At 43.9% G+C, this 1,153,433-nt stretch overlaps 1 protein-coding gene and 2 long non-coding RNA genes across 5 annotated transcripts; 1 reads left to right on the top strand and 2 right to left on the bottom strand.

Moving 5' to 3' along the window:
• The first annotated feature begins 67,994 nt into the window (after positions 1-67,994).
• Positions 67,995-911,842, top strand: BNC2 (basonuclin zinc finger protein 2). Of its 3 annotated transcripts, XM_063914188.1 has the most exons (8): positions 67,995-68,474; positions 309,154-309,360; positions 559,418-559,621; positions 747,595-747,697; positions 783,548-783,783; positions 869,874-871,843; positions 896,468-896,535; positions 908,061-908,147. In XM_063914188.1, the coding sequence occupies exons 1-7, from the start codon at positions 68,472-68,474 to the stop codon at positions 896,529-896,531; spliced, it is 2,787 nt and encodes a 928-aa protein (XP_063770258.1). In that variant the 5' UTR covers positions 67,995-68,471; the 3' UTR covers positions 896,532-896,535; positions 908,061-908,147. The 3 variants fall into 3 exon arrangements, with proteins under 3 accessions (XP_063770258.1, XP_063770256.1, XP_063770257.1); XM_063914186.1 differs by lacking the exon at positions 896,468-896,535 and having other exon boundaries at positions 67,997-68,474; positions 908,061-911,842; XM_063914187.1 differs by lacking the exons at positions 67,995-68,474; positions 309,154-309,360; positions 559,418-559,621; positions 896,468-896,535 and adding an exon at positions 604,617-604,951 and having other exon boundaries at positions 908,061-911,842.
• Positions 87,039-173,201, bottom strand: LOC134921327 (uncharacterized). Its single transcript, XR_010177478.1, has 3 exons — positions 173,021-173,201; positions 105,501-105,708; positions 87,039-87,811 (listed from the first exon to the last, which is right to left on the bottom strand). It is a non-coding gene; the product is annotated as an uncharacterized LOC134921327 (long non-coding RNA).
• A 170,907-nt stretch (positions 911,843-1,082,749) lies between the features above and the next one.
• Positions 1,082,750-1,135,797, bottom strand: LOC134921432 (uncharacterized). The gene is made up of 3 exons (XR_010177482.1): positions 1,135,710-1,135,797; positions 1,083,461-1,083,610; positions 1,082,750-1,083,361 (listed from the first exon to the last, which is right to left on the bottom strand). It is a non-coding gene; the product is annotated as an uncharacterized LOC134921432 (long non-coding RNA).
• Between the last annotated feature and the right edge of the window lie 17,636 nt (positions 1,135,798-1,153,433).

Raw genomic sequence — 1,153,433 nt, forward strand, 5'->3', positions numbered from 1 at the left:
AACCAGCACGGGGCTCTTAGTCCGGTCCTGGTTCCAAAAATACGGGGAACAAAAGATGTAGGGGTTCCCTGTATTTTTAAAACCAGCACCGTTCTCCACTAGCCAGGGACATAATGCCACAGCCGGGGGACACATTTATGTAGGTCCCTGCGGCCGTGGCATTACCCCCCCAACTAGTCACCCCTGGCCGGGGTTCCCTGGAGGAATGGGGACCCCTTAAATCAAAGGGTCCACCCCCTCCAGGCACCCAAGGGCCAGGGGTGAAGCCCGAGGCTGTCCCCAGCACCCCTGGGCGGTGGGTGCCAGGCTGATAGCCATAAGTGTGTAAAAAAGAATATTGTTTTTTGTTGTGGAACTACAAGGCCCAGCAAGCCTCCCCCGCTTACTGGTACTTGGAGAACCTCAAGTACCAGCATGCAGGGAAATAACTGGTCCGCTGGCACCTGTAGTTCTACAACAGAAAAAATACCCAAATAAAAACACAACACACACACCGTGAAAGTAAAATTTTATTATAACACACGTACACACTCACACATACTTACCTACATCCCACGCCGGTCACGTCCACTTGTCCAGTAGAATCCAATAGGTGGTTCCTGTAAAAATGAGAGAGAGATTACTTACCTACATCCCACGCCGATCACGTCCACTTGTCCAGTAGAATCCAATACCTGTAAAACAAGTAATTGAGTCATAAAATCTTCAATCCACAGGAGGGGAAAAAAAAGAGAGAGAGAGACAGAGAGAGACCGAGACCGAGAGAGAGAGAGAGAGAGAGAGAGACCATGGGCGGGATTTACTAAAGGGAAAATGCGGTAAAACACCAGTTTTACCGCATTTTCATATGTACTAACCCCCGACCGCCGCGTTTTTGCCCCATAGGGTATCGCCATCTTTTTATGGCGATACCCTATAGAAGCCTATGGGATTCTAACCGCCGGCGCCCCGCACCGCTCACGACGACCGCCCTCCCCCCCCCGGCATACCAGTGTGCTGCTGCTGGTGCGGCCCCCCTCCTCCTTCTCCCCCGCAGCACAGCCTTGTCTCCTTCCGACTGCAGGGGGGAGGAGGAGGAGCCCGGGGACTTCCTGCGCACGTCACCTCCCGGGGCTGGGAGGTGACGAAGACCCCCACAGACAACATCGCGGGGGGCCTCCTATACCGCATTGCGATACTAATCATATGCGATTAGTATCGCTGCGGTAGTTGGCGAGGGGCGGCGATGTCTTATAGTACATCCCGCCCCGAGAGAGAGGCCGAGACCGAGAGGGAGAGAGAAAGAGACCAAGAGAGAGACCGACCTGCTGCTGCTGCGTGGACGGAGTCGGCGGAGGACAGGGTAGAGCCGTGGGGCCTGTCAGCGGGAGGGGGGGGGGGGTGCCGGAGGAGGACAGGGGAGAGCCACGGTGCCTGTCAGCGGGAGGAGAGGGAGGCCGCCGGAGGAGGACAGGGGAGATCCACGTTGCCTGTCAGTGGGAGGAGGGGTGGGGTGGTGGCCGGAGGAGGACAGGGGAGAGCAGCGGTGCCTGTGGTGGGGGGGGGGGGGGCGCCGGAGGACAGGGGAGAGCCACGGTGCCTGTCAGCGGGAGGAGGGGGGTGGGGGCCGGAGGAGGACAGGGGAGAGCAGCGGTGCCTGTCAGCGAGAGGAGGGGGGTGGGGGCCGGAGGAGGACAGGGGAGAGCTGCGGTGCCTGTCGGGGGGAGGAGGGGGGGTGAGGGCCGGAGGAGGACAGGGGAGAGCAGCGGTGCCTGTCAGCGGGAGGAGGGGGGGTGGGGGCCGGAGGAGGACAGGGGAGAGCAGCGGTGCCTGTCAGGGGGAGGAGGGGGGGCGGGGGCCGGAGAAGGACAGGGGAGAGCAGCGGTGCCTGTCGGGGGGAGGAGGGGGGGCGGGGGCCGGAGGAGGACAGGGGAGAGCTGCGGTGCCTGTCGGGGGGAGGAGGGGGGGGTGGGGGCCGGAGGAGGACAAGGGAGAGCTGCGGTGCCTGTCGGGGGGAGGAGGGGGGGTGGGGGCCGGAGGAGAACAGGGGAGAGCTGCGGTGCCTGTCAGCGGGAGGAGGGGGGGTGGGGGCCGGAGGAGGACAGGGGAGAGCCGCAGTGCCCTGTCAGCGGGAGTGGAGGACGGAGCCGCCGCCGGAGAACGACAGGGGCGAGGTTCCTGTCAGCGGGAGGAGAGGGGGGGGCGCCGGAGGAGGACAGGGGAGAGCCGCAGTGCCCTGTCAGCGGGAGGGGAGGACGGAGCCGCCGCCGGAGAACGACAGAGGCGAGGTTCCTGTCAGCGGGAGGAGAGGGGGGGGGGGGCGCGCCGGAGGAGGACAGGGGAGAGCCGCAGTGCCCTGTCAGCGGGAGTGGAGGACGGAGCTGCTATCAGTGCCTCCCAAAGTAATTTCACTAACTACAAGAACTTGCATTACATAAAGAAGATACTTATGACACAAAATATGTGTCATAAGTGTCTTCTTTGTATTATTTTACTAATTAATCACAGGGGAGGCACTGCCTCCCCTGCCTCCCCTGACTGCACGTCCCTGGTACAAGGTGGTGTGTTAACACATTACTTAAGTAATAAATGCAGATCCCAGCACTCACTATAATAAATAATTAAATAATGGAGATTTGGTTCATGAATTTAGGGATGAGCGTGTTCGGTTTCCTGAGAACCAAACCCTACCGAACATTACGTCCCGAGCCCAGATACGAGCCCGGCTTGGGACTTCCCGCCAGACTCGGAAACCAGAACGAGGCAAAGCGTCATCATCCCGCTGTTGGATTCTCGCAGGTTTTGGATTCCATATAAGGAGCCGCGCGTCGCTGCCATTTTCACTCCAGTCCTGTAGAGTGTAGTGAGAGGACGTGTCTCCTCAGTGTCTGTGTGGGAAAGTGGTGTGGTGCGTGGGGTGGCGACCTGCTCTTATGTGTCAGTCCAGTGCTGTCTTGTGCTGCATCAGTCCAGTGGTAGTGTCTTTGGTTGCATCAGTCCAGTCACAGTGGTGGTGTCCTATGCTGCCATAAGTCCAGTGCTGCTGTATAAATCCAGTCCAGTGCAGTGGTGCTGTGTTGTGCTGCATAAGTCCAGTAGTGGTGTCCTGTGCTGCTATAAGTCCAGTGCTGCTGCTGTATAAGTCCAGTGCAGTGGTGCTGTGTTGTGCTGCATCAGTCCAGTGGTGGTGTCCTGTGCTGCCATAAGTCCAGTGGTGGTGTCCTGTGCTGCTGCTGTATAAGTTCAGGGATACTGCGGTATAAGTCCAGTGGTACTGCCATATAAACCCAGTCCAGTGGTACTGCCGTATAAGTCCAGTCCAGTGGTACTGCCATATAAGTCCAGTGGTACTGCCGTATAAGTCCAGGGGTACTGCCGTACAAGTCCAGTCCAGTGGTGCAGCCGTATAAGTCCAGTCCAGTGGTGCAGCCGTATAAGTCCAGTGTTACTGCCGTATAGATCCAGTGGTACTTCTGTTTAAGTCCAGTGGTACTGCTGTATAAGTCCAGGAGTACTGCCGTTTAAGTCCACCAATATTGCACGTGCATTACATATGGGCAAATTCCAGCATGTCCCATGTTTTGCACATACAATTAATTTGGTGGTGCAGAATTTTTTGAAAAATGACAGGGGCATGCAGGAGTTGCTGTCTGTGGCCCGAAAAATGCAGGACACTTTCGACATTCAGCCACTGCGTGCCACTCCTAGATGGGCCAGGTGTTTGTGCCGCACACTTGTGTCGCTTAGCAAAGTCATCCAGCTACCTCATTGCATTTCTTTTTCTTCTTTGCATGATGAGCTGTTTGGGGCCTAGTGTTTAAACGTGCCACCCTGTCTGCCACTGCAGTGCCACTCCTAGATGGGCAAGGTGTTTGTGCCCCACACTTGTGTCGCTTAGTTTAGTCACCCAGCGACCTCATTGCACCTTTTTTTCTTCTTTGCATGATGTGCTGTTTGGGGTCTGGTTTTTAAATTTGCCATCCTGTCTGACACTGCAGTGCCACTCCTAGATGGGCCAGGTGTTTGTGCCGCACACTTGTGTCACTTAGCAAAGTTATCCAGCTACCTCATTGCACCGCTTTTTCTTCTTTGCATGATGAGCTGTTTGGGGCCTACTTTTTTTTTTAAATTCAATAATTATTTATTGGAATTTTAAAATTTTACATTAATAACTTACACAACAACAAAAATCAACAAAAATCTGAACTAAAGATCAACACACAGACAGCTGCACGTATATATAGAAAATAAAAAATTAAAGTAAAAAAAAAGGCACATAATACAACAGATGGATGAGGATCCAGATAAAGCTATATAACTGCAGAACACTGGTGACCTGTCCTAATATACCACTTCCATTGTAAGCACATGCACAGCAGATGTAGCATAATATATCGTAAGATAACAGAACACGGCCGGCCGCGGGCTAACCACCTCTAAAATATCCCAAATAGGAGAAAAAAATACAGATCTGAGCCCTATTTATCCTTGAAATATCTAGAGCCCATCCACTTTCCCCAAACTGTATGCAATTTTTTTTCCGCTTTCCTAGACAGAAACACAAATTTTTCATGTGCAATAGTTTCATTGACCAAAGAGATCCATGCCTTAGGTATCGGGGCTTCCCCAGCCAACCACAGCCGAGCTATGCAAACCCTAGCCAGAGCACATAGATTAATGACATAACGCCTGCTGGGCGGATCTAAAGCCTCCTCGTCTATAACCAACAATGCACACGTTACAGGCGTAAGTATGGGAGAGGGGATACCCGGATACCCGTATCAATTATAACCCGTATAACTTCTTTCCAGAACAGCATCATCCTAGGGCACTACCAAAGCAGATGCCAAAAGTGAGCTCCCAGGCTTCCACACTTAGGGCACCTAGAACTATGAGATCCCCCGATATGCGCCAGTCTCACTGGGGTCATGTACACCCTATGCAGTATATACAATTGTACTTGCTGGTATCTAACGGAGGAAGTAGAGATCCAATGGGACCCCAAAGCATTCCTCCATATATCGTCCGACAATGGACCTACATCTGACTCCCATTTACCCCGAAGGGAAGCTAGAGGGTCAGTATGGTGCATCTGGAGTATACGACTATATATCCTAGAAACCAGATGCCCTGATTCCAGAGTCTGCAACATTAATTTGACCGGGGAACGAGGATTGGAGGGCCATCAGGAAATTGGGCAGCCAAAGCATGTCGCAGTTGAAGGAACCGGAAAAAAAACCCTGGGGGGACATTAAACTCTAGTTGAAGTTGCTGAGATGATTTAAGTGCCCCATCACTATATAAATGGACCAAAGAGTACACTCCCCATTTTCCCCAGACCTCCCGGACTTGAAGTTGACATAGTTCCGGCAGCCCATAGGCGTTATCTAGTGGGGTATCAGGATCGATACCGTGACCATGCATCACCGAGTGCACCAACTTCCAAATCAAAATGGATTGTTTTATAAGCGGCAGCGTGGACATTTTGACGCTGCCGCAAAGAAGTAGCTGCAGTGGGGAACCACCAGGGTAACCATGGTTCAACATCAGTGAATGCAAAGCCAAGGCATCGAGATCGTTAACCCAAATATGGGTCAATTGCGCCGCATAATAATAAAAATGGAAGTTGGGAAGAGCCAAACCCCCCCAGTTCCCGTGTCCTGGTCAGGGCATCCAGTCTCAAACGTGCCCGCTTACTAGCCCATATCAGAGAGGAAAGCAACCCACCTATTTGTTTGAAGGTCTTCTGAGGAATATAAACAGGAGACTGCCGTAAAATATATAGAAGTTTTGACTGGAAAACCATTTTTACCATATTAACTCTCCCTGTGACCGTCAAAGGCAGCTTCCCCCAGGCCTTCACCTTACCGCGAAGGTACATTATTTGTGGTGTAATATTAAGGGAGGAAAAGTTCTGAGGATCATTAGACACCCAAATGCCCAGATATTTGAAGGAGTCCACCCACCATAATGGGAGAGCAAGCAATGGGGAAGTAGGAATCCCACCCCGGGGTGGGATAATAAAGGATTTCTCCCAATTAATCAGAAGCCCAGAGTATCGCCCGAACTCGTTAATAATTTTCAAAATCCTAGGCATAGACTCAGCATAGCGATCCACAAACAACAGAACGTCATCAGCATATAAGGCCACCCTATCCTCCCGAGTACCCACTTTAAAGCCAGAGATCCCCACATCCGCCCTCAGGAGGCATGCAAGGGGTTCTATAGCCATAGCAAACAAGGTAGGGGACAATGGGCATCCCTGTCGCGTACCTCTAGATAAAGGAAAGGAGTGAGATACAAAACCATTTACCACCACTCTGGCTGAAGGAGAGGAGTACATTAATCGAACATATTTAATAAAATTTGGGCCTATACCAAATCTACGCATGATTTCCCACAGGTAATCCCACTCAAAAGCCTTAGCAGCATCCAATGAGACAACTATAGAGGAGTAGGAGTCTGCGCGGGGAATCTGCAAGTGAGTAAACAGACGTCTAAGATTAATGGAAGTCGATTTATTGGGCATAAATCCAGTCTGATCCGGGTGTATTATATGGGAGATAACTGTATTCAATCTACCCGCCAGTACCTTGGCCAAAATTTTAACGTCAGTGGGCAAAAGGGATATAGGGCGATAGGACTCAACTTTCTTAAGATCCTTGTCAGGTTTAGGAAGGACCACAATTATTGCCTCCGCCATAGATGGAGGAAGAGACTCCTGTGAAAAGATTTGGCTACATAACTCAAATAAGTGAGGGACGAAGAAATCCAAATGTTGCTTATATACCTCAGAAGGTATGCCATCCGAACCCGAGGCTTTACCACTAGGGGAGGCCTTAACAGCAGCCATAATTTCTTCAGGTGAGATGGGCGCCTCCAACAGGTTGTAAGCTTCACAGGACAAGGTGGGGAAACTAATGGTGTCTAAATATTCGTCCAATTGCGATGAAGTACAGTCCAGTTTGGAACCATACAAACATCTATAATAAGGCACAAATTCTGACGCAATCTGTGGAGTCTGTGTCAGAGAAACACCATCCGAGGTTACAATCTCAATCATTAGCTGTTCTATCACCCCGTGCGAGGGAAGCCAGATACGACCCAGGCCTATCACCAGTAGCATAAAAGGCATGGGAAGAGAAGAGGAGTCTATGCTGAGTCTTTTCCATTAAGTAATCCTTCCATGCCCTCTGAGCCGATAGCCAGGCCAATTTAGAACTGTCCAAAAAATCCCGCAAATACTGTAGTTCCGCAGCGACACTCTTGGCCTCCAGCTCAGCCTCCCGACGCCTATAAAAGGACTTTAAAGTAGACACCCGTTTAATCAGACTGCCCCTCAGAAACGCCTTGAATGTGTCCCATAGGTTAGAAATAGCTTTTTCGGCATCATTCATTTCAAAGAACTCCTGCCAAGCGGCCACCAGTTCAGAGCCATCCCCCATATGTACGAGCCAAAACGGCAAAAATTTCCATACGGCCTGGCCCGTAGAACAGTGGAAATCCAAGGTGAAGGTCAAGGGGGAGTGATCCGATAAACCCCTAGTCTCATATCTAATACAACCAACCCGGGGAACCATGTCGCACGAGAGGAGGGCCAGGTCAATCCTAGAGAACAAAGAATGAGAATGAGAGAACAGGAGTACTGTTTAAGAAACGGGTGCCTCAATCTCCAGGGATCGACCAGGCCCAACCCCGACACCACATCAGCAAAGGTGGATTTCCCAGGATACACAGTGGGTGGAGATACCGAGAACCTGTCCAGCGCCACATACAACACATTATTGAAATCCCCCAGGCAAATAACAGATATCCCGGGAAACGAGGCCATAAACCCAGCAGCCTTCTTAAGGACATCAGGAGAGTAAGGGGGAGGCACATATACAGCTAGAAGGAGTACAGGAGCATAAAATAATCTACATTTCAAAAATACATATCTCCCCCAGGGATCCGTTTGTAAAGATTCCAACACAAAGGGGATGGTCCTCCTAATAAGAACCAAAACTCCACGAGAGGCAGAAGTGTGCATGGAATGGTACGCCCATCCCACCCAGGGTCTCTTCAATGAAAGAGTCTTACCACCCACTAAATGAGTTTCCATAAAACAGACAATATCAGCGGCATAATTCCTAATCTGTCGAAGTACCAGGAACCTCTTAATTTTATCATTGAGCCCTCTCACATTCCACGACATTACTTTAAGCCCAGCCATAAGACATTGCAGAACGTAATAAGGACCTTACCCCGCAGCCAGACAATTCCGCCATGCAAGTGTGCAATTATCGGACACCAGTGCCTAAAAAATACAGCAGCAATCCACATACAGTTAAAACAAAAACTGCCATACATGAAACAATCACAGCCCAGAACATCCCTCTTCCCCCCACCCTGTATACCACCCCCAACATGTAGCATACTTGGATTCCAAAACAAAATGCAAAGTCCTAGAAAATAAAACAATCAAAAATTTGTTGCACCAATAACTAGTGCACTGCAGACACACCCTAATCGGGGCAAAGAATATAATGGCTCTTGGGAAAAAAGAGGTAGCTTCCAGCCACCAACCACAACACCCTTGAAAAATGAAGGGTGAACCATAAAGATCCACCCCCCTAGGCCTGTACAATACCCAAAATATAACACATATGGATATTGTAGAACCATAAATCTCAAACCATATATAACCCCCCCAAAATATAAAACAGATGTCAGAGCAGTTGAACAATTAGACAAAGAACATATCTAAACAGTTGAGGCAGAGCAGCCGAGGATGAGAAAGAAACCAGAATCAATTAAACACTCCCACATCCTGCCACCCCGCAGTAAATAGCATATATTCACATCTGACACAGCAAAAAAAGTTTTGCATCCAGAGCTACACGGAAAAAATCAAGGATAAACAAGAGCATGCCTTGCCGGGAATCGTCTGTCCAGCCATATCACGGCCTCACGAGGAGTCGCAAAAAATTGTTTCACCATCAGCCACCACCCGCAGTCTCGATGGAAAGAGCATGGCATATGGCAGGTCAAGTTCATGGAGCCTCCTTTTAACAGGCAAGAATTGAGCCCTATCCTTTTGTACATCCACCGCGAAATCTGGGAAGACCGATATTGGAGACTCGTTCCATTTTAAAGGGCCTTTTGTGCGAGCGAGTTTCAGAGCAGTGTTCCGGTCACGGAAATGGAGGAATTTGGCGATGAAGGTACGGGGAGGAGCCCCCGGAGGTAATGGGCGCATCGGAACTCTATGAGCCCGTTCGACGGTGAAGAAAGGCGAAAACTCCTCAGACCCAAAGGCATCCCGGAGCCATTTTTCGAGAAACTCTTCAGGAGATGAGCCCTCCTCCTTCTCTGACAAGGCGATGAAGCGGACATTATTGCGCCGTAAGCGACCCTCCAAATCCGTCAGCTTTTTGCGCACGTCAGTCATCTGAGATTCCAAAGCATCAGTATGTCGTCCTAGCGGGGCGACAGAATCCTCAACATTGGAGATACGAGTCTCAGCTCCCCCCACCCTCTCCCTTACTCGCTGGAGATCATGATGAATAATGGAGAGATCAGACTGCACCTGCCCAATTTTATCAGCCAAACGAGCCTCACTGGTGGTCACCGCATCCAGCACTCTCTGTAATGCAGTATCAGGTGGTTCAGAGGAGGCAGAACTATACGCAGGAGATGGAGGTGATGCCTCAGATCGTGCAGTCTCTCCCCTCTGTTGCTGAGGGTCGGAGTTACGGACAAACTTCTCCATCGCGCCCGCCGCGCTGTGCTGGCGGCCCCTCACCATTTTGGACAGCACGTTGCCACAACACGCGACCAGCAGGATAAATCAAAGCAAACACAGGCAAAGGAGGGGGGTGCCTGCCCAGTGCACTTATGAAGAGGCCCACAGGTATAGGAAAATATAGATAGGTATAGAGTAGGACCAGGGTTCCCGGCTGTGTTTCGGCTTAACAGCCTATAGAAGCGTGATGCATATGGGCTGGGGCAGGGAGCGAACCAGTATCCCACCAAACCAGGTCCTGCAAGGCACGGAGAGTTGGTCCCGCAGCAGCGCCGTCCGGGCTAGACAAGGGAGCCCACACCCCGCAGCACCACAGACAAGGGCGGATATCTATAAAAAACCCAGCAGAGCAAGAGAAGGAGGGAGAGGAAGCACCCAGCACAGCTATCCTCCAGGACACCCAGCACAAGCTCCCGCAGTAACAGTTCAGAGCCCTGGGTACCTGAGGTCACTTGTGTAGTATAGGCAGGGATGGCGTCAGGGGGTTAAGGAGGTGATCTGCGGGCTGGCAGCGGCAGGCAACACAGGAGAAGCAGGGTGGCTGTATGATGATCGCGCCCGGCGCCCACACGGCCAGACGGAGCGGCAGGCACAGTCTCCGCACACCAGCCCGTACAAGCCACGGCCGGCTGCAGCGGGCGGCGGGGAGAAGCCGAACTTCCGGTTCAAGTGAGAGCGCGAGCAGGGCACCCGCACAAAATGGCTCCGGATCTCACAGGGGACAGTAGCCACCAGTCCAATCCTTCTCCAGGGGGGGCACCAGGCAATCAGTCAGCCACGGTCCAAACAGCAGACCTAGGGGGGAGATACAGGATGTTTGCAGGATATCTTGGCTGGAGAGCTGCACAATGTAAGTGCTACTCCATGCCCGTCCAGGCCACGCCCCCTGGGGCCTACTTTTTAAAAGTGCCATCCTGTCTGCCACTGCAGTGCCACTCCTAGATGGGCCAGGTGTTTGTGCCACACACTTGTGTTGCTTAGCAAAGTTATCCAGCTACGTCGGTGCAACCTTTTGGCCTAAAAACAATATTGTGAGGTGTGAGGAATAGACTGGAAATGAGTGGAATGAATGGTATTGAGGTTAATAATACCGTAGGATCAAAATTACACACAAATTCTGTGATTTTAGTTGTTTTTTTTTTTTTTTTTTAAATCATCAAGATCCAAAACTAAAACCAAAACCTTGAAAGGGTGGTTTTGGCAAAACCAATCCAGATCCAAAACATGAGCGAGGCTCAAGATCCAAAACCAAAACACGATTAGTGCCGCTGCACATCTCTAGAATTTATCAATGCATTTAAGCTTGCAGCCCTCATCAAGGGACCCCATTTTCTGCAAGTCCTACTCTATCACTCAAAACTATAACAGTAGCTGTCATCACATTGGAATTATACAGTATTCTAACTGGTTTGAAGCTCATCTGTTAACTAACTTATGGCTTTTAAAAGGTGAGCAAGTAACCAAGCATAGCTGCTGCAAAACTACTAGGAAAACAGCTGGCACAGGTTAGAGTAAACTAGCTTACACAGGGGTGCATGAGAAGATGTGATCACAAAAACATTAATTAAAATCAATTAACCAATAAAGGTATTAATCTGTACTGTACTCACCATTCCCAGGTGTAGGATACAAATCTGCACTCACCATTTCCAAGTTTGGAGTGAAAGTGGTAAATGACCGCATTACTTAAATAAAAAAACACAGCACTCACCACAATAAACTCACTCACCATAATAAATAAGTAAATAAATAGGTTTTGGTTCATGAATTGATCAATACATTTAAACTTGCAGCACTTTTCAAGTGACCCCATTTTTCTGTCCATGCTGACAAATTAAGGATGCTGCTGTGAAAGTGCCACAGGATGAGAGGGATATTTGTGTAGCTGACTCCAGCACTAATTAATATATTGATTATGAGGATATTGTTTGTGACAGCCCATGATAAGAAGAAGGCCATTGTCATGCCTGGGCATAAAACCAAAAAATCCACCTATTATGTGTGGAATTATTTTTACCCAAATCCTGACAACACTTGCCTAGCCATCTGCAGTGTTTGTAAAGCCACAGCAAGTACAGGTAGAGAGAGACCTTAACCATCTAGGAACCTCCTCCCTGTTGTGTCAGGTGTAGCAAGTTCATGGAAAGTTTTTGGGAAAATCAGAAACTTATGCTAAAGCAACAAACAGTCCAGAGTTAGCTCTCTTCTTTAAGCTAGATTCCAGCACCTGCAATCTCCGCCACCAACACTTTCATCATCAATATCCTCACTAATGATTGGAGGTAGTCCTGCATCCAGGATAAGGCTATGTGACACCTCCCATATTTAGGATTTCTATGAAGAAATTTTCAGTGCTAGGCCTACTGCTGTTGCTGGGGTGGATCTTCATCCCAGAAGGGGACCAAGAAGACTACTAGTAGTTTCAAACAACAACTGATTGTTAAACAATCCTTTGCAAGAGGAAGCAAAGTGGATCAGTGACGCTATGACAGCTATGCTGTATTACAGCTGCTTCCAATATCCATCATTAATTCAGTGGGTTTTAGACAGGTTGTTGAGGTCCTATGTCCCCGCTACCAAATTCCATCTTGGTTCCATTTTACTAGACAAGCAAATCCTCAACTGTACAAGGACGTTAAAAAAAAACAACTAATTATTGGCCTACCCACTGTTCACTTAACCACAGATATCTGGTAAGCAAAACTGGGCAAGCTAAAAATGACATGACTGTTACAGCCCACTGAGTAGGTGAATCACCTTTAGCAGCAGGAACAGCTGCAGCAACTAACAAACAATGCCAGCTCATTCAGAGGAAGACTCTTCTCTGTATCACCAGCTTCACTAAAAGGAATATTGCTGACAATGACAACCTATTATGAAAACTAAGGGATGTCATAGCAAAATTGCTTACCCCTCTTGGACTCTCCTCAGGATTCATGATTTCTGATAACGCCACAAATATTGTGAAACTTGGTGGTACAGAGTTTTTTAAAGAAATGACAGGGGCATGCAGGAGATTCTATCTGTGGCCCCCAAAAAATTCAGGACATATTCAGCAATGCATACAGAAGACTGCAGTGCCTATATGAGCAAATCAATTTGCACTGCTACCAACTGAAGCAAGAAGTGGTAACAAGGTGGAATTCCACCCTTTACATGCTACAGTGGATGAAGGAACAAAGCCAGTGCCGTAACTAGGCATTTTAGCACTGTGTGCAAGAAACGGCATTGGCGCCCCCCCATGCAAGATATGGGCAGTGTGCGCCGTAGGCACGCAAAAAACATATAGGGGCATGGCTTCATGGGAAAGGGGCGTGGTCACAAAATAATACCAATTCATACTACGGTGCACAGTAGTCTCCATTATTCAAATTACGCTGCACAGTAGCGCCACTACACCAGGTAGAGCCCCTTTTACACATTACAGCAGACAGTCCCCCTTTTTACACATTACGGCAGACAGCGTCCCCCTTTTACACATTACCGCAGACAGCGTCCCCCTTTTACATATTACGGTAGACAGCGTCCCCCTTTTTTACACATTACGGCAGCCAGTCCCCCTTTTTACACATTACGGCATACTGCGTCCCCCTTTTTACACATTACGGCAGCCAGACCCCCTTTTTACACATTGCGGCAGACAGAATAGATAGAGAAATATATATATATATATATATATATATATATAGAGAGAGAGAGAGAGAGAGAGAGATACTTACCATCTCTCCCCGCTGGCAGTCAGGCTCCTCGTGCTGGCAGATCCCTCGGTGCAGGCAGGGGAGGAGGAGAAGGGAGGGGGACTGGAGCCGCAGCAGCGCTATGTAATTGGTAGAGGTGCCGCTGGGATGAAGGACCCGCATCCCAGCATTTACAGCAGCGCCAGGCAGCCAATACGGAAAGAAAGGGGACTGCTGCAGCAGCGCCTCTACCAATTACATAGCGCTGCTGTGGCTCCAGTCCCCCTCCCTCCTCCTCCTTCTCCGCTGCCTCCGGCGCTGCTGCTCTCCTCCCCTACCTCCAGACCAGCTTCTCCAGCGCGGCTCAAACAGCAGAGGCAGCTTGTAATGAGTCAATTTGACTCATTACAAGCCGCTGGCCGTTGCCCCCTCAGGGCAACTGCGCTGTGTGCCAGGCACACCTGGCACACACGTAGTTACGGCGCTGGTTGGAAGATACATTTGTAAATAACCTTTAAGATAGTGTACATCCAAATGGATGTATTTTTTCACTTTGTAAAACATCATTTACATAGTTTACTAACCAGAAGGAAAATGGGGCACAGTAATACAACTAGATCTTTCTTTAATTTTCACTGTACTGTTCACTGCACAAGCTCTTTCAGAGGAATAGATGTCCTCCTGCCTATCAGCTCCTCGCTGTGCACTGCAGTGCAGTGGTAGGGCAGGGCACAGGCAGGGTTGGACTGGCCCACAGGGTTACAGGGGAAACCACTGGTGGACCCTACTGCCTGGGGGCCCACCCACTCCTCTAGGGATCAGGTTCCAGGCTGTGCTGTTACTAATCTAGTACATTATCTTGCATGCACTACAATATTTACTGTATAAATTTATCTAGGGGACCAACACTTGCAAAATGGTTAGGCAAACCAATGTGGCGGCTGGACACACCCCCTCTAGAGACTGGCCACACCCCTAAACATGGGCCCCTACCACTGCATTCCCCCGGTGGGCCCTACATGCCCCAGTCTGACACTGGGCGCAGGGCAGTGTGGGAGACTCTGTGTAAGCTGGGAGAGACGTCTGATGTCTTCACGTCTCTCCCGAATTGCAGGGGAGGGCTGAGCCGGCATTCAGGGCAGTGCTTAGGCAGAGCCTGACAGGCAATTTTCTCAGTGCTGCCGCCAGCTCCCGAGTCCTCTTGGTAGTGTCCTGCTCCTCCATGTACGCACAGCCACCCCATCTTCCTGCAGGGTGTAGTATGGTATGCCAGCGGCCGGGCTCCCGGCGACCAGCATACCAGCGCCGGGAGCCCGACCGCCGGCATACCGACAGCGTGGCGAGCGCAAATGAGCCCCTTGCGGGCTCGCTGCACTCACCACGCTGCGGGCACGGTGGTGCACGCGCTATTTGTTCTCCCTCCAGGGGGGTCGTGGACCCCCACGAGGGAGAATATCTGTTGGTATACTGTGCGCCTGGATTCCTGACATTCGGCAACCTGAAGACCACCCTTCCTGCAGACTGACCCACCGCCGGCTACAGCAGCAGCTTCACAGTCCCCTGCAGCCAGACCCTTATGTGAACAATCAGCAGCAGCGGCGGCGGTGGGTGAGAGGACACAAGGGGCGCTGCCAGCGGGACACAGGCGGCACTGCCAGCGGGACACAGGCGGCGCCGCGAGCGGGAGTAGGAACACAGGCAGCGCTGGCCGCCAGCGGTACACAAGCGGCGCTGCCAGTGGGAGTAGGGACACAGGCAGCGCCGCACGCTGTAGTGTATACAGGTGGCGCCGCACGTGGGACACAGGCTGCGCCGCCAGCAGCAGTGAGTGTGTGTGGCTGTGTGCTGTGCAGCATGGAGTCTGGAGAATGGAGATAGCGCCCGTGCGGGTGTGTTTCAAGATGGTGCGCCTGCAGTGCATTTACTCTGTGGGCAAGGCACCATTGGCACACACCTAGTTACGGCCCTGAACAAAGCTATCCAAAGCTACACAACAAGCCATGACACTGGGAGAGGATGGGGAATGTACCTTAGTGCTGGACAGTGGAGAATAATTTCCATTTTGTGTATGGTGCTGAAACAATTTGAGCTAGTCACCTGTGAAGTGAGTTCAGGTGATTCCCCCAATTAGACTTTTGGAAATGCAGCTTGAGAAATTGAAGGAGGAGATGCTAAGTATGTCACACTTGTAGATAAAATCCTTTATTCGCTTCGCCAGGATCCAAGCACTTCAGGCAAAAAAGTGCCAGTCCCTGAAGCTGAAGTGCTTGGTTTGTTAAACTGTGCATGTCCTTTTTAATATCCAACATAAGGGTGGGTAAGAGGACACAGGGACAATTCCATCTTGCACCACTTTTTTTTGCCACTCCTGTGTGGCAATGTTTCATAGATGTGCTAAGTACTGCTGTATGTTTGTGCTGCTGTCTTGTCGCATATTAACCAGCCAGCTGTCAGGAACTGGTGCAGAATCCAGAATTTGAGATCAGATACCAAGTGGTTGACATTACCCAGAGCAGAGGCGTGGAGTCTAACACGCCGGGAGGTTTTCACCAGGGAACCCCGCAAGGAGATATGGGCTTCGTGGCTCCCGACGTGCAGGTTGCGGCCCCCTGTCTGGGTCACTTGATACCTGAACTGGACTAGAGTTATGGTAGAGGTGTTGTATGATAGTCCAGATGTATATAATAATTAATAATATTTTTATTTATATAGCGCTCTTTCTCCAACAGGACTCAAGGCGCTTATATGACAAACCGCAGGGGTACGCAGGAACAAACAGGAACTGAGAAGGTGCAGGGTGCACACGGACGGACTGGAGTGCAGACACTTGGAGACAGGGTAACGGTAGTCAGCAGACTGAGTTCGTCAGCCAGATGGTGAAGCTGGAATTCAATACAGGAACAAGGCAAAACCCACTGGACAGATGAACTGAGACCAGAGAGGAACCAGAGAGCAGAACACCGTATGGAGTAGCTATAACTGGCAAGGCCTCTTGGGATTGAGAGGCTTAAAAGAACAGGATGGACCAATCAGCTGTGAGCACCAGACAGGCCCCAGTAATTGATCATGCAGCTGCAGTGCAGACTGAGCAGGCTGACAAGCTGAATAGTAGGTTTCAGGTAACCAGCTGTAATTACAGAATCCAAACACCTGTGGAGTCAGTTGCTGAATGCAGGAGCTGAGGCACTGGGAGACAACTATGCAGGAGCTAGCTGTGACCTGCAGTTCCACAAACTTAGGCAAAGGTAAATCATAAGAATAATTAGCAAAACATGAGTAATATGCTCAGGATTATAACACCAGCTCGCTCAGACTTTGGCATAAACTGTATGAAAATAATGTTGTTAGCTGTGAGGTGCTTAAAATTTACTGAAAATTACTGAAAATGAGGTTAATAATACTCTAGGAACAAAAAAGTCCAAAACTATGTGATTATAGCAGTTTTTATAAATGTTTTGGAAAAAATACGGATCCAAAACCAAAACATCAAAGCTGGGGGCCGGACTGATAATTAGTGTTTCAATATATTTGGGTAGGTTTTCTTGGGATATAGGCCCTCATTCCGAGTTGATCGGTCGCAAGGCGAATTTAGCAGAGTTACACACGCTTAGTCTACGCCTACTGGGAGTGTATCTTAGCATCTTAAAAGTGCGAACGAAGTTTACGCAATATTGCGAACAAAAAAAACTTAGCAGTTTTAGAGTAGCTCCAGACTTACTCTGCCTGTGCGATCAGTTCAGTGCTTGTCGTTCCTGGTTTGACGTCACAAACACTCCCAGCGTTCGCCCAGACACTCCCCCGTTTCTCCGGCCACTCCTGCGTTTTTTCCGGAAACGGTAGCGTTTTCAGCCACACGCCCATAAAACGCCGTGTTTCCGCCCAGTAACACCCATTTCCTGTCAATCACACTACGTTCGCCGGTGCGAACAAAAAGCCGTGAGTAAAAATCCTTTCTTCATAGCAGAATTACTTAGCGCAGTCGCAGTGCGAACATTGCGCATGCGCTCTAAGCTGATTTTCACTGCGATGCGAAAAAAAAGAACGAGCGAACGACTCGGAATGAGGGCCATAATGCACATATCAGAACACTTATCTTAAATAACTTCACACCACTAGTATGTTTCTCATGGGTGCAGTGGGGCCCGCACTGCACATCCTGCACCCATGTTTTTCAATACTTACCTTCTGGCATATCTCCCAACATGACCCTCTCCAGGAGGGACAGAATGCTCTGCTCCTGGACTTTTCTCTTAGTGTATGATTGCCAGCACCTGTTTTGAACAGGTAAATGGATAAGAAAGGTGTTTCAGCACAGGTGAGGGCAATCATACATTAAGAGGGAAGTCCTGGGGGCGTGGCCTGGCTGGCAACAGGGGAAGCTGCACTTTACATGGGCTTGAGCCTGCAAGTTTGCAGAAAGCCCTATACACCCCTCTCTGAGCCTCTACCTCCCCTGCTTTTGTCCCCCATCCTCTCACCTGGTGTTCCTGCTTCTGTTGGAGTGTGCTGCGGAGTCGGGAGGCAGCCCTAGCTGTCTCTGCGGATTGTGGCCCTCCCCCTCGTGTGAAGCCGGGGCCTCAATTTTAGAGAAGCTTCGGGGCGGAGGACGGAGCTGCGCGTGGGTGCCTGGATTCATTCTCCCCGCCGGACCGCTCGCCGGAGCTCACTGACCCGCACTTCCGCACGGCAGGGTATCCTGTCTGACGGCTGGAATCGGAGGAAGCCGCACCATCAACCTCCCTGGCAGTGAGTAGCCCACAGCGGCGGCCATTTTCTTCCCTGCACAGCAGTGCAGACAGACTGTCCGGCAACAGGGGACTCAGTGTGTATCCCAGGAGGTTCTCACCTGTGTCCTCCTCTCTCCCCCCGTAATTGCAGTGTGCCTGCCTGCCTGCTGTAAGCTCTCCCCTTGAGCTATACCTCGTTAAAATACATCCTCCCTCACCAATAGCTTTTTTTTTTTTCTTAATCCTCACTGTATTGTACAAGTTGCTTCATAGCCCCCCCTGCTCCTACTGTTGGTCTCCTGCTCCCACTGGGGCCCCGCTACTCGCAGCTGCGGACTGTCCTGGCGCCACCATAAGCGGGACCAGTGGAAGAGGGGCCATCTCTGCTGGGCCTCATTCACAGCCTATCCCCACTCTGCTTTAGCCTGGCCTGGAGTGGAGGCCCCTCCCTGTCAACCGCAGGTAGCCTCCATTACCTGGGATCCCCTGTTTGGGTCTCCGCGGGCCTCCGAGACGGGATAGGCGCCTGATCCACCTTGCACGCCCCTGGCTGCCCTCCCCACCTACTGTAGCATCCGCTCCTCGGGAGTCTACGCCCGCTTGGCTGTCCTGGGCTCGGTGGCTGGTTGCGGGGATAGCTGCGGACCGTGTTGCTGGCGTATGGACTGAACCTGCTTCATGCGCTCCCCTATGGGGTGACCCACACGCTGTTACTAAACCTCTCTAACCACCCGGTGAGCCACATGGGGCTCATGTCTCCCTAGTCATAGCGACCACGTAGTGACAGGGGGCCCTGCCGTATATATCGCATTATTCTACTATATTGATACGGAGCTCTGTGTTTACAATGTCTCAAAAGAATCGCAAGAACTCTCAGACACCTAAACCTAGTATCCTGCGTGCATGGGAGAAAGCCGTCTCTTCTACCCGGAGCTCGCCGTCAATTGAACAATCCTTTGATTCTGCTGACGTCGCCACCTCCAGTGTCCCACTAACCACTCAGGATATTGTGGCTATTGTTATGAAAACGATCCAGTCTGAAATAAGGTCGGTTTTAACTGAGTTCAGGTCTGAGCTAGCCGACCTGGGCTCCCGCACGGACACACTGGAACGCAAGGTGGATGACGTTTGCCATTTTCAGACGGTGGTTGAACAGGAACTTTTGGACATTCGGGCTGATATGGAAGCGTACAGAGACCACCTAGAAGATATTGACAATCGCAATCGCCGGCACAATATACGAGTTCGCAACAGCCCTGAAAGTGTGTCCTCTAATTCTCTCCCCGAATACCTAGAGAACCTTTTTCTACAACTAGTTCCGGATGTCCCCGAGGCCCTTCTCCAGCTGGACCGTGCCCATAGGGCCCTTCGACCTAGACCACCCCCGACAAAACCACCACGTGATGTAATTATACGTTTCCATTACTATGCTACCAAAGAACGAATCATGCTGGCGGCCAGGGGATCACCGTTGGTCTCTTATGCTGGCTCCCAGTTGCAGCTTTTCCAGGATCTTGCCCCCTCCACCCTCAAAAAGCGCAGAGATCTCGTCCATATAACCAAGGTGCTTCGAGCCCATTCCATTAAATACAAGTGGGGCTTCCCTTTTAAACTGCAGATTACACAGAATGGGAAGGCGTTTGCAGTCAAGACCCCGACGCAAGGAGCTGATTTGCTTAAGACTCTTGGCATTTTTGAGGATCTCCCTGAGTCGATCCGGGATCAGTTGTCGTCCTCTATCCCAGGCCCGAGGGCCCCAGCCCCGGAATGGTCTTCCACTTGAACATTCTCAGACACCACATGACACAACTTTTGTTAAATGTGATTTCTATGGTTTCTGATCTCTCTCTCATTTCAGTTTGCTATGTATTCACATTTGTTTTTCATACTCTCCATGTGGCCTGATGGTTGTGACGCCATGGGCGGTGCTATCCATTCGGCAACATGCGAGAGTCACCTAGCTTTTTATTTCTAAAGCTCGTTTTCATGTTTGTCTCTGATTAGTTTGGTGTTTATTTGTTCTTATTCATATTATCCCGGTAAGATTTATGTCTGTTTAATATCTGATATAATGTTCTCTCCCGCCCCCTCATTATGTTTCTGGCGCTCGCACTGTCCCTATTTGTCTCGATAATGCAACTCTGTTAGCTTCCTCTATCCCCCTGTCACTTGGTCGCTTTCACTATACCCTTTTTTTTTTTCCCCTATGTTTCTCCTCACCTTCCTTGTTGTTTTGTCACAAGCCCACGCCCCCCACTGAAGGATGCGCCTGGACGGCGCCTATCCTTTATTTGTTAAACCCGGCCCTTCTTCAGGAAAGGGTTTCTCCCTTCTGTATTCTTATACGGACTCTTTTCCCTTTTCTCTCTTTCCCTTCTCCTCCTCTCCTTCTCTCCATCACCGTAGTCGGTTCGGTCCCTTCCCGCCCTCCACTCTGCGTCGCCCACACCTCTTCCCACCATGACTTTGAACGTTATTTCGGTTAATGCTAACGGCCTTAACTCTCCCACCAAACGAGCCATGGCCATCCAATTATTTAATAGATGAAAGTCTGATATTGTTTTGATCCAGGAGACCCATTTTAAATCCCTGCACCCCTCCATGTCTTGCTAACAGTTTCCACACGTCTATTATTCAAATATGCCTGCCAAACGTAGGGGCACCTCCATTATGATTCGTCGGGGCCTCCCTATAACTGTTCACGATACTATCTATGATCCCCAGGGCCACTACATTATCCTTTCATGTTCCTATAACCAGGTTCCTCTGGTTTTGGCTTCCATATATGCCCCTAATGTGCAGCAGGGTTCTCTTTTTACAGCCTTCTTTGACAGCATTTCCCGTCTCCCGACAGGCATGACTATAATTGGTGGAGACTGTAATGTTACTACGGACCCCGTCCAGGACAGGTCTCGTCCCGGTGCTACGGCTTCTACTCCCACCAAACTGGCTAAGCGTCTACAAGCACATTTATCACTTTATAATCTGTATGACGGTTGGAGAACTTTGTATCCCTCAGCAAAGGGCTTTACTCACTACTCCCCACCTCATGACCTCTATACCCGTATTGACTATATGTTTGTCGACCGGGACACGACCCGTAAACTCCTCAGTGCTCAGACGCTCCCCATCTCCTGGTCAGATCACTCAGCTCTTCTGCTTGAGATTTCATCTTCCTCACCCCCCCCCCTACCCGATTCTGGCGCCTAAATGAATCTCTCCTACTCAAGAAATGCACTGTTGCTGATATTACCACCACACTGAATAATTATTATGCAGACAATGCGACCCCAGACATCCCTCCCTCCTTGTTATGGGAGGCGCATAAGGCCACCATTCGAGGCTACCTTATAAGCCTCTCGGCTGCTCAAAGGAAAATTGAAGCACAACGGATCCGAGACTTAGAATCGGAACTTGCTGCCCTGACCCTTTTACATCAACGCCGCCCCAGAAAGAAAACGTATTCCAAACTCCTAGCAATTAAGGGCCAGTTGTCTCAAATTCTCACCAAAAAGGCAGTCAAAGCACTCTTGTGTACGAGAAGTCTGACAAGGCCGATACTTTGCTAGCACAGAAACTTCGAGCAAAACGTACTCAAAACCGCATTGTCTCTCTACGCTGTGCTGACGGTTCCACCACGTTTGATCCGACACGAATGGCTTCCCAATTTCGGGACTATTACACATCTCTGTACAACCTTCCATCCACTTCGGACGCTGACTCTCATCATGTCACTGAACTTCGAGACTATCTATCCTCTTGTAAACTTCCTAAGCTCTCCGAATCGGACGTGTCGACGCTTAATGCCCCCATCTCTACAGAAGAAATTTCGGCAGCCATTCAACAGCTACGTCGCACTGCAGCCCCTGGCCCTGATGGCTTTACTGCCCTGTATTATAAAAAATTTACAACCCCTTTACTCCCCATGCTTCAATCTCTGTTTAACTCAGTCCTGGACGGGGGCTCATTCGATGCGGCCACCACTAGGGCCAATCTTATCCTCATTCCAAAACCTGATAGGGATCCTTTGGAGATGAAGAATTATCGACCTATCTCGCTCCTAAATGTCGACCTGAAGCTTTTTGCTAAAATCTTGGCAAACAGACTCGCCCCATTTTTGCCTTCTCTCATCCACCCCGACCAGGTCGGCTTTATTCCCTGTAGACAGGCTGCAGATAACACCAGGCGTCTCATTGACCTTATCCATTTGGCACAAGATAAGTTTTTCTCGACACTGGTGGTGGCCTTTGACGCAGAGAAGGCTTTTGACAGGGTGGCCTGGCCATTCTTACAACAGACGCTTCTCAATATGGGCTTACATGGGGCCTTTTATAAAGGTGTCACATCGCTATATCAGAATCCCTCAGCCTCCATCTTAATCAATGGCCTGTCCTCCGACCCCCTTCCCATACATAATGGCACCCGACAAGGCTGTCCCCTTTCCCCCCTACTTTTCGCCCTCATTATGGAACCGTTAGCAGCTAGAATTAGACTGAACCGTAATATATCTGGTATCATGTCGGGAACCCAGAATCACAAAATTGCACTGTATGCCGACGACGTTATCCTTACCTTGACCGACCCTCATGCCTCCCTTCCACATTTGATGGAGGAGATAGCTACATACAGTCGGTTCTCAAATTATAATATTAATTCGGACAAAACCGAAATCTTGGCCTTACATGTCGTGGATCCGGATCTTCGGCTCCTACAGGCCTCCTTCCCATGTACTTGGCAAGCTGATAAACTCAAATACCTGGGCATCTATTTAACTAAGTCCTATTCAGGTCTCTATGCTGCTAATTTTCCCAGGTTACTATCCTCTATTAAACATGAAATGTCCAATTGGAACAAATATATCCTGTCCTGGTTTGGACGAATGACGGCTGTTAAGATGACTTTACTACCCCGTCTGCTATACCTGTGGCAAACTCTCCCCATCCACTTCCCCACTTCAGTTCTTAAAAATCTTCAGGCTGATCTTACCAGATTTATCTGGGCAGGGCGGAAGCCCAGAGTGAGGATGCGAATCCTTCAGAAGCACCGCCTGGAGGGGGGTTTGGGAGTTCCTGACCTCCTTAAGTATTATAGAGCTGCTCACCTAACCACGTGTGTCCTTTGGCACGATAATCCTGGACATAGAGTCTGGACACATTTGGAGGCTGCCACACTCCAAAGGTATTCCCCCTATAGCTTGCTATGGTGTCGGCCGAATCATCGTCCCCCCGCTTCCTCTCTGTTGCCGACGGTGCGATTTACCCTTTCCATCTGGGACCTTTGATCTCGGTTCTATCAGCTACGTTCCTTCCATCCTCTTCTCACCCCTCTGTGGAACAACCCTGGCTTCCCGCAGGGTGAGAACCATCTCGCATTTGATTCATGGACCAGCCATAATATACTCTTCCTTCTGGACATTGCTCCACTTTACACGTTCCCCACATTTGCTGACCTGCAATCCCGTTTCTCCCTCCCGCGCTCAACCTTGTACCAATTCTTACAGATACGTCACTTTTTTACCTCTACCCCTAGACCACCATCCATGGGAGGTAAATCGAGCTTTGAATCTCTGTGTTACACCTGTCGATCAACCAAAGGCTTGCTCTCAGCTATATATCAAATTTTGTTAGCTCACAATCTGCCCCTGAAGGAGCCGCATGAGACGGCTTGGGAACGGGAGGTGGGTGAAACTCTGACGCCAGAAGATTGGTCTGATATCAGGCAGGAAATTTCCACGAGCTCCATATCGGTTCGAATTAAAGAAAATTCCTACAAATTATACTACCGGTGGTACCTGGTGCCTTCGCGTCTTCATTCAATCTATCCCTCCTGCTCGGATGGATGTTGGCGTCAATGTGGTCAACGCGGAACCCTGCTGCACATTTGGTGGAATTGCCCGCGGATCAAGGGATATTGGACTAGGGTCCATAAACTTATTTTTAACATCCTTGGCCTAGTGGTCCCGATATCACCTTTCTATTCCCTGCTCTCTCGTCCAATTCCTCACACTCCTCGCCAACAATAGAAGCTAACTAAGCATATTTTAAATACGGGCAAATGTCAAATTGCGGCTAACTGGAAATCTATATCACCCCCTACAGTCCCTGCTACCATAAACGCTATATGGCAAACCTATAGACTAGAACGTATTACTGCGGTACTCCGTGACACCCCAGACAACTTTATTGCCACGTGGTCTCCCTGGACGACATATTTTGGTGCTGAACCTCCGTTAGCTACTATATAATATAATATAATATAATTTAACATAATATCTTATCCCATTTGTATTACCCTGACGCACTGCTCCAGCGGTTGGGACTGACCGTTTATCCCTCCCCCCCCTCTATTTCTTTCCCCCTCTTTCGCTCTTTTTCCTATTGCTACGTTTACTTATCGCTCCTCTCTTGTAGTTTGTATTGTTTCACTGAGAGATATTCCTCTGCCCTTAGCTACGGCTCATACTTTATGCGCATTGCCACCTCTTTGTGGTTCTTCATGCATAGGCATACCTATTTGTTTGGCCTACCGCACTCCCGCTTTCATCTCCATGCAGATATACTGTTACTGTTATTTAGCTATTGAGTGCGATATGTGCCATTGTTTGATGCCTGTAATCCCTGCTTTACGAATATCTTGTTAAAAGTTAAAAATCAATAAAAACTTTTTCTCAAAAAAAAAAAAGAGGGAAGTCCATGAGCAGAGCATTCTGTCCCTCCTAGGGAGGGTCATGTTGGGAGGTATGCCTTCTGGAGTCCCATGTCAGCAGCAGCAGTGCTGCAGAAACCACCGAAAAAATGGCACAGTGCCCATTTTTCGGGTGTTTCATGCATGCACAGCAGGTAAATCACTGAGAAAATGGCTGCAGCGCATGCTCACTAGACTCTGGGACTCTAGGGTTCTCTAGTGACCCTAGTGTACAGAGTCTACAGTGCTGCTGGCTAGACAGTAGGGGGTCCATACAGAATCTACACACAGGCCTCCTTTTCTCTTATTTTGCCTCTGCTCCACCCAGTCCTCAAAAGTCTGAGGCGACTCCTGTCCCTGGCTCATGTCAACATCTGCTGTGTGACTGTCGCTCAAGCAGTGATGTCATTTGCTAGCCATGACGTGTGTAGACTAGAGATGTGTGCCAGCTACCATCATGGGTTTTGGTTTAGGATTTGGATCGTACCTCCTTTGTATTTTTGAGCTGTATTTGGTTTGGACAAAAATGCCCTTGTGGTTTTTGGTTTTGGATCTGGATTTTTTTACAAAAATAAAAAAACAACTAAAATCACAGAACTTGGACCCGTTTTTGTTCCTATGGTATTAATAACCTCATAACATTAATTTCCAGTCAATTTTTACCACCTCACTGCTCACAATATTGTTTTCAGCCAGTTTAGGCCAAAAGGTTGTACCGAGGTAGCTGGATGACTAAGCTAAGCAACAGCAGTGGGTGGCAAACATGTGGCACTTAAACTTCCAACATGACACATCTAGGAAACAGAATGGCACTGCAGTGGCAGACAGGTTGGCAGTTTATTAAACAATAAAAATGTTTTTAGTCTACACAAGAAGATAGTCAGCAATGCTCCAAACAGCACATAATGAAAAAGAGAGGTGCAAGATGGAATTGTCTTCCCACCCACCGTTATGTTGTATATATTAAACAGGACATGCACTTTACCAAATCAATCACTTTAGCAACAGGGACTGCCACTTGTGGCTGAAATGATTGGTTTGTTTTGGTCCCCACAAAACAGGCTGCCAATGGTCTCTACATACACAAACTCGCTCTACGTAGGCAAGATGTTGCTATCTTCATCATCATCTGATTCCTCACCCCTATCAGTGTGTACATCCTCTTCTTCACACACTATGTATTTTTTGGATGTTATTGCTGGTAAAGATTTACCTCATGGAATTTGTAATTCATTTTGATGAACATAATCTTTTCCACATTTTGGGGAAGTAACCCCCTACGCCGATCACTGACAAGGTTCGCAACTGTGCTTAAAACTCTTTCTGAATACAGACTGGAGGGTGGGCAACTTAAGAAAAGCAAAGTCAGTTTGTGCAGGTGCCTCCAAATTGCCTTTCTTTTCTGCCAGTAGTTAAACGGACTGTCTTACATGCCTATTTTGATGCTATCACTAAAATATTCATCACTCATTCTTTGAATGGTGAACTTATGATATGAAGTCACAGTAGACATGTCACTAATTGTAGGCAGTTCTTTCAGTCTAGACCAGATGTCAAAAAAATTTACTGACTGATCTGCATCACCACCAGTAGGTCTCTTAGAAAAATTTAGATTTTTCCTGGCAACAGAAGCTGCTGGAGAAACTGAATGAGGAGGTGTTGCCATGTCACATTCTGCTAGCTCACCAACAGCTCTTTGCATCTCTTCAGATTTGTGTCCATTGGAAAGAAACACACCATGTATGACTTAAACCTAGGATCAAGTATTGGCGCCAAAATATAGTAAACTGATTTCAAAAGATTGATGGCCCTTGGATCCTGGTGAAGTGAATGAAGGGCTTGATATACAAGTCCAACATGCTTAGCATAATCACTTCAATCCATCCCCTCCTTCAGTTTCCCCAGCTGCTTTTCTAAGAGTCTAATAAGAAGAATGACCTGACCCACAATGGCAGTGTCTGAACTAACTTCACATGTGGCACTTCAAAGGGTTTGAGAATCTTGCACAACATGGAAAGTATTCTCCATTGTGCTTGAGTAAGGTACATTCCCCCTCCTTTCCCAGTCATTGGTCATTGTGGAGCCTTGGATAGCCTTTTGCTGCTCCTCCATCTGCTTAAACATATAAAGGGTGGAATTCCACCTAGTTACTACCTCTTGCTTCATGTGATGGCAGGGCAAATGCAACAGTACTTGCAGGTGCTGCTTTCATTGACATGCACTTGTTTTGCTATTGAACTGGAATCTAGGTGGAATTTGGTAGCAGAGATACAGGACCTAAATTAACTGTCTAAAATCCACTGCATTAATGGCAGATACTTAATGCACATCTAATACCAGCATAGCTGGTATGTCATCAGTAATCTGTGGAACTGAGTGACTGCTGTCATACTTGTTCCCTCATGCAAAGGATTGTTTAACAGTCAATTGTCTTGTTAAACTACTACAAGCAGTCTTCCTGGTCCCCTTCTGGGAATAAAATCCACTCACAGCAGCAGTAGCACAAGGCATAGCACTCAAGGATCCTTCTGAGGAAGCCCGGATAGGAGAGTAGTCAGTCATGTTTATGAAATTGGATGCAGGACTACTTCAGATCATGATTGAGGATAATGACAATGAAAGTGTTGGTGGTCAAGATTGAATGCACTTGGATCTAACAGAGAGAACGGAGCTACTGTAGGTAATGCTGGACTGCTTGTTGTTACTTTTTTAGCCAAAGTTTCTGATTTCTCAACATTATTTTATGACATGCACTGCAAGTGATGTAACAGGGAGGCGGTTCTTAGATGTTTAAGGTCCCTACCGCTTCTTACTATGGGTTTACAAAGGGTAAAGATGTCTTGAAAGTTGTCCGGATTTGGGTAGAAATAATTCCACACGTAAGAGGTGGATTTTTTTGTCTTTTGCCCAGGCATGACAGTGGGGTTTGTCATATTACATGCAACAACTGTTTCCACTGGTACCTGATTTACACAAACAACATTCCCATCAATACTCTCATCATCAACATCCTTATAACAGCCAGCGACGCATATATACTCATCCTGGTGCACTTCCACAGAAGCATCCTCAATATCTATGTCAGCATGTTGACTTGTGCTGCTCATCCCCACATTTGCAGAGGGCACACAAATGGTGGATGGAGCCTTCTCTTCGAGTAAAGTATTGTAAACGTCAGGCTCGCACATAGCACGACACTCTTAGACTCTCCTCATGGATTTGTGATGTTACTGAGCATACAGTTGGTTCCTGAGCCTTAACAAGTTTACTTTTTTTTACACTTCTGCGGGGAGAAGGGCTTACATCAGCATAAGAGGCAGAACCACTAGTCAGAAATAAAGACTTTCCTTGACAGTTCGTGTAGCAAATGGAATTTCGCTATTCATATGTTTCTCTGTAGCTAACTTTACCTCTGAAAAATTATATTGTTTCTTTGATTTTACGTGCCCTGACTTTAGCCCTCTATGCCCTTAGTAAATGATGGTTAAAGACTTGTACCATCATGACTGATGGCAGCAGCTGCAGCACTAGTATGTGCTTCCTGCTCTCCTCTCAATTGTTTCTCCTCCATATCTATCAACAAACACAAAGTGGGGTACAGCACACAACACAATTTGTACAAAAAATGTACCACCTACAGTGTCACAATACATATGTATGAGTCAGAAATAATGATATAACACTGCAGTTCACTTCCACCTACAATGTCACACAATATGTGTGTGGGTCAGAAATAATAACATAAAACTGCAGTTCACTTCCACCTACAGTGTCACACAGTAGATGTATGAGAAAGAATATTATACTGTGGTCTGAATGTCAGTTTCACAGTACTTATTTAAAAAAATATATAGTACACTAGGGTGCAGCTTTTATTATTTTAATTTTACACTGGGGCAGAGTTCCTGGTTCGATGGAAACAGCAGCACCTATGACGAACAGACACATAAGCCTCTTGATATATATATATATATATATATATATATATATACATACTGTAGTTTTGGGCCACCAACTGTGAATTTCCATTATTTCAAATAACCATTTAAATATCAACATTAATATATACTGTAGATGCAAGGTGCATCTTATTACCATATACGATAATAGTGCGCTGAACGTCGCAGCACTATGTCCCTTAAGAGATAGCACGTACTCACACACATGGTATTACTGAGGTCCAACGCTCAGAGATATATATATTTGATATTAAAAGTTATGCATACAAAATAACATATGTACAGTATATCATTCAGTATAACATAAATATATGCCTAAGTAGGTGGTACAGAGTTATAGCTACATAAGAACCAGTTATAGCCAGTATACATCACCCTATACTCAGTGGACAGTCATCTCAATGTCTTCCTCACAGCAACTGCAACAGCAACTAACTATGCCTTAGAAAACTGCATATATCAAACAGTGGTAGTTAACAGGTTGTTGGTTTCGGTCTCTTTCCATTGGCCCAGGAGAGGGAGGGTTCTCATTCATTGTGTGTTATTGGTCAGTTCATATGTAAGCAATGTCCAGTTTGAAGATGCAGGTACAGGGATTAACCACTGGTTTCTCAGGAAGTCCTTTGTTCTCCTAGAATGTGACTTTATATTTATACATTTGGTCATAACTAATCGTGGCAATGTGCTACAATTTACCCATAGCTATCAAATTAATCCACACATTCTCCTGACCAGTTTGACACTAAGCATGATATAATTAACTTGTTCCATCCCAATAATACATATATATCTGGTTTTATACTCGATTATATAAATACCATATAATACAAGTCTGGTGCTGGACATGTTTTGTCTATGTGTGATTTATGTGTTGTATGAAATATGTGTCTGTGTGCGTCTTTATGGCATTTCTCAGTTATTGCGCCGTGCGACTCTATGCATGATGTACATTAAAGAAGCATGGTGCATCCAGATACGTCAATTGCATCCTTACACTACCACCGAGAAGCACTAATCTGTGTGTCGTTTGTATTGTCTTCTTTTTCCAATTTCGACTATACATATATATATATATATATATATATTATATTTTTTGCTTTTATTTTTTTTTACAGTGGGGCAGAGCACCCCTAGATTGACAGAGCACCCCTGGATGGACACAGCATTCCCTTGTTGGACACAGCAGCCCCTTCATGGACAACACAGCATCCCGTTATCTACAACAAAGCACACCTGGGGATAGACCACCTACATTTGGGGTACCACCCACAGTGTCACAATATGTGTATGATTATCATTATACACTGCAGTCTGACTGGCAGTGTCACAGAAAAATAATAGTACAGTAGTAGTGTCCTACATTACAAATTGTAGACATACATAGTAATGCCCCCATAATAATAGACATATATAGTAGTGTCTCACATTACAAAAGAAATATATAGTAATGCCCCCATAATAGAAATATATAGTAGTGTCCACATTACAATAGAAATATATAATAATGCTCCATAATAATAGACATATATAGAAGTGTCCAACATTACAATAGAAATATATAGTAATGCCCCAATAATAATAGACATATATTAGTGTCCTCATTATATTAAAAATTGGATTTTAATACCTACCGGTAAATCCTTTTCTCTTAGTCCGTAGAGGATGCTGGGGACACCAAAAGAACCATGGGGTATAGACAGGATCCGCAGGAGACATGGGCACTTTAAGACATTAAAAAAGGGGTGTGCACTGGCTCCTCCCGCTATGCCCCTCCTCCAGACTCCAGTTATAGGAAATGTGCCCAGGGAGATGGACAAATTTCAAGGAAAGGATTTATTGTTAATCTAAGGTGATATTCATACCAGCACACACCGCAAACACGCCGCACAACGTGGCATTCAACAGAACCCAAGCCAATGGCATGAACCAATGTCAGCAACAGGCTGACTATAAACATAATACAACATGCATGTAACCAGAATTAATAACTGCAGATACAGTACGCACTGGGACGGGTGCCCAGCATCCTCTACGGACTAAGAGAAAAGGATTTACTGGTAGGTATTAAAATCCTATTTTCTCATACGTCCTAGAGGATGCTGGGGATACCAAAAAAACCATGGGGTTATACAAAAGCTCTAGAATGGGCGGGAGAGTGCGGATGACTCTGCAGCACCGATCGACCAAACTTGAGGTCGTCATCGGCCAGGTTATCAAACTTGTAAAACTTTGCAAAAGTGTTCGAACCCGACCAAGTAGCAGCTCGGCAAAGTTGCAATGCCAAGACCCCTCGGGCAGCCACCCAAGAAGAGCCCACCTTTCTAGTAGAATGGGCCTTCACCAAATCCGGTAATGGCAATCCGGCCATGGAATGAGCATGCTGAATCGTGTTACAGATCCAGCGTGCAATGGTCTGTTTGGAAGCAGGACACCCAATCTTGTTGGGAGCATACAGGACAAACAGAGCTTTGGTTTTCCTAACCCGAGCCGTTCTGGCGACATAGATTTTCAGAGCTCTGACCACATCCAAAGATTTTGACTCAACGAAAGAGGCAGTAGCCACTGGCTCCAGAATAGGAAAGATTAAACCATCTTCGTCAGAAATTGTTGTCAAGTCCTCAACTCTGCTCTATCTTCATGAAAGATTAAATAAGGGCTCTTGTGAGACAAGGCCGCTAACTCAGACACCTGCCTTGCAGACGCCAAAGCCAACAGGATGACCACTTTCCAAGTGAGAAACTTCAACTCCACCGTCTGTAAAGGCTCAAAGCAATGCGATTGAAGGGACTGCAACACCACGTTAAGATCCCATGGTGCCACAGGGGGCACAAATGGAGGTTGGATGTGCAATACACCCTTTACGAAAGTTTGAACTTCTGGAAGGGAGGCCAATTGTTTTTGAAAGAAAACCAATAAGGCTGAAATTTGAACCTTAATTGAGTACAACTTTAGGCCCGCCTCTACACCAGCTTGTAGAAAATGGAGAAAATGTCCTAGCTGAAACGCTTCTGCAGGAGCCTTCTTGGATTCACACCAAGACACATACTTCCTCCAAATGCGGTGGTAATGTTTAGACGTTACTCCCTTCCTGGCCTGAAGAAGTGTGGGAATGACTTCACTGGGAATACCCTTCCGTGCTAGGATCTGGCGTTCAACCGCCATGCCGTCAAACGTAGCCGTGGTAAGTCTTGGTATACGCACGGCCCCTGCTGTAACAGGTCCCTGCGTAGAGGAAGAGGCCAGGGATCTCCTATGAGTAATTCCTGAAGATCTGGATGCCAAGCCCTCATTGGCCAGTCTGGGACAAAGAGGATTGCTTGAACCTTTGTTCTTCTTATGATCTTTAGAACTTTTGGAATGAGAGGAAGTGGAAGGAACACATACACCGACGGAAACACCCATGGTGTCACCAGTGCATCCGCTGCTATTGCTTGAGGTTCCCAGGACCTGGAACAATATCTCTGAAGCTTTTTGTTGAGGCGCGACGCCATCATGTCTATGTGAGGAATTCCCCAACGACTTGTCACTTCTGTGAAGACCTCTTGATGGAGGCTCCATTCTCCTTTATGGAGATTGTTTCTGCTGAGGAAGTCTGCTTCCTTGTTGTCCACTCATGGAATGAAGATCGCTGACAGCGCTCTTGTATGCTTCTCTGCCCAGCGGAGAACCTTTGTGACTTCTGCCATTGCCGCTCTGCTTTTTCTTCCGCCCTGGCAGTTTATGTACGCTACTGCTGTCACATTGTCCGATTGGATCAGCACGGGCAGATTTCGAAGAAGATGATCCGCCTGCACAAGGCCGTTGTAAATGGCCCTTAACTCCAGAACGTTTATGTGGAGACAAGTTTCCTGGCTTGACCATCTTCCTTGGAAGTCTACCCCTTGCGTGACTGCACCCCATCCTTGGAGACTTGCATCCGTGGTTATTAGGATCCAGTCCTGGATCCCGAACCTGCGCACCTCCAGGAGGTGAGAGCTGTGCAGCCACCACAGGAGTGATATTCTGGTCTTTGAAGACAGGACTATCTTCCGGTGCATGTGCAGGTGGGATCCGGACCACTTGTCCAACAGGTCCCACTGAAATACTCTCGCATGGAATCTGCCAAACTGAATGGCCTTTGCGGTCGCCACCATCTTCCCCAGCAACCGAGTGTACTGATGGATTGACACTCTTGGTGGTTTCAGAATTTGTTTGACCAGGCTCTGAAGTTCCTGAGCCTTTTCCACCGGAAGAAAAATTCTCTGTAGAGTTCTGTGTACAGTATCATCCCTAAAGATGACAACCTCTTTGCCGGAATCAACTGTGATTTTGGCAAGTTTAGGAGCCAACCGTGTTGTTAAAGAACTGTCAGGGACAGGGCAACGTTTTTCACCAACTGGTCCCTGGATCTTGCCTTTATCAGGAGATCGTCCAAGTACAGGATAATTGTGACTCCTTGCTTGTGAAGGAGAACCATCATTTCCGCCATTACTTTGGTTAAAATTCTCGGACCCGTGGACAGACCAAACGGCAAAGTCTGAAATTGGTAATGACAATACTGAATTGCAAACCTCAGGTAAGCCTGATGTGGAGAATAAATGGGAACATGTAAGTAGGCATCTTTTATGTCCACCAACATCATAAAATCCCCTTCCTCCAGACTGGAGATCACTGCTCGAAGAGACTCCATTTTGAATTTGAATTTTTTCAGGTAGAAATTGAGGGATTTCAGGTTCAGGATTGGTCTGACCGAGCCATCCGGCTTCGGAACCACAAATAGACTTGAATAAAAGCCTTCTCACTGTTGTGACTGGGGAGCCCTTAAGATAACCTGATTTTGACACAACTTTTGTATGGCGTTGCAATTTACCTCCCTGTCCGGAAGAGAAACTGGCAAGGCCGATTTGAAAAATCGGTGAGGGGGGACGTCTTGAAACTCCAGTTTGTACCCTTGGGATATTATTTGTAAAACCCATGGGTCCAGGTCCGAATGAACCCAGAACTGACTGAAGAGTTTGAGACGTGCCCCCACCGGTGCGGACTCCCACAGAGGAGCCCCAGCATCATGTGCTGGATTTGGCAGAAGTCGGGGAGGACGTCTGCTCCTGGGAACCCGCCACGGCTGGTGATCTTTTACCCTTTCCCCTTCCTCTAGCAGCAAGGAAGGAAGAACCTCGCCCTTTCTTGTATTTATTGGGCCGAAAGGACTGCATTTGATAGTGGTGTATCTTCTTTTGTTGTGAAGGTACAAAAGGCAAAAATGATGACTTACCTGCAGTAGCCGTAGACACCAAATCAGCGAGGTCATCACCAAACAAGACCACCTTTGTACGGTAGGGATTCCATATTTTTCTTAGAGTCGGTATCAGCATTCCACTGATGAATCCATAATATTCGCCTAGTTGAGACTGCCATGGCATTGGCATTTGATCCCAAAAAGCTAATATCCCTTGCAGCTTCCTTTAGGTAAACTGCCACGTCCTTGATGTAACCGAGCGTCAAGAGGATGTTATCCCTATCTAGGGTATCTATGTCAGATGACAAGTTATCTGCCCACTTTTCAATAGCACTACTCACCCACGCAGAGGCAATGACCGGTCTGAGTAGCGTACCTGTGGTCGCATAAATGGATTTTAACGTAGCTTCCTGCCTATGATCTGCAGGGTCTTAAAGGGCTGCCGTGTCACGTGACGGAAGAGCCACCTTTTTTGACAACCGCAATAGGTCCTTGTCCACAATATGGGGGGGGGGGGTGAATCCCACTTTTCCCTATCCCCAGTGGGAAACAGATAAACTACCGGAATCCTTTTGTGAATCTGAAATTTTCTGTCAGGACTTTCCCAGACTTTATCAAATAAAGTATTCAGTTCATGAGAGGGAGGAAACGTTATTTCAGGTTTCTTTTCCTTATACATACAGATCCTTTTATCCGGAACAGCAGGGTCCTCAATGATATGCAATACCTCTTTAATAGCCACAATCATGTACTGAATGCTCTTTGCCAATTTAGGATCTAATCTGGAGTCACTATAGTCGACACTGGAATCAGTGTCCGCGTTAGTATCAGTGTCTGCCAACTGGGTAAACGTACGTTTCTGTGACCCCGAGGGAACCTGAACTTGTAATAACATATCTTCCACAGTTTCTTCCATGCTTGGGTCTGAGACTCAGACGTGTGCAATATTTTACTAATACGAGCTACATTAGCATTTAAAGCATTCAATACATTCACCCAATCAGAAGTCGGCGGTGCCAACATGGTCACCCCCACCACCTTTTGCATCTCTAATACAGTCTCCTCCTGTGAAGAGCACTCAGCCTCAGACATGCCGACACACGTGTAATACACACCCACAGACACATTGGGCTTATTGGGGACAGACCCACAGAGAAGCCTGTCAGAGAGACACAGAGGGAATTTGCCAGCTCACACCCCAGCGCCAAATCAATGGGTCAGAAGCGTCAACTAAAATGCCCCAGACCTGTAGTGCTTTTTATATTATATAATATTGCACCAAATAACCTTCCCCCCCCCCACCATTTTGCACCCTGATACTTGTTCAGCAGTGTGAGGAAGGGACCAGCGTCTCTGCAGCCAGCAGAGATGAAATGGCGCCGAGTGAGCTGTGGGGACGAGGCTCCGCCCCCTTAATGGCGCGCTTCCGTCCCGCTCTTTATAAAGCGGATTATACTGGCGGTGGTTAGGACCGTGTCTTATACTATTGTCCCCTCTAGCCAGACTTTTGCTGAGGTACTTTAAGCTGCCCAGGATGCCCCCCCCCCCCCCGTGCCCTGCACCCAGAAGTGCTGTGTGTGTGAGCGGGAGCTTGGCGCGCAGGGAGCTTGGCGCGCAGCGTCCGTCTGCTGCACGGTACCTCAGGGAAATGCCATCACTGAAGTCTTATTTCTTCTTCTACTCACCTGACTCCTCAATTTTGGCTCTGTAAGGGGGGTGATGGCCGGCTGTGGGAGCAAGCATCTGAGCGTACCCAGCGATCAAACCCTCAGGAGATAATGGTGTCCTGTAGCCAGAAGCAGAGCCCTTGAACTCACTAGAAGTGGGTCATACTTCTCTCCCCTCAGTCCCACGAAGCAGGGATGTTGTTGCCGGCAAACTCCCTGAACATAAAAAACCTAACAAAAAAGTATTTTCAGAGAAACTCAGTAGAGCTCCCCTGTAGTGCGTCCAGTCTCACTGGGTACAATTCTAAAACTGGAGTCTGGAGGAGGGGCATAGAGGGAGGATCCAGTGCACACCCCTTTTGAAAGTCTTAAAGTGCCCATGTCTCCTGTGGATCCCGTCTATACCCCATGGTTCTTTTGGTGTCCCCAGCATCCTCTAGGACGTATGAGAAAATTAATTACCCCACATAGTAAACCTAGAGACAGGCCCAGCAGCCCAGCCTGTGAAGAACAAAAGCTGTTCAGCAGTGCCATAACTAGACATTTTGGCGCTGTGTGCAAGAAACGGCATCGGCGCCCCCCCCCCCCCCCTTTATGTAAAACAGGGGTAGTGTGCGCCGCAGGCGCACGTGAAAAATATAGAGGTGTGGCTTCATGGAGAAGGGGTGTGGCCACAAAATAATACCAATTCATATTACGGTGTATAGTAGTCTCCATTATTCAAATTACGCCACACTGTTGCGCCACTACACCAGGTAGAGCCCCTTTTACACATTACGGCAGACAGCATCCCCTTTTTTACACATTATGGCAGCCAGTCCCCCTTTTTACACATTATGGCAGATACCGTCCCCCTTTTTACACATAATGGGCGGGACTTAATAAGCTTGTCCACAGTGCTAAATGGCCTATTACCGCTCCGGGAACTCTTCTCCATGCTTACCTCCCTCTCCAGGCGCTGCCTTTCTCTTACGATGTTTTCTCTGCGAATCACCGCCGTTATGAACAGTAGCCCCGCCACTCCTCCATTGCAGCCACTCCGGGCTCGGCGCATACGGAGCCAGAGGAGGACCAATTAGCGGACAATGGGGGCAGGTAATGTGTCAGAAAGGACACGTGATACGGAAACATCAGAAGAGAAAGACAGCGCCAGGCGGCAGGGGAGGGGTAAGCGTGGAGCAGTACCCATAGAGGTAAGAGAGCATTTAGCACAGCAGACAAGCTTAGTGCATCCCGCCCTGTGTGAGATAGCCACCGCTCGTGTGCCGGGGACAGGGCTGCCACCAGAAATTGTGGGGCCCGAGACTGACAAAATAGGCAGGCTCCCCCTCTTTCCCCTCTGTCTGCAGCATGGTCTGCTTTACTCTACCTTTGCATATAGATAGTGGGTAAACGGACCGGCACTCCACTCAAATATATAAGGTGCTCCGGTGCCATCCTAAGAGCGTAGATGCAAAAAGTTGGAAAAGAAGGTGGCACTCAGAGACGGCATGATAGCAAAAATGTGTATTAAATTTTCATAATAGCCATAATAATAGGCTATTATGAGAATTTAATACACATATTTGTTATCATGCCATCTCTGAGTGCCGCCTTTTTTCCCCAAGTGTTTGTGTATATATATATATATATATATATATATATATGTATATATATAAAAGGAAGAGGAAGACTGTGCGGACCGGCACTCCCCCTCCACACTTCACTGCTTAGGTGCCATCTCAGAAGTAGGTAGGTAGATAAGACATAAAGCAAGCGGCACTCTAAGTCTGTTTGAAAGTCAAATACATTTCACACAAATAGTGATCCGACGTTTCGGGGTCCAAGCGCCCCTTTGTCAAGGTGAACAACAATACACAAAATAAAATTCATACCTTTTAAAGAAGAAAACCCGCCAAGTGCATCCAAACACGCCCGCCGGGCCGCTCGTGGTCCGTTCCCTGTTACGGCTCTCCTAGTTGACATCATACTCAATGCGCCCTGTGTGTGCGTCGTTGCCATGGTTGCCAGATGTTAAAGACGGCCGGGCTTCGGCGCTGATAGAAAAAATGAAAAAGTGCAAAACAGTGTAACTTACAGAGCCATCCACCGCTAGAATACACAAACTGTTTAAGAACCATTTGATTCAACTAGGTGATACTTGAAGGTGCATATTACACACACGGTCCCCTAAATAGTCTTGAAAACAATTAAAATTAAGAATAGGGAATTAAAGAGATCACCCATGTGACTCGCTGGACTACTGTCCTCAATAGAACAGGCTGATGCAAACTGTTGGTAATGAACTATATATAATTCCATATTTTATCTGTGCAAAGACTTCAAAAAATATATATAAGGAGACTGCTGGAAATATGCAGACTCCCCCTGTCAGATCAGCCTAAAGGTCACCAAGTATCACCTCTGTCGAAACCAGGCTAGAAAAAACCCTAAGGGAATGTCCCAGACATGCATAAAGTAGTCCTCCACTGATTAATTAGTGCAGTTACAGAGGTTATTACCCCCACATAATTATTGGTTCTATGCAACTACTATTTATTTGAAGATGTTCCAGTTCAATCTCTCATTCAGACCGTGGGGATTGGTTGTGTTCAGCTCAAAAATCCATTTAGTTTCTAAACGTAAAAGTTTGCCATCCCTGTCTCCCCCTCTGATGTGCTTGGGTACATGGTCAATAATCATATGTTTCAAATCATTCATGGTATGATTGGCCGCCACAAAATGTCTTGCCACTGGTTGCTCCGACTCTTTACCTGCCAGTGCTTGTTTGATGGCCGAGCGGTGAAGGGCCATCCTCTCCCTTAATGTTCTTACTGATTTGCCCACATAGTGGAGTCCACATGGGCATTTTATGAGGTAGACTATATGAGTGGTTGTGCAGGTAAGTACATAGTTGATCTTATACGTTTTGTCTCGATGTGGGTTCTCAAATTTGGAGCCAATTATCATGTTCTCACATGTAGTACATTTGATGCATTTGTAGCATCCAGGCTGTCTGGTCAGGAAGGTAGAGAGGGTCTGTTCCTGTTGTTTCATCTCCTGGAAACCCGTAATATCGGAATGGACCACCACATCCTTGAAGTTTTTGCCCCTTGAAAAGCACATCATTGGTCGAGTCCCCCTAAATGTCGGTAACGATTGATCAGAAGCGATGATGGGCCATAAGGCTCTAGTCGCTCTCTGCACTACCGGGCTCGTGGTATTGAATCTAGAGATAAAAGGAATGGCAGGACTCTTTGAGCGATTACTAGGTTGAAGAAGAGATTCTCTGGACAACTGCATCACCTCCTGCTTGTGCTTGGCAAGGAGTTGGCGGTCGTATCCCCGTTCTCTGAATTTCGAAATCATCTTGTCGAGCTCCGTTTCCAACTTATCCCGATCACTGATCAGGCGAGATACCCTGATCATCTGGGAGCGTGGCAGACCATCTTTGAGGGCCTTAGGGTGGTGGCTGTTGGCTCTCAGCAGGGTATTCCTGTCTGTCGGTTTCGTGTATACCCCTGTCTGCAATGTACCCTCCATGATGGAAATCTGCACATCCAAATAATGAATGGAGCTTGTACTGGTCTGATAAGTATATTTGACACCCTTCGGTCTGGAGTTGGAAGTATGCATGAGCTGTTCAAACCTTTCTACACCCCCTGTCCATAGGAGGAATAGGTCATCTATGTACCGGGAAAAAAATAAAATATATTGGAAGACTGATTCTTCTTGAAAAAACACTTTCTCTTCCTCTTCGAACATGTAGATATTTGCGAACGATGGGGAGACATTGCTCCCCATCGCACACCCCGTCTTTTGGCGATAAAATCTGCCATTAAATAAAAATAATTTTTTTTCTAGGGTCATGCGGAGGAGGTCCATGAACAGTGGGATGTCCAGCCTGTCCATGTTTTCTTTTCTCAGAAAAGCTTCCATGGCTGTTAAACCTTCCTCATGTGGTATGTTAGTATAAAGACTAACTACGTCTACTACACACATGAGGGTTCCACCCGGCACCTGCCGTATCTCCCTCAGCCGAGTGAGAAAACTGGTGGTGTCTTTTATAAAGTGCTTGTGCTTCAAAATTAGAAGTTGCAATATGCTGTCTAGGTAGACTGACACTGGTTGGAAAATTGATTCTCTGGCAGCAATAATAGGTCTACCTGGTGGGGACATTTGCCGCATTTGTAACTACCTTGACATTTCAATGTCGACACAGGCTTTGTCGTTTTCAGAAGACTTGGTGCTAAAATTTCTTTCAAGTTATTGCTTTTCCTATATACAATCTGTGGCTGAGAGGGAAGAATATCTTTAAGAATGGGATCCATCATAAGGATGTTCCAATGTTTACTCAGTGATTGTTTGATGGCTGTTTCATGACAACTGTTAAGTTGTGACAAAAGGGATGGATGGCCGTTGAAGCACCTGATTGTTTTTAATTTGGGCATTCTGTATTGCATCTTTCTTGGTTTTTTCCAGGGCTTTTGAGATAATTTCTTCTGGATACTCCCTTTCTGCAAATCTCTTGGCATACAGCTGTAGTTGGTGGTTATATTAAGCGTCTATGAACATTTGCGTTCCAACATTTACAGATGAAATCCATCCATCAAAGATGGCCGTGCGTTCCAACAACAGGATGTGACGTCGGCGGAAATGAAATGTCCGTTTTCTGTTATACTTATTAAGCCGGAAGTGACGTCGCGCTATAACGCTTCATGTTAAAAAACAGATTACTGAACACTGAGTATCAATGAACTTATTTTGTATCTCTACTAAAAGTTGCGCCGTCTCTCCCGTGTATTATGAACTGAACTGAGCATTACTGACAACGGAAATGACGCGATGCGTTCCACAGCGAGAACCGGAAGTGACGCATTTGCGTTCCACACTCGTTTAAACTCCGTTTTAAAACATCTGTTTTATCTATTACAAATATATATATGCTCCAACCACGTTATCCTCGCTACCTTCAGACTATATAAGAGATTTATATTTGAATCACCTAACTCCACTAAAAACCGGAAGAACACACAGGAAGTGAGATCACTTCCTTACATGTGACCCCATATTTTAGGATAAAAACCCCAGGACTCCCACAGCATGTCATCCCCTTGAAGAAGTCCTCATTTTAGGACGAAACGCGTTGGGACAGGGACTGGATGCCCACCCCTTTCTGACTTCCTATCCGTGGACAGATAAGCCATGTTTTTACCTTATATCTTGTACGTTTGATACTTGCATTCATGGATGAAATCTAATCCAATACCCATATTTGTGGACAGATAAGCCTGCTATATTTTTTAACATTGTACGATTAATACCTGCATTTTTACAATTGAACCAGCTGCTATATATGTCCTTTGATTTTGTGTACTGTTTTATTTATATATGTAACCTGCATGTTTGGGCAGGAGTGTGTCTATTAAACTATTGTTTTTAACTAAACATAGTTTCTCCTTTAAAATTGGAACCTGCATAGTTCCTATAAATTGTTTTTTATATATACAGAAAAACACCTGTGGAAATTTAAAAACAGTACACACTATGTTTATTTTATCTCTCCTTTACATGTGCTGTCTATAAGAGTCATCTACCAGAAATACCCGCAGCTAAGTTTACTATACTATATCTGTTTTATTATCACAATTTTTTCACGAGGAGTGAGTCACCAACACTACTAGGCGCTTTTTATACTTCATTTTTTAATATTTATCTCTATATTGTTTAAAAGCTGCCACTTACGTATATGTAAGGAGTGTTAGGTGTGACCATATAGTCATTTTATCCCTTTGTATTTAGGGGGTCTTACTGAATTTACCTAGGCGCTATTCTCTACTTTTTCACATGTATATATATATATACACACACACATATATATATATATATATATATATATATATACTTGCAAAGCAGTCAGCACTCCTCAGCTCTGTCCACAACTTGCTCCGTGCCAGGACAAGAAATTCACATAGATCCAGAAAAAAGAACGGCACTGGAGACAGCAATATGCAGAAGAAACTTGTATTCATATATATATAATATGTCCACACTCACAGCACTCAGGGACTTGAATAGAGAAATAACGATGTGTGTTAATCATGGCCAAAACACAGAGAAAGAAGGCTATCAAATTTACTCGCCATAAATCTTTGAAAGCGTGTGTGCAGATCCTTCACAGGTCTCCGCCCGTCGGCTGCATCCCGATGACGTCCAAGACGCACAACAGGACTCACCATGATAACGCCGGCTTGTGCTCCCCAAGCGCAGCCACATCACCATGGCAACCCGCAGTCTGCATTTCACGGACACCGGAAACAGCAGAGCGCACCAACGGATGAAAGTACTCTTTCACATTTGTATTGCTTACCTATCTTTTTTGTGCATAGTTTGTCATGTTCCCTCTGTTGGTGCGCTCTGCTGTTTCCAGTGCCCTTAGGTGCGGGAAGGGTGTGAGTGTGTGCGTTGGGGAAGGGGGGGGGGGGTTGGCGGTCCGCGGGCCCCCTCACTGGCCGGCCCCAGGACTCGAGTCCCCGCAGATTCCCACTGATGGCGGCCCTGGCCGGGGAGAACATGGTCGGCGGTGCCGCGGGAGAGGGGGCGGGCCGCGGGAGATGGGGCAGGCCGTGGGAGCGCAGTAGACAGGAACGGCCCGAGCAGTGGGAGCGCAGGGGGAATATGCGCTCTAACTAGGTGTGCGCTGTGGGCAATGCCCCTTCTGCACACACCTAGTTACGGCGCTACTGTTCAGTGCCAATGCATCACTAGAGCCGTGTGAAGGAAAACAGCTGGACACTGCGGGAAAAGGCACTCAGCCCAGTCCCCTCTCTTCATGCCAGCCGTGGCCTCCAGGAGAGGAAGCGTGATATGATCTCATGATGTCACCGTTGTGCTCCCTGTAGCCCTGACAAAGTGTCGAAGTCGAAAAATATTGCAGTACACACGTCACGTACAAACTACACACAGATGGCCTCCGTGCGCGTACTTGTTCTGCCATGCATGCGCATATTTGCAATTTGCGTATGGTCGCTCCCATGGTCCTGCGTATTAGTGCGTGGTATGAGTAATTACGGTAGTGTTTGTAATCACATGGAAAAGCCATAAAAACATATTACACATTAAATCCAAATAGTGCACAATGTACACATAGTCTCCCTGCACCACACCAGCGAGTTACACTTGTTTAAATGGTATAAGAACAAAGGGATTCACCTTTACAGGATAGGAGGGGACAGAACTAGGTTATAAGGTGGTGTTTGGTTCCAGCTGTAGGGTATTTTAAGAGCAATATTCCGGTGTTAGTTTGCAGAAGATCGCATGCTCCTGAGAATAGTTATGCACAGGAACAGAATATAAATATTAACTGTATTTACTGTACACTTGATTTGCGGCGGGAACCCAGAGGAGAACATCTGCAACTGCACCTGGAACACACATCGCCCACCTATTCCAACTGACCTATGACCTCTCCTGTACTGTAAATGACCATCCCTGTGTCCAATGGACAAAGAGATTACAGTTTCCATTGTGTTAGGTTTTGGAAAATGTATAAATAGCCAGCTGCAGGCCAGGTCACTCTCACAGACTCTGAAGGTCATCTACCTTGATGACTGAGGACCGGACCGGGAAGCGCAGGCGAAACCAAATGTATGTACCATTGACTGTAGCCTTTTTCTCTAATTGTATTGTAATATTGTTGTAACCCCCTGTTAGTAAAGATAACCGTTGTGGGTTGGACCTCAACATAGTTTTTGAATTACAATTGGTGTTGTGTCCCATTTCCTTGCTAAGGTTTAAAGTGTATTTACAGCCACTCGGGCTGCTGCATTGTGCTAACAGCGTGTAGGCCTGTGTACGCAAACTGTGTAGTCACTACGCCCTTTCGGCGTACGTACGCAGAGTGCGTACACAGTACGAATATGTGTACGTAAGGTGTGTAACCAATATAAGGGTAAAAGGTTAAATACAGCGGCCGCAGAGGCTCGATTTTAAAGTGTATTAAGTGTGTTTAAAGTATTGCTTTTAGTCCTGTAAGTAAATCAACATTTACAAAAGTGGGAGGCGCCGCCATGCTGCCGAACACCTAGCACTTTTATATTCCACAGCGCATTTTTATATTTAGCCATTCACATTAGTCCCTGCCTCAATGAAGCTTACCGTCTATATTCCCTACCACATGTACTGTACATGCACACACATTCACACTAGGGGTTATTTTGTTTGTGAGCCAATTAACCTACCAGTATATTTTTGGATTGTGGGAGGAAACCGGAGTACCCGGAGGAAACCTTCACAAGTACAGGGAGAATATACAAACTCCACACGATTAGGGCCATGGTAGGAATCAAACCCATGCCCTTAGTGCTGTGAGGCAGTAATGCTAACAATTATACTGTCTGTGCTGTCCATAATAAATGATCCTATCAGACTTCTGATCCACTGATGTTGACAGCAATCAGCAAACTAAAACAAAATAATGTTTTCACAAGAATTCAATGTTTCCTCTTTTATTAAACCCACTGTCATTGTTTTTCTCTATGCACCTGGGTCTTATTACCCAGATTCTTTACGTGTGCAAGTCTATACATATGTGTAACCTAGTCAGGAAGATTTGTTTTTACATTTAAAATTAAGTAAGAAATTATATCATAACTAAAATTTAAAAAAAATTATATTTAAAGTCGAAATGTTGACGTCACTTGGATGTGGTCCAGAACTCCAGTTATGAAGGTGCTTTGAGTAGTGTTGCATATGTCAAGGTGTCATTCTAATGTACAAAACCTTTGAACGGGTACTTTGACAGTTCTGTGAACATACTGTATAAACAAATGAACGTAGTGAAATGACTATAAAATCTACAACCCAGTCATTCGCATGGTCCCATAGGGCAGTACACATTACAAATACAGGAGAAATACAAATATACACAGTTAAAAACACCAATAATAATGATAATTTAGATCCTAATAATCCTTTGGATTAGTTTGTTAGATATGATCTGAGATGACATGAAAGGGATATTGCTATTGAACCATTTAACCACACACACCGATAAACAAACAATGGGGGTCATTCCGACCCATTCGCATGCAGCGGTTCATTGCTGTAGTGCGAACGGGTCGGAACTGCGCATGTGTAGCGGGCGCAATGCACACGCGCGTCGTTGCCGGCAGCGGCTAGAACAAATAAGAAAGTGATTGCTAGCGCGATCACAAGAAGTTTGACAGATAGGAGGCGTTCCGGGGCGTCTACTCACCGTTTTCCGGGCGTGGAGATCCAAACGCAGGCATGTCCAGGCGTGGAGGGCGGATGTCTGACGTCAATCCCGGGACCTTCGTCGCTGGTTCCGTCGCACAGAGTAAGTAAGTCTGACCCTGGTCTTGTTTTGTAAGAAACTTTTTTTAGCATAGCAGGGCTGTACAAGCGATCGCAGCCCTGTTATGCTAAAATACACTCTCCCATAGGCGGCGTCAAGTTGATCGCACGAGCAGCAAAAAGTTGCTACGTGCAATCAACTCGGAATGAGGGCAATATACAAATAGTTCTAGGGAATGTTTGAAAAATGCAAAAAGTTCTGAGGCAATAAGAAGTCAAATATGTAAACCAAGGAATAATAATGTCCGGGTAAATTTGGAATTTAATGGCAGATTTAACTTCATCTAAAAACAAATTGATTTGAGATAAACAAATGAATTAAAAGAAAACATAATTATTATGCTAATACGACACTGCATATACAAATGAAACTTACAGCTGTGAGTGACAGCAAAATATAAGCGCTGTGTAATATATGTGCGCTATATAAATAACTGCAAATAAATAATAAATGACATCTAATTAGAAGCATTAGCATTAAATCTCACAAAGGAGTTGATTGGATTTTGGATGAGAACTACATTATTATTTGGTTTACATATTTAAAAAAACTACTGTATATATTTTATTCTTTTATATTTTTCAATGCGTGATAACAACAGGTATCCCTAGTTGCAAACATACTAAAGAATTAAATAACACAATAAAGCATTGGTAGAATCTTAGGATATTTGTTTTATATGGTGACACACTTAAATTGAGATTTGCACAATTAGAAATTCACTACAGCACATTAAAAGTGAATTAGAGGGCAATTTCCGTCAAAGGATTTACTTAGCTGTGCAAATTGGTAAATAGCAGCATAAAACTCTACTAGGCTTCTGAAATCCATGGAGTGTTCAAGGATGAGTCCATAGTTGGCCTTCCATACAGATGTGTTCTCACTTACTGGCCATATGGCGCAAGATTTCCAGTGCACCGGGTATGCTAAGAGAGAAGAAGTGTACCGTACCTTTCTTTCAATTTTGCATTGTAGTCTCATCGCAGTCACAGTGAAAAACTGCTGGAGACGCTAAGCTGCAACGTTAACTGCACAGGAAAGTTTTCCACACGTACTAACTTGCAGATAAAGCACAACAGATCTTGGCATGAGGAAAAGCTACGATCACTCGCATTGGGGCCCTTTTTACACAGATTCAGATTCATTTGCACATAGACATACACAGTGTTGGACTGGGGCATGTAGGGCCCACCGGGGAAATGCAGTGGTAGGGCCCATTTTAGGGGTGTGTCCAGTCTGCAGAGGGGGTGTGGCCTGCCACCTCATTGGTTAGACTAACCATTAAAGAGTGCAACATTTTTGGGCCCCTTCATAAATATATACGGTAAATTCAGCTGCTGCATGCATGATTATGTACCAGATTAATAACAGCAATGCACTGTAGAAAATACACCATAGTCCAGTGTAAGGTAACATACAGTATGTATAATGTATAATTCAAGTGCACAGTCTGGAACCTGATCCTTAGAGCTAGAGGTGGACCCCCAGCAGGGACGTGCGTCCATAGACTTTTTACTCCAAAGTTTTGGCTATAAAAATTACAGGTTGAGTATCCCATATCCAAATATTCTGAAATACGGAATATTCCGAAATACAGACTTTTTTGAGTGAGAGTGAGATAGTGAAACCTTTGTTTTTTGATGGCTCAATGTACACAAACTTTGTTTAATACTCAAAGGTATTAAAAATATTGTATTAAATGACCTTCAGGCTGTGTGTATAAGGTGTATATGAAACATAAATGAATTATGTGAATGTACACACACTTTGTTTAATGTACAAAGTTATAAAAAATATTGGTTTAAATGACCTTCAGGCTGTGTGTATAAGGTGTATATGAAACATAAATGCATTCTGTGCTTAGATTTAGGTCCCATCACCATGATATCTCATTATGGTATGCAATTATTCCAAAATATGGAAAAATTCTATATCCAAAATACCTCTGGTCCCAAGCATTTTGGATAACCTGTATTAGAATAATGCAAAGAAGATATTTCAAAGATATTCTGTGTATTTTTCATATACTTTATGCAGTCAAAACTCTGGCACAAACGTTAGTATGATAGGAAAGGCTCTGCCTCACCTGCCTCACCCCACCGCACGTCACTGGCCCCCAGGCAGTGGGGCCCACCTGTAGCTTCCCCTGTACCCCTGTGGGCCAGTCCAAGCCTGGACATACAAATGTCACACATCAAATTGATCAGTGCAAGCTAGCAATGTAGTTTTGTCACTCACTGTTGTTTTATTTATAAGGATAAGACATACATTTTGAGAAAGAAAGACGCACATTTTAGCTGAGTCACACAGGACCTGGTGCACTGAGCGGCTATTTAGTACAACTTAAGCAACATTAAAAAAAAGAACACATCTGTACATAGCCTAAAACCACAAAACACACAGCACCACCCAGGTCCTTGACAGCAGAACTGCAGGTGTGCACAGCTCCTCCTCAAGCTATAATTTGCAATTATTATTATTATTAGTTTGTTATTTTGTATGTATGGATTATTATGGTTGGGGTGGATATACATTTCTGTCAGCATAATTCATTTCTAATTGCTAGTACAAAACATCTAACTTGTACAGAATGGACTCATTGGAGGTACACTATGGCAATGGTACTGCAACAATTAGCAGTGGAAGGAGAGGGCACTAGAATAAGCTTGTAATGATAAGCCTTTTTTAATATTTTTATTAGATTTTTCAGGACAATACAAAATGGGAGTGGCCACACCCCTGAAGGGGTGTGGCCACGCACCAGAAGGGATGTGGCCACTGAAAATTCCCTACAGTGCCAGATACATGCCCCACCATGCCAGATACATGCCCCACAGTGCCAGATACAAGCCCCACAGTGCCAGTTACATTGCCCACAGTGCCAGTTACATGCCCCTCAGTGCCAGATACATGCCCCACAGTGAAAGTTACATTGCCCACAGTGTCAGTTACATGCCCCACTGTGCCAGATACATGCCCCACTGTGCCAGATACATGCCCCACTGTGCCCCCCCCCCCCGGTCACTCACCGCTTCCTTGTTGTGGCTCTGATATGTGAGGGCAGGAGAGCGCAGCGCAGCGCCTCTCCTGACCCTCACCGCTCCAGGTCTCCGGCGGCGGCTATGTGGCGCCAGTTCGCTACCCGATCAGAGCTCGTGGACCGGCAGCCAATCAGCAGCGCTGCTGGTGCTCAGGTGCTGGCAGCGGCGGTGAGGGGAGTGAGAGACGCTGCGCTCTCCTCACCTCACATTGCGGTGTGACGGGGGCGAGTGGGGCATGATGCCCTGGCCGTCGGCGGCGCCCCCCTCTGCTGGGCCTGCCAAGGCACCCAGGGCACGTGCCCCACTCACCCTACCCTAGTTACGCCTCTGTCTGCAAAGCAGGGAGGCACTGTGCCATAGAGGTGCTCTCCCTGCTCTGCTACGCTGCTGAGCTGATGTGCACTGTTTGTTACCGCCAGCTACCGCAGGCTGCTCTTCACACCGGCAGCAGCGCCGGCAGAGTGAAGACTCCAAAAGCCTAATTGCATGTGTAAGGGCCTCCTCCCTACCCTCTCCTCCCCACTTCACTGTCAATCTGGATGACAGACAGGCAGCAGCGCTCCCCCCTTGTACTAAGCTCTAGCAGAAGCTAACCTACCGATACTCTGCTGAGCTTGCTTCTCGATTATGCAAAAACAGGAAGTCACATGAGGCACATTGCATGAGCCAGCAGGCATGAGAAAATGAGTAGCCGAGCTAATGTAGCAGCCCTGGAGCACTATCGTCCAGCCACACCACACGAGACCCAGAAGGAGCTCTCAGGCAAGTTCTCCTGCAGATAAACGGCAGGAGAGGGCAGTGGCAAGTGTCTGTGGCTAAAAGTGTGTGCTGGGGGTGTTTCAGTGTCAAATGAACAGTGTGTGCTGGGGGGCAGTGGCAAATGAACAGTGTGTGCTGGGGGGGAGTGGCAAATGAACAGTTTGTGCTGGGGGGGCAGTGGCAAATGAACAATGTGTGCTGGGGGGGGGGGGGGGGTGGACAGTGCAATTTAACAATGTGTGCTGCATGCTGGGTTTTATGCTTTAAAAGCCCTGCAGTGCGAAGGGGGGGGGGGGAAAGGAATACTCACCAGCTCTGGAGCTCTGCTGTCATCTGTTCCCAGCTGCTGCATCCTCCAACCGCTCGGCCATCATGAAGAAAGAAGCCGGCCAGAGAAGGTAAGTGTAGTGTAGTGTGTGTGGGGAGGGGGGTGCAGGGTAGCAGTGGTAGTGCGTGCCAGGGAGGGGGGTGTAGGATAGCAGCAGTAGTGCGTGTCGGGGAGAGGGGTGCAGGATGAGATACATACCAGTCCCGTGCCCGGCCGGTCCCTGGAAGATCTCTCTGCTATGCTGGAGAAGAAGAACCAGAGGAGAGGCAGCACTGAGAAAAGTGAGTAAAGACTAATTAAGCTATTTGGAAATTTCCAATTGCTTAATTAGTCATCAGAGGGGGTATGGGTGCCACAGCAATTCAGAGCAATTCCTGACCATTTTTCCTAAAGATAGGGATTTTTTTTAAAACTGGTCATGCTCTGGGGCTGCGAGAAAAAATAACCCATGCGCTCAAAAATGAAATAACCCAGACCCGACTGAACAGCAAAAATCTTGCACCTGTGGGAAAAACCCTGCAAGTGCAACATTTTTTGCTATTCTCGCACCTAATTGAATTTGTCCCTAAGATTGTAAACAGTGATTTATTTAAACAGGAGCTGAAGATGGCCTCTACCAACTGTGTGGGGTTATTCAGAGGCGCAGTACAAGACTATTGTGAGCACCGCCATGACAGCGTTATAGTTGGAGACTGTAGTATGTGCATTCATTTGCACTGCTAAATAAATCTACATGAAAAGATGTACGGATATGGTGATAGAGGGTGTTTTTCTGGTTTTGTCTCGTAGGCAGTTATGGTGCAGGCTGGTTTCTGCTTTGCAAAAATATAATTTTGTTTTTTAGACTCCAGATATTTTAAGGAAAGATATATTTGAAGACATTCCTGATTGTATGGGATGTCCCAAAGCTGTTAGACATGAAACATACACAGTTTGGACAGGATAGAACTTTCCCAATAGGTGCTGTGTATATTGGGGGTCATTCCGAGTTGATCGCATGCAGCAACTTTTTGCTGCTCGTGCGATCGCATGTGCATCCCTGCTATGCTAAAAAAGTTTCAAGCAAAACAAGACTAGCCCTGCAGCTACTTACCCAGTGCGGCGGATCCAGCGATGAAGGTCCCGGCTGTGATGTCAGACATCCGCCCTCCAAACGCCTGGACACGACTGCGTTCGCCTTACCACGCCCGGGAAACGGTGAGTAGACGCCCCGATCCTCTTTCCTGCTGTTAATCTTCTTGCAATCGCTTTCATCGGTACTGGAGTCGTGCGCAATGCGGGCGCCACGCAGCTGCAGTTCCGATCTGTTCGCACCGCAGCGAAGAACCGCTGCGTGCGAACGGGTCGGAATGACCCCCATTATACAAACCATAAATAGTGTTCTAGATGAGCAAACACATATTTACTTTCACAAGCAGGACCCTTTTCCTTCATGTGCTTTTCCTTCTGCCATTTATACCATCATCTTCTCCCCACTGTCTATACTTGGGTACTATGACTGCGGATGCCTCAATGTTTGTAAATCTTGCCATTTCCTGCAATGTTTTGTACGTAAGTCACTTTGTTCTTGTTCTGTTCATACTGCTTGACTGTTTATTAACTTTGTAAGACAGTGAGGACCCCTTATAAAGGATAATAATAATGATAAAGGATATTGAAATATTTGTCTCAGTGGACCATTGTTTGAGGAGTTATATGGTCCGGTAGCTGATGCAATCTTTAGATAGCGCTAACTATTGTAGCCTGTGGTCTACATTTCACAAAATTTACCTGAAGGATTCGTATGGTATCTTGCTTCTCTCCCCCAGCTCCAAATTTAACTGTTTGCAGTGAGTGGGGAAGGAGAAGCTCTGATGTGTTGTCCTAGGCCAGTACATATGGAGGGCATTAAGTTGCTCTAGTTACAACTTGGTATCAGTCATTGGGATGCACTCTATGTTGTGTAAAGGTCACTAGCAGTGAAGCATTATACGTAGGGGCTGCAGCCCCAGTAAAATCTGCTACCCGCAAGGACTGACTAGCAGTGGCAGTGACTTCCCATAGGATACACTCCCTGCTAATCACAGCCAGGCAGGTAGTCCCAGAGGGAAGTGTTTTTTTCTCACTGGGACTGCCAGTCAGACCTTTTGTTATGGTACTGCCTGTCCCTGTCACCTCCCTCCTGTCACCCACTGACTTTCACACTCTGCCTATCGCCCTCTCTTTTCACCCTCTGCTTGTCACTCTCTCCCCCTCTCCCCCTGATGTTATCCTCTCCCCGTCACCTCTTTCTCCTGTCACCCTCTACCTGTTACCTACATCTCCCATCACCCACTGACTCTCGTCCTTTCCCCGTCACCTCTCTCTCCTGTCATCCATTGACTCTTACCCTCTCCTCATCACCCTTTCTTCACCCTCTGCTTGTCACCCTCCACCTCTCACTGTCACCCTTTCTATAATGTCCCTTTCTGCCCATCTCCCACTGCCTCTTCCCTGCCGATACCCTCTCCACATCACCTCTCTCTCCTGTCACCTTCTCCTTGTCACCCACTGACTCTCACCCTTTTCCCATCACCCTCTCTCTCTCTTTACATTTAAAACTACAAAACATTGTAAAAAGACATGTCAAGAGGACATACAGATGTGTCTCTTCTCAGCTTAAAGGCTAATCGCGGCAAATGCAACTCATTTGACACAATAAGCGTGCCCGTGGGTGTGCATATGCTCCCACGAACGGGATGCGGTTAGTTGTGAGCAGGGGCGGATCCAGAAAAAAATTACAGGGGGGGCACTATAAGCAGCAGCACCAGGCCTCTGTCCTCACCACTTGAGACCCCCCAGGCCCCCACCTCAGCAGCAGGCTCCTAAATTCCTGGGCCTTCTACCCTCACCCTGGTCACCCAGCAAAACACAGCTCACCAGACACTGACTAACCTGACCACCAGTGAAGAAAGCAGGGCCTGGCGTCTTCTTGCTTGCTGGCCTGGGCGTCCGGTCCGCAGCACCAGCGTGTCTTCTTTCTCTGGTGGCTGGCAGGCTGGGAGTACGCGCGATGTCCCGGACCCTCAGCGGCGGTGTAACTCGGTGGGCTGGTGGGTGCGCTGTCCCTCATTGGCGGCGCCGGCGGCTGCTGTCCCTGACCCTAGTTGCTCTGCTGTGTGCGGTTGGGTAACGGGAGGGCTGCTGGCGCTGCTGGTCACACTGGTGCTGTGCGTTGCCGATGCACAGCGCTGTGTGACTGGCTGGGTGTTGTCCTTGTCCCTCAGCGGCGGCGGCCTGAAGCTAGGAAGTTCCTCCTCCTGATCGGCTCCTCTGCACAGAAACATGACATGCACTGACTGCATGTCACGTTTCTCCAGGGAGCCAATCAGGAGGAGGAACACACTGGAGTGGAGCAGAGCATGAACGATCATCCTCCAGGACCAGCAGCAGCAGCCTCATGTCGGGAGGGTGCGCCGTGCACACTAAAAAAAATACAAAAATCAACAAAAAATGGCAGGGGGGGCACGTGCCTCGGTGCCCCCCCCCCCCCCCCCCCTAAATCCGCCACTGGTTGTGAGCACATTGTGGCTGCTCACAGGTAGGATGAGAGTATTTGTAGAAGGGCACAAAATTTATAGTATGCAGGATGGCGCCAAAGACTCAAGCACCGGCCCTGCATCACACCATGCCATTCAATAAAGGATTATTTGCATCTGAAGATTCATCAAGTATTTTTTTATGCAAGTACCATTCAGTTGACTTGAACAGTTTAAAAATTTGTGTTTGTGTTTCCATCGAAAGTGTATTAATATAAGGGCTCCACTTTTTATAAAATTTAGGGGCTCCTTTTCTATGTCTGGCAGGGTGGAATAACGCTCAAAGTATAACACATTAAGAAGCATTTGGTGTACAGCAGCTAGAGTCAGTGTCGGTGAATGCTTAGAGATCCATCTCTTAAATATAATCTTCTTGGCCACTGTCACAAATACCGTAAAAAATGGGTATAAATATTTGCAGGTGTTATCTAATTTCCACACGGTAAAATCAGCATAGAGAAAAGCCCTTGGATTTAAAGTTACCCTAAAAGGGAAATTATAATTAATATATTGTACCAATTTATTTAAGAACCTTTTAGTAGATAAGTATTTTATATTTGGGCATGATCCTCAGAAAAGAATTAGAAATACTTTCCATCTCTAATCAATTTGAAATAAAGTAAAATTACAAATATAACAACTGCATCCACAAAATATGAGATTATGGGGGACATGTACTAAGCAGTGATAAAAGTGGAGTAGTGAGCCAGTGGAGAAGTTGCCCATGGCAACCAATCAGCATTGACGTATCATTTATAATTTGCACACTATAAAAGTATACAGAGCAGCTGATTGGTTGCCATTAGTGATGTGCACCGGAAATTTTTCGGGTTTTGTGTTTTGGTTTTGGATTCGGTTCCGCGGAGGTATTTTGGATTCGGATGCGTTTTGGCAAAACCTCCCTGAATTTGTTTTTTCGGATTCGGGTGTGTTTTGGATTCGGGTGTTTTTTTTTACAAAAACCCCTCAAAAACAGCTTAAATCATAGAATTGGGGGTCATTTTGATCCCATAGTATTATTAACCTCAAAAACCATAATTTCCACTAATTTCCAGTCTATTATGAACGCATCACACCTCACAATATTATTTTTAGTCCTAAAATTTGCACCGAGGTCGCTGGATGACTAAGCTAAGTGACCCAAGTGGCCGAGACAAACACCTGGCCCATCTAGGAGTGGCACTACAGTGTCAGACAGGATTGACGATTTAAAAAATAGTCCCCAAACAGCACATGATGCAAAGAAAAAAAGAGGTGCACCAAGGTCGCTGGATGGCTAAGCTAAGTGACCCAAGTGGCCGACACAAACACCTGGCCCATCTAGGAGTGGCACTGCAGTGTCAGACAGGATGGCCGATTTAAAAAATAGTCCCCAAACAGCACATGATGCAAAGAAAAAAAGAGGTGCACCAAGGTCACTGGATGGCTAAGCTAAGCGACCCAAGTGGCCGACACAAACACCTGGCCCATCTAGGAGTGGCACTGCAGTGTCAGACAGGATGGCTGATTTAAAAAATAGTCACCAAACAGCACATGATGCAAAGAAAAAAAGAGGTGCATCAAGGTCGCAGGATGGCAAAACTAAGCGACCCAAGTGGCCGACACAAACACCTGGCCCATCTAGGAGTGGCACTGCAGTGTCAGACAGGATGGCTGATTTAAAAAATAGTCACCAAACAGCACATGATGCAAAGAAAAAAAGAGGTGCATCAAGGTCGCAGGATGGCAAAACTAAGCGACCCAAGTGGCCGACACAAACACCTGGCCCATCTAGGAGTGGCACTGCAGTGTCAGACAGGATGGCAGATTTAAAAAATAGTCCCCAAACAGCACATGATGCAAAGAAAAAAAGAGGTGCACCAAGGTCGCTGGATGGCTAAGCTAAGCGACCCAAGTGGCCGACACAAACACCTGGCCCATCTAGGAGTGGCACTGCAGTGTCAGGCAGGATGGCAGATTAAAAAAATTGTCCCCAAACAGCACATGATGCAAAGAAAAAAAGAGGCGCACCAAGGTCGCTGTGTGACTAAGCTAAGCGACCCAAGTGGCCGACACAAACACCTGGCCCATCTAGGAGTGGCACTGCAGTGTCAGACAGGATGGCCGATTTAAAAAAAATAGTCCCCAAACAGCACATAATGCAAAGAAAAAAAGAGGTGCACCAAGGTCGCTGGATGGCTAAGCTAAGCGACCCAAGTGGCCGACACAAACACCTGGCCCATCTAGGAGTGGCACTGCAGTGTCAGACAGGATGGCCGATTTAAAAAATAGTCCCCAAACAGCACATGATGCAAAGAAAAAAAGAGGTGCACCAAGGTCGCTGGATAGCTAAGCTAAGCAACCCAAGTGGCCGACACAAACACCTGGCCCATCTAGGAGTGGCACTGCAGTGTCAGACAGGATGGCCGATTTAAAAAATAGTCCCCAAACAGCACACGATGCAAAGAAAAAAAGAGGTGCACCAATTTCACTGGATGGCTAAGCTAAGCGACCCAAGTGGCCGACACAAACACCTGGCCCATCTAGGAGTGGCACTGTAGTGTCTGACAGGATGGCTGATTTAAAAAATAGTCCCCAAACAGCACATGATGCAAAGAAAAAAAGAGGTGCACCAAGGTCGCTGGATGGCTAAGCTAAGCGACCCAAGTGGCCGACACAAACACCTGGCCCATCTAGGAGTGGCACTGCAGTGTCAGACAGGATGGGCAATTTAAAAAATAGTCCCCAAACAGCACATGCAGCACACATATGGATAGTATACTTGACGACACAGAGGTAGAGCAATGGACTACTGTACCGTACTCCTATATATATACTGGTGGTCAGCAAAATTCTGCCCTGTCCTCCTACTATATACTGCGCACAACTAAAACGCAGCACAGGTATGGATGCATAGTATACTTGATGACATAGAGGTAGAGCAGTGGATTACTGTACCATACTGCTATATATATACTGGTGGTCAGCAAAATTCTGCACTGTCCTCCTACTATATACTGTGCACAAATAAAATGCAGCACAGGTATGGATGCATAGTATACTTGACGACACAGAGGTAGAGCAGTGGACTACTGTACTGTACTGCTATGTATATACTGGTGGTCAGCAAAATTCTGCACTGTTCTTCTACTATATACCGCGCATAACTAAAATGCAGCACAGGTATGGATGCATAGTATACTTGACGACACAGAGGTAGAGCAGTGTACTACTGTACCATACTGCTATTTATATACTGGTGGTCAGCAAAATTCTGCACTGTCCTCCTACTATATACTGCGCACAACTAAAATGCAGCACAGGTATGGATGCATAGTATACTTGACGACACAGAGGTAGAGCAGTGGACTACTGTACCGTACTCCTATATATATATACTGGTGGTCAGCAAAATTCTACAGTCTTCCTACTATATACTGCGCACAACTAAAATGCAGCACAGGTATGGATGCATAGTATACTTGACGACACAGAGGTAGAGCAGTGGACTACTGTACCATACTGCTAAATATATATACTGGTGGTCAGCAAAATTCTGCACTGTCCTCCTACTATATACTGCGCACAACTAAAATGCAGCACAGGTATGGATGCATAGTATACTTGATGACACAGAGGTAGAGCAGTGGACTACTGTACCGTACTGCTATATATATACTGGGGGTCAGCAAAATTCTGCACTGTCCTCCTACTATATACTGCGCACAACTAAAATGCAGCACAGGTATGGATGCATAGTATACTTGACGACACAGAGGTAGAGCAGTGGACTACTGTACCATACTGCTATATATATACTGGTGGTCAGCAAAATTCTGCACTGTCCTCCTACTATATACTGCGCACAAATAAAATGCAGCACAGGTATGGATGCATAGTATACTTGACGACACAGAGGTAGAGCAGTGGACTACTGTACTGTACTGCTATGTATATACTGGTGGTCAGCAAAATTCTGCACTGTTCTTCTACTATATACCGCGCATAACTAAAATGCAGCACAGGTATGGATGCATAGTATACTTGACGACACAGAGGTAGAGCAGTGTACTACTGTACCATACTGCTATTTATATACTGGTGGTCAGCAAAATTCTGCACTGTCCTCCTACTATATACTGCGCACAACTAAAATGCAGCACAGGTATGGATGCATAGTATACTTGACGACACAGAGGTAGAGCAGTGGACTACTGTACCGTACTCCTATATATATATACTGGTGGTCAGCAAAATTCTACACTGTCTTCCTACTATATACTGCGCACAACTAAAATGCAGCACAGGTATGGATGCATAGTATACTTGACGACACAGAGGTAGAGCAGTGGACTACTGTACCATACTGCTAAATATATATACTGGTGGTCAGCAAAATTCTGCACTGTCCTCCTACTATATACTGCGCACAACTAAAATGCAGCACAGGTATGGATGCATAGTATACTTGATGACACAGAGGTAGAGCAGTGGACTACTGTACCGTACTGCTATATATATACTGGGGGTCAGCAAAATTCTGCACTGTCCTCCTACTATATACTGCGCACAACTAAAATGCAGCACAGGTATGGATGCATAGTATACTTGACGACACAGAGGTAGAGCAGTGGACTACTGTACTGTACTGCTATGTATATACTGGTGGTCAGCAAAATTCTGCACTGTTCTCCTACTATATACCGCGCATAACTAAAATGCAGCACAGGTATGGATGCATAGTATACTTGACGACACAGAGGTAGAGCAGTGTACTACTGTACCGTACTGCTATTTATATACTGGTGGTCAGCAAAATTCTGCACTGTCCTCCTACTATATACCGCGCACAACTAAAATGCAGCACAGGTATGGATGCATAGTATACTTGACGACACAGAGGTAGAGCAGTGGACTACTGTACCGTACTCCTATATATATACTGGTGGTCAGCAAAATCTACACTGTCCTCCTACTATATACTGCGCACAACTAAAATGCAGCACAGGTATGGATGCATAGTATACTTGACGACACAGAGGTAGAGCAGTGGACTACTGTACCATACTGCTAAATATATATACTGGTGGTCAGCAAAATTCTGCACTGTCCTCCTACTATATACTGCGCACAACTAAAATGCAGCACAAGTATGGATGCATAGTATACTTGACGACACAGAGGTAGAGCAGTGTACTACTGTACCGTACTGCTATATATATACTGGTGGTCAGCAAAATTCTGCACTGTCCTCCTACTATATACTGCGCACAATTAAAATGCAGCACAGGTATGGATGCATAGTATACTTGATGACACAGAAGTAGAGCAGTGGACTACTGTACCATACTGCTATATATATACTGGTGGTCAGCAAAATTCTGCACTGTCCTCCTACTATATACTGCGCACAACTAAAATGCAGCACAGGTATGGATGCATAGTATACTTGACGACACAGAGGTAGAGCAGTGGACTACTGTACTGTACTGCTATATATATACTGGTGGTCAGCAAAATTCTGCACTGTCCTCCTACTATATACTGCGCACAACTAAAATGCAGCACAGGTATGGATGCATAGTATACTTGACGACACAGAGGTAGAGCAGTGGACTACTGTACCGTACTGCTATATATATACTGGTGGTCAGCAAAATTCTGCACTGTTCTCCTACTATATACTGCGCACAACTAAAATGCAGCACAGGTATGGATGCATAGTATACTTGACGACACAGAGGTAGAGCAGTGGACTACTGTACCGTACTGCTATATATATACTGGTGGTCAGCAAAATTCTGCACTGTCCTCCTACTATGCAGCACAGATATGGAGCGTTTTCAGGCAGACAACGTAGATATTTGCAGCACACTGAGCACAGATATTTGCAGCACACTGAGCACAGATATTTGCAGCACACTGAGCACAGATATTTAAAGCACACTGAACACAGAAACTGAGAGACGCAGCCACGTCCTCTCGCTATTATCTCCAATGCAAGAGTGAAAATGGCGGTGATGCGCGGCTCCTTATATAGAATACGAATCTCGCGAGAATCCGACAGTGGGATGATGACGTTCGGGCGTGCTCGGGAACCGTGTAAAATGGGTGAAGTTCGGGGGGGGGGGTTCGGATCCCGAGGAACCGAACCCGCTCATCTCTAGTTGCGATGGCCACTTTTCCACTGGCTCACTTCTCCACTTTTATCACTGTTTAGTACATGTCCCCCTAAAAGTGCACTTTAATTTCCATAAGTAAAGACAGAATCAGACAGCGTGGGCCCCACTGATTTGTAGTTCTCACTGCACTACTTGGTAAATTCCATGACATTTTGCAAAGAGATTAGAGGCGCATGTGTTGGCTTTAATTGGTGGAGCTCATCATATGCTCCTCTGACCCATGGAGATTATCAGAAGTGCAGCCTCATGGGAGTGACTCATTGTGATGCTGTCTGCTCTGCCAGGTGACTGAGGCTGTGGCGTCTTGTGAGTATGGTGTATAGGAACCAAACTCTTCTTCCTGCTACTTGTTGCTAGGTCAGGTAAGTATTATGTGGGGGGACTGGGGCAATAATTAATGTGTGCTTTATTTTTATTTTTCTGTGGGGGTTAATGTGTTTGTTTCTTTCCAGCAAGGCCAATGAGTTTTTCTTTGTTTTGTTCCGTGTGGGCCACTGTATGTGTTTTCTTTCTGGGGGTGGGGAGTAGAGGGGGTGGATGGGATGGGTGTTGGTGGTGTGCTGTGGCAATTTTAAAGGTTTGTTTGGTGTGCTGCAAATTGAAAAGTTTGAAAATCACTGGTGTATCCAAATACAGTTGTCTGTTCATTTGTTACACTGATGCCACTAACAAGTGTGTCCATAACCCCCAGTCTCCACCTGTCAGAGACATTATTCCCCATTGAAAGATGCCTATATATAAATATGATGTTGTAAAATGTCTTTTTGTAAACTAAATACTGGCTGCTACAATTTAGATTTCAGTTTCAACACACCCCACCCAAATCTAGCTCTCTCTGCACGTTATATCTGCCCCCCTGCAGTGCACATGGTTTTGCCCAACTGCTAACAAATTTGCTGCTGTGATCAGGTCTGAATTAGGCCCATTACACTGGTAATTTGGGACATGTGCAAGTACACAATTTTGGAGCATACCTGTGTGTAACCAGTAAGCAGCTTTAAGACTTTAATTAGTCCATCACCTGTGGCAGGCAGCTTTTATTGTGTATACAGACGGAGATTCTATTTACTGATCACATTATTTTTAAACAGCGATTTATAGAACACCTTGTTTTAGATATTGATATTTGTGAGAACTCTAGTTTTATATGTTGTGTGAATTGTTTTTTTTCATTTCCAACATATTTTTATTGAAGCTCAGTACAGTACAATGAGGAGAAACATTCAAATAAGCTAGTACAGAACTAGAAAGAAAAAATGAATAACACAGCATACCTTGATAAGACCAGGATTACCTGTCTTTAACATAGAGCCATAAAATATTTCAAAACCTTTATAAAACACTATAATAATAACAAACATGGACATATTTATGTGACTAATGTTAGCTGGGTTATGATGAATGCAACAAAATTGGACATGGTGAGAAAAAATACTTCAATTAATTCCACCTATAGATTGACAAGATTGTAAACACTCCAAAATAGCATAGTAAAAGAAAAGAAAGTACAAAACAAACTACACAAAAATATCAAAGAAAACACAAGCCCAATCAACGCCTACCCGGAGTGCACGAGTCATCAATGCATCCATGGAGCAGATCAGTAGCAAGAATAAGACAGGGAGACAAGGTAAATGATAGTGAAATTAAATGTGCATAGAGAATAAAAAGGAATAGAAATAGGAGTTAGAAAGAAAAAAATAAAGGGAAATAGGATTCTGAACATACAATAATTGCCAGGAATCGTGATGTGTGTTGAAGGCAGTGTTGAACTGCCAGTTTGGTTGATAGAGGTAATATCTGAATGTATTTACTCCAGCATTGGAATAAGACAGGGGTTAATGATTCTTTATTTTAATTGGCTTGAAGCTAGTCCATGGTGAACAGGAAAAGCATTGTAGAAATTGCTATGGTTACATAATAGGCGCATAAATCTATTGTAGCAAAATAGCACTCCTGCCCACTGCACCCAAGAGAAAGAGCAACTACTTGTCCACTTTGGAGACATCAGGCTGGTCTGCTAAATATCCAAAAAGCGCCCAGGATGCAGTCCAGCGCTATAATGTGTCAACTCCTTCCAGAACTGTTGGATGTGGTTGCAATCCCAGAAGCAGTGCATGATGTCTGCCTCCACAACCAGACATTGGGGCATATTAATTATGAAAAATTGTGAAATGAGAATTTTTAGTTTTCATTTCTCATGCTGTACTTCACTTTTTTTTGGTATTCATCATTTTTCTTTTATAATTTTATCACTTCTGAAAAACTGCTTCTTTTGTGGATACAGCTTTTTCTGAAAGCAATATATTTCCCCTGTGCTGTACAGTGTTCAGACTCTTGTTTCTTTTACTGCGTATGCTCAGTCCCCAGAGGAGTGTGCAGTCGGAGGAGTGAGCCAGAGCCGACACTGAAAGGAGGCAGGAGTCCCTGCTGACAGGAAGAGCTTCTACATGAAGCCAGTGAATCGTCCAAGCTGCCTTCCCTGTTGCCGGCGTCATGAAGGAGGATTCGTGGGAGCCTGACCTGCCGCCGCTGTTGAAAGGCTTGGGGACACGTGTGAGACTGGAGCTGCCACTGAAAGGGGACACACCGCCACCATTGCATGAAATACCGGGGACACATGAGAGCCTGGAGCCGCTAAAAGGGGCACGCCACCATAGCCACTGTTTTTTAGGTGCTGGAATACCAATTCCAACGTGCATGTGTGGCTCAGAACCCTCTACGCACAGCACATAATAGAGAGATCTGTAGTGCAGTTAGTTTGTATCAGAGAGATACTAAGCTCAAGAAAAAAATATATGTAAAACAAATACACAGGCTTCAGGCAATGTGCTGCACATCAGTAAGTAAGTCTGAAATTGCTTACCACAGAACTTAAGAATAGAGTAGCTGCACATAGTAAAATCCACAATGTTTGTACCTGATAGTATGTCAGCATCTTTGGTCAGAATGTGCAGGGGCCTGCTGCAATAAACATGTCAAGTCTACTGATTGCTATTAATTATAACTAGTCTGCAGCCATAAATTAACGAGACTGCCATTCATAAGACCTCACAATGCAGATAAGTTGAAAGTGGCTCTGCATTACAAGGAAATCCTTAGAAGATGTACAGTCCTGGTACAATGAGCTCCTTGGCACTTCTCTCTGACAGATTTATGCAGCTGCAGGTAAACAGTATTCTGCCATCCAGGCTCGCTGTTCACAATAATTTTTGGAGGTACTGGCATACCAACACATGCGCAGCTCAAGCCCATCCGCACAGAGCACATAATAAGATCTGTCGCGTAGCCATTTACACCAGTGACGTGCGGAGAGGTCAGTGGCTGGGGAGGCACTGGCAGCTAACCCCCCCCCCATAGTGGGGAAAAATATTTTAGTCCCCCACACATCACTAAAGCCTGCACCAGACAGAACCAGCCAGGGGGGATAATGCCATAGCAGGGGAGACACTCAGTGTGGGGCCCCCCTGCCATAACACTAAACAGTCCCCCAAGCCAGTCAGCCCAGGGGCTGGAATCCCTCGGAAAGCGGGGCACCCCACCAATAAAAATGGGGTTCCCCCTCCCAAGCAACAACCAGCACCCCTGGTGCGGGGTTCATTTTATGTTGCTGTTGTTCTTTACAGGTGGCCTACAGGTATATTCTATTACCATTTCATTCATTTTTATTTATAATTTACTCTATTACTATTCTACTATTTTCTATTTTTTATTTTTATTTTTATATATTTATTTTTAATTTATTTTTATTTTTATTTATTTATTTTTATATTCATTTAATATATTTTCATTTATCATTATTTTTCTCACCACATATATTACTCAAACTTCCTCCTTTCTTATTCTTCCTTTTTCTATTTCCCATCTACAAGGACAACTTAGAAGTAGTTTTTTAGCATATGGTTGCCGCCGGAAATGAACTTCCGGTTCCGGCCACCGCCGGAAACGTCACTTCTGGTTCCGGCTACTTCCGTTTTTTCGATTCAAGTTTTATCAATAAAAGAAGCTAAACAGACAATCACACTTCATCCCAGAGAAAGAATCCAACAGGATTCATAACGCGTTGGATACAATGTTGGAGCAGACACAATAGAAGGAGAAAGCACCGCCACCGCCAGTGTCTGACGTCACCGGAAGGAAAAGACCCGAACTTCCGACCAGAGCACATAGCGCACACAGTGGGACCTGTTTTAGGGTAAGCCAGGGACAGCATTTGAAGCGGGACTATTTGTTTCTCCAACCAGCTCCACAAAAAAACACCCAGAAGGGACTGTAAACATTGGGTCACTCGACCATTGTCTTTTTATGTCATACATGTGTTTCGCATGTTTTTATTTATTTATTTTTTTAACCATTTCTAGTGTCCATCCTTAACCCTTTCTCTCATTTCTTTTTACTGCACCCACTGCACTCTCCAGCTTCTTTCTTCACTTCTACTATATTTCCTCCCTTTTTTCCTTCATATTGCACACATGAACATAGCGCTCAGTTACTCTTTTTTCACCTTTTTTTTTCTTTCCCAGCAAGTCTGCCCCAGCATGTTGGCACTTGGAGAACAACAAGTGCCAGCATGCTGGACATAAAGGGACCACTGGCACCTGTAAAGAAAATATTAAAATAAAACACCACACGTCTTTAAAAAAAAAGTTTATTTAGTCAGGGTCTTCACCTGGGGGCAGCGGCCTTTAAGCTCTTTTGCATGGCTGCTGCCTTCCCAGGGCTTCCAGCGTCTTCACCTAGGGGGCCGCCGCATTCCCAGGGCTTCCGGCATCTTCCTCCGGTGTCTTCACCAGGGAAGCGGCGGCCTTTAAGCTATTTTTCATGGCTGCCGCCTTCCCAGTGCTTCCGGCGTCTTCACCTGGTGGTCGGCGGCTGTTAAGCTCTTTTGCATAGCTGCCGCCCATCCAGGACGTCCACAGCATCTTCTTTCTTCAGGAGCTCTTCACTGCTCCTACTCCGCCGTTGGACCGACGCCGCTGCCTCACGCTGACTTATATAATAAGCTTGCGGCGGCCATCTTAAAACTTATTTTTGAAACTGGTACCGCTCCGCTGCAAAACTCTGCACAATGGCATGCAGGGATCACGGATCCCTGCCTACCGCTAATACTATCACCTCCGCCGCGTCCCGCCGCCACCGCCGCCCGCACCTCCGCTGCATCCCGCTGCCGACGCCCGCACCCCTGCCACGCCCACACAGTGATGACAGCGGATACAGTGACGGATCCGCTGGCCAATCACTGTGGCCTCACTGACAGGGGTGTTCCCTCATGGGTTGAAAGCACGTCCCTGTATGAAAGCAGCACTTCTAATGGTGCCGCTTTCCAATTTATTTTCAATGGGCTTTTACTGCCCATGGCTTGCCCGCGCCGGCCCCCGCCCCCAGATCCGACCCCTTTCCCATTGACAACGGGAGGCCCCACGATCCGTGCCTCCCAACCCCATTTACACAGTGATAATGATTAGATTAATATAAAGGAGATACTTATGACACAGACAGAATATGTGTCATAAGTATCTTCTTTGTATTATTTTAATAATTAATGACAGGGGAGGCACTGCCTCCCCTGACTGCACGTCCCTGATTCACACTCAAGCATGCACTAATGACAAATGCCAGTTTAGGTATAGCCCTTTCAACTTCATTAAAATCTTCACAGTAAAAATGATGAACTTCACTGCTACTGTTTTTGTTCAGAATATTACTTGATGTTACTCAGATATCCACGTACAAAATCCCCTTTCAATTTAATTCTCAAAGTTATCCGGGCAATACCTGGTACTACAGCTAGTTATATACAAAAAAGAAAGTATTTAGGTAAGATATGAAATTTTGCAATTCTATTTTGTTTCCAGTCCAAATAAATGTATGTGTATATAACTCATTGTCGTTTCTATAATGGGTGCATTGTGTGCGGTGCACACGGGCCCCTGGGTCCAGGGGGGCACACACTGCACCCAAACATTATACTTACCCCTCCGGAGTCCCATGACGGTGTCACTGCTGTGCAGGCACAAATCACTCAGAATATGGCCGCCGCAGCCATTTCTGAGTGATTTGCGCATGCACACTGAAGGTGTCCCCGGGAGCAAGGCGTGGCCGCCATGCCATTATGCCAGAGTCTACTGCTGCCGGAGAGGAGGGGGCCCACGATGGAGGTTGCACGCGGGTCCCCTCCTCTCTTAAAACGCCCCTGATATAACTTGTGGTTATCAGACCAAAAAATGATCCCAGTACCCCACTAATACATTTTTAAAGACATGCTGCTACTTATTGCAAGTGAAAAATCCTGATACTTAAAGTCTACTCTGATATTTAAACTCTAAGTATGATCCAAAATATCCAAAATATCTAATACATAAAAAAATTCTAAGTATAGCCCATTGTCTCCCTCCAGCTAGTTTAGAACAAGAAGACTATAATCTAATAATTTATATAATACCAGCATTTGAAAACAGAATAATGGAATGCCAAACGAGGTTATTGGGAGATGTAGTTATGTGACCGGTGGCAAGGAGACCGGCGGTCACAATACCAACCCATACATCCCGCCCACTTGAAAACCCAACAGTCAGCATGTCGACTAGCAGGGACAATTGCCCCTCGTGGGTGTCCAAGACACCCATAGAGTGGCAATAGAATCTATGGTGAGCGCACCCCCAAACCCCCCCCCCAGCCAGGATTCTGCGGCCAGGACGCCGGTATCACAACCCCAACCCAACCTTGGAGGTGTAGTCTATAGTTAAATATTATGAATAGGGCACAGGATCAGGTTCCAGACTGTGCCCTTGAATTGTACATTATGCATACACTGCACAGGAATATGGTGTATTTTCCACAGTGCGTTGCTGTTATAAATCTGGTATATTATCATTCATGCACTAGCAGTATTTATTATCTATATTAATCAAGGGGTCCAGACCATTTCCGTGTCGACCCTGACGATCTTTTGACCAGGGGTTAAAGTGAGCCGGATTCGGGGCGGAACTGCGTTCCGTCAGTTCCACTTGGAGACGGAATGCACTTCCGCCTCCTGCAGCTCACCTAACCCGATGTGTGCCCGGCGCCGCAGGGTGATGCTGGGCGCCCGCTGAGATTATATTACCAGCAGGCGCCCGGCTCTCTCTCCACAGCGGAAGCCGGCGGCAGGAGCTCACTATTGAGCTCCGGTTTCCGACTTCCGGCTCCCAGCTGGCAGTGTGCGCTATGGGAGAGACGCCATGACGTCGATTCCATAGTGCTGAGGAGCGGGTGCCAGAAGGACTGCAGCGGCCGTACGCTGCAGATGGCTTGTGAGCCACACCCAACTAGGCCTTTTATAGCCTTAACTGAAAGCTGCCATGATAGCACTAGGCAAAATATTTAGATTCATAACAGAAATGAAATATGCCCACGCTTCGATTTACCCATATTATACATAGTACCAGCTGCGTGGCAATATTAATTCCATATATGTATATAAAACAGAAAGACATTTGCCATCAGCACTAACAATAATATACTGCAAATCTGTGTGTAAGTAGCAAACAAAATAGAGGGGGTTTTGTAATATTTTGATCAAAAGATTCAAGCTTGCAGCCCATGTCAAAGGAGCCCAATTTTCTGCAAGTCCCTACACTAGCAGCAAGTATGCTCGCACACAATTACATTGCAATTAAATGTACTGACTGGAATCAGAATGATATCGCGGCTGTCGGGTTCCCTGCGGTGAGCACTTACATTGCAGTTAAATGTACTGACCGGAATCGGTATGATATTCCGGCTGCCGGAATACCGGCGGCAAGCGTGACGTGTCCCCTCGATGGCTCGCTGTGATCGCCGTGCTTCAGGCCCGGTGGTGACCTTTGATCACCACACTAATCTATTCCCGCACGGGCGGTGGTGTGGAACACCACCCAAGTGGGGGATCCAGGCGGTGGTCGGGATTCTGAGCACCGGCATTTCACCGGGTGTCGGGAACTGGCATCGGTATCCTGACCGCCGGAATCCCGACTGCTGGCAATGTGATTGCCTCCCCACTGCCTTTCCAAATACAGAAGGGGACATCAAGTCAGCCCAGCCAACCCTGTATAAATGTTTCCCTCTGTATCTGGGAAAGCAGTACATTTAACTGAAATATAATGGTGTGATGAGCATATACTGTATGCTTGTTCCAGGTTTATTCAAAGAATAAAAATCTCTGAAATTAAAGTTACAATTGCAGTGCTGAATGGCAAAGCAAAAGTAGAACTCAAAAATTGTATAATTTTTCAAAAAGATCTGATTGGTGCAAAATCTCACCAAAATTTTGCTGAACTCTTCAAGGCAACCTTAAACTCTCTGCTCTGATACATATGCTGGGATAGTGGTATGGGGACTAGCTGCTGTGATAAGTCAGCTCAGTGCGGCTGCTGTCTGCACACGTTATGTTCTCCCATTAGATCATTATTTCATTAAATATAATTGCTTTTATCTCATTGTGGTGTCGGTTCAGGGTGTGTTTGTTAATGTTTACATGTACGTTGCAAATACATGTGATTAGGGTGTATATGTTATACGAGATTGTGATGCGGGCTGCTTAGTATTTTTCTTGTGTCTCCAGGGCAGGGTTAGTTGGATTGGCTCAGTGTCACACACAGATGTGACTCTTTACCCTGCAAACTTACACCGTGACGGCTGAGGAGGAGGAAAGGAAAAGTATAAAAAAGAAAAAAAAATAGAAAGGCACATTCTTCCAAATCCACATTCATGCACAGAGACAGGAGCTGAGAAGCCACGAACAGCATAACTAGTCTAGGGCAAAACTTTATCTGAGGTAGCCAAGTCTTGAACGCTGAGCATTTCTTTCTTTGTACTGTCAGTAATCCACAGTTTATTTCCCTCCCACTGCCTTGTTCTTGGAGCAGTGTCTGAACTAGCTGTGCTGATAAGGAAGACACCCATAGCAGAAAGGGCAGTCTAAGCAAAGACTTTTCACTACTGTCCCTATGTGTCACCTCCCCCCCCCCCCCCCCCCCCAATTCATAACTAAGCAATCTTGACCAATCTTAATATTTGGAAGGGTAGAAAAGCATACTGAGGAACTCCACTGCTGAATCGTAAAATAAGATAATGCGTGTCTTTTACACAGCATAAACTGTTCCAGCAAAAGGAAGGGACAGAAATGTGACTAGAGCTGATCTGCTTCAGATCCTTTTTAAGTCACACTAGGTAGAGTAAATATACAAGCAGAGGGGATTACTGTGCTTCCCTCCCATCCTTTACTTCATACTCCCCTCTCTCTCCCTCTTTCTCTCTCTCTCCCTCTGCCCTGATGCAGTTGGATGTCTTCAACTTTTCCTCAACTTTTTTTTTTTTGGCAGAAGTAAATCCTGCCTCCTTCACCGATATATTTGGCTTTAAAATAGCTGCTGAATGAACAAAATAATGAACAAAATACCTGAAGATAAGTGACAAGTCTGCCCAGGAAGAAAAAGAGGATCTGAGAGTTTACTGACAGGAGAAAAGTTGGGATAGACACTGACAAACTCTTCCTGCCCCAGTTACTGAGAAGAAACCAAACACAGGAGTTTTGTGAAAGTCAGAAGAAGCATGCAGTCATGGTAAGCAACTGCCTCACGTTAACATGGGGAATGCATTATTGATTTGCCTCACTGTCTGCACTATATACACATGTATTGTGCGTACAATTCCTGCATGGGCATTTTCTGGGAATATTCATATAGTTAATGAATGCACTTTTTTCTATATATCACTAATGGTATCTGCATTGGATACAGGATGCAATCACATGGGTAAATTCAAATATATCATTGGTATGCATTTATTTATTGTGAGCGTTGTAGTGTTTATATCATATATACAGTAGTACGTAAGAGGTGGCTGATAATAATGATGCTGCCTGCGGCACTATACAAATACAGTATGTACAGGCAGCTTTGAAACTCATGAAAGAATTGCTCGTAACTTTTTTTGCTACTTCAGGAAAGACTGTAGGATGTGAAATACACACATATCACAATCTATACTTTTTATACCAGAAAACGATGTACTTACATGAATGTGATACATATAAACGTTAAAATTGTTTCCGCTTACATCTGAGAAATAATTGTAAACATATGGCTCAATATTTTCCATACATTTGCTGGTCAATTGCAACGATATGCTCCAGCCTCACTTTCCTGCTCCTAAAGTTTCATACACAAGCCGGCAAGTGGCAGCACATTTTAGGAAGTGAAGTTAACCGTCTCTGGCAGGGCTGGCTTATTTAGGTGTTTATGTATCAATTGCATTTGAGGAAATCACCACCCTACTGCCCCAGTGATTATCACAGACAACGTTAAGGCAGATTTTGGTGCCCTGTTTACCAGATCATCCCCCTTTCCTTGCTTCTGCATGTAGAATGCAGCAAGGAGCTGAGATGGAGGATGGGTGCTCCTCTCACCTCTTCTAAGTGGCAAAGGCCAGATATAAAGGCTCAGATTTTTTTTGTGTGTGTGCCTCTCTGCACTCCTTAATGTGACATGCCTTGTTCCATTGATCAAAGGCTCCGGTGGAGGGTGGGAGATAGGCCTGTCAAAAATGGTAGCAACAGAACATAGAAAGAGAGAAAGATCTGTGACACAGCCCAAACACAGTGGTGGCAGCGATGCTGACAGAAATTAAAGTGGTTCTGAAAGCAGCATGAGATTTATGACCACTTGCATTTAACCCCACAATTAAGCTGTTGTAAAACTTGATGGACAATAGGCATCATAGAATAATCTGCTCCAGTGGGACAAAATGACAGGAAAATGTATGGTAGAAAGTTTCAAATAATTCCTACCGAAAAGAAAAAGGGAGTCTTAGCAATATTTACTTTAAATCTGTAGTACTGTATGTAGAAAGACGTTGTACTTTTCTAAACTGTACTGTACTTTTATAGACTCGGAAAGGCATAAATGTATTTAAGAGAATGCCACTGAGTAGGTCACATGTACAAATTTTCACCTTTTTTTTTTTCTTATGCATGATTAATGTTGAAAAATGTTATATGTGTATTTTTACTTCAAGGATGTTTAGCTTTTGTTTGTTTTATACTACGCTACTTAGGTTATGTTTGTACTGTAATGAGCTATTTTGTGTTTTAGTATACTAAAAAATGAAATAAAGAAATTTAGATTTCAATTCTAAGCTTCTGAACATGGATACTTAATCTATATACCGTAACCATATGAAACAGGAGGAAGTCCAGTGCACTCTTTTAGTACAGCTCCAAAGTGAGACCTACAGCATTCCTAAATAACTGCCTGTAAATGCTACAGGTTTTACACATATCTGTGTCACAAAGAACATAAACTCTGTCACACGTTCTGTTAGAAGCTTTGTAGCTACAGCGCTTGGTAGTGTTTTTCAAAGTTTACATAGCTCAAAAAGTCAATGCCAGGGCCCATTCTTTATTTAGTTAAGGAATGTTATATCAGAGGTGGATGTTTAATTTAACTAGAAAACATTAGTTATGTTAGCAGTTATGTCCACTGCAAGGAAAAAGCTGAAGAATAATGAAACAGTGTTATAGACAGAAAACGTGTGTGTGTGTGCGCGTGTGTGCGTGTATGTTGGGCATGTATGGATGCAAATACATTTTAGATGAAAATTAGGATTAAATGTGAAATTGTAAATACAGTTTTTGATTTTGCTAGCTTTATTGTAAATACCATGAAAATTAGCAAATACCATGAAAAGAAGCAACACTTTAAAAAAAAAAAAACCTGCTGCACTTTAAAAAAAAAAATTTGTAAACGCTTTTAAAATTATTTTTCCGACCTATGTAGCTCATATATCAAAATATAACAATTCCTGTAAAAAAATAAATACATTTTAATATACATTGAGACTTATCTGCCCAGGAAGGAAAAGTATTCTTCATATTGAACTGGTTCATCATAGCTTACATATATTTTATTTATTATTATTACCAGTTTTTTATATAGCGCACACATATTCCGCAGCGCTGTACAGAGAATATTTGGCGTTTCACATCAGTCTCTGCCCCAGTGGAGCTTACAATCTATATTCCCTAGCACCTTTTTACGCACACACATTCACACTAGGGTTAATTTTGTCAGAAGCCAATTAACCTACAATTATATTTTTGTATTGGGGAAACCGAAGCACCCGGAGGAAACCCATGCAAGTACAGGGAGAATATACAAACTCCACACAGTTAGGGCCATGGTGGGAATGGAACCCATGTCCTCAGTGCTGTGGGGCAGTAATGCTAACCATTACACCATCCGTACTGAATATGTATTCTAGCGCTGTTGCCTTATTTACAATTGGCCTCTGCAAATTTGGGATTAAAATGCAATAATGTAAAAAAAAAACTATAACTGTAGAAATGAAACAGAAAATATTTGAGTTTGATTTAATTTACATAGTTTTAATAACTTTTAGATACCGCAGATATTTTATTAAAAAAAAAATGAAAAAAAAAATTCTGCTGTTGTCAAGGTTTTAAAATATAGTGCTGCATTTTAACTATTATAGCCTGTTTTAGTGTGTTAGATCACTGTGTCTGTGCTTTACATAACATTGTGTCCTAATCCTGTGTGCTGTCAGAGATATTTCTTGGTTGTGCAATTGCTGTAGTGAAGAACGCCAATTTGCATTCCAGGAGTGTCATTTGATTACTTTTATCTGCTCTGCTCCAAGTCCATCCCGGACCTCTCATTTCATCTTGCTATGTCACAAGCCAATACTGTGTCCTCTTTTTAAGAAAAAAAAAAACCTGGTTAAGACAAGAAAGAAAAAGTACTTTCATGTTTCTGCCTTGGTCCCTCTGTAACTTGTCAGCAGCAGGGTACAATGCTCTAGAGCCTGGAACACTTGAACAGAGGAGAGTTATGCAGTTCAATAAGGCTATGGATAGGTACAATGTAGCATCCCCAGACAGACTAGTTAATGAAGAACAGGTCTGCAGAGTTCTCCGCTCCGTGACCTGGTGATGTCCCTATAGTTTTCTTATTTGATCTTTCCTAGTGAATGATCTTTTTTTTTTTTTCACCTTGATTTTTTATTATTTTTATTAACCTTCCAAGTTAGTCCTCAAGAGACAGAGTGACCAGAGAAAGCTGGTATGCATTATGAAGGAAAGAATGTTGACATAAAGTATGAAATGTATACATATGCTTATGTTACCTGGATATTGAAGTATTAGCAATCTAGCAAGTGGTCTGGAAGAACACTATAGTAAGGGTTAAGCACACATTATATATGTCAGTGAAGGTGAGGTTTGCACACACTTGTACAGTCACTGTTTTGTCAACAATGAAGCTTTTGTGGGGGTGAGGTGACGTGCTAAGTACCAGCTGCATGCTGTATCTTGTACTGTACGATGGTAACTTATCTTAAAGTTACTCAGTAAGGATTAAGCAATAAATACATAGAATTTTCAAAGATGCTAAAAATCTATTTATTCTCTATCACAGTCAATTTTGTTTCCAAATAATGTAGAAGACATTAATGTTAATAAAAAAAATACTTTACATGAGATGGACCTAACCGTACCCAGCCATCCAGTCCTTACACAGAATGAATGAAGTATGTTCTGTGTTTTTTAAGCATTGAGTATATACATGTACATATATAAAAACTATTAACTAGATAGAGTTCAGAGTTTCAGAAACCACTATTTTTTTTTGTTTCATAGATTGCTGTTTAATAGAGCGTATGTTTTATAGATCGTTGGTAATAATACCAGGTGGTGAAGGCTAAGTACATTTAAATGAGAGATATTTACGTTTTGACACTTTTTGGTCTTGTTTTACAGCTCATAATTCAGTCATGACTAAAGAAAAAGTTGTTTTTTTTGTTCTATATTATTAAGTGGCTTTTATTTTTGGTGCATTTCATAATGCAATGGTAACAGGCATATCAGAAATACTTCCCAATTAGCTCATTTCTATGGGTAAGAAGCCAGCACTACACATTGTTATGTCAATTATTTATGTTTGGACAATAAAGTATGTACCACTAGACAAAACAAAAATAACAGTTCCACTACTGTATGTTCTCACAAATCATTTTGTGTGTACGTTTATGCCAATTAGGTATATTAGGGTTAATTTGTTTCTTTACATTTGGCATGCGTTTAACATAGGTTAGAAATAGCCTACCATCACAAGTATTGTACTCATTTTATTTATGGTCAGTCAGTCAGTCAGTCAGTCAGTCAGTCATCTTGCTTGTCTTTCATTTAGAATATTTATCATACAGTAATACAATATTTTAATGTTATTTAAATATAGATACTAAATTTATTCTTCTGGTAATGGCTGTATTAATATATTGCTGAAATCAGGACTGCCCCATAGAAAACATGACAATTTAATATTACTCTGCAACTGCGGTGCTCAGATAAACTGCAAATTGGCTTTGTTCTTAAACTCTTTAGAACATTCATTGTTTTGTTTTATTAGTTTATTATATTGTCCTTTTTGTTCAATCTAATCTGTTTAGCAAAAGGGTTAATCTGTGCATGATGGCAATTTATTTGCTATTCATAATGAGAACAGATTGCTTCTGCAGTCAAGGCCAGGCTGCAACTAGAGAATGTTTTTGTGATACAAATTCTGAATGAATTGTACAAATTCTTTCAACCAGATGCAGAGGCAGCAAATAATTCCACTGTCGTATTTCCAAGAGCCCAATATGAGGCTTTTTGTTTATCACTCTCAGGTCCTCAAGAGTTTTAAGAACTGGAAGGAAGAGTACAGCTTCTGAATGATAAATTGCATTCAGGATTGTTTTGTTTTTTTCTAAATGAAATGAAACCTTGAGGATTATATTCACTGCACAGTGCTACTGATTTATATTGTCAAATGTTTCTATCCCAGTAAATGGGAGGAGATAACTATTACTTAAATGCCAACCTAGTTTAATCAAATGATATTAATTACATTACAAGCCTTAATAAATGGCTTACTATTATGTCATAATTGATTAATGTTTTTACACCTGCAAGCTTAGAAGGGGCAGACAATGGTGAAAGTGAGACAAAATGCGCGAAGGAATGTCTGGCCTTGGTGATTACAGCTGCTCCAGCATAACATTTCCCAAACATTGTTGATAATATATTAATTCCTCATGTGGAGATAAAAAATGTTCAATGGAACGTGTTCCAGTCCTAGTTTTCATGAATGTTTTCTAGACTCAGTTTTCATAGAATGACAACTGTATATTTTATAATCAAAGATGCAACTTGCATTATTCCAATAGGATATCATTAAAAGTAACGTGTTCAAATGTTGTGGATAAATCTACAAATACTATCATTAATGAAGCGCAGTAACCCAATGTAGCCTACTGATGGTGTAGGTTAGTCGATAAAAGTAGTCAGCATTCTGAAGAATAAGAGCGCTGTAACCAACTGATAGATTTAAAATGATTGTATGTTAGAGAATGACCTAAACTGCCGAATGTATACTTGATAATCTTTTATATAAAGTAATATTTGAATGACAACCTACTGTACAGTAGTTACCAAAACAAATGCAGTACTGCTGTAATAATATAGTAATAAATATACACTCTGGGTTGTCCTAATAAACACTGTGAATAAATAGTCAAATTTATTAAAAGAATAAGGGCGCTATTTAGTAAACCTAAAAACGTCTTTTCTCTAGCATTTTAGCTGGAGAACAGGCATTGTTTCTCTTTTTCCTACCTACAGTATAAAATGGGAAACTGCAAACTGCAGTTTGCATAGCACTTTGCCTACTAATGCAGCTCCCATAAGTCACAATGGGGGCTGATCAATAACACTATTTACAGAGAAGAGCAAATCTCTTTTGCAAAACGATCTCCCAAAAATAAGGCCATATCATGATGGTGTTATAGGTAGGAGAGAGCAGTGTGTGCTCAGCGTGTGTTGACTCTTCCCTCTCGTATCGGCATCTGACGTTATGAGAGGTGAGTCACATGGTAGCGTCTAGTTTCCCTTCGTGGAGAGGAATTTCTCATAAGCCCCTCAGTTCATGTTACAAACTATTTGGAATAGTAACCTGTGGCAAGCGAAGCGGAGCGAGACACCGAGCCCGAAGCGTGGCGAGCGAAGCGAGCCCGTGAGGGTCCAATGGTGCATAGAAAAAACAAAATAACCTCAAACGAACGGAGAACGGAGAAAACATTTAGGTGCTGTAAGGGCGGAAGTAATCTACTGCCCTCTCGTGTTGTCACTTCCTGGTCCTGATCACGAAGGGAACATAGATACAACAGAGTCACACATCGCCACTGCACATGCATGGAATCACACATGCATATTAATGTTAATGATCCCTTTAGCTATTGTGAAAGACATCTTGCCTTGCTTGCAAGTGTTCGCTGGGACAAACCGTTACCACTTGGTCTGTCCCGGAACCGTAAAATATATAAATAGCGCAGCAATTGAAAAACATTATGATGTGAAAAGTAGAGATTTCTTAAAAGCATACGTCGCTATTGTCTATAAATTTAGTCCTAAGTGTGACACACAGCCTAATATACAGATGTGTTTACACTCATTCATGCTGGCACAGCTAATATTCATGGCTAGTTTGCCACAATAACAGTGCTTGCTCCCACAGCTGTGTCGTATGTGGGCGTGAATAATCACACACGCAATGCACACATGTAACACCACTGGGGGTTGGCAGGGTATGTCTAGGTGGTTGAGAGAGGTATCACAGATGTTTGGTGGCTATGTGACTGACCTTTCCCCTTTAAGTGTTGTTCCCCACACCTTGTCTCATAGTTCCATGCTCAGAAAGGTAGGAGAGATTGATATAAATCAGAAGTGAGTTGGCAATTCCAACAGGAAGTCTTTTTATTAATCTGCAATGAACTCTGGATTTAGGAAAATTACCTGGGCGATGAATTATAAAAAGAAGACTTTCATACAAGAAAATTAGGATTATGCAAATTTCTTTACAGTTACTCTACAAAAAGTCATTCAATTTGCAAAAGAAAAATTATTAAAATCACAAGGAAAAATTATTAGAATCAAGATGAGAAGCAATTTAAATCACAAATCGTAACGTAAAATCATTGGAATTAGTAAAATCAAGACGCTGTGCATTACATTGTACAAGGGGGGTCATTCCGAGTTGTTCGCTCGCAAGCTGCTTTTAGCAGCTTTGCACACGCTAAGCCGCCGCCTACTGGGAGTGAATCTTAGCTTATCAAAATTGCGAACGAAAGATTAGCAGAATTGCGAATAGACACTTCTTAGCAGTTTCTGAGTAGCTCCAGACTTACTCGGCATCTGCGATCAGTTCAGTGCTTGTCGTTCCTGGTTTGACGTCACAAACACACCCAGCGTTCGCCCAGACACTCCTCCGTTTCTCCAGCCACTCCCGCGTTTTTCCCAGAAACTGTAGCGTTTTTTCACACACTCCCATAAAACGGCCAGTTTCCGCCCAGAAACACCCACTTCCTGTCAATCACACTCCGATCAGCAGAACGAAGAAAAAACCTCGTAATGCCGTGAGTAAAATACCTAACTGCATAGCAAATTTACTTGGCGCTGTCGCACTGCGGACATTGCGCATGCGCATTAGCGACTAATTGCTCCGTTGCGAGAAAAAATAACGAGCGAACAACTCGGAATGACCCCCAATGTTATCACAAAAAGAATAAAGGCAATACATTTCAGTAATATTAGCTCCTGCCTTCTAACTTTCCCTAGCCAAGGCAACACTTATCTTCACAGGCAATTATTGTTGGAGCTCTTGTTACAACTTGCTGTGCCACAGTATGTCAATGAGATGGAAATGGGCACACAGTTACTGAGGGGTGATCCTGGGGTCAAAATGTCAATTATGCACAGTTAATTATCTCAAAGAAGATGTAACTAGCGTAGGAATGGCAAATGTCTTTTATCAATGACACTTATTTCAAGGGGCTTTGGGTATGGAACAAACTCAGTTGAATCAACACTTGTATAATTAGCTCAGTCCTTCAGCAGTAATTATCTATCTGCGTTGCACAAACTCAGTCTTTTAGCACAGATATGTCTCTTTTCCTTACATCAAAACTACAAACATTTCCCTTGAACTTGAAATAAACTCAGTCCTGGGTTTAGCTCTTCTATCATAAGGACTAGCTGGTACAAAATGATGCTGCTTACTGCACCCTTCTCAGTTACTACCTAGCTTATAACACAGGTTGTGGAGGCTGAACAGTACACTGATCTGCGGCTGGCTGTCAGTGCCAAACAGTACTCACTCAGACCCATGAAACGATATTTCGAGCTGGCTGTTCCTGCTATATTGGCTCCTCACTCTCCATTTAAATATGGCCGTGACATCCGTGACTATCACCAGGCCTGGTGGTGTCTAGTTCCCTGCCTGTGGAGTCCCAACACCTGCTCTCCTACAACATTCCCCGGTGACACTCCACTGATCTCTCCAGCAGTGCTGCTGTCACAACCCAGCATCCTTCTGCTCTCTCTCTCTCTAACATACAGCTCCTCCTCAGCCAGCACACACCATGATCTCCAGATTTCTTCTTCCCAGCATTCCAATCTTCTCCCAGCAGCCTTCTTCCAATCAGCTCCCCAGTCCATATGACCGAACCCAGGACCCCAGGACAGCTGGGCAAGCGCTATGGGTGTTGTGGACACCCACGAGTGGGAATAGTCCCTGTGTGCTGGGATTCTGTCTCTCAGCATTGTCAGCTGTCGGGATTCCTGCATCGGTGTCCTTACCACCGTTATCCTGACTGCCGGGATCCTGACAGCCAGCAGATTGATTGCATCCCATACTATGAATCCATGTTGCAGGGAACCTTAAGATTACATTATTTTGCCTATTATATCTTACACCAAGTAAGCTCAATACCTAGAGTGGACATTTTATCTCACAAATGAATTTTAAAAGTATTAATAGTGTCACCCTATGAGTACAAAGTATATTTCCCATGGATAGAATTTGTCCTTGTTATTTTGTACTGTATTACATTAAACTGATGTATATATCAGTTGTGAATCCAGTGTAATATCATTACACAAACCTCATTTGTATCAGTCACAGCTTACATTATTTGCTTGTTTTCACCTCCACACAGTGGCTGAACTGTCAGAGACAATGAAGTCAGTTGCGCCGGGCTCCAGCTCACAGACTATGATGAAGTTACGCCACTGCCAATACATTATTTTAGAAATCCTCTTTATACTTTATATCACTGAGTGCCCTACGTTTAGGGCAACATGTCCGCATAACAGTTAAGACATTTAATCATGGATATTCTTTAACCACTTAACTGACTTTTTTCCTCAAAAAACCACTTCAAAATTATCGGGTTTTGTTATGAGTGAATTAGGTGAAGAACATGATGATTTTAGTTAAAAAATAAAATAAAAAATATATTAATTTTTTTTACATTTTTTCCTTCAAATATTGAAACATCGATCGGGGGAAATTGCGACCATCGAAACATTGCGACCATCACGGCTTTCATTTTGAAAGCCGGGATAGCTCCAGGTATACAGGGGGGGAGGTCGGGGCGGGGCTTGGGGGGATTAATTTACACTCCCCAGCGGCTGCTATTATCTGCAGCCACTGGAGGGGGGGATCCTGCCATGCTGACCGATCAGCAGTGAATGGTAGCACGGCAATCAGTAGGGGGAGAGTGCAGGGAGGCATATGGACCTTCCGGTCCTCTGACAGCAGCAGCGAAGGGAAGTTACCCTACCCTGCCGCTGCTAACACAGTTTATCTGACTGGTCGCATTCTGTGCGACCAGGCCAGATAAAACACTTGCAGGCATGGTCGTATCTGATGCGACCATGCCAGGCAAGTGGTTAAACCTGGCCTGGTAGGCAGAATTGTGGACTGAATATGGGAATGGCTGGTTGCCCATTGGTGATAAGAAAACGCCATGTTTAATATGATTTTGTTTGACATACAGTATGGTGGTAACGTACACATGCACACAGAAGGGTGATGAGGGGGAAGTGACTACTCTGAAGAATCATACACCGACCCCACTGTGCTCATTGTCATACTGACTGTAAATAGAGACAGCAGCATATAAACACTTTATATTTCAGGATCTGAAAGGTGTGTTTTTCATTGTAAATTTCTTTATAGTTTGTGTGCTTTATTGTATACATTTTACCAATACATATTTAGAAATATTGCCCACAGCATCTTTTGTGCATTACTTTATTATAGAAGCAACAATTTATTCAATTTTCATCATGTCACACAACAAATACAGTATGCTCATGGTTCATCACATATGTACTATAATTGTCTTAAGAACGTCAACGCTATACACTGTACGGAGCAAAAATGCAATAAATAGTGACCAGAGAAAAAGAGATGCAAATGAAATTAGTTAGATTTGGAAGAATAATATCCAGTTCCCTTTTAATGTACTGGTCAGTGTTGGGGGGAAAAAAATCAGATCATTGAGCAGTTAACACCCGTCTTCACATTTCCTTAGCCTGTCTCTTTAATATGTGAATAATGGATGGCTGACAAAATGAAAATAAAAACTGAAATAATGATAATTAGTTACTTATCTCATGCAGTTGTTAATGTCTTCTGGTAAAATCTCAACCTGTCCTTTCGTGAAAGAAAGCCTGCTGTTGTCTTGCAGCTGCTCTGACAAAAACAGTAATGGTAAAATCACAGGGCAGAATTTGGAAAATTCTGTGCAAATTCTACTGTACGCACATACTGTAGGTTCACTGACAACAGTAGCAATTTGCAACCAAAAATAGACAATACTCAAATATTGATTTTATTTATGACAACTTGCTCGATTTCTCTATTATCCCCTGAATAGGGATGTCCTTTATATAATCTATATATTAGGTACAATTCTGGGCATGTACAGTATACTGTACTAATAATACCAAAAGCTATAAAGGATTTTGGAATCATGTGACCTCTCTTTTATGATCACATGATTATTCACAACAGTTTTCTGAAGAAGAATATTAGGCCCGCAGGAAGGATGTAGTTCTATCCACGTCATGAGCAAGTCAAGTGACTTAAGCATCTATTGGAGGGCATTAGATTCTTACTGCTCCGTCCCTTTTTCCTTTCTGTATCTTCTGCTTATGTGCATTCTTTGCAAAATGTTCAAATGTCATGGGAATTAAACTTTCATGCATTAAATAAAGAAAATGTGAAACAATTTAATTGAGAACTTGTTCACATACAGTATATCAGCTGTTAATGCATTTATCAATCGCTAACGCTTGTAGGTTGCTTGTTCCTAAAATTGCTTTCTAACAATTTCTCATGCGATAACAAGCTCAAGCAGCACAGTAGAATGCATTATTAAAAATGCAAAGTATGGAAAGCACATTTAAAAACACATGCTCACATGTGTTTACTAGTGCTTTTTGTGCATGAATAAATCACCTCTATGATTCGGCCCTGATCAGTTCCCTAGTTAAATGAGTGGAATACAGATATGTGTTAAAATATGACCCAAACAAAAAAATATCTATTAGAATTACATTTACTATAAAATATGAAATAACCAAGCTCTAAATCCAGGTTTTCACTAAAATGCATTTAAATAAATAACTCCATCTATCATCACTGCCAATCGTCACTGCCCACTATTATTTTTGTTTGTAGTGGATTTACCATTAGGCAAAGCATGTTCTAAGTTGCTCATTATTCCTGAAATTCAGTGGCAAATGCTCGTACATTGGTTTTAACTTGTATAGGGTTCTACAAAATGATTTAAATATACTGGTCAAATCCACACATTGGGCCTAATTCAGATCTGAGCACAGCAGCAAATTTGTTAGCAGTTTGGCAAAACCATGTGCACTGCAGGTGGGGCAGATATAACATGTGCAGAGAGAGTTAGATTTGGGTGTGGTGTGTTCAAACTGAAATCTAAATTGCAGTGTAAAAATAAAGCAGCCAGTATTTACCCTGCACAGAAACAATATAACCCACCCAAATCTAACTCTCTCTGCACATGGTTTTGCCCAACTGCTAACACATTTGCTGCTGCGATCAGATCTGAATTACCCCAATTGTTGTGAGGTCACTACAAATAGACCATATATATTTATAGAAGTTTTCTTCATTAGTTAAAATGAGTAAACACTGTTCATTGTTATTTTGGCAGTTTTTAGGAATTACAAAAATGATCAAATAGATTGTACTATTTTTTAGATGAAAGATTAATTTCCATTACTGTGAAAATGTGTTTTTTGTTTAATTTCATTTTATTTTATTTTACTTTATTAAAACAGCATAATATCAATTTGTACAATATATTCATTATTCACATATATGTCAATTTACCATTATTTAAAAGAAAACATATTCAGAGAAGAAGGAAGAGTCCCATTCCAGTCTGAGCTAGGAATGGCCATCGGCCATCGACGATTCATAATCATAGATGGTTTATGGCTGATATTGAATGCTTTTCCCATAGATGTGGGAGAACCAGATGGTTTCTCTCCATCAATGGAACAGCATAACCAATTTTTTTTCTTACAAGCTCGGCTTTGCCCCCGACACCTGTGAAGCCATGTCATCAGCTTCTGATTGGCTGACAGGCCAGTCAGTCAAACAACAGGGATGACCATCAGTAGGTGAAACAATCAATGGTCATCCATTGCATATTTGGCAACCATCGATGTCCACTTGCCATATCACCATCAGTAGTAATCAAACTGATGGCTATCCCTACTCTGAGCAGCTTCCATGAGGTATCTGGGGTTTTATAACAGGGAGCTTAAAGCCCTTCACTACAGACTGCTAGCGATACAGTGTGCTCAGCAACAAGTGGAGAGACTGGCACATGCAGAATGAAGGAGATAACGGTGTTTTTTTTCTTATTTACAGAAATAGAAAGCAAATAGGTTTAAAAATGTATTCATATAGCCCCATTATGTCACAAGGGTCACAAGCAGTGGTGGAATGGGAACTTGACCTTGGAAAAAATTCTAAAAGTGGCCTCACATAGGTGGGGCCAAACAAACTGTAGGCGGATCTATATAGACACCTAGGCAGGGTTCTCAAATCCTTAGACCTAGCCTCAATACAATACAGAGATTGTCCATGTGACCGCAATGCAATAAAGAAAGCATCCATATGACCGCAATGCAGGAAAGACAGTATGCCAGTGACTTTCATAGAATACAAACATAATTTTAGTGACTGCCATAGATTACAGACTGCATACTGGTGTCCATGATATAGTACACACAGCATCCAGTAATATAGGACAGACATCAACCCACGGACTACCATAAAGTACAGACAGCATCCAAGTCATCCAAGTGAGCACAGCCCGATACAGAGACCTCCCAATGCATACTGATTGTGGTTTTATTTTATATATACTGTATATATATGTGTGTGTGTGGGGGGGGGGGTCAGCACTGAGGCAGTATGTGGAGTGGGAGCATCCTTGGGGCAAAATTTGGAGTGGGCAGCTGAGTTGAAGCAGTAGTTTGAGGGGGCAGTTTTGTGGCAGTTTTTGGTGGATGGAACAATGTCAGGGCAGTTTTTGTTGGTGAGTAGTGTCAAGGCAGTTTTAAGAAGGGTGAGCAGTGTCAGGGCAGTTTCAGGTGCAGAGCCGGCCATAGGCATAGGCAAACTAGGCAATTGCCTAGGGCATTTGATATGCCTAGGGGCATCAGCAGCTTCTGCTGATTAAAATGATATACGGCATGCCTATATACTGTGTGTAGCATTTCATATACAGATACAGCCACAGTCTCATAGACATGCTGCATATCATATTAATCAGCAGAAGCTGCTTGTGCATCCTAGCCACATAGTAATGCAAATAAGATGCACTTTCATAAACAAAAGTCACCCGACGTTAGCATTGAGGCAAGATTTATGAGGACACATCTGTATCCAAGCAGGGGCAGAGGTCACAGTGTTAGTGGCACTGTGAGAGCTGTGTGCATGTGAGTGGGTTGGTTGTGCAGTAGTGTTTGGAATTTGTGTAAGGAGCATTATGTGTGTCATGTAAAAATGCATTAATAATGTGCAACATATGTGTAAGGGGCACTGTGTGTGTCATTATGTGTATAAGGGCATTAATAATGTGTGAAATATGTGTAACAGGGTACTACTGTATGTGTGTTATTATGTGTATAGGGGCACTAATAATGTGCAGCAAATGTGTATGGGGCACTATGTTTGTCATTATGTGTATAAGGGCATTAATAATGTGCGGCACATGTGTAAGGGACATTATGTGTAAAAGGGCATTAATATTGTCATAATGTGGGCATTGTTTATAAGGACATTAATAAGGTGTCTTATATGTGTAAGGGGCATTACTGTGTGGAATGTGTATAAATGCATTACTAATGTGTGGCATTATGTGTATAAGGTGCTCTACTGTGTGGTATTATGTGTATAAATGCATTACAAATGTGTGGCATTATGTGTATAAGGTGCTCTACTGTGTGGTGTAACATATAGTCTGGGCACTACTGTGTCGTCTAATGTGAATAAAGAGCGATAGGGTGTGGTGTAATGTGAATAAAGAGCATTTCAGTGTGATGTAATGTGAATAAGGGGCTGTACTGTGAGGAGTAATGTTTATAAGGAAAAGTGGTACTACTGTGTGATGTAATATGAATTATGGACACTATCGCATGATCAATTGTGAATAAAGTTGCACAACTATGTGGCGTAATTGGAATTGGGGTTATTGTGTGGCCATGCCCCTTGCCAGCAAAAACACACCCCTTTTTGGGCTGTGCGCCAAATGTACGAACTGTTCCTATTTAAACTATAGGGGGTACAAACACCACAATAAGGACTGCTATGGGTGAGGGTTGATGGTGCTGGGAAAGAGGTGCAGGGTCAGAGGCGGAACCAGCTGTGGTGCTAGGGGGCACCAGCCAAAATCTTGCCTAGGGCATCATATTGGTTAGGGCCGGCTCTGTTCAGGGGTGTTCACTATTGGGGCAGTTTTTGGAGTTGTCAAGGTGACAAAGACCCCAGTAGGGGAGGAAACGCGTTGGTGGAGGAGGCATTCCAGCTCTAATATTTTAAAGGAGAGCCTGTATGGAACCAGCAGTTAGGACGATTGTGAGTGGTGTTTCCGGGACTTCCACCATACCTTATATGCTGTATTTGAACTGTCTAAACCACAGTTCCACCAAATTTGGTAAATCTCCATTGCATCTGTTTGACTGAGAATCCTACATTGTCTAATATTATGCCTTTTGCACAGACCACTGGATTTTAATTGTTTTTATGTTGTTTGTAATTAAAAACTGTAATACACTATATTCTCTTTCCTACCTCTTTGTTACATATACAATATGACAAGGATGATTGAGGAGAATTAAGTGAACCATTGAACAAACAGAAGCGCTGGTTAAGTGGTTTTCTCTATTTTTTGTTGATGCTTGCACTTTTGGTGAGGGGTTAAGGACACCTCTAGGAGTTCACCGTTGACAGCTTCTTGCGCACGGCATAATTCTTTAACTTTCTTTGATAGTATTAATAGGGGTTAGCTGGGTGAGTGTTTGGAGTGGTAGTTTTTGGAGGGGTGAACAGTATCAGTTTTTGGAGTGGGAGCAGTACTTAGGCAGTGTTGGGAGGGGGGAGTAGTGCTAATGTAGTAATGGAAGGAGGAGCAATTTTGGATCAAACAAAGTACAATACAACGAAGTGAAAAGCAAGTGGAGACAAAGGGAGATAGAACGAGAGAGGGGTAGGAAGATCAAGAGACTACATGAAACATTGCAGTCAGGACATTAATAAATGCAGCAGGGAGAGGTGAAGACAGGAGAGGTTTTCACAAGGTCAACTTCCAGTCCAGTGGAGGAGAATTCTGAGAAGAGATCAGGGACTGTAGCATGTGTACTGTAAGAGCTGCTCCCCCTTTGGTAACAGAGGAGTTTGAGGCACCCTGATCAATTCTGTGCCATTTGTTTCTACTGGCGGGTAGAAACAAATGACATAGGACTCTCTCCAAGGATTCTCTATTTAATGCTTTTGGGAAAAAAAATAAACTCCACACACTTCATTTACGCAGCACCCCTGACCATTGGTAGCCATTACCTGGAGCCCAATTCAAGGCAGAAACTTCTGGGCTTTCTCCAGGAAGCAAAGGGCCTATACAGCACTCCACATTCCATTGCAGAAGGAGCAGTTCTCCAAGGTATGATGGGGTGGGAGGAGAAACAGGGACACGCTGCTTATTTAGTGAGGTGACTGGGTCAGGGTCATGGGGAGGGTACAGCCACCCGGAAGTGCATCAGTAAGCAGGAACTAGCCCTGATGAGCCCCAGAGACAACCTATTGTGGCCAAGAAGAAAACTATTAATATACTGTATATATAAATACAAAATATTCAGCCAGCAGTCCCCTGAGCAATCAGCACACCAGGAAAGTTACCACTAAATTCTACAGTCAATCCTAATCTGATCTCATGCCTACCAAGAAAAGTATCGTAGAGTTAAATCCACCCCTATTTACAGCCTTATGCTCTAAGAATTATGAACTGCTTTCTTTTATTTATTTATTTTTAAAAATGTTTTCACAATATTTCCACAATATTTATAGTTCCACAATATTTGGAACAATATGCCTTCTCCTCCGCAAAGACAAACTACAGTACTTTATTCGTAAACATTTTGGTTAATCTGAGAGTAACTTTTAATTAGCAAATTGAGGGAACTTAATATCTTATGTTAGTAAATATGACATTTTGTCATTTAACCTGACAGTTATTTACATAACTAAAATTGGCTTTTTCTTTTACGACTGGTGGAGTCATACTGTACTTGTGTGCCTATAGCTTCCTCGAATCAGGATCATACTGTATGTGCTTACTTTCTGAAGACACTTCAGGAGATGGTAAAACTGCCAATACATGACAAATTGTTTTCAGCCACCAAGTTAACATTAGTTAAGTTTCAAATATCTGCATATTTGTGAAATTGAGAAGGGTACTGTTCATAAGAAAACTATGTGTATTTTAATTTTCATTTATTTTAAGTATATTTTGGTTCTGCAGAAAATGTTTACCCCAAAATGTTTTCTGACATATTATAGATGCCAGAAAAGTGAATAGTGAACATTTCCTCAATCCAAAAAGCTGATGTCTTTAAAGGATAACTAAACTGACTTAGCAAATCTGCACAATATCTGGAACATTCCTGAAAGGAGGCTTTCAACAATGCTGTACTGCCACATGCACAAAAATAAAAAGGCTCATTACGTTTTTAATAAAAATAAACCCGCCTGTAGGGAAGTCACAAAATTGAACTAAATAACTTACCGGATTTCTTCCTTTCCCCACTGTACAATAGCAGTTATTATGTACCTAGCTAGTAACAGGCTCCACTTGTAGATATTGGAACCTATGTTAAATTCAGCTGTAATTGAATTTAGTACGTTCAAAGCAAGACTCTTGTCTGTGGGCACTTGTAAATATCAATCTTCAAATCTGGTTGCATTAAAAAGTGAGGGAGTTTTATTTTGTTTCTCTTTGTTGCTTAGAGATTTACAAACTGAATTACACATAACTAATTCCATAAACATATATAATATATGTATTTTTAATGCTAACTGGAAACCAATTGCTTTTCAGAGTTTTGATTTGTTTGTAACAGTGGTATGCTGTACTGTATATGGTAACGTGCATAAATGCCAAAAAATGGTCAATTGCTGAATTGTGAACATTTTAAAATTTGTTGACATTCCACTAACCATTAATAGATATTTTTAAATTGTTCTCCATATTAGGACAAGCTCAGTATAATACTAATAATAATAATAATATTTGTATTCATAAGAGCACTTTTTTCAAAATGACTTAAGGCGCTTTACAGAGATCATGAACATAGTACATAGTACAGACTTTCGAGAGTGGTGCCGGTGGCTACAGTAGAGGCATGGCCTCATTGTGAAGGTGTGACCACACTCCTGTACCCAAAAAATAAATTACATAAAAACCTCTCAACCAGGGGAAGATCCTGGGGGGAATCAGTAAAATCGGCTACTGAAAGGTAAAAAGTGGGAGAGGGGCAGCGGACCCGGGCCCCGGCAACAAGCAGTGCCTGCCACCCCCCCCCCCCCCTGCCCCCCCTCCCCAATCTCTGCAGTCCTGAGCACAGAGGGGTTTTTTTTTACAATTTTTATTTGATTTATAAGCAGAAGCAAAAAAAGGGTACAGAAAGAAGAGAGGTGGGGAACATTCGGGGTACAGGTTTGGTACATATAATAAATAATCACTCTTCAAGAACGTATTCCACGCTGTGAACAAAAATATCTCAGGGCCACAGGAGAGCAGAAAGCCAAAAATTTTACTCGGAATAAAGATTAACACTCTCAAAACCGCAACCCCAGATCAATACACAATATAGCATGTTACACTGAAATGGTATCACAACCAAAACCAGAAAAAGAAATAAATAAAGCGAGAGAAACAGAAGGAGAAGAGAGGGGGGAGGGTGGGGAGGGGGGATCAGATGCATGGCCTTAACAAACATGAGACTTACAGTATACTGTTGTGTCGAGTACAGAGGTTTTGATTTGCAGTAGATACAGAAAACCATGAACATAATACTGAGTGAAGGCAGCCGTTCTGAAAGCACATAGGATACACTGGTCATGATAACACATAATGAGGAAGCCGCAGAAGTCTTTTGAGATAAAGGATCCTTAAAATGTTATCAGATTTATGCATTGTTCATTGCATCCACCAGTGTAGCAGATGAGGCAGTCATTTTGAATACACTACATAGGTTAAAAAGTGAGAAAAGCATTACTACATTGTTCTGATGGTACGGTAGACCCTGAATTTTGGGTGGTCCAGGAGACCACTGTCTCAGATTTCACTTCTCTTCCTTATGAATTGGTAGGAACGAGACCTTGATAACTTGATTTGTGTCGTCAGAACTTGTCTTCCACTTTGCCTTCACTTAACAAGTCATTGTGGGGGATAGGGCCTGGTGATGTGACATCAAATCATTAAGGTCTTACAAAAGAGAAATCCATTAGCTAGCACTGGTTCATAGTATTTGTATATTGACAATTACATTCTTCTTTTGTCTCTCGGGCTATGTGACATCACTGTGTTCAAAATTCCTATTATAAATTTATTTTACTTTAAATATGACCGCAGTCATTATTATTAGTGATGTGCACCGGAAATTTTTCGGGTTTTGTGCTTTGGTTTTGGATTTGGTTCCGCGGCCGTGTTTTGGATTCGGACGCGTTTTGGCAAAACCTCCCTGAAATTTTTTTTGTCGGATTCGGGTGTGTTTTGGATTCGGGTGTTTTTTTTACAAAAAACCCTCAAAAACAGCTTAAATCATAGAATTTGGGGGTCATTTTGATCCCATAGTATTATTAACCTCAATAACCATAATTTCCCCTCATTTCCAGTCTATTCTGAACACCTCACACCTCACAATATTATTTTTAGTCCTAAAACTTGCACTGAGGTCGCTGGATGGCTAAGCTAAGCGACCCAAGTGGCCGACACAAACACCTGGCCCATCTAGGAGTGGCACTGCAGTGTCAGACAGGATGGCACTTAAAAAAATAGTCCACAAAAAGCACATGATGCAAAGAAAAAAAGAGGTGCACCAAGGTCGCTGGATAGCTAAGCTAAGCGACCCAAGTGGCCGACACAAACACCTGGCCCATCTAGGAGTGGCACTGCAGTGTCAGACAGGATGGCACTTAAAAAAAATAGTCCCCAAAAAGCACATGATGCAAAGAAAAAAAGAGTTGCACCAAGGTCGCTGGATGGCTAAGCTAAGCGACCCAAGTGGCCGACACAAACACATGGCCCATCTAGGAATGGCACTGCAGTGTCAGACAGGATGGCACTTAAAAAAATATTCCCCAAACAGCACATGATGCAAAGAAAAAAAGAGGTGCACCAAGGTCGCTGGATGGCTAAGCTAAGCGACCCAAGTGGCCAACACAAACACCTGGCCCATCTAGGAGTGGCACTGCAGTGTCAGACAGGATGGCACTTAAAAAAATAGTCCCCAAACAGTACATGATGCAGAGATAAAAATATATATATATATATATATATATATATATATATACTGGTGGTCAGCAAAATTCTGCACTGTCCTCCTACTATAATACTGCGCACAACTACAATGCAGCACAGATATGGATAGTATACTTGACGACACAGAGGTAGAGCAATGGACTACTGTACCGTACTGCTATATACTGTATATACTGGTGGTCAGCAAAATTCTGCACTGTCCTCCTACTATAATACTGCGCACAACTACAATGCAGCACAGATATGGATAGTATACTTGACGACACAGAGGTAGAGCAATGAACTACTGTACCGTACTGCTATATATATATACTGGTGGTCAGCAAAATTCTGCACTGTCCTCCTACTATATACTGCGCAAAACTAAAATGCAGCACAGGTGTAGAAGGATAGTATACTTGACGACACAGAGGTAGAGCAATGGACTACTGTACCGTACTGCTATATATATACTGGTGGTCAGCAAAATTCTGCACTGTCCTTCTACTATAATACTACGCACAACTACAGTGCAGCACAGATATGGATAGTATACTTGACGACACAGAGGTAGAGCAATGGACTACTGTACCGTACTGCTATATATATACTGGTGGTCAGCAAAATTCTGCACTGTCCTCTTACTATAATACTGCGCACAACTACAATGCAGCACAGATATGGATAGTATACTTGATGACACAGAGGTAGAGCAATGGACTACTGTACCGTACTGCTATATATATACTGGTGGTCAGCAAAATTCTGCACTGTCCTCCTACTATAATACTGCGCACAACTACAATGCAGCACAGATATGGATAGTATACTTGACGACACAGAGGTAGAGCAATGGACTACTGTACCGTACTGCTATATATATACTGGTGGTCAGCAAAATTCTGCACTGTCCTCCTACTATGTACTGAGCACAACTAAAATGCAGCACAGGTGTAGATGGATAGTATACTTGATGACACAGAGGTAGAGCAATGGACTACTGTACCGTACTGCTATATATATACTGGTGGTCAGCAAAATTCTGCACTGTCCTTCTACTATAATACTACGCACAGCTACAATGCAGCACAGATATGGATAGTATACTTGACGACACAGAGGTAGAGCAATGGACTACTGTACCGTACTGCTATATATATACTGGTGGTCAGCAAAATTCTGCACTGTCCTCCTACTATAATACTGTGCACAACTACAATGCAGCATAGATATGGATAGTATACTTGACGACACAGAGGTAGAGCAATGGACTACTGTACCGTACTGCTATATATATACTGGTGGTCAGCAAAATTCTGCACTGTCCTCCTACTATAATACTGCGCACAACTACAATGCAGCACAGATATGGATAGTATACTTGACGACACAGAGGTAGAGCAATGGACTACTGTACCGTACTGCTATATATATACTGGTGGTCAGCAAAATTCTGCACTGTCCTCCTACTATATACTGAGCACAACTAAAATGCAGCACAGGTGTAGATGGATAGTATACTTGACGACACAGAGGTAGAGCAATGGACTGCTGTACCGTACTGCTATATATATACTGGTGGTCAGCAAAATTCTGCACTGTCCTTCTACTATAATACTACGCACAGCTGCAATGCAGCACAGATATGGATAGTATACTTGACGACACAGAGGTAGAGCAATGGACTACTGTACCGTACTGCTATATATATACTGGTGGTCAGCAAAATTCTGCAGTATCCTCCTACTATAATACTGCGCACAACTACAATGCAGCACAGATATGGATAGTATACTTGACGACACAGAGGTAGAGCTATGGACTACTGTACCGTACTGCTATATATATACTGGTGGTCAGCAAAATTCTGCACTGTCCTCCTACTATAATACTGCACACAACTACAATGCAGCACAGATATGGATAGTATACTTGATGACACAGAGGTAGAGCAATAGACTACTGTACCGTACTGCTATATATATACTGGTGGTCAGCAAAATTCTGCATTGTCCTCCTACTATATACTGTGCACAACTAAAATGCAGCACAGGTATCGATGGATAGTATACTTGATGACACAGAGGAAGAGCAATGGACTACTGTACCATACTGCTATATATATACTGGTGGTCAGCAAAATTCTGCACTGTCCTCCTACTATATACTACAATGCAACACAGATATGGAGCGTTTTTCAGGCAGAGAACGTAGATATTTTCAGCACACTGAGCACAGATATTTGCAGCACACTGAGCACAGATATTTGCAGCACACTGAACACAGAAACTGAGAGAACGCAGCCACGTCCTCTCGCTATCATCTCCAATGCACGAGTGAAAATGGCGGCAACGCGCGGCTCCTTATATAGAATTCGAATCTCGCGAGAATCCGACAGCGGAATGATGACGTTCGGGCGCGCTCGGGTTAACCGAGCAAGGCGGGAAGATCCGAGGCTGCCTTAGAACCATGTAAAATAGGTGAAGTTCGGGGGGGTTCGTATCTTGACGAACCAAACCCGCTCATCTCTAATTATTATACTGTCTTGAACCTCAAACAACCACAACCAAAGGTGGTAAAATATAGAGGACTGGCATAGGTAGCATAGAGAAACATATTAGTGGGTTCTATCAGGACCAAAACTAGGATTTTTGTCGCCCAGGGCAAGACAATAATTTGGCATGTTGTCCCCTCTTTCCGTGTAAATAGTAAAACAAGCTATAACTTGGTGGGGTTTTTTTGTTAGCATGTCAAAAGAAAAAGGTATGTACACACTACACAATAACATAGAGCTCTCAATACTACTTGCGTATCTATAATGTGTGCAGTGTGTGCGGTGCACACTGGCCTCCGGTGTCCAGGTGGGCCCACACCACGCTCTCTGCACCCAATTTTTCAATACATACCCTCTGGAGTCCCGCTTTGGCAGCAGCAGTGTTGCAGAAACCACCAGGAAAATGGCATGGTGCCCATTTTTCCAGCATTTTGCACATGCGCAGTAGGAAAATTGCTGCACCATTTTCCCGCAAGCGCACTATTCTCTGGGATAGTGCTAGGATCTCCTAGTAACCCTTTTCCCAGAGTCTACTGCTCTGACGGCTAGAGAGTAGGGGGCCCGGATGGCGACTATACACAGGCCTCCTTCTGTCTTCATGCGCCCCTGTTCTATACATACTGTGTATAAAGTGGGGGAGGACTCTACATGTACTTAATAAAGTGGTAGGGTGAACTATACATGTACTGTTTATAGGGGTAGGGAGGATTATGCACCTATTGCATAGGGATAGAGGGCACTATGCATGTACTGCATATAGGAGTAGGGGTACCATACCTATACTACATATATGGGTACACTTATACACTACATGTAGCAGATCTATATGACCTGTGTGTGTGTCATATCCCTACATGACGGCACTCCTCAGTTACCCGTGTCCTGTGCTACGGCTCCTGATCACTGTTGTCCAGCGGTACGCTCCTGTTTGAAGCTGTCACCACCCTGCTGTCCCGATCAGCTGTCACCACTGTTCTCCAGCTCAAAACCCCTTGCCGTGTCTCACTCCCGTCAGCAGCCAGGATTAGCAGCTGCTAATAATAAGAATTTACTTACCGATAATTCTATTTCTCATAGTCCGTAGTGGATGCTGGGACTCCGTCAGGACCATGGGGAATAGCGGGCTCCGCAGGAGACAGGGCACATCTAAAAAAGCTTTTAGGTCACATGGTGCGTACTGGCTCCTCCCCCTATGACCCTCCTCCAAGCCTCAGTTAGGTACTGTGCCCGGACGAGCGTACACAATAAGGAAGGATCTTGAATCCCGGGTAAGACTCATACCAGCCACACCAATCACACCGTACAACTTGTGATCTGAACCCAGTTAACAGTATGATAACACAAACGAAGTAGCCTCTGAACAGATGGCTCACAACAACAGTAATAACCCGATTTTTGTAACAATAACTATGTACAAGCATTGCAGACAATCCGCACTTGGGATGGGCGCCCAGCATCCACTACGGACTATGAGAAATAGAATTATCGGTAAGTAAATTCTTATTTTCTCTAACGTCCTAGTGGATGCTGGGACTCCGTCAGGACCATGGGGATTATACCAAAGCTCCCAAACGGGCGGGAGAGTGCGGATGACTCTGCAGCACCGAATGAGAGAACTCCAGGTCCTCTTTAGCCAGAGTATCAAATTTGTAAAATTTTACAAACGTGTTCACCCCTGACCACGTAGCTGCTCGGCAAAGTTGTAATGCCGAGACTCCTCGGGCAGCCGCCCAGGATGAGCCCACTTTCCTTGTGGAATGGGCCTTTACAGATTTAGGCTGTGGCAGGCCTGCCACAGAATGTGCAAGTTGGATTGTACTACATATCCAACGTGCAATCGTCTGTTTAGACGCAGGAGCACCCAACTTGTTGGGTGCATACAATGTAAACAACGAGTCAGATTTTCTGACTCCAGCTGTCCTTGAAATATATATTTTTAATGCTCTGACAACGTCCAGTAACTTGGAGTCCTCCAAGTCGCTAGTAGCCGCAGGCACCACAATAGGCTGGTTCAAGTGAAATGCCGAAACCACCTTAGGGAGAAATTGAGGACGTGTCCTCAATTCTGCCCTGTCCGAATGGAATATCAGATATGGGCTTTTGTATGACAAAGCTGCCAACTCCGAAACTCTCCTGGCTGAAGCCAGGGCCAACAGCATGGTTACCTTCCATGTAAGGTATTTTAAATCTACCGATTTTAAAGGCTCAAACCAATGAGATTTGAGAAAATTTAGAACCACGTTCAAATCCCACGGTGCCACTGGAGGCACTATTGGGGGTTGTATATGTAGTACACCTTTGACAAAAGTTTGTACTTCAGGCACTGACGCCAATTCCTTCTGGAAGAAAATTGATAAGGCCGAAATTTGAACTTTAATGGACCCCAATTTGAGGCCCATAGACAATCCTGCTTGCAGGAAATGTAAGAATCGACCCAATTGAAATTCTTCCGTTGGAGCCTTCTTGGCCTCACACCACGCAACATATTTTCTCCAAATGCGGTGATAATGTTGTGCGGTCACTTCTTTCCTGGCTTTAATTAAAGTAGGAATAACTTCCTCAGGAATGCCCTTCTCTTTTAGAATCCGGCGTTCAACCGCCATGCCGTCAAACGCAGCCGCGGTAAGTCTTGGAACATACAAGGTCCCTGCTGAAGCAGATCCCTTCTTAGAGGTAGAGGCCACGGATCCTCCGTGAGCATCTCTTGAAGTTCCGGATACCAAGTTCTTCTTGGCCAGTCCGGAGCTACCAGTATTGTTCTTACTCCTCTTTTCCGTATAATTCTCAGTACCTTTGGTATGAGAGGCAGAGGAGGGAACACATACACTGACTGGTACACCCACGGTGTTACCAGAGCGTCCACAGCTATTGCCTGAGGGTCTCTTGACCTGGCGCAATACCTGTCCAATTTTTTGTTGAGGCGAGACGCCATCATGTCCACCTTTGGTTTTTCCCAACGGTTCACAATCATGTGGAAAACTTCTGGATGAAGTCCCCACTCTCCCGGGTGAAGGTCGTGTCTGCTGAGGAAATCTGCTTCCCAGTTGTCCACTCCCGGGATGAACACTGCTGACAGTGCTACGACATGATTCTCCGCCCAGCGCAGAATCCTTGCAGCTTCTGCCATTGCACTCCTGCTTCTCGTGCCGCCTTGTCGGTTTACGTGGGCGACTGCCGTGATGTTGTCGGACTGGATCAACACCGGCTGACCCTGAAGCAGCGATTTTGCCAGGCTTAGAGCATTGTAGATCGCTCTTAGCTCCAGTATATTTATGTGAAGAGACGTCTCCAGGTTTGACCACACGCCCTGGAAGTTTCTTCCCTTTGTGACTGCTCCCCAACCTCGTAGGCTGGCATCCGTAGTCACCAGGACCCAGTCCTGTATGCCGAATCTGCGGCCCACTAACAGACGGGCAGTCTGCAACCACCACAGGAGAGACAACCTTGTTCTCGGTGACAGTGTTATCCGCTGATGCATGTGCAGATGCGATCCGGACCATTTGTCCAGCAGATCCCACTGAAATGTTCGTGCATGGAATCTGCCGAATGGAATCGCTTCGTACGAAGCCACCATCTTTCCCAGGACTCTTGTGCATTGATGTACTGACACAGTTCCTGGTTTTAGGAGGTTCTTGACAAGTTCGGATAACTCCCTTGCTTTCTCTTCCGGGAGAAATACCTTTTTTCTGAACCGTGTCCAGAATCATGCCCAGGAACAGCAGATGTGTTGTCGGGGTCAATTGAGATTTTGGAAGATTTAGAATCCACCCGTGTTGCTGAAGCACTACTTGTGTTAGCGCTACACCGACTTCCAGCTGTTCTCTGGACTTTGCCCTTATCAGGAGATCGTCCAAGTAAGGGATAATTAATACGCCTTTTCTTCGTAGAAGAACCATCATTTCGGTCATTACCTTGGTAAAGACCCGAGGGGCCGTGGACAACCCAAACGGCAGCGTTTGAAACTAATAATGACAGTCTTGTATCACGAACCTGAGATACCCTTGGTGTGAGGGGTAAATCGGGACATGTAGATAAGCATCTTTTATGTCCAAGGACACCATGAAGTCTCCTTCTTCCAGATTCGCTATCACTGCTCTGAGTGACTCCATCTTGAACTTGAATTTCTTTATGTACAGGTTCAAGGATTTCAGATTTAGAATAGGCCTTACCGAACCGTCCGGTTTCGGTACCACAAATAGTGTGGAATAATACCCCTTTCCCTGTTGTAGGAGGGGTACCTTGACTATCACCTGCTGAGAATACAGCTTGTGAATGGCTTCCAAAACCGACGTCCTTTCTGAGGGAGACGTTGGTAAAGCAGACTTTAGGAACCGGCGAGGGGGAGACCTTTCGAACTCCAGCATGTAACCCTGAGATACTATCTGCAGGACCCACGGGTCCACTTGTGAGTGAACCCATTGATTGCTGAAAATCTTGAGTCGACCCCCCACCGTTCCTGAGTCCGCTTGTAAAGCCCCAGCGTCATGCTGATGGCTTTGTAGAAGCCGGGGCGGGCTTCTGTTCCTGGGCAGGGGCTGCTTGCTGCCCTTTCTTACCCTTTCCTCTGCCTCGCGGCAGATAAGACTGTCCTTTTGGTCGCTTTTTATAGGAGCGAAAGGACTGCGGCTGAAAAGACGGTGTCTTTTTCTGTTGGGAGGGGGTCTGAGGTAAAAAAGTGGATTTGCCGGCAGTTGCCGTGGCCACCAGGTCCGAAAGACCGACCCCAAACAATTCCTCTCCTTTATATGGCAATACTTCCATATGCCTCTTGGAATCCGCATCACCTGACCACTGTCGCGTCCATAAACTTCTTCTGGCAGATATGGACATCGCGCTTACTCTTGATGCTAGAGTACAAACATCCCTCTGAGCATCTCGCATATAAAGGAAAGCATCCTTTAATTGCTCTAGAGTCAATAAAATACTGTCCCTATCCAGGGTATCAATATTTTCAGTCAGAGAATCCAACCACACTACCCCAGCACTGCACATCCAGGCTGAGGCTATTGCCGGTCGCAGTATAACACCAGTATGTGTGTATATACTCTTCAGTGTAGTTTCCAGCCTCCTATCTGCTGGATCCTTGAGGGCGGCCGTATCAGGAGACGGCAACGCCACTTGCTTTGATAAACGTGTGAGCGCCTTATCCACCCTAGGGGGTGTTTCCCAGCGCGCCCTAACCTCTGGTGGGAAAGGGTATAATGCCAATAACTTCTTGGAAATTAGCAGTTTTCTATCGGGGTTAACCCACGCTTCATCACACACGTCATTCAATTCCTCTGATTCTGGAAAAAATACAGGTAGTTTTTTCACCCCCCACATAATACCCCTTTTTGAGGTACCAGCAGTATCAGAGATCTGCAAAGCCTCCTTCATTGCCGTGATCATATAACGTGAGGCCCTATTGGAAAATACGTTTGTTTCTTCACCGTCGACACTAGATTCATCTGTGTCGGTACCCGTGTCGACTGACTGAGGTAAAGGACGTTTTACAGCCCCTGACGGTGTCTGAGACGCCTGAACCGGTACTAACTGGTTTGCCGGGCGTCTTATTTCGTCAACTGACTTTTGTAATGTGCTGACATTATCACGTAATTCCATAACTAAAGCCATCCATTCCGGTGTCGACTCCCTAGGGGGTGACATTACCATCATCGGCAATTGCTCTGCCTCCACACCAACATCGTCCTCATACATGTCGACACACACGTACCGACACACAGCAGCCACACAGGGAATGCTCTAATCGAAGACAGGACCCCCTAGCCCTTTGGGGAGACAGAGGGAGAGTTTGCCAGCACACACCAAAAGCGCTATAAATGTATATAAACAAACCTAGAAGGTGTTGTTTACTATATATGCGCTCTTAATATATAAATATCGCCAATTTATGCCCCCCTTCTCTTTGTTACCCTGTTTCTGTAGTGCAGTGCAGGGGAGAGACCTGGGAGCCTTCCTCACCAGCGGAGCTGAGCAGGAAAATGGCGCTGAGTGCTGAGGAGAATAAGCTCCGCCCCTTTTTCGGCGGGCTTTTCCCCGGTTTTTAAGAAACTGGCCTGGGTTAAAATACATACATATAGCCTTAATGGCTATATGTGATGTATTTATTTTGCCACTAAAGGTAATTATATTGCTGCCCAGGGCGCCCCCAGCAGCGCCCTGCACCCTCCGTGACTGAGTCAGTGAGCCGTGTGACAACAATGGCGCACAGCTGCCGTGCTGTGCGCTACCTTCAAGAAGACTGAGGAGTCTTCTGCCGCCTGCTTTCCGGACCTCCGTTCTGCCGTCTCTTCAGCGTCTGTAAGGGGGATCGGCGGCGCGGCTCCGGGACGAACCCCAGGTTGACCTGTGTTCTGACTCCCTCTGGAGCTAAGTGTCCAGTAGCCTAAGACTCCAATCCATCCTGCACGCAGGTGAGTTGGAAATCTCTCCCCTAAGTCCCTCGATGCAGTGATCCTGTTGCCAGCAGGAATCACTGAGATTGAAACCTAAAAAAAAAAACTTTTCTAAACAGCTCTTTAGGAGAGCCACCTAGATTGCACCCTCTCGGACGGGCACAAAAACCTAACTGAGGCTTGGAGGAGGGTCATAGGGGGAGGAGCCAGTACGCACCATGTGACCTAAAAGCTTTTTTAGATGTGCCCTGTCTCCTGCGGAGCCCGCTATTCCCCATGGTCCTGACGGAGTCCCAGCATCCACTAGGACGTTAGAGAAAAGAAGGCTCTAACTTAGCCCCCTTCATGGCTGCCAGAAAAATGAAGTCTTTGGGACCTGGCAGCAGGTAGTCCCTTAGAGCTGATAGGAGGGAGGAGAGACAGAGGGATGGGGTGTTAAGGGTGACTGTCTTAGTGCTCTCTCAAATCTGGCACCTTAGCTCTTCCCTAGTGACAGCCCTGGTTCTATCAGTTTTATGAGGTACCCGTAACCCACACAAATTAGACTTTAATAAAAAATAAAATAAAAAAACTGAAATTTACATATTCCATCTGACAGGGCAAGTAATATCTTTCCAAGATGGGATTTCTTTGAAAGTGCAAGACAATGAACTAAAATCAAATGCAGTATGTATACTCTTTTCCTAGCTACAGTACCAAGAAATCCACCTTTCCAAAACAGCAAAACTCTATACACATAGTAAAATCTGCACTTAAAAATTCTGGTGCATATTTGTGCTAGGATTCAGTTTTTGCCTTCTTGAATTAAAACTAGGAAACCTACAACATCAATTAAGAGGACCCCAGTTTTATTTGACCTATGATGGGGGGGGGGGGGGGGGTTGAATATTCTGCTTCTACCTGTCATTTTATACAAATGCTACCTCAAATCTACAGTAATTGGTTTACTATGGGCAACTTATCCACTTGTCTACTTTTCCACTCTTTTCACTGCTTTACACATCTCCCCTCAAATTACAGCATCTCATACACTAATTTTCTAGCCATTATTCTTTAAAAAATAAACTGCCATGCATAATTTCTAGACAACAGTAACTAAGAAGATAATTAGCTCAAATTAACAATGAATCCCAAAGCTGATTACATACGTGACCTTTCCCCAGGTCTGAGAATCCCTACTATAAAGCAACAAACAAAATCACTGAGATAAAAGAAATAATTTACAGCCAGTATTTGATACAAATATTTACCCAAAAATGTATAACCTATAATTGATCATAACATGATTTACAAATTATTGTTATTACATTTTAAGTTGCAATCTGGCAGAAAAATAATCATATATTCAAGTATTCCCCAAACAGTTTGTGATACAGAAAGTTCACCAGACATGCGTTTATTCAGTTTGAAAATATAGTAAAGGTTATCTTTTACAGTACAAACCGCTTCCTTAACATCAAGCCAAGCCAAGGCTGCTGTTAGTATATTGTTGCAATAATATTTTATACAAAAATAGTTATGATATCTTATTATGGTGGTCATTCCGAGTTGTTTGCTCATGCCGATTTTCGCTATGCTGCGATTTGTTGCTAAATGCGCATGTGCATGGTACGCAGAGCACATGCGCTAAGTTATTTAACACAAAACTTAGTAGATTTGCTGGTGTTCGTGCAACGCTTTTCAGTCGCACTGCTGATCGGTGAATGATTGACAGGAAAGGGGCGTTTCTGGGTGGTAACTGAGTGTTTTCCGGGAGTGTGCTAAAAAACGCAGGCGTGTCAGGGAAAAACGTGGGAGTGTCTGGAGAAACGGGGGAGTGGCTGGACGAACGCAGGGTGTGTTTGTGACGTCAAACCAGGAACTAAACGGACTGAGGTGATCGCAATCTAGGAGTAGGTCTGGAGCTACTCAGAAACTGCAAAGAATTATTTAGTAGCAGTTCTGCTAATCTTTCGTTCGCTATTCTGCTAAGCTAAGATACACTCCTAGAGGGTGGCGGCCTAGCGTATGCAATGCTGCTAAAAGCAGCTAGCGAGCGAACAACTCGGAATGAGGGCCTATGTGTTTTGTTTACAAATTAAGAGCACCAAAACTGCTATAAATTCATAAATTCACCAAACTCTAAATTCTCTAAAAAATATATATATATTTATTTTAACTATAGGTAAGTTGCTCAGCAAAATCTTTGCTTTTCCAATTGATATGAATATTGAAATTTCAATGGATGCAGTACCCACAAATAAATGGTAAATGAACAGGCAAATCACAAAAATTGTCTGCCTTTGATTGGCTGAGCACATATTGACTTCCACCCCCTATGAAAACAAAGGGGCCAGTAGCACAAGGATGCAATACTATTATGGCACTTTACATCATGCCCTGACCAACAGGGCATGCTGGTGTTTTTAGTTCCACATGTCCCAGTCAGTGCTAGCATGTATTAGATTGAATAAATATATTTGCAAATTATCCTATTATCATTTAGAAGATTTTCATTTGCACATTGTTTTCTCTTTTTATATCTAATTGTCATATATATATATATATATATATATATATATTAGTGATGAGCGGGTTCGGATCCTCGGGATCCGACCCGCCCGAACTTCACCTTTTTTTTACACGGGTCCGAGCGACTCGGATCCTCCCGCCTTGCTCGGTTAACCCGAGCGCACCCGAACGTCATCATCCCGCTGTCGGATTCTCGCGAGATTCGGATTCTATATAAGGAGCCGCGCGTCGCCGCCATTTTCACACGTGCATTGAGATTGATAGGGAGAGGACGTGGCTGGCGTCCTCTCCGTTATATTAGAAAAGAACAGAGTAAACTGAGTGACTTAGTTATGTGGGGAGGATTGGGGACGGGGAGCAGCTGTTAGGGAGTACAGTGCAGGGTTTACCACCAGTGAGTTAGTTTAATCCTTTGTTTCTCTGCCTTAAAAAAAAACGCTCCACCATATCTGTGCTCACTCAGTGTGCTGCACTGCTGCATGATATATCTGTGCTGAGTGCACTGCTCACACTGCCTAATTGTGGGGACTGGGGAGCAGTTATAGCAGGAGTACAGTGCACAGTTTTGCTGACAGTGACCACCAGTCCAGTATACGTTTGTCTGCCTGAAAAACACTCCTGTGGTGGCTTTTTTTTTACTTCATACTTTTTTAGCAGTCTGCTGACAGTGTCCACCAGGTCCGTTATATACAGTATATTATATATATAAGCAGTACGGTAGGCCACGGCTGTACCTACCTCTGTGTCGTCAGTGCACTCGTCGTCCATAAGTAATATAATACTATACTTACTATCCATCCATCTACATTGTATTGTGTATACCTACCTGTGGTGTTTTTTTTCTTCTTCATACTAGTTTAGCAGTCTGCTGACAGTGTCCACCAGGTCCGTTATATACAGTATATTATATATATAAGCAGTACGGTAGGCCACGGCTGTACCTACCTCTGTGTCGTCACTGCACTCGTCGTCCATAAGTAATATAATACTATACTTACTATCCATCCATCTACATTGTATTGTATACCTACCTGTGGTGTTTTTTTTTTCCTTCATACTAGTTTAGCAGTCTGCTGACAGTGTCCACCAGGTCCGTTATATACAGTATATTATATATATAAGCAGTACGGTAGGCCACGGCTGTACCTACCTCTGTGTCGTCAGTGCACTCGTCATCCATAAGTAATATAATACTATATTTACTATCCATCCATCTACATTGTATTGTATACCTACCTGTGGTGGGTTTTTTTTTTCTTCATACTAGTTTAGCAGTCTGCTGACAGTGTCCACCAGGTCCGTTATATACAGTATATTATATATATAAGCAGTACGGTAGGCCACGGCTGTACCTACCTCTGTGTCGTCACTGCACTCGTCGTCCATAAGTAATATAATACTATACTTACTATCCATCCATCTACATTGTATTGTATACCTACCTGTGGTGGTTTTTTTTCCGTTCATACTAGTTTAGCAGTCTGCTGACAGTGTCCACCAGGTCCGTTATATACAGTATATTATATATATAAGCAGTACGGTAGGCCACGGCTGTACCTACCTCTGTGTCGTCAGTGCACTCGTCCTCCATAAGTAATATAATACTATATTTACTATCCATCCATCTACATTGTATTGTATACCTACCTGTGGTGGTTTTTTTTTTCTTCATACTAGTTTAGCAGTCTGCTGACAGTGTCCACCAGGTCCGTTATATACAGTATATTATATATATAAGCAGTACGGTAGGCCACGGCTGTACCTACCTCTGTGTCGTCAGTGCACTCGTCCTCCATAAGTAATATAATACTATACTTACTATCCATCCATCCATCTACATTGTATTGTATACCTACCTGTGGTGGTTTTTTTTTTCTTCATACTAGTTTAGCAGTCTGCTGACAGTGTCCACCAGGTCCGTTATATACAGTATATTATATATATAAGCAGTACGGTAGGCCACGGCTGTACCTACCTCTGTGTCGTCAGTGCACTCGTCGTCCATAAGTAATATAATACTATACTTACTATCCATCCATCTACATTGTATTGTATACCTACCTGTGGTGGTTTTTTTTTTCTTCATACTAGTTTAGCAGTCTGCTGACAGTGTCCACCAGGTCCATTATATACAGTATATTATATATATAAGCAGTACGGTAGGCCACGGCTGTACCTACCTCTGTGTCGTCAGTGCACTCGTCCTCCATAAGTAATATAATACTATACTTACTATCCATCCATCTACATTGTATACCTGTGGTGGCTTTTAGTTGTGTGCATTAAAATATGGAGAACAAAAATGTGGAGGTTAAAAAAATAGGGAAAGATCAAGATCCACTTCCACCTCGTGCTGAAGCTGCTGCCACTAGTCATGGCCGAGACGATGAAATGCCATCAACGTCGTCTGCCAAGGCCGATGCCCAATGTCATAGTATAGAGCATGTAAAATCCAAAACACAAAAGATCAGTAAAAAAAATTACCCAAAAATCAAAATTAAAAGCATCTGAGGAGAAGCGTAAACTTGCCAATATGCCATTTACGACACGGAGTGGCAAGGAACGGCTGAGGCCCTGGCCTATGTTCATGGCTAGTGGTTCAGCTTCACATGAGGATGGAAGCACTCATCCTCTCGCTAGAAAAAAAGAAAAGACTTGCGGCAAAAGCACAGCAAAGAACTGTGCGTTCTTCGAAATCACAAATCCCAAAGGAGAGTCCAATTGTGTCGGTTGCGATGCCTGACCTTCCCAACACTGGACGGAAAGAGCTTGCGCCTCTTTTTTTCTTTGCGTCATGTGCTGTTTGGGGAGTATTTTTTGGAAGGGCCATCCTGCGTGACACTGCAGTGCCACTCCTAGATGGGCCAGGTGTTTGTGTCGGCCACTAGGGTCGCTTAGCTTAGTCACACAACGACTTTGGTGCAGCTCTTTTTTTCTTTGCATCATGTGCTGTTTGGGGACTATTTTTTTAAGTGCCATCCTGCCTGACACTGCAGTGCCACTCCTAGATGGGCCAGGTGTTTGTGTCGGCCACTAGGGTCACTTAGCTTAGTCGTCACACAGCTACCTCATTGCGCCTCTTTTTTTCTTTGCGTCATGTGCAGTTTGGGGAGTATTTTTTGGAAGGGCCATCCTGCCTGACACTGCAGTGCCACTCCTAGATGGGCCAGGTGTTTGTGTCGGCCACTAGGGTCGCTTAGCTTAGTCGTCACACAGCTACCTCATTGCGCCTCTTTTTTTCTTTGCGTCATGTGCTGTTTGGGGAGTATTTTTTGGAAGGGCCATCCTGCGTGACACTGCAGTGCCACTCCTAGATGGGCCAGGTGTTTGTGTCGGCCACTTGGGTCGCTTAGCTTAGTCACACAACGACTTTGGTGCAGCTCTTTTTTTCTTTGCATCATGTGCTGTTTGGGGACTATTTTTTTAAGTGCCATCCTGCCTGACACTGCAGTGCCACTCCTAGATGGGCCAGGTGTTTGTGTCGGCCACTAGGGTCACTTAGCTTAGTCGTCACACAGCTACCTCATTGCACCTCTTTTTTTCTTTGCGTCATGTGCTGTTTGGGGAGTATTTTTTGGAAGGGCCATCCTGCCTGACACTGCAGTGCCACTCCTAGATGGGCCAGGTGTTTGTGTCGGCCACTAGGGTCGCTTAGCTTAGTCGTCACACAGCTACCTCATTGCGCCTCTTTTTTTCTTTGCGTCATGTGCTGTTTGGGGAGTATTTTTTGGAAGGGCCATCCTGCGTGACACTGCAGTGCCACTCCTAGATGGGCCAGGTGTTTGTGTCGGCCACTTGGGTCGCTTAGCTTAGTCACACAACGACTTTGGTGCAGCTCTTTTTTTCTTTGCATCATGTGCTGTTTGGGGACTATTTTTTTAAGTGCCATCCTGTCTGACACTGCAGTGCCACTCCTAGATGGGCCAGGTGTTTGTGTCGGCAACTTGTGTCGCTTAGCTTAGTCACACAGCGACCTTGGTGCGCCTCTTTTTTTCTTTGCATCATGTGCTGTTTGGGGACTATTTTTTTGAAGTGCCATCCTGCCTGACACTGCAGTGCCACTCCTAGATGGGCCAGGTGTTTGTGTCGGCCACTTGTGTCGCTTAGCTTAGCCATCCAGCGACCTCGGTGCAGATTTTAGGACTAAAAATAATATTGTGAGGTGTGAGGTGTTCAGAATAGACTGAAAATGAGTGGAAATTATGGTTATTGAGGTTAATAATACTATGGGATCAAAATGACCCCCAAATTCTACGATTTAAGCTGTTTTTTAGGGTTTTTTGAAAAAAACACCCGAATCCAAAACACACCCGAATCCGACAAAAAAAATTCGGTGAGGTTTTGCCAAAACGCGTTCGAACCCAAAACACGGCCACGGAACCGAACCCAAAACCAAAACACAAAACCCGAAAAATTTCAGGTGCACATCACTAATATATATACATACATACATACAGTATATTGAATTCAGGTGTTTCAATCAGACCTGATGCCAAATGTGTATAAAATCAAGCACCTAGCCATGCAGTCTCTATTTGCAAATATTTGTGATATTTGTGATACAAAATGGGTCGTTCTGAAGAGCTCAGTGGCTTCAAGTGTGGTACTGTGATAGAATGCCACCTTTGCAATAAGAAAGTTTGATAAATGTCATCCCTGCTGGATATTCCACAGTCAACTGTAAGTGATATTATTAGAAAGTGGAAGCGTTTATGAACCACAGCAACTCAGCCATGGTGGCATAAATTCTCTCATGGAACTACAAGTCCCAGTAAGCTGTGGTAGCCATTGACCACATGGGCATTCTGGTGTGTGGAACTACTGTATTTGGATGTTCTTGATGCGCATGGTTGCTGGAACATGCTGAAGCTTTTATAACTACAAGCCAGGGCCTACTGAAACTTTTAATTCACAAAACATAGGAAAGCATTTCCAATTTAAATCAATAGAATACAGTAGGTGGTGATGTTTCTTCAGTTTCAAGTGCTAACAATCACGATTTAAAAATAAATCACCAGTGAGTACATTTAAGAGTTTGGCCAATTAATTCATTATTTTGTAATGTCAAATTCGAGCAAGTTTATAAACTGATAACTGCGTTATTTCCACCTTTGCAAACACCTATCTTACTGTATATTTGCTAGATACAACATTTAGTACCTTACCTTCAGGCTGTCCATCTTTGGAGGGCTTGATTTATACAATCCACTATCTATTCTGTCCCAGCACCATGTGTCAGCTGGTCGGCATCAGTGGTTAGAACTAAGCAGCACTAAAACGTATTTGCGCTACTCATCCGGGTTTCAGACATGCTGGAAATGCCTGTGTCTTGACAGAGGAGTGCGTTCACGCAACCCACCAATGATGGAAAGTCTGCAGGAAAAGTGTTCATACACTGAGAATATATCTAGGAAATTGATATGGCATAATCTAGTTGGAATATGTGATAAATAGGGTCTATTTTGCATATTTAATCACAAAAAAAGTCACAAAGATGGGCTTTTCCAGTAATAGCGCTCATTCTTTCCGTTGATCAATATATCTATGCCGTACTATACAGTATGTTTCAGAAACCCATGCTGTTACAGTATGTACCTCAATCTGCGACAAGAAGCTTTTTAATGTGCATTGCATATCAAAAGTACTGCTGTTCTGTAAGTTTAGATACGGGTGAAACAAATAAGAGCCTTAACCTCAGCTGAGCCATTAGGAAGCAAAGCTGTGGACATAAAATCAAAAGCATTTTCTTCCTTAAAAATCATCACACCAAATATATGTTGCATTCATCATTTATACAGCTGTCCCAAAACCATTATTGGCTAGCTTGTCATTTCGCCATTGTGTTTTTTTTATCTACATTGCGCTGCTAACATTACCACCCAAATGTTTCCTTTATTATGATCATAAAGCATCAGTGCCTCTTAACAAGTTGTAGAGGACTTGCAATAAAATGAAAGCACTCACCAGTATAGCTCCTTGTTTGAATTCTTAACCATTTATGTGGTGAAATAAGGTATGTTTATTTGCTTTTAAAAATTTTTTGTAGTGGACGGTTTCTATGGCAGGGCAGAATATCATTTTAGTAAATAAAAATAATACACAGTTACTATACTGTAGAATGATCTGTAAACACAGCTTTGAAGTCAGTTGACTATGAAGCCCATTGTTTTTAGATGTACGTTAATGTTGATTGCCTGATTAAATATATTTACAGCGACGTGTGACTATTTAATTCATTCCTTTAAAAAAAGTATCAGTGAAGATTAAGATGCTGTTCACTGAAGAGACAGACAACTGCATGACTAAATAACTAATTTCTGCGACCAGCTAACAACTCAATTTTATAGGCTGAGTGCCGTTATACAGATTATAGAAATCTGAGGTGACTTTTAATATCCATAATACTTTATAAATAAGGGGATACATTATTCATAACAATACAAGTTTTTTCTAAGGAACATTGGTAATATATATATATATATATATATACTTTATAGGAATTATATACTGAAATCACTTGAGTATTATCTTATATAATAAAAGGTTAATGCTGCTCCTCATCTCTATGGTGGCAATTCAATATTTTAACACACCGGCAGCCACTAGATGGCGCTCTATGTAGCAATTGAAGTGTTGCTCTGTTTAGCAGCGCACAGCGGCCGGAACTGACATTACCGTCATGTTGTTCCAACATTTTGACGAGCTGCTAACTAGTAAATATATAACTACATAGTAAATATTTTGGATAGATGTGTCTGACTTTGCAATTCATTCACATTCATTCAGAACCCAAAATTAAATTTGCTATTTGATTTGCATAAAATACTGCATATTTAACAATTAACCTTGATTAATTCAAGCCAATCACTTTCAAGCAAACAAGAAGGAACCAAATACAATGCAAATAAAACACCTTCACTTGCACATAACCTTACTAAACAGATTGTCTTTCTGGTCATCCAGACTTACAAACAACATTTTTTTACATAGAAGTAAATACTGTGGTAGGTGAGTAACATGGTATTAGAATACACTATACTTGTAGCATGAGAATACTGTCTCTTCTTTGAAAAATAAAAAATAATGTATTATTGAACTAATAAAATATTGAATCTATTTAAATTATTAGAATTTATACAATTAATAAATTATTGTAATATACTTTATCCTTATTGTGACAGAAAAGCATTCATTTTATAAATACCTCTTCTTGAACTGAAAACCATGATAGGGGAGATTTTTTTTATATATATTTTATACTAACTTCAACTAAAATTACCCTTAAAAAAATTTCTTTTTCCCTTTAAATAAATTCTGCAAATTTATCTGAGAAAGCAGTATCTCAAATCTGAAAAGCAAAATCCTCCTAGCCATAATTCAGAGTAATGTGACTATAGACAAAGGGCCTAATTCAGACCTGATCGTAGATGTGCTAAATTTAGCACATCTACGATCAGTCACACAGACATGTCCGCCCCACATGTCAGGCCCGACCCCCCTCACAAGTTCAAAAGCATTGCACAGTGGCGATGCTTTTATGCTTGAAGAGTAGCTCCCTACCTGCGCAGCTCCTGCACTCCACTGGCAGGGAGCTACTCGTCGCTGTGAGGGTCGCAGAGGCTGCATGTGATGTCACGCAGTCACCACGGCCCGCCCTTCACACGGTCCGGGCACATCTGCGTTGCCTAGACTGCACCCCTAAAATGGTGGGCAAACACCGTCGGCCCGCCCCCTTCCCGCCCAGCGAATGCCTCTGCCTGTCAATCAGGCAGAGGCAATCGCAGGGCTGAGACGGCTGTCAGCTGTCTGGAATGCACCGGTGCACTGTGGCACCGGCGCATGCGCAGTTCAGACCTGACCGGCTGCTGTGCGAAAACGCACAGCACTGATCAGGTCTGAATTAGGCCCAAAGGCAGGTAGCTGTGAGGTGGAGCTGCACTAAAGCTCCCAATTGGAAAAATTGTTTTCATTTTCAAATCAATTGGTAGATTTTGACAAATCAAAATTGTTAAATTTAACTTTTATTCTGTATGCTGAAAGCAATTCTCATAACCTGTTCTTCTGCTGTTGCCAGTGCTGTCAATATATTTCACATGCCGTATCAAGCTATAGAATTTGGATACACAATTTATCTCATCTTCTTTGAAAAATATTCTGTACTGTAAAACAACATGCAAGATGCATTGCAAACCCGTAAATATTCAATCAGATAAAAGCTGTCTGGTTGGGTAGATGTATATTATAAGGTTTGATTTGATCCAAATTTCTCCAAGTCACTCATTGTTCTGCTAGTTGGGGTTGGTAGGAGGACATTTAAAATATAATCATGTTGAACGCTACACTATGAAGAATGTGGTCAGACAAAGCATATGGAAAATATGGGAAGAAGAAATCAACAAAAGAACTCTGGATCAGGTGAATATGCTGCCAGTTGGTTTACACTGCACAAGCTGAAATTTGCAAGTTTTCTGTACTATGGAATATATTGCATGCAACAATTGGAAATAGTTTTTAACTGTTGACATCTGTGGTGTATTTTTGTGAACATTTAATTTAACTATAGATATCCAGAAAATTCTAAATTGTATAATGTCACTTCCCATTAGAAAATACAGGATTCATAAACTAAGTATCCATACTAAACAAGGCGATGGTCTGATAACTGCCATGCCTCCAAACACTGCATGAAAGGGTGCAATCTGCACACCACAGCATGGAATCAGCTGGGCAGTGATCATCAAACATGTTTTTCAGCCATTTTCATGCTGTTATTGTTCTTGTCCATATGCTGAACGGTAATCATTCAAAACATACATTTTGTCAGCAGACCTGAACAAGTATCGTTCAGTGTATGTCCAGCATAAGAAAGGTTAGACACCCCTCCACCAGAAAAAAAAAATACCCAGGAGAATGCGGCAGCGATAATGGTCTCTCAAAATGATCGGTAATAATAAGTGATATAATTTAGAGATTTGCACAGAGTCTCATATTTTGGATTTGGTTCTAATTTCATAGTTGTGTGTTGGTTTTGGAAAACCACCCTCAAGTGTTTTGGTTTTCGCATTTAAAATCTGAACCTTGGATTTTGGATTTCTTGAAAATGAATACAAATAGCTAAAATCATGCAATTTTTGCAATCCAAAACCCGAAATTCGGATTAAAAATCTGAATTCTAAACCATAGGAAGACCCGAAACGGGAATTGGTTTGGTTTGGAACCCCTTTCGAATTCCCAAACCTGGACTTGGTTTGATTCATATTCGCAAAATTTGGGTGGGTTCAGATTTGTAAAGACCTGAAACACACATCTCTAATATTATATAGTGTGCAGTCCTGTCACATTAATTAGCCAACTGGTACAGGTTAGATATGGGAGCCCATCACTTTTTAGTCAGTATGCTATCCCTATCCCCAGCCCTTCCTACCAGCAGTTTATCCCTAACCCCTCCCCTACGGCAGTCTACCCCCCCCCCCCACCGCAGTCTAACCTAACCCTTCCCCACCATACTTACAAGTGCCGGTGTTCTGACTGCTGGCATCCTATCCCTCGGATGCCAACTGCATCCCAACTGGTACAATCCATTAATTTGCTACATAATGTCATTACCATAAGTTTTATTTAATGATCAGTACACATAACATTATACAGATACAAATTCTCCTTAGGAGCATGGAGTCAACGAAAAACTGAGATGTAATAAAGGGAAAATTTAGAAATATACATGCATCATTTTACTGTGACAGAAGTAGTTACCAGCTGTATACACTCATTAGTATGTGTAGCACACTTACAAATACTCTGCATCAGAAGATACATGAGTCAGAGGTTTTTTTTAATAAGTAGAAAATTCTACATATTAACAATCATACCATGTTATCAAAGCTTATTTTACATGACTACACTATTTCACATATTCATCCCTAATGAATACTAGATATTATTAGAGAAGACATGTGACAATGCTAAATTCCTTTGTCGTATAAACAACCCTTTATGAAGCTAAGAACACTGTACGCTGTTTACTTAAGAAGTACCGTAATGGTACGCTGTTGGCGTAACGATCGCTCGGCCGTAGGCGAGACGCTCAAGCGTCACGTTCGCTCGCGGCCCAGCGATCACAGGACACGTTATTGGTTATGTCTAGGGTAATGATTCGCTATGGCGTAGCTTACGCTCGAGACCACGAGGAGGTCACCAGCGATGCAGACGCTCACAACACTATACCTTTTATGTTAAAACCTTATACCAATGAAATACACTGAATACCTTAATGTGAGTACAGGGTGTAAGTGCAACCTTGTGTAACCTGACTAACTACAAAGCTGCTTGAGCGTCACCGACGCTCAAGTGAACACTTAACACTATAGAAAATACACAGATACTGGTTTAGGTTCCAAAGCCTATTAACTGTATTATATCTAATATACTTGTAAAAGGGGATAACAGTACAAATGATACACTACAATATAACAAGGACTTCCTAACCACAGAACTAAACAATAAATACAAAAAGACAATACTACACTGACCTAAATGCAATACAGTACAATACTATAATACTATGAGAGATATAAGAGAAAAGAGGAGAGAGAGAGATAGAGAGAGAGAGAGAAATTGGCTCACAGAAAGACAATGATTACGGAGAGAAACTTACGCACAAAGGGTATGATCGCCTGCGCCTCGATATCCAGCTCCCGGCTATCAGCAGATAACCGTTGATGAGAGTGAGTGAAATTGGATATGGTCGGCCTGCCTATTTATGCCCCACACACAATGCAATCTCATAGTCCCTACAATCCCATTGTTCATTGGCCGAAGGAATTCGGCCCTGCATCATAACAAAAGGTCATAAGTTGATTCATATCAGTGGCCCTGGTTATGCAAAACAATGGGTGATGACTAACACATTCCTGTCTTCTGGAGAGCGATTGTTTGGCGAATACAAAACAGAATCCTGTCTGGGTTCTGTTCTATATTCATGATGTCCACTTTCAGTTGAGACAATGACATCTCAGCCCTCATTCTCCTGTATACAAATCCAGCCCCATTTGTAAACACAGGTGTTGGCCCTCCTTATTGAGTCTCAAAAACTCAGTGTAATTAAAGGCTATTGTACTCCGTCTGCGGGAAAGATACTGATTTGGAGTACAATTGATCTTCAATTACTATTCCTGTGTTTACCTTATGCATGTGTAGATATGAGGCTCTCTTAACATGCAAACTATTGTTTGGGGGATCTCTGAGGTCAAAGAGACATTTGAGACCCACTGATGCCTGTCTCCAACTGTTCAGATGCATGACTAAGTAAGAACAAATAATAATAAATAAATGGACATAACTTCTTATGTCCATAACTATTCGCACGAGCGATTAATACGCTCCAAACCAACACCGGAATATTGCTAATTAAATACTCTTCCGATGGGTACCAAACACTGCTGTATGATTCCTGTTAGACCCTTCGTACGATGCAAAGAGGGATTCCTCAGCTCAGGGACATTCTATTTTAACCAAACTTTCAGAATCTATCAAAGGGACCATGATCTATAAACTACATTAATTGTGAACAGTTGTAACGAATGGGTCGCACGCTACGACTACGTAAACTCTACCGTAAATACGCATACCGCGCCTGCGAGTGCACGCTATTGCGGGTATGCGCCTCCACGGGAGAGCGCACGCATGCGCAGCACGGACCAGTGTGCGGTGCAGATATGGCAACGTGCATAGAGACATTTTTCTGACTTCGACAGTCCACTCTTTGGCAGTCAATAATAACTGCCACAAAACGTTTAAGGAGAAAAATGTAAGTCAGGGGTTAATTGATTTCCATGGTGGGGTAAGGAAGAAGAGAGGAGTAGGTGTGAAAAGGGTATGACCTAGTGAGAGAGTAGAAGCATGTGTGTATGAGTCCATGTTTGGAGGGTCATGTATCATCGTGCCGTACGTGTGGTAAATCAAGCTTCGAGGTATTGCGAAGTATACATTTGAATTCCTTCTTATCCCGTATCAAGGGTCTGTGGATGGGCTGTCAAACTCTACCGAGCTCATTTTGGCTTTTAGTTGTAACAAAATGGGGATGCACATTTTAGTTGATGATACATGAATGGGGGAGGTATGTGGTTGCTGATATCTGTGCCTGTATTCCCTATCGTCTATGTGTGTTATTACCTGAGGGTTGTAGAGATGAAGATAAAGAACACTTATGGAGAATGCAATGATATTCTATGTCAGGGAAATGTACATCTGTCGTTGAGGTTGTGTTCGGTATCTGTTGAGAGTCGTCTTCTTTGCGCTGTATTGCTCCTTAGGCATGAGCAAATAGCTTTGTCTGAGCCATCAGATTTACAAAAAAATGTTGGGCTAGCGTGAGTTTAAAAGTACTAGGGAAACTGGGGATCCATGGCAAAGTTCATCAAGTGTCCATATCATAGGTTGTCAAAACTTCATCTTTGGTGCTTGTCTGTTGTCTTGTCTGTATACCGTCTCGTCAACTTCCTCGTCCAAGGGGTCTTTGTATCTTGGAGAAAAGCAGAAAAACAGGTGAAAGAAACGGACCGTATAATCGCATTTTCATCACATTCTGGTTTCTATCATTGGGTCATAAATCAAATCCAGGTTAATTACAGTTTCCTCGCTCCTCAAGCTCATCACTTTTGTACTTTGTTTGCACCTCATTAAAGCCTGCCCGCATCTAAATATCAATCCAATCGATATAACGACACCCAAGATACATAGTAGAAACTTTCCAACATCCATTATGACTCCTTGAGCCCAGTCTCCTAAACCGGAGAACCAATTTCGCGGGTTCAACCATGACACCCAACTAGTCAGCTCATTACCTACAGCAGCAAGGGTGAGATTGTGTTTTCGACGAAATTCCCACTTCAATTGGAGAATATCATCCATCTTTTGGTCTATGACCTCTACCGGATCCTCGGTGCTATTTGTGATGTACGTGCAACACTTTATGCCGTACTGTGTTGCCAATGTAACACAATATCCGCCTGTTACTGCTGTAAGATAATTAAGAACCATCCTATGCTGAACTAGTTCTGTTTTATAAGCTTGAAGTTCTCTTCCAGTGTATCTAAACGTGTCATCATACATTTCAGTGATATTATCTAACAAATTGGCGAGTGCGGAAATGTATCTATAATTCATCACTCCCCGAGCGGTACGAGTGAAATCTAACGCTACCAGAACCTGAATCCCGGTGGATTCATGGATAAGATCAGAGGCCGGATGCTCTAACCTTTCTGACAGTTGTCTTTTAACTCGGTGCTCGTAATGAGTGTGAGTATAAGGAGCTTGGGCACCACGGTGTATGTCCTTCATTTTGTCATGTGTAACAGTCATCACTTCAGGCAATACTTTTCCAATATAACACAATCCTTCAGAGTTTGGGGCAAGCCACTTGTACGCCTTTCTCCCACATATGAAATATGCGTCATCGGGGAGAACATAGGGGACGGAGAAGGACATGACCATGTTACAAACCTTCCAGGTGAAATCTCCTGACCCTAATTCTTCCATCTGCTTAATGCACGTATCAGTTTGTATGATATGTGCACAGTATCCTGGTGATACCTCTCCAACTCTAGTAATCCTATTTCCTAAGGTATATCGATACCGGAAAGATTTTCCTCTACTGGCTATGTGGCGTACCAGCTCTGTATCTGTAGGCATTCTATCTGCTCTGTGTGAAAAGGTCATGGTAAGGTTGCTCCATGACACTTCCCAATTTCCCGGCTTACGGGGATTGGAGATATTAAAACATATGAGGGACCTATCCACATGGTATTGGTGGAGCTTCAAACTAGGAGGGCTGGAGATGTTAAACCTCCGGTCCACCGGTCTCCCACCACTTAGCTCAAGTACCTCCCCTAACGTTAAAGGAAATGGTACTAGCCCTGATTTGCTATGCCCTTAAGGTACTTGAGAACATACCCAAAAATCTGTCTCATTTAACACGCTACCCACTAAGGAGTGATAGTCACTCAATGGATGCCGGTCCCTATGGTTATTAAAACTGGATTGGCATTATTGTTACCGAGCCTACTGATACAGTTTTCTTTTTTGAGCTAACAATCCTTCAAAGAAAATGTTTACAGATAACATGGTTGTTAGATCGTGCCCGGTACTCGCCTTTGCTTGGTGATTGGGTTGCTATTGGAAATTTACACCTCCGTCTCAGTCATTAGAGCCTTTCTGGATCCTTTCTCGACCTCACTGGTACTCTCACCGAAACAGACTGCTCTGGTCAACATCATGGTTAACGGGAAAATCCATATCGCAGTCTCTTGGGGCAAGTCCATCTTACAGGAGGAGAAAAGACGAAATTTGTAAAGGGGGTATAAGAAAACAGTTTGAGGGGGGGGGGGAGAACTCGTTACAATAATAAGTTCTCTCGTCTTGTTGTTCTTCTTGTTCTGCTGTCCTCTCAAAGGTGCTGTCTCTCAGTCTTCAAAAACGATCATTCTGGTGATGCAATATTCCTTCCTAACCGACGATCTTTCTGTAAGGAGCAAAAATCTGGCATTACCATTGGTCCAACTGAGGGGTGACATACCATCTTTAAACCATGGAAACATGAGTGAGAAGAGAGAGAAAATAAAAAAAACAAAAGAGATAGAGAACAATTCATGTGCATATATACATTACATAACTCGACAATAACCATCAATAAGAAAAGAGAAACAAAGCATTTTTAAACATTGTAAGAAAACATTGTTAGCATTAGAAAAACATTGTCAGACTTATTAGGCTGTCATATCTATGTGTCTAATGGTCTCCCTGAGCAGTCCCTTCCCACCAGCACCTGCATTACTCCACTGTCTGTATCTGGCCAGAAATACATTGTGGCGGAGGTCATGCTGGGGTTTGGTAGACTTCTGCAAGGACCAAGTGGATATGCAATGTGTGAATTCTTACCACTACTAGTCAGAGATGGGGATAGAGAGAGGGAGAGAAAAACATTTTTCACAAATACATTTACAACTTTTCACCTGGTCATTCCTGTGTCTTTAGTGAATGACCTCCCACTTCATTAACCGTTACTTCAGGCTTGCCTCCATTCCTAATAATCACCTTTCCTGCCTATGTGATCCTTGATTATAATGGTGTGTATTGTAATTTTGCTCATTTCTTGGTCTAGGGGGTCTAACTTTATGTGGGTTATTACAGTTGCTAGCACAATGCCCTTCTCTCCTACACTGATAACAAATCCTGGGCTTCCTCCACGTGTCCATGACCTGAGGTTTTGGTTGATTTGATGCCTCCTCAAACGCTCGGATGCTCATCATCATCAATCGTTTCCCCTGTACTTCCCTGATTCCTTGGATTTTATGATTATGGTGTTGTCTTTCTCTTGATCTACAATCTCTTGCAATGTGTCCCTTTTTATGACAATTGTAACAGATTTCCATATCTGGATTTCTCGCAGGGGTGTGTGGCTTTTGTTGGGGTGGTCTTGTGGTTTGGGCCTGTATATTTGCTGCCATTAACTTATCTCTTAGTGACTCTCTGTACCTGGTGATATTCTGGTCATGATTAATGACGGCCTCTCTTAGTGCGGCCACCGAGATCTCTCTCCAGTTTGGGTTGGTGGTCTGTACCCTTGTTTTTAATTCATCCTTTAAACCATTCATTAATACCTTAACCGCTATTCCTTTATGTTGTGCATTTGTCTTGATGTCTGCGATCCCAGTGTTTCTAGCCATTATTTGCAGTGCTCGATTGAAATAATTAGAAACATTTTCCTTTTCGTTTTGCCTTATGGAGAAAATTTCATTCCACTTGACAGTGGTTGGGAAATATATTCCTAACTGTCGGTTAATTTGCCTAATACATTCCTGATTGTGTTCCTCCATACAGGGTACCTCCGTGTTTAATTTACAATCAGCAATGAATTTTTCAGGGTCAACACTGGAGGGCAAACATGCCCTCAGCACTGTCCGCCACTCTTTGTTGGTGGGTTCTGTGGCGTTTCCTAGTTCTTTAATAAACCTTTGACATTTGGCTAGATTTTTCCTCGGATCAGGAAATTCAGACATAATTGATCTCAATTCGGTCCGGGACAAGAGACAGCGCATTGCACTGTCCTTGACGGGAATGATTCCCTGATCGTCAGTCTTCCCATTGGGGACTGAGATCACCCTGGCCAGATCGAGCTCAGTTACATCATCTTGTGTTGGTCTTACAATATGGGGTACATCTGTTTGTGCGTGATATGAAACATTGTACGTACCTGTGGACACGACCTCACCTGACCCTCCGTTAGGGGGTTCGATTATTGCCTTTACCAATTTTGTCGCGTCCACCTGGATGGCTTTTGTGATGGTTGCTGGAAGAGGTGCTGACATCGTTCTGGGCTCACTTTCTTGTTTGTATTCCTGAGGGAGGTTTGACATGGGGTGCAGCTTGCACAGGTTAATAGTTGTACATTCAACAGTATTACAATAATCATTGTTACATTTATTACACTTATTCTTATAATCTATATTACAGTTGCTAAGAGCGTTTTTATTGTTCACCCTTGTGTCTTTCTCTCCGCAATCAACCCCTCTCCTGATGCCACTGTCTCTCCTCTCAAGATAAGAGTCAGAAAAGTCAATAGACTCTTTTTGTAATTCACTTTCCTGTTGCCATAACTGTAAATATTCATAATGTTTATTTTGTCTCTTCGTTGGTTCAATGAGACTTATCCTCCTCCTTAAATTTTGTAACACTACTGGACTGGAGCTACCTATTCTTGGGAATTTGTCCCTGTCTTGTACAGTCATTCTCTCCCATTCATCACATAAAATTTCTGTGTGACTTCCGTATTTTTCACACATGATGTACCTTGCCGACCCAATTGATCGGTTCTCTGAATCAACCCGAACCGAGGTTGATCGCCCCCTACCTGAACAACTGGCCCCCATAATCTGCAGGCGTTGCTTATTCCTCCTTGAATATCAAGGCTTTCAGCGAACCCTTACAAACAAACCAAGAAGTCCTGGGCAGGCCGGCGGTGGCGGTTTACCAAGTACCCCACTTACTTCTCGCCCACGTTGGCCTGTGCTGCAATCACTGTATCCAGAGCTGCGGTACCCAACCCAGGGCCCCTGTGAACCTTTATTTACTGGGGCGCGTTCCCCAGCAAGTATCGGTTGTTGGATAGTTCCTGAGTGACCAGCGAACTTCCCTTCCAAAAATAAAAAAATTACACAAATCACGTCAGAATGTACAAATAGCGTTTGTGACCACTTTACTCTAATGGTATTAGGTCAGATTACTAACTACTGCACACAATTACGTGTGGTCCAATCGTTCAGTACACAAGCACTACTTGTTATGTACTGAGAGATCAATGGAATCGATGTTTCCGGCCGCGATTCCTTCAGCAAGAGCTTATGGCCTATATGGGTTCTGCACCAACACCCCAGGCGTTGTGCCACTGGACTTTTATAGCGGACCTCTTTGTCTATTTTACCTGTTACCTTATGACCTCCTGGTCTGTTACCTTATGACCTCCTGGTCTGTTACCTTATGACCTCCTGGTCTGTTACCTTATGGTCCGCTATACTCTAATGCTCAAATATTATTTAACCAGGGATGCCTCCCTAGCCACCGTATATGTCACTTACACGTATGTCCCTTGACGAGTACCCGGCTTTCCTTTTGGTTCCACCTTACAGTTATATAAACTTTTGTATACAAAACACACTCACTCAACACATGTACACTTTTGTTTCTATATCTATTTCTGCGCAGAAATTTGTCTTTAGCCCAACAGTGTTACCAATTAGGAGCAGGATCTGTTAAACTAAATTTCAGATTCTCCAAAAATAGACTTGCGTTATTTTCCGCGTCGCGTTATCTACCGCTGTGCGTTACTTATCGCCTTTGCGTTACTTCACTTTATCACAACTTGAGCTACGTGGGCGTAACCGGACGCTACGTTGCGTCTGCCTTTGGATTGCGTACGCTAGTCTTTGTTAGCGACACGTGTACGCAATGCAAAGATCCACCGTAACACAATATATTTTTATCAATGTAAATGATCCCTGATCATCTACCGCAATCCACACTGACTGCCTTGTATCTCAGACAAACCGTGTGTTTGTTCTATACTTTAACTATTACCTCTACTATGAAATAACAGCAAATCTCTTTTTAGCACTTTCTATCAACTATAAAATTGGCAAACAGGAATAGTGATATACGAAAATGAAACAGAAATGCAGATATATGCGTGCGTACGCAAGACAAAAGAAAAATAAACAGTTTTAAAAAGACACAAGCGTTTTGTTCTTACTTCCGGTTACCGGGTTCCTTCAGCACTCTTTATCTAAGCGAAGCAGACGCTTATCCCGCCAGCACTATGAGACAATCTCCCACCCTTTGCTGGGGGATAATGTCTGCTGATCTACCTAGTGCAGATGTGAGAAGTATAGGACGAGTTCCCAATTGACAATGCTAAATTCCTTTGTCGTATAAACAACCCTTTATGAAGCTAAGAACACTGTACGCTGTTTACTTAAGAAGTACCGTAATGGTACGCTGTTGGCGTAACGATCGCTCGGCCGTAGGCGAGACGCTCAAGCGTCACGTTCGCTCGCGGCCCAGCGATCACAGGACACGTTATTGGTTATGTCTAGGGTAATGATTCGCTATGGCGTAGCTTACGCTCGAGACCACGAGGAGGTCACCAGCGATGCAGACGCTCACAACACTATACCTTTTATGTTAAAACCTTATACCAATGAAATACACTGAATACCTTAATGTGAGTACAGGGTGTAAGTGCAACCTTGTGTAACCTGACTAACTACAAAGCTGCTTGAGCGTCACCGACGCTCAAGTGAACACTTAACACTATAGAAAATACACAGATACTGGTTTAGGTTCCAAAGCCTATTAACTGTATTATATCTAATATACTTGTAAAAGGGGATAACAGTACAAATGATACACTACAATATAACAAGGACTTCCTAACCACAGAACTAAACAATAAATACAAAAAGACAATACTACACTGACCTAAATGCAATACAGTACAATACTATAATACTATGAGAGATATAAGAGAAAAGAGGAGAGAGAGAGATAGAGAGAGAGAGAGAAATTGGCTCACAGAAAGACAATGATTACGGAGAGAAACTTACGCACAAAGGGTATGATCGCCTGCGCCTCGATATCCAGCTCCCGGCTATCAGCAGATAACCGTTGATGAGAGTGAGTGAAATTGGATATGGTCGGCCTGCCTATTTATGCCCCACACACAATGCAATCTCATAGTCCCTACAATCCCATTGTTCATTGGCCGAAGGAATTCGGCCCTGCATCATAACAAAAGGTCATAAGTTGATTCATATCAGTGGCCCTGGTTATGCAAAACAATGGGTGATGACTAACACATTCCTGTCTTCTGGAGAGCGATTGTTTGGCGAATACAAAACAGAATCCTGTCTGGGTTCTGTTCTATATTCATGATGTCCACTTTCAGTTGAGACAATGACATCTCAGCCCTCATTCTCCTGTATACAAATCCAGCCCCATTTGTAAACACAGGTGTTGGCCCTCCTTATTGAGTCTCAAAAACTCAGTGTAATTAAAGGCTATTGTACTCCGTCTGCGGGAAAGATACTGATTTGGAGTACAATTGATCTTCAATTACTATTCCTGTGTTTACCTTATGCATGTGTAGATATGAGGCCCTCTTAACATGCAAACTATTGTTTGGGGGATCTCTGAGGTCAAAGAGACATTTGAGACCCACTGATGCCTGTCTCCAACTGTTCAGATGCATGACTAAGTAAGAACAAATAATAATAAATAAATGGACATAACTTCTTATGTCCATAACTATTCGTACGAGCGATTAATACGCTCCAAACCAACACCGGAATATTGCTAATTAAATACTCTTCCGATGGGTACCAAACACTGCTGTATGATTCCTGTTAGACCCTTCGTACGATGCAAAGAGGGATTCCTCAGCTCAGGGACATTCTATTTTAACCAAACTTTCAGAATCTATCAAAGGGACCATGATCTATAAACTACATTAATTGTGAACAGTTGTAACGAATGGGTCGCACGCTACGACTACGTAAACTCTACCGTAAATACGCATACCGCGCCTGCGAGTGCACGCTATTGCGGGTATGCGCCTCCACGGGAGAGCGCACGCATGCGCAGCACGGACCAGTGTGCGGTGCAGATATGGCAACGTGCATAGAGACATTTTTCTGACTTCGACACATGTTAAAAGGCTAATACTATATAGCCTAATTGATGGTGGTATATATACATATATATATATATATATATATGTATATATACCACCACCAGTCGCATGCATAGCTTAGTTTGATATCACTGTATGCATAAAGTTTAGTAATTATGGGGGGAATTCAATTAGCCATGGAAATCTACCGGTGACTATCCAATTGGCCCTTACACCGGCACTTTTCAGGGAATTTTTTTGGGGACCCGCTGAGGTCCCCAATAAAAATCTCGGATGAGTGAACTGTTTTTGTGGACTAAAAATTGCGGTAAAGCTCGCTTTTTACACACAAAAATTTTCTCGTGCATAATTGAATTACCCACTAAAACCTAGCAAAGGACAGCTCTATGGATGCGAGTACTTCCCGGTTTATGACCCGGGAGTCCTTCTGTGCATGTGCGGCCCTTGGCCAGCTCATACAGGAGCTGCAGTGACACTGTAGAAGTTTGCAGTAAGAAGCCCATAGGCTTCTTTTAGGAAAAACCATCTATAGATGGCAGTGATGTGCAGGCAGGTGAGGCAGCGCCTCTCCTGTAATAATACTGCAGAGTTCTACAGTATATTAGATGTAGTATACTGCAGAGTTCTGACTATAAAAATTATAACAGAAATACAAAGGAAATATTATAAATACCTTCTTTACATTACTCTAATCATTTTTATAGTCAAAATTCTGGTCTCTGGTCTATGACAGGTGAGGCACTGACTCACTTGCCAACCTTGTCCGCATGTCATGATTTATCAAATTTCCAGCAGTATATACTGCTGCACCTGTGTATACTGCTCACATGTACCCTCAGGTTCATATATTTCCGTGTAAATCTGTCTCTAGTCCTAGCTAGTGCCTCCCCAGCCATTTACCTCTCTGCACATCACTAAAAGATGGCATTGTCATATGGTTCTCACTATGATGATAATTCACAATATGTTTTTTACTTACTTCCCCATTGTGCTACAATTTGTTTTCTATTCACAAAATGATACTTATGTTAAATATAATTTTGATCCTTAATCCTTAATATTCCTGAAGGCATAACAAATATTGTCAAAGCTAAAGCACAAAAAGAATACAATCATATTTTATTTGCAGCAAACATACCTTAAGGTTTACTAGCTCTTATTGTTTGACATGATACTTGTCTGTTTTAAGTCTCCAGAAACAGCGTATTTATTGATTAAAATGGCAACCACATCAGCAGTTTTGTAAAATGTAGGTTTAATGTCAGTAACATCAGAATATAGTCCGTTCTCTGGACTCTGTATTGGCAGTGAAAGGAGGGTGGCATTAAATATTGAGTATACAAAAGCAAATAAGAAATATGTCACAGTTAAAAAAGGAACAGTTTTCCGTAAACTTCCCCTCAGATTTTTTAGTCTAGCTGAAGTCAGCTTAAAACAAATATATTTTACAGTGTTGATTCTGGAGGCAGAATTGTCAAGTAGTCAACTATTGAATTTTATGTGTGCAGAAGTAAAATGTTTGGAAGGATACAATTCCCAGAAACATCTTTATATGGTCTGTTTTATCTCTTACCTTATATTTCTTTAAAATAAAATAATATTGCAAATTGTTGTCTTTACCATATCTTCAATAATGCACAATACTTAATATAGTGTCAGTAGAAATGGTCTTTTTATTGTACGTACACTTGTTCAGAGAGTGTAAATGCATTCTTGTCATTGTATTTTTTTTCAGTTTCTTTGTTAAAATAGTTATTGGGAAATTAAGAAACATTATTTGTAATTAATTATAGTGACTTATCACTAAATATCTTTTTAATTGTGATTATATGTATTAATTTTCATTACACAAATAAACACTCAACTTTGTATTTATTTATACCTATTTCACACTGCCAAAAATAACCCTGGTTATTGCACATGAACGCGGAGCAACCTGGGTTTTTTTTTGCAGTGTGAAAGGGGCCAGGAGAAATAAACTGGGTCGAGTGACCCGGTATTCAACTTGGGTAGCGACCAGGGTTGAAATCGGCTTTAACCCGGGTCACTGTGCAGTGTAAATGTGTAACCCGGGTCAATGCAACCTGAGACCCGCTCACACTATAGGAAAGCCGACCCTTGGAGATGATCTCATCTCCAAGCGTCAACCCGGGGCAAGTGACCACTGACGCGGCTGATCTGGTAGTTACCCGGGTGTACCTGCGCAGTGTGAAAGGGGCCACAGTCAGGTCGCACCGCGTTGGACCCGTGTACAAGGAGCTAGGTGCAACCCGGATTTGACGGTGTGAAAGAGGTATGAGTCTTGACCCCTCACATGTGGTAGTTTAATTCAGAATTCTTGTTGTAGGACCACTTTTTTGGGGGATGTTGTTTTCATCAATTTTAGCCTTTTATTACAGAACCCATTGCACCCTCATTTTTAATTTCAGACATACATGTTCACTGATGTATTTGCGCTAAACTTGAAGACTGAAAAAATGTTATGCTTCAAGTTAAGTGATCCAAAATAAAGAACAAAATGGTTTACTTACCCTGTATGCATCACTATTCAGTTCTGCTGAGATCCCCAACAGTTAGGGCTGAAACACACACTCCGGTTTTTCCCGGATGGCAAAAAGCCGGACAAACTTTGTCCGGCTTTTTGCCATCCGGGAGAAACCGGCAGTGTCTATCACACAGGACGGCTTTGAGCCGTGTGTGATGCTGTGCGCATGCGCAGCATCAGACACGGCTGCAGAAGAAACCGTTGTGTGTGAAAGCTCCCCTTCACACACATGGTTTACTGGCTCCAAGGACGGCCCGGCGGCCGCCCGGCCGCCGGACCCTCCAGTGGTGAGACCCGGCTGCAACCCGGCAGCCGGGCCGGGGCCGTGCAGTGTGAAGGGACCCTAGCCCTCACACTGTTAACTACAATGCCGGCACGGGAAAAAGCCGTCCGGCTTTTTCCCGGCCGGCAAAAACCGTGTAGTGTGTTTCAGCCGGGTACAATAACATTCTACTCTTTACTCTTACCTGACTCAAACAGGCCTCGTGATAAGAGTACAGACCACAGTGGTATTAGGCAGTTATAGGCATCAGCCACTCCAGTAGATTTTGTAACTGGAACCTACGGTGTAAGTATATATCCGATTTTATTTCAAAATGACATTTTTATATCAAAAGGATATTCAAAATTGTTCTATAGTTCTGTTGTACTTTGCAGGAGAATAAATGTGGAAATACACCTGTACTAAGTTTTTTATTTTATATTTGAGAAAGAATATTTTGTACGTGTTATGGTTTGCTTATATACAGCTGGCAGCCATTTGTGCGCCTCGGAGGTAGGGCCAGATTAACAGTGGGGTGGATGGAGCTCCAGCTCCAGGCCTCCACATAAAAATAGGCCCATCATCATGACAGCATAATGATGACCAGCTACTAGCTGCACAGCTGGCCACACAGTCGACCATAAATCATAAGCATTCAATTGTATTTCTATTTTCCACACAAAAATTATGCATTTTTTTTGTACTTTTACATATTCAGGGAGACACTGGGGCTGATATTGTAGGGGGTTTACACGTCTACATGGCACTGGCCACACCCACACAGTATTGGTCACACCCCCTCTGCTTCTTGTAATAGGCCCTTGAACATTTCAGCACCAAGCCCATGAGGCCCTTAATCCGGCCCTGCTCGGAGGTCCCTTCTCTTCCCTCCATACTGTACTCCATTCCATATCAGACAAGAAAGTATGCTCACTCTGTTTGCACTAGGAATGGGAGATCTTCACTGAAAAGACAATAGGCGGTGCTTTTAGCAGCAACTGTCACAGAAGGTAGAGGAAGCCGTTCTGTAAAACATTTTTATATAAATATGGTAATTTATCACTCCATTAGATAAATCAATACATAAATCATACGGGGAAGCTTCAAAAACGTACCTGTAAGATACTGAACTTCACTCAAAACCACTGTTTACCCTTTTTTAGGTGGATTGATATTTTTTCTATTCACAGGGAATGGATTGACTTTTTATGGCCAGTGCCCATCACTTTAAGTACCCTGTTGTTAGTAAAACGTCCTTTCTTTATATGCACATGGTGCAGTATTTATTACTATAGCATCACTTCGAGGAAACTAAATGAAATGCTGCATAAATATATGTCTGTTAGCCCCACTGCTGAAAACAACTGCATTGGGCTATTGGACAATATTATTTATGTATAGTAGAGGACTTTCTACATTTTCTTAGCCCAGGTTTTTGCTATTTAGATATCAGCCATTATGTGCCTGCATATGTGCTTTGGTTTGCTGTAAATAGCGCTGATGCCACATGCCTACTTTCCCATTATGGTGCTTGAATTACACCATGTTGAAAATGAGGCAAACTAAGTTTCCGGCGCAGAATTATTATTATTATTATTATTATAGCAAGCTAGTAAGTGAGCAGTAGTAGTGTACTGCAATCAATAATCCTGTTACCTTCTCTATTTTCTGTGCACTGTGCATACCTCCCAAATGTGCCAGTTTAGGTATGACCATACCCAGTGGCACATGTACAGTATGCTGTAATGATCTGCTCCTGGACAATGTTGGGGGTACTGTCTGTAAGAGCTATATGTCAGTAACCCCTCATTGAGTTTTCCTAGAACCGACATCTATGGTTCTTCAAATTATTGAGAAGAACATATTTGTTTTCTTTATTTTACAGTTGTGAACACATTTCTTGTAACAGAGATGCCACTATTTTCTGTTTCATAATGTCTAATATTAATGGGAACCTTCAATTACATTAGCAGAAGCAATTCTGGGAATCCCCAGGGTACATTGGCCTTCCTCTCTTATCAGTTCCCTGACTTCAACATGCAAAGCTTCTGAGTTATAACTAATCTCTAAGGAAACCTCAGCATTAAATTAGAAATAGAGATTTTATACACTAGCTGGGCCTCACCTGCTCAATTAACTTCAGCATGTCTGACATATTGATTGTCTTAAACATAACCCTCTGTACATCTAGAGGACGTGGCTGACCCACTGCTCTCTATAGATAGTCATAGTTAGCTTCAGTCTTACTGCTGTAGTACTGTATTATTTATGTAGTTAGTCAACTTGAGCCAATAGATTTCATGATTACAGTAGCATTTCACTCACCAAGTTGGGTGAACTGTGTTCCACAACGGCACATCTCACATATTTATGCAATAGCTGCTTTTATAATTCACCCTCACATTTAAAAGAGGATATACAACAAATAGTGTCATAGCTCAGGTGTAGGCAACCCTTGTCACCAATGCCAAATGGTTGGCACTGGAGAATGTTTTCAGTGGCACCCACAAGGCCAGTCTCTCTTTGCTCCGCTGTGACTCCTCCCCTCCTACTCACAGACCTTTTTGGTTCAATAGACCCTTTCAAACTGAAGAACCCAAACGTGTCCTACATATCCAGTAAAGCCTGTGTTTCTGGAGAGTAATCTCTGCCTTAGCCCTGCTTTAAAGTCAAATAACAATCCAACATTTTGTGGCATGTCTTTATCTCTAGACAACAACTTATTAATCTAACTTGAGAAAAGTTGCTTCAAAACAAGAAGGACAGGGAAGCCACATCAGTTTTAGGGGCATAATTATCACATTTCAAATTTTTAATGCATAGGTTTGCAAAGTGAAAAATGTACATTTTTATGCAAATTTACTACTCTGCTCTTGCCAGGAGACAAGCTCCGATAAGAGTCCGTCCTAGCGAAGAGCTGTAATGCTTTCACACTTATTCCTGGTTCAGGTCCCCGGCAGCCAGTGTGCATGCAAGGCCATCGGCTGGTGCATGCATCACTGGGAGCAAAAGAGAAAATAATGCAAATTAATAGCCCATTGGCTACCATAAGCTAATGCTATCTGGAGATGGCTTTATTCTATTGGAGCCAAAGAGCTTGGTAAATTCAGCAGCTTTGCAGCCCCCATAGAAACCTATGGGGCCTGTGGCTGTTGTCGGAAATGGAAGGACCGTGAGCTGATATCGGGGGGTGTGGGGCTGCAAATCAGCCATGGCAAATGGGTGACATTCGCATGTGTGCATCATCCACACTGTTCTGGGAGAGGCTGGGGTAGGCCATTAGCCCCCAGTGTGATGTCCATTGGAGGTGTGAAATGCAGTCATGCCCCTAAAACATCATGCATTATGAGGCGTGGCCTCACGCATGAGGAGTCCAAGTAATGGATTTTCAAATGTAGGGGAGGTATGATTATTAGACTAGTTAAATTATATCTTATGTTTCTTTTTTACAACCAACTAGCTAACTGATTGCTATGGATATATTTACTATTAAAGTTTCAATTGTCATTTGAGAACATTTGGGGGTCGATTCAGAGTAGCACAAATGTTGATAGCCGATGTGGCCGCATTGTGTGCTCAGAAATATATTTAGATCTCCAAAAAGAAATGTATTTAAAAACATATGTAAAAAAAATATACCTAGGGGGAGTCTAGCACCACTCTGTGGTCATGTCTAACACATCCCTGTCTGATTCTAATACCCCTGTAGACTTTGATCAACAACTAGTAGAATTATTCCCTCACTCCACATCAGTGATCTTAGATACCTCTATATATTCTTCCTCCTCCTCCACCACACTTTCACCCATGCCCTCTCTTAAGGTTGGAAATTACTGTATATGCTGATAGTCATAATGTTAACGTTCACCATGACGAAATTCATCATGTAGACAGTGATGAATTGTCAACATGTTACAGTGTCGAAATAACATCCTTGTGGTATCAGCGGTGAATAACCTGCTCTTGGTGTCTCCAGTAGCATCTTCCAGGTCCCTTCAGTCACGTGACCATGACTTCCGGGTTAGACCTCTGATCCTCCAACATTCCAATACCCCTAACTCTAACCACCTCTCCCGCTCAGTTTAACCCGAATGTCGATATACTGACATTGTTGACACTTCACTGTCTGTATTCTGAGAATGTCAACACGTTGCTCGTTGACATTTAACAATGTCAATGTCGATATCATAACTGTAAATGTTGTGGTGTCAACATTGTGAATGTTGACATTGTTACTCTCGACCTTTTGACTACATACCCTCTTTTATACTGTAAGCAAATCACAACGTAACGTTTGAACCATGCAGCACATAGAGGACCAATCAGTTCCCTCATCAGCCGTACTTGTGTGCACTCAGTTCAGGAGAAACATGCAAGACATGCTTCACTCTGCATCACCCCGTTTATGTTTGCCATGACATTTCATGGCAGTATAGTCATTGACCTAGGTGATCCAGTGCTATTCCCATAAAGGTTTGTAAGGTTGATGATGTTACTGGTTACTAGGTCATATATTTTATGGTGCAGGAGATGCGGAGATGCACTGTGCACTGTGCCTTTTCTTTCAACCGCTAGGACAAACTGTCTAAAATTTTATTATTTTTATTAAACTTGTTATTGAATTCAATGGATGATTTTTTTTCCATTGGCATGACACTAGATCAAATTAATAATGGTGCAATTTTGCAATCATGTCATTTTATTCAACACCATTTATGTTTTCAGCAATGTCTAAGTTATACATGCCGACTTTCTAGCTTTCCCCTCTGGGAAAGGGCAGTCAGGTTGGCACAAAAGGGAGTATGGCATCGGCATAGGTGAGCATTGTGGGTACATGGAGGCATGATCACGGCCCCTTCCGCCACTATACAATGCTCAAATTACCGACATTGTAAGGTGGGGCTATAGTCACACAATTTCGCTTGAATCATGTCACATCCCCACCCTCATCTGCTCAATAAGTGGGTGGATGCTGGGTTATGTTGGAGGTTGCAAGGGAGTGTGGAGCAGTGCGGGTGGGTGGAGGCAAGCTCTCGTAGACTTGCTCACTTTTCTGGGCAGCCAGGAGTGCCCCCAGATTTCCGATACTAGGCAAGTATTTAATTATAATGTTCTTCAGATGTCTTGTTGCATTTTTTTGTGGCTTCATTAAGACCAACTTGGATATTATGTTGCACATACTGCCTATATCATGGTATAAACAATTACATGTGCTTCCTATTTCACGGCAACTTGAGTTGAAGAAATGTCTAAAAATAATGAGTGTTAGTGTTTCAAAAGCTCATGTAGTATGGATCTATGTTGATCTCCTCCATATTGAACTGCTTAGAGCACATCCAACTAGTCTTCATGCATTCCATACCCTGTGATTTATACTCATCTGATCAAAATATGCTTGCATATATTTCTCTTATTTTGCATATGATTTGAAAGCAGTAAAAGATTTGAGAAAACTTGTTAACCTTCCTAGTGTGTTGCAATGGAGCATACAGCTAAGGTGTATTTGATATGGGTCAAAAAAGACCCGAACATCCTAGGAAGGTTAATTATGTTAAAAGGATATGCATTTTCAATCCAGTGTATGAGGGGTGTGGAATAAGTTTCTGGATGTTCAAAAAGTATTATATTGACAAACAAAGTAAACGTCACATTTTTTCAAAGTATTTGCAATTCAAAGTTGCATGTGCTCAAAACACTTGGTGAAGCAGCTGGACCATTCTGAAGCAGGTATGTCTTTTACATGCTAGATGAAGGTCTCCACTACAGTTTCCAGGGACTCAAATGAATCCCACTCATCTTGCTCGTAATTTGTGGGAACACAAAGAAATTGCAGGGGGCTAGGTCTGTATGGCAGATGGCAAAGCTCCTGGATGCATTCATGGGTCAGAAAATCGACCACATTCCTAGACTTGAGGGTAGGTGCATTGTCAGGATGGAGTTCTTGGATGGCATCTGCACTTGCAACAGGCATTGGTTGGCGTACCAGTCCCCAGTGATGATGCGCTGCTGCACGAGTTATACAGTATCTAGATGACCAGTCTTGGCCACAAAAACAGCCACCATATGCTTGGCCATTCTGCGCTCATGTCAGAACTTCTGTGGCAGCATATCTCCAACTGGGGTCCGTTGGGTGGACTGTTGTTTAGTCTTGGGGTCAAAACTGTATATCCAGGATTCATCACCACTGATGATCTCCCAGACAGAGTTTGAGCGACCACCATCAAACCTGGGCAGCATGTTGTGGCACCAAGTCACCAGAGCCTACTTCTGCTCTCAAGTCAGTTGCTGGGGCACCCAGCATGCAGAAACCTTGCTCAGACCATTTGTGGAGTATTAAAGGGATGAACCCAATGAGACGTCTATATCCTTCTCTAACTGGGCCATGGTCACCTTGGCGTCCACCTATGGTGAACTGTGGACCACATGGCAGCAATGCTGTGATGGCAGAAACAGGTCGGTCGCATCGCTCTTTGTCATCCAGGGACCATCTACCGAGCCGAAATTCTGCAAACCACTCAAACACAGTGGCTCGGAATGGTGATTCCTCCCCAAAAGCACTTGCAGTCGGTCAAACTCTCCCGCTGTTGCAGACCACTCTTGTAGTCATAGATCATTGCTCTCCAGTGGCCTATGTTATGCTCCATAATGAGTTTGTGAAGGAAGTGAACATGCAACGTCTTCAGTGTGCACTGTGCAGTGCTGCTTATATACGGTTCTGTGCCTTGACATTTCACAAGAACTTTAGTGGGAGATTACAGATCCCAACCAGACAGTCAGATTGTGTTTACTTTACCTATGCGCTGCACATCCAGAAACTTATTGAACACCCCTCATATCATTACCAAATTTGTATGGCTTGTGCAAAAAAAGTTTGTAATAAGCATTAAATATCTGAGAACGAATTTACAGTAGCACAGGAACACATAGAATTTTTGCGGAGTCATCGTCCAACTACTGTACCATGGAGACACTTGGGAGAAGAATTAGAAGGATGTGCAGGGCCAGAGCTGCAGTGATGGAGCAGCCCTGCCACCTGAACAAGTGATGTGATGTCATAACAACATGCTGAGGGATGGGGCCACCGGGAAGTACAGCACTGCCCAGAATGTCCTCAGGACACTCCAGGCAGCTGTAATAATATGCAAGATGCATACCCTGAGTGTCCAAAGGATGGGATGCTCTACAACAACAATGCTAGCTACAGGGTGCCATTCCAGGCATCCTGCAGCCAAAATGCATGGGCCATGCGGTAGCGAAGGTTCCTGCAATATGTGCTAATGCACCACTTGTTCAACCCTAGTTACAGCCTTGTGGAGCTACCTTAGGCAACTGCCTAGGTGCTGGGACCTTGACGGTGCCAATGAAGCCACCTATAGTAACATTAAAAAGAGGGATGCCTCGGAAGGGAAAATTAATGGAGTTGCATGTAGACTGAATACACTTTACTTGTATTACCAATAAAATTACTTTCTTCTGTAAACAAACAATAAAAAAGAATGAAATAGATTTTTTCTATTTTTTAATTTTCATTGTATTTGCACCTAGAAACCCAATACTACTATAGGTTGCACTTGCCAAGTGGTCCATGGCTGGCCTACAGTGCAGCAAGTTGCTGTTTACTGCTTCCAACCAGTATCACCAGAGCATTGCACAGCTGATCTGGAGACTTTTTTGATTAAATAAGGTGAAAACAATTTTGATGATATACATTATAAAATCTTGATAATCCAGTGTAAATGACATCTACAGTATATGCAGCTAGGATTGCAATAGGAGGGGTAGCTTTATTTATATTGTGTGTTATTTCTTTTAAATTACATGAACAATTAAATGTACAATTTTTGTCTTTTAAAAAAAAAAGATTTTACATTTTTTATTATATTTTCCACTTTTTTGCGCAAAGTGAAACTAAAATCCAGGTCACGCCTGCACATAAATGTAATAATATTTAACCACTTAACTGCCCAATATTTAAAAAAAAAACGCTCAGAAATTGTTTTTTTCGGATTGAATTAGATAAAGAACATCTGTTTAAAACTTAGTCAACACAATTTTCTTGAAACTTTTTTGAAACAAATGTTTTCAAATACCGATTTAAATTTTTTTGATTGTAAATACATTGAACCATCGATGATTGAGACATTGTGACAAAACGGGTTTGCATTTCCTGGTGGCTGCTTTTTTCTGCAGCCACGGAAAGACCGAAGACTGCTTCGCTTACATCTCCCTGACGGGATGGTATCGGAATCCTGGCACTTGGGATGCTTGCAGTCAGAATAACAACATCGGCATCCTGACACTCAGGATCCTGACACCTACTTGGTAAGTATGGTACCCTTAATCCCTAACCTTTCTAATCCTCCATACCCGCAGGCTGTCCTTAACCCTCCCACCCCACCCACAGCCTAATCCTAACTCAGGTGGTGCCTAACCATAACCCCCATCCCCGCAGCATAAATCTAGCCCTCCCTCACAGCCCAACCCTAACCCTCCCTGGTGGTGCGTACCCTTCACTCCCCCGCAAGCTATCCCTGACCCTTCCCAGCAGTCCCAGCAGACATTCATTTGGGATCATTCAGGATTTTGGTTCCCAAATGCCGGGAGCCAGACCGGATCCCCTCCCCAATGACTGTCCCTCTCTGCAGCTGCAGAGTTGGGGGTGCTGCTGGGCTGCACAATCAGCAATGATCCGCTGCACGGCATACACTGGGGGAGGGAATAACAATTCAAAGTGGCCAGGAGGCCCCTTCTGATATTGGCAGCTGTTGTAAGATTATCTTTTGGCAGTCACCTACTGTGCATTTCTGACTGGTCGCATCAGATGCGACTACGTCTTACCAAGTCAAGTGCCTGTGTGAGGTGTTAGGAAGAAGGTATTGGAGAAGCAGGGATGGCAAGGTGAAGCTTGCCTTGCACTGACCAAGAGGTAGTATGCTACAAGAAAATGGCCACTGCTTTCTATGCACACTGATACTGTGACTACATGACTCGCTGAGTGCCAAAGAATGTCTGACGAATTACAGCTGATTTGTGCCCAGGGAGGTGGTGTGCTGATTTACTGGGGATGTGTGGTCAATTACAGGGTGTTTGTGCTTCATTACAGGAGATGAGTGTTACATTACAGGTGATCTGTGCCCAAGGATGTGTTCTACATTACTGGGGATGTGTGACAAATTGCATGTATCTAGATGAATGGAGAGAGAAAGTTAGAGGGAGTCATTTAAGATGCTAGAAAAGGGTAGAGTGTAGCATATTTTTTATGCAGTTGACACCTATCATACAACATCTAACATCAGTGGGTTCATGGGCTAAAGAGCAGAATTATTTCCATTGAGTCTTTTCAGACTTGGCGCCAGGTGCTGACAGGACTCAAGTAGCAATCCTGTGCATTGGGGGTTGAGAAGAGAGGGTTTGTCAGTCATGCAGCTAGGAAGAGCTGTGAGAGGAGGGGTGGACTTCCATCTAGCTACTTATTGCACAGCCGCCAGACTGACACAGTAGATGATTATATAATAGATAGTTAATTGTGCCATATTATAATTTTTGATGAATAACACAAATGAGTTTGTAAACAAATTTAAAAAAAATTAAATTACATTTATGGTATTATTTTCAGGTCTTTTTTACTGAAAGACTTAATTGCAGGTATCATGTTTTTAATGTTTATTATAAAAACATTTCTGAAAGTAGTGACATAACAAAAAATAATAATTTGAAGGTGCATGAAGGTCTTCCTATTTGCATACTTTTGTACACAAGAATATATAGTATTGAAATTTTTGGTACACATAATGGTTGTTTTGCCTATATTGTGCCATCCATTAGTAATATAATAATTTGGGCTATTTTCCTAGTCTCATTTTTGAGTGAAGACATTTCATGCCTGATAGGGTTAAATACAAACATTTAGAATTGCCATTTCTAGAAAAACAGTTATATTTTTATGGCAATGCAGCTGCATGTAATAATACAAAATGTGTGACTTTATTATTACTTAGGGACATGTTAAATCTTTACTTTGGGACACACAATTTAAGCAATATTTTTTTTAAAAAGAGAGAAAAACACTTAATTTCATTACGCAAGCGCCAGTATTCTTCACCTCAGTTGGCTTTGTGTGGAGATTTTTATCTTGGATTGAGTGAATCCAGGATAATTAGCAATTTGGTGATTTAAAGAGCTGCTAATTAAAGTGTACTTATCATAAAGTTTGAAAAATGTAACATTAAAGCAGCTTACACACTGACATTAACAATAATTTTAAGGCTAGTAAAAGCATATAAAAATAAGTATGAGGATGGAACTTATTGGCACCTGTGGTCAGGGGCAATGATGGCTCAGTAATGTCCTTTGTTGATCACTTACATTTTCTTTGAGTTACCAAGTTAATAATGCAACATCTTATGCTTTAGAAAATTAGTTTAAAAAATATTCCCCTTCGTTCTCTATATTTTACTTATAAGTAAAATGCTTTTAGCACTATTTCAATTAGCTCATTTTCTTAGCTGTCTTGTGGACTGCAGATACTATGATACTGAAATCATGTGACTATTGAGAACCAATATGACGAAAGGCTTCCAACAGTTTCATGGGTATCCAGTCAGACGTTTGGCAGTAACGATATTGACAGTCATGATGTCGACACCAGAACATCAACATAGTTCAAACTGTCCACAGGCAGCATGTCAACATCCTCAGCATGTCAAAATATAACAGTTTGATGTTGGTGACTAGTAGTGTTAGGCTATGGGCCAGTGGGTTAGGCTGTGGGAGAGTTTAGGGTTAGGTTGCGGTGGATGGGGTTAGGGATAGGCACTAGGGGAGAGTTATGGATTAGGGATGACGGGGATAATACTCACCAGAACTGCCACTGCTGCTGAGACATCACCACTATCACTGATCCTCACATATCCACCAGCACCCAGGAGAAGATGGTGGAGCCACCAGGACAAGGTGCTACACTGCTAGACCACCAGGGACAGTTTGTTGACAGTTCATCATAAGAAAAAACATTTTGCTATCCCTAATGCACACTGAGTGAAAAATAACACTACATAATAATAAGAATTTACTCACCGGTAATTCTATTTCTCGTAGTCCGTAGTGGATGCTGGGTACTCCGTAAGGACCATGGGGTATAGACGGGCTCCGCAGGAGACTGGGCACTCTTAAAAGAAAGATTAGGTACTATATCTGGTGTGCACTGGCTCCTCCCTCTATGCCCCTCCTCCAGACCTCAGTTAGGGAAACTGTGCCCGGAAGAGCTGACATTACTAGGAAAGGATTTGGAATCCAGGGTAAGACTCATACCAGCCACACCAATCACACCGTACAACTCGTGATAACTATACCCAGTTAACAGTATGAACAAAAACTGAGCCTCTCTCAACAGATGGCTCATACAATAACCCTTTAGTTAAGCAATAACTATATACATGTATTGCAGAGAGTCCGCACTTGGGACGGGCTCCCAACATCCACTACGGACTACGAGAAATAGAATTACCGGTGAGTAAATTCTTATTTTCTCTGACGTCCTAGTGGATGCTGGGTACTCCGTAAGGACCATGGGGATTATACCAAAGCTCCCAAACGGGCGGGAGAGTGCGGATGACTATGCAGCACCGAATGAGCAAACTCAAGGTCCTCCTCAGCCAGGGTATCAAACTTGTAGAATTTTGCAAAAGTGTTTGAACCCGACCAAGTAGCAGCTCGGCAAGTTGTAAAGCCGAGACCCCTCGGGCAGCCGCCCAAGTAGAGCCCACCTTCCTAGTGGAATGGGCTTTTACTAATTTAGGATGCGGCAGTCCAGCCGCAGAATATGCAAGCTGAATCGTGCTACAGATCCAGCGAGCAATAGTCTGCTATGAAGCAGGAGCACCCAGCTTGTTGGGTGCATGCAGGATAAATAGCGAGTCAGTTTTTCTGACTCTAGCCGTCCTGGAAACATAAAGTTTCAGGGCCCGGACTACGTCCAGCAACTTGGAATCCTCCAAGTCCGTAGTAGCCGCAGGCACCACAATAGGTTGGTTCAAATGAAACGATGATACCACCTTAGGGAGAAATTGGGGACGAGTCCTCCATTCTGCCCTTTCCATATGGAAGATCAGATATGGGCTTTTACATGACAAAGCCGCCAATTCTGACACACGCCTAGTCCAAGCTAAGGCCAAAAGCATGACCACTTTCCACGTGAGATATTTTAGCTCCACGGTCTTAAGTGGCTCAAACCAGTGGGATTTTAGGAATCCAACACACGTTAAGATCCCAAGGTGCCACTGGAGGCACAAAAGGGGCTGAATATGCAGCACCCCTGTAACAACGTCCGAACTTCAGGCAGTGAAGCCAGTTCTTTTTGAGAGAAAAAGGGATAGGGCCGAAATCTTGGCCTTTATGGATCCTGATTTTAGGCCCATAGTCACTCCTGACTGTAGGAAGTGCAGGAATCGACCCCCCTGGAATTCCTCTGTAGGGCCTTCCCGGCCACACACCAAGCAACCTATTTTCGCCATATACAGTGAAAAAGTCTTGCTGTCACGTCTTTCCTAGCCTTTATCAGCGTAGGAATAACTGCATCCGGAATGCCCTTTTCCGCTAGGATCCGGCGTTCAACCGCCATGCCGTCCAACGCAGCCGCGGTAAGTCTTTGATCAGACAGGGTCCCTGTTGCAACATGTCCTGACTGAGAGGCAGAGGCCATGGGTCCTCTGAGAGCATTTCTTGCAGTTCCGGGTACCGAGTCCTTCTTGGCCAATCCGGAGCAAAGAATTTTGTTCACACTCCTCCGTTTATTACAATTCTCAGCCCTTGGGTCTGAAAGGAAGAGGAGGGAATATATAGACCGACTGGAACACCCCCGGTGTTACTAGTGCGACCACAGCTATCGCCTGAGAGTCCCTTGACCCAGCGTAAAACCTTTTTTATCTTTTTATTGAGGTGGGACGCCATGTAGTCCACCTGAGGCAGTTTCCATCAATTTGCAACTGCGTGAAGACTTCCTGATGAAGTCACCACTTTCCCGGGTGGAGGTCGTGTCCACTCCCGGAATGAACACTGCTGACAGTGACTTACTTGATTCTCCACCCAGCAAAGAATTCTGGTGGCTTCTACCCTCGCCACCCTGCTCCTTGTGCCGCCCTGGCGGTTTACATGAGCCCCTGTGGTCTGACTGGATCAGAACCGGTTGGTCGTGAAGCAGGAACTTCGCTTGACTTAGGGCGTTGTATATGGCCCTTAGTTCCAGGATATTGATGTGAAGGCAAGTCTGTTAGCTTGACCACAAACCTTGGAATTTTCTTCCCTGTGTAACTGCCCCCCACCCTCGGAGGCTTGCATCCGTGGTCACCAGGACCCAGTCCTGAATGCCGAATCTGCGGCCCTCGAGAAGGTGAGCACTCCGCAGCCACCACAGGAGAGACACCCTGGCCCTGGGGGATAGGGTGATTAACCGATGCATCTGAAGATGTGATCCGGACCACTTGTCCAGTAAGTTCCATTGTCCTTGCATGGAACCAGCCGAAGGGGATGGCCTCGTATGATGCCATCATCCTTCCCAGGACTCGAGTGCAGTGATGCACTGACACCTGTTTTGGTTTTCAATGGATTCCTGACCAGTGTCATGAGCTCCTGAGCTCTCTCTATCGGGAGATAAACCCTCTTCTGGTCTGTGTCTAGGATCATGCTTAGGCGAGGCAGATGAGCTGTAGGAACCAACTGCGACCTCGGAATATATAGAATCCAGTCGTGTTGCCGTTTCACTTCCAGAGAAGGTGATACGCTGTCCAGCAACTGCTCTCTTGATCTCGCTTTTATGAGGAGATCATCCAAGTATGTGATAATAGTGACACCTTGCTTCCGCAGGAGCACCATCATATCCGCCATTACCTTGGTGAAATTGGTAATGACAATCCCGTACCGCAATTCTGAGGTACGCCTGATGAGGTGGATAAATGGGGACACGAAGGTATGCATCCCTTATGTCCCGATTAATTTCAGGCTTGCAATGACCGCTCTTAGCGATTCCATCTTGAACCTGAACCTTTTCAGGTATATGTTCAGGGATTTTAATACAATATGGGTCTAACCGAACCGTCTGGTTTCGGGATTATAACATGGTCGAATAATAACACCCTCTTGTTGAAGGAGGGGACCCTTGACCACCACCTGTTGAAGATACAATTTACGAATTGCAGTTAACACTGGCTCCCTCTCTTGGGGGGAAGCCCGCCGGGTCCTCGGTGAGGGGGCATCTTCTCACAGTCCAGCCTGTATCCCTGCGATACAATTTCTATTGCCCAGGGATCTAACAGGGAGTGAACCCACTTGTGGCTGAACTTACGAAGGCGTGTCCCCACCGGGCCTAGCTCCGCCTGTGGAGCCTCAGCGACATGCGGTGGATTTTTGTAGAGGCCGGGGAGGATTTCTGTTCCTGGGGACTAACTGTGTTGTACAGCTTCTTTCCTCTGCCCCCGGCTCTGACAAGAAAGGACGCACCTCAGACTTTCTTGTTTATTTATTCGAAAAGCTGCATTTAATAATGTCGTGCTTTCCTAGGCTGTGCAGGAATATAAGGCAAAATATCAGAAATACCAGCTATAGCTGTGGAGACCAGGCCCGAGAACCTTTCTCCACACAATCCTCAGCCTTCCATATGCCTCTTAAGTCGGCATCATCTGTCCAATGTATATTCTACAGGACACGTCAAGCAGAAATCGACATAGCTTTTGTCTCTAGGACCCAGTATACTCATGTCCCTTTGGGCATGCTTTATAATTATATATCTATCACTTAAGACAGCATCTTAAAATATTTATATGCATACTAGGGTCTCAATCTCTGCTGATAAGGTACCTGTCCATGCTGCCACAGCGCTATAAACCCATGCCGACACAATCGCCGGTCTGGGTAGTATACTAGAATGTGCACACTATCTGCAGGATCCCTGAGAATAGCTAGTGCAAACAGGACACCCAAGGGGAAGTTTCTCAACACATCCTGGCCCTAGTGGGGAAAGGATACAGCCTGAGAATTCTCTTGTGGGAAGCTGCCGTCTCTTGTCTGGAGATTCCCGCTCTTTTTCCTCATGAGAGGAGGGAAATTTACCTCAGCATTCTTCCCCTTAACATGTGTACTCTCGTTGTCAGGGACAGATGAGTCATCAGTGATATGCAAATCATCTTTTATTCCAATAATCATATATTGAATATCTTTTAGCCCTCTTGGCTGTAACTTTGCATTATCGTAGTCGACAGTGGAGTTAAACTCCGTGTCGATACTTTGTTATTTTGGATAGTGAACATAGAGAGACTCTGAAGGACTCTGTGACATAGGGACAGACCAGGGTAGATTTCCTTTCTGTTCCCTAACATTTTGTGCAATAATTTTACCTCAGCACTTACACATATCCAAACAGGTGTCGGCGTTGTCGACGGAGACACCCTCCCCCACACATATCCGCTCTATCACCTCCTTAGAGGAGCCTTTTACCTCAGACATGTCGACACACGCGTACCGACACACCACACACACAGGGGATGCTCTATTTGAAGACAGTTCCCCCACCAGGCCCTTTGGAGAGACAGAGAGAGAGAGTATGCCAGCACACACCACAGCGCTATATAATACAGGGATGTACACTATACTGAGTGATTTTTCCCCTATAGCAGCTTATATACACAGTTTTGAGCCTAAATTTATGTGCCCCCCCCTCTCTTTTTTACCCTTTGTGTACCAGGATACTGCAGGGGAGAGCCTGGGGAGCTTCCTTCCAGCTCAGCTGTGAAGAGAAAATGGCGCCGGTGTGCTGAGGAAGAAGGCCCGGCCCCCTCAGCGGCGGGCTTCTTTCCTTTTATGTACTTTAATGGCGGGGGTTAATGCACATATACAGTTTATCAGACTGTATTATGTGCTTTTCGCCAAGTAAGGTAATTTAATTGCTGCCCAGGGCGCCCCCCCCCCCCCAGCGCCCTGCACCCATCAGTGACCGGAGTGTGTGGTGTGCTAAGGGAGCAATGGCGCACAGCTGCAGTGCTGTGCGCTACCTTAATGAAGACCGGAATCTTCAGCCGCCGATTTTTCAACTTCTCTTCGTTCTTCTGGCTCTGCAAGGGGGACGGCGGCGCGGCTCCGGGACCGGACGACCGAGGACTGGGCCTGTGTTCGATCCCTCTGGAGCTAATGGTGTCCAGTAGCCTTAGAAGCCCAAGCTAGCTGCAAGCAGGTAGGTTCGCTTCTCTCCCCTCAGTCCCACGTAGCAGTGAGTCTGTTGCCAGCAGATCTCACTGAAAATAAAAAACCTAACAAATACTTTCTTTTCTAGGAAGCTCAGGAGAGCCCCTAGGGTGCATCCAGCTCTGGCCGGGCACAGATACTAACTGAGGTCTGGAGGAGGGGCATAGAGGGAGGAGCCAGTGCACACCAGATATAGTACCTAATCTTTCTTTTAAGAGTGCCCAGTCTCCTGCGGAGCCCGTCGATACCCCATGGTCCTTACGGAGTACCCAGCATCCACTAGGACGTCAGAGAAAATCAGATAAAACAAAGATCTTCGTTGCATATATCTGCAGATATAGGGTTAAGCCCCTAGGCCGAACGGCAAGGCGTCTCTGTCACTGGGGGTCCCTAACACTAGGTATGGGTCCTGGGTGCGGGACCCCATTATGCTGGCACAGGCTGGCCACCCCAGGGCAGCACACAGGTGAAAATTAGTAAGGGTTAATAAGAAACACATAAATGCTATGTAAGTGAGAAGTGTGATTAAAATAATACAAAATATATACAATGTGATAGGGAAAAACATGTGTTAATAAAGTGTTAGGGGGTGCCAACCTGAAGCAGCCCAGCCATACCAGCACAGGGGGTACCGCACCGCAAACCCACCCTATAAATAATTACAAATATGTCTGGGTCTAATAACCCAGTGTAAGGCCACATGATAATGGCTACTACAGCATCTGAGAGCCAGTTTACCTGGAAACACCTCTAGTTTCTGCAATGGCACTCTGGAGTCAGCAATCCCTCCTAATGCTGACCCATCCGTGCCTCTCTAACTACAATGCACATTTATTGGCAAGCTGCTCAATCAGATTGTGATGTCACTCAGGTGCTAAAAGGGAGGGGTAATTCTGGGTAAGAGAAAAACATTTTGCTATACCTAATGCACACTGAGTGGAAAATAATACTACATAATAATAAGATAATACAGAGATCTTGGTTGCATATATCTGCAGATATAGAGTTAAGCCCCCAGGCTGAACGGCAAGGTGTCTCTGTCACTGGGGGTCCCTAACACTAGGTAGGGGTCCGGGGTGCGGGACCCCATCATGCCGGCACAGGCTGGCCACCCCAGGGCAGCACACAGGTGAAAATTAGTAAGGGTTAATAAGAAGCACAAAAGTGCTATATAAGTAATCACACATCTCACTTACTGTACATAGCACTTATGTGCTTCTTATGAACCCCTTTATAAAGTGTATTTATAAATATGCAATACCCAATTCAACTTAAACCATACAATGAATACGTCCAACTATGTCAACATTATGATAGTATAACACACACTTTTAGATAGGCCAGAGAATCAGGACTATTTCAGGTATATTTGTTTAGTGTGCAGTACTGTAAAACATTCAAACAGTGATGAAACAAACAACAAAAATAAGAAACTCTATACTGACAGATTAGAATCAAGTTAGATGCAACAGATGATGTTCAATTTAGATGTATATAATTAATGATAGAAGTTAGAATTCATTATGATCACCACTTTACACTTGCAGACTTAAGTTCCAAGTTTTTTTTTTTTAGGAAAACACAAACTGGATGTTCCTAGAAACTGGTTCATCCATCTTAACCACATAAATTTTGTGTTTCCTGTGTTGGGGCTTCTGGGCAAATGGAACCCCCTCTAGAGGCACACCTTGGTATATCCATGTTTGTTTGTATTGTATAAATCCATTATACATTTCAAATATATGATGGGGGAAACTAGGTTGGACAGCTTTTTTTAATACTTTATGAAAGACCTCCAAAGAGTCTGGATTTAATGTCATGGAATTTTATGCAACAGCCCTAATCTTCCCAGACTATACTCCTTCCATAGAGAACATACTCTAAACAGCCCAAACCACTTACTGACAGCAGAAATGGAGAAACATCTTAATTGTGGCTGTTGATGGGAATGTAGTAAGAGGTGCATATTGACACGGTAATGTATATGTTAGTACTAAGCTGAAGCAGTAATGAATGTTAAAGTGTGTCCAATATGAACATTTAATTTCAAAGTATCAATATCGTAATGGACAACAATGTGAGTTTCAGCAATTCTTTATAAATATATGAAATTTCAAAGATTGGCTAGGATTGAGATAGTAAATTATAAATGCCCTGATCCATACTGGAGGCAGCCATTTTGTGGGCTGAATAATTAATCACGAGAATGCAGCCTATGAATTCGGAATAAACTATAGTGTCTCATAAATATTTAGCCATGAAGTGTCTCAGGGGTCTATTTACCATTGGTGGCTCAATGGGTGTGTCCTGTATCGCTGCCTATCACAGAGCACAGATTACCCCAATTAATCACTTCTAAGCAGTTATTCTCCTTCTTACTGACAGCCTAACATTGTCACTGAGGTATTCCAACATTATTGTATGTGTATGTGTGGGCATTGGGTCATGCTCATTCAAGCATATGGACCAGAGTGGGATCTGATGAACCCACTCCAGAAAAAAAAACTAAATTGTAACCCATAGTCTATCATGACTCACAATATCTAAAGGTGGTGTTAGGTGTTGACGACTCAAGCTCCGAAAAAAGATTGGTTTTCAAAACTTGATAAATTGGAGTAGACTATAGTCCCCAATAATTTTAGTAAATAGCAGTGATAGAATTCTGTTGAAGAATTGTTTAGTACATAGGTCTCCTAGTGGAGATGCAGTCAGGATCCCGGCACTCACCATACCGACGGACAAAATACTGGCTCCGGAATCCCAACAGTCAAAATACCAGCAGATCCCGATGGTATTAGGGTTAGGCACTAGGAGAGGGCTTGGCTACGGGGGCAACAGTTGGGTTTAGGCTGCCAAAGGGGATGGTTAGAGTTAGGCTGTGGGAGGTGTGGGATAGGATTCGCATACTTACTAAAATACTTTGGGATTTTGACTGTCGGGATTCCACTGCCAGTATTGGGACCGTCTTGTTGGTCACCATCGGGAATTCATACCCAAACCCCTAGTGATGTGATGAAATATGCAGTATACATTTTGGCCAAATTAGCAGCAAGTATAAATTAATTTATTCTCCATACACTCTGTTCTTGAGTTTTCAGAGTTGTGTTTGTTCGTTAATAATGGAAGTTGCCTGAGAGTTTCCAATAAAACAAATGTAGTGTTGTTTAATTTAATGAGTACAGCCTGTGACAGCAAACATGCTTATCTTGCCTGTAAATCCCATACATATTTATAGTCTTTGCCATGTTGTCCCTGAACAAGGCAACCTAGCACAACCGTAGGAACAAGCTGCACAGTGAGTAAGTGTGGCAGGGTCTCATTCTCAGTGACATGTTGTGCAATAAACACTGCTTTGTTTGGCCATTGCAGGCTGCTTGTGTTTACCAAAATTACAAGGAGCACAGCGCTCCATTGACCACAAAGCAGATGCTGAGGTGTTATCTCAGCGTTCATTGTAAACAGATACCCTGTACTTGCTGCTAAATCCTCTCCGTGGCCTGTCAATACAGTGAAGTTGCTTTTATAACAAAATAAATATATTGCTCTCATCAGATATTAAAAAGGGAGTTTTATAATTTTGGGGGTTATTCCGAGTTGATCGTAGCTGTGCTAAATTTAGCACAGCTACGATCATCTTACCTGACATGCGGGGGGATGCCCAGCACAGGGCTAGCCCCCCCCCCACCGCAGAAGTGCAAAGGCATTGCACAGCGGCGATGCATTTGCACTTCAGGAGTAGCTCCCGGCCAGCACAGCTTTAGCGTGCTGGCCGGGAGCTACTCATCGCTCCTCGGCCCGCAGCGCCTACGTGTGATGTCATGCAGCCGCTGCGGCCCGCCCCCCTCGTTCGTTCCGGCTATGCCTGCATTGGTCAGGCCGCACCCACGAAATGGCGTCCAAATGCCGCCGTTCCGCCCAGCGATCGCCTCTGCCTGTCAATCAGGCAGAGGCGATCGCATCCCTGCTACGGCCTTCGGCCGTCTGGCATGCGCCGGTGCACTACGGCACCGGTGCAAAAGCAGTAGGGACCCTTTCGCTCTGCTGCGTTAAAACGCAGCGAACGAACGGGTCAGAATGACCCCCTTAGTTGTCCAAACCACCCAAGCCTTTAGATGAGAAATTGTTCAGTACTTGAAAGTTAAACAAATAAGGTGACAACTTTCACAGATCTGGCAGCATGCGGTTGCTAAGGTAAACTATGGATTTAGAACACATTTAGTAATGTAAAGTATGGCAGCGCATTTTACTTTACAGTACAATAGTACTCCTTTACAAGATGAAAGATGCTTCACAAAAATAAGGATACAGATGTTTCAGCCTTAAATCATACAGCTTGTTACAGTACAGTATATGTTATCCCCTATGGCATTGCTGGGCTTTAGGAGACATACCTGTCTGCAGATCTTGGCATGTCCCTATGCTTAGAGTGATGAGAGCAGCAAACAAATGACATGTATGCATAAGCATGTACAAAGGCATGTGCTCTTTGCCTCTGCCTGCTTAATACTAACTATCTCAGCATCAACGTCTTCTTCAAGATTATACTTTTATATTTGCCAATTCATGGCAGAGATTAGCATACAATCAGAAGTGTGTTAAATGGATACTTAACAAAAAATGTGAAATTCTTTCAATTCTCTATTCTATTTTAATCCTATTATTACAACGGCATGAGCTTTCCATCATATTGCAGAACTGAAATGCAGTAAATATAAAAAGGCACAGGTTGACACAGGTTGATCAATTGAACATGACAATTCAATCACATAACCTCTGCAGACACTAAGCTTGTCATTCCATTTTTATGTACTTTTCTTTTTATTGCTTTAAAGTTCTGATTATTTGTACCTGTAGCCAGAGGCGGCCCTAACAAATATGATGCCCTTGGCAAGATTTTGGCTGGTGCCCGCCTAGCACTGCTACTAGTTCTGCCTCTGAGCCTGCACCCCTTTCCCAGCACCATCACCCCTCACCCATAGCAGTCCTCATTTTGGTGCTCCTACCCCTTATATTTTAAATAGGAAAAGTGTGCACATTCGGCGCACAACCAAAAAAGGGGCTTTTTCTTGCTGGGAAGGGGTATAGCCACACAACAATACCACCAATTCAAATTACGCCACACAGTAGTGCAACTTTCTTCACATTATATCATATGATAGTGTCCCTTATTCATGTTACATCACACAGTAGTACCACTTTACCTTATATATATTACTCTTCACAGTAGTGACACTTATTCATATTACATTACACTGCATTGCCCCTTATTCACATTGTACCACACCGTATTGGTCTTAATTCACATAATGCCACACATTAGTAATGACTATACACATAATACTACACAGTAATGTCCCTTACACATATGACACACATGATTAATGTCCTTATAAACATAATGCGCCTTACACATTATGCCAACTTTTATTAATACCCTTATACACATAATGTCCCTTACACATACACTGCATATTATTAATGCACTTATACACATAATGACACACATAAAGCTCCTTACACATACGCCAAACACTACTGCACAATCAGCCAACCCGCACACAGCCCTCACATGGCCGCTAACACTGTGACCTCTGCTTGGATACAGATGTGCCCTCATACATCTTGCCTCAACATGCCATGCAGCAGGAGATGCCTGACGTGAGTCAGCTGGCTGCTCTGCTAACCTCAGGTGCTTTTTTTGCTAAAAATGCATCTTATTTGCATTGCCATGTGGCTAGGATGCACAAGCAGCTTCTGCTAATTAAAATATGTGTTATGCCTAAATTCTGTGTGTGACTGTGGCTGTATCTGCATACAAAGTGCTACATTACAGTGATTACCAGGAATACAGGAATACACTGTAACATAGCATTTTGGCTGCAGATACAGCCGCAGTCACACACAGAATATAGACATGCTGCATAAAATTTAAATCAGCAGAAGCTGCTTGTGCCCCATGGCATTCCAAATGCCCTAGGCATTTTCCTAGTTTACAAATGCCCTAGGCATTTGCTTAGTTTGCCTATGCCTAGGGCTGGCTCTGCCTGTAGCAATAGAAGGAAATGGAAACACTGGGCGACAAACATTATGTTGCACCAGAGCACGCCAGGGTATTCAGAAAATCATTTACTATATGCCCCATTTCAAGCCCATCCCACACCCCAAGGGGTAAATTTACTAAGTAGCACTTTTCAAAAGTGCCGCAACTTTGGCAGTTTTGGTCACTAAATTTAAAGGGACAATAACATTAAATACAAAACATGCCTGGATTTGTATTTCCTTTTATTGCCCTTTTAAGTTCTGCTCCACTTAGATTTAGCCCATGCCTATAAAGAATTACTCTACTTATTATTTTATTTCAGTTTAAGGATAAGGACCCTCCCCTAGTGGCAGAACAGAGATGGTGGATCCCAGAAGTTTCTGAGATACTCAAAGCTGGCAGTACAGGTTGTAGCTGTTGGTAAAATATATATAATAAAACAATACACGTGTCAACTTATAACATAGGAGGAGATGCAAGAAGAGGTTACAAGTGCCAAATGCACTATAACCAGTGCTCTTTGCCACTTATAATGAGCCCCAGTATGTATGAAAGCAGATAACACAGAGAAAAATCACCTTTCTCTACATTATCTGCAAACATCTAATGATTTTGCCTTATCATACTATTATATGGCGACGGAAAATTATTCAAATGTATTAAAACCAATAAGCGCAATACTGTGGCTTAGCTTTTTTTCACATACCGGCAGGATTTTACCTGCTGGTATGTGTACTAACCTGCGGCGGCTGCTGGGGTCCAGGCTGCACACAGGAAATCTTGCGATGGTTGCAAGATCTTGCGCATGTGCAGTGTGGCCAGCAAGGAGGTAAGACACAGCACATCAGCGCTAGACTGATGCGCTGTTTTTCTGGCAGGGATAGCTGGAAGGGGAAGTTTTTGTGTCCCACTCCAATGGCCAAGATGTTATTACATCTCAGCATTATTGCTACCTGATTCACAGGAAGAGCTAAGAGCTATAGTGGCGTGATAACTGCCACTATAGTTCATCCATACCTCCCATCATTTTAGTTGATACAATCATGTCTCTGTGCCTGGAAAGGGGGCAAATCCAGACAGGGAAGGGACGGAGCCTTGCTGAGCCATTACTGTGGGGGCATGCCCAGCAATCTCCAAGATCCAAGATGCTGCAATCCCACAGGCTCTCCCTGCACTGTGAATAATGCAGTGCAAATTGCACAGCATTAATTCGATTCACACACTACTTTGCTATACAATGCTGAGCAGCTATAACATTGATACCACACCAGAGTATTGGAATGATGCACTAATATTATATTATGAACATTTGTGATGGCATATAGGCCTAGACCTTTTAGCCTGGGAGGAGTGTCTACAAGTGACTGTAGTTGAAACAGGAAAGCTCCAAGGCAATGGGGGTAATTCCAAGTTGATCGCAGCAGGAATATTGTTAGCAGTTGGGCAAAACCATGTGCACTGCAGGGGAGGCAGATATAACATGTGCAGAAAGAGTTAGATTTGGGTGGGTTATTTTGTTTCTGTGCAGGGTAAATACTGGCTGCTTTATTTTTACACTGCAAATTAGATTGCAGATTGAACACACCACACCCAAATCTAACCCTCTCTGCACATGTTAAATCTGCCTTCCCTGCAGTGCACATGGGCCCTCATTCCGAGTTGTTCGCTTGGTAATTTTCTTCACATCGCAGCGATTTTCCGCTAATTGCGCATGCGCAATGTTCGCACTGCGACTGCGCCAAGTAAATTTGCTAAGAAGTTTGGTATTTTACTCACGGCATTACGAGGTTTTTCTTCGTTCTGGTGATCGGAGTGTGATTGACAGGAAGTGGGTGTTTCTGGGCAAAAACTGACCGTTTTATGGGAGTGTGTGAAAAAAATGCTGCCGTTTCTGGGAAAAACGCGGGAGTGGCTGGAGAAATGGGGGAGTGTCTGGGCGAACGCTGGGTGTGTTTGTGACGTCAAACCAGGAACGACAAGCACTGAACTGATCGCACTGGAAGAGTAAGTCTCGAGCTACTCAGAAACTGCACAGAGAAATCTTTTCGCAATATTGCAAATCTCTCGTTCGCAATTCTGCTAAGCTTAGATTCGCACTGCGACTGCGCCAAGTAAATTTCCTAAGAAGTTTGGTATTTTACTCACGGCATTACAAGGTTTTTTCTTCGTTCTGGTGATTGGAGTGTGATTGACAGGAAGTGGGTGTTTCTGGGCGGAAACTGACCGTTTTATGGGAGTGTGTGAAAAAACGCTGCCGTTTCTGGGAAAAACGCGGGAGTGGCTGGAGAAACGGGGGAGTGTCTGGGCGAACGCTGGGTGTGTTTGTGACGTCAAACCAGGAACGACAAACACTGAACTGATCGCACTGGAAGAGTAAGTCTCGAGCTACTCAGAAACCTTTTCGCAATATTGTGAATCTTTCGTTCGCAATTCTGCTAAGCTAAGATTCACTCCCAGTAGGCGGCGGCTTAGCGTGTGTACTGCTGCTAAAAGCAGCTTGCGAGCGAACAACTCGGAATGAGGGCCATGGTTTTGCCCAACTGCTAACAAAATTCCTGCTGAGATCAACTTGGAATTACCCCCAATATCTGTACAGGGAACCAGCCCTTATTTGTGCTCATCTGGTGATGCTGAACTGGAGGACATGAGGAAGTGATGTGATAGTCAAACATCTCTGGACTGTACCACAGGACACTTGAAAATCTCCTGGCTGGCTTTGCTATTAACTGTTAATGAAACTTTTGCATAGCCAGGTGTGCCAGGGATGCTGAAAAACTAGACAGAACATTGAAGCAGAAATCAAGACTAGTGTAAAATCAAACAGGTGTCAACCCTCAACTGATAACATTAATAATATTTTGTTTTTATACATGCATAAACATTCCGTTTTTCTCAGTAATGAATCTAATAAATGCCACCAGATCAGCTCCCATCTTTAATGTGTTAGAAAAATGACAGTTTGAAGGAAGCTGATTGGCTGGAGCACCATTTATCATTCGCAACTAGTTTTAAATAGCTAAACCTTGTTGATAAATGGGCCCCATAGTTTGTAAGCTCCACTGGAATGGACTGATGTGAATGACTAAATATTCTCTGTTAAGTGCTGTGTAATAAAGCCCTATATAAATGTTAATAAATAAAGTTGAAATTCCAAAGAAGATTCATATCACATGAGCAACTGACCATTTTTTCCAGTTTGGCAATTATAGAAGCATTACTGTTATTACTACTATACTCAGTAACAGGTCCCTTCAATACAGGGGAAGTCGATGGAGAAGATGAGGTGAGGAAGTGGAGGTGGGGTGGGGACACACATGCTGGACATTAGGTGCTGCGATGCAGCGTGTGCACCAGGTAGTGCGGAGAAAAAGAATCCATGATAAAAGGTGGCTGCACGATGTGCCTTCACATAATCCAATTCTGCTGGCCCCTTTGATTCCAGCTACTAACATCTGTGAATCAGAATCAATTTGTGGCCATGTTGAGCGGCGTTGCAGTAAAAGTCCCAGGCCCCCTTGTATCACCTGTTTCCCCTGATCTCAGCCTTGCGCCAGTGCCTCTTCATGACTGGCGTCCAGAGACGAACACCTCTAATACTGTATTTCCTGTAGTTAGCCAATTAAAGCGATTGTTGCAGAGTATGTAATAAATGTAATTTCACTTTTAATATTAATCTTCAATACTGTTTGTATCAGGCAGAATAATAAAAAGTATACAGAACAAGTTTAAACTGAAAATTGTGCTGTGCCATTGGTTTAATAAAAACAGGCAACAAAAGAAATGCTTTTAGCAACAAACCTTTCATGATACCACTAAAATGTATTGTGTAAGGTAATAGTTTTGTGATGTTTTTGTCACTTAGTATTTAGTTTTATGAAGACTCAGTTTCCAGTTGTGCAATAAGTATGCCCCAGTAAGCGACATTTACAAACACTCTAAAAGTGTCAACATTAATAATATCATGTCTGAAAGCAAAATCCTGATTCTAGACAAATTTAAAACAGGACCATTAAAAGGTCTCAGTTCATAGACATCACCGGCGGAATGTAATGGCGTCTGAGATTGCCGGAGGTGTGGGATCCCAGCCAATCTCAGACGTTTTTTAAAGGACCAATCACTTACAAGATAAAACCATGCCTTGTAAGTGATTGCCCCTTTAAAAAAATGTCCAAGATCGGCTGTCATCCCGCACCTCCGGCAATCTCGGACGCCATTACATCCCACCCATGTGTGAAAAATCATCAGAATGTGCTGAGAGGTTTTAGATTATGTAGCAAATATGTCTGTTTAAATATAAATATGTGTACTTTTTTATTATATACACATAAAAATATATCTTCTCACGTAGAAGACCAGTGATTGTTTATATACAGTACATGTCAGACATTCCTGGTTTTCACATAGGCCATCATTCCTGGTTTTCTTTCAATAGCTCCAAGCTCCAAAATTTCTGCCAGAATAAACAGCAAACTAGGATTGCACCTCATTGGCCACCATACAAACAAAGTAATCTCCCTTCTCATTTTAATTCATTTCAAGAAATTGGGTGGTCATCAGAACTGCAATCAACTATTTTTTTTATACTTTGGCTAATCACTGAGCACCCTGACAACGAACAAGAAATAATAGAGTGCCAGAGACAATATACATAATATAATATGTTTATAGAAGGGCTCAACAACTAAAAACGGCCTGACCAATGGTATGACAGAAGTATCTGATCTGCAGGTGTTGGTGGAACTGCTCCAGTGGCGATTTCAGTGTCCTGGGGCCGGCTATATGCATCTGGTGACCAGGAGACAAGCAGAGGATGCTCCCCGGCTGCTCAGTTTGTATTACAAGGATAATCAGCACAACCCTACTTCAGCATCTACCAGGGCCGGCCCGCTGATACATTCAATACTCTAGCACATAGAGCACCAGCCAGCAGATGCCGTGAACATCTTCCTGCAGTCCCCAGTCCAACCCTCACCTCAGACACCAGCTTTTCCACAACTGCAGGGAGGAATGAATTCCTGACTGCCAGAACTGACTGCTCCTCTGACTGCTTGTCTCTCTGAGGGCGGGATGTACTAAGCATTGAAATGTTATAATTTCGCTGTGATAAAGTACCAATCATCTCATAACTGTCATTTTTCAAACCCAGCCTGTGACATGGCAGTTAGGAGCTGATTAGCTGGTACTTATCACAGTGACATTATCACTTTTCAAGGCTTAGCACATCCCGCCCTGAGTCTGACAGCCTGCCACTGCTGCTGTTCAGAGGAGAGGCACAGCCACACACACTGCCTGTTCTGCTTTTGGGAGTGAAGGAGGCTACACTGATACTGCACCTGAACATAACGGTAAGTAGTGAGAGCTGGGACTGAGGAGGACTAGTGGTGGCTGGAAAGTGGCAAAGCTGAAAGCGCTATCTCTCCTATACTGTCTCCTATGGACCTGTGGGACAGGGTACTACAAGACCCAACATGCCCTGCAGCTGTGACTTGTGATTCCACCATCGCTTGTGCCAGATCAGTCTTCCGTGGAGGGGCAAGGGCAACAAATGTGTGTTTTATTTTTTTAGTAATGGGGCCAATGTGTTCCTTTTTTCCAGTGAAGCTTATGTGTTTTCATTTTTTCCTGCTTTTACATTGTTGTGTCAAGTGTCATTACTGCTAGATCTATACACAATACACCTCCCTCCCAATCATCATGATTTTTGGACACGTGGTGGTTGTGTGTGTGGTGGGAAGAGGTTGGTAAGCCCCCTATCACTCCCTGCTCTGTTTAGTGGGACAAGCAGTGAATAGATGCTGAGCACAAGCGCAAAATAAGTGCAGCACCAACAGATGTTTAATCCTGTCTGCATACTAGGGGGGTGGGGTAGCGGAACAGCGGCGGTGGGGTCGCTTGCTTCTGTTGCCACTTGTGTTGAAAGTTGCCAGCCAGCCTCTGAACTGTTCCTTACTAAACTCAGGAAGGTTCCATAGATCCTTGTACACCAGCTTTTGGAAGGGAGTTGAGAAATAAGATTATAGCTTTAGACCAGGTCATCAACATATAGCGAGAGAGACTAGGGAAACTGTGGGAGTAACACCATAATGGGGTGACTGTGAAGGGATGAAGACAGATTGGACATCTTCTTACAAGGAAACAATATTGCCAGGGAACTATGAAGCAATTGATGTCAGCAGACAACTGAAGGCCTGTGGTGCAAACAGGGAGACCATCTATTGAAGCAGTCTTACTCATGGGGATAAGAGTGGAGAAGTGAGCCAGTGGAAAAGTTACACATGGCAACCAATCAGCTGCTCTGTATAATTTTACAGTATGTAAATTATAAATGTTAATTCAATGCTGATTGGTTGCCATGGGCAAATTCTCCACTGGCTCACTTCTCCACACTTTTCACTGCTTAGTACATCTCCCCCTCAGACTCTTTGACTCAGACTCTGCTGCCTGAGGCAAATGCCATAGGACACATGGTCATTCTGGCTGAGTAATATTGTTTGCGTAAATTGGGTAATCTCTGGCCAGCAGTCGCAGTGGAATGCTGCAGGATAGAAGCTTGGATCCTTGGTTTCTTATCAGACCAGATAAAATTCATCACTAGTTTTTGATGGTAGGAAGGGATCAGTAGGGGACTCTGATAGGGACAGTTTGAAAGAGATATACTGTAGCTAACGTGGGAGCACTTACATTTTGTTCAATACAACGGGAACAATCCATGCTACTGTATATAGGTTTAACCCATTTTAAATGATCCACATGATGTACTAATTACGTATATCTGGGGGACGGATTTAAGGAACACTGATCTACAGTAGACCCATGCTCACTAGAAATGTACAGATGTTTGTTGTCTTAATATACCACTAGTGCAAGACAGGTAAAGGTGAAAAACTATTTCTACAGTTTTTCATGAAGATAATAGTTTCCAGAGGATTGGGGACAGGATCCCTGCGATTACCATGTCAGTGGTCAGAAAACCGACAGCAGCATGCTGATGGCCAGGATCCTGACACCTGGCGGGGAAGTATACTAAAGCTGGGTACACACTGGCAGATATATCTGCAGTTCAATCGATCTGCAGATATATCTGCAGATGGTGGTTGTTCATACACACAGAAAGATGCGGCAATTTATCTTGAAGATATATCTGCTGTTAAATCTATCTGCAGCTATATATGCAGATGGGGATTGTTCATACACACTGAAAGATGCACTAATATATCTGCAGATATATTGGTCATCTGCTGTGTTGCACAGCAGATGCAATATATCTGTGAAAGACGTCTTTCACAGACATATTGCTTGTACACACCTGCAGATCAGCAAAAGATATATTGGACAACCAACTGATTGGCCAATATATCTGCCAGTATGTACCCAGCATAACCCTCTCCCCCTACTTCCCTAAAGGTGGGTACACACTAATAGATATATCTGCAGATCAATTGATCTGCAGATATATCTATATACGGATCGGGCAGTGTGCTGTGCATACACACTGCTCGATCCGTCGGGGGACTGACGTCATGAACTGGGCGGGCGCCCGCCCGCCCGCCCAGTTCACCTGTCAATCACCGCCGGCCGCCGCAGCATGTGTACGGGCGGTCGGACGACCGCCCCTTACACACACAGCGACGCGCCAATATATCGTTAGATATATTGGCCGTCGGCTGTGCTGCGCGGGCGACGCGATACGTCTGTGAACGACGGAGTTCACAGACGTATCGGCCGTACACACTGGCCGACGGTCCCGCGATTTATCGGCCGTTCAGGAGAACGGCCGATATATCGACCAGTGTGTACGGGCCTTAACCCTTACCCTCTCTACATGCAGCCTAACCCTAATACCCCACGCAGCCTAACCCTAACCATACCCACTTAGTGCGTAACCCAAACACTAACCCTAACCTCTGCAGCATATCCCTATCCTACCCTATAGTGCCTAAAGCTAAACTCCCCACTCTGCAGCCTAACCCTAACCATACCCAGCATGCTTACATTACGAATGCTGATATTCAGGATTCCAGCATTGGTATTATAATCGGTGTCGGGATTCCAACGCTGGTCTTCTCACCAGTGTCGGGATTCCGGTATTGCTGGTATCTAGACTGTTGGCATTCTGAGCACCAGGATGCCAACGACATCCATTTCCAGAAACAATCACTGTGATGAAAATAATTTACTTACTGTACAAATACTTACAAGTAGCGTGTGTCTCTTGTGTTGTGAGTGTATTGCTGGTACATGCAGTATTCAGTAGGTATAATGTATGTCAAGTTTATCATCTACAGGAAGGATATTGTTGGGTTGTAGGTTTATTTTATACTGTAGATTCAGTCATAATGGCATATTCAGTTAAATCACACAATGTTCTAGCTAATAATCATTACTAATCATTGCTGCAACCTCACGCGGGTGCAGGCAAAAATGTATTCAGAAACGTAATTGTGGAATTTGCACGCATGCACATAGGAACTTCACAGATCAATGGTTCCCAAACTTTTTTGAATCACAGCACCCTAGAGTATCAGATATTTTTCATGACGGTCCTAAGTCAAAGTTTCTTATTTAAATATTTAAATAAAATATAAAATTAAGTAAATTGTGTTTATATATCATCCTAAGGTTCAGGCAGGGGCAGATCGGCCACAGGGCTTACTAGGAAGATTCCCAGTAGGCCAATGTGTCTGTAGGTACTGTTTTATGTGTTGTCATGTGACCCCAACCTCCACATGATAGGCAGCCCACCGCACTCAATACACTGCATTGTCCCCATTCATTCTGTTACTCCATCTCTGCAGTACAGCAACCATAGGCGTGCGCAGCACATTTTATAAGGGGGTGCACAACTGGAGTGGCGTGCCTTGCACTGCCTACCGGACATGCCAAGCACCATATATTAGCAGTCAGAGAAAAGGAGGGAGAAAAAGAGAAAGGCGAGACAGAGGGTAGAGAGAGAGGGCCAGGGTAGAGAGAGAGGGGGTACAGGTGGCACTGTGTAGCTCATTCTGTCCACGTACCCCTAGTACAAGCATCACTGTGTGTGTGTCCCTTCAGTACATAACGCACTGGGTACCTGAGGCAGCGGCGGTTCACCCTTTCAGCACCGGCAGCAGCGGTTCCCCTCTTCTGGTTTCTGTTGGATTGTGACGTTGGGCAACAGCATCAGAGAGGAGAAGAAAAGGTGAGAGGAGGGACTGGATCACCTCCTCCCGCTAGTACTGCGTTGACAGTGCTGCTGTATATGCCCCTTCAATGCATCACACTGCCGCAGGTCCCTGCTTAAATATATATATATATATATATATATATATCTATATCTATATATATCTATATCTATATATCTATCTATATATATATACAAAGTGGCACAAACCACATGGCCAGTCTGCTTCCTCCCCCTTCCTGGACCATACAGTGCCCCTAGTCACCCCACACACATGTTGTCCCCTCCAGTCACCACTTTGCCCCCCCCCCCCCCCCCCCATATACACACACACACAGTGTGGTCAAAGTGGAAATTTTGAAGTGGGGGTATGGAAAAGTGAAGGTGGAAATTCTCCAGAAAAGGGGGTGTGGCCACTCAAAGGGCGGTGTGTCCTTCAGTGCCGTTTACCACCCCATATAACCCTTATACACATTTTGCATCACAATAGTAGGACCCCTTATACTATAGAGTACTGTTGCACCTTTCACATTATAGCACACGGTATGAGTCAAAATTCACATTATAGCACACGGTATGAGCTGAAATTCACATTATTCCCCATGGTATGAGCCGAAATTCACATTATAGCACACGGTATGAGCCGAAATTCACATTATAGCACACGGTATGAGCCGCAATTAACATTATAGCACATGGTATGAGCTGAAATTCACATTATAGCAGACGGAATGAGCCGCAATTCACATTATAGCAGACGGTATGAGCCGAAATTCACATTATAGCACATGGAATGAGACAAAATTCAGGGAGAGTGACAGCAGGGACATAGTGACAGGGAGAGTGACAGAGGGACAGCAAGAGCATACAGTAGGGACTAGGGAGAGAAAAAGGCAGCAGGGTAAAATTACCTGTTGAGCTGTGGCGGAGGCTGTGGACTGCGGTGCAGTGGATGAGGAGGCCGCGCTGCCGCTCCTGATTGGCTGTCGGTTTGAGAAAGCCCTGTGACCAGTGGATGCGGCGGCGGGGATCTTCATTCAGTGCTGAAAGTGTATACGGCTCACTCAGAGCACTGTATATATATATATATATATATATATATATAGATATAGCTGAGCCAAGTAATCAGTAGTTTACTGAGTGCACTAATAGATTGTAGGTGCACTCAGTAAACTGTGGATTGCTTGGCCCAGCTACTATATATATATACACATATATATATATACATATATATATATACACAAACATATATATATATACATATATATATATATATATATACATACACACACACACATATATATATATATCATAAAGTAACAACCCTTCGTTTATAAAAAAAATTATTTATTATCCCCCCACAGACTCTCACCCAGACTGGAGAGAGATTGAGCGCGGGCAGGACTTGGAGCCGGGAGGACAGCACAGGGCGCCGTGGCCAGGGAGGAAGGGAGGGAGGGGCCAGGGAGGGAGGGGCCGGGCGCACGTCAGATCGCGAGGCAGTCACTCTCTGTGAGTGACGATGCGGCTACTCATGACAGGCGGCAGCGGGACGAGAGGGAGAGGGGATGTAACCGCCGGGCAGCGCTGCACACAGGTGATCCGATCGTTGCTATCTGTGTGCTGCTGCAGTAGCACTGCTACAACAGCAGCACACAGACCGTGATGATCGGATCGCAGGCGTGACGAGCGGGGGGTGCCGGACATTAGGCGGTGCCTGTGCGCACCAGGCACCCCCCGTGCGCACGCCTATGACAGCAACTCTGCCATCCAGTGATGCTGCCATGGCTACATGGCATGTTAAACCTCTTGTGCTGCCCATGTTCCCAATCCGCCTGTGGTCTCAGACACCACTGCAGAAAAAGACGCAAGGAAGGACGCAACTGCGTGCAATCAGGTCCTATGAGGAGGGTTCCCTCCCCCGGGTGGTCTTCAGTATGCCGACTGACGGGATCCCGGCGCACAGTATACCGGCGCCGGGATCCCGACAGCCGGCATACCAACACTTATTCTCCCTCGTGGGGGTCCACGACCCCCCTGGAGGGAGAATAAAATAGTGTGGAGCGCATAGCGCGCCACCGTGCCCGTAGCGTGGCGAGCGCAGCGAGCCCGCAAGGGGCTCATTTGCGCTCGCCACACTGTCGGTAAGCCGGCGGTTGGGCTCCCGGCGCCGGTATGCTGGGCGCCGGGAGCCCGACCGCCGGCATATCGTAGTGAACCCCCCTCCCCCACCCAACAGACACCACCCCCTTATCAGACCGCACCCCCATTAGGGCAGCCTCCATAAATTTCCCTGGCTGGTTTTCCAACCCAATCCGCCCCTGGGTTCAGGTATGTGGTGAGGGACAGGATTCACTTCTGTTTGTCCACATATTTATGATTGGAAGCCACAAGCACTGGTATTGTATATTACATTGGCCATAAATTATTTGAATTGGTTGTGAACCACTGATCCAGCGCACCCCTGCAAGTTTCCCGGGCACCCCAGGGAACCACTATCATAGATAATTGAATCCATAATTTGAGAACCTGTTCCCTTGACCTGGAATTTGAACATTAACATCATCTGCCTTTTTATTATTCCAGTTACTATTCTTTACAGGGACTGCCTGTTAGCATCTAAGTAAAAATTCCTATTGATTGCCATTAATCCAAAAAATGTGCCATATTGCACTTAACATGGGAAGGTTTTGTAAGGGAATGGACTAGCTGATGGTAATAGGGAATAATCTGCAGGTTGTCCCTCAGGCTATGCAAGCCATAGGAGCAGACCAGCTGTAAATCTCAGACCAAATATGAGGACTAGGTCAGTGACATTCAGGATTCCTTGCCCTGGTACTAGATTACAGTATTCTGTCACATATTAATAAGGCAACTGTAATTCAGAGTCTCAGGCAAAGCTGGCTTTGGTAAAGTTGAACAATATTTTGCTACTGCGCATGTGAAAAACCCCTAAAATCTCTTATGGCACATGCGTTACACAGTATATGCACAAAGACGCTGTTGTAATTGAGATGCGTAGTGTCTTGGAAAAGTGGTACATCTGATAGGCATATTATGTGTCATGGTGCCACTAAATACTCAGATGCTCAGTTGTTCCCATTGGAGGCCATACTCAGATGGTAAATCTGCATCTGCAATAGGGCTGGTGCAAGCTTCATTGGTGCTACCGCTAAAGGAAGTACCATGCAGTATTACAGCATTTACAGATGCTCATATTGGGCGTCTCAGTTCTTGCTCATTCATACACCACGGCTGTATTATATTTGTCCCATAACTATATACTGACAGCATTGTACTAATCGCTTACACTGAGCACTGTTGCTCCATTAATAAAGTATATATTTGACGCAAATTTTACTCATAGTTCTATTATTCAATTCCTGCTAGTACCATATATTTAGCGCAACCCCCCTTTCCTTTTTTACGACTGCCAATAGATGCGACCGCGGTAGCATTTTCGGCCACCTCTGAATCAGCCCCTAGATCTGTGGCAGACTATATTGTACAGACCTGGTCATTTGATTGTTGAACTAAATGATCAAATTAATTTAACCGGATAATGCAAAATTAAAAAATCGGAAACAAGCCACGAAAAGGTGTAGCACTAATTACAGTAGCTGCAAATAAAGTGAGATACAATCAGATATCTCCGTACACACAACACTTTGCCTCAGTGAACATTCTGAAACGAGATTACTTCCAAAATGTTAAAAACCACTAATAACTCAAAATAAAAAATAAGAATTTACTTACCGATAATTCTATTTCTCGTAGTCCGTAGTGGATGCTGGGGACTCCGTCAGGACCATGGGGAATAGCGGCTCCGCAGGAGACAGGGCACAAAAATAAAGCTTTAGGATTAGGTGGTGTGTACTGGCTCCTACCCCTATGACCCTCCTCCAAGCCTCAGTTAGGATACTGTGCCCGGACGAGCGTACGCAATAAGGAAGGATATTGAATCCCGGGTAAGACTCATACCAGCCACACCAATCACACCGTATAACTTGTGATCTGAACCCAGTTAACAGTATGACAAACGTAGGAGCCTCTAAACAGACGGCTCACAACAATAACAACCCGAATTTGTTTGTAACAATAACTATGTACAAGTATTGCAGACAATCCGCACTTGGGATGGGCGCCCAGCATCCACTACGGACTACGAGAAATAGAATTATCGGTAAGTAAATTCTTATTTTCTCTAACGTCCTAAGTGGATGCTGGGGACTCCGTCAGGACCATGGGGATTATACCAAAGCTCCCAAACGGGCGGGAGAGTGCGGATGACTCTGCAGCACCGAATGAGAGAACTCAAGGTCCTCCTCAGCCAGGGTATCAAATTTGTAGAATTTTGCAAACGTGTTTGCCCCTGACCAAGTAGCAGCTCGGCAGAGTTGTAATGCCGAGACCCCCCGGGCAGCCGCCCAGGATGAGCCCACTTTCCTTGTGGAATGGGCCTTGACAGATTTAGGTTGAGGCAAGCCTGCCACAGAATGTGCAAGTTGAATTGTGCTACAAATCCAACGAGCAATCGTCTGCTTAGAAGCAGGAGCACCCATCTTGTTGGGTGCATACAATATAAACAGTGAGTCAGACTTTCTGACTCCCGCCGTTCTTGAAATATATATTTTCAATGCCCGGACCACGTCCAACAACTTGGAATCCTCCAAATCGTTAGTAGCCGCAGGCACCACAATAGGCTGGTTCAGGTGAAACGCTGACACCACCTTAGGCAGAAAATGAGGACGCGTCTGCAGTTCTGCCCTGTCCGTATGGAAAATCAGATATGGGCTCTTATATGATAAAGCCGCCAATTCTGATACTCTCCTGGCTGAAGCCAGGGCCAGTAGCATGGTTACTTTCCATGTACGATACTTCAACTCCACCGATTTGAGCGGCTCAAACCAATGGGATTTGAGAAAATCCAAGACTACATTAAGATCCCACGGTGCCACTGGGGGCACAACCGGGGGCTGTATATGTAGTACTCCTTTTACAAAAGTCTGGACTTCAGGAACTGAAGCCAATTCTTTCTGGAAGAAAATCGACAGGGCCGAAATTTGAACCTTAATGGACCCCAATTTGAGGCCCATAGACAATCCTGTTTGCAGGAAATGTAGGAATCGACCCAGTTGAAATTCCTCCGTGGGGGCCTTCCTGGCCTCACACCACGCAACATATTTTCTCCAAATGCGGTGATAATGTTGTGCAGTCACCTCCTTCCTGGCTTTTACCAGTGTAGGAATGACCTCTTCCGGAATGCCTTTTTCCCTTAGAATTCGGCGTTCAACCGCCATGCCGTCAAACGCAGCCGCGGTAAGTCTTGGAATAGACACGGTCCCTGCTGAAGCAGGTCCCGTCTTAGAGGTAGAGGCCACGGATCCTCCGTGAGCATCTCTTGAAGTTCCGGGTACCAAGTTCTTCTTGGCCAATCCGGAGCCACTAGTATCGTTCTTACTCCCTTTTGCCGTATAATTCTCAGTACTTTTGGTATGAGAGGCAGAGGAGGGAACACATACACTGACTGGAACACCCACGGTGTTACCAGAGCGTCCACAGCTATTGCCTGAGGGTCTCTTGACCTGGCGCAATACCTGTCCAGTTTTTTGTTGAGGCGGGACGCCATCATATCCACCATTGGTTTTTCCCAACGGTTCACAATCATGTGGAAGACTTCTGGATGAAGTCCCCACTCTCCCGGGTGTAGATCGTGTCTGCTGAGGAAGTCTGCTTCCCAGTTGTCCACTCCCGGAATGAATACTGCTGACAGTGCTATCACATGATCTTCCGCCCAGCGAAGAATCCTTGCAGCTTCAGCCATTGCTGTCCTGCTTCTTGTGCCGCCCTGTCTGTTTACGTGGGCGACTGCCGTGATGTTGTCCGACTGGATCAACACCGGCAGACCCTGAAGCAGGGGTTTTGCCAGACTTAGAGCATTGTAAATCGCTCTTAGCTCCAGTATATTTATGTGAAGAGACATCTCCAGGCTTGACCATACTCCCTGGAAGTTTCTTCCCTGTGTGACCGCTCCCCAGCCTCTCAGACTGGCATCCGTGGTCACCAGGACCCAGTCCTGTATGCCGAATCTGCGGCCCTCTAACAGATGAGCACTCTGCAACCACCACAGAAGAGACACCCTTGTCCGTGGCGATAAGGTTATCCGCTGATGCATCTGCAGATGCGATCCGGACCATTTGTCCAGCAGATCCCACTGAAAAGTTCGTGCGTGGAATCTGCCGAATGGAATCGCTTCGTAAGAAGCCCCCATCTTTCCCAGGACTCTTGTGCATTGATGCACAGACACTGTCCCTGGTTTTAGGAGGTTCCTGACAAGTTCGGATAACTCCCTGGCTTTCTCCTCCGGAAGAAACACCTTTTTCTGAACCGTGTCCAGAATCATTCCCAGGAACAGCAGACGTGTCGTCGGGGTCAACTGAGATTTTGGAAAATTCAGAATCCACCCGTGTTGTTGCAGCACTAGTTGGGTTAGTGCTACTCCGTCTTCCAGCTGTTCTCTGGACCTTGCCCTTATCAGGAGATCGTCCAAGTAAGGGATAATTAATACGCCTCTTCTTCGTAGAAGGATCATCATTTCGGCCATTACCTTGGTAAAGACCCGAGGTGCCGTGGACAATCCAAACGGCAGCGTCTGAAACTGATAATGACAGTTTTGCACCACGAACCTGAGGTACCCTTGATGTGAAGGGCAAATTGGGACATGCAGGTAAGCATCCTTTATGTCCAGGGACACCATAAAGTCCCCTTCTTCCAGATTCGCTATCACTGCTCTGAGTGACTCCATCTTGAACTTGAATTTTTGTATGTACAGGTTCAAAGATTTCAGATTTAGAATAGGTCTTACCGAGCCGTCCGGCTTCGGTACCACAAATAGCGTGGAGTAATACCCCTTTCCCTGTTGTAGGAGGGGTACCTTGACTATCACCTGCTGAGAAAACAGCTTGTGAATGGCTTCCAATACCGTCGCCCTGTCTGAGGGAGACGTTGGCAAAGCAGACTTTAGGAACCGGCGAGGGGGAGACTTCTCGAATTCCAACCTGTAACCCTGAGATACTACCTGCAGAATCCAGGGGTCCACCTGTGAGCAAGCCCATTGTGCGCTGAAATTCTTGAGTCGACCCCCCACCGCTCCTGAGTCCGCTTGTAAGGCCCCAGCGTCATGCTGAGGGCTTTGCAGAACCCTGGGAGGGCTTCTGTTCCTGGGCAGGGGCTGCTTGCTGCCCTCTCTTACCCCTTCCTCTGCCCCGAGGCAGATATGACTGTCCTTTTGTCCGCTTGTTCTTATAGGACCGAAAGGACTGCGGCTGAAAAGACGGTGTCTTTTTCTGTTGGGAGGGGGTCTGAGGTAAAAAAGTGGATTTTCCGGCAGTTGCCGTGGCCACCAGATCCAATAGACCGACGCCAAATAATTCCTCCCCTTTATACGGCAATACTTCCATATGTCGTTTGGAATCCGCATCACCTGACCACTGTCGCGTCCATAAACTCCTTCTGGCAGATATGGACATCGCATTTACTCTCGATGCCAGAGTGCAAATATCTCTCTGCGCATCTCGCATATAAAGGAAAGCATCCTTTAATTGCTCTATAGTCAATAAAATACTGTCCCTATCCAGGGTATCAATATTTTCAGTCAGGGAATCCAACCAGACGACCCCAGCACTGCACATCCAGGCTGAGGCGATGGCTGGTCGCAGTATAACACCAGTATGTGTGTATATACTTTTTAGGGTAGTTTCCAGTCTCCTATCCGCTGGATCCCTGAGGGCGGCCGTATCAGGAGACGGTAACGCCACTTGTTTTGATAAGCGTGTGAGCGCCTTATCCACCCTAGGGGGTGTTTCCCAGCGCGCCCTAACCTCTGGCGGGAAAGGGTATAATGCTAATAACTTTTTTGAAATTAGCATTTTTCTATCTGGGTTAACCCACGCTTCATCACATACATCATTTAATTCCTCTGATTCAGGAAAAACTACAGGTAGTTTTTTCACCCCCCACATAATACCCCTTTTTGTGGTACTTGCAGTATCAGAGATATGCAAAGCCTCCTTCATTGCCGTGATCATATAACGTGTGGCCCTACTTGAAAAAACGTTTGTTTCATCACCGTCGACACTAGATTCAGTGTCTGTGTCTGGGTCTGTGTCGACCGACTGAGGTAAAGGGCGCTTTACAGCCCCTGACGGTGTCTGAGACGCCTGGGCAGGTACTAACTGGTTTGCCGGCCGTCTCATGTCGTCAACTGATTTTTGTAATGTGCTGACATTATCACGTAATTCCATAAACAAAGCCATCCATTCCGGTGTCGACTCCCTGGGGGGTGACATCACCATTATCGGCAATTGCTCTGCCTCCACGCCAACATCGTCCTCATACATGTCGACACACACGTACCGACACACAGCAGACACACAGGGAATGCTCTTATCGAAGACAGGACCCCACTAGCCCTTTGGGGAGACAGAGGGAGAGTTTGCCAGCACACACCCAAGCGCCATAATATATATGGGAACAACCTTATATAAGTGTTGTTCCTTATAGCAGCTTAAATATATCCAATATATCGCCAAAAAATGCCCCCCCTCTCTGTTTTACCCTGTTTCTGTAGTGCAGTGCAGGGGAGAGTCCTGGGAGCCTTCCTCACAGCGGAGCTGAGCAGGAAAATGGCGCTGTGTGCTGAGGAGAATAAGCCCCGCCCCCTATTTCGGCGGGCTTTTCTCCCGTAGTTTTAGATAACTGGCATGGGTTAAATACATACATATAGCCTCAATGGCTATATGTGATGTATTCTTTTGCCATAAGGTATTAAAATATTGCTGCCCAGGGCGCCCCCAGCAGCGCCCTGCACCCTCCGTGACCGCTTGGTGTGAAGTGTGTGACAACAATGGCGCACAGCTGCAGTGCTGTGCGCTACCTTCATGAAGACTGAAGAGCCTTCTGCCGCCTGTTTCCGGACCTTCAATCTTCAGCATCTGTAAGGGGGGTCGGCGGCGCGGCTCCGGGACGAACCCCAGGGTGAGACCTGTGTTCCGACTCCCTCTGGAGGTAATGGTGTCCAGTAGCCTAAGAATCCAATCCATCCTGCACGCAGGTGAGTTGAAATTCTCTCCCCTAAGTCCCTCGATGCAGTGAGCCTGTTGCCAGCAGGACTCACTGAAAATAAAAAACCTAAAAAACTTTTTCTAAGCAGCTCTTTAGGAGAGCCACCTAGATTGCACCCTGCTCGGACGGGCACAAAAACCTAACTGAGGCTTGGAGGAGGGTCATAGGGGGAGGAGCCAGTACACACCACCTAATCCTAAAGCTTTATTTTTGTGCCCTGTCTCCTGCGGAGCCGCTATTCCCCATGGTCCTGACGGAGTCCCCAGCATCCACTTAGGACGTTAGAGAAATGCAGATATAATTATAAACTATAAAGATACAATATATTTAAGCTGTTGTTCCACTGCAGCTTTGTTATAATAATAAATTCTCTTCTCTACAGCTCCTTCCACCATAATATTCCATATTTATGGCACTGTTTCAAAAGCATCTGACACGGGGTACAAATATTAGGATCCGTCATGTGTCTTACTGAGCCATCGCTAGCCCACGCCCCTGTGTACTGTTTTACAAAAGTGTCCCAAGCACCAATGCACAAGCTTAAAGCAAGTATAAGCATTCCAGTTAGTTCATGCACATTATTATTTAGCTGCATAGTCTTTGACATTTATTAATGTTAAATAGTGGCTTTACATGCACTTTAAGTGTGTGAAGGTAGCATTGAGTGTTACTGGATTTCTTTACTTTTCTTTTTTTGGTTATGTTAAGAAAAAGAATAATTTAACCCTATTCACTTTAAAATAGACGTTTCCTAGAAACACCTTTTCTCCTGCATTAACTTGAGCTCTGCTTTTCATAGCGCTGTCAACGCACCGACTGGAAAAACTGCTGGGTAAGCTTAGACAAACATGAGCAGGGCATAGCCTCCTAATTCACAAGGCCTTTTCCCCTCTGTGGGATATGCAGAAGTCATATTTATAATGTGACAAAGTGTAAGCACCTGTCACCATCTGGGTGTTTATTTACTAATAATACGCAGAACCTTGTAGCTTCTGACCAGTGACTGAGCGTATGCTCTCCCTACAGGGACACCTCAGCTTTTCTGGCTGTTTTTCTTTGTTTGTTTTTTTTAAATGCCACCGGCTGCTGTATGAAGGTTTTTACACTATATCTTTCGTACCTATCAGATTCCTAGTTTACCAAAGTAAATTTCACCTATATTAAACTATAGTCACTATGCATTTTAAAAGTTTTTTACTTAAAAATTTGGAATTGTCAGTATACAGGTTGAGTATCCCTTATCCAAAATGCTTGGGACCAGTGGTATTTTGGATATCAGATTTTTCTGTATTTTGGAATAATTGCATACCATAATGAGATATCATGGTGATGGGACCTAAATCTAAGCACAGAATGCATTTATGTTACATATACACCTTATACACACAGCCTGAAGGTAATTTTAGCCAATATTTTTTATAACTTTGTGCATTAAACAAAGTGTCTACATTCACACAATTCATTTATGTTTCATATACACCTTATATACACAGCCTGAAGGTCATTTAATACAATATTTTTAATAACTTTGTGTATTAAACAAAGTTTGTGTACATTGATCCATCAAAAAACAAAGGTTTCACTATCTCACTCTCACTCAAAAAAGTCCGTATTTCGGAATATTCCGTATTTCGGAATATTTGGATATGGGATACTCAACCTGTATTATTTCCATTCCTACCGCAGGATATTTGAGAGATAACAAAAAAAAATTCACTAGCAGCACAGAATAAAGCCTAAAACAGGGGAAAAGACCTTACTATGTACTATAGTCCTTCATCTAGAGGAGCCTTGGCATTAGAAGATCACTTCATACTGATGTGAAACACTCCAATTTACCCATCACAATTAACCCATTCCTAACCCCTTCCCATGTAAGCTATATGGCAGCAAAGTTACTTGTTCATTTAAAACCATATTATTATTTTTTGTGTTTATTAGTTTAGGAATTTGAATGTTATGCTACAGTATTTGGTATTACATTGAAATTCTACTTACATTACCTTTTATAATCAAATCCCCACAGTGAGGGGACAAGAGAGAGAAACCAGTTATATGACTGGGGTGCACACAACCTAACTGACATGTAAGATATATAGTTTATTAAGGGTTCATTCAAAGCTCCACTGTATTGATACTAGCCAATAAAGTTTTGAAATGACCCCTTAATAAACTAATGCCCTTATTTATCAATGAGTGATAAATATAACTGTGAGTGATAAATTGCACCAGCCAATCAGCTCCTAACTGTAATTTTTCAAACCCAGCCTGTGACACAGAAGTTAAGAACTGATTGGCTGGTGCAATTTATCACTCACAGTGAAATCTATCACTCATTGATAAATAAGGACATATATATCTTAAATGTCAGTAGGGTTGTGTGCACCCCAGTCATAACTGGTTTCTCTCTTGTCCCCTCACTGTGGGGATTTGATTATATATCTTAACCTAAACCAGCTGGTAGCATTATCAGAACCTTCAATCACATATTGATGTGGACTACCTGTTACTCACATGCAGATGTGTTATAAACATTAGATAAGGTACCCCAACTCCTTAATTACAATCGCTTCATTTGCGTCTGGTGCGGGTTACTCTATGCAGATGGTGGGAATATAATCTCTCCATTCTTGGAACTTTGCTTACAGTACCTTTTGTTTACACCACAAACATTTACTGGGGATGGACATTGAATGTTGAAGGGGATACGGTCATTAGGTCGACCACACTTAGGTTGACAGTCATTAGGTCGACCACTATTGGTCGACATGCATTAGGTCGACATGGTCACTAGGTCGACATGAACAAGGTCGACATGAGTTTTTCACATTTTCTTTAATTTTTAGAGCTTTTTCATACTTTATGATCCACATGGACTACGATTGGGAATAGTAACCTGTGCCGAGCGCAGCGGTAGCGGAGCGAAGCACCTTGCCCGAAGTTCACTCACCATGCGAGGGGATGCGGTGCACTAATTGGGGTTCCCCATCACTTAACGAAGAAAACGACACCCGAAAAAGTAAAAAACTTATGTCGACTTTTTTCCATGTCGACCCTGTTCATGTCAACATAGTGACCATGTCGACCTAATGCATGTCGACCAATAGTGGGTGCCCTAATAACTGTCGACCCAAGTGTGGTTGACCTAATGACCCATACCCATGTTTATGCTTGTCTAACAGTGATGGTCAGGGGTTGCTGAGCAATGGTTTTACCATCAATGGTGAGAGGTCAATGCATTTTATTTATTTATTTATTTACAGTTTCTTATATAGCGCAGCAAATTCCATTGCACTTTACAATTGGAAGTCATGTTAACATAAAACAAAATAAATGGAAACGGTGGGGGGGGGAAACAAGACTGGGTGATAACAGACAGTCATAGAGGTAGGAAGGCCCTGCTCACAAGTTTACAATCCTGCATCAATGTTGTTCACCAAAGTCAATGTTTTTCTTATTTCACCTTCCAGTCCCCAGACAGATGATTATACCCTGCTTCTAAAACAACTAAAAAATAAAAGAATCTGATATTTTTGCATGACAATGATGATGATGTTTTAAGACCAACAAACCATCAATGTTTAGTAGCTGATATGTATGTTTTTGTCTTTCTGCAATTAATGGTCATCTGTGGATGGTTTCTGTTAATGTCGTTAAGTTTTTTAGTTGGTGGGAGAGAGTTGGGAGGGTGTTTGGGGACAACAGCACTAAGCAGCCAGCAAAGGAATAGCATGCCGTTATGTCTAAATACAAATAGTTGTCCATCAAGGTGGACCTACATCTTCACATATTGGGGGTGATTCCGAGTTGTTCGCTCGTCATTTTTTTTCCGCTACGGAGCGATTAGTCGCAAACTGCGCATGCGCAATGTACGCAGTGCTCCTGCACCAAGTAAATTAGCACAAAAGTTTGGTAATTTACTCACAGCGTAACAAAGTTTTTTCATCGCTCTGCTGATCGTAGTGTGATTGACAGGAAGTGGGTGTTTCTGGGTGGAAACTGGCCGTTTTATGAGAGTGTACGGAAAAACGCAGGCGTTCGAGTTGCAAAACGCAGGAGTGGCTGGAGAAACGGGGAGTGGCTGGGCGAACGCTGGGTGTGTTTGTGACGTCAAACCAGGAACGAAAAGGACTGAGCTGGTCGCAATGGCTGAGTAAGTCTGGAGCTACTCAGAAACTGTGGGGTAATCGTTACGAGAAAATTAGCGAAGCTTTAGTTAGCAATTCTGCTATGCTAAGATACACTCCCAGTAGGCGGAGGCTTAGCGTGTGCAATGCTGCTAAAAGCAGCTAGCGAGCGAACAACTCGGAATCACCCTTATTGATCTATAAAATGCCAGAATGCTTCACACTCAAACTATAATGTCATTTTTATATTGCTTAGATGGTAAACATTGTCCCATTCACTAAGACATGCTGTTTTTAGTATAATGTGAAATCACGTGGCTAAACATGATCTCTGCTTTTCACCTAAGTGTTTTCATTTGGTACTTACATTTCGTAAGATGCATGGCAGTGACAGGTGAAGTGTACATATTATATCATTTGGTGTTCTGGTGTGTGCCATGTCTTCATGGTCTCCAAGGCTCACACATCTGACGCATGCTGATATTGTCTTCATGGACCATGGACATGCTCTGCATGCTGCTCTGCAATACGAGGCAGGATACTGCCTGTCACACACCACATCACTGCAGTGGCTACTGCTTTAAGGCCGGGGCACGTCCCTAGTGCATCCCAGCAGCCTAGGCAGTCCCAATTCTGCACCGGACCATGGGTAACAACTATCAATTCCCCCTGGAAGTTGAAAACCGCCCCACACATAACAAAAAAGAATAAATAACACAGTCTACAGATTGTCACATCAGACCGTGGCTTATTCCTGGTGTCCTATATGCCCCCCAAGTGTGTATCCCTAACATAAACAGCCCAGACAGTATACCATGAAACCACAATCTAGATGTGTGCTGCATTCAATAGGGATAACATGCATAATATAGCACCTAGCATTGTGTATCAATGACCATTTACACTACAGATTGTAAGCCTGCGAGCAGGGCCTTCCTACCTCTATGTCTGTCTGTTATTACCCAGCTTTGTTTTATCACTGTTGTTTCCAGTTGTAAAGCACAACAAAAATTGCTGCGCTATATAAGAAACTAATAATATAATAAATAAATAAAATCGAAATAAATAATATAGTTATACATAGCACTAAATAAAGTAGGTGCTAGAAAGGGATGCAGTCAAAATGTTGGCGGTTGGGATTCCGGCGTTAAGGAGACCGACGCTGGAAACCCATCAGCCGGCATTTTGCAGACGGCCGGCATCCCGACACCCGCCCCTAATTCCCACTCGGTTGGTGGGTCCATGCCACCAACCGAGTGGGAATAGAACCTGTGGGAACAGAACCCACAAGGGGACTCGTTGCCAGGATTCCGGCAGATGGGATGCCGCTGTCGGTTAGCTGACTGCCGGCATCCCGTCTCCCGGGATATCATACCGGACCCATTAGAAAAACATCAAAAGTGTTTGTGTAAGTTTGTTTCCTTTAGCCTCCACTGCTTCTTCCACTTCCAACACAACCTATATGTAGAGATTAGCAAAACTGTAAATAAATATTCAGAAAAATATTTGCTTTATTCCATACATTTCCCAGGTGAAATTTGACCATAAGTGTTCAGTTCACAACTCTCCCTCTAATTTTTGTGCCACCTGAACACAGACCAGAGCAAACTATTTATAGACTATACCAGAGGTTCCCAAACGCGGTCCTCAAGGAACCAGGTTTTAGGTATATCCATGGCTCAGCACAGATGGTTAAATCAAATTGACTAAGGTGCTAATTAAGTCACCTGTGGCCAAGCATAGATACATTTGAAACCAGGACCGTTGGGGTGCATTGAGGACCGCGTATGGGAACATCTGGTCTATACATTTAGGGTCTGATACAAGGTTGATTGCATAATAACATTTTCCCCTAATGGGCAAAACCATGTGCACTGCAGGGGGGGCAGATATAGTATGTGCAGAGAGAGTTAGATTTGGGTGGGGTGTGTTCAAACTGAAATCTAAATTGCAGTGTAAAAATAAAGCAGCCAGTATTTACCCTGCACAGAAACAATATAACCCACCCAATATAACTCTCTCTGCACCTTTTATATCTATTCCACCTGCAGTGCACATGGGTGGTCATTCCGAGTTGTTCGCTAGCTGCATTCGTTCGGTGTGCAGCGATGAGGCAAAAAAACGGCACTTCTGCGCATGCGTATCCAGCGCAATGCGCACGCGCGACGTACTTTTACAACGAACAATGTAGTTTCACACAGGGTCTAGCGAAGCTTTTCAGTCACACTGCTGGCCGCAAAGTGATTGACGTGAAGTGGGCGTTTCTGGGTGTCAACTGACCGTTTTCAGGGAGTGTTCGAAAAAAAGCAGGCGTTGCTGGGCGAACGCAGAGGCGTATTTGTGACGTCAAAACAGGAACTGAACAGTCTGAAGTCATCGCAAGCGCTGAGTAGGTTTTGAGCTACTCTAAAATTGCACAAAAAAACTTTGTAGCCGCTCTGCGATCCTTTCATTCGCACTTCTGCTAAGCTAAAATACACTCCCAGTGGGAGGCGGCATAGCGTTTGCACGGCTGCTAAAAACTGCTAGCGAGCGAACAACTCGGAATGACCACCATAGTTTTTCCCAATTAGGGGAAAATGTTATTTTGAAATCAACCTTGAATTAGGCCCTTTGGGGGACATCCGACCTGATCGCTCGCTGCAGTTCATTGCAGCACAGCGATCAGATCAGAACGGCGCATGTGCTGGCGCCGCAGTGCGCCGGCGCATGGCTGACAGTCGACGGCTGTCGTTGCCTAACGATAGCCTCTGCCTGATTGGCCGCCGCTTTGTAGGTGTGGTCTGGCCAATGTGCGGGGGGGGGGGGGCAGCGGCTGTGTGACGACCCAGGGCGACCCAGGGCAGCGACGAGTAACTTCCGTCCAGCCGCAGGAGCTGCGCTGGTTGGGAGCTACTCTTCCAGTACATAAGCGTCGCCGCAGTGCGATGCTTTTGTACATGTGCGGGGGGGGGGGGAGGCGGCCTGATATGCGGGGGCGGACTAGCCCAGTACTGGGCACCCCCCAAACACCCCCAACCCCCCCGCATGTCAGTGTAAGTGATCGTAGCTGTGCTAAATTTAGCACAGCTACGATCAGGTCGGAATGACCCCCTTAGTACAGTGCAAAATGACCACATGTGTTAGTAGGACATTGTATTGTGGAACTTTGTACTTCTGAAAAATGATTTCTCTGCAACTTCACTTCTCTCTAGTACCTGCAGTATCCGCAAGTATAAAATGCAAACCTTTCTGTGATGTAGAGAGCACTAATAAGGTGCAAATTAATTGTCTTTTCGGTATTGTGCTTATGCATTTTGCTGCATTAACTGTAAGGGAGCTATTTATGAAGCACTAAAGTGTTGTTTCTGTATGGTTCTGTTGCAGAAAAAGAAGTAATTCAACTGTTCAAAAAAAATTCCATTGCAGTCAAATTTTAATGTTTATCGTATTCACCATAAAAGGCCTGAAGCGGCTGCGCATTACTGTACAGCTAATATGCAAATGCAGCAGGAGGCATCTAGTGTAAATAGAGGCATCCTGTCTGCTCCCGTGATCCACTTGTGTGTCTCCAGAAGACGCACCCTCGGTTCACACTGCATGACCATCAGTCATCTGAGTAACCTTCAGCTTACAGGTCCACAGCTGAGGTCAGTAAATCTACTTTGCCAGACACAGACACTGAACTTGGCTCTCCTACAAAATGGAGGTGACAGGCCTCCATTTGGAGGAACGGACACGGAAGCTGCCACTTCCCGGCCCCAAAACGCCCTCAGCCTGTCAATCAGACTAGGGCTTAGGGTGTGAGAACGCAGGATCCGATCTGCACATGCGCATAAAGGGTCCTGCACATGCTCTGTGCTTCCACAACCAGGTTAGCATACAAATCTGAATTAGGCTCTAAGCCAGCTCTTCATCTATACTATGCTCATTTCAGTGACGTGCGGTGAGGTCAGTGGCTGGAGAGGCACACATGGGATGCGTCTAGTCGGCTGTACATGCATCTCAATCTGGGTATGTCGCTAGGGATTCCATGCTGCCAAACGCATCATAGCCCTGCTCCTCCCCATGCCCCCGCAAGTGTGTGAGCGAGCTCACCAGGTACACACATCGTTTAGTGTGTTCCCGACTTAATACTAGCGCTACCCTAACTGCAGCCTTACACTAACTGCAGCCTTACCCTAATCTAAATGCATCCTAACCCTAACCGCAGCCTAATACTAACCCTACCCTAACTTCAACCTAATCCTAAACCCACCCTAACTGCAGCCTAACCCCAGGGCTGCAACTGGGGGGCACATGACCCATGTGCCAGATTTGACAGGACGCAGGGGTCAGATGCAGTTACAAAGTAATGTGTGTGTCACACCAGACCAAATTGCTGCCTTGCCCCAGGGGTGGCATTCAGTATGCCGGCTGTTGGGATCCCGGCGCGCAGTATACCGGCGCCGGAATCCCGACACTTGGCATACCGACAACTATTCTCCCTCTTGGGGCCCCACGACCCCCCTGGAGGGAAAATAAATAGCATGGTGCGCATAACGCGCCATCGTGCCCGCAGTGTGGCTAGCGCAGCGAGCCCGCAAGGGCACGCCATCGGTCGGGATCTCGATGGGGGATGGGGTGCCACAGATGGGAGGGGTCTGAGTGTCACAGACGGGAGGGATTTAATAGGTGAGAGAGCAGGAGAATGAACATGTGGGGAGAGCCATGGATGGGGGTGTTGTAGCTGTGAGGGAAGATAAAGCAGGAGATCAATAGTTGTGTGTGGGGAGGGGGGTGCTGCAGGGGGGGGGGGGGGGGTGTTAGGAGCTGTGATGTGACAGGGCAGGAGAGAAAACCTGTGTGGGAGATGGGGGGTTCGGGGGTGCCGCGAATGGGGGGAGGAGTTAGGAAATGTGAGTTGTAGCAGGAGAGAGAACCTGAGAGAGAGAGAAGGGGAGCCTGTGTTAGGGCTAGCTCAAAGAAACAGCCACTCACCACAGTCTGTCCATTGGAGGTGCTATAGAAGGTCTCTCACACCTTCCCAGATGCTGCGGATCTGCTGTATGTGCGCTGCTGTAGTTCTGCAGCTCAGCCTGTGTGCCGTGAACTGAGGAGCTCTGACACAGCACAGCAGCCTATTCTCGTAGATTCAGAAGCTCCTCCTAACTGCAGGCCTCTGATAGGTTGCTGGCGGTTGCCAGTGCCTGTCAGATAGATTACTGGTGGCAGTGTGATCCAGCTGGCCAATCACATCTGCCTCATTGACAGGAGGGCGTGCTTTGATGTGGGCTGCAGGCACAGCTCTGTCAATAAGGCAGATGTACAGGTGCCTCTTCTCCACATTTTTTTCAATGGGCTTTTTCTGCCCGTGGCTTGGCCCCACCCCCCGCTTCAGCCAGTTTACTATAGACAGCGGGAGGCACCCGTTCTCGCTGCCGCCCGTTCATATTTGGCTGCAGTTTCACAGCAAAAACTATTAAAATAATATAAGAAGATATCTATGATACAGGATATATGTTATAAATATCTTCTTTGTATTATTTTAATCATGACAGGGGAGGCACTGCCTCCCCTGACTGCACGTCCCTGGCTCATTTTGACATTGTTTAAGAAGCATTAACATGTTCTTAACTTCACTTTTCCATATGTGAGAGGTGCGGTTGGACTGCGGTGCGTGTGGTGGTGCCTGCTGCCGCGCAGGTGTAGACTCGGTACTCACCAGGCGCCGCTCGCTCTCACCTTCAGGTACCGGAACCCTCAACGGACCTGGAAATCTTCACTCGGATCCGGACACGGCGATTCCCTCTCGGAGCTGACCGACGACCGAGCTGAGGAGAGAATGGTTTACATCAAAGGGGGTATCGACCCTTCTTCCGCTGGAACAGGGGATACCCCAGGGGTGGCCGCGACCTTCACCGGTTGGGCGAATGGTCATCACCGGCACAAAGCCTCAGCCACCCAGATTTCACACACTCGCGCTTTCGCACGTAGTGTGATGAAAAGGGATTCTCACGTCCGTGAGCAATCCCGACTCCGGCGCTCTGACACAAACAAGGGACAGACGTACACGGATGCTACTCACCGTCACAAGTCTTGCACTCCGATCTTCTCCACTTACAGGTCCCTGTAAGGAGGCAAAGAGAAACAGCCGTGCAGGGCCTAACTCTGACCTAGTGTCACACCCTATACTAACTACAACAGCAGAGCCCTCAAACTAGCTCTGTGGGTGTGGTGCAACATAACTAGCACAAACCTCATAACAGCAATTTGCCCTGCACGGTAACAACATATATCACACTATCGGAGTTACAACATAAAACAGTGCTGTCCCTTTGTCTACCCGACTCAGAACACCCAGTAGTGGGGACCGCACAGCTCACCCACCTACCGTACTCTCAGGGTGGCCTGAGCCTAACGCCCAGTGCCACCTTTACTCACCTCGGGGAAACGCTGATTCACTGGGCCTAGCGCCCCCTAACTGCCCACAGGCCGGAGGCCTGACTTTGCCCACGGGCCTAGCGCCCGCCTACCTTGCTGCCCGTTGGGTGACCTGGGCCTTGTGCCCAAGGTCACCTTATCGTACCTATTTGGCCAAAATCCACTAGGGCCTAATGCCCTCTAATGCCCCACAGGCCTAGTGCCTTGATTGTGCCTCGGGCCTAATGCCCGCCTAACTGGTGCCACAGGCCGGTGGCCTGACTAACCTTAGGGGCCTAGCGCCCAACATGTGCCCCCAGGCCTAGTGCCTGCCTATCTGGGCCACGGGCCTGGAGGGCCCGACCAAATGCCCCCACGGGCCAGGAGGGCCCGACTATATGCCCACGGGCCGGGAGGGCCCGACTACGTGCCCACAGGCCGGGAGGGCCTGACTGTGCCCACGGGCCTAATGCCCGAACACCCGGTGGTCTAGGGGGAAAGCGGGTACAGGGGCACCTGACAAGGGCCTACCTGACCCGCTGGAAGAGGCACCAGGGGGGAGCTTCGTCAGCTCTTCGCTTCCCACCCCTGGTGACCTCTCCGGCGCTCTTCTTCAATCTTCGGCCGCTGGCCCGTCCTGGCCAGCGGCGCCGCCGTCGTCGCGCCGCGTCCAGCCGCCGCTGGACATCTTCTTTCCGAGGGCTAGATTCTTCAGGCCTCTTCAGCGGCCGCCGGAGCTCTTCTCCTCTCCTCCGCGCGGCGTCTTCTTCCCTCTTCTTCCGGCCGTCTCTTCTGTTCTTCTCCCGCCCGACGACTCTTCTGCCGCTCTTCGGCGCGGCCTTTTCTTCGAACGGCTCCCGCCCAGTGTCTGACGTCAGACGCCGGGGGCGGGGCCTATGACGCGGCGAGCGCCGATTGGCTCGCTGCGTCACTCTCCGATTGGCTGCCGCTCCGGGAGCCGCGATTGGCTCCCGGAGGGCGCCAAGATTTAAATGCCCCCGCAGTCTCTGGTCCGGTGCAGGGAAAAAGGTAATCCCTGCACCGGACACCCGCCGCCACGCACCAAGCGCTGGGGACAGACAAGCTGCCCCAGCGCTGTCCCCAGCTAGGGACGGCAACATGGATGTGCCCACAGGGCACATCCTTACATTTCCCCCCCCTTTTTCCTTTGTAGTCCCTACAAAGTTCCTCACGACTTCCATTGTCCGCGGGTCAGGGAATTCAGAGGTCCCTCCGGCGAAGGTACATTCGGGGGCCCAGCCTGGACCAGCTGTGACCCCACATCCTTCCTCCTCCAGCTCCGGGTTCCTCTTACGTCCTGACCTCCATCGGCGGATCCTCTGGGGGAGTGGCATCTCCTCACGGTCGCTTGACGTTGGCCACCAAGGGGAATCTTCCTCCACGGGGACAACAGTCACCCACTCTTGGCCTCCGATACCGTCTGTGGCTTCGTCCCTGTCGTCCGGGTGTGGTATCGACCACCACCCAACAGCGGAATCCTCCGGGGCATCCGTTTCCTCCCGGGCAACAGCCACCACATGTCGCATTTCCTCGTGGGGCATCTCCAAAGGTCCTATCTCTTCCTCTGGAACGGGTCCTCCCACGGCACCGCAGTCCTGTCCCCGTACGTCGGTCCATTTCGGCACTCCTGGCAGGTATTCTTGCTCCAGGACTATCTCCTCCTCTTTCCGGAGGGCATTCAACTGGGAGCATGACTCCACCCGATCCTGCCAGTCACTCTCGTCGGCGCTTCCGATGCCAGAGTCGTCCTCCATCTGTTCTGGGAGGGATTCGTCGGCGGACAGCTCACCGTAGTCCGAGTCCTCCTCCGATATCTGGACTGGGGTATTACTTTCCTCCTCAGCGTACTTCTTCGCTTCCGCTGGCACCTCTGCTTCCTCAGCGTACTCTTGCGCTTCCGCTGGCATCGTTACTTCCTCAGCGTACTCCTTCGCTTCCGCTGGCATCGTTACTTCCTCAGCGTACTCCTTCGCTTCCGCTGGCATCGTTACTTCCTCAGCGTACTCCTTTGCTTCCGCTGGCATTTCTTGGTACCCAGGACACTCCTGTTCCGCACGTCCTGGTCGTGGACGGTTCCATCGCGGGGAGATTCCGGACGTCTCAGTCACTGGGTCTTCACGCTTTTCTTCGCAGCGTGGCCTCTTCACCTCCCAGTCGTCCACCTCCGCCTCATGCGGGAAAGGATTCTGCCTTACTGGGGTCACTTTCTTGGGACAGAGTAGGTCCTCGGCATCTTCCCAAGGGCACTCACTGGCCGCATGTCCTGGTCGCCGACACTTCCAACAAGGGAGGGCCACTGCCACCTTCTCCAAGACGGGTTCCTGGTCCGCCTCCTTCACTGGGGAATCTTCACCCGTTGGTTCCGGCTCCGAGGAAATGGGCACCTGCGAATTAACTTCAAGCAAGGCCTTCCGCTCCATTTCCCTGGTTTCCTCCTCCCATCTCTGGGCGCGACCATCCGCAATCATCCGGTCTGCATTCCACGGACAATCGGGAAGCGCATGCCCTCTCGCCTTGCAGAGCGCACACACAGGCTCTGCAGCCACCCGGTCCCAAAGCTGCTGACGAGATTCCGTCAGCTGCTTCACCGTGGCCTCGTAGTCCGTCCTGTCTTCCGTCCATGGACATTCCAGGAGCCGATGTCGGGGATCTCCACAGCTTTCACACCGGGAATCAACCTCGTCTTCGCTCAACTCTTCGTCCCAGGGACAACTGTTGTGCTCATGCCCGTAGTTTCCGCAGAGCAAACACCAGGACTCCTTCGCTTGGCCCTTCTGACGTCTTCGGTCCGCTTCCTGGACCACCTTCTTTGGGGGCGTCTCTCGCCATGTACACTCGTCGGCAAAGTGACCTGTTTGCCGACATTTCTTGCAGGGCGTCACAGCGGCCTTCTTGCGCCCCTTCTCCCGGCGCTCTTCTTTTTCACGCTGGACCGACCGCTGCACCATCTTCAGGATGTCTGCCCCAGACACCGTCACCCAGTCGCTCTGGTCCGCACACATCCGGGGGTGAGTCTTCTCCGGAGCCGTCCGCAGGGAGGTCTTCTTGGTGGCGTTCCACATCGTGTCCGTGATCCGGTCTCTTTTATCCTGCCGACTACGCCAAGTGTGAGAGGTGCGGTTGGACTGCGGTGCGTGTGGTGGTGCCTGCTGCCGTGCAGGTGTAGACTCGGTACTCACCAGGCGCCGCTCGCTCTCACCTTCAGGTACCGGAACCCTCAACGGACCTGGAAATCTTCACTCGGATCCGGACACGGCGATTCCCTCTCGGAGCTGACCGACGACCGAGCTGAGGAGAGAATGGTTTACATCAAAGGGGGTATCGACCCTTCTTCCGCTGGAACAGGGGATACCCCAGGGGTGGCCGCGACCTTCACCGGTTGGGCGAATGGTCATCACCGGCACAAAGCCTCAGCCACCCAGATTTCACACACTCGCGCTTTCGCACGTAGTGTGATGAAAAGGGATTCTCACGTCCGTGAGCAATCCCGACTCCGGCGCTCTGGGACAAACAAGGGACAGACGTACACGGATGCTACTCACCGTCACAAGTCTTGCACTCCGATCTTCTCCACTTACAGGTCCCTGTAAGGAGGCAAAGAGAAACAGCCGTGCAGGGCCTAACTCTGACCTAGTGTCACACCCTATACTAACTACAACAGCAGAGCCCTCAAACTAGCTCTGTGGGTGTGGTGCAACATAACTAGCACAAACCTCATAACAGCAATTTGCCCTGCACGGTAACAACATATATCACACTATCGGAGTTACAACATAAAACGGTGCTGTCCCTTTGTCTACCCGACTCAGAACACCCAGTAGTGGGGACCGCACAGCTCACCCACCTACCGTACTCTCAGGGTGGCCTGAGCCTAACGCCCAGTGCCACCTTTACTCACCTCGGGGAAACGCTGATTCACTGGGCCTAGCGCCCCCTAACTGCCCACAGGCCGGAGGCCTGACTTTGCCCACGGGCCTAGCGCCCGCCTACCTTGCTGCCCGTTGGGTGACCTGGGCCTTGTGCCCAAGGTCACCTTATCGTACCTATTTGGCCAAAATCCACTAGGGCCTAATGCCCTCTAATGCCCCACAGGCCTAGTGCCTGGATTGTGCCTCGGGCCTAATGCCCGCCTAACTGGTGCCACAGGCCGGTGGCCTGACTAACCTTAGGGGCCTAGTGCCCAACATGTGCCCCCAGGCCTAGTGCCTGCCTATCTGGGCCACGGGCCTGGAGGGCCCGACCAAATGCCCCCACGGGCCAGGAGGGCCCGACTATATGCCCACAGGCCGGGAGGGCCCGACTACGTGCCCACAGGCCGGGAGGGCCTGACTGTGCCCACGGGCCTAATGCCCGAACACCCGGTGGTCTAGGGGGAAAGCGGGTACAGGGGCACCTGACAAGGGCCTACCTGACCCGCTGGAAGAGGCACCAGGGGGGAGCTTCGTCAGCTCTTCGCTTCCCACCCCTGGTGACCTCTCCGGCGCTCTTCTTCAATCTTCGGCCGCTGGCCCGTCCTGGCCAGCGGCGCCGCCGTCGTCGCGCCGCGTCCAACCGCCGCTGGACATCTTCTTTCCGAGGGCTAGATTCTTCAGGCCTCTTCAGCGGCCGCCGGAGCTCTTCTCCTCTCCTCCGCGCGGCGTCTTCTTCCCTCTTCTTCCGGCCGTCTCTTCTGTTCTTCTCCCGCCCGACGACTCTTCTGCCGCTCTTCGGCGCGGCCTTTTCTTCGAACGGCTCCCGCCCAGCGTCTGACGTCAGACGCCGGGGGCGGGGCCTATGACGCGGCGAGCGCCGATTGGCTCGCTGCGTCACTCTCCGATTGGCTGCCGCTCCGGGAGCCGCGATTGGCTCCCGGAGGGCGCCAAGATTTAAATGCCCCCGCAGTCTCTGGTCCGGTGCAGGGAAAAAGGTAATCCCTGCACCGGACACCCGCCGCCACGCACCAAGCGCTGGGGACAGACAAGCTGCCCCAGCGCTGTCCCCAGCTAGGGACGGCAACATGGATGTGCCCACAGGGCACATCCTTACACATACAATTTTTTAAATGCAATAATGATTTATATTGCAGCTGTTACTCCTCTTTAATATTTTTATTTATACATATATACAACTTAACCTATAAAAAAAAAAACATACAAAAGAAGTTGGCTGTGCTGATTAGATCATATTGTATTTAAATTATCTTTATTTATTAAAGTTAGTATGGTGGCAGACAATATAAAGCATGAAATATTCATGCATACAAAACTCAGTTGTTGGTGTACAACTCTCCCATATTATACACACACGGACAGGCAGTGTCAACTGCCCTCATCGGACATAATCATATAAATCATTGGTTAAGGAGAGCACACCATCTACACAAAATAACTAGCAACTCAACGAAAAATTGTTGTTACCACCAACAAGGTCAGTAAAGCCGCAGCACTGCCATCATAATCAGCTCCAAAATACCCATAAAAATACCATTTAAGAACAGAAAATACCTCTCATCAGTAAGATGCACACCATCAGTCTCAATCCTCCTGCTCCACCAACAGTGTCTAGGATGAACGTCATTGCTCCTATGGTCCTGGGGCTGAGATCCTGTGGCAACTTGGAGGTTCATGTCATATGAATGACTTGCAGTTGGTGAGAAAACAAAGAGACAACCGATGGTCTCTCAACAGGCTGTGAGATACAGAAAGAGGCAGATGGGATATCAGGCAGGAGGAGAGGAAACAGACGTTGATATAGGCAAAGGGATACCCAAAACCTTTAAAACGCCACAAGTTGGGGAAAGGACCTCAGATGTCACATGGGGGAGTTGCAAGGCCCGAAAATGGTACCTGAAATGTACAATCATGGGCTTGCTTTGCTCGCCACTGGGTTACTAAAGGGAGTAGTTGGTGGCGTGGATAGTGAAAGCACTATCCCGCCAGCCTAGCTCCTCCCCCTGACATCAGAGGTACTTTAGCCCACTTGGTTCTAGCAACTACCGTCTCCTATATAGCATGATTGTGGTGTGTAACATTACACAGCCTCTCCATGAATTATCGCAAGCAGCTGCTGCAGATAGCAGCAGTGATATTCCATGGGCTCTTCCCTATTTGCAGTGTTTTTGTTATGTCCGAATGTTGTATAACCAGGATGTATTAAGGTGTTTAGTACAGTCCGTTGTGGCATGGTAGATGGGAGACGGGCTGTAATGTCCACTGATGCAGCAGGTGGAGTAAATATTGTGGCAGTCTGAGTAGCAGAGGGCCCGACGGCCTTTCCTCGCCAACCAGATACCCTAACATGCATGTTCTCACTGGTATTATTAAGTATACCAGGAAGAGATGGTTGCAGCTTTTGGGCCCTGATGCACAGGTTCCCACATCATCCACCCATGTTACCATGCCACAATGGCCACTGATGCTATTCAGTCCAGAACCCCCACCCCCAAAAAAAGGCCACCCAGCATTATGGAAGGGGTGGAGCTGAGTGCAGTGGAAATATAGTCATACCCGGGTACCAGTGCAGAACCTGTGGCAATCTCCAGGTAACCCTCCTCAAATGCAGCTTGCCAGAGCACAGAGGGTTGCATGTTATACAGCCAGCAGCAAGCAATTGACCATCATTATGAAGGCTGAGCCACATGTCCTGGAAGTTTACCTCTGCAAAACATGGCCACTGCCAAAGATGACATTTCCAGGCCGAGCAGCCCTTGTTGACAAGGGGTTCACTATCAAGGAACTGCTGCTGGGGCCAACCATGGACCTCTGCAACCGCCACTGTGTGCTGCCAGAGTAGAGTGCAAATTTACTTTCATTCAGTTGGGCGGTTAAGAGAGCTGAGTGCTATGAAGAGCAGGGAGATAAATAAAATAGGGCAGGCAGCAGAATAAATGAAGGACAGACAGTAATAAAGTAATAAAAAAGAAATTAAAAGGGGACATAAAAGAAAACTGAGAAGGAAAACTAAAAAATTAAATATGCAAGAGTAAAAAGAGAAAGAAAATACATGGAGGACAAATGAAAAAGGAAAAGAAGGAAAGGTAAAGTAATAAAATACAACATTCACTTGTCAAGCCAAAGATCACTTTCCTGTGTCCTGGACTTTTACAGTAAGGCAACATACCTACGGTAAAATGGCTGACAACCACTAATATAAATCAAACAGAAGGCAGCTTAAATGTGATAAGCTGCCTTTAGCACCTCATCACTCAGTTAACATATAAAAGGGGAAAACACTAAACCTCTTAAAGGGGCCACATATTTTGCTTTGTCTTATTCAGCTCTATGGACCAATTCAAATACATTTTTCCTGCTCTGACCAGGAACAGCCAATCACATTCTTTGGGGGAAATACTAGAACGACGAATTTGCCATATGGAATGAGAAAGAATTCCCATTAACAGTATTTTCTTTGTTTGTTTATTTGTTTTGTTTATGTACTCTATTAGTTTCATTTTGCTATTTAAATTCTAAAAAATGTCACACACCTTTTTTTCTCATTGGCCAATGATTTTCTTTTTACTATTATTTTTTTGTAGAAAGTGGTCGCCAGTCACTACTAGGGTAATCAAGGCCACTATTTAGCTCAGCTGTTTCTGCTAGACATGTGTGGGCTGTGCTACTGGTAGTGATCTGCTACAGTAGCACTGGCACAGGACTGGCAGATGCCAGAGGGATGCCAGTGTATTACTCTTGTTTCAAATATGCAGAAACAGTGCACATTTCTCATATTCCTTGCCGTCTGGAAGTACTAACTACAATATAGTGGGAAGCTGGATATACTATATATGTATTTGCTCACCGAAAATAAACTCAGCCAATACAACAGCATAACTAGTTGTATCACTGTATAAAATATGAAACTGAAAATAACAGCATACATGTGACATATAGGGCCAAATGTAATAGAGTAAGAGTTTCAGAAAGTGAGAGATTTAGTAAGGTTTTTTTAGTTTGTTTTTTTAAAGTGGCAATCATTTACACTGCAAAACCAGGTTGATCTTGCTGTGTAAACGATTGCCACTTTAAAAAAAAACTGCAAAACCTTACCAAATCTCTCACTTTTTGAAACTCTCACTCTATTACATTTGGCCCATTATTGTTTATATGATAAGGTGTGCATTTCCACCAGTCAAGATTTGTTTTGTGGATTTCTCAGCAACATTGCACTCTAATATCTCTTCACAAACGTGCAGCAAACATGGAAAGTTATGAGATACTTGGGTTTCATGGGTGCAGCACATGTGAAATAGTTATACAACATTTGCTATTGCTATATCTGCTAATAGACTGTACTGTAAGTTTGAAACACACCTTGTAATGCCAGATGTGTATTACCTATAATATGGGCAGTACCCAATATAACAAGTCAGATTGTTTACAATGTGCATATTTATTTAATAAAAAACCCCACAAACATGTCTATGTATGAACATGTTAAAGCCCTCTACCATACTATATATAACAGGATACACTTATAACACATTATTGATTGAATTGATTGAATGTTGTATACATATTGTATAACGGGGCCTCTACAAAGCAACTTTGACCAGATGCATGAACTCTGTGCAAATGGGATGTAGTTATATTGCCGGCAGTCAAACGTCTCGTTATCTTTACAATCATCCACCCTTCTCATAGGAGCATATATTAATATCTTCCTCCAGTATTAATGACAGTTTAGGATTTTTTGTTGCATAATTTACTTGTTAAGATGACAATCATCCTTAATGGCATGCAATTAAGCCCATTCTGAGGTATAATTAGCTCTAATTAAATGTGAAATTAATGATTATTTTAAAGAAAAGCGTAAGATATTATGCTACTGTTCCATATCCCAGCTTGCCTTTGCGAACACATTACTAGATTTTGAGAGCTAGAGTATAGGGTCTGCAGAGCTGTGCGACATGAGCTGTAATTACTATACATTGTAGTACAGATACTGTACATATAGATAGGTTTGCAGCTTAACCCAAATTAATGTTTACAAAATGCCCTCGCTATGCAGTCAGATAGTCAACATTCACTGCGTCAACAGTCATGGTTAAACTGACATCTGACAGGGAGACGTGTGCAAAATGTCAACATATGACAGGTCGGCAGTGATAATGTTGACTATAGCATTATAGTTATCATTAGGGTTAGGCTTTAAGATAAACTGCTTGTTGACATTATCACCAAGTCATCATTTCATTAGTGTGTTGTCATGCTGAATGTGGTCCCTGTCTATTAATCCAGAGTGACAATACAGATTTTCTATCTCCAGTTATCACAGTGTTAGAAAATCCAATATAGCTAAATAATAATAATAATAATAATAATAATAATAATAATTAAAAAAAACTATTGCATTACTGACAAGGATCTCTAAGGCTTCACTTACTGGCCTGTATCTGGGCATGCTGTATGCCATAGTTGCCAACTATCTGGGGCTCCCCCTTCCAGGACACGATTTGTGTTTGCGACTTTGTGGCCACTCCCCCTGCTATCCAATGCCAAGATTACCAGCACTGTCCAGCAGGGGCATGGCTATGATGATACAAGTCTATGATGATACGATTCAGCTGGATGGAGGATAGCGGAAGACTTGCTCATTCTTTCAGGTGACCTGGAGCACCACATGGTTTTCAGGAACCTCCCGGCTGTTCTGTGGGAGTAGGCGGCGTGCGCTTACAGTATGGGACCTGGCTAGCTACCGGCAATGCACAGTGGAACGTAAAGCAATTACATAAGGCTGGTTACTGGCTGACATTTTAATACTGCATTCTATAATTTAACAAAAAGCAAAGCATTTGAATTCATGGAAAAATGAAAACCATTCAATTCAATATTCATCTGCATTCTCACTTGATTCTGCATATGGTTGCGTTTGTAGGTCGATGTTTATAACATGCAATACACTTAAAGAAGACCATTCATGTCTGTGAGAAGATGTTGCGTTCATACCCAGAAACGGTTAACATAGGTGGTTTAACCAGCATTAATGATATATTTTTCTAATTGACTTCTTTGGCTCATTCATTCCTATAGCCGATCAATTTTAATGGCGTGTGCGTCTTCATTAAAATTAGATGGTAAAAAAATCATCAATAGAGCAGCAAGACATCAGTAGATAAAGTAATCTCTGTTTTGCTATAAATGCAGAACATTTGTGGGACTCCACTCCCATTCAGCCATGCACAAATGGCCATTGTTGGAACCAACTTGTGAATGGTTGCGTGGCTAATGCCAGGCATACATTACCCAATTATCGCCCCGATCCGCAGATTGTCAGTGGAATGAGTCAGTAATCACATAGTAGACCTAATTCATGTCCGCATATGCAGCTGTGTTATATTAGGGTACAGAACTGCTAATTATCTCAAGTGAAGTTTCCGTCCTGGAAAGAAGATAGATGCCCACCAGAGTCATCACACAGTCCTACGCAAATTGTACTCAATCGCTGCACCAACACAATAATGAGGAACATTGACTTCTAGGGTTGACTTATGGCTATCTAGCCTGGCAGCGGCAGTAGCGATGCTGGCGCCATGTTTCTCTATGTACATGATCGCAGCTGAAGGCAGATAAACACCTCAAATATGGTCCTTATTAGTGATGAGCGGGTTCGGTTCCTCGGAAACCGAACCCCCCCGAACTTCACCCATTTTACACTGGTCCGAGGCATACTCGGATTCTCCCGTATGGCTCGGTTAACCCGAGCGCGCCCGAACGTCATCATCCCGCTGTCGGATTCTCGCGAGATTCGGATTTTATATAAGCAGCCGCGCGTCGCCGCCATTTTCACTCGTGCATTGGAAATGTTAGGGAGAGGACGTGGCTGGCGTCCTCTCTGTTTATTGTTGAACTTGATTGATTGTGCTTTATTGCTTAATTGTGGGGAGGACTGGGGAGCAGCTGTATAATATAGGAGGAGTACAGTGCAGAGTTTTGCTGATCAGTGACCACCAGTTTTATCCGTTCTCTGCATGAAAAAAATGCTCCTTATCTGTGCTCAGTGTGCTGCTTATATCTGTGCTCACACTGCTTAATTGTGGGGACTGGGGAGCAGCTGTATATATATCAGGAGTACAGTGCAGAGTTTTGCTGACAGTGACCACCAGTATACGTTGTCTGCCTGAAAAACACTCCATATCTGTGCTCAGTGTGCTGCTTTATTGTGGGGACTGGGGACCACCAGTATAATATTATATAGGAGGAGTAGTACAGTGCAGAGTTTTGCTGACCAGTGACCACCAGTATACGTTGTCTGCCTGAAAAACACTCCATATCTGTGCTGCATTGTAGACAGTATATAGTAGGAGTACAGTGCATAATTTTGCTGACCACCAGTATATAATATATAGGAGTACGGTACAGAAGGCCACTGCTGTACCTACCTCTGTGTCGTCAAGTATACTATCCATCCATACCTGTGGTGCATTTCAGTTTTGCACAGTTTGCTGACCACCAGTATATAATATATAGCATTACGGTACAGTAGGCCACTGCTGTACCTACCTCTGTGTCGTCAAGTATACTATCCATCCATACCTGTGGTGCATTTCATTTTTGCACAGTTTGCTGACCACCAGTATATAATATATAGCAGTACGGTACAGTAGGCCACTGCTGTACCTACCTCTGTGTCGTCAAGTATACTATCCATCCATACCTGTGGTGCATTTCAGTTTTGCACAGTTTGCTGACCACCAGTATATAATATATAGCAGTACGGTAAAGTAGGCCACTGCTGTACCTACCTCTGTGTCGTCAAGTATACTATCCATCCATACCTGTGGTGCATTTCAGTTTTGCACAGTTTGCTGACCACCAGTGTATAATAAATAGCATTACGGTACAGTAGGCCACTGCTGTACCTACCTCTGTGTCGTCAAGTATACTATCCATCCATACCTGTGGTGCATTTCAGTTTTGCACAGTTTGCTGACCACCAGTATATAATATATAGCATTACGGTACAGTAGGCCACTGCTGTACCTACCTCTGTGTCGTCAAGTATACTATCCATCCATACCTGTGGTGCATTTCAGTTTTGCACAGTTTGCTGACCACCAGTATATAATATATAGCAGTACGGTACAGTAGGCCACTGCTGTACCTACCTCTGTGTCGTCAAGTATACTATCCATCCATACCTGTGGTGCATTTCAGTTTTGCACAGTTTGCTGACAACCAGTATATAATATATAGCATTACGGTACAGTAGGCCACTGCTGTACCTACCTCTGTGTCGTCAAGTATACTATCCATCCATACCTGTGGTGCATTTCAGTTGTGCGCAGTATATATAGTAGTAGGCCATTGCTATTGATAGTTACTGGCATATAATTCCACACATTAAAAAATGGAGAACAAAAATGTGGAGGTTAAAATAGGGAAAGATCAAGATCCACTTCCACCTCGTGCTGAAGCTGCTGCCGCTAGTCATGGCCGAGACGATGAAATGCCATCAACGTCGTCTGCCAAGGCCGATGCCCAATGTCATAGTAGAGAGCATGTAAAATCCAAAAAACAAAAGTTCAGTAAAATGACCCAAGAATCAAAATTGAAAGCGTCTGATGAGAAGCGTAAACTTGCCAATATGCCATTTACGACACGGAGTGGCAAGGAACGGCTGAGGCCCTGGCCTATGTTCATGGCTAGTGGTTCAGATTCACATGAGGATGGAAGCACTCATCCTCTCGCTAGAATAATGAAAAGACTTAAGCTGGCAAAAGCACAGCAAAGAACTGTGCGTTCTTCTAAATCACAAATCCCCAAGGAGAGTCCAATTGTGTCGGTTGCGATGCCTGACCTTCCCAACACTGGACGGGAAGAGCTTGTGCCTTCCACCATTTGCACGCCCCCTGCAAGTGCTGGAAGGAGCACCCGCAGTCCAGTTCCTGATAGTCAAATTGAAGATGTCACTGTTGAAGTACACCAGGATGAGGATATGGGTGTTGCTGGCGCTGGGGAGGAAATTGACAAGGAGGATTCTGATAGTGAGGTGGTTTGTTTAAGTCAGGCACCCGGGGAGACACCTGTTGTCCGTGGGACGAATATGGCCATTGACATGCCTGGTCAAAATACAAAAAAAATCAGCTCTTCGGTGTGGAATTATTTAAACACAAATGCAGACAACAGGTGTCAAGCCGTGTGTTGCCTTTGTCAAGCTGTAATAAGTAGGGGTAAGGACGTTAACCACCTAGGAACATCCTCCCTTATACGTCACCTGCAGCGCATTCATCATAAGTCAGTGACAAGTTCAAAAACTTTGGGTGACAGCGGAAGCAGTCCACTGGCCACTAAATCCCTTCCTCTTGTAACCAAACTCCTGCAAACCACCCCACCAACTCCCTCAGTGTCAATTTCCTCCTTACCCAGGAAAGCCAATAGTCCTGCAGGCAATGTCACTGGAAAGTCTGACGAGTCCTCTCCAGCCTGGGATTCCTCCGATGCATCCTTGAGTGTAACGCCTACTGCTGCTGGCGCTGCTGTTGTAGCTGCTGGGAGTCGATCGTCATCCCAGAGGGGAAGTCGGAAGACCACTTGTACTGCTTCCAGTAAGCAATTGACTGTCCACCAGTCCTTTGCGAGGAAGAAGAAATATCATAGCAGTCATCCTGCTGCAAAGCAGATAACTCAGGCCTTGGCAGCCTGGGCGGTGAGAAACGTGGTTCCGGTATCCACTGTTAATTCAGAGGCAACTAGAGACTTGATTGAGGTACTATGTCCCCGGTACCAAATACCATCTAGGTTCCATTTCTCTAGGCAGGCGATACCGAAAATGTACACAGACCTCAGAAAAAGAGTCACCAGTGTCCTAAAAAATGCAGTTGTACCCAATGTCCACTTAACCACGGACATGTGGACAAGTGGAGCAGGGCAGACTCAGGACTATATGACTGTGACAGCCCACTGGGTAGATGTATTGCCTCCCGCAGCAAGAACAGCAGCGGTGGCACCAGTAGCAGCATCTCGCAAACGCCAACTCGTTCCTAGGCAGGCCACGCTTTGTATCACCGCTTTCCAGAAGAGGCACACAGCTGACAACCTCTTACGGAAACTGAGGAAGATCATCGCAGAATGGCTTACCCCAATTGGACTCTCCTGGGGATTTGTGACATCGGACAACGCCAGCAATATTGTGCGTGCATTACATCTGGGCAAATTCCAGCACGTCCCATGTTTTGCACATACATTGAATTTGGTGGTGCAGAATTATTTAAAAAAACGACAGGGGCGTGCAAGAGATGCTGTCGGTGGCCCGAAGAATTGCGGGCCACTTTCGGCATTCAGCCACCGCGTGCCGAAGACTGGAGCACCACCAAACATTCCTGAACCTGCCCTGCCATCATCTGAAGCAAGAGGTGGTAACGAGGTGGAATTCAACCCTCTATATGCTTCAGAGGATGGAGGAGCAGCAAAAGGCCATTCAAGCCTATACATCTGTCCACAATATAGGCAAAGGAGGGGGAATGCACCTGATTCAAGCGCAGTGGAGAATGATTTCAACGTTGTGCAAGGTTCTGCAACCCTTTGAACTTGCCACACATGAAGTCAGTTCAGACACTGCCAGCCTGAGTCAGGTCATTCCCCTCATCAGGCTTTTGCAGAAGGAGGAGCTAAAACAGAGCGATTCCGCTAAGCATGTTGGACTTGTGGATGGAGCCCTTACTTCGCTAAACCAGGATTCACGGGTGGTCAATCTGTTGAAATCAGAGCACTACATTTTGGCCACCGTGCTCGATCCTAGATTTAAAACCTACGTTGTATCTCTCTCTCCAGCAGACACAAGTCTGCAGAGGTTCAAAGACCTGCTGGTGAGAAAATTGTCAAGTCAAGCGGAACGTGACCCGTCAACATCTCCTCCTTCACATTCTCCCGCAACTGGGGGTGCGAGGAAAAGGCTAAGAATTCCGAGCCCACCCGCTGGCGGTGATGCAGGGCAGTCTGGAGCGAGTGCTGACATCTGGTCCGGACTGAAGGACCTGGCAACGATTACTGACATGTCGTCTACTGTCACTGCATATGATTCTGTCACCATTGAAAGAATGGTGGAGGATTATATGAGTGACCGCATCCAAGTAGGCACGTCAGACAGTCCGTACGTATACTGGCAGGAAAAAGAGGCAATTTGGAGGCCCTTGCACAAACTGGCTTTATTCTACATAAGATGCCCTCCCTCCAGTGTGTACTCCGAAAGAGTGTTTAGTGCAGCCGCTCACCTTGTCAGCAATCGGCGTACGAGGTTACTTCCAGAAAATGTGGAGAAGATGATGTTCATCAAAATGAATTATAATCAATTCCTCCGTGGAGACATTCACCAGCAGCAATTGCCTCCAGAAAGTACACAGGGACCTGAGATGGTGGATTCCAGTGGGGACGAATTAATAATCTGTGAGGAGGGGGATGTACACAGTGAAAGGGGTGAGGAATCGGAGGATGATGATGAGGTGGACATCTTGCCTCTGTAGAGCCAGTTTGTGCAAGGAGAGATTGATTGCTTCTTTTTTTGGTGTGGGCCCAAACCAACCAGTCATTTCTGTCACAGTCGTGTGGCAGACCCTGTCGCTGAAATGATGGGTTCGTTAAAGTGTGCATGTCCTGTTTATACAACATAAGGGTGGGTGGGAGGGCCCAAGGACAATTCCATCTTGCACCTCTTTTTTCTTTCATTTTTCTTTGCATCATGTGCTGTTTGGGGACAATTTTTTTGAAGTGCCATCCTGCCTGACACTGCAGTGCCACTCCTAGATGGGCCAGGTGTTTGTGTCGGCCACTTGTGTCGCTTAGCTTAGTCACACAGCGACCTTGGTGCGCCTCTTTTTTTCTTTGCATCATGTGCTGTTTGGGGACTATTTTTTTGAAGTGCCATCCTGCCTGACACTGCAGTGCCACTCCTAGATGGGCCAGGTGTTTGTGTTGGCCACTTGTGTCGCTTAGCTTAGTCACACAGCGACCTTGGTGCGCCTCTTTTTTTCTTTGCATCATGTGCTGTTTGGGGACAATTTTTTTGAAGTGCCATCCTGCCTGATACTGCAGTGCCACTCCTAGATGGGCCAGGTGTTTGTGTCGGCCACTTGGGTCGCTTAGCTTAGCCATCCAGCGACCTTGGTGCGCCTATTTTTTTCTTTGCATCATGTGCTGTTTGGGGACAATTTTTTAGAGATGAGCGCCTGAAATTTTTCGGGTTTTGTGTTTTGGTTTTGGGTTCGGTTCCGCGGCCGTGTTTTGGGTTCGAACGCGTTTTGGCAAAACCTCACCGAATTATTTTTGTCGGATTCGGGTGTGTTTTGGATTCGGGTGTTTTTTTCCAAAAACACTAAAAAACAGCTTAAATCATAGAATTTGGGGGTCATTTTGATCCCAAAGTATTATTAACCTCAAAAACCATAATTTACACTCATTTTCAGTCTATTCTGAATACCTCACACCTCACAATATTATTTTTAGTCCTAAAATTTGCACCGAGGTCGCTGTGTGAGTAAGATAAGCGACCCTAGTGGCCGACACAAACACCGGGCCCATCTAGGAGTGGCACTGCAGTGTCACGCAGGATGTCCCTTCCAAAAAACCCTCCCCAAACAGCACATGACGCAAAGAAAAAAAGAGGCGCAATGAGGTAGCTGTGTGAGTAAGATTAGCGATCCTAGTGGCCGACACAAACACCGGGCCCATCTAGGAGTGGCACTGCAGTGTCACGCAGGATGGCCCTTCCAAAAAACCCTCCCCAAACAGCACATGACGCAAAGAAAAAAAGAGGCGCAATGAGGTAGCTGACTGTGTGAGTAAGATTAGCGACCCTAGTGGCCGACACAAACACCGGGCCCATCTAGGAGTGGCACTGCAGTGTCACGCAGGATGGCCCTTCCAAAAAACCCTCCCCAAACAGCACATGACGCAAAGAAAAAAAGAGGCGCAATGAGGTAGCTGACTGTGTGAGTAAGATTAGCGACCCTAGTGGCCGACACAAACACCGGGCCCATCTAGGAGTGGCACTGCAGTGTCACGCAGGATGTCCCTTCCAAAAAACCCTCCCCAAACAGCACATGACGCAAAGAAAAAAAGAGGCGCAATGAGGTAGCTGTGTGAGTAAGATTAGCGACCCTAGTGGCCGACACAAACACCGGGCCCATCTAGGAGTGGCACTGCAGTGTCACGCAGGATGTCCCTTCCAAAAAACCCTCCCCAAACAGCACATGACGCAAAGAAAAAAAGAGGCGCAATGAGGTAGCTGTGTGAGTAAGATTAGCGACCCTAGTGGCCGACACAAACACCGGGCCCATCTAGGAGTGGCACTGCAGTGTCACGCTGGATGTCCCTTCCAAAAAACCCTCCCCAAACAGCACATGACGCAAAGAAAAAAAGAGGCGCAATGAGGTAGCTGACTGTGTGAGTAAGATTAGCGACCCTAGTGGCCGACACAAACACCGGGCCCATTTAGGAGTGGCACTGCAGTGTCACGCAGGATGTCCCTTCCAAAAAACCCTCCCCAATCAGCACATGATGCAAAGAAAAAGAAAAGAAAAAAGAGGTGCAAGATGGAATTATCCTTGGGCCCTCCCACCCACCCTTATGTTGTATAAACAAAACAGGACATGCACACTTTAACCAACCCATCATTTCAGTGACAGGGTCTGCCACACGACTGTGACTGATATGACGGGTTGGTTTGGACCCCCCCCAAAAAAGAAGCAATTAATCTCTCCTTGCACAAACTGGCTCTACAGAGGCAAGATGTCCACCTCATCTTCACCCTCCGATATATCACCGTGTACATCCCCCTCCTCACAGATTATCAATTCGTCCCCACTGGAATCCACCATCTCAGCTCCCTGTGTACTTTGTGGAGGCAATTGCTGCTGGTCAATGTCTCCGCGGAGGAATTGATTATAATTCATTTTAATGAACATCATCTTCTCCACATTTTCTGGATGTAACCTCGTACGCCGATTGCTGACAAGGTGAGCGGCGGCACTAAACACTCTTTCGGAGTACACACTTGTGGGAGGGCAACTTAGGTAGAATAAAGCCAGTTTGTGCAAGGGCCTCCAAATTGCCTCTTTTTCCTGCCAGTATAAGTACGGACTGTGTGACGTGCCTACTTGGATGCGGTCACTCATATAATCCTCCACCATTCTATCAATGTTGAGAGAATCATATGCAGTGACAGTAGACGACATGTCCGTAATCGTTGTCAGGTCCTTCAGTCCGGACCAGATGTCAGCATCAGCAGTCGCTCCAGACTGCCCTGCATCACCGCCAGCGGGTGGGCTCGGAATTCTGAGCCTTTTCCTCGCACCCCCAGTTGCGGGAGAATGTGAAGGAGGAGATGTTGACAGGTCGCGTTCCGCTTGACTTGACAATTTTGTCACCAGCAGGTCTTTCAACCCCAGCAGACCTGTGTCTGCCGGAAAGAGAGATCCAAGGTAGGCTTTAAATCTAGGATCGAGCACGGTGGCCAAAATGTAGTGCTCTGATTTCAACAGATTGACCACCCGTGAATCCTTGTTAAGCGAATTAAGGGCTGCATCCACAAGTCCCACATGCCTAGCGGAATCGCTCCCTTTTAGCTCCTTCTTCAATGCCTCCAGCTTCTTCTGCAAAAGCCTGATGAGGGGAATGACCTGACTCAGGCTGGCAGTGTCTGAACTGACTTCACGTGTGGCAAGTTCAAAGGGCATCAGAACCTTGCACAACGTTGAAATCATTCTCCACTGCACTTGAGACAGGTGCATTCCATCTCCTATATCGTGCTCAATTGTATAGGCTTGAATGGCCTTTTGCTGCTCCTCCAACCTCTGAAGCATATAGAGGGTTGAATTCCACCTCGTTACCACTTCTTGCTTCAGATGATGGCAGGGCAGGTTCAGTAGTTTTTGGTGGTGCTCCAGTCTTCTGTACGTGGTGCCTGTACGCCGAAAGTGTCCCGCAATTTTTCTGGCCACCGACAGCATCTCTTGCACGCCCCTGTCGTTTTTAAAAAAATTCTGCACCACCAAATTCAAGGTATGTGCAAAACATGGGACGTGCTGGAATTTGCCCATATTTAATGCACACACAATATTGCTGGCATTGTCCGATGCCACAAATCCACAGGAGAGTCCAATTGGGGTAAGCCATTCCGCGATGATCTTCCTCAGTTGCCGTAAGAGGTTTTCAGCTGTGTGCGTATTCTGGAAAGCGGTGATACAAAGCGTAGCCTGCCTAGGAAAGAGTTGGCGTTTGCGAGATGCTGCTACTGGTGCCGCCGCTGCTGTTCTTGCGGCGGGAGTCCATACATCTACCCAGTGGGCTGTCACAGTCATATAGTCCTGACCCTGCCCTGCTCCACTTGTCCACATGTCCGTGGTTAAGTGGACATTGGGTACAACTGCATTTTTTAGGAGACTGGTGAGTCTTTTTCTGACGTCCGTGTACATTCTCGGTATCGCCTGCCTAGAGAAGTGGAACCTAGATGGTATTTGGTAACGGGGGCACACTGCCTCAATAAATTGTCTAGTTCCCTGTGAACTAACGGCGGATACCGGACGCACGTCTAACACCAACATAGTTGTCAAGGACTCAGTTATCCGCTTTGCAGTAGGATGACTGCTGTGATATTTCATCTTCCTCGCAAAGGACTGTTGAACAGTCAATTGCTTACTGGAAGTAGTACAAGTGGGCTTACGACTTCCCCTCTGGGATGACCATCGACTCCCAGCGGCAACAACAGCAGCGCCAGCAGCAGTAGGCGTTACACGCAAGGATGCATCGGAGGAATCCCAGGCAGGAGAGGACTCGTCAGACTTGCCAGTGACATGGCCTGCAGGACTATTGGCATTCCTGGGGAAGGAGGAAATTGACACTGAGGGAGTTGGTGGGGTGGTTTGCGTGAGCTTGGTTACAAGAGGAAGGGATTTACTGGTCAGTGGACTGCTTCCGCTGTCACCCAAAGTTTTTGAACTTGTCACTGACTTATGATGAATGCGCTGCAGGTGACGTATAAGGGAGGATGTTCCGAGGTGGTTAACGTCCTTACCCCTACTTATTACAGCTTGACAAAGGGAACACACGGCTTGACACCTGTTGTCCGCATTTCTGGTGAAATACCTCCACACCGAAGAGCTGATTTTTTTGGTATTTTCACCTGGCATGTCAACGGCCATATTCCTCCCACGGACAACAGGTGTCTCCCCGGGTGCCTGACTTAAACAAACCACCTCATCATCAGAATCCTCCTGGTCAATTTCCTCCCCAGCGCCAGCAACACCCATATCCTCCTCATCCTGGTGTACTTCAACACTGACATCTTCAATCTGACTATCAGGAACTGGACTGCGGGTGCTCCTTCCAGCACTTGCAGGGGGCGTGCAAATGGTGGAAGGCGCATGCTCTTCACGTCCAGTGTTGGGAAGGTCAGGCATCGCAACCGACACAATTGGACTCTCCTTGTGGATTTGGGATTTCAAAGAACGCACAGTTCTTTGCGGTGCTTTTGCCAGCTTGAGTCTTTTCAGTTTTCTAGCGAGAGGCTGAGTGCTTCCATCCTCATGTGAAGCTGAACCACTAGCCATGAACATAGGCCAGGGCCTCAGCCGTTCCTTGCCACTCCGTGTGGTAAATGGCATATTGGCAAGTTTACGCTTCTCCTCCGACAATTTTATTTTAGGTTTTGGAGTCCTTTTTTTACTGATATTTGGTGTTTTGGTTTTGACATGCTCTGTACTATGCCATTGGGCATCGGCCTTGGCAGACGACGTTGCTGGCATTTCATCGTCTCGGCCATGACTAGTGGCAGCAGCTTCAGCACGAGGTGGAAGTGGATCTTGATCTTTCCCTAATTTTGGAACCTCAACATTTTTGTTCTCCATATTTTAATAGGCACAACTAAAAGGCACCTCAGGTAAACAATGCAGATGGATGGATTGGATACTAGTATACAATTATGGACGGGCTGCCGAGTGCCGACACAGAGGTAGCCACAGCCGTGAACTACCGCACTGTACTGTGTCTGCTGCTAATATATAGACTGGTTGATAAAGAGATAGTATACTCGTAACTAGTATGTATGTATAAAGAAAGAAAAAAAAACCACGGTTAGGTCACTGGTATATACAATTATGGACGGGCTGCCGAGTGCCGACACAGAGGTAGCCACAGCCGTGAACTACCGCACTGTACTGTGTCTGCTGCTAATATATAGACTGGTTGATAAAGAGATAGTATACTCGTAACTAGTATGTATGTATAAAGAAAGAAAAAAAAACCACGGTTAGGTGGTATATACAATTATGGACGGGCTGCCGAGTGCCGACACAGAGGTAGCCACAGCCGTGAACTACCGCACTGTACTGTGTCTGCTGCTAATATATAGACTGGTTGATAAAGAGATAGTATACTCGTAACTAGTATGTATGTATAAAGAAAGAAAAAAAAACCACGGTTAGGTCACTGGTATATACAATTATGGACGGGCTGCCGAGTGCCGACACAGAGGTAGCCACAGCCGTGAACTACCGCACTGTACACTGGTTGATAAAGAGATAGTAGTATACTCGTAACAACTAGTATGACGACGGTATAAAGAATGAAAAAAAAACCACGGTTAGGTGGTATATAATACAATTATGGTTGGACGGACTGCCTGCCGAGTGCCGACACAGAGGTAGCCACAGCCGTGAACTACCGCACTGTACACTGGTTGATAAAGAGATAGTAGTATACTCGTAACAACTAGTATGACGACGGTATAAAGAATGAAAAAAAAACCACGGTTAGGTGGTATATAATACAATTATGGTTGGACGGACTGCCTGCCGAGTGCCGACACAGAGGTAGCCACAGCCGTGAACTACCGCACTGTACACTGGTTGATAAAGAGATAGTAGTATACTCGTAACAACTAGTATGACGACGGTATAAAGAACGAAAAAAAAACCACGGTTAGGTGGTATATATTATAATACAATTATGGATGGACGGACTGCCTGCCGAGTTCCGACACAGAGGTAGCCACAGCCGTGAACTACCGCACTGTACACTGGTTGATAAAGAGATAGTAGTATACTCGTAACAACTAGTATGACGACGGTATAAAGAACGAAAAAAAAACCACGGTTAGGTGGTATATATTATAATACAATTATGGATGGACGGACTGCCTGCCGAGTGCCGACACAGAGGTAGCCACAGCCGTGAACTACCGCACTGTACTGTGTCTGCTGCTAATATAGACTGGTTGATAAAGAGATAGTATACAATACTACTAATATACTGGTGGTCAGGCACTGGTCACCACTAGTCACACTGGCAGTGGCACTCCTGCAGCAAAAGTGTGCACTGTTTAATTTTAATATAATATTATTTATCATGTACTCCTGGCTCCTGCTATAACAACCTGCAGTGCTCCCCAGTCTCCCCCACAATTATAAGCTTTATATACAATACATTGATGTGCAGCACACTGGGCTGAGCAGTGCACACAGACTGAGTCACTGTGTGACTGTGTATCGTTTTTTTCAGGCAGAGAACGGATATATTAAATAAAACAAACAACTGCACTGTCTCTGGTGGTCACTGGTCACTGTGGTCGTCAGTCACTAAACTCTGTCTGCACTCTGCACTCTCTTCTAATCTACAGTATCACAGCAATCTCTCTCTCTCTCTCTTCTAAATCTAATCTAAATGGAGAGGACGCCAGCCACGTCCTCTCCCTATCAATCTCAATGCACGTGTGAAAATGGCGGCGACGCGCGGCTCCTTATATAGAATCCGAGTCTCGCGAGAATCCGACAGCGTCATGATGACGTTCGGGCGCGCTCGGGTTAACCGAGCAAGGCGGGAAGATCCGAGTCGCTCGGACCCGTGAAAAAAAAAGTGAAGTTCGTGCGGGTTCGGATTCAAAGAAACCGAACCCGCTCATCTCTACAATTTTTTTGAAGTGCCATCCTGCCTGATACTGCAGTGCTACTCCTAGATGGGCCAGGTGTTTGTGTCGGCCACTTGGGTCGCTTAGCTTAGCCACACAGCGACCTCGGTGCAAATTTTAGGACTAAAAATAATATTGTGAGGTGTGAGGTGTTCAGAATAGACTGAAAATTAGTGGAAATTATGGTTATTGAGGTTAATAATACTATGGGATCAAAATGACCCCCAAATTCTATGTTTTAAGCTGTTTTTGAGGGTTTTTTGTAAAAAAAACCCGAATCCAAAACACACCCGAATCCGACAAAAAATTTTCAGGGAGGTTTTGCCAAAACGCGTCCGAATCCAAAACACGGCCGCGGAACCGAATCCAAAACCAAAACCCGAAAAATGTCCGGTGCACATCACTAGTCCTTATACGCCTGTGTTTTTGCCTCCACTCCCACGTTAACTCCCCCAAATGGTCCCTTCCTGTCAATCACTTTGCATATGAAATGTCATTGTGAGTGCGATTACAAAGGTACCTTGGACTGTGTGCAGTGCGATCACAGCATATGTGCAGTCTGCTGATAATCGCTTCATTGTGAAAACATCGGTATTGTGTACAAACATGAATCAATCCCTGTATGTAGTCACGACCGACCACAAATTATTGGTCTGTCTGACAGATCCGATCATTTCTGAGCTCAAGTCGGCTACAGTGGGCGGTGTGGGCCTAATTCAGATGCGATTGTTCTTGCTGCTGCTGTTGCTATCATTTGCTGTACTCAATTCCGATTATATGGTAATATGGGCAGAAGCTAATCTGAGCATAGGGCCACCCACTGCTGTCGCATCATTTCCATCTGACAGCATATAATTGCTGATACATCGGTACCATCATTACAAATCGGGTCATGTCACAGAGTCTGAGTGCCTCTGTAGACGCACCGGCTGAGCTGCTCACCAGGGACGCAGAGGGCTCTCCAGCAGCAAGTAAGATCACAACTGCTAATTTATGCACACCCAGAAAAGTCCGTCTGAATGGCCATGACACGCCTGCACATACCCGACCACTCCCTATTACCACCCCCAAACGCTGTCTTCCTGTCATTCACTGTGCAGCTAATTCCTCGGAGCGACCGCAATCTCAATTTACTCGCTGCACGTGTGCACTGCGGCTCAGACTCATGCGCAGTAAGAAAACATTGACCCATATGCGCACAATAGCCACAACTGAATCTGAATTAGGCCATGTAGAGTAAGTGCTGCCCCGGGCTGATCAAGTGACATTTCCCTTGTTTCTTAACAAGGGAGGAACGAGGCAATGCCTCCCCTCCAGGGGAGGAATGAAAATACTGTGCGACCATCAGTTTGACATATCCCACCTGTACAGCTATGTTATCTGATAAGTTTCAGTTTGTCAGATCAGATGTCTGTTGGCCTGGGCTAGACCAATGTAATCAATCGAGTTCACCCTCATTCTGCAGCAGTACGTTGGCATTTTATGGATCTCCTGCAGTTTAAACAAGAAGATATTTTATGCTGTGTACCCCACATAGAGAGGCTCCAGCGCTGGTTGACAAGATGACGAGTAGCCCCTGTGCTGAGCGTTTCCTTGTTATGGAAGGACAATGCCTCTCTGGTTCTCTCCCTGTTTTACAAACATCCAGACCAGGCAATATAGCTCAGCTATGGAAACTGGATTCTGGGGGGAAGGCCATTCTTTCAAATGAGTATATATTTATTTAGTAGCTGAACTTCTGTTGATTTCAATAGCTCATTTATTCCATTTAGTTTCTCATACAGATTGTTAAATCCATTCAAATGAATTTGGAAAACTCCATGAGCCTGATTCACAGTTGTACGCTATGCCAATGTTTTTGCATTTGAGTGATTATCGGCAAACTGTGCATGCGTTACTGCCGTAGAGCAATTATGATCGCAGTTTTTGCAGTGAGTATCAGCCGCCAACGCCGATGTCTCAGTTGCATTGACAAACTCGGTAAGTTGATGTTTTCTGGCTCTTCATCGACGCTGCAAATGTGTATGCAGTTGCGAGCAGCTCCAGAGCGGTGGGTGTCTCTTTACAATTCCCAGCGGCTGTAACATTAGCATATTTTTGCACATCCTCTGAGTCACAAATCACATCTGCAGCAGCATTAGTGTACAACTATGAATCACGCCGTATGTGTCTAGATCAGTAGTTCCCAAACTTTTTTTCAATCACGGCGCCCTACAGTATCAGAATTTTTCCCTTGGCTCCCCTAGAAATTTAAATAAAAATATTCAATTGTGTTTATATGTCATCCTTAGGTTCAGTTGTGTGGTGACTGATGAGGGACAAGATTTGCTTCATAAATGATGCTGCTTTAAAACATCAGCCTAACTCATTGGAATCACGCCAATACCTGTATCTCACATGCCTAAGGACGGGAGAAGTGTGAAATAAAAAAATAGATAAAAAGTGCTGTTTGTAAACTCTGTACTCATCTGAAATTCCAAGTTATTTTCTCTACACCTTTGCTGTAGTTCTTTACCTATTACATGTTTTGTACATTTTTTTAAATCTATTTCTAGTATAACCACAAAAGCGATAGTTTAACTGGTCACCCTGCTCCTATGTTACAGTATATTTTTATTGCAACTTGTTTTGATTCTAATTGAATGACTAGCCACAACACAAGCTTTGTCTGCTAAGCTAGCATACCCTCTTGTGAACTTATTATTATTATTATTATTATTATTAGGCCAAATAAGCGCAGCTGTCTGCAAGTGACAAGATAGACATAAGTTTGGTTACATTACATATGTCCTATCAGCAGCAGCAGCAACAACACATTCTCTTCTTCAGCTCTCTCTATCTTTACTACAAGTTCATATTTCATATTGCTCCCAAGAGCTCTCATGACAGCGCCAGATGAAAATTCACAGAAGTCTGTAGAAGTCCCTGAAAGGCCACATGTAGGAGGGACATAGAGGGAACAATCCAGCCCAGTTATCACCTTTAGCTCCCTCTTTAGTCTGCCAGGCTGCACAGGTCCACAGGGTGACTCATGCATGGCCCATGACATTCCTGCCTACTTTCCATCCTCTTATGTTTCTCTTTCTTGCAGGCCCTCATCCACCCTCCCATCTCAGCTCAGCCCCCCTCCCCAAAGTCTTCTCATTTCCACTATCCCAATTCTCTGGAGTCACCCATGAGGCCATCCAGTCATACGTTGTCCATCAGACGTGTTTACTTATTCCGTGACAGCGGACACATCTGGAGCGCATATTCAGGTTATTCTGGTGCCACTAGACACATTCCACAAGATCATTCCAGCAGTTGTTATGGCGATCCTATTCCCTCCAGTGGTTTTCAAGTTGCATGACAAAATATAACTTGGATGTCAGTTGGGATAGGGGTACAAATAGGGATTGGGACTGAAGCAATACTAGCTAACAAGGGATGACTAGTATATTCTAATTACTAGAAAGAGAAACAGGGACTGGTGCTGTATGCATAGCTACAGTACATCGCATGAACGATTGATTAGAACAGTGCACACACATGCTGCTAAGTCACTGGTCTGTATAGACAAATCCTTCCAGAATCCTAAGTGATATCAAATCAGCATTAGGAAATGTACATCACTCTACATATATGTCATACACTGCTAATTATTTCATAATGTGGTGCAAAAAAAAATAATGAAATGAGAAATGCTACATTATATGTGACAAAATTACTAATTAATGCAACCTTCATAAACTTTTACTCAATTGTGCATGTGTGTCTTTTGTATTGGTTACTCACTGTTATACTAGATTTAACTTGAGCAGCTAGAGTTTATCTGGGAGGTTTGGTTCTCTCTGTTGGATAGGGATCCCCAGTGATGATCTCGGAAGGTTTCCCTGAAAGTGTGACTGCATCATTTCAATAGATCATTGTATGATTGTGCAGTAGTAATCAGATGGCTCAGAGCTGTGTGAAGGGTTTGCCAGTTGCATGGAGCCAAGTGGTTTATATATCTATTTTATGTACTATTTTATTTAAAAGCACATACAATCTTACATTGTACATTCATTCTTTAGGCATATTTTCCATCCTGTCGAGTTTACAGATTGTTGTCAGAGAAAGTAATTTGTCCAAGAACATAACTGCTGACCCTGGGATTGAGACCGAGGTCTCTGAGTGTAATCTTTATCCCCTTCGGCAGCCTTAACTTGTCTTTAATCTATTTATACAGACGCACAGGGCAAAGTGACCCGATAACATTAAAAAGCATGCAAGCAATGATGTATAAGTAGTTTAAGTACATACTATTGTGCAATAAATGTATGCACAGTGTAAAACAATTCTGAAGCAGTTTCTGTTTATATTAGTTTTAAATTGTGGAAACACGGTTTCGTTGTAGAGCAGATCATCATCTGTATTTAATTCCATGTTGTGTTTCATTTAATTGTACATCAGGGGTATCATTGAGAGGTCACTGTTCTTATTTGATTTTATTGCATAATATATGCATTTCCATACTGTGAAGGCGCAACCACAAAATGTATGCTTCCATTGGTTTATACATTTTTGTGTATCCTTGATGTGAGTCTCCTCATGGAGTGGGATCTGGCAAGTGCAGACAGACACAGACCAAGTAAAGTAAGGACATGTCTGGGGCGTGTCACCAGGTATGATGGGTCCAGGGTCTGCATCATCGGATGTCCAGATCCTACGGTCAGCCTGCGTAAGCTGAAGCTTGCGCAGGCTGGCCAGTGCCTTAAACCATCACAATTCATGACCGATGGGAACAATGGTCATGATGGTGATTCAAGGCTGCATCCTCAGATATAGATGTGTGGCACATGTGCTCCATAGGGCTGATCCTGAGTCGTTCTCATTGCCGATGTTCACATAGTTGAGTAATTTTTTTATTGCTGCATATGCGTCTAAGGAGGTGATTCAGACCTGATCACTGGGTTACTAAATTTGTTGTCCTGCGTTCAGATAGTCGCCGCCCAAGGGAAGTGTATATTTTCCGTGCAAGTGTGCGATCGCATGTATACTCCGAGCTGCAAAAAATCCCTCAGTCAGTGAACAGCTGCAAATCCATTCGCACCTCACTCACCATCAAATGGTTTTTCCACTGTGTGCAGTCTGTGCACAGCCCTGGACTTACTCCTACAGTGCGATGAGAACAGGCTGATCGGTTCCGGAGCTGACACACACACCTTCCCTGAAAACGCTTGGGAACGCCTGCGTTTTCCCTGACACTCCCAGTATACAGTCAGTTACCACCCACAAACCTCTTCCTGTCAATCAGCATGCGATTGGCCGTGCAATTCAAATTTTTGCACCAGTCTGTCGCTGTTCGGCGATGCCTGTTGTTGTTTGGCGATGCCTGTTGTTTGGTGACGCATGTGTGCATTGTGGTGCATACGCATGCACAGTCTATCGATTACCGCCCGCTGGGCGAAAACACACAGCAGCGATCAGGTCTGAATCGGGCCCTAAGTTGCCAAAAATACTACTTTGCATGCACAGTCTCATAGATGTATTGGATATGTGCTGGCCATTCCTGGGCGATGGCTATTCAGACGCATGAAATGGTCTGCCTTATAGCTGTGTTATGAGAGTGTTGAAGGTATGTCGCTGAAATTGTTGCAAAGAGGCCAAACTCTGATGGAGAATCTGCACCTAGCATGCGGCAGTTTCGATGTTGTAATCGATGGTTGCATCAAAAGATGCACCAAGCTATATTTGAGCATCTGAGGATGCTGACAGTGGAAGTCTCAGTCCTTGCAGATGTAGACGCTTGGATGTATAAAAAGGAAGCGCTTGTAGCGGTATTTGCATAATGTCACAGAAGCAATATCAGCCAATGCTGCACACACGAACACTGCAGCATCCGCCTCAGAATCAGGTCCTATACATTTTGCTCTTCTTAGAGGTGTACTGTACCAGTAACATATTCTTATGCCGAAAGTCCATATTTAACACCAAAGTTAGTATAAGGGTTGACATAATTTAATACTGCAAATTATTTATGGTAAAATCTGTTGGAGTCTATTGGCATATTTATTAGAGAATATTTATGGGACTCCCATTTTTGAGGTGTATGCCTGTAAATATTCAATATCCCTGGAATTTAAAAAGGGGGGAATCACAGCAGATACCTTCTATATCGCTCCATTTCCAACCACAAAACAACCCCTATGGGGGCGGCCAGGCTGTCATATTTACCAACTTACAATCTGGAGTTTAGCCCAGGCTGCTAACACTGGGAGTAATTCTGAGTTGATCGCAGCAGGAATTTTGTTAGCAGTTGGGCAAAACCATGGCCCTCATTCCGAGTTGTTCGCTCGGTAAAAATCTTCGCATCGCAGCGATTTTCCGCTTAATGCGCATGCGCAATGTCCGCACTGCGACTGCGCCAAGTAAATTTGCTATGCACTTAGGAATTTTACTCACGGCTTTTTCATCGTTCTGGTGATCGTACGATGGGCGGAAACAGGCCGTTTTATGGGCGTGTGGGAAAAAACGCTACCGTTTCCGGAAAAAACGCAGGAGTGGCCGGAGAAACGGGGGAGTGTCTGGGCGAACGCTGGGTGTGTTTGTGACGTCAAACCAGGAACGACAAGCACTGAAATGAACGCAGATGCCGAGTAAGTCTGGAGCTACTCAGAAACTGCTACGAGGTGTGTAATCGCAATATTGCGAAAACATCGTTCGCAATTTTAAGATGCTAAGATTCACTCCCAGTAGGCGGCGGCTTAGCATGAGCAAATCTGCTAAAATCCGCTTGCGAGCGAACAACTCGGAATGAGGGCCCATGTTCACTGCAGGGGAGGCAGATATAACATGTGCAGAGAGAGTTAGATTTGGGTGTGGTGTGTGTTCAATCTGCAGTCTAAATTGCAGTGTAAAAATAAAGCAGCCAGTATTTACCCTGCACAGAAACAAAATAACCCACCCAAATCTAACTCTCTCTGTACATGTTATATCTGCCTCCCCTGCAGTGCACATGGTTTTGCCCAACTGCTAACAAAGTTCCTGCTGCGATCAACTCAGAATTACCCCCACCATCTGAAGATGATGGCAAATAGCCTATGGGATATTATATCGCAGATTTTATTGTAGTATTATCTAACAGCCCCCAGTGATGCATGCACCTAGGGTTTGCCTTGACCAATTTGGGGCCCTTGTCAAGATTTTGTCTGGTGCTCTGTTCCCCCACATAGGATCCTTTGCGCACCTTAAAAGGGTGTGTGTCCTAATGGGCGGTATGTGACCTCACATAAGGGGTGTGGCCTCACTGTGCTGTGGTCCCCTTCCCCAACTGTGCTGTTCTCCCATCCCATGTAGTCTCACTCCCCCTTATGTCTCTCCAGCCTCAGCCTACAGTGTCTATCTTCAGCCCACATTGTCTCTCCAAAAACAGCCCACAGCATCTCTCTCTGGCCCAAGCCCGCACAATGTCTCCCTCCAGCTCCTGCCCACACAGTGTATCTCCAGCCTGAGCATACAGTGGTTCCCTCCGGCTTCAGCCAATACAGTGTCTCTCCAGTCACAGCCCACAGTGTCTCTTTGCAGCCACCACACTTACCTACTTCACTGTCTTCTGGCTGCCCACCTGCGGCTCCTCTGCTTTGTCTTAGCTGTACTGCCAGGATGTTACGCATGCTGACATCACAATGGCATGGCACATGATGTCACCGGCCAGCACCCTTGCAATAACGTTACAGCAGCTCCCTGTATGGACCCTGTACCTTCTGGCACTCCTGGAGGCTAGGTGGCAGCCACCATAGGCAAGCGGGTAAATCATATATGCCTAGGGCAGACCCTGCATGCACCTGTCGAAGTGTAAGTTATCACTCTGCTTTCAGCTCTTCACTGGAGCCCATGTTCCGGCAATAGTACAGATGTGGCCTGATACATCTAGCCTCAATACGCCATGCAGCGGGCATTTAGTACATACAGAGAAAAAATATTTAGGGGTGTGTTTTAATCCAGACTGCTATACTGTAGAAGGTGTTCCTTCTTTCCTCCTCTGGGTGAAAGCATCATGTGATTTCAGAGGTGTATCTAGGGATCCTGGCGCCCCTGGCAAAGGAAGGGACTGGTGCCCCCCCCCCCCCATATTTGAAATAGGGAAGGCGCATGTACAAAAAAGGGGCATGATCTTGTGGGAAAGGAACATGACCGCACAATAGTACTCCCAATTCAAATTAAGTTACACAGTAGTAACCCTAATACACATTATGTCACACACTAGTGCCCCTTACACATCATGCCCACACAGTAATCCTTGTCACACTGTGGAGAAATCAGCAGTGCCTGGCGTGGCCAAGGAGGAGCACCACCCGGCGATGCCACCCGGCAGTGAAAAGGTATCTATGTGCACTACCTAGTACCTAGTAGTGGTGATGTAGTGATATATTAAGAATAGCATTCTAGTCATTTATTTTGAGTTTCTTCACTGTGGTGCATTGCGGTGCCGAAAACCGGCGCCAGCTCCTTGCTGCTGTGCAAACCACCAGCCCAGGCACTGCCACTACTAAGTGATTCCACCCCCTGGCCAAGGGTGGCACCACCAGGCAGCGCCCCCTCTTCGGCCAATGCACCTGGTGAGTGCCATTCTGGACAATGGGTAGATAACCTCCTGTCTCCAGCACATAGCCATAGTTCCCACCTCCTCCCAGCATATATCCGTAGTTTCCATCCCCCTCCCAGGACATAGCCATAGTCTCTCCCAGCACACAGCCATAGCCTCCACCCCCCTCCCAGGACATAGCCATACTCTCCCCCAGGTACATAGCCATAGCCCCCATCCCAGCACACAGCCATAGTCCCTGTCCCCTTCCCATCGCATAGAAGTAGCCCCCATCCCCCTCCGAACACATAGCCATAGTCCCCACTCTCTCCCAGTACATAGCCGTAGTCCCCACCCCCTCCCAGCACATAGTCGTAGTCTCCATCCCCCTCACAGGACATAGCCATAGTCACCCCCCAGGCACATAGCCATAGCCCCCATCCCAGCACATAGCTATAGTCCCCATCCCCCTCCCATCACATAGAAGTAATCCCCATCCCCCTCCCATCACATACAGGTAGTCCGCATCCTGCTCCCAGAACATAGCCGTAGTCCTCACTCTCTCCCAGCACATAGCCGTAGTCCCCCTCCCCCTCCCATCACATAGAAGTAGTCCCCATACCCCTCCCAGCACATAGCCATAGTCCCCATCCACCTCCCAGCACATAGCCATAGTCTCCACCCCCCTCCCAGGACATAGCCATAGTCACCCCCCGGCACATAGGCATAGTCCTCATCCCCTTCCCATCACATAGCCGTAGTCTCCATCCCCCTCCCAGGACATAGCCATAGCCTCCATCCCAGCACATAGCTATAGTCCCCATCCCCTTCACATCACATAGAAGTAGTCCCCATCCCCTTCCCATCACATAGAAGTAGTCTCCATCCCCCTCCCATCACACAGAAGTAGTCCCCATCCTCCTCCCAGCACATAGCCGTAGTCTCCATCCACCTCCCGCACATAGCCGTAGTCTCCATCCACCTCCCAGCACATAGCCGTAGTCTCCATCCACCTCCCAGCACATAGCCGTAGTCTCCATCCACCTCCCAGCACATAGCCATAGTCTCCCCCAGGACATAGCCATACCATCATCCCAGCACATAGCCATAGTCCCCTTCCCCCTTCCATCACATTGATGTAGTTTCCATCCCCCTACCAGCACATATCCATAGACCCCATCCCCCTCCCAGCACATATCCATAGTCCCCATCCCCTCCCAGCACATATCAATAGTCCCCATCTCCCTCCCAGCACATTATCTCTCCCCTCCCTGCATATAGTAATCTCTCCTCCCTGCACATAGTCTTCCCCTCCCTGCATATAGTCATCTCCACTCCCAGTACATAGTCTCCCCCTCCCTGCATATGGTCATCTCCGCTCCCAGCACATAGTCTCCCCCCTCCCTGCTAATTGTCATCTCCGCTCCCAGCACATAGTCTCCCCCCCCCCCCTGCATATAGTCATCTCCACTCCCAGCACATAGTCTCCCCCCTTGAAGCACATACTGTATCTGTAATATTTTGCCTGGGCTGGAGGATCGCACAGTAGGCAGGAACACCACACTTCGGTACCGCACCACACTCCGTGAAGAAAGTGAAAGTAAACTGCAGCTCCCAGCAACCCATGCTGCCAGGAGCTCCCAACAGCAAGGGCTGCTGGGAGCTGTAGTTATTTTCACTTCTTCATTGTGGTGCCAAATATCGGCACCTGTTCCTGCCTACTGCGCGACCCTCCAGCCTAGGCGATGCCACTACTAAATGAGTCCACCCATTGGCTGAGGGTGGTACTGCTGGGCGGCGCCCCCTTCTCGGCTGGCACCCCTGGCGAGTGCCATCCTAGCCAATGGGTAGTTATGCTCCTGTGTGATTTGTCCTGTTTATTATACAGAAATAAAGAGTTCCTGTTTGATTATACATCCTGCTGCTCTCCTACATAGCTTATGTGCTGACAAATATATACTGTGATTGCCCTGGTATGCGACACTGCTAAAGCCACTAAAATAATTTATTTGCTTTCTCACCATATACTGTAGCTGTTCATTCTCTCCTTTGTACTTTTTGAGTGGATACAGTTAACCAAGGCAGCATGGAATACCTGTTTCAGGAGGACTCTTAGGTACATTTAAAGGTCACATAATGAGAGCTCAGGTCATTACACAAGTAATCATTTCTCACTGTCCTTTTATAGATCTGCCAGCTATATTTATTTACAGCTACCTATCACATGGACACACACGCACATAAAAATAAAAATAAAAAAAATTCCAGAAGCCATTGCGTACCAGTATGTTTTTTTCAGTGTAGGAGGAAACCGGAGCACACGTAAGAAACTCATTTACAGAATCAGAATTTGTGGTTGGGATATTCAGAGCTATGGGACCCCCATGTCACTTTGTGCCCCTTACAGAGACTCTTTGAAAAAGCTCCCTGCTAGGAGCAAAACATGTCAGAGAACTTCAGAGAACTTCCTGCTGCTGTGTTTTTGGTCCTGAACCTTTACCTGGGATCAGTGGCGGAACAAGCAAGCGGTGGGCCCAGGTGCAACAAAATGCTTTGGGGCCCCCCCCCCCCATCCCATCCAAGTCCACCCCATGGGCAGTGCGCGCCGTAGGCGCGCGCAAAAATACATAGTGGCGTGGCTTCGTGGGGAAGGGGTGTGTCCACAAAATAATACCAATTCATAAAACGGTGCACAGTAGTCTCCATTCTTCAAATTACGCCGCACAGTAGCACCACTACACCAGGTAGAGACCCTTTTACTCCTTACAGCGAACAGATTCCCCTTTTTACACATAACGGCAGACAGTGTGCACTTTTTACACATAACGGCAGACAGCGTGCCCTCGTTACACATAGCGGCAGACAGCATACACTTTTTACACAATGGCAGACAGCGTGCCCTCGTTACACATAGCGGCAGACAGCGTGCCCTCATTACACATAGCGGCAGACAGCGTGCACTTTTTACACATTACGGCAGACAGCGTCCCCATTTTACACATTATGGCAGACAGCGTCCCCATTTTACACATTACGGCAGACACCATACACTTTTACACATAACGGCAGATAGCGTGCCCTTTTTACACATTACGGCAGGCAGATTCTACCTTTTTACACATAGCGGCAGGCAGATTCCCCATTTTTATACATAGCGGCAGGCAGATTCCCCATTTTTATACATAGCGGCAGGCAGATTCCCCATTTTTACACATTGCGGCAGGCAGATTCCCCATTTTTACATTGCGGCAGGCAGATTCCCCATTTTTACACATTGCGGCAGGCAGATTCCCCATTTTTACATTGCGGCAGGCAGATTCCCCATTTTTTACATTGCGGCAGGCAGATTCCCCATTTTTATACATAGCGGCAGGCAGTCCCCCCTTTTTACACATTGCGGCAGGCAGTCCCAACAAATAAAAAAAGAAAGAGACAGAAAGAAAGAAAGAAAGAAAGAAAGAAAGAAAGAAAGAAAGAAAGAAAGAAAGAAAGAAGAATTATACTTACCCTCTCTGTTGGCTCAGGCTCCTCGGTGCAGCTTCCCGGGCAGTAGAGAAGGAGGAGGAGGGAGGTGAAGGAGGGAGCCGCAGCAGCGCTGTGTTACTGGTGGAGGCGCTGCTGCTGCTGCCCCTCTGCTTCCCTATAGGCTGTTCTCAGAGACAGCCTATAGTGAAGCAGAGGAGCAGCAGCAGCAGCGCCTCCACCAGTAACAAAGCGCTGCTGCGGCTCTCTCCTTCACTGAGAGACTGTGACCTGTTTGTATATGAGGGAGGGAGGGACGGACCCTCCTCCCTCCTTCGTGTGCGGGTGGCCAGAATCGTTCCTTATGACGGGCGGGTCACGGGAGCGCTGGTGTGCGGCTGCGGCATGACATACAATGAGTCATTGTGACTCATTCATGTAATGCCGGCCGGCGGCTGTGGGCCCTTGAGTACGGCGGGGCCCCAGTGCAATGCACTGCCTGCCCCGCCAGTAGTTCCGCCCCTGCCTGGGATACATGAGATCTCTGCACTAGTTGCCATTATACTGCAGAGGCTGCTGCTTAACAGGAGGCACTCGATATCACAGATGTCGGGATCCGGGTGCTCTTATTTCCGGCACCGAGATCCCGACCGACGGGATACCGACAACTATTCTCCCTCTTGGTGTGTCCATGACACCACTGGAGGGAGAATAAGTAACGATGCGCGCATAGCACGCCACTGTGCACGCAAGGGGCTCTTTTGTGCTTTCCCCACTGCCAGCATTCCGGCGGTCGGGAACCCGGCGCCAGTATGCTGGGCTCCGGGATCCCGAGCGTCCGGGATATCGTAGTACACCACTGCTTAACACATTACCTGTGATTGCACATTTGCCAGTGACAATAACGCTGACAGCGCCACAGGTGAGCCGGTAGTCGCAGCAGGGCACCTGTCATCTGCTGCAGGCCGGTTGCCCTTCCCCAGAGGAGGCTGTATGCTGAACCGGCGTGACTCTCCATTGCCACTATATATCATCTGGTGGCAGGGCCGTTTCTAGCCAATTTGGCTCCCAGTGCGAGATTTAAAAATGCGCCCCCCCCCCCCCCCATTCACATAAGAAAAAATGCGCCCCCCCCATAGATATAAAGAGGAAAACCGCTCCCGGCAAGGGGGCGTGGCCTCATAAAATGGGCGTGACTTTAAGATGGGCGTGGCCTCATCTGATCTCATCGTGGCCACCACAGGATAAAAAAAAAAAAGGCCTCATTTTACACATTACAGCAGGCACGCGACCCCATTTTACACAGCACGGCAGGCAAGTGTCCCCATTTTACACAGCATGGCAGGCAAGTGTCCCCATTTTACACAGCACGGCAGGCAAGTGTCCCCATTTTACACAGCACGGTAGGTAAGTGTCCCCATTTTACACATTGCGGCAGGAAAGTGTCCCCATTTTACACATTGTGGAAGGCACGTGCCCCCATTTTACACAGTACGGCAGGCAAGTGTCCCCATTTTACACATTGCGGCAGGCCCGTGTCCCCATTTTACACATTGCGGCAGGCACGTGCCCCATTTTACACATTGCGGCAGGCACGTGCCCCCATTTTACACATTACAGCAGGCAAGTGTCCCCATTTTACACATTGCGGCAGGAAAGTGTCCCCATTTTACACATTGCGGCAGGAAAGTGCCCCCATTTTACACAGTTCGGCAGGCAAGTGTCCCCATTTTACACAGTACGGCAGGCAAGTGTCCCCATTTTACACATTGCGGAAGGAAAGTGTCCCCATTTTACACAGTACAACAGGCAAGTGTCCCCATTTTACACATTGCGGCAGGCACGTGTCCCCATTTTACACATTGCGGCAGGCACGTGCCCCCATTTTACACATTACAGCAGGCAAGTGTCCCCATTTTACACATTGCGGCAGTAAAGTGTCCCCATTTTACACATTGCGGCAGGAAAGTGTCCCCATTTTACACATTGCGGCAGGAAAGTGCCCCCATTTTACACAGTAAGGCAGGCAAGAGTCCCCAATTTACACATTCCAGCAGACTGCGTCCCCATTTTACACATTCCGGCAGGCAAGAGTCCCCATTTTACACAGCAGGGCAGGCAAGTGTCCCCATTTTACACAGCACGGTAGGCAAGTGTCCCCATTTTACACATTGCAGCAGGAAAGTGTCCCCATTTTACACATTGTGGAAGGCACGTGCCCCCATTTTACACAGTACGGCAGGCAAGTGTCCCCATTTTACACATTGCAGCAGGCCCGTGTCCCCATTTTACACATTGCGGCAGGCACGTGCCCCATTTTACACATTGCGGCAGGCACGTGCCCCCATTTTACACATTACAGCAGGCAAGTGTCCCCATTTTACACATTGCGGCAGGAAAGTGTCCCCATTTTACACATTGCGGCAGGAAAGTGCCCCCATTTTACACAGTACGACAGGCAAGTGTCCCCATTTTACACATTGCGGAAGGAAAGTGTCCCCATTTTACACAGTACAACAGGCAAGTGTCCCCATTTTACACATTGCGGCAGGCACGTGTCCCCATTTTACACATTGCGGCAGGCACGTGCCCCCATTTTACACATTACGGCAGGCAAGTGTCCCCATTTTACACATTGCGGCAGGAAAGTGTCCCCATTTTACACATTGCGGCAGGAAAGTGTCCCCATTTTACACATTGCAGCAGGAAAGTGACCCCATTTTACACAGTAAGGCAGGCAAGAGTCCCCAATTTACACATTCCAGCAGACTGCATCCCCATTTTACACATTCCGGCAGGCAAGAGTCCCCATTTTACATATTACGGCAGGCAAGTGTCCCCATTTTACACATTCCAAAGACAGGTGTCCAAATTTTACACAGTACGGCAGGTGGTGGGGGGGGAGGGGGGGGAGGGAGAGGGGCTGACTTACATTTGAAGCGGTTCTTCCCGCTCTTCAGCCGCCTCTCCCTCATCTGCGCGGCACCGGCCGGCTTGGCTCCCCCTTCTCCCTCCTCCCGAACGCCCAGCTCGGGAGCGCGGGGTTTCGTGGAACGACGCAAACGTGTCATTCCGCTAAACCCCGCCCCCCGAGCTGGGCACTCGGGAGGAGAGGGGAGGGGGGATTTAGTGCTCAAGAAGTGCCGCGGCGGGCGCCCCGTGCGGTTGCACGGCACGCCCGCCGCAAGAAACGGCACTGCCTGGTGGCTTCCAGGAGTTTGCAGCTACGTGCTGTTGTGCAAGGGAGATCCAGACATACGATCTTGCTGGAGATAGAGCAGGACGGGCCTATCCATATTACCAGTTCTATTTCATCCCAGAGATAGATTGGCTAGAACTATCTTTATGACCATTTAGATTACAAAAATTGAGAAGTCGTGCACAAAAGTACAGAGGATAATATTCGGGATGTAGTTGGAATCCCAGCGGTCGGAATCCCACCGGTCAAAATACCAACGTCGGAATCCTGACCACCAGAATATCGGCAGCGCCGCCACAGCTATACCCACTCCTGGGTGTCCACTATACCCATGGAGTGGGAATAGATCCCACAACATGGTGAGCGTAGCGAGCGTAGCGAGCACGCACGGGGCATCGTACCGCTCACCCCCCTGCCGGCATTCTGACAGTCAGGATTCTGGCATCGGTATTTTGACTGTCGGAATTCCGACCGCCGGGATTCTGTACAAAACCCTTATATTCAGTGCACTGTTTCCATTGTGTTTGGGAGAAGTAAAGGGTATATTGGACATACCATCGGACATTTACCAGACACTCCAAGTTGCACACATATGGTAACTATATATTTACCAAATAGATCGTTCACCTCCTATACAGGTTATTCACCCATTGTTTTATGTATTGCTTTATTGGCACCATTATCATTATTGAGTGTTTTTAGTGTTTTGTGTAAATGTAAATGTATTTGTATATAGACAGCTGTGTCGCTGTTTTTATGTAAACTTTTATATACTGTATATTGAACATTAGATAAATATATGCTATATAATTAAATTATAATAATAAATATTCATTTATAGCATACATATATTTCTATTTTTTCTCCATATCAGACTCTATGATAAGAACTAGCGCAAAACTCCTATCCTATTTGCCCTGTACCAAGCAGCTGGCACCCTAACTGCAGTTCTCCCCATGATTTAATTCTATGATTAATGGCATTATGCTGTGGAAGGCTGGAGTCGGAGAAGTAGTGGGATGTGGGAGGGTTGTTGCCCACTCTCCCAGGAGCTGGAAGAACTTCCCCAAATTATTTGTCTATCAGAATTTCTGGTAAAGTAGGCAAGTATGACATGCCTTCCAACTATCCTGATTTTGATGTGACAGTTCTCATTTGGGGGCTCAGTTCTAATGCCTTGAACAGGACAACTTTATCCAGATTAAGTCAGAAAAATGTACGTATATCCCATTGGGTGTGGTATGGTATGCCGGCGGCCGGGCTCCCGGCGACCAGCATACCGGCGCCAGAAGCCCGACCGCCGGCATACCGACAGCGTGGCAAGCGCAAATGAGCCCCTTGCGGGCTTGCTGCGCTCTCCACGCTGTGGGCACAGTGGCACGCTACGCACGCCACACTATTTGTTCTCCCACCAGGGGGGTCATGGACCCCCACGAGGGAGAAAAACTGTTGGTATGCCGGCTGTTGGGATTCCGGCGCCGGTATACTGTGCGTCAGGATCCCGACAGTCGGCAACCTGAAGACCACCCATCCCATTTACCACTGCACTGCGTAGCATAGTGTTGGTGAATGGGTAATACATGTATCATCCGTGGTGCATGTGGCATTTAAAAAGTGACTTGAAGACATGGGGCAGTCCAGAACTCTCCTGTGCTGCATGAGAAGGCCCCATTTTTATGAACATATTTGTCTCAATTCCCCAATTAGAAAAACTGGGTGCTATGTTTTCATGACTTCAAAACGGCCATGGTTGGTACATAAAGAGCGGCTGCTCCTACTTCATTTAGGAGGGGGGCTGCCACTTACCCAATGCCTGGAAAGGAGAGGATACAGACAGCCCTGGGTCCTGGCACGTGCGCAATGGATCTGGCAGGTTCTGGAACTAATCATGTGCTAAAGCGGCGGAGCGATTACGTGTGCCCAAACCTTGGCCTCTGTGGAATGCATCGGCTGCAGCCCAAAGAAGCCAGTTTGTGCTGCGTGAAAGGCAAGGGAGTGCCTTCCAATGGGAAGTCAGCTCTCTGCTTATCGCTGCCCAGTCTGGCAGTCCCAAAGGGAGGAAACACCTCCCAATGGGACTGTCTGTAGTGTCTATGACTGACAGGACTTCCAATAGGAAGTCACTGCAGTCACAGTGAAGCCAATGCAGTCACAGACACTGAGCGGGATGGTGGATTTTACCTGGGGCGGCAGCAGAGCCGGCCCTAGGCATAGGCAAATTAGGCAAAGGCCTAAGGCACTTGATATGCCTAGGGGCACCGGAGCTTCTGCTGATTAAAATGATATGCAGCATGCCTATGTTCTGTGTGTGACTGCGGCTGTATCTGCATAGGAAATGCTACATTACAGTGTATTCCTAGAAATCGCTGTAACGTAGCATTTCATATGTAGATTCAGCCACAGTCGCACACAGAATATAGGCATGCTGCATATCATTTTAATCAGCAGAAGCTGCTTGTGCATCCTAGCCACATAATAATGCAAATAAGAGGCATTTTCATCAAATAAAGGCGCCCAACGTTAGCAGAGCTGCCAGCTGACTCACATTGGGCATCTCCTGCTGCATGGCGTATTGAGGCAAGATTTATGAGAACACATCTGTATCAAAGCAGAGGCAGAGGTCACAGTGTTAGCGGCCATGTGAGTCCTGTGTGCGGGTGGGTCCCTTGTGCAGTAGTGTTCAGCATATGTGTAAGGGGCATTATGTGTATAAGGGCACTAATAAAGGTTGGGATAATGTGGCTAGTTTTAGCAGCCATGCAAACGCTATGCCACTGCCCACTGGGGAGTGTATTTTCGCTTGTGCAGCTGAGCTCTGCAAAAACAGTTTGTGCAGTTTCTGAGTAGCTCTGAACCTACCCAGTACTTGCGATCACTTCAGCCTATTCATGTCCGGATTTGGCGTCATACACCCGCCCAGCGAACGCCCAGCGAACGCCCAGCCACGCCTGCATTTTTTCAGGCACGCCTGCATTTTTGCAAACCCTTCCTGAAAACGGTCAGTTGACACCCAGAAACGCCACCTTCCTGTTAATCTTCTTGCGGCCGTCAGTGCAACTGAAAACTTCTCTAGAACCTGTGCACAATCACAACGGGCTTTGTACCCGTACGTCGCGCGTGCCCATTGCGGGGCATACGCATGTGCAGAAATGCCATTTTTTAGCCTGATCGCTGCGAACAATGGCAGCTAGTGATCAACACGGAATGACCCCCATTATGTTTATAAGGACATTAACAATGTTTGTCATATGTGTCAGGGGCATTACTGTGTGGTATTATGTGTATAAATGCATTACTAATGTGTGGCATTGTGTGTATAAGGTGCTTTACTGTGTGGCGTTACGTATAGAAAGGGCACTACTGTTTGGTCTAATGTGAATAAAGAGCAATATGATGTGGTAAAATATCAATAAGGAGCAATTCAGTGTGATATAATGTGCATAAGGGTCTCTACTGTGAGGAGTAACGTATATAAAATAAAGTGGTACTATTGTGTGATGTAACATGAATAAGAGACACTATAGCATGATAACATGAGAATTAAGTTGCACTACTGTGTGGCGCAATTTGAATTGGGGGTACTATTGTATGGCCATGCCCCTCCCCAGCAAGAACACGCCCCTTTTTGAGCTGTGTTTGCACTGTTCCTATTTAAAATATAAGCACCAAAATGAGAACTGCTATGTATGAGGGGTGCTGTGAAAATATAGAAATATAGTGAGTAGGAGCATCAAAATGAGCGGGGGGGACCAGCCAAAATTTTGCCGAGGGCATCATATTGATTAGGGTCGGCTCTGGGCGGTAAATAACTCTTTGTGATGGCCACATTTTTATATTTTATATGCATAAACAGTCCTGTACACAAGTGCATTTCTGCACTGTCTACATTTGTTATTATTGTATATGGAAGAGGCCTAGCATACTGTAGTTGCTGGAGTTGGCACTGTGTGTTTCATGCTATAATTAAATGGTATTTACAAAAATAGCTAAAATCGTTCATTCATTTAATTTTATCAATATATAGAAGAGGATGAATATATTTTCTATAGGCATGTTTTCTAATTTAATTCTCTTTTCCTAAGTACGTAGTTACCCAAGTGCTAATATTAAGTTACTGCATACTGTCTTCATTATTTCAGGTAATATTAAATCTGTTTTTGGTACATAGTACCTCAGCATACATTTAGAAAGTTTACAAAAAAAATTGTTTCTTTCCAGCTTATGATATTTCAACTTAGCAATTACCTTGTGGCTTCATTTTGTGCACTAGGTTATGTTAATATTAGAAAAACTGTAAGACATTATTGATTGTCTTGGTTGAATGCTAACAAACTCTCATAGCACACAAACCTCTTTCATGCTGTAGTGGCTCTGTAAGACAAAAGTAAACAAGAAAAACTACCTAGTTACATTGTCCCAAAACTGATCTTGATATTTGCCTGCTCGTCCTATGATAAAATGTCTTAAAATATACTTCATGTTTTGGGAGTATGTACATATTTATTTACAGTTTTCGCTGTCAAACCAAGTATGTACATTATGAAATGCTAGCTCTGCCTGCAACAAATTAACATCCATCCATGTCCTCTTTATCTCAAACAACTTCAACCTTCTGGCAATAGTAGAAACATGGCACACACAATCAGACACTGCCTCCCTGCAGCACTTTCATACAGTGGTCTCCACTTCACACACACACATCCTAGCCTGGAATATTTCTGCCTCTGCATATACCTGCAGAAATATTAACTCTGTTCATTTTCAATAACTTTCCACCTGTCTGCAACAAATGCCCTTACCAATGTCTACATTAACTTGTCCTGAATTGCTGTACCTTAGCCAAACTCTAATAATAGTCCTCGATGAAGTGGATTCAGCTACCCATCACACTCCACATCAAATTAATGTCTGTGGAGTAAATTTTATACTCCGAGTGACTTTCTCACATGTAAGACTGTCTGCCATTCCTATCAATCCTATCAATTCAAAATCTGTCATCTTTGCTCAAGCTTCTAACCCCAAGAAACTTTTTAATGCATTTACATAACTTGTTACTCCACCAACACCCAATCCACCGGGTACTATAAGTGCCCAAAATCTTACCTGCATATTTCAAGGACAGGATTGCTAGGATCCAAAATGAAATGGTATGCTCTGGCACCTTTCTTCATTTGATTTTACAAATGAAGATGAAGTAGCTTCACTCTTCTCATCTTCCTATTACCTTTACTCTTCATCCTATACCCTCACAAATCAGTATAGGGGTCTGTTCAATGCCTGTCGGATCCTCTCCGATGGAGAGGATCCGACAGTTCAGGAGTCAATTTGTGGGTAATTCCAACAGGTTTTTGGCCATTTTGGTCAATGCCAATCCGACATCGTCATCGTCATCGTCGGGAAAAAAATCTGTCGGAATTGCCCGCAAATCTGACAAAACACATGGATCCGCGGCTAATCTGCCAATCCACGTGATTTTTTAAAAAGTCGGAAAAACTGCACTATAATTGAATAGGTCAAATCCAAATTCAACCTAAAAAAGTCAGAAAGTTACTGTTTTACAAATCCGACAGTAATTGAATAGACCTAATAGTCTCTTGTGCGCATCCCAAACATAACTAAAATATGTAATCTCTCTCTCTCTCTCTCTCTCTCTCTCTCTTACACTTGTATCTTTCTATCATTGTTCGAGCATGCAGTGATTACTCAAATTTACCTGCTGTATCCTCCCCAGAATTTTCACCATCTTTTTTGGTTTGCGTTACTGAATATCTTTCTGCCATTTCATCTTGGATGTTATCTCGCCACCTTCAACGTAATCTTTCCAAAACAGAATGAATGAGATTTCCTCCAGCCAATAGCAGTTACCAACCTAATGTTGATGACTCGACAATCAACTCCTTCCCCACAAGCTCACTCCCTAGGTGTCATCCTTGAATCTGACCTGTCCTTTGTTCGCCACATTCAATCTGTTTCCAAATCCTGTTACATGTAACTGTACATTTAAAAATCATATTTAGAATATGCCTGCATATTTGCCCTTTAGAATGTAAGCTCTCACGAGTAGGGCCCTCTTCCCTCATGTGCTTATCCTTTTCTTACGTTAATAATCCTCAACTGCCCAAATCACGCAGGTTTTTGACCACCTTGAAACTTATCTCTATGTTGTTTACTGGTGTAGTTATGCTTACTTACCCTGTACTTGTCCTATATTGTCTTCAACTGTAAGTCACTGTTTTCCTGTTTCGATTATGTGCATATGTACTCTGTAATTGGGCGCTGTGGAACCCTTGTGGCGCCATATAAATAAAGGATAAAGGAAAATAACAATAATAATATTACACAAGATGCTACAAAAACTCAAATTCATTTACTTATTATCTCCTGTATTGATTATTGTAATAGTCTCTGTACTGGCTTTCCCCAAAACAGACTTTCACCACTAAATCCACTTTGAATGCAGTTACAACAAGGCTGATCTTCTTTGCTAAACAAACGTTCATTGTCTGCTGCTCCTCTCTGTCAGTCACTCAATTGGTTACCTGGTTGTATTCTACCCAATTCGGTATAATGTACTTTTACTTATGCTGTTCACCAAACTGCACAAACACACATCTCTTCACTTATTTTAAAATATCTCTTAACTCGACCTCTTCGCTCTGCACAAGATCTGTGTCTCTCATTCATGCGCATTACCTGCTCCCATTTACGATTAATGGTATTTTCTCCGGTGGCACCTACTCTGTGCAATTCCCTCCCATGCACAATAAGAGTTTTCTCTACTCTCTAAACCTTCAGGATTTCGCTGATAACTCACCTCTTCCGGAGCCACACACATAACTTCCATAAGCTATCCCGCCCAAATACATCTCCACTTTAAAGTCCTCACATAGCTATATATATATATATATATATAGATATATATATATAGATATATATATATAGATATATATATATAGATATATATATATAGATAGATAGATATATTTTTTTTTTCTTTCATCACTCACCCGTCCTGCTGACCCTAGACCCTAGGTCATACAGCCCACCAAGAACCTCTGTCATTTGGCTGTGCCAGTTATCATTGTGTATCAATGCCTATTTCCCTATTGATTGTAAAATTGCAAGCAGGGCCCTGCTATTGGTGTAGAATTTGTATGTTCTTTCCATGCTTGTGTGAGTTTCCTCCAGGTGCTCCAGTTTCCTCCCACAATCCTAAAACAATCTGGCAGGTTAATCAGTGTCTGATAAAATTAACCCTTGTGTGTATGGATGTCCCTGTGGCAGGGAATATAGATTGAAAGCTATACTGGGGAAGGGACTGATGTGAATGACTTAATATTCTGTATAGAACACTGTGTAATATGTGCGCTATGGACCTCATTAGCAGTTTTGCTAAGATTGCATGCTGGGGGCCGCCCAGCACAGGGCAAGACCACCCAGCATTCAAATGGCCATCCTGCGATGTGATCGCAATTCAATTGCAATCGCTTCACAGACACACCGCCGCCAGCTTTTGCATTGCAGCGGCCGTGTGTGATGTCATGCGGCTGCCCTGAAAATGGTGCTGATGTGCTCCCGTTTTCCCTGCAACACCATGTCAGCACCCCACGAACTCCTCTGCCTGTCAATCAGGTAGAGGCGTTTGCATTACTGAGCTATGATGGCATCTCCCCAGCCCGCACACGTGCAATAGCAGCAAAGCCTTGATATAGGCAATTACCAATACGACATCACAACATGACCTCACATACCTCACCGGACAGGCCAGGACTGGTTATTTCTGATTTAAGTTCCTTGTTGTCTTTTGCATGGCTGACATAAGGGAAATGTTATTTCACTCTTTATTTAAATCTATTTCATTCACATCAGAAAAATATTTAGTATTTTTATGGCAGGGTTTCCTTATTAATGTTTGGCTATGTGAGGCTTTGTATGAACACAATTTTCAAAGTGATTGCATTTTTTTTTTAATGTTACATTGTATCAGTAATAACCTCAATTAAAGATAAAACACTGTTTTTGGCGCTGAGTTTCCTCAGAAAAGCGATACTTTTAATTAAACGTCATGTTAGACATAAAACTCAGTGCCACATTCTCTCCCTTCCCTGTTAGGATCTGCAGAACAACTATGGAAGGTGTTGTCCAATTATCAATAGAACTTTGTTTAAAAAAATACATGAAAACAACAAAAAAATATTAACATAATATAATAACATTTGTCAAAAGCCACAAGGGCTGCAAGTTACCAGACCAATAAAAAGGTCACCAGAGGCTGGCATCTAGTACCTCGGGGACTCTGCTTGATTGAAGGCAGAAAACACTAGAGTACATTAAACAGCTAAAATTCATTAGTTCATGTTAATGCCACTACAGTAAATAGTTCCAAGAGCCCTGGCATTGGTCTCTTTGATGGGATGGGCTATTATAAGTGAACCAATCACACTAGGCCTTGGTATATTTGGGATTTTTTTTTTTAAATACTGTATACGTAAATAGATGCTAAGGAACATATTTTATTAGGAAAATGTTGCAGAGAAGGGGGTCCTAGGAATTTCCAGTGGCTGACAACCAAATTTAAGTACGGTACATCATTAATACGTCTGACTATAGCCCTGGGTCAAAGCAGCTTACTTGCATTTATTAGTGACATGATATAACTATTAATTACATTGTGGAAGGTGGATTCTTCAGACTCAATCCAAGTGAGAAGAACTAGGTCCCTTTATGGATGAGGATTGGGAAACTTTGCTAGGCACCCCACGACGTGCTACTGTGTCAGCGCTTTTTCAACAGGTCAGCTCTATATTATTTTTCCAGAATAGCTACATTTGGAGGAGTCTTCTACAGTAGCTTATCTATAATGAGTAGACTCAGATCACTTATTCCAGGGGCTCCACACCGCACACCCTGCACTCATTAAATATATTTGCAGTTTGCAGCACCTGAGGCCACTGTAGCCTATGCCTTTTTCCATGAATTATGTAGGCTCTAGCACAGAGCGCATGTACTGCACACAGGCCCCCTCCCCTGGTTCACAGCCTAGAAAGGCCCAAGCATGTACAATTACAAAGATGTACAGTAAGTACATAACAAAATTCAATCTCATACACTTGTATACCACCCTTCACATAAAATAGCTTTATGTTCATATCCTAAACTATAGCTCATTTAAGTCTCAATAGTGTGGGTAATGGGGATTGTCTTAGTTACATGTGACAATTTTGTGATTTTGAAGCTTTGTATAGCGTTGCTCAGAATGCACATGGAAATGTAGTATTGCGGAGTGGAAATGGATATATCGGCTTCAAGCACTCCTAGAAATATTCCCTCTTCAGCACTTTATATAATTTCAGTAATATTGCTAACAAAGGTAATTGTATTTTCTGCACTGCTCCACAGAACTAGGCTCACTACTTCTGTGGACTTCCATTAGTAACGACTAACAATGTCATAGACAAATGTAGTTATGGGCCTGATTCGGAGGTGCTAATGCATATGCGATAGTCAAAGTGGCGAAAATATGCAAATACTAGTTTCGGCATTCCCCTTGTATACTAGGGTGCGTCAAACTGTGCAAGCCTGGAAACGCCCACTTTCATTACCCGTGGACAGTGCTATTCCACCGGACGTAACTGATTGAGTGGCCACAATGGGCCTGAAGCGCGATAGAAATTGGGAATATTTGCTACCGCATTCCCTGCTCAGAAAGACGTGCATACTGTATAGTCTCCCATATGTAGAACTGCATGGGTCTTGCTGTCCAGCCGACCACTCCAGTATCTACATGCGTGGTTTGCTACTTGTAATTATGTCTGTGCAAAATATATATATATGAAAATATGCATATTTATACTTCAGTCAAACTGTGCATTGCCTTCAGATGTGTCAACACCTTCACTGAACTTTGCCTACATCATTACATCCAGTTTCACCTCCTCAGTTGGTGGAGACATGATTATAATGCATACGACTCTGCTTTGCCCAAAATTGTGTATGCTCGGTCTTGGAACATGTGCAGTGCAACAACACACAAGATGTGCTTCTCCGAGAGGAGCATGTACAACTCTGCATCAGACTCAGGAGGAGATGTAGGAAAGATTTAAGATATTTTTCTAGCACAACCTGTAAAATGAGTTATAAGCTGATTGGTTGGTACTTTATCTCTCTCCATTTTAACTCTCTCCAAGCTTCTATACATTTCCCTCAATACGTGCATATTTATGTGTATAATAATGTAGAAAATAAACAATTTAATTTGTAGAACATTTGTAGTAAGCACAACTATATAATAAATGAACTTTTGTAACTGATTACATTCTAATTAGTTTCAAACATACTGTAACGTAATAAAATCTTAGCAGTCATCTTCCTTTAAAATGGTTATATATTTTAATTTAATGCCCTGAACATGATGTAAATTCAAAAACAACTGAGAAAAATATTTCACCTTGACATCAAATTTACAAATTGGGGAACTAATTTACAGTTGGACACCATGCCAAAGCAAGGTACAGAGACACCCTGGGTCAGCACACCAGCCTCTCTGTTGTGAGCAGGGTAATAAGACATTAGCATTAACAGTGTCAAGCCACTTCTTATGCTTTCCTATCTCTACACCAGAGGTTCTTAAACTCTGTCCTCCAGACTCCCAAACGGTCCAGATAATAAATACACTGCTCAAAAAAATAAAGGGAACACTAAAATAACACATCCTAGATCTGAATGAATGAAATATTCTTATTAAATACTTTGTTCTTTACATAGTTGAATGCGCTGACAACAAAATCACACAAAAATTATCAATGGAAATCAAATTTATTAACCCATGGAGGTCTGGATTTGGAGTCACAGTCAAAATTAAAGTGGAAAAACACACTACAGGCTGATCCAACTTTGATGTAATGTCCTTAAAACAAGTCAAAATGAGGCTCAGTAGTGTGTGTGGCCTCCACGTGCCAGTATGACCTTCCTACAATGCCTAGGCATGCTCCTGATGAGGTGGCGGATGGTCTCCTGAGGGATCTCCTCCCAGACCTGGACTAAAGCATCTGCCAACTCCTGGACAGTCTGTGGTGCAACGTGGCGTTGGTGGATGGAGCGAGACATGATGTCCCAGATGTGCTCAATTGGATTAAGGTCTGGGGAATGGGCGGACCAGTCCATAGCATCAATGCCTTCGTCTTGCAGGAACTGCTGACACACTCCAGCCACATGAGGTCTAGCATTGTCTTGCATTAGGAGGAACCCAGGGCCAACCGCACCAGCATATGGTCTCACAGGGGGTCTGAGGATCTCATCTCGGTACCTAATGGCAGTCAGGCTACCTCTGGTGAGCACATGGAGGGCTATGCTGCCCCCCAAAGAAATGCCACCCCACACCATTACTGACCCACTGCCAAACCGGTCATGCTGGAGGATGTTGCAGGCAGCAGGACGTTCTCCTTGGCGTCTCCAGACTCTGTCACGTCTGTCACATGTGCTCAGTGAGAACCTGCTTTCATCTGTGAAGAGCACAGGGTGCCAGTGGCGAATTTGCCAATCTTGGTGTTCTCTGGCAAATGCCAAACGTCCTGCACGGTGTTGGGCTGTAAGCACAACCCCAACCTGTGGATGTCGGGCCCTCATACCACCCTCATGGAGTCTGTTTCTGATCCTTTGAGTAGACACATGCACATTTGTGGCTTGCTGGAGGTCATTTTGCAGGGCTCTGGCAGTGCTCCTCCTGTTCCTCCTTGCACAAAGGGCGGAGGTAGCGGTTCTGCTGCTGGGTTGTTGCCCTCATACGGCCTCCTCCACATCTCCTGATGTACTGGCCTGTCTCCTGGTAGCGCCTCCATGCTCTGGACACTACGCTGACAGACACAGCAAACCTTCTTGCCACAGCTCGCATTGATGTGCCATCCTGGATGAGCTGCACTACCTGAGCCACTTGTGTGGGTTGTAGACTCCGTCTCATGCTACCACTAGAGTGAAAGCACTGCCAGCTTTCAAAAGTGACCAAAACATCAGCCAGAAAGCATAGGAGCTGAGAAGTGGTCTGTGGTCACCACCTGCAGAACAACTCCTTTATCGGGGGTGTCTTGCTAATTGCCTATAATTTCCACCTGTTGTCTATTCCATTTGCACAACAGCATGTGAAATTGATTGTCAATCAGTGTTGCTTCCTAAGTGGACAGTTTGATTTCACAGAAGTGTGATTGACTTGGAGTTACATTGTGTTGTTTAAGTGTTCCCTTTATTTTTTTGAGCAGTGTATATCCATGGCTCAGCACAGATCGTCAAATCAAATTGACTGAGGTGCTAATTAAGTCACCTGTTGCCAAACATGGATATACTTAAAACCTGGACCATTGGGATGCCTTGAAGACCATGTTTGAGAATCTCTGCCCTCCACTATCACGGGGTGTTAAGTTGGGTACACACTGGCTGATATATCAGCTATTTGATCCAATGGCTGATATATTGCGAGCCCGTCGGCGCATGTGTACCCCTAAAATGTCTAAAAACATGGTTCACAGACATATCTTGGCTGTGCAGCACAGCTGATGGCTGACATCAGAGCCGTAATTTTACATTTGGTGCCCTGTGCCAGAAATGGAATTGGTACACCCCCATTATTTAAATTAGGGACAGTGCGCCCTGAAGGTACACATAAAAAATATAGGGGTGTGGTTTCATGTGGAAGAGACATTGCCACAGAATAGTACCAATTCACATTACACTACACAGTAGTACCTCTTATACATGTTACACTAGACATTATGCCAGGTAGAGCCCCTTATACACTAAATGCCAGGTAGAGCCCCTTATACACATTACACCAGGTAGAGCCCTCATACACATTACCACAGGTAGAGCCCCTTACACACATTATGCCAGGTAGAGCCCCTTATACACATTACACCTGGGAGAGCCCCCATACACATTACACCAGGTAGAGCCCCTCCTCATCCCCCCCAAAGATCTGAGAACCCCACCCACTCAGTTATAATTATGTCCCAGAATTTACAGTGAGACCTCAGATCTATAGGGGCAGCCCAATAGAAATACTTATCCTCCTCCTACTTGTGCGGTCTCTTTGGTTTCCTGGCTTTGTTTCTGCACACTTGAACAGCTCCTAGCTCTATCTCTGGATCTGTCCTTTAATCTGAAGCCCTCTTTCCACCTTTTTGGATAGGGCTTACCTGCTGGCTCTCAGATGAAAGTCAAGCTTCAACTCCCTGTGTAGGCTGCTCCCCCTGACCTCAGTGTTGCCTCTTGGGGTTGTCTTCTTCATTGTATGCTCCTGGGGGCAGCTACATGCTCTGCCCCAAGCCACAGCCTCAGTCCAGCAATCTGCTCTCAGTCACCACTGGTACTGCCTCTGGGGGCCGTCTCATGGCTCTGCCACCTCCCATCACCATGGTGCTGGCTCCAGTATTAAACCACAACACCAACATTGAATCCAACACTTGGCTTTAAGGATAGGGGTGGGCTCCAATGACTACCTTCGGTCCCCTCACTGATTGATGAGGGTTCTGTCTCTCCCTTCCCCTTCAGACACTGTGGGATTCAGGAGCCGGGGAGGCAGAACTCATTCAGCACAGCCATGAATAGATAGCACACTGCACATAGAAGGGACCGGCTCTTCATCCACAGGACATTTGTGCTATGTGCGGAGCACCACTTGCCCTACCCTAGTTATGGCCCTGGCCGATATATATTCAGATATATCAGCGCATCTGAGTGTGTGTACCGTACACTTGCTGTCGAAGGCTGACGTTACAGCTAGGCAGATAAATTCAAGTGCCCGTCCAGATGGGTGTCCTGACCGACACATCAAGTGGCCGATTGGTAAGTGTGTATACTTACCTCAATTGGTACGATGGCGGGTCAGATGTGTACTCAGCCTAATTATACTCACCTGCTATGCCTGGTGTATGTTTGGCAAAATTGCTACTACTGTAGTTATGGCTGAACATTGTAACATCAATGTTATTATTTTACACATGTATATTCCTACATATTAACGTGCAAATTCGTCTACATCTAAACACCTCAATGTCTAATGTAATCATCTGCCCATTGCTCCACTGTTGGCTCCCATTTTGGCAAAAAGCAAAATTATCATGAGTTTCTACTGACTTTCATATCTTTGCTACTACTATGCTACATTGTTTGCGTTGTTTAAACTAATGGCAAACTTAACTGATATATATTTACTAGCTAGTATACAACAATATTTAGAACTACTGTACTCCTATACTGTGGTATAATTAAGTAATTAGCACTAATTTATATTAGAACTTTCTTCCAAAAGTTTAAGGTGACATTCCTTTGTAGTTGCTTCGTTTTCCCAAAACAATGAAATAAGGGCATCTAACCCCACATTCGTTTTACATCAGTCTTGGAAAATGAAATGAATGTGCTACTAGGGTGAAGTGCAGTATGAAACAGCTTGCTGCCTGCCAGTTGGATCACACTTTTCTTTTTGTGTATTTATTTTTTGATAGTCAAACCTTTTAGCTCGGTGAATTTGAAATAAAACAAGCTGGAAAGAAGTACAGCAAAATATGCACTTGTTTGCTTAGTCTGAATTAGCGTTCAGAACTTTATAGCTCTCTCCAAGATGTTTTTCAAGCCATGAAGAGACATACTTTACACATTTCGTTTCCTTGCTAGTGCCTTATTTATTATGACAGTACGTAGACAGAGCCATCTTAACACCATCAAGCATGAGACACAGTTGTGCAGATGTCCATGTGTTTTCTTTAAATAAAATGTTTCAAAATGGCAGTGGTAACTCTTCACTCCTATTTTTTTTTTTTAATCTAGTGGGGATTATTTGTGGAAACTTTTGAAAAGTTTACTGATTTTTTTTTCCTTTTTAAAAAAAAACAAAACGTTTAATTAGTGTTCAGTGTAGTTTTAAAGGTTCTGGCAAGATAGTCACTATCCACCAATGGCTCAAAAGCACTTTGTGAAGATGCAATTTACTGGACCATTTTGTAATTGTGACCAGTGACTAGCTTTTAAAAAATGTATTAGCTCTGCGCTGGTGGTGAGCTTGCTCCAGCTGCAGGGGATTACGGCTTTGAGTGGGTCGAGGAAGCTTGGAATGTATTCTCTTTTAGCAGAGGATTTGTGTCCCCTTCCCTATTCCATTAACTATTCATACTGTAACATCTCACAATGAATTGCCAGGTAGTAAATAAGAAATACTTACCTCTGCGCCGTACTCTTTACCAGTACACATGATACAAAGGTAGACCTACCGCAAATGGTGTGTGTGTGTGTGTGTGTGTGTGTGTGTGTGTGTGTGTGTGTTTAAAACATTAATATTAAGCGTCTCAAGACTTGAATGTGGAAGCTACTAAAAATCCTGTATCAATCTGTAACCATAATCTGTCTGTGTTGAGATGTTTACTCCTACATTCCCACCAAGCTGGGTTCTCATTGCACTCCAATGTGTCAATTTACAGATGTGTCCTCATACAGTACATCATTGCTGCACTTGCGCCAAGCAGCCTCTCTCAGTGCGCCAGGTAACGTGAGACTCTGCTAGCATTGGACGTCTTTTTTGCTGAAAATACATCTTAAGTCAGAATGGGAAGCAATTAGGATGCACAAGGAGACTGTGCTGATTAATTTGTTAATCGCCACTTGCACTGTACTGTATATCTGTGTCTGAATCTGTATACGAGGTGCTACAATGTAACAGCCACAGCTTTTATCTAATACAAGTTCTATTGTGCTTGGTATACAGACTCAATCACACTCAATAGGTGTTGGATATCAAATCAATCAGCACAGTCTTCTGATGCGTCCTAGCTACATCACGTTGCGACTAAGACACATTTTTTGCAAAAACAGACGCTTGATACTAGCAGAGTTGCACAGGACTGACAGCTCACTCACTCCAGGCATCTCACGCTGTGTGGCGTATTGAGGCCAGATGTATGAGGACACATCTGTATGAACTGGTAAGGGGTATAGCGGTGACGGCAGGTGTGTGGGCAGGGAGTCACTGCCAGCAGTATCGTGTACATGATGTACTAAGCTGTGATGCTGCCAGTAAGGGGTATAGAGGTAGCAAGGGTAACAGATGTATAGGCCAGGGGAACGGGGGGAATCAATTTTATAGGTGGGAAGGACTACAACTTAATTGCTTGGGAACCCCCACAAATTTGATCCACCTCAGTCCTCAACATATATAATGCAACAACATGGTGCTGTAACGCATGTAAACTAGTCATACAATACCACCATTATTCATATTTCATTTTCACCATAGGAAAGCCCCTATGTCTTCCCCCTATAAAAAGAAAATTCTGTCTCTGTAGATTTGTTATACTAATCAAATAGGTTCAATTGTACAATTATTTCTACTAAGTGGAACACAAAATATCCAGAAAGGCTAAAGGAAGGTTAAAACATACCCTGTATCTTTAATTCTATAGTATAAAACTAGCATTGGCTTTCCATTCCTCAGTCAGGCAGGTTATAATTACAGGTAAACTGTGTACTCTGCATACAGGACTTCAAACAGTATGATGAAGTTTTTCAGCACTTACTTTTTCTGATGGAAGACGTGAATTTGCCTAATGAAGGCACATGCATCATACATCCTAGGAAATGTTACTAAGTCATTTACTCTTGGCCACACTAGTCAAACTTCAATATGCTGACTGTTAGTTCAAGGTGTTTATATATAGATTTTTTTTTTAAACCTCAGAAAGATGGCAAACGCATGCCACAAAGGTTTGCTTTCTCCTGGGCTTTTGAAATTCTGCACCCATGCCAGCAAGCAGTTTAGTGGCAGGAAGTCCTTCTCCGTAGAGCAGTCATGAACTGGTAAACTGGAAGCATCTGTAAAAATGTAGAGGATATCAGCTTTCTGAAAGCTGCGGCCCCAGAGTAATGAGGTGCAAATGATAGCGCTGCACAACTAGCACCCGCCCCTCCTGTGGTGTGAGATATTGCGACCCACTAAAAAAACATTAACATAGAGAGCACTGTTAATATCGTACAGAACGTCGAAACCTTTGAAATTCGTTCCTCAATTTACTACCTATTAAATAGGCAGACAGAGAAATCTCTCCAGCGCCTGTGGCTCACATGGAAAACTGAAGTTAGTCCCACGTAATTGTATTGTCCATGTGAACATGTTCAAACTCATTAGGATAATCAAACATATTGGAGCAGTTACCTGTGCTGTATTTTATCAGGTAAAGCTCTAAAAGGAAAAGTATTGGCAATTATTGTTTCATATGCAGCACCAAATACAGTGGAGTATTTAATTCATTGGATAGAATAGATTCAATAGGGACCAATGCTATGTTGAGCTCAAGATGGCAGTTATTATGTCTGCATAGTGCATAGTGTGTACTGAATTAAGGCGGGTATTCGCCAGTCCACCCTGATCCGTACAATTTGTTTGATCCCGGCCATTACCATCGTGTGCAGTGGCACCAGCCCCATCCTTCGTGTAACGATACGTCTGAAAACAAACATACTGTATTTATGCTTTCTTACATCGCTGCATACTGTAGGCCGTAGTCCCATCGATACACCCTCACTGAGCATTACCTACATTAGAAAGCCATGTTAAAGCCTAGTTACGCCATCAGTTGCAAGTGTGTGTGCAACTTAACTGTGTACGGCTCTGCATTATCCATTGTTGCAAATGCTTGTTCTGTAGCAGTTGCAGAGTGAGAATGTGCTCAACAACTGGACTTATAGGAGACCCTGCATCAGCACTCCTGCATCAGCATGGGGACTGATCATTAGTCCTCCCTGACACACACTCTGCTGGTGGGGGCGGTAAGGGGTAATACCTCATGGTGTACCACTGGGGTGGACTCTACTTGCACTGGGGGTGGGGGATAGGTAGTAATGCCACATTAATGTCATCTGACTCTTGTATTTGAAAATAGTTTAAAAAAAAAAGTCACTGGTCTCAGGAGAGAGGGGTGGTGCAAAACACACAGACTATTAGGTATACAACAGGGTATCTTTTGCACCTTAAGGTAGAGGAGGACTATGTTAATGGGGGGTGTGGTTCGTTTTATCGACAGTGTCTAGGTTGACAATGTTTAGGTCGACCACTATAGGTCGACAGTCACTAGGTCGACATGGATGGAAGGTCGACAGGGATTCTAGGTCGACATGTGCTAGGTCGACAGGTCTAAACGTCGACATGAGGAATTATTTTTTTTGTGTCGTTTTCTTCGTAGAGTGACCGGGATCCCAAATTAGTGCACCGCTTCGCTCGCCATGCTTCGGGCATGGTGCCTTCGCTCCGCTACCGCTTCGCTCGGCACACTTTACCGTTCCAATCGTAGTCCACGTGGATCGTTAAGTATGAAAAAATCCCCCCCCCAAAAAATGTGAAAAACTCATGTCGACCTTTAGACCTGTCGACCTAGCACATGTCGACCTAGAAACCCTGTCGACCTTCCATCCATGTCGACCTAGTGACTGTCGACCTATAGTGGTCGACCTAAACATTGTCGACCTAGACACTGTCGATCTTCAGACCGGATCCCGTTAATGGGATCTATTGCCATTGGCGGTGTCTATTGTCAATTAGGGATGGAAGGTCATTTTACAATGGGGACCTATGGACAAGAGGGGAGGTGTGTGTGTGTGTGTGTGTGTGTGTGTGTGTGTGTGTGTGTGTGTGTGTGTGTGTGTGTGGTGTGTGGGGGGGGGGGCGCAGACAGCCTTTATTCATATTTTTTTCAATAAAATATTTGAAATCATTTAAAAAAATGTTTTTAACTTAATTAATTTTTAACTTAATTAAATAAGGAAAAAATAATCAGAAATAAAGCGAAAACCAGCGCCACTTGTGAAAAACTTACTTAATAATATAAATAAAAACTGTCCAAAAGATGACACTCCCTTGGTACAAAGGGTGTTAGCAGGCCCTTAAATTAACCAGCAGTGGTAAGCTGCTGTAAATTTAACATGGAAAGAAAGGATATGGGCATCAGCGACCACTGGTGTCAGATGTAAAGGAACATATGAGAGTATTCAAAGTTCTCAAAAGATATATACATTTATTCTACATAAGGACACGAATAACTAACTGAATAAGCAAAAATAGATTAAATTTTTTTTATATAATATAAAATTCAAGTAATAGGAAGATTAAAACGGTCTAAAAATGAAAAATAATAAAGAATGTATAAAGTGCATAGAATAAGTTCTTAACTTATATATGGAGGTCAGTCCCGGAACGTCCGGAGATGACGTAGATGCGGTCCACGGGCGTTTCGGGAGTGATTCAGCTTCCAGTCACACAAACGAAGGAGAGTCCTTCTATTTCCGAAAGAAGGGCGGGCACATGCGCAGTTCAACTTTTCCACCACAGGAAGTGGGGCGTAAGTGGTCTTAACAAGTGTCCTCTGTTAGCTTCGATATGTTATGTATTTCTAACACTCGTTTTTCTCATTTATACAACTTACCAGCTTTTCCATACATAATTATATTATCAAATATTTACTTAATTATTAGTATATAGTATCAATATACGATTTTTAGACACTCCCATAGGAGGAAGTGAGGTCATATGTAGCTTCATAATTGATATGGGTATAAATATAAGACATGTCCCAACACACCATCACCCTTGATGAAGTCCTGACGGACGAAATGCATTGGTTGCTCCATGATTGCTCCCTAGACTGACCTCCATATATAAGTTAAGAACTTACTCTATGCACTTTATACATTCTTTTTTCTTTTTTATGTTTAGACCTTTTTAATCTTCTTATTACTTGAATTTTATTTTATATAAAGGTTTTTTATCTATTTTTGCTTATTCAATTAGTAATTCTTGTCCTTATGTAGAATAAATGTATATGGCTTTTGAGAACTTTGAATACTATCATATGTTCCTTTACACTTGATACCAGTGGTCGCTGATGCCCATATCCTTTCATTCCAAGGAAAAAATAATCTTCGAGTAACATATGGTAAAAAAAGTGAAGTGGTTAAAACACAATAAAAATAAATCACATTTGCTTTAGTTCACTTCATTGAAGTTTCAATTAAAAAGCACTTTATTATTTATTTCGGGAACATTTTATTTGACTTGCTGAAAGAAGCAAAAAGACTAATTATATTGTCGGAAATATTTGCAATATTGATGCTGGAATGTAACAAGTACAAATTATGAAAAGCTCAGCACAGGAATGAAAAACTCAGCTGCAAAGGGGTTAATAGATCATATCATATTGCTTCAAATATACACAATAGGTTATAGCAATAACTTTGTTCATAATCCCATTATAATTTTGGATCACATACCAAATTGGGGGAAAACAAAACACAAAAAGGAAAAAAGAAAAAAAACAAGAACAAAAAATAAAAAAATAAAAAAATAACACTGCTTTCTCTCCCTCTCTCATCATCATATGCAGCTCAAACTTATAGTAATCTGTCATTGATGACCAAATGTATACGTATTGCTCCAGCTTCATTCTTTCACTCCGCCCACCACGTTCTGCAGTTCCTATCACACCATCACAGGCTTCTATTCTCCAATCCCTTGGCATTTTAAAAAGAAAACACAGGCACATTCGTGGGAAGCGAGCAGGCCGGAAATGTATTTCCCCCGGTAACCATCTAAGTCCTTTTCCCACCTGCTCACCCCCATACTCAAAGAACAATCAAATAGAAGTGATACCCAAAAGACGGCCCTGTGTTTGGAAGGACAGAACTGTCAACTCTCACTTTGTGATCCCCATACCCAGAGCTCCTGCACTTAACATAAAGAAAACTGAAGGCCCTCTGGTATGCAGAATCAGGTCAGTCCTTTGTAATGCCAGATCTATAAGAAACAAGACTGCAACAATTGCTGACCTTATTGAATCTGCAGATCTAGCCTGTATTACAGAGACCTGGCTAGATGAAAATGCAGCACCTATATTGGAGGCTGCAGTACCAACAAACTACTCTGTCATCCACAACCCAAGACTGGACCGCAGGGGTGGCGGGGTGGCTATCTGCTTCAAAAAAGAACTTAAACTTAGGGTCCACCCTATTGAAACTACTCGCTCATTTGAGTGCATTGCTGCCCGGAGTTCGCCAGGATTAGGTTTCAGAGTACTTCTCATTTACCGGCCACCTGGAGATGGAAAGATATTTCTACAAGAAATTGCAGAAACTGTTGCTGGCCTGGTTCTGGAACATCAAAGATGGCTCATCCTCTGGGATTTCAATGCATGGGTGGATGATGAGCTCTCACGCCTTGGCCAAGACCTCCTGTGCACAATGAATGGTCTGGGCTTCACACAGGTCATTCCCTCTGCCACACATAAAAGTGGTCACACTCTCGACCTTGTCTTTCAGATTGGATTAGAAGTCACTGACCTAAAAATAAACCCAGTCATCTGGTCAGACCACTACTCCCTCTGGTTCTCAGTTGCAACCCCTCAAATAAGATCCGTGGAGTTGACCAGGTATCGTCCAAGGAGGGGTATGACTCCCCAGGCTCTTGCAGCAAATCTGGATCTCTCTGCTATACTGGGTGCCTGTGAAGATCCCTGTTCCCTAGTCCGTTATTATAATAGGGATGTTATGGCTGCAATTGATATTATCGCCCCTGTGCGTTTAAGACCTCGTAAACCACAACGTCAAGCTCCATGGTTCGACAACGGTGTTAGTGAGCTCAAGAAAAGGGGGCGTAGACTGGAAAGACGATGGAGGAAGACTAACCTAGTGGATGACAAAATAAAACTAATAAAGCATAATGAAGAATATCAATCGACAATCACTCGTAAGAAAGCACAGTTCCTGTCAAATGAGATCACAGCAGCAAACAATAGGCCAGCTCAACTTTTCCGCACAGTGGAGATGCTTTGCAAGCTAGAATGCCTGCAGACTGATGAGACCTTCTCCCAGGCAAGATGCAATGAGTTTGCAAACTTCTTTGCAGATAAAATATCCATCATCCGGGCTGGAATCTCCACAGTGCCATCAAAGGAGTGCCAAACTACAAAGCCTGCCAATATAAGCTACCTGCCTTTATGGACCAGCTTTGACCCAGTGGATGTAAAGGACACTGCTGAAATTGCTCGGATTTTGCGTCCCACCACCTGTGATCTGGACCCAGCCTCAACCAAGCTTCTAGTAGGTTGTATGGATATAATTGGTCCTGTCTTTACAAAAATTGTTCAATGCTCTTTGCAGACAGGCATTTTTCCTGGACCCCTAAAAGAAGCAATTGTTAGACCGCTTCTTAAAAAACCTAATTTAGATCACGACTGCATGACCAACTAAAGGCCGGTATCAAACCTTCCTTTCCTGGGAAAGGTTATTGAGAAAGTCGTTGCAAATCAACTGGAAACCCGCCTGACAACCCATGATATTTATGATCCATTTCAATCAGGATTCAGGAGAAGACATAGCACTGAAACAGCCCTGGTGTGTGTGTTAAATGATCTTCTGATGGCAAAAGACAGAGGTGACTGTTCAATATTAATCCTTCTGGATCTCTCTGCAGCATTTGATACCGCGGACCATGGGCTTCTGATTGAGCGACTGATACATTTCTGTGGTCTGGATGGCACAGTCCTAAGCTGGTTCAAATCATTTCTCACAGGCAGGTCACAGAGAGTATCATCTGGATTATACTCATCACCACCAGTGCCATTGCCATGTGGTGTCCCACAAGGTTCTATACTATCCCCCATGCTTTTTGCAGTATACATGCTCCCATTGGGCGAAATAATCAGGCGCCATGGCCTGGTCTACCACTGCTATGCAGATGATACACAACTGTACTTGTCCTTTGCTCTGGGCACTGATAACCCAATAGCAACCCTAAATGGCTGTCTAGCTGAACTACAGGAGTGGATGAGCGCCAGTTGGCTGCGACTGAACCCGGATAAAACAGAGGTCCTTATGATACGACCGCAACATCAAAGGACAAGACTGCAGCATAGCCAACCAACTGGACTTACACTCGGGGATTCAGAATTACAGACCAGTGATCGTGTGTGGAATCTTGGCGTTGTCCTGGATGGTGGCTTGACACTTAAACATCAGATATCAGCCACAATCAAATCCTCATTCTTTCACCTGAGGAACATAGCCAGAATCAAGCACTTAATTCCCTCAGATGATATGCCAAAAGTCATACATGCATTTGTATCACCTCGTTTAGACTACTGTAATGCCCTCTACCTTGGTCTACCAGCAAAAGAATTGCAGCACTTACAGCTGGTACAAAACACAGCTGCCAGGCTATTAACCAACCAGCCCTGTTCTAGCCACATAACACCCATCCTCTACTCCCTTCACTGGCTGCCTGTACGATGGCGAATCATCTTCAAGATTGGCTTACTGAGTTTCAAAGCATTACATGACCAAGGCCCAAGGTACCCGAAACAGCTTCTGACCCCATACTGCCCCACTCGATTACTGCGATCTGTAGATGAAGGACTTTTAGCAGTACCTAGAATCTACCGTAATTCATCTGGGGGTCGAGCTTTTAGTCATGCGGCTCCGACTCTATGGAACTCACTTCCCCGCACAGTGCGAGAGGCCCCAACTATAGAATCCTTCAAAAGTAGACTCAAGGCTTTTCTGTTTACTCAAGCATTTCCATAATGTCCCTTTTAGTATCTTCATGCTTCTGTATTTTATGAAAATGTACTTCATTATTTTCTGTACTATATTATGCTATGTATCTGTTAAGCGCCTTGATTCCTATTGGAGAAAGAGCGCTATATAAATAAAATTATTATTATTATTATTATATAATAATTTAGAAATAAAAAATAAATAAAAAAACATTTTTAAAATAATTGCGAATAAAGAACTGCAGGTTGTGGCTTGAAAGACGAGGTTGTGATTAATGAACTGCGGAACTGTGGATAGTGGTTAAAGATGTGGCTGGAGGCGAAGGACTGTGGTTTGAAAGACGAGACTGTAGATGATGAACTGTGGAACTGTGGATGGTGGTTGAAGACGTGGCTGGAGACAAGGACTGTGGACTGTGGTTTGGAAAACGAAGCTGAAGATAATAATCTGCAGGCTGTGGTCGGTGGTACAAAGGCGTGGCTGGGGAAGGAGATCTGTGGAGTGTGGCTTGAAAGACGAGGCAGAAGACCCGGGGCCGACTGTGCCCAAAGAGTCTTACTGGACCGGGTTTTCCAGGAGCGCTTCCACAGGCAGTAGCAGGCTAGAAACGGCAGGGCTGCAGCAGCAGCAGCAGAGAACCGACCAAGCAGGATCAGGAGGAACCAGAATACAGCAGGAATCCTGGGAGCACAGGCTAAAGCACCTACAACAGGGTTGTAACTTGAAGCACTGACGTCCCTGTCCTAATCCAGCCCCCTTTTATAGGGAGAGCTTCCCCTGAATTGGCTGGAAGAAACAGGAAACAGGAACTATGCTTAAAACTTGGTCTCCAACATGGCGGCGCCCAGTAATGCAGACCTTTTTGCAAAGCCACATTGCTCACTGCCCGTGGTCTCCTATCAATGGCTCAGCAAGAGCGACCAGCTGTAGCGGCGTCCCGCCGCCACGAGCGGACCCCCTCACCGCCTCTACTGCTGCCCACGGATCCGGCGCAGCAGCCCACCTCTGCCGCTGCCCGCACATCGCCAAGGAAGCCAGCCCCGCGGCCCCAGCGTACCGGTAAGACTCCGGACGCTGACAGTAGGCAAGGAAGATACATTGCTGATGGCAGAATTTGGGACACACAACTAACATGACTATGGCACCATTCAGTAAGCAAATTCTACTTACTTTCTAATTATATTTTTGTGCCTGGGCCCACCACTCACATGTGCACCCAAAAGGAGCTATCCTCTGATTCACTCCCATGTGAATCCCTCCATTTTAATGACTAAACATAACCTATACATTTGCCATAAAAAGTATTGTAGTTCCATGTAATAAATCATTATATTGTTTGTAAAATGTATTTATTAATGTCTCTAGATTTCTGCAGACCATTGTCTTGTTACACTCAGGGATTATTTACCCCACGGCCGGTTCAGTTTACCCAGAAGCTCTGGTTGTGCTTTAAATATAACACTGATTAACAATCTGTTTCTTACGTTTTGTCTGAAGAGTGAATATAGGTGAATCTAATAATATTTTCTGTGCAACATCATTTTAGAATGTCTCTCTCTATCGTGAGGATTTTGAGTAACTCGTAATTAAAGTTTACAATATTACATTTATTAACAATACATACATAGTAAACAATTAAGTCACTTATAATGTAGAAGTATAGGATTATCTGATGTATTTTGCTTCACTTTACAGAGCTGTACATATAAGAAATGCAGTCAAACCTCTAAAAACAGTAGTTTTCAGCTCATTTTGCCATTAGAACATCCCGCCCTCAATATTAAGAGCCCGACTCAGAGGTGGACGCAGTGGCGATGTCAGACACAAGTGGCCGAAGATTACAGTCTGTGTATGTGTCCTGTGGTTACCTTTCTGAGACCCAGATCAAAATTGCATGCAGAGATTTATTTTCAGTCTGCGTTCCTGGAAAGTAACAGGCAGATGGCAAGCCAGACGCGGGGCCAAATTGTGTGAGGGGGGGGGGGGGGGGAGGGCCAATGCAGCTTGGGAAAAAGCACATCTCTCCTGAGAGTGCACATTACAACATCCTGAGGTAAAGCTTTGCTCCTCTCAATTTATTAAATACAGTAGATTAATCATTTTCTTTTTTGTAAATAGGGCGGGATGTATTAACATACATCGCCGCCCCTCGCCGGTTACCGCAGCGATGTTGATCGCATATGTACTAACATATGCGATCAACATCGCGATGCGGTGACGGAGGCCCCCCGCGATACCTGTTAGGTGGTCTGCGGGGGGTCTCCGTCACCTCCCCGGGGTCCCCACACTGGCTAGATGCCGGGAAGCAGCAGCAGGCTGCCCCCGGCACCTCCTCCTCCCCCCTGCAGCCGGAAGGACGTCCGGCTGCGTTGCTAGGGGGAGGAGGACACTACCTTCCGGGTCCAGGGCAGCCTGGAGGAAGGTAAGCCAGGGGGAAGGGGGGTCGGCGTCTGCGGCGGGGGTCGACGGTGTCGGCGGGTTGCGGCGGTCGGCGAAAAGAAGCCCATAGGCTTCTATAGGGTTTCGCCATCCAGAGATGGCGAAACCCTGGACGCCGAAAACGCTGCGGTAGGGTCTTAGTAAATATGAAAATGCGGTAAAACCCCCGTTTTCGGGGGTTTTACCGCATTTTTGCTTTAGTACATCCCGCCCATAGTGAGAAACAAAATGGAAGACTTTCTCCAGAAAAAAATCAGAAGAAAAGCCTTAATTTCATTTACAAAATAGACCCCCTATTCTTCTCCATAGCTCTACTTCCCACGCTAATTTGTGAGTTTGTGGGGGTGGGTCCAGGTATTGTTGGTATTGAGACCAGGCCTTTTATAGATGTCTGCCCATTGGCGTATCTATAATGTGTGCAGTGTGTGTGGTGCATATGGGCCTCTGGGTTCAGGGTAGCCCAAACCGCACACACTGCACCCATGTTTAATTACTTACCTTTCCGGAGTCACATGACGGAGCTGCAGCCGCAAAAAAAAAATCACCAGGAAAATGTCCGCAGAGGATGTGCAGTATTGATTAGTCACCAGAACATGGCGGGTGCCATGTTTCTGGAGCCCTTCACATGCACAGTAGGCTCTGGCACAATGCCAGATTCTACTGCGCCGTAGAGAGGAGGGGGCCCACACGGAGTCTGCACGCTGACACCCTCCTCTGTAGTCCGCCACTGTGTCTGCCAGAGACTAAATTACTCAAAAGTGGTTAAAGGTCTACCAAGATTTGTTTTTTCTATAAATATGCATAATTTGTAAATACTGGAAGTAATTGTAGAGAGTTTTAAATGTGGCCTGGATATTAGCAAAGAAAGGAAATACATTGGGGTAAATTTACTAAGATGGGAGTTCTATTTAAGATGGGCAGTTGCCCATAGCAACCAAACAGATTCTACTTCTCATTTATCTAGCACCTTCTAGAAGATAATACCTAGGCAACATCCCATCTTAAATAAAACTCCCATCTTAGTAAATTTACCCCATTGTCGGGCATAATATAATAATGTGATGAAAGCCACTAGCCAGCCATATCTCAAAAGGATGTAGTTATGTGACCGGCTGTCAGGAGACCGCCAGTCACATTACCTCCCCCTACATCCCGCACCATCACAATCCCGACAGTCAGCATGCTGACCAACAGGAACTATTCCCACTCGTGGGTGTCCACGACACCCATAGAGTGGGAATATAACCCGTGGCAGATGAAGGTCATCACCGAGCCCGCAAGGTACTTTTTGCGCTCCCTCGGCATTCCACTGCCGGGAATCCGGTCACAATTATTGTGGGTTAGGCTCACAGGAATCTCAGAGATACCAAATATTTAGTAATACTGGAGAACTTTGTGGCTAGTGCATAGCAAATGCCATATTGCCAATATGTTGGATATTACCAGTTGTCTGGTGGTATGTTTTAGGGCAGCATGGTCATGGAACCCATTTAGGGCAGAATGGCCATGGACGGTATAAGAGAGAAGATAGCAAGATCACCTTAAAACTTTGCACCTCATATTAGTATCCATATTCCAATATGTCTCGCATTGCTCTATAAGATGCAATGACAAGTTTTCTTTTCTTTACCACAACTTCCAAGAACATACAAATGAAACTGATTTTAGACAAGTGTTTCAATCCCACACTCTTGATGCCATGTATTGTATTTGCCACTTGGATATGCCAGAGGGGAGGTCCCAAAAGTCGGTAAGTATGAGATCATATATAGTAATGCATGTTAATAATACTCATATTGAATATAATAAAACATTGCCTATTCCACTAAATGTCATCTATTTAGAGTTAGAAATATTTTGCCTTACTGTCCAGAAGTTGCTAGTTACAATTCTATTGTGTGGAAATCTAATCTATCAATGTCATAACAGATTTCATAGTAGCAACGTAATACTATAAAACACACAAAAGTACAAGCAACTACACTGCTTTTTCAATGTGCAATCATAAAATATAATATTAAATAAGGTTAAATTTAGAATATTAATTTATCGTATGAATTGCGCTGATTTTTTCATCACCATCAGATGAATACCATTTTAACATTGGGGGTAATTCCAAGTTGATCGCAGCAGGAAATTTTTTAGCAATTGGGCAAAACCATGTGCACTGCAGGGGGGGGGGGGGGGGGGGGCAGATATAACATTTGCAGAGAGAGTTAGATTTGGGTGGGCTATTTTGTTTCTGTGCAGGGTAAATACTGGCTGCTTTATTTTTACACTGCAAGTTAGGTTGCAGATTGAACTCACCACACCCAAATCTATCTCTCTCTGCACATGTTATATCTGCCCCCCTGCAGTGCACACGGTTTTGCCCAACTGCTAAAAAATTTCCTGCTGCGATCAACATGGAATTACCCCCTATGTGCACTGCAGGGGGGGCAGATATAACATGTGCAGAGAGAGTTAGATTTGGGTGGGTTATTTTGTTTCTGTGCAGGGTACTGGCTGCTTTATTTTTACACTGCAATTTAGATTTGAGTTTGAACTCACCACACCCAAATCTATCTCTCTCTGCAAATGTTATATCTGCCCCCCCTGCAGTGCACATGGTTTTGCCCAACTGCTAAAAAAATTCCCTGCTGTGATCAACTTTGAATTACCCCCATTATGTTAAAGTATAACCCTTTGTTTGGTGTGATTGCATGACTATGCCAAGTTGGTTTCCCTGACAAGGTGACATTTGATGTGACTGTGTCAGACTCACCCACCAGAGGCTGCTTGAAGGTAATCTTCCAGCAGCCACTGGGATCTGAAGTCACAGTACCAGCTCCTGGACTTCCTTCTCCCTCCCCGTCAACAGTGACCTCACAGATCTCAGGGCAGTTACAGTCAACAGTTAACTACCAGAGTATAGAGAACATACTGTAAACTGCTTCTATTGATAATTCTGCTACAGTATTTCTACCAAAAAACTGTTTAAGGGCAGGCACTCTGTCCATGTACTAGAACATGCTAGACACTAGGACTCAGAGTCTGCAGGTAGGTGTAACCTCCGACCTGATGTGCTACTGCACATGACACCACTGTACTACATGACACTACTACTAAAGAGTAAAAAGTGGTTGCCGTCACACTACTGTGTAGTAGTGTCATAGTAATGCAGACATGTGCAGTACTTAGCTCATAGCCACAATACTGTTGTTAACCCCTACATTATCACTGCATTCTCTGCTTTATCATATTAATGCTGTTGACCAATAAACACAACATCTTGGTTACAAACTCTCATTTTGGCTTCAGTCATTTTCACATTGGCTATGCACCTATTGCGATCGCCATGCCAATATACTATTTTGTAACATACTGTATGTATGTATATATATATATATATGTATATATTAATACATATATATTGTTCACTCAACACCAAAAATTGTTTAATGCTGTCATTCAATGGCTGATTTATCATCATACCATTCCTCCTAGATAAAAAACAAACTAAAAATCTGAATGCGAATATGATGCCTTCATTAAATCTAGCACAAAGAACCAGCAGGATAATCATAACACATTGCCAGAGATGAATTTAAGAGACCAAAAGAAAAAAACATAGATTTGTATTATCCACAGGACACATGCAAAGAAAAATTGTTAAATTAAGAATGACTTGAGTCTTCCTAAAAAATCAATTTATGCTAAGGGGCATATTCCATATGATCTGAGGCCAGCAGCAAAAAGTCTTATTGACAGCAACTGGGATGTTTTGTGGCTTCAAAGGATATGGAATCTGTCCCGTATATATAGAGAAATTGATCTGTGTCTGTTCTGGTGCAGCCACTCATATGGTATTTACAGCCGCGAGCTGCTGCTGTATTTTCATTCAATAATTTTCCTACTGAGCATTTCAGAAGTAAGGCTAATAAATTGTCTGCAAACAAATTTCATATTCATGTAGATACAGAATGTTCTTACTGTTTCTTCTGTCTGTAAGAAATGTCCTTTAGTACCATGTACACTGTAGTGTATATGTTTTAGTAGCCACATTCTCTGATGTGCAGCATTTGTAGAGGCCTGTCTCTATTCTTAAATCTAAAGTTCTATTAAGTCATCTGGATGACTAGAATACAATATTAAATGCAATGCCTCTTTAGCATGATTTGAAACCAAAACATTGTCTATTTTCTTCCTATAAAGCATATTTTTTATTATAACTTTATTTAATGTTTATTAAATACATCCAAAGTATAACAGCTATGGCAGTAATTCAGGCCTGATCGCTAGGGTGCCTTTTTTGCATCCCTGAGATCAGGTAGTCGCCGCCTACAGGGGGAGGGTATGGTGTGTGTGCAGGTGTGCGATCGCATGTGTAGCAGAACTGCACAAACATAAGTTTGTGCAGTTTCTGCTCAGCCCAGGACTTACTCAGTCGCTGCGATGATCGGGGGCGGAGCTGACGTCAGAAACCCTCCCTCCAAACGCCTGGTCCCTCCTGCGTTTTCCCGGACACGCCTTTAAAACGGTCAGTTGGCACCCACAAATGCCCTCTTCCTGTCAATCTCCTTGCAATCGCCGATGCGTTCGAAATTTTCACACCATCTTGTTGCTGACCGGCAATCCACGTTGCTGTGGACCGTCGCGCCTGTGCATTGCGGTGCATACGCATGCGCAGTTCAGATCTGATCGCAGGCTGTGAGAATACGCAGCCTAGCAATCAGGTCTGAAGCGGCCCATATGTTATTATAGAAGCGTGTGCAGTGTTGGGAACTATGAATAAAACAAACCAACGAGTGTGTACCAGTGAATTAAGCTTGGTACACACTCATACCTCCCAACTGTCCCAATTCCAGTTATTCGGACACTGTTCCACTCTCCCACCTGCGGGTCACAGTTGGGAGACCCTGTGATCACCGCTGCTCTGCAAAGCAGCCTGTGATCACTGAATTAGATGCTGTGCGCATGCACACGGCATCTAAACAGGGCGGGGAGTGAGCCGGGGGCTGCCCAGCTGTTTAGGGAGCGCTGGGCACGCCCTTAAATTGATGAAACGTCGTACTGTGGTGAGGCCCCAACCCTTCTGTCGAGGCCCCACACCTTCTTTTGAAGTCCTGCCCTCTTTCCATCCAAGGTCGCGTCTCCGGCGTGGCAGATCCTACATGGAGTAATTCAAAAGTTGGGAGGTATGCACACTTATGCGATCACTTGGCTGATATGTTAAACACTCCCTATCAGCCAAGCACAGTGTACCCAGCTTAACCCCCTGTGAACCCCATATACACTGTTCTAGAAATGGCTCAGTGGGGATTTTAAATATTAAACAGCACATAAGATGCGACCTCCCAGTCCTGACCATTGCAGGATCTTTGTAAGCCATTTATCAGCTAGTGCTCCTTCAATGGACCGGCATACACACTTGTACAAGCATCTGCCCGTTCACCTAGTATTGGGTAATCAGGCCTAGAATTGTATAGGTGTTGTAGTATCTATGAAGATAGTGTATGTGCATTAGCTAGATGAGGTAGTGTACCTTTAAGAATCTGGCTGCACAGATGAACATGTGATCAGGAAGTAGAAGGAAGTAGGAAGTAGAAGGAGAGTAAGGAGAAGGAGAGCAGCATGTGGAGTTGATGTCTATCTGTAACCATGCAAGTATTACTTACCAATAAGAAATAAAATACATAATCTTCATACTGCATGATTCATTGAAGTAAAGATATGTACATCAGGACATAACAACTGGCGACGAGGATAAACTTTTAACTACTTACACTCAGCTACTGTACATTCCTCTTAGTCACCATGGCTGACATGCTAGCATTAATCCCTCAGTTTCTGCATACTGATGCCCCTCATACAGCAGAGTTATGGAGAAAATGGCTTGCCCAGTTTGATCACTGTACTGAAGCTATGGGGGTTACTTCTGATAACAAAAAGAAAAACATGCTTCTTCTCAGTGCTGGCTCCAAGATTTATGACCTGTATGATACTTTGGCAGACACCAGGGATTATAACAAATGCAGGGACTCTCTGACTGCCTATTTTGCCCCAAAATGCAGCCTGTCACATTCAAAATACCTATTCAGGACAGCTATGCAACTGCAAACTGAATCTGTTGATGCATACATTACTAGATTACGGATTCTTGACAAAACTTGTCAGTTCCATGATGTAGAGGATGAAATTAAGCAGCAGCTAATCGCAGTTGGCACGTGTGGAAAGTTGCGCAGACGTGCTCTTAAATCTGAAATGACGCTGACTGAGCTGCAGCAATATGCTAGAAGTCTAGAACTTTCAGAGACCATGCTAAAGACATGAAGAGGGGCATGACCCAGCTGCAAGTGTGCAATAAATTACATACTGACACAAGTACCATTCCGGAGACAGGGAAATCTAGATCATGTTACAGGTGTGGACGCTCCTATCCACATTCAGGAGACTGTCCTGCCACAGGTAAAATTTGCACTGCATGTGGCAAAATGAATCACTTTTCCTCTGTTTGTAAATCTAAGGAAATCAAGTCTACACCTAGACAATCTTCACAGCAGTTTAAATCCAGACGAAAGACAGTGCGTTGTGTGGATCAACATTCTACAGTGGATCTGCCTGCAGAATCATCTGACAGTGATGACAAGTCAAAAGGATTTATCTACATGATTCATCAAGTTGGAAAAAACAAGGTCAGTCCAAAAACTGCCATCACTCTAGAACACACTTCTGTTGACTTTCTCATAGATTCCGGTGCTTCTGTAAATATAATGGATGCTACCAGTTTCAAGAAGCTGCATGGCAGAGTAATTTTGAATCCAACATCTGTGAAAATATTCACCTATGGTAATAAACGACCTCTTCCACTAAAGGGTTCTTTTGACATAATTGCACGCAAAAATGACAAAATGACAAAGCTGTATTTTATGTCACTAAGTATGCAAGAGGTAATCTTTTGGGATTGGATACTGCATCAGAGTTGGGTCTTATACAAATTGTGGCACACACTCATGATTCCTCTCATGTCTTACATGACCCTCCCAATCTTACTCCTGTCCTACATGACCCAAAACGACTACGAAGTGATGTGGATGTTTTATGATCATCTTTTTCATGGCATTGGAAAACTTAAAGACTATCAAGTTCATCTTCACATTGATCACTCAGTTATCCCAATTGCTCAAGAACATCGGTGTATTCCTATCAACATAAGGAGGCAAGTGGAAGAAGAAATTCAGGCCCTTGAAGACTTAGATATAATTGAAAAGGTATCTGGTCCGACACCATGGGTATCCCCTATTGTGGTAGTGCCCAAACCAGGTCAACCAAATGCAGTGAGAATATGTGTTGATATGCGTCGTCCTAATGTTGCCATTAAAAGAGAGCACCATATTATTCCTACTATGGATAAATAAAGGTTATCATCAACTGGAACTTGATGAAGAGTCACGGCAAATAACAACATTCTCAACTCATGTTGGGTTATGACGATACAAACGGCTATCATTTGGAATCGTATCTGCAGCAGAGGTGTTTCAAAATGCTATCCATCAGGTTATACAGTCAGTTCCAAATGCCATCAATTACAGTGATGATATCCTGGTTTTTGGAGCAACATGCCAGGAACATGTTGTAGCTCTGCGTCAAGTGTTTCAGTATCTTCAAGCCAAAAACTTAACACTGAATAAAGATAAATGCGTCTTTCTTCAACAGAAGCTCAAATTTTTGGGGCATATCTTTTCTCAAGATGGAGTTGGTCCTGATCCACAAAAAGTCCAGGCTATCACAAATATGTCCAAACCTGCTAATGCTGGTGAGGTCAAGTCGTTTCTTGGGATGACTAACTATTGCTCTCAATTCATTCCAAATTATGCTACTCTGACTGCCCCACTTAGGGAACCCACAAAGAAAAATGCAAAATTCATATGGACTTCCTCACAATCACAAGCATTTGATGACATAAAATGATGTCTGCAGGATAGTGTCACAATGGCCCTCATTCCGAGTTGTTCGCTCGTTCTTTTTCATCGCATCACAGCGATTTTCAGCAAACTGCGCATGAGCAATGTTCGCACTGCGACTGCGGCAAGTAAATTTGCTAAGAAGTTTGGTATTTTACTCACGGCATTACAAGGTTTTTTCTTCGTTCTGGTCATCGTTGTGTGATTGACAGGAAGTGGGTGTTTCTGGGCGGAAACTGGCCGTTTTATGGGAGTGTGTGAAAAAACGCTGCCGTTTCTGGGAAAAACGTGGGAGTGGCTGGAGAAACGGGGGAGTGTCTGGGCGAACGCTGGGTGTGTTTGTGACGTCAAACCAGGAACGAAACTGACTGAACTGATCGCAGTGGCAGAGTAAGTGTCGAGATACTCAGAAACTGCTTAGAAATTTCTATTCGCAATTTTGAGAATCTTTCGTTCGCAATTTTGCTAAGCTAAGATTCACTCCCAGTAGGCGGCGGCTTAGCGTGTGCAATGCTGCTAAAAGCAGCTTGCGAGCGAACAACTCAGAATGAGGGCCTATGTCATATTACAACACTGACTGGAAAACAGAACTTATTGTGGATGCCAGTCCTGTGGGGCTCGGAGCTATCTTGACTCAGGTGAATACACATGGGGACCATCATATTGTAGCATGTGCAAGTCGCAGTTTGACAGAGGTGGAAAATTTACTCTCAACCAGAAAGGGAAGCTCTTGCAGTAGTCTGGGGTTGGGAATGCTTTCATCTCTATACGACATTGACTTTACCATCCAGACTGATCATCAAGCTCTAGTGACACTTTTTGGAAATCCAAAATCCAAACAACCAGCTAGGATACAGCGATAGGGCTTACATTTGCAGGCATACAATTTCTCCATCATTCATAGAGCTGGTGCTGACAATCCCTCAGATTACATGTCCAGACATTCTCTGTCTTCTGACATATCGCAGTCTACTTCAGTGGAGGAATATGTGAACTTTATTATTAACAATTCAATTCCTGGTTCACTTACTAGTGCCAACATCAAAGAGGCTTCTTCCTCAGATAAAGTTTTGTCAGCAGTAAAACACTGCATTATTTCCAATGATTGGCGACTGGGACAGTTTTTATTTTCAACTGATGAGGAACAAGAATTCCGAACACTTCATAAACAATGTCAAGAATTTACTGTACATGATGATTCAATAATTCTCAGAGGTGACAAAATTGTTATTCCAGCTGTTTTGAGAAAGAGGGTAATTGATATTGCCCATGCCAGTCATTTAGGAATCGTAAAGACCAAACAACTTTTACCTGAAAAGGTATGGTTTCCCTCCATGGAGCAACTTGTTGAATCGGAAATCCGTAACTGTATGACATGCACCCTTCTTTCTACGCAAACTAGCAGTGAACCATTGCGGATGACTAATCTACCTGACAATGTCTGGGAAAATGTTGATGTTGATTTCTATGGACCATTATACAATGGTAAATACGTACTAGTGGCTGTGGATGAATATTCAAGATATCCTGTTCTTAAAATAATATCTTCAATGTCTGCCACATCTGTCTTACCAGCGTTGGATAGAATATTTACTACTTATGGAATTCCAGGAACAATAAAGACTGATAATGGTCCGCCATTTTAAGGTGATGATTTCAGCAAATTCATGAAACATTTTGGAAATCAACATAAAAAAATCACTCCCCTGTGGCCACAGGCTAATGGTCTTGTTGAACGTTTCATGCGTAATCTGGGAAAGCAAATAAAGATTTGTAAAGTAGCCCGAATTCCAATTCAACAATCTCTAAATCAATTTCTCAGACAATATCGCTCAGTGCCTCATTCCACAACAAATGTCCCTCCTCAGACATTAATGTTTCAAAGAAAAGTAATCAGATCCACTCTTCCAGAAATCCATTTGACTCCTTCATCTAGAGATCATCAGGTTAGACAGAAGGACTCTGCCAATAAACAAAAGGCTAAACAATATGCAGACCAGAAAAGGAGAGCTATTGTTTTGGACTTACAAGAAGGAGATCGTGTTCTGGTGAAACAAAAAGTAGTACGTAAGGACATGACTGCTTTTCACCCAAGTCCACTGACTGTAGTGAAAAGGAAAGGAACAATGGTTGTTGCAGGAAATGACCATCACACTGTGACAAGGAATGTTTCCCATTTCAAGAAGATATTCCCATCCTTATCTTCTGATGCACCAAGTCAAGATGATGTCAACATACCACCTATAACATCCTCAGCACCAAGTGATTCTATTGTGTCTGTTCCTTTGAGTGAAGGATCATATACTCGGACGAAAGCAGGCAGAGTCATTAAACCTCCTACAAGGCTTATTGAGCAGATATGACTTTCATCTTAAAGCTCATAATTTGTTGTTCAAAAATCTTTTCCAGTTTAATGTGTATTGTATATTGTGGGTTAATGTTCATGCTCAAATTCAGTCAGCATATTGTTGTATGTTTAATTGGTTGAACGTAAAATCAATTTTCTGTGTTTTAAAGAAATATATTAATTTACATATATGAAAGGAAGGGGGATATGTAGTATCTATAAAGATAGTTTATGTGCATTAGCTAGATGAGGTAGTGTACCTTTAAGAATCTGGCTGCACAGATGAACATGTGATCAGGAAGTAGGAAGTAGAAGGAGAGTAAAGGAGAAGGAGAGCAGCATGTGGAGTTGATGTCTATCTGTAACCATGCAAGTATTACTTACCAATAAGAAATAAAATACATAATCTTCATACTGCATGATTCATTGAAGTAAAGATATGTACATCAGGACACAACAGGTGTGTACCCAGCTTTATGCAGTACAGTAAGAATCACGAGTGACCACTAAATTATTGGCCAGTGGCAAGGGAGGATTAAGGTGGTTGTGCAAATTCGCAACCCGTGGGATTATGCACATGTGTACAGATCGTAGAACACATGTGCAAGCCCAAACAGTGAACAAATCCAGCAACTTTTTCAATCTCTAGGTGTACACAAATTGACAGGAAGCCGGCGTTTGGGGGTGGTAAATGGCCATTTTCTGGGAGTATCAGGTGTGACCAAGCATTTTCAGGGAGGGTGTGTGACGTCAGCTCCAGCCCTGATCAGTATGATTCTATTGCACTGTAGGAGTAGATCCTGGGCTACGCACAGACTGCACAGACTGGAAAAATCATTCGATGGTGAGTGAGTTGTGAACGGATTTGCAGTTGACCGGCGAACGCTGAGATTTTCGCAAGGCATATGCAGACTTGCAATGGGTGGGCTTTTACTGTGTCTGGGCAGCGGCTATCTGATCACAGACCTCTGCAAATTCACAGAGAAGCGAGTAGGTCTGAATAACCCCCTAAGATAGGGAACAACAGTAGGGGTTGAGGGGGGTACAGATAGGAGCCAGGCATGAAGAATGAACAGTCTAAAAAAATGTAGTATCGAGATACAGTAAGTTGAGCAGCAGTTGATTGTGGAAGATGGCCCAAGTAGAACAAACTTTATGAAATGATCCTGCAGTGTTTCTCAGGATACTGGTAATGTTATCCATATGGCATTGGCGTCACAAGTCGGGTTCAGGGAATGCGGACCGCACCCAAGTGTCACCCTCAGAAGGGGTGACACTAAGGTGCCCGCTCTTCTGCAGTGACAGGAGCTAGGTGCTGCAGTGTGATATTCTCCTGCAGCACTCGGCTCCTGTCACACATGAAGAGCCGGTACACACACATAGCCCAGTCTAAGGGGACAGCCAGCGTCTGGACATGCTGGAAATGAGTGATAGAGCGGAGATCCCAGAGAGACCACGCCCCTTTTGTTAGGACACCCGCCTTTTCAAACGGCTGTGTCTCTGGCGCGGGGGGAGTAGTGCTTGGTGCACACCGGGTGTCACCATACCCGGTGAAGCCTCTGCCATATGGTACCTGTGCCAGATGTGGTTACATCCTTCCATTTTGATAATAAAGGGGGGGGGGGGGGGGTCTTCCATGAAGCTGCAATTTGGCAGGTTGCAGCAATAGCGATATCTCTAAGCAGATTGTAGGAATGTTTGGGATGGTCTGTTTAGTGTTTAGTGTTGATGAGAAGTGGGAAATAATAATGGGGATCGCCTCTTCCCAGAATTACTGACGTTTGGGTAGTTCCGCCACATGTGTACAAAGGAACCCACCTCATCACAGTCCATCCAGCAGACGTCCATGGTATTAGGATGAATACTGTATTGTATAATTTGCACTTTTTAAGGGAAAACTTCTGTCTCAATAAATACTCAGAGAAGCGCTACCAATGAACAGTCTGATAAATTTATTTATTAAAAATAATTAATATAGTCTCAATAAAATAATCCGCTTATCCTGGAATGTTCAACATACAATACACACCAAACATTCAATGATTCTAAATAATCACCTTTAAAAAGAACATAACCTCTTAATTCCCAATAAATGCTGCAGCAATTAAAATGTACTAGTACTTATAGGGTTAAGCTCCATGCATGGGCTAATTAATTCACATGGGTTCCTTAGATGCTGTTTAGAAAGTCCATCCACAGTGAAGTATTTATATGGTATTAATCAGCTTGTATATTGCAGTCTTATCCAGATCACATAGACTTTCTATGGGTAGCTTAATTTGTGCAAATTTCCATATATGTGCAGTGATAATTTAGCCAAATCACTGATTGTGCAGTCTCATATAATGAAGCTTACCCACTTTTAAATGATGGAAATTTCCCTTTAGTGTCTTTTCCTGTAGTGGGCGCCGGCTGCCCACACCGCTAAACAGCGGCACAGCAAGGTGTCGGTATCACTGTTGAAGACTGCGCTTCACGGGGACCACTTCAGAGCGCGGCTACCTGAGACCAGAAAGCCGTTCGCGAACGGCTTTCTGGTCTCAGGTAGCCGCGCTCTGAAGTGGTCCCCGTGAAGCGCAGTCTTCAACAGTGATACCGACACCTTGCTGTGCCGCTGTTTAGCGGTGTGGGCAGCCGGCGCCCACTACAGGAAAAGACACTAAAGGGAAATTTCCATCATTTAAAAGTGGGTAAGCTTCATTATATGAGACTGCACAATCAGTGATTTGGCTAAATTATCACTGCACATATATGGAAATTTGCACAAATTAAGCTACCCATAGAAAGTCTATGTGATCTGGATAAGACTGCAATATACAAGCTGATTAATACCATATAAATACTTCACTGTGGATGGACTTTCTAAACAGCATCTAAGGAACCCATGTGAATTAATTAGCCCATGCATGGAGCTTAACACTATAAGTACTAGTACATTTTAATTGCTGCAGCATTTATTGGGAATTAAGAGGTTATGTTCTTTTTAAAGGTGATTATTTAGAATCATTGAATGTTAGGTGTGTATTGTATGTTGAACATTCCAGGATAAGGGATAAGCGGATTATTTTATTGAGACTATATTAATTATTTTTAATAAATAAATTTATCAGACTGTTCATTGGTAGCGCTTCTCTGAGTATTTATTGTTTTGCATTTTTTGGGTTGAGGATCAGCATCTCGCCCTTGAGAGGCTGCAGCCAGTGAACAGCTATAATATTTTAGGTGTCCTTTAGCCATATTTCCTAGCGCCCACACAACTTCTCTCTTTTTCTGTCTCAATAGTCTGCATCTAGAAGCACACCTAAATCTTATTCTGACCTCATCTAACATGGTACAGAAAAAAGGGAGATGAACATACAGGAGAACCACCCACTGCAGTTATTTAAGTCTGCTCAAACTCTGCAGTCTGGTGGGAAATTCCACTGAATAAATTATGGCAATTGGGCTTCATAGTAGTGTTTGCAGAAGGATGAAATGCCCAGTCCATTTGAGTCTGGGGAACATTGGAGGACACAAATATGGATTTGCGGCTTTCCATTGGGCAATGCATATTATATCTCTGATTTCCGTAGAGCACAAAGGACATTAGCATACGACTACTTGTTAAGGTTGTTAAATTTGAAAACCCCATTGCACCACCATGAACAGAAAAACAAGAAAAGTTTTGTCATGTGAAACAAGATGGTGACTACTGCAGCACATGAGTCTTTAGGCCCAGATCACTGAGAAAGTATTGTCACCAAAATACTCAGAAATAGACGTGTAAAAGATACTATACTGACATGTCATTCAATCCTCATCCCAAAAACAGACAACATTAAGTCAACGTATAAGTCCAGTGATACTGCCGTATAAGTCCAGTGATACTGCTGTATAAGTCCAGTGATACTGCCGTATAAGTCCAGTGGTATTACTGCCGTATAAGTCCAGTGATACTACCGTATAAGTCCAGTGGTACTGCCATATAAGTCCAGTGGTATTACTGCCGTATAAGTCCAGTGGTATTACTGTCATATAAGTCCAGTGATACTGCCGTATAAGTCCTGTGGTACTGCCATATAAGTCCGGTGGTACTGCCGTATAAGTCCAGTCCAGTGGTGCAGCCGTATAAGTCCAGTGATACTGCCATATAAGTCCAGTGATACTGCCGTATAAGTCCAGTGGTACTGCCGTATAAGTCCAGTGGTATTACTGCCGTATAAGTCCAGTGATACTACCGTATAAGTCTAGTGGTACTGCCATATAAGTCCGGTGGTGCTGCCGTATACGTCCAGTCCAGTGGTGCAGCTGTATAAGTTCAGGGGTACTGCCGTATAAGTCCAGTGGTGCTGTCCTGTGCTGTATATTATTTATACCAAATAAAGGGGTTATTAATATTTAATCCAAATAATTTTTACAGGGTTTGCCCTGTGTGGTTTAGGGGTACGCTCTTCTGTGCCACATATTGTTATATAACTCTGTCCAAATAAAAGGGTTATTATTATTATTATTATTATCCAATTGTAAAGCGCAACTGAATATGCTGCACTATATAAGAAACGGCTAATAAATAAATATAATAAATAAATTATCCAAATTATTTTTACAGGCTTTAGGGGTACACTCTTCTGTGCCACCAATATGTGCGTGTGTTACATCTGGAAAATTCCAACACATCCCATATTTTGTTACATACAATTAATTTGGTGGTGCAGAATTTTTCGAGAAATTACAGGGGCATACAGGAGATGCTGTCGGTGGCCCGAAAAATTGCAGGCCACTTTTGACATTCAGCCACTGTGTGCTAGATGGGCCAGGTGTTTGTGCCGCACACTTGTGTCTTTTAGCTTAGCCGTCCAGTGACCTTGGTGCACCTCTTTTTTTCTTTGCATCATGTGCTGTTTGGGGCCTAGTTTTTTTAAGTGTCATCCTGTCTGACACTGCACTGCCACTCCTAGATGGGCCAGGTGTTTGTGCTGCACACTTGTGTCGCTTAGCTTAGTCATCCAGCGACCTCATTGCACCTCTTTTTTTTCTTTGCATGATGTGCTGTTTGGGGCCTATTTTTTAAAACTGCCATCCTGTCTGCCACTGCAGTGCCACTCCTAGATGAGCCAGGTGTTTGTGCCACCCAGTTGTGTCGCTTAGCTTAGTCATCCAGCTACCTCGGTGCAACCTTTTGGCCTAAAAACAATATTGTGAGGTGTGAGGTGTTCAGAATAGACTGGAAATGAGTGGAAATTAATGTTATTGAGGTTAATAATACCATAGGATCAAAATTACCCCCAAATTCTGTGATTTTAGCTGTTTTGTAAAAAATCATCCAGAGCCAAAACCAAAACCAAAACCAGAAAGGGTGGTTTTGGCAAAACCAATCCAGATCCAAAACACGAGCGAGGATCCAGATCCAAAACCAAAATACAAAACACGAAAAGTGCCCACCGTACATCTCTAGTAATTACTACTTTACACCAAAGAGCCTTTTATTCCTCACAAACGTTTTTATAAATTATACTTTGCCTATATTACCTCTGGAGGTGCTGCTGTGGGATTTCAAACATTCAGGGGCAACTAATAGCAATTATATCAGTAAAGTAAGGTAGGAGTGATCCTTGTGCCTTGCCAGTTCAGGGTAGGCAACTACTTGCCCCAGAATCCAGCTTAGAAAAGAGCATCACATCACAAAGCATCCTTTGTGAGAGTGGTCAGAGAGAACCAAAAGGCCTTCCCAGGGTAGGTTACCCAAAGCAAAAGAACATTAGACCTATGGGTGAGAGGGAAGGAGCTAACCAGGTAGAGAGTCAGTGCCCTCAAACAAGTGGTAGAAAGAGCCAGCAAGGAAACATGCAGCCTGGAGCTGAGTGGAAGCGGGTTATGTGCTGACGCTGAGGAAGGATTTGCTGAAAACCTGCTGACTTGGAGGAGACCGCAGGATCAGGTTCCGGTACCAGCGTTGGTGCAGGCGTTTTGGTATGTGTTTGGTTATTAAGGCTTAAGAGTTAGGTACAGAGGGATGGTATCAGGATTGCATGCTGTGCAAAGCAGGACTTATATTGATCTGCATGATGCCAAGTGAGAGTTCTGTGTAATACAGTTTATATTGGAGAGACTATCTGGACCTTCTGAGATCACATAGTCTTGTTAAACTTTGCAAAGTCGCTTTGCAAAGTATAAGAGCTCCAACTGAAAGTACACTGATATCATATGGCCATTTGTATATTATTATTGAGTGTGAGTGTGGGTGTAATAAAGTATATTATTACTGCTGTTATGTTTGACCGCTTACAGGAAGTTTTAGTAAGCGATCCACCAGTTATGCTGCTTTCACATCGCAAAACCTGCTTTTGAAATGGTATTTGAAACGGTTCTTAAAACGGGTCTGAGCAGTTAAACCCCTTCCACATCTCATGTTGTAACCAGTAAATTACCATTTCATTACCGTTTTGGTACCTTTCACACTGAACCCGTTTCACCCATAGAAAACAGTGGTTGTCATTATAAATGGACTTTTCTGGCCCACACATTATTAATAATTATTAATTAATTCATTGTTAATAATTTGGATAGTCGTACGATGGAACCCAGCAGCTTGAATAATTCTGTCAGTGCTGGTAGCACCATTGACAGAATTATTCAACCAGTCATTAGCTACAGGAGAAATTCCAGGGGACTGGAAAAGAGCAAACGTAGTCCCACTGCACAAAAGTGGAAGCAAGGAAGAGGCAAACAACTACAGACCAGTGAGTCTTACATCAGTAGTAGGGAAATTGATGGAAACACTCTTAAAAGAAAGAGTTGTAGATTATCTCAAATCCGGCAATTTACAGGATCCCAAACAGCATGGATTCACTGGGGGGAGATCATGTCAAACAAATCTTATTGACTTTTTTGATTGTGTGACTAAAGTGATGGATAAAGGTGGAGCCATGGATATAGCTTATCTAGACTTTAGTAAGGCTTTTGACACAGTTCCACATCGCAGACTGCTAAATAAACTTGAAAGTTTGGGATTGGATATTAGGATTATTGAATGGATAAGATCTTGGTTGAAGGATAGAAAACAGAGAGTTGTGGTAAATGGAGTGCATTCACAGGAGGGAAATGTTACCAGTGGAGTACCCCAGGGATCTGTACTTGGACCAGTGCTTTTTAATATCTTTATTGGTGACATTGCAAATGGCATTAAAGGGAAAGTATGCCTTTTTGCAGATGACACAAAGGTATGCAACAGGGTAGACACACCAGGTGGGGTAAAACAAATGATTGAGGATCTAGGTAGACTAGAGGAATGGTCAAGAGTCTGGCAATTACAGTTTAATGCCAAAAAATGCAAAATCATGCACTTGGGTCTCAAAAATCCTAAAGCTAAATACAGTATTAATGGCACTATACTGGAAACTACTGAGGAGGAAAGGGATCTAGGAGTCACTATTTCAGATGACTTAAAAGCAGGTAAGCAATGTAACAAGGCAATGAGGAAGGCTAGTCAGATGCTTGGCTGCATTGGGAGAGGAATCAGCAGCAGAAAGAAAGAAGTAATAATGCCACTGTATAGGTCATTGGTACGGCCTCATCTAGAATACTGTATTCAGTTCTGGAGGCCATATCTTCTAAAGGATATTAATACATTAGAAACTGTACAAAGGAGGGCTACTAAAATGGTGCATGGCCTACATCACAAAACATACCCAGAAAGACTAAGAAATCTCAATATGTATAGTTTGGAGCAGAGAAGGGAAAGGGGAGACATGATAGAAACTTTCAAATATATGAAGGGTTTTAACAAAGTCCAGGAGGGAAACATTCTCCAAATGAAGAGAAGCAATAGGACACGAGGACATGCACTGAGACTGGAGGGGGGGAGGTTCAGGGGAAATTTGCGGAAAAATTATTTCACAGAAAGGGTAGTGGACAAGTGGAATAGCCTCCCATCAGAGGTGGTAGAGGCTAAGACAGTAGAGCAATTTAAACATGCATGGGATAGACATAAGCAGAGGCGGATTGGCCATAGAGTTTACAGGGAAGATTCCCGGTGGGCCGACGCACCTGTGGGGCCTGTATTGTTTGAGGACATGTGGTCCTTTTTATAGACATAATGAATAAGATGCAAAATAATTTGCATATATGAAAATGACTTTGCCACTTAGCCTGTGATTGCAGATGATCTAGTGTATGCTCTGTCTGCCTGCTTGGCTGACATATAAGATTGAGTGAATAGTGATTGGGATACGGTTGGTGTAATAAGCAAGAAAATATATCTTTCTAAAGAATTATATAGTTTCCTAAATTCTGAAGGAGTATCATATAATGTGCTCATAATATTTAATTTTATTTCCTTTTAACTTCCCCCTTGATGCTGGACATGCCCACTATCTGGAAAGTCTTGGGGGTAGGGTGCTGCTGCCATGGCCCATGGCTAGACCTTACACCTCTGGTGCTGCCCATGTGGGGCCACTGGTACAAATTTTTCCAGGGCCGCTTTTTGTTCCCAATCCGCCCCTGGACATAAGGATATCCTTACAAAGAAATAAGGATCAAATAAGGTTAGTGATAAAAAATAATATAAAAAAAATAAAAAAATAAGGGGCAGACTAGATGGGCCAAGTGGTTCTTATCTGCCGACAAATTCTATGTTTCTATGTTTCTATGTTGAAGCATTTTTGCTATGTTTTTATATATGAGGGTATCCTTGACTGTCCCAGTAATTTGGCAGCAGATTTCCTCATCCCCTCTGATCCTAAAGCAGCTCCCTCACCTCTTCATCACTCCAATTAGACATTTTATAATGGCTTTGCAGTCTAAACGTTTATAAAGCCACTCTCACATGTGTCTCCTGTGTTTTCCAAGCTGTTTCCTGGTTGTGGCTGCTGACATCACACATGGAGACAGCCTATGACCTGCTGGGGCTTGCAAATACCGTTTCAGACCCTTTCACACTGCACAGTGAAATGGGACTGAAACGGGTAGGACCCTTCTTTTTTACCGTTTCAAAATACCGGTATTTTGAAAACGGTAAATTGAAGGGGACCCTTTCACATCGCAGCTTGACCCGTTTAGGAAGCCAGTTAAAACGGCAAAATACCGGGTACAAGCTGCGGTGTGAAAGGGGTATTAGTTAGCCAGAAGCTAAATTACTGTGCAATGGTGAATTGTTTACATTCTACTGTATGTTGCCATGCATGTAAATTGATGTTGATGTTATCGATTGCATAAGATCGAAAATGTCTACACTGACGATCTTTTGTTGGCACATTGTACTATTTAGTTTAGGTCATGGGCTATTGTCTGTCCATTTCCTAATAACTGAATTGTTTAAATGCTATTGCTTATTCTTCATTTGCTCTATTATTTAAGTTAAAGATATATTATTCTGCAGAATCTCATAAAAGCTGCACTGAGCTGGTTTAGTTATAAATGTGCTGAATTGGCTTCTGCAGCACACCTTGGGCAGGATTTAAAAGTTCCGCTCCCCCTCACGGCCGCGATCGCGCCCGCCGGTGGTATTCTAATGTTACTGCAGACGGACGAGACAACTTCATTTCAGCTCGCTACCCTTGACGCGCCTAAACCAGACTGTAATGAGCACGATCAGCGCGATAACGAGGCACATTTGAATATCGCCTTTCTATCTCCCGTCACTTTAGACGGGAGATAGCGGGTGCGATATGATTTAAATCCAGCCCACTGTGTCACAGTGGTAAGTGGTGGGAGAGTGTTTAGTGGTATCCGCAGTGGCGTAACTACTGCCCCCGCAGCCCTCGCGGTGGCTTGGGGGCGAGGGGCTGCGGGGGCGCCACTGATTTACAGCAGACTGACATGCGGACGAGCGTCCGCATGTCAGTCTGCAGTCTCCTTCCCTCCGCCGCTTTTTGGAGGGACACAGAGGGCTCACAGCGCGCCTCCCTGTGTCCCTCCTGCTGCATCATCTCCGGCGGCCGCGGGTCTAATAGGGGAAAGTGCCGTCCGTGAGCTCTAATTGGCTCACGAACTGGCACTTCCCCCTAATAGACCCGCGGCCGCCGGAGATGATGCAGCAGGAGGGACACAGGAGAGGTGAGCTGTGCCCTCCGTGTCCCTCCAAAAAGCGGGGGGGGGGGGGATATCTGGCACTGGGGGGAATATCTGGCACTGGGGCATATATGGTACTGGGGGGAATATCTGGCACTGGGGCATATATGGCACTGGGGGAGAATATCTGGCACTGGGGGCATATATGGTACTGGGGGGGGGAATATCTGGCACTGGGGGGAATATCTGGCACTGGGGGGAATATCTGGCACTGGGGCATATATGGCACTTGGGGGGAATATCTGGCACTGGGGGCATATATGGCACTGGGGGGAATATCTGGCACAGGGGGCATTTATGGCACGGGGGGAATATCTGGCACTGGGGGCATATATGGCACTGGGGGGGAATATCTGGCACTGGGGGCATATGTGGCACTGGGGGCATATTTGGCACTGGGGGGAATATATGGCACTGTGGGCATATGTGGCACTGGGGGGCATATGTGGCACTGGGGGGGAATATATGGCACTGGGAGCATATATGGCACGGGGGGAATATCTGGCACTGGGGGCATATATGGCACTGGGGGGAATATCTGGCACTGGGGGCATATATGGCACTGGGGGGAATATATGGCACTGGGGGCATATCTGGCACTGGGGGCATATGTGGCACTGGGGGGGAATATCTGGCACTGGGGGCATATGTGGCACTGGGGGGGTATATGTGTACCTGGCACATGGGGGGGGCTATATTTGGCACTGGGGCATGTGAGTACCTGGCACCGTGGGGGAATATCTGGCACTGGGGACATATGTGGCACTGGGAGCACAGCCCTAGCAACAAGGACTACCTCCTAGCAATGAGCATGACACCCAGTGCATGAAACACCTGGCAACGAGCATGACAACCAGTGCATGAAACACCTGGCAACGAGCATGACACCCAGTGCATGAAACCCCTGGCAACGAGCATGACACCCTGAGCATGAAAACCCCTGGCACCGTGCATGGAACCAAGAGCATGAAACCCCTGGCAACGAGCATGACACCCAGTGCATGAAACCCCTGACAACGAGCAGGTAATTGAAAAGTAATTAGAAGCCTTACTGTTGGACTTAATGTGTAATGGGCATTACGGTGTGTGGCATAACGTATCACGGACATTGCGGTGTGTGTCATAATGTGTCACAGGCATTACGGTGTATGGTATACTATATCGCGGGCATTGTGATATGTGGTATAATGTCTCAGGGTCATTGCAGTGTGTGGCATAATGTATCACGGAAACAGACAAAATCAGCTGCGCAAAGTATCAGGGAAAGGACAGTACAATTTTAGGAGAACCGATGTATGTATATAAATTGATTTATTAATGAAAAAGCATAAAATAGCAGTAAAAGATGACATAAAATTGTTGGATATAAAAAGGCACACCTTGACTAAGTTTATCCGTTTAAACAGACACCAAATTGTGTCGGTTCTCTATATGGAAGTCCACAAAAGAAAATAAAGTCCAGCTGTTTGTTGGAAAGCAATAGATGGTAATAGCCGTAATGTTATTACTGGAAGTGAATGATCAGTGCAGTAGACATCCCATAATAATAAATTGGGGGAGTGATCCAGTGTTATTTATTGTTCAATTACCTCTCCTTAGGTGGGCTGGTCCAAAGCCGAGCGTCCTCGGCGATGTGTCCTGCAATGCCCACTGTGCGAATGCCGCAGGGGAGAGGGAGCCGTGGATTCACTGTAAAGTGTATGCCGTGTGCTGGTTTATCCGGCTGACGGCCAGCTTCAATGAAGATTCTGGGACCAATTTTTTACCTCCCACTCAAAATGACCATGAGAAAGAATTTAATTCTTTGTTTTATAAATTAGAGGACCTTATGAAAGCAGAGACCCGCCATTGGTGGGATATGGTCACTCTACAGAAATACATTAAGACCAAAAAAAATCCCTAGGGGTCTCAGAATCTTCAAGACGCTGTCCTTTGTTGATGATCCCCAACTAAAGGAAAAATGGGATTCCCTGCTAGACAATTGTTCTTTTTCACTTATGGAATTACTTGTGAATTACCGTAAGGAAAAAACTATGCTATTAGAACAGGAAATCGAGTCCACTAGGAAATTACTTAATTCTTTTTCTAATCATCCACAATTCCAGTTTAATGATCATAAACTAAATCGTAAATTAGAACAATATGAGAAAGAGGTTATTGAGGGGAAAAATAAGAAGTTTAGTAGAGACACTGATGACTATAATCAGAATAGAGTCCGTAGCTTTAATAAGGGCTCTAATCCCCTCAATAGAGGAAGATCCCGTAGTACTTCCAATTGGAGACACACCAGAACCTCCTCTCAATCTAAGAGACCTGATAGGGCTGATTTTAAACATCAGCATAATAAGAATTTACAATCTGCCCATACATATACTAATCATAGTGATCTTTATCCTTCACAGAGTATTCCTCTAACTGAACCCTCTGTACGACCAAAAATACCTACACAGAGGAATATCCACACAGTAGATACATTACAAATTGTTAATACTCCTAATACCACGCATTTTTTGGAGAAGGATCAGAGGTTTCACAAACCGAGACCTCCATATCACACCCAAAATCGCTACGAACAACTCAGGATAGACTCCCCAAAGAGAGCGAGAGAAGAAAACACAGAGGATGCAGAGGAGGGCGCAAATTACAGGGAAAAAAAACGAGATCTGAGAACTTAAAACAAACCCAAGTTTTCAATCTATCTTCTGTAAAAATTGGGAAATCTGAAACCTCACTACTGACCAAAGGTCTCAAATTTGCTCCCTCAAAACCCCCTGCCTTCTTCAAATTATTTGTAGAATTAAATACCTATGTTCGCACCTTGGCGCGCAAAAGGTATTTTGCCACGAAAAAATTGGCCCAACGAAAAATTGAGGGCACACCCATTGTTCTGGATGATTATGATAGAATAGGTTTGGATATGTTGGAATCTCTACTTTCGGAAAGTGATTCATCCAACCAAACTGTACAGGTTTACAACCATGAACGTTCTGGTGATCGTGGGTTGATGTTTAGAAATAAGTCCCAATTTTTTCCTCAACACCATAGGAGCCCTCCCATTGAGATTTTTTATAAAAAGACTTTAGATGATATGAATAAATTGTGCTTGAAAGCCCATAAGAAATTTAGATTCAGGCAGAATTTATCTGTCCAAGAGAGGATGGCCCTTCAGAGATTGACTAATGACCCCTCCCTTGTCATCAAGCCTGCGGACAAGGGAGGGGCCATTGTCATTCAGGACACTGATGATTATTTAGTTGAGGCTTTTAGACAGCTGGACGACACCAGTGTCTATACTAAATTGTCCTCAAACCCCTCACTGGATTTCCATAAGGCCTTGACTCTATTAGTACAAGCAGCAGCTGTCAAAGGCACTATAACGAGGGAAGAATCTAGATATCTGATACCTGCTCACCCTATCACCCCTACATATTATCACCTTCCTAAGATTCATAAATCACTCACTGCACCCCCTGGGAGACCTATTATTTCTGGTGTAGGGTCCCTCACTTCTAATTTATCACATTTTGTTGACTATTTTTTACAGCCGCTTGCCTCATCTCTTCAATCACATATAAAAGATACCACTTTTTTTCTTAATGCTATTTCCAAAATTAATTGGAAAAGTTCATTCTTTTTTATGACCTGTGATGCACAGGCTCTATATTCCAATATCCCACATCAAAGGGGCCTGTCATCTGTAGCCGAGTCCCTCAAGAAGTCCAATTCCATTCAATTTGAGTTACAACAATTTATATTGGACTCTATTTCTTTTATATTATCTCATAATTTTTTTATATTTAATAAAATTTATTATTTACAGATACTCGGTACGGCCATGGGGACGAGGTTCGCGCCGAGTTTCGCCAACCTCTACATGGGGGCCTTTGAGGACTCCCATGTGTGGGGGCGCGACTTTGGCGCGGGCCTCGTCTTCTATGGCCGGTATATAGATGACATGTTTTTCATCTTTGACGGTGATATTTCACTTTCTTCTAATATTGTTTCCATGCTTAACACTAATGAATTTAATTTAACCTTCACGAGCACTTCACATAGATCCTCTATTTCTTTCCTCGATATAACCTTGTCCATAATTGATGGCAAAATCTCCACCAAGACTTTTCGGAAAGAGGTCGATACCCTCAATTATTTACATTATAGTAGTTCGCACCATAAACCGTGGTTGGATAATATTCCTTTTGGTCAGTTTAGGCGTATTAAACGCAATTGTAGTAATCTTTTTGATTACCATCAACAAGCAGATGAACTTTCCCTATCATTTATACATAGAGGTTACCCGATGGCCCTTATTCAAATGGCTAGACAGAAGGCTGATTTATTGGATAGGAATGATCTTCTTGCCTATAAAACAAGACCTCATAAATTTGATGATAACCAACCAGCCTTCATTTCACAATACAATATTGCTTCTTCAAAAATTAGGAACATTATACGAACTAATTATCCTATATTACTGACAGATCAAACACTCAGAACAGAATTGAAAGACACACCATTAGTTACCTTCAAGAAATCTACTAACCTACAACAACATTTAGCTCCCAGTCTTTTCACGGATAAAAGAGATCAGGTTGCCCATGCTACTTCGATAGAAACCTCTCAGTGGCTCACAAGAACCAAAGGGTGCTTCAAATGTGGTGCTAATAAATGCATCACGTGTTCTTTCATCCAGAACAATTGCAAATATTTCAACTCCTTGGACCAGACACAGTTTGAAATTAAGTCCTTCATCAACTGCAACAGTTCATATGTAGTATATATTTTGATTTGTAAATGCAATCTTTATTATGTGGGAAGAACCACTCGTAAGTTAAAGATCAGATTCCTAGAACATCGACGAAATATACAAAAGGGCTTTCTTTTCCATAGTGTGTCTCGGCATTTTTCTGAATTTCATCAGAAGAATCCTGATGACCTCCATCTAATAGGCATTGAAACCACATTACCCACTTTACGAGGGGGAGACAGATATAAGAAACTTTGTCTCAGGGAGAATTATTGGATCCACAAACTCAGAACCCTTGTCCCCGAAGGGCTCAATGAGTCTATTGAATTCGATCCTTAAGTTATCTTATGAGCTATGAGTCTATTGAATTAGATTCTTAAGCCATTTTTCAACAATTGCCCTGCCTCCAAACCCCCCCCCCCCCCCTCCTATTCCTATTATTATTATTAATCTCTCCATGTTTGTGCCAATGTTAATATTCATTCTTGAGAGGTTTATTTTAACTTACTTTATTTTATTTTCACATTTTATGATTCCTTTATAAACACGTCATTATAACATACTCTAAATATTGATAATCCTCTGTCCTAGTCTCCGTGACACAGTGGTATTATCCGTCGTGTTTGTAAACCTAAGTTATTCCGGTTCAACTTCACGTTCGAACCGTGATTAATATTTCGATCATTGTTTACTTTATATTATTATGTTATTATTTTTATTTTTTATTATTTTTCGTTCTCTGTGACCGTGCTAACGCTATTGTTTCACTTTGGGAGGTCTATTATAACCTATGACCCCTTTATAAACATGCTATCATAATATTCTTTAAATGTTTCAAATGTTGATAATCCTCTATTCCAGCCTCTGTGGCATAGTGGTATTATCCTATGCGTTGGTAAATTTAAGTTATCCTGGTTCGATTCTAACTGTGAGCAATGTTTATTATTTTTTATTGTCATTCTTTTATTATATAATTTCTATCCGTATTTGCATAACACATATTTGCATATATTATTATATAGTTCTAATAATATAATTAATATAATTTTAGACCCCTTGGTTAAAATATTATTATTACCAATATTATTTTTACTTTGCGCCCCTTGGCTTCATTCTTTGTTGTTTTATTTTATTTATTTATCATTACTTATCATGTTTTATTATTATTAAGTTTATTAATTTTCTGAGCGTTTTTATATTATATTGAATTAATGTAGACACATTTTTAGTACTCTTAAAGTGTTGGGATTATAATTCAGCACAGCTGTATATTTGTATCAGCTTTGTATCCCTTGAGAGCCGATGTATGTAATTAGCTAGGAGCAATCCAATGAATGTTTACACCTGTACATAATTAACTAATTATCCTGCTTTAAAAGTGGATCCAGATTGAGGCTGGTATATTCCTTTGAGAAAGTCACGGGTCACGTGACGAAACTAGTTAGGCCACGCCTCCTGTCTGCACACCTGCCGAGGTATCCGATTTGAAAGCATTAGCGGGTTTGTTCTCCCCGCAAGCCGTCCTTCATCTCCACAGAGATCCCAGAATAGCCGCGGATCTGAATTCTCGAGCCGCCCGTATCAACATACGGCTCCCCGTCAGCCGGATAAACCAGCACACGGCATACACTTTACAGTGAATCCACGGCTCCCTCTCCCCTGCGGCATTCGCACAGTGGGCATTGCAGGACACATCGCCGAGGACGCTCGGCTTTGGACCAGCCCACCTAAGGAGAGGTAATTGAACAATAAATAACACTGGATCACTCCCCCAATTTATTATTATGGGATGTCTACTGCACTGATCATTCACTTCCAGTAATAACATTACGGCTATTACCATCTATTGCTTTCCAACAAACAGCTGGACTTTATTTTCTTTTGTGGACTTCCATATAGAGAACCGACACAATTTGGTGTCTGTTTAAACGGATAAACTTAGTCAAGGTGTGCCTTTTTATATCCAACAATTTTATGTCATCTTTTACTGCTATTTTATGCTTTTTCATTAATAAATCAATTTATATACATACATCGGTTCTCCTAAAATTGTACTGTCCTTTCCCTGATACTTTGCGCAGCTGATTTTGTCTGTTTCTATATTCTCCAACCAAACACCCACATAGTGTTTTTCAGCCGCGCATGTATCAGGGTAATTTGATTATTAGCCTCCTGCAATTGAGGCGCTGTAGAAGCAGTCTTCTGTTTTTTCTCATAATGTATCACGGACATTGCGGTGTGTGTCATAATGTGTCACAGACATTGTATGTGCTATAATGTATCAGGGGCATTGCAGTGTGTAGCATAATGTATAACGGGCATTGCGATTCCTGTCATAATGTGTCACAGGCATTACGGTGTGTGGCATAATGTGTCGGGGGCATTACAGTGTGTGCATATTGTGTCATGTGCATTATTGTGTGCGGCATAATGTCTAAGGGCCATTGCAGTATGTGGCATAATGTATACTGGGCATCACTATAAGGAGGAAAAATGACAAATAATGTAAGGGGCATGAATCAGGATTATTTTTCTTTCCTGTGGTGGCCAACGTATGGGCGTGCAGGTTGCAAAACTGGGGTATAAGGTAGTCGTTTCCTGCAATGCCACGCCCCCTTTATGCGAAACCACGCCCATTCCAACCAAACCACGCCCCTTTTTGCATATTTATCCCTTTCTTGCTCACAATTATGGAGCATGAAGGGGGGGGGGGGGGGGCGCCGAAGAATTTTTTGGCTTGGGGGAGAAAAATGTATAGTTACGCCACTGGGTATCCGGTCTTTAGGTCGGCAGCACGTAGGTCGACACTCATTAGGTCAACCACTGTTGGACAGTAAGCATTATGTCGACATGGTCACTAGGTCGACATGGCAAAGGTCAACATGAGTTTTATACATCTTTTTAAAAAACTGTTATTTTTTCATATTTTATGATCCACGTGGACTACGATTGGGAACAATAACCTGCCCAAAGCATGGCAAGCGAAGTGAGCCATGCGAGGGGACACGGTGCACTAATTGGGGTTCCCGGTCACTTTATCAAGAAAACGACACCAAAAGATATCTGAAAAACCCATGTCGACCTTTTTCCATGTCGACCTAATGACCGTATCGACCTATTTCATGTGTTGACCTAGTCACTGTCGACCAATAGTGGTCGATCTAATGACTGTCAACCTAGTTACTATCGACCCTATGATCCACACGCGTGTTTAGTGGTGGGATCTTCTGGAAAGTGTCTTTTCCAAAACACTACCCAGAAGATCCAAACCACTACAGAAGTGAGGAAGCACCTGTACTGTTCTATCACAGAAAGAAATGTTTTACCTAGAGTAGATAAGTTATACAGTGTATGAGTGTAATAGATTATACTTGTGATGGAGCATCTGCTCTCCTGATACAATGCACAAGTGGGCTTTACTTATAAAGGGTATCATGTTTTTATTTTGGTACCAAGTATGAGCTGATGTGTTATTAGTACCAATAGACCATACATATTCCAGTTTGGTCCTTATTAACATATCTTAAATTATCAGTCATAAAGTATACTGTATATTTATCCTAAATGCCATCACAAGAAAGTAGGCTATGCAAGGACAGGCTGTGCATGTCCTTTGCTAAAACACTGTCTTACTATGATAGGGATTGTTATTACCTAACTGATAAGGCTTTATTTAATTAGGGAAGACTAATATGTCTCTGTACTGCATAAACTTCAGTCAGCTGCACAGAAACTAGTGATGAGCGGGTTCGGTTCCTCGGAAACCGACCCCCCCGAACTTCACCCTTTTTACACGGGTCCGAGGCATACTCGGATTCTCCCGTATGGCTCGGTTAACCCGAGCGCGCCCGAACGTCATCATCCCACTGTCGGATTCTCGCGAGATTTGGATTCTATATAAGCAGCCGCGCATCGCCGCCATTTTCACTCGTGCTTTGGAAATGTTAGGGAGAGGACGTGGCTGGCGTCCTCTCCGTTTATTCATTGTTGATGCAAATATTTGTGCTTGCTTATATCTTAATTGTGGGGACTGGGGAGCAGCTGTATATTAATATAGGAGGAGTACAGTGCAGAGTTTTGCTGATCAGTGACCACCAGTTTTATCCGTTCTCTGCATGAAAAACGCTCCATATCTGTGCTCAGTGTGCTGCATATATCTGTGCTCACACTGCTTAATTGTGGGGACTGGGGAGCAGCTGTATTATATAGCAGGAGTGCAGTGCAGAGTTTTGCTGACAGTGACCACCAGTATACGTTGTCTGCCTGAAAAACACTCCATATCTGTGCTCAGTGTGCTGCTTTATTGTGGGGACTGGGGACCACCAGTGTAATATTATATAGGAGGAGTACAGTGCAGAGTTTTGCTGACCAGTGACCACCAGTATACGTTGTCTGCCTGAAAAACACTCCATATCTGTAGACAGTATATAGTAGGAGTAAAGTGCATAATTTTGCTGACCACCAGTATATAATATATAGGAGTACGGTACAGAAGGCCACTGCTGTACCTACCTCTGTGTCGTCAAGTATACTATCCATCCATACCTGTGGTGCATTTCAGTTTTGCACAGTTTGCTGACCACCAGTATATAATATATAGCATTACCGTACAGTAGGCCACTGCTGTACCTACCTCTGTGTCGTCAAGTATACTATCCATCCATACCTGTGGTGCATTTCAGTTTTGCACAGTTTGCTGACCACCAGTATATAATATATAGCATTACGGTACAGTAGGCCACTGCTGTACCTACCTCTGTGTAGTCAAGTATACTATCCATCCATACCTGTGGTGCATTTCAGTTTTGCACAGTTTGCTGACCACCAGTATATAATATATAGCATTACGGTACAGTAGGCCACTGCTGTACCTACCTCTGTGTCGTCAAGTATACTATCCATCCATACCTGTGGTGCATTTCAGTTTTGCACAGTTTGCTGACCACCAGTATATAATATATAGCATTACGGTACAGTAGGCCACTGCTGTACCTACCTCTGTGTCGTCAAGTATACTATCCATCCATACCTGTGGTGCATTTCAGTTGTGCGCAGTATATATAGTAGTAGGCCATTGCTATTGATACTGGCATATAATTCCACACATTAAAAAATGGAGAACAAAAATGTGGAGGTTAAAATAGGGAAAGATCAAGATCCACTTCCACATCGTGCTGAAGCTGCTGCCACTAGTCATGGCCGAGACGATGAAATGCCATCAACGTCGTCTGCCAAGGCCGATGCCCAATGTCATAGTAGAGAGCATGTAAAATCCAAAAAACAAAAGTTCAGTAAAATGACCCAAAAATCAAAATTGAAAGCGTCTGATGAGAAGCGTAAACTTGCCAATATGCTATTTACGATACGGAGTGGCAAGGAACGGCTGAGGCCCTGGCCTATGTTCATGGCTAGTGGTTCAGATTCACATGAGGATGGAAGCACTCCTCCTCTCGCTAGAAAAATTAAAAGACTTAAGCTGGCAAAAGCACAGCAAAGAACTGTGCGTTCTTCTAAATCACAAATCCCCAAGGAGAGTCCAATTGTGTCGGTTGCGATGCCTGACCTTCCCAACACTGGACGGGAAGAGCTTGCGCCTTCCACCATTTGCACGCCCCCTGCAAGTGCTGGAAGGAGCACCCACAGTCCAGTTCCTGATAGTCAAATTGAAGATGTCACTGTTGAAGTACACCAGGATGAGGATATGGGTGTTGCTGGTGCTGGGGAGGAAATTGAAAAGAAGATTCTGATGGTAAGATGGTTTGTTTAATTCAGGCACCCGGGGAGACACCTGTTGTCCATGGGACGAATATGGCCATTGACATGCCTGGTCAAAATACTAAAAAAATCAGCTCTTCGGTGTGGAATTATTTAAACACAAATGCGGACAACAGGTGTCAAGCCGTGTGTTGCCTTTGTCAAGTTGTAATAAGTAGGGGTAAGGACGTTAACCACCTAGGAACATCCTCCCTTATACGTCACCCGGACCGCATTCATCAGAAGTCAGTGACAAGTTCAAAAACTTTGGGTGACAGCGGAAGGAGTCCACTGACAACTAAATCCCTTCCTCTTGTAACCAAGCTCCTGCAAACCACACCACCAACTCCCTCAGTGTCAATTTCCTCCTTACACAGGAAAGCCAATAGTCCTGCAGGCCATGTCACTGGCAAGTCTGACGAGTCCTCTCCTGCCTGGGATTCCTCCGATGCATCCTTGAGTGTAACGCCTACTGCTGCTGGCGCTGCTGTTGTTGCTGCTGGGAGTCGATCGTCATCCCAGAGGGGAAGTCGGAAGACCACTTGTACTACTTCCAGTAAGCAATTGACTGTCCAACAGTCCTTTGCGAGGAAGATGAAATATCACAGCAGTCATCCTGCTGCAAAGCCGATAACTCAGGCCTTGGCAGCCTGGGCGGTGAGAAACGTGGTTCCGGTATCCACCGTTAATTCAGAGGCAACTAGAGACTTGATTGAGGTACTGTGTCCCCGGTACCAAATACCATCTAGGTTCCATTTCTCTAGGCCAGCGATACCGAAAATGTACACAGACCTCAGAAAAAGAGTCACCAGTGTCCTAAAAAATTCAGTTGTACCCAATGTCCACTTAACCACGGACATGTGGAGCAGGGCAGACTCAGGACTATATGACTGTGACAGCCCACTGGGTAGATGTATTGCCTCCCGCAGCAAGAACAGCAGCGGCGCCACCAGTAGCAGCATCTCGCAAACGCCAACTCGTTCCTAGGCAGGCTACGCTTTGTATCACCGCTTTCCAGAAGAGGCACGCAGCTGACAACCTCTTACGGAAACTGAGGAACATCATCGCAGAATGGCTTACCCCAATTGGACTCTCCTGGGGATTTGTGACATCGGACAACGCCACCAATATTGTGCGTGCATTACATCTGGGCAAATTCCAGCACGTCCCATGTTTTGCACATACATTGAATTTGGTGGTGCAGAATTATTTAAAAAATGACAGGGGCGTGAAAGAGATGCTGTGGGTGGCCCGAAGAATTGCGGGCCACTTTCGGCATTCAGCCACCGCGTGCCGAAGACTGGAGCACGACCAAACATTCCTGAACCTGCCCTGCCATCATCTGAATCAAGAGGTCGTAACGAGGTGGAATTCAACCCTCTATATGCTTCAGAGGATGGAGGAGCAGCAAAAGGCCATTCAAGCCTATACATCTGCCCATGATATAGGCAAAGGTTGGGTAATGCACCTGACTCAAGCGCAGTGGAGAATGATTTCAACGTTGTGCAAGGTTCTGCAACCCTTTGAACTTGCCACACGTAAAGTCAGTTCAGACACTGCCAGCCTGAGTCAGGTCATTCCCCTCATCAGGCTTTTGCAGAAGAAGCTGGAGACATTGAAGGAGGAGCTAAAACAGAGCGATTCCGCTAGACATGTGGGACTTGTGGATGGAGCCCTTAATTCGCTTAACCAGGATTCACGGGTGGTCAATCTGTTGAAATCAGAGCACTACCTTTTGGCCACCGTGCTCGATCCTAGATTTAAAACCTTCGTTGTATCTCCCGCAACTGGGGGTGCAAGGAAAAGGCTAAGAATTCCGAGCCCACCCGCTGGCGGTGATGCAGGGCAGTCTGGAGCGAGTGCTGACATCTGGTCCGGACTGAAGGACCTGCCAACGATTACTGACATGTCGTCTACTGTCACTGCATATGATTCTCTCACCATTGAAAGAATGGTGGAGGATTATATGAGTGACCGCATCCAAGTAGGCACGTCAGACAGTCCGTACGTATACTGGCAGGAAAAAGAGGCAATTTGGAAGCCCTTCCACAAACTGGCTTTATTCTACCTAAGTTGCCCTCCCTCCAGTGTGTACTCCGAAAGAGTGTTTAGTGCAGCCGCTCACCTTGTCAGCAATCGGCGTACGAGGTTACTTCCAGAAAATGTGGAGAAGATGATGTTCATCAAAATGAATTATAATCAATTTCTCCGTAGAGACATTCACCAGCAGCAATTGCCTCCAGAAAGTACACAGGGACCTGAGATGGTGGATTCCAGTGGGGACGAATTAATAATCTGTGAGGAGGGGGATGTACACAGTGAAAGGGGTGAGGAATCGGAGGATGATGATGAGGTGGACATCTTGCCTCTGTAGAGCCAGTTTGTGCAAGGAGAGATTGATTGCTTCTTTTTTTGGTGGGGGCCCAAACCAACCAGTCATTTCAGTCACAGTCGTGTGGCAGACCCTGTCGCTGAAATGATGGGTTCGTTAAAGTGTGCATGTCCTGTTTATACAACATAAGGGTGGGTGGGAGGGCCCAAGGACAATTCCATCTTGCACCTCTTTTTTCTTTCATTTTTCTTTGCATCATGTGCTGTTTGGGGACAATTTTTTTGAAGTGCCATCCTGCCTGACACTGCACTGCCACTCCTAGATGGGCCAGGTGTTTGTGTCGGCCACTTGTGTCGCTTAGCTTAGTCACACAGCGACCTTGGTGCGCCTCTTTTTTTCTTTGCATCATGTGCTGTTTGGGGACTATTTTTTTGAAGTGCCATCCTGCCTGACACTGCAGTGCCACTCCTAGATGGGCCAGGTGTTTGTGTCGGCCACTTGGGTCACTTAGCTTAGTCACACAGCGACCTTGGTGCGCCTCTTTTTTTCTTTGCATCATGTGCTGTTTGGGGACTATTTTTTTGAAGTGCCATCCTGCCTGACACTGCAGTGCCACTCCTAGATGGGCCAGGTGTTTGTGTCGGCCACTTGTGTCGCTTAGCTTAGTTACACAGCGACCTTGGTGCGCCTCTTTTTTTCTTTGCATCATGTGCTGTTTGGGGACTATTTTTTTGAAGAGCCATCCTGCCTGACACTGCAGTGCCACTCCTAGATGGGCCAGGTGTTTGTGTCGGCCACTTGGGTCGCTTAGCTTAGTCACACAGCGACCTTGGTGCGCCTCTTTTTATCTTTGCATCATGTGCTGTTTGGGGACTATTTTTTTGAAGTGCCATCCTGCCTGACACTGCAGTGCCACTCCTAGATGGGCCAGGTGTTTGTGTCGGCTACTTGTGTCGCTTAGCTTAGCCATCCAGCGACCTCGGTGCAAATTTTAGGACTAAAAATAATATTGTGAGGTGTTCAGAATAGACTGAAAATGAGTGTAAATTATGGTTATTGAGGTTAATAATACTATGGGATCAAAATGACCCCCAAATTCTATGATTTAAGCTGTTTTTGAGGGTTTTTTGTAAAAAAACACCCGAATCCAAAACACACCCGAATCCGACAAAAAATTTTCAGGGAGATTTTGCCAAAACGCAGCCGAATCCAAAACACGGCCGCGGAACCGAATCCAAAACCAAAACACAAAACCCGAAAAATGTCCGGTGCACATCACTAACAGAAACCTAGTGAAATTCAGCTTTCAAATGATATGCTATCTTTACCTAAATTCAAGACAGTAGGATGGGATCATTACCATCACAATAGAAAACAAATTCCCTTCTGATCAACCTAGAAGTTTCAATGAGTTCTCAACGTGAAAGAAGACAGAATATGCTGCTATTGTTTTATCTGTATATAAGACTTTCTAGAAAAAAATGAGTTTCAATATTTTTTCACGCAGTAGAACTGATTGTGATTACAGTATATACCTATCACTCCACTATCACCATATCCCTATGATGCCATGTCCATACCGTCTCAGCTTTTGCATAGGGTACCCAATGTTGCCCCCACACTCCTCCATATTTGACTATGCATGCACCCTGGTACTGGCAGTCATCCATAGTATTTGTTAAAACTGTTGAAGAACTCCCTTCTAAGGAAGTGCTTAATTAACAGAACAAATCACATAACATAGAAAGAAAAAAAAGTGTAAGATATGACAAGCAAATAATGATGTCAGAAGGGTCTATTCATTATCCCTTAATTAAGCAGTGGGACCAATCATTATAAATGTAATGCAATCGATATCTCCTGCTTACCTTTCAGTCCCGATGTGGCCCGCCGTCCCTATACTATTAATAGTATGGGGACCAAAATGAATCAAGCTCCAAAATTATGACTTTATCTGAGCTTCACAGGGGAATCTTCTCCATCTTCAGGTGAAGCTGGTTCCCAGACCCTCCGCCCCAGTTCAGCTACCTCCATTCAATACTGGCTTCTTCATTTGCACGAATGAACCCCAGTTCATACATTAGCACTGCCAAATCAGACCACAGCGAGTTGGATACTAAAGCAGCACTGCTGAAAGACTGTGCTTAATGAATAGTCCCCAGAGAATTTAGAAAAAAGAGGCATACATTAGGGTAGAGGATCCATCTGGTGAGTGCTTACATTCTAGAGCAGGGTTGGGGAACCTTTGGCCCTCCAGCTGTTGTTGAACTACACATCCCAGCATGCCCTGCAACAGTTTTAGCATGGCCACATAGCAAAACTGTAGCAAGGCATGTTGGTATGTGCAGTTCAATAACAGCTGTGCGGCCGAAGGTTCCCATCCCTGTTCTAGAGGGAGGGGCAAGTGGGAGACAATAGAAGCAAAGGGCAATTTGGCTTAGAAGTCCAGATGAGTAGAGGTCTATTCAATTATTGTCGGAATTTCTGACAAGTCGGAAAACCAGCACTTCTGACTTTTTTAGGTCGAATCTGGATTTGACCTATTCAAGTCCAGTGCCGTTTTTACGACTTGTCGGAAAACACGTGGATCAGCGGATTAGCCGCGGATCCACGTATTTTGTCGAATTTGCGGGCCTTTCCAACAGGTATTTGGCCATTTTCAACAATGCCAATTCGACTTAAAAAAAGTCGGATCGGCATTCTTTGAAAACGGGCAAACACCTGTCGGAGATGCCCGCAAATTGAATAGTGAAGTGTCGGATCCTCTCCGTCGGTTTAAAAGTAACTAGTTTTTTAGGTTGACCTAAACACTGCTCCCATTCATTATTAGGGTATTTTTAATCCATATGTTTAGCTAATAATTTAACAAATAATTCATTACTGGAATATAAAACAGGATTATTTCCCAATGCGCTTTTAGGAGGATATGGCGCTGGTATGGTAGGTCCTGTATGACATAGTTGGGAATACTGCAGCTGTCATTGCACCATTATACCACATGTGTGGGAGGAAATTAATATTGTGATACACATGAAGAATTAGAAAGCCAAGCAACTAAGTCATGGCAATAATTACCAAAAGTGTTCATTAAAATCAGCAACTTGTAAAATAATTGTTAACGTTAGTGTATTGCCATTGTTCAGCTTTATAAATGTGTTATGCTTAAGTAAACCAGCACAATGCCTTTAATTAATTACTAGGCCTGAGTCCAATTCTAAATTCAAGCTAGACTAACTCTTTTTCAGGTTAATTAGACCCACAATATTAAGCTCTTAAAGGAGGAATCAACCATCAGTACAAGCTCTGGTTTTCATGAGACAAACCAAGTTTTCAAAAATCTGCCCATAATTAGTCTGTTCCTGGTAATGCACCTGTGTATACTGTATGTACTGTAAATGCCAGTGCATATTTCTGTTGCACTGACTGTATATGTGGACAGTTAAAATGGGATTTAGAGCCCTTTTCACAGGTTTATAAGGATATGTTGAATCTGTTATCTTAAAATAAAAATTTCTTTAGACACAAAACCAGTTTTAAAACATATTCTGGAAAAGTATTGGTATTGTGCTCTATGGACCTTATTCAGAGAAGGGCGCAGATTTTGCTCTCACAGCAAAATCTATGACCATATGCTCATATGCTAGGGCCTGCCTAGCACAGGGCAATGCAGCCCAGCATGTGTGGCGCTGACCTGGCGCATTCACAATATAACTGAAAATGCATCAAATAGATGCGATCGCTTCGTGAAGAGTCACGCATGCGAACTGTGGCCAGTGCGCATGCGCAGACCCTCTGGATGCAGCCGCTGCATGTGAATGCAGTCCATCTCTGAATAAAGCGATATAGCAAAAATGTCGACATTTACAGCGTTGACATTCATAATGTCCACAATTATTATATTGATATTTTTAAATGTCGACATTGACCATGTCTGCATGAGCAGAATGTTGACATGGGAGATGTTGACATGTGAAACGCTGACTTTCTACATGGAACAGCATCAGAGGGTTAGGGTTAGACTATGGGAGGGGAGGCTAGTGATAGGCTAGGGGAGGAAAGTTTAGGGTTAGGCACTAGGGTGAGGGATAGCGCTAAAGGTTTGGCATATTCACCACTGAAAGCGCCGCTGGAATCCGTCAGAAGTCATCATCAGCTGACCACCAGACTGGAAGACATGGCTGGTATGCTAGACCCACCATTCCAGGTAAGTTACCACTACACCGCCAGGGACGTTTTGGTGACATTCTGATCATGTTGACATTTCACCAGTGTCAACAATGATGACTACTGATGTGGTCATTGCCAACATTGCGTGTATGTCGACATGCTACACATTGTCATTATGACCATGTCAACAGGATCAAATATACCACACCCCTGCATACTGCATATATGCACAACACATACACTATACATTATTAAGGAAAGCTACAGATGTGTCCTCATACAGTACATCTAGCCACAATACGCCATGCTGTGTGAGATGCATCTTATACCTCATTCAGACATACCACCCGGGAATTTCTCTTCTCAGACCCGGGTTTTTCACCTCTGAAAAATCCCGGGCTTTTGCTTGAGACCCCTTTTTACACTACACCTAAGAGCTTGGAAATTCCCGGGTCGACCCCCTTCACACATAAGCCTGGGTTGCCCTGGCATTCTACAAGCCAGGGCAGACCAGGCTACTCTCATGTCACATGTCATATATATATATATATATATATATATATATATATATATACATATACACACATACACACATACACACACAAGTTACACTCATAAATTCTAACACACATACACGTCTTACACATACACATGTCACACTCAAACACACACATACAGATGGAGCCACGCTAATTGTGGCTCTGTCTGTGCCGAGGCGCGCCCGCCTATGCATGCCTATCGCATTGCCTGTTATGCGTGTGTGTGTGAGACGCACACGTGCCCCATTCACTACAATGGGAGCATCTCTGTGCACTCCCGTAGTGTGGCTGGGCGTCAGATCGCCTAGCCATGCCAGGAGTGCACGTTTGCAATGGAGCCCCATTAGATGAGCGCGGCTTAATCTGTACATGTCATATACACACACATGCCAAACTAATATACATACACACACGTCACATGGTTTTGCCCATTAGAGGAAGATTTTACTTTTGCGATCAACCTTGAATTAGGCCCTTTATTCCTTTTACCCTAGTGTGGATAGTTCTCAGGTTACAAATAAAAGACAAAAAAAAAACTGCAAAAATGTCTAACACTTTCAACTTAGCAAATGAAGGCTTTTGTTTTACATATGCAAAACATTTTGGTTCTAACCTGCTGTAATTCCATGGTTTCATTCCTCTAATACTGTACAGCATAATAAGCAGTTAGGAATAGTTATCGAGCCAATAATTGGCTGATGGGCCCAGAAAGTGGATAGTGTGTATGCAGGAGCATTAGCTGAAAAACAAATTCAAACGTTCCTGCAACAGTCAGATCCAGAGGTCGGACTCTGATGTGCTATCTCCTTCCTGACCTCCCAACACCATTAAAGCTATGTGGAGGAAGTACACACTGAGCTAGAAATTGTTCAGTGTGTATGAGTGTACACTGATATGAGGACCACTCAGTCAGATTGGAGCATTGATCTGCAGTGGCATCACAAGGCGGGTGCGGGGGGTGCGGCCCGCACCCGGGTGTGACACCAAAATGTGGGCTCCTCCACAGTGACAGGTGCCAAGTGCTGTAGTGTGAAAGTCTGCTACAGCACCCGGCTCCTGTCATAGAAGAGACAGTCTCTGGTGGCTGCCCAGTACAGCCCAGCATCTCTGGAGATGCTGGCCACGCCCCCAGAGTGACGATCCCAGTGAGATTATGCCTCCTTTATTTACGGCCACACCTCTTTTGAAGTGAGCCCCCTGGAGTGACGATCCCCATGAGACCACACACCCTTTATTTATGACTATGCCCCTTTTTAGCAGTGAGCGCTCCGGGGTGTGCTGGGAGTTCAAAGGTGCTCACCGGGTGTCACCACACCTGATGACGCCTCTGTTTGTCAAATCGGCAGGAGTAATCTGCTACTGCAGTGGTTCACAAAACTAGGTTTCCCCTGGACACTTGCAGAAGTGCCACCATTTTGGGGGTACATGATCAAGTCAAATTATTTATGGTCAATGTGATAAGCAAAAGCTGTGCTGGTGGCTGGCAATTGTAAAATATGTGGACAAACCTCAACCCTGTCCAAACCATGACTGAGCCTACAGATGACAGGTAACACAATTTACTAATTTAATAAATGTTTTTCTGAATAAAAAACATTTGGCCTAGGGATGCCATGAAACAAATGCTGATACTCTAGGGTGCGTGATTCAATAATGTCTGGGAACCACTGTGCTACTGTGTACACAGCATAAGGGTTATGCAACAATGAGCACTTTAATCTTATGTGACTGCAGTGTACTGTAGTCATTTACTTACCACTCTGGAGCGAGCAACATTTGCAGTGGAACATCTCTACATATTTTTTTCAGTTTGTGCTGGGTATTTTAAATACAGATGCAATTAAAACCATGCAAAATTAAAAAGAAGCGTCAAAACATTCCAGGTAAGTGTCCTTGCATTTTGGAAAATACAGAGAAGACAGTGCATTGTAAAAATGTAATACATTTAAAATACTGTATACTACACTATAAATTTTTGTTTGTATTTACTAGATTTTTATAAAATGTTACATACAGTAGTAATTTAATTTTCTGTAACTCATTATCGCCTTCTTGTAGGATTATTGCTTTGGTTATTTTGACGAAAGGGGAATGATGGCGTGGTTACTTACTAGAGTTTGTAAGACTGCCAGGGCAAGCATTAAAGGGATAGAGGAGACACTCTTCTTTTATGTGCTCTGCACTGTGGATGTCAAATGTCCATGGTAGTATGTAAAAAATAAGTAGCACAGTATGTTCCTCAGCAAAATCAAATATAATAAAACTATGGCATCATGCTATAACTACTAAATGCCACGTGTCAGTTTGTACACTCATTAATGTTCCTGAGTAGCTACGTGAGCCAATACTGTTTGACTACAGCTCCCAACATCTACTGCTGCCTTTTATTTCTATAGGCCAGCTTTGAAACTCACAGATATTGCTAATTCAAACTTTGCTGCATAGTATTTCATTCTGGGGAACACTATCAAAAATAAAAAAATGGAAGTACTAATTTTGTGAGCTCACTGACTCTTCACATTGTTCACCTCATGGTTCTTTAACCTGGATACTCAGCACCGCACTCCTTGTTTTGGACATTGCGAAAACTTTCATTTCACTGGCAAATGCTTTTATTTGTACTTTCAGTTTTTAGATTGCACAGCTGTACCAATGCAATTTTACCTTTATACACTTAAAGGTCCTGTCTGAATTACCCTTGCTTTTTTGCCCTTACTCTTATGTCTTTCATAGTCAAAATCATTTTATGCACCCATATTAGCTACACTTTTATTTCACTTCAAACTACATTTACTGCCGTTGACCTTACACTGTTACCAACATTGTACTCATCTGCATTTTTGCAAATCTACTGCTATGTGTTTCTCTTACAGTCTCTACTCCAATTTCCAGTTTTTCTTTATTTACCTACTCCACAATATGTTCAGCTTTTCATCAACTCCGCCCATCACTAATACTGTATCTTCCTCCCTGTTACCACCTCTAGCCTTCCCCCCTAGTCTTCTACACCTCCTCCTCTCTCTGTCTGCTGTCCACCCCTCTGTTTCCCTTCCCCTCCTCTCCTTTTACCCCATTTTCATTCTCTGCCCCATCATGGTCCTACTAGCCCACCACTCAACCCTGCTTCCTCCTTCTTCTCCCTGTCACCTCACCTCCATTCTTATCACACTGAACTCACTCCCGGTCCACCTCCTGCAGTCTTTCTTCCTTTCTCAAGCACTCACACCATCACTACTCTCTCATTATCTCTGCCCTCCAAATTAATCTCACGTTAACACTTCAGAAACCCTAATAATCTCATCCATGTGTCTCCCACAAACTATCTCCCTCTCTCCTGTGCCCTCTGGAATGCCAGATCAGTTACAAACTGGTCCCAACCCATGACCTTTTCATTTCCAACTCCCTGAATCTCCTAGTCATTATAGAAAGTAGTATTTCCTCTTCTGACCTACTTCTCCTGCTGCTCTCTTTGCTGGTGGCCTCACATTTGCACACACAACCCCATTCCTGGGGTTAATGTGGTTGAGGTGTTTGGGTCCTGCTATCCTCTGGTTATTCCTACCAACTCATACCACCAGACTGTCCCTTTCATCATCTACATTTGAGGACTATGCGCCTCTTCCAACATGTTCACCTTCAAGTAGTTGTCATTTACCATCCCCCTGGCATTCCCACCAAATTTCTCGATCACTTTGCTTCCTAGCTCACCCACTTCCTCTCTTCAGATGTTGCAACCATTATCTTAGGTGATTTCAACATCCCAATCAGGGCCGAAACTAGGATTTTCGTCTCCCGGGGCAAGGCAGTAATTTGGTGCCCCCCCCCCAGAAAAAACAAACAAACAAACAAACAAACAAACAAAACACAAAACAAAAAAACAAATAAACCCTATCAAACTAAAATAATCAGATTATCAAAAGTTTTGAAAAAAGGGGATACTACTGGACAATATCCCCTATGTGCCTCAAATGCCCTATGCATCACATTCCCCGCCAGCGTGTTCAATTACATGCTCCTCTGTGTGTCCCCATACATAGCACTATATCATAACACTTCATCACTGCACTACATTCCCCTATCCACTGCACTACATCACTATGTATACTACATCCCCTACACGCTGAACTACAGTACATCACTACACTTCATGCCCCTATGCACTGCACTACATACCCTATATGCCACACTACATCACTACGCTACATCCACTTAAATGCTACACCACATAAGTGCACTACATGCCCCTATATACTGCAATACATTACTACACTACATACCCTATATGGTACACTACATCACTGCACTACACCACCCTATAAGCTACACCAAATCCCCCCATCTGGGAGGCAAAGCAGAGGTTGATACTGCTAACTGGGAGCACAGTGCGCTTCTATAGCTTGTACGGTGCACCGCACGCTAGTCACATCACTGCATGGCAAAGAAGAGAGTTTAAGACAGTAGCCAACGTAAGAGCATCGGGAGCCAGCTGCGGGCAGACAGGTGGGTCAGATACATTGCCCTGGGAGCTGTCTGCTGTCTCACTGGAGCAGCACAGCACTGCCAGTAAAAAAAACAGACAAAAAACCCTGCTCCTCTGTAACTGCTTGGCGCCCCCTCAAATCCTGCACCCGGGGCACATGCCCCCTTAGCCCCCCCTAGTTACGGCCCTGTCCCAATAGATATCCCAACAGAATCCTCTGCCTCTAAACTACTTAACCTCACATCATCACTTAGTCTCTTACAGTGGGCCTCCTCACCCAACCATGTGAGTGGGAACTCATTTGATTTGGTCTTCACTCACCTTTCTGATACTTCAGACTTCTCCAGCTCCCAATTCCCTCTCTCTGACCATCACCTGTTCTCTTTTATCTTAGCCCTCTCTGCTTCTCCATCTCTACCTCCTAAGGCTACCATCACTAAGCGTAACATTGAGGTCATTGACACCATTTCCTTATCCTCCCTGCTTGACTCACTTCTCTCTCCTATTCTCTTTCCTGAACAAGCCACTTCCCTGTACAATGTCTCCCTTACTTCTGCTATTAACTCTGTTGCTCCAGCAACCACTATCCATCCTTGCCAATGAAAAACTCAACCCTGGCATTCCAAATTGGCCAGATAGCTGCAAAATGTTCACTTACCACTGACGACAGTAGAGGAAATCACGCTCTAAAGCACACTTCCTCTATTTCAAATTTATGTTCTATTCCTACAGTGCTACCCTTTTCCATCTCTAAACAGTCATACTTCAAGAAACTCATCTCCCAATTTTTGAACCCCTGGCATCTCTTTGCCACTGTGAACTCCTTTCTCTGTCCACCCCTACCTTGAATCCCTTCTTCCCTCTTTTGAAAACTACTTCACATCCAAAATTGACTCTATATGTTAGGACATCACACCCCAAAAGACCCTCAACAATCCACCCCCTCCTTTCCCTGAGCACACCTTCCCCTCTCTATCCATCCCACAAACTCTGACTTCTTTTCCCCCCGTATCTGGTGATGACATAATAGCCTTCATCCAGTACCCCCCCTCCCACACCCCACTAGACTTTATCCCCTCCTGTCTCCTCCTACTACCTCTCTCCTTCTGCCTGCTTTCATCTTGCCCACATCCTCTTCTCATCAGGCAATGTTCCCTTCAAACATGCCCTTGTCTCTCCTATTCTTATGTATATATAGGCACTTGGATGTGTGTATATATATATATATATATATATATATATATATATATAAAATAATAATAATAATAATTTTATTTATATAGCGCTCTTTCTCCAACAGGACTCAAGGCGCTTTACAGACATCAAAAACAATACACATGATACAGAGGATTTGAGTAATACAACAATAGACAAGCAACACAGACATAAAAGAAAAACCTTAAGCCCACAGAAAGCATAACGCAGGATTGGTGCAGGTATTTTGGGTAATGACTTCCAAGGGTTGTGTATTCCACCCTCATAGGTACCAAGTGCAGCAGCCATCTTGGGCGCTCCGCGTAGGATTACCCAGGGTGGAATAGTCTATCCCTAGAAGAGATGACACAAAATGGGGGTGATTTCAGAGTCCTACAGTTCAGAGTAGGGTTCCATCAAAACCACAAGGTCCATGTATTTTTCATCCCATCCACAAGTGTACCATATGGGGCAGCCATGTTGGGCGCACTTTGAAGGTTACACTGTGGGAGGTGAGCCATACAAGGGCCAAGTTCATATATGGGAAAACTGATGCTTATGTAGTCGTATGATGTACCCTGCATGTAGGGCACAATGGAAAGGTGTGCAATCAGTGGAGGTAAACATTACAGGAAAACACATGGTGGGGTGGAAGCGAGCAATGAAGAGGAAAGAAAAAAAAAAAAAAACACAATAGCAGGTAACTAGTGGCAGAAGTAGGAGTGGGATAACATTTTGATCAGATCTTAGTACGGGTGGGAAGGAGAATGTGGGAGGCATACTCAGACGCAATGGTGATGTCCCTGCTGATCCTGGTCCTCTTCCCCCACAGTTCCCTGTTCATCTTGATGGTTAGGCCCAGGGGCAGACTTGATGTTCTCAGCCAGAGAGGTGGTAAGCCTGGTCTTGGTGTTCTCATGTTTGAGGCGAGGAGAGGCCACATAAAGTTCCAGAGTATTTAGGTTGTAATGCAGTCGTTTGTTATCTTATTAGTTTGTTTGCCTTCTGTTTTCCTTCGGTTTAACACAGGTATAACACTGCTATTGATATTAGCTGCCACTTAATAACTAGCCACTTCATATACTAGCCACTGCAGCGTCCTAATAGGCCTGGCGTCCTATGCTGTACTGGTTAAGTAAGTCTCCAAACACAATGTATATATATACATCCAAATGCCTGACACCCATATTTAATTAAGTGTGCATAGTTGCCCGAGTGCCCATGAGGTGATGACCTCCAATATAAGTAGTGTGATGGCATTACTCTGAGACTGTAGTAACTTGAAAAAGTGCTTTATTCTTTCAATGTTTTGGGACTATACCCATCCGCTTCTCCTGACGATGTGTACAGTCATAAAATGATGATAAAAATCAAGTTACCACAGTCTTGGAGTGTCGCCACCATGCTACATGTATGTGTGTGTATGTATATATATATATATATATATATAATCTGGAAACCCCCTTCCCGTAAATCCTGCATTTGCCTAGTTGCGGCCCTGTTATATGATAAGAAATTACAGGCTTACTTTAATTATCATTTCTTGGTTAAAAAAATATATTTTAAAACTTTTTGTTGTATTGTCCTCTTTGTGTGTTTAACTAAAGGTTACTAATAAAAATTCTTACCACTGAGATAAGACCATTGTCACAAAAGGGTCAGCAGGCTGTGTACCGTAAAAGGGATTGCTGAGAGTCAACAGCATAGGCTGCTAAGCTTCATAGGGGGCAATTCAATTGTTTCCCCCAGCCACTGTTACTAGAGGATGCCGAAGGAGATATTCATTTGTTGCTCCAGTGTTGGTGTGCATGCCATGGGGGGGACACATTTCTGCCTGCAGCCTCTTGGGGTGAGCAGAAATGCATGAAAACTCCATGGTTTGGGCACTCTACCATTTGGGCACCCTAACCAGGAGTTTTGATGCTATACGCAGCTAAATCTGGTTTTGTTTAGTGCAACATGCATGATAATTAGACAATTGAATTCCCCCTATTGTGACTACAGTACAGTAAATCGCTGTCCTTTCCCAGAAACTTCTTGGTGGTCCTCTGGCAGGCTGAATTGAGCTGCAGTGAAGAACCTGGGGGTTTTGATTTACAATATGGGGAAACGGGAGATCAGACACTGAAACGGGAGTCTCCAACAGGATACGGGAGGGTAAACATTTATGAGGTTATTGCACACTTGTACAACACAGAGCCCCTGGGTGACGATAATGTGCTGTGGGAACCCTTCCAAACCTGGTGCAATGAGAGTAAACTGGTCCCGTAAATCACTGATAGTGATTGTAGAAACAGAGAAAACAACTATTCATAAACAAATAGTCTGCTTTTCTAGTCACTAATTTTTAATGCTTATATTTTAATAATTATATGGGAGAAGAAATTCAAGAAACAATAATTCAATTACATAGGGATGCATTTATTCACAAGGTTTTATTATTGGCAGAACTTATGTTGATACTCTAGGTATCAGTAATGTGTGATGTAGGTCAGTCCACATGATAAATAGCTTTAACAGGTATTGTTCGTTAACCAGGTAGAACAGTAGGATGTGAGACAATGAAGGGTTAATGCAGCATTATACAGGAACATGCAATGGGAGACAGATACAGACAGGAGCAGGTTATTACAAGCTGTGTGCTGTGTCTGTGGTGCGCACCTGCAGGGTGTAAGCAGTGATGGCAATAGGACTTGTAGTGAGGCCAGCAGTAGTGGCACGGTGGTGTATAGTGGCACTGCTGCTGCTTTATATGGCACTGTTATCTCTGCAGCATGGTCTCTGCAGCACAGTCTCGCTAAAAGGAGACACACAGGGACACGTGCTATCTGTAAAGGGGGGATGCAGTCAATTTACCCACAATCAAAATCCCAACAGTCAAAATACAGACAACCATTGACCGATGGTCAAAATACTGACATTAAAACTGTCGGCACGGTCAAAATATCGACAATTAAAATGTCGACAGGTCAAAAATTCAACATATTTTTTTAATTGAAACCTTCTTGTTCATGCTTTACCATCCCAGTGGACCCGGAGGGGGAATATAATAGTGTGCCGAGCGCAGTAAGGCACCATCCCCAAAGGGACGTGGCACACTTATACGGTGTTCATGTCGACCTATTTTGACATACACACCAATTGTTTTGTAAAACTCATGTCAACTTTTTGACCTGTTGACATTTTAAATGTCGGTATTTTGACTGTGTCAACATTTTAAATGTTGGTATTTTGACCATGTCGGTATTTTGACCTTGTCAGTATTTTGACCATCGGTCAATTGTTGTCGGGATTTTGATTGTAGGTAAATCATACTGATCCCGTCTAGAGGATGGTAGAAAAATAACACACCTGCTGCCTAATATATATGCTCTGTATAATAATAATAATAATAATAATAATAATAATAATAATAATAATAATGATACAATAGATTGCCCACAATTTCATATTATGGGGTTGACCACACCCACTGCATGCCCCAACAGTGTCCTAGATACACCTCAAGAGTGACATTCTAGCCCCCTAAGTGCTGCTTTATGGCAGATTTATGTTACCCCAAATGGCTGTGAGCAAAAATATAGGAGTCCAGTGTGAGTCCAAGCCGCAAGGGAGGCAAGTTCCAATGCCATTGCTGGCATTTACACACCTTCGCAACTGCAACTATTCCCCCTGTGAAAATTCCCCCCAATATGTCTAGCAGTACAGGAGAAACAGTGTTCCACGTGGTAACACACCAGTTGCTGGTGAACAGAGCCGGCCATAGGCATAGGCAAACTAGGCAATTGCCTAGGGCATTTGATATGTCTAGGGGCATCAGCAGCTTCTACTGATTAAAATGATATGCAGCATGCCTATATTCTGTGTGTAGCATTTCATATGCAGATACAGCCACAGTTTCACACAGTATATAGGCATGCTGCATATAATTTTAATCAGCAGAAGCTGCTTGTGCATCCTAGCCACATAGCAATGCAAATAAGGGGTGTGGTATTGAAAGTCGACAGTAACTAGGTCGACAATGTCTAGGTCAACCACTATTGATCGACAGTAACTAGGTCGACAGGGTGTATAGGTCGACAGGGTCTTTAGGTCGACATGTTCTAGGTCGACAGGTCAAAAGGTCAACATGAGTTTTTCATGTTATTTTGGTGTCGTTTTCTTCGTAGAGTGATCGGCAACCCCAATTAGTGCACCGCGTCCCCTCGCATGGTGCCTTCGCTCCGCTACCGCTTCGCTCGGCACAGATTACCGTTCCAATCGTAGTCCACGTGGATCGTTAAGTATGAAAAGGTTCAAAAAAAGAAAAAAATTGTGAAAAACTCATGTCGACCTTTTGACCTGTCGACCTAGAACATGTCAACCTAAAGACCCTGTCGACCTAGACACCCTGTCGACCTAGTTACTGTCGACCAATAGTGGTCGACCTAGACATTGTCGACCTAGTTACTGTCGACTTTCAGTCCGGATCCCACAAATAAGATGCATTTTCATAAAAAAAGTGCCCGACGTTAGCATTGAGGCAAGATTTATGAGGACACATCTGTATCCAAGCAGAGGCAGAAGTCACAGTGTTAGTGGCAGTGTGAATGTTGTGTGCACGTGAATGGGTTGGTTGTGCAGTAGTGTTCGGAATATGTGTAAGGAGCATTATGTGTGTCATGTAAAAATGCATTAATAATGTGCAACATATGTGTAAGGGGCACTATGTGTGTCATTATGTGTAAAAGGGCATTAATAATGTGCGGCATATGTGTAACAGGGTACTACTGTATGTGTGTCATTATGTGTATAGGGGCACTAATAATGTGCAGCAAATGTGTAGGGTGCACTATGTGTGTCATTATGTGTATAAGGGCATTAATAATGTGCAGCATATGTGTAAGGGACATTATGTGTAAAAGGGCATTAATAAAGGTTGTCATAATGTGTAAGGCGCATTATCTTTATAAGGACATTAATAATGTGTCTCATGTGTAAGGGGCATTACTGTGTGGCATTATGTGTATATGGTGCTCTACTATGTGGTGTTGCATATAGAAAGGGCACTACTGTGTCATCTAATGTGAATAAAGAGCAATAGGGTGTGGTGTAATGTGAATAAGGAGCAATTCAGTGTGATGTAATGTGAATAAGGGGCTTTACTGTGAGGAGTAACATTTATAAGGTAAAGTGATACTACTGTGTGATGTAATATGAATTATGGACACTTTCACATGATCAAATGTGAATAAAGTTGCAGTACTGTGTGGTGTAATTGGAATTGGGGGTACTATTGTGTGGCCATGCCCCTTGCCAGCAAAAACACCCCCCTTTTTGGGCTGTGTGCCAAATGTGCGAACTGTTCCTATTTAAAATATAGGGGGTACAAACACCAAAATAAGGACTGCTATGGATGAGGGGTGATGGTGCTGGGAAAGAGGTGGAAGGTCAGAGGCGGAACCAGCGGTGGTGCTAGGGGGCACCAGCCAAAATCTTGCCTAGGGCGTCATATTGGTTAGGGCCGGCTCTGCTGGTGAATGTAATCAAAGTAGTGCACTGAATAGTGCCTGGCTCATCAGCTCTGCTCACCGTCCAACTATAACGCCCCCACACATACACACATTAATTTTATATTCCTAAATTAGTCTGAAGCCACAGGCAATATTGCTTACCTAGCCTGTCGGGATCGTCTCCATCAGGATCTTGGTCTTCTGAACGCCGTCATTCCGACTGCCGAAATATTATATCACTCCCCTTGTAACCATCCAATCTGAATTTTAATACAACTGGCATTGTAAATTATCCATGGCAAAAAAACATTCACCGTCACTGTGTTTTTTTTGCAGTAGATAAATGAGAAAATATGTACGTTTAACAATTTTTCTATTTAAAAATATTTTAGATATGCTTTAAACTTTCAAAAACGTTTTTTAAAAAAATATGTTTTTAAATGAAAACTTTTGCAAGTCAACTGTAATTTTCAAATTTGGCATTTATGACAAAGCTCTTAATGTAAGGAAATGAAAGCCTCTAAAATATCACTCTTACATAATAGAAAATATTGTCATTGTCATACAAAAAGTATTTTTTTTTTCAGTATTCTTTTTGTCATGACCCCCCCCCCCCCCCACATTTTTTTTGTAAAACTAAGCAGGGGGTAGCTACTGCCCCGCGCCAATTAGTAGGGATGGTGCTAATTTTAATTACACCCAATTTATTTTACTGGCTTTTTCATGTGGAAAGCTAGGGCAGTGGATGCTCCTATTCCTGTTTGAGATTGTTTATTAATTCTGAAAAACCTGCTATTCTTACTTATTGTTACTGCTTTTAACTAATGCTATACTGAACTGCTGAAAGGCTTAGTAATGCAGAAAGGCCTGCTATTCTGCAGAGACTGTTACTGCTTTTAACTAATGCTATACTGATCTGCTGAAGGGCTTAGTAATACAGAAAGGCCTGCTGTTCTACAGAGACTGTTTCTGCTTTTCACTAATGCTATACTGAACTGCTGAAAGGCGTAGTTATACAGAAAGGCCTGCTATTCTACAGAGACTGTTACTGCTTTTTACTAATGCTATACTAAACTGCTGAAGGGCTTAGTAATACAGAAAGGCCTGCTATTCTACAGAGACTGTTACTGATTTTCACTAATGTTATATTGAACTGCTGAAGGGCATAGTAATACAGAAAGGCCTGCTATTCTACAGAGACTGTTACTGCTTTTCACTAATGCTATATTGAACTGCTGAAGGGCTTAGTAATACAGAAATATCTGCTATTCTACAGAGACTATTACTGCTTTTCACTAATGCTATATTGAACTGCTGAAGGGCTTAGTAATATTGAAAAGACTGCTATTCTACAGAGACTGTTACTGCTTTCTCACTAATGCTATATTGAACTGCTGAAGGGCTTAGCAATACAGAAAAGACTGATATTCTACAGAGACTGTTACTACTTTTCACTAATGCTATATTGAACTGCTGAAGGGCTTAGTAATACAGAAAAATCTGCTATTCCACAGAAACTATTACTGCTTTTCATTAATGCTATATTGAACTGCTGAAGGGCTTAGTAATACAGAAAAGACTGATATTCTACAGAGACTCTTACTGTTTTTCACTAATGCTATACTAAACTGCTGAAGGGCTTAGTAATACAGAAATGCCTGCTATTCTACAGAGACTGTTACTGCTTTTCACTAATGCTATATTGAACTGCTGAAGTGTTTTCTTAATACAGAAATGTCTGCTATTCTACAGAAATTGTTACTGCTTACCAATAATACGATATTGAACTGCTTAAGTGTTTAATGGTACAGAAATGCATGCTGTCAGGTAGGGGTTAAAGTGGGGGGAAACGAAGTGGAACTGAGTTCCACCACCTGTAATAGTAGGGGGAACTAGTTCCACCACCTCCATAGCCCTGCACAGATTCCAGCAGAAAAGCCTGACCAATCACCTACATCATTTGACGATGCAGGCAGCGCTAGTGTTACTAATGAGCTGTAGCCACCTCCCCCTTCCTCAGGTTCTGGTGGCTCCATGGTCCTCCTCCATCTACAGCCTACCCCTCCTAGTACTCACACATGCTGTGTCTGTCAGACAGCATTCACTCCCTCCTCAGGTCGGACTGGCGTCCTTTCTTGGCATGGTGTATGTGATGTCATGCGGTCACTGCTGCTGAAGTGAAGAAGAGCCATGTAGAGAAGTAGGCTCTGTGCATCTTGATGACAAGATGAGAGGGGGCTGGAGGGGCAAGAGAGGTGGGGAAGCTGCTTGAGGGATACAGGGCACGGAGCTGCTGGAGGGACACAGGCAGTGAGTTGCTGGAGTGACAGAGGCATAGATTTGTATAAGGGGCGCTACTGTTGGCCTTATGTGTATGGGGCACTACTATTGTGGGCATTATGTGTAAGGGGCACTACTACTGTGGGAATTCTGTATATAAGCGGCAATACTACTGTGGGCATTTTGTGTATAGGAGGCACTTCTGTGGGCATTATGTGTATAAATGGCACTACTATGATCATTTTGTGTGAAGGGCACTACAACGGTGGGCATTATGTGTAATGGGCACTACAACTGTTGGAATTGTATATAAGGGGCTGCAAACTATAAATGAGTGCCCTACTTCCCATACTTTATAAAGGGACATTGATCTCACAAAGAAGCAGCATGGTCACACAATAGTACCTCCAATTAAAATTACTGTACACCACACAGCAGCACAATCTTATTCACATTACACTGCATGTAGTGCCCCTGATTCATATTACACTACATAGTAATGCCCCTTATTATGGTTACGTTACTCAGTAGTGCCCTTTATTAACGCTTTGCTACACAATGGTACCCTTTATACAGTGTGTATATTTATTTATATATTTATTTATATATATATAGGAAATCAAGACAGCACTCAAAGCCATTCAAAAAAAACAACAAAGGTGGTGCAAGGCAGTAGTATAAACATGAAAACTCACTTTTCCAGCATCGTTGAAAAAGAAAACAAGCCAGCACTCATGTAAAGATGAATCAAAAGAAACTGGGTTTAATCTTTAGCCAGTCGGCATGGTCAGATACAGCATACACAAACACAGCCCGACAGCTGTTTCAACCGAATCCTGGTTTAAACCCAGTTTCTTTTGATTCATCTTTACGTGTGTGCTTGCTTGTTTTCTTTTTCAACGACACCGGAAAAGTGAGTGTTCATATATATATATATATATATATATATATAAATGAGTTCCACCATTTGACAGAATTATAATAACATAAATGAGTTCCACCATCTCTCCAGGACCACTTTAAACCCTGCTGTCAGGGACCAGTTGACATTTTACTTAGGTGTGTTAATCTACTTATGCCCAACTATTGTTGTAAAAAGATATTGCAAATCTGGATTGTCCTCTGACATAGGGGGTCATTCCGAGTTGTTCGCTCGTTATTTTTTTCTCGCAACGGAGCGATTAGTCGCTAATGCGCATGCGCAATGTCCGCAGTGCGACTGCGCCAAGTAAATTTGCTATGCAGTTAGGAATTTAACTCACGGCATTACGAGGTTTTTTCTTCGTTCTGGTGATCGTAATGTGATTGACTGGAAGTGGGTGTTTCTGGGCGGAAACTGGCCGTTTTATGGGAGTGTGTGAAAAAACGCTACCGTTTCTGGGAAAAACGCGGGAGTGGCTGGAGAAACGGAGGAGTGTCTGGGCGAACGCTGGGTGTGTTTGTGACGTCAAACCAGGAACGACAAGCACTGAACTGATCGCACTGGAAGAGTAAGTCTCGAGCTACTCAGAAACTGCACAGAGAAGTCTTTTCGCAATATTGCGAATCTTTCGTTCGCAATTTTGATAAGCTAAGATTCACTCCCAGTAGGCGGCGGCTTAGCGTGTGCAAAGCTGCTAAAAGCAGCTTGCGAGCGAACAACTCGGAATGAGGGCCATAGATCAATATAGCTCCTAAAATAATAAATAATAAAATAACCCCCCGCCACCCCTCTGCTGCCCCCTGCTCCCATCATCCCTCCCCTCCATCTATCCCACCATGTCCTCCTTCCGTCCCACTTCAGACAAGGAAGTCCACTCCCTCATCTTATCCTCCACCTGCCCCCTGGACCCACTTTCCTCCCGTCTTCTCCGCTCCATCTCCCCCACTGTCAGCTCCCACCTTGCTCACCTCTTTAACATATCGCTCTCTACCGCCATCTTCCCCTCACCATTCAAACATGCTCTGGTCTCACCTATTCTCAAAAAACCCAACCTCGACCCTTCATCACCCACTAACTACCACCCCATCTCTCTTCTCCTTTTTGCCTCCAAACTACTGGTCTACCACCGTCTCACAAGCTACCTCTCTGACAAATCCATCCTCGATCCACTACAATCTGGCTTTCGCCCACTCCACTCCACTGAGACTGCCCTGGTGAAAGTCACCAATGACCTGCTTTCGGCCAAATCCAGGGGCCACTTCTCTCTGCTCATCCTTCTGGATCTCTCTGCTGCCTTTGACACTGTGGATCATCCTCTCCTCCTCCGCACTCTCCTAAACGCTGGCCTCTCTAGCACTGTCTTTGACTGGTTTTCTTCTTACCTCCCTAACCGCTCCTTCTCAGTGTCTGTCTCCGGCACCACCTCACACCCTTCCATCCTTCCTGTTGGTGTCCCTCAGGGTTCTGTACTTGGCCCCCTTCTGTTCTCCCTGTACACCTCTTCCCTGGGTGCGCTCAGTAACTCCTTTGGCATTCAATACGACCTCTATGCTGAAGACACACAACTCTACCTCTCCTCTCCTGATCTGTCCCCCTCTCTCAGGTTTCCAGCTGCCTCTCTGCTATCTCCTCCTGGATGTCTGAGCGCTCTCTGAAGCTCAACATGGACAAAACTGAACTCATCATCTTTCCCCCATCCAGAGCAACACCCCCTACCAATATCTCTATCACTGTTGACAACACCACCATCTACCCCATTCCCCAACTCCGCTGCTTGGGCGTCACTCTTGACTCCTCCCTCTCTTTTGCACCCCACATCCAAGCTCTGGCACAATCCTGTCGGTTCAGCCTACGCAACATTGCTCGCATCAGGCCATTTCTCTCCCAGAGTGCAGCTAAACTTATCATCCACTCACTGGTCATCTCATGCCTCGACTACTGAAATATTCTTACTGGCCTCGCTTGCTCTCATCTTGCTCCCCTCCAATCTGTCCTGAACTCTGCAGCTAGGCTTATCTTCCTCTCCCGCCACTCCACATCTGCCACTCCCCTTCGATGAAATCTACACTGTCTCCCATTCCCCTACAGAATCATCTTCAAACTCCTCACCCTCACATACAAGTCCATCTCTAATTCCACTGCTTCCTACATCTCCAACCTCCTCTCCCTTCATACTCCCTCCCACCCCCTACGGTCGACCAATGACCGTCGCCTCTCCACCACCCTGGTTGCTGCTTCCCATGCTCGAGTTCAAGACTATGTCCGTGCTGCACCCCTTCAGTGGAACGCACTCCCCGCTCCATTAGACTCTACTCAACCTTGCAAAGCTTCAAACAGGCACTAAAACCCACCTATTCATCAAAGCATACCCTCCCGACGCATAACCTAGTACTGAGGCCGCTCCTCCATCTCAGCTTTGCTTACATACTGCCATCAGGCTACCTCCCGCTTGCTTGCACCTCTTGTCATCTGTCTGTTGACACTTCCCACTAGATTGTTAGCTCTTCAGAGCAGGGCCCTCTTTCCTCTTGTTATCTAAGCCCTCTTCTTGACACATTTCACTCACAGCTCTCCCCTACTCAGTGACCATCTTTACCTGCTTTTTCTCCTGCTGGTAAAGGCTCATCTCCATCTATGGCCACCAGCCCCTAGTAGTACAATGATCACTCCCTCACTACTTACATCTTAGCTGTATTATGTCTTGAGAATTGTGGTTCTCTATGTTACCTGCACTCTATTTCTGTTATTTATTTACTGTAATGCTAAGTTTGTCTCCCTGTACTGTCCTTTGTACGGTGCTGCGAAACACTTGTGGCGCCTTATAAATAAAATGTAATAATAATAATAATAATAATTGTGGCAATTGTCAAATTAAGTTTCTACCTGTAAATATTATGTGTGCATGTCCATAAAACTGTTGATTTGTTGAACATACTGTATGTATAATGTATAACTCATCTACACAGTCTGGAACATGATCCCTAGAGGAGGAGGTAGGGCCTACCAGGGGGAGTTTCCCCTGTACCCCCGTGGGCCAGTCTTACCCTGCTTGTTTATAACATTTGATTTTCTTAAGTATAGCCTAATGGGGGAAAAAAGGTGAATTCCTGTAATAAAAGTTGAAGTTTCTTTTGAAACAAACTGGTTATACATTGAGTCTAGGGGGAGGTCAGACTTTTGCTTGCCTCTCTGACATGGTGTGGAGTAAGGAAGAGGTCAGGGAAATTAACATTATGCATTCATCCATGACAACACCTGAATTAAGCACAACCACACCAAGTAATCGCCAGTGAATTGCTAAAGTAGTACCTAAAGCATTGCAAGGACAGTGTATTACAACTACATCACAAATCATCTTAACATAGGGCCTGATTCAGAGATGGACACAGTTCGAACAGTAGCTGTGTCATTGGATGCAGCTGCTGTACAATAATATGCAAAAGCCGAAGGAGGCAACTTTACTAAATAGACGCCCTCTGCATGCTTGTGTGATCTGCTGCTGCATCTGAAGATGTAGCATCGGATCACTTGTGTGCTCATTGGCCATCTGAGTAAGCCTCGGGTTACACAGGATGGCCAGACTATTTACGCTGCTGGGGCCAGAAAATATGTGTCCAAAGTAGTGATGAGCGGGTTCGGTACCTCGGAGACCGAACCCCCCCCGAACTTCACCCATTTTACACGGGTCCGAGGCATACTCGGATTCTCCCGTATGGCTTGGTTAACCCGAGCGCGCCCGAACGTCATCATCCCGCTGTCGGATTCTCACGAGATTCGGATTCTATATAAGCAGCCGTGCGTCGCCGCCTTTTTCACTCGTGCATTGGAAATGTTAGGGAGAGGACGTGGCTGGCGTCCTCTCCGTTTATTAATGTTGATTCAAATATTTGTGCTTATTGCTTAATTGTGGGGACTGGGAACCACCAGTATATTATATAGGAGGAGTACAGTGCAGAGTTTTGCTGACAGTGACCACCAGTATACGTTGTCTGCCTGAAAATCTGTGCTCAGTGTGCTGCATATATCTGTGCTCACACTGCTTAATTGTGGGGACTGGGGAGCAGCTGTATTATATAGGAGGAGTACAGTGCAGAGTTTTGCTGACAGTGACCACCAGAATACGTTTGCCTGAAAAACACTCCATATCTGTGCTCAGTGTGCTGCATATATCTGTGCTCACACTGCTTTATTGTGGGGACTGGGGACCACCAGTATATTATATAGGAGGAGTACAGTGCAGAGTTTTGCTGACAGTGACCACCAGTATACGTTGTCTGCCTGAAAAACACTCCATATCTGTGCTCAGTGTGCTGCATATATCTGTGCTCACACTGCTTAATTGTGGGGACTGGGGAGCAGCTGTATTATATAGGAGGAGTACAGTGCAGAGTTTTGCTGACAGTGACCACCAGAATACGTTTGCCTGAAAAACACTCCATATCTGTGCTCAGTGTGCTGCATATATCTGTGCTCACACTGCTTTATTGTGGGGACTGGGGACCACCAGTATATTATATAGGAGGAGTACAGTGCAGAGTTTTGCTGACAGTGACCACCAGTATACGTTGTCTGCCTGAAAAACACTCCATATCTGAGCTCAGTGTGCTGCATATATCTGTGCTCACACTGCTTTATTGTGGGGACAGGGGACCAGCAGTATTATATAGGAGGAGTACAGTGCAGAGTTTTGCTGACAGTGACCACCAGTATACGTTGTCTGCCTGAAAAACACTCCATATCTGTGCTCAGTGTGCTCCATATATCTGTGCTCACACTGCTTTATTGTGGGGACTGGGGACCAGCAGTATTATATAGGAGGAGTACAGTGCAGAGTTTTGCTGACAGTGACCACCAGTATATTTAGCAGTACGGTATGGAAGGCCACTGCTCTACCTACCTCTGTGTCGTCAAGTATACTATCCATCTAGATTCTATACCTGTGGTGCATTTTAGTTTTGCAGTTTGCTGACAGTGATCACCAGTATATATAGCAGTACGGTACGGAAGGCCACTGCTCTACCTACCTCTGTGTCGTCAAGTATACTATCCATCTAGATTCTATACCTGTGGTGCATTTTAGTTTTGCAGTTTGCTGACAGTGACCACCAGTATATATAGCAGTACGGTACGGAAGGCCACTGCTCTAACTACCTCTGTGTCGTCAAGTATACTATCCATCCATACCTGTGGTGCATTTCAGTCGTGCGCAGTATATATAGTAGTAGGCCATTGCTATTGATACTGGCATATAATTCCACACATTAAAAAATGGAGAACAAAAATGTGGAGGGTAAAATAGGGAAAGATCAAGATCCACTTCCACCTCGTGCTGAAGCTGCTGCCACTAGTCATGGCCGAGACGATGAAATGCCATCAACGTCGTCTGCCAAGGCCGATGCCCAATGTCATAGTAGAGAGCATGTAAAATCCAAAAAACAAAAGTTCAGTAAAATGACCCAAAAATCAAAATTAAAAGCGTCTGAGGAGAAGCGTAAACTTGCCAATATGCCATTTACGACACGGAGTGGCAAGGAACGGCTGAGGCCCTGGCCTATATTCATGGCTAGTGGTTCAGATTCACATGAGGATGGAAGCACTCATCCTCTCGCTAGAAAACTGCAGTGCCACTCCTAAATGGGCCAGGTATTTGTGTCGGCCACTTGTGTCGCTTAGCTTAGTCACACAGCGACCTTGGTGCGCCTCTTTTTTTCTTTGCATCATGTGCTGCTTGGGAACTATTTTTTTGAAGTGCCATCCTGTCTGACACTGCAGTGCCACTCCTAGATGGGCCAGGTGTTTGTGTCGGCCACTTGTGTCGCTTAGCTTAGACACACAGCGACCTTGGTGCGCCTCTTTTTTTCTTTGCATCATGTGCTGTTTGTGGACTATTTTTTTGAAGTGACATCCTGTCTGACACTGCAGTGCCACTCCTAGATGGGCCAGGTGTTTGTGTCGGCCACTTGGGTCGCTTAGCTTAGTCACACAGCGACCTTGGTGCGCCTCTTTTTTTCTTTGCATCATGTGCTGTTTGGGGATAATTTTTTTGAAGTGCCATCCTGCCTGACACTGCAGTGCCACTCCTAGATAGGCCAGGTGTTTGTCTCGGCCACTTGTGTCGCTTAGCTTAGCCATCCAGCGACCTTGGTGCAAATTTTAGGACTAAAAATAATATTGTGAGGTGTGAGGTGTTCAGAATAGACTGAAAATGAGTGGAAATTATGGTTATTGAGGTTAATAATACTATGGGATCAAAATGACCCCCAAATTCTATGATTTAAGCTGTTTTTGAGGGTTTTTTGTAAAAAAAATACCCGAATCCGAAAAAAAAAATTCAGGGAGGTTTTGCCAAAACGCGTCCGAATCCAAAACACGGCTGCGGAACCGAATCCAAAACCAAAACACAAAACCCGAAAAATTTCCGGTGCACATCACTAGTCCAAAGATGCAGACCCTGGCCTCACCACTCCCAGAACACTGCTCAGCAGTCTGTCAATCAGGCTGTAGCTCAGGGAGCACTACGTGTGACCATGCAGGACCCATTCTGCAAATGCGAGAATGGGTTCTGCGGAGGCGTCCCACCATGGGAAATGTACGTAAACCATTGGGTTTCAATATGGGATGTTTAATACAATATGATGTACCTGTATAAGAAAAAGTCACTTTTTTATCCCTTTGCCGCTTAGGGTTTTTCTCGCTCTATGCCAAAATGGGACCATTTTTCCTTTTATAATTTGATCTGGGCTTTAGATTCCTGCCCCCAATCAGTGTATTTTTATTTTGTGTGTGTGGGTGCCGTTTAGTCTTTACTAAAGGAAAAATCATTACAAATAAGGGTCCCCACATGTGTTTTCAGGCCAGGGTCAGATCATTCACACTGTGGTGCATGCAACGCACATAGAGCCCAGTGGGACCCAAGGCCCGACTGTCATCCACCACTTCCAAATTGTTTAAACACCCTTTGAGGGTGCAAGCCACAATTGGTGGAAGGGGTTCAGGCCACCATCAGAGGAGGGGTGCAAGCAGAGCAGCGATCTGGGAAGGTGGTGAAAATCATGCCAAGGGAAGAGAGAGCAGTGATCAGGTCTGGGGGGGTGTGAGCCATCATTGGGTAAAGAGGGCTGGTTAGAGAGGCAAGGAGTCCCTGATGACAGTAGTCCCATGATGAGGGGTCAGAGGAGCATGCATTGAGCTGTGGTTGTTGGAGCTCAGCACATGCTCCTCTGACACCTGGAATCAGCAGTCTCATGGGAATGATTCTGAATGAGCCCATGGTGATGAATGAGTGTGGGAGCTGCACCGGCAGGGGTGCTGAAATGCGGGCTGCCTGCTGCATGCCAGGGTTGGATTAGGGCCATTAGGTGCCCTGGCAGGTGGGTTGCAGGGGATGAATTTCATGTCACAGTCAGCACCATGGAGACAGTAGCTGGCAGCAGAACCAGGGACCACGGGCGTGTGAGATTGACTAATACTTCTGATCAACAGTGATGGGATTCTGGAGAAAGTTGGTGCTAGGGCAGAGGAATGGGGGGGGGGGGGGGGGGGGAATGGCTCACCACTCCTTTAGGTACCCAATTGTGTGTAATTGTGTAGTAGTAGCTTTCACTTGACTCAAGGTTATTAATGTTGTAATTATTGCTGTCATTTTTTTATGATTTATGGTGTAACACGGACTTTGCAACTTAGCTACACCAAGCGTTCCACCAGAGACTTTTTCACAACATACAGTATGTGCTGTATTCACATCACTAATGCAACAAGCATACACTGCATGGATACTAATGATGGCACTTCATGCAGCTTCTGTGTGCGATTTAGGGCCTAATTCAGACCTGATCGCAAGCAGGCGACTTTTGCACTGCTGTGATCAGATAGTCCCCACACTCCCAGAAAACGGTCAGTTGACACCCACAAACGCCTTCTTCCTGCCAATCTCCTTGCGAACGCCCGTGCAAATGGATCCTTTGCACAAACCCATCGCTGACCGGCGATCCGCTTTGTACCCGTGTGACGAGCCTGTGCATTGCGGTGCATACGCATGCGCAGTTTAGACCTGATTGCTCGCTGTACGAAAATGCAGCCTAGCGATCAGGTCTGAATTAGCCCCTTAGTCACAAATCTGCGTAAATAGGCCAAAGGCAGATGTTGAATATGCGTGGTTTGCGCCATGCCATGCTCCATATATCTTTATGATTCATTTGCAACTTTTTACCAATTCCTTTGTGACAAAAGCACAATCCTAATAATCTAGTTCACTGTAAGCAAATTTGTTTGTGGATATTATGTAAAAAGCCAAAAATAATTCAGGAAACATTATTTAAAGTACAGGAATCACATCTACTGTAGATCGCGCCATGCGGTGGAAAACCGATAGGTGTATGAGGACACATTGCTATAGCTGGCAATGATAGGCTTTATGCTATATAATGAATTTGCCCCTCTGTTAACAGAAAACTGAAAAATTAGGTTTCCGTGGTGCAGGGAAAAAAATCCTTTCTAGAAGGAGAAGGGACTTTTGGATATATAATATTTAAAAAGAGCTGTCTTCTCTGGAGAGGCCACACATGGTGCTCGGCCCTTCCCGGAGAGCAGCTGCTCTGCCTGACACTTCCATCTGCAGTACCAGTAACCTGAGGCAGCTGAAGAGACACTGGGCTTGATGCAGAGTGATTATTTGCTACTGCGAATGCGCAAATTATTCTGAAAACCCGCTACGTTGCATGTCCTACTCTGACTGTGTGGACAAAGGCACTGTTGAAGGAACTAGCATCAGAGATGGCGGGCCAAGTGATGGGCGTTTTTGGGCTGTGTCTGAGAGGTGGCCTGTCGGGAGTGCAAAAAATGTCCGCTTGTGGCTGTGTAATGGGAGTGTTGCTGGTATGTCACTGCAATTAGTGATGAGCACCGGAAATTTTTCGGGTTTTGTGTTTTGGTTTTGGGTTCGGTTCCGCGGCCGTGTTTTGGGTTCGAACGCGTTTTGGCAAAACCTCACCGAATTTTTTTTGTCGGATTCGGGTGTGTTTTGGATTCGTTTTTTTTTTTAAAAAAACCCCCTAAAAAACAGCTTAAATCATAGAATTTGGGGGTCATTTTGATCCCAAAGTATTATTAACCTCAATAACCATTATTTCCACTCATTTTCAGTCTATTCTGAACACCTCACACCTCACAATATTATTTTTAGTCCTAAAATTTGCACCGAGGTCGCTGGATGACTAAGCTCAGCGACCCAAGTGGCCGACACAAACACCTGGCCCATCTAGGAGTGGCACTGCAGTGTCACGCAGGATGGCCCTTCCAAAAAACACTCCCCAAACAGCACATGACGCAAAGAAAAAAAGAGGCGCAATGAGGTAGCTGTGTGAGTAAGATAAGCGACCCAAGTGGCCGACACAAACACCTGGCCCATCTAGGAGTGGCACTGCAGTGTCACGCAGGATGGCCCTTCCAAAAAACACTCCCCAAACAGCACATGACGCAAAGAAAAAAAGAGGCGCAATTAGGTAGCTGTGTGAGTAAGATAAGCGACCCAAGTGGCCGACACAAACACCTGGCCCATCTAGGAGTGGCACTGCAGTGTCACGCAGGATGGCCCTTCCAAAAAACACTCCCCAAACAGCACATGACGCAAAGAAGAAAAAAAAGAGGCGCAATGAGGTAGCTGTGTGAGTAAGATAAGCGACCCAAGTGGCCGACACAAACACCTGGCCCATCTAGGAGTGGCACTGCAGTGTCACGCAGGATGGCCCTTCCAAAAAACACTCCCCAAACAGCACATGACGCAAAGAAAAAAAGAGGCGCAATTATGTAGCTGTGTGAGTAAGATAAGCGACCCAAGTGGCCGACACAAACACCTGGCCCATCTAGGAGTGGCACTGCAGTGTCACGCAGGATGGCCCTTCCAAAAAACACTCCCCAAACAGCACATGACGCAAAGAAAAAAAGAGGCGCAATTAGGTAGCTGTGTGAGTAAGATAAGCGACCCAAGTGGCCGACACAAACACCTGGCCCATCTAGGAGTGGCACTGCAGTGTCACGCAGGATGGCCCTTCCAAAAAACACTCCCCAAACAGCACATGACGTAAAGAAGAAAAAAAAGAGGCGCAATGAGGTAGCTGTGTGACTAAGATAAGCAACCCAAGTGGCCGACACAAACACCTGGCCCATCTAGGAGTGGCACTGCAGTGTCACGCAGGATGGCCCTTCCAAAAAACACCCCCCAAACAGCATATGACGCAAAGAAAAATGAAAGAAAAAAGAGGTGCAAGATGGAATTGTCCTTGGGCCCTCCCACCCACCCTTATGTTGTATAAACAGGACATGCACACTTTAACCAACCCATCATTTCAGTGACAGGGTCTGCCACACGACTGTGACTGAAATGACGGGTTGGTTTGGACCCCCACCAAAAAAGAAGCAATTAATCTCTCCTTGCACAAACTGGCTCTACAGAGGCAAGATGTCCACCTCATCATCATCCTCCGATATATCACCGTGTACATCCCCCTCCTCACAGATTATCAATTCGTCCCCACTGGAATCCACCATCTCAGCTCCCTGTGTACTTTGTGGAGGCAATTGCTGCTGGTGAATGTCTCCACGGAGGAATTGATTATAATTCATTTTAATGAACATCATCTTCTCCACATTTTCTGGATGTAACCTCGTACGCCGATTGCTGACAAGGTGAGCAGCGGCACTAAACACTCTTTCGGAGTACACCCTTGTGGGAGGGCAACTTAGGTAGAATAAAGCCAGTTTGTGCAAGGGCCTCCAAATTGCCTCTTTTTCCTGCCAGTATAAGTACGGACTTTCTGACGTGCCTACTTGGATGCGGTCACTCATATAATCCTCCACCATTCTTTCAATGGGGAGAGAATCATATGCAGTGACAGTAGACGACATGTCCGTAATCGTTGTCAGGTCCTTCAGTCCGGACCAGATGTCAGCATCAGCAGTCGCTCCAGACTGCCCTGCATCACCGCCAGCGGGTGGGCTCGGAATTCTGAGCCTTTTCCTCGCACCCCCAGTTGCGGGAGAATGTGAAGGAGGAGATGTTGACAGGTCGCGTTCCGCTTGACTTGACAATTTTGTCACCAGCAGTTCTTTGAACCCCAGCAGACTTGTGTCTGCCGGAAAGAGAGATCCAAGGTAGGTTTTAAATCTAGGATCGAGCACGGTGGCCAAAATGTAGTGCTCTGATTTCAACAGATTGACCACCCGTGAATCCTTGTTAAGCGAATTAAGGGCTCCATCCACAAGTCCCACATGCCTAGCGGAATCGCTCTGTGTTAGCTCCTCCTTCAATGTCTCCAGCTTCTTCTGCAAAAGCCTGATGAGGGGAATGACCTGACTCAGGCTGGCAGTGTCTGAACTGACTTCACGTGTGGCAAGTTCAAAAGGTTGCAGAACCTTGCACAACGTTGAAATCATTCTCCACTGCGCTTGAGACAGGTGCATTCCACCTCCTATAACGTGCTCAGTTGTATAGGCTTGAATGGCCTTTTGCTGCTCCTCCAACCTCTGAAGCATATAGAGGGTTGAATTCCACCTCGTTACCACTTCTTGCTTCAGATGATGGCAGGGCAGGTTCAGGCGTTTTTGGTGGTGCTCCAGTCTTCTGTACGTGGTGCCTGTACGCCGAAAGTGTCCCGCAATTCTTCTGGCCACCGACAGCATCTCTTGCACGCCCCTCTCGTTTTTTAAATAATTCTGCACCACCAAATTCAAGGTATGTGCAAAACATGGGACGTGCTGGAATTTGCCCAGATTTAATGCACACACAATATTGCTGGCGTTGTCCGATGCCACAAATCCACAGGAGAGTCCAATTGGGGTAAGCCATACTGCGATGATCTTCCTCAGTTGCCGTAAGAGGTTTTTAGCTGTGTGCGTATTCTGGAAAGCGGTGATACAAAGCGTAGCCTGCCTAGGAAAGAGTTGGCATTTGCGAGATGCTGCTACTGGTGCCGCCGCTGCTGTTCTTGCGGCGGGAGTCCATACATCTACCCAGTGGGCTGTCACAGTCATATAGTCCTGAGCCTGCCCTGCTCCACTTGTCCACATGTCCGTGGTTAAGTGGACATTGGGTACAACTGCATTTTTTAGGACACTGGTGAGTCTTTTTCTGAGGTCTGTGTACATTTTCGGTATCGCCTGCCTAGAGAAATGGAACCTAGATGGTATTTGGTACCGGGGACACAGTACCTCCAACAAGTCTCTAGTTGGCTCTGCAGTAATGATGGATACCGGAACCACGTTTCTCACCGCCCAGGATGCCAAGGCCTCAGTTATCCGCTTTGCAGCAGGATGACTGCTGTGATATTTCATCTTCCTCGCAAAGGACTGTTGGACAGTCAATTGCTTGGTGGAAGTAGTAAAAGTGGTCTTACGAGTACGACTTCCCCTCTGGGATGACCATCGACTCCCAGCAGCAACAACAGCAGCGCCAGCAGCAGTAGGCGTTACACGCAAGGATGCATCGGAGGAATCCCAGGCAGGAGAGGACTCGTCAGAATTGCCAGTGACATGGCCTGCAGGACTATTGGCATTCCTGGGGAAGGAGGAAATTGACACTGAGGGAGTTGGTGGGGTGGTTTGCGTGAGCTTGGTTACAAGAGGAAGGGATTTACTGGTCAGTGGACTGCTTCCGCTGTCGCCCAAAGTTTTTGAACTTGTCACTGACTTATGATGAATGCGCTGCAGGTGACGTATAAGGGAGGATGTTCCGAGGTGGTTAACGTCCTTACCCCTACTTATTACAGCTTGACAAAGGCAACACACGGCTTGACAAATGTTGTCCGCATTTCTGTTGAAATACTTCCACACCGAAGAGCTGATTTTTTTGGTATTTTGACCAGGCATGTCAATGGCCCTATTCCTCCCACGGACAACAGGTGTCTCCCCGGGTGCCTGACTTAAACAAACCACCTCACCATCAGAATCCTCCTGGTCAATTTCCTCCCCAGCGCCAGCAACACCCATATCCTCCTCATCCTGGTGTACTTCAACACTGACATCTTCAATCTGACTATCAGGAACGTGCAAATGGTGGAAGGCGCATGCTCTTCACGTCCAGTGTTGGGAAGGTCAGGCATCGCAAACGACACAATTGGACTCTCCTTGTGGATTTGTGATTTCGAAGAACGCACAGTTCTTTGCTGTGCTTTTGCCAGCTTGAGTCTTTTCATTTTTCTAGCGAGAGGCTGAGTGCTTCCATCCTCATGTGAAGCTGAACCACTAGCCATGAACATAGGCCAGGGCCTCAGCCGTTCCTTGCCACTCCGTGTGGTAAATGGCATATTGGCAAGTTTACGCTTCTCCGACGACAATTTTATTTTAGATTTTTGAGTCCTTTTTTTACTGATATTTGGTGTTTTGGATTTTACATGCTCTGTACTATGACATTGGGCATCGGCCTTGGCAGACGACGTTGCTGGCATTTCATCGTCTCGGCCATGACTAGTGGCAGCAGCTTCAGCACGAGGTGGAAGTCGATCTTGATCTTTCCCTATTTTTGGAACCTCAACATTTTTGTTCTCCATATTTTAATAGGCACAACTAAAAGGCACCTCAGGTAAACAATGGAGATGGATGGATACTAGTATACTTATGGATGGACGAGCGACTGCCGACACAGAGGTAGCTACAGCCGTGGACTACCGTACTGCGTCTGCTGCTAATATAGACTGGATGATAATGATATAAAAAATATATATATATATCACTACTGCAGCCGGACAGGTATATATTATATAATGACGGACCTGCTGGACACTGTCAGCACTGCAGACTCCTAAAGTAAGCTACTAGTATCAAGAAGATAGAAAGAAAAAAAAAACACCACAGGTAGGTGGTATACAATTATGGATGGACGAGCGACTGCCGACACAGAGGTAGCTACAGCCGTGGACTACCGTACTGCGTCTGCTGCTAATATAGACTGGATGATAATGATATAAAAAATATATATATATCACTACTGCAGCCGGACAGGTATATATTATATAATGACGGACCTGCTGGACACTGTCAGCACTGCAGACTCCTAAAGTAAGCTACTAGTATCAAGAAGATAGAAAAAAAAAAACACAACAGGTAGGTGGTATACAATTATGGATGGACGAGCGACTGCCGATGCAGAGGTAGCTACAGCCGTGGACTACCGTACTGCGTCTGCTGCTAATATAGACTGGATGATAATGATATAAAAAATATATATATATCACTACTGCAGCCGGACAGGTATATATTATATAATGACGGACCTGCTGGACACTGTCAGCAGCACTGCAGACTCCTAAAGTAAGCTACTAGTAGTATCAAGAAGATAGAAAAAAAAACACCACAGGTAGGTGGTATACAATTATGGATGGACGAGCGACTGCCGACACAGAGGTAGCTACAGCCGTGGACTACCGTACTGCGTCTGCTGCTAATATAGACTGGATGATAGTGATATAAAAAATCTATATATATCACTACTGCAGCCGGACAGGTATATATTATATAATGACGGACCTGCTGGACACTGTCAGCAGCACTGCAGACTCCTAAAGTAAGCTACTAGTAGTATCAAGAAGATAGAAAAAAAAAACACCACAGGTAGGTGGTATACAATTATGGATGGACGAGCGACTGCCGACACAGAGGTAGCTACAGCCGTGGACTACCGTACTGCGTCTGCTGCTAATATAGACTGGATGATAATGATATAAAAAATATATATATATCACTACTGCAGCCGGACAGGTATATATTATATAATGACGGACCTGCTGGACACTGTCAGCAGCACTGCAGTCTCCTAAAGTAAGCTACTAGTAGTATCAAGAAGATAGAAAAAAAAACCCACCACAGGTAGGTGGTATACAATTATGGATGGACGAGCGACTGCCGACACAGAGGTAGCTACAGCCGTGGACTACCGTACTGCGTCTGCTGCTAATATAGACTGGATGATAATGATATAAAAAATATATATATATCACTACTGCAGCCGGACAGGTATATATTATATAATGACGGACCTGCTGGACACTGTCAGCAGCACTGCAGACTCCTAAAGTAAGCTACTAGTAGTATCAAGAAGATAGAAAAAAAAAACACCACAGGTAGGTGGTATACAATTATGGATGGACGAGCGACTGCCGACACAGAGGTAGCTACAGCCGTGGACTACCGTACTGCGTCTGCTGCTAATATAGACTGGCTGATAATGATATAAAAAATATATATATATCACTACTGCAGCCGGACAGGTATATATTATATAATGACGGACCTGCTGGACACTGTCAGCAGCACTGCAGACTCCTAAAGTAAGCTACTAGTAGTATCAAGAAGATAGAAAAAAAAAAACACCACAGGTAGGTGGTATACAATTATGGATGGACGAGCGACTGCCGACACAGAGGTAGCTACAGCCGTGGACTACCTTACTACGTCTGCTGCTAATATAGACTGGATGATAATGATATAAAAAATATATATATATCACTACTGCAGCCGGACAGGTATATATTATATAATTAATGACGGACCTGCTGGACACTGTCAGCAGAATGCGTTTATAGAATAAAAACACCACACGACGAGTGTTTAACTTTTTCAGGCAGACAATCACAATATACTGGTGGTCAGACAGTGGTCACTGGTCAGTCACACTGGCAGTGGCACTCTGGCAGCAAAAGCGTGCACTGTTAAATAATATGTACTCCTGCTACTGCTCCCCAGTCTCCCCCACAATTAAGCTGTGTGAGCACTGAGCACTCAGCATAGTCAGATATACATAGATGATGCAGCACACTGAGGCTGAGCACAGATATGGTATACTGTTACTGTGTCACTGTGTATCGTTTTTTTTCAGGCAGAGAACGGATTATATTAAATAATAATATAATAAAACTGCACTGGTGGTCACTGGTCAGTCACTAGTAAACTCTGCACTCTCTGAGTACTCCTAAGCTCCAGTAAATCAAGTGTCTCACTCTCTCTCTTCTAATCTAAATGGAGAGGACGCCAGCCACGTCCTCTCCCTATGAATCTCAATGCACGTGTGAAAATGGCGGCGACGCGCGGCTCCTTATATAGAATCCGAGTCTCGCGAGAATCCGACAGCGGGATGATGACGTTCGGGCGCGCTCGGGTTAGCCGAGCAAGGCGGGAAGATCCGAGTCTGCCTCGGATCCGTGTAAAAAGGCTGAAGTTCGGGGGGGTTCGGATTCCGAGGAACCGAACCCGCTCATCACTAACTGCAATCAGCCTGCATTTTCAGATACTATGCTGCTTCCACGGAGGCCAAGTTCAGGTGTAGACACTGTGCAACTGTTATTGCTTGGCTCCTGCCCACAGGGGTACAGAAAGTGGGAATCTTAGGGCTTGCACATTCTGGCACAGGTATCTGCGTGTGGGAAGACTGAAACTAACATTTGCATATTATCTCAGACGCGACTCCACAGACAAACATAAGTGTGGGTGCAGTAGCATCCACCTCTTTATCAGGTCCACAGGTTGGTTTTGTTTCTGTCAATAGCATCAGATGAAACACAAGGGAGAGGGGTGGATTGCATGTGGAGAGGTCTGATGACATCTGTCATGTGTCATCAGACTTCATGAGACCTCCACACATGACCTTTATGTGTGGAGGTCTTGTGACATGTGTCATGTGTCATCAGATCTCCACATATGACCTTTATGGTCATGTGTGAAGTTCTAATGGTATGCAAAGGTGGTCTAATGGCATATTAGAGTAAATTAATATAGATTGATTTAACGGGGGGTCCCCAAACTGGTATCTGGTGATCACAAGTGTGGAATTCCCTCTTTCAAATATGAGTTGCTCAATGTGTGCAGATGTCACTACATAGTGCCCTCCCACCCATATAGCGAGGGGTAATATTTTCTGATGCCCCCATCTTTGTAAGTAAAATTATGGGTTATATATAGTACCTCCCCCTATTTTCTAGCATATGCAGTATATATCTAAATATTTATAAATGCTGTCAACTCTCCCCATTGGTCATCAAGATCAGTTGGGATAAAGGTTCACCTTGCTATGTGGACAATAAGTGGAACTCGTCATCTGCAGTTTTAATCTATATACAGATGACGAGTCCCATTCATTCTAATACACTGAAGGACTTAAATTGCTTTTGTTCCATTTTGCAGCTTAATTTTATAGAGAACATTTCATTAATGCAACAGCAAAAAAGTGCATTTAATGCAGTCTCTGTGCCTTTCTGCCTCTCTACCTAATGAAATGTACCATAGCATAAACTGTGAATAATGGCCCTCATTCCGAGTTGATCGGTCGCAAGGCGAATTTAGCAGAGTTACACACGCTAAGCCTACGCCTACTGGGAGTGTATCTTAGCTTCTTAAAATTGCGACCGATGTATTCGCAATATTGCGATTACACACTACTTTGCAGTTTCTGAGTAACTTCAACCTTACTCTGCCTGTGCGATCAGTTCAGTGCTTGTCGTTCCTGGTTTGACGTCACAAACACACCCAGCGTTCGCTCAGACACTCCCCCGTTTCTCCAGCCACTCCTGCGTTTTTTCCGGAAACGGTAGCGTTTTCATCCACACGCCCATAAAACGCTGTGTTTCCGCCCAGTAACACCCATTTCCTGTCAATCACATTACGATCGCGGGAGCGATGAAAAAGCCGTGAGTAAAAATACTATCTTCATTGTTAAATTACTTGGCGCAGTCGCAGTGCGAATATTGCGCATGCGTACTAAGCGGATTTTCATTGCGATGCGATGAAAAATACCGAGCGAACGACTCGGAATGAGGGCCAATACGTAGTTGTGTAAATATGCTTTTATTTACCATGCTAATACTATACCATATGTGGAAGTTTTTCTTTTATCCTAAACAAATAGTTCTCATGGTACAATATGGCAAAATGAGTAAAATACATTACATATGAAGATTTAACCTAAAGTAAAACCATGCTGCACTGCAGGTGGGGCAGATGTAACATGTGCAGAGAGAGTTAGATATGGGTGGGTTATATTGTTTCTGTGCAGGGTAAATACTGGCTACTTTATTTTTACACTGCAATTTAGATTTCAGTTTGAACACACCCCACCCAAATCTAACTCTCTCTGCACATGTTATATCTGCCCTACCTGCAGTGCAGCATGGTTTTGCCCAATTGCTTACTTTTTTGGTTTGCTAACAAACCCAAATAAGGCCCATTGTATGAGACATATGGATCTGTTTATTAGAAACAGAAAAGATCATTATCCAGCAAAAACAATCTAGCTGAGCTATACATTACAAGAATCCCATGATGTCTTTAAAACAGTTGTTTTGTAATATAATAGGATATTGCTTCTTTTCCACAGGATTACAATGGGGAGTGTAGCCCAACAATGAACCGCAACATTATAAGTAGTGGCGAACAATCCAGCTCTCACAACAGTCCTGGTTTATCAACTCCAGTTCCTTCCTGGGATTTAAAATGGCCATCTAATAAAATGAGTGAAGACGTTGCCGCTTCATACTGGTCTGGGGCCTGGCAGGCAGAGCAGAAGGGACAAGCTGGAAAATCTGTAAGTATGTCAATGAGTCCTAGAACAGATAAAACGTATATGTGCTTGGGTCAGTTTCATTCATATATCTTAGGTCCTCTTCAGTAACCAGAAAAGCTAGTATTAGGAATAAACAGTAAGTGCAGTAGATGATAACCTACAGTATGCAAACACATAGGGGACTACAGAAATAATTTTCCTAAAATGTTTGTGTTTCCACACTTTCCTTCTACCCTCCAGAACATTTTTACACCACCTCTATAGCTGGTAAAGAGATATTTTTTAAATAGTTCAAATTTCTTTTACTAGAGGATGTAGCTTCATTGAAACAATGAAAGAATTAAGGAAAGCCTGTTATGCACTGTGCATTATGATGCAGTTTTGTGATAGGGAGATCACGCCAGGGTAGAATCCTACCTTCAGACGGCCCATTCTTGCTTGTTGGGAGTCTTGGGACTCATTGTCGCAGGATATGAGTTTCCTATTTATTGAGAAGCAAAGCAGAGACAGGCACAATTTACACTATCCCATTCATCCCTCTCACTTCAAACCACGTCTCCAGTTCTTATTAAAAAATATAGCATTTTTTTTTTACTAACACTTTCGCCATCAAGAAGAGCAGCAATAGTACATGTCATCTGCATCTTTACAGTTATGGAATGCACAGCATTTTATTTAAGGCAGTTGCACAGTAGTTACCACTCCATTCCTTTATAAGTAACCAAATATGTCTTTAGTCTTCATAGGTGGACATTTTTTGTATTTGAATTTATTACACTGCATGTATCAAAAAGAATCACGCAGGAACAAAGGATACTTGAAACACTCCTTAATGCGGTTATTTTGTTTGGAGATTGGGTGTGGTATGTTAGTAAACAGTTCTCATGTCAACATGCATAATGTCGACATAAGAAAGTTAGCATGCAGCATGTCATTGTGCTTAAGCACGATGTCAAGACTGATGACATGTCAACATGATAGAATGTCGACCTAAAGTCCATGGTGGCCCAGCGGTCACTAACCTGGTCTTGTTGGCAGCGGCTTCACCAATGCTGTCTTCCAGGTCTGGGTGGTCATGTGACCAGCAGTTCCGGAGCAGATGTATGACTGAATGGTATTCTGGTTAATTTTTTACCCCTAACCCTTCCTCTAGTGCCTAACCATAGTCTTCCCTTACTGCCTGTCCCTAACTCTCCTGGTAGAGCCTAACCCTAACTGTTGGCATTCTGAGAATGTCGACATTTCGGATGTCATCATTCTGAGGCTCTCGGCATGGGACATGTTTGACCATGTCGACATTCTACTGTCAACATTGTGGTTTCGGCATTATGAATGTCAGCATAGTAACTTTGATCAATGTGACTGAATCCCTGGATAGTAAGAGGTCTTTTTAATAATATATGGTGATAAAGATGATCTTCTGTTACCACTTATTGCAGAGATAGTAATCGATTATAATCGCAATACTGGCTGGCTTAGTTAACAGGACTGGTCCAATTTGCATATGTGACCTGGCTTTGCACATTGCATATGTGAACTAGTAAAGTTAATTAAAAAAAAAGGTGTATTTTAAATTATTTTGCTAAAAAAGTGTAATCATTTTTTTTTTATAATGAAGAGTAGTGGTTCTCTGTGGTCATGAGAAGTCAGTAGCGATAGGAAAACAACCAGCAGTACTTTAACCATCACTGTCCTTGTGAGATACTGTAGGTCCCTTAGCTTTAGGGAAGTCATTGTTGGAGGCAGATTTAGAGTTTATCTCCATTTAATAAATATACCAGAAGTTTTTAAACACAGTCCTCAAAGCACCCTAATGGTCCAGTTGTTAAGTATATCCATGGTTTATCACATATGGTTAAATCAAATTGACTGGTTTACTAAATAAGTCACCTGTGGCCAAGCATGGATATACTTAAAGCCTGGACCATTGGGGTGCCTTGAGGACCGCATTTGAGGCATACTTGCCTACCTGACCCTCTCCATGAGGGAGAAAATGCTTTGTTCCTGGACTTTCCTGGTAATGTATGATTGCCGTCACCTGTGGTGAGCTAGTTAATTGATAAGAAAGGTGTTTCACCACAGGTGTTGGCAACCATACATTCCAGGAACAGAGCATTTTCTTCCTCATGGAGAGGGTCAGGTAGGCAAGTATGATTTGAGGCCTCTAAAATATAATATACATAATTAAACTTCTTCCTTTTAATGCACTTGAATATGATTATTTTCCTGAGTGTTCTCTGCTGCATCATTGAACACAGATATCAGGTAGGACTAAACTTTTACAGTAGCATACCTCCCAACATGACCCTCTCCAGGAGGGACAGAATGCTCTGCTCCTGGACCTCCCTCTTATTTATGATTGCCATCACCTGTGCTGAAACACCTTTCTTATCCATTAACCTGTTCAACACAGGTGTCGGCAGTCATACATTAAGAGGAAAGTCCAGGAGCAGAGCATTTGTGTCCCTCCTGGAGGGGGTCATGTTGGAAGGTATGTAGAACCAGGTGTCTCAAAGGAGTTGACAGGTCATATTGCAAAGGCTTCACTGGGGTTTAGCTTAAAAAAGTGTTCTTTTTCGTTTAGCAATGATCCATGAAAGAGTTATATGAAGTGTTTAATTATCCAGTGATGAATAATGATTTGTCTAGCTAAAAGTTTTGTTTTAGATTATTTAAATCAGTGGTTCTCAAACACGGTCCTCAGGACCCACACAGCTCACGTTTTCCTGGTCACCTACCAGATGCACAGGTGTACTCATTACTCACTTGTACATATTAAAAGATCCACAGGTGCAGCTGATTATTTCAGTTGCAATTCTGTGAGGAGATCTGGAAAACATGAACTGTTTGGGGTCCCGAGGACTGAGTTTGAGAACCTGTGACTTAAATTTTATACCATACAAATGTCCTTTCTTGAAATTATGATGAAAGTTCAATGAATGCTTTACAGTATGTTACTTTTCTCTCTAGTCTCTCTAAAAAGTTAAACGTGTTATGAAAGGGTTATAGGAAGTTATGGAAGTAAGCAGTAACACATATGTCTTTGAAGATTAAAATCTGTGTCTTTGAAATGTATATTTATATTATTGATGACAGTAACGTTCTTCAAAGATGTTTTGATAAATGGGAAACTGCATCCATGACAACTGTCTCGACCAATCACGTGTTCTGTAGATGAATGTTGGGCATGAGGCGCCTGTTAGGGCAAAATTTGAGCATCCTTGAGCCAGTGCAGAACAGCAAGCTGATTTATAATGCATGCATAAAGAACTCCAGCACTGACAAAGTTAAGGGAATGTTTTATACAGCTGCCAGGTCTAACACTGCTTGCTTAAGGAATTCATTGTGTTTGACCAGAAGGTTATGTTTTCCATTAATTGCAACAGTTTCCAAATACTTTGACTTTCTCAATATGTCATACACACTCATGTTCAAAGGGGGCGGAAACCATCAAAATCCTCATTACCTCTTTGATGCAGAGTGACTAGGTAGCCAGCTACAAAATCCTGGATGCTGTAGGAAGTGTAATTTCTTTTTGTGGGACTCATTAAGTAAACCATTACAGTCCTCCAATACATTAGGATATAAATTTAATAAAAGTTACATAGCTTCTGTCTTTCTAGTGCCAATTCTGCTTTCAGTGAAGTCCCAAACAGTATATGAATTCAACACTACCTACGTACAGGGCCAGATTAACAATGGGGCGGATGGAGCTACAGCTCCAGGCCACAAATAAAAATAGGACCATCACCATGATAGCATGATGATGATTAACTGCCCAGCTGGTGACATAGTTGCCATAAATTATAAAAATGTTAATTATATTTCTAATTTTACATATTTTGGGAGACATTGGGGCTTATAGTGTAAGGAATATATATGCCCATATGTCACTAGCCACATCCACACAACATTAGCCACGCCTCCTCAACTTCTCACAATAGGCCCTTGATAATTTTCAGCCCCAGGCCCATGTGGACCTTAATCCAGCCCTGCCTACGTACTCCTCAAAATGTTCATATTGTACTTATTTATCCTACTCCAGAGAAAGTTCCAAGAAAAAGATTCTAATGAAAGCAGGACAACTGCCACTCCATATTGTTGTAGTGCTCAAGTCAGCCCAGGGATCTTATTAATGTGCCGTTTGAGAATAAGTGAAAAGGTGGCTAAATCCCCCCAAATAAATGTTCATAATTTGACTGAATTAGTCTCAAAACTATCTGTTGGTTAGTGACTCGGTGTAAAACTTGTGTCTTCCTGTGTAGCAGTGCTTGAACCATATAGAAGCTTTAATTAACAGCAACTGTACAGCAAAATAACACAGATTCAAAAACAACAAAAACAGCAACATGGAGTCCTTACTCACAGTGCCACCAAGACAAAATGCAGGCTTGTGAGAGACAATGGAGCACGACCAAATTCTGTGAGGCATGATCACACGCCTTCAGGGGGGAAAAAAAACAATGAAAAAGCTAGAAGCCAGCTCCTGTGCAGTCAGTGCAACCCCCCCCCCCCCCCCCTTCTCAGTACCAATGTTTACTCAGCCTTGTCACATATCATTTTAGCTTTGGTGGCTTAAAAACACTAAAGTAAGTAACCCCCCACCCTTCCCTCCACAACCAGTCATACTGCTGCAACAGGATCTTCTCTGCTTCCAGCTCAGTGTTCATTTATATTTGTGTTTGAAGGTTTTAGGAAGGATGGTGGTGGTGGTGGTAGTGTGGGAAGGGGGGTGTTGCGCTGCCACTGGTTGTGACTTTGTTGGGCTTGCTGCTCTTTTTTCGCATGTGGGCTTAGATTTGGAGTGGCCTCACAGAGCATCTGGGCTCTGAGACTCTGGAGTGATTGGCACTGCAGGATGAATGGTACAGGTAGGGCATTGAAGAGGGGATGGTGACCACGGAATCAAAGGTATGTGGAGAGCCAGCTGCTCTCTGTACTAGTACCATAAACTATGGAGGACCACACTGCACACAACGGTTCTATATGCACTCGCATTGTTCCTATACAAGGTTGTTCACCTCAACACTACTCTAACACACATAAACACACATAAAACACTCTACTGACACACACCAGACCCCCTGTCTTCCCCCGATATTCACACAGTGAGAAAGTGAGGGCCCAGTACATATTTAATTGCACCCCATTTACACACAGAAATAGGGAAAGGACCCCAGTGCAGGTATAATCCTCCTCCCAAAGATACTCACACATGGGTCCTGATTCTAAATTGGATGCAGTTGGACTTAGTGGATAGTTACATTTTTTTTCTGTGTACCATCACAGGCATCCCACCATTGGAGATGTGTGCAAACCATCATTAGAGGAATCACAGCAACTTCTTGTATGTGATAGGTTTTGTCCAATAGAAAATCAGCAGGAAGTGGTAGTCGATTTTAGTCTATTTTAGGTAAATTTTTTACCAATATGCAGCCAATTTTTGTTTGCAGTCAATTTTGTAAGGAATGGACAAAAAACTGACCGACTTTAGACCTATCTCTAGCTCTCTAACCTTAAATGTGGTGTCCTTATGTCAGTGCCATACACCCCCCCCCCAAAAAAAAAAAAAAAAAAACAACAACAACCCACCAGGGGGTATATTTACTAAAAGTCAATTTTGATTTTCGATTTTAATCGATTTCAGACTGTTTAAAATTCATGTTGAACTTCCAGAGCTAAAACACACATTTACTTACAGATGATTTTTTTAATACAGGTACACCACCGATTTTCCGGCAACCGATGATCCGGAACCTCTTTTAATCCGGACAATTTTGCTTTGTCCGGATTAAAGGGGGTTAGGGATGTCTTTTAATCCGGAACATTTTCTGTGCATGGGCGTAACATGCAATACTCGCAAGTGTCAGTGGGTACAGCTTCCGCTGACACTTCAGGTGACACAGCAAGCATCGGTGGGGCTGTTATGGCATCCAAGGTCAAAGCAAGTACCGCACATGGGCGGAACACACAGCGCGCACAAGTGTCAGTGAGTACAGCTTCTGAGGGCACTGCAGGTGACACAGCAAGCATCGGCTGTTTAACTTACTGTTAATGTTTGTTCAAAAAGTACCCAATCCCTGTTTTGCTTATAAACAGTTTTGCATACACTACTGTGTTTATTCATTCATTAATATTATACTGTAGCATATATTTTACTATTTATTGCTTTAGAAATGTTCTGAAGGTGCAAAATTAGTAAAAAAAAGTTTCCACCGTTAATCCGGCAAAATTGATAATCCGGCACGGCAGTGGAACCAGGGATGCCGGAAAATCGGTGGTGTACCCTGTATTAGGTTTTAAATGTTAGTAAATGTGTGTTTTAGCCCTGCAATCAATAAAAATCGCTCAAAGTCGAACAGCTTTAAATATACCCCCTGGAACGGAACCTCCTCCTCTCCCATGTCCCAGTACCTCCTCCACTCTCCTGTCCTGGGGCTGGCTAAAATGGCGCCTTTTCCATGCCCTCAAAAATTACCCCTTCCATCAGTACAAAATGCTCTGCACCTGGACTTCCCTCTTAATTTATGATTGCTGTCACCTGTGTTAAACTAAAGTAGTTCATTGATGTGAAAGGTGTTCCAACACAGGTGATGACAATCATAAATTAAGAGAGAAATCCATGAGCAGAGCATTTTGTACTTGATGGAAAGGGTCATGTTGGAGGGTCTGCTTTTCCCAACACATGAGCTCTCTTATCCCCCCTTATGTGATTACATACATCCTCTCCTCTCCTCTTATCTAGTTCTCCTGTTGACTCCCACCTACATCACCAGGGTGCGGGGTTTAAACCTGGCAGCACCAGGTTCTACAGTTCTGAACTGCATGGGGTTAGAAAGTCTTGCATAGTCAGGGCAGTAGTAGCAGCATGCCAGTGGTTTGCTAATGCCATACAGTATATATATATATATATATATATATATATATATATACATACATATACTGAACTGTGTCTATTCCGAGCCACTGCCTTGTACACTACAGGATATACACTTAGTGGACACATAACCATGCCTTGTAAATGATTGTTCTTTTAAAAAAAGTCAGAGTTCAGCTGACATCCCGCACGTCCGGCGAACTCGGACACCATTACATGATCCTGCCCCTGGTGTTGTCAGCAGGAGTCACTGGGAGGGCTGTGCAGGAGCGGGGTGTAGCCCTCAGCATTCAGCCAGTTTAGCCAAGAAAACAAAAGGGTGGATTTAAGAGTGGAGAGCAAATGCTGAGTACTAATGCAGCTCACACCGCAATTGGCCAGTAACAAATGGGACCAGATGCTATTGGTTTCCCCGTGCAGGAAGTAGATGCTATTCTGTGAAGGGAGGGGCATGAGAGACGTAGGACGTCGCGTTGCCACAAGCCACAATCGGCAACAGACTAGTATACAGTATAGGAATAAAGTGAAGCCCATATATACCAATGAGCACCATGGGGGTAATTCCAAGTTGATCGCAGCAGGAAATTTTTTAGCAGTTTGGCAAAACCATGTGCACTGCAGGGGAGGCAGATATAACATGTGCAGAGAGAGATAGATTTTGGTGTGGTGAGTTCAATCTGCAATCTAAATTGCAGTGTAAAAATAAAGCAGCCAGTATTTACCCTGCACAGAAACAATATAACCCACCCAAATCTAACTCTCTCTGCAAATGTTATATCTGCCCCCCTGCAGTGCACATGGTTTTGCCCAACTGCTAAAAAATATCTTGCTGCGATCAACTTGGAATTACCCCCCATGTGAGAAGCCCCAGTCTGTACAAGGGGAGGAAAGCTGGCCACGGTAGCAGAGCGTGCAATAAAATAGACACTGCTTCAGAGTGAGAGAGGGACCCTGTAACAAGAGAGAGACACCTGCAGAGGACAGGAGAGTGCTGCCCTGGTGTCATGGTGGAAGGTCAGTGGGGGGAGGGGGGGCAACTTGTGAGGATAGAAGGAAAGAGACACTAATGTTTATGGAGGTGAGTGAAACCATGTAATGTGATGAAGGAATTGTGCTTGATATGTAGGATCCTTCCGACGCAATGGCCGTATGTACATGCATGGTCTTATCACAGTGCAGTAGCATCAACAATCACTTCAATTTTAAATTGCAGGGTTTTAAAAATATAAATCCCTGTGATCCTCAATTTTTTAATGCCGCAATAAGTGGCAGTAATAAATTATAATTATTACCATGACCAAGTTTAGATAATTAATAATTATGCCACAAATAAATATTTATGCAGTTTGCATGAAAATGGTTCCTGATCAGTATTTAAGTATGGTATCTACGAATCAGCACAGCCAGATTATTGGTGAGGCAGACAGGGCAGTCATCTAGGAGCACACATTGGGGGCCCCCACACTCCGACAAACACTGACCCCGGTAAAGCCCCCCTACACCATTCCTGGCCGGCAGTACAGAAGGATTTTGTCTTTGAGACAGAGACAGCTGTGTCTCCATCTCTACAGTAAGCCCTGTCCACTCGTAGATATAATCCCACAATTTGCAAGTGTATGGGGAAGGGGGGGGCCTTATGTCGTGAAGTGCCCGTCCTTATCAGTGACCTGATGCTGCTGTTGCAGTAGCCTTACAGGTTGTGTTTCTTCTGCTTTATTCCTACCTCTCCCTCTCTCTCTCCTCTTTACTGACACCCTCTCTCTTTCTCTTCCACTTTGTCCCCCTCCCCCTCTGTCTTCCTGACTCTCTACCTTTCTCTCTTGCTCTCCTCTCTCTATCCCCCTGACTGACACCCTCTCTCTCTCTCCCGCTTGGTCTCCTTCCCCCTCTCTCTCTCCCCACTCTGTCTTCCAGACTCTCTCTCTTACTCCTCTCTCTCTCCCTCCCTTCCTGACATCCTCTTTCTCTTTCCCTCTCTCTCTTGTTCCCCACTCTCACTCTGTCTCTCCCTCACCGACTCTCTCCTGCTCACTCCCCCTCCCTCTCTCTCTTTGTCTTCCTGACTCTTTTCTCTCTCTCTCTCGCTCCCCCCTCTCTATCTCTGTCTCTCTCTCTGACACCTTCTTTATCTCTTGCCCTCTCCCCCTCACTCTCTCTCTCTACTTGACACCCTCTCTTTCTCTCATTCCTCCTCTTTCCCTGACATACTCTCTCTCGCGCGGGCTCCGACACCCTCTCTTGCTGACCCTCCTCTCTCTCGTCCCCCCCCCCTCTGTCTCCTTCACTCCCTCTCTCTCTCTTTTTCTCTCCCTTACACCCTCTTTGTCTCTCACTCCCCTCATTCTCTCTTCTACTCTGCTAAGGGGCATAGTTGTAATAGCGGCAAGGAGCAGAGTCAATGTTATTAGTGGGGGTACCCACACCTTTGCTGCCCGGGGCCCCCACTTGCCTTAATACGGCCCTGCTGATCAGGAACCATTTTCTTTTGTGTCTAAAAGGAGTGAGTACCCGCGCTGGCTAAGCAAATTAATAGTAATAATAATAGGGATGGTTTGCTCTATGTATAAAATAACAATTTATTGACAAATCACATATGAAAAAATTTAAAATAAAAAGGAATTCCTGTTATCACAAGGTGGCAATAAAACTTGATAATGTCTTATCTGGATAAGATTTAATGAATTTCACATTCTCCTGTATTCAAGATTTCCATTCCTGAAGGCTAGGGCAACCTCCCCTTGTGCATTCACTGTGTTTAGGTAGATAATTACCAGATCCCCACGTTGTAAGGCATCAGCATAGGAATGAGTCCATTTGTAGCTGTAGGGGTGGATCAGACCAGTTTGTTGAATAGGTCCAGTGATGGGAGAGAAGTCTGAAGTATGCCGAAGAATGAAGAGGCTTTGCGGGCCAGTTAGGAGAGTGAGGTCCAAAGGTATGGAGTAAGCTCAACGCGTTTCACTGGTATAATCCAGCTTCCTCAGGAGCATATGAGGAAGCTGGAAATCTTGAATACAGGAGAATGTGAAATTCATTAAATCTTATCCAGATAAGACATTATCAAGTTTTATTGCCACCTTGTGATAACAGGAATTCCTTTTTATTTTACATTTTTTCATATGTGATTTGTCAATAAATTGTTATTTTATACATAGAGCAAACCATCCCTATTATTATTACTATTAATTTGCTTAGCCAGCGCGGGTACTCACTCCTTTTTTACTACTTGGTTTCTGAGGAATTGACCTTCTTCCTACCTGCTGCTGTTGGTTGCGCACCTGCATATTTATTTATTGTTCTTTTGTGTCTACATGCTTTTATAAATAAAGTTGCTTCCACAAGACTTGCTGACTACATAAACACATTAACAATCAGGTGTACATGTGTATCTAATAATGTGGCCACTGAGTATATATATATATATATATATATTCACACCAATAATGTTTGTGCTTGTTGAACATGTCATTCCAAAATCCTGGGCATTAATATGGAGTTTAATGTGCCAGATTAATAACAGCAATGCACTGTAGAAAATACACCATAGTCCTGTGCAGTATAAGGTAACATATGTAAAATGTATAATTCAACTGTGCCATCTAGAACTTGACCCCTACAGGAGGAGAAGGGACCCCAGACAGTAGGGCCTACTGGGGGCTTCCCCTGTACCCCTGTGATGCCAGTCCAACCCTGCGCTTGGCCACAAGGATATTAATGAGGTCTGGGAGACAAAGACTGGCTAGCAGCCAGTATTTCAGTTGATCCCACAGGTGTTTGATGGGTTTGAGGTGAGGGTCCTCTGCAAACAGGTCAAGTTCTTCCTTGCCAAATTCAGTAAACCAGGACCTTGTTTTGTACATGGGAAAATTGACATGCTGAAAGAGGAAAAGGCCTTCCCCAAACTGTTGCCACAAAGACAGAAGAACAAACATGCTGTAGCATTAAGATTTTTATTCACTGGGTTTAGAGACCTTGAAAAACCGCCACAGACCGTTATCCTTCCTCTACCAAACTTTTATAGTTGGTAGTACACACTCAGGCAGAAAGCCTCAAGCATGATTTGTCACTCCAGATAATGAATATACAGTGTTCGGAGTACAATGGCTGTGTGCAGTACACCACTCCAACTGACATTTGGCTTTACACATTGCGATCTGTGGCTTGTGTGTGGGCGCTCCCCCATGGAAATCCAATCTATGAAGTTCCTGACAAATAGTTCTTGTTGCTTCCAGGTGGGCATTGAAACTTGGTAGTTGCAATGTGTGATGATGAAGAAGGGCAATGCCTAAAAGTGTGATCTTTCTGGCCAGCATACAATGGTGCTGATTCTAATTCGGACGCAGATGATGGTGCATCTTTTGCTGCAGTTGAGTCTGAGTCTTTATGCTAATGCTTCTACAAAGCCTTTCCCTGGTGTACTTCTATGCATCCAAATGTACGCGGATTGGGAAGCCCACTATCAGCCTGAAATACCGCTTGGTGCATCTTTAGATGACATGTCCATGACAAGCATGCGACACTCCCATAAAACACAGTATCTCCTGTTTTATGTATGTAGACGGGCCTTTACTCCCACTGGCTGTGTTTCCTCGGTAGCCACAAATATAAGTTTAGTGTCCCACTCTATACTTAGCTATGAAATCCCTCTGTTTTCCATAATAAATGGGTTGTAGACCGCAGGAAAGAAAATCATGTTATTTTTTTTCTTTTGAAGTGATCCACAGCCTCTCTCTTCCATTGCTGGTCTTGTACTTTGGTTTCTCCATGGCTCTAGACAAACCAACCAACCACTACTTCCAGCACATAGCAATGTGTTTGCTCTGAGCTATAGTGCCCGTGCATATGTCACCTACTAGGCCCGTGATGAACTGATATACCGCGCTTGATCATTTGACTCCACTGAATTGAACCATTAAGTTGGTCTGTCCTTTTGTTAAATACGGGTTAAATAGTGGGGTCTGAATGAAGCTGTCCTTGTAATATGGAATGGATGGTACTGTATTTATAAACGCTGCCAAGCTTGGATGAGTCCATAGATTATTTAGTAATGTAATCTTAAAGGTCTGAGACTGCTATGTATTGATCCTGCATAGCTGTGCACCAAACAGTATATATACCACTTCCAAACCGCATACAAATATCCCATAGGGGCTTACAAAGTCATTTTCTGGAACTGGTAGGAAAAGCAGTCAGCGAGAAAGAGTCGGAACTTGGTCCCTTGTTACAATTAGTGGTTGCTGAGGGGTCTTGCTTGCCAAAGCTATGACCAATATAGTTTATATGTATTGCTGTTATTTTTAATTGCTTTTAACATTTTCCTAAACCTACAGTATGTGCAAAACTACGCCTTTTATAATCAGGTTCCAGAGTTACATTTTATAGAATAGATTTTCATGAACTGTAGTGCAAATGTATGTCTGAATGTAGGCAACTAAGGTATTAAATAGGGGAAGCACTGTAAATAGGGGGGAAAAATGACAATAAATGTTATCTTACAGGTATCCATGTCTGCAGCATTTGCAGATGGCATTCAAGCAGCCAGCAATTTGTTTGACCAGTTGGGAGCAAACCATTGTGGTCTAACAATATGGCTGCTCCACACACTTAAATGTTATAGATTTATTTCTGCAGACTTAAAAAAGTGCAAGAACATGCATATAACTGACTTTGTGAATTATGTACAGTGGCTGATCAACTACTAGACTGGCCAGGCTGTATCCTGTGGCTCAGGCTGTTACGGGTACCAACATCTTCCTCAAACCATTTATCCTGTCCTGGCACAGCAATTGAGCTAATTACAGTAGTTACATGCTTATGCTCCCTGCTGCACCTGGACTTCTAATGACACCACAGCCCCTGCTGTGAAGTATGCAGGGTACTGGGAGTAGTAACTAAGACTGTACAGCTCACATGAGAGCACATAGGGGATGAAGGCAGTTTGATTCTGCTTGTAAATCACTTTCCGTAGCAACCAGTGCCGGATTACCAAATAGGGAAAATAGGCACCGGTCTATGGGACCCGTGACAACAGATCAAAATAATATTGATTTGATCTTGAAAGAAAATTACAATCTAGCTTTCTTAAATTGTTTCCAAAAGATTTTAAAAATAAATCAACTCAAAGAAACGATAAGTCTATAGAGAAAATACTGTATTAAAGTAACATACTCATTAAAAACTAAAAAGTACATAAACCATAAACATCAGATTCACTTTACAGTTTTGAGATTGTAGACTGATTGGTAAAATGAAAAACGTATTAGGATTGCGAGGGGGCCCCCGAGATTTCGTCTGCCTAGGGGCCTCCATTGGGTTTAACCCGACACTGGTAACAACATGTAAGAACTGATTGTTTAGAAAACTGTGTGAGGAGTTGTGTTCATGTTTGTTGTAATTTAACTTATACTTAAACAATTCAGGAACTCTGTTTAATAATTGTAAGGGTTGTGTGGGGAGGGAGAGGAGCATGGGGAGATTCTATAATGTTGGCTGTCACACAAAGCAGGGAGTAGACAATATAATGTGGGGTATTTGACATAGCAGATGGAGGAGCATGAGGAAGGGTGTTGGAAATTATGTATGTGCAGATATTGATATTGAAGAGTTATATAGGCACACACCAGTGTATGACTCAAACTATGAACAGCCTAGTTACTTAACCAGTGGTGGTGCTTTATTGATAGATGGCACGTGCAGCGGTACTCACTGTTACATGTACACTGGTGATGGAGCAGAGCTTGAGCTGAGTGGGGTTTCATACAGCTCACCAGCTGGTAATTGTGTGATAAGGGTGTGGTCCCTGCTGCCATGCAAGTGCAGTCCCACTGCTTACCTCGCGCCGCTCTCTCCCCTTCAGGTCACGGAAACCTCAACGGACCTGGAATCTTCACTTGGACCCGGACAAGGCGATCCCCTTCGAAAAATGGAAGGCGGCCCAACTGAGAAGGAAAGGAAACCAGTGAAGGAGAATCAACTCTCTTTCCACAAGAAAAGAGGATACTCCAGGTGTGGCATAAAGCCTCAGAACCCAACTGTCACTATGCAGCATTCACATGCTGAAGTGTAGCTGGACCTTGCACGGCCGAGCAAGGTCCACTGAACCGGCACTCAGGGGACAGACGGGCACAGGGACAGACAGACACAGAGGATGCTCACCGTTGCCAAACTTGAACTCGGTGCTACACAAGCTGTACACAAACTTTAAACTTTAAACAAACACTTTGCCCTGCACGGAAACAACAATCACAACAGTACAAGATTAATCAACGTCCTGTCCCTTTAAATCCCTATCTCCTAAAGCTGTTGGGGCTACGTGTGTGGAACTGGAACGCTCCTCCAAACAGGGGAAAAATCTTACAGTACTTTGACAGGGGTCTCAGGCCCTGCTGGCCTGCCTAGCTGACGGCATACACCAGTGATCTGGGTCTACTACTTGCAGGCACGGGCTCTCTGCCCCCTACCATGGGCAGTGGGAGTGACCTGGGCCTAATGCCCAGATCACTCTTATTCACCTGGTGGGCTCTATTTGTACTGGACATAGTGCCCCCTAATTAACCACAGGCCAGAGACCTGACTTCGCTCATGTTCCTAGTGCCGGTCTAACCTTGGCATACCTCCAAACTGTCCCGATTTCAGCGGAACAGTCCTGCTATTCGGACTCTGTCCCGCTGTCCCTCGGGTCGCAGTGTTCCGTGGGCTGGGGCAGTTGGGGGAGGCTTTGATCACCCGCTGCTCTGCAAAACACGGCATCTATTCAATGCAGGGACAGGAGCAGGGGGTCCGTGCTCCACCACGCCCCTCCCACATTAAGCCATGCCCCCTTTTCGGGCCGCGCGAATGTCCCGACCTTGAGCATTGGAAAGTTGGGAGGTATGAGTTGGGTGACTCTGGGCCAAATACCCAGAGTCACCTTATATACCTAAGGGGCCGCACTTTAACTAGGGCCTAATGCCCTCTAATGTGGGCACAGGCCAAATGCTTGAATTAACCCCAGAGGCCTGGTGCTCGCCTACGGCGCCACAAGTCACAGGCCTGGCTGTGACCCCGGTCCTAATGCCCGTTCCCTGATGGTCTAGGTAGGGTGGGTGGGGTGACAGGTGCCCTCACGAGGGCCTACCTGTCTCGTGGGAGAGGCACCAGGGGGGAGCTTCGTTAGTTCTTTCCATTTCCACCCCTGGTGGCCTCTCCGGTCCTCAGCTTCCGTCTTCTTCTTCTTTTCATCATCAAGCATCTTCTTTCTTCCTCCCGACGTCTTCTGGCCTCTTCTGCGGCCTCTGCCTCAGCTCTTTGCCACCCTTCTGCGCGGCTACCTTCCTTTTCTCTTTCCCGACAGTGTCTGGCATCACTCGAAGGGGGCGCGGCCGCTTCCTATTGGCTGGCGCTTCCTGGCCCGTGATTGGCTCACAGACGGCGCCAGATTCAAAATCGCACCACCGGCGCTTTCAAATGGCTCCCAAAATGGCAACAAGTTTGAAGCGCCGCTTCCGCGTCGCTGCCTGTTGCCACTGTATGACCGGCGCCGGGAACCAATAGAGGGTCCTGGCTCTGTACACCCACCTCCACTGCTCAACCAGCGCTGAGATAGGACACTTGATCCCATCGCTGTCTGCCACAGTGTCTCGCTGGGAACACAGTTCCCCCTCTATGCCCGCTGCACTCCCGGAGCTGGGAGCGGACATGCTGTCCCAGCGCTGGGGCATATCTCCACAATTGTACAGATATGCTTATCCCCATTGCACATATCACTATTCGTAGGTGCTTCTGGTTTTCTGTTACTAACATGCCCATACTCAGGTGTGACTATTTGCATCCAAAATCCTGTAGTCGCTGCTGCGATGCTCGTGCATGTGTGTATGCATCGTGGCAACAATGAGGAGGGGCACATCTGTATACTGCTAATGGGTAGCAGTGCAGGGATGCTGCAACAGTTTTGGATCCGGTATTTACCAGGTATCTCATAGGAGTTAAGCATTAGACTTCTGTCTTCCACCATGTCATTCTACATAGTGTCTACAGAGTAAAGACAAGATGGCCCATGCATATGCTCTGTATTGATCTTGGTGGCCATCTTGGATGAAGAGTATGAAGCTTCCCTGGAGGATTGGAAGACTGGAGTCTGCAATGTAGCGCACTCTTTTATTTCAACAAAGGGGTCATACAAGTTATGGTGGGGGGAGATGCAAGTATGGTGGGGGGAGATGCAAGTAAACCTAATTATTATTTATTCAATCACCACGTTATACGGGATGTAGTCATGCAACCAGTGGTCGGGATCCTGCCAGTCACTATACCAATGCCGTAATGCCGATCTCTGGCCAGCACGACAGTCAGCATGCCGACTAACAGGGACTATTCCTACTCGTAAGTGTCCACGACATCCATAGAGTGGGAATAGAACCTGTGGCAAGCGCAGTGAGCCACCGAGACCACAAGGGGCTCTGTTGCACTTGCCCCCCTTCCTCCGCAGGCATTCTGGTGGCCGGGATCCCGGGGTATGGTGACCTCCAGGATACCAAGTGCCAGTCTCCCGATACCAACCCCATTATACATGTATATCTGTATACATAAAAACACAACTTGTGTTTGCAGAGTTTTCTCCGTTTAATCTGGTTTTCTCGCTACTGAGAATGATCACATATTCTCTATACAGCACTGTGTAATATGGTAATACAATGGCGCTATATAAATTATTGTTAGATTTTAGGCTCTGCAGTCTTCGTGGTCTATCTTGAGTGACTGACAGGTGCACTTATGGTGCCCTCTACAGTACTGTGAAGCACTGACATGTGTGGGTCTGTGAGTTGGTGAGTTGCGTATACTTGCCTGGCTCCTGACTGTACAATTTTTTTGTATAAAAACCCTATCCTTGCATTTTCATCTTCTCAGGTGCTGTGTCCCTTTTTGTCTTCTTTCCCATCTGCACACCACTGACTCATTGATAAGTCTTGGTGGCAACAAAGTGCTGGTAAGATAAATGAGCATTCTGCAGTTTCTACATGATTTTAGTATCTTACCTTTTTAGGAAGAACCTAATTCAGGAGCTATAATATAAGATATATATCTCCAGCATTAGGCATTGGAATGCTGTAGACAACAGACCCCATCTCAGTGGTCACTACAGTGTGAACAAAGGGCCTAATTTAGACCTTATCGCTGCTGTGTGAAATCGCACGGCGGCCGATTATCGAACGACTGCAGATGCGTACAGATCATAATGCACAGGTGCGAGGCCAAACTGCGAAAGAATCCTGCATCTATTTTGACCGCTAGGTGAACGCATGTTGAATGACAGGAAGCGGACGTTTGTGGGTGGTAACTGGCCATTTCCCGGGAGTGTCAGGAAAAACGCAGGCGTTCCCAAGTGTTTTCAGGGCGGGTGTGTGATATCAGCTCTGGACACGGTCAAGAACGCTTAGGAACGCCTGAAAACAGGCATTTACTACTCACAAACATCCTCTACCTGTCAATACATTGCGAACAGCCATGCGATCAAAATTTTTGTACCATCCTGTCGCTGTTTGGCGATGCGTATGCCCATTGCAGTGCATACACATGTGCAGTAGTTCGATAATCACCCGCTGTGCGAAAACGCACAGCAGTGAGCGGGTTTGAATCGGGCCCATTGCCTGATAGGGATATTCTGATTCCTCTCTGATAGGTTTGATGCTCCTTATGCCTTGGCTTTTGCAAAATTCTACTGCTCTTGCTTGCAGAGTCTGTAGTGGTAGTAGGTTGCTAGCAATAGCTATCACTTTCATGCAAACCTCTTTCCTGAGGCAGGCTGTTATCAGAGCTACTGTTCTAAAAAGTGTTTTAGTTAAATAACTCTGAAAAATAATATGCAGGTATAAGTATTTACTATTCAGGGTCCTACTGCCATATATAATAACTATACTAAAAAGGGTGTAAGAACATACTAGCCCAGTTTAAAGGTATTGGGAATTTACTAACATTCATCCTAATCCAACGCTGGACCAGTTAGGTATTCCCGGCCATGATGGTCCAGGAAGTTTCTATTAAGATGCTACTAAAAAGAGTATTTAACAGACTGCTCTTCTGGAAATCAAAAGCCCTCTCATCTGTTTGAAGAAAGTGTTAAGTTATATTTTAAATTAAAATTAATACTTTGAGGAGCAGAGACTTGTCACCATCAAATGAAATGTTGATAGCGACAGGAACATAGTGGCTTCTCTGTTTTCTTCTCCACTTAGGAAATAGTCCCAACAGCCTAGAAGTAAGCAATTATTGCTAAGTAATTGGATATCAAAAACAATAACCCCATACCATTTATTTCATACTGTAAATAAATAAAAAAATTAAATTGGCCAAGATGTTCACTATTCATGTAATGGTTAGCGTTACTCCCTCACAGTACGGAGGACCCACCGTTACCCTAACTGTATGTAGTTTGTATATTCTCCCCTTGCGATATTTCCCCTGGGTCCTCAGGTTTCCTACCACAATCCAAACATACAGGTTAATTAGCTCCCAAAAGAAAATGAAACCATGGCCCTCATTCCGAGTTATTCGCTCGTCAGTGGTTTCCGCAACGGAGCGATTTGTCGCAAACTGCGCATGCGCAATGTTCGCAGTGCGTCTGCGCCAAGTATATTTGCCAAAAAGTTAGGTATTTTACTCACGGCTTAACGAAGAAATTTCTTCGTTCTGGTGATCAGAATGTGATTGACAGGAAGTGGGTGTTTCTGGGCGGAAACTGGCCGTTTTATGGGTGTGTGCGGAAAAACGCTGCCGTTTCTGGGAAAAACGCGGTAGTGGCTGGAGAAACGGGGGAGTGTCTGGGCGAACGCTGGGTGTGTTTGTGACGTCAACCCAGGAACGAAACTGACTGAACTGATCGCAGTGCCAGAGTAAGTCCCGAGCTACTCAGAAACTGCTAAGAAATTTCTATTCGCAATTATGCAAATCTTTCGTTCGCAATTCTGCAAAGCTAAGATTCACTCCCAGTAGGCGGCGGCTTAGCGTGTGCAAAGCTGCTAAAAGCAGCTAGCGAGCGAACAACTCGGAATGAGGGCCCATGTGTGTAATTGTGTGTATGTACATGTGGTAGGGAATATAGGGGTCTATTTACATAGCCTTGGATGGGGATAAAGTGAACGGAGATAAAGTACCAGCCAATCAGCGCCAAACTGTCATTTTTCAAACCCCGCCTGTAACATGGCAGCTAGCAGCTGATTGGCTGGCACTTTATCTCCGTCCACTTTATCTCCTTCCAAGGCTTAATAAATAGACCCCATAGATTGTAGAAGAGCACTGTGGAATATATGTGCGCTATATAAATAAATGGTAATAAATACATTTGAGGTTCTTTCCATTTAATAAGAATCTGTGGATGAGGTAAATTAGAGAAAATTTCCAAATACCTGGTGATTATATATCCATAGATTATTTAGGTATGTTTCTGGTAACTATAATTGGTTGTCATTTTAATATTTTCTTCTGATTCAGAGCATAGACAACATTGTTTGGTTCTTCAGAGCCTTAGCAGTTATTCTTTGTATGCAAAAAATTGAGGTGCATTTTGAAGTGCTGGCAAATTCAATTTGGCAACTTCATGTAATTTCAGTGCAGTTTAAAATAAATCACAAGATTTTGATCCCCAGTCACACAGATTCTTGTACAGAATAGTGTCATCTGATGATCAGGAGTCTATGTTTAATAGCAGTGACTATACATGCATGTATAGTACATTGTGGATGCATAATCTGATTGAGGCCTGGGTCTGTGCATAATATGAAAAGTCACCTCTTGCCAAAGGCAATTAGAAGACAGCAGAAAACAGTTATTCAGTACCCTCTCTACTCTCTAGTCAATCTGCTCAGCCATTTCCACACTGCTAAAATGCTATTTAATATTACAATGATATTTTTGGGGCAATTAAATTCCATAATCTTATATCACCTTGACTTCACCTCTACTTCACTTTAAAATCACATATTTTCCTGTGCAACCCTAAAAAAATCAAGGTGAAGTTGCAACGAAGCAGAGGATTAGAAGAAAAAAGTGAAATGAAGGTGATATAACATCATTTGAAATGCAACTGTACCATAGAGTGTGAAAAGGATATCTTCAGTGTAGCTATGTCTTCATTTTACAAAGTGTGGTTTTATAATTAACCTATTATATTGAAGTTCAAGATGGAACACTCTCGTAATTGGTGTTGGTTAAAGTAATACATTTGGTTACCCTAACTGGAGCCATGAAGTGATAAATGTCCAGTCCAATGTTAAGTTAATACAATTTTTGATGAGATTAATTTAATTTAATTACATTATCTATCTATCTATCTATCTATCTATCTATCTATCTATCTATCTATCTATCTATCTATCTATCTATCCAGTACTGTGCAAAAGTTTTAGGTAGGTGTTTTTTATCAACAAAATGCAAAGGGAATGAACATAAGATAAATCTAAATCAAATCAATATTTGTTTTGACCATCCTCTGCCTTCAAAACAGCATCAATTCTTCTAGGTACACTTGCACACAGTTTTTCGAATGAAATCGGCAGAGAGGTTGTTCCAAACATCTTGGAGAACTAACCACAGCTCTACTGTGGATGTAGGCTTGCTCAAACCCTTCTGTGTCTTATTGTTATTATTTATTACCAGTTATTTATATAGTGCACACATATCCCGCAGCGCTTTACAGAGAATATTTGGCCATTCACATCAGTCCCTGCCCCAGTGGAGCTTACAATCTATATTCTATGCCACATGTACATGCACACACATTAACGTTAGGGTTAAATTTTGTTGGGATTCCATTAACCTACCAGTATATTTTTGCATTGTGGGAGGAAACCGGAGTACCCGAAGGAAACCCACGCAAGTACGGGGAGAATATACAAACTCCGCACAGTTAGAGTGTCTTCATGTAATCCCAGATAGACTCGATGATGTTGAGATCAGGGCTATGTGCGGGCCATATTATTACTTCCAGGACTCCTTGTTCTTCTGTACGCTGAAGATAGTTCTTAATGACATTGGCTGTATGTTTGGGGTCGTTGTCCTGCTGCAGAATAAATTTGGAGCCAATTAGATGCCTCCCTGATTGTATTGCATGATGGCTAAGTACCTGGCTGTATTTTTCATTATTGAGGACACCATTAATCCTGACCAAATAGCCAACTCCATTTGCTGAAATGTAGCCCCAAATTTGCAAGGAACCTCCACCATGCTTCAATGTTGCCTGCAGACATTAATTATTGTACCGCTCTCCAGCCCTTTGGTGAACAAATTGCCATCTATTACAAGCAAATATAAAAAAAATGTACTCATTAGTCCAGAGCACCTGCTGCCATTTTTTGTGCATAGTCAAGTCACTTGGCTTTGTTTCCACGTCTGATGTATGGCTTTATGGCCGCAATTCTTCCATAAAGACTACTTCTGGCCAGACGTCGACGAACAGTAGATGGGTGTACACTGTACCTGGGTCCCACTGGCTTCTGCCAGTTCTGAACTGATGGCACTGCTGGACATCTTCCGATTTCAAAGGGAAGTAAGCATGATGTGTCTTTCATCTGATGCACTAAGTTTCCTTGGCTGACCACTGCGTTTATGGTCCTCAATGTTGCCCGTTTCTTTGTGCTTTTTCAAAAGAGCTTGAACAGCACATCTTGAAACCGCAGTCTGCTTTGAAATCTTTGCCTGGACGAGACCTTGCTGATGCAGTATAACTACCTTGTGTCTTATTGCTGTGCTCAGGCTTGCCATGATGTATGACCTGTGACATGAAACTGTCTTCCACAACCTCACTTTTGTAGCAGAGTTTGGCTGTTCCTCACCCTGTATTAAGTATCTTACACAGCTGTTTCTGTTCCAGTTAATGACTGTGTTTGAACCTTTATTTGAAAATGATGATCATTTTCACCTGTTTGTATGATTGGTTAATGATACACCTCACTATAATCCTACAAAATCCCTGAATTTGTGCAAGTGTACCTAGAAGAATTGATGCCATCTTGAAGCAGATTTCTCTTCTGTTCATCATTCACTTTGCATATATATATATATATATATATATAGTATGTAAAGACATCCATCCAATATGCATAATCATGAGTGTGTAAATACCAATTTGTACTGTCAATGAAAAAAATCCTATCATGTTAAAAATGTTAAAAAAAATAAAACTAAAAGATAAAGGTAAACAGTAGAAAAGGAATTAATTTGCCTCACTTTAAAGCGGTCTGCGCATTTCGTGGAATTGCTGCTCGTGCTCAGGCCGATATGCCTATTTCTCTATTTCCACCAAGAGCTAATATTACCATGTCTCTCAACTTTTTAGGTGACAAATATGGGACATGAGAATTGGGTACGGTAACTCATCAAGTGTTCAGCACTTCAATGAAAATATATTACCCGATCCCATTCCCCTCCCTTAACGGTAACCTTTGAATACCACCCATATCATGGGAGGTGCGCATGGCAACCTTTCTCCGCTGCTTGTATAATGAGCAGTGAACAGGACACGCTTTCCAGCCTAGTTGGGGTTGAGTGATAGAGCCTTTAAAGTGAGATTGACCTGCCCAAATTCAGGACAGTTAGGAGGTATGCAATACTTTTCTTCCATGTAGTGATTTGATGCATCATGAACCTTTCTTACACTGATTTGATTTGTATCTTTTTTTTTTTTTTTTTAAAGCTGCTTCTTCTGTATAGCATGTAAGCCTTGGTATTTATTTGAAATTTACAAAAAAAGCAATGTCCATTAATTAAAATTAGCTATATTATTACGTTAACTAAAACATAATTAATTGTCTTTTTATGCTATTGGTAAAATAAAACAGCTTTAAAGAACATTTAGCTGGCATTTCTTTCCTCTCAGTATTTAATAAGCATTCATTGCTATACAAAAAACTGTTAGCCTGGGTAAAGTCGCACCTTGAGCACTGATGTAAACTGAGTTTCTTGAACTACATTAAAATTTGCCATACTCCTCCCCTGACGATTGAGAGATTTACATCTGGTAGCGATTCAGTCAGCCGGATGGAAGAGCAGTCCCTTTGGATTGCTGATAAGCGGACACATGACATTTGCAAAGAGCAGTTTGCCCACTGGAGTGCCAGGGCAAACTGCAGCAAAATCCACCCTTCCAATTTCATCAGAAACGGAGGGAATATTGCAAATGACACCACCAAATCAACTGTAAATAGATGATAATTTGATTGACATCTGGAAAGCTGTCACAGATTGAGCAGCCTATAACAGAGCATTTACCCAGTGCAAAGACAGCTTTCTAGTAAATCACTTTTTGTCCAGTGGGGCCCAGCCAGAATATAATTGCTTGTCCTTGCCTTCATTGCAAATTCCCTATTACCGCTACCAGCAGTGTCTCATCATTTAAAGGAGAGTTGTTTTCAAAAAATACACATTTTTGTGTTAACACATTGCGTTCCATCTTGCAAGCAGTCGTTCTTTTTATAGAGAATTATAGATTTAACTTTTGTTTGATTATTACCAGTTATTTATATAGCGCACACATATTCCACTGCGCTTTACAGAGAATATTTGGCCATTCACATCAGTCCCTGCCAGTGACGTGCGGTGGGGTGAGGCAGGTGAGGCAGAGACTTTCCTGTCATACTTACGTTTAAACCAGAGTTTTCACTGACTAAAGTATATGAAAAATACTAATAATTTGTTTGAAATATCTTCTTTACATAATTCTAATAATTTTTATAGCCTAAACTCTGGGGTAAAAAGTCTATCTTTTCCACACATCTCAGATCAAAACTCACCAAATTACCAGGCGTTTATAATGCTGCACCTGTGTATAATGCCAGATGTACTCTTTGGCTCATAGACTGCATGTAAATTTGGCTCTGGGGTCAGCTAGTGCCTCCTGATCCATTTAGCTCACCGCACGTCCCTGGTCCCTGCCCCAGTGGAGCTTACAGTCTATGTTCCCTATCACATGTACATACACACACAATCATGCTAGTGTCAATTTTGTTGGGAGCCATTTAACCTACCAGTATATTTTTGGAGTGTGGGAGGAAACTGGAGTACCCGGAGGAAACCCACGCAAGTACGGGGAGAATATATAAACGCCGCACAGTTAGGGCCATGTTGGTGATTGAACCCATGACCTCAGTGCTGTGAGGCAGTAATGCTAACCATTACACCATCCGTATGACAGTGTTTCCCAACCTCTGTCCTCAAGGCACGCCGACAGTCCTGGTTTTGCTGATATTAATGCCTGAGCACAGATGGTTAAATCAAAATAAATGCGATACTAATTAAGTTGCCTGTGCTCACGTATGAATATCTGTCTATCCTTAAAACCTGGACAGTTTGTGCACCTTGATGACCATGGTTGGGAACCCCTGGATTAGAGGCAGTGGCTAAATTAGAGTTCAAAGATCCATAGTGTAAATATTGGTCATGTACCCCTTACTCTCCACAGGGTATGCAGTTATAGTCCCGACTGTCGGGATCCCGCCAGCCATTGAAATGCCGACAGTCGGAATGCCGACCACCGGCCAGAAACCCCACTTGGGTGGTGGTCCACGCCACCACCCGAAGGAGAATAGAACCTTGTGGAGATCAAAGGTCACCACTGGGCCCAAAGCGTGGCTTGCGCAGCGAGGCCGCAAGGGGACAAGCTGCACTCAATGGGGGTCATTCTGACCCGATCGCACGCTGCAGTTTATCACAGCGGTGCGATCGGGTCAGAACTGCGCATGTGCCGGCACCGCAGTGCATCGGCGCATGCCAGATGGCCGAAGGCCGTCGGGCCACTACGATCGCCTCTGCCTGATTGACAGGCAGAGGCGGTCGCTGGGCAGGGGGGCGGAATGGCGGCATTTGGCCGCCGTTTGGTGGGCGTGGTCCGGCCAATGCAGGCGTGGCAGGACCGAACAGGGGGGCGGGCCAAAGCGGATGCGTGACGTCACACGCAGCAGCTGCAGGGTGGGGAGAGATGAGTAGCTCCCGGCCAGCACGCTAAAGCTGCGCTGGTCAGGAGCTACTCTTGAAGTGCAAAGGCATCGCCGCTGTGCAATGCCTTTGCACTTCTGCGGGGGGGGGGGGGCGGCACTGACATGCGGAGCGGGATAGCCCTGTGCTGGGCGTCCCCCCACATGTCAGTGTGAATGATCGTAGCTGTGCTAAATTTAGCACAGCTACGATCATCTCGGAATGACCCCCAATGTCGGGATTTTGGCTGAATTTCAACCGCCGGAATCCTGTCAGTCGGGGAATCATACTGATACCCTCCACCGCAGTCCTTCTCTCCCCCCATGCAAAAGTATTCATGCCATCTCCATTTACACAATGATTTTTTTTTTTTAAAGTAATTACTGTGTTAGTCATACCACCTGTTCAGAATTAATAGTTTACTCACACTTTCTAAAGTTGGGAGGTGGGACACAGACACAGATGTGCAAAAGTAGGGGGTGTGGCCTTGCGACTAGGGGACGTGGCCTCACGGGAATAGCCACAATTGCTGGCCATGCCTCCGTTTTTGCTGATGTTGGGGTATAACCAGCACTCTGTGAGCTGCTGGCCATGCCCCCAGACCGTCTCTGAATAGATGCTGTGCACAAGCTCAATGGCTAGGTACAAATGTATCCTCATATACGCTATGCAGCAGGAGATGCCTGACGTGAGTCAGTTGGCAGTTCTGCTAACGTTGGGCGTTTTTTTTTGCTGAAAATGCATCTTGTTTTAGGAAAACACTGTAATGTAACATTTTGTATGAAGAAACAGCCACAGTCACACACACAGAATATAGGCATGCCACATATAATTTTAATCAGCAGAAGCTGCTTATGCGTCCTATTCACATAGCAATGTAACTTAGATGCATTTAAAAGGAAAAAGTTGCAAATAAACTCGACCAGGGTTACTGAGTCACGCCATGGCAAGGCTTGACTAAAATGGCTGTTTTTAACGTGACTGCTGCAAGAATGTAGGAGGTAACATCTGTATAGATGAGATAATACTTTAATGACTGAATATATTTTGTAGAAGATACATCTTTAAATATTTGCAGTGTGTCAGGTTCTCCTGAGTTTATAATTTATCGGGTGTGGTATGGTATGCCGGCGGCCGGGCTCCCGGCGACCAGGCTCCCGGCGACCAGCATACTGCTGCCGGAAGCCCGACCACCGGCATACCGACAGCGCGGTGAGTGCAAATGAGCCCCTTGTGGGCTCGCTGCGCTCGCCACGCTGCGGGCATGGTGGAGCACGCTATTTATTCTCCCTCCAGGGGGGTCGTGGACCCCCATGAGGGAGAAAAACTGTCGGTATGCCGGCTGTCAGGATTGCGGCGCCGGTATACTGTGCGCCGGGATCCCGACAGTTGGCAACCTGAAGACCACCCTCATTTATCTGCCAAAGAAATGTTAATTATTAGGTACAGGAAGGATTGGAATAAAGGGCTTCCTTTTGTTAGAATTCTTATTGGACATCCTTTTTAAGTTCCATAAATAGGGAAACATGCAACACTAGGGAGAGGGGATGACACATTTTCACAACGATTCCATACAGTGAATGGCTATCAGCACTGTGATTGGTGGATAGTTCCAGCCATCTACCAGTCAGCATGCTGACAGACATTCACTGTCTGACTGTAGGCTGGGAGGCAGGTAGAAAATGTTGCCTTGATGCTGATTATATGACCACCACTCCAAGTCTTGGATGGAGATAAAGTCGCTGGAGATAAAGTACCAGCCAATCGGCTCCTAACTGCTATGCCACAGGCTGTGTTTGAAAAATGACAGTTAGGAGACGACTGGCTGGTGCTTTATCTCCAGCGACTTTATAGGCTTAGTAAATAGACCCATTAGTGCTTTACAGAAACTATTTCATTCACTGGCATCCATAAGGTCATTTCTTAATGCCTCAATAGTTAGTAGGGGTTATACTAATAATAATTCTAAGAATCACAATTTATAAAACATGTAATGACTGATTACATGCAAAATAAAAAAAGAACCATTGTAAAATAAAATATGTAAAAACATATTTTTGTTATTGATTTTGATAAGTATCATTAGTGTAGACATTTACTTTTGTTTTCTGAATGTATGGGATAACACAATAATGGGCCTGTAGCTAAATCCAAAAAGAGCTTGCAGCACAGAGAAATGGCTAAATTCTGTGATGCTGTTGTGTTTTTTCCCTCCCATTATAATATCTTTCTCTAACAAGCTGTAACGTGTGCTTCTGGCAGTGGGACCAAGCCAATAAGTGAATGCCTCCCAGACAGGTTTATTATCTGTGCATCACATACCGATCTCAGTTGTGCATTATGCTAAAAAGTGTTGCTAGTCAGTTGGGAACTGTATCCATTACTGTTAGGGTTCTATACTTGCAGAGAAGATGAGGATGAAAAATGACATGTCCATCAAGTTCAGCCTGTAGTATAATTTCCCATCTCTGGACCTCAGATATGGAACGGATACCTTCCCCCTCTTAAAAGTTCAGTGTATTTTTCTGAAAACACATATTTATAAACTAATGAAAAAAAATTATAAAAATGATTTTCAACCCATATTTTTTATTAGTTGGTGCCAGAAGGATCCATGAAAGAACCCTAGATTTTTTGTAGTTGAGTTCTACAGCTAGCACTATACCAGGCAGTAAAAATAATAAAAAAAAAACTATTATGTAAACCATTGCTGCTGGGCACTTACAGGGTTGTTACAGGCTGGTGGTCCAGGACCAAATCTAATTATTTTCTGATCAGTGTGATAGGCAAAACCAGAGCTGATTGCCACCAATCATAAAATATGTGGACAAATAGAAGTGCAAATTGAAGTTCTATAGCCCCAGGGCTCTAACCATCAGCTGAGAAGAAAGCAACTGTATTCAAATACCATGTATTAGAAAGCTCCTATATTAAAATACCATGTAATCCATGTAATCTGCTAATCTGGATAGCCAGTTCTCCTTTATAATAAAAGACTGATGCTGCTCCTCACCTCTATGGGGGAATTCAAGGGTTTTGCATGCAGGCAGTCACTAGATGGCACCTGATGAATCAATTCAAGTGTTGCTCCATTTGGTCGCTGACATTACTGTTACTGTACGTTGTTCCGTCATTTTACAGGCTGGTAACTAGTTAATAACATGATATGACAATTGTAATCCTAATCTGCTATGAGGACTAAACGTCTGGGATGGTTTATGAGATGACAGTACAAAATGGGGGGTTACTAACCGGAGTAGTGAATAGGCGATGGTACCAATATATGATTAAAAACAATTTATTGGACAATAAATAAACACACATTAAAAATACAATAAATTAATAAAAACAGTATCAGTCGGTGAAACTATGTAGTGCTAAAAGTAGCAATATTAAATACCACACTGACATGTTTCTAATTGTACCTGAATGTAGTAAAGCACTGAGGAATAAAAAACATTGGTGGCCGACAGCCTGACTTTGCATGTGTGTCAGGCAATGTTCAATGTGTGTCAGGTTTAAGAATCACACTTGTAATATAAGTGAGTCCATATCTGTGACTGGAATCATAAATCTCAGACAATGGTGTATTCACCTGTGCATAAGGGTGACAGCTTGATAGTCCTTGTGCGTATGTTTAATGTTCCACAATTATGTCACCCTCATATGTAGCGTACTCACTTTGTTTATCACGGCAATGCTCTCAGCGGTCATTAGTAAGCAGGACACCCCATGAGATATCATTAGTATAGTTGCAGGGGGTGAATGGTGCCTGGTGCTGCTGATAGTGTCATTGATGGTAGACCTTGTGGCTATAGTGACCGTGCGTCCTTGGGTGTTGGTGCCGGGCCATGCTGACCGTAGACGCAGGGAAGCTTGAAGAGCTCTAACAGAGTATCAGGTGAGACAGAGGCATAGGGAGGTGGAGTCATGATCATATGACTTTCTCAGAGAAAGCCACATGATCATAATGAGATGCGTCAATTGGTGGTGATTCAGAAGTAGACGCAAAGCAGCAGTAGCTGTGACTTTTGTCGCAGACGCTACTACAAAATGATGCTAATGCTGCAACCGATGTACTGTCTATTGGGTCAGCCTCCAGCTGCAGCTTTAATCTGCCATAGGGCGCATGAAGGCGCACATTCACCGCACCATCTGACTTCTGAGCAACTGTATGATTCCCGCCACCTTGAGCCTTCCCTCCGTCATTGCTAAGGAAGGCCTATCAAAACTGCATGGATTTCCTTGCAGTTCTGATCCGTGTCTACTGGTGATGACCATCAGGACACATATGCCGTGTGTCACGGATGATGTGCATAAGTAAAACATTATGCGCTTGCTTCAGGGATAGTCTATTAACTTAGCCTTGGTTGGAGGTAAAGTGGACAGAGATATAGGGGTATATGCAATTGCGGTCGAATTGCTGCAAATGTCGAAAAACGGGGCATTTTCTACACACAAAAAATTTTGACAATGCAATACAGTACTTTTCGACAAAAAAACGGCCGTTTCAGATTCTACTTTTTGAAATTCGACAGTTGTCAAATTTGACATGTCTGCAATAGTAAAAATGCGGATTTTCGACAAAAGTACATTCAATTGAAGAATGTCGATTCGACAACAGTGCTTTTGGACAGTCATTTCGTCAATTTCAGTCCGCCTCATTTTGGTGGTGGAATCTAATAAAAAAATGTAAAAACATGTTTTTTTTTGTGTTTTTTTTTGTTGCTAATAGCATATCTATTTATATTAGAAGGGATTATCTACTTGGTTTGTCTATTAGGAACCACAAGTATTATTTATATATTTTTTAAAATATATATTTTTTTTTTTACTGACTATAATAATATGAACAGATCAGAGCATGTTTTTCAGTGGGAAGGGGTGGGAATGGGTTAAAAATCAAGAAAAAAAATGTGTGGGGTCCCCCCTCCTAAGCATAACCAGCCTCGGGCTCTTTGAGTCGGTCCTGGTTGTAAAAATACGGGGGGGAAATTGACAGGGGATCCCCCGTATTTTTACAACCAGCACCGGGCTCTGCGTCCGGTCCTGGTGCAAAAAATACGGGGGACAAAAAGCGTAGGGGTCCCCCGTATTTTTAACACCAGCACCGGGCTCCACTAGCAGGAGAGATAATGCCACAGCTGGGGGACACTTTTATACCGGTCCCTGCGGCCGTGGCATTAAATGCCCAACTAGTCACCCCTGGCCGGGGTATCCTGGAGGAGTGGGGACCCCTTAAATCAAGGGGTCCCCCCCTCCAGCCACCCAAGGGCCAGGGGTGAAGCCCGAGGCTGTCCCCCCCATCCAAGGGCTGCAGATGGGGGGCTGATAGCCTTGTGTCAAATAAAAGAATATTGTTTTTTGTAGCAGAACTACAAGTCCCAGCAAGCCTCCCCGCAAGCTGGTACTTGGAGAACCACAAGTACCAGCATGCGCGGGGGGGGGGAACGGGCCCGCTGGTACCTGTTGTTCTACTGCAAAAAAAATACCCAAATAAAAACAGTACACGCACACCGTGAAAGTAAAACTTTATTACAAACATGCACACTTACATACACACATACTTACCTATGTTCACACGAGGCTCGGCCCACTTCTCCATGTAGAATCCATGGGGTACCTGAAAATAAAATTATACTCACAAAAATCCTGTGTAGAATCTGTCCTCTTCTTTTTTGTAATCCTCGTACTTGGCAAAAAAACAAACCGCATTACCCGGACCACGCACTGACTGCTGAGACCCCCGTGACTCCTGTCACAGAGGGTCCCTTCAGCCAATCAGGGAGCGCCACGTCGTGGCACTCTCCTGATTGGCTGTGCACGTCTGAACTGTCAGACGGCACATGCTGCTCCATTATCTTCAATGGTGGGAACTTTGCGGTCAGCGGTGAGGTTACTCGCAGTCAGCCGCTGACCGCGAGTAACCTCACCGCTGACCGCAAGGTTCCCACCATTGAAGATAATGGAGCGGCATAGTGCTATGCGCCGTCTGAGTTCAGACGCGCACAGCCAATCAGGAGAGTGCCACGACATGGCACTCCCTGATTGGCTGAAGGGACCCTCTGTGACAGGAGTCACGGGGGTCCCGGCATTCAGGGAAAGGGGTCCCATGTGTAAACATGGGACCCCTTTCAGTGCGTGGTCCAGGTAATATGTTTTTTTTTTTTGCCAAGTACGTGGATTAGAAAGAGAAGAGGACAGATTCTACACAGGATTTTCGTGAGTATAATTGTATTTTCAGGTACCACATGGATTCTACATGGAGAAGTGGGCCGAGCCTCGTGTGAACATAGGTAAGTATGTGTGTATGTAAGTGTGCATGTATGTAATAAAGTTTTACTTTCACGGTGTGCGTGTACTGTTTTTATTTGGGTATTTTTTTTGCAGTAGAACTACAGGTACCAGCGCCCCCCCCCCCCCCCCCCCGGCATGCTGGTACTTGTGGTTCTCCAAGTACCAGCTTGCGGGGGAGGCTTGCTGGGACTTGCAGTTCTGCTACAAAAAACAATATTCTTTTATTTGACACAAGGCTATCAGCCCCCCCATCCGCAGCACTTGGACGGGGGGACAGCCTCAGGCTTCACCCCTGGCCCTTGGGTGGCTGGAGGGGGGGACCCCTTGATTTAAGGGGTCCCCACTCCTCCAGGGTACCTCGGCCAGGGGTGACTAGTTGGGGATTTAATGCCACGGCCGCAGGGACCGGTATAAAAGTGTCCCCCGGCTGTGGCATTATCTCTCCAGCTAGTGGAGCCCGGTGCTGGTGTTAAAAATACGGGGGACCCCTACGCTTTTTGTCCCCCATATTTTTTGCACCAGGAACGGACGCAGAGCCCGGTGCTGGTTGTTAAAATACGGGGGATCCCCTGTCAATTTTTCCCCCCGTATTTTTACAACCAGGACCGGCTCAAAGAGCCCGAGGCTGGTTATGCTTAGGAGGGGGGACCCCACGCAATTTTTTTCTGGGTTTTTTAAACACTTTTGTGCCGTCGAAAAGTCGAATCCAGGACGCACACTATCCGTCAATTGGTCCGTTTTTCGACAGTGGGACTGTTGAATCCGTTTTTTATTGAATATGTCGAATTCGGGTCCCGGCGGCAGGGTGTCTGACTGTCGAATTGTGTCGAATTAAAAAACGGTTGAATTCCAGCCGGAATTCGACCGCAATTGCATATACCTATAGTACCAGCCAATCAGCTCCAAACTGTCATTTTTCAACGGGAGTTTACTGCATTTTCCGTTTAGTACATCCCGCCCGCTATCTCCGTCCACTTTATCTCTTTCCAAGGCTTGGTACATAGATCCCAATGTCACTAATGGTACCAGATATTATTCCCACTTTTTGCCCAGTTTTGGTGGTTGCCATTTTCAGTCAAGCCTAACTTATATGACTCAATCTTCGTTATTTATGGACAGATGATACAAATTGGAGTTTCAAAATAATTCTGAAACAGAGAATGTAAACTAAACCAAAATACAATACAATATAAAGTAAAACTGTAATACAGATTTATAACCAAATTCTAATTTCAGAATAATCTATCTTCCCTTGTAGAAAACCATTGGGGAATGTATTAGGATACACAGTGTAGGTAAATAATAATTCATGGTTTAAACGACACATACTCTACCTGTATAATAGCTGTTTGTGATAGTATAAAGTATCCATTAGTCTGCCATTAGTTGTGACAATTAACAATAGAAGTTGGAGTGCTGTTAGGCTTGAATATGGGGACATGGTGTCAGTCTTTTAAAATATTTCAGTAAAACAACGTTTTGGAATGGCTACAGTATAAAAGATTGTAGCGCCTATAACTACAGTACGTAATGCACCACCTGCATACCTCAATGCACTGGTGCCCAAGTGGTTAATAATAGTGTACTGGTCAGTCACAAAAACAGTTGTGGTCAGGTCACTTTGGGGGCATGCCCAGTACTTACAAAGCATTGGACACCCAGAAATGCCTTTTCCTTCCATACATTATATACAGTATTTGTTTAAGTCATTTATATAGTATTTTACATCCAATAAATGACCATGTTGGCCGCGATAGGGTGGTCATTCCGAGTTGTTCGCTAGATGTTTTTGGTCGCTGCGCAGCGATGAAGCAAAAAAATGGCACTTCTGCGCATGCGTATGCGGTGCAATGCGCACGCGCGACGTACTTTCACAACAGCCGATGCAGTTTCACACAAGGTCTAGAGACGCTTTTCAACCGCACTGCTGGCCGCAGAGTGATTGACAGGAAGTGGGTGTTTCTGGGAGGTAACTGACCGTTTTCCGGGAGTGTGTGTAAAAACACAGGCGTGTCGGATAAAAACGCAGGAGTGGCTGGGGAAACGCAGGCGTGGCTGGCCGAAAGCAGGGCATGTTTGTGACGTCAAAACAGGAACTAAACAGACTGAAGTGATCGCTGGGTAGGAGTAAGTCTCGAGCTGCTCACAGGGCCGGTGCAAGGTTACTTGGCACCCTAGGCAAAACGTCTGACTACTGCCCCCCAACACCATCAATGAAATTATCAATCAAATTACCCACTTCCCCAGTCAGTAAGGTGTAAATGCAGAGTCGGTGTATTGCATGTGCCTCTGAGTCAGGCTCTATGTGCTAGTGCCTGATGCTGGGTAGCTGGTGACTGTGCTACATCATGGCTACAGGTCAGTGGATGTATAAGTTCCCTAGGCTCTGGTACTGAGTTAGTTCCTAATTCTGGGTAGTTGATGATTACAGGCACTATGGCCCTCATTCCGAGTTGTTCGCTTGCAAGCTGCTTTTAGCAGCATTGCACACGCTAAGCCGCCGCCCTCTGGGAGTGTATCTTAGCTTCTCAAAATTGCGAACGAAAGATTCTCAATATTGTGAATAGACCTTTCTTAGCAGTTTCTGAGTAGCTCGACACTTACTCTGCCATTGCGATCAGTTCAGTCAGTGTCGTTCCTGGTTTGACGTCACAAACACACCCAGCGTTCACCCAGACACTCCCCCGTTTCTCCAGCCACTCCCGCGTTTTTCCCAGAAACTGTAGCGTTTTTTCACACACTCCCATAAAACGGCCAGTTTCCGCCCAGAAACACCCACTTCCTGTCAATCACATTACGATCACCAGAACGAAGAAAAACCCTTGTAATGCCGTGAGTAAAATACCTAACTTCATAGCAAATTTACTTGGCGCAGTCGCACTGCGGACATTGCGCATGCGCAGTAAGCGGAAAATCGCAATATAGCGAAAATCGGCAACGAGCGAACAACTCGGAATGACCACCTATGTTCGTTCTTGGCATTGGCTGGATGGTAATTACGGGTACTGTGCTGTGCTAATTTCTGCCTCTGGATATTTGGAGGCTACTGGCACTGTGACCTTTGGTACAGTAGTCGGTGACTACAAACACTTTACTAGTTCCTGGCTCCGGGCAGTGATGCTTTGAAACACTGTACGGTGGTGTCTTATACATCTCACAGCTGTCTGACTGTAATGAGTATGACAAGGATGTATCTCTCAAAGACATCCTTAATTATTTGACAGGTACACTGATACCCCTTTCACACCAGCCTATTTTCCCGGGATGATCCCGGCAACATCCCGGGTGTAGCGCTGGTGTGAAAGTGTCCCGGGACAGAATCCCGGTAACCATGTCCCTGCATTTCAACCCTGCTTTCTTGCAGGGTTGGTCCCGGGATCTTCCCGGGAACCTGGTCAGTCTGAACGGGAGCCGGGTCAATGCGACCCGGCTCCCATTTACTCTCTATTAGCAGGCGGCGTTTGGAGATCATGTGATCTCTTGCGCCGCCCCCGCCGCGTCACAGCTGACGTCAGCAACCCGGCAATATGCCGGGCTGCTGACTGCGGTATGCAAGGGGTCTTACCCGGGAATGCCCCTGTATGATCCAGGGACCGTATTCCCGGGTAAGACCCCGGCATATGTGGTCTGAAAGGGGTATCAGTGGCACCCCCTTCCCAGATCCTGGCACCCTACCCAGCAACCTATTTCTTTCTATTTCATTCTCTCTCTCACACATATATATATATATATATATATATATATATATATATATGTCATCCATACATATATACGTCATCCATCCACTGTCTCTCTAAATACATCCATACACTGCCTCTATCGGGTGGTCTTCAGTATGCTGCCGGCCGGCATGCCGACACATATTCTCCCTCTTGGGGGAATAAATAGCGTGTAGCGCGCCACCGTGCCCGCAGCGTGGCGAGTGCAGTGAGCCCGCAAGGGGCTCATTAGCGCTCACCCAGCTGTTGATATGCCGGCAGTCGGTATGCCGGCGGTTGGGATCCCGGCCGCCGGCCACTCATACTACACCCCCTCTATCATACATACATACATACTACACACACACACTGCCTCTACCAGACATACATACATACACACACTGCATCTATCAGACATACATACATACATACATACATACATACATACACACACTGCATCTATCAGACATACATACATACACACACACACTGCATCTATCAGACATACATACATACATACATACATACACACACTGCATCTATCAGACATACATACATACACACACTGCATCTATCAGACATACATACATACACACACTGCATCTATCAGACATACATACATACATACATGCATACACACACTGCATCTATCAGACATACATACATACACACACTGCATCTATCAGACATACATACATACATACATACACACACTGCATCTATCAGACATACATACATACAGACATACATACATACACACACTGCATCTATCAGACATACATACATACACACACTGCATCTATAATACATACATACATACATACACACACACACTGCCTCTATCATACATACATACATACACTGCCTCTATCATACATACATACACACACACACACACACACACACACACACACACACACACTGCCTCTATCATACATACATACATACATACATACACACACACACACACTGCCTCTATCATACATACATACATACACACACACTGCCTCTATCATACATACATACATACACACACACACACACACACACACACACACACACACACACACACACACACACTGCCTCTATCAGACATACATACACACACACACACACACACACACACACACACACACTGCATCTATCAGACATACATACATACATACATACATATACACACACACACACACACTGCCTCTATCAGACATACATACACACACACACACACACACACACACACACTGCCTCTATCATACATACATACATACATACACACTGCCTCTATCATACATACATACATACACACACACTGCCTCTATCATACATACACACACTGCCTCTATCATACATACACACACACACACACACACACACTGCCTCTATCATACATACATACACACACACACACACACACACACACACACACACACTGCCTCTATCATACATACATACATACACACACTGCCTCTATCATACATACATACATACATACATACACACACACACACACTGCCTCTATCATACATACATACATACACATACACACACACACACTGCCTCTATCAGACATACATAAATACACACACACTGCCTCTGTCATACACACACACACACACACACACACACACTGCCTCTATCATACATACATACATACACACACACACACTGCCTCTGTCATACATACATACATACACACACTGCCTCTATCATACATGCATACATTCATACACACACTGCCTCTATCAGACATACATACATACACACACTCACTGCCTCTATCATACATACATACATACATACACACTGCCTCTATCATACATACATACATACATACATACACACACTGCCTCTATCATACATACATACATACATACATACATACATACACACACTGCCTCTATCAGACATTCATACATACACTGCCTCTATCATACATACATACATACATACATACACACACTGCCTCTTTCATACATACATATATACATCCATACACTGCCGCATTCATGCATACATCCATACACTGCCACATTCATAGTACATACATATATACATCCACACACTGCTTCTATACATAAATACATATATACATACATACACTGCCTCCATACATACACCACACGCAGCCGCTGTGACCCGGGACGTGGTAATACCGCTTTCACATTGCAAATGCCGGATCCCACCCGGTAAGAGAAACGTGTCCTTACCAGGTGGGATCCGGCATTTGGTCTCCTTTGATGGCTTTCCGACCCGGCAATATACCGGGTCGGTTGCCATAGCAGCGGGGGATGGGGGGGCGCAGCAGCAGCAGGGGCGGGGGTGGAGGCGGCGCTGGGAGATGAGCTCATCTCCTGCGCCGCCTCTCCCTATACTGTGAATGGGAACCGTGTCGCATCGACGCGGCTCCCATTCACACTGCACCTGACCCGGTATTCAACCCGGGTATAATCCTTCTTTTATACCGGGTTGAATTACTGGGTCAGTCGACCCGCTAATTCCCGCAGAGTGCTTTCACATAGCACACTGACCCGTGTCGACACTGGGTTATTTGTGCGATGTGAAAGGGGTATAACTGCCTGCCAGCTCAGCTGGCAGGGAACTACTCAGCGTGTGCAAAAGCCTCGCTGCTGTGCAATGCTTTTGCACCCTTGTGGGGGGATAGGGCCAGACATGCGGGGAGGACTAGCTCCCTCCAAATGTCTGAGAATCTGATCGTAGATGTGCTAAATTTAGCACATCTATGATCAGCTCTGAATAACCCCCACAATTAGTACCTCAGTTATTTTGACCCATGTCCTGTTGGTTTGAATACTGTACACCTCCTGACAATCTGACCACACCTTTCACATGAGGCTATTGGGCAGCGTGTGTGTGTGTGTGTGTGTGTGTCAGGCTATGGGGCAGCGTGTGAGTGTCAGGCTATGGGGCAGCGTGTGTGTGTGTGTGTCAGGTTATAGGGAAGCGTGTGTGTGTCAGGCTATGGGGAAGCGTGTGTGTGTCAGGTTATGGGGAAGCGTGTGTGTGTCAGGCTATGGGGCAGCGTGTGTGTGTCAGGTTATAGGGAAGCGTGCGAGTGTCAGGCTATGGGGAAGCGTGTGTGTGTCAGGCTATGGGGAAGCGTGTGAGTGTCAGGCTATGGGGAAGCATGTGTGTGTCAGGCTATGGGGAATCGTGTGTGTGTCAGGCTATGGGGCAGCGTGTGTGTGTCAGGTTATGGGGAAGCGTGTGTGTGTCAGGCTATGGGGAAGAGTGTGTGTGTCAGGTTATGGGGAAGCGTGTGTGTGTCAGGCTATGGGGCAGCGTGTGTGTGTCAGGTTATAGGGAAGCGTGTGAGTGTCAGGCTATGGGGAAGCGTGTGAGTGTCAGGTTATGGGGAAGCGTGTGTGTGTCAGGCTATGGGGAAGCGTGTGTGTGTGTCAGCCTATGGGGCAGCGTGTGTGTGTCAGGTTATAGGGAAGCGTGTGAGTGGCAGGCTATGGGGAAGCGTGTGAGTGGCAGGTTATGGGGAAGCATGTGTGTGTCAGGCTATGGGGAAGCGTGTGAGTGTCAGGCTATGGGGCAGCGTGTGTGTGTCAGGTTATGGGGAAGCGTGTGATTGTCAGGCTGTGGGGAAGCGTGTGTGTGTCAGGCTATGGGGAAGCGTGTGTGTGTCAGGCTATGGGGAAGCGTGTGTGTGTCAGGCTATGGGGAAGCGTGTGTGTGTCAGGCTATGGGGAAGCATGTGTGTGTCAGGCTATGGGGAAGCATGTGAGTGTCAGGCTATGGGGCAGCGTGTGTGTGTCAGGTTATGGGGAAGCGTGTGTGTGTCAGGCTATGGGGAAGCGTGTGAGTGTCAGGCTATGGGGCAGCGTATGAGTGTCAGGCTATGGGGAAGCGTGTGTGTGTCAGGTTATGGGGAAGCGTGTGTGTGTCAGGCTGTGGGGAAGCGTGTGAGTGTCAGGCTATGGGGAAGCGTGTGTGTGTCAGGCTATTGGGAAGCGTGTGTGTGTGTCAGGCTATGATGCAGTGTGTGTGTGTGTCAGGCTATGGGGAAGCGTGTGTGTGTCAGGCTATGGGGAAGCGTGTGTGTGTGTCAGGCTATGATGCAGTGTGTGTGTGTCAGGCTATGGGGAAGCGTGTGTGTGTCAGGCTATGGGGAAGCGTGTGTGTGTGTCAGGCTATGATGCAGTGTGTGTGTGTCAGGCTATGGGGAAGCGTGTGTGTGTGTCAGGCTATGATGCAGTGTGTGAGTGTCAGGCTATTGGGCAGCATGTGTGAGGCAGCTCCAGACGTTGCACTGACCTGTAGGATGCATGCAGAGTTCACCTCACAGACGTTGACAGCTGCCCTGTGTCCATGCATTTTTCTTCCTGGCATTTCTGGTACTCCTGTAGGCAGCTCAGCCCCTGCAGCTGCCCTTTTCTCATAATTTCAGAGCCCAGGGTTCCCAACACTTACAGGTGGGTGAATGTCAGGACTTCAGCCAAAATGGGGGCGGGGCACCAGGAGCCGCGGGTGGGCGGGGCTTCAGCGGCTACTGCAGAGGAGCTTCAGGTACACTATCTGGCCAGTGAACACTGAATGGGCAATGCTTTGCATATGGCCACGCCCCCTCCCTACTGCTCTACGTCCCCTTCTCTTCTAGTACTGTTCTACTGCCGCGGACAGTGTGCCTGAGCATCCCCAGCCTGTCTCTAGTTCTCGATGTGGGAGCTGCGCGGGCCATGGAATTAGCCGGGGCCCCATAGCAGCTGCATCCCCTGCCAGGTTAGCACTGCTCCCGTTACTGCCGACAGCTCTATAAGCGCGTGGTTGGCGCTGCTGCTGGTGAGGGGGCGGGCGGCTGATGCTGGTGAGGGGCGGGCGGCTGATGCTGGTGAGGGGCGGGCGGCTGATGCTGGTGAGGGGGCGGGCGGCTAATGCTGGTGAGGGGCGGGCGGCTGATGCTGGTGAGGGGGCGGGCGGCTAATGCTGGTGAGGGGCGGGCGGCTGATGCCTCTCCTCAATCTCCCCTGCCCTCCGTAACGCGCAAAAGTTTATTTAAAAAAAAATGGTCCTGTGAGTTGTAAGGGGACAGTAGTGGCCGCCCTCCAGCGGCCGGCGCTCTAGGCAGCTGCCTAAAGCTGCCTAATGGTAGCGCCGGCCCTGGCTGCTCAGAAACTGCACAATCTTTTTTTGTAGCAGCGCTGCGATCCTTTCGTTTGCACTTTTGCTAAGCTAAAATACACTCCCAGAGGGCGGCGGCTTAGCGTTTGCACGGCTGCTAAAAGCAGCTAGCGAGCGAACAACTCGGAATGACCACCTATATTGGCAGGGTTACACCTGTCCCTAGTGTAATTGGATGCTATTTTATTTTTAAAATGTTTCAGCAATCACTAACATCAAGGAGTTGTGTATTTGTGGAATGAGTGACACTGGCACAGCTTTAGATTTGTCTGTATTTGAATGTTAATAATACATATGTTAAACCTGGATTCATGTTTTGCACCTGTTTATGATCAGTGTTTTCTAGTGCAGCTTTTATAATCATCTTGCTTTAGCTATAGGCAGAAGGCTATAGGCACAATGCTCTGTACAGAGTCCCAGCAGAAGTGAGTGCAAGGATGTACAGACACTGCTAATTGTAGACAGCATGCCTGCCTTGCAAGTGTCAGATGCCTAGATAGGAGTGACATGCAGCTAAATGGAACAGGGAGAGCGGCGTCCGTAGCCTGTTAGTCCATTAGTTTGCTCCGGCAGCTTGTTTTACTAAGGAGCCCTCTAATGGGTTCTCAGCAATAATTACTATCTCTCTTTCACATGCTATTCAACATGACAGGCACTTGCTGAAGTCGTAGCTAATATATTTGCACTCTAACAGCTCCAGGGTTTAGGGTTTTTTATTTCCTTAAGGATGTATGGCCAAGAAATCATAGCAATATATTTGTTGTCTTCTGTAATGTACTTCATGTGCTTTGTTTACTTTCCAGCGTAACATAATGTGCTAAAAGGACCCATCTAGATGCTGTTTTCATACCTGTATTGTTCCGCTGCCTTAAATGGAATGGACTATATTGAGTTGACATAAATACATTGTACATTAGAACTATTACAATTTATTAGTGATGAGCGGGTTTGGTTCCTCGGAATCCGAACCCCCCCGAACTTCAGCCTTTTACACGGATCCGAGGCAGACTCGGATCTTCCCGCCTTGCTCGGCTAACCCGAGCGCGCCCGAACGTCATCATCCCGCTGTCGGATTCTCGCGAGGCTCAGATTCTATCGCGAGACTCGGATTCTATATAAGGAGCCGCGCGTCGCCGCCATTTTCACACATGCATTGAGATTCATAGGGAGAGGACGTGGCTGGCGTCCTCTCCATTTAGATTAGAAGAGAGAGAGTGAGAGTGAGACACTTGATTTACTGGAGCTTAGGAGTACTCAGAGAGTGCAGAGTTTACTAGTGACTGACCAGTGACCACCAGTGCAGTTTTATTATATTATTATTTAATATAATCTGTTCTCTGCCTGAAAAAAAACGATACACAGTGACACAGTAACAGTATACCATATCTATGCTCAGCCTCAGTGTGCTGCATCATCTATGTATATCTGACTATGCTGAGTGCTCACTGCTCACACAGCTTAATTGTGGGGGAGACTGGGGAGCAGTAGCAGGAGTACATATTATTTAACAGTGCACACTTTTGCTGCCAGAGTGCCACTGCCAGTGTGACTGACCAGTGACCACTGTCTGACCACCAGTATATTGTGATTGTCTGCCTGAAAAAGTTAAACACTCGTCGTGTGGTGTTTTTATTCTATAAACGCATTCTGCTGACAGTGTCCAGCAGGTCCGTCATTAATTATATAATATATACCTGTCCGGCTGCAGTAGTGATATATATATATATTTTTTTTATATCATTATCATCCAGTCTATATTAGCAGCAGACGCAGTACGGTAGTCCACGGCTGTAGCTACCTCTGTGTCGGCAGTCGCTCGTCCATCCATAATTGTATACCACCTACCTGTGGTGTTTTTTTTTTTTTCTATCTTCTTGATACTAGTAGCTTACTTTAGGAGTCTGCAGTGCTGACAGTGTCCAGCAGGTCCGTCATTATAATATATACCTGTCCGGCTGCAGTAGTGATATATATATATTTTTTATATCATTATCATCCAGTCTATATTAGCAGCAGACGCAGTACGGTAGTCCACGGCTGTAGCTACCTCTGTGTCGGCAGTCGCTCGTCCATCCATAAGTATACTAGTATCCATCCATCTCCATTGTTTACCTGAGGTGCCTTTTAGTTGTGCCTATTAAAATATGGAGAACAAAAATGTTGAGGTTCCAAAAATAGGGAAAGATCAAGATCGACTTCCACCTCGTGCTGAAGCTGCTGCCACTAGTCATGGCCGAGACGATGAAATGCCAGCAACGTCGTCTGCCAAGGCCGATGCCCAATGTCATAGTACAGAGCATGTAAAATCCAAAACACCAAATATCAGTAAAAAAAGGACTCAAAAATCTAAAATAAAATTGTCGGAGGAGAAGCGTAAACTTGCCAATATGCCATTTACCACACGGAGTGGCAAGGAACGGCTAAGGCCCTGGCCTATGTTCATGGCTAGTGGTTCAGCTTCACATGAGGATGGAAGCACTCAGCCTCTCGCTAGAAAAATGAAAAGACTCAAGCTGGCAAAAGCACAGCAAAGAACTGTGCGTTCTTCGAAATCACAAATCCACAAGGAGAGTCCAATTGTGTCGTTTGCGATGCCTGACCTTCCCAACACTGGACGTGAAGAGCATGCGCCTTCCACCATTTGCACGCCCCCTGCAAGTGCTGGAAGGAGCACCCGCAGTCCAGTTCCTGATAGTCAGATTGAAGATGTCAGTGTTGAAGTACACCAGGATGAGGAGGATATGGGTGTCGCTGGCGCTGGGGAGGAAATTGACCAGGAGGATTCTGATGGTGAGGTGGTTTGTTTAAGTCAGGCACCCAGGGAGACACCTGTTGTCCGTGGGAGGAATAGGGCCATTGACATGCCTGGTGGAAATACCAAAAAAATCAGCTCTTCGGTGTGGAAGTATTTCAACAGAAATGCGGACAACATTTGTCAAGCCGTGTGTTGCCTTTGTCAAGCTGTAATAAGTAGGGGTAAGGACGTTAACCACCTCGGAACATCCTCCCTCATACGTCACCTGCAGCGCATTCATCATAAGTCAGTGACAAGTTCAAAAACTTTGGGCGACAGCGGAAGCAGTCCACTGACCAGTAAATCCCTTCCTCTTGTAACCAAGCTCACGCAAACCACCCCACCAACTCCCTCAGTGTCAATTTCCTCCTTCCCCAGGAATGCCAATAGTCCTGCAGGCCATGTCACTGGCAATTCTGACGAGTCCTCTCCTGCCTGGGATTCCTCCGATGCATCCTTGCGTGTAACGCCTACTGCTGCTGGCGCTGCTGTTGTTGTTGCTGGGAGTTGATGGTCATCCCAGAGGGGAAGTCGTACTCGTAAGACCACTTTTACTAATTCCACCAAGCAATTGACTGTCCAACAGTCCTTTGCGAGGAAGATGAAATATCACAGCAGTCATCCTGCTGCAAAGCGGATAACTGAGGCCTTGGCATCCTGGGCGGTGAGAAACGTGGTTCCGGTATCCATCATTACTGCAGAGCCAATTAGAGACTTGTTGGAGGTACTGTGTCCCCGGTACCAAATACCATCTAGGTTCCATTTCTCTAGGCAGGCGATACCGAAAATGTACACAGACCTCAGAAAAAGACTCACCAGTGTCCTAAAAAATGCAGTTGTACCCAATGTCCACTTAACCACGGACAAGTGGAGCAGGGCAGGCTCAGGACTATATGACTGTGACAGCCCACTGGGTAGATGTATGGACTCCCGCCGCAAGAACAGCAGCGGCGGCACCAGTAGCAGCATCTCGCAAACGCCAACTCTTTCCTAGGCAGGCTACGCTTTGTATCACCGCTTTCCAGAATACGCACACAGCTAAAAACCTCTTACGGCAACTGAGGAAGATCATCGCAGAATGGCTTACCCCAATTGGACTCTCCTGTGGATTTGTGGCATCGGACAACGCCAGCAATATTGTGTGTGCATTAAATCTGGGCAAATTCCAGCACGTCCCATGTTTTGCACATACCTTGAATTTGGTGGTGCAGAATTATTTAAAAAATGAGAGGGGCGTGCAAGAGATGCTGTCGGTGGCCAGAAGAATTGCGGGACACTTTCGGCGTACAGGCACCACGTACAGAAGACTGGAGCACCACCAAAAACGCCTGAACCTGCCCTGCCATCATCTGAAGCAAGAAGTGGTAACGAGGTGGAATTCAACCCTCTATATGCTTCAGAGGTTGGAGGAGCAGCAAAAGGCCATTCAAGCCTATACAACTGAGCACGATATAGGAGGTGGAATGCACCTGTCTCAAGCGCAGTGGAGAATGATTTCAACGTTGTGCAAGGTTCTGCAACCTTTTGAACTTGCCACACGTGAAGTCAGTTCAGACACTGCCAGCCTGAGTCAGGTCATTCCCCTCATCAGGCTTTTGCAGAAGAAGCTGGAGACATTGAAGGAGGAGCTAACACAGAGCGATTCCGCTAGGCATGTGGGACTTGTGGATGGAGCCCTTAATTCGCTTAACAAGGATTCACGGGTGGTCAATCTGTTGAAATCAGAGCACTACATTTTGGCCACCGTGCTCGATCCTAGATTTAAAACCTACCTTGGATCTCTCTTTCCGGCAGACACAAGTCTGCTGGGGTTCAAAGAACTGCTGGTGACAAAATTGTCAAGTCAAGCGGAACGCGACCTGTCAACATCTCCTCCTTCACATTCTCCCGCAACTGGGGGTGCGAGGAAAAGGCTCAGAATTCCGAGCCCACCCGCTGGCGGTGATGCAGGGCAGTCTGGAGCGACTGCTGATGCTGACATCTGGTCCGGACTGAAGGACCTGACAACGATTACGGACATGTCGTCTACTGTCACTGCATATGATTCTCTCCCCATTGAAAGAATGGTGGAGGATTATATGAGTGACCGCATCCAAGTAGGCACGTCAGACAGTCTGTACTTATACTGGCAGGAAAAAGAGGCAATTTGGAGGCCCTTGCACAAACTGGCTTTATTCTACCTAAGTTGCCCTCCCACAAGTGTGTACTCCGAAAGAGTGTTTAGTGCCGCCGCTCACCTTGTCAGCAATCGGCGTACGAGGTTACATCCAGAAAATGTGGAGAAGATGATGTTCATTAAAATGAATTATAATCAATTCCTCCGTGGAGACATTCACCAGCAGCAATTGCCTCCACAAAGTACACAGGGAGCTGAGATGGTGGATTCCAGTGGGGACGAATTGATAATCTGTGAGGAGGGGGATGTACACGGTGATATATCGGAGGATGATGATGAGGTGGACATCTTGCCTCTGTAGAGCCAGTTTGTGCAAGGAGAGATTAATTGCTTCTTTTTTGGTGGGGGTCCAAACCAACCCGTCATTTCAGTCACAGTCGTGTGGCAGACCCTGTCACTGAAATGATGGGTTGGTTAAAGTGTGCATGTCCTGTTTATACAACATAAGGGTGGGTGGGAGGGCCCAAGGACAATTCCATCTTGCACCTCTTTTTTCTTTCATTTTTCTTTGCGTCATGTGCTGTTTGGGGGGTGTTTTTTGGAAGGGCCATCCTGCGTGACACTGCAGTGCCACTCCTAGATGGGCCAGGTGTTTGTGTCGGCCACTAGGGTCGCTTAGCTTAGTCACACAGCTACCTCATTGCGCCTCTTTTTTTTCTTCTTTGCGTCATGTGCTGTTTGGGGACTAGTTTTTTGAAGGGCCATCCTGCGTGACACTGCAGTGCCACTCCTAGATGGGCCAGGTGTTTGTGTCGGCCACTTGGGTCGCTTATCTTAGTCACACAGCTACCTCATTGCGCCTCTTTTTTTTTCTTCTTTGCGTCATGTGCTGTTTGGGGAGTGTTTTTTGGAAGGGCCATCCTGCGTGACACTGCAGTGCCACTCCTAGATGGGCCAGGTGTTTCTGTCGGCCACTTGGGTCGCTTATCTTACTCACACAGCTACCTAATTGCGCCTCTTTTTTTCTTTGCGTCATGTGCTGTTTGGGGAGTGTTTTTTGGAAAGGCCATCCTGCGTGACACTGCAGTGCCACTCCTAGATGGGCCAGGTGTTTGTGTCGGCCACTTGGGTCGCTGAGCTTAGTCATCCAGCGACCTCGGTGCAAATTTTAGGACTCAAAATAATATTGTGAGGTGTGAGGTGTTCAGAATAGACTGAAAATGAGTGGAAATAATGGTTATTGAGGTTAATAATACTTTGGGATCAAAATGACCCCCAAATTCTATGATTTAAGCTGTTTTTTAGGGTTTTTTGAAAAAAAAAAAACGAATCCAAAACACACCCGAATCCGACAAAAAAAATTCGGTGAGGTTTTGCCAAAACGCGTTCGAACCCAAAACACGGCCGCGGAACCGAACCCAAAACCAAAACACAAAACCCGAAAAATTTCCGGTGCTCATCACTACAATTTATGCCCCATGAAAAATATATTAAACAGTCCTTGCTATGGTCATGTTTAGGTTTTAGTATTAGAAGCTGCTATTATGTTTCGTAGTGATGCTGTACATCCTGGATGCCTAGATAGGGGTGGTCTTCAGTATGCCGCCAGCCGGGATCCCGGCGACCAGCATATCGGTGCCGGGATCCCGACCGCCGACATGCCGACACATATTCTCCCACTTCGGGGTCCACGACCCCCCTGGAGGGAGAATAAATAGCGTGGCGTGCTTAGCGCACCACCGAGCCTGCAGTGTGGTGAGCGCAGCGTGCCCACAGCAAGCCCGAAGCGTGGTGAGCGCAGCCCAGCTGTCGGTATGCCGGCGGTCGGGATCCTGGTGCCGGTATGCTGGCCCCTGGGAGCCCTACCACTGCCCACTCATACTATAGTATGTCATAGGGCTAAACTGAAAGAGTTGTCTTTGTAGCCTTTATTGCCCCCCCCCCCCCCCCCCCTCTATGTAGCACCTTAGTAGGTACATTTATGTTGGAACGACTGTAGAGAAAGGCATGGTGAGATGTAGTCTAATTATTTTCTTCTTTTCCTGGAACTCTTGCTTGTATTTGGTAGTGATTATGGAATTTGTGGCTATACAGTATGTAATATTGCAAACATATTCTTTCTCCATTGTGCCAAGAAATACATTCGGTTTCGGTGTTCCTTCTTCATACCCCAGCTTACAACACAAGACAAAACATTTCAGCAGACATTATTGCAGGGGTGGATGTTATGTGGCTACCCCATCAGTACTTTGATATTTTATTGTGCACAGAAAAAGCCCGCTTTCCTCAATGCAGCTGCTTCTACTCCTAGTTTCATACTGCTATGCATAGACTTGTTCAGCAAGATACCAATGAACAGCGCTATACTGGAATTATCGATGGATGTTGTACATAAGGATTTTTATGAATAACTGTTTATCCCCAATATTAGAAATAAAGGAATAATGGCTGCCTCTTGAATAAAAGATGGCTTATAAAGAGAGGCTTTATTAGACCGGTGTATTGTATTCCATTTTGTGTTGGCTCTTCATGCTGGTGACAATGGATGACGTTAATCACTACCCTAATACATGCTGCAAGTACACACATTTGTGCTTGGCACCTACTTATTAGCCATTTAGCTTTCATCCTTGCTATGAATGCATTGCTCATTATGTGCAGAATGAAACATGAGAAATATGACTAGCTGTAAAATAAAATATAGCCAATTAAGTGTAATACTTCATCATTACAGCTATAAAAACGCTAATATTTTTAATACAGTGATTTGTAATGATTACAATGATGGGGAAAAAACAACACACAGCTTGCAAGCATTTGCAAATTTAAACAATGGAAAAATTACTGTTTAGCACTTTTAACAGGGTTTTTAATTGTTACACTACTAAAGACACAGTGCTGTTATTGCTTTTGTTTTGTTTTTATCCCAAGTCATTAATAGGAACCTGTTCACATATGTTATGTGTACATGATGTGTGCCTAATCCCTTGTAGTCAGTAGTGGCGCTCACAGTGCTTGAATCCCTCTTCGGCTGAGCCCCCACCATTTAGTAGATACTATTCCTTATTGCCACCTCAACTTGATATGCTGTAAGAGCGGAGAAAATTCATAGTGAACAGAACTTCCTGGCTGTGTTGTGTTGTTATTTGTCAGGTCTCAGCTGATTGGACAATCGTGCTTTAATGTCGGAAACCCGGCAACCATTTGTTGACGGGCTTCTGATGTACATCCTTGCATCAAATATTTTTTGAGAATGCAACTCTCTTTTTACAGTAATATCCCAAAGTAGTTTCATGATATAAGTGAAAATATTAATGTTCCTCTACAGGTAAAGAGCTATTTGAGAATAGAAGGGCAATAGGGGACATTACTTTGCTTTTTACTTATTCAAGTACAACTAACCATCACCATACACTGCTTGGAGGGCCTTACAACAGAGCGCACCCTGGAGTGGAAATGCTTAAGGGGCATAGTTATTATTAACATTGTTTTATTAAAAGAATATGAAAAAGAGTGTTTTCACATTCTTTTCACATTATTTTAGTATCACCTGAATGTATTAAAGGTGTTTTGGAGCAGTAGTTGTGAACAACTGCTCCAAACGCTTTCATTCTCATTTTTTTAGTAACCAGCTCACATTTCCCATACTTGTACCTCAAAATAATAATGACAAATAGGTGTATCTGACAGACGGAAGGATGCTAAGAAAGTGATCAGACGTGCAAAGGCAGGAGCTGAGGAGAAAATGGTCCAGTCGGTAGATAAAGGGGGCAAAACTTTTTTTAAGTATATAAGTGAAAGGAGAAAATCAAATGGAGGAATAATAAGACTTAAGACAGAGAGCAAGCATTTGGTGGAGGGAGACAAGGCAATAGCAGATCACCTAAATAATTATTTTTGCTCAGTATTTACTACAGAAGGAGAAGGGATGGGGCCACAGTTAAGTTGCAAGGACATTCATAAAAATAAGGTAGATGAAGGTACATTTACAGAGGAGAAGGTCCTAACAGAACTTTCAAACCTAAAAGTGGATAAATCAATGGGACCAGATGGTATACACCCAAGGATACTCAAAGAGCTTAAAGATGTGCTGGTTACACCTTTAACAGAATTATTTACCCAGTCACTAAATACAGGTGCCATTCCAGAGGACTGGAAAAGAGCAAATGTAGTTCCACTGCACAAAAGTGAAAGCAAGGAAGAAGCAAGTAACTACAGACCAGTAAGCCTTACATCAGTAGTAGGGAAAGTAATGGAAAAACAATTAAAATAAAGAGTTGGAGATCATGCCAAACAAATCTTGACTTTTATGACCCTGTGACAAAAATAATAGCTCAAGGGGAAGCTGTAGATGTAGCATATCTAGACTTTAGTGAGGCATTTGACAGTGTCCCACATCGCAGACTGCTAAATAAACTTGAAAGCGTGGGGGTGGATTATAAAACAGTTAAATGGATAAGAACCTGGTTGCAGGATAGGAAACAGATAGTTGTAGTAAATGGAGGGAAAATGTTACCAGTGGAGTACCCCAGGGATCTGTACTTGGTCCAGTTCTCTTTAATATCTTTGTGTAGTGACATTGCAAGTGGTATTGAAGGGAAAGTATGCCTTTTTGCAGATGATACAAAGATATGCAACAGGGTAGACACACTGGGAGGGGTAAAACAAATGATTGATGACCTAGGTAGGCTTGAGAAATGGTCAAGAACGTGAAAACTACAGTTTAATGCTAAAAAATGCAAAATCATGCACTTGGGTCTCAAAAACCCAAAGGATAAATATAGTATCAAGGGTACTATAATGGAAACTACTGAGGAGGAAAGGGATTTAGGAGTCACTTTTTCAAGTGACTTTAGACGCAGGAAAGCAATGCAACAAAGCAACGAGAAAGGCAAGTCAGATGCTTGGTTGCATAGGAAGAGGAATCAGTTGCAGGAAAAAAGAAGAGATAATGCCACTGTATAGGTCATTGGTATGGCCCCATCTGGAATACTGTGTCCAGTTCTGGAGACCATGGGGAACATTTACTAAGCAGTGATAAGAGTGGAGAAGTGAGCCAGTGGAGAAATGTCCCCATCAACCAATCAGCAGCTCTGTATCATTTTATAGTATGCAAATTATAGATGTTACTTCTGTGCTCATTGGTTGTCATGGGCACTTCTCCACTGGCTCACTTCTCCGCTCTTATCACTGCTTAGTAAATGTACCCCTAAATCTGCAGAAGGATATAAATACATTAGAGAATGTACAAAAAAGGGCAACTAAAATGGTGCATGGCCTACATCACAAAACTTACCCGGAAACGCTAAAAGATCTTAAAATGTATAGTTTGGAGGAGAGAAGGGAAAGGGGAGACATGATAGAAACTTTCAAATATATCAAGGGTCTTAACAAAGTTCAGGAGGGAAACATTCTTCAAAGGAAGAGAAGTATTAGAACTCGAAGACAAGCACTGAGACTGGAGGGGGGATGTTCAGGGGAAATTTAAGGAAAAATTACTTCACAGAAAGGGTAGTGGATAAGTGGAATAGCCTCCCATCAGAGGTGGTAGAGGCTAAGACTGTAGAGCAATTTAAACATGCCTGGGATAGGCATATAAATATCCTTACAAAGAATTAAGGTTCAAAAAGGGTTGAGATTACCTAAAGGATAAAAAAAAAAAGGGGGCAGACTAGATGGGCCAAGTGGTTCTTATCTGCCGTCAAATTCTATGTTTCTATGTTTAAATGCAATCTGGCCAAATTTACTATAAGAAATGTAAAAAAGCATAGTGAGCCCTGTGATAATAACATTATCCTGAGATAGTGTAATCACAGGGCTCACTGCGATATGCTGCCTCCTGCACAGCTTTCTTTGCCCACTCACAAAGAAAACTGTGCAGGGGCCCGGCAGAGTGATCAATCTATGTGTGTCCAATGGACACACAAGCTGATTACAGCATTGAAAAAAAGAAAATAAAAAAAAGTTAAAAAGAAAAAATCATACTTACCAGCACCCAGGAACCAGTGATCGGTGCTCCAGTCAGGGTTGTCTGTCATTGGGACCTCCTGCACTACTGCATGACACCTGGTGTAGAAGTGGCAGCTCACTTTGCAGCATCGAGGGTCACAGCAGGAAGAGGATCCGATGACCGGCAGCCCTCCCGGAGCTCCCATGACCGATCCTTGATCCTTGTAGGTGTGTGGGAGGGGGAGGGTCATGACAGGAGGAAGGGATGGTGCATGTGCAGCACATACTCAGGGTATTTTTCACAAAAAGGCTGCGGTGGGCATTTGCAGGGACTGATCTTTCTCGCAAGCTCTGTCTCTGCATGTGATTATTGATACATCTATGCAATGTATTGGGCCGATTTATCACATCCAGATCCTCGTATGCAAATGGTGATAAATCGGCCCCTAAGTGAGAGCCATTTCTGTGTGCATGACAATATGTGGGCCTGGAAATCTGTTCATGGGCAACACTTCATAAATGATCTTGAAATGGAGTTTAAAATAAATAGCTATTCATTATTCTGTCAAAATACAGATTTGTTGGGGTGTGTTCCACGAATACAGTTTCAGAAAAATGCCTTGATAGAAGTATAGTATGTGTGTTGTGTTTGTGTGCGTATGGCGGTACTATTAAAAGATGTGTTCAAAAATCCTTTTTAAAAGTGTGATTAATGATTCCAATAAAAATAAAAATAAACTTTTTCTTTTTTGGGAGGGGGAATTCCTGTGAAAAATAAGGTACTGGAACAGGAATGTTTAGCATCAGTGAAAAATCTCAGTATGTTTTTCTTAAATATTTGCAAATGTAACACAGCTGCATTCTTCAACTTTTGTTTGCCCAGGTCCCTCATTTCACTGGATGTGGTGGAAAGAAAAGCATCTTATACTAGAAACATATTTAAAGCACATGATTATAATGAACTCAGGGTGGGGAGGGGCGTTAACATTTAAGAATGCATTTTCTTGACTGCCAGGTATTGCCAGATGTTGATATTGGCTGTTCTAGTGTGGGGTCATACAGGGCATTGAGAAGCTCAAGGCTGTGGGGACTGGAATTCCAGGTCGTTGGGAGTAATGTATTTTCCTTTTTATTCCTTTGTTTGTGATAAGCGAGGAAATTATCCTGATTCTATTTAAAACACTGGTCCCTTATGAAATACATATGGTTGTAGAACATACACAATTAGCAGATACGATCTAAAGTCCTCATTGTTCTCAAAATGTTCACACAAAGCATAACACAACACATTAGTACAATATACTGTATAGAGAAACTGTGAAGTTTTTTTAATTACATACAGTAGTTGTATTTGTTTGATATCTGTTTTTCTTAGTAGTGTTGTTATTTTTAGAAAATGTATCATAATTGCTACATTTCTAAATCAGGGATTTGTAGACAATTGGGGTCATTCCGAGTTGTTCGCTCGTTGCCAATTTTCGCAACGGAGCGATTAAGGCAAAAATGCGCATGGTTCGCAGTGCGCATGTGCTAAGTATTTAACTTAGTAGATTTACTCACGTCCGAACGAAGAATTTTCATCGTTGAAGTGATCGGAGTGTGATTGACAGGAAGTGGGTGTTTCTGGGCGGAAACTGGACGTTTTCTGGGAGTGTGCGGAAAAACGCAGGCGTGTCAGGGAAAAATGCGGGAGTGTCTGGAGAAACGGGGGAGTGGCTGGCCGAACGCAGGGCGTGTTTGTGACGTCAAACCAGGAACGAAATGGCCTGAGCTGATCGCAATCTTTGAGTAGGTCTGAAGCTACTCGGAAACGGCTAAGAATTTTTTATTCGCAATTCTGCTAATCTTTCGTTCGCTATTCTGCTAAGCTAAGATACACTCCCAGAGGGCGGCAGCCTAGCGTGTGCAATGCTGCTAAAATCTGCTAGCGAGCGAACAACTCAGAATGACCCCCAATATTACAAAAGAAATCATTCATGAGATAAAGTAAACTTACTGTATTAATAATACATTATGTAATATTCTAATAATAACACTTTTATGCCAAAAGTGATTGTGAGATGGTATTTTGCAGCATACGACATTCTTCTGGCAGTGAATGAGTTAGAAATATCAGTCACAGAAGTAATTGGCTCTAGCATCCTTTGGGATCAAATTCCAAAGAGGAACGCTTGCATTAAGTAAGTACAGAAGGTCTTTGTAACCTGTTGAGTCCCCAATCCAGCAGTGAAATTCATTTTGTACATGAGGTACATGCCAACGGCCAACTTGGGCAGTTTGTACTCTTAACATGAACACCAGCTGCAGTAATATTTGGCAGAGAATAGGAATCAAGTAGGAAAGGATGTGTTCCATAGTGGTACTCGACTAAAAGTGTATTGAAGACAGGCGTCAGGACAGAACAATTGTAACAAGCTGTTTTCTGTTGTCTATGGATTTTTGTTATTAATGTCTATCACCAACCTGTGCAGTGTGCTTGTAGAAAAGACAATAAATTACATGTTATTGTAGTTTCTTGTGACAATGAGTTGAAGTATCTTACTGTGCGCAAACCAAAGAAGCCACTCTAACCAATGTATGAGTTAACAACAGAACTCCAAAATGGACATGGATACACTATATTGGTGCTATGTTATATATATATATATATATATATATATATATATATATAGTTCTAGTCCCCTGTAAATCCTGCTTCTGATGTCTCTGAAGTATTTCGGATTCTTAAAAAAAAAAATATGGGGAGAGAAAAAAACACAAACACACAATCATGTAATATTGTTTGATTCACTTATAATTACTATTAGTTTGAGTAACACCAAATAAAAGTTTGTAGAAGTGTAGTAATTATCCGCCACCCTATTGATCTGATATTAGGGTTGCTCCCCACACATTTCACTCACAGCCTTAAGCTGATATTCAATTTTATATACAGTACAGTACATCTCTCAGTCTTTAGATAAGTACCAACACCAAACGGGATAAGTGGACGGGGTTTCCCCATATACACTCACTCACTGCGATCCACTTGTATCTTTGCGTGTAACATAAGACTCCATGACCACTTCCTTATTTATACAAATGTATATGCCGTTTATTGAAACATTCAACCGGAAGTGGAGAATCACAAATGATTTATTCCACAGTAGAAAATTGTATATCTGTCTGTTTCAGTATGTTTGTTTTGTGCCTGTTCTGTTTGTCTCATTGACCCCATATGTTTCTGATTATATCATTTGTTTCTGAATGTACTGTATCTATCTGTACCTGTGTCTGACTCTTTTTAAATGAACTTGTGTGTCCTGCTGGTCTGTCTCAGTTCTTTTATATGTGTGTTTGTCTCACCTTCCCATACTTTCCTCCTACTACTGATGATACTGTCTAACTACTGTCTGGGTGTGTATTTGCAGCTAGGATAACATCAGATTATTAGGCTGGATACCTGACATCACATGTTAGCTGCAGTCTACTTTTACAAATGTTGTTTTAACCAACTCTTTTGTAGTCACGTAGGGGTTATTCAAAAAGGAACAACAACTGACCACATGCACTTCCTTGCTGTGAATGTGGGTAAATAAAGCTTGCAGCATACAAAATACACTGCTAATTTAGTGCTAAACCATCCCCATTCCTAACTACAAATGCAACACAGGTTGATAGGAGGCCCCTAAAACTATTAACTTCCATCCCATCCTCATTTACATGAATGTACTAGCATTGCAAACACTACTAAAAGCATGGGCCCTCATTCCGAGTTGTTTGCTCGGTAAAAATCTTCGCATCGCAGCGATTTTCCGCTTAATGCGCATGCGCAATGTTCGCACTGCGACTGCGCCAAGTAAATTTGCTATGCACTTAGTAATTTTACTCACGGCTTTTTCATTGTTCTGGCGATCGTAATGTGATTGACAGGAAATGGGTGTTACTGGGCGGAAACAGGCCGTTTTATGGGCGTGTGGGAAAAAACGCTACCGTTTCCGGAAAAAACGCAGGAGTGGCCGGAGAAACGGAGGAGTGTCTGGGCAAACGCTGGGAGTGTTTGTGACGTCAAACCAGGAACGACAAGCAGTGAACTGATCGCAGATGCCGAGTAAGTCTGAAGCTACTCAGAAAATGCTACGAGGTGTGTAATCGCAATATTGCGAATACATCGTTCGCAATTTTAAGATGCTAAGATTCACTCCCAGTAGGCGGCGGCTTAGCATGAGCAAATCTGCTAAAATCCGCTTGCGAGCGAACAACTCGGAATGACCTCCATGATTCTTAATGCCAGAGGGTAAGGTATAGTAACAACTGTCATTACCTGTATTTGGCCAGTTTGCTGTATGTTGTTTAGTATATAATTTAGGGACTATGGGGGTAATTCCAAGTTGATCGCAGCAGGATTTTTTTAGCAGTTGGGCAAAACCATGTGCACTGCAGTAGTGATGAGCACCGGAAATTTTTCGGGTTTTGTGTTTTGGTTTTGGGTTCGGTTCCGCGGCCGTGTTTTGGGTTCGAACGCATTTTGGCAAAACCTCACCGAATTTTCTTTGTCGGATTCGGGTGTGTTTTGGATTCGGGTGTTTTTTTAAAAAAAAACCCTAAAAAACAGCTTAAATCATAGAATTTGGGGGTCATTTTGATCCCAAAGTATTATTAACCTCAATAACCATAATTTCCACTCATTTTCAGTCTATTCTGAACACCTCACACCTCACAATATTATTTTTAGTCCTAAAATTTGCACCGAGGTCGCTGGATGACTAAGCTCAGCGACCCAAGTGGCCGACACAAACACCTGGCCCATCTAGGAGTGGCACTGCAGTGTCACGCAGGATGGCCCTTCCAAAAAACACCCCCCAAACAGCACATGACGCAAAGAAAAAAAGAGGCTCAATGAGGTAGCTGTGTGACTAAGATAAGCGACCCTAGTGGCCGACACAAACACCTGGCCCATCTAGGAGTGGCACTGCAGTGTCACGCAGGATGGCCCTTCCAAAAACTACTCCCCAAACAGCACATGACGCAAAGAAAAATGAAAGAAAAAAGAGGTGCAAGATGGAATTGTCCTTGGGCCCTCCCACCCACCCTTATGTTGTATAAACAGGACATGCACACTTTAACCAACCCATCATTTCAGTGACAGGGTCTGCCACACGACTGTGACTGAAATGACGGGTTGGTTTGGACCCCCACCAAAAAAGAAGCAATTAATCTCTCCTTGCACAAACTGGCTCTACAGAGGCAAGATGTCCACCTCATCATCATCCTCCGATATATCACCGTGTACATCCCCCTCCTCACAGATTATCAATTTGTCCCCACTGGAATCCACCATCTCAGCTCCCTGTGTACTTTGTGGAGGCAATTGCTGCTGGTGAATGTCTCCACGGAGGAATTGATTATAATTCATTTTAATGAACATCATCTTCTCCACATTTTCTGGATGTAACCTCGTACGCCGATTGCTGACAAGGTGAGCGGCGGCACTAAACACTCTTTCGGAGTACACACTTGTGGGAGGGCAACTTAGGTAGAATAAAGCCAGTTTGTGCAAGGGCCTCCAAATTGCCTCTTTTTCCTGCCAGTATAAGTACGGACTGTCTGACGTGCCTACTTGGATGCGGTCACTCATATAATCCTCCACCATTCTTTCAATGGGGAGAGAATCATATGCAGTGACAGTAGACGACATGTCCATAATCGTTGTCAGGTCCTTCAGTCCGGACCAGATGTCAGCATCAGCAGTCGCTCCAGACTGCCCTGCATCACCGCCAGCGGGTGGGCTCGGAATTCTGAGCCTTTTCCTCGCACCCACAGTTGTGGGAGAATGTGAAGGAGGAGATGTTGACAGGTTGCGTTCCGCTTGACTTGACAATTTTGTCACCAGCAGTTCTTTGAACCCCAGCAGACTTGTGTCTGCCGGAAAGAGAGATCCAAGGTAGGTTTTAAATCTAGGATCGAGCACGGTGGCCAAAATGTAGTGCTCTGATTTCAACAGATTGACCACCCGTGAATCCTTGTTAAGCGAATTAAGGGCTCCATCCACAAGTCCCACATGCCTAGCGGAATCGCTCTGTGTTAGCTCCTCCTTCAATGTCTCCAGCTTCTTCTGCAAAAGCCTGATGAGGGGAATGACCTGACTCAGGCTGGCAGTGTCTGAACTGACTTCACGTGTGGCAAGTTCAAAAGGTTGCAGAACCTTGCACAACGTTGAAATCATTCTCCACTGCGCTTGAGACAGGTGCATTCCACCTCCTATATCGTGCTCAGTTGTATAGGCTTGAATGGCCTTTTGCTGCTCCTCCAACCTCTGAAGCATATAGAGGGTTGAATTCCACCTCGTTACCACTTCTTGCTTCAGATGATGGCAGGGCAGGTTCAGGCGTTTTTGGTGGTGCTCCAGTCTTCTGTACGTGGTGCCTGTACGCCGAAAGTGTGCCGCAATTCTTCTGGCCACCGACAGCATCTCTTGCACGCCCCTGTCGTTTTTTAAAAAATTCTGCACCACCAAATTCAAGGTATGTGCAAAACATGGGACGTGCTGGAATTTGCCCAGATTTAATGCACACACAATATTGCTGGCGTTGTCCGATGCCACAAATCCACAGGAGAGTCCAATTGGGGTAAGCCATTCTGCGATGATCTTCCTCAGTTGCCGTAAGAGGTTTTCAGCTGTGTGCGTATTCTGGAAAGCGGTGATACAAAGCGTAGCCTGCCTAGGAAAGAGTTGGCGTTTGCGAGATGCTGCTACTGGTGCCGCCGCTGCTGTTCTTGCGGCGGGAGTCAATACATCTACCCAGTGGGCTGTCACAGTCATATAGTCCTGTGTCTGCCCTGCTCCACTTGTCCACATGTCCGTGGTTAAGTGGACATTGGGTACAACTGCATTTTTTAGGACACTGGTGAGTCTTTTTCTGAGGTCTGTGTACATTTTCGGTATCGCCTGCCTAGAGAAATGGAACCTAGATGGTATTTGGTACCGGGGACACAGTACCTCCAACAAGTCTCTAGTTGGCTCTGCAGTAATGATGGATACCGGAACCACGTTTCTCACCGCCCAGGATGCCAAGGCCTCAGTTATCCGCTTTGCAGCAGGATGACTGCTGTGATATTTCATCTTCCTCGCAAAGGACTGTTGGACAGTCAATTGCTTGGTGGAAGTAGTAAAAGTGGTCTTACGACTTCCCCTCTGGGATGACCATCGACTCCCAGCAGCAACAACAGCAGCGCCAGCAACAGTAGGCTTTACACGCATGGATGCATCGGAGGAATCCCAGGCAGGAGAGGACTCGTCAGAATTGCCAGTGACATGGCCTGCAGGACTATTGGCATTCCTGGGGAAGGAGGAAATTGACACTGAGGGAGTTGGTGGGGTGGTTTGCGTGAGCTTGGTTACAAGAGGAAGGGATTTACTGGTCAGTGGACTGCTTCCGCTGTCGCCCAAAGTTTTTGAACTTGTCACTGACTTATGATGAATGCGCTGCAGGTGACGTATAAGGGAGGATGTTCCGAGGTGGTTAACGTCCTTACCCCTACTTATTACAGCTTGACAAAGGCAACACACGGCTTGACAAATGTTGTCCGCATTTCTGTTGAAATACTTCCACACTGAAGAGCTGATTTTTTTGGTATTTTCACCAGGCATGTCAATGGCCATATTCCTCCCACGGACAACAGGTGTCTCCCCGGGTGCCTGACTTAAACAAACCACCTCACCATCAGAATCCTCCTGGTCAATTTCCTCCCCAGCGCCAGCAACACCCATATCCTCCTCATCCTGGTGTACTTCAACACTGACATCTTCAATCTGACTATCAGGAACTGGACTGCGGGTGCTCCTTCCAGCACTTGCAGGGGGCATGCAAATGGTGGAAGGCGCATGCTCTTCACGTCCAGTGTTGGGAAGGTCAGGCATCGCAACCGACACAATTGGACTCTCCTTGTGGATTTGTGATTTCGAAGAACGCACAGTTCTTTGCTGTGCTTTTGCCAGCTTAAGTCTTTTCATTTTTCTAGCGAGAGGCTGAGTGCTTCCATCCTCATGTGAAGCTGAACCACTAGCCATGAACATAGGCCAGGGCCTCAGCCGTTCCTTGCCACTCCGTGTGGTAAATGGCATATTGGCAAGTTTACGCTTCTCCTCCGACGATTTTATTTTAGATTTTTGAGTCCTTTTTTTACTGATATTTGGTGTTTTGGATTTTACATGCTCTGTACTATGACATTGGGCATCGGCCTTGGCAGACGACGTTGATGGCATTTCATCGTCTCGGCCATGACTAGTGGCAGCAGCTTCAGCACGAGGTGGAAGTGGATCTTGATCTTTCCCTATTTTTGGAACCTCAACATTTTTGTTCTCCATATTTTAATAGGTACAACTAAAAGGCACCTCAGGTAAACAATGGAGATGGATGGATACTAGTATACTTATGGATGACGAGCGACTGCCGACACAGAGGTAGCTACAGCCGTGGACTACCGTACTGCGTCTGCTAGTATAGACTGGATGATAATGATATAAAAAAAATATATATATCACTACTGCAGGACAGGTATATATTGTATAATGACGGACCTGCTGGACACTGTCAGCACTGCAGACTCCTAAACTACTAGTATGAAGAAGATAGAAAAAAAAAAAACCACCACAGGTAGGTATACAATTATGGACGAGCGACTGCCGTCACAGAGGTAGCTACAGCCGTGGACTACCGTACTGCATCTGCTAGTATAGACTGGATGATAATGATATAAAAAATATATATATATATCACTACTGCAGGACAGGTATATATTGTATAATGACGGACCTGCTGGACACTGTCAGCACTGCAGACTCCTAAACTACTAGTATGAAGAAGATAGAAAAAAAAAACCCACCACAGGTAGGTATACAATTATGGACGAGCGACTGCCAGTGCCGACACAGAGGTAGCTACAGCCATGGACTACCGTACTGCGTCTGCTAGTATAGACTGGATGATAATGATATAAAAAATATATATATATATCACTACTGCAGGACAGGTATATATTGTATAATGACGGACCTGCTGGACACTGTCAGCACTGCAGACTCCTAAACTACTAGTATGAAGAAGATAGAAAAAAAAAACCCACCACAGGTAGGTATACAATTATGGACAAGCGACTGCCGACACAGAGGTAGCTACAGCCGTGGACTACCGTACTGCGTCTGCTAGTATAGACTGGATGATAATGATATAAAAAATATATATATATCACTACTGCAGGACAGGTATATATTGTATAATGACGGACCTGCTGGACACTGTCAGCACTGCAGACTCCTAAACTACTAGTATGAAGAAGATAGGAAAAAAAAACCACCACAGGTAGGTATACAATTATGGACGAGCGACTGCCGACACAGAGGTAGCTACAGCCGTGGACTACCGTACTGCGTCTGCTAGTATAGACTGGATGATAATGATATAAAAAATATATATATATCACTACTGCAGGACAGGTATATATTATATAATGACGGACCTGCTGGACACTGTCAGCACTGCAGACTCCTAAACTACTAGTATGAAGAAGATAGAAAAAAACCCACCACAGGTAGGTATACAATTATGGACGAGCGACTGCCAGTGCCGACACAGAGGTAGCTACAGCCGTGGACTACCGTACTGCGTCTGCTAGTATAGACTGGATGATAATGATATAAAAAATATATATATATATCACTACTGCAGGACAGGTATATATTATATAATGACGGACCTGCTGGACACTGTCAGCACTGCAGACTCCTAAACTACTAGTATGAAGAAGATAGAAAAAAAAAACCCACCACAGGTAGGTATACAATTATGGACGAGCGACTGCCGACACAGAGGTAGCTACAGCCGTGGACTACCGTACTGCGTCTGCTAGTATAGACTGGATGATAATGATATAAACAATATATATATATCACTACTGCAGGACAGGTATATATTATATAATGACGGACCTGCTGGACACTGTCAGCACTGTAGACTCCTAAACTACTAGTATGAAGAAGATAGAAATATAATGAATGACGGACCTGCTGGACACTGTCAGCAGAATGCGTTTATAGAATTAAAAAAAAAAAACACCACACGAGTGTTTAACTTTTTCAGGCAGACAATATACTGGTGGTCACTGCTGGTCAGTCACACTGGCACTCTGGCAGCAAAAGTGTGCACTGTTAAATATGTACTCCTGCTATAACTGCTCCCCAGTCTCCCCCACAATTAAGCTGTGTGAGCAGTGAGCACTACTCAGCACAGTCAGATATACATAGATGATATTATCATGCAGCACACTGAGGCTGAGCACAGATATGGTATGTGACTGTGTATCGTTTTTTTTCAGGCAGAGAACGGATTATATTAAATAATAAATAAAACTGGTGGTCACTAGTATAACTATCAGCAAAACTCTGCACTCTCTGAGTACTCCTAATGCTCCAGTAAATCAAGTGTCTCACTCTCTATCTAAACGGAGAGGACGCCAGCCAGGTCCTCTCCCTATCAATCTCAATGCACGTGTGAAAATGACGGCGATGCGCGGCTCCTTATATAGAATCCGAGTCTCGCGATAGAATACGAGCCTCGCGAGAATCCGACAGCGGGATGATGACGTTCGGGCGCGCTCGGGTTAGCCGAGCAAGGCGGGAAGATCCGAGAAACCGAACCCGCTCATCACTACACTGCAGGGGGGCAGATATAACATGTGCAGAGAGAGTTAGATTTGGGTGTGGTGTGTTCAATCTGCAATCTAATTTGCAGTGTAAAAATAAAGCAGCCAGTATTTACCCTGCACAGAAACAAAATAACCCACCCAAATCTAACTCTTTCTGCACATGTTATATCTGCCTCCCCTGCAGTGCACATGGTTTTGCCCAACTGCTAAAAAAAATCCTGCTGCGATCAACTTGGAATTACCCCCTATATCCTGTACTGTGAAACCCACCTAGTGTAAAACCGACTTTTGGTGTTATGCTGAGCTTCATTGATTTTGTACTGCATTTCAGAGTAGCTAGGATATTATAATGACAAGCTCATATTATTATCCAGGTCAGAATTGAAGGACCTGCATCATTAAATGGCTTGGGAGGTAGACCTAGGGGAATCTCTAGACACTGAAGATTAAGAGGACATACTGGTCAACGCAGGGCAAGAATAAAGTGTGTGTGTGTGTGTGACTGTGTGTGTGTGTGTGTGTGTGTGTGGGGGGGGGGGGGTTACTGGTGGTATGTTCCCCAGGCCCCCCTCTCTGAGATGGGCTCGCGCCGCCACCACAGATCGGATCTTCATCAACGACTTAACCTGCAGCTCAGCAGCAGCAGATGCTGACGGACGTCATACTGATGGCACCCAAAGCCACTGATAGCTAAGCTGACTGAGCAATTGTAGGCTGCCTGCGGCTGTCCGATTCCAATAGGATATATATAGAGTAAAGCCCTATACACACTAGCCGAGCGCCGATATTGGAGGGGGCAGGGACCTGGCAGGGTGTCTGCATCAGCATGTGCATAGTCATACACACTTGCCGATGCCAGCGAGGAAGGGAACGATGGGGGAGGGAGGGGGGGGGGGGGTAACGACACCTATGCTGCATCTGTACATGTTCAGACGAGGGAGGGGGACGTTAATGATGCTCGTCTAGTACACACTAGTCTAGTGTGTGTGCAGCAGCAAAATTGTTCTCTAATGGGCAAAACCATGTGCACTGCAGGGGGGGCAGATATAATATTTCCAGAGAGAGTTAGATTTGGGTGGGTTATTTTGTTTCTGTGCAGGGTAAATACTGGCTGCTTTATTTTACACTGCAATTTAGATTTCAGATTGAACACACCCCACCCAAACCTAACTCTCTCTGCACATGTTATATCTGCCCCCCCCTGCAGTGCACATGGTTTTGCCCATTAACTAATAAATTTGCTGCTGCTACCAGATCTGAATTAGGACCTGTGTCATTAATCAAATTGGTCAGGTCAAGCTAGCAATATCGTATTTTTTGCTCACAGTTGTTTTATTTATGTGAATAATATGAACATTTTGAGTGAGGAGGACATTCAGCGAAAGGCAAGTTGCCCAGGACCTGGCGCACCAAGAGTGACTATTTGGCGTTACTTAAGCAACAGTAAAAAAGGACACATCTCTGGCAGATCATAGCCAAAGTATGGCATACATGCACGTCCCTACATAGTACATGGAATATAAGAATAGCATCGGTCACACATAAGTTTCTGGACCAGTTACCGAATCTTGTGCTTTCACTTTGCAGCTACTCATGTCCCCGCTGGCTACTGTTTAGACGGGTGTAGTATGAGTGGCCGGCGGCCGTAATCCCGGGGGCCAGCATACCGGTGCCGGGATCCTGACTACTGGCATACCGACAGCTGGGCGAGCGCTAATGAGCCCCTTTGGGGCTCACTGCGCTCGCGACGCTGCGGGCACGGTGACGCGCTACGCGCACCACACTTTTTATTCTCCCTCCATGGGGTTCGTTGACCCTCAAGAGGGAGAATATGTGTCAGCATGCCGGCGGTCGGGATCCCGGCACCTGTATGCTGGTCGCCGGGATCCCGGCCGGCGTCATACTGAAGACCGCCCATTTAGTCACATATCTGTAAATGTGGCTGGCATTCCACTCCCGGTGGTTCCCACTGTTCTGCATCATGAGCGCCACCATCTTGGACTGTATTCATGATCTGTTCTGTCTAACCGACTCCCATCAATTCCAGTTACATGTCATACCTAGCCTATTAGTGATTATAGCACCCTATTTAAATCAGGAACTGCTGACAGCGCATTGCCATTACAACATTTCTGTCAGAGGATCATTACCTTGACTCCTGGTTCAGTACCTGCTTTAGTATTTGCTTCACAGCATTCTGCTTCAGTGTTTTCCAGTAAACCTGCTCCAGTATTGCTTCACAGCAAACATCACTGCAGTTTGTTCCATTAGTCCTCTAGCACCCAGTTCCAGTGTTTCTTGCAGTGTGCTTCAGTTGTGCTGCTGGCACCATGTCCCAGTGCATTGCAGTCTGCTACAAGATATACTGCTACAGTCACAGTCTATAATCCTTTTAGTCAGCAACTGTTCAACAGGGTTGGATGGGCCACAGGGATACAGGGGCAACCCCTGGTAGGCTCCACTGCCTAGAGGCCCATCTCCTCCTCTAGAAATTAGATTCCAGACTGATACTGCACAGGGCTGTATTCTCTACAGTGCATTGCTGTTTTTAATCTGGTACATTATCATGCATGCACTAGTGGTGTTTAATATATATATATATATATATATATATATATATATTAGTGATGAGCACCGGAAATTTTTCGGGTTTTGGTTAGAGATGAGCGCCTGAAATTTTTCGGGTTTTGTGTTTTGGTTTTGGGTTCGGTTCCGCGGCCGTGTTTTGGGTTCGAACGCGTTTTGGCAAAACCTCACCGAATTTTTTTTGTCGGATTCGGGTGTGTTTTGGATTCGGGTGTTTTTTTCCAAAAACACTAAAAAACAGCTTAAATCATAGAATTTGGGGGTCATTTTGATCCCAAAGTATTATTAACCTCAAAAACCATAATTTACACTCATTTTCAGTCTATTCTGAATACCTCACACCTCACAATATTATTTTTAGTCCTAAAATTTGCACCGAGGTCGCTGTGTGAGTAAGATAAGCGACCCTAGTGGCCGACACAAACACCGGGCCCATCTAGGAGTGGCACTGCAGTGTCACGCAGGATGTCCCTTCCAAAAAACCCTCCCCAAACAGCACATGACGCAAAGAAAAAAAGAGGCGCAATGAGGTAGCTGTGTGAGTAAGATTAGCGACCCTAGTGGCCGACACAAACACCGGGCCCATCTAGGAGTGGCACTGCAGTGTCACGCAGGATGGCCCTTCCAAAAAACCCTCCCCAAACAGCACATGACGCAAAGAAAAAAAGAGGCGCAATGAGGTAGCTGTGTGAGTAAGATTAGCGACCCTAGTGGCCGACACAAACACCGGGCCCATCTAGGAGTGGCACTGCAGTGTCACGCAGGATGGCCCTTCCAAAAAACCCTCCCCAAACAGCACATGACGCAAAGAAAAAAAGAGGCGCAATGAGGTAGCTGACTGTGTGAGTAAGATTAGCGACCCTAGTGGCCGACACAAACACCGGGCCCATCTAGGAGTGGCACTGCAGTGTCACGCAGGATGTCCCTTCCAAAAAACCCTCCCCAAACAGCACATGACGCAAAGAAAAAAAGAGGCGCAATGAGGTAGCTGTGTGAGTAAGATTAGCGACCCTAGTGGCCGACACAAACACCGGGCCCATCTAGGAGTGGCACTGCAGTGTCACGCAGGATGGCCCTTCCAAAAAACCCTCCCCAAACAGCACATGACGCAAAGAAAAAAAGAGGCGCAATGAGGTAGCTGTGTGAGTAAGATTAGCGACCCTAGTGGCCGACACAATCACCGGGCCCATCTAGGAGTGGCACTGCAGTGTCACGCAGGATGTCCCTTCCAAAAAACCCTCCCCAAACAGCACATGACGCAAAGAAAAAAAGAGGCGCAATGAGGTAGCTGACTGTGTGAGTAAGATTAGCGACCCTAGTGGCCGACACAAACACCGGGCCCATCTAGGAGTGGCACTGCAGTGTCACCCAGGATGTCCCTTCCAAAAAACCCTCCCCAAACAGCACATGACGCAAAGAAAAAAAGAGGCGCAATGAGGTAGCTGACTGTGTGAGTAAGATTAGCGACCCTAGTGGCCGACACAAACACCGGGCCCATCTAGGAGTGGCACTGCAGTGTCACGCAGGATGTCCCTTCCAAAAAACCCTCCCCAATCAGCACATGATGCAAAGAAAAAGAAAAGAAAAAAGAGGTGCAAGATGGAATTGTCCTTGGGCCCTCCCACCCACCCTTATGTTGTATAAACAAAACAGGACATGCACACTTTAACCAACCCATCATTTCAGTGACAGGGTCTGCCACACGACTGTGACTGATATGACGGGTTGGTTTGGACCCCCCCCAAAAAAGAAGCAATTAATCTCTCCTTGCACAAACTGGCTCTACAGAGGCAAGATGTCCACCTCATCTTCACCCTCCGATATATCACCGTGTACATCCCCCTCCTCACAGATTATCAATTCGTCCCCACTGGAATCCACCATCTCAGCTCCCTGTGTACTTTGTGGAGGCAATTGCTGCTGGTCAATGTCTCCGCGGAGGAATTGATTATAATTCATTTTAATGAACATCATCTTCTCCACATTTTCTGGATGTAACCTCGTACGCCGATTGCTGACAAGGTGAGCGGCGGCACTAAACACTCTTTCGGAGTACACACTTGTGGGAGGGCAACTTAGGTAGAATAAAGCCAGTTTGTGCAAGGGCCTCCAAATTGCCTCTTTTTCCTGCCAGTATAAGTACGGACTGTGTGACGTGCCTACTTGGATGCGGTCACTCATATAATCCTCCACCATTCTATCAATGTTGAGAGAATCATATGCAGTGACAGTAGACGACATGTCCGTAATCGTTGTCAGGTCCTTCAGTCCGGACCAGATTTCAGCATCAGCAGTCGCTCCAGACTGCCCTACATCACCGCCAGCGGGTGGGCTCGGAATTCTGAGCCTTTTCCTCGCACCCCCAGTTGCGGGAGAATGTGAAGGAGGAGATGTTGACAGGTCGCGTTCCGCTTGACTTGACAATTTTGTCACCAGCAGGTCTTTCAACCCCAGCAGACCTGTGTCTGCCGGAAAGAGAGATCCAAGGTAGGCTTTAAATCTAGGATCGAGCACGGTGGCCAAAATGTAGTGCTCTGATTTCAACAGATTGACCACCCGTGAATCCTTGTTAAGCGAATTAAGGGCTGCATCCACAAGTCCCACATGCCTAGCGGAATCGCTCCCTTTTAGCTCCTTCTTCAATGCCTCCAGCTTCTTCTGCAAAAGCCTGATGAGGGGAATGACCTGACTCAGGCTGGCAGTGTCTGAACTGACTTCACGTGTGGCAAGTTCAAAGGGCATCAGAACCTTGCACAACGTTGAAATCATTCTCCACTGCACTTGAGACAGGTGCATTCCATCTCCTATATCGTGCTCAATTGTATAGGCTTGAATGGCCTTTTGCTGCTCCTCCAACCTCTGAAGCATATAGAGGGTTGAATGCCACCTCGTTACCACTTCTTGCTTCAGATGATGGCAGGGCAGGTTCAGTAGTTTTTGGTGGTGCTCCAGTCTTCTGTACGTGGTGCCTGTACGCCGAAAGTGTCCCGCAATTTTTCTGGCCACCGACAGCATCTCTTGCACGCCCCTGTCGTTTTTTAAAAAATTCTGCACCACCAAATTCAAGGTATGTGCAAAACATGGGACGTGCTGGAATTTGCCCATATTTAATGCACACACAATATTGCTGGCGTTGTCCGATGCCACAAATCCACAGGAGAGTCCAATTGGGGTAAGCCATTCCGCGATGATCTTCCTCAGTTGCCGTAAGAGGTTTTCAGCTGTGTGCGTATTCTGGAAAGCGGTGATACAAAGCGTAGCCTGCCTAGGAAAGAGTTGGCGTTTGCGAGATGCTGCTACTGGTGCCGCCGCTGCTGTTCTTGCGGCGGGAGTCCATACATCTACCCAGTGGGCTGTCACAGTCATATAGTCCTGACCCTGCCCTGCTCCACTTGTCCACATGTCCGTGGTTAAGTGGACATTGGGTACAGCTGCATTTTTTAGGACACTGGTGACTCTTTTTCTGAGGTCTGTGTACATTTTCGGTATCGCCTGCCTAGAGAAATGGAACCTAGATGGTATTTGGTACCGGGGACACAGTACCTCCAACAAGTCTCTAGTTGGCTCTGCAGTAATGATGGATACCGGAACCACGTTTCTCACCACCCAGGATGCCAAGGCCTCAGTTATCCGCTTTGCAGTAGGATGACTGCTGTGATATTTCATCTTCCTCGCAAAGGACTGTTGAACAGTCAATTGCTTACTGGAAGTAGTACAAGTGGGCTTACGACTTCCCCTCTGGGATGACCATCGACTCCCAGCGGCAACAACAGCAGCGCCAGCAGCAGTAGGCGTTACACGCAAGGATGCATCGGAGGAATCCCAGGCAGGAGAGGACTCGTCAGAATTGCCAGTGACATGGCCTGCAGGACTATTGGCATTCCTGGGGAAGGAGGAAATTGACACTGAGGGAGTTGGTGGGGTGGTTTGCGTGAGCTTGGTTACAAGAGGAAGGGATTTACTGGTCAGTGGACTGCTTCCGCTGTCACCCAAAGTTTTTGAACTTGTCACTGACTTATTATGAATGCGCTGCAGGTGACGTATAAGGGAGGATGTTCCGAGGTGGTTAACGTCCTTACCCCTACTTATTACAGCTTGACAAAGGGAACACACGGCTTGACACCTGTTGTCCGCATTTCTGGTGAAATACCTCCACACCGAAGAGCTGATTTTTTTGGTATTTTCACCTGGCATGTCAACGGCCATATTCCTCCCACGGACAACAGGTGTCTCCCCGGGTGCCTGACTTAAACAAACCACCTCACCATCAGAATCCTCCTGGTCAATTTCCTCCCCAGCGCCAGCAACACCCATATCCTCCTCATCCTGGTGTACTTCAACACTGACATCTTCAATCTGACTATCAGGAACTGGACTGCGGGTGCTCCTTCCAGCACTTGCAGGGGGCGTGCAAATGGTGGAAGGCGCATGCTCTTCACGTCCAGTGTTGGGAAGGTCAGGCATCGCAACCGACACAATTGGACTCTCCTTGTGGATTTGGGATTTCAAAGAACGCACAGTTCTTTGCGGTGCTTTTGCCAGCTTGAGTCTTTTCAGTTTTCTAGCGAGAGGCTGAGTGCTTCCATCCTCATGTGAAGCTGAACCACTAGCCATGAACATAGGCCAGGGCCTCAGCCGTTCCTTGCCACTCCGTGTGGTAAATGGCATATTGGCAAGTTTACGCTTCTCCTCCGACAATTTTATTTTAGGTTTTGGAGTCCTTTTTTTACTGATATTTGGTGTTTTGGTTTTGACATGCTCTGTACTATGCCATTGGGCATCGGCCTTGGCAGACGACGTTGCTGGCATTTCATCGTCTCGGCCATGACTAGTGGCAGCAGCTTCAGCACGAGGTGGAAGTGGATCTTGATCTTTCCCTAATTTTGGAACCTCAACATTTTTGTTCTCCATATTTTAATAGGCACAACTAAAAGGCACCTCAGGTAAACAATGGAGATGGATGGATTGGATACTAGTATACAATTATGGACGGGCTGCCGAGTGCCGACACAGAGGTAGCCACAGCCGTGAACTACCGCACTGTACTGTGTCTGCTGCTAATATATAGACTGGTTGATAAAGAGATAGTATACTCGTAACTAGTATGTATGTATAAAGAAAGAAAAAAAAACCACGGTTAGGTGGTATATACAATTATGGACGGGCTGCCGAGTGCCGACACAGAGGTAGCCACAGCCGTGAACTACTGTACTGTGTCTGCTGCTAATATATAGACTGGTTGATAAAGAGATAGTATACTCGTAACTAGTATGTATGTATAAAGAAAGAAAAAAAAAACACGGTTAGGTGGTATATACAATTATGGACGGGCTGCCGAGTGCCGACACAGAGGTAGCCACAGCCGTGAACTACTGTACTGTGTCTGCTGCTAATATATAGACTGGTTGATAAAGAGATAGTATACTCGTAACTAGTATGTATGTATAAAGAAAGAAAAAAAAAACACGGTTAGGTGGTATATACAATTATGGACGGGCTGCCGAGTGCCGACACAGAGGTAGCCACAGCCGTGAACTACCGCACTGTACTGTGTCTGCTGCTAATATATAGACTGGTTGATAAAGAGATAGTATACTCGTAACTAGTATGTATGTATAAAGAAAGAAAAAAAAACCACGGTTAGGTGGTATATACAATTATGGACGGGCTGCCGAGTGCCGACACAGAGGTAGCCACAGCCGTGAACTACCGCACTGTACTGTGTCTGCTGCTAATATATAGACTGGTTGATAAAGAGATAGTATACTCGTAACTAGTATGTATGTATAAAGAAAGAAAAAAAAACCACGGTTAGGTGGTATATACAATTATGGACGGGCTGCCGAGTGCCGACACAGAGGTAGCCACAGCCGTGAACTACCGCACTGTACTGTGTCTGCTGCTAATATATAGACTGGTTGATAAAGAGATAGTATACTCGTAACTAGTATGTATGTATAAAGAAAGAAAAAAAAACCACGGTTAGGTTGTATATACAATTATGGACGGGCTGCCGAGTGCCGACACAGAGGTAGCCACAGCCGTGAACTACCGCACTGTACTGTGTCTGCTGCTAATATATAGACTGGTTGATAAAGAGATAGTATACTCGTAACTAGTATGTATGTATAAAGAAAGAAAAAAAAACCACGGTTAGGTGGTATATACAATTATGGACGGGCTGCCGAGTGCCGACACAGAGGTAGCCACAGCCGTGAACTACCGCACTGTACTGTGTCTGCTGCTAATATATAGACTGGTTGATAAAGAGATAGTATGCTCGTAACTAGTATGTATGTATAAAGAAAGAAAAAAAAACCACGGTTAGGTGGTATATACAATTATGGACGGGCTGCCGAGTGCCGACACAGAGGTAGCCACAGCCGTGAACTACCGCACTGTACTGTGTCTGCTGCTAATATATAGACTGGTTGATAAAGAGATAGTATACTCGTAACTAGTATGTATGTATAAAGAAAGAAAAAAAAACCACGGTTAGGTGGTATATACAATTATGGACGGGCTGCCGAGTGCCGACACAGAGGTAGCCACAGCCGTGAACTACCGCACTGTACTGTGTCTGCTGCTAATATATAGACTGGTTGATAAAGAGATAGTATACTCGTAACTAGTATGTATGTATAAAGAAAGAAAAAAAACCACGGTTAGGTGGTATATACAATTATGGACGGGCTGCCGAGTGCCGACACAGAGGTAGCCACAGCCGTGAACTACCGCACTGTACTGTGTCTGCTGCTAATATATAGACTGGTTGATAAAGAGATAGTATACTCGTAACTAGTATGTATGTATAAAGAAAGAAAAAAAAACCACGGTTAGGTCACTGGTATATACAATTATGGACGGGCTGCTGAGTGCCGACACAGAGGTAGCCACAGCCGTGAACTACCGCACTGTACTGTGTCTGCTGCTAATATAGACTGGTTGATAAAGAGATAGTATACTACTAATATTATATACTGGTGGTCAGGTCACTGGTCACTAGTCACACTGGCAGTGGCACTCCTGCAGCAAAAGTGTGCACTGTTTAATTTTAATATAATATTATGTACTCCTGGCTCCTGCTATAACCTATAACTGGCACTGCAGTAGTGCTCCCCAGTCTCCCCCACAATTATAAGCTGTGTGAGCTGAGCAGTCAGACAGATATATAATATATATAGATGATGCAGCACACTGGCCTGAGCCTGAGCAGTGCACACAGATATGGTATGTGACTGACTGAGTCACTGTGTGTATCGCTTTTTTCAGGCAGAGAACGGATATATTAAATAAACTGCACTGTGTGTCTGGTGGTCACTCACTATATAATATATTATGTACTCCTGGCTCCTGCTATAACCTATAACTGGCACTGCAGTAGTGCTCCCCAGTCTCCCCCACAATTATAAGCTGTGTGAGCTGAGCAGTCAGACAGATATATATAATATTATATATAGATAATAGATGATGCAGCACACTGGCCTGAGCCTGAGCAGTGCACACAGATATGGTATGTGACTGAGTCACTGTGTGCTGTGTATCGCTTTTTTCAGGCAGAGAACGGATTATATTATGTACTCCTGGCTCCTGCTATAACCTATAACTGGCACTGCAGTAGTGCTCCCCAGTCTCCCCCACAATTATAAGCTGTGTGAGCTGAGCAGTCAGACAGATATATATAATATTATATATAGATAATAGATGATGCAGCACACTGGCCTGAGCCTGAGCAGTGCACACAGATATGGTATGTGACTGAGTCACTGTGTGCTGTGTATCGCTTTTTTCAGGCAGAGAACGGATTATAAATAAAAGTGGTGGTCACTGGTCACTATCAGCAAAACTCTGCACTGTACACTACTGAGTACTCCTAATGCTCCCCAAAATTAGTAAATCAAGTGTCTCTCTAATCTATTCTAATTCTAAACGGAGAGGACGCCAGCCACGTCCTCTCCCTATCAATCTCAATGCACGTGTGAAAATGGCGGCGACGCGCGGCTCCTTATATAGAATCCGAGTCTCGCGATAGAATCCGAGCCTCGCGAGAATCCGACAGCGTCATGATGACGTTCGGGCGCGCTCGGGTTAACCGAGCAAGGCGGGAAGATCCGAGTCGCTCGGACCCGTGAAAAAAAACATGAAGTTCTGGCGGGTTCGGATTCAGAGAAACCGAACCCGCTCATCTCTAGTTTTGGTTTTGGATTCGGTTCCGCTGCCGTGTTTTGGATTCGGACGTGTTTTGGCAAAACCTCCCTGATAATTTTTTGTCGGATTCGGGTGTGTTTGGATTCGGGTGTTTTTTTTTACAAAAAACCCTCAAAAACAGCTTAAATCATAGAATTTGGGGGTCATTTTGATCCAATAGTATTATTAACCTCAATAACCATAATTTCCACTAATTTCCAGTCTATTCTGAACACCTCACACCTCACAATATTATTTTTAGTTCTAAAATTTGCACCGAGGTCGCTGGATGGCTAAGCTAAGCGACCCAAGTGGCCGACACAAACACCTGGCCCATCTAGGAGTGGCACTGCAGTGTCAGACAGGATGGCTGATTTAAAAAATAGTCCCCAAACAGCACATGATGCAAAGAAAAAAAAAGGTGCACCAAGGTCGCTGGATGGCTAAGCTAAGCGACCCAAGTGGCCGACACAAACACCTGGCCCATCTAGGAGTGGCACTGCAGTGTCAGACAGGATGGGCGGTTTAAAAAATAGTCCCCAAACAGCACATAATGCAAAGATAAAAAGAGGTGCACCAAGGTCGCTGGATGGCTAAGCTAAGCGACCCAAGTGGCCGACACAAACACCTGGCCCATCTAGGAGTGACACTGCAGTGTCAGACAGGATGGCAGATTTAAAAAATAGTCCCCAAACAGCACATGATGCAAAGAAAAAAAAAGGTGCAATGAGGTAGCTGTGTGACTAAGCTAAGCGACCCAAGTGGCCGACACAAACACCTGGCCCATCTAGGAGTGGCACTGCAGTGTCAGACAGGATGGCAGATTTAAAAATAGTCCCCAAACAGCACATGATGCAAAAAAAAAAAAGAGGTGCACCAAGGTCGCTGGATGGCTAAGCTAAGCGACCCAAGTGGCCGACACAAACACCTGGCCCATCTAGGAGTGGCACTGCAGTGTCAGACAGGATGGCAGATTTAAAAAATACTCCCCAAACAGCACATGATGCAAAGAAAAAAAGAGGTGCACCAAGGTCGCTGGATGGCTAAGCTAAGCGACCCAAGTGGCCGACACAAACACCTGGCCCATCTAGGAGTGGCACTGCAGTTTTCTAGCAAGAGGATGAGTGCTTCCATCCTCATGTGAATCTTAACTACTAGCCATAAACATAGGCGAGGGCCTCAGCCGTTCCTTGCCACTCCGTGTCGTAAATGGCATATTGGCAAGTTTACGCTTCTCCTCAGATGCTTTTAATTTTGATTTTTGGGTCATTTGTCATTTTACTGAACTTTTGTAGTATACTTGACGACACAGAGGTAGAGCAGTGGACTACTGTACCGTACTGCTATATATATACTGGTGGTCACAGCAACATTCTGCACTGTCCCCTCCTACTATATACTGCGCACAACTAAAATGCAGCACAGGTATGGATGGATAGTATACTTGACGACACAGAGGTAGGTAGAGCAGTGGCCTACTGTACCGTACTGCTATATATTATATACTGGTGGTCAGCAAAATTCTGCACTGTCCTCCTACTTTATATACTGCGCACAACTAAAATGCACCACACGTATGGATGGATAGTATACTTGACGACACAGAGGTAGGTAGAGCAGTGGCCTACTGTACCGTACTGCTATATATTATATACTGGTGGTCAGCAAAATTCTGCACTGTCCTCCTACTTTATATACTGCGCACAACTAAAATGCACCACAAGTATGGATGGATAGTATACTTGATGACACAGAAGTAGGTAGAGCAGTGGCCTACTGTACCGTACTGCTATATATTATATACTGGTGGTCAGCAAAATTCTGCACTGTCCTTCTACTATATATACTGCGCACAACTAAAATGCACCACAGGTATGGATGGATAGTATACTTGACGACACAGAGGTAGGTAGAGCAGTGGCCTACTGTACCGTACTGCTATATATTATATACTGGTGGTCAGCAAAATTCTGCACTGTCCTCCTACTTTATATACTGCGCACAACTAAAATGCACCACACGTATGGATGGATAGTATACTTGACGACACAGAGGTAGGTAGAGCAGTGGCCTACTGTACCGTACTGCTATATATTATATACTGGTGGTCAGCAAAATTCTGCACTGTCCTCCTACTTTATATACTGCGCACAACTAAAATGCACCACAAGTATGGATGGATAGTATACTTGATGACACAGAAGTAGGTAGAGCAGTGGCCTACTGTACCGTACTGCTATATATTATATACTGGTGGTCAGCAAAATTCTGCACTGTCCTTCTACTATATATACTGCGCACAACTAAAATGCACCACAGGTATGGATGGATAGTATACTTGACGACACAGAGGTAGGTAGAGCAGTGGCCTACTGTACCGTACTGCTATATATTATATACTGGTGGTCAGCAAAATTCTGCACTGTCCTCCTACTATATATACTGCGCACAACTAAAATGCACCACAGGTATGGATGGATAGCATACTTGACGACACAGTGGTAGGTAGAGCAGTGGACTACTGTACCGTACTGCTGTATATGATATACTGGTGGTCAGCAAAATTCTGCACTGTCCTCCTACTATATATATTGCGCACAACTAAAATGCACCACAGGTATGGATGGATAGTATACTTGATGACACAGAGGTAGGTAGAGCAGTGGCCTACTGTACCGTACTGCTATATATTATATACTGGTGGTCAGCAAAATTCTGCACTGTCCTCCTACTATATATACTGCGCACAACTAAAATGCACCACAGGTATGGATGGAAAGTATACTTGACGACACAGAGGTAGGTAGAGCAGTGAACTACTGTACCGTACTGCTATATAATACTGGTGGTCACTGGTCAGCAAAATTCTGCACTGTCCTCCTACTATATACTACAATGCAGCACAGATATGGAGCGTTTTTCAGGCAGAGAACGTAGATATTTTCAGCACACTGAGCACAGATATTTGCAAGCACACTGAGCACAGATATTTGCAGCACACTGAACACAGAAACTTAGAGAACGCTGCACATCCTCTCCCTATCATCTCCAATGCACGAGTGAAAATGGCGGCGACGCGCGGCTCCTTATATAGAATACGAATTTCGCGAGAATCCGACAGCGGGATGATGACGTTCGGGCGCGCTCGGGTTAACCGAGCAAGGCAGGAGGATCCGAGTCTGCCTCGGAACCGTGTAAAATGGGTGTAGTTCGGGGGGGTTCGGATTCCGAGGAACCGAGCCCGCTCATCACTAATATATATATATATATATATATGATGGGAGGTGCAGCACACGGTTCACACAGACACAGACACAGTCTTATACTGCATAATTGCTGTTTTTGTGAGGGCACCAGTCACAGCTACAGAATTTCAAGGTGTTTTCGGAGTGCCAGACTTGCATATATATATATATATATATATATATATATATATTTATCAAGGGTCCAAGCCCATGCACTCTGTAATGGTTATGCTACCCAATGTGGATGCAGGCCACACCCCTCTAGAGACTGGCCACACCCCAAAAATATGCACCCCATACCACTGCATTTCACAACGGGCACTTCATGCCCCAGTCCGACATTAGTTCTCAATATCTGTCCTATCCTTTCTTCAGCATCAATCTTCTGCTAAAACTACACCTCAGAAAAATGTATAGGACTTTCTCCACTTCCTTTGTTCATCTGATGTGTTTCATCTTAATACAAAACCTTTTCAAAAATAGTAATTTTTGGTAGAGATGAGCGGGTTCGGTTTCTCTGAATCCGAACCCGCCAGAACTTCATGTTTTTTTTCACGGGTCCGAGCGACTCGGATCTTCCCGCCTTGCTCGGTTAAACCGAGCGCGCCCGAACGTCATCATGACGCTGTCGGATTCTCGCGAGGCTCGGATTCTATCGCGAGACTCGGATTCTATATAAGGAGCCGCGCGTCGCCGCCATTTTCACACGTGCATTGAGATTGATAGGGAGAGGACGTGGCTGGCGTCCTCTCCGTTTAGAATTAGAATAGATTAGAGAGACACTTGATTTACTAATTTTGGGGAGCATTAGGAGTACTCAGTAGTGTACAGTGCAGAGTTTTGCTGATAGTGACCAGTGACCACCACTTTTATTTATAATCCGTTCTCTGCCTGAAAAAAGCGATACACAGCACACAGTGACTCAGTCACATACCATATCTGTGTGCACTGCTCAGGCTCAGGCCAGTGTGCTGCATCATCTATTATCTATATATATAATATTATATATATCTGTCTAACTGCTCAGCTCACACAGCTTATAATTGTGGGGGAGACTGGGGAGCACTACTGCAGTGCCAGTTATAGGTTATAGCAGGAGCCAGGAGTACATAATATAATCCGTTCTCTGCCTGAAAAAAGCGATACACAGCACACAGTGACTCAGTCACATACCATATCTGTGTGCACTGCTCAGGCTCAGGCCAGTGTGCTGCATCATCTATTATCTATATATAATATTATATATATCTGTCTGACTGCTCAGCTCACACAGCTTATAATTGTGGGGGAGACTGGGGAGCACTACTGCAGTGCCAGTTATAGGTTATAGCAGGAGCCAGGAGTACATAATATATTATATAGTGAGTGACCACCAGACACACAGTGCAGTTTATTTAATATATCCGTTCTCTGCCTGAAAAAAGCGATACACACAGTGACTCAGTCAGTCACATACCATATCTGTGTGCACTGCTCAGGCTCAGGCCAGTGTGCTGCATCATCTATATATATTATATATCTGTCTGACTGCTCAGCTCACACAGCTTATAATTGTGGGGGAGACTGGGGAGCACTACTGCAGTGCCAGTTATAGGTTATAGCAGGAGCCAGGAGTACATAATATTATATTAAAATTAAACACTGCACACTTTTGCTGCAGGAGTGCCACTGCCAGTGTGACTAGTGACCAGTGACCTGACCACCAGTATATAATATTAGTAGTATACTATCTCTTTATCAACCAGTCTATATTAGCAGCAGACACAGTACAGTGCGGTAGTTCACGGCTGTGGCTACCTCTGTGTCGGCACTCGGCAGCCCGTCCATAATTGTATATACCAGTGACCTAACCGTGTTTTTTTTTTCTTTCTTTATACATACATACTAGTTACGAGTATACTATCTCTTTATCAACCAGTCTATATATTAGCAGCAGACACAGTACAGTGCGGTAGTTCACGGCTGTGGCTACCTCTGTGTCGGCACTCGGCAGCCCGTCCATAATTGTATATACCACCTAACCGTGGTTTTTTTTTCTTTCTTTATACATACATACTAGTTACGAGTATACTATCTCTTTATCAACCAGTCTATATATTAGCAGCAGACACAGTACAGTGCGGTAGTTCACGGCTGTGGCTACCTCTGTGTCGGCACTCGGCAGCCCGTCCATAATTGTATATACCACCTAACCGTGGTTTTTTTTTCTTTCTTTATACATACATACTAGTTACGAGTATACTATCTCTTTATCAACCAGTCTATATATTAGCAGCAGACACAGTACAGTGCGGTAGTTCACGGCTGTGGCTACCTCTGTGTCGGCACTCGGCAGCCCGTCCATAATTGTATATACCACCTAACCGTGGTTTTTTTTTCTTTCTTTATACATACATACTAGTTACGAGTATACTATCTCTTTATCAACCAGTCTATATATTAGCAGCAGACACAGTACAGTGCGGTAGTTCACGGCTGTGGCTACCTCTGTGTCGGCACTCGGCAGCCCGTCCATAATTGTATATACCACCTAACCGTGGTTTTTTTTTCTTTCTTTATACATACATACTAGTTACGAGTATACTATCTCTTTATCAACCAGTCTATATATTAGCAGCAGACACAGTACAGTGCGGTAGTTCACGGCTGTGGCTACCTCTGTGTCGGCACTCGGCAGCCCGTCCATAATTGTATATACCACCTAACCGTGGTTTTTTTTTCTTTCTTTATACATACATACTAGTTACGAGTATACTATCTCTTTATCAACCAGTCTATATATTAGCAGCAGACACAGTACAGTGCGGTAGTTCACGGCTGTGGCTACCTCTGTGTCGGCACTCGGCAGCCCGTCCATAATTGTATATACCACCTAACCGTGGTTTTTTTTTCTTTCTTTATACATACATACTAGTTACGAGTATACTATCTCTTTATCAACCAGTCTATATATTAGCAGCAGACACAGTACAGTGCGGTAGTTCACGGCTGTGGCTACCTCTGTGTCGGCACTCGGCAGCCCGTCCATAATTGTATATACCACCTAACCGTGGGTTTTTTTTCTTTCTTTATACATACATACTAGTTACGAGTATACTATCTCTTTATCAACCAGTCTATATATTAGCAGCAGACACAGTACAGTGCGGTAGTTCACGGCTGTGGCTACCTCTGTGTCGGCACTCGGCAGCCCGTCCATAATTGTATATACCACCTAACCGTGGTTTTTTTTTCTTTCTTTATACATACATACTAGTTACGAGTATACTATCTCTTTATCAACCAGTCTATATATTAGCAGCAGACACAGTACAGTGCGGTAGTTCACGGCTGTGGCTACCTCTGTGTCGGCACTCCGCAGCCCGTCCATAATTGTATACTAGTATCCAATCCATCCATCTCCATTGTTTACCTGAGGTGCCTTTTAGTTGTGCCTATTAAAATATGGAGAACAAAAATGTTGAGGTTCCAAAATTAGGGAAAGATCAAGATCCACTTCCACCTCGTGCTGAAGCTGCTGCCACTAGTCATGGCCGAGACGATGAAATGCCAGCAACGTCGTCTGCCAAGGCCGATGCCCAATGGCATAGTACAGAGCATGTCAAAACCAAAACACCAAATATCAGTAAAAAAAGGACTCCAAAACCTAAAATAAAATTGTCGGAGGAGAAGCGTAAACTTGCCAATATGCCATTTACCACACGGAGTGGCAAGGAACGGCTGAGGCCCTGGCCTATGTTCATGGCTAGTGGTTCAGCTTCACATGAGGATGGAAGCACTCAGCCTCTCGCTAGAAAACTGAAAAGACTCAAGCTGGCAAAAGCACCGCAAAGAACTGTGCGTTCTTTGAAATCCCAAATCCACAAGGAGAGTCCAATTGTGTCGGTTGCGATGCCTGACCTTCCCAACACTGGACGTGAAGAGCATGCGCCTTCCACCATTTGCACGCCCCCTGCAAGTGCTGGAAGGAGCACCCGCAGTCCAGTTCCTGATAGTCAGATTGAAGATGTCAGTGTTGAAGTACACCAGGATGAGGAGGATATGGGTGTTGCTGGCGCTGGGGAGGAAATTGACCAGGAGGATTCTGATGGTGAGGTGGTTTGTTTAAGTCAGGCACCCGGGGAGACACCTGTTGTCCGTGGGAGGAATATGGCCGTTGACATGCCAGGTGAAAATACCAAAAAAATCAGCTCTTCGGTGTGGAGGTATTTCACCAGAAATGCGGACAACAGGTGTCAAGCCGTGTGTTCCCTTTGTCAAGCTGTAATAAGTAGGGGTAAGGACGTTAACCACCTCGGAACATCCTCCCTTATACGTCACCTGCAGCGCATTCATAATAAGTCAGTGACAAGTTCAAAAACTTTGGGTGACAGCGGAAGCAGTCCACTGACCAGTAAATCCCTTCCTCTTGTAACCAAGCTCACGCAAACCACCCCACCAACTCCCTCAGTGTCAATTTCCTCCTTCCCCAGGAATGCCAATAGTCCTGCAGGCCATGTCACTGGCAATTCTGACGAGTCCTCTCCTGCCTGGGATTCCTCCGATGCATCCTTGCGTGTAACGCCTACTGCTGCTGGCGCTGCTGTTGTTGCCGCTGGGAGTCGATGGTCATCCCAGAGGGGAAGTCGTAAGCCCACTTGTACTACTTCCAGTAAGCAATTGACTGTTCAACAGTCCTTTGCGAGGAAGATGAAATATCACAGCAGTCATCCTACTGCAAAGCGGATAACTGAGTCCTTGACAACTATGTTGGTGTTAGACGTGCGTCCGGTATCCGCCGTTAGTTCACAGGGAACTAGACAATTTATTGAGGCAGTGTGCCCCCGTTACCAAATACCATCTAGGTTCCACTTCTGTAGGCAGGCGATACCGAGAATGTACACGGACGTCAGAAAAAGACTCACCAGTGTCCTAAAAAATGCAGTTGTACCCAATGTCCACTTAACCACGGACATGTGGACAAGTGGAGCAGGGCAGGGTCAGGACTATATGACTGTGACAGCCCACTGGGTAGATGTATGGACTCCCGCCGCAAGAACAGCAGCGGCGGCACCAGTAGCAGCATCTCGCAAACGCCAACTCTTTCCTAGGCAGGCTACGCTTTGTATCACCGCTTTCCAGAATACGCACACAGCTGAAAACCTCTTACGGCAACTGAGGAAGATCATCGCGGAATGGCTTACCCCAATTGGACTCTCCTGTGGATTTGTGGCATCGGACAACGCCAGCAATATTGTGTGTGCATTAAATATGGGCAAATTCCAGCACGTCCCATGTTTTGCACATACCTTGAATTTGGTGGTGCAGAATTTTTTTAAAAACGACAGGGGCGTGCAAGAGATGCTGTCGGTGGCCAGAAAAATTGCGGGACACTTTCGGCGTACAGGCACCACGTACAGAAGACTGGAGCACCACCAAAAACTACTGAACCTGCCCTGCCATCATCTGAAGCAAGAAGTGGTAACGAGGTGGAATTCAACCCTCTATATGCTTCAGAGGTTGGAGGAGCAGCAAAAGGCCATTCAAGCCTATACAATTGAGCACGATATAGTAGGTGGAATGCACCTGTCTCAAGTGCAGTGGAGAATGATTTCAACGTTGTGCAAGGTTCTGATGCCCTTTGAACTTGCCACACGTGAAGTCAGTTCAGACACTGCCAGCCTGAGTCAGGTCATTCCCCTCATCAGGCTTTTGCAGAAGAAGCTGGAGGCATTGAAGAAGGAGCTAAAAGGGAGCGATTCCGCTAGGCATGTGGGACTTGTGGATGCAGCCCTTAATTCGCTTAACAAGGATTCACGGGTGGTCAATCTGTTGAAATCAGAGCACTACATTTTGGCCACCGTGCTCGATCCTAGATTTAAAGCCTACCTTGGATCTCTCTTTCCGGCAGACACAGGTCTGCTGGGGTTGAAAGACCTGCTGGTGACAAAATTGTCAAGTCAAGCGGAACGCGACCTGTCAACATCTCCTCCTTCACATTCTCCCGCAACTGGGGGTGCGAGGAAAAGGCTCAGAATTCCGAGCCCACCCGCTGGCGGTGATGCAGGGCAGTCTGGAGCGACTGCTGATGCTGACATCTGGTCCGGACTGAAGGACCTGACAACGATTACGGACATGTCGTCTACTGTCACTGCATATGATTCTCTCAACATTGATAGAATGGTGGAGGATTATATGAGTGACCGCATCCAAGTAGGCACGTCACACAGTCCGTACTTATACTGGCAGGAAAAAGAGGCAATTTGGAGGCCCTTGCACAAACTGGCTTTATTCTACCTAAGTTGCCCTCCCACAAGTGTGTACTCCGAAAGAGTGTTTAGTGCCGCCGCTCACCTTGTCAGCAATCGGCGTACGAGGTTACATCCAGAAAATGTGGAGAAGATGATGTTCATTAAAATGAATTATAATCAATTCCTCCGCGGAGACATTGACCAGCAGCAATTGCCTCCACAAAGTACACAGGGAGCTGAGATGGTGGATTCCAGTGGGGACGAATTGATAATCTGTGAGGAGGGGGATGTACACGGTGATATATCGGAGGGTGAAGATGAGGTGGACATCTTGCCTCTGTAGAGCCAGTTTGTGCAAGGAGAGATTAATTGCTTCTTTTTTGGGGGGGGTCCAAACCAACCCGTCATATCAGTCACAGTCGTGTGGCAGACCCTGTCACTGAAATGATGGGTTGGTTAAAGTGTGCATGTCCTGTTTTGTTTATACAACATAAGGGTGGGTGGGAGGGCCCAAGGACAATTCCATCTTGCACCTCTTTTTTCTTTTCTTTTTCTTTGCATCATGTGCTGATTGGGGAGGGTTTTTTGGAAGGGACATCCTGCGTGACACTGCAGTGCCACTCCTAGATGGGCCCGGTGTTTGTGTCGGCCACTAGGGTCGCTAATCTTACTCACACAGTCAGCTACCTCATTGCGCCTCTTTTTTTCTTTGCGTCATGTGCTGTTTGGGGAGGGTTTTTTGGAAGGGACATCCTGCGTGACACTGCAGTGCCACTCCTAGATGGGCCCGGTGTTTGTGTCGGCCACTAGGGTCGCTAATCTTACTCACACAGTCAGCTACCTCATTGCGCCTCTTTTTTTCTTTGCGTCATGTGCTGTTTGGGGAGGGTTTTTTGGAAGGGACATCCTGCGTGACACTGCAGTGCCACTCCTAGATGGGCCCGGTGTTTGTGTCGGCCACTAGGGTCGCTAATCTTACTCACACAGTCAGCTACCTCATTGCGCCTCTTTTTTTCTTTGCGTCATGTGCTGTTTGGGGAGGGTTTTTTGGAAGGGACATCCTGCGTGACACTGCAGTGCCACTCCTAGATGGGCCCGGTGTTTGTGTCGGCCACTAGGGTCGCTAATCTTACTCACACAGCTACCTCATTGCGCCTCTTTTTTTCTTTGCGTCATGTGCTGTTTGGGGAGGGTTTTTTGGAAGGGCCATCCTGCGTGACACTGCAGTGCCACTCCTAGATGGGCCCGGTGTTTGTGTCGGCCACTAGGGTCGCTTATCTTACTCACACAGTCAGCTACCTCATTGCGCCTCTTTTTTTCTTTGCGTCATGTGCTGTTTGGGGAGGGTTTTTTGGAAGGGACATCCTGCGTGACACTGCAGTGCCACTCCTAGATGGGCCCGGTGTTTGTGTCGGCCACTAGGGTCGCTTATCTTACTCACACAGCGACCTCGGTGCAAATTTTAGGACTAAAAATAATATTGTGAGGTGTGAGGTATTCAGAATAGACTGAAAATGAGTGTAAATTATGGTTTTTGAGGTTAATAATACTTTGGGATCAAAATGACCCCCAAATTCTATGATTTAAGCTGTTTTTTAGTGTTTTTGGAAAAAAACACCCGAATCCAAAACACACCCGAATCCGACAAAAAAAATTCGGTGAGGTTTTGCCAAAACGCGTTCGAACAAAAAACACGGCCGCGGAACCGAACCCAAAACCAAAACACAAAACCCGAAAAATTTCAGGCGCTCATCTCTAATTTTTGGATCTGTGTATAAAAATCAGTGGGTTATCTATAATGGGAGCAGGTATGCAATGCACACAGGCCTCTGGGTCCAGGGGGGCCCACACCACATACCCTGCACCCATTTCTTCAATACTTACCCCTCCGGAGTTCCATGTTGTCGATAGCAGTGTTGCACAAATCACCAGGAAAATGACATGGCGGACATTTTCCCAGCATTTCACGGCCGGCACCATTTCCCTGAAGACCTGTGCATGTGCATTAGACTTGGGCACAGCTCTAGGGTTTACCAGTGACCCTAGTGCTCAAAGTCTGAACATAACACAGTTACTGACTGGGAAGAAGATTTGGTGGTAGAATATATTTAGCTCAATAGAATTATTAAAACCACTGTATGCTTATGAGTCAAATCTCCAGATGAGGAATCAGTATGATATGCCAGTGGAGGGAATCCCAGCAGTTGTAATACTGATGCCGGGATCCTGCTGATGAGAAGACCGACAGGGGTGAGTAAGGGGTGTTCTCCCCACTCTCCACCCCCTAACCCTAACCCACCCTTCCCGTAGCCTAACCCTAACCTCCCCCTTAGTGCCTAACCCTAACCCTTCCTTGGAGGTGCCTAATCCTAACCACCTTCCCCGTTGCCTAGACCTGACCCTCCCCCCGCAGCATAACTCTAACCTCCCCCGGGGGTGCATAACCCTAACCTACCTTTCCCGCAGCCTGAACCTGCATGTTATATGTGCATGTCTGCAGGGGGGGGGGGGGCGCTACTTATTTTTTCAGTCCCGGGCCCTACAATTTCTGGTGGCAGTGCTGGGGGTGCCCTGTATATAGGGGGTACTATATGGAGCAGTATGGGGGTGCAGTGTGTATATAGAGGCAGTATATGGTTGGCGGTGCTGTGTACATATGGGTATGTGTGTCCCGAACAGAGCTCCGCTAGGCACCCTCCATTGGCCGTCAGCGGCACAACTGAGGTGAGGAGCAGCATTAGCCTTTTATATATATATATTGATATGTATATTGAAAAAATCTGCATCTCTCTTTCTACTGTACCTATGAGACCTTACCACTCCACTCTCCCCAGTCCCTATCTGCCCTAACCCTCTCTCTAACTCCCCCAGTCCCTATCTTCCCCTACCCCACTCTCCACCCCCCCAGTCCCTATATTCCCCTACCCCCACTCTCTCTCTCCCCAGCCCCCTCTCCCCGTATGCAGTAAATGTGAAACAGTAAGATCAGTATTATTAATATTAGCAGCAGCATGTTAGGAGGCTGTAACATATCCCTGCAATCTCTCACTTTCACCTGTGACAGCTTGCAGCACACAAAGGAGTCATTTGGTTTGTGTGTCGCCCTCTAGTGGCCGGCAGCGTACATAACAGAGGTAAGGAGCAGCTTTAGCCTTTTGTTATATAGGATTATTTGGTATGGGGCAACGTCATATGATTTTAATACACTTCTGCACTATGAGGCACCCATGTTTTTATATACAGTATATAAATATAAACCTTTTGTGCACTAACAGGTATATATAAACAACCAATTATTATATACCAATAACAAATATATAGCTGTTTGTCTTGGAAGATTTTTTGGCAGTCAAAGCTAAAATGGACAGAGGGCGTGGATAGTGCAGTATATTACTCACCAATTCGCATATTCTTCATTAAAATTTATATATTTGTACATTGCGCAAACTTAAATATATATGTCTTTACTCCAATCTACTGTAGTGGTTGTATTTATATTATGTAGTAAGTTATATACTCTGGGGAAATCTCTATAAAAGCTCACAGTGGGAATTAGGTAGTACTCCATATGCCTTTTATTTCCCAAATAGTTACATGAAACCCAGAAAATGAAAACATCTAGTTTAGGTGCATGTCTACTAGGTCTATAAAATATTTGTGGCAATAGCAATTGTTTTTCATTTATGGAAGTAGTTTGGGTGTGTTTTACTTTTCCTCTCTGTAATCAAATCATATATTATGGGGTATATTCAATTGGGGTTGAAAACTTCCGTCTGTCGACCTATTCAATCCCTGCAGTTTTTATTCGACAAGTCCCCGACTTGTCGAATAGTACGTGAATCGGCGGTATAGCTGCCGATTCATGTACTTTTGAGTGAAACGGGGCCAAATTCCACAGGATTTGTCCCCGTTTCCGACCATCTCAGTCCAACATAAAAAAATGTCGTACTGAGATGTGAGACTCAGAGGAGGGGGGGGAGCCGCATGGAGACGGAGAACTGCCGCGGGCATACAGGGGAGAGCAGCGCTACAGTACAGCACTGAGGCAGGATGTCTCACAGCCACGCCGCTCACGGCAGCGTCCACCCCGCTCCAGCAAGTGAGGTCAGGCTTGCTGGAGCCGGGTGGACACTGCTGTGAGGTCTGGCGGCTGTGAGACATCCTTCTGCAGCGCTGCTCTCCTCCGTCTGCCTGCGGCTGTCCCCGCTGGTCTCCCCCTCTCTGGTCCCTCATCTCAATTCGACTTTTTTAAAGTCGAATTGAGATGAGATTGATATGATATGAGATATGATATGATATGAGATATGATCCGACCCTAATTGAATATACACCTATATGATTCTTATACTAGACAAAGTATCACTTTTGTAACATACCTGTATAACGGATACTAGATGTCAAATGAGCAGATTAACTTTCTTGACCATCTATTAAAATATAGTAAGTGGTCACAGTGAATACTGAAGTGATAACTTTTGTAAATGCACATTTTGTAGAATTTATACTTAATGAATAGAGCTGACAGGATGACGGTCAATTTATTCTGCTGTGTGGTGTGGTTGGGGCAGGGCTGGGAACTCATAAGGCCAAATTCCACCAGCGAAATATGTGGAATGAGGCAGATATTCCACCGGACAGTTTTAAAGGTTGCTCATCTATACTAACACCAGGCATACTGTGAGGAAATAAGGTTAGGTGGCTTGCCTTTCCCATGTTACTTGTCCACACACTGCACTCTCCTGGTCAGGATACACAAATCTTTCTTCACATTGCAAAATCACCTATGACATAAGTAGAAATCTTTTCAATGCTGTACATCTACCAACATTTTCAAATGACAAATCCATACAATTATGCGATGCCTGCCACGCTCTTTTCCTGCAAGTCACAATGACATTGTGCACCAGGAAAAAGGCTATTGCTATGATCATGTATTGAATATACATACATTTATATATATATATATGAAGGGAACACTAAAATAACACATCCTAGATCTGAATGAATGAAATATTCTTATTAAATACTTTGTTCTTTACATAGTTGAATGTGCTGGCAACAAAAATTATCAATGGAAATCAAATTTATTAACCCATGGAGGTCTGGATTTGGAGTCACCCTCAAAATTAAAGTGGAAAAACACACTACAGGCTGATCCAACTTTGATGTAATGTCCTTAAAACAAGTCAAAATGAGGCTCAGTAGTGTGTGTGGCCGCCACGTGCCTGTATGACCTCCCTACAACGCCTGGGCATGCTCCTGATGAGGTGGTGGATGGTCTCCTGAGGGATCTCTTCCCAGACCTGGACTAAAGCATCCGCCAACTCCTGGACAGTCTGTGGTGCAACGTGGCGTTGGTGGAAGAAGCGAGACATGATGTCCCAGATGTGCTCAATTGGATTCAGGTCTGGGGAACGGGCGGGCCAGTCCATAGCATCAATGCCTTCATCTTGCAGGAACTGCTGACACACTCCAGCCACATGAGGTCTAGCATTGTCTTGCATTAGGAGGAACCCAGGGCCAACCGCACCAGCATATGGTATCACAAGGGGTCTGAGGATTTCATCTCGGTACCTAATGGCAGTCAGGCTACCTCTGGTGAGCACATGGAGGGCTGTGCGGCCCCCAAAGAAATGCCACCCTACACCATTACTGACCCACTGCCAAACCGGTCATGCTGGAGGATGTTGCAGGCAGCAGAACATTCTCCTTGGCGTCTCCAGACTCTGTCACGTCTGTCACATGTGCTCAGTGAGAACCTGCTTTCATCTGTGAAGAGCACAGGGCGCCAGTGGCGAATTTGCCAATCTTGGTGTTCTCTGGCAAATGACAAACGTCCAGCACGGTGTTGGGCTGTAAGCACAACCCCCACCTGTGGACTTCGGGCCCTCATACCACCCTCATGGAGTCTGTTTCTGATCGTTTGAGTAGACACATGCACATTTTTGGCTTGCTGGAGGTCATTTTGCAGGGCTGTGGCAGTGCTCCTCCTGTTCCTCCTTGCACAAAGGCGGAGGTAGCGGTCCTGCTGCAGGGGTTGTTGCCCTCCTCCACGTCTCCTGATGTACTGGCCTGTCTCCTGGTAGCACCTACATGCTCTGGACACTACGCTGACAGACACAGCAAACCTTCTTGCCACAGCTCGCATTGATGTGCCATCCTGGATGAGCTGCACTACCTGAGCCACTTGTGTGGGTTGTAGACTCCGTCTCATGCTACCACTAGAGTGAAAGCACCGCCAGCTTTCAAAAGTGACCAAAACATCAGCCAGAAAGCATAGGAGCTGAGAAGTGGTCTGTGGTCACCACCTGCAGAACAACTCCTTTATTGGGGGTGTCTTGCTAATTGCCTATAATTCCCACCTGTTGTCTATTCCATTTGCACAACAGCATGTGAAATTGATTGTCAATCAGTGTTGCTTCCTAAGTGGACAGTTTGATTTCACAGAAGTGTGATTGACTTGGAGTTACATTGTGTTGTTTAAGTGTTCCTTTTATTTTTTTGAACAGTGTATATATATATATATATATATATATATATATATATATATATACACACACACACACACTTATATACACTTGAATATACTGTTTAACACAAATGTATGTTGTCATATATCTACAACATCACAGGGGCTAGTTATTAGATCATACACATACTGGCTAACAGATGTATTGTAAATAAAGTCACTGCTGAACTCTAATTTCTTGAAAAATAAGTTTAGGAAAAGTTTTTTATTTTCTTAGAACCCGGACACAGTCACTGCTCCTTTGGAACTAATGCAAGATTTTATTTTTCCCTCATTGGAAAAGCAGTTTGTAAATTGTAATTCCAGGATATTTGTGGTTATACTATTCATAGTTTTGTTTTCAGGACTACGATTAAAAAGCTTTTAATCATGCCTCTTATTCTAAAACATATTTCACAAGAAAGCGGAGCGCTTTCACTATACCGTGCAACTCCATCTTATCTTGCTGCGAGGGATTAAACACCACTAGCAATAAAATGTAACAATGGGATTTTTCCCTGTTTTCTCCTCTGGATAAATGCTCAAGAAATCTCTGGTAACAGTAAACTGTTATTGTACAAGTCGTGCCGTAGGCACTTTGATTGGTTTGGTTGCTTGACTACTTAGTGGGAAATGATGAGGTTTTGGGGATATGTTTTGTGTTTGGATTAAATGTGTATGTTAATTTATGGTTTGGTTTTTATGGAGAACCCTACACACAGCATTTTATTTACACTATGTTGGAGATTTGAGATGTGGGAAACATCTGAACTCAATTTTCTGAGACCATGGAATGCAAAAAAATGGCATAACAGTGGGCTAATTAAATTGTCCCTTCTCAGTGCTCCGAATCCTGCACAGTCCATGCAACCAGCAGCTTTCAGCAACACAGGTTCTCTGTCTATAATCAGCACTGGTCGCATAATAATTAACCATCAAGTCATATGGTTGCCACCGTTAATCTTTGTGTTAATATGTCACTGTGTTGCAGTGAATTATGTACTGTTACAAATTGATTTTAATTGCATGTATTTAACAATACATTTTTTTTCAAAGTCTTTCTGCCCGTCAAGCAACTACATAAATATTTAGCAATAAAATGCTGAACCGGTAACACCGCCATATTGGATTGTACAGGTATTTTATGAAGGTCACATAAGATGTCTAGTTTAATTCTTGTCATTTATTTACTGTAGTATATAACATTTATTAATGTGATATTACATGCTGCTTAGCTTATGTTTTTCTCTGTATCACATGATCAGCTTATAGTCTCTCTGTCACTGCTGCTTCTAGTGTTATAAATAGGAGTGCTCAGATGACCAAAAGAGGCCTTGTCACAGAGAACATCTGCCTGAAACATCCCATTTTCCTCGTGCAAGCAGCACTCTCAGCATACGTGTTTAGAGAGAAAAGGCTTTTGTAAGAGAATGGCATACTGGCAGAGCTAGCAAAAGTTTAACCTAAATCCCCTCATTGATTTTTGGAAAGTCATAAGACTCCAGATGACACTGCCACATCCAACCTTTTGCTGCTTGTGATCTGGCACAGGGCTGCATTGTCTTTCTCTACTACCAGCCTTATGTGTACAGTGTAAACATTTCATGAGCTGCCCTGCCTGATCCATCTGTATGTCTGACCAGTGTCCCCTGACACTGAAGAAAGCAGCAATCAGAATGGAAATGGTCAATGCAGCATGTCTAATGGTGGGAAGATAGTCAGAGGGCTCACTATGGACACACTATAGACTCTCTAAATAGCCTCTTTGCACCTAGAGTCTTATTGAGACGGGTTCATTAAAAAAAGACACTCAGGCACACAACATCACAGTAATGAAAGTAGCTCTTGTCTCCCCCTTTTTCTCTATATTATTGCTTGACACTTCTCTTATGTTGTCCGTACAAGATTTCCCTTGTGTTAGTGTTTGCAGTTTTATTTTTTGCCAGATAAAAATTGTATTGGTCTTTATAGATTATAAAGTTATTTCATACAATGCCGTATGATTGTGGCTAGGAAGAATGTGAAAATAGCTGCTGGAGATTAATACAATGGATTACCTACACATGTAAATAATAAATAGATCAGTGGCTGTCCACATAATGTGACATAATATAATAAGACAGTGCTTGAACGTGGCACTATTGACATGAAGATGGGGAACCTATCACAATCTATGTAGTCAATTATGGTGACATTCGTGTCATTTCACGGTTCTGCTATGCGTCGCCTTCTTAGCCATAAGAGCCGCTCATACTCCATTTTAAAAAAGGTGTCTGAAAGGACATGTGTCCGCATGAACCAAATTGGAAGCCGACAGCTCATTCATGTAATTATCTTTTTCTTTTAACAAGCATAAAAGGGGGAAACACTGAGTTCTAGTTGATTCTTTATTTTGTTACATTGATCCATTCTGAGCAATTACCTAGTCCTCTTATAAGCATATCAAATATGAATACTTTTTAAGTAAGGTATGCTGGAGTTATAGGGTATAAAACTAAAGGTATATATCATTTTAATACCATTTTTTATTTTTAGAAATGTGTATACCTTATCTCTGGTCAGCCCTATTACCTGCATTGTGATGTTACAGGGTTTTCTCTTGCCAGTGCAGAGTTCCACATCCATGTGTACATACTATTATTTGTGAACATTGGGGGTAATTCCAAGTTGATCGCAGCAGGAAATTTTTTAGCAGTTGGGCAAAACCATGTGCACTGCAGGGAGGGCAGATATAACATTTGCAGAGAGAGTTAGATTTGGGTGGGTTATTTTGTTTCTGTGCAGGGTAAATACTGGCTGCTTTATTTTTACACTGCAATTTAGATTGCAGATTGAACTCACCACACCCAAATCTAACTCTCTCTGCACATGTTATATCTGACTCCCCTGCAGTGCACATAGTTTTGCCCAACTGCTAACAGAATTCCTGCTGCGATCAACTTGGAATGACCCCCATTATACAGTAATCACGTGGGAAGGAGCTGATATCCTGCTCATGGTGCAATCATTATTAGCCAGAGTACTGATATAGTCCATGTGATGCAGTATATGGATACAAGATTCAGCTGATGGTGATCTCAGTGCACAGTCTGTAAAGTAAATCTAGCAATGATATTCATTGCTAGATTTACTTTACATGTTATGGCATGAGTTCACCATAGCACCGCCATGACAAGTATTTTGTGTTTCCTTCACACTTCAATATACAAATTATTGTTAAAAGTGTACCATAGTCACTAGAGATGAGCGGGTTCGGTTTCTCTGAATCCGAACCCGCCAGAACTTCATGTTTTTTTTTCACGGGTCCGAGCGACTCGGATCTTCCCGCCTTGCTCGGTTAACCCGAGCGCGCCCGAACGTCATCATGACGCTGTCGGATTCTCGCGAGGCTCGGATTCTATCGCGAGACTCGGATTCTATATAAGGAGCCGCGCGTCGCCGCCATTTTCACACGTGCATTGAGATTGATAGGGAGAGGACGTGGCTGGCGTCCTCTCCATTTAGATTATAAGAGACTGAGAGAGATTTACTGGAGCTGACTAGGAGGAGTACTGTTACTGTAGAAGTGTAGAGACTGAGTGGAGAGAGTTTACTAGTGAGGACAGTGCAGTTTACTTTATAATCCGTTCTCTGCCTGAAAAAAGCGATACACAGCACACAGTGACTCAGTCACATACCATATCTGTGTGCACTGCTCAGGCTCAGGCCAGTGTGCTGCATCATCTATTATCTATATATAATATTATATATATCTGTCTGACTGCTCAGCTCACACAGCTTATAATTGTGGGGGAGACTGGGGAGCACTACTGCAGTGCCAGTTATAGGTTATAGCAGGAGCCAGGAGTACATAATATATTATATAGTGAGTGACCACCAGACACACAGTGCAGTTTATTTAATATATCCGTTCTCTGCCTGAAAAAAGCGATACACACAGTGACTCAGTCAGTCACATACCATATCTGTGTGCACTGCTCAGGCTCAGGCCAGTGTGCTGCATCATCTATTATCTATATATAATATTATATATATCTGTCTGACTGCTCAGCTCACACAGCTTATAATTGTGGGGGAGACTGGGGAGCACTACTGCAGTGCCAGTTATAGGTTATAGCAGGAGCCAGGAGTACATAATATAATTATATAGTGAGTGACCACCAGACACACAGTGCAGTTTATTTAATATATCCGTTCTCTGCCTGAAAAAAGCGATACACACAGTGACTCAGTCAGTCACATACCATATCTGTGTGCACTGCTCAGGCTCAGGCCAGTGTGCTGCATCATCTATTATCTATATATAATATTATATATATCTGTCTGACTGCTCAGCTCACACAGCTTATAATTGTGGGGGAGACTGGGGAGCACTACTGCAGTGCCAGTTATAGGTTATAGCAGGAGCCAGGAGTACATAATATATTATATAGTGAGTGACCACCAGACACACAGTGCAGTTTATTTAATATATCCGTTCTCTGCCTGAAAAAAGCGATACACACAGTGACTCAGTCAGTCACATACCATATCTGTGTGCACTGCTCAGGCTCAGGCCAGTGTGCTGCATCATCTATATATATTATATATCTGTCTGACTGCTCAGCTCACACAGCTTATAATTGTGGGGGAGACTGGGGAGCACTACTGCAGTGCCAGTTATAGGTTATAGCAGGAGCCAGGAGTACATATTATATTAAAATTAAACAGTGCACACTTTTGCTGCAGGAGTGCCACTGCCAGTGTGACTGACCAGTGACCTGACCACACTGACCACCAGTATAGTTAGTAGTATACTTATATTGTGATTGCCTGAAAAAGTTAAACACTCGTCGTGTGACTTCACTTGTGTGTTTTTTTTTTTTTTATTCTATAAAAATAAAACTCATTCTGCTGACAGACAGTGTCCAGCAGGTCCGTCATTATATAATATATAATATATACCTGTCCGGCTGCAGTAGTGATATATATATATTTTTTATATCATTTATCATCCAGTCGCAGCAGACACAGTACGGTAGTTCACGGCTGTGGCTACCTCTGTGTCTCTGCACTCGGCAGGCAGTCCGTCCATAATTGTAATACCACCTAACCGTGGATTTTTTTCATTCTTCTTTATACATACATAGTTACATAGACATCTTCTCTTTATCAACCAGTCTATATTAGCTGCAGACACAGTACAGTACGGTAGTTCACGGCTGTGGCTACCTCTGTGTCTGCACTCGGCAGGCAGTCCGTCCATAATTGTATACCACCTAACCGTGGATTTTTTTCAGTCTTCTTTATACATACATAGTTACATAGACATCTTCTCTTTATCAACCAGTCTATATTAGCTGCAGACACAGTACAGTACGGTAGTTCACGGCTGTGGCTACCTCTGTGTCTGCAGTCGGCAGGCAGTCCATAATTGTATACTAGTATCCATCTCCATTGTTTACCTGAGGTGCCTTTTAGTTGTGCCTATTAAAATATGGAGAACAAAAATGTTGAGGTTCCAAAATTAGGGAAAGATCAAGATCCACTTCCACCTCGTGCTGAAGCTGCTGCCACTAGTCATGGCCGAGACGATGAAATGCCCGCAACGTCGTCTGCCAAGGCCGATGCCCAATGTCATAGTACAGAGCATGTCAAATCCAAAACACCAAATATCAGAAAAAAAAGGACTCCAAAACCTAAAATAAAATTGTCAGAGGAGAAGCGTAAACTTGCCAATATGCCATTTACCACACGGAGTGGCAAGGAACGGCTGAGGCCCTGGCCTATGTTCATGGCTAGTGGTTCAGCTTCACATGAGGATGGAAGCACTCAGCCTCTCGCTAGAAAAATGAAAAGACTCAAGCTGGCAAAAGCAGCACAGCAAAGAACTGTGCATTCTTCGAAATCCCAAATCCACAAGGAGAGTCCAATTGTGTCGGTTGCGATGCCTGACCTTCCCAACACTGGACGTGAAGAGCATGCGCCTTCCACCATTTGCACGCCCCCTGCAAGTGCTGGAAGGAGCACCCGCAGTCCAGTTCCTGATAGTCAGATTGAAGATGTCAGTGTTGAAGTACACCAGGATGAGGAGGATATGGGTGTTGCTGGCGCTGGGGAGGAAATTGACCAGGAGGATTCTGATGGTGAGGTGGTTTGTTTAAGTCAGGCACCCGGGGAGACACCTGTTGTCCGTGGGAGGAATATGGCCGTTGACATGCCAGGTGAAAATACCAAAAAAATCAGCTCTTCGGTGTGGAGGTATTTCACCAGAAATGCGGACAACAGGTGTCAAGCCGTGTGTTCCCTTTGTCAAGCTGTAATAAGTAGGGGTAAGGACGTTAACCACCTCGGAACATCCTCCCTTATACGTCACCTGCAGCGCATTCATAATAAGTCAGTGACAAGTTCAAAAACTTTGGGTGACAGCGGAAGTAGTCCACTGACCAGTAAATCCCTTCCTCTTGTAACCAAGCTCACGCAAACCACCCCACCAACTCCCTCAGTGTCAATTTCCTCCTTCCCCAGGAATGCCAATAGTCCTGCAGGCCATGTCACTGGCAATTCTGACGAGTCCTCTCCTGCCTGGGATTCCTCCGATGCATCCTTGCGTGTAACGCCTACTGCTGCTGGCGCTGCTGTTGTTGCCGCTGGGAGTCGATGGTCATCCCAGAGGGGAAGTCGTAAGCCCACTTGTACTACTTCCAGTAAGCAATTGACTGTTCAACAGTCCTTTGCGAGGAAGATGAAATATCACAGCAGTCATCCTACTGCAAAGCGGATAACTGAGGCCTTGACAACTATGTTGGTGTTAGACGTGCGTCCGGTATCCGCCGTTAGTTCACAGGGAACTAGACAATTTATTGAGGCAGTGTGCCCCCGTTACCAAATACCATCTAGGTTCCACTTCTCTAGGCAGGCGATACCGAGAATGTACACGGACGTCAGAAAAAGACTCACCAGTGTCCTAAAAAATGCAGTTGTACCCAATGTCCACTTAACCACGGACATGTGGACAAGTGGAGCAGGGCAGGGTCAGGACTATATGACTGTGACAGCCCACTGGGTAGATGTATGGACTCCCGCCGCAAGAACAGCAGCGGCGGCACCAGTAGCAGCATCTCGCAAACGCCAACTCTTTCCTAGGCAGGCTACGCTTTGTATCACCGCTTTCCAGAATACGCACACAGCTGAAAACCTCTTACGGCAACTGAGGAAGATCATCGCGGAATGGCTTACCCCAATTGGACTCTCCTGTGGATTTGTGGCATCGGACAACGCCAGCAATATTGTGTGTGCATTAAATATGGGCAAATTCCAGCACGTCCCATGTTTTGCACATACCTTGAATTTGGTGGTGCAGAATTTTTTAAAAAACGACAGGGGCGTGCAAGAGATGCTGTCGGTGGCCAGAAGAATTGCGGGACACTTTCGGCGTACAGGCACCACGTACAGAAGACTGGAGCACCACCAAAAACTACTGAACCTGCCCTGCCATCATCTGAAGCAAGAAGTGGTAACGAGGTGGAATTCAACCCTCTATATGCTTCAGAGGTTGGAGGAGCAGCAAAAGGCCATTCAAGCCTATACAATTGAGCACGATATAGGAGGTGGAATGCACCTGTCTCAAGTGCAGTGGAGAATGATTTCAACGTTGTGCAAGGTTCTGATGCCCTTTGAACTTGCCACACGTGAAGTCAGTTCAGACACTGCCAGCCTGAGTCAGGTCATTCCCCTCATCAGGCTTTTGCAGAAGAAGCTGGAGGCATTGAAGAAGGAGCTAAAAGGGAGCGATTCCGCTAGGCATGTGGGACTTGTGGATGCAGCCCTTAATTCGCTTAACAAGGATTCACGGGTGGTCAATCTGTTGAAATCAGAGCACTACATTTTGGCCACCGTGCTCGATCCTAGATTTAAAGCCTACCTTGGATCTCTCTTTCCGGCAGACACAAGTCTGCTGGGGTTGAAAGACCTGCTGGTGACAAAATTGTCAAGTCAAGCGGAACGCGACCTGTCAACATCTCCTCCTTCACATTCTCCCGCAACTGGGGGTGCGAGGAAAAGGCTCAGAATTCCGAGCCCACCCGCTGGCGGTGATGCAGGGCAGTCTGGAGCGACTGCTGATGCTGACATCTGGTCCGGACTGAAGGACCTGACAACGATTACGGACATGTCGTCTACTGTCACTGCATATGATTCTCTCAACATTGATAGAATGGTGGAGGATTATATGAGTGACCGCATCCAAGTAGGCACGTCACACAGTCCGTACTTATACTGGCAGGAAAAAGAGGCAATTTGGAGGCCCTTGCACAAACTGGCTTTATTCTACCTAAGTTGCCCTCCCACAAGTGTGTACTCCGAAAGAGTGTTTAGTGCCGCCGCTCACCTTGTCAGCAATCGGCGTACGAGGTTACATCCAGAAAATGTGGAGAAGATGATGTTCATTAAAATGAATTATAATCAATTCCTCCGCGGAGACATTGACCAGCAGCAATTGCCTCCACAAAGTACACAGGGAGCTGAGATGGTGGATTCCAGTGGGGACGAATTGATAATCTGTGAGGAGGGGGATGTACACGGTGATATATCGGAGGGTGAAGATGAGGTGGACATCTTGCCTCTGTAGAGCCAGTTTGTGCAAGGAGAGATTAATTGCTTCTTTTTTGGGGGGGGTCCAAACCAACCCGTCATATCAGTCACAGTCGTGTGGCAGACCCTGTCACTGAAATGATGGGTTGGTTAAAGTGTGCATGTCCTGTTTTGTTTATACAACATAAGGGTGGGTGGGAGGGCCCAAGGACAATTCCATCTTGCACCTCTTTTTTCTTTTCTTTTTCTTTGCATCATGTGCTGATTGGGGAGGGTTTTTTGGAAGGGACATCCTGCGTGACACTGCAGTGCCACTCCTAGATGGGCCCGGTGTTTGTGTCGGCCACTAGGGTCGCTAATCTTACTCACACAGTCAGCTACCTCATTGCGCCTCTTTTTTTCTTTGCGTCATGTGCTGTTTGGGGAGGGTTTTTTGGAAGGGACATCCTGCGTGACACTGCAGTGCCACTCCTAGATGGGCCCGGTGTTTGTGTCGGCCACTAGGGTCGCTAATCTTACTCACACAGCTACCTCATTGCGCCTCTTTTTTTCTTTGCGTCATGTGCTGTTTGGGGAGGGTTTTTTGGAAGGGACATCCTGCGTGACACTGCAGTGCCACTCCTAGATGGGCCCGGTGTTTGTGTCGGCCACTAGGGTCGCTAATCTTACTCACACAGCTACCTCATTGCGCCTCTTTTTTTCTTTGCGTCATGTGCTGTTTGGGGAGGGTTTTTTGGAAGGGCCATCCTGCGTGACACTGCAGTGCCACTCCTAGATGGGCCCGGTGTTTGTGTCGGCCACTAGGGTCGCTAATCTTACTCACACAGCTACCTCATTGCGCCTCTTTTTTTCTTTGCGTCATGTGCTGTTTGGGGAGGGTTTTTTGGAAGGGACATCCTGCGTGACACTGCAGTGCCACTCCTAGATGGGCCCGGTGTTTGTGTCGGCCACTAGGGTCGCTTATCTTACTCACACAGCGACCTCGGTGCAAATTTTAGGACTAAAAATAATATTGTGAGGTGTGAGGTATTCAGAATAGACTGAAAATGAGTGTAAATTATGGTTTTTGAGGTTAATAATACTTTGGGATCAAAATGACCCCCAAATTCTATGATTTAAGCTGTTTTTTAGTGTTTTTTTGAAAAAAACACCCGAATCCAAAACACACCCGAATCCGACAAAAAAAATTCGGTGAGGTTTTGCCAAAACGCGTTCGAACCCAAAACACGGCCGCGGAACCGAACCCAAAACCAAAACACAAAACCCGAAAAATTTCAGGCGCTCATCTCTAGATGTCACGTGGCTGCCGTCATTTGGGCATTTTGAATCACCACACTAACATGCAGCAACTAAAAGGCAGCACTCCATAGTATGTCTTCTGCACAATATGCTCCACGGTAAGCTCAGAAGCTATACTAGAAGCCAGTGCCCATTGTGTAGTGTGCGGTGTTGGCAAAGGGAGATTTGTATTTGTATACAACAAGATGCAAAAGAAAAAGAGTTCTTCACGATTATTCTGAATATAATACAAGGTATTTAAGGGCATATTTATCACAATCCACATCTCCGATGCGGATGAAATTACCCCAATACGCAATGCGATAATTTAATACATCATAGGGATGTATCAATTATTGCATGCAGAGCCAGAGTGTCACGATCCGGGTAACTGGACGCCATTACTTACCATCCAGATGTCTCCTGAGGCTGGCTCAGCATTCCAGGGCTGGATCTCAGCGGTGTTGCTGAGATCCATACTCTACATCTCCCTCCTGTCATCCAGCAGCGCTGTCATAGCAGCCTCATGTTAACTTCAGATTGGCGTCTCCGGCCCGCCGCGGCCTCCGCCGCCGCTCCTATATTTTCAGTTCACAGATTCTTCAGAGCAACGTCTCCTGCCTGCTGCGGCTTCTGATGTCATTCATGTGTTTCCAGTGTGAGGCGTCTCCTGCCCTCTGCGGCATCCGCCGCCATTGCTACTGAGTTCCCACATGGTTTTCCAAACTAACTTTCCCTCCAAGTACTACATGGGCGTAGCCATGCTGTTTTCAGTCACATGTCTTAGTTTACACCAATCCGCTGCTCCACTGGAATCTGCTTAATTGCTTGGGCAATGCCTGCCTCCCTGCAGGTATAAATATCCTGTGCCTGAACCAGGAAATGGTCAGTGCTTTGGTTGTCAAACCTTGTGTTACCAGTCTCTCCTTCCTGTGGTCGTTTCTGCTTCAGGTTTCCAGCTCCTGCTTCCAAACTCCACTAGAGACCCGCACCAGCCTACCACATTGCGGTGCAGCCTGACTCCACAGTGCTCTGTCATTACATCTCACTCCTGGCTATTATTACACCAGCTTCCAGCGCCTAGATTCCAGTGGTGTTCTGCTTCTAAGCATTATTGGTGCTCCGCCATCGATTATCTACAAACCATTGATTATCTACAAACCATCGATCTCCATATTCATCGAACTCTAGCATCATTCAAGCACAGTATTCTACCGTTCATCACCTGATCGGTTCCATCCGGCATACTCAGCAGTCTACCATATTGTACAGTATTGCCAACATCCAGTGAACACCTGCTGGCCAGTTCCTCATCTTTATTTCAATACACTGCATACGGGTTTCTGGTTAAGGACATTCCAACTTCTGGCCAATTAGAACTGTACCTGATATTACCAGTACCCTGAGGCATCCGCTACTCTGCAGATCTCTAAGGAACTATTACTGTTTCTGTTACTCATTTCATTCCTGAAAAGTACTGCTGTTGTTTTATAAGAACTGTGCTAAGTTTAAATACATCTCAGCCCCTACAACTGAGGCTTCCTCCAGTCAGCTCCAGCCCTCAGTTGTGACACAGAGCTTGCACGTAAGCTATGTCCCTACGAATGCCCAACGCAGGGTATATTTCAGAACAAATACCCTGAGTATATGCGAGATACACAGTACACCGCCGCCATCTGGTAACACCCCCCTCCCCCCATCTGCACTTAACCTGGTGATCGGTGTCCTGGTGAGCTCCTTCAGCTCCAGTTTTCAGATCGCCGGCTTCCAGCTCTATAACCCCATCACCTGATGTCTGCTGTAAACTGAGATGCCGGATTACAGCAGAAGACTTGGGTTACAGTGCAGTATGTTGGCAGTCAGATGACCGGAGGCATGAAGTAGGGCACCGGGACATCGAACACCAGGGGCTGTAAGTAAAAAGGGATTTATGGTAGACTTACCATTGTTAAATCTCTTTCTGCGAGGTACATTGGTTCCACAGGGAAACATCGGGGTGTAGAGATGGGTCTTGATCCAGGCACCAACAGGCTAAAGCTTTAGACTGTCCCAGGATGCATTGGGGCTTCCTCTATAACACCGCCTCCAGGCACTGTGAGCTCATTTTCATTAACCAATCCAATGCAGGAGCAGGTAAAAGAGAAGGTAGATGTTAGTCACATAGAACCACATTCTCATGACAGGAGAAGGGACTAGCAGCTAGTGCGATACAAACCCATAGAAGCTAGGTTCGTCAGGGCGGGCGCCCTGTGGAACCAATGTACCTCGCAGAAAGAGATTTAACAATGGTAAGTATACCATAAATCTCCTTTTCTGCAGTGGGGTACATTGGTTTCCACACGGAAACATTGGGGATGTCCTAAAGCAGCTCCTTAAGGAAGGGGACGCGCCTTAGCAGGTATGAGAACCCAGCGCCCAAAGGAAGCATCCTGGGAGGCGGAAGTATCGAAGGCATAGAATCTAATGAACATGTTCACCGAGGACCATGTAGCCATCTTGCACAATAGTTCTGCGGACACGCCTCGGCGGGCCGCCCAAGAAGGTCCAACAGACTGAGTAGAATCTGCTTTAATAGCAGCAGGAGCTGGAAGACCAGCCTGTTCATATGCTTGTGCAATCCCCATTCTAATCCATCTGGCCAATGTTTGCTTGTTCGCAGGCCAGCCATGTTTGTGAAAACTAAAAAGTACAAAAGTACAAAAAGGGTATCTGACCTCCTAATAGAGGCAGTCCTCTCAATGTAAATACGGAGAGCCCCATACCACATCCAAAGACCGCTCTTTGGATGACAAACCAGAAGAGATGAAAGCCAGAACCAAAATCTCTTGGTTAAGGTGAAAAGATGACACCACCTTAGGCAAATAACCAGGGCGAGTTCTAAGAACCGCCCGTTTACGGTGAAATATCAGAACGGGTGGATGACAGGACAGAGTGCCTAGGTCTGAAACCCTTCTAGCAGAGGCAATAGCCAAGAGGAACAGGACCTTGACTGTGAGCCATTTAAGGTCCACTGACTCAAAATGTTCAAATGGAAACTCTTGCAGGGCATTCAGAACAATAGACAAATCCCGTGGAGCCACAGGAGGGACATAGAGAGGCTGAATCCGTAAAACACCCTGAGCGAAAGTATAAATATCAGGAATAGACACAATTTTTCTCTGAAACCAAACTGACAAGGCAGAGATATGAACCTTGAGGGAGGCATTGTTGAACCTTGAGTCCAGGCATTGTTGCAAAAAAGCCAGAAGTCTGGAAGTACTGATTTTGTAAGCATCGTAATTCTTAGCAGCAAACCAGGTGAAGTAAGAATTCCAGACCATATAATAAATCTGCGCAGAAGCCGGTTTGCGGGCCTTCAGCATAGTGTGGATAACCGCCTCAGAGAATCCTTTGGCCCTCAGGAGGGAAGCTTCAAGAGCCATGCCATCAAAGCCAGTCTGGCATATTGTGGTTAGACACAAGGGCCCTGAAAGAGGAAGTCTGGGTGCTGATGACATACTGTAGAAGAGGACGCTCTATCGATAGACGCTGTAGGTCTGAGAACCAATGCCGTCTGGGCCACGCTGGAGCGACTAGAAGTACAGTATTTTTCCTCCTTCTTGTTTGAACTTCCGTAGTACCCTGGGCAGGAGTGACACTGGAGGGAACACGTAGGGCAGCCGAAAGTTCCATGGAATTGCCAGTGCATTGGCGAACGCTGCTTGAGGATCCCTGGTTCTTGATCCGAAGACCGGAACTTTGTGATTGTGTCGAGATGCCATCAGGTCTACATCTGGTAGACCCCACTTGTCCACTAGGAGTTGAAAGACTTCATGATGAAGACTCCACTCTCCAGCGTGCACGTCCTGACGACTGAGGAAATCCGCTTTCCAGTTGAGGACTCCCAGAATGAACACTGCCGATATTGCTGGTAGATGGCGTTCCGCCAAACAAAGGATTTTTGACACTTCCATCATTGCCAAGCGGCTTTGAGTGCTGCCTTGATGGTTTATGTATGCCACCATCATGGCGTTGTCTGACCGTACTTGAACAGGCCTGTTCTGTATCAGAGGCAGGGTGAGAGACAAAGCATTGAACACTGCCCGCAATTCCAGAATGTTTATCGGGGGGAGCGATTCCTCCTTGGTCCACCAACCCTGGAAAGAGTGTTGCTCCAACACCATGCCCCAACCCCTCAGACTAGTGTCCATAGTCAATAGGACCCAGCTGGGGATCCAGCTTAACTGCTGTTCCTGTAGCCACCAGACGAACCTCCGGAGTCAAGGAGATCATGTGAGACTTAATCCGATATGGCAGGCCATCCCAATTGGAAAGGATTAACCTCTGCAGAGGGCGGGAATGAAATTGAGCGTACTCTACCATGTCGAAAGCCAACACCATGATGTCTAGTACTTGCATCGCCGAGTGTATCAACACTCTTGGGAGGAAGTATCTGATCCTGTCCTGAAGTTTCAGGACCTTCTCTGGAGACAGAAACAGCCCCGGGTGCACCATATTCCGAGCAGGGACTAGTGAGGACTTCTTCCAGTTTATGATCACCCGCGGGCTTGTAGAAAGTTTGCCGTCAGTTGTAGATGACTGAGGAGGACATCGTGGGAGTTTGCCAGTATCAGCAAGTTGTCCAGATATGGCAGGATTCTGACTCCCTGGTGACGGAGATGAACCGTCATCACGACCATAACCTTGGTGAAGATCTGAGGGGCCGTGGCCAGTCCAAATGGCAGAGCCTGGAATTGATACTAAAGGTTGCCAATAGCAAACCACAGATATTGCTGATGCGATATGGCAATAGGTATATGCAGGTAAGTATCTTGTATATCCAGGGATACATATAGTCTCCGGGTTCCATGGTCAGTACAATTGAGCGCAGTGTTTCCATACGGAACTTGGACACTCTCACTAACTTGTTCAGTGATTTGAGGTTGAGTATAGGCCGGAGCGACCCATTGGGTTTCGGGACTAGAAACAGGGTTGAGTAGTATACTCTGCCTCTCTGGGATAGAGGTACCGGCACTATCACTCCTGTATCCAGGAGGGAACATGCAACCAGTTGTAGAGCTTGCGCCTTCATCAGATCCGAAGGAATAACCGTTGTGCAGAACTGGCGAGGGGGACGTCTCTTGAAAGAGATTGCATACCCGCGAGAGACAACTTCTTGCACCCATGCATCTAAAGTGGTCTCTAACCAGACCTGGGTGAATCGCAGAAGTAGGCCTCTCACCCTGGGGTTCCGCAGGAAGAGGCCTGCCCCGTCATGCAGCAGGTTTGTCGTGTTTAGAAGCAGGCTGACGGGCAGCCCAGGATTGTTTTGCCTTGGGCTTAGTGGTTTTGGGAGCACGAGATTGTCTCGGGTATGCCTGACCTTTTGCTTTCCTTTGAGGCCGAAAGGAGCGAAAAGTGGTACCTTTTTCCTTCTGTGCAGAAGGATTAGTATTCAGGAGAAATGCAGTCTTAGCAGCCGCTAAGTCAGTCACAATCTTATTGAGATCTTTCCCAAATAGGATGTCTCCCTTAAAAGGGAGTACCTCCAAGGTCTTTTTGGAGGCCAGGTCCACCGTCCACAACCTCAACCACAGGATACGGTGAGCCAGGATGGACGTAGTCGATGCCTTGGCCGCCAACATGCTTGCCTCTGAGGACTCCTCCTGAATGTAATAGGCGGCGGTGGTAATATGAGACAAGTATTGTCTGGCAGTGTCAGAGATATCCTGAGGCAACTTTTCTTCTAATGCCTGAACCCATGCTTCAATTCCTTTTGCAGCCCAGGAGGCTGCTATAGTGGGTCTATGTACAGCACCTGTAAGGGAGTAAACAGACCTCAGGCAACCCTCCACACGCTTATCTGTCAGTTCTTTCAGTGAGGTGGCAGTGGTGACAGGGAGAGTAGATGACACCACGAGACGGGTGACATGTGAATCCACCGGCGGTGAATTTTTGCCATTTGCTGCACAACTCAGAAGGGAGAGGATAATGAGCTACCATCTTTTTAGATAGGGAGAATTTCTTTCCTGGTGAAGACCAGGTTATTTGTCGTATGTCTGCTAAATAGTCAGAATGCGGTAATAATGTTTTAGTTACCTTCTGACGTTTAAACTTATCAGGTTTCTTAGACACAGTAGTGGAATCCACATCCTCATCTATTTGTTGGATTTGCTTAATAGCAACCACTAGGTCAGGGACATCAACCTGAGTTGTAGATTCCTCATCAGAAGCAGCTGTATCAGTGTCTGACGGGTCAGTATACTCCACATCCTCATCAGAAGAATCTTCAGAGAGATTAGTGGATTGTGAGGAGGAAGTGGCCCACTTAGATGACCCCTTGACACTGGAGTGACTTGGGGTAGATTTATGTCTATCCAAAGATTGATTCAATTGCTGCAACTGGGTAGAAAAATTATCCGCCCAAGGCAGATTTACCATAGGGACAATATGTGGCTGCAATGGCACAGGAGGTCCCATACGGGGCGTAAGGCGTGTCACAAGCGTATCGAGCATAGTTGAGAACGCCGCCCAAGGTAGTCCCTGACTGGTTACACTGTCTGGCACAGGTACACTTGTTCTTATATATGTGGCTGCAATGGCACAGGAGGTCCCATACGGGGCGTAAGGCGTGTCACAAGCGTATTGAGCATAGTTGAGAATGCCGCCCAAGGTGGCCCCTGACTGGTTACACTGTCTGGCACAGGTACACTTGTCCTTAACTAATGCTGTCTAATTATTGACATGTAGAATACTTAAGTGTCTGTAGAATCATGGCGCTGATGTACAGGCGGATTTACAGAGGAGACCTTGCCCTGCTGTCCCAGAGACCAGTCGCAGCTAAACATAGAAGACAGCGCCCAGTGTCTCAGTCAGGGAGTGAGGGAGAGTGTGAGGCAGCTCCAGGGCGGGAACACCAGCAGTAGATAGCGGCCGGAGTTGGGGGAGGGGCTACAGGACAAGCTCCTTCTCCCCTATGCTGGTCCTCACCACCTGGTACTATGGAGTCTTAATAAAGTGGATATTTATATATTCGACCTGTACTCCTATGCCCTGGTGGATATAGTGGGGTCCCTGCTCTGTTACAGTGTCCACGCCAACGTTGCATTCTGTCTCCTTAGACTGCGACCGTAACTCAATTTAATGGCGGGTCCCGCCTGGGGGTCCCTCTTACCTTCTCCCTTCAGTAGCAGCCACACGAACCAGGAGAGCGTCTGCGACCATGTGCCTAGAACCGAAGCATCTCTGCTGCAAGTACCCGGGAACAGAGCCAAAGGGAGTATGCGACGCCGCTGGGGAGGTGACAAAGCCGCAGCACAGAATGTCACCCTGACATGTAAGTGCTGCGGCCCTTGAAGCCTTCTAAAAGCTTTTCCAGGGCTGCCCAGTGCAGCCCCCCTGATAAGTGACCTGTTTCTGCAGGCAACAACTTGAAACTGAGCTCACAGTGCCTGGAGGCGTGGTTATAGAGGAGGCCCCAATGCATCCTGGGACAGTCTAAAGCTTTAGCCTGTTGGTGCCTGAATCAACATCCATCTCTACACCCCGATGTTTCCCTGTGGGAACCAATGTACCCCGCTGCAGAAATTAAATAAAAAAAATTATTAGACACACATGGCTGACCGCAGGAGCCGGTTTCCAACTCTCCTCTGCCTGTCAGAGCGGAGAATGGAGCCGGGAACCGGTAGGAACCTGTGTAAAAAGCATTCTCTGTATTTTTTCACTTTTTTTAATTTTTATAAATGCGGCCAGATCACATTTCCCATTACAAGTATGAGAAATGCGATCTGATTGCTAAAAAAATGTGAATTAAAGGTTGTTTTTTTTCACGAACACAGCTCCAAAAGGCCTTTAATACATTTCAGTGACTAAAATAATGTGAAAAGGGTGAGAAACCTATTTACATTATTTTAGTAACAATAATATTAATATATATGCCAGCCAATCACCTCATAGTGGCATTTAGTGAGAGGCTGCTCCAATGTTCACTATCAGGTGATTATGTACTTTTTTTCTCTTCAGAATGAATGGTGAGAGCTAATTTTGTTTTGCGGTTTCTTTTGTTTTTCTGTTTAAGATTTGTTCATAGTCACCTGTGATGCATATTATTGTTGTGATAATCCATGCGAGTACAGGTCTATGTTCAAATAAAAAATAATAATAATAATAATAATAATAATAATAATATATATACATATACATACACACACACACACACACACACACACACACACACACACACACACACACACACACACATAAATAAAATGTATATGTGTTAAATTGTTAAATGTTTTAGGACAGGCAGGGTTTAAAGTATGTGGAAGTATATAACAATAGAAAAAGTATGGAAAAGCAATTTTAAGAACATTGGAAAAAATGGCATATTAAAAATAAAAATATGAGAAACCCATGTGACACAAATCTAATAATCTTGCTACCCCTGCAGGACCAGGCTTTGAGCTGTGATTCCTTGCAGACGATTATCAGATTTTCTTTATGTATAGCACAATTCCCACTTGTGACTTGTATGTGCAGGGTACGAGAGGAAAGATATAGTAAGTAACCTGAAGGGAAATCAGCTCTTGAAACCTTTCATTAAATACTGCATGCTTGGTATCATGACATTTAAAACATTTTCAAAAAATGGTATTGAAGGTGGAAGAAAAAAATAAATGTGTTTTTTTTTCTCTTTCTTGAGAAGGCTTAGGTTGTGTTTCTTGATTTCAGTAATTGTGGTTCTGATTTGCTTTAAAGTAGGCAAACATTTTAGTGCAATTCCCATGTTATAAAATAGATACCTCCTGGCCTGTTCCTCCATGCGGGGCTTTCTTTGAAACTCTATTGGGGAAACACTTTTTTCCTTTAGCTCAGTCCATCTTCAGTTCTCTACAGTGTGCAATGTTTGTCTGATTTACAGTTTCTAAACCAGTACAAGGGACTACTCAAAGCGTGACTGCAATATTACTGGAGCCTGCTGGTATAATCCTTCAGTGTTAAAGCTATAGTGTCCTATTTATTCATTTTTATTTATGGACACCCTGGGGTATATTTACTAAAATTCGTATTTTTCAGAATGAGGTTAAAGTTCAAATACGAATGACATCGAAAGTGTAAATTTGCAACTTTTTGAATTTATTACGACTAATTTGCTAAGCTGTCGTATTCTGCATTTTCGTGTTTTCCGATGTCGATGTCATTCGTATTTTTTGACAGTGTTTTACGGGAGTGAATAGTAAAACACTGCCGACATTAACACAATGATTCTCGGCCGGATCTGTGAGATCCGTGCAGGGCTTCATTGTGCACCTTTCGTAAAAAAATAAATAACATTGTCACAAATCTAAAAAAAATAATGCGTGGGGTCCCCCCCCTCCCTAAGCAAAACCAGCCTCGGGCTCTTTGAGCCGATCCTGGTTGACAAAATATGGGGGGAAAAATTACAGGGGTTCCCACATAGTTCATAAACCAGCACCGGGCTCTGCGCCTGGTCCTGGTTCCAAAAATACGGGGGACAAAAAGCGTAGGGGTCCCCCGTATTTTTTAAACCAGCACTGGGCTCCACTAGCCAGGTACATAATGCCACAGCCGGGGGACACTTTTATACTGGTCCCGGCGGCCCTGGCATTACATACCCAACTAGTCACCCCTGGCCGGGGTACCCGGGAGGAGTGGGAACCCCTTGAATCAAGAGGTCCCCCCCTCCAGCCACCCAAGGGCCAGGGGTGAAGCCCGAGGCTGTCCCCCCCATCCAAGGGTGGCGGATGGGGGGCTGATAGCCTTTTGAAAAAATTTTGAATATTGTTTTTAGTAGCAGTACTACAAGTCCCAGCAAGCCTCCCCCGCAAGCTGGTACTTGGAGAACCACAAGTACCAGCATGCGGTGGAAAACCGGGCCTGCTGGTACCTGTAGTAGTACTACTACTAAAAAAATACCCCCCAAAAAACAGGACACACACACCGTGACAGTATAAGTTTATTACATACATGCACACCTCCAAACATACATACTTACCTATGTTCCCACGAGGCTTGGTCCTCTTCTCCCTGTAGAATCCTTGGGGTACCTGTGAAAAAATTATACTCACATAATCCAGGGTATCTTGTATTCTTTGTATAATCCACGTACTTGGCAAAACAAAAAAATGGAAACCCAACCACGCACTGAAAGGGGTCCCATGTTTACACATGGGACCCCTTTCCCCGACTGCCAGGACCCCCCCCTGACTCCTGTCATAGAGGGTCCCTTCAGCCAATCAGGGAGCGCCACGTCGTGGCACTCTCCTGATTGGCTGTGTGCTCCTGTAGTGTCTGTCAGGCAGCACACGGCAGAGATACAATGTAGCGCCTATGCGCTCCATTGTATCCAATGGTGGGAACTTTGCGGTCAGCGGTGAGGTTACTTTCGGTCAACCGCTGACCGCAAAGTTCCCACCGTTGGATACAATGGAGCGCATAGGCGCTACATTGTATCTCTGCCGTGTGCTGCCTGACAGACACTACAGGAGCACACAGCCAATCAGGAGAGTGCCACGACGTGGCGCTCCCTGATTAGCTGAAGGGACCCTCTTTGACAGGAGTCAGGGGGGGGGGGTCCTGGCAGTCGGGGAAAGGGGTCCCATGTGTAAACATGGGACCCCTTTCAGTGCGTGGTCGGGTTTCCTTTTTTTTGTTTTGCCAAGTACGTGGATTATACAAAGAATACAAGATACCCTGGATTATGTGAGTATAATTTTTTCACAGGTACCCCAAGGATTCTACAGGGAGAAGAGGACCGAGCCTCGTGGGAACATAGGTAAGTATGTATGTTTGGAGGTGTGCATGTATGTAATAAACTTATACTGTCACGGTGTGTGTGTCCTGTTTTTTGGGGGTATTTTTTTAGTAGTAGTACTACAGGTACCAGTGGGCCCGGTTTTCCACCACATGCTGGTACTTGTGGTTCTCCAAGTACCATCTTGCGGGGGAGGCTTGCTGGGACTTGTAGTACTGCTACTAAAAACAATATTCACATTTTTTTCAAAAGGCTATCAGCCCCCCATCCGCCGCCCTTGGATGGGAGGGACAGCCTCGGGCTTCACCTCTGGCCCTTGGGTGGCTGGAGGGGGGACCCCTTGATTTAAGGGGTTCCCACTCCTCCAGGGTACCCCAGCCAGGGGTGACTAGTTGGGTATGTAATGCCAGGGCCTCCGGGACCAGTATAAAAATGTCCCCCCGGCTGTGGCATTATGTACCTGGCTAGTGGAGCCCAGTGCTGGTTTAAAAAATACGGGGGTCCCCTACGCTTTTTGTCCCCCATATTTTTGGAACCAGGACCAGGCGCAGAGCCCGGTGCTGGTTTATGAAATATGGGGGAACCCCTGTCACTTTTTTCCCCATATTTTGTCAACCAGGACCAGCTCAAAGAGCTCGTGGCTGGTTTTTCTTAGGAGGGGGGACCCCACGCATTTAAAAAAAAAAAAAATTAACACTTTCCCACCCCTTCCCACTGATAGACATGCATGGATCTCATGGATCCGTGCATGCCTATCAGAACATGGTAAAAAAAAGCAGGTCTATTTTAAAACTGCTTTTTTTTACTATTTGTATTTATTCACGGCAGTGTTTGGCTATTGCCGGCAGTGTTTGTGAAATACAAATTTTAGTAAATGACCGAGTTCTATCAAATAACAGGTGTATTTGACCGATGGTGTATTCATTCGTATTTTTTTTCTTGGACTTCAAAAAAAATACGAATGCCCTCATCACTGCCGAGATTTGTGCTTAGTAAATTCACGAGATGACACTTTGAAGAAAAAACGCAAAATCGGTCAAAATCGGGACCTTAGTAAATATACCCCCCTGATTAGGTAATTTGGATACACTTTGGCATGTCAAAGAAACACGTAAACCCAGGTCTGTACGGTACCATCGCTACCCCATGGCACCTGCATTTGGCTTGCAGGATGCATTGAATAGCAGCATCTACATCTACCTGGGAATGGGATCGGCAGGATCCCGGGATTTAGGCCTAAAATTGCCCAGGATTCAATCCCGGGATTGGGGCTTCCAGTTTCGGGGATTTCAGGATTAGGAAAACCCTTTTGTTTTCAATGTCGAGCAGCGTTGAGCATTCTTAGGAGGCTCAGATGCTGCCCGGCTCCTTCTGCTCACCTCCCCCTGCCCCCGGCTGTGTGTACTGTGCAGCATGGCGTGAAGTCAGAGGTCACGCTGCTCAGTCAGCCGCTCACCGCCCGCCACTTGGACCTCAGCACCTGCTCCGACCTGCAACTCAGCAGCACGTAGACCAACCCTACTGTACCACCCAGTCAGATGAAGGTAAGTTATTATGTTGCCTAGGCAGGGTGGGGGAGTGCGGGACAGCGGCGGTGGACATTGCAAGGAAACCAATCCTGGGTAGACAGGGAATCCAGGGATTGATCATTTTTCAATCCCGATTCCCAGGATATTAAAAATGGCACGGAATTGGCCACCCTAGCACTAAGAATACTGATAGTCAAAATAATTTTGATATGATAAACATCAAGCTGCTTCATTTTATTTCTTAAAGGAGGTTTCCATCTCTGGATTAGTTTCATATTTTAACGTAAACATGCATTAAAAGATGGTATTAGTTACTTAAATGATTTGACTCATGACTTCTCCTTCCCCTTTTTCCAGGGGCGGAACTCTGGGAGGCAGTGGAGTCGGCTGCCGCCGGGCTCCTGGCCTCAAGGGGGCACATCTCCTCTACTGTCTCCCACTGCCGCTCACCGCGCTGCTGCTGCTGTCTGTGAGGGGAGGAGAGCGCAGCGTGCGCCTCCCCTGCCCCTCACTCTCCGGGGGCGGCGCGCTTCAATTCAGCGCCGGTCCGTGAGCCAATCAGAGCTCATGGACCGGTGCATAATTGAAGAGGGACACAGCCGCCGGAGAGTGAAGGGCAGGAGAGGCGCACGCTGCGCTCTCCTCCCCTCACAGACAGCAGCAGCACGGTGAGCAGCACAAGGGATTGGGGGGGTCATGTATATCTGGCACTGGGGGCATTGCTGGCACTGTGGGGACATGTATACCTGGCACTGGGGTTCATATCTGGCACTGTGGGGACACTGGCATTGGGGGCATAGTTGGCACTGTGGGTTCATATATATCTAGCACTGGGGGGCATATCTGGCACTGTGGGGACACTGGCATTGGGGGCATAGCTGGCACTGTGGGGACATATATATCTGGCATTGGGGGGCATATCTGGCACTGTGGGGACACTGGCATTGGGGGCATAGCTTGCACTGTGGGGACATATATATCTGGCACTGGGGGGCATATCTGGTACTGGGAACACTGGCATTGGGGGCATAGCTGGCACTGTGGGGACATATATATCTGGCACTGTGGGCATATCTGGCACTGGGGGCATAGCTGGCACTTTGGGGACATATATACCTGGCACTAGGGGCATAGCTAGCACTGTGGGGGCATATATATCTGGCACTGGAGGCATATCTGGCACAGGGGCATAGCTGGCACTGGGGGGACACGTATATCTGGCACTGGGGGCAGAGCTGGCACTGTGTGGGGACATGTATATCTGGCACTGGGGCATATCTGGCACTGTGGGGACACTGCATTGGGGGCATAGCTGGCACTTTGGGGACATATATATCTGGCACTAGGGGCACTGTGGGGACATATATATCTGGCACTGGGGGCATATCTGGCACTGGGGGGACATGTATATCTGGCACTGTGAGGCATATATGTATCTGGCACTGTGGGGCATATATGTATCTGGTACTTTGGAGCATATATGTATCTGGCACTGTGGGGACATATGTTTCTGGCACTGTGGAGGCACCCATTTTTTGACATTTTTATATGTATGTGGCACTTTACAGGGGCATTATGGGTGGTCTTCAGGTTGCCAACTGTCGGGATCCCAGCGCACAGTATACAGGCGCCGGAATCCCGACAGCCGGCATACCGACAGTTTTTCTCCCTCGTGGGGGTCCACGACCCCCCTGGAGGGAGAATAAATAGCGTGGCACGCGTAGCGAGCCCGCAAGGGGCTCATTTGCGCTCGCCACGCTGTCGGTATGCCGGCGGTCGGGCTTCCGGCGCCGGTATGCTGGTCACCTGGAGCCCGGCCACCGGCATACCATACCTCACCCGGGCATTATATGTATTTGGCACTGTACAACATGACTAAAAACGGAGTTATGACACAAGGTCATACTCCTACAAACGTCATAACGAAAGGTGTGCGCAAAAAATGGGGTGTGGCTTTGTGAAAACTAGACCATGCCCCCATTTTTGCACACGCGCCTTCGGCGTGCGCATGATACTGGCTCTTGCCCTTGACTACAGATCTTTTCTGGCTCTTTGCATCTGACTGGTTGGCCACCCCTGTCCTAGTATATACAGAGAGCTGGCTGTGGCTACACCTAGGGGGAGCTCAAGAACGCAGCTCCTGCCAGTCCCTTCCAGATGAGCTGGCCAAGTGATGCTCTCTGTTCTTCCGTTGGGCTGATAGCAGCAGGTAGGCACTGGCAGCACTTGCCTCAAGCTGCACTGTGGGGGGGGGGTGTAGTTGGAAAGGGGAGGGGTGCTGGGGGGTCTTTAATGAATGTTGGCAGCACTGTGTTTTATGTGTGCATGTTTAAGCGAGGTGTGTGTGTGTGTAAGTGAAGGAAGCATGTGTTTGTTTTTGTGTGTGTGTGTGTGTGTTTTTAAGTGAAAGAGGCATGTGTACGTGTAAGGGAGACGTGTGTGTGTGTGTGTGTGTGTGTGTGTGTATGTGTATGTGTGAGAGAGGCATGTGTGTGTAAGTGAAAGAGGCATGTTTGTGTGTTTAAGTGAAGGAAGTGTGTGTGAGTTTAAATGAAGGAGGCGTGTGTGATTTTAAGTGAAGGAAGCATGTGTAAGTGAGAGGCGTTTGTGTAAGTGAGAGGCGTGTGTGTGAGAGGTGTGTGTGTAAGTGAGAGGCGTGTGTGTAAGTGAGGATTGTGTGTGTTTAAGCGAAGGAGGCATGTGTGTGTTTAAGCTAAGGAGGCGTGTGTAAGTAAGAGGTGTAAGTGAGAGGTGTGTGTGTTTAAGTGAAAGAGGCGTTTGTGTGTTGTTTATATATATATATATATACTGTATATCGGCACACCACTGCGCCAAAGCATCTACATTGTGACACACTGTTGGGTGAGGGAGTACTGTAGGTGTGCTATAAAGGTATGCTGGTGTCTATTTTATTGTGATGACTGACTTGGAGTGCCATCCAGTTTGTATGTGTATCTATATTACTATTTGGAAAGGCACCTGAGCACGCTACTACTGTTCAACATGAGTGCCCAGAGCCGGCCATAGGCATAGGCAAACTAGGCTATTGCCTAGGGCATTTGATATGCCTAGGGGCATCAGCATCTTCTGCTGATTAAAATGATATGCGGCATGCCTATATTCTGTGTGTAGCATTTCTTATGCAGATACAGCCACTGCCTCACACAGTATATAGGCATGCTGCATATCAGTTTAATCAGCAGAAGCTGCTTGTGCATCCTAGCCACATAGCAATGCAAATAAGATGCATTTTCATAAAAAAAAAATGTGCCCGAAGTTAGCATTGAAGCAAGATTTATGAGGACACATCTGTATCCAAGCAGAGGCAGAGGTCACAGTGTTAGTGGCAGAACGAGTGCTGTGTGCATGTGAGTGGGTTGGTTGTGCAGTAGTGTTCAGAATATGTGTAAGGAGCATTATGTGTGTCATGTAAAAATGCATTAATAATGTGCAGCATATGTGTAAGGGGCACTATGTGTGTCATTATGTGTATAAGGGCATTAATAATGTGCGGCATATGTGTAACAGGGTACTACTGTATGTGTGTCATTATGTGTATAGGGGCACTAATAATGTGCAACAAATGTGTAGGGGGCACTATGTGTGTCCTTATGTGTATAAGGGCATTAATAATGTGTGGCATATGTGTAAGGGACATTATGTGTAAAAGGGCATTAATAAAGGTTGTCATGTGTAAGGCGCATTATGTTTAGAAGGACATTAATAAGGCGTCTCATGTGTAAGGGGCATTACTCTGTGGCATTATGTGTATAAGGTACTCTACTATGTGGCGTTGCGTATAGAAAGGGCACTACTGTGTCGTCTAATGTGAATAAAGAGCAATAGGGTGTGGTGTAATGTGAATAAGGAGCAATTCAGTGTGATGTAATGTGAATAAGGGGCTCTACTGTGAGGAGTAACATTTTTAAGGTAAAGTGATACTACTGTGGGATGTAATATGAATTATGGACACTATCGCATGATCAAATGTGAATAAAGTTGCAGTACTGTGTGGCGTAATTGTAATTGGGGTTACTATTGTGTGACCATGCCCCTTGCCAGCAAAAACACACCCCTTTTTGGGCTGAGCACCAAATGTGCAAACTGTTCCTATTTAAAATATAGGGGGTACAAACATGAAAATAAGGACTGCTATGGGTGAGGGGTGATGGTGCTGGGAAAGAGGTGCAAGGTCAGAGGCGGAACCAGCGGTGGTGCTAGGGGGCACCAGCCAAAATCTTGCCTAGGGCATCATATTGGTTAGGGCCGGCTCTGTGAGTGCCGGATAGCTACATATGAAGGGTGTGTATGTATACAGTATGTAGGGGGGGCACCAACATTTATCATGCCTCCGGGGGACTGGGGCGAACTTACGCCACTGCCTTTTTCTCTGACAATCAATCTACAGTTCATGTTTCCTCTAAAAAATGTTATCAGTACTTGCAAGTGCATGATGTTTATGTCAGACTTCCACTGCTGGAGTGATATATACAGTGATATATACAATATACTCTGAACTTACTCTAGCCACAACAACTTCATGGGATCGACACCAATTGGCCTGGGAGCGAGACTTGGGTGTGGGGCGAGATTCGCCGAGATATGGATGCTGGTATGGCCGCACATTAGAAGAACATTTTATCATGCTTGGTGGAGCTGTCCAAAACTTACTGCTTTCTGGATGGACATTAAGAACCTGATTTTTTCGATTCTTCTAATTGCAATCCCATTAGAACCTATTTTTTTTTATTTTACCTATGGTCATCCCCACAGCCGTACATCACCAAAATAAACTTATCAGACATAGGGGTATATGCAATTCCGGGCGAATTGCGGCAATTTTTCGCCCGTTTTTTAATTCGACACAATTCGACTGTCGAATTCCGGCCGGCGAATGCCGGAATTCGACATATTCAATAAAAACCGGATTCGACAGTCCCGCTGTCGAAAAACGGGCCAATTGACGGATTTTGATTCAATTTTTACAAATGTAAAAAAAACGGTAAAAAACTCGAAAAAAAAATTGCATGGGGTCCCCCCTCCTAAGCATAACAAGCCTCGGGCTCTTTGAGCCGGTCCTGGTAGCCAAAATAAGGGGGGGGAAATGACAGGGGATCCCCCGTATTTTAACAACCAGCAACGGGCTCTGCGCCTGGTCCTGGTGCAAAAAATACGAGGGACAAAAAGGATAGGGGTCCCCCGTATTTTTTGTACCAGCACCGGGCTCCACTAGCTGGACAGATAATGCCACAGCCGGGGGACACTTTTATACCGCTCCCTGCGGCCGTGGCATTAAATATCCAACTAGTCACCCCTGGAGGAGTGGGGACCCCTTCAATCAAGGGGTCCCCCCCAGCCACCCAAGGGCCAGGGGTGAAGCCCGAGGCTGTCCCCCCCAGCTACGGATGGGGGGCTGATAGCCATGTGTAAAAATGAAAGAATATTGTTTTTTGCAGAAGAACTACAAGTCCCAGCAAGCCTCCCCCGCAAGCTGGTACTTGGAGAACCACAAGTACCAGCATGCGGGAAGAAACGGGCCCGCTGGTACCTGTAGTTCTACTGCAAAAAAAATACCCAAATAAAAACAGGACACGCACACCTTGAAAGTACAACTTTATTACATACTTGTCGACACACACACATACTATGTTGACACGACGTTCGGTCCACTTGTCCAAGTAGAATCCACGGGGTGTACCTGAAAATAAAATTATACTCACCTAAATCCAGTGTCCAGTGATATTTGTAATCCACGTACTTGGCAAAATAAAAAAACGCATTTACCCGATCCACACGGACTGAAAGGGGTCCCATGTTTTCTGCTGCAAAAAACAATATTCTTTCATTTCACAAAAGGCTATCAGCCTCCCATCCGCAGCCCATGGATGGGGGGGGACAGCCTCGGGCTTCACCCCTGGCCCTTTGGGTGGCTGGAGGGGGGGACCCCTTGATTGAAGGGTTCCCCACTCCTCCAGGGTACCCCGGCCAGGGGTGACTAGTTGGGTTTTTAATGCCACGGCCGCAAGGACCAATATCAAAGTGTCCCCCGGCTGTGGCCTTATATCCCCAGCTAGTGGAGCCCGGTGCTGGTTCCAAAAATACGGGGGACTCCTACACTTTTTGTCCCCTGTATTTTTGGCACCAGGACCGGACCCAGAGCCCGGTGCTGGTTCTAAAAATACGGGGGATCCCCTGTCATTTCCCCCCCCCCCGTATTTTTACAACCAGGACCGGCTCAAAGAGCCCGAGGCTGGTTATGCTTAGGAGGGGGGACCCCACACATTTTTTTTCTGATTTTTAACCCATTCCATTAAAAAAATATATATATATATTTTACAAAATATATTAAAAATACTTGTGCCTCCTAAATAGACAAACCAAGTACCTAATCCCTTCTAATATAAATAGATATGCTATCACCAATAAAAAAAACACAAAAAAACATGTTTTTAAAATTTTTTATTAGATTCCGCCAGCAAAGTGAGGCGGATTGAAAATGACAAATTTACTGTCTAAAAGCACTGTAGTCCAATTTATAATCTTCAATTGAATATACTTTTGTCGAAATGCCGCATTTGTACCATTGCAGAAATGTCGAATTTGTCAAATGTCGAATTTCAAAAAGTCGAATTTGGAAAGTCCGTTTTTTTGACGAGAAGTACTGAATTGCATTGTCGATTTTTTTTTTTTTGCCGAAAATGTCCAGTTTTTCAACATTTTCGGGAATTCGACCGCAATTGCATATACCTAACATTCTCTCGGTGGCCACCTATCACACTGAAGCCCTGGAATGCCCCCTTGTCATGCAATTATTGGAATGGTCTGACAAGTTCATCGCATGGAGTACATAACCAGCATTCTTACACACTCCTCCAGGTCTTTTGACGGCTTACGGTCATTTGGTCGACAGTCATTAGGTTGACTGCTATTGGTCGACATGCATTAGGTCGACATGGTCACTGGGTCGACATGGTCATTAGGCCGACATGTATTGGTCGACATGGAAAAAAAGGTCGACATGCATTTTTCCCTTTTTTTCCACCTTTTTCATACTTTACCATCCACGTGGACTACAATTGGGAATGATAACCTTGCCCGAAGCATTGCGAGCGAAGCGAGCCATGCGAGGGGGGCGCTAATTGGGGTTCCCCGTCACCTTACAAAGAAAATGACACAAAAAACCTCATGTTGACCTTTTTCCATGTCGACCTAATGACCATGTCGACCTAGTGACCCTGCTGACCTAATGCACCTAGTGGTCGACCTAATGACTGTCGATCTAAGTCTTGTCGACCAAATGACCCATACCCCTTTTGACAAGGTCTGGGGCCCTTGGCTGTCCTTCACGCCAGTTACACCTTCACTTAACTCTATCTTTCTTCCGACCCCCCCCCCTTTTTCTCTCTCTCTGACTGTTCTAGTCATGCCGTCTCTTCTCCTCTATTTTTCCTGCATATTCCCAAAATGGGTCTCACAGTAGTATGTAAATTGCAGTTCTCCTAATCCTGTATTTTAGTTTTCTACTTTAGACCCAATGTGTGTTTGAAAATAGTTTTTCTGTTTTTGACTACTGTACTGACCTTAAATAAAAATACTTTAAATAAACAAATAACTTAAACATGCCCTTTACTAAATACATTGTTTTACATTTCTATTTTATTCCATGCTTTTCTGCCATGTGTTTATATAATCAGATAGACTTCCGTATTTTTGTATAATGCAACACAAAGGTGCTCAGGTTCTCTTTAGGAGGAAACATTTGTCTCTAATGCAAGGAGTACAGTATAACATACCTCTAAACTGTCCCGATTGTCATGGAACAGTCCAGTTTTTTAGATACTGTCCCACCCATGGCTAGTAGTGTCCAGCAGTGTAGGGGGACAGTTGAGAGACCCCCTGTAACTCATTGCACTGCAGCATTGAATAGATGCATCTATTCACGGGAGACAGAGGGGCTGGAAACATGGCCAGCAGCTCACAGAGACAAAAACGGGGAGACGTGGCTCACGATCGTTGCTTTCCCACAAAGCCATGCCTCTTTTGCTGAGGCCCAACACCCTTTTGGGCGCACATGGGAAGCCACGCACAGGAGTCCTGCGATGATGCGCTACAATGTTGGGAGGGGATGCAGTTAGCATCCCATCAGTCAGGATGCCAGCAATCATGTGTCCGACACCAGAATCCCGACACCTTCTGAATCCCTGCGCCGGAACACCGACCGACTACATCCTGTGTAGGGATGTATATTATAATAAGGCCACAAAACAAAATAAGATTAACTGACATTAATGTCAGAAAAACACAGCAGCATGACGCCAATAAATAAAAGGCCTCTTACAGTGGACAACTATTTAAAAGACATTTCATTTACAATATATAAATAAAGGTAAGTTGCATAGTTCAAACAAACAGTGCACAGAAACATTAATCCATTTATTTTTTTTACAGCAATATGACAAAAATAATGTATGTGATTGTTTCAGGAGGGAATATTTGCAGATTCACGGTCTGCCAAAAGTGTGTCTGTTGAAAGTGAAGTAGAGGCATTTTAATGAGCCTTACAAACCTTCCTTCAAAACTATTTTACTGCCATGAAAACCTCCCTAGGAGCTCAAGGGCATGTGTTCCTTTGATTCAGATTTTGTAAGTGAATGCAGGCTGTTAGAGTAGGCCTCCTCATCCTTTATACTTGCTTAGTTTGGAGTTGATGTCAAATCAGCTAACATGACATGGTTGGGTGGTTAATACCCACGCAGGTCATATCCATTTATATTATATCAGAAGCTGCCAGTTTTTAAGGTATCATTTTTGTTGTCCCAGTTTTACTTTTGTTTCATTATTACTGATTTTAATGGAACTTCAATATATTCTTTCTATATGTACCTTCCAATTAGCTGTCACTGTTACTAATTGCCCCTGAATTAAAACAACAAGTATAGCTGGAACCTCGGTGCTGCAGTGTAAATATTTTCTAGATATTGGTTGCTCTATTCTAATAAGCAGCAAAGATCACCTAGTAATAAATAACAGGCACCAATTTCTACTATGAAGTGTCTGCTGACAGTTTAATTGATAGGTTCCAACCCAGATCTGCTCTTAACAAAGTGGAGTGCGTAATCTATGAAATGTTGAGATAGATGAATAAATTTTTAATACTTTCCTTTTACTGTTCTGTTTTTATACCGTATTATATATCAACACGCTATAGTGTTTTCCACATAGAGGTATTACTAATTATCATTGGAGTTCTGCTGATGCAGTGACCGGATAACAAGCTATAAATATGTTAAGCCAACAGGCGTTGCTCATTACAGACGTTCTTTTTGTACAGTTATTATAAGCATTATTGTACTGTGATGCTACTTATGGTGATTGGTGATTTATAGAAGTCTAATATATCTTTATACACTGCAATAGTATACTTTTTGTCAATAGTATGAAGTCATGTCTGCTTTTTAAAAGTGTAACTAAAAGTAAAGTCTGCAGCAGTGAACAACGAGATGAGTTTATGTTTTGTGTTGTATTGGCGTAACGAAAATGTTTAATGACAGAAAACTTACAAGATCTAATTTGTATAGGAGAACATTGCTTGTTTGGAAATGTTAGCATGGTCTTTACTCTCCCCTATGCTTCCAGGTCTTTGTTTCCCTGCTGTATTCCCCACTGAGCAAACACCTTTTATACTTTTGAAAAAGCTTAATTTCCCGCTTTGGTCCCATCGGAGTCCCCTCTAAACCCATGATTAAAGTTAATTTGTTTTTACAACTTTTTAATACTTTCACAGCAAGTTAGGCCTAGGCAGGCTGGAATTTCATGAAAAAAATGAGGGAGTGTAAAATATATTCTCGAGGGATAATATAAATTGGATTTAGGCTGCAGTCTTTGGTTATATTAAAGGAAACTGCTGCTTATGGCAACATGTTACAATTTACTGTAGCACAACTGTGTTATTCATGTGAAGTTCACAATAGTTCATGGTGCAAACCTGTTTTGTTCTGTTAAAAAGAAAATATGCACATATTTTCTGAATAAACTTTACATTTAAATAATAGGTATTAGTTTCATTTAAGTAAAACAAAAACAAAACAAAACGTACTAACTTCCTTAATTGTCCCTGCTTAAGTAATTAAACTTAGTGTCCCACTTTCATTCAATTGTCTTGAGGATTAAACTTTTGTTTATTTTTGGCTTTTTTTTGTTTTGCAGAATTATAACAAAAACTGTTTTCGAGGCAAGGTATTTTGTATAATGTGAACGAGTTTTGCCTGAGAACATATTTAAAAGAAAATATATCACTTTCCCTGATCTTAAATAGAATAGATCTATAGTAATATTTTAGTAACCTTTTCATGACGTACAGTATTTTACATATACATTGCCTATAAATTCAAGACAAAATTACAGGGGGAAAACCTTTTCTTTTACAATGCTTAAGTTTTAGTTTTTTTCTTCATTGTTTTATTTTATTGCTTTATGGTGGGCAGATACTTGTTATAGTATAAGAAACAAACACATTTTATTTCAAGAACATTATGGAAAATGGGCATAAATACTGTAACACATTTAAATAAAATTTAATTAACCCCATTGATATATATTACTGTAAATGTAATAGTATATTTTTCAATGTAGGTATCCTGTGTATGTGTATTTTTTTCTCCATACTTATGCAGCCAGAGATTAATGTAGTTTTTTCTGCTGTTTTTTCTCATCATTTATAATACAGACACAGAACAGCCTATGGGTGGGCCTATTTATGTAAAACAGAAACCAGAGAAAATCCCTACTTTTGGCTAAAATGGGTGATAGGGGCATAGTCTCCCCTCTACCACACATAAAGGGGTGAGCATGCAGTCTGCTGCCATGCTACATACAGTATGAATACTACTCCAGTGTACTCACCCTACTTTATCTGCTGGCTCCTCCCCATCACACTCATCACTAGTAGGACATGCTTCTTCTTCTCTTTGACTGTAGGAGCATTTCGAGGAAGAACAGGTAGTCAATCATCAACAGCTGTGTGAGGCAAAAGGGGGAAAGGAAGGGGGGAATAATTGAAGTTCATGGGTAGAATAAGAGGCTAGTTATGTTAATTTTGTATTATTATAAGAGTGAAGGGGTTAATGTTTATAATGGAAATATTAAGGAAGACATATAAGGGACAATCGCACAGGGCCCCATGATTGTAGGGGTCTTCAAACTCAGGTAGAGAATGTTGCCCAGCCACTTTGATTGTCAATTACACAGCTTACAACCAGACATTAATTGGCTATCACAGCTAGAGATGAGCGGGTTCGGTTCCTCGGAATCCGAACCCGCCCGAACTTCAGGGTTTTTTACACGGGGCCGAGCAGGCTCGGATCCTCCCGCCTTGCTCGGTTAACCCGAGCGCGCCCGAACGTCATCATCACGCTGTCGGATTCTCGCGAGGCTCGGATTCTATATAAGGAGCCGCGCGTCGCCGCCATTTTTCACACGTGCATTGAGATTCATAGGGAGAGGACGTGGCTGGCGTCCTCTCCGTTTATAGAGATTCGAGAAGAGAGTGAGACAGTCTCACTAGAGAGAGACACAGTAGTAATTTTGGGGAGCATTAGGAGGAGTACTACTACTACTAGTACTTGCTGAAGTGAAGTGATAGATAGTGTGACTGTATTGTATTATCTGACTTGTGGGGGAGACACTGACAGTGGGGAGCAGTTAGAGTCTGAGAGCAGGACTCAGGACTCAGGAGTACATACTACATATAACGTACAGTGCACACTTTTGCTGCCAGAGTGCCACACCAGTATAATATATATTGTGATTGTATGCTTAGGAGTACTACTTGCAAGTTGCTGATAGTGTGACCAGTGACCTGACCACCAGTTTAATAATCACCACCAGTTTAATTAATATATATATATATATATATATATATATAATTGTATATAATTAATATATATATATAATATTATAATTGTATACCACCTACCCGTGTTTTTTTCTTTTTTTCTTTCTTCTTTATACATACTACTATAGTAGCTTACTGTAGCAGTCTGCGGTGCTGCTGAGCTGACAGTGTCCAGCAGGTCCGTCATCAGTCATTACATAATAAATATATATACCTGTCCGGCTGCAGTACTAGTGATATTATATATACATATATATATTGATTTCATATCATTATCATCCAGTCTATATTAGCAGCAGACACAGTACGTTAGTCCACGGCTGTAGCTACCTCTGTGTCGGCACTCGGCAGTCCATCCATAATTGTATACCACCTACCCGTGGTTTTTTTTTTTCTTTCTTCTTGATACATACTACTATAGTAGCTTACTGTAGCAGTCTGCGGTGCTGCTGAGCTGACAGTGTCCAGCAGGTCCGTCATCAGTCATCATTACCTAATAAATATATATCTACCTGTCCGGCTGCAGTACTAGTGATATTATATATACATATATATATTGATTTCATATCATTATCATCCAGTCTATATTAGCAGCAGACACAGTACGTTAGTCCACGGCTGTAGCTACCTCTGTGTCGGCACTCGGCAGTCCATCCATAATTGTATACCACCTACCCGTGTTTTTTTTTTTTTCTTTCTTCTTGATACATACTACTATAGTAGCTTACTGTAGCAGTCTGCGGTGCTGCTGAGCTGACAGTGTCCAGCAGGTCCGTCATCAGTCATCATTACCTAATAAATATATATCTACCTGTCCGGCTGCAGTACTAGTGATATTATATATACATATATATATTGATTTCATATCATTATCATCCAGTCTATATTAGCAGCAGACACAGTACGTTAGTCCACGGCTGTAGCTACCTCTGTGTCGGCACTCGGCAGTCCATCCATAATTGTATACCACCTACCCGTGGTTTTTTTTTTTCTTTCTTCTTGATACATACTACTATAGTAGCTTACTGTAGCAGTCTGCGGTGCTGCTGAGCTGACAGTGTCCAGCAGGTCCGTCATCAGTCATCATTACCTAATAAATATATATCTACCTGTCCGGCTGCAGTACTAGTGATATTATATATACATATATATATTGATTTCATATCATTATCATCCAGTCTATATTAGCAGCAGACACAGTACGTTAGTCCACGGCTGTAGCTACCTCTGTGTCGGCACTCGGCAGTCCATCCATAATTGTATACCACCTACCCGTGGTTTTTTTTTTTTTCTTTCTTCTTGATACATACTACTATAGTAGCTTACTGTAGCAGTCTGCGGTGCTGCTGAGCTGACAGTGTCCAGCAGGTCCGTCATCAGTCATCATTACCTAATAAATATATATCTACCTGTCCGGCTGCAGTACTAGTGATATTATATATACATATATATATTGATTTCATATCATTATCATCCAGTCTATATTAGCAGCAGACACAGTACGGTAGTCCACGGCTGTAGCTACCTCTGTGTCGGCACTCGGCAGTCCAGCCATAAGTATACTAGTATCCATCCATCTCCATTGTTTACCTGAGGTGCCTTTTAGTTGTGCCTATTAAAATATGGAGAACAAAAATGTTGAGGTTCCAAAATTAGGGAAAGATCAAGATCCACTTCCACCTCGTGCTGAAGCTGCTGCCACTAGTCATGGCCGAGACGATGAAATGCCAGCAACGTCGTCTGCCAAGGCCGATGCCCAATGTCATAGTACAGAGCATGTCAAATCCAAAACACCAAATATCATTAAAAAAAGGACTCCAAAACCTAAAATAAAATTGTCGGAGGAGAAGCGTAAACTTGCCAATATGCCATTTACCACACGGAGTGGCAAGGAACGGCTGAGGCCCTGGCCTATGTTCATGGCTAGTGGTTCAGCTTCACATGAGGATGGAAGCTCTCAGCCTCTCGCTAGAAAAATGAAAAGACTCAAGCTGGCAAAAGCAGTAGCACCGCAAAGAACTGTGCGTTCTTCGAAATCCCAAATTCACAAGGAGAGTCCGACTCCAATTGTGTCGGTTGCGATGCCTGACCTTCCCAACACTGGACGTGAAGAGCATGCGCCTTCCACCATTTGCACGCCCCCTGCAAGTGCTGGAAGGAGCACCCGCAGTCCAGTTCCTGATAGTCAGATTGAAGATGTCAGTGTTGAAGTACACCAGGATGAGGAGGATATGGGTGTTGCTGGCGCTGGGGAGAAAATTGACCAGGAGGATTCTGATGGTGAGGTGGTTTGTTTAAGTCAGGCACCCGGGGAGACACCTGTTGTCCGTGGGAGGAATATGGCCACTGACATGCCTGGTGAAAATACCAAAAAAATCATCTCTTCGGTGTGGAAGTATTTCAACAGAAATGCGGACAACAGGTGTCAAGCCGTGTGTTGCCTTTGTCAAGCTGTAATAAGTAGGGGTAAGGACGTTAACCACCTCGGAACATCCTCCCTTATACGTCACCTGCAGCGCATTCATAATAAGTCAGTGACAAGTTCAAAAACTTTGGGTGACAGCGGAAGCAGTCCACTGACCAGTAAATACCTTCCTCTTGTAACCAAGCTCACGCAAACCACCCCACCAACTCCCTCAGTGTCAATTTCCTCCTTCCCCAGGAATGCCAATAGTCCTGCAGGCCATGTCACTGGCAATTCTGACGATTCCTCTCCTGCCTGGGATTCCTCCGATGCATCCTTGCGTGTAACGCCTACTGCTGCTGGCGCTGCTGTTGTTGCTGCTGGGAGTCGATGGTCATCCCAGAGGGGAAGTCGTAAGACCACTTTTACTACTTCCACCAAGCAATTGACTGTCCAACAGTCCTTTGCGAGGAAGATGAAATATCACAGCAGTCATCCTACTGCAAAGCGGATAACTGAGGCCTTGGCATCCTGGGTGGTGAGAAACGTGGTTCCGGTATCCATCATTACTGCAGAGCCAACTAGAGACTTGTTGGAGGTACTGTGTCCCCGGCACCAAATACCATCTAGGTTCCATTTCTCTAGGCAGGCGATACCGAAAATGTACACAGACCTCAGAAAAAGAGTCACCAGTGTCCTAAAAAATGCAGCTGTACCCAATGTCCACTTAACCACGGACATGTGGACAAGTGGAGCAGGGCAGGGTCAGGACTATATGACTGTGACAGCCCACTGGGTAGATGTATGGACTCCCGCCGCAAGAACAGCAGCGGCGGCACCAGTAGCAGCATCTCGCAAACGCCAACTCTTTCCTAGGCAGGCTACGCTTTGTATCACCGGTTTCCAGAATACGCACACAGCTGAAAACCTCTTACGGCAACTGAGGAAGATCATCGCGGAATGGCTTACCCCAATTGGACTCTCCTGTGGATTTGTGGCATCGGACAACGCCAGCAATATTGTGTGTGCATTAAATATGGGCAAATTCCAGCACGTCCCATGTTTTGCACATACCTTGAATTTGGTGGTGCAGAATTTTTAAAAAAACGACAGGGGCGTGCAAGAGATGCTGTCGGTGGCCAGAAGAATTGCGGGACACTTTCGGCGTACAGGCACCACGTACAGAAGACTGGAGCACCACCAAAAACAACTGAACCTGCCCTGCCATCATCTGAAGCAAGAAGTGGTAACGAGGTGGAATTCAACCCTCTATATGCTTCAGAGGTTGGAGGAGCAGCAAAAGGCCATTCAAGCCTATACAATTGAGCACGATATAGGAGGTGGAATGCACCTGTCTCAAGCGCAGTGGAGAATGATTTCAACGTTGTGCAAGGTTCTGCTGCCCTTTGAACTTGCCACACGTGAAGTCAGTTCAGACACTGCCAGCCTGAGTCAGGTCATTCCCCTCATCAGGCTTTTGCAGAAGAAGCTGGAGACATTGAAGGAGGAGCTAACACGGAGCGATTCCGCTAGGCATGTGGGACTTGTGGATGGAGCCCTTAATTCGCTTAACAAGGATTCACGGGTGGTCAATCTGTTGAAATCAGAGCACTACATTTTGGCCACCGTGCTCGATCCTAGATTTAAAGCCTACCTTGGATCTCTCTTTCCGGCAGACACAAGTCTGCTGGGGTTGAAAGACCTGCTGGTGAGAAAATTGTCAAGTCAAGCGGAACGCGACCTGTCAACATCTCCTCCTTCACATTCTCCCGCAACTGGGGGTGCGAGGAAAAGGCTCAGAATTCCGAGCCCACCCGCTGGCGGTGATGCAGGGCAGTCTGGAGCGACTGCTGATGCTGACATCTGGTCCGGACTGAAGGACCTGACAACGATTACGGACATGTCGTCTACTGTCACTGCATATGATTCTCTCCCCATTGAAAGAATGGTGGAGGATTATATGAGTGACCGAATCCAAGTAGGCACGTCACACAGTCCGTACTTATACTGGCAGGAAAAAGAGGCAATTTGGAGGCCCTTGCGCAAACTGGCTTTATTCTACCTAAGTTGCCCTCCCACAAGTGTGTACTCCGAAAGAGTGTTTAGTGCCGCCGCTCACCTTGTCAGCAATCGGCGTACGAGGTTACATCCAGAAAATGTGGAGAAGATGATGTTCATTAAAATGAATTATAATCAATTCCTCCGTGGAGACATTGACCAGCAGCAATTGCCTCCACAAAGTACACAGGGAGCTGAGATGGTGGATTCCAGTGGGGACGAATTGATAATCTGTGAGGAGGGGGATGTACACGGTGATATATCGGAGGATGATGATGAGGTGGACATCTTGCCTCTGTAGAGCCAGTTTGTGCAAGGAGAGATTAATTGCTTCTTTTTTGGTGGGGGTCCAAACCATCCCGTCATTTCAGTCACAGTCGTGTGGCAGACCCTGTCACTGAAATGATGGGTTGGTTAAAGTGTGCATGTCCTGTTTATACAACATAAGGGTGGGTGGGAGGGCCCAAGGACAATTCCATCTTGCACCTCTTTTTTCTTTAATTTTTCTTTGCGTCATGTGCTGTTTGTGGAGTGTTTTTTGGAAGGGCCATCCTGCGTGACACTGCAGTGCCACTCCTAGATGGGCCAGGTGTTTGTGTCGGCCACTAGGGTCGCTTATCTTACTCACACAGCTACCTCATTGCGCCTCTTTTTTTCTTTGCGTCATGTGCTGTTTGGGGAGTGTTTTTTGGAAGGGCCATCCTGCGTGACACTGCAGTGCCACTCCTAGATGGGCCCGGTGTTTGTGTCGGCCACTAGGGTCGCTTATCTTACTCACACAGCTACCTCATTGCGCCTCTTTTTTTCTTTGCGTCATGTGCTGTTTGGGGAGTGTTTTTTGGAAGGGCCATCCTGCGTGACACTGCAGTGCCACTCCTAGATGGGCCCGGTGTTTGTGTCGGCCACTAGGGTCGCTTATCTTACTCACACAGCTACCTCATTGCGCCTCTTTTTTTCTTTGCGTCATGTGCTGTTTGTGGATTGTTTTTTGGAAGGGCCATCCTGCGTGACACTGCAGTGCCACTCCTAGATGGGCCCGGTGTTTGTGTCGGCCACTAGGGTCGCTTATCTTACTCACACAGCTACCTCATTGCGCCTCTTTTTTTCTTTGCGTCATGTGCTGTTTGGGGAGTGTTTTTTGGAAGGGCCATCCTGCGTGACACTGCAGTGCCACTCCTAGATGGGCCCGGTGTTTGTGTCGGCCACTAGGGTCGCTTATCTTACTCACACAGCTACCTCATTGCGCCTCTTTTTTTCTTTGCGTCATGTGCTGTTTGTGGAGTGTTTTTTGGAAGGGCCATCCTGCGTGACACTGCAGTGCCACTCCTAGATGGGCCCGGTGTTTGTGTGGGCCACTAGGGTCGCTTATCTTACTCACACAGCTACCTCATTGCGCCTCTTTTTTTCTTTGTGTCATGTGCTGTTTGGGGAGTGTTTTTTGGAAGGGCCATCCTGCGTGACACTGCAGTGCCACTCCTAGATGGGCCCGGTGTTTGTGTCGGCCACTAGGGTCGCTTATCTTACTCACACAGCTACCTCATTGCGCCTCTTTTTTTCTTTGCGTCATGTGCTGTTTGGGGAGTGTTTTTTGGAAGGGCCATCCTGCGTGACACTGCAGTGCCACTCCTAGATGGGCCAGGTGTTTGTGTCGGCCACTAGGGTCGCTTAGCTTAGTCATCCAGCGACCTCGGTGCAAATTTTAGGACTAAAAATAATATTGTGAGGTGTGAGGTATTCAGAATAGACTGAAAATGAGTGGAAATTATGGTTTTTGAGGTTAATAATACTTTGGGATCAAAATGACCCCCAAATTCTATGATTTAAGCTGTTTTTTAGGTTTTTTGGAAAAAAACACCCGAATCCAAAACACACCCGAATCCGACAAAAAAAATTCGGTGAGGTTTTACCAAAACGCGGTCGAACCCAAAACATGGCCGCGGAACCGAACCCAAAACCAAAACACAAAACCCGAAAAATTTCCGTCGCTCATCTCTAATCACAGCATGCTAATCAATGGATGGCTGGAGCTATACACCAATCAGAGTGCAGCATTTTCTACCTGCATCCAAGCCTGCAGCCATTGAATGGCTGTCATTGTGCTGATTGGTGGATGGCTGCTGCTATCCACAGTCAGAGTGCTGACAGCCATCCACTGTTTGGAAGCATGTGGAGAGACGGCGTGGGACCGTATGATTGGTAAATTCTTTTTATTTTCTTAGCTCTCTCCCCAGTTTCGCCATCCTGGGAGCAGTGGTACTAATACTGCCTTTTTAAATAGGTCAAAGCTATCTTCCCCATGCAGTAATAGCCTTTGATTAATAATTAGAAATCCATCTAAGCTATCTTATTAGGATCGCCTTTCGCAGCCACCCCTAGCAGCGCTGCACCCAGGAGAGAGAAAGGCTGAGACTGGCAGCTGCTGAAAAATTAGCTTCCAGCAGCTGCCTGCAAACTCCTCTGACTCAGTCGCATCAGATGCAACCATGTCAGGGAAAAGGCAGGAGTGCGCATCGTTATTAATATTATGCATACACATTGGACGATTATCATAACGATGTGTTGTTAACATCCACATCGTTCAAAAAATCATCTAGTGTGTACCCAGCTTTACACTGTTAACTGAAAAATCCTCAGCAGTGCAAAGGTTCAACAGTACATTCAAACTGCGTACCATTATACAACACAATGGTTTCTGGCTTTAAGTGAATACTTACCAAAGTGTTGTTAATGATATGCGTGTCTCCATTCAGCTACTACACAAATCTACACCAAATAGAGGATCTGATTCAGAGGCGGATGCTGTTGTGGCATTGGATGCTAGTGGACAATAATTTCAGCCTGCGAATGAGTCTGAGCCGTGCTGCACGTGTTCTGATGCTTAGCGCTGGGAATTACAGAATGAATTTAGAGACAGAGAGAGACAATTTTGGAAGGTATTCCAGGGAGGTAAGAGGGGAGTGGCTAACCCGATGTGGACTTGTCTCAGGAGTGTTGGGGTTAGCAACTGGCTGCACTGACCCAAAAAGCCATGTTCAGACAGAGATTCTCCACTACCATAGGGCGGGTGCCATCTCCGATGGAACCTCTTTGCATGCACAGTGGCGGATTTGCGCCATAGCCAGTGGGCATCTCTGAAGGAAGCCCATCACATAGGGCTTTAGTATAAAGATGGAGTCGCACTGTGTAAAAACTAGAGATGAGCGCCTGAAATTTTTCGGGTTTTGTGTTTTGGTTTTGGGTTCGGTTCCGCGGCCGTGTTTTGGGTTCGAACGCGTTTTGGCAAAACCTCACCGAATTTTTTTTGTCGGATTCGGGTGTGTTTTGGATTCGGGTGTTTTTTTCCAAAAACACTAAAAAACAGCTTAAATCATAGAATTTGGGGGTCATTTTGATCCCAAAGTATTATTAACCTCAAAAACCATAATTTACACTCATTTTCAGTCTATTCTGAATACCTCACACCTCACAATATTATTTTTAGTCCTAAAATTTGCACCGAGGTCGCTGTGTGAGTAAGATAAGCGACCCTAGTGGCCGACACAAACACCGGGCCCATCTAGGAGTGGCACTGCAGTGTCACGCAGGATGTCCCTTCCAAAAAACCCTCCCCAAACAGCACATGACGCAAAGAAAAAAAGAGGCGCAATGAGGTAGCTGTGTGAGTAAGATTAGCGACCCTAGTGGCCGACACAAACACCGGGCCCATCTAGGAGTGGCACTGCAGTGTCACGCAGGATGGCCCTTCCAAAAAACCCTCCCCAAACAGCACATGACGCAAAGAAAAAAAGAGGCGCAATGAGGTAGCTGTGTGAGTAAGATTAGCGACCCTAGTGGCCGACACAAACACCGGGCCCATCTAGGAGTGGCACTGCAGTGTCACGCAGGATGTCCCTTCCAAAAAACCCTCCCCAAACAGCACATGACGCAAAGAAAAAAAGAGGCGCAATGAGGTAGCTGTGTGAGTAAGATTAGCGACCCTAGTGGCCGACACAAACACCGGGCCCATCTAGGAGTGGCACTGCAGTGTCACGCAGGATGGCCCTTCCAAAAAACCCTCCCCAAACAGCACATGACGCAAAGAAAAAAAGAGGCGCAATGAGGTAGCTGTGTGAGTAAGATTAGCGACCCTAGTGGCCGACACAAACACCGGGCCCATCTAGGAGTGGCACTGCAGTGTCACGCAGGATGTCCCTTCCAAAAAACCCTCCCCAAACAGCACATGACGCAAAGAAAAAAAGAGGCTTTTTACTGATATTTGGTGTTTTGGATTTGACATGCTCTGTACTATGACATTGGGCATCGGCCTTGGCAGACGACGTTGCTGGCATTTCATCGTCTCGGCCATGACTAGTGGCAGCAGCTTCAGCACGAGGTGGAAGTGGATCTTGATCTTTCCCTAATTTTGGAACCTCAACATTTTTGTTCTCCATATTTTAATAGGCACAACTAAAAGGCACCTCAGGTAAACAATGGAGATGGATGGATTGGATACTAGTATACAATTATGGACGGGCTGCCGAGTGCCGACACAGAGGTAGCCACAGCCGTGAACTACCGCACTGTACTGTGTCTGCTGCTAATATATAGACTGGTTGATAAAGAGATAGTATACTCGTAACTAGTATGTATGTATAAAGAAAGAAAAAAAAACCACGGTTAGGTGGTATATACAATTATGGACGGGCTGCCGAGTGCCGACACAGAGGTAGCCACAGCCGTGAACTACCGCACTGTACACTGGTTGATAAAGAGATAGTAGTATACTCGTAACAACTAGTATGACACTATGACGACGGTATAAAGAATGAAAAAAAAACCACGGTTAGGTGGTATATATTATAATAATAATAATACAATTATGGATGGACGGACTGCCTGCCGACTGCCGACACAGAGGTAGCCACAGCCGTGAACTACCGCACTGTACACTGGTTGATAAAGAGATAGTAGTATACTCGTAACAACTAGTATGACACTATGACGACGGTATAAAGAATGAAAAAAAAACCACAGTTAGGTGGTATATATTATAATAATAATACAATTATGGATGGACGGACTGCCTGCCGACTGCCGACACAGAGGTAGCCACAGCCGTGAACTACCGCACTGTACACTGGTTGATAAAGAGATAGTAGTATACTCGTAACAATTAGGATGACACTATGACGGTATAAAGAATGAAAAAAAAACCACGGTTAGGTGGTAGGTATATAATAATAAATAATACAATTCTGGTCGGACGGACTGCCTGCCGTGTGCCGACACAGAGGTAGCCACAGCCGTGAACTACCGCACTGTACACTGGTTGATAAAGAGATAGTAGTATACTCGTAACAATTAGGATGACACTATGACGGTATAAAGAATGAAAAAAAAACCACGGTTAGGTGGTAGGTATATAATAATAAATAATACAATTCTGGTCGGACGGACTGCCTGCCGTGTGCCGACACAGAGGTAGCCACAGCCGTGAACTACCGCACTGTACACTGGTTGATAAAGAGATAGTAGTATACTCGTAACAATTAGGATGACACTATGACGGTATAAAGAATGAAAAAAAAACCACGGTTAGGTGGTAGGTATATAATAATAAATAATACAATTCTGGTCGGACGGACTGCCTGCCGTGTGCCGACACAGAGGTAGCCACAGCCGTGAACTACCGCACTGTACACTGGTTGATAAAGAGATAGTAGTATACTCGTAACAATTAGGATGACACTATGACGGTATAAAGAATGAAAAAAAAACCACGGTTAGGTGGTAGGTATATAATAATAAATAATACAATTCTGGTCGGACGGACTGCCTGCCGTGTGCCGACACAGAGGTAGCCACAGCCGTGAACTACCGCACTGTACTGTGTCTGCTGCTAATATAGACTGGTTGATATTTAAAGAGATATTAGTAGTATACAACAATACTATACTGGTGGTCAGGCACTGGTCACCACTCCTGCAGCAAAAGTGTGCACTGTTAATTAATATAATTGTACTCCTGGCTCCTGCTAACAACCTGCAGTGCTCCCCAGTCTCCCCCACAATTAATTATAAGCTTTTAATTTATACATTGATGACTGTGCAGCACACTGGGCTGAGCTGAGTGCACACAGACTGAGTCACACTGTGTGACTGACTGTGCTGTGTATCGTTTTTTTTTTCAGGCAGAGAACGGATATAGCAGAGAGAAGTGAACGGATATATTATATTAAATAAAAGTTAACTAGCAACTGCACTGGTCACTGACTGTGGTAAACTAACTCTGTCTGCGACTCTGCACAATCTCTCTCTATCTAATCTATCTATCTCTATTCTAATGGAGAGGACGCCAGACACGTCCTCTCCCTATCAATCTCAATGCACGAGTGAAAATGGCGGCGACGCGCGGCTCCTTATATAGAATCCGAGTCTCGCGATAGAATCCGAGCCTCGCGAGAATCCGACAGCGTCATGATGACGTTCGGGCGCGCTCGGGTTAACCGAGCAAGGCGGGAAGATCCGAGTCGCTCGGACCCGTGGAAAAAAAAGTGAAGTTCGTGCGGGTTCGGATTCAAAGAAACCGAACCCGCTCATCTCTAGTAAAAACTAGATAGTCGTGTCTACAATAGCTTCCACGCCTGAATCAAGCCCAGAGATTCTTCACCACTGTACAGTATTGTATATTGAAATTGAAATGTTCGTACTTCTTGTGACTTTAAAACAACTATTTGGAAGTCAAAAGGGTTTAACCTTTCCCATAATAGTAATAGGGGGAGTAAAGTATTTTTGGTTTAATTTCCATGTTGGCTTGTTAGTTTTTGTCCAATATGTTTTAAAACTGTTTGGTGAACTACTTGCTAACATTCATTCATTGTGTTTAATAATATTCGATCATAGCATGCAGGATATCATCATGTTTCTTATTATATATAGGCAATGTATTTGATACTCATAGACATGCAAATCTGTAATACCTGTTTTATTAACAAAAAGTTGTAATAAACGACTATATTCATTAATAGTAGCTTGTTATCTCTGTACTTTATTTTGAAAAAAGACTTCACAATAGTGATATTTATAAGAACACATTTATAAAGACATTTTTGTTCTTATTAATCTGAATGGGGATTTATTAACAATTCCTTGCTGGCCACATTTGCTGTACATTCAAAAAAACAGAACTGCCTGAGGCTTTATGCTAATATTCTGCATTGATACGGGCACACATTGTATAATCCTAAAGCTCTGTCTTTTTAATAGTTGCTTTTCCCATTTTCGTCTTCACTTAATTAATTTTCCCATGAAGACAATCACTGATTTTCTTTGAATATTTAACATTTTTAAAACTTTCCCATCCATACAGTCCTCAGGGTTGCCAACCTTGGTAAATATTTTCAACAAAAATGTAATAAGTATTATATGACAGTCAGTAATGTGTGCGGACTCATTTTATGTACTTTACTAACAAAATTTATTTGAAAAAAAGAAAAATGTTCGCAAGATTCAAAGCGCAAGTGGGCTGAGAATGGAATTAATAGGTGTAGAAAAAGTACACATTTGTGACAGTCCATGTAAGTGCAACTAAAGGTTCATGATAGCTAATATGTTTATTTCTGTGAGAAGCTGCAGGACTGTATACTTCTTCCCAGTACATCTGTTAGGATGTTTCACAAAACATCAAAGAAACTGCTTTAATTGTTTATTTTTATGCTGAGACCAAAACATTGGAATCTATCTATCTATCTATCTATCTATCTATCTATCTATCTATCTATCTATCTATCTATCTATCTATCTGTAAAACACATGGATAATGGAGAATAGAATTATGAATGATGTACAGCCCACTATCATGTCTAACAGTGTCTTCTCTGTTTTACATTTGTTGAGTGTCGTAATTACAGTCTTTGCTATGTGTTTTGTGTTATTCATCATTTGGCTACATATTTGTGTTAGCAGCCATCAAACATGCAGCACACAGTGGCTGGTTAAGCTACTATGTACAGTAGAAGCTGTACGGATTCACAGAAAGTTTTGAAACACTTCTTTTTTAAGCATTTGCATTGTATGGAAGTAATTACTGGCACTGTGTGTATTACACGCCTCAAAATGGGTCTACGCCAAGAAATGAAGGTTTTATACAAAATTACTTTTGCGTGGGTGGGTTAAAAGCAAGGTTAACTTTCTCTTTTTTATTGGCAACCAGATTTGAGTCATATTTTTAGTGCCGATTGCAAGTTTTATAGCTAAAGCTGAACATTATAAAAAGTGCCTTTTAGTGCATGTGCCTTAATGTTGTCTGTTCTATGACTATTTAAGTCGGGTCCATTTATTTTTATGAAAGAAATATCTTCTGGTGCAGCTTGCAGGAAAAAAAAGAAGAAGAAGAGGAATTCGATTGGAATATACTGTATTAGCAGTGCTGAGGTGTACTTATCACAATCTGCATCCCAGATGCAGATGGGTTGTGATAAATTCCACCAAAATCACATTGCGATAATTGAATACATTGCAGGGATGTATCAATTATTGCACACAGGGACAGAGCTTGTGAGAAAGCTCTGTCCCTGCTAATCCACCTACCGCAATTCTCAGGGTATTTTTTGTGAAAATACACTGAGTGTGTGACCGCACATGCACTGCTTCCACCATCAGCTACCCTCCCTTGCAACTTTACCTGCCAAGAACAGTAATTGGTGATCTGGGAGGGCAGCCGATCATCGATTCCTGTGCTCCGCTGTGGCCCTGCAGTGTTTCACAACATCACTTTACTGCATCGGGGGTCACAGCAGAAGCCCAGCAATCAGATGACTGGCTGCCTTCACCAGATCACCGGTCCCTGCGTACAGGCAAGTATTATTTTATTTTATTTTTTTCTAACTTTTATATTTTTTACACAGTGATCAGCCTGTGTGTCCATCAGGTATACATAGCTGATCACGGTATCCGTTCACATGGTCGACCATGTTATGGTCGACAGTCATTAGGTCGACCACTATTGGTCGACATTGACATGGTCGACATGGACACATGGTCGACACATGAAAATGGTTGACACATGAAAGGTCGACATATGAAAAGGTCGACATGAGTTTTTTAACTTTTTTTTCTTTTGGGGAACTTTTCCATACTTTACGATCCACATGGACTACGATTGGAACGGTAAAGTGTGCCGAGCGAAGCGAAGGCACCATGCCCGAAGCATGGCGAGCGAAGCGAGCCATGCGAGGGGACGCGGTGCACTAATTGGGGTTCCCAGTCACTTTACGCAAAAAACGGCACCAAAAAAACAAAAAAAAACCCCTCATGTCGACCTTTTCATATGTCGACCTTTCATGTGTCGACCATTTTCATGTGTCGACCATGTGTCCATGTCGACCATGTCAATGTCGACCAATAGTGGTCGACCTAATGACTGTCGACCATAACATGGTCGACCATTCATACCGGAACCGCTGATCACAGGGGCCAGATCCGAGCATAGCCTTCACTACCAGCAGGGAACCAGAGGGAAGCCTGGATAATGCTATCTCAAGATAGCGCTATTATCACAGTGATCCCTCCGCAATTTTATTTAAAAATTCCGGCAGATTGCATTTCCTATTACAAGTTTGGAAAATGCGATCTGGTTAGTAAAATAATGCGATATTAAGGGCATGGAGGATAATTTAATTTATTAGGTGCACTGGCCTATTTATAATGGATGAAGTGTGTGCGGTGCACATGGGGCCCCGGGGTCTAGGGGGTCCCACACTGCACATCCGGCACCCATTTTCTTCAATACATACCCTCTGGATTCCCATGTTGTCGGCAGCAGCAGCGCTGCAGAAATCACCAGGAAAATGGTGCTGCGGCCATTTTCACGGCGTTTCGCACATGCACACTACGGAAATCAGTGGGAGAATGGCCGCATGCACACTAGACTCTGGAACAGCGCTATGGTCCCCATGTGCCCAGAGTATACAAAGCTGCCAGCAAGAGAGGAGGGGGCCCACACGCAGTCTACACATGGGCCTCTTCCTCTCTAGATGTGCCCTTATTTAGGCGATACTGAACTAATGTGAAAAGGGTTTGACAACACCCTGGCTGTTTCACATTATTTTAGAGAAAATAATATTGATAAATATGTCTATAAGCAACAAACTTTAAGGCAAGATTGTCTGAGCTACTTAATCAGCCAGGTGCTTTATGCACTAGTATCAGATTGATAAAAAAGCTAATTGGAAATGAGACTACACACTTATACACAGTAGTGCCCAAATAATTCAATACATTGGTGTTCCAGTGCCAAAAAACAAATCAATGTAATTAGCCTTGGAAACGTGAGTTGTGCGTAGACATGGTTGGTGGCAGGGATAGACCATGGATGTAATTCGGCCCCAGCATCCCTTACTGCCGTAGGCATGTATGATGAAAAATGGACATGACCACACGTCACGGAGGCCTAAGCATGCCAGACAGAGTTGATAGAATGGACAGATGGCCAGTCCACGCGTGGTTGGTGGCATCACAAATATTGAGCATGTTCCAGCATCTATAGAGCTGGCATCTACGCCTATAAATCCACAGCTATAGTCAATATATACATTTTGTAGAATATTTTCTTGTGTTGCAAATTCCCTGCTATAAAAGTCGGTACAGCCATTGCCTAATTTACATAATTGGTGCCTGTAGGTAAACAAGCATCTGGTGCTGTGAGTCCTGCCACATGACTTTTTTATTCAGTATTTTTTCCAACTTCACCTTTCATTCACATTCATCGCAATAGCTTTATTCTTGATAGAATAATTTTGGGTTGTATGACTGCCCGAGTCCCTACCACTTTTAAACCTGGATGAGGTGTTTGTTCAGATCATTGGGGGTCATTCCGAGTTGATCGCTAGCTGAAAATGTTCGCTGCCCTGCGATGATGCAAAAAAAGGCACTTCTGCGCATGCGTATGCGGAGCAATGCGCACGCGCAACGTACTTTCACAGTGACCGATGTAGTTTTACACATGGTCTAGCGAAGCTTTTCAGTCGCACTGGTGGCCGCAGAGTGATTGACATGAAGTGGGCGTTTCTGGGTGTCAACTGGCTGTTTTCAGGGAGTGTTCGAAAAAATGCAGGCGTGCCAGGAAAAACGCAGGCATGCCAGGAAAAACGCAGGCGTGGCTGGCAGAATGCAGGGCGTGTTCGTGATGTCAAAACAGGAACTGAACAGTCTGAAGTGATCGCAAGCGCTGAGTAGGTCTGAAGCTACTCTGAAACTGCACAAAATTATTTTGTAGCTGCTCTGCGATCCTTTCGTTCGCACTTCTGCTAAGCTAAAATACACTCCCAATGGGAGGTGGCATAGCGTTTGCATGGCTGCTAAAAACAGCTAGAGAGCGAAAAGCTCGGAATGACCCCCATTGTGTTTGCTGATGTAACCTACACAACTCTGTCATATGGGCTGCATATGGAAATAACTACTCCTAAACTCCTGCCACCACTAGACACAGGACCACTGTGCCTAATGCTAAGTCTGGCACTGTATGCTGCATTGCTGAGCTTTCAGCTAGGACATTCATCACCTGATAAATGATCGTGTATGCATAAATAAGGTAAAACAGAACCAGACTTATATTAATCCTGTTTGTTTTGCAAATCCACTCTCCACACCACATTTTGTTCATGGCATCCTAATAATCTAATTATAATCTTGATCAAGTTGTGCCTTCTGGTAACTCAAGTACAGTTCGATCTTTTAATAACATGGAGCTAATTTTTAATTAGCCGCAAATCTTGCCAAGAAGCATAATTTGCAGCTGAGCCAGTAATGTTATACTGCAAGTGTGAATGCAAACATTATTTCTATGCAGGCAAGATCAGCTTCTTCTGCCCTTATATGTTTATTTATCCTTAAGCATATCTGGGTTTTTGTTTTATTGTGACCCATAAATATTTCTTTTGCAGAGACCTTTATGGTTCCCAGTAGCAGTACTCAGCTTTGTATCTCTTCCAGACGTACCATGTCTGAAAATGAAAACGTCCATTAAATTAGAGTTTCTACCATAATTATTGTATGTGCCCCAAAGGCAGGATAATATTCTATGTAGATGTCATTTTGTAGAATGCCGGACCCCTACACAAGAGTGTGAACTACACACTTCAGCCCCACTCCAGGTAAATCATGTTCCTCGTGTTAGGTCACTCCCAGATAAAATGACATCCTCAACGTTAGTTAAAAGAATAGGTTAGTCCACTCCAGCTGATTTTCCCCATTCCGTCAATTCATTCATCTTTGATGATTCAAGAAAAGAAAACTATTAAATCTGCTCTACGTAGCATGAAAGACCCAGTCGCAGCCTTCGCTGCTCATTGACATACGTAGATTTACAGAGTCTGAAGAGTGATCCAGACAATGTAATCTGTATTTTAAGGATGGGCAATTGCCAATTAAATTGTTCCGTTGTTCGCCAATGGATCATATTTAGATAAGTAAATTAAATGAAATAAGTAATTGTGTACTATGGGCCTCATTTAGAGTTAGACATGTTTCCATTACTAGGTAGTAAATATACACATATAGACCTATCTTCATCTAGCTCGGACCATATCTTAGACTTGCATCCTCTATGTATGGAGTGAAACAGGTCTAGACAAATTGACAGTACACTTAATACAGAAAGTACACATATACAAGTGTATCATGCACCCTGGCGATATAACTAATGAGACTGGTACACATCCCAGGTACACTTCTGTATCATTTGCAGTTACTGGAGGGCTGGTGAGAAAACACATGTGAGTAGGATACAGTGATGACATGAGCAGCGTTATATTGATGCTTCTTACTAGCTTATAGTACTTCAATGGTTAGTGTCATAGCTATGTTACGTTAATCCACAACCACCTATTCAGATTCATTTTTATCATTCCCATTTGAACAACTGTTAGAAAGAAGATCCCAACTGTATTTATAAAGTGACATGATGAGGGGGTGTTAGTATGTAATTATATTTTATATGGAGAATGCAACCTTTACATTTATTACTAACACTGTCAATACACTATTCATTCTTGTGTATTTGATACTTCATTACATTATACTTTGGGGCCCAGGCTGTCGAAATACCAACGACGGAATCCCGACATTGATCAGAATAAAATCACAATGCCGGCGCCGGCATCCCAACCACTGGGATCTGACCCCTATCAGGATTCTAAACAGCGGGAGACCATGGTTGGTATTCTGACCGCCGGCATCCCAATCGCCCGCATTTCAGCTCCAACCCCTTTGTATGAAGGGTAACGTGACTTCCACATTTACCACCATCGCTACATCACTTCGCTGCTGTATTCTTAGTTGGACATCACTAGAAATAAGACTGTGTTTTGTTTTTTTTTGTTTTTTTATGAATTTTCACACATAAGTGTAAAGTCTGTCAGCTGTAGTTTATTCTCCTTAGAGTCTGATTTTGACAGGCAGACTCAGTCATATCTGTGTCATTATGATAATACCAGGCCTGATTTTCCAACAACTGAGATGTCTACTTGCATCGTCTTAGGACAGTGGAATTTTATCACTGTGCATATTTAGACACACCATCGAAACTTTCACCAGCCCTGTGGCAGGTACCAGGGGCGTTTTGACAGAGCAGGAGGCCCCTGTGCAGACTCCGGTTGGGCTCCCTCCTCTGCCTGGCTCTACTACTACTGCATATGCGCGGCAGCCATTTTGGCTGAAATTTTTTTCCACGGCTGTAGCGCCCAACGCCTCCAACGACTCCGGAGAGGTAAGTATTAAAATATGGGTGCAATGTGGAACTCTATGCACCCATTATAGAAACGCCAATGTCAGGGGCAGTTCCTGCATCAGAGTATGGCCACCTGTGAGTCACTGAATGTAGTCGCTTTCAGCAATGCACCTGCATTGGCCTCACCACCACCATTACAGATGTGACCTCTTACAACTAAGCCTCCAGGTCCTTTACAACTCTGCTAGAGCCAGCCGACTGTTTTACGTCTCTTTACCTGAAAATGCATTTTTAGTTGCAATGTGATGTGACTAGGACACAGATATACCAAGTGTCACATCCATGAATCAGCACATCACATTGTGGCTGAGACACATTTTTGTGTAAAAAGACGTGAGAAAGACAGCCGGCGCTAGCAGAGTCTCACGGGACCTGGCGCCCTGAGAGGGGCTGTTTGGCGAGACTGCAGGAATAATGTATGAGAACACATCGGTACCTCCCAGGAACGACCTACAAAAATTCTCAGACTGTGCGTCTGCTGCTGTGCTACATCTCTGCGCACAATTAGAACACATGCGCAGTGTGACACAGGCGCAGACTTTCCCGTTTGCTTGCGACATCACCACTGCATTCACCTTTAAATCATGGCCTTTGTGATTGGGTAAGTATCCCCTGTGTATTTTTACTGCCATTTTAGTTTGTATATTGCGCTCCTAAAGAAGCCATAATTGCCAATATTTTCATATATTTTCCAGGGATGTGTTGCTGCTGAGCAGGTACATACAACTACGTTACTTTTGATGGGTAGTCTGGGATGCAGCATAGCCCCAGTAATAACATAGAACTCAATTTGGCTATAATGTAATTATTTAGTATTTTTAATTGTAGCATTTTACTGTGCAGTTGGTCAGATTTAAGAAAACATGGATGTTTCCAGAGATTAGTTTTCTCCTTTATGGACCTAATTAATATTTGCAGAATATCCCCCAAAACACCCTTCTTTGGAGTCTCTGTCAGTAAGACTTGGCTGGACATACTGTATAACATACTTGTTTATTGCTATTATGTAAAGTAGGCAATGTAATTCTTTACCATTATAGGCAGGGGCGTTTCTACAGAGGACGGGGCCTGTGTGCACCTCCGGGTGAGCCCTCTCCTCTGTACGGCGCTGTAGACTCCAGCATTGTGCCGGAGTCTACTGCGCATGCGCAGGTCTCCAGAAACATAGCGCCCGCCATGATCCGGAGACCAATTTGGCTACCGCGCATGCGCGGCGCCCATTTTGGTGGCGATTTCCACCGCGATCGCAGCTTTCGGCGCTGGACTCTGGAAAGGTAAGTATTAAAATAGGTGCAATGGGAGTGGTGTGGGCCCCCCTGGACCCAGGGGCCCGTGTGCACCGCACCCATTGCACCCATTATAGAAACGCCAATGATTACAGGGCAGATTCAGGTAGCTTAACACGTAAAATTGCTTAACATGTCAAGTTAACAAGGGTCTCAATAGGAGTTTATGTAGATTTTAATTTGCAGCTCCAGACTAGGTTAAAAATAAGGAACAATTCTTATTTAAAGTCATAAATGCCAGAGAACAGTGCAGCATACTTACCTATACCCCTTTCACACCGCACCAATAATCCGGTATCGACCCGGCATATTGCCGGGTTGACACGGGTCAGTGTGCGGTGTGCCATAGCTGAAAACCCATCTCACCTGACACGGCAATTCAACCCGGGAATAAAGCAGTGTTATTCCCGGGTTGAATACCGGGTCAATGGCAGCGTAAACGGGCACCCGGGTCGATGCGACCCGGGACCCATTCTCTACAACAGGGAGAGGTGGCGCGGAGATGATCTCATCTCCCAGCACCGCCTCCGCTGTCGGTTCCGCCCCCCACTGCTATGGAACCCGACCGGCATATTGCCGCGTCGGGAAAGCCAGCAGCAGCGTCCTATGCTGTCTCCCACCCGGGAAGGACCCGTTTCCAATTCCCGAGTGGGATCCGGCATTGGCGGTGTGAAAGGGGTATTACTGTCCTGCAAGTGCCGGAAGAATCATGATTTTTCAGGAAGTCTCCTGCACCCACGGAAGTGGGCAGGATGAGGAGATTTTATGGAGAATTCCAGTGCAGTTATGGAGTGGGCAGGGCTTAATGATGAGAATTTGCATCATTAAGCCCCACCCCTCCTTGTGAACATGTAACGGGCCCGGACCGTGGTACAGTGCCTGCTGCTGTGCAGGTGTCGTCACTCTACCCACCTGTGGCAGCTCCCGTCACATACGATACCCAGAAGCGTCAGGGAACTCCGCCTTCCGGATCGATCATCGACACAAACACCTCCCTGCAGCGGTCGACGGAAAACCTAGAAGGAAGGAACGTACCGGTTGAGACGTGCGTGCCGACCTCCGTCAGAAGAGCAGGGCGTGTCAGGGGTAGCTGCGACCTTCACCGGCTGGGCGGAAGGTCATCACTTGCCAAAAGGCCTCAGCTACCCAATTCTCACACACTCGCACTCTCGCACGTTGTGTGGTGAGAGGGGTCCTCACGTCCATGAGCACAACCCCTGACCGGTATACGGGGACGATGACAAACAGACACAGAGTAATACTCACTCCCGACTCGCTGGTCACCTTGATGGTCGCACCTCTCTGCTTCTGTTGGGGCAAGAAGAGCAGCCTCCCTAACTGCAGGCTACACTAACGGCAAACAACAAATTACAGCCAACTACGCCTACCTGAGCAAACTAACTTCAGCAACTGGGGCTACTGGTTCTATTCCGAACTAGCAGAGACCGGACTAACTAAACACAATCGCTAACCAACAAGTCAGTAGAACAATCCCCCGGCACAACAGGTTAACCCCGAATAACCAATTCCACTTACCGAATGCTGGTCACTAGCTACTTCCTTCCGCTCCTAACTGAGGATGCGAGCGGGGGTCCAGAGCGGACGGCCGTCCACTCCAGATTACTGTGAAATAGAGGCGCGTGGGACGGGAACGTTACTCCACACTCTCTAATCCCCTGTATTATACACCGCGTGGGGCCAGCCGGCTCCTCACGCCCGACCGACCGCGAACCCCTCGGAAGCTGCCACACGGCCCACTCCCAACCGATCCTATGCGGGCCGGTCTGTCCAATACCACCCCGAGTCCTGTAACATGCAGTAGGTGGAAGCCTGGGTGAGGGCACAGGCCTGGAGGGCCTGGAGTGTGGGCACGGGCCTGGAGGGCTTGAAGTGTGGGCACAGGCCTTGAGGGCCTGAATTGTGGGCACAGGCCAGAAGGCCTGAAGTATGGGCGCAGGCCGGAAGGCCTGAAGTATGGGCGCAGGCCGGAGGCCTGGAGTATGGGCGCAGGCCGGAGGCCTGGAGTATGGGTGCAGGCAGGAGGACTGGAGTATGGGCGCAGGCAGGAGGCCTGGAGTGTGGGCGCAGGCAGGAGGCCTGGAGTGTGGGCGCAGGCCGGAGGCCTGGAGTGTGGGCACAGGCCGGAGGCCTGGAGTGTGGGCACAGGCCGGAGGCCTGGAGTGTGGGCACAGGCCGGAGGCCTGGAGTGTGGGCACAGGCAGGAGGCCTGACTAACGTGGTCACAGACCGAGAGGGCCTGGTTTTCCCCGCAGGCCTAGTGCCTGTCCCTGGTGCTCTAGGGTGGACTAAATATAAGTGTAGGTGGCCCAGGGTCGCCTACCTGTCTCGGTGGGAGAGGCTGCAGCACTGCTTTCCACACGCTGCAGCACTCTCCGCCGTACTTCCGCTGCTGGGCGCCTTCCTCCGCCGATGTCTTCTTCTTCGTCGTCGTCGTCGTCCTTGCCGCCGGCTCTGTAGACTCCGCCGTCGTCGCCGCCTCCGCCGCCCGGTCTTCTGTCTTCCTCTTCTTTCTTCCGCGTCCGGCGTCCGACTGAGCTCTCCCGCTCCGCAGCGTCTCTTATATGACGCCGGGAGCAGGCGGAGCTATGACGCGGCGAGCTCTGATTGGCTCACCGCGGCGTCTTCCCATTGGCTGCCAAGGCGCGAGCTCCGAGTTTCTCGCGCTTGGCGCGCCATTCAAAATGCGGCAACGTGATTGGAGGGGCTTGAATCCCTACGGATGCAAATCCCTCCAAGCTGGGACCTAGCCGCCGCACCCGCCGCCGCGCCGAAGCCCGCCACGCCGGAGGGAAACGGGGGACAACCCCCTTCACAAACACACAAATCACAACCTATTGGGGCCAGGGCTTAGTGGCTGATATCCTAGCCATGCTCCCCCCCCCCCCCCCTCCTCCCCCCAAGTTGCAAGCAGTGTCTCCTCTTTGGGCTTCTCCTGGAACGTAGATTTTAAAAGTTGGCAAGTATGCAGTGCAGTACCTCTGGGATGCCCCTCCCAATAAATAATGATGTATTTAGAGGTTTTTACATAGGAAATACATGGCTAAATAGAGAGATGTAATTTGTTCAGGTTATTTTCTTTAAAAAGCAGAAAAATCAGATAAATGATGTGGAACATGTATGTTCGGTATTGCACTGATGGGAAAGGGGATTTTGAACTTGCAGTTGGAAGTGGCAAGTGTTTTTCCCAACTGTTTATAAACTACACACTTTCAAATCACTATAGAGATACTTTAATGTACCCCTGAATACTCTAAACAACTTTATTTGATGAGATACACTTTCTGTCTATCGTTTTTCCATCAAGTTGCAAAAATCAACTATTTGACAGCGTCTAACTGCCTCCAATACCTTGCTTATTCTGCTATCTTATTTTTCACTTTTCTGTAGTTCTGGATGATTTCCCCACTCTTTATGTACCTCACATAGGTTGAATTAGCGTACAATGGAGGTTATTCAGACCTGGATGTGTTCTAAATGGGGGTTGGTCGGAACCATATTTAGGGGGTCATTCCGAGTTGATCGTACGATCATTCACTCTAACATGCGGGGGGACGCCCAGCACAGGGCTTTAGCGTGCTGGTCAGGAGATACTCATCGCTCCCCAGCCCGCAGCGGCTGCATGTGACGTCACGCAGTCGTCGCGGCCCTCCCCCCAATGGTTCGGCCATGCCTGCGTTGGCCAGACTGCGCCCCCTATATGGCGGCTTAATGCCGCTGTCCAGCCCCCTCCCGCCCAGCGACCACCTCTGCCTCAGAGGCGATCACTAGGCAACGACGGATGGCATGCGCAGTTCCGACCCGAACGCTACGCTGCGAGAAACTGCACACGTAGCCGCTCTGAAAAAAAAAGTGGCAGCAGACAGCCTGATAGCGCAGCCAGGGGTCAACCTTATTTACATTGTGCATGCATTGGGAGGTGGCCTCACACATGCCAGGCGGCCTTGCCCTGTTCTGGGCGGCCCCCAGCATGTTAGGAGATGAATGCAGATCTGGCTGCATATGCATCGTCTGCGTCCATCTCTGAATAATGTCAGCATGAGTATTGGGAGTGTGCTCTATAAAAATATCCCAAGAAATGTGCAGAATGTTAACCTGCGAGCACTGGGCATGGAACCTGCTGCTACTTAAATCGGCCCCTATAGCTCAAAAAATCAATAGTTTTGCTTGACCATCCCCTGGGCATTATCAGACCTATATAACAATGTGCTTAGCAATATATGGAAATAGCCTGCACTAATTGTATACAGTAAGTCTGATATTTTTCCTATTTTGCCCTTGAGAATGATGGAAAGGATGTATATGGCAAAATTAATTTTACACATTTGCATTCAGTTTGTTCTTAGCACATGGTAAATATGTAACATTTTCTATACATCTGTGGTCTGCAACTGACCACCGACAAATGCACTTCAGTCCTGTTGTATGTATACCTATAAGATTTCTTTTTTAAAGTTAATGTGAAATTCATTATTGGCTCAGTCTGTCACATTGTAATTCTACTGTCATTGTCCCAAATGTGTCCAACTATCTATCCTGGAACGTTTCATTTTTCTTTTGCAATTTAATAATTAGGTTAATATAATGAACTCATTGTTTCATTAGGGTAAAGCGTTAGACAACCAAATGTTAGTTTTTTTTATTTCCTGACCTGATGCCATTGTCTTTGTACCCTTCTTTATGTCCCAAGTAGCCCAGTATGTACTTTAGTCGTCAGAGCAGTATTTCTCAGGAGGTCCCCCTGGCAGGAGCACACTGCTGCGGCAGCCACTTGGCACTAGGACCCAGTAGAGCCAAATGTATTGTGCTGTACTTAGTAAACCTGGGTACACACTCAAGCGATGTGTATCCAGCTGATATGTTTCCTGAAGGGCTGACATATTGGAATCTGGGTACACATTGAGCGATGTTAAGAAGGACAGAATGGTCATGTTCCGTTCCTAGCATACTACAGGACGCTAGCTATATTGTCAAGTTTGATGTGCAACACATCAAACCTGACAATGTCGCTAGCAACTGCGGGCATCTGCATATTGGGTATTAAGGGGTATATTCAATAAGAGTCGGGTCCATTCCGGCATGCCGTTGTCGGAATGGACCAGACAACCCCTATTCAAAAGAGCGGCCAAATCTGACTGTCGGATTTGGCCGTTCCCTGTTTCCTGATCTGCTGCTGCTGTCAGTGCTATGGGTGCGTTGACAGCAGCAGCAGAGGGAGCTGTCAGCGGCGGTGGGGGTGAGCGGTCAGTGGCGCCGGAGCTGAGGGGGGGAAGTGGTCAGCGGTGAGGAGATGTCTGTGGCACGGGGGGGGGGGGGGGAGCAGCGGAGGAGATGGAGCGGACGGGTGAGGAGAGGAGGAAACGGGGGAGTAGTGGCTGCAGCAGTGGAGGCTCACGTCAGCGTCCACCCGGCTCCAGCAAGCGGGACGTCGCTTGCTGGAGCCGGGTGGATGCTGCCGCTGGGTCCCTGCTCTCCCCACTGCTCCCCCGTCTCCTGCTCTCAGCTCACTTATCTCAATCCGACTTTTTTTAAAGTCGGATTGAGATTGTCGGAAACGGGGCTAAAACCTGTCGGGTTTGGCCCCACTTACGACAATGCATTCCGACAGCATTCCGACAAATGTGGCCGTAATGAATAGGTCGGAACCCCTTCCGACCTAAAACTGTCGGAAGCTGCCGTCTTCCCGACAAGACGGCAGCTTCTACAGTTATTGAATATACCCCATACACTGCCCGATATGCACCGTTGTGAGCGATATGTTAGTCCATCCTCTCCTCAGCATCCCCAAAATGCTGATACTGTATGCTGACAAGAAAGGGAGAGCTGGAGGAGTGTGTGTGTGGGAACCCCTGTCTTAAGTGTCCGGGTCCCCCTCCCTGAACAGTTAACAATGGTGACTTTATTTTTACTATGTCATACCTCCCAGGGTGGGTAATTAAATGAATTACCTGCGCTCATTGCCGTGGGTTTCTAGCTCTGGTATCCATGCTCGTTGCCAAGGGTAATGCTCATTGCCAAGGGGGTGTTTATTTGCTGGCCCTCCAGCACTGAAATCCTCTCCCTCTCATCCCCCGTACTCCACTAGGGGAGGGTGGAGTTTTGTGGAATGACATGGTTGCGTGCGTCGCGACATCACGATGCAACTGCATCATTCTGCAAAACTCTGCCCAACTGTTCAGGGCAGTTGGTGTGAAATATATTCTGATGAGCCACACCTACTGTTATATTTATTTGACTGAACAGAGAAGTTTCAACATCTGGGTAACCATAAAGAGGAATGAAACACATTGTTTTTTTCTTGTCTATTAGCAATACATAACATCATTGTTGCTGCCTTGCTCATTACAAAGTATATGGTTTTTAATATCACATTCACTACTAAAACCCCATCCCAGCAGCACCAAGACACACTCTCTCCAGGGATGCAGAGATGGGGAGGTACTAATTACTCAACAGCACCCAGACACACTCTCTCCGGGGACACAGAGATGGGGAGGTGGGAAGGTACTAATTACCCAGCAGCACCCAGACACACCCTCTCCGGGGACGCAGAGACGGGGAGGTACTAATTACCCAGCAGCACCCAGACACACTCTCAGGGGGCTCAGAGATGGGGAAGTACTAATTACCCAGCAGCACCCAGACACAGAGCCGGCCATAGGCATAGGCAAACTAGGCAATTGCCTAGGGCATTTGACATGCCTAGGGGCATCAGCAGCTTCTGCTGATTAAAATGATATGCGGCATGTCTATATTCTGTGTGTAGCATTTCTTATGCAGATACAGCCACAGTCTCACACAATATATAGGCATGCTGCATATCATTTTAATCAGCAGAATCTGCTTGTGCATCCTAGCCACATAGCAATGCAAATAAGATGCATTTTCATAAAAAGGTGCCCGACGTTAGCATTGAGGCAAGATTTATGAGGACACATCTGTATCCAAGCAGAGGCAGAGGTCACAGTGATAGTGGCAGTGTGAGTGCTGTGTGCATGTGAGTGGGTTGGTTGTGCAGTAGAGTTCGGAATATGTGTAAGGAGCATTATGTGTGTCATGTAAAAATGCATTAATAATGTGCAACATATGTGTAAGGGGCACTATGTGTGTCATTATGTGTATAAGGGCATTAATAATGTGCAGCATATATGTAAGGGACATTATGTGTAAAAGGGCATTAATAAAGGTTATCATAATGTGTAAGGCGCATTATGTTTATAAGGACATTAATAATGTGTAAGGGGCATTACTGTGTGGAATTATGTGTATAAATGCATTACTAATGTGTGGCATTATGTGTATAAGGTGCTCTACTGTGTGGCGTTGCGTATAGAAAGGGCACTACTGTGTCGTCTAATATGAATAAGGAGCAATTCAGTGTGATATAATGTGAATAAGGGGCTCTACTGTGAGGAGTAATGTTTATAAGGTAAAGTAATACTACTGTGGGATGTAATATGAATAATAGACACTATCGCATGATCAAATGTGAATAAAGTTGCAGTACTGTGTGGCGTAATTGGAATTGGGGTTACTATTGTGTGGCCATGCCCCTTGCCAGCAAAAACACATCCCTTTTTAAGCTGTGCGCCAAATGTGCGAACTGTTCCTAATTAAAATATAGGGGGTACAAACACCAAAATAAGGACTGCTATGGGTGAGGGGTGATGGTGCTGGAAAAGAGGTGCAAGGTCAGAGGCGGAACCAGCGGTGGTGCTAGGGGGCACCAGCCAAAATCTTGCCTAGGGCATCATATTGGTTAGGGCCGGCTCTGCCCAGACACACTCTCTCCAGGGACGCAGAGATGTGGAGGTGGGAAGGTACTAATTACCCAGCAGCACCCAGACACACACTCTCTCAGGGACGCAGAGATGGGGAAGTACTAATTACCCAGCAGCACCGAGACACACACTCTCTCAGGGATCCAGAGATGGGGAAGTACTAATTACCCAGCAGCACCCAGACACACTCTCTCCGGGGACGCAGAGATGGGGAGGTGGGAAGGTACTAATTACTCAGCAGCACCCAGACACACACTCTCTCAGGGACGCAGAGATGGGGAAGTACTAATTACCCAGCAGCAGCCAGACACACACTCTCTCAGGGATGCAGAGATGGGGAAGTACTAATTACCCAGCAGCACCCAGACACACTCTCTCCGGGGAGGCAGAGATGGGGAGGTACTAATTACTCAGCAGAACCCAGACACACTCTCTCTGAAGACACAGAGATGGGGAAGTACTAATTACCGAGCAGCAGCCAGACACACACTCTCTCAGGGACGCAGAGATGGGGAAGTACTAATTATCCAGCAGCAGCCAGACACACTCTCTCCGGGCACGCAGAGACGGGGAGGTACTAATTACCCAGCAGCACCCAGACACACACTCTCTCTGAGGACGCAGAGATGGGGAGGTACTAATTACCCAGCAGCAGCCAGACACACACTCTCTCAGGGACGCAGAGATGGGGAAGTACTAATTACCCAGCAGCAGCCAGACACACTCTCTCCGGGGACGCAGAGACGGGGAGGTACTAATTACCCAGCAGCACCTAGACACACTCTCTCAGGGTGCTCAGAGATGGGGAAGTACTAATTACCCAGCAGCACCCAGACACACTCTCTCCGGGGACGCAGAGACGAGGAGGTACTAATTACCCAGCAGCACCCAGACACACTCTCAGGGGGCTCAGAGATGGGGAAGTACTAATTACCCAGCAGCACCCAGACACACTCTCTCCGGGGATGCAGAGATGGTGAGGTGGGAAGATACTAATTACTCAGCAGCACCCAGACACACACTCTCTCAGGGACGCAGAGATGGGGAAGTACTAATTACCCAGCAGCAGCCAGACACACACTCTCTCAGGGATGCAGAGATGGGGAAGTACTAATTACCCAGCAGCACCCAGACACACTCTCTCCGGGGAGGCAGAGATGGGGAGGTACTAATTACTCAGCAGAACCCAGACACACTCTCTCTGAAGACACAGAGATGGGGAAGTACTAATTACCGAGCAGCAGCCAGACACACACTCTCTCAGGGATGCAGAGATGGGGAAGTACTAATTATCCAGCAGCAGCCAGACACACTCTCTCCGGGGAGGCAGAGATGGGGAGGTACTAATTACTCAGCAGAACCCAGACACACTCTCTCTGAAGACACAGAGATGGGGAAGTACTAATTACCGAGCAGCAGCCAGACACACACTCTCTCAGGGATGCAGAGATGGGGAAGTACTAATTATCCAGCAGCAGCCAGACACACTCTCTCCGGGGACGCAGAGACGGGGAGGTACTAATTACCCAGCAGCACCCAGACACACACTCTCTCTGAGGACGCAGAGATGGGGAGGTACTAATTACCCAGCAGCAGCCAGACACACACTCTCTCAGGGACGCAGAGATGTGGAAGTACTAATTACCCAGCAGCAGCCAGACACACTATCTCCGGGGATGCAGAGACGGGGAGGTACTAATTACCCAGCAGCACCCAGACACACTCTCTCAGGGGGTGCAGAGATGGGGAAGTACTAATTACCCAGTAGCACCCAGACATACACTCTCTCCGGGGACACAGAGATGGGGAAGTACTAATTACGCAGCAGCATCCTGACACACACTCTCTTGGGGACGCAGAGATGGGGAGGTACTAATTACCCAGCAGCAGCCAGACACACACTCTCTCAGGGATGCAGAGATGGGGAAGTACTAATTACCCAGCAGCACCCAGACACACTCTCTCCGGGGAGGCAGAGATGGGGAGGTACTAATTACTCAGCAGAACCCAGACACACACTCTCTGAGGACACAGAGATGGGGAAGTACTAATTACCGAGCAGCAGCCAGACACACACTCTCTCAGGGACGCAGAGATGTGGAAGTACTAATTACCCAGCAGCAGCCAGACACACTATTTCCGGGGACGCAGAGACGGGGAGGTACTAATTACCCAGCAGCACCCAGACACACTCTCTCAGGGGGTGCAGAGATGGGGAAGTACTAATTACCCAGTAGCACCCAGACATACACTCTCTCCGGGGACACAGAGATGGGGAAGTACTAATTACGCAGCAGCATCCTGACACACACTCTCTCTGGGGGACGCAGAGATGGGGAGGTACTAATTACCCAGCAGCACTCAGACACACACTCTCTCCGGGGATGCAGAGATGAGGAGATACTAATTACCTGGGCCTGGGCTTATTAGAGGGTCCTCCTCTGGGTCATCTGCTAAGGTGGACATGGTTCCTCTGTGTAGCTGCCTGTGCAACCAGTACAGCTGTGAGGAGGAGGGAACATTAGGGTGGGGGGAGTGTGCACTTAAGAGGAAGTCTCTCCCCATAGGTCCTGGCTGTTGTGGAAGAGATTGTGGGAGGTGTCCTGTCTCCTACAGATCACATTCAGATTTACCCTCCCCCCTCAAAATTCACTTCCACCTTTGAAGGATGTAACAATAAATAATGTTAGGTTGCTTCTGCATATTTGCCCTATTTTTACTGCAGAGTAACTTTGTTTATCAGACAGTGTTCATTTTTTATCACTGCACACCTGTTGGGGGTCACAGTCACTGGAAAACTGCAGCAAAATGTAACTTTTTACAAAATGTCACTTTAAAAATCGTCACCAGCAAAGCCCATTTAGGAGATCTCTCCTAGTAAATGTGTTCTTTATTCGGTCAGATAGACCTTGCCAGAATGCCAACATGTGTCTCATTATTCTAGTTGGAAGTGGACAGCATATTGGCCCACAGTCCTACTTACTACTCTAATGTGCAACAGTCTGGACTTCAGCAATAAAAGTTGCTACAATGAACATAAAAGGATATTTCATTTTACAAACTGGTGACTCTTGTCCAGAGAGAAACAGAATGATGTATTCGGACACTCTGATACAAACAATTCCCTGTTATTATTTATAAGGAATCCCCTCCTGACTTTGGCCTCTCCACTGTATTGAGCCAGAGAAGGTATTTGGAGAGCAGAAAACAGTAGGAAAGGATCAAAGTAGTCAAAGTAAGACCTTCACTCTTTGAGACTCAGGGAAATCTGAATAATATCTGGATCTAGTCTTTCTTTACCTACTGTTTCTCCAAACTGGTCTTGCAGAAGCAAAGTTAATATCTGTAAAAATCAACTTAAGCATAGGTGGTTTTTGTGCCTCTGGTGATTAGCAATGGTTTTTTGAACTTTCTGCCCCATTGAATTTCCCCAGTGTCGTTACAGCTCTAAATTATATGACAAGCTGATATATAAGATAAGAAAAATATCATGACAGAATGCACTGACTCAAACCCAGGAATAGGTCATGGTTAATATCTAGCATACCTTCCAGCAATCCTGATTTTGGTAGAACAGCCAACAGATTTAAGGTCTCTGTTTAACTGCCAAGATCGGGATTGCACTGACCCAATCTTCTCTGTAGTTGGGAGGTATGTTGCATTCACCACTGGTGCATGTGGCAGTAAAGAGGTGATTGCAGTATGGATGTAGGGGAGAAGGGGCAGCCCATCATGCCGTCTGTGGAGTCACCCACTCAGTGATGCTGACATGCCCCTTATAACATAGCCTTCCCCCCTTTACCTAATCACGATCCAAGAATTATGTGAGGTATGAGCAAAGAAGTGTTTTGCACTTGTAATTTGCTGTGCAAGATATACATGAAGCTGATTTACTGTATATACTGTAGCCAATTATCCAGGTTAAGACATGGGGCATGATCCTACTTACCTACTCACCTCGAAAGTGCAGGAGACTCACAATTTCGTGCAGTCCCCTGAACCTCAGGAAGAGTGGATGTATCTCCTGCATCCCAGACACTTCATAGTGAAGTGGGCTCAATGGATAGATAATACCCTGAAGCACGGTTACATAGGGAAGGAGTTGGGCAAAAATGATGTAAAATGCATAATTTTAGCCCCTCCCCTTCTTCACAGACCTGCCATACTCTGCATTTTGCCACAGTGGGGGTGGGTTCTAATGACATGAGAGACCGTCCCCTTATGTGGCCAGCTGCATCTCCTCTCTGGGATTTTCTGTTTTATTCAGGCACATCATTTCCTGTCCTAGTGACACTTGCAATCTAGTACCACTATAATACGCACACAAAAACATTCTGTACATAAGATACTAGTCAACACACCAGGATGTCTGTATACCATAGGAGGAAACCCAGATGAGCATGGAGAAAACATACAAACTTACTGCAGACAGTATCATCTTGTCATTTAAGTACTACCTTGTTATAGAATTAATATATACATGTGTGTGCAGGGACGGACTGGGGCAGAGCCCTGGCATTCATGTGAAAATAAGGCGTGGTTACAGCTCACGGAGGCTTGGCCTCATGACACGCCCAAATATCTTGGTAATGCTGGACGGCCGACCAGAGTACTAGGAGGCTGTGCTACTAGGCCAGCCCCTGTCTTCATATGCTTGGTAGTGGAGTAGAGTTCCAGGAGGCTTTGTTGCTCGGCCAGTCCATCTCTGTGTGGGTAGAACCGGCCCATTCGACCAGCAGCCCGTCTGGCAGAAGTGCCAGATTGGCAGTCCAGCCCTGTGTGTGTGTGAACTATAACCCCAGCAGTCTAGGCAGTCAACTTGTTCAGCATTAGCTATAGCTAAGCTCTGCCTGACAGTGTGTTATACTATACAGGAAAGGTCATAGATGGGTTAAATATTATTATTCTGTTGCAGACAAATTGGGAGACTTTCCTTAAATCTCTTGTGTTTAGATCCCCAGGTAAATCGCCAATCATGTCATCCTTGAAATGGAACGCATCATTCCCTTTCTCTCAAACAGCGTGGGTGATAAACTTGTAACCTTTGATGTTTTGCATGCAATTGCTCTATGTTTTCAAGCCTCCGGATAGCTAATCCATCGAAAAACACAAAGACTGTCGAACTGAAGTCCAACTTGTCATGACAGCTGTCTGTGTCATCTGAAAATTACTAAGGTTTAGAAACCATAGGATTTACTATGAGACTGCAAATTGTTTTTGTTATATCGATAACATTTTATTACAAATTAAATGTTCTAATTCTGTAGAGCATGATATAGTATACATATATTTATATCAAGGAAGATAATTTTCATTATTTACCTTTTACTTCACCTATGTCCAATTTACCATTGACACTGTACATATAATGTACAAAGGATACAGATTCAGTTATCATTCTATTAATTTGAAAATAAATATTTTATCTAATAGGGTAATTGTAGGGACTGGAATAACAGAATAGCTACAAAACTGGCCAACTCCTTATGAGGTATGGTTCATGTGTGGATGGTAGGTTCATTTGTTTCTGCCCACAGTATGATGAAATGACGGGAATCTAGACTATGCCCCAGTTTGCAATGAGCAGGTACTCTGCTCTTTATATGTTAAGCCTGTGGTACACCCTTACATACACACTTGTGTTACACAAGAGATAAATACCAGCATTATCAATAAATGTTATACCACAAGGCCTTTATGTGCCCCAAGAAATATATCTAATACTTTGTTAAATGTTATGACTGTATGCATGTTTTATATTACATATAATCATACATTATGTTGGCGCTTTAACTGCTTATGCAAAAGAGCTATAGCCCAGATGGGAAGGTTCTATAATCTACTTGGTACTGTCTGCCTCAAGCAGTATGAATAACTGATCTAGCCACCAGTGCTAGCTGGGAGTAGCTTCTAGTAGTCAGGCTAAAGTATGCAGGAAGCGGGTAAAAAAGTAGTTGCCAATTAACCCCGGGCAAGCTTTGCTTGTCAGGTGGGCAAGCAAGCCACAGGGAACACAGGTATCCTCATGCTGCCTCATTGCATAATAATACATAATGTATATATGGGATGAAGTTAAAATGCCGCCGGACGGGATCCTGGCGTCAAAATACTGATGCCTGAAATCCCGAAATTTCTGTTAGGGGGATGTCCTGCTGCGGGGTTTGGTGATTTGTTTTAGGCATTAGAAGGAGGTTTAGGGTTAGGGTGCAAGGACAGAAAGTGGATGGTTAGGTACCGGGAAGGGGGGGGGGGGCTAGAGTTAGGCACTTACAAGGGTAGGTTAGGGTTAGGCACCATACAGGTAGGCTTAGGTTTAGGCAGCGGGGAAGGTAATGTTAGGGTTAGGCACCACCATGGATGGTTAGGGTTAGTCACCACTGGGGATGGTTAGGCACCCACAAGGGAGAGTTAGGGTAGGGGGCAGGGGAGGGTTAGATAAGGGGGTAGGGGAGACTTAGGGTACTAACATATATCATACCGAATTCGTATATACTGTATGTTAAATGTCACAACTGAGGGCCTGAGCTGACGGGAGGCAGCCTCAGTTGTAGGGGCTGAGATGTACCGGAACCTGGGAGGTTGTATCAGACCCCTGGACATGTAAGTAACATGAAGAAGAACCGCCCGAAGGCGTGACCATGACAACTTGAATAAAAGTCAATGATGTTTATTTATGACAAACTCCATGCATCACAGTAGCAGTAAAAGAAACATAAAATCAGCAGAGAAATAATACAGTTCCTGGGTACTACAGGGTGGCAGGGGCCACAGAGCTCTGGTAGTATGAGACAGTTCTTATTATCTGCGAGTTGGAAAGTCCTTACCAGGCCTGACTGTAGAAATGAAGAAAGCCCAGGATCGTACCAGCTGGTGTTCCAGGGAAAGCTGGACTGCTGTAAATAAAATAGCTGCTTTGGGTTCTGGTTGGAACCAGACAGATGTTGGCACGGAGTGGATACTGGCTGGAACCAGTTAAATAATAAATGAAGCTTGAGAGCGATGCAATATGAATGAAATGTAGAGTTTGAGAGCGGAGAAATAATAATACCGGTGGAGAGTGGTAAACTGTAGAAAGGACACCGGCCCTTTAAGAGAAGCTGTACTCTGCTGGAAGCTGGGCTGGAAGCAGGTAATGTTGTAGCTGGAAAGAGATGAATCCACAATGGATCGGAGAGTCGGGCTACACCGCAGGTGGAATGCTGGTGCGGGTCTCTATGGTGGAAGTCTTGAGACAGGAGCTGGAACCTGGAAGACAATCACAGGAGAGAGACAAACAGGAACTAGGTTTGACAACCAAAGCACTGACGCCTTCCTTGCTCAGGCACAGTGTATTTATACCTGCAGCAAGGAAGGGATTGGCTAGGCAATTATGCAGATTAACAATACTGACAACAGATTGGAGGAAATGATCAGCTGACAGAATCCAAGATGGCTGCGCCCATGCAGACACTTGGAGGGAAGTTTGGTTTGTAATCCATGTGGTAATGAAAACAGTAATGGCGGCGCCGGCCACCGGAGACAGGAGGCGCCAAGCTGACAGGTGCACATCCAACCACGCGGACACAGCGGAGGCCGCGGCTGACGTAATCGCCACTCAGACACTCTGCATGCAGAAGCTCAGGGACGGCGGCGGAGGCCGCGGGAGACGCCATGCCAGGTGTAATATGGCGTTTACTGTGACCGCGTCTCAGAGTGACAGGAGAGGATACAGGAATGTAAACATCAGGATAACAGATGGGATCCGGTCCTGGAGCGCTGAGCCAGCCTTAGGAGGCATCTGATGGGTAAGAAATGGCGTCCAGATACCCGGATCGTGACATTAAATGATTTATGAGATATTCATTGTCATGGATGTACTAGCTGGAACTGGTGATTCCAAACTGGGTTCTGTTTGGGAAGCGGACTCTCCGGGATGGAAGATAGCTGGTTGAGCAAAGTTCCTTAAGGTCTTGGAGGTACTAACTTGAACTGGAGATTTGGAATTGGGTTCTGGTGGGGAGGTAATCTCTCCAGGATGGAAGCGTGCTGGCTGGATAAAGTTCCTTTGCATGAAGGGTACAATACTCAAGGAAGAAGTACTTGAAGAAGAAGGTCAGGAGGTTGATACTGAAGATCTGTACCGAACTGCTCCTGGGTATGTGTGGAAGCCGGAATACCGTGGTGTGTGGCAGGAATGGATACTCGCGGGCTAAAGCGATAGCAGAGGCGACTTAGGAACCAGCGGGACAGTGACGACAATCAGATTTGCATGGAACAGTCACAGGGTCAGGAGTGCGGACACACGGGTAGATACTTGAGAAACAGAGCTGCACATATACAACAGGAACCAGGTTCTAAGAGCACACTCAAAGAACTGGGAGCACAGAGCACTAGAATGCAGCTTAGCTGCAATAGACGTTGCACTGGCATCAGAATGCCCCAGACTGCTCCCAGAAATACCCTGCTCTTCCCTGGGATTGGCCACAGTGGTCCTGATTGTTTCTGCTGGTCATGTGCCCAGAAGCAAGGTGGAGGCACCCAGAGCCGCCGAACTGCCGCTGCACTGTGAGCTCACCCTGCTGATCTCCTCCTGAGTCCCGGACCTCCAGCCGCCCGCTAGCCGCCCATTCCCGCAGCCCACCTCTGCCTGCAGCAGCACTGGCCATGGACGGGTTAAGTCTCGGCTCCCAGCAGCCGCCCACCTGCCGCCTGTGACATTCATTTCCTTAACACTGTAAAGACAGTACATATTGAAGCAATATGACAATAGAAAAATTACTCACTTTTAATGAATTATTAAATTATTAAATGAAACACTTAACTCACACACAAGGCCATTAACCAAACTACACCAACATACATCTCTTCGCTTATCTCAAAATATCTCTCAACCCAACCTCTTCACTCTTCAAAGATCTATGTCTCTCATACATACTTTGCTCCCATTCATGATTGCAGGACTTTTTTTTGGGTTGCACCCACTCTGTGGAATGCCCTCTCACGCAATAAGACTCTGCGCTAGTTTCCAAACCTGCAAACTCACCTCTTCAGGAAAGCTTGTCTAATTCTGGAACCACCTACATCACCTTTATAAACTTTCAAATCTAATTACATCCCCACTGCACAGTCCACACATATCCACATATATTTTCTCTTTCTTCACTTTTCCATCCTCTTGACCCCAGGCCCACCAAGAACCTTTGCAATATGGTGGGCCATTATGCAATAGATAACACCTATCTTTGTGTATCAATGCCTATTTCCATAGACTGTAAGCTTTTGAGAAGGGCTTTCCTACCACTATGACTGTTTATTACCCCGTTGTGTTTTATCATTGTGTCCAATTGTAAAGTGCAACAGAATGTGTTGTGCTATATAAGAAACTATTAATAAATAAATAAATAAATACATTATTACTTCTGTGATATAATATTGTGGAAAGTTGTGGCAGTGGTGGAAATTGGGTAATTTTAAGTGTATGTTAAGTACAAAATCAGTGATGACAATGCTTTCATGGTCAAAGGAAAAAGTCTTGTCAAAAGCAATAAGAACATTGGGCCTAATTCAGACCCGATAGTAGATGTGCTAAATTTACCACGCCCCTAAAACGGCGGCCAAACGCCGCCGGCTCTCCCCCTCCCGCCAGCGATCGCATTTGCCTGTCAATCAGGCAGAGGCGATCGCAGGGCTGAGACAGCCGATGGCTGTCTGGCATGTGCCGGCGCACTGCGGCACATGCACAGTTCAGACCAGATCAGCTGCTGTGCGAAAATGCACAGCAGCGTTCAGGTCTGAATTAGGCCCATTGTTGTATAATGAAGAGGTTGCTGATTGTGTGGGAATGCTGGTGGTATAATGTTTAGGATTACTGTTGGGTTCTATGGGGATGTAGTTATGTGACCGGCAGCCGGGAAACAGCCGGTCACTATACCGACACCGGAATCCCAAGTGCAGGACAGCCCGACAGTCGGCATGCCACCTAACAGGGACTTTTCCCACTCGTGTGCTCACACACACACCTTCCCCCCGGCATCATGGAGACCAGGATCCCGGGGTCAGCATGGTGACCTCTGGGATCCCAAATGCCGGTCTCCCAATATCTACCCCGGGTCTGTGTGTTAATGTGTTATTCAACATTATACTGCATTTGTCATAGTAACGAGATAATGAGAACAGTAAATTTGGTTAATGTGTGGAGAATTTCACTTTCCAAAAATTGTAGTCCAATCATGATTGATACCCCATCCAGAGGTGAGTTGGACTGGGTGGCATATGTCTCCTATGTAGGTCATATATGAGCTGATTTGTGCTGGCATCTGATCTGAGAAAAAGCAACTTTACACAATAACAACCTCTTGCGTACAATTCCTTACCCCTCTTCCATTTCCACTCCTCTCCTTACTCCTCCCCCCAACTCTCTTGATTGACTCTGTGCAATATACTGAAGAGGCCAACATGAATGTTGAAAGCAGGACCGCCCATATGGGAGAGGGAGCAACAAGGGCAGATTATCGCCCAGTGGGACCCAGAGGACCATGTTTTAGATGCAGTTTTTCTACAACCCCCGGAAATCCCTTGCTATTGGTAGCTTCAATAAGAGACCACTGACCACATCAGTGCAGTACCTACTTGAGGAGCAAGTAGGGCATTGCGCACTGAGGATGGTATGTATGTGAGTGCCAGGGATCAGAGATGTGTGTGAGGGTCAAGGAGCAGAGCTGTGTCTGGGCATATAGAGCTGTATGTCTAGGAATAGAGCTGTTTGAAGAGCAGGTAGGGCATTGCGCACCTGAGGATGGTATGTATGTGAGTGTCAGGGAGCAAACCTTGTGTAAGGGTCAAGGTGCAGAGCTGTGTGTGAGGGTCAGGGAGCAGAGCTGTGTGTGAGGGTTGGGGAGCAGAGCTGTGTGTGAGGGTCAGGGTGCAGAGCTGTGTGTGAGGGTCAGGGAGCAGAGCTGCGTGTAATGGCCATGGAGCAAAGTTGCTGTAGAATCAGGAAAACTCTGTGCAAGCAAAGCAGGGATTAATTTGTCTCTACTGAAAGTGCACCTGTCCATTTGCCCTATCCAGACGCCTGTTGTGTCCTGTTACAAGAGAGGTTTTTCACTTAAATAGATTTAATGGCTTCCAGTCTGTAAGATAAGGATTTATGGCACAATTCACAAATACAATCATGTGTAAGGTCCCTTTGACATCACAAAAGGTATACTAGCTACAATTCTTATATAGTTATACATCAAATAATATGAATTTTTCATACTTGTCTATATGTCTGTATGTATTTATAACACTGTTATTAGGTCCATGGCATATGTCAAACAAAGTCTAGACTCATACAGAAAATCTAGTAATAAAGTATTGTCCCAAATAATCTATATATCATAGACATGTCTAGCATGCATCTGTGTGTAAATGTATGTACTATGACTTTACTATGATAATGCATTATGTTAAAGAATAAATATATCATTTATAGATTTAATCAATAGACGTGTTCTCTTGCACATAAAAGAAGCATCCAAGGTTGGAAAACCAATTAGCCATTCATAATATATCCATGAGTGAGCTCATATGAAGGGGGCTGCTTTAAAAACAAATAAACTATAAAATGGTTATCCATTGGCTGTCATTTTGGGGGCAAATTTGCTACTGGGAAGCTGATCTTATTCTTGCTGTTCTCCTGGTGCAAATGGTAATATATGAGTGTTCTGTTTTCTGTTTTTATTCATTTTTATCTTAAGAAACGTGTTTACATTTATATTACTTGGTCTCATAGTCTTACGAATGTACTTTAGACTTGTTTCTGCTTTCTAGCATATTAATCTACATTAGTTACTGTCATGTCTTTGTGCTTATTACTTTATATAATTAAAATAGTATTAACTGGGGTAATTTTCAGACAAAAACCTCCTCAAAAAGCCACTTCAAAAACCTAATTTCAACTTCCTTCATATCTTTCTCATCATCATCCTTGTGGAACAACTTTTGCACCTGTCCCAGGTAGAATGTTTGCATATGTATTTCGTCTTCGAAGTTTAGACCTAATGGGCATTCTGAGGCAAATCTTACATCCAGGCACCCTTGGGCTCATCTTCCTATAGCATATATAGCTCCAACGACACATCACTATAGTTTTTGAAATAAATTCATTTGATTAACACAAGTCAATATCACAATTCTTATATATTTATATAACTTTTTTTATTACAAGATCTTAAAAGCGTTGAGAATGTGCTTTTCTTTTATAAGTTATGTCTGGACTATCACAATACAACAATGGTCAGCCAGCATGCTTTCGTTCCAAAATCCTTGGAAGCGAGTTTCCATAGTGTGAATATCTTGGTGGAACCATTCCCCTTACTCGTCACTCACTGCACAAAATTTTCTGGAAAAGAAATCCAGATGGGAATGCAGGAAATGCATTTTCAATGACATGCAGCACCCTATTTCTTTATAAGTATCGAGGAAGTTTTCCACTCCATCCTTATATGAATGAGACTTGTTACTCCCCAGAATGTTTTCACATATCCATTTGAAAGCCAGACAAGCTTTCAAGTCCAGCAGACTGTGGGCCTTTTGGAATTCCGTATTCATTAAAACCTCACTCATTTGTGGCCCACCAGAAATTCCCTCATTCAGTTTTGCTGCACTAACCTTAGGAAATCTCTTAGAAAGGTATTGTTATTGTTACATAGTAGAACTTGTCTGGGTGATTCTTGAATTCCTGAGGCATGCTGCTTGATCTCAGCAAATTATTCTAAACAAATAAACACCAACAGCGCACTTCACACGACAGTAGCCAGAGATGAACTGGAACACGCTGTTCTCAGAGATGGGAGGTGGCTATTGAGCTTCCTGAAATAACAAATAAGATATATATTACTATACAAGTCAAGGCAATTCCTTTAAAATGTACCTACTGTTATATATATATATATATATATATATATATATATATTATATATATATATATATATATTATTATTATCTGAACAATGCATGATGAAATTAACCCAATTATCCCAAATGTATGTAATTATAGATATGCCTTCATCATAAATAATATACATGCTAGATAAAATCTGATTACAGTTTTGGAAACAGCATTAAAAATAATATCCGGCCAACACAAATTTCTCTTAAATGATTTTTCCTTGTTGACCAGTGTAATTACTTTGAAGTTCACACTTTTTTCAAAATTGTCTTTTCTCCCACACTAAAGTCCAGAAAAGTGTCTTGCTTGAAATATGGCTGACATACCTTGAAAGCCACACACAAAATTAGGCTTTTGTGAGTGAACCTGAAACTAATAAATGTAAATTTGAAGTTAATGAAACAAAATGTATGACACAATTTTTGTTGCTACATGTAGGAAACCAATGTTACAGTAAACAGAATATGCTAATATTTTCCCACAAAATGCATACAGATGTAGGAAAATATCTTATCCAACAGAAAATAGGGTAAGGTTATATGACAAAATTCAGATTCCTGTGGGAGTAATGTGGCTGTTTGAAAATTACACCAGTCCCCATACATGGGATTCTTTAATTTACAATGACTCTTTAGGAGTGTTAGCTTTTTGGAAAATAATATTTGTACTTGTATTATCAGACAAGTTAATTAGGGAATGTGAGATCTCATTTTCTATGTGGGTTATAGCAGTTGTTCCCAAACTATAGAGCAGATGTACTAAGTCTGGAGAAGTGACAAAGCAGTGATAAGTGGAAGGTGATAACGCACCAGTGAATCATTACAGGTTTAAAAAAAGACAGTCCGGAGCTGATTGGCTGGTGCGTTATCACCTTCCACTTATCACTGCTTAATACATCTGCCCCAGAATTGTCAAGGCACCCAAAAAGTCCAAGTTTTATGGATAACCATGGTTGAGCACAGATGGTCAAATCAAATTAGCTGAGTCACCTGTGGTCAAGCAAGGCTATCATTAAAACTTGGACTTTTAGGGTGTCTTGAGTATTGGGAACCTCTGAGTCATTGCATTTTGATATTTTTGCAGCTACAGTATAATAAATATTTTATCTTTGCGTTAAACGACAATGGAAAGTCTATGTTATCATGCCACAAAAATAAATCAACCCATTTGCTACATGAATTATTTAATGGAAAATATCTTGCAATGTTCTCAAAGCAAAATCAGTTGAATAACAAAGGGCCTGATTTATGTTTGTAAGAAAAGCAAAAAAAAGCAAGTCATTTTGTGTTTGGAACAAACCATGTTGCCATGCAAGGGGCGCAAGTACACTTACTGTATATTCTTTCTGTACAGGGTAAATACTGGCTGCTTTTGCATGTACTGTAGCCCAAAATGCTGCATTTTTACACTGCAATTTAGATTTCAGTTTGAACATAACCCACCCAATTCTAAATCTCTCTGTACATGTTACAGCCAGGCTTGGACTGGTCCACAGGGGTACAGGGGAAACCACCGGTGGGCCCCACTGCCTGGGGGCCCACCTCCTGTTCTAAGGATCAGGTTCCAGACTGTGCACTTGAATTATACATTATACATATGTTACCTTATACTGGACTATGGTGTATTTTCTACAGTGCATTGCTGTTATTAATCTGGTACATTATCATGCATGCAGCAGCTGAATTTACTGTATATATTTATGAAGGGGTCCAAACATTGCTCTCTCTAATGGTTACTCATACCAATGAGGTGCCAGGCCACACCCCCTCTGCAGACTGACCACACCCCTAAACATGGGCCCCTACCACTGCATTCCCCTGGTGGGCCCTACATGCCCCAGTCCAACACTGGTTACAGCCCCACCTGCAGTACAACTTGGCTTTGCCCAGTTGCATGCTTTTTTTTGCTTTACTTACTGTACAAACATAAATCAAGTCCATTGTCATATGTCTTAAATTTATTGATTATGTTACTTCATAGGCTGGTGCTGTAGTGTGGTAAGAATAGAGCAGTATAATAAACTGGTGTGCACAGGCTTGTTTAAAATATGTAATTAGCACAGACTGGCAGAATAATGTGTGATGGAAACAAGTTTGTGCAGAGCCGGCCATAGGCATAGGCAAACTAGGCAATTGCCTTGGGCATTTTCTATGCATAGGGGCATCAGCAGCTTCTGCTGATTAAAATGATATGCGGCATGGCTATATTCTGTGTGTAGCATTTCATATGCAGATACAGCCACAGTCTCACACAGTATATAGGCATGCTGCATATCATTTTAATCAGCAGAAGCTGCTTGTGCATCCTAGCCACATAGGAATGCAAATAAGATGCATTTTCATAATAAAATGTGCCCGACGTTAGCATTGAGGCAAGATTTATGAGGACACATCTGTATTCAAGCAGAGGCAGAGGTCACAGTGTTAATGGCAGTGTGAGTATTGTGTGCATGTAAGTAGGTTGGTTGTGCAGTAGTGTTCGGAATATGTGTAAGGAGCATTATGTGTGTCATGTAAAAAACGAGTTTTATGGTAAGAACTTACCTTTGTTAAAACTCTTTCTGCGGGGTACACTGGGCTCCACAAGCAGAGCCGGTCATAGGCATAGGCAAACTAGACAATTGCCTAGGGCATTTGATATGCCTAGGGGCATCAGCAGCTTCTGCTGATTAAAATGATATGCGGCACGCCTATATTCTGTGTGTAGCATTTCATATGCAGATACAGCCACAGTCTCACACAGTATATAGGCATGCTGCATATAATTTTAATCAGCAGAAGCTGTTTGTGCATCCTAGCCACATAGCAATGCAGATAAGATGCATTTTCATAAAAAAAGGTGCCCGACGTTAGCATTGAGGCAAGATTTATGAGGACACATCTGTATCCAAGCAGAGGCAGAGGTCACAGTGTTAGTGGCAGTGTGAGTGCTGTGTGCATGTGAGTGGGTTGGTTGTGCAGTAGTGTTTGGAATATGTGTAAGGAGCATTATGTGTGTCATGTAAAAATGCATTAATAATGTGCAACATATATGTAAGGGCTACTATGTGTGTCATTATGTGTATAAGGGCATTAATAATGCACGGCAATGTGTAACAGGGTACTACTGTATGTGTGTCATGTGTATAGGGGCACTAAAAATGTGCAGCAAATGTGTAGGGGGCGCTATGTGTGTCATTATGTATATAAGGGCATTAATAATGTGCGGCATGTGTGTAAGGGACATTATGTGTAAAAGGGCATTAATAAAGTTTGTCATAATGTGTAAGGCGCATTATGTTTATAAGGACATTAATAATGTGTCTCATATGTGTAAGGGGCATTACTGTGTGAAATTATGTGTATAAATGCATTACTAATGTGTGGCATTATGTGTATAAGGTGCTCTACTATGTGGCGTTGCATATAGAAAGGGCACTACTGTGTCATCTAATGTGAATAAAGAGCAACAGGGTGTGATATAATGTGAATAAGGAGCAATTCAGTGTGATGTAATGTGAATAAGGGGCTCTACTGTGAGGAGTAACGTTTATAAGGTAAAGTGATACTACTGTGGGATGTAATATGAATTATGAACACTATCGCATGATCAAATGTGAATAAAGTTGCAGTATTGTGTGGCGTAATTGGAATTGGGGTTACTATTGTGTGGCCTTGCCCCTTGCCAGCAAAAACACACCCCTTTTTGGGCTGTGCGCCAAATCTGCAAACTGTTCCTATTTAAAATATAAGGGGTACAAACACCAAAATAAGGACTGTTATGGGTGAGGGGTGGTGGTGCTGGGAAAGGAGTGCAAGGTCAGCGGTGGAACCAGCGGTGGTGCTAGGGGACACCAGCCAAAATCTTGCCTAGGGCATCATATTGGTGGTTCCGGTATGAATGGTCGACCATGTTATGGTCGACAGTCATTAGGTCGACCACTATTGGTCGACATTGACATGGTCGACATGGACACATGGTCGACACATGAAAATGGTCGACACATGAAAGGTCGACATGTGAAAAGGTCGACATGAGTTTATTAACTTTTTTGGTGTCGTTTTTTGCGTAAAGTGACTGGGAACCCCAATTAGTGCACCGCGTCCCCTCGCATGGCTCGCTTCGCTCGCCATGCTTCGGGCATGGTGCCTTCGCTCCGCTGCCGCTTCGCTCGGCACACTTTACCGTTCCAATCGTAGTCCATGTGGATCGTAAAATGTATGGAAAATTTCCTCGAAAGATAAAAAAGTTAAAAAACTCATGTCGACCTTTTCATATGTCGACCTTTCACGTGTCGACCATTTTCATGTGTCGACCATGTGTCCATGTCGACCATGTCAATGTCGACCAATAGTGGTCGACCTAATGACTGTCGACCATAACATGGTCGACCATGTGAACGAATACCCATATTGGTTAGGGCCGGCTCTGAGTTTGTGTACAAATGTGTGTTACAGTCTGGTATAGCATATGGCTGGATTAAGGACTGATTCTGGATTGCACAAAATCCTAAATGTGGACAGATATAGCAATTTTGTTTTTTTGAACACTCATGCATTGTGGGCAGTATATGCATCTTACAGTGTTTATGAGCAATTATGCGTGGTACACAACTCAGGAGGGCCATTACTGTTTGGCAATTGAGCGGTTATTGGGCATTTGTGCTTATGTATACGTTTGCTGTGTGTGTTTTGTGGGCATGTACGCAGAGTTGTGATCCATGAGATACCCTACACCAAGGCTGGAATAGGTGCAAATGCTGACACTAATGGTGACAGTTGCTGCCACAAGCAGAGGACTGGGTGTGGTTCAGTTGTCTCAACACTGTTGGATGTTTGAGACTTCTGATTGATACATTGATGCCAATGTGTGTTAGGAACATGCTAGTACAATAATGTGTAAGGGCATGTGGCTTATGTATGATATGCAACTGACATAAATCACATATATTATATGTCAGCTATAAAGGCCCATAATCATGTGTGTGGCACAAGAATGTAAATCATATGTTAGGAAACATTTTTGGTCATTTGAACTATGAAATATATATTATTAATATTATTATTATTATTATTATTAATAATTCATTAATATTAACTTAAATGCTGGTGATTGTAGAGTCTGATCTGCTGTGCAATTAAGGCAGTTTACATAGCCCCAACCACTCTTAATTCTCTGTTTGCAGCCTGAATATTTTACGTAACAAAATTGCTTGCCCCTAATTTATAGTAACACTGACTCCCAGCATTCATCCTCCCACCAAGCGTACAAGACAATTCTGTAGGCCTGGTACTTTACAGTGCCTTCTGTTCCTTCTTCCTAGTCTATGGAAATTTTACGAAAAAAGAAAAAGATCATAACACAAAACTTTTCAATAGCCAAGTAAAAAGCCTGTGTCCCATTAACATATACTTTCATTATTCCAATCAAACTATTTATGGGCCTATTATTGCTATTTTGCATTAATACTTTATTTAATTATCTAGAATTTTTCCCAGAGTGAATTCTAGTAACTAATGCATATTGCCTATTTACCATACCATGGTTCCAAAGATGATATTTAAATATTATAGCAATTTATTTAAGAGTCATATGTATTTAATTAGGCAGAATAACAATAAATATAATGAATGACTGTATGGAATTTATATATGTTTAAATTTATGTAACTAGAATTCCCTTAGTATGTATAAAAATACCTCCTGTTAGTTAACCACCTACATTTAAATGATTGTATATATTAAAGTTATATTATTTAGCAATTTAATTGTAGAGTTCTTTTCCTCACACAATACTTTAAAATAAAAACTGAAATAAAAAAAAACATTATATAGTGTATGAATAGTAAAATACAATGTATGTAATATATTGACTGTCACTGCAAAGAGTACACACTAAACTATTAGTCCATTATTGTCCCTTTTTCTAACATTTTTATAGTTTTATTATTTTACTCTGCACATAATTGTCATCATTGTTATGGTGTCAATTACATTAAAGCAATTGTTAGATCAGTTATCTGAATTCTTGGATGATAGTATTCCGATTTAAAGATTTCTGGTGACAACATACAAGACCGACATGGAGTAAAGTGACATATGAAAGGCTTAACCATATTTGAATGGTGCTTGCAATAAATGGATGGATGCTCTAGCAGAGATAACCAGACATCCATTGGACTACTGTAGTCACAGAAAAATGCTGCCCTTTTGCCAGTTTTCATTGCTAGCTATTGTTAGCTTAAACATATAAGGCAAATTTACACCACTCCATGTTTGTTTTACAGTTATATTCCTAAACTGATATTGAGATATTTTGACACTATGCATATCAGTGGCTGTGTCTGTGTGAGATTGTATTGGTGCTTACATTGCATGCTGTATTCCAGTAAATACAACATGTATTTGCTTTGTTCCCATAGTTAACATAAACAGGTGCACAAAGCAGTCGTTTGTATCTATTTTAAGGTAGCATTAGAATAATAACACTCATTTCAAATATAGTTATTGTTGCTTGGGGATATGAAAAAAAAATGACAACATTATAAGTTAAGACTTTAAAGCATGGGTCTTCAACCTGCGACCCTCCAGCTGCTGTGGAACTACACATCCCAGCATGCCCTGCCTCAGTTTTAGCATACCTTAATAGCAAAACTGTGGCAGGGCATGCTGGGATGTGTAGTTTCACAGCAGCTGGAGGGCCACAGGATGAAGACCCATGCTTTAAAGTGTGCAATGAATGGGAAATATTACTGGATGATGCATTTAAGAGAAAAACATACAAAAACTAAGAGAAACATACTACATTGTGCAACAGACCATTTTTGCTGGTTTTGGTTCTAATTTGTCATCCGGTTTTTGATTCAGTTTTGGATTTCGGTCATTATTGCTTTTGTTTTTGTTTTTCCCAAAAAAAAATTAAAAAGCTAAAATCACAAAATGTGGGCCTTTTTTGTTCCTAGAGTATTATTAACCTCAATAACATTAATTTCCACTCATTTACAGTCAGTTTTGACCACCGCATAGCTCACAATATTGTTTTCAACCACTTTAGGCGAAAGGCTGCAGTGAGCTGGCTGGTTACTAAGTGACAGAACAGCAGCACAAACAGATGGCAGTTTATAGCACATCTATGAAACTTTGCCACACAGCAGTGGCAAAAATGAAAAGGGGTGCAAGATGTAACTGTCAATGGGCCCTCACACCCTTTTGTTGAATATAAAAAAAAGACATGCACAGGTTAACAAACCAAGCACTTCAGCGACAGAGACTGCCACTTTTGTGACTGAAGTGCTTGTTTTGTTTGGGCCCCACAAACAAGCTACCACTCAATTTAAGGCAGCTATGCTAACAGCTCTGCAGTGCCAAGATGTCATTATAATCCTCACCCTCATCCGTGTGTACATCATAATCACACAATATTAATTAATCCCCACTGGTATCCACCATTACAGAAGTCTCTGTACTTTTATATAATTGCTGATAATGGTCTTCCTCGTGAAATTTCCAGTTCATTTTGATGATCATCTTTTCCACATTTTGAAGAAGTAGCCCCCTATGCCAATTGCTGATAAGGTTCCCAGCTATGCAAAAAAACTCTGAGTATACACTGGTGAGCAGACTAAGTATGGTAACACCAGTTTGTACAAGAGCCTCCAAATTGCCTTCTCTTCTTTCAACTAGTCAAAGAAAGTCTGTGACATGCCTATTTAAATGGTGTCATGAAAATAATCCTCCCCCATTCTTTGGATGGTGACCGTATCAGATGGAGTTATGGTAGAGCTGTCACTAAGTTTAGGCAATTCATTTAAACCCGACCAGATGTCAATATGTTGTGTTGACTCCTCTGCATAACCACTTGGTGTTTTGGGAAAACTGAGGTTTTTTTCCTGGCAGCTGCCAGAGAAACTGAAGAAGGAGATGTTGTTGTGATGTGTACCACTTGAGCTGCCAACTTGCTCATCAGGAGCTCTTTGCATCTCTGAACATCCGGCAGGGCCGGTTCAAGGGCGCAGAGCGCCCCGGGCAGGAAAGGGGCGTGGCCTAATACAGGGGGCGTGGTGAGTCACGCCCCCTGTACATTGAAAGCGCCGCTTGAATGCTGAGCGGTGCGCGATGACGTCATCGCGCACCGCACAGCAAAAGGTCCTCTCCACGAAGAGAAACTAGACGCTATGCGTCTAGTTCCCTTCGTGGAGAGGACCTTTGCTGTGCGGTGCGCGATGACGTCATCGCGCACCGCTCAGCAGTTACTCTCCACGAAGGGAAACTAGACGCATAGCGTCTAGTTCCCTTCACAGAAGGCGCCGAGGACGGGGACGGCAGCGGGCAGCGGAGGCGGACGGGGGACACAGCGGGCAGCAGTGGCGGATCTTGCCACGGTGCGGCGCCCTCCGGATGGCGCCAGCGCCCTCCGGAAGGCGGCGCCCCGGGCAAAAGTCCTGCTTGCCCGTGGCAAGAACCGCCACTGACATCCGGGTCAGTTGGAAGAAAGACACAATGTGCTACTTAAACCTTGGATCAAGCACAATCGACAAAATTATCCGATTTTAAGATATTGGCAACCCTTGGATCCTGGCAAAGTGAATAAAGGACTTGATCTACAAGTCTGACATACTTAGCGGAATCACGTAGTTTCATCTCCTCCTTTAATTTCCTTAGCTGATTTTCCAAAATCCTAATTAGGGTAATCACCTGACTCAAGCTAGCAGTGTCAGAACTCACTTCACAGGTGGCTACGTTGAAGTTTTTGAGCACCTTGCACAAGACAGAATGTATTCTCCACTGCACTGGACTAAAGTACACTTCTCCTCTCCCAATGTTATGGCTTGTTGTATGGCTTTATTTGCTGTTCCTCCATCTGCTGTAGCATATAAAGGGTGGAATTCCACCTGGTTACCATATCTTGCTTCAGTTGGTGGCAGGGCAAATTAAATTGAACTGGTGCGGTAATCTTCTTCATGCCTTAGCCGAAAATGTCCTGAAATTTTTCGGACCACAGACAGCATCTCCTGCATGCCCCTGTAATTTTTAAAGAAACCCTGTACCACCAAGTTGATTGTGTGAGCAAGACATGGGATGTGTTAGAATTCACACAGCTGTAATGGTTTCACAATATTTGTGGCGTTATCATAAATCAAAAATCCTGAGGAGAGTCCAAGTGGGGTAAGCCATGACATCCCTTAGTTTTTTTTTATTCTCTCACCCCTTCTGAGATGCTAGCAGAAATCCGACTAAACTGTCAGTGCTGTTTTCTGCCTTAGCATGTGCATGAATATAATCATGGCCGGCACTCACTGTAAGTTGGATAATGTTAGTTACCGCGACTAAACACCCAACTTAAGGCGCAGTAACTGGCATCTTCTGACTAAGTACAGGACGCGAAGGGGACAGTTGAATAGCTCATTCCCAGCTCTATTTATATCTTGCTGAATTGAATGGCCACCATTAAGTTGGCAATATAATGTTGACATTCAGGATGTCAACATGCTTAGAATGTCGACATTCAGATTTTTGACATAATTGCAACCTATTCAATATGTTGACATCATGAATATCGACAGACATAATATCGACAGTCCTGTTTTAATCTAACCCTGATTGCAGTATACGCTAACCCTAATTGCTGCCTAACACTAACCCTAATTGCAGTATACGCTAACCCTAAATGCTGACTAACGCTTTCCCTAACTGCAGCCTAACGCTAACCCTAATTGCAGCATAGTGCTAACAATAATTGCAGCCTTACGCTAACCCTAATTGCAGCATAGTGCTAACAATAATTGCAGCCTTACGCTAGCCCTAATTGCTGCCTAATGCTAATTGCTGCCTAATGCTTTCCCTAATTGCAACCAAATGCTAACCCTAATTGTGGCCTAACCTTAGCCCTAAGTTTATTTGCAGCCTAACACTAATTGCAACCTAACCCTAATTTCAAGTGTTGACATTCTGACTGCTGACTCTCATAATGTCGATATTTGAAAATGTCAACATTAAATCTGTGTTGACATTGTGGATGTCAAAATTGTAAATGTTGACATTCTGAACAAGTTGACATCCTCAATCTCGACATTCAGACCATGTTAGCATTATGTTGTTGATATTTTGTATTGTATGTCAATATTCTGAATGTTGACAAACTGACCACATCTCTATTATTGTGTGTTCTAATGTGTGTCCTCATTACTGCTCTGATGTACTACATGATGCCAATTTACAGTAGGTTGAAAGCAGTAGAAGATCTTGCTATGGGTACGCAGGATTTTTGCTCAGGGCGCCGCCTTTTGGAGGGCACCGCTGCTATCAAGAAGGCACCACCGCTGTGGCAAGATCCGCTACTGGTGGTGCCCCCCGGTGCTGTGTGGAGCGCGATGATGGCATCGCGCACCGCATGTCATTGTGGGACCGGCACATAGACGCTAGGGGTCTATGCTGTGCTATGGGAGAGACGTCCATAGATCCGAGGAGCAGCGTCGGCGGCCGGAGATAGAGGACAGCAGCAGTCGGGAAACAGGAATGGGGATGGTGAATATTTTTTTTTTTATTTTTTTTTTATTTTTTTTGGTGATCAGCGCTACTGGGGGAACAGTATTGGGGGCACAGTACAGGGGGCACAGACAGGGGGCACAGTACTGGGGGCACAACTGCTGAGGGCACAGCTCCAGGGGGCATAACTGACCACGCCTCTTCTCCAAAGCCACTCCCCTATTTTTTCGCCCTGGGTGCCACAAGGCCTAGATCCGGCCCTGGATGGAAACTTATCTGTCCTGTGATTCCAATCAATCCAACAGATACATTTATGTTCTGTTTACTGAAAAATAAACAGAGTTCAGTACAGTATATTAACATTATGATCAATTACGTGTAGTTAACCATGCCATGAGCTATTTCAATGATTGCGATTCTTGAAGATATTAAATATCTTAGAAACAGTTTCAGTTTAAATCAGTTAATTTAAAGTAATGTACTTTTACAGATCTGCTTCAAAACCTGAATATTACCATCACAGACATTAAGAGCACCTGCATTTCTTTGTCCAAGTTGTCAGGTTTTATTACTTAGAGAAACATTGCCTTTTGTTCGGGTATTTTTTAAGCTGGAAATTTGGCAAAATTCACTGGCATGGCTGACTGCCAAATTACAAATGCTCTCATTGTTAAGAGCTTTACAAACCATTCACTGACCACCATTACAAGTTTGTTTATGGCAAGAAGTGTTGAAATTTGTAATAATGTTTACATACCTTGGAACCTCTGTATCAGTTGTTAGACTTATAAAGTAATTAATTAAGGGATTGTTTGACCTGGTGGTAAGTGAGATTCTATGATGTTTGTGGAGAACAAAGACTTTTTGTTTTTTGTTGCCTCTAAATATAATTGCCTTTTCTGCCAATTAATGTGCAGCATTGAGCCCTTGTATCTGTTTGTGATTCCAGAGCACACCAATGATTTATCACAAGGGACTTCAGAATGTTATTTTAAGCAGAAGGTTCTTATGTCCGTAGCTTTCACAGATGGTATCTATTGTACTTGCATTAGAAAAACATGCAACGCCAAAATTGACATAACCTTTAATTACATTTGTGTTCCCATTTTGCATATTGCAGCAAATGAATGCACATAATAACCTCATTAATGCCAGGTGAATATTTAACCTCTGCTAAATTGCATAATTACAAACAGAAGAAAACTTGTCTCCTATTTGTTGGGAAATTGCACAGACAATGGCTTATAAATCTATGCTTACCGGTTTAGAATTATAATAATAATATAAACAGGTTTATTGTGCACTTAAAGTGACTATTCATTTGCTTTTTATGAGACTTCATTATCAGTTTTTTAAGGTTTTCAAACTGGTGTTTAGTAATTACGGTAGCTGATCACATGATAGATACAAAATGGAAACATATATGAAATGTATGACCTCTCCTACTCCTGCTGGGTTACTTATGCCCATCCATCTTCCACTTGTCACATATGTCCCCACTTTCCACTTGTCACATATGTTCCCCCTTTCCACTTGTCACACATGCCCTACTACTCTCATACCCCTGATACACTCCATTCCTTTGTCACTTATCATGACAATGAGGGGGAAGGCTAAGGGTGAACATGAGAAAGGGAGATCATAGCAGAGTATATGTGACATGGGGGGAGTGTGATGTATGCCCTTTTTCCCTGATCAGATATGCTCCCCCGTCATTCATCCATTGTCATGTGTGCCTCATGCCCTGCCTCCAGGGCCAGCTCTACCATTAGGCAGTTTTAGGCGACTGCGTAGGGTCACCGGCCCTTGGAGGATGCCACTTAATTCATCTAGCGAAAAACTGAAGGATGTCTCTGTATGCGGCCTCCTCCTTTTACACTGTGCTGACCGCTGCTGTGGGTTCAATCAGGTGCAGCTGCCCCTATCAGGCTGTACCACAGAGTGTCTCAGCACTTCCTCCATGCCAACATGTGTAACATCAAGTCATATGAAGCCACATAGGAGGTGAATGGCCGCTTCTCATAGCCCTGATGCACCTCCTCTAGGCCTCTGGATCTCGGCTGTCTACCAGCAAGCAGCACCTGTCTACAAGTCTGCACCCACAGCGTCACTGTAAGGCTGAATTCCATACCCAACTCCAATTAAATATTCCCACAGAACCCATGTACAGTATATATAAAAAAAGTGAAATTGGCCTTGGTGTCCTACAGTATATGATTCCTAACATGCTGGCTAGCATGTATACATAAAGAATAGATGGCACTCAAGGACTTTCAAAGTATATTGTGAGCAAAGGCACAACGTTTTGTGAACTTGTTTATAAAACACATTATCACTTCAAAAGTCTGAGTGTTATTCCTTTTCTCTGTATATGTATAATGATGCAATTCACCCTAGCCCACCTAGTGGTAGTGGCCACCTGCATCTCCCCTCCAAGAGGTGTGTGTGTGTGGGGGGGGGGGGGGGAGTTCCGGTTAGCGGGAGCTAAGCTGAAACTTTGCATAGGGTGCAGTGAGATCTTGCACTGGCCCTGCCTGCCTCCCAACACAATCACTACATACTGTAGGTGCATACCTACTGGGGGTGTGCAGTGTAGGGGGCTCTGCCCTTCTACTGCTGCTACATGTGGCAAGAAACACGTCACTGCCAGATCAATGAGCAGCAGCATGAGTACCACTGCTAAATGTGTGTAACAGGGATGGCGGGTATGTCTAATTGGTTGAGAGGGGTGTCACAGGTGTTGAGTGTCTATTTCACAGACCTTTCCCCTGTAGTGTTTCTCCCTGTACCTTGTTCTGTAGTACATTGCTTAGACAGGTAGGATCGATTGATATGAATCAGGAGTGAGTCAGCAATTCCAACAGGATGTCTTTTTATTGAGCCATTATGAACTCTGGATTGGGGATGATGATTGGTTAATTGGCATAATCACAAGAAGAATTGGGCATCAATGGAAGATAAAGAGAAGACAATTGGCTACAGTTCACATTACAATGGATGATTCAAAAATGCAAAAGACAATCAGTTGAATCACAGATATTGGCAAATTATAATCACAATCCAATCTATAATGTGGTAATGAGAAGAGTAATAAAAGACCCACTTTTCAATAACAATTACTACATTCTAGCATTCCTAGCCAAGATGTAATGATCTTCACAAGCAAATAACATTGGAGCTCTTGTAGAATTCTGTGGTGCCACAGCATTGCAATGGGGGTTTGTCACACAGATATATAAACAATCCTGGGTTGTGATAGTGTCAATGTATCTCAGTTTTATTCAAAAGAAGATATAGCTAGCAAATGGATGGTATTGTCTCCTGACAAATATAACTCAATCAATTGACAATGAGGATCTCTTGGTTAAATAAACTCAGTCTCTTTCTTTTAAATGAACTTACTTTCACTTGCACAAATAACTCAGTCTTTTTCAGATTAAGTAACTCACTTGCACTTGGACATATAACTCAGTCTCTGGTGTCCCAACAGTGTTAAAGCAGGGAGTGGTTGCCTTTACTGACCCCTCAACAGGGACTAATTTGTGGATATGGTGCTATGCTGCTCACGCCCTTACGTTGCACTACGTGTGACGTGACAACTTGGATGCTTGGGCTGGGTGTCTAGTCTGACTGGTTTTGGTTATAAACAGTCTCAATGTACTTGCTCAGAACTCCAGGACAGATGTATTTCAAGATGACAGCAGTGTCCACGCCTTTCACTAGGCCTAGTGGTGTCCAGTCTCTGGCTGGGACATCTTACATTCGCTCAGCCGGCTCTCGGATTCCCATTAGCATTCCAGTGCTTCTACTCTGCAACGCTGCTCTCACCACCCAGCGTGAACCCCACGGTTGGCATCCATTTTTAGCTCCCGCTCTGCTGCTTGCTCAGCATGAGTCCAGCACCTCCAGTCACTTCCATTCACCTCCTCCTTCTTCTTACCACAAAGTTCCTCTGCTCCCAGATTGCCTTGTCAAATCAGCTATCAGTATCCAGACCACGTGTTCGGACCAGGGTCTACACTTAACTCCTGTTGTGCCAGCACTTCCCCTTTCTGCTGCGGCCCTGTAAGTAAACTTTAAAGTGGCACACACGCCATTTTCCGGGGTGCCACATGTGCATGGCTTATTTTAGCGCATTAATAGACCCCACATTTAACAAAGAGCCCACAGATTACATTAATAACTTCCACCAGTCATCACATTGCATATATAGGCTCAACCAACCATCACATTAGATTAATACTTCCCATAACAATACATTAAAAACTCTGTATTAAATTAACACTCCCATTAAATAACAGCATTCACATAATAGCACTCACATACATTTATTAATAGGCCTTGAAACAATGCATTTTTAACCCGATCAACCCCACACAACGTTAATTGACATTTATAAATCACCTCTAGCAGCTAAGAAGGGGATGGATACAAACTATCTGGGCACAGGCCTGTCTAGGAGTCCCGACAGTCCTCAGTTACAGGCTAGGGAATATAGTGCACTAGCCCTTCAGCCCCCACAGACTAGTTTTTAATTTTTATACACAATAATATCATGGTTATTTCAGTTTTCTATTTACAAATACTGGGAAAAGCTATGGGCACCAGATCTACTCCTGTCTTTACTTTAAACATTTTTTACAAATATACATCTGGGATAGGAATGTAGTTAGGATCCCGATGGTCACAATTTCGGCAGCAGATCGGTAATAATCATGATGGATCTTAACAGTGAGTATTAGGGTTAGGCACTAGGGGGAGTGTTAGGTCTAGGCGGTGGGAAGGGACGGTTAGGGTCATACTACGGTTTGACCCTACTGTGAGTCAGGCTGCGGTAGGGGAGGGTTAGGGTTAGGCTGCCAAAGGGTACAGTTAGGGTTAGGCTACGTGAGGGTTAGGGTTGGGATTAAGGCTAGAATACCTACCAAAATGTATTGTCATTACAGCTGTCGGAACTCCGTTGCCAGGATTCTGACCAACGTGAAGTACCTGCACTGGGCCAAAAACTCCTTCTTGGAGGCTTGCAGTTTGGAATTCAGTGCTATATAGAAGGCAATTCACTTAGCAGCTAGGCCATAAAGGGAAGAAAAGGTTCTGATGAAATTCGTGCACAATCAAACATCGCGGGGTGATCCACACTACATATTTAATCTGACCATATGTGTTTAACCCTAACACAAAATAATGCCACGTAGATGCTTGAATTTGTTTCTCTATCTCTGAGAAATGAGAATTTGAATTTGTAGTATTTTAAATAGAAATTTGAACATTTATATTTATTATACCACACTGTAGGCTTACATTGGTTTATTACAGCAACACTGAACAGTCTTTTTAGGTTACATACTTTAAAATGCATAGCAAATGTGATTCAAACAATCACCAAGATGTAGCATATAGTTTAGCACAAAAAACATCTGTATTTTTAAGGCAGTAAGCCCTGGCACGATCCCCCCACTTTAAAGTCTTCAACTATTAAGAAAGTTCTAAAACCTAAAACACTGTTCAATCTCACATATGTAATTCTTTTGGAGCTTCTAAATTATATACTTATTCCCCTTTACTCATTTGTCAAATCATTTAATTTTCCCCAGCCTAATGTTACTCTGTGTGTGTAGGAAAACATTTAGCTTATTCTTCAAGGCTGAACTTTTGCACTGAAAGCACCTTCTCTGTGAGCTTCCTCCCACCCAAGTGAATGGAAAAAACACAAGCGCTGTGCTTGTCATGAACACAGGCAGTAAAGGCAAGGCATTGCGGCTTTAAAAAAACAACTTGCATTGGTGCAGACATGGTGGGTGCTGAGGATCTGCCGTACCTACAGCTGTGGAATTGCAGCTGGCAGAGATTAATGTGGCTGCATGGGAAACCATAAAGTCACCCACACCGCTCCCTGTACAACAGTCCACACCTCCGGCGGTCTGGGAGCTGTTGTTAGTTGGAGTAACAGCAGTAATAAAGTGAGCTGGAAAACTGCTCCTTCTTATTGGAAAGAAATGGTACTTTTGATCTTTCTGGAAGGGGATCATGTGAAGAACATGAAAGTCTGACATTGAAACCTTGTTAGCCTAAGCATTTCGTCCAGAAAAAAAATATGATTGGAATTTATGATTTTCCCCCTCCCTAAACTATAATTTTTCAAGGTTAGTGTGATATAAACCATAATCCTGTGGCGTTCTCTTGTTACGATACCTGTATAACTGGAACTATTCATCGGGGTGCTTGGATTTACTGCTGTGGATTTGTGCCTTAGAAATGTATTTTTTTTTTACCTACAAACCAGCACTAAACGGTACAGAGTGTGGTGTTTCAGCTGTTAATTGTTTGAACTAGAGAGTCTTTGAATTATTTTGCCCAATCTCACAATTCTTTGAGTCATATTAAAGATTTACATTGGGTTTTATTATTTTATAAATTGTGGTAAATATATATATATAATTCTGTGATATAATGCAGCATAATAGCAGCTTTTGCATAAGTGCATGTTTTCTGGAGACGGCTTTCCACGCTATAGTATGTCACCAGAATGGGCATGCTAGAATGAAATGGGTGTGGCTATAATTTTATACCATGCCTGTCTGCTATCAAAACACTTCCCATCCTGTAGAGTTTAAGTACATAAGCACTGCTGCATGTACTACCCTGTTAGTGCTTGTAACTCTCTCTTCATGGGTAGGGCAGTGTACAGTGTTTTATATCTCCCGACTGTCCAAGCAGAGATAGGACTCTCGGAACTGAATCAGAAAAATTGGCAGATTAGCAACCCCAATCCCCCCCCCCCCACAGTATTACATTAACAGTCCCATCAACCCACCTTGAATAAACCCACCATAACCCAATTATTAAATGAAATAGTCCAGTAGTATTAAGTAGTACCATAAAATAAAGACCCCCTTCATAACTGATGAACCAATAAATAGCTCCCATCTACCATTAAATGATGGTCCCAAAATTAAGCGACAAGCTGATGCCCCACCCACATTACGTTAAGAGCCAACTGCCAGCCCACATCCTATGGGCTACTATGAGGTTGGTTCAATAAGTAACAATACCTCTCACATGGTCAGTGTTCTCTATTTCATTCTAATTTCCTACCAGGCCAGAGCAGGGAGACCGCTGCTTACGTCCATTAGACTGCACCTCATATCAGTCACACATCAGATGTAAAGTGGCGGGGCTGGTGGAAACATGGTCAACATTGAGGTGCGTAGTGTGATCAGATTTCTGCGTCTAAAGGGCACATCAGCACCTGAAACTCAGTGACAACTTGTCGAGGTGTACAGTGATAACGTCATGCCAAGGAAACAGATTTAGTTCACTGCCTGTGGTGGACGTACCCGTTGTTACCTTACTTATTAATCCACCATTGTATGTTGCAAATTCTTCCAGAGAGGGATCTTCCCTTCCCATCAGACCCCAAATGTGCATCGGCTGCAGGGACTGAATCAGGAAGCAGTGTAATATCATTAGGCTATCACACCGATAACAGCTCTTTACCAGGACAGAGCCTGTTACCTGGCAAGAGAACAATGGTAAATTTGCATAGAAAATATTAATTTTCACCTTGTGAATTTATGCAGAAATATATTTATCACATCTGCATTAAAAATGCGGAATCTGATATATATACTGTATGCTACTATAAATCTCATCACATGGTGGGGAAGTGGGGTGTGGGGCATGATGACACAGAAAGCATCAGGCCCCGACCATTGTAGCACAATAACGCAAAGTGTATCCCTGTGCAGAAGAAGCTGGGCCTAATGACGCAAATCAAGTCTCAGGGGGACATTTACCAAGCAGTGATAAGAGTAGAGATGAGTGGGTTCGGTTTTACTCGGATTTACCCGAATCTCCTTATTGGCTATCAGACGTCACGTGTTTTGGTTAGCCAATAAGAAAAATAATTCTGGCGTAAAGAAGTGAGTAAATCCGAACCCGCTCATCTCTAGATAAGAGCAGAGAAGTGAGCCAGTGGAGAAGTTGCCCGTAGTAACCAATCAGCACTGAAGTAACATCTATAATTTGCATACTATAAAATCATACAGAGCTGCTGATTGGTTGATGGGGCCACTTCTCCACTGGCTCACTTCTCTCTTATCACTGCTTAGTAAATGTCCACCAATGTCTGCTTCCAAAAAATGAGATACAGGACAATTTTTAAGGTCACAATTAACTTTAAGGACAAATGTTACATGCAACAGTATATATAAAACATAGGAAACAGGGACAATGGGGTGTGGCAGAAGGGTAAATGTTTGGATAATAAAATGTTATACATTAGTCACATTAGATATATAGTAACAATTTGAAAAAAGTATTGCACAAACATAATTATGTGACATCTTATTTATGTATAATGGAAATGTCTATAAAAAGAAATATAAAAACAAGTAGCAATTGCAAGTAATCCCAACCTTTCTCATAAGTTAATGGTGGGGTACATTTTAAGTTTAGGGGAAGATGTACTAAGCAGTGATAAAAGTGGAGAAGTGATCCAGTGGAGACGTTGCCCATGACAACCAATTAGCATTGACTTTACATTTATAATTTGCATACTTTAAAAGTATACAGAGCAGCTGATTGGTTGCCATGGGCAACTTCTCCACTGGCTCACTTCTCCACTTTTATCACTGCTTAGTACATCTACCCCATAGGTTAGTAGTACTTATGTGATATGTATTTTTTGTCGTAACTATGTTAATTTATAGCAAAGCTGCAGGCTTACACAAATTAAATATGTATTTAATCAGATACAGTCCTGACTTTGGGAATGATTCTGAGATGTGCAGTATGAAAGGAGTAAAGTGAGTCAGTGGAAAAGTTGCCTATGGCAACCAATCAGCTGCTATATTTAATTTTATAGACTGCACTTGTTAAATGTTACTTCTAAGTGGTGCAAGTAGAATTTTTTTCTTAGTGGTACTGATAGTAAAAATTGGTGTGGTTATGTGTCATGAGGGGGTGTGGTCACACAAAACTAGGGGAGTGGCTACATGACAAAAGGTGCATGGCCACATTATGCCACACACCGTAATTCCCAGTACACATTATGCCAAACACCGTAATGCCCATTACACATTATGCCACACACTGTAATGCCCATTACACATTATGACACAAACCGTAATGCTTATTACACATTATACCACACACCGTAATGCCTATTACATATTATACCACACACAGATATACCACTGACACCATTTTATGTCCCACACACAAAAATACCCCTTACAAATTATGCCCCACAGTAAGGCTTCTATTTACTTGCTGCCAGGGGTTTCATGGCAATAGATGCAGCTTCTGCATCTTCTCCTGGTGGCGCCAGCGTTCCCAGCACTTCTGGGTAACGCTATACATGCAGTGGTGTAATTATACATTTTGCGCCACCCCCATGGCATTTTAATCCTGTTTACACGCATAATGCCCCCTGTAGTGCCGCTTACACACATAATGCTCCCTGTAGTGCTGCTTACACGCATAATGCCCCCCTGTAGTGCCGCTTACATACATAATACCCCCTGCAGTGCCGCTTACACACATAATGCCTCTAGTAGGACCTACCTGCATGCTCGATGCCAGGGGTTTCTTGCTCGTTGACAGGTGTTACATGTTCATTGTCAGGGGTTTCTTAATCGTTGCCAGTGGTTGCATGCTCATTGCGGACAGAGACCCTGCGCCCTGCTGTGCCGGCAGTGGGCTGGTGGTACTGCATACCATCCCCATATTTCTTAATGGTACTCCGTTCCACCCTTTACCACTCTACTTTCATCACTGCTTCTTAGCTGATTGGTTGCCATGGCCAACTTCTTCTCTGGCACACTTCTCCACTTTTTTCTCTGCTTAATACATCTCCCCCTCACATAAAATGGCTGTAGCTAGTGTGATAATCCATAGAGCTAATGTGAGGGTTAGTACGCTTGCAAGCAGAAGCCTGTGTCATCCAATGATTTTACACCAGCTGCAGCAACCACCATCATTCATATCTACACCTGCACCAGCTCCATGCTAGGTTCAAGAGAACCATCATAATCAGACTTCAACCTTCTGTATGCACGACAAGAATTGCAGAGAGCCTTAGATACTGTACATGCCCAGGACACTCCCATGGCTATTGCACAAGTTAGGAAAGTGCCGTGTGCTTGCATTGTTGCCTCCTGAAACGCTCAGCTTCATGAAAAGTCAGATCCAGCCAAGATCTATATGACTCAGAATAGGACAGAGCTACGCAAAAATTAGTACGTTCGCATTTGCAAATGTACAGTATGCAAAAACTAACTTGTAGCATCGGTGTACAGTCCCTTTATCTCATCTCTTCTGCAGTCTCCTTCCTCACACTTGCTGCTTTGGTTTTAATTACTGGAATTTATTTCTGAAGCAAGTGGGATACTAATTATAATTAGAGATAAGCGGGTTCGGTTTTACTTGGATTTACTCGGATTTACACAAATCCCCTTATTGGCTATCGGACGTCACGTGTTTTGGTTAGCCAATAAGAAAAATCCAGAAAATAAGAAATGGCAATAATTCTGGCGTAAAGAACTGAGTAAATCCAAACCCGCTCATCTCTAATTATAATTATTATTGCATGTCATTGTGGCTCCCTTAAATTATCCTAAATAACCCAAATTGCATACCATTACCAGGCACAAATCTTTTATCTGATCACTTTCTGTGAACGTATTTTGTGACACAAACATGAAACACCACTGACGTAACCCAAGAACTAGCATGAATGCTTATAGTTACAATACAGTCATTTAAACCAAACAAACATGGTTTGCATCCAAAGTCATTTTTTCTGGAAATCAATATTTGTTTAGTGGAGTTTGGTATTATTAAAATTAAAAGGACATAAAGGAGAAGCTATGGAAATTAATTTAAAACATACTTAAACAAAAATACAATCAGGGTCTCACAGGCAACCAGAAACTACCAGACCTATTACATTTACAGTAGAACTTATATTAGGGGTTTATGTTGAATTGCACCAATAAGACTGATTTGATAGGTGGCGATAGATAATCACTCATTGCTACAATCTAGCATTGATGCCTTATATCGCTTTGCCAGGCAAGTCTCAGGGTATCTGCACATGTGTGACCTCGCAAGCTTTTTTTTCAGACATGAGCAATGGAACTGTAAGCCACAGCCAGAACCTTGAGTTATATTTAGTAAAACAAAAAGAGATTAAAACTATTTAAAATATTAAATATATTTAAAAACTATGGCTGAATTAACTAATGTTTTTTTCAATAATATATTTTTTTTTTTCTGGAAATCATACAAGCATTAACAGCATTGCTATAACTAATACTGACTTTTTGATGTAAAGAGTAAAGCCCTTTTGCGAGCGAAACCACCTTTTTATGCTGGTGATAAATAGACCTCCAATTCTTAAAAAAAATAAAATTGCTGGGGTTTCAGGTAGCTTTTTCCAGCCTTGAGCACAGTGACTGTTCAGCAGTGCAGACTTTGATTTACTAATGGTTCATTTTAGAGTTGTGCGAGCTCTGATTTACTTTGTTCTTAACGCCAAAATGAACTCAAGTTCGGATTTATCTGGATTTTTCTTATTGACTATCCAAAACACGTGACATCCGAGAGCCAATAAGATGCCGTTTTGAGAGCCGGGTAAAACCGGGTATAACCGAACCCATGCTTCTCTAATTCATTTAGTTAGCTGTACTACAAAGTAGCAGAGCTGGCACTAAAATTAGGTAGCTTTAGGCAACTGCCTATAGCCTCAGCACTCAGGAGGTACGGATGATGCTATCTACCACAAAACTGAAGGATGTCTCTGAGACTATTACATGAACCTGGCAATAGCAGCTGATCTTATTTGTCAAAGCCGCTGCTATCTGCACACTGTTCCCCTGCTCTGGGCCACAACAGCATATACATGTGAAACAGCCTGCACAGCTCCCGTCACATACTCTCGCTTCCCCTTCCTATCCTTCTAGGCAGACATGATGAAGCTCCACAAGTCACTTGCTGAGAAAATGATGGCTCACAGGAGGGGGGCATCTGTCCTTGTAGCACTTCCCTCAAGAGGCCACCCTCAGTCATTATTTAGGCTGAACTGCTCTGTACTGTAGTCAAAAGCTGAGAGGAAGATAGCAGTGTATGATGAGGGAGCAGGGCTATTCAGCACAGTGTACAGTCCTGACTCCTGCCCAGTATCTCAGCTCGCACCCTCCTGAGGTGTCAAGCAGAAATCCACCCAAAGTCAGAATATTCTGCACTCAAACTCATCATGCCCAGTAGATTACACTGGTTTAACTGTGTAAAAATCCTGATGCATTTGGGCACAACATGCGTAATAAGTAAAGCTTGCAAACAACCAGTGCCGGCCCAAGCTTCATTTTTTGTAAGCAAATATAGATTTTGGTGCCCCTTGATGGGATAAGCTTTTTAAAGGTAGACATGCACTGCAAAAAAGGGTGTGGTCTCACAAGGAAAGGGTGTGGCTACCCAGAAAGATAGTGACAGGGAAATGTTGGGTGACAGGGAAAGGGTGACAGGGACATAGTAGGTGACTGGGGAGGCAGGGGTGACAGGGAGATAGTGGGTGACAGGGAGAAAGTAGGTGATTGGGGAGGCAGGGGTGACAGGGAAATAGTGGGTGACTGGTGAGGCAGGGGTGACGGATATAGTGGGTGACAGGGAGTTAGTGAGTGACTGGGAAGGCAGGGGTGAGATGGAGATCATGGGTAACAGGGAGCTAGTGGGCAACTGGGTAGGCAGGGGTGACAGCTGTGAGGTGGATGCAGGGAGTAACAGTCATGAGGTTCCTAGGGACTGGTAAGGATAGAGGAGTGTGGCACAGCAGTAATCTCATGGTTTCCTGGTGGTATCCAGGAGTGGACTGGCATAGTGGCAACCCCCGAATCGCGGTGATCCTCTGGAAAATGGACAAAACCTGTCTGTGATCTAACCAATTTGTATAAACAACAGGTTTTGTCCATTTTCCAGTGTTTGGGAGTAAATGGTCGATTGTCAGTTGCTCTCATCCATTACCAGGTTTTCATTCTAAACACAGATTATCTGACAGATAATTGTATAGTGTATGCCCAGCTTTACTCATGGCCCTTGGAGTGGCTGCACAGCATACTAATGAGTCTGTGTGACTCATAAATCTGCCGGCTGTGGGCCACTTAGTAGTGGTGGCACCCTCCACAGTGTGGCGCTTTACACAGCTGTGTACCCGGTGTAACGGTTGGGCTGGCCCTGCCTGCAGCACTTGTGCTCATCATCACGAACAGCTGAACATCAACCGTCACTTTAGACGGGAGATCAGGCACAAGAAAGCAATTGAATTCCCCCCAATATGTGTGTATGCGTAACTGTATGGTCTGCATAGCTGCGGATATGTCAGGGTGCCATTATGCACAACAGTAATGCTCCCTCTTCTCAATTTTATTTTGTAAATGTTTTGGCTATAAGCCCTCATATGGTAATTGACAGTGTAATATAATACGACTACAAAATAATTCACCTCAGCCAACCCACCCCCTCAGCAGGTCCTCATGTACCTGCTCCCTCCCAATGCCAGTCCTCTGTTCTCTCATTGCTGTGGCTGTGGCATGTGCACGTCTCACCTAACATGCACAATGCGTGCAGTGGGAGCTGGGGAACGCACCATGCATGTTAAGTTTGACATAAATATGCCACATCTACAATTATATACTCATGCAACATGTGTGACAACTATATTGATATTGGGGTCTATTTTATAAGAATATAAAAATAAAACAGGCTATGCATTATGACATTTACGGATACCCATTACACACACACACACACACACACACACACACACACACACACACTCTGTATACACACAGACACACTCACTGTCTCTCTCTCACACACATTGCAGCTGTGTTGTAGGGAGGTGGCGGGCCAACTTAATGCAATTATAATAGTATTGCTTCATATTGGCTCCACCCCCTCCCAGCATGTTGCCACGAGGGGATAATAATTTGGATCATGCTGTCATCTTCAGTCAGAGAAGACTTCTGGGTGCTCAGAAACCCCTCATACGTATGCCACTCTGTATTGAGTGTGCATGTTGCTGTATGCTGAATGAAACAGTCTTTGCTTAGGAAAAAAACTTTCTCTGGCAAAAGTTGTAGTCTTCTAACACACCGTAACCAATGGAAACGAACTTACATTTGGGTTCTCACCCGCAGACTCTGAAAGGTATCTTTAGGGCTGGACCCAAACACTGGGTAGCATAGACACGTATACGATGGTAGATACACTTGAGAAAAAGCACTTACATGAGCTTTGACTATCTGACGAAGAGGCTCCACCTTGAAACGCGTTACAGTTGCTGCCGCACACAGCAGATCGGACAACAGGAGGAGAAGGAGCTTATACCATCCGGGGTTTGTCGTTTTCACCAGAAGTCTGTGTCTGCAGCCGGACCTCCTATAATGCACCTCACTGCTCCTGAGTACTGTTCCTCATTGTTTTCCGAGACCCTGTGAATACTTTTTAATTATTAAAAACCTTTATGTGGATTACCTAGCCTGATGTGGAAAGACGATCTGTTAAAAGAAACTGCTATATGAACGCGGGATCGAAAGCTCATTTAAGTGCTTTTTCTGAAGTGTATCTACCATCGTATACGCGTCTATGCTACCCAGTGTTTGGGTCCAGCCCTAAAGATACCTTTCAGAGTCTGTGGGTGAGAACCCAAATGTAAGTTCGTTTCCATTGGTTACAGTGTGTTAGAAGACTACAACTTTTGCCAGAGAAAGTTTTTTTCCTAAGGAAAGACTGTTTAATTCAGCATACAGCACCATGCACACTCAATACAATTTTTTCGTTCTAGTTTAGGAAGCTGATTAGGGTGCTTCCTGAGTGTAATGGGCTACAGTACTGTGGTAGCGCAGGAGTAACAATTTGTTTCTGATCCGTATGCCACTCTGTGCCTAGGCTGTCTAGAATCCTGTTGCAGCCTTTTAGTCATATCCCCAGCAGATGCCCCAGAAATAGTTTTGGGGTCCCCTGATCATATGCAGTACGTTCTTTTGGTAAATACCTCTTTCAGGATAACAGAAAAATGGCACATCCTACATTTAAAAAGGCTAAACATGACTCCTCTAATATGCAATAGATACTAAAGTTACGGCACACTTCTACCAGATTATTAGCATTTATTGCGTCTACATACTGTATAATCAAGTTGAACAATCCTCTTTGCCTCTGTGATGATTATTTTAGCTGGGAGGATATTTCCGATGAAGAATAGAGACAAGTATTTTGATGCCTTTTTACATGTGAAATCCTTTTAGGTTAGGGGATTTGGATATCAGCATAATGATCAATAGAATCTTCCTTGTGTTTCCAAGTTTGGTCAGTGAATCAATGTGTTGCCCTCAGCAATGAGATTTTGAAATATTCTCATGCTACAGGGGCCTTGCACTTGAATGAATAGGACTAGGGATTTATGTGTTAAACAAGCGCATACAGTACCTTTGTGTGTCCCTAAAATGACCCTCTCTTAATTGTTCTGCAAGGTCTCTTATTAACGAGTTTGTGTTGTAATAATTCTCACACTACCACAGATGTGTATAAACTACTTAGATGAAAGTTAACACACATGTATATATATATATATATATATATATATATGGGTATTCTGCTTTTTTTCCCTGATTTAAAGATTCTCCACTCCACCAATATGCGCCCACATACATTGCAGATATTTTTCAGTGAGTTGCAGAATTTTTCAACCAAAGCTCTGCAAATCATGAGAATGCCTATTTGAACTCATAAAATACCAGTAACGCTCTGCAATCCAGCTGATCATCACCTTACACTAGCAAACTACAGCCCCGATTGGTCGATGAAATCCAACATGTTGGACAATTTGATTTTATTGATTCCCATCACATCATTATTGTAATCATCTGTGAAGATATGGAGTTCCAGATCACTCAGGCAAGGTGGCAGATGAAAACCAATAGTGGTTTACTGAACTGAATGGGTGATAAACAGCTCAGCACACTTCCATAATACAATTCCACATGACTGTCCCTGCAATGAAACCCTGAGCATCACCTCTTAGCCTAAGGGCAGTGACTCATCTCTCCAGCCCTCATAATAGGCAACCTTTATCACCCTCCTAATCCCCCCATGGGAACGCCCAAGGGTCTAGGGGGGCCCAGCGCCGGACAGCCTGCACCCATGAAATAATCCATGCAGCAGAACCCCTTGTAAGTGATATCACCGATGTCATCATTCCATAATGTATTCGTAAATATGGTCCTGGTTGGCACAGCAGAGAGCAAACACTATGGCACTGTGCAAGAGTCTTTGCTCTCTACTGCTCATGCACCGTCTTTCCGAATATCGATGGAAAGATGGTGGTGACAGGATCACTTACAGGAGTTTCTGCCGCATGTCTGCCGGCAAAGGCATGGGGCGGTGACACTGCATCATGGGGGATGTGTCGCTGCACAGAGTCCCTCTCATCTATTAAAACTCCCCTGGCCACACATTGGGCCTGATTCATTGCATGCAATGCTGATGAGGGACACAGTGGATCAATTTTCAGCTACTACACATGTGTGGCAATGGTCTTCTGAAAGAGCATGCACAGATGATTTCTTTCGCAAAGTGAGTGATAGATAGTCATCATCTAGTGGAGTTAATGGTGAGTGGCTAGAAAAACTCAGGCATGTTGGGACCATTTTCTGGGCATTCCTAAGTTAGTCACTGTAAATTTGTTCGCAGCAGGAAAGGGACAGGCGTTTTAACTGAGATGCTCATTCAGAGACAGCACAGACTTGCTCAGAGGGTCGATGGTGCACTGATGTACGACTGATGTTTCCAATGTTTCTGATTAAGTATGTTAGTGGCGACAGACCTCCCAGCATCTTAAAATGTCTAGAGAAGTCTTCAAATCAGTACAGCAGTTACCTCACTTCTGTTTTGTGTCTGAATCTGTTGCCACGTTTACAATTTCTGTAGAGCAAACTGTTCACAAGGGGAGAACAAAATTGGAAAACAAAACAGTTACAAGTCTGTGACATCTACCCACATGCCATCAGGTCCACAACACTGACATGCCACCAGCTTCCACATGCCTATCAGACTTCCTCACTTGCCTCTTACATGCCATCAGACTTCCACACATGTACATTACATCCTACCCCCAGCATGACACTTAAATGCCGAGCAGACTCCCCATGTGAAATCAGAGCTCCCACAAATCCCCTTACATGCCCATGAAATACACTCACATGCCACCAGACCTCCACCTTACATCTTACATGCCATCAGGCATTGCCACATACCACCAGACCTCCCTACATGCCCAACAGACCTCCCATGATGCACCTTGCATACCAATCAGATCCATCCACATGCCATAAGTCCTATCCACATGCCTTCTGCCACATGCCATCAGACACCCTCCCCATGCCATCAGACACTCCACATGCCATCACTGCCCCACAAGCCATTATGCCCCCCCCCCCCCCCCCCCTACATATCATCTGTCCCACTTGTGGGCAGTGTTTTTTGCATCTTCTACCCAGAAAGTGCATCCGTCAAAATGTGATGCACAAGGCGACTGTGCTGACTAATTTGAAATGTGACTCTTCTATATCTGTGTGCAACTGATTCTGTACATGTAGCATAATGGAACTTGTCATGGTAAAAAGCTATAGCTGCTGTATCGTAGCAATTCGTATATAGATTCAAACTCAGTCGCACACAGATATATCAAATTAAACAGATCAGTCTCCTGTTGCATTCTAGCATAGCCAAAACTAGAAAGCCCTGTGCTAGAAAGAGAATCAGTCCCCCCACCATATTTAAAATAGATCCAGTGCTCGCCGTAGGCACGTGTCAACAATATATGGGCATGGCTTCATGGGGAAGGGGCGTGATAGCAAAATAATACCAATTCACATTACACCACACAGTGGTCTCCATTATTCAAATTACGCTGCACAGTAGCGCCACTTATAAACATTACTCCAGGTAGTGCCCCTGTCACACATTATTCCTGGTAGAGCACCTTTTACACATTACTATGTTGGAATATAGTGCACTCAGTACCTTGCCTACTGTGTATACATTACACTTGATGCACATCCTCTAGTGTTTACCCTCTAGTGCTGGAGCATCAGGGAGGCGGAGACTGATGACACAGTTCCTCCTGCAGTGGAGAGAGAGAGAGAGACAGTTCCTCCTGCAGTGGAGAGAGAGAGACAGTAGTGTGTGTCGCACTGCCTGAGCGGGACAGATAGCAGTGGGCGGTGTGTGTTCCTTTCAATGGGAGTCAGTCTGCATGGATGTGCAGCTTTCCATCCCATACTGTCAGAGTCAATACGTTACCACAGCCGCATGACATATAGCGATAAGTACCGCTCTTTTACTGTACCAGCCTGTTATATATATGAGTGAGTTACTGCTGCTGCAGAACATCTTCCGCATTAACAAGTGTTGTCTTTGTATGTTAATAAACCAGCGTTCTGGTTAACTATCAATTGTGTGGATTTTCATCACTATCAAACACCGTAACACTCTGCCAACATACTATAGATAGAGCCCTTGTCATACATTATTCCAGGTAGAGCCCCCTTTTACATATTACACCAAGTAGAGCCCCTTACACACATTACACCAGGTAGAGACCCATTTTATACATTACTCCAGGTAGAGCCCTTGTCTCACATTACATCAGATAGAGTCCCCTTTTACACATAACACCATGTAGAGCCATTTTTTACACATTACTATGATGTACAGTCCTCTTTAACACATTATGGCAAGTAGAGTCCCTTTTAACACATTACGGCAGGTAGAGTTCTCTTTTACACATTACGCTGGGGAGAGGGAGAGAGTTTTTATACTTACTTTTCACCATCCTCCACCTGCCCAAACACTGCAGACATAGAAGGGGAAGCCCAGCGGCAGAGCTTAATGAGGGACCTGGCTACCTATGAGACAGGCCAGTGGCAGCGCTGCAGCTGCAGGTGGGGGGTGATGGCAGACAGATGCGGGTGCATGCCAGTTCGCAGTGAATGCGGGCGGCGGTGGTAGCGGGAGGTGGGTGATGTGCCGGTTCTCCGCCCAAAGTGCCTATGCGCTGTGTGCCACGCACACTCGGCACACGCCTAGTTACGGCTGTGTTCCAGAGGCTCAGTAAAGGCTGCATTTCATGAATGTACTACTTTGATTACTCTTGATTTTGTTTTGAATGTATCCACTTGTAATTGATATTCTTGATTTGCACATCTATGCATCTAAATCTATGGGCCTCATTCAGACCTGATTATTGCAGCAGCAAATTTGTTAGCTAATGGAAAAAACCATGTGCACTTCAGGGGGGGAGGGGGCGCAGATATAACATGAGCAGAGAGAGTTAGATTTGGGTGGGTTATATTGTTTCGGTGCAGGGTAAATACTGGCTGCTTTATTTTTACACTTTATTTAGATTTGCAATTTAGATTTCAGATTAAACACACCCCACCCAAATCTAACTCTCTCTGCACATGTTATATCAGTCCCACCTTCAGTGCACATGGCTTTGCCCCATTCGCTAACAAATTTGCCACTGTGATCAAGTCTGAATTAGGCCCTATGTTTGAATGTTTATGTCAAATTTTATTCACAAGTATTCCAAGTACTGATCCATGTTGATACAGTCTAAATTTTGTTGTTAAATATTTTATAAAACATAGTAGGAAATATATGTAGTAGTAGTTGCATTAGTAGTAGATAGCAAACATATTGTAATCAGTACACTTTATCATGCTCATTACTCACTTGGTGATTCCGTTACCACAGCATGGTGATTCTTTTACCAAATGTATGTAGATGTATCCAGAGGATGTCCTCATCTTGCAACTAAATTGTGAAAAGCTAGAGTTAATTCTGGAAGCTGAGTTATCAGTTTTGCGTACACACACTACTTGTCTCATGAATGGTTATTCCGTTACTGACTTTGAAAGTAGGCTGATTTATCAAGGATAACTTGCACAAGATAGCACTTAAGCTATTTTGATAGTAACAGAGTAACATAGTTATTGAGATTGAAAAAAGACAAAATGTACATCTAGCTCAACCTTTTTTATAATTCTTACACTAATCTGTATTTTACACTATTTTAACTATACTGACCCAGATGAAGTTAAGTTAATAAGTCTAACTAGCACTATAAATCATGCTTTTTCTAAAATGCACTCACTTTAAATGCTGTATCCTTGTATATTTCTTTCAGTAAGGAATTTATCTAATCCATTTTGAAACATATTGATTTAGTCCACATTGATTTAGTTACCTTCTCAGGCAGTGAATTGCAAATCCTTACTGCCCTTACTGTAAAGAACCCTTTCCTTCGTTGGGTATGAAATTTTCTCTCCTCTAACTTCAGACGGTGTCCATGTGTCCTGTGTAGAGATTTTTCAATAAACAAATCTCCTGATAGATCCTTGTATTGTCCTATATATTTGTGAATATTAGTACAGTACAGTATTTAAAACTTTTTTTTTTTTTGGGGGGGGGGGCTGTTGGGTTATGATAATTTGTACACATTAGTGGTGGCAGTTGTATGATGAATAGATCTTATAACTGTTAATAGGTTACCACTGTTACTGGCAAAATTGCCATTATATATGTCCATTAGATGTCCATACCTGCCTCTTATTTGCCCATCAGATGTCCCCACATGCCCCTCATATGAGCATCAGATGTCCCCACATCAGAGCATCAGATGCCACCAGACCTCCTTGAAAGATCTTTAATCTCTCATGCTTCTCTTATCTTATTGCTGGAACCCATGAACTTTTGAAAGACAGAAACAGGAAGAGAGGAGAGCACACTCTCCCCTGCTGCTCTCCAGCAATGCATTTTCCTAATCCCAATGCTGCCAACCCAACCCCACCTCGTGGACTGGGGAACAAGAATGGTAGTAGCCCTGATTCATAATATGGAAATAAATGCTCATCTGTACTAACCAGTGGTCCTAGATTCTGATAAGGGATTCACACAATATTAAGTTGTCTTTGGGGAGTATCTGAAACACCATGAAAAACACCTTCTGCACTTTCAACCTTGTTTCATTAAAACAGGTGTTGCATGTAATTTTTGACTGGGACTGGTGGAGCGTGAGTCCTTGGGTTGAATTCACAGCTACACTATTATTCATTCATTAAAAATGTTTTGCCTGGTATAAACACAGGTATACATTTAAAAGCAGGAAGATTTTAAAGTTACTTCAATGAGTCTTTCGTTGCACTTCTGAACAGCTTATAAATAATGCAGCAAACTGATGCATATGTGGCAACCTAAGAACTATGTATGAAATATGCTCCAATCTTCTAGGTTTCTATATAAAGTATTTTGCATTGGTTTTATGATGCACTATTCACAACAGGAGACCACAGAGCCCAAAGATCAATTACGTTTTGGCCAATTGTATTGAAGAAGATTTTTAAAAGCTTTGTGGCAAATATCACTTAGGCAGCAGGCCTTTAATGAGAGATATTCTGCCAGAATCATAGAACATATTACTATAAAACTGGTTATTTAAAAGAATTTTCCACTTTTGGACAAGCCCTAATCAATTAAGCCTTGCCTCTTCTTATACCAAATGAAGCTGAGAGCCAGCTCACGTGGCAGTTCTTGACATCAGTACAGTAAAGGTGTGTACCCATGATGCGATGTGTATAGCACCCGACATTGACTATGCAATGTGGCCGGAGCCTGGCACCACAGTCAATGTTGAGCTGCCTGCACAGACTATTTTTTCTTGCGATGTTGATGCCGCGGGGCCGCTCATCGGCATCGCGAGCTGTGTACACATGGTGCGATATGCACTATATTTTCCTGTGTTATAGACTATATAGTCCATATCGCAAGGAAAATTGCACTGTGTGTATTCACCTTAAGTCAGCCAGCCCACAGTTCATAACAGTGCTCTATGCAAACTCTTCCATTGCGTTCTGTTGTATAGCTATGGAAGGACTGTAATGCACTTCCCTGCAACAGAAAAATAACATTATTGTGTAGTTCATGGCTTTGTGATTCAGGTAAGAGTCATATTCATGGTGTGGTAGGGGTAGTGAGGAGTGGTTCTACACTGTTACCTGTTAATCATCAGTGGCAAGACAAATTAATGTGCTGCATTTACCATTACCAAGCAGTCATTTTAAAGGAGATTTCTTATCCTTAACCACCCCTCACTTTAACCTTACTCATACCTGCCAATACAGGGTGATTCAAAAGTCGCAGTACACCCTTTTGTTTCAAAAACTGTGCAGGAAATGGGAAAACTGAATACTCCAGTAAGGTATGGGTGAGGTGTGCTGTCTTTTAGGGTATGTACCGAACATGGGCGCCATCTTAAAATCGGCCACCTTGAATCTAAGTCAGTTTTATCAAACGGAAAAGCGGACGTGTAACATGTCAAACAACATCAGAATTTGCTGAAAAGTTTATTGCTGCAAACAGATTTGAAATAGCAGTTATGGTATAAAAGTTACAACACTTTTTTTTGTTGGAATTACAGGCTGAACTGTTCTCCATAAAGGACAGTCATTTAATGTGTGGGCGTTGTGCTGCGTTGTGGGCTCTTCATGAAGGATGCCAAAACCATTGTTGAGGTTATCTCATCAGTAGCACTTTTTGGACGACCACTCCGTGACTTGTCAGCTACAGTCCCAGTTACTCGGAATTTGGAAATTAGGCACCTGACAGTGTTATGTGAAATTGGAGGTTTTTCTGGGTGCTGGTTGTTAAAATTAGAGATGAGCGCCTGAAATTTTTCGGGTTTTGTGTTTTGGTTTTGGGTTCGGTTCCGCGGCCGTGTTTTGGGTTCGAACGCGTTTTGGCAAAACCTCACCGAATTATTTTTGTCGGATTCGGGTGTGTTTTGGATTCGGGTGTTTTTTTCCAAAAACACTAAAAAACAGCTTAAATCATAGAATTTGGGGGTCATTTTGATCCCAAAGTATTATTAACCTCAAAAACCATAATTTACACTCATTTTCAGTCTATTCTGAATACCTCACACCTCACAATATTATTTTTAGTCCTAAAATTTGCACCGAGGTCGCTGTGTGAGTAAGATAAGCGACCCTAGTGGCCGACACAAACACCGGGCCCATCTAGGAGTGGCACTGCAGTGTCACGCAGGATGTCCCTTCCAAAAAACCCTCCCCAAACAGCACATGACGCAAAGAAAAAAAGAGGCGCAATGAGGTAGCTGTGTGAGTAAGATTAGCGACCCTAGTGGCCGACACAAACACCGGGCCCATCTAGGAGTGGCACTGCAGTGTCACGCAGGATGGCCCTTCCAAAAAACCCTCCCCAAACAGCACATGACGCAAAGAAAAAAAGAGGCGCAATGAGGTAGCTGACTGTGTGAGTAAGATTAGCGACCCTAGTGGCCGACACAAACACCGGGCCCATCTAGGAGTGGCACTGCAGTGTCACGCAGGATGGCCCTTCCAAAAAACCCTCCCCAAACAGCACATGACGCAAAGAAAAAAAGAGGCGCAATGAGGTAGCTGACTGTGTGAGTAAGATTAGCGACCCTAGTGGCCGACACAAACACCGGGCCCATCTAGGAGTGGCACTGCAGTGTCACGCAGGATGTCCCTTCCAAAAAACCCTCCCCAAACAGCACATGACGCAAAGAAAAAAAGAGGCGCAATGAGGTAGCTGTGTGAGTAAGATTAGCGACCCTAGTGGCCGACACAAACACCGGGCCCATCTAGGAGTGGCACTGCAGTGTCACGCAGGATGTCCCTTCCAAAAAACCCTCCCCAAACAGCACATGACGCAAAGAAAAAAAGAGGCGCAATGAGGTAGCTGTGTGAGTAAGATTAGCGACCCTAGTGGCCGACACAAACACCGGGCCCATCTAGGAGTGGCACTGCAGTGTCACGCAGGATGTCCCTTCCAAAAAACCCTCCCCAAACAGCACATGACGCAAAGAAAAAAAGAGGCGCAATGAGGTAGCTGACTGTGTGAGTAAGATTAGCGACCCTAGTGGCCGACACAAACACCGGGCCCATTTAGGAGTGGCACTGCAGTGTCACGCAGGATGTCCCTTCCAAAAAACCCTCCCCAATCAGCACATGATGCAAAGAAAAAGAAAAGAAAAAAGAGGTGCAAGATGGAATTATCCTTGGGCCCTCCCACCCACCCTTATGTTGTATAAACAAAACAGGACATGCACACTTTAACCAACCCATCATTTCAGTGACAGGGTCTGCCACACGACTGTGACTGATATGACGGGTTGGTTTGGACCCCCCCCAAAAAAAGAAGCAATTAATCTCTCCTTGCACAAACTGGCTCTACAGAGGCAAGATGTCCACCTCATCTTCACCCTCCGATATATCACCGTGTACATCCCCCTCCTCACAGATTATCAATTCGTCCCCACTGGAATCCACCATCTCAGCTCCCTGTGTACTTTGTGGAGGCAATTGCTGCTGGTCAATGTCTCCGCGGAGGAATTGATTATAATTCATTTTAATGAACATCATCTTCTCCACATTTTCTGGATGTAACCTCGTACGCCGATTGCTGACAAGGTGAGCGGCGGCACTAAACACTCTTTCGGAGTACACACTTGTGGGAGGGCAACTTAGGTAGAATAAAGCCAGTTTGTGCAAGGGCCTCCAAATTGCCTCTTTTTCCTGCCAGTATAAGTACGGACTGTGTGACGTGCCTACTTGGATGCGGTCACTCATATAATCCTCCACCATTCTATCAATGTTGAGAGAATCATATGCAGTGACAGTAGACGACATGTCCGTAATCGTTGTCAGGTCCTTCAGTCCGGACCAGATGTCAGCATCAGCAGTCGCTCCAGACTGCCCTGCATCACCGCCAGCGGGTGGGCTCGGAATTCTGAGCCTTTTCCTCGCACCCCCAGTTGCGGGAGAATGTGAAGGAGGAGATGTTGACAGGTCGCGTTCCGCTTGACTTGACAATTTTGTCACCAGCAGGTCTTTCAACCCCAGCAGACCTGTGTCTGCCGGAAAGAGAGATCCAAGGTAGGCTTTAAATCTAGGATCGAGCACGGTGGCCAAAATGTAGTGCTCTGATTTCAACAGATTGACCACCCGTGAATCCTTGTTAAGCGAATTAAGGGCTGCATCCACAAGTCCCACATGCCTAGCGGAATCGCTCCGTGTTAGCTCCTTCTTCAATGCCTCCAGCTTCTTCTGCAAAAGCCTGATGAGGGGAATGACCTGACTCAGGCTGGCAGTGTCTGAACTGACTTCACGTGTGGCAAGTTCAAAGGGCATCAGAACCTTGCACAACGTTGAAATCATTCTCCACTGCACTTGAGACAGGTGCATTCCATCTCCTATATCGTGCTCAATTGTATAGGCTTGAATGGCCTTTTGCTGCTCCTCCAACCTCTGAAGCATATAGAGGGTTGAATTCCACCTCGTTACCACTTCTTGCTTCAGATGATGGCAGGGCAGGTTCAGTAGTTTTTGGTGGTGCTCCAGTCTTCTGTACGTGGTGCCTGTACGCCGAAAGTGTCCCGCAATTTTTCTGGCCACCGACAGCATCTCTTGCACGCCACTGTCGTTTTTTAAAAAATTCTGCACCACCAAATTCAAGGTATGTGCAAAACATGGGACGTGCTGGAATTTGCCCATATTTAATGCACACACAATATTGCTGGCGTTGTCCGATGCCACAAATCCACAGGAGAGTCCAATTGGGGTAAGCCATTCCGCGATGATCTTCCTCAGTTGCCGTAAGAGGTTTTCAGCTGTGTGCGTATTCTGGAAAGCGGTGATACAAAGCGTAGCCTGCCTAGGAAAGAGTTGGCGTTTGCGAGATGCTGCTACTGGTGCCGCCGCTGCTGTTCTTGCGGCGGGAGTCCATACATCTACCCAGTGGGCTGTCACAGTCATATAGTCCTGACCCTGCCCTGCTCCACTTGTCCACATGTCCGTGGTTAAGTGGACATTGGGTACAACTGCATTTTTTAGGAGACTGGTGAGTCTTTTTCTGACGTCCGTGTACATTCTCGGTATCGCCTGCCTAGAGAAGTGGAACCTAGATGGTATTTGGTAACGGGGGCACACTGCCTCAATAAATTGTCTAGTTCCCTGTGAACTAACGGCGGATACCGGACGCACGTCTAACACCAACATAGTTGTCAAGGACTCAGTTATCCGCTTTGCAGTAGGATGACTGCTGTGATATTTCATCTTCCTCGCAAAGGACTGTTGAACAGTCAATTGCTTACTGGAAGTAGTACAAGTGGGCTTACGACTTCCCCTCTGGGATGACCATCGACTCCCAGCGGCAACAACAGCAGCGCCAGCAGCAGTAGGCGTTACACGCAAGGATGCATCGGAGGAATCCCAGGCAGGAGAGGACTCGTCAGACTTGCCAGTGACATGGCCTGCAGGACTATTGGCATTCCTGGGGAAGGAGGAAATTGACACTGAGGGAGTTGGTGGGGTGGTTTGCGTGAGCTTGGTTACAAGAGGAAGGGATTTACTGGTCAGTGGACTGCTTCCGCTGTCACCCAAAGTTTTTGAACTTGTCACTGACTTATTATGAATGCGCTGCAGGTGACGTATAAGGGAGGATGTTCCGAGGTGGTTAACGTCCTTACCCCTACTTATTACAGCTTGACAAAGGGAACACACGGCTTGACACCTGTTGTCCGCATTTCTGGTGAAATACCTCCACACCGAAGAGCTGATTTTTTTGGTATTTTCACCTGGCATGTCAACGGCCATATTCCTCCCACGGACAACAGGTGTCTCCCCGGGTGCCTGACTTAAACAAACCACCTCACCATCAGAATCCTCCTGGTCAATTTCCTCCCCAGCGCCAGCAACACCCATATCCTCCTCATCCTGGTGTACTTCAACACTGACATCTTCAATCTGACTATCAGGAACTGGACTGCGGGTGCTCCTTCCAGCACTTGCAGGGGGCGTGCAAATGGTGGAAGGCGCATGCTCTTCACGTCCAGTGTTGGGAAGGTCAGGCATCGCAACCGACACAATTGGACTCTCCTTGTGGATTTGGGATTTCAAAGAACGCACAGTTCTTTGCGGTGCTTTTGCCAGCTTGAGTCTTTTCAGTTTTCTAGCGAGAGGCTGAGTGCTTCCATCCTCATGTGAAGCTGAACCACTAGCCATGAACATAGGCCAGGGCCTCAGCCGTTCCTTGCCACTCCGTGTGGTAAATGGCATATTGGCAAGTTTACGCTTCTCCTCCGACAATTTTATTTTAGGTTTTGGAGTCCTTTTTTTACTGATATTTGGTGTTTTGGTTTTGACATGCTCTGTACTATGCCATTGGGCATCGGCCTTGGCAGACGACGTTGCTGGCATTTCATCGTCTCGGCCATGACTAGTGGCAGCAGCTTCAGCACGAGGTGGAAGTGGATCTTGATCTTTCCCTAATTTTGGAACCTCAACATTTTTGTTCTCCATATTTTAATAGGCACAACTAAAAGGCACCTCAGGTAAACAATGCAGATGGATGGATTGGATACTAGTATACAATTATGGACGGGCTGCCGAGTGCCGACACAGAGGTAGCCACAGCCGTGAACTACCGCACTGTACTGTGTCTGCTGCTAATATATAGACTGGTTGATAAAGAGATAGTATACTCGTAACTAGTATGTATGTATAAAGAAAGAAAAAAAAACCACGGTTAGGTCACTGGTATATACAATTATGGACGGGCTGCCGAGTGCCGACACAGAGGTAGCCACAGCCGTGAACTACCGCACTGTACTGTGTCTGCTGCTAATATATAGACTGGTTGATAAAGAGATAGTATACTCGTAACTAGTACAGTATGTATGTATAAAGAAAGAAAAAAAAACCACGGTTAGGTCACTGGTATATACAATTATGGACGGGCTGCCGAGTGCCGACACAGAGGTAGCCACAGCCGTGAACTACCGCACTGTACTGTGTCTGCTGCTAATATATAGACTGGTTGATAAAGAGATAGTATACTCGTAACTAGTATGTATGTATAAAGAAAGAAAAAAAAACCACGGTTAGGTCACTGGTATATACAATTATGGACGGGCTGCCGAGTGCCGACACAGAGGTAGCCACAGCCGTGAACTACCGCACTGTACTGTGTCTGCTGCTAATATATAGACTGGTTGATAAAGAGATAGTATACTCGTAACTAGTATGTATGTATAAAGAAAGAAAAAAAAACCACGGTTAGGTGGTATATACAATTATGGACGGGCTGCCGAGTGCCGACACAGAGGTAGCCACAGCCGTGAACTACCGCACTGTACTGTGTCTGCTGCTAATATATAGACTGGTTGATAAAGAGATAGTATACTCGTAACTAGTATGTATGTATAAAGAAAGAAAAAAAAACCACGGTTAGGTCACTGGTATATACAATTATGGACGGGCTGCCGAGTGCCGACACAGAGGTAGCCACAGCCGTGAACTACCGCACTGTACACTGGTTGATAAAGAGATAGTAGTATACTCGTAACAACTAGTATGACGACGGTATAAAGAATGAAAAAAAAACCACGGTTAGGTGGTATATAATACAATTATGGTTGGACGGACTGCCTGCCGAGTGCCGACACAGAGGTAGCCACAGCCGTGAACTACCGCACTGTACACTGGTTGATAAAGAGATAGTAGTATACTCGTAACAACTAGTATGACGACGGTATAAAGAATGAAAAAAAAACCACGGTTAGGTGGTATATAATACAATTATGGTTGGACGGACTGCCTGCCGAGTGCCGACACAGAGGTAGCCACAGCCGTGAACTACCGCACTGTACACTGGTTGATAAAGAGATAGTAGTATACTCGTAACAACTAGTATGACGACGGTATAAAGAACGAAAAAAAAACCACGGTTAGGTGGTATATATTATAATACAATTATGGATGGACGGACTGCCTGCCGAGTTCCGACACAGAGGTAGCCACAGCCGTGAACTACCGCACTGTACACTGGTTGATAAAGAGATAGTAGTATACTCGTAACAACTAGTATGACGACGGTATAAAGAACGGAAAAAAAACCACGGTTAGGTGGTATATATTATAATACAATTATGGATGGACGGACTGCCTGCCGAGTTCCGACACAGAGGTAGCCACAGCCGTGAACTACCGCACTGTACACTGGTTGATAAAGAGATAGTAGTATACTCGTAACAACTAGTATGACTATGACGACGGTATAAAGAAAGAAAAAAAAAACCACGGTTAGGTGGTATATAATACAATTATGGATGGACGGACTGCCTGCCGAGTGCCGACACAGAGGTAGCCACAGCCGTGAACTACCGCACTGTACTGTGTCTGCTGCTAATATAGACTGGTTGATAAAGAGATAGTATACAATACTACTAATATACTGGTGGTCAGGCACTGGTCACCACTAGTCACACTGGCAGTGGCACTCCTGCAGCAAAAGTGTGCACTGTTTAATTTTAATATAATATTATTTATCATGTACTCCTGGCTCCTGCTATAACAACCTGCAGTGCTCCCCAGTCTCCCCCACAATTATAAGCTTTATATACAATACATTGATGTGCAGCACACTGGGCTGAGCAGTGCACACAGACTGAGTCACTGTGTGACTGTGTATCGTTTTTTTCAGGCAGAGAACGGATATATTAAATAAAACAAACAACTGCACTGTCTCTGGTGGTCACTGGTCACTGTGGTCGTCAGTCACTAAACTCTGTCTGCACTCTGCACTCTCTTCTAATCTACAGTATCACAGCAATCTCTCTCTCTCTCTCTCTCTTCTAAATCTAATCTAAATGGAGAGGACGCCAGCCACGTCCTCTCCCTATCAATCTCAATGCACGTGTGAAAATGGCGGCGACGCGCGGCTCCTTATATAGAATCCGAGTCTCGCGAGAATCCGACAGCGTCATGATGACGTTCGGGCGCGCTCGGGTTAACCGAGCAAGGCGGGAAGATCCGAGTCGCTCGGACCCGTGAAAAAAAAAGTGAAGTTCGTGCGGGTTCGGATTCAAAGAAACCGAACCCGCTCATCTCTAGTTAAAATTTGCAGCTATGAAATGGAAGCTTCGTTATCTAGACAACAAAATGACCTCAATTCTCTCCTCTTTTGTCAAAGCCATCTTCAGTTATAGTACCTGCAATAAAAAGTGTTGTAACTTTTGAACCATAACTGCTATTTCTGTTTGCAGCAATAAACTTTTCATTGCAAATTCTGATGTTGTTTGACATGTTACACGACCCCTTTCCATTTGAAAAAACTGACTTAGATTCAAGATGGATAATTTCTAGATGGCACCCATGTTCGGTACACACCCTGAAAGATAGCCCACCTCACCCATACAATACTGGAGTATTCAGTTTTCCCATTACCTGCACAGTTTTTGAAACAAAAGGGTGTACTGCGACTTTTGAATCACCCTGTATTTGAGAACAATTCTTCTTTCCATTGGGCAGGCATATTTCTTCAGCACATTAAAACATGATTTAAAAAGAGTGCATTGGACTAGGCATCATACTTGTGCATTGGCAATGATTGCAATGTAGTTCTGTCATACATTCTAGAAATTGTATGTTTGCTACTGAAATTTGCACGCTGCACACAAAGTAAAACAGTGTTGTGCATCACATGACATCAGGGACATTTTCTGTTATAAATCGACTGACAAACCTGACAAATTGTTTAAATAAGGGATTGTCCTTGAAAACTAGAAATCAAGCAGAGTTGACAGCTTTTTCTCGCTAGAGGTGAAATGAGAAGTGGTGAGCTTTCTAGAATATGTAGTCATTGTTAAAGTGTACTGATCACCTATATTCATTGGAGGCAGGCTCTCTGTGGGCTGTTTCAGTATATGAGAAAGCAGCCTAGCAGCCTATCATTTCACTAGGACCTAGAACACTTTTAGGGGTTTTGTAGAGGTACTCACATTTCTGTACTGGGCATGTGTACAACAAAAAGGTATGCAGTCATCCCTCTGCAGATTCAGGGAAAACACTTCCTTCCTGGTCCGAAAAGTGATTTCTTATAATACCCTCTACTAATTATGGCTGCAGACTCCATTTCTTGTAAAATCATTTTTTATATGAAGTTAGTGAATTTTCCCGCTACATTTTGGCATTCTGCAGTTTAAATACTGTTAAGAAACCCCTTCCTAGGCTAATGGTGACCTTTGTATAGTTTGTTAGGCAAATCTTTATAGTAAACACATGGCAGATATATTCTAAGTAGAGATGTGCGGTGGGCACTTTTCGTGTTTTGTGTTTTGGTTTTGGATTTAATTCCCCGCTCGTGTTTTGATTTTGGGTTGGTTTTGCCAAAACCACCCTTTCATGTTTTGGTTTTGGATCTGGATGATTTTTGATAAAAACAGCTAAAATCACAGAATTATGGGGTCATTTTGATCCTACAGTATTATTAACCTCAATAACATTAATCTCCACTCATTTCCAGTAAATTTTGGTCACCTCACACCTCACAATATTGTTCACCAACATAGGCCAAAGCCTGGCTGGCTAATCTAAGCAACAAAGCAGCGGCATAAACACACGGCAGTTATTTCTGTTTAAAAATGTTTTACAAATTAGTACTGTATTAGCAATAACCAATCAAACCAATAGATAACAATCCAACAAGAAATTTCGTCACAATCATGTATACAATATCATTGCTCTGAAGTAGTTACCAAACAGCAAATAAATAAAAACCTAAACCATGTGTAAAATAGCAACAGTGGACATTGATGCCCCCTACAAATTGCACATGCCCCCAGCACATGCCTATTCTCAGTGCCCAGTCTGTACCTCCCTCCTGGGAGCCCTGGGTCACGGATGACTGGCACCCTGTGCCTATGTAAAGCCCCAATCAGCCAGCTCCCCAAATTCTCCCTAATCACAAAAAAACAGCATTCTGTACCTGCGTAGGACAGTGCGGCATACTTTGGGACACACAGTTAAATATTGACCAGGTTACAGTGCTGGTCGGATACAGTGCGGGTCAGACACAGTGCAGGTTACAGTGCAGGTTGGATACAAAGCGGGTCGGGTACAATGCAGGTTACAGTGTGGGTCAGATACAGTGCAGGTGGATACAAGGTAGGTCGGATACAGTGTAGATAGAATTCATTGCGGGCTGTATATAGTGCAGATCGCACACAATGCAAGTCGGATACAGTGCAGGTCGGAGTGCGGTTTGGATATAGTGAGCGTTGGCTACAGCGCAATGTCGGATACAGTGCAAGATACAGTACAGGTCGGATACAGAGCAGGTCAGAGTGTGGGTTGTATACAGTGTGCGGGTTGGATACAGTGTAGGCTACAGTGCAGGTTGGATACAGTGTGTGTTGCATACAGTGAGGGTTGGCTACAGTACAAGGTCAGATACAGTGCGCGTCGGATACAGTGCGAGATAAAGTGCAGGTCAGATACAGTATGGGTCGCATACATTGTGAGTTGTATATATTGTGAGTCAGATACAGCGTGGGCCGGATAAAGTGCAGGTTACAGTGTGGATCAAATACAGTGTGGGTTGGATACAGCACAGGTCAGACTCAGTGTGGGTTGGATACAGCGCAGGTCGAATACAGTGTGGGTTGGATACAGTGCAGGTTAAATACAGCATTGGTTGGATACAGTGCGGGTCGAATATAATGTGGTTCGGGTGCAGTGTAGGTCGGATACAGCACGGGTTTCAGTGCAGGTCAAATACAATGTGGGTCGGATACAGTGTTGTTCAGATACAGCATGGGTTACAGTGCAGGTCGGATACAGCATGGGTTTCAGTTTAGGTCAAATACAGTGCAGGTTAGATACACCAATAGTGCACTTACTGTGACAAAGGTTCCTCAGTGCGGGGTTGTCAGCTGTGTTTTCAGTGTGGTGGTGCCAGCAGTGTCGGCACTGCAGGAATGCCTGCAGTTTTGGCAATTGCGGGAGTGCTGGAGGTGTCCTCAGTGCAGGAGTGCCGGAAGTGTCCTCAGTACAGGGGTGCCGGCAGTGTCGGCAATTCGGGAGTGCCGGAGTTGTCCTCAGTGCAGGAGTGCTGGCAGACTCCTCAGTGCAGGTGTGTCAGCAGTGTTGGCAATGCGGGAGTGCTGGAGGTGTCCTTAGTGCACGAATTCAGGGGTGCCGGCAGTGTGGGAGTGCCAGAAGTGTCCTCGGTGCAGGAGTGCCTGCAATGTCGGCAGTGTGGGAGGTGTCCTCAGTGCAGCAGTGCTGGTAGTGTCCCCAATGCAGGGTGCCGGCAGTGTCAGCAGCGTGTGAGTGCTGGAAGTGTCCTCAGTGCAGGGGTGCCGGCAGTGTTGGCAATGCGGGAGTACCGGAGGTGTCCTCAGTGCAGGAGTGCTGGCAAAGTCCTCAGTGCAGGGGTGCCAGCAGTGTCAGCAATGCGGGAGTGCTGGAGGTATCCTCAGTGCAGGAGTTCAGGGATGCGGCAGTGTCGGCAGTGTGGGAGTGCCGGAAGTGTCCTCAGTGCAGGGGTGCCGGCAGTGTCGGCAATGCAGGAGTGCTGGAAGTGTCCTCAGTGCAAGAGTTCAGGGGTGTCGGCAGTTTCAGTAGTATGGGAGTGCTGGAAGAGTCCTCAGTGCAGGGGTGCCGGCAGTGTCAGCAGTGCGGGAGTATCGGCAGTGTGGGCGGTGGTGTCGGCAGTGCGGGCAGTGGGGTCGGCAGTGCGGGTGGCGGTGGCGGCAGTGGTGTCGGCAGTGCGGGCGGCGGCGCTATTAGCGCTGTGGGGGCATCCATCTTAGGGCCATTGTAGCCTATGGGGAAACGCTGATTGGCTGAGACCCGTGACAGACAGCTCTCTCAGCCAATCAGTGGCCTTCCATAGGATACTATGGAGACCAGCGTCCTAGGCAAAACCTCAGGATCCTACAGTGGAATCCTGAGGTTTTGCCTCGATTGGGGATCCGGGGCAGGCAGGGACATCCGAGCTGTGGCTCGGATGGCCCAGGATCCCCTAGGTTTGGGGGGGTTCGGTTCTCTGAGAACCGAACCCGTTCATCTCTAATTCTAAGGTGCCATTTTCCCAAGTAAATAAATGTAACCTAAGTTTATCAAAGGAAGGATAAAATATTCATAATTTTATTAAAACAAATGTTCCTAAATGATTGTTGGCACTTATATTTTCCTGTATACAAACTGAATACATTTAATATTGGGGTTTTTTTTTATCAACTTTCTCATTTGTCCCATAGGCTTTTTCTCTAATTGGATATTTGTATTTTTACTTAAATTGTTCCTAATTTAGATATATACATCTCATTGAGACAGTGACAGAATTTTACTCACCAAAAGCCTAAACGAATATATTAACTTATGAAGTCAAGCTATGTCACCAACAATGATCAGATAATTATTTTAGAAGCACTGTGACTTATTTAATTGCTGTGGGGATTGAAGAGTGGGTTGCTTACAAGTGCACTAATTGGATGGCAGGATATTAACGAGTACCTCAGCGTATTTCATAATGGAATGTGTGAAGACAGGGACATATTCTCATATAGCACACCTAATATAAAAATCACAACTCTGGGTTCCTTTGATATGATTCCACTCCCCAACCTTTTTCTTCCTATCAATCAGATTGTGATATTATTGTAATTTAATTAAGTGCAAAAGCCTGAGCAACCATCTTACACAAGGATGACAACTTGTGAAGGGATGTTGGCAAGATTTGTTAACAAAATGCGTGAATTAAAGACAATGACAACGTGCAAGAACAAAATAAATAAAAAAAACTAGAATCTTATTTATAATACAAAAATAATATTAAACTCAGAGTTTAATGAAAAAATAATTGTATGTAAAGTCACTACTCATGCTTCCTCACTAGAAACATGTATATTTTCCTTCTCTAAAAAGAGATGCTTTATTATTTATTTATTTATTACCAGTTATTTATATAGCGCACACATATTCTGCAGCCAGTGTTGGACTGGGGTATGAAGGGCTCACCGGGGGAATGCAGTTATAGGGGCCCATATTTAGGGGTGTGACCAGCCTACAAAGGGGGTGTGGCCAGCCTCCACAGAGGCTTGAAATGCACAATAATCTTGTGCAGTATAAGGTAACATATCTACCATGTATAATACAAGTGCACAGTCTGGAACCTGATCCTTAGAGGAGGAGGAGGGCCCTCAGGCAGTGGGGCCCACCAGTGGTTTCCCCTGTACCCCTGTGGGCCAGTCCGACCCTGTCTGCAGTGCTTCGCAGAGAATATTTGCCCATTCACATCAGTCCCTGAACCAGTGGAGCTTACAATCTAGATTCCCTATCACATGTACACACAGACACATTCACTAGGGTTATTTTTTTTTTTTTTTTGGGAGCCAATTAACCTACCAGTATATTTTTGGATTGTGGAAGGAAACCGGAGTACCCAGAGGAAACCCACGCAAGTATGGGGAGTATATACAAACTCCACACGGTTAGGGCAATGGTAGGAATCAAACCCACGACCTCAGTGCTGTGAGGCAGTAATGCTAACCATTACACCATCCATAATGTAGTTTACAAGAATACTTGTGACTTTTAAATCTATTATGTGCAATTTTATAAAGAATTAATAACATGTTTCTAAGCTGTTATAAACCTGATATTTTGTTTATAATGTTATTTAAGTTCTGTTTATCAATATGCTCTGATAACAATGCTTTTCTATTGCCACAATAGAAAATCAGTTCTAAACACAATTTAATGATTAAGGGCTCTATGTACTAAGCCTTGGAGAGAGATAAAATACCAGCCAATCAGTTCCTAACTGTCATGTTACAGGCTGTGTTTGTGGCATTGTGGTATTGAATGCTACTTGTTATTTTAACCCTTATAAATACACCAGGATGCCTATAGGGAGTTCTACAGCACACACAAACGCAGTAGCAACAATGTATATCAAATGAGTTTTTGTTTTTGATAATTACCTGCTTTTAACAGTAAAGGGATATAATCATACTTCCATATTTTTCTGGAATGTCTGTGAAACGCACAAATTTCAGGGCATTTTCCTGGGTCCCACCACCTTCCCTAGTGGGACAATTCATTGATGATGCATCATCATGGTGACTTGAATCGTGTTGTTACACAGCCACACTGAAAGAAATAGGCATGCATAGGTATAATACATTTTTAAAGTTTGTTGCAGCCATCCTATTTTAATAAAGGTTATTATGTGAAAATTCCTCAGCTTATGTATGACACTTTGCATTATGATATTCCTGTTAGTGTATTATGCACTGTTATGTGTTTTGTGTATATACAACATACTACTACACTAGTTTTGCACAAACTGGGAGGCTGCACTGCTCGCCCAGCCCCATTCCCTATGTGGCCAGATGTGCCAGATAGCCAGTCCAGCCCTGGCTCCCCTAAATTACCTTTGTAGTTACACATTTCTTCAACACTTCTGCAACAACACATTCCACATCACTTCTGTAATTATACTGTACATTCCTCTCCATGCCCTATGTAGTAATGCATCCTCCATGGCCTATTCTTCTCAATCACCTCTGAAGTAACACTTTTATTCTCATCACCTCTGTAGTATCCCATTCTCCTCCATCACCTCTGTACTATCACATCCCCAATCACCTCTGTACTATCACATCCCCAATCTCCTCTGTAGTATCACATCCCCAATCACCTCTGCAGTATCACATCCCCAATCACCTCTGCAGTATCACTTTATTCCCATCATCTCTCTAGTATGCCATTCCCCTCCATCACCTCTGTAGTATCCCATTCCCCTCCATCACCTCTGTAGTATCCCATTTCCCTCCATCACCTCTGTAGTATTGCATCCTCAATCACCTCTGTAGTATCACATCCTCAATCACCTCTGTAGTATCACATCCCCAAGCACCTCTGTAGTATTACATCCTCAATCACCTCTGTATTAAGACATTCCTCTCTATAACTTTTGTAGTGACACCCCCCCACTATCACCCCTGCAGTAAACATTATCCTCCATCACAAGTATAGTAACACATTACTGTCCACCCCCTCTAAAAAACATGTTCTTCCATTACTGTAGCTCTGCAGTAACACATTCTCCATCCCATCACCTCTGCAGTAAGATACTCTTTTTACCTCTGTAATGAAGTCTGAGTCTGCTGGAGATGCAGGTTCCCGGCCGAAGTCTGACTTTTTTTTTAAGCGGCAATCATTTACAAAGGTATGGTTTTGCCTTGTACATCATTGCTGCCAGAGACGGATATATACTTCATGGGGCCGTCCCTCACAATCCTCAGTGTGTGCCCCCAGTGTCTCACAGACATATCCCCTCCACAGCAGTGCATTCCCCACTCCATAACATTACTGCACTACATCCCCACTATATGCTACACTACTTTGCTGCACTACACTACACTACAATACATTGCATCACTGCTCTACATAACCACACTACATCACTGAATTACATACTCCTATACCCTGCACAACAGCCCTACACTACATTGCATCAGTGCACTACATCACTACGCTAATTCCCCCCTATGGACTGCATCACTACGCTACATCCACATACATCAGTACACTACATTTCTTATGTGCTAAACTACATCATTACACCCCCCATATGTTGCACTACATCACTACAGTACATCTCCCCCAATACACAGTACTGCATCATTACACTGCACCCCCTATACACTGCACTACATCACTATACAACATCTCCCTATATGCTGCACTACATTACCTTTATACTCTCCAATACCAGCAGCAATTACCCACACACCCTCCCACACCTGCAACAGCTACCCATATACCCTCTCACACCTGCGGTAGATTTCCATACACCCTCCCACAACACAGCAATAGTTACCCATACATCCTCCCACACCAGCCGTAGCTACTAGAGATGAGCGGGTTCGGTTTCTCTGAAACCGAACCCGCACGAACTTCATGTTTTTTTCACGGGTCCGAGCAGACTCGGATCCTCCCGCCTTGCTCGGTTAACCCGAGCGCGCCCGAACGTCATCATGACGCTGTCGGATTCTCGCGAGACTCGGATTCTATATAAGGAGCCGCGCGTCGCCGCCATTTTCACACGTGCATTGAGATTGATAGGGAGAGGACGTGGCTGGCGTCCTCTCCATTAGAAATTAGATTAGAAGAGAGAGAGAGATTGTGCAGAGTCAGACAGAGTTTACCACAGTGACCAGTGCAGTTGTTGTTAGTTAACTTTTATTTATTTTAATATAATATATCCGTTCTCTGCTATATCCGTTCTCTGCCTGAAAAAAAACGATACACAGCAGCAGCCAGTCACACAGTGTGACTCAGTCTGTGTGCACTCAGCTCAGCCCAGTGTGCTGCACATCAATGTATAAAAGGCAAAGCTTATAATAATTGTGGGGGAGACTGGGGAGCACTGCAGGTTGTTATAGCAGGAGCCCCCAGGAGTACATAATATTATATTAATTTAAAATTAAACAGTGCACACTTTTGCTGCAGGAGTGCCACTGCCAGTGTGACTAGTGGTGACCAGTGCCTGACCACCAGTATAGTAGTATATTGTTGTATGTATTGTATACTATCTCTTTATCAACCAGTCTATATTAGCAGCAGACACAGTACAGTGCGGTAGTTCACGGCTGTGGCTACCTCTGTGTCGGCAGTCGGAACTCGGCAGGCAGTCCGTCCATCCATAATTGTATTACAATATATACCACCTAACCGTGGTATTTTTTTTTCTTTCTTTATACCGTCGTCATAGTGTCATACTAGTTGTTACGAGTATACTACTATCTCTTTATCAACCAGTGTACAGTGCGGTAGTTCACGGCTGTGGCTACCTCTGTGTCGGCAGTCGGCAGGCAGTCCGTCCATCCATAATTGTATTATTATTATAATATATACCACCTAACCGTGGTTTTTTTTTCATTCTTTATACCGTCATAGTGTCATACTAGTTGTTACGAGTATACTACTATCTCTTTATCAACCAGTGTACAGTGCGGTAGTTCACGGCTGTGGCTACCTCTGTGTCGGCAGTCGGCAGGCAGTCCGTCCATCCATAATTGTATTATTATTATAATATATACCACCTAACTGTGGTATTTTTTTTTCTTTCTTTATACCGTCGTCATAGTGTCATACTAGTTGTTACGAGTATACTACTATCTCTTTATCAACCAGTGTACAGTGCGGTAGTTCACGGCTGTGGCTACCTCTGTGCCGGCAGTCGGCAGGCAGTCCGTCCATCCATAATTGTATTATTATTATAATATATACCACCTAACCGTGGTATTTTTTTTTCTTTCTTTATACCGTCGTCATAGTGTCATACTAGTTGTTACGAGTATACTACTATCTCTTTATCAACCAGTGTACAGTGCGGTAGTTCACGGCTGTGGCTACCTCTGTGTCGGCAGTCGGCAGGCAGTCCGTCCATCCATAATTGTATTATTATTATAATATATACCACCTAACTGTGGTATTTTTTTTTCTTTCTTTATACCGTCGTCATAGTGTCATACTAGTTGTTACGAGTATACTACTATCTCTTTATCAACCAGTGTACAGTGCGGTAGTTCACGGCTGTGGCTACCTCTGTGTCGGCAGTCGGCAGGCAGTCCGTCCATCCATAATTGTATTATTATTATAATATATACCACCTAACCGTGGTTTTTTTTTCATTCTTTATACCGTCATAGTGTCATACTAGTTGTTACGAGTATACTACTATCTCTTTATCAACCAGTGTACAGTGCGGTAGTTCACGGCTGTGGCTACCTCTGTGTCGGCAGTCGGCAGGCAGTCCGTCCATCCATAATTGTATTATTATTATAATATATACCACCTAACCGTGGTTTTTTTTTCATTCTTTATACCGTCGTCATAGTGTCATACTAGTTGTTACGAGTATACTACTATCTCTTTATCAACCAGTGTACAGTGCGGTAGTTCACGGCTGTGGCTACCTCTGTGTCGGCAGTCGGCAGGCAGTCCGTCCATCCATAATTGTATTATTATTATAATATATACCACCTAACCGTGGTTTTTTTTTCATTCTTTATACCGTCGTCATAGTGTCATACTAGTTGTTACGAGTATACTACTATCTCTTTATCAACCAGTGTACAGTGCGGTAGTTCACGGCTGTGGCTACCTCTGTGTCGGCAGTCGGCAGGCAGTCCGTCCATCCATAATTGTATTATTATTATAATATATACCACCTAACCGTGGTATTTTTTTTTCTTTCTTTATACCGTCGTCATAGTGTCATACTAGTTGTTACGAGTATACTACTATCTCTTTATCAACCAGTGTACAGTGCGGTAGTTCACGGCTGTGGCTACCTCTGTGTCGGCAGTCGGCAGGCAGTCCGTCCATCCATAATTGTATTATTATTATAATATATACCACCTAACTGTGGTATTTTTTTTTCTTTCTTTATACCGTCGTCATAGTGTCATACTAGTTGTTACGAGTATACTACTATCTCTTTATCAACCAGTGTACAGTGCGGTAGTTCACGGCTGTGGCTACCTCTGTGTCGGCAGTCGGCAGGCAGTCCGTCCATCCATAATTGTATTATTATTATAATATATACCACCTAACCGTGGTTTTTTTATACCACCTAACCGTGGCAGTCCGTCCATAATTGTATACTAGTATCCAATCCATCCATCTCCATTGTTTACCTGAGGTGCCTTTTAGTTCTGCCTATAAAATATGGAGAACAAAAAAGTTGAGGTTCCAAAATTAGGGAAAGATCAAGATCCACTTCCACCTCGTGCTGAAGCTGCTGCCACTAGTCATGGCCGAGACGATGAAATGCCAGCAACGTCGTCTGCCAAGGCCGATGCCCAATGTCATAGTACAGAGCATGTCAAATCCAAAACACCAAATATCAGAAAAAAAAGGACTCCAAAACCTAAAATAAAATTGTCGGAGGAGAAGCGTAAACTTGCCAATATGCCATTTACCACACGGAGTGGCAAGGAACGGCTGAGGCCCTGGCCTATGTTCATGGCTAGTGGTTCAGCTTCACATGAGGATGGAAGCACTCAGCCTCTCGCTAGAAAACTGAAAAGACTCAAGCTGGCAAAAGCACCGCAAAGAACTGTGCGTTCTTTGAAATCCCAAATCCACAAGGAGAGTCCAATTGTGTCGTTTGCGATGCCTGACCTTCCCAACACTGGACGTGAAGAGCATGCGCCTTCCACTATTTGCATGCCCCCTGCAAGTGCTGGAAGGAGCACCCGCAGTCCAGTTCCTGATAGTCAGATTGAAGATGTCAGTGTTGAAGTACACCAGGATGAGGAGGATATGGGTGTTGCTGGCGCTGGGGAGGAAATTGACCAGGAGGATTCTGATGGTGAGGTGGTTTGTTTAAGTCAGGCACCCGGGGAGACACCTGTTGTCCGTGGGAGGAATATGGCCGTTGACATGCCAGGTGAAAATACCAAAAAATCAGCTCTTCGGTGTGGAGGTATTTCACCAGAAATGCGGACAACAGGTGTCAAGCCGTGTGTTCCCTTTGTCAAGCTGTAATAAGTAGGGGTAAGGACGTTAACCACCTCGGAACATCCTCCCTTATACGTCACCTGCAGCGCATTCATAATAAGTCAGTGACAAGTTCAAAAACTTTGGGTGACAGCGGAAGCAGTCCACTGACCAGTAAATCCCTTCCTCTTGTAACCAAGCTCACGCAAACCACCCCACCAACTCCCTCAGTGTCAATTTCCTCCTTCCCCAGGAATGCCAATAGTCCTGCAGGCCATGTCACTGGCAAGTCTGACGAGTCCTCTCCTGCCTGGGATTCCTCCGATGCATCCTTGCGTGTAACGCCTACTGCTGCTGGCGCTGCTGTTGTTGCCGCTGGGAGTCGATGGTCATCCCAGAGGGGAAGTCGTAAGCCCACTTGTACTACTTCCAGTAAGCAATTGACTGTTCAACAGTCCTTTGCGAGGAAGATGAAATATCACAGCAGTCATCCTGCTGCAAAGCGGATAACTGAGGCCTTGACAACTATGTTGGTGTTAGACGTGCGTCCGGTATCCGCCGTTAGTTCACAGGGAACTAGACAATTTATTGAGGCAGTGTGCCCCCGTTACCAAATACCATCTAGGTTCCACTTCTCTAGGCAGGCGATACCGAGAATGTACACGGACGTCAGAAAAAGACTCACCAGTGTCCTAAAAAATGCAGTTGTACCCAATGTCCACTTAACCACGGACATGTGGACAAGTGGAGCAGGGCAGGGTCAGGACTATATGACTGTGACAGCCCACTGGGTAGATGTATGGACTCCCGCCGCAAGAACAGCAGCGGCGGCACCAGTAGCAGCATCTCGCAAACGCCAACTCTTTCCTAGGCAGGCTACGCTTTGTATCACCGCTTTCCAGAATACGCACACAGCTGAAAACCTCTTACGGCAACTGAGGAAGATCATCGCGGAATGGCTTACCCCAATTGGACTCTCCTGTGGATTTGTGGCATCGGACAACGCCAGCAATATTGTGTGTGCATTAAATATGGGCAAATTCCAGCACGTCCCATGTTTTGCACATACCTTGAATTTGGTGGTGCAGAATTTTTTAAAAAACGACAGGGGCGTGCAAGAGATGCTGTCGGTGGCCAGAAAAATTGCGGGACACTTTCGGCGTACAGGCACCACGTACAGAAGACTGGAGCACCACCAAAAACTACTGAACCTGCCCTGCCATCATCTGAAGCAAGAAGTGGTAACGAGGTGGAATTCAACCCTCTATATGCTTCAGAGGTTGGAGGAGCAGCAAAAGGCCATTCAAGCCTATACAATTGAGCACGATATAGGAGATGGAATGCACCTGTCTCAAGTGCAGTGGAGAATGATTTCAACGTTGTGCAAGGTTCTGATGCCCTTTGAACTTGCCACACGTGAAGTCAGTTCAGACACTGCCAGCCTGAGTCAGGTCATTCCCCTCATCAGGCTTTTGCAGAAGAAGCTGGAGGCATTGAAGAAGGAGCTAACACGGAGCGATTCCGCTAGGCATGTGGGACTTGTGGATGCAGCCCTTAATTCGCTTAACAAGGATTCACGGGTGGTCAATCTGTTGAAATCAGAGCACTACATTTTGGCCACCGTGCTCGATCCTAGATTTAAAGCCTACCTTGGATCTCTCTTTCCGGCAGACACAGGTCTGCTGGGGTTGAAAGACCTGCTGGTGACAAAATTGTCAAGTCAAGCGGAACGCGACCTGTCAACATCTCCTCCTTCACATTCTCCCGCAACTGGGGGTGCGAGGAAAAGGCTCAGAATTCCGAGCCCACCCGCTGGCGGTGATGCAGGGCAGTCTGGAGCGACTGCTGATGCTGACATCTGGTCCGGACTGAAGGACCTGACAACGATTACGGACATGTCGTCTACTGTCACTGCATATGATTCTCTCAACATTGATAGAATGGTGGAGGATTATATGAGTGACCGCATCCAAGTAGGCACGTCACACAGTCCGTACTTATACTGGCAGGAAAAAGAGGCAATTTGGAGGCCCTTGCACAAACTGGCTTTATTCTACCTAAGTTGCCCTCCCACAAGTGTGTACTCCGAAAGAGTGTTTAGTGCCGCCGCTCACCTTGTCAGCAATCGGCGTACGAGGTTACATCCAGAAAATGTGGAGAAGATGATGTTCATTAAAATGAATTATAATCAATTCCTCCGCGGAGACATTGACCAGCAGCAATTGCCTCCACAAAGTACACAGGGAGCTGAGATGGTGGATTCCAGTGGGGACGAATTGATAATCTGTGAGGAGGGGGATGTACACGGTGATATATCGGAGGGTGAAGATGAGGTGGACATCTTGCCTCTGTAGAGCCAGTTTGTGCAAGGAGAGATTAATTGCTTCTTTTTTGGGGGGGGTCCAAACCAACCCGTCATATCAGTCACAGTCGTGTGGCAGACCCTGTCACTGAAATGATGGGTTGGTTAAAGTGTGCATGTCCTGTTTTGTTTATACAACATAAGGGTGGGTGGGAGGGCCCAAGGATAATTCCATCTTGCACCTCTTTTTTCTTTTCTTTTTCTTTGCATCATGTGCTGATTGGGGAGGGTTTTTTGGAAGGGACATCCTGCGTGACACTGCAGTGCCACTCCTAGATGGGCCCGGTGTTTGTGTCGGCCACTAGGGTCGCTAATCTTACTCACACAGCTACCTCATTGCGCCTCTTTTTTTCTTTGCGTCATGTGCTGTTTGGGGAGGGTTTTTTGGAAGGGACATCCTGCGTGACACTGCAGTGCCACTCCTAGATGTGCCCGGTGTTTGTGTCGGCCACTAGGGTCGCTAATCTTACTCACACAGTCAGCTACCTCATTGCGCCTCTTTTTTTCTTTGCGTCATGTGCTGTTTGGGGAGGGTTTTTTGGAAGGGCCATCCTGCGTGACACTGCAGTGCCACTCCTAGATGGGCCCGGTGTTTGTGTCGGCCACTAGGGTCGCTAATCTTACTCACACAGCTACCTCATTGCGCCTCTTTTTTTCTTTGCGTCATGTGCTGTTTGGGGAGGGTTTTTTGGAAGGGACATCCTGCGTGACACTGCAGTGCCACTCCTAGATGGGCCCGGTGTTTGTGTCGGCCACTAGGGTCGCTTATCTTTCTCACACAGCTACCTCATTGCGCCTCTTTTTTTCTTTGCGTCATGTGCTGTTTGGGGAGGGTTTTTTGGAAGGGACATCCTGCGTGACACTGCAGTGCCACTCCTAGATGGGCCCGGTGTTTGTGTCGGCCACTAGGGTCGCTTATCTTTCTCACACAGTCAGCTACCTCATTGCGCCTCTTTTTTTCTTTGCGTCATGTGCTGTTTGGGGAGGGTTTTTTGGAAGGGACATCCTGCGTGACACTGCAGTGCCACTCCTAGATGGGCCCGGTGTTTGTGTCGGCCACTAGGGTCGCTTATCTTTCTCACACAGTCAGCTACCTCATTGCGCCTCTTTTTTTCTTTGCGTCATGTGCTGTTTGGGGAGGGTTTTTTGGAAGGGACATCCTGCGTGACACTGCAGTGCCACTCCTAGATGGGCCCGGTGTTTGTGTCGGCCACTAGGGTCGCTAATCTTACTCACACAGCTACCTCATTGCGCCTCTTTTTTTCTTTGCGTCATGTGCTGTTTGGGGAGGGTTTTTTGGAAGGGACATCCTGCGTGACACTGCAGTGCCACTCCTAGATGGGCCCGGTGTTTGTGTCGGCCACTAGGGTCGCTTATCTTACTCACACAGCGACCTCGGTGCAAATTTTAGGACTAAAAATAATATTGTGAGGTGTGATGTGTTCAGAATAGGCTGAAAATGAGTGTAAATTATGTTTTTTGAGGTTAATAATACTTTGGGATCAAAATTACCCCCAAATTCTATGATTTAAGCTGTTTTTTAGGGTTTTTTGAAAAAAACACCCGAATCCAAAACACACCCGAATCCGACAAAAAAAATTCGGTGAGGTTTTGCCAAAACGCGGTCGAACCCAAAACACGGCCGCGGAACCGAACCCAAAACCAAAACACAAAACCCGAAAAATTTCCGGCGCTCATCTCTAGTAGCTACCCACATACACTCTCCCACACCAGCAGTAGCTACCCGCATACACCCTCCACACCAGCAACAGTTACCCATACAACCTCCCACACCAGCAGCAGTTATCCATACACCCACTCCCACAACAAAACAATCCCCCTGCAATGGTTTCATTGGATGTAATGTAACACCAGTTACACCACATGCTAACTGCACTCCAGCAGTGTCTCACTGCCAGTGAAGTGTAGCAGCCACAGTTACACAGTGATTACAGTACATTGTATACAATCAGTAATGTTATGCTGTAATACTGACCTCCGCTATATACTATCATACGATCTCCACTCCTCTGCTTCTTAGTGTCCTTAATTGTGGTCACTGCCTGGGGGACACTCAGTGGGCTCCTATCAGGCACACTGTGCTTATTACTGCATCTGCTGCATCAGATCAATAGGGGCATATACACAGCAGCAATGCATCGCCACAGCATACACACTAATGTATAACATGTCATATGTGTTACAGGGAGAGCACTAGCAGCAGAGCATATACACAAGGTGACCATAGACAGCAGCCATTGTATGGGCAGTATAATCCCACCCACTCCTAGTCCCAGGATCCCTCCAGTGAGGAGAAGATCAGAGAACCTCAACTTCCATCTTCTGGGCTCCTCTAGTCTCCTCTCTTTTTCTGCGCGTGTGGTGTGACTAGTTACACACAGTCAGCAGAATACAGTGAAGGGCAGGAGAGGAAACAGAGCGGCACCTGGCTCCCGGCAGCAGTCTGTCCATTATCAGTGTGCTGACAGCCAGGCAGGGCCCAGAAATAACAATATATACATTCATTACACAGCCTGTCCAGGCTTGGACTGGCCCACAGTGGTACAGGGAAAACCACTGGTGGGCCCCACTGCCTGGGGGCCCACCTCCTGCTCTAAGGATTAGGTTCCAGACTGTTACCTTATACTGGACTATGGTGTATTTTTTACAGTGCTTTGCCGTTATTAATCTGGTACATTATCATGCATGCAACAGCTGAATTTACTGTATATATTTATGAAACGGCCCAGACATTGCACTCTCTAATCATTGGTCAAACCAGTGAGATAGCAGGCCCCGCTGCATCCCCCAGGTGGGCCCTACATGCCCCAGTCCAACACTGAGCCTGTCGCGGAGCCCCTTGGGCCCTCTGGCCCTAAGAGGCCGCTTTTGGTCGCTTTGGCCTTTTAAAAATACGTCAGAGTTTGGCAGGGAACCCGTACCTCCAGCCAACTTGGACCTCATTACATCCGGCCTCATGTTTCTTACACTGTAGTATCACATTATCCTCCGTTACCTCTGTAGTAATGCATCCACCTATCACCTCTGTAATAATACATGCCCCTCATTCACCTCTGTAGTAACACACGCTCTCCATTACTTCTATAGCCACATATGCCCTTCCATCACCTTATAGTATGCTTCCACCTATCACTCCTGTAGTAATACATGCCCCTCATTCACCTCTGTAGTAACACACGCTCCTCCATTACCTTTATAGCCACATATGACCTTCCATCACCTCTATAGTATGCATCTACCTATCACCTCTGTAGTAATACATGCCCCTCATTCACCTCTGTAGTAACACACGCTCCTCCATTACCTCTATAGCCACATATGCTCTTCCATCACCTCTATAGTATGCATCCACCTATCACTTCTGTAGTAATACATGCCCCTCTTTCACCTCTGTAGTAACACACGCTCCTCTATTACCTCTATAGCCACATATGCCCTTCCATCACCTCTATAGTATGCATCCACCTATCACCTCTGTAGTAATACATGCCCCTCATTCACCTCTGTAGTAACACACGCTCCTCTATTACCTCTATAGCCACATATGCCCTTCCATCACCTCTATAGTATGCATCCACCTATCACCTCTGTAGTAATACATGCCCCTCATTCACCTCTGTAGTAACACACGCTCCTCTATTACCTCTATAGCCACATATGCTCTTCCATCACCTCTATAGTATGCATCCACCTATCACCTCTGTAGTAATACATGCCCCTCATTCACCTCTGTAGTAACACACGCTCCTCTATTACCTCTATAGTCACATATGCTCTTCCATCACCTCTATAGTATGCATCTACCTATCACCTCTGTAGTAATACATGCCCCTCATTCACCTCTGTAGTAACACACGCTCCTCCATTACCTCTATAGTCACATATGCTCTTCCATCACCTCTATAGTATGCATCCACCTATCACCTCTGTAGTAATACATGCCCCTCATTCACCTCTGTAGTAACACACGCTCCTCCATTACCACTATAGTCACATATGCTCTTCCATCACCTCTATAGTATGCATCCACCTATCACCTCTGTAGTAATACATGCCCCTCATTCACCTCTGTAGTAACACACGCTCCTCCATTACCTCTATAGCCACATATGCCCTTCCATCACCTCTATAGTATGCATCCACCTATCACCTCTGTAGTAATACATGCCCCTCATTCACCTCTGTAGTAACACACGCTCCTCTATTACCTCTATAGCCACATATGCCCTTCCATCACCTCTATAGTATGCACCCACCTATCACTTCTGTAGTAATACATGCCCCTCATTCACCTCTGTAGTAACACACGCTCCTCTATTACCTCTATAGCCACATATGCTCTTCCATCACCTCTATAGTATGCATCCACCTATCACCTCTGTAGTAATACATGCCCCTCATTCACCTCTGTAGTAACACACGCTCCTCCATTACCTCTATAGCCACATATGACCTTCCATCACCTCTATAGTATGCATCTACCTATCACCTCTGTAGTAATACATGCCCCTCATTCACCTCTGTAGTAACACACGCTCCTCTATTACCTCTATAGCCACATATGCCCTTCCATCACCTCTATAGTATGCATCCACCTATCACTTCTGTAGTAATACATGCCCCTCATTCACCTCTGTAGTAACACACGCTCCTCCATTACCTCTATAGCCACATATGCCCTTCCATCACCTCTATAGTATGCATCCACCTATCACTTCTGTAGTAATACATGCCCCTCATTCACCTCTGTAGTAACACACGCTCCTCCATTACCTCTATAGCCACATATGCCCTTCCATCACCTCTATAGTATGCATCCACCTATCACCTCTGTAGTAATACATGCCCCTCATTCACCTCTGTAGTAACACACGCTCCTCCATTACCTCTATAGCCACATATGCCCTTCCATCACCTCTATAGTATGCATCCACCTATCACCTCTGTAGTAATACATGCCCCTCATTCACCTCTGTAGTAACACACGCTCCTCCATTACCTCTATAGCCACATATGCCCTTCCATCACCTCTATAGTATGCACCCACCTATCACTTCTGTAGTAATACATGCCCCTCATTCACCTCTGTAGTAAAACACGCTCCTCCATTACCTCTATAGCCACATATGCCCTTCCATCACCTCTATAGTATGCATCCACCTATCACCTCTGTAGTAATACATGCCCCTCATTCACCTCTGTAGTAACACACGCTCCTCCATTACCTCTATAGCCACATATGCCCTTCCATCACCTCTATAGTATGCACCCACCTATCACCTCTGTAGTAATACATGCCCCTCATTCACCTCTGTAGTAACACACGCTCCTCCATTACCTCTATAGCCACATATGCCCTTCCATCACCTCTATAGTATGCACCCACCTATCACTTCTGTAGTAATACATGCCCCTCATTCACCTCTGTAGTAACACACGCTCCTCCATTACCTTTATAGTCACATATGCTCTTCCATCACCTCTATAGTATGCATCCACCTATCACCTCTGTAGTAATACATGCCCCTCATTCACCTCTGTAGTAACACACGCTCCTCCATTACCTCTATAGCCACATATGCCCTTCCATCACCTCTATAGTATGCACCCACCTATCACTTCTGTAGTAATACATGCCCCTCATTCACCTCTGTAGTAACACACGCTCCTCTATTACCTCTATAGCCACATATGCCCTTCCATCACCTCTATAGTATGCACCCACCTATCACTTCTGTAGTAATACATGCCCCTCATTCACCTCTGTAGTAACACACGCTCCTCCATTACCTCTATAGCCACATATGCTCTTCCATCACCTCTATAGTATGCATCCACCTATCACCTCTGTAGTAATACATGCCCCTCATTCACCTCTGTAGTAACACACGCTCCTCTATTACCTCTATAGCCACATATGCCCTTCCATCACCTCTATAGTATGCACCCACCTATCACTTCTGTAGTAATACATGCCCCTCATTCACCTCTGTAGTAACACACGCTCCTCTATTACCTCTATAGTCACATATGCCCTTCCATCACCTCTATAGTATGCACCCACCTATCACTTCTGTAGTAATACATGCCCCTCATTCACCTCTGTAGTAACACACGCTCCTCTATTACCTCTATAGCCACATATGCTCTTCCATCACCTCTATAGTATGCATCTACCTATCACCTCTGTAGTAATACATGCCCCTCATTCACCTCTGTAGTAACACACGCTCCTCCATTACCTCTATAGCCACATATGACCTTCCATCACCTCTATAGTATGCATCCACCTATCACTTCTGTAGTAATACATGCCCCTCATTCACCTCTGTAGTAACACACGCTCCTCCATTACCTCTATAGCCACATATGCTCTTCCATCACCTCTATAGTATGCACCCACCTATCACTTCTGTAGTAATACATGCCCCTCATTCACCTCTGTAGTAACACACGCTCCTCTATTACCTCTATAGTCACATATGCCCTTCCATCACCTCTATAGTATGCATCCACCTATCACCTCTGTAGTAATACAAGCCCCTCATTCACCTCTGTAGTAACACACGCTCCTCTATTACCTCTATAGTCACATATGCCCTTCCATCACCTCTATAGTATGCACCCACCTATCACTTCTGTAGTAATACATGCCCCTCATTCACCTCTGTAGTAACACACGCTCCTCCATTACTTCTATAGCCACATATGCCCTTCCATCACCTCTATAGTATGCACCCACCTATCACTTCTGTAGTAATACATGCCCCTCATTCACCTCTGTAGTAACACACGCTCCTCCATTACCTCTATATCCACATATGCTCTTCCATCACCTCTATAGTATGCACCCACCTATCACCTCTGTAGTAATACATGCCCCTCATTCACCTCTGTAGTAACACACGCTCCTCTATTACCTCTATAGCCACATATGCCCTTCCATCACCTCTATAGTATGCATCCACCTATCACCTCTGTAGTAATACATGCCCCTCATTCACCTCTGTAGTAACACACGCTCCTCCATTACCTCTATAGCCACATATGCCCTTCCATCACCTCTATAGTATGCACCCACCTATCACTTCTGTAGTAATACATGCCCCTCATTCACCTCTGTAGTAACACACGCTCCTCTATTACCTCTATAGCCACATATGCCCTTCCATCACCTCTATAGTATGCACCCACCTATCACTTCTGTAGTAATACATGCCCCTCATTCACCTCTGTAGTAACACACGCTCCTCCATTACCTCTATAGCCACATATGCTCTTCCATCACCTCTATAGTATGCACCCACCTATCACCTCTGTAGTAATACATGCCCCTCATTCACCTCTGTAGTAACACACGCTCCTCTATTACCTCTATAGCCACATATGCCCTTCCATCACCTCTATAGTATGCATCCACCTATCACCTCTGTAGTAATACATGCCCCTCATTCACCTCTGTAGTAACACACGCTCCTCCATTACCTCTATAGCCACATATGCCCTTCCATCACCTCTATAGTATGCACCCACCTATCACTTCTGTAGTAATACATGCCCCTCATTCACCTCTGTAGTAACACACGCTCCTCTATTACCTCTATAGCCACATATGCCCTTCCATCACCTCTATAGTATGCACCCACCTATCACTTCTGTAGTAATACATGCCCCTCATTCACCTCTGTAGTAACACACGCTCCTCCATTACCTCTATAGCCACATATGCTCTTCCATCACCTCTATAGTATGCATCCACCTATCACCTCTGTAGTAATACATGCCCCTCATTCACCTCTGTAGTAACACACGCTCCTCTATTACCTCTATAGCCACATATGCCCTTCCATCACCTCTATAGTATGCACCCACCTATCACTTCTGTAGTAATACATGCCCCTCATTCACCTCTGTAGTAACACACGCTCCTCTATTACCTCTATAGTCACATATGCCCTTCCATCACCTCTATAGTATGCACCCACCTATCACTTCTGTAGTAATACATGCCCCTCATTCACCTCTGTAGTAACACACGCTCCTCTATTACCTCTATAGCCACATATGCTCTTCCATCACCTCTATAGTATGCATCTACCTATCACCTCTGTAGTAATACATGCCCCTCATTCACCTCTGTAGTAACACACGCTCCTCCATTACCTCTATAGCCACATATGACCTTCCATCACCTCTATAGTATGCATCCACCTATCACTTCTGTAGTAATACATGCCCCTCATTCACCTCTGTAGTAACACACGCTCCTCCATTACCTCTATAGCCACATATGCTCTTCCATCACCTCTATAGTATGCACCCACCTATCACTTCTGTAGTAATACATGCCCCTCATTCACCTCTGTAGTAACACACGCTCCTCTATTACCTCTATAGCCACATATGCTCTTCCATCACCTCTATAGTATGCATCTACCTATCACCTCTGTAGTAATACATGCCCCTCATTCACCTCTGTAGTAACACACGCTCCTCCATTACCTCTATTGCCACATATGACCTTCCATCACCTCTATAGTATGCATCCACCTATCACTTCTGTAGTAATACATGCCCCTCATTCACCTCTGTAGTAACACACGCTCCTCCATTACCTCTATAGCCACATATGCTCTTCCATCACCTCTATAGTATGCACCCACCTATCACTTCTGTAGTAATACATGCCCCTCATTCACCTCTGTAGTAACACACGCTCCTCTATTACCTCTATAGTCACATATGCCCTTCCATCACCTCTATAGTATGCATCCACCTATCACTTCTGTAGTAATACATGCCCCTCATTCACCTCTGTAGTAACACACGCTCCTCCATTACCTCTATAGTCACATATGCTCTTCCATCACCTCTATAGTATGCATCCACCTATCACCTCTGTAGTAATACATGCCCCTCATTCACCTCTGTAGTAACACACGCTCCTCCATTACCTCTATAGTCACATATGCTCTTCCATCACCTCTATAGTATGCATCCACCTATCACTTCTGTAGTAATACATGCCCCTCATTCACCTCTGTAGTAACACACGCTCCTCTATTACCTCTATAGTCACATATGCCCTTCCATCACCTCTATAGTATGCATCCACCTATCACCTCTGTAGTAATACATGCCCCTCATTCACCTCTGTAGTAACACACGCTCCTCCATTACCTCTATAGCCACATATGCCCTTCCATCACCTCTATAGTATGCATCCACCTATCACCTCTGTAGTAATACATGCCCCTCATTCACCTCTGTAGTAACACACGCTCCTCTATTACCTCTATAGCCACATATGCCCTTCCATCACCTCTATAGTATGCACCCACCTATCACTCCTGTAGTAAAACATTCCTCTCTTCACCTCTGTGATAGCACATTTCACTCATCACATTCCAACTACAGAACAGTATAACTTATGTATTATTTATTACCAGTTATATATATATAGCGTCCACTCATATTCCAAAGCACTTTACAGAGAATATTTGCCCATTCACATCAGTTCCTGCACCAGTGGAGCTTACAGTCTATGGGGTCTATTTACTAAGCCTTGGACGGAGATAAAGTCGCTGGAGATAAAGTACCAGCCAATCGTTTCCTGTCATTTTTCAAACACAGCCTGTAACATGACAGTTAAGAGCCGATTGGCTGGTGCTTTATCTCCAGCGACTTTATCTCCATCCAAGGCTTAGTAAATAGACCCCTATGTTACCTATCACATGTACACACACACACATTCACGCTAGGGTTAATTTTTGTTTGGAGCCAATTAACCTACAGTATATTTTTTTGGTTTGTTGGAGGAAACCGGAGTATGCGGAGGAAACCCATGCAAGCACGGGGAGAATATACAAACTCCACACATTTAGGGCGATGGAGGGAATCAAACCTATGACCAGTGCTATGAGGCAGTAATGTTAACCATTACATTGTCCGTGTGGTCCAGTAACTTCCGCAGTAACATATTTAACTGTACTAAGATAGCAGAGGCAGCATAGTTGGTGTAGTGGTTAGCATTTACTGCTTCACAGCACTGAGGTATTGTGTTTAATTCCCACCAATGTCTTATATGTGTAGAGTTTGTATGTTCTTCTCATGTTTGCATGGGTTCATTCCAGGAACTCCGGTTTCCTCCAACCCTCTGAAAACATACATGTAGTTTAACTGGATTCTGACTAAACATTAACCCGTGTGTGTGTGTGTGTGTGTGTGTGTGTGTGTGTGTGTGTGTGTGTGTGTGTGTGTGTGTGTGTGTGTGTGTGTGTCTATAGAGGTAGCAGAGAATTTAGGGTGCAAGCTCCACTGGGGTAACGAATGATGTGAATAATGAAAAATTCTCATTGAAACCCTGTAGGATATGTCTGCACTATATAAATAACTGTTAATAAATAAATTCCCCTCCATATAGCTCTGCATCATCAGTTTGTGCAAAACACACAATTTACACTCTGCACACAGGCGTATGATCGACCTTGTATCAGCACCAGTGTGTTAAAGTGAAACATTAATGTATATGGGAGTCTTTTGAGAGGATTGATTAGATTCTTAACAAACTTGTATGTTATTTGTACGACTAGCATTTATTCTTGGCAAAAAAATAAAATAAAAATCACTTTTCTTAAACACTTCCCATGAATGTTCCTGGTATCATAAAGGAAACTGTATGGAGAGTAGATGACATGGACCCAATATATCATTGTCCCACGTGTTATCATTCCCTTCATTGTTTCATCCTGGGTTCTTTACCCCCTCTAAGAATAGGATGGCTGTTCTTCTTCATATATATACTTTATGATTGCTTTAGTAAACAAAACGCACTGCCCAGTCACTCCTTAAACTGCAAGCGAGCGACTGGTGGTGCTCTAGTGATGAAGCCAGTGATGGATCTCCAGCTAACAGTAATATATTGTTGGTCGTTTGTAACGGTTAAAGGCACCGTGGTGATGTCATTTGCTTTATTTTAATAGCTGTGACGGTTTTTTAATCTTGACAAGACTTCCATCTGTTTCTATAAAAGGAATTCTGATTTCCACAAATGTTAAGAGCTTTAGATGCGCCTCAGTGGCTTGGATACTTTGGGGCCTTAGAGGTATATTGAGTGTTATAACCATATAGTCATTGTATATTAAGTGTTACAGCCATTGTAGCTTGATAATGGCCATTCACTTGACTGATAATGGCTATTACAGTTTAGAGACTATATAGCCAAGGAGATGAATGGGTGGCACAAAAATGAGTTCATTTCAGCTTTTATGCTTTTTTGCAACTTCATTCCAAGGCATAATTTTGCTTTATAATAATTACAAACTAATACAGGTGTCGCCAGATTTACAGTTATCAGTGGCTGAGGAAGTCTCCATACCGCATGCAGTTTCACTGGTCATAAAAGACTGAGGGGCAGATGTATATTAACCTGGAGAAGGCATAAGGAAGTGATAAACCAGTGATATGTGCAAGGTGATAAACACACCAGCCAGTCAGCTCCTAACTGTTAATTTACATATTGGAGCTGATTGGCTGGTGCATTTATCACCTTGTACTTATCACTGCTTTATCACTTCCTTATGCCTTCTCCAGGTTAATACATCTGCCCCTGAATTACTGTAATTAGAGACCAATACTTCAGTACTGACCGACCACTGCAACCTGTACAATCTATTCTCCAGCCACAGTAATATGCTCTTTGGTCATATACTGCAATTAGCAGCATTATAGATAAAATATAATAATTCATTCTTTTGGTACAGATATGTGAACCATGATATGTGAACCATTTAAGAACAATTTAAAGAACCAATTTCTACAAAGTATAGATGTAATATTTACACTATTAATACAGCCTTTCTAAAATGTTGAAAGTTTTTAACATTCTCTTAAAATAGGGGCGAGAGTATATTTTGACAGTATATCTTCTATACTTCTTAAATATATGCTATAAACACAAACTATTACAGCATGAACTAATTATCACTTTCTCTACTACAACTACTGTCACCTTGAGGTCACTAATAATTATTATTTCTATATTTCTGTTGTATATTAAAATCCTAAAAGAGAATGATCCCCCCCCCCACACACGCACAAATATTATTACACAATTAAATGTACAACAATATGGTTATTTAAAAATACCATATTTTTCCCTTTAGCAGAAGCTGTACATAAAAACATGCAGTAAAAGGCATCTCTTACCTTTTCTGTATTTCATTTGTCTGGACAGCAAGGACATCCATACGTGGGGTTACGTGCATGGTAACAGATGTTGCAGGGTAAAAACAGTAGGTAGATCTCTGTGTATGAGCGCCTCGGCAGTGACTGGTACACATTACAGTATGTGATGTGATTCCTTGCAGGATGATGTGGGACTTTTCTGCTTTTCTCACAAAAGGTAACTGTACTAGTTCTTATCTCAATGGGTTTCTAATTCACAGGCATGCTTTCTAGCAGCCTTTATCAACCATCTGTGATATTGGTGCTTTACTGTGCTGAGATGTGACAAGTGCTTGTAAAGCGTTATTGGTGCCCTGTTATTTAGCAGGCACAAGGGGATGACTGCTTTTCATTGCTTTGTAGTGTTTCATTTCTCATTACTATAGTAAAAATTTCCACTAATGATTAGACTTTTTTTTGTTAAGCTGTTTAATGATTGTAAAAATGTTACAATTGTACTACACTACATGTATTTGACACTGGTACACTTGGATATTACAATTTAACAAAGCCTGCAATTTGCGGCTATGCAGGTACAGTGGATGCCCAAATGAATGAGCAGTATTAAGATACTGCAGAAAACACCTAGCGGCATACTGTACTTGCAGGAGACCGACGCCGGGATCCCGACAGCCAGAATACTGGCGGAGAGCGTGGCGTGTCCCTTTGTGGGCTCGCTGTGCTCGCCAAGCTTCGGGGTGTGCCCCTGCCCCAACACCAGTGACTTCTTGTCCGGGATTGGGTCAAAACCGTACCGGCAACCTGCAGTTGGGGATCCAGGCCAGATGACTCGGGTTACCCATTTACCCTGATCCTTATCCCGGGTCCTACTCTGGTTGCTACCCAAGTAGGATTCCAGGGTCACTGAACCTTTTTTGGGCAATCCTTTTCTACTGAGCCGTGTCCCAGGTTATCACAGCAATAACCCAGGTTTTGGTGGCAGTGGAAAATGGATAGTAGTCTATGTTGTACTAAGGCCCTCATTCTGAGTTGATCGCTAGCTGCCGTTGTTCGCAGGCAAACAATCGGCACTTCTGCGCATGCATATGGTGCACAGTGCGCACGCGTGACGTACTTTCACAAAAGCTGATGCAGTTTCACACAAGGTCTAGCGACGCTTTTCAGTCGCACTGTTGATCGTTGAATGATTGACAGGAATGGGGCGTTTCTGGGAGGCAACTGACCGTTTTCTGGGAGTGTGCTGAAAAACGCAGGCGTGTCAGGTAAAAACGCAGGCGTGCCTGGGGAAACGGGGGAGTGGCTGGCCGAACGCAGGGCGTGTTTGTGATGTCAAAACAGGAACTAAACAGACTGAAGTGATCGCAAGGAATGAGTAGGTCTGCAGCTACTCTGAAACTGCTTGGAAAAATGTAGATGCCGTTCTGCGATCCTTTCGTTGGCACTTCTGCTGAGGTAAGATACACTCCCAGAGGGTGGCGGCTTAGCGTTTGCACTGCTGCTAAAGCAGCTAGTGAGCGAACAACTCGGAATGAGGGCCCAAGTACCATTGCAATAATTGTTAAATACAGTATTCTTCCTCATGCAGAGGCAAATGGAAGCCTTCTTGATTATCCCTGGTGTAAAGTTTTTACTGTGTTGAGTGAAATGAAGAAAAAAAAAAACAATTTCTCTAAGTTTCTTTGTTCTAAATGTTTACATATTTTCTGTTTGCTTGATAATTTATAAATAAATGTCCTCCTATCATTACTTTGCACACTTTTAAGAAAATTTTGTTATAGGTGAAGTTTTATTTAGTTCATAACAGTGGCGGAACTTCTGAGTGGTGGGCCCAGGTGCAAAAATATAATTTGGGCCCCCCCTCCTCCACCTTAACCCAAGTTCACAATATGCCACACGGCAGTGGGTGACAGAGTAAAGGCAGAGATTGACATAGAGAGGCATAGGGTGACAGCAGAAGGTAGGGGGAGGCAGAGGGTGACAGCAAAAAGTAGAGGGAGACAGAGGGTGACAGGGGGAGGCAGTGGGTGATAGGGACAGGTCCCTCAGGCTGAGGGGCCCAACCTGCTCTCTGCACTGGGCCATTCTCAAAATTGCTCAAAATGGTAGGCAGGGGGGCCAGGGATAACTCATTGCTGGAATGGGCAGCTGTTGGCCCTTTAGTCCTCATGGGCCCCGGGTGCAAAGCACCTGCTGCACCAATGGTAGTTACGCCTCTGGTTCATAATATTCAGATAATATATTACAATCTTCTCAACTTTGGAGCTCTGGGATTTGAGACAGGGGGCTTGTCCATGGTGCAATTGGGGTGTGGCCATGTCTTGACAGGGATTTGCCTAGTGTTTACCCTTCTCCTTATTGTACTATTGGCAGGTGCACATGGCACCCCTTCAATCATACCTCCCAACTGTCCCAATTTTCGCGGGACAGTCCCGTTTTTTGGGGACTGTCCCGCTGTCCCACCCGCGTGCCACAGTGTCCCATGGTGGGGGGGGGGCAGTTGGGAGGCTCCTGTCACTGCTGCTCTGCAGCGGTGAATAGACGCTGTGCGCATGCGCACAGCGTCTATTCACTGGAGACAGGAGGAGAGGGGGCATGCCAGCAGCTCAGAGAGCGCTGGGCATGCCCCCTCAGTGACGGATTCAGGGGGCTTTTTTTAGAAATCGGGCGCGGCTGCGCCACGCAGATGTCCCTCTTTCCCTGGCTCAAATGTTGGGAGGTATGCCTTTAATGCTGCTCTGCCTAAATTAGGACATTAGTTAAGTGTGTATTAATCATTAAATGGCAAAAGTTTTTTTTCCCAATGTGCCTATCCCATCTAATATCAATAGATGCTGGGGCATAATCTAGCCATAATTTAACCAGTTAATCAATAGTGGTACATACTAACAGCCCACACAGACAAAAGCAAAAAAAAGGCTAAGGTAATTTTCCCCTTTTTTAATCAAAACCCACAGAAATAGTAATGCAATTAATCTTCAAGAACTTTCCACCTCACTGCAACAACTGCTTTTACCTATTTCTGCATTCACTTCTCCTGAGATGGCTGTATCACACCTGAACCAGACTCTAGAGATAGCCCTTGACGAAGTGGCTCCAGCTACCCATCACACTCCACGTAGGCCTAGATGTCAACCGTGGCACTCTAAAGTAACAAGACACCTACAAAAACTGTCACGTAAAGTTGAACGCCAGTGGCGTAAATCTTGTATTCCAAGTGACTTCCTCACACATAAGACTCTCTACCACTCTTATTGTAATGCTCTGGACACTGCCAAATAAACATATTTCCAAACTCTCACCTCTGCTCAAGCCTCTAAGCCCAAATGACTTTTTAATACATTTAAATCACTTCTCAACCCTCCTTCACCCAACCCGCCAGCCACTTTCAAGGCGCAAGGACAAGATTGAGAAGATCCAAGCTGAAATGGTATGCTCTTCCTCAACCAGTGACCTACTCAATTCCTTACCTGAACCCTCTGGCACTTTCTCTTCATTTGATACCACAAATGAAGATGAAGTATTAACACTCTTCTCATCCTGCTACTCCACTACCTCTCCTATTGATCCTATACCCCCACAAATAAGTAAAGCTCTGTCTCCTGTGCTCATTCAAACCTTAACTAACATCTGTAATCTCTCTCTCTCTCTACTGGTATCTTTTCCTCACTGTTCAAGCATGCAGCAATTACTCCCATTCTGAAAAAAACTAAATTCTGACCCTAACTCTCTCTCAAACTACCGTGCCATCTCTCAGCTCCCATGTCTTTCCAAGCTACTTGAGAAACTTGCCTACACTCGCCTCACACACTTTCTTAACTCGTATAACTTATTGGACCCACATCAATCAGGTTTTTGCTCCCAACACTCCACAGAGACAGCACTGACTAAAGTAGTGAATGATCTGGTCACTGCGAAGTCTAAAGGCCATTACTCACTCACTACTTATTCTTCTAGATCTCTCTGCTGCTTTCGACACTGTTGACCACTCTCTTCTCATACAAACACTGCAATACCTAGGTCTTCAGGACACAGCCCTCTCTTGGTTCCTATCCTACCTATCTAATCGCTCTTTCAGTGTCTGTTTCTCTGAATCTACCTCCTCTTCGCTACCTTTTTCAGTTGGATTACCGCAGGGCTCAGTCTTGAGTCCTGCTTTTTTCAATCTATACCTCATCTCTTGGGAAACTAATCAGCTCTTTTGGATTTCAGTATCATCTGTACGCAGATGATACTCAAATCTACCTATCCTCCCCTGATTTGTCTCTATCTGTACTGGACCGTGTCACTGAATGCCTCTCTGCCATTTCATCTCGGATGTCATCTCGCCACCTCAAACTTAATATTTCCAAAACAGAGTTAATTATATTTCCACTGGCCAATAGTAGTTACCAACCTGATATTTCTATCACTGTTGAGAACTCTACAATCAGCCCTACACCACAAGCTCGCTGCCTAGGTGTCATCCTGGACTCAGAACTGTCCTTCACTCCCCACATTCAATCTGTCTCAAAATCATGTTACATCATGCATCTAAAAACATATCCAAAATACGACTATACCTTACACAAGACACTGCAAAAACTCTAATCCACGCTCTCATTATCTCCCACATTGATTATTGCAATAGTCTTCTTACTGGTCTTACTAAGTAGAGACTTTCACCATTACAATCCATTCTGAATGCAGCTGCGAGGCTAATATTCCTCGTTAGACGTTCATCGTCTGCAGACCCACTATGTCAGTCCCTCCATTGGTTACCTGTATTCTACCGTACTCTATATAAAATACTGTGACTTACACACAAGGCTACTACGCCAACATACATCTCTTCACTTATCTCAAAATATCTCCCAACCCGGATCCTTCACTCTTCACAAGATCTACGTCTCTTATCCACACTCATTACTTGCTCCCATGCACGATTACAGGACTTTCTTCAGGCTGCACCCACTCTGGGGAATGCCCTACCACGTACAATAAGACTCTCCTCTAGTCTTCAAACCTTCAAGCGTTCCATGAAGGGACTATTTTCATGTTGCCCTTTTGACCCTGTCGACCTTTTGACCATGTGGACCTTTTGTACTGTCTGCCTTTTTCATGTCGACCTTTTGACCCTGTCGACCTTTTGACCCTGTCGACCTAATGTCTGTCTAACATATGGTGTCTATCTATTGACTGTCTAACTAGACACTGTCTATCTTTTATACCACACCCGTGACTATGTATGTGTATACAGTAAGTGTATGAATGCATGTATGAATGTGTGTGACTGTACTCACTGTATTAATGTGGTATGCAGAGCCGGCCCTAAGCATCGATGGTATAAGCAAATATCTAGGGGCATCCGATAAAGACTAGTGGCATCTGGGCAAGATGAGCATTAAATTAATTAGCAATTTTAGGCAGTAGTTTTATTGAAGCCACTGTAACTGCTGTAGCTTTATTGCACCGGTTGTGGCACAATGGGGGAAGGGGAGCACAGGGGAACACCCTTCTGTGAGACCATGCCCCTTTTTCCTTGTGCAAAAGCTGCCACATCTCGACTAGGGCACCACAGTGGCCAGGGCCGACTCTGTATGTATGTGTATATGTGTGGGCTGCAATGTTCCGCAGGCAGGACAGGAACTCTTTTCTCTGCTAGGTGTGTGAGGCAGGGTCAGCCTAGCAGCTGGGGAAGTGATGTACGTACACCCTGCGTGACATGTGACCATGGGCCTGATTTATTTTATATGCAAACCCTTTGGTTTGAGGACAATTATGATGTTATGAAGTGCAGAATGGCACTTGAGATGTCGCTTGCAGTTCTCTGTTGCCCGCAGCATGTCACATTTGGGGGCAGAGCGAGGGTGGCACCCAGCACCGTTGTTCAAGACGGGGGCATGTCACTACCATTTTGAAGGCGTGATGGGTCCAGGGTCTGCGTCATCGCATGCAGACTTCCTGGACTCTGATGTCCAGATCCTACTGTGCATCCTGATGCATTAGAATTTTTATTAGATAGAATTGGACAGTTGCTTCCATGCGGCTGAGCAATTCCATACAAACATGAATCTGGCCCCATGTCCCCTTTTCATGTGCACGCTAAAGTCTTGAACAGAAGAATCCAATACATCAAGTCTAAAATGTTGCTCTTTAGACCTTTCCAGTCTTAAGTGTCCCGGGCTTAATGCAAATCTGATAGTAATGTAGGCATATTCAAATTAGCTGTTGGAATGGGATCATTTAGAACCAATCTGGAGCCTGTCTCGAAATCTGGTCTACTTCCTACGGTTATAACGTTGATTATGCCACAGAATTTTTCTCGGAAGGACAGCGAGCCTTCTCCTGCTAGAACATGGGATGTTCTCATTGTAATAAATATTCAGGAATATTTATTGCTGTCCAGACAATGGATAACGTCTTGCACTCATCTGAAAAGGTGAATCAAGGTGGGGCGGGGTGATTGAAAAGTTAGAAATGTACCATATATTTATATGTTGTTTATTTAAAGGAGTAGGATCCGCCATAACGCAAAATCAGGAATTGATATTTTAACAGCAGCAGATGATAATAAATGACCCATACATAGACAGCCACTGTTCATAAATGGTATGAATGGAATATACAGTAGCAATGGTATGTGTACACTAATTTGGCTATACAGGAGAAATGGGAGAAGTACACTAACTTGACACATTGGGGGTCATTCCGAGTTGATAGTTCGCTAGCAGTTTTTAGCAGCCGTGCAAACGCTATGCCGCTGCCCTCTGGGAGTGTATTTTAGCTTAGCAGAAGTGCGAACGAAAGGATCGCAGTGCGGCTACAAAAAAAATTGTGCAGTTTCAGAGTAGCTTCAGACCTACTCAGCGCTTACGATCACTTCAGACTGTTCAGTTCCTGTTTTGATGTCACGAACACGCCCTGCGTTCGCCCAGCCACGCCTGCGTTTTACATGGCACGCCTGCATTTTTACGAACACTCCCTGAAAACGGTCAGTTGACACCCAGAAATGCCCACTTAATGTCAATCACTCTGCGGCAAGCAGTGCGACTGAAATGCTTCGCTAGACCTTGTGTGAAACTACATTGACAGTTGTGAACGTACGTTGCGCGTGCGCATTGCGCCGCATACGCATGCGCAGAAGTGCCTTTTTTTGCATCATTGCTGCGCAGCGAACATTTTCAGCTAGTGAACAACTCGGAATGACCCCCTATATCTGTTGTATTTGCTTTATTACTGTATCTAATTTGCAATTTGTACCTTGTCCGTAAGTAACTCCTAAAAGCCTGCAATCAGAGACATTTTAATAGGTGAAGAAGCCATTTGCAGCAGCCCGTATTTTTAAAGTGACAATCATTTTCAAGGCAAAACCAGGTTGGTTTTGCCTTGTAAATGATTGGCGCTTTAAAAATACGGGCATTCTCGCACAAAGTCCCGCACCTCCCGCTTCTCGCACCCTATTACATTTAACCCAGAGTCTTTTCTGGATGTATTGTGTTTACCTGTAGGCAGAGGTGGATTGGCCATAGGGTTCACAGGGAAGATTCCCGGTGGGCCTGTTTTGTATGAGGACATATGGTCCTATTTATAGACATAATGAATAAGATGCTAAATAATTTGCATATATGAAAATGACTTTGCCACTTAGCCTGTGATTGCAGATGATCTAGTGTATGCTCTGTCTGCCTGCTTGGCTGACATATAAGATTGAGTGATTGGGATATGGTTGGTGTAATAAGTAAGAAAATATATCTTTCTAAAGAATGATATAGTTTCCTAAATTCTGAAAATGTATCATATAATGTGCTCATAATATTTAATTTTATTTCTTTTTAACTTCCCCCTTGATGCTGGACATGCCCACTATCTGGAAAGTCTTGGGAAGAGGGTGCTGCTGCCATGGCCCATGGCTAGACATTACACCTCTGGTGCTGCCCATGTGGGGCCACTAGTACAATTTTTTCCAGGGCCGCTTTTTGTTCCCAATGCCCCTGCCTGTAGGCCCGTGTGCCCTGCACACCCTACACCCATTATAGGTATATCAGTGCCTACATCAATAAAGCATATACAGATGTAGCCACACTCATCGTGGCTACATCTCAGCACGATCTCACCTTGTTAGGCGTGACCGCATGCACATCTAAGGCGCCTAATCGCTCCAAGAGTGCCAGCTTGCCGCAGATGTAGCCACGATGAGTGTGGCTACATCTGTACATCATACTGCTCATAGTGCAATAGCAAGGTGCAGAGGCATTCTGACCCTGCACCCCTCACTATATAACAAGCGTCAGGAGAAGAAAGATGGTGCATAGCATCCTGTAGCTTTCCAAGCAGCACTGCGGCTCTCCAGGCTCCTGACAAGGTGGGAAAGGCAATGACTGAGCCACCCCCTTGGTCTTGTGGCACTGGTTATATGCAACATTCCTCATTACAGTCCTGACTGTTTGTGTCCCTATTTTAAAAGCTTTAGCATATGATCCATAGGCTACACCAACATGGAAAGAGTAACATGAAACGAAGAAAGGAATATCTAAGCTATGCGGAAATGGACGATGTAGGCAAAACAAATATGTTTTATACATTACCATACAAAATGTTACAATTATACAAATGAACACATTGGACAACTGTTCCAATTAAATTGCGTAATTTGGTAATTAGTATGCTAAAACAAATTTTTAGGAAATAATTCACTGTACACTGACAATTCTATTTCTAAATTGCTCAGTTTAGTTTAAGTTGGTGTTCACATCGCAACAGTGATCAGCCGTAAAATTGTTAAAAATGTATTTATGAATGTATTTTGTATACATTTTTTGTACAGTTATAAGAGGGTACGGATTGCTAACTTAAACCTTAGCCATAACGCACTGCTCACTGCAACAGATCTGACCTCATCTGTAGAAACATTGTGTGTGTGTGCGCGTGTGTGTGTTTGCTTCAAATCCGACACTATGCACTACAAAAATATTTACTTTTGGGATTCTGCTGGCTGAGAAGGGATTTTAAAAAAAACAAAAAAACTGTTATGTATTATTTTAATATGTGATAGTCAGCAATGTCGTGTCACTCAGTGTATCATGTCATCAAGACACTTGCACGTCCATTACCCGCTACTGTCCCCAGAGCACATACAAATGTCATTTCCTGGCTTCATGCATAAAACATAAAGGAAGATGTAGATAAACATTTGTAAACAGAGAAGATCTTGGCAAGGATACAACAAAATAACAATAAATGGAGAGATGATGTAAAGATGAGTAGCACCTTTTCATGATCAGTTCTGCGGCACATAACTAGTACAATTTCAAGGGGGGGGGGGAATCACTTTTTGCTGCAATTAACACCGCAGCCTTGTTAGCATTCAACATACAGAATTGCAAATTCCTTCGACATAATTCAGATTTATGCTAAAGCAAAATAAGTACTGGCTATTTTCCAACATGGCTGATAATAAATTGATAACAAGCTTTCTATAAAGGGAAGCAGATTTAATAGCTTCTTGAATTCTTAACGCCAGAAGAGTCTGATTTCAAAATCTCATGTTTGTGGAAATCCCGTTGAAGGAGTTGTCTGCTGTGTACAGTGAGTCTAATTCATGTTTATACGCAATGGCTGATGTTCATGCAACTTAGTGATTATCAGCAAACCGTGTTGTGATGCGTCATGGTGCCACTGCAAACTCGTTTGCAATGATAATTTCATGGAGAATTGATTGACAGGAAGTGACCATTTGGAGGTGTTAACGGGGAGCGGTTGGAAAAACTAGAGATGAGCGCCTGAAATTTTTCGGGTTTTGTGTTTTGGTTTTGGGTTCGGTTCCGCGGCCGTGTTTTGGGTTCGACCGCGTTTTGGCAAAACCTCACCGAATTTTTTTTGTCGGATTCGGGTGTGTTTTGGATTCGGGTGGTTTTTTCAAAAAACCCTAAAAAACATCTTAAAACATTGAATTTGGGGGTCATTTTGATCCCATAGTATTATTAACCTCAATAACCATAATTAACACTCATTTTCAGTCTATTCTGAACACCTTACACCTCACAATATTATTTTTAGTCCTAAAATTTGCACCGAGGTCGCTGGATGACTAAGCTCAGCGACCCTAGTGGCCGACACAAACACCGGGCCCATCTAGGAGTGGCACTGCAGTGTCACGCAGGATGTCCCTTCCAAAAAACCCTCCCCAAACAGCACATGACGCAAAGAAAAAAAGAGGCGCAATGAGGTAGCTGTGTGAGTAAGATTAGCGACCCTAGTGGCCGACACAAACACCGGGCCCATCTAGGAGTGGCACTGCAGTGTCACGCAGGATGTCCCTTCCAAAAAACCCTCCCCAAACAGCACATGACGCAAAGAAAAAAAGAGGCGCAATGAGGTAGCTGTGTGAGTAAGATTAGCGACCCTAGTGGCCGACACAAACACCGGGCCCATCTAGGAGTGGCACTGCAGTGTCACGCAGGATGTCCCTTCCAAAAAACCCTCCCCAAACAGCACATGACGCAAAGAAAAAAAGAGGCGCAATGAGGTAGCTGACTGTGTGAGAAAGATAAGCGACCCTAGTGGCCGACACAAACACCGGGCCCATCTAGGAGTGGCACTGCAGTGTCACGCAGGATGTCCCTTCCAAAAAACCCTCCCCAAACAGCACATGACGCAAAGAAAAAAAGAGGCGCAATGAGGTAGCTGTGTGAGTAAGATTAGCGACCCTAGTGGCCGACACAAACACCTGGCCCATCTAGGAGTGGCACTGCAGTGTCACGCAGGATGTCCCTTCCAAAAAACCCTCCCCAAACAGCACATGACGCAAAGAAAAAAAGAGGCGCAATGAGGTAGCTGACTGTGTGAGAAAGATAAGCGACCCTAGTGGCCGACACAAACACCGGGCCCATCTAGGAGTGGCACTGCAGTGTCACGCAGGATGTCCCTTCCAAAAAACCCTCCCCAAACAGCACATGACGCAAAGAAAAAAAGAGGCGCAATGAGGTAGCTGACTGTGTGAGAAAGATAAGCGACCCTAGTGGCCGACACAAACACCGGGCCCATCTAGGAGTGGCACTGCAGTGTCACGCAGGATGTCCCTTCCAAAAAACCCTCCCCAAACAGCACATGACGCAAAGAAAAATAAAAGAAAAAAGAGGTGCAAGATGGAATTGTCCTTGGGCCCTTCCCACCCACCCTTATGTTGTATAAACAAAACAGGACATGCACACTTTAACCAACCCATCATTTCAGTGACAGGGTCTGCCACACGACTGTGACTGAAATGACGGGTTGGTTTGGACCCCCACCAAAAAAGAAGCAATTAATCTCTCCTTGCACAAACTGGCTCTACAGAGGCAAGATGTCCACCTCATCATCATCCTCCGATATATCACCGTGTACATCCCCCTCCTCACAGATTATCAATTCGTCCCCACTGGAATCCACCATGTCAGCTCCCTGTGTACTTTGTGGAGGCAATTGCTGCTGGTCAATGTCTCCGCGGAGGAATTGATTATAATTCATTTTAATGAACATCATCTTCTCCACATTTTCTGGATGTAACCTCGTTCGCCGATTGCTGACAAGGTGAGCGGCGGCACTAAACACTCTTTCGGAGTACACACTTGTGGGAGGGCAACTTAGGTAGAATAAAGCCAGTTTGTGCAAGGGCCTCCAAATTGCCTCTTTTTCCTGCCAGTATAAGTACGGACTGTGTGACGTGCCTACTTGGATGCGGTCACTCATATAATCCTCCACCATTCTATCAATGGTGAGAGAATCATATGCAGTGACAGTAGACGACATGTCCGTAATGGTTGTCAGGTCCTTCAGTCCGGACCAGATGTCAGCATCAGCAGTCGCTCCAGACTGCCCTGCATCACCGCCAGCGGGTGGGCTCGGAATTCGGATTTGGGATTTCGAAGAATGCACAGTTCTTTGCTGTGCTGCTTTTGCCAGCTTGAGTCTTTTCATTTTTCTAGCGAGAGGCTGAGTGCTTCCATCCTCATGTGAAGCTGAACCACTAGCCATGAACATAGGCCAGGGCCTCAGCCGTTCCTTGCCACTCCGTGTGGTAAATGGCATATTGGCAAGTTTACGCTTCTCCTCCGACAATTTTATTTTAGGTTTTGGAGTCCTTTTTTTTCTGATATTTGGTGTTTTGGATTTGACATGCTCTGTACTATGACATTGGGCATCGGCCTTGGCAGACGACGTTGCTGGCATTTCATCGTCTCGGCCATGACTAGTGGCAGCAGCTTCAGCACGAGGTGGAAGTGGATCTTGATCTTTCCCTAATTTTGGAACCTCAACTTTTTTGTTTTCCATATTTTATAGGCAGAACTAAAAGGCACCTCAGGTAAACAATGGAGATGTATGGATTGGATACTAGTATACAATTATGGACGGACTGCCACGGTTAGGTGGTATAAAAAAACCACGGTTAGGTGGTATATAATACAATTATGGATGGACGGACTGCCTGCCGAGTTCCGACACAGAGGTAGCCACAGCCGTGAACTACCGCACTGTACACTGGTTGATAAAGAGATAGTAGTATACTCGTAACAACTAGTATGACACTATGACGACGGTATAAAGAATGAAAAAAAAACCACGGTTAGGTGGTATATATTATAATAATAATACAATTATGGATGGACGGACTGCCTGCCGACTGCCGACACAGAGGTAGCCACAGCCATGAACTACCGCACTGTACACTGGTTGATAAAGAGATAGTAGTATACTCGTAACAACTAGTATGACACTATGACGACGGTATAAAGAATGAAAAAAAAACCACGGTTAGGTGGTATATATTATAATAATAATACAATTATGGATGGACGGACTGCCTGCCGACTGCCGACACAGAGGTAGCCACAGCCGTGAACTACCGCACTGTACACTGGTTGATAAAGAGATAGTAGTATACTCGTAACAACTAGTATGACACTATGACGACGGTATAAAGAATGAAAAAAAAACCACGGTTAGGTGGTATATATTATAATAATAATACAATTATGGATGGACGGACTGCCTGCCGACTGCCGACACAGAGGTAGCCACAGCCGTGAACTACCGCACTGTACACTGGTTGATAAAGAGATAGTAGTATACTCGTAACAACTAGTATGACACTATGACGACGGTATAAAGAAAGAAAAAAAAATACCACAGTTAGGTGGTATATATTATAATAATAATACAATTATGGATGGACGGACTGCCTGCCGACTGCCGACACAGAGGTAGCCACAGCCGTGAACTACCGCACTGTACACTGGTTGATAAAGAGATAGTAGTATACTCGTAACAACTAGTATGACACTATGACGGTATAAAGAATGAAAAAAAAACCACGGTTAGGTGGTATATATTATAATAATAATACAATTATGGATGGACGGACTGCCTGCCGACTGCCGACACAGAGGTAGCCACAGCCGTGAACTACCGCACTGTACACTGGTTGATAAAGAGATAGTAGTATACTCGTAACAAGTATGACACTATGACGACGGTATAAAGAAAGAAAAAAAAATACCACGGTTAGGTGGTATATATTGTAATACAATTATGGATGGACGGACTGCCTGCCGAGTTCCGACTGCCGACACAGAGGTAGCCACAGCCGTGAACTACCGCACTGTACTGTGTCTGCTGCTAATATAGACTGGTTGATAAAGAGATAGTATACAATACATACAACAATATACTACTATACTGGTGGTCAGGCACTGGTCACCACTAGTCACACTGGCAGTGGCACTCCTGCAGCAAAAGTGTGCACTGTTTAATTTTAAATTAATATAATATTATGTACTCCTGGGGGCTCCTGCTATAACAACCTGCAGTGCTCCCCAGTCTCCCCCACAATTATTATAAGCTTTGCCTTTTATACATTGATGTGCAGCACACTGGGCTGAGCTGAGTGCACACAGACTGAGTCACACTGTGTGACTGGCTGCTGCTGTGTATCGTTTTTTTTCAGGCAGAGAACGGATATAGCAGAGAACGGATATATTATATTAAAATAAATAAAAGTTAACTAACAACAACTGCACTGGTCACTGTGGTAAACTCTGTCTGACTCTGCACAATCTCTCTCTCTCTTCTAATCTAATTTCTAATGGAGAGGACGCCAGCCACGTCCTCTCCCTATCAATCTCAATGCACGTGTGAAAATGGCGGCGACGCGCGGCTCCTTATATAGAATCCGAGTCTCGCGAGAATCCGACAGCGTCATGATGACGTTCGGGCGCGCTCGGGTTAACCGAGCAAGGCGGAAGGATCCGAGTCTGCTCGGACCCGTAAAAAAAACATGAAGTTCGTGCGGGTTCGGTTTCAGAGAAACCGAACCCGCTCATCTCTAGGAAAAACGCAGCCATGGCATGACCATTTTTGGAGCATTGTATCTGTCGTCAGCTTCTACCTTGTACGCGCAAAAACATGGAGCCAGAAATGCTACAGCTGTGGCCAGTCTGCATAGCCATAGGCCAACCCTTAACCTCGATGTTCCTCATGTTTGCGAATGTATACACAATTACGAATGAGTTTTTGATGGCTCTGGTGGACGTCGCTTTTCATTTCTGGGCGGCAGATAACATTAGCAGTTCCGTAGCTTAGAGAATCACAATTGCATCTGCTTACAAACATGAATTAGGCCCACTGTCGCCAAAAATATAAAATGCATTAGGTTTCCCCAGGCCTACTACAAATAGTAGTAGCAGAACCTTGAGCAGTATTGTCCTATAGTGACGCTGAGAATTTATTCAAAGAATGTCAGAACACAGCTCAGGTTTTCTTTGGCAAAGTTCAAGATTCAGCTGTGTCGAGTCTAGAATCAACTTATGAACCAAATTGCTCAAAAAAAGTTGTATCGAGAACTCAAAATAACATATATCACAAATATTAAATACGAGAATTACATCGCCCGAACTGAATTGTGTTGAAGTAGTACTTACGGGTACACTTGTGCCTAGAATAGTCAAGAATGAGTTAAAGACAGAAGACTAAGATAGGATGCATTACTTAGTATTAAATATTTATAGAAATTAATTTCTGTATTTTTATATCTGACATAAGAAACCTTTTATCTGTGAAACTGTGTCCTGTAAATTTGTTTTGGGTTCTTTAGGGTATCAGGAACAAAGTAATCACTACAGGTTACTGGGCACATGCCTTGTTTATTTTATATTACGTTCTACTACAGTACTTCATGATTTAATATCCATTTGATACATCTGGCATATTCGCTTACAAAACCAGTATTATAAAAAGCAGAGTAATAAAGAGTAATAAATATGTCAAAAATACAATGAATATTATGTCTGTTTGCTCTCTTGCGGCAGATAACAAAGTGTAGACTGGGGGAATGGTGAACAGAACAGATATCACAGGGAATGTCACATCTATGTAGATGCATGGATTGGGACTCTGGCATTGAATTAAGGTAATAAAATGATAGGGTAATTAGCGTATGTAATAAGCTGATAAAGTAATAAGCACAGGTAGTAAGCTGATAAAGTAATAAGCATAGCTAATAAGCTTATAAACCAGGTCACTTATGATTGCAGTCATTTTGTGACAGTTACTAAAAGACTGAAATAGCGGTGAAATTATAGCTGTTTCTCTGACTATTGTCTCCTATTTTTGACCATTGGATTATTTTTATTGCCTTATCATATATGCAATTTTCATGCTTCATGTATAAGGATCAGCAACTGTACATCAATGGTTAGTAGGCAAACAGTTGTGTCATTAATATGGGATAGTCAGTCAAGGATGTGCAGGTAATGTTCATATTGTAGTCACATGCCAAGCTACTGTAAATGGTCCTAGCAAGTCTGTCTGATTTTATTATTAACATTGCTAGCCCTTTCATATTAGAATAAAACAGGCTCTGCGATCTTTTGCCCCCTATTACCTGAATACATATTTTCCTCACAGGCAGGGTACATGCATACACTTATGAGGCTTTCTCTACTGCCTAGAACTCCCACTAGTGTGAAAGAACAAGAAACCGTATTCATCAGACCAAGGAACCACCGTATTCATCAGACCAAGGAACCACCGTATTCATCAGACCAGAGATAGTTCTCCTAATGTTCCAGCAACCAGTGGCCATTTACCCTCAATCACCTGAATCGGGTTTCCCTCGTTGCCTCACAAATGGGGCACAGAGAAGCATGGTTGTTTCACACAGTATTAGATTTTTTTCACCATGGCCTAGCCCTTCCATCATTGTGAAAGAGTAGGAACCCCCGAACCAGTATTCATCAGACAGAGACAATTCCAACAGACCAATATATATGGTTTTAGCCCACCTTTTCCCTCATGGTATTGGAACACATTTGGGCTACTGTAGTAGTAACTAGCATAACCTGTGACAGGGTATGACAAGCTGGGATCCGGACTATAGATCTACAATGTCTAGACCGACAGTCAATAGGACAACCCCATATAGTCAACATGCATTAGGTCGACATTGACAAAAGGCTGACACGTACAAAAAGTCAACATATGAAAGGTCAACGCTGCAGAATGTCCGACATATACAAAAGGTTGACAAGTTCAAATGGTCGACACGTGGTTTTTGGAGTTTTTTCATGTTTTTAGACTTATTCCATCCTTGACTATACATGTCACAAATCATAACCTTTAGTAACATTGTGTTGAGCGGAGTAAGAAACCACGGCCAAGTGACGCGAGCCCGCGAGGGGATGCATTTCTACAAATGGTGGTCCCAAATGGAAAATTATCCATACTAACCCCAAAAATGCAAAAAAAGTGTTGACCATTTTTGTGTCAACCATTGACATGTCAACCTTTTGAACCTGTCAACCTTTTGTCCATGTCAACCTTTTTCACTGTCGACCTTTCATAGGTCAGCATCCTTTGGCGTCTTCAAAGTATGTTCTGTTTCCAATTACAGGATAGATACATTGGCAGGATTTTATCTGAATGGTGGTCTATACTAATACATCATTGTGTGTGTATGACCACCAGTGTTTTCTTGTGTTTCTTGATACCCTTAGCCAGTGTAATGCTTACTACCATCACTTGCAAACTTACTTAGATCTTATTTATTACTCCAGACCTCTCTGAATTGCACATAACCACAATCTACTAAGACATACACAACCTTCTCCAATTAACTTGTTATTTTGTTAAGCTACCATGTGGCACACAAATAAGATAGCTATGACAACCAATAAGTTCAAGTTACATAGCATTAAAGCTAGACTACCACCTAGGAAAATGGGGCCAACTCCCTGTACCAGGAACTCCTTGACCTGTTGTTACCTGCTACTCTTTTCTCATAGCCCAGCTGGAAATTGTAGTTGGGGTATGTTTTAACTGGAGGACCTGAAGTTACAATTTCTTCATTTGCTTATGATTGGCCCTCCCGCCAATACCCGCCTCCCCTCCACCACCATTTAAAGATAGTGAATGTAGATGTATATGATATGTGTATGGCAGAAGTTGCATCATTGCCATCCACTTGTTATACAAGAAGTGTTTATACAGAAACTGCCTCTGCTACCATTATTCAGCATGACTGCAGATAGTAGACACACTATTGATACTCTTTAGAGTCTTCTGGTGATTTGCGCACAAACCATTTTACAGTGAACCTTACGGATTATCTGGTTATACATTTCAGAACAGACAGAGGAAAAATGATTGCATGGAGCAATCTCTGGGGCTTTAGAATGGGAAAGGGGCACCTTATTGAGATATTTGGTAGGGTAGCTTTATTTCATGGCCTAGCTTAAAGTGGCATGCAGTCAAATGTAGGCCTTTGACCTCATGCCCACTGGCAACATTTTTGTGCTGTGTACTAGCATTTTTAAGACAATGCACTAAAATAGGTGTGAAAACGTGAACACATTTGCATTTGACATGTGGTTTCACTGGCGCTTTCTACTGTAGTACCCAGTCTTAACAAAAGTCCTCCCTCACCTTTGCGTGCATTGCACCAGTTCTATAATATATTCTTTCATGTTTCTCATTTCAGCTTTAACATTTCATCTGTCACTGCATACTTTCTCATGCATCTACTGTACACTGTGCTGGGTGAGCGCAGCGCTTGTTAAGCGAACTCGTCACAACTGAAGACACACTGTCAGGCCATACAATGTATAATGATCCATTCTCATTGATCTTTCTTGTTTGCTTAATTTTTTGAATGAAGAATATAGAAGAATCTTAATGATGATGGACATCTAGATGTTTTGATCTCAAACTACAATTCTGTGCCTTTTATAATAATGATAGCAGGAACGTGGTTCCTTCTCTTCCACATTACACAAAACTGTAACATATTTTAGTTTTGTGAACATTAGGCATGGGGTCAGCCCCTTTCCCACCAATGACCCCTGCATTAGGAAATCACATTTGGATGTATTAAGCCAGCATGCCTAATAACCCTTGCAGAGACCATATTGATTTTCTGGGAGAGAGTTTATGAACTAAATAAACTTGAAGTTGGTGTCTTAATAAACTGCTCCTTTCAGTCTGTCACATTTAGTTACAGTACTGTGCAGTTTAGGCGGCTGTGGAGGTGTGGGGGGAGAGGCTAATTCTGTTACAGATTGTTCTCAGCAGGGTCTCCAAATTAGCCCTTTGTTTTGTAATGCCACCTTGCCTGGGCTTTGAGCACACTTCTCAGTTTTACCCTAATGAGTTGCAACACTGATAATGTGCCTGATGATCTTTCATTGATTTCACTATCACTAGCTTGTCTGGTAATTGATCCGTTGCTGAGCCTCTAGTTAATTATATCGGCTTTGACATGGCCCAGTCCTCTGGGATTCTCAAGCCCTGCAGAATAGCAGTTTTAATAAAATAGTCTATTACTGCAGCAGGTGCTCCCTGCTGCAGTATAAGTATGTGCATATATATATATATATATATATATATATATACACGCACACACACACACTAGCAGTGTATGATATGTTAAAGTAAAGACACGAGTGGCGAGTGAGGAGGTGTAGGAGATAGATGGAGAGAGAGAGAGAGAGACAGGGACAGAGAGAAGGAGGGGGGAGTGATGCAGAGAAGAGGAGAAAGGAGGAAGCCTGCTATTGACAGTGTCCTTAAGCCTCCCTCAAATAACAGCCATTAGTGGGAAGGTCAGGAGCTGAGCAGGCAGCTTGACTGAAGCATTGAGTGCCACTTCAGAAATCAAGAGGCTAGCAAATTTTAGAGGGAGTTTAAATGGCTAATATCTGGCTGTGAAAGCACAGCCACTGTTGGGGAACAATTAACTTACAGTTTTCTACCTTTACCTTCCCTATTATCAAGGCTATATATACATATATATATATATATATACACACACACACACGTTAGGAAGACTCGTCCCGTTAGGAAGACTCGTCATGCTTGAGCCATTTATAGTATTGTGTTGATCAGTTTTAGTTACTGTTATTTATTATTTTCATCATTACCATTCACCCATACTGTATGCTTTGCTGGTTGTTCTAAGACAATCCCTTCTGCTAAGTCTCCTTCTTTTGAGCGTGTGTGTTTATGTGTGTGCGTGTGCCTAATGGTGGTGAACTGGAGGAAAGTTTAACAGAAAAGCTTTCAAGAGATGTGGGATGGAGAGAGCAGGCACATTTGTGTCAACACAGTGTAGGTTTTCTCATCTCTCCTCATTGTGAACTAATGGCACTGAGCAGTCACACAAGCTCTTTGCTGCTGTCTTTGTTTGTTTTACAGACTGTGGATGCTAGCTTTATTGTTATGGTGAAGATAGGGAGAAAGTGGTGTTTTTTGTCCATTTGTCCTACTGCATGTCTGCTTGTTTTATTGCCAGACAAATCTACTTTGACTCTTTTTTTTTTTTAAGAAACTTTTAGAACAGATGCCCCTACTTTTCTGTGGCTGGTGTTTAACACTCTGATGTCTGTGAAATTATCAGGCTAAAGGTATAATAGGGGTCAGAGGTTTAACATGTTCTGTGCTGGTCTGCTCTCAAAATAGACTTTGAAACAATTAATTTTCTTTGCTAGCAAGCCCAGTAATATGCTAAAACAAATTATTGTACCCGTGGCAGATTATTCATTGTTTGATTGCTTTGGGGATATTATTATAAAGTGAAAGAATTTTTTTAAATATTTATTTATTTATTTCGGGGGGGGGGGGCGGGGGTTCTACTTAATATGTGTTCTTTTTAGGTCTGAATACTGAAGTCCTTTTAGTATCTGACGCGGAAGTGTGAAAATAACTTGAATGCTTAGGTCAGTTACTGTACTTTAACCAAAAACAAAATGAAACATATTTGGTGTCAGCTTGTTTATACGTTATTTAGTCTATGTTTAAACCTTTTGTATAGACATCTTGGCTCACAGCAAATCAGTTAAATATCTTCTTTACTTATTATTAGCAGTTTACTAGATGTTATTCTGTATTTAATTAAAAAAAAAACAACGGGGAAAAGAATTAAAAAAAAAGAAAAGAAAAACAGTACAAAGAGACGTGTGGCACTGACAAGTGTCAAATGTGATAGTCTTAACTTGGTGTATTATTGAAGAAAAGCAGGAGATACAATGAGGAAAGCTAGAAGAAAGGGCCAGAGCCCTTTCCCTCCCAACTGCCTGTGATCAGTGAATGTGTGTGCGTGTGTCTATGTGTATATGGGTATCTGTAGGCTGAGAGAGGTTAGTGCAGGATGTCATTTGGTGCCTGAGAGTGGAGCAGTGCAGTTGACTCTGTGCTCTTCTAACCGGTGACATCCTTAAAGCTGTTCCTTAGGTCTCAGGCAATCTTTTCCTCCTTTAGTGCTACATGCACACCTGACAGGCAGCTGTTAGGCTGAGCAAAGAGAAGCCTTGGGGAGTCACAATCCATGCATAAATGATAGGGGTATCTGTGAGGAAGGTGCAAAATAAGCTTTGCATCTCTCACCCCCTCCACACCATCAGCAGCACATCCCTCCTTGCTACTTCACCTCCCACCCACCCCCTTCCTCATCCTCTCCTACCCTTTTTTACTCTCTTTTCCTAAATGAAATGCAGCCTACATGCAGCTCTGTAACTACTCCACACTTGTGCTACTGAATGCCAAGAGGCTCAAAAATCCACCTTCACTTTTCAGTCAGAAGAGACAGAAGTGGATGTGAGAGAAAGAGACATACAGAGAGACAGACTGCGAGACAGGAGGGCGAGAGACCGGGCATTCAGAGACTCTTGCCCTGACAACTCCATGCAGTTCGGAACGAGGACGCCGTCAAGCGAGCCTGGGTACATGGGGGCATGGCAGAACTGTGATGCCAATCTTCTCTTCAGAATGTCCCAACAGGTGAGTGTTTCCTTTTTACTTGCTGACTTAGAAAATGGAATGTACGATGCAGAAACTATAGTGTGTATGTGATTTACTTATGTTGTTTTATTATAATTTAGTCATTTTTTTGTTACTTTTCACGTAAGACTTCATGTGTCTCGTTGGTGTTTCTGTTACTATTTTAGCTGGTATTGATGTTTATTTTTTTATATTATTATACATTTTTTTTATTTTTGGTAGAAAATATTCTTTCTTCTGAATGAAATACTACCTCAAGAACCAGTTACCTGCTCTCTAAATCATTTTAGAGTTGTTTAGAAAAAAGGGAAGTGAAAGACCAAGTGAAATTCCGATGAAATGCAAAACAATTAGCCTGTAGCATCCTTTCTGCGAAAGTAATCAAAAGTGGAATTAAAACCACATCCACTCTTTCCTTCTTCCTCTCCCTGATTTTGCAGTGATAGAAATTTGAGGGGCCCCTCTCCTAGGATCTTAATTGACTTCATGTGGTTGAAAACAGCTTCCCCCAGTACTCAGATGAGCTGAACTGCAGTGTTTAAACTGCTCACGGCACAGAGCGGATGGTTGATAACGAAGTCAGTTAAGCTGTTCTCCTTATTTCTCCTTTTTCATTTTTCCTTCTTCGCTCTTTTATTCTCTTTCCTTTTATGTTTATTTTAGGTTTTTTTGTTTGTCTATTTTTTTAACCCTTTTCTGATTCAATGTCTTTTACATTCTTCAACGCATATACATAATCACTTTTTCTCCCCCTTCTTTTCTCACTAACACTGCAAGGCTGTGTCTTGGCGTCCTCCCCAGAGCTTTTCCTGCACTGGGGGCCGCCTTAAAGGCATCTTGGTATGCTGCTATTGACGGGAAAGCTGAAATGTTATTGCGAGGCCAGTAACAACTGATAATTAATCACACAAGCCAGTGTCTCTGTACCATGCACATGGTGATACGTAGGCAGCCGGCTGCATCATCTCTTCCTCATCTGGGCTTAAAAATACTGTATGAAGCTAACTTTATGATACGGTCAGGAATACCTTAAAGACTTTTAAAAAGTAATTTCTTTATTAACTTGCTCCTACAAATGTGAGGGCATCCAAGGCAGTTACATGACATCATCAGGATTGTTAACTTAATTACTCATTTTGCTGAGCACAAGAAAACTTTTATTTTTAAATTGTCAAGTTACCTAGAGTTTAAAATATTTACTTGACTGTGGCTTTGTAGACATAATAGGTCACATGGCATTTTAACCAGGCAAAATTGTTTCAAAAACTTAGAAAATGCACAAACTCTTTGCCTCGTAAATACTCTAGAGTTGACTAAAGCATGTTTTTTAACAAGGCATATTTTGGTATCTCCTGTAGAGGGACCCTGATTACTGCTGATAATACAGTAAGCTGATATGAATCTCTAACGAACATGAACCTGAACAGAAAGAGCAATTCTTAAATTTGTCCACAAAACTTGAAGGTAATACACACTCACACTGCAAAAGAAAACAATCAACAAAATCACATATAAAGTACGTTATACTTACATCTGCATAAACTCAACAACATATCCACTGACATACAGTAGTGAGACCAGGTATCCCAAAAGTGTCATCCATGTCTAACCTTTTTGTGATTCATTTATTTATTTTTTTTACATATTTTTTTTTATGTTGTTAGCATTATTTACATAAACAAACTAAATTATTTATATAAATATAGGACATTCTCCAAACTACTTTAAATATGGCACAACAGTGCTGCTGCAGATTATATCAGGGTCCCATTCTAATTATAGAGAAAAGATTGTAATTCCGAAGAAGAGTTAATAGAATTGAATCCAAATAATGATCAATTGATAAATCACTATTGAGCCACAAGGACAGCGTGAACGATTGCCTGTTTGGCATTAAAAATTAGACATATAAATTTCAAACCAAGCAATCTCAGCAATACTAGAAAATACCCAATGTAAACAAACATAAATTAAGGATTGTGGTGGAAAGGGAACCCTTCCTAAATGTGTTCCAGTTATGCAAACTAAAAAGATAAGAGAATTGGGACAACTTTTATTATGGGCTTAACAATTTGCTACTCGTGTTTTTTGGCAGTGTGCAAAGATTTTGTGAAGTAATGGTAGACACATGTATAAGAATTTGTAGCTTTATTTTTTTAGAGAAAACACTGGCAAAAGAAAAGTTTTTAGAGTAAAGCCACAATTCTAATATTTTTAAATGAGAAGCCATTTGTCATATGAATATATTTCTATTTACAGGTGGTGGTGAAGTTGTTAAAAACTGGCAGTATCTTTTACTTACATTATCTTAATTATTAGTTTGTGTTCTGAACCTTTTTGAGACTGATGGAACCTTAAATACTTATCTGCATTCCATCAGGTGTATCCTCCAGAATTCAGATGTCAACTCTACCAAATGAATTGGTTACAAAGGAATTTATAACAGATTAGCTTGATTTCTTGTCAGGGAAATAAATACAGTTCCTAATTCAAAGCTTCCATCTGCTTATTTCTAATATGTAATGAAATAATGTCATGAACAAAGCCCCACTCCAGGTGTCTACAGTATGTGTCACAGCATTGTTCTTTAATGAACCCTTATTCCACTGCTTGACTGAAAATTAGTTTTAAACTTTTTTTTTAAAAAGATCAGAAATATGTTGTTCAGGCTCCATATAAATGTCACACAAAATGGTGCAAAGTAGATAATGTTACCACAAAATTGAGCTTTAGCTGTTACAAATTCCCAAAAAAGCACGTCTGTTTAGGTTTTACGTGGCTGACCACTGCTATTCACTATTGCACTTCTTCAGTGATTGTGTGCAACCTATACTGTACAGTAAGTGTGGTTTCTAAATTCAGATGGAACCCATTAAGAGTTAATAACTCATCAAATCGCTGATGTCTCCCTCATTAAGACAATTATAGGTGTTTGTCTTTATATTCATTAACATACACAATTATTATAAATCAGGAGCAAGAGCAGCATTAGCTGGGCCTTTCAGTTCGGTTTGATTTGCAAAAGATCTATAAATTATATTAGTTCATAAATATACTGAATGCAGTCACATGTTTTTTTCAGAACCAGAATAACTGATAACCTGAAAGGGCATACTTGTGAACTGTGTTTGAAGGCAGTTGTCTGGGGTCACTTTGATCGATGACAGGTAGAGAATGACCAGAAACTGTCTGCATGTCCTTCCCTGAATTATGCCTGGTCACCCCAACCTTTTCTGCCTTCATCAGGCAGAAATATGCAGGGGCAAATAGCATAGGAAAGATTAAGAGAATCAGGAACCAGTTCTAGGGGGTGATGGATGAGAAGAAGAAAAACAATATAGACAGGAAAAGTTTTGTAATTCATTTGGTTGTTTTTTTTGTTATCATATTTATATGCACTAATAATATATACTAATCTCACATGTATGGCTCCTTTATACTTCTATCTTAAATACTTCTTTATTAGAGACATATTTAGGACATTTCATAAGCAGACTAAAATGACTAAAACTATTACTTCTTAAGCTGTCATACTCTTACTAATTTATTTAACTTTAATAATAACATGATGATTAATTATTGGTCATGTTTAGTGTCAGTTTATAGATTTGATGAGAAGTAATAGTATATAAATACGCATTAGGTGGTTACGTAGTATATTGATTTAATCTTTTTTTTAAATACAATTACTGTTTACATATTGTGCAGTGCAAATAGCCAAAAAAGATATCATTTGAGAGAAATATAATTTTAGAAATGATAGATAGATAGATAGATCTTTACTAAAGTACAGCATAATAAAAAAATGTATCAGTGTTGAAAAATATGCAAATTAAAAGTATCATGCTGAAATGCATGTACTTAATCTACCTACTGTAACACATCTAAACCAACTCAAATGAGTGCACCGTATTTCTGCATTGTAACCCAAATTGGTCATTCGTATAAGTTTGAATTCATTTAATTAAACTTGATATTTTGCAGTGACCCATTACATGCCATGGCGGAATGCGACCTAGTGTAATATGTTCTGTGGCCTACTTATGGCATATGCAGTGTGCTTATAAATCCTTTAATAGTCAGAGATGTTCTGCAGAAAGTGCAGGTGCATCCAGCTAAGAGTAGGTTGACACTGAGGAAACCTTTCTCTGCATACCATGCATTTAAAAGAAAAATATATACTCTATTATATGAATAGAATTTGATATCAGAAAAAAAATGTTAAGAAAATTAACATCAATAAGATAAAATGTTCATGTAACATCAGGCTAATATTATTATAATTGACATTTTTTTATAAAAAGCATAACATTTCCTCATTTAGCAAATGTGTTAGCTATCACTAAAGACATCAGGAAGACTGATGTTTCTTTGTGGATCTATGTATCAGAAGGAAAACATACACTGTACAGTCTTATAATAAAAGACAGTATGTTTTTGCATCTGGAAGACGGCTGTAACTGCTGTGGCTTATGTTCTCCCTTACACACGTTTTAGTGATTTTTTTCTTTCATAATGTTTTATTTGTTCCCGCTCTCTTAATTTTAATCACAGTCTTCATGCAGCACAGGTCAATTTTTGTTACATTTCAACCTTTACCCAAAAGACAAACGTTGATGAAATCTCCTACTTTTTTGTGCCGACAAACTTGCTATTAAAATGATACAGTATGAACACATACCCCATTTTTTTCTAGTGGCTTTTTAATGTTTTATTTTTTTTCTTTAATTAGGATGTTTACAGAAATCTTCATAACATACCCATTTTAATTCATGAAAAAAATCGGAATTTTACATTTTCTTGACAAAATTGATTTTTTTTTTACATCCTACACGTTTTGTTTGTTTTATGTTTTTGTAGTTGGTTGGATTTCTCACACCACATGGTATCCAGTACTAATGCTGTTGCATCTGTCTTTTTGAGTTCTAGAGCAATTGTAAAATTGTCTAAGACAGCACTTTGATTACATTAAAACAAGAACTAAGAAATAGATACTGTAGCTGACTGATTGCATTAAAATGTCACTGTAGTCACTTAGAACATAAAATTAGTGCAGTTCTAAAATTTATTTTCAACGTTATGTTCATTTGTGAGCATTAGTGGGAACAACAAACAGGTGTTGCAAAATGTCCGTGACTTACCTGTATTGCCTCATAACTGCTCTCTGTAAATAGTTCCATATGCACTATATACTGTAGTTATCTATTGTAAAGCGAAAGGGGAGAAATATAGGTTATTTTTTCCTATGGAAGAATGAATGTCACAATTAACAAAAGTATACGTGGAATCATTTTCTTTAGCCCCTTTAGGAGAGATGTTACAGCATCTACTGTTTATGATAAAGAACAGAAGGTTGATCGTTGTTTAATTAACATCTCCTTGGAGGGGAATAGAGGCACTGTCTGTGTGTGATCACCCTAGTCTCACCATTCTTCAATGGCAAGATAAAGTCTTACAGTGGCAGCTTTCACATATTATATTAGTAGAATGGTTTTTTGTTAAGCCTTGTACATTGCTGTTAAATTACTCAGTTGCCACTAGTGCTGGCGTTTCATCTTGTACTGGCTGACAAAAGAAATGGCATGAGACAGCTAACTGACAGGTCGCTACTATGCTGCTAAAATCCATATGCAAATTCCTCACTATATAATAAATTACATTTTGATTTTGTCTTGAAAAGTTTCATTTTTTTCCCCTCGGTCAAATATTGTTGTCTTACATATTTTAGTGATTTGCACAATTCCCATTAGAAATTCAGTTATGGTTATTCTGACTATGTCCTCTCTGTACTTAAAGACACTATATACATAAAGTGGTGTAACCATAAAAAGAAGTTAAAGACATCTTAAATGTTTTTGCTCATAAGTGTAGTTATTAGTGTACGTGAATTCTATATAAGATTTGCTTGAGACGTCAGTGCACACAGCTAAATGGGGTGTATTAAAGTGGTGCCTACATCCTATATTCTGAGCATTTTGCTCACAGTGACTGGTGCAGCTAGCACAGGTTATCTGCACCAAGTTCTTGTTCTGCGTACACTAGAAGTATTGTTTATATCCAGCCAAAATGTGCTCATGTACAGAAGCTTAATTCTTGCCCTACATAGCTACCAGAAGCATCTGCTCACTGAAATGAAGTGCAAGCATTTCAGGTAGTCCAAATCTCTGCAGTCAATTACATGGATTTTTCTTTATGTTGTGAAGTTGCTGTGTTTTTCTTCTCTTAATCTACTAGTCTTCAACATGTATAACTTTCATATAATGTATTAGTTGCTCCACATGTCACTGCCATGAAGACTGCGCCATGTACCATAGACTTATTACTTCTCAGATATAAAATCACATTTTGCTTTGATTAAAGGATGTTTGTCTTAAAGCCACTTATTGTGTATCCAAAAATGTGTTTGCCATTAGATCAATGTGTTGCAGTATTGTACATATTTACTCCTACCCAGTCCTTCTTCCTCCCGCTGCCATTCTTCTGCATACAATTTCTTCCTATTCCTTTCCATTCCATTTTACTTGCTTTATCTACATTTTCTTTTTCTCTTCCTCTATAATTTGCTTGCTTTCTCCCTTTCCTTCTCTTCCCTTACCTAATCTAATTTATCCACAATGCTATACAGTATTATTATTATTATTATTATTATTATTATTATTATTATAATAACTAATACTACTAATAATAATTACATTTATTTATAGGATAACAGCATACCCTGTATATCAATACATATGTATATCGGCTATATTTTGTGGCAATGTTGGTCAATGCTGTGACATTCTGTGCATTGTTTGTATAGCTTTGTGTGGTGCTGTAACGTCCACCATAAGTTATGGCGGAATAATATATTTGATTAACCACTGGCCACACACAGGTATCAGTAAAATGACATTATGTTGACACCTTAGAAGTGGTCGGTTAATTGAACTTGGAGATTTGTGATCACGGCCAACATACTGTAATGCTATAGAAATCTATATATCTGTATATACATATGTTTACCTGTTTATATTGGCCAGGAATGATCATTCTGTTTGGTAATTGTTGTACTGTAGTTATGTAAGTGTAATGTGCAAGTGACATGATTATTTGTGAAATATCCTGCAATATATATGCCTTTATTTGGAGAGTAGTGATGTCACTTGACTCATGACTTATTGTGAAAGTGTTCCTTGATGGAATGTATAACTGTCAGCAAAGGGTAAACACAGCTGGACACGACCTGGATCGCTATGTTTTTTTCCAGATTGAAGCATTTGTATTATAAGGAATAATTTATTCTCAACTATAAAATGGAAAATCTATTAGAAGTTCCTTTGAACCTTTGAATGAATATATATATATATATATATATATATATATATATAGACAGATAGAGTACCTTGGATACTGTTGAGAAGACAACAGAGATTACAGGTGGAATTTGTATCAATTGATACGTAAACCTTTTTTGGCCAAAGCAATATGGAGCTTTGATATTCTGGTCACTTTGCTGATTGCTAGCTGCTTATATTTCATATGTCACCTGTTTTGAGGATACAATGACATTCTCTTTCTGTAACTCTCCCACTGTGATACACAGTACCTCCGCCACACCGAACAGAATTTTAAAGCAACAAGTATCAGAGCTCAACTTTCTTGACTGAAATTTCAATGTGTTCCGCACCATTTTCTCACAGTGAATATTTAAAATGTATTCATGCAATGTGTCATGTTTTCTGTGGGGTGAATGTCTATGAAATGGTATCAGTACATAGCACTTGTATGTATGGGGATTGGGGAAGAACCAGTCCCGATTTGTTGTAAGGTACGTTATAATTGAGTGGCTGCTCTGCAGTTGTCTACTATACATTTAAACCTACTCCAGTGTAAAAACCCACTGCAGTGCATATACAAACAAAGTCTACACAATGGCATCCTGGAAATAACATTTAATTTCTTAGTTATGTAAATATACATGGGCTGCTTGTTTGAATGTGTTCTATTACTTTCACAATTTGACATTAGGAGAAACATGAGTACAAATAATTATACTGTACCACTTGTTTCACTCTGACTAGTGGACTGCTCGCCATCACAAGAGTTCAGTTTTTAGCAAGAACAAAATATATAAAGCTGTGACTGCTTGTGACAACCAGAAAATCAGTGATTACTAACATATTTGCTTAGTGCTTCATAATTAAAAAATTGAGATACAGAAAAACAGGCAGGAGTACAGCTTCATTATGAAGTTATGCCAAATGCGAATTAGTGCCAGGGTGACCATATGGTAATAGGAGGTTAGGGGGGAACAAACAAAAAACAAAAGAGGAAGAAATGTTAGGAACAAATTAAAATGACACAATATAACTCAATATGGAATTTAATATTAATGTGAACAATTACTATTTATACACTGTTGTGACAACTGAAATTGTCATTTTTTTCCTTTGGTAAATGGTGTTATCCCATCATATATTCGTTGGCACATAAAGACACTGATTTCTCAGTCAACCATAGAGTACTGTATGTTCTGGTGTTGAACGAATACGCCTTTTGGGAATGCAAAGCAGAATAAATATATCTAATAAAAACCTTTGTGGTATAAACGTATGCAAATCAAAGCACCAGACAAAAAGATTTTTTTTTATATATATTTACATTATTTTATATTGTATGTTAACCTCTTGTATCCCATGAGTTTACCTAAGTAGCTTTTTGCCAGGAGAAATGCCTACAATGGGAGTCATTCTGAGTCTGAGACTGCAGCTTAAGGCCACACATATATTAGTAAACATTCTGGTCCTATCTGTCAGTCAGTAAAGTTGATCTATCAATATTAGCATGAGGCAATCAACCTTTTTCTTTGCTTCACATATGTAAGGCATAAACATACTAATCTGCGCTGCTGCTGTTGTGGTTTCTCATTCAGCCCCTTTCTATCAACAGAATAGTTAAGTGCAACATCATACACAACTGCAGATTTTACCAGAACTTGTCATAAAGGCATTATATTACCTCAGCTTCCTTTCAAACTAAACAAACTATCTCCACCACTCAATTAAACCGTTTTGCACGTGCTGTTTGTTTTCTTCTTGGCTTTTTAGGACTTTCTCGTTTTTGACAGGAAGTTTAATCAATTTAGTGTGTCTACAAATTTAGGGTTGTCGTTGTTTATGAAGGAAGTATTTCGCCTAGGTGCAGTACTGCCTCAGAGATCCTTGACTAGTGGGCAAAATACCTGATGATATTTTAACTATTAAGCACTAGAAATCAAACGTTACATCACATATGAAAACAGTTTAAGAATCTCTGAATTACAAGTAATTTTATAGAAAAAAAAACAGATTTAACTGAAAACATGCAAGCTAAACCTGGAGCGTTGCTGAATTGCCTTCCCATTGTTCCCAAAATCCAATAGCCAAATATATTTGCCGACATGTAAAAACAATTTGCAGGGAGATTGGACACTGCTGGACCAGAACATCCGTCTAAGTAACTAATGAGACATGGTATACAAACGTAGAGCACTACAAGTGCCAAGTAAACCAGACCTGTTCGCATCACCATAACAAAGCAATAAAAAAAAAAATTCAGTCGATTTTTTTTTACGATGGACGAACATAAACAATAGGCAAAAGTGTCTCCAGAAAGTAATGATTGAAAGTATATAAGAGCTCTTCTTTATTCAGTTAACTAAAGGATGGATTAATATTAGTGCAAGTACTTTCACTGATAATTAATGCTGCTGTTTAAGGCTTGACAGATCAGTAACATTTCTGAATGTCAATGAGACAATATAATGTTGATGTGAGGGACATGGCTGGTGTTTGGAGATCCATTACAAAACGTGTATAATGGCAAACATATTAGCATGTATTTTTCAGCAGATAAAAAGGGATGTCCGAAAAGGTTTCTGTGTATGTGTTTAGCACAGCATATTTTTTTTTTATCGCCTCTCTCTCTCATCTATCTGCTTATGTGCCAAGGAGAACCCTGTATGACTGATAACAAGCCGGCAGGGGAATCTCTTAGTAGTTTACAGGGTGAACTTTTGTGGACTGTAGCAGAGAGAGGACTGCCAGACCCCAAGCGCCAGCAAAAGCTTTTCTCGATTTGCCAGGTCACTGTGACACCATGGGGCTGATTATAGGAGAACAGCTTGTCCGACATGATATAAGTCTGGCGTCACATTAGCCTGTCCTGTGTCTTGCTTCATCTTATTTAACTTGTGCTCTTTGTTGTTTCCACTATATCGTGTGTAAATAATTAAATGTTTTGTGTTTTATCCTAGTAAATGTACTGCAGAAATAGTGCCTAACAGCCATTATTCTTTGCAATCTTAAGTTATCTGCATTATTTAAAAACACCATTGCTTGAGATCTATAACTACAGTTCCTCAACTGGACACGGATGCAGAGCTTAATGAAAAAATGGATATTACACCTATTACACCTTTCATCCAATAGCTGTACTGTACATTTGATAGTGAATAGGTGACCACTGCTACATGTTTAAAGATAGTCATTTATCAACTAAATGTGAACTATTGCTGACTAGAACAAGCATTCACACAGATGGAGTAGGATTTGTTGCAACGATGAGCATTTCGTAACATTGTATTTTGCCTCTTGTGGAAGGGGGTTCAATTTACTTGAATGTCCTCAGAATGAGAGATTTGTTAAAAGATAGCACAGGCTCTCTTTTGCTCCTTAGCCATGGCGCACTGCTGACCACAACAAACTCTAATTAATCTTTGTAATGAACGCCACTACTATTTGTTAATACTCACCTGTAATGTAACATCATAAAGTCTCTGACAGATGTGGTGTAAGTAAGATAATGATGTGAACCCCAATCAATGTGACTTTCAAGAATCTAAAGTGTAGTATTTTATCCACCAAGTGCTCACATATGCTGTTCTTAGTCTTTGCAAAAGTTACTTTCCTGCTCTTTTTATCTGACTACTTAAAAAAGACATTGACACATATTTTTTTCATCACAAATTGCTCTTCTTAACAGTTATATATTTGAGCTGCTAACATGCTGTTTTCCGGGCTTGTCTGTCACATAAGGGAGCAGCTCACATCCCTGCAACCAGGGAATACATCACACAGCAGACTGCCACAAAGAGGCAGCCTGCACCAGTGAGGAAGTGACTGCCAAGTGCTCTAATGAATGAGAGTTTGCTGGCAATACTGACTCCTTCCCATGCTGATATTTCCCGGTGCTTCCACATCTGACACCTCCGTAGACTCCAGTGCCTTAGCAGATCTTCTCGTGTTAATGAGCTATGAACAGTCTAAAAACATACTGTAATATATCATGTGATTACAGAATTACACTTTTTACATTTTCTTTATGTTTGTGCTTGATTATATTTTATACTGTTGTGTTGCTTAGCAGTAGATCAGTTTGCATTCTTCAGCTCCTTTGCTACTGTGAGGGTTTCGGTACAACAAATGATATCGTACACAGTAGCATTTTGCTAAACTATCATTTCAAGTAACTGTTTATTTTCTTCACCGGCCTTTCCAATACATTTTGAAAATGTACAAATCCTGAAAATGTGCAAAGGACTCGAGTACTGAAACATTACAGTAGATATTTATTCTTTAATGATCTCATGAGCTGCAGTGCATCTGTGCTGCTTTTGCACCTTCATAATATCACAAAGTGCGGGTAGCAATGTGTTGAAAGATTCTCCAGATGCTAAGCATGTTACAGGGACTTCTTCACTGTGCATTCATGACACAACTCGTTTCTTTTGCCCATTAAGACTGATTATATAGTCTCAAAATTGTCTATTACTTTTTAAAACAAGATCATTTACATATTATGTTAGTGTGCTATAGGTTTTTGAAAGTGCATCCAAATAACTTCTCACCAAACTTAATTAAAAAAGATTTTCTGTAATACCTTTTATTCAATGTACTAAATTTGATTGCAGCACCCTAAGAAACTTGTCATTGAATAATCACCATCAGCATTGATGGTAATTTGTTTAGATAAGCAATACACTGATAGTCATGATTAGTTTATAAGGGTTAATTTGACTAGTGTCTACAGTCCATTTTTGTATTCTGTTTTTAAACCCAGCTCATCTAGGGTGTCCTCAAGTTTTGCTGGGGGTGGAGACAGAACATCCTGTAACCAATCAGATCATTAGAACAGTCATAGTTGTGACATTGAGACAAGAGTGCTAATAATGAGTATTTGTCCTGTCCACCTGTGTGTTTGTATTCATGATGACAAGGCTACTTGTGACAATGCAGTGTGCTGAAGGGAAGAGGGGTATGGAGGTGAGCAGAAAGAAACAAGCTCTGAAATAGATAACAAAAGCAGCTCCGTTCCTGATAGTACAGAAGAATCATTTGGGGATTCTGGGAAGGAAGCTACATGTACAGTATGTGACAAATGCATCTCTATATGAATGTAAATGAAATCAAACTTTCTAGGTAAAGGGAGAATTAAGCATGCTGGTAAGCTCAGCTGTATGTATTCACAACACATCAAACCTATCTGTGCTGATTTTGTGAAATAGATCAGAATCTGTAGCTGTTCAGTCTACAGATTCTGAAATTGTATCATGTAACTAAATGAAGTGTATGGTTTGTGGCTGTAAGATAAGCATCCCATGCTTCTACATATGAGCACACACAGACAGAGAATATGTGTGCCTCCAATTAGACATTGTCGCCTTATAATATATATTGTTAATGGCAGTAACTATGAGTCTACTTTTCGAAAATGACAGAGTTGATGCTATGAACTGTTATTATAGTGCTCTAGGTCAGTGTTTCCCAACTGCAGTCCTCAGGACCATAACAGTGCTCAGGGACCCCTAACAGTGCATGTTTTCCAGAAGTGCGGCACTGTGCCGTGTGCTGGCCCCCTCCCCTGAACACATGAAATAGGATGGACTGTACAGGCTGTACAGGCTGCAGGGTGCATGCAACACCAATACTGGGCTGCAAGGTGCTGGTCTAGACATCCTACAAGCCAAAAGACTGTGAGACAGCGTCAGTGCTGCCCCCGGGCCCTGGGCTCTGATGCAAAGGCTCTGCTCACATATCACTAGTAACTACCCTGTTGTGCAGATCTCCTAGTTGATGCTCAGGATTATTTATTACTGGCTGACACATTTAAAAAGATCCACAACTGGTTTTAATAATTTCACGTGTGATACTGAGGAGTTCTGTAAAACATGCTCTGCTAGCAGTTCCTGAGGACTGGAGACTATGATAATTTTACCAGAGCCCTAATTGTGTTATTGTAACAACAGTGATGGCTGTCTTTGTCTGAAGTACAAATTATTCGCTTATTTTATCTTAAACATCATGAATACCTTACTACATTAGTTTCTTTTTTCACATTGAATGGGTATTCAAAACATTGGTTTTTGACGCATGTAATGTGAGTTCCTATCATCCTGTCTTTGCAATCTATTGTGTAATATCACCAATCGTATTAACCACTATCATCAGCATCATCTTATAATTATAAGGCACTACAAAATGTGCATAGTGCAGCACAGGTAGTATAACATCTCAGCAATGACCAATACACAGAAACGTACACGGTTAATAAAGCAGGTGCAGACATAAGACAAATTATCGTGAGTGCTCCCATTCATGATAGCCTACAATCTAGAATCTATGAGCAGTTTATTATCAGCATTCTGCACTTTTAATACTACTTGTGTGTGTGTGTTTGTGTTTGTGTGTGTGTGTATATATATATATATATATATATATATCTTACAAATGAAGGTGGCACTCAGAGGCAGTCGGAGGCCTGCATAATCGATAGGGCATACCATCCTTTGATTCCTACAGCATCTGCGAGAGACATCGAAGGATTGTATGCACATTTAAGGTACCATGGGACGTTATGTGCGGGCACGCTGCTCGAATATCGCGTCTCATGGTAGTATGTGCTGCCCTTAATATTTCTCGCATCACAGTGTGATCGCATGTGTTTTTTAAAACACATGCAATATATCGCACTGCGATGTGCGATGGGCACCTGCCGGGAGCGGCCTGAGGCCATTCCCACTCGGCGGTGATGTGCCCAACACGTGATTACCATGCGATCTATCGCATGATCGCATGGTAATCACTTTGGCAGTTCAGGTGCGATGCCCCGCAATGTTGCGTCGCGGGGCATCGCACAAGTGTATGGGCACCATAACATGTGATCACAAAGGAAAGATCAAGGGCCTGATTGTACACGGTTTCATACCTCCCAACATGACCCTCTCCAGGAGGGACACAATGCTCTGCTTCTGGACTGTGTTGAACAGGTTAATGGATAAGAAAGGTGATTCAGCACAGGTGATGGCAATCATACATTAAGAGGAAAGTCCAGTAGCAGAACATTGTGTCCCTCCTGGAGAGGGTCATGTTGGGAGGCATGCAGTTTCATCTGCATAAGCAACTCAAGCTCTTGAGCGAACTGTGCAAGCACTGAGACCTGCATATACAGCTTATTACAGATATGGGTGATTGTAAGCTTCTCAGTCACATCTCCACTCGCGCCTGAATGGGTGTAACTGGGGGCAGCGGGAAGTCTGCATGGCGGGGAAGTATTTTGTGTCAATTGATGGTTATTTAGGTGAGTGTATGCAGAGATCGTTCCAAGTTCAGATGGATCTCTTATACCAAAGATAGGGCTAGTGTTAATGCACTCTGCTGCTGCTGAAGATGATGGCTGCTTTCACCAGCACAGGAATGGGGGCAATGAGGTCACATAGATGTGTCCCGCTGAATACAGGTGGAGAGGTGCTTAAAGCGTCCGCTGTTGTGGCTGATTTACATGCAAGTACTCAATGTATTAGATCCTAAAAGATTCATTTAACCTTGCTAGTATCAAGATTATCCTTTATGTCTGACTACTGATATTTTCTGTTTAGCTGATAAACGGCTTAAAACGCTCTGCAACTTTCCTGCAGTGGTTGGATATGGAGGTACATATTATATGCAGCACTGCTGACCTCCTGATTCCCATAGAAGAACGTAAATACTGACCTATTTCTAGCTCAGTGTATACAGGGTCACAGGGGGTCAATCTGGGTACACACTACTTAGCTGGACACTGCTGAATGCTCCTGAGTGATCGCAAAGGTGTGTACCCAGCATTACCCTGTTTTATACCAATGAGTGGGTAAATGATACTGGTTTGAGCTCTTACTGTCAGATGAACTCATATGCTGTCCTGAGTTTAGCTTCACTATAGATGTCCAGGGAGTGTAACTTATATGTGCAGTTTTGATATATTGCAGAATTCATTGTGAGTTTTCTTCTTGGGATATGCAGCCAAGCACCCTGTACTGACAAACACTGTGAGCTGTTGATGTAGACTTTGGATTTACAAAGTATACTACCATATATGTTATTTTACTATGCAAACCACACGCTTTACAATTTCACTCTCTGAAACCAAATGTGGAGTAGTTTTGATACCAGGTATGGTTCTGTACATTTCCCTTGATACCAGCTCTGGCTGTCATAGGCGATGAATGCAGTGTATATGGGCCCCTGTGTCCAGTGTGGCCTGCAGTGCACTGCACACCCTGCACCCAGATTATACTTACCCTGTGTGCTGACAAGTGGGTCCCTCCTCCTCCTCTGCTGCGCCATCTTCCCATTGACATTTTCGGGAATATGGCACCACACAGCGACAGCAAAGACTCTGTCACTGTGCCAGAGCGTTTGCTCTTTGTGTACATGCGTCATCTTCCCAAATATCACTGGGAAGATGGTGCCACAGAAGAGGAGGGACCTGTTAGCCGACACACAATGTAAGATCTGAAGAGGGGGCCTGCTGCTCAGAGGAGGGGCACACTGCACATGGGCCATATTGGACAATAATAATATACCGCTGATTGCTATACATAGTAAATATGGCGCCAGGTATGTCTCCTTCTTCCTCCAATCTGCCCCACTAGCTGTTGTCTGCATATGAACATATGCAGCCAGCTCAAGTTCAGTAAGCATCTAGCAAGACAGGCTCCATGATGTAGTGTCGTAAACAGGAGGTCATATACGCAGATAAATATATTCGTAGCTGCAGTTTATTTAGGTAATGTAATTAAACATATACTGGCTTATTTTAAAATAACAATATAGATTGATGAGGTTAGAAAGTAAAATGTTTATTTGCATCATGTATTGTAGCTTAGAAAATGTAAGTCAGATAAGTCCACATAAAGTCCTCTCATATACGGACAAAAATAGCATTAAGATACTTACATAAAAAGTAAAAGATGACTAAATAAATGAAATCATACCGTTTGATGCCAGTGATACTTAAGACTTTAGCTGAAAAGAAAAAGGGGGTCATTCCGACCTGATCGCACGCTGCCATTTTTCGCAGCGCAGCAATCAGGTCACTACTGTGCATGTGTATGCACCGCAATGCCCAGGCATGTCATACGGGTACAAAGCGGATCGTTGCTGGGCGATGGATTTAACGAAGAATCCATTCGCACAGTCGATCGCAAGAAGATTGACAGGAAGAAGGCGTTTATGGGTGTCAACTGACCGTTTTCAGGGAGTGGTTGGAAAAACGCAGGCGTGTCCAAGTGTTTGCAGGGCGGGTGTCTGACGTCAATTCCGGGACCGGACAGGCTGAAGTGATCGCAGCAGCTATGTAAGTCCAGACCTACTCAGAAACTGCACAAACTATTTTTGTACCGCTTGGCTGCACAGACGTTCGCACACTTGCAAAGCTAAAATATACTCCCTAGTGGGCGGCGACTATGCGTTTGCACGGCTGCAAAAAGTAGCTAGCGAGCAATCAACTCGTAATGACCATTAAAGTTTGGACCCATAGCTGTGGAATGTTATACAGCAGGCAGTGGGTTAATTCTATTCTCCCCTGTCCTCCTATGCTACATTACAGCAATTGACATAGTTTAAATGCCTCCTGCAGCTGGTGGCATATGACTGTCATTTGGAAGCCGGGATATGAAGAAACAGTGTACAATGAGTGCATTCATGAAACCATGCCTATTTGTTTTATTGGCTCAGAGCTGCTAGAAAGTCCACTAGACTGTTACCTTATCTAATGTCAGTTTATCTTTTGAAATGGGAACTTATAAAAGCAGTAACATGGTTTAAAGTAATACAGAGGATGTTTTTGATTTTAAAATGTAGCGAGGAAACATGTGAAAATAACACATGCCTATTTAATAAATTGTAATGAAAAAAATCATGCTCTGTGACCCAATGTCATTCACTACATTTGCAAGACTTGCAGAAAATCATATAAGACTTGCAGCACAAATAGATTAATGCGTGACTACCATCGATTACAATAATGTGAATATGCATGGGATTTTTACGGTGCCAGATTAAGGGGGACATTTACTAAGCAGTGATAAGAGCTCTGTATAATTCTATAGTATGCAAATTATACATGTTACTTCAGTGCTGATTGGTTGCCATGGGAAACTTCTCCACTGGCTCACTCACTGCTCTTATCACTGCTTAGTAAATGTCCCTCTAAGGTCCACATGGGCCTGGAGCTGAAATTTAGGAAGGGCCTATTGTGTGACTTGGCAGTAGGTGTGACAAGTGCTGCGTTTGTGGGATTAGTGATGTGGGGGTGTGACCAGTGTGGTGTGGGTATGGTCTAAGTAGGAGGTGTGGCCAATGCTATGTGAGTGACACAGTCACCACTTACTAATAGACATTATTTACTGACACACACGCACAACACAGATAAACTTACTGACAAAGACACCACTTACTGACAGACACTACTTACTGACACACACACGCATAACACAAAACTTCCTGACACAGACACCACTTACTGACAGACTCTACCTCATACTTGCCGACTTCTGGGCTGCTCTCTCCGGGAGAGAGCAGCCGGTCGGCTCATCAGGGCAGGCAGGAAGTGAGGTGACATCCAGAGGGGGGCGGGCCAGAGGCAGAATGGGGTGGGCCAGAGGCGGAACGGGGGCGTGGCTGATTGATCGCATCATGTAAGCCACGCCCCCCGCTGTGTAATGCCGCTATTCTCGGCATTATACAGCAGGGGGCGTGGCTATGATGACGCGATTCAACAAGAATCACGTCATCGCCTGCTCGGACCGCCCACTTTACTCGCTAAGTGGGCGGCCGGGCAGGGGGGGACCACTGAAATCGTGAGACTTGTCTGCCCTTCCGGGAGGCCGGGAGCGTCACCCGATTTTCGGGAGCCTCCCGCCCATTCCGGGAGGGTAGGCAAGTATGCTCTACCTACCGACACACAAACAGAACGCAAAACTTACTGACACAGACACCACACAAAATGTACTGACACAGACACTACTTACTGACAGAAACTACTTACTGACCCCAGTGGTGCAAGTAGAATTGTTTTCTCAGTGGTAATGTGTCCACATGGAGACATGTCATTAGGGGGTGTGGCCATGTGACACTAGGTTGGAGTGGTTATATATTATGTGAATCCATGGCACAGACACCCCCTGTCCCTGTGGACTACAGAGACAAGGACAGCAGTATGTGACACTGGTTATAGAATGAAACAAAAATAATAATAATATTAATATTATTTATATATATATATATATATACATATGTTAATATTTATATATATATATATATATATATATATATATATACATCCCATTATGATGTAAATATTTGTGCCGGTGCCCTCCTTCGGTTTTTCAAGCTGTGCATAGAATACAATGAGGCGGCACTCCTGAGTCTTGCTGGTGCAGTAATATTTACTAAGTAAGATATTGGATGAATAAATCTTACTGCACCAGCAAGACTCGGGAGTGCCGCCTCATTGTACTTGTGGGGAGGGGACCCGACCGTTACTCAACACTGGGCTGGCACCCTGCCGTCACTTTTTCTCTGCCAGTCTGTATGCCCTGCAGGAAGAAGGAACGCGAATGTGAAGCGTGCGCCCATGCTGCCCAGCTCCCGGGAGGGTGATGACATCATCTTAATACTCCCAGCAGCCCTGGTCCTGGAAAAAGAGAAGGTGCCAGTGGCAACTCTGAGCAAAACCTGGGAGCTTGGTGGAGGTGTTTTAGCACCATCCATCATTCCCTCGACTCAAAACAGTTTACCAGTCCCTGCTGCTGAAAAACATCCCCACAGTGTGATGCTGCCACCACCATGTTTCACTGTGGGGATGGTGTTCTTGGTGTGATGGAATGTGTTGGGTTTGCGCCAGACATAGCATTTTCCTTGGTGGCCGAAAAATAAAATTTTAGTCTCATCTGACCAAAGCACCTTCCTCCATACATTTGGGGAGTCATCCACACAGGGGTGTATCTACCTATTGGCCAGGATGGCACTGGCCAGGGGCGCCAGGCAAGGAGGGGGCGCCGCCTGGCTGTGCCACCCGCGGCCAAAGGGTAGAAAAGCAGTACTGTCAGACTGTACCTGGTGAGAGTCTGTTACTGCTGGAGCAGTGCTGTTGTCCAGCAGCACCGCAGTTGTGATCAGACTCAAAATAAACTACAGCTCCCAGCAGCCCTTGTTGCTGGGAGCTCCCGGCAGCAAGGGCTGCTGGGAACTGTAGTTTATTGTGAGTCTGATTACAAGTGCAGTGCTGCCGGACACTAGTCTGATCACTAGTGCAGTGCGGTGCTGACGGACACTGGCGCCGCCCCGGCAGTAACAGACTCTCACCAGGTACACAGCAATTGTTATATAGCACAGTGCTATAGATCTATTTGTTGTTGAAGATAATAAAAGTGTCAGTGTTTGGGAGAAGGGACTGTAGTACCTGGAAAACTACACAATTTTCATGCATGTTAGATGTAAGTAAGTAGTAAGTAAGCGAAAACTTTAACTTGTTGAGTGTAATAAAGAAAATACATATCTTACCTATTTCAAGGCCATGTTCAAGGAAATGTAGATCAGTTAATTGTATAATTGATCATTTTATCTTGGAAGTTATGGCATCCTGATGTTTTTTTCTAACAGGAAGCACTTCTACAATCCAACTAATGCTGTTTGGTTAATGGCTGGGTCCATTTGAGGCTCATCTCACAGCATCTCATTAGCATTTCATTCAGGATGCCGTCAAGATGCCGGCGTTTGGCATACCGGCGGTCGGAAAGCTGACGCCAGCATCCCGAAACTGCTCGGAATGCTTATGCTGGCATCCCAACATAGATAGCGATGCAGAATGCCAAAATCCAGATCAAGTTGGTGTCCAAGTCTCCACTGACAAGCCACGTGGGAGGGTTAGGGTTAGGCTGCGAGGGTTAGGGTTAGGCTGCAGGGAGGGAGATTAGGAAGGGTGGGTTAGGGTTAGGCAGCACTGAAGAGGCTTTTGGTGAAGGGGGGGAGCGGGTTAAAGTCAGGCTGTAAAAAAGGTGGGTTAGGGGGGAGGGATGGTGTAACGTGAATATGAGACGCTACTGTGCGGTGTAATGTGAATGAGGGACACTACTGTGTGGCATAATTTGAATTGGAAGTACTATTGTGTCCACGCACTTCCCCCACAAGACCATGCCCTATTTCCAATACTCACACCTTATTCCAAATGTGTGTAGGGAGGCGGGGGGGGGGGGGGCGCTCGGACCCCTAGATACACCCCTGCGTCCACATGCCTTTTGGCAAACTCAAAACATGCTTTCTTATTTTTTACACTAAGTAATGACTTTTTTCTGGCCAATCTTCCATAAAGCCCCGCTCTATGGAGTGTACGGCTTATTGTGGTTATATGCGAAGATACACCAGTCTCAGCTGTGGAACTCTGCAGATCCTTCAGGGTTACCTTTGGTCTCTGTGCTGCCTCTCTGAATAATGCCCTCCTTGCCCGGTCTGTGAGTTTTGGTGGCCGGCCCTCTCTTGGCAGGTTTGTTGTGGTACCATGTTCTTCCCATTTGAAGATGATGGATTTGACGGTGCTCCGGGGGATCATCAAAGATTGCATATTTTTTTATAACCCAACCCTGACTTGTACTTCTCAACAGCTTTGTCCCTGACTTGTTTGGAGAGAGCTCCTTGGTCTTCATGGTGTGATGCCTCTTGCTTAGTGGTGTTGCAGCCTCTGGGGCCTTTCAGAAAAGGTGTGTTTATACTGACAGATCATGTGACACTTAGATTGCACACAGGTGGACTTCATTTCACTAATTATGTGACTTTTGAAGGTAATTGGTTGCACCAGAACTTTTGAGGGGCTTCATAGCAAAGGGGGTGAATATATATGCACATGCCAATTTTCAAATTTTTATTTATAAAAATAATTTTTTATATAAAGTTTTCTCATTTCTCTTCACCAACTTAGACTATTTTGTGCAGATCCATCACATAAAATTCAGATTAATAAAAGAAAAAATTACAGGTTGTAATGTAACAAAATAGGTAAAAAGCCAAGGGGGGTGAATACTTTTAGCAAAGCACTGTGTGTGTGTGTGTGTGTGTGTGTGTGTGTGTGTGTGTGTGTGTGTGTGTGTGTGCGCGTGTGTGTGTGTGTGTGTGTATATATATATATATATATATATATACAGTGAAGTGTCATTAAAAAAATATATATGTACATAGTTGCGTCTGCTTCACTAGGCATTGCAGGTGCATCAATCCACTTTTCCTATTATCTGCTATTTTACACATTTTGCAAGTATTCTTTGAAACCACACCTCCATTTGCAATCCTCATCACACTCTGGGGGTCATTCAGATCTGATCGCTGCTATGCGTTTTCGCTCAGCGGGCAATCAGATCCGAACTGCACATGTGTATGCACCGCAATGCGCAGGTGTGACGTACGGCTGCAATGGGATCGCCGGTCAGCGACGGGATTGTGCAAAGGATCCATTTGCACGGGTGTACACAAGGAGATTGACAGGAAGAGGGCGTTTGTGGGTGGCAATTGACCATTTTTAGGGAGTGTCCGGAAAAACACAGGCGGGACCAAGCGTTTGAAGGGAGGGTGTCTGGCGTGAAATCCGGTCCCGAACAGGCTGATGTGATCGCAGCGGCTGAGTAAGTCCTTGGCTGCGCAGAGGCTGCACAAAAAAAGTTTGTGCAGCTGTGCTACACATGCGTTCGCACTCTTGCACAGCGAAAATACACACTAGGCAGTGACGATCTGAACGCAGGACAGCAAAATTCTCTCCCTAGTGTTCAGATCTGAATGACCCCCTCAGGTACATCAGGGGGAAGGAGTCATAGGCAAGCTGAGAGAGTTTCAGCTTGACATTGAATAAGCGTCTTATTCTGAATAGGTCAAAAAGATGCATTCCGGGTGTGACTGAATTCAAATAAGGTCCATGATGTTAACTTGTGCACAGATAAAAAGAGTTAATGCATAATAACTGTAGGTTTTTTCCATGTCATTCCAAACCTATCTCCTTGCTCTGTAGTTACTACTTGCTGGGAGGATGATGGGTTGTTGCATGGCTCTGAGTGCAAGAGAAATGTAATTAAAGAATAAACTACACCTATAAAGAACAATTGATCTAGTTGTAACACCACCCAGCATCATGCCATTTACAAATTCTAGTTTCAATATGACAGCCACCTGCTATTGAACACATATTCAAGGCTGGTCCATTTCACATCACTAGGTATTCCCATAGTAAAACAAGCCTTGTAAATGAGACATGATGCATGGGGTGGTCTTCAGTTTGCCGGCTGTTGGGATCCCAGCGCACAGTATACCAGCGCTGGAATCCCAACACCCGGCATACCAACACCTTTTCTCCCTCTTGGGGTCCAAAACCCCCTTGGAGGGAAAATAGATTGCGTGGCGCAGCACAGCGAGGCCGCAAGGGGCTCATTTGCGCTCACCCAGTTGTCGGTATGCCGGCGGTCGGGATTCTGGCGTCGGTATGCTGGCCGCCGGCATACCATACTACACCCAATGTATGCCTCGCAAACCAAGACAGCACTAAGGGCTGCTGAAGTGACAGGCGTACTGTATGCCAGATCCATTTTACTAGTAAATATGAATTTTTAGATGCTTCCAATAGAAAAGCCCCATGTATCCTGGAAATACAGTTGAATCCCTTTAGGTGGGAATGTGTTTGAGTATGCCACAGTGGCCACACCCACTCACATAATCACCTGTGTGAGGGCAGCATGCATTGTAAAAGCCAGTGCTCTTTGCAATAAGTCTATTTACACTACTTGTCTAGGAGGAACAGGTATAAAATAACTGAAACCAGTGCACTGAGAGGGTGAGAAAATTGCTCTTCTCATTACAGTGCAAAATACATCAAGATGTGAAGGTGTTAATAAAGGAACCATTAAAACAATGCATGTGGGCCCTCATTCCGAGTTGTTCGCTCGCTAGCAGATTTTAGCAGCATTGCACACGCTAAGCCGCCGCCTACTGGGAGTGTATCTTAGCATAGCAGAATAGCGAACTAAAGAGTAGCAGAATTGCAAATAGAAAATTCTTAGCAGTTTCTGAGTAGCTCGAGACTTACTCACAAATAGCGATCAGTTCAGTCAGTTTCGTTCCTGGTTTGACGTCACAAACACACCCAGCATTCGCCCAGACACTCCCCCGTTTCTCCAGCCACTCCCACGTTTTTCCCTGAAACGCCAGCGTTTTTCCGCACACTCCCATAAAACGGCCAGTTTCCGCCCAGAAACACCCACTTCCTGTCAATCACACTCCGATCACCAGAACGATGAAAAATCTTCGTTAGGCCGTGAGTAAAATACCAAACTTTTGTGCTAATTTACTTGGCGCAGGCGCACTGTGAACATTGCGCATGCGCAGTTTGCGACAAATCGCTCCGTTGCGAAAAAAACTAACGAGCGAACAACTCGGAATGAGGGCCGTGATCTGGGAGGGCGATGGGAAAGTACTGAGGATTTGTTTTAGTATTTTGGATCAGGCATATTTCTGCACATTCAAGGCTCAGCCTGCCACATGCACTAGCGAGTCATAACGCCTTAATAATAAGCATAAATGCTCTTAATAAAGGATTCTTATATTTCAGTGTTTCAGTATCTTGACTGTAGGCTGCTTTTCCGTCTTTTTTATTTTCTATACATGACTGTTTCCTATTATATTGGGCTCCTGTTGCCAAAAATACTGTTTTATTCCTTCATAAAAAGCACATCATTTTCTATTAATCATTACCCCAAAGTGCTGTGCTGTTTCTCTAGAGACCTGTGATATCTGTGCATTTCTTGTGTAGTATTTCAAAACTATTCTCGGAACCCTAAGTTTGCTGGACATTCTTTAACAAAGACGAATCCATGTTACTGCTCTGACTGAGAAACAAAGTTGTAACTTAGGTCAGAGAATAGTTATGGAAAGGTGGAGAAGGGCAGAAACATATGGAAAGCAGTTGGTCCTCTATATGAAATGTTTAGGGCAGATTTGTGAAACTGGTGAGTAGGCGGATGGGAGCAGGGTGTCATATAAATGTAGGCTGGGCTGCACAAATTTAGGAAGGGTAATGAGTGAAGGACAGAATAATTTTGTGAGGTACAGTATGTGGCCATTATAGGTTTATCTCACATGCTATTTTTACGGTAATCATCTATATTAATCAAAGTGTTTTTTATGGTTTCAGAGTACTTTTTGCATAAGAGGTGACCTGAAATTATTAAGGAGAACATTTCATAGTGAGTCAGTGTACATTTTAGTGGTGAGTTAGAAAATGATAGTAATAGTGTAATGTGTAGCTGAGCAGTCAGTCCTGCGTTAAATAAATTTGTCAAGTGAGGTTTTTCTAGGATGGGAGCAGCCATGACAAGAGTGACATTAGCAGAGAGAACCATTCAGCAGGGGAAGAAAGAGGAGGGCAGTCTTCAAGTGTTTTGGTTGGTGTTATTTACAGCCAATGGCGTTATGGGTGGACTAGCCATCTGAAGGCGTGGCTGAGCCACTCTTCCTGCTGATGCTCTGCTCAGCTGGTTTGCTTAGACTGGGCGTGCAGCAAGTTCACTTCTCTGTGAATTGTGGTGTGCCCCTGTGATACATGGCCACACCCTCATGACACAACTATGGCATGTGCCCCTAAATTATGCCAGGGCCAAATTTTAGCCTCAGTCCATCCCTGGTGTTATGTTAATGTAACATCACTTCTGGCCTTTGGTAAGACACACCTTTTTGAGGCAAAGACAGTGTTTACAAAGCCTTCATATTGTTTTCCCTTCCATCATTTCAGTAGCATTGTCATTATGTGTTTATGTGAATGTCACCTGCATTACACAGAGAAAATATGAGAGCTAAGTAAGAACATCTTTCTATACAGCTTGATGTACCAAATGTAATTTTTAGTTTCAAACATGGGCAGTCAGACAAAAACATAGGCACCGTTTAGCAGCACTTCTCGCTAATACTAATGCTACTGTAATTCCTATGCACTTAGTCCCAATAGAAAGGGTAATGGCTAAAGTGTGCATTACTTTAACAGACACAAAACACACAGCAGTTGTCATAGTAATCCTAGGTGACAACCATAAAATGTTTTTATTTATTACATGTGCTTTTGTATATTTTACATTTCCTACATATTTTTTACTTGTTCAATGAAAAGCTTTTAATTCTGCAGAATATGGGGGTAATTCACACCCGAACGCTGCTGCGCGTTTTCGCACAGCGGGCGATTGCGTCTGAACTGTGCATGCATATGCACCGCAATGCGCAGGTGCGTCGGTCTGCAGCTATGTGGAGCGCCGAGCAGCGACAGGATGGTGCGAGCAAAGTGATCACACGGGCGATTGCAAGGTGACTGACAGATAGAGGCCGTTTGTGGGTGGCAACTGACCGTTTTAGAGGAGTGTCTGGAAAACGCAGAAGGATCCAGGCATTTGGAAGGAAGGTTTCTGAAGTCAGCTCTGGCCCCAATCATCGCAGCGGCTGAGTAAGTCCTGGGCTGTGCAAAGACTGCACAAACTTTTGTTTGTGCAGCTCTGTGCACATGCGATCGCATACCTGCACAGCGATTTCCCCCTCCCCTGTAGGCGGCGACTACCTGATCGCAGGGATGCAAAAAATGCACCATAGCGATCAGGTCTGAATTAGGCCCTATATGTCTAGCCTGCCCGATTATAGTGCAGAGAGATAATAGGAAATTTCCTAATTATATACATAAGTGTATGTTTTATTACATACAAAATTGCCGCTATTCTTCCTAAGTCAATTCCCCCAAATTACGTAGCCATGTGTCAAATTTACTGTGGCAATTCATTTGGCCATACACCTTTTGCCATACTACTTTTAAGGTGTCCTCTTTGGGAGAAGCCCGGAAAGGAGACACTGCTGGCCAGTTCAGGGAGCGGGGCTGGACTGTCTCGTCACAAGGCACTGCCCCAGTCTCATCAACATGCAGCAATTTGCTTATGTTGGAGGGAGGGGCAGTTTGCATGATTTAGCCCCATCCCTTCCATATGGTGCAGCGATTCCCAGTATAATCTCTTGATCCTGCCCGCTTCACTAGGAAGTGGTTGAGATGTAGGAGATGCATCTACTTTTGCCATGGTGAAGGGGACTACCTGAAAAATTAGGCAACTTCCTGGAGATTAGGCAAGTATGTACTTTTCACATATTAAATTGTCCTTGAAAATCATAATTATTATAATACTATACATTTCCTGTATACAAAACAGCAACATGTTTATTCGGCAAGACTTGGTAGGCAGCAGGGAGCCTCTCTACCATCGGATAAGGCTTTCTAGCAAGCTCTCCGACGACACCAGAACATTTGTAAATTCCTACCATAACTTTGTATATCACAATGAAATTTTGTGCAGAATTTGCCCATGCTTAAAATACATAAAAAATGGTATACAGTACCATACATTTTTTTTTTTAATTCCTTCCCATATCCAGTGCCAGATTAAGGTCCACATGGGTCTAGAGCTAAAATTTATGAAGGACCTATTGTATACCTTGGCAGGAGGTGTAACTAGCACTGCGGGGTGTGACAAGTGATGTGGAGGTATGCCCAGTGTGGGTGTGGTCTACATAGAGGGTGTGGCCTGTGTTATGGTTGTTGCTATTTCTAAATCTTTCTGCACATGTTACATCTGCCCCACCTGCAGTGCAACATGGTTTTGCTAACGTTTTTGGTTTGCCAATAACCTCCATTTTTCATTTAAAGCTAAAATTGTTAAAATGGCATTAGTACATTTATATATTTATTACTTTTGCATGTATTCCTCACACGTTATGGAGTCCTCCAGCTATAGTATCTGGGTAGTGTATGCATTTGATTGGATAGCAAAAAGAGAACTAATGATCTGATGGTGAAGTCCCAGTTGTTCTGAATTAAGCAAAAGTATATAAAAGCTTTTAAATGTTGTTTTTCAACACTTACTGAACAGAACTTTCATTTGTGAGGGCACTTTAGTACATTATTTTTTGGGCCCCAAAATGATGGATTCTTCATGCGGTTAATAATAACTCTATCTATCTATCTATCTATCTATCTATCTATCTATCTATCTCTGTGTGCATATTTCATTATATACACATTTATCCTACCAAGAGACCTTAATATGAGTGATTGCATTAGTAAGCCTATAAAATGTGCCGTACAGGGTATAGATTGCCCATAGATTCATGCTCATATAATACTAAGCAAACATATGGCATTTTTCTCCAATACTACAGCAGTGTAGAGCGCTTACATTGTTATCCTGTACCTGAAGTCATTATTTTGCCATAAGGAGTGGTATTTGTTGCCCTAGTCTTTGCTAGACGTTGCCTTCCCCCTCATTAACCCTCTGCCACACAGCTGTCACTAGCAGTGTGATAATATGAAAAATAGAGCTAAGGGAGACGTAGGGACAGAGGGAGCGCCCTGCTAAAATCGTGTCACGTAGCTCTAATTCATCTGCTCTCATTAGAGTGAGCTAGGGACAGCGGTAATGTCCAAGAGCACAGCTCTACACATGACACACGAACGGTTTGGGGAATAGAAAATTGCTTTCTCAGGAAGCTCAGCCAATTAAGGACTTGACCATATTGAATGTCAAGTGTTAATTTAGGTTTTTCTTCATTTTCCCAGCGGTAATGTGGGTCCTGTGATGAGCAAATACATGCCAAGTAAAAGTTGATTGCATGAAGGACCTGAGTAATATATGTCACCGACAAGTCACAAATGTACTCTAGCCTTTTAACCCCTTAGGTGAGCTGAGGAGGAGAAGGGGAAAGGATTAACTGCACCATAATGATGAAGAGAGAAACAGTCATTTAGAGCTGACAGAGGGAAACAAGCAGAGCAGACCCTTTACTGTAGGATTAATGGTAACTCTGGAGTCAGGATACCAAATACAGTATGTTCATTTTGTATTATTATTTTTTGATTAAAGTAGAAATCTAAATACAAGTACATACAATAAAACAAACCTGGATGATGAGCTCCACTGCTTGCTTTAATGTAAAGGCATATCCTGTAAATGAATGCAAGCCACAGCAGTTTAAGATACTCCTTTCTTGGGATTGGGTAAAAACCAGAACGGTCCCAGAGACCTTTATTTGTGTGAATTTTTTTTTCTTATTTCTGGTACAACTCTCACCAGGTTATCAGCTGTTTAAAGTGCATAGGAATCAAATGCTAACTGAAGAATAGATGTCCTTTATTGACTAATGTCTGGCCTGAGTGTTCCGTTATTAGAGTCAATAAGATACAGACATAAAGAAAGAGGAATGCCGCCCAGCTGTCAGTAGTATTATACATGATTATGGGCGCAGAGACGTTTGCATGAGAGCACCTTAGATCTTAGTATTTTACATGCATACACCGGCATGCCAGTGTCTCTGGATCTGTAAATAAAGAATGAGATAAGTGCAGGGGTAGCAGCATATCGGAAGCAGCAGGGTTTCCTGCACTGTTTGTTGGGCTCTGACAGGCAGTGCTGGCTATGCTGTGTCTGTGAGGCTGTGAGCCTAAAGCATTACTACAGCATGTAGCATTCAGTGGTATGACTCCTCATAGTATGGTGTGAGCTAATAGCTCACCAGTATGTAGCATTCAGTGGTGTGACTCCTCATAGTGTGGTGTGAGCTAACAGCTCACCAGTATGTAGCATTCAGTGGTATGACTCGTCATAGTGTGGTGTGAGCTAATAGCTCACCAGTATGTAGTATTCAGTGGTATGACTCCTCATAGTGTGGTGTGAGCTAATAGCTCACCAGTATGTAGCATTCAGTGGTATGACTCGTCATAGTGTGGTGTGAGCTAATAGCTCACCAGCATGTAGCATTCAGTGGTATGACTCCTCATAGTATGGTGTGAGCTAATAGCTCACCAGTATGTAGTATTCAGTGGTGTGACTCCTCATAGTGTGGTGTGAGCTAATAGCTCGCCAGTATGTAGCATTCAGTGGTGTGACTCCTCATAGTGTGGTGTGTGAGCTAATAGCGCACCAGTATGTAGTATTCAGTGGTATGACTCCTCATAGTGTGGTGTTAGCTAATAGCTCACCAGTATGTAGCATTCAGTGGTATGACTCTTCATAGTGTGGTGTGAGCTAATAGCTCACCAGTATGTAGTATTCAGAGGTGTGACTCCTCATAGTGTGGTGTGAGCTAATAGCTCAACAGTATGTAGCATTCAGTGGTGTGACTCCTCATAGTGTGGTGTGAGCTAATAGCTCACCAGTATGTAGCATTCAGTGGTGTGACTCCTCATAGTGTGGTGTGAGCTAATAGCTCACCAGTATGTAGTATTCAGTGGTGTGACTCCTCATAGTGTGGTGTGAGCTAATAGCTCACCAGTATGTAGTATTCAGTGGTATGACTCCTCATAGTGTGGTGTGAGCTAATAGCTCACCTGTACCAGTGGCTCTATATTGTGCTGAGCAGTAAAATAAACCCTGCACCATCTGTATCCAGAAAGTGCCCCTGCCTCACAGTTAGAATGTAATTTCACTCAGGGGAGCCACAATATTTTTGGTTGGGGGGGTGGGCAAGATATCATTTCATTTTGGTGCCTCTAAATTGCTGAATGTCACCCCCTCAGGAGCACATGCACTTACCTATCACGTCACCTTCCTAATGACAGAGATATCTATCGATGTGGCCGCCACCAGCTAACCCCCAAATGCAACTTGTTTACGGGAGCGTACACAACCATACAATCCTATGACATATGGGTGTGTACACTACACAGTGAAGATGTTACAGGGTACATTTTCAGCTGAACCCAGATGAAAATAGGGGAGGTCAGGGGGGTGCAATGAGGGAAGGGGGTGAGAGAATAAAGGGGAGCTCACGAAAGTGAGAGTGAGGAGAGGTGAGTAGGGAGGACAATCCCGGCTCTTTTTTTCAATCCCGGGATTCGGGATTGAAAAATGATCAATCCCGGGATTCCCGGGATCCCGGTATTGCAGTAGGGATCAGTGAAGAAGGGTGTAGGGAGCAGCGCTGGAGGGTAGGTAGCGGTGCGGGAGGGTGTAGGGAGCGGCGGGGAAGGGAGGGAATGTGTAGGTAGCAGTGCAGGAGGGTGTAGGTAGCTGGGCGGGAGGGTGTAGGTAGCGGTGCGGAGGGTGTAGGTAGCTGGGCGGGAGGGTGTAGGTAGCGGTGCGGAGGTTGTAGGTAGCTGGGCGGGAGGGTGTAGGTAGCTGGGCGGGAGGGTGTAGGTAGCTGGGCGGGAGGGTATAGGTAGCGGTGCGGAGGGTGTAGGTAGCTGGGCGGGAGGGTGTAGGTAGCGGTGCGGAGGTTGTAGGTAGCTGGGCGGGAGGGTGTAGGTAGCTGGGCGGGTGGGTGTAGGTAGCGGTGCGGAGGGTGTAGGTAGCTGGGCGGGAGGGTGTAGGTAGCGGTGCGGAGGTTGTAGGCAGCTGGGCGGGAGGGTGTAGGTAGCTGGGCGGGAGGGTGTAGGTAGCTGGGCGGGAGGGTATAGGTAGCGGTGCGGGAGGATGTACAGTAGGTAGCGGGGAGGGTTGGTAGCGGCGCGGGAGGGAGGGTGGGTGTAAGTACCACTTACTATTAGGTGGGCGCCAGCCATGGACACACTGAACGCGGCGGCATTTCAAATGAAGCGCCGGCCGCCAGCCAACCAGAGCTGGCGGACCAGCAGCCAATCAGGGAAGCGGCCGCAGCAGTCGCTCCTAATTGGCTTCCGCGGCAGCTTCCCTGATTGGCTGCCGGTCCGCCAGCTCTGATTGGCTGGCGGCCGGCGCCACATTTGAAGTGCCGCCGCGTTCAGCGTTAGTCTATGGCTGCCGCCTGCCTAAGTGTAAGTAGTATTACTTACACACACTCCCTCCCGCACATGCGCAGTGTAATCCCGTGAATCCCGGGATTGGATTCAAATCCCGGCATTTTTTAGCCCAAATCCCGGGATCGGCCTCCCTAGAAGTGAGGAACATATGAAGTGGGAAGTGAGAAGGGCACAGGGCTGATCCCAGAAGAGAGGCCAGCCCACAGTAACTAGCCACACACTGTAGTGGCTGGAGCAGTGTGCAGGGGGCGGAGGGCCCTGAAGTCAGGTGGAGAAGGGCTATGAGGAGGGAGTAGGTGGAGCAGCCGTAAAGTGTATTATCTCCATTCTGGCATTGCCTGTATTAACTGCATATGGCAGCATCACTGCGCCCCTCGACCCAGTTCTTTGGCACCTCTCAAATATTTTGGGAGGGGGGCAAGCCACCCCCCTGTCCGCCCTGTTCCAGCTCCAATGAATTCAACCTTATATTTAGATAGGCAGTCCTAACATTCTTTAACAATTAATAGTGCACTCAATGATTCAAGAACGCTTCTAAACACAATTCTGCAGCAATTTGTAACCTTGTGAGGCTGTTGATAAGGGGCAGGCAGATGATAGACTTGGCAAAGACTCCTTTTTATCAGTGAGAAACCAATCACCTAGACTGGTTTCAGTACTGATACACTCAAGGGAAATTATAAAAATCATCAAGGTCTGCAGTCCAGTGCAGCAGACTAAGGGTTAACACAAATTCACGACTTGTACTTTCACTGGGACTTTGTTAAGGCACCCAATGTAAATTTCAGTGACAGCAGCTCTTGCTGATTCAACCTTTCCTGTGTCACCTTTGACGGATGGTTCCCAATGCAATCAGGCACACCACCTCAGCAAGTCTTGATTTCAGCAGCTATTGAGTAAAATAGTGAAAAATAAAAGTTGATTATGATTACAATTAAAAAGTATAGCCAGTTTATTCCAATTAGGATAACCATAAGTGTAAACAGCATAGCCTCTTTATTATTCATTCTTTACTTTTACCAGCCAGTTTCCCACCCGCATGTTTTCATCTTATTTATTTATTTGTTGATAAATTTAAGAAGTCAAACAGCTGACACAGATGGATAATCTGAGTGTATAGGGCGAAGAGTTATAAATTAACACATTATTCGCTCCTAATGTGAAATACTTGAAGATGCATTTTCTCAGTCCCCTGACATCCAGCCCAGTGAGGACTGGCATTGTAGGTTTTTTTTCCGAGTGGCATTGATTTGTTAAAGCGCTGAATTAGCATGTCAGGCCAGCTGCCTGTTCCAGGGCTGCGTTACGGAGGCCTATCTTTCTTTCTTCGCTGGTTTTACTTCCTGCTGCCTTGGCCACACACGCAGGTCTGCATCTTGCTTAGCCTAGCTTTTCATCAAGCGACATGGTTTCTCTTCCACCTTTTCCATGCCATACAGGTAATAAGAAGACACTGAAATTATATGGGAATTTTTTATGACATATATTTAGGATCACTTACTGGGCACAGTGCAATGCAAATAACAACCCTATGATGCTAATAATTAAGAAAGTTCTGTCTGGAGATCTCTTCAGATTACAAATTGGCTTATTTTTCATTTTAAATGCAGCTTAATAAAAGAATACATTAAAACATAATATGTACGCACACATTTGTCACAAATTGAGACACTTTATTCAGCGATATTTAGCGATAGGCACTTTGGGAGCATATTCAGTTAGCCACGAGGGTTGCAATCCAATTAGCAGGGATTCACCCAAGCACGAATCTCCAAGGGTGTACTTTACTTCGGAGCTTCAAGAGCTGCAAGGAAAAGTCAGTGAGAAAACATCACAATTGGGGGTTCACATGCATGGAAAACCCATTGATTCTGCAGTTTACATGGAATCAGTGAGTTTCTATGTGGTAATCCCTGATTTTAGACGCAGGGAAAAGGGTATTTAATTGGATTGCCATGCAGTAATTACCTGACAATTAGCCACTAATTGAATATGCTCCTTTATGAGAGAGCTAAAACAAGTTAGCGTAAGTGAGGTACAGTAACATGCCCCTTACAATATTTGTTATACAGTAGCTAAACCATTGAACTGAATGTACACACTGATCAATAAACTTGTCTTTAAAGCCGCAGTTTGAAATTACGATTTATATCTCTCTATAACATTTGTGCTATTAAATGTGAATCACTTGCCAATAATATAAAATATTGTGTCAGTTTTGACATTTACTGTATTTATGAATACATATTTCCACCTTTCTTTCAAATACACAATAACATGTTCATCAAATGTTTTCTTTTATCCGCACTATATTCATACCATCGGCTATAAAAGAGAGCTGTAAACCTTTGCAACTTTTCTGAAATGTAGCTTTCCCTTAATAAACACTTACATACTGCAGATGATGCTGCAGTTTAACAGCCCTCAAGATTCAAGAGTGATTTCAAATTGGTTTGTTTTTATGCACAAATCACAAGTAAAGGTACACATGTAATCTTTTGTAGCTTCAACCTGTGTTATTACGTAGCAGCATACACAGTGGCAAAAAAACCTGCAGGAATTAGGTGTATTTTCATTCTCATGCTCCTATATACTTCCATATATACATCAGTCAGTATTTTATTTATTTATTTTATCTTAAATACTATTATGCTAAGTACAACCTTAACCTCTCCTTCTTGTTTTACTGTCAACTTGAATACTGTAGATCTTCTGTACCAGTGATGGGGAACCTTTGGCACTCCAACTGTTGTTGAGCTACACATCCCAGCATGCCCTGCTACAGTTTTTCTATTTGGCCATGCTAAAACTGTCACAGGGCATGCTGGGATGTGTAGTTCAACAACAGCTGGAGTGCCAAAGGTTCCCCATCACTGTTCTATACCATACCCATTGTACAGTATGTGCAGGACAATCTCACTGGCCAGTTACTTTGAGCAAACACTAGGGAGAAGAATAAGGAATGACTACATATATGTACTGGAGAGTGGTGGTCATTTTCTTGCTTCATAGCTCCTCATGGTAAATAAAGTTTATATAGCAGGAGACGGTTGGCTAGAAGAAATTGGCCACCATTGTCCAGCACACAGATGTCATTACTTATTCTTCTCCTCACTCTTTCCTCCATGGTGAACAGAAAGTAAGGACATCATCACTTTTTTTACTCTCAGGCCATCTTCAGGGAGATTTCTAGATTCAGTGGGGATCACACACTATTTTGGGAGTCACACCCCTGGAGAGTCAGCATGTATGGGCTTCAATGGATTACTACTGTAATGTCCAATTATTTAGAAAGAATGAAAGATAGTAAAAACTAGGGCTGAGAATTAGGTTAAGCCTCTAGTTACCCATACCCACTACAACTTTACCAGCCAGTTAGATAACTTTACTCCGACTTGGCCACAAATTGCAACATCTATGTCCTCAAAAATATTGTTGCTGGTGAACCTGGTCAGGTGATGCTTGCATCATTAGTTTATGTGGTCACTGTCTGATTGTGTCACTGGTACCCTCTATTATTGGATTGTTTCAGACTTGGCAACACATTTGTATGAATGAAAATGTTCAAACCTGACTGTCGTGACAATTGGTTTTGTGTACGTTCATAGTTTGTCAGGAACATGCCTTATTTATCATAAGTGTTACCCTTTTATTAAAGTGGTTATACAGTACACTGACTTGGTTCATGGAGTGACAAAACTTAAAAATGTTTGGACAACACTTTTCTTTTATTTAGGTGGCTCAACTTGTGAGGCGTACCTACACTGGTGTATTTATAATGAGTGCAGTGTGTGCAGTGAACACCACACACCGCACACCTTACACCCATTATGTTAATACTTACCCTCCGGAGTCCCATTGCACAGCAGCAGCACTGCAGAAATCACTAGGAAAATGGTGCGGCACCATTTTCCCAGTGTCTCACGCATGCGCAGCAGGAAAATCATTGGGAAAATGTCAGCTGCACCATTTTCCCGGAGATCTGTGCATGCACTCTAGGCTGCACACAGGCCTCCTAGCTACGCCCCTGTGTACCTATACACTGTAGCATTTCTGTTGTTACCTCCCTTTACCATTCAGTCAGATACTGCCTGAACCCACTTCACACCACAGTCTATTATTAAATCTGCAACAAGAATATTTGTCCTGAATAGCCTTTAGCAATGTGTATGCTACTGCCCAGCCTACAAAATGCCTGAAAGAGAACAAAGCACCAATAACTATAACTGCTGTTCATCAGAGTTTTCAGTGGGAGATAAAGTGACTTTCCTATGGCCATACAGACTTGTTAATATATCAAACAATCTTAAGATCTGATTTTACAATAATATTCTCCAAATATTAAAGTTTTGCGCTTTTATCCAACATTACCTACCCATACTGCTGTTCAAAAACAGTAATGTATGTATGATTTTCTCTTATTAATATTTGTGGATGGAACAAAACTGATAGGGGGAATTCCCCAACGTTTGTAATTATACCTAACCACACAATCTGCTGTGCTCAAACCCTCCCTCTGCCATGCTCACATTACTGTGGAGCCTTCCTAATAGGCCATGCCCATTTTAGTCAAAATTTGGACTATTTATTCATATGGTTCATGTACACTTTTTTTTCATGTGCGGTGTTCCCTATATAAGGTATATACTGTAAGGTGGGTATTTTAAATACATATGAATATATCACCTGTTAAATAAAGATGCTTTCATATTTCTTGTAATTTACACACTTTTTCATGAGGTCACATGTCCTGTAGCAGTGTGCGCCCAGGGCCGGATTAAGCCTTGGGGGTGCCCGGGACACTTAAGAGAGGGGGGCCCTGATGGAAGTTGGGGGATGTATATTAAATTGTGCATACCTCCCAACATGTCCCATTCCAGGAGGGACAAAATGCTCTCTACCTGGACTTCACACTTAATATATGATTGGCATGACAGATATATATATATATATATATATATATACATACATACAGTATATATATATATATATATATATATATATATATATATAGAATGATATATATGATTGTGTTGGACTATTTAATTGATAAGAAAGGTGCAATCATAAATTAAGAAGGAAGTCCAGGTAGAGAGCATTTTGTCCCTCCTGGAATGGGTGATAGTGGGAGGTATAGATTGTGTATATTAAATTTAAAGCAATGGTATATATTGGTTTTAAATAATTACTAATGCCTGGGTACTGTTTATAGCTCCACCTAATTGAATGATAACTATTTTATATACTTTTCTTGTAGTGGAACAAAGACAACTTAACATTAAAATACACATATAAAAATAAAATAATTGATCTTGTCACATGCAAGAATAGCAGCAGCCTATGTACTACTTACACACTGGGACAGAACTCAGGAGGACTCTCTGTGTGTGTCTCTATTGCTAGACCCAAATGGTTTAGTTGCATAACAGTTTACACAGGACTCAGACACCTAGGCGGGGAGGAGGAGAAGCTGGGATCCCTGTGTCACTTACAGCTCTCTCCACCCTCCTATCTCTCCTCTGGTCAGAATGCTCTGTCGGTAGCTCATGAAACATGATATTCCTGTGTCTTTGCCTGCACTGCATATTGTCCTGCTCGCATTGTGGCTGCTGGTTCTGCTGCTGCTTAAGAGGGAAAGCTAGTGATGTCAGGGGGACCCGGGGTACAGTATGCTCTGCATCCTCCCCTTAATCTGGCTATGTGTGCGCCTGCCAGTTGTATTTACATTTTGGCAATTATGTTGTGAATGAACTTGCTCTCACAGAAAGTTTTATTCACCAGTACTCTTTAGCCATGTAAAAGCTAATATTTACAAATGTTTTGGCATTGCACGTAATGTCTAATAGAGCCACAGTAATATAATAAACCTGCTACAGGGCTGCATATTTATATTTGCTTATGGTGTTGGGCAGATCTGATGTGATTGGGGTATTTCTTAAGGAGTGCTTGATATGTGCAATTATCCCCAGGATTATGCATGCATTCGCTAAAATTAGATTTGATTTGAATATTAAAAAGGGAAGAGGTAAGGATTGTACATATTTGAAGATGTCCCTGATGTTATGATGCATAATACATAAATGAGGATTAAAAGAGCATAACAATGAGAGGAAAAAGGAAAAGTCTGAATTAATAAGGGAGGAGGTTCAGGTGTGATAGTACGCAGCCCTTTGACCTGACATTTTAACTTCTGCGATCTATATGTGTTTGAGCCATGAGTTTACACGGATAAAATGAGCAGTCGGTAAATGCCTTAGTAGTACAATGATATCCAGTCTTCTACAGTGGTGCATGTTGTAGTAATGACCATCAGAAAGGTAAAAACAAAACAAATCTGCACAGTTTTCCATTAAATATAGCATGAGTTTCAGACAAGAACCTTTTATGTGTCGTTTTTGTCACTGTAATTATTACATAGATAGCAATGAATCACTAACAATAAATACATTAATAAGATGCATATTCTATCCTTAGTATAGTGTTGTTGATTGCCTCAGGAGTACTTTTTGTAAACTAAGCAAATTTGTTCAAGACATTTTTTTATATACAATAAGTGCTTAAATGATTCAATAAATAAGATATGAACAGCTGTATGCATCGGCATAACTGGGCGGCAGTGCCCCTCCTGCCACACAGAGGGGGGCGGGTCACCAGCACCGTGACATGCAACACTGCCCCTTGGCATCCTGAGGCTACTCCGAGCGGCTGTACAGACTGCAGGTGCCTGTCTGGAGCATCCAAAGATACTCCGCGCTGCACTGCAGCAGTGATGCTGGCTGCAGGGTGCCGCTCCAGGCTACTGCAAGCAGAAGCAAGAGCTGTGGGGCAGTGACGGTGCCGCCGTAGGGCCCTGCAATCTGTGTGACAGTACTGCTCGTACACCCCCGCCCCTTGGCTGGATGCAATCTAAGTGGACCTGTTACATATACAGAACACATATATTTGCTCCTCACTAATGGTGTTGACAATCTATATGCTGTAATGCTATTTAAAGATTTTAACCGCGTCAGCATATGAACTGTAAACATGATCATAAGTCATAATTTTGAAAGTTATAAAGCCAACACGGTTAAATGCTTTATATAACATTACAACCGTGTTGCCATTCTCCCGCTGGCATAATGCTGTCTACATAAAGATTGTTGACAGCATTAGTGTTGACTAAATAACTTCTTCCCCACCTATACACAGTGAAGGTGTCAATGGAGCACTGCCAGCACGTGCCTGGATGGTTCCCCAGTGCACAACATAGTGCATGCCATCCGCTCTCAGAAGATGCCTCCACAAGCTACAAGTGTGCTGAACAAGAACTGTACAAGAGTAAGCCTGAATATGTCACAGTCCAGCCTTCTACCAGTTTACATCTACCCTTTTCAATAAAATAAACATTTCCATTATTCATCTGAAATACTGCTTGACTTATACTCGTTTATGGCTTAGAGAGATGTACTAAGTAGCGAAAACTGGAGAAGTGAGCCAGTGGAGAAGATGCTCATGACAACCAATCAGCTGCTCTGTATAATTTTACAGTATGCAAATTATAAATGTTACTACAATGCTGATTGGTTGCAGTGGGACCCTTCTCCACTGGCTCACTTCTCCACTCTTTTTACCGCTTAGTACATCTCCCCCTAAAAGTCCTTGTGACAGTGAGAGTACATGAGGACTGCATTTAATATGTGTGGTAGTTGCATGTGAGACCCGTTACTGTCAATGTGCAACCATGAAGTGCTGTACAGGTCTCATTACAATTATAGGACAAATATCTAAAAACCACCATCCCAGATCTAATGCAAAATTCCAATAATTTTGAAGAGAGCAAACAGGCATATGCCCTTCATATTGCAGGAAAGTACCCTACAAATACACACCTTGATCACATTTCTGTACTAGACAATAGATCTAAAGCTACAGTATATAACATCAAAAATATAGATTTCTCTAACGTCCTAGTGGATGCTGGGGACTCCGTAAGGACGATGGGGAATAGACGGGCTCCGCAGGAGACTGGGCACTCTAAAGAAAGATTCAGTACTATCTGGTGTGCACTGGCTCCTCCCTCTATGCCCCTCCTCCAGACCCCAGTTAGAATCTGTGCCCGGCCAGAGCTGGGTGCTCCTAGTGGGCTCTCCTGAGCTTGCTAGAAAAGAAAGTATTTTGTCAGGTTTTTTATTTTCAGAGAGCTTCTGCTGGCAGTGGCAACAGACTCTCTGCTACGTGGGACTGAGGGGAGAGAAGCAAACCTACTCACTGCAGCTAAGTTGTGCTTCTTAGGCTACTGGCCACCATTAGCTCCAGAGGGATCGAACTCAGGTACCCAACCTTGATCGTCCGTTCCCGCAGCCGCGCCGCCGTCCCCCTCGCAGAGCCAGAAGTACAGAAGCAGCAGAAGCAAGAAGACATCGAAATCGGCGGCAGAAGACTCCTGTCTTCACTTAAGGTAGCGCACAGCACTGCAGCTGTGCGCCATTGCTCCCGCAGCACACCCACACACTCCGGTCACTGTAGGGTGCAGGGCGCAGGGGGGGCGCCCTGGGCAGCAATTAAGATACCTGATGGCAAAAGTATACATATATACAGTCAGGCACTGTATATATGTGCGAGCCCCCGCCATTTTTACACATGAGAAGCGGGACAGAAGCCCGCCGCTGAGGGGGCGGGGCCTTCTTCCTCAGCACACCAGCGCCATTTTCTCTTCACAGCTCCGCTGGAAGGACGCTCCCCAAGCTCTCCCCTGCAGTATACAGGTGCAATAGAGGGTAAAAAAGAGAGGGGGGCACATAAATTTAGGCGCAGAGATATATATACATATATATATATATATATATATATATATATATATAAAAACAGCAGCTACTGGGTAAACACTAAGGTACAGTGTAATCCCTGGGTTATATAGCGCTGGGGTGTGTGCTGGCATACTCTCTCTCTCTGTCTCCCCAAAAGCCTTTGTGGGGTCCTGTCCTCAGTCAGAGCGTTCCCTGTATGTGTGCGGTGTGTCGGTACGCCTGTGTCGACATGTTTGATGAGGAAGGATACGTGGAGGCAGAACAAGTGCAAATAGATGTGGTGTCGCCCCCGACGGGGCCGACACCTGATTGGATGGATATGTGGAAGGTGTTAAATGATAATGTAAGCTCCTTACATAACAGATTGGATAAAGCTGTAGCCTTGGGACAGTCGGGGTCTCAACCCATGCCTGCTCCCACAGCGCAGAGGCCGTCAGGGTCTCAAAAGCGCCCAATATCCCAGTTAGTTGACACAGACGTCGACACGGAATCTGATTCCAGTGTCGATGACGATGATGCAAAGTAACAGCCTAAAATGACTAAAGCCATGAAGTGGCTTTTCCCCGTCACATGAATTGAATGAATTATGTGAAAAAGCGTGGGATTCCCCTGATAGGAAGGTAGTAATTTCCAAGAGATTGCTGATGGCGTATCCTTTCCCGCCAACGGACAGGTTACGCTGGGAATCCTCCCCCAGGGTAGACAAGGCGTTGACACGCTTATCTAAGAAGGTGGCCCTGCCGTCTCAGGATACGGCCGCCCTAAAGGATCCTGTGGATAGAAAGCAGGAAGCTATCCTGAAGTCTGTTTACACACATTCTGGTACGCTGCTGAGGCCAGCAATTGCTTCGGCCTGGATGTGTAGTGCGGTAGCAGCATGGATGGATACTCTGTCTGAGGAGTAAGATACCCTGGACAGGGACTCTGTTCTAATGACCCTGGCACATATCAAGGACGCGGTCCTATATATGCGGGATGCCCAGAGGGACATTTGCCTGCTGGGCTCTAGAGTAAACGCAATGTCCATTTCTGCCAGAAGGGTCTTAGGGACTCGGCAATGGACAGGGGATACCGACTCTAAAAAACACATGGATGTTTAACCTTATAAGGGTGAGGAATTGTTTGGAGACGGTCTCTCAGACCTAGTTTCCACAGCTACGGCTGGGAAGTCAAATTTCTTGCCTTATGTCCCGCCACAGCCTAAGAAAGCACCGTATTACCAAATGCAGTCCTTTCGTTCGCAAAAGAGCAAGAAAGTCAGAGGTGCATCCTTTCTTGCCAGAGGCAGGGGTAGAGGAAAGAGGCTGCACCACGCAGCTAGTTCCCAGGAACAAAAGTCCTCCCCGGCTTCCACTAAATCCACCGCATGACGCTGGGGCTCCACAGGCGGAGCCAGGAGCCGTGGGGGCGCGTCTCCGACATTTCAGCCACAAGTGGGTTCGCTCACGGGTGGACCCTTGGGCTATACAAGTTGTGTCTCAGGGATACAAACTGGAATTCGAGGTGACGCCCCCTCACCGTTACCTAAAATCGGCCTTGCCAGTTTCCCCCATGGAAAGGGAGGTAGTGCTGGCAGCAATTCACAAGTTATACCTCCAGCAGGTGGTTGTAAAGGTTCCTCTCCTTCAACAGAAAAGGGGTTACTATTCCACTATGTTTGTAGTACCGAAACCGGACGGTTTGGTCAGACCCATCTTGAATTTAAAATCCCTGAACATTTATCTGAAGAAATTCAAGTTCAAAATGGAATCGCTCAGAGCGGTCATTGCAAGCCTGGAAGAGGGGGATTTTATGGTGTCTCTGGACATCAAGGATGCTTACTTGCATGTCCCCATTTATCCACCTCATCAGGAGTACCTCAGATTTGTGGTACAGGACTGTCATTACCAATTCCAGACGTTGCCGTTTGGGCTCTCCACGGCACCGAGAATATTTACCAAGGTAAAGGCGGAAATGATGGTGCTCCTGAGAAAGCAAGGAGTCACAATTATCCCATACTTGGACGATCTCCTCATAAAGGCGAGGTCCAGAGAGCAGTTGCTGATCAGCGTAGCACACTCTCAGGAAGTGTTGCAACAGCACGGCTGGATTCTGAATATCCCAAAATCGCAGCTGATTCCTACGACGCGTCTGCCCTTTCTGGGCATGATTCTGGACACAGACCAGAAGAAGGTGTTTCTCCCGGCGGAGAAGGCTCAGGAGCTCGTGACTCTAGTCAGAGACCTCTTAAAACCGAAACATCACTGCACGCGAGTCCTGGGAAAGATGGTGGCATCATACGAAGCCATTCCCTTCGGCAGGTTCCATGCGAGGATCTTTCAGTGGGATCTGTTGGACAAGTGGTCCGGATCGCATCTTCAGATGCATCAGCTGATCACCCTGTCCCCCAGGGCCAGGGTGTCTCTTCTGTGGTGGCTGCAGAGGTGTTCATTCCGGGAGTGGACAACTGGGAAGCAGACTTTCTCAGCAGGCACGACCTCCACCCGGGAGAGTGGGGACTTCATCAAGAAGTCTTCACGCAGATTGCAAGTCGGTGGGAACTGCCACAGGTGGACATGATGGCGTCCCGCCTCGACAAAAAGCTAAAAAGGTATTGCGCCAGGTCAAGGGACCCTCAGGCGATAGCTGTGGACGTATGGTAACACCGTGGGTGTTCCAGTCAGTCTATGTGTTTCCTCCTCTTCCTCTCATACCCAAGGTACTGAGAATTGTAAGGAAAAGAAGAGTGAAAACAATACTCATTGTTCCGGATTGGCCGAGAAGGACTTGGTACCCGGAACTGCAAGAAATGCTCACAGAGGAACCATGGCCTCTGCCTCTCAGACAGGACCTGTTGCAACAGGGGCCCTATCTGTTCCAAGACTTACCGCGGCTGCGTTTGACGGCATGGCGGTTGAACGCCGAATCCTAGCAGAAAAGGGCATTCCGGATGAAGTTATTCCTACGCTGATAAAGGCTAGGAAGGACGTGACAGCAAAGCATTATCACCGTATATGGCGAAAATATGTTGCTTGGTGTGAGGCCAGAAAGGCCCCTACAGAGGAATTCCAGCTGGGTCGATTCCTGCACTTCCTACAGTCAGGGGTGACTATGGGCCTAAAATTAGGGTCCATAAAGGTCCAGATTTCGGCCCTATTCAAAAAGAACTGGCTTCACTGCCTGAGGTTCAGACGTTTGTTAAGGGAGTGCTGCATATTCTGCCCCCTTTTGTGCCACCAGTGGCACCTTGGGATCTTAACGTGGTGTTGGATTTCCTGAAATCCCACTGGTTTGAGCCACTTAAGACCGTGGAACTAAAGTATCTCACGTGGAAAGTGGTCATGCTGTTGGCTTTAGCTTCAGCTAGGCGTGTGTCAGAATTGGCGGCTTTGTCATGTAAAAGCCCCTATCTGGTTTTCCATATGGACAGGGCAGAATTGCGGACTCGTCCGCAGTTTCTGCCAAAGGTGGTGTCATCTTTTCATTTGAACCAACCTATTGTGGTGCCTGCGGCTACTCGTGACTTGGAGGACTCCAAGTTGCTGGACGTAGTCCGGGCTTTGAAGATTTATGTAACCAGAACGGCTGGAGTCAGGAAGACTGACTCGCTGTTTATCCTGTATGCATCCAACAAGCTGGGTGCTCCTGCTTCAAAGCAAACTATTGCTCGCTGGATCTGTAACACGATTCAGCAGGCTCATTCTGCGGTGGGATTGCCGCAGCCGAAATCAGTGAAAGCCCATTCCACAAGGAAAGTGGGCTCTTCTTGGGCGGCTGCCCGAGGGGTCTCGGCATTACAGCTTTGCCGAGCTGCTACTTGGTCGGGTTCAAACACTTTTGCAAAATTCTACAGGTTTGATACCCTGGCTGAGGAGCACCTTGTGTTTGCCCATTCGGTGCTGCAGAGTCATCCGCACTCTCCCGCCCGTTTCGGAGCTTTGGTATAATCCCCATGGTCCTTACGGAGTCCCCAGCATCCACTAGGAAGTTAGAGAAAATAAGAATTTACTCACCGGTAATTCTATTTCTCGTAGTCCGTAGTGGATGCTGGGCGCCCGTCCCAAGTGCGGACTTTCTGCAATACGTGTATATAGTTATTGCTTAACAAAGGGTTATCGTTATGTAGCATCGGTTGAGTGATGCTCAGTTGTTGTTCATACTGTTAACTGGGTAAGTTTTTCACAAGTTGTACAGTGTGATTGGTGTGGCTGGTATGAGTCTTACCCTGGATTCCAAAATCCTTTCCTTGTAATGTCAGCTCTTCCGGGCACAGTTTCCTTAACTGAGGTCTGGAGGAGGGGCATAGAGGGAGGAGCCAGTGCACACCAGATAGTACTGAATCTTTCTTTAGAGTGCCCAGTCTCCTGCGGAGCCCGTCTATTCCCCATGGTCCTTACAGAGTCCCCAGCATCCACTACAGACTACGAGAAATAGAATTACCGGTGAGTAAATTCTTATTTAAAATACACATAAAAAATCTTTTCCTGGGCAAACAACTTTATAAAGGCAGAGAAGAGATGTTATCGTGTCAGGACTGCTCAGTTATGTGATCTTCATGAAATGTCTGTAAGGAAGGTCTGATTTAGGGTTAAGATTCCTCATCAGCTGAGTACAAAATGACTGATTATTCATTTTACTGTGCCTGCCCTGCGGAGTAAGCATTGAAGTGACACATGCAGTCACAAGCCTGTCACAATGCTAAGGCAGGTCAGAGGTTGACGCAAAGAGTAGAACTGTTTCTGGACAAAGGTTTAACTTTGGAATGATTTGTTTTTCCTGCAGAACTATAGTTTCCATATGCTTCGGCACAGCGTGGCAGGAACACTATTAGGAGACGCCGGGTGATGCATGAAGCAAACATTCCTTTCAGGTTAAACTAGGAATATGGTATTATGTTAAGATTCCAAGTCACATGAATCTTTTATTGCCACCAGAAGAGAAGAGGGAGGTGAGGAGTGTGTATCATTGTGTGTATGTGTATATACACATGCTGGAGGAGGGGTGAGCACACTGAGGGAAGGGAGGGCTTAAGGGCAGTGAGGAGGGAAGGAGGGAGATGACTGAGACACTCAGGAACTATGAGAGAACACCTCCCTTGGAAAAAATGACCATTCAACGTGAGTCTGATCTGCTGTGACAGTCACTTACAAGCATTTTTTCTGTTACGTCTATTTTTTTTGTTCCCTTAAACTTTGGCTGTTTTCTCGCAAGCCCAGACAATTAACAGCTGAAGAAAATATGACAGGACACACGCAAAAGAGGTTGGGAGATAGAGGGAAAGGAATGCACCAGAGTGGAGAAAGCTGAGTTTGCCTCCTTAAAACTGCCAGAGATTTTTTTTTTGTGTGTGTCCTTCTCCCTCCTTTTTAATGTATTTATTTTTTTGCACTGTGTACGAAGGCCAGAAGTGAGATCTGTTAACTGTTCCACACTGACTGAGAGGCCAGAGCAGCTCATGGTACTGTATGTTACCACTAATACTCCCTTCATACCTTCTTGCATATTCCATTAATTTTATGGGAGGGGGAGGGCTATGGCATGAAGGGGAAGGCACAGATTGGTCTCTTTGCAATTTCCTTAACCTACTGTCTACTTCATTGGCATCTGCAAATCTCCTTGCTCTGTGATGGTGAAAAGGGTTAACCACATCATTTCCAGATGTTCCAACAGCTTTGAGGAACTTTCTAAACACAATGTTAAGTATCCTGTACCAGCACCATGCCTGGCAAGGAAGGTGTTAAACTCTCACATTGTCAGCTGCAGATGCTGTTTGCAGAATTAAAACTGAGACAATCTACTATCTAACAATTCCATGTGACATGTGTTAATGCTATCAGTATAGTTATTTGTTTAAATCCTTCCCTGACAGACACAATGCAATTCTTTTCATGACGTGCAGTATATGAAATGATTTAGTACAATTATGGATATTTTTTCTTTCTGTGTTACAGAACTGAGAAATTCTCCAGCATTGTATCAGAGGGTTTTTTTTTTAATTACCTGAAAAATAATATTACTCGTACCACCTTGGAGCAAAAACCTATGTATTTTATATTACTTCCAGAGCAATGAAAGTTTTCACATTATTTACTGTTTACTAATCTTTTATATGAAGTATAAACTTGCATGACAGTTATAATGGCTTACAAACCACCCCTGAATTCCTCTGGATGACTATTATTTTATAACACATTATGTGACAATGGATGGTGATAAGTGTATTGCTGTGGAACACTAGAATTAATTGCATGTGATTAAGGAGATTGTTATTTACCTGCTGTAACTGGCTCTATGTGGTTTCTGGTTGCTCTTCTGGTATCCAATGAATATACTCTAAGCTATATTTCTATGGGGTATCTGAAACACCACTATACAATTCCTTTAAGAGGATGCTCCTTAGTACTCAATCAAAGTTGGTGCTGCATCTTCTTTGTAGTGCTAAATGGAACCAAAGAAAAACTTTTCACAAATAATCTACATAATCTTATTTGCAAATTATACAATTGATATTAATTGTTATGTTGGTGGTTGTGCTAAACACAAAGGGAGTTTTTCAGCACCTATCATGCAGTAGGTTGTACTGTATCTACTCCAATGAAAGGAATACTGAGTCTCTGGATCGGAAGAGGGGGCTATACTGGGAGGAAAAATACATTACTGGGACTGCATTCACTTATGGTTATTTATCTCAAATGTATAAGCATATGTATGGCATATGATGTTCACCTGGCTATAAAATGCTTTTTCAGGGTCAGCCAATTCCCTGAGAAAATCCATAGGTTTCTAACGTAAAATAAAGCTTTGTAAATTGGGTTTATTTTAACTTCTTTTTTTTTTCTTTAAATGCATGTTAGGTAAGAACTATGGTCATATCTTTTTCTTCAAAGAGAACAAAGTCATTTGTTTGTTAATATGAGATGCTGCAGCCCTATTGCATACCTCCACAGAGATAGAAAAGATGTCTCACATAACACAGTAATCACAATCCCTAATCCAGAAACATAATGTAGGCATAGATCAATTCACAGAGTGACCTGATAGTCCCAAATTAGTTGGATATCTCCAGCATTCCTTAGAGAGGCGAATAGGGTAGGAACATTCCGAGATGACGCAAAATGAGGCATCAGGCCACCTCAGAGAATATTAAGTGGGAGATTATTATTAAAGTGTGTTTTGGAGGTTTTATATCCAGTTTGTAAACTGTGTAATTAGATAAAGCAAACTGCATTATTTCAAGTATCAGTTTTGAAACTGCTATTCTGCATTTGGAAAGAATACAAAGCTGTGGTTTTGCAAACCGCATGTCTGACCGTTAGAATAAAATCTGTTTTTTCAGACATGATTCTGACCACACACTGTCCGAGCTATCTGGCCCATCAGAACAGAAAAAAAATATTTATTAGTGTGCGAAAAATTACTTGTTAATCAAAGGGGCAAGAATAATATATTAAGAAGCCAATATTAATATAAAATTGTATTACAATGGTAATATTTCATTTATAATATATGCAATAAAAATTTATGACGGCGTGACACCACAAGTGCCAGTAGCCACAACAGCCAGAATGCACCAAGTTGTTGCTGTCCTCTAGTCTACAGTTTGAGCGTTACTTTGTAAGAAACGTGTCGCTACATTTCCACTAATATATATATAAATTCATGTGACTCACTGCTGTTGTTTTTCCTTCATTATTGTACTGCCATAGTATAAGATCCATTGGTCGCAAAGGACTGTTATACTATTTTAACAAGCAACATTGCAATTGTTTTGTACAGGTTGAGTATCCCATATCCAAATATTTCGAAATACGGGCTTTTTTGAGTGAGACTGAGATAGTGACATTTTGTGTTTTGATGGCTCAATGTACACAAACTTTGTTTAATACACAAAGTTATTAAAAATATTGTATTAAATGATCTTCAGGCTGTGTGTGTAAGGTGTATATGAAACATAAATGAATTGTGATTATGTACACAAACTTTGTTTAATGCACAAAGTATATTATAATATTGGCTAAAATTACCTTCAGACTGTGTGTATAAGGTGTATATGAAACATAAATGTATTCTGTGCTTAGACTTGGGTCCCATCGCCATGATATCTCATTATGGTATGCAATTATTCCAAAATACTGAAAAATCCGATATCCAAAATACTTCTGGTCCCAAGCATTTTGGATAAGGGATACTCAACCTGTATTCATTAATCAGTACCTTAAAAAAATATGCAAATGTGCCTTTTTTTTTTTTAAACTAATAATCAATTTTAAGAATATATTTAATAAAATAAAATACTAAAGAACTGGTATGTGCAACATTATTAAAGCTAACTTGTAACTATCACCGGAGAATTATAGAAATAGTGGATATGTCATAACTATTATTAACATCGATTTTGGGGGCATTTAAAGAGCCGCAACTAGTGGGGTGGGGGCTAGGGGGGCACTCGACCTGGGCACGAAATGAGAGAGGGCGCCGGCGCGAGGCGGTGAGCGGGAACATGCAGTGCAGGATGGCGCAGGGTTGAAGAGGCACCGTCCCACTCCGCTGCGCCAGGACGCTCCGTAGATCTACTTCCCGGAAACACACAGGCGCCACTTCACACACATATAATCATCTGCCAGCGCTGTGTGTGTGTGTGACGGCGCACTTCAGAAACAGAGAGGAGGGGGCCCTGACACATACAGCAGTTCATCACTAGAAGGGTGGAAAGGTAGGGAGAGGCGGACAGCTATATATGTACAATATGTGTGTTCAGTGTACTTTAACCTAGTGTGTGTGAGCAGTGCAGTGTAACCCTGAGTGTGTGTGTGTTGGAGCAGTGCAGTGTGACCCTGTGTGTATGTGTGTTGGAGCAGTGCAGTGTAACCGTGTGTGTGTGTGTGTGTATGTGTGTATGTATGTTGAAGCAGTACAGTGTAACCATTTGTGTATGTGTGTTGGAGCAGTGCAGTGTAACCCTGTGTGTGTGTGCATGTGCTGGAGCAGTTCAGTGTAACCGTGTGTGTGTGTGTTGGAACAGTGCAGTGTCACCCTGTGTGTTGGAGCAGTGCAGTGTAACCCTGTGTGTGTGCATGTGCTGGAGCAGTTCAGTGTTACCCAGTGTGCGTCTGCTGAAGCAGTTCAGTGAAACCGTGTGTGTGTGTGTTGGAGCAGTGCAGTGTAACCCTTTGTGTATGTGTGTTGGAGCAGTGCAATGTTACCGTGTGTGTGTGTGTGCGCGTGTTCTGCTGGGGCAGTTCAGTGTAACCCTGTTTGTGTGTGTTAGAGCAGTGCAGTGTAACCCTGTGTGTATGTGTGTTGGAGCAGTGCAGTGTAACCCTGTGTGTATGTGTGTTGGAGTGGAAGTGTAATCCTGTGTGTGCATGTACTGGAGCAGTTCAGTGTTACCTAGTGTGTGTCTGCTGGAGCATTGCAGTGTAACCCTGTGTGTGGGTGTGTGCTGGAGCATTGCAGTGTAACCCTGTGTGTTTGTCTTGGAGCAGTTCAGTGTAACCCGGTGTGTGTGCTGGAGAAGTGCAGAGCAACCCAGTGTGTGTGTACTGAAGCAGTGCAGCGTAACCCGGTGTTGTGTGTGTATGCTGGAGTACCCGGGGTGGGTACTTAATTTGTATGTACAGTAAAGGAGGGGTGTATTTAATCACAGTGTATTGGGGTATGTGTATATACAGGGGCATGTATATATGTTTATTTGGGTGGTATGTGTATATTCAGGGGCTGTGTATATATGTACCGTACTGTGTATTGATGTACGGGAGGATGTATTTCTGTATATTGGGGGGGGGGGGGGGGGGGGGGGGAGGCAAATGACTGCCTTGCCCCGGGTGACAGATACCCTAGTTTCGGCCCTGATTCAATGAATGTGGTGGGCAGCTTACTGTATTGTATGTGCCACATGTTGATGCTCTAACAAGACTATTCAGGGGCTGTGTATATATGTACCGTACTGTGTATTGATGTACGGGAGGATGTATTTCTGTATATTGGGGGGGGGGGGAAGGGGGAGGCAAATGACTGCCTTGCCCCGGGTGACAGATACCCTAGTTTCGGCCCTGATTCAATGAATGTGGTGGGCAGCTTACTGTACTGTATGTGCCACATGTTGATGCTCTAACAAGACTATTTTCTTTCACTACTATGGAGAAACTAGCAGTGACTCTTCATGGAATTAAGCAGAATACTGTCAGTGAAATGATGACTAATTTATTTATAACTATAAAAAGAAGATGGTTTTGTCGGATGAATATAACAGTCTGATTAGTGCCCTGTTTATGACGGTTTGCTTTTCCCCACAGTTATATTGACAGGGTTTATGGAAGCTGTAAACTGAATGAGCTATCAGCTCAAGCTGCAAATTGGTGATTTATGGCTAGTTCTTGTAGCACACAATCCACAGGCATTCATTAGCATTATCACTGATTTTCAAAGGACAAAACTGTTTTATCTGTTTAACTGGCAGCCTAGGAATGAAATAACTGACCCAACACGGAATAACTGACAGAAGGTTAATTAGCATATATGGTCATATACTGGAAACAGTGCACTGTGGCCTTTAGTACAAGTTGATTCATGTATAAAATGTTTTATTTTTGCGCTTACATTTTTGCATCAACGTCCCTGTGATAGTACTATTTAAGAAAATGTGGCCTGGCAATCCAAACACTAAACCTAAACGTGGCCATACAGTATCTGTTAAACTTAAACGTGACCATACAGTGTCTGCTATACCTAAACGTGGCCATACAGAGTCTGCTATTCCTAAACGTGGCTATAGCTGCTAAACCTAAACGTGGCCAGAGCTACTCAATAATGATAAAAAACCCATTGATGTGACCACTTGATGGCAACATTCAACATTGATTTCTGCCAAAAACACATTTTGATTTTGAGAAATTAAAAATGGTTACAACTGATGGACTTTTTTGTTTCATTTTTGTATTGGTGAGCACCATACTTTTTATATCATGCCTCTTATTTTTGGCGATTAGGCATCGTGAAAAGTGTGTGCACATAAGAAGGGGATATGCCCATGTGTCACTGGTGCATATGCACAAATCACAGGGGTGTGGTCAGCGCTTTCTATGTTCTGGACCTCCCTTAGCCCCATTCTATTCCACTCCCTATACTGACCATTTGAATTCCGTTTACACTATAGTAGGTGCGAGCATGGCCATAACCTGGGGTGTGAGAGCAGTGCCACTGCATAGAGTGCAGAGCCCTGTGTTCAGCACCAACGCTCACCCATGACCCCTGTATCTGGCTAGCGGGGTGCCTGGAATTGCATCCTGCTGCAGAGTCACTACTGACACCCCACACTGCAGCTCTTACAGCCCTCTTGAGCATTCTGAGGATGCAGTGGGCAGTGCTGTAATTCCTGGCACTGGCAGCCCTTACAACCACAGCATGATGCCATGCTCTCAGGGGCATGGCCAGCACAGAGCACATTAAAGCCCTGTTATTGAGCTAGGTGTGAGTGGGAGATGTGGTCAGTATCAGCCTGCCAAAGGCCAGAGTCCCGGCAGCAGTATCCTAATGCTCAAAATCTTGATTATGGTAGGGTTAGGCACTATGGAATGGTTAGGGTATGGCAGCTTATATCCTGCACCCATATCCTATACTCGCATCTCTGGAGTCCTGCATCAACACTGCAGAAATCACTGGGAAAATATTGTAGTGGCCATGTTCCACATAGCCAGATTAAGGGATGGGCACAGGTGATACTGTACCCTGGGTATTGCATAGCGGCCATTTTCCAGGAGATTTGTGCATGCACTATAGAGAAGTGACCTGGAACATGTACCCCTCCTTTCTTAAACCACCCCTTGTTCTACCTGCTAAACTCACCTGCCCATATTAAAATGTAAAGACATAAGAAACTGTTCAACAAAGTTATTGCGGGAGGAACATATTTGATCATTTCTGGCATTAAAAAATGCACTTGATTATAACAGTGAAACAATTTAAGCCGAATTTAGTGAAGTCAGGGGACAATCATAATGATACCATTAACATAAACTCAGATATATTGTTATCTTAAACATACACTCATATGATGCAGTAAAACATGTACTAGATATAATATTAAATCTAATACTTTTTCAGGACTCAAGTACCTGATACTATTGTATCAGCTATTGTAAGGGCACTGCTCAGTATTAAGACAGTTACATCACTTGTTTCTGCTGAACATACACAAAACAAGTTGTGAATAGCATTTTCTCACACTGTTTCGATTCCTCTGAGATTTATATATGTGCTTTGAGCCTTACAGTTTCTTAAGAAGACACATTAGAAGCACTTTTTGCTCATATTTTGCTGTTTTGGAGATATTCTTTCTTTATACTTCTATCTGACTGATGTTACCCAGGTGATAAAGCTTTATTGTTGCTATGGCATGTGTACAAATTCCAAGTGTCCGTGTCAAAGGAGAATAATTCTGTTTCGGAGCAACATATTGTGACTTAAACTGGCTATGAACAATATTTTTCTAGACACCCATAGAAATGTTTAGCTGGGAAATAAGATACTGTAGTCTCTACTAAAGGCTGAAACAAAACTGTGAATGCTCCCAAATGGTTTTATATTTATCACAGGTTCTCATACAAATCCAAGTATTAGTAACAATTTGTGACATAACATTTGGAGTAATTTAATCCATTGCTGAGGTTAATTATATCTGATCTTTAGATTACCTAGATTCTGTAGGATTATTGCTGGTGTTAGGGTCACAGGTATGGGTGTGGAAGTGGTGCCGCCGCACAGTGAGCTGGCCTCTGGGGGGAAGCATCGTCACTGCCCCATGGCCCTTGCCTGTGGCTAGCAGGATGCCTGAAACAGGATTCTCAGGATGCTCCAAGCGGTGCTGCGGAGGCAGAGTGCAGCCCTGTTATGGCGATGTCTATATAGCATCCCGAAATGAAATCTGTTACATGATGGGGCAGTGCCAATACAAAACTTCTACCTTCCTTATTCTTTATGCCCAGTATCACTCTCCTCAGGGGGGTGGGGCAGTGCCAATACAAAGCTTCTACCTTACTTATTCTTTATGCCCAGTATCACTCTCCTCAGGGGGCTGGGGCAGTGCCAATACAAAACTTCTACCTTACTTATTCTTTATGCCCAGTATCACTCTCCTCAGGGGGGTGGGGCAGTGCCAATACAAAGCTTCTACCTTACTTATTCTTTATGCCCAGTATCACTCTCCTCAGGGGGGTGGGGCAGTGCCAATACAAAGCTTCTACCTTACTTATTCTTTATGCCCAGTATCACTCTCCTCAGGGGGGTGGGGCAGTACCAATACAAAGCTTCTACCTTACTTATTCTTTATGCCCAGTATCACTCTCCTCAGGGGGCTGGGGCAGTGCCAATACAAAGCTTCTACCTTACTTATTCTTTATGCCCAGTATCACTCTCCTCAGGGGGGGTGGGGCAGTGCCAATAAAAAGCTTCTACCTTACTTATTCTTTATGCCCAGTATCACTCTCCTCAGGGGGCTGGGGCAGTGCCAATACAAAACTTCTACCTTACTTATTCTTTATGCCCAGTATCACTCTCCTCAGGGGGGTGGGGCAGTGCCAATACAAAACTTCTACCTTACTTATTCTTTATGCCCAGTATCACTCTCCTCAGGGGGGGTGGGGCAGTGCCAATACAAAGCTTCTACCTTACTTATTCTTTATGCCCAGTATCACTCTCCTCAGGGGGCTGGGGCAGTGTCAATACAAAGCTTCTACCTTACTTATTCTTTATGCCCAGTATCACTCTCCTCAGTGGGGTGGGGCAGTGCCAATACAAAGCTTCTACCTTACTTATTCTTTATGCCCAGTATCACTCTCCTCAGGGGGGTGGGGCAGTGCCAATACAAAGCTTCTACCTTACTTATTCTTTATGCCCAGTATCACTCTCCTCAGGGGGGTGGGGCAGTGCCAATACAAAGCTTCTACCTTACTTATTCTTTATGCCCAGTATCACTCTCCTCAAGGGGGTGGGGCAGTGCCAATACAAAGCTTCTACCTTACTTATTCTTTATGCCCAGTATCACTCTCCTCAGGGGGCTGGGGCAGTGCCAATACAAAGCTTCTACCTTACTTATTCTTTATGCCCAGTATCACTCTCCTCAGGGGGGGTGGGGCAGTGCCAATAAAAAGCTTCTACCTTACTTATTCTTTATGCCCAGTATCACTCTCCTCAGGGGGCTGGGGCAGTGCCAATACAAAACTTCTACCTTACTTATTCTTTATGCCCAGTATCACTCTCCTCAGGGGGGTGGGGCAGTGCCAATACAAAACTTCAACCTTACTTATTCTTTATGCCCAGTATCACTCTCCGCAGGGGGGGTGGGGCAGTGCCAATACAAAGCTTCTACCTTACTTATTCTTTATGCCCAGTATCACTCTCCTCAGGGGGCTGGGGCAGTGTCAATACAAAGCTTCTACCTTACTTATTCTTTATGTCCAGTATCACTCTCCTCAGGGGGGTGGGGCAGTGCCAATTCAAAGCTTCTACCTTACTTATTCTTTATGCCCAGTATCACTCTCCTCAGTGGGGTGGGGCAGTGCCAATACAAAGCTTCTACCTTACTTATTCTTTATGCCCAGTATCACTCTCCTCAGGGGGGTGGGGCAGTGCCAATACAAAGCTTCTACCTTACTTATTTTTTATGCCCAGTATCACTCTCCTCAGGGGGGTGGGGCAGTGCCAATACAAAGCTTCTACCTTACTTATTCTTTATGCCCAGTATCACTCTCCTCAGGGGGGTGGGGCAGTGCCAATACAAAGCTTCTACCTTACTTATTCTTTATGCCCAGTATCACTCTCCTCAGGGGGGTGGGGCAGTGCCAATACAAAGCTTCTACCTTACTTATTCTTTATGCCCAGTATCACTCTCCTCAGTGGGGTGGTGTTAGGCGCCGGGGTCCGCTTGTCTGCGCGGCCCGGCGCCTAGCAACTAGAGACGCCGTGCGCGTACAGCCGCCGGCTCCCTAGCAACGCTAGACGCCGGGCGCGCTGAGCCGCACGGACCCTAGCAACGGGGACGCCACTGGCGGACCGCGTTCCCCGTTGCTAGGCTTTAGGAAATTAAGATATTCACCTGCTCTCTGGCCGTGCAGCAAGGCAGCTGCACGGCATTTATTCTAATCAGCCTTTAGCAGCTGATTGGAGGACTCCTTGTTAAATACACTCCCAGGGCTTCTCACAGACGCCGGTAATAGCTTCCTGCATGCTGCCTTTGTTTGCTGAGAGTCTGTTTCCAGTCCTGCTGTATCCGGTCATTCCAGTCCTCAGAAGTCCGGTATGCGGGAGTTGTCATCTCATCCCAAGAGGTCGTTTGGTTCCCTGGAGTCCTGACTGATCACCGTTTTATATCCAGTGGTGTTCGTGAGTTGCGGCTCTGCCGTGTGTTGCGGCTCAGCTGCATTACCTTTTATATTTTGTGTTTGGAGCATTTGCGGAGGGTTCCGCTTCCACAAGTCCTCTCTGGTACTCGGCGGTGCCGGGTAGGAGAATTGGACAAGTGGATATTTTGGTTGTCCTTTTCCCTGGCGGTTTCTCCGCACATTTTATAGTTTTGAGTTTGCTTAGCCCCTGGCCTGGTTGTTTAGTTAGAGGGCCTCTTGTTATCACCCTGTCTCGGGTTTCCCTTTGTCTCTCATTAAGACCGGGGGGCATCGAAGTTGGGCAGACATAATCCGCCCTTCAAACGCGGCTGCCAAGGGCTCAAGAAACCATAGTCTCGCAGGGGATTTCTGACAACACGGGTGAGACAACAGAGTTAGGGCGCCAGGGGCTATTTTCCTGTCCTGCTCCCTTCCCCAGCATTTCGTTCCAGTGCTCCGGTCCTTGCCATAAGATCTCCTCTGACCAGAGTGCTGGATTCATAACATTATTACCGGCCATACCAAAACTTAAAATTAAACAGGGTTTAATTTTTTCTCATTCAGTTTTGTGAGAGTTTATCGGCCTCATGAATCCAACAGGTTTAGGGCCAAATCCTGGTCAGCTCTTAGTCAGCCAGATTCAAGAACTTACTCAGATGGTTCAGGATCTTTCTCTTCCGGTGAAGTCGCAGGAAGATCTTTTGCGAGCTTCCCCAAGGGTAGTCCCTGAACCAAAGATGCATTTGCCTGACCGTTTTTCTGGTGATAGAAAAGAGTTTTTTAATTTTAAAGAATCCTGTAAACTTTATTTTCGTTTAAGACCGACTTCCTCGGGTACTGAATCTCAGCGGGTCGGGATTATTATTTCTTTGCTCCAGGGGGATCCTCAGACCTGGGCATTTGGTTTAAGAGCAGAGGATCCGGCATTGTTGTCAGTTGACGCTTTTTTTGAGTCTTTAGGGCTCTTGTATGATGACCCTGATAGAGAGGCGTCCACTGAAAGTCAGTTGCGCGCTCTCAGACAGGGTAGAAATCCTGCGGAGGTTTATTGTACGGAGTTTCGCCGTTGGTCGAACGACTGTGGCTGGAATGACCCAGCCCTGCGCAGTCAGTTTCGCCTCGGCTTATCAGAGTCTATAAAAGACAGTCTCCTTCAGTACCCCGCTCCCGAGACTCTCGATAAACTCATGGAGCTTTCTATTAAGATTGATCGTCGTCTCAGAGAGCGGAGGGCTGAAAAAGGAGCACCTGTAAGGTCAAGTCCGTGTGTATATTCCATTCCTGAAGACGTAGAGGAGCCCATGCAGATGGGTCTCTCCCGGCTGTCTCCTGAAGAAAGAGCCAGAAGGCAAAATTCTGGTCTTTGTCTGTACTGTGGGGGTAAGGGACATTTTGCTCGTAATTGTCCGAACAAGTCGGGAAACGCTTTGACCAGGTGAATTGTGAGGGGGTTCACCTAGGTCTGCAGCTTATCTCCTCGAATAACTCCCTTTTAGTCCCAGTTAAAATTTCCTTTGGCAGCCTCAGTTCTTCGGTGTCGGCTTTTGTTGACAGTGGAGCTGCAGGAAACTTTATGGATTTAACTTGGGCTAAGGCCTTAGGCATTCCTCAGTTACCTTTGGGTAGGTGTGTCACCATGCATGGCTTAGATGGGAGTCCGCTGTCTAATGGGATTATTTCTCTCCATACACCCCCTGTACTACTTACAGTAGGAGCTCTACATTCCGAGAAAATCGAGTTCTTTCTTACACATTGCCCAGCAGTTCCAGTTGTTCTGGGTCACCCTTGGCTGGCCTTTCATATTCCCACCATTGATTGGCGGTCGGGGGAGATTTCACAATGGGGTACTTTTTGTGATAAGGAATGTATCACGTTTCCAGTCAGAGTAGCAGCTATCATTCCAGAACTCATTCCGGTGGAATACCAGGAGTTTGCTGATGTTTTCTCCAAAGGCAATGCGGACATTCTGCCTCCCCATCGGCCTTATGATTGTGCTATTGAGTTAATTCCTGGTGCCGCATTGCCAAAGGGAAGATTATATGCATTATCCGGGCCAGAAACTGCGGCTATGAATGATTATGTAAAGGAGAGCCTTGAGAAAGGATTTATTAGACCATCAAAATCTCCTTTAAGTGCAGGCTTCTTCTTTGTGGAGAAAAAGGATGGCTCGCTTAGACCTTGCATTGATTTTAGAGCCCTGAATAAGATCTCAGTTAAAAACACCTATCCTTTGCCGTTGATTTCTGTACTCTTTGATCAGTTACGTTCTGCTGTGATTTTTTCTAAAATTGACCTTAGAGGAGCGTACAACCTCATCCGAATTAAATCTGGAGATTAGTGGAAAACGGCCTTCAGTACTCAGTCGGGTCACTACGAATACCTGGTGATGCCGTTCGGCCTGTCCAATGCTCCGGCAGTTTTTCAAGACCTCATTAACGATGTGCTCCGTGACTTCCTAGGGAAATTCGTGGTCGTTTACTTAGACGACATCCTGATTTTTTCTGAATCAATGGAACAACATGTTACTCAGGTGCGTCTGGTTCTTCAAAAGTTACGTGAGAATCATTTATATGCCAAGCTGGAGAAGTGTGAGTTTCATGTCATGGAAGTATCTTTTTTAGGGTACATAATTTCCCCTCAGGGATTTTCCATGGAACCAAAGAAACTCCAGGCCATCCTTAGTTGGGCGCAACCCACCAATTTAAAAGCAATTCAGCGCTTTTTAGGGTTTGCGAATTATTATAGGAGGTTCATTCATTCTTTTTCAGACCTGGTTGCTCCCATTGTAGCTCTGACAAAGAAAGGAGCGGATCCTACCAACTGGTCGCGTGAAGCTGAGTTGTCCTTCCGGGCCTTGAAACAAGCCTTTGTCTCGGCTCCAGTCCTCAGACATCCTAATCCGGAATTGCCCTTTGTGGTGGAGGTTGATGCCTCGGAGGTTGGAGTGGGGGCTATCCTTTCTCAAAAGGATCCGGAGTCTCTGGAGTTACATCCTTGTGCCTTTATGTCCAGGAAATTCTCCTCCGCTGAATCCAACTATGACGTTGGTAATCGGGAGTTACTGGCGGTAAAGTGGGCTTTCGAGGAGTGGATGCATTGGCTGGAGGGAGCAAAACATACTATTTCAGTATTGACTGACCAAAAGAACCTGCAATACATTGAATCGGCTAAGCGGCTTAATGCCCGGCAGGCACGTTGGGCATTATTTTTTACGCGTTTCAAATTTATAATCACTTTCAGGCCTGGTTCCAAGAATACTAAGGCTGATGCCCTGTCACGTAGCTTTCTTCCGGTTCACAATAACAATCCTGTTACCCCCATACTTCCATCTTCGGTCATCTGGGCGGGCCTCACACAAGATTTATTTACCCAGTTAAAACAGCTTCAACACCAAGCTCCTAGAATTACTCCTGCTGGTCGTCTTTACGTCCCTGAGTTTTTGAGAGCTACTGTTTTAACGGAATTCCATGATAACAAAGTTTCAGGGCATCCAGGAGTCACTAAGACATTGGAGTTGGTCTCTCGCTCAGTATGGTGGCCTGGTCTTTCTAAAGACGTCAAGGAATTTGTTTATTCATGTCAGGTTTGTGCACAGCATAAGGTTCCCCGTTCCTTGCCCATCGGGCAACTTATGCCCTTAAATGTTCCTCTCAGGCCGTGGTCTCATATTTCCATGGATTTTGTGGTTGACCTTCCCCTTTCAGCCGCATTCCGAGTCATATGGGTGGTAGTGGACCGTTTTAGTAAAATGGCTCATTTTATTGCTCTTCCCCGATTGCCTTCTGCCCAAGGGTTGGCAGTTTTGTTTCTCCGCCATGTATTCAGGCTTCATGGGTTGCCTACTGATATTGTTTCTGATCGGGGTCCACAATTCATCGCACAATTCTGGAAATGTTTTTGTGCCTCATTGAAGATGAAATTGTCGTTAACATCCGGTTACCACCCACAATCCAACGGGCAAACCGAACGAGTTAACCAATCATTGAAACAATATTTGCGCTTGTATTCAGCCAAACTCCAGAATGATTGGTCCGAGTTTCTTCCGTTGGCTGAATTTGCTTACAATAATTCTTGTCATTCCTCCACTAAAGAGTCTCCATTCTTTTCAGTTTTTGGTTTTCACCCCAGAGCTAATTCTTTTTTTCATCATTCCTCAGTCTCCTCGCTAACCTTAACCTCCCATCTCAGAGCCATTTGGAAAAAGGTGCACCTTGCTCTCAGAAAAGCGGCCTTTCGAGAGAAGAAATTTTCTGACAGGCTCCGACGTCCTTGCACTTTTAAGGTGGGAGATAGGGTGTGGTTGTCGACTCGCAACATCAGGCTTCGACAATCCTCGGCTAGACTGGGACCCAAATTTATTGGGCCATTTCTTATTATTAAAAGAGTCAACCCAGTTGCCTTTCGGTTACGTTTACCAAGATCTCTCAGGATTGGAAATACGTTTCATTGTTCCCTGTTGAAACAATACGTTTCTTCCAGTAGATTTCCTCGGAAGATCTCTCAGGGTAGATCTCCAGTGGATGTACAGGGACAACAGGAGTTCTTGGTAGAGAAGGTTCTCGATTCCAAATTGTCCCGGGGTCGGCTGTATTTTCTAGTTCACTGGAAAGGCTATGGTCCGGAGGAAAGGTCTTGGGTCCTGGATAAGGATCTTCATGCCCCGAGGCTCAAGAGGGCATTTTTTCAGGAATTTCCTCAGAAACCTGGCTTTAGGGGTTCCTTGACCCCTCCTCAAGGGGGGGTACTGTTAGGTGCCGGGGTCCGCTTGTCTGCGCGGCCCGGCGCCTAGCAACTAGAGACGCCGTGCGCGTACAGCCGCCGGCTCCCTAGCAACGCTAGACGCCGGGCGCGCTGAGCCGCACGGACCCTAGCAACGGGGACGCCACTGGCGAACCGCATTCCCCGTTGCTAGGCTTTAGGAAATTAAGATATTCACCTGCTCTCTGGCCGTGCAGCAAGGCAGCTGCACGGCATTTATTCTAATCAGCCTTTAGCAGCTGATTGGAGGACTCCTTGTTAAATACACTCCCAGGGCTTCTCACAGACGCCGGTAATAGCTTCCTGCATGCTGCCTTTGTTTGCTGAGAGTCTGTTTCCAGTCCTGCTGTATCCGGTCATTCCAGTCCTCAGAAGTCCGGTATTCGGGAGTTGTCATCTCACCCCAAGAGGTCGTTTGGTTCCCTGGAGTCCTGACTGATCACCGTTTTATATCCAGTGGTGTTCGTGAGTTGCGGCTCTGCCGTGTGTTGCGGCTCAGCCGCTTTACCTTTTATATTTTGTGTTTGGAGCATTTGCGGAGGGTTCCGCTTCCACAAGTCCTCTCTGGTACTCGGCGGTGCCGGGTAGGAGAATTGGACAAGTGGATATTTTGGTTGTCCTTTTCCCTGGCTGTTTCTCCGCACATTTTATAGTTTTGAGTTTGCTTAGCCCCTGGCCTGGTTGTTTAGTTAGAGGGCCTCTTGTTATCACCCTGTCTCGGGTTTCCCTTTGTCTCTCATTAAGACCGGGGGGCATCGAAGTTGGGCAGACATAATCCGCCCTTCAAACGCGGCTGCCAAGGGCTCAAGAAACCATAGTCTCGCAGGGGATTTCTGACAACACGGGTGAGACAACAGAGTTAGGGCGCCAGGGGCTATTTTCCTGTCCTGCTCCCTTCCCCAGCATTTCGTTCCAGTGCTCCGGTCCTTGCCATAAGATCTCCTCTGACCAGAGTGCTGGAATCATAACAGGTGGGGCAGTGCCAATGCAAAGCTTCTACCTTACTTATTCTTTATGCCCAGTATCACTCTCCTCAGGGGCTGGGGCAGTGCCAATACAAAGCTTCTACCTTACTTATTCTTTATGCCCAGTATCACTCTCCTCAGTGGGGTGGGGCAGTGCCAATACAAAGCTTCTACCTTACTTATTCTTTATGCCCAGTATCACTCTCCTCAGGGGGGTGGGGCAGTGCCAATACAAAGCTTCTACCTTACTTATTCTTTATGCCCAGTATCACTCTCCTCAGGGGGGTGGGGCAGTGCCAATACAAAGCTTCTACCTTACTTATTCTTTATGCCCAGTATCACTCTCCTCAGTGGGGTGGGGCAGTGCCAATACAAAGCTTCTACCTTACTTATTCTTTATGCCCAGTATCACTCTCCTCAGGGGGGTGGGGCAGTGCCAATACAAAGCTTCTACCTTACTTATTCTTTATGCCCAGTATCACTCTCCTCAGGGGGGTGGGGCAGTGCCAATACAAAGCTTCTACCTTACTTATTCTTTATGCCCAGTATCACTCTCCTCAGGGGGTGGGGCAGTGCCAATACAAAGCTTCTACCTTACTTATTCTTTATGCCCAGTATCACTCTCCTCAGTGGGGTGGGGCAGTGCCAATACAAAGCTTCTACCTTACTTATTCTTTATGCCCAGTATCACTCTCCTCAGGGGGGTGGGGCAGTGCCAATACAAAGCTTCTACCTTACTTATTCTTTATGCCCAGTATCACTCTCCTCAGGGGGTGGGGCAGTGCCAATACAAAGCTTCTACCTTACTTATTCTTTATGCCCAGTATCACTCTCCTCAGGGGGCTGGGGCAGTGCCAATACAAAGCTTCTACCTTACTTATTCTTTATGCCCAGTATCACTCTCCTCAGGGGGTGGGGCGGTGCCAATACAAAGCTTCTACCTTACTTATTCTTTATGCCCAGTATCACTCTCCTCAGTGGGGTGGGGCAGTGCCAATACAAAGCTTCTACCTTACTTATTATTTATGCCCAGTATCACTCTCCTCAGTGGGGTGGGGCAGTGCCAATACAAAGCTTCTACCTTACTTATTCCTTATGCCCAGTATCACTCTCCTCAGGTGGGTGGGGCAGTGCCAATACAAAGCTTCTACCTTACTTATTCTTTATGCCCAGTATCACTCTCCTCAGGTGGTGGGGCAGTGCCAATACAAAGCTTCTACCTTACTTATTCTTTATGCCCAGTATCACTCTCCTCAGGGGGCTGGGGCAGTGCCAATACAAAGCTTCTACCTTACTTATTCTTTATGCCCAGTATCACTCTCCTCAGGGGGGTGGGGCAGTGCCAATACAAAGCTTCTACCTTACTTATTCTATATGCCCAGTATCACTCTCCTCAGGGGGGTTAGGCAGTGCCAATACAAAGCTTCTACCTTACTAATTCTTTATGCCCAGTATCACTCTCCTCAGGGGGCTGGGGCAGTGCCAATACATAGCTTCTACCTTACTTATTCTTTATGCCCAGTATCACTCTCCTCAGGGGGGTGGGGCAGTGCCAATACAAAGCTTCCACCTTACTTATTCTTTATGCCCAGTATCACTCTCCTCAGGGGGGGGGGCAGTGCCAATACAAAGCTTCTACCTTACTTATTCTTTATGCCCAGTATCACTCTCCTCAGGGGGCTGGGGCAGTGCCAATACAAAGCTTCTACCTTACTTATTCTTTATGCCCAGTATCACTCTCCTCAGGGGGGTGGGGCAGTGCCAATACAAAGCTTCTACCTTACTTATTCTTTATGCCCAGTATCACTCTCCTCAGGGGGGTGGGGCAGTGCCAATACAAAGCTTCTACCTTACTTATTTTTTATGCCCAGTATCACTCTCCTCAGGGGGTGGGGCCAGCACTGGAACCCTTTTTCACTGCTGTCTGGTGTTTGCAATGGGACAATTGCACTATTCTAGGGACATTAGTAGATTCATGGAATAACTTCACAGCAGATGCAGTGAGGCCTCATTCAGAAGTTACGCATATAAGGCATACTTGCCTACTCTATGGACCTCTCCTCTGGGAGATCCCAAAAGAGAGACTTGATGCTGCAATTCATAGCAGCAAGCTGTGGGGAGCTAGACCTTTATGATGCAGATTTTACCTGGTGGGGTGCAGTCCTGCAGCCCATAGGTAAAATCCGCCACTGGTCAACATGCATTAGATCAAAATGGTCAAAAGGTCGATAGGGTCAAAAGATCTACAGGTAAAAGGTAGACAATGTTTAAGGTTGACAGGTTCAAAATGTTGACATGACAATGGTTGACACACATATGGTCAACACAGTTTTTTTTTGTGGGGTCTTCACATATTTTTAAACTTTTGCTTGATTTACCATCTGCGTGGACTATGATTGGGAATAGTAATTTATGCAGCGGTAGTGGAGCGAGCCACCTTGCCTGAAGAGTGGTTGAGTGAAATGAGCCTGCGGGGGCATATGTTTGCAATAATTGTGGTTACATATGATGAAACATTACACCCACATTTTTTTTTAAATGTGTAGACTATTTTGACGACGACATCATGCATGTCGACCATATGGTGTCGACCTACTGACTGTATCTAATTACTGTAGCTATTCTATATCAGACCCATGGGCCCTGGGTTAGGGCTCTTTTATTTGTGCACCTCGATTGTGCATATTCTCCTACATTTCTACTACAGCAGAGGTAGCCACATGCAGAGTAGTAGATGATTTTGTTGGCCAATGGAAAAATATGTTTATGAGGGCATTCCTTGATAAGAACTGAGTAGGCACATCGAGCAACTGGAGCAATGCAAAAAGGAAATTTCTTTTTGAGGAGGAGGAAAAGTTATTTAATTGCAATAAAATAGTGAAGAGGAACATTTTAAGGGCATCTCATTTCCATTCCACTCTATCCATTCTTTAATTCTGAAGAGAGATGTTCTTTTCTAGGAACACATAATAAAGACATGCTAGTCTCATGATTTAGTTAAGGCAAAATTTTTTGCAATACTGAGCATATTTTAGGAGAAACATGAAACAACTTATTTAATGAATCGGTAGTGAATCAGTAGTGCTAAACAACAGGAGCTGACTGACATTTTCAACTATGACATTCTAACTATATAAAAAAAAGGGGGGGGGGGGGAGCTAGTTTTTCAGTTAGGCTTAGTGACCACCTGAGGATTAGGGCTCCAGGCAAGTTCCTTGTTTGCTTCCTCAAATTTCCTCCGTGCCAGGTTTAGTAAATAGGTTGTTTGCCTTACTCCTTTATGTAACAGGAAGGCCCCATAGGAGTAGAATTCTATTTGTGGATAAAGGCAATGCTACTTATTTTTATGACAAGACATGACACTTATACCCCTTTCACATCGCACAAATAACCCGGTATCGACACGGCATATTGCCGTGTCGACACGGGTCAGTGTGCGATGTGAAAGCACTTTCCGAGAATTAGCGGGAAAAAGAAGGATTATACCCGGGTTGAATACCGGGTCAGGTGCAGTGTGAATGGGAGCCGCGTCGATGCGACACGGTTCCCATTCACAGCATAGGGAGAGGCGGCGCAGGAGATGAGCTCATCTCCCAGCGCCGCCTCCACCCCCGCCCCTGCTGCTGCTGCGCCCCCCGCTGCTATGGCAACCGACCCGGTATATTGCCGGGTCGGAAAGCCAGCAAAGGAGCGCAAATGCCCGATCCCACCCGGTAAGGACACGTTTCTTTTACCGGGTGGGATCCGGCATTTGCGATCTGAAAGCGGTATTACTCACACTTGCCTACTTATGAAAAAGCATTTCAGGGAGATTGTGAAAGTAACACCTTTCAGCGAGGGCGCGTACTGCTACTTCGGAGAGGCGTGTCATAAAGATGACTTACATCCAAATGTAAATAAGCCCCAAAGTTAGTAAGATCTATTTGTTGAAGAAAAGACACTGATATTTTGCAGGATTTGCTCGTGTATTGTGTTTTACAAGAGCTTCCATATACTGTAAGCGGCCATAGGGATCATTGGGGCAGATGTATGATGGGGCGCTATGTGCATTCAGCAAATAGCGCACGCTAACTGCTGCTGGTACCGCATCATCACGATGTATGATGCGGCACTTTAACGAATTTACATTGTGCATGGTCCCGCTTCGTCCTGAGCGCTGTGCCTATACCTTTTTGCTGCCTCCCTGATGTATTAACGGCGGGACTGTCACTCACCGCTCGTTAAGTCCCCTCCATCGCTTCGCCAGGTCAGGGCTGGCGCTACAGCACTGCAGGTACTAAAAAGTGGGTGTTTTTTTTTTTAAGGTAATTTAAAAATAAAAACTTTATTGTTCGTGGACAATAGTCCCGCCCACGCCTCCTCCTCTATGACCTTCCTAACACATCCGGCGCCGGCGAGCGCATGCGCCTCCGGCCGCCAGCGGCACGAGCCGGGCGAAGGGCAAAAGGGCGCATGCGCAGAGAGCCAGCAGCAGCGATACCAGCCCAGCCGATGTGGAAGGTGCGCTATCGCTGAACAGGTAAGATAACGCACTCCCACATCGGCAGGGGCCTGAATAATACATTGTGGCGGCGGGTGCGGGCGTATCACCACGATAATGTGGTGATACGCCCCCAGACACATAACGTCCGTTAGGATGTTTTTCATACATCACCCCCATTGTGCCTTATAACCAATGCAAGGAAATGGCACTGATGATCCCATTTGAATGTATGTAGCGCTGATTTATTTTTCCCCCAAGAATGTAATAGCTGTATAATGGGGGTAAGATGCAATCAGGGAGATTGCTGGACTTTTAAGGGAGTAAGGGAGATTGCTGCTATTTCAGGGAGTCTCCTGCAGAATGAGGGAGGGTAGACAACTATGCACTTACTAGTAGTAGAAATTAATAATTACACACACAGTAGTAGAGCTGTTGATGAACATTCGACCTGAGACAGCTTATCCAGTTACATTTGTGTGCTCAAACATCATGTACATTTTTTTCCTATTAGCAAGTCTGTCTCTCTTGTTATAAGAGAGATCTAATATCCATTGCCGGACATTTGCATTCTGTCTGCTTGCTAAATTAAGAACAGTTCGCTTTTAAAAATACCCAGCCAATACATGAGGCTCGTTAACTGGCCTGCACATATTGAAGCCTGAGGAGCAGGCAGTTTTTAATGGAAAATGATACTTTCTGCTTTACACGCTTTATAAGGCTGTGACTTCCATTCTTTCACAATTTTAACCCCTTTGCTGATAAAGGCTCCTGTTGTCTAGGCTCTTTATATTTTTTTTGCTGTGTGACCACAGTGTCTCACATGGTTTTCTGGAATGTAACAGTGTGTGACATCAAGCCCTTGAGTTTATGTCTGGGTATGCAGGAGTGAGTAGCAGAGGAGAGCATAGGGGGCAGGGCTGTCAAGGTTGAAGGAATGAATTGAATTGTGAAGAGACAAAAAAAATTACTTTTAATGAAAATGTTCCGAATAATGAACTCCACTGATGTCTGTGAGGATAGTGGTGATAAACATGCATTAGCCTGTACTTCACTGTGCAAGTTGCATGACAGCAGTTTAAGCTGTTGTACGTATAGCAGCGCGTGTAAATGAGAGCTGCTATGTGTGTGGGCACACTTATCAGCAGTGTGGGGCTGGGACATAGAAACATAGAATTTGACGGCAGATAAGAACCACTTGGCCCATCTAGTCTGCCCCTTTTTTATTTTATCCTTTAGGCAATCTCAACCCCTTTTTTTAACCTTAATTCTTTGTAAGGATATTTATATTCCTGTCCCAAGCATGTTTAAATTGCCCTACAGTCTTAGCCTCTACCACCTCTGATGGGAGGCTATTCCACTTATCCACTACCCTTTCTGTGAAGTAATTTTTCCTTAAATTTCCCCTGAACCTCCCCCCCTCCAGTCTCAATGTATGCCCTCGAGTTCTAATACTTCTTTTCCTTTGAAGAATGTTTCCCTCCTGAACTTTAAGACCCTTGATATATTTTAAAGTTTCTATTATGTCCCCCCTCTCCCTTCTCTCCTCCAAACTATACATGTTAAGATCTTTTAGCCTTTCCGGGTAAGTTTTGTGATGTAGGCCATGCACCATTTTAGTTGCCCTTCTTTGTACACTCTCTAATGTATTTATATCCTTCTGGAGATAGGGTCTCCAGAACTGGACACAGTATTCCAGATGGGGCCGTACCAATGACCTATACAGTGGCATTATCACTTCTTTTTTCCTGCTACTGATTCCTCTCCCTATGCAACCAAGCATCTGACTTGCCTTTCTCATTGCTTTGTTGCATTGCTTTCCTGCCTTCAAGTCACTTGAAATAGTGACTCCTAAATCTCTTTCCTCCTCAGTAGTTTCCATTATAGTACCCTTGATACTATACTTAGCCTTTGGGTTTTTGAGACCCAAGTGCATGATTTTGCATTTTTTAGCATGCACACAGCGTCTATTCACTGGAGTCAGAGGGAGAGGGGGCATGCCAGCGGCTCACTTTCCCTTCCTCCTGACCCTGGTTCATCATTGGTGTGATGTGATATACAGCCCACCAAGAACCTTTGCAATCGATGCAATAGATAGCACCTATCTCCCTATAGATTGTAAGCTTGCTAGCTGGGCCGTCCTACCTCTATGGGGTATATTCAATAAGAGTCGGGTCCATTCCGACATGCAGTTGTCGGAATGGACCCGAGAACCCCTATTCAAAAGTGCGGCCAAATCTGACTGTCGGATTTGGCCGCTCCCGTTGTCATGGCCTGCTGCTGCTGTCAGCGGCGCCTGGGGGAGGGAGCTGCCTGCGGCGCCGGGAGGGTGTTGACGGCCCGCCGGGAGGAGGTGGGGCCGGCCAGACGGGAGAAGTTGTTGTCGGCATTCCTGGGGGGAGGTAAAGGCGGGCCGCCGGGTGAAGTTGAAGGCGGCCACCCGGAGGAGATGGAGCGGACGGTGGAGGACAGGAGGAGACGGGGGAGCAGCGGCTGCAGCAGCGGAGGCTCACGGCTGCGTCCACCCGGCTCCATCAAGCGGGACGTCGCTTGCTGGAGCCGGGTGGACGCTGCCGCTGGTCCCTGCTCTCCCCGCTGCTCCCCCATCTCTTGGTCTCTGCTCACTTATCTCAATCCGACTTTTTTTAAAGTCGGATTGAGATTGTCGGAAGTGGGGCTAAAACCTGTCGGGTTTGGCCCCGCTTCCGACAATGCACGCTGATCAACATGCATTCCGACAGCATTCTGACAAGTCGGTTTTCCCGACTTGTCGGAATAAATGGGGCTGTAATGAATAGGTCGGAACCCCTTCCGACCTAAAACTGTTGGAAGCTGCCGTCTTTCCGACAAGACGGCAGCTTCCGACAGTTATTGAATATACCCCTATGACTGTTTGTTATTGCCCAGTTTTTTGTTTAATCATTGTGTCCAATTTGCTGCACTATTTAAGAAACTGTTACTAAATAAATAATAAATGTATTTTATTTGTGCAATCAGAAGAATATATAAGGGTGTCACTGTTCTGGTCAGTAGGATCCAAGTATAAGTTACAGTGGATTTCAAACAGCTGCCTGAGAAATAGTACAGAGAAGCGGGTGCGGGCCTGACCTTTGGCTGATGCTTTGCTGCTTACTCATGCTGTCTCTTTACAGAGGACTTTCCTTTTCTACCTAACTTAGCAGACGTTTCCTGTTGTTACATTTTGCCTCAAAGTGACACAAAGGGTTATCAAAGCTTTAGATTTCGGAGTTATCACCTTAGGAAGTGATCACTACATGATTGCTCTTGTACACTTTCTCTTAAAGCATTATGTATACTCGTTCAGGGTGGAATCTCCATATAAACTACATTTATACAACATACCTTACAGATGACAAAGAAACACTTTAAATAAAAAATAAAAAAAAATCAAAGTGTAAAACATTTTTTTTCCCCATTGATTTTCTTCTGATTCTGAGATGGTTGTAGCAGAATTAGAATTATGGTGGCACATGGATCACCACAATGCTTAGTTAATAGGCTGAGGAAGCTGTTTTGGAAAAAGCCATCTTAATTTTTGGCAGTGCAGATTACCGTTGGCGATAGGAGTACGGAGGCCAATCCTGGGATCGGGATTGGCGGGATCCCGGGATTTAGGGCCGGAATTCAGTCCCGGGATTGGAAGCTCCAATCCCAGGGATTGAGGGATCAACGTTGAGCGTCCTCAGATGCTCCGATGCTGCCCGGCTTCCGCCTCCCGGCTCTCCAGCGCAGGGGTCACGCCGTCACACACCGCTGGGAGACGCGGGGAGAAAGCAGATGAATTGTCCCGCCCACCCCCCGTGTATGGTGAGTTATGTGTGCAGGGTGGGCGGAGCGAGGGGGGCGACCACACATGGCAACGCCAATACCGGGGATCCCGAAATCCCAGGATTGACCATTTTTCAATCCCGATACCCGGGATTGAAAAAATGGCCCGGGATTGGCTCCCTAGATAGGAGTAACCTTGTTATGTATAGAGAGAAGCTATAAGTAGCCCTATCACCATTAGTCTAACAATAGGGATAAATTGGAACCCATATAAAATGGTCCAATACATAGTCAGGGCTCCATTCACAATATAGGGCCGCAAAACTTTTAGGGGACTTGGCCAAGCATGTGGAAATATGGCCATGTGCCATTAAAAGACACAACACAGAATACAATAGATACAGCAATATTATACACACAATTGTATTGCTTCATAGGGTGATCCTAAGCAAAAGCCAGATGTGCCACTCTATATTATACACAACTAATTTTTTTATTTTATTTACATAGTGCCAACATTAGCATGTTCTCTGCCCCATAGCACATAATACAGTATGGGGTAAGTTTACTAAGGGGGAGGTTTTTTAGAACAGGTGATATTGCCTATAGCAACCAATCAGCTCCTATTCTCTTCTAGAAGCAGCTAGATAAATATAAAGTAGACTCTGATTGGCTGCTATGAGCCATCACCAGTTCTAAAAAACTCCCACCTTAGTAAATTTACCCCTATATATTCAAAATCTGGTTGGTTTTGCCTTGTAAACGTTTGCTGCTATAAAAAAAAACATACAAGTTCGGTCAGAGTCTCAGAGCTCCGTCTGTCTCGCAAGCCATTACATCCGACCCCATGCTTGTTGCTTGTGATGGAATACAAATGCATTCCACATATATATAAAATGTATCTACACAATGCCACTATGTTGTGCAAAGCAGCACAGACAATATTATATATATATATATATATATATATATATATATATATAATTAGTACAGCAAGGGAGATGTACTCACCAGTCTTCATCCAAAGGGTTCAAAAACATTTTATTCAAGCAATTTTAAATGACAGTCATTCACAGAGTCCAGATATAACTGTATCCCTCCCCAACAGTTAAACATAAAACCAGACATGGACATATATGTCCCACAAACAGAGATTTGTATCAAATGTGCAAACCATTACATGGTCAATGGGGGTAATTCAGAGTTGATCGCAGCAGCAAATTTGTTAGCAGTTGGGCAAAACCATGGGGGTCATTCCGAGTTGATCACTAGCTGAAAATGTTCGCTGCGCTGAGATTAAGTAAAAATCCGGCACTTCTGCGCATGCATATGCGGCACTGCGCACGCGCAACATACTTTCACAACGGTCAAAGTATTTTTACACAAGGTCTAACGAAGCTTTTCAGTCACAATAGTAGCCATCAAGTGATTGACATGAAGAGGGCGTTTCTGGGTGTCAACTGACCGTTTTCAGGGAGTGCTCGAAAAAATGCAGGCGTGCCAGGAAAAATGCAGGCGTGGCTGGCCGAACGCAGGGCACGTTTGTGACGTCAAATCCGGAACTGAATGGTCTGAAGTGATCACAAGCGCTGAGTAGGTCTAGAGCTACTCTAAAACTGCACACATTTTTTTTGTAGCCGCTCTGCGATCCTTTTGTTCGCACTTCTGCTAAGCTAAAATACACTCCCAGTGGGAGGCGGCATAGCGTTTGCACGGCTGCTAAAAACTGCTAGCGAGCGAACAACTCGGAATGACCCCCTATGTGCACTGCAGGTGTGGCAGATATAACATTTGCAGAGAGAGTTAGATTTGGGTGGGTTATTTTTTGTTTCTGTGCAGGGTAAATACTGGCTGCTTTATTTTTACACTGCAGTTTAGATTTCAGTTTGAACACACCCCACCCTAATCTAACTCTCTCTGCACATGTTATATCTCCAGTACAGTCCGTCAGCACACTCAACTACCACAATTCCAGCACTGCACCGAAAGTGGAATGCACGCCACCTTTGGTACACTCCTCCTCAGTGCAGAGGCTTCTTTCTAACTTCCGCATTCGGCCGCATGGGCCTGATCACGTGACATTTACGTCACGACATTAACTCTGCAGTGCTTTTCATTTAACAAGTAACACATCTACTTCACCACCAGCGGTAATCGTTGACAACCAGATACACTCCTGCTCAATACATTAACCCTTGTATGTAGAAATACTTGATACTTGATCAGACCCATACCGTCGATGTGGGCAAAAACTATAAGTACATAACCATAATATAACAAAAAAACAAGACCAAAATTAGTGGGATATGTCACCCTTGGCCATTGACCACAAGTATACCAACAGTAAACCAACAGTTGAACAAACATTGAAAAACATTGGAAAGCAGGTAAATCTACCATTTAATTAACTATTTCCATAAGCATTTTCCTATCTAAACTTTACTCTTTATAAACACCATGCTCCACAAACTGTTTTTACTCATAGCACTTCATGGTATCCTCTATAAAATGACATTGTCCTTCACTATTCCTGTTATTTATCGCTCTTTACACATTGCAGCCTCATTAATCCACTCCCCTCTTATTAACACTCATGAGCTTTTAACCTATCTATGTACACTAACTGTCACATCCTCTACATGTCACCATAAGAAACTATCACACACCTCCCCCAACTATACCTATCTCTCTCTTCTCCTGCTTCTACTAGCTGGTGACATATCCCCAAATCCAGGTCCCATCCACATACCACGCTCACATTCAGCTGATTCACAACGGAATATAAAATCAACAAACCTTATCAACATCACTTGTCTCCCATCTACCTCCAAGTCACTAAAATGTGCTTTATGGAATGCACGCTCTGTTTGCAACAAATTAACAGCTATTCATGACCTTTTCATAGCAAACAAATTCAATATGCTGGCTATAACAGAAACCTGGCTCACACAATCAGACACTGCCTCCCCTGCAGCACTGTCACATGGTGGCCTCCACTTCACACACACCCCCAGGCCTGGTAACATCAAAGGAGGGGGTGTTGAAAAATTACTGTCCAAATCTTACACGCACATCGTTTTACCACCTGTTCCCTCACTCACATTTACATCCTTTGAAGTACACTCTATTAGGATTTTCACCCCTTTCTCTCTGCGTGTTGCAGCTATCTATCGCCCACCTGGGCAACCCAAAAAGTTTCTGGAAGATTTTTCTGCATGGCTCCCTCACTTTCTATCCTCTGACATCTCCACCATCATTATGGGTGATTTCAATCTCTCTATTGACAGTCCACAATCTCCCCATGCCTCTAAACTACTCTCTCTAACCTCCTCTCTTGGCCTCTCCCAATGGACTGACTCCCTACTCATCAGGAGGGCCACTGCCTTGATCTTGTATTCACCAGACTATGCTCTGTTTCTGAACTCACTAACACTCCTTTCCCTCTCTCAGATCACAACCTTATCACATGCATGCTCTCCTCCATTACTTCAAACTCCATGTCCCTAAAGTCTTCAAGGACACCTCTTACCCGCAGAAATATTAACGCTATTAATTTTCAACAACTATCTACCTCTCTGCAACCACTACTTTCACCAATTTCTACATTCACCTCTCCAGAGACTGCTGCGTCACACCTTAACCAAACTCTAGTAACAGCACTTGATGAAGTGGCTCCAGCTACCCATCACACTCCACGTAGACTTAGATGTCAACCGTGGCACTCTAAATACACTAGACACTTACAAAAACTCTCACGAAAAGTTGAACGCCAGTGGCGTAAATCTCGTAGTTCAAGTGACTTTCTCACATATAAGACCACCTACCACTCTTATCGTACTGCTCTGGACACTGCCAAACAAACATATTTTCAATCTATCATCTCTGCTCAAGCCTCTAACCCCAAGCGACTTTTTAATACATTTAAATCACTTCTTGTCCCTCCCTCACCTAACCCACCAGCCACTGTCAGTGCGCAAGATCTTGCTTCCTATTTCAAGGACAAGATTGACAAGATCCGAAATGAAATGGTATGCTCTTCCACAGCAAGTGACCTGCTCAATTCCCTGCCTGAACCCTCTAACACCTTCTCTTCCTTTGATCCTACAAATGAAGATGAAGTATCTGCACTCTTTTCATCTGCCTACTCTAATACCTCTCCCCTTGACTCTATACCCTCACAAATTAGTAAAGCTCTGTCTACTGTGCTCATCCCAACCTTAACGAAAATCTGTAATCTCTCCCTGTCTACTGGTATCTTTCCTTCTCTATACAAGCATGCAGTGATTACTCCCATTCTGAAAAAACAAAACTCTGACCCGAACACTCTCTCTAACTACCGTCCCATCTCTCAGCTCCCATGCCCCTCCAAGCTACTGGAGAGACTTGCCTACACTCGCCTCACACACTTTCTTAACTCACACAGCCTACTGGACCCACTTCAGTCAGGATTTCGTGCCCAACACTCCACAGAGACAGCACTGACTAAGGTAGTGAATGATTTGGTCACTGCTAAATCTAAAGGACATTTCTCTCTACTTATTCTCCTTGATCTCTCTGCTGCTTTTGACACTGTTGACCACTCTCTTCTCATACAAACACTACAATCCCTAGGTATTCAGGACACAGCCCTTTCTTGGTTCTCATCCTACCTATCTAATCGCTCCTTCAGTGTTCGTTTCTCTGATTCCACCTCTCCTTCGCTACCTCTCTCAGTTGGAGTACCGCAAGGCTCAGTCCTAGGTCCTCTGCTTTTCTCTATCTATACCACATCTCTTGGCAAACTAATCAACTCTTTCGGATTTCAGTACCATCTGTATGCGGATGATACTCAAATCTACCTATCCTCCCCTGATTTGTCACCATCTGTATTGGGCCGTGTCACTGAATGCCTTTCTGCCATTTCATCTTGGATGACATCTCGCCACCTCAAACTTAATATTTCCAAAACAGAATTAATTATATTTCCACCGGCCAATAGTAGTTTCCAACCTGATATATCTATCACTGTTGAGAACTCTGCAATCACCCCTACCCCACAAGCTCGCTGCCTAGGTGTCATTCTTGACTCTGAACTGTCCTTTGTTACCCACATTCAATCTGTCTCAAGATCATGTTACATACATCTAAGAAACATATCCAAAATACGCCCTTATCTTACACAAGACACAGCAAAAACTCTAATCCATGCTCTCATTATCTCCCGCATTGATTATTGTAATAGTCTCCTGACCGGTCTTCCCAAACATAAGCTCTCACCACTACAATCCATTTTGAATGCAGCTGCGAGGCTAATCTTCCTTGCCAGACGTTCATCGTCTGCAGATCCGCTCTGTCAGTCCCTCCATTGGTTACCGGTATTCTACCGTATTAAATATAAAATACTTTTACTCACATACAAGGCTATTAACCAAACTGCACCAACATACATCTGTTCACTCATCTCAAAATATCTCCCTACCCGACCTCTCCGCTCTGCACAAGACCTACGTCTCTCATCCACACGCATTACTTGTTCACACTCAAAATTACAGGACTTTATCCGGGCTTCACCCACTCTGTGGAATGCCCTCCCACGCACAGTAAGACTCGCCTCTAGTCTCCAAACCTTTAAATGTTCCCTGAAAACTCACCTCTTCAGACAAGCCTATCAAATTCCAGACCCACCCACATAACCTTCAGTGCTTCCCTATCTAATTACATCCTCTGTAGAGTATTCATAACATCACATATCATGTCTTTCTTTAGTCTCACACCCTCCTGACACTTGGATAACTTTGTCGGGTATCATCATACAACCCATTAAGAACCTAGCAATCTGGTGGACCATTATGCAATAGGTAGCATCAATCCTTGTGTATCTATGCCTATTTCCCTATAGATTGTAAGCTTGCGAGCAGGGCCTTCCTACCTCTGTCTGTCTGTTTTTACCCAGTTTTGTTCTATTACTGTTCCAATTGTAAAGCGCAACGGAATATGCTGCGCTATATAAGAAACTGTTAATAAATAAATAAGTATACAAGCAGCAGAACAATCACATAGTATACAGAGAGAATCAGACTAATTAAAATAAAGGAATCATAACTACATATTAATTCACATTACAGATGTATTACATTAACATGGACATCATATAGAAAAGATATCCGATCGGGAAACACACTCACACTGATATTTGATTTCTCCAACCAAAAGTCACATAATCTCTACTCTCTTTTAAAAAAAATTATGTTCCAATGAATATATAGTGACACAATTCATATTTATTTATAAGAATACAAAGAGTTTATCTATATGTGTGTGTGTGTGTATGTATATATATATATATATATATGCACATACATACATACATACATATATAATATATACTATATAATATATACGCAGCTGATAGCCATTATCCCACTGAGTACTGTTCTAGGTTAGAAGTTCACTACATGCTCTATGCAGGTTTCCACATTCCCTCCTCCCTGCAATAGTTATACTGTCGCTTATGGCAGGAAGAAGAAGGACCTATAATTTTAAGAGACCAGAAGCTACTGGAAAAGGCCACACACGCTAATGGGTACTTTGCCAAAAAAGGCATTTAAAATGGAATGGCGTTAAGAGAATGGAAGGAACCGTTACATTTGTGGCCTATAACTAAGTGTTAAAGACTGTTAAAGACGGTGTCACTCCCAGACCTTGTTTCTGTTAAGTTGGATGGAAAACTCTCCCCTTGCTTTCTCCCCTCCCTGTCTTCTTGGAACAGCACAGGAACGACCTTCCTCTCAAACACAGATGCTGGTCTCCATAGACTAGTAGCATTGTGTTAGGGCAACTTTGTCTTTTTCTTTCTATGCACAGATGGCAGAAAAAGTGTCTTATTAGCTATTGTAGTAATAAAAACATTTTTTTACACAGCTCATAATAATCAGCAGAATAATATATACTTATATTGTCTAGTCTATTATGTTATTTGTTCTTTTTTTTTTTTAAATCATGTTTTCTTTCTGTGTTATATTAAACGTAGAAACGTCTTTTGCAGGAGGTTGAAGTTTACAGGTGATAGGGGAGGATTTTGATTTTAGTTATGTTTTGCCTTTTGCGCTACAGTAGGTCATTTGTTCTCTTTATCCACGTTATATAATCTGTGTTGCCTCTTTTTTATATCAGTGGTTCTCAATAATTTTCAACCTGGGTACCCCTGCCAAACCATCTGAGTTACTTGTACCCCTAACATATGCAAAGCAAAACATTCATAATGAATACAGTTGCTATAGATTAAATGCTTAGACATCACTATGGGAGTCATTCCGAGATGATCGTAGCTGTGCTAAATTTAGCACAGCTACGATCAATCACACTGACATGCGGGGGGACGCCCAGCACAGGGCTATCCCGCCCGCATGTCAGTGCCGGCCATCCCCCACAGAAGTGCAAAGGCATCGCACAGCGGCGATGCCTTTGCACTTCAAGAGTAGCTCCCGACCAGCGCAGCTTTAGCGTGCTTGCCGGGAGCTACTCATCGCTCCCCGTCACGCAGCGGCTGCATGTGACGTCACGCAGCGGCTGCATGTGACGTCACGCAGCGGCTGCATGTGACGTTACGCAGCCGTCGCGGCCCGCCCCCCGTTCGGTCTGGCCACGCCTGCATTGGCCGGACCGCGCCCACAAATCGGTGGCCAAACGCAGACGTTTCGCCCCCGCCCAGCGACCACCTCTGCCTGTCAATCAGGCAGAGGCGATCGTAGTGGCCTGCCGGCGCATGCACAGTTCTGACCCAATCGCACCGCTGTGATAAACTGTAGCGTGCGATCGGGTCAGAATGACCCCCTATATACAGTATAAAAGCAATAAATATAATACAAAGAGTTAGAAAGAAATTACACAAATTCTGAGATTAGGGGTGCTGTGCCTGAGATTATCCGAATTTCATTAAATCTAGACAAGATTCTATCTAGACAATGTCTTTTGTGCAGGAAACACCAGTGATCATGTCACTGTATTTTCCTGCCCTGTTGTACTGTAATGTATGGCGGTAGAGATCCTTAGGATACTGCTTACCCTATGTATCTAATTATGTCTTGGATACCCCCCCCACCCACCCCCTTGCCCCACCATTACAAAAAGGTATTTACAAACCTACCAATGTCAGTGGGTACCACTGTTCTGTGTAATGGCAAGCAGACCTAGATATGAGCCTGGAAAGCTCATAGTGGAAGCACTTTTATATCCTGTTTTGCTGTATCTCTTCTTCAATTTTAACCCCAATAAATCCATGAGATGCATTTACCATGTGGTGTACCACTTGAAGATTCCAGCTATAAGCCTCACAGAGATCCATAATCATCTAGACAAAGTTGACTCTACTGGTAGTACAATAAGCATTGGCTGCAAAGCCATATACAGGTTGAGTATCCCATATCCAAATATTCCGAAATACGGACTTTTTTGAGTGGGAGTGAGATAGTGAAACCTTTGTTTTCTGATGGCTCAATGTACACAAACTTTGTTTAATACACAAAGTGATTAAAAATATTGGCTAAAATTACCTTCAGGCTGTGTGTATAAGGTGTATATGTAACATAAATGCATTCTGTGCTTAGACTTAGGTCCCATCACCATGATATCTCATTATGGTATGCAATTATTCCAAAATACGGAAAAATCCCATATCCAAAATTCCTCTGGTCCCAAGCATTTTGGATAAGGGATACTCAACCTGTATATGCTGTGTACCTGGAAGGAACTGGGAAAATCCCATTGGAGATTTCAGTTTTAGAATGAATACAAAAATGTTCCATAAATTGTATTCATTTTAATAACAGTGCAGAGCACTGAGAAGCTTCAGGAGGCAGCTGAATCCATTTAGTTATCTAAGAAGGTCCTGATATCATATATTACCATTTGACTTCTTTCTTTGGCTTACGGTAATACTTGGTCTACCAGAAGAGGGCAACCCATTTTAATGCAGGTCTCACTGTCATACAAAGCGTTAAACATTGATCTCTGGTTAATACAAAAAATAAGAAACACAACAGCAGCGTAGTGTAGGTAGCACAGCTGCTTAGTAGGTGACACAATCTGTTTGTGTGTGACCGCGGAGTATATGCTGAAGTTTATGAAGATAGGTTAAAGAGAGAGCAGAGAAAGGGGTGTGGATTTGTGGGTGTAGCAGTCATTGTACCGGAGCAGCGCTGGTGTGTGTGACACATGGTTTTTGTCTTTTCATCTTCCTCACAAGCCAGAAAGTTTCCTGCCGCTTCTCTTCCCAGCTCTTGACAAATGATTGCCAGATGTTGAGATCTTTTCAGACCTCTCTCCCTCTCCCTTCAGCGAAACTGCAGCGAGGGGATATTCGATTCTCCCTCGCCCATTTCATCTCCTTTCCACATCTGCCAGGGACACACAGGCAACACTTTCCCTACATGAGAGTTTAAAGTTTATTCTGCTCTCCTTTCCATCTCTCTCTTTCACATTATTTTTTTATTTCATTCCTGGCTGCAGTTCCAAATCAGCAGAATGAGGCCCTTCTGACTCGGTTCAGTGGTTTGCAGAATATGGGCTGTTTATTTTGGTTCTCCACATCTTCTATGCTTCGTGTGGTATAGAGCGCTTCTGGCTTCAGAGAAAGTATATAAATACATTACCAGGCTCCTAACGGGATCCGGTCTGAAGATCGACAGTGTCTAGGTCGACAATGTTTAGTTCGACCACTATAGGTCGACAGTCACTAGGTCGACATGGATGGAAGGTCGACAGGGTTTCTAGGTCGACATGTGCTAGGTCGACAGGTCTAAAGGTCGACATGAGTTTTTCACATTTTTTTTTTTTCATACTTAACGATCCACGTGGACTACGATTGGAACGGTAAAGTGTGCCGAGCGAAGCGGTAGCGGAGCGAAGGCACCATGCCCGAAGTTCGCTCGCCATGCGAGGGGACGCGGTGCACTAATTTGGGATCCCGGTCACTTTACGAAGAAAACGACACAAAATAAAATAAAATCCTCATGTCGACCTTTAGACCTGTCGACCTAGCACATGTCGACCTAGAAACCCTGTCGTCCTTCCATCCATGTCGACCTAGTGACTGTCGACCTATAGTGGTCGACCTAAACATTGTCAACCTAGATACTGTCGATAAAACGAACCACACCCGCTCCTAACATAGTTTAACCTTTTTAGAATTATTATGCTCTAATACTATACAGGCAATTTCATTTGGTAACATTTAACATTTATATGCTAGAATATTATTGCTTAATGTGCACTAGGAACACCTACAATGGGAAGCCCATCTTGCTAAGTCTTGCAGCTCAGCAGCATCTAGAAAACCACTGATATTCTTACCCTAAAGTAAAACCAGCAATAAATAACATTTAAAAGCTTGTTTCAGAGGTGGACGCAATACCCATGGGGGTCATTCCGAGTCGCTCGCTCGGTAATTTTCTTCGCATCGCAGCGTTTTTCTGCTTAGTACGCATGCGCAATGTTCGCACTGCGACTGCGCCAAGTATTTTTGCTATGAAGATTAGTTTTTTTACTCACGGCTTTTTCTTCGCTCCGGCGATCGTAATGTGATTGACAGGAAATGGGTGTTACTGGGCGGAAACACGGCGTTTTATGGGCGTGTGGATAAAAACGCTACCGTTTCCGGAAAAAACGCGGGAGTGGCTGGAGAAACGGGGGAGTGTCTGGGCGAACGCTGGGTGTGTTTGTGACGTCAAACCAGGAACGACAAGCACTGAACTGATCGCAGATGCCGAGTAAGTCTGAAGCTACTCTGAAACTGCTAAGTAGTTTGTAATCGCAATATTGCGAATACATCGTTCGCAATTTTAAGAAGCTAAGATTCACTCCCAGTAGGCCGAGGCTTAGCGTGTGTAACTCTGCTAAAATCGCCTTGCGAGCGAACAACTCGGAATGAGGGCCCATGTTTGCACAGTTGAGTGATTATATGCTACTGCACATGTGCGAACAGTCCAGAAAACCCCATACGTCACGTGTTCCCCTGACTGCTGTTGCACACAGAGTTGCAATAGAGTTGGGGACACATAATCATGGGCGTTTTTGGGCAGTGACTGGGAGGTGGTCTGAAGTGTTCTCAACTAAAGACTGTCCTCGTGGGCATGTTATACTGTATAATAGGAGTGTAACGGGCATGTCACTGAATGTGGCTGCGTTCCCAAAACCCAGATACATAGCAACAGTGGCCATGTTTAGATGAATTTGAGATGAAACCACTAATCAAGTCATAGAGTGTCGCAAGGGACAGGGGCTCAGAAATAGTAGCCCATAGACTACTACAGGATAACGCCATCTAGAGATTGCATTCGGGAGCTTAGTAAATCCAGCAGCTTTGAAGCCCCTATGGGGTTTGCTGCTGGTGTTAGAAATGGCGGTTCCTCCATAGTGCATTTGGGGGATCCTTAATATTTGCAAGTATCCCCTGAAAATTACTGTTTTCATGCAATATACTGCAATTATTACTTCATAAATAGGCCACTATAGAACATGAATTTCTTGTACCACTTGATGCAATCTTGAAAGACAGTTTTATTACAGTAATGTTCTGTGGATGACATAGATGGTAATCAGTATTAAACATTATGTACTCATATTTTTACGTGTATTACCTAGCATTCATTCCTTCATTGAACAACGTTGCAACATGGAATCTCTCCAATTCTATATTCCAGAGATTTGGAGCTTTTAAATCACTGTATATATTTACCACCTGTTCTTCTGTAACCGAGTAGTTGTGTAGACAGCCAGTACTGTACTTTACAAAGGATACAGGTGTACAACCTGTTCTCAGCTATATAGAAGGGAAAATAACTGAGCTCAGACTTAACATTAAAAATAAAATAAAAAGTCCTTGATAACTGAACTTGTCATTACTCCTCCTGTATTGGCACAGGTTAGGTGTCCCACATAAATGACAATATAGCCAAACATTTTCTTCATTGCTTCATTAAAAAGAGTAACAAAACAGTTGTAGATTTTAGATGACTATAAACGCACTTCACCCAGATATCAGAATGTCAGAATCCAGAGTTGAGAATCATTTGAGAGAGGAGATGTGATTAATATCCCGGCTATCGGGATCCTGGCTGCCGAAATACCGATTCCGGAATCCTGACACCCATCTCGACATTGGAAATCCGACAGGGTCAAGATACCGATGCCGGATCTCCAACAGCCGGGCTCCCGACTGCTGTTATTATACCTGCATAGATCTCATTAGTGCCAGGGGGGAGGGTGGGGGTGTTAGGTTTAGGTGACCATGGGGGAGAGGTTAGGTTTAGGCACTTACGGGGGAGTGTTAAGGTTAGGCTGTGGGACAGGGGGAGTTAGGTTTAGGCACCACCGGGCAGAGGTTAGGGTAATCATGTGAGGGGTGGGAGGTTAGGGCTAGGCCGCAGATAGGATTAGACACCACCGGGGCGAGGTTAGGTGTATGCACTAAGGGGTGAGGGTTAGGGTTAGGCTGTGGGACAGGGGGGGGTTAGGTTTAGGCACCATGGTGCAGAGGTAAAGGTTAAGCACTAAGGGGGGAGGTTAGGACTGTGGGAAGGGATGGTTAGGGGGTAGGGGACAGTGTTTAGATTAGTCAAATCCACCCTATTGGGATTACATATGGGATCGCCAGTGTCCCGTCCGGTGGTCATTCATAGAACCCTGAGAGATATTTACATTTCTGGTAACTATCTAATTAATGGCTGATTCTTCCAGCAGGGGGATTTTTTGATACATTGGGGCAGATGTATTAACCCAGAGAAGGCATAAGGAAGTGATAAACCAGTGATAAGTGCAAGGTGATAAACGCACCAGTCAATCAACTCCAATATGTAAATAAACAGTTAGGAGCTGATTGGCTGGTGTGTTTATCACTTTGCACTTATTACTTGTTTATCACTTCCTTATGCCTTCTCCAGGTTAATACATCTGCCCCATTGTGATTTGTAAGGTGCACAGAGCACTGATTGGTCTGTACTCTCCACACAGCAGAAGTTTGCCTAGTCAAAGTGTATCAGAATAATAATCCCCCTGACAGATTAATCTGGGCGCACACTTGTGCGACAGACAAAAGTCCCAATATTCAGGGCGAATTCCCTTTGGCCCATACACATCAGAAGGATGGAACAACGGGTGTGGTATAGAAGATCTACACTGTCTTGATATACAGTCAATAGGTCAATACCATATAATCGACATGTTTTATGTTGACAGGTACAAAAGGTTGAAAGATGAAAAGTTGACAGTGGTTACGGTCGACAGGGTCATAAGGTCGACATGACAATAGTCAACACATGTTTTTTGGGTGGCCAAATCTTGTATATGTTTTGTTCTGTAACCACCATCAGTAAAATCATAGACTTTTGCATGCTCGCTTTACTTGCTTCGAGCAAGGTGGCTTGCGCCGCTACCGCAGCACTCGTCACAGGTTACTATTCCCAATTGCATTCCACATAGATAGTAAATCAAGCAAATGTTGGGAAAAATTGTGAAAAAAAGACAAAAACATGTTTCGACCATTTGTGTGTTGACCATTGTCATATCGACCTTCTGATCCTGTCAACCTTTTGTACCTGTAGACCTTATGCACTGTCGGCCGTTCACCTGTCGATCCTATTGTATGTGTCGACCTAATGAATGTTGACCATATGGTGTCGACCTATTGACTGTCTAACTAAATACTGTCTATCATTCGAATACCTTCATCTGTACCTATGTTATTTTTCTAATTACTGTTTAAAATATAAATGTTCTACTAATGGCCTTCACAGCAGAGTTTGCATGAAGATGAAAATTAGAGCCTCGTTATTAAAATTTAAATATATATATATATATATATATATATATATATACAGTATATATATAGAGAGAGAGAGAGAGAGAGAGAAAGAGAGAATGTAAATACAATGTCTCGCTTCTTATTTATCCTGGTTTTTCACTTCATCCTTTTTAAAAATAAGGTTTGAGCATTAACGCTCCCTTCTTTACATTTACTGTAGCATAAGGTCTATAAATGACCACCAAAAAGGTCAGATGCAAAGGACTGAATTTTAGTTTTCCCTCTTTAAAGTTGCAGTCTTTGTTATGTCCTTGTATATAAATATATCAAGTTAGAGAATGCATTTTCATTATCTAGGCAATTGAAAATTAATGACTATAAATCCTAAGGCTGAAGTCAGCTTTCTTTTTGTCCATACCTATATACAGGGCCTTAACTAGGGTTGTACGATCCATGCTGTCGCTCAAGACGCAGAGCCCTTGGGGGTGACACCGCTGCTGCATATGGCTATCAGGGTTCCTGGTATGGCACGCTGCAGCCAGTATCACTGCCTGGAGATTTGGACAGTACCATACTTCTCGTACTTATATATATATATATTTATATATATTAATATATTAATTACATATAATCACTGAACTAAATATACAATAGATTCTTAACTCATGAGAGGAAATTATTTTCCACTGTCAGAAGTTACAGTTAATATCATATCTTTTTCAAACCCCCATAAAAGAACAAAAGAGACCTTTTTTACTGATCACATTTATAAAACCTTGGTCTGGTTACAATCATCATTTGTGTGAGGAAACCGACACATGTTTGAATCACGTTTTTATTTTACTGTGTCCCTGCTTCAAGTTGTATTTTGCATCTCATTTACAGATAGCTGACAGAGTTATGTCTCTCTGGCTCAATTTCATATACATGTATTCCATGTGCTTGACTGCACAGTATGTTGTGACATTGTTCAAATTTAGGACATCTATGTAAAGAAGGGTATAAATGTTAGAAATACAACCATGCCTCTTACCTGCTCATACACATGCAGCACTGCGTGTTTTTTTCCCATCCCTACATGCAAAGTGACTTATTTTTGGGGAAGCATATTCAATAAGGTGCAGAATTTTGCACCTCACGCTCAATTTTGAATTACCGCAGTTATGCACACTTACGATAACCCGTGGAATGCAAACATTTTTTGCTCCCTAAATCCCACAGGGGAGTAAAATAAAAAATATGTGGCACGGACCAACAAGTTTGCTGAAGGGGCCTGGCTGCAGCCTGGCACGGGTCAGCTGCTAAGACCTTTGCAGCATTGCTGTCTTGTCCCCCTGTACAACTGCTGGAGCCAGAAAAGCTATTCTCCCTTTTTTTTAAGGGGGCGCGATGAGTCCTCCCCAGATTTAGCCATGCCCCTCTTCAGTACCCGGCCCCCGCGCATTTACCTGTGTTTTTAGAGCTAGTGGAAAAGGGGTATGAGTAATGTACCATGTAACCTACATTCTATAAACACTTCGAGCTCCATTGCGGGCTTTCTGGCATGGAATACGCAGACACATTTTGCCTTCTTTGTAATGTCCTCTGTAGTTCTCGTGCCTTCCTGCTTTCTCGCCATGGAAACCAAAGGAGGCAGAGTGGGGGCTACACACACAAGGTGTCATCCGGCCCTGCTCACCTCGGGAATGTCCTTCAGAGGACAACTTGTCACAAGCCGTCAGAAAAGACAGTGGCTTTGTGGTCTCCGAACATCTGGCAGCACTACACAGGAAGCTGAGGGGGTGTCATTAATTGTGATGAAATAATTTAAACCATCAGGAATAAATGAGGCTGTTAAACTAAGTTCAGATTCCATTTGCTGCACACACATGTGTCTAGCAGCCATTAAAAAAAAAAAAAAAAGCTAACGAGTAACTGAAAACATATAGTAAGCTAAACAAGTTGCAGTATTACAGCTTCCAAGTAAGAAATGCAAGGGCGAATTCTGAGACAGTATATTATGTAGTGAAGCCTGCTGATTGTAATAAACTTTTGCTCTAAATGATGTTAAATCCCAACGGCTTCCATGCCAGGTGAAAAGTTCACTGCCCCCCCTTTCTAAAAAAATAGTGCATTATGTTAAATAACGAGCAGTTATTATACCACATACAGTAGGTATAGTTTTCAGAAGTAAGGTTCATTATTTCCTTTACAGCTCAATACAATTCACTTGGATCTGTAGCAGTCAGGACTTTCATGACTACAATAAATTAATAGGTGGTATTGCTTATTGCAACTAAGTTATTTCAAATTTGAAATCAAACATCTGATCGCTGGTTGCTACGGGCAACATCATCTTTTATACCAGATTTCACAAATATCTCACTTTGCAATTGCTATTAGTGTTCCCTGAAAACTGTTATGTGTTTCGGTATTACATCTATACCAATATGAAAGTCCTGTTGACAGTAAATGTAAATAGCTTGTTTACTTGGCAAAAATGACCCAACAATTTTATTTAGACACAACTACTATGTATATATCCTTATATGTCCTCTCACAAATTGAAAAGAATTGACAGTATTAGCTTAGGGCACTGGCACTGCATTTTTTATTTAATGCAGTAATTGCAAAAATATTGGAGAATTCGCCTGGATGCTTGAATATAAATTGAATTGGTGAAGAGGCTGTTAACTAATTATATGGCAAAGTAGTTAAATATATCTATTATATAAGCAGAATCTCAATGTAGCCACCAGCAGTGAAGAAGCCATTGTCCCTAAGGAAGGAACAGCTAAGCCACTGAAAAGAGAGAAAGGCTTTAGGAGGAATCACCGATTGCTGTAATTGTGTCTGTATTTTAACAACCTCTCACAGCTAGGACAACCGGATTATGCTGTAGGCTCAGACTTTGTTATTCAGGAAGGGCATGTGTGTTTGTTTGTGGTGGAGTATAGAAAAATAGTAATATGTTGTTGTTACATATCTATGCAAAATCTACCTTCCAACTGACAGTTCCAGGCCAAACATAGTCTCACCACTAAAAGAGACAGTATTATTAGTATCACTATTATTAGTATCACTATTAAGTATTATTTCAAGGTTTGTTTATATTGACAATTCTGACTTCTGACTTCAGATTAATGTGTAGTGCGTCAATTCGTTGCCTTATGTGGCACAAAAAATACATTTAAGCTGTACGTTCAAAACTACGTCTTTGGAGCCTCTGATTAAATCATACATTTTTTGTTTTATAGGAGAACATTTATTTACAGTTCTACATACTACAGTATGCTGCAGGGGTTCTTAACCGTTTCCATGTGCAGCCTAAATGATGCCTGGGAATCAGTTTTGCTCATTACATTAGCTTTACTTACAAATCTATTTTGTTTTCATTTGCAAATTAAAAATAGTATTGTTCAACGGTTCCGGTATGAATGGTCGACCATGTTAAGGTTAACAGTCATCAGGTCAACCACTATTGGTCGACATTGATATGGTCGACATGGACAAATGGTTGGCACATGAAAATGGTTGACACGTGACAGGTTGACACATGAAAAGGTCGACATGAATTTTTGAACTGTTTTTGGTGTAATTTTTTTCGTAACATGACCAGGAACCCCAATTAGTGTACCACATCCCCTTGCATGGCTCGCTTCACTCGCCATGCTGCGGCAAGGTGCCTCACTGCGCTCGGCACACGTTGCTATTCCCAATTGTAGTCCACGTGGATGGTAAAGTATGAAAAATGTAAAAATCTATTTAAAAAAAAAAAAAAGCCATGTTGACCTTTTCATGTGTTGACCTGTCATGTGTCGACCATGTCGATCATGTCAGTGTCAACCAATAGTGGTCGACCTAATGACTGTTGACCTAATGACTGTCGACCATCCACACGGATACCTTGTTCAACATATAAGTTCTGATTCAGAGTTAGGAGCAAAGCAACTGGGTGTTTCTGCATATACTGTAAGATACAAATTCTGTGCAACTTTATTTTTACACGTCCCAACTTAAATCTGTGCCACCTGCAATGTAACATTATGTTGCCAAGGTGCAAATTTACTAAGGTTTATTTTTCTATACTCCCATGTCTGAATCAGCCCTATAATAAATAAGATATTAGGAACTTTTTTTTTTCAAAATACAAAAATGAAAGCTACTGTATAACTTGAGAAGAGCAATATTTTCAGAGCCGCAGAATACTCGCCACATTACGCAATTGGGTGCTAAATTTCACACTACTTCTCCCATGTTATGGGATCCGGTCTGAAGATCGACAGTGTCTAGGTCGACAATGTTTAGGTCGACCACTATAGGTCGACCTTTAGACCTGTCGACCTAGCACATGTCGACCTAGAAACCCTGTCGACCTTCCATCCATGTCGACCTATAGTGGTCGACCTAAACATTGTCGACCTAGACACTGTCGATTTGATGAACCACACCCCCATGTTATACCCTAACCACAATAGAGTAATAAATGAATACTATCAACACCCAAGGTCCACAAAATGTAAGGATAGACATGGCTGCTAAGATGGGGGCAGGGTTACGGATTATGTGAACTCAGTCTATGTAGCAGACTGGGAGTGAACGGAATGCATGCATGATACGTAGTGTACATGTTCTGAACGATGGGCATAGTTGTACCCATCAATCACCCCAAGCCCACCCTGAGAACACAGCTCTTCTGGCACCCAAGCCTGTCAAGAGTCTTGGTGGCCCTGTGGATAGAGTACAGTATGTCATTCTGCAGAATCGTGCACCCACTGTATGTAAAATGACATGTTTCACCATAAAACACACTCAAATATTGTATGGCCAGATCTTGCACCTATGTAAAATTACATGTTCCACCATAAAACTCAATTAGCTTAAAGTACACTATAACTTTGTTTTTCTCTATTAGTAAGTAACTTATATATATGTTTATATTACACATCACTTTGCAAAGAGAGGATTAAGAGTATGTTCTATGTCTTACTAACTGTGTTGGTTGAACAAACTAAGGGATCTACAGTATGTACTAAGCCATACCTCCCAACTGTCCCGATGCGCACACAGCGTCTATTCACGTAGACAGAGGGACTGAGTGCTGGCCATGCCCCCATAGTGACGAGAAATGGGGGCCGTGGCTCGCGATCGCGGCACTGCCGCAAAGCCATGCCCCTTTCTACAAAGCCATGCCCCTTTTCTTTAGTCACTCCCCCTTTTACCCGGCGCCCGCGGCTTTGCCGCGCAGGAGTCACTCTTACTGCTACTGTAAAATTGGGAGGTATGACCAAGCCTTGAAGAGAGATAAAGTGGATGGAGAAAAAGTACCAACCAATTAGCTCCTAAATGTCATTTTTCAAACCCAGCTTGTAGCATGACAGTTAGGAGCTGATTGGCTGGTACTTTATCTCATTCTACTTTTTTCTCTCTCCATTGCTTAGTACATTGACCCCTGTGATTTGTGGCATATCATTTTCAGTATGTTTCAAGTGCAAAGGAATAAGGTCTTCATAAATATTTGGTAATGATATACAATTATTATGCTTTTTCATATTTATCAGCAGGTTTCCTAAAGTAGACACTCTGAATACAAATTGGCTATGTGGAGTGAGTTTTTCCACCAATGATATTTTAAGTGGAATTGAACCAGAACAATATTAAAAAATAATAAGTCTGCATGTCTTACTTATACTCAGCTGTCAAAATATTTTTTGCCCTGAATCATTTAGAAGTTGCTCACTGTATGTAGTGACTTTGCATCGTCAAAATCGGGCATAGCAAGGATCTCACCGTGTGTACACGTCTTTAGACCAGAAAATAAACTTCAGTGCTTGTGTCAGCAATGTATTTTGTTTTTTGTATTTACATCTTCATGCTACATCATAAACATATATAGTTCATGGGAAAAAATATAATGAAATCATTATCATGGCAACTGTGCCAGACTGTGTGCTTGCTCTGCGATTGCATGTGCCATGGTACTTTTGTGATTCCGCTCGCAGTGATGATTCATTCATAAAGTGATTGACAGGAAGGGACCATTTGGGAGAGGTAATGGGTTGCCCAAAACTCAGGCGTGTCATTGCCGCATTCAGCTGCGATCAGGTACATAAGACAAACATGGCACCAGCATCGCTACTGCCGCGGCCAGTCTGCGTGACCATAGACTCTGGGAGTCGGTGTTCCTTGTTATTGCATTGATGCTACATACGGGTATGCAGTTGCTGAGGATAGCAGATGTGCCGGCAGCAGCAGCACACTGTTTAAGGAGAAGCCATTGGTTACAGAAGGTGGATAGGTCAGTGTGTCTGGCTGGCAGGAAGCGTAATTGGGCGCAAGGGGAGGACCGGGACCTGGAGGCGGGCCTGGCCCTCATAGCATCCGCACCCCATGCACATACTATGCCGACGCCTATGGCTGTAGTGTGACTAGGGAAGAGTGCTAGCTCACCCTGACACAATGTGACCATTCCAGCTGTGATTGGCACTGCACTTTTTAGCTGAAAAAACAAAAACAAAAAACATTAACACTAAAGTACCAATAGGGAGCTACAGGGCATTTGGCATACCCACATAGTCAAGTCTGAGCAGGCCAGCAACTTAAAGTTAATGGAGACTTTAAGTATGATTAAAATGGATAGTGAAATTAAATGTTGAAACCCCCAAATGTTACAATATTCAGGCCCCAAATGAGTAAATCTGGCTCCTTTTGCTATGTAATTTTATTTTTGGCCCAAGCTTGAAGTAAAAGGAATGGTCATTTCACAAGCTCCTCAGATGAGTAAAACATGCCAGCAGTGGGACCTTATTTCCATTGAATAGGCCCACATGTTTATTGTTATAGAAAATTAGATTTACTAGTGCAGTAAAGAAGTCAATTTATATGATGCTCATAAAATATTTGCATTATTAGTATTTTTCCCCCCGATCCTGGCAACAATGAAATCACAGCGCCAGCCCCTCGTGGGAATTCTTTTTTCTTGTGTTGCTTGGACACTGCTTTGCAGTCTCAAAACTTAATTGAAACCTTTGTTCTGGTGAATTTTGGGAGTGGAAATACGTGATATTTTAAGGATTAAGGAACATATGGACATAGTGTGCAGCCCACAAATCTGTACACATCAAAAGAGATATTTTCTCTCCGCCGGTGGAAAGGTTTGCATGAATTTGGTTTATCAGCTGTTTAGGTTTTCAGTAAATTGCTGTGGAATATAGGTACTTCAGCCTTTTTGTCTTGGGGAAAAAAAATATTTTAAAGTTATACTAAATTGCTTTTAATGTTTTGCGTATTAAGTACGTCATAAAATATATGACGTTCACTGTGCATACATAGTTAGACCTTAAAGCACGATTCTTAAAAGTATATTTAGTCAACTGAAACAAATTCTAATCAGAATCTCTATGTGCCGCCAGTATTGTTCTTTCTTGAGGAATATTAAAATAAATAAATTAAATAAATAACCAACCAAAGTTTGCCACAAATGAAACAGGAAGCAGTATGCCAAGTACATAAACAAAACAAAACAAAACAAAACAAAAAACAGTTAAATGCTGCACAAGGGCGTAATTACCATAGGTGCAGGCAGTGCAACTGCTATGGGGCCCAGAGCTGAGAGGGGCCCATCTTCCCTGTCAAAGCTACATGTGTTAAATTTTTCGCCATTGGGTGGTACGTAGGGGTCCTTTCAGACTTTTTCCTTGGGGCCTGCAATATATCTAGGTATGCCCCTTGACCTGCTCATTGTAGTGTGGTATAACATGAACTGGAGGGGATTTTAATGTTATATAATATTAACCGGGGCACTGTAATGAGGCACAATATGAACAGGGAGAACTATACAGTATATCATAATGTGAATTGGAGGTACTGTGTGGCATAATGTGTACTGGCAGCTCAGCTCTGGAATGTGACATAGGGTGAACTTATCGCACTACTGCCATTCATAAAAGAAACCAGGGCACTGCTATGGGGCATAACATTAAATAAGGCTTGACTATGGTTCAGAAAATGAACTAGCATACTATTATAGGGCATAAAGTAAACAACTTCTGCAGAGAAGTGTCTCTCCAGAAGCATTGGGACGGGGGCCATTTCAAAATGTTGCTATGGGGCCCACAAAGTTCTGGCTGCGCCCCTGATGCTGCAATAAAATGAAGTATACTGTATTTTAGTTAATAGTTGGACAATCACTGCAAGCTATGTTTCTGCAACATGAAGTGCAATATATAAAAAGATAATTATAAATTATCAAGGGAGCGCATTAAATTGGATACATTTATTCCAAATCACATTAAAAACACGTCATATACATATATATGAAACAATATATAAAAAAGAGAATAATATGTGCAAATTTGCTTATTAGCCCTTGCCCTTTACTCCAAACAATTAAAAGTTCGAATCATCCATATGAGCTGACACTCTTCTTATATCCGCTGTGTTACTTGTTTGTTACTATGTTGCAACTGTATCATCAAAGTTCCTTTAATGGAAACAACAGCAATTGCTTTAAACCAGAGTAGTTCTAATGTGACAAGTTTTGCGTGATCACATGCTTTTTTGATTCAAACTATCAGGGGTCGAGATGATGAATGTTCACAGTGGTATGCTACGACCCCCGCTAGTAGCAGCCGCACTGTGCAGTGCTGGATACTCACGGCCGCAGTCTGTCCTTATCCAAATGGGGTTCTTTAATTGGTAGAACAGTACTACCTTTGGGAGCTGCAGTTTATTGGTTTATATGAACGAATCAAGCAGTTTTTGATGGTTTTAGATGTTTAGGAAAGCTCTGGGTTGTTGTTATTATTATTATTATGAAGTGTAATAGATGTCACTTTCTCTTTAGGAAGGTGCCCTTTACTAATATAAGATTAAAGAAGCTGCAGGTTAGTATCAGAAAGAATGTCAAAGTGGGACAATTCTCTAAATGGAAAAACATTCTAAATATGTTATTTCCTCTTTGCCTGTGGCTGCAGGGCGGTGCAGTGCTTACCTATGTTGTACAGAAAGGCCCCTTTGTAGGATGGACATTATAGAAATCAGAGAGTGGTCTCAAAAGTATGATGAGATTGTTGTCAAATAAAAGAACAATCCCATATAGTTACACAATTAGCATGAAGCCTATATCATTACGCGCATACATATGGAAAGACCCAGATGGAAGTTTCCTTTATAAAAGTCTGAAACCTTGTTGCCCACTTGATGGTGTTAGTTTATTGGCAAAGTACAACAAAATGATTACTGTATAATTGCTTCAGTGTAGCTGCTTTTGGTGTAGGTATCAGTGTGAAGTATAACTATGAAAGTTGTCACACAGTTGTGGTCTTTTTTGAACACATACAGATAGATTAGTGCAGTGTTTTTCAATCACTGTGCTGTGGCACACTAGTGTGCCCTGAGCAGTCTCCAGATGTGCCGCCATAGAAGCAGAGCCAGGCCCGTCAGTTCTTTGCCGCTACTGAGGCCCTGGAACGATCAATACTGGTGAGTTTAGTGGTTGCAGAACCAGTTCTAATTTTGGGCCCGGGCAGTGTTGGGCTCTTCTGGCTTTCTCAGATGTGTCTCAGGTATTACCTATGGAGAAGCTGCGACATGACATCCTAGGACTGCACCATGCATCACCATTATATTTGAATGTGCCTTGGCAATATTTAAATCTTGTTCAGTGTGCCGCGAGTTGTAAAAGGTTGAAAATCTCTGGACTAGTGGCTCAGTCAAGTTTAATATCTGTTCCTCATCAGTAGCAAAACAAATATATATAAAAAATAAGTGGGGTTCCCCATCACTTTACGAAGAAAACAACACCGAAAACAGTTAAAAAAACTCATGTCGACATTTTTCATGTCGACATATTACATGTCGACCTAATGACCTTGTCAACCTAATGACTGTGTCGACCTAATGCATGTCAACATTCAGTGGTCGACCCAATGTATGTCGACCTAATGCATGTCGACCTAATGAACCACACCCATACTAATATGTACAGAAGTTGCTTTACAAGGCATATTTATTTGTACAAAGTAAAGGTTGAATAATACCCCTTTCAGACTGACAGAGCCGGGTCACACCGGGAATGCGTTCCTGGACGCATCCCGGGACACAACCCGGTAATATCCCCATTCACACTGCACTTAGACCTGGGATCTACCCGGGACAGCCCCGTTTACACTGATCCCAGGAAATCCCTGCAAATACATATGTATGTCATTAGAAATGGACATTTTTCTGGCTTACATAGATGAGGTCACAATAGGCAAGCAAAGGGAGGGGTGGGGCCTGTTTTTTCAGAGTCTTCATTTTATTACCAACTTGCTGTTGTATATGGATAATTCCTCTGGCTTCAAGCAGCTTTGCAATGTTCTTATAAACAATAGCATCTTCACTATGCCTGTTAATCGTCTCTTTATTTCCTCCCCCCTCTTATGCTGAGCAGCTCTCTGATCTCTTGATCTGTCCAGGTCGCCATATTGCCTGTCTCCTCCGCTTCCAGGGCTTCTCCTCCTCCTCTCTTTCCCCGTCTCTGGATGATGACATCATCTTTTCTGAGCCCAAGAAAGCTCCAATGAGAGGCCTTTTAACAGTCCCATGTACTGAATACCAGGTAGTAACCATTCACACTGCACCACATCCAGGTTCGATTCCAGATTCAACCCAGGTCGAGACCTGGGATAAAATGCCGGGACGCTCGACCCGGGATATTCTTTCGGGACCCTTTCACGTTGAGCAAATTCCGGCGTTGATGCTGCGTTCATGTGCAATAACCCGGGAAATATTTGTCAGTGTGACAGGAGTATAAGTGACAATTAGTCAGTGTGTGAAATTGAATGGATATGTCTATATGATGTTCTACCTTGTGTTATAACCAATACAGCGAACTAGTAAATCTGTCATTTTATGTGTGAAAAACTGAATTTTAGTTTCTACTTATTACAGGTTTTTGCAACAGTTTTTCTCACGTTATGCTAGAAATTATTTATTATTTTATTATTTATTAACAGTTTCTTATATAGCGCAGCATATTCCGTTGCGCTTTGCAATTAGAACAACAGTAATAGAACAAAACTGGGTAAAAACAGACAGACATAGAGGTAGGAAGGCCCTGCTCGCAAGCTTACAATCTATAGGGAAATAGGCATAGATACATAAGGATAGATGCTACCTATTGCATAATGGTGCACCAGATTGCTAGGTTCTTAATGGGTTGTATGATGATACCCCACAAAGTTATCCAAGTGTCAGGAGGGTGTGAGACTAAATTATGGCACAGTAAACACCATTTTGTAGAAATGTTTTTCGCTACACTGTTTACTATAAGAATGTGAAGCTCCATCAAGTAGAGTTATTTTTCCCACTATACCACCATGCTGTTACTGCTAGTAGCATGGTGGTGCAGTGGGTGATGATAACTCTTGGTTGTTGAAATAGAGTAGGGAATGGTGAGTGGGGATTGGTGGGGAATGGTAAGGTGCATGTAGTATAGAAGATTTACAATGTGTAGGTCAGCAGTCATTAGGTCGACCCTATAAGGTCGACACTGACAAAAGGTTGACATGCATTAGGTTGACACTGACAAAAGGTCGACACAGGAAAAGCTCAACGGGTAAAGAAAAGGTCGACACTTTAAAAGGTCAACACAGAAAATTGTCAATACAGCTCTTTTTTTTCCACAGTCAGAGCACAGGGAACTCCAATTAGTGTACCACGTCCCCTTGCATGGCTTGCTTCGCTCGCCAGGTTACTATTCCCAATCGGAATCCACGTGGATGGTATGAAAAAGGTGTAAAAAATGCAAAAAAAAACACTTAAAAAGCGGTGTCGACATGTGTCAACCATATGTGTGCACATACGCTGATGCGGCGTTTGTGTACGCAGTTGCTAAGATTTTGCCATGAGTCCGGTGGGTGTCTTTAGTCTTTTTGGGGTGGCTGCTACACTTGCGTTTTTTCTCAAGTCCATAGCCAGACAAATCACAGCTGTGTAAAAATCGGACTCAGACCCTAAATGCTTTCTGAGCCATAGTTACCAATCAAACATTCATTTTCATTGTCTAACTTATAGCAGAAAGATTAAACACAGATTGCTGATTGGTTTATGTAAATTAGGGGGACATTTACTAAGCAGTGATAAGAGCGGAGAAGTGAGCCAGTGGAGAAGTTGCCCGATCAACCAATAAGCAGCTGTGTATCATTTTATAGTATGCAAATTATAGATGTTACCTCAGTGCTGATTGGTTGCCATGGGCACTTCTCCACTGGCGCACTTCTCCGCTCTTATCACTGCTTAGTAACTGTCCCCCTTAGTGATATTTCTCTAACGTCCTAAGTGGATGCTGGGGACTCCGTCAGGACCATGGGGAATAGCGGCTCCGCAGGAGACAGGGCACAAAAATAAAGCTTTAGGATTAGGTGGTGTGCACTGGCTCCTCCCCCTATGACCCTCCTCCAAGCCTCAGTTAGGTTTTTGTGCCCGTCCGAGCAGGGTGCAATCTAGGTGGCTCTCCTAAAGAGCTGCTTAGAAAAAGTTTTTAGGTTTTTTATTTTCAGTGAGTCCTGCTGGCAACAGGCTCACTGCATCGAGGGACTTAGGGGAGAGAATTTCAACTCACTTGCGTGCAGGATGGATTGGATTCTTAGGCTACTGGACACCATTAGCTCCAGAGGGAGTCGGAACACAGGTCTCACCCTGGGGTTCGTCCCGGAGCCGCGCCGCCGACCCCCCTTACAGATGCTGAAGATTGAAGGTCCGGAAACAGGCGGCAGAAGGCTCTTCAGTCTTCATGAAGGTAGCGCACAGCACTGCAGCTGTGCGCCATTGTTGTCACACACTTCACACCAAGCGGTCACGGAGGGTGCAGGGCGCTGCTGGGGGCGCCCTGGGCAGCAATATTTAATACCTTTATGGCAAAAGAATACATCACATATAGCCATTGAGGCTATATGTATGTATTTAACCCATGCCAGATATCTAAAACTCCGGGAGAAAAGCCCGCCGAAATAGGGGGCGGGGCTTATTCTCCTCAGCACACAGCGCCATTTTCCTGCTCAGCTCCGCTGTGAGGAAGGCTCCCAGGACTCTCCCCTGCACTGCACTACAGAAACAGGGTAAAACAGAGAGGGGGGGCATTTTTTGGCGATATTTTGATATATTTAAGCTGCTATAAGGAACAACACTTATATAAGGTTGTTCCCATATATATTATAGCGCTTGGGTGTGTGCTGGCAAACTCTCCCTCTGTCTCCCCAAAGGGCTAGTGGGGTCCTGTCTTCGATAAGAGCATTCCCTGTGTGTCTGCTGTGTGTCGGTACGTGTGTGTCGACATGTATGAGGACGATGTTGGTGTGGAGGCAGAGCAATTGCCGATAATGGTGATGTCACCCCCCAGGGAGTCGACACCGGAATGGATGGCTTTGTTTATGGAATTACGTGATAATGTCAGCACATTACAAAAATCAGTTGACGACATGAGACGGCCGGCAAACCAGTTAGTACCTGCTCAGGCGTCTCAGACACCGTCAGGGGCTGTAAAGCGCCCTTTACCTCAGTCGGTCGACACAGACCCAGACACAGACACTGAATCTAGTGTCGACGGTGATGAAACAAACGTATTTTCAAGTAGGGCCACACGTTATATGATCACGGCAATGAAGGAGGCTTTGCATATCTCTGATACTGCAAGTACCACAAAAAGGGGTATTATGTGGGGGGTGAAAAAACTACCTGTAGTTTTTCCTGAATCAGAGGAATTAAATGATGTATGTGATGAAGCGTGGGTTAACCCAGATAGAAAAGTGCTAATTTCAAAAAAGTTATTAGCATTATACCCTTTCCCGCCAGAGGTTAGGGCGCGCTGGGAAACACCCCCTAGGGTGGATAAGGCGCTCACACGCTTATCAAAACAAGTGGCGTTACCGTCTCCTGATACGGCCGCCCTCAGGGATCCAGCTGATAGGAGACTGGAAACTACCCTAAAAAATATATACACACATACTGGTGTTATACTGCGACCAGCCATCGCCTCAGCCTGGATGTGCAGTGCTGGGGTCGTCTGGTTGGATTCCCTGACTGAAAATATTGATACCCTGGATAGGGACAGTATTTTATTGACTATAGAGCAATTAAAGGATGCTTTCCTTTATATGCGAGATGCTCAGAGAGATATTTGCACTCTGGCATCGAGAGTAAATGCGATGTCCATATCTGCCAGAAGGAGTTTATGGACGCGACAGTGGTCAGGTGATGCGGATTCCAAACGACATATGGAAGTATTGCCGTATAAAGGGGAGGAATTATTTGGCGTCGGTCTATCGGATCTGGTGGCCACGGCAACTGCCGGAAAATCCACCTTTTTACCTCAGACCCCCTCCCAACAGAAAAAGACACCGTCTTTTCAGACGCAGTCCTTTCGGTCCTATAAGAACAAGCGGACAAAAGGACAGTCATATCTGCCTCGGGGCAGAGGAAGGGGTAAGAGAGGGCAGCAAGCAGCCCCTGCCCAGGAACAGAAGCCCTCTCAGGGTTCTGCAAAGCCCTCAGCATGACGCTGGGGCCTTACAAGCGGACTCAGGAGCGGTGGGGGGTCGACTCAAGAATTTCAGCGCACAGTGGGCTTGCTCACAGGTGGACCCCTGGATCCTGCAGGTAGTATCTCAGGGTTACAGGTTGGAATTCGAGAAGTCTCCCCCTCGCAGGTTCCTAAAGTCTGCTTTGCCAACGTCTCCCTCAGACAGGGCGACGGTATTGGAAGCCATTCACAAGCTGTTTTCTCAGCAGGTGATAGTCAAGGTACCCCTCCTACAACAGGGAAAGGGGTATTACTCCACGCTATTTGTGGTACCGAAGCCGGACGGCTCGGTAAGACCTATTCTAAATCTGAAATCTTTGAACCTGTACATACAAAAATTCAAGTTCAAGATGGAGTCACTCAGAGCAGTGATAGCGAATCTGGAAGAATGGGACTTTATGGTGTCCCTGGACATAAAGGATGCTTACCTGCATGTCCCAATTTGCCCTTCACATCAAGGGTACCTCAGGTTCGTGGTGCAAAACTGTCATTATCAGTTTCAGACGCTGCCGTTTGGATTGTCCACGGCACCTCGGGTCTTTACCAAGGTAATGGCCGAAATGATGATTCTTCTGCGAAGAAGAGGCGTATTAATTATCCCTTACTTGGACGATCTCCTGATAAGGGCAAGGTCCAGAGAACAGCTGGAGGACGGAGTAGCACTAACCCGACTAGTGCTGCAACAACACGGGTGGATTCTGAATTTTCCAAAATCTCAGTTGACCCCGACGACACGTCTGCTGTTCCTGGGAATGATTCTGGACACGGTTCAGAAAAAGGTGTTTCTTCCGGAGGAGAAAGCCAGGGAGTTATCCGAACTTGTCAGGAACCTCCTAAAACCAGGGAAAGTGTCTGTGCATCAATGCACAAGAGTCCTGGGAAAGATGGTGGCTTCTTACGAAGCGATTCCATTCGGCAGATTCCACGCACAAACTTTTCAGTGGGATCTGCTGGACAAATGGTCCGGATCACATCTGCAGATGCATCAGCGGATAACCTTATCGCCACCGACAAGGGTGTCTCTTCTGTGGTGGTTGCAGAGTGCTCATCTGTTAGAGGGCCGCAGATTCGGCATACAGGACTGGGTCCTGGTGACCACGGATGCCAGTCTGAGAGGCTGGGGAGCGGTCACACAGGGAAGAAACTTCCAGGGAGTATGGTCAAGCCTGGAGATGTCTCTTCACATAAATATACTGGAGCTAAGAGCGATTTACAATGCTCTAAGTCTGGCAAAACCCCTGCTTCAGGGTCAGCCGGTGTTGATCCAGTCGGACAACATCACGGCAGTCGCCCACGTAAACAGACAGGGCGACACAAGAAGCAGGACAGCAATGGCAGAAGCTGCAAGGATTCTTCGCTGGGCGGAAGATCATGTGATAGCACTGTCAGCAGTATTCATTCCGGGAGTGGACAACTGGGAAGCAGACTTCCTCAGCAGACACGATCTACACCCGGGAGAGTGGGGACTTCATCCAGAAGTCTTCCACATGATTGTGAACCGTTGGGAAAAACCAATGGTGGATATGATGGCGTCCCGCCTCAACAAAAAACTGGACAGGTATTGCGCCAGGTCAAGAGACCCTCAGGCAATAGCTGTGGACGCTCTGGTAACACCGTGGGTGTTCCAGTCAGTGTATGTGTTCCCTCCTCTGCCTCTCATACCAAAAGTACTGAGAATTATACTGCAAAAGGGAGTAAGAACGATACTAGTGGCTCCGGATTGGCCAAGAAGAACTTGGTACCCGGAACTTCAAGAGATGCTCTTGGAGGATCCGTGGCCTCTACCTCTAAGACGGGACCTGCTTCAGCAGGGACCATGTCTATTCCAAGACTTACCGCGGCTGCGTTTGACGGCATGGCGGTTGAACGCCGAATTCTAAGGGAAAAAGGCATTCCGGAAGAGGTCATTCCTACACTGGTAAAAGCCAGGAAGGAGGTGACTGCACAACATTATCACCGCATTTGGAGAAAATATGTTGCGTGGTGTGAGGCCAGGAAGGCCCCCACGGAGGAATTTCAACTGGGTCGATTCCTACATTTCCTGCAAACAGGATTGTCTATGGGCCTCAAATTGGGGTCCATTAAGGTTCAAATTTCGACCCTGTCGATTTTCTTCCAGAAAGAATTGGCTTCAGTTCCTGAAGTCCAGACTTTTGTAAAAGGAGTACTACATATACAGCCCCCGGTTGTGCCCCCAGTGGCACCGTGGGATCTTAATGTAGTCTTGGATTTTCTCAAATCCCATTGGTTTGAGCCGCTCAAATCGGTGGAGTTGAAGTATCTTACATGGAAAGTAACCATGCTACTGGCCCTGGCTTCAGCCAGGAGAGTATCAGAATTGGCGGCTTTATCATATAAGAGCCCATATCTGATTTTCCATACGGACAGGGCAGAACTGCGGACGCGTCCTCATTTTCTGCCTAAGGTGGTGTCAGCGTTTCACCTGAACCAGCCTATTGTGGTGCCTGCGGCTACTAACGATTTGGAGGATTCCAAGTTGTTGGACGTGGTCCGGGCATTGAAAATATATATTTCAAGAACGGCGGGAGTCAGAAAGTCTGACTCACTGTTTATATTGTATGCACCCAACAAGATGGGTGCTCCTGCTTCTAAGCAGACGATTGCTCGTTGGATTTGTAGCACAATTCAACTTGCACATTCTGTGGCAGGCTTGCCACAACCTAAATCTGTCAAGGCCCATTCCACAAGGAAAGTGGGCTCATCCTGGGCGGCTGCCCGGGGGGTCTCGGCATTACAACTCTGCCGAGCTGCTACTTGGTCAGGGGCAAACACATTTGCAAAATTCTACAAATTTGATACCCTGGCTGAGGAGGACCTTGAGTTCTCTCATTCGGTGCTGCAGAGTCATCCGCACTCTCCCGCCCGTTTGGGAGCTTTGGTATAATCCCCATGGTCCTGACGGAGTCCCCAGCATCCACTTAGGACGTTAGAGAAAATAAGAATTTACTTACCGATAATTCTATTTCTCGTAGTCCGTAGTGGATGCTGGGCGCCCATCCCAAGTGCGGATTGTCTGCAATACTTGTACATAGTTATTGTTACAAACAAATTCGGGTTGTTATTGTTGTGAGCCGTCTGTTCAGAGGCTCCTACGTTTGTCATACTGTTAACTGGGTTCAGATCACAAGTTATACGGTGTGATTGGTGTGGCTGGTATGAGTCTTACCCGGGATTCAATATCCTTCCTTATTGTGTACGCTCGTCCGGGCACAGTATCCTAACTGAGGCTTGGAGGAGGGTCATAGGGGGAGGAGCCAGTACACACCACCTAATCCTAAAGCTTTATTTTTGTGCCCTGTCTCCTGCGGAGCCGCTATTCCCCATGGTCCTGACGGAGTCCCCAGCATCCACTACGGACTACGAGAAATAGAATTATCGGTAAGTAAATTCTTATTTTTTCCACCTAAATGTAATGTTAGTTAATTAATGCTTTAGGGATCTATTTACTAAGCCTTGAATGGAGATAAAGTCGCTGGAGATAAAGTACCAGCCAATCGGATCCTAACTGCTATGCCACAGGCGCTGTTTGAAAAATGACAGGAGCTGATTGGCTGGTACTTTATCTCCAGTGACTTTATCTCCATCCAAGGCTTAGTAAATAGACCCCTAATTCTCTAATACCTACAGTATAGTAGAAACAACAACTAAGTTATTAATTATATGTTATATTGGTATAGACTTTTGTTTGTACTTGTGTTTGGACTTCTGGGAAACATCTAATACATGTAAATTTTAAAAAAATATGAAGAATTTATTGCAATATCATATATAATTTACATACTAATATGTTAGTATCTCTCCTTTTAGCTTGGATCTATTGAGGTACAAGATAAAAGGACCAATGATGTGTCTGCAGATTGCTGCGATTCCACGCTGTCCCGGCAACACTTTCATTGATTTGGACCCTTATATTGCACATTGTTCGTCATTGGTGGAACTCTATACAACTAGTCCACATAGCAAATTTATTTGGAGATGCTTTGAGTGCAACGTTCGTCTGTCCCACTATGGGCCCTGCTCTACTGTTCTGACAAGGGCCGCAGCAAAGCCTTATTTGGACTCAGTACTGATGTTAATAATAGAAGATGTTAGTGTATGTAGGCAATACATCCACTTTCTCTGGATCAACACATCTAACACATTCAACTTAACAGCTTTATCTATTTTTCCAAACTTTCTGTATGACTGTCAAATGTACATGCAAAATGATGCATAATCTTGATGTAATTCTGTAGAGCAGAATGCGGGACTCTGCTGATCATGTGTCACATAGGCAAAGAGGAAGAATCAGTGCGTAGGAGGAGGTCCCTAGTATTGCCGGGCCCTACTCACCTCCCAGCGCTGTAGCTACAACACCTCTTACACTATCGTATGGGGATGCGGTTAAGATACCGGCTGTCGGGATCCCAGCAGTCGGAATACCATCACTGGATTCCCGACACCCATCAGACTGCTGATGCCGAAATCCAGATCAGATCCAGGAGACCAATGCTGGAATCCCAACAGCCGGCGCCCTGACTGTAAGTCGGGGGTGAGGTCAGGGTTAGGCTGCAGGGAGGGTTGGGTTAGGCACCACCGGGGGAAGGTTAGGTTTAGGCACAACCAGGGAGAGGTTAGGGTTAGGCACTAAGGGGGGAGGATAGGGTTAGATTGCAGGAATGGAGAGTTAGGGGGTAAGGGATAGACGGGAACATAGTTACCTCGCCCCAGTCGGGATTTCACAGATCGGGATGCCAGCGTCGGTATCGAGACCAGCGCCATCCTGTCCAGCAGTCGTTCATACTGAACCCCTGGCTACATGCCACCCCTTAATGCTGGGCTTATTGTCATTTGGTTCTTTATTTTTTACTCCTTTTTTTTTTCAGATTTAATTACCGTTCATTATGGAATGTAGAGAAAGCAGTTAGTAAAGGAAACAATAGTGTTTAGTGAAGGAATTAATTTTGGTTTTGTCTTATTTGAGCAAAAGATAAAAACTGTATTTTTAAGAAAATTTGCCAGATTCGTGTAGTAAATGGTTGTGGTTCTCTTTTTATTTATTTAATTTTTTTTTCTTTTTATGGCCATTAAAACACAAATGGTTGTTTAAATACATGGATTCAATAAACATTTCTGCAGAATTATGATCAGTTTAAAACCATTGCAGCTAAGCAGATCTACTGTATGTAGGGTACAGCCACAGCCACACACTTCGTAATATGCTTAGCTGCAATGGTTTAAACTGACAATTTCAACTATCTTCATATAGTTAGAATTACCAAGATTCCTACACAGGAGCAAATAGCTCAATGTGTTAGGTGTCTGACAGTGCATGAAGTTGTGAGTTTGAGCCCCAACTATGGCAAGCTGAGCTTATATATGTGTATAAATAAATATACATAAACCCTTGCAATTTCTGTTTTCCTCTGGCGGGATAGCTGTGGCAGACATGTGGCACCAGGTAACCTGGTTGTGGTGCATTAAAATAAAGAAATCCAACAATTTCTTGAACATTGAGATCACACATTTTTCACATTATACAGTATGTTTTTCAATTGGGCATATCTCATGTACAGCTGCTTAGCACATACAGCGGTTCTGAAAAATGTTGTAAGCTTGGTTATCTTCAAACCAAAACCTTCTCCGAATACCAGACCTTGTTATGACACCCATCTGCTGTAGCTTTAGTTCTCTGGCTGGGTGAGGTTCCAATTCAGTTTCTTTCATTCCTTTTAACTAACTGTTTGTTTTAACAGCTACACTATCTGGCAGGGATTATCATCCAGGCTGTTACACTGCCATGTATGCATTGCCTTTTTTTGTAATTGCAGATCTGTTGGCTTCGGTATGTTATGTGTTCAACCTCCGAGGCAAGCTTTGTGTGTGTTTTATTGCAATAAAACAATGTTTAGATTTTATAAATCATAACAATTTCTGGTCCGGAGTTGTTCTCATTCTGTAGATTCATTGTGCAGTTTTTCCGTTAATTTCCTGTAACCCTGTAGGCTGCACATTTTGTATACTGTAAAACATTTTTTTTTTGCTTGCCCCAAAATCTGTTATTTTTCCAAGCTCTGTGTAATAAGAAAGCAGATCATATTTTTTTTTTTATATTTTACATTAGTTAACACAAAGGTACTACTGTTGTATAGTATAGTAATACTCCAATGGTCTACAATGCTACATAAATATAGAAATTATATGTCAACAAACAGTTTAGGGTTCCTTCCAACTTGAAGCTAAGGGCTTTTATTTTCACAGGGTAAATATTGCCATAAGTGTATGAAACTGGCTTTATTTGTATTCAGTGTTTGAGATGCACACACGTTTCTACGCACACACAAATGACAGTAGGATGTTATACGAAAAGGCTTCCACATTGGGTTCTGTTCAGCGAAACCTTCCAATTTATTCGCAGATTATTTTTGGCAACAGTGCCAATCACATCAGTAATAAGCACCATTCCAAATTGGGATTCCTATACTTAAACTACACACCACAATTTTCTTGTATCAATCACTATGCCCACAAGAACAGGCTGCAAGTCCTAGCTCACTCCTAGCTGACACCTCCTGCATTGAAGCGAAGGATTTAACTGCCATGGATAGCGTGGGTGCAGCTGCTATGCCTTTCCTTGTCAATGGCCCTAATTCAGACATGATCGCAGAGCTGCGTTTTCGTACAGCCTGCAATCAGGTCTGAACTGCGCATGCATATGCACCACAATGCGCAGGCGCGTCGGTCCTCAGCGACGGGGAATGGCGAGCAGCAACGGGATGTACGAGAAAAGCAATCCCACGGGCGATAGCAAGGTGACTAACAGGAAGAGGGCGTTGTGGGTGGCCACTGACCGTTTTCAGGGAGTGTCTGGAAAAACACAGGCGTGTCCAAGCGTTGGAAGGGAGTGTTTCTGACGTCAGCTCCGGCCCCGATCATCGCACTGGAAGAATAAGTCCTGGGCTGTGCAGAGACTGCACCAACTCCTTTTTGTGCAACCGCACCCCTGCACAGTGATTTCCCCCTCCCCGTGTAGGCGGCGACTACCTGATCACAGGGATGCAAAAAACGCACCCTAGCGATCAGGTCTAAATTAGGCCGAAAGTCTCATCTGAATATGGGCGTCTTTCCAATGCAAAACATGTTTTAAGACCCAGAAATGTCCAGTTACATCCCATAGCCAAATCCTACTTGTTGATAAAAAGACCGCTGCTGTGTGTGATCATCTCTCATAGACACACATGTTTAATTACTGATGTATGAGCCCTCTCAATATACTACCTGATAAGGTAAGCCCACCACTGCACACGTACGTGCATACCTCCTCAGTGGAGTAAGAACTTCTGTGCTGTGAGTGATGTCATGATGACTTCAGGGTAGTGGACAAGTGGAATAGCCTCCCATCAGAGGTGGTAGAGGCTAAGACTGTAGAGCAATTTAAACATGCTTGGGACAGGCATATGAATATCCTTACAAAGAATTAAGGTTCATAAAGGGTTGAGATTGCCTAAAGGATAAAAAAAAGGGGCAGACTAGATGGGCCAAGTGGTTCTTATCTGCCGTCAAATTCTATGTTTCTATGTTTCTTTTTAGTTTTTCCTCTTGATCGAAGATGTGGTTAGTATGGCTGCAGCATGAAGCATAAGCCAACTAATGCTTTACGTGTACATCATGGCAAAACAATAATCAGTGTTCATATCAACTGTCCATAATAAGTTACACAGTTGTCCAAGACTGTGTGATGTACATCTCTTTGCCGGACACATACAGTGCTAGGCGGCTCACACATGCACATATTGTATTGACCTTTCCAGTATTGCTGAGGTAGTAGAGTATCGGTATAAACTAATCTATAAAACTGAGAAAAGACTGAGTTATAAGTGCTACAACAGTATGCAATGTAGTAAAGAAAAAGAGAGCAGCAACATAGTGCGAGCTGAGAGACACATTAAGGGGGTAAGTTTGACTTGCACTCATAGTATTACAAGGCACATAAGTACCTAACGCATGTCCAGAAAAAAACATAATAAGGTGCGGATTTAAGAGTGAGGGCGCCCATAGGCACAACAGTAATGGCTGCCCAATACCTGCCTAAGTTTAATATTTTTATTGATTTATCATAAGCCTTCATTTGATGATAGTCAGTTTAATTGAATAATAAAAAAAATCCACTAACTATGACATTTTTCTATTTTTAATTATGTGTACGTTAACTAAGTGGGACAGCTTATAGGGGCAGTATGCGCATGTACTACTTGCTTACACTCCATTCAAGATGGCATATTGTACAGTACAGTGGAAATGTTTTGCAGTTACTGGTATTTTTTGGGCTGACAACCAAGACAAGCATCAAGTGCTGCCCCCAAACAAGTGCCACCCCCAAACAAGTGCCTCACGTGCCTAATGGGAAATTCGCAACTGCATACAGTATATTCAAGGCAGGGACTATAGTATCCATTGGGAGATGTCCATTCATGTAATTCTCAAAGGACTTGTCCTAACCCACTCCATGTACAGTGTTTCGGATTCGGGATGTGGTCAAAATAAACACAGTCAGGATTCCAACAGTTAGGAGACCGAATTCCTACACATCCTGGAGGTGAGTACAGGGGTTAGAGTTAGGCACTCAGGGAGTGGTTAGGGTTAGGCTGCGGGAGGGGATGGTTAGGGTTAGGCTACAGGAGGGGATGGTTAGGGTTAGGCTATGGGAGGGGTGGTTAGGGTTAGGCTACTGGAGGGTATGGTTAGGGTTAGGCTACTGGAGGGTATGGTTAGGGTAAGGCTATGGGAGGGGTGGTTAGGGTTAGGCTACAGGAGGGGATGGTTAGGGTTAGGCTGCAGGAGGGGTGGATTAGGATTAGGGGTAGGGAGAAAATATTTACTAGGATGTGTTGAGATTCTGTCCATCTTGATCCCGCTGTCTGTCTCCTGACTGTCAGGATCCCGACTGCCAGGATTTCGTACCCAAGCCCAGACTCATTCCCAACCTTGTGCAGTGGATATTTCTTCCAAGGGATATTATATGCACTGATACAGTATATGTACTGATATTGGCATTTTAGTGGAACAATGACAGTTCATTTTTGTATGGGTGTGGGAAAGTGTATCTTGTTTTACAGGTGGGTAGGTACCAGGGAATTTTCACGTTTTTTGACCTGATATATGGCATTAATAATTATTCCATATTATAAATGAGTGTTACTGATATAGGAGCAGTGTTTTTTAAATTAGGTGATAAATTGTACCTGATAAATAAATGTATGTAGATTTTATACATATTACAGAATGCCGATAATACCAAGTGATGCTGATGCAGCCACATATTTTAATGTTATTTTCTGTTTTCAGTAAGCGGAATTAACATAAACAAATAACAATTGACAACGATGGCTAAATACCCTGAAACAATATACTAGACAACACGTATGTGTGTATAGACCATAAATATGTATGTGCTTAGTCTTGCCCTGCTGTGATAATTATCTCTCCAAGGAGAGCTCTCAACATTCTGCAAACAGAGGCTCCCCTTCCAGTGGGTCACTTCAGATGACGAACACTCGCTCGTTCTTCATTCCACTTGCCTGCACAAAACAAACCTTCTCTTGTTAAGATATCAGGTCACTGTATACTTGTCCTCGTGGGTCTTGCCTTGTGTACGCCGAATTGTATAAACTTAAAGCATCAATATAGAAAATACTGGTTTGGCTCCCCAAAAGCACATCAGGCTGCAGCAAACATAGTTGCTGCTATTCAGGCTCGCGGTCAATTACTTGAACCCTTTGGCTACTCAGGGAATTACTTGTTAACACTCAACAAATATATTAATGTTTAAGGTTTGCTGCAAAGCCTCTTTCCTAACAAGTAAAATATCAGTAAATCTGAAGGATGTATATTATTACCTATTTCGCCCTATTTTTGATTAAGCTATTGAATTCAAATAACTGTGTCATATTATTATTATAACAGGTTTTTTTCTGGTAGGACCTTTACGCATGAGCTGCTAGGCAATGACTTAGAATTGGGGTTGAATGCAGCAGCTCTTCTAAATCATCCATAAGATTTTTTCTTTCTTTCGGTTAACTGAAATTATTGATCAGCAGACTTGTTCCATTCAGGGCCTTCCTGGAGAACACATCACGTTATTTGTTTATTAAGTGTATTCCAGTTATTAGTACACTTGCCTCTATACAGTGACAGTATTTATGCGCTCTGCAGAGCATTTCATATTGAAAACGTAACTGATTTGATACTGTTCCCACAAATATTTTTTTTTACCAGAGCTCTCAGCAGATCTGTACCCCTTAATTGCAAACAAAGCAAAAAGTGAGCACCGATCTGGTGCTCAGTTTTTGCATGAGTTCTGGTATGTAAAATAAATAGTGTAAAAATCTTCATCCCTACCCTGTAGAACTGCACTGATAATCTTCTGTACAATTCAACACCAGGGGGCAATTCATTTGTGTGTGAAGTGCAGAAGCGCAATACAATTACGGTAGCCCAACAGCTCCAATTTTCCTACACACCTCTGTGGCGGTCACCAGTTGTTAGGCAAAACCATAGTAACATAGGCAACTTGCTGGGTGTGGCATAGTACTGAAGGTTAACGGTTAGAATGTTGACAGTACCTAGGTCGACCCCAAAAGGTCAATATGCACAAGGTCAACGTTGAAATGGTTGACACATGAAAAGGTAAATTTGAGTTTTTTTAAATGTTTTTGGTGTCAATTTATGGATTTGAGCACATGGACCCCTAATTAGTGTACAACTTGGCTCGCCATGCTTCTGGCAAGGCGCCTTGCTCCTCTCCTCTTTACTCAACATAGATTACCATTCTCAGTTGTAATCCACGTGGATGGTACGGTATGAAAAAGCCCTAAAAAAAAAAAAAAATGCAAAATACTCATGTCAAACATATGCTGTGTCAACCATTACCAAGACGACCATTTGAACACGTCAAGCTTTTCACCGTGTCGCCCATATGGTATTGACCTTTTCGCTGGATCCCCAACAGTCACCACTAACTGAGTTGTCCTCACTCACAGTTTTCATAAACAATTAATATTTTAACACTGATATTTCCAGATTGAACATATTTAAGGGACCAATAAGCAAAGATTATGGATTTAGTAAAGACCTATTTAGTGTTAGTAATTTCAGCCTTGTTAACATTTGCCCTTATCTGCAACACATTGTTCACTCTAGTCTTTTATCACTATACAGTGATACTGTGGGAGTCTGCAGATCCTGGCCACACACACTACACAGTACCTGCTACTAGCACCTCTTTGCTCTGTTTTTTGTCATTCAACATTTTCAAGTGTCTAATCAGTGCCTAATTAAATTTCCTTTGATTGGGCTACAACAGTGGAGGGGGTGATAGGAGACAGACAAGAATCAAAAGTATTTGAGGCAGACAAAAGCTGTCCTCTGCTTTATTTCACGCCAACTTGGCTAATGGCACACGCTCTGGAAAATAATTTAGTGAAAACAACAGACCTACTGCAAAATGATTTCCAAAGCAAATAAAGCCACATGATATATGCTAAAGGATTTTATGCAAGGGATGTTTCTATAAAAATGATGCTGTCAGACAAAACAAAGACATTCTGCCTAAATCCTTTGCTTCAAAACTGTTGGAATAATTACGCGTGTAACATAATTAAAGGAGGATTGTCACAACTTTACTTTATCCAAGCAAGATGTAGACGAGGAAAGAGCGGGAGAGAGAGCGAGAGAGAGAGAGCACTGTCAGAGCCAGATATATGTGAATAAAACATGGCAACGATAGTCTGGTAATAAATTTATGATGAAGCATTTACAGTCGGAGTATACTGCATGCTACAGACATCACTAATAGATTCTAAATGAGCAAGTTTCTAGGTAGATAAATATATCATTTCTGCTTGAATAGAAGATGTCCCTTTTATCGTTTGGAAAGATATTCCTGTTTAGAGCATGCACATATTACACAACAGATGCCGAGATTCTAAGCCAATAAAAAAGTATTGAATTAATAAAAATAAATGCAAGATGGGTGACTTAGACCATGCTGATATAGGTTATAAGGCTGACAGTGAAAATGCACGTGTTCTGTAATGCATGCTACTTACCTAGAAATATCTACCGAACTGCGCAAGGTATTATACTGTAGGTGTACCAGACTAGCTAGGTCAACCATTCCGCACATTTTACTCAGCACAGAGGGCCTGATTCAGACCTGATTGTAGCCGTGCAAAATTTTGCACGACTACGACCAGTTACTCAGACATTCGGTGGGACGCCCAGCACAGGGCTAGTCCGCTGGGCATGTCTGGCCTTACCCCCCCCCCCCCCGCACAAGTACAAGAGCATCGCACAGCGGCAATGTTTTTGTACTTGACGAGTAGCTCCCTGCCAGCGCAGCTCCTGCAGGCTGGCAGGGAGCTACCCATCGCTGTCCGGGTCGCAGCGGATGCATGTGACAACATGCAGCCGCCGCGGCCTGCCCCCACATGATCCGGGCACACCTGCATTGCCCAGACCGCACCCACAGAACGGCGGGCAAATGCCGCCGGCCCGCACCCTCCCGCCCAGCGACTGCCTCTGCCTGTCAATCAGGCAGAGGCGATCGCAGGGCTGAGATGGCCATCGGCTGTCTGGCATACGCCGGTGCACAGCGGCGCCGGCGCATGCACAGTTCAGACCTGATCGCTGCTGTGCAAAAACGCACAGCAGCGATCAGGTCTGAATTAGGCCCAGAGTTCCTGATTTTCCTGCAAAATGTGCATGCATTATATAAGTAGGATCATGTATATACTATATAGTACTGTATTCCAAGCTTACATAAAGTCTAATATAATTTATAGAAATGAAACATTCCTGGCCAGTATATCATTCCAAGCCATAAGATGTTTGCATGTCTTTCCAAAGCAATAATTACGTACTTCACACACAGAAGTGTACTTGGTTCTTAATATATTTGCTTTAAGATCTGTTCTATTGTTTATTGTTAGTTAAATATTAAGATGCGGCTTCATCAGGGCAGTATTTCTGTATAGTGTCCAGATACATAAGCACAAGATAAAGTGTACTATACTTGTTTTTGTGCATTTATATGTACATACTTCAATGTATGCAAGATTTTATCTATTTGTGTGGCAGCTGGGGTGTGTATTTCTTTTTACGTGATGCAGTATTACTGACATACTGTAGGTATTATGGACTGGATGTTATTTGCCTGGCTAATCACCGCGGGCTTGTAGCAGTAGCCAGTGCTATTAAACTGCAGCCCAGCGATAAGCCTGCAGGCTACAATTTCTGTTTGAACCTCAGGAAGCTGAACAGAAATCCGTGGGGAGTAGGGCTTTGTGCTCTTATCGCAGACATCAGAATCTATTGGTTAACGCACATTAGCTGCAGATTAACCATGTGAGGAAAAGGGCTTGTAATTGAATAGCTCCGGGTATAACAGTCTGAGCACTTTACCTGTGAGTATCAAACCAAAGTGAATCTACTCTGCTACTTGTAAAGGCTTAAGGGCATATTTATTAAAAAATATATGCTGGATATTTCCCTAAAACGTCCATGTATGGAAGGGTGAGCCCCCATTTTTTAACCACAATACCAGACCCCATAGGTTTCCGGCGATCCTTGATTTCTTTTTGCAGCTATAAGTGGCTATAACATTTTTTAATTGTCACGATTAATTCCCGATAATTAAAAAATATGCCCCTTAGTGACACTATGTGCTGAATGATCAATGCCTTTGTGCAATAGTTTGGTTATTATAATTACCAGGATCTAGTCTATAGATGTTCTTCTGATCCTTCCTGTAGAAGCCAAGGCCAAGTATGTACCTCTAGCTATGATAGCTGGGATTTATTGAATGCCATTTTGCTACAAGCAACAGCATATGCTTCTATCTCTACCTGAGCAAAGTATTAGAGACATCACAGGGCTAAGGGAGATGGGGCGGATAGAGGTTTAAAATACAAGAAAGGCAAAGAACAACCAGACAAGCAGCTTCTGGATACAGAACAGACAAGTGCCCCTGCCACCAAGAACCTAGAAACATGTCAAGCGCTGCATGTTTGTTGTTCTACACAGAGGGCACTGCCGCAGTCCACAAGTATTGATTCTTTTTCATTGTATGGAGACAGAAACTGTCAAGCTCCAGCAGGCCGGCCTCGGTGAGGCTCAGACATCTATTCCCTGCACTGCCTACCAGATGAGCCCCCATAGGAGACATCCAAGCAAGACATGCCAATGTCCGTCTCATGTGCAAGTAGCCCTGGTGCTCTCCCCTGGAACGAGAGAACGATATTTAATATTATTCAGTACTTTATCAGAAGGAAAGACTCTTGAGGAATGCAGATTTCACATTGTAATTCAGATAAGACAAGCATGCTGTTTCATGTTCTTCACTTTACTATGAAATATATAGTTTGTTTACTAAGCAGATGATTTTCTGGAGTAAATAAGTAAAATCAACACTGCAAAATATAGATAATTCCAGTGTCAGTCACCTTGCAAATACTTACTTAGGGGTCTATTCAATAGTAGTCGGAATTGCCGTCTAGTCGTAAAAGACGGAAGTTTCCGACTTTTTGTGGTCGAATCAGGGTTCAACCTATTCAAAGGGTTTGTCGTTTTTCTGACTTGTCAGAAAACACGTGGATCGGCGGATAAGCCGCGGATCCACGTGTTTTGTTAGCTTTGCGGCCAAATCTGTCAGGTTTTTGTCCCGTTTTCGACAATGTCAATCCGACTTTAAAAAAAGTTGGAATGGTATTGTCGAAAATGGGCAAATACAGTCGGATTTACCCGCAAATTTAATACTGCACTGTCAGATCCTTTCCGTCGGAGCGTATCCGACATGCATTGAATACCTAATAGTATCTACATTGTAAGCAAGATGTAACCAAATATAAAGTAAAATAAGACAAACTGTTCCTGTACAATTTGCTTATATATAAAAGTACAAGTGTTTTTTTTGTTGTTGTTGTTGAATACATGAATACTTCCTGTGCTATGTGCTAATTTGTTCTTTCCCTGCATTTAGTGTACTATATGTGAAGGAGGCTGGGATTAGTCACTGGGTCAAACTGACACCTTATATTTTGTACTGTTCATACTATGGATTCTATACTCACACAGTGCAAAGTGCCTCTCTTGGATTCAAATATCCTGTTCTCCCGTTCAATACAAATAATCATATACCTAAGGTTGTCACTGAAGGGTAAATTCATCATCCCTTATTTTCTTCAAAAGTAGGTGAAAATTAACATTTTGTAGAAAGTAAGGTTCAGGGCCTTTCATAAATTGTGTAACGCAGCAGATTATTACTGATATATCCTAGTTATTGTGAACTATTTGGAAGTGATTTGTCATCTGCTGATGTAGCTATGTTTATTTACCCTGTACTTGTCCTATACTGTCATCAACTGTAAGTTGCTGTTTTCCTGTTTGATTATTTGTTTATGTACTCTGTAATTGGGCGCTGCGGAACCCTTGTGGCGCCATATAAAAAAAGGATAATAATAATTTGTAAGTGTTTGACAGTCAGGGACCGTGTGTGGGTGGTAACAGAGGTGGTGGTTACTAAAAGGCAGACGCAATAGTTTTGGGTGTGTATCTGCAATCCCGTATGCAGTCAAAATGGTTCCGGCATCTCAGTTCCGTTGGCCAGTCTTCCACACCCATAGGGTTCCTCATAAGGTCAATGATCAACAAATGGTTATGTCTTTATGCACAAGCGGCAGATCTGAGATCCCTCCAGTGGGAAACTCAATACAAATTCCGGTGGCTGTGACATTTGCATGTTTGCTCATAGGCCTGTGTACATTTTCATACATGTCTGTATCTCTGAATCAGGCCATGGGTTCTGTATGTTTTGTCAACATTTATCATTCAACATGTTGATATGTTCATAATGTCGACATTGGTCATGTTGAAATGCCGAACGTCAGCACTGATGGATTGTCAAAATGGTGAGAATATCAACACTGTGTTTTTAATGTCAGTGTATCCCTAAAAATAACCCTACTGGTAACTCCAATCCTAAACCTAATGCATATATTGAGGGCTAGATGCATCATCGCTTGGAAAGTGATAAAATGGAGGGTGAAAAAGTACCAGCCAATCAGGTCCTAACTACCGTATCACAGGCTGTGTTTGAAAAATGGGAGTTAGGAGCTGATTGGCTGGTACTTTTTCACTCTCCATTTTATCAGTTTCCAAGCGATGATGCATCTGGCTCTGACACTTTACAGTCTCAACATTTCATCTGTCGACATTCTGCTCATACCGACATTCCCCAGGTATTAGCATTTCAACATTTTTCTGTCAATATCAACCTCCTAGTGTCGACATTATGAATGTCACCATTGTCGACATGGTGACTTATAGATCTAGTCAGCTGACTGTGAATGGCTCATCTTGAGTGTTTCATGTTTACTGAGACATGATTTACATGTAATTGTCACGTAGCAAAGCATTGAAGCAGCTATTGTGAAAAAGGGGAATTACTGTATACAGCAGTTATTGGTATTATAGTGCAGTTCATCTGGTGAGCAATAATTCATTGTATGGGGATGTTAGACATTGTACTGGATTTGCTGGGTCTACCAGCATCAGCTCTTTGTTTTATTGTGTTGTATCTCTCAATTTGTATGCATATGGCTAATGACTACTTTCCTGCAATCCATTATATATGGACAAACTAGAGATATATAGGGGCACAGCATTAATGTATGATGTTGTGTTGTTCCCTTTATTACCTGTTCATACCAAGCTAGACCTGCTATAAGAATAGAACAAAAACTATTAACAAAGACAAAGCTCCTTACGAGTTTATTATGTGAAGGGTGATTGTGCTTTATTGATCTTTCAAAGAAAAACCTCAAATAAACAAAAATAAAAACCTGTGTCTATACTGGCAAAGCATGTATATAATCTGGATTCAAGAAAGATTTTACAGGGTAAAATTGACCATACGCTTAAAGATGTATTGTCCAATCTGGCTGGTTGGAATTAAAATCTGGTAATGTATGGGAGAAAATGACAATTGACCATTTGCTCTAGAACACTGAAAAGCAGACAAAAATGGCCAATCAGACAAATTGGTTAAATCCATTTAATTTAACCAATTTCTCTGAACAATAGTTTTTGACAATTTTCTGGCAATTTGGGGCAAATGGTTAGTTGTCATTTGCTCCCATACATTACCAGGTTTTCATTCCAATCAGCCAGATTGGACAATAAATCTTTAGGCGTATGGCCAGCTCAAAAGATTGTAGTGCACCCATCATTAAAGGATGTTTCTAAATATCAGTTTTCTCTGTGGCACCGACAAGTGTGTCGTTAGCAGACATTGCCATGGTCAAATGTTTTGCTTCAGAATGGTAAGTACTTATGTACTTCAATTCAATATTATACCCAGTGGTATGTCTATAATGGGTGCAGGGTGTGCGGTGCACACAGGCCCTGGATCCAGGAGGACCCACACTTCACACCCTGCACCCATATAATTATACTTCCCCCTCCAGAGTCCTGCGTCGGCCAGCGCTGGTGACATAAATCACCAGGAAAATGGCGTGGTGGCCATTTTCCTGGTGAGTTGTAGATATGTCCCCAGGAATAAGGCGCAGGTGCCATTTTCCTGGAGACCTACGCATGTGCAGTAGACTCTGACACAAAGACAGAGTCTGCAATGCTGAGGCCGCTGACAGAGAGGTGGGAGCCTGCAGTGAGCCTGTACACGGGCACCCTCCACTCTTAATCCGCCCCTGATTATACCTTTTAATATTATATGTGCCTTTTCCCCTGTGTTTGACTTTGAAAATGAAAACTGCATTTGTGATTGTTTTTATAAAGTATATTAATATACCGTAGGTGCAATGTATCAAGTGATACAGTACATAGGGGATGTTGGGAGCAAAGGAAAAAAAAGCAAATAACTTTGCACCTGAAACAAGCCATGTTGCTATGCAATTGGTGCAAATTAGGGATGGCCATCGCTGAGCTCATCATCGATAGTTACCATTGATGGTAATACTGCAAACTATGAAATGGGGAGCATTGATGGATTCATCCATCAATGGTCATCCCTGCTCTATCACCGTAATCATATACTGATTACTGATATGACAACTTATAATTAACACAGACAAAGATCTTGTAATAGATTTTGGGCTGCACAGCTGCAAGCAGATCTTCCTCGCTCATGTGCAGGATGAATGCATTACTGTACATTCTAGTCTCCTTCACCTGATTAGGATCAGAGTACTCCCATGGGCATGATCAGAACAGCATTTTTCATCTGTCCTTCAGCTGCTGACACAGCGGAACCCCCACGCTGCCGTTTGTCATTTTTTTACACTGTGAAAAGAGTGGCCAAGGAATTCAAGCACATTCTGTAGGTAGGTGACAGCTAAGTGTACATCTTAGTACAGCATGCACTGAACTTGCTGACCCTGTTGATTGACTGCAGGGTATGCCTACTATTGACGTTTCTAATATCACTGTAGAAGAGACCGTACAGCACAAATGGAGATAATATAGGAGACAGTAGACAGTATGCTAGTAAAAAACCTGAGTAGATATTATATCGTTTTTCTTAGTCCATTTAATGAAAAGTATCCGACTATGTACTTGACCTTTTACATTGCACGGATATACAGAACACAGTAACAATGGAGTTAAAAATCAAGGATAAGTTGCCACAAGCTCAGGCCTTTGATGCATACATTATTTATCCCACTACTTCCTAGGGAGATGGCAGCCCATCACAGCCCCCCTAACTATATTGGTTTAGCCTCTGGGCTAAGTTCATAAACAGAATTAGCTTCTTTTCATTATTTCCACTTGTGTGCAATAATCTGAAGTCATGTCCAACACAACTAGAAAGAGAGATTATAATTGGCCTTTGTAGTTCAGTCTCTCTGTAAACTTCAAGGATATTTTTTTTCTTTTTCAACAAGTTTGGGTCACTTGGGCAAGTCAGGGGCGGGCAGCTCTGTCTAAGTGAATGTGGATAATTCCTTGGTTGGAACTGTGTGCATGCATTGTGCACTGCAGCCTCTCACATCCCAAGTCACACTGACTCTTAGCCTTCATTTCCCTCAACACAAATTATAATAGAAATTACAGGCAGGGAAGTATACAAGCAGTAAATTATAGACAGGGAAGTATACAAGTAGTAATATAAATTATAGGCAGGGAAGTATACAAGTAGTAATAGAAATTATAGATAGGGAAGTACACAAGCAGGAATATAAATTATAGGCAGGGAAGTATAAAAGTAGTAATAGAAATTATAGATAGGGAAGTACACAAGCAGGAATATAAATTATAGACAGGGAAGTATACAAGTAGTAATATAATTATAGGCAGGGAAGTACACAAGTAGTAATATAAATTATAGGCAGGGAAGTACACAAGCAGGAATATAAAATATAGGAAGTAAAGTACACAAGCAGTAATATAAATTATAGTCAGGGAAGTGCAGTGCACAAGTAGTAATATAAATTATAGTCAGGGAAGTGCAGTGCACAAGTAGTAATATAAATTATAGGCAGGGAAGTGCAGTGCACAAGTAGTAATATAAATTATAGGCAGGGAAGTACACAAGTATTAATATAAATTATAGGCAGGGAAGTACACAAGTAGTACTATAAATTATAGGTAGGGAAGTACACAAGCAGTAATATAAATTATAGTCAGGGAAGTGCAGTGCACAAGTAGTAATATAAATTATAGATAGGGAAGTACACAAGTAGTAATATAAATTATAGGTAGGGAAGTACACAAGCAGTAATATAAATTTTAGGCAGGGAAGTACACAAGCAGTAATAGAAATTATAGGCAGGGAAGTACACAAGCAGTAATAGAAATTATAGGCAGGGAAGTACACAAGCAGTAATACAAATTATAGGCTAAGGAAGTACACCTGCAGTAATATAAATTATAGGCAGTAAAGTACACAAGCAGTAATATAAATTATAGGCAGGGAAGTACACAAGTAGTAATATAAATTATAGGCAGGGAAGTACACAAGCAGTAATACAAATTATAGGCTAAGGAAGTACACCTGCAGTAATATAAATTATAGGCAGTAAAGTACACAAGTAGTAATATAAATTATAGGCAGGGAAGTACACAAGTAGTAATATAAATTATAGGCAGGGAAGTACACAAGCAGTAATAAAAATTATAGGCTAAGGAAGTACATCTGCAGTAATATAAATTATAGGCAGTAAAGTACACAAGCAGTAATATAAATTATAAGCAGGGAAGTACACAAGCAGTAATAGAAATTATAAGCAGGGAAGTACACAAGCAGTAATAGAAATTATAAGCAGGGAAATACACAAGCAGTAATAGAAATTATAGGCAGGGAAGTACACCTGCAGTAATAGAAATTATAAGCAGGGAAATACACAAGCAGTAATAGAAATTATAGGCAGGGAAGTACACAAGCAGTAATAGAAATTATAAGCAGGGAAGTACACAAGCAGTAATAGAAATTATAAGCAGGGAAGTACACAAGCAGTAATAGAAATTATAAGCAGGGAAATACACAAGCAGTAATAGAAATTATAGGCAAGGAAGTACACAAGCAGTAATAGAATTATAAGCAGGGAAATACACAAGCAGTAATAGAAATTATAGCAGTGGTGGATCTAGACTTAACTTTTAGGGGGGGCGGTTTAAGAATGATGACTCCTCCCCCTAATCATAGCCCCTCCCACTTAGTAATGCCCTTCCCGTTCGCTTCTAAAATTTCCTATTGTTGCCATTACTAATAAAATGTTGCCAGTTAGTGGAGAGAACCCTGCGCACTGGTGATACAGACTGGCGAATCGCCATTCCTTCCATCAGGGGTGGTAGAGGATAAGACAGTAGGGCAATTTAAACATGCATGGGATAGACATAAGGATATTCTTACAAAGAAATAAGGATCAGATAAGGTTAGAGATAAAAAATAATGTAAAAAAAAAGGGGCAGACTAGATGGGCCAAGTGGTTCTTATCTGCCGACAAATTCTGTTTCTACAGCACACAGAATGAGCCGAAATTCACATTATAGCACACTGTATGAGCTGAAATTCACATAGCACACTGAATGAGCCGAAATTCACATTGTAGCACACTGAATGAGCCGAAATTCACATTATAGCACACAGAATGAGCTAAAATTCACATTATAGTACACAGTATGATCCGAAATTCACATTATAGCACACTGAATGAGCCGAAATTCACATCATAGCACACTGAATGAGCCGAAATTCACATCATAGCACACTGAATGAGCCGAAATTCACATCATAGCACACTGAATGAGCCGAAATTCACATTATAGCACACTGAATGAGCCGAAATTCACATATTAGCACACTGAATGAGCCGAAATTTACATTGTAGCACACTGAATGAGCCGAAATTCACATCATAGCACACTGAATGAGCCGAAATTCACATTGTAGCACACTGAGTGAGCCGAAATTCACATTGTAGCACACTGAATGAGCCGAAATTCACATCATAGCACACTGAATGAGCCGAAATTCACATTGTAGCACACTGAATGAGCCGAAATTCACATTATAGCACACTGAATGAGCCGAAATTCACATTGTAGCACACTGAATGAGCCGAAATTCACATTATAGCACACTGAATGAGCCGAAATTCACATTGTAGCACACTGAATGAGCCGAAATTCACATTATAGCACACTGAATGAGCCGAAATTCACATTGTAGCACACTGAATGAGCCGAAATTCACATGATAGCACGCAGAATGAGTCAAAATTCACATGATAGCACGCAGAATGAGGGAAAAATCACATTATAGCACACTGTATGAGGCAAAAATTACATGATAGCACGCAGAATGAGGCAAAATTCACATGATAGCACGCAGAATGAGGGAAAAATCACATTATAGCACACTGTATGAGGCAAAAATTACATGATAGCACGCAGAATGAGGCAAAATTCACATGATAGCAAGCAGAATGAGGGAAAAATCACATCATAGCACACTGTATGAGGCAAAAATTACATGATAGCACGCAGAATGAGGCAAAATTCACATGATAGCACGCAGAATGAGGGAAAAATCACATTATAGCACACTGTATGAGGCAAAAATTACATAGCACACAGAATCTAGGCAAAATTCAGCCAAATAATGCAGGGAGAAGAGGGGGGGGGGGAGAAATGGGAGACACACTCACACACACTCACTCACACACACAGAGCCAGCCCTAACCAATATGATGCCCTAGGCAATATTTTGGCTGGTGCCCCCTAGCACCACCGCTGGTTCCGCCTCTGACCTTGCACCTCTTTCCCAGCACCATCACCCCTCACCCATAACAGTCCTTATTTTGGTGTTTGTACCCCCTATATTTTAAATAGGAGCAGTTCGCACATTTGGTGCACAGCCCAGAAAGGGGTGTGTTTTTGCTGGCAAGGGGCATGGCCACACAATAGTAACCCCAATTCCAATTACGCCACACAGTACTGCAACTTTATTCACATTTTATCATGCGATAGTGTCCATAATTCATATTACATCCCACAGTAGTATCACTTTACCTTATAAACATTACTCCTCACAGTAGAGCCCCTTATTCACATTATATCACAATGAATTGCTCCTTATTCACATTACACCACACCCTATTGCTCTTTATTCACATTAGACGACACAGTAGTGACCTTTCTATACGCAATGCCACATAGTAGAGCACCTTATACACATAATGCCACAGATTAGTAATGCATATATACACAATTCCACACAGTAATGCCCCTTACACATATGAGACACATTAATGTCCTTATAAACATAATGCGCCTTACACATTATGACAACCTTTAGTAATGCCCTTTTACATATAATGTCCCTTACACATATGCCGCACATTATTAATGCCCTTATACACATAATGACACACATAGTGCCCCTTACACATTTGCTGCACATTATTAGTGCCCCTATACACATAATGACACACAGTGCCCCTTACACATATGTTGCACATTATTAATGCATTTTTACATGACACACATAATGCTCCTTACACATATTCCAAACACTACTGCACAACTAACCCACTCACATGCACACAGCACTCACACGGCCGCTAACACTGTGACCTCTGCCTCTGCTTGGATACAGATGTGTCCTCATAAATCTTGCCTCAATGCTAATGTCGGGCACCTTTTTTTATGAAAATGTATCTTATTTGCATTGCTATGTGGCTAGGATGCACAAGCAGCTTCTGCTGATTAAACTGATATGCAGCATACCTATATACTGTGTGAGACTGTGGCTGTATCTGCATATGAAATGCTACACACAGAATATAGGCATGCTGCATATCATTTTAATCAGCAGAAGCTGCTGATGCCCCCAGACATATCAAATGCCCTAGGCAATTGCCTAGTTTGCCTATGCCTATGGCCGGCTCTGCACACACACTCCCACCTCATAGATGGAGGCCGGGTCCCGCCGCGGTATTGGGAACGGGGTGCAGAGCGGTGCAGCACTGCGGAGGACGAAGACAGAGAGAGAGCGTCCTGACGCGCGTACAGGAAGGAGGGTGTGTGGTCAGAACAGAGGTCGCTGTACGCGAGTCAGGACGCTCCTCTCTCTCCTCATCCCCCGCCGCGCTGCACCGCTGTCCACCCCGTTCCCAATACCGCGCCGGGACCCGGCCTCCATCCCGGTGCCGGTATATGTAGGGGGGGCGTTCGCCCTAATCGCCCCCCGCTACATCCGCCACTGAATTATAGGCAGGGAAGTACACAAGCAGTAATAGAAATTATAAGCAGGGAAATACACAAGCAGTAATAGAAATTATAGGCAGGAAAGTACACCTGCAGTAATAGAAATTATAGGCAGGGAAGTACACCTGCAGTAATAGAAATTATAGGCAGGGAAGTACACCTGCAGTAATAGAAATTATAGGCAGGGAAGTACACCTGCAGTAATAGAAATTATAGGCAGGGAAGTACACCTGCAGTAATAGAAATTATAGGCAGGGAAGTACACAAGCAGTAATAGAAATTAAAAGCAAGGAATACAGAAATAATTTTAACTTTTGCTAATCTTATTAGCAAATACACATGTTAATAATTACATGTATTAATGATGCTGCTGTAAATGTAATTAGTATTACTGATTACTGAGCACATTACACACTTGCAAATTGTCCCAAAAATATGCCTACTGTACTTGTACAGATGTGTCCTCATACAACTCGCCTCAATACACCACACAAAGAGAGATGCCCAGTGCGAATGAGCTGGCAGGTCCGGTGCAACTCCGCAGGCATCTATGTTGCAATGTGATGTGACTAGGACGCACCAGAAGACTATGAAGATTAATTTGATATTTGACATTTGTATATCTGTGTGTATACGGAGCACAACGGAAACTGGTTTAGAAAGAGCACTTCATTTGCACATTCAGAGACTCGCACACAGATATACAGGTGTCACATATCAAATTATTCTATACTCCGTACTCTGCTACTAATAGTGACATAGGGTTCCCAGCATATAGCAGCATTGCACAAAGCAAACTACTTTAAGTGCTCGCTTGTTTCCACATATGCTCTGGAAAAATAGGTAAAACCTATGAAAATCAGCACTCTAGATGCATTTTAGTGATCCATTTTGGTCATATCCTCCACATGTGGTTTATTAACCTGTTAAGACCCATTGTCCTATTAATATGACAAAATATGCACACTTGTGCACAACAAAATACTATTCATACATATTTGTATACATATAGACCCAATGTCCTATATATAGGACACTTAATAATTTTGTAACTGGAGATTGATTTGTTAAAATATTGGTATATTCAGTTTAGAATGTTTGTCTGAGTAATTATGGATTCTAATAGGTTAAAGTACAGTCAGTTTTGCTAGTATGGTACATTACCGCATGACAAATAGGTCATTCTATACAATTACAAGTCACATTTTTGTGATGTAAGCGAGACCATAAAAAGGCCATAAGAATACATTCATCCTATTATAAGGGTGTTTTCAGGCTTTACCAGCTAAGAAGTGCATATACAGACAATAAGTGTGAATGAGCCCTTGCTGTATAGCAGTATTTTGCATGGAACTCCCATCTATTTGCTCAAATGTGTATAAAGCCTAATGGTGGGTACACACTGATAGATATATCTGCAGATCAATTGATCTGCAGATATATCTATGGACGGATCGGGCAGTGTGCTGTGCATACACACTGCCCGATCCGTCGGGGACTGACTGTGTACATGCCCTGACTAGGCGGGCATGAACACACACCCGCCCAGTTCAGCTGTCAATCATCGCCAGTTGCCGCAGCTTGTGTACGGATGGTCGGCTGGTTGCCCGTACACACACAGCGATGCGCCAATGTATTGGTAGATATATTGGCCGTCGGCTGTGCTACAGGGCCGACGCAATATGTTTGTGAATGACTGAGTTCACAGACATATCGCCCATACACACTGGCCGACGGACCCACGATATATCGGCCGTTCAATAGAACAGCCGATATATCGGCCAGTGTGTACGGGGCTTAAGACATACAGTAACAAAACAAACAATTTCTCCTTTCACCTAACAGTTCTGGGAAACAGAATCTAAATAATCCTGATTATTTTCTCTTCACTGCTTCCCGAAAGTCACTATGTTTGGTCATTATGGCCCATATAAATTGCAACTGAAAAAGAATGTCAGTAGTTAGAAGTGAGACACATTTAGCTCTGATCGGGAAAATGTATGTACGTCACAAGCTCCTGTATGGAGACACACATTACCAACAATCCTCTCTTACTTCCAAATACAAAATGAGACAGATTTTTTTATGATGGGAAAATTACCTGTAAACCATACACAATATTAAGCTATTGTTTTATACCTTTTTTGGTACCCTGCTTGTTCATTGTATTTTTGTTAGCATTTGACTAAATGTTTTCTATGCTTTTATTTTCTGTTCTTTCACCTGATAATAATTAATTTTTTAATGTGTTGTGATTTGAAAAAATACGTTCCCTAATCATTGAATGTAACTTGTGTAGAGCTGCTAATTTCAACATAAATTGTATTACATTTTGCCAAACAGTTACATATACAAAGTGCCCTTAATAAAATAACCTTATTAAAAGGGTGTCTATGCCAAGGAATAACATGATTAAAAGACACAGCTATGACATGAAAGTGAAAAAATATCTGAAATCTGAACATTGCAGTCTGACCACAAATTAAGTTTATGCCTTCTGTGCCTCAATACCATCTGAGAGATTTAACCCAATCCTTACAAGGAACATTAAATCCAAATGATCTGTAAGTATAGACTCCACAAAGAAAAGCAAAACTGCTTCCAAGAGCCAAAAACAGTCCTGGAGGTTTGAAAGTAGAATTCATGTATTGGCCATGTGACTTAGCATTTATATGGTCAGAGAAATACACGGAGCTCTAGGATCAAGGGTTCATGAATGTCACATTAGGGTACAGAACTGCCTACGTGTCCAGTGCATGCAAAGTCAGTGCATGCAAAGTGACACTATAGTTTTCAAACACCAAACTCAGAAATGTATGAAGGGGTATAAAAGCTACTTAAATCATACGAAAATGTGGAAAACATCATTCTAAATCAGTATATGATTTATATTGTCCACACCTTTCTCCTCAAGCAGCAGAGCAAGTAAACCTAAATTACAATTGTATGGGCCAAATCCTGTGCATGTTTCAGTCAAATAGCATACATGAAATACATTAAACATTTACTTTCTATTTAGTTACATTTGAACAGAAATATATGTCCTATTTCTTTGCTGAACGTTGTATGCTTAATGCTGTGCAACATGGACAGACCTTTATGATCTTGAATCACTGTCAAATGGCGAAGGAATGACAAAGAAGAAATGTAAAGTGTCATAGATTTGAGTGATGTACTTGCAGTCTCCTAGGTAACATAGTGTTAATGGTGGGTTTAACTTTTTTCTTAGCTAGTAGGAATTTTGTACTGTGTTATGAGTGAGGATAATATATTTTAAGGAATTGTACAGTGAGATGTGTAATCTATCTCCATGTTTATATATAAAAGTATTTTCTTTGTATGGGTTTAGTTGACCGTATTGCCAAACCCTGTGTTATACAAATGTTATTTATCTCATGTATAAATGGAAGCAATAGTTGGATACATTTATTTATATACTGTACATTGACTTGATTTTATTCTGCCTTGTAGATTTAATGAATTTACAAAAAAGCCACATATGTTAATTTAAATTTGTAGAATCGTTGATGCCAGTGGGATTTCATGTAACTCCTGGCACTATATTAGAGCAGTTGTCATTTGATGACAGTTGTGTTAAACAGACGGTCTTCTTGATTCTAGACTAATAGGGAATTAAATTCTAAAAATAAAAAACAAGGATAATCGTTATTAGAGTCAAACTTGTTTCACTGCAATAGAAAAGTATGCCTAAGAAAACTGAAAATGTACTAATGATAATTATGCATTAAGTGTAAGGTATTCAAATTAGGTCTGTATGGTTATTTGCACTAAAAGAGTGAGCTGTGTCCCAATTTTATCATGTCCAGTAGTCTGCGTGTTGAAGATTTTGTTATTTTGCTAATGAAGAACTGGTCAGCCACGATAATGCTACCACACAAAACCCAACCAATAAACTGAGCTATCTGGAAATTGCAGTGTGTCGCGACGATCAGCAGATTTCCAATTTTCTGAATGCATTTGTTTCATTTTTATTTGTGTTACTTAGTTTTTTTTAGATTGCCCAGTTTACATGAAATATTACCTGCAACTCCTAATTATGGCCCTCATTCCGAGTCGTTCGCTCGGTATTTTTCATCGCATCGCAGTAAAATTCCGCTTAGTACGCATGCGCAATATTCGCACTGCGACTGCGCCAAGTAATTTTACAATGGAGATAGTTTTTTTACTCACTGCTTTTTCATCGCTACGGCGATCGTAATGTGATTGACAGGAAATGGGTGTTACTGGGCGGAAACAGGCCGTTTTATGGGCGTGTGGGAAAAAACGCTACCGTTTCCGGAAAAAACGCAGGAGTGGCCGGGGAAACGGGGGAGTGTCTGGGCGAACGCTGGGTGTGTTTGTGACGTCAAACCAGGAACGACAAGCACTGAACTGATCGCAGATGCCGAGTAAGTCTGAAGCTACTCTGAAACTGCTAAGTAGTTTGTAATCGCAATATTGCGAATACATCGTTCGCAATTTTAAGAAGCTAAGATTCACTCCCAGTAGGCGGCGGCTTAGCGTGTGTAACTCTGCTAAAATCGCCTTGCGAGCGAACAACTCGGAATGAGGGCCAATATTTCACCTGTAATATAGTTTTCATTATTTATATCCAGGCAAGGAAAACTATTTTAAATATAATTGCATTTAATAAAAAGTTACTTCTGCAATACTATTTTAAAATAATTACTATTTTGGTATTCAAGACAGATTGTTTTAGCAAATTCACATATCTTTTCTTAGCTTTGATAGAACTTCGGTTTTTGTGTTATACTTGTACAGTACCATTTATGTATAATACCTTGTACTTTTTTTTAGGATATAAGAAAAGATAAGGAGAGTGCCTGGCTAGGTGCGAAATCTATATAAGAGGCTTACATTTTTGTGATTGGTTGAAGATGTCCTTTGTTGCTAGGCAGATCAGAGTTTTGAGTGATTTGCAATTGGTTAGGGCCAGCCTATCGGTAAATGCAGGGGAGGTGGTTTAGTGCATGGAGGGTAGAAACTTCCAGATCTGCTTCCCCTTGTCGGTTGGAAGCCCACCCACCCGCCCTATTGGCTCTCTAATTTGTCTCTCTTCAATTTGGCTTACTATTATCTTTCTTTCAGACTTAGTGGGCGGGAAGGCGCTACTGGCCAGCGGTCACTTGTAGCATGAGTGCTGTTGTGGGGCACTTACCCCTTTTGAAGGACGGCGAGTGTGTCCTGCCCTTGTGGGGGGGCGATGGGCGCTTCCTTGTGGAGCGTCCTCACTCTGCTATAGGAGGGGGTGGTGAGACCTTCACAACACAGGTCAAGTTGATATATATAGATGGGGCGTTTCAGTCGCACCCATGACAGTTGGGGCGTTTAGTTGCCGCCATTTTGTAAGATCTGTGACTAGAGCTGGTTGGTGGTAGCGTCTTCCTGGCCACCCACTACGAGTGAGGTCATTCCAATTAATAAATTCAATGACCATTTAATCCAACACAGTTGTGTCCGTGTCTTTATTTTAGTTGATAAGTTAGCTTAAAGTGTATAGTTAATGTCAAGCACAATAAATGAATAGACGGCTTAGTAAAAAATGAATGTTAAAAAAAAAATATTGCAGGTTCTTAAAGTGAGCAGGTCTTTTACCCTTACTTGTGTCTTCAACACACTAAAGGGATTATCAATGGCCCAAATATCTTCTGTCTGCAGTTGGGTTGGCTGCTTTGCTCTATGTGTTTATTCTGATCTCAATTCCTACAATTATCTATGGTTTGATTTCCTTCCTGCTACATAGTAATTCGTGGTTCAGTGCGGGCATTACAAGCAAGCTAATACTCCAGGACTAATCAATGCTCTCCAACTAAGAACCTGTGTAAGGAATGAGAGGCCAGCCTCTGTTTATCTTGGCTAATGGAACGTTATGATAAGTACAAGCAGCGATGAGCAGGTTTAAGCTGAATGATAAATGTTTCTCAGTGACTTTGCAGCGGTTGTCTCACTTGCTGAGATAGTTTGTGGACTGGAAGCCAGCAGAAGAAATAGATAGGGGGATTTATTTGGTTTTAGGTTGTGCGCACACTGTGATAATAGGGTTGATCTGCTATTGACACCATGCTGCTTATCACCTTCTGTGCCAGGGGCCGTGGCCAAAAACATTATCAAAACCTGATTTATATGGATGTATATTTTGTTCTTTGTTAGCAGCACACAATGCATGCTGTGTCTTTGCTGAAGACAACTATTTTATAAAGAAGTTGGGAGCTTCAGAATCAGAGGAATACTGGGAGGATCACCCCTATCCTGCTGAGCTTACCATCTATGCAAACTACATAGCTGAGAATGTCAGGAATGTTTGCTTTATAGTACTGTAGTGTAAAAGGGACTCATCACGCACCACTTCCTGGTTTGTTAGTACAGGTTGAGTATCCCTTATCCAAAATGCTTGGGACCAGAAGTATTTTGGATATCGGATTTTTCCGTATTTTGGAATAATTGCATACCATGATGAGATATCATGGCGATGGGACCTAAGTCTAAGCATAGAATGCATTCATGTTACATATACACCTTATACACACAGCCTGAAGGTCATTGTAGCCAATATTTTTTGTAACTTTGTGCATTAAACAAGGTGTGTCTACATTCACACAATTCATTTATGTTTCATATACACCTTATACACACAGCCTGTAGGTCATTTAATACAATATTTTTAATAACTTTGTGTATTAAACAAAGTTTGTGTACATTGAGTCATCAAAAAACAAAGGTTTCACTATCTCACTCTCACTCCAAAAATTCCGTATTTCGGAATACTACGTATTTCGGAATATTTGGATATGGGATACTCAACCTGTAATACTATTTTATTTATAGCGAAACATATTTTATATGTGCAGTATTTTTGGGACGCATGGTGTTTGTGTATATGTGTATGTGTTTTTCTCTTACAGTGAAGAATACCTCTTTGGTTGCCTATTCTGCTTTATGTCTTTCAAGACCGGTGAGCTGACAGATTTAATTAGACTCTCACAGAGCTGTCAGGATAGGGTTGGCATTTTGACTTGCATGACATGGCACTGCCGGTAGCGGAAAGCAGAAAATGCAACAGGGGCACAAGGAGAACACATGGAATGCAGAGCAATAATAGGTGTAATAGTGGGAGTGAGATGGCAAGCATTGGTAATGAGGATGGGCACAGAAGCCAGAAGGCAGGCCTTCTTCATCACTAGGTTTCATTACTCGTAGCCATTTGTGACCTGTTGTTTTATTATCAGTGCAAATCAATTATGTAGCTAAACACTCACCAAACAGATGTTTTACGACTATGCATTTTGACCTCTTTTTTTTGTTATATACACTAATTAGCATATATTTTTTCATTGTACATACTGTACATTCCAAATACATAACAAAATTCATGTATACCTTTTGTGTTGGTAAATTTAATTAATTTAAATGAATGAAATTGCTGAGTAATTTAAATAGAACCAGTGTATGTAAATAAATTAGCGTATATTATACCTTCAATGTCTATCGACAGTGAAGAATACTGTATAATTAGTAGTCAGATTTTAAAGATTCCTTGTTTACTTTATTTGTCAGTAGGAGACATATTTCTGTTCTGCTTCTTATGAATCCCGGTGCTGTAACATAGCCCTTCCCTGCAAAATAGGATAACCAACATGACGCCGGCCTCATCCGCGCTGCTCTAAGCATTTTCTAAGTAGAGATTTTTGCTTTTGGTTACTTCTTAATATTTCATATATTAAAATTTTAATGAAAATATTTAATTCTATGCATATGAAGACATGACTGATCTTGTGGATACTTAACTTACTATATGGGTGTGGTATGGAAGGTAGATGGAAACTAGGTCAACAGTGTCTAGGTCGACCACTATTGGTTGACAGTAACTAGGTCACAGGGTCTCTAGGTCGACAGGGTCTTTAGGTCGACATGATCTAGGTCGACAGGTCAAAAGGCCGACATGAGTTTTTAATGTTTTTTTGGTGGTGTTTTCTTCGTAGAGTGACCCGGAACCCCAATTAGTGCACCATGTCCCCTCGCATGGCTCGCTTCACTCGCCATGCTTCAGGCAAGGATTACCGTTCCAAACGTAGTCCACGTGGATCGTTAAGTATGAAATGGTTCAAAAAAAGAAAGAAATCGTGAAAAACTACTCATGTCGACATTTTGACCTGTTGACCTATAACATGTCGACCTATAGACTCTGTCGACCTAGTTACTGTCGACCAATAGTGGTTGACCTAGATAGTGTCGACCTAGAGACCGGATCCCTTCTCTCTCTCTCTCTCTCTCTCTCTCTCTCTCTCTCTCTCTCTCTCTCTCTCTCTCTCTCTCGGCAGTATGGATGGTGTAATTGTTAGCATTACTGCCTCACAGCACTGAGGTCATGGGTTCGATTCCCACCATGGCCCTAACTGTGCGGAGTTTGTATATTCTCCCCGTACTTGCGTGGGTTTCCTCCGGGTACTCCGGTTTCCTCCCACAATCCCAAAAATATACTGGCAGGTTAATTGGCTCCCAACAAAATTAACCCTAGATGTTAATGGGCAAATATTCTCTGTAAAGCGCTGCGGAATATGTGTGCGCTATATAAATAACTGGTAATAATAATAATAATAATAAATATATCTATATCTATATATATATATATCTATATCTATATATATATATATATATATATATATATACAGAATGGCAGTCTTGGTTCAGGTTATACTCCTAGATTTAGCATGCACAGGTAAGTGTTCAAATGAAAAGACGAGGCAGCACTCCTACGGATTTGGTAACGGTGATATTTAATTCATGTAAGCTGACGTTTGAAGGCCCATCAGCCTTTTCATCAGGGTGTGGGCCTTGAAACATCGGCTTACATGAATTTAAATATCACCATTACTAAGTCCGTAGGAGTGCTGCCTCATCTTTTCATTTGGACACTTAACCTGTATATATATATATATATATATATATATACACCCGATCAGAAAGGTGCATATATTAAAAGATAAGATGGATCCTAACCACTTGAGAAATATATTTGTGGTTTTTGATTTCTAATGAAGTCTAAGTGATCACATCTGAAGCTGGTACTTACAATACATTCACTATGGATAATTACTATGCCACATCCATTTGATATATACCAAGGTAACTGTCCCAATAGGTCTATTCTTGTACTGCGAATGCATTGTCTATACCTGTAACAACACCATGGAGTCACATTGCGCCAGAAGAAATTATAATGCTGGGTCTACAAAACAAAGTAACAATAAGGGTTTCAGGAACTTGATAAATGATTAATGTTGATGATATCATTCAGATCCCGCATGATCGCATACTCTACCATGCTAAAATATTATAATGGACGAAGGGTGAATTATACTGGACATAGTTAGTAAGCACACATTGTGATTTACAACCCAACCACATACTGTATTATGTGTACAAAACGAACCAGCAGATTACATTCCTTCCAAGCTAATGGAACCTACCTAACAAAATACACCATATTGTTATGTTATTATTAACAGACATTCCTTCAGGATAGGGAGCTTGTTTCTTGTCATGAACATCTAATTTCTATTATGGAAATACTTTATATCTGAGGGAAGGTGGTCACTTTTTATTTACCATATATAAATGATAAACACTGTAACCTCAATTGCCAGTTTGCATGTGATTTTGTTTTAGAAAAAAAGTGCAGTTCTGTGGCAATTGTCATAGTATATTCCAGTCACAGTGGTTTCCAAACTTTTTAAATCACGGCGCCCTGGAGTATCAGAATTTTTTTCATGGCACCCCTAGGCCAGAAGCTTCTCATTGAAAAAAATATTAAATTAAGTAGATCATGTTTATATGTCATCCTTAGGGTCAGTTGTGTGGTGAGGGACAAGATTTGCTTCTGTTTGTCCACATATTTTATGATTGGCAGCCACCAGCTCTAGTTTTGCCTATAATATTGTAAATAAATAGTTTGCACTGGTCCTGGACCTCAAACCTAAGGCACTCCTGCAAGTGTCCCGCGGCACCCCAGGGTGCCACAGGACACAGATTGAGGACCACTGGTATAGGATATATGTAATTAATAAATACATGGACATCATATGAAAATAAAATGATTAGTATTATTCAGAATACCATAAGGAGGGTTTAGTAAAGATGGTCATATCTGGCTTCAGGCCTGACATAGAGCATATATGCATATATATATATATATTTTACTGTACATTTATATAACTGTTTATCTAATCTACCAAATTAAATGTTATTTTTGCAAAGTTACATATCAATTACTATTTCAAAGTGTAAGAGAACATTTTTACTTAACATATATGCAGTTTCTGTATACTATAGAAATGGGTGCACCACTTATGTCACATCACTCAAGTCCTTACTTGCCTAATCTCCCTGAAGTTGCAGGAGTCTCCCAATATTTTGGGTAGCCCCCCGCACCACCAGAGGAGTAGGTGGATTTTTCTGCGTAGTAGGAAGTGGGCAGGATAGGGAGATAATACAGGGTATCTCGGGTCTGTATGGACGAGCAGAGCGATGCGATTCACCTAATGACGTGAAGAGCCAGACCCACCCCCAAAGCTGCCAGCAACATCTCCTCTTCTCCCAGCTTCTCCCGGGCAGGAGAATAATAAAGTAGGCGAGTTTGATTTAGTCTGGATTGTGTAAGGTGCATAATATTAAATAAATGCATAACAAGCAAAAATATGAGGATCACATTTTATCATACATAGGGCTCATATATCAATTAGTGATAAAACTCATTGTAATTGATTAAATCATTGCGTATGATAAATGGTGCTCCAGCCAATCAGCTCCTATCATGTGTTTGAAAAATGACAGTTACGAGCTGATTGGCTGGAACACCATTTATCATCCACAACTAGTTTTATCAGTCGTTGATAAATGGGCGTTGCATAGTTTTAGCACCAGAAAATGAATGCTGTTTCCCTATTATTTTTAGTACTGACGCACATTTGAAAGAAAACCAAAGATTAGAAAATTGTGATGTGGTGCTTAATTGAAACTACAGTGACTTTACTTTGGACCCCCTAAACGTTTCTACTACCCTGTAATTAGGACAGAAAAATAGATCCTCTCATTGGTATTGCCCTAGAGCTCTCCTTCTATATACACAAAGAAAATGTTGCACTACAGTATAATACATTCTTAGGTGTGTGTGTACATGGGCAGACTACATGGGCCAAGTGGTTCTTATCTGCCGTCAAATTCTACGTTTCTGTGCTTACATTGCAGACCCATGAGAACTCAGATCCTGTGTGCACTTCCTTACTACCCATTGATAGTTTTTTTCCCTTCTAGTTTTCTCTTGAATCTTGTAATTTGATTTGTTTATAATTCTTTCATTGAGTTTCTCAGTTGTAAATTCAAGAAAAAGTGAACAGTTCAAGACAAGTTTAACAAACACAGTACACACAGCTGATATGAGATCTCTGCTGAATAAAAATATAAAAGGGGAATAAGTTTCATTTTCTTTTTCAAACTGTTTATACTTCAGGCATTCTAATCCTGTCTAATGAACTTATAAAGAGACTCCAGAGATTTTACTGGATGCTGACATGAATTTACACCATACAGTACATGATGACTTTGCTGATTCTGAGTTACATTTACACCATACGAGCAGCTGACACTTCCAAAGGTGAGGTCAAGCTCTCCATGTTATTAGGCCCTGTCCCTGTATCAACAAAATGTCGCAAATCGCTACTCTCTGGGGAAGGGGTACTAAAATGATGTGATTCACATAATATTACTCCTGCCCCTCCATACGGACTCTCAATTCCCTGTATTATCTCCCCATTCTGCCCACTTCGCTAGTGGGTGGAATGCAGAAGATGAACCCTTTTTTCCATGGTATTGGTGGGGTGTGGGGAACTACCCTTAACTTTGTGAGTCTCCCGCAACTTTTGGGAGAGTAGGCAAGTATGAATGCCAGTTTGCTCACATGAAATACAGCAAAATGTTCTGCATATGCTCAGAAAGCTGGTAGCACTGATACGTGCTGGTGCAGATTTGAGAATAGAATACTTCAGCACACTTCCATCTCCAGAGACGGGATAGGGAAGGGAAGGGGCAAACTGATGTTAGGCGATTACGGTAAAGGCATGTTTGCATAACTGGGAGCTGGATATATGGGATCCAGTCAGGGTACCGGTGTTCGGGATCCCGGCAGTCAAAATACAGATGCCGGAATAACGACACTGCTCGGAATACCGACGCAGGGATCCCAACATGGATAGAAATGCCGGCTTCTGGACCCCAAATGTCTGAACGAGAAACTGCCGGGACTCAACTGTGCTAAGCCTTGTGGGAGGGAGGGTTTAGGTTTAGGCTGCAGGGGAAAGGTTAGGGTTAGGCGTCGACGGAGGGAGGAGGTTTAGGCTGTGGGAGAGAGAGGGTTAGGCACCACCAGGGAGGGTTATGGTCAGGCTGCGGGTAAGGAGGGTTAGGGCTACTATACTGACCAACTTGGTGTCGGTATCCTGAATTTGGGATGCCGCCATCGCTATTCTGACAGCAGGCATCCCATACGCCGGGACCCTGATACCATCCCGGGTATCCAACTATGCATGACATATTATTTGTGGTGCCCAAAAGCAGGTGCATATAACCTCTTCTGATTGGCTGATTATAAATTGTCAATGAAGCTGAGAGGTGCTTTCTTCATTACTCGTGCATATATTGTTTGTTTGCGTGTGTGTTTTAGCAAATGTTTAGGGGTTTTTGTGAGTGACATGGATGGAACCCCCTTTTTTAAAACAAGCTTTCTAGAAAACATTAACAACATGTTAGGGTATGTAAGCTTATGTGATGTATGCCTGATATAAACCAGCCCCATAAGTTTCAGCATGCATATTGGGATTTATTTTTTTGATACATACTGTACTATTTGCAAGCATTTATGATGAACAAATGTTACGCCTTCCTTTGCATTCTGTTTCCACTGTTTCTGCAAATTCTTTTAACTAATACCAAATTCATTTCCAGGTCCTGAAAATGTACATGGTGGAGACTCACCCCTATAATGCTGTTAGGTTTAGTGTCATGCAGTGCAGACCACATATAGCATGTAAAGTGTGTGGGCAGGGGAGGGGGGGGGGGAGGGGGAGGGGAAGAGGTAAGCAAGATTGTACCTTTAATGTGCATGTAATATGTGCCATGGCTGCCTGTCCTCGGGGATCAGCAGCACTTTGTTTTACAGCCGCCACTGCACCCAGGAAGCAGCACTCAGCTTCAGTTCTCCTTACTGTATAAGCCCGTCCTCAGACTCCTGTGTAACTAGCCAATGGGAGTCTGGGGGCGGGCTTATACGAGAAAGAGAACTGAAGCTGAGTGGTGCTACCTGGGCGCAGTGCAGTCCCGGGAACAGGCAGCCATGGCCCATATTACATGCAACAGTAAAGGTACTGTGTGGCTTATATTTTAACAGTCCGCCCCCCATTGCTATATGTGGGCTGCGCTATAGCCCACAGGCAGCAGCTATCACTGGTGTCATGTCATAAATGACTCTCAACAGATGTGGAAAGTCTTTAGTACTTTCATGTTACTGTTGTGTGTGGATGAATTTAGCACATTGGTTGACGTTTGCATGGTGTTCAGGAAAAAGTGCAACAGAAAGGTGCAAAATCGATAACAATATTGAAGAAGTAGTACTCATGTTTTCATGTATTGTCATTCTTAACCTGAACAAAGGAATTTTAAGTTTGCAACAATAACTTTCTTTAACAAAAGTAAGACTGGCATTACTATTCAAGTATGGATGGTCTAGGGATCTTCTTCCAATGACTGATGACATAATAATCACTGCAAAATACTATCAGACTGGATGAGAAATGTAATGTGAATATGGATGATAGTGCAGATTTACTCTCCTCTGTCATGGGGTATTGGGCTGTAGAGTGATGGGTGTGTGGATTGTGCATTTGCATGTATAGCAAGGTAGGAACAGGGCTGCAATAAATGCATTTGAATATGACAGTAAATGTGACTGTATTCTTTATAGGTTCTCAAATGTTTCCCCTATGTAGACAACTTCAGTGTCTGTGATTCATTGTGCAGTATAAAGGCCTAGTTTTGGCCATTAATATATTTAGACAGGGGCAATATGTATTTTAAAGGTACTTGTCTGATCCTACAAATCTGGAGGCTGGATATAGATAGAGAAAGCACACATAAAGTCAGCAGGTGCCTGAAGTGAATTGTCACACTTGAGTGTGCAGGTCTCGCATAACTTGTAAGTTTATCTTAGAAGTGGCATTTAGATGCAGCTTATGGCACAGATGGCATGCATGTATCGGCCTTTATACAATTTCCACTCTTGAGACAACAATTTGTGGGCTTAGGGTTAGACTCACATGCTGAGAGTTTTAGGACTTTTTTCTTGACCAGTCAAGGCATGCGGTATGCTTGTAGGCATAGTAGCATTTAAAATACAGGGGTGTGGTATTCTAGATCTACAGTTTCTAGATTGTCAATAAGTCAACAACATATGGTCGACATGCATTAGGTCGACAGGTAAAAATGTTGACAGATGATAAAAGGTCTACAGTGGTTAACGTTGACAGGTACAAAAGGTCATCAGGGTAAAAAGGTTGATATGACAGACGGGACACAAATTATCGACACACTTTTTTTTTCTATTTTAGGCCAAATCTTGTATGTTTCATGTTATATGACCATCATCAGTACAAACGTGTACCCTTGCTGGCTCACTTCACTAGCCACGCTTTAGTCGCCACAGATTACTATTCCCAATAGATGTCCACGTGGATAGTAAATCAAGCAAATGTTGGAAAAACATGTGAAAAACACAAAAAACACGTATCAACCATTTGTGTGTCTACCATCTACCAACTTTTCTACCTGTCGAACTTAAGCACTGTCGACCTTTCATCTGTTGACCTTTCATACCCGTTGTACTTTTGTACTTGTCATGCTCGTCGACTATATGATGTCGACCTATTGACTGTCTAACTAGACATTGTAGATCTATCATCCGGATACCAAAATATAGAAACTTGATTTAAATAATCTTAATGTTTACAGTCATAATTGTTCTAGCTTCTTGTGTTTTCTGTGTGCTGGTGCTTTGTAGCCTACAGATGAGTGGAAACCACTATTAAGCAACTGCAAAGTAAGGACACATCTACAGTAATAGTGACTTAACCTACCCATAACTGCTAATGTACAAGTGCTTAAACGTTATTCAGTGTAAATCTAAATAAAATGACATACACAGACAGAGTTAATGTGATTTGGTCTATATCATCACATCATAATACATATATATAGAAAATCGTTCACACTAGACTTTAACAAGACAGACTAGCACGGAGTAGCGGTGTAATGAAGTGCACTTAAAGTCATATACTGCTAAAGAAACTCCTTGATGATCAGTACACACACAGCAAGTAGAACGTTTTGAAATACTGCAGTGCGTCACTGAAGGCTTCTCCTACCGCTTCACACATTGTAGCATTTAATAGGAAATTACTTTTTTGTGACATATTCCGGCTTACAGATGTATCATCTTGCATGACACCTTTGATGAAGGACACACACCAAACACATGAGTCAATGTAAAACTATATGAGACAATAGGTGTCCAGTGTATGAGACAGCCTTGACACTAGCAAAGTTCAGTGAATCATTATTTTGCAATGAAGTTCTTTTGGGATACGACACGATGCTCTTGTGGGCTGCCCCTTTAAGCATTGTGTGGTTTTTTAGCACAGCTGGTTTCAGATGCGTCTGCCTTATTCTGCTTGGGTTCCCTTGCCAAAGCAGGGCTGTCACAGCTGGTAGTACTTACGATATTTGCTGGGAAGTATGTGATTCATTAGTTGGGGCCGTATGTTTTTCACCAGTTCTGGTCATGTTTTTGTTAGGATGTGGTAAAAAGCATAAGCAAGGGGGTAAGGGACAATGGAAATATGTGACTTGTTAAATATTGGCCTCAAACACTTATTAGCTTACACTGAACACTGTAAAAAGTAAAAAAAAAAGTCTGTGTTAACTCATACACCGAATCACCTAATTCTGTCCTTTAGAGCACAGGCTATGTACATATGGAACAAACAGTACTTTCTCTTTTCTTCGTAGAAGAATAAGTATTAAAACATCAATAGCTTTGTGGTGACTACATATTCATTATTAATTGCTGTCTGTCCCCGAAAATTAAGATTTTTGATCACTTCATTTACCAGCAATAAGGAATTTTTTTCACTACAATGTATAATGTTCCATTGACCGGGACATGGGTTCCCATAAGCGCCTGTCTCAGCAATCAGTAAGAAATAAAGCGATCATTTACATCCTGGCTGTGCTACTGCACATGTGCTGTGGTCTGTCCACGCATGCAGAAGCACACACTACCGGAGAGGGAGCTTTTGCATCCCTCTAGCAAAATGTAGCCTTGTAGGCTACAATGGCTAACACCATCTACAGATAATGGGCCTGATTCAGAGGTGGAATCATTTAAAACATCGAGTGCAATCGCTCAATGTTTTAAATATGCGCATGGCTACCGTCTGGGGACGCAGATCAGAATTGCATGGAGATCCATGCAGTTCATAAAAGGCATTCCTGGGCAGTGACTCAGGGTGGATTTCATCAGTGGGCATGTCAGTGGGTGTGTCTGGGGCGTGCCAGTGCCAGAGAATATGTCAGAAGATGCAGTATCACTGGCAGCGACAGCCATGTACCGCTGAACATTCTGAGCAACAATAGGGTTGCTTTAATGTCTGATTAGTCTGCTCAGTGTTGCGACTGTTTGTGCAGCACAGCGGATAAGGGGGGTAATTCCAAGTTGATCGCAGCAGGAATTCTGTTAGCAGTTGGGCAAAACCATGTGCACTGCAGGGGAGGCAGATTTAACATGTGCAGAGAGAGTTAGATTTGGGTGTGGTGTGTTCAATCTGCAATCTAATTTGCAGTGTAAAAATAAAGCAGCCAGTATTTACCCTGCACAGAAACAAAATAACCCACCCCAATCTAACTCTTTCTGCCTCCCCTGCAGTGCACATGGTTTTGCCCAACTGCTAACAAAATTCCTGCTGCAATCAACTCAGAATTACCCCTAAGTGCCGCAGCCAGAGAGCATCTCAGCAGACAGCCCATTGTGTGCCGCATTAACATACAGTACATCTGCAGCTGTAGCATTACCAGAATATGCTGCACTATATAAGAAACTGTTAATAATAATAATAATAATAATAAATAATAATAATTAGCGTCCATTTCTGAATCAGGCCCTACGTTAGCTATTGGGACCAAGCTCCAGAAAGCTACGGCCGCTTGATTCAGCCATCAAATAACTAGATCTCACATGGCTAAATTAAATGCTCATCTTGTTGGTCTGGGGGGGTGCAAGCCAAGTGTCAGGATTATATATTGTGTGAAATTGCCAGGACACTTGTGCTTTTCTGTAGATATAGATAAGTTTGGACCTGTGCCTCACAACATGTATCCAAACTATCACACAACACTGTGTTTAATGCCTGGCACTTTATAAATAAATATCATCTATTTACCTATTTTGTGTTTTTAATGTATTACAATGTAGTCTATTTACCTATTCTGTGTTAATGTATATATTATATAGAGCTACCTTATAATACATTGAGTATTATGAAGTATGTTCATGAATACTTATAGGGATAGAGATGTAACATAAATAAAGATGATGCTTAAAGCATGCATGGAGTCTGCTACTTTACTGACAGCTACCACAAGCCTGTAATTTGGTAAACAATGAGCTACTCCTAATACACTAGGGCTGATTATGCCCATACAGCAAGTCTGTTCGTTATAAGTTTTATAGCGACGGATCTACTCTTACTCCTGTCGCAACAAGTCCCTCCTGTATCTATTAGAATGACCTGTGGCACTGAATTTTCACCTGCTCGCATCTAGCTTGTACTGCTGACCTTTGTCAGCGTGATAAAGAGTAAATCGGCTTCTTGTGTGCTTGTCATATTTCCTAGTTTTCTCTAAGTGTATTGAATGGCAATGAAGCAGTGGGAGCAAGGGAATTCATAAACCGGTACTCACTTAAATTAGGATTCTGGAGCCTTGACTGGTCGAGCTTTCTATTCCCTCTCTATTCCCTGCCAAATTGTGCTATTCTGAATGATAGGCTTTCTCTTCCTAACAATTGCTATTTCAGTATCTCAAATAAGAAAGTGAAGCCTACCTGGGAACTTAGGGACTTATCCTAACACTCAGGATTTTTGTTACATTTCAGTGTCATGATGCTTATAAACAACATTTTAGCATCTCCCAGCTCTGTCTGCAGTTAATGGTCATATTGTACAATTAATTGGCGTTTGTATGTTCTACGCATGTTTGCATGGGTTTCCTCCAGGTACTCCTTTTCTCCCACAAAATCCAAAAATATACAAGTAGGTTAATTTGCTTCAAACATAGGGCCTAATTCAGACCTGATCGCTCGCTAACTATTTTTTGCAACGCTGCGATCAGATAGTCGCCGCCTACAGGGGAGTGTATTTTAGCTTTGCAAGTGTGCGATCGCGTGTGCAGCCGAGTAGTACAAAAAGAGTTTGTGCAGTTTCTGAGTAGCTCAGAACTTACTCAGCCGCTGCGATCACTTCAGTCTTTTTGGTCCCGGAATTGACGTCAGACACCCGCCCGCAAACGCTTTGACATGCCTGCGTTTTTCCAACCACTACCAGAAAACGGTCAGTTGACACCCATAAACACCTTCTTCCTGTCAATCACCTTGCGTTCGGCTGTGCGAATTGATTCTTCGTTAAACCCATCGCCCAGCACTGATCCTCTGTGTCCCCATATGACGCGGGTCTGCATTGCGGCGCATACGCATGCACAATTCTGACCTGATCGCAGCGCAGCAAAAAAAACTAGCGTGCGATCAGGTCTGAATTAGGCCCATAGTGTGTTTGTCTGGAATGTGTTTTAGAGTGTAAGCTTCAATGGTACAGGGTCTGATGTGATCGGATACTTGTAATAGCAACTGTGCCTACTCTCTCACTGGTACTTCGAAGCACACATCCAGTACCTTCCTATGTCCTGCCCACTGAAAATTGTCAGGTGGTGATGCGATGACATTATTCCCAGCTAAATAAGTCATGATGCCCATGCCCCTGAAGTACAGTATGATGTGACTGTGGGGTAAATTTACTAAGGTGGTAGTTTTTAAGAATTGGTGATGTTGCTCATAGCAACCAATCAGAATCTACTTAACATTTATCTAGCTGCTTCTAGAAGATAATAGATCGAATCTTATTCGTTGCTATGGGCAACATCACCAGTTCTAAAAAAAAACCTTCCACCTTAGTAAATGTACCCCTAATATTGACACTGCACAGCAGGGCAATAATGACACAAATAATTTCACACCCCCTGCCCATACACCTCCCCCACCCCTTCCGATTCCCCCTCAATCCACCCTGCATTTGCTGCTGGGATCTGCTTGATGGGAGATTTAAAAAGTAATTTTTTTAAGGCATAAGATAATATGTCTGCCAGTATGTGTACAAAGAGGGAGATTTCACGCAGGTGTAATAGATGGTTAATGCAGAAAAACAGGCATTTATTAGAAGCAAGCATCATAGACTCCGCAAGGGAGATAGGCACATTGTATTTAGCTTAGTCAGAACTCTTTTTAAATTGTAGTTTATGAATTAGCATAAGTAAATAAAGACTATAGGGTCTATTCAATTATTGTCGGAATTCCCGACTTGTCGGAAAAACTGCACTTTCTGACTTTTTTTAAGTCGAATCTGGATTCGAATGATTCAAGTCCAGTGCTGTTTTTCTGACTTTTCGGAAAACACGTGGATTGGCGGATTAGCCGTGGATCCACGTACTTTGTCGAATTTGCAGGCATTTCTGACAGGTTTTTGGCCCGTTTTCGCCAATGCCGATTCGACATTGAAAACAGTCAGATCGCCATTGTTGAAAACGGGCAAAACCCTGTTGGAAATGCCTGCAAATTGAATAGTGAAGTGTCGGAACCTCTCCATTGGAGAGGATCCGACACTAATTGAATAGACCTCTATGGGGTAAATTTACTAAGATGGGAGTTCTATTTAAGATGTGATGTTGCCCAGAGCAACCAATCAAATTCTACTTTTCATTTATATAGCACCTTCTAGAATATAATACCTAGAATCTGATTGGTTGCTATGGGCAACATCCCATCTTTAATAGAACTCCCATCTTAGTAAATTTAGTCCTATATGCTTTTTTTTTTGCTATTTTTTTACCAATATATTCTTAACTATGGACTGTTCTGTAGGGGAACCTGAGGTGAAAGGTTTAGATTGGTGCAAGCTGCTGTAATAACTGTGTTTGATCATGTTGCTGTAGTGCAGGGGTGGCCAACCAGTCAGAGACAAAGAGCCAAGAAATCTTGTTAGGTACATCAAAGAGCCGACTTCGAGCCGAAGGCGCACTTGCAAAAATGGGGTGTGACCTTGTGCCTGTTAGGCCACACCCCTGGCATAAAATACATTGAAAAAGCCAAATCCAACATAAAATACAATGAAAAAGCCAATTCTACATCAAATAATTTAAAAAGCCAGATCCGCAGAAAATATATTGAAAAGCCAGATTCACATAATACACTTCAGTTCCCCCATGTGTCACTCTAGCCAGCACCCGCCTGTGTCACTCCAGACAGCTCCCCCATGTGTATTTGGCTCCCTCAGTTCTTAGTCTACGTAGTGCTGCTGCATGTCTGGCTGGAGTGCAGCGGTTTACAGATCTCTTGTGGTCACGTGACTTTGAGTGTTGGGAGCCACATTTGAATAAAGAAAGAGCCGCATGTGGCTCAAGAGCCACGCGTTGGCCACCACTGCTGTAGTGGGACTTGCACTGTACTTTATATCTCCATCCTGTACTTAATCAAAATCAGCTGCCTAATTTTAACTAATTGAAGTTTTATGCAAGAGCTGAAAGGAATGTTCCTGACTTCCTCTACTGCTGGGGCTGAAACCATTGAGCATTCAGTGGTGTACAGCCAGAGTGATTGAGATTGATGGCACACTTATCACACGCATTTACATTATGACATATACATCACACGTGCGATGGATATGATAATATTTTGGTAGGAATTTATCACTGTGTGCATTGGGTGTGCATATCTTATAACTTATTGCAGTCACTCATAACATATATTACCATTTATGCACCAGAACAACAAAATATGTGCAATGGCTCATATGTCAAAATATATGCTGAGCACACCCTGGGCCTGATTCATAGTTGTACGCAGGGTCAGACTGGCCCACAGGGGTACAAGAGAAACCACCGGTGGGCCCCACTGACTGAGGGCCCTCTCCTTCCTCTATGGATTGCACTTGTATTATACATGGTAGATATGTTGCATTACACGCCACAAGATTATTGTGCATTTCAAGCCACTGTGGAGACTGGCAACACCCTCTTTGTAGACTGGCCACACCTCTAGGCATGGTCCCCTGTCAATGCATCCCCCCGGTGGGCCCTTCATGCCCCAGTCCGACACTAGTTGTACGATATGCCATTGTTCATACAGTTGAGTGATTATTGATGATCTGCGCATGCCTTACTGCCGCAATGCACACGCGCAGTGTTTGAATTATGATTAGGGCATATTTGCCTACTCTCCCGGAATGGGCGGGAGGCCCCCAAAAATCGGGTGACCCTCCCAGTCCCCCGGAAGAGCAGGCAAGTCTCCCAATTTTGCAGGTCCCCCTCTACCCGGCTGCCCACTTAGTCAGTAAAGTGGGCGGTCCTGGAAGTCGATGACGCGATTCTTGCTGAATCGCATCATCATAGCCACGCCCCCTGCTGTATAATGCCAGTAATCGCGGCATTACAGAGCAGGGGGCGTGGCTTGAAGGATTTGCTGTAATAACACCACCCCCATCCTACCCCCACTCCGCCTCCATCCCACCCCCTATTCACACCATAGCCCTGCCCCGCTCCCTGCTGAGCCGACCGGGCTGCTCTCTCACGGAGAGAGCAGCCAGGATGAGGCATGTGAGGTTTTATTCACAAATGACTGACAGGAAGCCGCCACTGTGGGATGTAACAGGGTGTGCCAGAAAAATGCGGTCATGTTGGGACCATTTTTGGGGCAGCACATCCTCTGAGTCAAAACCATACCTGTGGCAGCATTAGCATACAACTATGAATAAGGCCCACTATGCGATAAATTCTGATGATCTGATAAACACTCCAATTATCGGATCGGTGAGCACAGGGGCGTCTCTAGAAAGGAGGGGACCCCTGTGCAAACTCCGTGTGTGGGCCCCCTCCTCTACCATAGCCGTCGTGCCGCTGCTAGCGCTCTGAGCGCTGTAGACTCTGGCACAGTGCCAGAGTCTACAGCACATGCGCAGGACTCCGAAAAATGGCCGCCGGTAGTATTTTTCCTGTGGCGTCCTGCATGAATGGATGTGCCCCAGAATACTCCACACTACCTATAGCCAAGAGACTCCCAAACTCCACTGTGTCACTACCAGTTTGCATAGCACGCATCACACTAGCATAATGACTGTATGTTACAAGTGTTCCCAGTGCATATTGCACCTGGCGGACTACAATGCTCAGTCAGTATACCTCATATGCTCCAGGCTGCAACTGGCAACATCTCTGCGGTTTGTGTCTACTAATCAACCCTGTCAACCAACTCCCTGGTTAAGCCAATCTGCTCTGTGAACTTTCCTCCATATGTACACCTGCTGCGCACTTACTGCACTAAGGATGCTATTTATCATAGTGTAGAGAGAGAGAGATAAAGTACTAACCAATCAGCTTCTAACTGTCATTTTACAGGCTGTGGGGTTAGTCCAATTACACGTGAAGGGTGCGAGTTGCCCTTGGCCCGGCACTGACACGCTGGAATGGCACCGCATCTCGCACCCGTCACGGCCCTGGCCCGCTCTCAGCCTGAATTCACATAATAGAGCTGCGTGCTGTTTTGTGCCAGTTCAGGCTGACGTAAAGGGCAGCTGTTGCCACGCTAACTCGCACCTGTAAAGACATTGGACTGACCCTTCCTTGTGTTTGAAAAATGACAGGAGCTGATTGGTTGGTACTTTATCTCTCGCTCTGATAAATATCCCCCTAAGCGCGTTAGTCAAACTCTGCCTATAAAAAAAAAAAAAAAGCAGGGACTGCGCAAACCAATCTGATGTGGATTTTATTTTCATATAAAATTACTTTCTACACATATACACAATTCGACACTGACGAAGCCGCCGACGTAATCAAAGGCGGGGAAACACGTCTGTCACTATTCCCTATATAGGATCCAGTAGCAAAGACATCAGTGGGCCGGCCGTCCACAGGTGTAAGAAACCCCATCGATATTTGGGGAGGAGAGTGCGCTTTGAAAGTACCCGGAGGCTCCAGATAAGGCTAAAACCAGCCGGGAGGGGTTTGCCCCAGGACACTGCACAGGCATAGTATTACACCTTTGATCAATTGAACGCTATGAACTGCTATATAAGAGGCTATAATCACGCATGATCTGCTTAGCTAAACGGCAGGAGCCTTTTTTGGACAGCGATTCTAAGTGATTAATAGGTGTGGTTGCCTTTAACCTGAGGAGAGAGAAAAGTTTCATCTGGTACTAAGGATTTGCAATAATGCATGCTTTGATGAAATACTAATAGTTGGAATGTAAAACCTTTGCATGGTTGCATACCACTAACCAAAAGCGCTGGACATTTCATTCTTGCCTAAATATTGCATGTTATATATACACATGAGAGAAATATGAATGGTTCACTCAAAATATAGGAGCTAAGGGTATGAATTATATTAGCTACCGGAATTGGAGTTGAAGGATATCTATCATTATTGAATTCATTTTAATACTGATTGGTGTTATGTAAGAATATTTTATGTGATGCTGGCCGGTATCAAGTATTTTGTGTATATGTGTAGAAAGTAATTTTATATGAAAATAAAATCCACATCAGATTGGTTTGCGCAGTCCCTGCTTTTTGTTTTTTGTAGTTACCATATTAAGGGTTAAAACCAAAAACCCTTGGGGATAGCAGCATCCATCTGTAATCAATCACAGCGCCTGGAGATTGTGGTTTTGTTCTGCCTATATAAGGCACTGTACAGTAGGTACCTGCAGTATCGTGTTTCTCCTGAACTCATACCCTTGTTCTCACTAGTTGGGCTGCAGGTATTCATTTGCCCATATAGGGGTGTATTCAATACCTGTTGGATCCTTTCCTGCGGAAAGGATCCGACAGGTCAGTATTCAATGAACGGCCAAATCCGACTATCGCATTTGGGCGCTCCCGACAGCCGCTCATACCCCATGCTGTCCTGTCTGTGCTGCTGCTGTTTCCTGTCACTGACCCACTCTGTCCCCGCTCCTCTCCTCACTTGTCCACGCTCTGTCCCTGCTCCTCTCCTCACATGGTCCCGTCCCCTCCTACCTGTCCCCGCTCTCCCATCTCATCTCCCCGGTTCCGACAATGGGGGTAATTCAGACCTGATCGCTAAGTTGCGTTTTCTCATAGCCTGCGATCAGGTTCGAACTGCGCATGCGAATGAACCGCAATGCGAAGGCGCGACGGACTGCAACAATGGGGATCTGTGCACAGAGACCGGATGGTGCCAAAAAAGTGATCGCACGGGCGATCGCAAAGTGACTGACAGAAAGAGGGCGTTTGTGGGTGGCAACTGACCGTTTTCAGGGAGTGTCTGGAAAAACGCAGACATGTCCACGTGTTGGAAGGGAGGGTGTCTGACGTCAGTTCTGGTCCCGGACAGACTGAAGTGATCGCAGTGGCTAAGTAAGTCCTGCTCTGCTACACATGCGTTTGCACAATTGCACAGCTAAAATACACTCCCCCAGTAGGCGGCGACTGTCTGAATGCAGGACTGCAAAAATCACTGCCTAGCGATCAGGTCTGAAAAAAAGAGCCGGCATTGAATAGGTCGGAACCCCTTCCGACCTAAACCTGTCGGAAACTGATGTCTTTCCGTCAAGACGGCAGTTACCGACATGTATTGAATACACCCCATAATGTTCAAGTTTATTTCCTAACACAGAGGTTCCCAAACACAGTCGTCAAGGCACCCCAACAGTCCAGGTTTTAGGTTTATCCATGGCTCAGCACAGATTGTTAAATCAAATTGACTAAGGTGCTAATTAAGTCACCTGTGGCCAAGCATGGATACATTTAAAACCAGGACCGTTGGGGTGCCTTGAGGACAGCGTTTGGGAACCTCTGTCCTAACATATTACTATTAGATTGAGAGTGCTACAAATCTGTGTCTGGTGTAGCTAATAATTACATAGCAATTTTATGCTTTCCCCAATTTTACTTAATATTCTAATTGAAACAGTTGTAGGCCAGTTTATAAGATACATATGCACTTTTATGACCAGTTTTTCATGTTCCTGTTATGAACTCTTCCACCCTAGAGCTATTTGTCTGTTTTCTATAGTTCGCCTCTCCTTATCAGCATTCCTCCTCTCTCTCTCTCTCCCCCCCCCCCCCCCCCCCCCATCCTCTCTCTTCTTCCCTCTAGAGAGATGCCTGCGAACGGTAATAAGGCAAGAAAAAGCTGAGGTTTGTTACAGAAAAATGAAGGCTAATGATCGGCGGCTCATTTTCATATTGTGTGGGTGTGGATGGAGGAGTTAATCAGTGCAGGTGGCCCCATCCCACTGGGAGATCTCCTTTTGTCATCATGAAAAGGAGGGGAGCATAGCGATTGAATTACCACAGCTATGCAAGGACTAAACATATTTCAGCTCCCAATGGGCATCTAGTCTGAGGACTGAGAGCCGACATTAATTCTACGCCGAGGCAGCGCTGCAATATGTATTTATAATTAGACCGACTGTAAGTAGCAGGAGCAGAGAGTCTTGTTCAAATTTAATTTCTGGTGTAATCTTGCTAATGATGGCCTAGAATGCAAATGGCCTTTGATTCAGTTTGACAGCTTGTGTATCTGGGCTCAAACAAGGAGCCAGCCACTTACTGCTTAACCCTTTCCAAGTGCAGTGTAAAAGTTCAAAGATACAATGTAAAACTTTTTTTTTTTTATTGAAAATGAGTTTATTTGTCTATATGTCTTATCTGTAATATTTATTATTTGGTACTTTTGTATGGGAATTTTTTTTTTTATAATGCATCTTTTTTAGTTGTAAGTGAATTCTTAAATATGACCTGCAGTGTATTTCATGTGTGACTCTTATTGCCCTGACAGTATTTAGTTTCCATGTTGGTGTGACTGCGTACAGTGAAAGCAGTAACTCTTCCATCACCTAATGCTTTGTTGTGGAATCTCCACTACAACAAAGATAGATGGTAACCTGTAACTAGTATTCTCCAGAGTCTCACTGATCTGCTGTTATGTGCACAAATAACAAACTTCAGCTTTCATTGCTCCCCTGAAATAAATTGTTTGACACATGTAAATGAAATGATTCACAAATATAAAATAATTGTTTTAAAAAATAATTTCAATAAAAAGGTTCAAGAATACAGGTGCATACCTTCCAACCGTCCCGCTATTTCAGGACTGTCCTGCTATTTCAGGACTGTCCTGCTATTTGAGGACTGGCTACACACGATGTGTGTACCCAGCGACGTTGCAGGCAGCGGGACCCGGCGGGGGTGACATTGGGCGGTGACCGACAGCAGTGGCAGACAACATATCGTATAAAAGTACAAGTCCTAAGGATCCAGTATACACCATTTGTGTACTGGGTTCTTAAGATGCTATCTGGTTCGAGATTTAGGGGGACATGTACTAAGCAGTGATAAAAGTGTAGAAGAGAGCCAGTGGAGAAGTTGCCCAAGGCAACCAACCAGCATTGATGTAACATTTCTAATTTGCATACTGTAAAAGTATACAGAGCAGCTGATTGGTTGCCATGGGCAACTTCTCCACTGGCTCCCTTTTCCACTTTTATCACTGCTTAGTACATGCCCCCCTATGTTAAGAGAGTGAATGTCCATAAGTTGCTACCTGTGGTGCAGCATCTAAGTCACGCCATGAGTCTCGTAACAAATGGCGCAAACATGTTAGGTAAATAAGGACACACAACCCTTTGACAATTATCTCACTTATAACTTTTCCTACTTGCTTTTATCCTTCTTTCTGTTATTTTTGTCCTGTGTTTTCTACGTTTAGCTCAATAGACTGCTGCCTTTATAGACACCTAGAATGTGCCCAAGGTCATGATAATAACATTTAATTTGTTTGTTACACAAGAATAATGTAAAGATTCAATTTCACATCTACTGTATTTAATTAGGGATATGTATATTTTATTATTTTATGAAGAGGAAACATTTAGAAGAAACATTTAATAATATTAAATATGTATGCACTCTTTATTTATTTATTGCTTGGTTGCTTTAGAATTCTCATATACATACATTTTCATTTTTAGACATATTTCATATACAATAATGTTATACAATATATATTACTTAACAATCATTATCTGAGTTGGGCAACCGGGAAATGAAAGTTTCAAATGCTTGAACTAACAAAAATTTTCCCCTGAAGTGCTACTGTTCAGTACAACTCTGCAAAACATATTTTGTCATAGTGAGTTCCATTTATAACACTAACATTTCCAGATCACTCAGTCAGGTCCCCTATGTGCATGCAAGACAAACATGCTCGAACATGGGCTTCCACTTGCATACTCTATAAAAAAAAATGAAAAAATTAAGAACGAAAACATATTTTTAAATATGGCATTTATTTAATGAATCCAAAAATGCTGTATTTTTTAAATAAAGCATTTTTTCTTTAGCGTCCTGCTATAATTGTCAGAAGACCGCAGTGGTACTTGTACCAATGATATCCTTCTTAAATAGGTGATAGCTAGCTTCTCCTCTGCGATAGCCAATGATGGCAGTAGTCTTTGATAAATAGCACAAAAACTTGAGATAGGGATTTTCTGGGCTAAATACTATAAGTAGACACCCAAATGCTTACAAATAGGTCAGTGATCCAAGAAATGCTATGATATACATTGAGGAATTACAGTAGAGATATATTAAATGAAGTAAGTGTTTCAAATGAATGCTAATGACATCACTAAGCACCGTTTATACAGTTACTATTCATAGTAATGCATATGTATACAATACATAAGTGATGTTAATAATATGTATAAACTCCTGTAAATATTATCTTTAGAGTAAACATTGAGTTCTAACTACTAATGTCATTACATAAGTGTTAATTTTTTTTTTAAATGGGTGTATTTTAAGGAGTAATGCAATCTCTATTGTAAATTATTACATTAACAGTCACCTCATATTTCTGTGATCTATATTAATGTACTCACTTTGTAGTGTATATATATATATATATATATATATATATATATATATACTAATACTATTATTATCCTTTATATTAGAAAAAAGTGTCAGTACTTTAAAAGCTAAATGTATACCCTGTAGCTATGCAGGACTTACAGCATTTACATGTATATATTTAAAAAAGCAAAAAAATAACAAAAATTCCATTGTCTGCACATTCATTTTACAGTCTAACTCTCTGCTTGCATGTAATCCACCTTTGAAAAGGACATACTGTACAATACACATAAACCGTTATCATCAGCTAGACTAGGAAAGGATGTAAGGGATTTAGTGGAGGAAGTGCCTGCTGACCTTGAAAATAAAAATCGGGCTCCTAAGTCTCCAAATACCTTTACATTGAGCTATTTTAGACTGCTTCATGAAATAAAAAGGGGGAAATCAGCTAAAGGAAAACAGGTTTGGAATAATCCAGACAAACAAACTATGTCAGGACTTAAATTTCAATGTGGACCACCCTGTTTAAATGCTTAGAGGTTTTCTGTGGTTTCTGAAGAAAAAAAAATCCTTTTAACCCACAGCTCAGAACATTAAACTACCTGTTTAATGTAAACAGTGGATATGAGTAGATATCGACTTACTAGGGCATATCATATGTGTTTAGCACGTCCAGAGTATAAAATACATGCTAAATAAGGTTACCCTGTAATGAAAAAATAATTAGGGATTTTAAGCATATAAAAATAATAAATGAGAATTTGTAGAAATCCTTGCTCTACAGTTTGCTCTACAAACTGCAATTAGGAATCTTAGAACACATAAACGCCTGAGGTTCTGCCAAACTATTCCTGTGCCTATTGCTGCACCCGTGTGCCATTTCCTCACATCCGGGCTTGGCAAAAGAATCAGGAAGGTTTAATTTTTCTCCTTGTGATATGACAACAACACATACAAAAGTATCTTCATTTCAGACCTTGTAGTTGAACAACATAATCTGTAACATTGATTATAAAATGGAGCATTTATATGTTAGAAAGTGGCAAACATATTCTTTGACTTAGTAAATGTGGATCTAATATTTGGGTTTGGGTACGGAATCCCGTCAGTGAGGATGCCGGCAGTGAGAATACAGACAGCGGCATCCCAAATGTAAGAATCCCAACACCACCACTTTTTAGTAAGTATGCTAATACTACAACTTCCCTTCCCCTTTCCCCAACCGTCCCCTCCCGCTGCCTAACCCTAACCCTCCTGTTCCACAACCTAACACTAACTCTCCCCTCCTGCAGCCTAATGCTAACCCTCCCCATAGTGCCTAACCCTCTCCGGCATACTGCTGATTGTCGGGATTCTGGCATCGGGATTCTGAGCGGTGTTGGTATTCCTGACTGCCGGCGTCCTAACCATCGGGATGCCAACTACATCCCATGATTTGTATAAACTGTCTATGGCATAAATTTGTAATTTAAAGTAAAACTTCACTTGAATTATAACACTTCCTAATAGACTGTTCTTATCAGTAGACTGTATATCAATCAATCAATCAGAAATATTAACTGAATTATTAATGAACTAATAAAACTTAAACATATTTAAAGACTCCACATGATAAAACATGGTGTAATTAAGTTTTTTAAACCCTATGCAGTAGTCATATTTTCATAAGGAGCTCATAGCCGGATGGTGTAATGGTTAGCATTACTGCCTCACAGCACTGAGGTCATGAGTTCAATTCCCACCATGGCCCTAACTGTGTGGAGTTTGTATATTCTCCCCGTACTTGCGTGGGTTTCCTCCGAGTACTCCGGTTTCCTCCCACAATCCAAAAATATACTGGTAGGTTAATTGGCTCTCAGCAAAAAGTAACCCTAGTGTGAATGTGTGTACATGTGATAGGGAATATAGATTGTAAGGTATCCGGACTACAGGTCGACGCCAATTGGTCGACACACCTTAGGTCGACATGGACAAAAGGACGACAGGAATAAGGTCGACATGGAAAAAGGTCGACATGAGTTTTTCACGATTTTTTTCTTTTTTTGAACCTTTTCATACTTAACGATCCACGTGGACTACGATTGGAACGGTTAAGTGTGCCGAGCGAAGCGAAGGCACCATGCCCCAAGCATGGCGAGCGAAGCGAGCCATGCGAGGGGACGCGGTGCACTAATTGGGGTTCCCGGTCACTCTACGAAGAAAACGACACCAAAAAAACATAAAAAACTCATGTCGACCTTTTTCCATGTCGACCTTGTTCCTGTCGACATTTTGTCCATGTCGACCTTTTGCCCATGTCGACCTAAGGTGTGTCGACCAATTGGCGTCGACCTAAGGTGTGTCGACCTTTGTGCTGTCGACCCTCAGTCCCAGACCCAGATTGTAAGCTCCACTGGGGCAGGGACTGATGTGAATGGCCAAATATTCTCTGTACAGCGCTGCGGAATATGTGTGCGCTATATAAATAACTTGTAATAAATAAATAATAAATAAATAGCCGTATATCCAGTAAACATCAAGATTTTGTAGGCATTAATAATTTAATGGCAGCAAACATGTATGCCCAGATATGGTAGCGAATGCAAATCTGTTGTCATGTTGAAAAGCGTATCCAATGCAATATGCAAGAGAGACATAATTTGTTTATAAGGAAGTATTCTTTGCATGTTTTTTTCATATTCGTTCTCTAGTTCAGTTCTGGTACCCATGTAGTGCGGTATGGGGACACCAGGCCAGATTGGGACTGATAGGTAAGCAGGAGATAATGTATCCAGGATATCTCTTGCGTTACCTTTATAATGAAAGACCCTGATTCTTTATTCCTACAAAAGTAGGTGAAAATGTTAATTTTCACCTACTTTTGTCGAAATTAAGGTATAAGTTGCATGAATATAATCCAATTTATACAGTTTTATATTACAATGATTGTAGGTATGATATAAACACTATATTTAAATCCTCACAAATGAAATAGCCTGACTAGTGTAATGAGTGCAGCGCAGTGACCTGCTTTATGCAGCCCAAATGATTTCATTGTTTGTTAGCACCGTATGCTTCACATCCATACACCCTGGAGGAATGAAAACTTCTTGGATGAAGAAATAAGATGTTTAAGTTGCCATACTGTTCAAGGTTTTTAATAGGTCACAGAGGTATAGCAGTGAAACCTGTATAAATATACATGGATATACACATTGTTAGCCTGAATGTGCTATGGCTTACAGAGTTATTCAATAGCTGGCATTGTAAGTACTTTATACTGTAAATCATTTACAACAGGTGTGGTCTTCATTATTCCAGAATGAAAAAGCACTTACAGTTCATTTTTGTCATATATAGGTTTTGTGAGCAGATTAGAAAACGTGAATTTTTGGAAGACTTGTATTACACAGAAAAAGCTGCAAACATCTACTGAGTGTGGGCTTGGAAATGTCACATGACTTCCTAAACTAGTGGCGTATCTAGAATAGGATCAAGGTGTTACTGGCTCCTGGGTGCAGGGGGGCCCACACTGCGCACCCTGCACCCATTTCTTGAATACTTGCTGCTCTGGAGTCCTGCGTCGGCAGCCGCAGAGCTGCAAAATCACCAGTGAACATGGCCGCCGTGGATATTTTCCCATCATTTTGCGCATGTGCAGTAGGGAAATCACCAGGAAAATGGCTACCGCCACATTTTCCCGGATACCTGTGCATGCGTACTGGACTCTAGTACAGCGCTAGGGTCTCTAGTGACCCTAGTGCTCAGAGTCCCACTACGCTGCGGGCTACAGAGGAGGGGCCCAGGCGGAGACTACACACACAAGGACTACACAAGGGCCCAGACTGAGACTCTTCTCTTAATACCCCCCCCCCCCCCCCCGTGCAGGGCTTCTATAATTTGATCAACATTTGACTGCACTGTGTATTTTTCACATTCTAGTTATATATATATATATATATATACTGGCTACAGGTGATGAGTTAGACTGTGTTATTATATTGCATTATTAGGCATAAACAGGGAGCTGATTTTTACATTCTTTAAACTTTATTATAAATCAGCTATAAAATAGTCAGTGATTCCAAGGAGAGTTTTAATGTGATGATTCCAGAAATGACTACAAGAATCTGTCATGTCATGATGGAGTTTTTTTTTTATATATACAATGTATCCAGGAAGAATGACCATACTTATGATATTTTCACCCCTAGGCACTATGGGGCGTATTTACTAAAGTGCAGGTTTTTAGAAGTGGAGATGTTGCCCATAGCAACCAGAGTCTACTTATCATTTATCTAGCACCTTTTAGCAAATAATAACTAGAATCTGATTGGTTGCTATGGGCAACATCTTCACTTCTTAAAACCCGCACTTTAGTAAATATACCCCACAAGAGACTATGGGAGGCATATACAAAGCAGTGATAAAAGTGGAAAAGTGAGCAATTGGAGAAATTTCCCATGGCAACCAATCAGCTGCTATGTACAATGGTATAATATGCAAATTAGAAATGTTACGTCAATGATGATTAGTTGCCATGGGCAACTTCTCCACTGGCTCACTTCTCCACTTTTATCACTGCTTAGTACATGTCCCCCTATGCCTTATAGCAGGAATCAGGCTCAAAATTCTCTATCCAACACTCCATCCTTTATTATTGTTACTTACAGGAATGGGTGAAAAGACCAAGGGAAAAGCTGATGAAATGACCATGCAGCAAATTCTACGCTATCGTATGCAAGGGGGAGGCATTAATTTTGCTGGCTGTTGGGATCCCGGCTGTTAGGATACCGACGCCGGAATCCCGACACCTAGTGAAATAACCGGTTGTTGGAATCCCAATCGCCGGCCGGAATCCCCACTCGGGTGGTGGTCCACGCTACCATCCGAGGGGGAATATAACCATGTGGTTATGCCCCTCATACTATGTACATGCCCTTAGTAACCCCAAATGCCATCACTTAACCCTCAGTGGTAGTACCACTGGCCACTGCATTGCTAATTTGGCACGGTGTATTAATGAGTAGTGCGTTAATCATGCTGCGGTGCAAATGTGTTGTGCAATCTAGCACCTGATATAGTAGTTTGGCGCTTCAGTCTTATTCTCTGCATTATACGCCACTGAGATTATCCAATGTCCATGGATGCAGTTCTGTTGTGCATAAAGCAGAGAATACAATATGTATAATATGGCAGTGTTGGTGTCAGGGGAAGGAGTTATGGGTGAAGGCTCGCCAGGCTCCCTGCATTAGTAAGTGAGTACTTTTCAGTCACTGAATCTGCATGCAGACACTTTTATCATGTGCACTTTGTTTTGCCACTGGCTTTTACTGTTATTAATAATAATAAAAAATAGACCGTATATTGTTATACAACACAAGTACAGTAGAAGCAGTGCAGATATACTGGCTGAAGTGTGTACTGAGGCAGTATGGCACTCAATCACCTCTCCATCGCATGTATTTCATTACTTTGACATCTTATGCAGAAATTTCTTTCATTTTCTTCATGAATGTTCCACATGACAAGAAGTGTTAATATCTTCAAGCCCAGTCAGCGGTAATCCTGTTACTTGAGCGAATCATGTGCTAATCTGCTGCCCGAGTCATGGGCGTATTAGATCATTCTGTGAGCCCGGGACCGATGTCAGGGGACAGGGGAGGGAGGCACTGAGGAAAATGTCACCTTCTCTTTCTCTACATCACTACCCCTGTTTAATAAGCATATATTAGTTACCTATACTATCAAATTATCCAGCTGTTTTTATATGTGCACTGATTTGTTTCTAAACTGAACATTGCCTTTAGTTTCCATTGCTGCCAAGATATATATAATGTAACCAGGGAGATGACCTTATATTAGAGGGCATACGGTAACTTTACATTGTTTATAAAGACAATATTATACTAATAGTTACAACAATAGCCAATATGCAGTCACTACAAATTCTGCAAAACATTATTACACGCCCAGCGCAAATGTTGATTCTTTTTATGGTGTGTTTCAGTTAAAGCACTTTTTTGTATTCCTTCATTCTTTTTGCCCGTCTCCCTAGCTTTGAAGTGGACGGTGATATACTGTAAGTGCAGCCAATCAGCTCATCAGAACCTGCTCAGCAGCACATACAGTATAGACTCAGTAGAAGACTAAACTTAAACTTTACTTGTGCTTGGCAGCTGTCTGACCATTTGTGTTATTAATTAAAGTGCCATGACCTGAGGAGGGGAATGGATGCAACAAACAAGCCACAGAGAGTTTGAAAGTGAAGTAGTTGGGTACCCACCAGGACAAAGAAGTAATGGGAGTCTGCTGTCACATAGAAGAAGAAAGAAAAAAATGTTGTACCAGTTGATATAGGAAGGAACATACAGTATATGGGTTAGCACATCAAGAAGGATGTGTGTCAGAGATAAATATTTCTCTTTTGATGGGATGAGATTACTGTAAATTGGTTGGTCTGAGTGTTGTTTGATAAATCCAGATTAGCCACAATGAATGTTCCCAATTCAGTGCTTTAATGCAAAAACAAGACTTTGCTCTGTAGAATGAAATGCATCTGCCCATAGAGACTTTTTTTTAACAAGCAAAACAAGCAAAAAAAATACAATCCTGATATCTACAAATGTAATGGTAATATGTAGTAATACGTTGTTGTTAGCAAAGGTTTAGCAAGATTTCAGAATAGGGTTTATCACCTACAGTGGTGCTGGGGGGATGGGGGGGGAGCAGGTACTGTTTAGCCAGGCCTGTTGGTGGGGCTCGGTGGTGGCCCGGGTTCCACTGCCCCCCCTGGCAGACAGGGGGCAGGCAGGGAAAGTGGACTGACTGCCACTGCTTCAGCAGCCTCTCTCCCCCAGCGCAGCAGCAGCAGTCAGCCTCTCTCCTATGTGCGGTGGGGAGGCGATCGCACCTGCCCCCCGCCTTACTAGCCCCCCGTGCCCATCGGCCGCAGATAAAGAATATTGTTTCTTATTTTGTAAGGAGGGGGCCTGGCCACACCTCCCCCATTGACCACGCCCCCTCCCATTATCGGGGGCCCGGCAGAGCTGCCAGCGCCACTGACCACCTATGCATTTTCATATTCCCAGGCTGGGAGTGTGAGCAGAGGGGTTGGTCAGGGGTGTAGGCCAAGCTGCAGTAGATCTGTAACCATTTTGTTTATCATTTAAGAAAATGTTCTTACCGCTCTAATAATTAGACTACCCCCTGTATATTTATATATAGTATATAATTTACAGCCCTTCCCGCATTGGGGTACCCAGCACTGGCTCAAGTCCGAGAGGCATGCAGGCTGAGTTCTTCAGTTAGCCTCTTAAGGGGGTACACACGGGGAGATGTGTGCTGAGCGATCTATCACAGAATGCTCAGCACACATCTCTCCCCCCGCTCAGTACACCACAGCGCGATGTGTGCTGAGCGAGGGGGCGCTCACTTCACCCAGCGGTGAAATGCATGCCAAATCTAGAGCCGGAGATATCGTTGCACGGGACTGCACAACGCTGTCACTGGCACCCTGCACACGGAGCAATGTGTGCTTAATTTCTAAGCAATCTAGTCAGATTGCTTAGAAATTAAGTAAAAATTGATACGTGTGTACCCACCTTTAGTCTTTTTGTCGTAAGTCATCTATTCCAGAGTGACCCCGACCCTGGACCCTTGTCACTTCTCACAAGCGGGGAGGGAGAGTGCGGTGGGCGGCCCCTTTGGCCTTAGGTGCTAGGATTCTGCATGCATGCCAGGGCACATATAGGTAGCGGCAGAGCCGTCTTAACAGCAGTCTAGGCCCCTGGGCACAGCGATGCACTGGGGGCCCTACCCATCCTCCAGCGGTAGGGGTGAGGCGTGCAATCAATGGCAGCTTTTATGTCCCGTGGGTGGCAGGGGGTGTTCTATCTTCCGCTCAGCATGTAGGACCTTTCTGCTAATTACTCCTTTACTGCACAGAGTAAAGGAGTAATTAGAGAACGCTAAACTGTAGAAGGTGGCATTGGGCTGAATGACGAAGCCCTGGTACATGACTTCCAGGGTGGTAGGGGGTGTCTAATAAGTAGGGGAGGGGTGAATAGTGGAGTGGGCTTAATATTTATCATTTTCCGGTGGGAGGGCAGCTTGCTTGACTGCAGATATCTCATCTTCCTGAAAATATATTTCTTAGCTTTGAATAGGATAAAAAACAACTAGAGAGTCCCACCTTTCAGGAGATAATGGGGACTTGGTGATCAGAGTTCATGAGCCAGAGCAATACACCAACGCAAATCAAAGACTGCATATTAGGCGTGTGGAGCTGGAGCAGGGGCCAGCTGCTTGAAGGCTGATATTTCTAGTTCTGGGCACAGTAGAGACAAGCTGCCAGTGTCCACCAAAAGGGGAGAGTCCCAGCTTTTGGATTTTACCCTCAGAAAAACTCTAAGTCAGACAGAACCCGAGATATCTGGCTGGAAAAAGCAATTAACAGGCTTGGATAGGGACCACTGCTTTAAAGTCGGATATCTCCAGTTCCCCATGACCGATTTTAAAAAATCTGGTACCCCTGGAAAGAGGGGACCCTCAGCTATCAGCTTATGGCCCTTATACTCCTGGGGCCCTTGGGCAAGAGCCCATTGAGCCCATACGAAAAGACGGCCCTGGGTAGCGGGGCGTGCCAGAGGTGGAGTGGAATGGCAGATTGATAGTTACCAGGCACCACCCTTTCAGGATGAACAGTCATTCAGACTCCTGATTACCAGACTGTCTGGAGCATTCTCGGATATGTGGTAACCCTGTTTCATACTAAGGGTCAGATTTAATGATCTTAAATTGTGCTCCAACCAATCATGACTGTCATGTCAAAAATTACAGTTGGGAGCTGATTGGTTCGGGCACCACTTAAGATTAGTAATGAATAATAACAAGAATATCAGTCGTTGCTAAATCTAGCCCTGACGGCTCTATTTATCATGCGCTCTACCATTGGTTACCATATTCTTTACCTGTTTTTTTTTCACACTAAGTAAGCTAAAAGTTCAAGTTTGTGTTTCAGTTTCACTGCACATGCATGAACCGGCTGGCCAGGTCATGCAATAGTGTATAGTATCTCCCAAGACTCGACAGCCTTTCCACTGCGAGCAAGGATCACCAACAGCTAGGTATTGTTAAGCTTCCCCATCAAGATTTTATTATTAAAGTTGTGCTTACTTCACAATCAAACCTTTAAGTATATTTAACCATTTAATTGCAGGACATTCTTTTGTTTTATTCTATTATCACCGTGGTTCTTAAACTCCTCAGGATCCCAAACAGTTCATGTGTTGCAGGTCTCCTGTGGATCTTTAAAATGTGACTGTAATAGACCTGTGCACCTGCTGGGTGGTCGGAAAATGTTAGTAGTCTTGAGGACCAACTTTGAGAACCACTGATCTATCAAATGCCAGCACAACACTCTCCTCCCTTGTCTTTTAATTCTCTAATGTTTTTTTGTTGCTTTGGTTAGTTTAATTGTGAGTTTATCTGCCTGCTCTAAACTGCCAGTTATAACTGTTACTTGTTATGTGCTATTTACATTTTTGTTGATTTTTTTATACTTTGTTTTGCAATATAATTGTTCTATTTGCAGATTTTTTTGCCATTTGATCAATAATGAAAATGTTTTATTAAAATACTAAATAAATTGCCTAAAGTTAGCCTAGGTACTAATTACCCAAGGCTGCAGTGTGGTCAGGGAGGTGCTTTCTTTCTGTGTTTTTTTTCTAAGGGTGCATGACCAAGCCTCCTGTCATTAGGCCACACCCCCTGAAAAGTACCTGGGCCCAGCCAGGCTCTCTAGTTCCATGCCTACAATTTGGCTTAGGGGGGTCATTCCAAGTTGATCGCTCGCTAGCTACTTTTAGCAGCCATGCAAATGCATAGTCGCCGACCACGGGGGAGTGTATTTTCGCTTTGCAAGTGTGCGAATACCTGTGCAGCCGAGCAGAAACAAAAACATTTTGTGCAGAACAAGACCAGCCCTGTAGTTACTTATTCTGTGTGATGATTGCAGCGATGAAGGTCCCAGAATTGACGTCAGATACCCACCCTGCAAACGCCTGGGCACGCCTGCGTTTTTCCAAACACTCCCAGAAAACGGTCAGTTGACACCCATAAACGCCCACTTCCTGTCAATCTCCTTGCGATCGGCTTTGCGAATGGAATCGTCGCTAGAAGCAGTGCAAAACAGCGATGCTCTTTGTACCCGTATGCCGCGCGTGCGCATTGCACCCAATATGCATGCGTAGTTTTGCTGTTTTTTTATATAATCGCTATGCAGTGAACATCGCCAGCTAGCGATCAACTCGGAATGACCCCCCCTTAGTCTGCGGCAATCTGTTTCTTCTAGGTCACTGTTAATATAAAGCAGGGATGGGGAACCCTTGGCCCCCCAGCTGTTGTTGAACTACACATCCCAGCATGACCTGTAACAGTTTTAGTATGGCCAAATAGCAAAACTGTAGCAAGGCATGCTGGTATGTGTAGTTCAACAACAGCTGGAGGGCCTTCTCATTTCTCTAATTATACATTACAACATATGTATGGCAGGCTGCATTGAGCACGTGTGCTGTAAAGACAAAACCAGCCGCCTGTGGCCGACCACTCCTATAAGCTAGTTTGAGATTCAGAATGATATGTATTAAATTAAAGTTAGACTGATAAATGCTCTGTAGGAGATGGCACACACGGATTCCAGATGCAGCACAGACAGCACGTCCACTAGTGTTTCATTTAAAATTTATCTGGCTGTTCTAACCCAAATGAAATGAAGCCGATATTAATCAATTTTTCCTTGGTTTTGTTTTGCTCAGTTATGTCTAGATGTATCACTTGTGTGTATTTGAATGTATGTGTGTTCATCATTGTCTACATCGGTGGTTGCCAAACATTTTTGAATCACGGCGCCCTAGAGTATCAGAATTTTTTGCACGGCACCTGTAGGCCTAAAGTTTCTTATCAAGAAATTTTGAAAGAAATGTTAAATTAAGAAAATTGTGTTTATGTTTATGGTTGGAAGCCACAAGCACTGGTTTTGCCTATTACATTGACCATAAATCATTTGAATTGGTTCTGGATCACCAACCCAGGGCACCCCTGCAAGTGTTCCGAGGCATCCAGTTTGGGAACCGCTGGTCTACATCATACAGTATATGGATTCCAATAAAAATATTTCATTCATGCTTGCCTACTTGTGGCAAGCGGGAGGGCGCAGCCAGATCACACAGGAGGGGGTGGTACTGGGGTGTGATGACACAATTGCGTCATTGTAACCCCACCCACGGCTTTACAATGAATCACGTTATAGCCCCCCTACTCCTGTGTGTGATGGGATGCTGTGGGGAGTGGGTAAGCAGGAGGCGCGGCAGGGGGAGAAGCAAGATGCGGGAGACTTCACCACTTCGCTGGGAGTGTCACACGATTTTTGGGAGCCTCCTGGGCTTTCCAGTAGAGCAGTGATTTTCAAACTTTTTTTATTCGCATCACACCGAACAATATTTTAAAATTGCCAAGGCACACCATCAGTTCCCCACAGAAAAAAAAACAAAACACACACATTGGCCCTCACAGTAAAAAAAATAAATCCACACATACATTGGCCTACACAGAAAAAACAATCACATTGCTCCCCACATAAATCCTATTGCTCCCCACATGAATTATTCACATTGTTCCCCCCGTAAATCCTTATTCTCCCCACATAAATTCTATTGAAATCCTATTGTTCCCCACAGGAGAAATAAAATAACAAATATTATCAGCTGTCCTCCTCCCTGTCCCTCAGTGGCAGGGGTTGAACATAGTGGAGTTCTGCGAATACTGAGCAGCAGGCGGTCGTGCAGGTGTGGATGTGGTTTGGCAAGGAAAGCTGTGTATGTAGGCGAGAACTAGAAGATGTGTATGCAGGCGGGTGGGCTGGCTGGGTAGTGAAACGTGGCGGCCGTAACCTATGATATAACTTCGTTTTCAAGTCATAGGTCATGGCCGGAGCACGACTGATCCTCTAAGAAGAAGCCGGGCCAACAGTTCACTCTGAAGGTGCAGGAAGCTGCTCTGGCTCCGCGGTACACCTTGCAACTGGTTGCGGCACACTGGTTGAAAAAGCCTGCAGTAGAGTATGCACGTATGCTTTTATTGCAATGAACACATCTCCCCCATAATGTCCTATCATTTAAAGTATTAGGTAATATATTAATAATTGCAGAGTTAACCTAATATTTTCAACTCCCATATTCCACTAGTTTATGTTTTTGCACCTTGTATGCCTAATTTAGAGAGCTACAGTATGCTGAATTTGTGTTTCATAATAATGTGAAAAGTTTCTGATAGCATTCTGGCAGCCCATGACATCAAACCAGAAAAGCTGGATCAAACATTTTGTCTAAAGGTCCATACACACTTAACGATAAAATGAGCGACGTCGCTCATTTTCCCCCTCCTTGAGAGACGTCGCTCATTTTATCGTCAAGTGTGTATGCCGCCAGCGACGACCGATGCGCGGCCCCGCGGGTCGGCAACGATCGTCGCTGTCGGTAGGGCATGCATGAAGGATGTGGACTGTCGTCCACGACCTTCATGCAGGGCTGGCGGGGGCGTGACGTCACTGAGCGATATGAACGGTCATATCGCTCAGTGCGTACAGGCGGCCGCCGACCGGCCGGCCCGGGAGGGGGAAACGTTAGACGATGTCGCTCACAGAGCGACATCGTCTAATGTGTATGGGCCTTTAAAGGTGATTTCTGTTTTAAACAACATACTGATAATTGTTGTTGCTTGCTTTAACAGTCTAAGGCAATTTTATAAATAACATGATTATCCAAGGTGGTTACCTTTCAGTTTAATCAGGAGAAATAAGTTATGGAAAATGTTTTTAGCAGAAGGAGAAAATTGTGGCAGGCGTGCACTGGTACAGGAACAGCCACAGAGGTCTCTGGAGGAGTGGGAGATTAATGTGATGTTTAGCAGTACAGCAACTGACAGGAGAGTTCAGTTTGGGATGATATGAACTCATGCCTATTCTAAGAGCTTTGGCACAAGCCTTCATCTATACAATGTTTCTAATACTCTGGCGAGGTTTATAGGCATCCTATAGAAACTTTCAAATATACCAAGGGATTTAACAAAGTACAGGAGGGAAACATTCTTCAAAGGAAGAGAAGTATTAGAACTCGAGGACATGCACTGAGACTGGAGGGGGGGAGGTTCAGGGGAAATTTATGGAAAAATGACTTCACAGAAAGGGTAGTGGACAAGTGGAATAGCCTCCTGTCAGAGGTGGTAGAGGCTGAGGGGTCTATTTATCACCATCTGCAACTGATGATGCGGATGAAAGGCGATAAAATCGACCCAACTCGTACTGCGATAATTGAGTACATGGATGTATCAATTATCACATGCAGGGACAGAGCTTGGGTTCAAGCTCTGTCCCTGCGATGCCTCTCCGCAGCATCATCGGGGGATATTTCGTCACTGCCCTCCGCTACTGCCGGGTTCCACCCTGTTGCGACTACTGCCGCGCGCAAAAGAGCCCCCATCCTGCTGCTTCAGGAGGCTGCTAGGTCCTTCTTCTGCGCTGTGACCCCAGGTGCTGTAAAGTGTCACTTTGCCGCACCAGGGTCACAGCGCAGCATATGGGGGACCTGGTGCCTGGAAGCACTCACCGGAGCAGCGGACACCGGCTCATGGACAGGGGAGGTTTGTTTTTTTTCCCAACTTTTTTTTTCTTTATTTTAACCAGTGATCAGCTTGTGTGTAGCTGATCACACTGCCGGGTCCCCGCACAGCTTTCTCTGCCAGGGGCAGAGAAAGCTGGGCAAAAGGGTCCACATTGCAGTGCTGCCTGAGCTGGCAAGATTATCACAGGGTACAATTTTGGTCTCATCGCATTTCCCATTATAACTATGGGGAATGCGATGTAGGTTACTAAAAAAAAGTAAATTAAAGGGTTTGGAGCAGTTTTTCATGAAAACTGCTCCAAATGCCCTTTAATACATTCAGGTGATACTTAACCATACTTGCCTACCTGACCCTCTCCATGAGGGAGAAAATGCTCTGCTCCTGGACTTTCCTGGTAATGTATGATTGTCATCACCTGTGGTGAGCTAGTTAATTGATAAGAAAGGTGTTTCACCACAGGTGATGGCAACTATACGTTACCAGGAAAGTCCAGGAACAGAGCATTTTCTCCCTCACGGAGAGGGTCAGGTAGGCAAGTATGTACTAAACTAATGTGAAAAGGGTGTGAAATCAACATTTTCACATTATTTTAGTAAAAATAATGTTATTAAATAGGGCCCCTAAGACAGTAGAGCAATTTAAACATGCTTGGGGTAGGCATTTGAATATTCTTACAAAGAACTAAGGATCAAAAAGGCAAAGTATGTATATAAAAATCACTGTAAAGGAGCATCATTTACGTGGCAAGAACATATAAAGCACATTATAGAAATACAGTACATGGATACCATAGATTATTCCAGAGTACTTCAGATATGGGATTTTCTATACAACAGATTTCCCATCATTTGAAGCACCGTGCTCGAAATACATTTCAATTTACCTAAGTCTGGCACTGCACTGCTCTTGGAATTCCCTATCTCATTACATTGTCTACTAGGGCTCTTCAATATAACTGCATAAGGGCGCATTTAGGGATTATTATGCATGATCCCTAAACAAATGAGGATTGCATAAATAGGTGAATGTAATGTCATAAAGAGGACTACAGTAAATGACAAGTAAGTGCAACTTCTATACTTTATTATATGTTAGCAAGGTGAAATAAACATTAAAAAGTATCAAACTTTCCACGTTCATCAGTACTAACAGTGTCACCTGCCAGACAACAAAGTACAAATAGAAAGGGAAATTGGTTCCAGCCCTAATCAAAATGACACAAGTCCCCGTTCATCTGTACCTTGATAAATATGATAACTTCAGCTTGGTCGGAATGGTCAGGTAATGGTCTATATGGCATTCTCATACATTGCTTGTTGCTTACCATTCATGGAAACCATGGGGGTAATTCCAAGTTGATCGCAACAGGATTTATTTTAGCAGTTGGGCAAAACCATGTGCACTGCCGGTGGGGCAGATGTAACGTGCAGAGAGAGTTAGATTTGGGTGGGTTATAGTGTTTCTGTGCAGGGTAAATACTGGCTGCTTTATTTTTACACTGCAAATTAGATTGCAGATTGAACACATCACACCCAAATCTACCTCTCTCTGCACATGTTATATCTGCCTCCCCTGCAGTGCATATGGTTTTGCCCAACTGCTAAAAAAAATATCCTGCTGCGATCAACTTGGAATTACCCCCCCCCCCACCCATGTACTAAACAGCAAAAGAGAATTAGAGTAGAGAAAAAGTTAGTAAACCAGTCACATAGTGGAGAGAAGCCAAAAACAACATTATCTACATCCAAAGCTAAAGTATACTGTCTGTGAGTAATACAGGTTGAGTATCCCTTATCCAAAATGCTTGGGACCAGAGGTATTTTGGATATTGGATTTTTCCGTATTTTGGAATAATTGCATACTATAATGAGATATCATGGTTATGGGACCTAAATCTAAGACCTGAAGGCATTTATATTACATATACACCTCATACACACAGCCTGAAGGTCATTTTCTCCAATATTTTTTATAACTTTGTGCATTAAAAAAAGTGTGTGTACATCCACACAATTCATTTATGTTTCATATACACCTTATACACACAGCCTGAAGGTCATTTAATACAATATTTTTAATAACTTTGTGTATTAAACAAAGTTTGTGAACATTGAGCCATCAAAAAACAAAGGTTTCACTATCTCACTCTCACTCAAAAAAGTCCGTATTTCGGAATATTCCGTATTTCGGAATATTTGGATATGGGATACTCAACCTGTATAGTAAATACAAGTGACTCTGTTCTGTGATTATTCAAAATAGTTTCATTCAATGTTTTAGCATCACAAATCAAAGCATACTTGCCTACCTGACCCTCTCCATGAGGGAGAAAATGCTCTGTTCCTGGACTTTCCTGGTAATGTATGATTGCCATCACCTGTGGTGAGCTAGTTAATTGATAAGAAAGGTGTTTCACCACAGGTGATGGCAATCATACATTACCAGGAAAGTCCAGGAACAGAGCATTTTCTCCCTCATGGAGAGGGTCAGGTAGGCAAGTATGAATCAAAGTGATATGAATTGTTGGATAAATTAGTGTGCTTGGCAAGGGAAATGACAATCCCTTTTGTTCATGTTGTTACACGTTGTAATATGTTAAAGTTGTGACCTACTTTGTGTTATACAGTACCAAGATACCTCACAATATGACCCATTCCAGGAGAGACAGAATGCTCTGTTCCTGACATCCCACTAATTTATGATTGCCATTACCTGTGTTGAAACACTTTCTTATCAATTAACCAGTTCAACACAGGTGACGGCAATCATAAAATAAGAGGAAAACCAGGAGCAGAGCATTGTTTCTCTCCTGGAATGGGTCAGGATAGGAGGTATGTACCATGGAAGGGATATCTGTGATGCACTGTTTTATTTTCCAGATTGTCAATTATTTTCTCTGTTTTCTTTAAAGACAAGGGGGCCTATTCATCATGCTAATTATTTGGGGCAGGTGGGCCCCGATAATTAAGTAAACATGACACGTACAAAAAAACAATGTCAGCGCAAGGAACTGAACAGGTACCGAGGGAATTAATCGAATAACTCTTCACAACCCTGAACATCCTTCCCATGTTATCTAAAGATAACAATGGTTCCAGCTGTCAAGCTCCAAAAATTGGGTATCTCTGAACAGCAGGCCAGAGATCTGTGATATTTACTGCATTACCCTTGTACTGAATGGCTCTGATATTTGATTTCTGTAAAAGCACAGTTGGTGAAAATGTAAATTTTCACCTACTTTTTTTTTTTTTTTTTAGTAATTAAAGGTTGATGAAGAGACCCCATAACATATTTTCAGGAACATAGATGACATTAAAAATAGGGCTAAGTTCACAAGAATGGGCTGTTTTGTGTGTTGTAGCCACCAATAACCAAGGCTTGGAATGGAGGGGTTCATCTCCCTATGTCTCCTCCGTGTTTGTCTTTGCTCATTTAGTAGGTCATTCATTACCGCAGGGTAAAAAAAGACAGTTTCAAAGGTGCTTGTTTTACAGACATGCTGCATACCCAGCACATCAGACTGTAAACTTCATGGAGATTTGTGTCTTAGGGGGACATTTACTAAGGAGTTGGCCATGGCAACCAATCAGCACTGAAGTAACATCTATAATTTGCATACTATAAAATGATACAGAGTTGCTGATTGGTTGATGGGGCAACTTCTCCACTGGCTCACTTCTCCACACTTATCACTGCTTAGTAAATGTCCCCCTTAGTTATTTTGTGTCCCAGCTGACAATTCCTGCATCTCCATTCAGATTTTCCACATGATTGTCACAGTTCAAGCTAGAGTAGGGTGTTTTTTTCTGAGCATTTCCCTTTAAATGTAATACGCCAGTCCTATAAGTCGGACCTTCCTCATAATTAAACACTAGCTCTCATCATCTCTCTGCGAGTGTGTGGAGTGAGCTAACAGCTTGCTAAAGTTCAGTCTGCTAACAACATGTGTTTTCCTTACAAGCATTTGGTGAATAAGTAGCAGGGTACCATAATTACAAGTGTGGGTTTAAAAAAAAGTAAAGTGAGATGCACTTATCTGCCTGACAACGCCTTTCTTTTGGATATTTTGCAGTCTGTTTAGTAAATGATAAGTTTCTAGATAGCGACAAGGAGCAGAGCCCTGCATTGATGCTACTTCAGTTGGTGGATGTTACTAAGCATCTGCAATAATATTTGTTTTAATGTATTAATTAATATCAGTGAAACGGGATGCAATCAATTTGCCGGCTGTGGGGATCCCGGCAGTCAGGATACCGATGCCAGAATCCCGACAGCCGACAACGCTGACAGCCGGAATCCCGGCGCACAGGGGTTGAGAATAGAACCTGTGGTGAACGCAGCGAGCCATCGGGACCGCAGCATGGCAACCGCAGCGAGCCCGCAGGGGGACTCCTAGCACTTGGCCCACTGCCATTATTCTGGCGGGCGGGAAGCCGCTGTCGGGATCTGGATAGCCAGCATCCTGCCCGCCGGTTAATAATATGTATTCCAGTGAAACATTTTACTTTTCATTCTGCTAACAATATACTGTGCACTTTATTTGCCCAAACGTTCATTGTTACAGGGGAACCCAAAGTGTTCAGTTGAATGACTGAATAGAGTGATCTTATCATGGTCCCTTTTAAAAGTAGCATTTTCACACCACTAAACCAAAAAGTCCTTTGAGTGGCAGTTTGACAGCAGGAATTGTACACCTGTAACAGATAGGTGTTTCCGGCACATGCTCAGTTTGGAAAAATAATCAGAAAAAAAAGAAGAAGTTGTATCTTTATTAAGAAGAACCAGCTATGTTTTAATACTGATTATAACTGATATTTCACATGTTTTCTTGAAGAATTGAATGTGAAAAAGAAAGTCTTCTTGCAAAGCTTGTCTTATTTTTGGTACATACATAATACATTTATACAGAAAAATGTCTGTCACTCTGCATACAGCGAAGAAACGCTATTGTGTAAAACAAGCCTTATTGTACACTTTTCATTTACTTCTTCCTTAACACTCCTATAGTAACCAACATCAAAAGGGCAGGAACAGATCTTCTCTCTGACTTAACATACCCATTGTTAAAAAAAAAAAAAAGTGAGTTGTCTGTAATTACCAGTTTGCAGAACGAATTCCTGCAGGGTTTGTACTCTCCCCATTAGTAAAAGAGATAACTTGAAATGTATTAAAATTTCACTGTACAACTGGGAGTTTTTGTTCACAGTAAATGTGTTAATGTATTTTCATTGCCCTAGTGTTTGTGTTTAAACTTAGACAGTATGCCCAATAGGGACATTATAGGATAAATCAATGTCTAAAAGAAGAATGCTTTTATATATATATATATATATATATATATATATGTATATATAAATATACACACATTATGTATATATATACACACACACACACACACACACACACACACACACACACACACATACCTTAGATCCGCTAATATAGTGTATTGTCTGTGTATATAAATATTGATACACTTTTTGCAAATGGTCCCTCAATGTTACAATATTACAATACAGTGATTAGGAAACTACCATCCCATTGGATACCTGAACATTTATTTCAGGTATAAAAACAGAGGTATTAAAATACATTATTTTTAAAGCATAATGCAAATAGCACGTATCATACAGCATACATAGTAACATTCATAACCTGTCTGTGTAAAAAAAGGTACATTGTTGGGCTATCACCTCTTAGGTGAAATCCTCTTTTGACGGTACATGTGATTATACAGTAGATCCAAGAACAAATCAACGCATTTCGTCCCCTCATGACTTCATCAGGGGTATGGTTCAAAATGGTCTGCCGTACAGAGGAAGACACACACAGTAATAGTGTTTTTAGCTTATTAGATCACAGTTGTGGATCCAACCTTATCTGAGATCACCACTCTTCGTTGAGAGTATATTTAACAGACCATTTTGAACCATACCCCTGATGAAGTCCCAAGGGGATGAAATGCGTTGGGTTGTTCTTGGATCTATTGTATAATCACCTGTACTGTCAAAAGAGGATTTCACCTAAGAGCTCACACCCATAAGGTTGAGGTGATAGCCAAACAATGCACCCTTTAGACTTAAACAGGTTATGAATGTTACTATGTATGCCTCTATGATACGTGCTATTTGCATTATGTTTTAAAAATAATGTAATTTAATACCTCTGTTTTCATACCAGAAATACATTTTCAGGTATCCAATGTGATGGTAGTTTCCTAATCACTGTATTTTAATATTGCAACATTGAGTGACCATTTGCAAAAATGTATAAAAAATTATATACACAGACAATACACTATATTAGCGGATCTAAGGTATCTTTCTCTATCTATTCGTTGTTTTAACCTCCATTAGCAGGGAGTTACCTTTAAAGGTGCAGCTTAAGTAATAGAAGTCAGTGCAGTTAAAGGGAACTCCTTTGTCTGTCTCTCTCTCTCTCTCTCTCTCTCTCTCTCTCTCTCTCTCTATATATATATATATATATATATATACACTATACTTATTTATTTAAGGGGGCTATCAGGTGGGGGAGATTAGGGTTAGACTGCAGGGGAAAGGACGGATAGCGTTAGAGGTAGGATTTAAATACTTATCAGGATTAATAAAAATTAATATGGGCATCCTGACCGTAGGGATCCTGAGCAATATATATACATATGCAAAGGGTGTGGTATGATATGTTGGCATGGTCATAATGTCGACGTTGACCATGTCAATATTCATCATGTAGATGTTGAGGAATTACTGACATATCATCCCTGGCGGCTGCAGCACTTTCCATCTTCTTCCAGGTCTCTGTGGTCATGTGATCGTCACGTCCAGGTCAGACCTCTTATCTGCCCATTTTCCAGTGAGTATTACTGCCCTAACCCTCCCTCTAGTACCTAACCCTCCCGCCCACAGCCCAAGCCCAATTTCAGCATTTCATCCATCGACAGCATAACTGTCGATATTGTGGTGTCGACATTTTTTCTGTTGACATTTTGACTACATCTTGATACAAATTACTGGAAAGATCTCAAAGACATTTCTTCTCTTGTTTTACCACTGTAAACAAGTGTATTCAAGTGTACAGTTGCCTTTTCTAGCGTGTCTCTGCCATTTGTAAAAGTAGCCATAGTGACTCTGTTTTTGGGCCTAACATGAGCTATGATCACTAACAGACGATGTTTATCCTCCAGTTAGACTCAGCCATTGGCTAAAAGTATCCTTGTGTCATTAGATTTATGCTGTACTTGTTTCTCACAAAGGCAAATACTTATCGATGCTCTTCTACAGCTGGTTTGGACTCTGCTTCTCCCTCTTAGATTATCACGGCTTCAAACAGACTATCCCTTACATCCCAACAGAAAGGGTTAGCGAGTGTATGCACTTGTATAACCTGACTATGATACATTATAAATGCCCTATTGTATTACCACAGTATATCATATCTGGATTCATCTTCACTAATACAATTCGAAAAGCTGGTAACATACTTATTTTTCTCTATGGCATTCCTATAATGTGCTGCTAATACAATATAATGGGGCATTGTACAGTAGTAAAGGACCAACCATCCAGTAGGTGTCATCTTCTTGTTAGCGAAAGAACACATATTGGTGATATTGAAACTTCTATGACTCACTGCATCATTACATATTATTATTATGTGCACAGTACAGCGCATCCAACGTCTAGAAATGAATATATATGAACTCTGTATTTGTGAAGTAAATAATATATAATGTATATATGTGTTGCTGTACAGCCTAGGCAAAAAATGTAGCAGGAGCAAAAAACATGTGGATCAGCGAATCATGTTTTCCATTTTCGTCGATTTTGTGATAATTTTCGCCAGTGCCTTTTCACAAAATAAAAAAAAACATTGAAAAGGCATTAGTGAAAATACCTTAAATACAGGCGAAAATGGTCCGTAATTGAATAAGCGGGGAGGGGGGGGGGGGGGGGGGGAATCAACAGATCCGAGATTACCGTTGCACATTGCATACCCCCCAAGTCTGCTACATAGTCTGTATATTAGGTAAGATGTTTGTGTTTTGCCAACATATTAATAATAATATGCAGTGGATTGTTAAAATATCAAATTTAGAAATGCATAAATAATTATAATAATGAATGGAATTTACAGGCTAGCAACTAAAATAAGAGCGAGTTGAAACTATTGCCCAGGAAAATGTGCTATATCCTATAGCGAGCAGAGATTTTTACTTTTATATTGCAAAAAATGACAGCTAGAGAGTAGAGACTGATTGGTCAACGTAGATAACAACAATGCATAGTTGCTCTTATAACACAACCAAGCCATTAATCTTAGAAGTGTAGACTGAAAAGCATCCCTGTCTTCTAGGACCCCACCTGATATATTTCTTCTCATAGACATAAATCTATGCCAGCATAAAATGTGACTTGGTGAGGCTTAGGGATAAAGGGGATATTTACTTAGTTTTACCCAATGGGATATTTCATTTGAAGACGCACTGAATGACTTTTCTGGAATCTCCAGAATCCTGTACTTAGCTTAGTGATTCTGCACAGGCCCATGTTTACTCAGCACTGCTGTTACCTAGGACACCGTCCTGCTTCTGAGACATGTAAACAGACCTTAAAGAAGACTGTGTCCATCAGTCCAAATACTGTATACTTGATATTCACCCACTTGTCTTGCCATGAAAAGAGTTCAAACTTATTTTCTCTATCGTCCTAAGTGGATGCTGGGGTTCCTGAAAGGACCATGGGGAATAGCGGCTCCGCAGGAGACAGGGCACAAAAGTAAAGCTTTTACAGGTCAGGTGGTGTGCACTGGCTCCTCCCCCTATGACCCTCCTCCAGACTCCAGTTAGATTTTTGTGCCCGGCCGAGAAGGGTGCAATTCTAGGTGGCTCTCATAAAGAGCTGCTTAGAGAGTTTAGCTTAGGTTTTTTATTTTACAGTGATTCCTGCTGGCAACAGGATCACTGCAACGAGGGACAGAGGGGAGAAGAAGTGAACTCACCTGCGTGCAGGATGGATTGGCTTCTTGGCTACTGGACATGAAGCTCCAGAGGGACGATCACAGGTACAGCCTGGATGGTCACCGGAGCCACGCCGCCGGCCCCCTCACAGATGCTGAAGCAAGAAGAGGTCCAGAATCGGCGGCTGAAGACTCCTGCAGTCTTCTTAAGGTAGCGCACAGCACTGCAGCTGTGCGCCATTTTCCTCTCAGCACACTTCACACGGCAGTCACTGAGGGTGCAGGGCGCTGGGGGGGGGGGGGCGCCCTGGGAGGCAAATGAAAACCTTTAAAAAGGCTAAAAATACCTCACATATAGCCCCAGAGGCTATATGGAGATATTTACCCCTGCCTAAATGTACTAAATAGCGGGAGACGAGCCCGCCGGAAAAGGGGCGGGGCCTATCTCCTCAGCACACGGCGCCATTTTCTGTCACAGCTCCGCTGGTCAGGAAGGCTCCCAGGTCTCTCCCCTGCACTGCACTACAGAAACAGGGTATAACAGAGAAGGGGGGCAAAATAAATGGCAATATATATATATTAATATAAAAGCAGCTATAAGGGAGCACTTAATCATAAGGCTATCCCTGTCATATATAGCGCTTTTTGGTGTGTGCTGGCAGACTCTCCCTCTGTCTCCCCAAAGGGCTAGTGGGTCCTGTCTTCGTATAGAGCATTCCCTGTGTGTCTGCTGTGTGTCGGTACGTGTGTGTCGACATGTATGAGGACGTTATTGGTGTGGAGGCGGAGCAATTGCCAAATATGAGGATGTCACCTTCTAGGGGGTCGACACCAGAATGGATGCCTTTATTTGTGGAATTACGGGATAGCGTCAACTCGCTTAAGCAGTCGTTTGCCGACATGAGGCGGCCGGACACTCACTTAGTGCCTGTCCAGGCGCCTCAAACACCGTCAGGGGCTGTAAAACGCCCCTTGCCTCAGTCGGTCGACACAGACACAGGCACTGATTCCGGTAGTGAAGGTGACGAATCAACCGTATTTTCCAGTAGGGCCACACGTTATATGATTTTGGCAATAAAGGAGATGTTACATTTAGCTGATACTACAGGTACCACTAAACAGGGTATTATGTGGGGTGTGAAAAAACTACCAGTAGTTTTTACCGAATCAGAAGAATTAAATGACGTGTGTGATGAAGCGTGGGGTGCCCCGATAAAAAACTGCTAATTTCAAAGAAGTTATTGGCTTTATACCCTTTCCCGCCAGAGGTTAGGGAGCGCTGGGAAACACCTCCTAGGGTGGACAAAGCGCTAACACGCTTATCAAAACAAGTGGCGTTACCCTCTCCTGAGACGGCCGCACTTAAAGATCCATCAGATAGGAGGATGGAAAATATCCAAAAAGGTATATACACACATGCAGGTGTTATACTACGACCAGCTATTGCGACTGCCTGGATGTGCAGTGCTGGGGTAGTTTGGTCAGAGTCCCTGATCAAAAATATTGATACCCTGGACAGGGACAATATTTTACTGTCGTTAGAACAAATAAAGGATGCATTTCTTTATATGCGTGATGCACAGAGAGATATCTGCACACTGGCATCACGGGTAAGTGCTATGTCCATTTCGGCCAGAAGAGCTTTATGGACACGACAGTGGACAGGCGATGCGTAGAGGAGTTATTTGGGGTCGGTCTATCGGATTTGGTGGCCACGGCTACGGCCGGGAAATCCACCTTTCTACCTCAAGTCACTCCCCAACAGAAAAAGGCGCCGACCTTTCAACCGCAGCCTTTTCGTTCCTTTAAAAATAAGAGAGCAAAGGGCTATTCATATCTGCCACGAGGCAGAGGACGAGGGAAGAGACAGCAACAGGCAGCTCCTTCCCAGGAACAGAAGCCCTCCCCGGCTTCTACAAAAGCCTCAGCATGACGCTGGGGCTTCGCAAGCGGACTCGGGGGCGGTAGGCGGTCGTCTCAAGAATTACAGCGCGCAGTGGGCTCACTCGCAGGTAAATCCCTGGATCCTGCAGATAATATCTCAGGGGTACAGGTTGAAATTAGAGACAGAGCCACCTCGCCGTTTCCTGAAGTCTGCTTTACCAACGTCCCCCTCAGAAAGGGAGACGGTTTTGGAAGCCATTCACAAGCTGTATTCTCAGCAGGTGATAGTCAAGGTACCTCTTCTACAACAAGGGAAGGGGTATTATTCCACTCTTTTTGTGGTACCGAAGCCGGATGGCTCGGTAAGGCCTATTCTAAATCTGAAGTCCTTGAACCTGTACATAAAGAAGTTCAAGTTCAAGATGGAGTCACTCAGAGCAGTGATAGCGAACCTGGAAGAAGGGGACTTTATGGTATCCTTGGACATCAAGGATGCGTATCTCCACGTTCCAATTACCCCTCACACCAGGGGTACCTCAGGTTCGTTGTACAAAACTGTCACTATCAGTTTCAGACGCTGCCGTTTGGTTTGTCCACGGCACCTCGGGTCTTTACAAAGGTAATGGCCGAGATAATATTTCTTCTTCGAAGAAAAGGCGTATTAATTATCCCATACTTGGACGATCTCCTAATAAGGGCAAGGTCCAGAGAACAGCTAGAGATGGGTTTAGCACTATCTCAAGAGGTGCTAAAGCAGCACGGATGGATTCTGAATATTCCAAAATCCCAATTAATGCCGACAACTCGTCTGCTGTTCCTGGGGATGATTCTGGACACAGTTCAGAAAAAGGTTTTTCTTCCCGAAGAAAAAGCCAAGGAGTTATCTGACCTGGTCAGGAACCTCCTAAAACCAGGAAAGGTGTCTGTACATCAATGCACAAGAGTCCTGGGAAAAAATGGTAGCTTCTTACGAAGCAATCCCTTTCGGCAGATTCCATGCAAAGGGATCTGTTGGACAAATGGTCAGGGTCGCATCTTCAGATGCACCTGCGGATAACCCTGTCGCTGAGGACAAGGGTATCCCTTCTGTGGTGGTTGCAGGAGGCTCATCTATTGGAGGGCCGCAGATTCGGCATGCAGGATTGGATCCTGGTGACCACGGATGCCAGCCTGAGAGGCTGGGGAGCAGTCACACAGGGAAGAAATTTCCAGGGAGTGTGGTCGAGCCTGAAAAAGTCTCTTCACATAAGCATTCTGGAACTAAGAGCAATCTACAATGCTCTAAGCCAGGCGGAACCTCTGCTTCAAGGAAGACCGGTGTTGATCCAGTCGGACAACATCACGGCAGTCGCCCATGTAAACAGACAGGGCGGCACAAGAAGCAGGAGGGCAATGGCAGAAGCTGCCAGGATCCTTCGCTGGGCGGAGAATCACGTGATAGCACTGTCAGCAGTATTCATCCCGGGCGTGGACGACTGGGAAGCAGACTTCCTCAGCAGACACGACCTTCACCCGGGAGAGTGGAGACTTCATCCAGAAGTTTTCCACATGCTATTAAACCGTTGGGTAAAACCAATGGTGGACATGATGGCGTCTCGCCTCAACAAAACACTGGACAGGTATTGCGCCAGGTCAAGAGATCCGCAGGCAATAGCTGTGGACGCGCTGGTAACACCTTGGGTGTACCAGTCGGTATATGTGTTTCCTCCTCTGCCTCTCATACCAAAGGTATTGAGGATTATACGGCAAAGAGGAGTAAGACTAGTGGCTCCGGTTTGGCCAAGAAGGACTTGGTACCCGGAACTTCAAGAGATGGTCACGGACGATCCGTGGCCTCTACTTCTGAGAAGGGACCTGCTTCAGCAGGGTACTTGTCTTTTTCAAGACTTACCGCGGCTGCGTTTGACGGCATGGCGTTTGAATGCCAGATCCTAAAAGGAAAAGGCATTCCAGAAGAAGTCATTCCTACCTTGATAAAGGCAAGGAAGGAAGTCACCGCGAAGCATTATCGCCGTATTTGGCGAAAATATGTTGCGTGGTGCGAGCAGCGGAGTGCTCCGATGGAGGAATTTCAACTGGGTCGTTTTCCTACATTTCCTGCAATCAGGATTGTCTATGGGTCTCAAATTGGGATCTATTAAGGTTCAAATTTCGGCCCTATCAATATTCTTCCAAAAAGAATTGGCCTCAGTCCCTGAGGTCCAGATTTTTATCAAAGGAGTACTGCATATACAGCCTCCTGTGGTGCCTAAGGTGGCACCGTGGGATCTAAATGTAGTTTTAGATTTCCTCAAATCCAATTGGTTTGAACCACTAAAGAAGGTGGATTTGAAATATCTCACATGGAAAGTGACTATGTTACTGGCCCTGGCTTCGGCCGGGAGAGTATCTGAACTGGCGGCTTTGTTTTATAAAAGCCCTTATTTAATTTTCCATTCGACATAGGGCAGAGCTGCGGACGCGTCCGCATTTTCTCCCTAAGGTGGTATCAGCGTTTCACCTGAACCAGCCTATTGTAGTGCCTGCGGCTACAGACGACTTGAAGGACTCCAAGTTGTTGGACGTTGTCAGAGCCTTAAAAATATACGTTTAAAGGACGGCTGGAGTCAGAAAATCTGACTCGCTGTTTATACTGTATGCACCCAACAAGTTGGGTGCACCTGCTTCTAAGCAGTCGATTGCTCGTTGGATTTGTAACAAAATTCAACTTGTACATTCTGTGGCAGGCCTGCCACAGCCTAAATCTGTTAAGGCCCCTTCCGCAAGGAAGGTGGGCTCATCTTGGGCGGCTGCCCGAGGGGTCTCGGCATTACAACTCTGCCGAGCAGCTACGTGGTCAGGGGAGAACACGTTTGTAAATTTTTACAAATTTGATACCCTGGCAAAGGAGGACCTGGAGTTCTCTCATTCGGTGCTGCAGAGTCATCCGCACTCTCCCGCCCGTTTGGGAGCTTTGGTATAATCCCCATGGTCCTTTCAGGAACCCCAGCATCCACTTAGGACGATAGAGAAAATAAGAATTTACTTACCGATAATTCTATTTCTCGGAGTCCGTAGTGGATGCTGGGCGCCCATCCCAAGTGCGGATTATCTGCAATACTTGTACATAGTTATTGTTAACTAATTCGGGTTATTGTTTAGGAAGCCATCTTTCAGAGGCTCCTCTGTTATCATACTGTTAACTGGGTTTAGATCACAAGTTGTACGGTGTGATTGGTGTGGCTGGTATGAGTCTTACCCGGGATTCAAAATCCTCCCTTATTGTGTACGCTCGTCCGGGCACAGTACCTAACTGGAGTCTGGAGGAGGGTCATAGGGGGAGGAGCCAGTGCACACCACCTGACCTGTAAAAGCTTTACTTTTGTGCCCTGTCTCCTGCGGAGCCGCTATTCCCCATGGTCCTTTCAGGAACCCCAGCATCCACTACGGACTCCGAGAAATAGAATTATCGGTAAGTAAATTCTTATTTATCCTCAGCATGTTTGTTGTGCTCTATTGCATTTCGTGTCTTGAGTTTTCCTAAACATCAAAGACAAAAATGTGTACCTATTTTCCAAATTATGACTGCTCTAAAAATCAAGGCTTTCACAGTCATTGGGGCCTATTTATCAAAGGGAGAAGATCTTAAATCCTGTGAAAACTACACATGGCTTTCAGGTGCAGTGCTCCTGTGTGACCCCTCAGTGCCAGGTCACGAGTGAGGAGTAGAGTGGGTCCCACCTGGCCGGTAATGCAGTAAGGGGGTCATTCCGAACTGATCGCACCCTGCCGTTTTTTGCAACGCATTGATCAGGTCACTACTGCGCATGCGTATGCACTGCAATGTGCAGGTGTATTGTACGGGTACAAAGTGGATCGTTGCTGTGCGATGGAATTAACGAAGAATCCATTCGCACAGCCCATTGCAAGGAGATTAACAGGAAGAAGGCGTTAATGGGTGTCAACTGACCGTTTTCTGGGAGTGGTTGGAAAAACGCAGGCGTGTCCAAGTGTTTGCAGGACGAGTGTCTGACATCAATTCCGGGACCGGACAGGCTGAAGTGATCGCAAGGGCTGAGTAAGTTCTGATCTACTCAGAAATTGCACAAACTATTTTTGTACCGCTCGGCTGCACATGCGATCGCACGCTTGCACAGCAAATATACACTCCCCAGTGGGCGGCAACTATGCGTCTGCATGGCTGCAAAAAGTAGCTAGCGAGCGATCAACTCGGAATGACCCCCTAATTCTGTGATTACAGCAGCCAGACAGTATCACTGACGTACAGTACTGGGAATCGCTGTACTGCCACGGCAATGTTTTTATTATGATAAATAGATTTTCTATCGCTGCAAAGAGTGAGAAAAAAAAGAATAGCACTTTCATGACTCATAAATACCGTAGGTATCCAAATGATAGGTTGACCACATATGGTCGACATATATTATGTTGAGAGGTACAAAAGGTCGACATGTAAAAGGTCAGCAGTGCTTAAGGTCAACAGGTTCAAAAGGTCAACAGTTTTCTATTTTCAACATGACAGTGGTCGACACACATACTGTCAAAAGGATTTTTTTTTATTTTCTTTTTCTCAAACTTTTTCTGACTTTACCATCCATGTGGACTACAGTTGGGAATAGTAACCTGTGCCAAACGCAGTGGTAGCAGAAAGAGGCACTTTGTCCGAAGCTCGGCGAGTGAAGTTAGCCCATGAGGGTACACAGTTCCACTAATTTGGCTTTTACATGGTTCAACATACAAAATGACACACAAAAATAAAAAAAACCCTGTGTCGACCAGCTTATTGTTGACTATTTCCGTGCTTTTCACTGTGTTGAACTTTTGAACCTGTTGACCTGTTCAGGTGTCTATCTTTTACATATTGACCAATAGACTCTGTCAGCCATGTGCATGTCAAGCATATGGGTTCATCCTAGTGACTATCTACGTAATGTTCCACACCCTGCCAAAATATACCCCAATGATTTGGATAGTGTCATATTAAGTAGTTGAAGGACAAATCCCCCTGGGATCAGTACGCGGTCAGGAGACATACGCCGGAAGTCCGACAGGCGGGATCCCGGCTGTGAACCACAGGTTTCTATTCCCCTCCGGGTCGTGGCGTTGACCACCACGCAAGAGGGGTAACCAGCCGGTGGTCAGGACTCTGACCGCCGGTATTTCAGCTGATGTCGGGAATCCGGCGTCAGTATCCTGACCTCCAGGATCCTACAGTTCCCCTCCCCCTGACGCTGTTATATATCCAATCACAATTCACATTTCCAACATAAGCCCTGACGTACAAGCAGTCTGGGTCAGAGTTTGCAGAGCAGTAGTTGCTTACTGCATTACTTTTTAGTCACAGAAACAACTGCTTGCCTTAAAATGCATACAGTAAATGAGAAAGGGTTAACTTCAGACTGTCCCTTTGTAACTTTCAGTGGTGCAGCAGCGCAATTAATTATAGAGTTCATTAATTAGTGAACATATTAAAGAGAGACACCATTACTGACAAGTGCAGACGTGATATATCATCAAGTCAATAAACTATTGAACATGAATCTAGACCTTTCAGCAAGATCTCCTTTCTTCCTCACTGTTAACCTACAGACACATATATTATTCCTGCTTCATCAGCAGATGTCGTTGGTAATATATTTCATATTACTATTTCCGTTAATCAGGAATACATACTTATATAGCTTGGAAAATGAGCGATCGAACAGTTTACATGATGAAGGGGGGTGCTGTAAGTACCGTGTATGACAGGATAATTTATTCCATGGAAGTTACTAGTATTAAACAGTGGTGTTGCAGATGAGTTATAAACCAGTGCTGGGATGAGAATGACTTACTGCAGGAACATCAGATCGGTGTGTGCCTGGATACAGATAGCAGACCATTGCTAGAAACCAGTTAGGGGATGGGCCAACACTGTCTACAAGCTGCATCCCAGTATTACTTTGAGTCTAGATGCAGACTTGATGGAAATTCTATACTGTACATATGAATTGAGCCTGAAATGTGGATAATGTTGACATTACCTTAATATCGTAAACTTAGAGTTGTCTTGCTAGTTGAACTATAATGATTCTGAAGGCATTTTAAGTCATTGCCAACTGAGTAGATGTGTGAAAGTAAAATGTGTTATGGATTACTTTTATTATTTTTTGTTTATGTTTTGCAAAATTGTGTCTAACTAGCAACCAGTTTTTAAACCTTTAACATTTGTTAAAGGTTTAATATTCACAAAATATTTAAAAATATTACTTATGATCAGGGGTGTAGCAAGGGTGGCTCCGGTGGAGCGCAAGCTCCAGACGCTAAAAAAGTTAGAGGCCGCGCTGCCGCCCGCCCGCCACCCCTCCTTCCCGTGAGCCAGTGTACAGGCAGCCGCAGAGCATGAGGATGAGAAGTAGAAGGGGTGCACACTGACTCAGATACGGAGACTAGGTAGGGTACAGGGCAGGCCACAGGCGACAGCAGGAGACACTGACAGCCGGCACATGCCGGAGTTCTTTTTGCCCTAGCTGCTACAATTTTGGTGCATTGTTTTCATTGATGCACTATTTTCATTGAGGAGGTGGGGGGGGGGGGGGCATAGATAGTGTTTTTAATTTATTTGAATTAAACAAGTAAATAGTTAAATAGAACTACTTCCATAGCAGCTCTAGTATGGTGTAATGTTATAAGGGGCCCATCTATAGTGTAACATGTATAAGGGACTCTACTGTGTGGTGTAATTTGAATAATGGATATTACTGTGCGGTGTAATGTGAATTGGTACTATTCTGTGGCCTTGTACCTTTCCAATGAAGCCATTATTTATTTATTATTACCAGTTATTTATATAGTGCACGCATATTGTTTCTTTTCAAATGTAACATGCCACCACACGGCAGTAAAGGGAAGGGGGGTGCCAAAACATACCCTTGCTCTGGGCACCATGGCGCCTAGCTACACCTCTGCTTATGATGTAAATAAATTCTTAATATCTTTTTTGAACTTGGGCAATGACAACAATATCCAGATATGCATTTTGTTGACATTTTTAAACAAATTCCATCCTCTGGTGTAAATCAAATTTGGGCAAAGGGATGATATCACACTTTTGTGATACACTGACTGTAATGAAGACTTATTAATAACTTCTGCACCTGTAACTAAAATGAGTTTTAAGAATTCACCTGGCATGATGAAGTATATTATTACTAATACAAATTAAGCACAGAGCATAAACAGTTTATTTCGATTGAACATAAACATCAAGCCTTTGTGATCTAAAACTGCCCTCTTGTAAAACCATGGTCCTTCCAACCTGGGCTGCATCTGTCATGTGGTGAAGAAGACATCAATATAATATTTTATCAAACATAGGGGTCTATTCAGAGGCGTAACTAGACCTTTCTGTGCCCCATAGCAAAATGCTGAAAGGACCCCCCCAGTGCTCCGCAAAAGTGATGTGGGGTCAAAGCAGCTAAAAAAAAGACAGAAAAACAAAAAAGGGGGCGGAACCTGAAAGAGTAGAGGGCGGGTTAGGACAGGGTAAAGACTGAGGTGTATTTAACATATAGTGTAAGATCTAATAAAAAAACGGTATACAGTCACATGCACTAACTTTGAGCCTGTTGGCTTCACAGGTGCTAGCGCTGTCTGCTTATCCAATTTAATATTATTCTGCTGAATTGCTCCTGCCGTACTCTCCACTGGCTCACACGATCGCCAGCGGCTGCATGTTTCACCATCCAGGTCTCCCACTCTCCCCTCAACCAAACAGCATTATCCCCTCACCTCTCCTTTGTCCTGTGTTCTCTATCCTCTATCCTTTAGCTCCTGCTCCTTCCCTACTTTATCTTTCTGTATGCTTTCAGCTCTGCCTCATTGAGCCTGCTTATTGTCGCCCCACCTCCAGCTAACCCTCTCTGTTGTTCTGGCTGATTGGTTGCCATGGGCAACTTCTACACTGGCTCACTTTTCCACTCTTTTCACTGCTTCATGAATAGACCCCATTGTATATAATTGGAAAAATAAAATAAAAAATGTGTTGTTAAGCAGTCCTAAATGGCAGTAACGTTCGCAGGGGGGGTTTCCGAGTACCTGGAAACCCCCTCCCCCCCCCCCCCCCCCCCCCCCCGATGAGCCAAATGTTATATTATTGAGACGGAGACAGCATTGTCTTCGTCTCAGCAAAAGCCATGATCGTGACCACGGAGCTGCTGCAGCAGAGAGGTACAGTACGTACTGTACCCCACGGCATAGTGAAAGTCTGGGGGAGCTGCTGGCCGTGGAAGTTCAGCCACAGCAGCTCCCGCCCTCCTCACAGAACTCCCGCTCGCAGCCCCTGGTGGTATGTATACCACCAGTAATTTATGAGGTATATGAAGTGTGTATGTATGTCTATAATATATATATATATATATATTTATTTTATATGTGTGTATGTGTATTTATATGTGTGTGTGTGTGTGTGTGTGTATATATATATATATATATATATATATATACACTGCTCCAAAAAATAAAGCGAACACTAAAATAACACATCCTAGAACTGAATGAATGAAATATTCTTATTAAATACTTTGTTCTTTACATAGTTGAATGTGCTGACAACAAAATCACACAAAAAATATCAATGGAAATCAAATTTATTAACCCATGGAGGTCTGGATTTGGAGTCACACTCAAAATTAAAGTGGAAAAACACACTACAGGCTGATCCAACTTTGATGTAATGTCCTTAAAACAAGTCAAAATGATGCTCAGTAGTGTGTGTGGCCTCCACATGCCTGTATGACCTCCCTACAACACCTGGGCATGCTCCTGAGGAGGTGGCGGATGGTCTCCTGAGGGATCTCCTCCCAGACCTGGACTTAAGCATCCGCCAACTCCTGGACAGTCTGTGGTGCAACGCGGCGTTGGTGGAAGGAGCGAGACATGATGTCCCAGATGTGCTCAATTGGATTTAGGTCTGGGGAACGGGCGGGCCAGTCCATAGCATCAATGCCTTCGTCTTGCAGGAACTGCTGACACACTCCAGCCACATGAGGTCTAGCATTGTCTTGCATTAGGAGGAACCCAGGGCCAACCGCACCAGCATATGGTCTCACAAGGGGACTGAGGATCTCATCTCAGTACCTAATGGCAGTCCCTATCCGTTTGATAGATAGACAGTGTCTAGTTACAGTCAATAGATAGACACCATATATTAGACAGACATTAGGTCGACAGGGTCAAAAGGTCGACATGGTCAAAAGGTCGACATGGAAAAAGTCGGCAGGTCGACATGGTCAAAAGGTTGACATGAAAATGGTCGACATAAAAACGATAGACAAATGTTTTTTTAAAATGTAACATGTTTTTGGATTATTTCATACTTTCTCTATCCATGTCGGCATAGAGTTGGTTATAAACCTTGTGGCGAGCGCAGCGATCCACCGTGCCCGAAGCGTGGTGAGCGAAGCGAGCCCCGCGAGGGTATGCCTTTCTACAATTGGGGGTCCCAGATGACAAAACTATCCACACAAACCACAAAAATGCAGAAAACATGGGGGGTCATTCCGAGTTGTTCGCTTGGTAATTTTTTTCGCATCGCAGCGATTTTCCGCTTAGTGCGCATGCGCAATGTCCGCAGTGCGACTGCGCCAAGTAAATTTGCTATGCAGTTAGGAATTTTACTCACGGCTTTTTCATCGTTCTGGTGATCGTAGTGTGATTGACAGGAAGTGGGTGTTTCTGGGCGGAAACTGGCCGTTTTATGGGTGTGTGCGGAAAAACGCTACCGTTTCTGGGAAAAACGCGGGAGTGGCTGGAGAAATGGAGGAGTGTCTGGGCGAACGCTGGGTGTGTTTGTGACGTCAAACCAGGAACGACAAGCACTGAACTGATCGCAGATGCCGAGTAAGTCTGGAGCTACTCAGAAACTGCTAAGAGAGGTGTAATCGCAATATTGCGAATACGTCGTTCGCAATTTTAAGAAGCTAAGATTCACTCCCAGTAGGCGGCGGCTTAGCGTGAGTAAATCTGCTAAAAGCAGCTTGCGAGCGAACAACTCGGAATGACCCCCCATGGTGTCTACCTTTTTCATGTCGACCATTCTCATGTCGACCTTTTGACCCTGTCGACCTTTTGACCCTGTCGACCTAATGTCTGTCTAACATATGGTGTCTATCTATTGACTGTCTAACTAGACACTATCTATCTTTCATTCCGGAACCATGGCAGTCAGGCTACCTCTGGCGAGCACATGGAGGGCTGTGCGGCCCTCCAAAGAAATGCCACCCCACACCATTACTGATCCACTGCCAAACTGGTCATGCTTGAGGATGTTGCAGGCAGCAGAATGTTCTCCTTGGCGTCTCCAGACTCTGTCACGTCTGTCACATGTGCTCAATGAGAACTTGCTTTCATCTGTGAAGAGCACAGGGCACCAGTGGCGAATTTGACAATCTTGGTGTTCTCTGGCAAATGCCAAATGTCCTGCACAGTGTTGGGCTGTAAGCACAACCCCCACCTGTGGACGTCGGGCCCTCATACCACCCTCATGGAGTGTGTTTCTGATCGTTTGAGTAGACACATGCACATTTGTGGCTTGCTGGAGGTCATTTTGCAGGGCTCTGGCAGTGCTCCTCCTGTTCCTCCTTGCACAAAGGCGGAGGTAGCGGTCCTGCTGCTGGGTTGTTGCCCTCCTACGGCCTCCTCCACGTCTCCTGATGTACTGGCCTGTCTCCTGGAGCGCCTCCATGCTCTGGACACTACGCTGACAGACACAGCAAACCTTCTTGCCACAGCTCGCATTGATGTGCCATCCGGGATGAGCTGCACTACCTGAGCCACTTGTGTGGGTTGTAGACTCCGTCTCATGCTACCACTAGAGTGAAAGCAGCGCCAGCTTTCAAAAGTGACCAAAACATCAGCCAGAAAGCATAGGAGCTGAGAAGTGGTCTGTGGTCACCACCTGCAGAACAACTCCTTTATTGGGGGTGTCTTGCTTAATGCCTATAATTTCCACCTGTTGTCTATTCCATTCGAACAACAGTATGTGAAATTGATTGTCAATCAGTGTTGCTTCCTAAGTGGACAGTTTGATTTCACAGAAGTGTGATTGACTTGGAGTTACATTGTGTTGTTTAAGTGTTCCCTTTATTTTTTTGAGCAGTGTATATACCCTATGGATGTCAGGATTTCGTTCCACATTTCACTAGCTGTCAGGATTCCGGTGTTAGTCTCCTGAACAGCGGGATCCCAACAGCCAGCATTTTAACTGCATCCCATATATATATATATATATATATACATACATTCCTTGCTGCCCCGGCACTCCAAGTATCCGCTGAGGGATATGTCCTGCTCCGGTGCCCTCCTCAACAGAGGGCTTTACTTTCACCCCCTGGAATATCCAACCAAAGAAAAAGGCGGCACTCGGAGTCTGTGATTCAATCATATATTGGTGCAAAAAGCAATCATCAACGTTTCGGGGATAAGTTCCCCTTCTTCAGGAGCTGAAGAAGGGGAACTTATCCCTGAAACATTGATGATTGCTTTTTGCACCAATATATGATTGAATCACAGACTCCGAGTGCCGCCTTTTTCTTTGGTTATATATATATTTTATACACATGCACACCCACGGAAACCCCCTGACTAAATCCTGCGTTTGCCTCTGAATGGAGATACATTAACTTCTTATTCTATACACATACTGTACCACCATTTTTTACCTCCAGTGTACTACGACATTTTACTTACAAACATTGGCCCTCATTCCGAGTTGATCGGTCGCAAGGCGAATTTAGCAGAGTTACACACGCTAAGCCGCCGCCTACTGGGAGTGAATCTTAGCTTCTTAAAATTGCGACCGATGTATTCGCAATATTGCGATTACTAACTACTTAGCAGTTTCAGAGTAGCTCCAGACTTACTCTGCCTGTGCGATCATTTCAGTGCTTGTCGTTCCTGGTTGACGTCACAAACACACCCAGCGTTCGCCCAGGCACTCCCACCGTTTCCCCGGCCACTCCTGCGTTTTTTCCGGAAACGGTAGCGTTTTCAGTCACACGCCCCTGAAACGCCGTGTTTCCGCCCAGTAACACCCATTTCCTGTCAATCACATTACGATCGCCGGAGCGAAGAAAAAGCCGTGAGTAAAAATACTTTCTTCATAGTAAAGTTACTTGGCGCAGTCGCAGTGCGAACATTGCGCATGCGTACTACGCGGATTTTCACTGCGATGCGATGAAAAATACCGAGCGAACAACTCGGAATGAGGGCCATTAAGTAAGAGTAGAGGTTTTCTTTAAATCTTTTATCTTAGAGAGTATGGAGAAAATGTACTTTTATTTTCTACTCCCCCCTCGTTTGTAGCATCCGGTCTTATTACAGTTATCATTGATCACCAATTATCCACGAAGGGTGCGCGTTGCCACTACCGGGGCGTTAAAAACGTTGGCAACTGGACCGCATCTCGCATCCCGTTCTGAGTTCGAATTCACACAATTTTGTTTGCAGCCCTATGGGGCTATGAGCAGTTTTGTGCAAGTTCAGGCTGCTGTAAAGTGCGGCTGTTGTTGCACTAACTCACACCCACGATGCATTTCTGGGTAATTGGATTGACCCCATAGACTGATGCAACAGAATATAGCAGATGGCATTGTTTCTATAAACACATCTGCATACTTCGTAGGATGTAATGACATATATGTTGTGTCAACCATTCAGCTGAAAGCAAGTTAGGCTGGACCCAGCCATGTCAGTGTGCACAGCCTTGCGCTATAATAGTGCCTGGCTTATTACAGTAATCATTGCTTGGTTTTGCTTTAATTCAGTTTTGCTGCATCCAGGTTTGAAAACATAATTAAGAATTTGTGTGAAATTGAATTGAGATCCATGGTGACTATGCTTTATGTTAGTCGACCAATGTAACACATGCTGTTTGGTTTTCATGATGCAGTCAATTTCTCTCTATTACACATTTACTTTGGATTCATTGGGTGGAATTCAATTGTTTGAAAAGTCGGTTGGGTGTCTGTTTTTTCCTGTCTATCAGAAAAAAACAGACTCCCAACTGACTTTTCAAAAAATTGAATACCCCCCTTTGTATCCAGTGTGTGCATAACTGTGACTATAATATGTTTTTGTCCCAGTCTGGTGTAGTGATCATTGCTTCATTTTTAAATTGTCTTTAGTTTAAAAATGTTGTACTATATTTATGTGAAGTTGTGCTTGGTGAAAGCGAACATGCCAATTCTGCATTTTTGTTTTAATTGCTCCATTGTCCAGCTATAAAGAAAATTTGTTGTGTGTTGCACTTGATCAGAATTGTGATCTGGTCACCTGCTCTCTTCATAGTCTAGTCCAAGTACTGAGCCCAAATTAAGTGCTTCATCCCTTTTGGTATATAGTACTGTAATTATATAATAGAGACATGGTAGGCAAAGGGATAACCTTTGCCTCCCATTTCTTGAAGGCGTGTCCAATAACCTAGACTGAACCCGTGTTATCGATTAGAAAGGGGTATTAGTGACCAGTTGGAGGGATGTGTTTGCCAACCCCTCTTAAACATTATTGGACAGCATCTTGACAAATAGAAACTTTGGTATTTTTCAAACTTTACATACAACTAAGTCCGATCAATGGTATATTCTCAGATGACCCCAATCTTTTTGATTTGCTTATTAAATGTTTCCATCTTTTGTCGTCGTCCCCCACAAATAATACTAATAGCTGATTGCATTATGTTTTCCATAATCTACAACAACTCATACATATTGCAGAAGCATAAATTGTCCAGTGGATTACTTGATCAATTCATCTCTATTCTTTCTCCTGCAGGCCATCCGATGTACACTTGTAAATTGCACATGCGAATGTTTCCAGCCTGGGAAGATTAACCTGAGAACCTGTGACCAATGTAAACATGGCTGGGTGGCACATGGTAAGAAATGACATTTCACTTCCTGTAATAGAACTTTGCGGTTATGTAGTGTAAAACTTTTAGATGGAGAGACATTAGCTCATTCTAATGTGGAATCAGATGATGTATGCCAGGATACTCATCTTAAAAACATATATTCCCAACAAGAAACAAGCAAGACTAATAACTCAGCTCTTTAGCATTGCATAGTGTATAGAAAAATAGAAAATGAAAAGAACAGCATACATTTATTATAGTATCAACAACAAAGTGATACATAAGAGCACTGCAGCATGACATCATTTGTTTATTGTAACTGTAGTAATATATCTATAGCTACTACAGCGGTGAGAGAAAGAGGCTGAAGTTTTAAGAATCTTTATTCCTGCATTCATTTTGCCTAAAATGAATTACTAAAGAGAATCTCATTACACAAATGTGCTTTTTCATGTCTTTATTAAAAATATTGATCCAGAATTCATTGTCTTTTTATAAAAAGCTTAATTCGGTCAGAAGTTACAATCAATGAGGTGACACATGTAAGACTGACGAGCACAGTAAACTTATGCTGCTAAGACTGACCAATTAGTCCCTTGTAATTCACTGAACTAGGACATGGGCACAAGCGGCACTTCGGGCTGGGAGAGAGAAGACACTGCTGCTGCAGCAGCCTCTCTCTCCAGCTGTCGGTTTTCTTTCTCCCTATGTGATGCAAGGGAGGAGCGTTCGGCAGCCCTCTGCCCACCGGATCTGCCAATGGTGCACGCTTGCTTCGTGGCCGCACATAAACGAATTTATCATTTTATGTTTTCTAATGAGGTAGCCTGGCCACACCTCCCCACCTGGCCACGCCCCCTCACAGTTCTGGGACCTGACAGAGCTGATGGAGCATGTGATGAGCACATCTGCCCTTTGCAAAGTTGCACACAGACTATTACAGAGCAACCATTATCATGCCTCATAACTATCCTAAAATGGACATTAAAACAAAGCTATATACTGTATAATAAGAATTTACTTACCGATAATTCTATTTCTCATAGTCCGTAGTGGATGCTGGGAACTCCGTAAGGACCATGGGGAATAGCGGCTCCGCAGGAGACTGGGCACAAAAAGTAAAAGCTTTAGACTAGCTGGTGTGCACTGGCTCCTCCCCCTATGACCCTCCTTCAAGCCTCAGTTAAGATACTGTGCCCGGACGAGCGTACATAATAAGGAAGGATCTTGAATCCCGGGTAAGACTCATACCAGCCACACCAATCACACCGTACAACTCGTGATCTGAACCCAGTTAACAGTATGAAAACCGTAGGAGCCTCTGAAAAGATGGCTTCCAACAATAAACAACCCGATTTGTTTGTAACAATAACTATATACAAGTATTGCAGACAATCCGCACTTGGGATGGGCGCCCAGCATCCACTACGGACTATGAGAAATAGAATTATCGGTAAGTAAATTCTTATTTTCTCTGACGTCCTAGTGGATGCTGGGAACTCCGTAAGGACCATGGGGATTATACCAAAGCTCCCAAACGGGCGGGAGAGTGCGGATGACTCTGCAGCACCGAATGAGAGAACTCCAGGTCCTCCTCAGCCAGGGTATCAAATTTGTAGAATTTAGCAAACGTGTTTGCCCCTGACCAAGTAGCTGCTCGGCAAAGTTGTAAAGCCGAGACCCCTCGGGCAGCCGCCCAAGATGAGCCCACCTTCCTTGTGGAATGGGCTTTTACAGATTTTGGCTGTGGCAGGCCTGCCACAGAATGTGCAAGTTGAATTGTACTACAACTCCAACGAGCAATCGTCTGCTTAGAAGCAGGAGCACCCAGCTTGTTGGGTGCATACAGTATAAACAGCGAGTCAGATTTTCTGACTCCAGCCGTCCTGGAAACATATATTTTCAGGGCCCTGACTACGTCCAGCAACTTGGAGTCCTCCAAGTCCCTAGTAGCCACAGGTACCACAATAGGTTGATTCATGTGAAACGCTGAAACCACCTTAGGGAGAAATTGAGGACGAGTCCTCAATTCCGCCCTATCCGAATGAAATATCAGGTAAGGGCTTTTATAGGATAAAGCCGCCAATTCTGATACGCGCCTGGCTGAAGCCAGGGCCAACAGCATTACCACTTTCCATGTGAGATATTTCAAATCCACTGTGGCAAGTGGTTCAAACCAATGTGATTTTAGGAACCCTAAAACTACATTGAGATCCCAAGGTGCCACTGGAGGCACAAAAGGAGGCTGTATATGCAGTACCCCTTTGACAAACGTCTGAACTTCAGGCACTGAAGCCAGTTCTTTCTGGAAGAAGATCGACAGGGCCGAAATTTGAACCTTAATGGATCCTAATTTTAGGCCCATAGACAATCCTGCTTGCAGGAAATGTAGGAAACGACCCAGTTGAAATTCCTCCGTAGGGGCCTTCTTGGCCTCACACCACGCAACATATTTTCGCCAAATGCGATGATAATGTTTTGCAGTTACATCCTTCCTGGCCTTGATCAGGGTAGGGATGACTTCATCTGGAATGCCTTTTTCCTTCAGGATCCGGCGTTCAACCGCCATGCCGTCAAACGCAGCCGCGGTAAGTCTTGGAACAGACAAGGTCCCTGCTGTAGCAGGTCCTTCCTTAGAGGTAGAGGCCACGGGTCCTCCGTGAGCATCTCTTGCAGCTCCGGGTACCAAGTTCTTCCTGGCCAATCCGGAGCCACGAGTATCGTTCTTGCTCCTCTCCTTCTTATGATTCTCAGTACTTTTGGTATGAGAGGAAGAGGAGGGAACACATATACCGACTGGAACACCCACGGAGTTACCAGAGCGTCCACCGCTATTGCCTGAGGGTCCCTTGACCTGGCGCAATATCTGTCCAGTTTCTTGTTGAGACGGGACGCCATCATGTCCACCTTTGGTTTTTCCCAACGGTTTACAATCACTTGGAAGACTTCTGGATGAAGTCCCCATTCCCCCGGGTGGAGGTCGTGTCTGCTGAGGAAGTCTGCTTCCCAGTTGTCCACTCCCGGAATGAACACTGCTGACAGTGCTATCACATGATTTTCCGCCCTGCAGAGAATCCTTGCAGCTTCTGCCATTGCCCTCCTGCTTCTTGTGCCGCCCTGTCTGTTTACGTGGGCGACAGCCGTGATGTTGTCCGACTGGATCAATACCGGTTGACCCTGAAGCAGAGGCCTTGCTTGACTTAGGGCATTGTAAATGGCCCTTAGCTCTAGGATATTTAAGTGAAGAGACGTTTCCATGCTTGACCACAAGCCCTGGAAATTTCTTCCCTGTGTGACTGCTCCCCAGCCTCTCAGGCTGGCATCCGTGGTTACCAGCATCCAATCCTGAATGCCGAATCTGCGGCCCTCTAGAAGATGAGCCTTCTGTAACCACCACAGGAGAGATACCCTTGTCCTTGGAGATAGGGTTATCCGCTGATGCATCTGAAGATGCGATCCGGACCATTTGTCCAGCAGATCCCACTGAAAAGTTCTTGCATGGAATCTTCCGAATGGAATCGCTTCGTAAGAAGCCACCATTTTTCCCAGGACTCTCGTGCACTGATGCACTGACACTTGTCCTGGTTTTAGGAGGTTCCTGACTAGCTCGGATAACTCCCTGGCCTTCTCCTCCGGGAGAAACACCTTTTTCTGGACTGTGTCCAGAATCATCCCTAGGAACAGTAGACGTGTTGTTGGAATCAGCTGTGATTTTGGGATATTTAGAATCCACCCGTGCTGACGTAGCACTACCTGAGATAGTGCTACTCCGACCTCTAACTGTTCTCTGGACCTTGCCCTTATCAGGAGATCGTCCAAGTAAGGGATAATTAATACGCCTTTTCTTCGAAGAAGAATCATCATTTCGGCCATTACCTTGGTAAAGACCCGTGGTGCCGTGGACAATCCAAACGGCAGCGTCTGAAACTGATAATGACAGTTTTGTATCACAAACCTGAGGTACCCTTGGTGAGAAGGGTAGATTGGGACATGGAGATAAGCATCCTTGATGTCTAGAGATACCATATAGTCCCCTTCTTCCAGGTTCGCTATCACTGCTCTGAGTGACTCCATCTTGAATTTGAACCTTTTTATGTAAGTGTTCAAAGATTTTAGATTTAAAATTGGTCTCACCGAGCCGTCCGGCTTCGGTACCACAAACAGCGTGGAATAATACCCCTTTCCCTGTTGTAGGAGGGGTACCTTGATTATCACCTGCTGGGAATACAGCTTGTGAATAGCTTCCAATACTGCCTCCCTGTCGGAGGGAGACGTTGGTAGAGCAGACTTCAGGAACCGGCGAGGGGGAGACGTCTCGAATTCCAATTTGTACCCCTGTGATACTACCTGCAGGATCCAGGGGTCCACTTGCGAGTGAGCCCACTGCGCGCTGAAATTCTTGAGACGGCCCCCCACCGTGCCCGAGTCTGCTTGCAGAGCCCCAGCATCATGCTGAGGACTTGGCAGAAGCGGGGGAGGGCTTCTGCTCCTGGGAAGAGGCTGCATGATGCAGTCTTTTTCCCCTTCCTCTGCCCCGGGGCAGGAACGAGCGGCCTTTTTCCCTCTTGCCCTTATAGGGACGAAAGGACTGGGTTTGAAAAGACGGTGTCTTTTTCTGCTGAGAGGTGACCTGGGGTAAAAAGGTGGATTTTCCAGCCGTTGCTGTGGCCACCAGGTCCGATAGACCGACCCCAAATAACTCCTCCCCTTTATACGGCAATACTTCCATATGTCGTTTGGAATCCGCATCACCTGACCACTGTCGCGTCCATAACGTTCTTCTGGCAGAAATGGACATCGCACTTATTCTAGATGCCAGGGTGCAAATATCCCTCTGTGCATCTCGCATATATAGTAATGCATCCTTTAAATGCTCTATAGTTAATAATATACTGTCCCTATCCAGGGTATCAATATTTTCAGTCAGGGAATCCGACCAAGCCACTCCAGCGCTGCACATCCAGGCTGAGGCGATCGCTGGTCGCAGTATAACACCGGTATGTGTGTATATACCTTTTAAGATATTTTCCAGCCTTCTATCAGCTGGTTCCTTGAGAGCGGCCGTATCAGGAGACGGTAACGCCACTTGTTTTGATAAGCGTGTGAGCGCCTTATCTACCCTAGGGGGTGTTTCCCAACGTGCCCTAACCTCTGGCGGGAAAGGGTATAGTGCCAATAATTTATTAGAAATCAGCAGTTTTTTATCGGGGGAAACCCACGCTTTATCACACACCTCATTTAATTCATCTGACTCAGGAAAAACCACTGGTAGTTTTTTCACACCCCACATAATACCCTTTTTTGTGGTACTTGTAGTGTCAGAAATGTTCAATGCCTCCTTCATTGCCGTGATCATGTAACGTGTGGCCCTACTGGACATTACGTTTGTCTCATCACCGTCGACACTGGATTCAGTATCCGTGTCAGGGTCTGTGTCGACCATCTGAGGTAACGGGCGTTTTAGCGCCCCTGACGGTGTCTGAGACGCCTGAACAGGCACTAATTGATTTGTCGGCTGTCTCATGTCGTCAACAGTTTTTTGCAAAGTGCTGACATTGTCACGTAATTCTTTAATTACTACCATCCAGTCAGGTGTCGACTCCCTAGGGGGTGACATCACTAACACAGGCAATTGCTCTGCTTCCACATCATTTTCCTCCTCATACATGTCGACACAATCGTACCGACACCCAGCACACACACAGGGAATGCTCTGATAGAGGACAGGACCCCACTAGCCCTTTGGGGAGACAGAGGGAGAGTTTGCCAGCACACACCAGAGCGCTATATATATACAGGGATAACCTTATATAAGTGTTACTCCCTGTTATAGCTGCTGTATTTATATATTAGCTGCCAATAGTGCCCCCCTCTCTGTTTTACCCTGTTTCTGTAGTGCAGGACTGCAGGGGAGAGTCAGGGAGCCGTCCTTCCAGCGGAGCTGTGAAAGAAAATGGCGCTTGTGTGCTGAGGAGAAAGGCTCCGCCCCCTTCACGGCGGCCTTTTCTCCCGCTTTTTTCAGGAAACTGGCAGGGGATAAATGCATCCATATAGCCCAGGAGCTATATGTGATGCATTTTTTTTAGCCATATAAGGTTTTTATATCGTTTTTATTGCGTCTCAGGGCGCTCCCCCCCAGCGCCCTGCACCCTCAGTGACCGGAGTGTGAAGTGTGCTGAGAGCAATGGCGCACAGCTGCAGTGCTGTGCGCTACCTTATTTGAAGACAGGAACGTCTTCTGCCGCCGCTTTCTCCGGACCTCTTCGCTCTTCTGGCTCTGTAAGGGGGCCGGCGGCGCGGCTCCGGGACCCATCCAGGCTGAACCTGTGATCGTCCCTCTGGAGCTAATGTCCAGTAGCCAAGAAGCCCAATCCACTCTGCAGTCAGGTGAGTTCGCTTCTTCTCCCCTTAGTCCCATGATGCAGTGAGCCTGTTGCCAGCAGGACTCACTGAAAATAAAAAACCTATTTAAACTTTTACTTCTAAGCAGCTCAGGAGAGCCACCTAGCTTGCACCCTTCTCGTTCGGGCACAAAAATCTAACTGAGGCTTGGAGGAGGGTCATAGGGGGAGGAGCCAGTGCACACCAGCTAGTCTAAAGCTTTTACTTTTTGTGCCCAGTCTCCTGCGGAGCCGCTATTCCCCATGGTCCTTACGGAGTTCCCAGCATCCACTAGGACGTCAGAGAAATATATATATATATATATACATAGATATAGACAGGGCCATGTACAAATGGATACCATAGCAGGTCATCATAATCATCATAATAATTGCATGGAGAACCAGCACAACCAATAACTAGCAATTCAATTTAATAACCATAGAAAAAAGTTATAATCAGCCATTACTGTCCTATGACTGTCCTGTGACTGTCCGACAACATTTTTGGACTGTCCATGTACCGAAATGATGTTGACGGACAGTTACAGGACAGTCACAGGCTGCTACTCCAAATGAATATACATTAGATTGCTGACTGCTGATAAGTACTTTATTCTGTGGCACTATAAATGGCTGTTTTTAACTTTTTTCCATGGTGATTAAATTGAATTTGCTATTTATTGGGCGTGCTGGTTCTCCATGCAATTATGATAATCTGCTAAGGTATCCATTAATACATGGCCTTGTCTTTATTATTATTTGACCTGCACCAAACTGTTCGAATCATGGTGTGTGCGATCCAGCAAGCTTACATATATATATATATATATATATATATAAATAATATATATATATATATATATACAGCAAATAGAATCATGCAGCGGCACTCAGAGACTGGATCCCAGTAGATGACGTGAAAAAAGGAACTTTAATCCATAACAACAGATAGGGTGACCAACGTTTCGGGGCACTGGGGCCCCTTTGTCAAGGTGATACAATGTGCAAGTAACAACATACCTTAAATAAGCAGTGAAAGACCCGCGAGCGGGATGCACGCCGCTGGCAAGTGGGTGTGAACGGAGAGCCGCTGTGATCACTTCCGGGTGCGGTGACGTCAGCACTACCCTGCGTCGGTGTCCGTCATTTCCTGGATACCTAGAGCTTGCTCGGTCGCCTAGGAGACCGGCGCACGACGGTAACCAGGACTCAGGATAGACGTAGGATAGGCTGGTGAAAACAAAAATAATCAGTGAAACAAAACATAAGAGTCTAAACTGGATGCATATCAAACACCCAGCTGGGACAAAACAGTGCAGATTAAAAACAGTGCAGATTAAAAAAGGCACATTACTTTGGTTTCATAGAATGCATGATAGCTATAACAATTCAATTTCATTATACTCAATAATTGATTCACAAAATTGCATGTATAGGGCAAGTTCAGGAGACACCTAGATAGAAGCGTAGTGGCCTTATGTAAACTCAAGGAAATATTAGCTATTAATTGATTAAAGAGAGCTATAGCTTCGTAGTATTAATCAAACATGGATTCAAATCTGAAATATACTCCAGGCAATTTTGTCATTAAGACCCTTGGGTCTAATAGTGTCCAGAGAATAAATCCATCTGGCTTCAAGGCGCAAAAGCTGGCCACCTCGGTCGCCGCCACGTATAGATTTGGGAACATGATCGATGATCTGAAAATTTAAATCTTGAAGTGTATGCTGAAGGTCAGCATAGTGCTTAGCCACTGGTTGATCCGCAGTTTTTCCTGAGATAGCATACTTGATCGCGGATCTGTGCATGGCAAAGCGTTCCCGGGCAGTACGTACTGACTTCCCCACATATTGTAACTTGCATGGGCAAGTGATTAGGTATACAATGTGGGTGGTGGTACATGTAATGACATGTCTGATGTTATATGATTTGCCAGTGGAAGTGGATGTAAAGGATGCACCGGGCACTATATTAGTGCATGTTTTGCATCCAAGGCACTTGTAACAACCTGGGGGTTTGGTCAAAAATTGGAAGGCAGGCATTCCCCAAAACCTGTTATGTCTGAATGCACAATATAGATATAGATATATGCCAAAGTAAGCATGGAAAAGAAATGTGATTTATTGGGAACGCCTGTTATAGCAATACTGTAGTGATACAGCTTTGGAAGACATAGCTAATACCACTTGCTAATTAAAAAGCCTGAAGTATGTAAAGATTTTAAAAATTCCAGTAGTCATTCAAAGAGACATGGGACGCACACACCCGTATGTAGATTTTCCAAACAAATGCTCTTTTCCTAATGACTTGCTACACCTAGCTAGCTAGCAGCATCCTGATACCTGTCAGATTCTTGCATTTGATGGCTCAGCGAGACAGGGCGAGGGAACATTTCATCTGCCATGCAGTACTGATAGGCTTCTAAATGAGTGCCTGAGGACCTCGATTTGCCTGCTTTGAGACTCTGACCTCTGTTTCTTTTTTATTAAATACTTTTAAAAAGGAGTTAAAAAAAACACACATAGCTTATTAAATCACAACACAATAGCAACTGAATGTTAAAATGCACTCAATCGAATCAGATTACTATTCTGCACCTTTCATTCAACAGGACAGATTTGAAATGGTTCTTTGAATGCAAATAACAATTCCCCTTTGCAATACATGCACTGTTTCCTAGTGCTGTCATTATTTAATTGAATTGACACTTTAACCTTACTAATAAATAGTTAAATATAAAAAGTACAATGGCATTATAGGGAATGTGGAATTTATTCATATGAATTGAAATCACAATTAATTAATTAGGCCAAAGAGCATGACACGTATCCAAGGTTTTGGATAACTGATATCCTGCACATCATTTAATCATTGCAGATATAAACAACTATAAGATGATTTTATATATATATGTGTGTGTGTACAGTATACATGCAGCTTACATATGTATACAAAGTTGGTCATAGCATTTTACTAATGTGCTTACTGTATGTGTTGCGGATACAACCTAGCACTGTCCTTTAGCATTCATTTAATAACACTGTGTGTATAAATATATATATATATATATATATATATATATATATACATCATATGTACATTGCACATATAAGTAAGGTGGTCTTATTTGATTTAAAAGTATAAGTGGGTGCTATAAAAATACCAATATAGAAATGCACATTTCCAGTAAAATGTACACTGACTGCACACTGCTTGCATTTATATTCTGCACCTTGCGTAGAGAATAAGCCCATTCCTAGATCATATTTCGCATTACTTATGCAGATATCAGATGTGGTTCATGATGCGGTTTGTAAGACATATGTAACATATTTATTTTCTACCCCCTAAGGGGTTGTTGCTGCATGTCCTTTGCACTAGAGTGATCTGTATTCTGCCCCCGTGTTCCCCGCACTGCATGCAAACTAAGAGAAGCTAGTATGTTCCAGAGTTATCTGGGTTTCTCTTGGTCATTTGTGTTCAGAGACTGAATAGAGTTACATTGTAAATAGCTGTAATACTGGAATATACATACATGGAATCACCTGTTAAGTAGTGCATAATATTGAAATTAAAGGCACAACAAAAATGAAGACTGTAACTCTGAGAAAAATATTATGTAAAGATCTTTGTGGTTTTAACAAACATCGAATACTGATTAAAGGTAAATTATTTTTTAAGATAAGACTGTTTTACTACAGTATATTGGTGGTCATTCCGAGTTGATCGCTAGCTGCATTTGTTCGCAGCACAGCGATCAGGCTAAAAAATGTCAGTTCTGCGCATGCATATGCGGCGCAATGTGCACGCGCGATGTACGGGCACAACGAACAATGCAGTTTTACACAGGGTCTAGCGATGCATTTCAGTCGCACTGGTTGCCGCAGAGTGATTGACATGAAGTGGGCATTTCTGGGTGGCAACTGACCGTTTTCAGGGAGTGTTCGGAAAAATGCAGGCATGCCAGGAAAAACGCAGGCGTGGCTGGGCGAATGCTGGGCGGGTGTGTGACGTCAAATCCACCATAGGATCAAAAATTACCTCCTTTTAAATGATCAATTCTAGGGGTTAATCCAAGTAGGTGCGAGTTATTTCATGAAACTCACAGATCTTTGCACGTATGCATGCTCCAGAGAATTCTCCAATCCAATTAAAAATGCCTATTCTTGGTACTCACAGTGGAGGTTTGTGAATTGTTATGCATATGCATGAAAAGTGGGGTGACCTTCCTGGGCCCCAGAAAAGTGACAACTTTGTTAGAGAAATCATATAGAAGGATTTTAGTGGGCAAAAGGTAAACACTAGATGCTTTTAAAAAGTGTCAAATGGTTGATTTGTGCATTGTTTTTACAAAAGTAAAAAATTCTAAAAAAGCAATTTGATGCCTTTCTTTTTCTACCCCCCAAAATGACATGTAATTATTGGACTAATTAAGCTAATTGAAAACTTCCAATTGCCTAGTTTTTTTTTGGGGGGGGGGGGGGTTTCAAGGGGCTCTGCATGGTGTCCAATTTGCAATTTGTAAAATGAATTTGCAAATTGCATTTTGGATCTCGCACCTAATAGGATTGACCCCACAGACTGGATACAGAGGCTGTGTCCCATAATTTGTCACCGGCGATAACAATAGTGACTGGCTGGCAGAACTGACTGACTTGCTGAATCAATGTAAAAGGTGAGAGTGCTGTGCAGTGTCAGTGACACTGCACACCCACTGCACTGCACAGCACTGTCACCTTTTACATTGATTCAGTGTCCAGACATTACCCTCCGCGATATCACCCACTCCATCTGTTACATTAGCCATCCAGGCCGGCAGGCCAGGTGCTGTGTTGCGGAGTCAGGGCCTCTGGGGATCTGAGTGCGGCTGTGGCGGGGAGGCACTTTTGTGACATCACGCGCAGAGGAGGCTCCGGGGCTCAGAGAGTATGCAGCGCAGGAAGGGCTATGAAAGCCTTCCGCTGTGCTACTATCATACACATCTATGCCGGTGGCCACAGCAGCTTTTGTTCCACCTGCGTCACGGCTAGGGAGTGGGGATTGTTGATGCCGGAGGGGGCAGGCAGACTGGCAGCAGGACATTGGGGTGGTATTCATGTGACCGGCGGTCAGCAGACTGACGGTCACATGACCTCCCCCAAAATCCCGCCCCCTCACTATCCCGACGGTCAGGCTGCTGACCAACAGGGACTATTTCCACTCGTGGGTGTCCATGACACCCATAGAGCGGGACTAGAACCCATGGCAAGCGCAGGTCGAGACCGAGCCTGCCGGGATCCTGGCGTCGGTATGCTGACCGGCGGTCAGGGGACCATTGGTCAGCCATACTACACCAGGAAATAGGACACTAAAAGGATTGTTTTTTCCCTATCTACAGCGCAGAAACTTGCTGCAGATGCAGTGGCATACCCTCCAGCTGGAGCTTTTTGGCAGGTACAGGACCTTCTTTTTATGGTCTGTACCGATTTTTGGCTCACCAAACTTCCATTGAAAGTATAGGAAAAGGGGCGTGGCCACGCCACTTTACCCGTGGCCACGCCCCTTTTTCGCGTTTGTATCAATTTTTATGTTTAAATTGTTGGAGGGTATGTTGATGCAGATTCAGTGGCCCTATTTTGGGGTGTGGACCTGAAGCTGCAGCTCCATCAGCGCCATTGTTAATCCTGCTCTGGGAACACACTGCAGCCAGAGGGCAGAGCCTCCCATTGGATGTAACCTGTGTGGGAAGGCGTTTCTCGCCCAATCAGCTGTGGACTGGGTGTGATAGACCTGCTGCTAACCCAATGAAAGCTCCTAGCCATGCCCACCATTATACACACAGTCACAGAGTGACAGATCTGGGCTATTATATAGGAGATGGGCAGGAATGACAAATGCTGATAATTTTTGCCAGTGATAAAAATTGTTCTACCAATATTCCAGTGGATCACAATGACATGTAAGTAATATAGATTCATTCAGGTATGGTGCTACCATTTTCTGTCTGTCAGTATTTTTTTTTACCATTGATCATGCAGGAAAGAAGAATAGGGGCAGACCAAGCACATACTCCCTGCCCATCAGATGGGTGGTCTTCAGTATGCCGACTGACGGGATCCCGGCGCGCAGTATACCGGCGCCGGGATCCCGACAGCCGGCATACCGACACTTATTCTCCATCGTGGGGGTCCACGACCCCCCTGGAGGGAGAATAAAATAGCGTGGCGCGCCACCGTGCCCGTAGCGTGGCGAGCGCAGCGAGCCCGCAAGGGGCTCATTTGCGCTCGCCACACTGTCGGTAAGCCGGCGGTCGGGCTCCCGGAGCCGGTATGCAAATAATCAAACAGGAAAACAGCAACTTACAGTTGATGACAATATAGGACAAGTACAGGGTAAATAAACATAGTTACATCAGCAGATGACACTGGAATAAGTATCAGGTGGCAGAAGACTGCTGGATTTTGTGCAGCTGAAGATCATTAAAGTAAGAAAAAGGATAAGCACATGAGGTAAGAGGGCCCTACTTCTAAAGGGAAGGGGTAGACAGACAGGGGTGACACAGACTGGGTACATATAGAGCATGGAACAATGGGTTAGGATGAGATTTGGCTGGGTTTGGTTAAGAAGTGGGTCTTGAGAGCCCGTTTGAAGTTTTGTAGAGAGATGGAGAGTCTGAGGGGGAGAGGTAGGGAATTCCAGAGAAGTGGTGTAGCACGTGAAAAATCTTGGAGGTAGGAGTGGGAGGAAGTAATCCGTAGGCAGGAGAGTCGGCATGCATTAGCAGAGCGAAGAGGACGGGTGGGAGTGTAAAGGGAGATAAGGTCAGAGATGGGAGAGGAGTGGTTGAGGGCTTTGTAAGCGAGTGTGAGAAGCTTGAAATGGATTCTGAAAGGGAAGGGTAGCCAGTGAAGGTCTTGTAAGAAAGGAGAGGTGGACGTAGTGCGTTTGGTGAGGAAAATGAGCCGGGCAGCAGCATTGAGTATAGATTGGAGTGGAGAGAGGTATTTGTCAGGAATGCCAGTCAGGAGGAGATTACAGTAGTACAGTCTGGAGAGGACCAGTGAGTGGATAAGAATCTTAGTAGCATCCTGGGTCAGAAAGGGTCTGATCCTGGAAATATTTTTTAGATGAAAACGGCAGGTTTGTGAGAGGTGCTGAATGTGTGGTTTGAAGGAGAGGGAGCCCGGTCACTCTACGAAGAAAACGACACCAAAAAATCATTAAAATCTCATGTCGCCCTAGACCTAGAGACCCTGTCAACCTAGAGACCCTGTTGCCCTAATGACCCTGTCGACCTAGAGACCCTGTCGACCTAGTTACTGTCGACCAATAGTGGTCGACCTAGTTACTATCTACCTTCCATACCACACCCATCTAAGCCATGCCACTGTAGATGTCATGTTTTCAAATTTTCTTGCACAGTTTCACTATTTATGCAAGCCTGGATTTAGTCTGCATTTGTGATTGTGTATGTGTTGCAAACTGAGTAAATGTCAGGTGACATTACATCACCTACATACTTACATGGTGTCTTTATTTAAAAGCATGGAGGCTACTTGTGATGCTATAGTGTTGGAGGGGAACCAATGGTATAATCTTGTAAATGGTTTATACTGTAGAATTATTACAAATATGAAATGATAACCAAGAGTTTAGAATTTACACTGTAGAATTGTGATCAGGTACAGATTCTTTCCTTTATCCCCAGGGGTTAAAGTGAGCCAGAACGGGGCGGAACTGCGTTACGTTAGTTCCACTTGGAGACGGAACGCAGTTCCGCCTCCTCCGGCTCACCTCACCTGATGTGTGCCGGTGCCGCAGGGAGATGCCGGGTGCCCGCTGAGATTGTGTTACCAGCGGGCGCCCGGCTTTCCCTGCACAGCGGAAGCCGGCGGCAGGAGCTCACTACTGAGCTCCGGCTCCTGGCTCTGTCAGTGCGCGCTATGAGAGAGACGTCATGACGTCTCTCTCATAGTGCTGGGGAGTCGGACGCCAGGAGGATCACTGCGGTCGGATGCGGAGCTGGGCTTGGTAAGTATGGTGTTTTTTTTTTTACATGTGTGACTGTATTAGCAGCGCATCTACTGGGGGCAAGCTACAGGGGCAAACTACTGGGGGCAAGCTACAGGGGGCTAACCACTGGGGGCAATCTACTGGGGGCAAACTACTGGGGACAAGCTACAGGGGGCAAACCACTGAGGGCAATCTACTGGGGGCTAAACTACAAAGGGGCAAACTACAAGGGGGCTAAACTACTGGGGGCATTACTACTTGGGGCAAACTACTGCGGGCAAACTACATGGGGCTAAACTACTGGGGCTAACTACTGGGGCTAACTACAAGGGGGCAAGCTACTGGGGGGCATTACTACTTTGGGCAAACTACTGTGGGCAAACTACATGGGGCTAAACTACAGGGGCTAACTACTCCGGGCAAACTACAGGGGCACATTTCTACTGGGGGCATAACTACAGGGGCGCATTACTACTCTGGTCATAACTACAGGGGCACATTACTACTGGGGGCATAACTATAGGGGCATTACTACAGGGGGGCTAAACTACAGGGGGACTAAGCTACAAGGGGGCAAACTACTGGGTGGTATTACTACTGGGGGCATAATTACAGGGGCTAAACCACTGGGGGCATTACTACTTGGGGCAAACTACATGGGGCTAAACTACAGGGGCTAAACAACTGGGGGCATTACTACAGGCAATGTTACTACTGGGGGCAATACTACACAGGGGCATTACCATTAAGATATTACTAATGGGGGCACTATTAATGAGGGCATTGTAAAGGGGGCACTTCATAAAGGGCATCACTCCTGGGGACATAAGGGGCACTACTACTGGGGGCATTGCATAAGTGGCACCACTACTATGGTCTCTCTCTCTCTCTACATATATCTATCTATCTATCTATCTATCTATATATATAGAACAAAAGGTAGTACTCGGCACTCCTGTGTAATGAATGAAAACAACTTGCTCCGGTGCCCTGTCTGCGGGTAGCCAATGTAGGTGAATGTAGATAACCGGCACTCTTGGAGACTATTAAATCAATTGACACAGCACGGCAGCTTCAGTCAACGTTTCAGGAATCACTCCTTTTATCAAGACCATAAGCATACAGTACAAAACAAACATATAAATAGCTTACCTAACACCACGTGCATTCCTCACACCGCCGCTCTCCGGGACCCAGTGACGTCATCGGCGCGCGCCGGCGACCTGCGTCCTCCGAGGGCGGAGCTGTAGTATACAGAGCCCATCACCATGACACCCAGCTGTGAATCCCAAACAAATGCCAGACATTGTGTATAACCACTAGATCCACGGGAAACGGAGATCACAAATGCAGCAAAACAAAACAACCTGGTCTAGGCATATTAAAACAATACAATTGGATGAGGCCATTGAGCAACTATGAACACGGAGAAAAGAAGTATATATCTATAAGGCATGCATATATCTATAAGGCATGCATACAATGACTAACTGGGCAGAGGACGCAGGTCGCCGGCGCGCGCTGTCAATTGATTTAATAGTCTCCAAGAGTGCCGGTTATCTACATTCACCTATCTATATATATATATATATATATATCTATATCAACAATACAGAAATAGCTGCGCATCCACATCCACCTTAAGTTCAAATGTCAATCAGTCCTTTACAGTCTGAGTCCATATATCACTGATTGTTTCTAAGGTGTATCCTGCCGCTTCCTCCTTTTTGAGACCAGAACCACTGGATCCAATGTACATGCAAGTAAAAGAAGAATGGAGGGCGCAGGTGTGAGTAAAATATTACAATTCCATTTATTGCACAATAAAGCTCACATACATCTTAGCTTCTGTAACTCCGCATGATCAGCCGTCTAGCTGCAGGCGTCTAGGGGTCTCTCCGTCTCGTCTCAGTTCAGGACGGCACACCGCCAAGGCTGTCAGACGCTGCCTGTCCAACACACCAGGACCAGACTTCCAGACGTTAACACGTCTACCGCTCCACAAGCCACGCCCAACGCGTTTCGTCAATGGAAGTCCATTGACGAAACGCGTTGGGCGTGGCTTGTGGAGCGGTAGACGTGGTAACGTCTGGAAGTCTGGTCCTGGTGTGTTGGACAGGCAGCGTCTGACAGCCTTGGCGGTGTGCCGTCCTGAACTGAGACGAGACAGAGAGACCCCTAGACGCCTGCAGCTAGACGGCTGATTATGCGGAGTTACAGAAGCTAAGATGTATGTGAGCTTTATTGTGCAATAAATGGAATTGTAATATTTTACTCACACCTGCGCCCTCCATTCTTCTTTTACATATATATATATATATATATATATATATATAAAAGGGGCACTACCAGTACAGTAGACATTGCATAAGGAGCACTACTACTGTGGGCATTGTAAAAGGGGCTCTACTGCGGTGGGCATAGGGGGTAATTCTGAGTTGATCGCAGCAGCAAGTTTGTTAGCAATGTGCACTGCAGGGGGGGCAGAGATAACATTTGCAGAGAGAGTTAGATTTGGGCGGGTTATTATGTTTCTGTGCAGGGTGAATACTGGCTGCTTTATTTTTACACTGCAGTTTAGATTTCAGTTTGAATACACCCCACCCAAATCTTACTCTCTCTGCACATGTTATATCTGCCCCCCCGCCCCCTGCAGTGCACATGGATTTGCCCAACTGCTAACAAATTTGCTGCTGCGATCAACTCAGAATTAGGCCCATTGTGTATTACAGGGTGCTACTACTGTAGGCATTATGTGTATTAGGGGTGCTACTACTGTGGGCAGTGGCGGATCCAGGGGGGGGCACTCTGGCCCGTGCCCCCCCCAGTCCCTCCGTCCCAGTCCGTCCCCCTTCCCTCCGTCCCCGTCCCCCGGCGTCGCACAGGGAGATGACGGGCGCCCGCTGAGATTGTGTTACCAGCGGGCGCCCGTCTCCCTGCACAGCGGCAGCCGGAGGCAGGAGCTCAGTACTGAGCTCCTGCCTCTGGCGCTGTCACTGTGCGGCGTGCGCTATAGGAGAGACATCAGTCATGACGTATCTCTCATAGTGCTGAGGAGAGGATGCCAGGACTGCAGCAGTCTGGAAGCGGGAACGGGGCTTGGTAAGTATGTTCTGTTTTCTCTTCCTCAGTGCAGCGGGGGCATCTACTGGGGGAAAACTAGGGGGGAACATTACTACTGGGGGCATCAACAAGGGACATTACTACTGGGTGGGGGGCATTACTACTGGGGGCATTATTACTGGGGGAGCATCTACTGGGGGCATTACTACTGAGGGGCATCAACAAGGGGCATTACTACTGGGGGGGCATTATTACTGGGGGCATTATTACTGGGGGGCATCTACTGGGGGCATTACTATTGGGGGGGTCATCTATTGGGGGCATTGCTACTGGAGGCAGCTACTGGGGGACATTTTTACTGGGGGCCATCTACTGGGGGCATTATTACTGGGGGCATTACTACTGGGGGGGTCATCTATTGGGGGCAAACTCCTAGGGGGCATTACTACTGGAGGACATTATTACTGGGGGGCATCTACTGGGGGCAAACTACTGGGGGACATTATTACTGGGGGGCATCTACTGGGGGACATTATTACTGGGGGGCATCTACTGGGGGCAAACTACTGGGGGCATACTACAGGAGTGCATTACTACTGGCGGCGTAACTACAGGGGCCTTACTACTTGGGGGCTAAACTACAGGGGGGCCAAACTACTGGGGGCATAACTACAGGGGCCAAACTACTGGGGGATAACTACAGGGGCCAAACTACTGGGGGCATTACTACTGGGGGCTAAACTACAAGGGGGGCATAACTACAGGGGTTAAACTACAATGGGGCAAACTACAGGGGGGCATTGCTACTGGTGGCTAAACTACAAGCAGGCAAACTACTGGGGGCATTACCACTGGGAGGCTAAACTAAAGGGGGGGGGGGGTTAAACTACTGGGGTCATAACTGCAGGGGCATTACCACTGGGGGCATAACTACTAGGGCGCTAAATGACTGGGGGCATTACTACAGGCAACATTACTACTGGGGGCAATACGAGCATTGCATAAGGGGCACAACTACTATGGGGTCTATATAAGGGGCACTACCAGTACAGTGGACATTGCATAATGAGCGCTACAACTGTGGGCATTGTATAAGAAGCGCCACCTCACATGCACCGAAGCTGCACGCAAATGTACTTGCCCCTTCCATGGTTCCCCCCCCCCCTTCTATCATTTTCTTCTGGATCCGCCCTTGACTGTGGGCATTATTACTATTGTGTGACCACGCCCCTTTCTTTTTGAGACTACGTCCACTTTTTGCAATACCTTTATTGCATGGGCGCCAGGCGGAGGGGTGGGTGAGTTCCACCACCTCTTTAGGACCACTTTAAGCACTGTTTATCTTTTATCAATGTGAGGAGTTCATTATTATTTAAACTGAGATCTGGATTTTCTCCAATAGGAAACTATTATGTGTTTCAATACTGTAGATTAGATCAAGGCCAGTGTTCTATGCTCCCTGCTGACCTCAACTGACAATTTGTGCACACACAATTCTGAATAGTGTGTGCACAAAGGGTCAGTTGAGGTCAGGTGAATCACATGACCATTATAACTCTTAAAATATGTCTACATTGGTAATATTTTAGTTTGTGATGATGAACTTTTACATAACATATGGCTCGCAGTTTGCTGGGATTTACAAATGCTGCCATCTAGATGCACTTGCACAAATTGACAGAGTATTTTGTGTATCACCTTCACTGTTTTATGCTTCACTTGATGTAATAAATCTTTGGTTGTTTATTCTGACACAGTATGACTAAACAAGTGGTTTTGAAAAGTCAGCACGATGTCAGCAGTGACACCAAACACTGTAATAATTTGTGTAGTTTACAAAAACTAAAAGATGTCTCTGAAATATGTCAAAATGTAACATGCTAAATTCCATATTAATAAATAGCCCACACTGTGTAATCAAGGTGTATGTAAAGACAGGGATTCCGAGAGCTAAACAAGACCTGAGTACGGGGGTCATGACTAAATATGGAAGGCCTGGCCACACCCCCTCCAAAAAAAAGATATACTATGTGTGGCATTGCATGCTGTAAAGGGGAACATTTGCGCCCCTCAGCAGCTGACCCAGTCCCCTGATATGCTCTTCCAAGCTTGGACCAGGGTAATCAATACCCACCTCCCACTCATTCAGCGTCTCTGTGTGAAAATAATGTCAGTTCGTCAAATTAAAAAAGAAAAATACAAATCTGCTGTAAATGAGGACAACAGGGCTAAGTAATCAGGTGAAAATGAAAAATAAGTAAATACTCTAATACCCATTATCAAAGCCTTTAATTAAACCATAGCTCCCAACGGGATGCGTTACATACCCTCCAACATTTTATACATAAAAATCGGTACAAATTAGGAAAGGGTGTGTGGCCGTGGGTCGCCCCTTTTCCTATACATTCAATGGAAGTTTGAGAGACAAAAATCGATACAGACCATAAAAAAAGGTACTGTACCTGCTAAAAAGGTATAGTTGGAGTGTATGCCGTTAAAATGATGGCTGATGGGAACCTGGCATTCAGGAGACTGACGCCAGAATCCCGACAGCCAGCAAAATACCAACGCACAGTATCCTGACCACCACCTGGTATTCCCACTCAGAGTGGCAAGGGGTCTCACTGTCGGGATGGGATGCCGTTGTCGGTATACTGACATCCGGCATCCCGCCTATCAGTAAATCATACCGAATCCTTCCCAACTGTCTCTGTTCTGTAAAATTGTCATGGATACTGGTAAGTTGCATGGGATGTACCTGTTCACCACTGTAAAGTAGCTCACACCACAATTTAAGGGTGGTTCCGGAAAGAAGAGGGGTATTTGTGGCAGCCTTGCACCATCTTGTTCTGATTTGCAGAAGGCCCGTGGTTTAGGATTAATAGTCATATGAAGAATTTTGTACTTACTATATTTATGATATACTGTACAGTACCATTACTGCATTATACAGTGGTGCTATAGTATAATCTGTCCAAGCAAATACTGTAAAATTAAGTCTAAACACACAGTGTCATTTGCCTTTGAAATGATACAATGTATTCAGTATATTCACAGGCAATTCATACCAATGTTGGACTTACAGTATATCAGCAAATATTTCACCCATTATCAAAGTGTACCCAGCGCTTGTCATTTTGTGAGATGTATGTGGTAAGCATACACCGCACAAGTGCCAAGTCATTCTGTGCCAGCAACAGCTAATACTAATGGGTGCATGGTCGCCGTATGTTAACAAATAGAGGGAATACATTTTTTTTTCAGACTATCATACACGAGTAATTTCAAACACTGTTAAAGATATAGAGGGTCATTCCGAGTTGTTCACTCGTTGCCGATTTTCGCATGGTACGCAGTGCGCATACGGTTAGTATTTTAGCTCAAAACTTAGTAGATTTACTCACGTCCGAACGAAGATTTTTCATCGTTGAAGTGATCGGAGTGTGATTGACAGGAAGTGGGTGTTTCTGGGCGGAAAATGGCCGTTTTCTGGGAGTGTGCGGAAAAACGCAGGGGGGAGTGGCTGGGCGAACGCTGGGCGTGTGTGTGACGTCAAACCAGGAACGAAACGGCCTGAGCTGATCGCAATCTGTGAGTAGGTCTGGAGCTACTTAGAAACTGCTAAGAAATTTCTATTTGCAATTCTGCTAATCTTTCGTTCGCACTTCTGCTAAGCTAAGATACACTCCCAGAGGGCGGCGGCTTAGCGTGTGCAATGCTGCTAAAAGCAGCTAGCGAGCGAACAACTCGGAATCACCCCCCTAGATGGAAAATGTCATGGAGAAGTTAATGGTAATGCATCATAAACTATCATATCATTTTTTTTAAATGTTAAACATGGCTAATGTCAGTCATGTCTGCCCAACTGGTGACCCAAAGGCTGATATAGGGTGTGCTATCCTCTGTACATAATTATTGGTGATAGTGATCTTGCTGTCAGGAGTGTGAGAACAGGCACATGCAATCCTATTTGTACGTTTCCTTGTGACTAAGGACCTAATTCAGACCTGATCGCTCCTCTGCGATTTTGCGGAGTTCTGCCATCAGATAGCCACCGTCCATAGAGAGTGAAAACCTGCCCCATGCAAGTGTGCGAATGCATGAGTACGCAGTGTGAAAACTTCCCCAGACAGCAAACATCTGCAAATCCGTTCGCAATTCACCATCGAATTATTTTTCCAGTTTGTGCGTAGCTCAATACTTACTCCTCCAGTGCGATAGAAACAGGCTGATCGGGGCCGGAGCTGACGTCACACACCCTCCCTGAAAACGCTTGCGAACGTCTGCGTTTTTCCTGACACTCCCAGAAAATGGGCAGTTACCACCTCAAAGTCCGCTTCCTGTTCATAAGCCTGCGCTCGCCTAGTGATAAAAAACCCAGGATTTTTTTCGCAGTTTAGTCTTGCATCTGCGCATTACGATCCATACGCATGTGTAGTCATTCGATAATTGGCCACTGTGCAATTTCGCACAACAGCGATCGGGTCTGAATTAGACCCTAAGTTCACTATCACTTTCTTTTCCCAATTCACCTCACTCACAGATCTGTGACCCATCTTTCTTAAAGAAAACCCAATGTTGAACATTTAGCAGCTTTGAATAATCTAGAAACTAATTAGTCGAGCGCCTGTGAGACTCTTGAGGTTGTGAGAAATCCCTGATGTGTACAAGGAAGTCTTTTTTCAGAAGAGAAGGGAGTCCCCAGGCAGGGTGAGATTAACCCTTAGTCTTCACACCGGGTGCGGGTCTGCTGCAAGGGAAGTCTAGCAAGCGTTTCTGTACACACACACATATATATATATATACACTGTATATATCTTGTGTTGCGGTCTCCAGCAGATTCCTTATCAGACATAAACCTTGACAGCGCGAAAAGCTGTCCTAGGATCACAGAAGACAGGATCAGGTGTCACATAGGCCATCAAAACTGAAAAGGCAAAAAAGATCAGGGTGAAGGCGAGAAAGTCAGACAATTATATTAATGCTGTCGCTTTTATGTTGTAGCTTTACGCTACTATCTTCAGGTGCTGAGTGCGCAGTTGCCTCAAAGAAAAGTAGACAGTAGACAAGAGGGATCGTTATTAACTGAAGAGGCAATGTGTCAAAGCTGGAAAGGGTTCAAAGTTTTGTTTGAAAAGAAAAAAAAATCAAACAGCCTCGCCTGTGAACAAACTGCGGTTCTGCTGTCGGCTACATAAACAGAGTAGCCGTCTAAAATGTACTCCTTGGAAAAAGATCACAGGGCTAAAAAATAATAATGAAAGATGTCATTGAGACTTTTTCCGCTTTATTTTAATTATATTTAATTTGTATGTACATACATTTTGAAAAGTTTTTTTTACAATTTAAAAAAATATGTATTTTTTTGGCAATGTGAACACAATGCTAAGCTATACATATATGTACAGACTTCTATAATATCACATTACTTGTGTTACACTCCAGTACTCTGTACTATATCACAGTCAGTTTCATTTGTCACTGGCTGCACTGAGGGAAACTGAAATTTCCGTGTTGGATGCACTGCATTCCGTGTAAATGAATAATAAGTGATACACTAAGGGTGATATCCAATTAGCCGCAGTAAAATTGATCCCCCGGGGCTAACCAGTCATGGGCGCAAAAACACATGGGTCCAGGAACTTATCCCAGATCAGATGTGTTTTTACCTTTTTTCAGATGAAATAAACGAACTACAATTCGATTGACCAATAATGACCAACAGGCAAAAATCTCGGTAATAGCCCATTGTTATTTCCGCTGAAAATGTTTTATGGGTACCCCCCTTAAGTCCAGATTCCTTGACCCAAAATGCCTATACCTTTAGAAAAAATTTTTTTTGCTGTGCATTTGCACACAAAAAATTATTTTAGTTTGCATGACAGTAAATCTGCTCATTAGCTCTACAGGAAGATCTTACACCATCATTTTGGAAAACTGCCCTGTGCCTGTAGTTAGGATAAGTAATGAGGCAACTAAACAATTCAACATTAGTTCCATCTATTTAAGGCTCCCATACATCTTGTCGCAATTTCCTGAACAAGTTTACAAATCTCGATTTCCTGATCCTGACTGAAAACGGTCATGATTGGCAAATCGGGGACTTTTAACATGAAGAATTTCCTTGATTCTCAGACGGATTGCCAATATATCAGACAGGTAAATAGGTTCCTTTAGCATAATCAGCTGCTAACATGTTATATCACACTCATATAACATAATTGATCAATTTGTCCATACCACTCGTCAAACCTGTTAAATCTCATACTGCTCTGCTAATTTTTATTGGTAGTTACTAGCATAGGGAAAATGTCTGTAGGTGGTCTTGATTACAACCGTTGGTTACACTTACTGTAACAGTTAAAATCAAAATGATCCCATTGATCTTAGATCGATTGATTTTCGTCATGTCAGCATTACTAAAAACGAACCTTGCTAAGAATCTGTAAAACAGTGTCAATCTAATTTTTAACATACGGGTTATTTGTGTAGTGAATTGCATAGTCAAATAAACAGTTGATAAAAAACATAGATACGTGCTGCAAGTTTCATTTGTTATAACTCTACAGTCTTGTACACATTAATTCAGTAGAATATTTAAGTATATAGGGCCTTAGTCAGGTTGGATCGCATCAGCTCTGATGTAAATGCCTCTGCCTGAGAGACAGGCAGAGGTGTTCGAGTGGAAAGACGGGGAGTAGAGGCAGCCGGTGTTGGGGAAAATGTGGGCATGACTCCTCTATTTTCTGGGAGTGGCGAGGCCAGGAACTGCAACGCTGTGATGTCAAGTACTGCAATGCTGTTGCAGTTTACTTGCCGTCGCTAGCCTCCCTGCGACTGCAAGTCTGAGTAAGGTCACACTTACTCAGACTGCAGTTGCAGAGGAACATCACGACCATTGTTCATCCGGAAGTGCGATAGCATTGCGGTTTTTAGCAACCGCAAATGCAGGAAGAAGATGGTATGAACCTCCACCCACATTTGCATTGCAAAGGATCGTAATGCAAAACTACTAAGAGCATCTTTGCAATTACGATCCAACCTGAATAAGGCCCATATTAAGTAATTGTAACCGATATTACACTTGAATGTATCTGGCTCAGTAGATCCAGTAGGTGTCAAGTGGTCACATAGTTTATAATCTCCTATATATGAGCCCAAGTCTGTGACTCTGTGCCTGGCCATAACGCTGGGCGGAATCACAGATGTGGGATGATCAGAGTCACTCCCGCTCCCCGCCTGAGCCTCGGCGCCTATCCCCTGCCGCCTGCCCCAGCGAGGAGAGAGGCAACCCCCACTCCTATTGCCGCCACAGCCCTCCGTCCGGTCCTCCTGGTACAGCCTGGCGGGGGGGGGGGGGTTGAGACATGTGCCTGGCCGGGGGAGATGTGCGGCTCATGCAGCAGCGGGGACAGCGCACACTGGTGTGCTCCCCGGCTGCCGAGGGAGATAAGCTGGCGGGGGAAGTTGTGCAGCACAGCGGCTCAAGCACCAGCGGGGACAGCGCACACTGGTGTGCTCCCCGGCTGCCGAGGGACATGTGCCTGGTGAGGGGGTCATTTGCCTGGCAGGGGGGGGGCAGATGTGCCTGGCTGGTGGGGGGAGGGGGAAAATGTGCCTGGGGGGGAATGTGCCTGGCTGGGGACGACGACATGTGCCTGGCTGTGGGGGAGGTGTGCCTGGCGGGGGGGAGATGTGCCTGTCTGGGGGGGAGATGTGCCTGCCTGGGGGGGGGGGATGTGCCTGGCTGGGGGGACAGACCCCCTACCCCACCTGCTGCTCCACTGTACCCGCCCTCAACCACCCGCACCACCTCCGGACCCGCTCCCCCATCTGCCGCACCCCCGCACCTGTCCCTCCCCCACACGCATCGTTTCTGGACCCCCTACCCCACCCTCAGCGCACTCTGCCCTTCACCACCCGCAGCACCTCCTGACCCCCTACCCCACCCGCACAGCCCCGCTGCTCCTCCCGACCCCCTCCTCCATCTGCCGCACCCCCCCACCTGCCCCTCCCCCACGCGCGTCGTTTCCGGACCCCTACCCCACCTGCGGCGCACTCGCCCCTTCCCCACCTAGAGCTCCTCCGGAAACCCCATCCACCAGATCCCCATACCTGCCCCTCCCCTACCCGCAGCAACCCCGCCCCTCCCCCACCCATACCGCCTCTGTATCCTACTCCCCCGCACATCCCCACCTGCAGCGCCTCACGACACCCTACCCCACCCGCTGCCCCACTGTACCCGCCCCTCAACCACCCGCACCGCCTCCGGACCCCCTCCCCCATCTGCCGCACCCCTGCACCTGTCCCTCCCCCACGTGCATCGCTTCTGGACCCCCTACCCAACCCGCAGCGCACTCTGCCCTTCACCACCCGCAGCACCTCCTGACCACCTACCCCACCCGCACAGCCCCGCTGCTCCTACCGACCCCCTCCTTCATCTTCCACCCCCCCCCACCTGCCCCTCCCCCACGTGCATCGCTTTTGGACCCCCTACCCCACCTGCGGCGCACTCGCCCCTTCACCACCCGCAGCACCTCCTGACCCCCTACCCCACCCGCACAGCCCCGCTGCTCCTACCGACCCCCTCCTTCATCTTCCACCCCCCCCCCCCACCTGCCCCTCCCCCACGTGCATCGCTTCCGGACCCCCTACCCCACCTGCGGCGCACTCGCCCCTTCACCACCCGCAGCACCTCCTGACCTCTTACCCCACCCGCACAGCCCCGCTGCTCCTCCCGACCCCCTCCTCCATCTGCCGCACCCCCCCACCTGCCCCTCCCCCACGCGCGTCACTTCCGGACCCCCTACCCCACCTGCGGCGCACTCGCCCCTTCCCCACCTAGAGCGCCTCCGGAACCCCATCCACCAGATCCCCATACCTGCCCCTACCCGCAGCAACCCCGCCCCTCCCCCACCCATACCGCCTCCGGATCCCACTCCCACACACATCCCCACCCGCAGCGCCTCACGAGACCCTCCCCCATCCGCGTCCCCCCCCACACCCACTGCATTCTGTACAGTGTGCCCTGCAGGCGCTGTTCACACCGTCGCAAGGGGCTACGCCCCTTCATCATCCAACTCCCTTTCATTGTGCAACATTTAACCACTCACAAAACTAGGAATGCAGGTAATACTTCATATAATACATATATTGAACGGCGTACAGGGGTTAAGGGGGCACAGCCCCTTACGACGGTGTGAATAGTGCCCGTAGGGCGCGATGAAGCACCTAGTTTTATATATATCTTGGGAATGGGGATGGGATCCCGACAGTCAGGTTGCAGGATGCCAGCGGGTTAGAACACCGACAGTGGCATTCCGACCAGGGGTTAAAGTGAGCCAGAACAGGGCAGAACTGCATTCCGTCAGTTACACTTGGAGACGGAACGCAGTTGCGCCTCCTCTGGCTCACCTAACCCTATGTGTCCCCGGCGACGCAGAGAGATGAAGGGCGCCCGCTGAGATTTTGTTACCAGCGGGTGCCCGTCTCCCTCTCTATAGCGGAAGCCGGTGACAGGAGCTCAGTACTGAGCTCCGGCTTCCGGCGCTGTCACTGTGTGCTAGTCTCTCCCATAGTGCCGAGAAGCGGGCGCCAAGAGAGGACTGCTGCGGTCTGGAAGCGGGAGCAGGGCTCGGTGAGTATTGTGATTTTTGTTTTCTTACTTAGTGTAGCGGCGCATCTACTGGGGGCAAACTACTGGGGGGGCATTACTACTAGGGGGGCATCTACTAAGGGCAAACTATAGGGGGCCATTACTACTGGGGGGCATCTACAGGGGGCAAACTACTGGGGGGCATTACTACTGGGGGGGATCTACTGGGGGCAAACTACTGCGGGGCATTACTACTGGGGGGGTCATCTACTGGGGCAAACTACTGGGGGGCATTACTACTGAGGAGCATCTACTGGAGGCAAACTACTGGGGGACATTATTACTGGGGCCAACTACTGGGGCAAACTACAAGGGGGCAAGCTACTGGGGGGCAAACTACAAGGGGGCAAGCTACTGGGGCAAACTACAAAGGGGCTAACTACTGGGGGCAAACTACAGGAGGGCATAACTACAGGGGCATTACTACTGGGGGCATAACTACAGGGGCATTACTACTTGGGGCATACTACAGGGGGGCTAAACTACTGGGGACATAAATACAGGGGCTAAACTACTGGGGGCATTACAACTGGGGGCTAAACTACAAGGGGGGCATAACTACAGGGGCTAAACTACTGGAGGCATAACTACAGGGGCTAAACTACAAGGGGGCAATTTACAGGGGGGGCATTACTACGGGCGGCTAAACTACAAGCAGGCAAACTACTGGGGCTAAACTACGGGGGTCATTACCACTGGGAAGCTAAACTAAAGGGGGGGTAAACTACTGGGGTAATAACTGCAGGGGCATTACCACTGGGGGCATTACTACTAGGGCTAAACTACAGGGGGCTAAATGACTGGTTGCATTACTACAAGCACCATTACTACTGGGGGCAATACTACACAGGGGCATTACCATTAAGGGCATTACTACTGGGGGCCCTACTAATGAGGTCATTGTAAAGGGGGCACTTCATAAGGGGCATCACTCCTGGGGACATAAGGGGCACTACTATTGCGGGCATTGCATAAGGGGCACCACTACTATGGGGTCTATATAAGGGACACTACCACTGTGGGCACTACCAGTACAGTGGACATTGCATAAGGAGCACTACTACTGTGGTCATTGTATAAGAAGCGCTACTGCGGTGGGCATTTGTGTATTACGGGGTGCTACTACTGTGGGCATTATTACTATTGTGTGACCATGACCCTTTCTTTTTGAGCCCACACCCCTTTTTGCATAGGCGTGCGTGGGGAGGGGGGAGTTCCACCACCTCTCTAGGACCACTTTAAGCACTGATTCCCAACAAGTCTGCTAATTCTTGTCCTTCCTCTCCCTACCCTCAGCCTAACCCTAACCCACCCCCTCCTGCAGTCTAACCCTAACGCTCAATTTAGTGTGTATTTCTTTACACTTGATGTTTAAAGGCATATTTATGTATAAAGCAACTATTATCATGCCTAATAACTATCCTAAAATGGCCATAATAAAGCCACGTCCATGCTAGAAATCCATCCAATCACAATATTTGTTTTTAATTATTCCTAAGCCACACCCATAAAGCCAATACCTTTTTACTAAAATCTGTGCGTTAAACTATCATTTACTCTTGCAGGTATATTTACTAAAGTGCAGGTTTCAGATTCTAGCTGTAATCCACTAGGAGGTGCTAGATAAGTGATAAGTAGAATCTTATTGGTTGCTATGGGCAACATCTTCACCTATGAAAACATCCACGTTAGTAAATATTCCTCTCAGATTGGTGTTTTACTTGAATTATGACAAATATTGTTTGAACTGATTGTTTCAAAAATAATTAAAACATGTCCCTTAAACGCATTGATGTGCGTTATAAATGAGAGGAATAAGGCAGTTTACAAGCTTACGCTGACAGTAACCTGCCAATTGAACTTTCATTACTATTAAAACAGTCTAAATAGAGTATCACCAAAGTTTGTAGGGAAATATGGGGCAGATTTATTAAGCTCGGTGAAGTGATAAAGTGGAAGGTGCTAAAGGACCAGCCAATCAGATCCTTACTACCATCAGGGCCGTCTTTTCGTATGGGCTCAATGGGCTCTTGCCCAAGGGCCCCAGGAGTATAAGGGCCCTAGGCTGATAGCTGAGGGTCCCCTCTTTCCAGAGGTACCAAATTTTTGAAAATCGGCCATAGGGAACCAGAGATATCCGACTTCAAAGCAGTGGTCCCCATCCAAGCCTGTTAATTGCTCTTGCCAGCCAGATATCTCGGGCTCTGTATGATGTAGAGTTTTTCTGAGGGTACATTTCAAAAGCTGGGACTCTCCACTTTTGGTGGACACTGGCAGCTTGTCTCTACTATGTCCAGAACCAGAGATATCAGCCTTCAAGCAGCTGGTCCCTGCTCCAGCTCCACACGCCTGGGATGCAGTTTTATATTTTCATTGGTGGATTGCTCTGGATCCCAAACTCTGAACCCCAAGTCCCCAGAACCTCCTGACAGGTGAGACTTTCTAATTTTTATCCCATTCAAATCTAAGAAATCATTTTCCAGGAACTTGAGATATCTACAGTCATGCAAGCTGCTCTCTCACCAGAAAATGATGAATATTAAGCCCACTCCGCTATCCACACCTCCCCTGTGTATTAAACACTCCCTGCCACCCTGTAGGTTATGTACCGGGCCCCTTCATTCAGCCCAATGCCACCTTCTACAGTTTAGTGTTCTCCATCCTGCCCCATCTGTGCAGTAAAGGAGTAATTAGCAGATTACTGCTCCAGGTTCTACATGCTGAGCGGAAGATAGAACCCCCCTACCCCCGCAGGACATCAAAGCTGCCGCTGATAGCCCCCCCCCCTGGAGGATGGGTAGGGGCCCCAGTACATTGCTGTGCCCAGGGCCCACACTGCTGTTAAGACGGCCCTGACTACCATGTCACAGGCTGGGTTTGAAAAATGACAGTTAGGAGCTGATTGGCTGGTGCTTTATCACCTTCCACTTTATCACTTCACCAGGCTTAATAAATCTACCCCTATATTACTTACTGTGTAGCATTTAGGTTAGAGAGTTTGATATTTTTTAATATGTGAAGAAAACGTGTACAGGTTGAGTCTCCCTTATCCAAAATGCTTGGGACCAGACGTATTTTGGATATGGGATTTTTCCGTATTTTGGAATAATTGCATACCATAATGAGATATCATGGTGATGGGACCTAAATATAAGCACAGAATGCATTTATGTTTTATATACACCTTATACACACAGCCTGAAGATAATTTTAGCCAATATTTTTTATAACTTTGTGCATTAAACAAAGTGTGTCTACATTCACACAATTCATTTATGTTTCATATACACCTTATATACACAGTCTGAAGGTCATTTAATACAATATTTTTAATAACTGTGTGTATTAAACAAAGTTTGTGTACATTGAGCCATCAGAAAACAAAAGTTTCATTATCTCACTCTCGCTCAAAAAAGTCAGTATTTCGGAATATTTCGTATTTCGGATATTTGGATATGGGATACTCAACCTGTACTATGATTTTGTAATCTGAATGCTGAAGTAAAATAGGTTATACATATCTTTGAAAAAAGAGAAAACTGATGTGGCCCTTGCTGAATCTCATTATTACTGCAACCCTCATTGTCATTTGAGTTTGACATACCTGAATTAAGCTAGAGCCCAAGGCATAAGGCCCCCTAAATCCGGCCATGATTCTCTGTGGAAAGCCTGTTAATGTTATCTTGTCCTGAGCCCAAGCGTGGATGTTTTCATTAAATTCCTCTCTACAAAGCCCTGCAGTGTTTTTTCAGAATGTATTCCATTTTCATTCTACCTGATCTCAAGACCTGTGACATGTCTGTGTTCTGTTCCATCTGTTCAACACACTTTTGCTTGATTTAAAGATGTCTAGTAATGCAATGCTGTGTTAACTACAATCCCCTCAGTTCTGCTCGATGCTTGAGGCAGCAAGATCACAAGAGCCCCTAATGAAACACTTGTCATCTCCTCTAACTAAACCTTACTTAGGCCTGCTGTTCTCAGCTCAGCTGCACACTTGCTCATATAAACCCAGTCATTTATATTCAATTTCGTTTTCTAAATCTACTTTTTTTTTTCTTTTGCTGATTTTTTCTGCTTGTTCTTGAACTATGAAAAACATAACTTTAGCAAAAATGAACCTGTTTGTTTTCCCACAGAAATTGGCAGCTCTATAGACCAAAGCCCCACTATAACGTTCTTTGAAAACTCAGGTTTTTGTAGTTGGGCAGTCGGAGAGAAAATAAACATTTAAAAAGTGTATTTTGAACACTTACAAAGTGCTTTTCAGTGGAAATTTCTGACACGCTTTAGCTTACCCTAGGTGGTGTCGACTCTAGCCTGGTCAAGTCAACAATGTCTTTAAAGGGGGCAAATGCAAAAACACAGGCTTACCATGGTTATGTAAACATGCTCTGTAAACATTACAAATAATTAATCCTACATGTAAAAAAAATATTTTGGGTAAGTGGAGACCAATGAATTTTGGTTTTACAGCTAAAATAAAAAAATCAACTACTGTATTTACTATATGAGTTGGTGGGGGCTGTAATTTGTGAAATAGTAGTACTCACCACTGTACCACTGTACCAATACCTGTCCACTGACACACCAACTCCTCTCTCTTCATTCCGAATGGCTGGAGCGGAAGTAAAGTCAGTACTCTTCTGTACAGGGCTTGGACTATTCTCAGAGTGGACCAAATTATCTTCAATATACCAGACTTAATTTAATAAAGAAAGAACTTTACTTAACATTACAATAGATTACAATAGATTAAGTTTAGCATACATCTATTTTCAATAGATGTATGCTAAGCTTAATTAGACAGTGATCAAATTATAAAGCAGACATTTTGTTTTATTTTTCTAGAAGACCTCAGCTGAGGCATTTTGAATGAAAGCAAAATGAAATCAATATCTCTTCTGATAAACCTTTTTTTTATATATTTTTTTTTATCAACCATAATAAATAATTTGTAATTAGGACATTACTTATCACCTTCCTTCATAGAATGTTTTAGCTCCAGTAACTTTTATAAATTAAACCCTACCTGTCTCTATAGAGTATAACCAGAAGCAGATATATGTACTGTATATAAATACCAATGAAAACCCCTGCTTCACAGCCTGACTAGAAAGCCAATATGTTCTTGACGTTCAACCAAAACAAACCTTACAAACTTACTAGTTGAAAAACTACGAAATAAGCACTTTAAATTTAGAATTTGCCGCAGCTGTGTATGTCATTCTTGTGAAACACAAGGAACCTTTTCAGCCTATTTCCTCCAAGATGTCAGCTTCTTTACTCTGCAAAGTATGTGGTTTTAGGATTCATTAAGTCCCCCTCGCTCGACATGTAATTGCTCCTTTCTTAGTGACTGCACACATTCAAACTCAACGCACTCACTTTGCTTTGGCTGGTAAAAGTGATGTTCACAGTTGGAGTGGTTATCAGGTAAACATTCCCTTTCACTGGTAACATAACAGCATTTTTCTTTACAGACATAAAGGACAAATCTAGGATGTGGTAATACTGGGTTCACTACGGCTGGCCGGCGGTCGGGCTCCCGGCGACCAGCATCCCGGCGCCGGCTTACCGACAGCGTGGCGAGCGCAAATGAGCCCCTTTCGGGCTCGCTGCGCTCGCCACGCTACGGGCACGGTGGCGCGCTACGCGCGCCACACTATTTTATTCTCCCTCTATGGGGGTCGTGGACCCCCACGAGGGATAATAAGTGTCCGTATGCCGGCTGTCGGGCTCCCGGCGCCGGTATACTGAGCGCCGGGAGCCCGACTGCCGGCATACAGAAAACCACCCGGTAATACTTGATTAATTAAATAGTACCTTAAATGATTAACTGATTAATAATGATGTGTATTATAATATATGCAAAGTATTAGTTTAGCAACATTTTCATTTATTTTGTTTGCTGGACTTAAAATACTGTGAACTGTATTTATTAATTAGCAAATAGTCCTATATGTTAGGGTGTTAGGGTGTTACCACTGCCATAGTACTGATATTGCTAGAGATACCTATTGCTGGTGATAAGATTTACCAGAAATGCATGAGGAAGCCTGTTTAACAGGGATCACATCTGCATAAGGTCAAAATGGTTATAACAGAACAAAATGAATACAGGTTGAGTATCCCATATCCAAATATTCCGAAATACGGAATATTCCGAAATACGGATTTTTTTTGAGCGAGAGCGAAATAGTGAAACCTTTGTTTTCTGATGGCTCAATGTACACAAACTTTGTTTAATACACAAAGCTATTAAAAATATTGTATTAAATGACCTTCAGGCTGTGTGTATAAGGTGTATGTGAAACATAAATGAATTGTGTGAATGTACACACACTTTGTTTAATGCACAAAGTTATTAAAAATATTGTCTAAAATGACCTTCAGGCTGTGTGTATAAGGTGTATATGTAACATAAATGCATTCTGTGCTTAGACTTAGGTCCCATCACCATGATATCTCATTATGGTATGCAATTATTCCAAAATACGGAAAAATCCGATATCCAAAATACTTCCGGTCCCAAGCATTTTGGATAAGGGATACTCAACCTGTAATAATAAAAAAATTATTTGGATAAAACATTGCTTCAATTGTGATAAGAAAGGATCACATAATGGATTCAAGCCTATGTTTAGGTTTCAACTATGTAGAGACTGGTCATTATAATTAAATGGCAGACTTGTAATCAGCCTGTTACTCTAACATTGGAAAATACATTGCCTACCACCAGCATCCCATTTCATAAGACTTCACTAGAAGTTAAAGCGGTGGGGTCTGGCAATTTGTAATGAATACAGCGACTGATATGACACTCTGTCCTTGCTGAGTGATACCCTAAAGCAGGATCTGTCCACAAACTCTGACAGTTCTCTGCTCTACCTATATTTGGGTGGTCTTCAGGTTACCGCCAGCCAGGATCCCGGCAACCAGCATACCGGCGCCGGGATCCCGACTGCCGGCATGCCGACACATATTCTCCCTCTTGCGGTTCCACAATCCCCCTGGAGAGATAATAATTAGCGTGGCACTCGTAGCACACCACCGAGCCCGCAAGCGGTCAGGATTCCGGCACCGATATGCTGGCCCCCAGGATCCAGGCCACCGGCCACTCATACTACACCCCAATATTCAAATGCTTTGATTCAGCTACTGAATTCGGTTGCCTGGTGACAGGACCCTCACTAAGGATCTGCATGACAAGGAAGCCTGACTACTGAGGACTGAGTTGTCCGCATGACAGTTAAACTAAAGGTGCACATTCATATTCATATTTTAGTATTTGGCAATATACAAAATCAGTTTACCAAAGAATCTGCTGAAAGCCAAGCTGATTGCAACTGTAGTTTTTACCATAGAAAATAACTTTGTGTAAAACCAATAGTACAATGCACAAAATTACTGCCAGTGGCAATATTAAAGCATCTTTAATAATAATGTGTTGCATAAGTGACCAGAAAGAGACTATAAGTGGTCTCTTTCTGGGAAACACCAGCTGGTTCTTTGGAGCATCAATAAAGCAGTATGGACTATAAAAAGATAGACTCTATAGTAGACCTTGGATGAAAGTGAAGGAAGCTAATTCAGTTGCTGCTGGTTTTGGATGTATGTCAGGATAGACAAATTCTTCTCTGTATTATTTTTTCCTGCATTCTAATAAACGCCCTATCAGTACATTTCAGATGGGAACCAGATTGCAGGTACAGTAACTTAAACATTATTTAACATTAACTTACCTAAAATGACGACACAGGCAACCATATAGAATTCAAAATAAGTCAGTTCCAAAAATAAAAACCTATGGTCACAAAAGAAAGAATGTCAGTTGAGCAGTGACAACCCATTTTACGCCAAAAAGATGACAACAACAAAGTTACAGGGGCCAATGGCCCTTCTCAATGGCAAGTGTTAGGTGCAACTCAAAGTGGTAGACAAGAAAGCCATTGCCACTGACCCTTGTAGGGTAAGATCAGCCTAAATAATGTACTGAAGGGAAGCGCACACAGATGGTATTGCATTAAACTAGCCACTGGACTGCTGATCCTTCCTACAAAAAAAATTGACAGGAAAACAAGGAAAACGGAGGCAGGTAGGGAAACCAAAGGATATGGAGGAAGACCCCGGCCTAACACACAACTAAACCCTTAAAAACTCCCCTAAATCTGCCCTTGCAAAGTTCTGATAGGCTGAGAACAACATAAATTAACCCTGTAGCACATAACCCCCTAATTTTAAACTACCTAGGCTGGTTTAAATTCTCTCCCGCACATGGAGTGCACACACTCATGAATGTATTGAATAATCAATCAATATCTCTCTCTCTCTCTCTCTCTCTCTCTCTCTATATATATATATATATATATATTTAATTCAAGTTCCAAGTAATCATATTTCCATGTCAGTTGTAGAATTTCAGTCAGTGAACTCTGTTTATACCTCTCTATTTTTCATGACTTCATATATTGGCTATAAAACTAGAATATTTTACTAGTCCTCTCGATTGTGTGCTAGCACGCAGTGCTTTGCTAGACAATGCAATATCCTTAAGGGGCATATTCTCTAAGCTCTCGTAGCTTTGGTACAAAATTCCTCTTGCAGTCAATGCCGCCTTTTCTACTGCCAGCTCATTCCTAATTGAGTTAAAACAAGACTTAGAGTGACTTAGACATTGTTGCATGAAAAATCCGCTTGCAAGTCCTCACCAGTATTTGCTGATCTTTTAATGCCCATGTCTGTTTTTTTTTTTTTTTGTGCTCTTTTCTATCACTTCAGCTTTGGACAAGCTCAGCACTCAGCACCTGTACCACCCGACACAAGTGGAGATTGTACAGTCCAACGTGGTTTTTGATATTAGCAGCCTCATGCTGTATGGTACGCAGGCTGTGCCTGTGCGGCTCAAGATCCTGCTGGACCGTCTTTTCAGTGTACTCAAACAGGAAGAGGTCCTACACATCTTGCATGGCCTGGGATGGACACTGCGAGATTATGTACGTGGATACATACTTCAGGTGAGAGAATTTATTAAATATCTACAAGATAAAACAGAATAAAGAGAAAATAATTAGCAATTAATTGCATTAATGGAAACATTTTCTTGTACAACTCACTTCCTGACCTTAGTAGTATTTCTGCTAATGCTATAAAAACAATGTTACACCACTCAATTGCTCTCAAAAAGAGCTGTATACACATCGTTTTTAAATATAACAACCCTTTTTTTTTTACAGGTGCCACATTTAACATAAGCGCTCGATTTCTTTTACCATATCTTCCATTTTCACCCTAACTACTATTAGACAGAAGAGTATATTTGTAACTTAAGTAAGCCATAAAAGCTTGTTTTTTTTAACTGTTATGTAGTATATTACATATTAAGATTAGTATATATTAAGGAATACATATATATATATATATTTAAATAGAATGTGTGGTTATGCATGGTCTATTATCAGCTCATCAGGATTTTGTTTTATTAGCTTTGACTAAAGTGTTAAAATATGCTTTTCTTGTTACGTTTTCATTTTCCATGTCTGCAGTACTTTAAAACAGGCATCGTCTTTTTTCTGGGAAGTCAATAACTGGTATTACAGTTAGTGTCCCATATTACATTCAAGTGTTGTTTTTTCTCACTGTGGATATTGCAGTGAAACAGAGAAATACTTTTGCCAACATTTCACACAGTATACTGCCATACAGCCAACATCTGAAAATGCTTTTCGGGATTCATGCAAAGAATGTGCAATATAAATGGCTATACTCTTTTCAGCTGAGGAACTTTTTTTTATTGGAAACAAAGGCAATTTATTCAGGCTTGGACTGGCTATTGAAGATACCACAAGTTCAAGTTGGGCCCCAAGTTTAAGTGGGACTTTGGCAAGCCCAATACATGTAAGAATAGATGAAAGAGTGACGTCACTTTAAATCGCTAACATTATTGTATATACAACTCGGTATTATATGCCATTGTTGTACAATGTGTTTGCTGCAAATAAAATATTACTTCTGAATCAGCAATAGACCGCTGTAGCTTGGATTTCCAGTGGGCCCGTAACACTTCTATTTAACTCTAAAAATGTTCATGTTTTAGAAATTGGCAGGCAGTAGAGAGTCGGACTGGGCCTGGGAAATGTAAGGGGTGTGGCCTCATTGTGGGTGATGTGGCCACGCCCCCTAAACTTGATGATATAAAAGGTTTCTTGGCACCGCAAATTGGCGATGCGTGGTGTACAGGGAGGTGCTCCTCAGCCAAGGGCAGAGACAGTGCAATTGCTCCACCCACAGACAGAGGAGACTGATGCTGCTCAGCAGCAGCAGTCACCCTGGACTCACCGCAGCAAACAGCAGTGTGTTCTGATCTGGTGAGAGAGGGTAGAGGGGGCCGCGGCAGACCTGGACCCCCACCGGGACACATCCAACAAGCCCACGACTGGGTAATTAGCACCGGCCTCCCCTTCTTGGGACCTCTGGGTACAGTATACCACAGCCAACTAACTTTTCTTGTAGATGGATTAAATAGGACACTTGATATAGGAATAAAATTATCTTTTTCTTAGCAATGTCAAACTGATAGATATCCAGTGCTATACTATGAGTTATACCCAGCCTTAGAGCATAGCAAAGTCTTTGATTTTGAAATAATGTTAGATGGAACTGAGAGTAGTAATGTTAGTAGTAAAAATGTAATTTATAATATTAATTTTCATTCTGAAGGCGGAATGTACTAAAGGGAAAATGCTGTAAAACCCCTGTTTTCGGGGGTTTTACCGCACTTTCATATGTACCGTCAGATTTTCGCTGCCGAGGGTATCGCCATCTTTTCATGGCGATACCCTATTGAACTTATGGGCTTCTTACCGCCGGCCATCGCATCCCGCCACCTCCGCCACCCTGCGCCGCTCACACTGACCCCTCTCCTCCCGGAGGCAGCCCTGGTGCTGGAACCCAAACTCCTCCTCACCCAGCAACACAGCCGGAGGTCCTTCTGGCTGCAGGGAAAAGGAGGAGGAGCCCGGGACTGACTGCTGCCTGCTTGCAGCAGTCAGTCCAGGGAGGTTACGGAGACCAGGGAGGTGGCAGAGACTCCCGCACACCATCTCACAGGTATCGCGGGGCCTCCGTCACCGCATTGCGATGTTAATCGCATATGTTAGTACATATGCGATTAGCATCGCTGTGGTAGGCAGCGAGGGGCGGCAATGTATTTTAATACATCCCGCCCTGGTTCCCAAATCTCTAATGCACAGAAAAATGTAAATAATCACTGCATATGCAATACAACTAGTAGAATCGTCTTAGGATTACTTACTGACCTTTTTAATTAATCATAATGTCCAAATGTCATGACTAGAAACAAAATGAGAGCACACAAATTGTACAAACTAGAGGGTGAATTCAGTTGCCCGCAGTAATTTACAGCAGGCTAATTAATTCCTCCAGGCTATAAAATTAACCCCCCAAAATGGCAGCCATAGCAGTTATTATAGGGGCTTTTTTCAGTGCGTCAGTGGGCTATGGAAAAAAATGGGCGATAATTAGTCTGCGAAAACGCATGGGTCCGTGAACTTATCATGAATCCTATGTGATTTCACCTGAAAAATAGATGTTTGTTTGGGGCGGAAAAAACAGGAGATAATTGGAAAGCCTGGGCGAAAAAATTAGAAAAACTATTGTTATTCACACCCCCAAAAAATATTGTGCCTAATTGAATTCCCCTTTGTATCCAAAAAGATTGCCTGTACTTTTATAAATCTGTCCTATTAAAATAACTGGCATAGTGATAAGCATGCACATATTAATACATTTTTTTGTGCACTTCACTCTACTTGCTGGTCAGCTGTCCTTTTTGGACCAATTATGGCAAGGTACAGTAAACTTTAGATGTTGTTTAAACTACTGCAAATATATCTGGAATATATGTGCAAGGTATTAAATTGTCTAGCACAGGCCTGGACAACCTGGGGCTTACCAGGCATTGTGAAACTACAAGTCACAGCATTCCCTGCCAGTGATCAACTATATGGCAAAGCATGCTGGGGCATGTAGTTTCACAGCACCTGGTGAGCCTCAGGCTCTCCAAGCCATGCTTACCACTGCACATAGGAACTTAGATGCCTAATTTTATTTACTATTGCTTTGCATCATATACATATCTTATGGATTGATGGTTTTTGTAAATTGTGATGTGAGCAAAATGTCTATACAGCATAAAACCTAGTTTTCTAGTGTTGGAAATTGGATTTCATTGTACTCATTTCCCCCCATGTTCTCCTGATGAGGCTTCTCCAGCAGTGCTTAAATTGGTCCTTGCGAGGTGGAGAAACACCTGGCTCCCCTAACACCTGCTGCACCCAAGAGCGGAGGTGCGGCCTCTACTGTTTGGTCTATTGATGTTGTGAGCGGAGAGAGGCAGGGCAGCAATTGAGAAGCCTGCAGTGCAGGCTATGATCCTCCATACTAATCGCTGCTGTGGCTGGGCAAGGTGGGCAGGTTCCACCTCCAATTACAAGACAATTACAAGTGACGGAACGCAGTTCTGCCCTGTTCTGGACCACTTAAACCCCTGGTCTCCAGGTAGCTGGTGATGATAGAGCAAGGAAGGCTATGTAGGCTGAAGCAGATCAGCCAATCTAAGGAGCCTGAGAGAAAACAACTTATAATGGCGAATGCACTTTGGAGCAGTTACTACAGAAAGTACCCCTAGACACATAGATTTACAAGTTTATTTACAGATATTAAAAAATATTTGATATAGAATAAAATGACCTGTTATTATGTTTCTGTGTGAGCTTGGCATGGCTCAAATTGCCGTCTTTTCACACTGTACATTGCTCGTTAATGTTGCTGGCAACATTCTGTTTTTGGATTACATCTTTGTTAGACATCATTAAGAACATGCAAAAACAATCATAAAACTCTGTCTTTACAGAGAGCTGTGCCGCAGATGCAGGCTGGAAGGGTTTGTGTAAATAGTTTAAAACAGAAAGAAAGTTTCTTTTTTGGACAACACACATCTATTAATTTTAACCACAAATACACTGTAAATAATGTTAACTTCCATAAAATAAATAGACTGGTGGTTATGCACCATATGTTTTATAATTATCCTGTGGTTTTTGTTTACTGTGCTGTTGCAAATCCCTCAGACAGCTCTGTGAAGCAACGTCTACGCAAGACCGAAAGGCTGTCAGCACTTCTAGTATCCATATTTGGGTAAAAGAAGTTTAAACAAAACCAAGTGTCACTATCTAATCTGTGTGACCATATTTAACAGGCATATATTGTCTTCTGAACTAGGCTTTTTTGTCTATCTATCTATCTATCTATCTATCTATCTATCTATCTATCTATCTATCTATCTATCTATCTATCTGTCTGTCTGTCTGTCTGTCTGTCTGTCTGTCTTTTTGTCTGTCTGTCTGTCTATCTATCTATCCATCCATCTGTCTGTCTATCATTACAGAATTAAAATATATCTGAAGTATTTAGTCTAAACTGAATCTGTCTACCATTTGTAGATTTATGTATCTTTTTTAGATACAATTTCTATTATGGATTAATTATCTCACCTAATAGATAATTACATAATTCCTTTACATTTTCATTTATTCTACAAATGCTTTGTCAATTAGATCAACAGCTAGACGCTGTAAGAAGCCATTGCTGCGACTCTGAACATTGCACTGTATTGTATTTCAGGAATTCATTTACCTGCACTATAGTATACTCCACTGGTATTTGAGGTTTGTTATGTATTTTGCTTTTATTTGGGAAATCAGTAGGTTTTCTTCCGTTGACAGAAACTAATCATTCCATGGTGTCATTAAGCACTTTGATTTTTATTTGATTTTCAATTTCCTTCAAATTTATCCAATCAATGCACTTAATTTCATTGGATGTGTGCATTGAATTAAAACAAATGGACTCTGAAAACAAAGTTGAAGTTGGTTTATAAAATGGTGGAATTGTCAATGTTTTGATTTTTATTATTACTTATGTTAGTATATTTTGTAAAATGTATAAATAAACAGTATTATTTCTAAGATGGTATGTGTATAAATAGTTAATATTATATCAAAAGGTACACTATAAATAGCTAAAGCAGTGATTACTTTTAACCATTGAGATGATTAATTTGAATCTATATGTTTCACTGACTAAAGGGATCTGGTTTGCTGGTTCCTCTGTATTTTATCAATTTGATTTCTTACACGTAGCATATACAGTGCAGTTACAGAGGCTGGGAATAGGCTGGGCCACTGAGAGTAGTGATGGGCCCAGGTACTGGGGAGGGGGCGTTGTCATTATATATATATATATATATATATATATATATATATATTTAAAGTACTATGCGCAAAGGAGTGTGCTGGGAGGCATGGTGGATTTGTCCCCCTTGGCCAGGGTGAAGATCTGGGCGGGAGCGTGGGGATCAATCAGTGGAATTGCCTCCGCTCCTCACAATGCTTGCAGGACTCACTGGACCCTTTGCAGCCCAACACACAGCAGTGTACCCTGGCCCATATATGTAGTACATGCTGTCCTCCACTTCTTGGCACCCCTGGGAATAGGGAAGGGTACATGATAACAATATATAATTTAGATAAATGAATATGTTAATAAAAAAAAATCCTATAATTAATCACAAAAAACCCAAAAAGATCACTTATAGTTACATACACATTAGAACCAAGAGTTATCTGATTTTAGGGCTCCTTTTCAAGCTAGGTGTCCAAACAAGGAAAATGCCATCGGAGCCACCCTGTAAAACGTCCTTTGCAGTTACAATGATTTCCCTTTATCCTTAGAACAAAGGGACTGATGTGAGGCATATAACCACCAGGCCACAAGTTATAAGTTTGTCTTGTTTTTGTGACAAATTTGCATTATGAAAAACTTTAAAAAAACAACAACGTCTATTCCCATTGGTATTGACGTAATGGACCTCTAGAAACAACCCATAATTGCTTCTCTCACTATTAATACTGTCATTTCTTTATGTACGGTATATACTCTACAACGTCAAATAAAAAGCAAATAAAACATACATTATACAGTATGTATGATATAAAACAAAATGAGTAGATGGAGCACTGTGTGCTAGATGTGTAACGTAGAAGTGACACATTGCCCCATGTTGCCTGTGTAACAGCAGAAAGACAAGTGCTTGTCTCAGAGATATAGTTCTAGCGCTCAGAGCTTACATTTGCAGATAAATAACAAATTTTATTCGGTATAAAAACGTGTTGTTTTTTTTCCAGTGTCTTGGCATCTGTGCCGGACACATTTTACATCTGTTCTGCTAAAAGGCCTGGAGGACAGGGAGGGAAGACAGTGTGTAGGGTGTTGGGGGGAGGGGAGGCTGAAGGAAAGGCTACAAATCTCTTAACTTCATCATTGATGCTCCTGCAATTTGAGAATCATATTTCATGACAGGGCTATCTCTTTCACATCACTGTCCCTCACTTTGTGATGACAGTGCCGCCTGAGAGCAAAGCACTGTTCCAGAGTCCCCTCATTCCCTCTCCCTCTTGACTTCAATTTGCAAGCGCAGTGCTCGTTCCAGTGACAGGCAGGTCGTTCGTGCTTGAATAACTTGCGCTCTGAGCTGTACAGTTTGTGGCATCCATGTAATGCTTAGCAGTAGGTACAGCTGTTAACCATTCGCTTATAAATAATCTCCCCCTCCCCTCACAACCTGTCTCCCAGGTAGTATACCTGTCACCATTAATAACTCACAGTCTGTGCTCCCAAGTGATCTGGCCCATCGCATGTCATTCACAGCCGACTGGTGCGCAGGCCAACCAGTTCAAGCAGACAGCCTAAGCAATTCACTCATGGCATTAGCTGTAAAATAATTTCATTTTGTCTGAGATACCTGGAGAAAATGACAGACCTGATTTTTGTTCAGTGTCTTCCTGTATGTTTTCAAGAGGATTGCTGCCTACCTGAACATACATCTAAATAAATAGACCTGACTGGCAAAAATGTCAAGAACGGCCATTATAGGTAATCAGAAGTGCAGGTCTGCCGAAATAAATGCTTATTTGTAACAATTCAAAAAAATTACAAATGGCCTGTGTACTTATAAATATAAAAATAAAATAAAAATCTAGTAGCATTGACATTTAAAGGCATGGACACATTGAGGTAAATTTACTAAGATGCGAGTTCTGTTTAAGATGGGATGTTGCACATAGCAACCAATCAGATTCCATGTATTATCTTCTTGAAGGTTCTAGATAAATAAGAAGTAGGATCTGATTTGTTGCCAAGGGCAGCATCCCATCTTAAATAGAACTCCCACCTTAGTAAATTTACCCCATTGTCTACCGATAATATAGTGCCTGTTAAGGCAAATAATAAGGCTTCATATTATACACCTTGATGTGTATTTATTAACAGTTTCTTATATGGCTCAGCAAATTCCGTTGCGCTTTACAACTGGACACAATTAGAAGACAAAACTGGGTAAAAACAAACAGTCATAGAGATAGGAGGGCCCTGCTCGCAAGTTTACAATCTATGGGATTATTGAACAGTAAGCAAGGACAAACTAGCCACCAGTGGTACATTACTATCATATGTGTATCCAAAACTGTATGTACTGTACTGTATGTCCATCTGTCTGCCAGTCGGTCATATTTTTGCATCTTTTTAAAAAAAAGATAAGTTACATCTGTATTACAATTTCATTTCATAGTATACTACTACCTGTAGAGATTGGCGCTAGATTCTTTTAGTGCCAGGGCATTCTGGATGTCCCGTGCAGGTCCAGGGAGGTAAGATCTATGTGTCTGCGTGTTTATGTACCAATACATTTCTGCTGTCTGTTCTCTTTATTTATTTGGCTGTCTACTGATGTTCACACAAACATACTGTATATCTGGACTGCACTGACTGCCGATGAGAAAGTATGAAACTAAAAATTACCTTCAGGCTTATTGGCTCTGAAACACCAGTTTATCAGTTCCCCACCACCTCTCCCCTCTCTAAAAATCCATAGTGAAGTGTGAAAAGCAGCAGAAAGCCTTGTTTGTGCCAGTGTAGCTTTTTTACTTGCTTGCCAGCACCTTCATCTTCTCATATGTTTCTAGCTAAGGTCTAACATGGAACACAGAAAAGAAGAAGAAGAAAAAAAAAAGCCGACAGCAATAGAGACCAGATGCCGGTATTTCTTCTCTGTCACTTGGCTGCCGAGCAGATGGAATTTATATCACTCGGGCATGCTAGAAGGAAGAGGCCTAGAGCAGCCAACATGTGGAACTAGGCCTGAGTGACATTTTTGCTAATGTTTTGTCCTTGTAGAACATTATGCTTCCTCTTTGCTTATGAGCTGCGGTTTTCCTGACTCAGACAGAGTTTCCAGGCCCAGCTGGAGCAGTGCTCCCCCCCCCCCCCCCTTCTTTTCCCTTCCCACCCTCTCTGAAAGGGCCTACGGAGCAGGAATGGACCCTTGTACAATGAAGCTCTTTATTAAAATACCTGACATCTGCGTGCAATGCACACCAAATCATCCTGAGCCGCACTGAGGAATTCGCTAGGCATTACCAGTCACTTCTAGTCTGACTCTCCTTCCTTGCCTGATTTATGTAGGCCCCTGGCAAAAGAGTGCGTTAAGTACTTTATTGGACTAGAGCGATCTTCCAAGAGGTATTGTCCTTCAGATACAAATTAAGTATTTTCTCTTCCCTTGTGATTTCCAGACATCAGGAAAGGAAGAGAGAAACAGAGCGCGATGAGCATTGTTCCACACTAACTCAAAATATATGATGTACCTTTTTTTCCCAAATGAGATATCTAACATATGTCTGTGCCTGAGCGTGTTTTTTTCAATGGAGCAATGCTTTGAACATGAAATCTAAGCCGGTGTGCTGTATAGGTATCAAATAATATAAAGCGAACTATAACTCTGTCAGCACCGTCTGAACGTATCATGCTGCTCTGCATTGTTCTCCCTTTGTACTTAGATAATAAAGGTTAAATGAGCACTTCTAGCAGATATTGGCAGCTTGACTATACCCAGAATCCTTTGCAATCTTATTCTTTCTGGTTTCAAATTGCAGACTGAACTCCTTCACACTTCCACCCTTTAAACCAAGGTTTTCTCAGGTTTTTTTTTTAACATACTTTTATCTGAGATTCAGATAAATGTTCCCTTCAGTTTTATAGCTTGCTCAAGCTATGTCAGGCAACTTACGCCTCTCCTGAGCCGAACTTCCAATGACTTTGCTACTGCAAAGGCAAGAATCAATTGTATTTATATTTTTATTTCAGAGCTTACTAGTCACCACTAGTTAGATACATGATCCACTATTTCCTGCATATTTTAACAAATTTTTAAAACTATGTGGTCAGTGAACAAGTTTTTATTGTACAAATGTGTCCCTGCTTTATCTTTTTGAACAGCGGATGACTCCCACAAGGATTTAATGGCTTGTAGGTGCAAACTAATATTAGACTACCTTCACTCTAATTAGTGAGAATGTTTGTGTTACTGTTTGAGACAAAATAATACTAAACACTGCTTTGCTTTGTGTTACTTTAAGTCAGTGTTTCTCAAACTGTGTGCTGTGGTACCCTGGTGTGCCTCAGGACACTTGCAGGAGTGCCCTGGATTGGTGGTCCAGGACCAATTCAAATTATTTATGGTCAATGTAATAGGCAAAACCAGTGTTGGTGGCTGGCAGTCATAAAATAAGTTGATAAACAGAAGTAAATCCTGTCCCTCACCACATAACTGAACCTAAGGATGATATAGGGAAAGATGAGTGCCAGAGAGGCTTAGGGCTGGGATAGGTGAAGGGCTTTGGCTGCTGGTGTACATCTGCTCAGATCTGCAGCACACAGAGATGCCTTTTAGCTATGAGAAAGGCTTGAGCTTGGTGTATGCTTCAAGGAGCCAGACAGTGCAGTTGAGTAAGGTACAGTAGATTGGTGACACTTGGTGCTGGTGTACGTCATGTAGCCTGCTCATGTGGCTACTTATAATTTGAAGTAAATCAGATACCTTCCGCGCTGTTCCACAACCTGCATGTCTTTTCTTAACAGAAGCCAAACCTTAAATTAGGAGCATTAAACCATTCAGCAGTTTGAATGATTATCAACAATCCTGTATTTAATTCACCATCATGTGTGGTCTGGATGCTCATCTGGGCACATCGCAATAGAATTCAGTACTCTAACATCTCCAATTTTCTATTGTACCTCTTTGGGGTGCGAGACTAAATTGGCAATGTTGGTTGTCGTGAAGTGCTGCTGTTTTGTCTATTCCGACAGCACTTTGTGCCCATCGCTGCTTAATACGTTGCCCGTTAAGATTATTATCAATAGCAAATGTATCTCTTTGAAAACATAAAAACTCTATTTTAATAAAACACAATCATCATCGCCTTAAAATGACAAATCTGTTTTGTGTTTAACTCTTAGTCCAGCACAATCTGATAATAATTACGGCGCTTGGATCTAATCTAGAAATGCATGTCCTAATTCAAGGACTAAAACAGCACCAAAGGAGAAGTACTGGTCCCAGCCTCTGCATTCTTTTCCTGACCTTATGTGTAGAACTCTGCACAGGGAGGTGGAACCCAGTGCATAACACAGTCGTCTGCTTCCCAGGCAATAGATTTGCTGTCCTGTGCTTTAGTTATCAATTAGAAACATCTGCCTTTCTGTTGTCTTTTTGGGAAGAGAAATAGATTTATCAAATCTTGGAGAGTGATAAATTGCACTGTGATAAAGTGCCAGCCAATCAGCTTCTAACTGCCATGTTACAGACTGTGGGGCAGATGTATTAAGCCTGGAGAAGTGATAAAGCAGTGATAAGTGGAAGGTGATAATGCACTAACTAATCGGCTCCTGTCAATTTACATATTGGAGCTGATTGGCTGGTGCATTATCACCTTGCACTTTTCACTGCTTTATCACTTCTCCAGGCTTAATACATCTGCCCGTGTTTGAAAAATGACAGGAGCTGATTGGTTGACACTTTTTCACTGTGCAATTTATCACTCTCTAAGGCTTGATAAATCTGGGCCATAGTTTAGCATGCCAAAGGTGCAAAAAAACTATTTCTGATCATTGTTGTAGGTTATAAAACATTTGTAGATTGTTACTTTGCTCATTTGCACATGCCGGTTATATTCTCCTATGGATCAAAACAACTGATAGTATGATCTCTTACACATTAGGGTAAATGAAATATTAATATTTAGGGGCCTATTCATCATCAATAATGAACCTGTTACACATGTGTAAATGCTAGTTTCCACATGTTTTATGTAACATTACCATTCATTAGGGGCCAGATAGGGCCACCTAGTTTTCAGCAAACTCTGAAATCTTGTTTGCGAGCACCAACGGCATCTTCAGATGGCACTGGTTCCCGGAGCCCTGCTTCTCCCTATGGGAAAAAGGGCCAGGGTTGCAAAGAGGGATCCGAGTGACCTTTGGCTGTGTGCATGCGTGTCCTCACCTCAGATGTGTGACCTTAGGTGCTCTGTTAACGGAGCTGGTCGCAACCCCTAGTTGTGGCCCTGCCGGTAAGTATGACTTAACAATGTTAGGGATTCGTGGGGGCAGCTGCTTTTCAAAGCAGTTGTCCCCACACTGGAGCAATACTGAATTGTTTTGATAATTAAGTATCCACCTCTGTAACATGCAGCGAGTTGAATACTTACAGTTATTGGGGGTCATTCCGAGCAGTTTTTAGCAGCCGTGCAAACGCATTGTCACCGCCCACTGGGGAGTGTATTTTTGCTTTGCAGAAGTGCGAACGCTTGTGCAGCAGAGCGCCTGCAAAATCTTTTTGTGCAAAACAAGACCAGCCCTGTAGTTACTCTTCGTGTGCATTGATTCTAACGACGGAGGGATGGCTTTTGACGTCATACACCCGCCCAGCGAACGCCCAGCCACGCCTGCGTTTTTTCTGCCACGCCTGCGTTTTTCTAAGCACTCCGTGAAAACGGTCAGTTGACACCCAGAAACGCCCACTTCATGTCAATCTTCCTGCATTCGGCCGTGCGACTGGAATGTTCGTTACACTCTGTGCAAACCCACAATGCTCATTGTACCTGTACGACGCGCCTGCGCATTGCGGTGCATACGCATGCGCAGAAATGCCAATTTTTAGCCTGATCGCTGCTATGCAAACAACGGCAGCTAGCGATCAACTCGGAAGACCCCCTTTATCACAAGAAATGCATTTGACTAAGAGCAGTGATGGTTGTGCTGTGTTTTGAAAGCAACACCTTAGTATATTTTGATCTGCAGTACAGCAAAATATCTGCTCCATTTTACTATTTTTATTTGTAGTATCCTGCAATTTAAACATAAATAAGCAAATTAAAAAAGTGTAAAGGGCTTAGATTGCTTAGATTTTAAGCCTGACCGCTCCACGTGTACCCCCTACAGCGATAGCGATGCGCACCCCCGCGCATTGCTATTGCTGGTGCTAGATTGGCCTAGCACCAGCAATCTAGCGGGTCGCTCATTTCACCCGCTGGGTGAAATGAGCGCCCACCCCCCGTCTCCCCCGCATGCTCAGCACACATCGCGCTGTGCTGAGCGGCGGGAGAGATGTGTGCTGAGCGGTTCACTCAGCACACATCTCTCCCGCATCAGCCAGTGAATACTGGCCTTAAGTTAGCCCCAAATATATATGTGTGTGTGTGTGTATTTTATATATATATATATATATATATATATGTATTTTAGAAAACAGATCTCTGTAACCCTCTCTCGTGCATCAGCAGACCGTTTACTGAAGTTTAGTGACCTCTGACTGGCTGCTGGAGTCCACTACAAGAGAGTAGGTGATAAACAACAAGGAAACTGCTGGTTTGCAGGTGAGTACTGAAAGGCTACATTAGGCTATGCACTGTATGCTGATCGGAATCCGGTCTCTAGGTCGACAGTAACTAGGTCAACGGTAACTAGGCTGACCACTATTGGTCGACGGCAACTAGGTCGACAGGGTCTCTAGGTCGACAGGTCAAAAGGTCGAAATGAGTTTTTCAATTTTCTTTTTTTGACCTTTTTCATACTTAACGATCCACGCGGACTACGATTGGGAATAGTAACCTGTGCACCTTGCCCCAAGCATGATGAGTAAAGCGAGCCATGCAAGGGGACATGGTGCACTAATTGGGGTTCCTGATCACTGTCCGTAGAAAACGACACCAAAAGAACATAAACAAACTTATGTCGACCTTTTGCCCTGTCGACCTAGACCATGTCGACCTAGAGACCCTGTCGACCTAGAGACCCTGTCCACCTAGTTACTGTCGCCCAATAGTGGTCGACCTAGTTACTGTCGACCTTGCATACCACACCCATGCTGATCATAAAATGAGGCCTCTGCTTTGTATACTGGGCATGGAATGGAACTCTGCATTATACTGTATTACAAAGAATTTTAGTAATGCATGAGATTCTGACCAGAAGACCAAGCAAGTATTTTAAATCTGAGGTCTAATGGGGATCTCTTTTGTATTACTGTTACTAGATCTGGCTCTGCACCGTGTACATGTTACAAGATGTGGCTCTGCATTGAATACTGGTCATCAGATGGAGCCCTGTATTTTATTCTTGTCATGACGTGGAATATTTGTCTCTGAAATTCTGGCAAACCATGTATGGAATTTCTCTGCCTTGTCACTCTAATTTATTCTCAAAGAGGTTATAAACCACTTTACAGTACCCAATTAGTTAATCAATTTAAATTAACATACAATAGTTATCTCGCAAGTAGTCCACGTACAACTAATTAAATGCCTGAAAATTAAATGAACAATTGCCAAAAAGCACTATTAGATGTCACAGAATAATCTGTAACAAATAAATCCCAGATATTATACTTGGTATTGCGAAAGGGAAAGCAAAAATCAAGAAACGAATAAAGCAAATATGTTATACTAAGTAATTATATATCAGGTTCTTACTTACTGGACATGGCTCACCTATATAGAAATTGTGTTGATCCCTTCTATATGCGCAGTGTCGGACTGGGGGATGAATGGCCCACTGGGAGAATGCTGTGGTAGATGCTCATGTTTAGGGGTGTGGCCAGCCGCCATATTGATTTGCCTAACCATTAGAGAGTGCATGGGCTGGGGGCTCCTTGATAAATAGTAAATACTGTAAGTGCATGTATGATAATGTACCAGATTAATAACAGCAATGTACTGCAGAAAATACACCACAGTCCTGTGCAGTATAATATAACAAATGTATAATGTGTAGTGTGTAGTTTAGGTACTTAGGGGTCTATTTACTAAGCCTTGGATGGAGATAAAGTGGACGGACGTAAAGTCCCAGCCAACCTAACTGAGATTCTTCAAACGCAGCCTGTGACATGGCAGTTAGAAGCTGATTGGTTGGTACTTTATCTCCGTCCACTTTTTCTCTGTCCAAGGCTTAGTAAATAGACCCCATAGTCTGGAACCTGATCCAAAGAGTAGAAGGAGGAGGGCCCACTAGGGGTTTCCCCTGTACCCCTATGGGCCAGTCCAACCCTGTATATGTCTATGATATAACTTTCTTCAGTACTCACATAGCGCCATTTTGTTCAATTGTTCTGTACATTTTTCTTCTCTACTTCTCCTACATAGACAGTCATTGTTTTAAACCTGTTTCGTGTTATCACAGTCAGATGCCTCTGCAAGTTTCTCAGAACAAAATGTTGTGCTATTTTTTTATTTTATTATTTATTATTTTTTGCAAAACGGCTCAGCCATATGGTTATAATTTGGAATTGTCAAGCTGAACTGATTTTTTTTCTCTTTTTGTGAAAAAAAAAGTGCACCTTTTTCTTTGGCCAAGACGCTTGTTGCAGACACATCAAAGAGTGTGTGCATTGGATCAAGGTGATTTTTTTTCTGGTCACATCTCTGCCAGCTGTGGTGTTTATGATTAGAGTCAGTGTTTTCCAGACACCTCAGAGTCCTTTCAGAGATGCAGATCTTTAACAGGATCCATCACTGTGGAGTGACATTAAACAGACCGCCTGAGGGGGTGCTTGGTTCCAACAAGACAGACCCAGTCATCATGCAGAGTGGGTTTACAAGGCAAATACTTTTTTCTATTAAAAAATCTTGTCAAGCCCGGTTCTTTGTTTAATGTTCCACTTGCACAATCCTTGCTTGTTCCTCCATTTCTAAAACCGTTTTCACTGATTATTGGACATATCAGGGTTTGTTGTTTCAAAATAAACTTTCCATTGAATCTCTGTCCAGATCATATTGTGTTATTTGAGGTAAGTTAGATTTATGAATATTATCTAATTGTCACTCGTTCCTGTCAGTGAGCTGCATTGCAGACCATCCACATTAGGGCAGTGGTACACTAGTACTTTTATTGCCCCCACATATTTATATGATCCTAGTGCCTCAGTAGTAATTCCTGATACATTAGCTCACACCTTCTGGGACTGGAACATGAAGTGCACAAATGCCATTATACCACTTCTTTTAGCCAGGGTATCATAAAGCGATAGACATAGGCTCCATTTCTTTGAGCATCACCCTGTATTTTCAAAGGAAGTTTCATCAATTTGAGCAAAAAAAAAGTCAAAATGATCATTGGGCACTGGATTTTTTGGGGTGTTGGAACATATCTCAAACTGTTCACTGCTATAAAATGCAGATATCACCTAATACTAAAGTATGTTGACATATTACCCCACACTTATATTTGGGACTAAACCTCCCATGCATCGTGATGTCAGGTCGAGTAAGCGTGACGCTGAGGGCAACCTGCACACAGAACTGATGTTTATCTGACACTTTGATTGTCTGGAGATTATGGGTGTTCTGGAGAGGAGCAATAGGTCCAAGTATAGAAGGAATGTAATAATTGCCCAGTTTGGAACTCCTTTCATATTGTACTTTTGGTAACCCATAAATGAAATAACAGTCCGACACCACATGGGTATACTGGTCGAGTATCCCATATCCGGAATGCTTGGGACCAGAAGCATTCCGGATATGTTTTTTTTTCCCAGATAATGTAATACCTGGTCTGGCAGTCGTTGTGGGTGGTCGGCGGTCGTGGCAGTCGTCGTGGGTGGTCCGGCGGTCATTGTGGGGGTCTGGGAGGGTCAGTGGGGGTCTGCGGAAAGGTCAGCGGTGTGAGGATGGATATGCATTTGCATATAGTTCATATGAGTATCTGAGAACAGTTTGAGCACGTGTTGGCACAATGTACTGCATGTGTGTTACTTACTTACAAAAGTTTAAGACAGCAATTCTAATATAATTTTTTCAATATAAGTATGGGCGAGTGCTATGATGTTTCTATGATCTACGGTATAGTTTAGGATCTATAACTTATTACATTGAATGGGTTTCTGACTGTACAACCTATATATATTCATATTTTTGATTTATTAATTTATCCTGCTTTGATAGGACATCAAAATGCCGGGTTAATAGTGTTTGTGTAACAGAAGAAATGATTGGTAAACAGGCCCTGTGTGTATGAGGCCTAGGGCTGTTGCACTTTTTGACCTCTTCTAAAAGTGTCACTGGAAATGAAAGGAACTGTTGGAACACTCCAGACAAGCTCAGCACAAGCTCTCCTAATGCTGGGCTTCAGGCAGCCCAGAGGCCTAGTGGTCTTATGTGTTTCAGTAGAGCTTTCATTAGCAGTGCAGGGAGGGAGTAGCTGAGAGCCCAGCATAAGCTATCATTGATCCACTCTCACAAAGTGCAAAGATGTGCAGCTTTCTAGTCACAGGCCATTCAGCTCCTGAGCAGCTTCATTTGACACTGCTGACAGCCCTATACTACAGAAGTGGGCAAAAAAAAAAAAAAATCTCCTTGCTATCAGATTCCCTGCTAACGACATAGAATTCCCCTCAGACATGGCTTGACTGGAAACATTAGCACTTGTTCTCAGGTCTTGTTGACATGAAATTCTTTCAATAGATAACAGTGCTGGGAGAATGCTATCACCCAAGCATGGCGATATTATCTTTACCGGCTTGTTGAGCGAAAATGTGATTTATTGACAAACAAAATGCTGCTGTGCTTTTCAAGCAGCGTGTAATTAGTCACCATTTCTAATGTACTGTGCTCCTGCAGCAAGGCATGCCAGTCAGTAATAGAACGGCTTGCCTCGGATGGCATTGATCCGACAGCTTGCATTGTGATCTCTAACCACAATTTCACGTAATTGAGTCTGCAAGGCTGTGTGACAAGTTAGATTGCTATCAAGCTGCACCTTGGGGTGGTTCAAGAACCTACCGCTACTATGTCAGTAAGTAGTGCCTTCAGTAGCTACCACATAGTTATTAACGTGCCGCCTTCAGTAACACATCTAGTCATTATGGAATGCTGGGGTTTAAAATAATTGCATTGCTGCAATATCTGGGGCAGTACGGATGGTGTAATGGTTAGCATTACTGCCTCATGACTGAGGTCATGGGTTTGATTCCCACCATGGACCTAACTGTGCGGAGTTTGTATATTCTCCCGTACTTGTGTAGGTTTCCTCCGGGTTCTCCGGTTTCCTCCCACAAACCAAAAATATACTGGTAGGTGAATTGGCTCCCAACAGAATTAACCGTAGTGTGAATGTGTATGCGTGTACATGTGGTAGGGAATATAGATTGTAAGCTCCACTGGGGCAGGGACTGATGTGAATGGCCAAATATTCTCTGTAAAGCGCTGCGGAATATGTGTGCGCTATATAAATAACTGGTAATCTAATCTAATTTTAAGCAGACGTTAAGGGAAGCTTTGTGGTGATACAGTATAAGGAAAAATAAATAATTTTTCTTTATCTAACTGGGTTACTGATATAATTAATAAATGCATTTGAAAACAAATATTAATATTCTATCTATCTATCTATCTATCTATCTATCTATCTATCTATCTATCGTATCTATCGTATCTATCTATCTATCTATCTATCTATCTATCTATCTATCTATCTATCTTCTATCTATCTATCTATCTATCTATCTATCTATCTATCTATCTATCTATCTATCTATCTATCTATCTATCTATCCATCCCACCTTACCCTGCCAGGAAGTTGGGAGATATTTCTGGTGCATACAGCAATCCAAAAGTCTCTTCAGGTGGGATGAAAGGTTGGGGATGGTCTGGGGATTCGAAAGCGAACCCACATGACATGAACATGCTCTCAGTGTCATGTGGCAGCTACACGTTGGTTTGTATACTGTGGCACATAGTAAAAGTATAACTTGTCATTCATAATGTTTTGAAGCCTTGGCATTTTTGGCTTCTCTAACGCTAGATGTGCCCTATTTCCTATATTTTGTTCTCCATATATACTGTATTTCATTTTAGCTTCTATATCAGGCAGATGATATATATCATTATACATTAACCCATATTTGTATAGTTTTTCTAACTCCTCTCCAGCAAATCCAAGGGACATAAGTGTGGAGTAAGTTACGTCATCTTAGCTCCGCACTGGATCTGGGAGCGTGGCGTACTCTCCAGCAGAAGTCTCAGAGTTCTGAGAGTCTACTGGACGCTCAGTGGTACTGTAGAAGGCAAGTGTACTGGTACCTAGATATATAACAAAAACAGATGGGATTATTTACGAAGAGAAGCACTGATTATCTAATTGTTTTATTGGCATGTATCACAGTATTGGTAATTGTTGCAAACTATGAATTATTGCAGCAGGTAATTAATAAAATCTCACAGAGGCAGCTGAGCGATACCAGCTCAGAGCAGTAAGAGTTGACTTAACTGCGCTAGGCCATCTCAGGGGTTCCGTATATAAGCTTCTGGGAGCTCATGTCAAACATATGCAGTGGATTTTGCAACTCAGTTACTAAAGCGATAAATCAGGTGGATCAGTGGATATACAAATGAGATATTCCAACCCATGTTGGCTTTTCAAGTGATGAAATGAGTTGTTGCTAGAACTGTAAACTGTGTGATCCTGCTGTTCAGCTGGGACAGAGAACTCTTTAATAGTAAACAAACAGGATCAATATGTTTAAAATGTGATCATTTTATATACAAAGATTAAAGGGGATATCTTATTAGACCCGGTAAAATATTGGGTGCGAAAAACGTACGTTTTTCGTAATTTTCCCGATGTTTCACCGATGTTTTTTTTTTTTTTACAGGCTATCCAGATTGATCGCCTGTAAAATAAAATGCCCTTTCTCCCGAAAACAGACAGGTTTAGTGAAACCTGTGTTTTTGGTAGAAACAGCCCCATTTTCGCTTGGAAACGGGGCTGTTTCTGGGGATTTGGTTTTGCCTGCCTGAGGCAGGTGAAACAAAATCCCCCATGACCGGGACAACCTGCAGCATCCCATGCCCGCAGCAGCAGGCTGGGACTGCAGTCATCGCGCTGCGGCCCTGAGGCTACCCTTGGCGCGGTGACCCCCGGTGGAGAAGCTGGGGCAGCGAAGTGACCGCATCTCCCCTCTCCTCTGCCCCCAGCAGCGGTCACATGATGGGGGAGTGCACATGTGGCTGGGGGAGCCGGAGGAGCAGCGCTGCACCGGGAGCTGTCAGCAGCAGGCACCCAGTGCAGCATCATGTAACCCCCAATAAGCCAACGTTCATGCTGGCTTATCGGAGGTAATAGGATAGCCCCCGGCAGGACAATTAGCTCCGGTAAATTACTGAGGCTAATTGGATATCCCCCTGAATATCGCAAATGTAATATTAGCATAATTAAAAACTATGGAGCAGATGCGGAGTTGAATGTATGTCTGTTTTGCGGAGTGAATCTTGCGTCGTTTGGTGTTGCAAATGCCGTGGAACTGCTAGCACGCAAATATGGGCAATGCAGAATTGTCACAGCAAAGTCCAGTGTGAGCGTGCTGTGTAACTGTGGGTTATGCAGGCACTGGATGCACACGAAAAAACTGGCCTGTTTGGAGGAGGATTTTTTACATATAGTATCGGGCAAGGGTAAATCTACTCTAATGGAGAAAATGATTAGCAAACCAGGTGTATACATACAGACTGTCACATCTCCATAAGCCTACAGCCCTGCATACAGGCAAACATGTTCATTTTTCCTATGCACAATAATTTTGAGCAATATACACCCAATTTATTTAGAATTCTGAATCAATCATAATAAGTTCAAGTGAAAAAGATGACTAGCCTGCAATTAAAGGTTTTCCAAACAATACATTTTTGTTGAATAAAATGAGGGCCGGTGCAAGGTTTCTCGCACCCTAGGCAAAACTTCATCCTACTACCCCCTACCACCACCAATACCCACTTCTCAGCCCTTCAGATGATAGTGCGACTTTATAAGTTCCACAGCCACCACTTGCATTTATTTCAGAAACATCCCTAATTTTGTGATCGGCAGACTCAGTGGCACTACCGTCACCAAGATGTAGTAGTGATGTTCAACCAACTCAGTTCTGTTATAAAAGTAGTAATCCAATTCCTGGTGTTTTCTAAAACATGGCACTGGAATTTCTAATTTAATAATGATACTGTGGGCTTAGTTGTCGGAGGCCATTGCAATAAATATATAGTTCACTATTAGCTGATCTCAGTATAAGTGATGATAATGTGCTGGAAAAAATATCTGGAGAGCTTAGGACCTTTTAGGTGCAATTGCCCTTTTTTTCCTCATAAACAGTAGCAACAATAATGATGCATTTAAATCATGCCTCATTTTATGAGAGGCATCAGATATGACGTGCATCCACACCTTTCACCATTAGTCTGTCCCCACTTTGTGGAAAAGAACAGCTCTTCGGTATCAGTTTCTTCAATGTGACAGATGCTGTAAGGAAACACTTGTCTTTGAGGATAGGGTTCATGGAAAACAGGCAGCGAACCAGCTGGAGCTCTGCAGATGCAAGTGGCAGTGTGGTATCAGAAATGCCACCTTGGGTAGCATACTGTGGCCCACAGATGGTATGATGTACAGGCTTTTTTGATAAGTATTTTACGTACATTGCAATTGCATAAATTTAATTTCAGATGATCATATTGGTAAGGCTAGTGTGAGTGAATTACAATCTACCTTAGACCTGAGTGTCACCATAAATTGAACGTTGGCATCATACATACAGTTTTTCTACAATGGGGACTGTGATTGTATTCGGGGCATAGTCCTGGCAAAATGCGGTCATGCCTGGGAGGATCGGGATGTGTGGCTACTTATATCCTGATTGCAAAACAGGGGCGTTGGGAAAGATGCAGAAGGGGATCCTATATTTTCTGTAAAAAAGGACAATATGGCCATGCTAGGAGACCTCAGTGACAACTGAAGCGTCAGTATTTAACATACAATGTTGAGTAATTGTGTTCAAAAGGGGCAAATGTCTTCTTTATTTCATTTTGCATTTAACTAATTTAATGTATTTACTTCTTTTGTTTATTTGTGCAGAATTTCAAGGGTAACATTCTTGCTCTGTTAAAAGCCCAAGCATGCCATTGAATATGCTTAAGATAACTTTATGAATCATTCAAAACCCAGTATCCACTTGTAGTCTATGGCATGTATTCTTGCAGTTCAATAAACATCTGCATACTCTGCTGGGGCTATGTAAATAAACATATACAACATGCATACATTATACAAGGGAAATGACAGCGATGAGATAAGGCGCAGTTTACATGTATTAATATATAAATGACATGTAATTATTGATACCCTTATTAACATCTTTAAACTCTTTGCATCAGCTGTTTTTGTGTCTGACTTCTTCAGTCATGTAGAGACAGCAGTAGGCAGGGAGAGGGAAGATAATTACGCTAATAAATATAGAAATGTAGCGAACACACACTTGTCATTCTGAATTTCCAGCTAAAGAAAGCAGGTGTCCAGATGTTTACTTTCTATTACACAATGTAATTACCCTAATTAGCATCAGTGTCACTTACTCTTCAAAAATGCATTGATTAGGCTAATAATTAAAATTATAATAAGGATAAAGAACAGTGTGACTTTATAGCTCTGCACAGATGTTTAGAATAATACAATACAGTAGCTACAACTAAGCTACAAAAACATGCTTATATAGCACTTACCTCCGTACTCTACATCAATATAAAATAACATTTTCTTCCTAATAAACTGAGATGTGGTCATTTAGTTATTTATTTATTTTTATTTCATTTTATTTCTTTCCTTTTCTTTTGTGAATTGTCCACTAATTAACCTCTTTAGCGTGTCTAGCAACTGCGCACTTAACACTGGGTGACCTGATAATAGGGATGGCCATCAAAGACTTAATCATGGTCCCTATCGATAGTGCCATCAGGGCTTAGCATCAGTGGCACTCATTGATGCACACCTCTGATTATGTTGCTAACCCCCCCCCCCCCCCCCTCAAAAAACAAAACAAAAAAAACACCAGTGCTGCACCTCATGTCATGGCCCAACAGTGTTATCACACCCTGGGGCAGCATAAGGAAGTGATAAACCAGTGATAAGTGCAAGGTGATAAATGTACCATCCAATGCACCAACCAATCAGCTCCTAACTGTTAATTTACATATTGGAGCTGATTGGCTGGTGCGTTTATCACCTTGCACTTTTCACTGGTTTATCACTTCCTTATGCTGTCTCCAGGTTAATACATCTACCCCCCTGTGTGTGATCTGCACATGCACTGTGATTGCACACAGAGACACAGCACAGAATTGGACGCACAGTTTCCTGGGAGGAAATATAGGGTAGTGAAGCCAGCACGTGTACATCGTGGAAAGGGTTGGGGGGGGAAAAAACAGTTAAAAACAAACAAACAAAAAAAACACACTTTTTGGTTTAAACCTTTTTTTTTTACCAATTTTTTTAAAATGTTTTAATGAAAAAAAAAAATTAATCCTATTAGAAACCTTGATCACTTACGTTTTAATGCTTTCTAACATTAATAAGGTTATTCGGCTTTCATTTGATTTATTTTACATATTTCAATAAAACCAATTTTTTCCAGCTTATTATTCCTATGACATCTGAATATATGTAGATAGACGAAACATATTAATACTTACAAAGGACACTCATAGCTGGATTTGAAAATAAGAACATTAATGTTAAGTATTAGTCTTACTTATTATAATTAAATCTGAATAGTAATACAAAATGGAAAATGCAAAAGCACTTTTCAAAGAAACACACAAAAAAAGGAGGAGTTAAGCTTAAGCACTGGGCATGTCACTGGCATTAAACATTTTGAATAAAAACACTGTGTTTTTAGTGTAAGGCTTTTTTTAATAAGTGCGCCCTGCCTGCAGTAACAGCATAATAAAAAAACAAAGGGGTCATTCCGAGTTGTTCGCTCGCAAGCGGATTTTAGTAGATTTGCTCATGCTAAGCCGCCGCCTACTGGGAGTGAATCTTAGCATCTTAAAATTGCGAACGATGTATTCGCAATATTGCAATTACACACCTCGTAGCAGTTTCTGAGTAGCTCCAGACTTACTCGGCATCTGCGATCATTTCAGTGCTTGTCGTTCCTGGTTTGACGTCACAAACACACCCAGCGTTCGCCCAGACACTCCCCCGTTTCTCCGGCCACTCCTGCGTTTTTTCCGGAAACGGTAGCGTTTTTTCCCACACGCCCATAAAACGGCCTGTTTCCGCCCAGTAACACCCATTTCCTGTCAATCACATTACGATCGCCAGAACGATGAAAAAGCCGTGAGTAAAATTCCTAACTGCATAGCAAATTTACTTGGCGCAGTCGCAGTGCGGACATTGCGCATGCGCATTAAGCGGAAAATCGCTGCGATGCGAAGATTTTTACCGAGCGAACAACTCGGAATGACCCCCAAAGTGTTTTTATTAACAAAACCATTTCGTTTAAACTAAGGTGGTTTAAACCAGCCAACCCTGATCGTGGGTAAGTCGGTGAAAGCGGCTGTGTTTAAAGATGCACAGTCATTCACACTGGAGGCCATAATTATTATTATTATTATTATTACCAGTTATTTATATAGCGCACACAAATTCCGCAGCGCTTTACAGAGAATATTCGGTCATTCACATCAGTCCCTGCCCCAGTGGAGCTTACGATCTATATTCCCTATCACATGTACATGCACACACATTCACGCTAGGGTTAATTTTTGTTGGGAGCAAATTAACCTACCAGTATATTTTTGGATTGTGGGAGGAAACCGGAGTACCCGGAGAAAACCCACGCAAGTACAGGGAGAATATACAAACTCCACACAGTTAAGGCCATGGTGGGAATCGAACCCATGACCTCAGTGCTGTAATGCTAAACATTACACCATCCTTACTGCCCATGGCAGTAATCCAAAAATCCAAAAATATTCACTGTCTTGAAATGCTGCAAATAGGTATCTCTTAGTTTTACAAATTGGAGGTGCATTAGCATAAAGACGCAACTGCAGCAAAAGATACAGTCACCGCTGTGTCTGCGTCCACCTCAGGATCAGACCAACTATCTACAATCATCCAGGCTTGCCATTACTTGACACCCATTTTAGATTCTTTATTCTGACATTAGTGATATTGGCCAACTTGCCTATTTTTCCAGGATGTTTGTGAAGCTCCCAAATTTCAGGCGTTTTCTGGACAACCTCCCAAATCTACCTACTCCCTAGGGCTAGGCCATGATGATGTAATTTGCTGGGAAATTGCTTCATCGTGGCCCCACTCTCTGCTGCTCAATGCTGAGATCATCAGGATCCTCGCACATGCTCCTTGGAACTACCCCCCCCCCCCCCCCCCCCCACACACACACAGGTCTCACGGGGAGGCTGATAAAATATGGTGATCCTTGCTTTGTCTCTAGCCATAGTACATGCTCCTTGTGCAGTTGGCAGTTTCAAATACACTGTAGCAAGAACACTGTAGCGGAAACTCATTATGTGTATTAAATAGCCCATCTGTAAAGTCTAATGCTATATAAATAAATGACAAAATGGGCCACACCCACAATCTGTTCATGCAATTCAGATGAACACTGGCCACGCCAGGTAAGGCAGTAGTAGGGGTAGTTAAATGGTGAAATCATACCTCCCAACATTTCATATACATCAGAGCTGGCCAAACCAGTCCTCGAGATCTACCAACAGTTCACATTTTCCAGACCACCAGGCTAGTGCACAGGTGTAGTCATTACTAATTAAGATGTGCTGCATTAATTCCTAACTGACAATTCTACAGGTCTCCAGGAGGCCTGGAAAACATGAACTGTTGGTAGATCTCGAGGACCGGTTTGGCCAGCCCTGATATACATGAATTGCATCTTGGTGATTGCTTGTTAATGCACTAGGCTGCCTCTAGCCACCTCCCCTACAAAGACCCATTCATTTCTGTGTTCATGAGTTGTAGTATCTGGTATTGGTGCACAAGGCACCTGTTCTCCGCTGCTCTGAATTTCCATGTCCACGGGCAGGACAGCAGGAGAAAGTCTTAATTCAGGATTGTACTGTCCAAATTGGTATACTGTAGTTAATAGGTATGACTAAATGCACTGGGATTTGCACCAAGAAGCTCCCAGTACTAGCTCCGTGTGTCCATTTGTTGTTCAATTGTAGTAATTAGCAACAGATAAGTGCAGTGAGGTTGTGCTTCTGTGCTCCAAAATGACATTGATTCACTTAGATGTTATAAGGGTCTATTTTATTTGATAAAAGCTCTGAACCCCCAATCATGAAGGGGTTAGGCACCATTCACACAACCCCTTTACTCTTGTTACCTTGGTCTAATACATGTACATGATATATACACTGGTGTGTAGCAGTGTCCTGGTAATGGTTTTGGGGGTCATTCCGAGTTTTTCGCTCGCTAGCAGATTTTAGCAGCATTGCACATGCTAGGCCGCCGCCCTCTGGGAGTGTATCTTAGCTTAGCAGAAGTGCGAACGAAGATTAGCAGAATTGCTAATAGAAAATTCTTAGCAGTTTCTGAGTAGCTCGAGACTTATAGGCCCTACACACATGCCGATTTTTTGAAAGATATGAACGATCTCGTTCATAAATGAACGAGAACTCGTTCATATCTTTCAGTGTGGAGGCTCCAGCGATGAACTATGCGCGGCCTCGCGTTCGTTCATCGCTGGTCCCCCGTCGGCTGTGCATGCAGGCCAATATGGACGATCTCGTCCATATTTGCCTGCACTTCAATGGAGCCGCGTGACGGGGGGAGTGAAGAAACTTCACTCCCCCCGTCACTGCCCCCCCTGGGCAGCTCGGCGACGGATCGTCATGTATGTAGGGACCATTACTCCTACACTGCGATCAGCTCAGCCCGTTTCGTTCCTGGTTTAACATCACAAACACGCCCTGCGTTCGGCCAGACACTCCCGCGTTTTATCCTGGCACGCCTGCGGTTTTCCGCACACTCCCAGAAAATGGCCAGTTTCCGCCCAGAAACACCCACTTCCTGTCAATCACACTCCGATCACTTCAACGATGGTAATTCTTTGTTCGGACGTGAGTAAATCTACTAAGTTTTGAGCTAAAATACTTAGCGCATGCGTACTGCGTACCATGCGCATGCGCATTTTCGCCTTAATCGCACCGTTGTGAAAATCGACAACGAGCGAACAACTCGGAATGATCCCCTTTATTTTAGTGTCATTTTAGGCAATAAATAATATAGCAAAAACAACAACAAAAACAGACAAAAACCAATGCTGCACCTCTGCCATCGATGGCTAACCTCTATTTCTCCAGACTCTCCCTGCATTCCTTTACTTAGTTAATTGTTTAGCAGTGCTCTTCATAGTAACTATACTGTAGGTGAAAATGATACATTTATGTTACAACCAAAACATCAATAACTACTCTTTCCCTCTCTGGATTTTATAACTTTAGGATATCAGGTTTCCAGATAAGAGCTCTACTAATGCCTGTAATAAAATGAGTGTCAAAGAAGCAGTTAACAGTTCACAGCTACTGTTTCATATGGAGTCTAAATACTTAACCCTTTCACGGCTGGAGATGATTTGCACCTGAATGAGAAACAGTAATTTCATAGTCTATTGCTTATCTTAATTTACGTAGCCAAATGTTATAGATGTTTTGTTTTATTTTTGGTACAATAAAGGTGTTCATTTGGTACCTTCTGGCAACGAAAATATGACATATATATATATATATATATATATATATATATATACATACCTCCCAACATGACCCTCTCCAGGAGGGACAGAATGCTCTGCTCCTGGACTTATCTCTTACTGTATGATTGCCAGCACCTGTGGTGAAACACCTTTATTATCCGGTAACCTGTTCAAAACAGGTGCCAGCAATTTTAGATTAAGAGGGAAGTCCAGGAGCAGAGCATTGTGTCCCTCCTGGAGAGGGTCATGTTGGGAGGTATGTATATATATATATATATATATATATATATATATATATATACACCAGGCATTCCCAACCACGGTCCTCAAGGCACACAAACAGTGCAGGTTTTAGTGATATCCAGGCTGCAGCACAGATGGTTAAATCAAAATAACAGAGCTACTAATTAATTCACCTGTGCTCTAGCCTGGATATCACTAAAACCTGCACTGTTAGTGTGCCATGAGGACCGTGGTTGGGAATGCCTGATATACACACATAGATATAGGCACTAAAGAATAAAATGTGCAAAATGTATACAGTTTTCCTTACTGCAATTACTTTTATGTACTTAGGGCCTAAGTTAGTCAGGATTAATCCCTTGCAATGCAAATGCAGGAGGAAGTGTATACCTAATCCTTCCTACATTTGCGATGCGATCACATCTGTGATGAACATCGCGCCCATTGGTTGTGATGTTCATCTGCGACAGCAGGCTGAGTAAGTCTGTGCTTACTCAGGCTTGCCGTCACAGTGGGGCTTGCGGGGCCAAGGAAAATGCGTACGCAATACCGCCCCCACCCCTCCCCTTGAACGCCACTGCCTGTCAATCATGCAGAGGCATCTCTGCAATGTGATTGCAGGACCTGTTCTGCACATTCGCAGAATGGGCCCTGCATGTGCGCAGTTTCCGACCATCGTGAAAATGCAGTAAGTGCGATCCTTACTGAATTAAGCCCTAGTTTAGTGTTTCCCAACCTCGGTCCTAACAGTGCAGGTGTTAGTGATATCCAGGCTTCAGCACTGGTGACTTAATTAGTAGCTCAGTTATTTTGATTTAACCATCTGTGCTGAAGCCTGGATATCACTAAAACCTGCACTGTTGGTGTGCCTTGAGGACCGCGGTTGGGAATGCCTGCACTAGTTCATCCCCAGAAAATGACCCCAACATTTTGTATTGAGTATAAAGATATGAAATAAATTATTTATTGTTTAGGTATAATTGTTTAAGTATAAATAAGTATGTCTATTTTCCATGTATTATTTTTTTTTCTTCTGTTTACAAGGAGATCTTAACGTATCAATAGAAACTCCAATATATCTTCCTATTTTCATTAAATAATATATTGCAAAGTGGATCAAGCAGTCACTGATAAAGCATCCTTGCCACTACCATGATGCTCAGCCATTTATATACTGCTGTAGGCTCTGTCTTGCCTGCTGTATGTATACAGTGGGAAATTTTTAAGCGTTTAATCAAGCAGAACATTTATATTTATAACTAATATTTCTGCTGACAAATCACCACCTTTCTCTTATAAAAACATGTTTGAGCAAATAAATTTGCAATAAAAACACTGACTGATAAATCTGTACGTATCATTTGTAATACAGCAACATTTAGTGAATGTACTTTCCTGCCAGATGCGAAGTGTATAAAGAAATAATTTTATATTTGTTAGGCACTGCTTCAGATAAGAAGTCCTGTTTTTGGGTTAGTGCGTCAGAGGATCCACGGGAAGCATTAGATATCTCAGCTGTCGGGTTACCGGCGCTCAGCATACCGGTGCAAGCATACCGACAGCTATTCTCCCTCTTGGGGTGTCCACAACACCCCTGGAGGGAGAACAAATATGCGCGCCACCGAGCCCACAAGGGGCTCTTTTGCACTAGCCTCACTGCCGGCATTCCGGCAATCGGGATCCCGACAGCTGGGATATCGTAGCAGACCTCCCATAACTGAACTGGGTTCTAAATGTAACTAATGTTGTTCTGTTGAAGATACTCAGCAGCTATTGTTTCACCATTTTACTTGAGTAACAATATGTATGGTTATCACTTTGCATTGTACGATTCCCAATCACCTGGTGTCGTCCCTTAATATGTCTGAAACACAGCAGCGATACAAGCATTACATGGCTGTAAACTATAAAGGTTGTGTGTATTCTTTTATTTTCAGAATCAATGCATCTATAGACACAGTTCTGCTAGCAGGGAAGCACTATGTAAATATATCTGTCCTGCTGAAATGACTGGAATTACTTAGCTTGACTTGATTGAATTACATGGATGCTTTGCGGCATTGCACAGGTCTCTGATTTATTTGTCCAATTGACTGGAAAGTGAATTCTCTTTTGACTGTGAAATGTGGAACTTCACTAATTACAGCGGTGGTCATCCATCTTTTACCCTGTTCCTTCCTGTTATTAGTCATAAACAGTGGTGTCACTTCTCATCAATCCCATGACATCCCTCCTGTGAGCTCCAGTCTGAGAGGTCAATTCTCCAATTGCAATCCAACAGTTAACTATAAACATTGACCTCTGCCTTCACAATAAATGGCTGCCACTAAACAGTCAAGAAGCTCTGTAATTTGTAATGGCTAATGCTGCTCAGTGACACTGGAGTTGGATACCTCTGGCATTGATATACTGCTCTATTAGGTAGATAGACAATGCAAATATAAGACTGCAATGCCTGTACTTGAGCCGCACGGCCTGTTTACTGTAGAAAGTCAACTCTTTGTTTACACCCAACAATTACTGTCTTACAAATAACTGCAGTTTGATAGCATTAAAATTAACAGCAACAATAACAAGGGTTAAGATCATCCCAAATTCCAGGATATTCCTGGAATTTTTGTGCCCACAGATGGCATCCAGTTATAGGCACAGTGTTGGTGAGAAAAAGGTGCCTTGCTAGACACAGGCTGGGTCAGGGTCTAAATTAGCTGAAGATGTAAATAGTATTATTCTTTTATACCCATTTTACACCTCCGCAATAACCCGGATTATTGCATGGTCGACCCAGGTCGTGGCTCAGTCTAAAAGGTTCCCCGAAAAATAACAAGGGTAATGAGGCAGTGTAAGCAGGTTACAAGATTATGGAGGGCCAGTTCACCAGCGCATGGAGATGATGTCATTTCCAAGCGTCAGCAGACAGAAGCCCTGGCATAAACCTGGGTCCAGCCTGCAATGTAAACATGTTTCAAGCCGCTGTGACACAGCTTGAAACCATGTTCAGTGACCCAGGCTGGACCTGGGTTTTTGGTGTAAAAGTGGTATTGGTCTGAACATAATTAGTGATTGATGACAGGTAATGGAATTAACTTGAATACACATGCAAATTATATGCTTCTGTACACAATAAATGCACTACAAAGTAACAGCTATGTTTTTTTCTAAGTAAGTACTGGTGTCGGCACTGATTTACTCACACGTGCTCATGTTAGTGTATACATTTGGTAGCTGGAATTAGGATGGCCATAAATGTTCTGTTCCAGCATGTGTGGCTGAGTGCCAAATGGCCCATTTTGATGGGCCACCATTATCGCCATCAAATGAAGGATAGGTGCAGTCATCGTATGGCTGAATTTATAGCATGTACTGATTGACATCTGATGGATGGTTATAAGATGTTGATTGGGGGTGATAGTCTTTTTTTGTCATATATGTGATATAATTAGTGGTAAACTGGCTCCAATTAGACCAGTGGCAGATCCAATTGCATTCCCTTAACACACACACCTTCTCCTTTGGGTGGCCGCAATGGCACGACCTTCCCCACCCCGGATCCACTGCTGATTTTTTACATAGTTGCCCATAAGAATTTACTCTTGTATGGGCATGTTTCAAATGGGATCCGGTCTCTAGGTTGACAGTAACTAGGTCGACCACTATTGGTCGACAGTAATTAGGTCAACAGGGTTTCTAGGTCGACAGGGTCTCTAGGTCGACAGATCAAAAGGTCGACATGCGTTTTTCCCGATTTTTTTCTTTTTTTTAACCTTTTCATACTTAACGATCCACGTGGGCTATGGTTGGAACGGTAATCTGTGCCGAGCGAAGCGAGGCACCTTGCCCGAAGCATGGCGAGCCATGCGAGGGGACACGGTGCACTAATTGGGGTTCCTGGTCACTCTACGAAGAAAACAACACAAAAAAAATATTAAAAACTAATGTCGACCTTTTGACCTGTCGATCTAGACCATGTCGACCTAAAGACCCTGTCGACCTAGAGACCCTGTCGACCAATAGTGGTCGACCTAGATACTGTCGACCTAGCTACTATCTACCTTCCATACCACACCCGTTTCAAATACAAAAGCCAGGTTATTGAAGGCAAAGGTTAACTATATATTTTAATAACTTACAGAGTTCAAACGGGTAGCAGTTGATTTACTGACGGACACAATACCGACGGTCATAATCCCGACAGCCATTGACCGACAGTCAAAATACCGACACAGTCAAAATACCGAAATTCTTCTTGCCGACATGTTCAAAATACAGACATTTGAAATGCTGATATGTCAAAATGACGACATGCATTTTTAAAACATTTTTTGCCCAAAAACAGACTTGTTCATACTTTACCATCCCAGTGAACTTGGAGGGAGATCATAATAGTGAGCCGAGCGCAGTGAGCCATGCAAGGGGACGCGGAACACTTAGACTGTGACCATATCGACCTATGTCGACATTGACATGTCGGCATTTCAAATGGCAGTATTCTGACTATGTCAACATTTTGAACATGTTGGCATAATGAATGTCAGTATTTTGACCATGTTGGTATTATGACTGTAGGTCAATGGCTGTCAGAATTATGACCGTCGGTATTGTGTCCGTCGGTAAATCATACTGAACCCGTTCAAACGTGGTATTATTATTTCTGCACATATTTGCTAAAAGAGTACACAATCTCCCTTTCTCTTTCTCTCTAAAACGTTTTTTGTTTGTAACTTACTTGTAAAATGTTTACTTTTTCTTTTTTTAGTCCATACAAACTGTAGTAACAGTCCAGACCTTCCAGAATCTGCGCTTCAGAGGCTGCAAACAGGAATGCACTGGGCAGGAGCAATACACATTGTCTTCTATGTGTTTGTGATATAATTTATTAAAGTGAGAGCTTAAATTTGTGAAGCATCGTCTAGGCACAGTCTTGAAAGACTGCAGAGGTCATTTTACCAGATGTGAATATAGCAGACTTCCAAAAAAATCATAGTATTGATATACAAGGCTGTGTAGAGAGAAAACAGCAACTGGGTGTTCCTGGGGTGATTATGACTTCAGCATCCTTTAATTAAGCGGAGCACAGAATAGGACAAGTACTTTATATGCTAAGTGTTATATAAAGGCAACACATTTGTTCAAGTGGATTTGCAGCATAAAAGGGGTTACAGCTTGTAGGCATTTGCACAAAAGTGAGAGCGACTCTGTTTCTGCGTGTGATGTGTTTCTCCTTGATAGACTGCCAGCTCTGCTGCTGGTACAAGGCTCTCACTCATAACGTAGCCATCAGCACTGCTTATTGGAACACGCTGTGTTTGGATAATTTACTTTCGCAATAAACAAAAGATTAGAGGGAAAATTTCAACAGCGTGGTCCATGTGGCACTGGGATAAGTAGAGAAACATGTTGATTTTAGACACTGTGCCTTACAAAGAAGTAGGCTGGCCCAATGTGGTATAAAGGAGACATTTGGATCAGCTTCCTGCTAATATGCACACGGCCACACGCTGTATAATAAGTGATCATTACACAAACTAGGTCGTTCTGAACTGTAGTGCTCCGGCATATTGCTTAGGAGTTTCATAGGTGTCAGTTTAGGTGTTAGTGTTAATACTATGCTGCATTGCTCATATATTTTTTTCAGGGTTTTTTTTCTATGACTACTGATACTGTACTGGTTCCTTTTTCCAGAACAGGTATTCCCGTTGTTGTTGCCTGATAAAGGACACATCGGGAAACCAACCCTATCTGTTTAAACAAAAACAAATAAATAAATAAAAACTCCACTGCACCTAGATTCTGATTTCTATTTAGATATGAACCTTCAGCTACTAGTATAACACTTTCCCAGATTTGAGGTTTAAAAGGGATACAGTCATTGGCGTTTCTAGAATGGGTGAAGTGTGTGCGGTGCACCCGGGCCCCTGAGTACAGGGGGGCCCCACACCACACACACTGCACCCATTTCTCCTATACTTACCTTTCCGAGTCCATCACTGACCTTGTGTGTGCCCCCTCCTCTCCCGAAGCTGTTGCGCCGCTTCTAGTGCTCTGAGTGCTGTCGACTCTGGCACAGTCGCGGCGGCGCCCATTTTTCGGAGTCCTGCGCATGCGCTGTAGTCTCTGGCACTGTGCCAGAGTCTACAGCGCTCAGAGCGCTAGCAGCGGCGCGACGGCTACGGGAGAGGAGGGGGCCCATACACGGAGTCTGCACACGGGTCCCCTCCTCTCTAGAGACGCCCTTGGATGCAGTTCATATACCCGCTGTCTGGATCCCGGCGTTCAGGATACCGATGCCTGCCTGTGGGATTCCGGCAGACAGGATGCCGCTGTCTCTATACTGATAGCCGGCATCCCATCTGCCGGTATTTCATACCGGATCCATTTAAAGAGGTGGAGTGGGACACAATGGGCTAAATGTAATAGCCTGCGTGTTGCCAGTCTTTGTACGAGTCTGCCCGTTTTTTGTTTAAAGCAGCGATCATTTACAAGGCAAAACCAACCTTGCAATGTTTTGCCTTATAAATAATCTCTGCTTTAAAAAAAATGGGCAGACTCGCGCAAAGTCCCACCCCTTCGGCAACTTGCAGACTAGTACATTTGGCCCAACATTTCAGGTGTTTCATATGGCTGCTGTGTCTCTTGTCATTGAGCTTGGAATTCATTTTATTTTTATCACCACTGATTATGGGTTGAATTGAACTGTACAGTCTGATGTCAAATGTTAAGACCAGCATAGGAGAAAAGGGATATACTGTATGGCATTTATCAGTATCTTGGAGTGTGTATCTCACCCTATATGTGTGGCTACTTCTTACCCCTCTCTTGTTCCTATTGTACTTAGGGCCATCGAGAGCAGGGACAGACATGGGTACTAGGGACAGAGTATAGACAAATCCAGGAGGCTCCCGCCTAGGCCCTCCAACAAGCTCGGTTTAACAGTAATCCCCCCCCCACACTCCCTCCTATCGACGCCACTGAGTGCACTCGGGTAGGATTTGAGCTGTGGTCAGTGATGTCATCATCATGTTGCCCTGAAGATTGCCCTATTTTTATTTTTAGGCCTGTAGCTGAAGCTCCATCTGCCCCATGGCCTTGCACAATAAGGGGGTTTCAAACAACCAATGGTGAAAATAGTGTAAAAAATTACGTCCTTCATTAACAAAAATGTCACCCCAGCCAACTGCTCTCTGCTTTTCTATAAGTCACAAAATATAATGTTCTCGTAGTATTCTAATTTACAGAAGAAATTAGCTTTCTCACATATATGATTATAATACAGGTTGAGTATCCCATATCCAAATATTCCGAAATACGGAATATTCCGAAATACGGACTTTTTTTAGTGAAAGTGAGATAGTGAAATCTTTGTTTTTTGGTGGCTCAATGTACACAAACTTTGTTTAATACACAAAGTTATTAAAAATATTGTATTAAATGACCTTCAGGCTGTGTGTATAAGGTGTATATGAAACATAAATGAATTGTGTGAATATACACACACTTTGTTTAATGCACAAAGTTACAAAAAATATTGGCTAAAATGACCTTCAGGCTGTGTGTATAAGGTGTATATGTAACATAAATGCATTCTGTGCTTAGATTTAGGTCCCAACACCATGATATCTCATTATGGTATGCAATTATTCCAAAATACGGAAAAATCCGATATCCAAAATACCTCTGGTCCCAAGCATTTTGGATAAGGGATACTCAACCTGTATATAAGTATTATTAGTCATGCATTAAAATGATGTAATATTTGGTGATGAATCTCTGTTATCATCCCAATATTTCCAACATTAATGGAGCCACAGTATGAAACTATAGGTTTGTACTTTGTACCTGTCTGACAGAATATGTAAATATGAACATAAGCAATCAGAGGTCTAAGGAACCATAGTGTTAGAATTTGCATTGTCACGTAGATGATCCTTTTACAGGTACATTAGCTTTGCAAGGATCAGTAAAAGGGGCCATTGAACTTGGGTGGTCTTCAGTATGCCGGCTCTTGGGATCCCGGCGCACAGTATACCGGCCCCCCTGGAGGGAGAATAAAATAGGGGTCCACGACCCCCCTGGAGGGAGAATAAAATAGTCCACGATCCCCCTGGAGGGAGAATAAAATAGCGCGCCACCGTGCCCGCAGCGTGGCGAGCGCAGCGAGCCCCCAAGGGGCTCATTTGCGCTCGCCACACTGTCGGTATGCCGGCGGTCGGGCTCCCGGCGCCAGTATGCTGGTCGCCGGGAGCCCGACCGCCGGCATACCATACTATACCCATTGAACTTATCTATAATATTATGTTCAATGCGCTGGTTACTAAAAATCCTACTTCAGTGACACATCCCATAGAACTGTTCTTTTTTTTATTATAAAGGGACAAAATCATGTTAGTCTTGTATGCATCTAATTACTAGGCTACACTCCAAACCAGTTCTCAAATACTCTGCCAAAAATGTGAAATAATTAAAAGCACTTTATTAAGTGAGCTAAAAACTTGAATGTGATGTTGTTACAGTATGTCTACAGAAATTGATTGTTCCTTTTGTAACCCATATAAATAGTAGCTTTTGTGTTTGCATTTTGGGCCCGATTCAGGGTCAGAGGCAAAAGTGCTTAAATCGCTATTTGGCAATTTCTACGCTTGAGCGCATGCCGGTGTGCGCATGTGCGAGGTCCTAAACTGCTGGCAATCGCAGTTAAAGACCAGGAGGGGAATAGGGCATCGACACCACGTTTTGTGGGCATCAACAATCCGTTTTAGGGGTGCGGCCTGGACAGTGGAGGCATATCCGGACCATAGGAGGGACTGGCCACGGCGGCTGCGTGATGTCACACGCAGCCGCCGCAGCCTAAAAGATGATGGCCCTCCAACTGCCTACGCAGCATGTTAGGGGGTGGGGGCAGGACCCGGCATGTGGGGTGGCTTTGCCCTGTGCTAGGTGGCCCCCAGCATGTTAAAAAAAGAGTTGTAGTTTTGCGATTTTTAGCAAAACAACAACTGAATCTCAATTAGGCCCTTTGTTATTGATATTTGTCTGTGTGAACATATTTATAGGGCAGAGCACAAGTTGAATGGGACGTAGCTTTGCCAACTAACGACACCATTTATGGTAAATCTTATGTTGCTGTAACTTCAATGTCCTACCTACAGTATATTCATATAAAAATCAGATTCTTAAGTTTCATTGGAAATGTTTATTTACTAATATTGCATTTTAGTAAATAATTCTGTAGTGACTCAAGCAACTATCCAGCTTTTATTTTATATTAATGTAAGTTAAGTACTTAAGCAAGTGTGATTAGTATTTACGGTTTTATTAACATTTGTACCTAAATGTTAGTAACTTAAAAATCTAGGGTAAAGTATGAGTCAAAGGAAGGAATTCAATTGTGGGCGAAGGGTGTCAGCACTTTACAGAAAATGTTTCATCAGTCTGACCAAGAAGAGCTTACAGTCCAGATTACCTACCACATATATGAACACTTATATTACATACCACATACCTACCACTTTTATTACCTACCACGTATAATTACCTACCACATACCAACTACTTTTATTACCTACCACATACAATCCACTTTTATTACCTACCACAAACCAACCACTTTTATTACCTACCACATACCAACCACTTTTATTACCTGCCACATACCTACCACTTTTTTTTACCTACCACATATACTACCACTTTTATTACCTACCACATATACTACCACTTTTATTACCTTCCACATACATAACACTTTTACTACCTACCACATATACTACCACTTTTATTACCTACCACAAACCAACCACTTTTATTACCTACCACATACCAACCACTTTTATTACCTTCCACATACCTACCACTTTTTTTTACCTACCACATATACTACCACTTTTATTACCTACCACATAATACTACCACTTTTATTACCTACCACATACATACCACTTTTACTACCTACCAAATATACTACCACTTTTATTACCTACCACATACATACCACTTTTATTAACTACCACATACCTACCACTTTTATTACCTACCACATTTATTACCACTTTTAATACCTACCACATATACTACCACTTTTATCACCTACCACATATACTGCCACTTTTATTACCTACCACATACCAACCACTTTTATTACCTACCACATATACTATCACTTTCATTACCTACCACTTTTATTACCTACCACTTTTATTACCTACCACATATACTACAGCTTTTATTTTCTATCACATACCAACCACTTTTATTACCTACCACATACCAACAACTCTTATTACCTACCACATACCTACCATTTTATTACCTACCACACATCTACCACTTTTATTACTTACCACATATACTACCACTTTTATTCATTTAAAAGTAGATTTTTTTAGACTGTTGGAGGAGACTTGCGCTACTGAAGGTAACCCACACACACACGGGCAGGGGGTGTGGTATGGCTGACCGCCGGTCAGCATACCGACGCCGGGATCCCGGCGGGGAGGGGCGAGTGCAGCAAGCCCCTTGCGGGCTCGCTGCGCTCGCCACGCTGCAGGCTCGGTGGCAACCTGCGGTCGACCACGGGTTCTATTCCCACTCTATGGGTGTCGTGGACACCCACGAGTGGAAATAGTCCCTGTTGGTCGGCATGCCGACCATCGGTATAGTGAGGGGTCGGGATGCTGGAGGAGGTCATGTGATCGTCGGTCTCCCGACCGCCGGTCACATGAATACCACCCCGGGCAGGACATAAAAGTTTCACACAGATAGAGCCCTGGTTTGAATGTAATCTACAGCTTCAGCACTGTGACAGCAATGCTAACTATTGTGTAATTATGCAAATCACTTTGGTCATTGACATCTTATCTTAAACTGGGTTATTAAATGGATTATAAATACAGGAACTGAAAAATATAAGTCACTTTCTTGTTAGCAGTTCTCAAAGAAGCTGTAATTTCCACACAACACTTCATGGGTTATTCTTCACTTCTGTAATACACGCTGTACTTGGATGAGATTTAGTGCTTATTTAAAATGGTATTTTTTTATCAGTCACACACAATAATATTACACTATTAATACCATTCCGCTTAAGCGGATTACAATAAAGATTTAATGTCCCACTTTCGGCTTAGAGAATGATGCTCAGTGTGAATTGCTCATAAAATGATACCCAATGAGCCAGCCCTGAGTTACTGCTCTCTTTGGCTTTCACGTCCCTCATACATTTTTATAAAACATATGTCAGACTCTCTAACTTGATTAATAAAAAGGTTTGCAGATTCTGTTGAATACACATCAGAAAGGCCATGGTGTGCCTATACAACTTATTTTCTTGGTAGAACATCTATTATGTTTAACATGATACACATAATTATTGTCATTACTTGTAAATTGAAATATCTACAGTATAAGCAGCTAGCACTCCGAGCCATACATAATAAGAAATCAATTATTATTATTATTATTATTATTATTATTATTAGCCTTTTTTTCTTTCAGGGCTAAAATGCTAGGTATCGATGAATCACAAACATTTATTTGGTTCTCTGAGATATCAAAACTATGGGGTCTATTTATGAAACTGAGATAAGTCCTTCCACGTTTTCCTCAGCGAAAGGGCTTATCTCAGCTTCTCACAATTTATCAAGAAGCAACTCATTGACATTTCCTGTAGTTCCTCTCTTTCTGCCACTTACCATTGTTCCCATAGTGTTCTTGGGGGTGGCAGCATAGCTTTTCACCCCACAATGGGAACCAGTGAAGCTGGAGATATTTTGCTAGACCTCCTCCAGGTCAAATCACTATGAGCATGCACGTATGTCAGCTACATCTGTTGATATCTATATCTGTTGATAAGAATGAAACCCTTACCGAGGAGCGGAGTTTTCACCATAGCTGTCAGCATAGTCCTGGCATGGTACAACACTAAGGGGCTGTTGTCTTTGCCTCGTTTGCTACAGTTGCATCTGCAATTTTATTCTAATGCCGCTACAGAGCCTTTTCCTGGTGTACATCCATGCGTACGAATGTACAAGGACTACTTGCAGCATCTATAGATGCTGCATTACTGTCTGGTGCGTCTTTAGACGTACCATCGATCTCACCATCAAACTTACAGCAGCCCTGTGCTAGGTGCAATTTTTCCATCTGAGCATGGCCTCCAGTGTGCGCAGCAGTTGTTAGCCACCCCCTGTTACCCTCCAGGTACCCTCCAAGTAAATTTGTTCAACAACTCTACGAACAAAGTCAGGATGCATGCGCGAATGAAAAAACATTTGTCGTTTGCAAGCATATAGGAATAGTGTCTGAGGGGGTAATTCAGACCTGATCGCTATGCTGCGTTTTCGCACAGCGGAAGATCAGATCCAAACTGCGCATGCGTATGTACCACAATGTGCAGGTGCGATGGACAGCTGCAAAATGGATCGCTGGTCAGCGACGGGTTTGTGCGAAGGATGCATTCGCACGGGTGTTCGCAAGGAGATTGACAGGAAGAGGGCATTTGTGGGTGTCAACTGACCGTTTTCAGGGAGTGTCTGGAAATACGCAGGCAGTGACGTCAAATCCGGTCCTGAACAGCCTGATGTGATCGCAGTGCCTGAGTAAGCCCTGGGCTGCGCAGAGACTGCATAAAATCAGTTTGTACAGCTCCGCTACACATGCGTTCTCACACTTGCACTGCTAAAATACACTCCCCCTGTAGGCGGCGACTATCTGATCTCAGGTATGTAAAAATCGCTGCCCAGCGATCAGGTCTGAATTACCCCCTGACTCAGCAGGCCCTAAGTAGCCCATCATTGCGATATTCAACAATACATAATGGTTGAGAGGTTTTGATAAACTGACCCCTGAGTTACCTGTATCAAAAGCAGTTATCTATATAGCCATACAAATGAAGTGTGTCAGATTGTTCATGGAACTGTGTATGACTGTCATCTACCATGGATCACTTGTAAGTGTTAAGTATCAGACATATTAAATATCTACTAATTTATTTTTAATATGGAAAGAATGTACTGTACTTAAGTAACAACTCAATATATAATGTACAGTAGCTTTTATGTTGTCTAAAACTTATTGACAACTTTTCCCTTTTCCAAGAAGATGTCCTTTGCAAGTTCCATATACTGTATTGCACTATACCGCTCAGTGCACTGACAACTGTTGTAACCAGGCTTTACATGCCATGTGCTATCCACGCCCCCCGTAGCACATGACGCCATGCTGGGTGGGGCTGCCAGCCCCTGGGAAGAACAGGAGGACAATCCAGGCGGCACTGCAGCAGCAGTTCTGGCTGTATGATGCCATTCCGTACACTCTGCTAGCCGCATATAGCGGCCGTGGGGCAGTGATGGTGCCGCCAACAGAGTCCTGCGATTCATGCAACGCCACCGCTAGCGCACCCCTAACCCCCTAGTTACGTTAATTATTATTATATAATTCACAGGGTAATGCTCATATATGTATAAACTACTGTAAATAATATCTGTATAAAAATTGTGAGTTCTAAAGTCATCACTTCATTGTTCATTAGGATGACTTGTGTATAAGGAATAATGCACCCTTTACTGCACACTATTATGGATAAAATGGGTAGAATATTACATCATACATAACTCCCAAGTTTTGAAAACCCGGCAGCAGGACTTTGCATGCCGGAAAGGGGGTGTGATTTCGGTTTGTGGGGCCATGCCCTCGGGTTGTGATGTTTTGGGGGTGTGATCACATGTCACCCCCCCATTTCTCATCATGTAGGGGGCTCGCCCTGCGCTCTGAGAGCTGCTTTGCAGCCCCCAAGCCTCTTCCTGCACTGTGCATGCACTCGTCGTCTATTCATCAGCTGACAACCATGAGGAATACATTACATATAAACTTTCAGATATGTTTTGAGGACTGTGCCCACTTGCAATCTAATATATGTTTAAGGTGAACACGTAGTAACACTTCTAAAAATTAAAAAAAAGTGGTGGTGTTGCCAACAGCAACCAATCAGATTCTAGCTATCATTCTCTATAACAGTGGTTCTCAAACTCGGTTCTTATTTATAACCCCACACAGTGCATGTTTTGCAGGTAACCCAGCAGGTGCACAGGTGTATTAATTACTCACTGACACATTTTAAAAGGTCCGCAGGTGGAGCTAATTATTTCACTTGTGATTCTGTGAGGAGACCTGCAAGACACGCACTGTGTGGGGTCCTGAGGACAGAGTTTGAGAACCTGTGCTCTAGACTATAACATAATATAAAATGATAGAAAGTATCTGATTAGTTGCTATAGGCAACACCTCCACATGTCTGTTTTTGAAAGCTTTAGTAAATCTACCGCTACATCTCTGTGCCAGTTATGCCAGTGGACTACAAACATGTTATGGTTGCATAAAGTCTATGGGCCAAATGTAATAGAGTGAGAGTTTCAGAAAGTGAGAGATTTGGTAAAGTTTTGCCGTTTGTTTTTTTTTAAAGTGACAATCATTTACACAGCAAGATCAACCTGGTTTTGCAGTGTAAATGATTGCCACTTCAAAAAAAACCCTGAAAAACCTTACCAAATCTTTCACTTTCTGAAACTCTCACTCTATTACATTTGGCCCTATGTTTTACTAAGTGTAATTTTTATTACCAGTGATCAAGGGAAACTTCTTTCCTCATTAAGGCAGCATGGGCAACATTTTCAGGATGTGTATTAGTAGCTGTGGAACATGTGAGACCTGCATAGTGCTTCACACTTATCTTACAGCAGCCTCTGTTGATCTCAGCTTATACTACAGTTGTTCGCAGTCTGGAACAATTAATATGTATTGCAAAGTGGGGCAAAGTCACATCTGTATTAGAAAGCTATCTCTACAAACATATTACAGTCAGGAAATCACCTTTTTCATCAATATCTGGAAATCATTATTGCTGTGCTAAGACCCAGCTTGCCTACACAGTCTAAATGTTTGTTTTTTTTTACGATTTTGACTATATAGTCAAAATCATAAGGAAAGTTAGCACAATCTTTATCTAGTGGTGCAGAGGTTCCCAAACACAGTCCTCAAGGCACCACAACGGTCCTGGTTTTAAATGTATCCATGCCTGACCACAAGTGACTTAATTAGCACCTTAGTCAATTTGATTTAACCATCTGTGCTGAGCCATGGATATAGCTAAAATCTGGACTGTTGGGGTGCCTTGAGGGCCGCGTTTGGGAACTTCTGATCTAGTGTACTATCTAGTACATAGTATAGTCATAATTGGCACTTAGTCAAAATTGCACATAGTCAAAATTGCAATTAAATATAGTCAATATCAGTGGGTCTGGGGAGTTCAGGGGAAATCGCAAAGTCAAAATCGGAGATAGTCAAAATCTCACCATGTGTATGCACCTTAAGGAAATGCAGAGGACTGAATCCTGGGCCAGACTGGGTTTTTAAATATGTTAAAGCACGCAGGCCAACCTTGACATCAGCATCCTTTCCCTATGGGATTTTTTTTTAGGGCAGGAGTGCTGAACACAGAGGAGGACACATCTGTGCACAGAAAGCAGCGCCGCAACTACATATGTGCCCTGTGTACATTGGGCCTAATTCAGACCTGGTCGCATGCAGGCTGTTTTTTGCACTGCTGCGTCCTGGTAATCGACACCTACAGGGGAGGGGGTAAACGCTGTGCAGGGGTGCGATCGTCTGTGCAGAGAGTTGCACAAACAAAAGTTTGTGCAGTTTCTGCACAGCCCAGGACTTACTCAGCCGGTGTGACGATCTGGGATGTTGCTGACGTCAGGAACCCTCCCTGGAAACGGCCGGGCACGCCTGCGTTTTTCCGGACACTCACAGAAAACGGTGAGTTGCCGCCCATGAAAGCCTTCTTCCTGTCAATCTTCTTGTGATCGCTGGTGAGCTCGCTTTCTTCATTCGTTTCGTCGCTGCTGCATGCTTGTGCAGGTCACACACATGCGCAGTACAGACCCGATCGCTTGGCTGTGAAAAAATGCAGTGTGCGATCGGGTCTGAATGACCCCCATTGGCCTTCGGTGTGCACACAAAATAGGGGTGTAGTCTCACTGGAAAGGGGCGAGGCCACACAATAGTACCCCCAATTCAAATTATGCCATACAGTAGTGCAACCTTAGTTACATTACATCACACAGTAGTGTGCCTAATTTATGTTATCATAGTAGTGTCCCTTATAATATGTTATGCCATACAGTAGTGCCCCTTATAACGTGTTATGCCACACAATATTAACAGTAGTAGTGCCCCTTATAACACATTATACCTCACAGTAATAGTGCCCCTTATAAAATATTATGCCTTTCAGTAGTAGTTGCTCTTACACATTACAGCACACACAGTAATGCTGCTTACACATTACAGTATGTCACATACAGTAATGCCCCTTATAGCACATTATGGGTGAGATGTACAGACCTAAGCATTGTATCCGCGATGTGATAAATCCTAATCTTATCACGTACATATTAATCACATATGTACTTACAAATGTGATTATCGCAAAGGACAACTCTCCCTATAAGAGCAGTCCTCGGTGATCACTGGACTTCCGGGTTTAGGACCCTGGAGACCTTCTGCTCATGCAGAGAGTGACACAGCGGCCGTGGAGGGGTTGCTAGGAGGAAAATTCAAAAATGCGTAAAAAAGCCTGGCATTACCCACTGGCTCCAAGCTCCTTAATGAATCGCATTCTGGAGCCTAGTACAAATGGAAATGCAGTAAAAATGGCATTTTTATCACATTTAGGCTTTAGTACATCCTGTGTGAGTACAGTAAATGTAAAAATCAATGCAGAACCATAAGTAAAAGCATGTCACTAAATAAATTGGCCCTCAACAGAGATGCTGTCCAGTGTCCGGCCGCCAATGCCTGAATCTGTCGTCCATCCATGGTCCACATCAGTGGTGTGTGGTGAGGCAGGAGAGGCAGAGCCTTTCCTGTCAAACTCCAGTATACACCAGAGTTTTGACTAGATAAAGTATATTAAAAATACAAAGACTATATTATAAATATAATTTCTGTATTATTCTAATTATTTTAATAGTCAAAATTCTGGAGTAAGAAGTCTATGACAGGTAAGGCACTGACTCACCTGCCTACCTTTTCCGCAGCATCTCTGATCAAACCGCACCAAATTTCCTGCTGTATATACTGCTGCATCTGTGTATAAGGCCCCCATTTGGGTCATATATTTTGTGTAAATCTGGTTCTGGAACTAGCCAGTGCCTCCTGAGCCATTTACGTCATGTACGTCACTGACAGCCGCCCCCCTTCCCTCTACCAGTAAAATACACCACCTCACTGAGCCAGTTGCAGTCCGTGACTGCACTGGCTACACTTGACTGGCAGTGACTTCCCATTGCACGTGCTACCTGCCAGTCACCCACAGGACATGGGCCCTCATTCTGAGTTGATCGCAGCAGCAAGAAAGTTAGCAATTGGGCAAAACCATGTGCACTGCAGGGGAAGCAGATATATCATGTGCACAGAGAGTTAGATTTGGGTGGGTTATTTTGTTTCTGTGCAGGGTAAATACTGGCTGCTTTATTTTTACACTGCAAATTAGATTGCAGATTGAACACACCCCACCCAAATCTAACTCTCTCTACACATGTTATATCTACCCCTCCTGCAGTGCACATGGTTTTGCCCAATTGCTAACTTTCTTGCTGCTGCGATCAACTCAGAATGAGGGCCATGGTGTAGTCTTCATCTGGGACTGTCAATACGGCCTTCGACTAGCAGAGAGCATGCTCCTTGTGGGAAGACATGCCATGCTTTTCGGGCAGCTCTGCCTGGCTTCTATGGGCTGCATTCAAAGCCAGAGTTTTGCACATGTGCAATCCCCACTGCCAATTATGCGCATGCGCCGCTCCCGGTGTCTACCAGATTATTTGCACAGGTGCTGAGACCAGGCTGGCCAGGGCTGTCTTCCTCTTCCTACTTCAGGCACCACAGGCAGGAGCTACCTCTATCCACCAGAAGAGATAGGAGCCACTGCTGGTTAAAATTTTCTAGCATCACCTTGATGTTTCACATTTTAAATGTGTTGTTGTCTGTGCCAGTTCCATAAGTAACAAACTAAATGTTGGTACAGATCTTGCAGTCGGGTTTTGGGTTGATATCCCCAAACCAACCATATTAAACTTCTGAGAAGAAGTGAAGATGACACAGATTTAATAACTGTGTTAGTTTAAATGTTGCAAGCTAATCATTCCCTAGTACAGTGTTTAGGTCCCATTAAAATGTATTTAGCATTGGCTGTGTTACCAGATGCAGCATCTTGGTTACCACCATAAATAAGATTTCGACAAATTATGACTGTCCAGATTAATTTCAGCCACAGCATTCTAATATGTGGATCGTAAATGAATTGTAAAATGTTAAATTACATTTCTCAGCATGCTCTATCAGGCATATTGAATGCTATAGGTTGTTTGCAACTGCAATAAAGTTTTTCCCTAAATTATTTAGTTTGTTAAAGGTGCAATGCCTTAGACTGTTTTTTGTACTTTTTATTATCAAGCTGAAACTGATAATAAGGAGGTTCTCTTATCATTCTAGTGTTTGTCATTGCAAAATAGAATTTATATGGCAGCCACTGCAAAAAAAGAGTCTGTCTTCTGGAAACATTTATGCTTGTCCCCAGGAGAGTGCAACCTGATCCTAATTGCAGCGGTAGAAGTGTGTGTGTGTGTGTGTGTGTGTGTGTGTGTGTGTGTGTGTGTGTGTGTGTGTGTGTGTGTGTGTGTAACCTCCATATCTTCTCTGCTCGTTACATGATTACATCATATATCATGTGACTGTGGTTGACATGGTAATCACAGGACACTTAGCAAATATTAAATTATTAACATATATGTTCTTACAGGGCACACAGTCCTTATACTTTGATTACCTTGATACTTTGATTTTTCTATTATATTGGAGGAATGCATTTTGAACCTTTTAATTTCACTTCTGGAAAGAGCATTTCCTAGCCCAATATATTAACAGAAATCCTCCAAACACAGAAAGGGTCTCATAGGTGCTTATTCACTAAGCAGCGATGTGCAGTAGCACATATTATTAATTACAAATCAATATCGCAACATGACTGTGGCTTGTGAGGAAAAATCAGCAATATTATTGGTCTTAATGTGCCGAATTAAATTATAGGAATGCCGACACCTTGATCACGCTAGGCAGTAGTGGCAGCTATGTGCACATAAAGAAGTACTGGGGATCTGCCCTTTTTTTGCACTTTGTAAATAACCCTCTATGAATGAAAGAGAGAGAGAGAGAGAGAGAGAGTGATTTCCCCCAATTGACCTTCTTTTATTACAGTAGTATCAGGAAATAATATACTTTAGACTTAGGTGACATTGGTAACGCTATTTACCACTTAATAGTACCACCCATGCAGCAGGTAATGTAGCCTCTCATTTGCATCAGGAAATATAATAAGCGCCCCTAAAGCGTGTTAGCTTTTACAGTAAGAGTGAAAATGCGCTGAGGAGGAAGCTTGTCAAAGTCTGTGGGGAAATGCTGAGTGCTTGTGGGAATGATTTATTTGTAGCTGGATTAGCTTCAGGAAAGATTCAATTATTCCAGGAGACAGTAGAGAAGTGCAGTATCACTGTGAAAGGGGAATCTTCATTTACTTCTTCACTAGCTGGACTTTCATATACTTTTATCAAGCAAGAGTTAAGTGTGTAGTTATATTTAGGCATGGATGGCCCTTTCCTTTAAAGGTCGAGTAAAGGAACTTATAGGCTTTAATATCTACCATATTATAGGCTGTGTATAATGGATCTGGAGGGTTTGTGATTACTGTGCCTTCTATGTCCATCATCTTCTCTTTCACTCCTTTGTAGCAAATGACTGGGTGGGAGGAGCCTCTTTATATAAACAGAGAGACAGACAGCTGGGCACACTTAGTATCTTCTAGTTTCTCTTCATGCAGAGGACCTTTCCCATAACCCCCTGGGTCCATGCCACAATCTATTTGGAATAGAAAAGTGTGGCAAGCGGAGCGGAGCGAGACACCGAGTCCTATGCGTGGCGAGCTAAGCGAGCCCGCGAAGGTCCAATGCTGCATAGAAAATAAATAAATACCCCAAACGATCGGAGAACGAATACAACATTTAGGAGCTGTAAGGACGGAAGTTCTCTCCTGCCCACTCGTTTTGTCACGTCCATGTCCTTTGCACGAAGGCAACATAGTCACAACCGGGCACACTAGCATTGCAGAATGTACTGTATGGATTGGTTGATTATGCACACAGGTAGGGCCATTGGTGGTGCGGCTACTAATGTTGGTTACACACTAGTAAATTCTGCCAATTCGATAAACACTCTGATCCGACAGATTGATTATGGGATCAGCGTGCACCCATACACACTGAGCAATTTCTAGCTCAGTGTGTACCATCTTCAGATCTCATCAACGGGATTGGGAGGTCGGGAAGGAGATAGCGCATGCTGCACATCAGATTCCAACCTTCTAATCTGACCATTGCAGGAGCGTTTGAAGCTGTTTATTGGCTAATAATCCCACTTACACACTATACAATTATTGTGACGATAGCCAATTATTAGCTGATAATTGGACAGTTTGTGCCCGGCTTAAGTCTCAACTTTTTGGACTGTGCCATATTTCATCAGGGCGTTGTTATTTTGTTATAAAAATGTGGGAGCAGCTTCAGCTGCTAGTAATTAAGTTGGAGCAGTAATACGCTACTGCCTGAAGATGCAACATTGGATCATCTGCGTAAACATCGTTCATTTAAGTAACCGTCTGGTTACTAAGATGACCAGAAAATTCCCATGCTTCAGAAAATTAGGCTGACACGCCCCCGTTTTATGGTACACTGCACGACGCCACCCCCAAATGCTGGCAACATGGACATGTGCCTAGCACAAACATTGGATATGTATGTAAACCATACATCTTTGAAGTAGACCCTATATTGTTCACGCACTGTAAATATATTTAAAATCTGAAAACGTTATCAGATTGACAAGATTTACAATTCCTTTTTATTATAAGAATGAATTAAGACTATTGGGGCTGGATCTAATGACGTTCAGGTTGGCCAGAGGTGCAGGTTCCCAGCCGAACTCAGACTTTTTTAAAGCGTCAATCATGTACAAGGTATGGTTTTGCCTTGTTCAGACCCGATTGATGATGTGCATTTTTGCTCAGCAGCGATCTGGTATGAACTGCGCATGCATATGCACCGCAATGCGCAGGCGCGAGGTCCCCCCAGCGTCGGGGAGTGCAGTACAGCGACGGGATGGCCAAAGAAAGTGATCACACTGGCGATCGGCAGAAGATTGACAAGAAGAGGCCGTTTTTATGGGTGTCAACTGACCATTTCCTAGGAGTGTCCGGAGAAACGCTGGCGTGTCCAGCCATTTGAAGGGAGGGTTCCTGAGGTCAGCTCCGGGCCGGATCACCGCACTGGAAGAGTAAGTCCTGAGCTGTGCAGAGACTGCACATGCATTCGCACCCCTGCACAGCAATTACCCCCTCCCCCTGTAGACCTCGACTACCTGGTTGCAGAAGTGCAAAAAAACACCTGCTTGCGACCAGGTCTGAATTAGGCCGATAGATAGATAGATAGATAGATAGATAGATAGATAGATAGATAGATAGATAGATAGATATTTAAAAAAAAAAAAAAAAATTCTACTGAATTAGCATACACTATTAAGAGTAAAATGTCTGTTTTTACTAGAGTAATTATGTACAATGATTTTGTAGGTAATTCTACGGTAGTGTCAAATGTACAGTATCTATTTTTAGAGCTTTTGCAAAGGTTTAAAGATACAACGGTTTCCATTATAAATCTAAACATGGGGGGCATATGATGACACAAGCGACAGTTTATTTTTATACATCATTATGGCTGTATTTATTTGGTGATGTGACCCATTTCAGCACAAGCATTATCGCTAGCTACATCTGCGTGATTTATTAGCTAATCAGAAAAAGGTTTATTTTCCCAGTCTGTAGTGCATACAAAAGGTGGAATTCAAATACATATGTTGATATGGTGGGTGTTTTGTACTTTTGGCTGTGTCAAAAAATTCTATCATACTGTTTATTGGAAGGCAATGCTATGTCAACTGCTATAAGATGGCTATTAATACCAAATTGGGGTGCAGTACCCATATATAGTTAATCTCCTACAACTGCTAAGTGAATCAACGTGACGTTTACTGCTAACGCAACAGCTTTTCTTGACCACAGGAAAAATGGATCTGCTCTTCCAAAATTCTCATGATTACATCTGAATTGTAAAGCTGTTTATGGAACATGAGATAATGCCAATTTTCTAAATCTGCTATAAATATCTTCATGACTATACTGTATCTCTTTGGCCTTGACCACACGGGTTGTGGATGCAGACATTCAATGCACATTATTAAAGTCTGCAAATGCACTTTAACATTTATCACCCAAACAATTGTGTAAGCAAATGGTCCTGTACAAACACACTTACTGGCAAGCACAAACATCGCATAGCTCTAAATCCATCAATGTTGCCTGCAGAAATTACATGGGATGCAGTCAAAATGCTGGAGTCTTCATCATAGTTACAGAGGGACTCCCTCACTTCCCGCCGCGGGGGGGGGGGGGGGGGGGCTAGGTTTACTCACTAGTAAGAGGGGTTAGGGTGCAGTGAGTGAGGGGAAGGTTATGGTTAGGTACCGGGGGGGGGGGGGGGTGAGAGGTTAGGCACTAAGAAAGGGAGGTTAGAGCACCAAGCGGGAAGGGTTAGGTTTAGGCAGTGGGAAAGGGAGGGCTAGGTTAGACACCACTGGGGAGAGTTAGGGTCAGGCACCACTGGGGAGGGTTAGGTTTAGGCAGCAGGGAAGGGAGGGTTAGGGTTAGGCACCACTGGGGAGGGTTAGGTTTAGGCAGTGGGAAAGGGAGGGCTAGGGTTAGACACCACTGGGGAGAGTTAGGGTCAGGCACCACTGGGGAGGGTTAGGTTTAGGCAGCGGGGAAGGGAGGGTTAGGGTTAGGCACCACTGAGGAGGGTTAGGTTTAGGCAGTGGGAAAGGGAGGGCTAGGGTTAGACACCACTGGGGAGAGTTAGGGTCAGGCACCACTGGGGAGGGTTAGGTTTAGGCAGCAGGGAAGGGAGGGTTAGGGTTAGGCACCACTGGGGAGGGTTAGGTTTAGGCAGTGGGAAAGGGAGAGCTAGGGTTAGACACAACTGGGGAGAGTTAGGGTCAGGCACCACTGGGGAGGGATAGGTTTAGGCAGCGGGGAAGGGAGGGTTAGGGTTAGGCACCACTGGGGAGGGTTAGGTTTAGGCAGTGGGAAAGGGAGGGCTAGGGTTAGACACCACTGGGGAGAGTTAGGGTCAGGCACCACTGGGGAGGGTTAGGTTTAGGCAGCGGGGAAGGGAGGGTTAGGGTTAGGCACCACTGGGGAGGGTTAGGTTTAGGCAGTGGAAAAGGGAGGGTTAGGGTTAGGCACCACTGGGGAGAGTTAGGGTCAGGCACCACTGGGGAGGGTTAGGTTAAGGCACCCACAAGGGAGGGTTAGGGTAGGGAACAGGGGAGGGTTAAGGTCTTTACCTGGGGTCTGACGAGATTTTGATTGTGGGGATGCCACTGTCGAGATTCTGACTACCGGCATCCCGTCCAACAGAAAATCATACCAAATCCAATAAAATCCCTCCTTTTGTTTCTCATTCAGAGGGCAGACCCTATACCTATTTTGTACAAACTGTTTATATTGTGAGTCCAGACAAAAATAAGTAAATCTCCAATAGAAACAGTCATGATTTTCAATTACAATGGAAGCAAATATATGCTACATAGATCTATGATTAGGCTCACGTCTGTCTGTTTTTAGAGGATTGCTGTATTTTGAGCATCTGGACTATTTAGCGGGGTAACACATCAGATATCAGAAATATTTGCTGCATCTCCCCTGTGAAGGATCACAAAGTGGTTCCTATAGCTTTCTATGGAGACTGCATTAAAAAAAAAATCCCATTTACCAAGCTCTGAAAAAGATTTTGGAGCTTGGTCCCGATAGCTAACACCATCTTTAGATGTAATTAGCTCATTGTAGCCTATGGGCTACATCTTGGAATTTTTTTCTCAGAGAGGGATCCTTTGCATCCTCCTCCAGTAATTACTGTTTGCATATGCACAGTAGATCAGCTTGCTGGAAGCTTATGTGAAGTAACTCACTCAGGTGTAAATTGAATTGAAAATGATCATGTAAGCAATTACTTTACTTTTCTATAGTTCAGAGCCCATGTCCCTGCATGAACATTTTAATACATAGCCCTGATAAATAATTTCTAATTGTTGTTATATGCAGCAATAAGAAATGATAATTATAGGGACTAAAATGTGGTAATTCATAAATATGCCCCTAAATCATTCTGTTTCATGGCAGTATTAGCAGTGCTTGAGTTACCGTCCCACGGTCAGGGGTGTGAGGGTGTTAGTTATTCCTCTGCAAATGGTACTTTTTTATTTGCTTGTTTATTTTAGAAAAATGTAAGTAAAAGTCCTAATTACAAATTCCACAATGTTGGGAGGCATGCAGTACTTTCATATTCATTTTTATGTGCATTCTATAATTAACTTTGACATATATACTAAGTTAGGATATTTTTATTAATAATTCCCTAGGACACCATGCAAATGAACCCTTGAAACAACAATATTTGATGATAACATTTACTGTTCTGTCAGTGGTGTTTGATACATTCTCTGAATTAAGTAAAATAGGCAGTGTCTACACCTCTTTGCATCTCATATAATCTAATTTTTAATTTATGTATACAATAACATTGATGTACAGTATAACAATCTATTACTTGGCTTACCCATTGGCGGTTGTGTTTGGGTAGCAAGTTGGACCTAACTAGAGAAAAACTGTACTTACTTTTACATTGCTAGATGTACACTGGATTATAAAAAGTAAATTCCATTGGACGTTATGTAAGAATTTCCAAATGTAAGCCTAAACTGCCTATACTAGAGTTCAAGAGTCTGTAGGCAGAATCGAAATTTGTTCTCAGGTAAGATTAATAGAAGACAAAATCATTTGTGTGTAGTTTTTAAAACAGGTTGTTTAATTTGAGCTGCTCTGCTGGTTTATGTGTGTTTTGCCACTATAGACACAGTTACAGTACATATCCCAATGTAGAACATTTTAGGGTTATACAATCATATATTGCTATTTATGATTTTTGATATGGGGCATTTCATGGCTAAATGTTTCAATACCCCTAGCCCGCCCCCTTCACCGCAGAAGTGGCAGGATGCAGGAGGGATTGCCCACTTTCCAAGGAACTTGGAAAACTCTAAATTTGTGAGTCTCCCAGACATTCTGCGAGAATGGGCGAGTATGATTTACAGTCCATCCAGAGAATTCCTCTTCAACAATATCCTTTAGAATAGACGAAAAAGTGTAGCAATCTCTGTTTCCAGAGGCACTCAGTCCCTAATGAGAAGCAATCCAACATGTCACATCGATAGGGTCATTATTACACAGCACCAAAATAATTATCCATTCTTTCCTACACTCCCAGAATGCTTGGCTCCCTGATTTCCAGGACTTCTAGACCACCCACCTAAACGCTGCAATTACTGGAGAATTGTATCTTCATGGCCCCAGAATTGTATCATTATGTGCACCGCCACCCACGCATCAGTGCACTATGGTACAAATTGTGGCAGTGGGCAGCATAGGCATGGCAGCAATGAAGTGATTTATGGTGCTATGAACCCCAATGCCCCCACATGGACTTCCCCTTTGGGATCTTCCAGAAGGGAGAACTCCATGGTTATTGGTCAGCATAAATGATCTGATCACTACAGATAACTCAGTAATAGATATATGTTGGTAGAGGGGGAGATGCAGATCAGCGCCATTATGTGCGCTGACACTGCTTCTCCCCCATGTATGAAGGAGCTGTGTGCTACATGTTCATGCCCCTGCAGTTATTTACTCTGCTATCTGTAAGATAGTGCTCCGATGTTGTGGGCATTGCATGAACAGACAGTGGCACTGACCGTTCCGCCAGCTGCAGCTATCGATTTCGACAGCTGAAGGTGTCGTTGCCCCACTCACCACAGCAGGGACAGGCTACGGGCTCCATGTGAGATCTCGCACATGATCAGTGAGCCGGCGGGGAAGAGAGACACAGCGCATGAGCACTAGGCTGATGCGCTGTGGGGGATCTGGGAGGGATTGTCGCAGGTTGGAGTTTTATAATCTAATTTATGGGAAAAACACAGAAAAATTAATAGGAATAAATAAATAAACAAACAAACACCATGGGTCATATGTAAAAGGCTACAAGATGCAGGAACCAGGGCGATTACAGCGATTTAACCCTTAGTTTTAAAATGACAATAATATGGATGGTAGAACCAGGTTGGTTCTACCTTTTAAATTATTGCCCATATCAGAAATGTAATATGTTTAGATGTGAGCTTTATAGATACAAAGTGTGTAAGTGCATTAATATGCCCCTCTGAGCATGGCTACACTTTGCTAAGCGTATTTAAAGATTTAATGACCTGCTTCTATGAATTTAGCTGCTCTTTCATCGCACAAATTATATCTCTGAAACATACGTTGAGTAATCCTGAGGAAAAATAAGATGCTATGTGACATCCAGAGTTGTATTGGGAAACACAGAGTTTAAATATTTTACTCATAACAACTCTGTCACGCTGGCAGCAAACAATGGTGTCTGACTGAAGTCAGCATATGAACACTGCTTGCTGTGACATCTGGAGGCCTGTTGTATCTGTAAGCACAGTTGTAGACAAATGAAAGAAGGCAGATGTAAGGCTAGGGTGGCATCTTTGCCTCGAGCACTCTCAGGCTGTACATTTTCCAGTGTGTCAAAAGCAGGGAGCTCTTCAGTTAGAGTAAAAACATTCTGTCACATCTGTGCACAAGCTGCTTTGCCTCCTCTCAGCTCCAAGGCAAAAGGCAGCAGAGACTTGTCCATGTTTAACACAGAGATAGAGCCAAAGTACCAGCGCAGCATGATCAGAAGGCTCCAGAGAAATACTGGATGAAAGCAACAAGTTACAGCATTCCTATATTGCTACACATTGGCAGCTTAACCCCTTTCATGCCCTATTGTAGTGAACCAGTGTGTGACTGAACTTTGTGACATTCTCTTCACAGTACTACTGTAATTCTTATCTAAAGTGATTTTACCTAGTGATGGCCATACACAGTTTTACATCGTTATATCAAGCTCTTTGCTCTGCAACCCATGTTTTGGGGAGCTGTATACTGCCAGTAGATCTATAATATGCTTGGTAAAGTTCTCATTTGAACAGAGAGAATGGGAGGAATTCAATTAGCCGTGGTAAATTACCACGGCTAATTGATCCCCTGGGGGTTTTCAATCGTCCCTGAAGGCTGGCACTGTCAAGGTGTTTTTTACACCTGCCTGGAGGCAAGCTAAACAAAAGCCAAGATAAGTGCCATTTTTTCGGGCAAAACAAACGAGCTAAAGCCTGTTTTTTTCACCTGAAAATGTATCCGGCACTATAGAATCCCCCCAATGTCTTGTACAGTAAATTGTATACAATGTAGCTATCACTGGGTACTTTTAAAAACAGGCTAGGAAAATTAAGAGATTGATTTCTATGTTTATATTGCAGAACAGCATAACATTCTTAGTTCTTCGTTTTCTTATTGCTCCAAAACTTACAATAGATGATAAAAAAAAAACTTACAGAGATGCATGTGTACTTTTTAGACAGACTAATTTCATTTGGTAAATTTGCTGCACCTGTTGCCAATAATGAAATGTACCAATAATGAAGTGTACCACCAAAATAGCTGTATCATGTGAAAGGAACCTGAAGTCTTTAGAACCTTGTAAAGCAATTCTCAAACTCGGTCCTCGGGACCACAAACAGGTAACGTTTTCCAGGTCACCGAGCAGGTGCACAGGTGTACTCATTACTCACTGACACATTTTGAAAGGTACACAGGCTGAGCTGATTATTTTTCTTGCGATTCTGTGAGGAGACCTGGGAAACACACTGTTTGGGCTCCTAAGGCCTGAGTTTTAGAATGTACAGTATGGAAATTCAGCTCTGATAGCTCAGTTTAACAGGGAGCAGCACCAAACGCCCATGAGCGACTTCTTTACTTTCCTTGGTATCTGGGAGAGCCATATTGATCAGTGCAGCCAGTTGATGAAAAGAAATGGCTGATTGAAAGAAAACAGTGATAAGTAATTTTCTTCCATAAACCAGTGTGAGCGGCAGTAAAGCTGAACAGCCTCTGTACATGCATATGACGTGCAATTAAAAAACAAAATCAAAACAAAATGTTGATGTACTAATGAATTAGGGGGGGATCACCTGGGTTTTCATGATGGATAAATAGAGGGTGTGGGTGCCATCTTTTTTAAGTAAGGATTTTGTAATGGGTCAGTGTTTTAATTTCACAGCATTTTTTGTATGATGCACTACTGATAATAGCAAGCCCTGAATCTTTTAGTTCTGTGTTATATATGTCACTTTTATTTTAAGCAAACATGTTGACCTCTATAAAGAACTAGATTAATGTTTGTGGGGGTCCTATTATATATTCCAGTTTTGGAATCCCACACAATCACAAACCTTGCACTTGCCCTTGCTTGGGTCACCCAGAAGCCTATTTAAACATTCACATGCAGCATTTAGATGCATGTGTAAAATACAAGGTTTACCGAATAGGTTGAAATAAACACCAGAAAGTTTTTTTCCCTCTTAGCAACGACAAGACATATTTTTGATCACAATGATCCATTTACTTTCCTCAAAAGTATGTAAAGCATATTTTTTACTAAAAAAATGTAATGCAAGATTTTTTATAGTCCCTGAAACCTGAAAAGAAAATAAATATTCAGCAAAAAGAGCATACTAAGGCCTGTCAATCACCAGCTGGAAAAGTGTTTAGTGGCAAATGCCCTGTTACACTACGGAACAGTTTCTGCTGTGCTGTTGGTTTGGCATCAGACACATTCCCTCTGCCTGGCTTATCACACTGGCTTCTGTTTTATTTCACGCACATAATAATGTTGCTATGATTAAAAAAAACGAAAAAAAAACAAAACAAAACATAAAACCCCCTAAAAATATGTTGTTGTTACTTGCTGTGGCATATTTTACCGGTATCCATTTGTTGCTGGTAATGTGCCGCACGGCAAATGTGGGCTAACATAGGCCGCTAGCATTATCAGGTTATCCAATTATAGCTCTTTTTTTTTCTTGGTGTGGTAAATTACCCATTTTCGGCTGATAACACATGGAATCCAGGATAAGTAAATTACCGCAGCTAATTGGATATCGGCCATGTCTCAGATATCATTACATATATGACTAACAATTTCTAGTGTTATTTGCACTGGGACTCGTGTTTTCCTTATATTAAAATAAATGACAAAGTTTCATGGCTGACATCTGGAGTGCTGGTGTTTGTCACTTAGCCTGAGAAGAGCATGACTGGTTTGCCTATAACAGAACAATCATGTTAATTAACCCTGCAGACTAATGAGCAATTTGAGAGCCATATTGCAAAGATCTGGTTTATAGACACCTGCACTTCCAGATCTCCCTCTGTCCTAATGCATGCACTGATGGGGTTATCATTGTCATCCTGCTTTTCAGTTCCGAACCTGGTTTTAATTGAGCATTTGTTTTCTTTTGTTATCCTGTATCTTACTGTTGTGATACTCTCTGGGAATTAGCAGTGACATGTTAATCATGAATAAAGGGAGTACTCAATGCTATTTGGCTGCAGCTTGAAGTGGCATTACAGGTTGAGTATCCCTTATTACAGTATCACTCACTTATTACCTATTGTGCCAATGCATTTGCTCTTTCAGCTTTTCAGATGTATACATGACTATGGGGGTCATTCCGAGTTGATTGCTCGCTAGCTGCTTTTAGCAGCATTGCACACGCTAGGCTGCCGCCCTCTGGGAGTGTATCTTAGCATAGCAGAAGTGCGAACGAAAGATTAGCAGAACTGCTACTAAATAATTCTTTGCCGTTTCTGAGTAGCTCCAGACCTACTCACAGATTGCGATCACCTCGGTCCGTTTAGTTCCTGGTTTGACGTCACAAACATGCCATGCGTTCGGCCAGCCACTCCCCCGTTTCTCCAGACACTCCCGCGTTTTTCCCTGACACGCCTACGTTTTTTAGCACACTCCCGAAAAACGCTCAGTTACCACCCAGAAACGCCCCTTTCCTGTCAATCACTCACCGATCAGCAGTGCGAATGAAAAGCGCCGCAGGATCCTCAGCAAATCTACTAAGTTTTTAGTTAAAAATTGAAGCGCATGCGCATTTTGCAACAAATCGCAGCATAGCGAAAATCGGCAACGAGCGAACAACTCGGAATGATCACCAATGTGCATTGCAGAAAGTAATACAGGTTGAGTATCCCTTATCCAGAATTCAAAATCACACATTTTTGGTTCCCCTACTGAGATAATGACACATTTATATATATATATATATATATATATATATATATATATATATAAAATATATCTATATATACATATAATATATAATATATATGTCATTATCTCAGTAGGGGACCCAAAAATGGGAGATTTTTGAATTTTGGATAAGGGATACTCAACCTGTATTACGGGTGGTCTTCAGGTTGCTGGCTGTCGGGATCCTGTCGGCTGTCGGGATCCTGGCACACAGTATACCGGCGCCGGAATCCCGACACCCAGCATACCGACACTTTTTCTCCCTCTTGGGGGTCCACGACCCCCCTGGATGGAGAATAGATAGCGTGGCCCACAAGGGGCTCATTTGCGCTCGCCCAGCTGTCGGTATGCTGGCGGTCGGGATTCCGGCGCTGGTATGCTGGTCGCCGGGAGGCCGGCCGCCGGCATACCCTACTACACCCCTGTATTACTTTCTGCAATACACATAAAGTAGTCATGTATACATCTGAAAAGCTGCAAAAGCAAATGCATTGGCACAATATGTAATAAGTGAGTGATACTGTGCTTAGGTTGTGTTTATATTTTATTTTAAGTCAAATGTGTTATATAAATGGTAAATCCAGATGTACTAACCACCAATAAAAACATCATATATACCCAATTTTATTAGGAAGCTATGTGCAGAAAAGACAATGTAAGCTGAATGAAGGTGATACTTTTATGTTGACTTGGCATTACCTTGCTGCTGCACAGTGGCTCTTTGAAATGGAGGCTGTGCAATACGTTTGTTTTGAAAACAGAACCATTATGCCATTAACCTAAGAAACACTGCATTGTCCATTTCCTGCTCTGTCCCAGCCACACCGCCATCAATCCACTAAGAGTGCTTTGTATTCAGAGCCCTAGGGCCCAGAGTAAGTGCCTTTGTGTATACAAAATGGCACTTTTTTGTTTTACATGCTGTTAGCACGGAGTCAGAGGAAGCGAGAGTGTAATTGCATAATGTACAGCAAATGACCATTTGTACCTGCAAGGAGCAAAGTGGCCCACTCAAATAAACTTTAATACCACTTGAACGAGCTGATAGGCAAGGCAGAGATGTACCTGCTACACCAGAGACCCGAGGGCTTCTGTACCTGTGCATGACTTTTCACTTAAAAAACAGCACTGTGCTTCAGTGACTCCATTTGTGCTGGCTCACAGGGGCATACAAGCTCATCCTGAGAGTGCCGGATCTAAAATTTTAATGTGGTGCTGCCAGGCCCCTTGGCAATCTTTTTGTGTGTCAGAGAGACGATGCAAATGGAAAGAAACATACAGTTGGTATGTAGGACATAAAGTTATAAATAGTTAGTAACATTTTAAACCCATTTTATTATCAGAAAACAAACAAGCTGTATAATCTGTAGTTTATCAACAATGACAGAAACATAGTTTTCAACACACTTGCAGGTTAAGTGTATAATAAATGAACCTCTCTTTTTTATTTATGCTGTAGTGGGGCTTGTCATGCACTGTAGCAGACAGTGTACGGTGTATACCTCATACAGCTGTCCTTGATTGGGAAAAAAAAGCGTACCCCCAAGTTCGTACAGTCCAACCTAATTCACGACAGTTGTACAGGAGGTGTGTGCATGCATGGGAACATGAATGGTAAACTAGTAGTAAAAGTATTTTGACTTTTTTGTGTAATTCATGCTTACTGATGTGAATATTGTATAGGGACATCTTTGTCAATTATCAGGTTTTAGCACTGATAATTGTAATTTCTTATCACCGTTATTCATGCCAATAAGAAATTGAGAGATGTACTAAGCAGTGATAAAAGCGGAGAAGTGAGTCAGTGGAGAATTTGCCCATGGCAACCAATCAGCATTGACGTAACATTTATAATTTGCATACTATAAAAGTATACAGAGCAGCTGATTGGTTGCCATGGGCAACTTCTCCACTGGCTCACTTCTCCACTTTTATCATTGCTTAGTACATGCCACTTTAGGTTTCATGGGTGTTTTCACAGGATATCCCATAAATGTTGTTTAATAAATACACACCATAGAGTTGTGTTGCATTGCAAGATAATATAATTATAAGGGTCTTAAACGTTAAGCACATCAACATGTAGATGTATATCTTATTTAGCAAAATGAAACACTGTGGTGTTTTAACTATTAAAATTGCAAATGTACAACTACTGACAATGATAAACAATTGTGCTGACTGTATCTAGCAAATCACTGTCATTGGGACCTATATGTTACAGCAGCGCTATAATAAAAATCTTTGGAAAATCTTTATATATATATATATATATATATATATAGAGAGAGAGAGAGAGCAACAGATTCCCACTCTGTCCTCCATATGTGCTTGGCGTGGTCCTACATCTTGGGGGCTCACCCTATGGCTATTCATTTAGTTTTTACTATTGTAAGAATTGCTTATTTTCTTTTACCAACACTTAAAAAGAGTTTAACTTCAACAAAAAAACATGATTTTGACCTCATCTGAGGGCAAATGGAGCATTCCAGGAGCAGCAAATATTCTGCATGCTCCAAAACCACACTACATAAATATCCTGCTTTATTTCTACTGCTGAATTGATCCCAAGCCTTCATCATAAAATATACAAAAGGGACCAAATAAAAAAAAAAAAGTATTTGATTCTTATTTTCCAGTGGATTAGATCTGCCTATGTTTCCTACCTTTTTAATTTGAGTTGCATATAGAGCTTTAGAAGCTTTTAATTATACATTTTGTGTAATGTGGCCCCGAATGAAGGAGAATAAAATTAAAATTGTGAGTCAAATAGTAAACCTGGGGAAATGCAGAAGTGAGCTGTAGTGTAATGCTAATGGTTTTGTGTCTTCCTGGCGTAATGTCAATAATAGCTCTAATGACATTAAGTAGAGTCCATTAGTGTATTCTCTCCAGTATCATGCACCATAGCAACACATTCTACACCCTGAAAACAACTTTTATTTAATGACTTTTTTTTTTCTTTTCACCCAAATGCACTACCATATAGAATTAAATAAAACAAATGGGTGTTTATAAAAGAAACTATGGAAGGTGCAATATTTCCCAATACAGTGAAAAAAAGAGGAAATGCCACACCATGGGCAACTGTCTAAAGCTAATGCATCATTCTACGACTTGGGCAGCTTCACATCTATACAACACCCCTGTGTCTGGTAATGTGTTACTATACTGCACAGCACACTAAACAAATGTTACTCATGCACTTTTATCTTTTTCTTTTTTGTTGCTACAATTTGTAGATTTAAGTCTTACACTGCATGTTAAACCTGAAAAGCATCCGACCAAATGTCTGGTTTTACCTATTATCGTTCAGTGTATAGTAATGAACGATGATCGATAGCCTGAAAACTGCTGAGAAATGGCTTGGATCATTTTGTTTTTCAAGGTATCTGGACTCTAGGTCGACCGTGACCACTAATGGTCGACATACACTGCGTTGACATAGACAAAATGTCGACATGGTTAATAGGTCAACATGTAAAAGGTTGACAGTGCTTATGGTGAACAGCTACAAAAGGTTGACAGGTTCAAATGGCCGATACATATATTGACAACACAGCTTATTTTTTTTTTATTTTTTTTTAAATCATTTTAATCAACTTTTTCTTACTTTACTATCCACGTTGATTACGACTGGGAATAGTAACCTATGCTAAGTGTAGCGAGGCGCCGAAGGGACACTGTACACTAATTAGGGTTCCAATACCTTTGACAGTGAAAATGACACCTTAAAAATAAAATAAAAATGCTGTGACAACCTTTTTTTGTGTTGATCTTTTGTCATGTTGACATTTTCATGTGTTGACCTTTTGACCCCGCCGATCATTTGCCAGGTTGACCTTTTCATGTGTTGACCTTTTGACCCCGTCGATCATTTGCCAGGTTTACCTTTTCATGTGTCGACCTTTGACCATGTCGACCTAATTCATGTCGACCATTAGTGGTCGACCTAATGGCTGTAGACCTTTTCCATGTAGATCTGCTGATCCATACTCATTTTTCAAGGCTGTCCGATCATCTATGCAGTTGTTTTTTCGCCATCTTCTGGCTGTCAGTGTAGTTTGCCTCCATACTATCGTTTAGTGTATGGAGACGTACCCACTATCAGGCAAACGTCTCCTCTTATTCCCGTTTGCTGGTCAGTTGCATGATGCATTGCTGGCGTTACCTTCTTTTACCTCCATAATGCAAACACTCATCATTTCAAATGTAAGAAAGCAGCACAAACAGCTATTCATACGTCATCCGATGCTAACAGAACAATTATGTTGGTAAATAATGAACACACGGAACTTCACATAAAAAATATAATTATGGGTGTAATTCCAAGTTGAACGCAGCAGGACATTTTTTAGCAGTTGGACAAAACCATGTGCACTGCAGGGGGGGCAGATATCACATTTGCAGAGAGAGTTAGATTTGGGTGGGTTATTTTGTTTCTGTGCAGGGTAAATACTGGCTGCTTTATTTTTACACTGCAATTTAGATTGCAGATTGAACTCACCACACCCAAATCTATCTCTCTCTACACATGTTATATCTGCCTCCCCTGCAGTGCACATGGTTTTGCCCAACTGCTAACAAAGTTCCTGCTGCGATCAACTCAGAATTACCCCCTATGTTCGGTATCATGCATCTTTCCCTATTTTTCCACGTTTGTGATTGAGCCCTCTATTAATTTATATTACGTTGTACAATTTTGTTGTTGGTTTGCCTCTTCCGCTACATCAATTTGCTATTGCCAGGTTGTAAAATATGCACAAGGCTTATATGTGTAAGGAACAATCGCATTCCCAAATTAGCTGGACCATTGTAAAAAAAAGTTATGCATTTAGCTGTTGATTTGATGTTGGAAAGTGCAGTATGTGTGTTTTTTTTCCTGCCTACAGCCATGTGCATTAGGTGTGCTATTATTAAAGTAAAAGAAAACATGTTATAATAAGTTTAAGTTGCAGTGATAAAACAAAAATACCTATCACCACAAAATATAAAGATGAAAGAAAATGGTTATTGTTATCACCACAATATTTGTTGTATAGGTTTTCCCATGCTTTGTAGAGGGAGTTTTATCTCTGGTGAAACCCATCAGTGCTATGATCTTGATGTATAGCGTTGAGCACTATCACCAACAAAAACTGGGTAAATGTTCTTATAGCCAATGTTTAATGTTATGTTAATGAGAGCATGGCACAGGTCAGTGCTGAAATTACTTCCTACCGTGTTTACTGCGAATGGCATTCAAAAAAATAAAAGTAGCTTATGTATCTGCATTCCATAAACAATATTGTTGAAATGTAGTGTATTTTCTCATGCAAGCTCATTTCTTTTTATACGTTAACTAAGTAATCTGTCATAATTCTAGACAAAGGTAAGATAACTGATTATTTAAAAGATGGTGACTTACTCCCATACTACCCTGAACTGTTCAAATGACAGGTTCATCAGAAAAATATAGAGTATATTTTAAGAAGGGTTTAACCTTGTAAATCAGCGGATTTCCATCGGTGGTTTTCGTGGATGTAGAAGTCATCAGAATTCACAGGCTCTAGCTTTTCAATGCAAAGCCCTATCCAACAATAATTGCAGCAGTGCATGTTTATACTTTTTCTGTTGTTATCATCATCATCTCAGAATGGTGATTACAGAAGAAATTTGTGGATTATGCAAATAATGTATTTTTTTAAAATCTTTAAACATTGCTAAATATGTATATTGTATATCGGGAGAGACTGGCCTGGTGAAGGGTAAGTTAACCCTCATCATTGTTTTCATAATTACCAGTTATTTATATAGCGCACACATATTCCGCAGCACTTTACAGAGAATAATTGACCAGTCACATCAGTCCCTGCTCCAGTGGAGCTTACAATCTATATTCCCTGTACATACACACACATTCACGCTAGAGTTCATTTTGTTAGGAGCAAATTAACCTACCAGTATATTTTTGGATTATGGGAGGCAACCAGAGTAACTGGAGGAAACCCACGCAAGCACAGGGAGAATATACAAACTCCACACAGTTAGGACATGGTGGGAATCGAACCCATGACCTTAGTGCTCTGAGTCAACTTTGTAGTCCTCGGACACCTCAGCAAGATTTTATTGCTAAATTGCAGCAACAAGATTAAACCAAAGTTATGTCAGCATCTTGTCAATATCATCTGATATTGCTATCATCTCAATAGTTTTCATAGTCACTGAAAGCGACATTCTGTTTACATTTTCTTCTTTAACGCTTGACTGACAGAGGGTTTTTAAAGGCCTTGCAAAGCAGCTAATTTTTGTGTATTCTCGTAACAGAACAGTTATGCACACCAGTGTGTGTACATATTTATAATCTCTCATGTGAGACAGTGGTGTTCCAGTAACTCTGTTGCAGACTGAATACATTGTTATATCCTGAAAGCACCTACAGTCTCGCACCTCAATGTATTCCCAAGGAGGCTCAGAGCCGCTGGCATAGTCAGTACACAAAACGCATGTAGCTGACATCAAGGGCTGTTGCACTTTCGGAGTTTTGTTGGTTCAATAGAGCGTGCAGTCTCATGTGAAAGGAAAGTGTCACTAGAATCTCCATTTCAGACAAAGCTGCTCCTGCTGTGGCTTTGGGGACAACTTCCTTGCTGGCGCTTACTGATGTAAGAGAAACATAGAGAGGGGATCAGACACTTGGAAATCCCTTTTCATTCTTTTTGGTGATGGAGTACTTTTAACAAACAAGCAAACACTGTTAAGTACAAAGATGAAATAAATCATACAGTTAAAAAAAAAGTACAGTTTAGTTTTGTGAATAAATACAATAACTGAAAAGGTATTAAAAGGCAAGTAAGGCACTGGTGGATCTTATATACATACTGTATAGACCAGTGTTTACTTAGATATATTTGTTCAGCGTGATACCTGTGACATCTTATGACAAAGGCCAAAGTTTCTTGATTGTACATCATTCTGGCATAGAACAGGTTTCTCATTGCCCTCACTAAGGGGGACATTTACTAAGCAGTGATTAGAGCGGAGAAGTGAGCCAGTGGAGAAGTTGCCCCATCAACCAATCAGCAGCTGCGTATCATTTTATAGTATGCAAATTATAGATGTTACTTCAGTGCTGATTGGTTGCCATGGGCACTTCTCCACTGGCTCACCTCTCCACTCTTATCACTGCTAAGTAAATGTCCCCCTAAGTAACAGATATGTGCAGATTGCAGGTTGTTACATTTATACACAAGGGCACTCCCACTGGTATTGTCACAACAAACATAGCTGACAACATTGTACTGTAGATGTTTGTCTTCCAATGACTCCCCTCTAAAATGGTGTAGCAGCATGGCTTACTGTAAACATTAACACTGGGGAGATCTACTCTCCAATAAACATATAGGGGTATATGCAATTGCGGTTGAATGCCGGCTGGAATTCGACCGTTTTTAAATTCGACACAATTCGACAGTCACATACCCTCCCGCCGGGACCCGAATTCGACATATTCAATAAAAAACGGATTCGACAGTCCCGCTGTCGAAAAACGGACCAATTGACGGATATGTGCGTCCTGGATTCGACTTTTTGGATGGCACAAAAATGTTTTAAAAACCCAGAAAAAAATTGGTGGGGTCCCCCCTCCTAAGCATAACCAGCCTCGGGCTCTTTGAGCCAGTCCTGGTTGTAAAAATATGGGGGGAAAATTGACAGGGGATCCTCCGTATTTTCACAACCAGCACCGGGCTCTGCGTCCGGTCCTGGTGCAAAAAATACGGGGGACAAAAAGCGTAGTGGTCCCTCATATTTTTAACACCAGCACCGGGCTCCACTAGTCAGAGAGATAATGCCACAGCCGGGGGACACTTTTATATCGGTCCTTGCGGCCGTGGATTTAAATCACTAACTAGTCACCCCTGGCCGGAGTACCCTGGAGGAGTGGGGACCCCTTAAATCAAGGGGTCCCCCCCTCCAGCCACCCAAGGGCCAGGGGTGAAGCCCGAGGCTGTCCCCACCCATCCATGGGCTGCGGATGGGGGGCTGATAGCCAAGTGACAAAATAAAGAGTATTGTTTTTTGTAGCAGAACTACAAGTCCCAGCAAGCCTCCCCGGCAAGCTGGTACTTGGAGAACCACAAGTACCAGCATGTGTGGGGGGGGAACGGGCTCGCTGGTACCTGGTTCTACTACAAAAAAAAACCCAAATAAAAACAGTACACACACACCGTGAAAGTAAAACTTTATTACATACATGCCGACACACACATACTTACCTATGTTCACACGCCGACTCTGTCCACTTCTCCAAGTAGAATCCACGGTGTACCTGAAAATAAAATTATACTTCCCAAAATCCAGTGTAGCATCTGTCCTCTTCTTTTTTGTAATCCACGTACTTGGCAAAAAAACAAACCGCATTTACCCGGACCACGCACTGAAAGGGGTCCCATGTTTACACATGGGACCCCTTTCCCCGAGTGCCGGGACGCCCCGTGACTCCTGTCACAGAGGGTCCCTTCAGCCAATCAGGGAGCACCACGTCGTGGCACTCTCCTGATTGGCTGTGTGCGTCTGAGCTGTCAGACGGCGCATTGCACAGCCGCTCCATTATCTTCAATGGTGGGAACTTTGCGGTCAGCGGTGAGGTCACTCGCTTTGCGGTCAGCGGTGAGGTCACATATTTTAAATTTTTTTTATTAGATTCCGCCAGCAAAGTGAGGTGGAATGAAATTGACAAAATTACTGTCGAAAAGCACTGTTGTTGAATCGACATTCTTCAATTGAATATACTTTTGTCGAAAAGCCGCATTTTTACCATTGCAGACATGTCGAATTTAACAACTGTCGAATTTCAAAAAGTCGAAACGAAAAGTACTGTATTGCATTGTCAAAAAAAATTTTGTGTCGAAAATGCCCCGTTTTTCGACATTTGCGGCAATTCGACCGCAATTGCATATACCCCATATTCTCTCTGGTCACTAATAAAATTAATGCGATACATTCTGGAGCTTGGACTCGGTGGGTAACGCAATCTTTATGTGGCGTTACCCAATAGAAGCCTATGGGCTTCTTTTCGCACTCTACCCTTAGAGGGTTCTAATCGTATCCCTCCCAGCAACCCTGGCGGACGCTGCTGCACATGTACAGAAGGACTCCCGGGTTCTAAACCCGGACGTTCTTCTGTCACAAAGGACAGCTCTTAGCGGGTGAGCTGTCCTTTGCAATTTTAATTGCATTTCTATTAGTACATACAGGCATTATTAACGCTGGTATGTACCAAATAAGTGTCGGGATGTATATGCGATGCTTAGTACATACTGCCCGGGGTGAGATGGGCCACATAGGAGTCAAGCACTGAGCAGCAGTTAGGTTTTACTATCTCACAGATAATTAGGGATGGCCATCAACCATCAATGATTTACTTGGACAGCAACCCCAGCTATGCTTTTTGTACATATGTGCAGCGATAGAAAATCTTTGTTATCACCTACTGTATGTAAATAAGCCCATAAGAGTGAGTATGCCTTGTGTCTAAACCAAACAGCTGCACACACGTGTTACTCCCCTTATCTGGCATTGAGGCCTCTGGCTGTAGCCATTTCCTAGCAAAGTGAGTTAGCTCAAACACCTGTGACCTTACTGGCATCAAACACCCAGGCTAGGTGTGCACACACTGCACCCAGGATCTCCACTTTCAAACTGGATATTACAGGATGCAAATGAGCAATCAGGAACGGAACAATATGGGTCTCCTGGGAGTTTCTCGCGTTCAGCAACTGTTTCCAAGATGTTGAGGAATGTCTGTCTCCCCATCATCCTTTTATTTTGTGTCTGCACTTACACTCTCCTACTGTACAGTATGTAAGCAAGCCGGATAGATTTCACCTGCCTGAACATTTTCTAATCTTTTCCTGTAAACATTAGTTTGTCTTTCATGGCTGCTACAGTATATAAGCAGATGATTGTTTTCTTGCTGTGTGCGTTTGTTTGCTGCAGGCATGCTATATCCTTAGGCTGATTGGCGTCGGCCTGCTGCAGGTGCATTTACCTGTGCATACTGTTTTATAAACTTCTCCCTTTAGCACAGGAAAGCAGATTTTTCTGAAACAGCAAATTAGATGTCTGGCCCCTTAATTTTTTTCATGGCATTTCACTTTATGCTGTACTTTTATGTCTGTCACCATCTTTTGCGTGGGTCCAACCAGGGGCTGGCTGGGCCGGGGAGCAGGGTGTCATCTGTGACCTGGGCCAGTGCAATTTAAGTGTTCCAGGGCCACCTGACTGCAGATTCCCTGTGAAAAATCGGGCAGCTTGCTTGAGTCTGCCACCCCAGGCTGAACGTTGCCAGCCAGCCCCTGGGTCCAACATGATTGGGGAGGTCAGGGCACAGAATTGAGGGATAGAAAGTAGAGATGAGCGCCTGAAATTTTTCGGGTTTTGTGTTTTGGTTTTGGGTTCGGTTCCGCGGCCGTGTTTTGGGTTCGAACGCGTTTTGGCAAAACCTCACCGAATTTTTTTTGTCGGATTCGGGTGTGTTTTGGATTCGGGTGTTTTTTTCAAAAAACACTAAAAAACAGCTTAAATCATAGAATTTGGGGGTCATTTTGATCCCAAAGTATTATTAACCTCAAAAACCATAATTTACACTCATTTTCAGTCTATTCTGAATACCTCACACCTCACAATATTATTTTTAGTCCTAAAATTTGCACCGAGGTCGCTGTGTGAGTAAGATAAGCGACCCTAGTGGCCGACACAAACACCGGGCCCATCTAGGAGTGGCACTGCAGTGTCACGCAGGATGTCCCTTCCAAAAAACCCTCCCCAAACAGCACATGACGCAAAGAAAAAAAGAGGCGCAATGAGGTAGCTGTGTGAGTAAGATTAGCGACCCTAGTGGCCGACACAAACACCGGGCCCATCTAGGAGTGGCACTGCAGTGTCACGCAGGATGGCCCTTCCAAAAAACCCTCCCCAAACAGCACATGACGCAAAGAAAAAAAGAGGCGCAATGAGGTAGCTGTGTGAGTAAGATTAGCGACCCTAGTGGCCGACACAAACACCGGGCCCATCTAGGAGTGGCACTGCAGTGTCACGCAGGATGGCCCTTCCAAAAAACCCTCCCCAAACAGCACATGACGCAAAGAAAAAAAGAGGCGCAATGAGGTAGCTGTGTGAGTAAGATTAGCGACCCTAGTGGCCGACACAAACACCGGGCCCATCTAGGAGTGGCACTGCAGTGTCACGCAGGATGTCCCTTCCAAAAAACCCTCCCCAAACAGCACATGACGCAAAGAAAAAAAGAGGCGCAATGAGGTAGCTGTGTGAGTAAGATTAGCGACCCTAGGGGCCGACACAAACACCGGGCCCATCTAGGAGTGGCACTGCAGTGTCACGCAGGATGTCCCTTCCAAAAAACCCTCCCCAAACAGCACATGACGCAAAGAAAAAAAGAGGCGCAATGAGGTAGCTGACTGTGTGAGTAAGATTAGCGACCCTAGTGGCCGACACAAACACCGGGCCCATTTAGGAGTGGCACTGCAGTGTCACGCAGGATGTCCCTTCCAAAAAACCCTCCCCAATCAGCACATGATGCAAAGAAAAAGGTTAGGTGGTATACAATTATGGACGGACTGCCTGCCGAGTGCAGACACAGAGGTAGCCACAGCCGTGAACTACCGTACTGTACTGTGTCTGCTGCTAATATAGACTGGTTGATAAAGAGATGTCGTAGTAGTATGTATGTATAAAGAAGAAAAAAAAACCACGGTTAGGTGGTATACAATTATGGACGGACTGCCTGCCGAGTGCAGACACAGAGGTAGCCACAGCCGTGAACTACCGTACTGTGTCTGCTGCGACTGGATGATAAGTGATATAAAAAATATATATATATCACTACTGCAGCCGGACAGGTATATATTATATATTATATAATGACGGACCTGCTGGACACTGTCTGTCAGCAGAATGAGTTTTATTTTTATAGAATAAAAAAAAAACAACACACAAGTGAAGTCACACGACGAGTGTTTAACTTTTTCAGGCAATCACAATATAAGTATACTACTAACTATACTGGTGGTCAGTGTGGTCAGGTCACTGGTCAGTCACACTGGCAGTGGCACTCCTGCAGCAAAAGTGTGCACTGTTTAATTTTAATATAATATTATGTACTCCTGGCTCCTGCTATAACCTATAACTGGCACTGCAGTGCTCCCCAGTCTCCCCCACAATTATAAGCTGTGTGAGCTGAGCAGTCAGACAGATATATAATATATATAGATGATGCAGCACACTGGGCTGAGCCTGAGCAGTGCACACAGATATGGTATGTGACTGAGTCACTGTGTGTATCGCTTTTTTCAGGCAGAGAACGGATATATTAAATAAACTGCACTGTCTGGTGGTCACTCACTATATAATATTATGTACTCCTGGCTCCTGCTATAACCTATAACTGGCACTGCAGTGCTCCCCAGTCTCCCCCACAATTATAAGCTGTGTGAGCTGAGCAGTCAGACAGATATATAATATATATAGATGATGCAGCACACTGGGCTGAGCCTGAGCAGTGCACACAGATATGGTATGTGACTGAGTCACTGTGTGTATCGCTTTTTTCAGGCAGAGAACGGATATATTAAATAAACTGCACTGTCTGGTGGTCACTCACTAGTAAACTCTCTGCACTCTCTACACTTCTACAGTACTCCTCCTAGTCCTAAGCTCCAGTAAATCTCTCTCTCTTATAATCTAAATGGAGAGGACGCCAGCCACGTCCTCTCACTATCAATCTCAATGCACGTGTGAAAATGGCGGCGATGCGCGGCTCCTTATATAGAATCCGAGTCTCGCGAGAATCCGACAGCGTCATGATGACGTTCGGGCGCGCTCGGGTTAACCGAGCAAGGCGGGAGGATCCGAGTCTGCTCGGACCCGTGAAAAAAACCATGAAGTTCGGGCGGGTTCGGATTCAGAGAAACCGAACCCGCTCATCTCTAATAGAAAGTCTGTATTATCTACTAAACTGTCTGCCCTGGTGCTCTTGCATGTCTCAAGAGGCACTGGCCCAGGTTTTGCCATGACATGGTCTTTTATCTAGCATTGTGCTACAAAATAATTTCAGTGTTTCATTAGGACTCATTTAGATTATGATTAACATTTATTATAATTTACTTATGCAGCGCCAGCATATCCAGTTGCACGTTACTATTGGGATCATTAGTGACGGAGGGTTCATCACATCCAGTGGTGGATTGTACATAGCTGCAGCCTTCCCAGTAAAATCCCCCCAGTAAGCACCCAATCCATGCACTGGCAATGGCTTCCCAATGCATACCTCCCAACAGGGTGATGTGTAAAATAAGGGCCATTGCGCATCTCGTCGGGAAGGGGTCGTAGCCTGGGTGGGAGGGAGAGTGGCCTTGACTGAGTGGGGTGGCATTGCAGCTTCACAACGTTTTTATGTATTTAGGGGGCATGCCCATCGCTTCCCGCGCAGCAGGCCAGTCCCCGGCTCACCTCCCTGCATTGTATAGATACTGAGCGCATGCGCACGACATCTATTCAGGGATCACCTGCTGCTTTGCAGAGTAGCGAGTGATCAAAGGCTTCCCCTAACCTCCCCACTGCCCGTGGGACACTGCAGCCCACGGGCGGGACAGTGCCTGAATAGTGGGACTGAGACAGTTGGGAGGTATGCCAATGGAATTGCTTTCTGCTAGTTGAATGCTGGATTGTCATTTCCAGGGGGAGGTGCTTTCTAGTCTGGACTATGCTTTCTAGACTGGACTAGACTGCCGTTAGCATTAACCACTTCCAATGGGAGATCTCTAATGCTTCTATTATGCCAGCGCTACCTAGCCTCTACAGACTGCAGCCGGTGCATTACCTAGAAGTCATTTTCATACATGTGCAAGTTTTTCCCTGCTAGTTTTTTTGCGCGTGCAAAACTACGGTTGTGCTGACATGGAGTCTGTACTGCAGTCCAGGCAGCCCCCTCAAAAAGATTGTAGCTGCCGTACCCCATATTAATCGCTCCAGTCTGAATTACCCTACTTGCGCTTCAAGCTAGGGGCTAAAGTGCACTTGACAAAGCAGCTAGATAATTCTTTTGAGTGCTAATGACTGCACATATTCTATATAATGTACAGCAACATACCATGGGTAGATGGCATAACTATGAGAATGTACCCTTAACTAACCTGTGAGTTTATTCTTTTTAGCTATGTTTTGCATCTAATCTATCAATAATGTTATTAAGATGATACTACGTGATGGTTCTATTATAGCAGGAGCAGTTTTTTTTAAGTGATGCCATGTTAATTTGCTAATTTCCCTGTCAGTGTAATTTACAAGACAAGGCAGCAGGTATAAATTTAAATGCATTTACAGTGGCACAATGGCAGATACACGGACCAGAACCCTGTCTATGAGATAAAGTGGACTGAGTGACTTATGCAGTAATTAGGGCATAATTGTCATTAACCTCGCAAACAGTAGTTTACCCATATTGTTTCAAAGGCTCCAGGATGCATAATGACAAGGTAATCTGTCAAAGCGCTAGGGGGAAATATTAATGAGATTTGTGCAGGCCTGTATTGAAAATATGCAGAAAGCGGCCACATTAAGCTAATTGGTGGATGAATATACACTTGTAAAAGTGCTTCTAATGGCACGTTTGCTTCTCTCCAAATGACTGCTGTTAATGTGGAGAAGTGGGCTGCTCGGAAAGTCAGGACTGCTGGGACGAGAAATGTATTAATATGTACAGACATAGTTATTAGTACTGTACATTGTTCTCTGCAGGTCTGCAATATTACCTTTATTATATTTATTGAGCATTTGTAATATATCCTGATCATGGAAGTACATTCACCCTTGATTTGCTTGAGGTGCTTACAGTTAGTGATGATGCTAGGGATCCATGCTTAGGTAAGGACCCACTAATGATAGCACCACACTGAATTGCAAGGTTACTGTTACAGGATAGTTTGACATGTAGATGTCAGAAACACAGATAACTTTTTTCCACTAATATTGAGTCATAAATAAGGATTAAGGAGAGGGTATTTAACATGCAAAACAACATGGCATCATGGGGATTGTAATGTTCAATGATCTACCGAGACTGTATGGTGATGTGCTTAGATGCACAGGCTCTGCTACAAAGTGTCCCAGGATATTACTATACAGTACAATGTTGGCAGACAATTATCTAGACACTTCAGGTCATGAAATATCTAGGTCAACACCAATTAGTTCGACACCTATTGGTCGACAGTGGCTAGGTCGACACTAGAATAGGTCGACACGGCCATCAGGTCGACCTGAACAAGGTCGACTTGAAAAAAGGTCGACATGATTTTTTCATGTTTTTTTGGTGTTGTTTTCTTCGTAAAGTGACCTGGAACCTCAATTAGTGCACTGTGTCCCCTCGCATGGCTCGCGACTGCACTCGTCACAGGTTACCATTCCCAATCGTAGTCCATGTGGATCATAAAGTATGAAAAAGTTCAAAAAAAGAAAAAAAAATTGAAAAACGTAAGTCGGCCTGTTTGCATGTCGACCTTATTCACGTCGGCCTAATGACCATGTCGACATATTTCTAGTGTTGACCTATACACTGTCAACCAATGGGTGTCGACCTAATGGGTGTCGACCTAAGTGGTGTTGACCCAGAGTCCGGATACCGATCTTGTCACCACAACCTTAAAGTATTTAAGAAAGTGAATTCTGGATTAATTTGCACAATGCAGAATAAATATGGCCATCAACCTTCAAAGGCTAGTAATCATTAATGGTTTATCACCGTTGGTTGATGGTTATGCCATCGATGGTGCATATCCGATGTTTCTCCACCACTGATTGCAGAGAGGCAGCAATATTTTTTTTCTCTGACGCATTGCACTTAGCCCTGACCCCATTGTATGCCTCTCACATTAATCTTGGCAGCTCATATGACCCTGCATATTAGTCTTGTACCACACATTACTGCACCTTTATCTTGGCAACAAATGGATCTGCACATTAGTCTTGGCATAAAATAATATTAAGGCGTGGTTTGGAAAAGAGGACAACTCCTTAACATTGTCTGTTCCACCCCGCTGCATAGCTTTCAATAACAATAAAATATACTAGAAAACTAATAATAATCAGGTGTCTTTATCTAGCCCCCACTACTGAACTGAGCCAGTGATGGCACTGGTAGGCAGGTAGACATAGGTTATAACAACTGAAAAGATAATGCTCTATGTGACAGTATTAGGCTGGCCTTGGCTTTGAGCATGTAATTAATCTGGCATGGTGGGTTATTGTATGCCAGGATGCTGAGCAAGAGTGCTGTCCAAGGTGATCATTTTGGGATGTCTGCCCAGCATCATTCCGAGCAAAGTTTCATAGGTAATTAGTTATGAAGTGACTTATTTTACATGAGAGATTCACCCCCATTTAAAAAAATATATTTTTTTGTATTATTTCTTTGTTTATTATTATTTCCAAATGAACATCTGAAGTTTCATGAGAATCATGTTTCTTAGAAGAAATGTGTGGCTGATTGCATCTGATATACTGAACTTGTGTTATCATCTGCCTAATCAGTATAACCAGAACTGTTACATAAGAAAGCTCTAAGACAGTGGTCAGGGAACAGGGGTAACTTACCCCAAATGGGGTAAAAATGAAATTCCTGGGGGTAATGGACGGTCACGCTGCTGTGCTCCCGGCCGCCCTGTGCTGTATTCCTGGCCACGGTGTGACGTGCTGACATCACACCGTGCTCCCTCACGCCCGCCCATCCTGCGCTGTCATGTCCTCCCGCCCGCGGCCCGCCAACCCACACACAGAACTTGAAGTGACTGACATTACTGAGGTGGGGATGTGACCATCTGTCTCCTAAAAGTCATGTGTCCACCCCTTCCCCCCTCATCCATCTTTCTTACATTCATTCTGGTGTTTTGGGGAGAAAGTGTTAATTAACTCATTCTTTGGCAAAAAATAATTGGAGAAAATAATAAAAAAAACTAAATATCTAAATATATTTTGGGGTAAAAGGTTGAAAAACTTCCCTGACCCCTGCTCTAAGAGGATCTAGCTCTGAAAAGCATAATCATTGTATTCTTATTTAGCAAACCCCCAGTAGGCGATAGCATAGCCAGGTAGAACCGATGTTAGCCTTCATTGGTTACTTCCAGTGATAGTTTCCACATGCAAGAACGGAAACCTATATTTAAGAATGATACCGTGAATATTACAATTTTATTATTTAAAAAAAATATTTTTCTATTTCGATTTTTTGATATATATCTTTTTCCATGGAAATGTAACTGAAAGCCCATGTATGGGCTTCCACTTACACTGCACACATACATTATCATTCAGCTTCCCAGGTAACATGTTATTGGTAATTCCGATAAACAGCAACAGGAAATTTTTCTTATCGCTGAAAAACAGTTAATATGTCCATAAGTTTTTCAATTTAGAGGTGTGCAGGGTACCCTTACTTGATATTCTGCCGACCCTGCCTACTTTGCTAGGAATGGGTAGGATGCAGGACAACCAGACACTTATCTGGGAGCATAGGGTAGGTAAGTATTATGTCAGAAATACTGTAGGAGCTTTCCAAATAACAAGGAACAAACATGTTGCCCACTACATAACTAAATAAGACAATTAGGGGCTTTAAAAAACCCTCAGAGATCGTCCGGCATCCCGCACCTCCGTTAAACTCAGACCCTATTACATAGGCCCCTAAATGTTTGTTATGGATTGCAAGCACTATTTATTAACTTTATAACGGTGCTGGGGTAGAGATTGTAACACAATAAATACTGTGAGGTGAATAATTAATGCAAATATCACAGGCAGGGGTACGATTTCATTGTGTAGTGTAGACTTTCTAAGTTGCAGATAATGTATGCATCATCTGTAATAGGACTATATATATATATATATATATATATATATATATATTTCTTACAAAATGTTGGAAAGCAGTGAATGTATCTTTAATATGTTCTACTTCCTTTCACCCTCATAAGTATTTCAGTGAACTCTGTGTTTGACTCCTTGTGCAAGATATTAAGCTGACAGCTTGCATCTTCAAAGCTAATCATCTTGCACTCATCCCTTGCTTTAGACATGAGTCAGATGTCAGGACAAAGTATGTCCTTATGTCTGGGTCACATCCTCACACATTTTATCCTAGCCTGCAGGTCAGCAGCAATCATATCATCAGCTCATAGTAGGAGAGGCCTGCATGCTGCATAGTCTTCATAATAAATTTTTCTTGTGCTGTGCAAGATTATAGGTCTGGTCCAGAGGTCATCTAACAGATGCTTTTAAGATTTGGTAACACAATGTAACACAGTGGGGTTGAAATGCCACTAGAAAAACGACTGAACTGTATTGATTGTAAAGACCATTTTCTTTTTCTCAGACAATGTCCAAAACTACATATACAGTATATAAGCAATAAAAAATGGTATTATGTACTACATTTATAGCATATCATGTTATGAGCTTTCTAATTCACAAGACAAACATGGAAACTGTGAGCCAGCTGTAGACCACCCGCGGCCTGTTGTAGTGTTGGCCACACCCAGGGGCGGATCCAGAAGATAATGACAGTGGGAGGTGCCATAATATGGAAAGGGGAAGTACAGTAGTTAGTGGTGACAGGTTCAATTGTGAGCTCTCATAAAAGGAGCGTGGTCTCGCTATAAAGGGTGTGGCCTCACAGGATATGTCTGTCATTGCGGTTTCTATTGCTATATAGGTGACCTGACTAAGCATACTAGTGTGAACATTCACATTTGTAAAATTATGTTGTGCACTTCCACAATACAGTGGCTTTCAGGAAAGTGGGCATACGGCCTCCATGGCCTGCAGTTCACATTATGCCGTCAAATAGTAGTGCCCACAGTTAATATTATGATGAAGAGCACTGACCATTTTATATTATACCGGACAGTAGAGCACACAGTACATATTCTTTCACACAATAGTGCCCACTGCTCACATAACACAAATAGTAATACATACAGTATGCACAAAGCAGGGAAGCAAACCCATTAGCCATAGCATGTCCACTCTGTTCACTGGGGTATCTGGATGATAGATAGACAGTGTCTAGTTAGACAGTCAATAGATAGACATCATATGTTAGACAGACATTAGGTCAACAGAGACAAAAGGTCGACATGAAAATAATCGACATAAAAAAGGTAGACACAGGTTATTTTAAACAGTTGTACCTGATTTTTGACTTTTTCATACCTTCTCTTTCCATGTCGCATAGAGTTGATTATAAACCTTGCTTGAAGCACGGTGAGCGAAGCGAGCCCCGCGAGGGTATGCCTTTCTACAATTGGGGGTCCCAGATGACAAAACTATCCACACAAACCTCAAAAAGTTTTTAAAAAATGGTGTCTACCTTTTTTTATGTCGACCATTTTCATGTCGACCTTTTGACCCTGTCGACCTTTTGTACTGTCTACTTTTTTCATGTTTACCTTTTGACCCTGCAACCTTTTTACTCTGTCGACCTTTTGACTGTCTATCATGTTGGGTCAAATGTAATAGAGCAAGAGTTTCAGAAAGTGAGAGATTTGTTAAGGTTTTGCAGGGTTTTTTTTAAGTGGCAATCATTTACACAGCAAGATCAACCTGGTTTTGCAGTGAAAATGATTGCCGCTTTAAAATAAAACTGAAAAACCTTACCAAATCTCTCACTTTCTGAAACTCTCACTTTATTACATTTGGCCCATAGTGTCTATCTATTGACTGTCTAACTAGACACTTTGTATCTATTATACCACAACCGTTCACTGATGTCTGTGCCTCCTGGCAACCGCACACCCTTCATTTTATACTGGGGGAGGGAAATGCTCTGCCCTCCAGTCTGACGCACCTGAAAGTCACGCTTCACTGGCATTTCATATACAGTAGAAAAGTGCAGCGCAACTTACAGTACTAGCCACATAACTGTGATGGGCAGCAGGGGAATTTTACTGGGCAGACTATGCCCAGATTTATCAAGCCTTGGACAGCTCCTAACTGTCATTTTTCAAACACAGCCTGAAACATGACAGTTAGTAGATGATTGGCTGGTACTTTATCACTGTGCTATTTATCAATCTCCAAGGCTTGATAAACCTGGGCCTAAGTGTGGGGATAACACTGCCCATGCTATGCCCCTGTGGACACCTGGGTTTTGCATAGGTATAAGGGACACACACACACACACACACACACACACACACACACACACACACACACACTGACAGCCCCCTCTTAAATCTCCACACTGCCCATTACTCCTATGATAGTAACCATGCTGGATGCTGCTGCTGACTCCCCTTTGACTCCCCTCTCTGTATTCTCTCTGCGGGGACTCAGGAGTCACACTGGGATTAAGGGACAGTCTGCAAACTGCTACCCACTATGCAAGTGTAATTAGCAGTGTTGAAATACACTTGTAAAGTGTCAACAGGTTTGCAGACTGTCTCTTCTCCCAGAGATTGTGCAGACAGGGAGAGACCTGAGCATCATGGGACTCAGGATACTGAAGAGAGGACCTGGAGCTCAACTGCACTCCGTAAAAAAATAATAATGCCAGAAACGACAGTGGAAAGCATGGGCTCGCGTGCCCCACCCCTAAATCTGCCACTGGCCCCACCTAAAGCTGACTTGTTTCTCCATACATCAGGCGATTTTCCACATTTTATCCACTTTAAAGGCTGATCTGCCCATGCTGATATTATTATATTTGACAAAAACAGCCTTCAAAATATTTGTATAAATTAATGGTATGCGTGCTAAATGTGACTTACACACCCTGCCATTATGCTAAGCGTTAGTACTGACTCATGTAGTATCGCATGTGTGTTCTCACCCTAACTAATAACAGTGAAAATAAGCGGGGGCTCTTGCCCTGGTGACTTCTGCTTGGGGAATTATACAGTGGTTAGAGCATACCTCCCAACTGACGGATAGTGCAGTTTTTCATAGTCTGTCCCGATGACCCACGGTGGGGGGGGGGGAGTCAGTTGTGAGATACCCCCCTGTCACTTGCTGCTCTGAACAGAGCAGTGGTGAAAGCATCTATTCTCCAGCGGAAAGGGATAGCGGGCATGGCCAGCAGCTCACTGAGCGCTATTCATGCCCCCATAGTGATGAAAACGGAGGCATGGTTTGCTCTCCCCTAACCACCTGGCCACGCCCCCTGATTTTGGGTGTGGGCCAAAGGTGCGCGAAGATGTCCCTCCCCAGCAGAGAAGAAGTTGGGAGGTATGGTTAGAGGCCTATTCCTGCTTGTGAACTTGGATCCATGCATGCGCACAATGAACCCAACAGCCGACGGAGGTATCCAAGCAGCAACAGAGGCATCTGAATGGATGTCCCTTATCAACCCAGAGCTCCTTCCAATAAGAAGGAGAAGGGCATCGAGAAGGATGCCACTTGAAGGTTGTGCCAGTTTTCTCATTTGAATTATAAAATAGATGTATTTTTGTAGTTTGATGAATACGGAAATAAGGAAGTCCCCATACTAGTGGATGTGAACCTCGGTACACTTCGGGAGTGACAAGTAAGCAGGATATTTCAGTGAAATCTCCTGGGTTACCTGTTTAATAAATGGGGACAAAACTGAAGTTTTACAAAAGTAGGTGAAAATTAAGGATAATAAATAGTTCCCTTAATAAATTTGATATAATAGGTGGTAGTGCTGCTTTGATAGACAATGATCATGTGTGATACTAAAAAAAGCATTAAACTTAAACTAGTTTACAGTTAAGTTGAATGGGTGAAGTTTAATTTGAGGAGAGACTCACAGGTCATCAAGGAGAGTCAGTGCCAGTTTGAGGCCCTCATGTATAATATTAATAACCATATCCTCACCTCCGGATAGCTATGACTAATCTAACTTTCCCATAGGTCTTCCCTTATAGTAACCAATGAATTTCTATGACTTATATTGCCACCTTAACATGACACAGTAAATGAACCACCATTCTTTGCAGTCCGCAGGGCTTTATATATAACTAGATGTCACAATACTAATGAGTACTAAAGCGTTCTCTACACTGGTGTGACATAATGAGACTGCTTGTGCTCCCAGTCTGCTACTCTGGCACTTAGCTGTTGATAACATCTTCAGCAAAGGGACAGTGTATTTCTCCAAATGACAAGTGGATCAAGGGGTTGCTTACATTTAATGATCTAGCAGGGCTTAAAGTGGTCCTGGAGAGGTGGTGGACCTCATTTACCCTGCCACCTACCCCCCCCCCCCCCATCCTCACATTAAGCAACATCGTCGCCAGTGCTAGTATTTTTGGCACCCCCCTGCAAACTATAAATTAGTGCCCTACTTCCCATACTTTATAAAGGGACATTGATCTCACAACGAAGCAGCGTGGTCACATAATAGTACCCCCAATTCAAATTACTTGTCTTCAAGATGCACAGAGCCTGCTTCTCTTTATGCCTCCTCTTCACTTCAGCAGTGGTGACAGCAAGACATCACATATGCCATGACGGAAAAGAAAGCCACTAGGACCTGAGGAGGGGATGAATGCTGTCCAACAGACACAGCGTGTGTGAGCACCAGGAGATGTGGGCTGGAAATGGAGGAGAACCACAGAGCCACAAGGGCCTGAGGAAGGGGAAGGTGGCTGCAGCTCATCAGTAACACTAGCGCTGCCTGCATCCTCTATTGATATAGGTGATGGGGCAGATTTTTCTGTTGGAATTACTGTGAAAGGTAATGGAGTTTGTGGAACTAGTTCCCCCTACCATTACAGGTGATGGAACTCAGTTCCATCTCGTTCTCTCCCACACTTTAACCCCTGATCTAGTCACAATTAAGTGGCAGAATCATGAAAAAAAAATGAAATGGTAAGATAGTGGTAAGACCAGGACAAATATTTTTTTCCCTTGAGAAACCCATGCAAAGGGAAAGCATGCAAACAAGGCATAATAAATCCACCAAGGACAATTTCATTGCATGTGATGACAATGCTCAAGGATACAGTACATTAAAGAGCACCATAGTCAAGGGCTTAACTACAGATGTAGCCACGCTCATCCAGCCTGCTGCACGGCCACCCAGGAACACGCACTGCACATCAACGCAGTGCGACTTGATATGGCGAACCGCATCTTAGTATGCTGCTTAGGTATTCCTATGGGCGCACGTACTTAGACACACATGCACGTCTTAGTCATGCAACATAGGCGCGGGAACTTTCCATGTAAAAGCTAAAAGTGTTTTTTTTTTTAACCATTGGGCGTAATGTTACTAAAATATACTATGGGGCCCATAAATGTCTACATATTGTACATACCTGACTGTAGTCTTCTACAGTATACAGTGCTATACAGATTATTGGAAGCAGCTTCAGATCCACTTCCTTCCCTGATTAGTTCCCTGAACTGCAGACATTATATAATCCACTAATACTTATGTATCATTATGGGATGCAATTTGATTGCCTTACCTTACAGAGCAGAATTTTTAAGTCCTACCTGGAGGCAAATTTTATACTTACAAAACTGAAAGTGTGAAATGCTTTTTAATGTATATTTAACAGCAGACCATCTTGTGATTACTCAGAGAATTCTCTGTAGAATTTCTCCTGCTTTTCCAGAAAGAAATGTTAAGACATGTTTGTACATTCCTAATCTAGCAGAAGGAAAGCAGCAGTGCGGTCATTTCCATGACTACCTTTTCAGGGTCTTGTTGGGTTTTTTTCTTCACTTTCTAGTTTATTTAGAGTTTTCTCCATAATTAATGCATATTGTTGTAATTCTGAAATGGATTATGTTATGATTCATGAGACGTTTCTACAAAGTTATTTTCATGGAAAGTGGAAACATATATGTTTTCTAAAATTTATGATCAGAGTTCATTGGAGGAGATTCGGTTATCCTCTGCTAAATCTTTGCCACTGTGTAAAACAGTATCATTATTATTATTATTACCATCCTATTTGTATATCACCAGTGCATTGCTTTACGTTAAATAGCCAGAAAATTGACAGGTGAAAGTGCCCTTCCGGTTTAAGTAGATTCCCTGCGGATTTGCTTATTGTCGTATCTCACACTTTTTGAGCAATGCATAAAAGCCTAAGCTGCCTATTCATCATCACTAATGGCCCCATTTCTGCATGTTTTTATATAATGGGCCCATTCATTATTAGAGGCCTAATAAGGCCGCCTAATATTCAGCAAACTCAAAAATCTGAACATTTTCGGAGTTTGCTTGCAAGAACCAACGCCATCTTCAGATGGTGCCGGTTCTCAGAGCCCTTCCTATAGGAAGGAGATCTGGGCTGGTGATAAGGGATCCAAATTCATCTTGTGCTAGTGTCACACATTGCGACCATTGACTGTGCACATAACTGTGATTTCATGTCACACATGCACTGTTGGCAGGACAGGCACGTAGTAGTGATACTGATCACGGGACAACTGCTTTTTGCGGCAGCTGCCCTTACACCAGAGCAATACTGCTCCAGTAATTATGTTTCCACCACTGCAGCTCGTGGCAAGTTGGATACTTAATCATTGAGGCCATCTAGCCCCTGATGATGAATAGGCCCCTAAAGCATGTAACACAATTTCTTATACCTCTGTTTGGAAAAACGAAGCCACGTTTTTGCATAGTATATTTGTGAATGTGATCATACACAGGAGAGTATAGAATGTTAACTATAATGTTAAAAGTGCAGGCTCCTATCTCATAAAGGGCGGCATATACTCTACATGCTCATAGAAGCATTATTAAAAGCTGTAAAAATATTTTTAGGCCTACCAAAATGTTGGATGACTTTAAATCAGAATTCCTGTCTGGAAACATGCTTTATTTTTACAATAACCACAGGCTTACTTTCCAAAATACTACATTTTCTTATTCATGTTTAATTTCTTATGCAGACTGTGTTGTTGCTTAGGAACCTTTTGGATTGCGGAGTGTTCTGATATTGTTTGGCACAAGCCTGCTTCTTACCTCCTTTTTTCAGTATGTCACTCTTTCTAGAGACATGGCTGGTTTTATGTAAATGTATTATAGTGACTTTAGGAGGACATGCCTGCAAATACTTACCATAGCTAATACTTACCTACTCTGTCAGAACTTCAGGTAGTCCTTAAGACCGGGTTCAGTATGCTTACCCGGCGGTCGGGATGCCAGCCGTCAGTATACCGTCAACGGCATATCAGCCGCCAGTATGCCAGCAGCAGGGCGAGTGCAAATAGTCCCCTTGCGAGCTTGCTGCGCTCACCGTGCTGCGGGTTCGGTGGCTCGCTGCACTCACTACAGGTTCTATTCCCAGTCTATGGGTGTTGTGGACACCTACAAGTGGGAATAGACCCTGAGCGCCGGGATTCTAGCTGTCGTCATTGCCAGCTGTCAGGATTCCAAAGTCGGTATCCTAACAGGTGGCAAATTAACTGTATCCCCTAAGATCTTCTGAAAGAGTGGGCCCCCTCCCAGTTTTTAATGAAATGGGCAAGATGGGGGGGCTGATTGCCTGATTTTTTTTGCGACGTATGCCATAGCTATTTGTATATCTCAGAAACCAAGGCCCTCATTCCGAGTTGATCGGTCGCAAGGCGAATTTAGCAGAGTTACACACGCTAAGCCGCCGCCTACTGGGAGTGAATCTTAGCTTCTTAAAATTGCGACCGATGTATTCGCAATATTGCGATTACTAACTACTTAGCAGTTTCAGAGTAGCTCCAGACTTACTCTGCCTGTGCGATCAGTTCAGTGCTTGTCGTTCCTGGTTGACGTCACAAACACACCCAGCGTTCGCCCAGGCACTCCCACCGTTTCTCCGGCCACTCCTGCGTTTTTTCCGGAAACGGTAGCGTTTTCAGCCACACGCCCCTGAAACGCCGTGTTTCCGCCCAGTAACACCCATTTCCTGTCAATCACATTACGATCGCCGGAGCGAAGAAAAAGCCGTGAGTAAAAATACTTTCTTCATAGTAAAGTTACTTGGCGCAGTCGCAGTGCGAACATTGCGCATGCGTACTAAGCGGATTTTCATTGCGATGCGATGAAAAATACCGAGCGAACAACTCGGAATGAGGGCCCAAGTGTACAGTGTTACAATTAATAAAAGCATGATTTAGATGGAACAGTCTCAAATCCAGAGTTTTGTCTGGCTATCCCAATCAGGGATTGGGATGTCTTGCAGGTGGGAAGTTGGGCGGTTTCTCCAGTTCACCGCTGCTCTGCATACCGCGACTCATGTGTACAACAGTGAATAGGTGTTTAGTGGGGAGTACATTGCAGCGCCCTAGGTATACTACCATTGTAACCCGGTGATATCCTCAGTATGATGCTGCCACACCCATAATGTGACACAGCAACACCCCCTGTCCAAATTCACAAATCTAACATGTTGGGAGGTATGTACAGTACACATGTCAAATACCAAGTGTTAGATTTGTGCAGAACATAGAAGTCTCATTCTTTGCACTTTTGTTCACTTTCAAACAAATACACAACTAAGTGCATACCTCCAATGTAATTAAATTGGTCATGTGCCCAGACTATTGCTCCTTGGGGGTCATTCCGAGTTGTTCGCTCGTTGCTGATTTTCGCTATGCTGTGATATGTTGCTAATTGCGCATGCGCAAGGCACGCAGGGCGCATGCACTTAGTTATTTAACTAAAAACTTAGTAGATTTGCTGTGGTCCTGCGGCACTTTTCAGTTGCTCTGCTGATCGGTGAATGATTGACAGGAAAGGGGCGTTTCTGGGTGGTAACGGAGCGTTTTCCGGGAGTGTGCTAAAAAACGCAGGTGTGTCAGGGAAAAACGCGGGAGTGTCTGGAGAAACGGGGGAGTGGCTGGACGAACGCAGGGCATGTTTGTGACGTCAAACCAGGAACTAAACGGACTGAGCTGATCGCAATCTGTGAGTAGGTCTGGAGCTACTCAGAAACTGCAAAGAATTATTTAGTAGCAGTTCTGCTAATCTTTCGTTCGCTATTCTGCTAAGCTAAGATACACTCCTAGAGGGCAGCGGCCTAGCGCGTGCAATGCTGCTAAAAGCAACTAGCGAGCGAACAACTCGGAATGAGGACCTTTGTACGATATGTCTTTTGATTCCCCTCAGTAAACCTAGGTCAGAGAACCATTTTACTTTTTTCTTACACTTCATTAAATAATTTAAAAACTGTAATTTTTTAGTTATTCATATGATGCTCATGTAGCTATTAATTATATTGGGAATAATAATTATATTTTGTAGACAACATATTTGATAGATTACAATAAGTATGTAGGTGATTTAACAATGGAATTTATCCGATTGCCATTTTTGTGGTCTGAAAGGAAATATTCTTTTGAGACTAAATTGCTGCTTGTCAGACAATGTCTCCAGCAAGCAACTTTCACCATAACTTATGCTATAAGTGTCAACAAGCAAGGACTAAAATATAACAAGCCTCTATACCCCTCTCAGGGCACTACCTCACTTCTTGAACCTTGCCAGCAAGTTGCAGCTAGTCTACTTAGGAGCCTCTTTCAGGACTGTTGTGTCAGTAGCTCTCATCAAGTTATAGCTGAGATCACCCCTTAGTTTCTCTCCTACAGTCTCTCATCAGATCAAACACCTTCCTCACCCTAGACCCCATGTTTTGTTACTCTGAACTTCTCCAATGTGTTCTACAGTCCATTGTAATGGTTCATCCATAAAAATATTTTCATATGATGGTTAGGTACAATTGCAGAACGCCTCTCACCCTTTGATTTCTTTATTATAAATCTGTATCATACTTGAACATATAGTCATATTTCTTACTAATAATGCACAGAAACAATTCTAATTTCCCTGATAAAAAAATAATATTATTAAAATACTTTGTTTAAGAAAACAAATTACAAGGTATTTAAAGATACTTACCTGATAGGTTAAATTGACATCATTTCCTTTCTTTTTATTGTTAGATATTTGTTTGCATAATTATAGCCTGAGCATACCATACTACATTGTTCCTCATTGTTTAGTAATTTCACTTACAAGCACAGTAAGAGATCACATCTTATACTAATATATGTAAAACAGTTGCACAGTAGATAGATCACACTGTTAATATACTGTAGCAGGGTTAGAAGCAGTTTAGTTCACAGAGCTCCAGTGGCCTACATTGTGTTTGTTTTGACATTAGTTAATTCAATCTGTGCTGTGACTGTAATTACCACATTTACATGGCAGAAAAAGTTTCCTCTCTGACTACACAACACAGTAACTTGCTATTTTCTATTCATGAAACAAAGAAAGCTAAACTCTGTCATTATATGCAAAAAAATAAGATTTTTGTATTTGTTTCTTTTGTTTTATGTGGTTTTTAGGATACTGCTGGCAAAGTCCTGGACCGTTGGGCCATTATGTCTCGAGAAGAAGAGATCATCACTCTACAGCAGTTTTTAAGGTTTGGAGAGACCAAATCCATTGTGGAGCTCATGGCCATTCAAGAGAAAGAAGGTCAGGCAGTGACCGTGCCTTCCTCAAAAGTTGATTCAGACATAAGAACTTTTATTGAAACCAACAACCGCACCAGAAGCCCAAGTGTACTCTCACACTTGGAAAACAGTAACCCTTCCAGCATTCACCACTTTGAGAACATGCCCAATAGCCTTGCATTCCTCCTGCCGTTCCAGTATATCAACCCAGTTTCCGCTCCTATGCTTGGATTACCTCCTAATGGGCTCATGTTAGAGCATCCTGGACTGAGGTTGCATGAACCTAGCAATTCCAATCAGAATGAATGTGAAGAGACCAGTGAGTCTGAGGTCTCCCCTATGCCTTACAGTAGGAATGAGCAAACATCCAATAGAAACGCCTTGAGTAGCATCACAAATGTAGAGCCAAAAACAGAGCCAAACAATGCCTCACCCACACAGTCGACTACACCAGTCAATGACATAAATAAATCTGAGCATATCAAAAGTTCCTTTAAGATTCACAGAATGAGGAGGATGGCAGCATCATCACGGAAAGGAAGGGTGTTTTGCAATGCATGTGGCAAAACTTTTTATGACAAAGGAACTCTAAAAATTCACTACAATGCTGTGCATCTTAAGATAAAGCACAGGTGTACTATTGAAGGCTGTAACATGGTTTTCAGTTCTCTTAGAAGTAGAAATCGTCACAGTGCAAATCCCAATCCCCGGCTTCACATGCCAATGCTAAGGAACAATAGAGATAAAGATTTAATCCGTGCAACATCTGGTGCTGCTACCCCTGTCATTGCAAGTACAAAATCTAGCCTTTCATTAACCAGCCCTGGTCGTCCTCCAATGGGCTTTTCAACACCACCTTTGGACCCTATTTTGCAAAATTCACTTTCCAGCCATCTAGTATTTCCAGCTTTAAAAACTGTGCAGCCAGTTCCTCCTTTTTACAGAAGTTTATTACATTCAGGAGATATGGTGAGTCCCCCAACATCACTACCTACTAGTCCAATATTGCCAGCACCTCTGGGAGTGGAACAGCCTCTTCCTCCTCTGCCTCAAGAGCTGCCAGTATCTGTGATTAACATGGCTCCCCAGGACTCTAATACAGATCTTGCCCCTAAGAAAAAGCCACGCAAATCAAGTATGCCTGTTAAAATTGAGAAGGAAATCATTGATACTGCTGATGAATTTGATGATGATGATGATGAAGAAGAAAACATTGATCACGGCCCTCCAACAAATGATGTTGGACACGATAGCCATTCTCAAGGTGAGGTGAGCCCTGGATTGTCGATAAACAGTTACTCAAAAATGAGTGGCAGTAGGTGCATTCTGAGGACAGACACCCGAGCGAACAGTATAACTTCAGAGGATCAGGAACATGAGAGAGATTTTGAAAATGAATCAGAGTCTTCTGAGCCAAAGTTTTGTGATGAACCAATGGAAGATGATCATCTTTCCCTTCACAAAGAAAGCAGCATCAGGACAGACAATAATAAATCCTATGAAAACCATATTGACTGCCATCAACAGGCTGTAATAAAGGTCAAGGAAGAGTTTACAGACCCAACCTATGATATGTTTTACATGAGCCACTATGGACTTTACAATGGGGGTAGTGCCGGCATGGCAGCACTTCATGAAAGCTTAGCTTCGTCATTGAGCTACGGAAGCCCTCACAAATTCTCTCCAGATAGTGACCTATGTTCAAGCCCAGATCCTAAAATTTGCTATGTGTGCAAAAAGAGTTTCAAAAGCTCATACAGTGTGAAGCTTCATTACAGGAACGTTCATTTGAAAGAGATGCATGTCTGCACAGTAGCCGGTTGCAATGCTGCTTTCCCTTCCCGACGAAGTAGAGACAGGTTAGTACTTTCTATGACATTGGGTTGTTTGTGTTTGTTTTCTGTACCACTGTTCAGCTTTTCCACACAAGTGTCCAAGAGCATTTATATTGCATTAGTTACAGATCATTTAGATTACATTTGTGTTTTTTAATATTCTCTATATCTACCATAAACATTACACCTTCTCAGTCCTGAGGGTATATGGGTGTTCCAGTCATGACCCTATCAAGATGGCACACTAACTACCCGAACAAAAATTGCCATTTTAGAACATCACTATGGGGAGAATGTAATAGGGTGTGAGAATCAGAAATTGAGAGATTTTGGGAGAATTCTCTTGTTTTTTTTAAGTGGCAATCATTTACATGGCAAAATCAACCTGATTTTGCTGTGTAAATTATTGCCACTTTAAAAAAAACAGGAGGATTCTCCTAAATCTCTCACTTTCTGATTCTCACACCCTATTACATTTCCCCCATGTGTCAGAACCAAACTTCAGTATCAGGCAATATTAGGATTTGATAAGTGAGGGTTCAGCACAAGTATTGACATGTGTTGAGAGAGTCTGACAAGAAACTAAGTAAGTATGAGCAATGATGTGTGATAACGGATAAGCGAGCATTAGTGATGTGACTTTTGATAACTTTTTGTTATTTCATTATTCTCTTCATACCTGATCATGTTCCACTTGTAAATAAATGTCACCACATCATGCTTCACTCATCATTTTGTTTTAAAAATGAATGCATTGTACTATAAAACTATCCTTAATTGGTATGTGCTTTGCCAAAATTATGACTTAACAGGGTAAGGTATCATCACCTGTCATTTCTCATACTCATTATGTGTCCGTTCTCATGCTCACACATCACTTATCAGGCTTACTTGCCACACACATCACTACTCATACTCAATGATCACTTATCAATATAAAAATATTGACTAATTCTGACGTTTATTGGATACTGTACTCATTTAGTGTAGACTGACTCAGTTTTATTAATCAGTTAGGGGAAGATACATCAAGCCATCTATAGAGTGGATGAGTGGGGAATTTGTCCATAGCAACCAGCTTGTACATATCATTTTATATAATTTAATTGATAAATACTACAACTAGCTGGTTAGTTGCTATGGACAACTTCTCCACTTTTCGTTTTCTCCACGCTTTAGACAGCTGTCATACATCTCCTCCTCAGTCACAATATCGGTTTGGGTCAGCTAAATGTGGCACACATGTATATTTGTAATACAGCTGTTGTTTAGGTAGAGTGTTATATTCTCTATATATACTCTATGGGGTAAATTTCCTAAGGTGAGAGGTTTTTTTTAGAACTGGTAATGTTGCCCATAACAACCAATCAGATTATATCTATTATCTTCTAGAAGCAGCTAGATACATTTTAAGTAGAATCTGATTGGTTGCTATGAGCAACATCACCAGTTCTACAAAAACTCCCACCTTAGTAAATGTACCCCTATATCTTTGTTCAATGTATCATTCATAAATTATCAATTCAGTTTCAAGCACTGGTTACCAAACTATATTAAATTATTGTATGATACACGTTTGATACATGGAACAACAATTTATGGATTTTAGTTTACATGGAGTTTATAAGAAACCTAAAACTTTTCCTATATATGTCCAGCTGTTGTGGTGGCTTACGCTTCAGTGGCAGCAGTATGGGGTATGTTATTAAGTGCAGTTTCTGGTGGTGTTGGAGATGTCACAACTGTTATATGATTAAATCACTTGACCTAGTCCATATGTGCTTAAAGCAGACCTTGAAAATGGCTTCCACCACACACCCTTCAAAAGTTCAAAATAAAAAAGTAACACATTTTATAATGAAATCTAATAACCCTACATACTATACTGAAAATCTCAGTGAGAAACATCTACAATATAGTACAGATTATTGCAGTTTAATGAAAAATAATCATTTGGAATTCTAAGTAAGGGGGAATAGTGGGGTGAAATATTTATGTTTATGAAATAAAAGCTGCACTTGAGTGCACCTCCGTGCCCCCTTGCCAGTGGTAATAATGCTAATACAGCAGCACTCTCCAAGTACTCTATATGCACAACTATATTCCAACCTGCACCTTGTGTTTGATTGCAGACTTTATGGATCACACCTTAAACCAAACACTCGTTTTAATTTTATTCATTCTCTGTCAGGATAGGAATTACCATTGGATAGCTGTCCCAAGAGTATTTGCACAATTTTCACAGTCTTTATGAGGTTTTGTAGTTTAAGAATACTCCTTACAATCTATAATAGCATACAATAAAATCATTTACTTTTTATTCAGAATAAACAGAGACCATAGCTGGGACCAATTGTATATAACTTTGGATATATTTTTGCAGTGCAAGCATTTCTCATTGTTCCTCTTTTTATTTATCTTTGGTTCTTGGAAACCAATTTAATACACATCCAGAGAGATTCCTGAGCATGTAACTGAGATCTGTATGCCTCGCCTTGTGCTCTGTTGTACTCTATGTTATGGATGTAGTAACAAGAGAACAAACCTGGTTAATCAATTTTCACAAGTGTCCTGTATCTTACGTTATCTGTGTCTTTATAACAGTGAACACAGGCATTCCAGTCCCTCATGCTTTCTCCCATTATTTAATGGAAATATTGCCACAAATGAGGTTTCCTAATAAATAATCAGCAGTGTATTGTGTGGGGTTTCGGACTCTGACCGTAGGAAATAGTTTGACTGGGTAACCAATTAACTGACTATAAATGAAATAACACTTTATTATAAAAGTAAAAAACAAACAAATAACAAACAAGTAATACTCAACTTTTGTCTAAGTTATCAGACAACACTGGTGATTCATATTCTTAACACTAGATGTAGTTCTTTTCATATCTGAGGGGCCCCGGTAATTTGTTATCAAATGCTCAAATCAGACCATATACCGAATACAGCAGACAGATTTTCAGATTCTTTGGGAGGCCAAAGCTATTTGCTTCAGCCCTGCCTTCTACAGTAGACCTTAAACTGGGCGTTGGCTGCTGGATGTTAACCTATTTGAAGAATGTAACAGTCATTGGCTAGTACCAATGCTTATTTCTCAGACACATGATCAGTAGTTCTAACATATATCCAAGACACAGTTTGTCTGAGATACACCATCAGTTTTCAAAAGCCCCTTTGTCTAGAATTAACCCATAATGCATAGCTCCTCTAATGGTCATTCTTGTAATGTGTCTCATTCCATATACGGTACTACTTGAGATGCCACCTAATACCAATGACAGGTACAGAGTAGGCCTCTCAATTTAAGTCTTGTCTGACCCAGGGCTGTAGAAAGGATTCTCGGGCCTCAGTAATGAAAAGGGATGTGGCCTAATAAAGTAAGTTTAGTCACAACCCCCTTTAAAAATAAAAGTGTTGCGGCACCGACCTGCAGTGGGGGGTACCATGTGCCCCTCAGCCAGGGTCTGATGCAGAGAGTGGGTGCGATTAGTGCAATTGCTCACCCCCTTTTCAACCAAAGGAGACTGCTGCACTCAGCAGCCTTCCTGAACCTACAGTAGCCAAGCACACAGCAATATGTGATGGGCTGGAGAAAGAGGCTGCAGCTGCCACTGATCTGACCCTGAAGGTTATAACCATCTTCAGCATAAACTCTTCTTAGGCCATAAAGGGCCCTAATCCAGTATTAACACTTATTTGTTGTGTTGAGATCAAATAACCCCACTGGTTACATGCAGATACATTTTTTGCTGTAAAAGTTGAATTCTGCCTCTTCCCTGAGATAACTGTTTTGTATTAATACCTGAACAGTTAAGTGTTTTTTTGTTGTTGTTTTTTAAAAATGTATTTATTCAAGAAAAGCATGAGATTATACAACGTTACAGGCATAGATAGCAATATACCAAATACGACAGTAGACATTGACAATATAATGCTGCTTTCAGATCGCAAATGCTGGATCCTACCCGGTAAGAGAAACGTGTCCTTACCGGGTGGGATCCGGCATTTGCTCTCCTCTGCTGGCTTTCCGACCCGGCAATATACCGGGTCGGTTGCCATAGCAGCGGAGGAAGCAGCAGCAGGAGGGGCAGGGGTGGAGGCGGCGCTGGGAGATGAGCTCATCTCCTGCGCCGCCTCTCCCTATGCTGTGAATGGGAGCTGTGTCGCATCGAAACGGCTCCCATTCACATTGCACCTGACCCGGTATTCAACCCTTCTTTTTAACCGGGTTGAATTACCGGGTCAGGCGACCTGCTAATTCGGTAAAGGTGCTTTCACATCGCGCACTGACCCGTTTCGACACGGCAATATGCCGTGTCGATACCGGGTTATTTGTGCGATGTGAAAGAGGTATAAGTGTAACAAATTTGTCCCTTTTAAGGTAGCAGTTCACTGTTGTAGAACTTCCCCACTTTGAATCACACTTTGATTACTTCAGGCTGCCAAACCAGATTGTGTTGTGCCATGCTTGCAGTGTGGGGAAAGGGGATCGGACGCATTCTCGTGAGTGCCTTGAAAAGGTATTAACGGACTCCATCAACAAGCACTGCAAGCATACTTCTGATCAGGAGCATCCCTGCTTGTCCAGAATGTCCACATTTTATTAGCCAATCAGATCCTCTGAATGTTCACAGGACCACCTAGTTTCAGGAGATGAGTATGTTGAGCCGGTGCGAGGCAGTAACCACTTATGTCACTGTATAAATGAGATTACTCGCATCCCAAGGCTTCCTGGCAATCCAATCAATGACACTAAGCAAAGTATACGTATTTAACTCACAAAACATAATAATGTGCAGACACAAAATGTGCTGCCTCCTGGAAAATTATGTGAGGACAGGAACAGAGGCAAAGAGTCAAGTAGATGAACAATCAAGTAGGAAGATTGTGGTGTCTAATGTCCATTTATATGAAACAAAGTTCCAACCTGTTATAAATATCTATTTAAATAGGACAATTCAATAATCTGCAATGCTTGCAAAGGAGTGGCATGGGATCGCATGTAACAGTGGCACATTGTAATAGCAGCATTGCTCAATTTGCATTTCATTCTCATAGGAGTGTATAGGAAAATGAGAGAAACTGCTCTCCCATAATTATCCATAGCTGTCTCTGCTGCTTCCTCGGAAGCAGCAGTGATAGCGCTGTATGGATGGAGTCTATTACAAGCAGACGCCTCCTGCTGCAGTTGTGATCTGAGCTGCTTCACAAGACGCAAGCATAAGATCACTGTGACACCCTCGGTCGGTTTGCGGCACCATCAGGTTGAGCAAGCCGGCCGTCATAGTACCTTGTAAGAGACCAGGAAATTTCCGTCCAATGACGGAGATCCTGGCCTCTTCCCTCCCCCTAAACAGCGACGCCACGCTTCTGATTTCACAAATAGAGCCTGTCACCGCCCCCTCCCTGGCCCCAACGGCATCTGATGTCGGACTGTCAGTGCCAGGACCATCACATGCACAATGTACAGATAACCGGTGCTTTGCGGCATGAGAATCAATTACATCCGGACCTGAATGAGGTCCATTGTGCATAACTGAATTGCCCTCCGTGAGTGAGTTTAGTTTAATTGGATGCTTGTTGTCCTATTTACACTGAGCATTAATCAGAGCATTTACATTGCACAACCGGGGAACTGTACAGTGCAGAAGTTGCTTTTGTGCTTTGTCATGTGATTGTCATTATTCCTGCATTTTATGTATAATTCCATTACATCTGGACAGTGGGTAGACACAAATTGTCTGTAGGCAAATTTAGGTGCATTTGATGAGAATAAAACACAATAACAACATTTTAAAATGGGATTTTTCTATGCTCAGAGAAGGGGTCTAGCCAAAGTTGGAAGTAATGGGTACAAATAGGGGTGTAACCAGTAGTTTGTGGGCCCCACTGCAACATTTTTAAGGGCCCCTGTCCCAATGCTTTAGAGAGACACCTCACTGCAGCAGTTGTTAATTTTATTCCCCATAATAGTGCCCCGGTTAATTTTCTGAACCATATAAATGCCTTAGTTAAAGTTATACCCCATAGTAGTGCCCTAGTTTACATGATATCACATTGTAGGGCTGCCAGTACACATTATACCATACAGTACCCCCAATCACCATTATGACATACAGTGCCCCCAGTTCATTTTATGCCATATTGTAGTCCCCTCCTGTTCATATCATGCAACACTATAGTTAATCCACTTAATACTGTGCCCCAGTTTTTTTTTTATGTAATATTATAGTGCCCTCCGGTTCATATTAAATCACATTACAATGAGCCGGTCAAAATTTTCCCTTCAGTTGAGATTATGCCACATTACAGTGCCCCCATACCATTATAACAACCACCACATACATCTTTCAAACAGTTAAGGCTGGGCAATGGGTCAGACTTATTTGCTTAGCAAGCAAATCCAGGAATCTGGTATGCAACTTTATAACCAGAGTCCAGGGCCATTTAAGATTCAGAGCCCCATAGCAATGGCACCCCTTGCACCCACTATAGCTGCACCCATGGTATAAAGATTTTCAAGGCCAAAAACAGGCTGAATTTATATACAGATGTGGCCACTTTTATCTTACCCATGAACAGGTCACGGGTGCAATATTTTGTTGCCGTAATTGTGATTATTCACTGCAATATATGTATAATCTCACCCACGGTTGCGCAATGCATTTTCTATGGATCGCAGGTGCAACTATACGCACGCACCCATGAAAGTGCACACGCATCACTGCAAACCTGACGTAAATACCCGCGGGTAAACTGAAGAGAGTCATATCTGTACCTCCAGCAATGTGCTGTTTTTACATTTTTCATACCTCCCAACAGTTTGACCCGTTTAATTTGGTGAAAAATAAGCCCATTGCCATCCGCCCTTATCCACCCAAATCCTACCCTCATATACCCAGAAACATCCACTTTTGGATGAAACTCAGCAGATATGGGCCCTTCCACCAAAATCAGGACAGTCTAGATTTTCATGAATGTGGAGAAAAATAACCACACTATTTTGGGGGTGGGGTTTAATAGGGAAACTACATGGAATCAGAGTTCCAGACATGAAAGCAACACAATTGATATTAATACTTACAGCCTGGCATTGTCTATTGATAGCACACAGCCCTGGTATCGCAGTATTCCCTAGAGTACTTACATGCATATTATTGAGTGGAGAAAATTAGATTTTTCTGACAAAAGCAGCCATTTATTGGTTTTGTAATAGTACAAGCTAAAAGAAACCACTGTTGTCCTCCTGTCAATATTCCCATCTCAGGACAGTGACAGGAGGGACGAGGCACAGGACTAAAGCTTTATTACTGAAATTAATCATGTTTTAATATTTAAAAAAAAAAAAAATTAAACTTTTTTCTTATTTGATTTTTGAAAATCTTTTTATTGGGAATCAGGCTTCTAAATCTGCTCATGAGTTGTCCGGCAATGTCAATTCAATGATATCACATTCCATCTAACATGGCAGAGAAACCTGTGCAATGTTTAAGCATTTTATGTACATACATGAGAAAGACACTTTGTTACACAAAGCGAATGATGCCTTTTGTGTGATCATTTGATTTGCTATTACAGTATTTCTATTTGCCTTACATGCACAAGATTTTTTTGTTGGAATCATGTTAAATTCACCAAAAAATACTATGCTATAATGGGAAAAAAATTGTCAAATACACTGTGAAATAAATTAATAAAATATATAATGACAATATAAATGAGGAACTATATAAAAAAATTTTTAAATGTTGTAGTATCAATTGTTCTTATAATTACACCATAGACACAGGTGTATACTGTATATACAGGGGCGTCAGAACGTTTTTAGGTGGGGGGGCAAGATATAGTTTCCGTTTGGCACCCCTAAATCGCTAAATGTCGCCCCCTCTGTGTTATACAGTACCTCATAACAAAAATGGAGAGAGAGATAGAGATAGAAAGAGAAAGAGAGAGAAAGACATGGTGAGAGAAAAAGACATGGAAAGTGACAGAGAGATTCATGGAGAGAGACAGAGAGAGAGATGGAGAAAGATAGAGAGAGGTATATCATCATCAGCAGAATGTGATGTGCCCAGAAGAGCAGTTACCTGGAGGTCTCCGGGAGGAGGCTGAATTGTCTCTCCAGCCAGGCAGTGGTTCTGCAGGAGCTATGATGGGCTCCCAGGCCATAGGCAGTGGTACGGCAAAAATTCGGAGGTAGGCGGGAGGAGGGGAGGATAGGCAGTGACGAGGCGGCTGATGCTGGACGAGGGCAGGGGCGTAACTAGAACGTTGCTGTTCCCATAGAAAATTTTTGAAAGGGCCCCTCTGCCCCCCGCTGTTATTACTATAATGCCCCTTAGGGGTAGCAGGAGAGAGTGAGACAGAAAAAGCGGATACCAGGGGGAGAGAGAAAGAGAGAGAGAGGGAGAGAGGGTTTCATGGAAAAGAGGGAATGAGTGAAAGAGAGAAGTGAGTGAGAGGTTGTCAGGGAGAAAGAGATGAGAGTGTCAGGGAAAGAGAAAGAGAGGGAGAGAGTGAAAGAGAGGGAGAAACAGTGTCAAGAGAGAGGTAGTGTCAGGGAGAGAGACAGTGTTAGGGAGTGAGAGGGAGAGATAGACATACAGTGTCAGGGGAAGAGAAAGAGACAGTGTTAGGGACAGAGAGACAGTGCCAGGGAGAGATATTTACACAGCTTCAGGGAGAGAGGGAGCGACAGTGTCACATAGAGAGAGAGAATGAGAGAGAGAGAGAGAGATAGAGGGAGAGAGTGCCAGGGAGAGAGATAGAGATGAGTGTCACAGAGAGAGAGAGAGAGAGAGAGAGACAGTGTCAGGAAGAGAGTGGGGGAGACAGTGTCAAAGAGAGAGAGTGTGGGGAGGGGACAGAGAGACAGTGTCAGGGAGAGGGAGGGAGAGAAATAGTGTCGGAGAGAGAAAGATGGAGAGGGAGAGAGAGGGAGAGAGAGAGAGAGAGAGAGAGAGAGAGAGGAGAGACGGAGGGAGGGAGATAGTGTCAGGAAGAGAGAAAGAGGGAGAGAAAGATGACAGAGTGTAAGGGACAGTGAGACAGTACCAGGGAGAGATATTTACACAGCATTAGGGAGAGACAGTGTAACAGAGAGAGAGAGAGTATGCCAGGGAGAAAGATACAGTGTCAGAAAGAGTGTGTGGGAGACAGAGCGACTAATTCAGACTAGATCGCTGCAGAGGCAGCGATCGCAGTCTTAAGCCCTTTGGGGAGTGTGCCTCGAAAGTATCTCAGGGCTGCGACTGCCTCTGCCTGATTGACAGGCAGTGGAGGTTGCGGGGTGAGAGGGGGTGTGCCAATGTTAGAACGCCGTTGGTGGGGCACGGTCCGGACAACGCAGGTGTGTCCGGACCGTTGTGGGGGTGGGCCACGGCAGCTGCGTGACGTCACATGCAGCTGATGCGCCCCGGGACGCAGTGGGTAGCCGCGTGCCAGCACAGCTAGGCTGTGCACTAGCTGCGCAGACAGGGGACTACTCGCTGGGTGCGAAGGCATCGCAGCCGTGCGATGCTTCCACACGCGGTGGAGGGGAGGGCATAGCCAGACATGCGGGGCGGACTAACCCTGTGCTGGGCGTCCCCCCCGCATGTCTGAGTAACTGATCGCAGATGTGCTAAATGTAGCACATCTACGATCAGATCTGAATCACCCCCATTGTCAAAGGGAGAGAGTGTGGAGGGGACAGAGAGACAGTGTCAGGGAGAGCGGGATGTACTAATGCTTACCGCCATGGTTTTTCCCATTTACTGCAGAGGCTATTTAACGCAGAGAGATGTACTATACCTCGGGCACTGATATGCCCTTCTCACCGTACTGCTGAGTGGCCGGGGTGTGAGGACAGCCAGCAGTACGGTGAGAAGGGCATATCAGTGCCCGAGGTATAGCACCATGCCGGCAACAAGTGGCTGCAGTTTCCGCTTTCGCGACACAGGGTTCGGGGGATGAGTGTCCTCTGCCGAAGTACTACAGCTCCAAGGGTGTGGGCTCCAGAGGCTCTCAGCACTGTTGTACTGTATATCCAGCTGCCTCGGGTATGTACAGCCCGCACCCTCGGCTGCTGTTCTCCCACATGCTGCTCTTGCTGCTGGTGGTTATCTCTGCCCAGCTCAGCCACCCAGCAGTACGGTAAGAAGGGCATCTCAGTTACCGAGGTTTAGTACATATCTCTCTACGTTAAATAGCCTCTGCGTTAAATGGGAAAAACTGTGCCGGTAAGCATTACTACATCCCGCCCAGAGAGAGATAGTGTCAGGGAGAGCCCAGAGAGAGATAGTGTCAGGGCGAGCCCAGAGAGAGATAGTGTCAGAGAGAGCCCAGAGAGAGATAGTGTCAGGGAGAGCCCAGAGAGAGATAGTGTCAGGGAGAGCCCAGAGAGAGATAGTGTCAGGGAGAAAGGGAGGGGGGGGGGAGAGAGAGAGATGGACATTACCTGACTACAGTACAGATCAGGTCTCTTATGGGGGCTGGCACTTCACAGCATTAGGCTCCACCCCCAAAATGCCCGCGAATCGCGGCACTGCCACTGTGAGCCGACATAGGCAGGGGCAGAGCAGTCCGGGTCAGGATTGGTGTCCCTTCTCCCGCTACATCCTCCATGGCTGCAGGGGAGTTTCCACTGGCAGAGACACTGGGAAGAGGTGGGAGCGGAGCCACTGTGGTTGGGGGCGGAGCCACTGCAGGGGAGGAGGAGGTGGCAGTGAAGGAGTTCGGGACCACCTGAGATGTGCAGCGCCAGCTCCCTCTGCTTCTTCATTGCACGGCATCACACTGTATATCAGACTGACTTCAGCCGCGTGTGTCACACAGTGGCCAGGGCTGAAGTCAGTCTGATACCCAGTATGATGCCGTGCAAGGAAGAAGCAGAGGAGGCTGGTACTGCACATCAGCTGTAAAGTGCGGCAGCTGGCCGCGGTGTTTCACCTGACTGCCGCTCCTCTGCTATGGATAATAGGCGCCTCTCTCAACTTTGCGGGGGGCGAGCTGCCCCCCCCCCCCCATTCCGACGCCCCTGTGTATATATCAAAACAAACATGACATAAAGTACAATCAAGTAGGATATAAGGATGTCACATGGCCATGACCATAGGCATACACAGAACTAGTTATTGATCTCATAAATAATCTAACTAAAATTAAAAATAAATAAATTAGACATTGAATAATATCTATCTACCTATAGTCATAGTATACAAAACAAATTCCAGGAAGCCATATATCAGAAATTATTACAATGAATGACCATGTAAAGACTGTTGTTGTAATGCAAACAGCATTGATGTTAGTATGAGTGTCCTAGAACCTAAGCATGGGGAGAGGGTGCCATCTTGAGTCTCTGCCTATGTGTAAATATCCGCATTTATTCCCATTAATATGATGCGACTACAACGTGCATAAAGCTCTGAAATGGCCCCTAAGTGAATTAAGCAAGCCATATTTCTCTAATAAAGACGACATTTTCTATATGTCTGTCCTTAATATACAGAAGGAAACTTTTTTTATATTCATTTAAAAGTTTATATTGGTCAATGTCTTCCTTTTATTTCTGTCATTCATTATATTTGTAAAAATCTTTCGTATATGAAGTCATGTATTTTTTTTTTTGTAATTATTCTTTTTATTTCTTATAATATCAACTTTCTAAGTTAATTTTACTCTACTTTTCCCAGTATTTTGTATTCCAGAAAGTGACCCCAAATTATATATTGCTACATATAGCTTACTGTATAATGAGCATAAACTGAGAAGTAGTACTGGGCTGGATTCACGATAGATAGATAGATAGATAGATAGATAGATAGATAGATAGATAGATAGATACAGGACAGTAATGATATACAATGCCAATGTTTGCACAGTTAAGTGATTAGTTGCTGCTGCGCATGTGCAAATAATTTTGAATACCCCTCCGGTGCGTGCATTACCCTGAGTGTATACACATATATCCTGTTGTGTACAGAGCCGCAGGTATTAGATATGGTGGAGCAAAGCAATGGGCATTCCCAGGCAGGATGTGGGAGGTGGCCTGAAGGGAGATTGTTTTGTAAGCTTGCGAGCAGGGCCTTCCTATCTCTATGTCTGTCTGTTTTTACCCAGTTTTGTTCTATTGCTGTTGTTCCAATTGTAATGCGCAACGGAATATGCTGCGCTATATAGGAAACTGTTAATAGAAATAATAAAACAAACTATCACCTGGGACTATCAGGGGCGTGTCACCGCAAGCGGCCAGCATTCATTATCAGATGCAAAGCTGCTTCCACATAGACCATGTTCAGACAGAGGCAAAGTGAGTGCCATATGCAGGTGCACGTGCTGATGCTGGATGCAATTCTGCACCAATGGTGGACTGTCTAGAACCAGTGATGATGCAACAACACAAAGGTGCACAGATAATGGGTGTCTCATACTAGTGCACAATGATAGGCTGAAACTAGCATCTGCATATTATCACACCTGTGAATCCAGCAACGAGTGCTAGATAGGGTTACCACCTCATCCCTTTAATTTTGGACACATATTAATTACACAGGATCTGTGGCTGATTAAAACCAGGTGAAATGGAGTCTTGAAGTCAGCCAGCCACAGAACCTGTGTAATTAATATGTGTCCAGAATTAAAGGGATGAGGCGATAACCCTAGTGCTAGAGCCAGTGCAGCAGCTTTAACCTCTGAATCAGGCCCACCAACTCTACCCAGGCTCCAAGGCAACAAACAGTTAATTAATTACATGAGTTTAACAGATCCTTATGGGTTAATCCATTACAAGAAATAGACTGAACCTTATGGGGTTAATAAGTGACAGCATATACTGTACTTTACTGAATGTACTGTATACACTGCACTGTAGACCCTGGTTTGATGTTTGTGTTGTTAACTTGATTTTGGCATCTCAAATGAAGATAATATAACAGAGAAACATATAAATAATTATGAGACAATAACAGATGCCAACTGAGCCCTGACTTTGTTGGCACAACCAGCATAGACTGGGAAGGAAAACAATTTGATTGCACCTAAAATTTGCATCCGCTTTATGAAGACCTCCTGAGGTCTCAAGCCTGTATCAGTGGCATCCACAACACCCTTCTGCTGCCAGGTTACCTGACTGCTGTATACAACAGGTGTGATGGAATAAATTAGCATGGCATCTCGGATGAGCCACTGCATAATATTAACAGCACAGGTGCGGGTGTGAAAAGAACATTACCTGCCTCTTGTTAGCACTTATTGGCCTCTCTTGTAAAACTTTACTCAGATTTACTTAATTAGTAATCAAACACAATATAATCCTTTAGTGCAAAATTAGCCATCATGCTGTAAAGATGTATCAAATACAATTTTGATATAGTTAATAGAAAAAGTTACAAATTAAGTATACCCTAAAATACGGTCCATTGCACAATAACCTCCAACTAAGCATTTAAATATATATATATATATATATATATATACATATCTATCTATCTATCTATCTATCTATCTGTCTGTCTGTCTGTCTGTCTGTCTGTCTGTCTGTCTGTATCTATATATATATATGTATATATATATATATATATATATATATATATGTATAGGTTGAGTATCCCATATCCAAATATTCCGAAATACGGAATATTCCGAAATACGGACTTTTTTGAGTGAGAGTGAGATAGTGAAACCTTTGTTTTTTGATGGCTCAATGTACACAAACTTTGTTTAATACACAAAGTTATTAAAAATATTATATTAAATGACCTTCAGGCTGTGTGTATAAGGTGTATATGAAACATAAATGAATTGTGTGAATGTACACACACTTTGTTTAATGCACAACGTTATAAAAAATATTGGCTAAAATTACCTTCAGGCTGTGTGTATAAGGAGTATATGAAACATAAATGCATTCTGTGCTTAGATTTAGGTCCCATCACCATGATATCTCATTATGGTATGCAATTATTCCAAAATACGGAAAAATCCGATATCCAAAATACCTCTGGTCCCAAGCATTATGGATAAGGGATACTCAACCTCTGTGTATATATATATATATATATATATACATATACATATATATATATATATAGTACAACCAGTGTGCTGTGCTATAGCTATAATCAGTGGCAATGTGTATGTTTGATTAGTAAAATTTGAGGGTTTTACAAGTGAAATTGTTTTCGGATGATTCAACTGATTCAGAATGAAAGATAGAAGTACTGTACTGAGATAGAAGCAGGTTTACACTGGCAGTAGTATCAGAAAGTTACTTGAGTAGTGCTGGTGAGCATCAATAAATATAATTGTTACCCATAAGTACTAACCTTACTACAAAAGAATTAACCTTAGCTATAATTAGACAGCATCCCTAGAAATAAGAATTTTCATGTCTGTGTTATAGTCCACCATCATATTATCTTAGGTGATTACTTAAGTATCCACCTTGGCAGTAGTATATAATATAAGTTGTAAATCAGTTTTCCAGAAGGTATTGGTTCATGGCATTCTACCACCATACAGGACAGATAAATATATCTCATTAGAATTATACTTCGGAATTTCGTATGACAACTTACTGAAAAGTTGCATATAGGTTCACGGTGGTCTGGTAAATAAAGACATACTGTATAATGTGTTGCTTTCTCTATTTCCACTGCTAAATACCAAATGTATGGTTGGTATAGGCCTCACTTTTTTATCTGTATCATAATGATAACACACACAACGGAGCATATTTTCTAAAGCCGATACTTGTCCCTAGATATGGCTGTGCGGCAGTTTTATTACAGTAAATACAAGACTTGGAGGTTTTACAAAATATATATTTTTTTCTATTATAGTGATGGTATTAGTGATATTACTTAAAATACATGGTATCATTACTAGTTATTACTATATTAATGCAGTAATTCATATATGACGAGTAATGTTTTGCAGCTTTTATAAACAGTGCTTCTATGCAGCACTAAAAATGAAGCAATTTAAAGAGTGGAGAAGTGAGCCTGTGTAGAAGTTGCCCATGGCAACCAATCAGCTGTTCCGTACAATTGTATAGTATGCAAATTATAAATGTTACTTCAATGCTTATTGGTTGCCATGGGCAACTTCTCCACTGGCTCACCTCTCCACACTTTTTACTGCTTCATGAATAGACCCCAATGTGATTTATACAGGAGGGTTAGGCATGTATAGATCCTGTTTTTTCACTGCATAAAAACCTGTAAAATGAGAGATCATTCGTAAATGTAGTAATTCAGTGGCATTAGTACATGCTCTTTCCCAAACTCTTCATTAAATAAATATATAATATCTGTTTAATATATTTTGATTGCAGATGGTTGTTATAGAATAGGAACAACTAAAATCTTGAGAAGTCTGATAACATGTCATTCTTTGGACAGTACTTTTACTGGCAAAATCTATTGTACAATTTGAATTAATTTATGAAGAGCTCTTACTTTGGACAGTCCCAATGTATTACCAAATCCAATAAACTTACCTGTCATTTTTTGCTTTTTATTCCAGTTGCAATCAATATTATTATTACTTATCAAACATGTTTGAATAATTACTAATCAAGTCTTTGCTGTTAGTCCATCAATAATTGTGTTTTTAAGTGATTAAATATGTAGTTTATAATTTCCCTAAAAACACCTACATATTGTCCAGAGAAGGAAAACTCAGGGAAGCATGGACCGGTCTGCTTTTCCTTATTTTTTTGCTTGGTATTATTTCATTCAGCAGTCTGTCTTTTTTATTGCAAGGACTTGACATTAGCTATATTAGCATCCATTTCAGCAGTTCAGTAATGGTATTAAAAAAACACTTAACTTCAACGGTGAATGGTTGTATGACAGGGTCATAAAAATCTACATTAAAAAATGTATGTATTTGTCCTGGCAAATAATTCTTTTTTTTTTTTTTTTTTTTACTTCTTTGAAAACCTACTAAATGGGATGAGTTATTGGACATAAAATGCCCAAATAGAAAGACATTTTTACATACTAAATACACTTCCAAGCCAACAAACATGAAGAAAACATTGCAGCGAAATGTAATAATAAGCTCTGTATTTTTTTTCCACTGAACATACTTATTTAAATGTCAGTATTGAATTTAGATAAAATATTATAACACTTTATATCACATTAATAAATTAGGGGTTACCTAACTTCAGATGTCTTTCAATTGTTAGCTGGTTCATGGCTTCCTGCAACTTTTACATTTCATGTGTTTTTACAGTGTCATGGTTTATTTTTTCCGCTTAAAAAAACTTAGAACAAGATATCAGTATCAAAAGATATATATATACATATATATATATAGAAGCCGTAGACATCCGCACAAGGCTGTATTTAGTAGGGGCCAACACGGTGGTGCTCAACCCCAAGGAATAGTGAGTTCCTGATAATAGTCTTTGAAAAAAAGAGGGCACTCACCAAATTTTCATAAAAGAAAGTCAGAAGATCATTTATTGGTACATCCGTAGGTCGACGTTTCGATCATATTAGAATGATCTTTGTCAAGACAACAAAAGCAGTGTGGTTGGTGACAGAGCACCAGAAGCAGCATCATGCTGCTTCTGGTGCTCTGTCACCAACAACACTGCTTTTGTTGTCTTGACAAAGATCATTCTAATATGATCGAAATGTCGACCTACGGATGTACCAATAAATGATCTTCTGACTTTCTTTTATGAAAATTTGGTGAGTGCCCTCTTTTTTTCAGAGACCATATATATATATATATATATATATATATATATATACAGTATATATAAAAGTATTGTGACCAGTGGTATCACAACCTTTTTGGGTGGGGTAAAGGGGGACAAGATATAATTTAATTTTGGTACCCCTAAATCGCTGAATGTCACCCTCTCAAGGGCAGCTGGACTTACCTGCCACACAACTTACCTGATGACAGGGATATTTATTTATCTCTGTATACATACACACACATACGGACACATTTATATAAAAAGCAGCATAGAGGGCACTATGGGGAATGCAGGTAATAGTGTACTAGAACAAAAATACAGCAATAAGGGGCACATTTACTGTTTACTGAGGTGTAGATTTGACATTCTAGTGGCCGGGATCCTGGCATCGGTATACTGACCACCGGCATCCCATACCCAACACATACTGTATGTAGCCCCATCTGCTGAGACATACGCATGGCAAGATGGGTTCAGCTTGGCACCAGAACAGTAGAGGCACAATTTAGCCAGGCATACATCACATATACTTACGTCCATTTTTTAAAACTATTTGTTTTGCTTGCAAAATGCGCATTATTAGTCATCAATAAACATCTTGATCTTCTTACAATTCACATATCAAAAGATAATATATACATGACCTATGACAAAAGCACCTGCCAGCATTAGCCAATTGCAAGCGACTATCATCATCAACAAGTATTTTAACATGACCACCCTCAAATAATACAGGTTTGTCTGGCATGTTTGTATCTGTGTTTCAGGCTGTGGGGTCTATGTACTAAGCCTCGGTTGAAGATAAAGTATTAACCAAACCATGCTCCTATTGTCATTTTTCCCACATAGCCTGTAACAAGACAGGAGCTGACTAGCTGGTACTTTATCTCCACCCACTTCATCTCTCTCCAAGGCTTAGTGCTGAATGTGTTCACAAGTGAGATAACTTGCCATTAACCCTACTCATCCTATGACCTCACTCCGGACACAGACAGACACGAGTCTGCTTTCTGGGTATTCAGTACACACAGCCATCTCACACAAGGTATGCTGCACAGCGTAGAACTCACTCTGCATCAGCCTCCTAATACTCCATCAAAAAATAACATTTGTAAGATTTAATTCAGTGGCAAAACTGTCCAGATTTTGATGCGTCTAATACAGAATAAGTATTACTGTAGCTGCATAAACATAATTAATCTTATTTTTATTTTCACTGTACTGCAGCCAAAATAAGGGTTAATAGCACCCCATGGCTTTGGAATCAGATATGCTGTTGCAGTTGTTTGCAACCACGTTTCTTTCACTAAGTGCTTTGGCAGTTTGCAGTCTCCACACGAGAGACACTGGAGCTTGGTTCTAAATTTTGATTAAACACAATGCCATTAATCAACAGAAAGACACTGAGCAGTTGGCAAGGTCCAGAGCTGCAAAATGTTTAAGACATAAAACATTACCAAGTAATTAGAAAGCGTTCCTTTCAGAGGAACAGTGCCTTCAATAAAGAGGTAAATGATAGCATGTTTATTGTGGACGTAGGCAGGCAGTGCAATATGATAAACTACAGGAGATGCACATATCAGTAATCATCCACATTATTAGTGCCATTAATCATAATCCTGCAAATATAAGGTCCGACAACCTTTATTTTTGACCAAAGTTGCCCTTTGACAGCCTCTTCTTGACCATTATAAATTCCCTTGTACACTATTATATCCCAGTCTCATCATGAATCACAGATCACATAGTGAGTCAGACACCTGATGGCCAATTAAATTTGAGCAATTAGCTCAATCTCCCTATGGAAAAAGATCAACTCTCTACTTTTTCTAAAATGTACGGTCTTTATACCTTTATACCTACTGTGCAAATAAGTCTGTACAGTTATTGAAAAGTGGTCATTTTTGGGTTGGCACAATTGATTTCTCTAAATATGGCGGTAGCAGTGGGCAGGAAAGTACAGTAGAATGTAATCATGAAAAACATTTAATAGAGTATAATTAGGCAATACTTGGCTCTGCAGCATGTCCGGGAAAGCCAGTGTAATTTGCCAGCCATGGTATGCCTATACTTGGTGTATTTCAAACTTGCTCTGTAATACAGTCTGAACTATTACAATATGGGCAAACTAGTGTATAGGAATAAGCATATTAGAAATTGCTATTCAAATAAATTTTGGATTACAGAAACTTTCTTGCATATCGACTGGTTTAATTTGTTGATGCCTTATACTGAATCAGTTAAAATAATGCATATGAAAAATTGAGGCTTCAAAATTTCAATTGTCCAGTTATTGCGCTTATCGCATCTATAGCAGTCGGGTTTAGCCGCGTAAAGCGGCTAAACCCGACTAAAGTAATGGACGCAATTGCGAAAAGTCCCATTTGGACCCCCAAATGGGTCCCTTTACGCTTACTTCAGCTCGCCATTCCCAAGGGAAGCAACCTGAAATGATGATACCCATCGACAGAAACAATTGAATAGCTGCCGGTGGTCCCAATTGGGTGCTGGAGGGGGCAGAAACATTTGAATACCGGCCAAAATGTTAAATGTAAAAGTCACACTTGATAATAAAATTATCACACATAATAAAAAGAATTGCATTTTTATTTTTTACAATATGCTAGTGATTTACAGTAAGCTGCCAGGTATTATATTTTACATACAACTCCTTGCCTTATTCACCACAAGGTGCCACATTACGGTTAGTATTTTCTTATGGGTTTCTTCCCACCATTGCTTTCTAAAACATACAGATTTTAAAATGTTCTAAAGATTGTGTATCCTTTTTCTTGTGTTTTTTCATACTCAATGTTGCTGTAATATTATTTATATTGTAACATCGTGCATGGAAAATACATTGAGAGTGTATCACTGAATTACTAAAGCAAACATTTGTTTCATATATGTAAACATGCCAGGAATATTGTTTTTCAACAATTGGAAAGAATAAGAAAGCAATAAAATCCTACCAGATAATTTTAATATTGATTGGGGGATATAAATTAGGAAAACAAAAAATGAGTGGACATCTCTTTAATGGAGGGCTGGGCACACTTTACAGGAATATATCATACATTAATTAATTCTTTATTACTTATTTAATATCATCCACAGTATATTTCCAGTTGTTACATTAGTCATTTAAATTATTATAATATGATACATTTGCAGTTTTAAATTAAACCACTGAAAAACATTGTAAGTACTGGCGACCTGGATGCTAAATAATGTAAATCTTTTACCATTAGGACTGGTGATATCAAACACTTTATAAAGTTCGGGGAGGGGCACATGTAATTGAAAGGTATAGGGCTGCAAACTAAGACTGTCCACTGTGCATCTTGCGCTCAGCACTACTTAGCTCTCAACTACTTGTTTTTTTTTTTTTTACTTCTTTAAAGAGAATGTCCAGTTTTGAGGTAGATTTATAAAATCTTCCCTATATTTAAATAACAGTGGAATACTTATAGCGTTCCTTTAATGGAAAGTAAAATAAAACAAAACAGCTGTATAATTTACAATACCAAATCATTCAAAAACAATTTCCTCTTGGAAAAAAAATACCTTTAGCTCCCATTGTAAATAGTTTATCTCTACTATCCTATCTTTCTGAGCTGTTTATTGGGGGTCATTCCGAGTTGTTCGCTCATTGCCGATTTTTGCAACGGAGCGATTAAGGCAAAATTGTGCATGCGCATGGTACGCAGTGCGCATGCGCTAAGTATTTTAGCACAAAATTAGTACATTTACTCACGTCCGAACGAAGAATTTTCATCGTTGAAGTGATCGGAGTGTGATTGACAGGAAGTGGGTGTTTCTGGGCGGAAACTAACCGTTTTCTGGGAGTGTGCGGAAAAATGCAGGCGTGCCAGGATAAAATGCGGGAGTGTCTGGTGCAACGGGGGAGTGGCTGGCCGAACGCAGGGCGTGTTTGTGACGTCAAACCAGGAACGAAATGGGCTGAGCTGATCGCAGTGTAGGAGTAAGTCTCGAGCTACTCAGAAACTGCTAAGAAATTTCTATTTGCAATTCTGCTAATCTTTCGTTCGCAATTCTGCTAAGCTAAGATACACTCCCAGAGGGCGGCGGCCTAGCGTGTGCAATGCTGCTAAAATCTGCTAGCGAGCAAACAACTCGGAATGACCCCCCTTGATGTTAGGTAAGGCATTCTGATTTCATGTCACTTCACTTAGCCTCTCCTCTGGAAGACGTTTTCTTGCATGTATCTAGGGGTGCCATAAGAAGGGTACAGGTAGTACACCTGCAGGGTGGCCCAGCAGTGAAAATTATACCGATTGCCAGGTTTTAATATTTTCCTGAGGCTCTCCCTCATTCTAAGTGGTGCCTCAGTATGTAGGGAGATATGTCATGCACCCACCGCCTGGGACTGGGAGAGCCATGGGGCCCTGACATTGCTGTGCTTCAATTTCATGCATGCTGGCTGGCCACTATCTCTCATCCTCTTTCTGCTCCTCACCTCTGCACTTAACCACCCTCTCCTGCAAATACTTCACTCCCTTGGTCTTCATGATATTGCCTACTGTTGGCTGTCCTCCTACATCTCTGACCATTCCTTCTATCTCCGCATACCTGCCCCACACTTCCACTAACAGTTCGTGTCCCCTAAGGTTCTGTTCTTGGATCTCTCCTTTTCTTTCTCTACACTTCCTTTTTAGGTGATGAAAGATATCATTAGCTCTTTTGACTTCCAATATCATCTCTGTGATACTCAAATCTACCTTTCCTTCCTCGACCTCTCCCCCTCTCTCCTCAATATACAACTGTCTCTCTGCTATCTCTTTATGGATGTCCCAGCACTTTCTTAAACCTAACGTGTCTAAGACTGAGCTGATCATCTTTCCACCCTCCTGCATAACCTCACCTCCACAATTTCACTATCTATTGATGGCACAACAATCTCATCTATCCTTTGAGTATGCTGTCTTAGCATTATCCTTGACTTCTTCCTTTCCTTCAAATCATGCATTCAGTACCTCTCGCAGTCCTGCCATTTCCAAAGATATTTCTAGGATAAGAACCTTTCTCACCCTGGATGCTACTAAGACACTCATCTACTGACTGGTCATCTCCAGATTAGACTACTGTAAACTCCTCCTATCTGGCCTTGACTACTGCCTCTCCAATCCAATCTATCCTCATTGCTGCTGCATGGCTCATCTTCCTTTCCAAAAGTACTACGTCCACCTCCCCACACGAGCGCCCCACTCGCTCCCCCTTCAGAGTACAATTCAAGCTTCTCACACTTCCTTACAAAGTCCTTACCCATTCCTCTCTCATTTACAGTACTGACCTTATCTCTCTTTACACTCCCACCAACCCTCTTCACTCCACAAATGCATGTCACCTCTCCTGCCTACTGATTTCTTCCACCCAGTACCACCTCCAAGATTTTGCATGTGCACTCCCTAACTCTGGAATTCTTAATCTCTTCCTATCAGACTCCCCACTTCTCTACAAAACTTCAAACGGGCTCTCACGACCCACTTCTTCATCAAACCCAGCCATCTCTCATCCTAACCCTCTGTTCCATGCTCACGGTTACCCCATCTGTGTCACCCCATCTGTCTGCCCCTGCCCTTTAGAATGTAAGCAGAGCCCTCTCCCCTCATGTGCTTTTCCTTCTCTTACCTAGACTATCTTCTACTGCATGCTCCCTACAATTGCACCTAACCCATGGTTTCTGCCACACTAATACTTATCTTACTGTCATGTCCGCTGATGCAGAAATGTTTATATACCATTTATTTGTTCTACATTGTCTTGTACTGTAATTCATTGTTTTCTTAATTTGCTCATATGTTTATGTTCTTTGTTAGGCGCTGTGGAACCCTTGTGGCACCATTAAAAGGATAATAATAATAATAATAATAATAATAATAAAAAAAGAAAAGAAAAAAAGACCCTACATAAGTTTTATATCACAAATGTTAAATAAGCCATCCGGCAAAGATGAGAGCTCTGTAAAAGATACTCATTGTTAGAACTATATAACAGCTTATATAATCAGTTAGAGTATACTTATTTTAATAACAATAATTTTAATAACTATCTATATTGTGATAACTTTCCAAAGAAAATTCCTATTGTTTTCAATTTACAGTAGGCAGATTTGAAATTTGCTCCTTAACCAACTTGGAAGCAGTAAAATGTATTATATTACAGTATTTAGTGCTTGTTGTATGTGTTCAGCTGCCCCATTTGATTTGCTGTAAAGGTACTATACTTATTCCCAGGTACAGATAAGTGAAGGAAATCCTAATTTGGGACTTATTCTACTCACCTAACAGCATGGGGTGCAAGAAGATGATTAGCATTCCTGGAGTGGACACGCTAATACATTGCTTCCTCTGCAAAGTGAAATGCCTTTTTTGAGAATCTCCCCTTGTTGACTAGACAAGACAGTTAATTTTGTTTGCCTGCCACATTAAAGGTTCCCTAGAGGGATAAAGGGCTCATGAAAAAGAGAGTAAGAGAGTAGGCAGCATAATTCACTGTGAACTGAGCATAGAAGTATAATCCAGATAAATGGCCGACCCCAATGCATCCTACCTGTTATTACAACAGACATGCACTATCTGTGCAGTAAATTAGTCAAACCCCAATAGGGCTTGGTGGGAGCTTATCTTCAAGTGTATAATTTGAGTGATGAGGGAGCTGCCTCCGTGACTAGACTGAGTGATTTGTTTCATATTGTAAGACATTTAAGTGACTGACTTCCTGCATCCTCACCTCCTTCTTTCTGTGCTACATGCTTATTCTTCTGTAAAGCATACTGTAGTTACTGTTAAGGTTACAACATAAAACCACAACTGTGTAAGGAATGGTATGTTTCTTTATGGCTGCTATTCCCAACTCATTGTATTGAAATGTTTGGGAACATTAACACATTCTTATACAGTACGGTCAGCTCTTACAACTTAACCTGTAAGTTAAAACTGAGGATGTAGGTAATTAAAAGTCAAATTAATAGTCATGACAGTCATATACTATGAAAATTATCAGTAAATTATGTTTGCTGTCTATACATTTGGTGCCCAGTTCAATTATCTTTGTGGAATCTGCTTACTACACAACACATCAACACAAATAAGGAGTAATCTTGTATTATTAATATTACATTTCCACATGTATTCTTATTTAAGATGCACACTTATTAAAATGGTGCATCACCCTATGCACTAAAAACTCAAGTGTGGTCTTTAACATGATCTGATGGAAAATGCTGAAAACAAATTTAAACAGCAGGGTGTTCCAAGCTAAACAAGGCAGCTTGTGATTGGCTGTGAGTTGGGAAATGTTATACCTGATTGGCTCCTATCTGCTCTCCTAGGCCTGGAATGCTGTTCTGTTTATAAGTCTGATTGTGTTAGATACACTATGGGCTTTTATTGTAGGTGGTGGTTCAATCCTTTTAACACTTTGTGTTTCTGGCCTTAGAGATAATCCAGATGGAACTCTGAACACATTAAGATTTTGGATTACAATTCGTAAATTAATTGCACCCTGTACATCTATAAACAGAGGATGAAAGTAATCATAAATTTTAATGTATAATTTTGGGGCAGATTTATTCATTGTATTCTAGTTACATGACATTCATGTGAGCAAGGTGACTGTGCCACACTATTTTATGTCTTTCAGTATGCTTTCTGCCTACTTGTATCGAAGTGTGTAAGGATTGTCCAGTATAGCACCTTATCAATTGGTGCAATTATTTATTAGAGGAACTACTTGTTTCTATCAGACTACAACATTGTGTTACCAAATAATTTCAATTAGCTTTTAAAAGCTTTCTGAATTCTGAAACCTTCAATACATCTAGGCCTTAATCTGCCCCCACTATCAGTACTCTAAGAAGCTAAGGATATGATTCCAGAGTTATGGGTGTGGTTTGTTTCTGTTTGTTTTTAATGCAGACCATCCGGATTGCACCCAGAGGATGAAGGAGCAATTGGGGCAATGGGAAAATTAGAAATGTAACTGGGTAAATATTATTTCTTTAAGACTAATTGCTAACTTGATTGTGCAAAGCTATTATTTACTATCATTCTGTTTCCATTTTGTGTTTTTGTTACATTTTACTATTTGTTTTTGCTATAAGAATAGCTGTACATTATAGAATTCTCATTATTCTCCTTATGTAGAATTTCAGCACGCTATTGTCCCAAGAAGTTTGTTGATTTAAGTGCATGCATTCAATGCTTTCAGGTGTTCAGCCCACTAATCCTACTAATCTCAGTGTAATGTTAGTGTAAACTCTGGTCACTTCTAGTTGAGAATTTCAGTACATACTGTATGGGATACTTATACAATTGTGGACAAATTCGTATTCGTCATAGCAATGTTATCATATAGGAAATCATAGAATTATGGGGCAGATTTAGGAATGAGTGATATTCTAATTATCACTCATTATTAATGGTGCTCCAACCATTTTTCAAACATATGACAGTAAGGACCTGATTAGTTAGAGCACCAATTAAAATGACTGTAGTAACAAGTGATAACAAGAATACAAATCTGCCCCTTTAACCCTTGCCTGGAAACCACTAAAAAAAGGCTTGTATAATAATAGTCACTAGTAGTTCCCAAATTATTGAACGCAAACTATGTTCCACAGATAATTTTTCTCTCCCCTGCTTTTGTCGGGACGTTCTCATGTAGGCACAGGGCCGGATTAAGGGTTGTGGGGGCCCCTGGGCAACAAAGTTGTATGGGTCCATTCTCATAATATTGACAAAACATACATAAAGACAGACACACACACACACACACACACACACACACACACACACACACACACACACACACACACACACACAGTTAACCAGGACTCTACCCACAGCAGTGTCACCACCTCCTCTACGGCACTATCAGGGCACTCTCCAGGTCCTCAGTGTGAAACTCTGCTGGCAGGTTTCTCATTGCGGGGATCCTTCCATGGGTTCCTTCCTCACTGTCTGCGCCACCCCAGATTTTGCCAGCAGGGTCTTCACTGTGGGAGGTCATTCCATGGGTCTCTTTTTTCATTGTCTGTCTCGCTCCCAGCTGCTGCTTCTGAATGCAGACTGCCTCTCTGTATGCACTATGCATTCAGAAGTAGCTCTGGGAAGTCCGACCCTGTGTGTGCGGCCCCTGGGATGACCACCCCTGTCACCCCTCCCTTAGTCCAGCCCTGTGTAGGCAGAGTTCAGAAAGGCCATACTGGCAGAATTGCTGGCTATGCAGACTTGAAAGAGATACAAATATAATTGGTGCCAAGTATTTGCTGATACAAGTGCACCTTGGTAGTGATGATTTCAATCAAGCTACACATACTGATAAGGGGCAGGTACACCGCAAGGAAGGGTACAACTCTGTATCCAGAATAGGATATGCATTTAGCGCCATTTGTGCAACACGGGAGCAATTATAGCCAATTTGCATTGTACTAACCATCAAGCCCTAAACATATGGGATGCATTTAGCATCCCGTCTGTTGGGATGCCGACGGTGGGAGACCGGCGCTAGAAGACCAACAGTCACCATTGTGGTAACGATTAGGGTTAGGTCCTGTGGGGAGAGGGGTTAGGGTTATGCACTGGGGGATAGCCCTAGCCACCCCCCACACCCAATGGTTAGCCATAGCTGCCACCCCTGGGCAGAGCTGGATTAAGACTTCTGGGGGCCCAGGGGACTTAAGACAGGGGGGCGCTCAGGTCTAAAATTAAAACCATAATACAAATGCATACATATACAGTATAATATATTTATATATATATATATATATATATATATATACTGTGTATATATATATATATATATATATATATATATGCTACACGCTGTATAAATTGTACTAGGGGAGTACTGGGCATATAGTCTTCAGTTTTTGACCAGCACTCCACATGAAACTTGTGGCACCTGGGTTCCCTCCCACGAACCAGTGAGGACCTATGCAGGAAATAGGAAGATTGGGCGTCGCTCCACGGCTCTTGCCGTGGAGTGCCGCCCAATCTTCAAATATATATATATACATACACAGTCACTGCCAATGCAGTATAAGTATTATAAAAGGGCTGGGGGGAACTGCTATAATAAGCATTATAAGGGATGGGCATATATATAGCTTTATATATCAGTGTGCCCCCTCCCCTGATTGAAGCAGGCACCCATCTCCAGCAATACTAATAGCAGGCCGGCGCAGCAAATACCTAGTCTTTTGTCTTTCTTCTGAGCGCGACCCAAGCCTCCCAGCTGCTCTTCTCCCTTGTGAGCGAGGTCATGATGCACAATGCAGAAGAAGGAACTAGCATGCACGCTAGCAGCACCCAGCACTGCTGGCAGGCTGTTATCGCTGCGATTAGACACCTGCCGGAGTCTGACTTTAGCCATCCAGCGCAGTGCTCCGTCACAAATACCCTCTCTATGAACCTGGTCACATTCGCCGGGCCCTAGGCAGGTACGTTTGTTACATAGCGGTAAATCCGGTGCTGCAATACATGCTCTGCCACGCTAGGAATTCTGCTTTTCCTGCCTGCCAAGTGACAGCTCAGCTGTTCCATGGTGTCTGCAGCTGCTGCGGCTCCATGACTGCCTGGAGTGCAGGCTGCAGCTACACACACCATTGAACAGCTAAGCTGTTACTCGGCAGGCAGCCCAGCAGAGCTCTGTGGCGGCTGTGAGGGCAGTCAGCGGTGTCAGAGGGGAGCACATTGCTACCGCTGCAGATCAGATCGGTAACATAAGACCTGATCTGTGGCTGGCGGCGGGGGGCCCTTTCAGATTGGAGGGCCCGGGGTACTTAACCCCAGAGCCCCCCCTTAATCCGGCTCTGCCCCTGGGAGGTTAGCCCCCCCCCCCAGAGGGTTAGGGGAGGGGGATAAAATTAGTTAATCTCTGACTTCGGGATGCTGGTGTCTCTCATGTGACTGCCAGCATCCCAACAACCAGGATATCATACTGAATCTGTTTATACAATGCTTTACTATCAGGAGTAAGCCACATCATGAGAAATTTGGCTACCCGTGATTGCTTCCTCAATGCTGTCTGACAATAGGCACACTCCTATATTCAAGACATGCTTACAGAGACTTCAAGTGATGCTATTGTTGTATCCAGGTTACTTAAAAGCAACTTCAGTCATGGAAGGAATATGTCTGTATTCACCAAATTATATTTACTGTAATTACACATGGAAACAAACTATCAAAATACAGTATATCACGCACTTCTATAAAAAGCATAAGTGTACAAATGACATAGAAAAACACAGCACAGAACAGCCTTGATCCTAATCTGTAATAATTCATAAATCATACAATTTAATTTTAAATAATTAGATTATTCAAGAGTAATTGTTATAAAGCAGTGGTTCCTAAACTTTTTTGAATCACGGCGCCCTAGAGAATCAGATTTTTTTTCACAGCACCCCTAGGCCAAAAGTTTCTTACTGAGAAATTTAGAAATAAATATAAATTAAGTAAATTGTGTTTATATATCATCCTTAGGTTCAATTGTGTGGTGAGGGGCAAGATTTGCTTGTCTGTCCACATATTATCGATTGACAGCCACCAGCACTGGTTTTGCCTATTACATTAACCATAAATAATTTGAATTGGTCCTGGACTACCAATCCAAGGCACCCCTGCAAGTGTCCCAGGGCACCCCAGGATGCCACGGCACACAGTTTGAGAACCACTGTTATAAAGCATTGGTTCAACATATGACAAATATTGAAATACATTCCTAAATCATAAACAAAAATAACACTACAATGTTACATAGTATTTTTTTTTATAATTTTATACTTTACGCAAGATTAGGACCTTTATTTTTAAGTTATATTTTGTTAGTTTTGGGGATTGTAATCTTATTGCCTTTTACAATACACGGGCAGCTTTTTTTAGCAGACAAATATTGAACTGATTATCTGGTTTCAATGACCAGTTAAAATTACACAAACCAGATCTAGAGGACTATATAATGTAAAACAGAGTATTTTCTCTACCATATGAATAATATCGAGATAAATAGCTATACATTTGGTTTTTAGATTGCATATTTGACTCACTGTCTGCCTTTAAATTGTTTTAACTGATAAGTATTGGTTATGTGACAATAACAAAATTAATAATAGAACCAGTCGATTAATCAGTGGTTAATGCTTCATTAGATGAGCATAGAAAAATGCAACTGCTTTTATCATTATGCTTGGCTGCTTAATGGTTATTAGAATACAAGTGTTTAGTGGTTATTGCATGTGGACTTTCTATATTGCTGTATCCTGCTAGTTATTAGTTGTCCAGTGTATTGAAAAACTATTCATACAATGCACAACACTTACTTAAAGCATTTTATTTTGATAATTTTTATTCATTAGTGAAAATGTAATTATTACAGTAGTTGATTGCTGTAAAAATTATTTAATACAATGTTGTTGTTCTACTATTATTCTAGGTATTATGTCTTTTTTTTTATTCCATTACTAGTCTGAGGCTTGAAAGCAAAAACTGAAGTTGACCAGTATCTTGTAACATGTCCCTTAATTTTAATAAAATAAATCTTGTGATCAAGAATCAAAAACTTTAACTTCTGTAATCAACTAATGCCAATTAATAACATGACCAGTACACAAGGCCTTGGCCCTTTTTCTTATATACTTTTTTCCAGTTGCAGCAATTTGTAATGAGTTAGTTAATGACAAGATGATATTCTCATGCTCAGATGCTGAGATTGCATGTATGTTTTTGTGAATGCACATGGAAATACAAAATGGTGTACAGTGATGATTATGGATCGATACACGATGATTATGTACAGGATGATTATGTACAGGATCAATATGTACAGGATCATTATGGAAACCACTTTTTGGCTGGATAGTTAGTTTTTTGGAGTGTTTTGGTTCAGGAACAGTTTTTCTTTGGAACTCCATTTTAAAACCATGGTTTCTGCTTGAGAGAGATGAGAAAAGATGCATATACCAAAATGTTTAATACAAATTCTCTAACACGCACTGTGAATAAATCAACAATTCCGCCTTCCTCAAGTAATTTCACTGTAGGTTCATAATGATACACGGTATCCGGTCTATAGATCTACACTAAAAAGGTTTACAGATAATAGGTCAACCACTAATGGGAGACATGCATTCGGTCAAAAGGGTCAATAGGCCGACAGGGACAAAAGGTCGACATCACAATGGTTGACAGAAGTTTTTTCATTTTTTACTTTTTTTCAACTTTATCATACGAAGCAAACCACGCGAGGGGATGTGGTACACTAATGGGGCTTGTTTGTGGCAGAAAAGTGACAAAACACCTAAAAAAAAAAAACTATTTTATGTCTACCATTTCCATGTCAACCTTTTGACCCTGTCGACCTTTCTAATATCTACCTATTCTATGTTGACCTTTTGACCCTGTAGACCTAATGCATGTCTACCATTAGTGGTAAATCTTTTGACTGTAGATCTTTTTAATGTAGATCTAATAATCCACACCTTTGATACACATAGTACAATTTTCATACTAAGGAAATGGTAATATTATGGGGTGGAGGTGGAGGGGATTTATGGGCACTGACTGCCTATGACTTTATGCAAAAGCATCAGACATGAATTCACATAACCTTTGAATTACCTACAGTATAAACTAGATATTTTATTTGAAGACGTCCCAACCCTCATCCAATAGTCTAATGTAGAGTGTGACATTGTCTAAACAGTCATGACAAATATTACTCTCCATCTGCACTTAGACACCACATTTTTCATGTTTCACCTGGACACTATGGCCGTATATGTTCCAAGTCTTACCCAACCACAAGCAGCAGAATGAATCACCTGCCACCCTCCCAGCTCTGGTAACATACTATGAAATCAATTTAGAAATACATTGTAAAATGGTGAAGCAAATGCAGATTATATTGCCAGAGATTTGCATATTTGGGACAAGTCTGTTTTACTACAAGTCTTGTTTCATGCGCGATTTGAAGCTATCGTTATCTCTAGTCCAGCCTGGGGCTCTTCTTTGTTTGGGGATATCTGACTTCCCTAGCGCTTGCATTAATTATACCTGGCTAATATGAATAAAGCATGGTTTGAAAGTGCTATTGGATGATTAATTTGATTATGGAAAACTCACAAGGAGCTAATAGAAATAGGAAGTTTAGGACAAATAGGACATTTTTAAAATTATTATTATATATTTTTGTAAAAGCATAGTATTTGTCAATATGTAGTATAATCTTATGGCACCAACATATTTGTTTAACTAATTTTGACAGCAATATACAGTATTCTAAGATATTTGTACTTGTCTCCCTTACTTACCTGGTTCCTCCCACGTACATAGGGGTAAATTTACTAAGATGGGAGTTCTATTTAAGATCGGATGTTACCCATAGCAACCAATCAGATTCTATTTCTCATTTATCTAGCACCTTCTAGAAGATAATACCTGGATTCTGATTGGTTGCTATGGGCAACATCCCATCTTAAATAGAACTCCCATCTTAGTAAATTTACCCCATAGTATCGTAACTATGGGTTATAGCATGGCTCGATATAAGCATATAATAAGATCACTAAGCATGCCCAATATGACTGGGATTAAACCTACATTTTATAGGACAGGAGTTGCATTCTGTATGGGTAGACAATGGAAGTAAAACTAGTTTGTTGCAAGCTTTACTGGTCACTGTTAGGCACATATATTGTGTCAGATTATTAAACAAAAGTATTATAGATAAACGTGTGACAAGAGCTGCTGCAATCAATTCTTTTTCAACTGAGATGGCATAATGAAAATCGACTTCTATGAATGAACTCCTGTTACGAAGTTATGAAGTGCAGCACTAATGCACTGCCATGAGTTCATCTTTATTATTGTGTTACACCTGAATCAATTGACACAGTCGTTTTTTTCTTCTTCTTATCCTTCCCTTTAAGCAAGAGATGACATTTAATTGAATAAAAGTCAATGTAATTATGTTAACAGACTCAGTGTTCACGCTGACAGTGGTAAAGGTACACTGCTGTCTGTATTTCTGCATCCAGTTTGGCCTGACAGAAAATGAAAGCGTTTAGGCATTCTAGTTACATGTCAGGGTTTTTATTTTTTTTGTTTAATTTCACTATTAGGATAACAGAATAAAAAGGAGATATCCCTTTCCAGCAATCACACATAGTGCACTTACACTAGTCTTCTGGAAAGCTTGTGTGCATCTGGGAATTTTTGCCACATTTTACACCCATGTTAATTTATCCTAGGCCTCGTTATCGTTACCAAGTTCTTTTCTACATTCTACAAGCAAGCTGAGGAACTTTTAATGGCAAATGTTAAAGAGTAGTAGGAGAGACCTTGTTCGCCTGTGTCATAGAAACATAGAATGTGACAGCAGATAAGAACTACTTTTTTTTTCACCATACTGTATTTTTGTCTCAAACCTTATTTGATCATTATTTAGTGTAAGGATATCCTTATGCCTATCCCATGCATGTTTAAATTGCTCTATTGTCTTAGCCTCTATCACCTCTGATAGGAGGCTATTCCACTTGTCCACTACCCTTTCTGTGAAGTATTTTTTTGTCAAATTTCCCCTGAACCTCCCCCCCTCCAGTCTCAGTGCATGTCCTTGTGTCCTATTGCTTCTCTTCATTTGAAGAATGGTTTCCCTCCTGGACTTTGTTAAAACCCTTGATATATTTGAAAGTTTCTATCATGTCCCCTTCTCTGCTCCATACATACAACTATACATTTTTGAGATTTTTTAGTCTTTCTGGGTATGTTTTGTAATGTAGGCCATGCACCATTTTAGTTGCCCTTCTTTGTATCATCTCTAATGTATTGATATCCTTTTGAAGATATGGCCTCCAGAATTGAACACAGTATTCTAGATGAGGCCGTACCAATGACCTATACAGTGGCGTTATTACTTCTTTCTTTCTGCTGCTGATTCTTCTCCCAATGCAGCCAAGCATCTGACAAGCTTTCTTCATTGCTTTGTTACATTGCTTACCTGCCTTTAAGTCACCTGAAAAAGTGACTCCAAGATCCCTTTCCTCCTCGGTAGTTTCCAGTATAGTGTCAGTAATACTGTATTTAGCCTTTGGATTTTTGATCCCCAAATGCATGATTTAGCATTTTTTGTCATTAAACTGAAATTGCCACACTCTTGACCATTCCTCTAGTCTACCTAGATCCTCAATCATTTGTTTTACCCCACCTGGTGTGTCTACCCTGTTGCATACCTTTGTGTCATCTGCAAAAAGGCATACTTTCCCTTTAATGCCATTTCCAAATACAGATCCCTGGGGTATTCCACTGGTAACATTTACCTCCTGTGAATACACTTAATTTACTGCAACTATCTGTTTTCTATCCTGCAACCAAGATCATATCCATTCAATAATCTTAGTATCCAATCCCAAGGTTTCAAGTTTATTTAGCAGTCTGCAATGTGGAACAGTGTCAACAACCTTACTAAAGTCTAGATAAGCTATATCCACGGCTCCACCTTTATCCATCACTTTAGTCACACAGTTAAAAAAAGTCAATAAGATTTGTTTGACATGATCTCCCCCCAGTGAATCCATGCTGTTTGGGATCCTGTAAATTGCTGGATTTGAGATAGTCTACAACTATTTCTTTTAAGAGTGTTTCCATCAATTTCCCTACTACCGAAGTAAGACTCACTGGTCTGTGGTTGTTTGCCTCTTCCTTGCTTCTACTTTTGTGCAGTGGGACTGCATTCGCTCTTTTCCAGTGCTCTGGAATTACTCCTGTAGCTAATGACTGGTTGAATAATTCTGTCAATGGTGCTACCAGCACCTCTTTAAGTTCTTTTAGTATCCTTGGATGTATCCCATCTGGCCCCATAGATTTGTCCACTTTCAGCTTTGAGAGTTCTGTTAGGCTCTTCTCTTCTGTAACTGTACTTGTTTCTTTTTCCTGAGTATCCCTGCAACTTAACTGTGGCCCATTCCCCTCTCTTTCAGTAGTGAATACTGAGAAAATATAATTAATAAGATTATCTGATATTACATTGTCTCCCTCAATAAGACTCCCAGTCTGTCTTTACTTTTTTTATTCCACCTTTTGTTTTTCTCTTTTCGCTTATATACTTAGAAAAAGTTTGCCTCCTATACCCACTGACTGGGCCATTTTCTTCTCAGCTTGTGCCTTTGCACATCTGATTACCTTCTTAGTCTCCTTCTGTCTAACAAGATATATCTCTGTCTTCATTATTTTGTGTCTGCTTATATCTCCTAAAAGCCATCTTTTTTGCTTTCACAATATTTGCTACTTCTTTCGCAAACCACACTGGCTTCCTTTTCCTTGTGTTTTTCCTAAAACTTTTGATAGAAAGGTCTGTTGCCTTTAATAGTGCACTTTTTAATGTTTGTGAAGGCTTTTTAATGTTTCCCACCTCTCCTGCACTGCTTCCAAGTTCCTCCACTCTGCCAAAGAATCACTTACACATTTTCCCATGTAAAAACAGCTAAACCCGGCAAAAGCGCCAGGCACGATGAGACAAGTGTCTTTCAGGCGTCCAAAATGGGCTACTTTTAGCACATTTCAGCTCACCAGTATGGGGGATGCGTGCTGAAATTCTGGAGCCGGCAGCTGCTCGTGTCCGCATGGAACAAAAACTGAATTGCTCCATTGGGCGCCATCTAGTGGCTGCCGGCGAGTAAAACAAATGAATTTCCCCCTTAAAGTCAATAGCTATGGAACCTGGCAGAAGTGCCCTTCTGCTCCATTTGAGGTCCTTGTCCTCACCTAAGACCATAGTGCGTACAGGGGAACTGGCTATTACACCAGTACAATGTGACATTGCTACTTATTAGAAGATAACAACCCTCACCAAGTACAGTGGAATGTTTCAATAGACTATACATACGCCTTAATTTCTGTGGATTCATTGGTCATTTTTTTCCTTCTCCCCTTCCCATGACAGTACACACTAACAGCAGTAGAACAGAATGCTGGGTAATCCCTTATTTCTGCCATTATATAAAGGATTTGAAGACCGCCAGACTCAAGCAGCTATTCCTGTCACATCTTTAATATTTTTAGAACACAACAACTCATCTCTTTTATACAGGTGCCAAATATAGTTGTAATCTTTGCGCTTTTCACAAATGCATATAATACTTTCCCATAAATCAAAGTTGCATCTACTATAACCAATACTGTCACTACACAAAACCAGAACTTTAATATTTTCATTGTCCTTGGAATAATTACTGTGCAAGCATCGTTAGCATTACCTACCACCGCCTTGCTTCTCTAGGGGGTAGGATGTTTATTTCACCATTTCATTGTCATTATCATAACCCATACCTACCAACTCTTGCTGTCACATAGAGGGACACTTACGCGCACCTTTGGCATGTGGGCAAAATTAGGGGGCATAGTTTCACATCAAGGGGGTGTGGCCTAATGACAATACTGTGACCGCAAGTCACACCCCTGATTCCCATCAATGTGGGCGGATGCCCAGTGTTCTGGGAGAGGCTGAACATTCTCCCAGTCTCTCCCTCTGTGAATAGATGTCATGTGCTAACCAGATAGGCGAGTGACATGGGGCCTCCCAAATCCCCCCCTTACCCACTGTGGGAGAATGTGGCCCGCTGGTGGGACGATGGGACAGTCCTTCAAAATCAGGAGAGTTGTGAGGTATGATAACCTATTTTAGAGTGTAAATACTTAAACTGGCATATAACATATTACTACGTTACTTTTTTCTAGTTGGCAGATATATTGTGAATAGTATACAGCAATTATTCTTTTTGCATAACCTCTTTACATGGACTGAAGACAGGTGTATCAAGGCTAGATTTGGCATGTTAGTGCCCTACTTAACTGTAATGTGAAGGATTATGGGGACACTTATGAAAACTATTGACCATAAGAAAACTTGTAGCAAGCAATCAGATGTCTTTGTTCATTTTCTTACTTGAAAATGTACAGATGTTTTCGGGCTGCTTTATTACAGGAGATTTATATATGTCCACTACTATTTCTAACTGTATGTCTGTACAACAAGGCTTGGTATATAACTGAGCATAACACATCATACTGTAATTGTTTTGCAACAATATTCTTATATTTTTATTTCTTTTTTATTAGCGCACAGAATTGTTCTCAGTGTCTACAGCTTTACATTCTTTACATTCTTGTGTATGTTGATGTTTAACTTAATGTTAGGTGTAGAACAAAGTACATTCTTTTTAAGAACACATTTTGTGGTAAATCGTAATTTTGTTTCCATTAATTGCATGTCTTTATTGCACGTGCATTTTTGCATGTTACTGCTTAATTTGTGTAATGCATACAATAAGCATCATTTTAGAATTATTTGGAAATTATGATTTTTTTTTAAAATTCATTAAGAATTGTAGAACTATAGATTAATTACTATTAAAAAATATAATATGGAATATTTTGTTCCCCAAGTAATCTAGTGGAGTTGTATATATTTTCTGTTTTATTGATTTATCAATCTTCTCATTATTTCCAGACACAGTGCCAATATTAACCTCCACCGCAAACTGTTGACCAAAGAACTGGATGAGATGGGGCTGGACTCCTCTCAGCCCAATCTCCGAGATGAGTTCTTGGCAAAGATATATGGTGGTCAACATTCCTTGGGCTTGGATATTAGAGAAGATACCATTTCGCCAGTTGGTACAGAAGATTCCCACATTAATGGGTATGGACGGAGTCTGGCAGAAGACTACATGGTCTTAGATTTGAGCACGACCTCCAGCATGCAGTCTAGCAGCAGTGTCCACTCTTCTATGGAGTCTGATGTGGGCAGTGATGAGGGCATCCTGCTAGATGACATTGATGTTGCCAGTGACATTGAGGAGTCCTCTCAGAAAGCTGATTCTTCTGCCTCTCTCATGGGACCAGGCAATGATGTGACAGAATCTTCCTTATACAACAGCTTTGCCATGAGTAATGGTGGAATAATGTGCAACATTTGCCACAAAATGTACAGCAACAAGGGGACCCTGCGGGTTCATTATAAGACAGTGCACTTGCGAGAGATGCATAAATGCAAAGTTCTTGGATGTAACATGATGTTCTCCTCAGTACGCAGCCGAAACCGGCACAGTCAAAACCCTAATCTCCATAAAAACATTCCTTACTCTTCTGTGGAATAGCTTCCAAATGGACACTGTAAACTCCATGTTTCACAGATAACACAAGTGAACTGCTCCATATTTATATATACGTACATATATATAAAAATGTATATGTATGTTATATATCTATATATATATATATAGATATATATATAAATCTAGATATATATTCTTTTTTAACGAAAAGAGAAAAAGAAAACTACAAAACACTAGGTGCTTTTTTATTTTCACTTATAGGTGAAGTTGCCCTGAAGAGGACTAAAAAGAAGCATACAAACAGAAAACACAGTCACTTATACCAGTTTTTGTAACGGAATGAAGTACTTGATTATCTCCAAAGATAGTGTCTTAATATTCCAGTGACTATTGCTTGCAAGAGAAAATAACGAACAATTGTTTTAATTTACAAAAACACACCTAGGTATTTTTTGAGAAGACTAAGCATGGCAGATTCACCTGTAAATATGGAGTCCCCTCGGTTGGACAGTATTGTATTGATGGTTATGTACGCCTAGTTTCCTGTTGCAGTTCCATCAGTCTGTATGCAGGAAAATTGGCAACTGTCAGCTCTGTCTCTTTATTTTAGCTTCAATGCACATTTTTGCAACACAGACACCGAAACATGCCCATTTTGTGACTACCTGCTAGTTGTAGTATTATCCTGGTGTTGCATGCTTACAGCACTATCTATTCATTGATTTATTTTCCCTTTTGTCTTGTACTATTTGTATAAAAGCAGTAATGCACTTTCCCCACTTAAACACTACAATGTGTGTAATGATATCTCTATTTTAACTCTTCGGTGCTGAGAAACGTAAGATGCTGGTGTAACTATACCAACCCCAACACACACCCTGTCAACTGAAGTGGCTGAAATAATTTCATTATACTGGGATGATTTGTCCTGACAGGGCTGGACTGGTAAATGGCATAGTTGCCAAATAAAGCAAGTATTAATGGAGTTTTGCAAGTAGAAATGCCAATTTTGCACATATAACTAAAATGCATAATACATTCTGCGAAGGCGCAAGCCATATATTATGTCCTTTAGAAATAAAACTCGAATGTTTCAGAAACATCACTCCAGCGATAAATAAGACCCTCTATTCCCATTCTCAAGCTGGATAGGGATGCAGGTTGTGTCATATGCCAGAAGAAGGAATAAAAGTTGCTTGGCTATATGTTATAACATAGAACAATCAATATTTTTTTTTTTTGGGACTCACAGAGTTCATCTGCATAAGTGTTGCACATGTATATGGAAGGACCACAATATTGATCAGATTGTTTGATAATATACAGTGGATTTCCTATTTCCAATAGTACTAGATATGTAACACCCTTGTATTGTACAGTATATGCTTGTTTTCACACTACTCAATGATGAAGTCTTATTTTGATGTATATGAGTGACAGTATTACAGGGATTTAAAAGTCTTTCAAAATTTGAAACGAAGAATGACTATACCTTAATATTGTATAAAGCAGTGCTTTTACACATACTGTACATTTTGTATGGGTTAAATCTTATGCTGCAAAACATTATTAGTCATTGGTGTTCACTAAAAATATAGTAAAAAGAATGATGTTCTGTTAGTTTATTATAAGGCAGTCAGGTCGAAATTAGGATGGTCTTCTCTTCTTTTTAATAAAAAAACTGCTAATTTGCCAGAAACTATCACACAGGTGGGATCTGTTTACACGGATATAATGCTGCAGTTTTGCATCTCGTTAATACTGTCTACTAACTGTGAGTGGCAGAGCTGCTCATCCTATAGTGTCTAAACAAAAAAAGCCTACACCCAATTTAAAAGTCAGCAGTTTAGCCTGTAGCACTCATACATTAGGAGGTGTATCTCACAAACAAAGAGTGTCCCAAAAAACGTCAGAGCCTCCCTCTTTTACTAATTGAGGGAAGGCATGATGATTCAAATTCATGATTGGAACATATTCAGCTTTTCTAGCGAATTGGTCATGGAACGTATTAGACCTCAATAAAGAAACATTATTGCAAAAAGGAAAGTGTTCCCTTTAAGTGATTCAGCAAACAAAAACTGTTCATCTCTCCAGAGGTAATGTCACAAGACATCCTGCAGTAAAGGATTTTAATATTAAATATCAAAATTTACAAGCCTAGACCTGTATATAATAAATAGATGCAGGGGGCTGCCCTAACCTCCCCTGATATAAGACTCAGCCAATGTTAATCCCATGACATTTATATAACCAGAAACAGGCAGGAGCAGCAGTGTTTTTGCGTCTTTTGGCTTTGTCCTGGGAATTGATATATATACATTGGAAACCAGCAAATATTTCTCTCAGTATTTGGGTGGTCAGAAAGGCTTTGTGACTTCACCATCATAACAGGTTCCTTACATTGGGCCAAAAGTTGAAGCACTTACAGTATAATAGCTAAGGAGCACATGTGCTCGACTTTAAATAGAACACATTCATATTGTAATGAACCCCCCACCCAGAAAGAGTAGTGATATAAATGTTCCTTTTCTTCTGTAGTTATGTAGAGAAGAACACATAGAAACGTAATTAAAACAGCGCAAGGCACTTTTTTCTTGAAACCCTTATGTGTTTCCAGTGTTTACGCATCTTGCCTGAACTGGTGTGCCACAGGTAGCATACGTTGCAAAAAACTGTACCAGTTACAGTATATTTGCATAACTTCAGCATTCTGCCAAAATTGTACATTTCTATCTGCATTAACGCTTTTCTTTCTGTTTTCCAATCAATACCTCCGAGTACAATCTAAACTCTGAGATTGTTGTGCATTGCGGTATCTCTCTGTATGTTGTATCCTAAAGCTCCGAGTTTCATTGTTTTTTTTTTTTTTTAAGTTACAGCACTAGTTAGCTATGATTATCCATGCCTTGTTTGTTATATTTGCAGCAAATGCCTCATGTTTGCCAAAGGAATTTATTATATGCGTCTTTTTTGTTTTTAAGTTGACTTATTGTATATGGCACTCGTTATGGATTCCAAAACATACACATTTCTAGCAGACAAGACAGTATTTACAATTACACTGATTGCTGAAATTTTTGTTATCAAAGAACTGTAAGAAAATGCCCAAAAAGGAATGACCGGTTATGTTTCTTCCTGGGTCCATGGTGATTAAAGACTGAAAATACTTGTGAAACCAGTAAAATACTTTTTTTTTTCTTAATTTAAAGTTACAGTTGTCCAACACTAATGTTTACTGAGAAAAGCTGAGGAATTTTTTGATGACCATTTTTTGGAATATGTCACTGAGTTTTAAGTACTACTCTCGGTTAAACTGAATAGTATTCAGCTTAGTTTTTATACCGTTCATGTATACTGTATGTGTTTGTTAAATTGCAACCGGATTAAGTAAAGTGTACTCTTCTTATTCAGTTTGTATGTGTATCCATGCTAACATTCTCTTGCACTGCCTTTTTCTATACGATGAGCATCACTGTTTCCAGAGGTTGTGAAAAGTTTTAGTTAAGTTTTTACTCTGTGATGCAAATATGTTTTAATAACAAAAGAACAAAAATTGCTGAATAAAAATACATCAATTCTTCACGTCTATCAACACCTCTGGCTAAACAGCATAAAATAAGAGCTACACCACAAAAGCCCCCCCCCCCCCCCAAAAAAAAAGGAGTACAGCAATTATTAATTATTGTTAGTTGATTTATCTGATGAATAATTACTAGCACATTTGCCGGCAGAATTAACATTTAAAAGAATGGCTTTGGATAGTGAATGGCACTGATAAAATATTTGTCTTGCTTGTATGAAAGTATTTGTGTACAATATTTATGTACCTTATCCTAGTGCAGGAAGAGGTGACTCAAATGCTTCCCATGTAAATAAGATTTTTTTTATCCCATAGATACTGACATCCCAGTTAAGACATGCAGGGGGTGTGGGGACATAGTGCAGTGAAGTATATCACTGTGGCCCCGCCCCCTGCTGCTCAGTGTGCTATTGAGGAGCAGGGGGTCGGACCAGAATAACTTGATTCACTGCAAATTTAATTATCAAATTCCCAGGCTACCATTTTCACTGGGGAAGTGGTGTGATCCGGGAGGCTGGTCTACTTTCTCAGGAGTTCTGTAGAGAAGCACAATATTCAGGAGTTTACAAACATTTCAGAAGAGTATACAAGCATGCCCTGTTGTAACGCTATATATAAAATCACCATCTATTCCTTTCCAGGTGGTCATAGTAGTATAATTAACTGCTGCAGATTGGTTTATAAATCCCTAAAATAACCTGGTGTCAAAATCTCATATCTGACTTTCAGCACAAAACATACTTACATATAATACATTTAGGGAGGCATCCAATTATCCCTGATCCATTTTTGGTAGGTGAAAACAGGCAGATATCGCAATTAATGACCAATGGTCATTTTCGCGGCATCCTATTATAGGCCATTTTCATTGCACGAATAAGTCCCCGATCCCATGTGTTATCGCAGCTCTGGCAGCCTCTTATCGCCGATTATGCTTCGGATGCCTGAGGTACCCAGGCCATAAGCCACGATAAGTGGGGGGGAGGAGCTTGCCACATCGGAGCTAATAGGACAGCCCACGGCGATATAATTACCCATGGTTACTGTTAACAATAATACTCCAGATTTCTTCTCAGGTCTTTACGATTAACAAGAAATCATCATAAAACAAGACAGGGTATTAGCAAACGGACAAAGAGGCAAATAGACACTGCTTGCAAGCTTACAACCTAGAGGATTGAATTCTGTCTTATCGCAGACATACCGGAGTTTATTGACACTGTATGCATGATTGCTTATGCCTAGGACAGCTATGAACATGCTAAATTGTCAGTGGCTTAAGTGTGATAAGAAGCCCAAAGGCTTCTTAGGCGACGTGGTCTATTGATGGCATTGCTTATTGGGCACAAACTCTGGAAAGTTTCACTTTCCAGAGTTTGATACATATGGTCGCATTGCAGCCAAATATCTCCAATAGCTACTGCAAATCTTTTTAATACATACTGTATGAGGAAGCATGACCGCATTATCAGAATCCAAACAGGGAAAGGTTAGTATACTTACCTTCCCCCACTGCCTCCCTAACTCATGCCCTCCCTTTTAGCAACCTAACCCTAACTCTCCCACCCTTGCAGCCCTACCTCAACCCTCCTCCCCCAGCAGCCTAACCCTCCTGCGGGGTGCCTAAACCTAACCCTCCCTTCCTGCAGCCTAAACCTAACCCCCCGGGGCCACAGTCTAACCCTCTCCCCACAGTTTACACCTAACCCCCCTCCCCCACCACGGCTTACCTCTCTGGTGGGCATATATACAGTGTGTGTGTATATATATATATATATATATATATATAAAAACAACAATGGTGTTCGGCACTCCATTAATAATAGATAACTGTTGCGGGTGCCCTCACAGGTGCAATCTGAATCCTCACACTTACATATGTAGACCAGGGTGCGGCACTCCGTCAAATAAATCAATGTAGTCGGTTTGATAGTCAATCATTATATACATATATATAAACAAATGTCCAGACTCATCAACGCCTATCCCATTAAAATTCAGGCACTATATTCCTTCCATGACGTAAGCATCCACTAAACACGTTTTTTTTAAATTCAGCACCTACTGTATACATATAGTGATAATCAGTGATGTGAAGCAGGTAAGGCAGAGCCTTTCCTGTCACTCCAATAAGCCAAGGTTCTGACTGTATAAAGTACAGTATATGAAAAATAAAAGAATATATTAGATATATCTTCTTTGTATTTATCTAATAATTTTTATAGTCGAAACTCTGGAGTAAAAGGTTTATGGCAGGTGAGGCAGTGCCCCTTCTGCCTACCTTATCCACACATCTCTGATGAAATGCTGCACCTGTGTATAATGCCCGCATGAGCCCTCTGGCACATATATTCTGTGTACATCTGGCTCTGGTACTAGCCAGTGCCTTTCAGCCATATACCTACCTGCACATTATATATATATATATATATATATATATATAGTGTGTGCATATATGCACACATGCCAATCCCCCCCACCAAAAATAAATTAATAATAATTAAATAATCACTGTGTTTACCCCTGTACCCCCCACCCGTAGAATGAGATTAAACCAGACATTTTCCATTTATGATTGTGGTTTACCAACATAGTGTACAGATGGAATTGTAAAGTAATAACAAAGATAGCCTTTGATTGGTCAGAGCATATACTGATAGATAGCTAATGTGCTTTTAGAGAAGCCTGGAAATAATGTCATCCTCTGAAGATCATCCTTGGACATGAACTGTCAGTTTGCACTCTACTTCAGGCGAGTGCAAACACAATTAAGCATAGAAAATTTCGGGACAAATGACCAGCATTCATGTCTGTCAAAAGGTAAGTGATTCAAGTAAATTATAGTTTTAACATACGACTCAACTTTCAGAATGGTACACGCGGGACTTCTCTGCTTGGCAAAGCCGTGCATGTTTGAAAAGGGGGGCATGGTCTTGATAAAAGGGGGCATGTCTTCACAGAAATTCCACAACCACCTGCCATGACTCCCATTTTTGTCATTGTGGGGGCATGCCCATCGCTCTGTGAGATGCTGGCATGCCCCCAGTCCCTCTGTCTCCTGTAAACAGACGCTGTGCTCGTCTGTTCACTGCTACTCTATAGAAGAGCGGTGAGTGACAGGAGCCTCCCAACTGTCACCCTCCCACCGTCGGACATTGCAGCCCGTTGGTGAGGCAGTGGGACAGTTAAAAAAAAAACGGGTCTGTCCTCCCAAAATCGGGGGTTGGGATGTGTGATTTTAAATTTAGTGTAATTTTTGGCTGTAGTACAACTTGAAATATCATTCATCAGCAACGGCAGTGCAGAGAGAACTTGTGGTGTAGGCACTACAACACATGCAGGGCCGGACAGCCCATACGGCACTTCTGGCACATGCCAGAAGGGCCGATGGGCTGGTGGTCCGTTATTGTCACACAGAGAGACAGAAAAACATTGCAAAACTACATGCTGCATCACCGCTGTGTGCAACTGAGAGTCAGGCCCTCTTTATAAGAAAGAGGAAAAGGCAGATGGAGTACCGGCACTGCACAGTAGGACTTCAGATGCATACTATAGAAAAAGCCTTATAAATTCTGAATCCCCCCCTCATTCCCCCCCCCCCATATAATAAAGTTTTAAAAATAGACTTTGGGGGAAATGCATGAAGCAGGGAAAAGAGTGGAGAAGTTGAAACAACATTTATCAGGTGCATTTTATAAAAGTATAGGAAGCAGCTGATTGGTTGCCATGGGCAACGTCTCCACTGGCTCACTTTTTCACTCTTTTCGCTGCTTCATACAGTACATCGCTTCCTTTTGCCAGAGGGAGATGTTACAGGCCAGCATAGAAGTGATCCACAAGGAGGGAACACATTCACACAACTATATCGGCTCCCTCTTTAATAGAGATCTTAAAACTTATTCTAAAATTTAGGCCATCAGACTGGGTCAGCTACTACTATAGACATTATACACATTATAAATCCAAGGTGATCTGTATCCATAAAAATGGAAACCCCCTTAAACTATTGCTATAGTAAAAGTAACAACATGGACACAACTGCTTGTCATAAAAGGTCTCAGCTTTTATGAATTGATGACTAGATATATACAGTGGCTCAGAAGATGCCGCTCAAGTTCAGTATAAAAAGGAACACCTGGCCTATCCGTTTCACTATCCACGTGGCTGTCAAATGGGAATAGTGACCTGTGGCGAGCGAAGCGGATCGAGCCACCACACCCGAAGCATGGCTAGTGAAGCAAGCCTGTGAGGGTACACTTTTTAATGTTCTGAACAAGTTCAATGATGTTCTGAAGCAGTTTAGTTATGCTAATCCAGTGGGTCTCATGTTCGGAACTTGTACAAGACGATGCTTCAAACACTCAGCTGCTGCCCATCAATTTACATAAATAGGGAAAAACTAACAATTCCCTCCTAAGTGCAACCTATGTTGTGGAAGACACCTCCCCTTAATCTGTCATAGTCTGAACAACTTCACAAACAAGCGCCAGGTCCCCCTGCATAGTTCCCAAAAATGACCTCTTATGCCACAGATGGCAGCTGTGTTATAGCACCTTCCTGCCACAGCCAGGTTCAACAGATCCACAGCCCACCACCCCATGTGATCAAAAACCAAGCCTAATCCAAAAAAGGACCATAGTCTTTAAGAAAAATAACTAGACGTGAGTTATTCAAATGAACTCCCAGGTCTACAGAACTGATTGCATTCATGCATGAAAAGAAAGTGTCTAATCAAACCATACTTGCTCAATGGGATCCTCTTCAGCTGTAAAAAATAAAAAATTCTAAAGTCTAATGCCCTCTCCTACAGATGTGGCTGTGCTGATCTTACCCGCAAATGGGTTCTGTGAGTGGCCACATCATAATTGCGACTAGCCGCGGCAAGCTGCCACCCATTCGCAGGAGCGTATGCACCATGTGATCCTATGGATTGCAGGTTTATGTGCAGTGCATGTTCACACCTGCGGGCACGCTAATTGTGACAAACAAGTCGTGTTTGCTACGATTATTTGTAGGATGAGCAGGGACACATCTGTACCTAAGTAATTGGTTTTGGACTGCTGAATGAGTGGCGAATCTATAATGGATGCAGGGTGTGTCGTGCACACGCTAAACCCATTTCTTCAATGCTTACCTCTCTGGTGTCCCACGTCACTGCAGCAGTGCTGCACAAATCACAGTGGAAATGTTGGCTAGAGAGGAGGGGTCCCAGTTGGAGACTGAACACGGGCCTCCTACTCTCTTACTATGTTCCTGTGCACTTGCTTGAAGCCACAAATTCGCTAACCCAAAAAACTGCAAAGGAAAATGTCAATCTAAAAAGATCTCCCACAAATTAATTCGAACCCACCTCCCTAATTATTCTCACCATAGCTCTCAATAATTTCATATCTTCAGGCTTACATGAACCTAACCTGACATATATCTCTTTAGCTCAACCCTCAAATGCTTTAGAATGCACAAAATATTTTGTTGGGTCTTGCAGACTTACCCTTATGTTTATGCTTATCTCTCTCTGCTTCCCCATCTTTACCTCCTAAGGCTACCACCACTAAGCATAACATTGAGGCTATTGACACCACATTCCTTTCCTCCCTGTTTGACTCACTTCTCTCTCCTATTCTCTCTCTCTCATGCCCTGAACAAGCCACTTCCATATACAATGCATCCCTTACTTCTGCTCTTGACTCTGTTGCTCCACCAACCACTATTCATCCTCACAAATTAACACCTCAACCCTGGCACACCAAATGCACCAGATATCTGCAAAAATGCTCACGTACTGCTGAGCGTCACTGGAGGAAATCACGCTCTAATGCAGACTTCCTCCATTTCAAACTTATGCTCTCATCCTTTAGTGTTGCCCTTTCTCTTCCTAAACAGTCGTACTTCAAGAACCTCATCTCCTTCAAGTCTTCCAACTCCCGGCGCCTCTTTGCCACTCTTAACTCTCTCCTCTGCCCAGCTCCACCTCATCTCCCTTCCTCACTCTCTGCTCTTGACTTTGCCACTTACTTCACATCCAAAATTGACTCCATACGTCAGGACATCACATCACACCAGACCATCAGCAACCAGCCTCCTCTCATCCCTTACCACCCCTCTCCATCCCTCTCACCAAATCTGACATCTCTCTCCCATGCATCTGGTGAGGAAGTTATGGCCCTCATTCGTTCCTGTCCCCTTACCACCTCCCCACTTAACCGTATCCCCTCCTCCTCCTCTGCTTGACCCATTCCAGTCTGGCTTCCATCCTCTCCACTCCACTGAAACTGCCCTTACAAAGTCTGCAATGACCTCCATGCTGCTAAATCTAAGGGCCACTACTCTATACTTATTCTTCTTGATCTCTCTGCTGCTTTTGACACTGTGGACCACCCTCTCCTACTGCAAATCCTTCACTCCATTGGTCTGCATAATACTGCCCTCTCTTGGCTGTCTTCCTACCACTCTGACCATTCAGTCTCTGTCTCCTCTCAAGACACCACCTCCCCCTCACTTCCACTAACTGTAGGTGTACCCCAAGGTTCTGTCCTTGGTCCTCTTCTTTTCTCTCTCTATACGTTCTCACTAGGTAAGCTCATTAGTTCTTTTGGTTTCCAATATCATCTCTATGCTGATGACACTCAAATCTATCTTTCCTCTCCAGACCTCTCCCCTTCTCTTCTCACTCATATCTCCAACTGTCTCTCTGTTATCTCTGTTTGGATGTCCCAGCGCTTTCTTAAACTTAACATGTCTAAGACATGAGCTGATCATCTTCCCTCCCACATAACCTTACCTCCTACAATCTCATTATCTATTGATGGCACTACTATCTCCTCTAGCCCCCAAGTGCGCTGTCTTGGAGTAATCCTTGACTCCTCTCTCTCCTTCAAACCACACATTCAGCATCTCTCACAAACCTGCCGTTTTCATCTAAAAAATATTTCCAGGATCAGACCCTTTCTGACCCAGGATGCTACTAAGACTCTTATCCACTCACTGGTCATCTCCAGACTGTACTACTGTAATCTTCTCCTGACTGGCATTCCTGACAAAATATCTCTGTCCACTCCAATCTATCCTCAATACTGCTGCCCGGCTCATTTTCCTCACCAAACGCACTACGTCCACCTCTACTCTCTTACAAGACCTTCACTGGCTCCGTCTTCCCTTTCAGAATCCGTTTTAAGCTTCTCACACTCACTTACAAAGCCCTCACCCACTCCTCTCCCATCTACATCTCTGACCTTATCTCCCTTTACACTCCCTCCCGTCCTCTTCGCTCTGCTAATGCACGCCGACTCTCCTGCCTACTGATTACTTCCTCCCACTCCTACCTCCACGATTTCTCATGTGCTGCTCCATTTCTCTGTAATTCCTTACCTCTAACCCTCAGACTCTCCACCTCTCTACAAAACTTAAAACGGGCTCTCAAGACCCACTTCTTCACCAAACCCAGCCAAATCTCATCCTAACCCTCTGTTCCATGCTCTCTAAGTACCCCATCTGTGTCACCCCTGTCTGTCTACCCCTCCCCTTTAGAATGTAAGCTCTCACAAGTAGGGCCCTCTTCCCTCATGTGCTTATCCTTTTTCTTACTTTAATAATCTTCAACTGCACCTGCTGATGTAGCTACGTTTATTTACCCTGTTTATTGTCATCAACTGTAAGTTGCTGTTTTCCGGTTTTTGATTATTCGTTTATGTACTCTGTAATTGGGTGCTGCGGAACCCTTGTGGCGCCATATAAATAAAGGTTAATAATAATAATACTAAGCCAGATAGGCCTCCTAATCATGCTAAGCCACGTTATAAGCCTTCAGAGTTTCCAGGGCCAAATATGTTCATGCTGGTCCCTCTACAGTATATCTGCCTGGTATTCTGTGAGACATAAGAAGGATAAATGAATCAATGCAACAATGCAAAATGTGCTAAATTTCTTGAAATAGGCACAGCACAGCATATGGGCAGACATTTATCAACATACAATTGCCCATCTAACTTGAATCCCATGTAACTTATGGATGTAATGGAAGAAGCCAAAAGGCTGTCCAATTTTGCTAATAATGCTCCAGCACTAAAACTATGTCTTTGTGCCAGTGCGTCTACAAAATACATCAGGGACAGCATCATTTACAGTCCTGCCATGGGGATAACCCAGCTGTTATGTCAGCCTGAACATTCCAGGTACAGATGCATAAATGTAGGAGCAGAGCTGAAGGAAAAGGGCTGCACAGGTACCCTATACTAATGTCAGCATTCACCTTGCTTTTAACAATTTTGGATATTTCCGTAGCCGAATGTAAATTCCTGTGTGTTACCACATGTAACTGGCCTGAAATGGGCAAACAACAACTGTACTTAATACCTTCTAATAGAAAGTGAGCTTCATCCTGCATAGGGCACCAGCCCATCCACTTCCCTAACGCTGTAATTTGATAGGTGATACAGCATTTATGAAGCTCAACTGAAGCCTCTCCGGGTGTGATATAGAAGATCTACAGGAATTAGATAGATGGTCATTAGGTCGACCCCAAATAGTCAACACACTTTATGTCGACAGGGTCAAAAGATCGACAGGATCAAAAGGTTAACTTGGAAAAGGTATTCAGCAGAAGAAGTTAACAGGTACAAAAGGTCAACAGTGTCAAAATGTGGTCAACAGGAAAAAGGTTGACACAAGTTTGTATCTTTTTCAATGTTTCATGACATGTGACCCCAATTCTAGCTAAAGTAGACCCTTGCAGGCTCACTTCAGTTGCCACACTTCTGACAGGTTACTATTCCCAATCGTAGTCCACATGAATGGTAAAAAATATGCAACAAACACCCCAAAATGTGTCGACCATATGTGTGTCGACCATTGTCATGTCAACTTTTTGAACCTGTTGACCTCATGCACTATCTACCTTTTACCTGTTGACCTTTTGCCCCTGTTAACATAATGCATAATGCATGTTGACCACATGGTGTCGGCCTATTGACTTTCTATCTAGACAGTATAGATCTATCATTCAGATAACCTCCTTTCTATGGTCTGATTCATCTGTACTGGACACCCTACAATGTTTGGCAGAGTCACCCCTACCATAGATCCTACAAAACAAGAAAGGACATTCATTAAAGGTAAAAAAGAAAATTGCCTTTTGCTAATAATGCTAAGTCTGACTGATATTCCTTTTCAATGGTACAGTTTAAAACCAAAAAAAATGACCAATTTACCATCCTGTTCTTTTATATAATTAGTCATCCTAATCCCTCCATGTAGAACCATTAGACTTCATAAACATCTTATGTACCAAATGTATACATTTGATGACATTGTGATGCTCTTAAGGGCAAATCTTTAGGTAACACGCAGAAAATTATAACATGCCCTTGATTCAATTGTAATTCTTGAAAGCACCTTTTCTGATGCCTCTAGGTTTTCTATGTTTATCTAAAGCCTTCCTCAACTCATCAGTAAGAGAAAATATAAACATATTTCCCTATATGAATCTTTTCCATAACTGTTTGTCTAAGACCCAGTGTAACTGGAGTGTTCACACAATGAACCATGTCGGTGTGCAGCTCGACTTCCTCCAGACTGGCTACTTTCACCTGTTTTTTGGTGATTTGTCTGCACAATTAGTCTAGCAAGCTTCCGCAAGTGCTTTTGCGACCCTGAAGAACTACTACAGTTGAGGGAATTGGACATGACATCAATAGACATAACATAGAGATGCCTATACTCTCCAACTCCAGAAGGCCCCAGAATCATAATTTCTGCCACTGCTGGCACTAAAACGTCCAACTGATCCTTGCTACTGTCCCAATGCCCAGCAACCAAGTTCTGCATAAGTGGACGTTAAACCAGAATCTGAGACAATGGCAGACACATTACAAAAAGGCTCTTGAGAATCATCAGAAAGAGGGGCAATAAGGATTTGATAACCAGAAGGTACAGGGGAAGTAAAATGCATTGAAGGGGAAAGAATAAGCAGAAACAAGGACAGGATGGCTTTAAGGATGTAATAATATACAAGATCAGATAGGCTGGACAGAAACCGAGCAAAGCTGTAAGCGCTTGACTAAAATCTGTCTAAAACAGTTGCTGAATGTGCTCTAGTCACAGCACCACAGAAAATCCAGAAGCTCCCGATGCTGTAGTGCACATAGGAGCAATCTGATGGGAGATTTATGATTAAGGAGAAGGGGGGTAGCCAGCACAGTCTACGCAACTGGCAAAGGGGAGACCACATCAGGGGTCCTAACTGTGTCTACTGTGTCAGGACTTAAAATGGATGGCTCTCCTAAAAAGGTGAGAACTGCCTGTACTACCTCTGCATGGAGGGGTGCTACCCACTTATGCAGAAAAGAGCTGCAAGGGCATCCTACTTAGTTGCCCCTGACTTACTGCTAATGTTTACCTTTCCCTGAACATTGGGACTTATGAGATGGAGAGAGCAGAGTGGACATACTGTCCAGAGGAGCTCTGGGAAGCGTGGACATCTGCTATTCCACAGGCCTTTGACGTACTTAAGGTAGGTTAAGTGAGGGGGCGTGTGGCCCCAGTGAGAAGCCACAAGTTGGGCAGACGCTGTGGATGGAAAGGTAGGCAATAATACTAAAAAGAGGTTAAAAAAATTAATCAGGAAATAATAGACAATACATTTTATGAGGTAAATTCAGGCTGATACATATAGTACTTAACAGCAGGACATCCAAGAGGCTGAGCATATTAAACAAGGCTATTTATAAACTAACCTGAAAACACACCGCATAGATAACAACTAGCATTTCCATATAATAACAGGTCTATGGGCTTTATTTGATTTGTAAGCCAACCTGGTGATTTACATACAAATTCAATGGTTACTTCACATGAGCAGAATAGGTCCTGTGTGATTGCTCGCAGTCCTCCCTTGGCCGCAGAATGATTGACACGCTGTGACATTTGGGGGTGGCAACCATGTTAGGCACCAGGGGAAGGGTTGAGATTAGGCACCAGTGGGAGGGTTTGGGTAAGGCACTAGGGGGAGGGTTTGAAACTGTTGACCTTCCTTTTGAATCTGTTAACTTAAGTCCATGTCAACCATTTAGCTGTTGACCGTTTGACCTTGTCGATCTTTTGACTATGTTGACACATTGATTATCTGGGATCAGTATGAAATACCTACAATCAAAATCCCGATGGTCAAAATCCCGGCAACAATTGACCGATGTCAAAATCCTGACAAGGTCAAAACATCAACATTTCAAATACTGACAAGGTCAAAATAGCAACATTTAAAATGTCAACATGTCAAAAAGTCGAAACGAGTTTTTAATTTATTTTTGGTGTGTATGTTGACATACGTCCCATCGCATGACTCGCACTTCAGGTAAGGTGCCTTACTGGGCTCGGCACCATATTATATTTCCCCTCCAGGTCCACTGGGGTGGTAAAGTATGAACAAGTCAGTTTCAATAAAAAAATCATGAAAAACTCATGTCGAGCTTTTGACCTGTCGACTTTTTAAATGTCAGTATTTTGACCTTGTCTGTATTTTAAATGTCAGTATTTTGACCATGTCAGGATTTTGACCTTGTTGGGATTTTGACCATCGGTCAATGGTTGTCGGGATTTTGACCGTCGGGATTTTAATTGTAGGTAAATTGACCGCATCCTGATTATCTATATACTGTTGATACAGTATTTTAATCCTTTTTCTTTGATGTAAAATTAGGCAACTGTACTATTTCTTCTAGTCCTCTACTTCTTCTTTCTTCCATTCCCCCACCCAAAGTTATTACTTAAAGCAAGTCATCTCCTGGCTCACCTGATTTATCTACTATTACTGACCTTGTTGCAAAATGGTTTCTCTATCGTCCTAGTGGATGCTGGGGTTCCTGAAAGGACCATGGGGAATAGCGGCTCCGCAGGAGACAGGGCACAAAAAGTAAAGCTTTAGGATCAGGTGGTGTGCACTGGCTCCTCCCCCTATGACCCTCCTCCAAGCCTCAGTTAGATTTTTGTGCCCGGCCGAGAAGGGTGCAATTCTAGGTGGCTCTCATAAAGAGCTGCTTAGAGAAAGTTTAGCTTAGGTTTTTTATTTTACAGTGATTCCTGCTGGCAACAGGATCACTGCAACGAGGGACAGAGGGGAGAAGAAGTGAACTCACCTGCGTGCAGGATGGATTGGCTTCTTGGCTACTGGACATCAGCTCCAGAGGGACGATCACAGGTACAGCCTGGATGGTCACCGGAGCCTTGCCGCCGGCCCCCTTGCAGATGCTGAAGTAAGAAGAGGTCCAGAATCGGCGGCAGAAGACTCCTCAGTCTTCTTAAGGTAGCGCACAGCACTGCAGCTGTGCGCCATTTTCCTCTCAGCACACTTCACACGCAGTCACTGAGGGTGCAGGGCGCTGGGAGGGGGGCGCCCTGGGAGGCAAATGAATACCTATTTTGGCTAAAAATACCTCACATATAGCCTCCGGAGGCTATATGGAGATATTTAACCCCTGCCAGAATCCGTTAAGAGCGGGAGACGAGGCCGCCGAAAAAGGGGCGGGGCCTATCTCCTCAGCACACAGCGCCATTTTCCCTCACAGAAAGGCTGGAGGGAAGGCTCCCAGGCTCTCCCCTGCACTGCACTACAGAAACAGGGTTAAAACAGAGAGGGGGGGCACTAATTTGGCGTTAGAAATATATAAAAAAGATGCTATAAGGGAAAACACTTATATAAGGTTGTCCCTATATAATTATAGCGTTTTTGGTGTGTGCTGGCAAACTCTCCCTCTGTCTCTCCAAAGGGCTAGTAGGTCCTGTCCTCTATCAGAGCATTCCCTGTGTGTGTGCTGTGTGTCGGTACGTGTGTGTCGACATGTATGAGGACGATGTTGGTGAGGAGGCGGAGCAATTGCCTGTAATGGTGATGTCACTCTCTAGGGAGTCGACACCGGAATGGATGGCTTATTTAGGGAATTACGTGATAATGTCAACACGCGCCAAGGTCGGTTGACGACATGAGACGGCCGACAAACAATTAGTACCGGTCCAGACGTCTCAAAAACACCGTCAGGGGTTTTAAAACGCCCGTTTACTTTAGTCGGTCGACACAGACACAGACAGGGACACTGAATCCAGTGTCGACGGTGAATAAACAAACGTATTCCTTATTAGGGCCACACGTTAAGGGCAATGAAGGAGGTGTTACATATTTCTGATACTACAAGTACCACAAAAGAGGGTATTATGTGGGATGTGAAAAAACTACCGTAGTTTTTCCTGAATCAGATAAATTAAATGAAGTGTGTGATGATGCGTGGGTTCCCCCCGATAGAAAATATGGGCGGTATACCCTTTCCCGCCAGAAGTTAGGGCGCGTTGGGAAACACCCCTTAGGGTGGATAAGGCGCTCACACGCTTATCAGAACAAGTGGCGGTACCGTCTATAGATAGGGCCGTCCTCAAGGAGCCAGCTGACAGGAGGCTGGAAAAATATCATAAAAAGTATATACACACATACTGGTGTTATACTGCGACCAGCGATCGCCTCAGCCTGGATGTGCAGAGCTGGGGTGGCTTGGTCGGATTCCCTGACTAAAAATATTGATACCCTTGACAGGGACAGTATTTTATTGACTATAGAGCATTTAAAGGATGTATTTCTATATATGCGAGATGCACAGAGGGATATTTGCACTCTGGCATCAAGAGTAAGTGCGATGTCCATATCTGCCAGAAGATGTTTATGGACACGACAGTGGTCAGGTGATGCAGATTCCAAACGGCACAAAGGTGTATTGCCGTATAAAGGAAGAGGAGTTATTTGGGGTCGGTCCATCGGACCTGGTGGCCACGGCAACTGCTGGAAAATCCACCGTTTTTACCCTAAGTCACATCTCTGCAGAAAAAGACACCGTCTTTTCAGCTTCAGTCCTTTCGTCCCTATAAGAGTCATATCTGCCCAGGGATAGAGGAAAGGGAAGAAGACTGCAGCAGGCAGCCCATTCCCAGGAACAGAAGCGTTCCACCGCTTCTGACAAGCTCTCAGCATGACGCTGAGACCGTACAGGACCCCTGGATCCTACAAGTAGTATCCCAGGGGTACAGATTGGAATGTCGAGACGTTTCCCCTGCGCAGGCTCCTGAAGTCTGCTTTACCAAGGTCTCCCTCCGACAAGGAGGCAGTATGGGAAAAAATTCACGAGCTGTATTCCCAGCAGGTGATAATTAAATTACCACTCCTACAACAAGAAAAGGGGTATTATTCCACACTATATTGTGGTACTGAAGCCAGAAGGCTAGGTGAGACCTATTCTAAATCTAAAAAAATTTGAACACTTACAAAGGTTCAAATCAAGATGGAGTCAGTGATAACGAACCGGGAAGAAGGGGACTATCTGGTGTCCCGAGACATCAGGGATGCTTACCTCCATGTCCCAAATTTGCTCTTATCACTAAGGGTACCTCAGGTTCGTGGTACAGAACTGTCACTATCAGTTTCAGACGCTGCCGTTTGGATTGTCTACGGCACCCCGGGTCTTTACCAAGGTAATGGCCGAAATGATGGTTCTTCTTCGAAGAAAAGGCGTCTTAATTATCCCTTACTTGGACGATCTCCTGATAAGGGCATAGTCCAGGGAACAGTTGGAGGCCGGAGTAGCACTATCTCGGATACTGTTACAACAGCACGGGTGGATTCTAAATATTCCAAAATCGCAGCTGATCCCGACAACAAGTCTCCTGTGCTTAGGGATGATTCTGGACACAGTCCAGAAAAAGGTGTTTCTCCCGGAAGAGAAAGCCAGGGAGTTATCCGAGCTAGTCAGGAACCTCCTAAAATCAGTGCATCATTGCACAAGGGCCATGGTAAAAAAATGGTGACTTCCTTCGAAGCAATTCCAGTCGGCAGATTTCATGCAAGAACTTTTCAGTGGGATCTGCTGGACAAATGGTCCGGATCGCATCTTCAGATGCATCAGCGGATAACCCTATATCCAAGGACAAGGGTGTCTCTCCTGTGGTGGTTACAGAGTGCTCATCTTCTAGAGGGCCGCAGATTCGGCATTCAGTTTTGGATGTTGGTGACCACGGAGGCCAGCCCGAGAGGCTGGGGAGCAGTCACACAAGGAAAAAATTTCCAGGGAGTGTGATCAAGTCTGGAGATTTTTCTCCACATAAATATAGCTAAGGGTAAAATTATAATGCTCTAAGCTTAGCAAGACCTCTGCTTCAAGGTCAGCCGGTATTGATCCAGTGGGATAAAACATCACGGCAGTCGCCCACGTAAATAGACAGGGCGGCACAAGAAGCAGGAGGGCAGTGGCAAAAACTGCAAGGACTTTTCGCTGGGCGGAAAATCATGTGATAGCACTGTCAGCAGTGTTTCATTCCGGGAATGGAAACTGGGAAGCAGACTTCCTCAGTAGGCACGACCTCCACCCGGCAGAGTGGGAACTTCATGGGGAAGTTTTCCACATAATTGTAAACCGTTGGGAATTACCAAAGGTGGACATGATGGCGTCCCGTCTGAACAAAAAACGGGACAGGTATTGCGCCAGGTTAAGAGACCCTCAGGCAATAGCTGTGGACGTTCTGGTAACACCGTGGGTGTACCAGTCGGTGTATGTGTTCCATCCTCTGCTTTTCATACCTAAGGTACTGAGAATTATAAGACGTAGAGGAGTAAGAACTATACTCATGGCTCCGGATTGGCCAAGAAGGACTTGGTACCCGGAACTTCAAGAGATGCTCACAGAGGACTTATGGCCTCTGCCGCTAAGAAGGGACTTGTTTCAGCAAGTACCATGTCTGTTCCAAGACTTACCGCAGCTGCGTTTGACGGCATGGCGGTGGAACGCCGGATCCTAAGGGAAAAGGCATTCAGGAAGAGGTCATTCCTACCCTGGTCAAAGCCAGAAAGGAGGTGACCGCACAACATTATCACCACATGTGGCGAAAATATGTTGCGTGGTGTGAGGCCAGGAAGGCCCCACGAAGAAATTTCAACTCGGTCGATTCCTGCATTTCTTGCAAACAGGAGTGTCTATGGGCCTCAAATTGGGGTCCATTAAGGTTCAAATTTCGGCCCTGTCGATTTTTCTTCCAGAAAGAATTGGCTTCAGTTCCTGAAGTCCAGAAGTTTGTCAAGGGAGTATTGCATATACAACCCCCTTTTGTGCCTCCAGTGGCACTGTGGGATCTCAACGTAGTTCTGGGATTCCTCAAAACACATTGGTTTAAAACCAGTCAAATCTGTGGATTTGAAGCATCTCACATGAAAAGTGAACATGCTCTTGGACCTGGCCTGGACCAGGCGAGTGTCAAATTGGTGGTTTTTTTTCTCAAAAAAGCCCATATCTGTTTGTCCATTCGGACAGGGCAGAGCTGCGGACTCGTCCCCAGTTCTCTCCCTAAGGTGGTGTCAGTGTTTCACCTGAACCAGCTTATTGGGGTGTCTTGCGCCTACTAGGGACTTGGAGGACTCCAAGTTGCTAGATGTGGTCAGGGCCCTGAAAATATAGGTTCCAGGACGGCTGGAGTCAGGAAAACTGACTTGCTGTTATCCTGTATGCACCCAACAAACTGGGTGCTCTTGCTTTTAAGCAGACTTTTGCTAGTTGGATGTGTAATACAATTCAGCTTGCACATTCTGTGGCAGGCCTGCCACAGCCAAAATATGTAAATGCCCATTCCACAAGGAAGGTGGGCTCATCTTGGGCGGCTGCCCGAGGGGTCTCGGCTTTACAACTTTGCCGAGCGGCTATTTAGTCAGGGGCAAACACGTTTGTAAAATCCTACAAATTTGATACCCTGGCTAAGGAGGACCTGGAGTTCTCTCATTCGTTGCTGCAGAGTCATCCGCACTCTCCCGCCCGTTTGGGAGCTTTGGTATAATCCCCATGGTCCTTTCAGGAACCCCAGCATCCACTAGGACGATAGAGAAAATAAGAATTTACTTACCGATAATTCTATTTCTCGGAGTCCGTAGTGGATGCTGGGCGCCCATCCCAAGTGCGGATTATCTGCATTACTTGTACATAGTTACAAAAATCGGGTTATTATTGTTGTGAGCCATCCTTTCAGAGGCTCCGCTGTTATCATACTGTTAACTGGGTTCAGATCACAGGTTGTACAGTGTGATTGGTGTGGCTGGTATGAGTCTTACCCGGGATTCATAAATCCTTCCTTATTGTGTACGCTCGTCCGGGCACAGTACCTAACTGAGGCTTGGAGGAGGGTCATAGGGGGAGGAGCCAGTGCACACCACCTGATCCTAAAGCTTTACTTTTTGTGCCCTGTCTCCTGCGGAGCCGCTATTCCCCATGGTCCTTTCAGGAACCCCAGCATCCACTACGGACTCCGAGAAATAGAATTATCGGTAAGTAAATTCTTATTTTTGTGCACTGTTTTATTGTTTTTGTTGAATGATTGGAGGGAGCTGGCTGCAGTGAGGGCAGGGTACAGTAGGCCAAGTAGTGCATACATGAGATTTCCTTTCCTAGGGAGGGATTAAGAAACATTATTGAAATAAGATAGAGGGTGAATTTTTAGAATAATTGGGGGTCATTCCGAGTTGATCGCTCGCTGCCGATTTTCGCAGCGCAGCGATCAGGTGAAAAAACGGCATTTCTGCGCATGCGTATGCCCCGCAATGCGCACGCGCGACTTACTTATTTGAGGGGAGAAGCACAATTTCTTGTGCAACCCAGCGATGTAATAAAACATTACCAATGTCCCAAAAAGACTGTCCTGATATCTATCTCTCCAAACACTTATGGATGGTGAGCAAACCTTAGGAAAAACCATTGCAACAGCAGGGTTGTTTGTAGTGTGCATCAAGTGAACTATGGAAGAGACTGCCTTAGAGAACATACATAAAAATATACATAAATAAATAAATAGACAGACAAAACCTAACCTATTTTGCCATCCTCATAGACCTCTGTTTTTGCCGCCCGTTAATGCCTTCTCAGGATGATGTTAGCTATTCACAGCAATGGGGACCACTCAGTCAGATTGTCTTCAACTGATCCTTGCCAAGTCAAATGACTAATACCTGTGTATTTTATGCTAACATTTTGGCAGCAGAGTAGCCCATGTAAGGTAAATTATGGCACGATTACAATCTGTATCACTTCAAGAAGTGATATAGTATGTTAGTCAGCATTTACAGTACTTATGATTAGTGATGTGCACCGGAAATTTTTCGGGTTTTGGTTTTGGATTCGGTTCCGCGGCCGTGTTTTGGATTCGGACGCGTTTTGGCAAAACCTCCCTGAAAATTTTTTGTCGGATTCGGGTGTGTTTTGGATTCGGGTGTTTTTTTTACAAAAAACCCTCAAAAACAGCTAAATCATAGAGTTTGGGGGTCATTTTGATCCCATAGTATTATTAACCTCAATAACCATAATTTCCACTCATTTTCAGTCTATTCTGAACACCTCACACCTCACAATATTATTTTTAGTCCTAAAATTTGCACCGAGGTCGCTGAATGACTAAGCTAAGTGACCCAAGTGGCCGACACAAACACCTGGCCCATCTAGGAGTGGCACTGCAGTGTCAGACAAGATGGCACTTCAAAAAAATAGTCCCCAAACAGCACATGATGCAAAGAAAAAAAGAGGCGCAATGAGGTAGCTGTGTGACTAAGCTAAGCGACCCAAGTGGCCGACACAAACACCTGGCCCATCTAGGAGTGGCACTGCAGTGTCAGACAGGATGGCACTTCAAAAAAATAGTCCCCAAACAGCACATGATGCAAACAAAAAAAGAGGCGCAATGAGGTAGCTGTGTGACTAAGCTAAGCGACCCAAGTGGCTGACACAAACACCTGGCCCATCTAGGAGTGGCACTGCAGTGTAAGACAGGATGGCAGATATAAAAAAATTGTCCCCAAACAGCACATGATGCAAAGAAAAAAAGAGGTGCACCAAGGTCGCTGGATGGCTAAGCTAAGCAACCCAAGTGGCCGACACAAACACCTGGCCCATCTAGGAGTGGCACTGCAGTGTCAGACAGGATGGCAGATTAAAAAAATAGTCCCCAAACAGCACATGATGCAAAGAAAAAAAGAGGTGCAAGATGGAAGCTGTGTGACTAAGCTAAGCGACCCAAGTGGCCGACACAAACACCTGGCCCATCTAGGAGTGGCACTGCAGTGTCAGACAGGATGGCACTTCATAAAAATAGTCCCCAAACAGCACATGATGCAAAGAAAAAAAGAGGCGCAATGAGGTAGCTGTGTGACTAAGCTAAGCGACCCAAGTGGCCGACACAAACACCTGGCCCATCTAGGAGTGGCACTGCAGTGTCAGACAGGATGGCACTTCAAAAAAATAGTCCCCAAACAGCACATGATGCAAACAAAAAAAGAGGCGCAATGAGGTAGCTGTGTGACTAAGCTAAGCGACCCAAGTGGCTGACACAAACACCTGGCCCATCTAGGAGTGGCACTGCAGTGTAAGACAGGATGGCAGATATAAAAAATTGTCCCCAAACAGCACATGATGCAAAGAAAAAAAGAGGTGCACCAAGGTCGCTGGATGGCTAAGCTAAGCAACCCAAGTGGCCGACACAAACACCTGGCCCATCTAGGAGTGGCACTGCAGTGTCAGACAGGATGGCAGATTAAAAAAATAGTCCCCAAACAGCACATGATGCAAAGAAAAAAAGAGGTGCAAGATGGAAGCTGTGTGACTAAGCTAAGCGACCCAAGTGGCCGACACAAACACCTGGCCCATCTAGGAGTGGCACTGCAGTGTCAGACAGGATGGCACTTCAAAAAAATAGTCCCCAAACAGCACATAATGCAAAGAAAAAAGAGGCGCAATGAGGTAGATGTGTGACTAACCTAAGCGACCCAAGTGGCCGACACAAACACCTGGCCCATCTAGGAGTGGCACTGCAGTGTCAGACAGGATAGCACTTCCAAAAATAGTCCCCAAACAGCACATGATGCAAAGAAAAATTAAAGAAAAAAAGAGGTGCAGGCATCGCAACCGGCACAATTGGACTCTCCTTGGGGATTTGTGATTTAGAAGAACGCACAGTTCTTTGCTGTGCTTTTGCCATCTCAACTCTTTAAAGTTTTCTAGCAGGAGGATGAGTGATTCCATCCTCATGTGAAGCTGAACCACTAGCCTTGAACATAGGCCAAGCCCTCAGCCGTTCCTTGCCACTCCGTGTCGTAAATGGCACATTGGCAAGTTTACGCTTCTCCTCAGACGATTTTGATTTAGATTTTTGGGTCATTTTACTGAGCTTTATTTTTTTGGATTTTACATGCTCTCTACTATGACATTGGGCATCGGCCTTGGCAACCCGATGTTGATGGCATTTCATCGTCTCGGCCATGACTAGTGGCAGCAGCTTCAGCACGAGGTGGAAGTGGATCTTGATTTTTCCCTATTTTACCCTCCACATTTTTGTTCTCCATTTTTTAATGTGTGGAATTATATGCCAGTAATATATCAACAGCAATGGCCTACTACTATATATACTGCGCACAACTGAAATGCACCACAGGTATGGATGGATAGTATACTTGACGACACAGAGGTAGGTAGAGCAGTGGCCTACTGTACCGTACTGCTATATAGTATATACTGGTGGTCAGCAAACTATGCAAAACTGAAATGCACCACAGGTATGGATGGATAGTATACTTGACGACACAGAGGTAGGTAGAGCAGTGGCCTACTGTACCGTACTGCTATATAGTATATACTGGTGGTCAGCAAACTGTGCAAAACTGAAATGCACCACAGGTGTGGATGGATAGTATACTTGACGACACAGAGGTAGGTAGAGCAGTGGCCTACTGTACCGTACTGCTATATATTTTATACTGGTGGTCAGCAAACTGTGCAAAACTGAAATGCACCACAGGTATGGATAGATAGTATACTTGACGACACAGAGGTAGGTACAGCAGTGGCCTTCTGTACCGTACTGCTATATAGTATATACTTATATACTGGTGGTCAGCAAACTGTTCAAAACTGAAATGCACCACAGGTATGGATGGATAGTATACTTGACGACACAGAGGTAGGTAGAGCAGTGGCCTTCTGTACCGTACTGCTATATAGTATATACTGGTGGTCAGCAAACTGTGCAAAACTGAAATGCACCACAGGTATGGATGGATAGTATACTTGACGACACAGAGGTAGGTAGAGCAGTGGACTACTGTACCGTACTGCTATATATATAGTTATACTGGTGGTCAGCAAAATTCTGCACTGTCCTCCTACTATATACTACAATGCAGCACAGATATGGAGCGTTTTTCAGGCAGAGAACGTATAATACTGGTGGTCAGTGGTCAGCAAAACTCTGCACTGTCCTCCTACTATATAATACTACTGGTCCCCAGTCCCCACAATAAAGCAATTAGCACACTGAGCACAGATATTTGCAGCACACTGAGCACAGTCAGATATGGAGCGTTTTTCAGGCAGAGAACATAGATATTTCCACTTGCAGCACACTGAGCACAGATATTTGCAGCACACTGAGCAGAGATATTTGCAGCACAATTTGCAGCCCACTGAACATAGATACTGAGAGGACGCCAGCCACGTCCTCTCACGATCATCTCCAATGCACGAGTGAAAAATGGCGGCGACGCGCGGCTCCTTATATAGAATACGAATCTCGCGAGAATCCGACCGCGGGATGATGACGTTCGGGCGCGCTCGGGTTAACCGAGCAAGGCGGGAGGATCCGAGTTGCTCGTACCCGTGAAAAAAAAGGTGAAGTTCGGGTGGGTTCGGATCGTGAGGATCCGAACCCGCTCATCACTACTTATGATAAATATACTCCTATAGACTGAACGACAGAGACATTGAGTAAAGAATGGAAAGGGGGAGGTGTACAACAATACGTTATTGCTCAGACACCCCTCCCCCTGTACCAGCTGACCCAGCATTTCCTAGAAAAGTGAATGATATGGAAGACTGCACAAGCTTGCCTGTCATCTTAAAGTCTGCATCTTAAGCATGTCATCTGACGCATAGCATTATGATTGGACTGGACTGGATTTGGAACTAGGCTCACTCACAGTATGTTTTTTTTTCTTCTTTTTTTTCATTTCTCTGTCTCTGAGCTGGGTGAACGCTATGCAGGGGCGGATCCAGAAGAAAATGATAGTGGGGGCACCATGGAAGGGGAAGTACATTTGCGTGCTGCTTTGGTGCATGTGAGGTGGCGCTTCTTATACAATGCCCACAGTTGTAGCGCTCATTATGCAGTGTCCACTGTACTGGTAGTGCCCCTTATATAGACCCCATAGTAGTGGTGCCCCTTATGCAATGCCCGTATTGCTCCCAGTAGTAATGTTGCCTGTAGTAATGCCCGCAGTCATATAGTGAGTGTGGCCAATTAAAATGCGACGTGATACACAGACATATGCCCCCAATAGTGCAGTGCCAAATCCACAATTGCCCCCACAGTGCCAGATCCACAAATGCCCCCACAGTGACAGATCCACAAATGCCCCCACAGTGCCAGATCCAAAAATGCCCCTACAGTGCCAGATCCAAAAATGCCCCCACAGTGTCAGGTTTACAAATGCCCCCACAGTGCCAGGTAAACAATTGCCCTCACAGTGCCAGGTAAACAATTGCCCTCACAGTGCCAGGTATACAAATGCCCCCACAGCAGGTATACAAATGCCCCCACAGCAGTTCTGCAGCTGCTTACCGCTGCTGCTGCTTCTCTGCCCGGCTGGCTCTGAGGGTGTCAGGAGGAGAGCGCGGCTATGTCTGGCGGCGTGTAGGACTTCAAACTAGCCGCCAGTTCGTGAGCCAATCAGAGCTCGCGGACCGGCGGCTCCTGATTGGCTGCCGGTCCGCGAGCTCTTATTGGCTCACGAACTGGCGGCTGGTTTGAAGTCCGCAACACGCCGCCAGATAGCCGCGCTCTCCTCCTGACAGCTGAGACACACTGCCGCCGGACTGAGCGGCAGCGTGTCTCAGTGACACAAGCGGGGGTGGGCTGGGACGGATGGGGCCACAAATGACAGGGGGGGCACGGGCCCGAGTGCCCCCCCCTGGATCCGCCACTGACGCTATGTATTACTTTGCTGTTCACTGTTTCTTCAATATGTTTATTACCTTCTACTTCCGTCCCCACTGTATGATATACTAGTATGCTGTGCCTCCACTGGTGATACACCCTGCCAGTATCAAGCTATGCAGTGCGCAGCTTCGGATGGTTCCACCATGTGCGGTACATACTATATGTGGATCTATTCATACGGGGTATATCATGCTATAACACGCATACTGTATGTGCCTCGGGTCCATATATGGCTTATTTGCCAAAGCAAAGTTTTGCAGTGCACAAAACATGGCTGACTCTCATGGTATGCTTGCGGATAGAATGAAACCCCTAGAAGTTATTACCCAAAATGTTTGCACCAACCCTGCAGTATGCTTATTGTGCTCTCTAGGTTTAGTTGTTCTTAATTGTTTCTGTATGTTTTTCAGTTTGATGTAATTCTAATGACTTTGTACTGTGTACCATGTTTTTGGGGTATGTAAAGCGATTTTGAGTCCTATGGGGAAAACGAACCATATAAATAAAAATATTTTTTGCACAGATACTTCTGCTTAGAAGCCAGAATGAGTACCTGGCAGCTGATCTGAAGTACATTCCATGTCTGGAGGTACATTCTCACATGTATTGTATGTTGCAGATGCCCTTTTACTAACATTGCGTAGTGGGAGAAACATAACTATTTTCATGGATCCACTTACCAAATAGGAAGATTGTCATGTGACATACTGTATAAATCATTCTAAGCAGGTAAAACTCATGGGCCAATCATTCTGCTAATTGTCCTATTGTCAAAGAGACCACTGATGTAATAAAATCTCTACATCAGCTTCCAGTAGAGTCATTTACGCTACTGTAATTATTCCTAAAGCTCCTTATGGGACACAGTTGCAAATAATGCCCCTTTCTACTTAATGCTAAAGCATCTTGATAAACAAAAGATATTTTTCAGCTAGATATTTAGATAGCACAAATTGTGTTACTTGGTATGACTGATAACTCCCATCACTGCATTGTACTATGGGGCACTTTGCTTCTTCCACTATCTAACTCTCAGTCTGTAGTTTCCTGCTTATCTCTGTTCCTCTAGTCCTCTGGGAGACGGCGGCCAGGTTGGCTCAACGAGGAAGGGGGGGCATGTCGTGGGAAGGTAGGTGGACTATGGGCATGATGAGGCGATTATATCATTGTGGCCATGTCCCCGCTAGAGTCATCAGCTGACCAAACCACTCACTTTCACTCTGTAAGTAGGCAGCTACAGGCAGGTGACAGCCGGCTCTTGGTACACTTGCTCAGTCGCCCAGGCGGCCGGGAGAGTAGGCAAGTATATGTAAACTAATCTATTGCTACTGTCTTTATTAGCCAATCTGATTGGTTAATAAAAATAGGTACATACCAATGAGCAGGGGAAAACGACTAAAGATGTTGTTCAATTGCTAATAACCAAACACACCTTAAGAACACTGTACAATCCAAAGAGAATACTACAATGTGAATGCAATGTGTTAAACTACTTGTATATTTAGATATATTGAGAATTGCCAATTTTAGATTGCTTACCAGTAATGATGGAAAGGACATTTGACTGCACATGCAGCAATCATGCTTATCTTCTAGGGAAGGCTAATAAAGTTGGCTGTTACAAACTTTATTTTTCTAAGCAAAAAATCAGTGCAGTTCACAGAATGCTTTGAGAAAGGGATATCTTATAGAAAGGGCAATTTTTTCACATTTTTAATGATTAGGGACAATAATTAAGTCAATAGGTGATTAAAAAAACTAAAGGACAACTGCATTGTGTCTTTTGCCTTTTTATTATGGTAACTGCAGCATCAAATGGGTGTAGTATGGTATGCCGGCGATCGGGATCCCGGCGACCAGCATACCGGCGCTGGAATCCCGACCACCAGCATACCGACAGCTGGGTGAGCGCAAATGAGCCCCTTGCGGCCTCGCTGTGCTCACCACGCTGCGGGCACTGTGGCACGTAACGCACGCCACGCTATCTATTCACCCTCCAGGGGGGTCGTGGACCCCCAAGAGGGAGAAGAAGTGTCGGTATGCCGGCGGTCAGGATTACGGCGCCCGTATCCCGGAAGTGGAAGGCTACAGCTTATTGTGAATCTAAAACATGTCCCCTGACATCGGAAAAGATAGTTCCTCCCGAAGTGCGTCCTACAGCACTTCCGGCAGTGTGTTCCACGGTCCGTCATGAATCATAGTGGCTATGTGTCTCTCTCGGAAGTGCCCAGAGACAAGTGTAACAGAAGGAGGAGAAATTTTTACAGCCTGTTATTTGAGAATATGAAGGAACTCTTGGGCTCATTTTGAAACAAAGATTATTGATCATGGACATTTGATTACTATGAGGTTATTCTAAAACTACCTACATTTGAATCGTGTAGAGTACCTCCATTTTATCTGAATTCAGACACCTATTTCACCCCTACAGAAGTTTGCGCTGTATCAACAATCCTTTTATATTTTACAATCGTTAGTAGGACAGTAAAGTCTCTGCCTCACCTGCCTCACCCCACCGCACATCACTGGTACAGATGTAGCCATGCTCATTTTTGCTGTGATGCAGCATGCTGCAAAAAGGCTTTCTGCATGGAGTGCCAGGCCACTGGCATAAAAAAAGGGGTGCTGCGGGGGGTGCCTCCCACACCTGGGTGTCACCCGCCGGAGGGGTGACCTCAAAGTGCCGTCTCCTGCTCAGTGACAAGAGCTGGGTGATGCACTGTAATATTACATGCAGCAACCCGGCTCCTGTCACCATGTAGAAGCAGGCACGCCAGTCTCCGGGGGCAGGCCGCATCTCCCGGACCCCCGAAGTGATGAAAACAGGATCGAGAAGCTTAACCATGACCCTCCCAAGAAGCCACGCCCTGCCCCATGAAGCCACACCCCTTTTGTGGCCACGGCCGCACCTGGTCCACCTAAGGTGAGTGATGCCTCTGCGCCAGGCTTTGACTACTGGCAGCCACCAATCACTCCGGTAGGAGATAATGGAGCACTGGATATATAATTAGCATGTGTGTTTGCTAATAGCGATTATGCCCTTGCAAATACCTGTAAAGAATAAAATTAGATTAGTGGTATGATGTTTATAGCACTGTTAAGTGCAGTTGTGTGAGTTCATAGGTGGTCCGTTTAGATGGGGGTTCCGTTTATATGCCAGCGGTCTGTCCTGCAACCAGGTAGGGTTACTGAGGAAACCTATCTAACTTTCCCTAGTTTCCTCAGTAACACTACCTGGTTGCTGGACAGACCGCCGGCATATAAACGGAACCCCCATCTAAACAGACCACCTATGGACTGCTCATTACGATCAAAGCGCGGTGACTATAAAATTTACATTAAGCCAGCAATCACTCCATTAGCTTCTTTAATTCCATTAGGATTTAAAGAAGCGATCGCCTGCTGCAAATAGTTACAGCCTGGCACGCCATCAGTGGCGCCGAGAGAGGGGTAGAGAGGGTACAAATTACCTGGGCCCAGGTCTGGTAGAGGGGCCCAGTGGGGACCAAGGTGCCCACCCACCTCTTACCTGGAAGCAGTAGCTGTAGCTTTTCTTCTCAGCCCAGCACACGCTGCTGTATGCTGGACTGCAGTGTGGCCAGGGAAGTGCTTAAAATACGATTTTTTCCAGTATTTTTTTCTAAGGGTGCATGGTCATGCCTCCTGTGTTTAGGCTATACCCCCTGAAAGGACCAGGGCCCAGCCAGGCTCTCTACTGCCCTGGCTGGGAGGCATGCCATGCTGTAAGAGGCTGCATCTCATGTGCTAGACACGCCCCCAAGAGGTGTGGCCATGCTCCCAGCATGCTGTGGTCACACCCCCTCTTCTCCCCGGGGGGCGGGGGGGTGCGGAAGCCCAGGAAGTTGTTGTACCGGGGCCCAGGATTTCTCTTGGCTTCCCTGCCCGCCATGCTGAAAGCCAGTCTCCAGGGGGCAGGCCGCATCTCCCGGAACCCCAGAGTGACGAAAACGGGGGTCGGTAAGCTTGACTATGCCCATTCCAAGAAGCCGCACCCATGTCCCATGAAACCACGCCCCTTTTGTGTCCACGGCCACTCCGGGTCCAACTAAGATGAGTGACGCCTCTGCTTCGGGCTTTGACTATTGTCAGCCAGCAATCACTCCATGAGCTCCTTTATTTCCGTTCGGATTTAAAGGAGCAATCGCCGGCTGCAAATAGTCACAGCCTGGCAGAAAGATGTTTTGCAGCATACTGCGTCGCAGCAAAGATGAGCATGGCTACATCTGTACACAACTATTCAGGTTTGAGGCGAAATGTAATAGGGTGTGAGTTTTTTGTGAGTGCAAACTTGCACTTACTCACCTTGTACCTCCGAAATTTGCACTGTGTAATAGACGGCCTGATTCATGTTTATAAGTCAAGCAAAGAAAGCATGTAGTATCTGGGTTTAACCATGTTGCCATGCAAGGGGAGCAAATACATTTAGAATTTTTCTGTGCAGATGTAAATACTGGCTGGTTCTGCATGTAGCCCACAAATGGTTTTGCCGAGTTACTTGCTTTTTAGCTTTATATACAAACATGAATCAGACCCAGAGAATGAATTTGAAGGTGCTGGCGTAACTTGTACAGTATGTGCCATCAAGCAAGGTTCCTTTTGGGGGAGCCAGCAAAAAATTAGCAAATCAGAATGTGAATTTAATTATATGTAAATTGTTTAGTTTAATACAAAGTGATCTATTGGTTCCCAAAAGTCGCTTGATTTCTACCTCACAGGCTCTATATAAGTTCTACCACTGCAATGTTTTGCTTTGAGGGTTTGTAAATCAGAAATGTACATAAAAATGAACTACAAATTCAAGGAGTTAGACCTTTATTGGCAATTACATGTAAGTACAGAGACTTCTGGAATAGTGGATTTCAGCGCAGATGAATTGATATTGTGTGAGGATGATGTACACACTGATGAGGGTGAGGATGAGGATGGTAGTGATGATGCCATCTTGCCACTGCAGAGCTGTTAGCATAGCTACCTTAAGCCTTGTAGTTTGTTTTATGGGGGCCTAAACAAACCCAAAACTTCAGCCACAAAACTACCAGTCCGTATCACTGAAGTGCTTGGTTTGTTAAACTGTGCATGTCCTTTTTAATATCTAACATAAGGGCGGGTGGGAGAGCTCAAGAACAATTCCATCTTGCAGCACTTATCATTTCTGTCACTGCTGTGTGGTAATGTTTCTTAGATGTGCTATAAACTGCCATGTGTTTGTGCCGTTGCTCTGTCACTTAGTAACCAGCCAGCTCACTGCAGCCTTTGGCCTAAACTGAATGTAAACAATATTGTGAGGTGGTCAGAATTGACTGGAAATGTGTGGAAATTAATGTTATCGATGTTAAATAATATCCTAGGAACAAAAAAGGTCCAAATTATGTGATTTTAGCTTCTTCTTTTTTTGTAAATTTCTGGAAAAATTACAAAACCAAAACCAGTCCTGGACAAAATCCAAAGCTGAATCCAAAACCAAAACCAGATGATGAATTAGAACTAAAACCAGCAAAAATGGTCTGGCGCACATCTCTACTTCGGTCAAGGCACTGACTAAAAGGCGACAGACCAGGATGAGGCTGGTGAGTCCTAAACAAATACAGACTAAAGAAAAGTACAATCAGCCTATAGCTCAGCAGCCCACAGCAATACATCTATATTCTCACATAATATTAACAACATTACCTTTATGACATATAACCCTACATACATTTAACAATGTAATGAGGCCAAAAGCATATCAGTAATTTAATTTTCTAAATTATAGCCCAATGGTTATAAGACACAGATATGTAAACTGCAAACTTATTGCAAACTCCCCATCCAGAAATACGGGTGTGGTATGGTATGCCGGCGGTCGGGCTCCCGGCGACCAGCATACCGGCGCCGGGAGCCCGACTGCCGGCTTACCGACAGTGTGGCGAGCGCAAATGAGCCCCTTGCAGGCTCGCTGCTCTCACCACGCTGCGAGCACGGTGGTGTGCTACGCGCGCCACGCTATTTATTCTCCCTCCATGGGGGTCGTGGACCCCCATGAGGGAGATTAAGTGTCGGTATGCCGGCTGTCGGATTCCGGCGCCGGTATACTGTGCGCCGGGATCCCGACAGCTGGCATACTGAAGACCACCCCAGAAATACCTTAATTCAATAGTTTAATGGAGGCACTACTGAAACCACTGGTGCACAAGCATGGATAGTTATACCCATAAGACATGCATTGTTAGGAGGTCCAAATTATTAGGGACAGTGTATTTTGCTTATGCTTATTATAAGTATGGATAATTAACATTAATATTCCATTTTAAGGTCCTTCTGCAATACAGCCAAGACAGCCATTTAAGAGTTCTCCAATACAGCCATTTAAGAGTTCTCCAATCAGGAGGACATCATCCTGATGCCGGTAGGTCCTGGTGAGCCTACAAAGCACACCACAGTGGCTTAAATATGGATACTGAAGAATGTCAGCAGGCCCTGCCACAGGCCACACCCACACCTTAACCCACCCCGACTGTCAAAGAGAAAGCATAGTCCATGCAGAACTTTCCCAAAACCTAGGTGAACTTCATGCAAACACAAATACTCCAAATGAATGTCATCAGCAGTAGAGATGTGCACTTGAAATTTTTCGGGTTTTGGTTTTGGGTTCGGTTCCGCGGCCGTGTTTTGGGTTCGACCGCGTTTTGGCAAAACCTCACCGAATTTTTTTTGTCGGATTCGGGTGTGTTTTGGATTCGGGTGTTTTTTTCAAAAAACACTAAAAAACAGCTTAAATCATAGAATTTGGGGGTCATTTTGATCCCAAAGTATTATTAACCTCAAAAACCATAATTTCCACTCATTTTCAGTCTATTCTGAATACCTCACACCTCACAATATTATTTTTAGTCCTAAAATTTGCACCGAGGTCGCTGGATGACTAAGCTAAGCGACCCTAGTGGCCGACACAAACACCGGGCCCATCTAGGAGTGGCACTGCAGTGTCACGCAGGATGGCCCTTCCAAAAAACACTCCCCAAACAGCACATGACGCAAAGAAAAAAAGAGGCGCAATGAGGTAGCTGTGTGAGTAAGATAAGCGACCCTAGTGGCCGACACAAACACCGGGCCCATCTAGGAGTGGCACTGCAGTGTCACGCAGGATGGCCCTTCCAAAAAACACTCCCCAAACAGGACATGACGCAAAGAAAAAAAGAGGCACAATGAGGTAGCTGTGTGAGTAAGCTAAGCGACCCTAGTGGCCGACACAAACACCTGGCCCATCTAGGAGTGGCACTGCAGTGTCACGCAGGATGGCCCTTCCAAAAAACACTCCCCAAACAGCACATGACGCAAAGAAAAAAAGAGGCGCAATGAGGTAGCTGTGTGAGTAAGATAAGCGACCCTAGTGGCCGACACAAACACCGGGCCCATCTAGGAGTGGCACTGCAGTGTCACGCAGGATGGCCCTTCCAAAAAACACTCCCCAAACAGCACATGACGCAAAGAAAAAAAGAGGCGCAATGAGGTAGCTGTGTGAGTAAGATAAGCGACCCTAGTGGCCGACACAAACACCTGGCCCATCTAGGAGTGGCACTGCAGTGTCACGCAGGATGGCCCTTCCAAAAAACACTCCCCAAACAGCACATGACGCAAAGAAAAAAAGAGGCGCAATGAGGTAGCTGTGTGAGTAAGATAAGCGACCCTAGTGGCCGACACAAACACCGGGCCCATCTAGGAGTGGCACTGCAGTGTCACGCAGGATGGCCCTTCCAAAAAACACTCCCCAAACAGGACATGACGCAAAGAAAAAAAGAGGCGCAATGAGGTAGCTGTGTGAGTAAGCTAAGCGACCCTAGTGGCCGACACAAACACCTGGCCCATCTAGGAGTGGCACTGCAGTGTCACGCAGGATGGCCCTTCCAAAAAACACTCCCCAAACAGCACATGACGCAAAGAAAAAAAGAGGCGCAATGAGGTAGCTGTGTGAGTAAGATAAGCGACCCTAGTGGCCGACACAAACACCGGGCCCATCTAGGAGTGGCACTGCAGTGTCACGCAGGATGGCCCTTCCAAAAAACACTCCCCAAACAGCACATGACGCAAAGAAAAAAAGAGGCGCAATGAGGTAGCTGTGTGAGTAAGATAAGCGACCCTAGTGGCCGACACAAACACCTGGCCCATCTAGGAGTGGCACTGCAGTGTCACGCAGGATGGCCCTTCCAAAAAATACTCCCCAAACAGCACATGACGCAAAGAAAAAAAGAGGCGCAATGAGGTAGCTGTGTGAGTAAGATAAGCGACCCTAGTGGCCGACACAAACACCGGGCCCATCTAGGAGTGGCACTGCAGTGTCACGCGGGATGGCCCTTCCAAAAAACACTCCCCAAACAGCACATGACGCAAAGAAAAAAAGAGGCGCAATGAGGTAGCTGTGTGAGTAAGATAAGCGACCCTAGTGGCCGACACAAACACCTGGCCCATCTAGGAGTGGCACTGCAGTGTCACGCAGGATGGCCCTTCCAAAAAACACTCCCCAAACAGCACATGACGCAAAGAAAAATTAAAGAAAAAAGAGGTGCAAGATGGAATTGTCCTTGGGCCCTCCCACCCACCCTTATGTTGTATAAACAGGACATGCACACTTTAACCAACCCATCATTTCAGTGACAGGGTCTGCCACACGACTGTGACTGAAATGACGGGTTGGTTTGGACCCCCACCAAAAAAGAAGCAATTAATCTCTCCTTGCACAAACTGGCTCTACAGAGGCAAGATGTCCACCTCATCATCATCCTCCGATATATCACCGTGTACATCCCCCTCCTCACAGATTATCAATTTGTCCCCACTGGAATCCACCATCTCAGCTCCCTGTGTACTTTGTGGAGGCAATTGCTGCTGGTCAATGTCTCCACGGAGGAATTGATTATAATTCATTTTAATGAACATCATCTTCTCCACATTTTCTGGAAGTAACCTCGTACGCCGATTGCTGACAAGGTGAGCGGCGGCACTAAACACTCTTTCGGAGTACACACTTGTGGGAGGGCAACTTAGGTAGAATAAAGCCAGTTTGTGCAAGGGCCTCCAAATTGCCTCTTTTTCCTGCCAGTATAAGTACGGACTGTGTGACGTGCCTACTTGGATGCGGTCACTCATATAATCCTCCACCATTCTTTCAATGGGGAGAGAATCATATGCAGTGACAGTAGACGACATGTCCGTAATCGTTAACAGGTCCTTCAGTCCGGACCAGATGTCAGCATCAGCAGTCGCTCCAGACTGCCCTGCATCACCGCCAGCGGGTGGGCTCGGAATTCTGAGCCTTTTCCTCGCACCCCCAGTTGCGGGAGAATGTGAAGGAGGAGATGTTGACAGGTCGCGTTCCGCTTGACTTGACAATTTTCTCACCAGCAGGTCTTTGAACCCCAGCAGACTTGTGTCTGCCGGAAAGAGAGATCCAAGGTAGGTTTTAAATCTAGGATCGAGCACGGTGGCCAAAATGTAGTGCTCTGATTTCAACAGATTGACCACCCGTGAATCCTTGTTAAGCGAATTAAGGGCTCCATCCACAAGTCCCACATGCCTAGCGGAATCGCTCCATGTTAGCTCCTCCTTCAATGTCTCCAGCTTCTTCTGCAAAAGCCTGATGAGGGGAATGACCTGACTCAGGCTGGCAGTGTCTGAACTGACTTCACGTGTGGCAAGTTCAAAGGGCAGCAGAACCTTGCACAACGTTGAAATCATTCTCCACTGCGCTTGAGACAGGTGCATTCCACCTCCTATATCGTGCTGAATTGTATAGGCTTGAATGGCCTTTTGCTGCTCCTCCAACCTCTGAAGCATATATAGGGTTGAATTCCACCTCGTTACCACTTCTTGCTTCAGATGATGGCAGGGCAGGTTCAGGCGTTTTTGGTGTTGCTCCAGTCTTCTGTACGTGGTGCCTGTATGCCGAAAGTGTCCCGCAATTCTTCTGGCCACCGACAGCATCTCTTGCACGCCCCTGTCGTTTTTTAAAAAATTCTGCACCACCAAATTCAAGGTATGTGCAAAACATGGGACGTGCTGGAATTTGCCCAGATTTAATGCACACACAATATTGCTGGCGTTGTCCGATGCCACAAATCCACAGGAGAGTCCAATTGGGGTAAGCCATTCCGCGATGATCTTCCTCAGTTGCCGTAAGAGGTTTTCAGCTGTGTGCGTATTCTGGAAACCGGTGATACAAAGCGTAGCCTGCCTAGGAAAGAGTTGGCGTTTGCGAGATGCTGCTACTGGTGCTGCTGTTCTTGCGGCGGGAGTCCATACATCTACCCAGAGGGCTGTCACAGTCATATAGTCCTGACCCTGCCCTGCTCCACTTGTCCACATGTCTGTGGTTAAGTGGACATTGGGTACAGCTGCATTTTTTAGGACACTGGTGACTCTTTTTCTGAGGTCTGTGTACATTTTCGGTATCGCCTGCCTAGAGAAATGGAACCTAGATGGTATTTGGTACCGGGGACACAGTACCTCCAACAAGTCTCTAGTTGGCTCTGCAGTAATGATGGATACCGGAACCACGTTTCTCATCACCCAGGATGCCAAGGCCTCAGTTATCCGCTTTGCAGCAGGATGACTGCTGTGATATTTCATCTTCCTCGCAAAGGACTGTTGGACAGTCAATTGCTTGGTGGAAGTAGTAAAAGTGGTCTTACGATTTCCCCTCTGGGATGACCATCGACTCCCAGCAGCAACAACAGCAACGCCAGCAGCAGTAGGCGTTACACGCAAGGATGCATCGGAGGAATCCCAGGCAGGAGAGGAATCGTCAGAATTGCCAGTGACATGGCCTGCAGAACTATTGGCATTCCTGGGGAAGGAGGAAATTGACACTGAGGGAGTTGGTGGGGTGGTTTGCGTGAGCTTGGTTACAAGAGGAAGGGATTTACTGGTCAGTGGACTGCTTCCGCTGTCGCCCAAAGTTTTTGAACTTGTCACTGACTTATTATGAATGCGCTGCAGGTGACGTATAAGGGAGGATGTTCCGAGGTGGTTAACGTCCTTACCCCTACTTATTACAGCTTGACAAAGGCAACACACGGCTTGACAAATGTTGTCCGCATTTCTGTTGAAATACTTCCACACCGAAGAGCTGATTTTTTTTGGTATTTTCACCAGGCATGTCAACGGCCATATTCCTCCCACGGACAACAGGTGTCTCCCCGGGTGCCTGACTTAAACAAACCACCTCACCATCAGAATCCTCCTTGTCAATTTCCTCCCCAGCGCCAGCAACACCCATATCCTCCTCATCCTGGTGTACTTCAACACTGACATCTTCAATCTGACTATCAGGAACTGGACTGCGGGTGCTCCTTCCAGCACTTGCAGGGGGCGTGCAAATGGTGGAAGACGCATGCTCTTCACGTCCAGTGTTGGGAAGGTCAGGCATCGCAACCGACACAATTGGACTCTCCTTGTGGATTTGGGATTTAGAAGAACGCACAGTTCTTTGCGGTGCTTTTGCCAGCTTGAGTCTTTTCATTTTTCTAGCGAGAGGCTGAGTGCTTCCATCCTCATGTGAAGCTGAACCACTAGCCATGAACATAGGCCAGGGCCTCAGCCGTTCCTTGCCACTCCGTGTGGTAAATGGCATATTGGCAAGTTTACGCTTCTCCTCCGACAATTTTATTTTAGATTTTGGAGTCCTTTTTTTACTGATATTTGGTGTTTTGGATTTTACATGCTCTGTACTATGACATTGGGCATCGGCCTTGGCAGACGACGTTGCTGGCATTTCATCGTCTCGGCCATGACTAGTGGCAGCAGCTTCAGCACGAGGTGGAAGTGGATCTTGATCTTTCCCTAATTTTGGAACCTCAACATTTTTGTTCTCCATATTTTAATAGGCACAACTAAAAGGCACCTCAGGTAAACAATGGAGATGGATGGATACTAGTATACTTATGGATGGACGAGCGACTGCCGACACAGAGGTAGCTACAGCCGTGGACTACCGTACTGTGTCTGCTGCTAATATAGACTGGATGATAATGAGATGAAATCAATATATATATATATATATATAATATCACACTAGTACTGCAGCCGGACAGGTAGATATATTTATTATGTAATGACTGATGACGGACCTGCTGGACACTGTCAGCTCAGCAGCACCGCAGACTGCTACAGTAAGCTACTATAGTAGTATGTATAAAGAAGAAAGATAAAAAAAAAAACCACGGGTAGGTGGTATACAATTATGGATGGACGAGCGACTGCCGACACAGAGGTAGCTACAGCCGTGGACTACCGTGCTGTGTCTGCTGCTAATATAGACTGGATGATAATGAGATGAAATCAATATATATATATATAATATCACACTAGTACTGCAGCCGGACAGGTAGATATATTTATTATGTAATGACTGATGACGGACCTGCTGGACACTGTCAGCTCAGCAGCACCGCAGACTGCTACAGTAAGCTACTATAGTAGTATGTATAAAGAAGAAAGAAAAGAAAAAAACCACGGGTAGGTGGTATACAATTATGGATGGACGAGCAACTGCCGACACAGAGGTAGCTACAGCCGTGGACTACCGTACTGTGTCTGCTGCTAATATAGACTGGATGATAATGAGATGAAATCAATATATATATATATATATATATAATATCACACTAGTACTGCAGCCGGACAGGTATATATATTTATTATGTAATGACTGATGACGGACCTGCTGGACACTGTCAGCTCAGCAGCACCGCAGACTGCTACAGTAAGCTACTATAGTAGTATGTATAAAGAAGAAAAAAAAAAAAAAAACCACGGGTAGGTGGTATACAATTATGGATGGACGAGCGACTGCCGACACAGAGGTAGCTACAGCCGTGGACTACCGTACTGTGTCTGCTGCTAATATAGACTGGATGATAATGAGATGAAATCAATATATATATATATAATATCACACTAGTACTGCAGCCGGACAGGTAGATATATTTATTATGTAATGACTGATGACGGACCTGCTGGACACTGTCAGCTCAGCAGCACCGCAGACTGCTACAGTAAGCTACTATAGTAGTATGTATAAAGAAGAAAGGAAAAAAAAAAACCACGGGTAGGTGGTATACAATTATGGATGGACGAGCGACTGCCGACACAGAGGTAGCTACAGCCGTGGACTACCGTACTGTGTCTGCTGCTAATATAGACTGGATGATAATGAGATGAAATTAATATATATATATATATATAATATCACTAGTACTGCAGCCGGACAGGTATATATATTTATTATGTAATGACTGATGACGGACCTGCTGGACACTGTCAGCTCAGCAGCACCGCAGACTGCTACAGTAAGCTACTATAGTAGTATGTATAAAGAAGAAGAAAGAAAAAAAAAAAACGGGTAGGTGGTATACAATATTATATATATATTATATACAATTATATATATATATATATATATATATATATTAAACTGGTGGTGATTATTAAACTGGTGGTCAGGTCACTGGTCACACTATCAGCAACTTGCAAGTAGTACTCCTAAGCAGACAATCACAATATATATTATACTGGTGGTCAGTGTGGTCACAATGGCAGTGTGGCACTCTGGCAGCAAAAGTGTGCACTGTACGTTATATGTACTCCTGAGTCCTGCTCTTAGACTCTAACTGCTCCCCACTGTCAGTGTCTCCCCCACAAGTCAGATATACATTATACAGTCACACTATCTATCTATCTATCTATCTATCACTTCAGCAAGTAGTAGTACTCCTCCTAATGCTCCCCAAAATTACTACTGTGTCTCTCTCTACTCTAGTCTCACTCTCTTCTCTATAAACGGAGAGGACGCCAGCCACGTCCTCTCCCTATGAATCTCAATGCACGTGTGAAAATGGCGGCGAGGCGCGGCTCCTTATATAGAATCCGAGTCTCGCGATAGAATCCGAGCCTCGCGAGAATCCGACAGCGGGATGATGACGTTCGGGCGCGCTCGGGTTAACCGAGCAAGGCGGGAAGATCCGAGTCGCTCGGCCCCGTGTAAAAAAAAATGAAGTTCGGGCGGGTTCGGATTCCGAGGAACCGAACCCGCTCATCTCTAATCAGCAGTCAGTTGCGCAAATTAACAAACATCACTAGAGTGGCACAGGGTACAATGTATTAGGGCGCAAACAGAGGTAGTTAGCCTCCAAAGAGAGATCGTGGGCCAAAGAGAGACATTGGCAGCTCAGAGTACATTGACTGCTAGCAGTCACACAACCACCTCCCCAAGGCGCAGTGTGCGCACATGTGGTGGTCTGGCTAAAGTCCTAGTTAGGGGCAGAGGTAGCACAGACCCCAAGAAATTATATGATTTCCCTATGTTACAATTTACATGTTTGTTATATTTGTGCTCACTTTCCCGTATACACTAAATTTGAATGCTAAATCAATTGTGTGTCATTATTTTAGAGCAAGATATGTTATATGTGTATATGTGTACACAGTATATTGGTTTAATTAGTGCTAATATCCTTCATAAGTTACAGTATATGTGTATATAGATATGATTAACTAGTGGTAATCAGAGGCGTCACTGGGTGTGGTGACACCCGGTGCGCACCCCTGGTCTCTTGCCATGGCAAAAAGGGGGCATGGTCTTACACTTAGGGGCGTGGCTTCACAGGGATCCCGGAATCGTCACTCCGGGGGCGTGCCCAGCATCTCCGGAGATGCTGGGCTTCCCCCAGGGACAGTCTCCGTGCGCTGTCGGCTCCTCTTCTATGACAGGAGCCAGGTGCTGTAGGAGACTTTCTTACTGCAGCACCTGGCACCTGTCACTGTGGAGATGCTGACATTTGGTGTCACCCCCCGCCAGGTGTCACACCCGGGTGCGGGCCGCACCCCCCGCACCTGCCTTGTGACGCCTCTGGTGGTAATGACCACCTTTTGAGTTAATTTGATGTTTTGCAGTAATGTGGCACATTGAACTATCCAGCCTGAAGCAGGTCTCTTATTTTGCGAGCTTTTAACACTTGTTTTGTGCAAACATGCAGCCTATTACATCCACGAGTTGTATGTTTGTTATAGGAAAACATCTGTATACGAGTTTGGGACATGTGAGTAGTGTAAATGCGAGTTACATACAAGTTTGCATGTAATCGCAGGTAGTGATGAGCGGGTTCGGTTCCTCGGAAACCAAACCCCCCCGAACTTCACCCATTTTACACGGGTCCGAGGCATACTCGGATTCTCCCGTATGGCTCGGTTAATCTGAGCGCGCCCGAACGTCATCATCCCGCTGTCGGATTCTCGCGAGATTCGGATTCTATATAAGCAGCCGCGCGTCGCCGCCATTTTCACTCGTGCATTGGAAATGTTAGGGAGAGGACGTGGCTGGCGTCCTCTCCGTTTATTAAAAATATTTGTGCTGCTTATTGCTTAATTGTGGGGACTGGGGAGCAGCTGTATTATATAGGAGGAGTACAGTGCAGAGTTTTGCTGACCAGTGACAACCAGTATACGTTGTCTGCCTGAAAAACACTCCATATCTGTGCTCAGTGTGCTGCATATATCTGTGCTCACACTGCTTAATTGTGGGGACTGGGGAGCAGCTGTATTATATAGGAGGAGTACAGTGCAGAGTTTTGCTGACCAGTGACCACCAGTATACGTTGTCTGCCTGAAAAACACTCCATATCTGTGCTCAGTGTGCTGCATATATCTGTGCACACACTGCTTAATTGTGGGGACTGGGGAGCAGCAGTATTATATAGGAGGAGTACAGTGCAGAGTTTTGTTGACCAGTGACCACCAGTATACGTCATATTTACCTACCTTCTGGCAGCTCTCTCCGGGAGAGAGCTGCCAGGACGGCTCAGTGGAGGGGCTGGGCAATGTCGAGAGGAGGGGGCGGGGAGGAGGCAGAACGGGGCGGGGAGGAGGAGGGGAGGAAGCGGAACGAGGGCGGGGTTATAGCGGTACACGTTTAAACCACGCCCCCGCTCTGTAATGCCGCGATAACCGGCATTTTACAGCAGGGGGCGTGACTATGATGATGCAAATCAACTATCCACTGCTCTACCTACCTCTGTGTCGTCAAGTATACTATCCATCCATATCTGTGGTGCATTTCAGTTGTGCGCAGTATATATAGTAGTAGGCCATTGCTATTGATACTGGCATATAATTCCACACATTAAAAAATGGAGAACAAAAATGTGGAGGGTAAAATAGGGAAAGATCAAGATCCACTTTCACCTCGTGCTGAAGCTGCTGCCACTAGTCATGGCCGAGACGATGAAATGCCATCAACGTCGTCTGCCAAGGCTGATGCCCAATGTCATAGTAGAGAGCATGTAAAATCCAAAAAAATAAAGCTCAGTAAAATGACCCAAAAATCTAAATCAAAATCGTCTGAGGAGAAACGTAAACTTGCCAACGTACCATTTACGACACGGAGTGGCAAGGAACGGCTGAGGGACTGGCCTATGTTCATGGCTAGTGGTTCAGCTTCACATGAGGATGGAAGCACTCATCCTTCTGCTAGAAAACTTAAAAGAGTTAAGATGGCAAAAGCACAGCAAAGAACTGTGCGTTCTTCTAAATCACAAATCCCCAAGGAGAGTCCAATTGTTTCGGCCACTTGTGTCGCTTAGCTTAGTCACACAGCGACCTTGGTGCGCCTCTTTTTTTCTTTGCATCATGTGCTGTTTGGGGACAATTTTTTTGAAGTGCCATCCTGTCTGACACTGCAGTGCCACTCCTAGATGGGCCAGGTGTTTGTGTCGGCCACTTGTATCGCTTAGCTTAGTCACACAGCGTCCTTGGTGCACCTCTTTTTTTCTTTGCATCATGTGCTGTTTGGGGACAATTTTTTTGAAGTGCCATCCTGTCTGACACTGCAGTGCCACTCCTAGATGGGCCAGGTGTTTGTGTCGGCCACTTGTGTCGCTTAGCTTAGCCATCCAGCGACCTCGGTGCAAATTTTAGGACTAAAAATAATATTGTTAGGTGTGAGGTGTTCAGAATAGACTGAAAACGAGTGTAAATTATGGTTATTGAGGTTAATAATACTATGGGATCAAAATGACCCCCAAATTCTATGATTTAAGCTGTTTTTGAGGGTTTTTTGTAAAAAAACACCCGAATCCAAAACACACCCGAATCCGACAAAAAATGTTCAGGGAGGTTTTGCCAAAACGCGTCCGAATCCAAAACACGGCCGCGGAACCGAATCCAAAACCAAAACACAAAACCTGAAAAATTTCCGGTGCACATCACTAATATATATATATATATATATATAGCAGATTGAATCGGTACTCACCGTTACTGTAGTCAAAACATCAAACAAGCAGCGGCACTTGGAAAGGGTGGTCTTCAGTATGCCGAATGTCGGGATCCCGGCACACAGTATACCGGCGCCGGGATCCCGACACCCGGCATACCGACAGCTATTCTCCCTCGTGGGGGTCCACGACCCCCCTGGAGGGAGAATAAATAGCGTGGTGCGCGTAGCACGGGGCTCCTTTGCGCTCGCCACACTGTCGGTATGCCGGCAGTCGGGCTCCCGGCGCCGGTATGCTGGTCGCCGGGAGCCCGGCCGCCGGCATACCGTACTACACCCCTTGGAAATGTAGTAAAAAAATCAACAGTGTGTTTAATACATCACCTTGACAAAGGGTCCGCTGGGTCCCGAAACGTTGTATTGATTGAAGTGATGTATTAAACACACTGTTGATTTTTTTACTACGTTTCCGAGTGCCGCTATTAAATACATCGTCGTCAGGCACATGTGCCTGATGACATCGAAACGTTGCAGTATTCTGCAGTTTGTGGATTTTTTACCAAGTGCCGCCGTCCATGGGTGTAGTAATGTGGGCTCATCCTCCAGAGGGCACCGGGACTTTACTTCTAGTTAACGGATGTGCTGCCCACATCCAGTATATATATATATATATATATATATATATATATATATATATATATATCTTATACACAAACATACACATGCATAATCATATACAGTATATGTTTACATCTACACACACACACACACACACACACACACACACACACACACACACACACACACACACACACACACACACACACACACACATATATATCTGGGGGAGTTGCTGTGGGGGTGGGGGTGAGTAAGGATGAATGGGGGGAGCTGACTGAGGGGGAAGAGGGGAGGAACCTATGAAGTGAGAGATGACAAGGGTGCAGGGCTAATCTAATAGGAGGGGTCAGCCCACAGTAAGTTGCCACCCACTGTAGGGGCTGGAGCTGGGTGCAGGGTAGAGAAGGGCTGTGGGGAGTGAGGAGGTAGTGCAGTCAGAAAGGGGTTATTTCTATCCTGTTACTGTCATGGTAAGAACAGATGACAGTCCAACTTCACCCCGTGACCTAGTACATTCATTTGTATTATGTATTGTAGTGCCAGAAACATGGTGCCAGTGTCTGTGCAGAAGTTAGCAAAGACACATTTGATCCTACGGTCTGTAACTAACCAGAACATAAATCAAACCTTCTAAAGAGTGGAGAAATAGACAAGTGGAGAAGTTGCCCATGGCAAACAATTAGCTTCAATAGATACTAGCTAGAATTTGATTGGTTGCTATGGGCAACGTCTCAAATTGTACACCTCTCTACTCTTTAAAAGGTTTGATAAATTTCCCCCTTAGCATTTTTTTTTTAAACTAAAGAAAGGGGAGGGGCACATTGATGCCCCCTGATTGCTGCATTTGAAGGACAGACAAAACTTACCTGGAGCCACCATTTACTGCTTATAAAATAATAGGTGTCATTCAGATGGGGTTGTTATTGAACTACAGTATAATGTGCAAAGTACTGATGTTCAGGTCCTGCAATATTGCAAGCAACCCGGCATTGGACTGTCAGTGATTGACAGTTTGATGCGGTCTTGGGAGTGGGATGGGGCAGCAACAGGCTCTATTTGGAAAAGACTGAGGCATATCGCTGCCGTTTAGGGAGAGGGAAAAGGTCAGGGATCTCCATCCTTGGATGGAGATTTCCTGGCCTCTGCGATGGGCGTTTTGTGACACCCGATGGTTTGTTCTTTGATCAAATGCAGCGTCCTAGGACCCAGCTTGGCTCACTACTGCAGCACGAGGCATCTACTTGTAATAGATAGCTCTAATGAAGCAGAAGTGATAGCACCTCCAACCATCTGAAATTGGCCCAATGGTTGATCTTTAGATTATAAATATCTTCATCAATTACTTGTTAAATGGGTACTGAAGAATGTAGGGAAGCCCTAATCTTAGGTAAACTATATATTTATATCTGCGTTGCTGTAACGGTTAGTTAACCCTTAGCTTTAACTTGTCACTTTACCCAGGTTTGTTGTGCAGGATGCTGCTGCAGCTTTCCTACAATGGGAAATGTTACAAGAAAGAGACCACTGACACACCGAGTAAAAGATGTTGCTGATCATTAACTATGACATAATCACAGAAACAGCATTCCTGAACTCAGAGCCGGCCATAGGCATAGGCAAACTAGGCAATTGCCTAGGGCATTTGATATGCCTATGGGCATCAGCAGCTTCTGCTGATTAAAATGATATGCAACATGCCTATATTCTGTGTGTAGCATTTCATATGCAGATACAGCCACAGTCTCACACAGTATATAGGCATGCTGCATATCATTTAAATCAGCAGAAGCTGCTTGTGCATCCTAGCCACATATCAATGCAAATAAGATGCATTTCATAAAAAAAGGTGCCCGACGTTAGCATTGATGCAAGAATTATGAGGACACATCTGTATCCAATCAGAGGCAGAGGTCACAGTGTTAGCGGCAGTGTGAGTGCTGCATGCATGTGAGTTGGTTAGTTGTGCAGTAGTGTTCGGAATATGTGTAAGGAGCATTATGTGTGTCATGTAAAAATGCATTAATAACGTGCAACATATGTGTAAGGGGCACTATGTGTGTCATTATGTGTATAGGGGCACTAATAATGTGCAGCAAATGTGTAGGGGGCACAATGTGTGTGATTATGTGTATAATAAGATTTTACTCACCGGTAAATCTATTTCTCGTAGTCCGTAGTGGATGCTGGGAACTCCGTAAGGACCATGGGGAATAGACGGGCTCCGCAGGAGACTGGGCACTCTAAAAGAAAGATTAGGTACTATCTGGTGTGCACTGGCTCCTCCCACCATGACCCTCCTCCAGACCTCAGTTAGGATACTGTGCCCGGAAGAGCTGACACAATAAGGAAGGATTTTGAATCCCGGGTAAGACTCATACCAGCCACACCAATCACACCGTATAACTCGTTATACTACACCCAGTTAACAGTATGAAATATAACTGAGCCTCTCAACAGATGGCTCAACAATAACCCTTAGTTAGGCAATAACTATATACACGTATTGCAGACAATCCGCACTTGGGATGGGCGCCCAGCATCCACTACGGACTACGAGAAATAGATTTACCGGTGAGTAAAATCTTATTTTCTCTGACGTCCTAGTGGATGCTGGGAACTCCGTAAGGACCATGGGGATTATACCAAAGCTCCCAAACGGGCGGCAGAGTGCGGATGACTCTGCAGCACCGAATGAGAGAACTCAAGGTCCTCCTCAGCCAGGGTATCAATTTTGTAGAATTTAGCAAACGTGTTTGCCCCTGACCAAGTTGCAGCTCGGCAAAATTGTAAAGCCGAGACCCCTCGGGCAGCCGCCCAAGATGAGCCCACTTTCCTCGTGGAATGGGCTTTTACTGATTTAGGATGCGGCAATCCAGCCGCAGAATGCTCCAGCTGAATTGTGCTACAAATTCAGCGAGCAATAGTCTGCTTAGAAGCAGGAGCACCTATTTTGTTGGGTGCCTACAGGATAAAAAGCGAGTCAGTTTTCCTGACTCCAGCCGTCCTGGAAATATAAATTTTTAAGGCCCTGACTACGTCCAGTAACTTGGAATCTTCCAAGTCCCTAGTAGCCGCAGGCACTACAATAGGTTGGTTCAAGTGAAAAGCTGATACCACCTTAGGGAGAAACTGGGGACGAGTCCTCAATTCTGCCCTATCCATATGGAAAATCAGATAAGGGCTTTTACATGACAAAGCCGCCAATTCTGACACACGCCTGGCCGAAGCCAAGGCCAATAACATGACCACTTTCCACGTGAGATATTTCAAATCCACAGTTTTAAGTGGCTCAAACCAATGTGATTTTAAGAAACTCAACACCACGTTGAGATCCCAAGGTGCCACAGGAGGCACAAAAGGGGGCTGAATATGTAGCACTCCCTTTACAAATGTCTGAACTCCAGGCAGTGAAGCCAGTTCTTTCTGGAAGAAAATCGACAGAGCCGAAATCTGGACCTTAATGGAACCCAATTTTAGGCCCATAGTCACCCCTGACTGTAGGAAGTGCAGAAAACGACCCAGCTGAAATTCCTCTGTTGGGGCCTTCCTGGCCTCACACCACGCAACATATTTTCGCCAAATACGGTGATAATGGTTTGCGGTTACTTCTTTCCTGGCTTTTATCAGCGTAGGAATGACTTCTTCCGGAATGCCCTTTTCCTTTAGGATCCGGAATTCAACCGCCATGCCGTCAAACGCAGCCACGGTAAGTCTTGGAACAGACAGGGCCCCTGCTGTAGCAGATCCTGTCTGAGCGGTAGAGGCCATAGGTCCTCTGATATCATTTCTTGAAAGTTCTGGGTACCAAGCTCTTCTTGGCCCATCCAGAACCACGAGTATCGTTCTTACTCCTCGTTTTCTTATTATTCTCAGTACCTTTGGTATGAGAGGCAGAGGAGGGAATACATAAACCGACTGGTACACCCACGGTGTCACTAGAGCGTCCACAGCTATTGCCTGAGGGTCCCTTGACCTGGCGCAATATCTAGTTTTTTGTTTAGGCGGGACGCCATCATGTCCACCTGTGGCCTTTCTCAACGGTTTACCAACAGTTGGAAGACTTCTGGATGAAGTCCCCACTCTCCCGGGTGTAGGTCGTGTCTGCTGAGGAAGTCTGATTCCCAGTTGTCCACTCCCGGAATGAACACTGCTGACAGTGCTAAGACGTGATTTTCCGCCCATCGGAGAATCCTTGTGGCTTCTCCCATCGCCATCCTGCTTCTTGTGCCGCCCTGTCGGTTTACATGGGCGACTGCCGTGATGTTGTCTGATTGGATCAGTACCGGCTGGTTTTGAAGCAGAGGCCTTGCCAGACTTAGGTCATTGTAAATGGCCCTCAGTTCCAGAATGTTTATGTGTAGGGACGACTCCTGACTTGACCAAAGTCCTTGGAAATTTCTTCCCTGTGTGACTGCCCCCCAGCCTCGAAGGCTGGCATCCGTGGTTACCAGGACCCAGTCCTGTATGCCGAATCTGCGGCCCTCTTGAAGATGAGCACTCTGCAGCCACCACAGTAGAGATACCCTGGTCCTTGGAGACAGGGTTATCAGCCGATGCATCTGAAGATGCGATCCCGACCACTTGTCCAAGAGGTCCCACTGAAAGGTTCTTGCATGGAACCTGCCGAATGGAATTTTGCTTCGTAAGAAGCTACCATTTTTCACAGGACTCGTGTGCAGTGATGCACCGATACCTGTTTTGGTTTCAGGAGGTCTCTGACTAGAGATGACAGCTCCTTGGCTTTCTCCTGCGGGAGAAACACTTTTTTCTGTTCTGTGTCCAGAACCATCCCCAGGAACAGTAGGCGTGTGGTAGGAACCAGCTGTGACTTTGGAATGTATAGAATCCATCCGTGCTGTTGTAGCACTTCCCGAGATAGTGCTACTCCGACCAACAACTGCTCCTTGGACCTCGCCTTTATAAGGAGATCGTCCAAGTACGGGATAATTAAAACTCCCTTTTTTCGAAGGAGTATCATCATTTCTGCCATTACCTTGGTAAAGACCCTCGGTGCCGTGGACAGTCCAAACGGCAGTGTTTGGAATTGGTAATGGCAATCCTGTACCACAAATCTGAGGTACTCCTGGTGAGGATGGTAAATGGGGACATGTAGGTAAGCATCCTTGATGTCCAGGGATACCATGTAATCCCCCTCCTCCAGGCTTGCAATAACCGCCCTGAGCGATTCCATCTTGAACTTGAATTTTTTTATGTATGTGTTCAAGGATTTCAAATTTAAAATGGGTCTCACCGAACCGTCCGGTTTCGGTACCACAAACAGTGTGGAATAGTAACCCCGTCCTTGTTGAAGTAGGGGCACCTTGACTATCACCTGCTGGGAATACAGCTTGTGAATTGCCTCTAGCACAGCCTCCCTGCCTGAGAGAGTTGTCGGCAAGGCAGATTTGAGGAAATGTCGGGGGGGAGACGCCTCGAATTCCAGCTTGTACCCCTGAGATACTACTTGAAGGATCCAGGGATCCACCTGTGAGCGAGCCCACTGATCGCTGAAATTTTTGAGGCGGCCCCCCACCGTACCTGGCTACGCCTGTGGAGCCCCCGTGTCATGCGGTGGACTCAGAGGAAGCGGGGGAAGAATTTTGATTCTGGGAACTGGCTGACTGGTGCAGCTTTTTCCCTCTTCCCTCGTCTCTGTGCAGAAAGGAAGCGCCTTTGACCCGCTTGCTTTTCTGAAGCCGAAAGGACTGTACCTGATAATACAATGCTTTCTTAGGCTGTGAGGAAACCTGAGGTAAAAAATTTTCTTCCCAGCTGTTGCTGTGGATACGAGGTCCCAGAGACCACCCCCAAACAATTCCTCACCCTTATAAGGCTCTATGTGCCTTTTAAAGTCAGCATCACCTGTCCAGTGTCGGGTCTCTAATACCCTCCTGACAGAATGGACATTGCATTAATTCTGGATGCCAGCCGGCAAAATATCCCTCTGTGCATCCCTCATATATAAGACGACGTCTTATGTTCGCAAAATAGTATCCCTGTTTGACAGGGTTACAGACCACGCTGCAGCAGCACTATCTGCAGGTCTCAGTCTAGTACCTGAGTGTGTAAATACAGACTTCAGGATAGCCTCCTGCTTTTTATCAGCAGGTACCTTCAAAGTGGCCGTATCCTAAGACGGCAGTGCCACCTTTTTTGACAAACGTGTGAGCGCCTTATCCACCCTAGGGGATATCTCCCAGCGTAACTTATCCTCTGGCGGGAAAGGGTACGCCATCAGTAACTTTTTAGAAATTACCAGTTTCTTATCGGGGGAACCCACGCTTTTTCACACTTCATTCACTCATTTGATGGGGGAACAAAACACTGCCTGCTTTTTCTCCCCAAACATAAAACCCTTTTTTAGTGGTACTTGGGTTAATGTTAGAAATGTGTAACACATTTTTTATTGCCGGGATCATGTAACGGATGTTCCTAGTGGATTGTGTATATGTCTCAACCTCGTCGACACTGGAGTCAGACTCTGTGTCGACATCTGTGTCTGCCATCTGAGGGAGCGGGCGTTTTTGAGCCCCTGATGGCCTTTGAGACGCCAGGGCAGGCGCGGGCTGAGAAGCCAGCTGTCCCATAGCTGTTACGTCATCCAGCCTTTTATGTAAGGAGTTGACACTGTCGGTTTATACCTTCCACCTTTCCATCCACTCTGGTGTCGGCCCCACAGGGGGCGACATCACATTTATCGGCATCTGCTCTGCCATCACATAAGCCTCCTCATCAAACGTGTCGACACAGCCGTACCGACACACCGCGCACACACACAGGGAATGCTCTGACTGAGGACAGGACCCCACACAGCCCTTTGGGGAGACAGAGAGAGAGTATGCCAGCACACACCAGAGCGCTATATAATTTTGGGATTGACACTATATTGAGTGAATTTTTCCCAATAGCTGCTTGTATATACAATATTGCGCCTAAATTTTGTGCCCCCCCTCTCTTTTTAACCCGTTGAGCCTGAAAACTACAGGGGAGAGCCTGGGGAGCTGTCTTCCAGCTGCACTGTGAAGAGAAAATGGCGCCAGTGTGCTGAGGGAGAAGCCCCGCCCCCTTTTCAACTGACTTTCTCCCGCTTTTTCTGGAATACTGGCAGGGGTAATTTTACATCTATATAGCCTCTAGGACTATATATGATGTAGATTTGCCAACCAAGGTGTCATATATTGCCCTCAGGGCGCCCCCCCCAGCGCCCTGCACCCTCAGTGACCGGAGTGTGAAGTGTGCATGAGGAGCAATGGCGCACAGCTGCAGTGCTGTGCGCTACCTTGGTGAAGACCGAAGTCTTCTGCCGCCGATTTTCCGGACCTCTTCTTGCTTCTGGCTCTGTAAGGGGGACGGCGGCGCGGCTCCGGGAACGAACACCAAGGCCAGTTCCATGCGGTCGATCCCTCTGGAGCTAATGGTGTCCAGTAGCCTAAGAAGCCCAAGCTAGCTGCAAGCAGGTAGGTTCGCTTCTTCTCCCCTTAGTCCCTCGATGCAGTGAGCCTGTTGCCAGCAGGTCTCACTGTAAAATAAAAAACCTAAAATAAACTTTCTTTCTAGGAGCTCAGGAGAGCCCCTAGTGTGCATCCAGCTCGGCCGGGCACAGAAATCTAACTGAGGTCTGGAGGAGGGTCATGGTGGGAGGAGCCAGTGCACACCAGATAGTACCTAATCTTTCTTTTAGAGTGCCCAGTCTCCTGCGGAGCCCGTCTATTCCCCATGGTCCTTACGGAGTTCCCAGCATCCACTAGGACGTCAGAGAAAAGGGCATTAATAATGTGTGGCATATGTGTAAGGGACATTATGTGTAAAAGGGCATTAATAAAGGTTGTCATAATGTGTAAGGCGCATAATGTTTATAAGAACATTAATAATGTGTCTCATATGTGTAAGGGACATTACGATGGAGAATTATGTGTATAAATGCATTACTAATGTGTGGCATTATGTGTATAAGGTGCTGTACTATGTGGCATTGCGTATAGAAAGAGCACTACTGTGTCGTGTAAAGTGAATAAAGGGCAATAGGGTGTGGTGTAATGTGAATAAGGAGCAATTCACTGTGATGTAATGTGAATAAGGGGCTCTACTGTGAGGAGTAATGTTTATAAGGTAAAGTAATACTACTGTGGGATGTAATATGAATTATGGACACTATCGCATGATCAAATGTGAATAAAGTTGCAGTATTGTGTGGCGTAATTTGATTTGGGGTTACTATTGTGTGGCCATGTCCCTTGCCAGCAAAAACACACCCCTTTTTGGGCTGTGCGCCAAATGTGCGAACTGTTCCTATTTAAAATATAGGGGGTACAAACACCAAAATAAAGACTGCTATGGGTGAGGGGTGATGGTGCTGAGAAAGAGGTGCAAGGTCAGAGGCTGAACCAGCGGTGGTGCTAGGGGGCACCAGACAAAATCTTGCCTAGGGTATCATATTGGTTAGGGCCGGCTCTGCCTGAACTTTTCATGGGCCAAAATTTATTTTCCATAACATTATATATATATATATACATACATATACACTGCTCAAAAAAATGAAGTGAACACTTAAACAACACAATGTAACTCCAAGTCAATCACACTTCTGTGAAATCAAACTGTCCACTTAGGAAGCAACACTGATTGACAATCAATGTCAAATGCTGTTGTGCAAATGGAATAGACAACAGGTGGGAATTATAGGCAATTAGCAAGACACCCCCAATAAAGGAGTTGTTCTGCAGGTGGTGACCACAGACCACTTCTCAGCTCCTATGCTTTCTGGCTGATGTTTTGGTCACTTTTGAAAGCTGGCGGTGCTTTCACTCTAGTGGTAGCATGAGAGAGAGTCTACAACCCACACAAGTGGCTCAGGTAGTGCAGCTCATCCAGGATGGAACATCAATGCGAGCTGTGGCAAGAAGGTTTGCTGTGTCTGTCAGCGTAGTGTCCAGAGCATGGAGGCGCTACCAGGAGACAGGCCAGTACATCAGGAGATGTGGAGGAGGCAGTAGAAGGGCAACAACCCAGCAGCAGGACCGCTACCTCCGCCTTTGTGCAAGGAGGAACAGGAGGAGCACTGTCAGAGTCCTGCAAAATGACCTCCAGCAAGCCACAAATGTGCATGTGTCTACTCAAACGATCAGAAACAGACTCCATGAGGGTGGTATGAGGGCCCGACATCCACAGGTGGGGGTTGTGCTTACAGCCCAACACCGTGCAGGATGTTTGGCATTTTCCAGAGAACACCAAGATTGGCAAATTCGCCACTGGCACCCTGTGCTCTTCACAGATGAAAGCAGGTTCTCACTGAGCACATGTGACAGACGTGACAGAGTCTGGAGATGCCAAGGAGAACGCTCTGCTGCCTGCAACATCCTCCAGCATGACCGGTTTGGCAGTGGGTCAGTAATGGTGTGGGGTGGCATTTCTTTGGGGGTCCGCACATCCCTCCTGTGCTCGCCAGAGGTAGCCTGTCTGCCATTAGGTACCGAGATGAGATCCTCAGACCCCTTGTGAGACCATATGCTGGTGCGGTTGGCCCTGGGTTCTTCCTAATGCAAGACAATGCTAGACCTCATGTGGCTGGAGTGTGTCAGCAGTTCCTGCAAGACGAAGGCATTGATGCTATGGACTGGCCCGCCCGTTCCCCAGACCTGAATCCAATTGAGCACATCTGAGACATCATGTCTCGCTCCATCCACCAACGCCACGTTGCACCACAGACTGTCCAGGAGTTGGCGGATGCTTTAGTCCATGTCTGGGAGGAGATCCCTCAGGAGACCATCCGCCATCTCATCAGGAGCATGCCCAAGCATTGTAGGGAGGTCATACAGGCACATGGAGGCCACACACACTACTGAGCCTCATTTTGACTTGTTTTAAGGACATTACATCAAAGTTGGATCAGCCTGTAGTGTGTTTTTCCACTTTAATTTTGAGTGTGACTCCAAATCCAGACCTCCATGGGTTAATAAATTTGATTTCCATTGATCATTTTTGTGTGATTTTGTTGTCAGCACATTCAACTATGCAAAGAACAAAGTATTTAATAAGAATATTTCATTCATTCAGATCTAGGATGTGTTATTTTAGTGTTCCCTTTATTTTTTTGAGCATTGTATATATATATATATATATATATATATATATACAATGGCCGCTGCAACACCGACTACATACAGTAGTACCGAGATCGAGCCTTTTACATGCATAGATTTATGTAACATATGTGCTGGCTGAAGTTCCCCGGGGATCGGCAGCGCTGTGTATGTCACAACCGCTGCTGCTCCCAGGGTACACCATTTGGCTTCAGTCTTCTTCCAAGCCCCTCCGACTCCAGTGAAACCTAGCAAATAGGAGTCTGTGGGCAGGCTTAGAAGGAGAGTTATGCCGAATGCTCAGTCTATGGTGTGCCACGATGCCTGTGATAGACGCTTCCCAGGGATTTGCTGCTAGCACATATGATACATACCGTACATCTCTGCATATATGTTGACATGTGTTAACCAGCTTCCCCTCTGTACTGTGTAGTTGGCGATATATATATATATATATATATATATATATATATAGTTATATAATATTTGTTTAATAGCACCACCCTGAGAAACAGTTAACAGAAAACTATTTTTTTACTTATTTATTATAACATATATTATACGCAGCATATTATTGTTAGCGCCAATAGCAAAAGTCTGTTTTGTATACATATATGGCATCAATATTTTTACACAGTTGATACCATGTACAATATCTGCTTTGTATATTTATTGATGTTGGTAGCTGAGGAAGTTCCATTAATGCCCACCAGTTTACCTTCTTTTTTATTTTTGATACCAATTTTGCTATCAGTGCTAATAAACATACTGTTTCAATATAAGAAAAATAACAGCATCTTTCATTGGCATAAGTGACTTCCCTGTTACATCTCGCTCTGTAAAGGTTTGGTCTGATACAACTACACTATGTTAATACTAAAACATTATATGTATAGTATTAAGAAGCAATAATATGTTTAAAAATATTCACAATCAGTGTCATTTATTATAGCGGAAACATTTCAAAGTTATTTCATAAATGTATTTTGTGTTTTTGTTTATTTTTCTTTCTTTTTCTGTGTTTTTAATAGTTCAATATGGTTATTTATAAATAATTTTGCATGAATGCAAAAAGTGTTGTACAGAAACTGCTCTTTAATTGAGAGGATATAGTAATATGTATATTGCTTTCTAAAAGAAATTATTATAATGTGCTCTTGGATATTAGATTTTGTAATAAATCAACAGTTCAGTTCAGGATATTAAAACATATGTTCTTTTGCGAATATAGCAGAGTGATACAACACATGAAAATTGGGAAGGAGCAATTCTGAAATACAAGTTAAAAGAACAGCTTTAAGTCACTTTGAAAATAGCATTTTCTATTCAGTTTTCCTTCTATATCATTGATGTGTCAGAGCCGTTCTGCATGGAAGCCAAGGCATAATTATAATCTTTTCATGTGTCATAACACATCTCTAATTGGCATGAGTTCCCTCAAACAGGTTTTTTTTCCACACACAGATTTCAGAACCAGAAAAGGGATGTAGTCAGGCACCCATACAGACAGTTTTGGCAAAGAGCGAGAAAATTGCCTGGGTAAGGGCCAACCAAACACCCACTGAGACACTTAGAAGCTTGCCGCCTGCTTATTCCCTTCTTCTAAATTGACAATACGACACTGGATTAAGTGCTACTAATTTAATAAAACTCATCTCATCAACGTGTAGCTCTATGTGAAAGATGTAGAGAACACGAATGATCAGCCTCGGGGTAACTATGTTTCAAAGTCCACTAGATTTCAAGCATCTAAATGATCAAAATCCCATTGTGCAGAGATTTGTGGGTCTAGAAACCTAATCATATAGGAGGAAGGAAATATGCTCAGATGTGTCTGTCCTGGAGAGTGCATGATTAGCTCCTGAAAAGAATCCACACTGTTACTGTTGATACAGTCTGGAAATGTGTAATGTATCCTACAATATGGAAATCCACCCTTATTAAAATTAGAGATGAGCGCCGGAAATTTTTCGGGTTTTGTGTTTTGGTTTTGGGTTCGGTTCCGCGGCCGTGTTTTGGGTTCGACCGCGTTTTGGCAAAACCTCACCGAATTTTTTTTGTCGGATTCGGGTGTGTTTTGGATTCGGGTGTTTTTTTAAAAAAACCCTAAAAAACAGCTTAAATCATAGAATTTGGGGGTAATTTTGATCCCAAAGTATTATTAACCTCAAAAAACATAATTTACACTCATTTTCAGCCTATTCTGAACACATCACACCTCACAATATTATTTTTAGTCCTAAAATTTGCACCGAGGTCGCTGTGTGAGTAAGATAAGCGACCCTAGTGGCCGACACAAACACCGGGCCCATCTAGGAGTGGCACTGCAGTGTCACGCAGGATGGCCCTTCCAAAAAACCCTCCCCAAACAGCACATGACGCAAAGAAAAAAAGAGGCGCAATGAGGTAGCTGACTGTGTGAGTAAGATTAGCGACCCTAGTGGCCGACACAAACACCGGGCACATCTAGGAGTGGCACTGCAGTGTCACGCAGGATGTCCCTTCCAAAAAACCCTCCCCAAACAGCACATGACGCAAAGAAAAAAAGAGGCGCAATGAGGTAGCTGTGTGAGTAAGATTAGCGACCCTAGTGGCCGACACAAACACCGGGCCCATCTAGGAGTGGCACTGCAGTGTCACGCAGGATGTCCCTTCCAAAAAACCCTCCCCAATCAGCACATGATGCAAAGAAAAAGAAAAGAAAAAAGAGGTGCAAGATGGAATTATCCTTGGGCCCTCCCACCCACCCTTATGTTGTATAAACAAAACAGGACATGCACACTTTAACCAACCCATCATTTCAGTGACAGGGTCTGCCACACGACTGTGACTGATATGACGGGTTGGTTTGGACCCCCCCCAAAAAAGAAGCAATTAATCTCTCCTTGCACAAACTGGCTCTACAGAGGCAAGATGTCCACCTCATCTTCACCCTCCGATATATCACCGTGTACATCCCCCTCCTCACAGATTATCAATTCGTCCCCACTGGAATCCACCATCTCAGCTCCCTGTGTACTTTGTGGAGGCAATTGCTGCTGGTCAATGTCTCCGCGGAGGAATTGATTATAATTCATTTTAATGAACATCATCTTCTCCACATTTTCTGGATGTAACCTCGTACGCCGATTGCTGACAAGGTGAGCGGCGGCACTAAGCACTCTTTCGGAGTACACACTTGTGGGAGGGCAACTTAGGTAGAATAAAGCCAGTTTGTGCAAGGGCCTCCAAATTGCCTCTTTTTCCTGCCAGTATAAGTACGGACTGTGTGACGTGCCTACTTGGATGCGGTCACTCATATAATCCTCCACCATTCTATCAATGTTGAGAGAATCATATGCAGTGACAGTAGACGACATGTCCGTAATCGTTGTCAGGTCCTTCAGTCCGGACCAGATGTCAGCATCAGCAGTCGCTCCAGACTGCCCTGCATCACCGCCAGCGGGTGGGCTCGGAATTCTGAGCCTTTTCCTCGCACCCCCAGTTGCGGGAGAATGTGAAGGAGGAGATGTTGACAGGTCGCGTTCCGCTTGACTTGACAATTTTGTCACCAGCAGGTCTTTCAACCCCAGCAGACCTGTGTCTGCCGGAAAGAGAGATCCAAGGTAGGCTTTAAATCTAGGATCGAGCACGGTGGCCAAAATGTAGTGCTCTGATTTCAACAGATTGACCACCCGTGAATCCTTGTTAAGCGAATTAAGGGCTGCATCCACAAGTCCCACATGCCTAGCGGAATCGCTCCGTGTTAGCTCCTTCTTCAATGCCTCCAGCTTCTTCTGCAAAAGCCTGATGAGGGGAATGACCTGACTCAGGCTGGCAGTGTCTGAACTGACTTCACGTGTGGCAAGTTCAAAGGGCATCAGAACCTTGCACAACGTTGAAATCATTCTCCACTGCACTTGAGACAGGTGCATTCCACCTACTATATCGTGCTCAATTGTATAGGCTTGAATGGCCTTTTGCTGCTCCTCCAACCTCTGAAGCATATAGAGGGTTGAATTCCACCTCGTTACCACTTCTTGCTTCAGATGATGGCAGGGCAGGTTCAGTAGTTTTTGGTGGTGCTCCAGTTTTCTGTACGTGGTGCCTGTACGCCGAAAGTGTCCCGCAATTCTTCTGGCCACCGACAGCATCTCTTGCACGCCCCTGTCGTTTTTTAAAAAATTCTGCACCACCAAATTCAAGGTATGTGCAAAACATGGGACGTGCTGGAATTGGCCCAGATTTAATGCACACACAATATTGCTGGCGTTGTCCGATGCCACAAATCCACAGGAGAGTCCAATTGGGGTAAGCCATTCCGCGATGATCTTCCTCAGTTGCCGTAAGAGGTTTTCAGCTGTGTGCGTATTCTGGAAAGCGGTGATACAAAGCGTAGCCTGCCTAGGAAAGAGTTGGCGTTTGCGAGATGCTGCTACTGGTGCCGCCGCTGCTGTTCTTGCGGCGGGAGTCCATACATCTACCCAGTGGGCTGTCACAGTCATATAGTCCTGACCCTGCCCTGCTCCACTTGTCCACATGTCCGTGGTTAAGTGGACATTGGGTACAGCTGCATTTTTTAGGACACTGGTGACTCTTTTTCTGAGGTCTGTGTACATTTTCGGTATCGCCTGCCTAGAGAAATGGAACCTAGATGGTATTTGGTACCGGGGACACAGTACCTCCAACAAGTCTCTAGTTGGCTCTGCAGTAATGATGGATACCGGAACCACGTTTCTCACCACCCAGGATGCCAAGGCCTCAGTTATCCGCTTTGCAGTAGGATGACTGCTGTGATATTTCATCTTCCTCGCAAAGGACTGTTGAACAGTCAATTGCTTACTGGAAGTAGTACAAGTGGGCTTACGACTTCCCCTCTGGGATGACCATCGACTCCCAGCGGCAACAACAGCAGCGCCAGCAGCAGTAGGCGTTACACGCAAGGATGCATCGGAGGAATCCCAGGCAGGAGAGGACTCGTCAGACTTGCCAGTGACATGGCCTGCAGGACTATTGGCATTCCTGGGGAAGGAGGAAATTGACACTGAGGGAGTTGGTGGGGTGGTTTGCGTGAGCTTGGTTACAAGAGGAAGGGATTTACTGGTCAGTGGACTGCTTCCGCTGTCACCCAAAGTTTTTGAACTTGTCACTGACTTATTATGAATGCGCTGCAGGTGACGTATAAGGGAGGATGTTCCGAGGTGGTTAACGTCCTTACCCCTACTTATTACAGCTTGACAAAGGGAACACACGGCTTGACACCTGTTGTCCGCATTTCTGGTGAAATACCTCCACACCGAAGAGCTGATTTTTTTGGTATTTTCACCTGGCATGTCAACGGCCATATTCCTCCCACGGACAACAGGTGTCTCCCCGGGTGCCTGACTTAAACAAACCACCTCACCATCAGAATCCTCCTGGTCAATTTCCTCCCCAGCGCCAGCAACACCCATATCCTCCTCATCCTGGTGTACTTCAACACTGACATCTTCAATCTGACTATCAGGAACTGGACTGCGGGTGCTCCTTCCAGCACTTGCAGGGGGCATGCAAATAGTGGAAGGCGCATGCTCTTCACGTCCAGTGTTGGGAAGGTCAGGCATCGCAAACGACACAATTGGACTCTCCTTGTGGATTTGGGATTTCAAAGAACGCACAGTTCTTTGCGGTGCTTTTGCCAGCTTGAGTCTTTTCAGTTTTCTAGCGAGAGGCTGAGTGCTTCCATCCTCATGTGAAGCTGAACCACTAGCCATGAACATAGGCCAGGGCCTCAGCCGTTCCTTGCCACTCCGTGTGGTAAATGGCATATTGGCAAGTTTACGCTTCTCCTCCGACAATTTTATTTTAGGTTTTGGAGTCCTTTTTTTTCTGATATTTGGTGTTTTGGATTTGACATGCTCTGTACTATGACATTGGGCATCGGCCTTGGCAGACGACGTTGCTGGCATTTCATCGTCTCGGCCATGACTAGTGGCAGCAGCTTCAGCACGAGGTGGAAGTGGATCTTGATCTTTCCCTAATTTTGGAACCTCAACTTTTTTGTTCTCCATATTTTATAGGCAGAACTAAAAGGCACCTCAGGTAAACAATGGAGATGGATGGATTGGATACTAGTATACAATTATGGACGGACTGCCACGGTTAGGTGGTATAAAAAAACCACGGTTAGGTGGTATATATTATAATAATAATACAATTATGGATGGACGGACTGCCTGCCGACTGCCGACACAGAGGTAGCCACAGCCGTGAACTACCGCACTGTACACTGGTTGATAAAGAGATAGTAGTATACTCGTAACAACTAGTATGACACTATGACGACGGTATAAAGAATGAAAAAAAAACCACGGTTAGGTGGTATATATTATAATAATAATACAATTATGGATGGACGGACTGCCTGCCGACTGCCGACACAGAGGTAGCCACAGCCGTGAACTACCGCACTGTACACTGGTTGATAAAGAGATAGTAGTATACTCGTAACAACTAGTATGACACTATGACGACGGTATAAAGAATGAAAAAAAAACCACGGTTAGGTGGTATATATTATAATAATAATACAATTATGGATGGACGGACTGCCTGCCGACTGCCGACACAGAGGTAGCCACAGCCGTGAACTACCGCACTGTACACTGGTTGATAAAGAGATAGTAGTATACTCGTAACAACTAGTATGACACTATGACGACGGTATAAAGAATGAAAAAAAAACCACGGTTAGGTGGTATATATTATAATAATAATACAATTATGGATGGACGGACTGCCTGCCGACTGCCGACACAGAGGTAGCCACAGCCGTGAACTACCGCACTGTACACTGGTTGATAAAGAGATAGTAGTATACTCGTAACAACTAGTATGACACTATGACGACGGTATAAAGAATGAAAAAAAAACCACGGTTAGGTGGTATATATTATAATAATAATACAATTATGGATGGACGGACTGCCTGCCGACTGCCGACACAGAGGTAGCCACAGCCGTGAACTACCGCACTGTACACTGGTTGATAAAGAGATAGTAGTATACTCGTAACAACTAGTATGACACTATGACGACGGTATAAAGAATGAAAAAAAAACCACGGTTAGGTGGTATATATTATAATAATAATACAATTATGGATGGACGGACTGCCTGCCGACTGCCGACACAGAGGTAGCCACAGCCGTGAACTACCGCACTGTACACTGGTTGATAAAGAGATAGTAGTATACTCGTAACAACTAGTATGACACTATGACGACGGTATAAAGAATGAAAAAAAAACCACGGTTAGGTGGTATATATTATAATAATAATACAATTATGGATGGACGGACTGCCTGCCGACTGCCGACACAGAGGTAGCCACAGCCGTGAACTACCGCACTGTACACTGGTTGATAAAGAGATAGTAGTATACTCGTAACAACTAGTATGACACTATGACGACGGTATAAAGAATGAAAAAAAAACCACGGTTAGGTGGTATATATTATAATAATAATACAATTATGGATGGACGGACTGCCTGCCGACTGCCGACACAGAGGTAGCCACAGCCGTGAACTACCGCACTGTACACTGGTTGATAAAGAGATAGTAGTATACTCGTAACAATTAGGATGACACTATGACGGTATAAAGAATGAAAAAAAAACCACGGTTAGGTGGTAGGTATATAATAATAAATAATACAATTCTGGTCGGACGGACTGCCTGCCGTGTGCCGACACAGAGGTAGCCACAGCCGTGAACTACCGCACTGTACACTGGTTGATAAAGAGATAGTAGTATACTCGTAACAATTAGGATGACACTATGACGGTATAAAGAATGAAAAAAAAACCACGGTTAGGTGGTAGGTATATAATAATAAATAATACAATTCTGGTCGGACGGACTGCCTGCCGTGTGCCGACACAGAGGTAGCCACAGCCGTGAACTACCGCACTGTACACTGGTTGATAAAGAGATAGTAGTATACTCGTAACAATTAGGATGACACTATGACGGTATAAAGAATGAAAAAAAAACCACGGTTAGGTGGTAGGTATATAATAATAAATAATACAATTCTGGTCGGACGGACTGCCTGCCGTGTGCCGACACAGAGGTAGCCACAGCCGTGAACTACCGCACTGTACACTGGTTGATAAAGAGATAGTAGTATACTCGTAACAATTAGGATGACACTATGACGGTATAAAGAATGAAAAAAAAACCACGGTTAGGTGGTAGGTATATAATAATAAATAATACAATTCTGGTCGGACGGACTGCCTGCCGTGTGCCGACACAGAGGTAGCCACAGCCGTGAACTACCGCACTGTACACTGGTTGATAAAGAGATAGTAGTATACTCGTAACAATTAGGATGACACTATGACGGTATAAAGAATGAAAAAAAAACCACGGTTAGGTGGTAGGTATATAATAATAAATAATACAATTCTGGTCGGACGGACTGCCTGCCGTGTGCCGACACAGAGGTAGCCACAGCCGTGAACTACCGCACTGTACACTGGTTGATAAAGAGATAGTAGTATACTCGTAACAATTAGGATGACACTATGACGGTATAAAGAATGAAAAAAAAACCACGGTTAGGTGGTAGGTATATAATAATAAATAATACAATTCTGGTCGGACGGACTGCCTGCCGTGTGCCGACACAGAGGTAGCCACAGCCGTGAACTACCGCACTGTACACTGGTTGATAAAGAGATAGTAGTATACTCGTAACAATTAGGATGACACTATGACGGTATAAAGAATGAAAAAAAAACCACGGTTAGGTGGTAGGTATATAATAATAAATAATACAATTCTGGTCGGACGGACTGCCTGCCGTGTGCCGACACAGAGGTAGCCACAGCCGTGAACTACCGCACTGTACACTGGTTGATAAAGAGATAGTAGTATACTCGTAACAATTAGGATGACACTATGACGGTATAAAGAATGAAAAAAAAACCACGGTTAGGTGGTAGGTATATAATAATAAATAATACAATTCTGGTCGGACGGACTGCCTGCCGTGTGCCGACACAGAGGTAGCCACAGCCGTGAACTACCGCACTGTACACTGGTTGATAAAGAGATAGTAGTATACTCGTAACAATTAGGATGACACTATGACGGTATAAAGAATGAAAAAAAAACCACGGTTAGGTGGTAGGTATATAATAATAAATAATACAATTCTGGTCGGACGGACTGCCTGCCGTGTGCCGACACAGAGGTAGCCACAGCCGTGAACTACCGCACTGTACTGTGTCTGCTGCTAATATAGACTGGTTGATATTTAAAGAGATATTAGTAGTATACAACAATACTATACTGGTGGTCAGGCACTGGTCACCACTCCTGCAGCAAAAGTGTGCACTGTTAATTAATATAATTGTACTCCTGGCTCCTGCTAACAACCTGCAGTGCTCCCCAGTCTCCCCCACAATTAATTATAAGCTTTTAATTTATACATTGATGACTGTGCAGCACACTGGGCTGAGCTGAGTGCACACAGACTGAGTCACACTGTGTGACTGACTGTGCTGTGTATCGTTTTTTTTTTCAGGCAGAGAACGGATATAGCAGAGAGAAGTGAACGGATATATTATATTAAATAAAAGTTAACTAGCTGCTGCACTGGTCACTGACTGTGGTAAACTAACTCTGTCTGCGACTCTGCACAATCTCTCTCTATCTAATCTATCTATCTCTATTCTAATGGAGAGGACGCCAGACACGTCCTCTCCCTATCAATCTCAATGCACGAGTGAAAATGGCGGCGACGCGCGGCTCCTTATATAGAATCCGAGTCTCGCGATAGAATCCGAGCCTCGCGAGAATCCGACAGCGTCATGATGACGTTCGGGCGCGCTCGGGTTAACCGAGCAAGGCGGGAAGATCCGAGTCGCTCGGACCCGTGGAAAAAAAAGTGAAGTTCGTGCGGGTTCGGATTCAAAGAAACCGAACCCGCTCATCTCTAATTAAAATAGAAATAAAGATGAATGCTGTACAATTCTGTGAATTTAGCCTGAGTCTACATGCATAAATGTATTGTATAATGACTGCAGTGATACATTGCCATGAGGATTTTACAGTTGTGAAATGTTATAATTTGCATGCTTAAACCCAAATATCTTTGTACAGGTTGAGTATCCCTTATCCAAAATGCTTGGGACCAGAGGTATTTTGCATATCAGATTTTTCCGTATTTTGGAATAATTGCATACCATAATGAGATATCATGGTGATGGGACCTAAATCAAAGCACAGAATGCATTTATGATACATATACACCTTATACACACAGCCTGAAGGTCATTTTAGCCAATATTTTTTTATAACTTCGTGCATTAAACAAACTGTGTCTACATTCACACAATTCATTTATGTTTCATATACACCTTATACACACAGCCTGAAGGTCATTTAATACAATATTTTTAATAACTGTGTGTATTAAACAAAGTTTGTGTACATTGAGCCATCAGAAAACAAAATTTTCACTATCTCACTCTCACTCAAAAAAGTCCGTATTTCGGAATATTCCGTATTTCGGATATTTGGATATGGGATACTCAACCTGTATAAGATTGAATCCCAAATTCTATTAATTCTTGCTAGTCTTCTATTGGCTGGGAGTGTGTGAGTACATCTGTTATTTAACATTCTTAAGACCCCATTTAACAGGATGGTTTATGGATCCCAGTGCTTGGGATGCCGGCAGCATCCCAACGCTCAGGATCCCATATGCCCCAAAACCAATAACCCTCCTTTTCCGCAGCCTGACCTTAACCCCTCTCCCCCCGGCATCCTAACTCTGACCCTCCCCGGTGGTGCCTAAACCTAACCACCCTTTCCCACAGACTAAACCTAAACCTTCCTTGCCCGCAGCCTAACCCTAGCACTCCCCGGGGGTGCCTAACCCTAAGTCCCTCCCCCCACTGCCTTTACCACCTATACCACTAAAACATAATAGCTGTACACAAACCAATAAAAGGGTTGACTTTCGGCACAATGGGGCTAATGCACATGGAAAACTCTGCCAGATTACATGCATAGAATGAGGAAAATTGAACTACACATGCCCAAAAGAATCGGGGATGTGCATATATTCTTATGCAAGTGTGTGTGTTTCTGGCACTTGTGTCCACTAGCACCAGCATACTGTAGGCACGACAAGTGAGGGAATGGGAGTACTAGATAGGCTGAGTAAAGTAAGGAGTATTCTCGCAAATTAAAATCGATGCAGATGCATGTACACCTATGAAAGCTGTGTTATTTGCAGTTCTTCGAGGAGAGGTGCAAATACACAATGATAGCTTTAGAACTTGGTTCTAACAGATTCCAGCATACCACTGCTCTTAATAATTTGGCATGATAACCACTCATTTGAGCCTTTGTGACATGAGTATGATGCACGATTAATAAAAAAAATACCAATAACAGCTTTCTGGTATGTTTACAAAATATTGCACTTCCCATTATCTCACATCCTGTCCTTCTACCAGCTTTTCCTCACAAGATTCTTGCAAAGAGATCAAGGATACCCCAAGGTTTCAGCCCAATAAGCATAACCTTGAGGCTATCAAAACCATACCCTTATCCTGCTTGACTTTTCTCTGTCCCATTCTCTCTCTCCTGCCCTAACCAAGCTGTTTACATATACAATGTCTCCCTTACTTCTGCTGTTGACTCTGTTGCTTTGACAGTCTTTCCCAGATCTACACCTCATCCTTGGCATACCATGTCTACCAGATATCTGCAAAAGTGTTTACGAATGTGAAGCAACAGTTGAGGAAATTGCACTTCAGAGCAGACTTCTTCCATTAAAAATGTATGCTCTTGTCCTACAGTGCTCGCCTCTCCCTTTCTAAACAATCATGGTTCAAGACCCTTAAATTATTCCAGTACTCCAACCCCATCGTTTCTTCACCACTTCCAATTCCCTCTCCTCCTCACCAGGGCCGGATTAATAATGGGACGGCTGGAGCTGCAGCTCCAGGACCCCCCATGAAACTATGCCTACACCACCAAGGAGGATCCACTGGAGACAGGAAAAAAGCTCCTAAAAGCTCCTACATACCCCACCCGGTGTCCAGACATACATTCAAAGGGTGGCACAGCGGAAGGCTTCACAAGCCCTCCCTGCGCCGCATACTACTACTTTGCCCACTCTCTGCGCGATGTGCCAGGTGACGTCACATAGGCTCCACCGTGCAGGGCTCTGCATGGGTGACACTGAAGACCATGGGAGGAGGACTGAAGACAGGAGCCACCACACACTGGATGCCCCTGACTGCCGGAGTGCTGCGATACCGTTGGCAGCACCAGACTTTCCTGGCTGTCAGCGCTTTTCAGGGGAGAGAAGACACAAGAACGTAACCTTCAGGGTGGAGAGACCATACTAAACATATAAAGAGGGAGGATGGAAACACCATAGTAGATGCAATGGTGTGGGAGAACACACAGTACTAATGGACACAAGGGGGGCACTTATAATGGTCACAGGGGGGACAGGGACATAATAGTAGACAGAGCAGAGGGGGCATTATAATGGGCAAAGAGGGGGAGTCATAATAATAGACACAGGGGGAGATTCATAATAGACAGAGGGGGGGGATTAATGATGGGCACAGAAGGCAGCCATAATAATGGCACAGAAAGGGGCATAAAAATGGACATAGAGGGGGCATAATAATGGGAACAGAGAGGGCTAAAAATAGGCACAGAAAGGGTGGGTGGGGCATAATAACAGACGGGGTGGGGGGGGCAATGCAGAAATCAAGAGCAACAAGTTAGTGCTCACTAGTAGCAGCTTTTTCTGATAGTATAGAATATCCATATCTTAAAATATAAAATTGTCTTATAATGACAGGTAGACTGCGGCCAGTCAGATAGCCTATTGTTTGCCTGGCACTACACAAAACACAATGAAAAGGGTAAAAAAAACTCTGCAAAATATTGTTGATACATATCTGCTTAATTCTAAAATTGATAGGAGACTTCTGTTTACGGTATATAAATAAGACAATTAGTGATGAGCGGGTTCGGATCCTTGGGATCCGAACCCGCCCGAACTTCACCTTTTTTTACACGGGTCCGAGCGACTCGGATCCGCCCGCCTTGCTCGGTTAACCCGAGCGCGCCCGAACGTCATCATCCCGCTGTCGGATTCTCGCGAGATTCGGATTCTATATAAGGAGCCGCGCGTCGCCGCCATTTTCACACGTGCATTGAGATTGATAGGGAGAGGACGTGGCTGGCGTCCTCTCCGTTATATTAGAAAAGAAAAGAGTAAACTGAGTGACTTAGTTATAATTGTGGGGAGGATTGGGGACGGGGAGCAGCTGTTAGGGAGTACAGTGCAGGGTTTACCACCAGTGAGTTTAATCCTTTGTTTCTCTGCCTGAAAAAAACGCTCCACCATATCTGTGCTCAGTGTGCTGCACTGCTGCATGATATATCTGTGCTGAGTGCACTGCTCAATCTGCCTAATTGTGGGGACTGGGGAGCAGTTATAGCAGGAGTACAGTGCACAGTTTTGCTGACAGTGACCACCAGTCCAGTATACGTTTGTCTGCCTGAAAAAACACTCCTGTGGTGGTTTTTTTTTTTCTTCATACTAGTTTAGCAGTCTGCTGACAGTGTCCACCAGGTCCGTTATATACAGTATATTATATAAGCAGTACGGTAGGCCACGGCTGTACCTACCTCTGTGTCGTCAGTGCACTCGTCGTCCATAAGTAATATAATACTATACTATCCATCCATCTACATTGCATACCTGTGGTGTTTTTTTTTCCCCTTCATACTAGTTTAGCAGTCTGCTGACAGTGTCCACCAGGTCCGTTATATACAGTATATTATATATATAAGCAGTACGGTAGGCCACGGCTGTACCTACCTCTGTGTCGTCAGTGCACTCGTCGTCCATAAGTAATATAATACTATACTATCCATCCATCTACATTGTATACCTACCTGTGGTGGGTTTTTTTTTCTTCATACTAGTTTAGCAGTCTGCTGACAGTGTCCACCAGGTCCGTTATACAGTATATTATATATATAAGCAGTACGGTAGGCCACGGCTGTACCTACCTCTGTGTCGTCAGTGCACTCGTCGTCCATAAGTAATATAATACTATACTATCCATCCATCTACATTGTATACCTACCTGTGGTGGGTTTTTTTTTCTTCATACTAGTTTAGCAGTCTGCTGACAGTGTCCACCATGTCCGTTATATACAGTATATTATATATATAAGCAGTACGGTAGGCCACGGCTGTACCTACCTCTGTGTCGTCAGTGCACTTGTCGTCCATAAGTAATATAATACTATACTATCCATCCATCTACATTGTATACCTGTGGTGGTTTTTTTTTTCTTCATACTAGTTTAGCAGTCTGCTGACAGTGTCCACCAGGTCCGTTATATACAGTATATTATATATATAAGCAGTACGGTAGGCCACGGCTGTACCTACCTCTGTGTCATCAGTGCACTCGTCATCCATAAGTAATATAATACTATACTATCCATCCATCTACATTGTATACCTGTGGTGGCTTTTAGTTGTGCGCAAAATATGGAGAACAAAAATGTGGAGGTTAAAAAAATAGGGAAAGATCAAGATCCACTTCCACCTCGTGCTGAAGCTGCTGCCACTAGTCATGGCCGAGACGATGAAATGCCATCAACGTCGTCTGCCAAGGCCGATGCCCAATGTCATAGTACAGAGCATGTAAAATCCAAAACACAAAAGATCAGTAAAATTACCCAAAAATCAAAATTAAAAGCGTCTGAGGAGAAGCGTAAACTTGCCAATATGCCATTTACGACACGGAGTGGCAAGGAACGGCTGAGGCCCTGGCCTATGCTCATGGCTAGTGGTTCAGCTTCACATGAGGATGGAAGCACTCATCCTCTCGCTAGAAAAAAAAAAAGACTTGCGGCAAAAGCACAGCAAAGAACTGTGCGTTCTTCGAAATCCCAAATCCCAAAGGAGAGTCCAATTGTGTCGGTTGCGATGCCTGACCTTCCCAACAATGGACGGGTAGATCTTGCGCCTTCCACCATTTGCACGCCCCCTGCAAGTGCTGGAAGGAGCACCCGCAGTCCAGTTCCTGATAGTGAAATTGAAGATGTCAGTGTTGAAGTACACCAGGATGAGGATATGGGTGTTGCTGGCGCTGGGGAGGAAATTGACAAGGAGGATTCTTATGGTGAGGTGGTTTGTTTAAGTCAGGCACCCATGGAGACACCTGTTGTCCGTGGGAGGAATATGGCCATTGACATGCCTGGTCAAAATACAAAAAAAATCAGCTCTTCAGTGTGGAATTATTTCAACAGAAATGCGGACAACTGGTGTGAAGCCGTGTGTTGCCTTTGTCAAGCTGTAATAAGTAGGGGTAAGGACGTTAACCACCTCGGAACATCCTCCCTTATACGTCACCTGCAGCGCATTCATAATAAGTCAGTGACAAGTTCAAAAACTTTGGGCGACAGCGGAAGCAGTCCACTGACCAGTAAATCCCTTCCTCTTGTAACCAAGTTCGCGCAAACCACACCACCAACTCCCTCAGTGTCAATTTCCTCCTTACCCAGGAAAGCCAATAGTCCTGCAGGCCATGTCACTGGCAAGTCTGACGAGTCCTCTCCTGCCTGGGATTCCTCCGATGCATCCTTGAGTGTAACGCCTACTGCTGCTGGCGCTGCTGTTGTTGCTGCTGGGAGTCGATCGGCATCCCAGAGGGGAAGTCGGAAGACCACTTGTACTACTTCCAGTAAGCAATTGACTGTCCAACAGATGAAATATCACAGCAGTCATCCTGCTGCATAGCGGATAACTGAGGTCTTGACAACTATGTTGGTATTAGACGTGCGTCCAGTATCCGCCGTTAGTTCACAGGGAACTAGACAATTGCTTGAGGTAGTGTGCCCCCGTTACCAAATACCATCTAGGTTCCACTTCTCTAGGCAGGCGATTCCGAGAATGTACACGGACGTCAGAAAAAGACTCACCAGTGTCCTAAAAAATGCAGTTGTACCCAATGTCCACTTAACCACGGACATGTGGACAAGTGGAGCAGGGCAGACTCAGGACTACATGACTGTGATAGCCCACTGGGTAGATGTATTGCCTCCCGCTGCAAGAACAGCAGCGGCGGCACCAGTAGCAGCATCTCGCAAACGCCAACTCTTTCCTAGGCAGGCTACGCTTTGTATCACCGCTTTCCAGAATACGCACACAGCTGAATACCTCTTACGGCAACTGAGGAAGATCATCGCAGAATGGCTTACCCCAATTGGACTCTCCTGGGGATTTGTGGCATCGGACAACGCCAGCAATATTGTGCGTGCATTACATCTGGGCAAATTCCAGCACGTCCCATGTTTTGCACATACCTTGAATTTGGTGGTGCAGAATTATTTAAAAAACGACAGGGGCGTGCAAGAGATGCTGTCGGTGGCCAGAAGATTTGCGGGCCACTTTCGGCGTACAGGCACCGCGTACAGAAGACTGGAGCACCACCAGAAACACCTGAACCTGCCCTGCCATCATCTGAAGCAAGAGGTGGTAACGAGGTGGAATTCAACCCTCTATATGCTTCAGAGGATGGAGGAGCAGCAAAAGGCCATTCAAGCCTATACATCTGGCCTCGATATAGGTAAAGGAGGTGGAATGCACCTGTCTCAAGCGCAGTGAAGAATGATTTCAACGTTGTGCAAGGTTCTGCAACCTTTTGAACTTGCCACATGTGAAGTCAGTTCAGACACTGCCAGCCTGAGTCAGGTCATTCCCCTCATCAGGCTTTTGCAGAAGAAGCTGGAGGCATTGAAGGAGGATCTAAAACAGAGCGATTCCGCTAGGCATGTGGGACTTGTGGATGGAGCCCTTCATCTGCTTAACCAGGATTCACGTGTGGTCAATCTGTTGAAATCAGAGCACTACATTTTGGCCACCGTGCTCGATCCTAGATTTAAAACCTACGTTGGATCTCTCTTTCCGGCAGACACAAGTCTGCAGAGGTTCAAAGAACTGCTGGTGAGAAAATTGTCAAGTCAAGCGGAACGCGACCCGTCACATTCTCCCGCAACTGGGGGTGCGAGGAAAAGGCTACGAATTCCGAGCCCACCCGCTGGCGGTGATGCAGGGCAGTCTGGAGCGACTGCTGATGCTGACATCTGGTCCGGACTGAAGGACCTGCCAACGATTACTGACATGTCGTCTACTGTCACTGCATATGATTCTCTCACCATTGAAAGAATGGTGGAGGATTATATGAGTGACCGAATCCAAGTAGGCGTCAGACAGTACGTACGTATACTGGCAGGAAAAAGAGGCAATTTGGAGGCCCTTGCACAAACTGGCTTTATTCTACCTAAGTTGCCCTCCCTCCAGTGTGTACTCCGAAAGAGTGTTTAGTGCCGCCGCTCACCTTGTCAGCAATCGGCGTACGAGGTTACTTCCAGAAAATGTGGAGAAGATGATGTTCATTAAAATGAATTATAATCAATTCCTCCATGGAGACATTCACCAGCAGCAATTGCCTCCAGAAAGTACACGGGGACCTGAGATGGTGGATTCCAGTGGGGACGAATTAATAATCTGTGAGGAGGGGGATGTACACAGTGAAAGGGGTGATGAATCGGACGATGATGATGAGGTGAACATCTTGCCTCTGTAGAGCCAGTTTGTGCAAGGAGAGATTGATTGCTTCTTTTTTGGTGGGGGCCCAAACCAACCAGTCATTTCAGTCACAGTCGTGTGGCAGACCCTGTCGCTGAAATGATGGGTTCGTTAAAGTGTGCATGTCCTGTTTTTACAACATAAGGGTTTTTAGGAGGGCCCAAGGACAATTCCATCTTGCACCTCTTTTTTCTTTCATTTTTCTTTGCGTCATGTGCTGTTTGGGGAGTATTTTTTTGAAGGGCCATCCTGCGTGACACTGCAGTGCCACTCCTAGATGGGCCAGGTGTTTGTGTCGGCCACTAGGGTCGCTTAGCTTAGTCGTCACACAGCTACCTCATTGCGCCTCTTTTTTTCTTTGCGTCATGTGCTGTTTGGGGAGTATTTTTTGGAAGGGCCATCCTGCCTGACACTGCAGTGCCACTCCTAGATGGGCCAGGTGTTTGTGTCGGCCACTAGGGTCGCTTAGCTTAGTCGTCACACAGCTACCTCATTGCGCCTCTTTTTTTCTTTGCGTCATGTGCTGTTTGGGGAGTATTTTTTTGAAGGGCCATCCTGCGTGACACTGCAGTGCCACTCCCAGATGGGCCAGGTGTTTGTGTCGGCCACTAGGGTCACTTAGCTTAGTCGTCACACAGCTACCTCATTGCGCCTCTTTTTTTCTTTGCGTCATGTGCTGTTTGGGGAGTATTTTTTGGAAGGGCCATCCTGCCTGACACTGCAGTGCCACTCCTAGATGGGCCAGGTGTTTGTGTCGGCCACTGGGGTCGCTTAGCTTAGCCATCCAGCGACCTCGGTGCAAATTTTAGGACTAAAAATAATATTGTGAGGTGTGAGGTGTTCAGAATAGACTGGAAATGAGTGTAAATTATGGTTATTGAGGTTAATAATACTATGGGATCAAAATGACCCCCATATTCTATGATTTAAGCTGTTTTTTAGTTTTTTTTAAAAAAAACACCCGAATCCAAAACACAACCGAATCCAACAAAAAAAATTCGGTGAGGTTTTGCCAAAACGCGTTCGAACCCAAAACCAAAACACAAAACCCGAAAAATTTCCGGTGCACATCACTAAAGACAATACAGTATTTATTGTCCGACCTGAACACACATAATACTTAAAGTGGGTACACACTTAGCAATTTAGTGAACTATATCGCAAATTTTTCCAGCCAAGTGTGTATGCCGCCAATGACGATTGATACGCGGCCTGGTGGGTCATTAATGACCCTTGGTCTCGGCTGTGCATGCAGCTCAATTTGCTCCAATATGCTCCGGCCGGCTGTGGTATGACATCACTGTGTGATATTGCACTGTCTGTTATGTGGTCGAGGCATGATGGTGAGTGAGAGTATTTGTGTGTCTGTTGTGTGGCTAGGGCATGATGGTGAGTGAGGGTATTTGTGTGTCTGTTGTGTGCTAGGGCATGATGGTGAGTGAGGGTATTTGTGTGTCTGTTGTGTAGCTAGGGCATGATGGTCAGTGAGGGGTACTATTTGTGTGTCTGTTGTGTGGCTAGGGCATGATGATGAGTGAGGGTATTTGTGTGCCTGTTGTGTGGCTAGGGCATGATGGTGAGTGGGGGTATTTGTGTGTCTGTTGTGTGGCTAGGGCATGATGGCGAGTGAGGGTATTTGTGTGTCTGTTGTGTGCTAGGGCATGATGGTGAGTGAGGGTATTTGTGTGTCTGTTGTGTAGCTAGGGCATGATGGTGAGTGAGGGTATTTGTGTGTCTGATGTGTGGCTAGGGCATGATGGTAAGTGAGGGGTATTTGTGTGTCTGTTGTGTGGCTAAGGCATGATGGTGAGTGGGGGTATTTGTATGTCTGTTGTGTGCTAGGGCATGATGGTGAGTGAGGGTATTTGTGTGTCTGTGTGTAGCTAGGGCATGATGGTGAGTGAGGTGTATTTGTGTGTCTGTTGTGTGGCTAGGGCATGATGGTGAGTGAGGGTATTTGTGTGTCTGTTGTGTGCTAGGGCATGATGGTGTGTGAGGGTATTTGTGTGTCTGTTGTGTAGCTAGGGCATGATGGTGAGTGAGGGGTATTTGTGTGTCTGTTGTGTAGCTAGGGCATGATGGTGAGTGAGGGTATTTGTGTGTCTGTTGTGTGGCTAGGGCATGATGGTGAGTGGGGGTATTTCTGTGTTTGTTGTGTGGTCAGGGCATGATGGTGAGTGAGGAGTATTTCAGTTTGTCAATTACAGGGTCAGGGAGTGGTGGTTAGAGAAATTTCAGATAGTTAAATACGGTGTTGGGAAGTGGTGGTGAGTGAGGGGCATTTCAGTGTCTGTGGTATGGGATCATGTAGTGGTGATGAATGAGGGGTATTTTAGCGTTTGAGGGATAGTATCTGTGAGTAGAAGTAGATATTAGGTTCTGTATACAGGACTGATGCTCAACAAGGATTCAAGTGGGTGGTGGGTAAGGTAGTGTAGCACAGTCAGCAATACTTACCTCTGTGCCTGCACAAAGGTGGTGCGATTTGTGCCTATCACCATAGGTAACTACAATCAGCCTACCGAAATATGTTGGGGGGGGGGGGGGCGCATATCTATCTATCTATCTATCTATCTATCTATGTAATGTATATGTGTGTGTATATATATATATATATATATACACGCACACACACACACACACACACACACACACACACACACACATATATCGAGGGGAGGGACATTGAGGTGGCTGAAAGTACAGTAGGTGATAGCTATGGACATCATGGTGCTTGCTACACCCCCTGTACAGATCATTCCCCAAAGCACTGGTCACGCCCTCCACATCATAAACCAAACCCACATGAAGCTGGCCACACCCCTTATATCGGCACACAATAGGCCCTTCATAAATTTCAGCTCCAGGCCCATGTGGACCTTAATCTGGCACTGCTCCTCACCCTCTGCCCTTGACTCTGCCACAAACTTCACATCTAAAATTGTCTCCATACATCAGGACATCACTTCCCACCAGACTCATAGCATCCCATCCCATCCTTTTCCAGTCTAGCCCTCCTCATCAATCTAACTAACTCTGATTTTTTTCTCCCCAGTATCTGGAGATAAAATCATGGCCCCCATCTGGTCCCCCCACACCTTCCACCTTCCCCCTTGGCCCTATCCCCTCCTGACTTCTCTGTTGCCTCTTTACTATTGCCTGTTCCCATCTTGCCTATCATTTAAATTTCTCCCTCTCATTGGGAACTGTCCCCTCTACATTTCCGCATGCCGTTTTCTCCCTGATTCTTAAAAACCTTCCCTTGAATCTAACACTCTCTCCAACTACTGCCCCATCTGTCTTCTCTCATTTGCCTCCAAAATCCTTGAGAATATTGTGCACAACTGCCTAATAACCTTTATTTCCTCCCACTCCCTGCTTCACCATTTTCAGTCTGAGTTTTGTCATCTCCGCTACACAGAATCTGCCCTCACAAAAGTCAGCACTGACCTTCTCGCTGCTAGATCAAAGGGTCAATACTCTCGGATCATTCTCCTTGACCTCTCTGCTGCATTTGAAACTATGGACCATCTACTTCTGCAAATCTTACACTCCCTTGATCTGCATGTAGCCCTCCTGTGCTGGTGCTGACCCGGTATCGGGTCTTTTATCCTCTCTTAACCTGGATCGGTCGGGCTATATTAATAAAGGGTGCCTCCACCCAAACTAATTTGTTTATTTCAGGCCCGTTTTGGTAAGCCTTTTATCCTGGGTGATTGCATGTGGGAATGACAACCTATATACCCCCCCACCCCGCGTTATTCATATACCTGTTCTCTTTTACCTTCTAGGTTCATCAATTCACCGACTCTGCCTTCACCACCTTGGCTCCGTCTCCGGATCAGTGATATAATGGTAAGTATAGCAGTAATATTTTAAATAACAGGTAATCTTTATTCACAGGAACATCAATGTCGTTATCTCAGAATCCTCAAATTTACATACCATTATAGAGTGTCTCAGCTACTCTATTACCCAGGCCTATACAATAAAACTTTTGCATGCAATACAAAAAACACTTTTATCAAAATGGAATCATGCTATCCATTGGAGTGACCCGGGTACTCAATGTTATATTAGTGCACTGTTGGGGCCCTTACCTCTAGTATCCAAGTTCAAGAGGAGTACAACAATGTTAACCCCAGATTTCAGGGTGCTCCTAGTTCCTTAACCTCCCTCTGGATATACTAGCTGTCTCTGGTAGGGCGAGAAGGGTACTCCAGTGGAGTTGTCTGAAGAATAGCCGAATCTACGAATCCCGTCTCTCACATTTAATCATGGCGGGGTTAAAGACTCTGCCTGAGTGGACCAAGGTCTTTGAAGCAGCACCTCAATGCCAGTGTTAAACATATATACACCTCCGGTTGCTATGCAATTAGTTCATGGGTGCATTTACCCTCCGTACCTTTGTCTCAGGATGAGTTATAGTCTCTATGGGGTATGTGGTGCTGTTTGCACTTACTTCATCTCAGCTGCATTAAGGCGTCTCCTTAAATAATGTCTAACTTTCAGTATATATCTACAATACTTCAGCATATATATATTATTCCACTTGTCTCACTGAAACATTACTCAATGTTAATTAGGGGAGTATTCTCCGGGTACTATCATTAGCCAGTGGCTTTCTATGTGATTCACAGTCTCTAATAGGCTAACTCATTTACATGGGGCGTACTCACACTTGATAGCTAATCCTCCCCCTTGAGCTGCCTGTTACCTGGTGGTTTGTGACATTCCTCCGACTCCTCCTATGTCTAACCTGATTTGTTGAGGTGTCTGAGCTCCCTTCCCTCAGGTCACTAGTGCTGAGTCTTTTTATGTGGTGATTTACCTCACAGGTCCTCGGGCAGGGCTGCCATGACAATGACCTGACAGCATGACAGCTATCCTCCCTCTGTACACAAACTCCCACTGCCAGCGACTCCAACACCTCACCGATGTCAGCGGGGAACCACCTCATTCACTGGTAAGTGATCACCCGGTCCTCCGCCACTCCTCTGTTGCACTTCCCGCTGCTGTTATGTTCACCAACAAGTGAACGATGCACACTGCTGTGGCTTCCTCACTCCTCACAGGGATCCTGGCTCTCCCCATAACTGCCACACCAGCAGCCCCTTTTATTACCTCCTCTCCAGCTGCTCATGACTCCTGCTCCCTTGTTATGGCATGCAAATCATGCTGCTATGGGGACATTCTAGCAGCTTCTTCCCCCTCCACTGTATTATAGCGTACACTGCTATAAACCCTAACCTTCCCCATTTTAATAAGCTATGCAGCACCTATGCCCTTTACCATGCCTATAGGGAGTGTTCCACCCCTTTTACATTATTAGGCATGGTTACACTCTCCCTCTGGTGATCTACACCATTCTCTTTACTAGATCACTATATTCCAACCATCAGGGATATACTGAAAGTAGAGCGAGCTAAGGAACTCATTTGAGGGTATCACCCTAGGGACTGTACGTGGGGACCCTAACTGATCATACATGAGCATCAAAGGGGGTTGTCTATGCCTTGTAGGCCTATCTGTCACCCCCTCACCACATCCTCTCCCCCATAGGGTGAGTAACTATCAATACTATAAAAGTATAAATTTGGTGCTTCAAAACGGAGAGCTGCAAAAACCCCTATGCCCACCTGTAGGGCAAAACTATAGTTCTGGAAGGTACAAAGGTGTGGTTTTCGCGCAATCTCCTGTTGTGATAAGACATAGTCACAGTAATATGTCCTTGTTTCCCCCTTCTTATGGTGGGATGGATACCAAGATAGATTCAAAGTGTATAGTTCCAATAAAGATGCCCAAAAATACGTAATTCCCTTATTCTCTCCAGTCCATTTGAGTTATAGGTTCTCCAATTCTCTCTTCACTTTTGGTTCAGAGAAATGTTAGTTCTTCATCTCCAATATATGTAAAGAAAAAATAGGAGGAACCACAATAGTGTAACTCAATTTTAACATAAGAACAAGGGTGTTAAAACATATGGCTGGCTGCGTACCTCAAAATAAGGTGTATAATGCACACCAAGTTTCATTTGTGTAATGTCTATGGTGACTCCCTGGAGCAAGAATCCACCGTCAGAGTCCAAAACTGGGTTGCTATCCAGGCAGATGCTGTTCACCGAAAAAAAAATCTATTGGGCGAATACAAGGAAAAAGGGACATTATCTGAAAATGAATTTAAATACATTGTTCATAATAATCCTATGCTACCGGTGTTTTATATTCTACCAAAAATCCACAAAGACCTAAGAAATCCACCTGGACGGCCGATAGTGGCAGGAACGGAATACATAACCTCCAAGCTGTCGCATTTCGTTGATTACCATCTACAATCGGAAGTCCTAAAATTAAAATCATACATAAAGGATACCACAGATATCGTTAGAAAATTAAAGACCATAGAATGGAAGGAGAATTACACATTAATTACAGCGGACGTGAGCACCTTATATACAATAATCGAACATAAAAAAGGAATAGAAGCCGCAAAAGTCTTCCTAGAGAAATCTAATATGGATCCATCAAGACTGGAACTGACCCTTAGGAGCACTGAGTTTATTCTAAAGAACAACTTTTTCTGACATAATGGAGTGTTCTACAAACAAAAAAGAGGAACAGCTATGGGAACTCGTTTCGCACCGGCATATGCCAACCTGTTTATGGGACATTGGGAGGAATCAGCGATTTGGAACAACAACAAATTTATAAATAACATTATATTGTGGTATCGATTTATCGACGATATAATATTCATATGGGAAGGTGGATTGGAAGATTTAAACAGTTTTTGCCAGGAGCTAAACAAAAATGAAGTCAACATCAACCTGACGTATAATATCAGCAAAGAAGAAGTAACCTTCCTAGACTTGACAATTTACACCAAAAACAACTGTTTACAAATGAAAAACTTCAATAAACCAACTGATAGTAACTCATACATTCCAAAAAACAGTAATCATCACCCAACTTGGCTAAAGAACATCCCGAAGGGACAAATGAGGAGATTACGAAGAAAAACTGTACAGAAACATCAACATTTTTAGAACAAGCTACAGACCTCAAGGAAAAATTCATGACCAGAGGTTACACAGAAGATGAATTACAAAAACCATTAGAAAAAAATTGCCAATATGGAAAGAGAAGAATTATTAGAAAGTAAGGAGAAGATCAACCCTAACAAGAACGAAATCCTACTGCCATTTATTACCACGTATAATGGGCAATACAAACAAGTAGAGAAAATCATCTGCAAGCATTGGCATCTTCTGACCAAAGATCCTATAATAGGTACTATTATCCCTAAAAAACCTAAATTTATTTATAAAAAGGCCACTTATGTGAAAAACAAACTGGTCAAGAGTTCCATACCACCTAAAAGAGAGGGTAGAATCAAAACAAAAGGATTCCACAGATGCGGACTTTGTCTAATGTGCAGAAACCATCAGGGACAAATGAGTAAAACCACCCATTATCAGTCGACGTCTACTAAACAAGAATTTGAAATATCCAACTTCATCACGTGCAACAGTAGCAATTGCATTTACATCATAGAATGTAAATGCAACTTACAATATATAGGACGGACCACAAGACCATTAAAAGAGAGATGGTCCGAACATCTTCGAAACATTAAGAAAGGTTATGAAAAACACTCCTTATCCCTACATTTTAAGGAAAAACATTCAAGTTCGATATCAGGAATTAAAAATGTTATAGGGATTAAAATTGTGGAAAAACAATGGAGAAAAAATCAATAGAAAATAATTTGGCTACTACTGAAATGAGAACTATCTACGAGATGAAAACCCTCCATCCAAAAGGAATAAATACTGATTTTGAAATCAAATGGTTCCTATAGTATAATAGGTTATGGCATTTACACATACCTTCCATGAAACTGCTTTTCCAACAGGATTAATATTTAAAACCATTTATATAAATCTTTGTACAGTTGTGATTAAAGCACCAATTTCTCTATATAACTGTACCTAATTTTAGCCCCATTTAACAATTTTAAGACAATTTACATGCTTCCATGGGAGTTAATAATTAACAGAATAATTGTATCAAAAAAATTTTTTTTATTTCTTTTTAAAAGCATTTTAATATTATAGTTTTTCATTTAATAAAACATATATGGGGATATTCTATCTATACAATAATAGCCAAATCTCCCATTTGTAGCAGGAAGCACCAGTGAATGTTATTACACCCGGCTTTTGCATCCCACAGCAAATGAAACGCAAAGAAGGAAGCGCCGGCCGTAGATGGAACGCAAGCGCGAGGAGGAACGCAAAGCGGAAATCAGGGAAAGACGCTTCCGCCGGGGATCAGAGCAGCGCCACACGCTGAGCTCCGCTAACACGGGGGGAGTGAATATAGTAAACACACGGGGACATTAGCCACATCCGGAATCATACCGGAAGCAGTTTTTTAACTAATTTAATTATATTAATTCTGAGGATAATAAAAATCATTTTTGACTAATGTTTATTATAATGAAATGTATGCTAAATAGAGATCATTTTAATATGAGTTTTATTGTATTTTGAAACAACTAGATGTATTAAGGAAATTCACTTCCTGGAATGAATCCACCAATGAAACTTCAGGAAGGGGTATATATATACCTATATTCACATCAGCCCAAACACCTTGATAAAGGCTCTGGTGAGCCGAAATGCGTCGGTGAACAGCATCTGCCTGGATAGCGTCCCAGTTTTGGACTCTGACGGTGGAGTCACCACAGACATTACACAAATGAGACTTGGTGTGCATTATACACCTTATTTTGAGGTACGCTGCCAGCCATATGTTTTAATACCCTTGTTCTTATATTAAAATTGAGTTACACTATTGTGGTTCCTCCTATTTTTTCTTTACATATATTGGAGATGAAGAACTAACATTTCTCTGAACCAAAAGTGATGAGAGAATTGGAGAACCTATAACTCAAACGGACTGGAGAGAATAAGGGAATTACGTATTTTTGGGCATCTTTATTGGAACTATACACTTTGAATCTATCTTGGTATCCATCCCACCATAAGAAGGGGGAAACAAGGACATATTACTGTGACTATATCTTATCACAACAGGAGATTGCGCGAAAACCACACCTTTGTACCTTCCATAACTATCAATACTGTCCTGCACGTCAATACTTTCTTCATTCAGAACCCCTTCTTCAAAAGCTCTGGGATCCATATAGGGATCTCCCAAGTCACCATAAGCGACCCAAAAATCCTCTTTCTCAGCTCCCTCCTGCAGGCACATGTTTTGATCTCTGTAATAACATCATTGACTTTCCTCTTCTTCCTCCATATCGGTTTCACCATCATTGCTTTCCAAATCCCTATTCATCCTTCCAGATGGCGCCCCCTCAGTTATTTCTGGTGTTGTACATCCATTCCTATCTTCCAGCCTCACCTCCTATTCAATGGGGACTAAATGCTGTCGGTGATATGTTAAAGTCGCACCCTGTCCAGTTTCTGGAATTATCCTATACACTGGCAAATCCGTGAACTTTTCCACTACCACATAGGGGTCCTCTTTCCACCTATTGGCTATTTTCAACTTTTGAGGCATCTCTAACTGTCTTAGTAACACCCTGTCTGCAGGGGTTAACACTTGGTCACGTACTTTCCTGTCATACTGAATCTTGTTCCTTTCTCCACTTAAGCAGGAAGCCCGCTCATCTAAGTCATACGCAGTTTCAAGTTCCTCCCGTAATTTCTTGACATACTTTACATGCGACATAGAAGAACTTTCTCCTGAGGACACCCCCATACTCACATCTATCAGGAGTTTAGATTCTCTTCCAAACATTAAATAATAGGGTGAATATCCAGTGGACTCGTTTTGCGTGCAATTATAGACGTGTATCAACCTATCAATATGCTTCCTCCAATAATGTCTATTCAACGGACTCAGAGTTCCCCACATATTTAGTAAGGTTCTATTAAATCTTTCCGACTGTGGGTCACCTTGCAGATAATCCCACACATTGCACAAAGCTCCTTAATTAACTTGCTTTCAAAATCCCTACCCTGGTCTGAATGTAATCTATTTGGAAGCCCATAATGTATAAAGAATTTACTTCAGAGTGTGTTGACAACAGCAGCCACTTTCTGATTCGGTGTTATATACGCTTGGGCATATCGCGTAAAATGATCCGTGATTACCAAGATATTGCATTTCTTTCCTGGATCCACCTCTAGTATCAGAAAGTCCATACATACTGGATCCATCGGGCTGTTACTGTTAATGTTCACCAATGGAGCCACCTTTGCAGGCAATATTTTACTTGTGATACACTTCCCACAATTTTGTCAAAACTTTTCCACCTCCTTCTTTATGCCTGGCCAATTAAACTGGTCGGTTACTAACTTCAGAGTCTTGTTGAATCCCAGATGGCCATGCTGGTCATGTAGAGCTTGCATTGCATTGATTTCTGGGCAACACAAGCTGATATCACCTCCTGCTATCCCCTAGTTTGGAACATCGATATAACATTCCCTTTTGCATCACCAAGCTTTCCGTCTGCTTCCTCAGTAGCCAAACTTCTTCCATCACCTCAGGTGTCATCAAAACTTTCTGTGTCACTACTTCCAGACTCACCCATTGTATGCCTGGGTCCTTGATATGTTCTTGCCTAAGCTGATTCTCCTTCATTCTGGGCAAACCCTCCAACTCCATTTGACTGAGCCAACATTACGCAAATGGCAATGCTTTAGCCGTTGCTCCCAGGCAGGGCCGGTCCTTGCCCTGGTGGCGCCCCGGGCAAAAGTTAGGGGCGTGTCTTAATACGGGGGCATGGTCAGTCACGCCCCCATTTGCAGCGCCGCTGAAAGGAAATAAAAAAAAAACAACAAAGCATACTTACTATCCCCGCTCCTGATTCCAGACCTGCAGACCTCCGCTGGCGCCGCTCTTCTCCTCGGATCTATGGGAGAGACGTCAGTCATGACGTCTCTCCCATAGCACAGCATAAGCACTAGAGGTCAATTATGACCCCTAGCGTCTGTGCCACAATGCTGTGCGGTGCGCGATGATGTCATCGCGCACCGCACAGCAAAGGTCCTCTCCATGAAGGGAAACTAGACGCTTAGCGTCTGATTCCCTTCACAGCGGGGGGGACCAGCGCCACAAAGGGAAACTAGATGCGTAGCGTCTGGTTCCCTTCTCACAGCGGGGCGGGGGGGCACTGCTGGGGGGCACACTGCAAAGTGGCGGATCTTGCCATGGTGCGGCGCCCTACGGATGGCGCCGGCGCCCTCTGGAAGGTGGCGCCCCGGGCAAAAGTCCTGCTTGCCCGTGGCAAGATCCGCTACTGCTCTCAGGGCACTCAAAGACTCTCTTCCTGTAACTCTTTCCACCTGCATAAAATGGCACATTCCTCTAACCTCCCCGGCAGGTATTTAAATCCACTCTTCATCCTCTTTCCCCTCTGTCAGCTGTCCTGGGATTCTTGAGAGGGAATCCGCATCAATGTTACTAACTCCCAGTCGATACTTTAATGAAAAGTCATACTATGCTAGCAGCACTAACCAACGGTGGCCTGCTGCATCTAACCTTGCCGTGATCTGCACTTATATCAAAGGATTATTATCCATGTGTACTTCAAACTTTTCCCCATACAGGTAATCGTGAAAATTGTCCACCACGCACCACTTCAGTGACAAAAACTCTAGCTTGTGTGCTAGCTCACTGCTTGACACACCTCTACTGGCAAATGATACTGGTCGCAATTTGCTAGAATGCTGTTGATATAGTATTCCCCCAAGCCCATTTATAGATGCATCAATATGAAGGACAAATGGCAGACCTGGGAAAGCATAAGCCAACTGGAGCATTCCTCAGACTTTCCTTCAGCTTCTTCACACTCCCCGGTCCATCTTTCGCCAAAGGTTTCAGTTGGCTTGTAGAGTGTGCTTGTCAGTACAGTCTTTGATTTCTGACTCTGGTTCACAGAGGGGTATCCCTTCGTCAAGTCCGTTAATGGCTTAGCCATGACAGAATAGTTTGGGATGAATCAACGATAGTACCCGCAAACTCCAAGGAATGATCTTAATTCCTTTAATCTAGTAGGGCGGGACCAATTCCTCACAGCTCTCACCTTCTCCGGGTCCGTGGCTATCCCATCCCTACTAACAATATACCCTAGATACTTGACACTCAGTTGACACAGGTGACACTTGTCTGGTGATAATTTCAGACCTCCTTCAAGTAATCTGTCTAAAACCTTGAGGAGACGGTAATTATGTTCTTCCAGATTGGCTCCGAATAGGATAATATCATCCAGATAAACAATCATGTCTTCTATGATCTTCTCCATGGCCCACTGGAACGTGGCCGGGCTCCCTTTACTACTTGGGGCATTTGAAGAAACTCAAAGAATCCCAAAGGGCATATGAACGCAGTTTTCTCTCGGTCTTCTGGACACAGAATCTGATAATACCCATTACGCAAATCAAGCACTGAGAATAGAACACTCCCCTGTAATCAATCTAGGGCCTCGACGATTATGGGTACCGTGTATTGATCAGCCACTGTTCATTGATTCAGTGTCCTATAATCTATACACATCTAGATATTTCCATTTTTTTTCCATGCCACGACTTTCGGAGAGGCATATGGTCTTTTGTACTCTATTATTACTTGTTTTTCTAATAGCCCCTTTAAATGTTTCCTCACATTCTCAAAGTCTGCTGGGGCGCACCTCCGAGAACACTCCCAGAACGGTGTGTATTCTGTGAGCTTTATACAGTGCTCTACTCCCTTCGCAGTTCCCAAGTCCCACTCTCCAGTAGAAAAGACTTGCTTCCTGGACTTTAATTCTCCAACCAGGTGGGACCTTTCATCCTGTGTGAGTTCACTTCCTAGAAAACATACATCAAACAGGCCATCTCTCTCCTTAGAGGTGTCTTCCACTGTCACACAATATGACTGAGGCGGCCCATTAGTTGATCTCTCTTCCATTTTTAGCCAGTCCATAAGAATAGGGTAAATTCTCGTGTTAGTCCCAATAATTATGGGGATCTCCTCTCTGCCTTCCGGGACCTCTGGACAAACCAGCACGATTAGGGGCACCTGCAGTTTACCAATCTCCTCCCCTTCATCTTGGCAAATCTCTAGAGTAATTGTGATGTACCCTAAGTAGGGGTATTTTTCCATGCTCAACCCCCATATAACTAGCCCAGATAATGGCTGCAGGGAAATATCGTGCAGATGTTGTCTACACCAGTTTTCGAAAACAATGGAGACTTGTGAGACACTGTCAATTAATATTTTGCATGATGCCCATTTATTGTGGCCTCCATTACCGGAGCAGGTCCCATCAGTCCCTTGGGCAGAATTCCACTTCACCAAGTGCTCCCCATCGCACAGCATCTAACCTCTAGGAGGCCTGTGTTGGGTCCATGGGCCTCCCCCGTTCATTTCCCTGATTTTGATTCTGATAATTGGATTCACTGGAGGGGTTATTAGATACTCGAGGGAAATTTCGTCTGAGGTTGCGCTCAAAGGCCCTGTGGCCGATTCTTCCACACTTGAAATACCCTCTACTATTGAAGTTATTCCTTCTTCCTGCTCCACGTGTGGTTTCAGTAAGGGCAGCACTTTGCAGAAGACTACTGGCACTTTGCTTTGCAATGAATTGCTCTATTTTGTTATTTTGTTCTGTTATTTTCAAGATCTTCTCCTCCAGTGGGTGGGTCTCAGCCATTGACTGCACTACCTTGACCTTCTTTATCATTTTCTCCCTCATCTTGATCAGCACTTCTTCCTGCTTCACCTCCTTTAGCAATTCATTGAACCCCAGGGGATGGCCCCTGATTCTGGAGCACCTCAATTTCTGCGCTACAGAGTCGATTATTAACACGCCTCTTAATACTTGCTTCATGCAACTTTGTTTACTTCCTCTCTGTTTTTCCCCCCTTGTCCACAATCTTATATAGTAGTTTGTCTATCCATTTTACATATGCGCTCAATTTCTCACCAGGCTCTGGAAAGGTGTGGTGTAGCCAGGACATGAGATCTCCTACATCTTCCAATGTACCATAGGATGCTTCCAGGTATGTAGCATTAGGGTTTCCTCATCTGGACACCTGTACAATCCCCATAGCAGGCCCTCTCAGACTCTCCACCACACGCTGTCGTTTAATCTTGTCTGGACACTGCCATTCTTTGGACAGTTGTACCACAGCCTCCTTACAAGCTTCATATGTCTCCTCCCCGGTGGGTACTGGTACAATGCCCGAGAATATTCATAGCCTTATATAACTGCCCTGTCACTGACCTGGGTTGGGAGTGTTGTGAACTCGGGGGTTCTTCCGATGGTCGGGAAGAGGAACCACAGCTGGGTCGGAGCAGAGATGGCCGGATATAGGTTTTCCTCATACAGGACTCTGACAGTTAGGCTTGGTGAAAAATGCTGAAGAACTTTATTATGGGAAGGGAGCAATACAGTGACACATAGAAGAAAGAGAACTTATGGGCGGTGTCCAAGGCTACTGAAGAACTTGTGAGCGATGTTTTAAAGACACTGATGAATGAAGAACATGTGAGCGATGGTGAAAGACACTGATGAATGAAGAACTTGTGAGCGAAGTTTAAAGACAGATAATGAAGAACATGTGAGCGATGGTGAAAGACACTGAAGAATATGTGAGCGATGTTTAAAGACACTGATGATTGAAGAACTTGTGAGCGATGGTGAAAGACACTGAAGAATTTGTGAGCGATGTTTAAAGACACTGATGAATGAAGAACTTGTGAGCGATGGTGAAAGACACTGAAGATTTTGTGAGCGATGTTTAAAGACACTGATGAATGAAGAACTTGTGAGCGATGGTGAAAGACACTGAAGAATTTGTGAGCGATGTTTAAAGACACTGATGATTGAAGAACTTGTGAACGAGGATTAAAGACACTGAAGAATTTGTGAGTGATGTTTAAAGACACAGATGATTGAAGAACTTGTGAGCGATGGTGAAAGACACTGAAGAATTTGTGAGCGATGTTCAAAGACACTGATGAATGAAGAACTTGTGAGCGATGGTGAAAGACACTGAAGAATTTGTGAGCGATGTTTAAAGACACTGATGACTGGAAACACTAAAGTTTGTTCAGCCCGCAGGTCATGCTGAATCCAGAGAGCACTGGTGACGGCACTGCAGAGGAACACACCAGTTGCTGGGAACACTGGAAACTTTGCTGCAGAAAGGCACCCTGAAATGCTGGAAGCACTGGAGTACAGCTGCAGGGAGACACACTGCGTACAGGAGCACTGGCATCCACTTCAGGAAAAAGAGACGATACTCAGGCGCCGGGGCTCTGCCCGGCGTCTGGTTTTGAATCTCCCGCCTCTACTGGTTTGGTGGAGCGGGTTAGTGACGTCACCCGCTCCCCGCCCACGTGATGCCAGATGTCATGGCGGCGCCCACGCTCCGGGGAACCGCCGGGAGCCGCGCCAGCCAGATGCCGGGACCCGAGGACCGCTGGAGGTGGGGGCCGCCAAACGGACCAGCAGACACGCAGGGGTAAGCGCGGCAGCCGCTGCCTCTGGCATGTGACATGCCCTTGTAGTGCCATCTTTCCAAGTGAGAAACTACCCTGTCTACCATAGTCTCGATCTGCCCTCCATTTATCTTAGTATTAACGATATTGGTGTCACTAGTATCCCCTTTCTCAGATACACCTGAAGGGACAGACGAGACATGGGCACTGATCGCCTCTTCATCACTCATACTGGGCCCAATAATAGACCATTTCTTCCCGATGTCTTCGTCAGCTACCATCATGAGTGGGATTAAATTGATATCTAGCTCCATTTCAGTTTTTATCAGTACTGTGATTCGTCTCCCCAACTCTCCATCCCTATTATCCACTATGACAGGTCTAATTACTCCATACAAAGTGCCCATTTTCTGTAATACTTCTTTGTCAGCAACTCCTGAAAGGTCCACTCCTACTCCTTTACACTTTCTCGGGTTAGTTCCCTTCTTCTGCCAGCAAGTATAAATATATTTCCCAGTTAACATCTCCATAGTCATTAGTCTTATCTTAATCTATTTATTAGATAGGAGAAATGGTTTTTTTTTTATCCTACCACACCAGCTCAGCTCACGGAATATCTCAGCAATGCCTCCATATGTAGCCCTCCTGTGCTGGTGCTGGCCCGGTATCGGATCTTTTATACTCTCTTAACCTGGATTGGTCGGGCTATATTAATAAAATGTGCCTCCACCCAAACTAAGTTGTTTATATCTAACCCGTTTTGGTAAGCTTTTTATCCTGGGTGAGTGTATGTGGGAATGACAACCTATATACCCCCCCACCCTGCGTTATTCATGTACCTGTTCTCTTTTACCTTCAAGGTTCATTAATTCACCTACTTTGCCTTCACCACCTTGGCTGCGTCTCCGGATCAGTGATATAATGGTAAGTATAGCAGTAAAATCTTAAATAACTGGTAATCTTTATTCACAGGAACATCAACATATTGTTACCTCAGAATCCTCAAATTTACATACCATTATAGAGTGTCTCAGCTACTCTATTACCCAGGCCTATACAATAAAAATTTTGCATGCAATACAAAAAAACAAAACTTTTAACAAAATGGCATCATGCTATATGTTGGAGTGCACTGGGGCCCTTACCTCTAGTATCTAAGTTCAAGGGAAGTACAACAATGTTAACCCCAGATTTCAGGGTGCTCCTAGTTCCTTAACCTCCCTCTGGATATACAAGCTGTCACTGGTAGGGCAAGAAGGGTACTCCAGTGGAGTTGTCTAAAGAGTAGCCAAATCTACAAATCCTGTCTCTGGCCCTGGAGCTTGAAGGGGTTAATCCTTACTAACTCACATGCAGGACTGTTATGCCAAGCTTTATTCAGATGATGGATGACACTCCTGGTGCATAATAGTTTATGGTTGAGAACTTCCTTAAGCCCTTCTTTACAAAGGTGGGGCGTGATTGCAATAAACCGATAATATGCAAATGTTTATAAACTCTATATATAATATCACATTTAATCCTGGCGGGGTTAAAGTCTCTGCCTGAGTGGAACAATGTCTTTGCAGCAGCACCTGAATGCAGTGTTAAACATATATATACCTCCGGTTGCTATGCAATTAGTTCATGGGTGCATTTACCCTCTGTACCTTTGTTTTAGGATGAGGTATAGGGGGTCATTCCGAGTTGATCGCACGTAGCAACTTTTTGCTGCTCGTGCAATCAACTAGACACCACCTATGGGGGAGTGTATTTTAGCATAGCAAGGCTGCGATCGCTTGTGCAGCCCTGCTATTCTACAAAGGTTTTCTGTGAAACAAGACTAGCCCTGCAGTTACTTACCCTGTGATGATCCAATGATCATCACAGCGACGAAGATCCCGGAATTGACATCAGACATCCGCCGTCCAAACGCCTGGACACGCCTGCGTTCGCTGCTCCACACCCAGAAAACAGTCAGCCCTGGAACGCCTTCCGCCTGTCACTCTTCTTGCGGTTGCGGTAGCGATTGCTTTATTCTTATTGTTGCCCAGCGATGGCCGTCTCTGGGCAATGACACGCGAGCGCATTGTGGCCGGTGCACATGTGCAGAACTGACCCGTTCGCACCGCAGCATGCGAATGGGTCAGAATGACCCCCATAGTCTCTATGGGGTATGTGGTGCTGTTTCACCTCAGCTGCATTAAGGGGTCTCCTTAAACAACGTCTAACTTTCAGTATATACTGTATATACAATACTTCAGCATATATATATTATTCCACTTGTCTCACTGAAAGATTACTCAATATGAATTAGGGGTGTATTCTCCGGGTACTATCATTAGCCAGTGGCTTTCTATGTAATTCACAGTCTCTAATAGGCTAACTCATTTACAGTACATGGGGCGTGCTCACATTTGATAGCTAATCCTCCCCCTTGAGCTGCCTATTACCTGGTGGTTTGTGATTGTGACACTCCCCCAACTCCTCCTATGTCTAAGCTGATTTGTTGAGGTGTCTGAGCTCCCTTCCCTCAGGCCACTAGTGCTGAGCCTTTTTATGTGGTGATTTACCTCACCGGTCCTCGGGCAGGGCTGCCGTGACAATGACCTTTCAGCCTGACAGCTATCCTCCCTCTGTACACAAACTCCCACTGCCAGCGACTCCACACCTCACCGATGTCAGCAGGGAATCACCTCCTTCACTGGTAAGTGATCACCCGGTCCTCCGCCATTCCTCTGTTGCTCTGCCTGCTGCTGTTATGTTCACTGACAAGTGAACGATGCGCACCGCTCTGGCCTCCTCGCTCCTCACAGGGCTCCTGGCTCTCTCCATAACTGCCGCACCAGCAGCCCCTTTTATTACCTCCTCTCCAGCTGCTCATGAATCCTGCTCCCTTGTTACGGCAAGCGGATCATGCAGATGTGGGAACATTCTAGCAGCTTCTTCCCCCTTTACTGTATTATAGCATACACTGCTATAAACCCTAACCTCCCCTGGTTAAATAAGCTATGCAGCACCTATGTCCTTTACCATGCCTACAGGGGGTGTCTCCCCCCCCCCCCCCTTTTCATTATTCGGCAGGGTTACATGCATTATACTGCTCTCTCTAGGTTGTCCTCCTACCTCTCCGGCCATTCTTTTTCTCTTGATTTACTAATTTTGTTTCTGTACTATGCAAGGCCCTGCGGACTCCTCTAGGTGCCATGTAAATAAAGGATAATAATAATAATAATAATTTAAATAATAATAATAATAATAATAATAATGAAGCTCAATGGATGAAATATCCCATAAATGTTTGAGTACCTCTTAGACCACCAACAGCAAGTAGGGAAGAAGTTTGTCCCAATGTCTCTGTCTTCATATACAGTATCGTGTCAACATCAATTTTAATGTGTGACTAAATCACTTTACCATCATCAGTTACAACATTGCCAGAATCATTTGTATCAATAACAGTATCGGCAGATTCATGTACATCAATAACATCCATAAATTCCTGTACATCAATGTTGATGTGCATAGATTCATGTAATATCCTCAGATTTGTATCAATCACTGTAGTCTCCCATTAACACTTCCCTAGTGATCCAAGCCACATTACCTTTTTTTTTTCTATGCTTTCAGTACTTTGCAATCTCTACCTGGTTAAAAAAAAATTAGGAGAAAGAGGAAATTTCTATTAAGGGATTCAGAAGGCAATCTCAGTGGACTCTTGTTTCCATTACAGAGTAGAACTTTGACTAGCTCTTGCCAAGCAACCCAGAAGCCAGCAAATTAGGGCAAACCCCTACCATTAATGTGTCAATTTCCCCTTAAATAGATAAACAGACTTGGGTAGTTGGATATAATTGTACATTCCCATGTATACAGCTAATATGTATAGACTGGTCATTAGAAACTTTCTCATCTGGGACCAGAATCTGCATAAATATTGTCAGAGTCGGAATCCACCATGCCCCTGTTCAATCTGAATCAATACTTGAATCATTGGTGAACTCATGGTCACAGTAGTAAAGAATTATGAAAAATAGTAATTCATCTGAGGGCAATTAGCCTCAGCATGCTTCTCCCCCTCCCAACAGGACACACATACTCCAGCAGCTAAGTGACAGCAGCCATCAAACTCTGGGATTGACTCCACAACATGTGCGGCAGGACCTCCCCTAACCTCACAGAGTCACAGAGACAGGTAACCACTTCCCAGTTATACTGTAGTTAAAGAACTCTGCTAATCCACATGGAGGAATCCCAAACCTGACATGGGCCGACCTCATTGTGCACTGTCCAAGCATTCTCCACCAAATGGATCATTAGGGTTAGATTTTCCATGCATTGAATCTTGATGCAGTGTGCCAAGCTGCAGTAAAAGAAGAAGGTAACTGATATGTTCCAGTACAATCACCTCCATTTAATTGTTACTTGTTCAGGCGCATTTTGTACCGGCTGCAGTTACTTACTAGAAAAGACTGTCAAACAGACCAGACAGTAGAATTATAATGCTTACAGCATAACCTCTTAATAAGATCCTGGATCCAAGCCAACTGGTCACAGATGGCAGACCTTATTTGATCATAATCTACTAAATCTTCTAGGCTGTAAATGCTAACTGAGCCTCTTTTGTTAGTAACAGACCTACTCACATTGGGGGTCATTCTGAATTGATCGCTAGCTGCCGTTGTTCGCAGCGCAGCGATCAGTGAAAAAAAGGCTAATCTGCGCATGCGTATGTACTGCAATGCGCACGTGCGACGTATGGGTACTAAGAGCATCGTGGTTTTGCACAGGTTCTAGCACGGCCGAACGCAGGAAGATTGACATGAAGTGGGCGTTTCTGGGTGTCAACCGACCATTTTCAGGGAGTGCTTAGAAAAACGCAAACATGTCGGGAAAAAAGCAAGCGTGGCTGGGCGAACGCTGGGCGGGTGTGTGATGTCAAAAGCCGACCCTTCATCGTTAGAATCAACGCACACGAAGAGTAACTTCAGGGCTGGTCTTGTTTTGCACAAAATGATTTTGCAGGCGCTCTGCTGCACAAGCATTTGCACTTCTGCAAAGCAAAAATACACTCCCCGGTGGGCGGCGACAATGTGTTTGCATGGCTGCTAAAAGTAGCTAGCAAGCAATCAACTCGGAATGACCACCATTGCCCAGGAATCCTTAGGTAATTTCTGGCTAATGGCCACATATTCAAAAGTTGTCAGAAGGGCAATTTAAAAGTCACCCAATCTCATTTTAGGTATAATGGGAACAACTGTCCATTTACAAAATGCCAGTTCCATTGGCTCTCTTCCTAAAAGAGCATCAAAAAATTATTCAGCTGGTCTTAAAGGTGCACCAGGAACTGCTGCATAACTGAATTCATTTTCACTGTTTAGGCGCTAAGGACATAACCTTACTTAATCCCACTTCAAACACCAACTTTTAGTGAGATAATTTCAAGTAGAATCTTGACACAGGGCTGGCTCCAGACCTACTAGCACTCTGAGCGAGAAAATGTCAAAGCACCCCCCTCATGAGCGCGCCTAAGGCACACACGTTCCTGGAAAAGTGGCCTTGGCCTCAATACTTCATATTATCAAACTATAAAGAAATATATTTTCACATCCCCTCTACACACACAATTAGCAACCTTACACATAACAGCCACAGAAGTGTTCCTTGCACATGTCTCCAGTATAGTGACAGATACACATAATGATCCCTATAGTGCAGTGCCAGATAGACATGACATGCCCCCCAGCACTGCAGTGCCAGATACACATGATATGCCCCACAGCAGTGCCATATACACATGATATGCCCCCCCAGCAGCGCCAGATAGACATGATATGCCCCCCAGCAGTGCCAGATACACATGACATGCCCCCCAGCAGTGCCAGATACACATGATATGCCCCACAGCAGTGCCATATACACATGATATGCCCCCCAGCAGTGCCAGATAGACATGATATGCCCCCCAGCAGTGTCATATACACATGATATGCCCCCCAGCAGTGCCAGATAGACATGATATGCCCCCCAGCAGTGCCAGATACACATGATATGCCCCCCAGCAGTGCCAGATACACATGATATGCCCCCCCAGCAGTGCCAGATAGACATGATATGCCACCCAGCAGTGCCAGATACATATGATATGCCCCCCAGCAGTGCCAGATACACATGATATGGCCCCCAACAGTGCCAGATACACATATGACCCCAGTATAGTGCCAGATACACGTATACCCACAGTATAGTGCCAGATGCACGTATGCCCTAGTATAGTGCCAGATGCATGTATGCCCCCAGTATAGTGCCAGATACACATATGCTGCCACAGTGCCAGATACACATATGCCTCCTGTATAGTGCCAGATACATATATACTCCCACAGTGCCAGATACATATATGCCCCCATAGTGCCAGATACATGTATGCCCCTACAGTGCCAGATACATATGCATCTATTATCATTATATTGGAGTGGTGGGGGGCACATTCAGCACCACACTGCTTACTTCATAAATCATAGGCAGGGTGGCAGGGATGTCAGAGCCTAAATCAAAAATAATACACACTGTTCGGCCATTCAGCTCCACAGTAGTCATCGCTGGCATCTGGCATCCACGACCACTCCTCTCCTGGCTGCACCCTGCAGGGACCACAACACCGCACCACTGTGAAGTGGTGTGTCACACTGTGCGCGGGCTCGGATGGCATCAGCATCTGATGGCAGGTTCGGCGCCACACAGCGCACACGCTGTAATTCCTGGCCAGCCCACAGCACTTCCCCTCGTCATCACAGCCACTGCTAGGAGGCTAGGAGGTGGTCCACAGGACGGATGCCGCTGCTGTATTAGGGACCTGGCTCCAGGCTATAATATGGCGGCAAGAGATAGCGGCGCCCATTAAGTGTTGCGTCATGTGCGGCCGCTCTATTGGAACATGTCTGGAGCCGGCCCTGCAGGGTTCTATATACTAAGTAGACAAAGTACCAGCCAAACAGATCTAGGACACGTGGACATCCGCTTAGGTTAGAGGAGAGGAGATTTCGCACGCAGAAATGAAAAGGATTCTTCACAGTAAGGACAATACGTAATTGGAATTCCCTTCCTGAGAGAGTAGTAATGGCGGACTCGGTCATTACTTTTAAGAATGGGCTAGATAAATTCCTAATGGATAAGGATATACAGGGTTATGGTGGGTAGATCACGCACTATAGTTAAAAAAAAGAGGAATAAACAGAACGGCCCACATTCACAACAGATAAAATTAGTCCTAAAAATAATACAGTGTAGGAGACCACAAATAGGTTGAACTCGATGGACAAATTGCCTTTTTTCAACCTCAGAAACTATGTTACTATGTTAGCAGCTGGTACTATGGCCCTCATTCCAAGTTGATCGCTCGCTAGCTACTTTTTACAGCCGTGCAAACGCATAGTTGCCGCCCACGGGAGAGTGTATTTTCGCTTTGCAAGTGTGCGATCGCATGTGCAGTCGAGCGGTACAAAAACATTTTGTGCAAAACAAGACCACCCTGAAGTAACTTATCTGGTGCGATGATCCTAGTGACGGAGGTCCCGGAATTGACGTCAGACACCCGCCCTGCAAACGCCTGGACACGCCTGCATTTTCCCTACCACTCCCAGAAAATGGTCAGTTGACACCCATAAACGCCCTCTTCCTGTCCATCTCCTTGCGATCGGCTGTGCAAATGGATTAGTCGCTATAAGCATTGCACAGCAACGATGCTCTTTGTACCCGTATGACGCGCGTGCGCATTGCGGTGCATACGCATGTTCAGTTTAGCCATTTTTTAACCTGATCGCTGCGCTGCGAAAATTGGCAGCGAGCGATCAACTCGGAATGACCCCCAATATCTCCATCCTATCTATCTCTCTAAAAGGCTTAGTCTATAGACCCGTCTGTCCCTTAAACATGTCCATTCCAACAATATTACTGATAAATTACTGACTAATACATCTTCCTCAAATATATAACCTTACCTATATGTTTCACTCTATGCCAATGTAATATATACATCCAAACCTCCACTTTCACTTCAATATGAAAAACATGCTAATATTAATTTGCATGAATATGTTTTATAGTGCTGTGACACACTGGGGGTATTCAATTGTTTGAAAAGTCAGTTGGGTGTCTGTTTTTTCCTATCTAATAGGCAGGAAAAAACAGACACCCAACCAACTTTTCAAACAATTGAATTCCACCCACTGAGTTCAAACCTGTCCACATCAAAAAAAAAGGTCACCAATCAGGGTCAGATTATCCAGTAGATGGCCACTGGCTAAAGCTTGGTGGATCTAAGAGGTCCCATCTGCACTAGTTGTCCATAGCAGTTTAAATATTTTTTTTCTATGTTCACTGGTTCGAGAAAAAGAGGGGAGGCAAAAAGACCATGCCCCTCTGCAAGCACCAGAAGAGTTTATAGGAGGATGCAGGGGCAGTTATTTTTCCAGCTCTGTCATTTTACTGATTCAGTCTCAGTGAGAAATCAGGCAAGCTGCCCCCCCCCCTCCCCCCTACCCCGTAAATGACCAGTAAAAAGTATGGAGTAGGACCTGGGCAGACACCACTTGAACAGATCAGTAATAATGTAAAAAGTATATTTTAATAGTATACTAGCTGAATAACGGTGCTTCGCTACGGGATGAGGATGGCAAATTAGAATTATAGTTGTTCGTTAGTTGATGTTGTTTAGAGATGTAGTATAGCATATCTTGCTTCCCTGACCCACTTTGTGTAGTGGCCAAACCCCTTGTTGGTCCCCCAAGGGACCCTGCTCTTCCCACTATACAACTCTCAGTCTGTGGCTTCTTGCTGCCTCCATTCCCCTGCTCACATCATGTCAGTGCCCCTGTGAAATAATCTATTTAGTTACAGTTTCTTATATAGCGCAGCACATTATGCATCTCCTGATATACTCTGTGCTGCTGGGGGACCCTGCTACTTCCACTATATAACTCTCAGTGTGTGGGTTCATGCTACCTCCATTCCCCTCCTCACATCATGTCATTGCCACTGTCACAGGAAGCCTTGTTGTCACTGACATATCATGCATGTCCTGATATAGTCTGTGCTGCAGGCCCACCCCTAGGGGTGCTAGGGGTGTCTTACTCCCACAGTGTTTGTTTCCAGATTGTAAATCATATGTATATCAAGTGTAGTGTAAATTGCTTCAGCTTTTCCAGAGTTATGCTGTCTACTTAAATACTCTGTGCTTCTTCCACACCTCTTGGGGTGCTAGGGGTGTCTTACCCCCACAGTGTTTGTTCCCAGATTGTAAGTCATATATGTACCAAGTGTAGTGTAAATTGGTCCAGGCATTCTGGAGTTATGCTGTCTCCTGATATACTCTATGCTGCTGTCCAACCCCTAGGAGTGCTAGAGGAATCTTACCAACACAGTGTTTGTTCCCAGATTGTAAGTCATATGCGTACCAAGTTTGGTGTAAATTGCTTCAGCCTTTCCAGAGTTATGCTGTCTACTGAAATACTCTGTGCTGCTTCCACACCCCTTGGGGTGCTAGGGGTGTCTTACACCCACAGTGTGTGTTCCCAGATTGTAAGTCATATGTGTACCAAGTGTGGTGTAAATTGGTCCAGGCATTCTGGAGTTATGCGGTCTCCTGATATACTCTATGCTGCTGTCCAGCTCCTAGGGTTGGACAGATACCCCTAGGGGTGCTAGGGGTATCTTACCCCCACAGTGTTTGTTCCCAGATTGTAAGTCATATGTGTACCAAGTGTGGTGTAAATTGGTCCAGGCATTTCAGAGTTATGCTGTCTCATGATATAATCTGTGCTGTTGTCCCACCCATAAGGGTTCTAGGGGTGTCTTACCCCCACAGTGTTTGTTTCCAGATTGTAAGTCCTATGTATATCAAGTGTGGTGTAAATTGCTTCAGCTTTTTCAGAGTTATGCTGTCTACTTAAATACTCTGTGCTGCTTCCACACCCCTTGGGGTGCTAGGGGTGTCTTACCCCCACAGTGTTTGTTCCCAGATTGTAAGTCATATGTGTACCAAGTGTAGTGTAAATTGGTCCAGGCATTTCAGAGTTATGCTGTCTCCTGATATACTCTATGCTGCTGTCCAACCCCTAGGGGTGCTAGGCGTATGTTACCAACACAGTGTTTGTTCCCAGATTGTATTTCATATGCGTACCAAGTTTGATGTAAATTGCTTCACCCTTTCCAGAGTTATGCTGTCTACTGAAATAATCTGTGTTGCTGCCACACCGCTTGGGGCGCTTGGGGTGTCTTACCCCCACAGCGTGTGTTCCCAGATTGTAAGTCATATGTGTACCAAGTGTGGTGTAAATTGGTCCAGGCATTCCAGAGTTATGTTGTCTCCTGATATACCCTGTGCTGCTGTCCCACCCCTAGGGGTGCTAGGGGTGTATTACCCCCACAGTGTTTGTTCCCAGATTGTAAATCATATGTGTACCAAGTTTGGTGTAAATTGCTGCAGGCATTCCGGAGTTATGCTGGAACATACATTTACACAAACATACATACATACATACATACATACATACATACATTCATACAGACATACAGACATACATACATACATACATACAGACATCCATTTTTGGTGGTTTTCATGGATGGGCAGTGACATTTGTAAAACCAGTTCTTAGCAAGCAGCTGGGACCTAAGGAGAAGCTACCTGCCAAGTTTCAAGATTGTAGGCCTTGTGGTTTAAGAGATTTCGTGATGAGCCAATCAGTGAGTCAATCTTTTTTTTTGCCTTTTACATATATAAATATTAAAATAATAGGCAGTTCAGAGTAGAGTGTTTACATATTATGTATCTAGTATGTTCAGTGTTTTAGATTTTTATTTTCTATATTTTTAAAACTTTTTTTTTTACAATATTTCTGTTTTTCTTCTAATTTTGTTTAAGCACCTGCCTCTTACCGTCACCAACGTGATAAACTGTATTACTGCACAATTAAGCATGAGACATACAGGTCAATTTATTAAAAGCCAAAAATCCTATATCTGGCACTCTACTCTGTATACATACAAAGAGAGAAGGAAGACTCTTGTGCTGGGACACTCTTATTAAATATTTTATGTAAAACTGTTTAAAACATTTTTCTTTATTGATATGCATTAAAAAATATAGTATTAACCATCTCATTTGAACAGTATAAGGTTGTGTTCTCTTTTTTTTTTTTTTTTTTATAGTTTTTATGTAAAAATTGTGTACTTTTTTCTCAAAAATAAAGAGCTCAGCTGGTCTCTTGTTGGTTGCAATATTTTCTGGATATCAGGGTATCCTGCAAATCACTGTAGTAATCGGCTGTGTTTCTTAAATCACAAAGTGAAAGAGAGAGAAATGCTAAGATGAATCTGTGTGATTACAGCACAGTATAGTGTGATCACAATCTGGCAAAATATACCTGGGGGTCAAAGTAGACCTGTTGTTATAACCACAGAAGAATTACACTGATTAATGTTGATCTATAGTAGAAGTATATATACTCCTGGTAAGTATAATAAACACAATGTTGTGTCATCCTGCTTATTGAGAACCAAGTAGGGTAGTTAAAATGGCGGAGAACAAGAAAGAGGAAAAATGAAGAGTGAGTTCCCAGAGAGCCTGAGTATTTAGTTTGGCTTCTACTTACCAGCCATGTACCTGTGGTAGTGAACGGCTGGTTGAGAGTGCCAAGCTATAGGAATGTGGAAAGAAAGAAAGAAAGAAAGAAAGAAAGAAAGAAAGAAAGAAAGAAAGAAAGAAAGAAAGAAAGAAAAAAGAAAGAAAAAGATTGGGGTAAATTTTCTACGGTGGGAGATTTTTAGAACTGGTGATGTTGCCCATGGCAACCAATCAGATTCTACTTACCATTTATCTAGCTGCTTCTAGCAGATAATAGATATAATCTGATTGGTTGCTATGAATTGAAGCATTGAATCTGCTTTCACTTGGGTGTTCCTCAGTGACCACTGTTGGTACAGACCAGCACAGGGGAGACTTGGGAATCCTTTGTGATGAGAGTTCAAGGAAAAACATTTTTATAGAAAAATATCAGAAACTATAAACTTGAATGTATGAATGTATCATAATATAAAAAGGAGAAAATAAGTTGGAGGCATGCATAAGGGAAGTATTATAAATAGTGGTATAAGAGGATTGGAGGGGGTAGACTCTAAACCAATATCTTGTATATGGCCCCATGAGATAACACCTAAAAATGTGGACTTGCACAAGGAACTTATTTCCTATGCACTTGGGGGGTAATTCAGACCTGATGGCTCGCTAGCTGTTTTTTGCAGTCCTGCATTCGCATAGTCGCCACCCATAGGGGAGTGTATTTTCGCTTTGCAAGTGTGCGATCTCATGTGCAGCCGAGCAGTACAAAAAGATCTTGTGTAGTTTCTGAGTAGCCCAGGACTTACTCAGCCGCTGAGATCACTTCAGTGTGTCCGGGACCGGAATTGACGTCAGACACCCGCCCTGCATACGCTTGGACATGCCTGTGTTTTTCCAACCACTCCCTGAAAATGGTCAGTTGCCTCCCACAAATGCCTTCTTCCTGTTAATCTCCTTGCGTTTGGCTGTGCGAATGGATTCTTCGTAAAACCCATCGCACAGCAACGATCCACTTTGTACCTGTGCAACGCACCTGCGCAGTTCTGACCTGATCACAGTGCTGCAAAAAAACGCTAGCAAGCAATTAGGTCTGAATTACCTCCTTGGCGCAATGCAGGGCCGTAACTACGTGTGTGCCAGGTGCTGTGTGCGCTGTGCTGGAGAGGAGAGAGCAGCACCGGAGGAAGCGGAGAAGGAGGAGGAGGGAGGGGGACTGGAGCCGCAGCAGCGCTATGTCATTGGTAGTAGCACCGCTGCAGCTGTCCCCTCTCCTTCTCGTTCACAGGGCTCAGTCCGGCTGGGGAGAGCGACACAGCAGAGAGGGAGCACCTGCATGAGCACTGGGAGAGAGACCAACCTGCCGCTTCCAGGAGCGCACACTTGTCTTCAGCCGGGGGCCACATGCGCAGTGCAACACGTACATCCTCCAGCGGCAGCCACAGGAATCCCCGCACGGCACACACACAGCCTGGACAAGCAGCGCTCCCTAGGTATCGGCTGCAGAGAGATAGCGAGAGCCATGATCGGCGCCACCCTCCTATCCGAAGACCAGAACAAGGTGCGCTCTTTCCCAGTATAACACTGGGGCACTCAGCAGGCAGCTGTGCGCATGCGCTGGGCAAGCATTGGTCATGTGAGTAGAATGCTCACGTGGAGCTCTTCCTCATCCGTTGGTTCTGAGCTTGCGCTGTGAGTGGTGCAGTAGAGTGTGTACCGCGCGGCTGTTACGGCAGGTATCTGGACGAAGCTCTCCCTCTGCCCCCCCTCCGCTCCTTCCTCTCCCATTCACTGCATTCCATTCATCTTCCTCTCCCATTCACTGCAATCCCCTCTGGATAGTAATGTGTAAAAAGGGGGACGCTGTCTGCCATAATGTGTAAAAAGGGGGACGCTATCTGCCGCAATGTGTAAAAAGGGGACGCTATCTGCCGTAATGTGTAAAAAGGGGGACTGTCTGCCGTAATGTGTAAAAAGGGGACTCTGTCTGACGTAATGTGTAAAAAGGAGACGCTGTCTGCCGTAATGTGTAAAAAGGGTACGCTGTCTGCCGTTATGTGTAAAAAGGGGACGCTGTCTGCCATACTGTGTAAAAAGGGGGATGCTGTCTGCCATAATGTGTGTTAAAAAGGGGGACGCTGTCTGCCATAATGTGTAAAAAGGGGGACGCTGTCTGCCATAATGTGTAAAAAGGGGGACGCTGTCTGCCGTAATGTGTAAAAAGGGGATGCTGTCTGCCATTATGTGTTAAAAGGGGGACGCTGTCTGCCGTACTGTGTAAAAAGGGGGACGCTGTCTGCCATAATGTGTAAAAAGGGCACACTGTCTGCCATAATGTGTAAAAAGGGGACGCTGTCTGCCATAATGTGTAAAAAAGGGGACGCTGTATGCCGTAATGTGTAAAAAGGGGACGCTGTCTGCCGTAATGTGTAAAAAAGGGGACACTGTCTGCCGTTATTTGTAAAAAGGGGGCGCTGTCTGCCGTAATATGTAAAAAGGGCACGCTGTCTGCCGTAATGTGTAAAAAGGAGGCGCTGTCTGCTGTATTGTGTAAAAAGGGGATGCTGTCTGCCGTAATGTGTAAAAAAGGGTCTCTACCTGGTGTAGTGGTGCTACTGTGTGGCATAATTTGAATAATGGAGACTACTGTGCACCATTATATGAATTGGTATTATTTTGTGGCCACACCCCTTTCCCGTGAAGCCATGCCCCTATATTTTTTGAGCATGCCTATGGCGCTCACTGCCACAAGTTTACATTAAGCGGGGGGGCACCGATGCCGTTTCTTGCACACAGCGCTAAAATGTCTAGTTACGGCACTGGCGCAATGACCTTATCTTGTAAGGTCCTGAAGTTTTGTCTACTGTTTTGGATAGATTATATATGGTCATGGGGCTGCTCTCTTCCTTTGTGCCATTAAACGTCATCTTCTTGGCTGTAGTATTTAGTATTTTTATGCCTCATTTGTTTTCACATCTCTAACAGCATAGTGGTGGAAAGCCCATAAACTTTTATTTTCCTTTTACTATTTTGTAGTAAAGCAAAGAACTTTTGCTTTCTAAAGATCTAGACAATATTTTCAAGATCTTTTTTAAGGGTTGAACAATCTGCTTTAATTCACCAAGATGACGTAACAATGTTGCATGTATCTGTGCAGACTGCAACATACCATTAAACACAGTGGACCACTTACAGTGCATCTGGAAAGCATTCACAGCGCTTCACTTTTTCCACATTTTGTTATGTTACAGCATAATTCCAAAATAGAATAATTTCATTTTCTCCCTCAAAATTATACACACAATACCCCATAATGACAACATTAAAAAAGTTTTTTGAGATTTTTGCACATTTATTAAAAATAAAAAACTAAGAAATCACATGTACATAAGAATTCACAGCCTTAGCTCAATACTTTGTTGATACACCTTTGGCAACAATTACAGCCTCAAGTATTTTTGAATATGATGCCACAAGCTTGGCACACCTATCTTTGGGCAGCATCCAGATTGGATGGGAAGCATCGGTGCACAGCCATTTTCAGATCTCTAAAGAGATGTTCAATCAGATTCAAGTCTGGGCTCTGGCTGAGCCACTCAAGGGTTGTCCTGAAGCCACTCCTTTGATATCTTGGCTGTGTGCTTAGGGTCGTTGTCCTGCTGAAAGATGGACCATCGCCCTAGTCTGAGGTGTCAAAGTCAAAAAATATAGCGACCTATGATGCCTTGTACTAACCCCATGCGCTTGCCCGCTGCACATGCACATTCTCTCCCGTGCGTGCACATATTCGCAGTTGCATGACGGCGCCTCCACGGTCGTACGCTCAGGCGCGTGGTATGTGCATTTACGGTAGAGTTTGTGTGCGTCTGGCGGGCGACTCGATCGTTACATAGTTAATCCAAATAGTGTATTTTATAGGTTATGGTCCCCTTAATAATATCAGTAAGTTTGTTTAGTGTAACTGGTTCATGGACAGAGAAATCCCTCTTTACATGATACGAAGGGTCAGACAGGTTTTGAGCAGCGGTGTTTAGTATGCAACAGAAGAGTATATTATTAGTAACATTCCGGTGTTGGTTTAAAAGAGATTAATCGCTCCTGCTTATAGTTATGTTTATAAGAAGTTTATGGACATTTACTGTATTTGCAGTTCATTATCCATGCGGCGGGAAACCTTAGATTCCCTCCCACCTGAGCAATTTGAAATAGTCACAGCCCACCTGTTCGAATCAACCTATGACCTTTTGTTATAATGTGAAGACAGATTCCTGTGTCCAATGAACAATGAGATTGTAGGGCCCTTTGTAGTGTACTGTATGTAGTGTATATAAGGACAGCCAGCCAGGGCCACCTCAGTCTACTCTCCACAATGGTTTTCATCATTGACTAACTAGAGAGCTGGTTCCAGGACTGCGCTAGCGATCATTCCCCACGTGTGTAAGTTCTCTGTGACCAACTTATTCTCTGTTTGTATTTGCCATATTCTCTCTCTTTCTCTCTCTCACTGTTATTGTTTAAGATTAAGACGCTGTTGTATATTGTATATTTTCAGTTATTCTGTTTAGGTGTTTTATGTTAGTGCTGTAGTGTATAAGCTGTTAACTGTTTTCCCCTTTTTACATAGCTGAATCTCGTTAGTAAAGGTGTTGGAACCTCAGCAAGGTGTCTGTGTTTCACTAGCTAGTATAGAGGGTTTCTGAGCGTCTCAATCGCTCAAGCAGCTTTTATGTAATAGAGGTTAATTAGCGTTACATTGTGTTAACATTACAAGACCAAGGTTTACAGTATAAGCTAAACCTTTCAGTGTGTTGCATACAAGGTTTACTGTGTGTCATCCTGTGAGCGTCTGCGCCGCTCGTGTTCCTCTCGTGGGCACAGCGTCCGCTACGCTAGTAGTGTAGCATTACGGTGCTCGGGCCGCCTATAGCGTGCTCGATACCCAGCGTAAGCCGTGAGCGAACGTGCCGCTCGTGCGTCTCGACCACGGCCTAGCGTCTGCTACGCTAAGTGCGTACCATTACGGTACCCCGTACGCCCATTGCGTACTGAGTCTCTTACCAATATATAGTGAATGTTATAAGATAAATAATTAGCTTTATCAATTGGCGGCTCGTCCGTCCTCCACATATCCGCTCTAGCGAACACAAGCAGACTTTATCTGTCAGCAAAGGGCGGGAAGGTAGTATCCCTTCGTATCCGTGTTGGTGGTGAGGGATACGGTAGTGCTGACTAGATAAGCGTCTGCATCGCTACGTTGTAGGAGTGCTGGTGGAATCCGGAACCGGAAGGTAAGAACAGTACGCTATTGTCTTTTAAAACAGTTTTATTTCTGTTTGGTACACATTGCATACGCAACACACTCACACACCTGCATTTTTCATTTGTGTAATTTCACATCTCACCTTCCTGTTTGCCATTTATCGTTGATAACGTGCTGAGAAAGAGTTGTTGCTATTGGTAGTTAAAAGTAAAATTAATACGTAAGGAAGAAATTTGTAAAACACGCACACGGCTTGCTTAAGATACAAGGAAGTTCTGTGTGGTGCTCAGTAAATGATTACAGTTAAATATCATTTGCATTGATAGAAACGTGTTACTTGTGTTACTGTGGACGTGTCTGGCCTGTGTACACGTGTCCCTAACAAAGGGCGGGACAAGCGTACGCGACGCAAGGGCTTACACACGTAGCGTATATTACGCAACGGAGCGTATGGGTACGCCCACGTAATACAAATCACACGATAGTATTGTTTTAGTAGGTGATACGGAAGCAACGCGATAATAGTGCAAGTCAATCTCAGTGTCTTAAATTTTAGCGTAATAAATCCTTCTCTAGTTGTAACTCCTTTGGGACTAGACTGCGATATTGAATGAAAGGGATTTCTGTACAGAAACGAAAGTAAAGAGTATATGAGGTGAAAGAGTGTGTGCATATATATATAAGTTTCTCATTTTTGGGTGGAACCACAGGAAATCGAGTTCTCGTGAGGTACATTTGTGAAAGTAACAGCGAGGTAGCTTGGGAGGCATCCCTTGTTAAATATTGAAATAAGAGCATTAGAGTATAGCAGACCAGGAGGTCCAGAGACAGACCAGGAGGTCTAGGTGCAGCAGACTAGGAAGTCCGCTATAAGATAAAGTCAAGAAGCACAACCCCAGTAGGGTTGGTGCGGTACCCATATAGGCCATTTAGCTCTGGCTGAAGGAATTCGCAGCCACAATTTTCGATTCCGTTGGTCGTTCCGCACATAAGATTAGTTGCTTATGTGCAGTACGATTGTACCGCATGTAATTGTGTGCATTAGTTTGTAACTTGACCCAGTACCATTTGCATACGCTAGAGGGGTCATAAACGCTATTTGTACATTCTAACGTGATTTGTGTAAATTTTTTTATTTTAAGGGAGGTTCGCTGGTCACTCAGGAATTCTCTAACAACCGATACTTGCTGGGGACGGGTAACCTACTCCCACAACGCCCCAGTAAATAAAGGTTCATAGGGGCCCTAGGTTGGGTACAGCAGCTCTGAGTCAGTGATTGAAGTACTGGCCAACGTGGGCGAGGAGTGGGTGGAAGCACTCGGTCGAACTTTCACCGTCGGCTTACCCCGGGCAACTTGGTTTTTGTAAGGGTTCGCTGAAGATCCTGATTTGAAGGTCAGAGGTAGTGAAAGCAACACCTGCAAAGATGGGGACCAGTTGTTCAGGTAAGGGACGATCAACCCTGGTTCAGGTTGATTTAGTAAACCGGCCAATAGGGTCGGCAAGGTATATCATGTGTGAGAAATACGGTTCACACACAGAGGTTTTGTGCGATGAATGGGAAAGAATGACTGTGCATGACGGGGAAAAGTTCCCACGGGTAGGCAGTTTTAGCCCCGAGGTGTTACAAAATCTAAGGAGAAGGATATGTCTCATTAAATCTGCAAAGAGACGGATCAAACATTATGATTATTTACAATTATGGCAACAGGAGGGTGAAATACAAAGAGGATTGGCTCAAGCGGCTGGATCTAACCCTATCAGGAAACTGATAGCCACCGCACCACCACCACCATACATAACAGGAGAGAAAGTGGTCACAGAGAATGGCACACTGGTGTATGATAAACATGCACTTAGTAACTGTATAGATGTTAAGAATAATGTAACTAAGATTGTTGATGCTAATACTAACCCATGCAAGCTGTACCCTGTTTTAAACTTTCCCCAGGATTGTGACCAAGAGGATGAGCCCACAACAATATCGGCACTCTCTCTAGCAGCCACCATAGCAGAAACAACAGTGGGCACGTCCCAACCAGTAAGAGCAGTATCAAAGGCCCCTAGTGGAGGGACAGGTGAGGTCGTATCAACTGGTAAGTACGGCACTGTACACTATGCAGAAACCATTACACCACATGTTGTAGAATCTACTCAGAATGATGTTATTGAACTTAATCCCGTTAGGGTAATTGCAGTCCCAAATGGGAAAACTGACACTTCAGGAGTCACTCCTGTCAGAAACATCGCCATGCACTGCCCCTTTTCCCGATCGGAATTAAGATCAATGGTGTCTGAATTCCCTGATCCTAGGAAAGATCTAGTTGCTAGCCAGAAGTACATTAGAGAGCTAGGAAATACTGTGGAGCCCAATAACAAAGATTGGCGGACATTGCTGAGGGCATGTTTACCCTCCAATGTCGACTCAGCGAAATTTATAGCTGACTGTAGACTAGATGAAGAGGTACCCCTTACTGAGGAGTACAATCAAGATAATGTGAAAAGAATTAATTTGCAGCTAGGAGTATATTTCCCAGCTGTTGCTAAATAGAACAACATTTTCTCCATCAAGCAAAAAGAGGGAGAAATAGCTGCTGATCATTTTCATCGGGCACTACAGGAAATGGCTAAGTATACAGGGATAGAAGACATTAAGACAAATGTGAATCATAGAGAAGTAGCAGTATCTGTGTTAATGGATGGTTTAAAGGAAGTATTGAGGACGAGGGTACAGACCACCCAACCATGTTGGCGAGGTTTGTCGGTGGCTACTTTGAGAGAGGCCGCTATTGATCATGATCGGAATATTACCAGACACAGGGAGTCGCAGAGTGATAAGCTGATGGCCGTAAGTATACAGGCGCTTACCACAAGGCCAACTCAGCATAAATCTCAGACCCCTGTGGGTAAGTCAAATGTGGTAACTTGTTATTACTGTCATAAAGAGGGACATTTTGCACGAGACTGTAGATTGAAAAATGCACAAAAATCATATCAACCCCCTAGACAACGACATGACACACGAGATTGGGATCAAGGACCGCAGAGACAGAGTTATGAGCCACACACAGGGGAAACAAAAAGGTATCCCCCAAGAAGAGACTGGCAAGTCTCTGATAGTTCCCATTTACCCCCTTCACAGGTAATAGCTGCCAGCGCAATGCAGGGAGGTCACCACATACAATAGGGGTGGGGCCACACCTGTAGTCTGCAGCCAGTGAAATTAATTGCGAGCCTTGGAAGTGAACCCGAGGTCACAATTGATGTAGCTGGTAAATCTCTAAATTTCCTTGTAGATACGGGGGCGGCCAAGTCAGTGATAAATTCGACCGTGGGCATGAGAACCACTGGTAAAACAATTCCAGCCATGGGAGTAACAGGAGTAGTACAACACTATCCTTTAAGCAAACCTGCAGAGATTACGATAGGGCCTTTGCATACCAAGCATTCTTTTCTGCTGGCTGCATCAGCTCCGACTAATCTCCTAGGGAGAGATTTACTGTGCAAAATGGGATGTGTCATATATTGTACTCCTGAAGGTGTGTTCTTGGACATACCCGAAAACCACGCTCAGGAAGTGCAGGATATGCTAGACTCCCCAACAAGATTAATGTCACACACTGTTATTGTAAATAGGTGTCCGTCCAAATTAGAGGAAATGATTTCCCAGATACCGGAATCACTTTGGACCAAGGATGGACAAGACACTGGATTAATGGCAAACGTAGCCCCAGTAGTTGTACAAGTAAAAGATGGTAGGATAGCTCCAAAAATCCCACAATACCCTCTGAAGCCAGAGGTGGAGTTAGGAGTTTACCCTGTAATAGAGCGCTTGCTACAACAGGGCATTCTGGTAAGGACGTCCAGCACTGCCAATAGTCCCATCTTCCCTATTAAAAAGAGTGGGGGCAGGGGTTACAGATTAGTGCAGGATCTAAGAGGGATCAACAAAATAGTTGAGAGTCAATTCCCCGTAGTGCCAAATCCAGCTGTCATCCTTATGCAAATCCCTCCCACTGCCAAATTTTTCACTGTGATTGACCTCTGCTCCGCCTTCTTCTCGGTACCTCTGCACCCTGACAGTCAATACTTATTCACATTTACATACAGAGGAGTTCAGTACACCTGGACTCGCTTACCACAAGGTTTCATTGACAGTCCAAGTATTTTCTCACAGGCCTTGCATGATTGTTTACAGTCTTTTCAACCTGAGAGTGGATCAATATTAATACAGTACGTAGATGACCTACTGCTGTGTTCAGATTCACTTGAATCGTCCCTGAGAGATACGAAACAACTCCTGTTTCATCTTTCAGACACCGGACACAAGGTTTCCAAAGATAAGTTACAATTATGCCAGACCAGGGTGAAGTATTTGGGACACTGTCTGACACAAGGACTGAGACACCTCACCGCTGATAGAATTCAAGCAATTCGTGACATGACCCTGCCACAAACCCAGCAACAGATAAGAACATTTTTAGGAATGTGTGGGTATTGCCGTAACTGGATCCCAGGGTTTTCTATACTGGCCCTGCCTTTGCAGGAGATGGTCTCATCAAACAAAGCTGATCGGATTTCGCACACAGACGAGTCTGAGATGGCATTTGAGAGACTTAAACAGTGCCTAACACAGGCACCAGCATTAGGTATGCCAGATTATGGAAAACCCTTTGAGCTGTACGGAACAGAGAGTGCTGGGTGCGCGGCAGGTGTCTTAACCCAGAAGCATGGTGATGCCAGCAGGCCGGTAGCCTACTATAGCGCTCAGCTAGACACGGTAGCGCGATCCCTCCCCACATGCTTGCGAAGTGTTGCAGCAATAGCATTGCTAGTAAGTAAAAGCGAAGATGTAGTGCTAGGACACAACCTCACAATTCATACACCACATGCAGTGTCAGCCTTACTGAATTCTGCCCAAACCAGACACGTCTCATCAGCGCGGTTTACAAGATGGGAATTGGCATTAATGGCCCCGGTAAACATCACCATAAGGAGATGCAGCGTACTAAATCCTGTAACATATCTCCCAGGTGTGCCTGGACAGGCACAAAGGGTGGAGGATGAGAGTGATGGTGAAGGAGGATTTAGTACAGGAGATGACTCACATGATTGTATGGAATATTTGACCCAAAATTTAACGGCAAGGCCTGACATCAGTGACAACCCACTGGAAGATGTAGATTTCACTTTCTACACTGACGGCAGTTGTCACAGACAGACGGACTCGGGAGACTTGTGTACTAGATACGCAGTCGTAGATGACCAAGGTACCATAGAAGCGGAACCCCTAGGCCCACCACACTCAGCACAAGTTGCTGAACTGGTTGCCCTAACCAGAGCATGCGAATTGGCTAAAGGCAAGTCAGCCAATATCTACACAGATTCTAGGTACGCCTTCGGAGTAGTCCATGATTTCGGGGCCCTATGGCGCCTCAGAAATTTCATGACGGCAGCTGGCACACCCGTAGCGCATGCAGCCCACATCAAAAGACTCCTAACAGCGATACAGGAACCCGACAGAGTGGCTGTTATCAAGTGTAAAGCTCACACGTATAGCCAAGACCCGGTATCACTTGGTAACAGCCGAGCAGACGAAGCTGCTAAATCAGCAGCCAGTACCCCCATACAGACAGACAGCACACAACTGATGGTATTTAATACTGTAAACACACAGAAATTATATGAAATGCTAAATTTGTGTTCACCACAAGAAAAGGCAGTTTGGAGGTCAAAAGGATATGGCCAGGAGTCCTCAGGACTCTGGACAGATGGACAGGGTAAGCCAGTGGCACTCAGAGCATACCTTCCAAGTCTAGCGGAAGCGGCACATGGGCTGACTCATCTAGGCAAAGAAGGAATGTGTAAGTTGGTAAGAGCTTATTGGTGCGCCCCAGGATTTTCTTCCCATGCGGGTAAAAGAGCGATGACATGTCTCACCTGCTTGAGGAAGAATATCGGAAAGGCAATACCAACAGAGCCATCCCATATCCCTCCTACAGATGGTCCTTTCCAGGTAATACAAATTGATTTCATACAATTGCCACCTTGTAGAAATTTTTTTTCTTTGCAAATAGATTTTTATTGAAGTTTCAAGAGAAAAAAAAAAAAGGATACAGAAACAGTTCAATAGCATCTAGTAATTCAGAGATACAACATCAGGAGACACTCAACACCGTGTATATTAAAGAGACCCGTAAAGGGAGTATCTCCTTTCTACAAACATATCGTATCTCCTGGGAAACAAAAAAACCATAAACATTACATGAATTACGACTTCTTATAGCAAAAAGGAAGAAATAGAAGTAGGAGAGGAAAGATGGATAGCGAGAGAAAGAGAAAAAGACAAAGGGATAAGGAGTAATGTTACTCTCGGAGTAGCGGAATAAAAAGAAAGATAGTGTAGGCAGACAAGATTTAGGGAGGGGGGGGGGGTCTCTCTTCCCATCCTAAGGGGCTTTAACCGTAACTTATATCAGGTGGCTACTGGAGTTAAAAAGGGGAGGTATCTCTTAAAGTGTAGATTTATAGTGGGTTGTCGCTTTATATTCCAGCCATGGGCTCCAAGTAGCAGTGAAGGATGTGTTTCTCATGTCCAAAGACAGAATGAGGTCCTCCATTGCCATATAGTGATCTAAGCGGGCGGTCCACTCTTTCATAGTGGGGGGCACTATTGATTTCCAGTGAACTGGGATCACTGCCTTAGAGGCACTCAAAATATGGCGAAGTAGTGATTTCTTGAGGTGATATCTAGGTGTACGCGTAAGATTTAATAACCAAAAGCTAGGGCAAAAGGGTAAGTCCTCACCGAGAATAATGCTAGCTGTCTCCACCACCTTGTGCCAATACGGTTGTAAGAGAGAGCATTCCCACCATATATGAAGTGGGGTGCCCACTGCTGTCCCGCATCTCCAACATGTGTTGGGTACTCCAGGGTAAATTTTCGCGAGGAGATTTGGGCATCTATACCACCTTGTAAGTACTTTGTAGTGAGTTTCCAAAACTAACACATTGGTAGTTAATGAGAAGGTATTTTTAAAAATATCTTCCCAATCGTCTGTGGTCACCAAACCCCCAAGATCTAATTCCCAATCCTTGACAAATTTAGGTTGGGAGGAAAATCTGTGGTTCAATATCCATTTGTAAAACGTAGAAAGAGTGTGCCTAGGGTATGTGTGGGAGAGACACATCTGCTCAAACAAAGTCAGTGCTTGTACACCTTTCCCAGAAGAGCAAAAAGTCTTTAGGTAATGTTTAATTTGGAGATATCTCCAGATTTCTTTATTGGGTAGATTCCATTTAGTTTGCAGTTCTGGAAAAGGTATTATGCCAGATGTGTCCAGCAGTTAATTAGTTCTCAGGATGCCCCTTTCCCGCCATAAACAGAACGACAGGGAGTGGCATCCTGGGGGAAACTCAGGATTCCCAAACAACGGTGAGAGTGGGGAAGGATGCGCTGAGACATGAGGGAGGGAGCGTAAGAGACGCCAACACGAAAAGATGGGACCAGCTAACGGGTGCAATACCTGGGGGACTTTAGAAAGCCAAGGGGAGTTCAAGCTAAGAGAAGGAAGAGAGGCCAGTTCAATGTCTACCCATTGTTTCCTGCAGAGTTCACTACTCCACTCCATTACTCTCGTAAGGAGTACCGCATGGTAGTAGGATAAAAAGTGGGGAAGCTGGAGGCCTCCCTGGTGTTTCCGTCTAAAGAGAATCTCATGCTTAAATCGGGGTTTTCGTCCCCCCCAAATGTAGTCTCTAATCTTTCATTGCAGTAAGAGAAACCATGATCGAGGAACAGCAACGGGTAGAGTTTGTAGCAGGTAAAGAATTCTGGGTAAAATATTCATTTTGATTACTGCTATTCTACCTATCCATGAAATTTTTTCCCCACCCCATTTGGAGAGATCAGATTGAAGTTTTGATAAGAGTGGGGGGAAATTCAATTGGTTAATCTGGGAAAGATCCCTATGTAGGATTACTCCTAAATATTTTAATTGTGTTGGGTGCCATGCAAAGGGCGAGATGGATTGTAGAACTTGGAGGCTGGTCTGATCTAATGTTAAATTCAATGCTGTAGATTTAGATAGATTAATTTTAAAATTGGAGAGAGTTCCAAAGCGTTTAAATTCTTTAAGAAGGTTGGGTATAGAGGTCAGAGGGTTAGAAATCATTTCAAGGAGATCATCCGCAAACAAGGCAAGCTTGTACTCCGTCTTTCCCACCTGCATCCCTGTGATGTTAACGTTCTGACGAATGGCCCTCGCCAGGGTCTCCATGCAAAGCACAAAAATAAGTGGTGACAAAGGGCACCCCTGACGAGTGCCATTCCGTATCTGGAACGGGTCCGACAATTCTCCATTGATACGAACACGAGCTGCGGGTCCAGAGTACAGGGCCCTAATTCTCTGGAGGCCCACTAGGACCAAGCCCATGTGCTCCAGCACCCCTAACAGGAAATCCCAGTCAACTCTGTCGAACGCTTTTTCTGCGTCTGTTGAGAGGAGAATGGAAGGGGATTTACAAGTTGAAGCGTAATAAATTAAGTCCAGAACCTTCGTGGTGTTATCCCTGGCCTCCCGGCCCGGAACTAAACCCACTTGGTCCGAGTGTATCAGTTTTGGAAGGAAGAGTTTTAGACGATTCGCCATTAATTTGGCGAAGAGCTTTAAGTCTACATTTAGCAGGGAAATGGGCCTATAACTGGAGCATTGGGTCGGATCCTTGCCCTCCTTATGGATCACTGTGATATGTGCGAGCATAGACTGGGGAGAGAAGGGGGACTGGTATGAAACCTGATTAAAAGCTCTAAGCATCAGAGGCAGCAAAACATCTCCAAATGTCTTATAATAGGCTAAAGAGAAGCCGTCCGGGCCCGGACTCCTGCCATTAGGGGTGGTTTTAATAGCTTCTTCAAGCTCTGCCAGAGTGTAGGGGTCCTCAAGTGACTCGACTTCTTCGGGTGTGAGTGTGGGGAAATTAATTTCACGCAAGAACTCTGCAATAGAGGCCTTTCGGAAGAGGTCAGGTTCGACCTCCGTAGAACCTCTTAGATTGTATAACTGGGTATAATAATGTCGGAAGGCTGCTGCTATCTCTGTCGTGGTGTGTTGTGTTGTTCCAGTATGCGATTTTACTTTAGATATAAAAGATGCCGCACGTTGAGCTTGGAGAGCCCGCGCCAGCAGCTTCCCAGGTTTATTCCCCCATAGAAAATAACGACTACGGCATTTTCTAGCCTCTAATTTCAGTCTATGGGACATAAGCGAGTCTAATTCCTTCCGAGCCATTAGTAAAGATTGAAGGTTATCGTCTGACATGGTGGATTTATGGAGAAGTTCTAAGGCTTGAATTTTTTGTAACAAAGCCTCCCGTGCCGCCATGTGTTGTTTTTTCCTATGGGCGCCCAATTGAATGAGTTTTCCCCTTATTACACATTTGTGGGCCTCCCAGACTACCACTTTAGAGATCTCCTCTGTGTCGTTAACATCAACATAGTCAGCTATAGCCTCCCTGATCTGCTGTTGGCAATAGGGATCCTGAATGATCATCTCGTTTAATCTCCACATGTAAGAATTCGGGCGAGCAGGGGACAGGCGAACCCCCAAAGAGACAGAAGCATGATCTGCCCAGGATATGTTGCCCACAGCAGAAGCCTCAGCCAGGTGCAAAAATCTATGCGGGATAAATAAGTAGTCAATCCTAGTGTAAGTGTTGTGAGGGTGTGAATAAAAGGTAAAATCACGAGTAGAGGGGTGTTGTATCCTCCAGACATCAATGAGTTGAAAGTTATGTAGAATCCTCCGGACCCTACGATGTAGTTTATCCGAATACCTAGGGGAGGGGTTGGAGGAGTCTAATCGGGGCTCCAAAGACCAGTTTAAGTCCCCGCCAAAGAGCAAAATCCCATTAATATGGGGTTGGGCTAGGGTGAGGACTCTTTCCAAAAAGCCTGGTTGTACCTTGTTAGGGGCATAGACATTAAGGAATGTAAGAGCCCTATTGGCAATAGTGCAATTTATAAGCAGAGCCCTGCCGGGGACAAGTTGATGGCAGACAACATCAGCAAGGGCAACATGTTTGGCAAACAATATCGCTACACCCAAAGTCTTACCATCAGCGTTATTGGAGAAATACCCTGTAGGGAAGTCTCGATTCCCGAGAGAGGGGGCCATTCCCTCTTTAAAGTGGGTTTCTTGCACAAAGGCAACATCTGCTTTTTCGGCTTTCAATTCTCGCAAGGCCCTTGACCGTCTCTCAGGAATGTTGAGTCCCCGGGCGTTAATAGAAACCACTTTTAGCAGCGCCATTTACCCGTTCCAAAAAGAAGTAGTGAATCTGGTCTTACAGAGGACCCAGCAGCATAGAATAGGGTTTGGACGTTGGTAAATCTAGGTAATTCTGGAAGGGAAGAGAGAACCAGAAAAAGAGAAGGGGAAAAAGAAGAGGACAGAGGAAGAACAACAGGACAGAAAAGCATGACAATATAGAACAATTGAACAAGTAACCAAGGTAAAGACATAACACCGCTCCCGGTGATACGAACAATGGGGACAGTGTTCCCATCGATCGTTCCGGGACCAAACATTGCGGTGCAAATGGGGTAACAAGGGAGGAACGGATCCACCCTCCAACACGAACCACATCATTGGCATAAAGTGAGGAGTATAAAAACAAAGAGGAATATGCATATAAAGAACACAAAAAAAATAATAATTATATATTCTCTTTTCCTCTTTCTTTTTTCTCTCCAAGAACACATTTAGCGACCACAATAATATGGACATTGCATATCACAATAATAGGAACAGTACGTTACCCGAACTATGTTAAAGCAGTAGAGACCGTGACAGAGTTGCGTAATCACCACTCTATTCGGGAAATGAAATGTCTAGGTCCCTCGAGCATAATGGGACTATCAAATATAGAGACGGGGGTCTGAGAGGCATCACGTCCTTCGACTGCAAGGTGCCTCAAGGGAGGAAGTCTTCATGGAGGTGCAGTGGCCCCTCCCATAGGGTCAAGGCATAATGAAGCAGTCCTCTTTGTGCCAATCAATCCCGCGTAGTGAGAAAAAGTTGCCACTCTAAGGGTGGGGTGATCAGGTCTTCGCAGCCGAGGAGGAAGATGAAGAGGACGGAAGGGAGCGGTTCCGTTTCTGTGCTGCTGAAGGAGATCCCACTGTTTGGAAAGGTATGTCAACTCGGGGGGGTCGGGGGGGGGGGCGAATCCTCGAACATACGGATTGCCACTCAGGGACCTGCACAGGGTCAATAGATAGGGTGGAGCAGAAGAGGGCGACATCCTCAGGGGTCCTAATCGTGGCAGACCGACCTTCATTGGTTGCTGTAATGCTGAAAGGAAATCCCCATCTGTATTTGATATTGCTTTTACGTAGGGCATCAGTTAAGGGCTTTAATTGACGTCTAGACTGTAGGGTGTGACGAGAAAGATCTTGGAAAACCTGGATAGGTGAGCCATTGAAGTCTAGGTCTCCGGAGTTCCGGAGTTTCCTAATTATCTCGTCTTTTTGGCTGTAGTAGTGAAGACGGCAAATAATATCTCTTGGTCGTTCGGACTGCAGGCCTCTGGGACGCAGCGCTCTGTGTGCCCTGTCGAAGACAATGGGGTCGTTCGGGTCGGTTTCCAGGACTGCACCGAAAATCTTGTTAAGGACATCTGGGATGCTTTGCTGTGGTATGTCTTCAGGGATGCCCCTCACTCGCAGGTTGTTCCTACGTCCCCTGTTGTCTATATCATCAAGATGGTCGTGCAGGCTCTGAATCTCTTCTGCTTGAAGTCTGATGGTATCCACCAATGCGTGGTGAAAAGCGTTGGATTCTTCTCCCCTAGTCTCCAATGTTTCGATACGAGAGCCCAGCTGAGTCAGTTCGGACCGAAGTGAGGACACCTCGGAGTGGACCACGTCCCGAAGTTTACTTTCCAAAGATGTGAAGTCCGCCTTAGTGGGTAGGGTCTGTAAGAGGTTGAGGACTTTCTGCATATCTTGCTGTCCAGCGGAGTTCCTATCTGGTGGAGTCACCCTGGTTTCGCCTTGCGTCCCCGACCTCTCGGATTGAACAGGAGAGGAAGGCGTCGGTGGAGTCGACATATCTGTATCTTTCCGGAGATTGAGAAACCGCCTTAGGTCTGAGCGGGGGGTAACTTCAGACTGACAAATAGAGGTTTTCACTCCCCTACGTTTCCTGCGACTCATTGGTAATAGGAAGGGGATAGGAGCGTCGGAACCTGCACGACAAGAGCTGGAGCAGATGTATTGGGTGGCTTAGTGCCACTGATCGCGCCTTGATCACTCCCTCGGTCCCATATCCCAAAGCTAGGGGCTGATATTCACAGAGCACTACGTCGCCACCATGTAGAAGAGAGTGTCAGGTGCAGCGGTGGGTACGTACGGCAGATAGCATGGGTACGGGCATGTCGGAGTGGTTGCGTTATCGTGTTGGGTCTAGCAGAAGACTGAAGAATCAGCGAGACAGGTCTGTGGTTGTTTTGTTGGTAGTACGTGTCAGAAGGTGTCAGACATCACTCCTCGAGATGGCCTCACATGACAGCTGGAGGAGGCATCTATTCCCGTTGGGGCGGGGACATGGTGGTCACATGGCGGTGACCACTTGTAGGCAAGTTATTTCGTTATAATACAGGCAAGTGTGACAGAAGGGGAGGTGAGATTCAATAAGGACCCACAAGGGGGGAGCTTCAGTTCCCTATGTCAGGCAAAGAGTGTGTAGTCAGGTTTAACTCATCACAGTCACCAACACTAGAGGTGCTAGCAGGGCAGTGAATCTCCTCAGGGCAGCGTCTCTCAGTGTGGGCACCTTTCCAGAAATAAAGATGGCGCCGCCAGGCTCCTATTACCAAATGCCTGTACTACTGCCTCATGCAGCCCCAGCCTGCGGGGAAAACTCGGTGGTGGTAGTGGTGGGTGTCCCCGCAGCCTAAGTGGGGCCCCAGGAGATGTGCTGCGAGCGCTGGAGGCAGCGGCGGCCGCGTCCGGTCCCGAGAGCGGCACCACGTGATCGGCGCCGCACTCCCCTGCACCACGGAGTTACACGCCGGGCCCGCGGGGAACCGCCGTACAAAGCAGCCCAGCAGGGGAGAGGTCCACAAAGACGGGGAGAAGAGTGGAGTGCGGGGGCTCCAGGGATGAAGAGAGTAGCTCCGGTGAGGCTCTCCGCCGCAGGGCACCGCACTTCCGGTCCGGGGCAGCTCCGGGCTCGAGGCCCCGGCTCCAGCTGGCAGGTCAGGCCGCAACCCGCACGGGTCCAGGGGGCACCCGCCGGCTCCGCAACCTCCTCACTCAGTGCAGGGGGGCCCGAGCAGGCAAAAGGTAGGTTACTCTTTCCTTGATGAACCGATATTTGAGCAGTTAAAACTGCTACTAGGGCAGGAGCTCAAGCACTACCACCTTGTAGAAATTTAAAGTATGTATTGGTTTGTATTGACGTGTTCTGAAATTGGGTTGAAGCAATTCCCGCGGCCACAAATACCGCTGTGTTTACTGCAAAGAAAATTGTGCAGGAATTTGTGTGTAGGTACGGTATCCCTAGAATCATTGAGAGTGATAGGGGTACCCATTTTACAGGTGAAGTTTTTCAAGCAATGTGTAAGTTGATGGTAATTAATAGTAAGCTGCACACTCCGTACCACCCCCAGGCGAGTGCGAAAGTGGAAAGAGTAAACAGCACTATTAAAAACAAATTAAGCAAGGTAATGGCTGAAACAGGATTGTTGTGGCCCGAAGCTTTGCCAATCGTATATTACAGCATCAGAACCACTCCCAGGTCCCCTCTTAATCAGTCTCCTTTTGAAATTCTGTTTGGTCGACAACCCCATGTTGTGATTAACCCCCAGGATGATTTGAAATGTAACAATGAAGTAACTGTAAAGTATTTGGTTAAGATGAGTAAGCAATTGAGGAATCAGAATGATAATCTAAAGTTGGTGATTCCTGATTTGCCAGACAGTAATTGTCATGACATTGAACCTGGGGATTATGTAATGATACGGAATTTTCTACGCTCAGGTTGCCTTATTGACAGATGGGAAGGACCATATCAAGTCTTATTGACCAGCACGACAGCATTGAAGGTTGCCGAGAGAGAGACTTGGGTCCATTCGTCTCATTGTAAAAAGGTTGCTGACCCAGAGAGGTCCCGTGATAAAGAACAGACGGTAGAGGTTGTATCACTAGAGTGTCTGTACCGGGAAGGTTGAGACGACACCTGAGCGCTGAGAATAATAAGACCGGAGGCGTTTGTCGAGCCAGATTTCTTTTTCCCTTTTGTTATTTTCTCCAGTTCCCATCTCCCTCCTAGTCTCCTCCCCCCTTCTTATTTTTCTCCTTTTCCTCCTATAAGATGGACTTGTCCCAAGAGACTGTGATCCGGATTTTCCTGTTGACCATGATTTGACCAGAGCAGTCTGTTTCGGTGAGAGTACCATGGAGGTCGAGAAAGGATCTGGAATGGGTTCTGATGACCAGGATGGAGGCGTAGTTTTCCAAGAGCAACATAATCACCAAGTAAAGGCGAGTATCAGAAAACGATCTGGTAGCATTGACAATAGAAGGAATTGTGAAGGATTGTTAGCTGAAGAGAACTGCATCTGTAGGCATTGTGACAATATAGTTGAGGATGGGTGCATCAAGAAATGTCAGTCCAGTTTTAATGTCCACATGGACTGGCATCCATTGAGTGACTATCACTCCTTAGTGGGTAAAGTGTTAAACCAGACAGACTGTTGGGTATGCTCTCAAGTACCTCAAGGTCACAGCAAGTCAGGACTAGTACCATTCCCTTTAACTGTAGGAGAGGTACTTGAGTTAAGTGGTGGGAGGCTGGTGGACAAGAGATTTAATATCTCTAGTCCTCCTAGTTTGAAGCTCCACCAATATCATGTGGATAAGTCCTTAGTATGCTTTAACATTTCCAATCCCCGAAAGCCGGGAAATTGGGAAGTGTCATGGAGTAATCAAACCATGACATTTTCATATAGAGCCGATAGAATGCCCATAGACACAGAGCTTATACGCCAGATAGCCAACAGTGGAAAATATTTCCGGTATAGGTACACTCTAGGAAGTAGGACGATGCGAGTTGGAAAAGTATCACCAGGATACTGTGCACATATCGTACAATCGGATACGTGTATTAGACATATGGGAGAGTTAGGGTTAGGAGATTTCACATGGAAAATTTGTAACATGGTTATGTCATACTCCGTCCCATATGTTCTCCCCGAAGATGCATATTTCATATGCGGGAGAAAGGCGTATAAGTGGCTTGCCCCAAACTCAGAGGGATTGTGTTACATTGGAAAAGTACTGCCTGAAGTAATGACTGTATCCCATACCAAAATGAAAGACATTCACCGCGGTGCCCAAGCTCCTTATACTCACACTCATTACGAGCACGTTGTTAAAAGGCACCTGATAGAGAGGACAGAGCATCCGGCCTCTGATCTGATCCATGAATCCACCGGGATTCAATTCCTACTCACGTTAGATATCACTCGTACCGCCAGAGGAGTGATAAATTATAGATATATATCTGCGCTAGCAAACTTGTTAGACAATATCACCGAAATGTATGACGACACATTCAGGTACACTGGGAGAGAGTTACAAGCCTACAAAACAGAGCTGGTTCAGCATAGGATGATTCTCAATTATCTCACAGCAGTGACAGGCGGGTATTGTGTTACCCTAGCAACTCAATATGGAGTAAAGTGCTGCACGTATATTACAAACAGCACTGAGGACCCGGCCGAGGTCATAGACCAAAAGATGGATGACATTTTGCAATTGAAGTGGGAGTTTCGAAGGAAACACAATCTCACACTCGCTGCTGTGGGTAATGAGCTGACCAGTTGGGTGTCATGGTTGAACCCACGAAATTGGTTCTCTGGTTTAGGAGAATGGGCCCAAGGCATTATAATGGACGTAGGGAAATTTCTCTTGTGTATTCTGGGAGTCGTCATATTGGTTGGTCTGATATTTAGATGCGTTCGGACTTTAACGAAGTGTAAAGGTAGTACCAGAGTGATGAGTCTGAGGAGCGAGGACACTGTAATAACAACAACTAATTTGATTTATGACCCAGCGATAGAGACAATGTTGTGATGAAAATGTGATTCCACGGTCCGTTTCTTTCACCCGTTTCTCCTTTGTTTTCCTCCAAGGTACAAAGACATCCGCTTGGAAGAAGAATTTGACAACCTCTTTTATACAGACCATTGATGAACTATGTCACAGACCCCCAATATCCCTAGTGACTTTAACTTTTTACGAAAGCCCAATACTTTAGAGACTGTAATTTTATGGACACTGGAAAAGCTTTTGTCGCCACCTATAGCAAAAGCACCGAGAGACATCAGACAACATGTACATCAGACAAGACATCAGACAAGACCTCAATCGGCGACTGTTTATTTAAACTCACATAGTTTACGACTGCATTTATAACGATTGTTTCTTATCTTCATCTCTACAACCTCCAGGTAGTATCTCACATAGTCGACAAGTGATTCTCACATATTAGCATTCACATATCCCCCCCCCTTCATGTATCATCAACTAAATGTGCTCCCCCATTTGTTGCAACCAAAAGCCGAAAAGAGCTCGGTAGAGTTTGACAGCCCATCCACAGACCCCTAATACGGGATAAGAAGGATTCAAATGTATACTTCGCAATACCTCGAAGCTTGATTTAAAACACGCACCGCACGATGATACATGACCCCTCAAACATGGATCTCATACACACATGCTTTTACTGTCTCACTAGGTCATACTTTTCCCACCTTCTCCTCTCCTCCCTTTGCCCAATCATAAAAAGGTATTTACATGATGACATATATTTTCTGTTTGAATTGTTTAGGAAGTGGCAGTTATTGGTGACTGCCAAAGGGTGGACTATCAAAGTCGAAAAATATAGCGACCTATGATGCCTTCTACTAACCCCATGCGCTTGCCCGCTGCACGTGCACATTCTCTCCCGTGCGTGCGCATATTCGCAGTTGCGTGATGGCGCCTCCACGGTCGTACGCTCAGGAGCGTGGTATGTGCATTTACGGTAGAGTTTGTGTGCGTCTGGCGGGCGACTCGATCGTTACATAGTTAATCCAAATAGTGTATTTTATAGGTTATGGTCCCCTTAATAATATCAGTAAGTTTGTTTAGTGTAACTGGTTCATGGACAGAGAAATCCCTCTTTACATGATACGAAGGGTCAGACAGGTTTTGAGCAGCGGTGTTTAGTATGCAACAGAAGAGTATATTATTAGTAACATTCCGGTGTTGGTTTAAAAGAGATTAATCGCTCCTGCTTATAGTTATGTTTATAAGAAGTTTATGGACATTTACTGTATTTGCAGTTCATTATCCATGCGGCGGGAAACCTTAGATTCCCTCCCACCTGAGCAATTTGAAATAGTCACAGCCCACCTGTTCGAATCAACCTATGACCTTTTGTTATAATGTGAAGACAGATTCCTGTGTCCAATGAACAATGAGATTGTAGGGCCCTTTGTAGTGTACTGTATGTAGTGTATATAAGGACAGCCAGCCAGGGCCAGCTCAGTCTACTCTCCACAACGGTTTTCATCATTGACTAACTAGAGAGCTGGTTCCAGGACTGCGCTAGCGATCATTCCCCACGTGTGTAAGTTCTCTGTGACCAACTTATTCTCTGTTTGTATTTGCCATATTCTCTCTCTCTCTCACTGTTATTGTTTAAGATTAAGACGCTGTTGTATTTTGTATATTTTCAGTTATTCTGTTTAGGTGTTTTATGTTAGTGCTGTAGTGTATAAGCTGTTAACTGTTTTCCCCTTTTTACATAGCTGAATCTCGTTAGTAAAGGTGTTGGAACCTCAGCAAGGTGTCTGTGTTTCACTAGCTAGTATAGAGGGTTTCTGAGCGTCTCAATCGCTCAAGCAGCTTTTATGTAATAGAGATTAATTAGCGTTACATTGTGTTAACATTACAAGACCAAGGTTTACAGTATAAGCTAAACCTTTCAGTGTGTTGCATACAAGGTTTACTGTGTGTCATCCTGTGAGCGTCTGCGCCGCTCGTGTTCCTCTCGTGGGCACAGCGTCCGCTACGCTAGTAGCGTAGCATTACGGTGCTTGGGCCGCCTATAGCGTGCTCGATACCCAGCGTAAGCCGTGAGCGAACGTGCCGCTCGTGCATCTCGACCACGGCCTAGCGTCTGCTACGCTAAGTGCGTACCATTACGGTACCCCGTACGCCCATTGCGTACTGAGTCTCTTAACAATATATAGTGAATGTTATAAGATAAATAATTAGCTTTATCAGAGGTCAAGAGTGCTCTGGAGCAGGTTTTCATCCAGGATGACTCTGTACATTGCTGAATTAATCTTTCCCTCTATCCTGACTAGTCTCCCAGTTCCTGCCGCTTAAAAACTCCCCACAGCATGATGCTGCCACCACCATGCTTCACTGTAGGGATGGTATTGGCCTGGTGATGAGCTGTGCCTGGTTTCCTCCAAACATGATGCCTGACATTCACGCCAAAGAGTTCAATCTTTGCCTCATCAGACCAGAGAATTTTGTTTCTCATGGTCTGAGAGTCCTTCAGGTGCATTTTGGCAAACTCCAGGTGGGCTGCCATGTGCTTTTTACTAAGGAGTGACTTCCATCTGGGCACTCTACCATACAGGCCTGATTGGTGGATTGCTGCAGAGATGGTTGTCCTTCTGGAAGGTTCTCCTTTCTTCACAGAGGAATGCTGAAGCTCTGACAGAGTGACCATCGGGTTCTTGGTCACCTCCCTGACTAGGGCCCTTCTCCCCCAGTCACTCAGTTTAGACGGCCACCCAGCTCTAGGAAGAGTCCTGGTGGTTCTGAACGTCTTCCATTCACGGATGATGGAGCCACTGTGTCCATTGGGACGTTCGAAGCAGCAGATATTTTTCTGTACCCTTCCCCAGATTTGTGCCTCGAGCCAATCCTGTCTCTGAGGTCTACAGACAATTCCTTTGACTTCATGCTTGGTTTGTGCTCAGACATGCACTGTCAAGTGTAGGAACTTATATAGACAGGTGTGTGCCTTTCCAAATCATGTCCAAGCAACTGAATTTACCACATGTGGACTCCAATTAAGCTGTAGGAACATCTCAAGGATGATCAGTGGAAACAGGATGCACCTGAGCTCAATTTTGAGCTTTATGGCAAAGGCTGTAAATAAGAAAAATAAATGGGACTGCTCTGAGGCTAATTAGTGAGTTTCAGCTGCTCTGATAAAAAAGTGCAACAATTAAATAAAATAAACAAAGCACTTGTGTGAATGGTAGATGCATTACCTAAAAACAAAAAAGGGTTAAACAGTATAATGTTTACACTCTTTTGTGAATGATTGAATGGCTGTACTTGTGCAGTGAGGCAGGTGCGAGGCGTCCAATTAAGTGCCGACAGTATGATGAAATTTTTTTTTACGTTGTTATTATGGGGTATTGTGTGTAGAATTTTGAGGGGAAAATTTTATTTATTCCATTTTGGTATAAGGCTGTAACATAACAAAATGTGAAAAAAAGTGAAGCACTGTGAATACTTTTCCAGATGCACTGTAGTCTTGTCAGGAGGAGCAAGTTTCATCAACTTTAATTTACAAATTGCATCAAATAATATCTGATCCTGACCATTTTAACAATATTTATTCCCATTGTTTTTGAAAATACCAGTAATGCATGCACACATGTTCTCACATACACTGAATCTCTACACATACAGATGTGTCCAGCCTGGTCATGTCGCAACCAAGCAGAAGCGGGTGCCAATAGTCACAACCACCATGAGGCTGAGTACATCTGTATGATACTCCAAGTGGTAACATCATTAAGCTCAGCAGAATCTAATCCGCTTCTATAACGCTTAATCGTTAATTGACTATCAGTGTACTGTTTCGGATGTGACTCTCCTAACTCTTATTTGTAATGATATTTGTGGATCTATACTGATACTACCTAGACCTGTGGCTACCTGAGGATTATATGCTGTGATTAGAGCATTGTTATGTGGCCTATCCAAAATTCAGAGTTCTAGGAGCCACCTACTGGGTATGATGACTTCCTGTCACTTCTGTAGAGCACTGAGAGATATAGTCCATATTCTGTCCCCAACAGAGTTCTGTGTTTGGGTTTTATGCCCACCAGAGATCTGGAGGTCTATATTGTATCACAACCAGAGATATATATTACACAATACTGTAGGGTAATGTAGTGTAAAATAATGGAGAACTAGGTTACCATAAAACTACTAGAGATTGGGTGCTCTGTAATACAATTGTGATTTGGGAGGATGTATCATGCTCTCTATGAACATGGTTGGCATTGTACAGTAGCCTAGGTCCAGGTGTATGGAATACGTTTTGGGAAGGTGCCACCATTAAACCCAGTCAAAAGCTAGTTTATATTTACAGAAAGAGGAAAAAAAGATTAAAACAAAGTAATGTACTGAAGAACTGATACAAACTAAAATCGAATCTTTATTATATCCATATAACATGACTTTTCAAACAAGGTCCAATTTCTAAATCAGTAAAAAAGAGTTTAAAATAATAATTATCTAAAGGTAGAAAATAAGTGATTAAAATACTGCTATAGTATCCACATATTCTTACAACTTCCTCATAGTATAAATTTATATATCAGATGTTATATAGGTTCATTCTTCCTTTTATGCCTGAGGAGCAGTCAAGACTCTTTCTAGTACCTAATTGTACGGGTGTAGTACGGTATGCCGGCGCTCGGGCTCCCGGCGACCAGCATACCGGCGCCGGGAGCCAGACCGCCGGCATTCCGACAGCGTGGCGAGCGCAAAGGAGCCCCTTGCGGGCTCGCTGCGCTCGCCACGCTGCGCTCACCACGCTGCGGGCACGGTGGCACGCTACGCGTGCCACACTATTTTATTCTCCCTCCAGGGGGGTCGTGGACCCCCACGAGGGAGAATAGCTGTCGGTATGCCTGGTGTCGGGATTCCGGCGCCGGTATACTGTGTGCCGGGATCCCAACATTCGGCATACTGAAGACCACCCTTATTGTACAGTATAATTACTGTATTTATGTTATGTTTCTGTGTTCCTTCCCCTAGTTCTATACTTTCAACATTGATCATTAGATTAGTAATAGAAAATACTGTAATAATAATAATAATAATAATAATATTAGAAGTAGAATAATGCTACAGTATTTATATAGCACTTTTCTCCCAATAGGACTCAAAGTGCTTTACATTTGCCTTCATAGCTCAAAACACACAACAAGCTTTTGAAATGTTTGAGTAAATAGGCAAATCTTTAGTCTATTTTTGAAGGATTCTAAATTGGAGGCTTCTTGAACTGTGCAGGGAAGAGACTTCCATAGAGGCGGAGCCACAAAGCTGAAAGCTTGACCCCCAAGATGAATTCAGAGAGATTTTAGATACTGTTAGTAGTCCTTCATCTACAGATCATAGTTATCGAGTGGGACAGTAAGTAATCAGGAGCTGCTTCAAGTAACTTGGGCCCTGGTCATGTAGGGCTTTGAAAGTCAGTAAGCCAATTTTGAAAACAATTCCCCATTTTACAAGCAGCCAGTGGAGTGAGTAGAGAATGGGTGTTAAGAAGCTGGAACGGTTGATTAATAGCCTGGAAGCTGCATTTTGTACCATCTGCAAGCAGTGCAATTCTTATGCTGGGCGACCAAGGTAGAGGGCATTGCAGTAGTCTAGACGTGATGATACAAATGCATGTATGACTTTAGGCAGATCTACTGAGGGAATTAAGTGCTAGGGTTTGTTTGTGGCTGATACCTGATATTTAAGTATCAAGACACTATCCAAGACAAAACCAAGAATCCGGAAATGTTTAGTGTTTTGTAGTTCTGACGCCACAAGCGTAAGTCCTGTTGGTTGGCTATGCTGCAGTCTTGTCCTGTGACCTATCATCAGGACTTCTGTTTTATCAGGGTTCGGTCACAGACAACTGCCACTCATCCACTCCCGAAGCTCAGCTAGACAGCCATTTAGGATTGTTATTTTGTTGTCAGTACCTGTAGCAAAGGACAGGTACAGTTGTGTTTCATCTGCATAACAGTGGTAGACCAGGCCATGACGTCTGGTCATCTAACCCAGTGGTAGCATGTGCAGAAGTAGCCTCTCTCATCATTGCCACGATGCGTACACAAGGGCATACACATTGCGGCAAGGCGATGCGAACGCCATGCTGAAACCATTCGCAGCTGATGTTTGCCAACAGGATTGAATGTGCACCTTCATATGTAAGCACGCTAGCTGTACCATCCGTGCTGCGATGTAATGCAGTAAAATAATTTGAACCATTTAAGGACTGTGCCATCCAGTCTGCAGAAATTCTTCAGGCGCCCAAAGGTTGAGAGCTCTTCATCGACCCATGCATTGAAATCTCCACGGATCAGCCGTCTTTGATGCTCCAGAACTAGTCCAGCAACAATATCTGCAAACTCTCATATAAATATATTTCCATCTCCAGGGGGGCAGTAAATTAGAAGTACTCTGAAACTTTATTCTGTAGAACTCCGGGCAGCAATGCAATCCAGTGAGTGAGCATTTTCAATTCAGCAGACCCTAAGTTTAAGTGCTTTTTTAAAAGCAGATAGTCACCCCGCCTCCCTTGCAGTTCAGTCTGGGGTTGTGAATGACAGAGTTGTTTCTTGGAACTGCAGCTTCCAAGATAGGTGCTGCATTTTCATCTAAATAAGTCTCTGGAGTACAGGCGAGGAGTGGTTATCAAAAACACAAATCCTTTGCTGAATAATTGTAATGAATAAATGGGACATTGCCAATCACTTGTGGATGTTGGGAACCAGTAAAGAAAAACATACACATTCAATTTATCATTATGTAAAATCACATTGTCATTATGTGACAGGTCAAACTCAGGGATTGTTATCTACTGTATATGCTAAATTTATTACTCATATGTATAATATTCAAGACTTGTGTTATATATAATAGGCGATTGGTTGCTATTTTAAACTTTTAAAAATACAAGAATTGTATTAACCATCTCATTTTACTGTCTGCATTACTTGAATTTCTCAGTGAGGAATGCTGTTTTTCCCTGGTGTGTAGTATTTATACAGAGATATCTGTACCTTCAACAAAATGGCTCCTACACTGCAGGCTTGTAAATACAAATACTTCATATGCAAGGATGCTTTCTGCAGGAGAGATTGCCTTGTGATCAGAGAACTGAGGAGACCTGAGAGATATGTAATGTTATGTTACTTCATGGCTGAAAGGCCCAAAAGGTCACAGAGGGAGAGCTCTGAGTGAAGATTTAAAACTGTCCATGTACTGTATTTCAGTGTCCCCTGGGAAATGGAATCACTGCCACTGGACACAGGTACACTAACTTTTCAGAATGACAAAGCGTGTGGCAGACTGCAAATATCTGGGAGTGCAATCAATAAGTGATTGTCATTATGTGCACATATTGACATACGTACTTCACAAGGATATGTGGGTCTCATCAGTGGCAATAGAGTTACCACACACACACACACACACACACACACACACACACACACACACACACACACACACATACACACACACACACCACCACCACCACCACCACCACCACCACCACCACCACCACCACCACCATCACCACCACCACCACCACCACCACCATCACCACCACCACCACCACCACCACCACCACCACCACCCCTTGTTATACGGGTTAAAACCATACTTGCCTACTTTTGAAAAAGCATTTCATGGAGATTATGAAAGTAACAGCTATCAGTGCGGACGTGTACTGCTACATCTCGATGTGAGTCATAAAAATTACTTACATCCAAATGTAAAGGAGCCCCAAAATTAGTAATATCTACTTGTCGAAGAAAGGACACTGATATTTTTCACGATTTGTTCATGTATTGTGTTTTACAAGAGGTCCATATACTGTAAGTGGCCACAAGAAACCTTATTTAAAATGCATGTACTGTAGCCATAGGGATCATTAGGGCAGATGTATTAAGCCTGAAGAAGGCATAAAGAAGTGATAAAGCGGTGATAAGTGCAAGGTGATAACGCACCAGCCAATCAGCTCCAATATGTAAATTGACAGTTATGATCTGATTGGCTGGTGCATTATCACCTTGCACTTATCACCGCTTTATTACTTCTTTATTCCTTCTCCAGGCTTAATACATCTGCCCTAGTGTGCCTTATAACTAATGCAGTGAAATGGCACTGATGAGTCCATTTGAATATATGTATATTTGATTTCTCTTTTTCCCATAGAATGTAACAGCTGCATAATGGGGATAAGGTGCAATCAGGGAGATTGCTGGTCTATTCAGGGAGTAAGGGAGATTGCTAAAATTTCAGGGAGTCTCCTGCAGAATGAGGGAGGGTAGGCAACTATGGTCAAAACTACAGAGTTTTTCTTGTAGAGATCTGAGCAAGCTTTATTTATGTTATAAAACTGCTGCATTTATCACCTCACTGCAAAGGTTTTCTCACCTGCTCCTTGGTCCCGGGTGAGGTGGAAGATGCTACATGCAGCTGGTTTATCTAGGGCCACATGATTCATCTTACAGCTTGAAAGATGAGGAAGCAATGTGTCACTTGGAGAACCCCTTTAATAGCTTCAGTCATTGAAATTGATTCTCTTCAAACTTCTTCTCTCCTGCAATCATTTAAAAGCAATGAACTTAAAGGTTTTGCTGGTCCTATATTACAGAAACTGAGGTGTCCAGGAAGACATGCTGCGTGTGGCAGCCCTTTGTGCTGTGGGGAGAAAAATGAGCAGATAAGTAAAACTTACAGTAGCAATTAGATAAGGCAGCCTAAATTAAGCCACAGGAACAAGACGATATCTGGGTAATCTTTATTACACATGTCACAAAATGTACATTTCTATTTTTTGATGAAATTGATACTAGTGCACAAAAATAAACTGTTTTCCAATATAAAATGCTTGTATAAAGTAATTTGTAAGAACATATCATTTTGCAGGGAGAAAATGTATCCTGCAAATAAAGTGTAAACAACTTACTACAGTACATGCACAGTTTAGAGTGTAGAGTGAGGAATTTACCTGCCGCTAGTCCATGTTTAGCTGCTGCTTCAATCAGAAAGAAGTTATACCCCTTATACCCCTGCATTCACCACAATGCGGCACTGTGTACCAGTGATGTGCAGTCAGGTTAGGCAGAGAAGGCAGAACCTCACCTTTTATACCCCAGTATATTCCAGAGCTTTGACTATAAAAATGATTAGATTAATAAAAAAATTATATGTATAATTTTTTCTGCAAAGTTTTCTGTAATTATAAATCAAATAATTTTTGTAGTCAAAACTCAGCAAATTTACAGGGCTCAACTGGAAATATAGGAACTGTCAGGGAGAGACCAGAGCGGTGGTCTTCAGTATGCCGAATGTCGGGATCCCGGCGCACAGTATACCGGCGCCGGAATCCCGACACCCGGCATACCGACAGCTATTCTCCCTCGTGGGGGTCCACGACCCCCCTGGAGGGAGAATAAAATAGTGTGACGCACGTAGCAAGCATAGCGAGCGCAGCGAGCCAGCAAGGGGCTCCTTTGCGCTCGCCACGCTGTCGCTATGCCGCCGTTCGGGCTCCCGGCGCCGGTATGCTGGTCGCCGGGAGCCCGAGCGCCGGCATACCGTACTACACCCGACCAGAGGTAAGGCAGCAATGAGCTCAGCCTCCCCTCTGTGATAGTCAGACACTGCCTGGAGCTTGGGAAGTGGCAGCATTGTGGTCAATAATACTGCAAAAAAGGGGAGGCAGCTATCAGATCTGCATGACTGAGGGCGGTGTGGCTTAATGCGGTGACCTATCGAGGAAGTTCCCCTGCTTCCAACCAGGAGCAGCCAACATGATGGAGAATCTATAGGCAATGTTCTCAGTCTGAAAGGAGAGTGTTCGTATCTATTGAAGAGCTCTCTGTTCAGCAACACTTCCCCGCTCCAGTTTAAATGGTGTCCCCAAAATAAAAGAAGAGAGCAGTATATAGTGAAGTACAGTAGGGTTCAAGTTAGAGATGAGCGCCGGAAATTTTTCGGGTTTTGTGTTTTGGTTTTGGGTTCGGTTCCGCGGCCGTGTTTTGGGTTCGACCGCGTTTTGGCAAAACCTCACCGAATTTTTTTTGTCGGATTCGGGTGTGTTTTGGATTCGGGTGTTTTTTTCAAAAAACCCTAAAAAACAGCTTAAATCATAGAATTTGGGGGTCATTTTGATCCCATATTATTATTAACCTCAAAAACCATAATTTCCACTCATTTTCAGTCTATTCTGAATACCTCACAATATTATTTTTAGTCCTAAAATTTGCACCGAGGTCGCTGGATGACTAAGCTAAGCGACCCTAGTGGCCGACACAAACACCTGGCCCATCTAGGAGTGGCACTGCAGTGTCACGCAGGATGTCCCTTCCAAAAAACCCTCCCCAAACAGCACATGACGCAAAGAAAAAAAGAGGCGCAATGAGGTAGCTGTGTGAGTAAGATTAGCGACCCTAGTGGCCGACACAAACACCGGGCCCATTTAGGAGTGGCACTGCAGTGTCACGCAGGATGTCCCTTCCAAAAAACCCTCCCCAAACAGCACATGACGCAAAGAAAAAAAGAGGCGCAATGAGGTAGCTGTGTGAGTAAGATTAGCGACCCTAGTGGCCGACACAAACACCGGGCCCATCTAGGAGTGGCACTGCAGTGTCACGCAGGATGGCCCTTCCAAAAAACACTCCCCAAACAGCACATGACGCAAAGAAAAAAAGAGGTGCAATGAGGTAGCTGACTGTGTGAGTAAGATAAGCGACCCTAGTGGCCGACACAAACACCGGGCCCATTTAGGAGTGGCACTGCAGTGTCACGCAGGATGTCCCTTCCAAAAAACCCTCCCCAAACAGCACATGACGCAAAGAAAAAAAGAGGCGCAATGAGGTAGCTGTGTGAGTAAGATTAGCGACCGTAGTGGCCGACACAAACACCGGGCCCATTTAGGAGTGGCACTGCAGTGTCACGCAGGATGTCCCTTCCAAAAAACCCTCCCCAAACAGCACATGACGCAAAGAAAAATAAAAGAAAAAAGAGGTGCAAGATGGAATTGTCCTTGGGCCCTCCCACCCACCCTTATGTTGTATAAACAAAACAGGACATGCACACTTTAACCAACCCATCATTTCAGTGACAGGGTCTGCCACACGACTGTGACTGATATGATGGGTTGGTTTGGACCCCCCCAAAAAAAGAAGCAATTAATCTCTCCTTGCACAAACTGTCTCTACAGAGGCAAGATGTCCACCTCATCATCATCCTCCGATATATCACCGTGTACATCCCCCTCCTCACAGATTATCAATTCGTCCCCACTGGAATCCACCATCTCAGCTCCCTGTGTACTTTGTGGAGGCAATTGCTGCTGGTCAATGTCTCCGCGGAGGAATTGATTATAATTCATTTTAATGAACATCATCTTCTCCACATTTTCTGGATGTAACCTCGTACGCCGATTGCTGACAAGGTGAGCGGCGGCACTAAACACTCTTTCGGAGTACACACTTGTGGGAGGGCAATTTAGGTAGAATAAAGCCAGTTTGTGCAAGGGCCTCCAAATTGCCTCTTTTTCCTGCCAGTATAAGTACGGACTGTGTGACGTGCCTACTTGGATGCGGTCACTCATATAATCCTCCACCATTCTTTCAATGTTGAGAGAATCATATGCAGTGACAGTAGACGACATGTCCGTAATCGTTGTCAGGTCCTTCAGTCCGGACCAGATGTCAGCATCAGCAGTCGCTCCAGACTGCCCTGCATCACCGCCAGCGGGTGGGCTCGGAATTCTGAGCCTTTTCCTCGCACCCCCAGTTGCGGGAGAATGTGAAGGAGGAGATGTTGACAGGTCGCGTTCCGCTTGACTTGACAATTTTCTCACCAGCAGGTCTTTCAACCCCAGCAGACTTGTGTCTGCCGGAAAGAGAGATCCAAGGTAGGTTTTAAATCTAGGATCGAGCACGGTGGCCAAAATGTAGTGCTCTGATTTCAACAGATTGACCACCCGTGAATCCTTGTTAAGCGAATTAAGGGCTCCATCCACAAGTCCCACATGCCTAGCGGAATCGCTCCGTGTTAGCTCCTCCTTCAATGTCTCCAGCTTCTTCTGCAAAAGCCTGATGAGGGGAATGACCTGACTCAGGCCAGGGCCGGATTTAGGGGGGGGGCGAAGGGGGCGACCGCCCCCCCTAACACAGTCATAGCCACACCCACTTTTGAGCTGAAGAGAGCTCTCCAGGGAGAGCCTGAGGCAGAACGCTGTGCTGCAGCCTATACCACAGCAGCGCAGAGGAGCCAGGAAAGCAAGGGTTATAGAGCATATGCCCCTCACTTGCAGGTGTGTGGGTACTAGGGCTAATAAATACCATTACCCCACAGCACAGTAACATGTACATAGAACAATCACAAAGCACTATCTCAGTCTCACGCAAAAAGTTCAGTTTTTCAGGAATTGAGAGAGGAGGAGTTAGGATTGCAGATGGGAGGAGTTGGGACTAGAGAGGGGAGGAGTCAAGATTAAACAGTAAACCGCCCCCCCTAAAAGAAAAGTCTAGATCCGTCCCTGACTCAGGCTGGCAGTGTCTGAACTGACTTCACGTGTGGCAAGTTCAAAGGGCATCAGAACCTTGCACAACGTTGAAATCATTCTCCACTGCACTTGAGACAGGTGCATTCCACCTCCTATGTCGTGCTCAATTGTATAGGCTTGAATGGCCTTTTGCTGCTCCTCCAACCTCTGAAGCATATAGAGGGTTGAATTCCACCTCGTTACCACTTCTTGCTTCAGATGATGGCAGGGCAGGTTCAGTAGTTTTTGGTGGTGCTCCAGTCTTCTGTACGTGGTGCCTGTACGCCGAAAGTGTCCCGCAATTCTTCTGGCCACCGACAGCATCTCTTGCACGCCCCTGTCGTTTTTTAAAAAATTCTGCACCACCAAATTCAAGGTATGTGCAAAACATGGGACGTGCTGGAATTTGCCCATATTTAATGCACACACAATATTGCTGGCGTTGTCCGATGCCACAAATCCACAGGAGAGTCCAATTGGGGTAAGCCATTCTGCGATGATCTTCCTCAGTTGCCGTAAGAGGTTTTCAGCTGTGTGCGTATTCTGGAAAGCGGTGATACAAAGCGTAGCCTGCCTAGGAAAGAGTTGGCGTTTGCGAGATGCTGCTACTGGTGCCGCCGCTGCTGTTCTTGCGGCGGGAGTCCATACATCTACCCAGTGGGCTGTCACAGTCATATAGTCCTGACCCTGCCCTGCTCCACTTGTCCACATGTCCGTGGTTAAGTGGACATTGGGTACAACTGCATTTTTTAGGACACTGGTGAGTCTTTTTCTGACGTCCGTGTACATTCTCGGTATCGCCTGCCTACAGAAGTGGAACCTAGATGGTATTTGGTAACGGGGGCACACTGCCTCAATAAATTGTCTAGTTCCCTGTGAACTAACGGCGGATACCGGACGCACGTCTAACACCAACATAGTTGTCAAGGACTCAGTTATCCGCTTTGCAACAGGATGACTGCTGTGATATTTCATCTTCCTCGCAAAGGACTGTTGGACAGTCAATTGCTTACTGGAAGTAGTACAAGTGGGCTTACGACTTCCCCTCTGGGATGACCATCGACTCCCAGCAGCAACAACAGCAGCGCCAGCAGCAGTAGGCGTTACACGCAAGGATGCATTGGAGGAATCCCAGGCAGGAGAGGACTCGTCAGAATTGCCAGTGACATGGCCTGCAGGACTATTGGCATTCCTGGGGAAGGAGGAAATTGACACTGAGGGAGTTGGTGGGGTGGTTTGCGTGAGCTTGGTTACAAGAGGAAGGGATTTACTGGTCAGTGGACTGCTTCCGCTGTCGGCCCAAGTTTTTGAACTTGTCACTGACTTATTATGAATGCGCTGCAGGTGACGTATAAGGGAGGATGTTCCGAGGTGGTTAACGTCCTTACCCCTACTTATTACAGCTTGACAAAGGGAACACACGGCTTGACACCTGTTGTCCGCATTTCTGGTGAAATACTTCCACACCGAAGAGCTGATTTTTTTGGTATTTTCACCAGGCATGTCAACGGCCCTATTCCTCCCACGGACAACAGGTGTTTCCCCGGGTGCCTGACTTAAACAAACCACCTCACCATCAGAATCCTCCTGGTCAATTTCCTCCCCAGCGCCAGCAACACCCATATCCTCCTCATCCTGGTGTACTTCAACACTGACATCTTCAATCTGACTATCAGGAACTGGACTGCGGGTGCTCCTTCCAGCACTTGCAGGGGGCGTGCAAATGGTGGAAGGCGCATGCTCTTCACGTCCAGTGTTGGGAAGGTCAGGCATCGCAACCGACACAATTGGACTCTCCTTGTGGATTTGGGATTTCGAAGAACGCACAGTTCTTTGCGGTGCTACTGCTTTTGCCAGCTTGAGTCTTTTCATTTTTCTAGCGAGAGGCTGAGTGCCTCCATCCTCATGTGAAGCTGAACCACTAGCCATGAACATAGGCCAGGGCCTCAGCCGTTCCTTGCCACTCCGTGTGGTAAATGGCATATTGGCAAGTTTACGCTTCTCCTCCGACAATTTTATTTTAGGTTTTGGAGTCCTTTTTTTACTGATATTTGGTGTTTTGGATTTGACATGCTCTGTACTATGACATTGGGCATCGGCCTTGGCAGACGACGTTGCTGGCATTTCATCGTCTCGGCCATGACTAGTGGCAGCAGCTTCAGCACGAGGTGGAAGTGGATCTTGATCTTTCCCTAATTTTGGAACCTCAACATTTTTGTTCTCCATATTTTAATAGGCACAACTAAAAGGCACCTCAGGTAAACAATGGAGATGGATGGATACTAGTATACAATTATGGATGGACTGCTGAGTGCCGACACAGAGGTAGCTACAGCCGTGGACTACCGTACTGTACTGTGTCTGCTGCTAATATAGACTGGTTGATAAAGAGATGTAGTAGTAGTAGTATGTATGTATAAAGAAGAAAGAAAAAAAAACCACGGGTAGGTGGTATACAATTATGGACGGACTGCCCAGTGCCGACACAGAGGTAGCTACAGCCGTGGACTACCGTACTGTACTGTGTCTGCTGCTAATATAGACTGGTTGATAAAGAGATGTAGTAGTAGTAGTATGTATGTATAAAGAAGAAAGAAAAAAAAACCACGGGTAGGTGGTATACAATTATGGACGGACTGCCCAGTGCCGACACAGAGGTAGCTACAGCCGTGGACTACCGTACTGTACTGTGTCTGCTGCTAATATAGACTGGTTGATAAAGAGATGTAGTAGTAGTAGTATGTATGTATAAAGAAGAAAGAAAAAAAAACCACGGGTAGGTGGTATACAATTATGGACGGACTGCCCAGTGCCGACACAGAGGTAGCTACAGCCGTGGACTACCGTACTGTACTGTGTCTGCTGCTAATATAGACTGGTTGATAAAGAGATGTAGTAGTAGTAGTATGTATGTATAAAGAAGAAAGAAAAAAAAACCACGGGTAGGTGGTATACAATTATGGACGGACTGCCCAGTGCCGACACAGAGGTAGCTACAGCCGTGGACTACCATACTGTACTGTGTCTGCTGCTAATATAGACTGGTTGATAAAGAGATGTAGTAGTAGTATGTATGTATAAAGAAGAAAGAAAAAAAAACCACGGGTAGGTGGTATACAATTATGGACGGACTGCCCAGTGCCGACACAGAGGTAGCTACAGCCGTGGACTACCGTACTGTACTGTGTCTGCTGCTAATATAGACTGGTTGATAAAGAGATGTAGTAGTAGTAGTATGTATGTATAAAGAAGAAAGAAAAAAAAACCACGGGTAGGTGGTATACAATTATGGACGGACTGCCGAGTGCCGACACAGAGGTAGCTACAGCCGTGGACTACCGTACTGTACTGTGTCTGCTGCTAATATAGACTGGTTGATAAAGAGATGTAGTAGTAGTATGTATGTATAAAGAAGAAAGAAAAAAAAACCACGGGTAGGTGGTATACAATTATGGACTGACTGCCGAGTGCCGACACAGAGGTAGCTACAGCCGTGAACTACCGTACTGTGTCTGCTGCGACTGGATGATAAATAATGATATAAAAAATATATATATATCACTACTGCAGCCGGACAGGTATATATTATATAATGACGGACCTGCTGGACACTGTCTGTCAGCAGAATGAGTTTTTTATAGAATAAAAAAAAAAACACCACACAAGTGAAGTCACACGACGAGTGTTTAACTTTTTCAGGCAATCACAATATAGTATACTATACTACTAACTATACTGGTGGTCAGTGTGGTCAGGTCACTGGTCAGTCACACTGGCAGTGGCACTCCTGCAGCAAAAGTGTGCACTGTTTAATTTTAATAATAATATGTACTCCTGGCTCCTGCTATAACCTATAACTGGCACTGCAGTGCTCCCCAGTCTCCCCCACAATTATAAGATGTGTGAGCTGAGCACAGTCAGATATATACATAGATGATGCAGCACACTGGGCTGAGCAGTGCACACAGATATGGTATGTGACTGAGTCACTGTGTATCGTTTTTTTTCAGGCAGAGAACGGATATATTAAATAAAACTGCACTGTCTGGTGGTCACTGTGGTCAGTCACTAGTAAACTCTGCACTCTCTACAGTTCTACAGTACTCCTAATCTCCAGTAAATCAGGTCAATCTCTCTCTCTCTCTCTTCTAATCTAAATGGAGAGGACGCCAGCCACGTCCTCTCCCTATCAATCTCAATGCACGTGTGAAAATGGCGGCGACGCGCGGCTCCTTATATAGAATCCGAGTCTCGCGAGAATCCGACAGCGTCATGATGACGTTCGGGCGCGCTCGGGTTAACCGAGCAAGGCGGGAAGATCCGAGTCGCTCGGACCCGTGAAAAAAAACATGAAGTTCGTGCGGGTTCGGATTCAGAGAAACCGAACCCGCTCATCTCTAGTTCAAGTTTGTTCACATAAAGTGATAGACCAAGTTACACATATTTTAGAAGTGCAAAAAAGATCAAAAAACTGGAACTAGTAAGTTGGTTAAACTGGAGCGGGGAAGTGTTGCTGAACAGAGAGCTCTTCAATAGATACGAAACACTCTCCTTTCGGACTGAGAACATTGCCTAGTAACCCAGGGAGTGCACCACAGCAAAACCTTAGAACATTAACTGAACTTTTCTTGGGATATTGGTGACCATCCCGGCGGGTGGATCGCAGCACCTTTGAATTGAAGCGCCATCTGTACATTTCTTTGTTTTCAACATGATGGAGAAGCTGATTGTCAGGATGGCTAAAATACAGGGGAACATGCTGGTAAGTGGCTGCTGAGGCTGGGCATGCTTAAAAATAGAGATTTGCTGTCTAGGGCAAGTGTGAGATTTTTATGTTTGGACCATGAGTAAGAATCTTGAGGACAAAGGGGTTAGCGCAATATAGAGGGTTTAAAAAACTTTTAAGTTCTCTCTGCCCGACCTTTTGTGGTCAGACTTATTTCTTTACAGACAACTTTCTGTAACAAACCGTTTCCCTGTTATTAGTCGCTAAGAAAAAAAAATATTGATTTTATATATATGTACATATTTTATACATATATACAGTATATATAAAAGCCCAGGAGCTGCTGCCACAGTCATTTGGATACCCAATGGATTACAAACTGATGTTTTTCCAATAAAACATCCCCTGCTAAATGTGAGTGCTGGTTTGTGTAAATGTGAGTGTATATATATTTATATACAGTATATAATCTCTCTCTCTGTATATAAATATATATAGATATATATTTATACACATAAATATATAGTAGTGATGTGCATCGGACATTTTTCGGGTTTTGTGTTTTGGTTTTGGATTCGGTTCCGCGGCCGTGTTTTGGATTCGGACGCATTTTGGCAAAACCTCCCTGAAAGATATTTGTCGGATTCGGGTGTGTTTTGGATTCGGGTGTTTTTTTACAAAAAACCCTCAAAAACAGCTTAAATCATAGAATCTGGGGGTAATTTTGATCCCATAGTATTATTAACCTCAATAACCATAATTTCCACTCATTTCCAGTCTATTCTGAACGCCTCACACCTCACAATTTTATTTTTAGTCCTAAAATTTGCACCGAGGTCGCTGAATGACTAAGCTAAGCGACCCAAGTGGCCGACACAAACACCTGGCCCATGTAGGAGTGGCACTGCAGTGTCAGACAGGATGGCACTTCAAAAAATAGTCCCCAAACAGCACATGATGCAAAGAAAAAAAGAGGTGCACCAGGGTCGCTGTGTGACTAAGCTAAGCGACCCAAGTGGCCGACACAAATACCTGGCCCATCTGGGAGTGGCACTGCAGTGTCAGACAGGATGGCAGATTTAAATAATAGTCCCCAAACAGCACATGATGCAAAGAAAAAAAGAGGTGCAATGAGGTAGCTGTGTGGCTAAGCTAAGCGACCCAAGTGGCCAACACAAACAACTGGCCCATCTAGACTTATTTCTTTTACAGACAACTTTCTGTAACAAACCGTTTCCCTGTTATTAGTAGCTAAGAAAAAAAATAATATTGATTTTATATATATGTACATATTTTATACATATATACAGTATATATAAAAGCCCAGGAGCTGCTGCCACAGTCATTTGGATACCCAATGGATTACAAACTGATGTTTTTCCAATAAAACATCCCCTGCTAAATGTGAGTGCTGGTTTGTGTAAATATGAGTGTATATATATTTATATACAGTATATAATCTCTCTCTCTGTATATAAATATATATAGATATATATTTATACACATACATATATAGTAGTGATGTGCACCGGACATTTTTCGTGTTTTGTGTTTTGGTTTTGGATTTGGTTCCGCGGCCGTGTTTTGGATTCGGACGCATTTTGGCAAAACCTACCTGAAAATTTTTTGGAGGATTCGGGTGTGTTTTGGATTCGGGTGTTTTTTTTACAAAAAACCCTCAAAAACAGCTTAAATCATAGAATTTGGTGGTAATTTTGATCCCATAGTATTATTAACCTCAATAACCATAATTTCCACTCATTTCCAGTCTATTCTGAACACCTCACACCTCACAATATTATTTTTAGTCCTAAAATTTGCACCGAGGTCGCTGAATGACTAAGCTAAGCGACCCAAGTGGCCGACACAAACACCTGGCCCATGTAGGAGTGGCACTGCAGTGTCAGACAGGATGGCACTTCAAAAAATAGTCCACAAACAGCACATGATGCAAAGAAAAAAAGAGGTGCACCAAGGTCGCTGTGTGACTAAGCTAAGCGACCCAAGTGGCCGACACAAACACCTGGCCCATCTACGAGTGGCACTGCAGTGTCAGACAGGATGGCAGATTTAAATAATAGTCCCCAAACAGCACATGATGCAAAGAAAAAAAGAGGTGCAATGAGGTAGCTGTGTGGCTAAGCTAAGCGACCCAAGTGGCCGACACAAACACCTGGCCCATCTATGAGTGGCAATGCAGTGTCAGACAGGATGGCAGATTTAAAAAATAGTCCCCAAACAGCACATGATGCAAAGAAAGAAAGAGGTGCAATGAGGTTGCTGTGTGGCTAAGCTAAGCGACCCAAGTGGCCGACACAAACACCTGGCCCATCTAGGAGTGGCACTGCAGTGTCAGACAGGATGGCAGATTTAAACAATAGTCCCCAAACAGCACATGATGCAAAGAAAAAAAGAGGTGCACCAAGGTCGCTGGATGGTTAAGCTAAGCGACCCAAGTGGCCGACACAAACAACTGGCCCATCTAGGAGTGGCACTGCAGTGTCAGACAGGATGGCACTTCAAAAAATAGTCCCCAAACAGCACATGATGCAAAGAAAAAAAGAGGCGCACCAAGGTCGCTGGATGGATAGTATACTTGACGACATAGAGGTAGGTAGAGCAGTGGACTACTGTACCATACTGCTATATATTATGTACTGGTGGTCAGCAAAATTATGCACCGTCCTCCTACTACTGCGCACAACAACTAAAATGCACCACAGGTATGGATGGATAGTATACTTGACGACACAGAGGTAGATAGAGCAGTGGACTACTGTACCGTACTGCTATATATTATATACTGGTGGTCAGCAAAATTATGCACTGTCCTCCTACTACTGCGCACAACAACTAAAATGCACCACAGGTATGGATGGATAGTATACTTGACGACACAGAGGTAGGTAGAGCAGTGGACTACTGTACCGTACTGCTATATATTATATACTGGTGGTCAGCAAAATTATGCACTGTCCTCCTACTACTGTGCACAACAACTAAAATGCACCACAGGTATGGAAGGATAGTATACTTGACGACACAGAGGTAGGTAGAGCAGTGGACTACTGTACCGTACTGCTATATATTATATACTGGTGGTCAGCAAAATTATGCACTGTCCTCCTACTACTGCGCTAAACAACTAAAATGCACCACAGGTATGGATGGATAGTATACTTGACGACACAGAGGTAGGTAGAGCAGTGGACTACTGTACCGTACTGCTATATATTATATACTGGTGGTCAGCAAAATAATGCACTGTCCTCCTACTACTGCGCACAACAACTAAAATGCACCACAGGTATGGATGGATAGTATACTTGACGACACAGAGGTAGGTAGAGCAGTGGCCTACTGTACCGTACTGCTATATATTATATACTGGTGGTCAGCAAAATTATGCACTATCCTCCTACTACTGCGCACAACAACTAAAATGCACCACAGGTATGGATGGATAGTATACTTCACTACACAGAGGTAGTGTTGCCATATAGACCATTACATAACAATATAATTTAGTAGGTACCAAAGTTAGAACAAATTATGTAAATTAAATAATATGATTTATTACCCAATGTGATTTTAACCAGTTAAGAGTGTGTGTATATATATATTATTGTAAGGTATAACTTAAATAGGTTTGAATGTATTAGTCTTATGTTTTGAGAATTTAGTAGCATGTATTTCTGTGTGTTTTACTGCAAGATTATGGGTCATTATGTAAGAGACAGGTTTTCTCTGTGTAAGCCATATAGCCAGAATACACAATACATTGAGCATTACACAAATTCATCCCTTCCATGCCATTATTCATATCTGTATTAATCAAAGGATTAACGTCTGATCTGCGCTATACCAAGTACAATTAAATCAAAGTTTACATGATATGTAGATATATGTATACTTGATTCACACACAGCAAATAAATAATCATAACTTGGTGGATAAAGTCAATAGGTCACCTAGCTCAGGTCTCATAATATGCAAACAGTTACTGGTATGAACAGGGTACATTGGAATTCACAATCAAAGATCTTCATACCTTTAGAGAGTACATCAACCAGCTGGCCTATTGTCCAGTTATACTGCTGGCCAGAGGCAATGATAATATAGGATCAAACGCACTATAAACAGGTCACAATCATTTATGCTAACACCCTAGGGCCTAGGCGAAATAGATCGTTTACACATCCATACAAAGGTAGATCTCTGATGGATAAAGGAATACCAAACTTTATGATCCCAAAATTCTCTACATGCTCACCACCGTGGGACGGAGTTAGCAGAGAACGTTTTATTACACTTTGGAATCTGTCAAAACCTATAATTATGTACTCCATTGGAAACTGTGGGCATATACTAGTTTTGAATTGGTAGAATATAGGATATAAGGGGCAGTCTGATAGATAGAGAGTTAGAAGGAGAGGAGGAAGGAACGAAGTCCAGAGGGAGTCAGGATCCTAAGACGGTAGCTATGAATTATGCCCTCACATATTCTTGCAAGTGTATAGTATGTGTATTAATTGTTTAAGTTTGTAAAACTGTTTGTGTTTTATGTATGTACCATGGTTAAGGAAGTTTAGATAAATTATAAGATTTATTATCATTGTGTTATCTTATCTTGTAATTTGTATCACCTATAATAAATGTACTAGACAAAATAGAGCTGGTATTCCAAGTCTTGAACTCATTTTCGGAATCACTAAAGTTATACATGAAATCTGCATATATTATATAAGGCTCTGCAAGTTGGGACAACTGACTTGTAGTCAAAGTATAGTACTTACATGTTCAATGAGCCAGGATTATATATCTCTGTAAAGTATATTTAGGCTTTGCCTGGAAATATTTCCTGGACAGTAGAGATATAGCTCCTTTAATCTGAGCCAATCACAGGTATGAAAATAGGAACGTCCACGCATTACATATTGTGTGATTGGACCAGTACTAAACATCACCCCTTTTGTTATGAGCCCACCTATTTGTAAGCCTATTATAATATATTTGCAGATATAAAATACATAAACCATTATATCAATATATGATATAATAAATATATGTTATATAAGATTCCATAAATCAACATTGGCGACCACGGAAGGGACTTGGAATTATTCAGTATCAATTTTGACTAAATACAATATTTAGGGGCAGCGCAAGGGCTATAAGCCCGCTGGGCAAAATACAAGATCACAGTGGAATAAGTTGCAAATGACTAGAGAATTTTATTTTCTAAAAAAGGCCTAAAGTAAGAAATTAAAAAACACGGGTGTTAGAGTTTAACTTATCAGGCTAGCGAACAGATAAGGGAGGATACCACGTGCAAAATATAGGAAATATTGTTCCCAAAGACTAAAATTTGTAATTCTCAGTGATAGAATACATATAACGAAAGGGAATAAATCTGTAAAATGGCTACAATGTCAAATATAGACAGCTTGGTAGTGAAATACATCACAAAGCAAAAGTGTACAGACTTTGCTTGTGATGCCAAATTAAAAGAAAACCCATGGAACTATGTCCAGGGTTTGTTTGATGATGAAATTAAATCATCAAAGAAAAGGAAACAGAAAGGAATAGCCATTGCAGGCTTGTATGCAGCCTGTTTGGCTATGGATGCTAAATTAAGCAGTTTAGCTAAAACCCTACAAAAATGTAGAGAAGAATCTAATTTAAAAGAAACAGAAAGCAAAGAAAAAATAGATCAGCTAAATATCCAAATTAAAACTTTAACAACACTTAATGACATGGGTAAAATCTCCCAGGATGAAGTGTTACAGAAACATAAAAATGCTCAGAGGGAATCCACAGAATGTAGGAGAGCTCTAACAGAGGTTACAACAGAGAGAGATGAGATAATAAGTGCATATAAAGTTATGCAGGGACAGCTCACAGAATGTATGAAAGGGAAAGCAATTGACCATACCCCTTGTGTGGACAGGGAGATGCAGCTTATGCAAGAGATATCTGTTCTGAAAGGACATATTGCTGCAAACATTAGGATAGGAACTGCAGCCACTGCCCCATATCCTATCTATGCATATGAAAGAGAACAATGGGACACAAATCATGAGGACAGAGAGGACTGCTGGGGAGAGGGGAATTCTACTGAATCTACCCTCAGGGTACCCATAGCAATGGGAGAGTTTGCAGAATCAGCAGCGAATAGGGAGTGCTCTATATTAATAGGCACAGATAGTAGTGATGAAGAAGTACAGACAGAAATTGAGGCACACAGGGCTCATAAACAGCCAGCATTCCTCACTGAGAGTAGGAACACCCTATTGGGATTCAATAGTGAAGGAGAGGCCATTCACTCAAGGGCCCCTAGTGCCAATCATCCCCCACAACCCATAAAAACACTTATGGGAGTGGCAGATATGATTGGAAAAATGAGTTCAGGAGAACACATCACCTCCCATGCAGCTAATGTTCAGCAGAGGTGTGAACTTCTAGGAATTAGAAATCTCACTGATCAGGTTAAGGTACTGCAATTAACAATTCCATTAGCTGCTTGGAGTGCTTTGACAGATTTGATTAAAGAAGGTAAAGGTACATATGAAGAAACTGTAGAGGAGCTACAAAAGATAATTAACCCTTCAGTAGCAGGCACAATGGTTGCATATGAAATCAAACAGCAAAGTGAGGAGAACCCATTAATATATGCAAATAGATTGTGGGCAGCATATAGTGCAGGAAACAGCAAAAATGACAACAGTCAGAAAAACAGCAAAGATTTCAAAAACTTGTTGGTGCATAACTCGCACCCCACAATTAAAGCTAAGTGTGAACACTTGATAGATACCGTAAAGCATAGCTATGATAAAATAATGGGATTAATGCAGCGGTCCTTTCAAGCAGTACAGGCCAGTAAGCAACGTAAGATGGCAGAAAGGAATGAGAAATGTGTTATAAAGAGGGTTGCAGCATTAGAGTCAGAAGGTAAACCAATGGTGGTTGAAGGGCCCCACATTCCAGGGGAGGTAAACACACCATTTAACCCACGATGGAACACAGGGTCACAAAGGAGAGGGGGAATGTTTAAAGAGAGATCCATTTTTAGAGGTGGAGGTAGAGGATACCAAGGACATTCAAATGATGGAGCTTGGAATAGACACATGGGTTACTCACAACATTTTGGGAACAGAGGAAAGGACACAGAGTTTAAACACCAGGGTCCCACTTACACAGAGCTAAGACACCAGCTACAGGCCATAAAAGAGAAGTATGAGAATTTAGAAAAAGCAAACAAAGTGCAGCAAGCTGACACACAAAAGGAGAAAAATTGACAGTCAGTGGCCCCAAGGATAGTTGCACCAATCACTTTAGATAGGTGCGGGCGCCCTCAAGTCTCGGTTCTGGTCAGGGGCCACCAGCACACAATGTTACTAGACACCGGTGCCGCCATATCAATCCTACATGATGATCAGCCACATCACTCTCCTCTGTCAGCAGGAAAAACAATACATCTCCAAAGCTTTGCAGGGAATAAGGTAGATACAGTGCTGTCAAACCCTCTCCAAATACAAATAGGAGATGTATCTGCAATTCACACATTTGCATTAGCCTCACTGCCAAGTGAAACTAATTTATTAGGGTCTGACTTTATGATCCCTAATGGGTGTATATTGGATCTGACTAACCTTTTACTTCTGCAGAGTTCTCCTAATGTAACACCTGAGGTTGTAATTATACCAGATTCCCATGTAATTGCTGCTGTAAAACCCAATAATGCGAAATATGATGTGCTTAAGGCTAATGTTGATCATCCTGACAAAGATTTGGTATTACCATTACTTGAACAGTTTCAGGATGCTTTTGCTAAACACAAACATGACTGTGGGAAGGTAAACAAGGTGATTGAAGTCAGTGGTCTTGACCCTCCCCCACAGAAGCAGTACAATTTCCCACAGGAGGCCATAAGCTTCATTCAAGAAACAATTGACTCTCTGTTAGAGCAGCGTGTAATCAGACCATGTGTATCCACTAACAATGCGCCAATATGGCCAGTACGGAAACCGGATGGTTCCTGGCGGCTCACAATTGACTACCGCAAACTTAATGGCCTTACGCTTAGCTGCGCACCCACTGTTGCGTCAATGCCAGACATTCTAAAAATGTTAAGCCCAGAGCATAAATGGTTCACAGTTTTAGATATTTCAAATGGGTTTTGGTCTCTGCCTCTATCTGAAGAGTGTCAATACAAATTTGCCTTCACATTTCTGGGAAAGCAATACACGTTTACATGTCTTCCACAGGGCTTCCATAATTCTCCATCATTTTTCCATACTACGATGAGAGAAATTTTAACTGATTTTTCTTCCCACAAGAATTTATTGCAGTATGTAGATGATCTCTTACTAGCAACAGAGACAAAGGAAGAGCATCTTCAGCTACTGGGAGAACTCCTTGGCATCCTCAAAGACGCAGGTTTGAAGTGTAACCCATCTAAAGCTCAGATTTTACGGGAATCTGTTTCCTTCCTGGGGATCAGTGTTACGGCTGATGGGAGAACAATATCGGCAGATAAGGTAAAAACCATCCTTCGTTTACCCCTTCCTGTCAGCATACCTACACTGAGATCCTTCCTGGGGTTGGTAAATTACTCTAGGTCCTTCATTTCTGATTTTTCACAAATATCTACACCTCTCTATTCTCTCCTCAAAAAGGATATAAAATGGGAATGGACCCCCAGTCACACAAAGGCAGTAGAAACATTAAAAGAAGCACTAGCTAGTGCCCCTGCCCTTGCAAATCCAGACCCACAGTTACCCTTTCACTTAGAGACAGCAGCAACAGAAACAGCCATGTCTGCAGTCCTGTCACAGGAAATACATGCACAGCAAAGGCCCATAGCTTATGCATCAAAGTTACTGACACCAGTGGAATTAAAATACTCTGTGTGTGAAAAACACCTTCTTGCCACATTTTGGGCAGTAAAACAGTTCACATACATGATAGGCCTGAACCCTATCATCTTACATTCCACGCACACACCAACAAGGTTCCTCCTCACAGACAGAATCAAAGATGGGAATGTCTCTAATGCCAGGTTAGCACATTGGGCCCTTTTGTTGCAGGATCGAGATATAACAGTGAAGGCAACTAACAGTCCATCCACCTGTGCATATGGACTAATATACCAGGGACTGACACACACATGTGACTTACTCCCAGCTGACCATTCAAAACATTTGTTTAGAGCAATGCCACAGGAGGCTACAGCCCCTGAACAAACCACCCAGATCTTTACAGATGGTTCATGTTTTTATGTACATGGGTCACCCCATGCAGGTTTTGGTCTGTACATAATGCATCCCCAAACCACACCACAATCTGTTTTTCGATCTTGTGATGTAAAGTCTGCACAGTACGCTGAGCTGGCAGCAGTAGCACATGCCCTTGAATTATTCCAAGACCACAAACATGAAATCGCATTGTACTCGGACTCAGCATGGGTGTGTAATGCCCTTACTGAATTTTTGCCCTTTTGGCAAACTCATCAGTATACCTCATCTGATGGAAGCCCTCTTAAATATGCAGACCTTCTCCAGTACATAGTTTCCCTGGCACAGAGTCTAACACATGTCCCCTGGGTCTGTAAAGTCAAAGGGCATTCACCTGCATCACCACACCATGAACAGAATGAAATGTCTGACCTTTTAGCCAAACAAGGGGCACAAGAGGGGGAGCTGTGGCAGATACCGAAAGCAAGCCCAGAGCCAAAAGTGTGCCCTCTTGTATGTGCAGTGGCAAAAAGGCCAGAGATGATAAATGCACCAGACATTTCAGAGATCCAAATGCAGGACCCTGAAATTAAAGAAATCATACAAAAGTTGAGGAATGAGGAGTTGGACTTGACAGAGGGAAATACATTGGCAAAACACACACCAAATCTAACACTAACAGAGGACAAGGAAATGCTTATCCACAATGGGGAAGATACAACATGGGTAGTCCCAAAAGAGTACAGGAATGAAATGATATATCTTGTACACAACCTCCCCACAGGTGGACACCAGGGTGTAGAAAAGACACAGCAGAGACTAAAAACAATAGGTTGGTGGCCAAATATGGTAAAAGATGTACAGCAATACTGTGACAACTGTGTGGTATGTGCCCAAGTTAACCCAGCACCTAGAAAGATAAATGCTCCACTGAGAATCCAGAGAAGGGAAGGTCCCTGGAATGCCTTACAAATTGATTACATGGGCCCTCTGCCTGCCACAGCTAAAAATAACAAGTACGTGTTGGTTGTGACTGACCTATTTTCAAAATGGGTAGAAATTTTTCCCTCTAAAAGTAACACAGCCCTGAGCACAGCAAAAATTCTGGTTGATCAGATATTCACACGGTGGGGCCTTCCAACATCGGTTGAATCAGACCAAGGTTCACATTTCACAGGTAATGTGATGCAAACATGCCTGGAAATGCTGGGAATAAAACAAAGCTTCCATGTCCCTTTTCATCCTGAATCTTCTGGACAGGTGGAACGTGCCAACAGACAGATCAAAACTATGTTGAGAAAGTTTGTTGGCATAAATGGTAAGAACTGGGATAATTTGCTACCCCTAGTGGCAATGGCAATAAGGGCCACACCTTCATCAGCGACCCGATTGACCCCCTTTGAATTAATGACAGGCAGGCAAATGAGATTGCCAGAGCACCTTTGGATAGATCTACACACCCCTACTATTGATAGACTATCAATGGATCAGTACCTTACAAAACTGCAAAAAGCACTCACAGAGGTTCATCTGTTTGCAGCACAGCAGTTAGGGAAAGCACAGAGAAAAGCAAAGGCTTATTTTGACAAAGGTGTAAGAGAAAATTGTTGGGAAGTTGGAGAAAGGGTCATGTTTCTAGAACTCCGACCCACAGACCATGGTCTGGGCAAGAAATGGAGAGGACCATTTTCAATAGTGGACAGACTGAGTCCCTCAGTATACAAATTAAGAATCAACGATGCAAAGAAAGTGCAGGACAAATGGGTACATGCCAATCAGATTAAACTGTACAAAGGAGAAGGGTCAACTGAGTAGCGCATCTCTCTTTCTTTCTTATAATTTTATTTTGTTTTGTTTTGGTTTTACAGAAAAATGAGAATCCCGACTTTGGTCCTGTCCTTCGTGGTGAGCCTCCAGATCCAGTGTACCAGTGAGGTCAACATTTCAATTAGAGTGGAAGCCAATCCGATTCACTGTAAAGAGGGAGAATCCATCCTCCTTCCAGTGTCAGTACAAGGCACAACAGGGAAACAGGTATCCTGGTGGGGCCCAGCAGACAAAGAAATTAAAGCCTGGGATAATGGAAACGCAGGAAACTCACCACATTACATGGGTAGAATACATGTTTTTCCAAATGGATCACTATTGCTTAGCCATGCAAACCCTACAGACACAGGAACCTGGATATATGGTTTTATCATCCCCATTCCCATGTATGGGAATCCACCCACAGTAAAGAGGACTTATGTTCCTGGGAGCATCACACTGAATGTGTCCCAGAAAAGAGACCCTACTCCCCCAAGTACCACAACAAAGGCTAAATCACTGCCATCTACTAAAACAGCTGAGTGCCCACCAACAAGTGAAGGACCCACAAGTGGCCTTACTGCCACCTCCATTCCTGGTTCCTTGATAAACAATGTACAATATATACATGTACCAGTAGTCCTAAATCTATCAAAATGGAATATGGCAGAATTTGGTTATTGTGTAAATAGTAATGTTTCTTTATTCTATGCTTCATTACTAGTAGATATTGTTGCTTCTCACCAGAGCAGAACTCAAGACCCATACACAGGACAGGCAACCCCTAACCAAAAAGGTATTTTTAGATCCAGGAAATTACAAAGCTTAGATGGGATCATTGGATCCATCCCTGGACTGTTTGGTTCCGGGATGTCAATTTGGAATAGGGCGGATTTGGAAGTCATCCGCAGACACATAGGCAATTTTGAGCAGAAAGAGGGGCAATATGTTTTGAAGCCTGTCCTGCAGGGCATTGAGGGTCTGGCCAGTGAAGAAAAATTTACTGTTTATAACATGCATGATATAGCAAGATTGTTTTCAGAGACCCAAGCCAAGATAAACGAAATCATTGAACTGAACAATAGAGAAGCCAGACAAAATCAGGTGGGGAAAGAAATAATATGCACTGCATATGGTAATTATGTCCTCAACGCAATCACACATGTAATTAGAGACCTACAATCTGGTAGAATACCTGACATTTTAAGAGATAATGACCTGACCAATTGGTATTGCTCGCAATCTGACATTGGGCATGGGGAAAATACCCCAAGAGATGGTTGCAGACCTCTGCCCATCTCCACAATTAGGAATTTAGGCACTGTGACCCCCCACCCAAATAGAGGTTCACCCCGTTGTTACAACAAGCAGCAACCTTGTGCAGTCAGCGATATCCTATATGTCTCCTTTACCATTTCTCTACCTGTGTTCGACCCAAGCAAGTCTTTATTTGACAAACTGTCTACAGTTCACTCCATTGGATATTTGGAAAAGGACATTTACAAAGAGCGGCTGGACCTACCAGAACTACTGGTCCGAGTCGACGACATCTGGAAAGTTCCACATACTGCTTGCTGTGCAGTCAAGGGAAACCAATACTTGTGTCGCTGCAATGTTTTCGAAATTGAGACGCCAATCTGCGGCCTAGAATCAAGTAAACCAAGTACCCTAATCACAGATATAAATGAACTTGCCACCATTCCCAGCAAAGATATGGATATGGGAGGACCTGAACACAGTGCAAAGCCAAATACATCAACCAGCTATACAGCCAGAGACATTGCTTGTCCAGTGCAGCTAACAAAATGGAGAACTCCAGCGGTGAAGGTTACATACAACATGAATGGACAGTACTGCATAGTCACAAATCACGGAGAGTTCTTGTATGGGGAAAAGTCATGTCCAGTGCCAAACCCAAATTTCTGCTTTAGCCCACATGAGTATACCACCATTGGTCAGACGGTTATCACCCCAATCCCCGTTTATGAAGAGGACATAAATATAGATAGTGAACCAGAAATCTCTAACCCTGGAGAATATATACCTGTGTTCAACATACACATAGATAGTTTAACCTTAGATTTACAGAAACTCCTGGATAGGAAAGACACACACATAGTTCAAATTAAAAACATGGTTGAGAAGGCAGATGCCACACTAAATAAATTACTGCATGATGGAGATTTTGAAATAACCATGACAAACACCTGGCTGGAGATTGGTTTAAAGGGCTTGCTGATCGGTCAAACAATCTTGCTAATCATTTTAATTTCACTGATATTGTGGCTTAAGCGCCTTATAAGGCAGGAACGCAGTAAGCTAGAAAAACTGGTAGATGCAAGATATAAGCAATTATTATGTTAATGTATGTGTGGCCATCATCATCAATTCTCACGGCCACAAGGGGGCGACTGTTGCCATATAGACCATTACATAACAATATAATTTAGTAGGTACCAAAGTTAGAACAAATTATGTAAATTAAATAATATGATTTATTACCCAATGTGATTTTAACCAGTTAAGAGTGTGTGTATATATATATTATTGTAAGGTATAACTTAAATAGGTTTGAATGTATTAGTCTTATGTTTTGAGAATTTAGTAGCATGTATTTCTGTGTGTTTTACTGCAAGATTATGGGTCATTATGTAAGAGACAGGTTTTCTCTGTGTAAGCCATATAGCCAGAATACACAATACATTGAGCATTACACAAATTCATCCCTTCCATGCCATTATTCATATCTGTATTAATCAAAGGATTAACGTCTGATCTGCGCTATACCAAGTACAATTAAATCAAAGTTTACATGATATGTAGATATATGTATACTTGATTCACACACAGCAAATAAATAATCATAACTTGGTGGATAAAGTCAATAGGTCACCTAGCTCAGGTCTCATAATATGCAAACAGTTACTGGTATGAACAGGGTACATTGGAATTCACAATCAAAGATCTTCATACCTTTAGAGAGTACATCAACCAGCTGGCCTATTGTCCAGTTATACTGCTGGCCAGAGGCAATGATAATATAGGATCAAACGCACTATAAACAGGTCACAATCATTTATGCTAACACCCTAGGGCCTAGGCGAAATAGATCGTTTACACATCCATACAAAGGTAGATCTCTGATGGATAAAGGAATACCAAACTTTATGATCCCAAAATTCTCTACATGCTCACCACCGTGGGACGGAGTTAGCAGAGAACGTTTTATTACACTTTGGAATCTGTCAAAACCTATAATTATGTACTCCATTGGAAACTGTGGGCATATACTAGTTTTGAATTGGTAGAATATAGGATATAAGGGGCAGTCTGATAGATAGAGAGTTAGAAGGAGAGGAGGAAGGAACGAAGTCCAGAGGGAGTCAGGATCCTAAGACGGTAGCTATGAATTATGCCCTCACATATTCTTGCAAGTGTATAGTATGTGTATTAATTGTTTAAGTTTGTAAAACTGTTTGTGTTTTATGTATGTACCATGGTTAAGGAAGTTTAGATAAATTATAAGATTTATTATCATTGTGTTATCTTATCTTGTAATTTGTATCACCTATAATAAATGTACTAGACAAAATAGAGCTGGTATTCCAAGTCTTGAACTCATTTTCGGAATCACTAAAGTTATACATGAAATCTGCATATATTATATAAGGCTCTGCAAGTTGGGACAACTGACTTGTAGTCAAAGTATAGTACTTACATGTTCAATGAGCCAGGATTATATATCTCTGTAAAGTATATTTAGGCTTTGCCTGGAAATATTTCCTGGACAGTAGAGATATAGCTCCTTTAATCTGAGCCAATCACAGGTATGAAAATAGGAACGTCCACGCATTACATATTGTGTGATTGGACCAGTACTAAACATCACCCCTTTTGTTATGAGCCCACCTATTTGTAAGCCTATTATAATATATTTGCAGATATAAAATACATAAACCATTATATCAATATATGATATAATAAATATATGTTATATAAGATTCCATAAATCAACAGTAGGTAGAGCAGTGGACTACTGTACCGTACTGATATAATACTGGTGGTCACTGGTCAGCAAAATTCTGCACTGTCCTCCTACTATATACTACAATGCAGCACAGATATGGAGCGTTTTTCAGGCAGAGAACGTATAATACTGGTGGTCACTGGTCAGCAAAACTCTGCACTGTCCTCCTACTATATAATACTGGTGGTTCCCAGTCCCCACAATAAAGCAGTGTGAGCACAGATATATGCAGCACACTGAGCACAGATATGGAGCGTTTTTCAGGCAGAGAACGTATAATACTGGTGGTCACTGGTCACTGCTCAGCAAAACTCTGGACTGTACTCCTCCTATATAATACTGCTGGTCCCCAGTCCCCACAATAAAGCACACTGAGCACAGATGTTTGCAGCACACTGAGCACAGATATGGAGCGTTTTTCAGGCAGAGAACGTAGATATTTTCAGCACACTGAGCACAGATATTTGCAAGCACACTAAGCACAGATATTTGCAGCACACTGAACACAACTGAGAGAACGCTGCACACGTCCTCTCCCTATCATCTCCAATGCACGAGTGAAAATGGCGGTGACGCGCGGCTCCTTATATAGAATATGAATCTCGCGAGAATCCGACAGCGGGATGATGACGTTTGGGCGTGCTTGGGTTAACCGAGCAAGGCGGGAGGATCCGAGTCTGCCTCGGACCCGTGTAAAATGGGTGAAGTTCGGGGGGGGTTCGGATTCCGAGGAACCGAACCCGCTCATCTCTAATATATAGTATCAAAGTATACACTGCTGCAGCTTTGTATAATGCCCACATGAACCATTGGGTTTATATATGTGTGTGTAAATTGGCTCTGATACTAGCCAGTGCCTCCCCAGCCTCTGACCTCACCGCTCGTCACTGCCATGTACAATGCGATAATGCGAATAACGGAGCATGCAACAAAATGGAATTTGCTCTGCAGAGACAGTTTTGTAGCTTTGCAAATGACCATTAGTCGCCACCAACACAAAATGATATTATGAATAAATACGCTAAACCAGTTTCCAATTGCTTTAAATATGTGTAGCAAAATTTACATCCAAAATGCCACTTTATCTTGTATCTCTACCTAATGTAACAGTGGTTTGAAAATCCCTAACCTGAAGCTCCCATGTGCCAGATCGTTGAAACTAAACATGTTGTAATCCATAATTGTGCAGGATTTATTTAATTTAGTGTTTTATTTATAGTTGGATGGGGAATGTAATGCCTTTCTAGTGCTCTGCACTAAGATCTGTCAATTTTTATTGTGGATTTTCATTGAGTTCTCCTAGCTCAGAAGCAAGATCATTAAGAAGAATGCTTTATCTCCAGGCTCTTGTCAGGGCACGCTGTAAATAGAGATGAACTGAAGTAGTCTGAATCTCCACTCCACATGCCTAATTCTCTTATGTTATCATGTACCAGTGTGAAATTCACTACTGGAGCTAGATATACTGTGTCTCCCTTTACACAACTGTGTGTAGCAATCCAATCCACAAAGGAATCTCGTCCTCATATATCATAATTGCCATCAAACTTGTGTGAGAGACACAAGAGAGGTAGATCCATGACATGATTCACATTGATTTGCATCATCAAGGTCCTGCCACCAGCCGCACAATGCCGCCATTCATGGGTTGCGCTGCCATACTACAGTTCACAGCCTACAGCCCATCTGGACCTTACCCTCAGACACGTCCTGCTCAGCCCAGGTAAAAAGATTGGCAAGTGCATGCCTCAAAGCCCTATGAAATGGGCCAGATCTGGAAAGTATAAATGTATAAATCTAGTTACATTTGACATAAAGACATGTTTTCTTCTTAAACAACAGCAACAAAGCTAAAATACTTCTGCTTGATAATTAAACTGCTGCTCAATGCTACAATTCTGCATCCATAAGTAATCCTAAATATTGTCATTTTATTTTTCAAGCCATAGTTTCATTGATTTGAAATGAAGTCATTTGAAAGAAAAGATCTATACTAAAATGTATGATATAATAAAACAATAATTTGAAAGTAGTTAATAATGTTTCTCAGCCTGTCAGGCTAGTGCAATCTATGGGCGGAATGTAATGGGGTGCGAGTTATTCGTGCGGGACAAACGCGCACCTTCTTGCACATTATGTTTTATTAAAGCTGTACTTAAAGGTGTGCGTGTCCTGTGTTTATTTTACTATTTCTTTTACAGGTGGAACTACAGGTGCCAGCAGGCCCTTAAATGCTCCGAATGCTGGTACTTGTCATTCTCCCAGTACCAGAATGCGGAGGAGGCTTGCTGGGACCTGTAGTTCCACAATTAAAAGGTAATATTTTAACTTTTACACAATGGCTATCAGCCGGCATCCACCGCACAAGGGTGCTGGGGACAGCCCCGTGCATCAGCCATGGCCCTTGGGTGCTCTGGAGAAGGGACCCCTTTATTGGGAGGGTCCTCACTCCCCCTCGGTGCCCCGGCCAGGGCTGACTAGTTAAGGGGGGTGATGCTGCTGCAGCAGGGACCAATATAAACGTGTCCCCGGGCTGCGTTATGAACTCTCTGGCTAGTGGAGCCTGGTGATGGTTAAAAAAATACAGGGGACCTACATCTTTTTCCTTCACAGTTTTGGAACCAGGGCCGGTGCAAGAGCCTGGTGCTGGCTGTTAAAATACGGGAGACCCTTACTATTTTTAATATGTATCTTAGCTACCAGGACCGGGGATGGTTATGCTTTATTTATTTATTTATTTATTTAATTATTTATTTGGGGGGGGGGAAGCATGCATGGATGGGGGAAGCATGCATGGATCTAACTCTCTCTGCACATGTTATATCTACCTCTCCTGCAGTGCACATGGTTTTGCCCAATTGCTATCAAAAATCCTGCTGCGATCAACTTGGAATTACCCCCAATGTCTGTACAGGGGTTCAGGATGTACTACTGGCAGACGGGATGCCGGCTGTACATATCACAACAGCGGCATCCCGCCTGCCAGAATGCCAGCAGTGTGGCGAGCACTAAGAGTCCCCCTGCGGGCTCGCTGCACTCGCCACGCTGTGGGCTTGAGGACATCCACGAGTAGGAAAGGCCCTGGTGCACCGGGATTCTGGCTGTCGGCATTGTCAGATGTTGGGATTTTGGCGTCGGTATCCTGACCCCCGACAGCCAGCAAACTCACTGCATCCCCTATAAGGGATGCATTACCATACAACTCTAAAGTAGGGTCACTATTATTTATTTATTAACAGTTTCTTATATAGCGCAGCATATTCCGTTGCACTTTACAATTAGAACAACAGTAATAGACCAAAAACTGGGTAAAAACAGACATACATAGAGGTAGGAAGGCCCTGCTCGCAAGCCACTAAGTTTACAGAAGGAGGGAAAAAGCCCAAATATATTTAGGTACCATAATGAGTGTATTTGATGCAATTTGTACCATGCACTGGGAATTATACTTGCTTGCAATTATATACAATAATGAAAAAAAAAAGGTTTTATGAATGTTTTTCTGCGCATTTCCAATCTGTACAGCAATGTCTTTGGAAGTTTGCTAACAATTAAAATATAAATCTTGACTTTTTTTTGTCTCTCAAGTTGGCCTGACCCTGCCAACAAAACAAGAGGCCATAAATCTTAGTCAAGCAATCACAGCTTGGAGCAGCTAAGCAGTCCTGACGTCCCCATTCCTTCAGAGAAAAAAACTAATTCCTAATTTCTTGTAATGTGAGCTCTCTAGAGTATGGCTATGTCAACGTATTAGACTTTTTACTTGGTTGTATTGATTCTGGTCTACACCAATGTGGTCCATAATGCTGCTTAATGTTATTGATGAGCCATCAGTCATGTAAGGAAGCATGGAGTCCGTTGGGTTCCCTGAACCGCAGAAACATTTTGGAAAACAGTGATGAAGAAATAGAAGGGCGGAGGTAAACCAAAATGGCTCATTTCGGACGGTGGAACATTTTAAAAAAAGCAGTATGCTAAATCATATGAATGGACTGATATTTTTAAAGCTCTTTGTTCATTAAATAGTTATGAATTGAGGACTTAGTCATGGGATGTCAGCAATAAACTCGCAATGACTGAGATCTCCATACTCTGACCTGGAAACACCTCTGCATTAAATCATTTACTTGAAATGATTTGTTACTGAGCAGCTCACCTGGTAATACCACTATTCCTACTACGTTATACAATATGTCCCGCTCTATAAAAATCATTAACTTGTTGCATTCCACTTAAGGGATAGATGTCCATTAATATGCAACTTATTTATCTTGTTACTTTTTGCTTTATTAGGAAGTGCTTTTTCTCTACTGTATGTTAGGATAAGCGTTTGGGAATAATACACAGCCAGATCTTCCTTCATCTCCTCACATGCTGGGGGCTCCCCAGCACAGGGCAAGGCCGCATCGGAATTGCGGACGCATCGGAACTAAGGTTGACCTCTGGCAGCGCAGCCTGGCTGTGCTGTCAGGCGGTCTACAGCCATTTTTTTTCCAGAGTGGCAGCATGTGACATCACGCAGCCACTCTGCAAACGGTCCTGGCCCCCTCCCGTTCGGGAGCGACTACACCCCCCCTCCCCCGATGGCCGCCGCTGTCAATCACACTGCGCCCGCATCCTTCCAGACCAGATGGATGCGGACGCGCGGCTGCTTCCATCTCAGAGTCAGCCCCATAGAGCATATCACATGGGAATAATGCACACTAAATATAAATGATAAAGAATTTAGAAATTACTACAGTAAGCTACATGACAATTTTACGTTTTGATTATTTAAATGCCCATTTTTAAATAAAAAGCTACAGAATGGCAGCAGTTATGCAGTGCTCAAAACTCCTAGTAACTGGTGAGGGTACATTCATTATTAAGATCAATTTACTAGGGGCGGCATTTGTTTGGGGGTAACACTCGGATTCTTGTATTGTGGTACTGTCACCCCAAAAAGCACCAGTAACTGCAAAATATTTCCACTGTACTGTACTATATGCCACCTTGAATGGAGTGTAAACGGGTAGTACATGCACATACTGCCCCTGTAAGATGTCCTACTTAGTAAATATGTATACATAATGGGGGAAAAAATTTCATAGTGCCTTTTTTTTATTATTCTATTAAAATGGCTATCCTAAACTGAGGGCTTATAACCAATCAATAAAAATAATAAAATTAGGCAGGTGGGGGGCTGCGTTACTGTTGGTTGTGTCTAGGGGCATCCTCACTGCTAAATCCGCCCCTACTCCTATTTGTTACTTTGATTTTCCACCACGCTTACACCTCCCTGTGGGCTATTTCCCTACGTGGACCGGGATCCTGTGTGAGTCAGTCTTTCTCCCACAACATCCAACCTCTATAAATCAGGAAAGTGTACAGGTCATGGAATATTAATGTGTCATGGGTGAGGAGATAACAATGGTATGTATTATGGACTATTAGGCTTGGATGGTGGGGCAATAAATGCAATGTGTGCAAAAATGGGATTAGTTAACATAATCTGGTTTCTTTTAATGCAATATGGGTATTGGTCAGTGGTGCAAGGATGTCAATATGGGGCTATATGGTGTACCATTAAGAAATTAGTAGCTGGTACCATACCCTCTACCACTTTACCACCGGCGGAACACAGTTTGTTCCGTTTTCATGTCTTACATGAAACAGTATGGAAGAGGAAGAGAGAGTGTAGGCATTGGCGGGACAGCCTCTGGTGAGCAGCACAAGAAAGTTGTTTTTAGATGCAGCAGCGTGATGTCATGATGTTGTGCCGCTGGACACTTAAGAGGAGCTGAGCCTCCTGGTACTTTATCTCTGTCTATTTTATCTCTCCCCAAGCCTTAGTACATAGACCCCTTTATCTCTCTCCAAGGATAAGTACATCTCACCCTAAGGGCCAAATGTACAGTAATAGGCTGGCAGCAGTGAGAGGGTATATAACAAGTTGTATAGGGACTCTCTAAGAAGACGCTCTTGTAACATACCATCCTAGTCCTGTTCATGTGGAGTAAATATAGGCCGTGAAATTAATGTACTGTGGAGTTTATTCATTATACATAGTTATATGACAACTTTCAGTAAAAAAAGAAACCACTGAATAGGTTAATGATAACACATGCACATTGCTTTACAGACATAATCGATACATCACAAAAGATATTGCAAATTATAATTGATTTGTCTGCTTGGGAAGGATGCAAGGCTGAGCAGGCCCTGGAGACGGGAATTTGCAAAGTCTCTTCGAGATTATATAGAACAGATTTTACCATTAAAACAGCAGTTATCATAAACCATTGAGCAACAACTCCCAAATCCAGTACTTGTGGGTTCTGTGCAGAAAAAAAGATTAGAGGTTATTTACAATGTCAGAATGTAGCACAGTGCAGGGAGAAGCCTGTTGTGATGTTGTGAATGCTCTGAAGCACATTTTGTGCTTCAAAGGGATGAATGCACCAACAGAACTTGGTGCAGATTAGGGTAGTGCTTCATTGTATAGTTTAAGTAGTTGCTATGATTTTATGTTGTCTGCTGCAAAAGTCTTCACTGGTATCTGCACTTGCACCAGCCCCCTGCTAGGTGCGAGAGATACATATGAAACTGGCTTCCCTTCCCATATGCACGAATCACACAGACCTTTTTTTATATGCCCATGACAAACCCACAAGTCAGCCGCTTTGTCACTGCCCAGTGTACTCCCCAATATGCCCTATATCACGGACAAGTTTCGTCAACTTAAAATAGGACGGACATACGCAAAAATGTACAAACTGGCTTCTGCTGATAAACCTCTCTTTTGCTGCCATGAAGAGAGATCTGTGTGACAGTAGCCTTTATCTGCATGTGAAATGTTGTGGCAACTGCCATGGGCACATTTTCATTTCTAAAGCTGGTGATCCCAGGTATGATTTATAAGAAAGGGAGTACAGCAAAGCCTTTATATAATGATGCAAGGACTAATGAAGTGACATGATTGTAAAATGCATGTTTGTACTAATACCCCTTCCACTCTGTATCTTATCATCCCTTGTCCCTGTCATTAAGAATGACATATTTCCCTCTACTTAGTATAAAAGACAAAGCAATAAATGCCTTTCAGGTTATTGCCCTATAGAAATATGTAAGAACCCCGTAGAGCTTTGTCACTTTGTGACCTTGCTAGAAGCCCTTGGAATCACTATGTGGACATTTGCATATGATAGCTGATGAATAAGCTGTGGTAGAATGTGCTGGCTACTTATAGCACATTAACTCATGTCTGATAGAAACGCGGATCAATCTGTGAATTTATATCTACAAATGTGGAACAAAGATGTATTTCTGTTATGCAGTACTTTGTAAAAGACATACACTGTAGCAATGCATGCATGTAGCAAATCTATTGTTTCTGTGATTTTATCAGCTTTGTTATCACAGCCTACATGTTGTACTACAACAACACTAAGAAGCCTATTTATTCAATTATTAATTTCCAGAAAAATGGGCAGTCATTTTCATCTGTTACCACTAATAATTCCAGCAATAACAGATCGACCAATATTGCAATCTATTAAAAAACTCCTGTTTGGATTGTACTTCCCATAAAATGCTGTCCCAGTTATGAGTCTATAGTAAAGATTATATGGTACAGTAATAGCTTCAGCTATGCTGCTGCATTCTGGCCTGGAGATACTATTGCGCATCTGCAGAAATATAATGAGTGACTGGAAGGAGGTGGAGAGTAGCCTAATGGGGTGGGATCAGAAGATCCCTCTCTAGCAATGCACCACCCATAGAACAGAATGGCAAACATCATCTTTAGATGCTATTAGCTAGCATGCCAAACTCTGTAAAGCTAAGCTTTTCATACAGCTCAGTAGAGTGGCCTAGACAGCAGTATATTTTGAGAATATTGAGGACTGCATTCTTTTGCAATATTTAGCTATACATATTCCATAGCATCAGTTAAAACTGTTATCTATAGTAACTATGTTTAGTTGGTGCAGAGCATGTGTGCCCACAGAAGATCACGGAAGAAATCTCATGAGGGATCCGAGGCTTTGGCATATTCTTCATAATTTTTAATACATAATGTATTACTTTAACCCCTTCACTGTGAAGGGGTCCTGCCAAAAAATTATAAAACTATAACTTGCTTGCCTGTTGGGACCTGCAGGGACTAGCAGGTTGACACATGGACATGGTCAATTTTTTGTAAACATTTTTTTTTTGAAAGCCCCCACGACACCTACAAATATGAGGGTACTCCCTCATTTGAAAGAAGGTATCTTCATCTCTGTGGAATATACTGTATCTCATCATCCACAGAACACGCAGATTAACTAAACTTCAACCTGCCACAAAACCACTGAGAAACCACACTTTGAATATAATAGAATGACTATAATTTTGTTTGTTTTTTTATTATAAAAGAAATATCCAGATTTACTAAGTGGTAGGATTCAATCCTGCCTCAAACTTGCTGCATAGATGCCCAAATAAGGGATACGGTCATTAGGTTGACCACACTTAGGTCGACAGTCATTAGGTCAACCACTATTGGTTGACATGCATTGGGTCGACATGGTCACTAGGTTGACATGGTCACTAGGTCGACATGTACAAGGTCAATATGGAAAAAGGTCAACATTCTTTTTCAAATTTTTTTTCATTTTTTTAACTTTTTCATACTTACGATCCACGTGGACTACGATTGAGAATAGTAACCTGTGCCAAGCACAGCGGTAGTGGAGCGCGGAACCTTGCCTGAAGCATGAGCCATGCGTGGGGACATGGTGCACTAATTTGGGTTTCCTGTCACTTTACGATGAAAACGACACCAAAAAAGTAAAAAAACTCATGTCGACCCTTTTCCATGTCGACCTTGTTCATGTCGACCTAATGACTGTGTCGACCTATTTCAGTTGTCGACCTAGTTACTGTTGACCAATACTGGTCGACCTAATGACTGTCGACCTAATGCATGTCGACCCTATGACCCATACCCCCCAAATAAATGAGGTAAGTTGGAAAAAGGCACTGCACAGTTCATATTTAAAAATGTAAAATGAAAATAAATAAATGGCGTGGGGGTCTCTTGTAAAGTGATAACCAGCTCTGGGGTTTAATATGGTACTGAAAAATAAGAAGGGGGTGGGGGGTGATATGAGGTTCCCACTATTTTTCACTATTATATTAGTCACTATAGTAGGCAAACACTTGGCATAGGGTCACCCTGCCAGTGATAAAATGCTTAGGGATGTGGTGTCACATATTTCTCTCTAAGGACAACCAGCCCTGGGTTAAAAGATGATGAATAATATTATTGTTATTTCTAGGTGTACTATTGGTCAATGCAAATACAAAAACATTTGGGAGAGGTCCACAAGCGCAGTCGGGTTAAACTTCAGAAGAAGGATCTTCTGGCTCCTCTGGTATCCTAAATTCTCAATCAAATAGATAACAGGGAGACTTGATCAGATGGAGAAAATCGATCTCTATTTCATCTTGCGGGGTGGTACAGGAACCTTTAGCTCACCTTGAGTAAGTGAGATGCATTCACCAAAAGGTGTCTTTGATTTTCACACTGCTCCTTATATCAGATACCATAAACTGCTCATTAGAGTAACACTCACCAAATAGGTAATCCCTATGTACACCAAAAGGTATCTTTCAATGTGCCCTTCCCTTCCAAGTGGATTCTTGAAGACACTTCCTCCAAATAGTATAGATCAGCATTAAAAATAGGTCTTAAGAAGTTCTCTTCCACAAACAGTTTATTCATACAGCTCAATTCTCAAAAACAAATGTAAAACAAACTTTCTCATTAAAAATTACATGAAATTCATTAAAAATGACATAAAATTCATAAAAAAAAGTATAAAAAGGTTTGTTCCATTCTACTCCATGAGGAACCTTAAACATACTCCCTTCACCATTTCAGTCCCGGGCACGAAATGGGAACTATTGTAGGAGACAACTTATAAGGTAGTTCTATTACCAAATGGTAAGTAGTCCAGTTCAGCAAACCTCTAAGTCCACCATCACCAGATACCACTTCCTTTGTTCTTCCCTCAAACGGGTTATACTTGTCAAGCTAGCAGGGCTTAAGATCAATAGTGGACCGCCAGGTCTTCCAAACAGGGTCACCTTATCAAACTAGCATTTCAGAGAATGCCATCATGCTGTTGTGAAAACAGCTTCTTCTAAGACAACTGGTCAACCACTGACTTAAACAATTTGAAGATGCAATGTTTCATACAGAATAGCAATTGGCAGATTATACTGTACAGAAGAAACTATCAATTCATGGTTGCTATGACATACCAAGAATGAGTGATTATGTCATTCATCCATTGTTTCAGGTTCCCCCCACACCCTGGTGCCCTAGGTACTGCTTGAGTGTTATAGTAACTACTGATGGAGAGGGTGTGTGTGTGTCATCTTATATTTATTACTAAAAGCGGAGGGATGTGTGGGGCATATTATAATAATTATTGTTAGGGAAGGGTATGTGGAGCATATAGTAATTGCTGATAAAGTAAGTGTAGGGAATGCTCAATTTTATATTGAAAGAGCATGACTAAAAAACTGTCTTATTCAAACTGAGTAATGTATCAAGGTATATTGTATTGAGGAAAGTGTCTTTAGTTGACAAATGGTTGGAAGTTAATTGCCTTGCTCGTATTTCATTATAGCACGGAACTTCAGAGACAAGCTATTAATAGCCCTAGAATCCTGTAATGGACAAAGATCAGAGGTTGAAGTTTGTGCATAACACCGCAGGAGTCATACCTGCAACCCAGAGAAGACACGTTGTCTACCAAGGTGTGAAACTTTCTTACTGGCTTGTTGTATAACAGAGCTAGAGCTGTTGACACAGGCCTGGTTCTAGGATTCAAACAGTAACACAGATAAGAGCATCCACCCCCGCTCGAGTGACCAAGAGACCCCATAGCATAACCTTAGAATCAATCAACTCTGATTTTGGAAGGGTCAAAAAGAATCCCAAGGGTTAGAGGATGCAGGTGAATTGCAATGGGTTTAAATATGAGAAACTCTCCCTGCAAAATGTGTATTGTCGTGAGGTAGATCAAGTGAGAGACTTGATCCTATAATGACACCTGCATATCAGAAGAGGCCTGACTTTCCTATCGTTCTACACTGCAGGTGACCGGAAAGTTGTTTTCTTCCTTTATTTTATTTCTTGAAAATGTTAATACTTTGCAACCTTTATTGTAACTATAAGCTTTGAGGATATTGTTGAATTAAATACAATAATTCTAATTCTGGTTCTGCATTTTCTGAACCAAGGTCTTGAGTGGCCCACGTTACCTATTTTTCAAGTATAACTAATTGTGTGTGAAAGTGAAAGCTGAAGCTTGCCCTGGGCATTGTCTCAAAATGTCACTTCAGCAGGTGTCAGTAACCGTTTTGATTAACCACACACGCTGAGGTAATCAGAAAGTGTCACGGGAGGTGATTCTCAGATTGGCGTATCTGGAGGATCGGCATTCCGGAGTTGTGACAAGGTGTGTGGGTCACATTATAGTAATTTCTGATAGGGGAAGGCATGTGTGAGACACATTATAGTTAATAACTGATGGGAGAAGGTGTGAGGCATATAATAGTCATTGCTTATAAGGTGAGGAGTGTGTGTGGGGCACATTATAGTTTTTACATATAGAGGGAGAGAGGGGTGTGTGGGGCATATTATAATAATTACTGATGGGGAGGGGTGTGTGTGGTACATTATATTAATTGTTGATGGGGGAGCATGTGAGGCACACAACAGGAATTACTGATAGTGGTAGGGTGTGTTGGGCACATTAGAGTAATTAGTGATGTGGAGGGGTGTGTCAGGCACATTATGGTAACTACTGATGGGGAAGGAAGTGTGGGACACATTATAATGATTACTTATGGGGAAAGGTATGTTAGGCACACTTTAGTTATTGCTGAGATGAGAGAAGTATAATACAAGAATTACTGATAGGGAAAGGGTGTGCAGGGCATATTATAGTAATTATTGATGGGGAGGGGTGTGTGCAGTGCTATTTCTAATGGTGGGTGAGGTGTGTGATTGCACAGGGCACCTGCTATGGTACTTTGTTGCTTTTTCTGCCCCTCATCCTCCCTCTTCCATAGTTAGTACTCTGCTCGGGGGGGTGGAGTATTGCAGAATGATGTGCAACAGCGTCATTTCATGAAGCTTCACCCTTCGAGCGGAGTACTATGGAAGAGGGATGAGGGGATGCAGAATATCAGTGCTAGCAGGATGACGCCCACCGGTGAGTATAGACCCTTGGCAATGAGTATTACCCTTAGCAACGAGCATGGATCCCAGAGCATGAAATCCCTGGCAACGAACATGACACCCAGCACATGAAACTCCTGGCAATGAGCATGGCAACCAGTGCATGAAAACCCTGGCAACGAGCATGACACCAAGCGCATGAATTCCTGGCAACGAACATGACACCCAGTACATGATTCCATCAATATGGTGGAATGTTTTTTCTTCTTCCTGTGGTGGCTGAGGCCTGTTGTTGCACAGTCAAAAACTGGGGTGTAAGGTAGTCTTTTCTTGCAAGGCCACACACATTTAGTAAGACCACGCCCATTTTAAAGATGCCACGCCTCCTCACCCGGAATGTGTGCTCCTTAGGCGCACACAAAATAGTTTTTTCATGTCAAGGGGTGCTTGCACTGGGAGTCAAATTGTCTAGAAACAACCCTGGGTGTGTGAGGCACATTATAGTGCTTGCTGATGGGTAAGGGGTGTGTGGGGCACACTATAGTAATTAATGATGAGGGATGGGTGTGTAAGGCACATTATAGTGCTTATTATGGGGTAGGGGTGAGTGAGGCATATTATAGTGCTTACTGATAGGGTAGGGCTATGTGGGGCACATTATAGTAATTACTGATGGGGTGGGTTAGTGGTGCACATTATAGTAATTACTAATGGAGGAGGGGTGTGTGGGGCACATTATATTAATTACAGTTAGGAAGAGGGAGGCGTGAGGCACATTATAGTGATTACTGAAGGAGGAAGGGGTGTGCAAAACACATTTAGTAAATGACTAATGGACAAAGGTGTGGGACATATAATAGTAATTGCTTATTGGGGGGGAGTGTTTGTGGGGCGCATTATATTGATTACTGATGGGTAAGGGGTGTGTGGGGCACACTATAGTAATTACCGATAGGGGATGGGTGTGTAAGGCACATTATAGTGCTTATTATGGGGTAGGGGTGAGTGAGGCATATTATAGTGCTTACTGATAGAGGAGGGGTATGTGGGGCACATTATAGTAAACACTGATGGGGGTGGGTTTGTGGGGCTCATTATATTAATTACAGTTAGGAAGAGGGATGTGTGGGGCACATTATAATGATTACTGATAGGGGAAGGTTTGTGCGAGACACATTTAGTAAATGACTGATGGGCAAAGGTGTGGGACATACTGTATAATAGTAATTACTTATTGGCGGAGGAGTGTTTGTGGGGCACATTATAGTGATTACAGATAGAGGGAGAGAGGGGTTTGGGGCATATTATAGTAATTACAGAGAGGAGGAAGGGTGTGTGGGGCACATTATAGTAAATACTGATGGGGGAACTGCTGTGCTTGTGAATATGCTGGTGATTTACAACTAAAAATAATAATACTTACGATCGGTGAAAAATTTTATACATATATAGAAATTGCTCAGTGATAATTGTTGAGAAATACTTAGATCAAAATTCAGAAAAATTGGATAAGGAATTAACATATGTTTAAACATCTGTGTCAATGATTTACATAGCGTATTTACTGCTGTGTTCTATACAAAGCCTGCCATGATCGCTAAAGTACTGTCATTGTGATGCCAATGCTTACATAATGATAGAAAAGCAAATCTCAGCAGGACATGACATATTGTAGCTCATTTTGTGCTATACTTTAAATGTATGCAAACATAAATGTATCCAATGTTTTCAATTTCCAGATTAATGACAGTTATCAGTGTTTCTAGAGCCATCTGGGTCATTGTTGTTATATTAATTTCTGATATTAGAAGCGTCTGTTCTACTCGCTGTGTTTGACACCATCACTGGTATATGATTGCTGAGCTGTAATAACGTCATTACACCTTCCTTTCACCAGATGTCCTCATGAATCCTAAGCAGATACTGAAACACAGTACAGCGCTATGAAAGAATTGGTTCTGAAGATGAAGATACACTATATTATCCAGATAATTTACTAAGTTATAAGTAAAAACATTTGACACTTGCAATTCCGCTGACATCACTGACATGACATCAGATCTTTCTCTGGTATCAGTAAGCAAATTAGGGACTACTGCACATAACAAGGGGCGTAACTCCCAGATGCACTGGAGACTCATAGATGTGGATAAGATATCAGAACACTGTTTACTATTAATACCATATACTTAAAAGAGTTCCTTGTGTGGATGTCTTGTTCCATGTTGATCTCCTCCTCAATAGTCGATAATATGTAAAATAAGGGAAAAGGCAATTTATATTTTGTGCTGCTAATTATCTGTTTGTTGTGCCTTGATTTTTTTATCTCTTACCTTTTCCAATAGAGACGCCTGCATCCAGGCTCCAAGCCCTCAAGGAGCACCTGCATGTACAGCAGCACCAGTGTGGTTCACAGCGGTATCTAAGTATGATTCCAACAGAGCTCTGCGGCGCACCTGCTGCAGTTAATCGGCTCTGTCCCAGGAGCCCTGCTAACACCTGCATTAGGGAACAGGATGGCCCCTGTCTGGTACTGCTCAGCCTGTGCTGCAGCAAGTGATGGTGCACCTGACATTGCTGCTGGGCCATGAGATGGGACCCGCCACTGAACACAGATTCTGCATGCTGCAGACGACTGAATCACAGCACAGCTGGAGCCCTGATAAATTCACTGCAGGCTCCGGTCCCTGTAGACCGGCTGAGAGCGATATCTATATAATTATGTAAGTCATGTATGTTTATAAACACACACCATATTTTTTCCCCTTTCTATTAAGGCTGGGGGGGGGGGGAGGTGCCAAACTCGAACTTGTCTCTGGGCGTCTGGGATGAATTTACGCCTCTGTACATTACAAGACAAGCAATTCCAGCACCAGATACTGGATTTTTACAAGTAAAAAAATGAAAGCTCTTCTCTTCAGACAGAAATGATAGACCACGGCGCCATCTCTTCTTAAAATCACTCCAAATAATATTTATGTATACAGAACAATTGTTTTATGTGCTTCAGTCATAAATTCGTGATAAGCCTAAAATTTCCTTGGACAGATTAAAACATTGTATCATTTATACTGAGGCTGATTCTGAATCAGACGCAGGGAAAACATCGGGTGTAATCGTCCAATATTTTCCCTCTGTGCATTTGTCCAAGATGCACTCTGCATTTGTCATAATTGTCCATGCAATTTAGATGGGTGGTACCTGGGGGGGTGGATGGCTAACAGGCGGAGGCACGTCAAGGATGTGTCAGTATAGGCTACTGTATCTAAAGACGCTGTTTCACTGACATCGGCGGCCATGGTCCCTCGGATATTCTGAACCTGCCATAGACTGGTGCAATGTACAATAGTGCGGCCAATGGCCCACCAACAGTGCGTCTTTGTATACACATTGACAGTTTTGTAACGCAACTGGTGGATGTCTCAATAGGATTTTCACATATTTGTAAAGCTATGGTACAGTATAACCTATGAGCTCTTATTGAAAAACAGTATTACAGGTTGAGTATCCCATATCCAAATATTCCGAAATACGGAATATTCCAAAATACAGACTTTTTTGAGTGAGAGTGAGATAGTGAAACCTTTGTTTTCTGTGGCTCAATGTACACAAACTTTGTTTAATACACAAAGTTATTAATAATATTGTATTAAATGACCTTCAGGCTGTGTATATAAGGTGTATATGAAACATAAATAAATTGTGTGAATGTAGACACACTTTGTTTAATGCACAAAGTTATAAAAAATATTGGCTAAAATTACTTTCAGGCTGTGGGTATAAGGTGTATATGTAACATAAATGCATTCTGTGCTTAGATTTAGGTCCCATCACCATGATATCTCATTATGGTATGCAATTATTCCAAAATACGGAAAAATCCGATATCCAAAATAACTCTGGTCCCAAGCATTTTGGATAAGGGATACTCAACCTGTACCTGTTTACTTCAAGATAAATTTGAATACAGTATGACTTCTAGGACATTTTAAAAAATCATGTGTGATTTACATTACATCCACTTATTAGGCACATGGATATAAGCACCCCTTATATCTATTTTTTATCAGTGAACAATTCTGTAGTTAGATATTCTGCAGCGCTTTGCAGGGAATATTCAGTCATTCACATAAGTTCCTGCTCCATTGGAGCTTACAATCTATGGGCCTTATACAGGTTTGTCTGCAAACCAAAAAGCAACTAGCAACTGGGCAAAACCATGTTGCACTGAAGGTGGGGTAGATGTAACATGTGCAGAGATATTTAGATTTGGGAGGTTAGGTTTAGGCTGTAGGGAGGGGTTACAGTTAGGCTGCGAGGGGGAATGGTTAAAATTAGTCTGTGGGAAGGGAGGGTTATCGTTTGGCTGTGGGGAGGGAGGGTTAGTGTTTAGGCTGTGGGGAGGCTTTAGGGTTAGACTTTGGGAGGGGTGGGTTAGGTTTAGGCTGCAGTAAATCATGGTTAGGGTTAGGCCGCAGAGAGGGAAGGTTAGGATTAGGCTGCAGGAAGGGAGGGTTAGGTTGTGGGAGGGGAGGATTAGGCTGTGGGAGGGGAGGGTTAAACTGTGGGATGGGAGGTTAGGGTTAGGCTGTGGGGGAGGGTTAGGGTTAGGCTGCGGTAAGGAATGTTTAGGATTAGGATGCCGGAGAACAGTTAAGGTTAGGTTACTGAGGGGAGGTTGCAGGGGGTGGTTGAGGTTAGGATTAGGGTTACACTACAGTACCTCCTGGCTGCAACTGTCCTACTTGTACTTCAGCTCACTCTCCCTCAATCTCACTGTCCTGCTGGTACTTCAGCTCACTCTCCCTGGGACGGCTGCGAGCTGCTTAGTAGCTGGGTGAGCACACTCAGCACACTGTATCATTTGCAGTCTCAGCTCCAGCCTCCAGCAGAGTCCAGGGAAGTGAACAACATCCCGCCATGTAGCCTCCACGGCCAGAGACGTTGAACTGTAAGCCTCCTCCCCCCTTCCTGTGTTCTTTAAAGCTTAAGGCTTCGCCTCCTGTAGACTACGGAAACCCTGCAGCGGCACTGCCAGCAGCCTACTAATTAAAGTATAGCATGGCAGGCCCCAGTGCTGAAACCTACCCAGCTGGTCTGATGCCAGTGACATAGCCAAACCTGCTGCCAGCAAGGAGGAGGTGCCGCTTTTCACATTGCTGGAACTGCCACCTGTCAGTCTAGCAAGCGCAGTGGCAGCAACGGTGGACCCAGCAGCAGGGTAGCAGAGCGGAGAGAGTGCATCTCCTGTTCGGCGCCTCCCTGCAATGCATAGCCTTGCTGAGAGGGTTCTGTCAGCCCTGGATTTGATGCGTTTGCTTTATGGCTCGCCGGGCTGCAACTGGTAATCGCACCATTATAGTCTATGGCATGCATACGCACATGCGTGCGTCTTAGTCGTGGACACACTAGTCATACCGTGGCCAGGGCCGGCGACAGGGTGGGTCAAAGGGGACAACTGTACCGGGCCCCAAGGGTCAGAGGGGCCCCAAGGATATGCCATTTAGTGACCGTCAGGGATGTGAGCCGTCTTGTCCAAATAGGGCAGCGAGCTGTAGGTGGTGTGGGCGCAGCCTCAGAGTAAACAGGAGGGCGGGGGTAGCAAGTCTGCGCTGTATAGGACTGAGACAGTTGGCCATGTGGAGAGTGCCAGGGCTCCCTAAGGGCTCAGTACAAAAGTACAAAATGAAAAAAGGGGTGTGCTCTCTACAATGGAGCCTCAGAGTGACAGGAGCCTCTTACACACAGTCATTATGCGGCACAAGTGTGCACCTGCTATTCCGGGTCCCTATTTGTTGCAAGCAGTTATGGGACATGGCAGCAGCTCCGCTGGGCAGGATTCCTGTGCCCTGTGCTGCCTCTTCTGGTGGGGTGTGAGGGCCGCATGGTACCTGCTGTGTGGTGTGCGGGTCTGGATAGTGGAAAGTGCAGCGCAGGTGAATCTCTCCTCGGGGTAAGAGTGGATTGGTGAGGGTATATATTGCTTTAGCATAAGGTAGGGGAGCTGGGAATGCAGCATGTAGTCATTGGGGACAGACAGACTGAGGGAGCCACAGCTGGGTTGGACACATGTCCCCAGCATGGACGTTATTTGTGAGAATATTCCAATATGCCATATGCTGACTTTGCACTAGTCGTGTCTTGGATGACATTAAATAACTTTATGCTATGAATGGAGTGCTGGTCTTGTCTGCAGCATAGCCCCTGCTGGAGCCTCTGTGTGTGTATATATATATATATATATATATAAAATTAGATGGGGCCCCACAGATATCACTGTACGGGGCCCCGATATTTCTGTTGCCGGCCCTGACCGTGGCTACATCTGTGCAAGTGAATGTGGAGTTGTGACTGGGTTGCGTACGATTCACCATCACCTGTCCAGTGCTAAATACCACAAAACCTACAGTATATACAAAACGGTATCCGGTCTATAGATCTACACTAAAAAGGTCTACAGTCAATAGGTCTAACACTAATGGTAGATATGCATTAGGTCGACAGGATCAAAAGGTCAACATGACAATTGTCGTTCACACATATGGTAGACACAAGTTTTTTAATTTGGATTTTTTTCCTTTCAACTTTTTCATACTTTACCATCCACGTGGACTACGATTGGGAATATTAACCTGTGCCAAGTGCAGCAGTAATGGAGCTTGTTTGTGGCAGAAAAGTGACAAGACACCCCCCCCCACCCCTCCAAAAAAAAAGTCTATCTTTTTTTGTGTCCACCTTGTCTCCCTGTCGACCATTTTGACCTGGCGACCTTTCCTAATCTACTTTTTTATGTTGACCTTTTGACCCTGTGGACCTAATGCATGTCTACCATTAGTGGTAAACCTATTGACTCACTGTAGACCTTTTTAGTGTAGATCTAATAATCCGCACCCATACAAAAGACTTGTGTGCAATTCTGCATCAGCCCAGTATGTTAGTTCTAGTTCATAGATCAAAGACACATTTACCTGTAATAAATGAAGAAGAGTGTTAAGAGACAGAAAAGTAGTTTCATGATATAAAGAATACGAGATACATTTGCATTGAATTAGTCCATCATGAAAGATCAGCATATAAAGGTACATTTTAGTCTTTAACAAGACAGCCATAAATATTGAACATTTAAGTGTGTCTCCACCTCATACTCTCTGTAGCTGTGGGGAGAAAAAATGCTTGTGCATTAATTTACAACATATTTTAACTTCAGGCTGATCAATATTATTCATAAAGTTTTTTCTCTTAGAAAGGATCATTTAGAATCCCCATGCTTCAAAGCTGTAAGATTTCATTTGTTTTTCTTTAACCCTCTGAATAAGAATAATAGTGGGATTTTGTATGGAGAGTACTTAGATGGTAGTTTGCAGAGACCGTTTTTCTTTAAGCCTGAGGTGCATTCTTCAAAACACCCATTCAAAAAAACATGCTGGGGGCATGGAATTTGGACCCTCTCCAAAAGGTGAAGGACCCTGTTACTCACTATCCCCTCAGAGCCAGAATGCCCAATGAGGGTAAAAGAGATTCTTCAGGTCCTTTGATTCCCCAACCCTCTGAGCCAAAGGGCCCCTTAGGCAAGGGAAAGGGTCTCCAGGGTTAGTGGCAGTGATTACCCCATCCCCATGAGTGGCTGGGTATTGGACAGTTGAAATATGTGGGTGCAGTAAATTAGAGTGGGGACACAGGGTGACACAGCCCTGCAAGTAAGTTTGGTGGACTACTGCCATTGTGATATTCAGGCGTGGGTGTCATTGGTCAGCATACCCTGATCACAGTCTCATCGTGGAAATATGCTAAATTCTGACAAGAGCAGGTTGACGCTTTATGTGTGGTTTGTAGTGAAGGATTTTAAGGCTTACATCTAGCAATAAGATAAAGAAAAGATTGAAAAGATGAGTATAATGTAAATATTTTCCTTACTCCCATGGGAACAATTTAATTAAACTGAGTAGGAAGATCTGGAGAGACAATGATGGGAGCAGGTGAAATAATTCCCAGGAAGTATGGGAGGAGAATTTTGTGACTTTGCAAGCTTGTTTGGGGAAATGACTGTAAAGCTCTTTTGCTTTTATTGGGTATATGGACACTATTGAATGGACCCTTGCTGAGCAATAACTAGGGGTGTGCAAGGGGTGCCATCACTCAGGTGACAGAGCCCACGGGGTGGCACAGTAGTTGCCCCACTTGTATGTGGCTAGCACAGTGCTTGGAGAAGCACCCTGTAGCCAGTAGCACTACTGCAGAGCCATCCAGGAGATGCTCTGGGCAGCCACCTTACAGTCTGTGAAGCTTACCAGAGTGTCCTTAGGACTTACCTCCTACGTGTGACGTCATGATGTCACAGCTCACAGGTTCAGATGTCAGGTATATGAGCAATTCAGATTAAGGAAAGGGTCTCTGGACTTGGTCACTCTTTTAAGCTCTGGTCTCTTTCTGGTTGTAACTCTAATTCTTATTAATCTAACTGCAGTGTAAAAAAAAATCACAACAGTTTTGAGTTCACTGGCACACATACCTATACTTGCATAAAACACGAGCAACAGAACTTTAGAGCTATCTGAAATTCATGTTTTTTTATTCATAAATACTTTCTGCACTTTGATTCATTATGCTGTTAAAAAATCATTTTGTCTTCTGAACATTTTCACCTTTTTTGGCACCGAAATCAGAATAAATGATACACTTAACCGTTCCAGTACTTCAATACCTCTGTATGTAGTATAAATCTAAACAACAGCAACAATCTTGAAACTAAAAGCAGAAACGGACCATCTTATTTACTTCCCCGGTGTCATCTGCAAGACTACATCTTTTCATGCTTTTATTTTTCCACTTATAAATCAGTCTTCGCAAAAAGTTTACCACATAGTAAATTTTAGAAGAAAGGTCTTAGTTGTTTCAAGCGACTACATTTTAACAAATAATACAGTGATTTATCCATAGATTTGCACTGGAGTCGATTTTATTTTCAGCTAAGCTACCATCCCTTCTTAAAAACTCCCTTCAGATGGCTTCCAACCATTAAAAGTATTTACAGAACAGCTTAAACAGCAGATGTCTTTTTACTGTTAGGGGTTTGGATTAAATTGTGATGTAAACCCCAATAGAAAGATTACACTCATTAAAAAGAATCTCTCACCCAGCAAACTTGGACTTCTTTCAAATCCTGCTCCATTTCCTTTGTTTGGTCATGGCAGAAAGGTTTTTATTTACTCCTGCCACACAAAACACAACTGCTGCTTAGTAATAATAATCATCTCCAACAGCGAACAGGAATCTTGTCATTTACAGTATGTGCTGCATTTCTGGCATGAAAATCAAATTTATCTGAAAGTATCCAAAGCCGCGATTGACACATTTTCCTCAGTCACTCATTCTGTCCTGAGGGAAAATAGATATTTATTTTATTATAGAAACTAGAGTATAATAGTTTAGTCACTCTGTAATAAATGTGTGATAAATACAATTTGCTGGTATTACCGCTGAGCCTGGCAGCTCCGATTGTGATATAAACCCACTGGCTGTGTTTGGCTCCGTCCTATTATCTTTAAAGTAGCTTTTTGTCATCCTGCCAAATTTATGGCATGCTCAGGTAAGATATTGGTTAAGAACTTCACCATTGTGGTATAGCTAGAAGAAAAAGGGGAGCTTTCAGTAATCAACAACAAATGTAAGACAGACATAATTGTATAATTACCATTATGTGCTGCTGGTGCACGTCACTATTACAGCGCTGCTCATTGTTATTGCGATTCACAAGTATAACTACTGCAAGTAGCAAGGGGTGCAGCTGTGCCAAGTGTCCAGGAACATGGTGCCCGGGCCGCGTTCCCGGGGACAGTTCTGTTACGCATGTGCAAGTCACCGGAAAATAGCTGCAGCGGCCATTTTCCAAGTGATTTTTGCTGCTGTGTAGCTAGCTCGGGGCTGATGTAAAGGTGAGTATAAGAAAATGGGTGCAGGGTGTGCAGTGTGTGGGTCCCCCTGAACCCAAGGGCCCGTGTGCACCGTACACTTTGCACCCATTATGGATACGCCAATGACCCTTGGCAACTATCAAACACATACATCAATCATTTCATCAAGGTGGTATTAATAACTTTATTGCCTTTTACTTAATTAGTATAACATTACTTTGTATAGTGTGCTTTTTCACTGACACCAGGTTACTTCCATTTATATTTTTATGCAGGAAGTATCTTTCTGGTTAGTGTTTTGGAGATTGGTACCTCTACCAAATGCCTTCTGAGATCATACACTGACCCTCCCTCTGGTAATTAGCTCTTTCTTGTACTATTCAAGCTGGGTACAATTTATTCTAATTATATCATTAGTGATATGATTTATAGCTTAGTACATCAGAGATTTAACTCTTTCAGCTGCACTGTTTTACGTGCTACAGACAGCACGGCCTGATTTTCAGAGGACTTGTCCTGTATAATAACAGGCTAATGCTGCTCATCACCTCTATTCAAGTGTTTTGCATACCAGTAGCCACTAGGTGGTTCTTGACTGAGTAATTCAAGGGTTGCTCCATTTGGGCGCGCACAGCCGCCGGCACTGATATTACTGTTATGTTGTTCCATCATTTTGACAGGCTGGTAACAAGTAATATATACTGTAGGTCCAGATTTATCAAGCCTTGGAGAGTGATAAATAGCACGGTGATAAAGTACCAGCCAATCAGTTCCTGTCATTTTTCAAACACAGACTGTAACATGGCCGTTAGGAGCTGATTGGCTTGCACTTTTTCACCATGCTATTTATCACTCTCGAAGGGCGGGATGTACAAAAGATAAAATGCAATAAAACCCCCATTTTCGGGGGTTTTATTGCATTTTCGTATGTACTAACTCCCATCCGTCGCGTTTTCGCCCCAGAGGGTATCGCCATCTTTGGGGTATATTTACTAAGATTCGTATTTTTTGAAATTTGTTTGAAGATTAAACACGAATTACATCGGGAGTGATAATTTGCAACTTTTTTTTTTTTACGCCTCATTTACTATGCTGTCGTATTTTTGTTATTCGTATTTTCCGATGTCGATGTTATTCGTATTTTTTAAGTTCCTAATGCGGCTGATTTTTGTTTTGCGGCCGTATTATTGGTTTTTTTTTAACGGTTTCGTATACTTTTTTCACGGCCGAGATTTTACTACCTTCCCGGCTGCGTTTTTTTCGGACTTTCGTTTTCGTCACTCGTCCGTGATTGGTTGGGTTTGTGATGGAGGAGTGTCTGTGCAGCATAGTATAAATACGCTCCAAACCGGTCGGACCTCGTGGGTTTAGCTAGTGGAGAGGAGAGAGGGAGTGTTGTTTGCGGTAGGAGTTGTGGAAAGTTGGTTAGGTGAGTTTAAGTGATTGCTGAGTGGTGTATTTGGTTTGTAAGTCGTCTTGTGATTATTGTTGTGGTGTTGTTTTGAAGTGTATCATATTTTTAGTGGTTGTTTTTTTATTTCAGTCAATTGTTGTATTTTTGTGTGTGTGTGTGTGTTTGGTGTGTGGTGTGTAGTGTTAGTGGAGGAGTGTGTTTTGTGTATTTTGTTATTCGTGTTATTTGTTGTTTGTGTCAATTATGTCTCAGTCAGAGGTCAGTGAGGTGGGGGAGATGAGTGAAGTGGAGGTGTTGAGTGAGGTGGAGGGGGTTAGTTTGAGAGAGGAGGTGAGTGAGGCTGAGGGTGTTAGTGAGAGGGAGGAGAGTAGTGAGTCGGAGGGTGAGTCGGAGGGTGAGGTTGCTGCTGCAGACTCTAGTGAGAGTGATGGTGCTGTGGCTCCGCAGCCATGCACCACTACGAAGACTGGGCGCAACGTGAAGTTTTGTTATGCAGAAAATGTTGGTGAGCTAATGCGCCATCATCGGCAGCTCTTTGGCGCTGAGGCCTCCAAAGTCACTTCTCGCAGAAAGAGTGCTATTTGGACTAAAGTTGTAGCTGCAGTGAATAGCGAGGGAGTTGTTCGCAGGACAGAGGACACATGTCGTAAACGTTTTTACGACATAAAGCGCCGTTTCAAGGCCAAGATGGCCAAGGAGGCCAAGTCTGCCCGTCAAACCGGTGGTGGGCATCCGTATATCGCAACTTATGCGGAGTGGGAGGAGCCAGTGCGGAGCTTAATTCCTCGCAAAGTGGTTGGGGCCACTTATGTGCGTGATTCAGATCGGCCCAGGCAGGATGGTGACTAGTTTTTATGGTATTTTTTTTGTGTACAATTGTTTTGCTGTTAAAACTTTGGAGTCCTGCTATGTGTTATATTAGGACTATGCTAGTTTAGTGTGTATTAGTGTGTGTAATTGTGTCTATCATGATTGTTTGTGTAAAATCTCCTGGGTGTTACTATTGTGTGTTAGCAATTAGTTAAGGTCCTTAATAATGTACCTGGTGAAAGGTACCTTACTGTATTTAGAATGGATTGTTTTGGTTATTGGTGGGACACACCATTTATCTGCAAAGGTGTAAGTGTGGTGTCTTCATGATTTATTTGTTAAGGACACATGTTCGCATGATGTTTAGTGAATTTTACAACAAAGACGCTTTTCTAGGTGGTGTTTTGTGGTTTCACAAATACTTTTTTTATTCCTAAGTTTTAAATAAATGTTATGTATGCATTTGGTATGTAGTTTGTTTTTCAGTCAAAATTGTATGTGTTCTGATTTGTAACATTAATCTGTTTAATTTTGTATGCTACGCACGTGTCGCCATGTGTGTTGCATAGTTGTTGCCACATTGTGATGAAGTTGCATTACTCTTTTGTGTTTTAGTTTTGAGGATTTGTTTTATAATGTATGGTTATGTATGTGTTTGTAACTCATTTTTGAGAAATGCTGTTGTGATTGTTGTTTGCAAATGCATTTGTGTGTACAAATCATATGTTTCTGTGTATTACAGTGGCTCGGAAACGCACACGCCAATCCACTCCTTCAAATGTTGAACATGGTGCTGATGTTGCAGAAGGTAAATGTGAAACACATTAACACTTAAGGAGGAGTTCAAATCATTGACAAATTTAGACAACTACATTTGTTTCACATAGGTCCATCCCGCCATCATCCGACTGCGCAAATGCGCACAGGCCACGAATCCACAATGCATCAACGCGTGGCACAGAAAAGACCACGACAGGATCTGCCCAGAGCACAATCTGCCTCTCCGCCAACGCGATGCATCAGTACGGTCGCATCAAGGCCACTGTCCGATTTGCTGGCGCCCTCCCCACCACTTCAACTGCAGTCCCCTCAAATTCCAGGTGAGTCAAAAAATATACACACACAAAAAAAAACACATTACAAATATTTTTAATACATACAAACACAGACAGTAATTTTATTAGATTAGCCTTTACACTGATTTAAGAAAATGCTTTTGACATAGACAACCCTTTCTAGATTACAAATAAAGTTTAGGATTATTCTGTCCGTACATTTGAAGCAAACACTAGCATATTGGGGGTAATTCCAAGTTGATCGCAGCAGGAATTTTTTTAGCAGTTGGGCAAAACCATGTGTACTGCAGGGGAGGCAGATGTAACATGTGCAGAGAGAGTTAGACTTGGGTGTGGTGAGTTCAATCTGCAATCTAAATTGCAGTGTAAAAATAAAGCAGCCAGTATTTACCCTGCACAGAAACAAAATAACCCACCCAAATCTAACTCTCTCTGCACATGTTATATCTGCTCCCCCTGCAGTGCACATGGTTTTGCCCAACTGCTAAAAAATTTCCTGCTGCGATCAACTTGGAATTACCCCCATTGTGCTGAAGTATTCTACCAAATGTGAATTTAACGTTTGCACTCAGAATAATATCGGGACCTTGAGTAAATTTGTAAATATAAAATTTAAAAATTTAGTTTAGTATAGCCATCACAGATGAATAACACTAAACTAGGTTTTGAACTTAAAAATGTCACTTGACATTAGGTTTAGGCTTAAGGTTGTGAAGCTTAATATATTGAGACAAAATAACAACAATAGCAGGCCATAATACAGTGGTATCCAAACTGTATGTAATCACGGTGCCCTAGAGTTTTCTAAATTTAAACATGGCACCCCTAGCCAAACAAAAACTTATTGTTAAATTTAGCAAGAAAACTTAAAATAAGTAGATTGTGTTTATATAACATCCTTAGCCTCAATTGTGTGTTGTGTGAAAATATTTACTTCTGTTTGTCCCCATATTTTATGACTGACAGCTACTAGCACTAGTTTAGCTTATTATATTGAGCAAAACAAAAAATATTTGGTCGTGGACCACCAACCCAAGGCACACCTGCAAGTGTCCCGAGACACCACAGGGAGCCACGACTCACAGTTTGAGAAACACTGGCATAATGGGTAGGCAAAATTTCTGCTTATGTAGGTATGGAGTTGCAAAAAAATTAAATTTCACTTGTTGGTTTTTTAAAAAAAAATTTGTACAAAAGAAAATGAATACAAAACCAAAAAAACTAAAATATGATTCCATTCATACACACAGGCACAGATCAAGGCAACATGACCCCCGCACACCAGTCAGATGTAATGGAGGAAACTTATGTCCTTAACCTGCAGCCGGTAGACCCGACAACACCAAGCACACCACCTATGGCTGGTCCTCCGCCTCCAACTACTCCACCACCACAATTGAGCACAGCCACACCACCGCTACAAAACACATTCCAGGCATTTTGTGACAGCTGGACAACCCAGCAACCGCAACATATGGAGCGTCTTCGCAGACAGACCCAGCTGCGGACAAGTCTTCCACATTATCTCCCCAGATTAAATCGCACTATGTGCAGACAAAATTCTGAACTCAGCAGAATTGCCACATGCATGGAACTAATGCGGGCTGATACCAGCAACATGATGCTCACCATGGCCAGGATTATGGACAACCAAATGAGGCAACATCAGAACTACCTCAATCTCCTTGATTCAAACAATCAACTATGTGAAAGTCTAGCCAGAATAATAGAAAATAACACGGCATCAAACATCCAACTGAATGCAACATTAAGCAACCTCAGCCACAATATTGCCGACCTACACAACCAACAAGCGAGCACAAGCTCTGAAACCACAACACCGTTAACTACGCCTATTTCTTCCCCAGTTAGAAGATCAAGAAGAAGAGCTAATGTCCCTGGTCCCGACTCTGCCGGATCTAAGGGCCACACCAAAAAATAATTTAAAGCAGCAACAGGTGTTGGGTTGTTAGTGGGGTAAAGTTTTTCTGTGTTTCTGTTTTATATTTTTGAATATTTTCTAATCAAAAAATAAACACATTTGTTTGCACAATAAAACCTGATTTGTGGCCAAAATTAATATAGTTATAATGAGTTAAGACATATTATGTTATTATTGTTAAAATGTGTAACACATAAATTAAAAAAAAAATGAACACATAAGTTTAATGCAACACAGGTCAACATCCATTTGTGTGTGTGGGATTGTAATAATGTAGTTAGGTACTGTTTTATGTTTCAACAAATGTAGGCTGAACATAGGTTTTACATGAAACACATCTAAACATGCTTCTCAAAAGCAGGTCTATTTGAAAAACATATTTTTTTACGAATCTCTAAATTTCACTGCCGAAATGCTCCTTTCACGGTGGTAATTAGAAATACGAATTTTTGATAAATGACCGAGTTCTATTTTTAAACAGCCGTGTTTGACCGATGGTGTATTCTTTCGTATTTTTTAACACAGCCCACCAACAAAATACGAATGCCTTCATCACTGCCGAGATTTGAGTTTAGTAAATTCCAGAGATGACACTTTGAAGAAAAAACACCAACTCGGTCAAAATCGGGACTTTAGTAAATATACCCCTTTGTATTAAGGAGAAAACATTTACAAAATAAAGGAAAAGAACACTGTACAACAAATGTGCTTCTTGTAAATAATCCCAAAACGTGGAACATTAATAAATCAAAATGAAGGTTGACTAATTGGAGCCATTCATTTGAGTCCCTAACATGAAATAATTCAGAAGAACCTCTCTCTAATGCTGGGTACACAGTTCACACTAGATATATCTATACACTAGATATATCTACTAGAGATGAGCGGGTTCTGACAGGGCACTCCTGGAATTATACCTCAGCGCCTCTGGACATACACAGCAGATAGGCAACAACCCTGGACTTATACAGCATAGGCAGCACCTCTGAAGAATTACACAGCACAGAACATATGCAGCAACACCCCTTGACTTAAACGGCAGTGGGGCAGCACCCCTGGACTGATAGGGCAGAGGGGCAGCATCCCATATAGGGCAGCACCCTTGGAATGATGTGGCAGACAAAGAAAAGACGTGCAAGATGGAATTGTCCTTGGATCCTCCCACCCACCTTTATATTGTATAAACAGGATATGCACACTTTAACAAACCGATCATTTCAGCAACAGGGTTTGCCACACGACTGTGGCTGAAATGATTGGTTTGTTTGGGCCCCCACCCAAAAAGCAATTAATCTCTCCTTGCACAAACTGGCACTACAGAGGCAAGATGTTGTCCCCATCCTCCGATTCCTCACCCCCTTCAGTATTTACATCCTCATCCTCACAGAGAAATAATTCCACAATGAAGAGGTGGATTTTTTGGTATTTTGCCCAGGCATGACAATGGGCTTTTCATCCCATGGCCAACAACTGTCTCCACTGGTGCCTTATTCAAACAAACCACATCACCATCAGAATCCTCATTGTCAACTTCCTCCTCAGCGCCAGTTACACCAATATGCTCCTCATCCTGGTGTACTTCTACAGTGACATTCTCAATCTCAATATCAGCAACTGGACTGGCGGTGCTCTTCCCAGCACTTGCAGGGGGCGTGAAAATGGTGGTAGGAGTCTCCTCTTCCCATACAGTCTTGGGAAGGTCTGGCCTAGAAATCGCAACTGCGGACATACTTCGACTCTCCTTTATCACTGACCTGGTTTGGGAGTGTTGTGGACTCGGGGCTTCTTCCGATGACCGGGAAGAGGAACCGCCACTGGGTCGTAGTAGAGATGGCCGGATGTAGGTCTTCCTCATGCAGAACTAAGACGGCAGGCGGGAGGCCCAGAGGAATTCTTGTAGGTCTCCTGTAAGACAAGACTTGTAGAAATAATGAAGGCTGGGGTACTGAGATATTGGAGACACTGTGGTATTGAAGGCACTGAGGTACTGGGAGTACAGGGAGTGCTGGGAGACCCTTGGAGGCACGGAGGTGTTTGGAGGCACGGAGGTGCTTGGAGGCACGGAGGTGTTTGGAGACACCGAGGTGTTTGGAGGGACGAGGTGCTTGGAGGCACGAGGTGCTTGGAGACACGGAGGTAACTGGAGGCACGGAGGTGCTTTGAGGCGCGGAGGTGCTTGGAGGCACGGGGTGCTTGGAGGCACGAGGTGCTTGGAGGCACGGAGGTGCTTGGAGGCACGGAGGTAACTGGAGGCACGGAGGTAACTGGAGGCACGGAGGTAACTGGAGGCACGGAGGTGCTTGAGGCGCGGAGGTGCTTGGAGGCACGAGGTGCTTGGAGGCACGAGGTGCTTGGAGGCACGGAGGTGCTTGGAGGCACGGAGGTAACTGGAGGCACGGAGGTAACTGGAGGCACGGAGGTAACTGGAGGCACGGAGGTGCTTGAGGCGCGGAGGTGCTTGGAGGCACGAGGTGCTTGGAGGCACGAGGTGCTTGGAGGCACGGAGGTGCTTGGAGGCACGGAGGTGCTTGGAGGGACGAGGGAGCTCTGGATCATAGCTTCCACAGGAGAAACGAAGATACTCAGGCATCGGATCTCTGCCTGGTATCTGATTTTAAATTCCCCGCCCTAGCCTGATTGGCGGAGCAGGCAGGTGACGTCAGACCTGCTCCGCCTCCTTGCCCTTGCTTGTGATGGCGGCGCCCTTGCTTCCGGGAAGCCGCCGGAGAGCAGCGCCGACCCGCCGCTGAAGCCGGAGACTGACAGGGGAAGAGAGGCGCCGGGCAGACCAGGCCACCCGCAGGGACAAGCGCGGTCGCCGCTGCCCGAGGTTCGTGACAGTACCCCCTCCTCCAGGAGTGGCCCCTGGACACTTCCCGGGCTTAGTCGGATGTCTGGAGTGGAAGATCCGAATCAGACGAGGAGCCGTTACTTCAGTAGCCCCAATCCAACTTCTCTCCTCAGGTCCATAACCCTTCCAGTCCACCAAGTACTGTAATTTTTTATGAAGATAACGAGAGTCCAGAATAGCTTTGATTTCAAACTCCGCTCCAGCTTCTGCCACTACGGACGTTGGCCTTGGGAGTGCTGAGTGGAATCGATTCAGTATGAGGGGACGGAGTAGAGAAACATGGAAGGCGTTAGGTATGCGAAGATGGGCAGGCAAACCCAGTTTACAGACCACAGGATTTAAGACTTGTAGCACAGGGTAAGGACCGATGAACCTTGGAGCGAATTTCATGGTGGGCACCTTCAACCGGAGATTCCGTGTGGACAGCCATACCCTGTCCCCAACTTTATATTGAGGTGCGGCTTGCCGTTTCTTATCTGCAAAGAACTTGTACCGAACAGAAACCTGCTTAAGATTAGCATGAACCTTTCTCCAAATTTGTCCAAAGTGTCGTAGAGTGGACGCTACAGCAGGAACCTCTATTATCGGAAGGCTTGGAAATTCCGGAACACGGGGATGGAACCCGTAGTTGACGAAAAATGGTGATTCCCCAGTGGAAGAATGAAACAAATGGTTATGGGCAAACTCCGCCCAAGGCAACAACTCCACCCAGTTGTCCTGTGAAGGAGAGAGATACAACCGAAGAAAAGTCTCTAGATCTTGATTGACTCGTTCCGTTTGTCCATTTGTTTGGGGATGATAAGCCGACGAAAACTTAAGTTTAATGTGTAGAGTTGAACAAAGGGCTTTCCAAAACCTGGCGGTGAACTGTACTCCACGGTCAGAAACAATCTCTTGTGGCAACCCATGCAAACGAAAATGTTCTCGGATAAACAATAGAGCCAGTTTCGGTGCTGTCGGAAGACCAGTCAAGGGCACAAAGTGTGCCATCTTCGAAAAACGGTCAACGATAACCCAAACGGTGTTGCAACCCTTGGAACAGGGCAAGTCAGTGATGAAGTCCATGGAAATGTGAGTCCAGGGTCTCACAGGGATAGGCAGAGGACGAAGTAACCCTGCAGGAGGCAGACGAGGAGATTTATGTTGTGTACATTGGGGACATGAATTAACGCAATCTTGTACATCCTTCCTCATGGTGTTCCACCAGTAAGACCTTTGCAGAAACTTGTACATCTTCTGAGCGCCGGGATGACCGGAAAACTTGGAGTTATGGACCCACCGTAGTATTCCTGGGCGGAATCTAGCTGGTACGGACATTCTTCCAGGAGGAGGAGCTGGAGTAGTTAAAGCAGCAGAGACAGAAACTGGATTCAGAATTAAACCCCGCTCCGGAGGTTCATCCTCGTCTGTGGGAACCTGTGAACGGGAAAGCGCATCTGCTTTAATATTGAGAGTCCCGGCACGGTACTTGATAATGAACGAGAATCGGGAAAAGAAAAGTGCCCATCTCGCCTGGCGAGGATTCAAACATTGTGCGGATTTGATGTACAGTAAATTCTTGTGATCCGTGTAGATGGTAAACACATGTTTAGCCCCTTCTAGAAGATATCTCCATTCTTCCAAGGCAGATTTGATTGCCAAGAGTTCCTGGTCTCCAATAGAGTAATTTCGTTCGGCTGGAGAGAATTTACGAGAGTGGAAGCCACACGGATGTAATTTCTTATCAGAGGAATGCTGGGAGAGGACAGCCCCCACCCCGACTGAAGATGCATCAACTTCTAAGAAGAAGGGTTCCTCGAAATTTGGTTGTTGGAGAACTGGAGCCGTCGTGAAAGCTAACTTTAAGCGAGAAAAAGCTACAATGGCTTCCGGAGGCCACAAACTAGGATTAGAACCCTTTCTCGTCAGGGCAGTAATGGGTGCAACAATGGTGGAGAAACCTTTAATGAATTTCCTGTAGTAGTTCGCAAAGCCCAGGAACCTTTGTATTGCTTTCAGGGAAAGAGGCTGAGTCCAATCACGAATGGCCGACAACTTTTCCGGATCCATGCGAAGCTCCGTCCCCGAGATGACATAACCGAGGAACGGAATAGATGTTACTTCAAAGGTACATTTGGAAAGCTTGGCGTAGAGATGATTCTCTTGTAAACGGTGTAGCACCTCTTTGACTTGAGTCCTGTGTTCGACAAGATTCTTGGAAAAAATCAGTATGTCGTCCAGATATACCACAACGCTCTGATACAGCATATCACGAAAGATTTCGTTGACGAATCCCTGGAAAACCGCGGGAGCATTACTAAGACCAAACGGCATCACCAAGTATTCGTAATGCCCATCTCGGGTATTAAAGGCAGTCTTCCATTCATCCCCCTCTCGGATGCGTATAAGATTATAAGCTCCTCTCAAGTCGAGTTTTGAAAAAATGCGGGCACCACGAACCCTATCAAATAACTCTGTGATTAGTGGCAAGGGGTATTTATTCTTAATAGTAATGTCGTTTAGGCCGCGGTAGTCGATGCATGGTCTCAACCCCCCGTCCTTTTTCTTCACGAAAAAGAAGCCTGCACCAGCAGGGGAGGAAGAGGGGCGAATGAATCCCTTGAGCATATTGGACTTAATATACTCCGACATGGCTTGAGTCTCGGGAAGAGACAGAGGATATGTGCGACCACGAGGTGGCGTCTTCCCTGGGACAAGGTCAATAGGGCAGTCCCAAGGCCTGTGAGGTGGTAACAGGTCAGCAGCTTGTTCCGAAAATACGTCCTTGTACCCTTGATATGCCTCCGGAATGTGCTCTTCATCCGTTTTGGAGGTAACACGGAGCGGACAAACAGGAGTAAGACAATTAGTGTGACAAAAGGAACTCCAGGACAGAATTTGTGACGACTTCCAATCGATGTGGGGGTTATGACTTTTCAGCCAAGGCATTCCAAGAACCAGATCATGGGGCATTTCTGGGATTACCAAGAGTTCCAAATCTTCCTGATGTAGAGCCCCGACCCGCAGCTTAACTGGCCCCGTGCGCCACATTATGAGACCTTTGGAAATTCTAGTCCCGTTGATAGCCGTCAGTGAAATTGGCCGCTCGATAGGCCGTAACTTTAAACCCAAACTTTGGGCACAGAAGGAAGAAACGAAGTTCCCTGCAGCTCCGGAATCCAATAGGGCTTCACAAGACCTGGAGACTGAATTGGAGACTAGAGTTACTGGAAGCAAGCAGTCCGAAGTTGGAGAAGCTTTTGTCGTAACTCCCAGCTTGACTCCTCCGGAACAAGCTAGGTCTGCCCGTTTCCCGGACGGACTTTACAAGATTTAAGAAAATGATCTGCGGCTCCACAGTAAAGGCAGAGTTTACCCTCACGACGACGCTGTCGTTCTTCCGGAGACAGTCGGGAGCGGTTAATTTGCATGGGCTCATCTGAGCTAGGTGAGGCCACCGGCCTAGGAGTAGGATTCCGGAACCTGGAACGATCCGAACGGTTACGTTCTCTTCCACGCTCCTGCATCCGAAGATCCACCTTGACGCAAAGGGAAATCAAATCTTCTAATGGATCCGGCAGATCTCTAGTAACCAGCTCGTCTTTCAGCCGGTCGGAAAGACCGTTCCAGAAGGCAGCTCTCAGGGCATCATTATTCCAGCGTAGTTCGGAAGCAATGGTCTGGAAATGAACCACGTACTGGCCCACGGAACGGGCGCCCTGCCGAACACGGAGCAAATCGGAAGAAGCAGTGGTCATTCTGCCGGGCTCGTCGAAAATCCTTCGAAAGGACGAGATGAAGTTGGTGTAGTTGGAAACCATGGGATCAGATCGTTCCCATAATGGAGACACCCAATCCAAAGCAGAACCTTCCAACAGAGAAATAATATATGCTACCTTGGACCGGTCTGTAGGAAAGTTGTGTGCAAGTAGCTCGAAATGTACCTCGCACTGGTTCAAGAAACCACGACAATTTTTGGGATTCCCATTATAGCGGGACGGAGTAGGCAACTGAAGGCGTGGAGTGACACCGGCCGATGGTTGAACATTGCTGGCAACGGCAACTGGTGCGACTGCTGGAACAGGAGCCGGAATTACTGAGGCCAGAGACGCCTGAATCTGATCCAGACGCCCGGACAACTGCTGGAGGTACTGCATCACCTGACCTTGTGCTGCTTCCTGACTTTGCACTCGAGAAGCCAGGTTCTGGATGGCACTAGAGTCCGTGTTCCGATCCCCCGAGTCCATGTGGCCTGAGTATACTATCACTGACCTGGTTTGGGAGTGTTGTGGACTCGGGGCTTCTTCCGATGACCGGGAAGAGGAACCGCCACTGGGTCGTAGTAGAGATGGCCGGATGTAGGTCTTCCTCATGCAGAACTAAGACGGCAGGCGGGAGGCCCAGAGGAATTCTTGTAGGTCTCCTGTAAGACAAGACTTGTAGAAATAATGAAGGCTGGGGTACTGAGATATTGGAGACACTGTGGTATTGAAGGCACTGAGGTACTGGGAGTACAGGGAGTGCTGGGAGACCCTTGGAGGCACGGAGGTGTTTGGAGGCACGGAGGTGCTTGGAGGCACGGAGGTGTTTGGAGACACCGAGGTGTTTGGAGGGACGAGGTGCTTGGAGGCACGAGGTGCTTGGAGACACGGAGGTAACTGGAGGCACGGAGGTGCTTTGAGGCGCGGAGGTGCTTGGAGGCACGGGGTGCTTGGAGGCACGAGGTGCTTGGAGGCACGGAGGTGCTTGGAGGCACGGAGGTAACTGGAGGCACGGAGGTAACTGGAGGCACGGAGGTAACTGGAGGCACGGAGGTGCTTGAGGCGCGGAGGTGCTTGGAGGCACGAGGTGCTTGGAGGCACGAGGTGCTTGGAGGCACGGAGGTGCTTGGAGGCACGGAGGTAACTGGAGGCACGGAGGTAACTGGAGGCACGGAGGTAACTGGAGGCACGGAGGTGCTTGAGGCGCGGAGGTGCTTGGAGGCACGAGGTGCTTGGAGGCACGAGGTGCTTGGAGGCACGGAGGTGCTTGGAGGCACGGAGGTGCTTGGAGGGACGAGGGAGCTCTGGATCATAGCTTCCACAGGAGAAACGAAGATACTCAGGCATCGGATCTCTGCCTGGTATCTGATTTTAAATTCCCCGCCCTAGCCTGATTGGCGGAGCAGGCAGGTGACGTCAGACCTGCTCCGCCTCCTTGCCCTTGCTTGTGATGGCGGCGCCCTTGCTTCCGGGAAGCCGCCGGAGAGCAGCGCCGACCCGCCGCTGAAGCCGGAGACTGACAGGGGAAGAGAGGCGCCGGGCAGACCAGGCCACCCGCAGGGACAAGCGCGGTCGCCGCTGCCCGAGGTTCGTGACATCCTTAGGGATTTGTGGTATCCCTGAACGCACAGTTGTTTTTTCCTGTGCATTAACAAGCTTTATTTTTTTTATTTTTCGAGATGGAGGATGGCTTCCATCTTCATGAGAAGCTGAACCACCAGTCATAAACATAGGCCAAGGACTTAACCTTTCCTTGCCACTTGTCGTGAATGGCATATTGCCAATTTTACGTTTCTCATCAGATAATGTCTTCTTTTTTTTGTTATTCATTTTTGCTTCTTGGATTTTACATGCTTTCTATGACATTGAGCATCGGCCTTAGCAGACGGCATTACATCGTCAATATCATGAATGGTGGCAGCAGCAGCTTCAGCACTAGTACTAGGATTTTCCATTTCACAGGACAGCACCCCTTTATTATTACAGCACACAGAACAGTGCCCCTTTATTTTCACAGCAAATAGAACAGCACCCCTGTATTTTTACAGCATACAGGACAGGGCCAGCACCCCTGTATTTTAACAACACCTCTGTATTTTTACAGCATACAAGACAGGGGCACAGCACCGCTGTATTTTCACAGCACACCAGTATTTTAACAACACCCCTGTATTTTTACAGAATACAGGACAGGGCCAGTGTTCCTTTATTTTTACAACACCCCTGTGTTTTTACAGCATACAGGACAGGGCCAGTGTTCCTTTATTTTTACACCACTGTATTTTTACAGTATACAGGATAGGGTCAGCGTTTCTTTATTTTTACAACACCCCGGTATTTGTACAGCATACAGGACAGGGCCAGTGTACATTTATTTTCACAGTACCACTGTATTTTTACAGCATACAGGACAAGGCCAGTGTCACTTTATTTTTACAACATCCCTGTATTTTTACAGCATATAGGACAGGGCCAGCATCCCTGTATTTTAACAACACCCTGTATTTTTACAGCATACAAGACAGGGACACAGCACCCGTGTATTTCCACAGCACCCCTGTATTTTAACAACACCTTTATATTTTTACAGCATACAGGACAGGGCCAGTGTACCTTTATTTTTACAACACCCCTGTATTTTTACAGCATACAAGTCAGTCCCCCTGTACAGCACAGGACAGCAACACCCCTGTACAGCACCCCTAACAGCAAAGGGCACCCCAGGACAGCACCCCTGTACAGCACCCCAAACAGCACAGGACACCACAGGATGGCACCCCTGTACAGCACCCCAAACAGCACAGGACACCCCAGGACAGCAACCCTGTACAGCACCGCTAACAGAACAGGACAGCCCCCCTTACAGCACCCTTGAAGAGCACACACTGACTCCACCCACAGAGAAACAGAGGTCTGACGCACTCATTTTCCAAGTCTGGAGTGAAAATGGCTTCGACACGCGGCTCCTTATATGGAATCTAAAACCCGCGAGAATCTGACAGCAGGATGATGACATTTTGCCTTGTTCTGGGATCTAAGTCTGGTGGGAAGTCCCGAGCCGGTCTCAGATCCCGGCTCGTATCATGAAGCTCGAGGTGCTCTGGATCTCTGAGATCCGAACTCGCTCATCTCTAAAATAAACCAATTATATTGAAAAAGTAATGCAAAACATGTGCAGAAAACATTATGAATAATCTGGACTACATGTCATCGCAGAGAAGGGGAGAGTAAAAGGCAGATGAGTGTAGAAAGCACTGGCCACTACCCACACTGTAGTACATGCACAATATTCCGCTGGCTCCTATTCACCCTTTTACTGCATGCATGACCACTTGTCATTGTAGCTTTTGCTATGTGGGGGTGAGGAGTGCCATTGAGACCTATTGATTTGTCATATCTGTTTCATGGGAAAAAGCCAGTACTTGAATCTGATATGCTTTTAATCCATTCAGCAAGATAGTGCAAAATGTCGTTATTATGGAAAAGTGACCTAAAAAAAGCCCAGGGAAACATGACACAGACTTTTACGAAGGACACTTGAAACTAGAATGTCACTAAGAGATGGAAAAAATATGTCTGATGGCTCATTCCCCATCTGCATGAACATTTTAATAGATGAAATATATCCAATTCCAGGGACTTTCAGTCTGCCCAATATATATATACAAATTACTTTGTTATAATAAATAAGGTAAATAAGTACAGACAGATGTAATCAGTGTCGGACTGGGGTATGAAGGGCCCGCCAGGGGAATGCAGTTATAGGGGCCCATACTTAGGGCTGTGGCTAGCTTCCAGTGGGGGTAATATACCAAATCAATAACAACACCATAGTCCTGTGCTGTATAATGTAACATACAGTATACATACCTCCCAACTGTCCCGATTTTCGTGGGACAGTCCAGTTTTTTGGGGACTGTCCCACTGTCCCACCTGTGGGCCGCAATGTCCCTCGGTGGGTTTGTCAGTTGGGAGCCTCCTGTCACTGCTGCTCGGCTTAGCAGAGCAGCGCTGAATAGAAGCTGTGCGCTATTCAGTGGAGATAGAGGGAGAGGGGAGGGGTGTTATCACAGAGCACTGGGCATGATCCCTCAGTGACAAAAACGGAGCGTGGCTTGCAATCGCAGGCCCTCCCATGAAGCCATGCCCCATTCCCATAGGCCACCCCCCTTTCCATACGGGCAATCGTCATGCGCGCACAGGTGTGCCTCTCCCTCAGTTTAAAATGTTGGGAGGTATACAGTATGAAAAATGTATACTTTAAGTGCACAGTCTGGAATCTGATCTCTAGAGGATGGTATGGGCTCTCAGGCACTGAGGCCCACCGGAGGTATCCCGTATAACCCTGTGGGCCAGTCCAACCCTGGATACAATGCTCTAAAGCTTGTTGTATAAGGAAGTATCAGAGGACTCTACTGGAGAAATATTGCTGCTGCTACAGTAGTGAATGCTGGGCAAAATCTTACTGCAATGCTTGAATATCTTGCTGCAATGTTTGATTCAAACACAGCTACACCAATGGCCAGTATTCAGAAAATACAAAGTTACTGCCTGATGTAATTTAATGTAACATTGTATTCATACTTGCCTACCCTCCCGATAGCTGCGGGCCCCCGAATTTTAGGGTAGTCTCCCGCACCCCCGGAAGGGTATTTGGCTCTAAAAGCAGAGAAAAAAACAGCGATATGTGAAGGTGGTGGGCAGGGGCGTAGCCATAACTTTGTAGGCCCAATAGCAACATTTTGAAGGGCCCTTGTCCTAATGCTTCTAGAGAGACTCTTATCTGCAGCAGTTGTTAATTTTATGCCCTATAATAGTGCCCTAGTTCATTATCTGTACCATAGTAGAGCCTTTTTTAATGTTACGCCGCATAGTAGTGCCCTAATTTCATTTATGAATCGCAGTAGTGCTAAAGTTCACCCTACTGTATGTCACATTTCAGAGCTGCCAGTACACATTATGCCACACTATGAAATATAGTGCCCCCTTTTTCATATTGTGTCTCATTACAGTGCCTCAGTTCGTATTATATAACATTAAAATGCCCTCCAGTTAATTTTATATTACACTACAATGAGCAGGTCCAGGGGCATACCTAGATATATTGCAGGTCCCAAGGAAATAGTTTGAAAGGTACCCCTATGTACCACCCAAAGGTGAAAAATGTATATAATACATGTAACTTTGACAGGGAAGGTGGGCCCCTCTCAGTTCTGGCCCCCATAGCAGCTGCACTGCCTGTACCTATAGTAGCTACGACCATGGTGGTGGGGCTAAAGGACGGCAATTATGTCATTTAGCCCCTCCCCCTACCAGCGGACCCACGAATAATGGGCATTTTCTCATCTTGGGAGTGGGGCCTGATGACTTGACAGTCTGGCCCCATCCCCCGGAAGTGACCTGTTGCATCTCCTCTACAGGCTTCTACCAGAGAGGAGTAAAAAATATATGTAACTATGATTGTATTTTGTGTGTCAGAGTCTGTCCTAGGCATAGACAAACTAGGTAATAGTGGTGGTTTGTACTTTGTGGTGCACCCGACAGCGTCTCTGCATTTGCGCTGCCTGTCTGAGCGTAGATGCTGAGCTTGCAGTGAGAGGGGGTGTTGGAGCAGGTGCAGAGCGAGGTTTGACTGACTGCACAGTAATAAATATGAGGCCCCAATAGGGCAGCTACCAGCAGTACAGCTTATAAATCTGAGCTGAGATGGCAGTGCAGGGGAGCGCCGGAGAGGATGCATAGGCTTGCCTGGTAATAGTAAAAAATTGCAGAGTGCAGTGGGGGAAGAGTCGCTGCATGATCCGGCTGCCATTAACAAATATGGCCGCTGGCCCTGGAATAGGGCTGCTGTGCATGCCCAGATGCAGTAACTCCTCTTCCCATGGGCCTATGCGGAGTCTGACTCCATGTAGCCTGCCAGCCATTAAGCTCTCCCGCCACCAGTGACTACAGGCAGGTGGCAGTGACCTCTTAAAAAAAATGCATATTATACAAAAAATAGTGTTTTTTTATTCAAAATGTTTAATGCCACTGGCATGCCCAGTGCTAATGCTTAACTCAGTGTGTGTGTGTGTGTGTGTGTGTGTGTGTGTGTGTGTGTGTTTCTCTGAAAAGTGCTTTTGCATTTTATATTACTATTCAGATTTATTTAATTATAATAAGTAATAAGTAGGACTAATGCTTAACATTAACTTGTTCTTATTTTCAATTTCATATACCACTGAGTGTACTTTGTATGTATTAATATGTTTATGCTCTCTACATATATTCAGAAGTAATAGGAATAATAAGCTGTAAAAATTTTTTTTAATTAAAACATTAATGCAAACAAAAAAAAAAGAAAAAAACCTGGTTAAAATAAAAGGTTTGAACCAAAAATAGCACTTTTTTTTAAATAAAAACCTGTTTTTTGCCAACCTTGAGACAAAATATATATTTTCTATTGTTTGTACTAAACCTGTGTGCTGTACCCTGATGCGTTTGCTCACGTGCATATAAAAGTGTTGTGATTCTATGCAATGTGAGCTGAGCTGTGAATTAAAAAAAGTAGAAAAATATTGTTCTATTTGTTGTATTACAGATCTCGCCATGCTCATCTATGCCACGATGCATGCGCACGTGTGCATGCATCGCGGCATAGTGCAAACGCATTGCCCTGCAACTGGCCACAGGGGGGCGTTTGCACCATAGACTTTGATTTGTGCGGTGTGTCTACGCATGCACGTGCACACAGTTACGGGCACACTAGCTGCACCATTGCTGCACAACAATGAGCGTGGCTACATCTGTGTGCTCTACCACAATGCATTTGTTCACATACATATAAAAGCTCTGACTCCATGCAATGTGAGCTGAGCTGTGAATTAAAAAAAGTAGAAAAAATTTATATATTGTTCTATTGTTTGTACTACAGCTGTGTGCTGTACCCAAGTGTATTTGTTCACATACAGTAAATTGAAAAGTGATGTGATTCTATGTAATGTCAGCTGAGCTGTGAATTAAAAAAAAGTAGAAAAAAACATATATATTGTTCTATTGTCTGTACTACTTCTGTGTGTTCATCGATATGGATAACAATCAGTTGAGAAAAAAGCAGGAGTAGTAAACAAATACTAGCACTGCAGCTGCTGCCACCAGTCATGATTATACTAGTCCTTCAACACCATCTACTAAAGTTGATGCACAATGGCATGTATGGTTTAAGTCTGTACATCTGAAATCAAGCAATCAATTAAAAAAAACAACAACCCTCTAATAAAGAGAAAGTTTACTGCAGAAAATCATAAAATTTCCAACATGCCATTCACCATATGCAGTTCCAGGGAAAGGCTCAGGAATTGGCCTATATTTATGAGTGGTGATTGTAATTCTGCATCTATCAGTGAGGCATCTTCTTCTGCCTCTCATGACGATGCAAGTTTTTCTTACGCAGAGTGTAGAAGAAGTGTCAAAAAAATGAAAAATGAAAAACTTCAATGCTGAAAAAAATTGCATTCAGAAACGTCACAAATCCCCGATGAGAGTCTATGGGGGAATTTAATAGGGAGCAAAATTTAATGAGGTTAAAAACCTTGCTTACCTAGTGCCCAATTTTGGATTACCGCAGGTATGTGCACTCCTGATACCCGTGGAATTCAATACAAAAAAAGTGGTTGCAGGGTTTGTTTTTTTCATATGGCTCTTGGGTTCCCTGTGGTCTCCCCTCCATCTCATCACTGAGGATGGGGCTACGGGGAGGCTTTGGAAATGCTGGAAGGTGTAAGGGCTGCTGGGAGGTGTAGTCTTCCTAGCAGCTGGCTCCAGGGGGGATTACACTACAGGGAGGGTTCACACACACTGCGGTTCACCACTCACAAATACATATACACAGTCATGCACATTTACACACACTCACACATACTTGCAAGCACTCACACACACCCCACACACACTACATTCTCACTGCTGCTACAGAGGATCGGCTATAGTCACTGGAAGAAGACCCAGTTTCATAAGGTGAGTAATGACTGACTAATTAAGCTAATTGGAAATTTCCAATTGCTTAATTAGTCCTCAGATGGGTGATGACAGTGTCCCAGAACAAGTCCCAGTGATAGATATTAAGGAGGCTAGTGTGGAAGTGCAGCAGGAGGAGGGGGATATTTGTGTAGCTGACACTCAGGCCCGGCGACAGGGGGGGTCAAAGGGTACAACCCTCCCGGGCCCCGAGCTTCAGGGGGGCCCCATCACTTGCTTGGTCTGGTTGGTCTTCGCTTTGTTGCCTTCATTATGCTTGCGGCATGCCTCTCTGCCGCCCCGTCCCTGTCTGACGATCTGCTGCCGCTGCCGCTGAAGAGCCGGGCAGCAGAGCAGCAAACACAGGCTACACTGACTGTGTGAGTCAGGGCTCCTTATAGCAGCTGCCCGCAGCACTACCTCTGTCCAACCCTGCTCCCTACGTGCCTGGATGGCACCCTCACAGCCTGTCATACTGTATACTATGTCAAGGTACTGCCATATTATTCTATATAAATGTGTGTATGGTGAGTTCTATGTGTGTGTGTGTGTGTGTGTATATATATATATATATATATATATATGCAAAAAATGTCTCTGGCACTCCGGACTTCCGTTCACCTTGCTCCGGTGCCCTCCCCTCAGATCTGCATCTGTGTATATGGTCCTTGTATGCCGCCCATACAAGGACCATATATATATATATATATATATATATGTGTGTGTGTGTGTATATATATATGTATAAATTATAATATATATATATATATATACAGTATATGTGTGTGTGTGTATATATATATAATATATATATAATTTTTTTACAGCGACTTTGTGCTTTATAAGGGGGGGGGAGTCAAGGCAGGGTGGGGGGCCCCGGAGAAATTGGTGTACCGGGCCCCAAGATTTCTCTTGCCGGCCCTGCTGACACTGGCACTAAAGAGAATGTTGATGATGAAGATATTGTTTGTGTATGTCAGGCACCGGTGGAAGCAGTTCTTGCCCAGGATAAGAAGAAGGTCATTGTCAAGCCAGGGCATAAGACCAAAAAGTTACCTCATATTTGAAATTATTTTTACCCAAATCCTGACAATTGCTTAGCTATCTGTAGCATTGTAAAACTACAGTAAGTAGAGGTAGGGACCTTAACCATCTAGGAACCTCCTCCCTGTTACATCATTTACAGCGAGTTCATGGAAAGTTTTGGGGAAAATCAGAAATGTATGCTAAAAAAAAATAACAATAAGCAGTCCATTATTAGCTAGCTTCCTTCTCTAAGCTACACCTGTAATATCCACTGACAACACCTTCATCATCAATAGCCTTACTAATGATTGGAGATAGTCCTGCATCCAATTTCATAGACTGCGGGACTCCTCCTCTATCCAGGATGCCTTAGAAGAATCCTTGAGTGTTAGGCCTGCTGCTGCTCGGAGTGGATCTTCATCCCAGAAGTGGACCAAAAAGACTTCTAGTAGTTAGTTTGCAAAAGGAAGCAAGTATCGTCACCCAGTAGCATCGCGCATCACCGACGCTATGATGGCTATGCTAGTATTAGATCTGCATCCAATGAGGGTCATTCAGACCTGGCTGCAGTGCAGTTTGCCAGTGGCAGCAAGCTGCGCATGCGCAGCTGCTGCACAGCCGCTGTGCAGCCATACACATTGCGTATGAATTCCCGATGGATGCAACCGCAATTTGATTGAACAACGGCAGATGTTGCAGGGGCGGCAGGGCAAACAGGGGTGGGCCTGGACCGATTTCAGGGTGGCTGCGAGACGTCACATGCAGCCGCTCCGATAAAAATTATGGCTGCTGACCACCTGACAGCACAGCCAGGCTGTGCTGCCAGGGGTCAGCCTTAGATCTGATGCATCCGCAATCTAATTGCAGACACATCGGGAGGCGGCCTCACACATTCTGGACTGCCTTGCCCTGTGCTGGGCGGCCCCCAGCATGTGCAGAGATGAATGCAGATCTGGCTGCGTATGCAGCCATCTGTGTTTATTTTTGAATAACCCCTATATTGGCTAGTAATGCAGGGGGTTTTAGACAGTTAATAGAGGTCCTGTGTCCCCGCTATCAAATTCCATCTTGATTCCATTTTACTAGACAAGCAATTGCTCACCTGTACCAGGACATTGGTGGTCATTCCGAGTTGATCGCTAGCTGTTTTCTGTCGCTGCGCAGCGATCAGGCAAAAAAGCGGCACTTCTGTGCATGCGTATGCGGCACAATGCGCACGCGCAACGTACTTTCATAACGGCTGATGCAGTTTTACACAAGGTCTAGCGAAGCATTTCACTTGCACTGCTGGCCGCAGAGTGATTGACAGGAAGAGGGAATTTCTGGGTGTGTACTGACCATTTTCAGGGAGTGTTCGAAAAAACACAGGCGTGCCAGGACAAACGCAGGCATAGCTGGGCAAACGCAGGGTGTCTTCGTGACGTCAAAACAGGAACTGAATAGTCTGAAGTGATCGCAAGCGCTGAGTAGGTCTGAAGCTGCTCTGAAACTGCACAATTTTTTTTTTTTGTAGCCGCTCTGCGATCCTTTCGTTCGCACTTCTGCTAAGCTAAAATACACTCCCAGAGGGCGGCGGCTTAGTGTTTGCACGACTGCTACAAACTGCTAGCGAGCGATCAACTCGGAATGACCACCATTTAAAAAAAACCTAACTAATTATTGGCCTACAAAATGCCATTGTACCCACTGTTCACTTAACCACAGAGCAAGCGGGACTAAGCAAACTAAATATTACATGACTGTGACAGCCCATGGGGTGGGTGAGTCACCTTCAGCAGCAGGAACAGCAACAGCGGTATCTAACAAACAACAATAGATTATTCTGAGGCGGGCTACTATCTGTATCACCGGCTCCACTAAGATGCATATCGCTGACAACCTCTTAGAAAAACAAAGGGATGTCATAACAAAATGGCTTACCCCACTTGGACTCTCCTCAGAATTTGTGATTTCTGATAACGCCACCAATATTGTGAAAGCATTACAGCTGGGTGAATTCCAACATGTTCCAGGTTTTGCTCACACAATTAATTTGGTGGTACAGAGTTTTATAAGAAATGACAAGGGCGTGTAGGAGATGCTGTCTGTGGCCCGAAAACTTTCAGGGCATTTTTTGCATTCAGCAGCTGAATGTAGAAGACTGTAGCACCATAAAGAACAATTCAATTTGCTCTGTCACCCACTGAAGCAAGAGGTGGTAACAAGTTGGAATTCTACCCTTCACATGCTTCAGCAGATAGCGGAACAGCAACAAGCCATCCAAAGCTACACAACAAACTATAACATTGGGAGACAAGGGGAATGTAACTTACTCCAGCGCAGTGGAGAATACTTTCCATGTTGTGCAAGGTGCTGAACAATTTAAAATAGTCACCTGTGAAGTGAGTTCAACACTGCTAGCTTCAGTCATGTGGAATGTAGTTATGTGACTGGTGGTCCGGAGACAGCCGGTCACAATACCTCTCCCTACATCCTGCCCCCTTAGAATCCCGACAGTCGGCATGCTGAGTATCAGGGACTATTCACACTCGTGAGTGTCCATGACACCCATAGAGTGGGAATAGTACCTGTGGCGAGCGCAGCGTGCCACCAAGCCTGCAGCATGGCAAGTGCAGCGAGCCTGCAAGGTCCTTGTTGCGCTTGCCCCCCCACCGGCTATTTTGATGCAGGGATTCCAGCGTCAGTATGGTGTCGGTGGTCTCCTGACCACTGGTCACGCATTCCCAACCCTGTCATGTGATTCCCCTAATTAGACTTTTGTAAAAGCAGCTTGAGAAATTGGAGGAAGAAATTAAACAAAGCGTTTCCGCAAAGTATGTCAGACTTGTAGATCAAGTCTTTATTCACTTTGCCAGATTCCAAGGGATGTCAATATCTTGAAATTGGATCACTAGATTTTGACGACCATGCTTGATCCTATCTTTAAGTCATCTGTTGTGTCTTTTTTTCCAGCTGACCCAGATCTTAAGAGATGCAAAGAGGTCCTGGTAAGCAAGTTGGCAGCTCAATTGGTACATGACACGACAATGTCTCCTCCTTCAGTTTCGTCAGCAGCTACTGCTGCCAGGAAATAACTCAGCTTTCCTAAGAGACCCAGTGGTGATGCTGAGGAGCAACAACATCTTGACATCTGGTCAGGTTTAAAAGAAGTGGCCAAAATTAGTGACACCTCTACCATAACTCAATCTGATACGGTCAACATCCAAAGAATGTTGGAGGATTATTTTCATGACACCATAAAAATAGGCTTGTCACAGAGTCCCTTCAAGTACTGAAAGGCAAAAAAAGGTAATCTGGAGGTCCTTGTACAAACTGGCTTTGCTTTGCTTAAGTTGCCCACCCTCGAGGAGAGTTTTCAGCACAGTCAGTAAACCTTGTCAGCGATCGGCGTAGGAGGCTACTTCCTCAAAATGTGGTAAAGATTATGTTCATCAAAATAAACTGGAAATTCCACAAGGAAGAACTTTACTGGCAATTACATTAAATTACAGAGACTTCTGTAATGGTGGATTCCAACGGGGATGAATTAATATTGTGTGAGGATGATGTAAACAGCATTGATGAAGGTGGCGATGAAGATGATAATTATAATGACATCTTGTCACTGTAGAGCTGTTAGATTAACTGCCTCAAGCCCATTAGTAGCTTGTTTTGTGGGATCCCATTCAAACTAAGCACGTCAGCTTAAAGTGGGTGGGAGGGCCCAAGGACAATTCCATCTTACACCACTTTTATTTTCATTATGGGGTGCATTTTGGGTGGGCATTGGTGATGGTCTTATTCTTTTATTGTCTTTTTGCTGCTAGGCCTCACCACACAGAGAATAAATATTTATTCGTTCACATTAGTTTCTGTCCTAGTGGACCATACAGTTGCCTAATACAATCAATCAATCTTTTTTTTATTCTTCTTTTATTGTATTTTTGCTGCTAGGCCTCACCTCACAGAGAAAAAGGACCATAGAATTGCATATGCCTGCCACAATCAATCAATCAATCAATCAATCAATCAATCAATCAATCAATCATTTCTTGTTTCTTCTTTTAGTGAATCTTTTTCATGAAGCCTCATCTCACAGAGACTATTTATTCGTTGATTCAGTTCTTGATTAATGAAAACATTCTTGGTTACTTTCTTTGGGGTCATATAGTTTATAAAACTGCCATCCTGTCTGCCACTGCACTGCCACTTTGTTTCTCAGATGTGCTCTATTTGAAGTTGAACAGCCAAGTGTGTGCCGCCCACTAATGTCACTTAGCTTGCTCAGCCAGCTAACTCTGTGCAACCTATTGACCTGAACTATATAAAAACAATATTGTGAGCTGTTAGGTGGTTAAAATAGAGTGGAAATGTCTGGAAATGAATGTTATTGAGTGTATTAATGCTGCGGGAACAAAAAATGGCCAATTGAGGCGATTTTTCAGCTTTTATAATTTTGTTAAAAAAATACAAATCCAAAACCGAAACCTGTGAGGGTGGTTTTGGCAAAGCCAAAACACGAAGTTAATACAGATCCAAAACCAAAACATGAGGCTCAGTGCACTTCTACAATTTTTATGTGTAATGGTAAGATGACGATATTTGTAAGGCTGCACAAGCTGCACTACTGATGATAAGAATTTTAGTTTATCTAGTGTGTTCCTTTCTGAGTGAACAATTAACACATGAGGGCATCTAGCTTTGCACACACGGGCAGAAATGTAACTTTATCTTGTGGGATGAGATAACTTCAAATTAGAGATGAGCGGCTTCGGTTCTCAGAGAACCGAACCCTACCGGACTTCACCACTCGAGCCCGGATCCGAGTAAGGCTTGGGTTTTCCTGCCTGACTCAGAAACCAGAACGAGGTAAAACGTCATTATCCCACTATCGGATTCTCACGGGGTTTGGATTCCATATAAGGAGCCGCGCGTCCCTGCCATTTTCACTCTGGCATTGGAGAGTGTAGAGAGAGGATGTGTCTCCGTCCTCAGTGTCCTCAGTGTCCGTGTTTTGGGCTGCATCAGTCCAGTCACAGTGGTTGTGTCCTCTGCTGCCATATGTCCAGTGCTGCTGTATAAGTCTGTTACAGTGTTGCTGTGTTGTGCTGCATCAGTTCAGTGGTGGTGTATTGTGCTGCATCAGTCCAGTCACAGTAGTGGTGTCCTCTGTTGCCATATGTCCAGTGCTGCTGTATAAGTCCAGACCAGTAGTGCTGTGTTGTGCTGCATCAGTCCAGTGGTGGTGTGTTGTGCTGCATCAGTCCAGTCACAGTGGTGGTGTCTTCTGCTGCCATATTTCCAGTGCTGCTGTATAAGTCCAGTCCATTGCAGTGGTGCTGTGTTGTCCTACATCAGTCCAGTGGTGGTGTCCCTGTGCTGCCGTATATGTTTAGTGGTACTGCCGTATATGTCCAGTGATCCTGCCGTAAAATTCCAGTGATCCTGCCATATAATTCCAGTAATCCTGCCATATAATTACAGTGATCCTGCCATATAATTACAGTGATCCTGCCGTATATGTCCATTGATACTGCCGTATATGTCCAGTGATACTGCCGTATATGTCCATTGATACTGCCATATATGTCCATTGATACTGCCGTATATGTCCATTGATACTACCGTATATGTCCATCGGTACTGACATATATGTCTAGCAGTACTGCCATATAAATCCAGTGGTACTGGCGTATAAATCAAGTGATCCTGCCGTATAATTACACTGGTACTGGCGTATAAGTCCAGTGATCCTGCCATATAATTCCAGTGATCCTGCCGTATAATTCCAGTGATCCTGCCGTATAATTACAGTGATCTTGCCATATAAGTCCAGTGATCCTGCCATATATGTCCATTGATACTGCCGTATATGTCCAGCGATACTGCCGTATAAATCCAGTGATCCTGCCGTATATGTCCATCGATAATGCCATATATGTTCAGCGGTACTGCCGTATAAATCCAGTGATCCTGTCGTATAATTACAGTGGTACTGGCGTATAAGTCCAGTCCAGTGATACTGTCATATATGTCCAGTGATACTGCCGTATATGTCCATTGATCCTGCTGTATATGTCCAGCAGGACTGCCGTATATGTCCAGTTGTACTGCCTTATAAGTCCAGTGGTACTGGCGTATAGTGCGCCCAAGAAAATACAATAACAAAATGAGAGAAATGAGTGTACTCCCCTTATGGGTGGAATTCTGGAGGTGTTCCGCTTGGTTCTTAGGATAATGTAGAGCATGAGGGAAACAAAGAAAACAAAGAGAATCCTTGTGTAGTACTGTTGGGTATGATTGCACTTATATACAGTGGTGAGTTGACACTTCAATAATGGTGATATATTTCGGGGTCACATACCCCTACACCAAATCACTCACTGTAGGGCTAAGAACCAAGCGGAACACCTCCAGAATTCAACCCATCAGGGGAGTACACTCATTTCTCTCATTTTGTTATTGTATTTTCTTGGGCGCACTAGTCAGCCAGAGATAATCTGTGTTTGTATATATTATTTGGGATCCAGGGTGTGATCCTCTATCTCAGGGCTGATTGGAGCTGCCCAATTGTGCGCACAAGGATTGTATAATTTTGTCTTTTGTACTGGCGTATAGGTCCAGTGATCCTGCCGTATAAGTCCAGTGATCCTGCCGTATAAATCCAGTGATCCTGCCGTATAATTCCAGTGATCCTGCCGTATAATTACAGTGGTACTGGCGTATAAATCCAGTGATCCTGCCGTATAATTACACTGGTACTGGCGTATAAGTCCAGTCCAGTGATACTGTCGTATATGTCCAGTGATACTGCCGTATATGTTCATTGATACTGCCGTATATGTCCAGCGGTTCTGCCGTATATGTCCAGCGGTACTGCCGCATAAATCCAGTGATCCTGCTGTATAATTACAGTGGTACTGGCGTATAAGTCCAATGATCCTGCCGTATAATTACAGTGATCCTGCCGTATAAGTCCAGTGATCCTGCCGTATAAGTCCAGTGATCCTGCCGTATATGTCCATTGATACTGCCGTATATGTCCAGCGGTACTGCTGTATAAATCCAGTGATCCTGCAGTGATCCTACCATATAATTCCAGTGGTACTGCCGTATAAATCCAGTGATCCTGCCGTATAATTACAGTGGTACTGGCGTATAAGTCCAGTCCAGTGATACTACCGTATATGTCCAGCAAAAGGGCACTTACTGGGAGGGAGCCTTCCCCAAGCACACTCCTGCCAGGTGAGCGAGGGCTGCTGGAAGCTGCATAGCTGATGACTGGCTGGACAGTGCCTGGGATTAACCCTCCTGTAAGCATCTGATCCCTGGGAAGGAGCTGGGACTCTACTGTGGATGAGACGTGACTGCAACCAGGAGACACAGAGATGCAGGATATCTCAGACTGCCTCAGCACAGAGGCTCAGAATGTGGTAAGAGACCTGTCTGCCCTTCAGCTACTGTGTAACACCTTCCCCTGTCACTGGCACTTACCCAGGCCTTACCCAATGGCCTGGGTAAGGGCCAGTGACAGGGGAAGGTGTTACACAGTAGCTGAAGGGCAGACAGGTCTCTTACCACATTCTGAGCCTCTGTGCTGAGGCAGTCTGAGATATCCTGCATCTTTGTGTCTCCTGGTTGCAGTCACCTATCAACCACAGTAGAGTCCCAGCTCCTTCCCAGGGATCAGCTGTTTACAGGAGGGTTAATCCCAGGCTCTGTCCAGCCAGTCATCAGCTATGCAGCTTCCAGCAGCCCTCACTCACCTGGCAGGAGTGTGCTTGGGGAAGGCTCCCTCCCAGTAACAAGTGCCCTTTTGACTGACCTCCTGTGTGGACGACGAGGCACAAGAACTGTATTGGCGAGTGAAGGAGTCCTGAGACCGGGGAATCCCTGTGCTGCAGCCTGGTGACTTTCTCTGATATACTCATGCGTTTAGAACTGACGTGAGCCAGTTCTCACTTACAGCCGGTAATCAGCTATTGTCTAGGAGGCCGGTCATAGTAGTGAATGTCTGCACCACTATCATGTAGTTTTTTCTGTGTTCTTAACTGTTTTAAATGTTATGTTTGGATATGTGATGTGTGTGATGTATTAAATTGAAATTTTTATACAGTATCACACTATGTTTGCAAACCATTTCTTTTTCCTGGCATAATCCCTGGAAATGTTCCTGGGAGTCTCTCCATAATAGGAGTTACACGAAGGCTGGGATACATCTGTCTATGTGGAGTGAGGCGCTGGTTCAGTGGTAGTTCACGTATCGTTTTATCTTTGTATATGACTGTGACAGCCCATTGGGTAGATGTATTGCATCCTGCAGCAAGAACAGCAACGGCGGCAACAGTAGCAGCATCTCGCAAACTCCAACTCGTTCCTAGGTAGGCTACGCTATGTATCACTGCTTTCCGTAAGAGGCACACCGCTGACAACCTCTTACGGAAACTGAGGGACATCATTACACAATGGCTTACCCCAATTAGACTCTCCTGGGGATTTGGGACATCGGACAATGCCAACAATATTGTGCGTGCATTACATCTGAGAAAATTCCAGCACGTCCCATGTTTTGCACATTCAATTAATTTGGTGGTGCAGAATTTTTTGAAAAATGACAGGAGCGTGCAGGAGATGCTGTCGGTAGCCCAAAAAATTGCGGCCCACTTTCGGCATTCAGCCACCGCGTGCCAAAGACTGGAGCACCATCAAACACTCCTGAACCTGCCCTGCCATCACCTGAAGTAAGAGGTGGTAACGAGGTGGAATTCAACACTCTATATGCTTCAGAGGATGGAGGAGCAGCAAAAGGCCATTCAAGCCTATACATCCACCTACGATATAGGCAAAAGAGGGGGAATGCAAAAAGTGGGGTATACCAAGGTATGCTCAGGCGCTTGTAAATGGAGATGCTTTGCTTAGCAACTGCCTCTAAAAATGGGGGAAGTCACTCCCACAATACACAGAAAATATACAAAAAGTAAAAGGAGGCTGCACTTTGCTGTTTTCAAAAAATTAGCAATTTATCAGAGCATAATTAAGTTCTAAAATTGTACAATTTTTCATATGGTTTAAAACAAAAAAATAAATACAAACTAATATTCATAAAATTGCATGCATGTCAGTAAATTTAAAAGTATGAATTCATACACTTTGGTTTGAATATTGTTACCCAATCAGTCAGGAACTGTCCGTAGATTGTGGGTGGAGTCCGTTCCAATAGTATTCCCCTATATAGAAAGGCTTTTCCAAATGCCAGAGTCACGGAAATGGATAAAGTCCAGTAGGAGGTGTACAATTCGCCGTTAGAGGATATTATGCTGCAATATCTTAGAAACGAGCTCCTCATGCATTACAGTGAGGGCAATCCTCCTTAAGGCAGTTGTTAGGACTTGATTTACCAAAGTCGGATCAGTGGTCAATGAAGATTAGGGGATGGTTCGGTCCTCCACTCCTATGTTCCTGACTGTAGAAGATAGGCACCTGACGCGTTTCACTGTGTTCAGCTAGCAGCTTTTTCAAAAGAGAGGGAATGCACCTGACTCAAGCACAGTGGAGAATGATTTCCGTCTTGTGCAAGGTTCTCCAACCCTTCAAATTTGCCACATGTGAAGTCAGTTCAGATACTGCCAGCTTGAGTCAGGTCATTCCCCTCATCAGGCTTTTGCAGAATCAGCTGGAGAAATTAATGGAGGAGCTAAGATGGAGAGATTTTGCAAAGTATGTGGGACTTGTGGATGGAGCCCTTCATTCGCTTTGCCAGGATTCAAGGGTGGTCAATCTGTTGAAATCAGAGCACTACATTTTGGCCACCGTGCTGAATCCTAGGTTTAAAGCCTACGTTGTATCTCTCTTTCTGGCAGACACAAGTCTGCAGAGGTTCAAAGACCTGCTGGTGAGAAAATTGTCGACTCAAGCGGAATGTGACCCATCAACAGATCCTCCTTCACTTTCTCCCGCAATTTAGGCCACGAGGAAAAGGATAAGATTTCATAGCCCACCCGCTGGCAGTGATGCAGGGCAGTTAGGAGCGAGTGCTGACATCTGGTCCAGATTGAAGGACCTGCCAACGATTACTGACATGTCTACTGTCACTGCATATGATTCTGTCACCATTGAAAGAATGGTGGACGATTATATGAGTTACAGCATCCAAGTAGGCATGTCAGATAATTCGTACATATACTGGCAGAAAAAGAGGCAATTTGGATGCCCTTGAATGATTTCCGTATAGTGCATGGTTCTCCAACCTTTCGAACCTGCCATATGTGAAGTCAGTTCAGACACTGCAAGCTTGAGTCAGGTCATTCCCCTCATTAGGCTTTTGCAGAAGCAGCTGGAGAAATTGAAGGAGGAGCTAAGATGGAGCAATTCTGCTAAGTATGTGGGACTTGTGGATGGAGCCCTTTATTTGCTTTGCCAGGATTCCAGGGTCTTCAATCTGTTGAAATCAGAGCACTACATTAAGTCCACCGTGCTGAATCCTAGCTTTAAAGCCTATGTTGTATCTGTCTTTCCGGCAGACATAAGTCTGTAGAGGTTCAAAGACCTGCTGGTGATAAAATTGTCAACTCAAGCAGAACATGACCCATCAACAGCTCCTCCATTTTCTCCCGCAACTGGGGCTGCGAGGAAAAGGATAAGATTTCATAGCCCACCAGCTGGCGGTGATGCAGGGCAGTCAGGAGCAAGTGTTGACATCTTTTCCGGACTGAAGGGCCTGCCAACGATTACTGACATGTCTACTGTCACTGCATATGATGCTGCCACCATTGAAAGAATGGTGGAGGATTATATAGGTGACAGCATCCAAGCATGTCAGACAGTCTGTATGTATACTGGCAGGATAAAGAGGAAATTTGGAGGCCCTTGCACAAACTGGCTTTATTTTACCTAAGTTGCTCCCTCTCCAGTGTGTACTCCGAAAGAGTGTTTAGTGCAGCTGGTAACCTTGTCAGTGATCAGCATAGGAGGTTACTTCCACAAAATGTGGTGAAAATGATGTTCATCAAAATGAATTATAAATTCCTCCAGGAAGACCTTGACCAGCAATTGCCTCCAGAAAGTACACAGGGACCTGTGATGGTGTATTCCAGTGGGGATGAATTAATACTCTGTGAGGAGGAGGATGTACACACTAAAAGGGGTGAGGAATCGGAGGATGAGGTCGACATCTTGCCTCTGTAGAGCCAGTTTGTGCAAGGAGAGCATGAGTACTTCTTTTTTGGTGTGGGCCCAAACAAACCAGTCATTTCAGCCACAGTCATGTGGCAAACCCCGTCACTGAAATGATTGGTTTGTTAAAGTGTGGGAGGGCCCAAGGACAATTCCACCTTGCACCTCTTTTTCTTCTTTGCATCATGTGCTGTTTGGGAATCAGTACGAGATCCCGCCAGACAGGATCCCGGTGATCGGAGAACCCGACACCGGGATCCCGACCGGCACAATCCTGACAGGGGGGCGAGCGCAACGCAGCCTCTTGCAGGCTCGCTGCGCTCACCATGCTGCGGGCACGGTGCCTCACTATGCTCGGCACACTAATTTATTCTCCCTCTATGGGTGTCCTGGACACCCACAGAGGGAGAATATGTCAGGATTGTGCCAGTCGGGATCCCGGTGTTGGTATTTCGACCGCCGTGATCCCGGCCGGCAGGATCTTGACCGCATCCCACTGTTTGGGGCCTAGTTTTTTTAAGTGCCATCCTGTCTGCCACTGCAGTGCCACTCCTAGATGGGCTAGGTGTTTGTGCCACACACTTGTGTCGCTTAGCTTAGTCATACAGCCACCTTGGGGCAACCTATTGACCTAAAAACAATATTGTGAGGTGTTCAGAATAGACTGGAAATGAGTGGAAATTAATGTTATTGAGGTTATTAATACCGTAGGACCAAAATAACCCCCAAATTCTGTGATTTTAGCTGTTTTATGTTTTTTTCAAAAATCATCCAGATCCAAAACCAAAACACGAAAGGGTGGTTTTGGCAAAACCAACCTAAAACCAAAACATGAGCGTGGAATTAGAATCAAAACCAAAACACAAAACATGAAAAGTGCCGCTGCACATCTCTACTTCAAGTATAAAAATAAGTGGAGAAGACCAAGTGAGAATGGAGTTTCCTGCTCTGAGCTTTAAGATTTATTCTCTGAGAGTATTACAAGAAGAATTCATGTTTCATTCTATACTTTTAATGGGGTGGTTCACTTCAACCAATGTAATAAAAACATTTAAATACACAAAAGTGACACCTGATGTAAAGCCATTCCCAATGTCATTCCTGATTATCATAATAATTTAAGACATTTCTCTATAATGCGGGTATGTACCTTGATATATGATCGATAACAAAATCTTAATCTACATACTATACGTTTAGTCTTTGCAGTTCATTAATGAGCCTTAATGACTGTTTATGTTAATCAGACACAGTAATTGCTAAAGATTTTTAAAGAAGCTCACTTATTGTATTTAGATCTTTAATATAAAGAGTCTTTTCCATATACGTGCAGCAGTTGTTATGATAATCGTCCATTTAGGATCCATTTATTCTAGCTAAGAGACTTCAGGACACTGACAAGAGCAGGTATAACACTTACAAACATATGTTATAGTGCCAGACAAATCTGTAATCAAATAGTGATCTTCAAATGACATTTGTACGTGAATCATAAACCAGCTGCAAAAATACATCTGACATTTCCACAGAGAATAGATTATTTTACAATCAAAAGTGCAGGGCCAGTAATCAGAAGACTGCTAGAGGGGAAGAGATTTGTGTTTGTAATATTGAATTATCTTTCACTAGAGTTGAATATTATCTTTTGAACTGGTTCTGAAGAATTCATTATTTTTTTATGCATTGCTTTCCTTTGCTCTGTCATGACATCTACTTAAATTCCCTAGAATCTTTGAATTTTACTGTGTTTATTGGAACATTTTATTTAAAGTAAAACAGATTTATCATGCCATACATAGTCTACATGGTAACAATGCTATACAAATCTCAATTTATGGACTACAGTTTATATAATTTATGGTGATCTACCAACCACACCCATCATCTAGCCAAACACACCGCCCATTCACCTGCCAAAACCAAGGGCCTAATTCAGAACTGATCTTTCGCTAATGGGCAAAACCATGTGCACTGCAGGAGAGGCAGATATAACATGTGCAGAGAGAGTTAGATTTGGGTGGGTTATAATGTTTCTGTGCAGGGTAAATACTGGCTGCTTTATTTATACACTGCAATTTAGATTTCAGTTTGAACACACCCCACCCAAATCTAACTCTCTCTGCACATGTTATATCTGCCCCCCCTGCAGTGCACATGGTTTTGCCCATTAAAGAAAAATGTTGCTGCTGCGATGAGTTCTGAATTAGGCCCCACATTTGGGTTCAGTATTGTTTCAAGCCTTCAGGTATCAGGTAATTAGCACTTTCTGAGGGAGATAAATAAAGTGAGCAAGTCTGGTACTGAGTTGACAAACGTGTATTTTTGCCACTTTGTCTATTTGGTGCCCATATAATAAAAATAAACATTTCTGTATAAAATCATGGAAGAGCAAACCATAGTAGAATATTATTTAGCACATTGGCTTCATTCAATAAAAGTCAATAATATCAGTTTTATATTTTACATACAATTTTAATATAATTTGTCAGGTAATTAAATGGTGAAATAAAACATTGAATGGAAAAATTGATCAAAAATGTGGTTTTACAAAATTGTACTCTTGCAAGTTTATGTGCGGGTGTGAAAACATGACATTTAGTAATGGCAACACTACAAGTAAAATTGCATGTTTTCACATCACGCTATTGTAAACAGTCATCCCAATCTTATGAAATGTCAGATGTAGACTAGATAGGTCAAGCCACATCTGCTTTGAGCTGCAGTTTCTGGCCATGAAGAACGTAAGAGGAAGATATATAAATAATGAGGGACTGTGCATTATAAAATAATAAGTGTTGCCCTTTCTATAATTGTATATTAATACTGTCTCCTTAATATATAAATACTGCATAACTAAATGCTGCCACCAGAAAATAACTAATAATCTTTTTGACCCCTATAAGATAAAAAATTACATAATTTAAGCCTCATAATATAAATAATAATTAATTTGTCCTTCATAATCAATAAATAATGAACAGCCTTATTCTATGTCTCCTCTTCCTGTATGTTCTGAGTGACATCATACCTCAAACTACGGCCCAGATTTATCAAGCCTTGGAGAGTGATTAATTGCATGGTGATAAAGTACCAACCAATCAGCTCCTATCTACCATGTTACAGACTGTGGGGTCTATTTACTAAGCCTTGGATGGAGATAAAGGTGACGGAGATAACGTACCATCCAATCAGCTCCTAACTGTCATTTTTCAAACCCAGTCTGTGACATGGCAGTTAGGTGCTCATTGGCTGGCACTTTATCTCTGTCCACATTATCTCCATCCAAGGCTTAGTAAATAGACCCCTGTGGTTGTAAAATGACAGTTAGGAGCTGATTGGTTGATACCTTATCACCGTGCAATTTATCACTCTTCAAGGCTTGAACAATCTGGGCCTACATACGGTTTGATCTAACTGGCATTTTTTCAGTGGTTTAGCCTAGACTAGTGTACATATTGTTTAGGTGTTTATAAAGTGCTACCAGTGGCAGATCCAGGGGAAGGCCATTCAGGAGCCAATGATCGCTACACATCGCATATGATTAGAAGTTTCAGCCTCCAAGCCACAAGACAGTAAATCTTTGGGCTATAAACCGCATAGATTGTTTGATGGTTTTAAAAATGCAAACAAAAACACAGTTTAATAGATCTCCACCAAAACTGACTTACTGTACTTCACCTAGGTACATTTTTGGGAGATACAAAAAGTAAGTGGTCTATTTATTAAGCCTTGGATGGAGGTAAATTTGACGGAGATAAAGTACCAGCCCATCAACTATTAAATGCCATGTCACAGGCTGTGTTTGAAAAAATGACAGGAGCTGATTGGCTGGTACTTTATCTCTGTCCACTTTATCTCCAGCCAAGACTAAGTAAATATACTCCTTAATCTAATTTGTAACAAAATTCTTCCAAGAAAGAATCCCATATTTTTCCTGTATTAGGAGTAAATGATCATTTCAAAATTTGTAATGTTACTAAGTTATTAAAAACATAAATATTGTACTATACTTTATGCAAAAGATACTATGAGCTAAAGTCATACTTATTGCTTCATGATACTGTATGTCTTTTATTTACACCATTATATATGATGCTGTTAGGTAACACTGGCAATGGTGTATCATGGAAATATAGGATAAGTATAAGATCCTGGATTATGATTTGCGAAATAACATCTACTTTGCTGAACTGAATTAAGGGGCAGATGTACTAAGCCTTAGAGAGAGATAAAGTGGAGGGTGATAAAGTACCAACCAATCAGCTCGTCATTTTTCAAACACAGCCTGTAACATAGCAGTTAGGAGCTGATTGGTTGGTACTTTTATGCATGTTTATCAATATTATTTTTTTTACTAAAATCAGTTTTACTAAAATATTGTGAATATGGGTGTCACCTAAATTTACTAATGGTCAATTGTAGGATCATTTGCAAAACTCTCCTCCAAGCCTTTAGATTTGCATTTTTGTAGTAAGCAGATTGCATTTCCATTACGTGTAATGGGAAATGCGATCTGGATAAATTTACTAAAAAAATAATAATGTACTAACGGAATGAGCCCTGTGATAATAATACTATCCTGAGATAAGCTTCCATTTGGTTTCCTGCCGCTGCACAGCCTTCTCTGCCTGCTGGCAGTGAAGGCTGACCTCAGGTTTGGTCCAGGTGATCAGCCATGTGTTTCAGCTAGATGCACAAGCTGATCACTGTGTAAAAAAATAAATACCCCCCCCCCACACTTACTTGCAACCAAGGACCATTAAACAGTGATTGGTGAGCTCTGGTCATCTGTTTCTGTGCATCAGCCTGTGACCCCAGTCATCTTATCAGTAAAGTGAGCTGAGAAGCTGCAAAGTGCCGGCATCTGTGCTCACTTTCTGATCACAGGGGTCACAGCAGCAGCAGATGACCCTAGCACACCGATCAGCAGTTCTAGGTGCAGGTAAGTGTACTCTTAGTGGCGGGAAAGGGATGGGGGGGGCAGTGGCGGCACCGCATGCGCGTTTAGACTTTCGTGGTATTTTTTCCGAAAAATACCCTGAGATTTTCAGCAACAGGATTCACAGGAGTAGAGCTTTCTTGCAGGTTCTTTCCCTGCATGCGATAATTGATACATCTGTGGGTGAATTTAGCACAACACATCCGCATCTTTGGTGCGGATTGTGATAAATATGCCCCTTTATCTCTCTCTACTTAATCACTCTCGAAGGTTAGTAAAGATCCCCCTAAATCATACTGTCACATCTGCGACAGGGTTATGGAGCAAAGAAAAACAGCAGTGATTATTCATATAAGTGGAAATTTGGGATCACTTACTACATTACTACAATAAGCAAGGGTGGAGGCAGCAATACCAATTGGGTGAGAAGTATCTAAAGATGAAAGAAATGGAAGTGAAATATAGGTTGAAGTAAAATCTTTTCTCAAACCTCTGTGAGGGCAAATGAAGGAAGCCAGATTTGCCCAGCAGGATGGCCGTAAGTGGTAGTCTTTAAGGAGAACATGCTTTTCTATATATTACAATTATTCAGGCATAGCATAGATAGAATTATTCCAAAGATTCACATTTGCTATTATGAAACAGCTCTCACCATTAAGTACTGTAAAGAAACCTTTACTACATGACAACAGGTAATGAATTTGCCCCATGACACACTATGTCATGCACTTGGTTTGTTGCTGTAGTGTTTTCCCCCTGCGTCAGCGTGTGATACTGATCTGGCAACAATGACTAATATGAAGTGCTAGAGGAAGAGTTATTGACAGCACATGTGTCACTTCTACTGTCTTTCCAATGTCATTTAAAGGTTTCATCCTGCAGAAGAAAGATTGGGAGGAAAACTGTCCTTGGGAAAACATTTAAAGCAAAATAGACAAAAATGTTCTGATAAATGTCACAGACCAGTTTAGCATAGCAACATCCCTCCAAATAAATCACATAGTACACATATAATAACAAGCTATGCTATACTTCTTTAATTAAAATGCCACATGATGTGCACTCTCCCATAAATACAAAAAAAAAAACAAATCCATCATGTAGGTATACATTGCTAGACAGAAACAAAAATAAAATGATAATAATGAAAAAAATAAAACAATAATTAATATATTTACAACATTAAAAAATCTTTTTCTAACCTGTAAGTCAGAACATCATTAAGGGACAAAATATTGTTATTTAAGTGCATTACTTTAAATGCTTTAATCTGGGTAAGAGATTAAACCTTCTGCGTTTCCTATCATTCATACAGCTCACAGGGAGATGACAAACGTAGAGTATTACACACTGCAGAATAAAACTGTTACATGTATTTTTTTAACAGGTATATCACCTCTTAAATAAGGATCATCACCTACTGAATCAAAGACATCACCTATAAACGGGCTTGATCCCTCATGGGGATTTAACAAACTACGTTTGGAGACAGATTTATCAGCTCTTGTATCTGATTCCTCACCTTGTAAATCATGTAAATATCACAAGCACTGTGTGTTGAGCAGCTGTATTGTAGATAAATGTAACAAATTACTTGCTAGAGTTGACACGCCATTTAAACAATTATGTTAAGAAATAGCCCCAACATATCACTCATTCTTTTAAACGGAAAGTGGCAAATGTTCAGCCCATGCTGCTTGCTCTCTAATTTTAGGTTTCTCATTCAAAAGAAATGAAAATAAAAAAATACAATAGAATAAAAAATAAAATAATAATAATAATAATAATAGTAATAATAATACTACAGAGAAAAAAATGACTTAGTTTCTTAAGAAAATAGTTGCTGGTATCGTGTGGGATATAAATGAGATTTAGAAAATCTTTGCTAACAAACTTTTATACAAACATAAATCAATGACTCATATTCTAAAAGCATTTGTGGTCTCTTAGTATTTAATCTGTAGGTTATTTATGGGTGGTCTTCAGTTTGCCGGCAGCCGGGCTCCCTCTTGGGTTTCCACGACCCCCTGGAGGGAGAATAGATAGCGTGGCACGCCACTGTGCCCGCAAGGGGCTCATTTGCGCTCGCCCAGCTGTCGGTATGCCGACGGTCAGGATTCCGGCGCTGGTATGCTGGCCGCCGGGAGCCCAACCACCGTCATATCATACTACACCCGTTATTTATAATGGGTATTACTATTGTCATATTGCTAAGCAATATTAATGCTGTTGGCATACACTGCTGTAATGATGGTGCCTGGTGGCTCACCGGTTATGAGTTTCAGCACTGGTCACTCACGGTAACAGTATTGAAATCCCAAGACACCCCAGTAAAGATCGACAATCAATTGCAGAATACTGTAAATCAGAATACAATAAAAAAATATAATAGTAGCATCAGCTTTATTTAACTATTTACTTTTAAAGGAAAATTTAGTTGGGGACAAAATATGAGACACATATGAGACATAGGACATTAGTATGATTTCTTCTTATGGTTTCATAGGGCTTCACAGGGAGAACATCGAGGGGGTGGATGAGATCTAGGCACCAAACAGTTAAGTTTTCAGCTATCCCAGAATGCTTGGCTCTTCCCCTCTATAACCCCGCCTCCATGCTCTGGCAGATCAGTTTTTAGTTGGTGCCAGCAGGAAGTTGGTTGCATCTTTCCAGGAGGCTGCTGTTTTGCAGTCCCAAGCTCTCAATTATTTCTTTTTCATTGAGCCTGACAGTGCTGTAAGTATGATTGACTTCAGCGCTGCATGCTCCATCACTCCCCGTTGGCGCTGAAACTCCTGCATGGCTGCAGCCAAAATGGCTACTTGTGGCAGGTGCCGCAGAGTATGACTATCACCGCTCAGTGTGGGGACCCCAGGACTGCGTGGCCACAACAGAGAGCAGGTATGAGTGTTACGGTTTTCCGGGAACTGCACTAAAAGCGCAGCTGCGATCAGGGACTCCACTAGACCACCAGGGCATTTAAGGCACAGGTTCAAGTGTTTTAACACCACTTTAAGAGGCCTTTCAGTACCAGGGATTAAATGTCAGCAGGTTGGAGGGAGCACTCACATGTGCCCCCCCTCCCCAGCTTTGGGTGCCAGTCCCGCTTTTTAGTTGCATTCCACACCCTCCTCCCCTCAGAGACTCAGGCAGCCATTTTAGTGAAGCATCAAGTCAAGTCTGTGGGAACGCTGGGTTCATTATCTATGTAAAATCGCTTAAGTGGTCCAAGACAGGTGGTGGAACTCACCCCCCTCCAGGCACCTATGTAAAAAAAAAGGAACTACATGTGCCACAAAAAGAGGCATGGGCCAATATTTACTAAAAAATCGAGTTTGTCCGATTTGTGTTTTTTTTTCAAAGTCCCAATCCGGGAATTCACTAAGCACAAATCTCGGCAGTGTCTGGTCTATTCGTAATAGTGATGTGCACCGGACATTTTTCGGGTTTTGTGTTTTGGTTTTGGATTCGGTTCCGCGGTCGTGTTTTGGATTCGGACGCGTTTTGGCAAAACCTCACCGAAAATTTTTGTCGGATTCGGGTGTGTTTTGGATTCGGGTGTTTTTTTTACAAAAAAACCTAAAAAACAACTTAAATCATAGAATTTGGGGGTAATTTTGATCCCATAGTTTTATTAACCTCAATAACCATAATTTCCACTCATTTCCAGTCTATTCTGAACACCTCACACTATTATTTTTAGTCCTAAAATTTGCACCGAGGTTGCTGGATGGCTAAGCTAAGCGACACAAGTGGCCGACACAAACACCTGGCCCATCTAGGAGTGGCACTGCAGTGTCAGGCAGGATGGCGCTTGAAAAAAATTGTCCCCAAACAGCACATGATGCAAAGAAAAAAAGAGGCGCACCAAGGTCGCTGTGTGACTAAGCTAAGCGACACAAGTGGCCGACACAAACACCTGGCCCATCTAGGAGTGGCACTGCAGTGTCAGGCAGGATGGCACTTGAAAAAAATTGTCCCCAAACAGCACATGATGCAAAGAAAAAAAGAGGCGCACCAAGATCGCTGTGTGACTAAGCTAAGCGACACAAGTGGCCGACACAAACACCTGGCCCATCTAGGAGTGGCACTGCAGTGTCAGGCAGGATGGCACTTCAAAAAAATAGTCCCCAAACAGCACATGATGCAAAGAAAAATTAAAGAAAAAAGAGGTGCAAGATGGAATTGTCCTTGGGCCCTCCCACCCACCCTTATGTTGTATAAACAGGACATGCACACTTTAACGAACCCATCATTTCAGCGACAGGGTCTGCCACACGACTGTGACTGAAATGACTGGTTGGTTTGGGCCCCCACCAAAAAAGGAAGCAATCAATCTCTCCTTGCACAAACTGGCTCTACAGAGGCAAGATGTCCACCTCATCATCATCCTCCGATTCCTCACCCCTTTTACTGTGTACATCCCCCTCCTCACAGATTATTAATTCGTCCCCACTGGAATCCACCATCTCAGGTCCCTGTGTTCTTTGTGGAGGCAATTGCTGCTGGTGAATGTCTCCACGGAGGAATTGATTATAATTAATTTTGATGAACATCATCTTCTCCACATTTTCTGGAAGTAACCTCGTACGCCGATTGCTGACAAGGTGAGCGGCTGCACTAAACACTCTTTCAGAGTACACACTGGAGGGAGGGCAACTTAGGTAGAATAAAGCCAGTTTGTGCAAGGGCCTCCAAATTGCCTCTTTTTCCTGCCAGTATACGTACGGACTGTCTGACGTGCCTACTTGGATGCGGTTACTCATATAATCCTCCACCATTCTTTCAATGGTGAGAGAATCATATGAAGTGACAGTAGACGACATGTCAGTAATCGTTGGCAGGTCCTTCAGTCCGGACCAGATGTCAGCACTCACTCCAGACTGCCCTGCATCACCGCCAGTGGGTGGGCTCGGAATTCTTAGCCTTTTCCTCACACCCCCAGTTGCGGGAGAATGTGAAGGAGGAGATGTTGACGGGTCACGTTCCGCTTGACTTGATAATTTTCTCACCAGCAGGTCTTTAAACCTCTGCAGACTTGTGTCTGCCGGAAAGAGAGATACAACGTAGGTTTTAAATCTAGGATCGAGCGCGGTGGCCAAAATGTAGTGCTCTGATTTCAACAGATTGACCACCCGTGAATCCTGGTTAAGCGAATTAAGGGCTCCATCCACAAGTCCCACATGCCTAGCGGAATCGCTCTGTTTTAGCTCCTCCTTCAATGTCTCCAGCTTCTTCTGCAAAAGCCTGATGAGGGGAATGACCTGACTCAGGCTGGCAGTGTCTGAACTGACTTCACGTGTGGCAAGTTCAAAGGGTTGCAGAACCTTGCACAACGTTGAAATCATTCTCCACTGCGCTTGAGTCAGGTGCATTCCCCCTCCTTTGCCTATATCGTGGGCAGATGTATAGGCTTGAATGGCCTTTTGCTGCTCGTCCATCCTCTGAAGCATATAGAGGGTTGAATTCCACCTCGTTACCACCTCTTGCTTCAGATGATGGCAGGGCAGGTTCAGGAATGTTTGGTGGTGCTCCAGTCTTCTGTACGCGGTGGCTGAATGCCTAAAGTGGCCCGCAATTCTTCGGGCCACCAACAGCATCTCTTGCACGCCCCTGTCGTTTTTTAAATAATTCTGCACCACCAAATTCAATGTATGTGCAAAACATGGGACGTGCTGGAATTTGCCCAGATGTAATGCACGCACAATATTGGTGGCGTTGTCCGATGTCACAAATCCCCAGGAGAGTCCAATTGGGGTAAGCTATTCTGCGATGATGTTCCTCAGTTTCTGTAAGAGGTTGTCAGCTGTGTGCCTCTTCTGGAAAGCGGTGATACAAAGCGTAGCCTGCCTAGGAACGAGTTGGCGTTTGCGAGATGCTGCTACTGGTGCTGCCGCTGCTGTTCTTGCTGCGGGAGGCAATACATCTACCCAGTAGGCTGTCACAGTCATATAGTCCTGAGTCTGCCCTGCTCCACTTGTCCACATGTCCGTGGTTAAGTGGACATTGGGTACAACTGCATTTTTAGGACACTGGTGAGTCTTTTTCTGAGGTCTGTGTACATTTTCGGTATCGCCTGCCTAGAGAAATGGAACCTAGATGGTATTTGGTACCGGGGACACAGTACCTCAATCAAGTCTCTAGTTGGCTCTGAATAAACTGTGGATACCGGAACCACGTTTCTTACCGCCTAGCCAGCCAAGGCCTGAGTTATCTGCTTTGCAGCAGGATGACTGCTGTGATATTTCATCTTCCTCGCAAAGGACTGTTGGACAGTCAATTGCTTACTGGAAGTAGTACAAGTGGTCTTCCGACTTCCCCTCTGGGATGACGATCGACTCCCAGCAGCTACAACAGCAGCACCAGCAGCAGTAGGCGTTACACTCAAGGATGCATCGGAGGAATCCCAGGCAGGAGAGGACTCGTCAGACTTGCCAGTGACATGGCCTGCAGGACTATTGGCTTTCCTGGGTAAGGAGGAAATTGACACTGAGGGAGTTGGTGGTGTGGTTTGTGGGAGCTTGGTTACAAGAGGAAGGGATTTAGTGGTCAGTGGACTGCTTCCGCTGTCACCCAAAGTTTTTGAACTTGTCACTGACTTATGATGAATGCGCTGCAGGTGACGTATAAGGGAGGATGTTCAGAGGTGGTTAACGTCCTTACCCCTACTTATTACAGCTTGACAAAGGCAACACACGGCTTGACACCTGTTGTCCGCATTTGTGTTGAAATAATTCCACACCGAAGAGCTGATTTTTTTTGTATTTTGACCAGGCATGTTAATGGCCATATTCGTCCCACGGACAACAGGTGTCTCCCCGGGTGCCTGACTTAAACAAACCACCTCACCATCAGAATCCTCCTTGTCAATTTCCTCCCCAGCGCCAGCAACACCCATATCCTCATCCTGGTGTACTTCAACGGTGACATCTTCAATTTGACTATCAGGAACTGGACTGCGGGTGCTCCTTCCAGCAGGGGGCGTGCAAATGGTGCCCCTGGGGGGGGGGGGCGTGCAAATGGTGGAAGGCGCAAGCTCTTCCCATCCAGTGTTGGGAAGGTCAGGCATCGCAACCGACACAATTGGACTCTCCTTGGGGATTTGTGATTTAGAAGAACGCACAGTTCTTTGCTGTGCTTTTGCCAGCTTAAGTCTTTTCATTTTTCTAGCAAGAGGATGAGTGCTTCCATCCTCATGTGAAGCTGAACCACTAGCCATGAACATAGGCCAGGGCCTCAGCCGTTCCTTGCCACTCCGTGTCGTAAATGGCATATTGGCAAGTTTACGCTTCTCCTCAGACGCTTTTAATTTTGATTTTTGGGTCATTTTACTGAACTTTTGTTTTTTGGATTTTACATGCTCTCTACTATGACATTGGGCATCGGCCTTGGCAGACGACGTTGATGGCATTTCATCGTCTCGGCCATGACTAGTGGCAGCAGCTTCAGCACGAGGTGGAAGTGGATCTTGATCTTTCCCTATTTTAACCTCAACATTTTTGTTCTCCATTTTTTAATGTGTGGAATTATTTCAGTAGCAATGGCCTACTACTATATATACTGCGCACAACTGAAATGCACCACAGGTATGGATGGATAGTATACTTGAGGACACAGAGGTAGGTAGAGCAGTGGCCTTCCGTACCGTACTGCTATATATAGTATACTGGTGGTCACTGTGTCAGCAAACTGCAAAACTAAAATGCACCACAGGTATAGAATGTAGATGGATAGTATACTTAATGACGACACAGAGGTAGGTACAGCAGTGGCCTTCCGTACTGCTATATATAGTATACTGGTGGTCACTGTGTCAGCAAACTGCAAAACTAAAATGCACCACAGGTATAGAATGTAGATGGATAGTATACTTAATGACGACACAGAGGTAGGTACAGCAGTGGCCTTCCGTACTGCTATATATAGTATACTGGTGGTCACTGTGTCAGCAAACTGCAAAACTAAAATGCACCACAGGTATAGAATGTAGATGGATAGTATACTTAATGACGACACAGAGGTAGGTACAGCAGTGGCCTTCCGTACTGCTATATATAGTATACTGGTGGTCACTGTGTCAGCAAACTGCAAAACTAAAATGCACCACAGGTATAGAATGTAGATAGATAGTATACTTAATGACGACACAGAGGTAGGTACAGCAGTGGCTTCCGCACTGCTATATATAGTATACTGGTGGTCACTGTGTCAGCAAACTGCAAAACTAAAATGCACCACAGGTATAGAATGTAGATGGATAGTATACTTAATGACGACACAGAGGTAGGTACAGCAGTGGCCTTCCGTACCGTACTGCTATATATACTGGTGGTCACTGTGTCAGCAAACTGCACAACTGAAATGCACCACAGGTATAGAATCTAGATGGATAGTATACTTAATGACGACACAGAGGTAGGTACAGCAGTGGCCTACTGTACCGTAATGCTATATATTATATACTGGTGGTCACTGGTCAGCAAAACTCTGCACTGTACTCCTCCTATATAATATTATACTGGTGGTCCCCAGTCCCCACAATAAAGCAGCACACTGAGCACAGATATGGAGTGTTTTTCAGGCAGACAACGTATACTGGTGGTCACTGTCAGCAAAACTCTGCACTGTACTCCTGCTCCCCAGTCCCCACAATTAAGCAGTGTGAGCACAGATATATGCAGCACACTGAGCACAGATATGGAGCGTTTTTTTCAGGCAGAGAACGGATAACTGGTGGTCACTGATCAGCAAAACTCTGCACTGTACTCCTCCTAGATTATACAGCTGCTCCCCAGCCCTCCCCACAATTAAACAATAGTGCACAATCAAGTTCAACAATAACGGAGAGGACGCCAGGCACGTCCTCTCCCTAACATTTCCAATGCACGAGTGAAAATGGCGGCGACGCGCGGCTGCTTATATAGAATTCGAATCTCGCGAGAATCCGACAGCGGGATGATGACGTTCGGGCGCGCTCGGGTTAACCGAGCCATACGGGAGAATCCGAGTATGCCTCGGACCCGTGTAAAATGGGTGAAGTTCGGGGGGGTTCGGTTTCCGAGAAACTGAACCCGCTCATCACTAATTCGTAATGGATTTAACGGCAAAGTTCTGAAATACGAATGAATAGACCATCGGTCAAACGCGGCTGTTATTTCATACAATACGGGTATTCACTATTCATTCGTATTTGGGTGTTAGTCTCTGAGTGCTCAAGTGTGGGTCTATTTTTTTGCGAATCGTTAAAAAAAGCAGCAAATAAATAGACCTGCTTTTTCCAGTCGAGTTTGGATAACCATGCAAGGATCAGTGAAATCTGTGCATGGTTATCTATAGGAAAGGGTGTGTTTAGTGTAAAAACAGAAAAAAAAATGCGTGGGGTCCCCCCTCCTAAGCATAACCAGCCTCGGGCTCTTTGAGCCGGTCCTGGATGAAAAAATATGGGGAAAAAAATGACAGGGGTTCCCCCATATTTCATCAACCAGCACCAGGCTCTGCGCCTGGTCCTGGTTCAAAAAATACGGGGGACTAAAAGCGTAGGGGTCCCCCGTATTTCTTAAACCAGCACCGGGCTCCACTAGCCAGGTACATAATGCCACAGCCGGGGGACACTTTTATTGTGGTCCCGGCGGCCCTGGCATTACATACCCAACTAGTCACCCCTGGCCGGGGTACCCTGGAGGAGTGGGAACCCCTTAAATCAAGGGGTCCCCCCCTCCAGCTACCCAAGGGCCAGGGGTGAAGCCCGAGGCTGTCCCCCCCCATCCAAGGGCGGCGGATGGGGGGCTGATAGCCTTGTGTAAAAAATGAGAATATTGTTTTTAGTAGCAGTACTACAAGTCCCAGCAAGCCTCCCCGCAAGCTGGTACTTGGAGAACCACAAGAACCAGCATGCGGTGGAAAACCGGGCCCGCTGGTACCTGTAGTACTACTACTAAAAAAATACCCAACAAAAAACAGGACACACACACTGTGACAGTATAAGTTTATTACATACATGCACACCTCCAAAGCCAAACATACATACTTACCTATGTTCACACGAGGCTCGGTCCTCTTCTCCATGTAGAATCCTCGGGGTACCTGTGAAAAAAATTATACTCACATAATCCAGCGTTGCTTGTCTTCTTTGTATAATCCACGTACTTGGCAAAACAAAAAAACGGAAACCCGACCACGCACTGAAAGGGGTCCCATGTTTACACATGGGACCCCTTTCCCCGACTGCCAGGACCCCCCCTGACTCCTGTCAAAGAGGGTCCCTTCAGCCAATCAGGGAGCGCCCCATCGTGGCATTCTCCTGATTGGCTGTGTGCTCCTGTAGTGTCTGTGAGGCAGCACACGGCAGAGATACAATGTAGCGCCTATGCGCTCCATTGTATCCAATGGTGGGAACTTTGCGGTCAGCGGTGAGGTTACTTTCGGTCAACCGCTGACCGCAAAGTTCCCACCATTGGATACAATGGAGCGCATAGGCGCTAAATTGTATCTCTGCCGTGTGCTGCCTCACAGACACTACAGGAGCACACAGCCAATCAGGAGAGTGCCACGACGTGGCGCTCCCTGATTGGCTGAAGGGACCCTCTTTGACAGGAGTCAGGGGGGGTCCTGGCAGTCGGGGAAAGGGGTCCCATGTGTAAACATGGGACCCCTTTCAGTGCGTGGTCAGGTTTCCATTTTTTTGTTTTGCCAAGTATGTGGATTATACAAAGAAGACAAGCAACACTGGATTATGTGAGTATAATTTTTTTTCACAGGTACCCCGAGGATTCTACATGGAGAAGAGGACCGAGCCTCGTGTGAACATAGGTAAGTATGTATGTTTGGAGGTGTGCATGTATGTAATAAACTTATACTGTCACGGTGTGTGTGTCCTGTTTTTTGTTGGGTATTTTTTTAGTAGTAGTACTACAGGTACCAGCGGGCCCGGTTTTCCACCGCATGCTGGTACTTGTGGTTCTCCAATTACCAGCTTGCGGGAGAGGCTTGCTGGGACTTGTAGTACTGCTACATAAAACAATATTCACATTTTTTACACAAGGCAATCAGCCCCCCATCCGCCGCCCTTGGATGGGGGGGACAGCCTCGGGCTTCACCCCTGGCCCTTGGGTGGCTGGAGGGGGGGACCCCTTGATTTAAGGGGTTCCCACTCCTCCAGGGTACCCTGGCCAGGGGTGACTAGTTGGGTATGTAATGCCTGGGCCGCCGGGATCACAATAAAAGTGTCCCCCGGCTGTGGCATTATGTACCTGGCTAGTGGAGCCTGGTGCTGGTTTAAGAAATACGGGGGACCCCTACGCTTTTTGTCCCCCGTATTTTTTGAACCAGGACCAGGTGCAGAGCCCGGTGCTCGTTGATGAAATATGGGGGAACCCCTGTCACTCCCCCCCCCCCCATATTTCTGCAACCAGGACCGGCTCAAAGAGCCCGAGGCTGGTTGTGCTTAGGAGGGGGGACCCCACACAATTTTTTCCTGATTTTTTTAACACTTTAAACACCTTCTTAAGGTACACAATGAAGCCCTGCACGGATAACACAGATCCGGCCCGGATTCCTTGTGTTTTACTCATCACTCCCGTAAAACACTGCCTGACATTACGAATCACATCGACATCGGAAGATACGAATTTGGAAAAATCGGCAGCTTAGTGAATGATCGTATCAGAATTCAAAAAGTTGCAGTAAAATGCACCCGATACCATTCGAGTTCAAACACCCTTAAAAATGGCAAAAACACGAATCTTTGTAAATATACCCCATGGTCTTAAAAAGAAAGAGGCATGACCAGGGGCTGGCTGGCAACTTTCAGCCTGTAGGGCAGACTTAAACAAGCAGCCCAGTTTTTCACAGGGAATCTGCAGTCAAGTGTCCCTGGAACACTTAAATTGCACTGGCCCAGGGGGCAGATGGCTCCCTATCCCCTTGCCCAGCCAGCCCCTGGGCATGACCATGCAATAGTATCCCCAATTCAAATTACGTCCAACTAGCACAATCATATTCTTATTACACCACATAGTAGTGTCCCTTACACACATTAGTGCCCCTTATACACAAAGCCCAAGGTCATAGCACCCCTAATATACATAATGCCCACAGCAATAGTGCCACTTATACAATGCCCACAGTAGTAGTATGCGCACTGTAGTGGTAGTGCCCCATATGCAGAGCCCATAGTAGTGCTGCCCTTTATGCAGTGCCCCCAGTTGTAGTGCCCCTTATGACCCCATGAGTGATGTCCCTTATGAAGTGTCCCCTATGCAATGCCCTCATTAGTAGTGCCCTCAGTAGTAATGCCTCCATGTAGTATTGCCCTTAATAGCAATGCCACCATGTAGTATTGCCCCCTGTGGTAATGCCACCATGTAGTATTGCCCCCAGTAGTAATGCCCTTGTGTATTATTGCCCCCAGTAGTAATGCCCCCTGTAGTAGTGTCCCCCAGTGGTATTGCCCCATGTAGTATTGCCCCCAGTAGTATTGCCCCAAGTAGTAATTTCTCCATGTAGTAATGCCTCCATGTAGTACTGCCCACAGTATTTATGCCCCTAGTACAGGCATGTCCAAACTGCAACCCTCCAGCTGTTGTGAAACTACATATCCCAGCATGCCCTGACACAGTTTTGCTGTCAGAGAATGCTAAAGCAATGTCAGGGCATGCTGGGATGTGTAGTTTCTCAACAGCTGGAGGACCGCAGTTTGGACATGCCTGCCCTAGTAGTAGTGCCACCAGTGGTAATGCCCCATTTAACATTACCCCCAGTACTATTGCCCCAGTGTAGTAATGCCCCCAGTAGTTACACACACACAGCCCACCCCCACAATACATACCTTAAACCCTGCTCCTGCGGCCAACTGCTGCCATTTGTCTGGCGCCGACTCCTCAGAACTATTATAGAGACATAATGACATCTTTCCCATAGTCCACACTGACAAAGCCCGAAGCTGGAGCTCAAGAGTGAGCTCCTGTGTCCGGCTTCTGCTGTCGGGAAGGAGCCAGACTCCCATTGGTAACAAAATCTCATCAGGCGCCTGGAATTTCCCTGTGGCTCTGGCCTCGTTTTCTGGGTTAGGTGGGCTGGAGGAGGCGGAACTGGTTACGTCTACAAATGGCACTGGCAGAACCTCGGGTGTACGGGGGTCACTGCCCAGAAGACAATCTACAACCGCAACTGCATTTGTTTAGTCCTGCAAAGAACCTCAGTTGCATTTATAACAGTGGGAGGCTCCTCTTCCGATGGATTCTCATATCGCACATCCAGTTAAGATGTCCACTTTGCCTGTCACAGTCCTTTCTTGACTAAAAGAACATTCTCCCATCCACTCCTGCGCCACAATTTAGGAGTTATAATTTTTGTTTCTTTCATCCCCATGCAAAGTAAAAGACTAAGCCCAAGGCCATGCAACTATGGGCTGCACGTCAATCTCCAGCAAAACCTGACAAGCACGCAGCTTGATGGGGCGTGCCTCCTCCTGGGGGACCCCAGCATAGAAGGCTGACTTCTTCACTTTGCACATGTTTGGACTCTGACCACTTCAGATGCCTGAGTGCAAAAGGGTGGTCTCTCATGGGTACGCCATCTTGTTCAAGAGGTGCCCCCCTGCACAGTTCTTTTGCATGAGCCTTCCCTCAGACCCTCAAAAGGCTATAATCCTACAACACAAGTTGTGCAATCACTCCTGCAATCAGGTGTGATAATACTGGCTCCTCATTCTCAACGCGGTAAGGGCTATTATTCTTGACTGTTTCTCGTGCCCAAACCCAATGGGTTTTACCGACCCATCCTCAACGTCAAATCTCTCAACAGATTTGTGAAAGTACCCAAATTTCACATGGAAACTCTTTGCTCTATTGTCCTAGCACAAGAGCCTGGGGACTTTATGGTATCTTTGGATATACAGGATGCATACCTGCATATCCCTATTGCGCCTTCACATCAGCAATACCAGGGCCGAAACTAGGATCTTCGGCACCCGGGGCAAGGCAGTAATCTGGCGCCCCCCAACACCACACACACACACATAAAAAATAAAAAAAATCATCCAAACTATGCCACACGTGATATCACACAACAGAGCCCCTTATTCACAATATGCCACACAGCAGTAATGCCCTTTATAGCACATTATGCCACATATTAATATCCCATATAGATCTTGCGTTACATAGTAGTTATGCTTGCAGGCAGGGGTGGATCTAGATTATTGTTTTGTTGGGGGGGGGGGGGTTGAACAATGAATCCTGACAGTGCGATCGGCGCAGCAACTAATGGAGCAGTGGTGGTTTAAGAAAGGGGTGTAATAAATGTATATCGGTTCCAAAGGTGGCACTCCGTAATAATAAAAAAAAAACACTGCTGGTTTGCCGTGTTTTTTTAATTTTATTACGGAGTGCCACCTTTGGAACCGCTACTAGACGCACGACTGGAGGACACCTGGCTAAGTATTCTATGTGTGAGCATGTGAGTGCTGGTATAACGGATTGAGAGAGAGACTGCATACAGAATGTATTGATAATCCATCTAGCAATGTTTCTTATACATAGAATACACCACTGTGCAGGTAGTAACCATAATCCAACAGGAAAATTAAAACATGAATAATCTGGCATGGTTGTGCTATGCATTATAAGCCTAAACAGAAATGTTCTGATTATATAGAGTAGTTATTATTTAGACTACTTAGTTTGAGTAGTCAGTAAACTGTGGAGCTGGTAGCTTTAAAAAAAGAAAGTTAGTGAAGTAAAACTACTCCCACTGCACTGAGCCATCTAATGACCCTAATAAGCACTAGAGACATTTTTAGCTACAGGTATTAGACACTGGTTACGCAGGTATGCAGAGAGAGAACCCATATAGAAACACTTTACCTACATGGTTTATGTCTGTAGGATAGGAGATTCCTGGGATGTGGGCTGTGCTGCTATGGAGAGCTTTCAATGGGAGATCGTGTGCAGGCTGTCAGTCTGATATATAGCTGCTGCTTCCCCGGGATCTGACAGGCTGATGATACGCTGCTCTGCAGTCGATAGATCTAGACTGCAGCAGACAGCATAATGGATCCAAAAATCTTTGATGTGGTCAAAGCAGAAAGCAGCGATTCCACACAGCGGGGACTTATTGCAGCTGGCTGACGGAGCAGAATGGAGGTATCGCGCCCATACAAATCCAGCGCCCAGGGCGCATGCCCCCCTAGCCCCCCCCTAGTTACGGCCCTGGCAATACCTGTAGTTTGCTATCTGCCACAAACACTTTGAATTCCAGGCTTTGCCATTTGTGCTAGCTACAGTGCCTAAAATATTTACCACAGTCATGGCAGTAAATGTCAGGGAGTACGAATATGCCCTTACCTGGATAACTTACTGCTCCTGGCCAACTAGCAGGTGGTCTTACACCGACACCTACAATTGACAATGACCTTCCTACAATGTCACGGATGGCTTATCAACTGGAAGAAGTTTTTTCTCATACCATCCCCAGGATGTTATATCTGGGAGCTCTGATGGACTCTCAATGTCAATGACTTCCTATCAGCGGACAAAATCCAAAACTTGCAGGACAAAATCCACTGGTTCTTTCACCATCCCCGGGTGTCCATTCACTCGGCCATGCAGGTCCTCAGTCTGATGATGTCAACTTACAACATGGTAGAGTTTGCGCAATTTCATTCTTGCCCTCTACAACAGCTGATCGTCTCCAGGCGAAATGGACACCCCATCTAATCAAGTCACAGATGATAACTCTTCCTGCAGAAGTTTGGTTATCCCTCGCTTGGTGACTTCACAACGCTCACCTAGACAAGGGTTGCTCCTTCTGGATCCCGACCTGGGTTCTCCTCACTATGGATGCCAATCTCCGTGGATGGGGGTCTGTGATGGAATAACACTCTTTTCAGGGATGTTGGAGCCTGACAGAGTCTCGATTATCGATCAATGTCCTGGAACTATGAGCAGTATACAAAGCTCTGGCCTGCAGTGTTTTTCAGGGCAGACCAGTTCAAGTTCAGTCCAACATCGCCACTGCAGTGGCACATATCAATAATCAAGGCGGCACTCGCAGCAAAATGCATGAAATGGCCAAGATTCTCAAGTGGGCCGAATGTCATCTTCCCAACATATCAGCTGGGCATCCTTAACATCCATGTTCATTCTGGGCAATCTCAACTTGGAAGCACACTACCTCAGTCTCCACAATGTTCATACAGGTGATTGGGCTCTACACCAAGAGGTTTTTCAACTTCTGGTGGACACGTGGGGTCTGCCAGACATAGATCTCATGGCATCACGACTCAACCACAAGGTTCCAGTGTACAGTTCCAGGTCCAAGGATCCACAAGCAGCATTCGCGGATGCTCTGTCCATGTGGTGGACATTCCATCTACTATACATCTTTTCTCCAGTGTCTCTTCTACCTCAGGTCCTACGGAAATGCAAGTAGGAAGGAGGCAACCTCATCTTGGTAGCCTAAGCATGGGCCAGACATCATTGGTTCTCTGATCTACAATGTCTCTCATTGGGTTGACCCCTTCTACTTCTCTCTCAGGGTCCGTGTCTACACCCGGAACTGACCTGTCTGTCTTTGACGGCGTGGCTCTTGAATCATCCATTTTAAGAGACAAGGCCTTTTCACATTCTGTGATACAGATGATGCTGATAACACACAAACCAGCTTTAGCCCATATATACTATAGGGTGTGGCATACTTACATCATGTGGTGCCCTACCAACCACTACCACACTACTACTTTCAGAGTATCAAGAATACCTGCCTTTCTTCAACGGGGTTTAAATCTGGGCCTACACCTAGCATCCCTTAAAGTCCACATCTCTGCTATGTTCGTTTGGTTTCAATGCAGGATTGCTCCAATATTGGATGTTCATACCTTTCTTCAGGATGTCATCCATGTTAAACCCCCATATGTTCCTCCTGTAGCACCTTGGGATCTGTCAGTGGTGCTAGACGCACTTCAGGAGTCCCCATTTGAGCCTTTGGAATTGGTGGATCTTAAATGGTTCAAGGCAAAGGTGTTGTTTCTGCTCACCATTGTTTCTGCCAGAAGGGTGTCAGACTTATGTGCACTTTGCTGTCATCCTCCTTTTCTGATTTTTCATCAAGACAGTGCTGTTTTACAGACTCGCGCAGGTTACCTTCCTAAAGTGGTCTCTACGTTCCACCTTAATCAAGAAATTGTGGTTCCGACCTTTGTCTCACCGAATCTATCACCAAAGGAACTTTCTTTGGATGTAGTACATTCTCTAGTATTTACATAGACCGTACAGTCTCTGTTTATGGTCTATGGATTTCACAAACAAGGTTGGCCTGCAAACAAGCAGACTCTGGCTCGATGGATTAGGATGGTTATTGCACAGATATACACTCAAGCTGTTCCTCCTGTTCCATCTTACCTTCTTGGGCGGAACACCGCCGGGCATCCCCTGAACAATTATGCAAGGTGGCTACGTGGTCTTCCATGCACACGTTTCTTAGGTTCTATGCCTTTGATACATTCACCTCCCAGGATGCTTCCTTTGGACGCCGGATTCTTTTATCTTCTCAGGCGCATCCCCTCCGTTGATATACTGCTTTAAGACATCCCCGATGTTCTCCCTGTGGAGCCCTATGAAACCCGAAGAAGAAAACGAGAGTTATGATAGACTTACCATTGTTAACTCTCTTTCTTCGAGGTTCATAGGGTCCACAGGGCACCCCACCCTGATGCACTGGCCACTCTGGGTTTTATGCATTGGTCACTGGTTCCCTTCTTCTGTCTGTGAGAGTGTGTTCTTATGTGTCCAATATCTTTCTTATCTATTTTCCACTTCCTGTTTTGGGCTTGTTAACAAAAGTGACCTGTTTGAGCATGGAGGCGGGGTAATAGGTGAGAAGAGCCGTGCATTCTGGGATAGCTGAAAGCTTTACTTTTTGATGCACAGATCTCATCCACCACCTCAATGTTATCCCTGTGGACCTTATGAACGTCAAAGAAAGAGAGTTAACAAAGGTACATAAGTCTACCATAATGCTCATTGGGGGTAATTCCGAGTTGATCACTAGCTGAAAATGTTCGCTGCGCTGCGATTAAGGAAAAAAATGCCACTTCTGCGCATGCAGCGCAGTGCGCAAGCACGACGTACTTTCACAACAGCCGATGTATTGTCTCACATGGTCTAGCGAAGCTTTTCAGTTGCAATGACCACCGCAGAGTGATTGACATGCAGTGGGCGTTTCTGGGTGTCAACTGACCATTTTCAGGGAGTGTTTGAAAAAACGCAGGCGTGCCAGGAAAAACGCAGGCTTGGCTGGGCAACCGCAGGGTGTGTTTGTGACGTCAAAACCGGAATTGAATGGTCTGAAGTGATCGCAAGCGCTGAGTAGGTCTGAAACTACTCAGAAACTGCAAAATTATCATTTTTTTACATTCTGCGATGCAATCGTTCGCACTTCTGCTAAGCTAAGATACACTCCCAGAGGGCGGCGGATTAGCGTTTGCAATGCTGCTAAAAACTGCTAGCGAGTGATCAACTCGGAATGACCCCCATTATATCCTATATTCATATTACAAATTAGCTATATAATAGATGTTCTACATTAGTATAGCTTACAGTAAAAAACATCTTGAATTGTGCTTTGCTGGTGTAGTTGCTATCACAGTACATGGAAATGGCCTAATGAGTTCTTACATTGGGGGTACTTTAGATCTCATCGTAGATGTGCTAAATTTAGCATATCTACGATCATTTACTCTGAAATGCGGGGGGACGCCCAGCATAGGGCTAGTCCCCCGCTCATGTCAGGCACTACCCCACGTACAGGTACAAAAGCATCGCATGGCGGCGATGCTTTTGTACCTGGCGAGTAGCTCCCTGCCAGCGCAGCTCCTGCGCACTGGCAGGCTCCTACTCGCTGCGTCCTAGGGCGCAGCCGCTGTGTATGATGTCACACAGCCGCCGCGGCCCGCCCCCCAATCCCCTAATGGTCTAGACATGCCTATGTTGTCCGGACGGTGCCCCGCCAACAGCATTCTAACATCGTTGGCACGCCCCCTCCCACCCCATGACCGCCTCTGCCTGTCAATCAGGAAGAGACGATTACAGCCCTGAGATGCTTTTAGCATCTTACTGGGCTCCCGGGGTGCACATGCGCAGTGCGGCCGCTGCGTGTGTGCACTCCACAAAAGGATTCAGATTGTGATCACTGCAGCAATCCAGTCTGAATTGGCCCCATAAACACCTTGCTCTGTGCATCCACAATGTAAACACTAAATATGTGTCTTTATTTCTCAAGAAAAAAGTATATGATTGCTTTTTAAAAGATTTGTCTCATAGGCTTCTGTAAAATATACTTTAGAACAAAGCTTTGATTCCTAACGGTGTTTCTATTGAACTGTAATTGCAACAGACTTTCAAAAATGATGTTCAGAGTCCTCTAGGGTTCCTGTCTCTAAGGATGACTGAGCATTCACATTGTAGGGAGATGTTCCACCTGATAAATCAAGATTCTGCAGCCAGAATGATGTAAGTGAGCTCATAAGGTGCGTTACTTCTTTAAAGTTATAGCTCAAATTAATTTATTATTGTCAGTTTATCAAATACAGTATTAATTATGGGATTTCTCAAAAGGGCATATTTATTTAATATATGCCTTGTGCCCATATAATAAGGATTTCTTGTCACCACAATTCACAGCAGTGAACAATCTTTATTTGCTTGAATGTATTATTACGGAGTTGCTGGGACATGTGCCCCATTAGGAGCCCATTCCAGCGATCATTAGAATCCGTGACTACTTTACTTTCTGCATCAACCAGCTGACGTTTGGATGGCGGATGTTCAAGTAGACAGCTGCTGAGGCCAAGCTCCGGAATGCTTTGCCATCCAGAGCTTAGTAAATCCAACAGTCATACGTATGGGGGCTGATTCTGCTGTCAGAAAAGGAGGGGGCTGTAGCTGTCTGGTGTTTTATAAATAAGCCCCAAAATGAGGTTTAAAGATACACTCATAAATAAAAAAAAATCAGACGTACAGTAGATCTTATGAGAATGCCTTGTTCCACTTGATTTTACGTCTCCATCCCCCTTCCATAGGGAATTAAGGATCTGCTGCAATTCCAGCTACATACTAAAGGTGGCAGTGCACCATAATTGCTGACAACTGCACATTGATTTTGACTTACATCAATTAGTACTTTGGTCAAAGCAATTAAGACTAAGATATCATAGCTGTACGCATCCATTTTTAGGCCCTCATGGTTATTCCTAACAATCTTTGAATTTAGTTGACCAGCTGATGCATTAGGGACCCTATTTAGGTTGAGTAGAATTTTCTGCTAAAAAGCAGAATTGCTACTAAGTACAATCGCATGCTGGGGGCTGCCCAGGACAGGACAAGTGTGCCCAGCATGCCAAGTCCCGCCCAGCATTGCAGTCGCAATCTAATTGCCATCGCATCACTGACCAGGGAATTAAGGAAGCCCCCTGCATATGCAGCTTAGCTGCATATGCAGCCGCAGCGCTGCCATTTTCATTATCGGAGTGGCTTTGTGTGATGTCACGCATTCACCCTAAAAATGATCTGGCAATGCCTGCGTTGGACGGACCACTCCACCGCAATGGTCCATCCCTGCCCACCCCGCAGGTGGTGCCAATAATTTTGCGGTTGCATCCTTTAATGATACGGCTGCGGCATATGCGCAGATCTCCAAAAATCACCAGTTTGCAAATTTCTGAGATCTGCAACCTATACTGAATGAGGGTCTAAGTGTCTTACTTTGCCTTTGGACCACACAATCCTACCTGCTAATGCCCATTCACTTCAGATTTGTGTCTCATGATCTGTCCCCTCAGGACCAAATGGCATGGCTCAGCATAGTGTATCTCTGACAGCAACCCCAACCAATTGGATTACTCCTGGATGCAACCACCAGTGGGGGTCATTCCGACCTAGGTCAGAATTGCACATGCGCGTCGTTGCCCAGCAACGGACTACGCCAGGCAACGGAGCGCCCAGTGAAACAAAAAGACGCAGCGCTGGACGGAAGAAGATTGACAGCGAAGAGGCGTTCCGGGGCGGATACTCACCGTTGGAGGACGTTTTCGGGGAGTGGTAAGAAGAAAGCAGGCGTGTCCAGGCGAACGGAGGGCGGATGTCTGACGTCAAGACCAGGACCTTCATCGCTGGATCCGTCGCACAGGGTAAGTAGCTGCAGAGCTGGTCTTGTTGCTGGCTGCGATCAACTCGGAATGACCCCCACTGTGCGATGTGTCCAACTTACTATTAAGAAGCCGTGATTCTCTCACATTATAGTGTTGTGTCCTAGTGAATTGATTCCTGGAGCAGCAATAATTATACAAAGTTTACAACTGTTCTTAAAGACAGTTTCTTGTTTTAATCTTTTCTCCATGGAATTTTTTTTTGCCATGGGAACTGTTCTCTAATAAAGTACTAAGAGTGTGAATGTTTTTGTAAATTTAAATTGGTCTAATTGTGTGGAAAGACAGGTGGAAAAGGTTTATCTCTTTATACAGTAGTGCAGGACAAATGTGTTTAATGGGAAGTTCTCATATCAGCAGTAATGTTGTTGACAGCTATTACAGGGGTGGCAGAAACGGACTCTGTGATATATGTGGGAAAAACATCCTGTAGTCAAAAGTAGCAACCTAAGGCAAACATATAGGCATATATGTTTGTTTTACCCTTTTTATTTTTACTACCACAAACATATTAACTTTGCCTGTTTATAAGGCATTGAAAATGTTGTCAGGAAAAACAAAAAAAATATTTTAAATTCTCAATAAGTTCTCATTTAAACACACTCTTCAATTTTCCAGGTGTCAAGTAACTTTTTGATGTAATACCAGTGGGGCAGTGAGAAGAAAATTGCACATATTTTCAAAAACAGTACAATTGTATTTCTCTCTCTCTCTCTCTCTCTCTTAAGCTGGGTACTCACGGAGCGATCGCTGCTTAAAATCTAAGCAACCTGACTAGATTGCTTAGATTTAAAGCATGATCGCTCTGTGTGTACCCCCTACAGCAATAGCGATGTGCAGCCCCGCGCATTGCTATCACTGGTGCTAGATTGGTCTGCATGCAGGCCAATCTAGAAGGTCGCTCATTTCACCCGCTCATTTCATCGCGCTGTGCTGAGCGGCGGGAGAGATGTGTGCTGAGCGGTTCGCTCAGCACACATCTCTCCCACATCGGCCAGTGAGTACTGGCCTATAGAGATGAGCGGGTTCGGTTCCCTGAGCACTGAACCCCCCCGAACTTCACGCTCCGAGTCCGGATTTGAGTTCAACTCAGGTTTTCCCGCCAGACTCGGAAACCAGAACGCACAAAACGTCTTCATCCCGCTGTCGGATTCTCGCGAGATCCGGACTTTGTATATTTTGCACCTCCCGCCACGCCTTCTTCACTCAAGTCCTGGAGAGTGTAGAGAGAGGACGTGTCTCCACAGTCTCTGTGCGTGAAAGTGGCATGGCGCGTGGGGAGACAACCTGCTCTTTTGTATCATTCCAGTGGTGCTGTCTTGTGCTGCATCAATCCAGTGGTGGTGTCTTGTGCTGCATTATTCCAGTCACAGTGGTGGTGTCCTGTACTGCCATAAGTCCAGTGCTGCTGTATAAGTCCAGTCCAGTGGTGCTGTCTTGTGCTGCATCAGTCCAGTGGCGGTGTCCTATGCTACCAAAAGTTCAGTGGTGGTGTCCTGTGCTGCCATAAGTCCAGTGCTGCTGTATAAGTCCAGTCCAGTGGTGCTGTCTTGTGCTGCATCAGTCCAGTGGTGGTGTCTTGTGCTGCATCAGTCCAGTAACTCCAGTGGTGGTGTCCTGTGCTGCCATAAGTCCAGTGCTGCTGTATAAGTCCAGTCTAGTGGTGAGGTCTTGTGCTGCATCAGTCGAGTGGTGGTGTCCTATGCTGCCATAAGTCCAGTGGTGGTGTCCTGTGCTGCCATAAGTCCTGTGGTGCTGCTGTATAAGTCCATTCCAGTAGTGCTGCCGTTTAAGTCCAGTCCAGTGGTGCTGCCATATAAGTCCACTCCAGTGGTGCTGCTGTATAAGTCCAGCAGTACTGCAGTATAAGTCCAGCGGTACTGTCATATAAGTCAATTGGTACAGCCGTATAAGTCCAGCGGTACTGCCGTATAAGTCCAGCGGTACTGCCGTATAAGTCCAGGGGTACTGCCGTATAAGACATGGGGTACTGCCGTATAAGTCCAGCGGTACTGCCGTATAACTCCAGCGCACTGCTGTATAAGTCCAGTGGTGCTGTCCTGTGCTGTATATTATTTACTCCAAATAAAGGGGTTATAAATATTTAATCCAAATAATTTTTACAGGCTTTGCCATGTGTGTGTGGTTTAGGGGTACGCTCTCCTGTGCTGCATATTATTATAATAACTCCAAATAACAGGGTTATTATTATCCAAATAATTTTTACAGGGTTTGCCCTATGTGGTGTAGGGGTACGCTCTCCTGTGCTGCATATTATTATAATAACTCCAAATAAAAGGGTTATTATTATCCAAATAATTTTTACAGGGTTTGCCCTGTGTGGTGTAGGGCTATGCTCTTTTGCGCTGCATATTATTATAACTAATGGTTAGTATCCAAATAATTTTTACAGGCTTTGCCGTGTGTATGTGGTTTAGGGGTCCACTCTCCTGTGCTGCATATTATTATAATAACTCCAAATAAAATGGTTATATAACTCCAGAAAAATAATGGAGAACAAAAATTTGAAGGATAAAATAGGGAATGATCAAGAACCACTTCCTCCTAGTGCTGAAGCTGCTGTCACTAGTCATGACATACCTGTAGACAATGAAATGCCATGAAAGTCGTCTGCCAAGGCTGATGCCCAATGTGATAGTAGAGGGCATGTAAAATCCAAAAAGCCAAGGTTCAGTAAAATGACCCCAAAAAATAAATTTAAATGGTCTGAGGAGAAACATAAACTTGCCAGTATGCCATTTACGACACGGAGTGGCAAGGAACTGCTAAGGCCCTGGTCTAGGTTCATGACTAGTGGTTCAGCTTCACATGATGATGGAAGCCCTCATCCTCTCTCTAGAAAAACTAAAAGAGATAAGCTGGCAGAAGCACAGCAAAGAACTGTGCATTCTAGGATAGTATCACAAATCCCCAAGGAGAGTCCAAGTGTGTCGGCGGTTGCGATGTCTGGCCTTCCCAACACTGGATGGGAAGAGGTGGCTCCTGCCATCATTTGCATGCCCTCTGCAAGTGCTGGAATGAGCACCCACAGTCCAGTTTCTGATATTCAAATTGAAAATGTCACTGTTGAACATGCTTGGACTGGCCCACAGGGGTACAGGGGAAACTACCGGTGGGCCCCACTGCCTGGGGGCCCACCTCCTGCTCTAAGGATCTGTCAAAGTCAGAAAAATGTCTCCATACACACTGCCATATTTGCACCGCACACTGGTCCGCGCTGCGCATGCGTACGCTCTCCCGTGAAGGCGCATACCCGCAATAGCGTGCACCCGCGGGCGCACGGTATGCGTATTTACGGTAGAGTTTATGTAGTCATAGCGTGCGACTCATTCGTTACATATTTTCACAATTAATGTAGTTTGTAGATCATGATCCCTTTGATAGTTTCTGAAAGTTTGGTTAATATAGAATGTCCCTGAGCTGAGGAATCCCTCTTTGTATCGTAGGAAGGGTCTAACAGGAGTCATGCAGTAGTGTTTGGTACCCATCGGAAGAGTATTTAAATAGCAATATTCCGGTGTTGGTTTGGAGCGTATTAATCGCTCGTGCGGATAGTTATGGACATAAGAAGTTTATGTCCATTTCTACTATTTACTCATACTCAGGTATGCGGCGGGAAACCTAGTTCCCCACCCACCTGAGCTGTTTGAAATCGTCACAGCCCACCTGTATGAATCAACCTATGACCTTTTGTTATGATACAGGGCCGAATTCCGACGTCCAATGGACAATGGGATTGTAGGGACTGTAGGATTGCATTGTGTGTGGGGCATAAATAGGCAGGCCGACCACATCCAGCTCTCACTCTTCAACGGTTCTCATTGCTGAAAATCGGGTGCTGGATGTCCAGGCGCATGCGATCGTTTCCCCTTGTGCGTAAGTTTTCTCTCCGTAATCATTGTCTTACTGTGAGCCAATTTCTCTCATCTCTCTCCATTTCTCTCTCTCTCTCTCTCCTTTCTCTTTTCTCTCACATCTCCCCTAGACTAGTATTGAATTGTATTAGATAGTATTGTATTTTGGTTAGGAAGTCTCTGTTATATTGTAGTGTATCATTTGTACTGTTATCCCCTTTTACAAGTATATTAGATATAATACAGTTAATAGGCTTTGGACCCTAAACCAGTATCTGTGTATTTCCTATAGTGTTAAGTGTTCACTTGAGCGTCGGTGACGCTCATGCAGCTTTGTAGTTAGTCAGGTTACACAAGGTTGCACTTACACCCTGTACTCACATTAAGGTATTCTGTGCATTTCATTGGTATAAGGTTTAGACATAAAGGTATAGCGTTGTGAGCGTCTGCGCCGCTGGTGATCTCCTCGTGGTCTCGAGCGTCCGCTACGCCATAGCGAATCATTACTCTAGTCATAACCAATAACGTGTTGTCCTGTGATCACTGGGCCGTGAGCGAACGTGACGCTTGAGCGTCTCGCCTACGGCTGAGCGATCGTTACGCAAATAGCGTACCCTTACGGTACTTCTTAAGTAAGCAGCGTGCAGTGTTCTTAGACTTCATAAAGGGTTGTTTATACGACAAAGGAATTTAGCATTGTCAATTGGGGGACTCGTCCTGTCCTTCTCATATCTGCACTAGGTAGATCAGCAGACATTATCCCCCCAGCAAAGGGTGGGAGGTTGTCTCGCAGTGCTGACGGGATAAGCGTCTGCTTCGCTTAGATAAAGAGTGCTGAAGGAATCCGGGAACCGGAAGTAAGAACAAAACGCTTGTGTCTTTTAAAACTGTTTATTTCTCTTCTGTCTTGCGTATACACGCACGCATACATATATATCTGCATTTCTTTTTTCAAATTTCGTATATCACTATTCCTGTTTGCCAATTTTTATAGTTGATAGAAAGTGCTAAAAGAGATTTGCTGTTATTTCATAGTAGAGGTAATAGTTAAAGTATAGACCAACACACGGCTTGTCTGGGAGATAAGGCAGTCAGTGTGGTGTGCGGTAGATGATCAGGGATCATCTACATTGATAAAAGTAGAAATTGTGTTACGGTGGATCTTTGTTTTGCGTACACGTGTCACTAACAAAGACTAGCGTACGCAATCCAAAGGCAGACGCACGCAGCGTTCATTACGCAACGTAGCGTCCGGTTACGCCCACGTAGCTCGAGTCACGAAAAGTTGGATAATTAGCGCAAAGCGTTAATTAACGCGACGCGGTAAATAACGCAAATCTATTTTTGGAAAAATCTGAAATTTAGTTTAACAGATCCTGCTCCAAATTGGTAACACTGCTGGGCTGAAGAAAAATTTCTGCGCAGAAATAGATATAGAAACAAAGTGTACATGTGTTGAGTGAGTGTGTTTTTATCACATAAGTTTATATAACTTAGAGGTTGAACCAAAAAGGAAAGTCGGGTACTCGTCAAGGGACATACGTGTAAGTGACATATACGGTGGCTAGGGAGGCATCCCTGGTTAAATAAATATTTGAGCATTAGAGTATAGCGGACCATAAGGTAACAGACCAGGAGGTCATAAGGTAACAGACCAGGAGGTCATTAACAGACGGTAACAGACCAGGAGGTCATAAGGAAATAGACAAAGAGGTCCGCTATAAAGGTACAAGAGGCACAACGCCTGGGGTGTTGGTGCAGAACCCATATAGGCCATACAAGCTCTTGCTGAAGGAATCGCGGCCGGAAACATCGATTCCATTGATCTTTCAGTACATGACAAGTAGTGCTTATGTACTGAACGATTGGACCGCACGTAATTGTGTGCAGTAGTTAGTAATCTGACCTAATACCATTAGAGTAAAGTGGTCACAAACGCTATTTGTACATTCTGACGTGATTTGTGTAATTTTTTATTTTTAAAGGGAAGTTCGCTGGTCACTCAGGAACTATCTAACAACCCCACCTTTACTGGAAAGAGTAAGTGTCCTGCGGGTAACCCTCATATGTTCCAGTAAACACAGGTTCACAGGGGCCCTGAGTTGGGTACAGCAGCTCTGGTTACAGTGATTGCAGTACTGGCCAACGTGGGCGAGAAGTGAGTGGGGTACTTGGTAAACCGCCACCGCCAGCCTGCCCAGGACATCTTGGTTTGTTTGTAAGGGTTCGCTGAAAACCTTGATATAAAGATCAAAGGAGTAGTAAGCAACACCTGCAGATTATGGGGGCCAGTTGTTCAGGTAGGGGGCGATCAACCTCGGTTCGGGTTGATTTAGGGAACCGGCCAGTCGGGTCGGCACGATATGTGATGTGTGAGAAATATGGAAATCACGCTGAAGTTTTATGTGATGAATGGGAGAGAATGACTGTACATGATGGGGAGAAGTTCCCAAGAATAGGTAGCTTCAGCCCAAAAGTGTTACAAAATTTAAGGAGGAGGATATGTCTCATTGAACCAACAAAGAGACGAAGTAAACATTATGATTATTTGCAGTTATGGCAACAGGAAGGTGAATTACAAAGAGATTCAATTGACTTTTCTGACTCTTATCTTGAGGGGAGAGATATGGCAGCAGGGAGGATTGTGGTTGCGGAGAAAAGCACAAGGTGGAACAATAAAAACGCTCTTAGCAACTGTAATAAAGATTATAAGAATAAGTGTAATAAATGTAACAATGATTATTGTAATACTGTTGAATGTACAACTATTAACCTATGCAAGTTGCACCCCATGTCAAACTTCCCTCAGGAATACAAACAAGAAAGTGAGCCCAGAACGATGTCAGCACCTCTTCCAGCAACCATCACAAAAGCCATCCAGGTGGACGCGACCAAATTGGTAAAGGCAATAATCAAACCCCCTAACGAAGGGTCAGGTGAGGTCGTGTCCACAGGTACGTACAATGTTTTATATCACGCACAAACAAATGTACCCCATATTATAAGACCAACACAAGATGATGTAACTGAGTTCGATCTGGCCAGGGTGATCTCAGTCCCCAATGGGAAGACTGACGATCAGGGAATCATTCCCGTCAAGGACAGCGCAATGCACTGTCTCTGGTCCCGGACCGAATTGAGATCAATTATGTCTGAATTTCCTGATCCTAGGAAAAATCTAGCCAAATGTCAAAGGTTTATTAAAGAACTAGGAAACGCCACAGGACCCACCAACCAAGAGTGGCGGACAGTGCTGAGGGCATGTTTGCCCTCCAGTGTTGACCCTGCAAAGTTCATTGCTGATTGTAAATTAGACTCGGAGGTACCTTGTATGGAGGAACACAATCAGGAATGTATTAGGCAGATTAACCGACAGTTAGGAATATATTTCCCAGCCGCTGTCAAGTGGAATGACATTTTCTCCATAAGGCAAAACGAAAGGGAAAATGTTTCTAATTATTTCAATCGAGCACTGCAAATAATGGCTAGAAACACTGGGATCGCAGACATCAAGACAAATGCACAACATAAAGGAATAGCGGTTAAGGTATTAATGAATGGTTTAAAGGATGAATTAAAAACAAAGGTACAGACCACCAACCCAAACTGGAGAGATATCTCGGTGACCGCACTAAGAGAGGCCGTCATTAATCATGATCAGAATATCACCAGATACAGAGAGTCACTAAGAGATAAGTTAATGGCAGCAAATATACAGGCCCTAACCACAAGACCACCCCAACAAAAGCCCCACACCCCTGCGAGAAATCCAGATATGGAAGTCTGTTACAATTGTCATAAAAAGGGACACTTTGCAAGAGATTGTAGATCAAGAGAAAGACAACACCATAATCATGAAATCCAAGGAATCAGGGAAGAACAGGGGAAACGGTTGATGATGATGAGCATCCGAGCGTTTGAGGAGGCATCAAATCAGCCAAGACCCCAGTTCACTGACACTCGGAGAAAGCCAAGGATCTGTTACCATTGTAGAAGAGAAGGGCATTATGCCAACAACTGTAATAACCCACATAAAGTTAGACCCCCTAGACCAAGAAATGAGCAAAATTACAACACACACCATTATAATCAGGGATCATATAGGAAGAATTTTGGGCCACACCCATAATATATAGTCAGGAAAGGTGATCATTAGGACTGATGGTAAGCCTGAGGTAACGGTTAACAAAGTGGGAGGTCATTCACTGAAGACACAGGAATGACCAGGTGAAAAGTTGTAAATGTATTTGTGAAAAATGTTTTTTTCTCTCTCTCTCTCTATCCCCATCTCTGACGAGTAGTGGTAAGAATTCACACATTGCATATCCACTTGGTCCTTGCAGAAGTCGACCAAACCCCAGCATGACCTCCGCCACAATGTATTTCTGGCCAGATACAGACAGTGGAGTAATGCAGGTGCTGGTGGGGAGGGACTGCTCAAGGAGACCATTAGACACATAGATATGACAGCCTAATAAGTCTGACAATGTTTTTCTAATGCTAACAATGTTTTCTTAATGTTGACAATGTTTAAAAATGCTTTGTTTCTCTTTTCTTATTGATGGTTATTGTCGAGTTATGTAATGTATATATGCACATGAATTGTTCTCTATCTCTTTTGTTTTTTTTGTTGTCTCTCTCTTCTCACTCATGTTTCCATGGTTTAAAGATGCTATGTCACCCCTCAGTTGGACCAATGGTAATGCCAGATTTTTGCTCCTTACAGAAAGATCGTCGGTTGGGAAGGAATATTGCATCACCAGAATGTTCGTTTGGAAGACTGAGAGACAGCACCTTTGAGAGGACAGCAGAACAAGAAGAACAACAAGACGAGAGAACTTATTATCGTAACAAGTTCTCTCCCCCCTCAAACTGTTTTCTTATGCCCCCTTTACAAATTTCTTCTTTTCTCCTCCTGTAAGATGGACTTGCCCCATGAGACTGTGATATGGATTTTCCCGTTAACCATGATGTTGACCAGAGCAGTCTGTTTCGGTGAGAGTACCAGTGAGGTCGAGAAAGGATCCAGAAAGGTCCTGATGACTGAGACGGAGGTGTAAATTTCCAATAGCAACCCAATCACCAAGCAAAGGCGAGTACCGGGCACGATCTAACAACCATGTTATCTGTAAACATTTTCTTTGAAGGATTGTTAGTTCAAAAAGAAAACTGTATCTGTAGGCTCTGTGATAATCTGGTTGAAGATGGATGCATAAAGAAATGCCAATCCAGTCTTAATATCCATATGGACCAGCATCCATTGAGTGACCATCACTCCTTAGTGGGTAACGTGTTAAATAAAACAGATTGTTGGGTATGCTCTCAAGTACCTCAGGGTCATAGCAAATCAGGGCTAGTACCATTTCCTTTAACGTTAGGGGAGGTACTTGAGCTAAGGGGTGGGAGACCGGTGGACCGGAGATTTAACATCTCCAGCCCTCCTAGTTTGAAGCTCCACCAATACCATGTGGATAGGTCCCTCTTATGTTTCAACATCTCCAATCCCAGAAAACCGGGAAATTGGGAAGTGTCGTGGAGCAATTTAACCATGACCTTTTCACACAGAGCAGATAGAATGCCTACAGATACAGAGCTTGTACGCCACATAGCCAGTAGAGGAAAATCTTTCCGGTATCGATATACCTTAGGAAATAGGATTACTAGAGTTGGAGAGGTATCACCAGGATACTGTGCACATATCGTACAAACTGATACGTGCATTAAGCAGATGGAAGAATTAGGGTCAGGAGATTTCACCTGGAAGGTTTGTAACATGGTCATGTCCTTCTCCGTCCCTTATGTTCTCCCCGATGATGCATATTTCATATGCGGGAGAAAGGCGTACAAGTGGCTTGCCTCACACTCTGAAGGATTGTGTTACATTGGAAAAGTATTGCCTGAAGTGATGACTGTTACACATGACAAAATGAAGGACATACACCGTGGTGCCCAAGCTCCTTATACTCACACTCATTACGAGCACCAAGTTAAAAGACAACTGTCAGAAAGGTTAGAGCATCCGGCCTCTGATCTTATCCATGAATCCACCGGGATTCAGGTTCTGGTAGCGTTAGATTTCACTCGTACCGCTCGAGGAGTGATGAATTATAGATACATTTCCGCACTCGCCAATTTGTTAGATAATATCACTGAAATGTATGATGACACGTTTAGATACACTGGAAGAGAACTTCAAGCTTACAAAACAGAACTAGTTCAGCATAGGATGGTTCTTAATTATCTTACAGCAGTAACAGGCGGATATTGTGTTACATTGGCAACACAGTACGGCATAAAGTGTTGCACGTATATCACAAATAGCACCGAGGATCCGGTAGAGGTCATAGACCAAAAGATGGACGATATTCTCCAATTGAAGTGGGAATTTCGTCGAAAACACAATCTCACCCTTGCTGCTGTAGGTAATGAGCTGACTGGTTGGGTGTCATGGTTGAACCCGCGAAATTGGTTCTCCGGTTTAGGAGACTGGGCTCAAGGAGTCATAATGGATGTTGGAAAGTTTCTACTATGTATCTTAGGTGTTGTTATATTTATTGGATTGATATTTAGATGCGGGCAGGCTTTAATGAGGTGCAAACAAAGTACAAGAGTGATGAGTTTGAGGAGTGAGGAAACTGTAATTAACCTGGATTTGATTTATGACCCAATGATAGAAACCATGATGTGATGAAAATGCGATTATACGGTCCGTTTCTTTCACCTGTTTTTCTGCTTTTCTCCAAGATACAAAGACCCCCTTGGACGAGGAAGTTGACGAGACGCTATACAGACAACAGACAAGCACCAAAGATGAAGTTTTGACAACCTATGATATGGACACTTGATGAACTTTGCCATGGATCCCCAGTTTCCCTAGTATTTTTAAACTCACGCTAGCCCAACATTTTTTGTAAATCCGATGGCTCTGACAAAGCTATTTGCTCATGCCCAAGGAGCAATACAGCGCAAAGAAGACGACTCTCAACAGATACCGAACACAACTTCAACGACAGATGTACATTTCCCTGACATAGAATATCATTGCATTTTCCATAAGTGTTCTTTATCTTCATCTCTACAACCCTCAGGTAATGACACACATAGACGATAGGGAATACAGGCACAGATATCAGCAACCACATACCTCCCCCATTCATGTATCATCAACTAAAATGTGCATCCCCATTTTGTTACAACTGAAAGCCGAAATGAGCTCGGTAAAGTTTGACAGCCCATCCACAGACCTGTACCACAGGATAAGAAGGAATTCAAATGTATACTTCGCAATACCTCGAAGCTTGATTTACCACACGTACGGCACGATGATACATGACCCTCCAAACATGGACTCATACACACATGCTTCTGCTATCTCACTAGGTCATACCCTCTTCACACCTACTCCTCTCTCCTTCCTTACCCCACCATGGAAATCAATTAACCCCTGACTTACATTTTTCTCCTTTTTTAAATGTTTTAGAAGGTGGCAGTTATTATTGACTGCCAAAGGGTGGA

The sequence above is a fragment of the Pseudophryne corroboree genome, chromosome 1 (genome assembly GCF_028390025.1).
Source record: "Pseudophryne corroboree isolate aPseCor3 chromosome 1, aPseCor3.hap2, whole genome shotgun sequence".
NCBI lineage: Eukaryota > Metazoa > Chordata > Amphibia > Anura > Myobatrachidae > Pseudophryne > Pseudophryne corroboree.

Excerpts from the sequence above, each read along its gene's own strand:
- BNC2 (XM_063914186.1), top strand. Across the intron at positions 309,361-559,417 it reads AGGGACAAGCTGGAAAATCT|TCAGAAGAGACAGAAGTGGA; the intron begins GTAAGTATGTCA and ends TTCACTTTTCAG. Across the intron at positions 559,622-747,594 it reads TCTTCAGAATGTCCCAACAG|GCCATCCGATGTACACTTGT; the intron begins GTGAGTGTTTCC and ends TTTCTCCTGCAG.